At 40.6% G+C, this 1,143,201-nt stretch overlaps 51 protein-coding genes, 3 long non-coding RNA genes and 1 pseudogene across 120 annotated transcripts; 19 read left to right on the forward strand and 36 right to left on the reverse strand.

The window, feature by feature from the left end:
• Positions 1-10,591: 10,591 nt before the first annotated feature.
• On the reverse strand, positions 10,592-181,114 carry nrg3b (neuregulin 3b). Of its 2 annotated transcripts, XM_046377092.1 has the most exons (9): positions 178,589-181,114; positions 93,242-93,377; positions 36,249-36,322; positions 30,596-30,622; positions 26,740-26,842; positions 24,207-24,333; positions 19,441-19,550; positions 14,869-15,051; positions 10,592-11,692 (listed from the first exon to the last, which is right to left on the reverse strand). In XM_046377092.1, exons 1-9 carry the CDS (start codon positions 179,430-179,432, stop codon positions 10,936-10,938), a joined length of 2,361 nt encoding a protein of 786 aa, XP_046233048.1. In that variant the 5' UTR covers positions 179,433-181,114; the 3' UTR covers positions 10,592-10,935. The 2 variants fall into 2 exon arrangements, with proteins under 2 accessions (XP_046233048.1, XP_046233049.1); XM_046377093.1 differs by lacking the exon at positions 30,596-30,622 and having other exon boundaries at positions 178,589-181,113.
• A 65,427-nt stretch (positions 181,115-246,541) lies between these two features.
• Positions 246,542-273,611, reverse strand: LOC124052622. The gene is made up of 3 exons (XR_006842023.1): positions 273,295-273,611; positions 247,650-247,868; positions 246,542-246,675 (listed from the first exon to the last, which is right to left on the reverse strand). It is a non-coding gene; the product is annotated as an uncharacterized LOC124052622 (long non-coding RNA).
• gfra1b (gdnf family receptor alpha 1b) lies at positions 246,671-268,618 on the forward strand. Its single transcript, XM_046377094.1, has 10 exons — positions 246,671-247,276; positions 247,637-247,945; positions 248,579-248,662; positions 260,674-260,852; positions 261,290-261,462; positions 262,012-262,121; positions 262,812-262,946; positions 263,841-264,040; positions 266,865-266,912; positions 267,370-268,618. The coding sequence occupies exons 1-10, from the start codon at positions 247,237-247,239 to the stop codon at positions 267,520-267,522; spliced, it is 1,431 nt and encodes a 476-aa protein (XP_046233050.1). The 5' UTR covers positions 246,671-247,236; the 3' UTR covers positions 267,523-268,618.
• Positions 273,612-277,330: 3,719 nt separating the features above from the next.
• Positions 277,331-337,534, reverse strand: atrnl1b (attractin-like 1b). Its single transcript, XM_046376555.1, has 29 exons — positions 336,387-337,534; positions 333,735-333,818; positions 333,092-333,205; positions 332,692-332,820; positions 332,046-332,254; positions 330,730-330,904; positions 329,684-329,771; positions 328,995-329,256; positions 328,142-328,325; positions 327,899-328,053; positions 327,363-327,447; positions 326,947-327,161; positions 326,548-326,666; positions 326,073-326,205; positions 324,058-324,245; positions 322,613-322,826; positions 322,306-322,497; positions 317,977-318,210; positions 316,789-316,926; positions 314,401-314,494; positions 308,159-308,211; positions 306,200-306,294; positions 305,793-305,871; positions 303,507-303,664; positions 300,661-300,722; positions 295,698-295,776; positions 287,338-287,445; positions 280,824-280,938; positions 277,331-279,472 (listed from the first exon to the last, which is right to left on the reverse strand). Exons 1-29 carry the CDS (start codon positions 336,635-336,637, stop codon positions 279,348-279,350), a joined length of 4,137 nt encoding a protein of 1,378 aa, XP_046232511.1. The 5' UTR covers positions 336,638-337,534; the 3' UTR covers positions 277,331-279,347.
• Positions 336,838-339,217, forward strand: LOC124052382. The gene is made up of 4 exons (XR_006841992.1): positions 336,838-336,980; positions 337,133-337,598; positions 338,596-338,779; positions 339,017-339,217. It is a non-coding gene; the product is annotated as an uncharacterized LOC124052382 (long non-coding RNA).
• A 3,919-nt stretch (positions 339,218-343,136) lies between these two features.
• afap1l2 (actin filament associated protein 1-like 2) lies at positions 343,137-377,192 on the forward strand. The gene is given in 20 exon segments (XM_046376669.1): positions 343,137-343,825; positions 355,282-355,410; positions 358,751-358,816; positions 361,272-361,363; positions 368,085-368,193; positions 369,726-369,937; positions 370,899-371,078; positions 371,226-371,306; positions 371,474-371,558; positions 371,687-371,791; positions 372,264-372,472; positions 373,746-373,891; positions 373,982-374,093; positions 374,616-374,870; positions 375,023-375,311; positions 375,699-375,872; positions 375,984-376,171; positions 376,296-376,502; positions 376,631-376,643; positions 376,646-377,192. Coding segments are annotated over 20 exon segments (2,703 nt in total). The 5' UTR covers positions 343,137-343,809; the 3' UTR covers positions 376,681-377,192.
• On the reverse strand, positions 362,241-363,810 carry LOC124052438 (kelch repeat and BTB domain-containing protein 13). Its single transcript, XM_046376674.1, has one exon. It carries the CDS (start codon positions 363,776-363,778, stop codon positions 362,261-362,263), a length of 1,518 nt encoding a protein of 505 aa, XP_046232630.1. The 5' UTR covers positions 363,779-363,810; the 3' UTR covers positions 362,241-362,260.
• Positions 377,193-377,319: 127 nt separating the features above from the next.
• On the reverse strand, positions 377,320-392,563 carry vwa2 (von Willebrand factor A domain containing 2). 3 transcript variants are annotated; one of them, XM_046376670.1, is made up of 14 exons: positions 392,373-392,558; positions 389,196-389,257; positions 385,918-385,992; positions 385,012-385,145; positions 384,821-384,930; positions 382,696-382,893; positions 382,414-382,547; positions 382,156-382,285; positions 381,082-381,137; positions 380,886-380,993; positions 380,221-380,799; positions 379,009-379,560; positions 378,677-378,799; positions 377,320-378,455 (listed from the first exon to the last, which is right to left on the reverse strand). In XM_046376670.1, exons 2-14 carry the CDS (start codon positions 389,245-389,247, stop codon positions 378,325-378,327), a joined length of 2,382 nt encoding a protein of 793 aa, XP_046232626.1. In that variant the 5' UTR covers positions 389,248-389,257; positions 392,373-392,558; the 3' UTR covers positions 377,320-378,324. The 3 variants fall into 3 exon arrangements, with proteins under 3 accessions (XP_046232626.1, XP_046232628.1, XP_046232627.1); XM_046376672.1 differs by lacking the exon at positions 380,886-380,993 and having other exon boundaries at positions 392,373-392,563; XM_046376671.1 differs by lacking the exons at positions 385,918-385,992; positions 389,196-389,257; positions 392,373-392,558 and adding exons at positions 385,455-385,573; positions 385,698-385,842.
• Positions 392,564-393,449: 886 nt separating this feature from the next.
• tdrd1 (tudor domain containing 1) lies at positions 393,450-403,831 on the reverse strand. Of its 6 annotated transcripts, none has more exons than XM_046376566.1 (26): positions 403,616-403,831; positions 403,124-403,288; positions 402,901-402,938; positions 402,740-402,800; positions 402,155-402,269; positions 401,932-401,998; positions 401,717-401,797; positions 401,434-401,613; positions 401,181-401,324; positions 400,794-400,959; positions 400,592-400,675; positions 400,064-400,240; positions 399,877-399,984; positions 399,408-399,578; positions 398,680-398,943; positions 398,243-398,398; positions 397,935-398,042; positions 397,639-397,806; positions 397,066-397,413; positions 396,859-396,975; positions 396,629-396,757; positions 395,235-395,402; positions 394,691-395,110; positions 394,318-394,383; positions 394,154-394,197; positions 393,450-393,997 (listed from the first exon to the last, which is right to left on the reverse strand). In XM_046376566.1, exons 1-26 carry the CDS (start codon positions 403,653-403,655, stop codon positions 393,926-393,928), a joined length of 3,657 nt encoding a protein of 1,218 aa, XP_046232522.1. In that variant the 5' UTR covers positions 403,656-403,831; the 3' UTR covers positions 393,450-393,925. The 6 variants fall into 6 exon arrangements, with proteins under 6 accessions (XP_046232522.1, XP_046232524.1, XP_046232521.1 ...); XM_046376568.1 differs by having other exon boundaries at positions 394,333-394,380; positions 397,054-397,413; XM_046376565.1 differs by having other exon boundaries at positions 394,318-394,380; positions 397,054-397,413.
• ccdc186 (coiled-coil domain-containing protein 186) lies at positions 403,113-428,219 on the forward strand. 6 transcript variants are annotated; one of them, XM_046376572.1, is made up of 16 exons: positions 403,113-403,241; positions 406,376-407,387; positions 407,835-407,961; positions 409,297-409,425; positions 411,786-411,998; positions 412,353-412,472; positions 413,416-413,520; positions 414,311-414,409; positions 416,038-416,124; positions 416,217-416,359; positions 417,728-417,983; positions 418,427-418,616; positions 419,981-420,082; positions 420,276-420,504; positions 424,647-424,866; positions 426,147-428,219. In XM_046376572.1, the coding sequence occupies exons 1-16, from the start codon at positions 403,196-403,198 to the stop codon at positions 426,228-426,230; spliced, it is 3,162 nt and encodes a 1,053-aa protein (XP_046232528.1). In that variant the 5' UTR covers positions 403,113-403,195; the 3' UTR covers positions 426,231-428,219. The 6 variants fall into 6 exon arrangements, with proteins under 6 accessions (XP_046232528.1, XP_046232526.1, XP_046232527.1 ...); XM_046376570.1 differs by lacking the exon at positions 403,113-403,241 and adding an exon at positions 403,274-403,408; XM_046376571.1 differs by lacking the exon at positions 403,113-403,241 and adding an exon at positions 403,274-403,408 and having other exon boundaries at positions 419,981-420,061.
• A 9,048-nt stretch (positions 428,220-437,267) lies between these two features.
• Positions 437,268-439,980, reverse strand: adrb1 (adrenoceptor beta 1). The gene has a single exon (XM_046376353.1). It carries the CDS (start codon positions 439,402-439,404, stop codon positions 438,211-438,213), a length of 1,194 nt encoding a protein of 397 aa, XP_046232309.1. The 5' UTR covers positions 439,405-439,980; the 3' UTR covers positions 437,268-438,210.
• Positions 439,981-443,999: 4,019 nt separating this feature from the next.
• Positions 444,000-463,531, reverse strand: nhlrc2 (NHL repeat containing 2). Its single transcript, XM_046376355.1, has 12 exons — positions 463,331-463,531; positions 461,206-461,358; positions 457,524-457,573; positions 456,245-456,650; positions 455,246-455,367; positions 455,002-455,131; positions 452,569-452,662; positions 451,975-452,206; positions 449,483-449,605; positions 449,067-449,276; positions 448,655-448,868; positions 444,000-446,569 (listed from the first exon to the last, which is right to left on the reverse strand). Exons 1-12 carry the CDS (start codon positions 463,491-463,493, stop codon positions 446,307-446,309), a joined length of 2,160 nt encoding a protein of 719 aa, XP_046232311.1. The 5' UTR covers positions 463,494-463,531; the 3' UTR covers positions 444,000-446,306.
• A 228-nt stretch (positions 463,532-463,759) lies between these two features.
• dclre1a (DNA cross-link repair 1A (PSO2 homolog, S. cerevisiae)) lies at positions 463,760-475,508 on the forward strand. Its single transcript, XM_046376354.1, has 9 exons — positions 463,760-464,459; positions 465,589-466,968; positions 467,062-467,195; positions 468,600-468,718; positions 469,183-469,326; positions 469,534-469,679; positions 471,586-471,740; positions 472,489-472,630; positions 474,674-475,508. Exons 1-9 carry the CDS (start codon positions 464,033-464,035, stop codon positions 474,838-474,840), a joined length of 2,814 nt encoding a protein of 937 aa, XP_046232310.1. The 5' UTR covers positions 463,760-464,032; the 3' UTR covers positions 474,841-475,508.
• Positions 473,905-474,022, reverse strand: LOC124053302 (annotated as a pseudogene).
• Positions 475,509-476,817: 1,309 nt separating the features above from the next.
• LOC124052291 (pleckstrin homology domain-containing family S member 1-like) lies at positions 476,818-487,643 on the reverse strand. Of its 3 annotated transcripts, none has more exons than XM_046376357.1 (17): positions 487,547-487,643; positions 487,122-487,154; positions 486,654-486,751; positions 486,425-486,543; positions 486,159-486,293; positions 485,315-485,390; positions 485,184-485,213; positions 484,722-484,775; positions 483,902-483,973; positions 483,715-483,792; positions 483,482-483,525; positions 483,318-483,356; positions 483,082-483,207; positions 481,203-481,319; positions 480,523-480,618; positions 478,957-479,092; positions 476,818-478,560 (listed from the first exon to the last, which is right to left on the reverse strand). In XM_046376357.1, exons 2-17 carry the CDS (start codon positions 487,144-487,146, stop codon positions 478,477-478,479), a joined length of 1,329 nt encoding a protein of 442 aa, XP_046232313.1. In that variant the 5' UTR covers positions 487,147-487,154; positions 487,547-487,643; the 3' UTR covers positions 476,818-478,476. The 3 variants fall into 3 exon arrangements, with proteins under 3 accessions (XP_046232313.1, XP_046232314.1, XP_046232315.1); XM_046376358.1 differs by having other exon boundaries at positions 487,579-487,632; XM_046376359.1 differs by lacking the exon at positions 484,722-484,775.
• Positions 487,644-488,654: 1,011 nt separating this feature from the next.
• On the forward strand, positions 488,655-492,782 carry si:ch211-28p3.4 (E3 ubiquitin-protein ligase TRIM39). The gene is made up of 6 exons (XM_046377265.1): positions 488,655-489,350; positions 489,480-489,575; positions 490,447-490,674; positions 490,793-490,812; positions 491,154-491,296; positions 491,389-492,782. Exons 1-6 carry the CDS (start codon positions 489,306-489,308, stop codon positions 491,964-491,966), a joined length of 1,110 nt encoding a protein of 369 aa, XP_046233221.1. The 5' UTR covers positions 488,655-489,305; the 3' UTR covers positions 491,967-492,782.
• A 1,575-nt stretch (positions 492,783-494,357) lies between these two features.
• casp7 (caspase 7, apoptosis-related cysteine peptidase) lies at positions 494,358-501,982 on the reverse strand. Of its 7 annotated transcripts, none has more exons than XM_046377258.1 (7): positions 501,822-501,982; positions 501,355-501,478; positions 497,547-497,698; positions 497,322-497,450; positions 496,034-496,209; positions 495,536-495,674; positions 494,358-495,375 (listed from the first exon to the last, which is right to left on the reverse strand). In XM_046377258.1, the coding sequence occupies exons 2-7, from the start codon at positions 501,471-501,473 to the stop codon at positions 495,149-495,151; spliced, it is 942 nt and encodes a 313-aa protein (XP_046233214.1). In that variant the 5' UTR covers positions 501,474-501,478; positions 501,822-501,982; the 3' UTR covers positions 494,358-495,148. The 7 variants fall into 7 exon arrangements, with proteins under 7 accessions (XP_046233214.1, XP_046233216.1, XP_046233215.1 ...); XM_046377260.1 differs by having other exon boundaries at positions 501,835-501,976; XM_046377259.1 differs by having other exon boundaries at positions 501,355-501,473; positions 501,822-501,976.
• Positions 501,983-502,964: 982 nt separating this feature from the next.
• LOC124052920 (nebulin-related anchoring protein) lies at positions 502,965-524,758 on the forward strand. Of its 4 annotated transcripts, XM_046377714.1 has the most exons (44): positions 502,965-503,066; positions 503,229-503,317; positions 504,121-504,215; positions 504,367-504,454; positions 505,779-505,883; positions 506,265-506,372; positions 506,541-506,648; positions 506,830-506,934; positions 507,079-507,186; positions 507,276-507,383; positions 507,662-507,769; positions 508,479-508,595; positions 509,368-509,472; positions 509,599-509,706; positions 510,003-510,107; positions 510,261-510,359; positions 510,440-510,544; positions 510,666-510,773; positions 510,865-510,972; positions 511,141-511,338; positions 511,427-511,531; positions 511,631-511,729; positions 511,814-511,918; positions 514,445-514,552; positions 514,677-514,834; positions 517,042-517,195; positions 517,291-517,395; positions 518,657-518,755; positions 519,000-519,104; positions 519,192-519,299; positions 519,488-519,601; positions 519,689-519,886; positions 519,975-520,079; positions 520,323-520,421; positions 520,543-520,647; positions 520,742-520,849; positions 521,094-521,405; positions 521,498-521,602; positions 522,010-522,108; positions 522,245-522,349; positions 522,466-522,573; positions 522,812-523,123; positions 523,356-523,511; positions 523,621-524,758. In XM_046377714.1, the coding sequence occupies exons 2-44, from the start codon at positions 503,252-503,254 to the stop codon at positions 523,906-523,908; spliced, it is 5,412 nt and encodes a 1,803-aa protein (XP_046233670.1). In that variant the 5' UTR covers positions 502,965-503,066; positions 503,229-503,251; the 3' UTR covers positions 523,909-524,758. The 4 variants fall into 4 exon arrangements, with proteins under 4 accessions (XP_046233670.1, XP_046233669.1, XP_046233671.1 ...); XM_046377713.1 differs by lacking the exon at positions 502,965-503,066 and having other exon boundaries at positions 503,076-503,317; XM_046377715.1 differs by lacking the exons at positions 502,965-503,066; positions 505,779-505,883 and having other exon boundaries at positions 503,076-503,317.
• A 24-nt stretch (positions 524,759-524,782) lies between these two features.
• On the reverse strand, positions 524,783-529,201 carry LOC124053112 (hyaluronan-binding protein 2-like). The gene is made up of 12 exons (XM_046378076.1): positions 529,139-529,201; positions 529,003-529,015; positions 528,358-528,447; positions 527,821-527,940; positions 527,391-527,507; positions 527,025-527,196; positions 526,697-526,788; positions 526,379-526,619; positions 526,156-526,298; positions 525,660-525,797; positions 525,090-525,232; positions 524,783-524,949 (listed from the first exon to the last, which is right to left on the reverse strand). Exons 1-12 carry the CDS (start codon positions 529,199-529,201, stop codon positions 524,794-524,796), a joined length of 1,488 nt encoding a protein of 495 aa, XP_046234032.1. The 3' UTR covers positions 524,783-524,793.
• A 1,226-nt stretch (positions 529,202-530,427) lies between these two features.
• On the reverse strand, positions 530,428-534,895 carry LOC124052324 (hyaluronan-binding protein 2-like). The gene is made up of 13 exons (XM_046376435.1): positions 534,270-534,895; positions 534,154-534,181; positions 533,974-534,069; positions 533,679-533,789; positions 533,124-533,240; positions 532,912-533,028; positions 532,632-532,803; positions 532,242-532,333; positions 531,889-532,150; positions 531,644-531,786; positions 531,352-531,489; positions 530,796-530,941; positions 530,428-530,704 (listed from the first exon to the last, which is right to left on the reverse strand). The coding sequence occupies exons 1-13, from the start codon at positions 534,342-534,344 to the stop codon at positions 530,546-530,548; spliced, it is 1,656 nt and encodes a 551-aa protein (XP_046232391.1). The 5' UTR covers positions 534,345-534,895; the 3' UTR covers positions 530,428-530,545.
• Positions 534,896-535,174: 279 nt separating this feature from the next.
• LOC124052323 (dynamin binding protein) lies at positions 535,175-579,011 on the reverse strand. 4 transcript variants are annotated; one of them, XM_046376431.1, is made up of 17 exons: positions 578,607-579,011; positions 565,293-565,447; positions 564,076-564,198; positions 560,248-562,497; positions 542,607-542,821; positions 541,992-542,091; positions 541,491-541,638; positions 540,260-540,277; positions 539,082-539,281; positions 538,858-538,988; positions 538,647-538,751; positions 538,294-538,422; positions 537,848-538,183; positions 537,549-537,737; positions 537,242-537,440; positions 536,472-537,133; positions 535,175-536,261 (listed from the first exon to the last, which is right to left on the reverse strand). In XM_046376431.1, the coding sequence occupies exons 2-17, from the start codon at positions 565,435-565,437 to the stop codon at positions 536,076-536,078; spliced, it is 5,136 nt and encodes a 1,711-aa protein (XP_046232387.1). In that variant the 5' UTR covers positions 565,438-565,447; positions 578,607-579,011; the 3' UTR covers positions 535,175-536,075. The 4 variants fall into 4 exon arrangements, with proteins under 4 accessions (XP_046232387.1, XP_046232388.1, XP_046232390.1 ...); XM_046376432.1 differs by lacking the exon at positions 540,260-540,277; XM_046376434.1 differs by lacking the exons at positions 560,248-562,497; positions 564,076-564,198; positions 565,293-565,447; positions 578,607-579,011 and adding exons at positions 552,636-553,014; positions 553,090-555,782.
• Positions 579,012-583,281: 4,270 nt separating this feature from the next.
• On the reverse strand, positions 583,282-596,844 carry cpn1 (carboxypeptidase N, polypeptide 1). Its single transcript, XM_046377324.1, has 9 exons — positions 596,352-596,844; positions 593,688-593,884; positions 592,182-592,337; positions 588,208-588,384; positions 587,981-588,092; positions 585,377-585,516; positions 584,658-584,757; positions 583,954-584,072; positions 583,282-583,746 (listed from the first exon to the last, which is right to left on the reverse strand). The coding sequence occupies exons 1-9, from the start codon at positions 596,584-596,586 to the stop codon at positions 583,636-583,638; spliced, it is 1,347 nt and encodes a 448-aa protein (XP_046233280.1). The 5' UTR covers positions 596,587-596,844; the 3' UTR covers positions 583,282-583,635.
• Positions 596,845-599,799: 2,955 nt separating this feature from the next.
• LOC124052488 (integrin beta-3-like) lies at positions 599,800-618,142 on the forward strand. The gene is made up of 15 exons (XM_046376786.1): positions 599,800-600,018; positions 600,856-600,941; positions 601,620-601,824; positions 602,025-602,277; positions 604,224-604,386; positions 604,547-604,708; positions 604,868-604,963; positions 605,909-605,998; positions 606,399-606,533; positions 608,086-608,512; positions 612,521-612,743; positions 612,853-612,953; positions 613,817-613,936; positions 616,225-616,391; positions 616,881-618,142. Exons 1-15 carry the CDS (start codon positions 599,952-599,954, stop codon positions 616,947-616,949), a joined length of 2,364 nt encoding a protein of 787 aa, XP_046232742.1. The 5' UTR covers positions 599,800-599,951; the 3' UTR covers positions 616,950-618,142.
• A 1,129-nt stretch (positions 618,143-619,271) lies between these two features.
• Positions 619,272-630,232, forward strand: LOC124052489 (serine/threonine-protein kinase tousled-like 2). Of its 4 annotated transcripts, XM_046376789.1 has the most exons (22): positions 619,272-619,930; positions 621,389-621,483; positions 622,814-622,885; positions 623,269-623,341; positions 623,579-623,616; positions 623,850-623,942; positions 624,875-624,982; positions 625,424-625,516; positions 625,863-625,973; positions 626,141-626,277; positions 626,368-626,520; positions 626,820-626,886; positions 627,016-627,113; positions 627,222-627,303; positions 627,500-627,591; positions 627,723-627,812; positions 627,991-628,160; positions 628,316-628,454; positions 628,628-628,739; positions 628,854-628,961; positions 629,209-629,414; positions 629,875-630,232. In XM_046376789.1, exons 2-21 carry the CDS (start codon positions 621,391-621,393, stop codon positions 629,380-629,382), a joined length of 2,103 nt encoding a protein of 700 aa, XP_046232745.1. In that variant the 5' UTR covers positions 619,272-619,930; positions 621,389-621,390; the 3' UTR covers positions 629,383-629,414; positions 629,875-630,232. The 4 variants fall into 4 exon arrangements, with proteins under 4 accessions (XP_046232745.1, XP_046232743.1, XP_046232746.1 ...); XM_046376787.1 differs by having other exon boundaries at positions 629,209-630,232; XM_046376788.1 differs by lacking the exon at positions 619,272-619,930 and adding an exon at positions 619,952-620,035 and having other exon boundaries at positions 629,209-630,232.
• A 494-nt stretch (positions 630,233-630,726) lies between these two features.
• On the reverse strand, positions 630,727-635,762 carry becn1 (beclin 1, autophagy related). Of its 4 annotated transcripts, none has more exons than XM_046377875.1 (12): positions 635,676-635,762; positions 635,054-635,182; positions 634,857-634,921; positions 634,366-634,424; positions 634,134-634,224; positions 633,797-633,933; positions 633,444-633,638; positions 633,207-633,353; positions 632,892-633,041; positions 632,741-632,801; positions 632,504-632,646; positions 630,727-631,717 (listed from the first exon to the last, which is right to left on the reverse strand). In XM_046377875.1, exons 2-12 carry the CDS (start codon positions 635,178-635,180, stop codon positions 631,549-631,551), a joined length of 1,344 nt encoding a protein of 447 aa, XP_046233831.1. In that variant the 5' UTR covers positions 635,181-635,182; positions 635,676-635,762; the 3' UTR covers positions 630,727-631,548. The 4 variants fall into 4 exon arrangements, with proteins under 4 accessions (XP_046233831.1, XP_046233829.1, XP_046233830.1 ...); XM_046377873.1 differs by having other exon boundaries at positions 635,582-635,739; XM_046377874.1 differs by having other exon boundaries at positions 635,054-635,198; positions 635,582-635,725.
• A 312-nt stretch (positions 635,763-636,074) lies between these two features.
• Positions 636,075-691,184, forward strand: LOC124052490 (breast cancer type 1 susceptibility protein homolog). 3 transcript variants are annotated; one of them, XR_006842007.1, is made up of 22 exons: positions 636,075-636,215; positions 636,773-636,863; positions 636,993-637,046; positions 637,126-637,206; positions 637,297-637,385; positions 637,473-637,509; positions 637,623-637,753; positions 637,943-640,615; positions 640,818-640,891; positions 641,893-642,028; positions 642,371-642,422; positions 644,651-644,754; positions 645,009-645,214; positions 645,294-645,381; positions 646,623-646,700; positions 646,867-646,907; positions 647,456-647,539; positions 649,529-649,586; positions 652,041-652,114; positions 653,296-653,356; positions 690,307-690,456; positions 691,045-691,184. XR_006842007.1 is itself a non-coding variant. In XM_046376791.1 (21 exons), the coding sequence occupies exons 2-21, from the start codon at positions 636,790-636,792 to the stop codon at positions 656,030-656,032; spliced, it is 4,290 nt and encodes a 1,429-aa protein (XP_046232747.1). In that variant the 5' UTR covers positions 636,075-636,215; positions 636,773-636,789; the 3' UTR covers positions 656,033-656,228. The 3 variants fall into 3 exon arrangements, 2 of the variants coding, with proteins under 2 accessions (XP_046232747.1, XP_046232748.1); XM_046376791.1 differs by lacking the exons at positions 690,307-690,456; positions 691,045-691,184 and adding an exon at positions 655,938-656,228; XM_046376792.1 differs by lacking the exons at positions 690,307-690,456; positions 691,045-691,184 and adding an exon at positions 655,938-656,228 and having other exon boundaries at positions 645,012-645,214.
• On the reverse strand, positions 667,255-693,655 carry LOC124052492 (rho-related GTP-binding protein RhoN-like). The gene is made up of 5 exons (XM_046376793.1): positions 693,329-693,655; positions 692,090-692,177; positions 675,414-675,523; positions 671,462-671,596; positions 667,255-668,307 (listed from the first exon to the last, which is right to left on the reverse strand). The coding sequence occupies exons 1-5, from the start codon at positions 693,431-693,433 to the stop codon at positions 668,053-668,055; spliced, it is 693 nt and encodes a 230-aa protein (XP_046232749.1). The 5' UTR covers positions 693,434-693,655; the 3' UTR covers positions 667,255-668,052.
• A 2,793-nt stretch (positions 693,656-696,448) lies between these two features.
• On the forward strand, positions 696,449-710,499 carry LOC124052724 (synaptic vesicle membrane protein VAT-1 homolog). Its single transcript, XM_046377303.1, has 6 exons — positions 696,449-697,056; positions 702,353-702,560; positions 705,911-706,081; positions 706,254-706,343; positions 706,715-706,953; positions 707,599-710,499. Exons 1-6 carry the CDS (start codon positions 696,676-696,678, stop codon positions 707,788-707,790), a joined length of 1,281 nt encoding a protein of 426 aa, XP_046233259.1. The 5' UTR covers positions 696,449-696,675; the 3' UTR covers positions 707,791-710,499.
• An 8,867-nt stretch (positions 710,500-719,366) lies between these two features.
• LOC124053111 (probable phosphatase phospho1) lies at positions 719,367-726,531 on the forward strand. Its single transcript, XM_046378075.1, has 2 exons — positions 719,367-720,208; positions 722,866-726,531. Exon 2 carries the CDS (start codon positions 722,902-722,904, stop codon positions 723,667-723,669), a length of 768 nt encoding a protein of 255 aa, XP_046234031.1. The 5' UTR covers positions 719,367-720,208; positions 722,866-722,901; the 3' UTR covers positions 723,670-726,531.
• Positions 726,532-731,486: 4,955 nt separating this feature from the next.
• LOC124053156 (gap junction gamma-1 protein-like) lies at positions 731,487-739,586 on the forward strand. Of its 6 annotated transcripts, XM_046378136.1 has the most exons (5): positions 731,487-731,817; positions 732,793-732,866; positions 733,321-733,408; positions 734,689-734,864; positions 737,008-739,586. In XM_046378136.1, exon 5 carries the CDS (start codon positions 737,061-737,063, stop codon positions 738,441-738,443), a length of 1,383 nt encoding a protein of 460 aa, XP_046234092.1. In that variant the 5' UTR covers positions 731,487-731,817; positions 732,793-732,866; positions 733,321-733,408; positions 734,689-734,864; positions 737,008-737,060; the 3' UTR covers positions 738,444-739,586. The 6 variants fall into 6 exon arrangements, with proteins under 6 accessions (XP_046234092.1, XP_046234091.1, XP_046234093.1 ...); XM_046378135.1 differs by lacking the exon at positions 734,689-734,864; XM_046378137.1 differs by lacking the exon at positions 733,321-733,408.
• Positions 739,587-740,051: 465 nt separating this feature from the next.
• On the forward strand, positions 740,052-746,318 carry dbf4b (DBF4 zinc finger B). The gene is made up of 12 exons (XM_046378122.1): positions 740,052-740,203; positions 740,559-740,762; positions 741,382-741,573; positions 741,864-741,914; positions 742,043-742,112; positions 742,397-742,461; positions 742,727-742,766; positions 742,885-742,930; positions 743,980-744,111; positions 744,216-744,354; positions 744,463-744,596; positions 744,712-746,318. The coding sequence occupies exons 2-12, from the start codon at positions 740,613-740,615 to the stop codon at positions 746,126-746,128; spliced, it is 2,436 nt and encodes an 811-aa protein (XP_046234078.1). The 5' UTR covers positions 740,052-740,203; positions 740,559-740,612; the 3' UTR covers positions 746,129-746,318.
• An 848-nt stretch (positions 746,319-747,166) lies between these two features.
• Positions 747,167-774,498, forward strand: adam11 (ADAM metallopeptidase domain 11). 4 transcript variants are annotated; one of them, XM_046378126.1, is made up of 27 exons: positions 747,167-748,850; positions 749,136-749,287; positions 752,133-752,209; positions 752,723-752,789; positions 758,311-758,393; positions 758,696-758,753; positions 760,155-760,218; positions 760,925-761,043; positions 762,278-762,352; positions 762,517-762,588; positions 762,714-762,880; positions 763,398-763,482; positions 763,648-763,738; positions 764,198-764,249; positions 764,570-764,669; positions 764,915-764,986; positions 765,781-765,873; positions 766,037-766,117; positions 766,206-766,256; positions 766,385-766,448; positions 766,604-766,709; positions 766,797-766,916; positions 767,846-768,014; positions 768,137-768,251; positions 768,857-768,947; positions 770,419-770,436; positions 771,272-771,420. In XM_046378126.1, the coding sequence occupies exons 1-27, from the start codon at positions 748,793-748,795 to the stop codon at positions 771,285-771,287; spliced, it is 2,316 nt and encodes a 771-aa protein (XP_046234082.1). In that variant the 5' UTR covers positions 747,167-748,792; the 3' UTR covers positions 771,288-771,420. The 4 variants fall into 4 exon arrangements, with proteins under 4 accessions (XP_046234082.1, XP_046234080.1, XP_046234079.1 ...); XM_046378124.1 differs by lacking the exons at positions 768,857-768,947; positions 770,419-770,436; positions 771,272-771,420 and adding exons at positions 773,766-773,884; positions 774,369-774,498; XM_046378123.1 differs by lacking the exon at positions 768,857-768,947 and having other exon boundaries at positions 771,272-773,270.
• On the reverse strand, positions 774,184-778,199 carry LOC124053157 (endoplasmic reticulum protein SC65-like). 2 transcript variants are annotated; one of them, XM_046378141.1, is made up of 7 exons: positions 777,313-778,199; positions 776,651-776,800; positions 776,160-776,304; positions 775,396-775,524; positions 775,162-775,307; positions 774,751-774,834; positions 774,184-774,524 (listed from the first exon to the last, which is right to left on the reverse strand). In XM_046378141.1, exons 1-7 carry the CDS (start codon positions 777,766-777,768, stop codon positions 774,378-774,380), a joined length of 1,257 nt encoding a protein of 418 aa, XP_046234097.1. In that variant the 5' UTR covers positions 777,769-778,199; the 3' UTR covers positions 774,184-774,377. The 2 variants fall into 2 exon arrangements, with proteins under 2 accessions (XP_046234097.1, XP_046234096.1); XM_046378140.1 differs by having other exon boundaries at positions 776,136-776,304.
• A 55-nt stretch (positions 778,200-778,254) lies between these two features.
• Positions 778,255-784,558, forward strand: fkbp10b (FKBP prolyl isomerase 10b). 5 transcript variants are annotated; one of them, XM_046378128.1, is made up of 11 exons: positions 778,255-778,733; positions 778,887-779,018; positions 779,306-779,451; positions 780,183-780,372; positions 780,657-780,802; positions 781,437-781,626; positions 781,766-781,911; positions 782,545-782,734; positions 782,823-782,965; positions 783,336-783,499; positions 784,093-784,558. In XM_046378128.1, exons 1-11 carry the CDS (start codon positions 778,462-778,464, stop codon positions 784,285-784,287), a joined length of 1,914 nt encoding a protein of 637 aa, XP_046234084.1. In that variant the 5' UTR covers positions 778,255-778,461; the 3' UTR covers positions 784,288-784,558. The 5 variants fall into 5 exon arrangements, with proteins under 5 accessions (XP_046234084.1, XP_046234086.1, XP_046234085.1 ...); XM_046378130.1 differs by having other exon boundaries at positions 778,601-778,733; positions 778,828-779,018; XM_046378131.1 differs by lacking the exon at positions 778,255-778,733 and adding an exon at positions 779,082-779,165 and having other exon boundaries at positions 778,881-779,018.
• LOC124053158 (7-methylguanosine phosphate-specific 5'-nucleotidase-like) lies at positions 784,365-791,771 on the reverse strand. Of its 4 annotated transcripts, XR_006842109.1 has the most exons (11): positions 791,144-791,740; positions 788,387-788,461; positions 788,143-788,241; positions 787,705-787,774; positions 787,486-787,532; positions 787,113-787,198; positions 786,621-786,710; positions 786,142-786,304; positions 785,501-785,701; positions 785,142-785,415; positions 784,365-784,724 (listed from the first exon to the last, which is right to left on the reverse strand). XR_006842109.1 is itself a non-coding variant. In XM_046378145.1 (10 exons), exons 3-10 carry the CDS (start codon positions 788,209-788,211, stop codon positions 785,269-785,271), a joined length of 873 nt encoding a protein of 290 aa, XP_046234101.1. In that variant the 5' UTR covers positions 788,212-788,241; positions 788,387-788,461; positions 791,747-791,771; the 3' UTR covers positions 784,365-785,268. The 4 variants fall into 4 exon arrangements, 3 of the variants coding, with proteins under 3 accessions (XP_046234101.1, XP_046234098.1, XP_046234100.1); XM_046378145.1 differs by lacking the exon at positions 791,144-791,740 and adding an exon at positions 791,747-791,771 and having other exon boundaries at positions 784,365-785,415; XM_046378142.1 differs by having other exon boundaries at positions 784,365-785,415.
• Positions 791,772-791,872: 101 nt separating this feature from the next.
• On the reverse strand, positions 791,873-796,667 carry klhl11 (kelch-like family member 11). The gene is made up of 2 exons (XM_046378127.1): positions 795,662-796,667; positions 791,873-795,098 (listed from the first exon to the last, which is right to left on the reverse strand). The coding sequence occupies exons 1-2, from the start codon at positions 796,210-796,212 to the stop codon at positions 793,514-793,516; spliced, it is 2,136 nt and encodes a 711-aa protein (XP_046234083.1). The 5' UTR covers positions 796,213-796,667; the 3' UTR covers positions 791,873-793,513.
• A 432-nt stretch (positions 796,668-797,099) lies between these two features.
• aclyb (ATP citrate lyase b) lies at positions 797,100-814,416 on the reverse strand. 3 transcript variants are annotated; one of them, XM_046376698.1, is made up of 29 exons: positions 814,256-814,416; positions 811,882-812,063; positions 811,240-811,362; positions 810,028-810,090; positions 809,493-809,683; positions 809,252-809,331; positions 808,835-808,965; positions 808,345-808,463; positions 808,116-808,252; positions 807,797-807,858; positions 807,563-807,680; positions 807,236-807,390; positions 806,230-806,323; positions 805,245-805,274; positions 803,630-803,771; positions 802,991-803,159; positions 802,774-802,878; positions 802,380-802,576; positions 802,119-802,200; positions 801,887-801,997; positions 801,657-801,784; positions 801,470-801,563; positions 800,924-801,078; positions 800,294-800,444; positions 800,026-800,169; positions 799,672-799,785; positions 799,315-799,397; positions 798,587-798,663; positions 797,100-798,503 (listed from the first exon to the last, which is right to left on the reverse strand). In XM_046376698.1, the coding sequence occupies exons 2-29, from the start codon at positions 812,038-812,040 to the stop codon at positions 798,409-798,411; spliced, it is 3,309 nt and encodes a 1,102-aa protein (XP_046232654.1). In that variant the 5' UTR covers positions 812,041-812,063; positions 814,256-814,416; the 3' UTR covers positions 797,100-798,408. The 3 variants fall into 3 exon arrangements, with proteins under 3 accessions (XP_046232654.1, XP_046232655.1, XP_046232656.1); XM_046376699.1 differs by lacking the exon at positions 814,256-814,416 and adding an exon at positions 813,345-813,602; XM_046376700.1 differs by lacking the exon at positions 805,245-805,274 and having other exon boundaries at positions 814,256-814,415.
• A 751-nt stretch (positions 814,417-815,167) lies between these two features.
• Positions 815,168-822,645, reverse strand: LOC124052447 (dnaJ homolog subfamily C member 7-like). The gene is made up of 14 exons (XM_046376702.1): positions 822,534-822,645; positions 820,370-820,458; positions 820,004-820,128; positions 819,770-819,883; positions 819,534-819,608; positions 819,099-819,217; positions 818,831-818,984; positions 817,956-818,120; positions 817,710-817,801; positions 817,545-817,618; positions 817,305-817,451; positions 817,053-817,208; positions 816,608-816,682; positions 815,168-816,506 (listed from the first exon to the last, which is right to left on the reverse strand). The coding sequence occupies exons 1-14, from the start codon at positions 822,602-822,604 to the stop codon at positions 816,469-816,471; spliced, it is 1,494 nt and encodes a 497-aa protein (XP_046232658.1). The 5' UTR covers positions 822,605-822,645; the 3' UTR covers positions 815,168-816,468.
• Positions 822,646-823,747: 1,102 nt separating this feature from the next.
• Positions 823,748-882,743, reverse strand: LOC124052922 (zinc finger protein 385B-like). Of its 3 annotated transcripts, none has more exons than XM_046377719.1 (9): positions 882,594-882,743; positions 858,170-858,475; positions 834,324-834,478; positions 832,776-832,883; positions 828,636-828,819; positions 827,383-827,631; positions 826,887-827,089; positions 826,597-826,695; positions 823,749-825,735 (listed from the first exon to the last, which is right to left on the reverse strand). In XM_046377719.1, exons 1-9 carry the CDS (start codon positions 882,634-882,636, stop codon positions 825,505-825,507), a joined length of 1,578 nt encoding a protein of 525 aa, XP_046233675.1. In that variant the 5' UTR covers positions 882,637-882,743; the 3' UTR covers positions 823,749-825,504. The 3 variants fall into 3 exon arrangements, with proteins under 3 accessions (XP_046233676.1, XP_046233675.1, XP_046233674.1); XM_046377718.1 differs by having other exon boundaries at positions 823,803-825,735; positions 827,257-827,631; positions 882,594-882,742; XM_046377720.1 differs by lacking the exons at positions 858,170-858,475; positions 882,594-882,743 and adding an exon at positions 849,758-850,182 and having other exon boundaries at positions 823,748-825,735; positions 827,257-827,631.
• Positions 882,744-889,702: 6,959 nt separating this feature from the next.
• LOC124052766 (ras-related protein Rab-5C-like) lies at positions 889,703-895,044 on the reverse strand. Of its 4 annotated transcripts, none has more exons than XM_046377400.1 (6): positions 894,883-895,044; positions 893,347-893,530; positions 892,639-892,790; positions 891,695-891,817; positions 891,450-891,543; positions 889,703-890,632 (listed from the first exon to the last, which is right to left on the reverse strand). In XM_046377400.1, exons 2-6 carry the CDS (start codon positions 893,513-893,515, stop codon positions 890,505-890,507), a joined length of 666 nt encoding a protein of 221 aa, XP_046233356.1. In that variant the 5' UTR covers positions 893,516-893,530; positions 894,883-895,044; the 3' UTR covers positions 889,703-890,504. The 4 variants fall into 4 exon arrangements, with proteins under 4 accessions (XP_046233356.1, XP_046233355.1, XP_046233354.1 ...); XM_046377399.1 differs by having other exon boundaries at positions 893,347-893,559; positions 894,883-895,043; XM_046377398.1 differs by having other exon boundaries at positions 893,347-893,693; positions 894,883-895,042.
• Positions 895,045-896,041: 997 nt separating this feature from the next.
• On the reverse strand, positions 896,042-896,793 carry LOC124052767 (phospholipase A2 inhibitor and Ly6/PLAUR domain-containing protein-like). Its single transcript, XM_046377403.1, has 3 exons — positions 896,635-896,793; positions 896,412-896,522; positions 896,042-896,242 (listed from the first exon to the last, which is right to left on the reverse strand). The coding sequence occupies exons 1-3, from the start codon at positions 896,681-896,683 to the stop codon at positions 896,139-896,141; spliced, it is 264 nt and encodes an 87-aa protein (XP_046233359.1). The 5' UTR covers positions 896,684-896,793; the 3' UTR covers positions 896,042-896,138.
• Positions 896,794-898,520: 1,727 nt separating this feature from the next.
• On the reverse strand, positions 898,521-934,044 carry LOC124053025 (potassium voltage-gated channel subfamily H member 4-like). 3 transcript variants are annotated; one of them, XM_046377936.1, is made up of 16 exons: positions 933,204-934,042; positions 922,680-922,913; positions 920,938-921,069; positions 920,382-920,515; positions 913,163-913,403; positions 912,151-912,308; positions 911,615-911,816; positions 910,350-910,544; positions 909,622-909,821; positions 909,071-909,320; positions 908,778-908,992; positions 904,292-904,330; positions 903,045-903,424; positions 902,288-902,379; positions 901,492-901,568; positions 898,521-900,582 (listed from the first exon to the last, which is right to left on the reverse strand). In XM_046377936.1, exons 1-16 carry the CDS (start codon positions 933,277-933,279, stop codon positions 899,509-899,511), a joined length of 3,699 nt encoding a protein of 1,232 aa, XP_046233892.1. In that variant the 5' UTR covers positions 933,280-934,042; the 3' UTR covers positions 898,521-899,508. The 3 variants fall into 3 exon arrangements, with proteins under 3 accessions (XP_046233892.1, XP_046233894.1, XP_046233893.1); XM_046377938.1 differs by lacking the exon at positions 933,204-934,042 and adding an exon at positions 930,026-930,253; XM_046377937.1 differs by lacking the exon at positions 904,292-904,330 and having other exon boundaries at positions 933,204-934,044.
• A 4,261-nt stretch (positions 934,045-938,305) lies between these two features.
• On the reverse strand, positions 938,306-942,955 carry ghdc (GH3 domain containing). Its single transcript, XM_046377902.1, has 11 exons — positions 942,714-942,955; positions 942,228-942,518; positions 941,344-941,540; positions 941,071-941,265; positions 940,870-940,989; positions 940,162-940,459; positions 939,780-939,969; positions 939,322-939,393; positions 939,052-939,185; positions 938,874-938,962; positions 938,306-938,764 (listed from the first exon to the last, which is right to left on the reverse strand). The coding sequence occupies exons 1-11, from the start codon at positions 942,796-942,798 to the stop codon at positions 938,543-938,545; spliced, it is 1,893 nt and encodes a 630-aa protein (XP_046233858.1). The 5' UTR covers positions 942,799-942,955; the 3' UTR covers positions 938,306-938,542.
• Positions 942,956-943,861: 906 nt separating this feature from the next.
• Positions 943,862-947,335, reverse strand: LOC124053113 (FERM domain-containing protein 6-like). Its single transcript, XM_046378077.1, has 13 exons — positions 947,224-947,335; positions 946,625-946,715; positions 946,386-946,465; positions 946,156-946,214; positions 945,897-946,028; positions 945,803-945,848; positions 945,528-945,725; positions 945,340-945,405; positions 945,121-945,189; positions 944,813-944,987; positions 944,314-944,535; positions 943,983-944,005; positions 943,862-943,903 (listed from the first exon to the last, which is right to left on the reverse strand). Exons 1-13 carry the CDS (start codon positions 947,293-947,295, stop codon positions 943,862-943,864), a joined length of 1,275 nt encoding a protein of 424 aa, XP_046234033.1. The 5' UTR covers positions 947,296-947,335.
• A 750-nt stretch (positions 947,336-948,085) lies between these two features.
• Positions 948,086-964,411, reverse strand: gpam (glycerol-3-phosphate acyltransferase, mitochondrial). Of its 2 annotated transcripts, XM_046376737.1 has the most exons (22): positions 964,181-964,411; positions 962,275-962,381; positions 961,192-961,330; positions 960,910-961,029; positions 960,286-960,359; positions 959,417-959,530; positions 959,059-959,208; positions 958,876-958,975; positions 958,419-958,555; positions 957,778-957,877; positions 956,164-956,376; positions 955,859-955,972; positions 955,460-955,545; positions 954,588-954,709; positions 953,444-953,514; positions 952,684-952,951; positions 952,428-952,585; positions 952,006-952,083; positions 951,774-951,911; positions 951,487-951,676; positions 951,280-951,338; positions 948,086-951,133 (listed from the first exon to the last, which is right to left on the reverse strand). In XM_046376737.1, the coding sequence occupies exons 2-22, from the start codon at positions 962,307-962,309 to the stop codon at positions 951,017-951,019; spliced, it is 2,583 nt and encodes an 860-aa protein (XP_046232693.1). In that variant the 5' UTR covers positions 962,310-962,381; positions 964,181-964,411; the 3' UTR covers positions 948,086-951,016. The 2 variants fall into 2 exon arrangements, with proteins under 2 accessions (XP_046232693.1, XP_046232694.1); XM_046376738.1 differs by lacking the exon at positions 962,275-962,381 and having other exon boundaries at positions 964,181-964,410.
• Positions 964,412-964,954: 543 nt separating this feature from the next.
• On the forward strand, positions 964,955-967,088 carry LOC124052463 (60S ribosomal protein L19-like). The gene is made up of 6 exons (XM_046376739.1): positions 964,955-965,082; positions 965,963-966,069; positions 966,170-966,292; positions 966,438-966,558; positions 966,661-966,771; positions 966,896-967,088. The coding sequence occupies exons 1-6, from the start codon at positions 965,078-965,080 to the stop codon at positions 967,020-967,022; spliced, it is 594 nt and encodes a 197-aa protein (XP_046232695.1). The 5' UTR covers positions 964,955-965,077; the 3' UTR covers positions 967,023-967,088.
• Positions 967,089-968,207: 1,119 nt separating this feature from the next.
• LOC124052464 lies at positions 968,208-976,046 on the reverse strand. Its single transcript, XR_006842006.1, has 3 exons — positions 975,827-976,046; positions 973,717-973,790; positions 968,208-969,083 (listed from the first exon to the last, which is right to left on the reverse strand). It is a non-coding gene; the product is annotated as an uncharacterized LOC124052464 (long non-coding RNA).
• Positions 976,047-980,744: 4,698 nt separating this feature from the next.
• On the reverse strand, positions 980,745-1,004,549 carry LOC124053145 (SH3 and cysteine-rich domain-containing protein 2-like). Of its 2 annotated transcripts, XM_046378115.1 has the most exons (12): positions 1,004,074-1,004,549; positions 994,251-994,626; positions 992,971-993,065; positions 987,844-987,928; positions 987,527-987,639; positions 987,337-987,400; positions 986,095-986,150; positions 985,837-985,925; positions 984,867-984,918; positions 983,468-983,605; positions 983,167-983,218; positions 980,745-980,979 (listed from the first exon to the last, which is right to left on the reverse strand). In XM_046378115.1, exons 1-12 carry the CDS (start codon positions 1,004,161-1,004,163, stop codon positions 980,969-980,971), a joined length of 1,221 nt encoding a protein of 406 aa, XP_046234071.1. In that variant the 5' UTR covers positions 1,004,164-1,004,549; the 3' UTR covers positions 980,745-980,968. The 2 variants fall into 2 exon arrangements, with proteins under 2 accessions (XP_046234071.1, XP_046234070.1); XM_046378114.1 differs by lacking the exon at positions 980,745-980,979 and having other exon boundaries at positions 981,189-983,218.
• A 13,296-nt stretch (positions 1,004,550-1,017,845) lies between these two features.
• Positions 1,017,846-1,028,113, reverse strand: med1 (mediator complex subunit 1). Its single transcript, XM_046377184.1, has 16 exons — positions 1,027,773-1,028,113; positions 1,026,275-1,026,381; positions 1,025,647-1,025,725; positions 1,025,445-1,025,499; positions 1,025,172-1,025,304; positions 1,024,980-1,025,008; positions 1,024,813-1,024,884; positions 1,024,570-1,024,644; positions 1,024,120-1,024,283; positions 1,023,849-1,023,960; positions 1,023,602-1,023,726; positions 1,023,370-1,023,497; positions 1,022,987-1,023,188; positions 1,022,766-1,022,861; positions 1,022,534-1,022,639; positions 1,017,846-1,022,453 (listed from the first exon to the last, which is right to left on the reverse strand). Exons 1-16 carry the CDS (start codon positions 1,027,891-1,027,893, stop codon positions 1,018,559-1,018,561), a joined length of 5,499 nt encoding a protein of 1,832 aa, XP_046233140.1. The 5' UTR covers positions 1,027,894-1,028,113; the 3' UTR covers positions 1,017,846-1,018,558.
• A 19,424-nt stretch (positions 1,028,114-1,047,537) lies between these two features.
• Positions 1,047,538-1,050,971, reverse strand: LOC124052653 (neurogenic differentiation factor 2-like). Its single transcript, XM_046377147.1, has 2 exons — positions 1,050,819-1,050,971; positions 1,047,538-1,048,909 (listed from the first exon to the last, which is right to left on the reverse strand). The coding sequence occupies exon 2, from the start codon at positions 1,048,894-1,048,896 to the stop codon at positions 1,047,823-1,047,825; it is 1,074 nt and encodes a 357-aa protein (XP_046233103.1). The 5' UTR covers positions 1,048,897-1,048,909; positions 1,050,819-1,050,971; the 3' UTR covers positions 1,047,538-1,047,822.
• A 4,240-nt stretch (positions 1,050,972-1,055,211) lies between these two features.
• LOC124053052 (protein phosphatase 1 regulatory subunit 1B-like) lies at positions 1,055,212-1,064,632 on the forward strand. 2 transcript variants are annotated; one of them, XR_006842100.1, is made up of 6 exons: positions 1,055,212-1,055,596; positions 1,061,212-1,061,295; positions 1,062,349-1,062,424; positions 1,063,324-1,063,455; positions 1,063,561-1,064,172; positions 1,064,293-1,064,632. XR_006842100.1 is itself a non-coding variant. In XM_046377993.1 (5 exons), the coding sequence occupies exons 1-5, from the start codon at positions 1,055,468-1,055,470 to the stop codon at positions 1,063,686-1,063,688; spliced, it is 549 nt and encodes a 182-aa protein (XP_046233949.1). In that variant the 5' UTR covers positions 1,055,212-1,055,467; the 3' UTR covers positions 1,063,689-1,064,632. The 2 variants fall into 2 exon arrangements, 1 of the variants encoding a protein (XP_046233949.1); XM_046377993.1 differs by having other exon boundaries at positions 1,063,561-1,064,632.
• A 1,159-nt stretch (positions 1,064,633-1,065,791) lies between these two features.
• Positions 1,065,792-1,068,624, reverse strand: LOC124053051 (phenylethanolamine N-methyltransferase). Its single transcript, XM_046377992.1, has 3 exons — positions 1,068,385-1,068,624; positions 1,067,465-1,067,675; positions 1,065,792-1,066,588 (listed from the first exon to the last, which is right to left on the reverse strand). The coding sequence occupies exons 1-3, from the start codon at positions 1,068,554-1,068,556 to the stop codon at positions 1,066,150-1,066,152; spliced, it is 822 nt and encodes a 273-aa protein (XP_046233948.1). The 5' UTR covers positions 1,068,557-1,068,624; the 3' UTR covers positions 1,065,792-1,066,149.
• Positions 1,068,625-1,073,997: 5,373 nt separating this feature from the next.
• Positions 1,073,998-1,085,773, forward strand: aldh18a1 (aldehyde dehydrogenase 18 family, member A1). Of its 4 annotated transcripts, none has more exons than XM_046377660.1 (18): positions 1,073,998-1,074,139; positions 1,074,599-1,074,707; positions 1,076,129-1,076,280; positions 1,076,777-1,076,926; positions 1,077,387-1,077,491; positions 1,077,594-1,077,746; positions 1,078,403-1,078,493; positions 1,078,864-1,078,988; positions 1,079,781-1,079,925; positions 1,080,023-1,080,096; positions 1,080,350-1,080,449; positions 1,080,806-1,081,026; positions 1,081,165-1,081,302; positions 1,081,441-1,081,636; positions 1,081,827-1,081,948; positions 1,082,084-1,082,270; positions 1,083,814-1,083,909; positions 1,084,101-1,085,773. In XM_046377660.1, the coding sequence occupies exons 2-18, from the start codon at positions 1,074,617-1,074,619 to the stop codon at positions 1,084,295-1,084,297; spliced, it is 2,343 nt and encodes a 780-aa protein (XP_046233616.1). In that variant the 5' UTR covers positions 1,073,998-1,074,139; positions 1,074,599-1,074,616; the 3' UTR covers positions 1,084,298-1,085,773. The 4 variants fall into 4 exon arrangements, with proteins under 4 accessions (XP_046233616.1, XP_046233613.1, XP_046233614.1 ...); XM_046377657.1 differs by having other exon boundaries at positions 1,077,594-1,077,752; positions 1,084,101-1,085,772; XM_046377658.1 differs by having other exon boundaries at positions 1,074,018-1,074,139; positions 1,074,604-1,074,707; positions 1,077,594-1,077,752; positions 1,084,101-1,085,772.
• Positions 1,085,774-1,088,071: 2,298 nt separating this feature from the next.
• On the reverse strand, positions 1,088,072-1,089,626 carry crygmx (crystallin, gamma MX). Its single transcript, XM_046378078.1, has 3 exons — positions 1,089,618-1,089,626; positions 1,088,745-1,088,987; positions 1,088,072-1,088,434 (listed from the first exon to the last, which is right to left on the reverse strand). The coding sequence occupies exons 1-3, from the start codon at positions 1,089,624-1,089,626 to the stop codon at positions 1,088,159-1,088,161; spliced, it is 528 nt and encodes a 175-aa protein (XP_046234034.1). The 3' UTR covers positions 1,088,072-1,088,158.
• A 70-nt stretch (positions 1,089,627-1,089,696) lies between these two features.
• crygmxl2 (crystallin, gamma MX, like 2) lies at positions 1,089,697-1,091,711 on the reverse strand. The gene is made up of 3 exons (XM_046378079.1): positions 1,091,703-1,091,711; positions 1,090,965-1,091,207; positions 1,089,697-1,090,461 (listed from the first exon to the last, which is right to left on the reverse strand). The coding sequence occupies exons 1-3, from the start codon at positions 1,091,709-1,091,711 to the stop codon at positions 1,090,186-1,090,188; spliced, it is 528 nt and encodes a 175-aa protein (XP_046234035.1). The 3' UTR covers positions 1,089,697-1,090,185.
• Between the last annotated feature and the right edge of the window lie 51,490 nt (positions 1,091,712-1,143,201).

Raw genomic sequence — 1,143,201 nt, forward strand, 5'->3', positions numbered from 1 at the left:
CTAAGCCAGGATATTGCTCAACCCACCAGGGTCCTCCTTGTTTTCGACAGCCAAAGAACATTGATGGGACTCGGAAACGTGCCAGGATCCTGATAGAGCAGCAGGAGGAGTCACTTAGTATCAAGATTCTTCGCCTTGGGTTCCCAAAGTCCTACGGGGCCTGTGGGTGCACCTAACCTGAACATGCTCTCCTCGAAGCTCGGTGAAATGGCTGCTGTCAGTCTTGGACCAAGTCTTCAACAGATCAGCTTCTCCCACTCCACTAGGGACAAATGTGACAGTATTCCTAATTCGATATGGGACATGTACAGTGTATTCCATTTGGGTATTCTGAATTAGGCCTTATTCTGGATGTAGCATTTTATGATTAACATGTGGGATATGCAGACATTTTTACGGTTTTGAGGGCATTCTGTCTAGTTTTTTGGTTTTGTTTCACACACTTTGCTTCACATCGCAGTGCCTGAATAAACTGGACCCTAAAGAGGTGGGACAAGATGATCGCTAACAGTGAGAAGATGGTAGATGGTTTGGAGACTATAACCATCCTTTATGAAAATTTGAAAGCGGATGAAAAGGACATAGAACCAACCGGAGAGCTGGAGTCTTGTTATGGCTTCTTCCACATGCTTCTGTTTGCTGTACCTCCTCTTGCCAACGCTACCATCCTTTATGACTTGAAGTATCGTCTTGGATTAAGCAGAGGAAGAGCCAGTGCTTGAGCAAGAAACAAACTCTGCTGTGGTTCCAGGTCTTCATATCCCACCTGATGAACCTCCTGTCAGGGAGACACAGACCAGCAGGAAGAGGTGGAAGAAAAATGTCATAACAAAGGTCAAAAACAAAAATGCTAATTTCACGGTTGCATTGCAGAAAGATTTGAATATAATTAGCTGAACACACAGCATGAAAGTTAACCCACCGTGACGTAAGATGCGGCTGAATACACAGATTATATCACACACAGGGCTTGACAACATGATATCAATAGAAATTCATGATATAGCTATATCAGATAAGATGTAAAGACTCCTCTGGAAATGAAGAATAAATAAGAAATATTTAACTCACATGCAATTTCTTGAACACACAAAATTGGGCAAATATCAAACCTTCTTCTGATAAGCAGAGCCCCTCATAAGTATTACATGGAAAGCTTTAGAGGACGATACAAAAATCCAGTATCAAAGATGACATATTTTAAATTATATTATGTTAAAATGCTCATAAAGGTAAACGTGTTATATCAGGACAATTCAAATAAATGCACTATGTTAGCAAATAAAACAAATGAGAAACAAAGTTATTTAGTTAAAAGGAGCAGTTATAGGTAGCTTTTAAAAGGACACGATTTCAAACACCCCCATAAAAGACAATAAAATGACTAATACTTTGCATTATACTGTAAAATATATAAACATCCGAGATTTTAGGAAAATTATGACCCGGTGCCACTTCTCTGAGCTCTAAATGTGAAACTACTGAGTCGGAAATTATGCGCAGATTTTTGGAGAGTGCCCATGAAATATACATCACATTAAAACCAAATTGGATGATGCTTCTTAAATCTTCGAGCTATTTGACCGGGGTCGTGAGAGGTTGTGCATGTCATTTTATCAACCATACAAAGTGGTGTGACCGGCGCGTTGCTGTGTCACTGCGTGTGAGCCTCAACCCGCAGCAAAGGATGGGACTCCGTGGGAGACAATGCTGCAGCATGTATTTCATTGTGCCCATCTGGGTCACACCTGATTGCCCTCAGTTCATGCACAGTGGCATTCCCTGTTCCCTCCCCTGTACTGATTGATTTGCTGTGGCAGCGGCTTTGTTAGTCTGAAAAAAAGAGAAGAGAACAGCCCAGGTAGTTCACACTACAAGGTCTGGGCTTGGCTCTTGGTTTATTTATGAGGGCAACATATCCAGCTGGTACATGACTCTTATGGAGTCACACCATTTTCACGTCACTTCTGCCCAAGTACTGAGGCTATTGGTGGGCATTTAAGGACACTGCGATACAGGATGTAATTTCCCTTGCTGCTCTGTGTCATATGCACTGTAACATCACTGTCAAGCACGTGAGGCTGCTCACATAAACCCTCCAGAACTCACTGTATATTTGCTTTATATAACTATAGTCAACCTTGGGGTCCGAGGAATCTAGCAGAGCTTTTTCATCCATTAATAGGTTCAGCACTTCCATTTCCATTGATTTTTCTCTAGTAACTCTATTCACTGTGCTTCTGTTTTCTTATGGAAGTGAACCCATGTTCACTAATATCACCTGCTGTAAAGAAGCAGCATCTGTCATCTTGATCTCTCATAGGGGGAATTGAATGAGAGGCTTATCATGTGGAATTCTTTTACAAATACTTGATGAGAGAAGCAGGGATGTTGTAATGTTGACACACACTCATAGAACTCAAGTGGCTATCAAGCTTTCCATCCTGCTGGCCTACAATAATAAGAATGGAGACCTTTTGCTATTTCTTGAGATTTTTTTTTTTTCTCTTTCCAAAGTGATCCTGCATGATTTTTTCTTCTCAGCTCTCTTGGGCTTGACCCACAGGAAAACAGGCCCCTCCACCAAGCTAAAAGGTGACAGAAACATGTTCTTGCACTTACTTTCTCTTTTCAAATTCCACATAGTGGGAATGACACGATTCCTCTTTAGACCTCTGTGGACCTTTGTCTGACCCACATTATAAACATCATGAGTGTCATCATAAATACCATTTTCAGCCCAGTCCATATTTTTCTAAAAGGAGCAAGTTGAAAATCTGTCCATCACACCTGAACTCAATGGCAAAGCCTCATTCAAGTACATTTAATGTGATAAGCAGCCTAATGCAATAATAATGTAAGAGTTTATTCATTCATAATGATTACTTTTACCCGTGATACTTTTTTGCTGTACTTTAATTGCATCTGTAGTATATATGTACACGCAACACATATCTAAGGATATGTACTGTATATATAGTGTTGCCTTGAAAATCAGTATTTTCTGGCTTTTATATGGTAGCAAGTTTATTCAATTATCAGATTGGTAAAATAAGTCTTTCCACACGACTGATTATAAATTAAACTCAGGTCAACAGAGGATGTCACCATATTTATGCATCTCTTAGGTTCAGTGACTCTTGACTCTCCGATACACTTTGAGTGAATGTGTAGAAAACTGTAATGGAACATGAACATCTGAACATCTGCCTTCATTCCTCAGAATAAACGTTTGTTGAGTAGACCCAAATGCAGACATGCTGATGAGATTAATGTAAAGCCCCAGTGTGTAGAATTGTTTACGTAATTACAGCATCTTTTACATTATTATGTGAGCCTGTGTTCTTTGTAGAAAAACATATATACAGTATGTACTGTGTGAAATTGCTACAGCATATCCACCAGCCCAGTAATTCTCAGGGTTCCCCGGGTCAGATAAGGAGGAGGAACATGCATTGCCACAGTGCATATTGATACTACCACTAAGAGTTGCCAAAGTCAGAAATGTTCCAAGTCCTACACATGCAGGCTTTAAGGCAGATAAGCGTTCTAGGAAATTGAAGATCGGCAGGCAGCGGTGGAGGATGGACTGAAGAGATTGGAGGTGCTAGTTAAGTGCAGATGAAAACTGTGACCCTTGACTGCAGACAGAAGAAAACTGGCTGAAGACAAGAACAAGAGCCGGCAGTTGGCGGAAATAAGGTTGCAGGATGATTATCAGAAGGAGAGCAGCAGAATCTTGCTTTGTATCTTCCCAGCTAGAATGACAAGAGCACTGGACACACTGACAAGAGGCCTCAGGAGATTCTGTCTAAAAATGACCGGAACAATTATCAGCATCGGTAAGTAATCAGGCCAATGCAGGTCAGGTGAGGTTAAGGTAATCCACGTTGCTTTGCTGGATGCAGGGAGTGATACAGTGTTGTAATGCTAACCGAAACAGGACACTTTTCCAGCTCTAGTTTGCAAAATTAAGTCAGTTCGCATCAGAGTCAGATGAGAAGGTCAGCACCACTTTCATGTTAGGTAGTTCTCTACATTTCCCAAGATGTTTAATTATTGCTGGAAAGGAACAAAGATTAAATAATATCATGACATTATGCAACCACATGAGATGTTGTGGGCTTGTGAGGTGAGATATTGGTTTTCTGATATGCCAGAATTGTTGAAATAATGATATCCAGAGGTGTAATGATCGAGATTCACTCGATCCACCAATTCAAGATTTTTCAGCAGTTTTATTCTCCCTGAAATCGAATGAAACCTAAGCAGCCTTGACCTTAAAATGTTTGCTAATAAACATCATACAGAGAAGAATTTGGAGAAATGCTTCCCACTCAACACATTCCACTTTGAACTCAGCGTGATACCAAAGTGTGCATCTTGACAGCTTGTGCATAGGGAACATCCTTATTATAGCGGAGTCCAACAGTGAGTCTGAGGTCAGGACTGCAATCTGTCTTGCAGGCTGACTCGGGAGTCTCGGAGGGTCGGAGAGGGTCTTGGACTGTTGATGCCCCGGCAATCATAACTACCCAAGAGGTTTATATCTACTGTAGGGAATCCTTCTGCAAACATGAAGCATGCCTGATATTCCTGATATTCCTGCTTGTCACCACAGTTTAGGGTCTAAAGTCTGCTAAAAATCTTTACAGGATTGGTCTGTGAAGATTTTGTTTTTCTTAACTGTACAGAAAATCTGGCATTTGTGTGTTTACGGAATGTGCTCTATGAGGCAAGGACATGTAGTCTAAACCCAACTGTTATTGAGTTTGAACATGAAAAAGTTTGTGCCTCATTTAAGTACAGCTATAAATACTCTCCCGAACTGATAACCACTTAAAAGTTGTAAAGATAAAATATTCTGCTGCCAGAGCATGATGTTCATTCTTTTCTTTAGAAAACATCCTAAGGTAGAACACTGGTTCCATCTCTGTAACTGTGCTCATTAGGAGAAGATTTATTGATCCAGTCGCTTCAAAGGCCAACCTGCACACGCTGTCATTTCATGTGTTCTTATTGCCTGTCTTTTATTCCACTTTCTATGTCTTAAGGTATTATGTGACTCTGTTGGAGGTAGAGCAACCTCTGACCTTTCACCCATTTGGTCTACCATCTGCACAGGACTGTACCACTATCATTAGTCTACTGTATACCAGACAGGGCCCTTTGGACTGCAATGCTTGTGAGGCATCTGGTCCTCGTTATACTGTATGTCTTTGGCCTGTTGGGTCAAAGATGACATGTAACTAAATGCCATCAGACCCAGATAACACACAGCACCTACACAGTAAGGGAAACATTGTTATGTGACAGTATAGGCCAGCACTTTTTGACCCTTTGTATCTAAACATTCACAGGTGACGACAGATCGAAAATTGCATTATATTGTGCCAGCCTGGCTTTCACCTGCAACCCTTGCAACGTTGTTAAGAAGAAGGAAAATATAAGTCCTAATAGTCTGTTTAATGGTGAGAGTTTTATATTTTAAGATGCATGGCGCTTTTGCACTGTTTCAGAAACTTCATGACAAACAGGCCTGCTGGTTCTTGACTGACACTCCAGAGCTCATGCCAAGTTTCACTCGCTACTGGAAGCCACTCGTGCAAGCGTGACGCCTGCAATCATAAATTTCTGAGGCATCAACTGAATTTCTGCCTAAATGCCTACATTTGTGTTGTGAGTAACACTTGATTAAAAACATAATGGTGTCTTGGAGTTGGTTCTGAACAGGATGACCAATGATCAGATACAATTAGGTGATAGTTTGCCAATGGTGTGTGAACATTGCTAGTAATTCCTATTCTTTGTTGTTAGTAAACATTTTTTTCTTTTACTGATTACAGCCCACAATGTCTGGGCAAGGTGGAGCAGATGGACTATTGTTGTTCAGTAGAGTCACATGGCTCAACTGATAAGCTAACAACATGTTAACAACTGTACATTGTTCTGCTAATACCTCTAAATCTAAATACAACACTATATGAGATGATATATGGCAAGTGTTCCCTAATGGAAAAATGAGCTTTGTGACTGTAAGTATGATGGGATGTCACAGTGAGATCTTTCCAGGGCAGCCACATTAGAGTTTAATAGGGAAAAAGTGAGCTGTCAAAATCATCACTGTTAAAGAGTCACACGGGGAGGAAGCTCTTATGTTAAAAGCAGTAGCCATAAAAGCACAGACATCACAGACACAAGGCTGGTTGAGTTTTGTGACCCTCTCTTGACCGGTGAGGGAGTCAGTTCTATTGTCTGCTCTCTTCACTTTCATGTGAAGAGGTAAAGCTTCGAATGATATTGTGATTTAGTGTATATACGGTATATTTTCCCATCTTTAACAGCCGCACAGCTTTAGCAGAGCTAGAAAAAAAAAAAAACAAGGCTAAGAGTCTGTGGCTATGTGGGTTGTACAGCAGAGCACTGAGCTAAATGCTAAATGCTCCCAATGACAATAATAACATGCTGTTGTTTAGCAGGTATAATGACCATATTCTACATCTTCGTCTTTATTTGCTAAAGACCCCTACACACAAAGTACAGCTGGGGCTGATGGGAAAATTTCATAGCAAACCATCCAATAATGGATGAAATATTTCACTCTAAACACTAAATGTACTGCTGGAGGACAAACCAGACAGTCACACACACAAACAAAACGACATTACCATAACACAGCCATGCCACGCTAGCATAGATAAAGACATAAAACCATTGCCATAATGCAGTTATTTTAAAATATTTAACATTAAAAGACTCAGTAGCTTTATGAGAAGAATCCCACCTCTACTCCCACACTGAGCGGCACAGCTGGTCGAGCATGTCCATCCTTCTATTTCGGGTCAAGATGAGACAAATAATGGAGATGGTAGTCTGCAAGAACACAAAAAACAATAAACTATAATTTCTACCACATTAATATTTTATAAGCATTCGAAAGTCGTGTCAATGCATCGTGCACAGACGACAAAGAATATTCTACTGTTTTATTGTTCTTGAAGGGTTCGTTGAAGGGTTGATTGTACAACACGAGATTTTTATCTGATTTAAAAAAAAAAGTGCTCTACTCACATGTCACCTCAGCACAGCAGTTGTCACCTAAAAACAAACAAATCATGTTTTATTTCAGGAAGGGAAATTGCCACTTGTATTAACACTGCCCCCGGATATGTTAAATATCACCTGATATCCCACGTCGAGGGAAGCTGGTGAGAGATGTTAGCAGACATCCATACTGGTTGTGCTGCATTACACATGCTGGCCTGCTGTCCTCATAATCTCCATGCCATCTGGTGGGGAACCTCACTGTCCCCCTGCACCTCTGGCACATTAGTATTCCTCTCACACGGAGCGAGGGAGACCAGCGTTTGTGCAACATTCCTCAGAAACATAAAAGAGTCAACACCAGGGAGGATTAATCAAACAGCTACAGGTCACACCCCCACCACAAACCTGGCTCATTTCAGGTAATGAGAACACTTACTTTTTAATCTGCCTCTTCTTCGCTGTCCTTGCATGTATGCGTTGCAGCCCTCTTACAACGTCAGCATCTTTGGACCTACAGCTGTGACTTGACATAAAAGTGTGAATCCTTTCATGTACTAAAAAAGTCATCTTTGGGAAAAATGTCTAAATGCCTCAACAACGTGAAACAATGTGACATCAAAGCCATATTTTGGGCCTTAGCCGAACCTTGGCTGTAGCTCCTTCACAGTTTTCTCCTTTTCGGTGTCTTGATTACAGTAACAGCCACAGTTCACGAAGTCACTGTCGCTTCAGGCACGTCTTTTCTTGGTTTCCTTGGCACACATTTTCAGCAGGAGGAGCCAGTCAGCAAACAGAGATCTTGGGAATTTTCTGAACGGTGCTTCAAACAGTGTTTTCAGCATTTATAGCGAGCTGTGATCAAAGACTGATCCCTTCCCTTTCAAATCCACATGGCCTCTCTTTAGTGCCACACTAGCAGGAGACTCCTCAGATGGGAATCTATCACAGTGGCACCGTTTCCAAGTTTAAATGTGACTGCACTACAGATCTGCTTAGGATGATTGTCTCATACTTCACAATACACGCTTGCATAATGTTGAGTTGTATAAAATGTTTTTGACAATTTTCTATGGTATAAAGTGGGACAAAGAAGTGCTCAAATATTAACTACTGGTCCTAGGCATGAGGCCATTCGATTTATACAATACTGGATTTTCCTGTGTGCTATCAGTGTTTGCATTTTATCTCCAGTTAATGATGATGTTGCATACAAAGTAGTCATTACCATAATAGCAGTGCATCTGAATCATAAATATGACACTGCTGAATGATGCATAGAGGGGTGTCTTAGTCAGGTGGTGGGCTACCATGAACCTCCAGGGCAGCTTTAGTGCTCCTTGAAATAGAGTCTATATTTGGAGCTCAGCTGGAGGGATGAACACCATTCTATCTAAAGATACTCTCTGATTCGATGTTCTGAGGGTACTATCGGGGAGCGTAGTCCATCATCTTCCCAACTGCGTTTAACTGGGTTGAGATCCGGTCATCAAACCTTTTGATCAGCACTTGTATGAAAATAATAGAGTTTGTACACCTTCCTTTGGTGGTCTTGCACTGCAGAGTAAATACAGTATGTAAATATATGAAAATTCAGTGAAATGTGTGGTGAATTCTGTCTAGCCAACAGTCACCGTATGTAGTCAAAACTCTAAACATTTTCTATTTACGGTAATTTTATCTTTCCCTTGCAGCTGCCTTGGTTCAATATTCCCTCCGGGATCAAAGAAGTTCATTTCAGTCTTCATAAAAACATCCTCATAGAGTCAAGATAGTTTTATGCTGTAGAGCAATGATGATCTCAGTAATACCCATTTGTAAGTCTTGTACAACTTACCTTGCCAGGAGCCACTGCAAAAGGGAGGGAACTGAGATATACTGAATTTGACGTAAATGAGGCATAAATAAAGAATTGTACTCAGCTCGTATGCTGCCGTATTTCATTTTCATCCACAAACCTCTTGGCTATTGTTATAATTCAAAACAGTGAAGCCAATCTTCTTTTGTGTTTATAGCCTATGGATAAAGTGCATCAGGGGAAATAATGAATATACACTGGAATACCTTTTTCTTCACATACACAGTGTTAATGCTCCATCACCAAACCTTTAACCATTATCCTCCACACATTTTGTACCTTTAGTGTGAAGTGGTTGCAGACACTTTTGTTTTTTCTCTTAAATTCGGGAACAAAAAGAAAGATGATAATTTCAGGTAAATTATTTCTCCTTCCTTTTGAACCAGCTTTTCCCTCTAATTCCTGCACACCTGAAAAACATCTATGTGTATCTGAAGAAAAAAAATACTCTTAATTAGTGTGGCTGTTTCAATGGTAGGAGTAATAGGTAGGGATGGGTGTGATTAGTCGTCTAGTCGATTAAACCTTGCTGCCCTCGCTAGCCATCACCAGAGATTCAAAGTCATAGTTTTTAAACTAACTGAACTAAATATTAATCTATTACTGTACATGTAGAGATCATTTATAGCGCTAAGTGTATTGAAGGACACCAAATTGGTCTAGTAGGTGATGGCAACCTCCTGTCTCCACAACTCAGGACTAAGCAAAAGAGCTGGGGAGACATAGCCTTCCCCATAGCAGCCTTTTCAGATCAGATCTGTATGATAAATGTCACGTTTTGTTTTTTTTTAAAAATGTATTTAAGTGTTTTTGAATACCATGAAAAAGCGCTATTAGATAGGTAGAAGTTTATGGGCAATGGTTAACAGATTCTCACATGTAACATTTAAGGTGAGTAAAAAATATTCCATCAAAGAGGAGAGGCGGAAGTCGACCTCTGTTATTTGACACTGCTAAGTGGTGCGACGGTGAGCTCGTCAATTAGGTCATTAATCAGTCTATAAAGCCCCCTCAGTGGCTTTAAGTTCAGGCTTAGCCACTACAGTACATTTCAGTTACATACTGACATAATTTGAAAAGGAAATGTCATGTCTTGATAGTCAAATGTTGCTTTATAAACAATGAGCATTCATTAAGAATGTTACCAGCGGTGGTTAACTGTTGCATGTGTTACTGAAGAATGTGATTAATTGAGAATTGAGAAGACTAATAAAGGCTTGCCTTAATCTTAATCCTAATATTGGCAAATGGCTCTTGAAATACACACAGTATTATTTTTGCACAATGTTAAACTTAACCTGATAATGTTGAGAGCTCAACAGATGCATGATTAAATCCATTTGCATGCTACATGTGGCTGTTGCCAAGGAGATAGGGAAGGGAAAGACTCAGATTAAATTAACCTCCGCACATTTTATATCAGATGTGATTTGAACATTTTTGGTATTTATATTGATGATTTTGTGTATTAAAGGCATCCATTTACAAACACAAGCATTCTTCAGATCGTGTAGTAAAAATGGACTGAGATGAACAAATCCCTTAATTAACACTGTTATCTTAGTTTTATTTTGTCACAATTGTTGTCAAATATATATACGTCTATATGACATATATTAGATGACATATATAATTTCATTTCTTAACAATAGAGAAACAACATAGAGATGACACACTATTTTGGTTTCTAAGTAGAAGCTCAAAAAGCTTAAATAGTGGCATTTTTTTCAATACACTGTTTAAGTCAAGCTCCCACTCAAGTCACGGTTTTGTTTTCCTCATTGAGTCACATTTATTCACATTGTGTGTTTGTTTGTCTCCTTTTCTTTATAATTTGATGTCTTTTGTTGTGTCAATATTTATTTTTTTTCCTTCGCAGTTCAATCTGTTCGTGTTCCTTCAAAATCGCCAGCTGTCTGTTATTGGTCCGTGTGGCCCCACAGATGGTTCCACCTGCTAACCATCCTGTGCCACCAGCAAAGGTATACAGTTATTGGAAACATTGTCTTTGAAGCTTTACAGAGTTAATCCAATCAGCTTGCAGAGGGCTTGGCATGAGCGTTTCCAGTTCCTCTGCAGCTGGGTCCTTTGGTGGCCAAGGAGCAGTTTGCGCCTCCGTACACGAGAGATGTCTGACCTTGGCACCTTCCCTGGGCTTCTCTTTGGCCTGCTGCCTTCAAACCTCTGGTCCCATTTCCTGTGTGCAGAACTCTGGCTGAGTATTGGACACTCTTCCCTTCTGACTCCTTGTGCGCAGTTCCACCCTCAGGAATGTTTGTGCCTCCGCGGTGGATCTCGCTCTGAGACCCGAACATTTTCATGGAGCTGGAAAGGCTTTTCTGTTTTAACTCCTGTGCCAGTTCCACTATTATTTCAACAGAACAGGGTGTTTGTGCAGAGTTGAGATTCTTCTCTGATCCCTGTGTATCGGTGGCGGCGGCAGGAGGGCGAACACTGCCGGGCATAACACCAGGCGCCAGCACAACAGTCTCACAGGGGGGAGAGGGAGAATTGCTAATGGGCACTGCTGACTTTCCAGCCAGCACGGGGTGCCACTTGAGGAGCCCTCCTTGGTTGCGGTCACATGCTTCTACATTCCCTGCCTCGAGGTCACACGCTTGCAGCGAAGGGATGATGGGCACAGAACGGGTGCGCAGGGACGGTGGAAGGAAGGTTGTTCCCTTATCCAGGCGGGTGCAGGGGACCTCAGTCCATCCCTTTTTGGCTGTGAAGTGAGAGAGTGAGGTCCTGCTGAGGAGAGCTCCGACTCGTCCACCGGCAGAATCACACCTTTAGGCAGAGGAAAGAATAGAAATGGCAGGTTGAGAATGAGAGGCCTGAAAGTAATTTTTATAGTGACCTTTTGCATACTGAACAGTCATGTCCTAAGAGGAACAGGAGAGTGAGTAATACAGAATAGAGAGATGAGGCTGCTTTCATCATTCCCCTCACCTTTCCACAATCATCGTGTACCAATAAAATTATTGTTATTTACGTAGAGTTTTGCTTCATAATCTTGCGTAATTATTTAGAATCCTGCATGAGCAGTCTGCATTATTGCTGCATGAATCTTTAACTGCCTTTCCTGAAGATTTAAGGCTAACACAGCCGCTGGATTCTTGACCCTGGCCTGCGTGGACAAAGTGCGTCCTTGTATATGTGCACATGTGCTCTAACTTTGATTCAGAGACTCAATACGCAACGTTACATTTATACTTTAGGCATATCATTTGACCTTTGGCTGAATCCAGGTGTGTTTGTGGGTGAGAGAGTCCCAGCCTGTACGTTTGCACGATGACGCATCCCACAGTCGAGCATCTCCAATGAGTGAGGCGTCATCCAATGGTGCCTGTATGGCATCATGTTCAGTGTGTGAAAATAATACAGCAGAGAAGAGACAGCTCATCCAGAGTCAATTGGGTAAGTTCGCATTTGCTCTGAATTTTCACAAGAGTTAATATTGTTACTAAAGACTCAACTCACATTTAAAATCACCCGGGCACAGCCTTAGAAGACAGCCAGTGTTATTGTCAGCCTTCAGAGGCTGTTTGTAGCATAACCAAGTTTAAATAATTGAATTACTTTCCCACTCCTCCCTCCGTATTAGAAGGGCGAATGCAAGCTGGAGGTAAATCCGGCAGATCAAAACATGTCTAAAAATAACTCCCACAGCAAATTTGCCTTCAATTCTGTCCTTATCTGCGATGGGTAAATATATGTTTTGACATTGGATAATGGAACTGACAATACTCTGCAGGGATTTGTTGTCACAAAATGGAAAACATGGAGGAGTACTTGTGTGTTTGTTTGCTGCTTCTTGCCCCTTTTCTAACACTTCCTGCCACGCCGCACTCTGTGCCTCCATCTTTCCCTTGCTGCACTCTCATCATCTCTGCACAATCTTCCTTCTTTCCTCACTTTCCCCTCTCTCGTTCTCTCACTCTCCTTTCCACCTCCCATTTCCAGAGATGAGAGGGTGTATCCATGGCAACAACAGAGAGGTGGGGGCTGGAGGAGGTGGATGGGGCTGTGAGCTTGGTAGCTTGTTGTTGTATGACTGGTAAGTAGAGAAAATACATCATTTGAACCTTCTGAAGGCCGGGGAAATATGCTCCGCTGATGGATTTGCAAGGGAATTATCAATGGCTAATGAGATCTAAATTGTTTAACTGTACAAAAGCAATCTCATCCCGATGAAGAGAGGCCTTCTTATTTCAGCTGTTCTCCTAAACACTTGTAAAAAGCTGTGTTAGATTCAATAGCTTATGGCTTACAGATTTTGCCTTTTAAAAAGGATTCTCATTAATTTCTTTATTAGTTTGTTTGTTATTCTGTCTGTGTGTGCTTGTGCACATGAATGAGTAAGTGTGTGTTTTAAGAGCAAAAGTGTTCTGCTCCTGGAGCATCTCTCTGCACAACCACTTTGAGAGCGATGCCGAGCTCCACGGAGCTTTGTTTAAAAATGTAAATTATGGAAATAGGTCACATAAAGAGTTTGGCAGCTTGCAGTGTATCTTACAAGTCACTGTAATGCTCAATCAGGTTGGGATGCTAATAGGAACATTGCTAGGCACTTTTTAAGTGTGAAGAATGCACGAGGGACACTAGTACTTTAATGACAGACGTTTGTGATAACACTGCCATCGCTCAAGTTGCACACACTGACAGCAAATTAGGCTGTTTCTGAGTCATATGCTAAATAGGCCTACTCAGGCTTAAAGATGTTCTGTTCTGCATCTGTAAATAAAACCTAAAATAATTCAATGTATTCAGTGTTAGTTGTTTAAGAGGACATGCCAGTGGAGCTGCTTGACATTATGCATTATTCTACTTAGAAAACAAGCACCTCAGTGAGCAACACAAGATAAATATTTTTCAGCTTTGGTAGATGTTATGTAACAATAAAATCTTATTTACAATCTAAAGAAAAAGTTTGAACTGATGTGAAATAATGTGCAACTTTGTTTCTACACGGATCATCCCCTCCCTCCTCGAGGACACCAGATGAACATTCCTCTTTGATAACAACTGCGCCACAGAGGATTTCACATCAGACTACCTTTTTTGAACCCGCGCCAGTGACGATCGTCAGACTGTACTTTTCAAATGCGTAAGTTATTTTAAGCCCCCAGATAGCCAACTGGCATGAGGTGGCTCTGCCAAAAGTCCTCACTGCTTTTAATGCCTCCTGAAACAGCGCCAGTGGCTGTGCTGCACTTTTGATAGCCATGAAAATAGGGCAACTCTATGTCCTTACTTGACATTACGATGAGCACGAGGAGAATTTCAGATGCGTAAATGCCTGAAATTAATCCTTTGCAATTAGTGGTCTTGTTCTAGAAGGCTGCAGTCGCTCAACATGTCACATTTAGCTCTTAAATGACAGAAAATGTAATTATTTATTCGATATGCGTACCGTGAAGCTTCCACATAATGCTCGAGCATTTGCCATAATCAAATCATTCTGGACATCGCGAAATTCATGGGAACTTGTGTATAGTAAGGTAATTAGCTTTGGAACTGCTGCTGTATTTTGCACCCTGCTGAAACACACATAATATAACTAATGGCAGAAGCCCAGTGGTAAGTGTATGAAAGACTACACACAGACTCGTACCTTGGTCTTCCCTGACACCAAGGCACTGTTGAGTGTTGAGCGGTTGGGATCAAGTGTGTTCTCAAAATTAATTGCGACAGTCCCAGTCGAAGGAGGGCACGGCAGATCTCATTTATTTCCCAGGATCAGATTTCATAAGCTGGTTCACAGATTTGAACTGTGAGCATTTCAGTCATAAACTCATTTCTCACCAAATTATCTTCCTGCCACTCCAACTTAACCTCAGTTAGTCCGGAGGTCAGTATCACTGAACCGCCTATTTGACCTCAGCGTCGAGGGGACAAAGAGAATTTCCTCCTCGAGCATCAAACAAAAACATGACAAAACTAACAAAAAGAACAAGTTTCACCTCCTTATGGACTCCATATCTGTTGACTCATCCTCCTGCAAGTGTTTATAGACATGGCCGGCCACTCTGGATCCATCGATGAGATTAGTCGTTATTTTGTGTTTCTCTCTGGAAATGGGCGGGGTCCTGAAAAAATGATTCTCCCTCCGTTGTTGGGCAGGACTGAGTGAAAGGGAACTACTCCTGTAACCAGAAGGGAAAACCAATAAGGGGAGTCAATATCACAGAGTTAACACACTTTTTATTATCATTATTATTGTTATTCTTTTACATTTCAATAGTACTCTCTAATTCATTTATTGTATCAAATGTATCTCATCTCCTCTGTTCATGGATGGAAAATGGACTGGAATGGATTGACCTTTCTGTTTGATGTTTGAGCGGAAAAAAAAGCATCATATTTCACATTCAATTGACTGTGCATAAATAACCTTGGTACTGAAGTGTAGGCAGCAGCTGGGGTATCAGACTCATGTGAAAAGAATGGTAATTTATTAGTAAGAATCAAAATTTACATAAAGATTAAATCATTTGTCATTGCTCAATTAAATGCAGGAGAGAACAAACTGTGGTAAAGATCAAGAGTCTGCAGTCATGCTCGCAGCACTGTGAGGTTGTTCTTGTACACAGCTATAGGCTAACATCAGCATTCTAACACATCCGCATGCTAACTTTCCGATTAGATTTGCCTGTTAGCACGCTAACATTTGCTAATTAGCATTAAACACAAGGCGCAGCAGAGGCCCATGGGAATGTTGTTACTTTGGCAGGTATTTTAGTCATAAAAACATGTCAACTTCATGGTGGCTCTAGAGAAAATTTTAGAGCAGGCATCTCAAACTGGTCCACAGGAGGGCCGGTGTGGCTGCAGGTTTTTGTGCCAACCAACCAAGAGCACACCGTTTGACCAATCAACTGTCTGAAGACGGAGATCAGTTGATTAAATGAGTCAAGTCTGGTGTGCTGCTACTTGGTTGGAAAGAAAACCTGCAGCCACACCGGCCCTCCTGTGGACCAGTTTGAGATGCCTGTTTTAGAGGATGACCAATAATCAGTATGGTTCATCTTCTGGACACCATGAATGACCATAAGCGACCGACATTGCCATCCATAGAACACAAAGCTTGTATGGCTAAAAATACTAATACTTCTTGAATGCATGGTATGTAAATAACTGCTTGTGACTATATGCTTTTACATATTTACATGTAAAAAAGGACATATTTCTCATACCCACATGAATAAAGACAGTAAATACTGAAATCCTGTTGTTAAGGGTGGAAGCGACAGTCTTAGAAAAGAAACTTTCTTTCTGCACAGGCGCACTGTTTTTTAAATTGTTCTGTGCACAGTGGATCGTCAACTTCAAGGCAAACCCCTGCAGGTCTGCAGCAATAAAGCAATGCCAACAGATGTGAATCAATGTTATACTGTACTATATTGCAAGCTGATGTATGAGTATATCATGTTAGAACAAACACACCCCACAGCCCACATGGGACTCTGAAATACAGTCTTAAATAATTTTTTGAATTTCATACTTTGGTCACCTGCTTCGGTTTCTCTTGCCAGCGTGGGTCATGTTAATGTGTCATATAAGGGAAAACTTGAAAACATGTTTGTATTGAAGGACGAAACACAAATCAGTGACAAACATACTCTCAGCTTGATTTTGGCTCTTGAATAATTTGGTATTGTGGCTGCCACAAATTACAAAAACAGTCTATGTAAGAAGTGTGGATTGTGTTTAAATATTAATTGAGATGTCCAAACTTTAAGATTTTTCTAGCTTGTCCTTAAATTGAACTCTTTAATTCTTTTTAATTCCTGCAGTAAACTAAATAGTCCAGTAGACTTTTGGTTATTAATTGATAGCTGACTGGAAAATTCAAGACGTTCATCTATAATAATTTCCAAATGTCTGTGGCTGTGGAACAATAAGCCTGGCTCACGGAGACTCCAGTCTTTGCCAGCGTTAGTGTTTTGATCGACTGATGTTGTGGGAAGTTGATATGAATAAAGCTAAATTATGTTAGTTTTGTTGGCTATTAGCATGCTGATTTTTTAATTAGGATTAACTGAAAGCCAAAAAATGAAAATGTGTTTTTGTGTAGAAAATCACCAGGCCATTGTAATTATTGAATGTTAAATGTTAAAGGTCTAAAACTGAAAGGGAGCTGCTTATCTCTACAATTCACCAAAAATGTGCAGCCTCCTGATGTTAAATGGGTGAGCCTGGCTGTGAGAATAATCCAGCCTGTGTTTAAATCAGTTTTTCTCTCTTTATGCCTTCATTGGAGATAGTAAAGAGAATCAGAGAAAGACATGGATACAGAGGCCATCCGTCACGTGACAAAGAACCTGAGTTAAGTCTAAAACAGTCTGTCTTATCAACAGTAAGTCAACAACCTTCTTCTCAGAACCAGCAGGTTCTCCGCCACATAATTTCTAATTCGTCAATATAAAAAACTCATGTTCACTGACTCCATATCGATTAGCCCATGATACAACATTTTCCTCATAATCCAATCATGACAATGGAATTTCTCTGATTGATCAAATTCCACAACAGCTAAAATGAAAACAATGATTGAGTACTGGCAGTGTGATGATTATACATTGACTTACACAGCGTTATTTCCATCAGATTTTGCTGGCAATGCAACACAGTGAACTGTGCTGTTGATGGGTTTATTCAGAATGTATCAGAATTGCAAATGATCGGATCACAATGATTGATTTGTTAATTTTTCCTCACTGCCATGCATACAACAAGCATTATGCTACACAGAGAGGAGGTGTTAGTCTCTCTGTTTAGAATGTAGGACTGTAAACTGAAGCTACTGTCTTTGGTCTTTGAAATATCTCAAAAATCAACTTAAGCCTACTAAGTACAGCCCCAGAGACCACTGATACATTTTTTTTCATCTTCATCTTATGTCTATATTTACAGCAATTGATGTGATGTCTATGTTGTTGTAACACAATCCAAGTTCACATGCTCTCTGCATTCAAGCGGCCGAATCAATATGCACATGCGTACAGACTAGCCAGGGACAAAACCAATGATGCACAGGTAACCTTTTGCGGCAAAATTGATGGACCATATTGACATGCTTTTATGGGGCATTTCTCCTGATAGCACACAATGTGGTCCAGTTTCTCAGGTCAATAGCTGAAAGCATCTCAACATCATCCATCACAGTCTAATTCTCCCCCTGCCTCCTCCTACTCTGAGAACAAGCTCAACAGATGATTGACTGTCAGCTGCTCTCCATGAAGCACCTGCATGCCACTGTGGAGAATAAAAAGCCAGGACGGGTTGGCACTGTCCCCGCAGCCACACATGACAAGCTTTTCGAAAAACTTTCCTCTGTGACACAGCACCAGTCCATTAAAACAGAGCGACTGCTGCCTCAGCGGGGTTTTTACTAAAGTTGTCATCACAGCCAACCAGACATCTGAAAACTTCCTCTGGCTATACACACACAATGCCCCCCCCCTCCCCCTTTATCTTTGCAAACATAGCTGCCTCTAATCACTATACATCCTGTACAATGAAAGCTTGTCTAATGCACATCGCAACACAATGAGACTTGAAATAAATGTGCCTCATGCGCATCCTGCTCTCTCTAGTATTCCATTACACAGTATGGCTACAACACAATCCTACTCAATACTATCAGATCAAGTGAGAGGTAGACTTTTACCATCAATCAGAATTTCTTTATCCAATTCAATTAATCCAATTCTAAATGATTTCCAAGCAATTAGTGTAATAGATGTTAAGGGATATTAAGGTCTTCTTGCACAGTGTACAGCTGAATGTTATTGTCAAAGTCTGCCTGCACCCATATCATTAAAGCAAATGGCACTTTCCTGTAAACATCCCAGATAAGGACATTTTAGCATGTTCTATTCTTCCATCCCTGCGTTCTTCTGAGGATTTGAAATGGCAGCATTTGATAGTAACTGCAGAGATCAGGAAGCACAACCACTTCCAAGATCCCCTGGAGCAAAATTGTTGTTAATTTTGTTGAATCTTCTGTCATTTGAATGATGGCATGAAAGTTTGAATCAATGTTTAACTCTGCACATTAAAATTCACTTCTACACAGAGAACGGCTCCCCCTCCCTATATATGCTCTTCCCTATCAGTGTGCAAGTAGTCATTTCAGAATCTGCCTGAGTACACATTTAATCACTTTGCATAATTTACCGGACATGCCATGTAAATAAAGATATCTACTTTTCCAAGTATTCTGAGAGACTCCAATTTTCATTTTATTAAACTTCCTAAACCAATAATCCTCCTATAAAGCTGTCTGATTCTGACTAAAGATATGCACACAGGCAATGCTTATGGTGTTGGCAATGTATCCAGGACACATATTAACATAGTTTCTCCCACTTAGGTTCACCATAAACATTTCAAAAAAATGTACCAATGATCTGTTTATTATTTTGAGCTCATATTTCAGGATGATTACATTTCTCACTTGGCTGCCTCTAGCATCTGGACAAAGTGAAAGATATGAAACAACAAGAAATAAGTGGATATCACATTTTCACCTGAAGCGTTTCCCTTTAGACAGCGCTCTGCTGAGAATAGGTGGGGCTGCTGTTGACGTGCCGGGCGGCACGCTGCCGTCCTTGGCGGACAATCCATGAGGACTGCAGTTCTGCAAGAATTAAGAAGAGCAGTGCATACAGTAAGAGACTTCAATATGTATCCTCATGCAATGCAAAAGTTGGTTTTCCTTGGGTCTATTTGTTATAATGATGAAGATCAAAAACAAGATGTTCAGGTGTAAGTCATTATGTAAGTAAACACAAGAAACAAGTGCGGAGTACAATACAAAGTGCTGGGGATCCTGGCTTAGCAGCAAGTCCCCAAACAGGTTGAGGATGTTCTCTCACTGACGAATCCCCCTCTTAGCCAGGCAGAGCATCTTTAATTACACTTTACATTCTAAACTACAGATTAGGAGGGGACGCTTTGTGAATAAACTCCACCATGGCCCTCACAGCACTCCCACTGTACTACAGAATTAATCCCACATAAGATTACATTAATGGTTTCCTAAAGAATTTTCCCCTTCAGTTCTTTCTTTTTATTCTTATCAAAATGAACACCATTATCTTACAACAGGCCCGAGACAGAGCTCTGGCACAGCGACCATGAATGCCCCAAGAACCCCCCCTCGTGAAACACAAAGTCATGAGATAATTCTGTTATTCCAGTTACAGTACTTCCTGCGCAGCCCTTTCTGTCTGTCTCGTTGTACATCATTAAAGCAACTGCATGTGACTTAGAGCTGGTTCAGGGTTCTCATGCTTGATAAGCTTCTTTTTCTCCATTACACCCCTGACTCCCAGAGGGAGCTGTTACTGCTGTTCACTAGTTGTGCAAGAAAATAGGATCATTTTAGCCACCCTCTCATATACCCTGCAGGCACAGGACGCCTCACTCCCTGGAACAATTTCCGTGGCAAACTTTACTGAAGGATGATATCTATGTCAGGGGATAAAATAAATAGCTTGTGGCAGACAATGGCAGACCTGCATGGCGTAACCTATTTCACTTGTTCCCTCCTATCTCACTTTTGCCTTGTTTTATGCCACTTGTGAAAGCCTTGGATAAACAAAATGCAATGTGGATTTATTTCAAGGGGAGGCAAAGAGAAAATACAGGAGCCTGATGGAACAACAGAAAAAAAAAATCTACATAAGAAGAAGAAAGGAAAACCTATGCATTCAGAGCAGCATTAATCCTCCCTGGATTACCATCAAATCACAGGTCCTGAACTGCGCATAATGGGATATTTGACCATTCTTCATGAAGGACAGTCATTGAGCAGCAGCGCAAACAACCTGCGAATGCAGTTTATTGCTCAAACGGTGTCAGCTCTCTGAACCAAAACATGACCGCTACTGATAGCAAACACAATTTTGCCTCTACCTGATATCAAAATGTTCATCAGTTGTTTTGGAATCAGCCACTGACACGGACATTAGCATAGAATTTGTAACTGTTGACAGCATTATTAATTTTAGGCCTCTGGAAGATTTCATATCATCCTCGCTGCTGCATTTGTCGAAAAACTGAAAAATATTCTTCCTCCATTTTCTGTTCATACAGCTGCCCTGGTTAATTCTCTGATGTCTGACTGTGCCTTGTGTTTTTCTTTTTTTTTTAAAAAAAAAGCTATGCTGAACACCACAGCTTCCAGTGTCTTTGAGAGATTTGAAACCGACTTCGTTATAACAAAACACGGCCTTGTGGCACACCAGAACTTTTATTAACACATTCTGAGATCATATTTACGTGGATTTCAGTACACAAGGATCTGCTTTATGGTCCTTACTATTCTCTCTGCTCAGCTGCAGCTTTGGCTCATTCCTATGGGTAACTCAGTCCGTTCTTAGACTAAAGCTATAGGCTAGTTAGTTACCACCACACCAGCATCCAGCTGATGGGAATTGAATCTCTGTGTCTTGTCTTCCCAGTCTGCGTGCCCCTATTCCTTCATGTTGCTGCATCTCTGTTTCTGTGCAGTGCATCTCAAGGGTGTGTACCCTATCTCTTTTTATTTGAGGCACAGTTCTCTTGTCAGAGACGTGCTGATTCAACTCTCAGGAGGTGGGAGGTGTTTAACTATGCAATTGCTTCTTTACTCTTTAAACTGTCTGGAAACAAGTAACACTATTATATATGAGTATAATATTTACAGATAAGGACGTGCAATGGTTAAACTCAAAAATACAGATGGAGTCAACATATGCACAGGAATGTTTCCAGATGCGCAGATAGGTATACATAGATTTGCAGTCACAGATGGAAAAATAAAAACAAAGAATTATATACAAGTGCTGTATTTGCCAGGGCAGGTGCACAAAGAAGTCAGATTTAATAGTTCAGGGCTGTAAAGTATATGCGGGATAGAGTGAGTGCAGGTGCTCAGGTATCCATTTTAAAAAAGGGTTTAGTAGCTTCTCCGTTGGCTCAGTCTTGGAGTACTGCTGCAGAAATCTCTGTGTTACAACAATGTCAGCATATACTGTGTAAGTCTTAGCATTGCTGCTCAGCACACCTTGAGGGAAAATGGCTTAGTATGAGTTTGCCTGAGTTCAGCGAGGGGACATATTTTGGGGGAGGTTAAAGACACTGGAGATAGTATGGAAGACACTGACCGAGATGCACCAGGGCTACCCTTTTGTTTCCAGCTCGTGCTCATCCTCCACCATCCTGCCTCAAACACATGCATTGTAAACCACTGGGCTCTGATGCTGAGCACTTACGCACATTACACCAAATGTTTTGGGCGTCTGTAGGAACACACTGCTCTGTTCTTCCTTGTGGAGTATTTTTCATTTTGTCAGTCTAACTTATCCTTAAAAGAAAAACCCAGGGAACTTGCAGGACTGCACCACCCACAGCACATGTTCTCTCCCTAGATAGTTACAAGCTGAGGGAGTGGGTGGAGAAAAGCAGGGGTCGCTGTGTCGAATCTGTGGAAAAATAGGTTTCACTTGTTAATCTTTCCTCGTCTGTTCAGCTCATGCCCCCTCCTGGGTGCTCATAGCCAGAGATCTTTCACATCCCACCTTAAGCTTTCTTCACACTGTTCTATTATAGCTCGTGTTTCTGTGTTGTTGTGTTATTACCGTCTTTTATTTTGGTCTTTGCCTTCTTCCTGGCTTCCTCCCTGCGTCCAGCTCTCAGAGCATTTTGGCTTGATACGGGGCTTCACTGCATGCTGAGCACTCATACATTCCTATCACTGCATTCTCACAGTTATGGAGTTAATATAATAGGATCCCACCGAAATGTGTTAAACTGGGCTCTGATGTGCTGGGAACTTGAACTTTGTGGTATAGTGAAATCATGTGATGCGTCCTTCATTTTTTTTTTCCATTTAATTAAACACTGCAACTTAACAGCCACAACATTCACATCAAATGTTGTACTACTTCTCAGCTGTCAATTGCTCAAAGCCATAATTTCCAATGACACCCTCAAAAAGCTCTCAGATTGTGCCAACTGCAGTTCCGTGGGTGGTGGTAGCTTGAGGGGTGTTTGTTTCACTGTGTGACACTAGACACTGTTGCATTATTAAAGAGCCTCAGTGCAGGCTACATTTGGCAAAACACTTACACAGAAATGACAGAACAAGACTGAACCCGAATGAGGAATTTCAGCCAATGAGAAATACAACTGCGCCTAATACAAGAATAACCAAACAGGCGCATCGCACTCCTGTTTGTCATCAGCAAAGTGTGCTCACTACCTGCCTTCACACGTGCACACTTAGCTGGGAGCAAAATTGGAGAAGATGTGAAGAATTTAACACCTAGATGCATAAAGAGCAGCTGCACATTAGTACACATATATGATAGGAAAGTAGTGATGGGTAGAACTTCCTCAAACAATAGAAGAAAGCTTAACCAAAGCAAAAAAAAAAACAAAAAACACTAAAATATAATATCTTATTAAGGGTGCAGGAGAAAATAACAAATGAAGACAATATGACACCAAACAAAGAGGGTGCATTCAGCAACGTGCTAATGCGTTACGGTGATTGCACTCTTTTGATGGCATCTTTACAAGTGTGCATTAGGCTGCAATTACCCTGGGAGTCTGCGGAGGGATCAGCCATATCAGAGTCATGTATATCTGAATGTCTGGGCCCATTCTTTCTCCTGCAGTGTCGTGTTGCTTACAGTTCATTTTAAGCTTAACCGGTCTTCTTCTTTGTGATTTTATTATATTATTATCATTATTATTATTATTATTACGAGAAAAAGCTGTTCAAATTTGATTTTTGGCTCTTATGTTTCATCTTGCACAAACTTGTCCTTGGAGTCTTTTTCGCAGAATTGAAATTTTACAGCAATTGAATGCGCCTACTAGAATACAGTTGCGACATTCTCAGAAGCAAAATACCACTAGCGAAGTGCCATTTAACATCGTTTTCCTACTGTACAGTATTGTTGCTGTGCTTGCATGGTGAGTTCAGGGTCAGTGACACGCCACAGATTAGAATTTCCAATCTGCAGTTTGTCACAGGAATCTGTCACTGTGAACATGACAAGCAGATTTTTCCTCTACAACACATGATGCATTTATTTAAAACTATAATTCCCTACTGTGTCTCAGCCCATGCCAGATATGAGCGAGAACACAAGGCTTCAACCAGTAGGGGAGATTATCAAGATATACATCATATATCATCCTGTCACCATGTTTTTAAGGGAATCACTATAAATACTGAAATGAAGCTGATCATGATGAAGATAAAAGTATGACTGGAAATCAAGAATAGGTTTAGACCTACCTTTTGGAGCTGAAGGCTGTACTGAAGCCTGGGAGTGGATTTGGACATGAGGCCAGAGGCATTGACGCTGCAGTCCCTCAGGCTGCGGCTATCAGAGAAATGAGCCTGGAGTTTTTCCCTGTGTCTTCTGTGGAGGAACGCAGGTGCAGAGACAAAGAGACAGATTGCAATATTACAGCGAGAATAAAGAGGGTAATCCAGAGCCAGAATTGGTTTACTGACAATACAGAATGTAATTAAAATAAAAATAAAAACATTTCCATGAGCCGGAAACAGGCTACGAATTACAAAGGAAGGAAAAACGAACACAGTGGAATACTTGGCTATAAAGCGTCTGGCTCTGTTTGGTGTGGTCAGGGCATTTCCTGCCTTTTCTCTTGTGATAGCACAATCTCACAGCAGTTTTTAGTCCACTCATTGATTTCTACATCCCACTTGGCCAGCTCTTTATACACAAATGTAACAACAAGATCAACGAGAGGTGATCATATTTATTGACTTGTTAGCCTTTACTCCTGACACAACTTACAGGTCCATACATACTGGACATAAGCCTTGAAATAAATCCTGCCAGTAAACCTTCACAAGTCGCCTATTCAGGGAAGGATTTCGCCTTACAACTGTTCACTGTAGACAGGCATGTACACTGGGAGAGGTGACGATAAAAATAAAGACAGTTGAGGACTTCTGATTTGTAATACGGCTAAACCACCACATCTGACAACATTTGTCAAATCCTGTAAATGTACGAGCGCCTTGAAAGGTCAAAGTGACAAAATGAGCTCTAGTCAATTTGCAACTCAAATGTGGGAATTTTTCTTTTCCCCCGAGCTGTAAATGAAGGTTTGACAGAGGTGAAAAAAACGCTCAAATCGGCAACAAAAATAGCATTAGGAGAGAAGATGTCTTGCACAAGTGAAAATTTAATCAAGGCAATGTACCATGAAACGTCCATTACAAGCCTTTGTGATAATATTGCGGGGGAGAGAGCGAAAGAAAGACAGAGAATTTCCAGAAATGCCTCCAGACACTCCAGAGTTTGGATCCTGACACAGTCAGACGATAAGGATTTCAGATTTCTGGTTGTTAAAAATGGTTTCACGTTTAGATGATGTGCATGTTAAAAGTAATTGTGAAGTAAACATGTCACATCGACAGTGCTGCGTAGATGTTGATTTATCCATGCGCAAGCAGACTTCTCAGCTTTCCTGCTTCATGAATAGCTTCAGTTTTGTTTGCCACCTATGCAGTATAATTGCCTTCCAATCAGTTCCAATCTTTAGCACATAGGAGCTCTAACAACCAAATGCGAAATGTGAGAAAGAAAAGTGAAATGGCATCTTTTAGCCATGCTAAATATAAAACATGAGACTGATCCTTCATTTTGGATTAAACTTTGATTGGATTAAAAATGAACTGATGCTTAAACGTTTAATTCACCATTAAAATGTTCATTTTTAAATACTAGGTTGCTTAAATCTCTCTCCAGCTTAGGCCTGTTAAATGTTTCCTGAATAATGGACAAAGTTTAAAACTGAGGAAGGATTAAGAGGGGCTACAGACTAAATCATGACAAAGATACGGTTCAACATTAACACCTGCTGCTAGGACTCACCCTCAGATAAATAAAGAAATAAATAACAAGAAGGCTTAATAAAAGAATATAATAAAGCTCACGTCCTAGTCCAATCTGCATTAATTAACAACTGCTGGCAGGATTCCATATTCTGCCTTATTGCTAATTTTATAACCACATTTCATTAAGTATGCTTGTGTAGAAACATATAAGCGACTGTCTTATCCCTAAGTCCTCTGTATAGTCTTCAAAGACTATCAAGAATGCGGTCCTGCTACTGGTTAATCTTCTCTGTGAAGTACTGATGCAAATGAAATTTAAGGGCTTTACTGAAGAGCAGAAAAAATCTTAAGTGTTATCAGGTAAAGCAATCTATCTAAGCTAAACTGTCAGACAACATTTTGAGGAAGAGAGATTCAATTTGAGCGTGGCTCTGGGTTGGAAAAATTTCCGGTACATTAATTCGCTGAGCCGAGACTCTCTGGTCGCACTGACCGTTGCACTACTCAGGGTGCTGCACTGAGATAAAAGCTATTTTTACGTATCAAGACCAATTCAATCAGCACAACCTACATCAATTCCCCCCTTTAGACCAGACTTTTCTTTGTCTGTTCTTTTCACCTGCGGGGAGTAATTGACTTTGGCGGGCTGCTTTCGTCAGGTCACACACGCGCGCACGCTGAGGGTCTTTTTGATCCATCGCCTCATCTGTGTATTTTGTTTTGTGTGAAGCATTTTGTGACACACCTGCTCACTAAAACCATTTTATAAATAAATCTTGCATGAGTATCAGTCCCAAATGCATCCTGCACAATTCAGATTTGATACCCTGCTAACACATTCTCTTGCTGACTCACACTTAGAATTTCATTGGGCTCCATGCCATGATAGTAAAGTGCTCTTTCTGCACAGCCGGGGGCATACTCTACTAATGTGGTGCTGGCTGGCATCACTCACTTGTTGCGGCGGTAGAGAGCCATACATGCCACTCCAAGAAGACAGATCCCTGAGGCAATGCTGAAGATGGACAGCACCTGCCTCTGGTAGGTGTCACCACTCTCTGCGGAGGAGAGAACACAGTTCAGGCCACTGAATTTCAACGATGACACAAAGGATATGGGCTGTGGCCATGATTTAGCAGATAGAAAGAGATGTATCATGAATTAGCATGGCAAACTCACACAAACAGCAGATGGATGGACACACACACACAAATAAAGCCACACACAGATATCCGCCCACAATCTGCATTAGCATAAAGCGACCAATGCTGCTGTCAGTAAATGTCAGTGTTTGAGCATGGCATAGGGACATGGCAGACTCAGGCACGGCTCAGTGACATGTGCTAACTGAAGTGTGATAATCATTTCGTTCAGACAAACCCAGCAGGCAACGCTGATGGACTCTCGGCACAGCAGGGGCCACAAGAGTGTGTGCGTGCACGTACTGTATGTGGGGCAGCATTCAGAGACTGATGGCGACAGGGAATTAGCAGCAAATGAATGCTTCTGGAGCTTCTTGTCAGACCCCTGCACATCAGCAGTAGAGGCTTAAGGTCACAAGCAGCTGGGACAAGTAGCAGTTGATCCCAGCAGATATCTGTCTGACTGAGCAGCTGGATTGTGGAGCTGCACTACTTACCACAGCGCATGGTCTGCAGGGATGAGGCTGGTGCATGTGCACACTTTTCAAAATCATGACAAATTGTCTAGTGGTTAGAATGAAAAAATCTCCAACCTGCAACTTGGCATATGGCTAATCCACTGAAATCAGCTGTGGCGAGACTGAGAGACTCCTCTGTCCCACTATCATTCATGACCTTGAGGACGGCCTCCTATGACATTACTCAGTCACTCAAAAACAATAAATCCCCTCGTGCTTGTTCTTGTCACCTTGACAACTGCAGGGTACAGTGCAAAAAGAAAAAAAAAAACAAAAAACATAGCCACAACCTGTTCATGACCTTTGAGGGCTTGTCTGTGGCTTTTGATGCTGTCAGCAGAGAACTGTCCTGAGAGGTCTTCTTCATCTGTGCTTGTCTACCCAGGTTTATCAACTTCTTCAAACTCTCATTTTAAGGGCACAGTGAGTGTTGGAGATGTTGCTGTGTTCAAAGCTTTCACCAAGTTTTTTTTTGTTGTTGTTTTATTTTTCCCAGTTTCATTTTATTTCCAGTCCGTCAACACATTTAAGGGATAGGATGGTGTAGTGCCTGTATAAATATGTGTGTGTATATATATAGATGTCCAAACTGCCCACTCAGCAGCTTCTGTGAAAAGGCGAAAAGGAGGCAGGATGGGTTTGAATAAAATAGACTCAGTCCAAAGAAATGCTGTGGGGGTGGCCAGCTGTGACACACTATTGCAATACTTAAAACTGGCAAACAGACAAATTGCTATGTGGATGATTTTAGTCTTATTTTTAGCTTTGCTTTAATATGATAAATAAAGGGTTGAAATTCTCCTTTTTTAAATTTTAGTCGTTTTGCTGGCATGTTATCATTTTGACATGTCTGTTTAAGCTGCATTATGGTCTGACTGGTGTTGAATCTCTGATACTGATATCTGAGGACAATAACAATTGACTAATATATTCGTATACACTGTATAGACAAAAGTTTTGGGGCACACCTTTCTATTATTTAATTCAGGTGTGGTATGGGGCTGTTTTTTCAGGGGTTGGGCTCAGTCCCTTACTTCCACTGAGGAGAAATCTTAATGCTTCAGCATACCAAGACATTTTGGACAATGCTATGCTTCCAACTTTGTGGCAGCGGTTTGGGGAAGGCCCTTTTCTGTTCCAGCACGGCTGTGCCCCAGTGCACAGTCCATAAAGACATGGTTGGATGAGTTTGGTGTGGCAGAACTTGGCTGGCCCACACAGAGCCCTGAACTCAACCCAATCCATCACCTCTGGGATGAACTGGAATGGCGACTGTGAGTCAGGCCTTTTGGTCCAACATCAGTGTCTGATCTCATAAATGCTCTACTGCATGAATGGGCAAAAATTCCCACAGAAACACCCCAAAATCATGTGGAAAGCCTTCCCAGAAGAGTGGAAGCTGTTATAGCTGCAAAGCTGTCTGTGTATTCAGAATGAGATGTCATTAAAGTGCCTGTTGGTGTAAAGGTCAGGTGTCCATATAGTGTATCTATGTCCCTGTAAATTCTCTGGCTTTTACCACCAGACAGGACCTCTCTGACGGCTGCATCTTTGAAATGTATGTGAAATATCTCAGTTGCAACCACATCATCAGTGCTTGAATGCCACCTGAGACAAACCACTGCCTTTTTTTGTAAAACTGAAAACAGGCTTTTCCATCTCATGTGAACATAAAAACAGCTGTCTAAAGAGCCCTGCTGAATGGCTGCAAGGAAGAGCCAACATGCAGCCTGTACATAAAACCATTACGGCCCTTTCATGCCTGATGCCTACAAGGCATTGTTGAAATTAGATGCAAGAGCATTGTGGAAATGGGACAAACTGAACCGCCTCACTTACACTGGTTAAGCCATGTCATATTGACACAGGGACAACACAACGGCCATCTATCTCACAAAAACCACTGACTAGAAACAAATGCTACAACGAACACCATGTTAAAGTATCCACGCCTTCTCTTTAAGGCAGAAATACATCAGAGCGAACTAGTGAGACACACAGAGCTCCAGGAGGTGGGCTGAAAAATGCAAGAATATTAAAGGACGAGATCATATTTAGAGCACTCAATCCCACTTCAAACACAGCTTTGTTGTATCCTGACTGACTGTCTCATATTCAGACTGTCATATACTGGACTTATATAACGACTATCAAAAGATTCACTGCTAAAGCGGGAGAGGAAGTCATAATGGAACACAATGAATAAGCAAGTGAGAATGTACATTGCCTACCTCAGAGCTCCCAAAACACTATCCGTGCTTCTGTCTCTCATCTGTCTGGCTATCAATCGATCAATCCTGCTCTCATTTTCTCGGATGCATCCGCCCACCTGCAGTAGCATTGTGAACTAATTTAGTCCCCCAGATTAAAATCACTCAGCTGAGGAATGCTTGTGTGCAGGGTGGGCTTCTCTTTCAGAGTGTCTTTCTCCCTTCCCTTCTGTTTCCTGGAGCAAGCGTGTGATGCGATGGCAGTGTACGAAGCCATGTTAATGGAAAACTTCTCAGCATGCAGCGTTGATTTTTATGTATGCACAAAACGGAGCCAGCAAGTGATGAAAAGACGACATAGAGAAAATGAAAAACATTACGAGTGTGGTGGAGTGTGTGTGTCAAGAGTGTATGTTCCCTCCGGTCAAAGAATGGTGTGTCATCGTTAAAGAAAAGGTACCTAAAATAGTAATTCCAGAGGTGTTTATGCTGTATCTTCTCTCTGACTCTTTGTATTTGTATAGCCTTTGAATGAATTCTTTAGCACATTAGCACATATATTTCCAAACACAGACAAACATTTTTTTTTTTTTTTACAACTTATACAACGTGACAGATTCAGAAATAGCTGCTAATCTGACAGTATGCACGTGTCATTCGAGGTGGGTACACCTTCGCACATGAACTGTCTCTCTTCATTGCTTTATCCTCATCACATCACTCTTCTAATAGCACTGTTCTACATGCAGACAGAATACACCCAATTCACCACCACGGTGTTTCCATGGCGACTGGCCCGCATTAATTTTTTTCTTTTTTTTTTGTCCAAGGTGAGTGGCCTTGTTGTGCTGGATTGTAGCATTTTGTATGTGGTGCTTCACAGACGTAAGGGACATGAATGATTGAGCACTGCACACACACTCAGTGAGAAGTAGTCTTACCCATGAACTCGATCCCGAGTTCATCCGCTGCTCCATTCAAAAGCAGGTAGCGTGAGAAAAGGGAGGGAATAGGTAAACAGAAACAGAGAAGAGGGCGGTTGAGACAGAAAGAGAGAGAGAGAGAGAGAGAGAAAGGTAAAACAGTTACAACATGATGTGCCTCCATCTTACTCAGAATTCACCTTAGCGAGATATACACATCCTTCAACTAGATCATAAAGCTGGGTTTGACGGCTTCCACTGACATGGCTCTCTCTTCCTTGTGCACCAGGTAATGAGCCAGCCAGCCTTAGCCAGCCTTAGCCAGCCTGCCTTCCATGCTTGGTATGCCTTTCTGCACACTGAATTCACACAGCCTGCAGTGGCTTTGAATGGAGAAAGAAAACAACAAAGATATGGGGGCTGAGAGGATTAGAGGAAGGATCATGAAAATAAAAGTTGAAAATGACACATCATATAGCTCTATGTCACTGACGCTGCTTTGCACGGGCCTTTTATATTGATTTGAGCCGGGGGCATCACAGTAATTGTTCTTCTCGGTCTCCGAGCAGAGCTTTTCAATATTCACAAGCTGGTAGCTTTAAGATGTGCCACATGCATGCGCAGCCATAGACATACAGTGTGTTACACCCTTCTTGTCAATGTCTTTGTCTTTCTCTCTCTCTCTCACACACACACACACGCACACACCCCACCAACACACACAGTCTTTCTTCATGTAGTTAAGCCCCCCCCCCCACCCCCAATCCCAGTACTGGGGAAACAGATAAAAAGGAGCACTCGTGTTCTTTCCATCCTGACAGCGCCCCTTTTTCATGTCACTGTAATGTAATCTCATTTAAATTAAAATGAAACCCTCACTAGTAATTGCTTTTCTGACAGAGGTGGTCTGAGTTTTAAATAGAAAGTGGCTTGCCAAGCTCCTGACAGATTATGTGGTGGGCACTCTCAAAAAGTGGCTAACACAGAGAATGAAAAAAAACAAAAAAAAAAAAACCTCTGTTCCCAGATGCATTTTGATTGCACCATGGGAAAATCTGTCAGTGCCGCAGCTTTATAAGCTTGAGGAGAAACAAAAACACCCTGGAGTGAGATTCAGACATGTGAAAGACAAATGAACATTTGGATGAATGGATTATAATAATTGCACAGGTTTATCTCACCCTGTGAAGGGATGTGATTTGGGGGAAAATGGGTCTTTTCTATGTGAATTTTAATGTGTATGATCAAATTTGAAATTCATTTGGCAAACTTCTGACATTTGGGGGAAGTTTCAGAGAGCATTTTGACCTCCAAATGTTAAAATAACTTCTTGCTTATTGCTTACGTAGAATTACAGTGATAACAAGAGAGAAAGAAAAAAGAGGATCAGAAGTCCCTAAATTAACAAATTAAGTAATTAATTTATGTTTCTATTCAAATAAAAAGCAGGTGTCATCGTGTTTTTTTTATCAAAAACAATACAAGTTCATCATTTCCGGATTCATCCCCTGCAGTCTTGAGGATTATTTAACAAATATTAGCACTGATTCATCATAAGCCTCACAGCAACTCACAAACTAATGATTATAACAGTTAGGAGCCAATCAGTTCTGGCCGCAGGACACTATCCTTTCTGCCATGAGGAATCCTGATGTATAACTGCATGATTAACATACAGTCAACACTTGTGTTGCTTGGCGCTTACTGCCAGCCTGGTGCAAACACTTGGCAAGGCCACAAGAAGTGAATGCAGTATCTTACTGATGTTGCCTGATCTGTATTATCCATTCAAGCCTTTCCCCGTGATTGCCCATGGCAACAGCCAACACTTTTCTACTCTAAATCGCCCTGGCTGTCACAGCCTGTGCAGATGATGTCATTACAACACTGATACACATCCCATCCTCTGGAATTGCCGTGTCTGGAGACATTCACCAATCATAATATGTGCAGGCGTCCCAATCCTTCGCACTGGCAACTCAGAGCACCCCGGAGAATCGCTTACGGTGCCTTGCGGGAGCCTTGAGCAAGCTTGGAGAATACCTGTGCATCGTGTCAGATGCTCTTGGCCCGATTAAGAGGCAGAAATCTGGCGAGTGGGAGAGACAATGGCAGGAGTGAATCAAATCCTTAATCCCCTCCTTCACTTGGGCGAGCAGAGACCTGGAGAGCCAACGTGCCTCTGTGTGTGTTATTGAACCAAATATCCTGTGTAGCAATTTACTCCAGGCCTAATATCCACCAGAGATAGATTGTTCAAATTAGAGACTTGCCTTCTTCCTCGTTGTAATCAGCTGGCTAAAACCAAACGGTGGCTCACCTCCCTCTTCAATCTTCCACCAAACACCTTCTCTGTAGTCTCAAAGGTGTAACTGGGTCTACTGAACACCATTAGTGGTGTGCCCTAAACTCTCTCACAGCTAAGGGAAGAAACTCATCCTGGTTCTTTAACAGGTATAATCTAAATTGCAGCCTTCCTACACTCCCTTGCCTCCAATTAAAGACCCCACCACTTCCCCACTGCGCATCACTTCATTTCCAGAACTGGGTTCACAGTAGTGTAGCTGGAGTACCTGGCAGGGAGCCTCTTTTTCCTTTTGTCCCTGGGCTTTTAAGATGTGCGCGACAATCTCCGCTTCTCTTTCTGTCTCTGTAAGGACGCGTGTATGACAGACTGCTCTTTTGAGTGGCTGCTTTGCGGCCAGTCAATACCAAGACAAAAGATGAAGGCTCACTGGTGACTGTAAGATGCACAGATTGATTTCAGGGGGAAAAGAAAGCGGAAAAAGTTAAGTATCCGTGGCAGATAAAACTTCTCTCAGCCCTGAGATGTAATTTGTGTCTAGGCCAGTGAAGGAAGATGCAGAGTCAAAGTCTGCATGCAAAAAAACAAAAAAACAACAAAAAAAAACAAGCTTGCTTATACAAACACAGACACGCAATGAATTGATTTTCACTGGAGGTCATCCCACTGGTAGTCCTTGTGTGCATGTACGTGTATATGTTATTACATGATTTGGCTTTTGAAAGGATAATCCTCAAAACCCTTGGTAATCTGGGTAAATTTTAGATTACTTTGTATCAACAGAGATCAAAATAGGCTTCATTCTGCTCTCAAATCTTCTGGGGCACACTTCTTTCTTATGATGGCGAAATCATTGTGGCCAAAACACAGTTTTCTGTGTTAAACAGGCATGGAGGATAGAGTTTTGTATTACAGTAGCCTTTTTTTCTGATGAGAGAAGTTAGAGATTTAATGGCCTAAATAGTGAAGATTTCTCAAACATATTTTCACAGAGCTCTAAAGAGCATTTTGTGTTCTCTTTACAATAGACATTTGATAGATATTTTAGATTTTTATTCCATTACCGCATCCAATCATCTGCGACAATACAGCAGAACAGACTACAGAACAAAATGGGAAAAGAACAAAGCAACAGTGACTGATGACTGGCCTTCAAGTCTTCAAGTCTGTTCTTGCATTCCATGACATTTTTATACCTGTGACAGCTGCACAAGGCTGCACTTCAGGTCATATCATATTGTTCATATGCAGAGTGGATATATACTGTATATATGCGTATATACTGTCTATGTGGTGTACACAGTGGGGGCGGATGGAGATGATTCTGGGCCACAAAAGTATAGTTTAATGAAACATCTGTGATGGGAGGTGTGTTGCATACAGTATATGTGACATACCAGCAGACGTCCACCCAAACAAGTTTCCCACCTACAGTTTCTCTCTCTCAAAATAGTGCTGGAATATTGTGTTCATTCAGTAATAAGTGTGACATGTGGAAATGTTATTCCATATATGTATTTGTGTGCATTTTTATTCTTTACCAATTATTTAGGACTCTAAATACATTCATGTTTAGTACAGCTGAAAACAAGCAATGTTTTTGTATTTTTTTTTTGGTCATACAAATTACAGACTAATTCTTTAACAAATCATTATGTTTACTTCAGATGTAGCTTTGTTTGCTTTTGGTGCAAATGAATTAGTTAATGTGTTTGTTGTTACTGGGAAGTATTGTTGTTTTGACAAATATATCATGCTTTATAGTCTTTAGTGACTATAGAAGACATATGTCCCTTGTCATCTAGGTATATGGTATGTTGAATCCTGCTACATTTTGAAATAAGGCATTCAAAGGAATTCTTTTCACATGAATACTTTTCTTGAAGTGTGGTTGAAAATGTATATTCAATATATTTCACTGCCAGGTCTTGTGCCATAAAATGGCACATAAAGAAAATGCATGACACATGAAACAAACCCTCTTTTCTATTTTACCTTCTGAGACTTATTTTCATATACATTTTTAATAAACGAGCCGTACTACTAAAGCATTTTAATCAACTGTATTTATTTCTTCTCGGTTGTATGTTTTTTTGTGCAAAACATATGTCCCAATCGCCTGATCTGGACACACAGGAAAACTGAGGTCTGCCTATAGAAGATAAAATAAATCCTACTGTGAAAACTGGGTGCCACAAGGGAGCATGAAACATGCTTCGTGACACTGGCATGTGACCCCATTAATGGACTCTCAGTGGGCCTTGTGGCATCAAACAGAAGGCAATAGGAGTTAAGTTTTCACTCTGACTCTTGGTGCAGAGGAGTCAAGTCACTCCATAAAACAGTGTGAATTTGTAAAGCCGCAGTCTCATGGGAAAGGCTCGGGGCCTCCAATTTCTCTTCCTTGTACCTCTGACTTTTACTTTATTTTTTAACTACACCACACAGCTGTCACGGGGATTCAAAGACTCCAGGGGAATTGTTTTTCATGAACAATAGGAAACTGAAGACTTTTCTTCCTTTTGGCTAGACTAAAGCAAAGCAAGATTAAAGACTGTAATAAAAGATACAGGGGGATTTTATATTAATTCTAATACCTGCATGGTAGCACTGTGCCTATGTGGGCCAATAAAAAAACTTTGTCTCATGATACACATTTTGTGTCTTATGACTAAATAACGTTTTTCATCACTCTAATAATGACCACTTTCAGATCCACATTATGATGCGATGGATCAATGTGTGTCTACCTGTTATGAAAGCAGTGGACAAAAAATGGAAATATTAAGCCCAAAGCAGATAATGCCACATCATCTTATGAATTCAGTCCTGTATCACAGATATTATAAAATTATCTCTTAGACAATATACTTTGGCTATGTAGGTTTATGTTACATTGCTCAATTCAGGTTAAAGAAACTCTTATCTGATATGAGAAAATCTGTTATAGAAAAACAGTTTTGGACTATAAAAATATCATCAAATGACGAGAAATCTTTCTCCTTACTGGACATCAGTTTTCTCAGCATTTTGATGGTGTTTTATGCCTTCACTAATGAAATGACGGGTGAAAGGGATGGCACCAGATGGATGGAACCAGGGTAACTGTGATCATCATTGGTGTCTTAACCCACAAACTCTAAGAGTGAGATTTTTATACAGTCTTAGGACCCTGAGGTCTGAACAGTCCTGTGTTGCAAGGGTTAACGCAAGGCTGATATTACTAAGATATATATTCATATTTTTGACTTATACAGTCAGAGATTCACTCATGGGCATACAACATGTACTTGTCACGAATTTGTTTTCACATCACAGATCAATACACCAATACTGCAGTATCTAAAAACAGAAAAGAGAACGTACTTGGGTCTGACAAGATAGCATCTGTCTTGGGTACAAACTGGTCGCAGCGGAGTCCATGGTAGCCCTCCTTACACCTGCAAGAGAGAGACAGGGAGACGAAAAGAGATAAATGAGATTTGAAGTAAAACAAACCAAGCAAGAAGTACCAAAGTACAGCACGAACTATTGGCTCGAGAGACACTCAGATAAGGGAAGTTGAAAACAGGAAACCAAGAGAGAAGAGTGAATGGACGGTGAAAAGCAGAGTGCTCACAGTGGACTGAGGTGGTGGAGGGAGATACACAGAAACTGGCGAGAGGGGTGGGGTTAGAGGAAAGAAAGGAAAGAGAAGATAGTTGGGCAGGCCCAAGCAGTGCCTGCAGCCTCACTGATAGCACATGACTGACAGGAATGCCAGGTCCCAGTGGAAAAAAATGGGGAACTGGGACAGAAGAGGACTTGGCGAGATGGAGGCGACACAAGATCTACAGCGAAAGGGAAGCTGCCACAGTTGGAACACTCATATAAACAAAGTCCTGGCACAGTCCAGATATTTGCCTAAATCATCAAATAAATATCCCTGCACAGTTGATGCCTGCAGATCCCTCAGCAACTGTCACAAATATAGCCAATGAAATTATAACATCTGAAGTCTGGCTGCATATGTTGAAATATTTTAGATTAGAGTTATGATACGTGGTCGTATTGGGTCATTTTTACCAATCTTCAACTTCTTGCGCTGTCTGAGTATTTTACAAAAACATTCGAACTTACAAAAAAAAAAAAAATCAGGCCACAAGCCTAAAGTTCTGGAGCTATTCCTCAGCACTCGGTCCTAGTTTGGCACTATCCTCAATAGTTTTTGTCTCAAAGAGGACTTTGAGCATTTTCTATTTCCATCTGCAGTGGTGGCCATACTGTGAGCACATTCAGTGGGCTGATCAATCCCTCTGCTCTTTCATGGCTTAGGGAAGACAATTGGGGGATTTGCTTTGATATGTCTGTTTCAACATAAACTTGTACATGAGTGAATTATGTCAGAGTTGTCTACAGTTTCTCTATTTTATCAATCCATGACATATTGCTGATAAACCGGGAGGATTTACGTTCGCACATCATCCATCAACACCTGTGGAGGTGCGTGGACAGAGTACAGTGCAATGTATTGGAGGAGTGACAGGCAGAAGTGGACCAGTCTTACTCAGGTTGGCTTGGCAAGGTAGCTTGAAGGGGAAAAACACACATAGCCAACAACAACTGAGCTATGTAAAACAAACTGAGCAGCAGTGGAGATCACACGTTGTTGGCTAAGGCTGGCAAAAGAGAGGAAACTGTGATTGATTGTCATATTTCTGCAGTTTCAGCTCCATTTGTTTAGTGTGTCTCAGTTCTTATCTCTCATGTTTTCTCTATAATGCAGCACGGAAATGCACTACTGACAAAAATGAAATACAGTACACGATCCTTTGATTTCATGTTGGCACATAGCTGATAGTAATGCTAGTGCAGCTGTATCTACAATTTCATGGAAAGTCCATTATTTCAGTGTGGGCAAGTTTGGTTATTTAGTGGCTACGAAGGAAAATGGCCCCTGCCACAATGGCACAGATGATGAAGCTGCATCATGAAGAAATTTGCTCTTCACTCGCTGTCTTTTGATCCAAACAAGAACAAAAACAGTAAAACAGCAGGCCACTAAACCAAAACAAGACACTGAAAAAGGCTATAAATCTCAGTTTAAGGTGAAAATTCTCTGTGCGTTCTGCATTTTCATATCAGATATTACAAATAGCACTTGTTAAGACAAAATTATTGTGTTATGGCTATTAAAAAACAAACTAAAAGATGCAGAAAACATTTTAAATGATAGTTGCGCCAGGAAGTCTGTCTGGAAATCTTTTAAGATCTTTGTGCTGCTCATAGTGATCAGCACTCCTGTAAAGCTGTGGGGCGTGAAAGTTGAATTGGCCATTTTTGTGTTATGTGGCAGTAAAAATCTCTCTAACTGCACCTTTAAATAGAGGGACTCATTACTGCTCAACTGACGTGTGAAAAATGCCCTTGAATTAAAAACCTCTAAATCTTAAACCTCAAACTCTTTGTGTCACTTCATTTCCAAAGTAATAAGCAAAATACACAAAATCTTTATCATTCCGGGCTCAGGAAACCAAAGGATGAGATAAAGAACTTGATCCTCTCCTGTCATTGTCTCTCCCACAACTGGATTTCAACTTCTCAATCAGCCTGGAAAAAAAGGCAGATACAATACCCTGGTATTCTCCAAACTCTCTCCCAACTCTTTCTTTGAGGCACACATACACCAGCTTATGTCATGTTGTCCAATAAAGCAGCACACAGAGCTGCTAAGAGAACACACAAAGGCCGAGCAGTGATAAAAGGAAACATTTTGGATGAAAAAATAATAAGGCAATACTTTGTGTCTGATAATTAATGCTTTCTGGGAGATATGGAGATATCCTCAGATGTTGATTCAAGGTTTGCAAGTTCACAAGATCTTCAGATGTTTCTTTATTGCAGATGGTGGTTTCTTATGAAGCCAGTGTACTCTCAGCTCTTGATCTCTGTGTATTTGTGGGCTAGTACTGGTTTAATTAATTATTTGCAAAACGCATTATCTTGCATAACACCAATCTCTGTGCTGAATAGGATCAGTTGAATACTTATGGTTATTGCCCATAATGAAATCAGTATACATCTTTGGGAAAAAGAAACATATAATCACATAATGAAATGATCTGAAATAGAAGCTTTGAGAGCAATACGAAATAGCATATCCATTTAAAAAGTTATCATTAATCACCATAGACCATTAAAATGGGGTGAACATTTTACAGCGAAATAGAATATGCAAAAGACGAAGCCATATGATGCGTAAAGCTCCATTCCAAATGACTAATGCAAAGACATCAGATTAATCACCAAATTAAAACAGCTTTTGTATGGGACAAATTTAATCAGGGCCAGAGAGGGAGGGCTTCAAAATAAGACAGAATCCCAGAAGAAGCTGAAGTTTGGACACACACAGTCACACATTGAAAATATCATGACATTTTGACTGACGTTCATGTCGGGTGACCACATGTACTGTATACTTTTGGCATCCCTGTGTCTTTAAATAAAAAACTGATTCCTTGATTTGTGATAAAACACAAACACTGTCCCTTTTTTGTCAGCATGCCAATCTGAGGCAAGCAGCCAATCATGTACCACAAAGTTCAGGGAGGAACCCCGTGGCGACCACTCAAATTTCAAGGGTAAATCGTCCCTCCCTCCCTTTGCTTGGCTCTGCCCTACATCACACCTTCTGTCCCTGGGTGTGAGCTGAGAAGCCTAGTTAGTATTCTGAATCACAAACCCAAAGGCAGAATGCCTGTCTGGCTATCTGTTTACGTCTGGGCTTGCTTTCTGTTTGTCTACCCTCCTACCATCTTTGTGGCACTGTGAAACAAGCTCAGCTATCCCTCAATGAGATGCAAACAATGCTTTGTAAATGTGTTTGTGTGAACATGGCGTCGAATGCCTGAATGGATGACAAACAATGTGAGATAATGAAGCTCTGAAGATGTGTTTGGGTGTGGATCTCCAATGAGTCAAACGGGAGAGCTTGTTTTTATGTATGTGTGTGTTGTTTCAAAAAGGGGGAAAGTGTCTCAAAGAGAGCCCAAATGTGTTTGTGGGTTGGTTCACATACAACAGCTTTTTCGAGTGTGTGTGCGTGTGTTTGTCTGTGTGTGTGTGTGTGTGTGAGTGTGGGGGGGCAGTTGCGCTTGTATCCTGCAGCCATTGTGTGCATGAGCAGCAGCAGCTATAGACTCACTGCGTGCACCCCACCCCCCTCCTCCAGGGCTGTCTGCGACTATCCAGCTGCTTTTAACACATGTTCCAGTCACAGAGAAAACAAACCTCTGAGTTGAGAAGATGACGGAGGGGTGGGGAGAGCTGCCTCATGCCTAATCACCATCGTGCCTATTAATTAGCGTGAAGAAAAATGGAGGATAGTTGAGTGCAAGGGGAGGGAAAAGAGGTTCAGCGAGGAGAGAAGGGAAGGGGATGTGATCATGTCAAGCAAACTTTTAATTTACCATCTGACGCCCATGCACATTAGCTTCCACATGTTCTATAAAATAAGCGCATATGAGCTATTACTGATGCAGCAGAGGGGAGGTACCACATGCTCCCAGAGTGATGAGCAGTTACTGACTAGATTAACTCGGGCTTGTAGCTTACTTTATGATGTGGTCATTGACAGTTTTAACAAGGTAAATGGTGAATTTAAAAGGGGATTAATGCCTCAATTTTACCATCATCTGCTGATAACCATTTACAATGACATGGACAGTACTGTTGCACAGCTTACAGTCAGTACTTTTAGCTAAAGTTCAAAGCTGATTCTTCACCTTGGAAACAGCAGTTCCGGCTTTCTTTTTTTTTTTGAGTGCTTAAAGAAAGTTTGTCCTTCTTCACTTTCTTGCAGGGATTTGCACAAGAAGGGCGATCCCACTCAGGTGTCTACTTGGTAAATTTTGTATGAAGCAAAATGTTAATTTAGCCGAGCATAAAATTTGGAAAGAGGGGAAAACTGAGCATAGTCAGAAATTAGCCACACACATCCAACCTCCCATAAACCAACATGTTTTTTGAAATTTGTTTTTGTACAGACAAAAGAAACAAGATATAATGTGGTAATTATTGAGCTTTAGGTATTAGTAGGCAAATTTTGCTACCTTAGGACAGAGCTAGGCTAGCCGTTTCAAGTGTTAATGCTAAGCTAAGCTAACCAGTTCCTGGCAGTGGCTTCAAATTTACCGTAGGAGTGTTATCAACTTAATCACCTCATTCTTTTCATGAAGGCAAATCAGTGTAACTACAAAAATGTTGACCTTAATCAAGGATATCTCATCCATGTTGGCTGGTTTATTCTGGACCATAGACACTCTGGAAAAGCAAACATCTATAATCCACAACAACTGTCCTAAAAACTCCAAATTGCAATACTGCTTTGTTTTTGACTTTTTGTTGTATATTTATATCTATAAAATGTAAAGGGAAAAGAATTCATGTTGTATGTGCTTTGGTCAGTTTGTTGAAACACTTTTTCTGTCATTGCTTTTCAGTAGGACTAAGAAATGGTGTAATATTTCATTAAAACTACAAATACACTGTGTGTAGCTTCATAAACCTTAAGTACAGCAATTGCTTTTTAATGGCATCTAAATTCTAAACTGTACTTAGCTGAAATAAATTCTTCTGATTGATGAGAACATTTGGCATTCTGGGTTAGCCACTTAACAGAAAGGCTGAAGCAAGGTCACAGTGTCACTCTGAAGATCTCAATAGTTAACTAGCTATCTAGACATATATATATATATAGATAGTTAGATAGATAAATAGATAGATAAACACTTTATTCATTCCTATGGGAAATTCACAAGCTTTCCAGCAGCACAATTTGATTTATCTGGGCAACATACTGTATGTGTAAACTAACTAACTGAGCTCTGAGCGCTGCTCTGAGTAGCTTTTACATACTAGTTCTGGTTGCCAAAATGAAATGAATAACATTTTATGTTGGCATAAACACATGACGTAAAGGAAGAGAGACAGCATACTGCAAAGACTTGGCACTTGATCTAACCTATGCATGATGATTAGGAAGTTAACACAAAGTGTCTATGAATAATCTGAAACACAGATAATGTTGGATTGGGTACATTTTCCCTTAATTACCTGAGTTCTTGGAAATGATTTTCTTCAGTCTCACTATCAAAGGCAATCATTATTTGGCAGCAGGGGTTCTCACCACACTCAATAGACACATTTATTGCACTGCACCAAGTCTTTTGACTCGCTGCCACATTTAATTTTGCACACCAACTGGTGCAGTGGATGTTGTTAAGTATTACTGAAATGGGCGTTACCCCTAATTTCCATAACTTGACCTACAAGTCATGCATCATAAAATCAAGATTTGCATATGCATTGGAAGCCCAGATGCAATATAGTATTATTTTTAATTGCTAAATATTGACATAAATTATTTAAATTCCATTCACTGTGTGGGGCTGGTGAATACTGTGCTATTTTAATTTGCTCATTTCTGAGATATAGCCCCCACTGCAGTCCATGATACACACCTATTTTATCAAGTGCATAAATACAGATTTGGTGGAGGCTGAGGGCATGCAGTTGATCTGAACTGCATTTTCTTTCTACCGCAGCCTAATTTTCACCACCGGGAAGGTCGAGATGACTGACTAAAATCCATTTTTTATGAGAAGAAAAAAGTAGACCTCCAGTGATCTAATTTCTTTTATAATAAGAAATGCACACATAAACATATCACACGCACACACACACACATATGCAGTCGCATGCGCACAGCCATCCCTGCTTCACTCTCAATATCAAAGCCTAATCAGTGGCCAACACTTCCCTCATTGTTCTTGATGGGGTACGAGGCAAGAATAGGCTATGAGTTGGCTGCAATCTGCCTGAATTGTTCTGTGGTTTAAAAAAAAACACAAGAGTAAAATGCCTCCAATAAAGAAAGTCTTCTGCTTTTATAGCACGAGCCATACATATTTCTATCTGGCTTTTGCAGCAGTGCAGTAGGGTAGGTGGGACTGACATGATTTATACCTTGAGCAAGCTTGATGGATGTCTATTACTACATGTGAGCTGTTTACATACAAGAGTGATATGCAGCTGCCAGGGAGTGTCTCCTTTCAAAACTTTAAAGTTATACAGAGAAGAAGCCAAAAATAGGTAAAGTCACAGACAGACGGCTGTCACTGTGGAACTTTTCTTTCAATTAAAATAACTGAGAATATGTGGATATAAACATAATGCTGGCACAGTATTTAAATAATTGGCATCATAAATTCAGGTTGACTTAATTACGCTGATGACAAAACAGAGCATTAATAAAGCAGTTTCATTTGCTGAGGACATGAAAAGTATGATGTATGATATAAAGCACTATAATACTGTGATTAAAATCTAGATTGTCAGTCAAACAACTGTAGTCTCAGTTACTGTGCATGCAAACACAGTTAATTAGAGCTTCATTAGGGTTCTGACTAATGAGGCTCTTTATTCTTGTAGTAAATACATGCTGAATAAACTTAAGTAAGGTTACACTGTCCTCATTCTTTTTGTATGGTTTCAATACTTTGTGGATCTTATCCTAAATACATTTTGGCCCCCTGGTTAATAATGTCTACAGTTGCTGTATCCCAGTATAATTGCTGCTGCAATGTCCCCATTTTGCTGCAGGGATCATTACATTTTCATCAGCTAAGACAGTAAACAAGTCTGCTGCAGCCATCTCATTCATCAAGATAAACACATACTTACACATTTTCACTATCAAATGTCATCTGAAGTAACTAGCAAAATAAAATATTTCAGCAGGTGCAAGGCACAACGAGCAACACAGCACGCAGTGTTCTGGTCTGCTGTGCCCTATCTACAATTCTCCAAAAAGTCATTAAGCTCTTGGAGGATGAAGACGTCCCGGCCTGTTTGCCTTGCACATCAGCAGGGCTGAATGTGAAGCTGGGAGCTGGCGCTGCATCACGCAGGAGTGCACACTACATCATGACGGAGCTCCCAAGCCGCAAGTCTGTAACAGGTGCTGTTTCAAAGGATGAGAGATAAGGGGGGGGGGGGGGGGGAGAAGGGTGAGGGGAGATGGACACAGTGAGAGAGAAAGGCGGGGGTTGCTGCTGAAGGGGATGCATTCCTCTTCATCTTCAGAGATTTCTTTTTCCTTCTCTCTCTGTGTGTGTGTGCACACAATTGCAAAAAAATACTGGCAGACGGGGAAATTGTGTTCTGTTTTGAAGAGAATAATACTTCAAGCTACACTCTTGAAGAATAAGGATGAGTTTTACCAGTCCATGTAGGTTAAATATTCATAGGATTCTCACTTCCAACCTGATATAATACTATACATCTGCATTGTCTACTATTAACCACTACATTTCACCCTCCATTAGTACATTTTATCAGTTTGCCTTCTAGCGGTTCATAAGTTAATAAGTTTACTGGAAAATGCTTCCACACTGGATTGACAGAAGAAACACAAAGAGCAGATTGTGTTTGCTGTTTGGAACAAAATGCATTTTCTGTTCTGCAAATAACGCAGCACATATACGGGGAGATAACATTATCATCCATCAACTCTGCTTTCGATGATCATCTGGTTTATTTGTAGAAGGCTTGCAAAACATCTTCCATTAAAGTAGTCGGTTTAGAGGTAGCATGATAAAAGAATCAACAGTTTATAATCCAGGGAGTGAAAACTGTGCAGATAAGCGGCTATCACCTTGTTTCACTCCAGCTGTGTTGTAATGTGGCCATGAGTAATATCTCCATGTGCTGATGTCTTTATTTAAAGATACACACATTGTTACTGGAGAGTTTGAAATTTGCATTAGTTTTGGCTGATGTTCAGGGGGAAAAAAACGAGGAATTAATGTAATAAATCTTACATGCTAAACGGACAAGTTAAAGAGACAGGAAGACAGGCTGGAATGCCTATAATAAGAGTAACAAATTTCTTAATGAAGTGGTTTCATCAGGGAACATCAACTCAAACTGAAATGTGACTGAGCAGTTGTAACTTGTTCCCAATTGTGTGCTGCTTACTTAAAATTGGCCAGTATTGGGGGCAGCCATGGCCTAGAGGTTGGAGAAGTGGCTCGTGATCGGAAGGTCGCTGGTTCGATTCCCCCACCGGACAGGCAGGAAAAATTTGAGAGTGGTGGAGTGATAATGTCCCCACCCTCCATTAGCCGGCTGATGTGCCCTTGAGCAAGGCACTTAACCCCCAATATGCTCCCCAGGCGCTTGATGCAGCCCACTGCTCCTGTGTGTTTCACTGCATGTTGTTTCAATCAGTGATGGGTTAAATACACAGAAGTAATTTCCCAGCTTGGGACTAATAAAGTAAGTAACTTATTTAAGTACAGGTTTATGACCTCATGTTAACAGAGTCTCAAGTTTCAACCTTACAGTGCAGTGTTTATATTATAGTTATATTCTGCATAATATGATAAGGTGCAGGAACTTAATAAAACAAAGAAAAAACAAACAAAAAAACGTATAATGTATAGACTCATACAAAAAAATAGTACCTCTCAATCAACACTTATGACCCACTAGAGCTGAGTCCCAGTGTCTGTATCTGCCCTGTGCTATGTTAAGGGATGTTTCTGGGTGTCAGTGATTCTTAACAATCCACTGTCTTTCTCCAGAATCACTTTATGGCGTGTTTACCAATGGCAGCCAACAACTGCTGCATGTTATACCTTTAAACTGGCAACAGACAATTTCTTCTTTTTTTTTTTTACTTTAAGGTATCATTATGGAATAAATGTCGCACAGTGTAATGGCTAGAATAATGACACTATCTGCATTTAGACTGGTTCCCTATAAAGCTTGCTTTTACTATGCAATTTTGTCTGCCACTGGGCACAAAATCTCCCAGGAAAATTAAGGCTAACTGGCGACAATAACACCACCTGGAAATGTGGTGGTCAACACAGATGATATTCACTGCACTGTAATGTTTGTATGGTACGATGGCATTTCCAAATTGATCAGGGCTAAAACTGACTGAACATTTTGACAGAGATCATCCCAACTATTTCAGACATCGAAGACCTCACTAGTGCCATCAAAACAATATCTTCCTGAATCACCAGAGACGTCTCTGTGGCTTTTATTATTCATTAGACTTCATCCTTTTGTGAGCTACTGCCTGTAACAACACAGACTGTTGGCTGCATTCACTATGATGCAGTACATTACAGATTTAGCAGGGGTGTTTGAACTGTACCTTGAGAGAACATAATGTGATTATTAAACAGTAATAAAGAAAGATGGCAAGAGAGAGGAGGAAAGAGCCACTGGAGCCCCTTGCTTGTCAACAAGTTGTATGAAAGCTTTTTCTCTTTGATATCATCTACATGCCCCTTTAGGACTGGCGCCAATGAAAAAGTAATTGAGTTCAAGTGTGCCGCTTGGAGCACTGACAAAAGACAGAAAACACAGCCCTGACACATCACTGATTACTCGGAAGTGACTGACTTTTTTTCTTTTATTTGCTAACAGCATGTTTGATTCAACTTTACTGAAGGTGCCAAGACTTGTAGGAGGTGTGGCAGATCACATCACTACAGCAGAAGTCAGAGTGACCTAAATAATTCACCTCCTTCTGGTGAGTAAGTGAAAATGCGTGTAACATCACAGTCTTGTCTGGACACATTGTATAAAAGGGGAGCGTTTGTCTATGAGACGGTGATCCTCTCGGATTAGCGCAGATCACTTGCATGTTATATGGAGGAAACATGACTCAAGTGTATTTAAATCTCAAATGCATTCAAAACGGGTAATGTCTTACAGAGCTGAATGAGAACTCGCACACATTTTACATGCATTTGCATTACATGATTTAAAATATACTGGATATAAGGGACAAATCACCTACTGAAGAAGCAATTCTGTGCGACAGGTGCTGCTAAGTATGAGTGCGTAATGATGCTCAGTGTTTGCTCCTGAAATCTCTGCCACCATATGAAGCCTTTATTAAAGTCTCTGCAGTCGCTGCATTTTCCTTTCATGCGAACAGTAGTGGTGTCATGGACAGATAATTGAGAAGTACCTATCTAAACAAGTGCTTCACTTTGTAAATAAGCGCAGCACTAAATGCAGATGTCTCTTGAATATCATAGGGTGAGACGGATGTTTTGCTGTAGACTAGCAATTTAGTCTTAATGGAGAAGCCATTGCCATTAAAACATGATTATACTGTGATTATAGGATGAGAGACTGCAGTGAAGGAGAGCAAGATCTTTTTTTTTTGCAGTGCACATGACTGACACTTGACACAACGTACCAACGCGTCTTGAAACACTACCATTATGTGTCTCCTCAGGAGCAAACACATCAACCTCAGGCATCCCACCTTATTTGAGAATCTGCCTTTGCTTCATTTGAGACCAACAGTAACCCAGTTATCCTTCTTCCAACACAAATAAAGAGTGCTGTCTGTCTCTGTTTGCGCAAATTGTCTTTGGGTTTTGTGCAATTGGTCGGACAAAACAAACAATTTGAGGACATCTGCTTCTGCTCTGAGAAATTGTGGTGGGTGCATCTCATTATCCTCTGACAATTTATAGAGCAAACAACTAAACGATTAATCAAGGAAGTAATCAGCATGATTTGTCATTAAAATAGTTAGCTGCAGCCCCAGCTGAAATCATCAAGATCGTCAAGATATTGACAAGGGTATTTTGACTTGTGTCACAAGTACTGAAGAAAAACTTCACTAAAGTGGTTAATTTTAATGAGATAAACAATGACATTGAATAGCCCAGCCTTAGGCTATATAACCTTTGCCCATAATTCTTTGCCTTATTTAATCTTAACATGAGAAGAAAACATAGAGGAGAAGGAGAGACATGCATGAAAACAAGGAATGTTGTGATTTTAGGATGCTGCAGAAATAAATCACTATAGAAACCTGACCTCTCCGAGATTCATATAATGATAATATTGTTAATTTATAATACAGAAAATACCATAAATATGACAACTAGCCACAATAGCACTTTGCTCAATGATTTTTATGTCAGAGAACACTGACACTGTAAATGCCCTCAACAGCGACAAAATATTACTATCATGTGCGCAGGATTAAGCTGTGGTTTCCTCCACAAACATCAATGATATTAGTTATGCCCATTTCTCCACTTCTCATCTTGCCCTACATAGTACAAATCTGGCTCTGAAATCTGGCTCTGGCTTTTTTTTAAGGTATCTGGGGGATCATTTTGCTCTGTGATGCATAACAGAGTGCAAAAGCCACAGCGCCACTTGGCTCCAGGTGTTTCCACTGTTCTGCCTTCCTATCAGGAGCTCGTCAAAGAGGTCGAGTTGAGTTAACTTTCTGTCTGCCAAAAGCTGAGCTGTTGTTTTTTATTTCCCACAAGCAAGCCCACCCACCGTTCAACAGGGACACTGCAGGATGATTTTTTTTTCTAAGCTTTTTAAAAATGATTTTCTGTAAAGAAAACACTGCTGCCTTTTGTGCCCAATGTTTTGGATGTAGCTGACATCTGCCTCTACAACCTTAATCCTGTGCGCTACATTCAGCATGATTGAGCTCAAATCACTGCAAATGCTAATGGGCTCAAAAGGACCTATATACACTCACACACTCAATTACACGTACCCAAACACACTCACACACACGCACGGAAGTGCCCTGTCTGTAGATGAACTGTCTTGAAGCCAAACTGTGTGGCTCAGCTACAGTATCAGCTGTAAAAGATGGATTAGGGTCCTCTAACTACTCTCACATTGAGGCACAATGTAATAAGGCGTGTGTGTGTGTGCACGCACGTGTGTGTTAGAGGACAGAAAGCGCATCTTAAAGTGACTGGCTGCACACAGCTACTGTGCCTCCTGTGCGTCGAATGTGGTATGTTTACTTCTGCAAGCTGTCTACAAGTGCAAGAGGTTTAGAGGAGTGCGCTCTGATAGAGACGACTGGAACAGCTTACACTGAGCCCAAACAAGTGTCTGGGGGAAAAAAGAGATTGCTCCCATTGTGATCAATCTGACTGCCTTGGCCAGCCAGCCTTGAATAGATGGTCACATTTCTTCACCCTGCAGGCAGATGCCGCTTTGCAATGCACTGTCGTAGTGACATATTAAACTCATGCAGGGCCTGGTGTATTTATAATTATTTCCATGCAATATCTCACAGCATAATAGTGGCTGAATGTATCCTTAATGCTTCCAGAAGTAAGAAGCTGCAAGTAAAGAATACTCTGTTTATAATATCTGCACCTGCTTATTTCATCTGTGGTTACCTTACTAAAGTTCAAAGCAATGGGTGCAAGTAGAAAACGCTGTGAAACTCAAACGACTGATGGCTGCAGCTGTACAGTGACAGCCGTGGTTATCACAAACAGACATTACAGGGGCGTCACAAATGCTTTAAGAGCCTTAGCAACACAGACATTATAGGCAGTTTGAAACATCCACAAGAAGGCATTAGAAACATAAAGAAAAACTGGTTGTTTATTTTTTGCCTGTCTTAGCCCATTTATCATCCACTGTTTACTTTACATGATATCACGGCTACTGACTGGTTGACGGGCGTTCATTAATTTCTTGTAATGGACAGTATAGTTGCACATTTCAGGCACAGATTTTTGCAGTTTTAAATTAATGTACAAAACACTTTACATTTTTGTAACCAATAAAAATGATCATTGGATAATACCCCCTGCTTATTGATGATTTTCCAAATCACACCACAGATCTGTAGATAGATTTGTTTGCTTTGAGGAACCAGAGCCTGCAATTCAGTCACATCACTATAATGGTTGTACTAGTACCACTGTGCAACAAAACAAAACAAAACAAAGGAACACTGCATAGTCCCAAATGGGTTAGCAATTTGAATATGCTAACCATGTTGGAGCTGCAATCTGAATCTATTTGTAACAATCTGAATCAGTCAAGTCTGTAACTGAGCGTCTGTGGGCTGTTATCAAAATGACTGGCTTTGATACAGACTGCATGACAACATTTAAAAACTCACAAACACACAAAAATATCTGCTATCAGACCCGCTTCACCTGCACTTTTTATACTTCTTAGTTGGCTTTTCAGAAAATCAAGTTTGCCATGAGTCCTTTCAGCATGTCGTATCCTATATGCAATACCATTTCGCCTTTAAAACGTTGACAGCTAAAACATTAACAGTAATGCAGTTAAACAGTTCACGCTGACCACATCATAAGCAAGTCCACTCTTTGACACAGCACAAATCTGATCCCTGAGATGCGGCTGGAACACAAAACAAATACAGTCTTTAGGCAGTGAGAAAACAAAATCCTCCCCAAAAGATTTAAGGAATGGATTTCACATTTAGAAATGAAAAATGAGGCTGCGGAGCAAAGTTATAGCCGTGATGCTAATTGGAAGAGAATTGAGCCGGAGAAATAACCCCACAGTCTCACTGCAGACGTCGACCATATGGATTTTCTGTGTGGACAGTGATCTATATATTTACTATACACTCTGTAAATACACCAATATTTTATGATTTACCTATTGGTGAGTTTTTCATGTGAGTAAAGGCTATTTTTTAACTTGCGGACAGCTATGAATTGGTATTGATTAAATTCTAATTCAATTCCTCTCGTTTCGCTGTTATTGCCAGCAGAAGATGAGATGTACCGCCTGTCGAGGAAAATGTAGCTCGAGCACAGAAATAGATGACCTCTGTTGCTTTAATTACCCTTGATCCCATGCAGCTTGGGCCATGTGGTCTTTTTCACTTGCTGGACTGTATTATTTGCATTTATTATTTTACAGGATGAATTAATGGTACTCCATAGTACTTGATTGGTAAAAAAAAAAATATCGTCTTTAGTAGAAATACCTCAAATGCACCTGGTGGTTGTTTCAAAGCCAGTGAAATGATTTTAAAGGAGCACATCATATTCCAAAATAAATAAATAAATAAATCAACAAAATGAACCCAAATCATGAGGTAAGTAGAGCTCCAACTATGCAGTTGTCAGCGGATATGCTTCTGCGTTGAGCCGTTGGTTAAATTCAGAATATCCATCCCTGTCACAGTTTAGAATCACAGCTAAAAGGATGAACATGAAAGCGATGGGCAAAAGAAATGAAAATGAAAGGTGGGTTAGTCTAAGAATCATAACATGGAAACCGTCAACGTGGAGTGCATCAATGTCAGTCAAGCTCCATCCCCAATGATGGTGGCTAATTAGATTTTCCCATGCTCAACAAATCATGCTGATAGGGAGAAACATTTTGCAACTCAATAGCCAGCTGACATGTACTGATAGCATTGTCAGCAGAGTCAGCTGTGCTGCCTGCTAACATGGGTCGAGTGGAGAATAATGGTTGATATTACAGACGCATGTTCTGTTTACGTGCACTGACAGGTACTGTGGAGGAGAAGATTGTTCAGAATTAGAAATGAATGAATGAATGACCTCAAAATAAATGTACAGAAATCCAGAAATTAAGAATGGGAAGCATAAATTAAACAAACCAGCCAAAAGTTATGATCTACTGTATAGAAATAATTACCTCCCATGTGCATGTTTTCCTATTCTAATTAAACGTATGATCAGCAAGATTTTCATAATATGAAACCTTATTTTGATACCATTTATGGCCTGCAACAAACACATTAAATGTATCTCCATTCAGTAATACATAAATATAGTAGTAAACAGGAATAGTTTTCAGTGTTGGTGGAAGAGTCTGCCATTCCTGCATTGGATTCAGACTGCCGAACAGCATACAAGGAATTCACAGGAGGGGCTTGTAATCAAGCACAATTTTACCTCATTTAAAACAGCCTTTTTTCATTAGTAATTTATGCAATCGTGTAAGTAATGGAACAAGAGGGAGCAGCCACACTGAGCCGTTGTATGAAGAGCTGCCGGCAAAAGGCAGCCTGTTGCACAGCTGCTCAATAAGGGTCTCCTATAGTATTAAACGTATTTGCTCCTACCGCAATAACCACAGGTGTCTATCTCACTAATCACATTTGTGTTTGATGCTTCAGTGTTTAAAATGTTTTAAAAGAGTTTCATTAAAGATGAGAGCTAAAGCCATTAATAATCTGTCATGTTGGATGCACTACTTGCTGTTGCTCCCAGCCTCTCTTACATTTCTCCTACTAGTCACTATAGTGCTGCACTGTGGAGTGGTAAAATCTTCAGTTGTAGTTCTCTTGGCACAGACTAAATTGTCATTTGGAATCCAACATGCGGCAACGCATGGCAGATACTTGGCTGTCTCTTTATAGCTACATTAATGAGGACAAGTAAAAATAACAAAGACACTGAAAGGATGAAACTCAAACAAGTGAAATGAACAGAACATTGTTGAAGGAGGACATATTCTTCATATATTCACACACAGACACACACACTTGTTTATACGATTTCAAAGCTGATGGTACTTTACAGTGGTGGCAGTGGATTTTTAATTTTTTCACCTGCAACTGTCAATATTATGCACATTTTCTCCCCCAGCTGCTACTTCTTGCATTGGAACTGGCACTGTGTCTATTAATTACTTTCTTATGCACTGCTGATTGGCTTTGCCTGAAATGCAAAGCTCCTAGTGTGACTGTTGTGACAAATTCAAGTATTCTAATCACTTCTGTGCTGAAATAACAACACGTCTGCAAGATCAGTTTGATTGCATCCAGAAAATAACTATTTCTCATGAATGCTATGAGGCGAACAATCCCTGATGCATTATCATGTGGGATTTCAGCACTGATCATGCATCTACTGATATAGCAAGTGGAGGCTCAATACCCCTTACTCTGTCCTTTGACTTTGAAGTGGCGGCGATGCTGAGATTACATCCTGGAGCGATCAAAGATAACCTTCAGTGTTTTATCTCTACAGATCAGTTTGTCCACGTCTCTGGTGTGTGTAATATTCTTATTGGCGCCAAAATCATTGCAAGAGAGGCGTCTTTTCTGTTCTTTGGTTTGCGGTAGACATTTATTCGTCTTATATTACTCTAAGCAAAGCTTTATAAGTGACAGTGCACTTGCTATAGTGAGCTTCAAATTTAAGAGTAGACTCGAGCACATGACAATGTCCTTGCAGGCTAACCTACTTGCTTGGAGGACTGCAAAATACAGTAATACTTCTGGTGGTATAAAATCGCTGATATATTGGCTGGGAAATCAGAACTTTACAAAACCCCTGAAAAGATAACTTCATTCCAGATCTGTGGTGCCTCTCACACCAGATGCTGTTGCAGATCTGTCTGTTAAATGGCCGCAACATGAACGGACGGTTGTCTTTCCTTTTCAATTTGTGCGTTCATATTTTCTCTTGCATGTTTTGCGCTCACAGGGGGTCCAAACTATGCAATCACTTTTATCATCATTTAGGTCTAACCCAGAGCGTTTTGTTGAAATTGGCTTTACTTCCTCATTGTTTGTGGATTCACAGACAATCTGTTATGAAATTCCAATAACAGATTTGACTTATTGGAAATTTGGAAGGTTTAGTGATGCGTAAAACTGTCAACACATATGGAGCATATGGAAATTCATTGTATTTAACAATGTTTTCCATCTCTAAAAGGTAATGCACTGTTTTCTGTAGAGGATCTCTGAAAAACGGCATCACCTAAGAAAAAAAAGTCAAAAAGCTCATCACGAAGTATCAATGTGAAACAGTTACATGATGTTTTTCGAGTTGTTAGAGAGGACATACAAACTGAGGATCAAATTTAAGTCAGGAAAGTATTAAAACAATCAAACAAAAAATATCTGCTGAAACACTTGATTATCTCTGAGAGCAGTCGACTATGTCACTCCCTGCATGACAGCCTCAGTTAAACAGGTAAGCAAAATAACAAAGAATGAGTTTTATCTCGGCAATTATCTGAGCAGAACTGTGCCGGTGAATGTATTCCACTCTTGACTTCTCTTTGATGAAAGCAGCAGGAGCCTTCTCACTCCCTCCTTCTTATCGCACTGTCAAGCCAGCTTGCCTGCTCCCACACTGTGCTTGCCAGCAGAAAGGGCACTGCTCGTTAATGCCAGTGAGCTGGAAATGAGTCACAGCACCTTGTCACGTGGCTGATCTGTACCCTGACGGTGCCCTCTGCTCAGGAACCAAAGAACATGGCTTTCCCCGCTCGTTGACATTCAGTGCTGCTATCATGACTGCTGTTCTCATCAAATTGAGGGAAAAGAGCAAATGCGCACATTGAGCCAAGACAGGCCTTCCTCTGTGGATACTAGATCCTCTACTAGTTATAGGGTTTGATGTTTATTTTATATATTATAGCCCACATGATGGATATATTGACCTTTAAGTTCATATAACAGCTGTAATTAAAAACACTGCCACGAAAGAATATCCTGTAGTTTTTAAGTATGACAGAAATGAGCCTCAGCATCTGTGAATTTTAGCGATACAGTAGATCCCTTAAGAAGCAGTTGATTTCTCCTCCTCTTGTAAAAAAATATATCTACTATATTGTACATTGCCATTTCTTAGGCCACTGTGGCTTAGAATGTGTGACAATAATGGGTCAAAAGTGGAAGAAAAAAATAAAGTAAATCTAGTACATCCAAGCAAACACTAAGGTGTCATGCAGCACAAGTTTAGTTATGCGTTGGTGTGCTGAGATTATATAAACATGCATTCTCTCATGGCTGATTTGCTTCAACACGGCTCTGTTCTCAGTTGGGGGTTTGGGAAATATTTGATATAATGAGGTTATATTTCACAGTTTCCCAGGTGCTTTGTTTGGAAGATTGAAATCGTTTTCTGAGTGACTGCAAACTGTCACACTAGCATCAAACAAAAGGTCAGGAACTGAGAAAAAAAATATGCTCAGATATTCTAACAAGCTAATTAGCTTGATAATAGATGCTAATTAATAAATGGCCACTTACACAGTTATACACTGCGTTCCATAAGATCATTTGTAGTGAAATGTAGTAATTTAGTCTTCTGGTGAACCCGCTTCCCCTCAGTCTAACTGATTTCTTTCTACTTCATTTGGTTTGCATTCAGAATTGAGATAAGCACTTAACTTCAGCTGAGTCAATGCACCAAAGCTGTTGTTAAGCACCACTCGAGCAGATATGTATACGGGTGGAGATTACCCAAAAGGAGCTGACATCACTGTAGCATTGTGCAGTGTCTGCTCTAAGGAATAGGTGGCCTAAATACAAAGTGACAGTGTCATATGCAGCTCAGTATAAAGTATGTTAAGATAAGCTTAATTATTGCTAAGAAAAGATCTGCACAGAAGGGCGACTCACTTTACTTGTTGACAGGATTAGAGATTTCATATTAAATATCTTTCTTACAATGTATTACCATTTCTGTAAATAAAACACAATTTGCCACATTTTGAAAAGGGTCACAGGCCAGGAGAGAAAATGCATGCTAACATTTGTGGGATCACCACAAACAGATCACCAACATCCTACCAATTCATCCTGGGAGACACCTTTCACTCAAAAGGTCAAATGTCAACCTCATGGTGGCACTGTAGGGAAGCTTAGGCAATCATTAGGGTAATTAAGATTCATCCTCTGGGAGTCCTGAATGCCTGCACAAAAACTTCTACCAATCCATTGCATATTTCACAGGATAAGTGGAAAGTCTGAACTGCATGTGGAGCTAAAGGAAAAAAGTTAGTGTTCAATCACTAAGACTGACCCTTTGGGGGCCAAAAAGATCTACACAAAGACAACTCACCAACAAACGAACATTATCATCCCAGAAGCCATGCTTAGAGTTTCACTAATTTCAAAGAATGTGGTCAAGTCAAAGCCATAATTTTCAAAGCTCCTTGGTGGTCCATCTAGCCTGGGTACTGTGGTCATAAACACCTTAAGAGTCTCATGTAAACATAATTTTATGCCTGTCAAAATGTAAATGTTCATACAAGGCACTACATGATCTTCTAAGACATTACATAGTGGAGTTGAGCCAAAATGTTTCTTCAAGCACAGAGAAACCGATCAGAAATCTTTTATCTGTTTTCTTTATGTCTAGTTCAGACAACAGTAAGTGCTGCTTGAAGGATATGCCAAAAAGATTCATTTGGCATGCCTTGTCTTCCAAATTGATTTTACATAGTGACATTATTCAAAGCAGCAGCTCTAATGAAGTGGCATGTCCTCAGTCAGGTCGAATGGAACGATTGAAGGATGAAGACTTTCAAATGTGAAAGGGTTGCTTGCTGGAAACAAATTCAGTGTTCATGGTCGAAGTGAGCTATTTGGCTCAATTTATTATGGTTTCTCTTTAAAATACGTAGCATTTGAAAAATACTGACGAAAGAATACCTGTGGACACTAAAAGCTCAAAAAGTGTACGATGATTGGTCGCATTAAAACTCAAAGGCTCTGACAATGCCATATTCAGCGCCACTACTTTGAGAACTGTCAGGAATAATTAAATTTCCTCTTGTCAGTGATGCATTCATTTTGCGTCAGGATCTCTAGATGTTTCAACTTTTTCATGTTTTGAGTTTTGCCTTAGCTGTCTGGTCCTCATAAAGTCACTTCAACATCCCAGATCCATTCATATTTCAACCTGGATAAAAGCAGTAGTCTCTTGAGCAAGTGAATGGCACAATCACGATCGCAGTCTTCCACTGATACCACTCAACAGACTGCAGTACTTACAGCAGATTGGGATGAATGTTTTGCTCGCACTGGTTTTTTAAGGCACAAAAGAAACTTCACACACTAACTTCCCACCTACAGTACGTTTCCCAACCATAGCAACTGGTACTCTGAAGTGTGAACAAGTTTCTTTAATTATGTGCTTCATGCCAAGAGGTCAGGGAACTGATAAAGGAAAGAAATAGCATTAAAAAAAAGAAATACAGAAAGATGTAACCACTTTGTTATTGCACAAACAAATGCAACACAACAGACTATATGCACTCTTTTTTTCTCTGTGCCATTACGTGTCAAAACCGTAGTTCAGAAAGTATTTTTTTGATGTTAAAAAAAATAAAATGTACAATAAAATACAATAACGTCACCAACAATAAACACACACACACACACACACACACACACTGCATACATCATTAACTCTAATACGTAACTCCCTCAGGCACCGAAGCACCTGCCTTCACTATCCAAGAGAAACGGTTTCAAAGCCTAATTGGTCAGTGGACAAAAAAAAAAGAGGTCTGTGCTGAGTAATAAAAGCAGGTATTCTTCTTTTACTGTGCCACTGTAGTAAATCTAGTCTAATTCGTTAATGTAGTTTTATCCTTTACTTTGTAGAGAATAAAAACACTGATAAACTGCAATGACAATCTAAAAATGCAATAGCAAAACTAATAATGAATGGCAATGAAGTGGGTCAATGGTAATTACCAGATGATTACTGCTGATTAAATAATCAATAATTCAATTTCATTCTGTTTTCAATGACTTAATTATGCAATGTATTCAACAATTTGCTAAACTAATTGTTAAAAGGAATTCAGTAAGTCTGTTTACTATTTAATTGTGTGTTTTCAGTAGACAGTAGAATGGGATTTCAAATGTGCGCTTACAAAGCCATGGGACCATGTTTGATGTGTAAACAATGTCTTACAAAGACCACATGACACAAAATGTGGTATATTTTTTGTGGCACTTATCAGGGATTATTTTGGGATTGTAACATGTCAACAATGCATATATGCATAGATGCTCAACTTGAAAAGTACAGTAATTACATCAGAGAGACATCAGAGATTATGAGCAGGTTAGCAATGGGAAAAAGTTAAGTGTTTGATCAACATGTCAGGAAATGGAAATGAGCTTTGTGCATATTAGCATTGCTAAGATTGCAGCCGCTAATGATCAAATTTATAGATGCAAACTGGGATCTGTGGCATGGTGTAAAACCTAGACAGTGGTGGTGCAAGTATATTAAACCCCATTTAAGCAGTGGGGTGATTATCCATGGGTTAACTTAGCTAAATGTAATGCAAGCAAATAATACACAAAGACATTTTTCAGATGACCTGAAATATTCTTATACACACAGGGGAATGACATAGTTAGATTAAAGTAGGCTAACACCACACTGCAAGAACGAAAATCAGAAACAAGATGTCAACAAAACAATCTTTCATTGTGTGTGTCAGGACCACACAAAAACCCCCTCACAAATTGCTGCCCTGTGGCTGGAGCGTGTGTTTAGGTGTACATATGAGTGAGTGTGTCTGTCTGAGTCTCACCCAAAGAGAAACCTGAATAAAATACAGGTTCATTTTTGTTTTAGTTATTAAAGAAAGGTTCTAAACTGTAAAAAGTTTGACAACTTAACTGGTTTGTCCCTTTCGATAGCTAATTTACTTAATTCTTGTTATATTGGATCGACAGCTGTCCTGTTCTGGACTCCCAGCTCAGTCCACTTTCACAGTCTCTGTGAATCCAGGCTAGATTGCTCACGAAAGCAGTGGGTCACGCATCCAATTACAGTGTTCATTCATTTTGTTAAAGCTGCACTAATCAGTATTTTAATGTGAACAATGGGTCAAAGGACTATGTACTGTAAAAGAAGAAGAAGAATCAACTTTTATTGGCAGTACATATATATATATTTTTACATACACACATACCGCCCGGGGAGCATATTGGGGGGTTAAGTGCCTTGCTCAAGGGCACATCAGCCGGCTAATGAAATAACCGGCCCGTCCGGTGGGGGAATCGAACCGGTGACCCTCCGATCACAAGCCGCTTCTACAACCTCTAGGCCACAGCCTAAAAGGGGTCGCATCTCACAGTGAATTATACTTTCAGTGTCTTTCAGTTCATTGGTTTGGTTTCACGGCCCACAGCTTTACTGTTTCAGCCCAGTCCATATACTGGAGTGGGGTGATACATTGAAGAGTGGCTATAGTCTCTGTGAAGACAGTCATGGGTTTATGAGCAGCCATAGCCATCTTGGCAGTGGCAGACTCTGCCTAACTCCCTGCAAAACATAGGCAAACAATAAAAACACAGACATCTTGGACAGCAAGCCATATTACTTGTCTGACATTTTCATGAATTTTTTTCAAAAAGGCACCAGCCCCACAAACATGGCTGAGAGGTCAAGTTGATTCAAACCGATGAATCACAGAAGAGATTTTCTTGTGGTTAAGACACGGCAATTATGTGAACAACAATGGACACAACTATAAGAATATCCTGTCCTGAGTAATCTGAGACCCGTTAATCAAAAAGGATGGATGGCAAATCTATGAGGCACATCAGGTATCTATTCAGAGGCACAGCACAGGTGATAGGCTATGAAATAATTATGCAAATTCAGTGTTGCATATTTAACACCCACTAAACTGATTGCCTATGCACCTGAAGTCTAGTGAACTGCATACTGGCCATGACAGTCCAGTGGAGAAAAACAATCATAATAAAAATAATCCTGCCTTGGAAGTAATCTGGGAGAACAGATGTCTGGGAAATTGTATGAAAACAACACAGAAACCTGAAATTAAGCATAGACGTTATGCTGCTCTGATGCAAATATATATATATATATATATAAATACAGTGTGAGACCAGTCTTTTTTTGCCTGTCAAGATGAAGAAAGCAGTGAAAATGGAAGGAAATTAATGAGATACGAAGAAATCTGATTAAAACATCAGCTGAGAGTGTCAAGGGATTGTGTGGTGTCTCTGCAAAATATTTGTTCACATTTTCAGGTCAAAGCTTGTTAACGTTTAGCTTTATCCTGATAGTGATAGCATTGATGCGATGGCCATATTTTGGAGCACAGATTCATTTGACTAATTTTGTGCTTCTGCTGTGAGGACACAAGCAAGCCCCAAGATAACTCATCTTATCCTGCAGGCAACACAAATGCCCCTTCCATCGACTGAATGCACAGAGGGTGTCCCAGGTAGCTCTTATCAGCACTCCAACACATCCGCTTGCCAGCCTCCACTACAGATACAAACCCCTCAGTCACCTCAACACACATGGCACACTGCCCACAATGTCAGCGAAGACCTGAAGAGCATGCAAGCCAGGAAGTAAACCAACAACGAGAGGCCAAGAAACAGTCATTTATCCAGCTGACTGATAAAAAGAAAGGATCGCAGATAATGTGGTAGGTTTAATCATCTAATTAATTCATTCATTGTTTGTGTTTGTGTGCGTGTGTGTGTTGGATTCAAGTAGTTATTATAGATAGCACTGCTTTACTTGCAAGATCAGCCCAACTCTGCCTCTGATTGGCTTATCCTGATATTCTCAACTTCATGCCAAAAGAAACCAATCACATGCAGAGTACTGAAGATATTGTCAAGAAAAGTGGTGGGACCCATAATAACATCTTGATCCTGTCTTACAGCTGTAAATACTCACTAGAGCACAAAATGTGCATTAATCCACCACTTATAGTAGTCCCCAACAAATGCACTTTAATTTACTCCTCTCTGAGTAATGTTTGCTAAAAACTACAGTGTCCAGCTATTTTAGGAAATTAATCTATATTTATCAATGATTTATTTCTTTAATAAGAGGACTTGGGATTAAGTGGCAAAGGGGGAAGTTTGGAAAGATTGGGCTATACAGCACTAATTCTGGTCTGGGCCTGGTCTCTACAGAGTAACACCAGGCCTATACTTTAAGTGCCAACATTATGTAATTCAACTGAATAAATGATATTCACATGAGAAGAATAATGACAATAATCTGCATAAAACAAATGATTTATTAATGGAACAAGCTGCAAAAAAGGAATACTTATTAAAAACATGATTGACTGACTGATTTAGAATTCATTTATTTCTACAAGTCAAACGAACCACATGAAATGCACATATAGTTCGCTCATCCGAACATTTCTGGCCATGCAATAACATCATGTGATTTATATGTTGCCGCCCTGAATTCTAGCATTAACGTGGCTGTGGTTGCTTTGTGCATGTTTATCACTATGTGCTAATATGCCCGCGCCCATCATGACTGATCTCTTCCTTTTTCACAACCTTCCTTTCACTGGCAGAGGACCTGCTAATGAATAATTTACGCTGCTGCTAACGTTCTCAGATTAGACAGAGAAAATTGTTTCGGGGACACATGAATGTTTAAAGACGAGTCACTGAACCTCTGTGGCATCTGGAGGGGCCTCACTGCTGTCATTAATTTGTGCCCAAACTGCTATCAGAGGGTTGAAGCGACAGCATGACGTTCCATGCAAATTCAGCAGAAAAAAAAAAAGACACCTTTGACTTGATGTGAGGAATCATTTGTTTCTGTGCTGGTGTCGTTCTGGACTGATACCAATGAGTGAGAAGATTTACATTTCGGTGCAAAAATGCCAGACAGCTGTCATATTTAGGGGGAGTGGTGGGTAGGCGGGTGAATTTTAAGCTACCTCTTAACATTGTTGGCAATATATCTGCATGTTTTGGCAGCATTCCCTATAAGCTCCGCATACAAGGACTCACTGTGCATATCCACACTGTGTATGCGCACACAAACACAAACTCTTATCTCTGCCCCAGTCGCACCCACGGTATTTACATCCACATTAAATAAAATGAGAAATGGAATGAGAAACTGAGTGTCTCTCAGAATGTTTTCATTTCTTGTGTGTTGACATACCGCATTCCTTCATGATGACGATCAGGGCATTTTTAACACATGATGCATTTGGTCTGCTAAGGTAAGGGTTCTTTTATTGCAAAAAATGAAGTTTCAAGTGAGATGTTTCATTTGAGATGAAAAATGCAATTCTGTTTCACTTTTACCTAAATGGCTGGACAAGTAGCAGTGATCTGTGTGTTTAGCTTTCACTTGTCCATTTCTCGGAAAAGAAGCTCTGCTCTTTAACTGCTTTACTATATTGCCCTCAGAGCACCGTCAAACACCACTGCTAAATCATTTTCCACCGGGTCTGTACGTGTAAACATGCTATTTAAATTCCACACATAGCATAATCTCATTTAAGAGCAGTATTTTGGTGTAGCCAGCCTTTCCTGCTAACAACAGCGGGGGTTTCAAATAACGTTTCTTACTAATTGGAAAAGCTTTGGTCTTGTCCGTTTTTGATTCTTTTCCCCTCAGTTTTTTTTTTCCTTTTTACCACAAATTCTCCCACACCAGGGTGGTATTTTCTGAAAGCATTCTGCAGCTAAAGATCATAAATCCCAGCACACCTTCTGAGGTTTTCAAGGTGTTTCAGGAGTGCCTCCTACTCACTCACAGAGGGTTGAGAGCAAAAGCTCAGAAGGTTGAAAAGATCATGCTGGAGGAAGTGACACATTTTATTTTGAAATATTATGGTTTCTGTTTCATGGTACTGTTTGGTTTGTATTTGATGCCTTTTGTGATTTTTTAATGGCAACATTAGTGATGATGCTTAAATAAATGGTGAATGGATTTGCATTTATACAGTGCTACTCTGCCAACCACTCAACGCACTTTACAACACATGCAACACATTCAGACACACACACATTCATGTGCTGATGACAGAAGCTGCCATGCAAGGTGCCACCTGCCCATCAGGTGGGATACAGGCTTTCCTAACCAAAACAAGCCCAATGGTATTTCTACGCTCAGCCATTCAGACATACATTCACACACCAACGGAAGAGCTCTTAGGTTCTTAGGAGCAATTTGGGGTTCAATATCTTGCCTAGAGACACTTTGACATGTGGCCGATGGCAGAGATCGAACCACCGACAGTCCGGTTAGTGGACCATAAAACACAAACAGTCCTGCAGAGGCAAAAACAGGGAGAAGAGAAACGACAAAGAAAAAAGATTTTGATTCCTTTTTTAGAAAAATCTTGAAACCACTGACACACTCCAGCCGATTTACATCCTACACCATCCTGCCATCCTGCTCTTTCTCCTCTCCATCATGTATGAGTGGCAACTATATGCAGCAGAGCCACCACAGTAATGACTGCACAGCATTTGATGGAAAGAGGAATAAGATATTGGATTTTGGGCAAAGCTATCTTTATACGTGCCGCAAATATTAATCTTCTGTGTGAAATGCTGCTTTAGCCGACCTTTGGTTTGCAGTTCCATATCTTCTTCATTTTATTCAGGCTTAGTTTTCTAATATCTGTTAGTAGCTCTTTTACCTCACTAACTGTAACCCTTAAGAGCGTTTCTTCGAAATCCTTCTAGGAAATGGAACTTGTCATCTAAACTTAACCCCACAGACCAAACATAATTGGTTTAATATAAAGGGCTACAGGGCACTGGTGTTCTGGTGTGACTGTTTCTCTCCCTCACAAACTTATTTTCCTTTGAGTGAGAATTGAAACTCTGAGGAAATCCTTTCCAAATACATGATTTGACATTTTGACAGCATAATATCTAATCTAATTTTTCTCTGCTTCTGTATGTTCACATCAGGTCCAGAAACCTCAGCTGAGAGAAAATTACATGTCGTGTGTGTGACGTACCGGTGACGAGATAAGACAAGAGAGTTTGTTTCATACAGTTTCAAATTGTAGTAAATCTAATTTATAGCAGTTATTTGAGATTATTTAATATGATATTACAAAGTGGAAAGATGAAATGTAAAAATGAATGAACAGAAAAAGCAAAAGTCCTTGTATTAAGTCCAAATGATTACAAAAATCTGTTTTCTTCTGCCTTTGGAAAAATACCGGTAACTTTTGAAACAGTCAAATCGCTACACCTCTATTTTAATAATATTTACTGTCATAATTCAAAAATAAACACGCAGACAATTATTTGGTTGTGCTGTCATTATTCACAGCATGGGGAATTGTATTAAAGCCTTTTGCCTCTTTGTACAAAAGATTAATAAATTCTCTGCTGTAACAGTGTGTGCTGTTGGTGTCTCTGTTGTTGTCTCGTCCAGACAATGGTGGAAAGTAATTCCATCTGACCATAGTTGCATTCTAAAAATCTCATTTCTTCTCTATATTGCATTTGGTTTCTGTTAAAATATTCATTATTAGTGAACACCCCAATGATGTTTTTTGGCTTTGATTTCGCAACAACAGACAACCATAATAAATCATTGAAATAGCAACTGTCTCTGTAAAATACATCATAACTTGGAAGGCTGTGCATATGAAAGAGCTGTTGTTTGTTGGATATGTTTCACAGCTTAAACCTCGTGTTTAAAATATTTATCATTCAGTATAATGTAATTAACTTTAAAAGTGACGTATTTCATTCTTTTTGCCCGTACATGTTAAGGGGAAAAAGCCCTTGTGCCTGTGGACATCGCTGTAAACACAAGGTCATATTTAGTCTTTCATGTATGAGATACACGACATGACACATAGTCAAATAAAACTGAGCCATATGAGTGGGTCATAATACTCGATCTTATATTTCAGGATTCATTTTCAAGACAGTCAGTATTTTTCTTGCATGAAAGATATTAGAGCAATAGATGTAAGAGCATTCATTCCATTATTTAAAAATGACTAAATTGATGAGAACCTAATGCTTTAAATGGCGGTTAAACTACAACGATCATGTCAGAGCAATGCCTTACTCATCTGTCTCACCAGAGTAATGCCAGTCATGAGTTATTCAAATTTCTTTTGTTCCTAATATCGAGTCTATTCATTCTGTTCTTGATTGCATTTAACTACAGCACTGCAGATGGCTTTGAAGAAAGGCAAAGTAGAGAAACAATATCAGTCTCATTGCCTCTCAAGCATCACTCATCTCTCAAGCACAAAGATGCAATGATTGCTTCAACAACCGCTGCATTTTGCAAGTCAAAATGTTGAAAGACTTTCGATGATCAGTTCAAGGTTTGCTTACCAAGTGCAGATTTGATAATAGAAAATTGGTTCAGAAACAAGTAAGAGATATTGTTGTTTCCTTGTGTGTGCTACACACACAGTGCTTCTCTTTATCAGATATTCATTGCTTGATTTGATTGTGCCGCATATCAACAAGAATTTATGAATTTTAACACATGGAAACAGTGGACAGTTGTAGAAGATGGTAGTTGGTGTTAAGGACTGATATGACTAATATTTTACTCAACATGGTTTTCCCCACATAAAAAGTTTTAAAAAACTGTCTCACTGGCCGTACTACTACTACTTGTAAATTAGACAGTGATTGGCTTTCCAATTTGTGCAACAGCTACAGATCTATCTTGTACTGGTGGTGTATACGTGAATATCAGATTTATGGGATGTGCATGGACAGCAGAAGACTGTGAAAACACTTCTCTAGTGGACAGATACAAGTCAGTATAGTCCGGGACAATTTTATGGGACATAAAACAGAAGAAAAACACATCTTTGAGAGGAAGGGATCTTTAAAACAGAGTAATCACAGCCTCACATGAGGCTGCTTGACTCCTGGATGAAGTTCAAACTGAAATCTATACCAAACAGTCGTGTCATGCGGGCAGATGTTCACTACATTACCATGAAGGTGTTAGCTGATACTAATTTGTCTAAACTAGACTGTCTAAATCAAGCTAGACTTGACAAGGAGCTAACATCACAGCCAACATCAGCATCAATTTACAACTTGTCTCTGGATATCAGTTACAGTTTTTGGGGGGGTCAATGTGGGGGATGTTTTTAAGACCAAAGTAAGCATGATACAGATAAAGAGGGTTTTCTTGTAAAATGTCACGTGTCATCAGTGATGCTGGCTTTGTCACAGGTTTGTTAATTGGCAGGAAAATTTAATCCCCGTAGCATTCCTAGGCAGTAGTTTACAGGACATGACATAAAGTACTACAGATGTAGAACAATGGCTAGGGGGAGATTTGAAGTGTATCCCCACATTATTGATATCTTGTCCTCAACCAACTTAGGGTTATACTCATTTCGGTTGCCCCTGCTGTATAACCAGGCCATCGTGGTATGTGTACAGCAAAGAAAGAATAAAGTTAATTTTTTGTTAGTTTTTGTAATTTAATTTTTGTCATGAATTTACCAATACCTGATATTTGAAAAGAAAACTAAGCATAGAGTTGTACATAGTGTAGAGTTTATCTTTACACGCTGGGCCGTAGATATTCATTAAATGTTAAAATGTTACTTAAGCTCCTATTGTTGATGTTTTTTAAGAAATGCTCACGTTTGCTTGAAGCTCCTGAATGCTAACAAGGCTTGCATGCCAAATTAACTGATGTGTTAGTTCATAAAATTGGCATTTAACTCAAAATACGGCTATGTCTATAAAAGTGGCTTTATGGAGCACCATAATTTCAAACAACTCCGCATATCAACTACTAGTGATGTTGACATGCTGTTAAAAGGCAATAAAGTACTAATAAAAGAAGATTAAAAACAAAAAGACCACTCGCTGATTTAAGCACTGCAAAATCATTTTTGCATATCTGTTCTCTGAGGAAAGAAGCAAATCTTGAGATATGAGTTAGACTGCATTGGTAAGCAACAAATCTTACTAGACCTTTAAATAAAATTAGTATATCTAACCTCTCATCACCAACAGTGTGCAGTTTGCAGTTTGGAAAGTGCAGAGTTGACCATCTGCTTTCCACTAGATGAGCCAAAAACATGTTTTGGTTGTTGGACTGAAGATAGTAAATATAATTGGAAGAACTATTTCCTTTGTCTAAGTTTGAAAGTCTAGCAACTACAGCAAGTGGGTCACAGAAAAGTCATGGAGGGACATTTTGGAAGATGAGATGTTTTATACAGCAAAAGGCAAAACACACGGTAGTACTACCAATTAAACAAACAGAACAAACACCACTGAATAATTGTGGATAAATCATGACAACTCTAACACGACTGCAATGCCACAATAGGATTTCTGAGTGATAATATTTCAGTCACTCAGAAGGGACAACAAAGCAAAGGGACCTTACCTTACTGAAACTCGACAAATCTGTCTGGTGACACATACAGTGCTTTTCCACCTGAAAATAGCACTTCCAGCTGCATCTGCACTCCATAAATAAAAAGCAGTGCCCTGTCAGTCCCGGGCAGAGGCTCAGAGAGGCAGACTATAGGACAAGAATAAGTGGGTTCAAGGAGGTAGTCTTCTGCCAGATTACATAACAGTGGAGGATGAATAGTTTCCTCCTGCACATGTGAAGGATTTGGCTTTTAAGTTCATCCTTGAGTCCAACTTTGGTATCTAAGTCCACGTTATCCATCTCACAACATTAACCATCGTGCAAAATAAGCAGAGCGTCATTGCTGCAGTGATTTGTCACCGAGTAATTCTGCTTAGTTGTACTACAAAGGGATCCTGTCACAAATGTGACTTTGGAGCTATAGATTTTTGGGTCAATTTTCAATGCAGCCAGAAACTCTGCTCTACTTTAATACTTCCTCAGAGCAGATTACGATAAGCATCTCCTTTCCTGTCCTAAATTCAATGAAATGACAACCCCTACTGTGGCCCCTGATTCTGACAAGAGAGAAAAGCTGGCCAGTGATACGTCTTGCTTAAGCGAACTGGCACTGAATTTTCAATAAGTTTGACCCAGGTCAGACTTTGCTGAGCCTAACCTCAATCACAGACTTTCAAGCACAGAGGAGAAAACCCTGCTGAATAACCTCACAAAGGATGAGAATAATTAGGATGACTGCAAGTGTTTTCACAAAGCTGCGGTTACCCTGCGGTTCTTTTCAGCGCGACTTTTCTCTCACAGTCACGCCAGGATACGCTCATTGATATATCTAGACACATAAAAATCTGATTGTGCTTGCAGTTTTACTGCACTGTCAATATCAGAAATGAATGGTGCCAAGCTAGCATTGTGATTAGAATTCTGTACGGGCTGCTTCAGTCCAGGAACAATGCACATGCGGGTATGATGTATGGCGAGATATTGTGAAAGACTAAAGGAAAAAGTAATAAAGGCACAGCTCTAAAGGCACAAAATCATAGGTTTAACACTGGTGCCATTCATAGGCCAGTTGTGAATATAATCTGCAATCACAATATCTAATCTTCAGCATCAGTTATCCAAACTCATATATGGATGACAAATGTAGCCCGAATGCTATTCAGTGGAGGAAAAATATAATGTGATCCAAACAATATTTTGTGTTTACAGCGTCTATTGTGAGCACACAAAGCATCAGCCGGTGGGCCATTATCGATGTTACAGTTTGGTTGCTCATTTTGTGGTCTGAAATATTATTCAGTGGTTTTAGAGGCCACAGTGAACAGTGTCAACTTCTCCATGTCACAAGGATTTTATAGGAAGAATCAAGGAGCTCTCTGTGGCCAATTCAAACTCCCCTGCATCGTATTGATCTGACACTGACATGGCTGTAACGCAGGACACTGGCACTAATGGAGGGTGATAAAGTAACTATAAACTCGCCGCAACTCGCCAGTGCATCACTGTAAAGACTGATAGCAGCAAACAAGAGCAGCAGAGGCCAGAAGACTAACAAATATGATTTCTACATTTTTATGTTCCCCTCCTTAAACACAAAGAGACCTTTTGTGGATTTTTTGTGAGGATGACAATAAGAAAGCATTTCACCACAGAGGGCAACAAACGTAAAGTGAACGATTTGAGGGTTCACATTATGGTCTTCGGAGACTGTGAGCTCAGTATAGTGTTTGCTTTCCACTTGAGCCTTAAATATGCATGTGCTGAGAGCTTGGTGGGGAAAAATAGTTGGCCTTTTTGTTTGTTTACCATGTCTCAGGGGAGGTTTTATAAAATGGCTGAAGAAAGCTAATTGGCTCTTTTGTTACTTCTAACCTTTCACATTTGGATGCATGTAACTTCCTGCAATTACACTGTGTGCCAAAGGATATGTGATTTTCCCATTAGATTATAGTAATCTTTTCCCTTTGGAGTAAACCCAGTGTGGTTTACAGGCTCAGCAGTAATACATAAAAAACACAGTAATCTGAAAAGTTTCTTAGTCTTTACCAGATCTCATTGCTGTGAGGGTTCAGTTTCCACCTCCCATCCCATATATCACTCAAAAAATAAAGTAATAGTGATTGACTGCTCCAGAGTAAGTCAAATTTCAAATTCACTTTACTGTAGGGGTCAAGTCTTGCTTGAGGACACCTCAGTTCTGGTTTGTCCAAGTAAACGATGTTCACTCTGACCCTCTGGCTGTTGTATATAAATGTCACCACATAATTACTGCTTATATGATTACAGCAGTGGGAGTCATTTCCAGTCTTGATTTGTTTGGTTTGTCTGATAGTAAATGAGGCCAAGGATTTATTTGGCTCTATAATGAGGAGATTTTTGTCTTACCAGGATGTGACTGCCATGACTGTTGTTGCTGTCTAGTGTCTTGTAAGCTTCTATGGGCTGGACACCATATTAGGTTTACGATGTCAATCAATCAGTCAATCAATTGTGATGGAAATGAAATTGCCATAACACAATCAATCAATCAATCAATCAATGTCATGTATACAGAGTTAAAAGAACAGTAGTTAAACAACACCAAATAAAGACCAAAATATCCTGACTTTTATCTTGGTTTCTTGTATGTCTCAAGCTCCAGAAATGTGAAATGTCAGTAGTATTTTCCACCAGAACCCTCCCTGCCTCCCAAATGCCCACTTCTTTCAAAGCCAACACCTCCAGGTTGCAGCACAGGCTTTTTCTTTAAATGCTGAAGTCTCAAGCCCAAGCCATAACCCTAATGAAATCAGGGTTATGGCTTCAGCAGCTTTGGAAAGTTCCCTTTAGTAGTGTGAAACTTCCCTTTTCACAGTCTTCCTCATGACGAATAAAGAAAACTCAGTGTATAAAATTGTGGAGTGCCATTTTAAAGGTCCAGTGTGAAGGATCTGGGGGGGGGGGGGTGTCTAGTGGCAGAAATGGAATAAGTAAACTGCTTCTTGTGATGTGCAGAATTTCATTTTGAGCTTTGATTCGTTTAAGGTTATAGCCAATATTTCAAAGGTCATAACGATTCATACAGCATTTATGCAACAAATACCAATAGTGTCCTTGAAGCTTGCAGTAGTTCTTAATAAAAGGGTCCTATGTAGAAAGAGTTAGAGTTAGTGCTGTCATACATTTACAGTTGGTCACAGTGAAAAGACAACGTCTGACTGAAACATGCTTGGTATGCATAAAAAACACATTTTATGAAGACATATGAAGATAAGTGTGGGGCTGTACAATAATTGGTGTGGATGGAGCACTGGAATGACAGAGAAATTTGGATCACAGACATTTATATGCAAACTATTGAGAAAATCAAACTGTCTCATTAACTCACCGCCAAACTGATTGGCCATTGAGCGTTTATTACAGAACAGTCAGCTGTTAATTGCAGTCTTAATTCTGAGACATCACTGCACACGTTTCAGCACATGGTAATACTGCAAATGATGCTGGCTGAAAATGATTTTGAAACTCAAACACTGATTGAGCTGTGCTTGAGCATAGAAATAACATATGAATCCTTAAGTTGACTGCAATCCTCCCCTTTTCTGCAGCGTTATTGATAGCTCCCATTTCTCATGGACCTTCTGTAGTGTTAAATGAATAGCTGTTATAGATTTCTATTAAGATGGTGTAGGAAGTTTTATTTTCCCTCTAAACTGTTCTGTCGGACTTTTTCACAGCATTCTAGCATTTTTTTTTCTCCATTTAACTCCCAAGATGCTTGGCTTCAATAAACATCATGCTTCACACTATCAACACCTGGCAAAATAGCCGGTAGAATCTTTCCATCCTTTTTACTGCTTGCCCATTATACTCTCACTTCCTTCACTTGACACCCTTCTCTGTGAACTGACTAGACTAAATCCATATATCTATCTGCCCCTCCACCTCCTTTGACCTTCTTCTTTGACTTTCCTCTAGACTGCCCTGTCAATCCGCCTGCTTCTTCGCTATCTGAAGCCTTGCAAATTGAGTGAACAGGACTTCAGGTTGCTGGAAGAAAGTGGCTCAGATCTGGCTTGCCTGATGACCTCTCTCTCTTTCAGTAGCTCCTCACCTTCTTATCGACATTTATTTCAGCTCTACCTCAACCCTTCTTGTCTAATTCCAACCCTTTGCTTCTAACCTCAGCAAATAATTCTCTGTGTATCTCTCCTCACCACAATCCTCTCATGTCTCCCTACTCTCCTCCCTCTGAGGGCTCTGTCACCTGCCTTGATGAGAAGTTAGACAATATTCGAAGCTCTTTCTCTTAACTACCCACTGGCCCGGTCCTCAATTCCTCCACTACTTCCTCTGTTGACCTTACTGACTTCGGTTTAAATTATCTATCTCCTTTCTCCACAGATGAGGTCCTGAAACTGATCCACAGTCTGGCCACTTTTTGTGATTGCTATCATCAGCAGCTCTCTGGCGGCAGGCCGATTGCAATCTGCCTTCACGTCGGCTGAAGTGCTACTGTGGGAACACTTTTCAGTGATGAAACTTTACAAGCTTTAAGAAACTTAATCAATATAATTCATATGCTTATAATACAATAACATTAGGAGCAATACACCATTGGTATCACTGTTTATATGAATCATAAAAGAGGAGAAGCATTGATGGGACATCAGTTATACTCTGTCATCCTTTAATCTCACTTATGTATAAGGTTAGATGTACATATTCATTTTTAAAAATGGAAACTTGGAGCTGCTTTCCTAGTTACATGGCTGCAAATATTAATAACACACAACAACCCTTTGGGTCAGCTTGTAGCATAAATCAACAGCAGCTGCCCTGATGTATGGCCATATGGCACTCAATCCCATTTTGTGAGCATTGCGGTTCCAAATTATGGTGGGTGATACAAGCAGCAAACCAAATGAATGCATGATGTCAAATCTGTTGATCCTTTTGAAGATTCTAGTCTATGTGAATTAACAGACACAGTGTAAGACACCATGCAAGACTGTATAGTGTATGTAACAATACAAAACTGTCCTTAATCATTAAGTTTTTCAAATATGTAGCTGCACTAATCAGTATTTTTACATAAGCAATGACTCAAATGACTATCCACGGACCATTCTAGCATCTTTCAACTCTTTTACTTTTCTGTTCCACAATATTACACAGCCGGCAACTGTTTTCAGTTTTAAAAAAAAGCTATGATTGGGCTAGCTATTGATCATAGTGAAGAAATTGCAGCTTTCCCTTGGAAACTGATGGGGACCAAAACAGGGCTGAAACTTATGTAAATATTGAACTGATAATTTTAAGTCTGCCAGATGTGCAAAAAGACCACTGTCCATGTGGAGCATAATATACAAGTCACTATTGGCATATTTTATGTTGTATTATATTGTAAAGCGATCTAATTATCTTATTTTTTTTGATGGTGCCCTACAACAATATCATAATTGCAGCCCCACAAAAAATCAATATGTAGTTGAATCAACTCTGAAAAAGTCACAGTCTTTGAACACTGTGAGCTTTTGCAAAGGTGGTATTTATTGCAGGCTATTGCATAAGATTGCATTATATGTTTCAGGTGCTCATGTTTTTCCGTCCACTCCCCCACGTCATTCAATGTTAATGGTCCCTCTGTGGGAGATTGATGGGAAAAAAAAACAGCATAAATCAAGTATACCTACAGGTATGATTTCAGTGTTTGAAAAGGCCAGGATAACAGTAACATTCTGTGCAACCATCTCTATCATCACAACAAGCGATAGCATCTTTAGAAGACAAAACAACTACTTTTCAAAATGAGAAAGTGATCAAGAAGCTGGTTTGACTTTAAGGACCAGCTTAAAAATATCAGCAAACATGGACGTGTGGCAGATTGAGGTGGAATGTTCCCATCAGACCACCTCAAGCATAAACAACTGATTTCAATATTTAAACCCCCTTAGAGAGAGAAAGAGAGACGCTGCTTATGTAAGACACGGTAAGCAAATCATACACCCGTCCAAGCAGAAGTCCAAGCAGTGAATGTCAGAGGCCTACAGTAACCATGGGCCAAACCGTAAGCAACCAACCCCAACAGTGAACTCCAGGAGTAACTGGTGTCGGCTTGTCTGGCTTGGGGGGTACTGATTGCACGCCTGTACGCATACACACAAAAACACCCTGAAATCATTCTCCATCAGACAAGACAAGAATGAATACCTACACTTATTATTAATACCTGGCACTTATTACATTTCAGTGGAAACAGAGACCACTTATGTTTGTTCAACTTCAGTTTGTTTTTGATTGATTGATCCACTGGCTGGAACACTTTTTCATGTGAAGGACAGCTAATCTGACACATATTAGATTATGAAACATCTCATCACACACAGTGTTTACTTATGCATAAATCAAGCTTAAAAGTTAAAATGGTTATGACATGTATTCATTTCATCACTTGAGTATGCAGTCAGGATAATCACTGGCAAATATGCAAGGCAAGCGGAATAATTGAAACAATAACTGAAACTGTAACAACAGCCTGCATTGTTGATTTAAGTCTTTTCTCACTCATACGTGTCTATTAAAACAAACACAAAACATAAAACAAATGACAGCACTGAATGACACATGGTGTAATCTTACTAATGTTACTATATTACAGCAGGTGGTGCAAAACTATCATGTAAGGGATGATGAAGAAACATTTAGCAAATCTCAGCCTGGTGGCTTAAGAGAGAGCAAGATGTCATACACTTAAACCAATAAGCTTATGGATTTTTTGAGGTGGGTCATCTTTTCAGTGGCGTCTTCCTGCTTCCGCTCCGACATGGGCTCAGTGCCCTGGTCCACAGCAGTACATTTATTGCTTTGCTTCCTACACCTCTACTCCTGCTGCTTCTCCAAGGTAAACCGGAAGCATGCAGACAACTGTAAGCATTGTTTTCACTGTCTACTTTTCTCTTTTCACGGCATGTTACTTTTTTCTGACTCTCTCATGTCTCTGACTGTGTCTGTGTCTGTCCTGCGTCTGTAAAGAGAGCTTTTCAGCTGGTTAACTTCATCAATAATAAGCCTATTGCGAGTCCGCATTGTGCGTAATTCAACACTGCACGTCCTTGGTCTCCCTAGCAATAAATGTTTGAACCAGATCTGATGAATGGTTCCCGACATATTTGGAGGACATGCAGATAAACAAACAGAGACAGACAGACCGACAGACTGACAGACAGATCCCTCGGTTTATAACGAGATAAACTACATCCAAAACTAAACAAAAACAACATTTTCAGTGGCCTTCTGGCTTATGAAAAGCACTGCACAACCTAAAATTGACTGGAAAGTCATCTTACCTTGTGATAAACAACATTTGCTGATTTTCCACTTTCACACACACACACACATTTTTCTTTCCCTCCTCTCTTTCCTTCCTGTCGCATCTCCTCTGAGAGGCAGACTATGCTTTCATAGCTGCTGTTAGTTTAATGTCTTGAATGCCTTCTTTGCTAGTGATATTCCTTACCTGATCTGACTGTCACTTCTTACCGGCGTGTGATCAATCTAGTGATGTATTTTTATTTTTATGCATGTTTAAGTGACCAGGGAAGCATTACTGTAGCCACCATACTGTTTCTAACAGAGGTGGTAACAAGTTCTAACCATTTGCAGATATGAAACGTTACACTGAAGCGTTACACACACAGTCTTAACACATTCACACATGCATGCATATTCTTGCTTATCATCATGCTGTTCAACTATACTGGCTTCATTTTTCTTCTTTTCTTCTTCTACACATGTTGTCCTAAACATTCCCATCATCATCTCATTTCAGTGCCATTCATTTTACCAGTCCCATGCTGTTATCCAATTTAACAGTCTTCTCTTGTAATTTAGATTTCATTTGGGGAGTGGATTTTAGAAGTGATTTGGGTTTTTGTTATCTCACCTGCAAAAGTGTGAATTCAACTTTTTCTTAAAACAAACACGGCAGTCAAACGTGCATAAAAAAGGATATGTATAACAAGCTCCAACAAATTGGGCCAGAGCAGTGTCTGCATATAACCATGGAAACTGCAGTACTGGGACCATCTGTAGAGGGAAGTGGAAGACACACTGCATGGCAGTAGATAAAAGAGACTGGCTGACAAGGTGGGAGTTAAGGTGGGCAGTATGCTGTGCTGAATAAATGGAGTCTGGACTTAAATACTGAGACAGTGTCTGGTTCCTTACCATTGGTGGGAAGCCTGTCCACACAGAGGGGTTCCTGTTGTTGGACTGTTTTTGCTCCAAAGCAGTTTTTTTTGTCTTTTGAATGCAGGCACGAGTAGTCTTGCAAGTCAATAATCGATATGTGCATTTGCAGAAACTCAGAGAGACAAAGAGACACTGGATTAGGTTTGTGTGTTGGGTAGATATTAGGGCTGCATATTTGTGGACGACTGATGGCTGTGTATGTGTGTGCGTGCGTGTGTTTGTGTACGTGTGTGCAGTTGGTTCTCTGGAATTTTGTGTCCTCGGTTGATACTGAAAAGCAAATAATAAATAATCTAGATATAATTTAAGATATAAACATACTTTTCTGGATAATCCCTGCAGCTGGCATGCGATTATCCTCTGGGGCAAACAAAATATTTGTAACTGAGGGGGAAATATCTCACATAACAGAATGAAACTAAAATTTTGGATTGGCTGAGAATCAGAAATTTTAACTGAGGGCCGTGTATCAAAATGATTTATAAGTGAGGTGTTAGCAGAACCAGCTGAATGCAGGAGGAAAGATGCCAACAAGCCGAAGAGACCATCAGCTTCACTTCAGTCAAAGAAAACAAGGACTAATGCAGAGCTCTGGTCAAAATAGCAGGTCATTTTTTACTTTCATTAGAGCTGTCTCAGTGCCACTGTACAGTCTGAAGCAGATTCATGGTGGTGATACAGAGAAAGTAAGTGGGCTCAAGATTGCAAATCATTTTTCAGACTTCAGCACTGCCCATGAGTGTTTTTAAAAACGGCTTTTTCTTTTAAAAGAAAATTGCTACTTTGTCAGTTGAGAAACAGAAAATACAGAGAAAGGAGAACTATTTTGGAATATTAAGTTTTTAAGTTTTACCCAGTGTGGACAATTGCTCCTCTCTGGGAATAGTGTTTATAAAGTAGCGGTATCATTTTCACAATTTGCAAAATGTCAGACTGAAATGGAACAAAATACCTCACCACAAATAATCTGCTAACAAGTCAAAGTTGTGGTACGATGCGCTGGCAGTGTCGAAATGACACAAATGCAGCTTTCTATTATCGAAACAATTTTTGTCAGAATAAACTTCAATTGAAAAATTAGACAACTTTGGCCCTGTTCCATTTAAATTGTAATTATAGTATAGTAGCAATGAAAGCATTCAACATTCGTAACATACAAAGAGTATTGCAGCAAATGACAAGCTGCATTTAGTGTCTGATCGGAGCAGCACAACACAAGCCAAAGGCATGAAACATAATAACTGTATTATTTTCATCATACTGCTGCCTCTTATTTGTTGTTTACTTGAACTTGTATTTTCATGGCAGTTAGAGCCTCAGAGCATGTCCAGTACTGCGCATGAAGCAGCCAATCACGTGTCTTTAAACTATGTACAACCTCGTCAAAGGACAGACATGTATTACCTGTTTAAAGATATCAACAAGCACCAAACATTTCCCCAGACAGACTCCCATGTTTCTAGGAGCCCGCTTTGATTCAGACGCAGACCTTTGTGATGGACAGACAGGATTATCGAACAGCTCTCATATGGCCTTCGTTCTCACAGGAGGCAAAGTTCCAAAATGTTGTTTGTTGGTGTCTTTAACCAGCATGTCAAGCTGAGAGCTCTTTTCACAAACCTTTGCTGTCCAATGGTGTTCAAGAGGCATCTTGAATGGACCAGTATTAAATTATCATTTGAAAGAGATGCCACAGTGTTCATATTTGATGTGGGGTTTTCATTTCAGCTGAAAGTAAAGCACCAGCATGTGGTGACATTTTCGAATTTTTGCTAGAATTAATGATAGAGAAAGGTAATATTTCTGTAGGTAGATACAAATCATCTGTAATAAATATCATTCTAGGATTCTCTTGATAGATTTCTAACTCATTAAACGTTTAAGCAAGAATATTTTTCCTATTAACACTGACATGAGCAAAAGATTTACCTTGTATTTATCTATTATAGCTCACAAAACAACACATATTACTAATATTAAGTTGAATGTAAAAGTTGGTGGTGCTGCATATCCCACTGAGAAACAGGGTCTGCGTCTTACTGCAGGGCTGTAGTTTCAACTCAATGTTTTCACAACACCCCTACACATTCTGTGTGTGGCAGGGCATATAACACTATGGCCAAATGCTCCTTGTACAACCTCATGCTATTCTACTTGGACAGCTTAAAATGGCAGAGAGCCAAAGTAAACAAGTGGTTAGTGAGGAAAGCTAAGAATCTTTACAAAAAAAAATCAAACATAGTGAGTAATGTTTCCGAGGAGAGTCACTATTTTTTTCCAATGCGTACTGTATAACTGATCTGAAGAGATGCATTTCTGAATTTATTTCACTTCAGAGCTTCTTAGGTTGCTTCCAGGCAGCTCACTATACTCACGGTCTATTCCTTACTGCTGCCCAGGGCTCTCCACCCCTGCCAGGGTTGCTTTTGTCTCCACGTTCAATTACCCTACTATTACTTCAAAGTTGTAGAAGTAATGTTACACTCCCATGTAATTGTTAACCACAGCTGTGCACTCACCAAAGGTCGTGGATCCTGCATCAGAGGTGCTTATCAGATTCAGCTCCAGAATGGTCCCCCCTCAGCACCTAACTGTGCCCGCCATTTCTGTAACTTTCCATAAATGACATTCCATGATTAACACATCTGTTTCTGTCACTTTACCTAAATGCAGCACTCTTTCAGGACAGTCTGTGTTGAATTATTCACTGTTATCCCTGTAGTTTAACAATATCTCGCTCCTCTATATGCCTCTACGCGTCCTGCTCCACATTTGAATGTAACCGAGCGGAGCCGCTATGCACATTTTTGATTTCCAGTGAGGTCAGAAAACTCATGGTATATACTAACTCTGATCGAGTATATCCTGCCCTTATTTTGCCACCCCCGTTGCAATTATCCATTCCAACAATCAAATGTGAAATCCACATTAGAGGCTTGGTTTGGAGCGACGGTTAGGACAGATAATCTGGTAGTGTGAAGGCTTTACAGATTTATCCATCCATCTTAATCACCCTAATTGACTTGTGGACTGTTCTGAGCCATCCTGATAATATGAGAACGACTATCAGCAAATGCACCGACTCATTTAAAGGGGATCAGTGTTTCTCACCTACCACGACAAATTCTGTTTTGTAGGTCGTACTTCAATTGCCGGATATTAAAGCACGCTGCATCAATATGCATATTAATTCATATGTGATCATACAGGATGCTGTGAGATTAGAGTTCTTGGCATCAGTGTCATATCAGGAGTCAGGAGGATCATCTCTGTTACATCATAGTGTGTGAGAGTGTTTTTCCTAAGCGTCTATCATGTAAAGTATAAAAATATCTGTGAACTTTGTGATGCGAGTCATTTTGAAAATATCTAGGGATTTTCAAAGCTTCCTCATGTGGTCTCAGAGTTTAAAAAGCAACTGCTATTCTCGATCTGGCATGACGTTATGCTCTCTGTGTGAGCGCTTCCATTCTCCCTCTTTCGGTTTGGAACCATCATTTATCGCATCTCTCATTTTGCCACACAGTTGCTAATCGTTTTGTTTTACAAGAAAACTTTTATTAAAGTTATTAGCTGCAGTGAAATAGATTGGTATGCCATCTTTCTCCATACTGTCTATGGATTTGTGTGTCAGCTAAGGTAATTGGATCATTGATCTGTTCCTTCATCGCTTTATTTGTCTTCTCACATGTAGTAAAACTGTTCTCTCTTGAAAGTTGAGCTGCATTACACAGTCGGTGTTTTGTGTAATTAAGTTCAGCCTCATCGAGTTCACCTCGACACTCATCTATCGACAGCTTAGAACTTTCAGTATGGCTAAGTACGACTTTATATCAGCTTTACCCCTCTTGACAAGTTACTATTAACTTCATGAACGTAGTAATGCATCGGTGACATGCTGATGACACCACCATGGTGAAAAATATTTTTACTGTTAATCTGGAAAGTGACACACAAAAGATGGATGGTGCAAACATGTTAGTGTACAGTCTTGCTTGGTTGCCGCTGATCTGAACAACTGCTAACATAGTTGAAAACACTCAAAGTTCCCCAAACTTTCACAATTTATATACAAACACCAGCCCAGAATATCAGCTTCATGTATTCAGTGAGTTTTGGGGGGGGTGGGTGTACACTCATTTGCAGTCATTTGCATGTCATTAGCACTTCAAACCTACAAACTTGAAAGGCTTTCCTTGTCAAGACATCCTAATCTTCCTTCCTCTCTCTGTCTCTCTGTCGTACTCTTTCCTAGGTCTCTGCTTTCTCACACAGGCAGCGATTAAGGAAGCTCGTGACATCGATTACAAAGTTTAACCTTTCGTTCAGATTTAAGACAGGTTCCGAGGTCTTGAAAGTTATGATGTTTTTGTGTATGAGTTTACAGATTGTGCCACACACACACGACAGAGAATGCCTCAACGCACACTGAAATATGCAAAACAGGGGCCAGATTTTCTAAGAAGCAAGGCGATTAAATTAAATAATAATCTGAGAGTGATAGAATGGGTTTTTCTGTTTTTATGTATTTTAAATTTCTTGCTAACCCATTGGTATTATGATCGCCCATCCCAGACATCAGACCACTGTTGTTGCAGCAGTCTGTGTTGGAGGTCTTGTGTCTTGCTTTCCCGTCGAACTTAATTCTCTCTTTATTAGTCTCTGAAACCTACCCTGTAAAATTAACTCAGTAGATTGGATTCAGTGATTTTTTAAGATGGCTTTCAAATAATCTGTAGTATTATTTTACAATCAAGCATTCAAGGCTGCATAATTATTCTTAATTTGTTGTATCCAGCAGACTCATGCTCTGATTAAGTCATTTAACAATGTTAATAAAAATTCAATTAAGCCATTCAATAATTCAGAAAATTTTAAACAAATATCGGCAACTCTGGACCCCATTAAGCGTTAAATCGGGGCAGACGTATTGTAGTTTTGATTAATTATACAACTTAGGACGCTATGACTGATGAGTGCAGTGTGAATTTTATTCAGTCTGATGCTGACTGTGGGGAAAAAAAAGCACGAGTAAGTTTGGACATGTAAAGGCCCGACTGCTGTGCCCTTTTTCCAAAAATCATAGTATTATACAAGCTTAGCTTTTAGACACAATGACAACACCTAATTAGACATGGCAGGACCTTTCATAAAGTGAGCTCTATTGAGATTAATAGAAACAGCAGTGACAAGCGGTAGACTGGCACACTTGTGAAAAATATCAACAAAGCTTCAATGCCATCAACATCCCAAAAACCCCACAGGCATTTCAAAACATGCAATCACTGTCAGCCTTTCCTGTAAAATGTTCATATCCACTGAACTGTTTGGGAATGCAGCCTTTGACAACATCACTCCATTTTCTAGCACAAGTTTAGACAGCTTCCTCAACTGAGAAGAACTTCCTGGTGCAGAGAAAAAGAGAATATAGCAGCGCCTGGTGACATCTATAAAGGACTTTGTGTGGCATCAGCTAAAAAAAAAAACACACAAGCATGGTTCCCTATATTGCGGTTTATTAATTACAGATAGAACTTGCACTTTGAACATCAAGCACTTTGAAGTATTAGCAAGTAAGTACTTTGAAGTAAGTTTATTGTTTAAATAATAATTTTATTAACTTTTTTTTTACTTGGATGCTTTGATTGCGTTTCTGAGTGGGCAGTAACAAAGACGACGCTATGTAAATGCCAGTAAGCTTCTCAATGCAGGCAAAAGAAAAAAAAATGAACCAACCGGCTTTCATTTATGTTACTGAAAGTGTAAACATAACTCAAATGAAACTCGCAAATCCTCTAAATAAGACTGGATGTACTTTGTAAAGTTAAGAGTCGGAAGCGTCTTTATTCGTGTTGAGATGACGTGACATGAGAGCCAGTGACAAGGACTTCAGTGTCTCTCTGCATTTAGCTCAAGGAAATCCAGGAGACATTCAGTTAGACAGCGATAGATACATACGTATTCCCATAGCAATGAAAGCAAGCTTGTGGCTCAACGCACACAGTAAATTAAGCAGAAATACGACAATCATCAATAAAAAAACAAAAGCATACTGACAGATAACCAGTCCAGGGGAGGTCCCAGAGATGCCAAGGCAATCCCTCACTTCATTATTTACCATGCCAAAGGTTGTGCCGAGGTCAAGCAGGGCATGGAGCATTAGTCATGGTATACATCTCATCAGAGATCATTTGAAACAAGAAATAGAGGGATTATTTGAGATTAATTTGGAGTTTCTTGGTATTAAAAAGGTCAGGCCCAGAATCGCAAAGGTGAGTCTTTGAAACCCCAATGACGCAAAAGTAAGAATAGATATTTGCTCGAACAGTCGGTGCTCAACAGGCTGAGTTTTATAAATAGTGTTACATTTGGCAAACACAAATATCAACAACTAGCTATACTGTAAAACAAGAACAATGTTGGTTCTTTATTTAGCGCTCCATGTCTTCCACGTGAACTGGTGAGGACTTTCTGACATGGGACATGTAGCTTTGGCTTCAGTCTTTAAGCACATATCATGTACATAGGTATTAAGTGCATATTTAAGACTCCTCTGTCATTTTAAAACGTCACAGTCCAAGACCGCATTCTACATTCAATCAATGTACAAATCTGATCGCAATGAATGTCATTTCAGCCAGTAAAATTTAAGATCGGCAAATGGAAATGAGAAGCCTATTTTTGTCTTCCTCTGTCTCAAAATCAATGTTAATGTCACATTTTGAGCCATAAATCTGTCACCAATGAGAGAGTGGCATGAGAGAATGAAAAACTTGGCAGGGGCGGGGCTTAGAAAACATCGATTGCTGCTGTTCTTGTCTCTTCAGCCCTGGCAGCTACAGTGCATGAACTTGCAGTATGACCTCTTTTCTGCTTTTTTGACTTTGCATATAAATGCACCAATTCAGAATAAAGCATCCCTCTTTAGAAGACACGCCTTCCCATAAACTCACAACACACCATTACATCTGTCCAGCGCTCTGTCATGACAAAGACATACATACATTGTACAGCTTTCTAAAAAGGGGTCCCTGAACTGGGATTTGCATATAGATAAGATGGCTTAGCCTCAAACTGGGTGCACGCATGACAGACTGCTTAATTCAGATTCACTGTGGTTCCATGTGAATCAGTGGTCCTGGCTGCTGGTTGTAAGGTCCCCATAATCACTGCCATGTAATCACTGGGTTTTCAAAGAAGAGAAAAGATTAAATTTTAAGATTAAATCAAAGATTAAATTAAGTTTCAAAAATTAATCAAAGATAATCAATCTAAAATATATATATATATTGCCAGCACTTCAAGAGGATGGTCTGTTTTTGTTCATGCCAGTCTACCTAATGGTACATGCAGCCCAGTAAATAAAGGTTGTTTCAGTATTGCTGTGTGATATTCACAAAAAAAGTTGTGCTTCTTTTTATTACTTTAACACAATTACTTGTATTTTATTTACAAATGCATTAAATGAAAATAGGTTGGCCTGTGTATCAATAAGATAAGATAAAAATTCAGACTGATATGTTGGACAGTTCAGCCTGATATCAAGCAATTCAATTGTTTCTGAGAATTGTGATTATTACAGATTAACGTCAAAGTTTTTTGTCAATACTGGGTTTTTTTTTTCCGACATTAGTAAAGAAACAAATATGGTCCATAGAGTGACGGCATCATTTCTTACTTAAAGAAGAATATAAATTAGCTTGAATGTTTATCACCACTCTTTTAGCAGTCAGACTCACACTCCTGCATCCTCTTAGTCAACATCTATTTGTATTGACAAATGAATATTTATCCCCAGTTTGCTTGTTGTTTTCTTGAGAACATGGATTAAACTAGTCTGTCACTTAGTAATTGATCTCAGCCTGAGACAGTTTGAGGTGGAACAATGGGATTTCTTTCTGCCTCTCTCACTCCTGCATTTGCTACTTTACTTAATTAAATTCTAATTCAATTCAGGAGCCATTTTGTCAATAAACATGGACAGTTCTCCTGGTGCAATACCAAAGCAAACCCTCTTGTGAAAACATGTCAGGTGGAACAAAGATATCAGGAAATAAATAAAAAAGAGTCACGTCAGATCATTTGATGATGGAATATCACCTTGGTTGATCACCATCAACTGCACCAATTCCTTCAGGTTTTTTTTGGTACATTTTCTATCTTTCGCTCATGTGGTCTCTGTTCCCCTGATTTCACTCAGTCGGCTGGCTTGTGTTTCCCAAGTAAGTGTTCAGTTTATCCCATCCAACGCCTTTCTGAGGATAAAACATACAGCTCACATAAAGCCAGTAAAGATGCTGCAAAGAGGACTTACTGTACTTCACTTCTGAAGAAAGAGAAAATCAAAAAAGAAAAGGGAGACAGAGGTAGACTTGGGCATATTATAGAAGGAGAAGAAGAGGCTTATTATTTTCTACTTGCCTGATAATTAGTTATTTTGGGGCAAGTCTGTGAAAAAGCATCTTCATGCTTTTTCACAGACATGTAAATTGCTTTGCATAATACACACAAAAAGAAGAATTAACATTTCAGCTTTATCACCATCTTGCTCCAATAGAGCAGCAACCAAAAACCTCCTAAGCAGAATACAAGGGGGGTAAAAAAAAAAAATTCTCATTTCTCATAACGGTTCTACCTGAGATGATGACATCAGTGGAGCTCCCTCTGGTGGAGCAAGAATCCTTAGTACAGACTAGATTTCAAGGTCTATGCTGCATTTGAACTCCTGACCTGAGGGATTCTACCCTCTGATACCCCTGAGATGGGAGAATGGTCTTCCTATTAACGAAACATTGCATATGATTATCACAAGCCACCGAGAACCTGTTCCTCTTCTGTCTGGTCATTTTCTCTTAATGACAGAGTAGGAGAAAACCTCCTCTGCATAAGGTGGCCGTTGAGATGCCGAAGTCTGCTGCCTCAGTGTTTTCTGGGCTCGAACATAATGATGTAACTTTACGTTCTCCATTCTGTGTCCACTGCTGAAAATAATCTAAACATCAGTAATGAGGAACAGCTGTTCTCCTTCGCCAGCTGAGTTCACAAAGAAATGACAAGTAAAGTGCTGCAGGCAACTAACTGAGACCGGACTGCTGACGCCTTCAAATCCAATGCTGTCGCGCTGCAGTGGTTACACTCAAATTCACTGTCATTACTTTATTGAATGTCTTAGCAGGCATTTGATGTGGGGAAGAGAAATACACTGTGCGTTTATGTCTTTGTGGGTGGGTCTGTTGTCTTGTTTGTGATCTGCTTTGGCTCTGCAAATCTGATTGTGTTCTCTCCAGAAATGTGACTTTGTAAATGTGCAAACATGCATTGAAATAAAATGTTTGACAAGCTATGGCGGCTCAGTCAAATGTGACAAGGGCATGTGCATTTTTGTTAAGTCCTTGGGTAAAATAGAAAGCTGAAATGAAATTTGAATGCTCCTCTCTTATTCTGTCTGGAAGTATTTCTAGACTGACACTGCGGCTATTAATATCTTTCAGAAAAGACTGAAACTCATTTATGGACATATTTATGGAAACAGCTTCTAGCTTCAGGTGTGTGGGTGAGGATTTCCCATGGCACTAATTGAGTGACATTTGAGGGCCAGTTTTGCTCAGAGATCAAGGCTGTATTAAGAGGGCTGGGTATGACACCACCACTTACTCTTATTACCAATTTGCTCCAGCAGCCACTCACAAAGCCCAAATACATTTTCTCCATTTCCAGGATTGATTCAAGTTCAATGATAATTTAATGGTTGTTTTCTGCAGTTGAATTTAACAATGAATTGGTTCTTGTTCTATGTGTTGCAAAATCCACTGTGATGTCTTACGCCACATAGCGTGACGACGTATTGGCTAATAAGAACACATAAGAACAATAACAAACACTGTATATCCAAGCAGTACTGATACTGACACATCTACTGCTGTTCATTTAAGCCATTTACCCATTTACAGCATTCAGTATTTGAAGGGAACCTTCTTGCTTTGAAGGCTTTAATTAACTCAAAATGTGAATGTTTTCTGCACAGGTAAGTAGCCTAGTTAGCAAGCTAGGCTGGCTAGTTTCTCCTAGTGCAAGGTCCACTCAGAAAGTAGATATTAGTTACTCTAAGTTGGTAATTTTAGCAATAAATCCTACAAGGTTACATTCATGTTGTTTCAGCACCTGCTGGTAGTTTCAACACTAAAAGGGGCTCCAGTTAGGAAGCTGCCTCTATTCAAAACTTATGTTATGTTACCCTATGATTTAAATCACTACCAGGAATAATTTTTAGAAGTCACAGAGCAGTGTAGTGAGTGCTCATATCAAAGTTCGAAAAACAGCAAACAGTGATTACAGGGATATTGTGACCTATATTTATAGTGCCCACCAACACAGGTACTGCACCACTCTAATAAACATATTCAGTTATACTGTGTAGACAAAAGTTTGCGACCCCTGACTATTACACCCAATGAGATGACACTGCATTCTAAATATATACACAGCTTTGAAGCTACAACATATTCCACTCTTCAGGGAAGGCTTTGCACAAGATTTTGGAGTGTTTCTGGGGGAATTTTTGGCCACTCATGCAGCAGAGCATTTGTGAGGTCAGGAAAAACAGCCTCATAAAGAGGTGTGTCTGGATACTTTTGTTTATATAGTGCAGTTTTCATTTCCTCTTTTTTGATAATTACAAGATCAATAACATTTGTACTTATTATTACTTATCATTATGGGCAAACATCCTCTGCACCACTTTAGCGCAATCAAAAAAAGGAATTTAATGTATTCTTTTTTAACTAAGCACAACAGTGTAAAACAGCAGACTGACATTGTGTGAACATTTTAATTGTCTGCATGCATGGGGAATTTTCTTGACAACATGTCTTTCCCATGCTCATTAAGACTGGAAAAAACACGGCAGCCTTTGTTAGCTGAAAATGGACATGTGATCCTTTCATCTGCAGTGTTTGTGATGGGCCTGTAGAATATAAAATACAATGCTGAAAGAACCAAAACAGAAGCCTGGGTGGAGAAATTACTCATGTTTACAGTTTATGCATTTGTAGTAAGTGCAGGAACACTGATAAGTAGTAAGTAAAGGAACACTGATAATGTAATGATGTTTGTTGTTATTAAAAGCAAAGTGTTTTACAAGGAGTCACGCGTACATTAAAAAACGAGGCGATGCACAATAATTTGGGGCACCCAGGCTGTCTTGCAATTAATTAACTTGAACTGGAAATTTAATGTGCCAAATACTCAGTTCCAAGGCAAGCTGATGGATCTGTCATGGGATGCTGCCAACAGGTAAGTCTTTTCCTATGTTTATAATTGTGTTGCTTTCATACAGCAGCCGGGTGGGGTAGCGGGGGACATGGCCCATTGGCTTTAAGCCTGGAGAACGTCTTCCCTAGCAGGATGGATCAGCAGAGGAGCGACAGCATCATGGATTAGTGCAGCCTGTCAAGGTCTGACGGTGCAGTGACAATTTAATCGCCGAACTGGCTCCCCGTAGAAAAAAGGAAGATGAGAGGAAGAAAAACACGAAGGGAAAGTTAAGAGGTTGTGGTCTTCATTTATATGATTCATTTTGTCATATCAGATTCTGTTAATACTGCTGTCAACGTCTCCTGGGTCCTGGGAAAGAAAAAAAAACCATAAACAGGCTCACAGAGACACAGACAAACGCACTCAGGAGCTCTCAGCCTATCCTTAAGCTTAACTCTACACCAAACTACCAATGGAAATACCTCTTTTCTCTTTTTTCATAGAGAAAATAGGGAGAGGTTTTTTTTTTCGTTCTTTTTGTGACATTTCATGTGCTTCCTCATCAGGCTAGATGAACATGTCCCCTGCAGCATGCACAGACACACACACAGCACAAGCATTTTGCTTATGATATACTGCATGTATTAGCTATCAATCTGCACAGATGGGTTTTGAAGGAACATAAAACAAATCAATGTTCATTCAAATATGATCTAATATCAGTCAGCATAGCTTCACATGAAGCAATCAAATTTTGTTTTTGCAAATTCTCTCATGAATTATTCACAACAGTGGTGATCGATACCGTCAGGTTGCAATTATTTTCATTTCTGATCGTTCAGGGTCAGTGTATACAACACAATGCAAAGATAAGTGATGACAGAGCATTTGAATGTAACTACCAAAGCAGGCACACTCTAAGTGAGTCAACAACTATTTTTTTTTCCTGCTTCTGGCCTCACACTAATGAGGAAAGAAGTTACCATGGTAATAGTAGACACGAGCTACCTTGAGCTTTGCCAGGCTTTTAATGCGCACACAAAGACACACACACACAAACACACACACAAACACACACACAGAGGACAGCGATTTCATTCTCCATGTTGAGAAGAATGAAAGCAAAACCATTAGAAGTGTAAGGATACTTAAAGGTGTGGTCAGACATAAAGAAGCCATTGTGCAAGTCTGGCATGTTATTCTATAATGATCTTTATTAAAGACAACAATAACATATCTTTGTTTTGCTGTGACTTAATAATGATTGCAAAAGTCAAAATAAGAATTAGATTCCTATTTAAATCTTTGTCTAATTGTTGTATTTTTAGTGCTATTTTTCTTTTATTAAGATGTTAACAGTTTCACCAAATTAAAACAAAGGCATTCAGACATCCTACCAGCAGAAATTAATATGGTAAACTGTCCTTGTTATAAAATCACTTCTTAAAATGCATCCTGCCTAATTCTAATGCAACCCTTTTCTCAACTTATGTTTGAAAGAGTCATTTAGTATTTTCTTCTTATTATCATGGATTTACATATCAATCAGAGCGAAAAATATTCGAACCCCATAATACTATATTACTTGGGGAGAAAAATTAACGCACATAATGCAAGGCCCAATTCATGTTTTTCTTCTTTATGTTTCTCTTTGGCAGACTGGCACCAAGCTGTTTTAACTATAAAAACAAAAAAACAAAAAAACTTGCAGTGGCTTTGCATCATCTGTGCAAGACAAGCAAGCCTCTGTAGTGTTGCTGATACAATGCCCATACAAGTTAGGAAACATTCTGTTGAAAGCAAGGATTTCCATTCAAGTGAAACTGTTTTTCTTACTGATTTTTTGCAAGAAAAATCATTTCTAATTAAGTCAAGAAAAAAAAAAAAGAATTTTAGGGATGGGATGATATTACAGCAGAAAAAAAATACTGTTTTGACAAGACTGACTGCACTGTAGTGAGCAGATGTTATTTGTGTACATTCTGTGTAAAGGATGGCACCCACATCATGCAGCTCCACATCTCACAATTCAAGAATTCACAAATTTCTGTACTGAATGCCTTGACTAAAGTAACATTTGCTGTGTGTCACCAAAACACAACACAGTGCTGCAGGTGGTAGCAAGAGCTGCAGTGCACACCTCATGCCAACTAATATTCTGCAACAGCCTCCAACCGTGACTAACTGCATACTTTTTGGTTTGCTGAGCACATGTTGGACTGATACTGCTGAGCCCTGACATCAAAGTCAAAATCTGCATCGCTGAACGTGGACCAATATTTTCAAACTACAACCGGCTCAAAATAATTGTATTAAAAAATGTAGAAAGAGTGTTACTCAGGCCAGCAACTATCATCAATAAGGGCTGAGGTGAATGAAGGGCATCCATGCAGAATGATCAATTACAATTCAGTCATTTCCATAAGATATTATCAGAGGCCATAAGGTCCTATTTTATCTTCAGCTAAGTGGCAGGTTCTGCTTCATTGAATTGCACAAATATGCCCTGGTAATTCAAAGACCTTGCATAAAGAGTTATGCTGTGCATTACTCTGCATCACCAATTAACCTCTCAGCAACGCCAGTATTTCACTATACATGGAGTGACAGTTGTGGACGTAGCTGTATCTGCTAGGGTAACGTCAGTTATTGCTGTGTTGTCACATCCAAAGTGTCCCAACAATCTGCTGCAGTCCACTATTACTGAATTTCAACCCTGGGCACCAGTTTGAGTAGGATCACAGGAACACGTGTTATATCCTTCCGTGTTAATTTAATTTGAGGCCCTGCACATCCGCCCGTAGCGATTCTCTCCCTCTGGCCCAAAGACATACTGTGCTTTCCCTCTGGATAGAAGCTTTAGTGGCTTTTTTTTTTTTCTTGTTTCCCAGACTTACCATCACAAGTGTCTGAGTGCTGTGGCATTGAACATAAGAATGAGAGCGCAGATGATATGATTAGGCATGACGGCCAGTTCAGCTACACCTGCTGATAACGTATTCCTCCAACTTTGGCTTTTTTTTAAATATTTTTATGGAATATATGGAATGTACTTTTGTGCTCTGAGTGCGTCTGACATCTCAGAGCCAAAGGAAAGTGTGTCATCATCTTAGTCTCTCCTTTGCTATCAGAAGTGCATATCAAAATCGCGTTTCTCCTCCTCCTCGAGGCAGATTAGACACAAACCTTCATCTACACGGGGAAATACTGAGATTTACAGTCTTCATGATTTTGCTCTGAGTGACAACAGATCCTTAATATTTCAAATGAGGATTAGACTTCTATTCATTAAACATACACGACAGGCACTTCCTGATGCTTTTCAAAAGGAATGATATCATATCTCTACCTATGATGGAGATTCCGAATGAAAAGTACATAATATGTAGATAACAGAGGCAATAGCTGTTGTATAGCTAAATATTTGTCTTGCTGAAGTACTTTTACTGAGGATCTACAGTATGTGTTTCTATTTTGTACAGTCAACTAACCTTAATTTTCAAAATTAAAGATCATCACCAGCTTCACAATACACACACACATTGTCCAAAACAATCTGAACTCCTGAAATGTAATTCTAGTACATTTTGCATTTGCCTGTGTCACTGAATCAAGTAAGCTGTCTTCAACAGAAAAATATATTTTTGCTTTGACCTTTCAGTGATTTATCCTGCCATTTTCTATTAATGAAAAAAAGAAATGTTGCGGAATTTGCCATTGAAGTAGCAACTTGCCTTAAGTCCTTGATCAAGAAAGGCTTAATTTATAATGCAGTTGAAATCTATAGAGTGATAATTCTATATGTGAATGGGCTTTCATGTACTGAGCCCCATTCATCATGAGACCTTTGAATTCTTGGACATTTATTGTACTTAAGTGTATAAGAAGCTACAGCACTGATGTGGAAGTAGGTCTTAAACTCACATTTGCATGTTTATTTTGGGAGCCTTATTAGCATTGGCAAACATGAGCATCCGGCAAAGGGGAGGGAGAAAGGAGGCAGAGCGAAGGAAATGTTTCATAACAAAATAAATTGATTCCCAAGTTCAAAACTGTGTTCTCATGCAATGATTCAAGTGTTTAAAGATTGTTCTGACATCTTTAGTTGTCTAATGTTGGAACACATCCACCCATCTATTATGCTCTTTTGACTGTGGCCTGAAGAAGATGATGACGTCAAAGGAGGCAGCAATCGTTAAACCTTTACTTTTCTGTACTTTAGGACAGACTGAAGAGATCAGCAGCTACTGTCAGGGGGAAGCTGATCCAGCATCGCTTGGAGGGATGATTGATCAACAACAGTATCTCCAGGATTCTAAACCTGGGTGTAATCATCTGCCTTATGTGTCTTCAAGTAACAACTTTTCCTCTTTTAGTTGTATCCAGAAATATCTGGCTTGTAAAAACAAGTGCAGTATCTCAGCAAGAAGAAAAACACGGGATAAGAATTGTGTAAAGGCAGTATGAATATAGTAATAGCACCTCTACTGCTACAGCTTTCAGCTCATTGTTTTGGTTTGTCAGGCCATATGGTTGAATCCCCAAAAATTAAAACCGTGGGCAACCATTTTTAGCAAACAAGCTCACTGTACGCTACCTGCTCAGCATGAAATGGTGAAGATCTGAAATAAACAAATAGCTGGTGAGGGGAGTCTAATGTTAGCAAGCCAAAAAGAGACGGGAAGTGTTTTCAGTTGGTGTACCAAACAAGACTAAAATGATGAGTGAATCATGGACTTGACTTGCGTAAATAACAGTTTATCATAACTTAGTGGAATGAGGATGACAGTATCTCATGGGAAGAAAGAATCAGTTTTAAACATTTGATGTTTTGCACAATTTCAACTGCTGCAAGTTTGTTTTGAGGGGTTTTATTTTTCTGCCCCCTACTGGTTAAAAATCCTTCAATGCGGACTGTAGCTTCAATTTTGTTGCTGCAAGTTATTGTCAAACTATTTTGATGTTGTGATTACTCTCCGGTAAAAGAACTTGTCACAAATTCACAAGCACGCCTGAAATTCCAACAGTAGCAATGACATTAAACAACATCAACACGGCAGTGACTTCTGAGTAAGATGATAATACTTTTTTGACATGCTTTCGGTACTTCTCTGAAGCAGAAGAAACAACCTTTCAGTAAAAGTATTCACAAACCTGCAATCATTCTTTCACACAACAAGCACTCAGCTCAAAAGAAATCAGCAGAGGGTGTCTCTCGGTGTGGCGCTTCAGTCCTTTCCTGAGTTCTACTGTGTACGCAGTTGTTCAGCTGTTACTAATGATAGCACAGAGAGTAGCTGCTACGAGTCTTTAGCGTTTCTTGAAGCGAGATGCCCCAAATTATTATGTCGGCCACCATAACATGATATGAAACACATAGTGAGTGTCCCTCCTGTCATTCCCTAAGTGTAAGGTGTCTCCATTCAGTGAAGTTATGCATCATGTTATCAAAGTGATGAGTGTATTATATTTATTGATTTCTGCCATGCAAACTAATACAACCTTCAATTTCAAATTTTTGCAGTTAGTTTCTACGAAAATTGCACTTGTTTTGTTAAACAAAAAGTTAAGGCTTTGTTAAAGTTAAGTTAAGAAGAAAAGTTAAGCATATTTTTCAAGATATTTAAGTTACCTGGTTGACAGGATCATGCGGCAATGGTCGGTGAGTTTTAATTAGTGACTGTTTTTCAAACTCTTTTGCTCAACATTTACTTTTCTAAGAAGTTTGACTCATTCTTGCATCATTTATAATGCATCTTATTTTTTTTTTTTTTTTTTTGAGATGAAAATTTAGGCCCTTTAATTCCAGGTAGCTGTGCTAATGAGCTGTTTTCTATTCAGCACCATTCAGCACAACTCTTCCCTCGGAGAACATTTCTTATCATGTATTTTTAAAGTGCTGTATTTTTAAAGTGATGCAGCAGAGCGACTGCAGAGTTGAAGCCACGAGGGGGAGCAGACATGCAGCAACATACAAAGAAGAGTTAAGTTTAACGTGCAAGCAAGAACTTGCACCCACAGATGGATGGCACATGTATGCACATAAATATTCAATGCACACATGATCAAATGCATATTACTAATGGGCTTTAGGAAGTGCTTTCCTAGAGTACTGCTCCGTGAATGCGGTTTCTGCAGTAGAATAAAAAAAAACAAACAACTTATGTGTCTTATGAAGACACATAAGAAGTGGGATGACCGATAAATGGTATGGACTTGCTAATGACAAATAGGATGTCAAAGGCCTTTGTTTCAATAAATTTAATCCAGCTGATCGACAGCATTTTAGACATGTTTGCCACATTATGATTTGTGTCAAAATACACAAAGGGTATATTTACAGGATTCACCTTTTTTTGTTATTCTGTTTGGCAGTCAGTTTGTGAGTGACTGCCAACGCGGAACAAAAGGAAAAATAAAAAGGAAAGAAAATTGCAAGAAAAAATTCAGTTGCTTTTAAGTGAGATCAAAGACAGATCTCATACCAAAGACATTATATGAGACAACATTAATGCCAAGGTTAATACATAAGGAAACAGGCTTTAATAAGACAGCTATCACTATTAAATGTGTCAGACCACATCAAGTGAGGGATAATGCCAGACATGGAGGCCACTAATTTCTGATTACGGACAGCTCGAAGGCCATTGTAATGCTTATACCATGGTCACTTACCAAATAAAAAAGACCATTAATTTATATTTTCATGCATTTTGCAATCAAAATACAAAGTCTTCCACAAGCCACAACTCCATTTCTCTGGTAAAAACCTGACCAAAGTACAAAAAGGTACAGTTAGATCACACATGTTCCCTGTGAACTTTATAGCTGAATCTGGATTTCCTTTCATTTGTTTGTTTGAGAATCAGCGGCACCCAACACATATCTGGTCCCTCAGTGCATTTTAGCTGTTTTTGCACAGAAACTTTCCTCTGTTTCATCACTTGAAGAAAACAGTCTGTCGGGCTGGAGGGGGAAAAGAAAAGGAGCTTGAATGAAAATGACCCCAAGGTTAGTGAGTGGAAGGGAAGGGCAAAGAGAGGAAGCGTCAGTGCTGGGAAAGAAACCAAACGCCTCACACACACACACACACACACACACCATTGCACTCACCTGCAGTGTCTGTGAACCCCAGCCACGGTTTCAATGATGGAGCACTCTCCCTCATTTAGACAAAAGGCCAGGTCCTTGTCTTCCACACATGGCTTGAAGACCTCTGAACGTAGACTAGGAAGTGTAGGAGCCACTGCTATGGACAGAAAAAGACAGAGAGACAGATTTAATTACTATTGAACAAACCTTGCATTTTAAGGCACAGCACTTCTAATTTCTTTAATTTTTTTTTTTTGATGTGCTACTGCACATGACAACTCTGGATGGCCCTGGGAACATACTTCTTAAATACTGACTGAGTGCAATTTGCATTTTCCATTTAAATGTTTCTGACTTCGACGTGATGCAATAACACTTTATCATTATTTTATCAGTGTTGTACCTCTTTTGGTGTGTGTGTGTGTTGTATTTGTTGCTTTTATTAAACATATGTTCTACACTTCTGGTGTCTGTTTTGCTGTTTGTTTCAAATGAAGTAGTTTAACCACAATTCCTCAGTGAGTTTTCTTCTCTGCTGTTTTAGTAAACACAGTTGAAAATAAATTGCAGAGGTACGGCAGTGAGATGATAATAAGTTATACTACGCAGAGACAAAACAGAGAGAAACGGACCCAGTGATGTAGCTTTAATTCTCCTCTTCTGGTGTGACCCTGAGTCGCTCACGTAAAGAGAATGGCTGCAATGTACAAGCACTGCAATGCAGGGCTCTCCACCCTGAGAAATATGCACAGCTGTCAGGTATGTGGTCACAGAACCTATAAATATGGTGTGCTGTGAGCAACCACATGCTAATGTATGCAGATATTCTATCAAAGTCATTCATGCACAAGTGAACCCATGTTGACACACACACACACACACACATGCAGGTATACAATAACACTCAGAAGCTCTTTCACTCCAACATGTAGTCAAGCATTGAAAATTGGATTGACTGGTATTACGCTCGATACCTTGCCAGTACAATTGGATTACACATCTGATTCTGCTTTCATCCATTTATATTATGCACACAGACACAACATTTAAATGCACACATGCACACTGACACACACCATATTCTTCTAATTGTCGTCCCTTGCCTATGTCTATCATCGTTTTTTGGCAAGAGTCTGCCACGTCTTTGTTGCCCAATCTGCTTTGTGTGCCGCACTTCTGCTGGTCCAATGGCCTTTTCTTTCCAGCAGAGGCTCTTGTGACCAATAGTGAGCAGAGGAATAAAAACTCCGTAATCCATGTGTTGTGCCCCAGTGTCCGGTTCAATCTGTGTTTTGTTTATGGCCATTGATCGATAAATCCTGGGCTTTTGACGCAAGGCCCAAGAGATGATGAGAGATCAGAGGGAACACAAAAAGAGATACATGGCGCTCCTGGGTCCAACAGAGACTCAAGTGTCACAGGAAAAATTTTGGAAGATATCAGTTAGACCACTTTGTGCAGTGGCTTCAGACATACTCTGAGATTTCTTTTTTAAAATATGAACATCGGATGTATTTCTGTTCTGCATTCATTTCACATCTTTCTTTTTGATTGCTAGTTAGGATAATTTTTCAATCAGATAGCTGTGGCACATTATAAAGTACGTCTCGAAGCCAAGCTCTTTCACTCGTCGGGTTTTAAACGACCCGGGACTACATCTTGTATTATTAATTCCACAAATTCCCAGAAAGGATTGTTTAAAAGGTTATCTATTTCAAGATGCAACTTTAATAATAGAAAATAGAACACAACGTCCCTCTGTGGCACACACGTCCCTTGCAATAATGGCGTTTATAGTCCCTTGTATCTTTTATTCAGACAGCAGCAGTGGCCACATGTGAAGAACGACTCGTTTTATATACAAAGACAACTCCTGGTATGTTAGGTCAGGGGTTTCAGTTTAAACACATCAGGCAGAGCTTTTCTGACAAAAGAGGAAATTGATTTTGTGCTGCAAGCCTAACCATTTATATATATTTACATTAGAAAAGCCAAGGTCATGCAGATACTAAACACCCTTTTAGTACCCGCATCACAGGTAATCTTATCTGTGCTAAAACGTTTCAAAAACTTTTGTTCACTTGTCACCTTATCTTATTTCAAAGAAAGAGTAAAGAAGGCCTTTTTCTCCTCCATCATAACTATAATGTTCTTAAAAAGTGGTTCAAGAGCAGGATCATTTCATTTGTCACATGTTGTTGACAGAGCAGAGGGGTGCGATACGCAAGGTCGCTGTGGCACCAATGACACAGCGCTTTGGGAGTCGGTGATGATGTATCACGTCTTCACATATTTTTTTCATGAGGGACAAAGTTCCCACAAAACTCCAAAGCACATTATGGCAGCACCTTTTGTACATATACTCCCCCCGCACATTAAATATGCCACTTTCATATCCAGAGAGAGGAAGGGTGACATGAGTGTCTTAAATTAAAAATATTATGGCATACTTTACACATGGACAGGATTTCTAGAATAGCTAATGTTTAAAATTTCCTGTGGTTTTTAATATTGCACAAATACCAGCGCCCACTGAGTCGTTTGAACCTATAAAACCTTTCAAAGGAAATGCACACAATCGCATGCTTCTTATTTCCTTACAATGGAATAAAAAAAAAAAAAAAAAGTCTGCCATTCTACAAAAAGAAGCTCCTGCTATTCCTCACCAGGTTCAAGGTTCTACAATCAAACAAAGTTCTACTGATTATTTCTCCAAAAATCAGCAAAAAAAAAAAACTCTTAAGCCTTAAAGGATTAGCTCCACTCTTTTTGCCCCGTTGGCCACATCAAGGAACAAGCCATCTTTAGATATGTTTGGCCTTGAGCAATACAGACTGTCAATTTCTTGTGGGTTCCCTTTTCATCACTGTGACAGGCAAGAAATGGTAAAAAAAAAATAAAAAATCCGCAGCATAGCAAGCACAAGTCGGGCACTTTTGAACAAGCACCTGTCAAGCTGGATCCTGTGGAAATGCTACATTCTTTACATATTCCCCCTGTCAGAAATAGAGCAAGTTAATAAAGCAATTACTCAGTGCCAGAGCAGAATGGTGATAATGTGGTTTGCGTGCTTTGATGTGATATTTTCTGTACTGTCATTTCTTGACTATCAAGGGACTGACCCTGAAAAAAATCAGCATAAACTGATCCAAGCAGTTGGACCAATTAAAAGGCAAAGACGTGTTTGCACTTTTTTGATATCAAACCAGTACTGAAAGTTTATCAGACTTAAAAATATTCATCTTCATCTTAATTACAGAGGCAACAACTGATAAACGGTGTGTCCCTTGCTTATAGTCATTATTAATATGTAGTGTCATCAATAATTATGACATACAAGTTGCCACTGGGTTAATTTATCAACACTTTTAACAAAGTCTTAAAAAATATATATATATTAAACCCTTACAATGAATGCCTCTAGCACACCCCATGAATCTCTGGCTGTTTGGTAGCGGTAAAGAAAAAAAAAAAAAAACAAGGCAGAAAATGTGCTAATAAATGGCAGCTGCAGAGGGAGCGTGATTCATCCTGGACTCTTTGAAATCATTTTCACGTCTCTCACTCTCCCCGTTGCACAAAGGCAATCCAGATTGCCAATTCCCTTGGTAACTTTCAAGGAATCTACCGGCTGGGGATCACAGATTCAGACGATGCTTGAGAGATCAGAGTTATCTGAGAGGAATACTGAGACTAGTACTACTTCGCAGATACTACTATCGAATTGCGTTCAATCAATGCCTTCAGAAAGACAGTCTAAACTAAACATAGGATTTATTTTATTTTGAAATGTAGTTTCATATCCGATGGGGGAAGTATCATTCCATGAACATCTTTCATTTTAACATGAGGGTTACAGAATAAAGCTGAATGTATGCTAAAACTGCCATTGAACAAGACACTGGGGACTCAGACATATGTTTTTATACAGTAAAAAGGAAGTCACACTACTACTCTCTCTACTCTGCCAATGTATACAGATAAGATCAATCAAAGTGTACTAAAAGTGGGCCAGTGTTTGCGGCCAGGTATCACACTGCACAGGGCAGCACGGATCTGAAGTATTTTGTGGTAACCACTGACACGTGTTCAGTGTTTTCCTGCTGCTGCGAACTTTGATCATTTGTAGTGTGGTGGTGTACAGCAAACTCCTTACAGTATTTATACCATTTTTAACAAGACAGAGATCCATAAAACATGCACACACACACACACACGTCCTCCCACAGGTGAAACTCTGAAGCGTTTTTTTCAGCCAGGTATGATTGTAACATCATGAGCTCTTTATCACCTGTGATTATCTTAAATGGAATAAATGGTGAACGGTCCATTTGTAATGGTTTGTTACCATTGTCAGTGGCATATGAAACCTCGGTTTCACAGTACCACTTTCACTTTCTAGCTGCAATGCTTGATTACTTTCAACTGGTAATTTTAGTGCCCATGACAGCAGTGGTTATATTGCAGTTTTTTTTTTTGCTCCCTTGATTCAAAGCCTGTTTTAAAATCTTATACTTTCATGGATTTGGAAAACAATTAGGACTAAAAAGCTTTTTTGCCCCATGAAAGCTTCATGCTCTGAATATATTCAGCACATATGCACATCATAATGTATATGCATGCAGTTGGATGTATGATGTATGTCTGTAGACAGAGCATCTTTGGCACAGACAGCACAGGAGACAATTCCTTTTACAACTGTAGCATTTTTCCTTCTATGGCTTCCTTCTAATGTGCTCATTAGCGTTCTTGTGCTGAGCCTCATCCCCCAGGAGAGTGTGGTCGGGCAAGAACTGCCTGTGTTTACTGCAGCACACATCAAAGAGAGCTTCACTACGTAAAGGGAAAGTCCTAAGAGAGCCTCCTGATTGCTTACCCATCATGCACCACTACCTTTTAGACAGAACCACATTCAGGGAAATTTATACAACAGTGGCAACGGACAACACATTGACCCCCAAAATGCTACCTGTCACAGAGGTTTAGAAATGACTTGAACTTTTTGGATTCTTTCTTCTCTGAAGCAGCACCTTGACTATCGTAAAGAATGTTTTAATGACTGGAATCCTTATTGAAAGAGAAATAATCAGACTATGTGCACCATGGCTCAAGTCATCTGTGTTTTCATATGCACTCATAACCATCGATACAATTTTTAGAACACACCAAAAAGTGTCAAACATACGGCTTTCATGTGCCTACTTCAGAAAAGGAAAAATAATTTGATCAAACAATGTTGAATTTGAGATTCAAGCATTCAACCTTTCTGGAACATCATTTTTTACCTCCTTAAATGTGAGTATAATAGTAGTTAACACTTGCCGAAGTCAGAGTTACATCACATACATTGTAGGTCAGCTGCTGTCAAAGTCAGCCTTTGGTTTTAATTTAAAGCGCAGTGTCTCTCCACTAACACATCGTTAACTCTCGTTAAGTAATTTATTCAGATTATGGTACTTAACATGTGTCCACATGCTGTACGCTGTCTGTTAGATAAGCTTTACAAAAACCAACAGTAGTGGGAACAGCATACATGAATATATGAACTGAGAAAACGCAATTGAGCTACTGAGAATAACTAAAGGACCTTCAAAGATAAACCTGTTGTACACATAACAGAAACGAAGAGTAAGAATTGTAAAGATTTATTCTAGCCTTAAATACACACATACAGTAGGTTTGGAGACCTTTGGAGACCTTCTGTCCTTGACGTGACACAAACAAATAGTAGTTGACCTGTGGGACAGCTGGTTAAAGGTGGCAGTCGCTGCCTGTAAGCAGGGTTAAAGAGCGCATGGCCTTGGTCACAATGACAGCCCAGTGATGGGCATTCGTTGGGACATTTGTCACAGGTACTAAAGTTGTCCTTCACTCTTGTCCAACTAGTGGTGGTGGCCTTAAAGAGCCAAGCAGTGACAAATAAAGAAGACATTAATGGTCAGATTACATGGTCGAACCAAGGCTGCAACTAACGATTTTTTTCGTCTTTGATTAATCTGGCAATTATTTTCACAAGGAATTGTTTAGTCTATAAAATATCAAAAATTGTGAAAAATTCTCATCACAATTTCCCAGAGCCCAAAGTAATATCTTCAAATTGCTTCTTTTTTCCAACCAACATTCTGAAGCCCAAAGACTTTTCATTTGCTATAATAAATGACAAAGTGGCAAATGGCAAGTGGTTTTCTTTTTTGGCATTTTTGTTCAAAAAATTACTGAAATGATTAACTGATTATCAAATTAGTTGGCAGCTGTAGTTAAAATAACAAACTGATAGGGGACATTTTTCCCACCTATTGGTGTTTGAAGAGATTTTAAATTGAAGCTGTACATTGCAGTGTGCATTCAGGAGTTCAAACTACTATTTTTCTTCTTGGTTGACAGGACACCACTTGTACTGATTATCTAATAGCACCATTATTAGGTAAACTAAAGGCTTTTGAATGTGCTCACAATGACAGGCCCAAAGCAGTAGGTTAATAAAGCAGACCCCAGAAGACATCAAATATGCACTGAACCTTAAGGGAACAATTCACCTCCTAATGAAAAGTTTTAATTATCTACATTATCTCCTGACCCCGTGTCAGCTGAACCTTGATTAAAGTTTGGATGACCAGTGTACACAAAACAAGCAAGTCCCTGAAGTTCCCAACTCCCTCCCTTCTTCTAAACCAGCTCCAAACAGATCATAATGTGACCTTGAAATTCCTCTCAACAACCCACGCAACATAGTGCAAGTATTCTGCAGCCAAGAAACTGCACTGCCAGTCCAAAAATCGCCTGTGCTGCACTCTACCAGAAAGCTCAGTACAGAGGGACAGCCTGCACCATGCCTCTGCTGGAGTTGCAATGTGTCTGCACTGTCAACAGACAACCTGCATATATGATAGAATATGCAGCACAAACATCGGGGGTGCTGCGACTCACATAGGAGAGAGAGCATGTAATTTTTGAAGGAAACACAGAAATTCAGTGAATCAGTCTTCTGCAGAGTGGAAAATTGAAAAGCTTTTATTTTTTCTCCTCGCCAGAGCTTTAAGAAAATGCCGTTGGAATGGAACATTTTTTATTCATATTCACCATGATTTACTTTATTACTCTTATTATTGTATAGATGTGAGTAATGCCAGGTTGTTTGACAGACCTTGGACCTAAAGTCATTAAAGCGACAGATGAAGTACAACAAAAGTACCCTTAAGACAATGCAGGTAATGCAAAGGGACTGGTAAAAATGATTGAGTTCTTCAGAATTAACATGACTCATATTGTCAGGTTATTATCAGTACCGAGAACTGTGTTTTTCTGAAGGTGCCTTGAGGGCCTTTGAAGGTAATTTGCCTCCTCAGTTGCACAGTTCTGTGACTCAGTGGTGGTAGGAAAGCCATAATGCCAACCAAGGCAAGAGGCAGCAGTGACTCTGCTTCTTGTAACTCCTGCTGCAGTTACTTGACTATCAAGGTCAAAATGAAATCTGTTAGAGGTGACTGACTACCTGCTTAAGACTGGAATCAGGGAGGATATTTATAAGAATGCTCAAGCGCAGAACAACATTATTAAAAGTAATTTTGTCCCCACTAATTTGTCTTCACAACACATATGGAGTAATATGGAACCAGACAGATAATTTATCCTGATTCATTGATTGTAATTTGTGCTGTAATTATCATAATGTACCACCAGGAGGGACAAAATGATTTTACTGCTTATGATCTCAGAGATGAAAACATGCGCCTTTCTGTACGTGGTGACTGTTACTCCAGTGTTGTTGTAAGGCTTTTTATGGTTTTGGATAACATTGTCATTGGCGATGTCACAGCATTTTGTGATACATTACATTAGCTAAACAACTGTGGCATTGATGCCAGTGTAGCTATGAACATACATTCATTAACTCCAGTGAGAAACTCATAAAAGCTGTTAAGAATGGGATGAGTGCTTCTACCTCACACTGAACCTCAGGTGATGTACTTTAACGCCATTGTCTCCATTACTTACGGACCAAATAACAAAATAGAATAACCAGAAACTGGAGAAATAAATCTGAATCACATGTATATTTAATGAGCGACGTCACTTTAGTGCATTTGCTGCAGTAATGACATTAAATTTAGATTTGGATTCCAGGACAGGACGCAAGAAATGAGACACAAATTAAGGCTTGCTGGAGTTTTGTTGAAATATACATACCTGTGGTGTTGCCTGCGGAAAGACTAAGTAATTAATAATTCATGAGTGTTTACAAATGGGATACCAAGAACATGGCTGTGAATCTACTAAAAAACACACAAAGCACACATGTAAGTGTGCATGAAGGCATAAAAGTAGTGAAGAACAGTTGTGGAGAGGGAGATTTCTGCAGTGTTAAGTGCAGGGTGTATGAGGTATGGTGGTTTTAGACATATTGACAGAACATGATATCCATTCACAGCCAAAAATATGCATGGGTATTACCTGGTTGTGATTATTCATGAGAAAAAATTAGGAAGACGCAGCGCTGAAAATTGTAATTTATTCCAAATTAGAAAAGACTGATATAAATTTATAATAAACTGTTACCCATTAAATAACACCAACATAATTAGTTTTAGTTATTTCCACAAAATACTAATTTAGAGATATGAAATTACAAATTATGATTGGTGTGTGTGTGTGTTTGTACATGCACAGAATGTGTCCATCAAAGCATTTAATTATTTCCATAAAAAGTCTTTTGTTCCTTCATTGAAATTTATTGACATCGCTAACAAACCATTTATCAAACGTGGCATATTTGGCTTGTCTGTTAATGTGCATCTAACTGTGAACACACTGCTGATAGAACAGTAGGTCCTGTCTTGGCAGTGCCTGTCTCCATATGCCTTTTTTAAGGACTATATTTAAAAAGATGGCATAAAAAATTAATCCTGAGGGTTCAAGAGAATCATGCTTTGCCAGCAGAAACTGGCAGACAGACTGAGGTGCAGCCGGACGAATACCTAATTGTGTCTTCATTTCCTTACTGTAACATCTTTACTGACATGAAGGTTGGGGCTCATCAAAAAAATGTTGATTTCTTCATGTTGATGAGTTGAGATGTAGTGTTATCAATGCTACGATCACCACACAGTTGTGTTGAATTATTTTGCTGGGAAAAAATTTTTTATTTTCCTTCCTCGGGTATTCACCCTGCTCCATCTTTATGCCTGACAAACATATTTGAATTGGAAATGAATCAAAATACTGTTTTATGCAGCACTCATCTGTGGATGCACATGCAAAAGGATAAAATGGTAATCAGAAAAGGGGAGGAAAAGCAGAAAAAGGAAATTTTGTCTGTTATTCAATCACACTGTTCAAATCAATGAAGATTGAGAAGTCATTTTGATCTCATTACTGATGCTGTTTTTCCTCCTTTTTTTCCCTACTGCCTCCGTCTCTGTCTTGTTGGATTATCCAACAAGATGCAGGCGATTATTCACACCTGAGAAGACAGCAGGAGAAGAGGGAAGATGTGCAAAGCATGAGAACTTGATAAGGAGGACGACCGATCATTTGAGATCTTTGTATTTTAACGGCACAGCAGTCGTCCCCCCTCCACCTCATTGTCACGTTCTGTGTTTTCCATGCCACTCTGCGTTTTCCTCACGGGAGCGTTGCAGAAATGCAACATCAACATGCATCCCCATCTTTGCAGGAAGGCGAGTAAGGAAGAGAGGAGCTTAATGATTCACCTACATGGACCAGAGAGTGGCTTCCTGTCAGCGCAGTTGATTAAAATTCCTGGGACCACGAATGCAGGGTGTGATGTACGACAAGCAGGTGGTGTGGGTTTAATATGCATGAGCGGACAGCTCCTGCATCTGCAGATTGGCATTCACTGAGCTTGCCTGTCTGCTCTCTTGGCAGCTCTCTTGGCATATGGAGCTACTGAGGGCATGCATGGGCATAGCAAGGGGGCTGGTCTTTGCGCCCACTGACACAATTCAGTCTTTTTGTAACTACTGAGATCAGTAGGATGGCAGCTAGTTCCTTTTGGTGGCTCTGGTCTGTTCAAAGTAACCAAGATGAAGGTAGAGGAGGGCATTTTTCTGCTGTATATTTTATTGATTTTATACAAACAGCAGGAAACATCAAAAGGGAGAAGGATTAGAGGAGCCGGTGTAAAAATTGACTGAGATGGGGTTTAGGACTTAGGCTTACTGAAGGGAAGATGTGATTAGCCCCTACACCTTCTCAACAGATGACTCTATTGATATGAAAAAGCAAGAAAAGTCCTACTCCAGATTTTGAAGGAGGAAAATATGATCTTAGCCAGCACTGCCTTGCACTGCGTTTGACACATAAACTGTGACTTGGAAAGGTTTAGCTGCGCAAATATTTCAGACAGTTGTGTAGATTTGGGCACATTTGGTATTTTTCAGTTTTCTTTGCCCAAGCCTGTTTGATATTTTTGTGATTTGATGTGTTCTGCAGTGGGAGGAGAGGCACGGTAGGTGGTGTGTCACTGGCAATACGCTCTAATGTTGATGTAGAGTTGGTCCATGTTTTGTGCCATCTGCTGCCCAGCTGCAGGTGAACAGGGCACTAGACAAGCCACACCCATGTTCTGTTATATTATCATTACATCTGTTTGTGGAGGAGCACTTTTTCAGACTTCACCAACATCACATAGACCCCTTTTATTCATATGTGCTTATCTGTTACAGTTTCGTTGTACATTCTTTACCAGCAGATGCCATCTAAGATAAGCTCAATAAGTTACAATTATAGTCAATAAAGCCAGGATGGTTTGGAGGATCCAGTAGCACTTTTCCAGTGGGTCACTGCTCCAAAGGGGTCAATACATACAAGTGTGAATGCTGCACACTCAATAAGAGGTACAAAACAACATTAACATGATTTTAAAGAAGTATTTAGGACACGTGACTTTCTTTTGTTTTAGTCTTGAATTTGGTCATATGGATGAAAAATGGAGTCTGTCACTTACAGATATGTTAATCTAGAAAACTGGGCCAATTTACCATCACTCTGATTTACACTATCAGCTGGTTATGTCCAAAGATCTTCATTTAAAATGACTGATGTGTACTTCTGAATTTAGATTATTTACTACCTTTAGTAAATTTAGCTTTATCTGTCGGTCATTTTCTATCTTGCTATAGCATACCAGTCTGGATTATGATGGGGACTATGGGGACAGTTACATCGGTGCAAAGGTGTGGGCTGACCCAGATGCTCATCCCTTCCATTACAGCTAGAGAGCTATGTGAAGTCCTTGCCTTTGAGCTGATCGACTCTTTCAGCCATCTGTGGCTACCAAGTGTTTATCATCTGTACTCTCCGATTTGAGTACTTTGCCAAAGCATGATTATGCATAAAAGATGCCCTGTAGTCATGTGCAGCCAGCTCCAGGCTTTTGCAAAATAGCCAAGTAAATCTCTGCTGTCCAGTGCAGACAGTTAAGGGGTCATTAATAAGTGAATGGTTGACATGTTAATTTAGGAGTTCAGCTTCATGTGTGTTGCATTGGAGCATATGTCTAATCATAGAAACATGCAAAGCAATTTTTCAAGAAACAAACCATATCAGATGAATCTGCTGAGATTGATAATTGAGTCTACATTAAGTACACCTGCTATGAGTCATTCAGAGACAAATCCGTGAACACAATGATTGTACTAATTGGATTACATTAATGAAAACTAGCTTGGAAAAAGTCACCAGGGGAAAACAGTTAATCCCAATCACAAATCCCACTGACTGTGTGTCTTGTGGACAAAACAAAGCCCCAATGAGTTTTGCTTTCTCTTAAAAAAAGGTAGATTTCCCCTGTCACTCCTTTCTGCTCAATATATATGTCATCCATAACTTGGAGGTGGCTTCTTCTCTCACACAAACACACAAAACAACAGTCAGAGCAAATTCAACCCAGCATTATCACCCCAAAGCTCTACAAAAATAAACATAGGTAAAAAACACACAGCAAATGCCCGTTGCTCTCAGTGGAGCAGTGGTAACAGGATTACATGCCTTTCAGACTGCTGACTTCCAACAGAAAGCCACAACTGTGATCCAGCCATGGTCACACATGCAGGAACAAGGAAGAGGTTGTGGCTCAGCATCCCTCGGGAACGAGCATGTCATCGGTAATACTTGACAGGAAGGAGAGAACACTGACTTAATGTTATTAATGTGATACTTTTAAACGGATTTAGCAAATAACAATTAAGTGTGATGGTAGTAGTATTGAGGTAAAGTTACAAGTTGTATTAGCACATATGGACCTACAGGCTCTAGCCTGAAACAGTGCTGTCGAACACACACTGTGGGGTATCTCCAAGTGCACAGAAATGCCCGTCTGGCACTGATAATGCACTCGGACTGGCAGCGTTGGCCCTGTTGCTGGATCAGTGAAATCCTGTTTAGCCACCCTCTGGCCTTCAGGGAGTGTCTGCCATCTCATTCTGGCCAAATCATGGCCTGTTTAACACCTCACCACCTGCTATATTCATCTGCATGTGTGTGTGTGTGTGTGTGTGTGTGAAAGAAGAACAGAACTGTGTATGTGCATTCAGTACTAAGCAGAGAAGATTGTGATGAGTCAGGGTATATTTTCACCAAAGGAGTGACCCCCCAACACCCCAGCACCCCAATCTAGTATGCTTTTCCTACATTTATTACTTTTACTGTAATTTCATCACACAGTTTCTACATACTGAGCAGTGATAACAATGTAGCCTGTTAATTGGATGGCTTCAGAATGGCCGACATAGGGATATGATTTTAATGCTAGTCATCAGCATGTGTGCATGAGGTGATTAATGGTGATGATTTCGCCTGTCACACAGGAGTTGTTAAAGACTCTGTAAAACATATTGCTCCCACCCAAACATCCTTCTCCATTCTCCTCTATGGCCTCCATCAGAGGACGTATGAAAACATTAAACCTGATGGACAAAAATGTTGTGCATGAATGATGGTTGATTTTTCAGAAAGTGGCTGTTTCCGGTGCATATCATTCCCTAACAGATGTATTAATCAAAGAAGTTTCCCTTCGAGCCATTTGGGGATGAATACAATACAGTCATTCCTATACATATCAACAGGGCCTCTGCTTGAGCTGTCACACTCTGAATGCCACAGGAAAATATATTTTGCAGACTGGATGTTTGTCTCCAAATTATTGCAAAATACCCTCTCCCGAGCAAACAAAAGTAGAGAATTTTGGCTTCATGCACAGTGTGAGATGCTGTGTTTTTTGTTTTGTTTTGTTTTTTTTGTGCGGCTGTTGAATTTGGCACATTACGAGCAGAAGATACTGCAAGTTGCTCAAAGCTGAAAACAGAAAACCCCCAAGCTGAAGCACGAGATAAAGTTCTTTGAATAGCAAACAACCAGGGCTTTAGCGGAGAGTGGCAGGGGATGAATCAGTGCAGGGAATGACGTGCAAATTGCAGCGACAACTGCTCCAAACATTCACTGTCGCTCTAAACCACATCCACGGGAAAGAAAAATGATTCATCAAAGCAAAAACTAATAGTACACTAATATGCTGATATAATTTGTATTTTTTTACATTGTGATTGAAGCACTTACTTTTACCCCAGAGAGAATTATGATATAATTATCATAATTCGGACATCACACGAGACTCTATCCTTAAAAAATGTAATGCTAACAAACTGAGTTAACTGTATTGCTGTATATTATTTTCACTGTGCTGTAACAGCTATACCAAGAAATAAATCATTATTTTATGCACTCACTGTGAACGTCGCAAATTCTTAATATCTAACAAAGCAGACTGTAGCTTACACTGTACTGTTAGAAGACAAAACTGAAATAATCCTTGTGATGAATCCAGATGCTGCAGCCAAAAACATTTAGGATACAAAAAAGAAAACACAACTTTTGTTTGATCATTACAAAAGATTGGGTTGATTACACCTAAGCATATTGTGTTGATATCGCCCCATTATTGGGGTTAATTCTCAGGCTGAAAATGGCAATCTCACATTGTCACTATTGATAAATAGGTAGGCAGCAGAGCTTAAGAAATGACAAATTGCGCAGCACACCTTAATCCAGTTAACCCACAACAACAGCTGACATTACCGCCCACACTGGCAGCTCGCTGATCTTTCCTTTGTGCCCCTACACCAAAAACAACCATTGTCATGGAAAAAGACCATTCTAAACTAAAGCTCCCCATAAATAAGCTGTCAGAACTGATGTTGATTTGGGGTAATGGTTAATGTGGCCTTTTTCATGTGACGACTGCTCTGCTGTGACACCCCAAACCAGCCTGCGGTCTTTACTCTTGTCAGACGGGTGGGTGTTTTAACCAAATTTCTGTCAGAAGCTCAGCCTGTCATGTTTACTTCTTTCAGTCCAGCTGGAGAAAAAGGTCAGGTGCAACTGTGCCATGTTTAGATTATGGGTTTGGGTGTACACCGGCTGGGACCTACAACCTGCAAAGACTTTCAAAGATGCTGTTGATGTTTGTTTTACTGGATCATTTCTGATGATGTGTGTGGAGGATATGTGGAGATAGCTCGTATGAGTAAACACCGGAATATGTTGCTACTTCTTGAGAGTATAGATATTTGTTTCTGGAGGGGTCCATATTACAAAAAAGGATTACAATGACACTAACGCATTTTAGCACAATGCTCTCTTCAGGCTGCTACAGGATCAGTTACAAGTGCTGCAACGGTCCACACCTTGACTGGGTGGTGTTTTCAATAGCAACACAGAACCAGACGTTGGTAGAGTACAGAACATTTGTAGAGTAAAGTGCAGAGTGGACAGGGTTTACATTTAGTGCGCAGGCAGGGGATTAGTGTCTTGCTTTGATAGGACAAATGTCTGCTGATGGGACACACTGGCTGTTACAGTGCTTGAACTGGACAACCACTTTAACTGAAAGCAAACGATAAGAAGGATGGGCTTGGACCATTTAAATGTTATAGTTAGTTGCTTTTGCTTATTGTGTTACTTAAGATTTATTTAAAAAAAAAAAAGTTTTTTCTTTGAAAAATTGTGTAATTATACAGTATGTGTGATTCTTTAATGAACATTTGCAGGACTAATATAATTGGTCAGAATAGAAAGACAGAAGGAAGGAAGAATACATGAGCATATAAAAGCTTTTCTGCTCAAAGCCACTGGTCAACTTGTATTTAAACAGAACGAAAAAAAAAACATTGTTTTGATGCCATCCGTGTCACTCTATAAGACATTCTCTTAGTGCCAGCCAATGCTGCCAACCATGACAGCCATCCACAGCTGAGCATGAGTAAGACAGAGGCGCAAGCAGAGGATTTCTAACAAAGCCTCTGACACCTGTCACCACAAAGCATGAGAAAAGGGTGATGGTACAAATAAATAAACTGGTCAAACTGACTACACTGATAACATGGAAGAATTATATGACAGAGCGCAGAGAAGAATGTTCTGCACACGGTTCTATGTGGTAGTGTACTTGGGATGTTGCAAGACAGAAACGCTCACCAAACTGTGAAAAACGCTCATCATACTATACGTGGGATTACTGAACAGTACCAAAATAAAACTGCTGGGCATAAGTGAGATTACCATTCTGGAAATACAGTATAGCTACGTCAGAACACAGCGATGTGTTCACCTCACCGTTCAAGATACAACGCAGAGCAAATTAGATGCTCATTTGCGTTGACAGCAATCAGACTGTGCAATGGCTCCAACCCCAACAGCGGCAGACTTGGCCAATTAACGGGGTGCTGAGACAGGATGCCTTCACTGCCCTTATCAACTATTCAGGGTATTTCTTTCTTATTTCTTTCTTCCAATTTATCAGTATGGCATCTGCTGACACATAACTCAAAGGTCTCATCTGGTTTATTTTTCTTTTTTGGAGGGACAGATTTTGATTTCTTACTGATTTTTTTCCTCTGTTTTTTGCCTCAGGAAAATATGTAAAAAAAAATGTAATTCTTCATTCACATGGACACTTCCTCTCTGTGCCGTCATACAGTTCACAGCTTCAAAGCAACTGGGTGATGACATTTTTATTTGATTATTCTTGATTTGGTTGAAATTACAATGATCTTTGTGTCATGTCCTCCACTCTGTACATCATTATTCTCACTATAATTATTATCATCTTCTGTGCTATCATTAACAACGTAGAAAAATTAAGCTTTTTTTTTTTTTTTTTTTCAAATGAAGCCATTATTTCAGAAAATTAGCTTAGACTGATTCAAATGCAGGATGTATAAAGTCAGATACAAGAGCAGTGAACGCCAGCAAAAATTACCTCACACTCAGCCTGTATTTAGTTCATGTAAGAGAGCTAATAAAAGGCTGCATGTGCTACATGATGAGCCCTGCAGCAGATACTGTAAATGACATATCATATTAAACTTGCATGTGGCTGACCAATCAGTGCAAGCAACATGTCACTATGCATCAGTGCAAACACATCATGCTTACTAGATAATGAAATAATTAAGGAAGTTAAATGTGCACATAAAATATACGCCTACCAGGATTTCTGCACATGGTGTAGTAGAAATGTCAGCATGACCAGAGCATAAAGAAACCAAAGCTGAAAACAGTTGCCAGTCTTCTGTCCACTGGTAGACCTGTATTCCCTGGCAGCTAGCATCTTTGCTCTGTGTAAAGGAGGTTGGGAGAGTGATGAACACGAAGAGAATTAGTTTCATCTTATCTAAACCCCGTATCTTATTTTCGGGCCTTAAGTTTGTCTAAATTTAGCCTCTCCTTGTCACGACTTGTTTAAAATTGTCCTCTATCTATTTATCTAGTTAGCTGCTACAGAAACTAAATGCCACTTTAACAACCTTACAGGCTGTATTTCATGCCTAAAAGTATCGCTCTGAAGCAACATTCATAGCAGGTCCCCTGATGATGTGCATTACTTTGACCACCAACTGGTCTGGAAATAAACAGGGCTAATGTATGTACACTGCTCAGCTAGGAAAAATCAGCCTATGCACACAGGAAGGTGCAGGAGTGGCAGTGAATCAACAAAACGCTGTTTACATCTTGCTTATGGCTCTTGTTGTAATTCAACACATATCTGTCAGATGCACACACAGTTTCTAAATCATAAGGAATACACCCTACAGTAAAGCTGTGTGCCGCTTTAAGTGAACCAGAACCTTGTGCATACACACAGAGCAGCCTGGCCCTCTGCAGCCATCAATTCACAGCAGTGAAGCCGACTGCAGCAGATACTGTAAATGACATATCATATTAAACTTGCATGTGGCTGACCAATCAGTGCAAGCAACATGTCACTATGCATCAGTGCAAACACATCATGCTTACTAGATAATGAAATAATTAAGGAAGTTAAATGTGCACATAAAATATACGCCTACCAGGATTTCTGCACATGGTGTAGTAGAAATGTCAGCATGACCAGAGCATAAAGAAACCAAAGCTGAAAACAGTTGCCAGTCTTCTGTCCACTGGTAGACCTGTATTCCCTGGCAGCTAGCATCTTTGCTCTGTGTAAAGGAGGTTGGGAGAGTGATGAACACGAAGAGAATTAGTTTCATCTTATCTAAACCCCGTATCTTATTTTCGGGCCTTAAGTTTGTCTAAATTTAGCCTCTCCTTGTCACGACTTGTTTAAAATTGTCCTCTATCTATTTATCTAGTTAGCTGCTACAGAAACTAAATGCCACTTTAACAACCTTACAGGCTGTATTTCATGCCTAAAAGTATCGCTCTGAAGCAACATTCATAGCAGGTCCCCTGATGATGTGCATTACTTTGACCACCAACTGGTCTGGAAATAAACAGGGCTAATGTATGTACACTGCTCAGCTAGGAAAAATCAGCCTATGCACACAGGAAGGTGCAGGAGTGGCAGTGAATCAACAAAACGCTGTTTACATCTTGCTTATGGCTCTTGTTGTAATTCAACACATATCTGTCAGATGCACACACAGTTTCTAAATCATAAGGAATACACCCTACAGTAAAGCTGTGTGCCGCTTTAAGTGAACCAGAACCTTGTGCATACACACAGAGCAGCCTGGCCCTCTGCAGCCATCAATTCACAGCAGTGAAGCCGACTGCAGCCTGCCCCCCCCTCCCCTGTACCAGAATTAATTTCTCCCCAGAGCTGATAGGCTACGCTCTACTGCAGCCAATCCATATAATTAGGCCGTCAGCAATGTAAACCCCTGGCTCAGACTTCAAGTCCATTTCAATAGTAGGTGCAGACATGACAATGGCTTCATCAAATGTGAGTTTTTCCTGCATTCGTTTGATAAATTGTTCGTTCTGACCCTCTGTGTGGCTTATCACTGCACACAACTGGCTAATGTTTCCATTCTGTTCCAATAGTTCTTCTTTCTGGGCTAAGGGGAACCATTCTCTTCTTCTACTGCACACAATACTTGATGTGTCCTGCCTCCCTTTGAGTTTCATGATGCATTTAGCTTCTCATTACTAATGAATCACTTGAAAGTGTTTTAATGGCCATTTAATATTGACGGATGTGAAAACCAAAGTGTACGCCCCTCACAACTTTCTCACTCCCCCTTTCTTATCCCTGTGACGTAACTATTTTTCCTCCATGAGCTAATTATGTAGGGTTTTGACGGCTGATCTCACCCCATATGGCGACAGCTCTGTTAATCGCTACCTCCCAGAGAACTGCGGCGTGACAGCCTGTGTGTCAAAATCACCATCAAAATGGTGGAGAGGGGAAGGCTGGATGTTGAATGGAATGTGTGTCAGTGTGTGTGTGTGTGTGCATGTGTATGTGTGCGTGTATTTTTGGGGGGCGGGAGGCGGGCAGCGAGGAGAAAGGAAAAATTAGCTAGAGAAAACAAAGTCAATGAGGCATGAAGGAGGCTTCCCTCTCCTGTGTTTGGTAGAGGTAGTTATGCCTCCTCATTCACTGTTACTGCCATCCCAGAGGGAAGAACAGAAAACGACAGCCTTGAGGGGGGTGGTGCGACTGGTGGAAGAACAGTCAGGCTGTAACAGGATTCTACGTGTTTACTTGGTCTGCTTGTGGTTGTTGACTGAGGCAACACCAGATAGCACAGGCCTCCAATCCTCTGCCTACGTGTTGGAGCAGACATTAACTTGCAGACTGCATTTGCATTTCCCTCAGTCGAACTGGACTGAAAAAGACCTTTGGGATAAGGTGTCAAGAGGACATGTTGTACACAAGACAACAATATCAAGGTTTCAAGCTATTACAGTCACAATGAGTTGCTTTGTGTTGTGACTGATTACCACTGGGGGAGAGGGAAATAGCCTGCATCAGCCCGAATCCCTTTGTTACACGTATTTACTTGTAGAAATTTATGAATAGATATGTGGTCCTTAGCGGACAAAAGACACACAAACACAGCTATTTCCTCTAAAAGAGATACCACATTTTCAATACAAAGAAACAAATAACAGAGCACAAAAATTAACACGACAGTTATAAATGTATATAAACTAGCCCCCAGTAGCCATTTCAAACAAATGCAAAATATATCTGGGTGTGTAGTTTAATATCATATAGTAAAATCTGCTTTCTTGGTTACTCATGTTTCCAACAGAAGAGGTAAATGTCTAACTAAGGCTGTGTTTAAAGAGATTACAAAATCAATACTTTCCTGCAGTTGCATTCCTCCCCAGTCACCAATAAACATTAAAAATAACAACATTACTATCCTTATCATGGAGATATCGCCTTATTATCATTTAACACGAACACACAAACATATGCATAACTAGCTCAACAGGAAGTTGATTGGTTATTGCCTCCTTTAAGAGCTAAACGTTGATGCTGATTTGAACAAGGTTCCCCATGTATACAAAAGCATGTTGGTAATTTATCCTGCCCCCCCCAAGTCATCATCACTGTTTTGATAAGTCTCACCTTTAGAGGCAGGTGGTATAAAACAATCTTAATTATATCACTGGCACAGCAGGTTGACATTGCTGTTCGGCTTTTTGAAAACCGCAGGTGATTTGGGGAAGAATTGAGTTTAAAATAATGTGTTTTTTCATCCTCCTCCTTGATAGCATTGCTACCAAGTGAGCTGCCAATTTTAGCGTCCACACTGTGATTTCACAGGGAAGCAGTTCACTGTATCGTCCAATGTTCCACAACACTCTGTAAAAACCACAACTGATGGTTTTGAAGCTCTTTTAAAGTTTATCTTACTTTTGGTACAAAGTCAGGGTAAGCACCGTTTCCAGTCTTTATGCTGAGTTAGGGTACCTGTCTCCTGGCTCCAGCCTCACAAACAGACATGTGAGTGGTCCTGGTCTAGGAGATATAGAAACCATCTATCCTCAAACAGCGAAGTCAATATATCTCGTATATTCTTTGAGTGTTTGCAATCCTATTGCAAATGACAGAATTAGTAAATTATGTTATGTAATTTCTATTTTGATGTGTCTTGTTTCACTACTGTTACCACTACTATATACTGTAAATACAGTATCAGCTGAACCGTAAACTACAGGCACACTGAGAACATCCTTACAGTCGCTTCATACACTGCCAACTGCTTGTGGCGCTGTCCGTCTTTAGGCTGTTTCAACATGAATAATCATGAAATTCTCTGAACCATGTCCAGCCTAACCTTTCTGAGTCCAGGACTGAAGCTTACTGAAGAAAAAAAAAAAAAAAAAAAGAAAGAAAAAGAGTGTCTTCATCTTGAATGCTACGTAAGCAAAAAGCACATGACACAGTTTAGTCAGCGTGCACTGAGGATTAAAGCCTGACTGAGTCACTATGGCTCATGTCACAAGGCCTTAGACTTCGCCACCTCACACGCCACACACGCCTAAGGTCAGTGTCACTGCCCTGCCAAGTGTTGACCTTTGATCAGTTAGAGCGGCGCTAAGAACTGCCCAAAGGTCTCTCTGGGTATGTCTTGGAGCGTGGGGGAAGGAAACGACAACAGCCTTTAACTATCCCAGCGAGACATCAGCACGCTTTGTCAACAAACAGTGGTGCTCGAGAGCAAAGCACACATGAGCGTAAATCTTTGAAAGTAATGTAGATTTCTAAATATATAAACAGTGTAACAGTGAACTCAGCGTAGACAAAAAGTGAAATTCAAAAAAGATATAATTTTGGCCACAGTAAGCCCTATCACATGCTATACAAATTGCAGAAACATTTCCACTGATGCCTGGAAGCTACTATGAATTTTACAAAGGGAAAATGATACATTGTGACAAGATTATGGTGGCTTTAGTAAAGATAACATTTTTTTCTAGAATTGGATTTCCTTTAAAACAGATGTGTTGGTCCCTAGGCCTTCTGCGCTGTTGTGCTTCAACCACTTTGTTAAAAGAAAAAAAAAAAACTCTGGCCCCTACAAAGGTACTGTTGGCAGGAAACAGAGAGGTATCTATTTCACCTCAGATGCTGTTTGAATTCCCAGGGCGCATAATCAGACCAGCTGATATCCTGTCTTTAGCAACATGCTGGGAGGTACAACATTGCTCCCTCACATGCAGCTTAAAAGGACCTTAACTCGCATTTTAAAGTAGCTTTTGTACTGGGAGTTTGTGTTAAATTTAACTTTGTTTCATGTTATCTTTTTAAAAGATTTTCCTTTATGGTCTCAGAACAAAAAGCAGCAAATGCATGCACCTCTGACTTTAATGTACTGTGTTTGGCAAAAGGCGTGGAATCTCATGAACTGATTAATAGAAGGGGTCAAAAACACTTCTCAGAAATAAAGCATCATCTAAATGATATTTGAAAGAGCCTGGCTTATATTAAGTCTGACAGTTCAGCATCCCAGGTAATAAATACAATAACCAAATCTCTCCCATATCTCATGCTAATTATTGTTTGCAGCTTCAAAGTGTTCTGCATTGTGCTTTTGCTGTTTACTGCTGCTGACTAGACACCAATCAAGCTCAGCTCTCCTGTGATGCTATCAAGGGCCTGTCTTGACCAATCAAAATGTCTCGTTGTTTACACTAAAGTGGTGTGGTGAAGCAAAAGTCAGCATTTCCTGCTGTGAGAGTTATTTTTAGACTCCACTGGAGAGAGAGAGAGAAAAAAAAAAGGTCCAGAAAAAATGCATGTGATATTACATTTCCTATTCGCACAGAGAGTGGGGAAGGGGGGGGGTATGGAAAAAAGAGGGAGGGAGAGGGGAGATATTGATGTGCAAGGGAGGCATGGAGAGCAGGGCAGAGAAAATGGAGAGAAAAAAGAAGAGATGAGAGAGAAAGAAAGCGAGAGGGAGAGACAGTCACACTCGGTTTGCCTCATCTCTGGGCGTATCATCTGGCTTGCAGGGGGAAAATTACTGTACCAGTCCCCCAAGGGCCAGAGTGACTTCCTTAACCACTTTAATAAACTGGAAGAGTGTGATTGCCCAGACAGTGCTGCTGTCAGCGTGTTAATTAGACACAGTGCTTTATCAGAGCTGGCCACTCATGAACCAACCAAGCATATTACCATAAATGGTTTACTATCGCTCTGCACGGCAAAGCAAACTTTAAGCATATAATCTAAAGCCATTGTCATTTGGCTAAATCATATGTTACTTGCTGTAAGAAAAAGTGTTAAAATTGTGCAACCTGGTACAGCTTAGTTGTCAATTTATTAAACAATCAATATGCATTATTAAAACTGTGTTTGTTTTGAAGGCTTTTCAAATTAAATATAGCCTTTGAAATATTCTACATTTTGTAATCCTCATTTCCAAACTAGCCCTCTACCTCATTATCCAGAGGATCCCAATTACATGTTCACAAACTCTGTTTACTGTTTGCTTTTTCACCTACAATGGTTTTTTTTTCTTTTTCTCCCTCCGTATATGCTAATTTATCCTCAAATTATCACCTTTCTAATTTAGAACTGTAATTCACATTTGTATAATCTGTAAACCATGTGCAGGGAGTTTTTTTCCCACTGATCAGCTGTTCATTATATCAAGGTTTATTTAGACGCAGAACATGGAAAACAGACTTTCACCATAAGTGACTTCAACTCCAACAACAAAATAGTTGAAACATCTCTGTTACGCTTCCTTTAAGGTCTGATCTATGAGATGCTAATTTAAGCCTCTAATTAATGGAGACCTTTTTTGCTGTTTTGCCAAAGGGGAAAAGAGGATAATGCTTGGGATAATATCATATTAGATAAGATCAGGCAAATTAGTCAATATAGTCAACAAGCTCTATATGTTCACGTTTGATAAACAAGCCTAAATTTGGAAGACATATAAAGAGGCTAAGCAGTTGGACCCAAAAAGATCACAAAGCTCCACGGTCATTTCTGTAGTTTTACACGTTTAAAATAACACCACACAGTGAGTAAATACTGCTTTGAGCTACATCAAACTGTAGCTGATGTATTCATCGTCCCCAAGCCCAAGAATATACAACGAGGGGAGAGTAAAAGCAACAGTGTTTATTCACCCTGAAGACAGTAGAAATAATAATCACCTCCAGCCCAAGTTTTTCGCAAAAATGAAACTAGGCTACTGAATAATTCATGAGCTATGGGTGTGTGTCACCAACTCAGCATTTAGCTTGAGGAAACCGTGGGCAAACTCTAAGAGGGATACTATTGTCCTCCTTTCATCTCTTGTGTGTAACTCTGTGCTTGGTATTTTTAAAATTCAGATTTTCATAATGAGAGGGTAAAAAAAAAGTTCCAAAAGGTATGTGTTTCACTTGGAATCCTCATGGCACTGACATAACTGACATAAATAAAAGGTACAGAAAGACTAAAGTTTATATTTCTTTCAAATATATCTGAGAGAAATAAGAGCTTTGAGAAAATGTGCTAGGATTAAATTATGATACTTTTATATAAAACCAAACTGATTTTGCGGTACTGTCTCGAGGTGACATGTTTTTCTGCCATAGCCATTCAAATTATGTACAGTACTAACAACAACAACAACATACACTATATAGACAAAAGTATTGGGACACCTCACCATTACACCTACAGGGATTAAATGATATTGCATTCTTAATGCATAGACAGCCTTGCAGCTATAACAGCTTCCACTCTTCTGGGAAGGCTGTCCACAAGATTTTGGAGTGTTTCTGTGGGAATTTTTACCCATTCATGCGGTAGAGCATTTGTGAGGTCAGACACTGATGGACACGCAATCTCTGTTCCAGTTCATCCCAAAGGTGTTGGATGGGGTTGAGGTCAGGGTTCTGTGCAGGCCAGTCAAGTTCTTCCACACCAAACTCATCCAACCATGTCTTTATGGACTTTGCTTTGTGCACTGGGGCACAGTCATGCTTGAAAAGAAAAGGTCCTTCCCCAAATTGCTGCCACAAAGTTGGAAGCATAGCATTGTCCAAAATGTCTGAATTAAGATCATTAAGTTTTCCTCTCACTGGTATTAAGAGGCCTGGGCAAATCCCTGAAAACAGCCCCATAAAGAGACGTGTGTGAATACTTTTGTCTATATAGTGTATCACATACAACTTCTCATTGTTAGTGATGGAGTCCACCATTCCCAAACTGGATTCAAACTGCCTTGAGACGAGGCTTGAAACAAGCGATTCACAGGTAACTATGCATGCATATAATTCAGCATAAGTCTTAACTGATCAAAAACAGCCGCAGTTTAGTTTCAGCTTCTTCACACCATGTTAGAGCTGCATTAAGTTGATGCTAATGCAAACAGAACATCCTACTGCCTCTGCTTCACTCTAAAAGTGTTCAACTGGCAAAATAAGGGGTGGCTAACTGCAACTGTTCATTCAGCATGAAATCACACCGCAGCAGCAATCACGACTGACATCTTTATTAATACAATGCGAGTTTGTTTGGCTATACTGTAAACAGATAAACTAGTTGCTCTGCCCTGCAAATTCTGAAACCCGTTGCATTAAACCACAACTGACACAGTGCTAACCATTCTACCACTACTGTTATTTGAAAAAGATTACAACTTTACAATAACACATATTAATGTCATAAATTGTTATTAGCAACTGACACGTGTCGCATTAGCAAATTTTAGATACTGTTTGATACTGATTTTACCTTTACCCCCTTAGGGGAAACAGAAAGTGGATGAGACAAAATGAAAGATAAAAAAAACCCCTAGAGATTTGAAGTAGTGAAGAAGTGGCCTGGGAAACGAAAGGGAAAAATGAATCCCACTGAAGTGGCCAGTGTGGGTAGAGGGGGGGTTGGTGTGCAGGGTATGTCTTAATCTATTTCCAGAAGATTTCGCCTGACTGTTTGCCCTTGAGCACGTTATTTTCCATGCTGTGGGTGAAAATGAAAGATAACAGGTCATGAGCAAGAGGCCCGTCTGCGCAGGAGGGGAAAAGAGCCTCTACCCCATTCTCTTCCTCTGAAATCTGCTACAATAAACACGCTCTATCCAAAATAAGAACATCGTAAAAGAATGACTTGGAAGTGAGTTTCATTTCAAACGGAGTTGCCAAAGGATGTGGCCGTGATAGACGCAGCAACTGAAAGGCTGCCATCCATCTCTCTTGCATTTCCCTTCATGTTTCTGTCATGACTTTTCCGCTTCTGCTTACCTATTCTCTCAGCTGCAAAGTTCAAAATCGCATAGTCTAGTCAAGAGTCAACATCAATAATTTAAAGCAGAAATGCAAAACAGCGCAGTGTTAAACAGAAACAATAAGACAAATGAGCCTAACATTGACTGAGGGCATGTATAAATATAATAATAATATATAAATGTAAACGGTAAGAATTTTTTTTTCCATGTACATGATGCGCGTGTCGTGATGTTCAAGCGTACAAACACAGGACGGTGCATGTATTCATCAGGAGGGCTTGCAGATCTTACTTTGTTACTTTGTCCTGACACTGTATATCTGCTGTAATTACTGTTTGAGATTCTTCACAAACAACACAAGAACGCACAGAAATGCCAAGCGTGTATTTTCAACAAGCATTGGTCAAGAGGTATAGCGTCAGGGGTGGACTAGCGGGTCACAGCAGGTACATGCACTCAATTAACCCTTCTTTAAATAAGGTCCTGCCTCAGTAGGTGCTGGCAAATCAGCTTTGAAGATACTAAGTGATTTGATTAAGTGTGAAAAAGCAAGAAAGGACTACAAAGGAAAAGTTATTCTGTAACTCCACAGCAGTGTGAGCATTTGAGGTTTCATTTGTAGCTGTTTCATTTTATTGGTGCTGAATAAAACAGGGACAGAACCAGAAGTAAATCTTCAGTGCCCTTGGTTCTTCCCAATGACCCCGTTAACAATAGGTTCTGAACTCACAATTTTATCATTGATCATATAAAGGTGAGCCTATGTTGGTACTTAGTAAGCTGTATGAGAAAACAAGTATTTCCTGTACAGAATTCAGATAGAAGGAGCCATGGGGTTTAATAATGTGAGTACAGCTACCTGAATCTCCAAATTAACCTAATGACGTGCATTATACAAGAAAACAGATTGCACACGGGGTAAAAGTATAGTATAATTTAATCTGCCTGGTAAAATTAACTACATACCGTGTATTACATACAATAAATTTGTCTGCAAGACACTAATTCAAGCAAGACATTCCTTTCAGTAAATCTCACTCTCCATTACAGTCTCTGAAAAGACAAAAGGCATTATCATCAGTGTGCAGGCCTACGATGTATTGAAGGGGCTCAGGCTGTGATGAATTTTGTTAATTAATGAAGTGTGATGCCACCAATGCTCATAAATATGCTGTCTTTACAGTGAATATGACAGTATGCTTTCATGGCTGGCCTTATACAATTTCAAGACACTCGCGATAGCGGTCAGATGGCAGCCTCTTTCGTATTTCAGCAAATTGAGTCACATGACTTTTGCTTAATGTGTGCAAAAATGTCCTTCTTGACATAATCAAACAATCAAGTGGTAATTAAAATGCACGACAATGGCAAGACAATGCTTCGTCTCTACAGCCCTTAAACAAACATCGAGCTCAATGCCCCATGAAACAATAACCCACACTTCAATGGTTAATCAGTCATAAACATTAATTGTGGCATCTTTCATTTGACATAAACTGTAATTGAGCATAGAAATTAGTTTATGCTGAAGGGAAAGAAGGTTATGAATCTGTTTTCTGTTGAATGAATGTTTTCTGATGGGTTGTTTTCAGTCTGTGCTCTCACGACCATGAAGATGTCAGGATCAAGAAAACATGGAGCCCCTTCTGGTGTTACATCAGCAGCACCGTTACCTTTGATTCACAGACTGACAGAATCTGCAGCAGTTCGTCACTTGCCCTGCACGGATGCTGCCACCCTTGGCCTTTCAAATCCAAAAGTGTCTCTCCCCTGCACTCCCACACTCCCTCTCAAGTGCGATTGCTGCTTGCAGGGTGGGTGGATGAGACATGATCTCACTCTGGTAGGTGATGACATTGACAGGAGCAGCCAGTCACTCTGATTTGTTTAAACAGAGTTGAAGCGCAGGATATCTGTAGCTGGAGGTGGAGGGCTTGGGGTGGGGCGGCAAGGGGGGGCTGATGATCCTCTGGACTAGTCAGAACAAACATGTCCACTTATGGCTATGATGCGATGTGATGTCTCCCTTGGCCATGTGGGCAGAACATGCAGAGTCATGACCTGGATTCATATCCCTAGGTGACAGCGAGCGCTGCCATGTTTATCATGAACTTCTGCTGTTTGCATAGTCATGTTCAATGAAACTGTGCTTGCTTATACTTGCTGCTGCCAACACTTAACTTGATTTAAACTTACTTGTAGCTTGAATAGATTCCAATTTTAGATTTTTACCGGAGGGCATTAAAAGAAAATGAACAGCCGTTGATAACTTACTTCAATAAAGGAGAGGTACCTTTTCTCATCCAATTTCAATTAATTTTTCTATATGGGTAGAAGTAACAGATCTGAAATTTAATCTTTCTAATAGAGCGTAGGGGGAACAAAGTCTAGGTCAATGGCTGCAGGCATACTAGAAATATCCTTAAGATAAAACAAAAGACAGCCGCAGCATTTGGGATATAATACCTAAGAAAATCTTCAAATAAGTGCTTCGTTAAACCTTCTACTTGTTAATATTCATTCAAAGCAGGGCTTTGCAGAGAAGTGCAATGCAACAGATAACAGTTGTCTTAGATGCTGCAGTAGGTAGAGGAAATTCACAGGTCCTCACCTTTTAGAGATTCGTACATCTGTTTTTATCTTTTTTTTTCTTTTTTTTTTACTGTGGCTAAAAACCCACAGTTAAAGTAAAAAGTTGTTCCTGGGAGAGCATTACTGAGTGACTGCACATGGAAATATGATTTCTGTGGGTGTTAGCAACTAACTGTGGAGATGCTTGTTTCTGCCTTGAGGATCAGATGGAAAACCATCGGGGCTGGGTTAGCATGATTTCGAAATTGGAGAGTAATCATAATCTTGACAGCTAATAAAAGGGGGGGCGAATTTGAGGAGCACAGACTGAATATGAAATGCATTTGGACCGATGAGAGAGTGTGTTCTTTCACAGAGGAGCTATTTTTATACCATGACGTCTGATGGTGAGCAGGGGGTAGCTTTCTTTAATGACGGTGCTCAGGTTTTTCGACTGGAGTCAGCACCCCTGTTTCAGATCACATGGATTAGAGGCCAAGACTGAACAATGTGTGCCGGGCTCTGGCACAGACAAGCGTCAGCACTGCCAACACACTTCATCCATCCATGCTGGCAGCCCGTCTATCATTCACACTCTGCAGTAGGCACATGCCTTCCAAACACATCACCAAAGCAGAGATTACTTTTGGAAATACGATAGTACAGCCATTGCTAGACAACACCGGACCGCACCAGGCGTATACATACACAAACACTCTGGCTCCTCACTTCAGCACCACAGTCAGCTCTGTGCTATTCTGGTCACTGCCATCATTGTGTCAATGGATCTATTATTGGCACCATCATCCCCAAACATAGCGAAATTTTGACAGCAAACCAGCCAGCTAGCCAATATGCCCTTACCAATAGCCACTTCAGACCTTGCTGTTTGAGGGTGAAGTGTCACTTGACTGCTTTGAGCTTTTATTGTCGATTTTTTTCTTTTTCTTATGTGCTTTTGTTGCACATTTTAATGGATTCAACACAAAGGTTGGCATGCACGCAAGACAAATTAGTGCACTATCTCTGCAACCTTATTTGACCATTATCATCTCCTTCACAGTAACTATCAGTACTAGATAATTTGGTGTCTACATTTCCTCTGTGTTCCCCTGTGTTCTCATTATCTGCCTTTTATGGGATGCAATTCTGCTGCTCAGCACCAAACAAATTCACTGAGCATGTAATAAATACAGGAGACTTTGCTTTTCATACAGAGGAGGGATGTTTTCAATGATTTTGGCATGCATGGGGTTTCTACAGTTCATGATTTTCAAGGCTGTTGCGACCAAAATCTTTGAATTTGTGTTGTTTACCAGTAGTGGTAAAATACTATTATATACTGTAAAAATATTAGCAGGTAAGATCAAATAGACAGAAGGCAGAGTATAGTTTGATTTCTCATATTTTCCATGGAGGCACAAGGATATTAATGTGTTCAGATTTGTACAGTGGACAATGGACAGTGTTTTTCTGTTTCTCATACATTTTATGGCCTCATGCACCTTGAGTGCTTGTGCTGTCTCCTGCAAGAAGTGATGCTGAGTGATCACGGTATTTTACAGCAAATGAGATCCTCTTGATAACAGGACAGCTCGGAAAATCTTCAGGTATGGAAAGTGAACAGAGTACAATTGGGAAAAAATGGAAAACAACTACTGATTTAAGCGCCACAGCGAGTACAGGACTGTGCGCATCATGTTTGCTATATTAGTAAAAGTCCAGTGTAGCTGAGAGAATGAAGAGAGTAAATTTGGAGGGTTTCCTATCATGTCACGTTCTACTTGACACTTCTAAAAACAGCACTCAAGAAACCTCCATATCCTTTCCTCTTCATCACCACCGCCTGCCCACTGCTTGCGACACCTCGTTTCTTGCACCAGCTCATCTGCCCTCTTAGAGCAGCAACTCCTACATATCGTATGAAATGAAAAGATCACTGCAGGAGCAGAACACTTGTGCGAGTTGCACAGAAAACACATAAATCACTGGAATCTTAACCAAGGTATTTATTTTCCAATAGGTCCTTCACTGTTGGGGAACTGATCCCTGTTGACGGATGATTCACTCTACAAAACCATTACAACCAACATTTATCTTGTGTGAATCTCATGTGTTCACTCGCATTGTTCCACTGGTGCACATTCATTTACATTGTGACAGTGTGAATTGAGTGTGTTATTGTTATGGGTAACATACGACAGTGACCATATATGTGAATGTGGCTTTGAGGTTTAGCAGCAGCCATTAGGAGTAGCCAAGCTGACAGCCATTAAAAAAGAAGCCACTGAGTTTCTTGATGTAAGAAGACAGAGGTTCTATAATATAAACAGCCTACAATAACTGTAAGGGGATATACGTTATATGAAATATTTGCAAGAAAAGGCCCTTAAATTCACTCTAAATTACATGACCACAAAAATACTGGGTTACTGGAAGCCTCAAATACTGATTTTTGCATGACAAAGTTGTTTTTGAACATAATGATTTTGTTTAGATACCCTTTTTGTGAAATGCTGCATGTGCCTCCATCCGCATTAGAGTATTTCCTGTTGGTGGAGCAAAAATGATTTTTTTTTAATAGCAAGTACAGTCCTTTCATCTGTGAGAGCATGCAGGGTTATGTCTAAGCACTCTCTGAAACCCTCACTGACAGCTGTGATTAATTGACAAGTTGACTGACAACTCAAATGCGAGCGACTGTCATTACATTCAGCTCCTACAAGCTGGGAGACATTTCTCTTTGCCTTTCAGAGTACAGAAATACAGGCACACGAGTGGTTCTGAATGACTATTTTAGACATTATATTTTCACTCATCCCTCTTCACAAGGGTTCAAATCCAAGAGACTTTACAATAAAAAAAAATTACCACTTCTGTCGGAAATACATCACAAACATATTGTGTCTATAGGGAATTCATGAAGAATGTATAGGACAACCCTTTGGAGCTAAAGGCAGTTCTCTCAAACACATTTAAAGCTGAAATCTAAAATGATGTTTCAAAGGAATAAATACGTTCTCTGGCCTTTTATTTATTTATTGGTTTATTTATTTGCTTTTTTTAACAGAGAGTTAGATGAAAAGATGCCAGCCAGTTCGCTTAGTTTAACAATGAGCACCGGCTATGGACACCTCACCCAAGTAGTGCAGTTCTATTTCATTGAAACTACTTAATAAGCTGATGCCCTGCAGCCAATCAAAATAGAGTGTTCAGCTAACAGTATGTGTTGTACCTTTGGTACAGAGTCAGGCTAGGTGTTTCCAATATTATGCTGTTATGCTAGTTAAACTAACCTCCTGCTTGCTGTAGCTTTATATTTAGCATTGTAATGGTCATTTTGCCATTTAACTAAAATGAAAGCAAGTTTTTACCAAAAAGGTGTATTTGTTGTGGTTCAAAACAGCCTGTATAGCTAGCTACCAGTCTGCTTAGCTATCTATTCAACTGTTCTGGTTAACAATCCTGTCTTCATCACTTCAGTAAAAAAATATGTTTACAGTTAAGTCAACTGGTCAATTAATTATACTTCAACCATATAGTAGGAAGCTGAAACAACTTTACAAATGCAAAATAAGTCCTCTTTACTCTAGCTTGAGCACAAATCTTTGATTTACCATTTAACACAGACTGATACAGCAGAGATGCAAGGCAGCCCAATGGCTGGCACCTGAAGTGCAGAACATTCAGGTGAGAAAACATCATCAGTGACAGACAAACGGACATAAAATCTATGTCATTTACAATTGGAAATGGGACAAAATCAGCTGCAGAAGCACACCAATGCCTGTCAGAAATTTTATGAGAATCCACATCCCTACTGAGAAGCAGATACAAACACACAAAATTTAGATTTCCTGAAATAGACATGACAGCCTTTTAAGATCACTTCCTGCTTGCTTGCTTTCTAGAAGAGCATCAGTAGGGAGGCGAGGCTCAGTACTTTTACCCTACAGGCCATATTTCAGATGTTGTTTTCAAAAGCTATGATGGTCCAATTGATGTTTGTTTTGTTTCAACACTGACATAAAAAAAGTCCTAATAAATATACCAATCTTTATGTGTCACGATCCTGAAATGAGAGCAGACATATTACTAGATGCTACATTTCTGAATATCACTTCAAAGTCCGTGAATATACATTCTTACACCGGGTTACTGACATAAAATACAAAAGGCTTGATTCTCAAAATACAGAGAAATACAAAGGCTCGTTTAAAAGTGTACTAAGGGACCCTCAGTCGGTGACTGCCATCTAGACCTTGAAGTGCCTGTTCTGCACATGATTCTGATTGCAGAAACTTTTAAGATCCTCATCCAACCCTACTGTGACCCCAGTGTTGACCATGGGAGAAAGCTGGCATGATTGGAAGACTAAGTGAGAGCAATGGATGACGAAGAGCAGGATACAAAACAGACAGCAGAGGAAGATTAAAAAGGGAGAGAAAGGCATCCAGGGGCTTACTCTTTTTTTAATAAGTGGATTCAGGTTTAATTTTTGAGTTTTACATTGCTTGGTTCAAGGGGCTGCCCTTGAAACCCCTGCCATCCTAGTATCCCTACATAATGTTTAATTGTTTTTTTAATGTGTCAAATTTGGTGATGAATGGATTGCTTACATGGAGCTATGCTGAATACGAGTCTCCAAAGGGACAGTTTTGCTGGTTAAGAGCATTTGACTGATAACAACTTGTGCTACGACAGTGCACTGCAGTCCCATTAGTCGAGGGCAGGTTGGCACAACATCCAACAACGGAGATGGCGTACAAATCCACCCGTGTTCTCCAGACAGTGATAATCCCCACTGATCTGCTGATCTCTCCCCCATCCTCCCAAACCATCAGACAATGGAGAGGGAGGGGGTGAGAGACATAAAGAGACTGACACGGGGAAGCACATAGCAGGGGAACAGTGTTGAAGAGTAAGATAGTAAGGCAGAGGTTAGCAGAGACAGCATTAGAGTCGCAGAGACAGAGAGAAATATGGACTAAGCAGCCCCACATCAGCCCTGATGTCACAAAGGCTCACTGTGCTGCCATGATGCACATGATATGCTGGAGAGGATTATGCAGTAATCACAGGGGTTTGGCTGTCCTCACAAGGGAGTATCTAAATCCCTCCTCACCCACCAGCAGTTGAGCCCTCTGCTGGCTTCTCTGAGGGATGTACCTGGGCAAACAGTCAATGGACTTGGGGAGGATTTAAAAAACACTTCTAGGAAGAATTTGGAGGCCCCTTAATCGCAGAAAACATAAGTGGTTTGTTCACAACAGAGAAAACACCTACAGTTCATGCACCAAGCAAAAGGGAAAGGGGAAGACAGTTCTTTTCTTACAATGAGGGTCATATGTAGTCCATCAGGCCAGGTTTTAAACACATTTTAAGTTCAAGCCTGTTATCTCTACCCGTTTAGAGGCATTAATACACCTTAGATAAAAAAAAAAACAAAACCTGTAACTTATTTTGAATTTGTTTTGGAAATATTAAGTTTTCCAAGCATAGGAGGTGAGAGTTAATTCAAGGAAGTTGCTCTGCAAAAAAATATTGGACATTTTTATACAGTTTAAACCTTTTCACATAACTGAGCCCATTATACACCATATTGTAGCCAAATGAGCTAAACCACTTTTTTGAAGAGGGAATGAATGTGAAGGTTAAAAAAGGCACTTGTTTAAAACCTGTCTGATCACTCTTATGGCTTGAGATGATGAAGTCCATTGAACAACAGAGTCAAGTAGTGGTACTAAGTTGTCACACCTCTACATTTACTGAATTAAAAGAGTCAGTTACAGTTACAGTCAACAGGAGCAATGACCAATAGGAAAATAACACAAATAACAAAGCAAAAAAATATGTGAAAAAGTGCAATCGTGCAATCTGATCTAGAAAATTGCCTACCGTTTTATGTTTACACAAAATGTTTCAACTGACAAAGGTTTACCAGACTTGTCTTGAGCTGTTTGTTGCTGCTGTTGCCTATCGGTTATTTCAGTTATTAGTCTGATTATCTGTAAAATGGTTCAAACTCAGTTCTTGAAATATAAAGACAAAATATTGCTAAAATATGGACAGTATGGACAAAATAATCTTACATATTATATTAGATGAGTAGCTTGTCATCTGTTAACGCTCAGTCATGTCCCCATAGGAATAATATTCATAATTCAATTGCTAGATTTATGTCAATGCCAGTACAGAAGAAGTAGTATTTTTCGTGTAGGATAACTGAAGGTTGAGGATATCGAGGCCAGCGTAGTGGAAGAGTTTAGAGTGTGTTTGATTTTACTATACTGGACTGTTTGTGCAGACTGTAGCCCCAAATTGCTGTTCTTTTTTGGCAAGTCGTTTGCAGCTGCTGTGGCTGGTTGGTCATTATTACTACTGCCAACTGCATTTCTTTGTTTTTGTGTTTGAACAGCATGAAATATCACCAATCAGAGCTTGAAATTAACACCATCTATTCCACCAACTGTGGGCCCAATTTGACCAACTATGTCTGTTCTATCTGTCACTTGAGTGAGTGGAATTTCTTTTCTTTTCCACTCTGGTTCACCAGAACAGGGAGTTTTATTACTGTGACCTCTCCTCTCTCCTTCGTTGAGAGATTCCAACCAGACCCATTGTTCTTTTGTTTTGTTTTGTTTTTAAATTCACTTTGGGAATTGTTAAAGTCTTCATTGTTCCTAGTTGTGCAGTATGATGCTATGCGGGATAGTGAAGACTCAGACAGCCCAATCTGTTCATTTTTGTATGACATCCTGCCAAAGCACACAGCAGCACAGCAGAGCACTGCAAAAGACTGAAAGAAAAGATTGTATATATGTATAGCTACATTCTGATTACATTTAACTACATTTTTCTTATTTCCTGCTATGCTGCATTAAAGAAAACAGTGTATAGTTTTGAAATGTGTGTGCTCAACATTTTTGATTTTTTTTTTTAAACATGGTATAAACTATACAACTAATGGACACAATAAACAGGAAATACTCAATTCTGTACTTATTTTCTTTGTGAAGAGCTGATAGGCTCTTTTCTTTGCTTGACATTTGGCTGGACTTTTATGGGAGTAAGATGCCACCCATCTGAAGCCACTGAGTAAGCTGTCTGGGGTAGAACAGCTGGCAAACCCCCACCCCAGCCACATTGGTTTAATCTCTGATCCCTAGTAACTGACTGACTAACTTTCTCCTTTGACCCTAAGAAAGTGCTGTTGCATCTCTTTTTATAAGAAGGCGATGAGGGGTTAAGGTGAGAGCCTGTCATTATGGGAAGAATAAGAAGACTGTCAAATTAAAAGATGACTTTGCTGTCCTTTTTCATCAAGAAGAATAGTGAGGGCTTGATGTGCACTCACTCAAGACATGGCTACAGAGAAACACATCAGACTCTGCAACAGCTCTGGAAACCCTCCAGAAGTGCTGCAGAGTGCAAGCTGACAGAAAGAATGAGACTGGCAAAGGGAAAGTGATGCGGTCTTGCCTTTTTTTTTTTCTTTTTCTTTTTTTCTTTTTGACAACAACAGATGTTGTAATCCCAGCTGTATAACAAGTGATGGCACATATCTGCAGTTGGAATGTTGAACTGCTGGCCGGGGGTTTAAAACAACACTACTTTCACAAGCCATTGCTCTCATTGTTACCATTCGGCAGTCAGCTCATGCAGATGCTCCGTGTAATGTTGCGCACTTGGTAATCGCAGGATTACAACTACTATAACCAGACGCCATCATGGTTTCAATCATGCCTCCCACTCCTCCACTCTCACAGCTTTCACAGGCACATTATTATATTATTCTGTATCATTTTAACCTATAAATTTCCTGACAGCAGGAAGTCAGAGACATTTCCACTTCTACTCTGCAAATCTAATAATTTACATAATGAGCAATGCAAATTTGTATATTCTACTTCATCATTGCTCTATTCTAACCCCATCCCTAAAATCAGTAAATTTTTATATTGACAACATCTGCCCTATTTTTCCTGTCCTATTTTTCTGCTGCAATCACTACATTTCCCTGCTGGAAACACTCATCCTAATTTTAATCTTGCTAAATACCCTGCATTTTGTCTGACTGTGGAGTTAAATAAGGAGCAGCAGACATGAAAAAGAAAAAGAGAGGTACACCAAAAGACAGCTCGACATAGCTGCAAGACGAATACAAAACATTATTTTTGGCAGCCTCTCTGAGCATCCCCGTCAGTCACTCTCATTACCATCCAATTGTGAGAGAAGGGCTACTCCATCCGGCATAGTGGAACACAACCTGGCAGCTGCAGCACTGCAGGACATGCCAGCACTCCTCCACTGAGCCAGGTCGGAGCTTTCTGGCCCTCTCTGTTCCTCTACCTATGCAACTGTATTGCCTAAAAATGTCATTTCACGGTGATGTGTGATCACAGTTTTCATCATCTGCGACTTAAACTGTGTCAAATGGCAGCTGCCCTTTTCCAGCTCCAGTTCACCCCTATTATGTTATCAATGTGTCATCAAATTGCCAAATATGCCATCGAATTCAGTTCATTGTTGTTCAACTGCAGGAAAAAACATTTACATTAAAGCAATGCCTTGGTTTTAGACACACTTTATGGCAGTTTTAAATTCACCAGCTCATAATTAAAAGGCTGCTTTTCTCAGTAAAGCAGAGATGATTACAACTTCATTTATTTCCGTTGTGTCTGTTCAGTCATCATTCTATCATTTTGTAAATTTGAAAGTGGCCACCAGTGTTTACCTGGCGGCTAGGAGGAACTCTCTGTAATTCCTCTTATTTGAATGGTCTGGCCGCCTGATAACAAAGACAAACACAAGAACGTGATGACTCTCAGATGGATTCAGTATACATAAATCATAGCTTCAAACAAATCTGTGGATCAGAATTTCAGAATTTTGAGTGAAAAAGGTGGATATTATACTCCCCCATGTCTTGACAACATTATGATGCATTTGAGTGAGCCATTTAACCTCCAGCTGCTTAACTGGAGCTGCTCAGTGGCCAACTGTGGAAGATTTATCTTGTGTTTAACTGTATGAATAAAAAACAGGACAGTCCTTTTAAACCACCACTGAGAGATAAGAAAGACTTCAATTCAAAGAAGATTTTATTTAGGGTATTTAATGAGGGGGTTCACTTAATTTTTCCACCAGAGGAAGCTGAAAAGCTTTCAAATGGAAAATAGAAACCCAGACATGAGCAGAAGGTCCCCCTGTTTAGCATAGCACTGGATATTAGTTTTTATCTTTGTCCAAAAGAAAATAAACTCATTTATCAGGCTGCATGTGTTCACTTAAAAGATGTTAAGGATTACCAGTGTGGTTCTAGCTGAACGTTGAGTAAATAAAAAGCAGGAGCCAGAGATGAGTCACAAAAGATAACGTGACCACAGCTCTGTGTGAGTCAAAAGCTTACTTTCATTCTGTCATTTGGAGCATCATTACACATCTTTTAGCCTTAAGTTTGGAACCTAAAAGATATTACGCTGCTCTGCCTTTTCATCGTCCCAGCATCACTGATACCCAACACGACGTTGGCTGTCTGCACTTGTTATATCTTCACTCGTAACAGCGGTGAGAGGCAGAGGCAAACATGAATGTGGAGCTGACGTGCAGAGAGAGACCCATGAGTGCTTGCTTTACATGGGAGTGCCGGGTGCCACAAATAACCCGAAACCAACATGAGCTCAATTGCCGGTGATTACACCTGCTGTCGAGAGAATCGTCCAGCGCATTATGATGATGGCGGAACCCCCCGCACACAAATCTCCAATGTCTACACACTGTTCTATCTGCATTGACTTACCTATAATAAGCTCCAACCTCACATGCCATCTGATTTAAAAATGTAGACGTGATGAGACATTTAGTGACAGGCATTTTTCTCTTTATCTTCCTCCCTTAACGGAAAAATGACGCCATCAAATCTGAAATTCTAATGACACTTGAACTGTTTTAGAAACTCGCACAGTGCAGTACCTTATGAGTTCCTCCTTTTCACAACTATCACTTTATCCAGTCTCATGTAGAACTTAGACCCTTCTCCATTGTGATGGTGCTGTTCTGCAGGGCTTATTTTAATTTCCACTACCTTTTGAAGTTTTTCCAAGATGCATTATAGAATAAAAAATTCTATCAACCCCTTTTTATCAAAGGGTTCTAACTGGTTTTTGTTTCCTGAAAGAGCACATTTCTATCTCCAGATGAAAGGCCTCTGCTAAAGCAAGTTAGTGCAAAAAAAGCTCTCAAGCTAGGGCTAATTTGAGGATTACAGTAATATTAATAGTTTTAACGACATACATTTTCACTTAAATTTAATCTCTATTCTCTGTCAGGGTTATTTGGTCCAGTTCACAAAGAAAACATTTACATTTTTTTTTTAAATTCTCCACAAGTCAAAGCACTCCCAGTCTTTGAGTGGTTCATTTATTCCTTACAGTAACAGGATTAGTGCCTTGCAACAGAACTACAGATATCAAGGAAAGGAAACAGCAACTGAGGATCTTCAGCTAGGTCTGAACTGATTAAATGCAGAAGAAGTAGCTTGTTAATGACCCAGTACGTAGTCTTCTCTGGAGTCTCTTAACCTGCTAAATAAAGAAATTGGTTTGTTTGCCAGTTTCAATTCAGGGGAAGGTCATTGTGTGGGTGTGCACTTTTTTTTATTTGCTTTGTCTGTGCACATGCTTCTTATCTTTTCCCTGAGTCCATTCTACGCATATGTGCTGTGTATCTGTGCATTTGTATTATGGATATTTACAGATACATAAGAAGTTAAACGTTAACAATCTGAAACCCTGCATTTGAAAGCAAATAACAAAGGGGTTTAAAAATACAAATTATGTTGATGCCAAAAATAAAGCAGACTCTGACCAGAACATTTGCTGATGGTTGCCAGGAAATCACACAACATTAAATCAACCCTAACTACCACATTGCCCCTTAGAAGCAAAATGCTGAGTTAAATGCAAAACTTAGACATAATGTGGCTGATTTTAGATGCAAATTTGCACCACGAAGAAACTATTTGCAACAGAGTTTGTTTTTTTTTTCAAAAACAATCTTGTTCCACACAATATACAATTGAGATATGTTAAATGCATGAAGGTGAATGTTCAAGTGCTAGAACAAAAGGAAACAAAATGCAAGCAATGTCGGTAAAGCCACAGTTAACCCAGTTTTTTGAGATGGTTTTGCTGAAACATCAGTGTATCGTTGTGTTCTCTTCAAGGCATGATTGGAAACCAAAGATCAAGAAAGGCAGCTCAACACCTTTGGATGCAGCATCAGAATACAAAGATGCAGAATGCTTTAATTTACAATCCATTTCACAAACTATATGAGAATCCTCTAGATTACATAGTTTCTGCAACTGCTGGGTGTTATGAGGTGCCAAATCATCTATCACTCACCCTGGAACTGATGACCTTGGTTAGGTAAAAATCCATTCGCACTTGCTACGGGGTAATGTCTAAAGCTGCTAATCTTCATTCTGCAAAAAAATGTGAAACTGTCAGCCCATTCCCTCTGTGATCAGCTTAATATCATTTCTTGATTCTCCCTAAGGATACACCACACCTGATCAACGATGCCTCTCCTGCCTGACAACTAAAAGGATGAAGATTTCATCCTCAACAATCAAAGCAGAACAACAGGACAGCTATTGACCTCCTGCTGTGCACTTTAAAACGGTCTCTACCATGTATTTTATGTCTAATAGCCAGAGATGTTCGCCAATACTATCTGTAACAAAGCGTAACCAATCCTGAATTAGTTATGCTGACCAGGTCCTTAACCTAGCATAACTAAAGACAGGTTATTACCTTATTCATCAGGAACTAGATGAATAAGGTAATAACCTGTCTTTAAATCAATGGCTGCTGTAATTAAAGTGGACTGGTTTAATCAGATGAATGAGGGAGTGTACATGCAGCCAAGCATAAGCACTCATTATTCAGCTAGTTAAGCTATACAGCTACACCTATTTTACATCGACATTGTCTGTCCAAGACTCCCCGAGTTTGTCTTTATCCTTTAAATAAGACAATGTGAAAATGTTATATTATTATAAAAAATAGTAGTGATATAGTAAAAATACATCAAATAAACCCATTGTTATAGACCCTCTTTAGTCCACTCAGTTCACATGATTCTCCAACTGGATTCAACTGGATTTGTTTTTTGGTTCTGCATGCCAAGTGTGTCAGCGGTTTGGTAGAGCCTATAAGACAGGTAAAGAGGTCCTGTAATGGTAATACTGTACGTGCTCTGAATTTAAACAAGCACTGTCAAGACCCTCTTCAGCCCTGTATTATCTTGTGTGGTGTATAATAACATTGCATTTACATCGACCTTTTTGATGGCCTTCAAAATTGCATAAAGACCCAGAAACACAGCCCACATTATTCACAGGTGATAAGGATTAGACCATAAATGTTTAAAGGTCTCTATTATATGCATTCATGTTCTCCGCTTTGTATATATACATAGATAATTACCGCAAATAGTGGTTAAAATTGGATTTTGTTGATAAATTCAATTTCTGTCCTTTTTTTTTTTTTTTTTTTTTTTTAGCAGATTGTGGATCAACTCCAGCCATCACATCACACTTTAAGTGTTTCTGTGGAAGTTTGTTATTAAATTAATTTTCATTTATTTATTTCACAGTGTGGGTAAGGGGTACAGGGACACTGTAATGACTAAAGGCTACACACAGAGAAAAACAAACTTTACATTGGTCTATTACTGGAGTTCTTCTAGCTGAACAAATGCTCTCTTGAGGTTTCTGATTACTGTAAAGTATTCACTGAGTGGGCATATTAATGTACATGTATGTTGTTATCAGGCTCCATTAGTACCTCTTCTTGATGACAGGTTTTGTTTCCATACCAAACAATTTTACTTAAAAATATTAATGCTTTATATGTGTTTGCAAAAACATCAATTAAGGAATAAATCAACAGGAAATACACTCATTTCCTTTTTTGCTGGGAGCTGAAATGGGAAGATTGACAGCACTCTCATATTTGCACATTCAATAGGTCAGCTTAGGCTAGCACAAAGAGGGGGAACAAGGGGGAAAGGGCATGCATGTAACCCCCTGCAAAACTCCTGGAAAAAAAAGAAACAAATAAGTGCATTTTTAATAAAATGTCTGGTTATTCCTCTAAGATTATTATCCTTTTCCTAATACACACATGTATTTATAAAGAAAAAACTGACAACAGAGTACTTTAAACTGCTTGAGAAGGTCGAGGCTATAAAAGAAACTTAGGAGAGAATTATGTCTTCCAAAGATTTTGTCAATGACACTGAGAAAACCAAACCAAAAAACAAAAAGAGCTGGGACAGAGTGTAGCAGCACATTGCAGTGTAGCAGCTCATTGTAGTGATATGGTAATGGTGTGTTTACAGCTCTTCCTCCAGGCTCTGTCTGGGCTACTCTGAAAAGCAGGTAATGAGTCTACTCCCTAATTTACTCACCTCTAGTCATCTCAACAATTTATGAGATGGCTACAGAGTGTGGACAAAAATTCACCTTGTATTTACAGGAGATGCTACATTTGTGCTCCGTAGTCTGTTTTTCCACCTTAAAAGGCAAAGTGGGTTTTATGTTTGTAGTTATTGTGAGCATGAGGATGTGCAGAGTGCTGGCACACAAGAAAACACTGAGGTAAGAGTGTATCTATCTGTGTGTTCTTTAAATTTTAAAAAGCACCTGCTGGATAGGCAACATGCAGGCAAGGAAAGATTCTAGCATACATAAATATGAGAAGGCATTTGGGTTTATATACAAAGGAAGATGCCTTTACCAGGAAAAACAAAAAGCATACACTGTGACACCTTACCACAATATGTGACACGCTGGTCGATGTGAAATCGTTGTGGGTTGAAGAGAAGCTCATATATATGGGCTACCTTAAATTTACATTTGTTTGGGACAGCTCTTAAACTTCAGCGTGATCTCGCACCAAATGACAAATGTTGTTCGACATGCTTGATCATAAATGTTCTTTTTCTACTCTATGATTCATTAATTCCTCATATTGTGCAGATCATTAGCCTGTAGCCTTGTCTTCTCTGTTTCTATGGTTACAGGTAGCCTTATGTTGGTACCTGTGCAGCATTTCTGAGACAAAAAAACAAAAAAGTGCAAACATGGAGGAGATAGTTTTTGTAAACTGCTTTTGGATATTCTCTTAATGAGCTATATATGACATTTATCTGGGGGTGGAGTGGGACTCTCTTCTAGCCTGAGGGCAAAATGATAAAGAGTGGCCCGCTGATGTGCTGCGGGGAGGTGTAGAAGGCCAGACTGTGGCATAGGCAAAGATTATTGAACGTAAAGGCAAAGCCAAAGAAGCCTTAAGTAATTAATAGCTCATTTATGCAAATGTGTGACTTCTCATTTATAGTGTGACTTCACATTATTCATAAAAAAAAGTATTCCTCGCACTTTGTATTGTGTTTCTTTTGCAGGTTATGAAACCTTCCTGCTCTCCAGCATGTGGAATTAACCGACTGTATTACCCAGTGTGCCTTTATAGCCTCCAGTCTCTGCTACTGGCAGCATATAAAGCTCCCACCTCACCAAACAAAGACTTGTTTTGGAGTTAAGATTCACTGTTAAAAACAGAAACAAAGCTGTTCAGGCAGGCTTAGGTGAAGACTCTCTTGAAAACACCAATATATTGACTGCGCTCCAATAGCCTTTAATGCCGAAAGGTTCCTAAGTGAGTGAAATGACTCAGAAGTATCTAAGTGGTAGCCACGAAAAGAACTAGTTGAATTCCCTAAATGCGAAGAAGGGTGCTTCACTGCTTCCTGTCTAGTCTCCTTTAGGATAGACCAAACCATCGTTTACAAAAATAAAGGCAATAATGCTGTCTCACAGTTCCTTGCAGCCATAGTGTAAGTGCAATGGGATTATCTTTTCTTAAATGTTTATGAATTCTCATTCTCATCCTTTTACAATACCATGAAGGTTTTCGCCACAGTTAAGGAAGGAAAGAAAAGTGAAAACAGAAAGGGGACACGGGACACAAATGTTTTGACTTTTTAACTGCAGACATTTCATGAGTCCACACCAACTGGTGTGATTGCTTGATTTCTTTGTGAAAACTTAAAACTTAAAACAGAAAATGAAAACAAGAATCCAGAAAACAGCAGAACTACTACCCTGAAGCCACTAGATCTCATACAGGGGTTTGAGCTCTCTCAAATGAAATGGGTGCCCAACCCCCCGCCCCCCTTGGCCTTATTACTCTGCCAACTGCACATGCACATTACCTGCTAAGCCAGCAGTGTTCACCCAAGCATGTCAGAACTGGCTGTGATGTAATTAAAACCTGCTGGATGGGGCTTTCATCTGCCTTTTCAATGACACAACTGTGTATGTTTATTATCATGCCACAGACCCTCTGGACTCATCCAACGTGTATGTACAGTGTACTCACTGTGCATGTAATGTATGTGCACGACAACATGAATAAAGCCTCAAAACCTACAACCACCGACCCGGGGGATGCACCCACAAAAAATAATATTGAGCGATACACTCATATTACATATACATGTCACGAATGTGCAAATACTAACACAACGGCATCAACCTACACACACAGCGCTGCAGCCGCAGGCTTCATACACCCAGGGACTCCAGCTGCGCTCAGAAGATTTCTCCCTCCCTCTCAATCACGCCACACTGATTTTAAGGACCTGCCACTTGGCAGCTTTTCATTTCATGCAATTACATCTGAAAGCACTGCTTATTTCTGCTTTGCTCGACTCACAACTAGGTAAACATTTTGTTCATGCTGTGTGATGATCACCATATACTGTATGAAGTCATATAACAGCTGTAGTGCATGGCTCATGCATGATGTATTGAGAACAGGGCAGGTACATCTTACTGTGAGAACTTAGGTTCCCTCCTGGTTTAACCAGGGTTCCCAGATCTATGCTGCTGCCAATATGCCATTTAACATGAAGTATAATCATAACAGTTACCCCGGTAATGGCACAATTTGTTCTGAAATTGAAGAATGTCCACTAGAAGGAAAAATTGATTTAATTTATCCAGTCAACTAACTATAACCCCGACAGAGCAGAAGGTGCAAGCTTTTAAAGCACATTGGCTAGCACAACATTAAAAGTTGGATGAAACACAACCTTCTACTTTTTAATGAGAATATTTTTTGGCCCCAGAGCTTCTGTCACTGCCCAGAGCTTGGATGTGTTATCCAATGATGTCAGGCCAAATGGCAAATATCTGGGGGTGATATTTGCACTCTGAAGTTTGACAAACAGATAAGCTCAGTTGTGAAATCTTACATTTTCCAATTTAAGATTATGTCCAAAATCAGCCTCTGTCTGCCTTTAATTGCATTAAAATCTTCCGAGCTACAGTTATTTTCAGGTATTGATTATTGTTCACCACATTATACCAATACTATCGTCTTTAAACTTGTTCCAAACTCTAAAATTCTGTTTTCTTCACACCTCTGCATGGTCTCTGAAAACTTCCCCCTGCAGCAAACTACAATCCCCCGCAGCATTACTGGGCCCCTCAGATCCTCCCACCATGGCCTGCCGGTATCCGCTCTCAGCTGAAAAAGCCCTCAGCAGAACTGCACCAGTCTCCCCGAATACATGATCTTGGTTCTTTCGGGTATTTAATTAACCATCTTTACATCTATTTTGAAGCCCCTGTAGTTGGACCTTTTTCGCCTCTTTGCCTCAGTCCTTTTTTGAGTAGAACCAGAAACGTGCCAACACCCAACAGCTGCATATTTTGTTCAAAATAAAGCAAAAGTTGTAGTTAGGAAATGAAAATTGGATTCTGGTCTCCTGTTTATCGCTAACCTCTCTTAAACTCCAGCAATCTGAATCCCCTCTGCTACTCTTCCATGTGTAACAACATTTTGTTTAGATTTCCACGGTTCCTTCTTAACTGTTCTGACGTGTGTGTCCAAAAGTAAGAACACCACACTGCCGGCCTGTCAACAAACACGCAGTCTTCTCCCTCGGCTTGCAATCAGTCTTGAAAAAAACACAAGTTCTTCTTACCGTGTTGTACTTTCTGGACAGCTAGAGGTGATGATGAAGGTAAGCCGGTACCCTCTATGAGTAAATCCTGACTGACTGCGGGCAGCAGAGGCAGCCAGTCAGAATGCAGTCGACTGCGTGAAAGTTACTGTTCTATGGAACCTCATTTGACATTTGGTTGAGTTTTACTATTTCTGGATTCCTCTGCTCCCAAACTTAACCCTGGGCAAGTCTGATTTCCTGCCTTTTAAGTTAACTTATGAAGCATCACAGGATTGAGACCTGGAGGGAGCGGAAGACACATTTTCTTCGCACTCCCACTGTCCTTAAATGTTCCTTTCTAGCGGTCAATGCAAAAATATGAAATATTACCACAAACGCTATCACAGCTTCTCTGAGTTTATTCACACCAGGGGAGATTATAAGTTGTGGCTTTAAAGAGCGTTCAAATGAAATGCTGAAACATGTGACCCAAATGGGTTGCACTGCAAAACTTAAATGCACTTTGTAATGTAACTTTTTTTCCTAGACACAAACAGACACTCAAATTTGAAAATTAACTAAGAATTAAAACAATATAGAATATATTTTTTAGAAAATTACCTCAGCACACAACAACATCAGCATAATACACTGAGGCTTGGTGCATCTTAATCAGTGCTGTCTGAGTCAACAGCTCAGCAGGGCACTGCACAATCTGTTTTTAATTCACAGTACCCCCCAAAAAAACAGAAAATTAAGCTGCACGTCTTCTGTCTCTCTTCTCCTCACTGAATAAAGATCCTGATGTTTTTTTCATTACGATCCCCAAATAATTAAAATACCGATGATGTTAGAATAAGATTGTAAACGAAAACATTAACCCTCTCAGTCCCAAACCAAAAACTGTCTCATATTTCCATTTCCTTTTTATCAGCTAATCGATAACAACACAAACTAATCAAAAATGACCCATCTTTTGATTCATTTAAATGTCTTTTCATGATTCTGAAGTTGTGATCTCATTTCAGAATAGCGACACAGCTCACTAGTGAAATCTGTGATGATTCTTGTGCTGACAGTCACTCTGAACTTACATCAGCCTTGCAACCAATAAATAACACAAATAACAACAAAGTCAAGATTTGAAAAACCAAGAGTAAACATCTTTCTGCTTTTAAGAAGAATGGGAAACAAACTGATTTTATATACAGATGTTGCTTGGCCACGACAACACAAAAGCAAACAAACAAATTCATTTTGCTTGTTGGGACAAGCACTATCAATATGCTGATTGACAGTAAAACAGACCGATTGGTTTTGTGTGGGCTTCTACTAGCCTTGTTGTATTAATAAAATATGCTCTCTTATACCTTGGCCCTTACAGGCACAGTGCTGCTCTATGCATTCAGCAACACAGAGAGTTCACAGTAACACGATTTCAGTCAACATCATCTGATCAGGGGGCAGACCTGATGACTGATTTGTGCACTAAGATTAGCTGAGAGTGGCTCTCTTGAAATACAATTGCAAAAGCTGGGGGTGGGGGTGAAAAGGTCCAATTTCACGGGGAAGTGAAGTATGATTCTCCAAAGATGTTTTTCACGTAAAGTGACACAAACGTTAAGAATGTCATGTACTTAAACTTTGAGAAAAGTCTTTCAGCAACACCTTTTTGTGATTGCATTGGTGCCATGATGATTCACATGGCCAGGTCCATAGCCATACTGGTACATTAGCAGAATAAGCTCTTTGATCACAAACCAGTCAATGACCCTTGAGAAAGACCTCACATGTGCGGCCCCCTCGGTGCTTTAGTGACAAACGATGTAGCCACCAACCAAGGCTGACCAGACTCAACATTCATCTAGGCTTGTCCACAGGCAAATGGAGGACATGGCACTTTCTGATTACTTTATATTGACTCTTCTCCCTTAGTCTAAAGAGATGGAGTCCAAAGGGGCCACTCTAACGAAAAGCCACACTCCAGGGCTTACTGCTAGACACGACATTTATAGGAGAAATGGTTAGTTAGCCAAACTGAAAGGTAACCCTCCCTTTATAGCAATCCTTACCTTTAAAGCAAAGCTCACAAAGGAAGTCACACACTAAAATGTACCTGACGTTCTCGGCTAAGCTGGTCTTGTCTAATCTGTTTTTCAGATGAGCATTGTTGCATATTATTTCATTTTTAAACTAACCAAATGCCCTTCAATCTATCCTAAAACACTGTAGCATAATTTCTCTGAGCTGCAAAAAATGAGATAATTTCTCAGCTTTATGTGCTGTATTTAACATAACACATGCGTATTTACAGCAGCTAAGTACAACATTAGTTTGAAGGGTTTACTGCACAAAAGTACACACACACACACACACACACTGCTCTTCAGTTTTACAGACATTTACAAGTACTTGTAAGTTACTCTGGGAAAGCTTCACACCCAAAGTCATGGGGATTTATTTTTAAGTGGCAGCAGTTTGTTCTTGGTGCTTGTTGACATACTGTGTGAAATATTTTATTCCACATAGCTGACAGTCTGCGCATGAACCTGAAAAAAATATGAAAATACATATCTTCTCGACCAGTCTTTGTACACCTCAGAAGGCATGAACAGGTCTGTGACTGTGAGCACTGAATACATAAGAGCCCACAGGGGCCTCTAGATGCCCTCTCCTCACACCACCTTTGATTACTGCGTGTCTAACCTTCTGACCTGCCGACACTTTGATCAGGCCAGGGTGTAAGATGCTGAATTTGTGCGCCTGCTCCTGCTGCCTATATGCATTCCCCCCATCACCCTCTCTGACGCTAAATTATAGATTATGTTGTGTGTGTGTGTGTGTGTGTGTGAGCGCGTGTGCGCCTGTCAGAGAGTTCTTTCAGCAGTGGTTAAAGCTGTGAGGGGACATGCTCAAAGAGCATTTTTCTCTTCTCTGAATAGTAAGTACCCTACTGGAGTTCATGTGCAGGCAGACAGGAGAGTCTTTACTAAATGTGATGATCAGCATATGTTTGCACATACTGTGAGCTTTACATTGTGCATGGATTTTATATATCCTGCCGTTAAAAAGCAGTGGTGCTATTTTGTTGATCTCTGCACACATTTCACTGCAGCTCTGCCAGCTTGTAAACTGTGAAGGACAAATCATAGATGGGTGCGCCAGCTGTAAGACGGGCCTCTCATCAGTTCTGCAAACTCTGCAAATGGCTGACGAATTCCCATCAAGATTTCAAACAGAATTTACTAGATTTCACTGAGAGCTTTATGGCTGCATGTTGAAATAAACACAAATGAATAATCAAGAAGGCATGAAAAATACATCCATATGAGATACACACTCCGTATTCACATATGGATACAGAAGCTCTTGGCAGAAATACACCGGTGTACACAAACTCACATACTCAACATGCTCTCATGCACACTGCCACAACGTTAATGTCAAAGAAGCAGACGAAGACCAAATGGGAAAAAAAAACAAAAAAAAAAAACACTAAAAATATAACAAGCTTATGAAGATATTTCAGTGCAGTTAACAGAAAAGGGACAACACAGAAAGCAGCAAGAACATCTTCTAACATCTGGATTACATAACCCTGCAAGTTAATCTTACCTCAGGCAGCCTTTTGCCATACACTGTACAAATGGTATCAGTAATCCTTGAGTGACTGCAGCATTGCTGCATTTAAAACTTCATTTAAAGGGTTTTTTCTCATTTTGGGGGGGAAATTCTAATTAATCATGAGCTGGGATTCCCTTTGGTTCACATTAAAAGCTCTTGTATTAGGCTTTCAGCATGATAGGGAGGGGAAGATATTAGGATTTTGTAGCAAAAGCAGAGGAAATCAGTGAGCCTGGTAAGATTTATTTGAAAATCATCCAAAAATTATTTTCAACAGCTACAGGATTGCAAACAATCCTGCGGTCATCATCTCAATAAACAAAACAGTGCAGCAACTGTCTACATAGCTGGAAATAATAAACCAATAGACTTATTTGACAAAGGTCCAGGATTGAACGACCTCTGGGCCTCCAGTGGATCCAGACTAAAAGTCAGTTCCAGTGCTAGAGAGATTCATTATCTTATGAGGGGCATTTATCCCGTCACAATGCGTATCTGAGTCATGTAGCCGCCATGTGGGCAGTTAAACTGAAAAATAAAGAGACAACACTATATTAAGCAGCAGAAATGTAAACAGCGGTCCACCCGAGACCTGAGTTTCACTGAGGTATAGCAATAAAACAGTGAAAAATGTGTTTATTGTATTGTTCACAGGGGAACGCATCTGGAGCACAAGATACTATAGAAACACCAAGTAAAACATATGCATTCACCTCAGCAACTCATATATCTGTTTAAACACAGCAGGATTCATCTTTGTTTTTGGTGGACACGCACCTTTTCAATCTGTCTATAGCTGTTTACTATTTTAGGAAACAAAATGCTTTAAAAAAAAAAATCAGCTGAATTGTGATGACTTGCCTTTTCTTCGTTGTCTTTAATACAAATAATATGAATATCTTTTGGTTTTGGAGTCTTGGTCAGAGCAGATGACGCTCGTGATGGCGTGATGACATTAGGGTGGTTGTGGCTTAAGAAGTGGAGCAGGTTGTCTACTAATTGGAAGGCCGGCGGTTCGATCTACCACTGCATGTCAGAGTGTCCTTGGGCAAGATGCTGAAACCCAAATTGCTCCCACATCATTAGCATGTGAGTGTATGTTTGAATGGCAGAGTAGGTCAGCAGCTTGCTTGGAAGCGTCTGCCATCAGTGTATGGATGAATGAATGGGTGAATGTGAAAGTCTTCGAGGAGTAGACTGGAGAAGTTCGAAACAATTTGACACCATCTTCACTCATTTAAAGGCTTTATTGAGGAAATAATCAGCAGATTAACCGATAATGAAAATAATTGTTAGTTGCAGCCCTACAATGCATCACATATTGTCATAAGATTCATAAGTTTCAACAATTTTCTTCTCTTGTTCCTGACAGAAATCCATTTTGATTTTAGTGGAAATCTTTAAACGGAAAATCCTGCTCTCCTTCTCCCAGTATGTGCTGTAATTTGAGAATTTCTTTTCCAAATTATTACTTCAGCACATCATTGGCTCCGACTGTCTTTCAAGTGCTGCACATGCATTATGCAACATCCATGTCTGGCAATGCTAACAGCTCACTGTTTCGTTCCAATATTGCTCTGCATGTGGCTTACACTACAGTGCATCCACATCATGCTATAATACACTTGTTTTTCAGCGCAACAGTTCTCCTGTTCTCCAAACAAATGCAGTTTTTATTAGATTTTATCATATGAATAAGCAGTAAGCTGGGAGTAAATCTGACAAATAAAATGGAAATGCAAACTGAATTAATCATAAAGGAGTCCCCATAAGACGGAGTTCATATTGTTAGTGAACGTAGCTCTATATTCTACGTCATTGTGGCCTAATTATTAAGAACAGTGTGAAAACAGGCCACAGAGTATGGAACAGTTGTACAGTTTACACACAGACACACAACATGCCCTAAACTTGTTTTTTATCTGTATACTAGTCTATATAATGTATCTCTTTCCCATGAAGCATTGTCAAAAGATAAACTAAACTACATTTAATTGCAATAATTGCAAGAATGTTCTGCTGGTAAGACACTCTTGTTTATCCTATATACAAACACTGTTGCATAATCACACCATGATACGTGTTCAGAAAATGGAAGCACATCCAGCTTTTAAGTGTGACAAAAGCAGAGGGAAACATACTATCCTTTTAGTGTAAAAAAACCACCTTATGAATAATTAATTCTGGATCATGCAGATGAGGGGCTGACTGCTTGATGACTGCTAGCAAAGTGAACAGATTATTCTCTGAGTCACCCACCGTGAATTCAACAGTCTGAGTTTCCTCTCTCACTCAAGGTCACTGTGAGCTCTACAAAGCCGGCATCTAAAATCCCTCAGATGTCTTCAAAGAACTGACCCTGACCTCTATTTACAGCATCCAGGATGCTTTCCTAAACAAGTCAGAGGAAGGAATTCTTCTATAAAGCCTGATGAAAAAGCATAAATCTAAAAAAAAAATCCTATGACCTTGCAAATTTGAGGAAAATTTGAACAACATCAAATCCCTGGAAATAGGAAAGCCAAGACTAACCTTTATGAGAATCTACCTGCTGCTGTCACAGTCATAATTAATAAAAATGTTCATATGTTTGCAATCTCTATTCAGAGAATATCTCCATGTGATAAAGTAATAAAGAATAAAGCTGTTTCATTGAGAAAAAATCCTCCCAGTTTGAGTCCTCCTGTGTCAAAAGCTCTAACTTTGTGATCAGAGGTTTTCTGAATGCCATGTTTTAGAGAAAATATCCCCAGATCAGAGAAATATGAACATGTTAAAACTTCTGCATAGAGAGATCCATACATGTCTTGTCATTACTTGGACTTTAGCTGTACATGTATTCTATTCAAGACATGTGCATGTTTGTTCAAAAAAAAACTCCAAAACAAGTAATTCATTACTCATTTGAACACTGTGTCTTTTCTAATCCCTTCTTTATTAGTGTTCTGCTTAGCCCTGTAATCTAGTATCATTGTCAATCATTACTGTAACAGCGTTGTGGGTGCAAGGCAGCCATTTTGAGCGAAGGACAGGCATCTGTTGCAGAGAGATTAAGGAGGATCAGAAGATCACAAATGCTTTCAATCTAGGTTCCATGAGGGAATGAAATGACCTCCCACAATGGAACGTAGCTCAATAACACATGAAATCCTCATACTAGTGGCCCCATACATTGATTCCCTTCACATTCTCGCTTCATTCTCTCTCTCTGTCCTCTCCAGAGCTCGTTTCAGTTAGCGAGGATAGAGCACTGCACAGGCTCCATGAAAACCTCTCCACACAGGAAGCCATGAGTGCTTCCCTGTGAATGAACATTTCTTACTTCTGCTAAGCTACTAATGTGCCAAGGGAGTTTGGTCCATGGAAACTCTAACAATCCACATTCCATGTGCATCTTTTTCAAAGGCAAGACCGAACCTTTGATCAAAAGCTGAGTATTTTCACAAATACAAACAAGGACTTTAGCGACTTCAGTTCAGTACAGACAGTGATCTATGCTCATGTCATGATCCACCTGCTGACCACTGGCACTGTTCACCTCACCCACTTGCACTACCTCACTTTTGTACGACCTCTAGAACCATATTTATTTTACTTATTTTATTTTGTTTTACTTTATTCTATTATTATAGGTTACTCCTTCTTGCATTTTATGTATGCACCAATCACTAAGACAAATTCCTAGTAATGTGAAACCTCTTCACTTACATGGCAATAAAGACTGATTCTGATTCTGATGACTTACTGTAACCTGGCATTTGCTCTATGTGGTTTTCAACTGAAGTGGAAATAAAAGTCACTGGCATCCTCTAAAAGGGTGGGCAGCCGTGGCCTAGAGGTTGGAGAAGCAGCTTGTGGTTGGAGGGTTGCCGTTTCGATTCCTCCACCGGACAGGCAGGAAATATTTGGGTGTGGTGGAGTGATTAATGTGAAAAATGCCCCCTTCCCCATTAGCCAGCTGATGTGCCCTTGAGCAAGGCACTTAACTCCCAGTTTGCTCCCTGGGTGCTCCCTATTTGCAGCCCACTGCTCCTGTGTGTTTCACTGCATGTTGCATGTGTGTGTGTGTTTCAAACAGTGATGGGTTAAATGCAGAGCAGTAATTTCCCAGTTTGGGATTAATACATTTTTAAATAAGTTAAATTAAACTGAAAAATTAAATAAAAAAAAAACTTTACTGACCTGATGAAAATGAAATATAATACATAACATTAACAGTTTTAATAATTTAACCGTAACAATGTAATTAATTTACAAAAGCAAATTGTCTTTGCTGTTTTCTACCCTCAACAAGAAGGTCAGCTACAGAGCAACAACCATAAAGCTGTCAGGGATCAGTGTCTTGCTCAAGGATGCTTAGCAGGGTGAATGCTTACCAACACAGAAGCTTAAAGCCAGATCCTCCAGTTGAGGGAGGGTGTCGCTTTCACAATGGCACCCTGCCATCTGTAAAGACCATGCATCAGGGCTGCCGGCTACAGTGGCTTTAGTCTCATGGATAATTCTGCTGGTGCATTTGAATGGGAAAGTCGAGCTACTTGCAGAGAGGCTGCAGCAAAGTTACCATGTGCAAAGAGGAAAGGTCTTTACCTTAAAATGCTTTAACATAGAAAGAGAGCTCTGCAGAAAATAAGCTACTGTATTTCTGTATATTCCAAACAAGTGAACAAGTGCTTTTTATAATCTCAAAACAAAGTGAAAATGCTCAGCTTTCAGAACAACTTTTGCATTTAAATGAACTGAAGAAATGATTACTCTAATCCATACTTTGACTTGGGCTACTGCATAATCAAAACTGCTATAGGTTGCAGTGATTTCACATATGGTAGTGAAGTAGTGTAAGGTGAGTCAGGTAGTGAAACGACCTACCTGCACTCTCTGAAATTAAAACCATGAACATGATGCCACTTATAGATTTTACCAAACATAGGACTAACTCAGGGTTAAAGCCTCTATGTACGAGGTAAGAAATAAGTCTTCTCATTCTCCTTTGACAAGATTTCCACTGTACGCAGAAAATCCATTCAGGTTTCCTAATTGATCCAAGATTGGCTGATTTAATCCCAATGTGCTGCACCAAACCTGCTGGAGGATGGTAAACACCAGAAGAAAACTCAAATTTCTTGAAAATACTAACATAAATGAACAGCAGAAGATCAAGAAAAAGCATGTGGACAGTTTACTGCAGTTATTGTGGTGCTGGTCTTTGGGTTTGTTTCTGTGGTGCTGAATGGACAGCTCCTGTAGAGTGCACTTTAAATACATCTTCAATATGCTGCAGTGTCATTACTGTTGGAGTGGCTTTACAATCGTATCATTGTAGCTATTACTTGACTGTTGAGCGTAAGAAGGGCCACAGTTGTCTCCCTTTGTCTCGTTTAATTGATAATGGTTCATTGGTTGCTCACGCTTTACAGTGGATAAATGGTGTTTATTATGATACTGCTGCATCTCAATACGATGTTGGTGCTTTTGCGGGACAACCATCATACTGTTTAGTGACAGCCTACATGACATAGATTGTCACCAAAGCTATCTATGTATTTAGAATGACTTGCTTTTCTTCAATTTGTCACATCTCGTGTTTCATTACAAACAGAAGAAACCAAACCAAGCTGTGAACAAAACTCTGCTTGAGGTGATGCAGTTTAGGTAGTGTTTATTCTAAGTTCCACTTGACATCTTTGTCTAAACCTCTTACTGATGCACTGGCACAGGCAGTGACTCTCTCAGCCCTTCTTCTTGTTACCCTACAGCAATTTTATCTTGTTTAATCAGATTTCATTAGTTTACTCTCTAGTAGCACTTTGCATCTGATTGCATGGAGGTTTGATACAATTAGGAGGACAACAACGTTGAACTCCATGTTAGGATAATAAAAATGTACTTCTGAGAATAAATTTATGTCCTTTCTTTAACCCATATACTATTCTAGTTTGGCTTTTGCTGTTCATATGAATGAGATGTAGGATGCCCTTGAAGATAGTTAGGTCATCACCCAACAAGAGGGTGAGCCCAAAAACAGAAGAAATCATTTTGATTTAGAAAGGAGGCCACACAGACGGGGGTCTTTCCAATTAGCTACTTCAGTCAGAATCACATTATAGCAAATACAGCTGAAATGGGCATAATGGCTCAATTAAAATAACATTCCTGCTCAATCAGGAAGCAATTTCACATTATTGGACAGGGCAAAATCAAGAGCCCCCAATGGAAACAACGACCAGCACCATCCATCCTGCTGCCATTTATGTTTGTATGTAAAGATGAATGGCAGCAGAAGTTAGCAGCAGCAATAGAAGATAGAAGCGGTTTTGTTGCAAGCAGCAGAGGTAGCCGATGTGGAAGGCAATTTAAGGCCCTGCACACCAGCAGAGGTGTTGCCCGTCGTTGTGGCTGATTAGGACTCTGCTCAGGCTGAGGTTCAGTGAAGCTAGGTTTGCAATTGATCTTTTTCCCAGCAGAAATTTTCAGCTTGGAAGGAAACAAAGGTGTGTCATAAAACAGCTCAAAGTCCAGGCAAAACAATAGAGACCACACAAATAATCAAAGTTTGGTGACCGTTGAACTAAGTAAGTGAAGGCAATGTGAAAAGCAAACAGAACCCGACACATGACCAAACAAAGCCCTGCTAGCTGGGAGAACAGCGAGACAGAGAGAGAGAGATGACAGTCAGGAGGAACTGATCCATCTGTGGCTCGCCCTCCCGACACACCTCTGCCTCTCTGACCGCCTCCTCCACAGGGACAGGACGAACACACACAAGAAGCCACAAACGGAGAAGGGAGGAGTCGTCACGGATGTAACTTCCAACATTAATGATTCCATTTAAGTGTTGCTGTAAATCAAATCAGCGAGACAGCATGTTGAGTAACGGAGGCCCTAGTACTGCTAAAACTAAATGGAATGCATCCATCATTTGCGTCATCAGATACAACTGTTGTGACTGTTGTGAATAGGTCTGTAATACAAGGTCACATAAATGAGTGACATAGGTATAAGATTCACAAGTTAACACACAAAAAGACACAACAAATATTCACAGACTTGAAGTGGAGCATTTAAGGGTCTGTGCTGCCTGTATTTGCTTCTTGTAAACTTTTCTACATGTGGAAAAAAAAAAAAGCACATGAGTCAGAGTGAATATTCTTGGGTTTGATGCAAAGTCACAAGTGAGTCATGTGAGATCATAGCCTCAACAGTGGCACATTAAGGGACTAAAAGTGAAAAAAACAACAGAAGAGCAAGTGATTTTTGATCAAGCAGACACACACACACACACACACACACAGTCATATGAAGAGGACTAATGATCCAAGATGAGTGGGAAAATGCACCACTGGTGTGTGGGGCCTTTAAATAGATTACATAGGTAAATGTGTGTGTAGGCGTGAAGATGGCATTTGAGATCAGTCGATGCTCATCTGATATGGATGGCATCAATGACTGTGTTCCTGCCTGAACCTACGCTGTGAGCCTCATTTCCTTCCTCATCTGCTCAGTCCTCCTTCGCTCGCCACTCAGTGACCTGTGAATCGATCACGTTGGTCTGCCATTACCTGACGGCTTTGCAGCTCAGTAGAGATGAGGTTTACAGAGGAAAGATGACTAGCTGAAGCCTGTGCATAAGATTTTTTTTTTTTTTTGTCAAGACTAACACCACTTCACTGGGAATGTGTCTATTGATTGGTCACTACAGCTTGGACTGCAAAAGGAGTGTGAAAGGCTAGCGAAAGACTGTGACTGTATCAGGCTATCCGTGGGGACAGGACAAACAACAGCACCAACCGTGGGTGTAGCATTATTCCCACTTATCCATTATAAAAGTAATAGATGTGTATTAATCTGAATCACAAATGAATCATAAAAAACACTATGCCACCCTCTCTCTTTCCTTAACGAACCGTCATTAGTCTTAAAGCTTCAAAAGAACACTTAGTGCACCTGTAGTCTTTTTCAAACCACACAAGGCTATAGCATTGACTTCATTTACCTCTTTTATGTCGTTCTGAATGCCGCCTTGTGTCACTTCTTTCCTTTCTGTAATGAAAAGATTTTCATTTTCCATTCGTGTTATTTTCAGTTAGTCAAAGTCTATGACGCCTGCAATCGATCTATCATCAGTATTGGAGCAGAAAATGTAATCAATCACTGTCAGGCTGAAAAACTTTAAGTTCTGATATCATTTCCCTATCTAATATTTGCTTTTCTGTAAAGTTTATGGAACATCCTCAGAATGCTAAAGGTATAATCAGAATTAAAATGTAGGAAGTACACTACAGTTGAGATGTAAATGATTTTCTGACCTGCAGTATTACTTTAAATCATGTCAGCTAATGTGATTTATTTATGTACAAATGTATATATTATTAAACTGCAGTTCTGATGATGATCAGTCACATAGTCTTAAAAAATGCAACATGTCTGTTAGAAAAAGTATTGATGGATGACCAGAAGATGGAATCCTTTATCACACAAGGTGCTTGATATGACTGAGTTCATCCGCTTCCTCGTTTATTGTGCATGTTCGGAGCTGTGGCACAATTCTGACGTAAAATAGAACAATATTTCACATCCTAGTTTCATATCTGCCACGGAAATGACTAACGGAATAAGAGCGTTGCAATAATGTGACAGAGAAACACATCAGTCAGGGCAACATCAGCCCTGTGTCACATTAGTTTAGCAAAAGCGAGCTCTGAGACAACAAAACAGGTGAAAGGTGATACAGCTGCGCGCCATGAGTGATTGACGTCTCTCAAAATGATGCTGGAGGGAGCCAGGATGTCCCATTTGGGCAGCGATCGGTGTCTTCACTTTGCATTTCTCCCTCAGAGTCCAAACAGCCATCTAGAGCTGCTTTAAAGGTGAATTTCAATAACTCAAATGCAAAGATGTGGCAGTCTGTTGGGTGACACAGTCAAGTGGAAAAAATACAAGGTGTTGACAGCCTCTCAGGAGTAAAAGGCCATGGGGTGATTAAGACCTTGCCTGTAGAAATGTTGTGCCCGAATCCGATCACCTTCAGTCTCTCCCGCTCTGAGCAGACCATTACGGATCGCCTTCTAAAAGGTCAAGCCATCACCAGTAGAAGGACAAATATTCAGCACGAAATCGCAGATTTACACTGAGTTATTGTGTTTTAACTCTCAGATCCCTGCCACTGAAAAATTAAAGAAAACTGCGTGACAGCAAACACGGGCGAACACATTATGAGTGCCCTGTTCTCAATAGAGTACTCAGACACGGCTGATGCTGATTTGGCTAATTAATGAAGGTGACATGAGAGCTCTATGGCTTCAAGCAATGTTATGGCTGAACTGGCAGGGGCAGAGGGAGTGCTGCCCGGTTATTTATCCCAGATTAGTCAGGAATGAAACAATATATCTGGAAACAGTGTAGCAGTGTATCTGTTCTCCACAGATGTGTTTGACATGGCTATTCATTTTCAACCTGTGGCGTCCTGCTGGTATGTATTCTAGGGATGTAATCAGCTGGGATTAGATCTCCCTCCGGATGCCAGGTAAATGCAATTAACTAGCTGGTAGGACAGAAACTGTTAGAAATTCTATTCTCATTTCAGTAATCAGTGCTTCATTCATTGGACACAGTCTTATTTTTTTGGTCACTAAGATTGGATGAACAACGTTTCACGCTAATCAGGTATTCATGACATGCCGAGGAGAAATATCTCGTTTCCAGCGATGACAGCGTTGGTTGAATCACAACTTTAGAACAAAATGAAAAACTTTGACTACTGGATGAAATCGCCATGAAATTTGGCAGAGATGTTTGTCCATTGGATGAATCCTAATCACTTTGCTGATTTCTTAACTTTTTCTCTATCGTGAGGTTGACACGTTTTACTTTGGAATGAAATACTAGAGTGTTTTCTCAGGAATTTCATACAGATAAAATTTAAAAAGTTAAAATTTAACTTCAGCAAGCTGGGTTTGCTGTACTCTATGTTGTTTGAAATGAGGATGTTATGCTAGTTATTAAAAACTTCTTAGTCTGGAGAACAGGTTAAAATCAAACTGTTCAAGAGAAGTCAAGGCCTGGTCCAAAAGAATTCAGCACATCCCAGCCGCACTGTCAAATAGCAAATGGTTAAAATGACGACCAAGTCAAATCTGAACATGTAATAAAAGACAGGCCTTTGTATTATAATATAATTTGGTGAACAACTGAGTGCAGCGCCCAACATTTTCAGGATATGATCTCACTTTAGTATCTGACGTATTCTGTTAAACCCATGCAGAGAAAAGACAATTTACGTAAGCCACAGTTCATTCCTCCTCATCATAATACAACCTTGAGATGCAGTTAAACAATATTTCTAGCATAAAATAGCTCCTTTACAGTATCGTTAGCTGCAGGTGCGGTATAAAACAATAGTCTGGAGCACTTCCATCAACACCATCATTCCAGACACTCATGCATTAAAAACAAAACCACTCCTTCAACATGATGATAGATTAATCCCTCACATTTCTACCAAAAACTCTGAAGTCAATAAGACAATCCAGCTCCTTAAGTCACCAAATATTATGCCAAAAAGAAAAGAAAGCAAGCACATATTCACACATTTTTCAATAGCTGTGAGTTGAAAAGACCCCCTCCCCTCTCACAGATCAGATGTGCTAGCTTTATTTTCCCAGGAGCACACAATATCTTCTTGACAAATGTCTTGCAGGATGACTGTTCAGCACATGATACCCCTGCAATAAAGCTACACAATATCAAGATTGCAAACTACTGCACTGTATTGTATTATACTGTCTGAGACTATGATATATGTATGATCTAATATTCATTAAACATGAGTTGTACTCTTCCTTTTGTTTTCATTAAAGAAAATTGATATGAAAGTGCTTTGGAGTATGTCATTTAAAACATGGTCTTCACTTAGGGCTCTGCCTATATTCTAATACTGAGAAATGGAGACAAATGAACAGTGGCAGAGGGACAATTACTATTGCTGTGCCAAATGGCCATATTAAAATGATAACTAGTTATAATTGAGACATCAGGAAAACTATGACTGCATGACAGTTTCCCCACATCTCTGTGTTAATAAGATCAAAGACACTGACACTGGCTCAAGAGCCTCAGAGATCCTCGCCGCCCAGAATCAGTCCTGACGACAGCAGCAATTTGTCTTAGGGTTCACACCACAGCAATGGCAAGAAATACAGGGTGGCAATGCTCAGAGATGATATGTGCACTGTCCCTGGAGGTGTGAGAGGATAGATCACCATGTGTGCTCTCAAATTATGATGTGTGAGGCTACTTCACAATGCAATATAGTTCTAATTGATACAGGGCCACTCCCCTTAAGAAAACAATTAAAAAAACAGCATATCATGGAGACAAAGAAATCAAAGAGAAGCAGAAATCTTAATTAAACACCCTCATGAGCCTCACAATCATGCTGCTAAGGTGTTTGCAGTGGAGGCGAGAGCAAATTTAGTCAGGGGAGCAGATGATAAGTGATGCTGTTGATGACAGCTGACGTAAAATGGCAGGACCGAGTGGCGACAAATTACGTAAAATGTCAGCTGGCGTTAAAGTGTTGTCTTTTAGGGAAATTCCTAAAAATAAAAGAGTGAAAGGAGAATTTCTCAGTATTTTCTTCTTGTTTTCATGTGATATGATTTTTTTTTTTATGGGCCCATGCACAAGTTCTAGTTTTTATATGGTGCTGATTGTAAGTTTTTAATATATTTGTGAGATAATACTTATGATATTACAGACAATATAAATATAGACAAACAGAAGATGTGTATGTAACTTTTTCAGTTATATTTTTTTATTTTTAGTTTTTTGAGACCAGGGAACATTAGGTAAAATCCACTGGGCCTGAATGAGGTTACAGATGCACCATGGGTGCCCATTTGTACTACTCTGAAATACAATTAAAGGGAATAAAACTAAGGCTAAAACACAGTAAAAAGCCCTTCAACCATAGGCCCCTTGTATCACAGTGGTATCATATTTTGGCCCATTGTGGCATTTTATTCACTCATCAGAAGCAAATATTCACATCTTGCAGTTTTTATTTAAAAAAATGCTTTATTACCCTCTATTGTGCCAGAAAGGTGTCCCTATGTGCAGTATTTACAGTGTAGTGCCTCTTATGTTTTTGTCCTCATGCCATGTATTTTCAGTCTTTAATTTGTGTTATTATTTCTTGTTTGCAATAAAAGGCGGCTTTTGTACACTACACATCTGCGTTCCTGATTTCCAGAAATAAGACAGACACAGATGGTCGAAATGCGCAACCGTGACAGTTTGAAAGCAAACCGACTGCCACCACTTCAAATGGAACCCAGGGTCATCTCAGCGCCTGTGTCCTCAGATGTGGAGTCATGGATTTCTGTCTTCTGGTTCTGTTTGTGTTTTGTTTTGTTTTTTTCTTCATCAAATCATCACATTTACTGTTGGTGGATCATCTGTGATTTCTGCTACATGTTTTATATAATCAGGAGTATTTAAATTGCATAGCCATGTATCCTGTTAGGTTTCATGTTTTAAAGTGTATGATTGCATTTCCATGCATGAAGAGCTTTGTTTTCTGTTATTTCATCAGCTCCGCTCGCCATTTGAGCTTAATGAGGTCATTTGAAAACGTTTTGGCTAATGATGAATACAAACACTTGTGCACCAATGTCCAGTCATTCTAGAAAAAAGACAGTAAAGCCATTAGAAGACTCTGTTCAAATGGGTGGATGTAATGTCTTGGCTGTAAGCCACCTTATAGCGAATGTTATTTGTTCACAGTCTGGATGTGTATTGCAACGTGTTGCCTATTTCAAACCACCTTCTGCAATATGTCACTGGCTAAAATGCTGTCCAGGATGATGAGTCTGGTTGCCAAAGAGCATGGCTAATATTTTATCACCCATGTCCCTCTGGAATATTAATCCATCCGAATGGGGCAGCTCATAGCATAAGAACAAAATAGGATCGCAGTGACTGAAGACCCTGAGAAATGGGCAAGCATGAGTGTTCAAAAGAACAAAGCAGAGTGAAATTAAACCAACAGCGCAAAACATCAACCATGGAATTAGGAAAAGGAAACACTGCAGCCAACAACACATGAAGCATGCGTGTGTTAAATTGCCTCACATTCAGATTTAAGTGAATCCTTTTTCAATTCTTAACTGCTCTGTAATGACCAGGCTTGAATGGGCTCATAACCTCTGTAAGCACCTGCTGCAATAGCTGGCCTATTACCATTACCACACCACAACCCTAATGGCCGCCACTCTACATCATTATGAAACTGCCCCCAAATGCACCAATGAATGCAGCTAATGTGGTCAAAACTTCCTCATACAAACTATGCAGTCCAGAGTCATTGTGGCGAGCCACTGAGGGGTTTAGTGGACAGAGATAATCACAGTCCTGCCCATCATGTCTGCTGCATTACTGAATCAACTGTGAATGTTGCAGAACAGCCTATAGCACTGCAAAGCCTTTTGTTTCTTAGGTATCCCATCTGTCTCTGTCTTTCTGTCTTGTTAGAGAGTCATCACTGTGTTCCCCAGATGGTCGGCCCAGGCGTATCGGGTGGCATCCTGTAACTGAAGAGCAATTTAACAGTTAACTCACTCCAAGCAGGCCCAATTACAGGTGAATCTAATTCTGGATTAGACAATATGCAACTAGTCTTTGTTTACATGATTCAGGGAAAAGGTGATGCCTGATCTGGAAAGATTCAATTTAAAGGCCCCAGACAGGGCTGCCCCGAGTCACCGCTCCGATCGACATCATTCGTTTTGCATTTACTTTGAGAAAATGGAATATTATTGACTTGCTGGAAAGTGGCAGAAAACAGAGAAATTGGTGCAATGCATTTTTGTCTGCTTCACTGCCTCCAGACTTGGCAATAAGGACATGTAACTGATGCATTAAAGCAGCTTGATTTGACTTGTGAAATCGAGTTGGTCCACTGCACTGATCTGTTTTGACAATCTTGAATTTGTTGCACCAAGTGTCACATTATGACAGTGTCAAAAGATGCTTGTAGGTGTCAACTGTTTTCCTCACATCTGGACACATTAAATGACTGTCTGCCTTTCTGCTACATCATGTTTACCCTGTGCAATGACCAAATGCTCCCAAATAATAGCAAATAATGGTGTCTAGTGACAAAAACACTGTTGTGCAATAAGCTTTACTTTGAATGAGAAGAAAAACCTTTGCATTTTCAAACACTGCTGTTGCTCACTTGTTACTGTCAACACTATTAATATCACAGGAATGTAATATTTGTATATGTGCAATACAAGTGAAAAAGAATGGGTAAAATAAAAAGTTTGCAAATAAAATGAAAAAGCAATTAAAGCACTGAGAGTAATACAATTTCTTAGACAAGACACATGCAATTTGTTGGTTAATTTTTTTTTTCGCTGTTTACACGCAGGCAAAACTTTTTTGTTGTTGTTTACTTGTTTTTTAAACCTTTTCAACCCTTATTTGGTTGATTAAGAATTGACAATTGACAAGATGTAATAACCAGGGGATAATTTACAATTACTGGCAGATTTATCAGTCTGGAACTGAGACAAAATAAACCTCACTTCGTAAATCAGCAGGATTTAATCTACAGTAATTAACCATAATGATAACTGAAATTTCATAGTCTATGGATTATAAATTGGTCTATACTTTCCAGATTGCTAAAAATCTGACAAATTCCCATTTCCCAGTTTCAAACACTGAGGAAATCGTCAGCTGTACTTTGTTAGGACGTGTGACTGTTGCTTCTTGTGTTTCTGCTACAGTGTTGTTTCTCTGTCTGTCTTCTCCCCAGTGCCTCTCTTTTTATTCCTTTGCGCTATAAAGTCTTGTCAGCTTGTCAAGAGTGCAAAGAAGGCAACATCAATACATCTCAAACCACTCTTCACATACATAAACCTCCTTATATGTGTACGCGTACTTTACTCGGCCTACAAGGTCACGCCAAGCATACATGCACATACCTGATCAATACACCTGATGTAAAACCAGACATGCAGGAACAAAATGTAACGATATATTTTTCTAATATTTGCAGAAGCTTGTATGTTTTGGGAGCCCCTAACCTCTACCAGTCCCAGCCCACCCTCCCTCCCTTCCTCTCTCCAACATTGCAAGGTATTTGTATCATCTTAAATCACAATCTTGGCAGATTGTTGGGAGTGAAAACAGCTTCTCCTCCACCTCCATCATACCACTCTGTACACTCAACACACAAACACACACACACACACACACACACAGTGCACTAATGTAGCAGCAGTGTCATCTGGTCCTTTCAGCATGACTTCACTCAAGGATCTTTAGTCAAGGCCAGCAAAGGCCACAAGGGAAAGAATTGCTGCTGTCACGCACATCTAAAAATCTTTGATCCCATCCATATGTGTTTAAACATTCATACGCCACCATTAACTTGTGGTAAATTGGCTTTTAAAAAAGAACCACAGAGTAAGGAACCAGTCTGAGAGGTGAGGGAATTCTCCATCTTGTGCTTTGAGTGTGCCCCAGTTTATTTCCCAGAAACCATCAAATTAGATTAGATGCTGACAGTTTTGATGGCTGCTGGCCTCTTCGAGACACTCAAAAATTAAGAAGCACATGTTTATTTATGTATGCGTGCCTGTCTGTTTTCCTTTATCATGGGAGATGGTGGTCTATTGTGATAGACATCAGTGTATAAGATTAAGACTGTAATGCTTTGTATATTTTATAAATGACCAGCAGCTACTTAAGCTCTTGCCGTCTTTCCTAATGAGCTTTTTTTTTGATATCAAATTGCAAAGACTCGAGTGACAGATTGCTAGATTTCTCACTTGACTCCAGAGGGTAAGTATCAGTTAAGTGCATTGTACCTCCCCTGCTTTCATCTATTTAATTCACCATTGTGTCACATTGACATGAGTGGTGGTTCATCGCAAACTGAGGTTTCTTCTGTTGTTGCAACGACAGGAAGCCAGTCAGAGAGTTTATGAATAAGTAACATAACATATTGTACAAATGTATGTAAGCTACAGCCACAGTGTTGTGTATACATCTTCAAGCTACAAGGTAACATCAGAAATGTAGAAAAAAAACAATTCAAACAACATTCACAATCACAAGAGTTCATAAAGTCTGCTATGTGCTGATTTTTTGCGGTTTTTCTTCATCTAAGAAACAAAAGTAAAAGCAAATCAGACGGGTGACCATTGTATTGTTGGCAATGTCACTAAGCTGCTGCCCTTTCCTGATTAATTTCTAATAATCCTGAAACGCCCTGAGATGTGTGACAGCTAATTAGATTATTCTTTAAATTGGTAATGAAACTCACAGTTCAGTCGGTGGACAGAACATTAGCTTAAATATTATGTGACTATAATCTTTTCATTGTCAGGATGAGTTACTGCTGAGTCGTATAGCAACTAAAATCCTCTCAGACTTGTCCATTTATACTTTAGGCACACCTGATGTTTTTTTTTTTTGTTTTTTTTTAATCAAAGTGACGTTGTTTCAATAAAGAAACAAGCTTAAATCCCTACATCTTTAAAATTAAAAGCAGCTAATTATACTGTCTGCATTAAGCCCACAATGTCATCATGTTGAATAGGAACGGCAGAAGGAAAAGAAATAAAAGGGCCAGAAAAAAATAAATAAGTAACACAAAGAGAAATAAAAGAAATCTTTGAGCATGCAGAGGTAAGACTCATTTTTCGCAGCTCTCAGTTAATGGTTGGTGCAATTAATGGTTGCTAAGGTTTTTTATTTTTTTTTTATTGAATTCACTTTCAATTTAAAGCCAAAAATAAAATTGAAAAAAAATTCAAATTCAGTTTGTTTTGAAATTCTGTGTCGTCGCTGGTGTCATCTGGCAGTCGTGTTGTGTTGAACTACAACAGAGACATACATGTCATTTATCCTTGTTGAGGGTTGTTACATACGCAGGCACACATAAGCGTACACACATACACACACACACACACACACACACACACACACACACACATGTTGGCTCTATTGAAGGATGCTTGCAGTGCTTGAAGGTCACATTCAATAATGAATTCAGTGGAATAGAGAAAATTATACACACAAACTGTTCATGCACACCTACACAAAGCACACACACACACACACGCACACACACACAAATGTGAGTGTCCCCTGACTCCCTTCACTCCAGTGCAATGATGATTGGGTCTCTCCACTGGACTGACTCCACTCCTGCACTGCCATTCCACTCAGCACAGTGAGAAATCGCCTAGTCAGTCAAGACTATTACAGAGTAATTGGCCTTTTAAAGAGGGGCTCCACCATGTGAAACAGTGTAACTGAGAATGATACTCTAGTTGCTCCATTCTCCATTTTGTCCTCCATCCCTCTACCTTTGCCTTTCTCTTCGTGTCTGGCTTCACCCCCCGTCCCCCCTTTTCCTGGCCAGCTGCTCTCGGTGTGTCTCTCAGCCTCTCAACATTGTGTTCCTGTTGCACCCTGTCTTCTGCTGACTCTTGCTGACCCCTTAAAGCTCAGTGCTGTAGCCACCCGTGTTACCACTTTCAGCACTGGACAGCTCCTTGACTGGTCAGCCCAACTTCTTTTTCAAGAAGCAAGCAAGATAAGGCTGTGGTGCAGCTCTGGCTGGTAGTATTAAAGATGTAAGTGTCCACACCAAAAGAATATACAAAGCAACATGATATCAAGAATATAAATAGCAGGGATAAGCAAAAATCAACACAGTAGCATAAGAGGAATGGTTGCAAAAGCTCAAAGCTATTATGCTAACAAACATCTGGCAAAATGTGACATTGAAAAACATCCTCCTCTGGCAAGAACTCAGGCAATTTGTTTTTAATTATAGCGGTTCAGACACCATCGCTTTCTTAAAATGTATCCCCTTCCGTCTGTGCTGTCCGAGATTCATTGTTATCATTTCTCAATACTTGATTTCTTTCTTTCCATATTTGCTTTTCATTTGTGATATTGGAGACTGTCCTCTCAACAAAAAACAACAACATCAGTCATTTCAGCAAGTGCCCCAGAACACCATATGTTTCATAAAACTGATTTATTGTTCAACAGTGACTTCTAACAACTTTGGAAGGCGCTGATATATGACGTGAAAAACGCTTTGTCTCCGTCAAAAGGGCAGTTACAAATGACAGATTTTTGTCGTTTCATTCGGAAGACTTGTTGTGATGCTACATTTAGTTTTTGACATTTGTCTGGAAATTTCTTATGTCATACTATTGCATCCGTCTTTTGACCATTTTCCACATCTAGAACATTTAACTAATTGCAATATGCTGTCAATAACGGTCCTTGAGGCAACTGTGTGGTATTGGGCCATAACAATTAAAATTTAATTAACTATTGATTGGTGCTGAAACTAATGATTTTTTTTTATCATTCATAATAACACCCACCACTAAGGTTACATTTAGAAATGAAACAGACCAAAGCAGCATATCATCACATTTGAGATGCTAGAGCCAAATTATTGTGAACACTAATTAACAAAACAGCGGGTGATAATAGTGTGACAGTCCACTAATTGTTTAGAATTATCTTGAATCAGTGTTCAATCAAGTTAGCATTTGACAAAGTAGACAAATCAGAATTTTGTCTTGATGGATTCACACCTTAACACTACAAAGTATGTGTGTCTGTTTTGTAGAAAACACTAACAATTAAAAGTTTTACTACATTCACATTTACAGTACTAGTAGACGACGAAATGCCAGATAGCCGAGAATCTCTAAAGCACAGAGTATCTGCTTATGTTGAATCTTGAATCCAGTGAAACCACTAGCAATTCAGACTGCACCTTGTGTTCAGGTTCCAGTCGCTGGTAAAACTATCCTCATTACTTTTTCATTATGTTCATTACCTGAATTGTTGTGTCCAACATTTAATTATACAAAATATCAAAGTTCTTTTTTGGCATCAAAGCAGGACTATGATTAGCAAGTGTGTGTGTTTGCTTGTGTGTGTGTGTGTGTGTGTGTGTGTGTGTGTGTGTGTGTGTGTGTGTGTGTGTGTGTGGGAGGGAGGGAGCTGGGGAAAAAAAAGTAACATGGGGAGAATGAGAAGAAATAGGGGAAACAAGGGGGGAGGACGGATGTCAAACAAATCAGCACATTAGCACGCTGTTTGGCTGGGAGAGAGGCAGGAGGCCTCTGGGGAGATGAATTGCAGAGGTGTGTGAGAGAAAAGGGGGGGTTGACATATAAATGGAAAGGGAGAGCAAACATTTTTCTATGCATGTGTGAGAGTGTGTGTAATGAGGGTGTGAGCATGTGTCTTCCCGTGTGCCTTGGTGTGCACGTGTGTGCTTTTGTGCGCGTGATATGTGCAGCTCTAGAAGTGAGGAAGAAGACGTGGGGGAAGACAACTTCATTCTCTGACGAACAGCCTCAGGCCCCGAGAGCAGAGATGAAGAATGACGTCTAAAATAGTATGCATCAACTGAACACCATGAGAAGCATGGCATGTACCTGCCAGTACAAGTTCCTGATGGAAAAAAGCTAGAGGAGCAGCAAGGGTGGCTTGGACCCCTTTAAGAGCTCCCTTTGGAGGTTTATTGGGCCAAGAGGAGGCCGACACTTTGACCCAAGTTACACTGCAGGGAATACATTTCCCTGCAGCACCAGGGGCTACACAACCCACCCCAGGTACTCTCTGGAGAATAGCATGTGCAGGGTTGCTCTGCTTGCCATGATGTCACGGTGACCCTGAGCTGCACATGTACTAAGATAATGGATGGGTGTTAAATGGAATACACTGGAGTATGCTTCAAACTGAATGATCTCAGCTGTGTGTCAGCGAGAATCCATTTTGCAACTTTTGCATTATCTCAACACGGATTAATCAGGTATAACATCAAACCAAGCCCTCAGGAACAGTGCTGGGATCCACACATCTACGCTCATAATTGCAATCATGTGACATACTTATCTTTCCTCCTAAGAAATCATTACAAAAGAGACAGCTAAAACATACTGAGCATGACACACTGTCAGAAATGATTTGAATTATCGCAATACATGGCAGTAGGTCCACTATAAATTAAACAGAGCCATATCAGTACATTATTTTTGTATCATTCATGTGCGGCGCACTATCAGTATCGCATGCAATTAAATCCATATCGGCAAATTTGCAATGCATGATTTACATCCAGTGCCAACGTTCAGTGTCATTGAAGGGAGTTGTGTGTCATGTATGTCAGGAGGCGGCAGTCATGAGTCTTTTATGCCAAAGCTTTCATGAGTTTGCTTCCGGGCAAACCTATTTGCAATAACCACTATCTAATGTAGTTGCCATGCCAACACATTACAGATACAAAGAATTGAATTTGGACTTCATTAGATGTAACCCAGGGCTGGTGTCCGCACTGACTCCTCTAATGCATTTGCTTTGAGTCTCAAAAATGTTAAATTCTGAAGACCCTTTACTTATGAAGCATCAGTCTTTACTTTCGGTGACTGTTTTGACAAAACTGTCAGGGAGAAGAACCTGGGCATTACCCAAAGACTGGAGTAACTATGAAAATTACTGTCATTAAATAAGGCAATAAGATCCTGTAGATATTTCCCATCACTCTCTAAAAGCTTGGTACTTAGTCCATGAGTGCCTGAGGGGGAGCCTTATGACATACCCTGTTCATCAAGCTCCTTTATGTGGCCTGATCGCACACATGTGGAGGGGGTTTGTCTGTTCTAATCTTCTTAGGCTGGATTTTCTTGCCAGCAGAAATGCTGGAAACCTATGCATGCTATAATATATGATATGTTGAATCTCTATTCTAAAGCCAAGATAGAAGCCAGATGAAAAATGACCGTTTGACCCATGAAGAGCCACCTGGTGTGGTGTCTCTCAAATAGATTTTCATGGCAGAGCAATAATTGGTCAGGACCACAGCATATCTGATCAAAGATGAAATATAGATTTAACATGTTACCAAAAATAACAAAGATAGACAGCAAGGGCTGCCTGCAAGGTCAAGAATTTTTTTGTAACAGACAGACAGACAGACAGATAAGCCCCACCCACACATACACACACACACACACAGAAAACCACACACTCCACCATTCATTTAGATTTGTCTCTTGCTGATGTACCACTTCCCGTCAAAACGAGTAGACAGAGAAGCTTTGGACAGGGAAATCTACCCCTCAGCAAAACACATTCATGCTTCTAGCCAGAGAGGAAGACATAAGAAGAGAGCAGGAGATAGCAAGACAAAAAAAAAAAATACAGGCCCACTTCTCTGAGCCAGGGAGGGAGAGAGAGAGGGAGGAAAGAGCAAGAGAGCAGTAATACGTTTTCATCTGAAATATTAAAGCCTCTGCATTAATCTGTCTTCCCTCTCCCTGGGGTGCTCGTGAAGGCTCTGACTGTCCTAGAGTTCCCCGGAAAAAGGACAGAGGCTGCCTACCTTACCTGCTCCTTCTCTACAGGCCAGCATCGGCTCTCCCCCTCTCCTCTCATAATGGCCATTTAAGTGTTTGTGTGGGAGTGGGCTGTGTGCTGAGGCTCTCTGAAATGGCTGCTTACAGGCTGCAACTACTGTCAGGTCGAATTTTTAATTTCTTAATTTTCCCACACTTTTCCCACTGACTTAAAAGCACGAGCCAAGAAACGATTGGTTGATGAATCAGTTAGATGACCAATAGAACGTGATCAGTAATTTTGAATTTATAGTCATTCATCAAGCAAATGTTTGCTGGTTCCAGCTTTGAAGATGTGACAATTTGCACAATTGGTATGCTTTACATTATTCAGAGGCAAAATGACAGGTTGATTAATCGGTTAGTTTCATTAAAAAATAATAATAAGCACTTTTCTTTATTGACTTTTCATCTTGGGCTTTGGGAGGTTGTGATAGACATTTTCTGATTGAAAAAAATCATCATTTTAATTCATATTGGTAAAAGAAAAACACGCTCACACAGTCAGCAACTTCTTATAGATGGAGTACCTGCATTTCTGATGTCGTCTTGGAAAAAGTAACGGCAGATTATAATACATAAAATTTGAATTGATGATGAAATAATAACAGTTTCAGTACAGCTTCTTGACTGATACATCAGAGCTGTAATGGTAATTTCAACCTTTAATGGACACAGATCTCCAGAGAGGTGACTACTTTTTAATTTTTACTATAGATAAAAAAAAATAAGTTCCTAATGAGCGCGCTCTCTCCGCTGGATGCTTGGGTCCATCAAAGCCTTCAAGCTTTTAGCACCTACTCTAATTGTTCTGCTGGCACCTCATGAAGGCGGTGGCACCCTTCGAGCCTTTATCTAGGCCACCAGATCCACAACTGGACCCATCTGGCCTTGCTATCTCCCTCTGTGTCTCCTCCACACACACACACATGCACATGTGGACACACATGACATCCACCATGTACACACACACACACACACACACACATACCAGCTGTTGTGGATTACCAGAGAACAAGTGCAGGTCTATTTTCTGACTTATGCCCAGTGTTTGATGGCCTTGCCCTGGATGTGACCCAACACAAAAGCACCAACTTGCTTGTTATAACATACTATATTACTACTTTAGATGTAAAGTGCAAACGCAAACGAAAGAAAATGACCATGGAGTGAATTGTGCTGAAGAGGATGACGACTTTTAACCGCGAGCTTTGGCTACATGCAAAATAAGTACAAAAAGCAAATCACAATTAGGTGGAAGGGTTTGCCTGTTTGTGATCCAGAATCTGACAATTCTCCCAAACCCTCTGCCAAAAAGGAGGCTGGTGAATTATACCTCGCACTTTATCTTCAAGCCTTGACATGGCCACTCAGAGAGATGTGGGCTCTTTTAATCAAGACGGTTTCCACTTCTGAGAAACAGAAAATCTGTCTGCCCTCACCTTCATCTATCTTAACTTCCCTCCATACATTGATCTTACACACTGACCCTCCAATCTTCCCACCACCCGAAATCAGCTTAATCTTCATTATTCGCTGTAATGCCACAGACTCTTTCTGGCAGGAGCATCAGCCCCATCTTTACTGACCAACCCTCAACCCCCACCAGTCCAATACGACCCTTAAGAGACACACACACACACACACACAGGCTGCAAATTCAGAGGGAATGCAGGCCTTTTGTAGAACAGACGATTTAGAAGTAACAACATGCAAAATAGTCACTTGGGTACCCAGCCGAGGCTTTAAAGCTTAACTTAATATGAGGGGGAGAGGGTGAAAGCGACGGACTGGGGCAACCCCACCAATTGCTTTCCCACAACAGCAATAAAATATTCCATCATATCCCTGAAGCATACCCGGCTCCAGCTGGGATCAAAGACGATACTTCATGAGTTAGAGAGGAGTGCATATTAGTGCCTATACAACCACAGTGTCTCACTTTCTCCGAACCTTTCATTCTTCTCCATTAATAGCCGTCATGGAAAATACATAATAGAGCCTGGGGTTTCCATTTCCTCAGTAGGTAAAGGCGCATTACAGGAAAAGACACTGAAGGGGGATGTCACTCACGTTCCAGTGTTCTTTCCAGAAATCATGATATTGACAAGTTATGTTGCCAGTTTTCATTGGTCACTGGACAAAGCCTCAACAACTGGCAGCAGCTGAAAATATCGTTTTGCTTCAGGTATTGCAGTGAATGGCTTAACCTTATAGTTACACAAGGTCCATATGTATCATTTTGCCGCATACTCACTATTCAGATCAAAACAGCTTCCACGTCTCGCTTTGGTTGTATTCCTTTCAGGTTGTCTGTGACAGGTATTTTATAGGGAGGAGTGCTGTTGTTGTGGATGTCCTATCAATGATTCAATGCAGCACGTCAAATGGAAGGCAGAGACAGAGAGAAAGATGTCTCTGCCTGAATGTTCAGAGGGAACTTTCAATATATAATTCACTGAGTTGTCTGATGGGTTTGGGTGTTAATGTGATGGATGCCCTTTCAGTCTGGTGAAGATTCAGTGTTCTTAAACCTTGGATCTCTTAGGCCACTTTGAGGATGAACTGCACTGCCAAACGTCCTTTTATGATCTTTTGATCCTTACACTGTGCTTCTGAGGAACTGCAATACACAAAGAAACACACACAGAGTGGTATGCTGCACTCTTTTACACTATATTACATTATAAATGTGATTTCTGGCAAAAACTGACAACAGGCTCAGTAGGGTGTGTACAGTAACTCTCCACTCTCCTTACGCCTGTTCAATCAACTTGCCATGAGTAATCAAGCATCCATGAGTGCCAAGAGTAATAAAAACACCTGGAACACTTACATTTAATGGTAAAATAATGCTTGATACAGGAAAGCATGAAGGGTGATAAATGTGTTTACTCCCCACTTTGTTATTGTGTTAGTCATGTATTGTACACTAACAGCTGCAGCTCCACTGACTACACACTGTTCTCCAATGCAGCCTTTGTGCTGGAACCATATATTTGCAATAGTGTTTACACAAACAGAAAAGGGCGCCTGACGCAGGTGAAATGAAATAAATGTCATTTCTGTCCACCATCTTCTTTGATAGAAGGCAACTGTGCGAAGCCCCACTATGTGTGTGTGTGTGTGTGTGTGTACGTGTTAATCGGCAAAAGCTCAGGCAACAAATCCATAGAACAGAGCCATGTAAGATGGCAGATTAGGGGAATATGAAACACACTCTGGAGTGAGCGCTAGGCAAGGGTTTTTGTCTTGTTATCTTTGGGAGTGAGTTGACATTATCCCCATGGATAAGGTTTTACCATGCATGGATTACAGCATGAGACAAGCTGTGTGCGCCCCCAGGAAAATAACATGAGAGGACCTCAGTCGATCCCTGTCTCCATCTCCCTCTCCACTTGGGCTCTCCCCCTCTCTTGCTATTCATCAATGCTGTGATCAGCACACCTGGGGCTCCCGACACAGTGTTTGAAAATAATGGCAGCTGCTGTAACTTTGCAAGGGGCATTGGGCCATCTTTCATTTCCAATAGAATTACCAGGAACACACACAAAAAAAAAGCAAAAAAACAAAAGAGATGTTGCTTAATTTTTGATGCCACATTAAATCTATATTCCAGTTTAGATGTTTTAGTGATTATTGTATTTATACATGTCAAGTCTGACAAAAATGTGTAACTTATTATTAAAAAAAATCAAAGACAAATGGCTGAGCTAAAAGGCTGCACAAGCTAACATCACTGTAAAGAAATACAAGACTAGAAACAGGTGCAGGGACATTTCAAGTTAAAAGAATAGTTGAAAGGCAGGAAATCTCACTGAAGTTGTCTTTCTAATATCCCGGGAATGGTATTCTGCAGTCTGGGAGCATAGTTTAGTTTTTTGTTTGTTTGTTTTTCAAAAACAAAGCTGCGTCTTCAATATTCCTTTCCTGCTTATCAACATTTAACAGATCCACAGTGTTCAGACTGACTGACTGACTGACTGATCGTGGACAAACATAAGACCACACAGGATCCACAACGTAGGCTCGTTGTCAGCCACTTAAGGCTTTTATGTACAATCAAAAATACTTGAAAGTTGATCAGAAGTCTAGCAGCAGGACGCTCATGTTGATTCTGCATCCTCCTGCGTCCATCCAGAGGCGCACGTTAGGAGAGCAGCTTCCTTGACATAAAATGCCCTCCATGAGATATTTGTACAAATGCAGTTCTTTAAGAATCCCTTCTCGCATGTATTAAGGTACACAAAAAGTTCTCCAATAAGTGTCTGGCATGGATTTTGCAGGAAAAAGAAGTATAATTACTACATTAAAATCCCTAAAATAGCACCTGTTCCTCTCCCTCATTAAAAACTCTTGAATATATAACAGTTTTCATTTCATGACTTTACCTGTCTCTGACTTCAAGTCAGTGTATGCGCACTGGAGGCTTCAAGTTTCCACATCTCACTTGTATGTGCTGAATACCCACACACCAGGATTATTTTCCAAACTATTTGTGATGTTACAAATCATGCTCATAGGCCTGTCTCTTAAAATCAGATTTTCAATAAGCACAGAGAAACTTAACGCTTCCAGTAGATGATGAAAACAGCCTTATGGTGTCAGACTCTGCACATTCATCATTCTACACAGTCAAGCTCAGACATCCAACAGTAGAACAAGAAGAAAAACACATTTTTGACTGGAGGGAGGTTTTAAAAAATGATTCAGAAAGACTTCCAACAGAATCACAACTGAAATGTTATTGGAGACAGTATTACAGTAAATCTCTGATAAGATTTTCTTTCTTATAAAAGAAATGTTTGAAATGGGAGAGAGTTACATTGGATCTTGCTGTCTAGTTCGGATTTACTTAGGAGTCTTAACGACAGAAGTCTGGGGGAAAAAAAACTTTCAAGAGGCATACTTTTAATTGTCAGGACATTATTAGAGTCATGGTTAAAACATCCAGTGGGAAGACAACACAAGGAGGATTTACATTACGTTACAGCTGAGAAGAAAAGAGTTTTAAAGAAGGCAAAATAATTCATAAACATCTGCCTTTTGAAGGAGCACAAAGAGGGTTTTTTTTTTTGTACAAAAACCAGATCTTAGAAATATATTGTCAGAAGAATTAGCTAATTGCTCCACTTGTGCATTTGAGGCAGAACATATTACCGTTATGTAATTCTTCACAAAATAACAGACGAATTGGATAATCTTTTTTGCAATCCTGTTTGACATGTACAGTAAGGTGCAAAAAGATGTGAATGGAAATGATTATGTAAGTCTCTGATCTGTCAAAGGAAGAAATGACAAAGCATCTCACACCTATGCAGCTTTAAGGTTCAGTATATAACAGATAACTGAAGAATTTTGAAGGGCTCTATAAAAAAGCATCACAATTTATAATAATAATGATATAGTCTGGATTCCTTTTCCCAATTTCCTTGAGAATTCTTTACAAGAAGCAGCGACAGCAGCTTATATGGAATGATGAATGATACTCTTATCTCTTCCGGTACATTCCTAAGATAAGAGTTCTCATTGGTCGGTGTTGTCGGCTATGTGAGGTGAATGAAGTGAGCCCACAAAGAACTGAGAGCAAAGAGAGAGGTAAGAGGATGCCTTAAAATAGAGCACAGGAGGATGAGAGTAAAAAAAGGAGAAACTAAGTATAGAGGCATGAATGATGGTGGGATGGAGGTGAGAGAGAGCGAGGTGACCTCCATCTCCACCTCCACATCCACACGCCACAACAAGCCTCTCCATCTCAACCAGGGCACCATGGCACATTTCCCGTCACTGGGGGTGGCAGCGGGCCACACATTGCAGTGAATCAATCCGACTGCTGCAACCTCCGCAATCCACACTTTCCTGCAGGCTCGTCATGTTCCCAGATGATATGTGCGAAGCAGGGCTAGTGAGAAATCATGTTCCACATGCTGCGCATACCTCAGTTTGAAGTCGTGACTGCACAGACTGTGCAGTTTAGATGCAGACAAGTGTGGAGCAACTTACACAAGTTTACTCTCACAGCAACGGGATAAGCGCAAGTTTGAAACTAACAATGCAGTAATCAGCAAGTGAGATGATTTCTGTATCAGCTGTTTTACCTGGGGATCTGTTTAAAAGAGGAAATACCGTTTCACATTAATGAGACTCAGAAACATCAGAAATCACGTGTATTAAAATCTCAGACGCAGCACCCTCCTTTTATAACCCCTTATGCAGCTTTTAAAATGTTGCTTTAATGGATATTTGGGTCATAAATATGTTTTTATAATGGCTAATGAAGGCTTTATGCAGCCTCTACAGCAGTAATCCGTCCAAAGTGGGACCATATATCCAGCTGAATAGGGAAGAACTCAAGCTCCATAATACCTAAATCACACATGACACTGTAGTTGTGTTGCCCGTTACAATAAGAGAGAGAGAGAGAGAAATGGCTGTTATTAGATTCAGCGCATCCCACCAAAACTGGCTCAAAGCCACAAACACACACACACACACATACATACACACCACCCCCCAGCTCCCATCCACTTCCTTTCCACGTTTTTCGTTTGCAAATTGATAAAGGAACCAGAGACCCCGCAGGGTCCGTAATTCAATATTGGGATCTAACAGTCTCAGATCAGATATGATGGACTGTAATCCTCTCTGCGCTGCCACAGCCACATGCACTACTATATCTCAGTGCCCCTTGAGCTAACAGCAAGTCACTGTGTTCTCTGCCCATGAATGAGTGAGTGAGTGAATGAATGAGTGAATGAATGAGTGAATGAATGGATGACTGGGATTTTGTGGATTAGAAGCAGGCCAATGTTAAGTGTCCTTTCCTAAAATGCAAAAAAAAGCAATGTGGCAGACTTGTGGGTAAGCAGGCATGACAGCATGTGATTAAAATGAGTGAATTAGTGAGTACTCCCCCTGCGCACACCTATCACCACCACTAAACCCAGTGTTTAAAATTGTTCTCTACTCTCCATTTCTTCCAATTTTAAAAGATGTAGAGTGAGGGAGTCGTGTTCAGAGACAATAATGATCCCACTGTTTACTTTCAATTAGGATTATTTCTTCCCTTAGGCTAAGAACACCTTTATTTCTCAGTGGGAACATTAGTAACCATTAACTCTGGGCCACATTTATGAAATGAGATGAGCAAAAAAAAAGTCGAATGTAAATCTAAAGTCCTACTGATTTTGTTTCCGTGGAGCTCTAATGTTGTGAAAAGTCACTTATGGCTATCGTTGAAAGACGGCCCATGGAGGCCAACTGTCCTACAGTAAAACCTCATACCAGGTTTCTGCCATTAGACCACTGAGTATGGGACATCTCAAGCACTTTATAAAAGGGAAGCCTCATCAATTATTCACACTTCCGGCAACACACATTCCACATGTTTCTCTTCCCATACATTAATATTTCAGCCCCCACCAGCCCGCCGCACCTCTTCTTCTCTCTGCCACCTCCCGGTGGACATTTTGTCTACATAAATCACACAGTGACATTAAGAATCCCTAAGATGGCCTCAGTCAGTACTTACAGTAGGCAAGCTTCTCTTCGGCCAATCTATGAGTCCCTTGATTGTTTCCTGAGAGTCTAATGACCCTCAAAACCATAAGATAAACAACAAATCTATCACTCTAAGTTTTACTGGTATCCCTGCACATGGGATGTTATGAACACCTTATTAGGCAGGAATTAATTAGGTAATAAATCATTTACGACAAAAGGAGAATTTATATTAAGGGTTCAGATATGCAGTTTGATCTTATACTTTCTGTGTGTGTATGTGAGAAAGAGAGAGAGAAAGAGAGTTTTTTTTTTTTTCTTTTGTTTAGCCAACGTTCCTCAGGAAGCACTTGATCCCCAACCTTTTAACACCCCCAACAAGCTCTGTATGCTTTAGGTTATGGAAGGTTAAGGTTAGGGTTATGGCCATGGTTGTGGTTTCGAGTGAAAGAGGCTGGATGTGTACAAAGCCTGAGAGGAAGTGCTGCCTAAGAGGCTCAACTCGAGGATCAAATGTCCGTTTGTGTGAGCAGGGAAGATGGCGTGCGACAAAAACCCAAGCATCCAATCTTGAGATGTTAAACAGCAGGCTCTGTGCTGAAACATTAAGCTAACATGACCAATTTCGGAAGCAGTTTCACTTTTGTGTGTCAAAACCATGAGAATTCTGCTCACCTGTCAATGCTAGCTCGAGCATGTCTCAAGTACGTCCTCAACAGCATCATGCACCATGGTAATGTATGATAAATACTGAACAGAGAGAGAGAGAGGCTGTTTCAGCGCTGGATTTTTGGTAAGGAATGATTTAAAGCGACAACTAATGATTATATTTTTATTCTAAATTTGACCAACATTTTCTCAATGAATTGATGTATACTATAGTTTTCCTGACACAGCCCACTTACATGCTCAGGTTGGCTGTTTTCCAACCAAAACCTGAAGTTATTCAATTTACTATCATATAAATCCTCACATTTGAGAAGGTGGAACCTGAGGCTGACTTGCAATTTTGCTAGAAAAATATCAGAGAAGACTGATCGATGATGAGAACAATACTGAGTACTAGAACTGTTGAAAGACTAAATGGAGTCAGCTCTACAATGGTTACTACCTAGCCCTCCCAAAAGTTAGTGTGATGTGTGATAGAACAATGTTTTCCTGACATGCACACCACTATGGTGCCATGAAATATACTGTATGTGTAATGTATAATGTCACATAACACACAGATAAGCTCTGCTGATTTTCAGACATTTTGATTCAGCCCCTGTATAGGATACATCATGCAGACATTGCAGTGACAAGACTGAAGTGAAATACATGAAAATTCAAATATGGGTAATACCTTGAGGGCAATCTGCATAAAAATGGGACTGATAGCAATGGAATGAGTAGAATGGTGGTTTGAGATATGTAAAATGTCTGGCCAAGGCTCAATCACTCAACTGTGATGAGAATCTGCCTTCACCTTGCAGCTGGATCCTTGCTTCTGGAGCATGCTCTTATGGTTTTTGACATTCCTCGACCCAAATAAATTCTTTTTTGTTTCTTTTGTATCCAACACATCCTATTTCTGTCCTTCTGCTCTCTCCCTCTCCTCTCCTTCTCAGTGCTCCGTGCCTCCCACTCTCCTTACTAGGGGCTCTTTTCCTCCCTCTTCCTTATTGATTCTATGAGGTTCAGTGGATAGAGCGAGGCACCAGCAATGGAAAGGGCATGGGATCAATTCCCAGAAAATTCCAGACATTTGTTGGGCTGTCACTCCAGGATAATTTGTCTGCAGGCTTACCCCGCTGAATACACTGATGTATTCTGCTTTGTAATTGGTGTCCATCAGTGTTAAGTGTCTCCGCTAGCTTGAGGTTCAGGGCAAACACTGCAGAATGCTGCACAGCCTAATGAATCTGCCAAAATTAGGATGTTTTTTTGTTTTTGTTTTTTAAGGAAAAGTGTCTGATCAATTTGCCGAAGCTCTTTGTTTTGAGATTTTATATGTTTGGCACCATAGATATGCTAATGGGACCATTTACAGTGTAAGAAGACCTTCATGTACTGAAGCATGACTGAGGGCACAGTTTTGCTAATGCCTCCTGCAGGAACGCTAATATGAATAATTTCTGTTTTGTGACGTTAATGCATGCATTTCTGAAATAACTCCTCACTCATTTTGAATAATGAAGATTCTTCAAAACCACTTAAATGGGACTTTGATGTACAGAGGCCACCTTAAACAGACAAATTCACATCTGTATTGCAGTCATGTCAAACAGGTAAGAGCAAAATCAGATTCACTGTGACCGACAGCCCCGGGCACCAGCTCAGCTGAAAAAGGACAAAAGGGGTCTTTGAAAGTTTTACTCAGTATGTTAACATCAAATTGCAACATCTTGCTACTCTTCTGAGGCTTACAACAAGGCTGCGTAACCACAGACATGCAAGTCACATGCTGAGACCAAGAAAGAGTTTGGTTAAAATGTTCTTCAATAACTTGTTTTCCAACTAGGAAGATATTTTATATCGGTGCAGCTGCACACGCACTCTGTGCAGAGGCAGCCTGGCTTGGGCCAGCCTCAACGAACAAGTGGAGAGTCTCTCAGGAGAGACAGAGAGGCCTCAGAGACAGCCTGGCAAATCTGAGCCTGACCTCCATGGAGAGAGAGGGAGTGAGAGAGACAGAGAGAGGCATACTGGATTTATATCTTTGTTTTTAATCCCCCTTACACGCTCCACTGGTCCTACAGTAGTGGTTTGTGCAGGCTTCATGTATAGTCAGGGAAAAACAAACAAAACAAAAAAATGCGGCTTGCGTGTCAGGAAAACATTCTATTTCTGTGCTTTTCTTTTTTTTTTGCGACAGAGAAAACGGCCACTCTCCTGTGTTTTCCTGTCTGAATAAAATCAAATCAGCTGTGGGACAACGTCCCAGTGGCTTTTGACTTCATAACTGTTTAATGCTAACGTCTTATTCAGGCTGAAATGCCGTTTTGTCGCTGCCCCATCATTCAGTTCGACGCTGGCTTCTTGTTAAGCTGTTTTCTGTTTGGCAGGGAGTTTATTTTGCCCTAACCAATCACTGCAACTGAAGTATCTCTCTGCTTGACGTCACTTCAAAGCAACACACAATCTGCATTAGCAGTGGCAAACAGAAGCTTAAACATGCTGTTCAAAGTCATTTATCCCTAATGACTTCGTACGATAATGATGTGATAACAAAGAATTCAGGAAAACCTTTATTCGAGTGATCCAAGATGTAGGACTAACCATAAGCACTGAATGATTCACATCCATTTATTAAATGCAGAAGGAGCCAGCTGATAAATTAAACCCACTGGGAGAGCAGCAACAACACTTTTTTTTTTTTATCTTTTTCCCCCCCTTTTTTGAAATGCCTTCACTGCACAGCTGTTCTGATTTCATGGCTGTTGTTTCACTCAGCTGATTTACACAAGCCTTAATAACTGTGTCTGCCTTTCACACAGATGACGTTCCCAGAATGGATCCCACCTACGGAAGGCGCTGACTGACTCGGTTGTTTCCCCACCTGGGGAAGCAGCTATTGATTCAGCTAAAGAGCAACACCAAAACCATTGAATGGCTTGACAAAAATCCCAATGTGGCTGGCAATTCACAAGTCTGGAATCAGGCTAGTGAGATGCGCATGGAATTACAACAACTCTTCACTAAGGAAGATTTCTCACAACCAAGAAGAGAGTGGAACGGGCCTTGAGCCAGCATAGCGCCCCATGGTTTCCCAACCAACAGGCATTCACTGTGCACTGTTCCATTCTCGTGTTATTTCTCCGCTTCTGAGCCAATGGGGCTTGTATGTAGAGAGTGGAGTCAGACACATAACAGCCTCAGACACACACACACAAAACAGAAGATAGGATCCATAAGTCCGAACCCACGTGATACATGTCATGTTTGTCTTTGTGTTCAGAACTGCACCAATTATCTCCTGCTTCGCCCCATACTCGTGAGCGTATGAGCTGAGGAGGTAACGCATGAAAGAAGACAGAAAACAGAAAGGGATGCAAAAATAGGTTGGGGAATACAATGGCATGGAGTGAGGATACAATAACGATGGGGAAAGCAGGAGAAAGAGGAGGCAAGAAAAGACCAAAGGAGTAGGCAAAATATGTCATTGTTCCCTTACGGACTGAGCTCATCTTTCTTTCACGACACAGAGATTCATTTAGATCATCATCACACGGCAAGAGCAATGACAACGAGCAGAACAGAGAGGGAAAAAATGAAACCATATTACTGCCTTCTATGTGCACTCTATATTAAACCTGAGGCTGTACAGTATAACTGCATTAGCACACAACTTAAAATAAATAAGAGCTCACTTGGCTGTGGGTAAAGACGAATGCACCTGAAGCCATGTTTGGCATAGCGTTTCATCATCAGCTGAGACATTTTGTGTATGATTACATTTAAAATATGCCGCATTGCACGGTTCTACATACTGCCATCACAAACGTGATGGAGCCAAGCTTTGGAAGAGGTTGCATTCCACAAACGCCAGAATGAGCTTCGCAAAAGGCTGTTTTGCCCTGAAGAATGTGTTCGTGTTGTATACATCAATGCTGTATATGAGAGGGTAAATAAAAGTAACATCCACAGAGAATGCTTCAGTATTTGAATCCAAAGCAATAGTGCAAATACTAGATATAGGGTTGAGTAATAGCAACTAGAAATCTTTAATATTTAACAGAATAAGCACTGACAGTGGACCAACTCCAAGCAACAAACATTCGATTCCACGTACATATCAGAATGTTTATTGTTGTTTGAACTGACTGACTTGTCGCAACAGGAACTGTCCGGCACAAATGTGAAAATAAGACTTCCTAAAACTGACAAATGCAGCTAATTCAGAGCAATCAGTAATTGACTAAGTGACTTTTGTTAACATATCAAAACCCCTGCTTCCTCTGTGGTATCAGCTGTCTTTCTTCAAATGCCACAAGTTCAAGTTAAAGTCTGCAAGAAACCTGCTGACTATAGAAGGATTTCTAACATTTCTTGACAAAGAAGAAGTAACTAAATAAATTCCATTTCCGCCACAGACGCCAGCCTACGGTCATCAGTGACAGCAAATCATTCATGCAAAGATCCTGGGCCGTGAGCAACACCATAAGCAACTTTGCTACAAGGAACGACTTAAATCATATGAGTGAAATGTCAGCTGAAAAAGGCACATCCTGTCAGGTCACATCATGTGAACTACTTCACACCTGGTATTCAATACACAATTCTCCCACAAAACCCTTCTTAAATTTTTAATTCCTATAAACAAAAACATATTTACATAATCAATTATTACAATTTTTACCAGTGAGCTGAAACAATACTCAGACTGTATTCATTTTTCTTTATTCTAGGTTTAAATATTCTGCAGAAAGGTTTTATCCTGTATAAGCGGTATAGAAAATGGATGGATGGATTTTGTCCCGTGTTTTCTAAGATTTGGTTTAGGTTTATAGTTGATTTCACAGATTTAACCAAAATACTGGCAAAAATCTGTCTCCACTGATTTGAAATTTTTTGAGAACAACGGAGGTGTGCTTTGGTGCTTATATAGCGCCACTTGTTGCCTGTCAAATACTTACTAAATATTGGAAAAACAACTGCTGTATGATGTCAATGTGTAAGCTGGAGGCTCAACAACTGAAAAATTAATTGTGTATGTAAGCTTACTTGTTTAAGCTTGTATTAATTGAGGGCAGCTTTACTAAGTGTGCTTTAGCTTTTGAAGGCAGCACCCTTTACAGTATGCAGTACAAACAGATGTGTCCTGATGTTTACGCAAGGGGCCTGCCCGGTTTGGCAGCTTTCAGCTTTTTAGCAGCTCTTTGTCGAGTGACATATTTGACTCTGGAGCAGTGGATGATGCTGCACAAGGAGTCTATGGACATTTCTACAGCTCTGTTGCCATTGGAATCCATGGTGGCTGGGTGAATTCAAATTGGCCGCGGTCAATGTTTTCCCTCAAATGGGAAAATTATTTTCTGCACAGTTGCAGAAAACAGAGTGAAAATGGTTTGATATCCAATGTCCAACCTGCAATGCTGAAAATATTTTTGCCCTGAGGTAAAGAAGAAGAAAATTGTGTCACTTGATCACTGTTTGCCTGTAGAATCAATGCTATTGACGCTTCCAACTGAAAGACCAGAGGATACTATGTACTCAGCCGGAACTGCTGTCCAAACATGTGACCAGTACAAGAAACGTAGAGAAATGAGGGTTTCAGCTTTCATATTAATGTTTTGTCACTGCCCTCTAGAGCACTTTGCAGACAAAAAGAACAGGAAAATGACGATCGACTCAGGATTCATCATTCACCCATGGTAAAACCGTGATCATATTCTTACCATAAAATGTTCATCACTGTACTTGTTGGACTGTATTGCATTGGTGCAGCAATGAAAACCTAAGGTGGATAGGCAACCAAATATAGTTAATCGTGAGCCAAAGAGGAGTTTTAAATCGAATTCGCCAATCAAATCTAAAGTCCTGACAGAATTTGTCGGAAAATAGAGCATCTTGAGTCTGAGAAAAAAAAAAACAGGATTGCTCTCATCCTGCCCCTCCCACATTCAAAAATTACCTTGTGCTGTTAAAAACATGCACGAATAATCAGGAAGTCTTGCTTCTTTACACAATGCTAAATATGCAAAATTCACAGCTTCCCTGCTTTATACCCCATATCTCCCTTAAGCCTTTCCCTCACTTAGCCCACTCCATCTGCCATCTCTCTACTCACAGCTCCCACTCTTCATTCTCCTGCTTTGTTGTGCTTCCTGCATTCTCTTCCTTCTTTCAGCAACCTCTTCAGTTTCATATGTATTTTTCCTCTTTTTCTCAATTCCCTATACCTATTTATATCCACTTGTCCTTTTGCAAGCGTATTCTCATCCCAATATCCATCTATTTTCCCCTCTGAGCCTCTTTCCCTCCCTCCCTTGGCCCCCCGTATCCCCCTGCAATGTGAAAGCAGTACTTGCAACACTCGGCTCCCAGTATCCTCTCATCTAAATGACATGTGTGGCCTTGCTATATCTGATTCCTCTAGACAGGAGGTGAGAGCTAACCTTTCTCCCGCTTCGACACTTCACCAGCTCCTGCTATTTGTTTTCATAACACAAATATGCTGTCCTTAGTCACAGCACATATCACAAAGCTTTAACATCCCAACTCTAGCAGAGAAAACAAAATAAATTCTACTAGATGGAGCCCTGCCTTTAATGGTACTTAAATCAGTGTGGAAGGGGAAAAAAAACTCCTCCGGAGGTAAGATTCATATCAGATTAATGCACAAGTAAAAGATAAAGATGAGAAGGGTGAAAATATTGAGAATATCCCCTGATATCTGTCTGCGCTAATGAATACGATTAATGTTAAGCTGCTGGAGTATCCACTTTCCATGTGGATATAAAAGAAAATAATTTATATTCTCAAGCCATGAGTCATATCAAACCATATCAGAGAAAATAGGTTTTTTGGTGTTTCTTTTTTTTCTTAACCCAGGGATACAGTTATATGAGATAACTGGAAGCTATAGTGACATACTATTATTACTGACCTGTAAAGGCCTCAAAAAGAGCTCTTATGAGACACTCATCTTAAGTTTTACAGATAACCTCACACAGCCGCACTTACTCACTCAACTCCTTAAACCCAAAAATGGAACTTACGTGTTCGGAAGCGGTGGTGTGGGCGTGTGGCTGGGCCCTTTCCTGGGCGACCGTGATTCCAGCGTGATGTGGGCTTGACAGGGGCTGCCGGCTGGGAGGTGGTCGGCTGCACCTTGGCAGTGGTCTTAACAGTAGGTGTAGTAGTGGTGGATGCTGTTGTGGTAATAGTAGCAGATGTCTGTCCTGGCTTTGAGTTGGCTGCTCCATTACGTCCATTACTGGCACTGCTTCCTTTTCTGACAGTGCTGCGAGGAGTGACCTCTTTACCACTGGGCGGTGGGGTGAGTCGAGTGGCCCGAGTGGTGGAAGTGGTAACCACGGTGCCACTAATCCGGGTGCCAACACGGTTATGAAGGTGTGGGGCGCGATTGCCCTCTCCATTAGCAGTGCTGCCATTGGCTGAGTGGTTTGCTGGTGGTCCAGATCGAGTTCTTGGCGCTGGGGCGGTACCATCCGCAGCTAGCGGTGTGGTAGTCGACACCATTGCCGTGGTAGAGGCAGCTGAAGTAGTGGTGGCGGTGGAAATGTCAGGCCCCTTGGGCATGGCACTAGGTTTGGAGAGAAATATAGGGTCCTGTCCAATGCTACCTTTCGGATCCACCAAATCAGTAGGGACATAGTCTTGGACAGATCCTACCACAATCCATTTAAGCAGCATGAGACTGAGTCCCAGTCCCACAAAGCCCATTACCAAGGGCACGGCACAAAGCCATGTCTGCTGGCGAGGCCAGACAGCACAGGGGCCACACCTGAGAGGGCCCTGGGCTCTTGGAGATGCCTGTTCTGCCCCTGGCTCCTCAAGCGTCATGGCCGCCAGAGTGCTTGCACCTGAACGCTCACTCATCCTGCTGGAGCTTGTCGTCTCTTGGGGTGTTCAGGAGGTCAAACAGGTGGCCAGATAATAGAAATGCATATACGAGGAAGGGGATGTGGTGCAGAGTAAATGCCGGGCATCTTAAGTAGCCTATATATCTACATGCACAAACCTACATGCACAAACCTAAAACACTAATACACACGCACTCCAGCAGTAAGTAGACACAATCACTCACAGTCACGTAGCCTACTACTAATTAAAAGCTGGCACAGCACTCAAATGCATACATAAGCAATATAACCTACACTCACTTTGGCGGACAGCAAACCAAGTGCGCACACACACACACACGGGCGCGCGCGCGCAAACACACAAATATGCACAGGAAAACACACACTTCCAAACGAGCACACACAGGTTATGGACAGGTGAGAGAGCGAAGCGAGGGGGCGCCTCACGGTAGTTCAGAGCTAACGAAGCGATGATAAATCCCAGGATGCTTCACTCCCTTGTTAAAAAAAAGCCGAAGTAAAAAAAAAATAATTAAAAAAAGACGGAGAAGGATATCGATCCGCTTCAGACCGGAGCTGTAAATCCATGTGCGTGTGTGCGTGCGTAGATCAACAACCCAGGCTACGGCAGCACCCTTCTCCACTCTCAATTGGTTTGATTATCGGCCGCATATGGTCCTTAAAATACAAATCACCGACTGTTCCTTTATTTGAGTTCACTTGACCTTCCATACATACATTAGAGAGCTTCCTCTTTCTCTTGCAGGTGTCTTTGTCGGTTACTTTAAGTTTTCCCTCAAATAGCCCCTCAGTTCTCCATGCCCGGCCACCCTTTTTTTAGTCGCGCCAGCTGCCGGTAATCCAGGAGGGGAGAGAGACTGTGAAAGCCACCGAAACTCAAACGAGGGAGGGTAGATGGGATCTGATGTGATCTGCCAGTGAGATGGGGCGGTGTTGGTAATCGTGGTGTCCGGGGTAAGCGGGCTAAATCCAACTGATCCGGGTCCAATCCCGACGCCGACCACCCAACTCTTGATTTTCCCGGAGTGACAGCCGTGCGTCTCCAGAGCTGTCTGTCTGCAGTCGTCCACTGTGATGATAGATCCCGATGTTGGTGGCGCGGAAAAAAAAAAGAAGCCTCTATGATTCGTTTACCTTCGCTGCATTCCCACAGTGGTGCAAGCAGCAGAAAGGGAGATGGAGAGAAGAGGGAGGGAGGGAGGGGGCTGCTGCTCTGAAAAAAATGATGCGGCGGCTGTTCTTGGAGGCTGCAGACTAGGGAGAGACGGAAAGGGAGAGAGAGGATGGAGAGAGAGAGAGAGAGACAGAGAGAGAGGGGTGGGGGTGTGGAGGGGGGCTTGCTCAATCCGCGGTGAGTGATGTGGGTTTCACAGCTCCTAACCCATCCGGCGCTCTCCTCCAGTCCACCGCCGTCCTCAATACTCCAAAGTGACGACTAGTGACTGCTCCATCTCCCCCCCTCCCCGGACTCCACGGTTGTAGGTGTGCGTTGACTCCTTCATGAGCAAAAAAAAAAAAAAGAAAAGAAAAGAAAGAAAGAATCTGGTGGATAGAAATAGTTAAGTAGTGTGAAAGCTAGAGAGAGAGAGAGAGCATAGATGCGTGTTGGCTAAGCTCTGCAGCAGATGCAGATAGGAGGCAGAGGGAGGAGGCGGCAGCAACAGCAGCGCACGCCACACACACACACACACACACACGGCGTGGGGAAAAGAGGCGATGCCATAGACACACCCCAGGGAGCGGTGAGGGAGGGAGGAGAGGAGGAGGAGGAGGAGGAGGAGGAGGGAGGCGCCACCCCGATGTCTTCCACCAGCGGCACACAAGAGCAAACAAACCAAACACCTGGCTCGTAATTTATGGTCGGGTTAGAGCACTACTTCAACTTGATACCTCCATGGGCAGTAGATGAATCCTTTGTTTTACAGATCACAAGGGACTGTTGTGCTTTAGGCTCACAGCCAACGTGGAAAACACACACTCAAGGGACATTATAGTCAAGCCAGATTTGGCATTTTGGGTTGCACTGATAAAAACAAACAAAAAAAACGAATGCACTCGTGCTGTGACAAAAGACATACAACACAGCACAAGCTGAATTCAAGTTAAAACCATCGCAGTTAAGTTTAGCTGTTCAATTGTTCACAAATAAGATCTGAAGTGTGCAAAAGGTGATACAATTCATTATCTTCACCCACTCTGTCATCACTCAAAACACCTAAATACTGTTGCAATATCCAAGTGTGGCTCACAGTTTTTCCTTCATTAAGTTCTGTTGTTGTAAATCACATTAGTTAAAATAAATAGCTGTTTTTGCGGCTGTTAAAGGGCTAATAAGATATTTAGATATCTGTGATAGATAGATCTGATAAGCATCTCCAATTTTCTCAGAGGGGCTCTGAATGCAGCTTCTTTTGCTGTGTGCAGAAGAAGGATGAAAAATACAGAGCTAGTCTTTGGTTTCTTATTCACTGTTGCTTCAGGTTAAGTAGGGTTATGGCATTACAGTACTTAAGGCTGCCATGATTGATTTTTTTTCAAATAATGTAGCTCGAGTAATTGACAAGTAAAAGAAAATCATTGATCAATGAATATGTGGGTGTAATGGCAATACTTGAAAATTGGTGTATTTGTATCTCTGTGTGTGGATGAGAAGAAAGCGGTGGAGAGTGAGAAAGAAAGAGGGAAGTGAGAGAGGAGCGAGTAAAATTAAGAAAATGTCTGCTACTTTTTTTTCCATGTGACTTACATAAGCCTCTGAAAAATACAGTTCAAGATCAAAACCTTCCAATCATTCCTGCAAAATCTCCAAATATCATTTATTCCTGTCTAAACGGCTTGTGGCTCATGGCAAGAAATTAGATCCATTTTAAACTCTTCACATTCCCCGAATGACTCCAAAATGATGCCATTTAGAATGCATTGTTTTCACAATAACAATTTGCATTACCCTGAGGTTGGTTTCTCTATTGATTTTCATAAATAAAAGAAAAATGACTGACACAACCATGGCATTGTGACATCTGCATGCTTATTCATATTTCTGTATAGATCACATCTTTCATTAGCAGCTTGCTAATGTGAATGATGAGTTTGACTGCATTGTTTACTGTTTCAGGACTAGAGGTAATGTCCCACTCTGAAGACGCCTTTGAACTTGACAGGCTGTCGACAGTCATTCCTCACAGGAATTCACTGTGCTCTTTTTACCCCTCAGAAACATTTGATGATTTGCAAGAAAAAGAAATCTGAGGACTTCCAGCAGATAATTTATTCAAGTCATTGAAATACTATTTCAATTGTGTAACACTTTGTTTTCTGAATAATTATTAGTTTTTATGTTATTTGCTCTGGAATATAATATGCACCAAATAACATACTTACAGCCAGTAAGGGAAAACATTACATTTTTGTTATATGTTTCCGTGTAAGTATAACTGAAATGAACCCCTAAAGTAGATATTAAAAATAAAAAAAAAAATTCTTTGGGTTTCACAAGTGGTTGATGAGATGGGTCAGGATTATGGTGTCCAGAATACCCTGTATTCCTGAGTGGGGAGTAGTGGCGTCGCTTGAGGTCTGTAGGGAGCCATTAAGGTCAGTGCCCTTGAAGAATGTCCATTGGTGTCAGTTAAAGTTCATCTTGTTGTTATCTTACTTCTCCTGGTCCAGGGGGGTTGTCACCAGGAGGAGATATCATTTCATCTCATCAGCTCCACTGGGTGTCTCTGGGTCCAGTGATATTTATGGCTTTGATATTGTTGAGCAGCTGTGGGAGTGTCCATTGTGTCTATATGTCCAGGAGGCCTCACACAGCCTGCTTTCCACCCAAAGACTGTCAGCTAGACAAGAGTGCCTCCAAATCATGAAGAAGTGCACTGAGTCCTCAGTGTGTGATGGGTGACTTCTTGCCCTATGCACCCTTGCTCTGATGCCATATCATCCTATATCAAGTTAAGAAAATTTTCTTTGAATGGCACCAAATCGCAAAAGAAGGTTTCTCAGGATGCTTTTTATATAGTGCAGGTCTAAACCACACTTGTTTATTTACAAAGACCCAACATTTCCCCATGAGCAAGCACTCAGCAATAGTGGCAAGAAAACTGCCTTCTAACAGGCAGAAACCTCAGAGAAGGACTGAATGCGTGGCCATCTGCCTTTGACCAACTGACAGAGAGAGAGCAGGGCAGCGTTTGTGGACATAAACTATGGCCACATACATTACTGTGCTGATTATTCCCCCTGCATAATATTAAAGATGAATGTCTTCTCCCAGCACACGTGCATGCATTTGAGCATCTCCAAGGAGCCACTATTTACAAAAGCTGATCAGCACAACTCCCCTGGATCTGTAACCTTGTGCTCATTCAAGGAGGGACTCGTCACCCCTGCTGACACTCTGCATACTTGGTTCTTTTCTCTGGCATGGCAAAGGCCAAGGTTTGTCCTTGTGTTCTTGGACATCATCCGAGCATACATCAACAACAAACACGAGTGTTTTCAGTGTCAGCCCAGTGCTCAAAAACCTGTGGGACATCAGCTATTTCTCAAGCAAGAGCGATTGAATGAATTTCATACTGCCGTATCCTCTTCACATGATACATCCATGGCTTGCTGAATTTGTGTGGAACCAGTAAAGGTAAATGCATTCTTGGAATGGCCCCAATCCAACTCTGTAAAATAGGATTAGTTCTTAATGGGGTTTGCCAGTTTCTACCAGTGGTTCAATGGAAAGCTTAGTACCATTAATACACTTACTGAACTCTAGAAGCATACCAGGGACCCACAGAGCACAAATACTTTTCCTCTGGTTAGGGGAACGATCAGACGGTTCCCTTTTTGTTGCAGACTTCCATTTCTTCCACCAGTCATGTAAAGTTCCAGAGTTTTCAATTTTCCCTGTCAAGCTCTTGTCCTCTTGTCTACTGATGATTCAGCAGTCCTAATGACCCACTGTTGGATGGAGCTTTGCAGGATGTCATCTCTTTATTGACCCTCAGTTCATCACTAATTTCTGGGCCGTCTTTACTTTGCAAGTCACTGCATTTTCCCCTTGGTCTTCTACTCGCAGTTAAATGATCACGCCGAGAAGCGTAATCAGGAGAAACCATGTTGCACTGCCTGGGTGCATCCAATCTATCCACTTCAAAATCCCAGCTCTTGTGGGATCAATGCACTTGCAAATACCCTGCAGGTCTTGTTCACAAGGAAGTCTCCATTTGAATGTCAGATGGGTTACCTGTCAGAGCAGAACTGAAATGAGCGGGTGCCAGCTGCAGAGTAGAGCAGAGGATCTTGTTAGGAAATATGTCTGCTTCTGAAGTTGCAATTGTGAATGTCGGTTCCACACATTCTTGACAGACTAACCTCTGGCCCTGAGACTGGGACCTCATTATAATGCACTTAATTTGTGTTTAAATAAACTGAATCGGTCATATCATAAACAAAAAGTATAACCCCTTATCCTATAATTCAAAATAAATTGAAGTATACAGCAGAAGATGTACTGAATGAAAAAAAAAAAATCTGATATCAGCTTCATCATCTGATATCACCTCATCACGCATCTACATAAACAGGAACCATTTTTTTTTTCACAGGTTAGAGTAAATTGCAAACACACTGCTCAAAAATTAAAACAAAAATCTTTTCTTCTGGTCCTTTTTTTGCGACTTGGATACTGAGTGAGTTTGCACTTGTAGGTATTACCTCCAGGAAATAGCCAAATGCTCATATTCTAAAGTTCAACACAACAAAAAACTTGCGCTTCCTCCTACTTAGCATATATGTTACCAAACTACCTGGCAGCGACGTGGAAGCAAAGTTCAGCATGCTTTAAATAGCACAGCTGGTGACTGACTGACTGACATGTTTTCCCCTTGGGGCTTAATGTAACAGTAAGTGCTCACTGCTGAGACTGTTCAGTATTAAAAACCCAGTACTTCAACTGGCTGCTGCTGATACCAGTTCTTGTACACATGCTGACCTGCAGCACTCTGTTGACAGAGTCCCGCAGAAGTAGCACCAACTACCATGTCAGAATAAGAGATCCAGATGTATTTATACCAAGGTGATGCTCAAATCACTTAATACTAACTTGCAGATGTGTAATATGCTGTTAATTTATGAATAGCAGCTCTGTCCAACCTTTCCATCATGCTATCAGTTCTTCAGTGTTGACAATAAATGTGGTCATGGTTGAAACATTGGCTGGCTGTATGAATTGCATTTCCATCCGCCTGGTTTTTATTTATAATTTGAACATAAAAGTGGAAACCCATGAAATTATGGGGGAAAAAAGAGGTGTACGACATATCACAGAAAAAGTTTTTATGCTTGGCTGGGGATAGAAACAAAAGTTATCAGTGAAAGCAAAATGAAATGAGGCACTGAAGTATGAATGAAACATGGAGCACATAACATAATTGTCCGCTGAAACTTTTGCTCCACTGAAGAAAAAAATGGCAGCAGATATATAAAATGCAATGTCTGGTTACATTTTCAAAACAAAGCTTGCTGAGAAACATTTAGCTCACCAAGACTGGGTTGCCTTTTTGTTTTTTTTTTTGTTTGTTTGTTTTGTTTTTTGCACAGCAGATATTAGACAGAATAGAATATAATTTAATTCTTAAACCTGAATCTGAATCTAAATCTGACTATTGTCATTTCCATCTGCTCATTTCACGGTGCAAGACTAACAGGAAATCTGTATCTGCTGAGCCACTCAACAGGTGTTCTACCTATTGTAACTGGTAGGAGATGAGCCATTTAGCCATTTAGTTTTCTATGGCCTTATTTTGAAGATATTCGGTGAACTATCAGATAAACAAATAGAATTAAAACATAACCTCTTAGACAAACAATGACTGTCAAAATGACTCGCACTCTGTTCGACAACAGGAGGAGAGAAAGGGGAGGCAGGTGTTGCAGCGAAGTTCTTTCAAGGCTCATGAGAGGTTAGAAAAGATAAGGAAAGTAACATCTATCACTGAATTCATGCCATTTCCAAATTTTCAGCAAGTATCAAATGACTAAACAAGTCATTCCTAATGAACATCTCCATAAGATGATACATACCCTCAAGTACTATTTTTCTTCATCACCCTAATTATATTACATCTTAATGATGCATGAATGTTTTCATACAGTGATTAAAAACATCATCATGTAACAATATTATTGTTTATTGCATCAAAGTTCTTTGTAAGTGCACTTCTGAAAAGTTAGTCTGGAGCCATCTCACCACTGGGATGCAGCAGGCCGAAAATATTACAGATGTAGCAGCAATTAAATCATCAGTCTCCAACTAGAAACATCACAGAAATTAGCCATGTCTATTCCATATTGTTGAGGCAGCCAAGTCATAAGCTTACAAATGGGATCAGCTGTTCTCCTCTGTTATTGCCAAAAGCAGTGGAACTCCAACATGGCCGCCAGGGGGCGCAGTGCATCATTCTTTTACGAGGCTTCTTCTTCGCTCCTGAGGCAGGAGGGTGGTGGTGATTGAGGGGGGGTGTCATTTGGTTACCCCAGCTGGGCACAGTGTTGTGCATGCACTACAACCTGTGCTTTCAATTTTCCTGTGTCAACTGTGATATATTTTGCCCATACTGAAATTCAACTCTGTCTACAGAGCAGCTATCTCACTCTCGACAGACAGGATGGATCTTTATTCAAGCTGTGCATGTCCGTATTTCCAACTAGAGTGTGTTCTACAGAAATATAAGCACAAATAACACACTGGCAAGGGGTTCCTACGCTTTTTCTACTGAGCGTCTAGATCGCTGGTTCTAGTTCTGTTGCAAAGTCGTCAGAGTGTGTCAGTTACAGTAAAAAAAAAAAATGCTTATATACCACTGACAAATTACTTTTACATATCACAGTATGATCTTACAGTCCTACTGCTATACTCTCAATATGGTGACAAAAACAATTGCATCCTACAAGAACGCAGCACTGAGGACAGAGGAGTTATTGGCTGGGGCAAGACAGACTAAAGGCTAATGCAGAGGGTAGGCCTGGTGAAAATAAAAGATCAATCACTGAGAACACCAACAGGAAACCTAGGTGTAGCACTATCTCTGGATTGGTACCAGTCTCCTCCTAAAATTTCTCGCTGATGAGACACTTGTTGCCGGAACTGGCAGCAGCTTCCTGGTGACTCCTGGCACAAGTCCATCTGACATCTCCTGCCAGATGTTGAGAAAGGGCTGAGAGCTGGTCATTGCCATTGGCTCGTTAAAACATTTTAGCACCAGTTAGAAGACTCATGACCCCTTCATAGTGTTCCCACAGTCCTCCTCCGCCTCTCCCACCAGCTTCTGCTTAAAGACTGCAAAGAAGTTGTGTACCTCTGTGGCCACTCGGCGTGATCTTTTGAGGAAAAACAGAAAGACTGTTGTAGAAAAATGGACTTTGCATCATCATTATTTGTCCGGTGTAAAAGCCCTATTTGTTCAAATATTGATGTAGGTGATGCATAATTAATAGGAAAACAGTTGGTGTAAACTGTACAGCTTTCTGTAAGTGAGGGAGAACATTTTGTAATTATATTAGAATTTTTCTGAGAGTGCTCTGTCTGTACTTGGCACTAGTGCTAGGAATTATCCTTTTCAACACAGACTCTCTCTCCCCTGTACCTGCTCTTTCTGTGATTGCTCACCGAGTGTTGATAACCTCCTCTTACTCCTCAGCACTGAGAGTTTTCTTTGAGAAACACCTCAGGCTAGAGAGAGAACCGTGGCCATCTTGTGGCAAAGGTGGATTTTTGAATTTCAACCCCACTGCCTGCCTCCCAGAGTTAACTTCTCCTTCAGCTAGGATGAATAAATGACCTACTTGAACAACAGGTTGATGATGATGCCAGTGTTAAACATTACAAAATGTAGATGTAGCGTATCCTGACCTACATGCTGGAGCTCTTCCATGACATATTTCTGGTCTTTCTCATACTCATCAGCGAGAGCAAACAGGAGAGAATAAAAAGAATTTCTAAAAAGTGACAACAAAACGACTAGCATGATGTTCAGAAATAAAGTTGAGTTGTTTTAGCATTGGTAATGTTGATTCTCATTGTGCAGTTTACTCCACATATCCACAAACATAGCAAGGAAAGCATGTCATTAATATTTCATTAGAAAAGACAGACCACTAATGCGTTTTTCATATCGAATCTTGAGGGCAAAATGGTTCCTTTTACATCCCATTCAACAATTCACAGGTTTTTGCTGTTTCTCTAGTTCATGGCTGGGTATACTGAATAAACTGTCTTCGGCCAGACCTTAAATTAAAAAAAAAAAAAAAATAGATTAAACAATAGCGACCAGCCTCCCATGAATCTTTAAAGCCAGTTTAAGTACAGATACACGTGTTTGTCTCACATCTGTGATGTTCATCATGGTGTCCTTCACACATCATTTGTTTTCCTTCACGCCTTAAACAGCCAATACATTGACTCCCTTTTCTTGATTAGCTACCAGTTTCCCACCAACAAACACTAAGCTGAACTCCAATGACTTATTGATGGGTGCTATATTTACCACCATTTTGTGTCTTACTCAAAGGGTGGGCCTCTCTCCGGGGAGCGTAATCATTGGATGGTAAATCACTGTTAAACTGGGAAACAACTATATTTCCTAGAGGTGGTATTAGCCTTTGTGCTGTGCTGTTTACACACTCCCTTTATCTTACCCAATGGTTAGTGGAAAGACCAATCCAACACAATGTTTCACTTTGATACCAAGGAGGCTTTAAATCAAATGTTTCCAAATCTCCTGTCACAGTTACACAGAAATACCAGTGCTAAAGAGTGAGTGTTTGTGTGGTCTCTCTTTCTTGGAATAGGAATCAAATATTTAATCTGCTATCTATTTATATATATTGCAGATGACCATTGAGAAGTCTGGTTCACTGTTGAGAGGACAGCATTAAAAGACTAAGTACCATTAACTCAAGATGCTGGACAGCACCATACAAATATGCTCACAGTGTCTTCCTTTTTCCTATGAGAACAATTTGGGAAACACTACCCTTTATGTTTTATTCAAACTCTTGCTTAATAATGTATGATATATTGCATGATTAGTGTGTGTGTGTGCGTGCGTGTGTCTATATGCATGCCATGGATTTTTTTTTAATTGGCAAGAGGAAGTATCCCCCTGACCAGTGTTGCATCATGGGGACCTAATGAGAAAAACACATGGGATGGAGAGTAAAAACAGAGGGGTGCTGCATATAACTGGATGGAATGTCATCAGAGAATTTAAAAAAAGCTGAATATTAACATGAAGGGGAAAAAAAACATGATCTAATTGAGTACCTACTGAAATCTCTGCCGTGTTTGAGCCTCAGAAATGCTTTGGGAAAAATGTAGTGTGGATGCTAAGCTACTGAAAAGCAATATTGATTCAGAAAGGTAGCTAAACTAGAAGCTTCTGCTCAACACAGAGTATCGAACACTGAGCCTCTTGAGGCATATTTATGATACTGAGCTACGTAAATAAACCTGACCTGACTGTACTGATTCAAATTGATGCTTCACACATACGGTCTCCAACCCGGGTCACAGCGTGTCTCGATGACGTACACTGGGGTGAAGTAGCAGCGAGGCACACTGTGATAATAACCAGGACAGATACGGAACCCACACGCAGACAAGTGAAATTTAAGTCATTCTTTTTTTTCATTTACAATTTTTCTCAACATGTTTGTCTGATCAATTTTGCTTTCTTCCAAGTGTATTGGCACTTAATAAAATCTATGAACATAACCTGGTCTGTCAGATATTGAGATTTGTGTGTGTGTGTGTGTGTGTGTGTGTGTTGCCTGGCCTTGAAAAATAAAGTTTAGAAGTAATTTCAGCTGCTAGCTTTTTTTTTCTAATGCTCTCAACAGTATTTCAGAGTCTTTCATAGGAAAAACAAGCTCCACAGACTAATTCACCTAAAACAGTAAGCTATTTAACAACTTGGCATCACTGCAGAGCCAAATGAATGTCCAGCTCCACCTCACTTGACCTAATGGTTAGGTTATGGCTATGGTTATGACTGTGGTTATGGTTATGCTTATGGTTATGGTTAGGGGGTTGGGCAGGACCTAGGGCGGCCTCCCTCATCAAGACACAATGTAATTTCCTACAGAAAAGACACAGCCTTCCTTTAGCCTCATTGCACAAAAGCAGAAACATAATCAGTGCGAAGTACAAAATGACTGGGCTTAGAAAAAATGTTATCCAAAGAAACTACATGATAACAGCACAGATGGAAGGGAAATTGGCACAGTGGTAATGGCATTTTCGCCTGTCAAACTGTCACATAAAACATCACCTACCTACCGCCTATCTTTTTCTGATCGGTGGGATGACATGCAGCAAGCTAATTGTATCTGTATCTGAAAAGTCTGGAACAGCAGGGAAACAGCAGGGCGAACAAAAATTCAAAAAGGTACTTGTCATCAAGTGTGATTTGAACATTTCAGTAACTCCATTCAAAGACCAGAAACCCTCAGATCAGTCAGCCATCGTGATGTGTGTGGTGAAACAAAAGCTGCACCAACAAGAAAAAAAAAATCATGCCGTATTACTCATCTTGTGACGATAGATCCTCCAGACTCTCTGTCGTGTATAGCATCAAGGTAACTCCCACTGCAGACTTTCTTTGCCCACACATTTTCAATGAGGATCTTTTTTTTTTTCCCAAATAATGATCAAACAACTTCAGGCAGCATCTTCTCACACAGACAGGAATTCAAAGTTGTCATGTCAGGTAGACCTTCTTTTGGTAAGTCGTGATAGCAATTCCACACACTCTGAGGTTTGCCTTGATGTTTACTTTCGGTCAGTGTAAGAGGCTTTCCTCCTCACTGTAATCTTGTCAGTTTCGCCTCCGGTGGTAACAACAAGCAGAAACTCAGCAGAGGGCTTATCGGTGCATGATCTATGACATGGGAGTTATTTCATCTCAAATTATCATGCAGGTGAACTGTGGATTATAGTGTTCAGTTTGAGAGTTAAGAAATCAGTTTTGTGGGAACACATGCTGTACAGAGGTCCTTCAAGGTAACCCCTCTGTGTTGGCCTGTGTTTGTATTCGCAACAGTTTGTGGTGGAATAACATTCCTTTTTCCACTTCAGGGAACACAGGGGCCTTTTGATAGATGGCGCGTGTGTGTCGGCCAAAAGAAAGGGCAAGCACGTGCACACACACTCATTTCCACACACACACAAACACATATATAAAGAGCAGCAGACAGAGACAGGAGCTTTTAGCGACTGAGGCACTCTGCTTTTCCAGGAATACGTGGATGAAAACAGCACTTCAGTGTTAACCTTGAAGCATTGAGCAGTGCTGCCTTTGGAGTACGAGAGAACCCAGAAGGGCCACAAAACAAATTATTGGACATGCAGGCTGCAAGTAAAATTACCTCCCCTTCTGCCTCTTTATTTCCACGAGTAATCGTTCATAGTTTATGTTGACTGAATATTAAAGAGGATGGTGAAAGAGGATAGAAAAAGGCGCACATTCATCACTCCATCCTTTAGTCAGAATGCATTTTCCTTTCTCTGTGGGCAGCTGCCTTTATGAATGACATCCAAGTGAGCAGATTCTCACTTATCTTTCTGCAGGAACGTCAGCTTAACGCAGTATACATGCAGCGCACAGGGTGTCTTGCCATCAAAACCATAATCTTTCAGGGAGTATGTTTTCCGCCATCACGATTGTCAGTGGAAAAGCACACTGACGTTTTCCATTCCGATGGTGAAGTTTTTCTCTGTTACTTTCAATCTAATTTTCTGGATTACAACGTTAGGGGGAATATAAAGACACTCGCAGTTTACTGATAGATTTGAAAAAGTATATTTTTACGAGAATGCACTGTGATGTCCCAAACTATAAAATTCCATCTAACATCAGTTTGGTTTTTATTAAAGAGATAAGAACAAGAGGTGGTCTTGGGTTAAAATATGACCAGCAGAGCAAGTAAGAAACATTGAAAAGTCAGCTGGTGCCCAAAACACAGGCAGGAAATGAGATATTTGGCTAATTATGCATAATGTGATTAAAATTAAGCAGGCGCTGATATTTATGTCAGGCTAAGTCATGAATCTGTTAGACTGAATTTAATAGCAATACCTCAGGTTAAGTAATTCAAACATATAATGTATGATGTGTGGGAAAAAAAGACAAGAAAATATCCTACCGCTGAAAGTAATCATAGCTCTAAAATGACTTACAGATGCCTCTACTTTTTGGCTTACCAAATTTCCTCTTAGGGACAATAAAGTTTACTTTAGTGTAGGACATGTCCACTGAAATTCCTGTCATGTTTTCTAATCTCTTCATTCTTACCTCAGATTTGTTATGTTACAGTTTAGGATTGGTTTCATTTTCTTTTCAACCTGTAGCATCAGATAGAAGCACAAAACCTTAAAATCCAGGTTTATCATATTTTCTCAAAACTTAACCTATCAAAAAAAAAAAGAGAGAGAGAGAAAAATCAGACTTATCTTGTAAGTCTCAAACATCTCCTTGGCAGGAGTTGTCATTCTTGGGCAGGTAGTTGACCTGGGGTTGCCCCTCTCTCCTCCGCTCCTCAAGCATCCCTGAGGTATCTCTTGTCTGTAATTCACATTCTTATCTCTTCAGCACATACAGTGAGGTAGACCGCACAGACACAGGTCGCAGGACCAATCGCATCCACACATCTGAGTGAATTATTCAAATTGCCAAGAGCAAGAGGTGCACACAACCTTTTCCTGTTACGTGAGCAGAATGACTGGTAAGGCAGCACTCATTGCAGATCAGACACTCATTTAGATTTGACAAAAATGTAATTTGTTCTCATATCTGATTTTATTGTAATGGCTGTAATGGTGACTTGGTAATGACCTGGTGTCCATCTTGCACCCGTGCTCAGCTTCAGTTAATAAAATCACAAAGACCAGCGGATCACGTGGCCTAAATGGATTACATAGATCATTTTCATTCCCATGATTGTAATGAAGCGCATGTACCTGTGGAGGTGTTGACACGAGAGAGGAGAAAAAGACGGTAAGGCTGTCTGAACATCATAAATACCAGAGCTAAAGGTAACAGGGTGGAAATCAATTACATGGTTGACTCATCTAATTGATATCCACTTTAGCATAAAGATATAGATAGCACACTGAGTAATATTAAAAAGGAACTTTCCCTTTGAAAAAGAATTCTTTTTGCACAGCACCCAACTTATTTAAAACAAGTACAGAAAATGCTACTTTTAAGCATATGTTAAGTAGATTTGTAAGCATCAAGCCTTCGTTCCCCCTCAAATGATATCAGTTGTCAGACCTGACAGAAAGACAGCCATAAGCACTTTTCCTTAACAGCTGTGAAGCTAAAAAAGTTGTCTTCAGGACTCTACTTACTGTAGCTAAGTGGGTAATAACCCAGCATGTGTAACTGCAAAGAGTATGAACCATGAGATTTATTAACAGATGCTAATGTGACTTTTTCAACAAAGTATTGATGAGTTTCAGACTCAGTGCTAAAAAAAAACCCCCACCATGCTTAACTTTTTGTTTGGTAGTTTTTGAGACAATGGATTTGAAATTTCCCACGTAAGTACAAAGGAATGTGTCAGTGTGAGCTAATAATAATGATAACTCCTTATTTGTTTAGTTTGGGTTTTTTTTTCACTTACAGTTGACTGGTTAAAAATAAGAACCCTGTGAAAGGGTCTTAAAATGAGAGAGTGAAGTGGCCACAGTATTACAGAACATCATCAAACATAGAAATGAAAAGCTGTTTGTTCTAGCACAACTTTTGAATAGCTTGGATGTTTACAATAGAAAAACAAATCCGTACAAGCAAAACAGTGGTTCAAACCAAATAAAGAGAGGGATAGAACTAATGTAGAAGCATTGTGGCTTCCACACAGTGGATGTGCCAGTCAACACCAGGTAGAACTTATGGAACAAGTATCCCAAGTACTGCTGAGTTAGTTATCTGAACAGTCAGTTGGAGGATGCAACTCTTACAAGAGCTGAGAGTTTCACAAAAACACAAAAGGAATTTGATCCACTAATATTAAAACTTGCATAACACAGGCTAATTACAGAATTTATCATTGACACACATGATGCATGTCAAAGGATCTGTAACCCGTAGAAGGCAGGAAGAATATTTTCCATTGAGCCTTTGTTATCAGATGCATCAAGTTTATCAATTAAATGTCTGTGTGCTGTGTTCAGTTGAATAAAGCTTGAAACTTATTTGCAAATCACTGAAATCCAACTTTGATGTATTTGATAAATGGTAAATTAATTTTATTCCAACAAGTGTGTCTGTGTGCACACACATGCTTCATGCTATCAGTGCATCAGTCAGTGCATCACTTGGGCCACCCCAGTCAAAAAAAGGTCTGGACACGCCCCTGCTTAATCTGCACATACATATTCCACCTCCACCTCGTTACCTGGTAAACTTCAATAACTTCCTAATTACTGTTTAATGGAACTACATAAGGAAAAACTACAACCTTAATATGCTTTGCTCAGGGTGGGCCCTGGTACCACAAGAATATGTAACATAGAATATCTTTTAAACTGAGGTCTTGCTCATATTTAATTTACTAGTAGTTTGAGTTGGGTTACTGAGCGTCAAACTGCTAGTGAATTAGTTATGAGAAAGACCTCACTTTGGAATAGGTAGCATATTCTGAGTAAGAAAGACATAAGTTCTTTGGACTCAGTTATGACCTGTAGTTTTGTGTTTTGTCACATAAGATTAGACCATATTCATGGAGCGTTATTAAGGGACTGTGACTATTTCTAGGCTCAGACTTTCTAATGAGCTCGAACCACAGAAACACTATGAAGTGAATTATTGAAACTATTATTTGTTTTTTTTTTTCTTAAACTTTAACAGATGCACTGTCAGTAATTATATGGAAAGCTAGAACACATATGCAATTGTTTCACCTGCTTTGTTTTACCTCAGCCTTGTACTGAAGACTATTATCTTCTCTGAGAAAATTACAGAAAATTGCGTATTTATGCACAACAGTATGACATTATCCGAGATTGTAAAATAATGAGACTTTCACAATCATTAAAATCAGCCCAAAGGAAGAAACCCAGAAGGTATCTTAAATCAGATGTCTGAAACACCTCTACTGGCTGATTTTAATGCAAAGGAGCAGTGGATCTACTCTGAGCTCCCTCCACATGTCTGAGCTCCATGCCCTATCTCTAAGGGCAAGCCTAATTTAGTATTCATAATTAATTTATATTAATTATTTTGTGGGTTAAAAAATCTGTTTGTTTTCTCAAGATTACCAGGAAACACAAATAATATCTTTAATGATGTCCTCTCAATTATTATATGCCAATACAAGAAAAGCAAATAATATCCACAGTTTAAGTTGCAGTTTAGACTTGTAATTCATTGAATACAGATAGATGATCTCCATACACAAAACAGACCACATACAGACGGGTCTCAGAAGCAAAACTGTCATACTCATTCTGAAGCAGCCACACTTCTATTTGACATTTAACATTCCCTGCCACTACACTTCCCCACTAACCAGAAACAGCCATTAAATTGCTCTCTGCAAAGCCACCAGACTCCACTGACACAAACAGTAATTTTAAATCACAGATTAAAATATAATTCAACAGACACAAAATGACCAAAACTAAACAGTTTAACTAAAACTGTCGTGTTAGGTTTTCCCACTGTTCTAACAATCATCAGTTCTGGTTCGGTTGAAATAAATCCTTAATTCATCAAGTTATGTGTGAAAATACTCTGGTTTAGTAACATATTCAGCTTGTTAGGGAGCCATTTCTTTGATCTGCTGAGTGACATACATGTAACACAATTCTTAGTTCACACCCTATTCTGCTAACTCTAGCTACCTAAAATGTAAAGTAAAATATCCTCGAGGTAATGAAAGTTAGATGTTTTCAACTGAATGTGAAAACCTTCAGCTGAATAATTTGAACTACCCTCTGCCAGCTTTAAGTCTTTTTATAAATGTAGGGAGGGCCAGCAGTTTCAGATGGAGTGACTCATGTGCACTATATCTTCACATAGCAAATAATTGTTTGCTGCTAAAACAATATGCAAAATGTTATATGGAGAACCTTTAAATTCTAATTGAAAGCTTTACATTTTCTGAAAAATCCCAGACCTCATGGACTGCAGGCTGATCATTATAGCCTAGCAGTAGCTTGTGTCTACAGGGATTTGTGGCTTGGCATTACAGAGGAACACAGACATTTTTTTCTGAAGCAGCCAAGAAGAGTAGTCAGTGACTGGAAAGAAAAGACACCAGCTGGAGTGTAAAATATGTAAATCTATCTCATGACTATTCTAGGAACCATATGATGGCATAGCTGAAGCAGTGCGTTTATAGTTATAACTAAATACCGTTTGTAAATATTCCAGTTTTATTCTTGATTTCCTGAGGGAATACTCAGGTCATTTTTCAGAGACACTCACAAGTTGTTTGGTTGTATTTGTGTGTGTGTGTGTGGGGGGGGGGCGGCGTCAAGTCAAGTCTCAAGCCCCTGAGAGAAAAGCCCGGGTCAAGTGTTAAGTCTTTGGTCACTAGTCCATGTGAAGTCTCAAGTCTCATGGATGTAATGAGTGTTCTATAATCTGCTGCATGCAATCCAATCTTCTTAGAACAATGCATGGAGTTCAAAGCATGTGTATTATCATGACGCCTTTATCTTTAGCATATATCATCAGCAGTGATTAGCTTTTTGGTACAGGATATTTTTAAGAAGGCTATTGAAATGCAATCAAAAATTATACCCAGCATCATGCATAATATCATGGAACCCCATATGAGGCCCAGTTGTGCAGCACAGTATTTAACATTATCCAAGAAGGTATAAAGGCCAAGAATCAGGAACAAATAAAACCTACAGCTATGAGGAAGTGGAGAAAAAGGTTACTCACTGTACAAGTAATCTATCCGGGGAGTTTTCAGCTGACTGATGATTGACCTATGTGGTCAATCCAGCATCCTTTATTGTAATGCCACAGACATTGTATTTATCAAGTCTTTTGCAAAGTTATTATAGCCAAAGGTTATGACAATTATCTCAGCAGCTGCACGTGTGGTCTCCACAGTTTTGTTACTGGAGTGTCATCTGGGGGCAAATGCGTAATGATAATAAGGAATGGATGGAAGTCCAAAATCCCCATTGAGGACCGGTCTAAAGTTGAGTCTCAGGTCACTGTGTGTGGGACTTAAGTGAGCCTGAAGTTCAAGACACAAACTTGAGTCCCCATTTCAAATCTGGATCTCATTTATTTTATGTTTTTCAAGTTGATGATTTAAGAGTATAGTATGAATAAGCCAGACAACTGGTTGTAAATTAAGTTATGAAATAACAGTTATGTAAATATATAATATCTGTAATAATAATATCTGTCGATATTATTAGCGACTAAATCTAACTGGACTAAATCTACTCCTCACCTTTTGCACTCTGAAAAAAATTGTATATTCTGATATTGTTTTACTATTATTTATTTTCAGTGCCCTTTAATGTATTTTATTCTATTTTTATACCCAGTATTTCATGTCATTGTGTGTTTTACTGTATTCAAGTATACCAGACTGCTATGACAACCTAATTTCCCCTCGGGGATGAATAAAGTCATCTATCTATCTATCTAACTCATCTATGGGTGTTTCTGATTTCTATGGAAAATTTTATTCCCCCTCCAACAGGCAGTGTTTTGATCAAAAGCCAGCAGCATGCTGCTAAATGCCTGGAAAGTACTACATAGAATCCCCATGACTTCTGTTCTTCTTGGACCATTCTGCAGGTGACGATTTACGTCCAGTGTCAATGTAGGAAATAGTATACCCTTTATGTTCATATTGGACCATTCTGCAGGTCATGATGTACGCCCAGTGCCAATGCAGAAAATAGTGTGCCCTTTATGTTCATATTGGATCATTCTGCAGGCCATGATGTAAGTTCAGTGCCAATGCAGGAAACAGTGTGCATTTTATGGAGCAGGTGGAAAGGACCTCTTGTTGAGGTTGGGGTGGTGAATAGTCTTGTCTGTCTTTCACATTAAATATCACAGCTTGTGTCCCATCACAAACCTGTGATTCATTGGCACTTCTTTTTACAGCATAACTACAATCTTTCATTGACCTCTACTCAGTGGGTGGCTGGGTGGAGGGAGCTTGGGTTCTTGAAGAAACTTTGGGGCCAGAAAAACAATACAACAGTGTGTAAGGAGAGGGTACCAGTGTATGAAGGCCAGTTGTTCAAAGGTTCAACAGTCTCTTAAGAACTACCGATCTGGGTCCTTGGCTAACGCCTCCCTACACGTGTTGGCAGCAGAGCCTTACCTATTATCAAAGATTGGACAAAAACATATTTGAGAATTAGAGTTAATAAGCCAATTTGAAAATCTGGCTTACATTCCATTGTTTATGGACCTCATTTACAGGTGGATGGCTTTCCAGGAGCCAACTCACATCACAGGTCTATTAAAAAAAACTAAACGCTAACACAACAACCTGAGAAAGGCTTAGGACAGCAGACTATTGTTTATTATTGTTTAAGAACCATAAAAATCAGTTCTCCAAAAGCTCTGGTCTACGTCCCAGTAATCACTTTTCCAAACGGTCCAGAGATTAATCACAAAACTAAGCAATAGTATAGAATAGAAATTAGAAATCGGATTATTTTCCATACAGAAAGAAGCACCATGGACTGCAAAAATGGCCCTTAAACATGAAAGTGGGGAGGAGGACTCAGTGGCAACTCCCCTATCTTTGAAGGTACCCAAATTGTGTTTTTCTTTTAGACTCAGCGAGTAACAAAGTGATGTCCTCAAAAGGGTTTTTAACATTCATCTCCACACCCAAACCACCATCTGGAGCAGAACTCCACGGGGACTTTCATAATTTCCACAGAAGATTTCATATACAATTCACAGACCCCTCTCAGTAGAACCTAGCCTAGATAGTGTATCCACTGACTTACAACACCTCATCAGGCATATTTAATCCAGTCTCACCCAGTGGCAGCCCAGACCTTAAAAGAATTTCCCCTCGGGGATAAATAAAGGAATTCTGAAAAACAATACAGCATAACTCAAAGACGGGGAAAAAGCTTTAGTCATTGATAGTGACTCATTGCGTGTACGGACTATTTACACATTTTAATTTCACATCATTAAAAGTTAAACCTACAAATGCAAAAAGGCTGAGATTTTCACACTGACCGGCCTTTCTTTCTAACATCCAGGATAACTAACAAAAACTGGCCACTCTGGTTGCTTTTAAGGCACTCTTGCACAAGTCGAGTTAGCATCCAAAATATACCTTTAGAGGACTGACAAAATCATAACAAGTAAAATATAGGTGTATTTAGAGCACCATTAAGGTTTGAAAAGCATCAGAAAAAAAAAAAAAAAAAAAAAAAAAAAAAATATATATATATATATATATATATATATATATATATAAGTATATAAAATATCAAAAGATATGAAAAATGTGATTGCAGTAAAGACAGAGCTAATTTGCATGAGAGGGAGACAGAGGGAGAGTCTGTACAATTGTGATTGCGCATGTGTACAGTATATCACTGCCTGTGTGCGTGTGGGCACACACACAACAGCATATCCACTAATCACATCCAGTCAGCCAACAATACCAGCACAGTCTGCAGGAGAAGAAAGCAAAGCACAGGCTGCAGGTTGCAAGCTGTGCTGATTTCAGCTTTTGAGTGTGGATTTGAAAACTGTCAAGTCTGAATCATTGACAAGGACAAGAAGCTTGTTTCCAATGGTAGGAGGCCCTACAGGAAAAGACTCTGCTCCCCCACCAGTTCTCTTTATGTATAGATTTCTTTGCAGTTCTGCAGCCTGAGAGTGCAGTTGGGCTTACAGGGAGTAAGTCAATAAGTCATACAGTATATTGAGGAACACGGACGGGTAATATCTTATAGGTCATAAGCAGGAGAGCCAGGGAAAACAGACAGAAGGCAGAGGTTTTATTTTCTGGTTTGCATACATACTGTAACTGAGATTTGATTAGGTTGGATATTTGTGCGTGTAGATTTGGGGTGGGTGGATGGGAGCCAGCTCTGAGGCAGACAGATCAATTTTTCTAGATTGATAAATTACATGGCATATTGTGGCTTCTCGTTTAGCTGACACTGTTGCATATTGCCTGCTTTGACATTTTGAGCCTCATCCATGCAAGCATTGTGTTTTCTGTGTCTGTTTTTACTATAAAATATCAGGATATCACAGCTGATTTGCATGGTTCTAAAGAAGTGGTGAAATGCTATTTGGACAGATTTGCAGTGGTAGTGATAAGGAAAATAGGGTTGTTTTTGTTTCCTACAATCACATTACTATGGTTTATATTAGTTTCTGATATTGCAATATTTAGATGTTGAATTGTCATTTGTTTATTTCACGCTTAATTGTTCAATCTTTAAGTATTTATAGCTTGACCAATTAAATCAGAGGCCTTGCAGCAGGCACTGAGAAACTGTATCCGATATTGCCAAGCAATACTGACCAATTTCAGTCGACAGCTAAGAAAAAAAAACTAAATTTACTTCTAAATGTAATACATAATTTATTAGCACTTATAATTTTGGATTCCAGCACATCCCTCCATGCTCCAGATAATGAGATCTGTTCTGCTTACCTCCCTTTCTAACTTTTTCTAATTCTTGTAGAAAGACAACCAAAAACGTCTTCTCTTCAAGAAAGCTCTCAGTGGATAAAACTGCTATGTGTCTAAGGCAACTTCCACTGTCATTGTGTTTTCTTTTGAAGGTATACCCATGGTACAATTCTACCTCATAATGAGCACTTTTTGCCCTGAATGGTATCGCTTAATCTCACACGAAGCAGGTCTAGACAGAAAATTGAAAATGAATTCCTGGATTGTAGCTGATTGTAGCCGCAGCTGTTTCCAAGTGAGGATTTAGATACATTTAAGTTATTTAATTAAACTATTTATATATTTGTTTATTTGTTTGTTTTGCATTTGGATAAGACTGTCAAGCCATGTAAACTGGGGATGACAAAGGTAGTATTACCAGCTTTTATAGCACTGGCTAATGTGCCTTTATTTCACTTGAATTATCTACATTACCATTTTTCCACACATTTAAGCTGGAAAACAAAATTGCAGGTAGCTCAGAAATCGATGCTTATCTTTAATACAATTTCTTTAATCAGGACATCAAGTAGTCATGCAGCAAACAAAGTCAAGTAGCACAAGAACATATGAGCACTACTGGAGCTGAATGAATCAAAGCGACAAGAGATGTGACAGTGAGATAAAAATGGATAAAAAGAGAAAGTCATGTACACATTAAGCTGTTAACATCAACACCTTTCGAGTGGACTAATTCTAGGGTGCGATGTAAACAATGAGCCGGAACAGCACTGTGAAACTTACTTCAGTCTGCTTGTGACATAAATGCCTCCTGAAATGAGCTGTCAGATTCACTGACATGTAATAACTCCCAAAGTAACAGTCTGCTATCAAAGCCGGTCACCAAATCAGCTCAAAAGTAGTGCATTCCTGACAAAAATAGATATATGAGTGTAGTTAATAATCAATGAATCTCAATACACCCCCATTTAATGAGATTCGGGCACAGTGTTTATGTCACAGGGCAAACAATTCATTTTGTTCTTTATTCCAATATTCTTGATTCATTTTGTCTTCTGGGTTGCATTAGGAAAATGTCCGCAGAATAGCAGTAAAACAATCAGTGTATCATTACAAAAGCTGAATCACAGGCTATGATAATTCCCGCAGTGTTTGGGATTGAAAATAATAATTAATGTGCGAATGAATGTAGACTCATGCTCTACATGCTACAGCTGAGCTGAGCGAAATTAGAAATTAGAACTTCCTATATGAAGAAGTTGATGGAGCACATGTCCTCGGGCAGTTCCAAATATTGTGAACACTGCCTGTGACCATAGAAGTGTTACAGTGCAGAGGGAAGAGGGGCTTCAGAAGCTTCAGAGAGTATTGAGAAGAATTTAGAAGAATGCTGAATCTATCCATCAGGCTGTGATAAACAGACACACACAATGGGACAAATGCTTATCCATCACAAGCATGAGAATATTCAATGTAGCGCTCAAAGCTGAATGTAGCATTTTACAGATATATATGTTCACCGAAATATCACCAAAAGAGTCACCTTTTTAAATCCTTCATGTGTTCCAAATTCAGAATTTATACTAATGGTGTTTTGTCTAATATTTAAAGGCTGACCACTGTCTAAACAATGCAAACAGTCACCCATATTTATAGTAGACAAAAAAAGGAAGACCTATGAGTTGATTACATGCTTTTATTTCCTCCTTGGAGCAACAAATTGGAATGAAATGATCTCTCATGGTGATAGATGAGAAAATCATTGCCCAATGCCTGCCGGGTGATTTCCTTGTTTTATCTCTCATTTTGAACACCACACCTAGTAACTGAGCTGGGTACAAAAGACAACATTCAATTTCACTCTAAATCCCACAGTAGTCTTCTGTTTTCACGTTGCAGGAAACTCCAGGACCATGCCGCACGGCTGCTGGAAAACAAGGCTTAACGGTGCGCAGTCACAAAGTTCACACCTGAATAGAACTGTAGCCACAGTTAAAACTGAAAGGAACGTTTCCTAATCTTTGTTTCTTTGAGGGGAAAGGTGCCAAGCTTTTTGTGTCCTTATCTCAGTTTCCATCCATCCATCTATCAAGAAATGTCTGCTTTACATAATTCACAATACGCGGTTTCCAATCCCAAAGCTCACTGTAATTCTTCTTCTTTATACACTGTATCCTATATTTCTAGACACTGTATAATAACTTATCTTAGTTATATTCTGTTCAGAAGCATGCTTAATCATTTGTCAAGTAAAATGCCTCTGCAGACTCACCATTTTCTCTTATTGTTCTTCTGCAGGCTCTAATTTTTGCCACGGAGGCTTTTATGCCAGGGGGAAGGTGCATATCCTCTCTGGTCTGTTCATTCCTTTTAATTTTTTAACATATCTACTTAATTTGTGTTGTCTACTGCAGTGAATTTCTGTTCAAAAGTCCTGGTTTTGAAGGTTAGAAAGAAGTGCCCAGAATGGATGTGGGGCATTCAAAATGTTAATGTGTTCAGTGTTTATTTTGTAAGAATGAAAGGAGATGTAACGTCATGCCTTTGTTTTGTAAAATGTTTAATAGATAGAAACCACAGATTCAGAGAGCGGTCTCTTTTGACAAGCCCTTAATTTAAAATTAAGCTCATCGCCTTTAAAGAAGATCAGAACCTTTAACTCATCACTCAATTCAGCATGCACAGATTATAAGCATACCACAAACCAAAATCATTCAGAAACATCACTATAACTATCTTAAACAGATACACCTGATGAGGTTTATAAACACAAAAATTGGATGGAATAAATAAATTTATTAGCAAGCAGTCTGTTCTCAAGTAACTTCCTCAGTCAGTTATCACCGATTCTGAATCATCCAACAATCATCATTCCTTATTACATATAAATTACTTCTATAGGAATAGCAGTAAAGCTTATAAATACATAGTGCATGTTAGATATTTTCCACATATGCACATAAAAGTCATATGTACACACCATAAAACTGAATCACGCTCAGATGTGGACCTAAATGTTCAGATATGAAGACGGTCTTTTTCAGAACACAGTAATATTTACTGAAAAACCCAGCAATTGTAATGCATTTTTCATCATCCAATCATCATCCACACCAGTTCAAAAGCAACACTCCCAAAGCGAAGCTGTCTGCTCTACAGTGAAAATGGTTCAACTTCAGTTGGTTTCAGAACAAAGCAGAAAAATGAGAGCTTGTTCCAGCCAAAAAAAAAAAAGATTAATACTGCACTGGCACACAACGAAAAACCTTCAGGTTGGACAGGACTGTATGGCTTTTAATTAATTGATTTAAATTGTTAATATTTTAGGCTATACCCAGCTAAATATAGACACTGTCTCTAAAATAATTTACTGTAAATTCTCAAATTGTGGGCAAGCAAGGCTTTTTGTTGAAGCAGGCTTTTGTTCGAGACGGGTCTTTATTTCCAATTCCCTTATTTTAGTGTTATCTTTCAGTCTGAAGCCTTGTTGCCCGCTGATTCAACTGTCTGGTGCAGCAGTGTTAACAGACACCCTGTTGCCCGCATAATAATCATATCAGCATCATTAGGCTAGAGTCTAATGTCTGCAGTTCTAGACTTAGAGGAGCCAATCATTGCAAGGACAATGAGATGATCTCAGCTTAATATTAAAGAAGTTACACATCACACATTATCATGTTTTCTGAGGGACAACTGTGATACAACATACAGTAAGTAATAGTAAAATACTGAAAGGGACTATTGCATTTCAAAATGAGTGCTTTAACTTACTTTAAGTCGGCTAAATTTTACTATATGATTTTGATTTCTGATTCTGATTCTGATATTTTACCACTGCGTGTGTGACTGAGTCTAGCGGGTTTGATGTGAAAGTGAGTCTGTCCCAGTGTGGCTGGTGAGTGTGCAGATTATTATCAGAGCAAGCAGGTAGAGGAGGGCAACATTAAAGAACAAAGACATATCATGAAGCTTGGCCTTGGCACATACTTTTAAACATAGTGAAGGCAACTAAACAATCTGGCAAAGATTGAGTGGAAACCTGGGATTGATATCCTGCAGCAGAGTGATGATTACAGGATCAGAGGGAGACAGGTACCCATACCCATGAGACACACATGAGACAAGAGGGGAGAAAACACAAGGACGCTGTGAAAAACATATGGCTAACTGAAGGACCCTGACAATACATACATCAACGTACATACATTTATAATTACATGCAAATCACCCAGATCAAATAACTGGATTGTGAAAAAGGAATATGCGAGGAGCGTTTTCAGATAGGATCCTGATGCTTTCAGGTTTTTTCCAGAATCAGTTGTTCCACCTGTCCTGAAAACTGTCAAGTCACAAATTTGGAGTTTTGGAAACAGGAATGTACCAGTGGTGCAGGATTGTTTTTCACTACATTTGTTTGATTCTGCTTTTTATTTTAATTGTTAAGCACTTTGGAAACCTGTTTTTTGAAAGGTGCTATATAAATAAAGTTTTTCTTCTTATTATTATCATTATTATTGTCACAAACCTTAGACGGTAAAGTGTTTTTAAAGGATTAAAATTGCTCCACATTAAAATCACACTAATACTCCCAACCATGTGTCATCTTATTCAAATCCATTCCTCCAGTACACAATTCCTGGAATCACAGACAAAATCAGATCTGAGAAATAAAAATGGCTCTAAGAAAACTAACAGGGAATAGGAAGTCCTACAACATAACAGACAGCTTTGTCAAAGGACTGAACTGATTCTATAGTGAAAATTATCTTGGAAGGCAGTGTGAGTGGTGAAATCAGCAGAGCAGATAAATAATGTCAACGTTTGCCATGTAAACATGCCCACATGCTTTCATCCACAAAGACATACTGTCCTGCTTGGTACATTTCAAAATTTCAGAAATATTTTATTACATGGTCAGAGAAAGTCAAGAGCTTCTTGAGCAACGGAGAAAGTATGAACCTGTTTATCTGTCTGTTCGTCCATTTATCAATCTGTCTATCTATCATGAATATCTAGCTAGCTCCATAACTATCTGGTTATTGATCTCTCTCTTCACACCATATGTGTATTGGCTAATGACTATTCAGTGCGAAAAGGGAGCGGAAATAGCACACTCTGATTCAGAGCATCTAAATTGCTCTTGGCAGTTCTCTCTTTTTTCACACACACATATTGAAGTATGATGCATCCACGTGCCACACTGAAGCGCAGACCTTTCGCTAGCCAAATCTTGATTTGTTTTTTTGTTTTTTTTCTTTTCTTTTCTTGCGAGGCCCCTGGGGGGACCTTTTGGGCTCCATTGGAGCTGGAACAGTCAGTACCCATTACAAGGTTCTGATGTGAGTTTTTAAAATGCGTGGCCTTGAATGAACTCGCATGAATCCACATGAATGAGATACTGCAATGCAGAGCTGGGTTTACAGCACTGAGCGCATTTGTCATTCTGGTGGATGCTTAAAAGACGTGATATAATCAAGCATATTCACCGCTAAACGGAACAATCGTTGCCTGCTATGTACAATGATTGGTTAAGTGAATATATACAAATTGTAAATTCCGCTATTTTGCAAAACTGAACATAGAATAGATAAGATTAAGGTTTATAGCATATTTTACCATCTTGCAAGAATTAACACATCATCTTCAGTGCTTTCTCTATTTCTCTCAACAATGGGAAAACTGAGGACACAGAAAAAGTAAGCCCGAAAGTTTGCAGGCTGCAGTGGAGTGACACAATAGGCTCTTAACTCTCAAATAAAAATAGAGCAACGAGGGGAGATGAAGTGTGATTTGAATTTCATCTCAGTGCTGAGGCTGAGAGTTCTCTCTTCCTGAGTTCCTGACCTTAGACTTGTCCTCAGGCTTTGTGCTTGAAGTATTCTGGTGGAGGGGGGCCAGAGGGGGAGCTGAGCAATGCTTCAAACCCCTAGCATGAAAAGGAACCATGCTGAAGATGGCTAAGGGTGAGATGGGCAGCTGCAGGGGACACCTAAAGCTCCTGGGAGGAAGACACTGGCTAGAAATGTGGCAAAGCACGATGATAGCGTCAGAACAAGAAGCATCTGCCCAAGGCAGCAGAGAAACGGCTAGAGGCTCAACTACTTTATTTCCAAAATGGCATAACATCATGTAGGAGGATGTTGAGGTACTGAGTAATTTAGAAAATAAACAGAAACATTGCAACACAGTAGTTTGGTTGGTTCAGCAGTATAATTAGATCCCATCTGAGCACTTGTTAATTTTATGTAATATGGAAATACTTGCCCTATAGACAATTTTTACCATGTCTTTTTTTTACCATGTTTTTCAAGGACCCATATTAAAATTATCATGAAAAATTACCATTCACAAACTGTCAATATATGAGAAGAAGTGTATTATACAGGTGTGTTTGGGTATACAGTGTACTTTAACTTTATCGTCACAACTTCTCTAATTTGATTCAATATTCACTTTAATTTGGCAGTCACTACATTCCCCTTTATCAAAAAAGGTGGTACAGGCACTTTTAGTAGTCTGGCACAAACAAACCACAGAATGATTCCCAGTCTGGAAAAGCAAGATTTTGAAATTCCATGACTTTTCCAGGTTTTTCACAACCCTATACAGAGCTGGAAAATGTGTTTCTGACTGATTGTCAGGTATTTAATGAAGTTAGTTTGTTGTGTGCTGGAATATGATGGCAACTACTTTTTAAGAGGTTGTCTTTATACAAGAATCTTGCTGTAACTATGGTAGGGAGATGACTTTAAAACAAGTATTAGTCATGTTCTCCTGCACTAACAAATAAAAGGCAAGAAGTTCATGTTAGTAGATAGTTTTAACCTTGAATAAGAAAATATGAAGCAGCCTCTCTCAAGAGGGAAAATGAACCATGCCATAGAATTCATGTGCCCCCAATTTGTTCAAGTGACACTTATTAATAAATAAACATTATTAGTTACATATGCATATACACACATGCACACACACACACACACACACACACATTATATATATTATATATACATATAGACATCTTCAGGTCAGGAGTGGTGGTTTTAAGGATTTCAAAGAGGACTGCTTGACAGATTTTTAGAATGGTTTTGAAGCAAATGGTTTTTGATAATAACTTGGTCTCATCTTGGTTTCTTGTTAAAATTAAGTTTCAGAAGCTCTTTCCCTAATTTGACAAGTTCTACATACCAATCAACAAAATCCAGACTCCAGATTTAATCTATTAAATTGGCGACGGAGACGTCTAAGTCAGCAGCCTGAGCCATAGCAGCTGTCCGGGGCACATATACTTTCATTTAGTTCATTTCTCAACTTGTGTGGAGGAAATCTATTGCAGCAGAAGGCCGTGTTAAAACAAGTGCTTATTTAGGAATGTTTTTAAAGGATTTCTTAATATGTGCGAAAGAATTATGTGAAAGAAGGCAGTACATTTCCACCACTAATTCCATGTTTATGCCCATACAGTCTTTAGTAAGACTACCTTTGAAAAGTTTGTAATCTCCAGGACTAACTGATGGGTGCACTAAGCAGTACAGGCTGATATATACTCGACAGCGAGCTGCATTTTATTGTAGTTTGCGTTGAGAGACTGTTGAGAGATGGAGAAATCTTAACCTACTGAAGTGCAAGTTGCATATACATGTGTGCATACCAACTGGACAAACAAGCCCTGAACTTGGTGTATTTTTGGGATTTGTCAGGTACTTCCCCTCTCTCTGTATTTCTTTCTGCCCCCACACCTTTTTCTGGGCTTTTTTGTTTTTCTGTCATGTGCCTTTAATGAATTTATTTGATGTGCACAGCAAAATTCTCAGAGTTAATTTTCCAGTGTTAAACAAACGTGTTAAAATTAAGATAAAATAAAGTTGAAATTACACTGTTAAAAGTTGATTTAACATCCTTGTGGATCTCTAGGGTTACGCAGAGTTAATTTTTAACTCTAGTTATTTTAACACTGGATCTGAGTTGTATTATTAACACTTTAGGAAGTGTTAAATTAACTCCGCAAAGATTGGGACATAATAAACACCAGCATAGTGTTAGAACTGACTCCCTCAGAGTTGATTTAACACTATAAAATTTGCTGTGTATATTTTCGCTCTGCCACTGAACCTGGGGCAGCTGTCTTGACCGAGTCTGAAGAATTCTTAATTTTCTTAATTGGATTAACCTGGATAAGAACACACAACGTACAACAAGACAAAAAAAATATGCTATCTACCACTAAGACTCTCACTTGTCAACACTGTGAAGCGAGTGAAGCTTTCTCCCTCATTATCTCATGGCAAGAGGTTCATCTGAGGTCCATAAAGTGGCAGTAATACTTTTTAAAAGTTAAAAGGATTTTAATATAAACCATGTAATTTCAAAGCCACTCCACTATGCTTATCAGGAGTCTCCACCTTTCCTTTGCTCTTGAAGGAAACAGAAAGCTTCGCTGGCTGACCGATGCACTGTTAACTTTAATACACTTACTTATACATAAATTAACAGGGGTGGTGATGTCAAAGGGCTTCATTTTGTTCATCATTTAATCCAAGGTTACTGTGTCTTTATTTAACATTTTGCTCAGTAGACATGTTGTGGGAAAATCTATAGATATATGGATGAAAATGTCGGTACTAATATCCAGATCTGCTTTGTGTTTTCTCACACTGTGCTCATCTGCTGCAGAGGGATACCACAAAATCCATAGTGACTGCATAAGAAAGAGAGCCTCAACTGTTTAGGTCTTGTCTACATATACATGTTTTCACCTCCAAAGTCAGCAACGCCAGACTTTGTAGTACAGCCTTGTTTTACAATGCAAAACTCTGCATTTTTGCTGTTTTGGCATGTAAACCAGCATAATAACTTTGACATGAAATCATTACTTTTAGACCAAACTGTCAACTTTCATCTTTAATTTGAGGATGTTTGCACACTGTATTTAGATGGGAAGATTTTTTTTTAGCACAACATTTTAGGCGACAGAAATTGTAAACAAACTTGTTGCCTTATTAAAAATTCTCTCCTCCATGTTCTGCCAGTCTTGTACAGCCGCTATCTTCCCTTCTGTCTTGCTCCATGGGCTTTCAGGCAAGCAAATGAAATGCATGATCACTTGGGCTGAGGTTCGAATGACTGACTTGGCCATTCAAAGTATTTGGCTGCTTTAGATATATTTAGACATACCGCTGTCTAATCGCTACTTATTGCATGTGGATTCAGGCGGTGTATGGTGTTTCACTGGGATTATCACATTGGTGTTGTATCTTAGTGACTGACTCATCATGCAGGTTATTATGTAAAAGTGAGAATTCCAGCCTGTGACATTTTCAAAATGCCTGATTGATGATTCTGTTAATAAACTGCCTTAATATACATGCCTAAATGATGATCAAAGGCAATGGAATTTTGCCTGTCAGTTATCGCACAGCTCTGTCAAACTGCATGCAATTTTAAAAATGTAGCTTCAGGCCATCTTGTCTGTATTTGCAACTTCAAAATAATGTTACAAAGTGGCTTTTTCTCCCCCTCACCACACACACAAACAAACTTTAAACTGTAAACTCTCCAGGTGTAGTGGCTGAGTAGAAAGATAATGACTTTAGGATCATTATCACATGGCTGAGAACTACTTGTGAGAAGCTGTACATCTCACCCACTGAGACCGATACAGTTCATTTCCCAGTGCACAAACAACAGCCCAATGCATCTAGACTCATAGCCATCAGATCACTGCTATTCAGTTCAGGCAATACAGTTTGATGCAGTAATATGTGGCATGATTCAACACGCGACACACATATCCACTGTATTTCCCACTAACATACATTTGTGACTTCTCCAATTAAAAAATAGCTACATATCTATTTATTGCAGCAATAAGCTGAGATGAGAAAAATGTGGTCAGGATCCCATTTAGAATTAGGATTTATGCATGTATCAAGAGGCAGGGTTTTATTTTTTGTTTTTTTGGAGAGACTGAATGCTTATAGTCAGAGTTGAACCAGTTACAATTATGAGAGAGGCTGGAATCTAAACTCTCTGTCACCTCTCTGAGAAGTCTAGTGACAATAATATCTCAGAGGCAGGAGGACAGAGGAAAGGTTCTCCTATTAAACTGTTATCGAGCGGCTTAATAAGCTTAGTCTTTTGGCCCAGGAGATTAGCGAAAGAATAGAAAGTGTAATGACAGACTTGATACCATTAGGCTGAAAACTTACAATAAATGAAACAGAACAAGCAGCAAAGGTTTCTGAGCTGATCAGTGATGCTAAGTAAAAACCTAGAATTAGCAGTTGCAAGTCCAGATTTTTTTTTTTTTTTTACATTGTGCATATTTAAATCTTTTTAAATGGGAGGTTTATCTGAGGTTTTCCTTTCATATGCAGATAGCAGACAAAAAGTCTGCTGGCTGCCGCCCACATTTGTCACTTCATACAGATGTGTTGTGACTCCTTCAGGGGAGATAATCTTGCTCTGGGTTTGAACATTGCTCTGCTCCGAGATGGGAAATTGCATGCAATGTCAATGAGCAAACTGGCAAGAATATTCTGTACAGGTTTAAACACATATTGCATAGACGAGTTGTCCTTGAAGAGGTAGTGTTTTTCAATTGTGCTTTAAATGTTTTTTCCGAGTATTATTATTTGTTGAAGCAAGTGGCATTTTATGTTGATGCTTCAACCCATGACTGGTGTATGGTGTCCCATTAGCCAGCTGTCACATCATGAGTCCAGACAGCTCTCATTACAGTGAGGACAATAGTGTTCAGCCTACACTGAGATTCAAATAGCCTTGTCTGCATATTTGTGACTATAACAACTGACTACATTGTCAACATTGGAATTAATGTCAAGATGATTTTAAAGGCCTTTCACCTTTCAGCAGACAGTTGCAGGTACAGAGAGGCCACTTAGTTTAGCTTTGGAGGCACCTGGAAGCCCCTTTGACAATAATAAATACTGCTTAATGAATACAAGGCAGCAGGAAAAGAAACCATTACAGATGCCGGGAAACACAGAATCCCCAAGGTCAAAGAAATCGAGGCAGGGCCATGGAGATGAGGCGGAGAGCAGCCATGCAAACAAACACAGCAGATGTGGTTTCTCCGAGTCTGATCAATGGCTGAGGCTGTTTGCTCCACCGACCAGCCAATAACGCTGCTGCAGCAAGCATTTATTACGACTCACTGCGACGTGCGATTAATGAAGTCTGAAAAATGGTCACCACTTGTTAGCATCCGCTGACCCCCCTGCAAAGTACAATGATTTGTTTTGCTTCCAATTTGTTAGCCTTGGTCGCAACAAGCTTCTCAAGAAATTGAGTGACATATCTGTCATCCGAAGAAAAACAAAACTGACTACCAGTTCCCACCCAGTAAAACTTCTGTGAGGTAATGTATAGAGGGGGATTCACACTATATCTATAGGAGCATTTCCAATGATACAGATGAACTTCAAATACCAGGTTAATTAGCTCCTAATTAATTTATAATTTATACATCTTTAATGATGATGCACTCATACTGAATTACAATTTAAATGTGGTCTGCAATCCTTCTTTCTGTCTCTTTAATTTTAATTTAACTTTAACCAGAGTAATTAGCTAAATATCACAAATGGCTACAAGCTTGCTATTATCCCTGTCTTCTATATCTTTAAACCGCATGTAGAGATATAAAAAAGGACAGTCGTTATTTTTTCTGACTCTGGGCCCTAAAGTTATAATCAGCTCAGTTCAAGTTGATTGGTTGGAAACCATTGTTGCTGATGGTAACAGCAAGTGTAGTTTAATATTTCAGGTGGCAGACTTCCTGGGGATAGAAACACTCCTGTAGAGGCTACTCTGTAACTCACGCAGTTTTAATAAGGTAGCCAGTCTATAACTGGTTAATTGTCTTTTAATCGCACAACACCCAATGAAAGGAGCAGGATATGTTGCTGAGAAGGCGCAGGTGTGCAGCCTGTTGTCTGCAATGATTCATCGTCTTTTCTTTTTAATATCGCTGACAAATACTTTTCCTGTGACCGCTGCACAATAAAAGTCACCACGTATTGCCCTAGTTGGATGCTTTTAATATGAAACTGCAGCTGGAAATGTTCAGTTTGCAATTCAATGTGGACTGTAAACAGTCAAGGCTGATTTAATTGAGTTAAAATTACAATTAACAGCGTGGTTGGTTACATGCATGCATTACTGTGAATCCCTATTGAATACCATGTGGGAATGGTGGACTCTGCCAGTAGCAAGAACAACTTTTATAAAGACGGTGAAGTACAGGATGTGAGTAAACTGAATAGTTAATGCTGCAAAAATCTAAAATACACACACAATTCTTAAGAATTATAGCTAGAAAGGTTTTTATTGCCTTACTAGCCCATGCAAGAGTTTACAACATTTTCTTCATGTATTAACTGAATGGATTTCCATCATTAATTCATTGTTTTCTAATTTTTTGTGCGGTCCTCTCAGTTTGACAACGCCGACCTTCACTGTCTGTCAGACAGGGAGAAAAATATACTTTTTAATTATTTTGAACCAGTTCAAACATGCAGGTTGTCTTTATAGTGTCACCAGCTTTCTGTTCAAAGCTTATGTTCTAATAGTCAATTCCATATTGATCTAGAAGCAAAAAGCCACAGCATGGGTCAGGGGTGCACACTACTTAAACGGTTAACCAGTTGTATTAATTAGTAATGCTTACAATTGGCTTACTGCCAAAATGGAACAGCTCTTTTGCAATCAGGTATGAGAAGTTAAATTGTTCAGAGCAGTTTAAAAAAAAATAATTTGGCAAAATTCCAGGTAATTACAACATAAAAGTCCCTTACAGTTGAGTGATTTTTTTTTTTAAATCATAAATGAGACACAAACCAAAGCTTTTCCACTTCATCAGTTCAACTGTGCTACAATAATTTTCCATAATGTCTCTTTTCTCATATAACATAGTTTTTTGCTGTCACAGCACAACGTGCTAACCTCCACTTCTATTTTCTGTTTCCATTAATCATCTATTTGTCATACCATCTGTTTATACAGACTTCATAGCTTAACCCTCCTCTCTCTCCTCTCAAATACACACACAAACACATAGCTAATGGCTCGACCAGCCCTTTTTGCTGCTCATAAAATACATGACAAAAATGGATAATACTTCTGATATCATTAGCATCAAAGTGAAACGTGGTGTGAAATGAGCTTGGTATTTATTAATGCCACTGTGAAAGGCATTGTAGCACCCTGGAGACTGAGTATGATGGACTAATCCACCAATGTGATTCCCACCCCTTTAAGCATTTGCAGATCAACAGCTGGTGAAGAGGTGAGGTGAGGGTTGTGTAGGTGAGTCGATGGATAGCTGGATGGAAAAATGCATGGACTGACTTGCAGAAGGAGCAAAAAAAAATTTTTTTAAACCGACTTTGACATAGAGATGGAAAACACATCTCCCACTCAATTCTTGTTGTTAAATTATGTAAAATCGCAACTTCAACAGATGTTTGAAGTGACTTAAAAGAACTGAAAATTGCATCTGAACATTGCTAATGCGGTTCCTTCATAATTCAAACTACAAAAGCATTTATCTTAGTTGACGTTCAATGACATTTTTTTTTAAAACTGATAAGTGAATGTCAGATGCACCATAAAAGTGTCGCAGTGAAGCAAAGCGTTAATATTTCAATCTAACAGTGATCTGATTTCCCTGCACATACACTTTTTTTCTTTCATATAAATGCATGAAGCAGGTCTTTATGCAGGATATGCTGTTAATACATCATATTTATATTCAAAACTATAACACACATATCACACAGCTCAATATCACATTTTTATTAGCTGTGGTTTTTTTAAAAAAAAAAACAGGCATATGTTCAAAATGTCAAATTTTAATTATCTAAAAAGAAACCTTGTGTCCATGTCTATCCAGACTCATGTATGCACTGACATAACTACAATTGTCTGAAGCTCAGTATCAGCAAAATCACCACTTCTCATTTTACTTGTAGGCTTCAAAGTGTGGTGTGGTGAACCTCGGGTTTTGCATCCTGCAGAGTGCCCTCTGTCTAATTGGTCTAATGGTGTTGAATAATAACATCTTAATCTTTGGGATATAAAATGTTATCCTACAGGGTTGCCAAATGGATATCAGATTTACAACAATGAGATGACAGACAAACATATTGCCAGACTGGAGGCATAAAATAACTAAAAAAAAAAAAAAAAACCTCAGAAAAATAAACAAAAAAACCCACAAAGTGTATTTACAACACTTCAAACACCACATCCAATTTAAATACAATTCTGTCCATTTTCTTTCAAGAATATTATATCCTCTGATTTACACCTTTCATTGACTTCCTGCTTTAAGTCGTGGGGGTCTGTAAAGCCTATCCCAGCATGCACTGAGTGAACAGTAGGAATATTTTTTTTTTCTTTTTAAAATCAAAGACACACACATTTGCACTTATGGACAATTTAGAGATTCATGCTGACCTGAGCTGCATGTTCTGGGATGGACGTGGGAGGAATCAGCAGCAGACCAAAGAAAACCCACACAAACAAAAGGTGAACCTGCCTTGAAACAAGAAGGAGCAGGGCCACGATGCAAACCCACAAACTTGCTGTGAGGCTACCGTGCTAGCTGCTGAGCCAGCATACCACCCTCGTGACAGCACTTACAGCCTAAGCGTGCCTCCAGTGTTCACGCCAGTAGGAGGTAGCACCGTTCAGAACAGAGATGCCAATTCTTAAAATGGATGTGAAATTGGCCATTTAAACGAATACATGTAAATAAAATGAGATAAAAAATGAATACATAAGCTGATGTGCTTTTCTCTCTTTAAGAACTCTGTGTGAGCGAGTACGGAGCAAGACAAAAAAGGGCAAGTTTAGCTGACTGTTAAACATCAAGCTGTGTGCTCAATGGTTTAATTCTGTAATAACTACCAAAAGCTCCACCACAAGTGTCAAGCCACAACCAAGAGGTCTGTGACATCTCCCCGTATTGCAAAGGATCCACTCAGGCAGCTACACAAGAGTTTTGATTAGCTGTCACATATCAGCGGCGATGCTTTTCGTCTGTGGGTTGTCACATGCACTGCTCACTGGCTAATGCTAGCTATAAGGGAATAGTTTCCTCTTTCTTTGTCAGAGTAGGACAAGGATATTGAACATTAAGTAAGGCTAGCCTGTCCAAAATTACACCAATCAACACCCAAAGCTCAGTAATAACAAACTTACATCTTGTTTCAGAATTATCATTATCAGAATCCAAATACTTTATTGATCCTTGGGGGAAATTGGGTTTGTTACAGTTGCTCCAAGATTAGAAATCTACAGGCCAAAGAATTATAATAAAAACAGAAATTAAAATATATCTACCATACAAAAACAATCATAAAATAAACATAAAAGTATGTAAAATAGTGCAGCGAATACAGTGAGATTGCAGAAGCAGCCTCTCAGTCTATTGACTCAGCGTGTCTGACACTCCGAGGGAGGAGTTGTAAAGTCTAATGGCCACAGGCAGGAATGACCTCCTGCGGTGCTCTGTGCAGCTTATGTTTGTTTGACGTGTGCACAAATAGTTATGTAAAAACAACAATTCGTGACCAATTTAGGGTGATTTATATGTTGTGACTATTTCTTGGCAACAACAACTGGGTAGAGTGTCTTCCTGAAGTTTCCAGCACAATAGCCAAAAACACAGAGGCGCTGAGAGCTCGGGAAGAAATGTTGTAAATGGCGTGTTGGTAGAGGTGTTGAAACCAGTAGCTGTTTTCCCACGCATCCCGTCTTTACTAAGGTGCACTAATCATCTGGCTCCAGCTCCAAATATTCATCTCACAAAGAAATAGATTTTTTAATTTCCTATAATATTCTTGAATGAAGTAGAAACAAAAAGCACATGCATGTATAAAAGAGGATAGATGAACCACACCTAATTGCTTACTATAGATATGATTCAAAATGAGGATATCCAATTAGCATACATTAAGATCTAAGGGCACAGCCTCTCATTATCTGTGCTATATACAAAACAGAATGAAACAAGATTAATGAGGAATCCCCTTCACTCCACTACCACTACTATATATTTATTCCTCTACAAAACATCCTGTCTGACCTCTTTCCTCTCGCGCTGTCTTGATGGTTGCACCTGCTCATAAATTTCCCTTTAGCTTTTTGACTCTTAGTTCATTCAGACGGGGTTAGAAAGGAAAGAAACAAACACAACAATGGTCACAGACGTGAAAAAGTAACCATGGTGTACCATGTGTACACAGGATTTAACGTAGACGGGAGCAAAACCAATCAAATCAAAGTGTGGGAACAGGTACCAGTTGCTATGGTAGCAACTTTGCCTCACACAAAAGATCATTATGCTTTGGCTTCTTTTATTCTCTCAGAAGAGCTACTGTACATTACATCCAAATTGGTTATTAATGTGCCTGTTTTATCTTGGCAAGATGAATGCAATACCAGTCTTACAATTATGGTTATGTATAAATGGTTCTGTGTCCTTTCTGATTGGGAAACCATTAGTAATTAGACACACTACAAAGTGAAGCTCACCACAGGTATTTGACTTGTCTTATTTCAAGGCTTTTTGTCAATTTATGCCAGGCAAAAAAGTAACTCTCCCTGAATTACTGACCTCTTTTCCTTTTTCTGTCTGCAAGCCTCAGTAGTGGTTTACTGATTCAACTAATTCCAGTCTCTCTTCAGTTACCATTTAATCTCTGTTTTCTCCTTGTTGAAATCACAGAGAACTGTTGTATATTTTCAGTGAGGAAAAAAAATTGTTTATGCACTGATTGTATGTATGTGGCAGTCAAGTGGGAAGTCAGCCAACATTTGAAACTTAAAAAAAACAACAACAAAAAAAAAGGAGTGTTTACATTTGGCTGGACTAGGAGCAACACTATTGGAAGTGGTTTTTATTTTGAACTACTGAGATGACATTTCCTGCAGTGGTACTAAAATACTGGTGATTTTATGTATGTTGTTGTTATGGGCATAGGAAGGATTAAGTACCAAGGTGTAGATGTGGACACATCGGTGTTTAAGCCATTCAAACGTGCGTAGGCGCTACCCCAAAAAGGTAAATGTTTACGCACCAGTTTTGACATTTTTTTAATTTCAGTCATAGACAGCTGCTTCTCTCCAGTGTCCTTCCATCTGTCCTTCTATCATCTCTACCTCCGTCTTTCCTTTGGGACTAAGTGACTGATGTTTACCTATCATCAGGTTGACTGTCCCAATATTTTGACATCCGTCATAGGAGTTTTGTCAGAGAAAACATGGAAGTAACTTTTCAGTAAGTATCTCCACCAGCAGTGCCCCTTGCCAGATACAAGCTGCTCGACCTACATACAGTATGTGCTTTCAAGTGACATTATTGCAGCAACATGATCCATTGCTGCAAGGAAACATTTGCTTCAAACAATCTTTTTGGCTCGTACATTTTAAAGATGTCCTTGAACCCGTCTATATACATGAGCGTACGGTCTTAATCCTAAACTCCTGCATACAGCTGTGTTGCCTCTAATACTTTGTACAAAATGCCAATTAAGACTGGATTTAATGGCACACTAACTAAAAATCTGTTGCACTGATGCACTTTAAATAAACTGGGCATGATTAAACATGATCAAGTCAAGCAGCTGGCTTATAAATTCATATGTAATCGATATTTGTGTTGATTGCAATTTCTTAAAAAGCCTCATCTCAGTTTTGCACACATCTCCTCCTTTTGTAATAAATTTCCCTTCCCTCATTACAGCGATACTTCCTGGTAGGAGAAGAGAGGCTGTGTGGGAGGAGAGAAAAAGAGGTGTAGGAAAGACAATCTGACTGCAGCCTGAATGCATGCATGTACTGCGGTAGGTGGTGGCACAGACAATATAGACGGCCACCTTGCACAGAATGAAGCTATCTCAAATAAGCTCCTGTGACCTGTGCTCAGGGTTCACATACACCTACAGTTAATAACTGGCTTCCAAAACCCTTAAGCCTACAGTCTCAGTTAGTTTACAGACCTTTGAATGGCACTGCCTCGCCTCTCTTTCTTCCTACTCCATAGGTGTGGGCGATTCAAAGATGTCCAAGAGGTGGAAATAATCTCCTTTGTTGAAGTAAATCACAAGTCATGATGCTAAAGAACAATTGTTCTGGCTGATTTCTATTGGATGGGCATCATAAGGCTTTAATGCTATCTCTCTGCAAAAAGGCAATGACATCCAAATGATTATTTTGCCGCCACATTGCACACACACACAAGATGCAAGCACTGAAAGGATCCTCATGAAATCATTTGAACTGTACTACAACAATAGTGCAGACAACTGATCAAAAAGGGATTCTGTAAGGAAATGATTCTATATGTCATGGCCCAGTCACTTAAGTATATTCTGCTCCTACAACCATGAACAGGAGTAAATTCACCACTGAAGTCTTCATACCTGCTTAGCTAACAGATGGGCCTATTTCTGCCAATGACAAGGTCACTCATTGGTATTCCTTGTATTGCTCTCATGTTATCAAGCTTTATTATTTTTTCCTCCAGACCCTGTATCACCTTCCAGTAGGCCCACAGCAATGTCTGTTCTTTCTTTTAAACTGCACATTTTCCAGCACCTCTGCCTTGAATTAAGTTTGTCCAACACACACAGACACACACAAAAGAAAAAAATGGTGTCGACTGTGTAACTTCAAGCATTTCGCTTTTAAATCCGTAGCAGCTAGTTGCCAGCAACATCTGACAGATACTTGCTGCTTAGTGGGTAGTGAATTTGCAAAAACATTCATTTGAAGTTCTTCTTCTTCTTCTTGGTTTCCAAAAGAACTGGGCAGCTGAATGAACTAGATGTCACCACATTAAATCTTTGTTGTCAATAGCCCTATTTACACTTGTCACTGAAGGTGTTTGGGATCCATATAAATTCTGATGAGACTGAACACACTTTCAATTACACTTTTAGCCAGATCTGTGTGATCAGCCCTTAGTTTTCCCAAGCAAAATACAAGTAAGCATAGGAACCACTCTGGTCCAGTGTAGTGGCAGTACAGCTGTTTGGTAACTGGGAAAACCACCTGAAGAAGAATATCTTGTGCACTTTAATTACAATAATATCAATTTAGCCAGCCAGCTAACTAAAATGTTTCCATACACTAGCATAAACACATGCGTGGCTAATGAGACAAAGGTTCATCTTCATCACTATTCAAACACACAGTGTGATTGCATGCATGTGTTATAAGAGCTGGAGCAATGTTTTCTTCTCACTTGACTAAACCAGGGAGGAGGACAGCTAATTTCAGTGTAACTTCAGGGTAACTTCAGCTGCCATCATCACAGGGAACAGACCTCTTAGAGGCATACTTGCAAAGACCACTTAGTCACATAGTCACACTGTGAACGAGTAAACCTTGCATATGCATGAGTTAATTTTGAATGTAGTAGCAAAGGTCAATAACTGGCTAATTAGTGAGGGGAAGAAATCAAGAAAACAAACAAACATACATCAGGACAACATTAGAAATTGCGAACTGTAGCTGACCGTTCCTGTGACAAAAATGAAGACTTGAAATTTGCAATAAAACTACTACAGGATGTTAAAGATGATTTACTGAGCCAACACAAGGCTGTGCTAATGTCTGAATTAATCATGTTTAGCACACTAGAAAAATAAATTGGCCAACATATTGTAAATAAATACGTTTCTAAACTGACTACGTTCTGACCCCAAATTATCAATTGAGTTTCTCTAAAAAGTCATGAGTAATTTCATTTAACTTTTAGATTAAATCTCGTTACTGGAAGGATGAAATTGTGGTATTTAGTAGTGAGGCCATTAGTTTGCTTCAGTGCAAGTCACACCTCTGGTCCACAGACAGCACTTAAACTTGGTCTCTTGAGCGTTATACCTTGAATATTTTTCTTAAAAATGGGAGCATTCAATCAGAATAGTTATGAATGTAGCCATTATTGCTATCTACTTTCCATCTGCTTTTACATGATATTTTATCAAGATTTCTGCTTTAGTGTGTATCTCACTGAGGAACCCAAATACAGAAGCAGTCCAGACAAAGAAATAACGGTGTGATATTCAAGATTAGGTTCCAATGCCATCTGAAAAATAGACCAACCATTTGCTGGGCTGGCCATCGTCTCTCTGAAATTCATAACTGGATGCTTAGTTGTTTTTTTTTCTGCACGAGCCTTGGAATAAAACCCATGATCACGTCTCAGTCTTTAAGTGAGAAGAGAATTTCCAGTGTCCATGTGGCTAGTGCACATAATTAGAGAAGTAATCCTTCCTCTCTCAACAGACATGTCATCACAACAAGGCTGCGAGCCACCACACCTGACATTGTACATGCCATCAAGGGGTTAACACATTTCTGAGACACCATTACTGAGAGGAGACGGGGGCACACAGCTCACAGAGCAATGCGCTGCAGGGTCCACATATCCGTCAGTGATCACATCTGCCCCTCACAAGGAGAACCCTGATGGTTGCACACTTGATGACTTGTTTTGGTGCCTGTGCACTGCTGCACTGAGCACACTAACCAGGACAGCCTTTCACAACTCAACAGATAATAAGCATGAAGGTTAGTCTGTTGGAGCTGGAAGAAAACCTTGGAGGAATTCGGGATGTATGTTTAATGTGGATGTGTTTTGCCTTACAGTCACTGACTAGATGTTCAGCAGCAGTTTTCAGCACTGTAGACTTTATAATTAGGGGAAACATACTCAGTACAATGTGAAATATGAGCGCTAAAAAAACACACTGACCAATTAAAGGTGACTAGAGGTTAAGAAGACTCGTCAGGAAATTATGCTAATATCGTGACATGGATTAAATGTCATACAATAACAGTAGCCCTCAGCAAATGACTTGTTCGAGTTTGACAAGAGGGGATGACACTGTGGAGGAAGGACATAGACTCTGGCCTTTTAATTTGATAGAGAGTGATGGTGGGCTATGGGAGCAGGCCAGAACGCAGAGGATCTTTTTTTCCTCCACCTGTCCTGGATTCTGAGGTGCCCCTGCAATTTTCACCCAAATTAATGTCAAATTCATTTTGCAACAATTATAACACAGTGGCTCTGCTTCCCCTTTCGCTACACACATCGAATGACCAGTGTAAAATTAGATTCTCCTGTCTTTTTCCCAAAGAAAAATGTTGCTTTAAATTATTTTGTTTCACAGGGACAAAATGATATTCATTGTCTTGAGATTTCCTTACAGAAAGACATTTGCTTTCCCACCATCTATTTTTATTTTTTTCGGTGCAGAATTTATGAGCACCAGACCGTTTTCCAATCAAACAATAGTTTCACTTTACTTGAACCTCTACATTATTTCTCTTGCAATCTCTGCTCTCTGTCTCTCACAACAATATAAGATAAATCTGTCAACTGCTTTCCAGCCTATTCCATATTTATGCATCCACATGTCTGGCAACGGCATCACCTTGCGCTCGATGTCAGTGGTCACTTCAGCAGATGCTCACAACAGTTTAATAATACAATAACATGGAACCGAGCCAGTATTCCTCCGCATCAAAGCATAACCTAGTTTAGTTTCTTCTCTCCTGTCATGTAGGTCAGGCCTCATGCAAAAATGATTCTCTCCTCCGTCTTGTCCATCTGAAATTGGGGCTAATTCAAGAAGAATAAAGAAGCCATACTGAAAATTAATGGGAGCTCATGAATAGGTAGCTCGCCTTGAACTGTTAATGAGAGGAAAGTCAGTTTTACTAAGCAGAACGCAGTTAGCAAAAATCCATGAGGAGTTTCTCTTGACAACTAACCAGCCTATTTTACATTATTCATCCCCTCAGAGGGTATGTTTACGCCCAATAACCTATTTTAACTCCCACTGTTTGAGTCCTGGATGTCTTGTTTCTTGTTTTTCTACTCAGTATTCATATCAAAACCCTTTTTTCCCTCCCTGGGGACACTGCAGTTCAAGCAAAAAGCCACTCGTGCCTTGTGTCTGACTTTCCTCAGACTGGGGACACAAATTCAGATGCCCAGATGTAGAGGAATCTTTGCTGTCATATATATTGTACTGTTGGTTATGTCTCCTCTCACAGCACACGTGCCAGTTCATCACACCACCATATCTTTCTGTATTTGTATGCTTACAAAGGTATTTTCTTAATTGCTCACTTTGTCTCTGGAAATAAGGATTCAGAAAGAATAATTTGCCGTGGAAGGCTTATGTCTTACCCACACTTGTTACCTCAGCAAGGGGCTCATATATTTGGTCCAGTGTGTTTGTCTGTTCGTCGGCAGGATTACAGAAAAAAACTACTGGCCCAATTTTCATGAAGCTTGGAGGAAGTGTATAGCATAATCCAAGGAAGGGCCCATTAAATTTTGAAGTGGATCCGAATCAGTGGGTACAAACAATTTTTTTATTTATTTATTTATTTATTTTTGTTTGTTTTCATATTCGCAGACTGAATTCAGTTCACACCCTGCACACTGTTGGCCAGAGGCTATAAGCCCACTACCCAAAGACTAATGCACATGAACGTTCTCAACACAGCAAAGTAAGAGGAAGATAAAGAAGAAGACACAGAAGAAAAAGCACACATATGGTCTCTACAGATGCTGATGTTGACACAACCATATTTTGACATAATTTTTTGTGGTTGCACTTGCAGATCTGTATATCATAGAAGAGTGGATTACTGGCCTTGGAGGTATGAGTGCTCCAGGTGCCCTTCTAGTTTTCATTGAGATCCACCTGCTGTCACTATCAAGCTTCTCGCCTCAGTTAATCACTTGGTCCTTGTGGTCAGCCTCAGTGTAAAGACGGAAGCTATCTGTCACTGATAAAGGATGGCATACACTGCATCAGCCTTCTTTATTTGCCTCCTCAGCCTAAGTTCGGTTACCAAGTCTGTGACCTCAAAACCAGCCTAAGCTCATAAATGGTTTTACGTGACTTTGGGTACGTAGTCTTCTAAGAACAGCAGTCAAAACAAAGCTTTATAGCAAAACATGTAATGCATTAGTTATTAGGAAAATGAAGCCCTGGATGTCATTTTGACCGTGTTTGCAAACCCACTGTATCATTACAGGTAAAACACAACTTCTCATTGCAGCTTTTTTCCCTCTGGCAACTTCTTTTCACTCCTGGGTCTGTGATATACATTAGTATTCCTGCACATTGATGGCCTATTTTGCTCAATTGCTGAGCAAATTGCTCAATCAGTTGGCTGCAGATTGAATTTGCTCATGTCAGTGTGTGGTGTAAATATCCTGCTGATACATTTACCACAAAGTGATAAATGGCAAATATATAGTAATACACATCTACTAAGACTAAACAGTATGGTGACAATATATGCATGCCAAGGATATGATCTCATTATAGCAGAAATGATAGCAGATCAAACTGGTGCTGATGTCTAAAGGTCAGACACTTGATTATAGTCTTTAGCAATACTATGATTGTGTAGTATGGAATTTGCCATTCGAGAGTGTCTTGAATGTATCAGTGTTAGAGGTCCACAAATAGTGATTTCAGTATTACAGCTGGCAGCCATTCTCCTGTAAATCTGTCAATGCGGTTGTCCTAACCGTGAATACTCTTCTCTCCACTGACTCCCTTTGCTACTGTGAACTGAATGCATCGGAAACACACAACCAGAGGCATCTCATCCGCTGACAGCAATCAAAGATATAAAGGCTGCATCTCTGGCATAAAGCACCGAGACAATCATAGATGTGACATTTGTGAGCAGAGCGTCTTACTCCCCCACACCACTGAAACCTCCATCGACACCCAAGGAGGCCCCCTATGGCTCTTTGTTGTCTAACACTCAGCGGGTACAGATGCCTCTGCGCAGACAAAGATGGCCTCCTTTCTAGTTGTTCGATGGTTATTTCATTTAAAGTGTCAATCCAAGTCGAGAAGCACTGGCAGTTGGTCAGAGTGAATGTGTGTGTGTGTGTGGGGGGGGGGGGGGGGGGGGATTGTCACGGTGCTCTTTCAAGCATCAGAGGATGTAATTTGCAAGACAGAGGTTGTCAGAGGCCATGAGCAGAAGGGAATACTGATGATAAACTGACCTCACAAGCTGAGATCTTGTAGTGCGATCTGAAGTGAATACAGTTGGTCAAACAGGAGTGTCACAGATGTAGCTGAGTAGTAAGCCATAAGCAAAATGTTAGAAAAAACAAAATTGGATCTGGCATGACCCAACATGCATAAAATCATTTAGAAAAAAATCTCTTTGAACTGTCTTCTGATTACAAGTTAGGAATTTTAACACTGCTTTGAGCTTATATCATTTTAAATTGATAACATTTTAGAGTTCTATATGTTTGCTTCTATCTTTGACAAGCAGGCGGGGATTGATTGCTCGTTGGAAAGCAGTGACACCAGGTTTACCTGCTCTCTTTGTATCGGTATATGTTTCTTGGTATATGTTTCATTCGCTGCTGCCGGATGAGAAACCGAATGAATCCTAAGCGGGAATCAGAATGACAGCCAAACAGCTGAGTGCCAGCGTGATAAAGGAGTTTATCAGTTTATAGACTGCAAGACTTATCTCTTTCGTAGTGAAAATTTCTTTGGTCTACGTTACATTATAAGCTCTGTAGCATTAAAAGTGCCAAAGCCAGAAGCCCATCTCCTACAGGATGTCCTTCCTGCTGTGCAGAGATAAGTCAGATACCACACAATGAGAAATCAGTTTTATCTTCTTTCCCTAATATATTGCCACTAATCTGAATTACCTGCTCTATACTGAGGAGCACGTATTGCACCACACAATGAACTCCCACTGAGAAATGTTATTAACTGTTTTGTTCAGAAGATTGATAGTGTAAGATGTAAAATCTCTTCTCCTGTTTCTCTTGGCAGAACACTTTGCTGCACTCTAGACATTTAAACACAATTATAATATAGCATAATATGTACCGTTTTAGATCGCAGCGTTCTAAACCAGGGGTCATCAACTACATTAGTCAAAGGGTCAGAATTTTAGAAAGCAGACATTATGGCTGGACCTTCAAACAAAAAAGAAGTTATTTAGGCCCAATATGTCTGTTAGTGTTTATTATTTTCGTGTTCTTACATAAAAGGTTATTTTTATCAGCCTATATCACTATGAACAGACATCAGCAATCGTAACAAGATATTTAACTAGAAAATACTCTCAGATCTCCACTGAGGAGGCGGTCAGTGCTCAATACAAAACTGACAGGTCAACTAATGAATGAAAACTCCACTAATTGGGAGGCAAACTAGTTTGATGCTCAGTATAACAGTTGGCCAGTGAAAATAAATGCAAGTGATGCCTCTTGGGTCTAATAGAAAGGGTTAGTGATTCTCCAACACCTCGTTGAGTCCGGAGGGGACGTTGCCATCAGCTCCAGGGAACGGCCAGCCTGGGAGCCGGGTAGTTTGACGGTGGCGTACAGAGGATGGAGCTGGAGAAATCTGATTCTGTAGAACAGGTGAACTACAAATTATGGTTTTTTTTTTTACTCGTTGCCATGGATTGGCAACCTAACTGATGGACTGTACCCCTTCCACTGGTTAAATGTGGATATTTTCGGAGTTCATTAATATTATGAGGGCCAGATGGGAAGCTTTGGTGGGCTGGATGTAACCCACAGGCCACCAGCTGGAAATCAACCTGAACCATACCCTGTTGTCCTTGCACACAGACGCTGTAAACCGTGGCTCGGATCAGGCTTAATTCTGCACTTGCAGACATCTGGTCACACCTTAATCACTGATTAATTAAAACGTGTTTTCAAAGTTGCTTTTCAAGATATGAAAAAAAAGCAAATGTAACATTTTTATTTAAAATGTAACAGACAATTTTGCATGTAATATTTTGCATGTTTGAAAATCTGACATGTTCAGCTCAGTCAGCAAACTCAGGTGCAGTGGTTCACTATATTTATGTAGAATTATACAGCACTGGCTAGTGTCACCTAAGTTCGGAAATTTGTCACTCCCCACTGGGAAGCACCAAGCTGAGTGCAGCAGGAGGTGGTGTAGACTCAGAACCTACGGGCGGATGCTGGACTGAAAGGTGTGGCACTTAAGGTACACTTTTCTGGCATTAAAACCATCAGAAAACCATCATCTATACTCGCTCATTGATCCGCTGCTCAACAGATTGCCCTGCCTTTGTCTCCGCTGGCTGTCCTGCAGTATCTGTGTGGGTCACTCTCAGTCTGTGTCTGTCTGCGTGGGCTGTTCTCAGTCTGTTTGCCTGCACACGTCGGTCACAGTTTGTCTATTGGCATGAGCGTTTTTCTGTCTGTCGCTGTTCATTGTCTGTCTCTGTCTGCATGAGTGTCAGCACTAGCTTGAAGGTGTCGGGAGCGGGAGGGGGTTGTCTTTTTTGCCCCAAAAATCAAAGTAACACATGTGGCTCGTTAAAGGTCACAAGGCCAAAGCTGTGCTGTGGATGAGCACAAGAAAATAAATCTTAAATTGTTCTTTTTGCGACCTGAATTTCGTTTTATTTACTATATGTACTAAACATAAAGGCAACACTGTGCTTCTGTTCCCATTTTTCATGAGTTCAAATGAAAGATCTTTTATGCAGCTTATATTTCTCTAAATTTATATTATTATATCTAAATTAAAGCATCAAATGAATTCCACAATGCCTATACATCTTTTGGTAAATTCCTCATGATATATTCAGTTATTTCAAGTGATGTGCTCATAAAATCTTGTTTATTGCACTTCTGAACAAGCAGAAGACAAGTGCAAGATTTTAAACTGATCATTTGGAGGGCTCATCTTTTCCAATAAGATATGATTAGAATACATGCATCATATGGCAGGATAAACATTAGCTGAATCCTAAGCAGTCTGCTCATTGTTGAGAGCAGCGTTTGATGTGCAGCAGGCATCGCTGCAGGATTGTAGCAGTTGTCAAAAACTCTGAACATCTCGACAAACAGACTGGAATTACAGAGGATGAGGATCAATGGAGTGTCTCATCTTTGGGCTTTGAAGAATACCAACTTTTAACTTAAAATGCGGGCTTTTTCTTTTTAATTTGCTACATTTTGGGTCTCTATTAAATTGGAATTCTGCTTCATGTTGTACAGGGGAGGTTTGCTGCTGCCTAATGATAATATTGAGACACCGCTTAAAACACCACATTTGAAGGCAGGGATGACGTTGTCTTTGAGATCAAAAGATGTGTGGCCCTCTGGTGTCAGTGGTTACAGTCGTTCACAGATGAGTGAAAGAATGTTGATAACGCAAAATTAATTTATAATAATGGGAACTTTCCTTGTGCACATGTAAAGCAGGCTATTCACTGACAAGCATGTGCCTTTTTTAACAGCAACCCCACTCATCAGTTAAACAATAAATAACAAATAACATTGTAAGAGGAATGCTATTTTCTCCCCGAATTACTTTTCAGACCATTTTGCAGCAAGTCAGTGACCTGAGGCTGCATTGATGGCTGAAGCAACAAAAAGAACACCCAGATTATTAAAGAAAAAGAAGAAAAGCAAGATCAAAAATAAAACCAACATTCAGTTGCACACAGGTTGTTGTCAGGCAGTTGTCATCTTTCAGTTTCTGGATTTGTTTTTGCAACACCATGATTACACCACAAATCTAAATTGGAGGGGCAGTGTGGTGGTGTGTGTGTGTTGGCTCTTTGATGGTCTGGTTTTGCGTTTCAACTCCTTAACCCAGTAAATATTGGAAAGACTTCAGTCCCACTGAATGGGAATGAATGAAGTGTTTGAAGACTCCACCCTTGTATGAATGGTGTTTATTAGTTGTGGCAACTGCATGAAATCTCATATATATATATATATATATATATACATATATATATATATATATATATATATATATATATATATATATATATATATATGTATATATATATACATATATACATATATGTATATATATATATACATATATACATATATGTATATATATATATACATATATATATATATATATATATATATATATATATATATATATATATATATATATGTATATATATAGCCAGCACTTCTTAAAGCTAAGCCACTGTAACTGCTGCACCACTATTGCTGCTGCAGATAGGAATCCAGCTGTTAAAGACAAAATGGATGATGACATATTCAACTACATTTTATCTGCGCCTTCACTTAAGGCATTTCTGTGTGAATATACTGCTGAGAATCTGCAAAGAAGGCAAGAAGGATCTGTTGCTGTGAGCCGAGCAGCTTCCCAGGGGAAAAATATTGCTGGGGCGGATGGTGAGACAATGATTGGTGAAGCATGTGCAGATACTGTGTGCTCACAGAGACTGAAATTAGAGTACATGCTGCAGCAAATCAGTCTATACTTGCTTGAATCTATGGTTGACATTGGAGAAATGTTCAACAAGCCACTCAAACAATGGCTATAGGAGGAATGAAGAGGACTCTTACCCTGGCTGAACTCTGGCTGTCTGTTAAAATTCAAAGCACACTATGACTTTGATCTGACGTGGGTCTCATGTTCAGCGTGCTGGAAACAGAATATCTTACATTTTCATTTCACTGATTTCTCCACGTCTTTCCAAGAGATGCTGGCACAGTATGCAGTTTAGATGTGTTTATGTCTTTTAACTATCTTTTAATGCGTGCAAGCTCTGTTTGAGCTATGATGAATGATAATTAGAAAATACAAGCATTAAAGTTTTTCCTCTGTCTTTTCTTTCCTCATTAGCAGTGTTGCAGTGATGCATGTTTGTACTTTCCTCACCCCTTCTCGCCCTGGTTCAGCAACAATGGTTCCTACTATCATTAAACTGGAACAAACGCAATGCACAATAAAGCATTAGCTTCATCACAACTTATAATATCAGTTGTCCTCACCTTTAAGGGTCTCCCTTGATTTTTTTATTCAAAAATGCAGAAAACTGACATACAGTGTGAACAGCAGTTAAAAGAAAAATCCTTCTAAAGCCAATTTGCCTCAAAATCAACCAAACGTTCCATCCAAATCGAACAGGTGTGTGGGAACCATTGAGCTTAGCTTGGCAATAGTCTTTGTTCAATTCAATTAGCATCATTTAAATATAAAGCCTATGCTTTGAAGCAGCTTCATATCCTCCAGGAACGACAGCCAACGTTTTAGTCCCACAGTTTTGGTCAGGGCCCAGCGAGTGTACGATTTAGGAGTGCATGCAAATATGCCACCTTTTAACAATATCGTATCTGGTGTAGTGCATTCTAAACAAGTAGCAAGTGTCATCTGCTGAACTGGCGGTATCTCATATCGTTTATCTGTCTTTTGATTTATGTACCCGCTACACTGCTGCACTTTGGCTCTTATCTTTTATCAAAGGCACATCACAGACTTCCTACTGGCTGAACATCTGCAGCAGTTCAAGCTATCGCAAGCTGCTCATCTACATACTCTTACTGACATGTATGTGGCCATTGTGTTGGACATTTTACAGAAAGCCTCACCTGACTTTCACACCAGAGTGTCACTTTGCTTTATTCCAGTAGTCAGTGTGGAAGTGTTGAAATGTTGTTCCTGTTGCTTTCGATGATGTCAAAACAAAAGAGATTGTTCTAATAGAATTAATCAGGGGTTGCTAATGCCTCAGGGATCACATAATGTCAGGGTGTGACATTTGTGCTGCCAGGCATATTAATTTGAATTTTGTGTCGATAGAAATTGAAAGATGGATTAATAACAAAGCAACAAATAAAACAGAATAAGAACTGTACTGTTATATCTACTAACATTAATTTCTACCAAGGCTTCATAATGTTTTCCCCCTTAAAAAAATAAAAAAGATTATATTGCAATCACCATTTGCACTGCAGATGGATCAGATCACAGCTGTAGTGTTATACATTAACCATTAAAATACCAACTTTTTTTTACTTAGCTGAGCAGTTTTGCTATTGAAAATAGACATCATATGCACAAAAAAAAGCAGCTGCCCTGGGGAGCGCCTTAGGAGCTTACAACTGGAAATAGCACTAGTTCTCAGTAATGGTAATTTGGAGAGAAAAATTAAGTGCCTAAAAGAGAAACCTAAGTAAACAAAGATAATTGGAAGAAGCCCATTCAGGATTTCATTTTTTATACTGGAACTTCTGCAACTCTTTCTTGTTTCAGCTGGTAGACTTTTTGCTTTCATGCAGGGATAAAATTATTATTATTATTCCTGCCAATGATAACTGGACGAAGAACAAGGGAATGTGCTTCATATGCTGTCATTCCACCTTGTAAGTATCCTTGGCCAGAAAAGAGGAAATGTGTAGAGGCAGGGAATCCCTCTTACAATATTGCGGAGTGAACAACTGCAAACAAATGTGTGTAATGCTATCACTGACTCTCAGCCAAACCACTCCAATCTACCCAGTGGTATCTCAGAGAAGACAGAAGTTTGAAGTAGTATTGAAGTTGCTACCTGTGCTACACCTGTCTGGTCTCAGCCTCTTTCTCTTCAGCAGGAGTTCTTTTTCTCCAACACTTGTCAATCATCTTGATGAGCCATCTATCTTGAGATGCTGCGTGTTGCCTGAGGCTGAACTAACTGCCATATGTTAGGCCGACGTAGGCATATTGTATGCATAGGCATAATGCAAGACAAGCAAAAAGCACCACTGAGGTTCATCTTCAGACTTGACTGCATGTTGAGCTTCACTGTTCTTTTGCTTCTTACTCCTGTTTGCCACGGTTGATTGGTTAAAGTGTCCCTGTGATTCACAGCGACAGCCAGGTTTTATGCTAATGAGGTGCAAAATGTTCTACTAATGCAGGTGAATAGAATCATGCGTAGTGTTTGTGAATGCAGGCTCAGGCCTGACTTCTCTCCAACCAATTCCTTAATCAAGGCCAGGTTATGCAAGGCATATAAATACAGTATATGAGCTTATGTTCATTCCTTTTAGTTTCTGTCTTGTCTGCAGTGAGAGAAAACAGAGAGTTAGGAGTAAGAGCACTGCGACATGGGGTACAGATGGCACAGTTCTGCTGCTGTGTTGCACCTGAGGTATCTCACCTGGACTCGTTGGTGTGATCTGCCTCAACTCACTTTCCTCAGTTTTGCTTAGTTTATGTTGGACTGGTTTTAGATTTGGTATTTAATCAAAGATTTAATTATAATAAAGTCTAATTTTCATCTCCCTTATTGGTTATAGTAATTCTCATTTGAGTATAAATATTCTTTTCACCCAAGCAGCAACAGTCCCTGAATGCCTATGAGATTATTTTGGTTATTTCAACAAAACATTTGGTTTATTGTGAGAACACATGACTGTCAGTAACAAATTTGTGAGCCTTAACATCAGTTTTCAAAAAGTTATACTCTTTTTTTTTTTTTTTTTTTTTTTTTAGGCGCAGTCCTTGGGTCTTTTGCCCATTTTTGTTTTGTCCATTGTCCTTGCCACACTAACCTAGAACAAATAGACAAAAACACTGCAAATGCCAATGACAACCTAACTGCAGAAAAAATGAATACATTTAAGTGTAAATATAAGGCCACAGATGCATGAATACACCATACCTTGATTGCTGCATGGTTCTTTAACCTCAGCACACTATTTTTGCATGATTACAACGGTTAATTATTAGTCCAGTATTTTATTTTTTTTTTTTTTTTTCACTTGTTAAATTTCTGCTTTGACCTTAAATTTACAAGCGTGGGATTGAGATTTGCTTAAAGGCCCTCTATATACTCGACAATTACTGAAAGATTAAGATGTTGTTAATTAAGAGTGTTGGATTTTTTTAAATTTTATTTTCTTAATCAGCTGTGTTTAAGCTGTAATAGCATCTGAAGTGTTTTTATTAACACCTGCCCATGTAGAACCATAAAATGCACCAAATAGCGAGATCTGCACAAGCAATCCAGTAAATGAAATATGAATAATTTTTACAACATTCTGTGCAGCTAGACCTGTTTTGACACCTTGATGTGCAAATGATGGACATGACGATGCATGGCAAACATATTACTGGAGATGGCTTAATTGATTTGTAATTATAGAGGTGTAAGGAGACAGTGTATACAGCTGACATACAGGACACAAAACATAAAATGCTGAGGTGTTTATGCAACACAGAGATAGACATGGACATAAAGCGTCAGCTGTTATGTTATATGTCTATATGGAGAAACTGTGGGGTACTCTCAGCAGCCGAGGATTCATGCAGAGGGGAGCTTTCAAGAGATGAGATTGTCGTGGGAGAGATAGTATTTGAATGCTGAATGATGAATCTGTTAACTCGCCCTGAGCATTTTCCCTGTTTAAACAGAGATCAAAAATATGCATTGTATCACTTCAACTGAATGGGCTCAGCTATTGTATTGTAGCAGCTTGATTGATGACTATAGTATTATTTGTGTAAAGATATCAGTTTAGCCAGACAGCATCTTATCTAATTGTGACTGACACCTAGTAACAGTCCAGTTATCTCAATCAAAATCATCATATACCGAATGAATTCAGTGAATTTTTTTTTGTTATTGACTTTGTACAACACGCAGGACATACAAAGTAGATCAAAGCTGAGACAAGACATTTTTATTTTTTTTATTTTATTTCATTTATTACATCTACGGTATTTAACTATATAAATCTATGAGTTAATATGTATATGTGTATGCTAATATGCGTCATTTTGGGTTGAAAAAAACCTGTATTCTGGCTGGTCAAATCTAACTGGTCAGATAGCCTCAGCTAAAGCTAATTTATTGTTTACAGTTTCCTGTGGGCCTTGATTTTTATCTTATTGAGTTTGTTCTACCACATAACAATGTGGTTGCTAAATCTAGCAAACCCAGATATGACATTGCGCTAAAAAGGCAACAAAACTAGCTGAGCAGATTAGCAGTAAGGCTATAGATAATCTCTGGAGCCTCCGATCCCAGAGGAATTCACGCAATTTGATTCAGTTAAGTTACTGTATGTATGTATTTGTAATATATTTAATTAGATTATTTTGTGAGAGTAATCTGATTTGTTGAATGGGACGTAAAACTGGAGGAGAAACAAGAATGTATTTCCCATATGCAGCTCCATCAGCTAAAGCTATGCTTAAATGTATGCCAAGTAAAAACAGGGAAAAGAATGGTGAATAGTATTTGTTGTATGCATTTTGATACATGTTCGTTAATACAGTTATCTTAAATTATGCACATGCATATAGCATTTATCCTAATACAAACAAGTTGAACATTCAGTGACATAATTGTTTAATAAAAGATTTTGTGTAAACTCGTGACAGCTCACACAGGATGTAAGTCAACTGTAATATATAATGTAGACGCTACACCAAGCCTGAAGGAAAGACAGCAAGCACAAAAACAAACAAACAAAAAAAAAAGAGCGTTTATGTGATGTTCTCTATGCAACTTACTTTATCAACTAAGAATGAGGCAGCGAGTAACGTTAATTTTAGGCAAGTACTCAAACGAGCCATAAACGCAGAGAAAATCACCTGCATTATAACGAAGAACAGGGCTTATGTTCCTTTACACATAAAGAAAAAAGTAAAACGACAGCAACAATGTCACTATAATTATAATAATTAGTATTTCTTAATCTGAGCCAGAGTGGTACCTTACCTCACAAGGGCAGCAGCTTGACTGGCCACTACACTCTGCATGTCCCTGGCTAAAGGCATTGAAGATAGAGAGGTACTGAACAGGCCTTCCAGGTGAGTCAGAGTTGTGGTACCTGCGATTTGGCCTTGACTAATTCAGCACTTGATAGTATGAGCTACCAGCTGCATAGCAAAATGGTTAACTCCTGGGAAATGGCTTGGAGTCCCACATTTATTCGCTTTTAGTATGTCTTTGTATGGGAGAGACTGTGGCCCACAAGCTGTGTCCCAATTTTATACATTATGCTAATTCCGACGACATTCTGTGTGTCAGCTTCCATATTTAATTTGTTGTAATTTTGACTGTGCAGTTGATCAACATTCTCATCAGGCAGAAAATGGAGAAGCTACTCAGAACTGGAAAAAAAATTTAAACTAATTCATGAAAAGTAGTGTCAGCAGTTTGACAATAAGGTTCAAAACTTGCAGTTACTTGTGGTTAGTCTAAAACAAAGTACATTCATTTACTTTCTTTAGATGCCAACTGCATAGACTTATATCCAGTATAGGAATCTGGAAGTCTATCTAGCCAGCATGTGGTGTTCAAGTGTACAAATGTATGTCACAGTCCCATGCATGTGTTTCTGTGTTGACCCTGTTTCATGTGGTTCCCCTGTCTCTGTGCGTGTCTCCATGGTTTTAGCCAGTGCTGAGCTCCTGCAGCTGGCACACCTGCATGCCACAATCTCATCAGCCCCCGCGCTACCCAGATTTCCTTTGCCAGATTGTTTTGTCAACCACAGTGGAAGCTAACACTCTCAGGCTAACTTGAGCTCCTGGCTTTGTTCCCCATGGTTTTCTCTGTGTTTCTCAGCCATGTGCCTACCTCGTCATTCTCAACCACAATTATTCTCAGCTCATCTTCCTTACCAGTCCAGACACTGGATCATTTTCAACCTCCTCTCCCTAAAGACCATTCTCTCTCTGCCCTTCAACCTCCTGAGCTCACGATCTCCTGTTCCACCATCTGCCATCAGCTTAGAGACATTTTTAAACACCAGACAGCACCTGTCTGTTGTGCTAAAGAGAAGCAACTCAAAAGGGACGGCATGGGGCTGACAACAGGGCAACTTCATTGGTTTGGTAATTTTCTGCTTACAACACGTTTGTGGAAATAACAAATAATATACATCAGTTGTTTGTGAACACAGCAAGCCCTGATAAAGAAGTTGGAGAGAACCTGAGGACTGAGACTTGATGAAAGAGGCATTTTCAGAGGTTTTACTCCATGAATAAGTGGCAGAAAAGCTGAAGCAGCAACGCAAGCGGCACAATAAAGTCCACGCACATTCAGCAAGTCAGACTGCTCGTTGAAAAGAAGGAGAGTGGGCGGGGGGGGGGGGGCTTGTTCATGGCTTCACACCCAGATTCAGGTCGATATTATAAGGTCAGTTCCAGTGGCAGATGAGTTTTTGCTGATTTTTCACTTTCTGTTGCAAAAGTCAAATGTGACATAATTACATGCGCACACCATGACCGAGAGCATTGTAAAAAAATTTGTTTTTTGTCATACTTCTTTGACTTATTCATTTCCTGAAGCTGAAGGAAACAACTCTGGACACATTTAATTCAGATGGTCAAAGCAATTCATCAGAGTGAACCAGAGGCCACAAATCGTATTTTTCTAAGTTGCATCTGAACAGCAATAGGGCACTTGTGGTCCACTCAAAGTTTCCTATGAACACACAGAAACTCCACCGTAATGGAGGTGAGATGGGAAAGGAGCCTCAGTTTGAGTTTTTGTTTCTGTTTTCTTCCTTATTAATTATTGTGGGTGCACTTCCTCGTGTCGATTATAACCAAGCCTGAAAATGAGATGGAAATAAAAACAAAACATAAGGGCAAACGAAAACAAATTTTGTATCTCACCCTGTGAAAGAAGCTTTACATGCATGCAGGAAATAATATGGAACTTCTTCTGAGTCAAAGGATAATGTCAGACTATGTTCTGTTTGTTTTATTAAATTTCTCCTTTCCGTTGCTGGTACTGCTTCAATCTGCTGCATAGCGGTGAACAAAATTTGCGTCTGATTGGTGACATTTCCTGGCAGACGTGATGACATTTTATTTGGTGCTGAAAGAGATGTGATGATGAAAATTCTGCATTTTACACACTGTAATTCATCAGACGGGCAGGTAGTGAAATGAATAAAGCACTTTTTAAATTCTATGAGTCACAGCTCCCAGTCACATACAAGCTGTTGTGATCCACCTGCCAAAACCTGTTTTTATTTAATAGGTGTCTAATGAGTAATACAACTTGAAAACTTTGCCACATTGTACTAATGTGCTGTAGTCTACAACTAGGATTGATTCTCCCTCTCTGTTGGATATTAATATTAAGACCAGTAAAATGTAAGGATCCTATTTAAGAAACCGCTTATGGCTTACAGTATACGCTGCTCTTTATACTTGCTGAAGGTGCACAGCTGAAAATACTACATAGGCATATAGTAGGGACTAGGTTCAGTTGAGCAGTCATAAGCACAGCATTACACCAGCTAAGGTTCAGAGGTCACAGCCTACAGTGTGTTAGTAAATTAAATACTCCATTAAAGTCCATTAAGTAGTGCAAAACTTGAGAAACTGGATACAGTTATACAATTGTTCCTGGCTATTGTTTATTGTTCTAATGTTACTGAACAATGCCTTATGGCAACACTCTGAACAAACAATAGCATAAAAAAAAAAACTTCTTGCTTTCCAAAATGATGGAAAAGATTGCACAGCATCTTGATCCGCATATGTGAAGCTGTTTCATGTCATCATCTCCGCATAACAACAATAATAAGATCTGACTGGTTTCAGCTTTAAAGATGTACTATGTATCATTTGAAGGCGGCTCTTTCGCCCCAGTTCAATGGTCGAGAGAGCGAGAGAGTGAATGAAGAGAGGCAGTAGCCGGCGGTAGTCAGAACAAAGCAGTGAATCGGAGAAATAAAACACCATTTTCTGATTGTTTCACTTCAGTTACATTTTCAAGTAAGCATAAAAACACCCACACCTCTGCTCAACCCTGCTGGAAGGTTCAACTTTGCCAGATTTTGTGTGAATGCAGCTGAAGCGCACACTGCATCCTGTCAGCCATTTGCTTCACCTCTGTGTGGGTGTCTGTGTGTAGTTGAGCCCTACCCTCAGACAGACAGACAGACAGACCTGCAGCTCTTTATACATCCACGACACACTGAGATCAGAGGAGAGAGCCAGTCTCTTTAGACTGATTACGTCGGCTTGGATACGCTCCAACCCCCCTGCGACCCTGACGGATAAGCGGTACAGAAAATGAATGGATGGATGAAAGTTGCTACAGCTGCCTAATCAAGGTCCAGTATTGTTACTGACTACGAAGAATAAATGAATCAAATTTTGAGCAAAATTTAACCAAATTATTCGATGAAAGTGGCTTCCCTGCAATCACTGTAGAACTAAAAGTGTTCCTCAAATGAAAATCTCTTTTGTAGACCTACAAAGGATGGAGTTTGCAGTGGAAATTGGACACTGAAGTGGGTAGCAAAGCCAACTTTAACTCCACCTGGTAAATCAATGTGTTTGTTCATTTGTGGACAGAGCTTAAAGCAAGCAGTTAAGGTTTGTCTGAGGTAGCAGAGCAGTGAGTGCTGACTATTGCTTGCAGCCAGTTGGCTAAAAGAGGTACAGTATGTCACCGACATGATTGATGTTGTAATTGAAACATGAACTGGCATGTTTGCTGGAATATCTGTTACAGTTTCAAGTATATAGGTTGACACCAATATTTTGGCAGTATAACTGCTAGAGCAGACTTTTGCCTTAGCGTTTAAGTGGTTTGCTGGTTTCTTGGGTTTAGTTTATATGCAGATGGAGTGGTTCACTTTTCTGCCTTTGACATCAGTCCATGATGGATAATTATCAAAACTGCAGAACAGGCAAGTCTTACATAATACTGTTGTGTAGTACTGGTGTGTTGTCTGTTGTCTGGATCTATCAGGTAATGACAACTTGGTGAGACTTTCAAGACCCTTTCTTTACCCATGTGCAGAGGGAAGAGTTCGGCAGAGGGAGATCTGTATCTAGACCGAGTAGCTGTTTGCCCTTGTGTGTCACATTATAGTGTGTTATCACGTCAAGGATAATTGGAAGTGTGGGGGGGAATACCAAGCGGGGATATCAAGGACAAAATGACGGTGAAGGAAAACGGTGAATGCCAGGAAAAGTATTCAAGCTATGTTACAAGATCACAATTTTAAGTGCATAAAAGTGCATCACTGTATGATCAGATGTGTGGCCTTGATGGATGCTGGGGAGTGTATTAGGATTAAACTCAGGAGAAAAGGTAGATTAGGAAAAAACTGTAACATTTCCAGAGTTGGATAATTTAATAACAACTCTTGGATAATTTAATAACGATTAATAACGGTTTCCAAGAGTCGTTATTAGAGATAATTGTTTAATTGTGTCAAAATCTGTCATGCTTTTAGTCATTTCTCATATACTGAAACCAAACTGGAAGATGCATAACAGATTAGTTATTTAGAGTCACATTGTTATTGGTATTTTCATGTTTACTGCAATAAGTTCGCATTGTCGCCAAGATCAAAAAACTGGTTGAAAGCTTTGAATAAAGTGGATAATTATGAATGTCGACAGAGAGAGGACAATGTGTCTCTGGTCTCATAACTGTCAGGATGAGCTCACAAAGAGTTGACAGGAAGCTTAATATTTAACATTTGCCGCTGCTCTTTATTTTCCCCCCCTTCGCTTTGTTGTGTCCTTACTTAATAACCATGAATATAATTAATGTACTCCTGCCGGTGATTACCACACCATACCTATGATGTAGGTAGCCATACATTGTAGTTATACATAGATTAGCATGATGTAAACAGAATTTTTAAATATGGCACTATCCCTGTGAAATTGTATGCTCTCCCCAGGAAATACCATCTTACATAACTACTCTGGAAGCATCCCAAATGGGAGCAACCACTAGCAGCTTGTTATAATTGCTCTACAAGAACAGGGCTACTTTATAACAAGCCTAAATATGTCTTGCTCACTTAAAACCTACTGGAGGCCAAAACATCCCAGGCATCATATAGGGAGGTTCCCTTTCTCAAGCCTTGCATTGCAAATAGAGACTCTAAACTCACCACATGGCAAGATATTTGTGGAGTGTTGCAACAATGGCAGCACTGTTAAGGCTGCAAGAGCTACCTGGAACTGGACCATCTAAAATTAACATATACAGTATGACAAAACCAGTGAAGCTCTGTTTTTGTGATCATGAAGCCCGTTAGTTGTGTTCCTCCAAGACTGTGACTGCCCACACACTGTCTATGTGCATATGTGTAGTGTTAAAAGCAACCATAAATACCAGGCTTATGGTAAAATTAAAAGAAAAAAGAAAAAAGAAAGGACTGCCCACATGACTGGCTCTGACACCTCGACTGTCAATTTCGTTCAATGTAAGGAACAGGATACGCAGCTAAACAAAATGAACTGAAATGAAAAGAAAAAAAAAGCAGGTTTGAAAGCTTGTTGCATGATGGCTAAATTCTCCCAAAGCGTTTGAGGTGATGAGACAATGGCAGTGCAACACTCAGCACTATTTTCGAGATTATCTCCACTTTGGTGTTATGAAATGAGTGCAGTCTTCACTTTAAGTCTTTGCATCGCTCCGAATGGTGGAACAACACTGTCCCCTTCTGGTGTTACCATGCACAGCAGATCCCATGACATGTACACATTGTGCATACGCGTACTGTATATGCATACTGTGCTCGGTAAGGAAGCAGTTTCTTTGCCATATGAAAGCATTAAATGATAAAATGCTCTTAACTAACAGCTGACATAAGAGTAATTGCCAAATGAGCACAGCTCTGCCAACAAGCAATTTACTCATCATGTTTGCTTGTTTGCTTTCCTAAATGCCAGCTGGCAGCGTGCACAATTTTGGGCGTGTCTGTGTGTGTGTGTGCGCGCAACCATATGTCGACTGGTCGTATGGCAATTTGCAGTCAATTACAGAAATTACAGAAACACTTTTCAAATACAATTCAAGACATCCAAACAACTTAACCAGATGCAGAGTGTATGAAACTTCACCTGCTTTGACAATTTTTTTTTGTTTGTTATAGAAAATACTGCTCACATTGTGTGCTGTATGTAAGTCAGGAAGACATCTATGAAATGAACATTTACCTGAAAAAATCTGGTTGCTCTACATGGGGCGAAAGAACCAGTATGATTTTTGATTTGAAACTATGCCACACCACTAACTTTGCCACAGTGACACCAGTCACTCTGTAAGCTGCCTCAAGTCATACAGCACCTCATAATGCACACCTGATGCAAGGAGTATGAATCTAAGCGCACAAAAGCATAAGTTCCCGTTTAATTCCTCCCATCTTTCACCACAAACACAACAGTGAGCTTGCAGCTCAGTTTAGAAGAGCAAACCAGACTTTGGTTGCATCCCAAAGGTTTTTCACTACCCCTCTTTTGCTACCTCCCATAACAGCCACTCCTCTTCTACAAGAAAATAACCTGCAGAGAAAGAGTGCAGGTAAAGAGGAAGGTAGCCAGGGGAAAGTAGAGGCTGTTTTGGACAGTTTATTTACAACATCATCAAAAATAAATGTCTGCGACTGCGGAGATGGAAGTGTACTAACCTAATATGTCATGTAGGAGATATAAGTTTGGAATAACACACGTTTACCTTAAAATGTTGACTCTAATCATACGTTTTCACTCACAGTTAAGAGCTGGCAGTCCCACTGCTATGTTTTCTCATGTTTTATCACGGCGGTCACATTATCTCTTCAGTCACAGATAAGCGAGACAAGTGCAGCTTGTACCATCCTCCATTATCGGCACAGTGAGAAACGTGGCAACACAAACTGCTTTTTTTCTGGGTCAGACAGGAAACGAGAGATGAGTTTTTTAGCTCCAGGACACGCGTCTCGCCCTGTTCTGTCCAGACAGATGCGTTTACTGCTGCCAAAAGCCACAGCCTGCCTGTTGTTCCCATTACTTTAGTTTAATCAAAGTAACCTTTCCTTGATACTAATCACAACCAAACTGACCTTGTTCTTGCCTTAGGGAAGCGGTGAGTTAACTATGAGGCATTTGAGCAGCTTATTGTCCTGCCTTCCTTTTTCATGAGCTTGTCTGGTATGCAAATTAATTGAGCAAGGTGCTCCCAAAATCTAATCAGAACATCAGTTCTTCGAGGGATACCTGCAGTAAAAAGCGTGGAGTTTCTGCTCTGAGTTATTGTGTTCAGAAGAATGTGTCTTCAGACAGACTGAGAAAACACAGACAGAGAACAACGTATAAAATAAAACAAAACTGTTTCATTCTCAGTATTTTTTTCCCCTCCAATTTTTCAGCTTGTAGTAACATTGAAAATTGGTGGGTTCACTGAGCAGCAAGTGAGCCAGCACAGATAGATACAGAGGTAGTGGGTAAAATAATAATAATAATAATAAAAATCAGTGACACAAAAAAGTGACAAGAGTAAGGATGGCTGTGACAGTAAATAAACTGTGAGTATGTGAAAAGATGCTGGTTTCAAATTATATGCTGGATATGGTGATTTAGCCATAGCAGGTATATCAAAATGTATACATAAATTCAGAAAACAAATCCACAGTAGCGTCATTTTTTGATTCCACCTGTGTTCTTATGGTCAGGTCCTGTGGTGATCTAAATAAAGGATATCTGCAACGGCACAATGAAGAAAAAAACAAAAAACAAAACAAGTTTCCCTGAGAGCATGCCTGAAAAATTCACGAGATCAAAATGAAACTGTATTCGTCGAGTGAAGCAGGCCATGATTCAGCAGGTAATTGAAGCGGACACAGGGCTGCTTTTTCCACTAGATGGTACTGTAGTCTCTCGTTATTTCACTGGGGGCTGTGAGGCGACTCCTCCAGTGTTTTGCTCCAACACAGCTTACTTATCTAATAGAAACATGTTCTGTAAGTAGCAACTGAAATGATGGTCTACTTAAAAGAGGAAAACATCGCAAACAATTTTGGAACTGTGGCCAACGATTCAGAGTGCTCTCGAGATGATTATAAAGACATATTATGAGACTGTAACTTTTGAGTCTCCTTCACCAGGTGTCTAAAAACTATTCAAACGACACTACCAGTGAAGGGTACATCACTCTTTGGTAAACTCATAGTGATACACAAACTGACAAGGGACACATTCCAAAAACATCTGAAAAACCATTGGTCTGTAGGCTAGACTCCTGCAAGTACACAGCTGGTGAACAAAGAATAATACTGCTGGTAAGGCTGGCAGACTTTGTAAAGATCACAGTATTTACTGTATGGACATATGAGACAATATAGCGAATGTATGCAAAATTCAAGCATGTTTTAATAAGATTGGATTTTTACAATGACATTGTATCATTATGAAGGAAATGCTTATTGCACTATGTAATGGGTACAGAATAAAGACACTATCACTTTTCAGAATGGTTTCCTATAAACATTTCCACGAGTGGGTGAGGGGTGTGTGTCTGTGCCCACCTCACGTCTAAAGTTCATTGACGCTCAACTCCAAACAGCTGTGCTATCTAATTTATATTGTTTTCATATGTTGTGTCTTCATTGAGGGCTGCAGTTGTTTCACAGTGGGAGGAAGAATGTGTCAAAACATCTCTGTGGATACCAACATCCATATGAATACTAAGGTCCCACTTTAAATGGACACAAACATTCCTGCACTGTAACCAGCTCCTACGTTGTCCATATTTTGGCTTCATTTCTGATTTGCAAGATTTGGCGAAAATGAATGGACATGCATATTGTCCCTCCGTATGCTCATTATGTTCCCATCACACTGTTCTGAGGCTTTGGCGAAAATATTGTTTGGACTATAGTGAGCCAAAACATGGCTAAACACACAGCTTCCACTCTCAGATTTTCATGTTCCGCATGCACATCCACGCCATTCACATTTCTGGCACAGATGCAAGCTGTCATATTTTGGCATAACCGGGGCTGCTGGGAACATGGTGAGCATACAGATGGACAACGGAGTAGATGTATGCTGTGGGAGAGATTTGAGAGGCTTCTATAGATGTTTTGGTTCTTCTCACTGTCAAGAAATCCAAGATGACCAAAGTAAACATACTGACCATGGATCAGGTTTTAGGGAGAACTTCATAACAAACTTTTCACAACTTCGTTTCAGAATTTATTTTGCATTTGGTATTAATTTAACAGTGTCTGATGCTGTAAAAGACGTGTTTAAATACAATCAAAAAATACCGACTGAGTCTTTAAGAAGAAATTAATCCTTTTAACATGAAGTGAGTTATGGCATCCTGTCATGGGAGCGGAGACTGGCCTAGGGACCCGGTAATTTGTTATTGTTGATCTTGCGATATACAATCACATCGATTTCCTCATCATAAATCTCATCTGCAAGTGTTCTTGTGCAGCGAAGGCTTCAGTGTTCTTGGGGGACACATCAAATGAATGATCTCCATAAAGGATCAGAGATGGATTATGCTGAGAGTGAGCTTTCGCAAGGCGATAATAGGAGTCCTGGCATGAACGAGCTCGAGCCTCTTCCTGTTGCTGATTGTGTATAGATTTTTCATTTGTTTAAGTGGGACCTATCATATGCAGGAAACACAACACTAGCTACTGTCAGTGGAAACTTGACAAGTGATGGCTTCCTCACCTCCGCCGGGGCTTTAACGAGCAGTAATCAATCACATACTAAAGCAATAACACTTTATCATTGTATGGTTATTTAGATATGTATTAAATATGCTTTAACTGAGTGATATGAGGCAGTAATATAGAAAGTTAATATTTAATGTATAGATAAAATAGCCCAATGCCAATATTCTCTAGTCTAAACAATTCATTATCGTGTAGTAGAATATAAACTGCACTGCAAGAAAAAAAACACTGTTGGGACAGCATGAGAGCCGGTCGATGTTAAATTGCTAACGCTTTTATGACATTAAGTCTGTAGGAGGCTGCAAAAGTCTTCTCGTCTTTGCATCATGAGTCTGTACAGAATAAATAGACAAATCAATGTCTTTAAGCCTGCCTCTTACTTAGGGTGGGAAACGGGACATAAATTACTTCTGTTAAACTAATGTAATCCGCAGGGCACTCGCAATTAATTAATCAGTCATGCACCAATCGATTCAGTTTGCTGGCAAACTCAGTCAGTTAAACTCTGTGGTGTTAGGCGTCAACAAAAGGAAAACACAAAAAAAAAAACACAATAATAAATTAACAATAATGCTCTTTACGTTACAAAGGAAACTGTTTCATGCAATACCTGAACAGTAAGATTGCTATCGCAGCATATATCATTTCATAGGTTATTATAAACCATGAATATCAATTTGGTAAAGTTACATCAGGCCAAATCTAAATAATCACCCTTACAGTTTTGTCTCAGTAGGACCGAGAGGAGCCCTGTCTGAACCGACTCCTCTCTCATCAGGTTCAGGATCAGGTCATCCTGAGATTTCTTCTTTTATATTCAGAAACAGCTACAGCTCTTTCCAAGACGCCGCTGCTCGTCTTTTTTTCTACAATATAAATAAATGAAACCGTGTTTCAACATGAGCCAACTGCTCCTCTTGGTTTTTATACAGGAGGAAGTCAATGTTGGTGCTGCTCGGGGGCAGCACAGCGGCCTGAGGCAAACTAAAGAGAATGATAAATAAATGAAGAGAGGATTCACACTGAAAGGGCTTTGTTCTATAAATTTGACAGCATGACACAACAAAGTTGGATCAACAGTTTTCTAATGGATCCCAGATGCTGATGCGTGATGTATTTTTTATCAACGTAATGTGTAGACGATGGTCTGAACAGCCTCATGCATTAGATGCAATGTATGGCATTTGCTGTGTGAAGTGACCCTCAGCCTTTTTCCCTTAAGGGTGATGCATTAGCCATTTTCATGATAGCAGCATTAGCATTTTTTTTCCACGTGAGGTTGCACTTCCACAGTGAAATAAGCATGCAGAGGTGCCCAGAAGCAATAAGTGAAATGTCTGCATTAATGCGGTTAATATAGCGGTAATGAGTTTTCATTGGTCAGAAATGAAAGTTGAACTTTAAGTTGCAAAAAAAAAAAAACAATCCTGACATTATACAGCAACATATATATATATATATATATATATATATACACACACACACAGCTGGAGAACATCGTGTTTTTTTCTTTTTTTATGTACCTAAATACTTTCTGTTTTGCAGAAACAGTTCTGAAAGCACAGTGCTGCAGCCCAGTAAATTATTGAGAGCTACTGTCTCTTGTGTCTTTCACTCATTCCCCAAATCTGATTTATTTTTTCAGTGCAGGAAAACAAACTTTGATGGGAAAAGTTCTGTCAACACTTATCACAATTTGTAAGGTAACAGCAATTTCAGATAAAGAAGCAATATGATTTTTTTTTATTTATTTATTTTTTTTTGCCATTTGTACTATTCAGTTGGTCTGAAACGCCTTCAAACATTGTTTTTAAACAGACTCTCTAACATGTAAGTGCGACATGCTATTAATAGTTTCTGAGCTGTGAGAGGACAAAGACTTCCGTCCGGTTCCATGAGATACTGAGACACGTAAAACTCGCTGCAATTTGCTGTTCGATTGCAGATTTATTTTAAATTTGTTAGGTTTTTGCGCCACGCAGGCCTGCAGGTTACATAAACATGCATTGCGATACCATAAGTGTAGATTTCAGACTGAAATGTCCTTACAGACGGAACCTGCTCGCCGCTGTCTGAAGTCTGACTTGTCTGCTGTAAATTGCGGCCGTTAATGGGTCTATTAGGGGTTGTTGTGCGCGTAGTCGCATGACGTCACGTCCTCGCGCGTTGCGTCTCCCTCTCAGTTTGTCATCATCACAGCGGAGGAGTCCGGATCAAACGCCGTTTCTTTCTTTTTTTTTTGTCTTTCCACCTGCTGAACGGATTGTATTAGTTTTGCAGCTTTTGGGGGAATTTAAGTGCGCCTTCAAGTGCGTTCAGGAATGTGATGTTAATTAAAGTGAAGTGAATTCCTTAAATAAAGTTGATTGGTTTAGTTTGGTCACAGCTGTAAAGTTTTGCCCTCAAACCCCACCGGCAGCTCCCGTGTCGGACCAGACACACCCGCGCTGTGTGTGTGTGTGTGTGTGTGTGTGTGTGTGTGTGTGTGTGTGTGTGTGACGAAGCGGCGGACAAACGGAGGAGTTGTTGTGGGGGAGCAGGAGGAGGCGAGGTGGACATGGTCCACCGTCGGCGCGTCTCTCTGCGTCTCACTTGTTCGTGCAAAACTCCGGCAGGTTCGCCCTCTGTGGTACTAGGTGCCGGACTCGGGTCGGGAGTTGGGATTCTCGCTGTTGGATCTACAGGATGCATCATCACTTGAACTCGCACAATGTCCAAGCTGAAGAAGAGCGGATCTGCCTGACAAGTTCGCCTCACATTTTCTTCTAAGAAACCCGTCTTTTTTAAGCCGACATACGAAATCCCCTGCAGCGCAATGATTTTAACAACTTTTGTCTTTATATTGACCTTCCCGGGTAAGTGACGCTTAAAATTAATCTCTTGAATTTCTATATTTGGACTGTAATACCTGCTCGTGTACAGTTGAAAACTGCGCCCGTTTGTTTACAATTCAACTCAATAAATGGCGCAGACAGCGGCAGTAAGGCGCACGCATCACCGAACAGATATCATGTGTTTGTGCTGATTGTTGAGGCACATTCAGTCTTCATAAAGTTTGTCTAATGCTTGATGCATCTTTGTGTAATATTTAGCAACGGTACAATTAAGTATTCTTCAATTAAATAATGTTGATTGACTGATTGTGTTGGCCTAATGTGTGCAAAACAATGTCGACAAACTAGAACAGAAATCTGTCTGACCCCCCCAACTCCCAGACTCCACGCTCACCTTGCGGGGTGACAGCAGCCCGACCTCCCGGGCCGTCCGCCTGGACTGCGTAAAAGCCAGTGAACAATGTCTGAAGGAGTACAGCTGCAGCACCAAGTACCGGACGATGAGGCAGTGCGTGGCGGGAAGGGAGAGCAACTTCAGCGCGGTCACCGGTCTGGAGGCGCAGGGCGAGTGTCGCAGTGCCATAGAAGCCATGAAGCAGAGCCCCCTGTACAACTGCAGGTGTAGAAGAGGCATGAAGAAGGAGAAGAACTGCCTCCGGATCTTTTGGAGCATATTTCAGAGTTTACAGGGTAGGCACTGACCCAGAGTAATGATTAATATACTAAATGTAAGTGCACTTATGAGGTGGATGAAGTATTTGGGAGCTTTTTGTGAAATGAAGTGAAATTCCTGGATTTAAAATTTGCTAACGCATTAACCCATCAAAATGTGAAATCGACAAAGAAATCATGGAGTGATGGAGTAAAACATACAATATTTACATTTTAAATGGGCATTAGTGGAGTAAAAGACTTGCGTTTTTGAAGGACAGTACAAGTACTTCAAATCTGTCTTTTAATTCAGAGGCCTCTGTTATGAATCTGTATGCGGTACCACACATACATTACAGTGACATGTAATATAGCGGCCTGTTAATAACGGAACCTAATGTGAGCTGGAGAACACTGCACTTGTAACAAAAGGAACCCGAGGTCAACCTCCTTTACGTGCTCTCGTCTCATTACATGACAACATATTAAAATGTACAAAGCAAGCACTCCTTTCAATTTAAGTAATTAAAGTGGATAAGCCAGTTAACCCTTGAGTATAATTGAAATTATAATCTTATAGACCATCAGATAACATCCAGCCACAATATGTTTATATGTTTACACCCAGAATTCCAAGCACACACTGTTGACAACCACTTGTTTCCCTCACAGGTAATGACTTGCTGGAATACTCTCCGTATGAACCAGTCAATAGCCAGCTCTCCGATATCTTCCGCCTCGCCCCCATCATAGCTGGTAAGACGCTGCTTTTACGTTGCTGACGTTCCTCAGGTTTAAAGTTTGGACATTGTGCAAAGTTACGGCGCTGTAAAGGGATTATTTCTCAGACTTAAAGTCCCCACATCACTGCTACGAATCGTTCACTGTTTTACAGCCACTCTCTTCGGTTGCCGTGTGGTTTCAGGCTGTAGCTTTCAACGGCAAATATCCTTCACAAAAACTTTTTGTCTGCCACTGTGACCTACTGTACACAAAGCAGAGTAATTTTGAATATTTTGCTTTTAACTCTTGCAGCAATCATGAGAGGTCTGCATGCTTTCCCCCCCCCACTATCACTGTACTAGCACAAGAAGTAGCATTTATGTGCTACTTTTGAATCAGTCATCCTTTTTAGAGAAGAGCCCATGTTGTTTGAGCTTCAGAAGCTTTGCATTGCTGATTCCCAGTATTTAAAAAAAATGAAAAATCCTGAACAGAAACGTTGCTTTCCGTTTGTGTCGTTGTGAATCTAAATGCCATGCATGTCCTTAAATACCAGTGCAGGTGGACTTGGGAGCAAACACCTAGACAGGTCCATATTTAGACATGCTGAGAGCTCTCTCTCACACACACATACACACATATACGTATACACACACACACACACACACACACACACACAGTGGAGCAATTAACCATCTGTCTGAATTCAATGCCACTGATGGAACAAGAGCTGTATGTGTGACAAGTGCACCGTTCTCTGGCACTCTTAAATGCTTTCTGGCTGCAGGAGGGCATCTGCTGCACTGGCCAACTACCATTCCAGAGGAAAAAAAATGGTCATTTAATTCTCTCTCTCTCTCCCTCTCTCTCTCTGCTGTGATTGAATCCACTTAGCGTATCACAGTGGCTCTGCTTCACATGCGATGACATAATGGCTAACTGTATTTCAAAACGAGAGTAAAGAAAGTATTTATTGGAATTCGGATTTCTCCCCCGTGCTGGTGTAGTGCAAATGTAATGCCACGACGGGTCAAGCTAAGCGAGACTAAGAAGAATTGGAAGAAAACTGTAATTGGAAAAGCGGCTAAGGATTCATGAGGCTTTCAGATAATGGGTGCAGTAGTAAAACAAAACAGGATTAAAGACCCAAGAAGATGAATCAGCTGGAAATGCGCAGGCCATTATTTTACTGCAAAATCATTTGTCTGGCGTAGCTGAGATGAGACAGCAGATCCAACTGAACTACGGTGAAATGTTTTAGTTTTGATTAAGATACTCAAAAATTGGATTTGCTGCTCATGTGCTCTTCTTTCAAAGCCTTGACTTACAATACGAAAGACAGTTCAACTTAGTATTAGGCGCTTTTATACAAGAGAGATGGAACTGGACCTGAAAAGCCAGTGTGTAAACCAGACCAAAAAAAATACACACATATATATATATATATATATATATATATATATATCTGTATACACATCACTTAATGGTTTAGATATCAGGAATCCATTTGCCATAAGTGACCTCATTCCCATTTGCAGCTAAGCCAGGCCTCAGGCAATCGGAGTGTAAAATAATACACGTGAGCCAGGACAGAATAATCCATACCATATCCCATGGGTGCACACTACGCCGAATGGCTGAAAATAAATCCTTCTTATTATTTTCAGTGTCAATTTAATCCATTTTATCTTTATAATAATTCAGCAAATTACATTTTATAAAACATGAGTGCTATGAAATGAAGCAGTTACTAACTGACTTCTATTAACCCTTCGTGTCATTCTCCTTTTGATTTAATTGGACTGTATGTAATTTGCCAAGTCCTGTGATATTATATAATGACATGACATAAACATAAATAGCACAAAGAAATCAACAACACTAAGAGTCTATAGCCATGCTGGCAGCTCTGTGAAGCTGCTCTGCATTGTTACGCTAACAGGGTCAGTGCTAACACGCTGGTGCTAAGCAAGTATGTTCACCATCTTAATTTAGCCTGCTAACATTTGCTAATAAGCCCTAAACACAATGTTCTCAAGCTGACGAGAACGCCAACCTTGCCGATACCAAAGTGCATCTGCTCATTTCATAGCTTTTAGAAAATGCAACTTTGATCAACCTATTTGGAATAAAACATGGTTTTCATTTATATAATAAGAAGCATTTATTTTCAGCCATTCAGAGCAGAGAGCATCATGTCTTAGCAGTTCACTCATGGGACATGGTATGGATTATTCTATCTTGGCTAACATGCGCTTTATTTTACACTGCGATTGCCTGAGGCCTGGCTTAGTTGCAGACAGGAATGAGGTCACTTGTGGCAAACGGATTTCTGATGTATAAACTATTAAGTGATTTGTTTTTTTTTGTCTTAAAGCCGCCTTTGGCTATTTAAACAGTGCGATACATTACATTGCAGGAATGGGTGTGGGACACACCAACACTTTGTTAAATTATCATTATTATTATTGAATACTACTGTGGTGCTCCACTGCAAATATTTTAATTGCCATTTACGTTGTGACAAATAAATAATGAAACAATATATACAGTTCCATTGCTTCACTTTGGGTTAAATAACCGTAAAACATAACTGAATGCTTCATTGCTACACTTTATGGAATAAATGGAAAAACTGCATGTGCTCCACAGCATATTTGTTGCAAAGTTTGCATGTTTTGTTTCAGGCTTTCTGAAAAAATATTCCAGTGCTCCATTTGTAAATCAGTGGTTCTCCGTGAAGCTGGTTTTGAAGGTCTGTTTTCACCTGAGAATAAAGCAAAAGAGATAGCACAAGCTGCAGTACTATAAGTGATGCTTTTCACAGTTCAAACTGGAAACGGGGATAACTTTAATCCTCAAAGGGGCTCAGACAGGGATAGAGGTTGGCCCACTCGTCAAACTCACTTAACAGTGGACTCATGATCTCCTCCTTGTTCTCGTTCTTGAAAATACATTTGCTTTAGTGTGCCATTAGTTAGTATTGGGAACCGTTTATTACCTCAAATGCCCTAGTAAGGACATAATTCTGACAGACCTTATACTCATGTTGAGGGCAAAATTTAGTGGCAAGAGGCTACAGATGAGCGATGTTGACTGGATCATCTTGAAAAGCAGCTGATTGCGATCCCAAGACACTTTAGGTCTAATGTCCAGCTCATGGAACCTCCTGCTCTGGTGTGTTTCCAGGACAGTTATGTAAGAGTGGATGACCTACAATGAATAGATCAACTTCTTTTTAGGATGCCAGAAGTCCCAGAGTCTGTAAAAAAAACACCTGAAGCCACACCCTGCTTTATCAACTGTTTTACTCTAAATGTGACCAAAATTTACAGAAAGAACATCATGCCATATGGAAGAAGACTTGAAATTAGCAACCGAGATCATAAACTCATTTGGAAACTGTTTACTGATGTAATAAATCAAGTTAGAAGTCATTTTCTCTTAAACTAACATACAAGAAGACAACCAGTGGAGTTGCGTTCTATTCAATCATGAGATTCCTACACTGAACCAAGCAGTTTTAGTGCCAGAACCTAAACAACCTTTGACCATTTTACAATGTTAACCATCTGTCAACGAAGGTCCAGTATGCCTGTCACTGATACCCTCCAACTGTTGTATATGTCATGTTGGGAATCGCTGGAAATTAACCTATTTATTCATTAGGTATGAGGACGTTTTGTTGAAGGCACAGACTAGTATTCAAAGTTTATTAACAGGACTCAGGATTTTTGTGAATTCGAGCCTCTATACATTTAAATTATATACTGACATAATCTGCACTGAATTGTCAAGTCTTCATAATGAAATGTTGCTTCATAAAAAAATTAAAAACAACTGACTTCTGTTACAAATGATATTCAAGCAGGATAACTGTTGTGTATAATTTGTTACTGAAGGACGTAATTAAAAATTTCAAATGAGTCTTATAAAAGGGACAATATTTTTAATATTTTTGGACAGTGTTTAACATTACAGATTGATTTCTGCTCAATTCTGACTGTTTTTTGCGTGTTTTCTTAATCTTAGATCTTGATAAATCTAAGTTTAAACCTCAGGGAAATTAGTCATTATGAAAATACCTACTAAATACCCACACGTACGCCTGATTATTTAGTATTTTGAGGAAGAAGAAGAGAGTGAAAAAAAGCATTCTTTCTGATAATTTAACAGCAAAAACTGCATATTTAAATTTACCCTGCTATGTGTGGGACAACAAAGCCTGTCTACAAGGCGCAGAAGAATAGAAATGAGGCCAATGTTCCTGGCAAATGTGCTTTTCTCACCTGTCCTGTTTCTACATCTCTCTGTTCGCTGTCGGTCTCACCTGTTGCTTCTGTTCTAGCTGGCTCTCTGACAGCAGCATGTTGGATAAAGAGAGAAATTAAGCGGAGCAAAGAGGGGCTGAGCAATAACATTCAAGAATAAGATTTTAACTATAAAAATGAAGAAAATCAATACGAGCCCCACTGCTAGCGTGGCCAGAAACAAAGACACCATCAGTATTTATCCATTCCTCATGTTAGACTACTAGTATGACTCCTCTCTATTTTGAGCCCCCCCCACCCCCATTAATTCAATTATTTTTTTTCATTTATGGCTTCCTCAGAAAGCTTCACTAAAGATATCTTATAACATTATTAATTAAAACCGAAAGCCGTGACATCCAAGCCAATAACTGCTAGAATATAGTCTCCAGGAACAGCTAAAATTAAGTGCTGTGTCATTTATAAAATCGATGAACAAGAGCCTCTCAGAGATTTAACACAAAGCTGTTGTGCCCACTGAGGGAATGATAGAACTACAGACGTGAACCTTAACAGACGGAAAATAGCTACTCTACAACACATCGCGTTAATGTTTTTAAAAATAAATGTACTGTTGTACTTCGCTGGGCCATTAACAAGAGAAACTCAGGAAATTCATAATGTACCTGCAGCTTTTTGGTTATTCTTCTTTGCGAGGATTCTTTCAGGGCACATCTTGTACCATAACATTCCCAACTCAATATACAGTAAGTAAGATGCTTTATAGAGACAAAATGAACTGATTCTGCATTTCCTCAGCAAGCCAACACCAGTGATATACGATTACAAAATAAGAGTAACACATACAGAATGAGCAAGGGAATAAATTCAGCAGTCTAATTCTGCCCTTTAGTCTGTTCTAAATGAAAAAATAGTTTAAATCAATTCTACATATTTGCATCCAAAGATTTTTTAAAGTTAGAAATATGTCAATGTATATAAGCGTTGATAAATAAAACCATGTTTCTATGCAGACATGCGTCCTGCCACTCATGTTCCCATTATAACTGTTATAAACTGGAGCACAGCTTAACTGCATTAATGTTTTCAGTGTCAGAGTAACAAACTTAAGAGCTTTTGAAAAAGCCCTCTAGCCAGTTTCTCGATTTACATGTAAGCAGCAACTCTTGCAGAGGAAATCTCACTAATAAGAGCCCTATCACTGATGCCAGTGTCTTCCCCCTCTCCTCCCAGTCTATCTTTGTAACTCATCAGTAGTCTTACAGAGAATCAAGTTGGTGAACAAAAGAAGAAGCTTGGCATGATGATTTTCCATTGCAAAGACCTCAAGAATAATTCAGCAGTTGCCTGAAGCAAGAGATTAATCCTCTGTTGACACTGGCCCGGCTTCCATTTGAACTCTGCCTGTATGAGCAAAGTGCTCCAGCTGAGCATCAGAGCGGTCATCAGTGTGAAGAAACACTCTTTATCTGCTGATGTTTTTATACACAGGACTGCTTTCATCCAGAACAGCGAATCACCTGAACACATTTCCTTTCACGTAGTTCTGCTTTGCTTTCGCTCTGTCCCACTGTAACTGCAGAATAACACAATTTAATCCAACTGAGTTAACCAGAGGGAGCTCTAAACCCAATAATAGGCACAAGTTGCGGATTAGAAGTATAAAATTTGCTTTGGCACCGTGTAATCTGATACGAAAACTTAATTTAGTGGCTTGAAGTGAAACGAATGAAACTTTATCCCATATATTAGCAAGCACGCTGTACTTCAAGCTTTTACCTTCTTCATAACAAAAACTGCATAATTCACTTCTAGATGTGTGCACCAACATCTGTAAAATAATGTTATCTAAAATGATTCACTGGAATGTATTATGTCCACCCCTTCCAATGCATTAGGTAATTTATTTAAATGAATTTAGCAGGCAATATGAAAAACAAAAATAAACTTTTTTGGATTTGGATTTGGAAAACTGCATGTCAATAGTTCATGTCCATCAAACCATGGAAGTCAAAGCCATACTTTTCAGCAGCCATTCTCAAGTATCTCAAAATCTCTGTGGGAGACACTGGATTTTGTAATCGCTTTGCTGCACAAACAAGGTGTCAAGGTGTGGCCGTGGCTCTGCAGGTGAAGGGGGTCAGCTATTCCTGTCAAAGTGTCCTTGGACAAGCAGTGTCAGACCAGCACATGGCACAGTAGTGTGTGCCCAGGCGTGAATGTGTGTTTGAATGATCATCAAAGCTCAACATAACCAAACCTTTAAAACAACAGACACTTAGTGAAGCCCGAAGTTCAGCCCACGCTGAGTGTAGTTTACTGTGAAAAGACATGCTATGTTGAGGGGACATGGCTTGAAATGCTAAGGTGTAAAATACACTATACAGACAAAAGTATTGGGGCATATGACCACCAACAGGGACTTCAATGACATTTGGAGCATTTATGTGGGAATTTTTGCCCTTTCACGCAGTAAAGCTTTTGTGAGGTACAACAGTGATGTTGGACCAAAAGACCTGGCTCGCAATCTCTGTTCTAGTTCTAGTGCTCGATGGGGTTGAGATCAGGGCTCTGTGAGGGCCAGTCAAGTTCTTCCACAATAAAGTCATCCAACACCATCTTTATGGACCTTGCTTTCAGGGCACAGTCATGCTGGAATAGAAAAGGGCCTTCCCCAAACTGTTGCCACAAAGTTAGAAGCATAGCATTGTCCAAAATGTCTCGGTATGCTGAAGCATTAAGATTTCCCTTCACTGGAAGTGAGGGGCTGAGCCCAACCGCTGAAAAACATCCCCATAAATAGACGTGTCTGGATACTTGTGTCTATGTAGTGTACCTGAGTATCATTTATTTTTCTGCTGTGATATTGAAAATTTGATTTGGCCGTGACACATTATCAGTCATGAACACACACACAGAGTCATTCACATGCTCACTAAACCACTCCCAACATTCACTGCCACTCTGCCACATATGAATCTTAGTGGAAGGTGAAGGCTCAGTAAAGCTGCTTGGAGAGCAGACATTCTTCACTAAGATGACTGTACCCGATGGCTTAGCCATGACAAGCAGTGCGCAGGGAGCCCATAGTGGATATACAACCATGAGTGATACAGGCAATGGCTAATCATGGCTTTGAGATAAGAAAATTAAACGCTGTAGGCTTCAGGTGACGCAGGATGATGTTTTTAGTCAGGCATGGAATTATTTGATGTGAGCCAAATGTACCGTGCACCCATATGCACAAACATGTACACAAACCCACAATTTGTCATACCTTGTGTATTACTGCTACACAGAGACCCTCATCTACGTGCAAATCACCCTGCACTCATTCCAGCGGAATGACATTCACATTTTTCGAGTTTCAAAACATCTCAGGGCTTCAGGCTTTCTTTACATCTCTCAGACTGATAAACAGAGGCATAAATCTACACAGCGATGGCTTTAAAGTACAGTGTGTAGCATTTAGGCGGAACTTTTGGAAGAAATGGGATATAATATTCATAATTGTAACTTCAAATGAGCCTTTCGCATCTTCCTCTTCCATGGCCATGTTGCAGCACAGTGGCCCAGACTTTTTACCAGTCACAGCTGGCAAGGGTGAAGTGAGGGGTATTCAGTTGGTTGGAATCTGCATCCACACCATTAGATACCACTATGTCCCACGCACTGGGCCTTTAACCACTAATGCTTAAAAGCAGGACACTAGAAAAAAAAATACAGTCATTAGCAATATTATTTGGAAACTGCTGATGGTGAGGCAGTTCATGATTACATTTTTTATTGGCCAAGCAGAATATCACCCCTTTGATTGGAGTGGATAACTGACTTTCTAGCGCTTTATGCCCAGTCATCTTAACCTCAAAACATACTTAACTTTCGTACCTAGTCAGTGTGTCAGGATTTTCAATCTCAGCATATCATTTGGCCACATGGATCAAAGGATTATGGTTCACAAGAGTCCCACTGTCCAACATCAGCATCCTTGTGATCAAAATCATCCTGAATATGGCAGACACCAGCAATGCTGAGGTCATTGCACTTTTCTCTGAATGAGCACAGGATGAATGACTGACTGGAGGATTAAATGAAGGAAAGGAAAAGCTGGAGCTATAGAGACTAAGTGAGATTTTGCTAATTACATGGGTGCACTTAATAAATGGGTCTTGGGTCTGGTCATAAATACTGAGACTCTGAGACATGGATTTAGTGATGCTGGCAGGAAGCCTGCTAGAAGGCAGGGAGCCATGAAGCGGTTGGGCTCTGACCACTGCTGGGGTTTTTTTTCTTCCCATTATGGGAAATGACAAAGAGTGCATTAAGGGGAGGGTTTGATTTAGAAGAATTAAATAAAGCATTGATACATTGTGAAGGACAATTTTGGACCATTATCTAGACAGCACACAGAAAATCTGCAATAGTCTCATTTTGTGGTTTTTAGTATTTGGGATAGTGAATTTTGAAGGGAATAAAAATACACTGTAGAATTAAACCAGGTGATATGACTAGGAAAACATTTTATATATATCTATATATATCTATATCTATATATAGATATATATATGTATGTATGTATGTATGTATAAGTGCACTATTTTGGCTGCATAAATTAAACTAATCTCTCTCTCTCTCTCTCTCTGTCATATACAAATTAGGCAACATCTACATTTAAAAAGGTGACTAGAAGACAATGGACAGAATGAGTCTTTTTCACGTTAAACTAAATTCAGATTATAAAATCTGAAACCCTGACATCCATTTAATATTTACTAAACACAACCCTGTTTATGGGCTTGTCCCATTAGTGATGCTGATCATTTTCACTGATCAAGCTAATGGTTTTAACTGAGCTTGTGCAGTGGGTTTCACAGTAAGTAAGACGTTTTAAAAAGCAAACCTCATGTTGCCTCTAGATTTCACAGCTGGATCTTGAGGTCACAACACTAATACTCTAATAACTCTAATACATGTTCTTTGGAGGGTTTTCATGCTACATTTTTACATTATTCTCATCTACATTCCTGAATTGAAAAAAAAAAAAATTGTATGTATGTTGTTAAACCTTCAATGGGATTTCCTAAGTTCAGGTATCACAAACAATGGACATCTTGGCAGCTTTACAACAAAGAAATCTGGTTCTCATAGTTTCACGTTTACTTTATTAGTGTACGTAACCCCTCAGGACAACATAATTAACCTCTTCTTTGAGATTCATATTTAACCCTGCCTGGCTGGTGGTCTTTCAGAAGGCCTTTTGTATCAACCTGTTAGAGGTCAAAGGGTCAGATTCCACTGTTTGCTACAGGGGCTTGTTATTCGGTCCACATCAATGGCAACATGGTGGCCTTGCTCAGGGGTAGCAACTTAAGAAGGAAAAGCGAGGTTTGGGTTTTCTTGAGCCTGTAGGTCTTTTAACAAGATACGTTATGTTTTAGGCATACGTAAAGGATTTAAGTTCTCGTTATGCACTGCGAGGCCAATAGACTAATGATGCAAGAGAGCTGAATAATGGCTATAGCTCAAGGTTTAAATGGTATGTTGGAGCAGTATTGTAAAAATGCTTGTTCACAAATCAGCTTTTGGCAGGTGTCTGTGAGATCTATTAAAACATGTCTGGTATTTTTCTGCATTTAATGGAGAAACAAGACAATAGAGATATTTAGGCACTAAGAGGATTACACAGACAAGTGAAGATTGTTTTGTAATTCTAATTACAACCTTAGTGTAACACACTAAATTAAATAGTGTAAGCAGCACAGAACAAAGCAGAGACAACTAATAACAATCTTCAGTGTCACCCTGTGCGTATAACTCATTGTACTCTTGTGGGAAATTTGAATAAAGTAATTGTCGAAAGCAATCGTTGAGCTTCGCTTCATCAACAGCGTGTGCGATTCTCCACTGAATTTGAATGCGGACTTACATGGTTTATGGACGTCAGAATTACCTCATTAAATACAAAAATGTTCCTGAAAGAAAAGGTTTGTTCCTGCTGCGGGGTGTTGCATCTATTTGGAGTCACACTGACCTACAGCTTCAACAGCTTCTTACTCACACTTACTGTAGCGTACACACAAGTATACAACTGTGTCTTAATGCAGTGCTTACCTCAAAGTAAGAACTTGAGAACATAGGAAAGCATTTTCCTCTGGGTTACAGTAAATGAGGCAGGACTGTCACACCTATGGCCCAAGAGCTACAAACAGCCACTGAAGGATCACAGCCCACATCTCTAGGCACTTGTCAGATGTAAGTAATGAGTTTTGTAATATGTGATTAACCCAAGGTTCAAGAATGTATTCAGATTTAATCATGGCTCATTCTGTGGTGCATGAAAGAGTGCAGTGAGCTTCAATTCCACCTCAAAAGGCAGAATTACAGAGTTCATTCTTCCATGCTCAGGCTGAAGATACAGTTTGTGTTACTGTGCAGAAGTCAGTCCAGCAGAACGGACTTTAAGCACAACAAATGAGAAAAATGAGATGTGAGAGCCATTGTGATGGCCGTGCAATGCTTCTGCTGTGGTGGAAGGAAACGGCATACTGGAAGGGAAGCAAAGATGGGTGATTGGGATTACGCAACTCAAACGGGGTCCAAGATTGGCAAACGCCACTTCCCAAATGCTTGTAAAAATCCATGTTTGCAAATAAAACACATGAGGTCAGCCAGCAAGTGCAGGCTGCTGAAATAGGGCTACTTCACTACAAACTCTCAACACATTTACTACAACAGGTTACAGCTGACTAAAGAAAGTTAACTAGCCTGTATGGCATTCACTTCTCTGTGACTAATACATGACTAATTCATCTATTATTATAGCTATGCTTGTTTATTTTTACAGTCAGTGGTCAAGAAGTACTCACATACATATGAAGTAAAAGTACCAATGCCACACTGCAAGATTACAAGTCAAATACGAAGATATGTTCTTTTTATAAATAAGTAAAGGGAAGACCAGCAAATCATTTTGGCAGAGAAATCAAAATGTTAATTTTGGACTCTAAACTGAAACCATGGAAAACGCATCGTGTCTGTGCAGGTGTTTGTATTTTCAAAGTGTTCATTTTCAGTGAACCAGAGGACAACAAAAAACACCCTCAAATTACACATACAAGATGTGACGAACCACAGTGGGATATGCTAATGTGAGTTGTGTACTCCGAGAGATGAGAGGTCAGTGTGGTCTAATTGTAGCATTCTGTTGCGTATTCAGGGGTCTGATCAGAAATGCAAAACCTAATGAGGTCTGATAACAACCTCAAGTATTTACCATTTAGCCAGAAAATTCCAAACATGCAACAAAGCAGTCGCAACAAATGAATTAACTAGAGCAAAAAATCGATGCAATAATTTATGATGGGAAAAAATTTGTTTAATGCAGCTTTCTGCGATGTAAGCATGAGTTCAACAAGGCACATAGCTCTCATACACGCTGGAACTGCTTATAAGAGATAGCTGGTGGATGATTTTTTTTTTTACATTGTTTGCAGCTTTCTTCTTGCTATTTTATCCCTTCATTTTAGAAATTTAGAAAACTTAGTACTTTCCGATGTATCTACGGATTCTGACTGTGGATGGAAGCGGATAAGTAAGGAGAGATGTAATTAAACTGTTTTTGAAACATATGCTTAATAAAGAAAAATGATTCACTAATTCACTCAGGACTGTTTTGAAGCACTGATACATTTATGAAAGATAAACAACACTATGACCTAAAAGCAAAACATTCTAACAGAAAATATAAAATCATGCGTCTCTCCTCTGGCTTAGGTGAGCCTGCGTCCACAAAGGAGAACAACTGTCTGAATGCTGCCAAGGCATGTAACCTGAATGACACATGTAAGAAATACCGCTCAGCTTACATCAACCCCTGTACTAGCAGGGTGTCTGCCTCTGAGGTCTGCAACAAGCGCAAATGCCACAAGGCCTTACGTCAGTTCTTTGACAAGGTAATTCAGCATGCTAATTTTGAGAGATACCTGCAGCTTTTTGCGTGTGTGTATGTGTTTGATTTGGCTGCTCAAACCAACGTCCAACCCAGGTGTCAAATGTCAAAGGAAAAATGTTGTTCTGTTCCAACATTTACCTCCACTAAATGCTATTTTTCACATTTGGAGGCAGCCATAGTGAATCTGTAGTCTCTAGTTTCACATTTTGTCACCATTTTACAACCAGGTATTTCTAACATAGATTTTTAGTGTGTGCTGCTCAAGTGCTCTGTTACAGGTGAAAGTTAAGGGTATTTTTTTAGATGGCAAGGAAGAGGAGAGTGTTGCAGATATCAACGGACACCTGGGATGGCGAAGTTTGCTCCTCCCTCAGGCTAAAACGCCACCTGCATCAACATGTGTTCGTTTTTTGTCCCCCTCCCCTCCCCAAAATAAAGGTTCCAACTAAATACAGCTATGGGATGCTGTTTTGCTCCTGTCCAGCGGGGGATCAGACAGCGTGTGCAGAACGCAGACGACAAACAATTGTACCCGCCTGCTCCTACGAGGATAAAGACACACCTAACTGTCTGTCTCTTCAGAACGCATGCAAGACCAACTACATCTGCAGGTATGAAGACACAGAGGGATCCCCAACACAATTAATCTTCTGTCCAAAGAAGTCAAATGTTCTTTAGACTGAACCCTAGTTTCACAACTACAATTTTTCACATCTGTCTTTAGATGCATTTGTAAAAACAATTTTGCCTCCTTTATATAAAAAATAAAAAAATCTGACTTGTAGGAGGCACATGTCACCTGCAGAGAACTTCCATAGTAATTCAGATGGTCTATTTTAAGAGAAAATAACTACTCTTCTTGTGCAGTAAAGTGCAAACTGAAAACTGAACATTCATAATGTTAACTTACAGAAAGCTGCCAGTCTGAGATTGTACACATGCAAGGACAGTATACCGTATGGGTGTAAAGTGGTAGCAAAGAAGGGGAAATGCAGATTTATTTATTTATTTTTTTAAATGATGATGTTAATCTGCAACTTTAAATTATTGGATAATTGCTCATGTAATTACTCATAAATGACAAAAGACTCATCTTACTATGAGCTTGACATCTATCAAATTAGCACCTATAATTTGAATCTCTATTTTTTTTTTTTTAGGTCAAGGTTGGCAGACTTCATCAGCAACTGTCAGCCTGAAGCCCGCTCCATATCTGGCTGTCTGAGGGAGAACTATGCTGACTGTCTGCTGTCTTACTCGGGTCTCATTGGTAGGTTTTAAAACTGACTTTGAAATTTGCAGAAATTAATGTGCAAAGGAAAACAAATAAATAGCATGATAGGCACCAGATCAACCAGACAGCCACAGAGACCAGAGCCACACTGACATCACGGTTCATGGATCACAGAGCTGTACAGGAATAGTTCTCATATCCTCAGTCTTCGCTCTGTCACCAGGCTTCATTATGTAGAAAGGAAAAATTAGGTCCCACTGTGTTTTAGTAATGAGATCTGAATGCAGGGCAACAGTGACCAATTGCAAGCTCAACAGGCAGACATTTTAATCTACAGCACTCACTCAGGTTACACCCCTCTAATGGGCCCCCCCCCGACTTAACCACTCATCTCTGTCTACGGGCACAGAAATTTGCATGTACTTGCACAGATAATAAGTATGAGCCTACTCAACCCTGCGGTTCCTTTCTATTCACTCACATCAATCTGACAAAAACTAAAACTGGTTTCCTTTGAGATTCTGCCTATGAAGTTCAATTTGTCCAAGTTTGATCACCACTGTTGAAACCCAGTGGGTGTTAAGAAACATCACAAATCGCTTTTAATTCAATTCAGTGTAAGTCCTGTAGAATTAATAATTAAAGGCTTCATATAATGTTGAACAACTATAAAAAAACCAATAGTATGATAATGGGATCATTTTTTTTTTCTCTCTAATGTTGCAGGTACGGTCATGACACCCAATTATGTGCGATCACTTGGTATTAGCCTGTCACCATGGTGTGACTGCAGCAGCAGCGGGAACAGCAAACCAGACTGTGAAAGATTTGCTGAGTTTTTCACCAACAATCGATGCCTACGTGAGTTCACAAATCCTTAAAAACCAATTTCCCTTTCAGCCTTGCAATATTCTTTACTGCATAATGTCTGCCTGACCAGTTGGATTGCCAAGATTTAAGCCATAATGACTTGAAACAAGAAAATCATGTGATGGTTTGCCATGCGTTTTTCTTGTTCTTCGTTAAAAATAGGATTTCTCTCACTGTGACTGTTGTTGAGCGTTTCTTTTTAGGGGTTTTTTTCCCCCCCCACTCAAATGTGAGTATGAGTGGCATTCAAACTCTACAACAGAGCAACTTTGAGTTGCAATGTTCTTAAATGCTGTGACAACAATTCATTCTCAGTAAGTATTTACTGTGATTAAGACTTGCTGAACACAAAGATTTTTTGCCTACATCCTATTTGACTCACAGAATGGTAAATATGTCGGGTTAATGGTGAGAAAATTGCATTACGTAAGTTATTTTTCAAGTTTTCTCATTTCAGGCAGCTCTGAAGTTCATTTTTGTGAATCATAGCTATTAGAGGCAGACACTGCTTTTAAAACGGCTCTTTATAAAGGTCATTTCTTTCTCCTACCCAATTATATAAGGTATCAATTAGAAGCAGCTTTTAGTTGGACATTAGCAGAATATTTTTGGCCATGCCACTTCAGTTCATGGCCAGAAGACGTCTGCTAACTTACTAGATGTGTAGAATGTATTTTGAAAACAGGACAATCCGGGAGATAGTGCTGATTACATGCAATTATAACATTTTACAGCTGAACTGAAGCATTGACATTGGATGCACATTTTCTCACCTGTGCTGTATTTTCTCGTTTTTTTCCCTGATTCATCCTGTCCAGTAAAACATTGATTCTGCATATGTACGGGACCAAGAAAGCCACCAATTCACTCATTGTATTCCTGCAGGTAATGCCATCCAGGCATTTGGAAATGGCACAGATGTTGGAGTCTGGCAACCCCAACCCCCTATTCAGCCTACTGTACTCGAGCCTAGCATCACTCGAAGGGGTAAAGACCGAACCAGCAATGCGCTTGACGCACTGACAGACATGACCAAACTGGATCTTGATGGCGACTCTTTATATCACATCTGCGGGACTTTACAGGTGACGTTTTAAAAGACGAGGGATTCTTTGTTCGGATATAAGCTGCCTCTTCTCTTCTGATGTACATTTCAAAAAGAAAAGAAAAAAATGTATGGAGTAGAGAGAGAAGTCGTCACTGCATAATTTCAGATAAGATTAAAAGGTCATCAACTAAATGTGCATCTGTGAGGTCTGAGAGCAGGGTTGAAAAAAATCATTGAACATATTTTTAATTTTACTCAATGTTAGGCAGTGTTATCTGACTGTATAGCATATAGGTGCTTACAGACAATATGAACTTCTAAGTGTTTTTATATATATATATATATCCAAAAAATAGAGCTACCTAAATCTGATTCTGACTCAAACGGATGACAGTCAGCCAGCTAACACCTCCACTGATCTTATTAATGGAGAAACTTTATTGGCTCTCTATTGTAATTCCTCGCTGACACAAAATGGCACCACAGCATTGCAAGGTAATTAGTTTCAATTTTCATAATAACTACTTATCTCAGTGGAGTAGTTCGTTTGCAGTTAGTAGCTGTGTCTCTTGTCTGCACTAAAAAAAAAAGCTGTTCTCAATGGATAATAAAAGGACAAAGCTGAAATCCTTTCACATCATTACAAATAAATCTCCAGTCTTTTGTCCCTTATTAATTTTGAAGGAAGCAGAAACCCTCTGAAAGCCTCCGAAACAAAAAGTTTCAGAATTCAAACTGAGACCTAAACATCAGGTTAGAGATCTATTCGGAGCGCCTGTCTGAGTGTCAGACGTCTGGCTCTGTCACCTTGATGGATCAGGGATGGTTTTATGATGGCATTCACAGAATCCCCCCTCCTGGGCAGAAAGATGAGACGTCAGTGTGGAGTCAGAGTTTCCAAAGCTGTCATGTCAAAGCTAATTGGTTGCCACAGTAACATCAGAAATGGCCCACAGGGGTTGTGTGCCTGTGACTTTGTGAGTATGTGTGAGTATGTGTGTGTGTGTGTGTGCAGGGACACCATGTCATTGTAAGGTTTTTGCCACATTTTTTTGTCCCTTGTATTGAGGTTTGTGTTTACTCAGATCCCTGTTAGCTTAGTGACACCTAGTTGCTCATGGTCAGACCCACAGCGTGGGACTTTCACATGTAAACGTATTTCACATTTCAGAGTGTTTAAGTCTGCTGGCACACAGGCTGCTATGGGAGAGACGGAAGTCCCACGCTGCAGATTTTGAATAGAACAACCGCCTTGCTGGTGTATGCCTCCTCGCATCAGACAAGCTGCAAGTTTACATCCATGTCTGTCCAGACTCATATAATATATGTGGTGGCTGATGAGAGAGCTTCACCGCATGGTGCAACGACAATCACCTGAAGCCCAATAATATCAACACCAGTGAGTTTGTGGTGGACTACACTGCTTCAAAAATGGATGATGAGGCAAAGAAACTAAAAGTTCTAAAATGTGGATGCTTTACAAACATCTTCAACCCTCCAATATGGAATATTCATACAATCAGCATAGTTTTACGGTGGACACCCAAGATTGGTGTCACCACTTCAGTGTCTGACCAAATGTGAAATATGGTGACAGTCTGCCCTTCTGTTCCTGAGCTACCTTTGACCACCAAAAGCAAATCTGAAGACGTCCCCTCAAGGTAGCAATGGAGTAGGCTATCCTGGGATCCTGAAATCCTAGTATCCTGAGATGTTGTGTTCCTTAGAATGTGTCCAACCACCCGCATGAGCGCACAAATCTCAGAGACCTCGTTCCTCGAGTTTAAGTAAGTGACGCCAGAAAAATTCATAGCAGACACACATAATGACATGCAAATGGATATTAGTTTTGAAATATCAGACGCAATTGCAGAAAATCAATTCAGTGTGCTGATTTTGACATTTAACATCATAACTTGCATGTTTTGCTTAAATGTGCTTATCGGCACTCCTGCCTCTCTGGAGCTTTTTGGCTTCACCAACGCACTTCAGACCTCTGCTTTTCTTCTCAGATAAATACTATGGGGCTGTATTTTTAAATAAGATGATATCACATACTTTAAGCGAGACAATCTATCATATTGGCTTTTAATGGCGATAATATGATTTATCACCAGTAAAAACATCCTCCAAGAGGAAAGACCTCCTATAGAGCAATTAATCATTCTTCTCCAGAATCCAGGTTCATGGAATTTTTCTGCTTAAGAACCAATGCGTGGATTGTTTATTGTGTTCCCAAACCACTATAGAGTCACTTTATCATTTTCTGTGCTCCATCTCTGTATCTGTGAGTGTGTATTTGTTTGTTTGTGTGCATCTGTGTGTGTGTGTGTATGTGAGCACAAATGCTTGTGGGCATTTTTATGTGTGGTCGAAAAGGTCTGGAGCTGTCTGAGAAAGTTTTAATCTATTAACTTGTCATAACCTTGAGCTGACACACACACACTTTAATCATACACATCTTGCTTGAGGAGGAGGATTATACAAGGAGGTCTTTATATTTCTAAACTATGGGACTTGGTGGGCACTAAAAGTATTATCATAAGCCTTATTGTTGTACATATTCTACTCTACAAGTGTAACAGCGGGAGGTTGGCTTGATGTGGTGATGATTTTGCTCAACCCCTTTTTTTTTTTTTTTTTTAATAACAGTTCAACTTCCAGGCCTAGACAATTTCTTCATTTGGCTGCACTGCGGCTGGCTAAATGAATGGCAATGTCAAAGAAGCAGTCTGCTGTAAATTTCATAGCATTTTTGCAGCAGAACCAGCCGGTCTGTGATCTTGACAAACAGGAAAACACAATCAAAAGGGAATGAAAGTTAATGCTTCTCTGCCTTTTTTCTCGTTTCTTCTTTCCAGGCCCAAAAACTGGTGTCAAATCAAACAATAGACACTGCTCTGTGTGTGGTAAGAAATGTTTTCTTCTTTCTGTGCATGCAATTCAAGGTTCCTATTCGAGCAGAAGCAGAAGCGGATTTGTGAGGCCAATAAAGATACTGATTTAAGACACAACATCAGATATTTTTATATGGATCCTTTAATTTTGGTTCTGTGAAAAACTGCGCTGAGCAACATTTTACAGTTGAAAAATAAACCTGAAAATGCCCTAAAAGTCTGTAATGGCAACACTGCAATCTTTATAACGTGAGCAAATACAAGCAACACCAACAAGTAGAGTATCCAAACAACAAACTATCAGTGTGGCTCTTCTTTTAACCAAATAGGCAGAAAAAGGCATCCCATCCACAGCAGCTGGATGGGAATGTGCTTATTGTGATCCTTTAAATTTCAGATCCATCCATTTCAAAATACATGTCAACTTGCCACTCAATTTTACACTAACACTATGGTCTTTTTCCTTCAGAACCATCAACTGGATGAGTCCAATGGCTCAAATGCAATTGCTAGAAGCTGGGCAGCTGCACTCGCCCGGCGACACCCCTCCAGCATGCTCCTCACCCTAGCCTTTGCTTTAACACCAGTGGTATCGCCGCTTGATGATTTCCAGCTTTTGTAGGATCAACACTCAAACGTGATTCAGCTCATTTTACTTTAGACACCTGAATTTGTCTTGGAATGGCACAGTGACAACACTGAAATGGGGACAACGGCGGATTTTATCTGCTTGCACGTGGACTGGTGCTTTGTTGAAAACACACCTGTTGAGACTATCGCTCTGATACCAGCTCGTCTGGCTTCCATGCCTCACTGGGGGGGGGGATTTGGTGACTTCGGTGACTCAGATTCACATTTGGGAACACTCGTGTCTTGGAGTTAAACCCCGCGTTCTGATAAATTCACTCTGTTGGAATGTGTGCAACCAGTGCACATATGACTGAACGGGCTACCGATGTGCTGAGCAGCGAAGTGAGGGTAAAGATCTTTGTCTCTTTAACTGTGTTTTGATTTTTTTTTGTCCTCCCAATAAACTTGCTTTAGCTCAACAAAGAGGAAAACCTAAGTGTCGATCTTAAAGTGTCGTCTACGTTATGTCAGACACACTGTACGAAATATGTTTCATAACTCATTTAAACACGTTTTGTCAGAGTGTCCTCAAAGGACAAAGAGAGATCAGCCATAAGAAAGTAAGAATCTTCTCTTCTACATATTCAGTACTTAGGTATAGATCAGTTTTGTAGATTTGATTGTTATGGTGGTTTGTGGTTTTATCACATCGCCTCTAAAAGAACATTTTGTACATAAGATACATAATGTGTACACTCTATTACAGTATGCTGCTGTTAGCTCGTAACATATTGTCTGTAATGTTTTTGGAAGTCTTTGTCAGTAACTGAGGACTGAGGCCTCTCAGCTTTATCCGGTGTAGCTATGATTTCTAAAATGTGATGGGGTACGGTTCTTTACTCATGTGGTTACAGATATGACTTTGTGTGATTATATTTTCATGGCGAAGTGAATAATGTCATCTCAAACAGTATTTTTCTTGAGGATTATCAAACTATCTGTAACAACAACAAGAACATGAAGTATTAAAAGTGTCTTATGGCTAAAACAAAGTAAAGTTATTAATCTGTTCTACTGAAAGTGAGTATGTTTTGATGGCTGGCCCTGTTTGGTTTTATTTTTTTTTTTTTAATTGCTGTTTCTTGGTAGACAGCAAGGAAAGACTTTTCATAAATAAAGAATGTGTACGTAGCCACGAGCAAACGCGAAAGACAAAAGTCAGTAGACTCTAATGGCTAGCAAGAAAACACTTACATTGTTATATACTTAATTGCACCCTTATTGTTAGAGATATTAAAAGAATGTACAACATAATGACAACAGACACGGCGCTTGCTTTTCAAGATCCTTGCCATTTTAAAACTAAGTGCAAAATGTATTTGTTAAAATGACTGACATCTCAACTAAAGCCTGCAATGATGCACTTCTTTTTAGTCTTTGTATCAAACTTTTTCTTTTTTTTTTTTTTTTTTTTGAAAGGGTCAAAAAAGGTTTCGGGTTATCTAATTTAACGTTAAGATATTACCAATATAAACCTGAAGACATCTGATTCAGGAGACTACTTTATGTACAAGTAGACATGAAAAACCTTTTAAATTTTTGATTATATGTTCAGTGATTACCAGACAGCAGAAATAAAAATGGTGAACTGTGACTCGTGCTGGTTTCTACAATCAACAGCGAGTGAAACATCCTGATGTTTTGGCTCATATCGCTCCTGTTTTTCCCCCCCAAATGTTAGATCATCAGTTCTTTTAGCAGCTAGGAGGGACTCGTGTAAAGCAGGATTATAAAATGGCAGACAGACCACCATTGTCAGTCAGATCACATCAGTCCCGGGTGTGGAGTGACACAGGCGGACAAGGACGCAGCCCGCAGAGGACAGACTGCTCAGTGGACAGGAGGGGAGGGGGGGGGGGACGCGTCTCGCCAAGAATATGGCCCACCTGTTTTGGCACAGTGATGGAGTACATGACCTGGAGATGGGGCATAAGATATATTAGACTTGTCACAGAATCGAAAAGGGCTAAAATATCCTCATCACGTTATGCATGAGATGGAAATGACAACTGTCCATTCTAACTGATGTAGGAGGGAATAAGGTGATCAGGCACATTTGAACACATTTCACTTCTAACAGATCTTAGTCATCATTTGGGACAATAGTTAAATTCGTTAAACACGCGAGAAGTTACAACCAACAGCTGATTAGCTTAGTGCAAACGTCTGAAACTGAAGGGGTGTGGGGTGAGCTTTTTCAGCTGTGATAAATGCTCACTAAAGCACTACATTTTTAGTAATCCAAGGCTGAAAAAAGTTAACAAACAAAAACACTTTTTTACTTTAGCTAAAACCTACGGTGCCCAATGGTTTGAAGAAATTCATCTCTTTTATTTATTTTTTTTTGAAAATGAAACTGTGACTAGTGCTGGGTGGTATATTGACTTTATACGTTATATTTTCAAATGTGATATATGACGAGACAAAAAAACAGAAACCAGAAGGGCAAACTCATCTGCTGGCAGGAGAAAAGTAGTCAATCACTTTTTTTTCCCATCAGTACACCCACAGGCTGGCTGCTCTACTCGCATGTGGCCTCAATAAGACATTACACTGACTGTTTGCTACGGAGCTGGCAGGGTAAAGTCCAGCTGAGGTTTAGATTAGGTTCAGGATTGCAGTGCATGTGTGAAACGGATTCTTGTCTAAATATACACTTCAAAAAAAAGAAAATCATAAAAGCATCAGAGCCAGCACAGTTGTGTGAACCCTGTGATTGCACTCTGTTTTAAATCAGTCAGATATTGTTGAAAACAACTAAAGGAGCATTCTCAGATAGGCCCATTTTTATTAAACATATTTATTTTATGTAATTTTGTGATTTACATGTTGATGCATGCTGCTTTATATTTTCAGGGAACACAGAATATCAGTCTGCTTTTATCACAGTCCGTTTCAATCAAAGCGATGGTGACATTGCACACATGGCTTTAACTTCATATTAGAAACGAGATATATACTGTGTATTGCCATTCACCCTAAATATACAGAGATGTGTTTTGGTCCAGAACCACAGACAGGAAGTCACAAAGTACTGAACGCACATGAACACATTGTTAAGCTAATGAATATACTGTACATCACCAACCTTATTTAGGGGATATTATACCCTGTGTGTCATGCTACTCAAGCACATGGTTGTTTTGTGCCAACCACAGCATAGTATAGTCAAATTTAAACTAAAAATGTAAACTTTTTTTTCCCCCTTGATTGCAGCAGCTATGACAGTATAATTCAGTTGTTGAAAATTTAAGAAGGCGACATGCATATTAGTTCCCTCGGGACAATCATCGTCATTAAACCTATGATAAATATTACTGCTCTCCAGGTTCACCGTTCCTTTGCCATAAAGCCCCGAGAACCGGGAGATAGCGTTTTGAGACTCCCCCCTTTCACGACTATAAACCCCACTGCAGCTCTGCTCGATCCAAATGTTCACCCTTGGCATAGATTAAACAAGATACTGATAAAACAGTTCAATCATAGCAGCACTGCCTGGTAAGAATCAAATCTAATTACTGCAACTTTGACCTCACCGCCAACATTGTTTCAGCGCCGCAAAACTACTCAGTGGTTTTCACCTTTTCCATTAACCGACAGAGGAGCAGCAATTTCACTTTATTGCTTTCTTTTTTTTGTGTGTGTGTGTTGTGTCCAAATGTCAAGGTGTGTTGGACTTTTCACAGTAAACACTCAGTTATTTGAGGAGCTTCCCCCTCACGCAGCGCACTGGAAAAGATGCTAATAATGCTAATCGTTGACTGCACAGTGAAGCCAAGATAACAAGCTGTGTATGACTGACAAGATGGAAGTGACTGCAAGCTTTTTAAATTCCTGGATGGACAAAGAGTATAGAACAAAGTAAATATGACAGAGCTGAAGATGACCTTTTTACTGTACAGGCTGCAAACAGACACAGTTACTTGCCTTGACCTTGAAAGTATTTGTTCAGTCATCATCTTATCTTACATGAATTGATATGACTTTTTTTTTTCTTCACTATTGATTTGATTTGAATTCTGTCTTTTTGTTTTTCATTGTCTGTTGTGTTAGTCTATAAAAATTGTCCAAAAAAAGGGAAAAAGTCCAAGTTGATATCGTTAAATGTCTAGTTTTGTCCAATCAACACCCCAAAACGCAAACCATAGTCCCTTTACAAAGATATAAAATAAGAGAACGGGATAAGATAATCCTTTGCTAGTCCTGCAGTGAGTGAAATTCACAAAACAGAGAAAAGGCAACATCTTTGTAAAAGCTGGAATCAGAAAATTATTGGTATTTCTACTAAATTTATGATTCAGATTAGGCTAAATTAATATAAAGTGTTTGGAATTTACCAATATGATAATTTTATTTAAAGATGAATCGAGGTTCAGATCAAGATGCTTGGACATGTCAATAAATCAGGACCCTGTAACCTCCCATCGAGGTCAAACGGACGGACTAGATGCCGAGACATATCTATCGCTCCATGATCCACTGTGCTTCATCTGTGATGAAAGGGACTGTCAATTTTTTCAAAAATAAATAAATAAAATAAGGGCCTTACTGAAGAAACTGGGTCATTCACTGGAGTGATACTGAGCGCCAAAGTGTGGACCGTCATGCATCTTAGCCGGTACTTCAGCACCACGGAGAGCAACCATTTCCAGGCTCGACCTGGGGTGAAACTGGAGAATATGACACCAGCTGTTCTCAATCAAACTAATGACTCCCCCACATGAGAGCTTGCTCCATCTTCCCTTTGAATATCTCATGGTCATTCATTTTCCACAAGAGGGTGGGAGTCTGCGCTCTCCTCCACCTCATATCTGTGTGTTTGCTAAAGCAGTCACTTCCGTTTTAGTTTGAAGGAAGTATTGCATATTGCAGTTACATCTGAGACCTTTGTCCAGCAGCTAAGTCCTTCATGAAGGGGCAGTACACCCGGCTGGTTATTAATCATTGCAACAGACATGACACTTTAAATGACTCAAGCTGAGTAAACTTTGTGTTTTCAGGCTATTAGATATTAGCAAGCTCACAACTCACTCAAGAGTTGTTATTTGGCCAAGCAGGTTCTGAGCCACTCACTTCTTCTCAGCTCAGAACAACAGAAATTGGAGAATGGTCACAGTACAAGTCCTTCTCAAAGGCAAAGTGAATCCAGAGCCGGACAAATCAAACCAACAAGCAGGAAACAGGCTACAGTTCAGTGAACTGAGATGCAGAAATCTAAGTTGTTCATCTAAAATGCAGCTGCAAAAAGATATGCAGAAGAAATAATTACTAACTATTCCAAAAACTTTCATTTGGAGCAGTCTCCAAGTTGTTGTGTAGCTTTTACAGGAAGCGGGTGACCATCAGGGCACTTATGAAGCTTAAGGTTGGCAGTGAGTGCAGCTGAGGGTAGCATCGATCCCCAGAAAAGGAGCTCAGCACTTTAGATGTAATTATGCCATGAAAAACACTAAAGCAGACTGTTGTATACACCCATTGACTTTTTCTGTGCTTTGCAGATAATACACTGTGTAGAGAAATCCTGCAGATACCTCACATTACCTCAGATGAAAATAATCAGTTAAAGTAGTACTCATAGTTCACCATTAAGACAATCAAAATAATGCACCTGCCAAACAACCAAAGACAAATGAGCTGTGCCTCAAAAACAGATTTGCACTGTATGCAGAAAGCAGAAGAAAGAAGAAAAACAATCTGCAGAAGCCACCTTTGAAAAGCATGAAGAGCAGCCACATGGCATAACTTGATACTCCCAGGAACTTACCGTGCCGAAGAGAAGAAGCAGCTTATCCTCAAGTTATTGCCAGAGTTGCGCCAAGGATTTCCACAGTCCCAAGAAAAGTTTCCAGTTGTAAAAGCAAGTATGTGCCCACTCAAACGTAGTTCACTTATTCCCCCTTCCAAAGCTGTCCGACAGCGCGCCGGCCTCTTCATGTTGTTTGGGTGATTTAAACAAACCGCCGCGTTGCAAGTGCGTTGTTTGCGTACGTAAATAATAGACCATAGCAATGCTTGTAAAGTGGGGGTTTAAAAAACAAAACAAAACAAACGCTTTTAGCCCAGAAAAATGTGTTGAATTTCTCACTGTCTCCCTGTTAAAGACACGTAATGAAACGCCACAGGTGTTCACTGATTGGCATCAAAATGGCTGCTGCCATTTTATAGAATTTTCAACAGGAAATGGGAATGAGACATAATTTGGCCATTTTTGAAGGATACCAGCCGTCACTCAGGGCAACCTTATGGCAATAATTTTTATTATCTTTGCCTTTATTTGCAGAAACAAAAGGCGCTTTCCCAGCCTTTCATTGCGATATCAATGTCCCTTTTAAAAACGGTTTGGTGTCAAAGGCAAGAATCAGAAACATCACAGATATTTGTTAGAGCATTTATTTTACCATCCCCATTAAACGTAAAGCACACTGATATTTATTTCTCCTGAAGTTAAGGCCTGGACAGTTTGATTTACAATGTGCACCAGCATCCAAATTCTTCCAGAGGGGAAAGAAATCCAGCAGGCATATATTGGATAGTTTGGCACATTTGTCTTCTGACACACACTCCCATGAGTTATATTGCTGAAAGTGACAGATTAATCACATCTCTTGGTGATCCTGGAGACGAACCAAGACAAACAGTGATGAAAATCTATATTCTACCATCATCAGTAAGCCAAGGAACTTGAAAGACTTGATTTCATTGACTCATTTGAGACAGCCTGCCCAATGTGAACTTTAGTCAGACTTATCAAACCTAATGTAGTGCCACCTGGTGGTTGAAATAAGCACATTCTGACAATTTACGCAACAGACAAAGTCAAGATCTCCCCTAGTTTATCTAGTTAATCTCAGGAACATTTAGTTGTGTTATCATGGCAATAAGAAAGGAAACTGAATTATAGGTCATGTGTATAAGAGAGTGAGGACACACGCTGAGGCTGAAACACAGTGACTTTGCCTTTGCTTTAGCTGAGCAGTTACTTATTGTAACATCATTGTGTAGAGGGATCAAGCCCAAAAAATCAGAAAGTCAAATTTAGATTTTTAATAATGAGTTCGAATAAATACTCTAACTCTTTCATGAGTTGTTCAAGGCCAAAAAATAATCAAAGGCTAAAGCAGTCAAGCAAACAAAGTCTAAATCTTTTCCATAATTTATACCTGAGTGTGAATATCCATTCTTCAAAGAACATGGGACTCTTGTACTCATTTTTGGCTCAGTCCTGCACTTTGTGCTCACTTTTGCTGTGAACGCCACGGCATCCTACTCCAACACACGGGCAGCTGACGCCAGGGATGACACACTCGTAAATCCAATCATTATGATCAGCGTATCCAAACGTGTGGCAGTGAACGGTAGCGGAGGGACTTTGGACGTCATCAAATCTCAGGCTTGATAAAATAAAAGCAGAGTTTCATGATTGTAAAAAAAGACCAGACAACATGATGGTCAGGGTTTGACCAGCCACATCAGTTTGCCACAAATATTTTCAGCTCATCCTGCTCCTGTACTTAGTGATGACCTCTGTCCACTTAATTGTCATTTTGAAAAATAACAGCCAATCCCACCTTGGAACGTTTGGTCTAAAGCTCTCAGGTTTTAGTGCCTTACTGGATCGTTTTCAGACACAGGGCAGATTAGCTGCCCCTCGTGTTTACATGCAACCATTAGCAGCACGACCCTTCTCGATGAGTGTGTATACATGTACCTAAAAGCAGCTTAAACTTTGTCTACAGTATAGAAATGTAGGTAACAAACTCTGCGAACATGGCGTGCTGCACTGGATATCTGTAAGGAGAGCTGTCCTCAGCTCTTACAATTATGAGTCTTCTTTTTTTGTATTCTTCCTTTTCCAAAAATCAAATGAATTATCTTTTGCTGGAAATGGCTGCAAATGGATAGAAGACAACATGGGAAAAAACAATCCACAAATAAAAAATAAATTCCATATATTTGCATATTAAGAATATGCAACCCTCTGGAAAAAGTAAATTGGGAAATATGTTTTGTGGTCTGTCCCCAGGCCTCATTTCTAAAATTTAATGAGAAGCAGTCCATATAACATAGAGATAATACTGCTTAAAACCAAGGTTGGTTTAATATTTACTGGGTGTACAATAGCCAAGTACCACTTGAGAGGAAAATCAGCCTGGCATGAAACCTATGTATGAAATTAAAGCTTGGGATTCATGTCTGTATCCTGTTTCTAAAATGTTTCATCTCTTCATCACTCATTAGTCATAGTGCGACTCTGGCTGTACCCACATTTTATTGTGTTCGCTGTCAACATTACTGAAACAGCACAGGAGGCACAGCCCCGCACAAATGTACAACTGGCAGCCGGGAGCCTTACAAAATTGCAAAGCACAATAACGCCTGAAGACCACCTGTCACCTCCAGAGCTGTCGCCTCCCTTTAACATGAAGTGCACACAGGGCGTGTAGATTCTCTTTTAACAGACAAACTGAGAGTTTGGGTCAAAAAGCCCTCTGATCAAACTGCATGCTTGCTACTTGGGAGAATTTAAAGCAACACATTTTCTTTCTCACCCGTTTCAAAGTCATATTGCGTAAAATCTGAACTATGATTAGAAAACCTTTATGAAGGGCATGTACATTATTATGTGCCCTTGATATATACAGTCAAAATAATTAAGTTCATCCTGTAAGTTTTTTTTTTTTTTTTCCATCCACAGTATTATAATATGCCCACATGGCGAACACTCTTTTAGGAAACTAGAGTGGCTTTTCTCCAAGAGTGCCTGCAGCTAATAAGTATAGTGTTGAGTATAAATGAGGATTATCCAGAGTAGCACTTTGGCAGGCTGCATCCCTTCTCTGTACAACCTTGTTCAAATACACATAACTGATGTTGAAGAGGGAGCACAAGCACTCTTAAAGGTGGCGGCACATTCAAGGACAAACCTCTTAATATGAGGCTGATCTTCAAAAGAGGATAATGCGGCCTGGACTTTTTTTTCTTTTTTTGGTCATGTTTAGCCTGAGGTGCACCTTGCGGGTGAAATTAAACTAAATGCCAAAAATATTAGTCCTCAGCATTTATTTTACATGATGTCTGCAATTTTATCTATTTTAGTTTGGCATTTGTCTATATTATGAAAGTTTTACAGCATGATTTGGTTTTGTAATGTATTTGTGTAATTAACCTACCTTTTCCTCATTGACTTTCCTCTTTGTTTCATCTGACCACATGCCTGCAGAATTTTAAAAGGCAAAGCCAGTTTAACCTGCTGTGTCCAAGTGTCTGCATTCAGGTTTTGTATGAGCAAATATAAAAATACATAAAATCTAAAAATATTCACTCCAAAAGTTAATGTTACCCAAATAGAGGTTTAAGTTTTCAGATAATTAGTGGTTGCATTTTAATTCAGTCTTCAACTTAAAGTCAGTTATGTTAAAGTAAGCTTTGTGGTGCTTCCCTTTAAACAAAAATGTTAAGTAAGAGCCAAGAAATGATTTCACCACATGACATGCACACTTATTCATACACATTTAAAAAGATTAGAACTTGTAGGAAGCACCTACGTAGAAAATACATTATTCACTTTCGCTGTCAACTGGTTGTGCTCACTGCATCTGTGTAAGATAGATTCACGCCTGGGTTTGACACTTTCAGAGGGAATAATTATCTATGGCTGAGGCAATCAACCAGTGTTAAACAGCGGGGACCAGAATGCAATCATAAATTGTAGGCAAAGGCGAATGAAGGCGCAGGCATTCAGAAATATAGTGTAGAAATCAATGACTCTACGTGAAAACATTTCAGTGCGCAAAAGTTTGTTGGGTCTGTTTTGTTTTTGTCTTTTTTATTTTCTGGCATGTTTCCATTTTTAAAATACACTGAAGATTACTGATAGTTTCTCATCTTTTTTTTTTCCAAGGTACTGTGAGACCCTGATTCCTGTGTAATGACACCGTTATGAGATTACTCTACAAACATAAAATAAAAACACATTAAGTTGGCATACTATGTTTATGAAATGCATCATCATGACCACTTTGCAACAAAAAGACAATGCCCATACAGTCCTTAAAAGATGCACAATTCCAAAAGGTGTGACATTAAATCAACCAATTTAAGTCAACAATGAAATCAAGTTAAATGTGCTATTACACAGGAATCTGTTAAATATCAAAACAAAATATCAACAGAAATGCTCTTTTCACAAGTGTAGCAAAAGACAATTTATCATAGGTATAATAGTAACAGGTGACAAGGCCTAAAATAAATGATAATCTCTCGCCATTCTGTCATAAAAACCTGACAAACACATAAAATCTCAAGAGATAAGAGAAACAAAGACTCACATTTGTTCAAACAAGACACTGTACAGCTCAGAGTGGAGTCGCCGGCTAAAAATGGACAACATCTTTCAGAATTCTGCAGATCAATAAGCCCCCTCCTCAGGAGTTCACGGAAAGCCAAGGCAATATAAAAAGGTAACGTTACTCCTTGTACTCAAAGATGGGGATAAAGTCATAGATTAAGAGGACTCTTAAAAAAACTTAGAAAACAAACTAGTAAACAGCCAGAGGAGCAAGACGTCCCTGGTCTAATTTTATTATACTGACATTTTTCGCCTACATGGCATCCACCCACCAACCCATCCAAGGACAAGTTCAAAAGCCTAATGTCCAAGTTGTACAGCAAAATGGTAACAAACTATGGAAAAAAAAATGACCAGAACATCAGTGGTTCTCTGTGTATTTTGAACTTCTTTAACAGTGAACACACCAAATTTTGTTATGAAGGAAATGTCCAGTTTGGTCGTAAAATGCATCTAACTTTTTCTCAAGTTTGGGACTTTTCCATGCTTTCGCTTGATAAGTGATGACTTGTTCGTGCCTCCTCCTCTTCACCCATATGCTGCTGGTAGTGACTGCCGTCTCACGTCTCCACAGAAAATACAGACTTTAGCTTCAGCTGGGTGGATGAAACATATTTACATTAAATGCTAGAACAGATCGTGCTCAGTGGCAAAAGTAGTGTGATGTAATACTCTAGTTGTCGAAACACTATCAGGTGATCACAAAGGGGGCTAAAAAGAGTCCTGGCTTAGCACGTAGCTTCACCCACAAAAAGGCAGAATGAATTCAGTCTGTACAGCGAAGGCTGAGTGAAGAGTCAGGCTTGTCATGCCAACTTAATGTTTTAGCACCATAGAACACCACTTGATGTCAAGCAAAAAAAAAGAAAAAAAAGCAAAACTCCCATAGGCAGCAAGAACTGGTCATCTACCAGCCATTTTTAAAAACTCTCTGTTGTACTTCCAGCACTTAAATTATGATATAACCCACAATGTACAGACAACTTTCCTTTTCCTTCATGTTGAGCGAACAGATGATGGTGTCAAAATATTTACGACTGGAGCTTCAGTAGGTGCAGATCCTCTAAATGAATCTTTCTCTGATGTCACTGATAGCCAACGATCAGGCAGGTTGCCTCTTGGCACGGTGACTGTCAGAGCTGAATGGAAGGGATCTCAGCCCAGTAGATGGAGAAAAAGTAATTCCAAAGATCGGAGAAGAATTTCTGATCATCTGACCAGAGGCTGATTTATGCAGAGTAGAGCAAAGGGACAGGAGATGTCAGAGAAGGGTTGTGCTCTTGGGACTTGGCAACTTGGTTTGAGTGGAAAGTTGGGTGGTAGCAGCCGAATGAAATCTTTGTGTAGCCATGCCTCGTCTCTGGAAAGGCCTCCAACTGGGCCCTATGGCATGCTGGAACAACGTGACCTCAGATGGTTACAAAAAAAAGAAAAAAAAGAAAGAAACCCAGTGGGATTGATGGGTTGACTCAGACACAGGTGCCTTGGTGTGCTGGAGGAAGGGCTTTTCGGCTCTTTAAAACCTGGGACTTGTCCTTAAAATCTGTTGGCTTCTGCTGTGAAATGTCTATCAGCGCACTGGCAACGATGAGCCCTAAAAAAAAAAAAAAGGCAAGAAAAAGGTGAGATGGGCAATTAGTACAAGTTGCTTTGTTAAGTGTATTACCCATATGTCTAATATTTGTAGCTTCCAACAGAAAATTCTCTTTTGTGTGTTTAACTGGAGCTTTTCAGTGGTAGCATCAGAAATTAAGGGGACAAAATGAGTGTTTTATTTTACCATGAGTCTAATGTTTGGTTTCAGTGTGAGTGGGCTGGATGTGATATGTATTCAGCATATTTCTGACGTTGTATGTCTTGCTTGCCTGAGCTTTTTAACCACGAATCTGCTTTCTGAACAGTAGTGGGCTACATGTTAACGTGATCACATATGCATACATACTCAAATGACTGAGGCGGAACATTTTCCTAATTGTTGGCATGCAGTCAAATGTCATCAACTGACCATCATAATTAAATCTACTTGACTAATTAATTTAGATGCCGTTGGCATCGTCCACAGAACAGGTGTGACTCAAGCCAGAAAACAGAAATCACTCAGATTTCTAATTATTCCAATCAAAGTTCTGATATGGCCCGTTATGTTTTTGATAAAGGTAACCTTTTTTTGTTAAGTGGGATTTATTATGTTGTGATCACTGTGTCCAACATTAACTTTTCCACTCACCAGCCAAGGGAAAAATCCACCAGGAATATTTTTTAACTGGCCAAAATTCATATTGGATATGTCTTTAGTATTTAAAAAATGGTGTTGTACATGAACATTGTTGAATTTGCTGATAGCAATTAATTATTCCTCTTATTTAAAATGCTGTAATCAAAGAACCATGAAGTATGACAGATGTAGGCCCGTATATTTAAACAAAGGAAAATGAGAAAAAACAGAAATTTTCCCATTTTAAACAACATTCCTGGCCACTCAAGTATAGATTTCTGAGTTTACGAGGTGCACTTGAACACGACATGAAGTCACTGTGCACATGTCAAACTCCAACATAAACAAAGTAGAGACCCTCGGCATAGTTTTTTTTATTACATGGCTATTCTGGTACAGACATGAAACACTGTGTGATGGACAGCTTTCCAAGATTTACTTTTTAATTTGGGACCCTGCTGGTGCCTAATCACAGTGGGCCACCAAAGCATCTTGCTCAGGGTTCTGTCTGGGCAGGCCTACATACCAGGGCTGAGACCTGTACAGCTTTGGCCCAGTTTAACCCCTGACTGTGCTTACTTGGATTTAAGGAAATAAATTACCCAACAGATGCGTAGCAAAATCTGATGTGCAGTCTGCTGTAAATGCATACAAAAAAAGCTGATACATTTTAATCAGCAAATATAAAAAAAATCTTGATGAATGTTGTTATGGATCATGTGTGTTTTACCTGATTGTCCCGGTGGAGGTAAGCCTGAGGGCCCAGAGGGCAGACGCATGAGGACAGTCAGCACAGCAGCTTTCCCTCCTGAACACGGCTCCATGGCAACAGGTTTAGGAGCACCCTGGGAATGAGATACGGCCAAAACAAAACACTTATTTTTAAGTTGAGGATGACTATGAAAGAAAGTTAACTTTCCAAAAAACAGAAATGTAACAGAAATGAACGATAAGGTGTGACAGACAGAACGCAACGAAAGCACTTCACTGACGTCCTGGATCTCTTGGTTTGCATACCTCCGCCTCACCAGCCAAGCTTAAATCTAAGCGATGTCACAGTTACACTCGGAAAGTCTTGATGGTTGTTTACTGCAATGGCAGATGACGCTGTTGAATTTTCTTTTGTGCCACCAGTGGCCACTGATTTTAGCTGCTGGTGATGCTGCATTTAAGTCGAGACACCCTCCTCCTGAGACAAATGGTTTGATTGGTCACACAACAAAAACACTTGTGTGTGTCCCTGTCAGACGGTCCACGTGTCGAGGCAATGACCTATCCTCGGAGTTAATGGCCAAAACTGCTTGTCTCAAGCGTGAAAAACATGTCATCCTGATAATGAATGTCAAGGGTTTCACAGTATGTTTTAGATGAGGGGATGGAAATTGGGGAATAATAACATGTCTGAGCAGAATTGACTTTTTTCTCTATGTCTGGCTGAATTTAAAATGGAGATGAGAGAGTCAGGGGAGGCAAAATTGTTGAAAAACAGAGATGCACATGCATTAAAACATGAGAGAATCGGGAGAAGTGGGCACTAATTTGTATTAATATGTTCCACTGGAATATGCTGCAAATTTTTCCCTGTGAAAACAACAAAAACAAAACACTGATGCTAATTTTTGTATGATGACTGAACACTGATTCTGAGAGTCTACACGGCATGTTAAATATAAATGATACAGCAAGTGTAGAAGGTTACGTGTAATTTTGTTTAAGCTATTCAGAGACAAAAAATTCCCCCAACTTAAATCCCTGATGTAAAATAATGCAAAAGTACTATTTTAACCACTCTTTGCAATCTGCGGTGCAGTTTTGTTTCCTATAAAATACTCAGTGTAATTCCCCATGCAATTTCCAACACTGAAGGTGTCATTATCTAATAATAAATCTCATAATAAAGACAGCGTGGGAGAATATTTCAGATATATTTTTGTAGGTTTTGTTAGTTAAGAGAATCTTAATGTCTGGTTTGTATTTAGTTTTCTTGTTAGTGTGAGTTTTTTCGCTGCAGAAGAAGACTATTTTGTGCAAATGCAGACTGGGAATCGTGTTAAGGAAAGAAAGAAAGAGGGCAAATCAGAAATGTCACCTTACTTAAAAAATTAACAGATAGAAAGTTCAGAAATGTAATGATGTGTAATTTGGTGTGGTTAACATTGCTCTACATTAATAGCATAGCTGCAAATAGAGGCTACTTAGCACAACTGTTGCCAATGTTTTGTATTCTAGTATTGTATTTTGTAATACAAGTATCGGCTATTGCATTAGCATTATTGTCACACAAGCACACTAAATTTAATTATTGAATTTATTTGAATTACTTGGGAACTTAAGCTTCCTGACACTGACAAATGAAGGAAACATAAGAATGGAAAACCTTTTTGTATTACTGGACACTCTAATACAAATGATTTATTCATAAGTTTGTTAAGATACAGGAGCTAACTGAAGGTGAAGCTAATAATTACCTTGTTTAACTAAATACTTTAACAAACATGCTACTAAAGGTTGACTGTGAGATCTACTGGATTTGTCCTTCATCAAAATGCAGTCTTTTACAGGATTCAAATAATTTGCTGAGGTTATGAGTGCTGTCAACACTGACCCAGGTTGCTTTCCGTTAGCCTGTACTATTAATCAGCTGGAACTAACAAAGAGGGACAGAAAGATGAGGAGAAAGGAAAACAGGACAAAGAAATAAAAAAAATGAAGGGTAAGCCAAAGTACACACGCAAAGTACATTAAATGTGACAGACACAAACTCTAATTGTTAGCCAGTTGTTAAATTGTTCAAGGAGGCCCTAAATTTAATTTTTTTGGGGGGTAATATACATTACAAAGCCAGATTTCGAACACCTACCCTTCCATTATATTTCATTGAAACATAGTGTAAACACAGCTTTAAAACCAATTTACATGCAACTGCAGATCAACTGTAAGACAATCCAGGCACATACATTAGCTAAAGGGGGCTTGAGTATCTTAAAGACACCCCACCAGGTCTAGTTGTCTCCAACCTTCAATTATTCTACATTCACAGCTCAGAATGACTCAAATTCGAACACGAGGAGGTAAACATTCAGAGAGTCATACTGTAAAGACATGTTTCTGTACTGCAGGCAGGCTCCATTGTTACTCAGCCCACATGATCAGAACACAATATTCTCATGCATCTTTCCGGTGCATTCATGACACACACACACACACACACACACACACACACACATTAAATCTCCCACTGACATACAAGGGAAATTAAAGTGCCGGCCATTTCCTGTCCATACAAATGATTCAGCTCATGAATAGCTATGAGAGTTGCATTCAAGAGAGCGAATTTAACCTATGCTGAATTTTGATTAACGCAGATTCCACTGCAAGCTATACTTTGATGGACCACTGGCTGAAACGTCACTGCAGCTGTCGGAAACAAATTAGCAGCACTGAGGCAACATTCTGGTCTGTAAATCACTGCTGTGCGGCATCTGCAGAAACACTATCTCAGTCATTAACTGTTGCAAGCTCACCGTGAAATATTTAAAATACAGTGGAGCAATTGTGAAGTTATAAAATGTTGTTGTTTAAAATGTTTAATTTAAATACATAGTAGGTGCTATTTTTTGTCATGCTAGCAGCATGACTCTTGGAATGGCAGTATCGGTTTGTAGATCTATCACTTTGGCCCAGACTGAAGTATCTCAACAACTACCAAACAGTTTTTACAGACATTCACGGTCTACACAGGATAAATCCTACCAGATTTGGTGACCCCCTGAGTTTTCTGCTAGACCTTGACATGTATGGATATAAGTGAAACTATCATATGGACTGTCACAACATTCATAATCCCCCAGCTAATAATATCACTGGTAAAAATATCAATAGTAGTATTATCAGTAGTGGTATTTTCACCAGTAACTTAGAGGCAAATAACGCCTTTGTTTAAAGCTGTTTTTCAGGTAAATAACCAAACGGTGACTATTTTTAGAGCATGCAGTTCCATATTAATGTTTCTTGTACACTGAAGGACTGTCAATGCTGTTATTTTTACCGTTAAAGCAAAAAAGTGAAGAAAAAAAAAGGCAAGGTTAAAGTTATTCCCGCTCTCCTTCTCATTTTCTGTGTGAAATGCTTTTATTAATCTGGGATAGTGGACATATTCCTATACCGCAGAGGAAAATATAAACAGGAATATATTATTTCATTCCATTTCAATCACAGGGCTGCATTTTCTATCAATGCATTTAAAATTGCTGTCTCCATTTTCATATCTTCCACAGAAGGTTTACACAGTCTGCATTTCTACTATGCATCAATCAGGCACGAGGGACTGTATTATGGTCATTCATAACCATCCAAGCACAAAAACATGAATACACATATACACACACACACACACAGTGTATCTGCTTTCCTTTCCCCTCCTGACAGGTGTCATCCATCATACTAGCTGTCCGTTAGTGGTTCCATATGTTGAATGCTGCCCATAGTGAATAGAGACATCTGTGACATCGGAGCCCAAGCCTAAGTGTTTTGGGCCCGACTGGCTCTCTGTCCAACAGCTGCTGACATCTTGGTCACTAAAAGCAATGTCCATCCCTTGGGGGTTTAAACCGGACCAGAAATGGAGGAAACAGGCACAAAGGCTATTTTCATTTTTTTCTCAGACCAGCTGGAGGGTCTGCAAAGATTTACTGACAGAGTGCTGGTTCTAACTAATGCAGTGAGATCAGTGCTGACAGCACAATCACAGAGTAAGGTCTTAAATGTTTTCATGTGTTGGAATGGGTGTGAGGGTCATTTTGGCACTGCAGCCCTTCTGTGTCTTGTTTCCTGCACGAGCTATATTCAAAAGTTTACACCAAACTTTGTTCCTGAAACAAAACATGCTCACATTATTTATACGGTTTGCTTTATCTGCATTAAGTCAGTGAATGAGTGGATCCGAGTTAAAAGTACAAACAGAGCTGGTTAAACAAACGGGAAAGCAGTGATGCAAGCACGGCATCGGTGTCCTCTTTGACATCAACAAACATTTCCAATCGCTAAGTGATGCCAGATGCTGACCAATTAACCTTTATAAAAGAGAATTAGGCTCATTTCATATGGCTCACCTTCAGCTGACGCCAAGGCATGTGACGCTGAGCTGTATGTGGTCCAACACATGCATTTGCATAGCTGAAACCATGTAGATTAGATTCTTCTCAAGGGCCAAAATATACTGACATATTCAAAAAGATGGCAAAGGCTAGTTCAGTGATAATGTACCATATACTGTTTACATATTCACTGTTTACTGTATTATATTTTTATTACTTGTTTTTATAACATATATTACTTGAAAATTGCCCCCTGGCGACAAATTAAGCGTTTTTGATTTGAATTGTATTTGAACTGAATACACAAGTACACTATATGCACAAAGGTATTGGGACTCCTGACCATTACACCAACAGGGATTTTAATGGAATTGCATTCTAAAAACATAAACAGCTTTGCAGTTTTAACAGCTTCCACTCTTCTGGGAAGGCTTTCCATAAGATTTCCGAGTGTTTCTGTGGGAATTTCTGCACATTTTTGTTTTAGGCAACAGAGTTGCATGTTTATGTACTGCATACAATATGCTTTATTAGGACCCTAGTTTGCAATCCTAGTTTGTAATCCAAATTTCTATTAAATAAAATTAGGACTCAGGCATTTCAGTTACTTCCTAAAAACAAAGTTCTCAGGTATTTTCTGCAACTATACTTAAATAGCACCGTCCTCAAAGCTGGACGGACGTTGAAGTGAAACTGAAAGTCAAGCATCAAAGGGTTCATTCTGCATCTTGAAAGGGTCGAGAAACAGAAGAGTGAGGATGTATTCCCCCCCCCCCAGTTATCATTTCCAACAGCTTGGGACGTTGTTTACAGCAATACTCTCCAATGAATTAAAAGTCTCTACCTTAAAAAGAACACCATCTTTGCTTTTCACACAAGCAAGGAAGGGCTGGAATAGATAGATAGATGACAAGCACACACTGACAAGTATGTAATTAACACTTAACTTAAATCAAAGTAAAGCAGTGGTTTCAAACGCCATTCAGATTCAGATTGCATCTCGCTGCTTTAAAGTGCAACAATAATGTGCACTCAGTGAGCTAAGAAGCATTGTTTTTCTCCTCTTTTGTTCTTTACATTGCCCTTCACAATTCCATGATGCACAGTGAGCACCACTCAGTGCAACACTAATAGCTAATGTAGTGCCTCTTTGCTGGTTGCCACAGTGATTTTATTTCTCTCAGCAGCAGGTGACACAGAGCTGGCCCTGGCTGAGAAAACGCCGTTGGTCCTCTGATGTCAACTTGAAGACGCGACTCCCCACATTGCTTTAAGATACGCTTTTATCCCAGGTGGCATTGAGTCCTAGGCCGCACCAAGCGCCACACTTCTTCTGTGCTTTGTATTTGTATGGCAGGTATTCACATCATTGGAATAAAGAGGTACAGCAGCGTCTTGTGAGTCCAGAAGCATGCAAGCGTGTAGCGTAAAAGGACAAGTTAATCCAAATTTAAGTGACAAATTAAGCTAAGTGACCACGTGTAGTCAAATACACACAGCAAGACAAAGAACAACAACATGATGCGAGATGTCCGAACAACACGTGTCCTGACAAGGCCATTTTATGATCAGAGCGCGGCCTCAGTGATGCTTTTCAAAGTAGATTAAAACAACCATTAAAAACTTTTTAAAAATCGATAGAAATCTTTAAAAAAAAATCTTGCCATTGTCACATCACTGCTCATAAAAGATTTTTTCTTTAAATCGATTGAAAAATGTCAAGTCTGTGGTCATGATTGCAGGGGACAATTCACATAAAAAAAGAGGGACGTGGGAATAAAGGACCATCACCCGCAGATTTCTTATTGATGTGCACAGTGGATGAAAGACTGACATAATGCGAGTAGAGGCCATGAGCAGGTTGAGTACAGCACAATGAGGTCTAATTATGTAGCACTAAAAAAACACTAAGAGATCATCTATATGTCAGTAGAAGCACCTACAAATGTGTATCAGATGCCTGTGTGAAGATGATAAAATGAAGCCGAACTTTTTTGCTGCTCATCGGGAATCCGGACTCTCGCACGATGGCAAAGGAACGCATTCGGAGTTACGCTGCAACTCCTTTTAACTGCATACATTGTTTGAACATAAATTTGAAAATCATCTGCGTGTATGTTTGTGTGTAAGCGAGCGAGCAGGACTCACATCAACCACAGGCTGCAACAGTTCTGTTTGTTCTCCCTTGGCGTCCAGTGCAACAGCAACTGAGGCAAACGGACGGCTGGCCATCTGCTGACGCTCTCTCATCAGTTGCTGTAAAAATCAAACACAGATGACTGATAGGCAAAACACCAAACAAAGTCGAATTAAACATAAGATTAATATAGAAAGGTCAGATAAAGGTCAAATATGCTCTACTGAAATAACATGTTGTATATGAAAACATACATACTGTACATCGTACACATTGAGAGCTTCTATAATAAATGTCAAAGGGTATAAGAGTGACAAAGAAAGGAAAATTGAAAATGAACATAATAAACAACAAGGTAACGTAAACCCTCATGGCTTCTCGTCTATGAAGTTTAAAATCGATAGTCGATATCAACACTGAAAGACAAATGTGGCCTGAGCATGTGTGGAATTACCTACGGAGTTCAGGTGTGACCCTTCAGTTTGTATTAGATATAATTTCTTACATTTTTATTAATTTAAGATATTTTGTCCATGTCATTCACATACATGAGATAACAAGATATTGGAAATAATTTTAACATGATGCAAACTATAATACACAGCATTATAAATAGACTTGAACTTGGACAATAACTGAATAACTGAAAAAAACTGAAAATCAAGCCTGCAATAAGATATTTACTTTCTTTTCCACATACATTGTACCCCAAGGACAAAAACCTCCTGCACAGAAATTCTGTGTTGAGGATACTAGCTAAGAGTCACACTATTTCTACTGCTCAGACTCAACAGAAAATAGCTTCTCTTGTTCCCCCCTAATCAATATTGTAAAACAACTAGCGCCACACTTTAATCAGCAACGCAGTGTCTGATCAATATCGAAACAAGCCAGCATTTTAGTACCAAGGACATTGCTGATTGGTATTGGATTTGTGATGAGCTTAAGTGTGCTGCATTAAGATGTAATTGTACTTCAGATTGCTAAGCACATCAAGAAGGCTGTGATGATTGGCCTCATAACCTGCCTTTCCTTTGCACTCCTCTGAACCTCAGCAAAAATGACTTTTCTTTATTTCCCCGTATTACACATGGGATATCAGAAGGATGTTGACCTTGTGCCGAGGGACTCTTAGCTTTAGCGTGAGTCTTTTAGAACAACATATACTGTATGTAGCCATCAAGTACATATTTAAAACTCTTTTTAATGAAATGTGTCAGAAGGAATCCCTAAAAATAAAAATCAGACAGAGATGGTGGTTTCAATACATGGAGCTAACTTATGGAGCACACTAAACTGTTTAAGCACCAATTATCAACAACAATAATTCTTTACTAAAACTGTGTGATGATCAGCTGTATAAGGGTATGATGTTCTCTGGTGGTCTCATAGAATAGAATAGAAAAGAAATTTGTACTTGCTGTAGTAATGAATCCCGAGAATTTTGTGTCCAGACCCCCACCTTCACCAGCTCTGAATATAATTATTCAAGTATTCATTAGTCTGGCTATTAATTGCAAAATTCACATGAGGTCTGGAGAGGCTGATATCACTTTACAAGCGTACAAGGAGGGAAAAAAAAAGACTGTGGAAAAAGCTTTGAATTAGCGTCTTAAAATATCAAGATCTCCATCTATGTGACAGGTTCACAAAAAGAGAATGTCAGAGCACTAAATGCCTTTTCACATTTCTGTAGTTCTGCTGAGGCTGTACACAGAAAAACATTCAAACTGAGTTAATATGTTAAAAACCTAGACTAGATATTAGGGAGCTAACAGTGACTCATTAATAAGACTTGCAGAGGCAGTTTTTCAAGCAGAGCCTCAATAATCTGTGGATTAATTAATTGAATTATTGTTAGATGAATTAAATGTTTTTTAAAAATTCACACACCATGACCAACCGATGAGTCAAAACATCACGTTCCCACATCTGATATTTAATAAACCTTTTAAAAAAATGCACTCTATCTGAAACCCCTGAAATGGTGATTAATTTTCATTTTCTCCTTGATATATCATCTTTATCTAAATAGCTAGAGATGACATCCACTTGTACGCTGAATTCGATTTGAAGATTCAACACTGATAATTAAATGTATGACACAGAGTTACAACTGCTGTCCTCCTATTTTTATGTGACATTATTATTTTTGTTTTTAAATGTAGTGTTAATTGTAGGTCACAAGACACATGTAGAGACAAAATGAAAGCACAAGTCAGCATGTGGTGCATCAGAAGGGTTCTTGAATCTACACGCCATATTCCTACCTTCAGGTTGTACAACAAATTTGCCGGTCTTTGCCCTCTCAAATGCACCTATCATACAAAAGCAACACCTAAAACACCGAAACACCCATGTAGCATAAATAAGGCATCGTTCATGCCGCGTTGAAGCATTTTGAACACTTAATCAGACACTTGCAGACGAGCCTTGACTGCTGTGCAGACTCACTAATGGAGACTGAATGAGAGAAAAGTTTCTTTCAGCTCTATGTAAGAACTGCCTTGCTGAATCACTCTAAAAACATTCCCTCAGGGAGGTAAAGCTGAGGGGAAAAAAAATAACAACAGTCACATGAAATTGAGATTGATCACTTGATTGATTTTTCTTCCTATGTTAGAGTGTTGTACATCTCTACTATTAAACATCAAACCAGCAACACAGAACCTGCAGATCTGAGCCGCTGGGCCACCACAGGTCAGAATGAGAAATTTTGCCCTTTTCGAAAAGATAAAAGCAGGATAGAGGGGCCAGCGGGCTTGTTATAAAACAAGAAAACAGCTCACGGCCTATTATGGTTTCCAACACAAATGCTTCAAATCCAACAACATTCATCCTAAATGTCAGATAGCAGTAATGTTATTTATCATGTAGCAGAATTCGTTTAAAGCAGCAAAGCGTAAGAGGTGAGCAGAAGCAGAAGCAAAGTCGGGAACGTTAGGGCTTTGCTGTGTCCAAGACAGGCATCAAAAAATGTACTGGGAGTGCAATAATCAAAGGGCCAGTTAAATAACAGAGATATTTTAGAAATTAATACTAGTTAGGTTAATGACAAAAGGCAAGAGTGAACTCCGAGCAACGTTTGTGCAATGACGGAAGGATTTTGTCAAGAACACAAGCTGGAGCCATTCACGGTTGCGATAAGGCTGGACGTGCAGTGTCTTGCTATGCAACTTAATTAATTTGGCAAGTGAGTGCATGGATTATCTGTCTTGTGAATACAGCATTTTGTTCCCCTCATTGGACTCTATAAAAAGGGTAAGTGTCATCCCGCCTTTGAGCATATTCGACACCTAGGCAGGTCACTTTGTCCTTTTCAAAGATCATCGGCTGTGCCCACGGGTAGTGTCCTACAAAAATCCAAAAATTAGAATAAGAGCGTAACAAAACGAAAAATAAAATAAAACAAAAGCAAATACTGAAGTGTGTGCTCATCTAGTGTTTTCTGAAAACCTAACTGAATGTATGTTTTCACAATCCACACACACACACACACACTGACTAATGGACTGAAGATCACTAAATGAAGATATCCAGTCTAGTAGACAGCTACTGAATGCCACAGTGATATAGTGCTGGTGTGGCTGAGTGGTTCTGTGTGGGCTGAAATAGCAAGAACTCATTTGAAAACATGAATAATATGTATGATTGTGGCTGTGTAAAGCGAAAAGGTTAAACGGCAACATAAAAATCTAAAATGAATATAACATATTATCTTGCCTTGTTTCTATAATTCTGTCCTAAGTGGGACAGCTTCTAAGCTTCCAGGGATGACCAAGTTAAACTCCTAATTGCAGTTACACTCCGTTAAGTGTAACTTTAGAGGAAATTACTAGAGTACAAACTTTAAACTGAACAAGAGACAATCAAGGTGACCAGCAGCTTAAAAGTAGATAATCTTATTATAACAATCGATGACTGCTGATTGAGCTCTTTAAGGGAAGACCACAGCCTGAGACTGCACCAAATCTGCAGAAGAACACGTGACGATTACGTGGTAATCTGTGCACCTTTTAGCTATTAATGCACCTGTAACAGCAAAATCGACAGTCATCTATCAAAATCGGTTTTGTTTATGATCTTATGATTTTTCACTGCCACCGTGTAAAAATGGTGTGTAAGATTAAGGCTGCATTCAGGGTTTAGCTCTGCATGAAAACATGATGATGTGATATTGGCCTGACAAAAGATAAAATGATTGTCACTGTGATAACTTTCCGGAGCTGTAAAATCCTCTCATTGAGATTTATAAAGAGCTGTGTCGTGCTTTGGCGGTTGATGAGCCATCAAACTCATTGACCTATTAATGAAGCTGGGGTTCCTGAATCATATTTCATGTCTCACCGGTAGCTAGAGCAACACACTCTCACCAACACACCTCATTATATTTTTTTTAACTGAGAACTGTTTCCAATGCACAGTCTGCAGTCATGTTAGCAGCTCTTTTAGTGCTCAGGCACACCAGTGTTTTGATGTTAACATCAACATCCTGTTTACCATATTAACCACCACAGTTCACAGTTTAAGAGAAATGTTGAATGTCACAGGGACATTTTTGACCTGCTAATGGCACAAGAGAAAAGGTCAGGGGATGACCAAAGTCAGTAACATCCATCCTCTGAGAACCATAAAGATTTGTACAAAATTCCAAGCGAATCTGTCTAATGAAGCTAGATTAACGACAAAACCCATATGCACATCTAGAAGAAAACCGCAACTAAATTAAAACAGTGAAAATTATGAACAGCACAGCACAGCTTTTGCTTTTAGCTGTTACATATATCACAACCACGTCCCCAGCTGAAACAACACCCAAGTTTAAGTCATCTGTTACAAACCACAGCCATTACCATTGCCATGGCCAGAAGAAATTCTACGGGGTGATGATAGCGTTTGATAAACAGATGCTAATTAGCTGCTGGTGGATTTACTAAACACTATGCATAAAAATAAGTAATTGTCTTTTTCTGATAACCAGCCAGTAACACATCACAGCCGTACACAATGGTCAGTGCATAAGTTTCGAGTGTGTGCAGAGGATCTGCATTAGATACATCCGCATGTTTGTGTGTAAAACATCTCGTGAAATGTCAGCGCCCCCTCCCATCTGTTCCCCCCACAGGTAGCTTCAAAGAGGTCAGCCCTCGTTCTCCTCCGTGGCATTTACAGCTGTTGTCTTTTCATCCCCTTGTCGCCCCACTCAGGATCCAAGTCTCGTCACCTTTCCTCAAATAAAATTATTCAAATACAACAGCTGCACCTCTGGTACCAAGTCCTTTCAACTTCTGACAAAAAAGAAAGCCCTAAACCAATTAGTGCATTAGTGTGGTGAAAGGTCGGCTTTGTAGGTTTTAAACAATACAAGGAAATTACACATTTACCCTCTCATGGCTTTAAGCTTCTGAGGGGCTTTCAGTAGTTGTTATTCTGTCCTACATCCAAAGCTAATTCTCAAAATTATACACACTTCGGTTCTGTATAAATACTCATGTCAAAGGTGCATCTCGCCAAAAATAAATTGTGTAGACAAGCTGGTTCATATAAGCACACTGCTTTTTACAACCAGTACAGTTCAGTAGTACCACAGATTTTTAAACCAGAAAGCCAATAACAACATTCAAAAGATCAATCAGTAAAAGACATCCACATATGCCACGTGGTTGGATCAGTGTCACATTATTGTCCCTGTTATCTCAAGGGGCCTCATTAAGAATTGTTTGTTCTGTGTCGTTATGTCAGATGGGGTTCTTGAGAACATTAGATGGCTTTCAGCTCAAATCCATCCCATATTTGGACAAGCTTCATAAGTGCGCAGGCTGTTCACTGGCCTTTTCAAACCAAACCGACACACTGCTTTGTGACCAGCCAATCACTCAGTCACAAATTTCCGGACTGGTGGAGTTGAATCAGTTTGTCTAACATCATATAATATCATATATATCTTGAATATCACTCGGGATCAATAAAGTATCTATCTATAAGAACTGGTGCTGCCTCGACACAAGGGAGCAATCACAAATTTCACTGGAACTCTTGTGATTACACGTTAGTAGTGACAGAACATTTTCAACGTCTGGGATCACTTGAGAAAAACCAACAAAACATAACTACCAGAGCAAAGACAACCCATTCAAACGATAACTGTTCTTTGAGCAGCCAATACTTCAGACAGAAAGCCTTCTTTTCTGGGTAGTTTTTTTTTTTTGTTTGACTATGTCTGCACGTGTCAGACACCGATAATAGAGCCTATCCAAACAAAAGTCAGAAAAGGATCCAAGTTGGAGGTTGTTCACACGATTGTTGGATTCCTTTCACCAGCTGAACCGTTTGTATTTAAGCTGTGGTTACACTAAAATACTGAATGCAATATGACAAGCTTAAAAGTCGGTCTTAGCTGTTTGATATTATAACTATAATAAGCAGTTTCAGACACAAATATTTACATAATTTATGCCCCGTTTCATACATAAAACCTATTTATTGTGACAGGATGTAAAACAGACCTTATCTAGTTCAACAATAGTCACTACAAAATATTCTACTGATATGTGTATCATGGTGGTGAAGAGAAGCGCAATATCAGAAGCAGTTAAAGGCTACTTTCAAAGCTGAGATATCTGTAACAGCCCTAGAGGGGGGTCTTTGGTGCTTTCAGGCAAAGGTGACCAACACACAGCTTCTCAAACCCAGTGAGTGTTTTGTTCTCTTAGTGACAAAACTTTTCAATCACCTGAAATTAAGAGATGGAGATTTTTATTCAACTATTTATCCATCTGTTATCCATTTTTATCTGGCAGCTGAAGGGCAGTGATAAATAGATGATAGGAATGCCAAGAGCAGACAGGAAAAGTGAGCAGAATTTCAATGATGTGAGCCCATCTGCCTGCATTAATTTTTATTGACTTTAATTCTTTGGATAGGCATGATTCGCTGTCACGGTAGCTATCAGTCTTGTTTATTTTCATATATCAATTAGAGGATATAAAATTCAAATCCTATGATTATCAATGTCATCCTCAAAGGGGAAATAAATTGTGGGAGCTTTATTAGTCGACTGCAGGGTCACGAGGCTGGATGTGAACCAAATTAAACTTCCCACTATAAGTATCAAACAGATTCTAGGAAGGTATATGACTCGCTCTGAAGAGATGGAAGTGATGGCTGCTCTCACAGCAACCCTCCCGTACTGTTTGGGTTAAGGGCAGTGAAGTCTATTTACATACATTTGCTCTCTTCCTCAGTTTGCTCTACAGTATCTTTCTGACCCTCTTTTTTTAAGTTCTACTGTCAATCATCTCATCTTTCACCCCCTTTTCATTCCCAACTTTTCTCAATCCCATCTTTCATATCAACACTGAATATTAATGTTCCATTCTATCCCCTTCTCTATATGTCACTCACACTATCTCGACTCACTTCCTTCCAACTTCTTCCTCTGGTTTACTGAACTTAAAGCTGCAAATTATATCTGAATTATCACATTTACTTAAACATAATTATTTCTGACAACTATCAAAATAATGAAAATAGTACCTCTTTAGGAAGCATTTGCCACCTTCTCTAAACAGTGACTAAAAAGCTTCGAAGAAACTGAATTTGTTAATATATTGCTGACAGCACGGGGTGTTGATGTGTATTGATGTTCCTTATTACATTTTGGGCCAGTAAAATCATCAGCCCTGTACAAATAATTGAACAATCAGCTGGCATGCCTGGGATTCAACAGCTGTTGTTTTCTGACGACTCTTCTCTCTTCCTGAGGACTGTTTGAAATCCATCCATCCATCCATTTTCTATACCGCTTATCCGTCAGGGTCGCGGGGGAGCTGGAGCCTATCCCAGCTGACTACAGGCGAGAGGCGGGGTTCACCCTGGACTGGTCGCCAGTCAATCGCAGGGCCAACACACAAAGACAGACAACCACACACTCTCACCTAGGGGCAATTTAGAGTAGCCAATTAACCTAATGTGCATGTTTTTGGTATTGTGGGAGGAAGCTGGAGTACCCTGAGAAAACCCACGCAGGCACAGGGAGAACGTGCAAACTCCACACAGAAGGGCCCAGACTGGGATTCGAACCTGGAACCCTCTTGCCACGAGGCGACAGTGCTAAATGGTTTGAAATTTAACCCAAAAGTCTGAAACAGCAAATATTTCTGTCTTTTGGTATGTAAGTTGACTTTTCTAAATACATGTATTTTAGATTCATTTTCCAAGATCTCCTTTTCTTCATGTTATTATTTTCAGACCCATACAACACTGCTAATTGTGTTCTTTTTCCTTCTGATCTGATACAGATTTATCTGCTAAGAAAAGACAAACTGGGGGAATGATCACGCTGAGCAAAGAAACTATTTCATGGACTTACTTCTCTCCTTCGTGAAGCCCAGCAGGTCTGTTTGATCTTCCACACCACTGCTGCCACCAGGAGTAGTGATAGAAAGCAACTGGAATGGAAGAGAGGGAACAATATCAAGCAAGATGTCTTCCTAACAACTAATCACAGCTGTCGTTAAAAAAGTACCCACATATGTTCTTTGCATGCGAGTTCCATTTTAATATCTTGTGGGAACTGCTGTGTCACATTGGGTCCTTCAAAAGCTATTCACTAGTTCTACATTCTCTCTTAAGACAGTTCTTCAGAAAGTATTCACTGTGTCCAAATGAACACAAGAAAAACTACTCCATGATATAATTTCTCTTGCAGGAAGAGAAGAGAAGCAGCAAATTTAAAAACAAGTTAGGTACATTCAAACCCATGCAGTTGTGTTGTTTAAACATGCAAATGATCATATTTTCTTTACTTCACAGTTTGGCTTTACTCAACTTATATTTCAGTGTGTTCTTTGCATATTCGTACAACTACAATATTACCAGATGAAACAAGGTGTACTTGAATATCCAAAGTTTCCGTCAAACTTCCAAAAAGACCAATCAGGGGAGATGATATGAAGAGGCAGCACATTCATTTCTTAGCAGATTGAGTATTTTGGCCGATTACTTCAATTAATAACCCAAAGTAAAATCATTAGTCAAGGGAAATTCAGCAGGGTCTGAGTGTTACTGGGATAGAAAAATATGACTGATTGAGAGCTTCCACTTCATTATCCTGGTGACAGATGAGAATGTAAAGATTATTATGCGCTAAAGACAAGACAAGTGTTTTAAAAAATGGCTGATGTTTCATCTGTCTGCGCAGGGTATTTAGTATCAAAGAGGGAATACATTCATGTTTTAGACACCTACAGTATGCTAACTTGCTTTGCATGCGCTGTAGTTAAAACATATAGCAGCAAAAAACAAACCACCAATCATCGAAGTCAGTGTAATTTAAATTCAACCAACTGCTCATATCCCTCTAATTGTTCTCCACCCACAAAATTAGAAACAAATGTAACACTGTTCCTGATGTCCAGGAACAAAGAAACTCAGATTTGGATTTGAAACAGGTGCTGTAATATGATCAATGAGCCCTCGTCTTTAGGGACCCGCCACACTTCTAAAATGGGCAATCTGGCATATTTCACCAGAGACACATTACCAGCTCAGATATTATGGGCCCATTTGTTAGATATTTAAACTTGAAAAGGCTTTCAGTTTCCCTGCCACATCTGCTAGATCCATTGGCCAGGATCTCTGAAGAAGTCAATAACGGCTGTGGGGAAGGTGATAACACTTGGAAAATACAGCTTCTCAAACACAGATAAAGCAAAAGAGGAGGCCACTGGGCAAAGAAAATGAAGGAAAGTGGGATTAAAAGGGTTGAGTGATAGGAAACTCTGTGCTTCAAACATCCCGTCAACACAAGCAGATTTATTTTAGAGGTGCACAAGCTCGGAAACTCTTTTTATTCTTTGTTGCAACATCTTAGACACCTTTGAAGATAACAAAGAATGAGGGAGAGTGTTGTGTGGGCTTCAATGACATTTTCATGTGGCAGAAGTAACAAAAATCCCTGGACAGATGTTTGGCTTCCGTAGTCACTATTTTTGACAGAAAAGAAGCTTAAATCCACTTTGTCGTACCTTTTGCCGTTATGAAAAGGAGTTTTGCAATCATTCATGTTCTAACTGCTTAAAGTGGTGAAGGACAAATGTAAAAATTGTTTACACAAAGATGGTCTTAAGTCTGCTTACAAGTACTTGTGAATATGAAAGATTAGTAGATCTAATAAGAGCAGGGGTGAACTTTCACTCACCAAAACATAATCACGAGGAAAGCTGTCACACGTTCTAATTTAATTTTCCTAACTACTGATCTCCCATTGCTCCTCATACAACCATGACAATGATAATGTAACATAATGTGTAACATGAGAAAATTGGCCTCAGAGAGGACAATGAACTGACAGAAAGGAAACTGAACTCAGCACTGCTGTCTTTCAATTACGTACAGCAAAATGCTAGAGTTACCACAAGGGAAAACAATCAATAATATCTATACCTGCTTTCTACAGGCTTTATAGGCAGCTAAAAGGATGAAAATGTAATACAAGAAGCTCTGTAAAAAAAAAGCACTTCCAACATACTAAATAAGAAGACATCCTAACTATTACTTACAGGATTAAAAATAAACAGAATAACAAAATATAACCTTGAACCTCTTTCAGATATTTAGACTTGTGCATTTACATGGTTGAAGTTCATAAGGAATCAGTAAGGCTTGCACGCACATTTCTTAAGACATACTGGCACATATCTGGTGTAATATAGTGTAAAGACACATTAATGTGCAAGTGTACACACGTCAGTATGGTATGGTAAAGTAAATCGTACCACGTTGGAACAGAATAGCCCAGACCTACTCGCTATGTTGGCAAGGTTGTCAGCTCTGAAAAAAAGTTACAAGAAATAAAAGCCTGGCTCTGATATAAGTCTAAGCCAGCTTCATATAAAAGCCTAGTACCTTTTTCAGTTGAGGTAAATAAAGACACTGGTCACTATTTGAGGAAATATGGCAGAATGTGCGTATACATACACATGCACACGCACGTGACTGGAATTAATTTGATTTTGTTAATTAATAGAACTCCGACCCTGGGGTTCCAACGCAACTACAGCGCAGCAACCTATTAAAGAGTTTCTACAGCATCTAATCAGAATGCGTAAAACAATCAGACTCTAATTAGATTACAACTCAGGCAGTGCTGTGCAAGTAAATATTGTTTATGAAGTCACTAAGATGAAAAACAACATTGAAATTGGAAAAAAAAATATTTGCTGTCTGAAAGGTCTGAAAGGATTCTAGTGATAAAGGTGAGGAGATATCTGCATAAATAAATAAAGACAGCAGCACTGAGTTCAAAAGGCAGTTATCATGTGCTTGCTAATGAGAGAATGCTGGATCTCTGTAAAATATAGAGCATGGTCTAGTCCTTCTCTATATGAAAAATGTCATGAGATAACTTTGGTTGTGATTTGGTGTTATATGAATAAAACTGACGTGACTAAGTGAGAGGAGAAAAAAAGCAGGAGAAAATGGAGCTTGTTTCCAGTCCTGCCGCTATTTCTTCACCCTCTATCTGTCATACAAGGAGGTCTGGAAACCCTGTGGGGTGATTTGACATTTTGTCATCAGGCTGATTATGTTTCCCGCAGGTTCACCCCCTTCAGACCTCCCACACATGCTCACAAGGCCTTGCAACTGCACCAGGGTCTTTTATTATTTGCTGAGTTTATGGGTCAATGAGAGCTGGACACAAAGTACCGTTATGTAGAAAAGACTAGAGAGAAATCGTATAACCTACACAGCAATTAAAAAAGGCAAAAAAAAAAAAAAAGAAAAGTGCAATGCACAAATTTGACAGCAAAAAGGCTATCTGCTGTGTGAATGCTGGGGTTGATTTCCAACCCCAGAATTTAATAAATTTTCAAATTTGAGTAAAACAAATTACAAAAGGAAGTCATGTTTTGTAAATACTATTCAATTTTCTAAGAGAAAAGATTACAGTGCTTTGGGCACATGTAAAGTGTTAATTCGTCATTTCGAAAAGACTCTTTCAGTTCAAAAACTGCTCAAAACTTATCTTCTGTGTCCAAGCTGTGACCCTATTTACATGGTTTCCTGTGTGAATGATGCAAGTAGCTGTGGGACACATTTTAGATAAAATAAGCTCTGTCCTTCTCCGCTTTCCTTGCAAGAATTCCTGAATTTGGCTATTCAGCTGTAATTTGATAGGATGGAGGCAGAAGATAACTGATTGTGTGACAGCTTTTTGGGGGAAAGTTATTGTGGACTGGGCAATGATGGGCAGGTGCCTTGGGCAAAGACTGTCTTCTATTCCCACCTTGACAGCTACACAGATAATATGTTACTCCATCAGCTACTCTGGGTACAACACCTGGACACAGAAACTGCACCATTGTAGCTCGTATCAGAGACCATCAGAGCTGGGTATGAACATAATACATGATTAAAACCAACTTGTCCACTACAGACTTGTTCATGCGTCTCAAAATCTAAATCTAACAATTTAGATCAGTCTTTCCTGACTGCAGGTCTTTTAGCATTGTACTATATATGCTTGCATACCAATGCAGCATCGTTTATGTCGAGGCATTTTGCAGGGACAGCACTTTATGGACATAGTGCTTAAAAAATTATTAGGGTGCTAAATTTTTAATAGCTAACTTATAGGTCATTTATGAGTTCGTTCTTTTATTATAGTAAAGGGTGGGTGTTCTTTTCCGACAACAAATTTCACTTACTGAAAGCTGAAGATTTAGCCTATAACCTGTGAGACTGTGTTTGGATTAGAGATGCTTATAGGCACGACAACAGCAAGCGAATCTTGCTCTTCCTTTGAGAGCGTGAATACTGATTTTTTGAAGCCTTAGATAAATGCCAGTATCTAACTTAAAGCATAAATTTTCCAATTATACTCACATCCTTGTAATATATTCAGACTTTGCTGTGCTTTTGAGACAACTCAATTGACTCATTTTAAACGTTTCAATGAGAAAAGATTTCCATGGCAGCTCTCAGGATGAAAAATCATTAAGAGCGCTCCTATCTTGATCGCCTGTGCCTTCTCTTTAGATGCCTTTGCAGAGCAATATGCAACTATTTAAATGGTTACAGGAGGTTCATTTGCCTTTTGAAAAAAGGAAAGTCACTGCCTTGAAGACATGAGAAGCATTTATATGTGGCCAGCTAAAAAGAACTGGTTCAACAGGCTCAAGTAACCCAATAAGCCCCAAGAGGGAAGAGTGGAAAGTGAAGAGGGTGTTGAGTCAAAATCTGGATAACGGTTCTTAACTGCTGAACACTAGCAGCTAAAACAAATGGCCAAATGTGTACATTTAAGTCGCTTAAATATTTGACTCACTTACCTGAAAAAGGTGACAAAGAACTGGACAAGGTCCATGATACTGTTGTGCTGGGAGAAGGCGATCTATTGGAGAAAAAGAAGAGAATGAGAAATGACTAAAAATACACACCATGGTATAAACACAGGTTTAACTCACCATACTAAAGATAAATTAGGCTTCTGAAGCATTCTCAGTCACTTCTAATATACAATATATATATATATATGTATATTTCCATAAAATTGTCTCTTAATAATTTAATTCCAAGAGGAATTCACTCATTCTGATGGAGCTGTTGATCTGTGACATTGTGACAGGGGTAATGCGACGTGGTGTCAACAGTTCATTTTTGCGTTTAGAGCTTCTGAAAGACCACAGAAAAAAACTGTCTGGAGGACCTTCTGCTTTTGCTTGTGTGAAAAAAAAAATCTATTTAGTGGAACAAGATAAAAGCAGGCCTTTTTCCTTGCAGACAATCCACTCTTAATGAAAAAAAAAATCATTTTTCATTAATGTTTCACATCATATGAAACATTCATCTATTGATATTTTTATGAGTTGACTCAAATATGCCTAATTCTGGGCCAACACCAAGCTCTTGTGTAATGACTTGAGGCCAGAGATGAAAAAATACTAACTTATTTAGATGTTTTAAATAACTTTGTTCTGGTATCACCACTAGCAAGAGCTACTTGCTTTTGATTAAACATCAAATTCGAAATAAAACATTAAATATTAATATTTTACAATTCTAAACTTTACTTTCAACAATGTCCCATCTGCTTGAGGCGACTAACATATAATGTATCTCTTCTGATTAGATTATGTACATGTATAATGGGTCAGAAACATCTTTCACCTTCATTAAAAAAGGGGTTGCACACATTGCTGGGAGCTAAATCACATCTGATAGGCCACATCATGGAGACAGGTCATTATCTACTGTAGACGCTTCGAAGGCATTTTGCCCTGAAAGCATTTAGACACACAAACACAACGCATCTGCAGCAGTATCGAGCCTCTTCTTGTTAATAGCGCACAGGGTCTGGGACAGGGTACAAATTGTGCTTTTAGAGGTAGATTATTTGCATCATGTTTGATGCTTTGAATGCTGATGAGGCAGATATTCAAAAAGGTACTTATTTTGGTGATTCAATCTATCACTGACAGATGATGCATTCGTCCTATCGTCAAACCTAATGGCCAGGCCCAGGCAGTGCAGAATTCAAACACACTATTTGTTAAATAAAAGGGCAGAGGCACTAGTTTACCACTGGAGGTGGTAAGAAGAAAAGTACCCCTCTTTCCCCTTGCTCAATTATCCGTAGTTGACAACCTACAGAGAGCAGTGATCTGATAAGAACTACGTGCATTTTTAAGGTTATTGAGCAGGACGGAGTCTTCACAAAACGGTTATTCTTTCGACATCTTTGCAAACTTCTCCTACCTGTGACTTTTTCAGTAGAAAATGAGAACCGCTGATCTGAAATGAGATGCTCACTGACATGGCTAACGTGACACAAAATCACACATTACACAGATGTTCTGAAGGCTTTTTTGGTGAGTGGGACATTTCTATTTAGTGCTGGAAACCCTGCTTTTCACATAATATGAGGTCAAAGCAATATGTTTAAGGTCAATTTGATTTCAATTCATCAATCTTAGCCATCATTTGTACATTCATTACAAATGGTCTTCCATTACATTGAACAGACATGGAGTGAAGGCACAGAAAAATCTTCACTCAAGACCTCCCTTCACTATCTTTCGTCATATTTAATGCTTATACCAAGGGCTCAAACCCTGAACACAAAAGCTATTGAGTGCATCCACAAATTATTCACTATTGGAAATCGAATAGAGAACTATTACCGGGCCAGCTCTGTAGATGGACTGACCCCAAAGATGTTATACGCAATCCCACCTTGTGGAAAGTGGGCCAGAACAAATGTAAAAATATTCACACTCTTTTAGCTCCATTTTGGTCCCCATCAGCTCCTGTGGAAAAATATCCTGCTCTTTAGCAGCTACATTCTCCTCTATGTTCAACAGCTAGTCCTTAACCTTGCCTGCCTACTGCTTTTTAGAGCTTTTTGCGCTGAACACAGCTGTCTGCTGCAGCTAAAAAGGACGCCGCGAGAGCAGCGAGAGCAGCGAGAGCTACGTTTTGGGCATGAAAACCAAAACAATACACTGATTGATGCCATCAGCCTCCACAGGGCTGAGGGAATGGGTGAGTGGGTGATAATACTCTGTGGGTTTGTCACTATTAGGGACACATTTTACATTATTTTATTTTTATTATTTAGAAATTTAATCTTGCTGATTCTTGCTGAAATAGGGGAACTGGTGGTATTTTTTGAGCGAGTTAAAGTGTTGAAATTTGGAACACAATTTGATCATATTTGTTTGTCATAATCGCAGCTCAAACAGCACTGCCTATATCTGAAAGGGTAACGGCCTTGTGTCTCTCAGTTTCAGTCACATTAGCACTGTGTGGCCTTAACCCCATTTTAGTTTTGCTGCCTGTAAGACTAAACTATGAATACTTTTGTCAAAAGCTTAATTGTGGTTTTCCTGCAAATCCCAAAATAACAAGCAAATAATATTTAATTTTTCAATGTTTTGTACTTTCACTACACAGAATCAGTCGTCTCCATTCAAACAGAGGGCAATAAATGGTTAGACAGTGCTTTGCTTTTGCCACCTAAAGAACAGCTGTGCACCTATGCACACTAATCATGAGTAATTAGAACAAAGGGCACTTGAAATCACCCTGGACTCTGGAAAACAAGGATAACATTTCATATAACAGAGATTAGGTTTAGACCACCTGAGTCAATCCCGGGTCATAAAACACTCCTTACCTGGATCTTGATGGGCCATGAGAAGTTACTGACATAGACATAAAAGGTGATATTGGGGTTGCTTCTAAAAGTGAACTTCTCACAGGAGAAGCTGTCTCTGTATTCCTTGATGTTAGTTTTGGACACGATGGGCACCTCCTCTCCAGAAATGGTTCCAGCTGTCGGGGAAAAGACTTCATATTCAGCACAATGCTAGAGAGCTCACCTACATGCAGAGATGGCGCTTTAGTGGTTGCAACATATTATTATGAATCCATTAATGGTTTTATCAAGCCATTTGGGACAACAGGAAAGCTCTCATAAGCAGTTATCATTATGTCTTAAGTGCATTAAACTTCTTTTTGGTTGACCTAACACAGCGTAGAGCTTTATTGTGTAATTATACATGCTGTGCATATTTTATTGTTAAATGGATGTGGGAGAAAAGCACAGTTTGAAAGAGGGACTGATGTGCTGCTGCCCATAGGTCATGACTGAGTCATATTCATCATCTAAATCCATATCGGCACCATCAGCTAATGCATTTAGCATATCTGAGACCTAAAATTTAGCGCATTATGCCCTTATGGCCAATGCAGTCTCTTTGAGAGCAAGAAAAATAAATCCGTATAGATAAGCCATTGTCTATTATAAACACTTGTTTGTGTCAATTTATGTTCAGTATCAACAAGAAACATTTAATATCTGAGAGTTTAAACTGAGTTAGTTAACTTTAGAGAGCGTCTTGTTTATATATGTTCTTCATAAAATAAAAAATGATGTATTCCCCATCAAAGCCCTTGAAAAAATAAGTCTATTTTCAGTCTATCTAAATGTTTCAAGTCATTTCTTATTCTTCCTCATGTCAGTGGGTCCTCAAAATTGACATTCCAAACCACAGCTCTGAAACAAAAGAAGTGAAAATGACAGCTTGAGTGTGGCTACGTGAGCATGTTTATCTTAATTGAAATCACCCTCCTCCTCCCACCCAAAGGCGCTTCACGCTCTTGTCGATTGTCGAGAGGCTCCCGTTCCTTCTGAGACACAATATCTTTGCTGGGGAAAGGGGACCCAACTTCAAATATTAATGACGGTGCTCCGAAAAGGTTAAGGTGGCACAGGGGAGCACAGGAGGTTAACGTGCTTTAGTGGTTGGTAAATGTCATTGTTGTGGGGATGGAGAAAGTGGCAGATGACTTGAGAGGAGGGGAGGGCAGGAGATAAATGGCAGGACTGGACGACTGCAGTGTCCTTGGGTGTCTTTCCTCAGGGGGCCTATAATATCCACTCAACAGTGACACAGTACACACTAACAACAGAGAGTACATTATTGCTCCTGTTGTACCAACTGACAAAATGATTATTAACCTAAAGCAGATCCTCTGCATTAGAAACTCAGTCTCCAAAGCCTCAGACACCCTAAAATGGCAGTTAAGTAAATGTGCTGGCAACTAAAAAGCTTTTACAATGTTGTTTAATCATCACGGGTAATTATAAAATAAGTAGAAATTATTACAGTCGGGTTTCTGACCGATAATGTAATATTTAAGTCAATTTGAACATTGCATACATGCATTTTATTATTTCAGTGAATATTTTACATGATTAAATGCCCATGTTCTGGCACTGAAATGACAATAAATAAAGAGAGAATATATTATTATGACGAGAGTGGATTTTACCTGTTGGTATACAGCCCTGTGTGGATGATAATGGCTTCTAATTGATGTTGGAAACAAACTGAGCATGTGTCATTTTCCTGCAGTAGCAAATGATGCAATGGGAGGTAATTCTGAATATCTGCTGTATAGTATTTGCTGACCTTCCATAGCTAAAAATTATCAGTTATATTTTTGTATGAATGTTTGTAACATCCAAATATGACGTGACTTGTGACAATATCCTCAATTTTACAATTCTGATACCCTGCGACCCGAATCTCTAATAGCGATTGTGACCTCTGCCATTTGTACATAAAAAAGTGTTCTTACTGCATAACTATTTTATTACACACGTGTTTTTTTTTCTTTTCAACAAATTGGTGCAGAAGACAGTGTTTGAAATGGAAATATGCATTTCCACAAACCAATGGGTGGATTTAGAATGCAACGAAACAAGGTTAAAAAAAAAACTAAACTTTCTTAGAAATTGGATGATTATTCAATCCCCTATGTCAAGACTAGAGTTGATGCATAAATAATATGAGACAATGGGCTGCATACACAGTTCGGCCCTCATCCAGTCAAACACAAGGACAAAAACAGAAGTACTTTTTACTACACATTAAGAGATTGCAAGTAAAAGTACCTGTTGATCCCACCGACCAGGTAATGTTGAGGTTGAAGTTGTTGGATGCATTAATGGACATGTCCAAGTTCTTGTTAGCCTTCAGATAGGGAAGATAAAAACACCACAACATTGTAGTCAAATGTACGATAAAAAAGACCATCACACAAAGGAAAGCTCATACTAAAAGCAGAGATGTTTTGAATTTGAACAAGGATTGAGAAAAGGATTCAGAAAGCTCTAAACAATTAGTGAGTTGTTCCAGGGTTCTAGTGGAACTTTCCAGCAGCTTGAGAAACAGCCACCGATCAATGATCATCGATGTTAAATGTGGCAGCGTGTGATCTGAGATCTCACAGAAAAAAAAATCAATTTATGGTACCACTTGTTCCTGTTGACTCTGTTGAACTTTTTCCTGAAATGATTACCTGCTCAGGTGAGGCCATAAAATTGATGGCAGTGTAGTGATTATCATCTTCTTGGATGAGACTGAAGGTGAACTGGTAGTCGATGAGGAGATTGTCTATTCAGAAAATCAAAAGGGGAAAAAAGGGCTTACATCCTTTCCTGTGGTTCAACAATACACCACATAAAAAATAATTATGAAAATATGCAGCCTAAGTTGCCTGCTGTGGCTTACACTACTATGAGACTACTATGACAGCATAAATATACAGAGATATGCTATGTGATATGATGAAAAGAAACTTCCAAAGCAACAGACTGACTGATGGAGACAAGTGAAATCAAAATGTCTGTAATCAAGTCCAATGACTGCAATCAGGCTGCACAATTTTCTCATCAAGTAGAGAACACGTAGGGATACCTGACCCTGACAGCAAGCTCCAAAAATTCCCCTGCAGCGATTAATGAAATATCAAATTATTAACTAATAGTGGTCATGCATGAATTCACAACACACAATTATCAGGACATGCATTAAATGTCGATGGAGTGTAAAGTATGGATAAACACATAATTCAGACTGGCAATTACATTTTGGATTTGGATCACGGACGTTTCATTTGTTGTTTGCGAGTACAAGGGCAGCAGCAGATGATTTAATTTCCAGCAGGGACATTTTTTGGCATAGGAATGAAATAAATAAAGACGTTATAATTTATCAGAGTCTGAGCTGTTTGTATGAATCCAATCGTGTAGACTAAAATGGTTTTTCACTTAAGCTCGGGTCAAATTGGGTGGATATCATTTTGTGTGGGCGTGGCAAATTGTGAAGTGGAATGGCGTGTTGATTCCTTGATTCAAACTTTAAATAGTAGAGCTCTAGCAGTTCTGCATTGCTGACCTTTAAAATGTTGAATATCATGGCGGATATTTGTGTGTACGTGGCTGTGACAAACCACAAACACAAGCAAAACTGTAATGGGACGACTGTGTGTGATTTTTCAATGTCACACTGAGGCTTTTCTGTTTGACTTCATGAGCAGTTACGTATGACAGTAGAAGGGTTTTAATCACACAAACAATTTAGGGGGGTTAACAGAAGTGAGCTCAAAATTACCAGTTACAGTGAGAAGACAGTTACTAAACACAACAAAGTAGCTGGATAATGAGTGCAGCATGTTAAGCCATGCTAAGTGACTTTTTAGTCAAGAGTGTCATGTTTACAACACTGAGCAACAAAGCTCAAGAAAAACGCCCAGTGGTGTGCAGAGGTTAAAACAAGCTCCAGGCTTTTAGTCGCTGTCTTCCACTCGTCGAGCCTGCTGTCAGGCTACGGCATTTCAAAAAGGGACAAAACCTTGGCAAAGGCTCTGTTGTCAGTAGCACAGTGTTGAAAGAGAGACGTACTGCAGCACCGTGAAGGACACCGCATCATGCAAATAAACACACAAAGCACAAACAACACGCGCTGTGCACACAGGAACACAGAGTTGGTGGCACTTGACTGCACTGGGCGTGAACTTTGTGAGGTTTTTTTTTTCCATAATGCATCACTCACCTTGATGTATTTTCCGTGTACTCTGCACTCAAGTCAAACTAACATTTAGTCAACTTTCTAAATGAATGAATGAGTGGGTGGGTGATTGAGCGAGTGAGTCGACAAGTGGAGAATTTTTACTCCTCCGTCTCCTTGATTAGCTCAATCACTCACTCATTCTGATGCGCTTGACATTTTCACGACAAGTCATTCTGTCACCGAACAAGCGCCCCTGGTGCCAAAGTGCTAAAATGCTCCATCTGCCCTGAGCAGAAGAGTGGAAGTGTAGAAGTGGGGGGAGAAAGAGAGAGCGATAGAGAGAGAGAGGGGGAAAGTGAGAGAGAGAGAGAGAGAGCATAGCCAAGAATAATCAAGGAGGTGTGTGTGTGTGTGTGCATATGAGCTGCCTCTCCAGCAAGTAGCTGTCCAGTGCAGAATTACTCACAGTAACAGGTTCCTCTGAGTGGATTGCCAAGGTAACGGTTTTCTGAGTCACATCTGCAGTGAAGAAAACAGAGAGGAGAGAACAAGATGAAGAGGAGCGCTAACAGATTGAGAGCAAGAATGCCTCTTATCGGGAGCAGTGTGCGCCAAGTGCCAGCGCATTAGCTCCTGCTGTTGGCGCCTCATCAAGTCTCTTACTTCTGACAAGGAGGAAATAATCTGATAGTTTGCAAAAGTTAATTAGATCTCTCTCAAAGTCTTGTTTATCAAAGCAACACAGTGACACGACACAAACTTTATGTGCCACCTGATGACGGAGCACAGAGTGTGTGGCATCTAAAAGCAATGACTAAGTTGGACTAATCCCTGAAAATCCTCGCAGCAAACAACTCAATTTATGTAAACGAATTCTTATTTGATTATTTGAGATACATAATCCTAAAAAACTGAGATGTGAAAGCCAAATCGAGAATAACCACCAATGGAGGTGAATGCATTTTTTAGTGAATGGATTAGATAAGAGCGTGCTCATTCAGGTTTCAGAGGTGAGGAGCGGGGAATGCCAAGTTCAAAACAGCCCAGGGAGAGTTTATCTTTGTGTCACACTCATGTTTGTTAACTCAAAGTTCGATAATCAAGAGCTCAGGGTGAACATCTTCTCAAAGCTCGCAGCACGTGATTTGTTTACTTTTGATTGCAAAATGATTGCACCATTACTTTTGATTTTCCCCTCAGTTCATAGCAAGGTTTTGGGAGATACTCACAAAGATGGGGGAAACCCTGATCTTGAGTATCCACTGGATGGATGAAATGTTGACCCAAGCCAAACATGACACCAAAACCTCATCTTATTGAAGTTCAAGTTCAATGAAAATGAAAAATTTTTCATCATGTTCAGCCTGTCAGAGCAGTGTTGAGTGTGATGTAGCCCCACGGCATGGCCCAGTGATCTCAAGTACGCCTTCATCAACACCACCTTTTCTGTTGCAGACATGTTCATCTGGATGTTACTGATGTCTGATGTATTCATCGCCAAATCTGGATATAGTAGTGTTACATTATTATTGTTATCTGATTGAACTGTAAGCATTTAGATCGGATTGATCGGCGTTGCATTCATTCAATCACATGGAGTGGCAAAGGTGGTAGGTTCCAACTATTAATACATTATTTTTAGTGGTCCACTTAAACAGTTCTAATTACTTTTCCTGCCTATTTCATCCCCTTTACTGCTTAAGACTAATTATGCACTCTTAATTGCACCAAGACCTACACTGACTGTTACAGATGAGTCAAGATGTGAATGTAATTTTTTTTTTAATCAAATAATTAATTCAGTGTTTACCTACTCTACAATCTCTGCAACCTGGTTGGGAATCACTGTGTCAAAAAAGTTACACACTTTCATGAGAAAATTTTTCCATGCATATTAAAACCTTTTCTTAAAAATGTAGTATTCATTTATACATGAGGCACACAGTGACAAATACAGGTTGATTTTCCCTTTAAAGACCCAGCAAAGCAAAAATTACTTTTTCCAATTCTGACAATAAAACTTTAACAAATATGAAGTCAACAAAGAGTAGTAATTTCCAGAAAAACTAAAAAAGTGAACTATAATTTGAATGCAACAGCGCCAAAAATACATATATAGAAACCATAATTACCCTGTGGTTAACCCATGTTTTGTGTTTTCTCCAAGTGTGAAATGACTGTTAGCCCGGGGCCAATGAATCTTTAACTCCAGCTAATGAGGGTCCTGACCCAGGGCTAAACATGGTGTGAAAATTGGACAATTACTGGGTTCTATTTCCCTCCAATCCATTGTCGTTAGTAGAAAAACACTCTAATTCTAAAGCCTCGGGCACTGCCACTGTCCTCGAAAATAGCAAATACAAGCACTAACTGATTCTAGACAGTGAAAAGATGCACAGCTGTAAACCTTGCAGTGTTTCACTACTGCATGATTGCGATTCTACTGGATGTGCAACCATTTGCAGACTTTTTCTGAAGGGTGTGAATGTGTTTCTTAGGTCCTGCAAAGGTCACGCAGTTTGATCAAAGGACTGCAGCTGAGCACAATGCGCAAATTTCATTTAACAACAGAGATAGTGTGGCATCAGCCAAAGTAGTCTGACTTCAAAATGAAGTGCTGCTGCGCAAAATAATTTGTTCCTGAGTGTCATTGGCTGCTCTGAGGATACATGTGGGCATTAGTGTGTTTTATCAGGTTTGTGGATTTCCAAAGGCCCATACGAAGGGGAGGAGGAGGAAGAGGTGGAACATATGGCGGTGTTCATCGGATTACGATGCTCGACAACTCACCGTGAACAGTGATGTCGTCCCTCTCCTGAAAGAACACACGAATGCTATAACCGCTAATAAAGTGAAGATGATGTGACAGTTTGAAACATACAAGACAAAACTTTTTGCACCATGGCTGCTTTAAGTTACGGACAAAAAATTAAACCTGCTGAGATGTGGACATCAGGGACGGTCAGATAGGACACAGAGTGAGGAACGAGGGGGCAGACCCACCGAGAGACACGAAAGCCGCTGAGGAGGAGGAGGTGGCGGCTGGTGATGTTACAGCGAATGAGGATGACTGGGCCTCTAAAAATAATGCAACGTCGGTTGCTCTGTAGCATTTTGCATTCACGAGACAGACGGTGTCACCAACGAAGGTGCTACACAAAAAAATGTCAGTCTGATGTGGGTGGAGGTAACACATCTGACGTGTTTTAACACCTTAAATGTCATCGAGGAGAAATACTGACAGAAAAAAAAAAAGTTGTGAAAGTCGAACTTATATTTTAGCTCTAATTTTCTTTTAAAAAAATGAAGTATAAATTCTTCGTGTTGCTTATGCTTATTCATCTTTTTTAACGCTGTCATGTCCCAGACACACAGGGGTACATACATAATAAACCCCTGCTTTGAGGCTATTTCTGAACCCATATCAAACCAGCAAGTCCTGAAGAACAAGCAAGAGGGCTCTGAATGATCTGATGGGGACAGGACACCGAGCTCGGGAGGAGCCAACTCTGACAAGGACAGGGTGAAGTGCTCTTTAACTACGGTACAAAGGACGGAGGACAAATGCTGCCACAGGCTTTTGAACCTTACAGAACATCACTCCTGGGGCGTTTCAGCTGCCTGGCATTTGCAGATGGCAAAACACACACACGAACCGCTCATCGTGAAGTGTATAATGCAACTCCTCCACGCTGTATCTTAATTTAATCTACACCTGCATGCATGCGTGCACACATCTGAACTTGAGGCGATCCCCCTGCACTGTATCTTAATTTGATCTACACATGAACCTTTGTGTGTGCTTGCGCACACTCTGTGATTTAAAATACACACACACACACCAAGAGAAAAAATGTGCCATGAACCTATGCAATGCCCTTCACACATACTGTATGCAGGCTGGAGCAAGCACACACGTGCACTAACTCTCACAGCGGTTACCTCCAGCACAGGAAGAATCTCCAATGATGTGTGCATCCAAATGAGGACTGTAATAAACAAATATTTCTCCTAACCGCTCTTGTTTGACTCATCACTGTAACGCAGTGCAGACCTCATCAATTGTTTTTCAAAAACAATTACATTCCGCACTGATGCACCCTTCACTTCATTACTGCAGCTATTATTCAGAGGTCCTAATGGCATCGGTGGCTGCGCTTACACGCATGTGTGAAAGCGTGCACGTGTGTGCTTTTGTGAGCGCTGCTGAAACGACACAGTAGCCTTGTGTGGAGGTCTTTGTTCAAAGTTAACTGCTGGGTATAGTGCGAGTGCATGCCAGACTGCGGTTGGGGTGACAGTGATTACATGTAACGAGATACCAGAAATTGAATTACGAAAAGGGAACCTCAAACACCCCACCCCAGCTGCTAGTCAATTCATAGGCACACTTATTAGATTACACCGGAAAAAAGTGATTACTTGATTACTCTAACATGTTTGAATGTGAAAGAGCATCTTGATTTTGAGATCGAAGTCGGCATTGAAAGAGAAGCTGTTGATAATGACAATGCTAATCGAATTACAGTCTGCAAACGAGACTGAATTAACAACATATTCTAGTGGTTTATGTTGCTTGCTAAATGCTAAGCCAATAATCGGTAACGGGCTGCAGAAACCTTCTCCATAGCTGGCTCCAGATCTGTACGAGCACATCCTCCCTCTAAATGGCTGATGATGATTGGCCTGCTGGTGCTCGGCCTGTTCTAATACTTCATTTCGATTTTGTGAAGTAGAGACAAAGTCGTTACTCTCAGCTGTTAGCCACCTGCTATTCAAGTGTTGCACTCCATTGTACTGCATTCCATCTGGTGGCGCAAATTAATGTGACATTTTGAAAATTGTGCAAAGTGTCATTTATTTACTGTCAAAGTCAACAGAAAGCTTTTGGAGAGGTCTCGCTCTCCTCCAGCCATGTTTCCCTCTGAGCACTTCCCTTTGTGTTTTTCTTTTTCTTGTACTCTCATCATATTCACGTACTCTCACCCACTGATCAAGCTTGTTGTGAATTTGTAACCATGGACTGATGTCATTTCCCTTGTAATTTCCAAGAGATGAACTTTGCTGAGAAACTGTCTTTTTATGCCCCAACATGGTGGTTGTTTCTGCTCAGGATGACCCCGGCCTCGCTGCTCTCTAAATACTGGCATCAGCATCAGCCATTGAAAAGCCCATATGGGTCAGTCACCAGTTACTTGTTTTTTATTTTGCATGAATATGAGGAAGAAGAGGATTAGCTATATATGTTAATAATCCAGAATTCAAAATGTTTAACATGTTTGCTATACCTCAGGAAACCTTTGTTTGTTTGTAAGAAAGCTCCACAGGGCACCTTTAAGGTTGCCATGACGACTGCATATGACTTTTGCTGACTAAAGTCTTGTCATTGTATTCAGTGAGATGTCTCAATTGTATCAGTGTGATAAACAGGGTGTGAAATGTGTGACTGTGATACGTGTAACTGAACAAGTGGAGATGACAAAACCTGTACATTGTGAAAAGTGGATGCATGTTTTGATGCAAACACACAGCGTCAGGAATATTTTAAGGACATGTGATCTCAGAGAAGGAGAGAAAACACGTGTGTGGGTGAGTGTACATGCACTCATCTTTGCCAGTGACCTCTACGTAACTCTTGCATTAGGGGTATTAAAAACATCACTGGGAAAGCAGAGCGCTAAGTGGGGATGTTCCTCCCACAGCACAACGTGGGAATCCACAGCATCAGCAGAAATCGTGTCTGAGGTGGAGCTTCTGGCCAATGTAATGTCGACTGCTGGTTCTCTGTTTTTACGCCGCCGAATCAATACAACATCCAAGCCTTCACACGAGAGGGGCTGCTCACTGTGATCAAAAATCATTACCGCATCGTGAAAATCATGAATCACTTTCGTCTGTTACATAATTAAAACAAAAGAGTTACTGAAAATCATGGCTCAAAGTCAAATAAACTTCATTTCAAATTAAACTGCATTAATTTACTTATTTTCAAGTATCGTTCTGACTTGGCAATGGCAGCACTCCCATAGCAAAAAAAATCAATTACTCCAATAAGCTACACAGAACTATCTAATCCAAATATTAAGTGTCTTTTATGAAAAAAACCCAAAAAACAAATAACTCCTCTGGGTCTCCTTACATCCATTGTGATGTCATTGGCTTCACTGGCATTTTTATCTTTTTGTCTAATTATATTGATTCACAATCAAGGGGCTGACAGACTGACTCCATGAATCTGGATTAATCCTCTTTAATATCTCCAGGTTGATTTTTGAACCTCTGACACAGATCATAAATATGCCATAATCGCAGAACCTTTTTCAGGTTATTCTGGGCAAAATATCATAAACGGCAAATAACACCAACCCTTATGCATCTGTCTCCCTTGTCAAAATGGGTTTCCCTTAAAATAGCCCTGAGCGTTTCATCAGGGCTCCAACCCAAGTGATTACTGGCCCGGTGACAGGCAGCCCAGAGACGCATTTTTGATTGACATTTCCTTAAGAAAGAGAATTTTGGTTGGAACATAGATGGCATCTCTCTCATCTGACCTCTGTGTTGCACGACGTAGTTTGGTGCTAATAAGAAGCTCCACCAGAAAATGCTTCAAAACGCAACCAGTTGAAACATTAAAAGCCTGAAATGTAATTGTTTTTCATGGTTGTGAGTGTGTGTGTGTGTGTGTAAGCATGTGGTTGGGGTACTCACAGTTGGCACTGGTCTCCTTTGATCCCCTTGGTGGTACAAAAGCACTTGCCAGTTAACACCTGGCAGACACTCGCATGGCCGTTACATTTACAGGCTGGAAGGGGCGACAAAACACAGACGAGGAAGAAGACAGAGGAATGGGAGAGAACAGGTGTAACAAGGGGAGAAAAGGGGGGGCAGAGACAATATTAAATAAGCAAAACCGAAAATGTGGAGAAAGTGAAGGTTTGGATTGTATCTGCTTGTGTTGTGACATCAGTTTAAATCTTTGAGTTGACAATCCCAGGTGGGGACATTAAAGCCTGCTACTCCCACAATCTCTGTTGTTTTTTTCTTTTTTACCCAATTTTATGCTCTGGGCTAGCAGTTCCCCATCGCCTGCAGTGTTTGTGCTAAGCTAAGCTACCAACATCTCTTCTGCTGCACTGAACACGCTGAGATGAAATTGATATCGACCTGGGTAAGATGGTAAACAAGCGTATTTCCAAAAGACTGGCTGAACTTCAAAAATCTGATACACAATGCAGAAAAATAACCCCCCACCCTCACCCCCATTCCCTAGATGGGACATCACGATACCCGCGAGGCACCTGGGCGTGGAACACAAACAGTGGAGCCATAGATGTGTGAAAGATGAGTGAATTTGCTCCTGAAGTGCTTCTGTTGCAGCAGCCTTTTTTAGGTTTGCATTGCAGGAGACACACACACACACACAAACGCGACCTATTCCTTTCACTTGACTGAGCTTTAAAACACTGAGAAGGGTTATTACAGAAGGGTCAGTGGACACAGATTCCCCTCCCAATGTTAAACCTTCTGAGCACATTTCCCAAGATGGCACATATGAATATTTCAGATGACAGGATTGCTTTTAGCACTTTCACCTGTGCTTCTTGTAATTGTCAGCTGGTGATACGGTGATTTAATTGTACTGTGTGCCCAACTGTACGTAACACAAACATTAAATATGCAACGGATCCCCCTGCATGCAGTAATAGTACATATTGATTTGGAGTCATTTGGTCCTCGGGCTCAGAAAGAACAAGAAGACTATTCCTTTCACAGACGCTCACATGAGTAGTTTCACTTAACAGGTTCCAGCTATAGCTTATGCATTAACAGATCGTATCGGAGACCGTAAAGCTCCCGGGTGTGTGCATGTGTGTGTGAGTGTGTGTGTGTCTTCCAACTCAAACAATAGCCTCCATGTAATTTCTCAGGAACGCGATTGACGTCTCATAAAAGACGAGTGTGGGTAAATCCCTTGGTTGCCAGTCTTCAGTCAGTCTCCAGTGTCGCTAATAAAAGGATTCTGACACTTATCAAATGCAAAAACGGTCAATTAATCTTTGTTTGCATGTTTGTTCCTGCGCTCACAACATAATGTCTGCACCCATTCTCCACATTAAAATCAGCAAGCATTATGTGCTTTGAAAATAAAAGTGCTGTTTAAATTATGGGTTGCAGTCACTCAAGAAAATTTATTCTACATTGAGCAGGAAACAATAAATCTGCATCATATTTTGTGCAAGAAACTCAATCACAACAGTTTTATATGCAGAGAGGAAAACCTGGAAACCACAACCTGGATGTTAGTTAAAAAAAAGATATTTTTGTTGGAATTCATATCATTCGTTTGTAATGTTAATGTTTGGCAAGGCTGCACAGTCCCGTATGCATGTGTCTGCGTGTACATCAGAGATCAAGATACACAATGTAAACGTATTTCTATTTTCAACAAAGCAGGGTTGAGGAAAACCACAGTAATACAAGAACTCAGTATCTGACCTTCAGCTTCACCTGCAGCTCTCACAGTGCGCCACATCTGCTCTACACTCACTCCAGTGCCAGAAATACACACTTCATCTCCATGTTTCACTATCACCTTTTGTGTGAGTGGTAGCTTAGTTGAGTTGTCACAGCAAAAATAAAGCAAACCAAAACACATCTTCTTCCCCCAACACTTTAAGAAACAAGCACATGAAGTACTATTTGCATTGACCAAACAGGACAGGAAAACTGTCACCAATTCTAATCAATGCACAACAGTGCCCTCTATTGGTTATGATGCTGTATTACTATATCACACAACACACTGATAAGAATTCAGTAATAAGATTATATTCCTCTAAAATATTAATTACCTTTTGCATAGAGCAGTTCTAGTCCCAAAACACTGTATTCTCTTTATTTAGACATTTTGTATGTGAATACAATTTCTGCTGTATTTGTTTAAAATTTATGTTGATGTGTTGACTGAAACGAAATACTAAGGGATGGCTAAGAAGACAATTAAAGGGGAGGTCGGGGTACATCAGTCGACTGCAGCACTAAAACGATCAGTCCGAATCAATTCATGTATTCATTCATGTGTGCACCATAACTCACCCTGGCATTTGCCACCGTTGGTTGGGTCTCCGTGGTAACCAGGCATGCAGGTCTGGCAGTGGGGGCCGGTGGTGAGGTTACGGCACTGTTCGCACACGCTGCCATTCACACACGTGCTGTGGCCATTACACTGGCATGCTGTGAGAGAAACAGAGAGAGGTTATGGATTAATGCCACTGCATGGTGGGAGTGACTTTCACTCCCTCCTCCTTCTGCAACTGCCTTTCTGACAGTTTAGGAAAAAAGTCAGTATGAAATTTCAAATGTGGGCACACTGAGCAACTTGACTTGAGCAAGAAGGTCTTTTTACGCAGCAGAAAGATGCTGTCTACATAATACAATCGTTTTGAACATTCCCTGTAGCTTTTAAGAAACAATAAGGCAAACTATTTAATCTGACATAAGCCCAGCAAAACTTAAGGTTATGCTTGTTATTATTATTTTTGCGTCCTCGTCAGGCAACAGACACATTAGATCTGTCAGTAGTGCATTAAGTTGTGTCTGCCATGTAAAATTAATTATTATTTGACCATTCTGGCCTTTTAAAAGTATTTTTTAATGGCTGCTTTGTTAACTTTTAACAAACCAAAGTATCTTATTGTAAATACAGATTACAAAAACAAAACAAAAATAAAAATACGTAGTGTTTGTGTTGTTTTTGATTTTTGGATCTTTATAATTAGTTCCAACTTTGCGCTTGGTTGTACCAGACTACCTCTATCACCGACATTTGCATGATGGTAGGCCACTCACCACAATCCAGTGAGTCAAAAATGCACTTTAAAAACACACTCCTACCCACTGCCTTTTCCATCAATGTATGTGAAGCTGTGGAACAGGTTTATATCCATAATAAGGCAAAATATCACCAAGGCCCTTTACAAGTTACTTTTTAAATGTTACTCATACCACAAAGCCTCTCACTTTGCAACTACTGAGTCACCAAGTGTGTTATCATCTTACATGGCATGGCTGTATGGACTGTGGCTTGATGATGGAATTAAATGGCACGTGAGCATAAGGTTGCAGAGTCCACAGGGACGGATTAGTTGCATAGGGAAGCTGTAACGGGAATCTTTTTAAACTTAAGGCAACGTGACAGTCAATAGGTAACAACCCCTCAAGAAGATACACTCATGACAGATGACCTGTAAATTCAGTAATCCGAACAGGAAGTGGATCCCTTACCAGGGCAGTTGATGAAGGCCCACTCGTAACCCTTTTCTCTGGGGCAGCTGCCCGGCTCCAGGATCATGTCCTGGGACTGGACCTGTTGGCCCTGCTTCATCAGTCTCTTCATTGGACCCCGGTAGGAGCCCTCTATGCACAGGCCCTTCCCCGTGCTGCTGGGGTCTCCACACCAGCCACACTCGGGCTGCTCCAAGCACTGGGAACATGTTCGCAGGCCTGAACAGTTCTGGGCTAAAAAGGGAGAGATGAGGGGTGAGAAGCCTGTGTTGTATTTCTTACCGGCGTCCATAGTTGTCACACTCCTTTGCTAGATTTCAAAATGATTTAAACTCAAATTTAACTTTGTTTGTAGTCCTTCGTTTGCCACATTTTGCCTTCACTTTCATTTCAACATTTTTGCTGCACTGCGCCGCAACAAAGAAAAGACTTTTGTTTTGTAGGATTTCAGACATTTGCGGTCATTTATTAGCTTTCAGTGGGACGTGTAGATTAAGGAGCATTAATGTGCTTTGTACTGAAAGACAAACTGGTCATCTAGAAAGCTGTCAGGGCAACAGATATAAGAGCTGATAAGGAGCGAGTGCTGAGCATTGAACAGTTGACTGAGAGGGGAAAAGGCCTCAGAATGAGACCGAAAAATGCGTCTGCAAACAGGGGCCAGCAAAAAGTTTGTGATTTGTGCAAAGTTCAATAAAAGGCCTAAATGTGATGTATGAAGTGGCACCTCGCTCTACACTCAGAAACCCGAGGGAGTCGTTTTGTCGCTTTGTCAGCTGGAGTCGAACTTTCAGGCCACTAAATTGCTTGACGAGTTTCAGCGTCGGCACTTGCCTGCCAGGCAAACACTTTGGGTTGGGGGAGGGGGCTGGATGAGGGTGCCACTACTATTTTAAGGAGACAAACACTGAGTGCTTTTACCTCAGTTTATGTCAAACAAATCTCCAGCTACTCCGCTAATGGATGTGAAACCATGACAACGCAAGGGCAATCAGCACAAAGTAAGGCCATTTAAGTTTGTTTTGACGACAGGACGTAAGTGGCAGATTTCTCTGGAACATCAGATTCTCAGAAAAGAAGCAGCTGGATAGGGAACACTTGTCTTGCCACAACACAAAAGCATGTTGACATACAAAATCTGCCACAACAACAAAATATTTCACATTGGGTTTTTACAGAAAAATCAAAGCCTGTGATCATGGAACAACTAAATCTGATGCTTGGATTCTGTTGGGTGGTGATTATGAGTGGGTTTATACAGGTAAACAAGTCCCACCCCATTCAGCCGAGCAAATATTATCTTCACTCCTGTAATAGATTTTATATATAGTGGCTTTAGTGTATATCCATTTCCCAGACTTAAACCTATGTTTGTGGGCTGTTTCACTGCTCACAAAGTGTTTTACTGGATTTCTGAGAGACCACAAGGACGACGATGACGATCAAAATGACAACCTCGCTCACAGCAACATAAGCAGAATCAGATATTTCTGTGTCTAAACGTTTCCTTTAGCGCATCCTGCAATCGACAGATGAAAAATGTTGCTTTAAAATCAACAAGTATCCCTTACAGTACGTGGACTCACAAACCCAGATACACAGAATTTGACATCTTCAATTGCAGCTTTACTGTTTTTACTTAAACCTCATTTCTCTCCTCAACTCCAGTTGTTTCTTGAGCATTGAGCAGTGCTTTCCATTAATTACTCTAACTGTGGATGAAGCAGAATGATTTCTCTGGTCACAGCAGTGACAGTAAGATTAAGCTGATGTGGTACCTTCTGTGCATCTCACCCTCTTCTGTCTGTCTAGCTAACCTTACATCCTGGCAGCACATCTGTTGGTCTGTCTGTCTCGCAGGACTGTGGTCTGTGACTTTGTGCCTGACAAAAGTTAAGTGTAAAATACAGCTATTCACAGTACTACACTGATAGGCCAAGGGATAAGGTGTTAATCAATGTCTCCCACTCAAGGTTTAGTTACAGCTCTGGAATGATGCAAGATGGAAAGCAATGGACTGAATACTGATTATGACTTACTGTGGTCTCTGTGGGAAACGCTGGTATGACTGGGTCTGCACAGAGGATGCTCCTCTTGCTTTAACACTGTTATCAGTTATTTTGTGGATTACTTTCTCAGTTAATCAATTCATATTTCTTTTCAGAAAATTATAAATCCACAGAGCCAAAGATAACAGATTAAACTGCTTATTTTGTATGTGATGCTCACATTTGATCCTTTTGATTGAATCAAATCATTTTTTTCACCTCACAACTGCAGGAATTGAACTAGTGAAGCACGCAGCATGCAGGCCAATCCTGATGTAAAAGATCAAATCAAGGAGAAAAATGCTAGGAGAAAAAGGGAACGACAGCTTGACCTTGTGCGTTTAAAATTCTGACTGAACTAAATGTACCTTCAGGGGATTTGCTTATTTCTGACCCACTGCGATGAAACAGACAGAAAAGCAAAATCATAATTTTTTTGTGTCTAGACACGCCATTCAATGCACTCTGCAATCAACAGATGACAAATGTTGCTTTAAATCATGACAAAACATCACAGGTGGAGCTCACTGGATATGCTGTTGAAGGCCATAAAGCAACAAACAACCAACTATAAACAACACAAATAATAACTACTTGTCTAAAGTCAGATGTGCAAAATTAGACAGTTCTATACTGAAAGCAACAAATAAATCACAGTCTGCCCTTTCAAGGTCCTCCTGCAGGCAATGATACTCTTGAATACTTTATCTTAGGTTTGAGGTTTTATGTGCATTTATACAATGTACTCAGCATAAAACACACTCCTCAGTGCACTGAAAATGAGGAGCAAAGAAGTAAAGTAGGTGCGGAAAATTCAATCCTTAAGTAGCGAAGGAGCAGAACAGCTAAAAAGAAGAAAGCACTTCTAAAGATACCCTTCTCTGTCCTTCACGCCAAAAAGGACAAATTTCTCAAGACAAACATCCACAGTGTACAGAAATGTCTCTGGGTTACCAGCTGACACAAACGAATTTCAGACTGTACCCTTCAGCTCCCTAAAGTTGTTACACACCAAACTGATTTGAGATATTTTTACCACCTGACACAACTACGGTTATAATTCATACATCAGGCAGGAGAACAGCCTGAACAACCACAGTGACCTTCAGGTGAAAGGCGCTTGTTACCTCTGTGTGTCTGTGCACTCCTTTAAATCACATTTGAATGAATGTGATGATAAATCAGAATAGCGTAGGAAGCAGATCTGTTTTAGTGTTCCATAAGTTTCATGTTTGAATTTTAGCCTATTATCATACCTATATAGACAAAAGTATTGGGAAAAGGCCTGGCTCACAATCTCCATTCCAGCTCATCCCCAAGGTGCTGAATGGGGTTGAGGTCAGGGTTCTGTGTGGGCCATTCAAGTTCTTCCACACCAAACTCATCCAAGCATGTCTTTATAGAGCTTTGCTTTGTGCACTGGGACACAGTCATACTGGAATAGACACAACTGCCACAAAGTCAAATGTCTTGGTATACTGAAGCATTAGATTTTCCTGAGTCCAACCCCTGAAAAACAGCCCCATAAAAAGGTATGTCTGGATACTATTGCCCATATAGTTTATCTGCCCAACCTTGATGAGAAATCCCTCTTTCTGCTGCTGTTTACTTGTGTTTGCATGCACTGGTATGAGCAGAAAACATAAATAGGCTACAAATTGTAAAATGATGTCGGGGCTTGCATATTAATAGTAGTTTTATTCCCTAAAGCACAAAGAGAGCGGAAATGGGCTTTTACATATGTTGTAGTTTCTAAGTATTTTGTAGGTTTTGAAGTCATTTCCCACTTTCTTTTACTTTTAAAAACATCTCACCTGATTCTGTTCTTAAATCCTACAGTAGCATACATATTACAATACAGCATGGGTTTTATGTATACCATTATGTTCCCTCTCACTCACAAAGTGAAGATATTTGAAGACATCTCTGAGAGTCTTGCTTCAAACGTGACAGTCTTTAAACTACTTAAAGCCAGCAAATGGTAAAGAGTCCATCTGCAGAACGGCCAATGGGGAAATCTAACATTTAAGGTGAGAGCAAATTGCCATTACAACCCCAAAACAGCCTCAAAAGCCAATCACAGGAAACAAATACCATTTTCCCACTGACACAAACACCTTCCACGTTAAGCCATTTTCCTCCCTTTACCACATTTCTCTCATTGATTAATATTGACTGCTTACGGAAGCCAATCTGGGAAAGCTTATTGCGGCCAAGTTAATGCCAGACTGCACACTACAAAGATGCCTCTGCGAGATTAAGCTCAGTAAAAGACACTCACCCACACAATCTCCAGTCTGCCACTCCAGACACTGGCCATAGGGAAAAGAGATGACATAGGCAGTGGAGTCGACACAGCGCTGTGCGCTGCCACACCACATGCACTCCATGGCCTGGCTGGTGCAGTTGGCGCAGTTGGTGTGCAGCGAGCAAGGCTTCTTACAGGATGGACGAGAGCTTTGATTGGGGTTTCCTGGACAGGGAGCAATGGGCAATGAGTCTTCTTCAAATCAAACAGTGATTTCTGTGTAATGTTAAAATTATTGGCCAAACAGATCCAGCGTACAGCATGCATGTGTGTCTCTCACCAGCAGCTTTTTCACAGATGAGGCCATGGGCAGTGGCAGTGCATGGATTGGCCCTAAGTCCTGACACCTGAGGCTCCTCCAGGTAGGCACAGAAACCGGAGTCACTGGGCTCGCCAGGCAGCCAGCGAAGGCTGCTGTTGGTGAAGGGTGACATGTCCTCCCAACCCCAGTATGACACGTTTATCTTCCTCAGGCCCACCCAGGGAGACAGGCGCTGTGGAGACACGGTATTCAAACGTGAGAAAAAACTGTGCCACCCTTTCTCCTCCATTATGCTATGCAAGAAATGAATGGCCACTACGTTTACACCTAGGAACCATGAATGCTATTTAAAGTCTGCTGAAAATAATTTCACAGATATGCTTACTTGCTCGCCTGGAGGATTCCACTTTTAATGTAATGAGAATAATGATGGGAAATGGCATGTTATAGTAACGTTTGGAAGTTTCAGCCCAGCAGACTGACAAATGATACCCTCATGAACACAGCAGACGTGATGATCAAACTAAAATCATTAGGAGGCACCACAAGTTTTGGATATGTAGCTGAGACGAGACAAGGAGGTGAGTGTTTGCCCGAAAGCGCAGTTCATCTTTTCTATTAAAGATGAAGATGCTTGAATTACGATGCTGTTAGGACTATGAACAAATCATTTTATGAGCTGTTCTCAACTGTACTGCTGGGCAGACTGAACTCATAAATTTGGAGCAGAGCAGCTCTGAAAATTTGAACTTGAGGCTGGTTAAATGCCACAAACTGTGACACACACAAACACACATTTTGAATTTTAATCACAGATTAAATGTCTAGTCTTGCTGTATTTGTGCTTTTATGGATTAGAAAACTGAAAATATGCACTATAGACAAGCAAAGAAAGTTGGAAGTTACAGTCTAACCAAAGCAAAAATGAAAAGCAAACCAGACTCAATCATCACTGTCTTTGATACTTTTAAGTGCTTACTAATGTTCCTACAGACAGCGAGTCATGTGGACCCGGTTTGATATATAAAATAGAGAAAAACTGTGACTGTGGTACAGAGGATGAAACAATTCAGGGCAAACAAAATAAGTGAAGTGCGATTATCATAGTTGATTCATCAGGTGCAGGATATGCAGAAACTAAAACCTGGTGTTGCTGTTTATTTGAAATTGTGAAAAATAAACGGTACGGTTTGTGGCACTACCATGTGGAAAACAAGTTGATGAAAAATGGTTGAAAGATACAAATTTCACAAGCCAAACAGACAGATGCAATCAGACAACACAGCAGCACAACAAGTTCAAAACTTATCAGGAGAAAAAAATCATCTCCGAATGCACATCTCACCACTTACTGACAGCCTCAACTAACAAATAAATACTTCCTGTTCCGCTCTGTGAGATGAACACCAGCTTCTGAGGATACCTGTGAATATTCGGTATGTAGCATTTAATGCAGGTATTACCTTGTCTTGTTGTTGTAGCTTCTTCAGCTCCTCCAGCACAAAGTCCACTTGTTTGGAGGTGGTGAGTGAGGCGATGTTTCCGTTTAGGTTCTTGCAGTAGTGCTGGGCGTTGTCATAACTCTCACGGCTGGAGTTGATCCTCAGGCAGGCCTCCCCCACCTGACTCCATCCCACACTGCACTGCTGGGCTGAAGGATGATGAGAAAATTTATGGCTCAAGACATGTTGAGTGGATCTATCTACTCTGGCGTTAATACATCATATAGAAAAAAGCACTGGGACACCTGACTATTACACCAACAGGGACTTTTATTCTAAATACAGAGACAGCTTTGCAGCTAAAACAGCTGTCACTCTTCTGGGAAGACTCTCCACAAGATTTTGCAGTGTTTCTGTGGGAATTTTTGTCCATTCATGCAGTAGAACTTTTGTGAGATTGACACCGATGTTGGATGAAAAGGCCTGGTTGACAATCTTTGTTCTAGTTCCAGTGTTGGATGGGGTTGAGGTCAGGTTTCTGTGTGGACCAGCCAAGTTCTTCCACAGCAAACTCATCCAACCATGTCTTTATGGAGCTTTGCTTTGTGCACTGGGGCACAGTCATGCTGGAACAGAAAAGGGCCTTCCCCAAACTGTTAAGATTTCCCTTCAGTGGAGGTAAGGGGCTGAGCACAAACGCTGAAAAGCAGCCCCATAAATGGGTGAGCGGATACTTTTGTCTATAATGTGTATATGAAACTACTTTGACAAAACGTTTATTCCCTCAAATTTCTAAGAAAAATTAAAACAAAACACTGAATCGTTGAACCTGCAGTGGCTGATTCGCTACTTCATGGGCAGCAGACAAAAGTCGAGAACATAACACTGTATGGGTTGTTTTTTACATATTCAACAGTTAGGGAGGAATATTAACATTCATTAGACATTCATTCCGGACAGCTAAACAAAGAGCTGAAACTTGCTTCAAAGCTCTGTAAAGCTGAGGGGAGCTGCAGATTCAGCTGACAATTCTCTGCAGGTTCATCACTACAAGCAACACCTTTCACATTGTCACACTGTTTCAACTTTGTCATTTGATGTGTTTTTGTAAAAATATTAAATGCTGCTCAATAAGGGATGTCATCCTCCAAGATAAAAGACCTCAAGTGGCGAACAAAGACATGAAAGTGGACTGCAGGAAGTTTGCTTTATGCTTTATTCCAAATCACAGGGGACTTAGGGGATGTCACAGTTTTAATAGTGTTGTCAGCACTTATTTGCCTTAGAGAGATGAAGTGATTTTTGGAGTCCATCTGCATCTCATAAAAATATGGTTGGTGCTCATTTATGTTCATGTGAACGCATGAGCACTTTGTGCGTGCAAATCGTGCCGAGACTCCCTTTCAGCCATCAGAAACAAACAAACACACACACACATACACACACACAAACACGATTTGCAGCTCCCACTGCTGCGCGCCAACCCTTTGGGCGACAAGACTTCACAAACTTAAATTTAAGTGACAGCACCAATTCTTCAGATTCAGCCATAGTCAACATGTGGGAATGGGGCCAGAATGTGAGAGGCAAACTAAATATACCGCCAGATGTGATAAACAACGCCAGGAAGACATTTTGAAAATACATCTCTGCAAATACCACATGTTGTTTTCAAATCAGATGTGCAGTACAATAATCAACGTACAACTCCAGATTAAAAAATATTCCTTTCAGGTGTGAATGTCAATGGAGTCATTCCTTACAGTGATGACAACATCTTCTCACAACAATTTTCTGTTTGGTGTTAAAAAGTGTTCATTCTCATGATTGTACCCTTATTTCATGCCCAAATTTTTAACTGCTATACTTATAGCAACACAGACAAAAAACATTCTAATCATTTTTTGCTATCCAATAATGTCCACATCCTTGACTGCAACATTCTGAAAGTGACCCTCTCTGTCATAAACATGGGTGGATGGAAGCCTTCAGTAAGCCGCCGTGTGTGTTTGTGTGTACGGAAACGTCTTTCTCACCGGGCAAAGCGTGGCACTCTGACTGATTCTGATCCCACTGACAGTTGAGATTCAGAGAGCAGCTCTTGCAGTTGGCAAGCTTGCTGCACACCTGCTCGTTCCGCACTGGACACTCAGGGAAGTTCTTCACGTTCTACAGCGAGACAGGAAAAATAAAAAACACAGGAGTTTAAATTTCAGAAAGACCTCTTCCGAACTGTTGGGAAAACTCATGTGAGTAAATATCTTACAGTAAATATCTGTTTGTACTATGTTGATTGAACTATAAGAACAGTTTGCACACTTCATAAACAGAGGCCCTATAGTCACCAACTGAAAATAGAATTATCATTTGATTTCACCAGTGATTATTCCTCAATATACCCAGCTCACAAAATCTCAAGAAAAACTGTGCATGTCAGTACATCCATGATGTCTTTGGCTGAGCTGTACTAGAGAACAGAAGTGCTCTGGCGCCCCCTGTTGGATCACTCACAGAGGTACAGTTGCTGGAGGCAGAGATGCACTTCTTGTCATCACACCACTGGCATCCGTTGGTGTTGGCCGTACAGCTGGCACAGTCTGAGAAACGGAAGCACCGCTCGTCCACTGTGACTAAAACCAAACAGTGAGACGGGCAACAGAACAATGAGCGTGTGCGTTTGGTCACAAGAAATATTTATTTATAAGCAGATGGAAGTAGGTGCTGAGGAACAGAAAGTAACAGAGTTGCTTTTAAAACATTTGTGGAAAAGCATAAATGAGGAAATAAACTGGGAAATATTTACTGTGCATGCAAAAATAAACTACCAGTCATGTTTTGACAGATTTGGAAAAACCAACCAAAAATGAAAGCTCTGACAAGTGTGCAAAAGGTTTTGGATGTTTTTCTCACCAGCTTTAGGGGGACAGAATGGGGCAGGAATGAGGCTTCCATTAGCCATCCTGGGTTCCCAGGGGAGACAGCGGCCTCTGCTCCAGATGCAGCGGACTCCTGGGCCAGCTCTCACACAACCCTCCTCTGCCAGAAAAGCCTGGCAGCTGGGGGGTCGGTAAACAAGGACATCGTTGAGCAGCACACCAGAGAAGCCACCGAACACATACATGGACCTGGCAAAGAAAACGTGAGAGAACAGAGGGTAAACAATAACAAGTAAGAAAATAAAGATAAAAGTTCAGAACTTAAGAACTTCACAGGGGGAACCAAAACTCACTCAGTAAAAAAATGCAATAAAGTAAAAGGCAGTAAAATACAAAACCATGTTTGGGCCTTGTTTGATAAGCATTTGATTGTCCATTTGAGAGACTCACCCATTGCTGACCACAGCAGAGTGTCCAAAGCGGTTGACATCCCTGTGCAGGTCCGGTTTAGGCAGGAGTTTCCACTCATCGCAAGCTGGGGAAAAGAGCCTTTGGTTAATCTGTGTAGTCGTTAGTAAACTAAGCAGACAAATCAACCTTTGCTTTGGGTCATGTCACAACTGCCTTACCCATGGGCAGTAACATACCCTGCTTTTTCACACCATGATATAGTATATCCCTACAATTTTAGGTTTTTGTGGGAATAAAATGAAGGCTAAATAAAAAGTGAGGGAAAACCAAAGCACTACAGGCCACCTTTAATATATACATGTATTTAATACTGGTTTATCACTCAACAAATCTGTTTATTTACGATAGCCCTCAACATCTCATTAGGTGCAAAACACACAAAAATTTAAAAGCATTTCTACCAGGCAACATCTTGACAGCATAAAACTCTGACTAATTATAAAGCTGCTAATAAATGCCGAACAGACATCACTGTTCAGACTGCAGCATGATGTCTGGAATAACAAGAGTCCTACCAATGTCATAGGCAAGGAAGTCAGCAGAGAAGCACTTGGCGCCGTTACTGAGCGATGTGTCATTGTGCGTGTTGCCACCAAAGATGAGCAGGGTGCCACTGAGGAGCACGGCTGAGTGCAGGTACCGCGGAAAGCTGCTCTCTCTCAGAATGTACCTGGAACATATGCGTGATAATAAGGGGCAAGTGTTACCAAAAAAAAAATAGGCAAAAAAGCAGCACGTGTGCGTTAGAGTTGACTAACCATGTCCGCGTGTTAACATCGTAGCGGTAGAGGTCATCGACAAGGCCGTACTTGTTGGCAGGCAGTGCCTTATAGCCTCCGTGAACATACACGCTGCCACTGCCAGCATCATACGTACTGCTGTGGCCGTAACCTCCCTGAGGGACGGCACCCTTGGTCTCAGGCACCAACCACGTGTTGGACCCTAGCAAGGACACATAAACGGGAAGCATTTAACACAGAAGACGAAACGTCCTTAGAACTGAAAAAGCTAATTCTTCATCAGCACATGAATAAACAATAGAAACATTTTCATGCTGAATCATTTGGAGACAGCTGGACTGTTAACCCTGAAAATCTTCTTTGGCAAAAACTAAAAGCAGACTGGCATGAATGTTTGGGATTCTTTTGTTGTGTGCACTCCTACGCTTTTTTTAGGGTCTGAATTTATAGTTTTTCAAACTGATGTCTCACTGACAACAGAAAGATATGCCTTCATCTTCTTAGCTCGTAGTATCTAAAAAAAAATCTGTTTCTGAAATTTGGTGTTTTTAGGACCAACAAGAGATTTTGAGCAAAAGGAAAAAAAATTGACTCCAAAGCACTCAAGAAATTACAGTTAATCACGGCTCATTGCCATCAGTTTGATTGCTGTGGCTTTAAAATTGGGCTCAGTATGATTAAAACCTTATCAAAAAAACATGCTGCGTCAACTTTCTTTTCTCTCATCTGAAGGGATGCGTATATTACTGCCAGTTCAAGTGGTTTGAAATGTCTGTTTGGTACATTCAAGCACTGAAAATCAGTGCAGCTTTAAAGCCAACAGTCTATAATTTTAAATGTCCTTATGTTGATCCTCAAAGCTGCAACTCACTCAAGTTGTACTCCTGAACGTTGCTGATGTAGCTGTAGATGGGGGAGTAACCAAAGATGACCAGCATAATGGCCTCGCCTCCGTCTAGCAGGACGCAGTGGGCTGAGTGCCCTTCCACGGCGTAGATCTGAGTCTGGGCCGGCTGGCTGACCACGGGGTTTCTCCGCTGCCATGTCCGACCGGGCACGTTGAACACCCACAGCTCGTCTGTCACGTTTCCCCAGCCGGCTTCCAGTTTGCCACCAAACATGTAGATGTCATCCTGAAGAGAAGAGCAGCGACTTGATTTAATACGTTTAAATGAGCGTGGGGGGAAGCTGATGCGTGCTGTAATAAAAGCTCATCAAATTACTGCTCAGTTAATAGAGCCACAAGCCATGGATCTTACTTAAAACAGGGTATATTGTAGACTTTAAAATTAAAACTGTCCTTTTACTACTAATTATGGATATATGGCAATGAGAAAGAGAACTTGAGACTGAAAATATCTTCCAAACACATAAGTCAAAGATAACACTGGTTAGTACTGAAATTACGTAATTTCCCCTTTCAAGTGCCACTTGCAGTTTCTTTTTTGTATGAGCAAAACTTATTGCTTTCTCACCCAAACTAACTCTTCCTCCCACGTAAATATTTTTCTAAACTCCCCCTTAACTGAGAGAAGGTGAGGCGTATCTGTGTGTGTTTACCTGATAGGTGGCAAGTGAGTGGCCGTATCTTGGCACAGGGCCACTGTTGATGGGAACTGTGTTCCAGATGCCACTCTCCAGGTTGTAGCTGCAGAGTGAAGCGACAGAACCATTACAACTGTGTGTATGGAAAAGTGTGCAGAACACAAAAATACTGCCTGTGTACAAAAATCTGCATGCATGCAAAGAACTTGGTTTGCTCCCGTGTGACTTCACATGATCCATTTTTAACTCATGGTCAGTTTATTTAAAATGCAGCCACAAAAAAGTTGCATTTCTCTTCATACTTATGGTAACACTTTAGTCTTCACAAAAGTACTTTGTTTAGCTACAGTTTTTGCACACTGATGAACACAGGAAGAAACGGGAGAAACACTTCTAGGAAATCACAATAAAACAGGACACCTGGTCAGGTCATTACACAGTGGTTATTTACTCAAAATACTTTTGGAGCCAAGCATCAAATCTCCGAATGATTTCCACCTGATGATGAACAAACACTGAGCAGATGGAGGGAGCACGTCCAGGCAAAAACGAAAGACAAAATCTGTGAGTTGACTCTGATCAGAGCACAGAAGTCAGTTCTGCATTTTATCTGCACAGTACACTGAATGCTGAGGGAAAAGACCACGTACACATATACAGAGCACACCAGTGAACAGGTAGCTCTAACAAAGGGTTGGGTTTTCTCAGGGGATTCGCTTGACACATTGTATTCCGAGCAGTTGCCAGCTTCTTTTTTTTTTTTTTTTTTTTTTGCACTTCCTCCTTTTGTAATTTATGCTTAGATGTGTGTGTGAGCATTCAAAACAGTGGTCAGGATTTATTGTAACGGAGTGAAGAAAAATCAACTCTGTATGACAATAAAGATGATAGATTTGGCGTGCAGGGCACAGTTAAGTCTTTGTTTGATGATAAAGAAAAGACTAGTAAAAAAAGTTCCGACTGTGAGGATAACTGAAGAAAGTTTTCTCATTAAGCTATGAGCTGACATTCTCCTTGTGGAAAAGAATCAAAAGCTTGGGACACCCTGTGCTATTGCTTACTTGAGGATCATCTGGAATGAGCTGTAGTTGAAGGTGTAGCCGCCCACCACCCACATAACCTTTTCCTGCACCACAGCCTTATGGGAAGCCCTGGCGAGTGATGTGCCGAAAGGCTTGACACTCGGTAGGACCCAGAAGGACTCCGTTGAAGGTACAGTCAGAGAGCAGTCTGGACCTACAAGACAAGATGAGAAAGAAAAGTCAGGGGAGGGCTCATGTTGAAAATAAAAACAAAAAATCTGCTTAATAAAATTCTCAACATCTGCACTACTTTAAGACAAGAACTACATTTATCTGATGCTAAACCTCTTTTATAATAGATATTTCCAGCAGACATAAGCCCAAACAAAAGCATGACCACTCATTAAATGAACGCAGCAGACTGGTAGGTGTGAACATGTCAACTAACTGTGTGAGTGTGCTGGAAAAGCAAAGGCCTCTGCTAATGATTCTGTCAAGTTTCATCACCTGAGAGGATCAGGCTCCCTTCAGCCGGAACCTGCCGTCATGGAGCTTTGTCGGCGTATTACTGGTCAGCATTATGACAACACAACACAGCTGTTCACACTTGTCTGCTAATAGATTCTTTATATTTTCCACAACACCACAGCAGACAAGGGAGTGGCAGCAGCGTTTTACAACCCTGCACTGCAAGAGTGTGTAATACACAATTCATTGCTCTGCGTTTTAAATGTGGTGAAAGGAAAGAAATACCTCGCTATGGATTTAGATAAAGATGTGTGTCTAAAGGTCAAAAAGGATGGCTGAAGGACAGCTGAAGGACATCAGATTGTTACTTTAAATAAAAAGGTGACTCAAGCGAGGTGATATTCTACATATGCATGCAAATACATCTTCAGAAATGAGCTCTGGCTCAGGTTTCCACACATATCACTGTGGTTTGTTTAAGAAACCTTTCTTATACAATATTAGAATGGACCATTAGCATATACTTCTTCATAAAGCCATATCAAAGTAACTTCCTCCATATTAATACTTGCTAGTGACCAGAAACTCAATCAAATCAGCAGCTGCAGCCTTTGTCATGTGGATGAAGTCTTTCCTCAAACCCAAAAGACCATAAAAACAGGATTAAAACGTGTCTGATGACTAAATGCACGTGTTGTGTTGAAGTCCTGTTCAAGTCTGTTGTTTGTTCTTTGATGAGGAAGCTTTCATGTTGCCATCTTGGCCAAGACAACCTTGTAGAAGAGATTTTGAATTGGATTTTTCAAAAATAAATATCATTATTCTTGATACTTTAAACCATTCTTTTGGATCTGAACCTACTGGGTTTTGACAGAGTTTACTCGTACCTTGCCAGCTGTCATTGCAGACGCACAGCTTCTCCCCAGTGAGGTCGCAGTAGCCGTGGTCGGGGCTGCCGCAGTTGTTCCTGCAGTAAGGGATGTCACAGGCCTCGCCTTTCCAATACTTGTCACATTCACAGTACACTCTGTTAGCGGCCGAGTTACCAGGCGTACACTTCCCATGGCCAGAGCAGTTATTGGGACAAGAGTTGATCCTGGACAGAAAGGTGTTTCATTTAGCCAAAACTCTATGCACTATTTAGGACCTTTAGTTGGAGACTGAGGAAGATTAATGGGTATCATCTGGCATTTGGCAAAGGTGATGGGGACAAAAAGAAATAATATCGAGTGGGTCATTAACTGTGATTGTTGCTGCAGGTTTTAGTCCAGCAGGAAAAACACTGCGGGATGCAGAAATTTGCTACCATCCATCAACAGCTAGAGGAAGCAAATGGATCTGGAAACCGGTCCACTGTAGTTTATAATGTTAACACATCAATGAAAACCTGAATCTGTCTTTAAGTGATAGTCTAAAATACAGCCTCAGTGGACATGGTTTTCTCATAGAAGTTAAACAATAAAACCAAAAAACAATATAAGTGTGCATGTATATGTTATGTTTTGATACTAATTTCAGATGTAGAGCACTTACGAGTAAAATATTTCGAATCCCGTTAAGTTATAGGCAGCATCACTGAAAAAGTGTAGTAGTGCGTAGCCTGAAGTTGTTTCAACCTCAGGAACCGTCTCATTTCCTCGAATCTCTGGCACAATGAGACCACTGCAAAGAAAAGCAGGAAGTTCACTGACATCACTGGTTGGCCACAAGTTTCAGTGACAAATCTGTGATTATCTGCTAAATCAGAATGGCTAGACACAAGCTACATACAGTGAAGAGTAAATAAAGATAAGATGTTTTCTTATCAGTGTAAATAAAAAAACTCTGACACTGACAAAACTGCTCATTGGATTTAATTGATATTTGTAGTTGTATTGATAGACTGTGGACCTCGCTCTGATAAAACCCACTCTCTCCCTACTGAGCTTCTCACCTGAAAACAGCAACCAGAGGAGCATATATCGAGTCTCCATCGTAGACATACATGTGGTCCCAACTACATTCTGTGGCAAAGTGGTTAAATCTTAACCGAAGAACTGCATTTGGACTGCAGAGGAAACAATTAACATATGGTTTAGGCTTCACAGATGGGCAATTTTTGCAGAATTCAGGCATGCAGGCCTCATTTCTAATTATAGTAGTATTTGCATAATAACTCTGACAGATTATTTTGATTTTAGTGTAAATGTACCCCAGATGCTCCATCCACACATCATGATGTAACTGGTGTATAAGTGAACAGCAAACAACTAATAAACATACTTCAGTTTATAATAACATTTTACGCTAGCATAGCAGCAGACACCCTGGATATAGATCAACAGATACAAGGATACTGATAAAGATACTGATACTGATAAAGATGTAGCAGCTAATCTCTGGTTCAGAACAGTGTGAACATTCAAAATGCTAGACACCACTTCACATTATACTGTGTAAGCAACAAAAATGCACATCCTTCAGCAGAGATGCTGATCAGCTTGATCTGAGTGGATTAATAAGTTTACACTGCATAATTCAATTTGACCGTGCATGGTCAGCTTCAGTAGAACATATTGATGTATAAAAGGACTTACTAGCCCTCAATGAGCCAGGTGCACTTTGTTTTGTACTTGTAGTTGATTGGACCATCTGTGAGGTATCCTGAGGGCTCCGTCAACCTGAAAGACACAAACAAATCGTTAAACGCTGCACTAGAAAAGCATTATTCCAAGTTAAAGCTGGAACCATCTTGGGCCACAAGTAACCATCTAATTTGTTGCCTAAAAAGACAGAAGACTTTATCTGAGACATCCAAGTGTCGCTTGCTGCATACATTTCCTAAGATTCAAGACAAGAAGCCAAAAAAAGGCCCAAAACTGACAAACCAAAAGATTTATTCATCTGTCTCTTCTGCTGCTTTCTGCCCAAGTCTCAAGTCTGATAACGGAAAACAATTTTCAAAAAAGTATTCTTCGCCCAAAAAGACTACAGTAGTGTGTCACAATCATAGATGACTTTGAAATGGACATTCATCACTGTCCCCAGTTGTGAGCATCCCACCCACAAAACAGTACGATCACACGCACGTGAACTGAAAATGACGAGGAGATAGATTACCTAAAATTATTGTCTCGACACGGTCATATATTTTCTGGTTTGCAACAGATTGTGCTTCGATTAGACTCATTTGGGTGTCAGGGTTGAGACAAATACATCATGAATCCACAAAATGAGTGTCTGTCGAGTGATAACACTCCTACTATTTCACAACATCATAGAAAGACTTTGACTTTGGGGGATTCACAATAACATAGTGGGGCTCTCGTGGGTGGTCTGAGAAACACAGTAACTTGTCTGTATTCCTTTTTATGTGTTTGACAGTCAGATGCATAACATAGTGCAGGATTACTCTTATTTCGGATAAGATTCTATCTTGACATGTGCCTTGTTTTGTCGTTTGTTTACTACTCACATCATTCAAGTCTGGTTACAGCTACTACAATTAGATTCGTGTCTTGCTGACTGATCACGGTGAACATTTAGGATTTAACACCCAGCAGCATGCAACCAGCAATGAGTCAGGGCTGTGTAAACATTCAGGAATTATGATTTTTTTTTCCATGCTGCACTTTGTGAAATACAATCCTGTGCAAGCATCTGTCCTAATCACATCAAGACTGTGTATTCTTGCTGTCCGAGCCACTGTGCTGTTCGGTCCTTCTAGATTTAAAATCCAACCCTACAGAGCATCAGAAATGAGAAATGAATCTGCAATGCTGGTTTACACTTTCCAGATGTGATTTTACACTTGTTAGGTGAAAAGCTGCAACTTGTTTATGGGTAATTGGTCGTGTACTAACAAGGGCGCACTGCGTGTCCACCGACCAGAGACGCCAAGAGCTACGTTCTCGCCTTTCAGTTGTTTGTCGCCAGGTGATGGGAGGTTATTCCCTGACAACATGCCTGATGACAACCCATACAAATCCTCAGACAGATCAGGAGCAATTGTAATTACTGTGATCAAAGCTCTCCTGTACCACAGAGTGCACCTCAGGTGTACTAAAAGACCATTAGATGCTCCTGTCAACAGCAGCAGCCCAGATGAACATTGTTATTATAGAGCAAGTAGTTGACATTAATTCTTAGGTCACCAGCAATTGTTTTTCCCCAACTACAACCTATCTGAACACTAACCTTAACTCATATGACCTATTAGGTGGTGTCATGTCATCTACCTGTTCTCAACAACAATGAATATTCTTCCATATTAGGCATAACAAATATTTACTGTATCACCACATAGGATGCAAATCATATTCAGCACCAATTAGTTGCAGATGTTTCCTTAAAGCCAGTGTAAGCTCATTTCTTGGAGAAAGCTAAAGGAATTTATTTGTTTATGGATTTTATTTGGAATCAATTTGCTTAAGGCCTTAAGTAAATATTTCATTGCACGTCAGAGTCTTGGTTGTCTTGTTCTTGCTTAATTGTGCATTGGATTGGATTGTGTATTGTTATTAATTTACTCTTCTCACTTACACCCACGCTGAATAAAATGATATGATTTCAGCACCCCAGTGAATGCAGATAAATTACAAACAACTAACTGGGGGACTGAAGCATAATCAAATAATCAAACGACCAAAACTGAATCTGCTTTTAATTTACAAGTTAATTTTGAAAACAAAAAACCCAAACATTACTTTGTTCCACTGGCTTCATTACTGTTCTTTTCCTTCTGTAATAATTCACTAAATCTCTTTCAGTTTTGGACTGTTTGTCAAACACAACAAGGATCAAGGAAATAAACATTAGATTAATCAGTGATAGAAGCAATTATTACAACCAAAAATAGCCAATTTGGGTTCCCTTCTACCAGCTCTGTTCCTGAAACTTTCATACATAAAGTTGGTCACATATTTCTAATCAGCTGACTCCAAAATACAACTAAGTTTTAAGAAACTGTCAGCTTGTTAAGTGAGCTTAAATTAAAGTGTTAAAAAAATATGTTCTGTCTTTGCGATGGGAGGCAGTCTTCCATAACATCAACTCGCGTCCCAAAAAAGCTGTGTGCACCACACAGGTGTGTTTGCTGAGTGTCAATGATCTCTACTGACCCTGTTGCTTTATAGAAAACAGCCAACTACCGAATCTACTGTGGGAGACTCGGACCATTTTATTTTAATCTGATGTCGGGTGACCAGTGAATTTTTAAAGGCAAACACATGTCGTGCTTGGTTACTCACTTGAACCTCCCTTGGCAGTGCTGGCACTGGTCTCCGACCCATCCTCGATCACAGATGCAGGAACCGTTGATACATTTTCCAGAGAGACAATTCTTGTCACACGGTTTCGCCGGGGAGGCGTGAGTGAACAGTACAAAGTAAAACAAAACATACACCACCAAGTATCTGTTGACACCGCGCAGATCGCTGTGGGTGGCTAGTTTGGGTCCAAGAAGAAAGAGTTTGGTCTTGTATTTCCCCCCAGGATCCATTTTTTTTTCCAGGTCGACCAAGCCGAGTAAAAGACCGGGGCCTTTAGGTCTGCTTTGGGAGAAAGCCTCGGCTACTCAGGCAGTTTCTGTTATAAAAAAGAAGTCCTGCATATTCGTTGAGTATTAGACATAATTAAAACCAGGGCTTAGCTAAGCCTCCGTTACAAAGCTTTGAACAAAATGGCTAAGAAGGTTAGCTAGCTAAATGTTTTTTTTTTAAAGCTGGTTGTTTAACCGCATGCATAGACTTGGAGTGGGAGGAATTCCCTTCACCCTACCTCTTGTTGGAAGAACCTACCAAAAAAGCGGACCATCGATAAAAGCTATTTGAGCAACCAGCCCAGTCTAACAAGCTAATGCACAATTTGTTAGCCCGTGTAGCTTATTTACAGTTTGGCCTCTGCTAGGGTAATGTAACGTTACTGCACTGATTCAAGACCACTATCTTCCAAATGCCAGTTCAGCAGCCATTTTAACGCGTAAACAATCCTTCAGATGGAAACAGGGATGTACACTGTCACAAACAATGGTCCTTCATCAAGCCGCGACAATTTAACCGGATCGTATCCACAGAAGAACAAAGGGGATGTGGTGTTTGCAAGTTAGCCCTGGACCCAGTGAGAAGGCTGCCGCAGTCAACATGGATGTGGGGTGATGTGGGAACTGGGAGGCTATTCTTGCCGACTGGGGGCTCTGAGCGAATACTTTGTACTGTAGTTCATCCTACTGGACTATTCCTACGGCAATTTAAGCACCTTCAAGCGCAGACTTCACTGACAGCACTGTGTGGTGGTGTCTCCTTCTATTCCAGTGGGGGAAAAAAGCACCGCTCCTGCTCTCAAAACATGACAAGAACTGCCAGCGACGGATTTGCTAGCGCAACGACACAAGACAGTTTCTCAGGTTGGAGAAAACTAAACACAGGCTACGCATGCGTACTGCAAACGGAATATATTTAAAGGTACAGTGTCAAAAGCCCATGAAACTATTCTATGCGGAATTTAAATTATTGTTTCAGGTTCAGGATTTTCAAATATATACTTATGATGGACCGTTCCATTAAAATCATTTTGTCCCGTAACAACAGAGAAAACTGAAATTCTGTAGCCTCTATTGTTAAAACATAGAGTGTATTTAATCTGGAAGCACATCTATAGTTTCCAAAATATGACATTTTTTTATCCTATTATCTTTAACTTTTTAAATAATACAATGACTGTGGATTTCATATTTTTGTTATGCCACCATACTTTCAATAATATATGAAAAGTAGAGGCACATTTTCTTGCAGTGTCCTGCAAGTACATGCAAATATCAGATTTCCCTATCTTGCAGACCTGCAGTATTCATGTTGCATATGGGCCTCTCAAACCACGTATATTAAATCCAAGCAAACACTACATCAGATCAGTTCAAAATTTATCACGCTTTTTATGCTATTTAAGGAAATACACTGATGTGGTGTGGTTAAGAAAATCTGTATCTATCTTCTATTCATGCATTTTGTGCTCTTGTCTCTTAATGGCACATAATTAAACACTGTAATCTGAGGAATGACAGCGAGGACTGAAAAAGCTGTCTGCAGCACTGTCACATCATAGACCGTAATGCTCCTTGCAGGGCAGCTCATGATTGCAATTTGAATCGATCATTTGCACAGCTACAATTGCCCTGCTGAATTTAACCAAAGCAGAGAGGCTTTTCAAGTACATGCTCTGCTGGGTAATTTTGTCTATGAGAGTTATGTTCTCTATCCACTTGAGCTCCCGACACATCTCCGGAAATTTCAGATCACTGACACTAATGGCTGGGGAAAAAAATTCAGTGACGAGGTCAAGGAGCGAGGTGGTTTTTAATAAAATCTCTTATCATTCGTGTGCTAGAGGAGACTCTGTTCTGTCTCCACGCTAACCTCATTGCAATATGTCTCTCTGAGAGGGCACTTATCTTTGTTTTAGGTGAAGCTCGTCAGGATGGTGAGAGCTGCCAGGCTGGGGAATCTGACGGATCAGGGCTTTGGTGGAATATACATTTAAGTGATGCAGCGGGGCTGAGTGAAATCTGAGATGTGCTTCTGTTTCTGTCTATAATACAGTACAGATGGTGATTCAGTGGCAGATGGAGCACAGTTTCTTCAGCTGGGTTAGTTTGATGTAAAGTTCTGAATCAATTCCTAGCACATTGTGTAAAACACTATATTCTTTTCAGGCAAACGGAAGATGGCCATTCACAAAATCACACAGTGCTGGACATGAAAAATCGCTTAGATAATTTTTCACTCACTATAGCAGAAAGTCTTGATAAACTTTTAAGTGTGCCAGGATACCAAATGTTTTTTTATTAATCTTTTGTTTGTTTGTTTGTTTGTTTCATTTGCAGTTGGTGTAAGTTTAAAGCATGAATTTAGCTGGAGCCATCCACACTTCCACATCTACGCCTACAGGTGGCAGCGTTGCACAGGGACTTCAAGAGATGGATCTGCAGAAATGAGAAAGTGGGGTGCAGACTTCACCACACAGATATACAGAAGCTACAGTCAACTACAGCAGTAGAACTACAGGAATGTCAGATTACTGAGACTGAGAATTTAAACTTTTTTATTGTTATTTATTTATTTATTTCATCTTTGTGTTGTGGAGGGTCTTTTGAGATTCAAGTCTGTTGAGAGAGAGCAGGGCAAAATGGCAGCACAGTTGTGTTTTGTCATCTGAAGACTTAAAGTTTCGATGCATGAGAGACAAAGAGGTGAAGTAATTGTCATATTTTGCTAAATATTTTATGGCACTTATCTCAGTATGTTTTGTGAGTCATCTAAATACCCGTGAGCAGCTTAGACTCCTGAATGCGCTTCCAGTGTTCCCCAGACAAAACCTACACGGTGGGCAAAGATTTAGGCTGTCACAAAAAGTATTGCCTCAACATTTTCTCAGCCTTCACATGAGTCATGTGCACACTCTCTGAAATCTGAACACACACTGTTTATTTTCCACAAAGGTTACAGTGAACCTGATCACACAAGAACTAAAAACAATATTATCTCGCTGTGACTTAACACTCTTCCACTTAAGCCGCGGGAGAGCCTCTTGGCGTTTAGTCAGGTGCACACACCTCTGTGGTGCAGGGAAACAAGCACCGTCTCTCTGAGGTGAAGTGTGTCTGAAGTCGGTGCCCTTTTCATTCTTGGTCTAAATGTTCATAAAAACATCAGGGAGGTACGGAGGATTCAACTTTCCTTGGAAATTCCCAGACGTAAGAGTAAGACGAGCCACACGGTTTAGACTAGATTAGATGAAAAATGCCTCAATAAATGGGGGGTCTCTGTTCAGATTGGCGGTGCATTATGTGTCTTTACATTGTGTGTGAAAACATGGGAGGGTGCCCCCAATCAAAGGGGGTCCAGCTCCAATTCAGAGTTGAGTCAGTGACCTTTATCCTCTGATTCACAGCTGAGGAATGCTCTTTGTGCTCTAATCAGCAGCAGAAAAGAAGAGAGAAGCCCGGTCCACAGTTGTACCTTTGACACAAAAATGTAACATTGGCAAGTTCAAGTGTCTGCCTGACCCACTTAGAAACTGTTAGCACCTTTGTTCCACACCTACATACAAACACGCGCATGGACAAGCACAGTGATCCAAAATCATCCGAACCTGACCTGAGATCGGCCATAGAGCCAAGGGGTTCCAAAGGTCTGCTGCACAATAGGAATTCCCCTGCTGGATTAAGAAGACATTTCTCTTGCTGTGGGCAGACAGACAAAGGATTGAGTGAAGAAGAGAAAGGCCAGACCACCCTTGTTTTTAGTCGTGCTGAGCCATCATGCCTGACTCACATTCGCACTTACATCACCTGTTGACACAGGTTTAAGGCCAACGGTTCAAAAGCAGCACATAATGGATACTTTTAAAAATGGTGTAAAGAGTGCAAATTTTCTTTTGTTTCTGTGCATAGCAACCAAAACAACATTTTTTCCATGGAAATTATAGTTTCATATACACAGACAAAATAAATAATTAAAACTAAATAAATTCAAGGGCCACATAGTCCCTTACCTCCATAAAATGCAGCTGTAAACTCAGGAAAAAAAAAAAAACACTAAGTGGACTTAAAATTAAGATTTGCTATTGTTGTGAAGCTAAATGTCTTTCATGTTAACTGTCCTTAACAAGATCGACTCAACATCATTTTGACTCAAGAGCCCCATATGAAAGATCCTACTACAAGTCCTGCATACAGTGAGGTGTTTTATTTACTTAATGAGAAATTAGAAATAAGATTATAATTGCAATAACCTTTCTTTCCCACAGCTACAGCGAAAACACACAAAATGCTTATGACATGAACACCAGACTTAAAGGAATCATACAGATGTCCCACCTTCTTATTAGATAAATATTTTAGCAGCCTCTGAAAACTTGCTCTGCCAACATTTTGAGCCTGTTTACCACCCTGAAAACAGGCCCTGGAGAGTTTTGCATTTAGCTGGAAACACTTAAACTTTGTCTTTGGCTAACATGTTCGACCACATGACCAATTCAAATTGCTGAAGCTACTTAATACGCTGTTTGTGTAGCAATGCAGAGTAACTCTGTTTTCATATGACACCCTTCACTGTGTAAGCCTCACACTCATGCACAAAGCCTAAACTCTGACTGTGAATTAATCCTAACTGGCCAGTGCATTGATTTTAGTTATGTAAGCTAAAACTTGCTGTCTACCATGTCAGTCTACCAAAACACGGCAAAGATATAAGGACTTTACAGAGAAACTAAAATCCACTTTCGCTGTCTTGTGTTATATGTATTGTGATTACTTGTAAAGTTGTTTATAAACTGGCAAATTGTTGATCCCCATAAAGGTTGCATAAAACATCAGATGAAGGATTTGTGTTTGTCTACCAGCCTTTCATTTCTTTTGTCTCTGTTGTTGAATTACAGTAACTGTCCGTCTTTGTTGGGTAATTTAAAGCACAAAGGTAACACGAGCTACGCGGTATGGCTCATTATATATATCAAATGTAAGCAGAGTTATGTTACATTACAATGTTTTGGCAGGTTTTTAAAGTCGGCAGTTAATCCTGTTATTATTGGAAAATACAGTCCTCACAGAGGGGTACAAACCTGGTGGTCTTATACTTTACACTAACAAAATTTCTTATTATAAACAGTGGTCTAATGGACTATAGCCATCATACCAACACACAAATCACAGTGAGTTCATTTTGAAGTGAGAAAATGACCTGTGGATATTGTTGTTGTATTTGTAGCTCTTATTATTCATGTGCACGAACTAGTAAAGAAACAAGTAAAGAAAATAAAGTACACTGTCATCAGTGCTCATAAATAAGTTTACATCAGAGCGTGTGAAAGAAACGGCAAAAGAGAGATTTGAATTTGAGTTTGAATGTTTGGTGAAACTGGGTTGTGACAAAAGGGGGTCATTAGTTGAAATCAAAGCTGGGAGAGAAGAACTACAGCCACATGTATGTACAGGGTGGCGGGCATGTATATGCATTAATGAACATTAACTTGGGAGGACAGAAAGGAAGACAATCTTTTAGCATTTCCCTTACAGGTTCAATGGTGTGCACAGTGCAGTATTTTACAGCACACAAGTCCTTGGTTCTTGTCTCAGCTTCTGCTGTGTCTTCCTTGGGTTTGGTTATGTTATTCCCATGTTTATGCTCTGTCCTCCAGACCTTCCATTCCCGTCCACAAACACATAAGACTCTGATTGTGAGTGCCTGACTTGTCCTCGTCTGACCAGTGTGACTGGTGCCTTCCTCAGAGTGCCTCCTGACCTCTGAGTTATTGGAACTGCAGCACCCTCTGACCCAGGCGATGGCTGAAAGTGGTGGATGAATATATAACAAAAAGAAATGAAAGAAGAATAAAATCTGAAATCTTTCTGGAAGTCAAATGCAACATAACCTGTTACTTGAAGGAGGCTCCAGTATGAGTTCAAATAAGAAATACTTAAAGGATTAATGATTTTTTTTAAATCATTGGAATCCTCACAGATTTAAGTATTTTTTCCTCCTATGTGCGGGCCTCTGATCCAACAGATGCTATCAGGAATTACGCATTGCCTAATCAGCTGTCTCTGTGAACTGAGTGTACCCGTCTGATTACAAGGTGCTTCAGTCTATATCCGTGCCACCCCCACACACTCACCCTTCCTGTCCGCTGCAGCAAGCCCATACAAAGTGTGTTATTAACCAACATCAGATGACATCACAGGCCCACCACCTGTCAAATTAAATAGCTGCTTTGTCTTGGGCGTGACTAGTGCAGTAGGGGGAGAAAAAAAAGGGAAACTCTGGTGTCTTTTTTATAAACTCTCTGATTGTCTGAGCTGCAGCATCGCATTGTTGTTGCGGTGGAGTTATTCAAAACACCGGGATGCGCGTCGTGCGTTTTAATCATCTCCCAGGGCACGCTGTGTTATTCTGCGTGACATTCCTCTCATACCTCGACCCCGGCCACGGCTCTCCCACGGAGGTGCACAGTTATTGGGCCAAAAACACTAAATTAGCAAACTTAATTCTTTTTAGTCTCACCCTTCAAAGATTTGACGTATACCCTGTATTTCCAAACTCAGATTTATAGATTAATCACAGAGAACAATCCCCAAGTGTATGTTAATCAAGATTTGCCCCTGAGCCTGCATGTTTTCCTGTAGTTTGGTGTTTATACACACAATTTAGTGCGGATTAGATAAGAAGCGCACGGGTGGGGGTAAAAGCCATGACGCCTCCATCCTCTCAGCGTGGCGGCTTCTATCCGTGAAACTTTTCCCTCAGTTTGTTATCGTAGGACCCGTGGGTGAGTCTGAGTGACACCGGGAGGTCCACACGAGCTGCGGACTGGATGTTGCACAGGCTGGGCTCGCAGGAGGGAGGAGGAAGAAGAGGAGAGGAGAAGAGGAGAGGAGCGCTGTTGTTCCGTCAAAAAACAAAGTGAGCCTGTCGAGCGCAGTCAGCCAGTCAGTGAGCGTATTGTTGAAAACGGGAGCGCCGCGGCTGCATTCCGCAGAAGAAGTTGCTGGCTGTCCTATCACCCAGAAAAGTTATCAGCAAACTTTTGGGATTTTTTTTTTTATTATTGGTATTGGTTTCATTTTTTGATTTTATGAGAGGAGGAAAGCGAGGGACAAGAAGGTGAAACTGCGAGGGAATGGAGAAGCACAAAGGTAAAAGGGAGCTTTTGAGTTTTGTGTCAGTAACGTGAAACACAGCAGCTGGCTTCTCGAGTGTCTCCGTGTTATTTGTTCCTCTATGCATGCTTTACTTACATCAGTTTTAGCTGATAAATGCTGGTAAAATATACGGCTAAAGCGTCTGTTTATCTGCACATTCAGATAACATAAATAACCATTTGGGATTTATTGATTGCGGATGCGTTAGTCGTTTGTCGCAGCGGTTGAAAGACAAGGAAGCTGATGTTTTTGCTTTTGTTATCATATTTTGGCTTGGCTACTGGTCACCTGCCACTTACTCTGATGATAAAAATTCCTGTGCGGGTGGGTTAGTTTTAGGCTCTCATGTTAAACTGGTAAGCTGCCTTTGGGAAAAGAGTCCCCACATTTAAACTGTTGAATTGTCGCCAAGAATATGAAGATGTGAGGCTTATCCCCAAATGCCTCCACTCCAAGTGGGCTCTATAAAGTCGTTTGCACTGTGGCCACTGATTGATTCCAATAGCAGCAACATTGTTCTCACAGCATTCCCCAAATTCCTGTGGTTATTTGTCCATGGGGGATGAGCAAGGCCACTCATAGTTTGAGCCAAAATCTGGAAATTAGTTGGAGTGGTTGGCTGTGAAGTGCACCTCACTTTGCTGTAGGAACATCTGAAGTAAACGAGCATGTTAGGGGGTTAGTTGTCTCATGGACCTCAGCAAGGATGGGAGAAACACAACTATGGACTGTGAGCTCATCGTGAATATCCCCCCCTTCGCTGGCCAGAGTGAGGCAGCTGGGTGAAGCGACTTGTTGGACTGGAAACAATGGCGACTAGTATAACTAGAATGATATCACCACAGTTTGAAAGGAAGCAATCTTGCCACAACATTGTCATTCTCCAGCTGAGCAGATGGCTTAGTCTGTTCACTCCCACACTCTCTGAGAGTAGATATCCAGTGCTGCAAGCAGCCAAACACAGTGGTGTTCTCTGTGTAGTTTTTCCCTGTGAGGGAATTTCATTGGCAGTGGAGGCTTTGGATTTGGTCTGGCACTCAGTTCATTTAATGTGTTCATTCATATCCATCGCACATAGACAGTGACTGATGACATGCATTAAGCTGCATGTTTGACATGCTGTCAAGGTCAAGGTTCCATCTTCTTAAATGCAGAGATTTGACTGTAAGTTGATTTTTTTTTTTCATGTTTTTCTGTTTGTTAAATGGAAAACAAAAGGATTTGAAGATGTCGGTTCGGACTTGGGGAATTGTGATGGTTGTTTTGGTGGATGTTGTGATGGAAAAATAAGTGGCAGCTCTGAACATGTGCAGTATCTCTTTATACGTGGGTAAGAGTTTGACAAAATGAAGGGGAGTGAAGAATCTCACTGTCATTGTTTATGAGGTTACGCTGAGTGTCCACCAGGGGAACCACATCGCTCCCTTGACTGTATTCCAAACACATTACTAAATTGGAATGACTGCAGTACGTGTCAGTATCTTAAAACCTGAAAAACTTTTCAAAGACGAGCGTCACTAGTTTCTGACCACATGATTATGCTTTAAAAGTTCAGAGAATGACTGCACTTTCTACATCACCACTTTTAGTTGGAGACAGGCGCTTCAATAATAAAGGACATCTTGGAGAACAGGTGGGGGGAGGGGGATGACCGAAGTCTGAGGGCATGTCAAGTGAGGCAGGGCAATGATCCTACCCCTGGATGGCAGAGAAAGAGCTGGTGTGTGGGGCTGAAATAAGAAATGGAGTTTACTCATTTGGCAGCTGCTGCAGCAGCAGCACCAGGACACTGAATTAGATACTAACAGCCACAGGAAGCCATTGGAGGAGGTACAGTAAAGGGAAACATGGGAAAATCCAGGGAGGCCAATGACAAAGCAAGGCATTGTTTAGTATTCTGGATTCGCTCTGTGCTTCTCAAACCTGACCCACGCAGGTTTCATTCCAGAGCAGCTTGTGTCACCAGTTCTCACACCTTCTGCCAGAGATGAGGATCAAATTGGCAAACCACCTGGAGCTCTGTTTGTTTTGAGACTGCCGGGCTGTGATGGGACATGTTTGAGACCTCAGCAGCTCAGAAAAAATGTTTTGAGCACATCTTATGCAATTAGTGGCCCATTAGTCGCATTGCCCAACTTCTAATCACAGCCCACATGCTAATGTCTCATCCTACTAAAAAAAACAATCATATTGTCATGTCATGTCAAGTCATGTCAAGTTTGTCATGGCTTTGCAAGCCATAAACTGTGTCTTGTGCTGTTGACAAATAAATGAAACACATTTTCATAACAGCAGCTTATAAAAGAAGCAGCACTTAAATAAAATACAAATACATTTATAGAAATAATTAATAGTGTCTCAAAATGATTAAAAATTTTTCTAAATGTTTCCATAAAGGGGATGGACATATTTATTTTTGGCAACATCCTATCTGGTATTAATTATCTTCCATTCCTTGTGAGACAGTGAGACATCATGCCCTTTTGGCTTTCCATGTTATTATGCTTCCCACTGATTTCTTGGGTAAAACACGCCTATTGTTGAATTCACTGTGCTGGTTTCACTTTGTTGCAACATGGTTTCACCCAGACAAGCGATGGGATCTACAGTGATGGCTCTTTTTCTTGCCTCCAGCTTCAAGCCATCTTCTCCCAACAATAATCTGATTCTGTAAAATCCAAGACAAAATGAAGACTGACGGCCTTACTGAAGGACATTTTTGAATGAGTGCATTATTCACTTGGCACACAAGCAACTGTAGACTTTGTTTGACTTTAAGAAATCACAGATGATTTCATTTTTTTATTTATAATAGAACATTTATGTGCACATTGTATTAAAACAAGGCTAGAGGCTGCACTCATGCTAGTGGCTTTGTGAGGTTGTATAAAGTTTGTATAATGTAGTAATGCTGATTTCAACCATCAGCAGAAGTGCCATTCTATGTTTATGGTGATGCTTTTAAAACTACAACATGTTTGGGTGCAGTATATTATTTGATGTAGTGCACAATATTGAAAAACACCAGCTGCTGTTATAAACCTTTGTATCCCAGTACTGGTGTTTTTCCGAGCTGTTTTCTTTAAATAGCCTTCAGTCAACTGAAGTGATCATGCCAATCAAAACTACTATAAGTGAAAATTGTTTTACTGGTATGAATTGAAAATTAGAGTTTCAATGTGTTTTTAGTAAAGTCAAAGTAATGACAATGTGACAGAGTCAGTAGGTTTATTGGGGTTGACTTCCCATAAGCTCAGCAGAGGGAAGACTGAAAGATGTAGGCCATCAGGGCTGGTATGGGGTCTACCGGTTCACTTGTATATATATGTGTGTGTGTGTGCATGCGTGTGTGGGGCTGTACTTCTCAACAGGGGGGTGAGCGGAGTGCATGCAGTTCAGGAAGCCGGTCTGGGCTATAAAAATGATGAAAAGAAAGACGGTCTTCCTGATCTGTGGAAGTGCAGGGCTCTTTGTGAGCTTGGTCCTTTTTCGCCCTCTGGGTCCTGCTCTTGTTCATTTACAGCACATCAAACGTGGCTTTGTTTATTGGATACAGGAGCTCTGGATCAGACCTGCATTGTTTTTTTTGTTTTGTTTTTTTCTCACCAGGTACTCTTTTGAAGGAAATGGTACTTAGGACAGGAGAACAGGAGCTCCCTGAGTTGTAATCACACACATATGCACACACAGACTAGTTCTCACTCTCCCTTCAGCCATCCTGGCTACTTATTTGTGGGATAATAACTAAGCAGAGGAGCTTTTATGTGGGTGACTCTAAGGCGGCATTGCTAGTTAGTTTTTATTTGTCAGCAGCTGCTTTAAGTCGGTCGCTTTCTTTCTGATCAAGCCAAGACTGTGGTGCCTTATAAAGCTCCAAAACACAGCCTCTAAAATGTGAATATGTTTATCACTACGCAGTGTATGTTAATTGAAAGATTACCAATGGAATGCCTTGATAAAATGGTAGACACATGCACCCCACACATCTCAGAATATGTAGAGGGTGATGCCTTTGAGTGTTGTTGGGATCCTGTGGAGCAAGCAAATGCAAGAAGACAGCAGGACTGAAGGAGGGATGTAGGCAGGGTGCCGAATTAAGAAGAGTGTTTGAAGCTCACTATGCTTCTAATGCCTCGTGGCTCGGGGCTGACACCTTTTTATATTTTTATATGTGTGTTTGTGGGAAAAATCATGGGAAAGAGAGAGTTGTAGTATCCCATGCCACATATCATATCAGTGTGTTGGCAAAAAATTGCTTGTTAACATACGGACAAACGGACGCAGTGCAACATTAGCTTTCAGTTGTCACCATGTTTCTGTCCACTTGATAAAGGTAATTTCAGTTCTGACTCTCCATTTTGCTCTGTTTTGGTCTCCACCATCCCCAGATTGAATCTGAGTTTTTTGCCACTGAACGCACCTCCGTGCTCACTGACTAGAATTTAACTTTATCTGTCTGCAACTTGATGCTGAGCAGGTTTGTCTAAGCTTTTTTCTTTGCTCAGAACAGCTGCCTTCAACTGAGAATGAGGAGAGTCAGCCATGACAATGACTTTGCTGGCTGCAAAACCCAATAAGAAAGAAAAGATAAGAAAGAAGCTAAGTGCAGCCTCTGGTGATAGTTGTCTATGTGCCACAGCTAGGGACACACATTTGTAAGAGATGATATTTTAAAGTTTCAATCATCACTGAAGAAAGGTTATTGGCCCTCAGCTCTAAGAAAAACATTTTTCAGCAATATTAACATTCCGATACATCAAAACTTGTCTCCTTTGTCTTAATAACTGCTAACACTGTTATTAAACTGAGCGAGCAACAGGCTAGAGAAAGTCCTCCTAACTTGTTAAAGAATGTTAAAGAAATATAAATTGTTAGAACTGAAAATATTTTAATCTGTATAAATCATTTTCGTTTGCAAAGATTCCAGTGCTGTCCTCCAAACTTTTTAATTTTGCTCTTCCTCTCACCCGTCTTTGACTTCTCTGTCACACACACACAAGTTTCATGTCATCAGCAGCCGGTATGTTGAAGCTTTGGCTCAAGCCTTCATTTGCAGGGACTACAGTAACATCCACTGCATCCTAATCGATATAACGTTGCTCAAGTATAGCAGAGCCGCTTCGTATAGGAAAAAGATTTGCTTGGATTTTTAGAGCGCATTAACATGTTTCAGGCTGATGTCTCCAGGGGCCGAGGTGTAAGCTTTGATAATACACAGACAGCACGGATCTAAAGGCTGGAGAAAAAAGAAAAGGGTGTTGGGAAAGATAAAGCGTGTGATGAATAAAGACGAGATTAAATTGTTGGGGCAGAGAGAAGATGAAAGGGTAAAATCTTGAAAAAAGAGAGTGGCACGAAACTTTATAAGACACTGCTTTGCAGTTTCTGTCAAGTATTTGTAACAATGTGCAGCTCGGCATCTTAACACGAACTGCTGTGGTGAGCCTGGTGCTAGTTTAACACTTGCTCCCCGCACTCTTTCTAGACTTTCTTGCAGTGTCTTAAGACTATGGCTTCACTACGCCTTTGTATTTTTCTCTTCACATGACACTGGAGTTTCTGTCTCTTTTTGGGTCTGTTTTTCACCTACCAAAAAGAAAGACAAGCGCCAAATGTATAATTTAAAAATCATATATGTGAACAAAGCCAAAGCTGCTTCCATAGCTTGTTTAATGCAGGAAAATGAGATAATATTGATTTAATAGGTGCAGTTTATGCAGCAGCTCGGACATACTTAGACTCACTTCACCTGCAGTAGATACATTATCTATGATACATGGATGTGAACCGTTATTAAAGCAAAGAATAAAAAGGAAAATTGGCAAAGACCGAGGAAAACAGAGGCTCGCCTTTGAGCAGATGAATATGCAGGATTGAAGGGCTGACCGGGAACATTCATCAGCATTCTGAGATAAGGAACCGAGAGTGAATCTTTGCTGTGAAAGTATCTTTCAAATCCAAACTAAACTCACAATGTTGCTATTTGGCCGCTATGTATTCAGGTACAGACATGCTGCGTATGTACGACATCCACTCATCCTTCATCCTCCATCAGTCTTTATTCTATACTTTATAACTTTGAATTAAGTATGAATAAAGTTGTCATTGTAAGAGAGTTTACTGAAGAAATGAAACATCATTTGCTAACTACAGTCCAGGTGTGTGATGTTAATAGCTTACATGCTGTTTGCTGCAGATACACCTGTGAAAACAATTTGCCAACTCTCTCTCTCTCTTTGTTTCTTTTATTTGCTTCATTTTATCTCAGGCGCGGATGTTGACTTAATGCCATGAGAAAGAAACCCATGTGCTTTGCTGTTTAATGTACAGTCTTACTTCTCTTTTAGTGTTATTCTTTCACTTTTCACTTCGGTCTTGTGTCACTTGGTCCACTTCTTTCCAGTTTCCCTTCAGCGTCGCTATCAGAGTCAGGCACCCCCCTCTTCTGAAGTCATCAAGTTGACACCTGCTATTTTTTTTTTACTATTTTTTTATTTTTTGTATTCAGGTTTCTACGGCAATAGCACCAAAACACAGCTTGGATTAATCCAGCCCTGTCCACACAGTCCCTGCCCTGCAGCTGAACCCTGCATGCTGCGAGGAGAGAGACCAGAGCGCCGGTAGCAATCAAACGGCAATCATATCAGTGTTTGATTCTTTATTCAGGCCGTGGCTAACAGCCGCTTCTCTGCCACTCTCACTAGAGAAAGGTCGGGTTTTAACAAACCAATTATACATGGCACCACCGTCCAGTCGTGTACGTTGAAACAGGCCCACATGTCTTTCTCCTGTCTACCCAAGCAGAAGCACCTTGAATCTGTGACAGTTTACGAAGCAAACACATGGTCACTGGTTCCAATTCTGCTTCTTTCCGCCACTTCCCTTTTTAGGTGCAGTTAGAGCTCTGTCACAAGATGACACAAGAGATTTCAATGGTCTTTTAAAATGAAATTATGTATGTTTCCTTCCTCAATCGTAAGAATTACACTGTTTATTTTTCAGAGCACTGATTGTTTAATTGAACCTTAAATTTATCTATATATTCATACAAATACGCAACAGATGGTTTATCAGTTCAACATGATAAAACCAATGCATTACTGGGTTAACATTACCCTTTGCCCATAGGTAGAAAACCTGAAATAATATAGGGTATCATTGACAACTTTTATAATGTCACTTTATTTTTAAACTTGCATGTCACTATGATTGTATCCTTCAATTTTAATGTTCAATGCACATCACTGATAGAACGAACAGGACATTTGTGGCAGTTTTACGTTAAAATAGGACCTTTTTTGTGTCTAATACTTAAGATAAAATGATAAAAAGATTGGATGAAAAAAGATAAAATGACCATCAAAATACAGTAGATTAAACAGTTCTCTCCTCTACAGAGGACTCGGGGCCAACTGCTCAACTAAAGTGCCAAACAGATGAAATCGCATTCAGATAAACGGGGAGTTAAACTCGGTCACGAGTAATGGTGACAGCTGTGTAGTAAACAAGCTTTTTCAGTTTACAAAGTGCTCGCTCAAGAAAGCAAGAGATGGTTTTGCAGTTAGCTAAGCCAGTTCAGACTGATTTAATGTCCCCTCATTATGTTAATCAGGTAAACGCTGTGGTGGTTTGTTGGTTGCCAGTACAAAATCAGCATTCTTTGTTATTCTGTATTTTTTCTTTTTTTTCAGATTAATTAAGTTTGTATTATACGTTAGTCAGTCATTCAATGCTCCAGGCGCTAGGAAAGACATTCTGATACACCGCAAGATAAACTTTTACTTTTTCACCCTTGATCAAAGACATAAACATGTTTGAAAGCAGGATAAACATTGCATCAGTTAGGATACTTCCTGGAGCATAAATTGATATGCTGGTATTTGAGGAGTAGATGAAGGGAGGTGATGAAACATAAAAATGGGGCCAGTTTGGTATAAGAAATAAGAAAAGACACACAAGTACACACAAGCCATGCATTAAAAAAGAGAGCGATGGTAAAATAATAAAGATGTAAGTTCATTTTTGCTGTTTAGAGGACTTGGGTCGCACCGTAATGGTTTGATAAAGATGCCTGTGATGTAGAATTTCTCACTGTGATATCCCAAGTCACCAGTACAAAGCTCAGCCGAGCACAAGAAGGATGCCTGACTGTTCTGTGTCGCTCTAAACACTCTGTTTTCGACTATAGGTTGCTGTTGTAGGAGTGACTGGACTTGGAGGGAAAGCTAATTATGTTCTTGTTGGTTTATATTTGCCCAGCACATTTTCAAGGCTGACCCCACCAACCGCATTTAACCTGGAAGCAAGTCTAACTTAAATGAGAAGCCATGTGTGTTTCATTAATTTGGTCAAACGAAATGCTTGATGCAGTAAGATGTTGCCCATCAGTGTTGCTGCAGGACCTCTCAAGCCTCTCAGAATAAGTAATGCTGCCAGGATCCTGACAAGACCCCCTTGTTCAGGACAGGATTTGTTCAAATTCTACAAGGAGAATGGTGGTACAGAACCAAGTCCAGTGCCTTCTTTTCTCTGAATGAAAAGCCCTTATTCACAAATGATTTTGACACGGACATTTTGAATGCACTATTTTTGTCCATCACATTCCTTCGGTGACCTATAGAACTTGTCTCAATTAGTTTTGGTTGGGCATAGCCCCCTTATGCCCATATAAGTTTAAGTAATGATTCACCCTTCCATATGATCCAGTAAAGATTTGATATATCAATTTTGCACTGTTTTTAAATTGCGCAAACGCATTGTTTTTCATGCATAGTTAACATTAAAGCTTTTATCTTTTTATCATCTTCCTCAGGAGGTTAGCAGCTGTTCCTTGAAGGCTGATCATTTGTAGACCAGATACACAGATGGGCACATAGATAGACATGCATGCATGCAATAGTTATTTTTGGAATAATACAATAAGAAAGTATTTTGGTCAAATTGAAAGAATGAGCCAGTGTCAGACAAGGTTACCAGATACAGACAAGCACTGAAATTAGATTTCAGTAGCTTACAACTAATACTGCATGAAACATTTTTTATGTGTAATCTCTGATCAGGTCTTTCTGCATATATTTGTTGGAATTTTACAGTTGACTCTACCAAAATCTCAGGCACTGTGTTACTGTTTTACATCAAAGATAACAGCAACAGCCTAAATGGAGTGCTCAGACAACTGGACAGGTTTTGGACAAATCCTGATTTAAATTAAAGTTTCGTTCTTCTGCTTTAACCCAATGAGTCATTGGAAATGCACCTTATTTATCTGCCAACTTATAAGAGCACTATGTCAAACACAGTATGAGTGGATATCTCAAGATTGGCAGGAAATCAAACAGACATGTTCTTGTTAATGTAGTGAACCAGGAAGTACAACCTCAGGCATGAGGAACAGAAATTCCCCTCATGAGTGATGAAAACTTCAAATTCAGCTGATTATTGACACAAACTTTATTCTGTTTACTCTCTATCTTAATCTTACCTGCCCTTTTTCCTGTTTTTATCGTACCGCAAGAATATAGTATTTCCTTGGCTGAAAACACCATAGTGCTCTAGCTGGCTGATGGTCTCTCAGATTCTTTTTGGCCATTCTACAGAAGTGAATTGTTTATGCTGTGGAGGCTGCGGTCACTCACTGGATGTGCAGTGGGCGTCTGGCCAAGCCGTAGCCCACAGAGACGGCCTGCTACAGACCTCCCTGTCCTGTCAGCTGACTCGGTTTCCCATGGATCCCCAATCCAAAAGGCCATCAGAGTCAATCTACGCAAACACACAAGGAGGAGAAGCTGGAGAAATGTTTAGATTCGTACTGAGCAGCCAAACATTTGCAGCTAAACAACTATTAGAAATTTAATGAAAGTAAATGTGTGTGTGTGGGTTTTATAGTAACATTTCGACACATAAAGGAATCAGTAACAGTTTCTAAAGATAGTTATCATTGTTCAAGCTGATTCTAATTACTTTATATCCCCTCCCCATGTGTGTGTGTGTGTGTGTGTGTGTGTGTAAACTAGTGATGTTTTCCACGGTTCAGGTCCTACCACAGGGCCTTTCAGCAAAAGTTGACTCAGCTTGAGCAGGAGTCATTAAAAACAACTCAGCTTGCTGTAGCTCTGGGAAAGCCTCTCGTCATGTCTGAAAGGCAAAGCTTACCAGGGTCTGACACCTTATTCTGTAGAAATTTCCCCGTTTTGCAGAGGTCCTTTGATGTGTGGGAGCATAGGAAGTAGGGGAGAGGGCATGAATGTACTCCTGTCACGAGGCTCAGTTAGTGATCAGTTTGAGACGGAAGGAGCCACTAAAACAGACAGTTTTAAAAGATTTTGCTCAGCGAGGAGCAATTCACTCTCCTTAAAACAGTGTTGTGATTTGTGGCTTATTTTATTGGGATTAGAGTTCAATTTTTGAGTGGAGACAGATGATTTTCAAATATGAATGGCAGTTCGGTGTTTGTTTCTACTTTGCTTAATTTCAGTTTTAGATACAGCAAATTGAGGATAGCTCGCCAACACTTGACTTATTTATATTATTAAAATTTTACCTCAACTGTAGGTAGTCAACTGTCTTCTGGGATTAAATTTGTATCTATTTTTGAGATTAGCCCAGTGGACACAAGCTTTAAAGTTGATTTTAACTCCATCTAAAAACACATCAAAATGCAATAGCATATTTTCAGTTGGGGATTTCAAACATTCCAGAGGAGTATGAGACCCTTTCTGATATTAGCCCAACCTTGTCAAGGTCAATAATGTCTCTTCTTTATCCTCCCTTCTGTCTCGTCTTTTGGTGAAACGCTCACACACGGTGGCCCACTGTAGCAAGGGGCCTATTCATGAGGCCAAGAGACAGCGAAGGGAAACACAAAGAGCTCCCCACACACTGGAGAGGGCTTTGAGCTCAGCGCTGACCCCTGAAGGATGTGTGTGGGCTGCACCCAGACACAGTGGCCCCTGCGACTCGGGGACCCAGGCTCCTCCCTCCTCTGGACTTGACCTTTCACTAAACCCATGCAACTCCCAAAACAACCTTGAACTGTCGATACCAACTGGATGAGAGTAATGACTGAAGGACATGAAGTCTGAATGGTTGTCAACTGCTGCCAGCTAAAAACCTCTTAAGAATCTCTCCCATGTTAAATGTTGGCAGCTTGAAACACGTAAGCCATGCAGTGAGAATAGAATAGAACAAAAGTTAACAAACAAGGAGCTGAATTCACTGTCGTTCTCAGCCATAAATTAAATTAGAATTTTTGAAATGTTTCTGTCTGAAAGTTTATAGCTTTAAAATTCTCTTCTTTTTCTTGTTGAAGGGAATTGTGACACATTTGGTCTATAGCCATTGTTTTAAAACTAAATATTTCCCACAGAGAGCAATGTGTAATATCATCTTAACATTCAGGAATTTTTATTTCCCTGTGCTTCTCAAAACCTCTTGTCTGTCTGTGTTTTCAGTGCTGGACCAGCTCCTGATGGAGCTCCACCGCTTCCTACTCATCCTGGACAAGGAGACCCTGAGTGGGAATGCCACTATTCAAAAAGACTTCCTCTCCAATCTCCTCCAGTCCTACAGAGCCTCCAACGGTATGAAGAAAAAACCCAGAATGGACGTATATATTGAATATGTGTACAGTAGAGACTGCATCTAATAAATGTAGACTAACAGGCTCACATTTCAGTTAGAAAAACCACCAGTCAGGAAACTATGAGGAGTGCATACCTTTAGATGATAACATTACTCGGCATCTTTCAAAGCTTCTTAACTTTAATATTAAGTCTTGCAGTGTAGACAAATGAGGAAATAGAATTTAGTACTTTACTGAGTTCTCAGTTTTGGTTGTGTTCAAGAAGTGAATATGGTGGGTTTTTTGGGGGAAATCTTATGTATTTTTTTCTTTTTTACTCATACAGCTAAAAATAAACACAAAGAGCAAGTGCAAGATTGGAAAGAGGACCAAAAGGTTTAAATACCCCATAACATAATAGTGGTATGAGGAAAATGGGAAGAGAAAGTTGTTCTGCCTGGTTTTGAAATGAGTGGTTAGATGTTAAATCTGGAAGAGAGTAGAATGACATCAAGGCCAACCAAAGCCTTTTATTTTAATTTTTCTTACTTAATTCACAAATATCCCAAAATTAGAACTGAGAAAAAGTCTATGAGGTTTCCCATGATGATGTTTGTGTAAACCACAGTGCTCACTGCAAACACTCGTTTCTTTTCTTCTTTGGGTATTTCAGTGTAAGACAATCTTTCATTCCTCAGAGTGATAAAATCTTTCCTGGTCTGCGTTATGACATGATGTTTACCTCCCATTAAGATTGCTTAAGGGTTACTGTAGAGTGCCAGCTCTGAGAAATACAAGTAAATGTTTGTATTTGATCATATGTTTATTTGCAAGCTCTCATACCCTCATGGCACTTTTATCTGACTAAGGAATGCTCAGTTGTTAAATAGGTGCACTATTAGGGCTATCAAGATGAAAGCTGTCTTCAATTGGCAAGCTTGGTCATTTCTTAAAAAAGAAAAAGAAAAGAAAAAAGGTCTTCCTAATGTTATGATATTTGTGGTAACATGACTGATTGGTTTAACCACAAACAATGACAATTTAACTTTCAAAAGATTTTGACTGGCACCCTTGATGCAAGACAACTTATGTAATATGTGGTCATGACTCGCGTTACTCATAACTCTGTGAGCTTACTCGGTCAGCCATTTGGCCTCAGAGAAACTATCAAGCAATCCACTCTGCTATGATTTTGCTCTTTTAAACTCTGAGCTACCACCATGTAATAACTATACCCCTGCAGGCTTCTATTAACAAATGCATTTGGGGTCTTTTATCCCATTTCAGCGGTTGACGACCGCTTTGTGGTGGTTGAATTAAACATTTTTGCTTGCGTGTCTACTTCCCTTGCAACATCATCAGGTCAGCATCCTAAACTTTGCAAATGTTTGCGGTTATCAGTTTTACACCACAAGCAAGCTATAATCAAACAAAGTGCCTCTTGCTTCATCTGAAAGAGATGCATGGCCTGTTAATGTATCCTGCCAAACAGCGAAACACAAGTTTTTCTAGCTCACTGGCTCAACATGAAAATGTGGCAACTGGTGGTGAGCTGATGTGATTTATGGTGCATGGAAGTCAGTTAGTTACGATGTGAACCAACGCTGCACCAACCCTCTTTCAAGCTGCTGCTCCTTCAGAAATCTTAGCTTTTGTGATGTTGGGAAAAGTTGCACAGTTTGAGTTTTTATTCAGATCTTTATCACAGTCTGTGACCCAATTTTTTGGATTGAAAAAGCCAGTATGGGTAATGCTACTCCCTCGCTTTATTTGTCTGTCACACACATCCACTCACAAACACACACCAGCGGTCATGCTTTTCCATGTTCAGCTCCTGGACTCGTCTCTCCATACTTCCTCTCTTGGCTCTGAGCTGTATCATTTTTCCGAAGCTACATTTATCCTCTTGGGACGCTCACTTCCTTTGAGCAGCAGTTTATAAATAGCATTTCAAACTCTGTTCCCCGAAAAATCTGTTTTCACTGTACAGGCAAAACATTGTTTCATTCTGCTGTTGTTTGGTTTCACCTCACGATATCTATTTCAAAGGAGAAACCTTCTCCAGAGTATCAACCAGCGTTAGAGCTTTGTTTGATTTCCTCTCAGGGTATAATCTTAGTCAGCTAAAATATTTAATTCAATGAAACAGCCTTCTTTAAAACTGTGCTGCAGCTCCGGAAAACAAATTCCCATAACAGGTTATAGTAACCGTCTTGCTATGCCAAAACCGCTGGGTTTATTGTTTGAGAAAAGACATTCATTCAAACTGTTTATGTGGCAAAGTTATGGCGAAGTCCTTTCCAGCTTGTAATTACTCCACCATGTTAAGGCCAACATTAAAACCAAACACGGTTGTTTTCTCACTGAGCTGACTTAAGTGTTGCAGTATGACATGAGGTTTCATCATCTCCGCTTATTTCCTAAATTATACCATTGCTCACACTGACTTGTAAATAATTACACACTTTTATTCTTGTTGCAGGAAAACACCTCTATAATTTTTATACCTTTTTTAATTTTTACTTTGTGTGACTTTTTAATGCCTGTAAAACTAAGAACCGATTGGATAAAATGAAGCTTTCGCACCACTTAATTCTTGTTAATTAATTTAAATTCCACGCAGATGCTGATCCGAAGCATATTTTTTATCGATTATAATGCAAACTCTTTGGAAGTCTTGACTGGTCTTTGCATTGCTGCAATGTAGTTTCAGTTGTACGATTTTCAAAACTTCAAAGATAGAAGTGGCACAGAGCTCTATCTGTGCAGGCAAGGAGTTTTCTGACTAATGTCTGATGAATGCCAGCCACGGTGAAAGTGGGTGTCAGTAATAGGCCCATCTGTCTGCACAATAGGCTACTTGTTTGGGTCAAGTTCCATTTTAATCCTGTACTTTTGACAAACATCATGAAAGACTCCACCTTAGTCTTTCAAATTTCTTCTTTCTTTGTTTTGTCATTTCCTGTGTTCCTGACAGCCAAAAATCACGTACTGTATGTTCAGCTTAATTAAAGCAATAATAATTCCTAGACTGAAGAAATATGCGTGGGTCTACTTTGTCCTGTAGAAAAACTGTGCATGGGCCAAAGACACACAGCAACTTGCAAGACAGCAACTTCCTTTGTTACTGTTATTCAATGTAGCGACTGTAACAGAATATTTGTAAGAAAAGTCTGTTGGTGTTATACTACAGACAGTACGTATGGTACATACCGTATCTGTCCGGTGGTATTTAAAGGGTCTCTTCTAGTCTCTTCACTTTAACATGATACTGGTTTTGTGGTAGCCAGCCACACAGTAAAACTGTCTGTGCTGAAGTATTTTCATGTCAGTAACCACCTTTCACTGTCTTCATGCAGGTGCTGATGAAGAGTATATCTACATGAACAAAGTTATTGTTTGTGGGAAGGACAAAGATGACAAAGGTGTGAGTCTCAAAGGTTTTTCTCTGAAGTACGATACTGTTGCCAGGTGATGATTTTTTTTCTGTATCTGAAATATGATCTTTAAAGAAAAGAGTTTTTTCTTGAAATACAAGGGATAATGAAACAATATGATATAGTCGTGCTAGTCCCTTGGCCCTGGATGAAAACGTCCACCACTTTGGTCCATACTGAAATAATTCAACAACTGTTGGATGGAAATAACCAAATACCTGCAAAAATCATGTCAGTCCCATCAGCCTCTGCTGTAGTGTGTTTGGTGCACATTTGCATGTTAACGCACTAAATTACAATGATGAATATGGTAAACATTAAAGCTGCAAAATATCAGCCCTAGCACTATCATTATGAACATGCTAATGTTAGCATCTAGCTTGCTATGCTAGCATGACTTCAGACTTTTAGTCTTAGTTTTTTAGTTTACATGCAGGTTAAGGGCATATCTTCTCATTAGTCGTCTTAGTTAACAGACAGACAAGCTCTCTCAAATTCGTTCCAAGTAGGATAGGCCCCTTGAAATAAATTGTCTATGTTCACTTTCACAATCTTTATGGTACTACTGGGAATATTCTTTTACCTAAGCCATTAACACAGTTATGATAACTGTAATCTCGCTATTTCAAATGTTGCTGCCTTAAGCTTTGGAATGCATGGTCTCCACAAAGGATTTTTGTTATGAAATGATATTGAATCCGTACTTAACTTTTTTTTTTAAAAAAATTAAAGTCTACTGGTGTTTTGAGGTTGTCCAACTCCAACAGGCTTGAGGGTATACTTGTTGTGTTATTGCATCTCCTGCTCGGTTTGACATCATTCAAGCAAATAGCAGACAGAACAAATTGCCACAAGCAGCACACCCTCGCTGCAGCTCCCCACCTCTCACCCCATTTCCTGTCTGTTTCTTCGTAGTTCACCATCTGAGACTCAGAGACTGACCTGTTTTATTTGGACAGTGTTGAAGAATGTGGTTTCAGTGAGCACTCGACTTAACACACACATATTTTCAGCAGCGACGCTAGCAAAGCCACAGGTTTTCTTTCACACAGACTGATGGAAAGTGAGGGCAGAGATGTGAGAATTCAGTTTTCTTTATCATTGATCATGTGGTAAACCTGAATGTTCTCTTGTATTTAATGAGAAAGACTGCAATGTTACAGTAAAAGGTTGTTAATCAAAACCACTCTTATTTTATAGTTATCTCAATACTATTTCAAGCACAAACTTTGGGAATACCAGCAAATTGTTTTTGTCATATTTCAGTTCAGCTTCTACTCATGATGATGCAAAGACTTTGACCTCCAGCAAGTGGCAAATGAGCTTAATGTCGTGAGCAACATAGTCATGAGGTTTAAGAATGTCCTGTTCAACACATATGCCTCTCAGTATTCAAGTAGAAACTATAGGTGAATGGACTGAGGATAGAGGAAATAGTACAACGTCCCAGTCAATGCTGACATCCTCATCATTCCATCCCAGAAAAGTTCAGGTTAACGAGCTCAGAAAGCAGAAAAAAGCATTTTCTGCCATACAAAATCTGGTTTATTTTTTCACACTTTTTCTAATATATTGTTTGTTTATGACTGCATTTTGCCAACTACTGGACGATTTTACCTCAAACAAGGGGACATATTGCTTCAATGGAGTATGCTTATTTGTTTTTCTGCAGATAAGACTTAAGCCACTCTCTTATCTCTTTGCTAAACATTAAGCTATAGCCAGCAGAATGTTTAGCTTAGCAGAAAATCAAAATCTGGCGGCAGGGATAAACAACCCAACTTTGTCCAAAGTAACAAAATCTTCCTACCAGAATGTTGGAATAATCAACACCAACATGAAAATAGTTTCCTGTCTTTATGTTAAACCAAGATAACTGTCTCCTGGCTGTAGCTTCATATTTAATGGACTGATGTGAGAGTACAATCAGTCAATGTTCATCTTAACTCTCGCCATTATGAAAGCAAATTATTTTTAATCTCAATTTTCCCCAAATGTCAGTCAACCACTTCAAGCAGGTCACAAGCCACTGATGTAGAAGCACTGGCCATCCTGAGTGAAAGGGCAAATCAACTAACAAACTTCTCCGATCTTAAAGTCTTCTTCAATTTACTTGATCCTAAACTGTGGTGTGTTTTGTGTAAAAGGTTTGTTGCTACCATACAAATTCTTCCCCTTTATTTGGGTTATGTGGTCACCATAATCTAACAATGAAGGGTCTGTTCTCACAGTGAGGGTCAGGGATATATATATAGGAGACATCTGGACATCTGCAAATAGCGCTGAATGAAAACTGACAGAATTTGGGCTTGCATGAAGAAGCAGTTCTTTCATTTAGGCTCAGTTTCCCTCCATTCATTTCGCAACAGTCAATATAAATGTACAAGTTAAGACTTCTGTTCTTATTCACTGACATCCTTAACTCTATATTTTCCTGACCTAGATGACAGATCAGATGCCCTGGTCAATGGAAAAGCAGCAAAATCTGTCCCTGTCCCACAGAAGAGCCTCCCTGATCTGCCACCCCCCAGAGCAGTAAGTGATTACCAGCTCGATTCCATCAGGGTGTATTATCACATGAAATGATTTGGCTTCACACACACAGCTTTTTGAGCCTCTGCCACTGTGGTAGGAATGGTAATAGCATAATTGACCTCAGTAGGGATGCTGAACTCAACAAGTACATGGGAAAGTTTAGTGGAAATCACGATATTCAAAGGCATGCAAAAGGAGCCTGAAGACAAATACTGACTTTAAATGTAATTTACAGTGTTTTGGTCTTTTGTTACAGTAAGATTATTATTATCGCTATACACCATAAGTATTCAAAATAAAGTATAATGGATTGATATCCCATGTTGCCAGAGAATTGCTTTGGTTTTTAATACACTAGATCTGTGGGTCAAGCAAGCCAAAAACATTTCCCACAACCCTCAGAATCACAAGACTGAGGCTATTTAAAATATATTCTACCATAGAAACAGGTATTTAATCACTCATGGGGCATAAGACCTGGGGGAGTGAACATCCAAGAGTGTCTGAGGGAGATGTGAGGAGTTTTATGTCAACCTGGAGGCCAGTGGCTTCTGAATTGGCCCAATGTGACTTCAGGAAATACGTAGAGAATGAGAGGTTTAGAACATCCCGTCACTGCCTTTGAACTTTAAACACACACACACACACACACACACACACACTGGCCTCCCCTAATATAAACTACAGTAGCAGCTGTTGCTAATCAGAACAAATGCTTGGTGTCAGCACGTGTCCATGTTTGCGTGTACAAGTGTGAGTGCATGTGAAAGTGAATGCACTGAAATAAGGAACATTTGTGCCACCATGTAATCTCCAACAGTAATGTTTTTTTAATTCTCATTATATTCTTAGAAACCCTAAAAAAACATGGCATTGTTTTTCAGTTTAGCGGTAACTTCACAGTTGCGGTATAGCTCCCACAAATCCCTCAGATGTGTCTGGCAAAGACATTTCTTCTTCCTTCCCCTCTGCATCCAGCTGTGGTATAACTGGTCCCGTCTTGGGAAGCCTGAGTAAACACGTCCACAGTGAACCGCTCTTTGGAAATCCCTTCATCTGCCTGCGGGGCTTCCATCCATTTCCAGTGATGGTGTATTCCAGAGTTAGCATGTGTTTCACCGTGAACGCAGAGTCCCCCCTTATCATTGCAGAAAACAGTGCCCCCTTACTGTTGATGTAGTGTCCAGGCATGGCTGTCCACTGGCCTGTTGTAATGTTGTAGCAGTCCATTAGACAACGTAGGAAGTCGTCACAAGGCCCATTTCGCATTACATACAAATTGTCCCTGTGAGCCACCATACAGTGGCCATAGCTCTGATGTTTGATCATGGTGGTTTCAAGTTTCCACTCATTTGTCACTGGTATGTATTCGTAAATATCTGTGGTGTCTGGTGGTTTCCAGAAGCAAATAAACATCCGCCTCCTCGCAACAGCACATGCTGCAGATGCTACAGGTCTTGGTGCGTGTTGTATAAATGTCCACTCTCCCTTCTCAGCATCGTAACTCTCTGCCGTAGAAATGATTCGTTTTTGGAATTCGCCGCCTATAGCATAGAGTCGGCCATCGTACCCCAGCAAGGTGAAGTCATATCTTGGTTGCTGGGGACCTGGAAGAGCAGTCCAAACCCCTGACTCCGGGTTGTAGCAGAAGCTGCTGTCCACTGTGTCCTTGCCATAACCATAAACTCCCCCCACAATGTACAGTCGATTGTCAAGCACTGTCACTCCAGCCATGGAGGTGCTACAGAGAGTTGGGAGGTTTGTTAGATGCTTCCACTCTCCCTCTTTTTCATCAAGGAAGCAAACAACCCTAAAGGAGTCCTGTAGCAGTTCCATAGAAGGAGAGTGTGTGCCTATAGCGATGTAAGATGCGGGAGACAATGATTGAGAATAATCAATAAGGTCTTCAGGAATTGTGCTCTCTGCTGCTTCTCTCAAATCGTCAAAAGCATCACAAAGGAAAAGCGCTGCGTTGTGAAAGAGGGTATGCACCCCAAAGATGGAGGCTGCATGGTAAAGCAAGAGGCAGTTGTCTGAGTCAATAATGTCACAAAGATGCTGCACCAAACATGGAACCTGCAGGAAAGCAGCACATTCTACGGCTTCTACAAGTTCGTCCGGGTCACTGATGGTGGGAACCTCTCCCCTGCAGACAGCAAGCGCGATGAGAAAACCCCTTGCACTCACTCCTCCTTTCAGGTGAAGCTCTTCCTGATGACTTTCTATCATCCCAGAATTAAAGAGAGCACAGAAGTAGTTGCTATACTTCGTCAGCAAAGACCGCTCCTCAGTGAACCAGCTCCCCTCCACCCTTACCCTGACCCGGCCTGCCTGGCACTCTCTGGGCTCCAGATCATGGGTCGCATTCTCTGCACGAATGTCCCGGTTGACTCCCAGGCCTTCAGACAGTTCCATGATCTCTTAAACCTGCGTCTTTTTGCTTCCTAAAACAGGCCCTCAAGTGACAAAACAGCATGTGACTCAAGTGTAGATTGGCCATTTTTTCCCCAGAGCTGGACGGTAAATAAAGGTTTGTGAGAGCCCCATTGCGTCCTGTCTGCTTGGTCTGAAAATAGAGTTGTTCTATAGATAGCAGCTGCGCCACTTGCAAGCATGTGGTAGGGAAAGGAAAACTGTTGACATGCACAGTAAGCAGTGATGTGGCTGCCAGCAACTGGTCATTATCATAACCGCAATATAGCTGGCCAGCTTAAGTAATTGCCGAACTATTCATGATTACGTTATCGCCTGCATTTCTGCTTTAAATCCAGTTTTGTTTTATAGGACTATTAACATATTGCACATGTATATTGTCTTTATTTATATTTATGCATTTACTTTTCAAACATTTAGAGGAGAGGAGAATCAAAATCTGGAACAACAAATATTAAAGGTTTAGTGGAGGTTAAAGTGCTCCCAAGACAACAAAGTAATGGAAAAATAAGTGCAGTATGTGCATACTCACATAAATTTTTTCCTTCTCCCACCATGCACGTTTTTGTTTTATTTTCAGTAATACTTAGAACATTATTAGAATAGTTTATTTAATTTTTTTTTGTTTATTTTTTCTTTATTATTATTAGAACCACAAAGATACTACAAAGGCCCAGAGAGGTGTCCTGAATCTGGCTTTCCAGAACTGAGCCACACTGATTATTTTTATCACTACCTTCTCTGCTCTGAGCTCCCAGCAGGCTCTTAGATACAGTCCGTGTGTGTGTGTGTGTGTGTGTGTGTGCCAGATTCTTGGCATGGGAACCAGGGATTTTCCATGTTCCTCTGACTGTTCGTTTTTTGAGCTCTTTTTCCCACTCTTTAGTCAAAGCCCCTCACCACCACACCCCTATTCCTCCTCCACCACCCCTCCTCTCCTTGCTTTGTTATTTATGCTCTGACTCCTCGATCCATTCCTTCTAAGTGATGTTTCTGTGGTGAGGATCTCTGTGTGTGTGTGTGTGTGTGTGTGTGTGTGAAGTGAAAGGAAGGGTCTGAGAGCGATTGCAATGTATTCTGGGAGAAATAAAACCCCCAGACACACACACTTAGAGACACACACACACACCTGCATGCTTCCTTCACTTCTCCTGTTTTAATATAAGTCCAGCTGGTCTTTGGAATGGGTCACCGTACTCTACTGCAGCCTTGGTCCAAAACAACAGGCAGATTTAGGTTTTTCAGATGACTGAAATGGAGAGAGAAAAAGAAGATAGTGATAAGGGTGGGTGGGCGGTCTGGGAGGGGGTTGCTCCCCCTCTGCTGCTGCTGCTCTGGAATGCCTGGCTCTTTGTTTTAATTAATAACAGATGCCTGAACTGCTGTTCTTTTTTTTTTGTTCACTGTTCTGTTCGCTGTTGTGTGTGTGTGTCTGTGCACTATACAGTCTCTATCTCAGAAGAATCACTTTTTCTTCCTTCCGATGTTCCTGTCGGCCCTCAAGCTTTTGTAGCCATCTCTCTCGCACTTCTTGGGTCGTATACTCCCAAAAGAATCTTTTAAATGGTCAATCAAATAGATCATTGTTTTAAAACCACAACATGACATAATGTGTTGTGTTGCAGCTTGCACACTAGCATCATCATTATAAATATTAACATCATCAAAGAAAGAGCTAGATAGATGGATAGATGGATAGATAGATACTTTATTGATCCCAAGGGAAATTCAAGCTCTATAAATAAAAGAGATTCATCAACAAGTTTTATGTTAAAGTGACACAAATAATAAATAAGTACTCATGTAATCTCTGAGTTAGACTGACTGACATTAGTATTTGCTGATGCTTGCATTATGCAGCCCCTTAATGTAGAACTGATGATACCCTCCCCAGACCGCAGTATTAACATCTCTGCCCCACACATTTCTTTGTGGATCCTTTTCCTCCACTTTCTGACTCGCAGGCTAATCACACAAACAAGTCAGCGTCACTGTGAGTGTATGTTTGTCCACGGCATGACGCCAGTCGTTGTGACAGCTTACTGCATCTGCTGTGTATTACTGGAAATGTGTTAGTTCACTGAGGCGATATGGTTGGAAAAAGAGCTGAGAAGCAGGGGATTCCCTGTTAACTGACTGACTCTTTTTACAGCCCACATCAGAAATTATGATTTTTATACAGACAGACAAATGATTTCGTTTTAAGTTTTTTGTTGGCCCGTAACTCTAAACTGAAGCAGTAATTCTGTTAGCTCTGCACCATGGTGTCTGAAGACCCACCACAGGCCCGTAACCAGCAAACACCATACATCACTGCCTCTTTTCTCTTTAATTGTAATCATTTTTCTATTAAAGAGTGTAAGCACGCTACACATCAAACATTATCAAACTCCCAAAGTTGTTTTCACACTTATTGCAGGGAGGGAATAGCTTTTGCTGGATCAAACATTGCTACACTGAAGAGAAACTGAGCAGTTTTGACCAAGCGATCTCCATCCTTAATTAAGCAAACCCTGATCTCATGAGATACTTTCGCAAGATGTTCAGCTTTGTGAAAGTTCATACTTTTCCACAGAGCCGGCCTCCCTCAGGCATGGCCCTCTAGGATACATGCAGCTCCTCTGCTTAAGAGTTATGGTTCATACTTCTGTGATCTTGCCTTGGAGGAAGGAATACAGACAGCCTGTTTAGATCAGCAGTGGGAGTAAAAAATTAAGAAATCACTTTTTTCACTGAGTTCACTTGAGAAATGTCTTATCCAGCATCGATGTGAATATATGAGCTGTGTCCTCAGGGGATTCAGCTTATATGTTTTGCCTTTTTTTCACAGTATGATAATACTTGAAATCCTTGGGCATAATAATCTGTAAGAGGGATACGTATACATCAGCATCTTTCCTTGGCCTTAGAAGAACCCTCCTCTTCGTCTTGCATCTCTTTGCATCATGATGTTACTCTCTTGATAGTGGAAAGAATGCATAGATTTCATCTTGACTGGCAGTGGCTGAAGTTGTTAGAGCTGGTATGTCATCTTTGTCATCTAGACAAAACTTGCATATCTGCCATCTTCTGCCGTGAGAAAGCTTGTGTGTCACAGGTTGTGGCGATTCCTATCGATGTGAAGTCACACAGGAGGTGATGTTTCACGGCTGAAACTATAAATATCTGAAGCTCTACTTGTGACAGAGTTGTGCCTGTAAAGATGAGGGCGAATGTGGGTTTAAATAATAGACATACATCACTTTGTAACCGGCTACAGAATAGACACTGTGCACAATTTCTCATGTCTGAAGAGAAGACAACTGTTTGTGACTGTATCTCTGAAATATTTTGAATATTGGATCTGATAGTTATCTCCTCCTCCACATTTATCACGCGTATATGACTCCTTACAAGATAGTAAGCAGCAAAATGAAATTTGATATGATTTGACCCATTAGAGTGTGTATTATTTTTGGAAAGTCTTTGTACATTTTGTATATGTGTATTATATAAACTAAAAATGTATCCTGAATGCCAGAGGACCCTTTGCATGTCTACATTTTTTTTTTTTATCCGTGCAGTTTGAAGGGTGCATTCAAAAACGCAGAATTCAAAGAAATTGTTCAGGATTCACTACTTACCATCCCTTTAATAAAGCAAAGAAAGAAAGAAAAGAAAGAAAGACAGAAAGAACTCCAGTGACGACAGATTTCTTCAGCTCGTGTAGCTGATTAACTGACTTAAGGCGAGTATAAAAGTAATGGAGATATTCTAAATGAATTGAGGCTTATTCTAGCAGCCAAGCAGCTCCAGTGGTTTCCAGCAGTATGGGAAGAGGCAGACAGACAGTCGTTACCACACAGGAGATGAGAAGAAAGACAGAAGTGAAGCCAGACTGCTGATTGATTTCAGGAAAGCCACAGGGCCCACACACACACACCCCCCCACACACACACACTAAAACCCACGCTCTCCTTCTCTTGTCTCTCTTTTCTTCCCTGAAGGCAGGCTTGTAACTCTCTAGTGCACAGGGTGAGACAAGGATTGGTTACACGAGGAATTCCCTACCTACTCCTTACACGATGACTGGATTAGCCACATGTTCGGCCTCGGGGGGTGGAGGGGTACATGTTGATAATGTGCATGTGTATGTGCATGAGTGTGTGTCGCTGTTGACCTCCTTAAGGAATTCATTAAACATACCTGTTTGGAGGTATATGTTTGTAGGACATACCACTGAAATCATCCTGAATGATTAAAACCTTATATCCCCTCCTCTTTCTCCCGTCCTCCTCTCATCTTTCAGGGCGTGGTGAGTCGGGAGCCCTTTCCCTTACCTGTTCCTGCTCCAGCCTGTGTAGACACCTCAGAGAGTTACTATGAGGAAGCTCAGCCCTATGGGGAAACTTTTAATGGTAAGAACTCTGGTTCAGTCTCGTATCTCTTCTTCCCAGTACCTGTTTCACACGGACACAGCTTAAAGTATTCACAGCAGGTTTAAGCTGAAAGACTGTTGGATTTGTTACATGATACTCACCTTGCAAAGGATATCTGCAGAGGTATTGTGAAAGCTGTGAAGAGCAATTAGTCATATGAAGCTGTCTCATCATGGACATACTGGTGATCCACAGGGTGAACTTGTGGTAATATTTTGCTGTTCATATATGTAATATATGTATTTTAGCTTTTATTTATTCATGAATTGTGTGAGTTAAATACGTATCTGGGTCTTTTATATGTTTCCTCTTGAGAAAATCCAAATCTTTGAGCTGTTAACTATAGTGGAAACTGATAATGGTGACTGACCAGATTCTTTAAGAAGCTTTGTTCTTCCTGAATAGTGCAGTAGGTTGGTTTACATGTTTGGCTGTTGTGAATAGGCTTATTTTCTCTAAAATTACTTAGTGAGAGATGTGGCAACTGCGCCAAGTTACTGTTTATGCTCATCTGACCATCTCTGATGTTAGCAAGAAACACAAGTATTAGATTTTGGCAATTTAAGACATTTTAGGATACATTCACAAAGGTTAATAAAGGAAATTAGGCACATATGCATCTTTTTGCATCATTTTCCAATAGACATGTCATAAATGTGGATTTTTCCACGGATTATGTCATTTGGACCAGTGGACTAATCTGAAGTTTTACTTTGTTTTCCTGTTGCTGAGAATGTTATGTGTGTAGATTTATGATAAAATGCTAAAAAAAAAAAGGTTTCTAATCATGCAAGGAGCCTTTATTGTTGTCATATAATGCAATTATTTAAATTTTTTAAAAATGTATATTTTCTGTAAATATAACAATAGACGTTTTCCATCATGGTTCTTTCCAGTCTTCCAAACTTTCTTCTTCTTCTTCTCTTTCTTCTACTTCCTGTTTCCTGTGACGTTGTGTAGACCTGTACTGTTCTGGCCTCTTCTCAGGGCCCTGGATGCGAATGCACAGCTCTGACAGTGTGGTCTATGCTGTTATCAACAGGGGTAGCTACCTCTCTATCACTGGATGTGTGTGTGTGTGTGTGTGTGTGTGTGTGTGTGTGCACGTGGCATGTATTGGTCTTGCACTTGTTTGAAGATAAGGACACCCCATGTCATCAGTCCTCAATGTCCAGCATTACCAACTTCTTGCATGTTGAAAAACGTTTTCTAAGAGTCATCATTGAGACCCATCTTATAATTTTTTGTTTTTCCTTTCATGATAACTTGGAATGTTTCATCTGTCACCATCCGCACTGATTGGTTTAACATCTTATTTAAAGCCAGACTGCTGCAAGAAAATCCACTTCCATTGAAGAAGGTCGTCAAGATAAAGAAATCAAGCATTGATATCATTTGGTCCGTCAAACTCATTTAACAGCGCAACTCATACCTTTCACGCCCCCCCTCACCTGTCTTTGTTTTAAGTTTCTTCAGTTATAGCATCACTTTTTCTGATTTTTGTTTCTCAGATGATGGGGAGGCAGTTAGCAGTTCATACGAGTCCTACGATGAGGAGGAGGTCACCAGAGAAAAGTCACCATCGGCGCAGCACCGGTGGCCGTCAGCGGAGGCATCCATTGAGCTGATGAGGGACGCGAAGATCTGTGCCTTCCTGTGGAGGAAGAAGTGGCTCGGCCAGTGGGCCAAACAGCTGTGTGTCATCAAAGATCATCGCCTGCTGGTGGGTAAAAGACTATGTTTTTGTGCAACAATTATGGTCACAAGCACGGAGGGTTTTATGAAGGGTAGGATTTGTTTATATTCTCCCTGTAATTATAACAGCTGTATGGAACTCAAAAGAGGAAAAAAAGATAACGTTGTAGGAAGCAAAATATATTTAAAACTCCAAGTTTAGCCGCCACATGCTGTTCTTGTTTTGCAGCTTATTTTTGGAATGGAAAATCTGAATTCAGTAAATCAACTTGTAAACAAATGTAGTTGAAGGATAGTCTATTATGATCCTCACCAAGGAGACAAAAAGCACAATAGCAGAAGTGGAACTGGGACATACATGACTGTTAAAACAATTTCGGTGAACACACTAATTTGCTTTCTTTTTAAGAGTTAGATGAGAAAATCAGTACAATTCTCACAATTGTGCTTTAAGGCTAGCTTTAATCAATACTTTACATAAGTGGTTCAACAAGTTTAGTTGTTGAACTTGTTGGAACTTGTTGGCTATCAAACCAGGAAAAGCTTAATTTAACATTAATTCTGTTTGACAGGGATTTTCTAAGTTCACTTCTCCATTATCAAAAGCATTTGAATAGTCAACAACACAATAGCTGGTGACCCACTGGTTTAAGGTGTGGTTCTTGTAATTATGTTAACCATCACTCATGTAATGTTAGGATGGCTAAATATTTCTAGACTTGTATGAAAATTCCCCTGAATGCATCACACTTGAAAACCACATGTGGGTGATGCATTCAAGGAAGGGGTCAGGTTGGACTCTCAAGTCTAAAGTCTTCTCTATTGTACTAAACTGATGAGGGATTATAACAACACCGTATTGTGATATAATCGTTAGACCCTTTTTCAGCTCTCCACGCTTTGCTTAATTTACAGCTGATGTTTGTGACATGGCAGACACTGTACACTACCACAGATTACAAAGTTAATGTTGTCTCTGCATCCCTCAGTGCTATAAGAGCTCCAAGGAGCAGACGCCTCTGCTGGATGTGAGTCTGCTGGGCTGCAGTGTGGTTTACAAGGAGAAGCAGCTGAAGAGAAAAGAGCACAAACTGAAGATCATTCCAGTGGGAGGGGAGGCCATCGTGCTGGCTCTGCAGAGCAAGGAGCAGACAGAGCTGTGGCTGAGGGTAATCCATTCCCAAAGTTCCTCGTGGTGCAGTATTATCGCTGTTCCCATCTTCCTTTTACAGTCATTAGTAAACAGTCATTTTACAATCATTCCTCATTCTGCAATTTTGATGATGATGTTAATTAACCTCCTCTTTGTTCATTAGGTGATCCAGGAGATCAGTCCCAAGCCAGCTGAAAACTGTGACCCCCAGCTGTCTGACTCCCCAAGGCTCATTTGTACAAAGGTACTCTTTACCTGTCTGTGATAAGACAACCTCTGGAAGAGCGCCAAGCAGTTTTTGATCACGCTCCACTTAAACCATAGGGACTCAGCGCTCAGTAACAGTTTTGTAGTTTGTATTTCTAATTAGCATGCCCACTGAATGAATAAAATGTTGGTGTGAATTCCCAGGGAGAGTTGAGTGAGAGACACTCGGTGGCTTCAGAGAGCGGCAGCAGCACTGACAGCCATGCTGAGACTCCCGAAAACAAAGATGGTGAGTCAGTCCAACATATGGGTTCAGGCACACGCTGCTGCTGTGAGTGTCTGATAGCAAAAAATGATATTTAAAAAAAAATAAAAAATATGTTGAACGTTTTTTCCTTCTTCCCTTCTCATCCGTAGTGAAGAAAAAATATGGTGCCGGTTTGAAGTTCAGCAATCTTATGAACATTGGCAAGAAGAAATCCTCTACGTTAGAGAGCCCAGAGAAATGTGTGGACACCTCAGGTGAGAGGAAAATGAACATATATTTCACTCCAGATTATAAAATCCCAACGCTTTGGTGCTAACTGTCACCCAGGTGCCCTTCTTATCCTTCTTCTGTCCTGTCCTTCTTATACTTCTGACTCTCGCTGGATAATATTAATACCAACATGGGATTAGTAAACGTGCTTATAATCAGATATAACAAACTCTTGGGTCCTCACCACTTTGATCATTTTGCTCATTTAAGCCACAACAACTGTACCATAACATTTTATTAGTTTCGATTTAAGCAATAACCAGCTGAGTTAAACAACTATCAGTGAGGTCTATGGGCCGTGAAGCTTGTTTTGAGTAGCATAAAACAGCGTGAGATGCTGCGATGTAAAACCTCTGTTGCTCATCCTGCTTATGAATTCTTATGTAGGATGAGAGAGGCAACAAGAAAGAGAGATGGGTACCTCGTGATTAAATGACCTCCTCTTTCCTCTGTCAGGCTACCTCAACGTGTTGGTAAACAGGCAATGGCGAACCTGCTGGTGTCTAATCAAGAACGGGCAACTATGGTTTTACCAGGACAAGGGCAAGAAAGTGAGCCAGCCAGCTGTGACCCTGGGGGGCTGCAATATTTTACCCGACCCCAGCCCGGAGCATCTGTACTCCTTTAGGATTGACATGGACGGCACACAGCTGGCCACCCTTGAGGTAGACAACGGCTGCTCTTTTCTGCTGCTTTGCCACGTCCCTGCAAGTGTTTTGAATTAAGCTTTACAAGGAAATTGGATATTATACAATTTCACTGTGCTCTGACTATAAAATCTGGACACAATTATATTTGTTTAGTATAACATGTACCTCTCCAGCCATTGCTCAATAAATGGTCCGACTTCCTGAGATCTTCCACCAAAGTAAAGGCTGTCAGCTGGTTAAGGCTGTCACACTGATCAGGTGGTCTGGACAGAGTGTTCACCAAAGACGTTTGAAAGTAGAGCCTGATGTCGGATGTGACGCAGTGTGTTTCCTGTCCTCGGTACATGTTTATTTCAGATGAGAGTGTAACTCTGAGTTAGATGCAATAACCAGAAGTCTAACATGTCTGGAACAGGAAAAACAAATGTCAGCATTTCTCAAAAAGCGAAATGTTGAACAGCTACTTGAAGGAATCCCAAACACTAACATGATCTCATTTGGAGATCACTTTTCTGCTGACATCAGACTTAGCCTATGTAATATATGTGTGCGCACAAGGGTGGTCCTGCGTGTTTGTGTGCATGTGAGTGTGTGTGTGTGTGAAGGGTGTGGATACACTGGGATTTTGGGGACCAGTGCTACGCCCTTTTTCATTAGGCTTCCAGTACCACCCTGCCACAGTGCATATTTAGGCATAGAGAGTGGAATTTAATGTTTAAATCTCGAGGGCTCTGTCTGACACATTTGTGGTTTGTTTTTCTCTTGTCAGGAGATTTTTTTATTATTATTCTTAATTCCCAAATATACACATTCCTCGGTGTACTGTTGACCAAAACAGCATATTGTAATTCAGGGAAATATGTGTGAAACCACAACAACACCTGTACTGGTTCTGATAAAGCGCTGTTGTGTCTCTTCATGAAACTGTCTTACATTGGATGTAATTTAGGCTGATCATTGTCATGCGGGTTGGTTTATGAAACACACTGAATACTTGTCTGTTCTCACACTGTTGACACTTAGTAGTAATTTATATTAATGCTTAGCTTAACTGTCTTAATTCCCCAGAAGTAGGTTTACATTCTTTCTAGCCTCTATGTCTCACAGATTCTTGCAACATTTCTTTGATGAGTAGAACCTCTTAAAAGGTTTTGCATTTTGAAATCCTGCTGGGAATTTAAGATGTAGCAACCATTTTATTCATAAGTCGCAGAGCACACGTATCTCATGATGTTGCAAGTGTACAGTTTGTACAAAATGGACTTTGTTCCACTCTTTCCTCTCTCAGGCTAAGACGTCTGCAGACATGGGCCATTGGCTGGGCCTCTTGCTGTCACAGACAGGGTCCAAGACGGACCCCGAGGAGCTGACGTACGACTACGTCAACGCTGAGAGGATCTCCAGCATCGTCGCTGCTGCCAAGACTTCCTTATAGTGAGATCATCGCTTCTGTCCACTTTAAGGGACACTGATCCTGCTGCTGTGTGCATACTTAGACCTCTCTGTGCATTTGTGTCTCTCCAGCTTGATGCAGAGGAGGTATTCAGAGCCAAACACCTACATAGACACGCTGCCCTCCATCCCGCATGACTCTGAAGACCTGTACGATGACGTGGCGTCTATAGCTGATCCAGACGTATGTAGTGGAGTCACATCAGTCGGAATGAAAGAAAGAAGTCATGTGAATCAGAGTGATTATATTTGGAATCATTCTGAGAGAAATGTGTTTTTGCTATGTAGAGTTCATTTAAAAAAAATTCTAAATCAGAATTTGCCGTATTAATATAATATAATAATATATAATAATAAAGAAATATAAATAATATAGGATTAGTGTATTTGTTACTATGTCCTTTTACGAGAGCAAAACATCTATGATGGGATAAGAGATTTCTGATGAGACTAATGATCGTGTGCTCAGGGGTCAGAAAAGTTTGTTTTTTGTTTTGGTATTTTGTTTTTGTTCTTTTCGATCCAATTCTGCCTCTGGCATCCATATTGACTGGCATTCAAAGACAAAAGATCAGTAAAATCATCTGCTGTGGTATCTCTACCATCTCTGCTGTTTTGTTTTCCGTTTCAGTTTCATTCTTACATATACTCACTTCAGCTGGCCACTTTCCACCGTCAAAACTTGCTGTGTTTCTGTGCAATACAGGATGCTGAGGTGAGGGGCCTGCCAGACAGCGAGGACAACAATCTGCAGGAACATAATGAAACATGCACAGAGAACACCACAGACTTAGCGGGAACAGAAGAAGATGCTGAAAACAGGATTTACCTGGACCTGGTCCCTGTACGCTCTTTCCTCCATACATCCCCTGGGGGCAAAGCCTCCCCTGCTAAAGATACTTCTAGACACTCCCCTGTCCCAGTAGAGGACCAGAAGGACACCTCATGTCAAGTAAAAGAGGTAGGCAAAAGAGATTTGTTCACATTTTCTGTATTTTAAGTTTTCCAAAGCGTGTTATTCAATTCTCTGAACCAAAATTGCTGTTTACCTGCATTACATTCACACACACCATTATTTGTGCTTTAATTCTAAATTAAATCCACTAACTTCAGGTCATTTCAACCAACTTTACTGAGCCTGACTCAGCACCTGCGTTTGATGGAACGAGCTCAACCTCTGCGACCAGCAAACCAGATCACGAGCGCCCGCTGACTCCCACTCCAACGCAGCCACAAACTCAACCAATAAAGACCTCATCCCAAAGCCAGGAGACCCCAAAGAGGAGCAGCCTGGGGATCCCACAGGCCTTCAACTCCTCCGGGCCACAGATCAATAAAGGCCCAGTGGTTCAGACCGCTGCTCACAGTCCTCAACCCCTGCGGCCCAAATCGCATACCATAGGTGAGGACGAGAAAACCTGGATGCTGGGTTTGTAGGGCCCCGTGTTTAAAGTCGGTGTCGCTGTCACTGCCTCCGCACAGGTTTTAACTTTAAGCAGAAATAGTTTGAAAACAATTACATTTCAGTGAGTAAATGTAGCTATTGTTTCCCTCAACACTGAGTGTGAGATTCCCTTCCTCTGTCATCATGGCTCCCTCTAGTGAAAATCTGAATCCTCTACAGTCGAAGGCACAGCTTCACACTGGAGTGTACATGTGTACATAATTAAGGCACCTCTTTTTGTTGTTTGTTTCTCTTTGCACCCTTGAGAAAATGTCAGGATGAATTTCATAAGTTGTTACTTGTGTATGAGTTAAAATGAACTAAATTTCCACAATTCATTCCCAGGGACTCCTGGAGCAGTTGAAGGGAAACTGGGGAAGAACCGCACAGAAGCAGACATGCGCCGCTACATTGACGAGCGCGATCGCCTGGAGAAAGAGAGGGAGGAGGTGAGGAGCTGTCTGGCGAACCTGAAGAAGGAGAGGAGGGAAATCAAAGAGGAACTCAGCGCCGGCAAAGGTACATCTTCCTCACTTCCTGTGGCTTCCTCACTTCCTGACTATCCTGTGGTGTGTTAACTGCGCCAGCACCCACGGTTCTCTGCGACTGACAGCTGTCTGTCATCCTCAGCTTCCAATCAGCAGGCCTCATTAGAAGCACTTTTGAAGCAGAAGGAGGAGGCGTGTCGGGAGGCGGAACACCGCAGGGTGGAGGTGGAGCTACGATTGGTAGAAGTTAAGGAGAGTCTGAAGAAGGTGGAGTCTGGGCCTTTCACACTGGGAACCACACTGGACAGCAGCCTCCAGGACACGTCCACGGTCAGTGTGCTGCTTTTAACGGTGCACATGTGGAACATCAATGTGTCGAGTCAGCTTTATCCTGCTTCTACGTTCTATGTTCTTCTGTTTGCTTCTATTCCCTAAACCACCTCTCTACCCACAGCCTAAAACAACAACCCTGCCTGTTCCCCAGACATCATCATCATCACCTTCACCTTCATCAACATCGACATCGACATTATCATCATCATCATTCCAACCCTCCAACAGCAACGTCAGCGCTGACTCACCGGTCAACTCTGCATCTGCACTGAAGAGCAGACCTGCCTCCATTATAGGCATCAAAAGCAACGTCCTGCAGAAAGCTAAGGTGAGACTGTGGATGTTTGAGGTGTCCAGGACAAGAGAGTGTATTCTTACCATTATAACTGCGTATACTTCACACTCACAATCAGTCAGAATACCCCAGTTTCATCCTTGTTTTTTTTGCATAAACAGGAGTGGGAGAAGAAATCCACCACCTAGAAGACAACCTGAATGCCCTTTGACCAGACAGTTAAATCAACATCCTCCCTTCTCTCTCTCTGTCTCTCTCTGGATGTTTTCACCCTCATCGCCTCCTAGCCAAGACTATAAAGAGCCAATCAGGGAGACGTCGTCTTCTCGAATGCCACTGGATAATCTTAAGTTTCACGTTCTTCTTACTGCGGTAGTATTCTTCTTACTACTGACTTCTCAATGTGTTTTTTTTTCCCCTCCATTTGCCAAAGTGATGAAATTGATGTCGGTAGCATTACGACCTGTCTGACAGTATGGTCCTGATAATGATGAACAAACAGCATGTTTAAACATTGAAAGCAGGAAAACATTGGAAACCACAGAAGACAAAAGACACCCCTCGACAAAACCGGCCACTTTGTACACTCTAGATTGTAGCTTGGTTCATATATGCTGGTAGCCAAGATGTAAATATATTTACACCATTATTCAGCCTTTTGGCTTGTATTGCTAGCTAAACATGCACTTTTTATTCAAATAAAAAAAAATGTACTGACAACAATACTGGCTTGAAATTTTGTTTCTGAAAATGTTTCGCATCTTGCTTTTAACGTCACATTTGTCAGACCAGCTCATGTGTTGGAAATGGACTCAAGGTTCACCGTAGTAACAATGCAAAGGACACTGAAAACTTGCAACATTAAAGTTTAACAAGGTAATTAGAGTCAACTCAGTCACGTCTCATGAAGTAATAAAGCATTCACGAAAGGGAGTCATTTGATGGTAGGATGTTCATCTAAAAAATGTTTTAGAGGGTTCAGTTGATTGTAATTAAAAGACTAGCCATTTTAAATCCATCCATTTTCTATACCGCTTATCCGTCAGGGTTGCGGGGAAGCTGGAGCCTATCCCAGCTGACTACGGACCTGGAATCCTCTTGCTATGAGGCAACAGCGCTAACCACTGCACCATCGTGCCGCCCAGCCATTTAAAATAAAACACTTAATCTGCTGTACATGTGGAATAATTCTGCTATGTAAATATAGATACTGATCAGGTATTATAGAATTTGACCTTTTGTTTTTTCTACTTTCCCCAGAAGTGATTTAAGTACAAAACATCCTTATTTTAAGATAACTAATAAAATAACTAATAACAAAATACATATATCATTTATAAAGTAATTTTGTTCATTAGTTAGAACAAACATCTTTTTAGCATTTAAAAAACATTGATCAGTAAATTTAAGAAGATAACTACTTACTACTACAAAAATCATTTTTTGGAACAAATATGATATTCCATATTTGATATTTTTGTTTTGGTTTAGAAAGAGAAAAAAGTTTGAGATAATATCTTTAGACTTCTCATTATTCAAAATAATAAAAAATAATCACACAGTATACACTATAATATAATATAAAAGTTTACAAGTTTGAATAGATGGGATAATTGCACAACAGTGAACACAGTGATGGTTGATGAATTCAACAAAAATGGACAACACAGTAGCATTACATACAGTCTGAAGGCACTTGTTAAAGTTGAGTGCAAGTTTAAATATTGAAGTAGTATCGTTAGTTTTCCCTTTACACTCCACTGTGTACCCGCAAACATCCATGGTCCTTAAGTGTTGGTAAGCGATTTGTTTCTGTGTACGTGTCTGTGTGTGTGTTCAGGTGTGTGGGGTGTTATCAGGCGGCGTGTCTCCGGCGGTGCAGTTTATAGAGATGCAGGAGCTCCTGGTGGCTCTTCTTCTGCCTGCTCTTCTTCCTGAGACCAGCAGGCCTTGGACGATCTCCTCTGGATGAAGGCCTGCTGCTTCCTGTGGACAAACCACAGAAAAGTCATGAATTCTACAAACACAAAGAACACAGCTGGAGCTACATAGAATCTTTAGTAAATGTGATGGAAAAGCAGATACATCCCGTCTATAGGAGGGAATAAGGATTGGGAGATGATCACAAAGGAAAAGGATGGCACAAAGATGGATACAAAGGAATGAAGTAAAGAAATAAGCAAGGGAAGCTCAATGATGCCACTGACTTGTTTCACAGTGTGGTCCTTCATAGCCTTGGCACTGACATCGGAAGCTCCCTCCAGACAGGATGCAGACCCCATCGTTCATACACGGGTTCGGCTTGCACAGATTTACCGGCATTTTAGCCTCTGACAAAAAGAAATTCATCATGCCACAGCTGGTTACAATAACATAAAGTTTACAAATTAATGTTTTGTACAGGTCCCTGAGTATTTTTTGTCTTTACTTTTGAAAGCTTAAAAAGAACATTTTCTTAATCAACTTATTATTCCTATCCATGAAACAATAGAGAACAAGCTGTTCTGGGAAGGTTTGATAACAGAGGGTGGTTTCTCACCTGAACACAACATTTGCACCAGCACATCTTCAAAGTACTTGAGATCTTCGTAAGACGGCACCGAGATCATGTGCTCCTCTGAACCAGCGATCTGCAGTAGCCTCTCTTTCTGTACATCTCCGATGCCGATCACAAACACTGAAACTCCGTTGTCTCTTATCTTCTGAGCTGGAACAGCCGCGTCATCGCCACCTGAGCCATCAGTAACCACCACCACAGCCTTGTTGACTCCGGGTCGTGCGCCTTGAGTCACCGTCAGGACGTTGGAGTGCATGTGAAGTAAAGCTGCGCCCGTTGAGGCAACTCCTCCCATATAGTCGGCTTCACCTACAGCCTTGAGGATGGCAGAGCCAGTCTCATGAGAATCCAGTTTGAAAACGGTGGTGGGTCTCCGACCGTAGGCCACAAGCGCCACTTGCGCCACGTCGCGGTTGATGTCGAACTGGACGGTGAGGCTGCGCACAAAGTCGCGCAGGGTGGAAAAGTTATCACGGCCGACTCCACCTGAGGCGTCGAGGGCAAACACCAGGTCAACTGCCTGCCCCAGACAACCTAAAGAACAGAAGTTCAGAAAATGTATTTTCAGACATTATGAATTTCTTTTTCTGCAAAATCCAGCCAGAAAAGGGAGATTTATAACATTTATTATTTTATTATCTTTTTCATCTTATTAAGGGTTCTAAGTGAGAGCTAATCCAAGGATTTTTTGTTGTGTTTTTAAAAATGGTTTTTATGTGATATTTTGTGCTTTTCTTGCATGTGCATGCATTCCTCCCTCTCAAAATATTTCTTTTTATCAATTTTACTTAAGCATTTGTTTATCAATAGGGAGACTATACAGCCTGCCTTTGCAATGAATGTTAACGATACCCTGTATTTGTTATGAATGGGTATTGAGTTTATGAATGAGTGCTCACTTTGTTTGTCTCACACACAAAGATGCACATTATTGCCAAAAGGTGGTGCTAATGTGCCAAGATAAACTGCAATGCACCAGCAAAGCTGTGAGGAAGAAGACTGCTTGCTTCCTTTTAAACATGATGTAAACAATACTGGTTCAAAATGTTTTATGATAAAGGAATAATATAAAGCAGGCTTATTAGACCTCAAGGATACACACAATATGTTTTGGTGACTAACACTGAACACAAAAATAGCTTTTGTTTGTTTTCAAGTGAACAGCACAGGCCATCTCTTTTGGTCAGTCGGTACCTTGTGTGTCCACACTACAGATCTTAGCCTTGAGCTCAGGGATCTTGGCGCTGAACTCAGGTGATGCGTAGGTGATAGTCCTCTGGGGATTTCCTGTGATGTTATTCAGCTGTCCCTTTAAGTAGTCTGGTCCCATGCCTATGAGGAAGACCTCTCTGTCCCGTGCATATTTAGAGGGCTCCACCACCTCGTCCACGGCAGGAGTAGCAGTGATCAGCACCACTACGCGGGGAAGATCATCTGAAACATCAGCAAAGACTGGTGGGCTCACAAAGCCGTGACGTGTGACATAACGAAGTGCCTGGCCGGTCAAGGTCTCGCCACCGATCGGCTGAAGTGCCTCCAGGGCCTTAAGCAGACCCCTTATGTCCCCTTTGAACTTGCCCACCTGGGCCTCGACTCTGGTCTCTCCACCAAACACCGCCAAGCCAACCTTGCTGGGGCTGTCAGAACCGATCACAGTCTGCAGGAAGCGCTTCAAGAAGGACTTGAGGCGGAGGAAGCCCTCCAAGGTGAGCGTGGCAGAGCCCTCCACCAGGAACAGCAGGTCCACAGAGCAGTCTAGTGACATCGCAGGGGCTGAGGAGTGATGGAGGGTCAAGTTAGTTCCATCTCTGCATCAAAGTTTGCTAAGATCTCACAAAGTGTTTAGACAGTGTACAGACCACAGTGTGGGTCTCCCCCATAGCCAGGTGGGCAGACACAGTGGTAACCCTCTGGACCTTCTGATACACATGTGCCACCATTCAGACAGGGCTGAGAGTCACAGGGATCTACAGTACAGTGGAGAGAGACAGGAAGTAGTGTGCATGATATCAACAGACACAGACAGAGACAGGCAGAGAAGAACAGCGTTGTTACCTGGACAGATAGTCCGATGGCAGACTGTCTGGTGCCTCTTGTACACCTTGTTGTACCTGCAACACACATTTGGACTACCATGAAATTTACTTGTTTCGTCAGTTTGAAAATGAGTCAAAACTACTCATTTCTCATTTTTCCCTTTTTATTATTTTGGATTTTAAATGCTGTACCTAAAAATCCTTGGATCCCAAGATTAAATGAAAAGTTGCGGCAGTACTGTCAACTGTAAGCCCCTTCCGCCTTTGGCCATTTCACTGTGCAAAAGTTGCAATGTGCTGTGAAATTAATTTTGTCAAAGGCCATTTTAATTTGCCCTGAGACGGTTCGAAAGAATTTCACTTGCTTGTTTTTATTGCCACCCGCACACTGACACAGCACATTTACACGTGGGAGTTGACCTGTTGAACGCCCACAGTCTTACAGTCTGGTGGTTCACTGAGCATTTTCCCAACCAAGTCTGACAAAGCCTCCTTCTTTATCATGAACTTGTTTCTGTGGTCCCTTCAGTTGCTGCCAAACAAAGTGGTAGGTCTATCACTCCTGAGAAACCAAAACCAATATATCTATATTTTAATTTCTCATCAAGTTACCAAATATTTCATGCTGACTTAGAAGAAATCTTATACTTTATTGGACAATTATACGCAGCCGTGGCCTAGAGGTTGGATCGGAAGGTCGCTGGTTCGATTCCCCTACCGGACGGGCAGGAAAAATTTGAGTGTGGTGGAGTGATAGTGTCCCACCCACCATTAGCCAGCTGATGTGCCCTTGAGCAAGGCACTTAAGCCCCAATATGCTCCCCGGGCGCTTGATGCAGCCCACTGCTCCTGTGTGTTTCACTGCATGTTGCATGTTGTGTGTGTGTGTGTTTCAATCAGTGTTGGGTTGCAGAGAAGTAATTTCCCAGCTTGGGATTAATAAAGTAACTTAAATTAAATTAAATTAAATGTGATATATATATATACAGTATATATTATATCTAATAAATGGATTCTGCCATTTCAGTTTATAGAGAGATGAGTTTTCAGGGATTCACAAGAATATTTGAGTTTTTCATCCATGTACACTTGCCTGTAGTGTGGACAGAGAGACATGTATGGGGAATACCCCTTGGATCCTTTCCAACACATGAAATTCCCCTGCAGCTCTTTCACTGTCTCTAATGTCTTCCTCTCACAGGGAAACGACTCCACCTGACAGCCTGGAGGACAATTGAAGGAGTCGAGACAGCAGTACAAAAGAAGGAATATATATATGAATGGATGCAAGTGGGTGGCATGCGTAGCAGTTTTAATTTCCTCTCGTTAAAGTGTTGTTGAGGACTCCCACCTTGGGGTGTGGCATTGCACACAGAGAAGGTGCTCAGTGTGGTGTGCAGGCCATTTACGGCGTCGTAGAAATGCTCGGCGAAGAAAACGTGGTTCTCCGTCGGGTCGCTGGCCAAAGCATGAAGCTCCTCCCACCTTGAAATCAAAACAAACAAACAGACAAAAATAAACAAATAAATATAAAACAGAGACTTTTTTTTTTTAACAGACTGCACTGCAAACAAAAAGAAGAAGATGAATGTGCCGTTATTGACAATAATTATTTTCCGACCACCAAACATACCTGGGGTAGCGAAGGCCCACGGCAAACAGGACCACGCCCGTCTCTTTGAGCTGTGCAGCCGCCTGCATCGTGTTGCCCTGCGACCTCCCATCTGATAAGAGGATGGCGATCTGGGCCACAGAGGATGAGTTACGGCCGCCTGGGAAACCCTTCCTCAACACGTACTTCAGAGCCAGGCTAGTCTGAGTGCTGCCTCCCCTGTTCAGAGATCAGAGTTTGCAATTGAGACATTATGTGTTATTGTTGGAACAAAACTGAGACTGAACAATTAGAGAATATGTATTGTGCTACAGAAGCCAGCAGAGTCAATAATCTACTGTCTATCACTGCCAAAGCAAACCACCAATCAGTTTTGGTTGGATTCCTTTTCTAATTCTTGGATTGAAAGTGTATGTGGAATTGTCTGAGTGTTGGCGATGTTTCATCACTCCAGGGTTCGAGAAAGCCATTTAAACCCCATTATAATTTTTTCAAAAACACATAAATGTCAGTTACAGCCCCTTTCAGTCGAGACACAAAGAAGCAGATTCAAAGTGTCTCATGACTGTTAGGAGAAAGGACTGCTGAACGAAATCAGTGACACGAAGGTAGTGATGGGTGACACCATATTATCTTTCCCACTTGTTTTTCCACTGAGGAAATAGTGCTGTGTTTGCTTGAAGCACTGAAACTCCGAGACAATAAAGCCAAAACCACAAGTGCCTCCAGGAATCATTTTAAGATCTCAGCTTTTGCACCCACAATGTACTCATATTTTAGAGAGGCTGGATCTTTAATCACTTGTTTTAAGTGCAGATGGCAGACTTCAACAACAACGGTGGATAAAAGAGTAATCATCGTTATATGACTGATAAGCTCCTGCATCTGTTGTTTGCAGCGTTAATCCATATTAAGACTTGTTCTTGCTCTACCGAGTTTGTGTATCCATCTTTTTCTAAAAGCTTACACACTAAATCCTTGAAAAAGCAACTTTAGAATAGCAACTCTGACAACTGGATTTAACCTCTTGACTACAAATCAACTTTAGTTAAAATCTGGTCCTCGCACACTTTATATGTTAAACTTTTGCCTGCTACAAAGTAAAGGGATAAAAAAGGTTTTCAATAAAAACTACACAAAATGAATTAAGGACATGACTAAACATTCACCTCGTCTCAGACACTACCATACACTCTCTAAGTCTGATTTTAGTTGATGTGACAGCTAATAAGTTCAAAACATGGGTAGCCATTTAAAACCAGATGGCAAGCCAAAATGTTATAATCAAGCTGTGAACACGAACACACACACACACACTCACACACACACACAGACTTGGCTAAATGACCTTCCTCTCTCTAGGCTTATGTGCTTTTCCAATATCCAATGACCACCTGAAGTGTGGCCCTCTAATCTGAAATTAATTTGTTTTTCCTTCCAGGAAGCATTACTTAGCTTCTGAACATGTGTGAAAGTGTGTGTTTTTGGTTTCAGAATAAGTTTTAAAATGAACCCACTCAAGATCATGTAACTTGTCAAACACATAAACAAGTCTTTCTCGTTTTCAATCAGCCCAACATGACAAGTTTTAGCCAAAAAAGTTTTGGACATCAAGGTTCTCATTACTAATGTTGACCTGCTTGCATATGTAGTATACACATTCACACTGCTGTGATTTTCTGCACATTTTTAACCCAATTTCCTCTCTTCTCTGACAGAAGCTCAAATGAAATGTCCCAACGACTTTCTCCCAATAAAGTTCCTAGAACACATCTCCATGTTCCCTGTGTCCCAGCCATGATGAAGAGGATAACTGAACTGAGCAGATGTTCCTTGGAGCGTAGTGATAATCAACAGCTTAATGAGAACATATGCTTTTCAATCCACAAAATCAAACTAATACCCCAAAACACCATTACACAATGTTTATTTTCACGTTTAGGGCAACGCCCTCTGAGTCATGTCTCATCCCCTTCTTGAGTGAACTTGGACAGAACTTGCTCATGAGTCTCAAGAGTCTAAACCCAGCTTGTTTAATTTGTTAAATCTCTGCAAGAGCTTAATTGGACTTCATATTACAATTAAGTTTTTTATATCCCATCCCAAACATGATTTGACTGAGGGTAAGATGAGAGGAGAAACAAACCTGTAATAGACTTTCTTCATATGCTTCTTCAGCTCTTGTTTGGTGGTGTGCGAGTCCAAGGTGAACTCCAGCCGAGGAGTGGAACCAAACTGAATCAAGCCGACTCGCACCTGGACGAGGGAAGAATCACATGAAGAGTGACTGACATGAGACGGAGACACAGAGAGAGAGAGAGAGGACCAGAAACAAACCTTGTCTGGTCCAATGTCTAGTGCTTGACAGAGTTTGATTGCGTAGTGTTTGGCTCTTTCAAAGCTGCCCTTCCCCACGCTGTAAGAACCATCCATGAGGAAGAGGACATCCATGGCTGCTGAGCACTGCATCACTTCCCATGGAAAGACAGACACACACAGTTGAATACATCGAATATCCGAATAAAAACATCTAAACTCTCTCTTCATTCCATTCCTGGCAAAGAGCTCCACTTCTATTGTGTATGTGAGCATTACGGGATTACCCTGGTTGGCGATCAAATGGGCTGCTGCAGATGAAAATAATACCTCGACATAATAAGAGAAAAACAGCTTCGCATGCCACGGCTCAATTTTCTTTCTCCCAGGAGCACACTCGCAAAACCATTGCCAAGAAAAAAAAAAAAAAAACTCTTTCTCTCTTCCCTCAAGCACGTTTGTACCTGCCGGTGGTGTTGCTGTCATGTTAGAATGTGCAGCTGATCATGAGGAAGGCCATTAGAGGCGAGGAGAGTGTGTCCGCTGTCTGTCCGTCTGTCATGCACTCTGGGAAGGTTACTTCCTAACAGACAACAGGCTACTAAGACCAGTCTTGACAATAACAATTTATCAGTTCTGTACAAGAACATAACTGCATTAAAATGTTCGTATGGCTTGTTCTGTAGCTTTAGCCTCATCACACTTACATTAGCTGATCGGCCTCCTCTGTTACCTGCTTACATCCAACTGTATACAGTTGCTGTGCCATTGCCACATGATGTTTCTCCATGTTACACTGTGGATACACTCGTGCCACACTACCACAACCATGCTCATTAAGGGGGGGAGGGGGTTAGTAGCTGCTTAGATACTGCTGGGACACGAAGGGTAAATGATGAACGTGCTTTGTGGTGGAGGTAAACTCACTCTCTCCTACTGAGTTGATCTTTACGATGTTCTCATGGCTGGTTTGGATCTCCTGCACTGAGGAGCCCTGCTGGACTGGGAGGGATAAACAACACAGAAGTCAGTCAAATGTCCACATATACTGCATGTACACAATATTATGCACATGCATGGCAGCAACATATGACACACAGATATAAATGTTAGTGACCAGCCTGGTGTTCCAGACCCCTACAAGGTAAATCCGAAGTTAGAAGTTAGAAGTTAGAAAACAACAAAAACAAAAAAAAACAAAACAAATCTCTGGCATACAAAGTTATGCTTATTTTTTCAGCTTTTCTCTCATCTTTGCCTTTTTCTTGCAAATTATAATTCTGAAAAATCTGAAGCACGGTAACCACACCGATCCGCAAACCTCAGTTCTTATCCATGTCAACAGTATCTTCACTGCCATACAAGAACCATCATTAGAGCCTTTTGCAAAAGTAAAATAAAATAATACATGGGATTTTGTCCCTGAACCCAGTACAGTTCACTCACTCCCTCCTGACCCTTTCTGCGGGGGATAATTAAGTATTCAAAGCTAATGTGAGTGGACAAGTGAATAAAACCATTCTTTTGCTCCATTCACTGAAAGGACGTTGCTGTATTCAGACACACGTACAGCTCAGAGATGAGCAAGGGGACGTGATTTCCTGTTCAGAAATGAACAGTGAACATGCCTAGTTGTCCCTTGTAACCCCAGCGAGTCACCGAGGCATTTGAGACGAAGCGGTTGAGTGATTTTAAGAACATTAAACAGATTCCACTCTCTGAATAGTTCAGCCCCTCTCTTCACTCAGAGGACGGGAGAAAATTGTCAGCTTGTTCCTGTCAACTTAGCTGTAATGCTTCAAGCTGTCCGCCTCACGCTGATTTAGCTCCTGCTAATTAGCTGAAATAGGGGATGTGTCTTGTGGTGTCTTCTTCAAGTGTCAAAAAAAGCCAGACAACAAAAGAACAAAAACATCAAACATGTTGGAAAAAGCTTCCAAGTGCAAAAGTTCAACAGACAAAAGAGTGGGTTTTTTATTTTAGATAATTTAGTCTTTGTCCTACTCCTCTATAGTCATCCATTTGTCACTGACATGCAGTGATGGTTGGGGAGGGAAAAAACATGGCATAAGTTGACAGTAATTTTAAAGAAAGTGTGAATGTAATCCATTTAATCAGTAACAAAAATGACAGTAATCTCATTAAAAGATGAATTCTGAAAAACTCAACAGCAACACTCCAAAGCTATTCAATATACGTGGAACATCTTTCAATGTGACGCATCTCTTTTTACTTGATAAGCAACTTAAATGATTAATTAAGCTACCAAGTGATTAATCGACTAATCATTTCAGCCCTACTCTGTCTGACTATCAACACTGCCACTAGTAGTGCTCTTCAGGCACTGAATTTACTGATTTTGGTGGCAAATATATGAGATCTGCCAGTCTTTCCACTCAGTACAAGCACAGCTACCACCTCCTTTAATGCCTTTCGTCTGCTATGAACATGAGGATGTGACATGCAGGGGAGAAAGTGAGTGCTGGTCACAAGCATCCTGCTGAGACATGTTCTGCTGGCAGTAAGCGAAGCAGAAGGGAGTTCCTGACGAAAAATGAGGGATTTGCAACATGCATTCTGCAAATCTGCGTTACAGCTTTTACATTTTTGGACAGTAGTTAGCACAGCCTTCTATACTGGGGATTGTTCTTCTCATTATTATTATTAATAATCTAATAATCTGGGTGGTTTTTGGGCCACCAGCTCTTCAACTAGCTAATCTGAGGGTCAGCAGAGGGTCATCAGGCGTGAAGTTATTGTTAAAATTTGACTAAAATTAAAAAAATCTTAAGTTGATGTAATTTGTACCAAAAAAACATTTAATTTCAGAGAGAAAAAGAGCCACTGAATCCACTGAAGGAAAACAGCAGACTACATGAGGTCGAGAAACTTTAAAGAAAAGTACCACCTGCAACCGAGAACCCTCAGCTCCCGCCTTTTCACAATCCTGACCCTTTCATCTGCCTCTAATTTCAACGTCAGTCCAGCCCCAAAGTCCTCTTGACAGTGAAAGTTTTAGGTCCCGGCAAGCTGCTTTCTCATGGTCAGTGGGGCCCCACTGCTGCGAACAAAAAGTCTGCCTGTTCAGCCATGCGCCTCGAGCAAAGTAACTACGCATCTTTAATGTCTGTGAATGAAAATGTATGAGTCCATGTCTAATTAATCCCACCATGGCCTGGGAGATATGAGGAATATCCCCTTGAAATCGGAGATTAAAAGCAGGATCAGCCTCTAACTCATCTGGGAAATGTAATTTGACAGGCTGGATTACATGGATATCCAGCTTGTGAAGCACTTCAACATGTTATCTGTGTTGTCAGCACAGGAGGAAAAGGGGGCGTCTTGACAAGGTGAAACAGTCTGGTTTGCTCAAGTTCAAAGTCTTAAAATGGCCACTAATAAATACTTCAGATGGTGCTAAAGCTGTCATTTTTGAAAACAACTCAAAGATTATATTGCCTTACGACTCCCTCCTCTCCCCTGAGGCAAATACCGATACTCTCGCGTCCGACAGAACGACTGAGGATATGCTATAAAAGAGATGCAAAATTTGACTCGCCTGGAAACAAGCAATATTTTGAGCTCAGGAGGCAGGAAATCACTTTGATGAGAAGATAATGGGAATTCTTAAGCCATGGAGACTTGACAGGTTTAAGCAGTAAAATATCATGTAAGGAATCTCAGCCTGACCAGAGAAGCATCAGTCAAGCATCAAACATTATCCAGATACTCAGATATGTTCACAAATGCCACACTGACCATTTTCATTTATGTATTTCGAAAGACTTTATTTTTTCCTTTCTCTCTGCAAACACTTTGGCCATCAAAAGCCCAACGCTGATCTCACCTCAGCTGAAACCGCCTGTTTTACAACTACGGGGTTCATAAATACAAACTAGTGCCTTTGAGCAGAGCCAGTCTAGCTCTTTTCCAGACTTGCGTTCTGAAATCGGCTCACAGCGGGACCATGTGCACACAGCAATCTGTTGCAGTTACGGTTTGTAAAGGTTGCATCCTGTCACATTTTGTGTATTTGCTGCACGCTCCAAATCATTTTTAAGTGACCAACATTAGCAATGATACCGGTTCATTAAAAGCATTAATTAAAACAATCCTTCACACAAAGACTCTGAAAACCAGAGCGGTACAGAGAGCACTCTTCCACCAGTATGAAGTGAATATAATAAAAAAATCAATCATCTGACCTTGAAGAAGCAGCAGCGTTAAGAGGAGGGAGGAGTGGATATGAGGGTGCATGTCGGGACACCTGGAATGATAAACAAAGATGCACACTCAGCAAAAAGAAGGAATGAAATGCACTAAAAAAGCAATGGAAAGGCAGTGTGAAAGTTAGGTACAAACATCTGAGACAGAAGCACATACAGCTCTGGTTCTCAACATTATGATCCCTGAAAATGAAGCAATTTGCTGACCACAACCCCTCACCTTAGACTATTGTGAGGGTTTTCATGCAGGTTTTATCCCATTTAAAATTATTAACAACTGCAATAGAATATATAAATATATGTATATATTCTATACTATGTCTTTTCATCATTTTGGGACCCTTCACATTTATCTTGGGAGCCCCGATCCCCAAACTGGGAGCCACTGGAGTATTGTAAATGTCGGGTACGGACAATTTTGCAGCAGCCATGAAGGTGGAAGTCTTGTTTTTATTTCATTTTTTTCAGCATGTTTTTGCACTATTTCTGCAGAAAGATTTCGAATTAAACTGAAAGGAATAACGGTTAATGGCAGATTTACCAGACAGTTAATGAATGACGATGTTGTACTTTTTGATCATATAAGTGTACTGAAACCTGGGTACACCGTTACCAGGTTTTCACAGCCAAGTGTAGGTTGAGCCCTGAAAGAAAACTTAATGAGGAGACACTTGAGGACTGACATCTACCATGGAGGAGCAGCGGGATGTTGGCATAAGTAAAACTGCACCTCAACTCCCCACTGGTGTGTGTGCCAAAACACACTCCCCTATACAAAGGTGTCCACACCAGCATGTGGACCATTCTGTATTATGTCTGGGTCAGAGAGATAAGTAATATCAAGACCTTCGTTTGAGGTGTGCATGTGTGTGGTCAGGAAGTCTATAAGAAAGCATGTTTTTGGCATGACTGTGTCAGACCACTCGTATACAATGAGGGCTGTAAAACTGCGTCTTGTCAGGTGGCTTTCCAGACTGAAGGCTTATCATTACAAGGACATGTGGACAAACTACAAAGATACCACCCAGAGGACAACAACCGCCCCTTCACAGGAGTGCACTTCCAGATTATTAAAAAAATTGACATAAGATATGCCTTATTTTCCCCATTAATACACAGTCAGTTACAGAAACACTGAGGGGGTCCACACAGACTGTGGGATACAAAACAGAGCTCACATAGTTTCATTTCTAATAAAGTTCATGTTTATAATGAAGCATGTCAGGCTGGAATATAAAGATCTAACCACAAAATCCATACAACTGAAGTTTCCATAAAATCTACCATAATCTAAAATCTAAAACTGAGTAGACGTGCAACACATACACAAGGCGTGGCCTCAAAAATGGCACTGACGTATAAATGAGAGGTTAACAGTCCCACCTGCCGTATTCTCTTCATGCTGGGAACACATAAGAAGTTGAGGGGCTGCAGATAAGGTTTGATTAACTCTGGCTGCCGATAAGCTTGGCCATAATATCCTTTGTGTGTGTGTGTGTGTGTGTTGGGGTGGGCTAAAGGGCACAGACCTTCCAGAGAAAGCCTCCTTACAGGTAAGGCTGTGTGTATTCCTGAGACGACAGAGATAGAATTGTGTGCAGGAAAAAGCCTCTTTTAAAGAGGAGTGTGTGTGTGTGTGTGTGTGTGTGATACAGATCTACAGAGCTGACATGCGGTGGCTGTCTGGGAAGCCGCAGGGTTGATAAACATCACCAGGAGCTATTGATGCTCTATTTTGCACTCACCGGTACGTCATGAGGACAGGAGATTTCATTACTGCCAGGGAGACCACAGTGTTTGAATGTGCGCACTGTACACACACACACACACACACACACACATGCACTTCACACACGTCTCAAAATTGGCTCCCTCTTCATAGGCATTCTTCTGGCTCCTTCCATTCCTCGTCTTTTGAACAGCTTTGTGGTCTGTTTGACTGTACATTTGATCCTATCTGAACTATAAGGACTAACTAATCAAAGTCCTATATGTTCCTGTTCTGCTGTTGGGACTCAAAATGCACGGCTGAAAATTTAAATTCAGCAATGATAAATAACACCAAAGCCAAGGGTCATTTTGTGAGATAAACTTTCATCCACTGCTGACTTGAGACAATTAACCTGTGTGTCTACAGGGACGGCATTAAAGACAAACCCACAATCCGGGGAATCCCTACAAAATGAAACAAAGGAAGGCCCAAATCATGGACGTGCCGTCTGTTTTCAAACAGGCTGAGAAAAGTGCCTCCTCTCTATAGTCTGTAATTATAAAGGAGTGCTACTTTTTGAACCAACGTCATTCAAGATCCTAAGACTTCCTAACCTGTACTTGGAGGTGTGTCACTTTGACCAAACATCCACAGCAGTTTAAATCGTTTCAGTGTGAGTCACCTGAAATAGCCACTTTTAAAACAACTGAAGCACAAATGTGGAAACTTTTTGTTTTTCCTTTTCTTTCCACAATGTGACGACTGTCTGATTAAAAGCCACAGCTAACTACAATTCAAACTGCCTTGTACTGCACAAGCAAGCTGCCAACCACACACAGAGCATGTAAAGCCTTTTACATTTCTACAGGGAAACTGAATTCATTTGTTTTGGGTTTTTTATTAAATCACATTAAATATGGGTTAAGCGTGTGCGCAAATAATGAAAGGATGCAGAAGCTCTTACAAAAGGTAAACCTGAGGTACCATTTCAAGATGAAAACAGCACAAAAATGTTTTTAACCGCGTTTCTTGTTACTGTGGCTCAGCCTGGAGCCTGTTATCTTCCAACATCTGGTCACTCTTAAATGTGTCAAGGGCCAAGGCTGCTTTAAGATGGGGCCAGAGGTGGCGACCCTGACGTGCAACAGTAGACAAGGTTTACTCAAGAAGGCAAACAAATGGATGCGTGTCAAGCCTACTTAAATCCTTAAGTACGTAGGTGGCAGTTCAAATGCTTTCAGACGTAGACTTGTATTTAAGCACAAAACAGTGAGGTTGTCGACTGCTTTCACGGTTTCAAGTCACACATTTGGGAAAAATCATTCGATCCATACCCCAACAAAGTAAGAGCCAAGTCCATGCAGACGTGCGGCAGGTTCATTCCTACGCTAAGACAAGCTGCGTACGGCAGCCACCTTTACGAGCGGCAGAATGTCTCCACTCACCATGCGCTCTTTCGTGTTTCCAAGCCTTGGATTTATCCTTTCACAAAGCGGTCCTCTTCAGCTCCTCTGCACTCCTCTGAGTCCGCACTGCAGCCTGATTTGCCAGGGGCTTTCTGCTCAGGAGAGCAACGACCCCACCTACTCGACATGCCCACCTATGATGTACCTGCGCCGGTAGGCTCTAATTTGTCCTCCTCTAATCCCGCGCAAAGCCGGCACGGTGACTGGGAGTGACTAAAGACGAGCTGTAAACGCTTCCCCTTTTCTCCTCTTTATTTGCAAAGGAAATTAACTCATCCTGCTAAATGCGTATTGTAGCTTTTAGAATACTGCGACACCGGCGTACCTTTATTTGTCCATTGCTTACTTACTTACCTTTAAGTGTGTAAATGTCCAGGCTAACCTTATATTTCCCTATTATTTTACTGCATATACTTGGAACTCTAATGTACCTTGGCGTTTAAGGTCTGTCTCATCTGAACTATGGGAATGTATCATGAAATAATAAATCACAATAATTCGTACATTCAGTCCTTAAAAGTCACAAAACTTGAATTTCCGCCTCCCGCACCGGTCTAGTTACACTTGCACTTGTTGCAAAAGTCAAGACTTTTTTTTTTTTTTTTTTTAAGTATTAAGAGTGTAGTTTTTGCTGAAGTGAAAATTATCACTACCAACATGTTTGATTCTAGTTCTTTTCCACACTTTTGTTGCAGACGACTTAAAGAGTTGCGTGCAGCATAGTGCAACAGTTAACACTTAAAGCTCAATAAAGCAAGTAAACCAGGGAACTTGTGGTGGACTGCAATGTTTCAAATATGGAAGGAAAAAAACATACAAATTCTACTTCACACAAATCTTCAGCCCAGCAGCGTTTCAATAATGGTGTCACCACTTTAGTGCCTGACCAAATGTGAAATATGGTCACAGTCTGACCTTTGACCATCAAATCCTTATCAATTCATCCTTCAATCCAAGTGGATGTTTGTGGCAAATTTGAAGAAATTCTTGAGACGTCACATTCATGAGAATGAGACGAATGGACAACCTGAAAATGTAATGATAAAACCACTTTGCTTTCTGTTGTTTTTGTCACACAACGTTTATGTAAAAACTGAAACACGTGTAAAACAAATTATTCCGGCTGGACATCCCACCTGAACAGGTGATTAGGATTCAACAGAGAACAGATGGCAGCACAGCATGTGCTACAGCACACCAAAAGCTGACAACCACACACTTGGATAATTTGAAGTTTAACATCTTGTGAAGCAATTTTTTTTTCTGCCAACTTTAACAAACATAAGTGCATTCAGCATTTTTTTTTTTCTGAAAAAACAATATTTAAAGTAAAAATGGAATTTCAAACAATTTAAAACATAAAAGCTCTTATCAGAGTGGACAATCACTAATGAGGAAAAGATAAAGAAAAGAAACCAAAAGCTGGAAGATAACTTTGGGAATAAAGTGAGTAAATAAGCTGGAAGGCTGCTTCTGGAGGTCTTCTGATTTCAACAAGTTGGCAAACAAGGCTGTAAGGTTATGTTAAAATCTTATTTCTTCTGTCCCATTAATTGCTTAATGAGAGAAAGCTGCAGCTGCATCAACTGTTCCAGGTGGTCAATCTGTGAAAGGTAACAAAAGACACATCATCTACTGGCAAGTTTTAGCCAACATGACATAACAACGTAAGTACAAGATGGTCTTTACATTCTGGTTTTACAAACCAAAACAATATTCTATCTGAAAAAAATCAAAAACCAAGCAAAAACAGCTCCGACCTTCGTCTGCAGGCTCAGACAGCTGCAGCTAGAGGACTCGGGATCTGAGATTCAAACAGAAAGTGGAACGAATGAGGTATCATATTTAACAGTCACAAACTAATTGTAGTGTTATCATATGTTGGGCAGTCACAGGTCATGTTGTTGTTTTAAAGTGTACACACCACTGGTTTCTGTACCATTTGTACACGGAGGCTCCAACTGCTCAACAATCTTCTGAATTGGATCTTCTGAAAAACAAAGTATAATTACAACTGTTGTTTAATATTCAGCACTTACTATACTTCACCATCCTGGATCATCTATTTTATTGATTAATCTGTAAAAATGAATAGATTAGGTCAAAGGTGTTAAGAATCATTACTTGCTGCTCATCTTTCTTGTTATGTAAACCTACTGAAATACTTAAAGTAAAACACCATCAACTCTGAAAACGTGAGCAAATGCTGAGTTTGCTGGGGTATTCTGTTCGGTGTACAATGTAATAAAACTAGGAGGAAAAAAAAAATCACAATGTGAAACCATGACTTGACCAACCACTGAGTGATACTGCAGGAGAGTTTTTCTTCTGCGGGGGAGTCCACGTTGCCGGCTCTGGGGTTATGGTGGGTCCAGTGGTAGATGTTGCATTTTCCTCTCCCTTCTGGGTTTCAGGTATGGATGTAGGCTGCAGGCATTCAGGTACAGCTGTAGTGCTGGCAGCAGCAGATGTACTGCTGTCAGTTTGCTCAGCCACGTGGGTCGTGGATGTACAAGGATTACTCTCGGCTCGGGCCCGTAGTGCATCCAAGATTACGGCTGTGACGTTCCCTCCGCCGCTCTCAGTGTGCAGATTGAGCGAGAGCACGTTGGCGGAGCCGTCAAATGACTGGACAGTGGCGAGGACGCCATTCAAGAGCAGGCCTCGAAAAATCTGCTGCACTTCCTCCGGCCACTCTGCAGGGAAGTGTTCCTTACCTAAAGACAGAGAAGAAGGGGGCAAAGGGTTTTATGCGGGGAGGACTGTGATAAGGAGTAAAGCCGAGAGCAATTACAAAGACCACATGTGGTCAAGTTTGAAATAATATCAGAGCACCCTCACCAGCGAGGGTGCAGCGAGTGATCCGATAGGGGAGCTGGAGCAGGTGCATGGGAATGGGCAAGATACTGGAGCATGGCACCTTCTCAGTGTTGCCGTAATCTGCATAGATGACACTCATCTCATTGTCACCGACCTCCAGAGCCACCGCACGATACCAGATATTGTCAGCTGGGGGAAAAAGGCCAACTAGTGTTAAATTCCACGTACTGGCAGTTCTGTGAGCACCAACATACACAGATTTAATATGTCTAGAGAGCGTATTCATGCATTTACAAAGTAAGAAATATTTTCAACTAACTAAATCCTCGAATCCAGACTGTAAGACATGACATAAACGACTCTGCCTACACAGCTGCCCTTAAAAAACGATGAGTTTTTACCAGCTAAGACCCTACAGACAGCACTGAAAAATCCATTAAAACAGACCCTGTTGTTAGCTGCGGAATGTATGCCAGGCTGTACTCTCCTACTTGCATACTGTGTTTAAAGAAGAGCCGCTCCTGCGTTCGGCTGCACGCGCACTGTGTAATTATATCTACTAGCAGACACCAAATTACCAGCTTAGGTCTGCAGGGGCAACAACTGCAGGTGGGGTCTCAAAACACGGTGAACGAGAAAACATGAAAACTGGATGGGAGAATGAGTGAAGGGAATTCGTGTTGGCTGATCGTGTGCGTCTCGGAGCGGAGTGGCTCAGTGACGGATCAGCTGGTCCTCACAGGGTCTCTCGCCTTGGATCATTCAACGATGATCGGCAAAGTGTGAACGATGTGGCCTGTGTGGTGGGGTTTTCCCCTGCTGACAAAAACCTATCAAACACTTGATGGAATTTCCTCATAGCCTATGATGTCATGTGAAAGTGAATAAACCTTTGTGGAACTCAAAGAAGAGCAGACTGTTTTGGCATCAAAGCAAAAAATAACATTTTTTAATAGACATGTATAGATATGAAATAATGTTTCAACATTAATTTTTTTTAGCTATTATGCACATCTGTGAATCTGCACTTTTTTTCTCATTTTGTTATCTTTTGTTATCTATTTGAGACTTTGTTTCACATCATGTTTGGACGTCAAAGCTTGCTCACACAGCCATTCACTCTGTCTGACACCTAGTGGTTTTAAGGGGTCATAGCAATGCTTAGAAAATAAACCATGCTCGCTCACTTGCTCCATTCATGTCTACAGTGTGTAAAGAGCCAGAGACTTTTAGATACGGAAGCAAAGGGGAGGGATTTTGGGGAAGGGATTGACCAACAAGCAGCAGTACTTGTTACAGTTTTGGCAGGCACCTAGTCACTATTTGGCAATCTCATAGAAAGACCGCTGATCAAATTATCTCTGAGCTTATGAAATACAGAATGTATTTATGGAACTAATAGAAGCATTCCTTACCAGAGAACCGGGCACAGCAGGCAGCCCCAGGAGCTGGTCTGCTCAGGCCGGTGAAAGAGAAAGAGGCCTGTTTGTTGCTGCAGTAGGCAGCTAGCTCCATCATCACCCCTCCGAGCTTCTGCTGGTCACCTGCACAACAACACACAGCAAGCACAACAGGAAAGAGATTCAAGTTTTCACCATCTGTTCATGTTCTTAAAATAAACGTGGACAAGAGCGAGGGTTCTGACCCTGGTTGGGACCGAGCACATAGAAGAGAGAAGGACTAATCACAGCTGCGATGTAAGGCTGGAAGGTCTCATTGAGAGGCAGCTCCACTGTCTTCCAGTCCACTGGGAAAGACGGGGCTGAAACGAGATTACAGCACATAATTTCAGTCAGGCTCCTCAGATGATCTAACCATTTAATTTCCTCTTCACACTTACACAGCAGCTGACCTTCTGACAACACTGCAGTCTGTTCCGCTGGTATCTCTTTGGAACTGGCTCTGATCTGGTTGGAGGCTTGGACATGCATTTGGCTGTGCTCATTTTCCTTTATTTTCTCTAGCTGTTTGGCATCAGAGCTTGTGGTCGCATGCGTCTCTTTGGGAATGGTTCCAGGAGCTTTGGCAAGTTGCTCTGAAAGTAGAGCAGCTGCCACATCCTGCCCTCTGCTCTCCAGCTTCACATTGTAGCCTTGTTCAGAGATGGAAAGGACACGTGCAGAGAGCTGCTCGCCAGATATCAGAGTCTGGAACCACATCAGGGCTTCACTGCTCCACTCTGATCCCAGGGGCTCCACACCTGAATCCAAACACAAACACACTTTAAGAAACTTAATCTTAAAAACATTGTTCTATGATCTTTTTACTTCAGCTTTTGTGGCCATTTCAAACAACAAAGCTTTTTGTTAATTTGAGTAAAATTTCATTCATGCTCTCAGAGTGATCACAGTAATCACTTGAATAAACAGACCAAAAAACTGTCTTATTTTGATCCCAAATGGAGTTAATATCACACACACACTACCTGCGAGGCTGCAGCGAATTGCCTGGAAGGGTAGAGTCAGGAGTCGCGGTGTAATGGATCGAAGGAGGCTTTTTTCAATTTTCATGCTATAACCATAATCCACAAAGTTTACAGACACCTCCTCTTCAGAGAGCCCTTTTACCATAGCTCGATACCACTGTCCATCAACTAGGGAGCATAGAGCACATTATGTAAACGAAACCCCTCCCCCCACAAAAAGGAGGAAATTCTGAACATCAGTGTCTGTCTGATGAGATAACAGTGTGTATTGAAACCAGTGGTATAACCAGTCTCACCAGGAAACATGGCGCAACAGGGCTCTCCCTCTTTGGGCACAAAAGGGGGGGTGTTTGCCTCACAGTGCTGTTTCAACTCAGCCCCCAGCTCAGTCAGCTGCTGATGGTCTGGCAGACACACACAAGTACATTGAAACAGACTGTGGCATGTGAAAAGGTCACATCAAAGTATCAAGATCTAAAAAAATCAAGTCTTGTGTGCACATATGAATTATTTTTGCAATGTTCATAATGGCACATACTATCAGCCAGTACTTAGCTATATTAATCAATAACCGTAGCCCTCTGAACTGAACAAGCAACAATACCTGTAGGGCTATTGATGCGGCAGTAAAACTCCTGCGGGTTCTCCACCACACTGGCTAGCAGGGCCACTGTCTGGCCATCACAGGGAAGCTCAGTGCCAGACCAGACCAGAGGCTCACATGCTGGGGCAGGCACTGAATCATTAATCTTAACTTTTTCTGTTGAAAGCAGTAATTTAAACAGCTGCATTAATATGCTTCAGACAATGAGAGAAGAGAATTGTAACTGTGACTCTGGTATGCACACTTGATAAAGATTTATGACATTTCAGTTGAGCTAAATCTACCCTAACACTGGATGTTCCGTTCACCCCTTAAAAGGAGTGATTGTTAATGACTCTCAAAAAGGAATAATCACTACTTTTATTTGATGATTATTTTTTATGTTTTAAATAGAACTTGATATGACCTCATCAAAGTAACTGACATTAATTTCCCACCATGTGGTTCGGCAGAAGCATCAGTTGCCGTCTGGTCAGCCTGCTGTTCACTACTGGTGGTAACAGGCGCAGGTGCACTGAAGCCAGCAGCGCTCAACAGCTCGGCTACATTGGCCTGAGGGTCACTGGCCTCATCAATCATGGCCACCAAAGCCTTGCCCTCATGCGCTCCCTGGATCTCAATGCGCAGTATTCTGTTTGATACCCTCAGCTGCAGGGCCAACAGACAGTTCTCTGACCAGCACTCCCCAGCAGGCTGCACCCCTGAAAAGGAGCCCGGAAATGGACGTGTGTGAAGGTGTGAGAGACAACTTTGAGAAAAACATAAATGTGTGCTTTTAAAATTCACTGAACAAAACTCAAAACTTCAAAGCCAATAATATGCTCAAATATGTCAATAATGCTTATTGACAAGTCTCAATAAGCATTATTGATATACTGGTGGATTTGTTCCAAGAAATGTGGAAGCACAGGTCAAGACATCTTTAAGTGTCTGACATTACATTGACATAATTCAGGTACTTAAACTGAAGTTAATGCATACAGTATAACGGCAAGGCAACCTCATGTTGATATTGCTGACACTGAAGTTTTGGGGATGAGTAACACTACAGAATAAATAAAAGGAAAACAAAGAATCTATAGGTGCATGACTCAATACAGGGGCATTAAACACACTTTCGTCATGTCACAACCATTTAAAATGTGTCTCATAACAGATATCCTACCTGCGAGACCACAGGGAATAGCCTGCATGGGCAGGTCCAGCAGTGAAGGGCTGATAGGCCGCAGGCAGCTTAAATCCACCTCCTCGGAGTTGCCAAAATCAAGGTAGCCGACACAGACTCGTTCCTCCGATGAATAAGCCAGAACTTTAGCTCTGTACCACTGCTTGTCCTCTGGAAGAAACATGCTGACCTTTGAGCTTAGATTCACAAAACAGATCAACCAAGATAAACTACTAATTACACCGCATGACAACATATTTTGAGAAATGAATGCAGAAACGCTTCAACGAAAAACACTCACTATGTTTAATCTGTGACACATTTTCTGACCATATATACAAATTAATAAATTGCAAATATAAATCCTGGTTCAGCTGAAACTTGGCTGAAGTGCAAATTGTTTTGTTTGCCATGTATTAATTTGTTTAGCTACAATATTGAGCTACAAATGGGCCTATTCCCAACATACCTGAGAACTGGGCACAGCAAACTGTGTCGGGGGCTGGTCTGAAGTTCTGGGGGGCTGAGACCTGACTGCAGTGTTCCCTCAGCTTCAATTGCAACTCCTGAATCACTCCTATGAACCAGAAGCTTTCTTATATTAAACATAAATGTCAAAATCCAGCGCTTAAAGTTCTAGAACAAACGCATCCTACCGGCGTTTGCCACTTTCTGCACAATAATTTCACTGGGCGACTGCAAGTGGGTGACCACAACAGAGAAAGAGTCACCCACTGCCTGTGACAGCGGCTCGGGTGGCTGGGCCCAGGTGTTGTCATCCTTCCCGTTGGAGAGACGCCTGAAGTTTTCCAAGGATGCACTCATCATGCCGTCTGAGGAAATTCAAAATTTTCATTATATTTACAACCACAGAGCGTAAACATGCAGCACTGACCAGCCCACTCTAAATATTCCAAACTGGTAACAAACACAGTACAAATTCAAACGCTGAAGGACCCTACTACATGTTTCCAAAAGCTAAATACATAGTATGATATCAGCCTGAATACCTGTAATATCTTTGGGGATAATTAAATGGCATTCATGAATTTTAATAACACCAAAAAGAGCGGCTATTGCATATTTCAGTAAACTGTATAGTGTAACAGGAATTTCTAGAGATTTTCTGTGTCGCAGCCCTGGTCTGCAGATTGATTTGAGTTGGAATCCTGATGCTGACTCACGTATTTCTTGCTCAGTTGGCGTTGCGCTGATAGTTTCCTTTGCTGCATAGCCGTTCTCAATGAGGAATGCGCTCAGTTGCTTCCCTAGAAGGCACAGTGAGTTGTCTTAATTGAGTCCACAAATATTTTGCCCACATATCCCCATCACAAATCGCACTTCATAGCTTGTTTTTTCCAGCCTTTTTAACTTATTACAACCTACCCATTGAAAGCAGGACATCCACAGCATGGATGCGACTGTACTCTAGTGTTTCCACCAGCTTAACTGAGATGATCTTGCCAGCCAATAGCTGTCTCACTGCAATACAGCACTCGCCTGACCACTTGTCAGCGACTGGCACCACCCCTGCAATACAGCACTCCATTGCCTAGAAGTAACAGATGCAAGTGCTTGTGTCTTCATGGCAACTGTAAGACTCTACAAACTGTCATCGTGACTGTGTTATACAGCCAACTGTCCAAAATACGACTTTGATAGTTGGCTGTGCATTATTAATATTCATGGAACAAAAATATTTTTTCTGCCCATCAGTGCCACACTGGCATATAACAAAAAAAAAAAAAGAACAACAACTAAAAATGTACTTACGCATGGACAAAGTGGCTGGATGTTAGCAGCCAGAGGCTTGATCCTGTCCACTGGGACATCCTCCTCATTGCCAAAGTCAATGTAAAGAACATTAGCCATTTTCTGGTCACTAGCCAAAGTCTGGATCAGGCCTCGGTACCAGTTCTACACATTGAAAGAAAAAATATACAGAGGACAACAGAAAAGGACCAAGCCAATGTGGATACTAACACTTGTGTCTCTTGTCAAACTGCTTAAGAAGGCCTCTGCTCACCAGGTCACAGGAGAACTGAACTGCGCAAACCTCTCCAACACAGGGTATATATGTCGCCACCGATGGGCAGCTGTATGTTTTCTGAAGCTCTGAGCTGATGTCTCGCAGAGCTTTGAGCACCTCAGGGCTTTGGGCAAGAAGGAAGAACCTGCCAGGGTTGTGAAACTCTACAACAGATGCCTAAAAATCAAACACAATGACAACAAAGAGACGTTGTGCTTTGGTGTTCAGTAACATTGGCCAGATCAGCCTTTACACTTGAGGCAAACTGGGTATGTTATACCTGCATGACTGTTCCCTTAATGACTTCACTCATATGCAAGTCCTTCAAATAGACCCTCTGGAGGCTGCATGCATCACCAGGCTTCCATTAACAAAAGATAACATAACACAGATTACAAATGTTTTACATATAGTTATTTTAATTCACAAAATATAAAACCTTTTGGGGTTTTTTGTTACATTTGCAGTAAAAGCTCCCAAAATCATTGCCATTACCTTAGACTCAAGTGGACCAGCTCTGTGTCCTGCCACATGCAAACCTGTGGTTTCCTTTGGCTTCTCTCTTTATATCAAGAGAAACAAGCGAGTGCATCTTATTTATTGGACAGTGGACACATCATGATCCTTACTGCTGAGTCACAAACTGACTTGTTTTCCTTAGCATTAATAAAACTTCACAGCTGACGATCGGTGGTACTCAAGAGTTGACCAAGCTTACTTTGCAGGTTCTGGATCAACAGATTTGCACATGTGTCTGTGTGCCTTCCAGTCTTCTGTCTGACACGCCACAGAGCAGTAAGGCGTCTTTTTGCAGCGCTTGCACCGAAAATTTCCTGGGAAGATAACACAAGTTGATCAGAAACCGCTAAAGGTTTTGTATTTGAATGCAAAGCAACAAGTCACTGTAACCACAGTGACTTTTCTTAGTGTTAAGAATAAGTAACTGAAACGGTTAATCGATATTGTACTTAATTGTTGTCCTCCATGAGTTCTAAATGTATTCAATGTGTCAAGTTTTTTTTTATTAAAATATAGTGTTTGACATGTCTGACAATTTTTGAAGCAACACCTGCTCAGATGAGGCAGGAGAATAAAATAGGCCAGAATTAAGAAAAACACATTCGATTGCAACCACGGCTGAGAAATGTTACCGTTTACTAATAAACATGAGTAAATCCAAGCGTCACATTAAGCCAATCAGGTTTAATTTAAACCTTGTATGCTGACACTCAGTGGTGCAAAGCTGCAGAAACCTTATGTAACACTTAACATATAATTATTACTTAAATAGCCACAATATTACCTTGCTGGCCACAGTAATTGCAGAAGTATACTGTCAGTGGTTGTGTCATGGAACCTGACACCTATAAAGACGGAAAAAGCTTTTTGGAAAAATGGCACCAATAAAGGACATTGATTGAACAGAACACAGGGGTAAGTCAAGAAGAACTGCAAGTTTGTTACTGCAGATGTCCCCCTGATGACTGGTGAATTTGCAGGACCTGCAAATAACAACAGGAATAAAAAAAAATTAAAAGGTACGAGATAACCTAACATAGTAGCTCATAATATTGCCATGTTCACATATTGACATTTTATTGCTCTTTAGGTATTATTGGCTGTTATCCAAATTGGAAAAGCAACGAGGATGGCAGCTAGTTGTCTGATAATTATGGCACTGATTTACCGTTTCCAGCGGCGCATGCTGCGGGGCACACTGATGCAACGTCGGGCGTGGTGAGATGTCTCGCAGGAGGCGATGCGCCAAGAGCCAACGGGTTCGATGATGGTTTCCTCAAGGGCAGGTTAGGTCGAATAAGGTTTGGGGAAAATGAGCTGTACATGGCGCCAGCTGTCACAGTCATAGATTATATCAAATCAGACATTTCATTAAAATATGGTGTGTGTGTGACAAGTGCACACAACGCTGTATTGTCACCGGGCCAGTCAGAGGTCAAACAGCTAACGTTAAGTAACGTTAAACTTTATGCTGAATGACAAGCTAACTCGCTGCCTAGGCTAGCTATTAACGGTAGCAAGCTAATGCAAACGGTGGTAACTGAGTTATTTTTTTAACGGCAGACTCAAAGAATGTACTGCTACGATACATATAAATATGTAAACTCAAAGGAACATATATGTACTTTAAGGTTTTCAATTCCACGGTCAGTATTTTTACCTGAGCACACGTTTTTCTCAAGAGAGGAAGTGTTGCACATGCGCAGTAGCCTCAATTGCGGCTAAATCAACAGGTCGGAATGAAATTAATTGTTGTGTAATTTCTGTCTCAATGGTCAGTTGAGTTACGTGTCTGAACGTGTTTTTTGTCCTTTACAATTGTTATGGGCGTAGAGAACAATGAACTGGAGTGACGGCCAAGATGGAAGACATATGTGTCTTCAAGAACTGTGGGGACATTATATTAAAATACTGTCCGGGTTCGTGCCTGAAACCGCTCCATCATTTGAGTCAGTATCTCTTTACAAACTTTCAGAAAGTTACATTTACTGGTGGATTACACTTCTCTGTGAAAAGCTGAGCTGCAGCTTTGTGAAATTAAGTGGGCCAAATACACAAAGTGGTTAAATTAATTTGTTGAGATGATTTCCACTTCCTGCGTTCTTATTATGTAACATACATTAAACAATGATATAGTCAAAGTAGTAAAAGCCATGGAAACATTAAATCTCTGTTTTGTAACCTTAATTATCTGAATAGATATTGCCTGATATAATTAATATTTTTGCTGATTTTTTTACTACACATTATTATGGCAAAGTTTATAATACCACAGTCATGTAGTTAAAAGAAAATACGAATTCCGAAGGTGTCTTTTCAACAATATAAAGTTTGAGGGAAGTTTTAGTTTTGGTTTTGGTATCAAATTGAAGCCGGGTCACACCCGGCGCACCATTGTTGTTTCAATCAGTACAACAACTATAGGCTGCAAGTAATATGTGTAACTCATCGCGGGTATATGACATGTGTGTGTTATATTAACGTACTTTACTGGAATGCACCTGTCAAGAGAATTGTTTTTTTTTTTTCGGGAAACCATAAAGTTCAGATGAAACGTAGTGTGTTGACGTCAGAAAACGTCATTTCGTACTGGGCTCTCATTGGTTCCTCTCACCTCATCATGTTCTCCCGCAGTGGCCATATTTGTTGATGTGTCATATCAAAGTGACTTGTTAGGGCTATCAGCTGGTAAGGCAGAACCGTCAAAGTTCGCTCATCCCGACTCCCTGCATTGAAGTTCACCATGGGTCTTTCGCCATCGGTGGGTGAAAATAAAGCCGTATTTGTCATTTATGCCAGGTGCTAGCGTTAGGTACGCTAGGTGAGTGGTGCGAGCGCACTGTAGTTGCTGCAAGCTAATGTCTCGCTTATCAGCGTTAGCTTAGCTGGCTAACGCAAGCAGCGCCTCCGTACAAGATGTCAGTCCGCTGTTAAGCATTAATTCCATTTGAACCACAGCGTTAGCGTGTGTCGTGTCTTACGCTGGGTAATGTGTTTTCTTCACGCCTTGTCGTAGCGAATTAAACAGCTAGATAGTTAAAGTCGGCATTGATAGGGCTAGCGATAAATGCATCTAAGGGTCAATAAAACAGCAGTAAATAACCTTACAAAGGGCATATCGGCCTGCTGCTTGCTGCATAAGCTACACAGTAACCAAGCCGATACATGGACACCTAAAGGGTGTGTTTCAGCAAGGCAGGCTTGGTGACATTAACTATTCCTGACAGGGCCTGGCGTGACACCTGTCTCCAAGGCATCAGCATTATTGCATCTGTTTTAGCTGGTCTTAACATGAGAAGAGTGATTGTGTTGCTGTGTGTGGTTATATTGTGTTTATCACAATAGGATAATGTAAGCACAAGGCTTTCAGGTATTACGATTCAAAAGTTCAGTTTTTGATTGTAAATTAGGGCAGGAGGGAGTCAACTGCAATGTATATGGAGAAGATGATAGTGAAAGAGGTGTGACAAATGGTGCTTTGATTCAAGAAACGTGGTGTACCTTAACTATAACATATCTTTCAAAGACAATAACTCACGGAGCTGTACTAAAGTTTACATGACGTTCTGCTATTCTCATATCTCAGCAATTATTAACACAGAAGGGCTGACGAAGCCATTTTCCATCCAAGGGAATAGTGCATAGTTGCTAAATGTTTGATTTAAGAGGTTCAAGCGATGACTGAATATTTCAGACTGAGGCAGGACTGCTTTGTTTATGGGCCTTTTCCATGGTTTTAGAGAGCACAGGCCTAGTGGCTGCTTACTTTTATTTATAAGATAAAGTAAATGAGAAAAAAAAGTGTTATCAAGCTAATCTTCAAAGGTCTTATTCTAAAAAGTAAACATGAGAATATGTACCAGGAGATGTTTTATGGTTCTTCATTTTGCTTTCATATTAGACACAGTTATAAAAGCTGTATACAAACACGGTACAGTCCTTTGCCTGACATAATTGTCAGATCCTCTCTAGTGCGTCTCACCATGAAGTCTGAATGGATTGATGACACACTTTGAAATGGATTGCAGTGACGCTGTCTAATAATCTTGAATACCTATCTTAGTTGTATAAAGTGCTGCACCACAAGTGTAACAACGTCACAGGTCTTGACAGGACCACACCTCTTAGTGTGTGTCAAAGCAAGTGAGTGTGCGTGCCTGTTGGGCATGTCTTGGAGTTCCTTTTGGTAACAGTTGAACTTGGAAATCACCAGAGAACCTACATGAGGAAATGTGAAGCTTATTGTTGGAATTCTGAGGGATTTCCTAGAAAGACACAAAAAGCAAAAAGCACAGGGACGCTGTATTGGTGATATATAGACTATTAGAACTAGAACTATTCACAACTCAAGTCAACAAGTCTTTGCTCCCACTCAGTCTTCTTTTTTCTCCTGTGTGTCTTCTTCCTATGTCCGTGGCAGATTTGAATCAGAGACAGGCCATGGAACAGCCTGGTCCTGCTTCAGATACACACATGATGGACGCATCAGAAGTTGAATCTGTGTCAGAGGGCTCACACCCAGTCAATCAGCGTCACGACAGCGCATCTACTGCAGAAGAGGAGGAACAGATCTCTCACAACAGAGTCGATGAGGTGAAAAAGTGCAGTCAGGCAAATGATGGAGCACAGCTTGACAGTGAATTAATCAAGACTGCGACGGATATTCAGACGGACGCAAAGTCGGGAGATCAAACGTGCAGTCAGGAACATGTAGAGGGAAACAGGCTGTATGCTGATACCAGCTGTGACAGCAGTATAGTTCCTATGGAAAATGGGATGCTATCACTTTCAAATGAGTCTAGTGGACCTTTGGTATTCCCAGTCACACCTTTGGATAATGTGCTAGAAAGCTCTCCTTCCGTTCTTGAAGGGACAATAGAAACCGTATTGACTTTTGAGGACGTGAAAGATTCCCATGCCCTCACTCCAAACAGCAATGAGCAACCATCAGTCCTGGTTACAAACTATTCCACAGAGCCATCGCCTGCTGATGATAGTGGTTCAGCTGAGAGTCCATCATCCTCTTCCGTCCAGAGCTCCTCTAAAAACTCCCCTACCGAATCAACAACCACCTCTGGGATCTCGAATGGCCGTTCTACCCCCAGTTCCGACACTGTCAGCTCCTCGCTGGCTTCCAGCCCGCAAACTAGTGCCAACTTCTCAGCCCCCTCACATTCCTTGTCAAGTCCGTATGACACTGATTGCAGCCGAAAGCTTATTTCCCAGATCCAGCGCTCGCTGTCACAGGAGTCACTGTTGGATGAGCTAGAGTCAGAGCTGCTGGCCTGCCAACTGAATGAGGGTGAAAGTGGAGGTGAGAGGAAAGGGAGCCCAACTGTCAATGGACTGCCTGCAGACCAAGAGGGCTGCATGGTGGTCTTTGAGAAGTGTGTGCAATACAAGTATGCACAGCAGGAAAAAGCTATTCAGAGGTAAACTGCTATTTCATCCATTTCAATTGATGTACTGAGCTGTCAGTTATTATATTAATATTTATTCATGTGTCTGTTTTTCCTGCTGCCTAGAGTAGCTGATGATGTACTAAGTCACCTTCATCACTCAAGTTTAAACTTCTATTTGTACATTATTTAGCTTCCATTATAATAGGTCAGTTTGGGAAGAGATTAACCTAGTTGCTATGGTTTTACTCTTTTTTTCTTGTATAAATCTGTCTTAATTATGCTAACACAAGAGAGTGGTTGTTTCAGAGACCAAGCAGTGTTTTCTGAAGTGAAGCTGAACTCTTTGGCTAAATGACACAGAACAACTCACATAGTTGACTGTCCTGCTCTGTCTTTTGGCCTTAATTACAGCAATCTGAATTCTTCAGTACTTCATATAGTATTATATTCTTGTGTGCATGTGTGTGGTGTGTATAGGTTGCTTGAGGAGAACAAGAGGCATCAGGAGCTGATCCTGGGCATTTGTTTCGAGAAGGACAACATGAGGGATGAACTGAAAAAGAGGACAGAGATAGAAAAGCAGCACATGGCCACCATTAAAAAGGTTAGTTTCATTTTGTATGGTCTATTCATGTTGTTCAGGGTCATATGGCACTGACTGTTTAGAGCACAAACACAAGTCTGTGTTTGTTCCTTAGTCCAAAATTGTATTCTGAAATCTGGGGCTATGTTTGTCATGCATGGAAACAATGGAAGCTGATTTACCACATGTTTTGTCATCCACAAGGAAGGGCTCCACTGCTATGTTTTGTTTGACTTCCTGCCTGTGCCGGACATTGACTTCTGCTAATTGTGATCACGTAGCACCTGCATTTTGACAAATGTTTTCAATTTTTTTGCATAATGTTTACTGTTACGAACAGTCACAGCTCAGAGAAAAGAAAAACTTGTTTCCACAGCAATCTTAAAATATTGCTAAATAAGACTGATGGCTTATCCGAGCATGGCCCTCGAACAGGGCAGGATCAGCTAGTAATACCATATGTCCGTATTGAAAATATAGGAACTGAATACTCATTTCATTTGGTTTTGATTTGGTAAAAAAAAAACACATCAATATAATACTAGAATCATCCTTTAATATATTGAGAATTCGAGGACCAATTACATCTTTTTAAAAGCAGAGAGTCTTTGCTGATTGCTGCACAATTAGAGGACAAACCAGAATGGTGTCTAGTGGCGTTCGTCACAGTGACACTCCACTTCAATTAAATCAAGAGTCGAGCCATGTATAGCTGGTAATCAAGTAAGTCAAACAAAGCAGCCGGGTGGGGAGAAGAAAAGGACACAGCGTTCTGATCACTAGCATTCAGTGTGCCACACAGGCATGAAAGGCTGTATTCATTTGTGTGCATTCTGTGGTTTTGTGTTTTTGGTGCACATCCTTCCCTTTGATTTACAACGTTTACTATGTACACAACACTCCAGAGCACAAGCACTTTTCTTTTCAGTGGATCTTTTCTGTTAATTAGACTAGCATCGCTGTTGCCATAGAAGGAATAATAATGGATTTTTGCGTTCTTGGCAACAGCGTTTGTTTAAGCATTGTGTAAGCACAAAGGCGTATGTGGGATTTTCATGACATATACCTAATGTATCCTTGGATCTCTTTTTTTTCCCAATCACAGATTAAGGCTTAACAGATGAAATGTTGACTACTTATTATTGTCATGTGTAATTGTTTTCACAGTAAAAGTATCCCATCTAGGGCTATAAAACAATGCCAAACAGCCTTCCTCTTCCTGTGCTGTCTAGTTTTATTTTGCTTCCAACATCTTTTGTTAAGGTGTCATCCTGTGTAGCAGGTTAACCCAGGCGTGGCCCAGACTTGCGTGTTGCCCAACATGTTGCTAACTCTGTATACTCCTGGTTTCTGCAGTTGGAGGGCAGGGTGGAGGAGCTGCTTAAAGAAGTGAAGGAGTCCCGCGATAAACTAATTCACCAGGACCAGACAGCTAAAGCTGCCCTCCAGCATGTGCAGAAGGAAATGGCCTGCCGACTGGAACAGGTATAACAGGAACCCAAATACTGTGAGAGTGTATCTTTGAAAAGCTGCTTTTGTTACTTAGTTTTGCTGCAGTCTGATCCATTTTTACATGCCTGGCCTTTCACACAGTTTGTCACTTAACTTAGAATGTTTTTACTTAAAATAATTATCAAAATCCATTGATAATTGATGGAATTATCAATGGATCAACCAACCATTCCAAGGGCAGTTTTTCCAATTTTAGCTCTAGGGAAAATTACACTTCTATGTTGGTTTAGTGTCCAGCGAATTTTGCCCTTTCTCGTCTTTACAGTCATCTTATTCAAAAGATTATATCCAACGATTATACCCATATCTGAGTATAAAAAATGATAACTATGCACTCTTGAATTAATCCTGACTGGTTTAGAAATAAGATAGATATACTGAAGTGAAGATGATCAAGATTAACAAGATACAACAAAAGAAATTACTACCAAACAGTTAAGGGATACTTGTGGCATGTACTTTTCATATAAGATAATAAAGGATACTCATTAATTGAGTTGAGCTCAGACTACAGGTCTTGCTCAACTAAGACAACTAAGACAGATAATAAAGAGATTTCATTCCACAATGCAGCACTTGGCACTGTGTTGCCATCCACAACACATACAACAAATTCTATTTGTATAGTGTACACACACAAGAAAATGGATTTTCTGTGTTTAATTGGTTCAGAGACAAGAATCAGTTGTCTGAAATATACTCAAGATGTTGCATTCAGTTGCACATTTTTGTGGCCTGTGTTGTGTTGCCAGACAAAATGCAAGCCAGGTTATCTCCTTCTGCAGTGTCTGTATTGTTTTTGTCTAGAAACTTAGTTCATCGTGTGCATCAAAACTGCCAGAAAGTAATTAATATACCACCTTATATCAAATTCATTGCTAAAGCTGAAATGGCTAAAATAAAGGTTACTCAACGATGGCCAAAAGTACATTGTTTTTTTGCTAAACCCTGTATCCCATGTAGCTTGAAGACATTTGCACAAAACAAGCACCTAAACGGTCAAGGTCTTTGCACACCAGACCCTTACTATTTTGGATTTAATCACTTGTTGAGGGAATAGTGCAGGAAAGCACATTTTTCATCCAATAGTTTGCACTCCTAACATGTAGGGTACTTTTCTCTTGACAGTTTTGTCACACTTTACAATTTTTAATTTCACTGTTCAGTGAACAATACAAGGTAGATTTTGCACTCAGTTGTCACTTTTGAGCTGTTTCCTCATATCAGTCCCCCATCGTATAAGTTGGTGACTGAGTCATTATCAGGTGTTGCCCCTGAGGTTTTAAACATTTGGCCATGTTATTTGAGAGACTCTGCCATCTACATCTACTACTTTTTTTTTTAATGGTGTAATGCCAAATACACAAAATGTGCTGTATCTGTTTTCATTACTCACACGAATGGGCACACAACAGCTCTTTGAGTTTCTTCATGATTCTATTGCTCGCCTTAAAGTCCAGCTTGTTCCAGCATGCAAGGAAGATGGAACATAAAATTTGTTAAGAAATGGCACATGAGCGTGTTGTTGGCATGAGGAAGGAACATATCTTGTGAGACTTGTAGAAAAAACTTTGAGTGAACCAACACATTGAGAGCTAAGTGTGAGAAAAGTACCAGGATGTGCCGTGGTCTTAAAGGTTCTAGGTTGATGAAGGGCTTCAGCTATAGACAGACTGAAACTCAGCTGATCCGGCTTTACAAGAACTGAATGTGAAAATTCACTGCTTGAATATCATTTATTTGGGGACCTAACAGGATAACACAAGTAATTTGAATAATATGTCACCCTGGGAGTTTGTGGCGTATTTCATTTTTTGACTTTTTATTGATGAAACAATTAATCTGTTCAACAAGAAAATGATCTGCAGATTAAATGACAATGAAAAGAATTGTTAGTTTGAGCCCTGCTGAGTATAAAAGCTGTAAGCAAATTTGAACCTATTACTTTCTTTGTACTAAATGATAAAGTAATACTCAAAGTTTAGAGAGGTTTATTGTCACATACACAGTGTCAACACAGGATCAAGAGGCTTCAAATAAATAAAAACCTAAATAAATAAGTAAAATAGAAAAAAATGAAACATATACATTATGGAAACAGTATAAATGCTCTGTTATTGTGTGTCATTGTGTTAATATTGAAATAAGACAAGAGACAAAAAACACAGCAGACTAACTGGAGTAGTGTGTGAACCTTCACAGCCATCTCCTTTTAAGCTCCTCAAGGAAACATCAGTTTCTTCTGGTCCTCTGAAGTAGTCAACGGCATAAGCAGCTCAGTGACTGAAATGTTGGAAAATTACAAAACCTCATGGTGTGATCTACCGTCTCAGGTGAACAAGAAGTGTGACGAGGCACGCCAAGAGAAGGAGACCATGGTGATGAAATATGTTCGGGGAGAGAAAGAGGCCCTCGACCTGAGACGGGATAAGGAGGGTTTGGAAAAGAAGTTGAGAGAAGCTACCAAGGAGGTGGACCGCCAGGCCCTCAGAGGAAACCAGCTGGCCCAGGAGAAAGGCCGCCTGCAGCAGCTCTATGATGCAAAGGCAAATACCATCCATTTTAAGCACCATGTTATTTTGAAAACCGTTTATATCAGGACACAAAGTTTTTCTATACAGCTCAAAGTTATCACACAATCGTTTCGATGTATCCATTTGAACTTGAACTGGATTTAGCAGAATTCGCCTTTTTGACATTGAAAAACACACATAGCTGTCCCAGTTTGTACTTGACAGACTTCAAATGTAAGTTTATGCTTCACAGCAGATTCTCAAAGATGTTGCGAATATTATTAAGTGCAGGCAAAAAGAGAAAAGCATCAAAGCTAATTATTCAATAACTAACTTAGCTTAACTAAGGATGTGTCTGTCTCTTGCTTCACCCATTTGTGGTCCCAGGAAAGTGAGGTTAGCAGGTTGACTCGAGAAGTGGAAAAGTTGAAGGAGGAGATCAACTCCCATCTTATCAAGGTCAAATGGGCCCAGAACAAACTAAAGACTGAGGCGGAGACACACAAGGTAACATAACTGCATTTTTTTTAAAAATTGTATTTATTTTGGATTTAACGTGTTACTGATGAAGCAGAATTGTGGTCAAACAACATGTAATAATTCACAGCCCAAACCCACTATAGTAGAAGAAATTTTATAGGCAAACTTAAGGAATGAAGTCAAAAAGATCTTTTGAATTTCTTTTGTCTTACACAACTGTAAACTTACCAAAGAGGCAGAGAAGAGAGCTCTACTTTTTAATTACTTGTTCATAATGTGTCTGCACTTTGGATGCAGCTGTAGATGTGGATATGAACGTGAATGTGCTGCAGTCAAATTTTAATCAAATCATACACTGAAAACAAATAGCTACATGACTAATATAGTTGATGCAGCTCCAGTATACAGTGTATGCGTCATCTGTCTAAGAAAACAGCATTAAATTTCTGGTTAATGTTGGTTTTCTTCATTTAGTCTAGAGACCATGCCTGTTGTTTGTCAAAGACGTGCGCCTGCTAAGTATTTCCAGGATACAAATGACACCCCCTTCAGTCATTTCATCTGCAGTCGCCCCATAAAAGACATGATTTGATTCAGGGAGGAAAATGAAATGGGGTGAAAATGGTACAGTAATGATCCTGCGAGGAAGTCATCGTTAACATTGTTTCTATCTCAGGAAAGATAATGCTTTTATTTTTAACTGCCTCCAAGCAAACACACAGCTATAAAGAAACAGCAAAAACTCTTCAAGGCCACAGGAGCTATTGATGTTTGTCTTTGTTGTGGTTTGTGCAGCTGATTTGTGTGTAAATTGCTTTGTCTTGCACATGGATAAATGTGTTTCGGCGGAAAAAGAAGTCACGAAACTGTAACGTTTTACATATCTTTGCTAGGGCTTCATACAGTATAGACTTTGCTTTGAAGTGAAATTCCCTTAATAGAAAACTCATTTATGTTAATCTGCGTGCAGGAAACTAAAGATAAACTGAGAGAGACCACGTCGAAGTTGATCCAGGCCAAAGAGGAGACTGAACAGATCCGTAAGAACTGCCAGGACATGATCCGAACATACCAGGTCTGTCATATTTACCACATACAAGTATTAGTTTGCTCACGACCAAGAATGTTAGCAAAAGTAAAATTTCTGTGTCGAAGAAACATGGGGTATGTCTGGATCTGTGCGCATGTAATGGATGTAAATAAATATGTGTTTTCTGGTGGTGTCGTGCTTATCGAAATCTAATCTGGGACTGCAGGCAGTTTGCCTATTCCCTGACTCAATTAACCAGTTGCTCAAAGCATTGAGGTTATCAGATCTCTCTGATCAGTGACACTTTTTTTAAGTAGATTATGAAAAGTTTTTTTAATGTGCAAAAATTAATTTTGAAACGTGATTGATTCTGATTCAGGTGAATGGCAGTTTTCTTTTATACCTTATGATGGTAGTAAAGAGCTGCATATGTTTTCTCCGTCTTGTAGAAAGCTTCATTTGAGCTACTGTTTGTTGTTTCTTTTCATTTTTCGGATTTCAAAATAAAATGAATTTACACGAAGCTTCCAAAAATCAAAATGACTTAACTTGATACCATGTTTGAAAAAGAAAGTGTGCTATAACTTACACCATATAGCGAATAATCCCAGTAAAGGAGCTCACTTGAACTAAAGCCAAAATTTTCTTTATGAAAATTATTTTTTGTGAGTTGCCTCCTTTTTTCCCTGTCTTGAATTTCATAAATCTGTCTTTCTTCCAGGATCGCTTTTGTTGCATATCAGAGCCTCTTTTAATGCTGTTTCACCCATTGCATTCTCTCTGTCGCCATGCTTCTTGTCTTGTTTTTTTAATCTCTTACCCGTCTCTCCTCCAGGAATCAGAGGAACTCAAGTCCAACGAGCTGGATGCTAAACTGCGGGAAACCAAAGGGGAGCTGGAGAAGCACAAGCAGGAACAAACAGACCAGTTAGAGGTGACGACCGCTGTGCACACATACAAACACTTTCTCACACACATGAGCTCACTGATGTGTACGCTTGAGCTTAAGGCGGCCAGCGAGCAGTCACTTACAAATCCTCGACAAAATGTGAGGCTAGGCTGCATTACCCTAAATATCTGATTGTTTTTTATATTTACATAGTGTTGTTTTATATTTATAGCATTAGGTATTTTGTTAGGTTTTTGGGCTTATACCGGGACCAGGGAAACTAATTTCGTTCCACCTCATGTTTCTACATGTGTGAAATGACAATAAAGCTCCTTGAATCCTTGAATATTAGCCGATTATGTGCTTTCAGCATACACGCAGACATGCTTATCTATGAAATTAGTTTCCGTTTCTCTATGTGACAATCAGAAACACAAAATGATCCATAATACAGGTTTTTTTTATTAATTCAGAATGACATATACATTCTGTTCTGCCAGACCATTATTCAGCCTTTTATTGATGGTCTTGATGCCAACCCTTCTAGTAAAAATGTTTATTTTCAGCTGTTTTCATCAGTTTGAGAGGTGTAATTGCCTTAAGTAGGAATGAGTAACAAACTGGCACATAAACTCTGCAGGCTGACACGCACGCAGGCAGGCACAGTCATGGACTCAATCCAAACACAATGGCCTGTTTTTCTCTTTGCCCCATTCTGAGGGGACTTGCACTTAAAAATAAACGGCCTAGAAATAATCAATATGATACTGTGCATTTCAACAGCCACCCAGATATCATGCTCGATTTCCTGTTTATCTGGGTTGTTAAGTGCTTGAATGAATTTCCTTAAATTTTATCTGAATATTTTTACATCATAAATGGACTAATATCATCAAGTTTAACACTGTGGTCTCAAATGTCCTGTAAGCCATCAGCTTTTCCAATGATGAGATAGAGTATGTTATAGGCCTATCACTGACGCTTTGTGAATATTGTTTTAATGGGTTTTAACATGTGGGTATCTGACATATATTTCTACCCTTCTGATGAATAAATTGGGCCAAGTCTGGGTTTATTTTAGCATATGTGTTAGGCTCAAGTTGTGATGCGCTTCAGTCATAAATGAAGCAGACAAAACAGCTGAGTTTCCAATACTGTGTGAGTGTTAACATAAAATGGAATGGGAAAGGATGAACATAGTTCTATTACTGGCATGTTGTCTTCGATACCACAGGCTTGCAGTATATTCTTGGAAAAGTTGAGTAGCAGTAGTTCCATTTAAAAAGAAAAAAAAAAAGAAAAGATGAGATAAAACTTTGCTTTTACATGCCTAATGAGTGCATAAGCGAAATAACATTAATGAATGCCACACTTGGATTGACAGGAAATGCATCTGCAATAAAAGGGTTTTTCTATTTTTTTCTTTCGAAAAGAAGTAGTTCCATTTAGTGTGACTAAAGAGTTCAGTTGATGAGTATAATCATTGAAATGAACTGCTAATGCGCATTATATCAAAGTAATCACAATCAGAATTGGCACAAACCTTTTTAGAATTAAGTATCCTCTCACAATTTGGATTCAGTGGTTAAGAAATGGAAATTGCTTGTACTGTATGAGCACCCTCAAAATAAAAACCATAGGATATCTAATGTAGAACTTAATGCGTTTGGCAGGTGCACAGAGTGAAGGCCAAAGAGCTGGAAGACCTGAAAAGGAGTTACAAAGAGGGGATGGATGAGCTCAATACTCTGCGCACCAAGGTTTGTCATGCTCAAACATCTGTGTGTTTACATGATGTCAGATGTCAGTAGGTCCTCTTCAGCTTTTTAAGTGTGTACATGTTGTTTTGTAGTTAAAATGTCTAGAGGACGAGCGTCCACGCTGGGAGGACGAGCTGACCAAGTACAGAGAGATCATCAACCGGCAGAAAGCTGAGATCGGCCGCCAGAGAGAAAAGCTGGAAGAGGTCACTGCGCTTCAGGAGCAGCATCAACGGTATGAACACACACTCTCACGCCGTTTGTGCAGGAGCAGCACTGAAAGTAAAAGCTCTAGCACGGACTCACGGATGAGTTTCAGCATTGTGCAGTTTCCTTGCCACTGAAATCAGAGTTCAGAAATGTAAAGTGAGCTGTGGATCTCCGCATACGCTCAGCCTTTAAGCTACATAATTTCTGCTCTGGCGCTTTAATGTTGTTGTGTGTGTGGGATCATGTTGGTAATGCAGACATCAGTGCCAAAGCAAATATTAATATGTTCTATAAGTTGGTTATGGTGGGCTCTTCCAATAATCTCAGTCCATTTTTGGAATTGGAAGTAGTGAATCAATTGTCCTAATACAAGCGAAGAAAATACATGTGTATTTTAAAATGATGGATTGCAATTCCGCAGTGCAGGACTACAACATCATGCCTACATCAGAGAGTTGCTTGACCTGATTTTTATAAAATGTCTGACCCTGGGGCCAAACTGATGCGTTAGGGGCTTTAGACTTTGCTGGGAAAAAGATAAAATCATTTAGGTACTACATGTTGAAACAAATTCAGTGGTATATGAGGTATGATAGCTTGCAGGCCAGTTTCATCGGGTGTCTTGTGCACCTCTGTCATCATTCAAATATAATTAGTTTTGATGGAACTGTGCAGGTTCTAATATAGCTCTTGTCCCTTTTTCTTATCTCAGGATTTAAAGATAGGCCAGGGACAGATATAGCACACAGGGCAGGAAGGGACTCAGGTCCCTCTGTGGGTGTGTGGCTCTGCTGGCCATGTGCAGAAGACTTGATAGCAAAACTTTTCCACTTATTGAAATGCTGCTTTCTGTGTGTGCCAGAGTGTCATAAGTAGGTGGCGATAACCCAAATATTTTTTTTTGCCTTTTTTCTGGCTGTGATTTTAAGCAGCAGGAAGTTTTTCACCACTAGTACCAACATGTTTAGTTCTTGGCAAGAAAGAAATGATTTGATGCCACGAGTTCTTTTTGTCCATGGAAACTTCACTACCAGTGAAGATTGTGACCTTCATCCTGACACATGATTAATGGCTCATTTTTGCCTGTTATTGTGTAAATTGGAACCAAACATTTCAGTTAGCCTATGGCTTCAGAGATCCATATGAATGAGAGTGAACATGTTGCACTCATGTTTCAATTATTTCTGTCCTTCAAGTCAATTATTTGTATCTTAATTTGTGTTAACAATATGTCATAGGCCATTTTTTTTATCTTATTAAGTGTTAATTCCTGGTTGTCTTACAATTCTCGTATATAATTGCATTTCACATGCAGAAGAAGTTAACTTCACAGTGAACAGCCATTTAATGTGAGACTTTATTAAGACATTGGCAATATTTTTTTGTCACGCAGCGATAAACAGGAGATTACGTCTCTTCAAGAGGAAGTGGACAGCCTGACCAGCCAGATGGCCGACTTCCAGCGTGATGTACAGGGCAGCAGGGAGCGAGAGGCTGAGCTACTGGGCTTCACTGAGAAGCTGAGTAGCAAGAACGCCCAGCTCCAGTCAGAGAGCAACGCACTACAGTCTCAGTTGGATCAGCTCACCAGCAGCTTCACGGAGCTCCAAGGGAGGCTAGAGGAGACCAGCAGGCTACTAGACGACAAGGTCAGGGCAGCTTTGATCGCACTGAGTGGGAGAGTGAGATGTAGATGTGATACATGAGTGAAACTGGTGGCTGAACACAGTGCGCTATTGACCTTTAGGCATGTGTTGCTGAAATCCTTCACAAAAGGATCTTGTGGTCAAAATGGACTGATGATCACTCATAGGTTAGAACAAAATGTACAATAGAGTGAATGATTTGTGCCTCTGACATGCTGAGTTAGCTGAATTCTCTGACCTAGAACATACAGTGTCCTTAAAATGATATTTTCTGGTGACATTCAGGAAAACAACTTAGTGCTATTCTTTTTTTTTTTTTTAGTTCAATTGCTAGTCTGTAAATTTTGTTTTTGTAACAAACAGCCAGTCACAATATCTAACTACTCTGTCATGGCTGTTGTTGCAGTATCACTCAGATTTTTTCCACGTCTCCATTAATCCCGCAGTCACGACAGCTGAAACAGGAAGAGATGCTGAGGCAGCAGGAGGTGCAGGGTCTGCAGGAGGAGCGGACAGCACTGCAGACAGAGGTGGCCCAGCTAAAAACCAAAGTTGAAGAGCTGAGGGATGAGCTGGTGACTCAGAAAAGGAAACAAGCTGCCAACATCAAGGACTTGACGAAACAATTGACACAAGGTTAGGAAAGATCTGAGCTTACGCTGCTCACTAAACTTTACAAAATCGTACATGTAATAAAAATGAGTGCTGTTAAGACTGTGAAGCAGTAATTAGCATCCAGGATTTTAATTTATCTCTGTTTTTAACTACCCAGCCTGTAAAATATTTAAATATAAAACTGCATACCCTGTGTCAGAATGACTGTAAATCAGATTTCATTTAAAGTGGAAGGTTATACGTGTTCTGTCATTTCCAGCCTTGCCAAAGTGGCTACTGTGTCTGATCGTTACCTTAATTTCACTTTATTGTCCTATCTTATCTTCAATATAAAATGACTCGGCTCAGACTGACACTCTGTGTGCTCAGGATTAAATGTCAGGTCACACGCCCAGATTAAGAGCAGAAAGCGCTGTGATTAGAAATGATTAGAAACGAGGAAGATGTCAGTGCACAGATAGGTCCGGTGTATGGAGAGCTTCTGTTCTTCTCATGCTAGGATTAGGCTTAACAGTGTGAGCCACGTTCCCCTACTTGGCTCTCTGGCCACACTTTAAGGCATGAAGTTCAGCGCTATTATCTGCTATGCACAAGCTTTTCACTTTTAGTTTGCATGTGGGGCAGAGAGGATATTTTCATTAGGAGAGCCTGTGATTATTCATCAGTGTTGCAGCACACTTTCTGGCTACACTTCAAGCCTTTGGATATGCATGGAAGGTTTGTTGAGCATGTGCTCTTCTTCTTCAAAAAGCAACCTTCAACACATTTATTCAGGTGGACACCTTCACAGAGGGAAAACTCAGAGTACAGTCAAGCAGTGATGCCTAACTTTGACTTTCGTCATGTCTTTTTTGTAGGCTTCTGCCTCTAATCATCTGTTTGTAATTTCACAGCTATAGAACTTCTTTTAAGTCATAATCCCAATCAATATTGTCTGTTGCTTTGCCCACTCAAGGCAAGAGTTGGAATGATTAATTGAAGAATCAAATCACAAATGTATCTGTTTCTCACACTTTTCAATCAGCTTTATGATTTATAAAGTGCAAATACCAAATATTCCCCCTTTATATCCTATTAAATGCAAATATTTGCTTGTTTGTCTTTATTGATATGGTTGAACTGAGCATTTATGGTGTTTTGACACCACTTAGGGTCTTTAATTGCAGCACGAAACAGGTATATGAAGATGCTGTTACAATAACAAAGTGCAAAATTCTGTTAAGAATTTACTCGGTTCAGTTAATAACTAAATGTAATATTAAAAATTCAACAAAGCTATCAATAATTACAAGCATGTATCATAACCTTCAAGCTGTGTCTGTCACACAGATAAATTAGTGTTGATGTCTCTGTTTGACAGTTCTTTACATTCTCTTCATCTGCAGCCCGTAAGAAACTAGAGCAGGCTGAGAATGGAGGCTGCGACCGGGATGCCAGCAGCATGGGCAGTCGCTCAAGTTCCTCAGGTACTACTACTACTGGATTTGGTTAGTATTTAAGGCACTCACTAGTAAAGTCATGAAAGACTTTTGTTTATCCTTTTATTCTTTTTAGTGGCATAAATATCCCTTTTTAAAAAATAGTGTTTGTACTTTTGTCTATGGAAAATAATAGCTCACAGCTAGTCGAAAGTCACACCAATAAACTGAGTTCTAAGTCTGTCTCCGCTCCACTCTCCAGGCTCCTTGAATGCACGCCATGGTGGCGGCAGTGGCGTGGAAGAGCGGTTACCAGATAGCCAGTCGGGTCCTTCAGTGGTGGTTGTGGACAACTTCCCAGAGGTTGACAAGGCTGTGCTCGTGGATCGGATTGTCCGTCTGCAAAAGGCGCTGGCTCGCAAGCAGGAAAAAATTGAGTTTATGGAAGATCACATCAAGCAACTGGTGGAGGAGATCCGCAAAAAGACCAAGTGAGTGGCATGGACCGACGTTTGGGGAGCAGAGAAAAAGAGATGGCGAGCAAACAGACCCCTGAGCAGTTTTAATGAAACAGACGGACTGTGTTATTGCAGATTTGGTAAAGGCTGTCAACCTCTCAGCACTGTGACTTGTTTAATACATGCAAGAAGAGTAAGAAAAAAATAAAAAGTTGCTTACTGAGGAGAAGAAGATGCTCTCAGGGAAATTTTGGATGCTTAACAACAAAGCTTATGTGACAGTACCTATCACTAAACCCAAATGATAGCTCCAGTGTTGCAAGTATACTGAATCAATACTAATCACCAAGACAACTGCCTTTATTTTGTTAGGTTTTAATGTAATTAACAATTACATTTTAATCAAATATTTACCGCACACCATTCCTCACTCTGTGGTGTATCAGTGCTTCAGCTGACCTTGACAAACAGGATATGCTTAAACACAGTTTATGGTCCCCTACCTCCTTCCTCATGTATCTCTCTCTCTCTCTCTCTCTCTCTCTCTCTCTCTCTCTCTCTCTCTCTCTCCCTCTCACTCGCGCGCTCTCTCTGTCTCTCACTCACTCTCTCTATCTATATCTCTCTCTCTCTCTCTCTGGTCTTAAGATTCTAACTCATGCTCCACACTTCTTATTCATGACAAACTTCACTCAGAAGCTATTTGTAGTCGAGCTGATCTAGCGAGGGGGTGCATCAGTATGGATCTTTTAATGATCTTCCATCCATATTCATGGTCAACACCTAAACTATAGAGACAGCGCAAAGGACGTTGGAGCCATCTTAATCACATCACCACTTTATGCATAGGTTAGGCCTTGATGTGTATTGTGGGCGAATGAGAGAGTAAAATGTGGCGTGAATGTGAGATGTAAGACATGGAAGAATTTTTCTCAGATCACCTCAAACAGTTCCACATCACCTTGGCTCTGGTTGCCAGATGATATGTTGATTCTACCTGGATCATCCCACTTCTCATTTGTTTCGTTGCCATACGCTTGAATTGAATGCATTAGCCTCAACCTACATTCAAGAGTTAAAATTGAGGACGAATCCCACGGTTGCCGAGCTAAATTTAGCTCTGTAAAATCTCAGTAAAGCGGGGGGTGTTGCACTACCTAGAATGAGGATGTGAATTTGTCCTTTTTGCCTTTCTATTCGTATCCCTTCAGGACAGCCTGGTGAACACTGATGAGCTAACTGTGAGCCTGAAGCAGGTGATGAATTTAAGAGGCAAAGATGCGGAAGCACAAGCTCAGTCTGGCAAAAGGACAGTTAGTGGAAGAAAGTCAGTAGGCTAATATTTGTTTTATGTTACCACATCCATACCACTCGGTTGTATGATCATTTCAATGTTTTTGCATCTTGAAGCTCATTTACTGTCATATAAAATTTGTATACCCACTGTTTCCCAAAGATCATAGAGTTAAGAAGTGGAAGAAGATGTTTGGGTATCCCTGATTCAGGAAGTAAAAGTTGCATTTCGATAAGAAACAGCCAATTGCAGAGCTTCAAACTGTGACGCTTGCAGTGCTCACCGCAGGCGGAAGCTGAAGATTGAAGGAACAAAACTTAGGCAACAGTTAAATCTGCAGCTTGGATTCTGTGTCATTTTTGGATAAATTCAACAACAATGCTGTTTTGTTCCAGCGCCGTGTTCACATCCTGCTGGGAAGTGAAAGACAGGCTATTGGCCGCAGTGTTCATACAGTATACGTGATTTGTAGTAAATGAGCTAAAACATGCAAAAATTGCAGCATGATTCTTCAAGGGCAATGATGTCCGTCCTTCAGTAGCCACACCTGGTTATCATGACGATTAAGTCTAAACGGTCCGTCCGTGTGACTTGAATTAAAATGATGCTGATACAGAGCAGGAGGAGACCTTCTGTGTAGGTGCTGTACATGTCTATTTATCTTGACAGCATCCCTTTTGCTCTGTTAGTTTTGTAATCAATGGCAACTGCAAATCAGAGCAATATAAGCTCTGTTGTAGGCTAATATGGATCCACATCTGCTCAGTGTGTTATATATATTTTAATGAATCCTTTCAAGGTTATCTGGAATTTCTGTTCTGCTGCCAGTCAGACTTTGAGGTTCTTTATGCTTTTGATTTTTCTTGATAAGTAGCCTGAGCTTGTGACTGTGATCTTTGATGAGGATATATTTAGATTCCTTAAGATTTGATCATAAGTATCCACATTTATTGAACACAGAGCAACAAAAAGCCTTCAACATGAAACTGTTAATTGCTCTCTTACAGTCATGGTTTCAGTCTGTGTAGTTCTGAATGTGATTAGGATAAAACATGGCTTTGATAATTGAAAGGTTTTCAGATCAGAGGCGTATCTTTCTTTCTTTGCATCTTCTCTTTATGTCTTGCCACTTTTTGGGCACAAGGTTTAGCTGCTTTAAGAACTATAATTATGGTCCAACACAGCAGTTGTCACCCTCCCTTCATGCATGCTTGACTTGACTTGCCGCCCTCATTGCTTATGCTGTCACAAGCTAGCAAAAAAGTATATATTACTCAGATTTACACACACACACACACACACACACTGACCTCTGCATGCCGTTCAGCACCACCATGTCGCCACATCCTTAATTTGTCGCTTTTTTGTTTTTACTAAACACTGTCGTGATGGAACTGGGGTCCAAATATGGACCCATGCAAGTCTAGTCAGAGGTAAGTCTTGTTTTATGTCTGTGCAAACCCAGGTGGTGTGTGTGTGTGTGTGTGTGTGTGTGGATGATTTATGATGGTGGCTTCTTTGTAGTGCTTGCGTAGCCGCTGTTTCATTTCAGTTATTTTTTGCACCATATTTGCTTATTTGTTATTTGCTTATTTGTTAGTTTCTAATGCAAACACTGCAATGTTTTAGATTTATGTAGCACATGCTGTAGATATTATAGCTTATAGATAAGACTAACAATACCAAGACTTCCTCTTTCACAGTACACTTGTAGTTTGCAAATTTAATATCTTAAGTAAAATCCAAGTGGCCAAAGTAAGATCTTTTAGTGGATGTGGTTTGACAGGCACATTTACCCCCAATGATTGCGTTGCAGCCTTTGCAGCCTGTTTATTAGCTGCTGCCTGAGGCCGTCTGCTGGACCAGTTCCAACATTATTTTTACCTATTAGTCATTTGGTCCCTGGAATTACCCTTAAAAGAAATAGTTGTATTCATCTGTGGTATACCAGGTATTTTTCTGTTTTTTTTTATTCTTTATTTTTATTTTTGATATCTCAGTAGTAGTCGTAGTAGTAGTAATGGTTACAGTTGTTGTAGTAAGTAGAAATAGCAACACTGAGGTATCTACACTTGTGTTGTCTTTTTGAGAATCTTTCCGCTCTACAAGTCAGACTTTTGTAGAGAAATACTTATCTTTATTAAGTGGAAATCTTAAGTCAGGAACATCTAGTTGCTCCGAACTCATCTTGCAGCTGTTCCAAAAAACAAATCACTCTCCGGCACACCTTCGATTTTAGCCAGACAATGGCGGTATGTGTCTGAATGTTTCAGGTCAGTGCTTAGGGTATGCAGCTGGGATGAGAGCAGGTTTAAATTATTGATTAATACTGATCAGTCTCAGCAGATGTACAGGAGGTTGTTGACCTTTTCTGTCGGAACCTGTGCAACTCCTCTTCATCTGCTCAAACTCAGTCTTTGTCTCAACCATCCACAGGTTTATTTTATCTCTGTCGACACAAACATAGTTTGTCCTCAACTCTGTATTGTTGCTGACATGAAAGAGACTTATTTCACTTTCACACATAGACACAAACACAGGTGTGTAGTTGATTAATTGAATCCTTGCATCCCGTTCTGATGCTGCCGTTTTCATTACCTTCCCCTAACCTTCCTAACTATGACTGAATGCATCCAGTGCACATGAGTTCAATAAGCCATCACGTTGGAATTACTATTCCAGAAACGTCTGCTGCTTTTGCTGCTGGAAACGGTTTTATTGCTCTGTAGGAGCTCTCCATGCCTCCACCTATAAATCCCACTTTCTCAATTTTCTTTGCTCAACAGTCTCCAGCCGAGGCCACGCATTCACTTCGTCTTCCCCTCCTTTTGAGACGCACCATTTCACTCACTCACACCCCTCCCCCTCTTCCTCCCCACAGAATTATCCAGAGCTATGTGCTGAGAGAGGAGTCAGGGGCCCTCTCATCAGAGGCATCGGACATTAACAAGGCCCACCTGAGCCGGCGGGGAGGCATCATGGCTTCTCTTTACACTTCCCATCCGGCGGACAGCGGACTGACCCTGGACCTGTCGCTGGAGATCAACAGGAAGCTGCAGGCTGTGCTGGAGGACACGCTGCTGAAGAACATTACCCTAAAGGTACATAAAGGGTTTTAGCATTTAGATTTTTTTTTTTTTTTTTCGTTTTCTCCATACTGAAAATGTTGCACCCACACCAGCCGCCTTGCTTGCAGGATCCCTGGGTGCCTCTACTGTATCACTTACGCACAGTGTATGCTGTGTTCTTGCAGAATACTAATAGGGAGCCTCATTAAGTGATCATACTCGGGTGTCACCAGCCCAGTCTCGTGCATTTAGATTAGAATGCTTCAAAACAACTCATTTCACGGCTTCATACATCAACTATAACAAATCCTGATGCAAGCCACCATCACCCTTCATTGTTTCTGCTTCATATGTTGACACCATTGCTTGAATGCTTATCTGAGAAACGAGCTTAAATTCAGGTGAGAGACTTGATAGATGATTTAAGCCTATATTCACACTTTTCAACCTCATTAAGCCCTTGTGTACGTGAGCTTAGTCCAGCCTCTGCACTTCAGGGGCTTTTGATCATTCAGTTGAATTGGGATTTCAACTGAACCAATTTTCTCATGCATTAAATGAATAAATCTGTTTCAGCTCTTGGTTTACAACAGCAGTATTTTGCTTGCTGATTACTTGATGGCTTGTTAGATATGATGTGATTTGATGTAGATTAGTCATATACACATAATATGTATAAGTTGGTGTACTTAATGCAGAAAGAATCAATAATGTCAGCGAGTTATGACCCATTTACCACTTTGTCTGTTTCCACAGTCAGAGTGCAATTCATGCTTTAAGACCTGCAATACAACTGACTTATTTTTCATCTTTTCTACATACCAGCAAGTGTCAAACACATTGTAAATCCACTTTAAATACAGTGGTTGAAAAACTGCTTCCAGACAGGCTCAGGGTGATGCAACATAAAGACAGCTAAAAAATTTTAAGTATTTATTAAACCTTCTAATGCGCCCATCTAAATGATGCAGAGTCTCAAATTGTGTCTTCATCCTGTCTGAATGTATAGTTCCAGCCTGTGCACCTTTTTCTGTTTCTGCAACTGGGATGCTTTAATGAATATATTCATTTTGTCAACAGCTTGCTATTATCTTAATATTGTGTCAAACTTATCTTAAAGACAACCTTTATAAAAACTTAAAGGAGACAATAAGTAACGTGGGAGTATTTTCTGGCAGGGGCTTTTCTTTTTGTGGATGAAAGATGATTGGAAGTAGGCAGGAAGTAACTATATAAAAACACTAAACGTGCACAGTGAAACGGGAAATTAAACGTTACATTTGAGTCTAACAGTCTCGACTCTCTTTTAACAGGAGAATCTGCAGACGCTGGGGGCCGAGATCGAGAGGCTCATAAAACAGCAGAGAGATCCTGAGGACAGAGCAAGGAGGAAGTGACACAGCCTTGTCACAACAAAGAGGAAATGAAGGACCAAGAAGTACCCGAGGAATCTGCAACCGTCATTTTTGAAAGAACAGTAACACACATGCAGTCATTCCCCATACATATAAATAAACGAGCAAACTGAATGTTTTAAGTGCCAGTAGCACCTCAGGCTTTATGGAGGCCCTTTTGAACTTTCTGTCCACTTAGAAAACGTGACTGAACTTACTTGAACTGCCGTAATTCCATCCACGTTGCAACACCTCAGTTTCCTCCTGAGGCACGACAAATCCCTGTCCGGTTTGCCTCCCCGTAGCCGTTGCTGCAAGCTTGAAACTCTCGCAGCCTTGTAAATTAATTGACAGGAGATACCATAATTGTGAATGTAGAGCAAATTCAACCTGGGAATTAGCCAAAAAAAGAAAGAGAGTCACTTATTTGCCGATGAATTTATCCTATTAAGAAAAATGGCATTTGTCTCCTCAAAGCAACTTTTTCCGTTGCCCAGCATGCCCCTCCCTACTCTTGCCAATAAGCCAAATGTATTTTTGAAAGACTTCTTCAGCTGGACTACACAGCACTTCATGTACGAAGCAAAAAGTGAAAATCAGCCCTGACTTTTGGGGACATTGTGGCCACCTGTGCATTTTTCATCATCTTTTGCTGTGCACCGCCAGCACTTAGGACCGAGCTGGTGGAGCAAGGTGCCTCGCCTCAGCAGACCCACCCATCTGTGCAACAGTGGTGCTACTCTTAAGGAAGCAGACTGTGTCTTTGCAACGTTTCATGCAGCCAACAGCACCGTGCCATCACAGTGGAAGTATGTGTGGAACTGCAGAGAATCTAAAACAAATACAATATCATGATGAAGTTGAAGTGCAGTGATTGTCTTTAGTGAATGTGATTTTTAATTTATTTTCATTTCGTTGGCTTAAAATTGAATTTTTATTTTAGGATGTCTGGTTATTCATTTTTGGTTTTTTTATTATGAGTCTATTAGAAATCTTTCTTTTAGAACTTTTCATCTTTACTATTAATTTAAATTAATGAGTACATTGAATATATTTGCCTTGTCTTCTCCGTTCCATCTGCTCCCGTTTCAGGAACTTCATTAGTGCCAACTTACTTATTCAGATACGAGCATCTACAGTTAATATGTTTGTGTCAGCTTCCCTCGAAGCGGTTCATCATCATCATCCTCCATTCCTCAGGCAAACTTCACACCGTGTGCACAATACATGCTGGTGGTTGGAGACAAAAAATGTTAAGGTATTCCTATCACACTCCTCTTTGTATTTTTCTTTTGTAGTGTCACTGAGTCAGTTGAAGTAAATCAGATGTAGAAGATTCAGATGCAGGACAGGAGATCTGTAGCCGTAGCTCAGGAAAGCCAGTGAAAACTACAGAAATATATCCAGGGACAAAGTGCAATGCTGTTCCTTGCTTTGATTTTTTTGTTTTGTTTTGTTTTGTTTGTCTTTTTGTGAGCTCTGAATGTTGTCGTGTAGCATCATAGTTTTACAGTTCTGTTTTTATGCTTGCGTACGTGAGATGTGAGACATGCGACTGCGCTGCCGTTGGAATATTCAAGTGTCCAAATTTTGTGTGTGTGTGCGTGCATGCATGGCTGCACGTGTGCCTTTTTTTTTTTAACCTCTTGAGCTTTTGTGTTTACTCCTTTTGTGTACATGCTTCAGCTGTCAAGGCTAATAGGCTTTAACCAGACTGACCGTGAAGTGTGTTCCATAGGGGTACCCCAGAAGGCTAAACAGAATTTGCACGTAGACCAGAGTCTGTCACACACGCATACACACGCACACACACACACACATACACACACACACCTACGGCTTAGTACCTTTCAGCCATACACAATAATGCTTCTGTCTTACATTCACAGCTGTTCAGTCTGTCGTACAAACACTCACAGGGTTTCAGAGAAAGGAACTAGTCTGATTCAACAATACTGAAGTTTTTCTTGGTCTTTATGCGATCTGATTGCAGAAGCCGTCACAAAAAAATAAGCCTCCATCCCTTATTTTCCCTTCCAATCAGAAATGGGATTTTATGGGTCATGAATGGTTACAGGCCAATCCCCTTTCCGTACAGCCTGAGGCTGTGTTGAAATGGCCCGCTAGGTGAATAGAGATGAAAGTTCCCAGGATTGAGGCCATGTAGTTGTTAAAGCCTCCCTGTTGCTCCAGTGGGTGCTCGTTTTTTGATGTACCACTGCTTTTATTTCATCCAAACTGATTTCTTTGCAACGGGGGATCAGCATGTAAACGCACAGGCAGCAAACCTGGAGATTACATCTTGATTCTTGCTGATATTGAAACTTAATAACCTTTTAAACTCTAGAAAGTTTAAAGTAAGGTTGAAGTTTAGATTTTTTTTTTCTATCAAATCACCTGATCATTTCAGAACAAATTCATCTGGATGTTTTCACCCATTTTAAAACAATGTGAAAATAAGCTGTTTGCTGCTGAGTAGGTGAAAATCATTTGAAGTCTGTTTCTGTCACAGAAGTAAAATACAGCCAATGCAAAACACTCGCATGGGATTTCCTAATTAATTCTCCATAATTCTCAGAGGCATGCTAATGCGCTCCCTCTAATTTGGTCACAGTGTGTCACCTGTAGGAATAATGCTGATCCGAGATTTGATTTCTACAGCCTTGAAACGAAGCCATGTTGCAGCATTGTGCGGATGAATGAATAGAACCTCACTTTGTGGATATGAAGAAATGGTGTTCAGTATGTGAATGTCAAAATGTGACATTAAATGCAAAGTTTGTCCTTTTTTTTCTGTTTTCTCCCTGCTGTGCAGTGATTCCCCCTGTTGTCTCGTGGAATATACAAACTGTGATTATAATATACATTTGTAAATATATGTTATTCTGTAAAATTACGACAAGATGTTTTATAAAAAAAAAATAATTCTGGATGATGTCTGTATGTATGGTGTTTCAAGGGAATAAAAGGAGATGAGTCTTAACTTTCTCTTGAATGTTCCACTGTGATCTTTGTCTCTTTTTTTTGCCATAAATATAAGGTTGACATGCAACATCTGTTGCCCCAGTTTCTGTTTTCACGTTCCAGTGGAATGAAGTATAATTAAGGTAATTGGGAAATGTTGCACACAGATAACCTCTCACAGTAAATCTGCACGATGCAACTTTACATCCCAGTTCAAAAGCAGCAGTGTCAGCAGTGTTGGAGGTCACGCACATCACTGCACCACTGTCAGTCAAACCAGGCTGCCTTTCAGATGATTTAAAATGGGAATACTCCAACAAACCGAAAACAAGTCAAGGGTGAAATTTCAATTCACCATCATTTTAGTGCAAGTCAAAGTATCACTCTTATGTAAGCAACCTAGTTCACTGAGGACACTGGAGTTGTGTAATTTAAAATAAATACATTCAAAGGTATATAGGAAAGGTTCACATTAGGGCTACAGTTAATGATGATTTTTATTGTCAGTTAACTGGTAAGTTTTTATAATCTGTGCCCAATCCCATCAGTGGCCCTCATTGTTTCCTAAAACCAAAGGTGAGGTCTTAAAGTTGCTTGTTTTGTTCGACCAACAGTCCAAAAACTAAATATGTTTCATTTTAATATCAAATAAGACAAAGAAAAACTGTAATTCCTCACATTTTGAAAAACTGGAACTAGTTAAAGAGCAACTCCACATATTTTATATATCAAAGTCAGTTTACAGGTCTTAGTATGTGGAAAAAGTTGTATGAAACCATTTGTGGCTCCAGAGGGAGCTGGGCGAATTTGGTAAATTGCCTGAAGTGATGACACTTGACTCAGATTCAGACCATGAGCTTCGAAAATGAAAAACATCTGGGGGTGTAGAGGTGAGAAGTAAGAGAAGTACCAGAAATCTGTAGCCCACTTCTCGTCTCAGCTACATGAGTAAATCTGAACTGTTGGTGATCAAGTTGCATTGTGGGTAATGCAGGCTCCAGATTTTGACAAGGAATAAGAATATGTGGAATAATAAAAATATATATATATAAATATAAAAAGTCCTCATTTAGTGTTTTTCCTTTTTGTTTGCAAAATGACACACAATGAGTCAGCGATCAGAAATTTGCTGATAAATTAGTCGACATTCATTCGTCATTCCAGCTCTGGTTCAAGTCCTTTAAATGACAGTTATAAAAGCAGATTTTTAAACAATATCCTTAATCACCCTGTACTGTCAGTCTGCACCCATCAAAATGTCTTTATTCTTTCCCCCACGCGTGCACATGTGCAGACATTGAAAAACACCTACAGACCAACTGATAGCACCTGCCATCAAAATAATGCATCATTTAGCAGGCAAGAAACATTTCACTTCCTTGGCCATTCTGGTCATGAATTGGTGAAACTTTCCATTTTATCCGCAGGCGCGGCGGCTCACGGCAGGTTCAAATATCCAATTCAGGCCAATGATTACTTACAGGCTATTTTTAGTTCTCTGATAATGGATTCTCCTATCAGCTTAGATGACCACCCTTGAATTCATAAAGCATTGCCTGTGTCCTTTAGGCACAGCAGCGACCATGACAGTAGCTCTCAAGGTGCAGAGATAACAAGCCTGTCCTCTCCTTGTCAGTCTATTTTTGTTTACTGTATTCCATCCTGCAACAGTCACAATTAAAGCTGCAACATTAAGATAAACACATTTGAATATGAATGAGTCTTTGTAATGAGGATTATTACAATCCACTTACTTAAATGAAGTGTGAGTCTGTGTGCAGAATTAGACCTTTTTAAACGTGATCATATGCCACTCTGATGCTCTCCCTCTGTAGATGCTTTGCTGGAAATTAAGAGGATGTATTTTCTCCAACAGTGCTGCAAGACATACTGAAATTTTGTCCTGCTCATTCAGATTTGTAATTCATAAAAAAAAAGCTGCAGGTTTCAGCAGAGTTCTCTTTGTTTTCATGCCCAAACTAGACCTTTTCTCAGATAACCCACAACATGTGTCTGGAAATTGTCCTCTGTGTCTTTATGCTGGCGGCAGATAAGAGTGGAGTCAAAGCCTTGAGCCTGTGCTGAATGTAAGCGATGAGGGCCTTTTGAACAGAATGGTGTTCAGTTTACTGTTCGGTCGTGGTGGAAAATAAAACATTTATTCAAGTACTATACATAAGTGCAATTTTACGTGTATTTTATAATTTTATCTGACTATGATTTCCATTTGATGATACATTATACCTCCATTCCTAGAGGTAAGTGTTGTTCTCCACTACATTCAGCAGATTCAGACAGATATTTTTGGCTTGCAACTCCTTAAAAACAAGTTGTGGCTACTTGGAACCTTTTGTCATGTTTGAAGTGTTTATGAGCAACATTGAGTAATTCCCCATCTAAACTTCTTAGATTGTTCCATTTAAATAAATAAGGGCTTAACAAAAATGCATTACGAATGGTGTAACTTATTGTTTTATTCTTTGTTTTCTCATAAATTGTGTAATGACCCCTCAGGTTTATCTTGTGGCCCTTTGGAGGGGGACCGATCCCTTGGTTGGAAACCAGGGGACTCTACTTAACTGTATATGGAGTTGTTAAAAATAGCTCCACCAACTGCTACGACAATAAGTGCTGCTCATGCATTGATGCACTGGTAAACATCTAATAATGTAATCAGAATGAATACTTTTATTTCTACACTTTAAGTAAGAACAAATGATATTATCTTGTCAATAAGTATTTGTATACATTTGTACAGTATTTGGTACTTTTACTCCAGTAAACCATTTCTTCTGCCACTTTTGCTTTGTCTTCTCGAGAGGCCAGTGGAAAGTAGCAGGAAGTTGAGGTCATCGGCAGAGGTTTAGATGAACACCTGAAGGGCTGAGGAGTGTATCTGACGCACCACCTGAGTTTTACCATTGTGACACAGTGGCCTTTACTGTCAGTTGGCGGTTTCACTAAAGGGCGCTTTGCCCCTTTTGGGCTCAGGTTGGCCCCTCAGAGGGCTTTGAACACTCTGTGAAGCCACTCATCATGGGTTTGCAAGTGCACCTCTTGGACCTCAATGTTATTGTGAAAGTTAATATACCCAGGGCTGATGAAATGAATCCTTAAAACTGTGACTTAGTTTGACATGTTGCAAAATACAAAACCACACTCAGATCTGTCCGTATAATATGAGGCTGAAAAGCTCAGCTTGGCATGAAGACTGGAAACAAGCGGAACCAGCTAGCATGGCTCTTTCTTGAGGAAGTCACTACACACAGCCAAGAAATAATAAGGCACATAACTCTCTGTTTTTTTCTTTGGATTAACCAAACAGGTTAATTGGTGAGCTTTAGAGTTGCTGGAAGGTGGATTTTGTGACCTTTGGACAGAGTCAGGCTAGCTTTCACCCCCTGCTTCCAACCTCCATGCAAGCTAAATTAACCAAATCCCAGCTGTGGCTTCATATTTAACAGAAAGACATGAGTCATTTGCCCCTTGCAAAGAAATGCCAAATCTTGAATCACCATCTCTGTTGGCACACAGGTTGTTCAGCAAACTTTTTAATGTTTTAATGTTTATGACATTAAATGAAGACTCTTTGGGTTTTGGACTGTTGGTTGGACAAAAGAGGAGATTTAAAGATATTACTTGGGGCTCTGGGAAATCATAATGAGCAATATTACAATTTTTTTTTTTATATTTTATAGACTAAAAACTGATTAATTGTGACAATTATCTGCAGAGTAATCAATACTGGAAAAAAAAATCATGAGTCTTCAATCACTGTCAAATTCTACAATGTATTTAATTTAATTTTAATTTTTTTATTTAAGTTACTTTATTAATCCCAAGCTGGGAAATTACTTCTGTGCATTTAACCCATCACTGATTGAAACACACACAGGAGCAGTGGGCTGCATCAAGCACCCGGGGAGCATATTGGGGATTAAGTGCCTTGCTCAAGGGCACATCAGCCGGCTGGGGACATTATCACTCCACCACTCTCAAATTTTTCCTGCCCGTCCAGGGAATCAAACCAGCGACCTTCCGATCACAAGCCGCTTCTCCAACCTCTAGGCCACAGCTGCCCACTGAAAAGCACTGATACGTTTCAAGATGCCATGCCACGATCTGTCATTAATTCTGATACTCAAGCTGATCCCTGTTCAGTACTCCAGCAAATATTTTTACTGTATTGTTAGGTTTGATAAATAAAAAAAGTGGACCTTAGTTAAGTCTGCTGTGAAGTTAGTTGCGCTTTGCTCAATTTGTTCGCTCATATTTCTGTAAGTATAACATCAGCTCACACTATATGCAAAAGCTGAATACAAATGCTGAACATGACCGACCACATTAGTCCAATCATTACGTAAGCCTGCGATCAAAGCAAGCCAAAGTGCAGCAGATGGAGGAAGCTGGGCGCCAAGTTCACATGGGAATCCAAACAGATGGACACATGAAGCATAGCACCTGCAGTTGGCACCGCACCTCGACACTCGCGGCGTGATTTAGAGTGGAAAAATTCACAGGGGAATTTTATCTGACAGGGTAACTAGGCATTTGTTAGCCAATGGAAGTTGAGTTTTATCAGCACTTTGCATCAGAGGTGTGTGCCAGCTTCAGGGTCTTCACAAGTTCAGGCATGTCATTCAGCTATATTCTGCATTCATAAATTGGCTTTAAAATCTATTTTGAATTGGTGGGTTTAGTAGACTAATGAAATACATTTTTTACATATATATATTTTATTGATGTTAACTACAGCTGATGTCAACAAACAAAAGATTTGAAATGATTTAAAAGAGGATGTAAAAGGAATACTTATGTGCTCCCATTGCATTGATTTAGCACATCTATTGGGACCTGATAAGGTTGTAATCATTAGCAATCAGAAATAACTATCTCCAGGTGTTGACATTTCTGTTTTTCAAAAATGAATGTTTTGTTTTTCTCACTCCCTGCCTTGGATTCAACTCCCCTCCAATCTACCTCCTGAAGAAAATGAATTTGCATTGCATTTTACAGTATCATGTTTCATAATCATGTATCTGTTGGATCTCTGCAGTAATTACTTTAATTACTCCTATCTGGTGTAAAAAGCTCTATTTTTGTCCTTTGTTTGGTCTCCGTTAAGTCCTTGGCCGCCAACTTCGTTTTCTTCGTGCACAGCAAATCCTTATTCAAAGGCTCGTCCAACCAAAAACTGTAGCAGCTGTGTCTTAGCATCAATATCTCAGCGGCATTTGGGAAATCAGAAGATTATTGAGATTCACAAAGACATCTCATAATCTGAATATTTTTAATTCTCTTTGATGATTGTGATGTTTGTGTTTGTCAAGTACAGATGGCAGTAGGAGGCGGTTGGCGGAGACGATATTCATGATCTGGATGAGAAGAGGATCAGTCCGTGTAATAACTGAATGAAATCTCATCACTTGTTGCCTGAGAGGATCTGAAAGAACTCCACACTCTTTTAAAGTTTCAGTGCAGTGTGGCAATTTAGGATGTTGTTAAAAACGTCTCAGTTAATTCTGCTGCGAAACCTCGTTTGAATTAGCTGACCGGTGAAATAACATCTGGGAATACGGAAGTTTAATGAGAAATGATAGCAGCTTGAGTTGCACCTTGTCTTATAAAAATATATATCCATATTTCACACACAGTAAATGTGATTAACTGAGTTTGAACAGGGGCGAATGCAATGCAATTCAAGAAACAGTCTCGCAAATTATCATTTTTACATGTCTATTAGATAGACCTACATATGAAACAAGTAGCTAATTAGCTTAGCTTAGCATAAGGGTTGTATCCCAAGGTGACAGAATATGTCCCCTTTTTCTGGGCCAGGAGCAGTAACCTTATGAGGGCTCCACTGGAGGCAACTGGTTCTGGCCAAGTCAGGATTATAGTTTAGTGGAGCTTTAGCATGCACATTATGTTGCCATTGGATAGAGCCAGGCTAGCTGTCTTCTGCTAATTTCAGTCTTATTCTGACTTAAGATATATATGTGAATACACATTTACTGCATAGATGCCAGACTCTATTTGTCAAGGTCCTCATCCAATTCTCAGAAAGACAGCAAATAAGCACACCTTGCAACATGTCATACTATTCCTTTAGGACTTTTATGAGGGAAATGATTGTACTTTAGGTTACACCTGGTCCACCTGAACATCTTGATATTCTTTCAGCAGCATATAAATATGAGCAAGCTTGATGCAGTGTATAAATGACATTCAGTATCACAGAGTCATTTAACATGTTTCTTGGTCTGTAACAGTTAAACGAATGTTTTGTTAACTTAACTGCCACATAGTCCAGTGAAACACTTAGCGGTAACACCAGCGAGTAATCATCTCTGAAAGAGGAACCTCTGTTACCTCAGAGGTCATGCTGATATCAGTTCATCTGCTTTGACTTGGAGCAGCCAAAATGTAGACTAATACACAGCCAATTTGAAACAATTACTCTTAAAGCCGCTGATTAGCTCCTCCATCTGTGAGCTCACTGCTAATCTGTCCGAACACAAACTTCCTGCCAAACAAACAATGCTTAATAATGAAAGGGGTCTTTGCCAGGAGGCCATCAATGATACTGGCTGTACTGCTGTTGTTGTTGTTGTTGTTGTTATCATCATTATTATTAGTATTATAAAAGCTGATTCTCATTCACACACATTAGTTCAGTCATTCATATCTAAACAGTCAAAACAGTTGAGGTCTGTTCCATTCAGTTTTTTTGGGTCTAATTGAAATGTGCGGCTCAGCCCTTCTGGGGGAGCATCATTAGCAAAACGCATCATGCTAATGCATTTTAAAGACGTTCAGCTTAAGGGCTAATTAATATTCCCCAGGAAGAACTGGAAACCTCTCCTGTAAGAGCCACTTCATAACACCAGCTGTCATGATATTTACTAAAACATTATCTGTAGACTTTCAGACTGGGGCAAGTGGCAAATTCAGTGATCAAACAGCAAGGTTTAAAAAAAGCTTAAAAATAACATCTGGGCCCATCTGGATTTTGCACCTTTTCAATAGGTTTGACAAGATAAAGGAAACTTTGATTAATGTTCCAGTGAAATCTACTGCGACGTTTAACTTAAATTTGAACCAGAAAAAAAAAAAGACCCCAATGAGGTCATAGTGATGTCATGAGGGTTATCTGGTCTTGAAACTTTCTGTTAAATATGTTAACAGGTGCACTACAAACTGGAGATGTGGGGTTTGGGAGACAGAGAAGGTCTAATGAAAGATGCTTTCAACTACTATGTAGGATGCAGTGTTTTTGGAGGATGACCTTTTCTGAAGAATAAAAGTCAGGCTATTTCAGCCTCTGCTGCACAGGATTTGAACAATCATTTTTTTAACCTGTCTCTCATGAGTCCCCCAAATTCATGAAAATACAACGCTAGATTTCTGGCGTTGCCCTTTTCAGATCTTTACGGTTTTTAGTGCACTGACCTGCAATGTTTGAAAATCACATGAAACTTAAACTTTCTCCACATTCAAAACACATTAATTACAGCATTTTCAATGTAAAACAGCGACGTTTTAATTAAATAATTAAAATTCGTTATATTTTTCCTGAAACTGATTCAGCAGTGTCAACATTCACTCATAATACAGCTGTTTCAGTGCCGTGTGCTCAGACAATGCAAATACGCTGCATGAACAGCATCAGGGCACAGCTGAGAAGAAAGTAGTTTAAACACATAAGCACTTAATACAAAACCTTATGAATCCACTGTACATGAGTGTGCGTAAAATCCATCGTTCAAAAAATCCGATTTTCACGTGTCGTCTCTCCTCAGAGGCCAATCAGACTCCAGCCGCTCCCAGCAGCCTCAGCCAGCACATCAGCTGGCACGAGCATTGTTTACCTCGAGATGTCCTGTTGTTTAAGCTCTAATGTTCCTAAAATGATCTGTGAAACAAATGAGGTACCCGGTAGGAAAGATCACTCCCCTCCTTAAGCGTTTTCACTTAATAATGTGATATAAAATTAAAAATAAGAAGAAGGAGAAAGAAAGGAAACAGAAAAGCTTTGTCAGTAAAATCAGTGACAGGGCAAAGATTCCAACGAGCTTAACAATGAAACTTCCTTTTATTTCACAGGAGTCAACACACCACCTGACAACAGCATGTAAAGCTGAAATGAGAGAGAGAGAGAGAGAGAGAGAGGCTCAAATGCCTGACTTCAGTACTAAACACCACAGACCATATGTACAAAGGGCGTGGGAATCAGCCGCCCGTTTACGTTCTTAGTAGTAAAAGACAGCGTGGAATAAATACGTCTATTTTACATAAATGTTTAATATAAACAAGTACCCGTCGTACAAACTGCGCTCGTCGACGGCCGTGAGGTAAAACACACTGTGAGCACAACGCATGACTACAGTACGACAAACAGCTCGCTCACGTCCCGCGCTTGGAAATAACAGCCAGCTTATTACACTGCGTCTGAGCGGTCACCTTAGGAGCCATCTGTGACCCATCAGGAGACCGGGGTTAACGCACAGGATACCCACTTCCCCTCAATGCGTGTTCCTTCTTATATAATACTGTCCTGTTGGCAATAAAATAAAAGGATTTTAAATAAATGATGTAGCCACGGGAACGTGCGTGCGCTCTTTTGGTAAGAGTCTCACTGAATCCCGTTTAAACGCATGCATCCATTACGATTTATCACACACGAAATTTTTTTTTTAGGGTCGATATTATTTGGCAAATTAGATCATCTCCTCCACATTAAACTGTCCAGAGCAGATTGGCGCGTTTTGAAATGAATATTAGTCCCGATGCGTCTTCCAAAAGCATTGCTTTCAAGTACATTTCTGCTCATTTCTCCCGGTGTTTTCACTTCTCTGGTGCTGATATAAAATGGACCCACTTCGGCTAAAAGGTAGCGCTTTTTGCGCATACCTCCTCCAAAGGGAACCCCATGTTCAAGAACTCAAAGCCCGCTTGGGTCACCATCTTTATGCAGGCTGTTGTAATCCACCTCTGCAGAAGTTTTTTTTTTCTCCGGTCACAGCTGTGATTCAGAGTGAGACAGCTTTACTGTCCCCACCAGGCTGCTGTCACTGTTGTCCAAAGCGGTGCAATCCGACCATAACCCCAGTGTGCCGGGCTCCAGAGCGGAGACAAATCCTCCGGAGCACCGGGACAGGTCGCAGGAGCTGATGTGCAGCCTGCGGTCGGCTTTCCTCGGGCAGCACAGCAGCCTCTTGAAAGCCTTTCTAAAGTCCGGGCTCCGGCAGTAAATTATGGGGTTGAAGGCCGAGTTTACGTACCCCAGCCAGTTTAGGAACACGAAAAGGTCCTTGTCCACCACCTCTGCGCAAAACACTCGCACTACGTTGACTATAAAGAAAGGCAGCCAGCACAGAGTGAATGTCCCCATGATGATGCCCAGCGTTTTGAGCGCCTTCTGCTCCCTGAGCGCCAGGATTTTAGACGGTCTCTTCTTGCACTTGGAGGTCAGTCCGGTTAAGGTGTTGTGAAACCTGCCCTCGCACTTGTCGATCTTCCTCAGCTGTTTTTTCGCCTCTCTATACACGCGGGTGTAAACAAATATCATCACCAGCAGAGGAATGTAAAAAGATATGATGGATGAGGAGATGGCATATGCTCTGTTGGTGACAAAGTCGCAACATTCAGGGTCGTCGTAGCAGGCTGTGTCCACACTGTCCCGGGACCAGTGCATCAGGATGGGCAGGAAGGAGACCAGTGCAGAGATAGCCCAGACTACGCACACCACCGCTTTGGCCCGAGCTTTGGTCAACAAGCTCTGGTAGCGGAAAGGCGAGGTGATGGCCACATACCTGTCTATGGCGATAACGCACAGGGTCTCGATGCTGGCGGTGACGCACAGGACGTCCACGGAGATCCAGAACTCGCAGAAAAAGGAGCCGTACTGCCAGGAGCCACGCACCTCGAGCGCGGCGCCAAACGGCACCACCAGCAACCCCATGATGAGGTCCGCGCTCGCCAGCGATACGATGAACACATTGGTGAGCGTCTGCAGCCTCTGCGTCTTGGCTATGGCCACGATGACCAGGATATTCCCGAACACAATGCACAGGACGATCAAACCCATCACCAGGCTCATCCCGGCCATCCACTGCTCGGACGCGGCTGTGGCGGAGCCCGGTGCGTCCGACGCGCCGCTCCCCGAGCCATTCTGGATGTTCACCGGCGAGGACGCGCCACCGTCCCCCATGACGGGCTGCTGCGCTGTGTGCGGGAGCAGGTCGAGTTCATCAAGACAGCGCGAGGCAGCCTCCCCAGCGTGTCGCACGAGCCACAGCTCTACTCCCGTCGCGCGCCAACTCCATCTGGAGCTCCTCTCTCGCCTTCAGCCTGCACGAGCTGCTGCACCGACCAGGACATCAAAACAGGCGGTGACATCATTGCTCGCCACGGCCAATCAAAGCTGTTGAGCGAGCACACAGTCCCAACAGTAAGAAAGCAAGCAACACCTGAACCTAAAAATGATATACTCAGTATCAGTGTTGCACTGTGTCTTTGGGAAACTGATATTGAATTTACCTGCATTATCTGATCTTAGCAACACTTTGGTTAAAGAGGAGGAGGAGGAGGAGGAGGAGGAAGATATTTTTTGGCAAGCAGCTCTCTAACCACCTCCTACCTGAAATTGTCTGTGATTGTTATCCGTCAAAAAATCTGCTGGTCTTTTGGAATATGAGAACCCAATTATGGAAATCCAACCCGCCATGGCATTTTGAACTACAGGGATTTCCTTGTTTTTAATGTTTTGCCATCACAAACAAGGGTTGTTTTTCCACTTGTCCATTTTGTATTTTTATCACAAAAAATACATTCCACGACCATGAGGTCAGGCCCAACCACAGAGCTGCTCTTTGCCTCACAGCAGCTACATTACACAAAACTTCTTATCTTAAATCGTGGCTTGGACAGGCAGCCAAACTATTCATTATATATGTTATCACAGAAACGTCGTGTTAAGGTCAGTTCCAGCTCACTAAAATCCATGTAAAATGCACAGATGGTTTAATATGTGCTGGACAAGATAGGATCAAGAGTTTACCGTGCGTCAAACCACCCAAAATCAGGATGTCAACAAGCTTTATATACTTTTTAATTATATGCTACGTTCTTTATTTTGTTCATTATTTAGCTCTACTTTTTGAATCACTGTACAGGACATCAACAAAGGATTATCTCATCTCATCTTATCTTAAACTGCACAGAGCGGCCACTGATGAGGCTGAGGAACATCTCCTGTGCTAATGCACAGCCTAATTCAAACAAAAACAAGGGTTCACAACGAAAAGCAAATGACCCAAATGACAAAGGCACAACACATAGTGGAGACACAACAATGATTCTGCCAAAATGAGCTCTTCAGGGAATAAACATGAAATTTCAATTGTTGCTCATGCAGTAAGGAAAATTATGTTGAAATCACAGCTGACTGTGCACCTTCCCTGCCACATTCAGAAAGTCTAAGTCCCCCAACAACTGCAAGGCAAGACTTTCAAAAAGAAAAATGCACACAGTTAAGTGAAAGCATTTCTTTCCCGGCCTTGTGACACACAGACTACGAACAGCGATGGATGACTACACCCACACTCCTTGTTTTTCTGCATGCTGTTTAGCATGCCTGTTCATGAACCTGACGACCCAGCACCAGAGGCTTTGACACGACCTGACCCAGCATAACAAAGCTCGTCTCCGAGAGTCAACATCTCTACATGGCTCTATAGCCTACGTCAGGCGCATGACGGAGGGCCAGCAGGCTTTTCTCACTGAGATATGAGGAGGATGATTCCTCTGCACTACACTTCTGGGGTTTCTGAAGAATGCAGATCTTCAAAAAGCTGGTCGACCCTCATTTTCTTAGCTGTTTGTGTGTTCAAACAGTTCACAGTTCTGTTTCAAATAAGACAACCTTTATAAACGGTTTGTTATTAATGCTGACCTGACACTACCAGGTGTGTTTTAAGCCAACAAAAAGAGAATTAAAAAAAAGATGCTAACAATAAACAAAACACAAGACAATTTATTTTGAGTGATTAGTGTGGAAAATACAATTTACAGACTTTATTTCTGGTATATGTTAAAATAAACTAATAAAAAAAACAACTGATACCTTCATATGGCCCATGTCCACTGCTCTCTAGCATGCTATCACAGGGGTTTACTGGGTGGAAAGTAGTCCAGATGAAAACTGGGTTGCTATTAAATTTTTAAAATGTCATTTTCAGTGCTGTGATTAAACTCCATTCACCTTCGTTCTGCTGCAGCAGTTGCAGAAATGAAACCAAAAGCAACCGCATGAACAGATACCAATGAAGGCAAGTTCATATATATATAAAAAAGTAAAGGTTGTCTCTTGTAATTTGTGTGAAGTTACACTTTAAAGCGGATTTATTTTAGCATTGTTTGAAACAGTTTCTCATCTCTCCTGTTGTGTTTCCCACTGTCATCATTCAAATTTTCGTGTGATTGCTCCATCACTTTCACAAAAATAAGCTGAGCAAAGTGCTCTCGACAACTTAACAGCCGCTACCTCCCACATATCTTCACACCAGTTTTGCATGCTGGGATCAAGGGAAGCGAAGCAGGTTCAACTTGACTTGTCAGTTTGACCTCTTATGTCAACGCCGACATCGAGTCAAAGCGCAAAACTGATTTCATCTTTTGAAGTGACGCCTTCCCGTTAACGTATTGCACTTGAGCTTCTGAGCCGAGGTGAGAATGGAGGTGAGCTGAAGCAAACAGGGAGAGAGAGAGAGAATTTTTAGCAGCTCTGGCCAGCATAAAGCCTCCTTTCCCTGCTTTTTGAATTAGCGCTCATCCTGCACTGCCACACACACTGGAAATATTGCAGCAATATTTTATCTCTCACACAGATATGATCTTAATGGAGCTCACTCAGCCAGAATGAAGTGAATAAATGTTTCTGCAATTAAAACTGTGTGAAAACTGTGATTTTCCCCTTCACTAAACCTCCGCCCGGTTTTCATTTTCAGCCAAACACCCTGCCAACATCATTTCAAAATTCACTTTTTATATGAGCAATCCACTAACAATTAACTAGTGTCAGGCCCATGCATCATATGAGTGTCATAAGAGGCCATACAAGCCCCTGAGAAAGCTTCTAAAAGCCTTTTCTTAGCTTTTGAAAGGAGCTGTGTGCCCATGGAAGCCCTTAGCTGATCTCTCAGATACAGAATCCTCATGGCTTACTTGAGGGATTTTCTTACTTTTAAATAAACATTAATCTGTTATATCAGCACAGGAGGAGGAAGAGGTGACACTGCCAAGGTTAGCCCTGACCCGAGAGAGTCTTTAGTATTTTCTCCCTGTAAATGTGTATGTCCCTGATGATATTTCTGGTGTGGCACATGAGTGTTGAGTGTGTGTATGTGTGTGTGTGTGTGTGTGGCCTCTTGTAGAGACGACAACCACCAGAACCACACAGGGTTAATGACGCTGTCAGAGCGACATCGAGGGAAGCGACTGAGGGGGGTCGGAGGGATGAGACAGCGGGCAAAGGTGCAGCAGGAGGGAGGAGGTGATGGAGGATTCATACAGTGGACTATTTGCAATCTAAATGATGCGTTTGATATACTTTGTGTTATAATTTATGCTTGTTCTGAAACTGTAAGTCTTTGTTGTGTCGCATGGTATCTGCTGTAAATATTTTGGACTCTGACAAAATGTTATTTTTGTCCTATAATATCCTGTGGTAAGGCTCCAGCTCCCCCGTGACCCTGACGGATAAGCGGTATAGAAAATGGATGGATGGATGGAATATCCTGTGGTATATACATGTGAAAAAAGCTAAAAAAACCCAAAAACAAACAAAAAAAATGCCATACATAAAAACACATATATTATTTATATATCATAAAGAAAAAGTACCAAAAAGTAGCATCTTTTTTGATTCATATATCCTCCCCTCCATGTCCAAATATATGCAAAATGTCTTGTCAAAGCTATAAAAAACATACATAAAAAAACACGCAGCACTGTCTGAAATAATCATAAGAAAATACAATCATTATCACAATTAAACTTAACAAACTGCCTTTATTATTACAACCTAACAATGAATTTGTAAATTCATCCATGTGAATTTTAAACATGTTATGGCAGGAAATTAATTTTATTTTATTTTTATTTTTTAAATGGGATGGGTGGTTGTTAGTCCTCCAGCAGATTCCCCCTCACACCCCCAACTCTGACTCCATGGCTATGACTGTGTACCAAACACTACAATAACAAGTACTCTGAACTGTTTTCAAGGTACTTTGCTTGAGTATTTTCATTTTATGTGACTTTATACGTCTACTCCACTATATGTTGGAGGCAAATATTGTAAGCTTAACCTTAAACATCTACAGCAATAAAATGCAAAATACTTTTACTTTAGTTTGTTTTGTTTTTTTTACTGGTCGTAGAGTATTTTCACAGTGTGGTATTTCTAGGGCTCTGAATACTACTTCCTCCTTTACAAAGGTGTAACACAATCACTTTCCTCAGCAGACCGACAAACCCAAGTATGTCTGATTTTCGCCCCACGATTGTAACAGGAGATTATTGCATCTGTGCTGTTGTGTTTTTACATTGTTTACGAACCACAAACCAGCTCATGTTGTTCAGTTCAATAGTGATCTGCATAAACGAGGGCCATGTATGGTAAAAAGAATGACACAAATGAGAGGCATTCACTGTCCTCAGAGGTCAAACCAGTATTGTTTCTTTGACAGAGATCAAACCTCCTCTCTCTATCTCTCTCTCACACACACACTCACACACACCAGACTAGATAAAAATGTTTTATTAGTTTCCTCCGTTGCATCTTAAAGTGCAGCATTGAGAAGCAGATGTATTAACAAGGTCCCTGAAGGGATGCCAAAATGTGCCTGAAAAGGCAGATCGGTGAGAAGAACTCAAATGAGAAAAAACAACAACATGAGGAACCAGCAGCCACTCAAGCTCATTACTGATCATTAAAAAAATGCCAGAGGGATAGCAGAGCTGAGAAAACACTGGCAAAAACTTTCACCGTTCATTTGAAATAAATAACTTGTGGGAATAAAATGTTTGTCCCACTGCAGGAATACACTGTTATTGCTTTTGAATCAGTTAAAGTGTCATCGGTTTTGTGCCATCCATTCGGTAACACGTCCTTGCAAGGCACTTGGGCCGAGTGATCCAAACCAAATAAAAACAGTCTGACAAGCACAATTAAGATGTGAGACGTGATGACAGCGATGATTATCAAAGCACTCTCAGGCCCGTTTCTCACAAAAGCTCATAAGTCTGAAAACCAATAAGGGAAAATGACAACAACAATGCCCACATTATCATATTATATTACACAACATATTACAGTAAAGCATTATTAGAACATCTATTAGAGTGTAGAGTGCTTGATAGAGAGGCTTTAATAAGACTTTCTTATTACGGTATCCCTCCTAGTGCACAGACAGCAGTCAGTCAGTGTCATCAGTTCAGGATGTCGCTTCCCCTTATTAAAAACAGGCACTTTATTCATTACTTAGATAACAGCAATATTTAATTTGGTCTAAATCAAAAGAGCTCCTTGTGTCAGGAATAATCATAGTCAAAAGTGTGAAGCAGGAGACACAGTAGCCTTCGGCTGTGAGCTTAATCTTTTACAGACTGAACTTCTGTGGTGACACATACATGAATGTAGACAAATATTTGAAGCTTTAATAGAGCATCTCAAGGCTCCCTCCAAGCTCAATGACTAAAGCAGTCAGCATGTGAATTAATATTCTGAAGCTGTACATCTGTAATATATATATGATAATAAAAAAAGTGAGTTTTTGCATAGTAGGGGTTGTTGAAGAAATGGATTCTTAGATGCATCATGATTATCTCAAAAAGATTATTTCAACGCAGAAAAGTCAATAATCATAAATTTAAAACCCAATTCTCAACACAAGCATGAGCAAAGATAATGGAGGTAAATTCATCTGTTTATTTTAATTATGGATCATTACAAATACGCTATGTTTTGAAAGTAGCAAGTAGTCACATAGTGACCAAAGTATATCATACTTTGTGGCTCTGTGAATGTGATCCAATTGTGAAGCGCCAGGAGATTTCCTGCGTTACTGCATCGAAAACCTCTCATCAGCCTCTCAAGATTAAAGTAAAGGTTTCAGATTTTTAGTTTCCTGCCATGAAAAACTATTTTCAAAATCACATTTTTGAGAAACTGGCCATTGCTGGTTATTACTATACAAAAGCCAACCCTGTGTGAGCAAAGGCAGAATTAAACATTTTCTCATCAGAATCACAGATCAGCTCCATTAAATTTTCTACCTTTAAAAAAAAAATTCCAACAATGTAATTACCCATGGGACTGAAAGAAATGCCATTAATTTTCATGAGAAATGGTTCTAAACACAAACACAAAAGAAAGCTTCCACTAATTTTTCAAAAGCATACATTTTTCAAGAATTGCTTCGTGGAAAGTTGTGGGAAAAGAAACACGGTTCACAACATCCGAATGCAAACGGTTGTGTTCCATCCATCTGGTGGGTCAGTGAAAATATGAAGCTGGTTTCCATTCATCAGTGACACCATCATCAACAACTGCCAGTCAGGTTGTTTCTAATTAAATCAATATATCTTTCATTTCTGCTTCCATTTAGTCATGTGACAGTGTTTTATAAATATGAAAGTAACTTTTAATTTATAAATAATAAGAGTTTTGTTTTTTGTTTTTTGTTTTGTTTTTTTTACAGCTAGTCATTACAGCCAGTCCTAGGAATCTGTGGCATAAATTTACCATCTCCATCTGTACCACCAGGCTGCAGTTGTGCTCAACTGCCTTTATACAACTATTTGCATTCCTATCAATAACTGTCATACAAAGTCAAGAACATTACAGCACTGATGCATTAGGGGGGCTTCTGAGTAGTTTGAAATGAAATTCCTCCCAAAATCCGGTTTGTTTGAATTGCATTTTTGTTAAAAGTGACAGTAAGAAACAATCCATGTTTTCTTGTTCCACAAAAACAAACAACACAGGAGCTGGAGTTATCGGCGCCGTGTTGATCCTGTGGCCGTCGGGACTAAGACAGGTAAGAGGTTTTAGAAGGCATGAGACAACGCCACAGTGATCTCTTCTTCTTTGGGACTGGCACTTATTTGAAGAGGCTGGGTGAAGGAGGCAGCTTTCATCATACAGGCTTTACCGGTTTCCATACAGTAGTAGACCCACACCGCCAAAGTGAGGCTTGGATTGCCGTTTGAGTCCTTTATAACAGCTGGAAGTTTGGTTGAGATGGAGAGGGGCTTCGACAGATCCACGATGTCGCCTATAATCACAGGACTTTCTAGCAGCCACTCGCAACCTGCGCGGAAACAAAATTTTGTAGTCCAGCAGTCAGATGGATAAAATCAACAGTCTGATAAAACAAATAAAGCATTCACAAGCAGGAGTCAGCCATGTTTTAGATTTGTGTGTTAGTGTGCTAACATCTGCCAGTTAACTAAACACAGAGTACAGCTAAGCTAAACTAATATAGTGAACAAAGTAAAAAAACCTAGTGATGGCGCTAAAGGTAAATGTCACCAAATGTCATGATAACCCATCCAACAGCTGACACACCACAAACGTAAACCTGCTGGCACTAGATGAATGAATGTTAGGGGATAACCAAAGTAATTTGGATACACCTGCTTGTGACCATGAAATTCCTCGACAATCCGTCCAATAGCTGCAAAGCTAGCATGGCAAAAGAGCAAAAGAGCTAACCCTAAACCTAACCCCTTCTCCTTAGTTGTTGTGATAAAAATATCTAGCATCTGAATTTATGGTTGAGCAAGGAGCTCCTTGTCAAGCCTGAGTATTACACAGCAGTGCTAAATGGAGTCCTCTACAATACTGGCCAAAACTCAAATAACCTCAATGAACCAGATGGAATTACGGTGAGGACGTGAATCTACTGAACCATGAGGGGATATTTTTAGAAACCAACACACATCTAAAGAGACACTAAAAAGAGCACTGAAAGATTAATGAAAGTCAAAAACAAAGGACCAGAATTTGAACTGTGAGAAAATATTACGCTGGAGAGGCCGTCAAATCCATGCCAGCGGTGATTAATGAAGCTGATGCCTAACAAGGGGTCCTTGGGAAGCCATTTCTAAAAAGCCACTGAAAAACAATTTAAATCTGCTGTGCACTTCTAACTTGATCCATTAAAATTCCTGCCTCTACTCTGATCTGATCGGCATAAGTCTAGACTGGGTATAATCGGATAGCGGAGGATCACGTAACATAGCCTGGTAGCTAATTATGTGAACCAAGGCATGTTGTCTTATCGAAATGTTCTAAAAATAGCTTGCTGATATCGCTGACCGCATGCTACATCGCGCAGAATGATGGAAACACTTTGTTCCAAACCCAATGAATGGACCATCAACCACATATCTCACATCTCTTCACACTCGATCCTGGGGTCAGGCCACAGTTGATTACAATTCCAGACCATTGATCAAAGCCTGTTAAATAGTATCAAGCGGTAAAAGTGATATATCAAATTGTCCATGTATCTTCACTGACTAATTCAAGTATTCCTCCACCCCTCAGCTGAGGACTGTAAGTCCCAGACGTAGGCTGGCAGAGCGAGAGCCTGCTTGTTGTACAGTGAAAAAAGCAGAGAAGCATCATTCACTTCCATTATTTTTTGACAGACTTGTGCATCACAGACCAAAATAAAATCTAGTAGGAGATGTTAAGTGGCTCAGAACAGGGCTGTGTGAGAGATCAAGTTCACCCAATTATACACACAAAAGTGAAAAATGACCACATGCAAATGGAGAATCTTTCACTTTGGAAACACCAGCACCTCTCCTTAATATGAATTAATCCTGTCCTGCACAGCATGAGTTTGGGGAGCTTGAGAGACAAATGCCCTTTCACAAAAGCAGCCAAACCATGAAGTGTAGAAATAGGATTCATCTGTTTTCACAGTAACTTCCTAATCCCTCCACTTCTACTCTACTACCCTATCACTCTGTCAAGTCTTCGTCAAATTGTCTCTTCAGAACAGACGACCGTCCAATCACAGCTCAGCATGTGTAAGTTCTGTGGAGTTCTGGGTTTCTCCACATGTTGAAGTTGTGTGCAATGGGCTGCGGCAAAAGCATTATTCCCAAAGACAAAGAGTTGGCGTTCATGTTTTTTTAAGCCCTTACAAAGCTCGAGAGCAAAAGTGGAAGGAATTAATTATTTACATGTTCTAACATAAGCTGCAAACTTTTACTAGTTTACCACCTGTGATAGTAATGCTAACATACTGTTCTGTTGAGTAATGGGGCGAGATTTGGCAAAAGCTTCTTTCATGGGTATAAAGTCAAAGTCAAATGTAAATGTGAATAATACATTTACAAACACGACATCTCTATGAAACTGAAAGTGAACTGTGTCTCACCCTCAGCTGAGAGAGCCCAGCAGCTGGGTGCCTCTTCAGTCAATTTGGATCCTTCAGGAAGCAAAAGCGTGAGCGACATGATGAGAGTCTGGCCTGCAGACACTGCCACTGCTGGCATTTCTTTCCGGGGAGCTGATTTCGGCAAGATGGGTGCTTTGGCAGGAGGTGAAAGCTTTGAAGGTAGAGCGTCTGTGCAGTCTAAGGAGATGGGGAACTGGACAGGAGAGAGATTTGGATGTTAGTATTAGAGGAGGAGCAAGGAGAAAGCTATTGACACTTACTACGTCCTTTCTTTCTAACATTTTATCCAAACTGTTGGATTACAAAAGCTTTTAGGATTGATTAATGACTCACACAGACCAAATGTTAAGTGCTTTTTCAAGGTTAGAAGACACACAAACAGAGGTCTCACCAGTGAAACGGTCTTGGAGGCCAGATCCAGCACTTTGACTTGGTGGTTGTTGGTATCGGCCACATAGAGAAGCTTGCCGCTGTCTCCAACACAGATCCCTCCAGGTTCATTGAAGCAGGATTTATTAAATTCAGGGCCCACAGTATCTCCAGCCTCTCCGGTCCCTGCTAATGTGCTACAGTGCTTTGTCTTTGGATCGACCACCTTGATCTGAACATAATCACATAGGCGCACAGACCGAATCAAACCAAAAGAAAACCTTTATGCAAAAATAGGTTGCGTTTCCTACATGGTTTTAGATCAAAAGAAGGAGCTTTGTGTATGTACTCAACAACCTAATCTTTATAATGAACAGAACGATCAGATGTGAGCATACTGCGAATTTGAACTACAGACATGTGACATGCAAAAGTTACCTTATGGTTATAGGAGTCGGCCACATAGAGCAGGCTTTGTTCAGGAGCCCAGGCAACACCGAGAGGATGCTGCAGCTTGGCATCAACCGCTTTCCCATCTACATCCCCGAAAGCAAAAAGGTTCTGGTTCAGAGGAGACAAGAGTTTGAGAAGAGATCAAATCAAGATATAAAAACGTACAAGCGCCCAAGCCGTAACTTGTGACAATGTCACAAGTTACGTCATCAATGTCAGATGTCAATGTAGGTCGAAGGGCAGAATATCCAACATAAATCTGTGAACTGCCTCTAACTGACTTGAGAAAAAGAAGAGCGGGAGTCTTTTTAACTATCAAAATAAAGGGCTTTCTGCTGAAAATCCAAGCTGGAGCCTTTCTCATAAACTGCAAATGATCACCATGGGCTTCTTCATCTTAAAAGGTTTCTGAATAATTCATACAAGAACAGCAGCACAAGACTTAATATGCCATATCTGCAAGAAACACCAGAAAGATGACTATAACTTTAAATCGCTTTAGTTACCGTGCTAAAAATAGTTAGACGAGTTCATATTCATTTTTGAAAAGTTTTGAAGAGAAGTGCAGTAACATTAATGATAAATGCCATTAAGATAATACAAAGGGGAACATTCTCTAATTATGTGGAAGAAATTGTTTTAAAAAAACAATTCTTCACATTTTTTTTTTCTGAAAGTGACAAAGAGCTAATTAACTATGAGCACAGGTCTTAGTGCTACAGATTGTTTCATGCCGACATGAAGGCACAACAATCTTAAAAAAAAAAAAAAAAGTCTAGTCTACAGTTCACTGACTATCGACAGGGATCACTCCACAATCCCAGCTGAAAAAGAAAACCAAAACTATGGGAAAAATCTGTTATTGCACTAGGAGAATCACAGCGTGGGATGCTGCTGTGCTCCATGAATTCATGAATTACTAATTTTAAGTATTTCATTCCATTGGCCCCTGACTTCCAGAGAAGAGAAATCTTAATGCTTCAGCATACCAAGATATTTTGGACAATGCTATGCTTCCAACTGTAACAACAGTTTGGTGAAGGCCCTTTTCTATTCCAGCATGACTGTGTCCCAGTGCACAAAGCAAAGTCCATAAAGACATGGTTGGATGACTTTGTTGTGGAAGAACTTGACTGGCCCACACGGAGTCCTGACCTCAACCCCATCCAACACCTTTGGGATGAACTGGAACAGAGATTGCGAGCCAGGCCTTTTGGTCCAACATCAGTGTCTGACCTCACAAACACTCTACTGCATGAATGGGCAAAAATTCCCACAGAAACACTTGAAAATCTCGTGGAAAGCCTTCACAGACAGCTGTTACAGCTACAAATGGCGGGACCAACTCTACTCTCAACTCTTTCCCAATAGTTTTGTCTATATAGTGTACATTTATTGACTTGGGTTAGACGAGAAGATCGATATGATACCAACCTCATATTTAGCACTTTTGAGAGTGGGATCAATCTTGCAATCTAACTCTTGGTGAGAAAAGTAAATGACTTTAGTCTTTAGTCTCAAGAACCAGCAAGTGATATGAGTGTAAAGAGGCTGTTAGGAACTGAAACTGTAACCTCAGTAAGAGCTTGGAATGATTAAACAACAGTCAAATGCAACATGTGAATGCACTGTACTGTGTTGTGTGCCAGCTGACATGCTAACATGTCACCTCAGATGTACACTCCCTTGTAACAGCTTTAATGCTGTTTAAGGTCTCATTATCTCAGTTAAATAGCTCCAATGTCTATGGACAGCAGACGGTTTCTGCTGACTCACTGCTATGTTGAATAAACTGTATGTGACTCTCCAGTTAATAATTACTCCCAATTCTCATCTGTGACTACAAGCTATAGAGCCCCTGGGATTTTCCAAAAATACACCGCTGTGGAAGGATGAAAAAAAAAAAAAAAGAAACTACAGCAGAATGACTGAGAGGACATGAAAGTACAACCAAAGATTGTTTTCAGGCTTCGACAACAAACAAGAGACGCTGTGTTTATTTATGGTCTTTCTTTTAAATCAATACTTTCTATCTATAGAGAAAAGGCTCTGAAAACCGATTGCCTCGGAGTTATCCAAAGCTTTGTGCAACATTTTTCTTCAGAATTACTGAAGTGTTTTCTATGGCTGGAAGTGCTGTAGATTAATGTCCAGGTTTTACAGTCTGTTGATGAATGGTGGCAGAGCTAGATGTTATCATTCAAAGTACCGCATGAGAACTTATTCAGTTCTTGCAATCTAGGCTCTGTTCAAGCTGCTGTTCACAGCATTGTCTTTAATATTATGAGATAAGACGATTTCCTCATGAAGAAACACTAAAATGAAAAACATAACCCGGACTATGTAAGAGAGAGTTCATTGACCTTATTGACCTTACTCATTGACCTCAATTAGTGCTTGTTCTCTGTAGCTGGAGAAAGAAAAATAAGGAAATAATGTTAGAAAATCCATCTACCCACCAACTACTGCACACTCACCATTGGGTCTCTCTCTCCACCAACCAGCAACTTCACAGCTCCGTCCTTCAGGCCCAGCGTGCGAATGGTGCTGCTTTCACTGTCAGCCACGTACAAGCAGCTCCAGGGCTCCTCCGGGGCTAAAGCCAGACCCGAAGGCTGAGCGAAGCCAGCCTTGTGGGGGTAGGAGTTGTTTCGGTTCTCCTCGCTGCCGCTGCCTGCCCATCGCACGCACGTCCCGGCTTTGGACTCGCTGTTAACGTTGTTAAACAGAGAGACAAAATACTTGAGTACACTGCTGATTATGAATAGTTCAAATAAAGCAGGGAATGTGATCACAGGAATGCCTTCTTTGATGATGCTAAACTTAGATTATTTCTCCAGATGGAGAACCCTTTTGTTGGAGATGTTTCTTTGTGGTTAATGCTGGCATATTATTATATTATTGGGTATCACTGACTCCCTGTGAACCAGCCAGCCACACATGTATAAAACAAGTCTTGTGGGGGTGTTTTTATTTGCTTTTAATTCTTTTTATTCTTAGAAAGAGTTATTTGTGGATTTGAAGGGTTGTTGCTGCCAAGTGGCCAAGGTGGTCATGTACCAGTCTCTCACCTTCCTTTGGGCAATTTCCCATCTGCTAGGAACAGAGCCCAGATCTGGTGGGTTCCTGCCATGGCTATCCACAGCACGTTATCTTCAACACCACCTACACACATACATGAATGAAACGCACGTACAGAATGCACACACACACAAAAAAAAACAGGAAACTTTTAGCTGTTCACCAATTTCCCTCATTATCACACAGAAGTGGTGCTAATACTTGCCCTAAATGTAAAAAGGTCATTTCAGGTGTGTGTGACAATTTTAGTATGAGCTATGTATATATAAAAAATCTGATTTTATAAATGAAAGAAACAAAATAAATGAATGAATCCATTATTTTTATGCTCTCCCAAGGAAATACACTATATGGACAAAATTACATTGCACTGACCATTACACCAACATGGACTTTTTAATGGCATGTAATTGGTTCCCTTTTTGCAGCTGCAACACCTTTCACTCTTCTGTTATAGCGAGCTATAATTTTCAAAGTTTCCATGATCATTTTTGCCCATTCATACAGCAGAGCATTTGTGAGGTCAGGCACTGATGTTGGACCAAAAGGCCTGTCTTTGGTCCAACATCAATCTCCGTAATCTCTGTTCCAGTTCACCCCAAAGGTGTTCAATAATAAAGAGATGTCCCAATACTTTTGTCCCTATAATGTATCTCTAGTGATCTAACGATTTTAAAAGCTGTGATTTTTGTTGGTGAATGTCAGAAATGAGTCAGAATTGCAGCCGTGCTGTTTTAAGTGGCAGCAGCCCGTCTGACAAAGGCCATATGCCACCTCAGATGCACTCTGCAGAGACAATGCTGTCACCATGATGGATACACATACAGTATCTCTGCTGAATTTTTAATGCAGCACAAAGCTCAGCCCTTCTTGATCACATCCAGTGGACTGTCAGGAATGTCTGACAACTCTGGCACCTGACTGCCAGCATCAGCGTCACTGCAGTGCTTTACAGTACAAAAGGTGTGAGGTCCTTTTATTTGATTATTCATGCTCGCGGTGAATATATCATGAATATGCAATGACTGTTTGGATGTACTCTCAGAGGACAATTTGAGCACAGCTAAAGGTCTGATGCCACATCTTCAGACCATGTGGTGATGTGCAAACCAGCAGGTTGTGTCATCCATCAACATGTGCAGAAAATGTGACCAAGACAGATTATCTCTTGCAGACGGGCTGTTTGCAATGGCAAAATAACTGTGTTAATGCCCTTAGAATTCCTATAATTAATACCTGACAATCACAAGACTAACATCAACTGTTTGATCACCTTTCCTTTTAAATGTAAACTCACTGGCAGTGAGCACAGTACTGGCTGCAGGCAGAATTAACAACTTATTTCAGGCACACACTTTCATTTTTTGCTTTCTGTAAGAAACAGATGACATAATCAGTTGAAATAAGAGACTGACAGAGTTCTACAATGGGAAAATTAAGCAAATATGTAACTCACCAATAAGGGATTTATTTATTTTTTTTAATAAACAAATTCTTTTCTGACTGATTTTAAATCTGCAATCTGACTGCCTGCAGGTAACGACGCCTAATGGCAACACAAGACACACACCAACATTTATAAACAAAAGTTGTGAGAGATTCAAAAACGGAGCTGAAAAACCCTTTTGCTGTGATTAAAAAAAGGCACTATGGGGCAAATATTAAAAAAGATTAACAATAAAGAAACACTGAGTGCCCAAGCGAAAACTGATAAAGGCAGATGGTTTAGAGGGACTGGACCTTGATTTTTTTTTTTTCCTTGATTACTTTGCAAGAATATAAAAGACCTTGTCAGGAAAAATATAGCAGTTTGCAACTTCATGATTTTAGTCCTCAAAGCATTTGAGCAGAAACAAAATCAGGATTTTGCTTCCTGAATATTCCCAATGAATCAGACCTTATAGATTAAAACATCTCTTCCAACACCTTAATTAGTCCATTCAATTGTCTATCCACTTCTGAGATACCTATTCTATTCCCATTCAGTTTCAGGATTATGGTCTGAACAATGAAGGACTTAGATGTTCGTGAGTATTTGCTCACAGCTTGTTCTCAAAATCCACTATGAAGGGTTAGATTTTAAAAGCTGTGGCACCCGATGTGATTTTGTTGTATTCAAAAAAACAGGAGACAGAAGTGCAATCTAATTGCACTTTGCATGCATGCTGCAATGAATTCCTCTCACAACCTTTCAACAGGGGTGAGATGCATTCACTTCCTGTTGTTAATAGACTTAACCCCAATCTAATTGAGCTGTGACCTGCATGATGCAGAGACCCAGCAAGCCAAAGCCCTCTGTGACCTCTAGCTGAGGGTTTATTGATCATATGGGAGCGTGCGGAATAAAATAAACAGCAGAACAGAGGGGATTGTGTTTGGCAAGGAGGTGAGAGGAAGGGCAGGCACAGCATCACAAGACTCACCGGCAGTGCCAAGAGTCACATCCCAAGGAGAGCTGATCGGCTGCTGAGGTCCTGTGGCCCCACCGGCTTTGTCTGTGCCTTGAGAGCCCACTCCAGCTAGTGTGCTGACTCTTCCCTCTAACAGGTCAATCTGACAGAAAAGCACACAAACACACACACAGGCATCAATAGCACATAAACATTAAGGGAGATGAAATTTACTACAAAGAGTGCAGTTATTCCAATAGAAAGTGTGGCGTGCTACCTTTCGGATCAGGTGGTTTTCTGTGTCGGCCACGTACACGGTGTCACCTTTAATGGCTACACCCTGAGGGGAGTTAAAGGAAGCTTCGAACAAGTTGCCATCTTGCTTCCCAATTTCAGGCCCTGGAAAAGAAGTGATGATCCAGTTGAATGCAATCTTTTCTCCATGCTAAATGCACAAATGCACCAAAGTCCTTTAACTAAATTTGTGGAACTTCAGACTCGTCATGTGCAGGCATTTAATGCTCGTTCTGTGTGAAACCTCGTAAAGTTTTTGACACTGAAAGGTTACTGAGGAACAGGAGTTAGCCATCTTCCCTGCCTAAAATATTAGAAAGGGATATACTCTTTATTTGTGATGGTGGTCTTTTTAATCTGATATGCTTATACTCCACATAATAAAACTGCAAGGGAAGACGTCCTTAACTTCAATTAAATGGACGACAAAATGCACTGAACCACAGCTCATAGTCAGTCATCACAGACAGAACATAAACAAAAGATCTTTCCCAACGCATAATGTTTTAAGATTTGCTTGACGTTTTGAACTCTTTAAACACATATAAATATTACAACTTCTGAGTGAAAAAGAGTTGTGGGGTCCACCTACAATAATAATGCATTTTTTCCCTTCTCATTTTGTCCACACTTAGCTCAGTGCCAGTTCCCAGCATGTACTAGTCCTTGATGTTGCCAGCGTCTCTGTTGGTCTATGGACAACACAGAAAACCATGTGGCTCCTCTGAGGGTTGCTGAGGCATGTGAGCACTCTAAAAATATCAGTAATGTTCATATCTGTAATTCATACAGATTCTAATTATTTTAAAGCAAAAACAAGATTTGATTTTTTTGGGGTTTTTTTATCCACAACTAATTAAAATGACCACATAATAGAAAGAATCATGTTCTTTCTTCTAACTGGTCAAATCAAGAAGCACAAATATTACACTGGGGACACCATTAAATCCCTCCAACTTTCAGCCCATTTCCTGCTTCTTACCTCCAATGACGTGTAACAGCTGTCCGGTCGTGGACACCACCAGAATTCGGTGATGCCCAGTGTCTGCTACAGCCAGTCTTTTCTTGCTGTTGTCTATGGCCACTTTCCCAGGAAAGGACAGGGCGCTGGGTGGCAGGGAGTCTCGGTACAGCTTGATTCCCACTGAGTGAGTCTTCAGCTGACCCTGCTCCCTGTAGTAACGGAGTGTGCTGTCGGTAAACAGCGTCAGCCTGTCGCGGTGGCCTTCGCCCACCAGGGAGAAAAGCAGGTTGCCACGAGGGCCCAGTAAGACCAGCGTGGGCCAGCAGGACACCTCCAGTGCATGCCAGAGGCACGCCTCGCTGTCGTTCACCACCGGGTGGCAGATGTCATAGCGGAGCACCGCGCTGCGGACGTTGGCCACAACCTTTGGAGGTTTGGTGACAAATAAGCAAAAAGCTGTGATTCTAATAAATCATATTCCTAATGAACTGAAATGTAATTGTCCGTTAGTTATTTATTCAATTAATTATTTTGATGAAATGTCAAAAAAGAAATTGTAATTTCCAAGAGCCTGACATCTGAAATGTGCTTGTAAAATCCAAAACTGAAGAATGTTAAGTATCATATAAGACAGAAAAGCATCAAAGCTACACACTGACAAAACTGGAACCGGAAAATGATTTACACGCCTAATAAATAACTGGAAACCGACTTTTCAATTATTCAAATAATTCTTTACTGCAAATAAAGCCCTTACAGCTTCAGCAGAATCATCGTGTTTTAAATGGATGCCAGAAGTTCAAAAGGAGGCAAATGAACTTTTTGACTGTTCAAAAGTATCACGACAAACAAGTGTGGAAAGTACAGTGTGTATCAAGCACATCATTTGCCCAAGGCAGCATAAGGAGCATAGAGATTATTCTGCTGTTGTATATTACTGAGTGTCACAAACTGCTCCATAAAGAATCGACAGCATCAGAGCATTTTCGCAGGATCTGAGCATGATTTCTGGTCTTTAACTCTGACAACAAATATAATTTCAGCTAGGATGATTCTGATAAAAACTGTCAAAATTATATCATTATATATTCATACTTTGATGCTTTGGTTTCTTGCTTGGTGAGAGAGCGGTTCATGTTGGCAAATGACTTCCCTGAGTCATGCTCAAATTTGAGTGTTTTTTTTTTTTCTCAAATTTGTAGATACTTTGCAATGATGAAAAGGCAGAAGGAAAGCATGATCAGACAAGCCTACTGACCCAAAGGTAAAAATGACACCAAACGAAGAAAACACTTACCTTTTCATTGGGGAATTTAGCCGAGTGCACACCAATGATAACCAGTCCATCTGAGAGATAGTAAGCAGATGGAGACACAAAAACAAAAATAAAACACACATAACAGTAAGTGGTTTTGACTCAACTCTGCTCACAATTCAAACTCGCAGTTTTCAAATTTTCAGGACAGATTTTTACCTTATTTTCCCTCCATCACATAGAAACACAATGTCCATCACTCTGTTAATTAACTGAGTGTGTGTGACATTAATTAAAAGTCACACAAATGGTTCAAACACCAGTCCATCTAGTAACCCCATGAAACTCATGTATACCCCCCCCATAAACTGCTATATCAACAAGTTGTATAAGCTTGATCACAAAGACACCCTAAGATATGTGTGTCTCAGAGATAAGGTAGAAGAAGGAGAACAAATGTGATTTTCTACTGAAAAGCTCAAGCATCTTTCTTGTCATCGAGTCATTGACCCTCCAGCAGCATACAACAAAGGAGCTTCCTGGAAATGTTTTAGTGCCTTGAGACTCTGAAGGCTTATGTCAGTTATTTCTCAGTATTCATCCAAGACTACTAACACTGTGCTTATTGTACAGACAATGAGAGCAGTTGGTTTCAATTTATGACTTCTGACAGGGATGTCGGGGGCTCAGTGGTGCAGTGGTTCGCGCTGTCAACATACAGGACTCCAGGTTCCAGTCCGGGTCTGGGCCCTTCTGTGTAGAGTTTGGGTTTTCTCCAGGCACTCCAGCTTCCTCCCACAATCCCCGAGGCGTGAGAGTGTGAGCATGTGTGATTGGCTGTCTTTGTATGTCAGCCCTGCAACTGACTGGCGACCAGTCAGGGTGAACCCTGCCTTTTGCCAGTAACCAGCTGGGATAGGCTCAAAACCCACATGTATTTTGCACATGTACAGAAATGGTCTCGCAGAGCAGATATGTCGATAAGTTTCCTTCCTGTTTCCCCAATCAGTGTAACATCATGTGATTCTGTGATTTAAAAAAAATCCACAAAACTCTGTAAACAGGGCCAGAGTGGAGGGATGGAAACTTCAAGGCTACCTTGTCATTCTGCATCTACTTTATTCACATAGACTGACCACTGATAAGGGAATATTATGATTGATTATATGTTTCGGTTGACTTTTTAACACCAACACATCTAAATGAAAACAAATGCACTCTTTTTCATTGTCGTGATGCCCGTGTCCAACGATTTATTACACTGTTTGACTGAAACAGTGCTTCAGTACAGATTAAGTAAGGAGATGCCTTCCTGTTTTAATTTCAGTTTTAACCTCAAAAATGGCCCCAATGACCAAATAGACAAAAGATGATGATGTAACTCAACAATTCTACAATGTTTATATGACATAATACATATGTAAAACTAAAGATAACTATATAGTAATGTACAAACACAGGGCACTGAGGCACAGTCTGAAACAGTAGCACATGAGTTGCAATCATAAATCAAAAGAGTTTAAATTGGATTTATCTCTACCATGTTGCTCAAATGAAAGGTATAACTGAAGTAAGTTTATTATTATAATTAAAATTATTAAGGTGCATAAATTCACCCTAAATTAGTTTGATCTTTGCACTTAGATTTCAAAGCTCTTTAACAGAGGTAAAAACACAACTCCAAACCTTCAAACTCACACTATCTGCAGTGGATTTCATCACCCATGGCCTCTGCCAAGCAGTATAGTACCAGCACAGATTGCAGTGACGATGGGTGGGTGGGGGAGTTGGACTGTGGGAGTGACTGGACTGGGTGGCTCCCACACCTCACTGACCAGAGCAGCAAACAGAATGTACCCATAGCAGTGCCAAAGATAAGACAAGTGTGATAATGTGCGATGGCACTGCAGTGTGTGTTCTGTATCCCGCGCGCTTAACAAGTAAATTTCAAGCTGCACAACTTCCTCAGACGATCCCTTGATGGTTCAGCGAGATGCCAGATTCCGTCGGAGGTGATTATGCTTACCATGGTGTGGCTATATAAAGAATCATAGAGCTGAACTACAGCAGGGTACAATTATGGGCCCCGTACTCACTGAGACTGCTGCTTGGAAATATTTTTAGTTACTGTCTTTTCACAGCTGAGATAAGAGCCCTCATGCTCTTGGAAATGAAAAGAAGAGAAGTAGAGTTGACGCACTACAGCTGCTTTGCCCCAGTGAACTTACACATGTTCCCATGACGCAGCACGATGACCACAAAATAAGGTACCAATGGAAATGCGTTCACTCAGTAAGACCTGCCAGGCTGCTGCCTCCTGCAGGTATACTGATGGTCTAAGGAAAACATTTAAAAAAAAGCTTTCTGGCAGGCCAATGCTAGTATTCAATTTTTATAATTTGGCAGGGAGAAATGTCACTTAACTGAAACTGGGGTTGCCGTCAGTTAGTTTAGAAAGGTTTCCAACAGAGTGAAATATCCCAGAAGTGGCAGTCAGGAAAGGAAATGAGACAGTGCTGTCCTACAATTCCCTGCAGCAGCAAAAACTAAAGAGATGTTCCATTCGGCCTTTTATGAAAACACATGATCAGCATGTCACATTACACATCCACAGACTGGGAACCAACAAATTGCAAGGAGACGAAGAGGGCGAGACAGCTCAGTGAGGACACTTTCATAGACGTTTCATAGAGGAGGAGAGCGAAGCCTAAATGGGGTATCTATTTATCTGTTAACAGTCACCATGACTAGGACGTTTAGGATTGTGCAGTGTGATAAAACTGAACACGTCAGAGTGGCCTTTCATTGTGACCAGTCCAAGACACACCTGTGAGATAATCATGCTGTTTAATCAGCATCTTGATATGCCACACCTGTCAGGTGAACGAATTACCTTGGCAAAGGAGATGTGCACAGATCTTTTAATTCAACTTAACAAAAGTGGGAGCAGAAATCAGTTGAATTTATAACTTTGTTCAGCGTGTCTATAGTTATGATTTAATAAATGATGACCAGATGTTAAATGAAATTACTGAAGAAAAAAACTTAAACCACTGTATGTCTGTTGAATTGTAGTGTTATTGGTTTTGGTGTTCTTATTGGATTTGTCGGGAATTAAAAAAAAAACATGAACAACATCACATCAGCCTGCCTGTCACAGATACAAGCCAATCCACTGACATGCAGGGTGCGCTTGATTACAAGGATTGTAGGCATACATGGCAATTCAGTTTTACCCTGTTGGATTTTTATGGCTATCTGGTAAAATGGCACAAATGTGCACACAACAACATGCAAAAAACAAAACCCAAATAAACAGACGACAAACACAATGTTTCCCCACTGTAAACAGGCATCAGCCTGACCAACTGCCGTCTCAAGGTGCCTCATTACAGCAGACTTCACATGAATATCAAATCATCTCTTCTAATTATCAGAACTTAACTCATTAATTGTCATTTATTCTTTCATTATTGGCTTTCATTATGTTTAATCTTAAATATCAGGATGGTGATGAGAAATCTACTAAGGGAGGACGCTATTGACGATATACGATTGTACTATTTTCTCACATCTTATAGGTTTAATACAGTGGGATGGTATATTTTTCCATTTTGAATTAGCTATAGGACATTGTAAGACACCCTACACCTCCATTTAATCTCTCACCCTCTGTGGGATACTACACAGTGACTGCAGCTCCAAAGCCCATGCAGGTCCATACCTTTGACAGAGTGCTTCTTCTCCAGTTGATGCAGGTCAGGCAGGATGTGCATGCAGTTGATGCAGCAGTAAGTAAAGAAATCCAACAGCACCACTTTACCAGTCAGCTCCGTGTTCAAAGACAGAGGCCCCTCCGTGTTCAGCCATTCCAAGCCTGGAGCAAATCACAGTGTGGAAAATGATGCTGTCATCTTATTAATTATGTTTAGTCACAGTGTAGGCAAATGCTTTACAGTGTTCATCACTGTGCGGGAATATCTGTCAGGCCTGATACTTCCTTTACATTATTATGGAAAGGTTTATGCATCAAATCAATGACTTGGAAGTGCTCACAGCTTTAAAAGGGTTATGAAGCTATTAAATACCACAAATTAAATTCTGCAGAACCAGATCGTGTCTGGTGTTTCTTACACCTCACATGCACAGCAGATTGTGTCAGATAACATTTGTCACACTAAACTCACACGCTCCTGATTAATATATATATATTTTTTTTTTTTTCATATTTTACAGCACCAAAATTCAGCATGATTTATTCATTCAAATACTGGAAATAATACTGTCCACACAGACTTCTCTGACACAGCATCCCCGTTACATGTTCTGAATGCTCTACTGCTGCTGTTTGAAAGTCTTTGTCTTACTTGTGTTGCTGCTAAGCTTTCCTTGGGGAAAAAAGAGTCATAATCTCAGTATCACTTGCCCTAGTTAGATACAGATTAAAGACTGTTAAAAAAGAGTTCACTCCTTTTTTGTTATAGCTTTAAGAATGATGCAAGCAAAGAGCAAACTGAAGAAAGAAGAAACAGATATCAAAGTCTCTGACTAGAGGTCTTTTCTGGTATCCAAAATTATGACTGTACCATGTGCAACTGCTTGACTTTAAATTACTGATCAGTATACACAGTGCTGTATGGAGTCTTATTACTGTTCTAGAGGATTTACACAACCATTCATTCATTGATTTTCTGTAATGAGAATAAACACCTTTTTAGTGCCCTGCCCGAGTGTCTCACCTCATGTTGCGCCAGGGATAACACCAAAAACTATATGTCCCAAACTGGCTAAGTCTACAGTGAGACAATCATTTTAAACTTGTGCCTGTGCAGTTTAAGACACTTGTTCGATGATCCTTTGTCTATTTTCTTGTATGATGTTCTTCAGCAGATCCCCATCTACTGGTTTGTTGAGATATTACCATCATGCTGCATAACAGAGAACTTAACTGTAATGTTAATACCAAAGGCATCCACTTCTTTATTTTTACTGATGCTTTATTTGGCAACTGCACTGACAACACCCTTTACCAACACAATACCATTTTGTACAATTAAAGCAGATACACAAGGCTGCTGTCCTGTTTTTATTCTCACTCTTATGTTGTTGTTAAAAGAACAACAAACAAGAACACAAAGTCAAAGACAAACCACCGAGGAAGCACGGGTCTGCCCAGTGATCCCATGTAAGAAAAGGCTATTACCAACATTTCATATGTATTATATGTTACTTTTAAAACTAATTATGCATTTAACGCCTTGTGTAGGAAGCAGCATGAAAGTTCTACAGTGGAGCATGCTGACAAAGGCCAGAGGAAGACAAAAACAGTTAGAGAATATTGTGTTTCGTGGTTATTTCTTTGTTGGGAAAACAAACTTGATCACTGAAGAAACCATTTGGGCAGAAGAGACTGACTGACGCCTGCTAAAAACAGCTGATTCACTGTTAAAACAAATCACACCACAGGGAGCACTGCACGTATCTTTTTTTAAAGTTGAACCTACACAAAGCAGTTGAACTTAATATGTTCTTTGTTCCTATTTATTGACTGACTGAACGCCTAACTTCTTTGGGAGTAGATAATATGGCTAACTAATTTACAGAAACATTTTTTGCTGAAATGGCTTTTGAGAAACACACAATACAGACATGGCGAAAAATCGTCAAAGATGACTTTTAAAAGGTATTTAAAAGGAAGAAAGAAAACCTGGCCGTCAGTACTCATTTTCTGTGAACATGTCCAGTCCTGTGAAGACATGTAGTGTGACCAAACTCAAGTCAAACTGTACCACAACTGCTATGGAGAAAGAGACAGTGCTGAGCGAGCTAGAGCTGTAACATGGTCTCACCTGTCTGGAAATCGGGTATCTTCAGATCCTCTCTCTCGTCTAGTTTTTTCAGATACTGGTAGACAAGATTTTCTTTCTCGTGTTGTGTCGTAGCTTCATCTAATGCGCAATCCAGCTGACTTTGGATAGGAAATATGGAAGAGAGGCTGCACTGAGACGCCATGTTTCCTCTGTCAAGCAAGCAGCTGGCTAAGTAAATTCACAACGACGAATAATACCGATGATTCGATAACACAATTAAAAAAAATTCTCCAAAAATGTTATTCTCTCTCAATTTTCGGTTAATTCTCAATAGATAGATTACTATTGTGAGTATTTGCAATTTTTTTAAAATTTGTATTTCCAACTGAAAAGTAAGACATTTTGCGAAATATGTTGAATGTGCTCTTCTGTTTCTTTACTTGTCTTTACTTCATTCATTGTCGTACTGTGGCGGTAAGCGCTAACGCGTCTTTGCTAAACACGGTGTGTTGTTATGTAGCTGTAGAAGAAATGATGCTACCTTAATTTAGTGACTCGCAATTATGAGAAACTGTTTTCGCAGTAGTCGGATGTACAGTAGTCTTTAATTTACTGTAACGTTTTTTTTTACTTTTGACAACAGCGGTATGTTGTCATACTTCAGTCCCTGTGTTGTAATAACGAGGGTTTTGAGGAGGTCGTTGGGTAACGTTAGGGACGTTTGCATTTCTTGTTGTCCAAATGTCACAAAAGGACGACTCTGAAAACGACATTTGGGAGTATAAACCCCTCGAGAAGAAAAAGAAACGGCACGAATCACCGTCGGGGGTGCAGGCGGTGACTAAAAGAAGATGCACTTCGAGAAAATACTCCAAGAGAGACACTTCTTTTCCAGTGAAGTCACCTGACAGCACAGTGAAGACAGCTGAAAGTGGGGATTGTACTGTTGTTAATATACCGGTACACGGACAAACCGGTTTAGAGGCACATACGTTAACATCCTCAAAGTCAGCTCCTAATGACACAGTGCAAACAGACAATGGTGCTGAGGGACCATCCTCTGGAGACTTTTGTCCTATGTGTCAGATGCCCTTTTCCATTTTGGTGGTACAGAGTCAAAGATGGCATGTTGCTGAATGTCTTGACACCCCCAGGGACACATGCAAAGGTACAGACATCGGTGCTTCTTCATGTGCTTCATCTGTAAAATCACTGCAACACTAAAAAACAAAAGCTTCTCTTCATCAAATATGTGCTTATTGATCTATGGTCCTCTTTAACACACCTGGCGTCCTGTATTCAGGTGCACACATGCTGTCTTTTTCAGCTTTTCTAAAGGTTTTATTCACCGTAGTTTAGTCATTCTATAATCCTTAAAGAAAAACTCTAGTAACTTGGAACTGTTCCTCCATAACGATGGGAAACTGAGAAGAGAGAAATTAAAAAAAATAAATAAATGGACAAAAGCAATGAGCTGAAACATGCAGAGTTTCAGTCTGAACTCCAAAAACATCAGATTTTACATAATGCAACCTGATAGCATCATGCTGTGTTTCTGTCCTACGGGATGAGAAAGATTCCCATATTATCTTCTTGTGAGCATCCGTGTCGTCTGACAGCTCAAAAAGGTTATATGATTTCAGCGTTGGTTGTGTGATGATTAAAAATAATGTAGATTGACACATACATAGCATACGTACATAGCACTAAATTCATTAAAATTGTGTTTAATCACTGTCAATTGTAGACTTTGTCAGTTCTGAGGTATCCATGTGTCTTTGCCTTTCTGATATGTGTGTGTTATCAGCCTCCAAGCTGAATACATTGGCACTTTCAGGAAAATCTGAGTTTACCAGTCATGATTACAACTTAATTGTTATTTACAAGTTGGAAACTGGTAATTATGGTAATTCCCTCATGACAAGAACATCAGATTCTCCCTGACTGGCCACAAATGCCCATGTCTTTCAAAGTCCACGCCCCCGGTTTGGAAGACAGGCTTTTTGTTCAAAATTTGAAGTCTCAAGCCCAGATCGAGAAACCGTGACAACTTAATCAGTGTTATTTTCTTTAGAAAGCTCCCTCGAGAGCAGACCACCAACTTTATGCAATTAGATCAATATTACTTTTTGTTAATTGTAAACTGATGTGCAAAATCAGTGTAGTGCTCATTTGAAAAAGGCACCTCTACATGTATTGAACAACTGTACTGACATAACAGATTTTGTATCAGGAGCTTTTGAATTCAAAAGGTTGTATACCATGCTCTGATAAGCCTAATTGTTGTGTTCACACAGAATGTCCACATGGCCTCCACTGCTCTTCCACTATTCCAAACCATTACAAGAAGTTTAACCACACACTACTGGCCCACAGCAGAGCAGTCAATGACACAGCCCTACTCAATCTGTCCCAACAAGTAGGAACCAGTGGAAACCCCAGCCTCAGTGTTTTCCCAGGACTGAGCAACAGTGAGGTGGATGCCACCATTTTGGACCCTTCCCAGGACAGTCTTTCTGCCTCATCCAATTGTTGTGCCTCCCCCCACAGCAATCACAGTGGAACACCTCCATCTAAACCTACAACTGGCCTTCTGTTTCTACGCTCACCTGGCCCAGAGGACTTTAAGAAAAAAAAAGGCTGGTCATCTACTAAAACCCAAAAGTCTATCAGTGCTTCCCAGGAAAGTAGAACAGAGCTTTCATCCACTCCTGTCCAGACAGAGAGTGGAAGACAAGCTTGTGAAGGTTTACTTAAAAGCGAACCTTCCCCTGACAACGATGATTCAATATCCTATTCTCCTCTTTCTGAGTTCCCTGCAGAGACTGAAGTCAAAAATAGTGAGTGTAGAGAAGCCCTTTTTAATAATGATGCATCTGAAAATGACTCCATGTTGCTTTTCAGTGACAGTTTCTCAAGTGAAGATGAGCTCCTCACTGAATTTATAGATAATTTGGAAACTAATAATGTGCAGGTAAATGAGCCTGCTTCAGTAAACACCCAGCTGCAGTCAGTTACCTCAGGACCGCCCACCAATCAGCTAGCTGCCTCCGCAGTTGCTGAAAACGGAACTGATTCCACAGGTGAAAAACAAGGTCACGTTGCCATTGCTCCGTCTAAGATTAACATTCAGTCTCCACAAAGTATTGTTTTAGAACGTCTGAGAGAAACTCTTCTAAGCTCAGATAGATATTCTTTAGAAAACTTGAACAATAGTATTCAATCAGAGCAACCTCACACAACTTCTCCAGTGCCTTCATCACAAACCTCCTTTATCCAAAGATCTCAAACCATGCCGTGTCAGAAAGCCCAGACAGGACAGGCCTCTTGTCTGAAGCAGATGGACATTGGGGTGTTTTTTGGCTTCAAACCGTTAAAAAACAAGGAGAAAGAGACTGAGAAGGCTGAGAGCGGACCAAATTTCAACACCACCTCTATTACAACAGTTGGTGATGATACAAGAAGGCAGAGACGGCCCAGGAAGGAGAGGCAAAGACAAAGTAAAGGTGGTGCAACTGCAGATACCTCACAAGCCACTGCAGATAATAGTAATGTAGGAGATGCTCAGGGAGGAGCAGGGAAAGGCAGGAACAGAGGATGGAGAAGAAGGTGGAACAGAGTAAACGATGATGGAGAAGTAGAATTACCACGCTGTCCTTTCTACAAAAAGATTCCAGGTCAGTGACTGTTTATCACATTACTGCACAAACTTGGAGGTTAATTATTGGTTGTTTCGTTATAAAAGATACTTTTATCTAATTTTTGCTCAGGTACAAAGTTTGTCATAGATGCCTTTCGGTACGGAGAGATTGAGGGCATCAGTGCCTACTTCCTCACACATTTCCATTCAGACCACTACGGAGGGTTGACCAAGAATTCCACATTTCCAATCTACTGTAACAGAGTAAGTCTAGTGTGAAATATGTTTGACTTGTGGTATTATTTGATTCCTTTAGTTGGTGCTCATGCTACACATCATACCTTTTGCCTGTTATGGTGGTTATACTGGTTGGGTTGTGCATCTGTTAGCCATATGGTAAGCTACAACACTGTATTTTGAAGTAGGAGGCAATTCCTATATTATATTAATATTGTATGACTTGATCTGTGGTTTTTACCCAACATTTCATTTTTGTCCAGTGCTGAAACTGTCTCCCATGAAACGTAAAAGTCTTACAGGTGAGGAAAGGAATATGGTGCCAGTTCAGATAATACTGCAGTTTTGTGTGGTAAATGACTGGCACTTTCCCCTCTAAAGGCCCATTGAACACTATGCAAGAGATAAATTCTTTTTAATATGCTAGAGACATTCTTTTTTTCCCCAAAAATGTTATTTCTTTGCACTTCATTAAAAAGCTTCCCGACTGCTCTCTTCCACAGAATGCATAGATCCGTTTGCTCTCTTGCTGCATTGCATTGACTGCATTGTAATGAAAAATTAAGCATGAATTTGGAAGCTATGAATACTAATTTGCCAGTGGCTCTTGGAGTTGATTGAAATTTGAAGACCTTTGTGGGGGTTTTTGTTTGTTTGTTTGTTTTTATTTTTCAACAGTTATGAAAAACATTTCGTATTCAGGAAATTTAGATTGTGTCTCAGTCTTCTATAACATTATCATTATGTAAATGATCCAGCCAATTACTGAGTGAGTGAGTGAATTATGCATTAAATTGAATAAGTTAAGGTACATAATCAAACAAGTATACATTTTTAAATGAGATTTTGTATTACCTCTTTCAATGTCACACTATAAGACATATGTATAGTACATTTTCTGTTTATCTTAGTGTGTACATACCTTTATGTATAATCATAGCAGCCCAGTAGAAAGTATATTTAGATTAAAATATAAGGCTGAGGAGGAGAGGTTCGCCTGTCAAATGGGTCATAATTTATCACAGTGGAGTGTGTGTGTTCTCTCAGGATTACAACTAAAAAGAGAGTCACAAGGACTGATCGGAACTCCTTCGGGGTTTTGTTTATTTGGTAGGTCACAGAAATTCTACTTGGACATTAGGTGGGTCATAGCCCAGAAAAGTTTGATCGTAACCACTGAGGAAATTTGATAAGATTTCAAGAGTGTTGTGGGTGAATTACTCAATGAACAGCAACAGAAGCTGAGATCATTTTCAACATGATCTTTTAGTAGATGTTATCCTGCAGACTTTAAGTTCTAGACATGTTTCACTGTATATGTATGATGACTTAACATTTTTTTTATTTATTATTCGCTGCTGCTGCTTCACTGCATGTAGGTAAGCCCTAAAGAACTATGTTGACTGACTGACAGCTGTGTCTCCTTTTCAGATTACAGGAAACCTGGTCAAGAGCAAACTGAAGGTGGCAGAGCAGTACATCCACATCCTCCCCATGAACACCCAGGTCACAGTGGAGGGAGTCAAGGTCATCCTCCTGGATGCCAATCAGTGAGTCATCACCAGACGTCTATCAATGACGGCCACCGAGTAGAGATCAGTTACTGAAGATGTGGCTGTTTGGTGGCTTTTCAACAGACTCTTTTAAAGGCAGGCGTTTTAAAGGAGGAAACTGACTGAAGACTGAATTTCAGCTGAATGTCTGAATTTTACTTTTATATGGCTCCAAACTCACACACTAGATTATTTTTTCACTGAGAAATACTAATAGCCATTTCTTCAGTCAGCTGCTTTGTGAAGTTTAAAGTATCACTAACTTAAACTTCGCTGAATTCAAGACTAATTATACCAACAGTTGTGGTCGCTACTCTATAATCTAAATTAATATGTATACCTACACTGTGGACCACATTTCCCTTGACAGTCAATGCCTCTAAGAAAATGCTAGTTCATCACACAGCGAGTGCTTCCTTCATATGCCCAACTTCCTCTCTTGTCCGTGTCTGTTCTTTCAGTTGTCCAGGAGCTGCCATGCTGCTGTTCTTCCTGCCTGATGGACAGACGGTCCTCCACACTGGAGACTTCAGAGCTGATCCCTCAATGGAGACCTACCCTGAGTTACTCAGCTGCAGGGTGCAGACTCTCTACCTGGACACCACGTTAGTACCCGTCTGTTTCCTCTCGTATACACAGAGTGAGGTTACTGAACGACCAAAACAGAGGTCCGCAGCCATATTGCGCTGCCGCCAGCTGTCTGTGTGACCTTTTTGTGTGGTTGCCATAAATATGACTCTTCTCAGCCAGTGTGGATCAATATTGGCTGAATCATGTACAGATTTCTAATGTAAGCTCTCATATCTTTCTAGCTACTGCAGCCCTGAGTACACCTTCCCCAGACAGCAAGAGGTCATCAGTTTTGCAGCCAGCACAGCCTTTGAAATAGTGACGCTCCACCCACGTACTCTCGTGGTGTGTGGATCCTATTCTGTAGGGAAAGAGAAGGTCTTCCTGGGTGAGTGTTTCATCAAAATTATACTTTACACATCTGTGTGGCTATGTGGCATCACTTTTGTCGTGACAGTCGTGGGCAGTCGTGGATCAGCGGTTAGGGTGTCGGACCCGTAACCGGTGGATCGCTGGTTCGATTCCCCGTCCCGGTGTCCATGCCTGAGGTACCCTTGAGCAAGGTACCTAACCCCCACTGCTCCCCGGGCGCTGCACGCGGTCGCCCACTGCCCCGGGTTTGCTGTGTGTGTGCACGTCACTTGGGTGGGTTAAATGCAGAGAACAAATTTCGTTGGAGTGAGTTCCCTCCAATGACAAGATATGTCACTTTCCTTTCCTTTCCTTAGACATGGCAAACCTGGCATGATTTACAACAAATTATTCCATAGTGATCTGGTTTTATAAAGGAAGTACCCTTTTACCTGCTAGTTTTTCACATGAAAGGGATAAGAAATAGTGAAATTATATTTTGTCCTTGGGTTTTCAGCATATCTTCAGTTTTTTGTCCAACTTTTTTCATGTTACCATCCATGTGTTCACAGAATTAGTCCCATATCGATGCAACTTGTATTATAGACCAATATCTTAAAGATAGGATATGTAATATTTCAGCATTACTATGTCTAGACCTTTGTGATGTGTTTTGTTGAGTTAGATCTCGAATAATCTCAAAATGTTCCTGACAATGTTCAAATGTAGCGAAATACATCATTTTATTAAAGGTTTGGTTTTCTGCAGTTAAAACTTCCAGAAGAGAGTCAGATAGTCTGGAAGGGAATCTGCTACGTAATGTAATGTGAATTAAACTTTGAAACATTATCTTGTCCGTGAACATCTCTGCCTGAGCAGCATCAGATAGATTTTCATCGGCAAACGTGGTTATTAAGCAACAACTCCCCCGGTGCCACTATCATCGAACAATAGCTTTCATTGTTTTGTTTGAGTGACCCCTAGCTGCAGAAACGACAAACTGTGCGTTGAATACCAGAAGGATGCATCACCTGCAAAGATCAGAGTGGCTTAAACCAAAGTAATGGGAGTATTAACAAACTTCTCTGTTGTTGCTTAGGGGCTCCCATTTGGCCAGTGTGACAAAAAAACTGCCTGTGGGGTTGATAGTAGTCTGATTACCAGACATGTCAATAAATGAAATGTATATTTTTTCTTTTTGATGGATAATTATATATTACTGCAAATGGCAGGAGAATTTATTCATTACCAGCAACACTATCTGTCGGACACAAAGTAAATGTGTTTCTGAACCTACAAGAAAGATAAGTGGATTTTTTTTTCTGTAGCCCTCTATCAGTACCTGACCCTTTGTCCTATTGAAAGGTCATGGGAGATTCTGTATTTTGTATTGAAGTGGGCGCGGTGTGGAGAATGGGTGGATTAGTCTGTTTTGAGAAGCCACTCAGTGTGTGTTTGTCCTCATATGCAGGCAAACAGTCCTCTGGTGACTCATGATTGATGCTCTGTTCCACTTTGTTGTAGTGAAGCAATCAAGCCACATGCATTCATTCTGTAATCACCTTTGATTCAATAAGCTTTGCATGAAATTGGAATGGGAGGGTGAGGATGGATTCAGTTGACTGCACTCAGACACTTTGTTCCTTTTTTTTTTTTTTTATTCCACAAGAGTATATGTTTAAAAGGTAGTGAATGCGATTCAGATATATCCAGATTGTTTTTGCTCATTAATTAAAGGTCAATCAGCAGTTCAAAGTTTGTACAGTGTGTCGGTGTTTGTTAAAATACTTACTAAAGTGATTTGGAGCAACTTAATTATGAAATAAAATGTAGAAATTGTTGGGTGGGAGGGGACTGTACTTGCAGTATTAAACCATATATATGCTGTCTGAATTGCTCAGGTTCCTTTTTCTTACACAGACCTTATTTTGCTTCATTCACAGCACTGGCTGAGGTCCTTGGGTCTAAAGTGGGCCTCTCTAGGGACAAATACAACACCATGCTCTGTCTGGAGTCAGAGCAAGTCAGACAACGTATAACCACTGACTGGAAAGCAGCCCGGGTCCATGTGCTGCCCATGATGCAGCTCACCTTCAAAGTGGGTGCCGTAGTCTCCTGTTTCATTGAAATGTCCATTTCACCTGATCTGAAAAGAGCAGATGAAGGAGAAACATAATTATTTCTCAAATGTTCTGCAGACGTTTTTGAGACAGACAAGGCCTGTTCCAGATTATTTCATTCTAGTTTATTTTGTGCAAACACATCTTTTATTCTGCTTATTGTTTGTTTGCATGCAAGTACTTAGGACAGGAGTTTAATTGATTAGGAAATGCTAATTATAATGCCCAAGCACACCATCTCTCAAGAGGACTAAAACGTTTAAATTTGCCATCTGTACAACCACAGATAAGCCTCAGACTTGGTGTAATTTAGGCATCACCAGGCACTGAAAGGCTTATGGATGCAGTTTGGGTTTGCAGTGAGACTTTGAGCAATTTGAGTCACTTTGAAATGGATGGATAAAACCATGTTTTAAGTTAAATGTTTGCATGATCCTGATAGTAAATTGGATATAACTTCCTAAGGGGTTTGTTTCTGTCAGTTCATACGATGTTGATGAAAGCTCAAAACCACAAAGTAACAGTGAAACTTGGGTTTAGTTAGAAGTAAGAAGGTCTGCATCTTCCCAGCGTTGCTAGTAAATTGTCAAATCTTATCAGCTGATGTAAAGTAAATTTATCAATAGGTTTTTGAAGAGAGTTTTATGTACATCTTTGGTACCTTAACTTTTCCTAAACTCGTGTTCTCACTTCCACTTCTCCTTGTCACCCTCATCTTGTCTCCAGAAACTGCAGGATTACTTGGCACATTTCTCGAGCCAGTATGATCAGCTGGTAGCCTTCAAGCCCACAGGCTGGACTTTTAGCCAGCAGGTGGAATCAGTTGAAGATATTCAGCCTCAGATCAGTGGCAACATCTCCATCTATGGTACGCATTCTTTTTTAAAAAAAATATTTTAGTACAGTTATTTGCCAGGAGGAATAACTAACATACTGTACATTCACATGAGAGCAGAGAAAACCACGAGTCCTCTGCTATAAGGCAGACTCGTATCAGCTTGCCACACTCTGATAAGATGTGATCGCAAGAGCAGCATTTTTTGTCCTGACGAAAATGTGATTCTTATCGTGTTGTTCTATTTGGCCTGCAGCTCCCTCTTTTGACAACAACAGATCATGGCTCAGTTACTTCAGCTCAGTGTCCAAAGGCGACATTAACAAGAGATTTCAGGTTCTTGTGTCACCACTGCTGCCCAGCATTAAATTCCAGTGCTGAAATGGGTCATGGCTTGATTTTGCAAATGCAGATTTAACTACTACACAAATCTGTAATAGAATGAAATAATGAAGTGATGACCTTTTTATATAAAAGGTCAAAGGTCGACTTTGCTTTGACATTTTAATGTTCTGCAAACACATTTTTCTGTCTGTTATTATGTAGTTCAGGAACAGAAGGGCGGATTGTGACCGTATTTCACATTTAATCAGATACTGAACTGGTGACTCCAATCTTCTGTGCTCACCTTCAAACTGTGATAATTGTAAAGGTCTTCTGTCCATGTGTTTCTATGCAAAGCGACACTTCTAGTTTCCTTCTGTCCTTTGTTCCATGTTCTTGATAGGTCCATCAACACCATTGGCCATCTGGCCTGTAATTGACCATCACAAGCTAGAGGCTGCTGCGATTCCCATTCGGTTACAATTTCTTCGTCCTCAGCAGTTTGTGTGTCAGTCAGGCGGAAGCAATTCTCTCTCTCTCTCTCTCTCTCTCTCTCTCTCTCTCTCTCTCTCTCTCTCTCTCTCTCTCTCTCTCTCTCTCTCTCTCTCTCTCTCTCTCTCCAGCTATATGCTAGTACTGCCCCTAATAGAAGAATAAGAATCAGCTTTATTGACAGTATATATATTTTTACATACACACACTGAATTCATCTTCTGCATTTGACCCATCCTTAGTTGAACACACACATGCAACACCCAGCAAATTACATGCAGTGAAACACACACAGGAGCAGTGGGCAGCATCAAGCACCCGGGGAGCATATTGGGGGGGTTAAGTGCCTTGCTCAAGGGCACATCAGTCGGCTAATGGAGGGGGGAGGGCATTTTTCGAAATTAATCACTCCACCACACCCAAATTTTTCCTGCCCATCCAGTGGGGGAATCAAACCAGCTTCTCCAACCTCTAGGCCACGGCTGCCTCCAAGCTTATGGCACCTGGTATTCCCAGGCGGTCACCCATCCAAGTACTAACCAGGCCTGACCCTACTTAGCTTCCGAGATCAGACGAGATCAGGCGTGTTCAGGGTGGTATGTTCTCTGCATGTGGGAGTATTGACTGTAAACTTCAGTAGTCTTAGTTTCAGCTAGAAACTAGCTCTTCTAGGTCTGTTTTATTTATTTATTTCTATTTTGTTACTTTTTGAACATAGATAAACAAAAAAAGAAGCAGCGGCACACACTAAACCTGCAGAGGGGTGAACGGAGAACAAACTAGAGGCAGCAGCTTTCTGCAGTGATCCCAAGATGCCTTCCTATTCTCATCTTGAAAACAAAGAAAAGGATTGATTTGGTAGTTGTAATGTTTCAGCATCTGAAATCTGACTGGCCCTGTGGCTCACTCTGGTCCCCCTTGTAAGAATGCCTTGCTTCTTGTCAGATTGACTCCCCATACTTCAAGACATCTGGTTCCCTGACAAGTTTTTACCTCGAACCAAGTCTCCCGAGCGGGTAGGGGTAGGTGGGTGGGGTGGGTGGGGGGGGAGTGAAAGTGAAGCTCTTGTCTGGAAAGTGCCTCTGGTTCAGTTCTAAACCACTACTGGCCTCTTTCTCTTGTCTCTTTAATAGATTGAAAACCGAGATAATTACACAGCCGACACTCAAGAACCCTTTGAGGAAAAGCTAAAAGCAAAGCATGAGTTTTCTTCAGGCTTATGAGTCACGATGATGACAAACCCTTCTGTTTTCCTGACAGGAATTCCGTACAGCGAACACAGCAGCTTTCTGGAGATGAAGCGTTTTGTCCAGTGGCTTCAGCCCCTCAAGATCATTGCTACAGTCAACAACGGCAGCTGGGCTAGCAGGAAGGCTATGGAGAAGTGCTTCAGTGAGTGGCTCACAGAAGCTAAAGCTAAACGGTAACTTATTTATCAGTAAGTATCAGTCAGTATCAGTCTCTGCATTTGGCCTCTCTGTCGTTTGTTGGCATTAAGAACGAAACCAGTTAATTCTTAGTGCTTCAAATGCAGTATGAACGTGGGGAACAAATACTTGAACACTACTCATTTTAGTACTTCTGTTTAAGATGCTTGCCTCGGACTACAGAGCGCATAACTTTAGAGTTTCAGTGCTGTTCAGTGTTGTAATGGTAGCAGGTGAACATCCATGATTTTTAAAAAAGGTTGAATATACACTGTTGAATTTCTGTGAAAGGTTCTGCTTTTATCCACAGTGGGCTGAAGTAAAATAAGTGACATTTCTGCCAGCTGTTTGTGTGTTGTGAGGTCTGACTTGATTGATGTTTTAAACCTGTGTCATCTAGAAGTATGATACCCTGGAGCTGAATTAACTGCATGTGTCTACTGTCTGATGTCTACTTTGTTTGTGAACATTATATTGCAAATGCTGCTCTGAAATTGTGCAATTATCTGTTTTTTTGTGTAATCTAAATTTTTATCCTGAAAAAAAACATTTAAACATTCTTTTGCCACCTTTTTATGCAACAATAACCTTTATTTACTTGTCAATACAAATCATTCTCAATGGAGTTCAAGATGAGTATTATTTTCTATTAAAATTTGCAAACTTGACACGATATCTTGGTTTTACTCGCTGCTCTAAATTTCTCTGCTACTCTACATCAAATAGCATTTCTGCCAATCAAATCAGTACAGATGGAGTTGCACAACCACATTGCTGTCTCTTCAGGTGAATATGCTGTTAAGGATAAGTGCCACTATTGCCTAGTGGCTTTGAAAATGTTAACCCATCAGGAAGGATGCACTGCCAGATCTTTCAGCAGTTTATCTCAGAGGCAGCAGAGACATGCGGTGCAGGGATGGAGTTTTCTGAAGCTTTGTCTTTGTAAAACCGGCTTTTCACTCGTGTCAAGATTCAACATTGAAGAGATTTGCTATTTTACTGTAGATTCCCACAGGATGCCCCATGGTGTGTATTCAGTGATGTCAGTGCAGTATTTTTTTAATTTTCTAATCATTAGATTTTCACATTTAACACCTGAGGAAAAGGACCATAGGAACTGCTTCTATAACTGAATGTACTTGTAAGTTTCCATTGCTTGTGACCACATAAGTCTTAGCATAGCTGTGTTGATGCTAGAAAAGCTTCCTATTGTATATCATGCACATGTCATCACAAGGAGACTGATGTAATAACCACTGTATTACTGTTTACACCCAGAGCAAGCCATTTCCAGTGAGCTGTTTCTAATAACAATAATGATACATCATATTCTACCCTCAGACATATAATTATATAATATAATTCATATGTGTATGAAGTCTTCCAAAACTGAAATTGGATTGACTGGGGCACTTGATGAAACATCATTTCATTTCCATCAGTAGGTATGTCTAATAGGGTTCGGATTTGCATTATGTCAACATAATGCATAATCCTGTATATTCTTCAGAGATGTTAGCCTCTCCAAATGTTCTCGACTGCAGTTACAAACTGGAAGTTCAGGTTCTTTGACTTACAAGCGTTTGCCGTGCCAAATGTTTTATACTTAGATACCCTTTGGCTGTCTCTTCACATGTCAGTAAACACAGCAATGAATTGATAATCTTTGGAAACACAAACACAATTGCAAAAGCTTCTTGAAACGGGTTGAAAATGCTATGTTGCAACAGTGTCTTCCATTGTCTTGTTGAGCAGCTCTGATGCGGTTTAGATAAGAAACTTAGTTAAGTTAATTTTATGGCAGCAATAGTTTTAGTAATAATTCCAATGAATTGTGTGATTTTTGCTACTTAATCTTTTCAGCCGTGTTCTCTTTTTTGTGCTGTGTGTATCACATTTACATTACATCATACATTCACCTTTTACATTTTCCTCAGTCCAAGGAAAAGGCAATTGAAGAAATACAAATGCTCAGTGTTTTAACAATCTGGTCAAATTTATTTATAATCATTTTACAAACGTAACACAGATTCAGTGTCCCAATACAACCTGATTCTGGTGCAGGATGTACTTATTAATAACAAAGCGTATTTATAATACAGCACAGCTTAAGCATCACAGTTGAAGAGAGGCCTTAAAAATCATGTCCTGAATAATTTCTTTGTCAGAACTCATCTGTTTAACAGCTCCATTAAAACTTTAACCTTGGAAAGGCTTGTACAAGATGATGAGAAAACTTAAACTTGATGTTTAGAAGTTTACAGACAAGATTTGTCGTTGCCCTCTGTGGACATGATTAAAACATACAACACACACCTTGTCAAATCACTACTTTACTTGATGTTGTTTTTGTCCAGCATGGCCTTGGTCACCAGACATAATTTTAAAAGGAATAAAACCATCTTCCCAATTTATATTAAATCACAATTTGTGCATCGGAGAGAAATGGGTGAAATGTAGCCTGAGGTGCAACACCATTCTGTCGGCATATTAATTCACCAGACTCTCCCTGAGGTGTGGACCACATGAAATACTTGTCTCAACCTAAAATGTTTTTGTTATTCATCCTCTCATAATTACTGTCAAAGCATTCTCGAGACAGATAAGAGAAAGAAAGTTTAAATTTGGATGCATGTGAGCGTTTTGTCTTTTGTAACCAGCAGCAAACAGCATGTTTGCAACAAAGATGCGTTGGCATCCGGTACAGCCTTCTTCTTTGTCTTTTGAAAAAGGCGTCATTAGACAGACGGGGCTTCCAAAGAAATGTCATCATAGGCGCTGCATACTGAGCGAACTGGAAATAAATCAGCATTGCTGGGTGGTGACAGTTCACATTAGTCATGCAGTCGAGAGTGGATATCTTTTCAAAATATAATTACTTCTTTGGGATCATAAATGCAGATAAATATGAGTGTCTTGCCTTATGCCCAACATCATCTTCATGCTCTTTAAACTACTTACAAACACTATTGCTTTGTGTTATCTCGGATCAAAGTTGATTATTACTTCTGTTACACTTCTGTTCCTACAGAAGTCACATTAATGATTCAGTCGCCAGAAAAACATGCAACTCCAACAGAATGCTTTGCTGTAAGTTCTTCTGTACTTTATCTGCATTTAAAGTGTACAACAATATTGATTAGTTTAGTCTAAAAATACATTTATTCAGTAGTAATTCTATATACAGTAACCTTGTGCATATGTCATCATTTTTTTCATGGCATGCCTTGCACACTTTAATTGTATCGTCGTACAGGTGGCATGAGGAAATATGATGCAGCAAAATGTCTTTTGTTTCCCTCTTGAGACAACTTTCGAGAACAAACATCTACAGTAAATCTCATACACAATGCACTGATGAACTGTTGAACCTGCAAGCCGTTGTTTGCCCAAAGAGCACTTGGGAATTAAAATACATTTGATCTTTTTACATTTAATCTAAGTCATTGTATGCATGATTAGTTTTAATCATTTTTAAGCAGTAGAATGACAGATCAAAAAGGAACTACCCACAGCTTTGGAAAAATACTGTCAGTTGTCTAAAAGTGGTCACTACATGATTACAAACCCACCATCCACTGAGAGGAGGTGCCATTTGAGCGCACCCAGACATGCAGTGGAAGTGTCATCTGATGGTCAGTTTGGAGAAAAGTCACTGCAGAGGCAGTTCGACGAATGCAGAGGCTGGCATCCGGACTGACGCAGGATGGTGACTTTCACCTGAAAACAGAGGGTCAATTTACCTCTCGGATGAACTCGGGTCCGTGTCACGCTTACCAGTTCAGTTTTCCATACACAAAGTGATTCTTCCAATTTTCAGTTTGTTTTTTTTTTTTTATTTTCTACATGGAAAATCGAATTTATAGGAGTAAAATGGACTTTGGACATTTTTCCACTTTCACATTCCTCAAAGAATATTGTACTATTATTAATAACTTGATTATACACTGATTGACAGATGATAAATACAATTTTAGAAATCAAAGTTCTGTTATTATTTTTTTCTTTTTTAATTAAAATTGACCTGGTAAGTGTTACACGTACCAAATCAGGCAGAAATTTATTGATGCATGCGTGCAAGCAGCAGTTTCATTGATACTGACAAAGTGAACTTACCTCATTCTTTAGACTCTTGCTGAGATACATGTTATACTCCTCCACACTGCTGACATGCAAGTCATTAATTGCCAGAATCTGGTCTCCTTTGTGAAACAGGCACACGGACTGTGGCTGGCCAGTCCACCCTGACACACTGACATGCACACACATATTATGTTTAATTAATTTGTAGCTCTTGTTTACACAGTATGTAACATTTTGGGTTGTTTTGGCTTATGTTTGGCTCAAGCACCAAATTGGTGCAATGTCTCTGAAGACACACACAGTCTCGGGTATCCGTGACATGTGATGTATTAAGTCAGGGGCAACTGGACTTGGTTTCAAATGTTTTTCAGTTTTTCAGACTTCAGTTCAGTTTCTGGACTTTAGTTCTGCCAATGAAAGATGAGTTGTGAGATGTCTTAGAAACCAAATAGCAGGTCTTTTAATTTTGTACTCGTATAGGTCCTAGCAGGAGCCTTCACCAGCTGCAGGCTGACTTAAACTGCTGAGTGTCTCCCAAGTATGTTATTGCACCAATGTAGTTGCCACAATCGCTAGACGCTTTCTGTTCTAGTGCAGGGTTAACTCATGTCCAACAGCTTGTCTGCACAGGAGGCATTTCAGCAACGTTTCTCACTCATCCGTCTCACGTGGCCAACGTCTGATGATTTTATTTAATCAATTCAGCTGCTCACGCAACAACTCGCACTTAGCATGCACTTTACCCATGTAATTGTTACCCATGTCTAATTACAGTATGTACTGAGTGACATACACTTAATACTGGGCCTGAATCCTGTGTAGAAAATGGTGCAGGGATGAAGCTGCTGCAGCCGCTCTGCTTTCACGCTGCCTTCACCACACAGCCTGGGCAGACATTGTGTTCGGCTCAAATGTTAAACATCTATTGAAAGGAACCCACATGTATGGTTACTGATGCTTCAACAATGTCTCACTTAGTTAAGACTAAACAAAAAGTCCTGTAAGCCCAATAGAGCCAGGCCTCACTTGAAAATTCGAGATAATTCATAACAACTAATTTTCAATGAAAGCTGTGTTCTATAGCACAGAATTAAGCTAGTGGGGCTTTTTTCTCCTACATCTTATATGTGATTGAGAATTTGGATTTTGTGCAATTAAATAATTAATGCCCAAAGCGTTTACCAAATCTCAATATGAATATGTGCCCAAACTTCCACGTAACGCAGCTGAATGCTCTGAAGCGCTTGCAGCACAGCATGCAGTCTGACTTCTCTCAACTGCTTAACGAGTAAACGAGTACATGCAGCATCACAGCCAACATTTCCTGATGTGAGCTGCAGTTTAAAAAGGGACTCCATTATTTACAGTATGAAGACAAACCAGCAGTGAGACTGACAATAGGGAATGTGGCAAACATATTAGTAGTTCTAGTGTTTTCCTTAAATCAGTGAATAGAGAAAAAACACAAACTTGTACAGTAATCTTTGTTGTGCATAGGAATCTCAATCAAAACAATCCAATATCCCGATTAAAAGTTTTTTGTTGTTGAGTGACGATACTGCGGTGAGGTATGTGGACTTATTTTATAGACCGACTTACCTCGGTTTCCCATCCACTTCTGTTAATCTCAGGTGCTTTTTTAAATCTGCCTGCTTGACCTCAATGTCTCTCTCTTCTGGGGTGATGGTGTCAAGGCTAGAAAGGAAAACAAAGTTTTTTTTTACTGAATGCGTGTATTTTGACATGGTATGGAGAAATGCATCTAAATCTTGACATCCAACGCAATCAAAATAGTAAACTTGTACTAGCTGTAAGGGAATATGTTGTCATGTTAGGGTTATTACTGCCCCTTCCTTGACTATAGTGCCATTAGTGTCTGCTCGCATGGGTCAGCAATAACAAAGTCACCCGAGTGCTGCTCTTACAGCTGTCGTACCGCCTACTGCCTGCAGAAACCAGTCTAACCAGTTCGGCGGCATGTCAGTATTGGTGCCAGCATTCCCTTCTGGTCACCGCAAACAAGCGGACATCTTTTTTTTTATTTGTTCCCTGTAACCATTACAAATCTGTTTCTGACTTCTTGTCATTTGTAATAGCACAGATGATGCCACTGTGGACAGTTTCAAATTTGTCTTTGTATTATATACAAATAGAGCAACTGTTGAATGATGCTTATCACATTCCACATAAAATGTAATCCTTTCTAGTGTATTTAGTTTGATTTATTACAAAAGAAGCCCCAAATCTCAAACAATACCCACTCAGTTGCTTTCCCTTACCTTTCAGTAGAGCTTTGTTTATCCAGCACATGTGGTCTGTCCAGCATGTCTACAGGAGAGATGGCACCGTTGTCACTGGAACTGCTGCTGAAGTCTGAAGTCAGATGTGTTTCTTCTCTGCAAAAGCAAGTAACAGCATCAGGGATTATGACATGAGGTCTGAGTACACGTGTCAACTGCATTCAGCTAACAGTTACTGATTCTTGATCTTTAAAAAAACAAAAGACAGCTTGGAAAGAAGGCGGGAATAAAGCACAACAGGACTGTCATGCAGTAGCAGCCAAGGCCGACCCTTCATGTTGACACAGAGGAACCACCATCTGACTCTGCATGCACTGTGGCGGAGGGTAACACACAGGCAGATAGCATAACAACAGATTTTGGCACTCTGTTACAAGCCTTGGATGGACAGATGTCCACATTTGTCCTTGTAGCAGAGAATAATGGCAACAAAAGCAAGAAGAAATGGTTGTCAGAAGGTAAAAGAGCTTTGTACACTCCAAAAACCAAAAGCAGATTCTGCCAGTTATCCAGAAAGGGACCAGATGTCTTAAAAAAATTTTAAAAATAGTTCATAAAAGCATCATGGGAGAAGCAAATAATTCCCAAATCACTGCAGAGGCGAAGAGAAATTCTAATTAAGAGGCACTTCAGAGTCTTTTGACCCATATGCCAAATGAGGTAGAGGAGATGCTTTTCAGTGTGTCAGCATGGCAGCTGAAAATCACACATCAGTGCAAAAGGCAAAATTACCACACAGCCTCCTATTATAGCAAATTTAGGAAAAGAAACAGCAGAAAAGAGAGTATTCATACAGGAGATGATGGCATGAAACAGCTGCAAGAGGCACTAACAGTATAGACGATTTTAATTGACTTCCAGCTTTATTGGTGATCAACAGAAGGGTCTTGGTAAACAGGAAGTCAAACTTGCCCTCCTTCAGCTGTAGGAAACAGAAGGTGGGACCTGTTACACAGGCCAAAATTGGTATTCATACATTTAATACTGTGAGCACTGTAAGGGCATCGCAACCTCGTTACTAAAAACCAGTTAATCGATTTTATGCACCACAGGATTAAAGCGAGACAAAAGACATTTTGAAACAGGAAACAGATGAGTAGTAGATTCAGCATTGTTGGCCAATGTGTGCTAACATGAGCCAATAAATAAATAATGTTTGCTGAAGTGAACAAATCACTTTAAATGAATGGACTTCAGTGAGTTTATTTGTAAACTTTATAACTTGGCCTTACTTATGTTACTCTTAAGCTACATTTTAGCATTTGCCACCATCCCATAAATGTCATCCATTACATACTATATTATAGATTTGATGCTTAACCAACACAGGAGTTACAGTGCAGTCAAACATGACTGCAACAAGCAATGTGTCTTCTAACCGCAAACTAATTACAGCTAAACATGCAGAAAATGTGAATCTGTCACACCCAAACTTTAAGACAACGTTTAGCTTATACAAGGTCTGAAGAATCTGCATCAGCATCTGCATGTTTACAGCTAAGCTGTATGGAAATCTGCAGAGATGATATCCTGCTCAGGTATAACCTCCTTCACAAGATGAAACACATGTCTCATCTAGTCAAGCACATAAGCTGCTGAACAGGCTTTAAGGTGCTGCCTTTCTTAGATTCCTGACTGGAATCTGGAGTGTCAACAGTTCTGGGCTGCAAAAATAAACACCCTCATTGTTGTCAGTCTATGTGCCAGAGCCAATGAGTTATTTTGGTATCTAGGGCACTGACACAACAAGTTACACAAAGAGCATGGGGCAGTGACGCCAAAGACAAAGTGAAAAGTCGAAAAATAAGCTCATGGCTTACAAATAAAGAGAAGGGCCCTTCAATTATCCAGACTCTACCTGTCTTCAGAGGTTGATTCCTCATCGAACGGAGGGAGTGGCGAGATCTGTGTCTTCATCTTGTCAAAGGCCTGAGTGACAGACTTCATCAGGGAGCCAGTGGTGGCCTCTTCAACTTCACGGTCCCTAGAAGCATGTGGCACAATGAACTGTTTTCACATTCAGCGGTATTCAGTGATTATTTATCATTATTAGGAAACTCTTTTCAATGATCCGTTGCTGGAAATACAACTTACGCTGCCTGAGTCAGTTTAATTTCCATCATTGTTTCATATCTGTAAGAGATAGAATCAAAATAGCACAGACAAATAACATTAAATATGATTCAAGCTTGCGTTTCTTTAAAAAAAAGTTAAAAGTGTTAAAAGTTTCATTGCCACACACAATAGGAAACACTCACATTGCATCGAAGCTTTTGCGGCGGGCTGAAACATTTCCCTCAACCTCGTTCACATTATTTATGGAGGAAAAAAAGCGCAAAAAATTAGATTTATTACATTATATGACAATTTAGAAGGAAAGATCATTTTAATGAATTATAAGATACATTTGACATTTATAAAACAGTTAATTGGTCAATCAAGAAAAAAAACAGGCAGATTGTTTAATATTGAAAATAACTGTAAGCCTCACTTGCAATTGTCTGTTGAAAGGTCTCGGATAGTCATAGATTGGAGGCTCTGATGCACGTCTTTTGGAAAAATCTTCACCCTGCCGGCATATCAGAAAGCAGTATGAGACAGTGTATGTGCTACAAGCAAAGGAAAGTCAATCAATATGTCTTAAAGAATCCTAATTTGAATTAGCCGAGATGTTGCACCTTTTGGGTTTTGATGTTAGTATCCAAACTATTTGAAGACGGATCAGACATGGACCGCATTTTCGGCTCTTGCTGAAAAAGACGACAAACACAGATTAAAGCAGTCACGCGTACAATTTTAGATTATTCTTCACAATATTAGGACAAAAGAATGAGTTCATTGCAGGGAAATGAGAAAATCCCAGTTAAGATGTCCAGCCCATTCAGCTCAGTGTCCCTGGTTTGGTTGCACGCTGTATTTATATATGAAGTATCTAATTAGAAATATCTAATCCTAAAGCGCAATGTAACAGCAAGACAATAAAGAACTGCATTTGATATGTTATGGGGGCCTTTCATTGAAACGCTAATTTCACTTTGCTATCATAAATTTACCTGAGTTGATATTTAATCTTAGTTGATCATTTTTACATTCTGGGACTGATGCCATTCTTAATTCCAATAGTTAAATCATGAAAACAGAAAAGACACAACCTGATGCTTCAGACAATTCTACTCTTGCTAATATGTTTTATGATATTAAATATATCAACAATAAGAACCAGACATTCATCCAGCAGACAGCTCTGCTTCTGAATAGTTTCATTGTTCTTTCAAGTTAAGCCCCATTAGGAGTTGACATTTTATATGCAGATACATTGAGAATATACATGCATTAACATTTGTCTTTCCTGGTAAAAAAAAACAAACAAAAAAAACAAATCCACATGCAAATCAAAGAACCTCACACAAAGGCAATGATCTGAGTTAGTATCAGATTAACAGGATGCATGCATTTAAAGGTTAGCCCGATCCAAGCAGAGCCTCCTCCTGGACCAACCTTTTTGGCCACAGTGGCAGTTTGCTTTTTCCGCACAAGGGGTTTTGAAATAACCTGGTAAAACAGGAAGAGTATTCTATTTTCAAATGTCAGACAGTGAGCTGATGGATCAGCACGTTAATATAACCATGATTCACCAGGGACACCGTGGGAATGTTGTGCAAGTTTCGTGAGAATGGAGGCAGAGTTTGATGGCAGGAAATGAAGTAATACTAAAGTAAATATTCTGGAGTGAAAGAAGGAAAAAGTGAGTTACTGGATAATAAAATGTATTAGCATAACATGGACATGACAAATTCAACAAAAAATTAAAATTTTCTCAAGGTTATGTACTTTATTTCCAAGAGTTACATGCTGAGGTAACTCTTGGCAAGAAAGTGAATCAATGTATTATCTAAATTATTGAATTATTGCCTTTTGGCGGTTTGTGGTCAAAAGAAGAGGAACAGATGGAACATTTACCTCAATAGATGGCTGCCCATTAGACATTTCCTTTAGAATATAAAAAACAAAAACAAAAACAAACATTATAGGTACAAAAAAAAGTGCAGCAAAAGAGAAGCCATAAGTTGTTACAAAACACGATGAAGTACCTCTGAAGTCATGACTTTATGGGGTCGTTTTTCCAGGGCAACATACAGGTCATTGAACCAGCCATCCACTTCTTCACTAAATGAAAGAGGTGCACACATTAAAATCCAATCTTCCATAAATTACAGCCATCTTTTTTATTTCAAAATTCAAATCAAAAATCCAAATATATAATGGAAATAGTGACGTGCAGCAACATATTGGTGCAAGCAGAGTGGAAGGAAAGGTCATTATCAACTGATGGACCGGTACTAAACAGGAAAACAACATCATAATTTCTTTTTGATTGTTAGAACTCCCAAAATAGAAGATGATGTGAAAGGCAAGGGGAAGTGTTTTATGAGGCGCTGTGAAAGTGTCAGTGGGAGCCTTGAGAGGAGAATTGGCCAACCCAGCTGGAGCCTGAATCATGGTTACGCCAGCAGTGATTTTCAAGCTAATGAAATCCACTTATCTGGGACAGTTTCTCTGCACATTGCCGTTACGAAATCCTAAACCGAACGCTTTTGAAACAAATTTAAAAGGTTGCATTTATACATAACCCAGATAAATCAGATTTGGTTTGAGCAAAATGCTTAGTGGCTGAACTTTATTTTGAAAAATACAGATAATAACTGTGATAAGATCAAACAAGATTTCAGATTATGGTTTTTGACGTCCCACATGTCTCCTCACATCATAACTTGTTTTTGTAAGTTGTGTATCTATATAAATTGTGTGTCTAGCTTCAGGGAGACATGTCAGGAGTTTTTACAGTACTGTGCAGTTAAAGGCACGGGAGTCGGTAGAGAAACTGTAAATTCCGGCTCGGTGCTCTTTATTGCCTGTGAACATCAGCTAACTGACCTGTTCTCCCCAATGAGAAAGTAGTCCCTGTCAGAAGACCTGATGTAGAGCACACAAGATGGGGAGCACTTAAATATCTTCTGGATCCACCCCCATTTCTGGTGTTGTTGAGGGCTCACAATCAACAGTGAGATGCTGACAGAAGAACACAAGTGACACAGAAAAGTAGTTAACTAATCATATTTTTTTTTAAAAAAAAAATCTCAGTGAAGAGATGTTGGCAAAATTCCAAAACGTTTGGGTTATGTGCTTTGCGGCGGGCATACTTTGATAAGTCTATCCCTCCGAGCGGCTTGTCCATTTCATCTGGACCAGTGAAGTACTTCAGTTGATGATCCTGTTCGCTGACTTTGAACAGCACAAAGTACCGCTTCTTCCATGATTTCTGCAGGACAAACATGATGAAATAAATAAGGAATTGTAATACAATTTAAAACAAACAAACAAACAAAAAACACAAGCACACACAAAAAAAGCTGAGAATATATCTGTCACCTCTGTCTTCATCCGTTTTGGGGGAGGAGACTTGAACAGGTATCCAGATCTTATCCCTGTCGTAATTCCTACTGGTTTGTAGAATACTGTATTCCCACCTGAGGGCAAAAGAAAAGCCTTGTGTTGTGATCATTTGCATAAATCTTTTCTTTGTTTACTGAACTCGACAGTATTATTTTCCCACAGTTGCTTTTTTTGAAACGTAAACCAAACCAAAAAATTTCTGAAAGGAGAATGAACAAATGATGAGGAGCTGAAAATACTGTGGTTAAAACAAAAGGAAGTGACTAAAGCTCCCCAAATGAGTGTGTTGACATGCATTACGTGGTACATTAGCACATTTCTTTTCCTTGTCAAATGACTCTTTTATCTTTAATCTTTAGGAAAAACAGGTTTTCTGTAAGCAGCACCAAAATAGCAGTAAATAACTGTGAACACACATCAGATTTTCCATATAAAATACACTACCTGTGCTCTTCTGGCTCTTAAGCATTGTGACACCTAAAACAAAAATAACACAGCAATCAATCAGCTTAAAAATATCTAAAAGGAAATAGTTAACCTTTCAAACAAACACTGTAGGGTTTAAAAATAGGGCTCATGCCCCTCAGAGCATGAAACAAAGCTGTATTCACAAACTGAAGCCATGTGAAAGCATATGCTGAGAAAAAAAAATGTCTCATTGTAAAAGCATCTCTGAAACAAATAACAAGTATAAACATACAGCATCTGAGCGATAAAACTAAAGAATACACATCTTTGTATTTATACCACTCCAGTGTTAACAAAATGTTACACGCACTTTTCTAAAACCAAACTAAACAGAAAAAACAAGTACTTAACTAAAAAAAAAAACAACAAAAAAACAACTCATTTAAACATGACAGTCTTACCTGTGGAGCAACTGTTAAGAAATTGTGCTCACCTCGCTCTCTTTGAAAACAAGTGCTGCTGCATGAGGAAGCTTTTTGCTTTCCTGTACCTGGCAAACAGTAACAAGATATTCATAACGGGAACTGGAGTTTCTGGTTCCTCATTTCATTTGCTTTTAAGGTCCACCTATTGTGTTGTTCAGCTGCAAAATTCCACATGGGGTTCCTTTAAGGAACTTATTCACCTTGTGGAAAACTCTCATGCACACAACATTGTTTTTCTGTTTTACAAGAGTGAAAGCTGTTAAAGTCACATTTGCAGGGGTTCAACTTGAGGCACTACATTCAAGAGCTCTGGAGACAAACAGAAATACTAATGCCTTTTTTTTTCCAGTAAACTGGCATCAGTAAGGAGATTAAGAAGGTTTTAAGGGGCAGGTCAGCATGCATTCAATATACTGGCAAAAGCCTTAACAGGGACTTAAATGTAACCCCAAAACACACTGATAGACTTATGGTAGACAGTTAAGTGGGTTGCACCCGTCCACAGTGTATGTGAGGTTTACAGGAACTGTTTTTAAGGCATATAGACAAGCTAATAATACTTTTATTTCTTCATTTATTTTACAGACTATTACACTTTAAACATAAACTTATGGATAAGACCCCCATCTAGCATGTATTATAGTCAACATAAATATTTAATAAATTAATTTTGGTGTATGTAAAAAGTAAATGTTTCTACTAGGAAAATTTCAAGATTATTATTCAGAGTTTAGAGCATGACAACCTATCACATGCTCATCAGAAATAGAGGGACTGGCCACGTGCAACATAGATGATAAAATCACGTTGTTCAAGGCTGAATTATCTGCAGAGCCACAGTCGTATACTTCATCTACAGATGTAAGATGACAAGCAAATTTCTCTCTGAAGTGGCTCTTAAGGTCATCTCTCATTCTGATATTATCTCGCAAATGACCAGGTCAGTCTGAGTGCTCTGCGAGCACTCAGATGGAGGCGTGCGGGCCTGCTGTGCTGTGCCACTTATTATCACATGCTCAGAGGAGAAATCTGTCAGGATAACGGGGAGGAGGAGACGGGTCGCTCAGGTTCAGAAGCAGCAGATCTGAGCAACGTTACGCTTATGCACAGTGAAGTGATTCGTTAGAGGGGATTCAGCCCCTTTTGGTGTGTTTGACGTCTCCCAGCTTGTACATGTGCATGGGCGGTTTGTTCTATGTATGTTTAAGGTCATGTGGGTGATGCTAAGCATTTTAACAGTCACTGATGGAGACTAATTTAACTCTCTCGGTGGAGATACAACAAACAAACAATGTGATGTGTGTGGATTGTCCAAGAGCTTTCAAAGCACAATCAGTGTCTCATAAACTTACTTAAATGTGCATATAGCGCACACACACACACACACACACACACACACACACTCCCAGCCATACATCAAGGTCAGTGTCAGGTTGATATAAATAGAGCTTCTTGTTTAGTAGGACATGAAATAAGTCTCCCTCAAGTCTGAAAATTTGCCCACTCGTTTGCCCTTCTCTGACAGAAACCTTGTTCTTGCCTTCAAACTTTAGATTCATTTCCTCTCCCTAATAAAAAAAAAAAAAGGCACGTGCCTTCAAGAGCACCAGGACAGATATCACAAGGCCGCCCTCTTCTCCCCCTCCCTCACTATGAAGCCTTCACATCTGCGCTAGGCTTATAAAAGCCCTTGTGGTCATGTCGTCACAGTTAGTGGAGTTTAATCTGCACCACTATGGAGAAGATGAATAGTAATGTTGGAGGGAAGGCCACAAATGAAGTAAGCACTTCCATTTTAGTTTTGATAAGAAAGTCCAATGACAGTACTGACCCACCAGCTTTAAGACTTTGCTCCTAACATACTTTTTTTTGATTTTCTGCATGTTTTCTGCCGGTGTGTGTTCCAAAGGAAATGCTCCTGAAACATCAGCAGCTCCTGCAGAAACAAAGAGAAGTCATCGCCTACAGGATGAAGAAACTGGCTGCTAAGCAGGTGGAGATAACAGTAAGTCCATCACCCAGTGTTCACTTGTGAGTCCATACATAATATACTGTCATAAGCTCCCTGACAGCTGTCATTTTTTATTTCATACCTTCTATTTGCCACTAATGTGCAGGCTATAAGCGACACCTGCAAAATCATACATGGTGGGACGGTGGAAATTTTGTACAGTAGCCTCTATGCCTCTCAGAATCAAGATCAAATTTAATTAACTTTGGCAGGAACAGTCCGTTTTTTGGTATATTAAATCTAACTGTTGTTCAGGGTCGTTGTTAACATTATGTTCCAAAACATCACAAGGACTCCTTAAATCACGGTGTGTGCTCTGTGAGTGGAATCTGTACATTCATGCATTTTCTTTTTTTTTTTTTTTACTCGTTTCATTTGTTAAGTGCCTCATCCTCTTGATTTTAGCTAACAGAGAGGGAACATGGACTCTGTCCTTGTGCTCTGCAGCACATTTCACTCAAGGTTAAATGAGTTATGATTTCCTGAAATGCTCTTTCGAACAGCTGTTATCCTGCCCGTCTCTGGCTTTGTTCAGGTCCTCTTCAATTTCCAATGCTCTTCGATCAACAAAGTGTTTTTTTTTCTTCCGGCTTGTTCTTGTTTATTAGACACCACAGACTCTAGTTGCATAAAAAAGCTTGTTTTGAAGATACTTTACTTATTGCATATTGGCCACAGTAACATAATGTGTTCTATTCTAAATTATAAAAATTGACTGATTAGTATTTTGGTGGGAAATAAATTTGTAGCTATTCCTATTGAACTTCTCAAGGATTTTGCTGTATTTGTTGTCCATGACATTGTAACTACATCTGCCCTTCAGCTTGTCATCTGCTCATATGTACCCACGGCCTTTTCACCTTAGAAAAAGTCCAACACAGTAAAGGAGAAAATCAAGAAAAAGTATGAGGACATGAAACGCGTTCTGGATGAGGATCTTCGAATCACGCTGACCCAGCTGGACACGGAGCTCGACGCCACAGAGAAGTTAGTGGAGGAGAGGATAGAGGACTGTTATCGCCTCACTCAGGAACTGGATCTGGAATTGTCCAACATCGAGGCGCAAGTAAAAACACAAGAACTGGATGTTCAGGTGAACACAAGGGCATTTAAAAGCTCTGTTTGTCTCAAGCTGCTTTCTCAGTGGTATTAAGTTAGTCAGTCAGTTATGTATGTACTGTATGTATGTGTGATTGTTATGTCCTCTACAGAATGCCGACACAGAAAAAAGGTACGCTCACCACAGCACAGAGGACATCAATAGCTACCAAACATACAAAACATTTTTCTTTTGACGAACGGGAAATACATCAGGCAACATTCTAATGAAATTCGAGAACAGGTGACTATGACACTTTACCATTCAAGGTCTGTTTCCTGTGTACCGAAAAGTACTGATGTTATCTTTACTGGAATTACTTCCTTGTCGAGGAACAAAATGATTAAGTTTCAATGCTTATTTCAATGATGAAATTTCAATAATTTCAATGCTTATTAAATTCAGTGAAATCTGTTTTTACATTTTTTTGAGCTTTGCAGGACATACCAGCTCTTTGTCTCATCTGAAACTAGAATAGCTGAGACTCTGAAGCGGACCGACCCGGATCTCATTCAGTTGGATGAGTTCAAGAATGAACAGCTACTGAGTCTTACCACCAACCTGCTGCTGTTCATCAGATCCCAGATCCCTGTCACCAAAAAACTGCTTCAGAGCTGTAAGTTCACCCAAAGACACGGGTCAAGTGCTCAGAGTTATGTCAAGGCAAGGCACACAAGACACTGAAAGGTTCTCATGTCTCCCACACAGATGCTGCAGATGTTGTCCTTGATGCTGACACTGCCCACCCCAAGCTAATCATCTCTCCCGAGGGCGACTCAGCCACCTACACAGACACCTGGCAGGATGTTCCAGAGACTCCCTCCCGTTTTGACACCACCCTAAATGTAGTCAGCCGGCAAGGTTTCAGCAAAGGCCGCCAGTATTGGGAGGTAGAGGTCAGCGGGAAGACCTACTGGGAGCTGGGCCTCACCTACCCGAGCATCCCTCGCAAGGGCTGCGAGGAGGACTCCTGGCTGGGCCGAGGCAAAGAATCTTGGTGTGTGGAATACTTTAATGGAGACTACACAGCCTGGCATGGTGGTGTCCAGCATGAGCTCCCTCTACTGGCAGGGAAGCAGTTCACTCGCATTGGGGTGTACTGCAGCTTCCCTGGGGGTATGGTGTGCTTTCTCGGAGCTGATACCATGACCCCCCTCCACTGCTTCTGTGCTGGGACCTTCACTGACACCCTACATCAAGCATTATGTCCTGGTCACGACAACGACAGCACAAACTGGAAGTCCCTTAAGATCTGCGATGTCTCCCGATCAGCTCCTGTTCTCTGAGGCAGGGCGGGAAGGCCTCAGGGACAGGAAGCATGGAGCAGAAATGTAGCCAGGAATGCGTTGCGCTGTGGGGCATGCGCATCAGCCTGGCTGATCTGACATTCTTTACTGGTGACACAACGTCAGCTCTGGACGTTGTACGTGTCAGGCTAAATTTGCCTAAGGGAATTTTTAAAGTGAATCTATTTTAGATGCCCATGTCACGCCGTTCATCTGGTCTATTCACGCTTTTGCTTATGGTGGACACACCAAAGACAACATGAGGTTTGTCAGTGTAGTGTAGCGAAGCCTTTGTATTTAAAAGTTTATTTCTAATGCTACGATGAATCAGATTACTCAGATAAGGAATTGCAAAAGACAGAGATTGACTTGGAAAAGAAAGTCAGGAGTCTTTAATCAAGAAATATTAAGAAATAACCAGTGATATGTTTTTGAATACTGAAAATTGATTTGCAGACCATTAATTCTGAAATTGTACTGAGGCTTTGACTGCATATTCATATTAGGATCAATTCATTGTTGTTTTAGGTTTTCATGATATTTCTTAACAATATGTTTAGAACACAGCCAACCTACTCTCCTATTACTAATAAGATCAACATCAAATACTATTACTACTATCGCAAATTGCTGTATATTAAACCTAACAATGAGTATAACTAACAAAAAAATTTTTTTGTGTTTCATCCTCAGTCTTAAAAAAACAGCAGCCTTTTAATGTTCAATGATGTTGACATATGAGCAAGAAAAATGACACCCAACTCTATTGCACAATAAATTCTTTATGTTTAATACAATAAAATGTTTACATAAGCATTCCTCTGTTTTGAAGTTCTTTAAACAAGGTATTGCCCCAAATAAAAATAAAAATAAAAAATTGGGCCAGATTATACTTTTAATGTAATTCATCCATTCATTCATTCATTAATTTTTTTCCCCCAAATCTTTTCAAATATATTCCTGAGGACAACAGCATTAAACACGGGAAAGCATTTCAAATTTTACCCTTAAAATTTTTTTTCCCCCTCCTTCAATTCCATTCCAAAACAAGTGGAGCAAACACTCCTTTCAGCACAGGTTGGGCACCACATCACTGATCAGAGATCCATGTGTCAAGAGAACTCAAAAGTTTTGTTTGTATTGGACAAGTGCACTGGGTGTAGAATGGGACATGTCTCTAGCTTAAACCAGCATTGATCACGCTTCTGGCAACTATGAATATTATCTAAAAGTGTTATCAAAGTAAAATAATAATAATAAAAAAAGATACACGGAGTAAAAAGGGGAAAATATAATGACAAATTAAAGTTATTGATGAACTTTTCCCCTAAGTTACTGACACATGCAATCATGTGAATAATGCAAAAACATTGCAGCAACAATGAGAGTGTGTATTGCGGACATGTGGATTGTGTATGTTCAGACTTGTCACCACCAGTTATAGCTGCCTCTGTGATTGACAGACTTTGGGACAGTAACAGCGAATGTGCACAACAAACTTTGTGTAAGTTGTAATGACCACCAGCAAATGTCTATTATAATCAAAATATATATTTTAAATTTCACCATTTCAGTTTACTAAATTACTGCAATATTATTTGTAAAAAAAAAAATGTCACAATGCGCTACGTGCTTAAATATAATGTATACAATGTTTTATTTTGATATTTTTTTCTTCGTTTAAGACCTATTTTTTGTAAGTCTTTCTAAATTAAAGGTCAATTTTAAAATGAAATTTGGATGACTTTGCTGGGTACCTTTTACAGTGTAATGTATGCAATGACAATGTACAACACTAATATACAGTGAAATGATGTGGCATTTGTGCTCTGGGCCCCAGTCCAGCTTTATGCTATGATATTTCCCAAATTAATTACACAGTTTTACTCTTTTTGTTCTACAGCATGTCTCCTATTAAAGATAGTAAAGAGGAATGTCTAACTCTACAAATTAAAAAAAGGGAAATTCATAAAGTGACTCGTTGGACCCTAACTAGTAAGACAAGTGCGTAATTTTGATCATGTGCAAATACACGAACTTCACTTCCTCTGGGTTGAACAACAAGCAAGTGAAGTCTTCAACATCACGCTGAGTAAACTGGCGAATTGAAAATAATCCTTACTTTTATGGGAGTGGACTACGCACTTGACCCACAACTTCATAGAACTAATCACTACACAGCAAAAGATCCCGCCTTCCTAGCTATACATATATGACATTTTTTTAACGTTACAGTTACCCACTACATGGGACATTAAAGAACCTGAGGATGTCAGCATGCTGCTACCAACTTAAACTTGCTAGGAAGGCTGAGACTGTGAGCCTTTGGCAAAAAGCATTATCACATGTTTCTGCTCAAAGGAGTGTTGTCTTTTTTTTTTTTTGAAACTCTGACAGCTGAAAACATTAAAACACAAATAGCTGAAAATGATCTTATCCATTTTCCAGGTGCCTTTTTCCCTCTCTAGCCACACATCTCTCCTATGGCAATGGTTTGTAAACACTCTATTTAAGTTTCCTAGTGGGGATTTCTAATGACTGACTGGTGCCATCTCAGATAGCCCTCATTCTGAACTGTTCTTTATATTAGATAAATAAAAAAGACTGATTCATTAAAATATTCAACTGTCACTCAGTTCTGTGACTTCTCTCAGAACAATATTTTTTATCAATTATTTCATCAGTCAGACACCATTTCATGTAGCAAACCCAACAGCCAAATTTAGCCTGAAGACTTCTCTCCATTCTATATAGTTACTTTCAAAATCTATTGTAAATACTGGAAAATGGAGAAACACATATTCAGACATGATTCCCCAAACCCACAGAAACTGGCAGCAAATTTTCTGGGCTGGTAGAATAACATTGATATTCACGATGCCTGTCAAAAAAAGATCAGATCAAATGTGACGCCATTTTTCTGAAGAATAACCTGAAAAAAGAAGTTTCACCATCAACACATGAACGAGGAGTGCCACTGTAAATATTTGTTCTTCTCACAGAGTGCTTGTTTTCGGGCCCAACTACACATGCAAAATGTCACATGTGCTCCAAATGTGCAGTGTCCTGCTGGGCCTGAATCATCCCTGAATGCTATAACCGCATAGTCGCCACCTGAAACAGTTGAGTCAGTCAGTCGGTCAGTCTGTGGTGTCATACAGTACAGTCAGTCTGGCTGGCGGTCAGTTGAAATACAGTTCTTTCGTAAGCATAGAGACCACACAGGGAATCTGCTTCTTCTCGCTGAAGCGTGGGTCTTCAGACCAGGACTCGAAGCTGGTGGCCACCATGTAGTTGACTCGAGTCAGGATCTGCATAATCTCCAGCTGCTTGCCAAACTCGTTAAGGACGTTGCATAGCGCCTGGACAAACCAGGAGCCACGCCCAGGGTTCCTCCATGAGTAATACCCTGAAAAATGAGAATGAGTCAGCACGTAGATTCACTGTCTGCTCACTGATATGTCCAGCACAGGTATGCTACAGATACCCGAAGCAATTTCTCTTTCGTTCATTTCATTCGTGTACATATATACTTTAAAATGAAATTTCAGTTCGATGGTGTGGTTTACCTGGTACAGTGGAGTAGGCAAATAGGAAATCTGCCTCTACAGGGATCTTATGTCTTGGATTAGCATCTGTCTCCAAAGTCTCGTTCGGAGGACCCGAATCTGTCTGTATACCATCGTCAAATTCAGAACCCCGACAAGCCTGGTGAAGTAAATGAAATGACATTTCATTGTGATCCTGAGTAGCTTTCTCAACGATGACCTGGTGAAGCAATTAAGAATTAACTGTTTTTAAAAGCTGAGATGGGCAAAATTTTACACAATAACTATCACCTATCTGTGGGGAGCTACTGAAAGCCATTTTAATCTGTCTTCTAGGACAAAAACAACTATTAATGTTACATTATTTTCACCATCAAAACCCAGGTTGATCATTTGAGCCAAAAAGGGTGTGTGTATATATATATATATATAAATTAATTAACAACTACAACACTCATGTAACGTAATCACCAATCATCACACCATCATTTATAGATGAAAGTCTTCAGAACTTCGTACCTGGATGAAGAACAGTTTTGGCTTTCCAACTAAGCTTTTGCACATGTCCCCTCTGAACAATGAGGTCATGGTCTTGATGGGCATGGCTCCGTCTGTTCCGTAGATCATACCCTCCTCACCGTGGCTTAGCAGGATACAGGCGAAACACGAGCTGTCACTATGGTCTTCCTCCGAGGCTGACCCATACACACACAAACAAACACTCAACTCTTAGCTCGGCTCAGGCCTCATTAACCTTCCAAATTAGTGAATAATAACAGAAACGTAATGGTCCAGTCTGGAGTTGGTTTAGCCCGTTATTCGCCCATAAAGATTCTTGACAAACTTAATTTTGAGTAACTGAGAAAGCTGCTCCCTGCTAAGTATCTTAAAATGCTACAGTATGAGCTATATAGGAGAATATATAGCTTCTAGTTTCCTTGGAGGAATACAACAACACTATGCCACTCAGCATACTGCTTGACCCAAACACACAGCAGTATTCATCCGTTCAGGGCTGTGAATGAGACAATTCCACAGCACATTGCCTATAATCACATGATTCTGTGAGTTAAGGAGGGTTGGAGGAAAAACATAATCTGCAACACAAACCTGCGGATTCAACTTCATGTCTATTAGATTTTAAAATTTCTTGTAAAACAATGGAAAATTGTGGCCTTTATTGTAGAATAAGGTCGAGGGGTCACCAAAATAACTAAGCTTCATCCAAAGGGGACCATGGATAGCCATACCAAATTTCATGGATCTACTCTGCAGCTGTAAATGTATCTTGCCTTGCACACAGTGTTGAATTTAGATTTGACTTGTACATTTTGTAATGAGATGTGGCCGGTAGACATCCAAATTCCACCATCAGTGACATCAAAAGCTTTGGACAAACTGGTGTCCACTTCAGCAGGTTTTATATAAACGCTATTACAGCAACGCCACCTACTGGCACGTTTACAATCACAACAGAATTTTACAACCTTCATGAAAAAAGGATTAATTGCAAGACTGTTGAATCAGACTGCATTAGTTTTGGAGTAATGGGCACCAGTTTCTGATTTTTATTTTTTCCTCACTGTGTGACTATTTACTACTTTTAAAACATTACGCGTTTGCAGTGATCCATAAATAAAGTAGACTGATTGATTTACTTTTTTTCCCATGCTTAACCAGCTTCACCAAATCTCTGCGGTAACCTTAGCAAGTATGGCGTTTCCAAAGGGCTTCTCTATATATTTTTAGTCCAACACTAACATTTTTTGAGCACAAACCCAGAAAGAAAATGGACTCAGCGACTCACCCTCTCTCAGGAGACGCTCCATCTTCTCACATGTCTGATCATTGTAGATGAAGACATCAAAGCCCAGGCTTTTGAAGCATTTGAACAGCTCACCAGCATCTCGGTCTGTGCCATTGCGTACATTCATCCCTGTTAAGACAGTCTGCTTAGAACACGCTCATATGCCACAATATGGAGCAAAAATTAAGTAGGTATATAATGTGTTTGAAACGAGTGTACGTGTACCTGTCTTCTCATCAAAGTTTTTGTTGTTGATGATAATACACTTTCCCACTCGCTGGTGGCTCATCTTATACTGGAATGTTGGTGAAACAATTCTGTAATGGCTTTCAGAAGAGTAGTCCTGCTCCCGCGTCTGGCCATCCTTATTCTTCTTACTAAAAGAGTCAGAACCAGAATTAGAAATTAGGAAAGTTAGCATGTCATGGCAGCATCGCTAAAAATTAAAACTTATCAATATAATATTTTTTTTATTACCAATCAAAAGCTAGGAATCACCTGCCAAGAGAGCTTGATTCAGTACAGTCAGATGGTTGAACTCTATGTTTCTGAATGGTCGTCATGCTTTTAGGTTGCATGAAGTCCTCTTTAAAAACACATATTATGTATGACGGGTTTGCAAAAAAAATAATGTTTTGTACACGGAGAACAAAACTCTGTATAATGGATCGACCAGTGTGACAAATGAAAGGACAGAAAGACACATAAGATAAAACTAAGACACCTCAGAGCAATAGTTAACTTTTGAATGGTTAAGCATACAGCACAGACATGTCACATCCATATCATTATTCCTACATTACTCTTTTTTTAGACCTTACACATCAAACTAAAAAACCAAAAAACACAGCAAACATATTAGTAAGAACAGTACTAGGAATGAAAATGACAATGACTGTAAGAATTAGACTAGATTAAAAAAACCAATCTTAAGCTTTTTGATGCTGTTAGAAAAAAATCTGCTTCTCATCAATGAAACCCATAAGCGCAGTTAAAACCTCCATAATATTAACTCTTACTTTACAAGGCAGCATCTTGCAAGTGAGTTTTCAATAAAATATTCTTGAATCTCACAGAATGTGACGGTATCTTTAAAGCCAAAATGTTTCAGTACATAAGTAAACATCAGGACTTCCAATGCAAGGAAAACTCACACTGAACTGAAAACACTTACTCAGAAATCAAAGAGTACATACATTGTCAAATAAGGCATTAAGGTCACAGCCAAATTTGGTCGCAGTAATCCACCGCTGGGTTAAAGAAATAACTAGAACATTTTTGCTTAGCGCAGATATCAAAAAATCATAACCACATCAATGTAGATTGAGCGACAGGAAATCTTCCACGAGTGGCGAATCTCACAGACCTGTCATATTTCCATTCTTCAAAAGATCCATCCAGATAGCTAAGCCAACAGTGGCCCATTGGGCGCTCAGAAAATCCAGGCTTGTTCCAGAAGAGCCTCGTCATCAAGTTACTCAAGCATAGAAACAATACACAGCAATGCGCACCAACAATCTCATGCGCATACAGCCCAGCAGGCAGCCCAACCATATTCTGATAAACATGTGATCCAGAACTTTTTGGAGCCCCCCTCCCACCTCCAAATTGCGCTAACATATTGTACCAAACAACTGTGCGAGGGTGGGCAAAGAGCTGCAACTCTGTTTTGCTGTTGGCTGGGCATGGCAGAAAGAGGAGCAGGTCGGAGGACGGTGAAGAGGAGTACGAGGCGGTTTTGTCAGTCTTACCTGGGTTCGTCATTAAGCGCTACGCCACTCTGCATCTGAAATGCGTTGGTTTTGTCTTGTTTCTTTTTTCCCCCCAAAAAAAGTGTGTTTCTCCAAAACTGACAGCTTAATTTTTGGCTGTGTGCTAGGATACTGACATGCTCTCTGTACTGGATGGACACCTGACTGGGCCAGCAGGTGCTGAGGACAGGGGCGGCGCACTGTGAGCCCCCTGAGTCAGCAGCCTCGCCACCACACCAGCGCTTTCTAAAGGCCTATTCACACATGGCCCCTGCGCCTCGTTCCCTGCTGAGGTCAGACAGGGCAACAAGTTGTTCCTCTGCTGACAGGCACAGAATCCATCTTTACCAGCATACATGCTGTGAGTGCTTGATCGCCTCAACTTCAGAGCTGGATGCACAAGAAGGGGTGCAATTACAGAGAAAATCTTTATTTTCAGAAAATCGCTTTATTAAACCAGTTCAAGAACCACAAAGAACTATCATTACCCTCTTTACGATATGACTGTCCAGACAACAATGCATGACTTAGACAGCATCATTTAATCAGTTGTTTGGTCATGCCTTCTTCAAATGAAAAGACATCCAAGTACTGTAAATAAGTTGGTATCAGTTTTTTGTCATGCTCCTAAAGTGGCAGAAAACATAATTTACAGCAGATTACGCTATGTCAACTTTTGTTTTTGCTCAACAAGCACTTTTGTCTGTTTAAGTTGTAACATATAAGATGCTTCTTTTGTTGTTTTATTGTTTTGAAGATAAAAAATAAGGGAAAAATGTTCCACATTGGAGCGGCACGGTGGTGCAGTGGTTAGCACTGTCGCCTCATAGCAAGAGGGTTCCAGGTTCGAATCCCAGTCTGGGCCCTTCTATGTGGAGTTTGCGTGTTCTCCCTGTGCCTGCTTGGTTTTTCTCCGGGTACTCCAGCTTCCTCCCACAATACCAAAAACATGCACATTAGGTTAATTGGCTACTCTAAATTGCCCCTAGGTGTGAGTGTGTGGTTGTTTGTCTTTGTGTGTTGGCCCTGTGATTGACTTGTGACCAGTCCAGGGTGTACCCCGCCTCTCGCCCGTAGTCAGCTGGGATAGGCTCCAGCTCCCCCGCAACCCTGACGGATAAGTGGTGTAGAAAATGGATGGATGGATGGATGTTCCACATTGCACATGACAGTTTGGGGTAAAAATTTCAAGCACACAGGCTTTGTGTTTGATTAGCAGTGTCTGGGAGAAAAATAACTGAACGATGTTCTCCCACTACAAAGGTTAAGAGCGCCACCTTGTGCGTCAGACTGTAATAAGCGGAGGCTACTTCCTCATGTCAGTGTCATACTTTTAAAATACAAAGTGAGACAAAGGACACTGTCACTGTCACTCTATGATATCAAACCAAATTCACACATCCAGAATTTCACCCTCTGCTGAGCAGTCTAATTTGAGCAGCCGCTTGAGGGCTGACATCAGTCCCAAAATTGAGATAAGATTGCCTTCCTGCGCCTTGCCCCATTACACTAATTATACAATTCAAAACTGGGTTGCTGTGTCAAATCAAGTGTATACCTTTTATCTTTTTAAAAGTGTGGACTAGTTGAGGCTTAAGAGGAACCAAAGCCACCTTTATGGAGAAAGAACTGTCAGTCTTACTGATAGTGCCCAGATTTGTGAACCTTTTTCATCTTTTCTCATTGTATGATGTAACTGCCACAATAGTTTCTAAGTTGTTGCTACAATAGAGAAAATGGGGACAGGGATGAAAATGGGGACAAAAGGCCTGTCACTGAGAGAAACGGTTAATACCGAAGGACAAGCCGAAGCCATGCATAAACATAACAGCACAGGGAAAGATTCAGTAGAGAACCACATTTTGAAGGCAGAGGAGGAGAAATGGAAGTGCAGCTGCAAAACAGCCACATCATGTGAATCTAGCAAGGCCACGGTCTACTCAATACTACACAAATGAGTCAGACAACAAGCAGTCACCAGCAACATATCAGCAGCTAAAATCAACACAAATCAGGGCACAGAAAATTGTTTCATAATATTGATATTATTTTGCTGGAACTCTTTTAACTCTTATTTAAACAAATCAAATTCCCATGCACAGATTGGTGATGGAATAATAATGAAAGTAAAACAGTAGCCAGAGTACACACAGTCTACCAAAGTGAATCTGAAGTGAATTAAACCCCCTATGACCCAAACTATGCGAGTTTTCCCTCATGGCTGTTGCCTGTGGCTTCAGTCGTCAGATAAAGTGAATACAGTGGGGGAGAAAAAGAGTCACCTCCCAAACAGCAGAAATCTCCCTTTGCGGTCAGGTTTGGCGTCTGTTTCATCTCCGGCATGCCTCCATTCTTCACCTTCACCTCCAGGTTCATTCGGCTGAGCAGGTTTTCCAGCCATCTGCACTTAGAAAACACAATACTGAATTTTAACTAAGTTTGTTGCTCACTATGAAAACAACTCTTGCTGCTATGGCGAACATTGTTACTGTAACAGCAACTGCGCTTCATTTCCTTATTTTCCATCGCTGCCATAACGTCAACACTGTTCAGTTATTCAAACGGGTTTAAAAAAAACCCACTCTAAACAAACAAATACCTTACTTAGCTTCAAATTACCACATAGTTTAAACTTTTGTTAAGTTATTAACATTACACCCTACTTACTAGCAAGCTGAATGACTCACTAGCACATAGGCAAAAACCCCTGAGCGAAAACTTAAGGGCGGATAAGCTAGCTTGAACTTACACTGTATAATATCGTCTAATGTACTATGTTAGCTTGGCGTTTACACAAAAGTTTACTGCGGCTTGTTTCTCCGAAGTTTTCACAGAGTTCCTATTCCGTGGAGAATTTGAGAAAGCGAAAGCACGTTCAGATTGTCTCTGAGGTGCGTAATTACGTATGAGGCGTGCGTAACTCAGGTCTGCTCCGTTTCATATTCATGTTAACATGCTAAGACCAGTAACTGTCAGCTTAGACATTACATCACGGTAGTAATTAGAATAGACAAATGAAACCAATACAAATGTAAAATTAAAATGATAATTATGTGAATATTAAAGGGGAGAGTATGGTCATTATTCAGTGTTGGCTCATTAACACAAAGTCTCTAAAGAGTTAGACAAGTTTATTTGCTTTAGGTGTGACAGGGTTATTACCCACCTATGTAACCAAATCATTATAATATTCTTAGAAATTAAATTTATCATAATTAGATAAACGTGAACAATGACATGTACACATTATCACAACATTAGTGTGAGCAGACTGTATAATGCACATAAAATATATTATATAATATTAATTAATAATAATTAATAAATATTATTCCAGCTTTATTTGCATCAGTCACTCTTATGGATCTGAAAGTGCTGTGCCACACAAAACAAACAGAAAAAAACAAAAACAAAAAGATGAATTCACAGTGCATTTCAAGGTACAAAATGTTGAAGGTTTTTATGATGATGAGACTGTACGATTAAAAACAAGACAGGCTCTTCTTTCGGGTTAATATGGTTTTGATCTCGAGGAACTTTTGAGGGATTTCATTCCAATTTTTTTTGAATGCCAAACCGGACCTGTTTGCTTGTATTTTTGTATTTTCTTCTCATATGTCCATATTTCTTCCTGGTAACTTTTTCTTTCCATTTTTGAAAATATAGTGAGAGCTGAAAATCAAATAATATATCACATACAATTAAATTCTCAGTATATGTGCACATTCTTAGCTCATGAAGCTAGCAAGACTAGTATAAAAGTATTATATAGCGTGTTATGCTTTTATGTCTTCGTGTCATAGCAAGATGCCTGAAGTTGACCCAGTTGTCCAACTGGGGATCATTACACATATGCAGTGACATCTGAACTCTCAGTCTCTCTCTCTTCCTGCAGACAGACAGCTGGTCTCAGCCAGTCCTCTAGTATGATACATGGAAAGGGGTTGGTCGATCATGGGACGTGGTGTCAAGTAAGAGACAGCTTCAAAGTTTGGTCAGTCAGAGCTAAGTTTGCCACCAGCAGAGACACACTATCACAACTGTCCTGGAGTCACTGCCAGTTCTTCCGCTAAACAGTAAACTGCCTGCCTGCCCTGACTTGTATTTTTGGCCAGTATTTCACATTAGTCCACTTCTTCTGCTATTTTTCCTGAAGGTTTTTTGGGAGAAGTGTTCATCATGCAGTCCTGTGCCAGGTGTGGGTTTGTGGTCTACCCAGCTGAGAAGATAAACTGCATTGACCAGGTAACACAGAAATACGGTGATCCTGTCTACTAATGTTTTTAATCTAATGCTTCTGCTAATGTTTTTAATCTTGAAAACCCATTTCAAAATATTTTAAGTGGCAGTAAAGGTAACAACAAAGTCAGCGTAAGGCACAAACTTTCAAAGGAACTGAGGCAGTGGATTTTATATTTTACATTTTTACTTCATTTGTGGAAGGGTAGAATTGCAGGTAAAATGAGGCATTTGTGGACGTTTTATCATAACACTTTAACCTCAGTTCCATGAGATTTACCACAAATAAACATGGCAACATTTAAACTATTCAAATTATTATTCTACTGACTGCAACACATGACTCAGTTTGCAATGAGGTGAATTTAATGAAATGAAGTATAAGCAGTTTAAAAATACAAAAAGCATATATAAAATGACATCCTTCTTCAGGTAAAGTTTTTAATACGCTTTAGATCTGTGCACATGTTTGATATAAAACAAGTAACAATGCATTCCTGCAGAACAAAATTAACCTAACACGTTTTAGTGATCAGTGCAACATCCTTGTGGCTCTCTGATTCCTTGTGAGACAGAAAATAAGACATGTACAGTTTAAGACTCACATTAAAGCTATATTTGAGAACAAGTCAGTGAGTTCAGTTTTGAAGCTCATGCTCGGATTGCTGTTGTTATTTTGGGCCTTAATCTGTCGTTAGAAATGACTTCCAAGATTTAAACAATTTCTGTCTCCACATGATTGACTAGACTGAACCTATGCATTGAGAGCTCAGTTTGAATTAATGTGGTTTGTCTTTTTCCTCCATCAGAACTGGCATAAAGCATGCTTTCACTGTGATGTCTGTAAGATGGTGCTCACTGCCAACAACTTTGTCAGCCACAAGAAGAGGCCATACTGCTCTGTGTAAGTACCAGGCACCAGATGATAAAACTATAATAGAGCACAACCCCAAGACCTGAATTGAAAATACATTTTTTTATGGGCTTCTTTGGTGTTGCAATTCGCTTCCGTAAAAAAATAAAATTTAGAACATTTTGATATCTCATCCCTCCAGTCATAACCCACGGAACAACACGTTCACGAGCGTCTACGAGACCCCCATCAATATCAATGCAAAGAAGCAAAGCAAGGCGAGCAGTGAGGTAAGATCACGCAAAAACACACAAGCACAAGCACGCAAGACAAAATACTTTGGCCTCGATCTGAGTCAGAGTGAATTGGTGACAGGCTGCCGAAAGTCACCGTCTATGTGATGAGTGAAGTGATCATCTGTCATGAGTTTTGTCATGACTGGATTTGTTATTCATAGTTATCAGTGTGTTGATTTAGATCATCTTTAAAAGGATCAACGTCTGTATTACAACTTAATTTAAACAAACCAAAATCTGTTAAGTGTATACAACTATAAAACTCATCTGGCACAGCTATATTTGCGCACTGGCACACACAAAACCACTGACGTTTCCATTACTGAGAAGGCTCCCTCTTTAATGAGCAGAAGAGGGAGAAAAGGTGGAAGGCTGCTCTGAGTCCATGATGATGGCAGTGGTGAGGAATGGAGAGTGCTGCTCAGGTTATTTCTGTTCATGTGACAGAGGCGAAAGCCGCCCCCCCCCACTGCTTAGCCCACTTTATGCTTCAGGGGGTTAAAATTATACATGGGGAAAAACAGCCACACATCCCTTCCTCTCCTCTGCCCCCATCACCTGTTCCTGCCTGTCTGCGTCTGTCTATGTCTATGAGTTCATGCACTGCTCTTATGCTTATATTAGCAGTGAGCTAGCAAGCTCATCAGCTACTGCTATATGCCCCTGGAGAGCTATGGGACTTAACTTGTTGATATTTGAGATGACGGTTGGCCTCGGACCACAATCAGTGACCCTCAACTTTGACTTTTTAATTGGATCCTGTTTTTAGTGATTTTTTTTTAATAGATATTTGTGTATTTGTATTTATACGAATCATTTAGTTTTGATAAAGTTTTGATAGTGAAATGTGATACATGTTGTTGCATACATGATGTTTCTTGTTAGCCCTTTAGCGATGGTGCTCCAGAGACATAACATCTTAAGCCCTGCAACATAGTCATTCTAATATTAGTTTTGAACATGTTTATTAGCAAAGTGCTCAATGTTTCATCACTCAGTGACTCCATTCTGGATATTTCCTGGCAGTTCCAGCTTTGTCTTGATTGGAACATCTCAGTTATTAATAACAGCCCTCTAATAGTATCCCTCCATCTTTAATTATGTGTGCTCAGGTTGTCCAGCTTAAAGTTGACAGTATAAGAATAGAATCATATTCGGTTCTGTGGCTCTGAAGTCAGGATATTATCAGACTTTTTTTTCCTGGTTGATTTAATGCATCCATCTACCAAAGTGGATGCTTTAATCTCATATGTAGTGTGTGCATGTGCAAATGTGCGCTGGCCTTGGCTTAATGCTTGTTGCTTATGTGCACTTGTAGCTGAAGTATCGCAACGATGGCGAGCACTTTTTGTCCACCTTCCACCATGACATGAGATCCATGGAGCTGGAGAAGGCTCGTCTAGCCAATCAGACGGTCGGCCAGGTGAGCTCCTGGAAGAACTGGCCATTGCACCCAGTTAAAGGGAGTTCCAGCCCAAATTCTGATCTGTCCTGATTTTTTTTTTGTTGTTTTGTTTTGCATGTCTTTAACATATAAAGCAAACAATTCTAGTTTTCTACTTTTTTGTTCCAAGAACAAAACAAATTATTAATGTTAAGGTTTATTTATATTGGATGTGGAACGTGTTGAAAACCATTATTTCACTGATGTGACAGATTTATAACACTAATTTCCACTTATTACACGTTACATATCTTCATAGAGACTGAGTAAAGCAGAGAAGACGTATTTAACAAGGGCTTAAGGCATGAATATTAAAGCATTGTGTGGAAATGATGAGATTTGTCTTCCATGTCCAAACAGGCCTTTCAGTCTCAGTCTGAGTTCTCTCAGCAGCAGACATGGTACTCAGGCATGGTGACCAACCAGAAGACAGTGACTATGTCTCAGGCCCAGAAGACCATCAGTGATGTGAGTACGCTTTCCGTTGTCCTCAAAAGGACTTCTTTTCTTTCATGAAATTGAAAGTATTGTGTCTTTAAATAAATTAAGTGGTACTGAGCAATTATAGACAAAGAGTCTTTTCTATCTTGAATCAAATGCCCTGATTGGTTGATTGATTTTGCGCTTCTTTAACAGGTGAAGTACACAGAGGAGTACGAGCAGTCAAAAGGAAAAGGTAGCTTCCCTGCCATGATAACACCAGGTTACCAGGCTGCCAAACAAGCCAACACTTTGGCCAGTAGTGTAAGTTGGTACAATTTATTTTTTTCTTGTACCTCTCTGGACCAAATAGACCAAAACTGAAGCTTTTGTAATTCAAATCAGCCAATTCCTTTGGGTGAATGTGTGCCTCTGCCAGTGGATGATGTGACTGTGTTACAAAGTCACGGAGCCAAAGCAAATTAATTGTTTCCTTTCTCTTTAGCTGGAATATAAAAAAGGACACGAGGAGAGAGTTTCAAAGTACACAACGTTTGTTGACCCCCCAGAGGTGCTTCTGGCCAAGAAGCAAGGACAAATTGTTAGCGATGTAAGCATTTCAATGAGCCATAATTTCTGAGCACATTTTACTTTCTATGACTAAATGTTACTGATAAGATTGGTCATATGAAGCAGTAATTTTTAACTTTACTGACCTTACTGTGCAGCTGAATCACTGTTTTTCCTTCTCCAGTATGTCTACACAGAAGAGTATGAGCAGCAGAGAGGTAAAGGTAGTTTTCCTGCGCATCTAACACCTGGATACCAGATATCAAAGAAGGCCAGTGAGCAGGCCAGTGATGTAAGCAGACAATAAAAACACACACATGCATACAACCACAGCTGCAGACCCACGGTCATCAGCTCATAATGTTTTTCATGCCCTACCAGATAAAGTATCGTCAGATGTATGAACAGGAGATGAAGGGTAAAGCCAGCACTGAGGCAGCAGTGGCTGAAGCAGTTCATGCCAGAGAAAATGCAGAGAACTTCAGCCAGGTAAGGAATCTACCTTCACTGTTTAATTAATGAGTTTTAAACAGTAGGACACAACAAAGGTAGAATCCCTTTAATTTAATGTATAATTTAAATGATACATGGCCACTTGGGCACATTTTTTTATTTTCAATCAGGATGTTGTGGCTGACAGATTAAGCTTTAAGCCCACTGAAAGCATTTAGCAAAAAAATGATAATTAAATTATTTAGAATTATTTGCATTACTTTCTGTATTTTTTACATGTGAATTCAGTTGAATAAGTCACCCTCTGTTCACAGATTGCCTATACTGAGGAGTATGAGCAGCAACGAGGCAAAGGAAGTTTCCCTGCCATGATCACTCCAGGTTATTATCTTGCGAAGAAGGCTCAGGAAAATGCTAGTGATGTGAGTATCAACCTGACAGCAACCATGAGACCAGAGTCTAGAAGGAGAATCGCTTTATTGGCAATATATTTATTTTTACATACACATACTGAATTTGTCTTCTGCATTCAGCCCATCCTTAGTTGAACACACATGCAACACCCAGCAAATTACATACAGTGAAACACACAGGAGCAGTAGGCTGCAACTATCAAGCACCCAAATTGGGGATTAAGTGCCTTGCTCAAGGGCACTTAATCAGATGGCAAATGGAGTGGGGGAGATTAATCCCTCCACCACACCCAAATTTTTCTTGAGTGTCCGGTGGGGGAATCAAACCGGTGACCTTCCGATCACAAGCTGCTTCTCCAACCTCTAGGCCACGGTCTATCACTAAAGTAGTTGGAAGGATGGGATGTCTGTTGTGCAGTTAAATGGGGGACCCAGTATCAGTTGTGTAACCGTGTGGACTGGTTGTGAATGCTGTCAGTGTAAAAGCTTTGGCTTTATCCATCACATGGCCTTGTCATCACCGCGCAGAATAGATGAGGGACTCCAATGAGAAAGGCTCGCCATGTTGTCATTGTTTAAACTGTCAGCCCTGACTAAATTAGACTCTGTGTGTGTGTGTGCGTGTGTGTGTGTGCATGTACTGCTAATCTCCTGATCCTGCAAAAATACAACATGTTGTCCTCCTACATGCACTCAGTCATCTTTCATCCCTTTTCAGCTGAAATACAGGAAGGACTTAAACAAGATGAAGGGCACCTCACACTTCCATAGTCTGACATCCGAGGACAATCTGACTCTAAAGAACGCCCGCAAGATCAACAAGATTGTCAGTGAGGTGAGCTTGTCGGGCCATTAAGACCGAGAAGGATCTTCATTCGGTGGATTTGTCTCCTATCTTATTTCTAACTTTATTCAGGAAGTTGTAAATATTGTTATATCTATGCTCAAGTCTGTGACATTACCAGACACAAATTGCTACTCAGTGTGTGTGTGTGTGTGTGTGTGTTTAAGAGCTGGAAACATTGGGCATACTGTGTCAGTTTCCAGCAGACATGAAACCACCCAGCTTGCATTTTCAGCATCTCTGGCATGCCTGCCTGGTTGCGTTACAGCTCACCTCCAAGGCCACAGGACATCCCGTCACACTAATGTTACCTCACACAGTGCAACTATTCTGAGCCCTGATAATATGACATATAAATGTGAGCTATTAGCATCTATTCTGAGTCTTGCCTTCCACTAAAAACCACGCTGAGACATTATCCAGTCATTTTTCTGGGAACAATGTTCTGAATTAGCTTTAATGTTTTAAGGTGACAAAATTGTCACTATGTGGCATTTCACTGGCAAAGGGACTGACAAGTTAAATGGTGCCGTGCTGTCATTGTTAAGCTCAGCGAAGCATATTTAAGATTAAAAGTTTGCCTCAGTGACTCTATGACGGAGTGTCGGTGACAAGAGACTGATCAGTGGCGGCACTTTATATTTAGCACATAGCATAGTGCCACGAAGGATCAACTCTGACTGTTCAACAACAACCAAAAAAGGTGTTTAAAAATGAAAAATGTCCCCAAGTAGATGCTGAGATTTTTCATACTTTCTAACAGGTGGAGTATAAGAAGGACTTGGAGAACACCAAAGGTCACAGCATCAATTTCTGTGAAACGCCACAGTTTCAAACCGCTGCTAAAGTCGGCAAGTTCGCAAGTGATGTAAGCATGACGCTCTGCTTCATACATCAGCATATTTTATTCATATATTGTATTTATTTATATCTGTGTATCTCCTAATGGTTATATTAGAGTCCTGCATTCTTTATCTTTCTGTTTTTATAAAAGAACAAGTACAAGGAGAAGTACACCAGCAATATGAAGGGCCACTATGAAGACTCAGGCATCGATAAGAGGACCATGCACGCCATGAAAGCCAGGAAACTGGCTAGTGATGTAAGCCTTGTTTTTTGTGGACTTACCACAATATAAAAATGAAATGTATCGTTATATATGAATTATTAACATCCCAGACTGGCTCTGTTATTATTCAAGGGCTTTTCTGCTATTCTCTTTTGTTGATTTGTTGTTTTGTTGTTGATACATTGAAATTATCAGTTTTATATGTGAGATATAATCTACAGACAAATGTTAATTTACGGTGGATGAGGATTTGATTATGAAACTTGACTCCAAACAAAATATCTGTTGTGTCAGTAATATCACTGACATAGTCTTCTTTTAAATCCCAGATTGCTTACAAACAAGGCTGTGAGCAGGAGCAGGGTGAATACAACTACCCAGCCACCCTGACACCAGGCTACCAAAGCCAAAGGAAACTGGACCCACTAAAAGATGTGCGTTCTCTCAAATCCAAGCCATAAGTGTCACTTTTTTTTACAGAGCTTAATCTATGTGTGTTCTGTATGGAAAATATATTAACATCACAGCAAAGAATAAGTAGGTGATAAATCTGTTGATTGTAAAAATGTTTTTCTATACGACTGCAGAAGAACTACAGGCAACACATTGACCAAGTCAAGTACAGTCCAGTGACAGACACACCTGAGATTGTTCTGGCGAGGAAAAACGCTCAGCTTGTCAGCAATGTAAGGAAACTGCAAAGGGTGATAATGACTGTGCTGACTTTACCAATGCTGTGGTTGACTGTGTTTTGTATGACTCTTAGTTGAATTACAAAGCAGACTATGAAAAGACCAAACATCATTACACACTATCCAAGGACCTGCCCCAAATCAAAAATGCCAAAGCCAACGCTGCTTTGTGCAGTGATGTAAGTTAACACGCAGACACTTTCTCTCACGTGAATTCACACGGGTTCACACTTTGATTATGCACGTACACATCCGAGCGCCTTCCAGTGTCTCACTATCCATTTGAATTTATTGCTCCAGATTAAATATAAAGAGGAGTGGGAGAAAACCAAGACTAAAGCCTGCGACATCGGCGTGGACGACTTGAGTGTCAAAGCAGCCAAGGCTTCCCGGGACCTTGCCAGTGATGTAAGCAAACACAAACACTCTTACAGTCTGAGCAAAAACTTGAGTGGGTTTAATCAAATATGATAATTAAGTAATTGGGCATGTGTTTCAGATTAAATACAAAGAGACCTACATGAAGGACAAGGAAAAGGCAGTGGGGATCAACATGAGCGACTCCAAGACTCTGCATTCTCTTCAAGTGGCCAAAATGAGCAGTGATGTAAGCAGAAGTCATTTTCATGAGTAACTGCAGGTTTTAAAGTGCATTTTCTTCCATCATATGCTATTTAATTCAGCCACAGCATATTTCAAAAAGCGCACTTGCACAGATTTTGTACAAACCCAAATACTCAAAATAAAATGTCTTTATTTATCATTCTCACTTCAGATTGAGTACAAAAAGGGCTCCAAGGAGGGCCAGGCCAAGTACAACCTTCCTCATGACATGATCAACCTGAGCCATGCCAAAAAGGCTCAGGCCCTGGCAAGCGACCTGGAGTATCGCACGAAGCTGCACGACTACACCATCATGGCTGATGATATCAAGGTCCAGCAGGCCAAAAAGGCTTATTCGCTGCAGAGTGAGGTGAGAGTTAAGAGGAAGGCATGAGCCTGAAATAAAAAACTATTTAAACAAAAGTTTTTACCTGATTTTGAATTTTGTTGCTGTACAGAATCAGTATCGCTCAGACCTGAACTGGATGAAAGGAGTGGGCTGGGAGACTGAAGGATGTATGAACATTGCCCAGGCCAAGAAAGCTGGACAGCTGCTTAGTGATGTCAGTGCAAAGATGTGTTTGTGTGCACATATTTCAGTTTGTTCATGAACTTTACATTGTAGTAGACAAACTGGTTACTAAATTCCCTTTTTCTCGTAGACTAAATACCGTCAGAAGGTAGACAGCATCGGGTTCACCCAGGTGGCGGAAGATCTCTTCATCAAACATGCCAAAAAGAGCCAGGAATTGCAGAGCGACGTAAGGCCTTCACTGTAAAGCTGCGATCATAAACATTTAATTTAGGGTGAACTCTAACATCGGGTGTCTTATTCTGACTTTCAGCTGGCGTACAAAGCAAACACCGAGCAGATAATACACCAGTACACCATGACAAAAGATGAGCCCCTTTTCAGACAAGCCAAGGCTAACGCTGACCTTCTGAGTGGGGTAAGTTCAGTGAATTTCATCACAATGAGAATAAAATAACGCAAGAGCTTCATGATGTGGAACTGATCATTTGAAATAAAAGCATTAAATAGCCACTAATATAAATTAAGATAATCTTTTGCTCAGCAGTATGTTGGCACCACATTCTGAACTGGCCTTTATGGTCCAAATTTCAGCCTATATTTGTACAATTTTCAGCACTTTCTTGTATGTGTGCCAGCAGCAGATGCAATCAGATTACATGCTTAAATCTTTGTTTTGCAACATTTCACATCAAATTTATCACACAATGCATCTTTTTTCCATCCCATGCAGCACTAGTATGTCCCTTAATCTGTTGAAGACATAGAAGACATAGAATCATAGTTATCATATACACTGCCTGGCCAAAAAAAAAGTCGCTACCTGGATTTAACTAAGCAAATAGGTACGAGCCTCCTATTCGATAAATACTGCATGGCTGATTATCTTTCAGCTGGCAACAAGTTATTTAACCCCAACTGGTGCAATGAGTTGCTTCTCATTTCTTAAACAACCATGTCGAAAGACACATCCCGTGGTCGTGGAAAAGATGTTAGTCTGTTTGAGAAGGGTCAAATCATTGGATAGCAGAAACTACTAAAATTGGGTTAAGAACTGTCCAACGCATTATCAAAAATTGGAAGGATAGTGGGGACCCATCGTCTTCGAGGGAGAAATGTGGTCGGAAAAAAACTCAAGGGAACTCAGGGCTATGTTTAATAGTGAAAGTAAGAGCATTTCCACACGCACAATGCGAAGGGAACTCAAGGGATTCGGACTGTACAGCTGTGTAGCCTTAAGAAAGCCACTAATCAGTGAGGCTAACTGGAAAAAAGGCTTCAATTTGCTAGGGAGCATAAAGATTGGACTCTGGAGCAATGGAACATGTGGTGTGATGAGTCCAGATTTACCCTGTTCCAGAGTGATGGGCACATCAGGGTAAGAAGAGAGGCAGATGAAGTGATGCACCCACCATGCCTAGTGCCTACTGTACAAGCCTGTGGGGGCAGCGCTATGATTGGGGTTGCTGCAGTTGGTCAGGTGTAGGTTCAGCAACAGTATGAGGTCAGCTGACTGCCTGAATATACTGAATCACCAGGTTATTCCATCAATAGATTTTTTTCTTCCCTGATGGCACGGACATATTTCAAGATGACAATGCCAGGATTCATGGGGCTCAAATTGTGAAAGAGTGGTTCAGGGAGCATGAGACATCATTTTCACCCATGGATTGGCCACCACAGAGTCCAGACCTTAACCCCATTGAGAATCTTTGGGATGTGCTGGAGAAGGCTTTGCGCATCATCAATGCCAGATCTTGGTGAAAAATTAATGCAACAATGGACGGAAATTAATCTTGTGACATTGCAGAAGCTTATCGAAACAATGCCACAGCGAATATGGCAGGTTAGGGTTAGGGTTAGGGTTAGGGGTGTATGACCTTTTTTTTTTTTTGGTGGCAACTTCAGGCAGTGTATATTTAAGCCAGAGTGCTTATAAACACATGTGGGTGCTTTTTAAGCATAGCTTCTTATGCAGGAAATGCAGTTATTAAAGTACTGCTATGTGTAGTTGCAATCTGTTTCTTTACCGATGATGGTGATGTGTGGTGCTCCTCGGTACTTAGTCATGTCTTTGCAAAAATTAGATTGAGTTTTTTTCTATGAAGAGAATACAGTTAGAATTCTGTGTATTTTAACTTAGTTCATATCCTGTGTTAATTATGTAAAGAAGTACGCAGCACAGTAGCAGCTTTGTTTCTTTAATTGAGGCTGTTCTACAATTAATCAAGTAATTAAAGAGGTTTTCACGGGGTGTACTCAAAGCACATTATACAGTTCTGATTATGTGATCTGAGTGGTTCAACATGATGGTCTGTTCTCAAAAAGATTAATTGCTATAAAAATCATTTGTTTCAGGATTCCTGTGTTGTAATGTTCCCATTAGGTTCAAAATAAAGTTGATTATCCAGGGACTTTTTTCATTAATTAGAAATGAAAAAAATTAGATTAGCATTGACCTAATCCTAACTGTGCTCCAACAGAGGGTTAATTGGTATTAAACTCATGCAATATTTGACACAAAAAGGTAATTCATGGCCAGTTTGCTTTGTGTGTTTCCTGAGATGTACTAAAGAAGTAGTGTGAACTTTGTATTCAGTTTTCAGATGAGCGCTGTGTGTTTCTGCACAACTGAGAAAATGTTTTACCTCAAACCTACATTTTCTTACAAAGACATTTCTGTGGCTTTTAAACTGGAATAAAAAACACTTGTATTTATCTGCTGATATTTCTTGCATTTCAGATAAATCCTTCTGAAAACCTGTTTCATCATCATTCACACCTTTTTATTTATCAGTAATTTGGCTATCAAAGTAGCCAAACTGAGCTAATTCCTCATAGAGGGGAATAACTATGTCTGATGTTTTTGTCTGTCTGAATGCAAGGTAAAGATTTCTACTTGCTTTTTTAAAAAAAAAAAATATTTATTTTATTTTTTTTTTAGAAAGTGTACAAGAGCAGCTGGGAGAAGCAGAGGGAAAAGGGCTTCGAGCTGCGTTTGGACTCTCTCTCTATACTCACTGCCAAAGCCAAAAGAGACCTGGCCAGTGATGTGAGTTATTCTAAAATCAGTCTTCCAAAAACAAAATATGTATTGAACATTTCCAGATAAATTCAAGCAAACTCATTGACTGGCTATTTTTTGTAAAACCACAAACATCTTTTCTCCTTTGCAGGTCAAATACAAGGAGCAGTATGAGAAAAACAAAGGCAAGGTGATTGGGATAAAGTCAGTCAGTGAAGACTCTCAGATGGCCCACTCTGCTCTGGCCACCAAACTACAGAGTGACCGCCGCTACAAGAAGGACTATGAGGATACTAAAACCAAATACAGGTGAGACTCGTGACCTTGACAGGACCTTTTTAACAGGACCTTCCTGGTCCTTAAGATGCAAATTTATCTGATCCAGAATTACAGTGCATCCAGAAAGTATTCACACTGCTTCACTTTTTCCACATTTTGTTATGTTACAGTGTTCCAAAATGGATTTAATTAAATTTCTCCCTCAAAATTCTACACGAAATACCTCATAATGACAAAACAAGTTTGCTTGAATTTTTTTTTTTTTTTTTTAAATCAAATTTTAAATTTTTCAAATGTATTAAAAATGAAAAACAAAAAATGTAACATCTACATAAGTATTCACAAAATTTACCATGACATTCAAAATTGAGCGCAGGTGCCTCCTGTTTCCACTGATCATCCTTCAGAGGTTTCTACAACTTGAGCTGAGTCCACCTGTGGTAAATTCAGTTGATTGGGCATGATTTGGAAAGGCACACCCCAGTCTATATAAGCCCTCACAGCTGACGGCGCGCCTCAGAGCACAAACCAAGCCATGAACTCAAAGGAATTGTCTGTAAACCTCAGAGACAGGATTGTGTTGATGCACAAATTTGGGGAAGGGTACAGAAACATTTCTGACCCATTAAAGATCCCAAAGAGCACAGTGGCCTCCATTATCCATAAATGGAAGAAGTTTAGAACCACCAGGACTCTTCCTAGAGCTGGCTATCCAACTAAACTGAGTGATCAGGGTAGAAGGGCCTTAGTCAGGGAGGTGGTCACTCTGACAGAGCTCCAGTGTTACTCTGTGGAGAGGGGAGAACATTCAAGAAGCACAGCCATTTGTGCAGCACTCCACATATCAGGCCTATATGGTAGAGTGGCCAGATGGAAGCCACTCCTCAGTAAAATGCCTTTGGAAGCCAACCTGTAGTTTGCCAAAAGGCACCTGAAGTACTCTCAGACCACAAAAAAACAACATTATCTGGTCTCATGAAACAAAGATTGAACTCTATGGCAGGAATGACAAGCGTCATGTCTGGAGGAAATCAGGCACTGCTCATCACCTGGCCAATACCATTCCTACTGTGAAGCATGGTGGTGGTAGCATCATGCTGTGGGGATGTTTTGTGGCAGCAGGAACTGTGAGATTAGTAAGAGTTGAGGGAAAGATGACTGCAGCAATGTACAGAGACTTGCTGACAACCTGCTCCAGAGTGCACAAGGCCTCATACTGGGGCGAAGGTTTATCTTCCAACAGGACAACGATCCTAAGCATACAGCCAACATCACAGAGGAGTGGCTTCAGGACCACTCTGTGTATGTTGAGTGGCCCAGCCAGAGCCCAGACTTGAACCGTATTGAGCATCTCTGGAGAGATCTGAAAATGGCTATGCTATTAAAGAGTGGGACAAACTGCCCAAAAATAAGTGTGCCAAGCTTATAGGATCATACTCAAAAAGACTTGAGGCTGTAATTGCTGCCAAAGGGGCTTCAACAAAGTATTGATCACAGGGTGTGAATACTTTATACTATTTTTGTTTTTTTATTTTTAATAAAGTTGCAAAAAAAAATTCAAGCAAACTTGGTTCACTTTGTCATTATGAGGTATTTTGTGTAGCACTTTGAGGGAAAACTGATTTTAATCCATTTTGGAATGAGACTGTAACATAACAAAATGTGGAAAAAGCAAAGTGGTGTGAATACTTTCCGGATGCACTGTACAGCACACCTGAGACACAAGATGAACACAGTTAAACAGTTAATTGGTGAACGTCCGATTTAAAGCTGGTGTGAAGGCACTGTCTGAAACTTATTATTCATGCCCCTGTCACAACACTGAAGGCCATTGTTGTGGGTAAACACTGGCTTAAGATCACTTCTTAAAACATAAATGGTCACATTCAAATGTTTACACCTGCATTCTTTGCAAATTCATTGCCAAACTGTGGCCAATAACCCGATTTACTTTCATGCCAGGGGTCATTTTTACCCATCTCAAAAGGTTACAAGCACTTGAACACTTTGACTCACAGACAAAAGCATTTGCTGAGGCAACAGACCTCCACAGCCCTTCACCTTCATAAAGTCCATTGCTAGCGAAAGTGCTTCAGTAATCCTCTGTTTTCCGTGGAAAGCAGCCCAGTAACCGAAGAGTACAGATGCAGCTTAATTACACGAAAACTGGCCTTAAATCTTGTGTCATATTGTTACAAAACTCTTGATTTACTGCATTAAATTAATCTCATCCTCAGTGTTAACCTGGACATGCTGAACATTAGTCATGCCAAGAAGGCTCAGGACCTGGCAACCGAGACCAAATACAGGACTTTCCTCCATGAGTATACAACTTTGCCAACTGACATGAATGTCACCTGGGCTAAGAAGGCCTATGGACTGCAAAGTGATGTCAGTCTCTTTGTTAAACATCCAAGTAAGAATCTGATTTACGGGAAAGAAAAATTATTTGGCAACTGAAAGAGAATTGTGTGTGCTCTATTCAGAAACAGTACAGGTCAGACCTGAACTGGATGAAGGGCGTCGGCTGGGAGGCCTCGAAGTCTCTGGACGTCCAGCAGGCGAAAAAAGCCGGGGAGCTTGTCAGTGAGGTAACCTGTGACCCAGAATGCTTTGCTAGAATGAGCTGCAGGCCGAAGGCGGATGAAGTAGTTCATATTTTTAAATTAAAAAGAGTCTGCTCTTACATGATTAAATGCTCACGGTACTTGACCTTCATTAACATTTCTCTCATTTATTGTAATTGCATTGGAAATCAGATGTAATTTAAACCAATTAACATGCAGTGTATGATTAACCACACTTAAGTGCTATTAATGACTCCAGAACTATGTAGGTGAATTAGCACAGAGAGCATGAGAAAGTGATAAGCGTGATTGTGTAACTGGACTGGAAGGCACGTATCTAGGTTTACGGCTTTACGGTCAGAATGTATTTAAAGAGCAGCAGACCATTCCTGTTCTCCAGAAACTGGGTTAAGCACATTGACTATAACAAGAGCCCAGACTGACTATAGTGAATCTGAAGCTGTCATGTGTTATTAAGACTCAGCTTCACTATTTATAGCTCCCTTCACTTCATCAAATAAAAATAGGTTTGTGGGTCCACGTTGCTTACACTGAAATATCACATCACATCACTTTTCTTTTTTTTAGAAAAGGTAGAACAGTATGCATTGATGAATTTCATTTGTGGCATCCAGAGCTTCTGACAGGAAAGCTGTGAAGCGTTTGTCCCCAGTGTCCAGTTTCCTATAAACTTCTTGGTGCCAAGATCTCCTCAGTTCAGTGCATAATTTGGAAACAGGCCCCAGGGGTTTTATTATGGAAACTTCCAAACTCTGATTTTCTATCTGTTTATGAACTGAGCTATTATGATACAGACTTAATGTATTTAAAAGAAAATAAAAAAGATATTTGGCAAAAGTCTGTTTCTGACAATAACTTATTTAAGAGTGTTGTCAAATTAACAAATTCTTCTTCCAGTGGAGGCTGGCAACACCAGACTCTATACATAACCTTTTCATCAGCAGCCACTTATTTTAAGGGTCATTCCAGTCAGGGTTACCAACATTAGACTGAGTGCACATAAATAGACTTGAGACTTGAGCTCCTCCTGAGCAGACTTCTATATATGTGTCTATATAGCCACATATATATTGTTTTTCTTTTAAAAAATGTAAAGAAATGACCAGTTTTCTTTTGTTTTCTGTTGTAGTTTAAGTGAAATTGTTTGTGGTGATATTGTGCCCTCTACTGTTCACCAAATACATGTGCACCATTTTGTTTATGGCTACATCTCTGTATAACAGCCTTTATGGTGTTTTAATGTATTTTTTTTTGTATAATCTAGAAAAAGTACCGTCAGAATGTGAGTAACATGAAGTTTACCAGTGTCGAAGACACTCCAGAAATGGTGCAGGCCAAAGTCAGCAACAAACTTGCCACTGATGTAAGTTCAGCTGCCATTTGTGCTCGTAATGATTTGGTTAATGCATAATTAGGTAAAACTAATGTCTTTGTGTCACCAACCAATATTTGTCACATCTTGCTATCTTACTTTTGATCTCTTTGGCTGAATGTTTTACCAAAGTTAGCATGTCTCACTACTGATTGCATCTCATACATACTGACAATATGAGGTATATACTGTAAATAGACAATCAAAGCTCATCACGCCTCGCTCATTTTTGCAGAGGTTGTACAGGGAGAAGGGTGAAAACATGAAGCACAACTACACACTCAGTGGGGAGCTTCCTGAGATGGTTCAGGCCAAGCTCAATGCCATGAACCTCAGTGAGGTAAGAGCACACTCAGACAAAACAGAAACATGAAATCCATCAAACAGCCAGTCAGCCCGTCCAGTCAGCCGCCTTTATACATTTCAGAGCTGTTACAAGGAATCTTGGAAGAAGATACGTGACGGCGGTTACAAACTGCGTCTGGATGCCATTCCTTTCCAGTCCGCTAAAGCATCCGCAGAGATCCTCAGCGATGTGAGCTTGCAACTTTCACTTTTTGTGTTTCATGTTTGTTCCATGTCACTAATACATGCATGATGTTATACAGTTAGGTTTTGTTGAAGACACTGTTCAAGACACTGTTGCCTTGAAACATTTGACACAACACCTCACTTTCCTCATCTTGCTGCAACATCTTGAAAGTGACTGATGTGTCATTTCAGCAAAAGTACAAAGCAGAATTTGAGAAAACCAAAGGGAAGATGATCGGACTGAAGGGACTGCAGGATGACATTAACATTGTTCACTCGGTCCATGCGGGCAAGCTGCAGAGCGATGTGAGTGCTCCTTGATTGTAATATAGCGGACAAAAAAAGCAATTAAAACTGCATTAAACACTTTCTCTCTCTCTTGTCTCGCTCCAGATTAAGTACAAGCAGGACTCGGCGAAGCAGCTCTCAAAGTACCACCTCTCCATGGACATGATGGAGGTGGCTCATGCTAAGAAGGCCCAGTCACTGGTCAGTGATCAGGACTACAGGCTCACCCTGCATCAGTACACCTCACTGCCTGATGACATGAAGGTGCAGGCAGCCAAGAGAGCGTACGCTCTGCAGAGTGAGGTGAGACAGACAGCCCAATCGCTGCAGACAGCTCCTGTCATAATCACCCTACAGTGTATAAAGATTTTCACGTGTGTGCTTGTCACAGAACGTCTATCGCTCTGACCTGAACTACCTGCGTGGTGCAGCCTGGATCGCCACCGGGGCTCTACAGATTGAAGGCTCCAAGAGGGCCACAGACCTCATCAGTGATGTAGGGCATCTTCTCTTTTCTAATCCTTTGCTGTATTTGTTTCATCAACACACAACACTTTAAAGCTGTTATTGCTGACATATAGGTCTAAATCTTAAGTAGTCCAATCTACGGGATATGTGTATCAATATTAAGTGTTAATTTTTTTAAAATGTTCATTTCCTAGTTTAGAATACAAAACACCAACTTGATTTACCTTGAAAAACTTAACACAGACTAACATTTTTGTGTCTTCTGTAACAGAAAAAGTACCGCCAGCAGCCGTACAACTTCAAGCACACCTCTGTCACTGACTCTCCAGATATTGTCCACGCCAAACTCAGTGGACAGATCACAAATGAAGTGAGACAGCAAGCCCGTTGTTTTAGCTCTGTTCCAGTAACCTTTGCCCAGATTTTATATTTGGCTGTTTTTCACAAGCTATTATTTAGAACGACTTCAAATGGTGTGTTTTATCCCTCAGCGTTTGTACAAAGAGAAAGGGGTGAATGACCAGCACAACTATACTATAACAACTGAGAGACCAGAGATTACACAAGCTAAGATCAATGCAGCCAACTTCAGTGAGGTAACCTTTGCACCATACAATATACTGTAAACATCCATTTTCCATAGGGTGTTTTATTTTGTGGTCAATAATTGTATTTGCTTCTCTGCTCCAGATCAAGTACAGAGAGTCCTGGAACACTCTGAGGGCTCAGGGTTACAAACTCACCATGCAGGACATCCCCTTCCAGGCTGCCAAGAGCTCCACAGGCATCGCCAGTGATGTAAATTTATACCAGAATTAAAAAAATATTACTATATATACTCCCAAAGAGCAAGGAATGCATGTATTAAATGCACAGAATATAATACATCCAAGTGCAGCAGCTCTCTGAGATACACTGAATGGCATCAAAATGTATAGATGCTGCTCACTGAGTTTTCTTCTTGGTGGGCTGGCCTTACATCAAGCTACAATTTAATGTCTAAATACAGTAAACTTCAGCTATTGCTTCTGTGTTTCTGCAGTACAACTACAAACACAACCACCTGCTGGAAAAAGGGAAGCACATTGGGGTGAAAAGCATCACGGACGACCCTCACCTCCTTCACTGCCTGCAGGCGGGCCGGCTGGCCAGCGACCAAGAATACCGCAAGGACGCGCTGACGGCCAGCGGGCAGTACCACCTCACTCCAGACATGATTCACCTGGTGACGGCTAAGAATGCCCAGGCTCTCGCCAGCGAGCAGGACTACAGGAAGAGACTGCATGAGTACACAGTGCTGCCTGATGACATGAAGGTCAAGTGGGCCAAAACAGCTTACAACCTTCAGAGCGAGGTGAGATGTGTGGAGGAGGCGGGTGGGAAGAAAAAAAGGACATCACTAATATAATGCAAATTCGCTCACACATTTCATTGACTTGTGTCTAGAAACTCTACAAGTCGGACCTGAATTTCATGAAAGGAGTGGCCTGGGATGGTGTGGGTGCACCTCAGCTGGAGTCGGCTAAGAAAGCTGGAGAACTTATAAGTGATGTAAGTACATGACTATTACTACTTAAAGAGGGTAGCCAGGATTTTTAAAATATGGAGGTCACCCAATACATGTCTTACCAGCCTCATAGTATCATGACCAAGAGGCAAAAAAATGTGTGAGTTTATTCAGCATATTGTTCAATCTGTTATTTTATTGCCTTCTGTATTAATCTCCTTGCAGGTCGCTAAATGGTAACTATAGCAAATATGAAGTGACATTCGGCATTTACATTGTTTTACTTTATGAAAAACATGATCTGATCTTTGACAGATTTCATTTATTGGTCTGTATTTGCCTCGAAGTCAATTAAGTATTCGTGCTCATTTCACTTTAATCATGACTAAGCAGAAGCCTCAGCCATCTGTATTTCCTGCTGTGAAAGTGTGTGTGGTCTTCCTTCATGCAGAAGAAGTACCGTCAGGTGCCCGACAGCCTGAGGTTCACCTCAGTGGCTGACTCTCCTGATATCATCCACGCTAAGACAAGCTATCAGCAGTGCAGTGAGGTGAGAAGAAAAGATTAATGTGCTTTAGAGACGATTCAAAGTCTCTTTCTACTGAAAGGATTTTTTTGTTGTTCTGAATGTAAAACATTATAAAATTATGGATGTTGCTGACGTTGTTCATGGCTTCCCACTACAGAGGCTGTACAAATCTGGGAAGAATGATGACATGCATAAGTACACTTTACACCCAGATGATCCAGACTTTGTCAGAGCCAAGATCAATGCCCAGCAGATCAGTGATGTAAGGCAACACCTCACAGTCCTAAATACAAGAAAATGAGTTTAAAACCCACATGAAAAGATATGAAAGCCAATATTGCTTTCTGACATTTTAATTCCTTCACTTTTCCCATGAAGAAAGTTTACAAGTCGTCTGGGGAGCAAGTGAAGAGCTCGGGCTACGACCTGAGACTGGATGCTATTCCCTTCCAAACTGCCAAGGTCTCCAGAGAAATTGCCAGTGATGTGAGTTCACATGACTCAGTTCATTTTCTCCTTTGGTTGTTCATGAAGCATTCTTGAAGCACATATTAGGGTTTATTAGCATTTATATGCCATTTATCATGAACATACACCTGCCACTAAAAGTTTTATTTATTTGCAAAAAGTAACTCCTAAGATCCTACCTTTGCAGTCCCCCATTTTCATTGCCCCACCTGAATTCTGGCTGGATCAGAATTAAGTCTCGTTCTCCCTCCTACAGTTCCGCTACAAGGAGTCCCATCTGAAGGAGAAGGGCCAGCAGGTGGGGCTGCGCTGTGTGGAGGACGATCCTAAGATGGTGCACTCTCTGGCAGCCAGCAAACTCCAGAGCAACCTGGAGTATAAACGGCAGTCCAAGGAAGAGCGAGCCCACTACAAAATCCATGCAGACCAGCCAGAGTTCCTGCATGCCAAAAAGAGTCAGGCTCAGGCCAGTGACATCACCTACCGCCACAAGCTCCACGACTACACCTGTGACCCCGAGCAGCTCAATGTCAAGCATGCCAAGCAGGCCTACAAACTGCAGAGTGATGTAAGTCACATATTGGAATAAAATGAATAAATTGACATTCATGAATTTATTTATTTACATATGTTTTGTATGTTATTATATTCATGTATGTGACATGTTAGAATTTTGTAAATCCTGCAGTTTTATAGAAAAAAATGTCCTCAGGGGTGCCAAAGGTTCCAGGTTCTCTCTGTGTCAATGACTTTACGGTAATTTGAATAATTACCATTTTCCGTTCCATTTCTTTTTTCAGGTAAACTACAAGTCAGACCTGAACTGGATTAAAGGAGTGGGCTGGACCCCTCCTGGCTCCCACAAGGCCGAGCTTGCCCGCCGGGCTGCAGAGCTGGGGTTGGCTGAGGGAGTCAGCACTGATGAGGCTATAGCAAAGTATCAGCATATGATGATGGTGAGGGAACGTTGAAGATAAATTCTATGGGTTAAACAGTTCATATTTAATATATTTTTCACATTTTCTTGAAATGATCTCACAAACTTTCTCTACATTTTTGTTCCAGGTGCACCACCAGCAGCAGATGGAGCAGCAGCAACAGCATCAACAGCAGACTTCAGAGCAAGTGGAGACCAGTGAGGAGATTCAACAAGGCGTGAACATGGACGCCATGGAGGTCCTTCATGTCAAGAGGAAGAAGACCATCCAGACGGTGCAGAAAAAGTCCACCACCACCACAACCTCATTCAAATCAATGGAGAAGAAGTCCAGCACCACCTCCTCATCAGCTGCGCTCCAGAACACAATCAGGACGTCCATGTCTAGTAAAGCTGCTGCGATAGAAGAGGCGTAGATCAGAGGAACTTTGTTAGATGATAGTGTTTAGGGAATGTTAAAGACTTTCAGAAAGTGGTTAACCTTCACTGAGTAGATTGCTTTACAGGTGGCACTGTTGGTATTTGCGGTATCTACTTTCATGGACTGACTGCTACTGTAACTTCATGAGATACCGCACGGATTCCAAACAGAGCTGCTATAGATACAACAATGAACTGAAAGAAAGTAGTTAACATGATTACAAAGGGGACTAGGCATGTTGAAGTTGGACAGGATTTGTCAAGTGAGTTATAAAGGTTGTCAATGTATGTGGTGAGCAAAAAGGAAATTCAGGAAGAAACTTTATGTTCAGATTGAATGCAAGGTATTTTTGGAAATTTTATTCAAACTTCTGAATGGGTCAAACCGCCCTTTAAGGACCATAATCAACAGAGCTTCAAGCAAAAACATCAAGGATACCAAAACTGCATTCAGGCTGTTTCAGTACAAAAAGACAGAAGTTTGCATTTTGCTTTTGTATATTTAGTGTGCTCAGAAGATATGAGGCTGGACCAGACACTGCAAAGGATGTTTTTCATAATTTGTTGGGTTTTTTTTTAATCTTTGAAGGCAACCACACGCAAGAAGTCAGCAACAACGAAACCTTGATGTAACCATGCAAAACATCCAGGTTGTTCTAATTACGTGCACTTTGAGCTGAGTGAGAAACAAATACAGGCCCACTGAAATGATGTGACCTACATTTTGTCTGGCAGGTTCAGCTTTGTGAGTTTGTATCAGTGTCCCTTTTAACTCAAAGCTGGGCTGGGAGTAAATGCTTGGTTTTATTGCTCATAAAATAAAGAGGTTTTTTTTTTTCAAAGCAATATACGAGTAAGTTGTTGTTTGGACTAAATTCACTTCAGTTGATCTTGCTTTTAATCCAGCTGGTAAATGGCCGGACGTTGGCGTAGACGCCAGGCTTGTTCCTCTGACCACAGCCGCTGCCCCAGCTCACCACACCGGTGATATAGTGCTTTCCATTTTGCTCACACACCAAGGGTCCACCCGAGTCGCCCTGTAGGGTTAGAAAAAGCAAATTCAGACTGATGCCCAAAAATTGGTAATAATTGGTAATTTGGCTCATCTACCCCTTCCTCTAATACAAAATGATGGTGGCCTTGCATGTGGATTCATCACATTCGCAAACAAACGCACCTGACAGGAGTCGACACCACCCTGCAAAGTCCCTGCACAGAACATGCTGCTGTCCAGCACACTTCCATAGACGTGAGGAGCCTTGCATCGCTCGTCGGAGATCAGTAAAACTTGAGCATTCAGCAGCTGGTTGCTGTACCTCTCTGAAAAGTAGACATCAGATGGGAGCGAGGAACAAAGTGAGAGGAAGAAACTTTACATTGGAGATATTTTGACATATCAGGAATCATCATTAACATCGGTGAATGTATGAATGAATTTAGGGGAGCATTAATGCAAACTCTTTCTACACATTTTTCAAGAAAGTGCTGTAGCCCATTTCAAAAAAAATGTTTGTGAAAACACCACAAAGAAGCTTGCAGGCCCACTCCTCATGAAAAGCGTTCATCAGTCTATAAAAGCAGGTGCTGAAAGCCAGACTGGAAGCATTTAATGAAAGCTTGTATTGTGGGAAATGTAGGATTTGGTGTTTTTAGAGCTCAACCCAACCTAGAGACTGGAAGACAACCTTCATGGAAATACAATCTGTTTATATAATATGCAAGGAATATTGATAAAAACTGTAATTACGGGTTTCAGTGGCTCCCCATCCAGAGATCACACACTGTTTTCCAGCTGGGAAGGTCTGATCTGGTAGACACACTGTCTTCACAAAGCGGGTTTCCTTGGCACAGTATGGGCTGTCCGTAACTTTGAGCTTAAGCAGAGCTACACAGGAAATGAGCGCATACAAGAAAGAGACAGTCGCTCAATTTATAAAATAATCAACTCATTCTTTCACAAAAATGTCTCAGAGAACAAAAAATATCAGAAAATATAATGGAAATATAGAGAAATAAACAAAATAAATACTGCAAAACTACTGAATGAATGAAGGTGGAAGGCTTGAATTTAAGTCATTTGAGCTTACACACACTGTGCAATGTGTGTTGTTTTAAGTCAGATAATATGTGACAGGCCTGACAGATGCTTCAGATTAGCTCTCACAAATAATCAGACATTTGTATTTACAGTCTGCAGCCCATTTAGGTTAAAAATTACACCATATTTAACAAATGTTACAAACCAATGTCGTTGTAAAGAGCGTAGGGAGTGCTCCTGTAGTTCTCATGAACTATCGTTTGTATCACTGGGATGGTCTGGTCCATCTCCTCCTGTTTGTCTATGTTCACACCCCCCAACACCACTTGCAATTCCTCATTGGCTCCACTGAGGAAATGAAAAACAAAAATGTCAGCTTATTACTGAAAAATAAATAAACTGTCACACAAATGAAACGTGACACCTACATGCAGTGGGCAGCAGTGAGGACCCAGCAGGATGCGATGAGAATCCCACCACATTTGTGCTGAAATTGAAAAAATGAGCTTCTAGGTCTGGCCTGCAGAGACACCTGCCAGGGGTGGGCGCCGGGGACAGACTTGCTACCCCCAAAAATCCTGCCAGAGCGGGTGGGCTGGGGTAAGCCGCACTGGGAGAACTGGGCAGAGCCTGGTACCGGAGTGACGACTGGTGGTCGAGTGGTGGGGCCTGAGGAGCATCAGAAAAGCATCAGCACCGCGCTGGCATACAGTACATGTAAACTGTGTGTGTGTGTGTGTGATCACCTTCAGAGCACTTCTTGACATTGCAGTAGTCCCATCGCAGTTTGCCATCATTTTTTACAAAACACCAAGGCTTGTCATCCCCATCTGGGTTCCTGGAATAAATAATAAAACTACCAGATAACTACTAGATAATGGAAGGAAAAAGAAAAACAATAGCCTTGGCTGAAAAAATAAAAACTTCGCAATTATCACTGGGATTGTCTGGGATTTTTTTCTGCAAACCTTCATTGACAAAACAATTTCCAAGATGTTTTCAAGATGTAATATTATGTTACACATGATTGTTTAGCATTTAAACATAGATAATGAAAATATATTTGAATTATACCTGCAGTGGTTGTTTTTTTCCAGTCCTGTAAAGTCTGAGTATGTGGTGAAAGGATCCTCCCCATTTGCCAAAATGAAATAGGAGTGCCAGTCCAGACACTCCTGGCCATCCTCTGTCATACTGACAACACCCCTGTATGTCTCTCCATTTCCCACATAGCAGTCGTTGGGAGCTATGCAAGGAGATTTTGTAAGAAGGAAAAACAATACACTGCAGCATATTTTAACATCCAACAGTCAGACAAACAGAAAAAGCCTTAAAACTTGTTGTTAATAATAAACATGCAACACCAATTCATTCATCAGGTATGACATTCACTCTGTTAGAGTGATGGCCGACCCTTTTTTTTAAAAAAAAAGTTTTTACCAGCTTCACAGAACTTCCCAGTATATCCGTCAGGACAAACACAACGGAAGCGGCGGTTTCCTTTTATGCAGGAGCCTCCATTCTGACAAGGACTGGGTTCACAGGGTGACGATGGCACTGATGCAGACGAAACATAAACAATTTAATAGTGTGAAGTAGCAGGAGTGTAGCAGAAGATTATATGTTATACATTTTTCTGCAGGTTATGGAAATACCATCATATCATCCCATTATTAAAATCTCTTTGCAGTTTGTGTGTGCACAGGAACTTTAATGAATCAGGGAGGTGGGATTCAGTCGGGTCTGATGGGCACATTTTAGGGTAAAATTACTGTGCAGATATGATCGGTTGTGAAAACTTTCCTGCTTAACCAAAGCGTGGCGCTAAATGAAATTTCCTGCTCAATTTGTCAAAAAATGATCTACTCACATGACTTGCAGTCGGGGCCTTGGTAGGGAGGTCTGCACTTGCACTCATAATATGGGTGTTTGTTTAGGTTGACGACGCAGTCACCACGGCCACACGCGACATTCTCGCAAACATTTCTCACTGAATATTCAATAAAGTTACAAAAAGTAGAAGTTAGGCACATGTGAACTTGTGCATAAACATTAAGCTATTGTAATAAGCTTTAATGACCATTTATAATAAACTAAAATAGACTGATACACCCAAAATAGCCAGAATAGTAACCGAGAATCAAAAAGAAACAATTCTATTGCATTGCAAAAATGAACTCAAAGTTGAAGCTGAATTGGGAATCCCTACCTTTCTGACATCTCTTGCCTATATAAGGTTCATTGCATAAGCATGTGAATTCGGTAGCGGATTTGGTTTGGCACGAGCCTCCATTGAAGCAAGGGTTTGGATCACAAACATCTGGGAATGAAAAGATAAAGTATGAGTCTACATGTTGAGAGGAAAGGCGAAGGCACAATGTACAGTAACACAACCTGGGCTACTTACTGGTCTCGTCCAGGAGGTCAAACAACCAGTCGGTTAAATCAAAATAAGGGCTACGGCTGTTGGTGCTTTCATAATCTCCATAATCTATGTCTGCCAAGAGCAAAGAGTTGTTTAAACACAGGAGATGTTCAACAGAAAGCAAATGTGCACAGACATTCCTCAAAATGAATCATCTATCATGTTGATTAAATTACTGAATGAGATATCCATTGGCAAAGGATATATCATAGAAAACAACAGCATAAATTCGATGCACAAATGTGACTGGATCACTTTCCAGTAAAGTGGTACTACTAACTCAGAGATTAGGTGATATCCATTGTGGTAATATTAGTTTATACAAACATGCTGTATGCTATATTAGGATAAAGCACAGGATGAACGGATGAAGGAGCTGAAAATAGTACAGATATTAGAATAAGAGAAAGCAACAAAATATTCATGCAGTTAACAGGATTGAAAACAGGACTACTAAACTAGCATGTGAAGTGCATTAAAAAACACACACACACACATATATATACTGTATATGAAGTACAATAAAATCAAAGGTGATAGCTTTGATTTGAAGGTCGCAAGATTTGAGGAACCAGTTGAGGCAAGACTGTGACACCATGCAGATCAAACTGTAGAAGAGATTCTTACACATGAAGTCCAGCTGAAATGACAAAATCACAGGAGAGAACAAATGAATAAGCTTTCTTTTGAAAACAAGAAGTCATTTTGTCCCCTCGAAAAATCATCCGGGCTGATTTATCCATAAAGATGTTAAGAGTCTTACAGCTCGGTCGTGTCCATGAATACCCAGGACACTCAGGAAGAACAAGAACCCTACTGCCAACATGGTGCTGCGACAAAGTGTCAGCACGAAGTAGAAGACTGAGGACCGAGTGACTGACTTTAACCCACCAAACCTCCTTGATATCCCACTCGCTCCTCATTCTTGTCAATCTTTAGCTATCCACATTGATTCCGTGGGAGTTTGTGTGTTCTGGGGCATTGCTTTCTTGGTTTCAACTATGGTTTCATTGATTTAACCTTCTCATATCTGCTTTAAACTCTTTGTCAGCAAACTTTTATCTGCAGCCATTCAGTTCAATAGGCAGTGGCTGCAATTTTTTTTTATCAAACCAAGAAAAACTAAGCCAGGATTGCATTATCACTGTCCACCACAATTGACATAATTGCAAATATGTTTCACTAAATATTCAAACACATTGAAATTCCTACTTTTTTGTCATCTTTTTCCAACGTAAAGCTCAAGACATAAGCCTGGATACACACTGCACAGTCACCACTGATTCTGTGCGATTAGCTTGTTATGCCTCTCTGTTATGTGTAGAACACCAAAGATAAACCCAAGTTAATTTATCACAAGGTGGTCCCCAAAGACATTTAAGTAAACATACTGTAAACACATATGGTGGCAGTGTATGCAGTGGTTCTTGCATACAAGAAAGGAATGAAAGAAGGACTGAAAAGGACTGAAAAGATTTAATCTAACTGATATAGAGGATTACTAGAAATATTGACAGCCCAGGAGCAGCATGGAGCCTGTCTGTGGGCTTATAGAAGAGGGAATATGGGCTGACACTTAAATTTCCCAAATAGTGAATTCTGCATGTAAAAATTCTTCAATACTCAAACTAGAACATTTGAACGTTTAACATTAATATGGCAAGTGTTGGCTGGGATGCAAGGACTGAGTTTATTCTTTTACAGATAGATATTATTCTACACCCCTCAAGCTCTTGGGGTTAAAAATAATATATTTATTCTAAGAAAAGTTGTAAGAAGGGATTTTGTCTGTTGGGAATGTCCCTTAGTGTTGCCATTTTGAAAACCACATGCAGAGGAGTGACTTAAACAACCTCAACAATAATCCCCACTAATCCCCATCCCCATTTTTTTTTCTTTTAAACATGACTATTGATGTTTGTTTTGTCTGCTTTTCTCCGATTTCCTCTGCATTACTACGCTCGAGGACTGTGTGCAAGTTTGTATTGGCAGATGTGACGACGAAAGAAAAGAATGCACAAATAAACTTATCAAAACCAATCATTGCAGTTTATTGACAAATGCGTTGGATTCAGAAATCCACTGTGTGAATGAAACAACAGGACACTGCAGAGTCACTAGCTGCTTGTCTGGCAGTCACTTAAACAGAAGGTTCTGGCCACATCCAACCTCATGAGAGTAAATGATAAGCGATCCAGTCAATGAACCTGCTAACGTTGGTGTAGACACCAGGCTTGTACTTCTTGCCGCAGCCATCGCCCCAGCTCACCACTCCGACAACATAGTGGGTCCCATTACGCTCACACACCAGAGGGCCGCCGGAGTCGCCCTGCAGGGACGGACAGGAGTGTTAATTTTTGTTTTTTAATAACAACTTTCTCTTTTTATTTTCATTTTAAAAAAACACGTGCCACACAGACCTGGCAGGAGTCAACGCCTCCTTTCATGCTGCCTGCACAGAACATGCTGTCATCCAGCGAGTCTCCGTAAACGTGGGGAGCTTTACATTTCTCCTGGGGGATCAGGAGGACACGAGCGTCCAGCAGCTGGTTTGTGCCGTACTTCTCTGAGAAAGGAAGACAGTTATTCAAACTGTGATGCTCGTATTCATTCGGTAACACATTTTTTCTTAAGTCTTAAAGGCAACAGTTTGGGGAAGGACCGTTTCTATTCCAGCATGACTGTGTCCCAGTGCACAAAGCAAGGCCTGATCTAATAATACAGCACTGGAAATGACACACTTTAAAATTACCAAGTAGCAATACTTTACCCTGATTTCCAATGTAAATGCGCGCTATAGGTGAACTGGATGAATATCCATGAGCTGCCGAAGTTCAAAACATTTTCCGTTTTATTGATTTAATTGATAGAAACTATTTATTCTGCAGAATTCAGTTGCTTCATTTCATCTCAGATATACTTACATTCATATTGACTGATTACCAATACACCAGCACAGACACAAATGATGCTTACGTGTTTCAGTGACGCCCCACCCTGAGATCACACACTCGGTGCCGCTGTCGAAAGGCTGGTTTGGCAGGCAGGCTGTCTTCACAAAGCGGGTTTCTTTGGCGCAGAACGGTTTGTCCATGACTTTCAGCTGAAGCATGGCTGCACCGGTGAGACACAAAGCAAAGAAAGGTACATTGGTGACAGTATAACATTATATGGTGTAGTAACTGTGTACAGATTCCAACTTCTCATTTCCACTCGAACTACATTTAACTAAAAAGTAAAGTGAATAACTGCTGTTTTTGCACCTCACCAATATCATTATGAAGAGCAAAGGGGCTCTCCTTGTAATCCTCATGCACAATGGCCTTCTCCACTGGAATGACCTGATCGTATACTTCAACCTTCTCTATGTCCACTCCTCCCAGGACCACCTGCATTTCCACCCCGCTTTTTCTAGACAACAAGGAAGCACCCGCACAACAGAGTGAAACAAGTCAGGTGACTGCGTCCATGTCTGAATCCACATCAAATCAGAGCTGAGAATAAACTACTCACATGCAGTGTGCAGCAGTGAGCACCCAGCAGGACTCGAGAAGGATGCCTCCACAGATGTGGCTGAAGGGCCCGGAGGAACCTTTGGCTCTGGTCTGCAAGGACACCTGCCAAGGGTGAGCCCCAGGAAGAGACTTCTTCCCTCCGAAGATCCTGGCTGAGCGGCTGGGCTGCAGCCTCCCGCACTGGGAGAATTGTGCCTCAGTGATGTCTGCCTTGGATGGAGTTGGATCTGTTTCATGGATGGTTGGTGGGGTGTGTGTAGCTGAGAGTGATGGAAAATCAAAATGAAAGCAAATGAAAGTTGTGGAGTCCATGTTTTTCTCTGTTAATGGACAAGTGTGTGTGTGTTTTACCTCCAGAGCATTTCCTGACTTTGCAATAGTTCCACTTCAATTTATCATTCTTGTTAATGAAGCACCAGGGCTGATCGTCTCCATCAGGGTTCCTTGAAAACACAGAGATTTTAAAACGTGTTGGTTTGTATATATATGTCACATATATAACCCAAATATTATTTTTATTTATGCATTTTATCAGCCAATTATTTTTTCCATAAAGATTTATAAAGATTTATCAACATTACCAACAACTTTGTTACACTGCAGTTTTACAAAAACACATTTTGTAGCAAACAAATTTTGTTTGAGTACATATAGCTATACTGGATCCACATATGAACACAAACGCGGTTATGTCAACATGTCAAACATAAGCAATATTTACACAAGACGACCCTTCCTCACCTGCAGTAATTATGTGGCCCAAGTCCATCATAGCCTGCATACTCTTTGAAGGGATTCCCCCCTTTCTGCAGGATGAAATAGGAATTCCAATCCAGACACTGTTCCCCTTCAACTGTCACACTCACCATGCCACGGTAAGACTCTCCGTCCTCTTGGTAACAATCATTTGGTCCTTAAAAAATAAAAAAATAAATAAAAATTAGCCAGGTAAAACGTGTTCTATTGGAGCACGACAGTGCCAATTTCCATTTTCCATTTCCAGTGAGAGAATTGCATTTACCAACTTCACAGAACTTTCCGCTGTACCCATCAGGGCAAGAACAGAGGAAGGAAGAGCGTTTGGGACCCTTCAAGCAAGAGCCTCCATTCTGACAGGGATTGGGCCTGCAGGGGGAGGCTGTGAACACAGGCATGAAAATAACTGTCTGCAAAAGATCCTCTGTGAGAGAAAACCAAGTAAGACTTGACCAGAGAAAAGTAATAAAAACAGACCTTTCTTGCAGTTGGGGGGTTTGTATGGAGGCTTGCACTTGCACTCATAGAAGGGAGCAGCTGATGTGACAACGCAGCTGCCATGGCCACATTTCGCAGTCTTACAAACATTCTTCACTGAAAGAAAAAAAACCCTTAATACATTCACTTCATTCATTTTTAAGTTCATGTTCATGAAGTAAGTACATTCAAATCCAATTTTGTTTGTCAGAATTATGTGTGTAACTTTTATTGCTTATTCATTACTTTTTGTTACAAGCACCAGGGGGCACCAAAGTCATAATTTTTCTGATCATACACATAGTGGCTTTTAAACTAAAAGCCAAAGGAAACTGCAGATAGAAGAAAAGTAGCTTAAGTCTGTCTGTGATGTTACGAAACCTCAGACATCATATTGATTTTACTTAGAAAATTCATTAGGTTAGCCTTAAATTAAAAAGAACACTGAGAACCCCTAAGTATTATAATAGAATCTCTTGATGAGATTACCGTCTCAAATGTTTGAAAGAAATTTTCTCTTTTCACCTGCTAGTGAAAACAGGAGGACAGCCATACCTGTCTGACACTTCTTTCCTGAATAAGGCTCAGGGCATGTGCAGATGAAGCCTCCATCAGCAGTGGTGTCGCACAGTCCTCCATTCAAACATGGGTTTGGATCACACTGATCTGAACGAAGACAGATGCACTTCAAACGCTTGCAAATGTAAAGATATCACATGCAGTCTTGCGGCACAGAAAAATCAGTGGGGAGCAGAATGCAATAAATTGTATAGATGTCTTGATCAATACATGTTAACACAGGGGAGATGTGTAGAAAAAACTCTATACGGGCTATCACACTCTAATTTACCTGTGATATCCAGGAGTTCATACAACCAGTCATCAAGAGGCAAGTCAAAATCTTCTGCAGGGATTTCAGTGGGAAAATCGTAATAATACTCATAATCTGAGGCAAAGAGAGACGTTTAAGCATGAAGGACTGACAAAGTCAAAATTAAGCTAACTAGAAACAAAGTCAAAGTGCTTTTACCACCAGTGTCGTCTGTTTCTGTGATTATCTGAAAATCAAAATTTAAGTTGATTCCATTTCATATTCCTCCCAAAACAGTAAGAAATGAATTCATCATTTTCTAAATGCATACTTACATAAAAGTCCTGTCCGAATGCAGTGAGTACACACAGTAGTAAGAGTAAAGCTATGCTGATGTAGACCCTGGCCATGATTGGACCAGTATGTATAATAATCAGTGTGTGTTTTGCTTTTCTGCTCCTAAATATGGGAGACCCCCAAACACCACACCCATCTGTTAATCATTAGAGCCATTGATTGGGCATTGATTTGACAGGAGGTGCATGTGACTCAATATTTGTGACCTTTATTCATGTTGAGGTCATCAAAAGTAAAAGTAGCAAGGAAGCAGCTCTCATAAAAATTCAAAAAATACACAGAAGAAGAACACAAAAAGATACCAAGAGGTTGATTTTTGTCATAATTGATTTTTTAAAAATGGACTTTGAAAAGTTCTCCCTAATAAATTTTCTGCGGTCATCAGTTTTGGTGTTTTTTCGTTTTTTGTCAATATTACTGAGTGACCTGAGGTTTCTCAACATGCAGAAGGGGATTAGTTTCACTTTGCGCAACTTAAGTTTTCTCACGAAATTTGATTTCCAATTCTGAATGTTCTGCAATATACAACACTCAGTACTGCACTGCTTATGTTCTTGGAATTGTAATTGTGTAATTATAATAGGTCAATTTGCTAACAGTTTAAATTACTTAAATGTGGTTTTCTTCATTGTCCAGACCTCCACTCTTTTTAAAAAAATAATGTTAACAAAACAGTGCATAAAAATGTGCTTCACCGATAATTCACCGACATCGTTACATTTGAACACCTTAAACAAAACTTGTCAAAATGTGCATCATTGCTGAATTGTTGTATAAACAGTTTAAAGTACACACTGATTTGCAAAGTCGGACCATGACACGGTAGAAAACTCACACCCCATAACAGAGGAGAAAAAAATTCAGACACAAAATTTCAGACACATTTATGATTTGTCAGCTGAGCTGTTTTTTTTTTTATTCAAACAGTGATTGCTTTACAGTGGGAGCAATAGCATATTCTCAATATACACCAGTATATATAATGTACATGGGGAGTATGTGGAGAAATCAGATGAAACCACTACCTCTCTCTCTTTCTCCCTCTTCTTTACCTCCTCTGACTGATAATCTGGATCATCTCCTGTTTAAACAGTGTCAACCCAGTTAAAAAGAAAAAAAACTGATTGAGGTTACTGACAAGGGGAGTGCTTGTAAACCAACAGTCCATATTCATTTCATACAACACTCCAAATTCTTCTTGATGGCTCCACAGACACTTCAAAACTAGCAACCAGTGGAAAACCATCATAAGTGCCTTAGTCCTCGATTGATGAAGAGTACTGCGCAAGCTGATCTAATATTCATGCATTGTTCTAGTGGTATAATAAACCACATGCAGAAAAAAAAGTCATCAACAGTGTTTTAAGTTAATCTGTCTGCATACCACTTGATGTTTTCTCAAAATATTCACATTTCCATTGCAATCTCCCAATGTGCTAACCTTTAAGACTCTTCCACATACAATTCATTGTCTTCAGCCCCAGAGAACATGGCAAAAATCTGGTGCAATTCACAGGTTTGTCACTGGAAACCAGAGGGTGCAGTTTCCAGTAAAGTAAAAATTATATAAAAAGTCTATAAATATAGGCATATAATGCTGACTTTTAAGAGCAGAGTCAGCAGCAATAGTCAGTCCTTCTCACTATGAAACTCCAAGACAACAGATCAAAAATAAGTCACAGCGTGTGCAGATGCTTGTTTGTCATTTTGCTCTGTCTGCTCGCAGAGTGAGCCCTCCTCAGGTCAAAGTACAATCTCAGGTGTCATCCACACGAACTTCATGTTCATGTATATTCTGATTTGCGGATGTAGTTGGAAGGCACATAGCCTCGTCGGCCTTCTGCCTCCCCCAGCCACCAGTCACTGTTGCCGTTCATGTCTTGGAACTCCAGTATTCGCAGCTGCTGATTGGCTGAGATGCTCAGTTCATTGGCGCAACGGGCATCGAAGGAATACAGAGCGTAGTAAATCTAAAAAACAAAACAAACAAAAGCAGTGTCACTGTTTTAGTTTTTTCCACTCTAAAGCCAATATTAATTTAAGACTTTGGCCCCATAGTAGTAGTGGAATACATGCCCCAATTTTCAACAGGATTATTTCATATTTAATACACTTAATGAACTCTTGTTTTGGCATGTCTAATATCTAAATGTCTACATAGCAGTCAAACAAAATCTCACCTGATGACCATCTAATTCATCCTCCTGTTCCGCTTCTGGTTCTGGCTCAATGTACTCATCTCTGGAGTATGCAGACCTCTTCTGGCCACCGTTGTCTCCATTTCTCCACTGGTAGGAACTGTAGGTTTTGTCTGTGTGTTCATACCGCTGTGAGCGATTGTTTTTGTGCGAAGAATAAGACTCAGAGAGGTCTGGCGTATCCTTCTGGCTGCGCGTACTTGCGTGACTTGTACCATACGTGTCTCTGTAACTGCCTGAATGCCGGTAAGAAGGCTCTGCGTCTCTGTGACTGGTGGGATTTCGGTGTGTTTGTTCCAAGAATTCCCTGCGGTTTGAAGGATTTCGTGGTGAGGAGTTTATGGAGTTGCTCTGACTGACAGAGTCAGGGTTGCATACATCTCTGTTGTAACTCCTACGGGATGAGGCGGAGTCCAGCGAAGGGTGTGGGGATGAAAGACTTGGGGGCTGCGATGTGGAAAAACTGACAGCGGCCGTTTCCTGGTTAAAGGTCAGCGTACTGTTGCTGTTCTGCCGGGAGAAAACAGGCGAGGAGCCTCCGTAGCCTGACTCATTGGACGACTGGCTCTCGATGGACACGTCCGACTGACTTCTGCGTGGGTTGTAGGGTTTGAGGAAGGAGCTGTACACAAAACCCTTGGCGACTGCAAATTAAAAGCAAGAGGAGATATGAAAAGATTTTATTGCTGCGCCAGGCTTCAGTCAGATGTTCGGACATAAAATTATGCGGCTGATTGGTACAAATTACCTACCTCCATTATCAATTAGCCAGCGGTTGTTACTACCCATCGGGTCCTGCTGCTTGATTACCCCCACAAGGTCTCCCTCTTGTATTGAGACGTCCAGATCCTGGGCTGCATTGAAGTTTCTCTCCGCCTGGAAAAGTTTCTCAGGACCATAACGTACCAGAAGTCCTGCACGGTGCTCATCTGTCTGTGTGATGCAATTGGGCTGAAGGGAACCAGGAGAAGATTCGTGTTTATGTTGTTGAGATAAAATTCGTCACGCATTACTTATTAAAATATGATTTGGCACAAATAAGATGAGAGTTTAACTCACAGCTGTCTGCAGTTGCTTTTTAGAGGTCTGCTTCTCCAGGGTCTTCTTCTCGAAGGGCTTTTTCGCAGGGGGGGCTGGAGGCTGGTTGTCCGGGCAGAAGCTAAAACCGTGCAGAAGTTGGAGAACTCGCCCGTACTCTTCCTGAAACTTTGCAATCAGGTTGCCCTCTGTACCAACTTTGTTAGAAAACTGGAGGCAAAGATAAAAGTTCTGTGTTAATAACAGAAAGTGGTGATGAGTATAATTGCACAGGGAAATTTTTTATGGGCGCCCCCCCCCTTCCTTCATTCAACACTCACAACCTGTAGGAGAGGCTTCAGCTCTCCCAGTGTCGTCTTCATGAAGTCCTTCTGAGCTTGAGCAAAAGCCCTCACACAGCCAGTAAACAGCTCCTCTGCTGCACTGTGGAACTTGGGGAGCTCGTCCAGAAGTTGGGCATTGAGCGCCTCATAGTTGTTGCGTGCCACCTGCAGTTCGTCCTGGACACGGCGATCCTTGAGGCGGTCGGCACGCTCCTTGCAGTTGTCGTAGTCCAGCAGCTTGTCAAAGCGCTTTTGGATGAGTTTGTGTGGCCCAGCAAACATGATTAGGAGCTGGGTGAGCGGGTTGATGACTAAGGCCTCTGTGCGTTCCTTCTGCTCGGCGAATGAGGGAAGAGGGAATCATAGATGGGGTGATGTGATTAGAGGTACCAAACAGACATTAACAGAGACCAAGTGAGGCTAAAGAGAGGAAGCGGACTTACAAACTGCGTGAACTGTTTGTCACTGATGCAGCGGTGAGCTCTCTGGAAGCGCTCGGGGTCGAGGACACTGTGCTCGGTGTAGACGTCACAGAAACTGATGGCTGCCAAGACCTTCACAGATGCTGATTCCTGAAGAGATTATAATGCATTTTAATATTATACAACAAAATACTTATAGATACACTTAGTGGAATATATGTTAAATGCACTGATTATGTAAAATGCAATATTTTACTGCTGCAAATTTGTTATTATTATTTACTTTTCTCATGAGGTCTTGGTGATGTAAAATGATGCTTTTGGAAACTTGAAATGAGGTATTTAGATTAGATTTAGAGGTAAGATGCTCCTACCCTTATATGTTGCAGGTACAAGGAAATATCCCTGATAAAAGACTTGATGAGTCTCTCCTGCAGCCTGAACTTTTTCTCAGCCTCATCAAACGCTTCATCTTTAATCTGTGGGGGGGGGGGGGACAAAAAGAGATCAGAACAAACATGTTTTCACCCACTACTTTCAGACAGTTGGGACTGGGACAGACTGATCTGGGAGCAGATGACGTACCTGTGGTGAAATTCCCGTGAGGTGCTTGAGGTGGCTGCTGACTCGGTTGGATTTTTTGATGATTGAGTGCATGCTCAGCTTGGAGATCTTGTCAATGAACGTGTCCTCGTCGCCTTTCCTGTACTTCACCACTGTGGACACCAGAGGGAGAACAGCTCAGACAGTGAACCAGATAAAAGCAACAAAAGCACGCTAAAATCAGTCTGGTTTTAGGGGATTCTTACCTAAGTCTTTCCTGCGCTTGTACTCGTTGATGTTTACGTTGATCTCTTTGACGGACTGCAGAGCCTGAGTCAGCTGAGGCCGGTCGTGGTGGCTCTCTGGCGTGGCGCCCAGCAGCTCCATCAGCAGCAGAGGGTAACGCATCACCCTTTGCACCGGCTTGATTAAGAAAGAACCGAGGTTGATGTAATTTGTTTTCCCCCTGAAAAGTGACAGAAGGTACGGTCTGGTTGAGGGAAGAAATACATCTGAGAGTATTCCACCTAATATTGAAGTCACAAATCTTTAATGAATACTGACAAGAAATGTTTCTTCTCATGTCTCTGTATCATGTGGACTGTATGATCCAATGATATGTAACCATCATCACATAAATTCTGATGATGACCAATACAGGTTACAGCAGACATAAAAGAACAAGGAAGGCACAAAAAAAGCATATATACACTGATTTGCTTAATTTAATGCCATCTAGAGGAGAAATTTATTCAGTAAATGCAACCAGCATAACATACAGCATAAATTTGATTTGTCCTCTGCATGGAAACCAATCATATTTTGTGACAAAATAAGGACAACAAATTAGCATTTGATCTTATTTGTCATTAATTTAAACCCATTTCCACTTCTAAACATGTAAATACTGTACATCAGTACTTCAACATGTTGATGTGTCAAAAAGGACAAAGACAAAAAAAAATCTGTTATAAATATTGAGAAAAGATCTTATAACTGATGTTGTAAGATGATGGTAATTTTTTTTAAGAATACTGATTCAATCTGTTAGTCTAAATTGCATTTGCTGTCATTGTCCAGAAGATGGCGTTAGGTCTGTTTCCCAGGATCAACAATATCCACAGCTGAGGAGTCATGGATGTGTTACATGTGTCTCCTCACAGCAAAACAACAACATACAGTATTCACATGCACATGAACACACCACCAACAAAATACAAATCCATATGAGTCCATCTCACTTCAGGGAATGAAACTGAAATGGCAGCACAGATGTTTTTAGAGCCTTCCACACAAAGCACACACTTGGAGTTTTTGCTATCACACAGGGTAAACACACACACATATATAGAGGCAATTTCCAGGAGGGTTAGTGAGCAGAAGGCATGCGGTCAAGAAGATTCTCATGCTGGAAATAATGACGACACTCTTTATGGAGACTTACCACTCGCGGTATATGGCCCTGTTGAAAGAAAGGTCGGAAAGAGATAGAAAGATGACAAAAACAGGATTTATAAAGCTATGACCTGACAGTAGCTTCCATGAATGTTAATTTTTTTTCTCAAGTCAAGTCTTAAACTCAGCAGAATCCAAAAAGACATATTTGCCAAGTGTAGATCTAAACCCACAGACTTTCACTGCAACTTTTCCAATAAATCAATCCAACCCTGTGCACTTGCTGTAGTTATGGGCTTTATTTCTGAATCCTCCATTAAAGCTGGACAGAGGCCCAGTGTGGCAGTAAAACTTGCCAGTTTCTAGAAGGTGGAGGAGCACGTGACCTTTTTAAAACTAAACAGGTTGTGGCATACACACACACACACACACACACACACACACACTTTTAGAAAAAGGTACTGTTTTCGTGATAAAGATAGTGACTTTATGTTAAACGTGTAAAACATATTTCAAAAGAAAAATGACTTAATGTCAACAAGGGACGGGCAGTGTGCACACTTTCTTCCACTCAGACAAAGCCTGCGTTTATCTTTAAACACTGACTGATGACTATATTTTACAGCTATGTCGACTCAAGCGTTTGAGTCATCGCTGGTGAAACCAGACAGGTGAAACCAGGTAGGGCGCATTCTTTCACACTGTGAGGAAGAATGCACATAGCAAGAGTGAGCTAAAAGACATCGTCACAGAAAAATGGCAGATTTCATGTGCAAGTATGTGTTTCAGACTGAAAAAGCGTTTCTTGTGTTCAGAGGTTTACTGCGCTTCTCTATCACGACTCATTGTTCAGGAAACGTCATAAATTAATTCAGTTACAGGAAACTTTACTGCCCTGAACTCCATGACAACACGACCTTTCAGAACGTATTCTGTGACGACAGGAAGCCTTACAAGTCAGACTCCACTTTCAAATTCTTCTTCTCTAAAATCTATTTCAGTTCAAAGTGTGCTTATGACACAATACATTTCCCACTACTTTTTTACTGACTAAACTTCACACACAGCCTTTTCCACTGAAAGTTTTACTTAAACTGTAGCTTTGTATTAGTGGCCACTCTCACTGTCGTGACTTCATGCTTTTACACACACACAAACATGCATATTTATGGCCACTCGAGTGCAGAAGAACTTTTAAACATCAAACAAACAAACAAACAAAAAAGTTTAAATAAAATGTAACCATTTCAGAGAGTTCTTTCCTCCTCTCTGCGACTCACCTCAGTCTCTCCAGACACTCCATCACATGACGCTGGATGTTTTCGTCTTTCTCGTAGTTCTCCAGCAGAGAGATGGCATCATCGTGATTCTGGCAGTAGATTTTGTACACCTCCTCCAGCTCGGCTTTGAAGTCCAGAAATACCTTTCCTGAGAGCAGAGGATACCAAAACATAATGTCATCATGTGTTCAAAATGGGAAACAGGAAAGGGCAAAGGAGGATGCGTTTAGCTGACATGAAAAATTACACCAAAAAAAACAAAAAAACAAAAACACAAAGTAGGTACAAATAAAGTAACTAATGACATAAACAGCATTTCAGTCAAGTAGTACATCATATTATCATCCTTCAGTTTATGTCCTCTAACAGTGGAGGATTTCAAAATGTGTTCAGAAGTCCTACTCAATCAATAAAATCTGATAAGGCAAAGGTTTATGGATTGGACTGTGGGCTAAACCATTACGCTGTGCGACATGCATCTTTTAAAGACTGGCTTATTACCAATAGAATCTGTGTCCTGTAGGCTATCAAACAGACGCTGTGACAGGTCAATCACAGTGTTGATGTTGCCAAAGAGCCCATCAAAGTCCACATTCTTCACCTGGAGGAAATGCAGACAGAAAACGTTAAAACAGAGATATAAGTTCCTCTGTGTTGTTACCTGACAAACATGGAGCCAAAAACGCTACAATCCTTGATAGAACCACGACAGTCTCTATACTGTGTAAACAACTTATCCAAGTGACATAACATGTCGAAATCAAAGTGCGACGGTGCTAGTTTTATCCCTCATTAATGAAAATTAGAAGAAGAAGTCACTGTCAATCCAGCAAAGGGGTTGGAAACCACGCTGGATGACATATAGAGGTGGGAGGTGAATAACCAGATTCCTCTACAGGATGTTCCATCTAAACATCACATCCCAGATATGATCACAATGCATCTTAAAACACCCAAAACTGTGAAACTAACATGCATATAAAAGTTTTTTTCTTTGCTCCTAATGTCTCTGTAAAAGTCAAACTATTACTGTTAAATAATGTTTCACAGGAACCCCATGTCCACTCTACTCCACCATATCTCCACAAAGATACTCTCACGTGGTTCAGTTTTGACCTGCTTCTTCTGCAGCGGCTCAACAATCTCCTCGACACACATCTGCAGGTCCTTGATGTAGTCTTTCTCTGTCTGCAGCAGCTCCTCGATGACCTTTGACCTCTTCTCCAGCATCCTCAGCTCGGGATCCTCTGTGCCTGTGCCGGCCGTGGGGGGCAAGTCCGAGGTCGGGGTGGAGTCCAGGGCTTTGGGTTGGGACGATAAGAGTGTCATCTCTGGAAAGACAAGGAAGGAGGAATCAGATTTAGTGCCAACACTTGATCTCTCTTATCAAGAACTATTAACATTTAGTGCTGTTTTTAAAAACAAATATATGCATCAATTTTGGCTCATTAATTGCAATGAAACTGCCATAAAAACAAAGCTTGCTATGGCAAAAGTAAGTGACAGAAAGGGGTTGTTCTAGAAATGACTAAGTCCAAAAAGGTAAAGAGCAAAAAAGAAAAATGTTCCAAGCCCATGTCTCTATTCAGTGTACCCAAACAAATCCCTGACGCCCACCCACTCGGTCCACCCTTTACTCCTCGTCTTGTCTGACTAGCTTTTGATCAATGTCTCTGCTATCACTCCCAGAGGGATGATCTCCGGGGGTGCCTGGCACTGGAGGGAGAGCCTGGTTCATGCACCACTGCTTTTTGTGAATGGACCTAAAACTGGAGCGGACTCAGACTCTTTGTGTGTGGTACAATGGCCTGTGACAGCAACCACAGACATGTAGGCTCTCAGGGACCCGGCAGAGATTAAAGAAGAGGCAGTTAGTGGGGGACTGAGGGAGGAGAGATAACTGTACCGGAGATTGAGGATACATGTCCTGCATAATTTACTACATTTAACATGCACGGTTGGAGTTTTTCTACTCATACCTTCTGTTGTCACATCTCCTATCTGGTTCATTAATGAATGACCCTAAGACTCTATAAGGTTAAAGGATTAGTCTGGTGACATTCTTACAACAAATCTTCTTGCTTATAGCTTATTCCCTTTGTGCTGTAGACCTTCATTGTTGTCCAAAAACGAAAGCTACACCCATTAGATGTGCTGACATGTTGCTTTTTGCTACAACAAAGATGGGCACATTGGGTTTGAAATTATTTATGCTTTTCTAAATATGACAGTGTGTATTTGTGAGCTGTTGGTAGGATTTACAACTTCAGCAGGGGAAAAATAAAATCAGAAAGTATCACTTGATGGAGTAACACTGTGTTGGTTTGGGCCTTTTTAAGGCAGAACAAAAACACACATTATTATCACATTATTATCGATCTTATCGTTTAAGTGTAAATGTGAGAGCTCAGGGAGGAAAAGCAGCACAAATGCAAAGAGGAAGATGTTCTGAGTTGTGTTGACAGATGACGGTGACGTCACCGTCGCTCCTTGAACAGATGCTGTCAGAGGCTAATGAAGTTAACTCTGCTTACCCTCGTCTAACCCCAATTGCTTGCATACTTTGTGCTACACACACACACACAGCTACAGCATCACTGTTTTGTTTCAAATCACACAAAGGCAATTAAATCTTTTTGAAAACTTTGCGACAGAGTGTGACAATGCGCATGAAAAATATCTACTTATCATGAGCGTATACATAAGGCCTTGCGAAACTTAATTTCCAAACTTTTTACATTCTGAGGCAAACATTTACAGAACATCACTTGGTGAATCTGAACCTTGGGACACCTGCCTTTTGTCTTCCTCCCACCCTGCCCTCACCCCCACCTCCCTCTTTCTTCACGTGACTTGGCTAAAGCTCAACTCAAAAGGAGCTTTGAGCTCTCATCACCCCTGCATCGTCCGCCGCCGCCACTCTGCCGAGTGCCGACACCCGAGCATTTCCCCACTGATGAGAGCGCACTTCACTAACGGGTTTTAAAAGTCACGCAGCAACACAATACAAAAGAGAGACTGAAGACAAAAGACTGGGAATTTAATTGGAATCAATCGGCTTATTCCCACGTTTGATCCTCCACACACACACACACACACACACACACACACACACACACATCATATGCTCCACTTCCCATGTTTCAACTCACAGGCATTTCCATCGTAACCAACCTGTGAAACGGCATGAGCAGATTTTGACCCACTTCTACAGAATTCCACTTCGCTTTGTTCTGTGAAGTATTACAAAGCGGGTACGGGCATCGTACGCTTACTTGCGTGACTGAACACAGATAGACAGCACCAATACTCTGTATCAGACAACTTTATTTTGTAGGAATAACACTACACACTACAACAATGCAGGAGTATATGACGTTTGCTGTAGTATCACAATATCAGCATGTGGAACAGGATCTGTATGTGTCAGTCAGTCAGCAGCTACAGGAAACACCCTCATAGCAATCACTTAGTATCTACTGAAGCACACACCTGTGACTGGATGCCAACAAATCAGAGGGACTAATGACTCAACTGTCAACCACACTGACCTGCTGTATGTGGGGAGACAACTAAATAATTATACAAAAAACACAAAAAAGATCAAAGCTAGGTACTGAGAAACAGGTGTAGGGACCTTAATAAAGTAAAGTCATGGGTGTGCAAAGTATATCTAAAGACACATACTGGGGAACTGGTGTGACACAGATGCAACTAGTTATCGTGTGATGAAATCTTTATGGGAAGTAAACATCGAGACAAGGGAAAACAGGGACTATGACTCTGCAGGGGGTCCAGGGGGCGTTGAGTATAGCATGAGGGTTACTAAATGAGTCGCATTTTAAACGCTGACCTGGTTACAGTTTGGAAAATAAAAGTGCCTATGTAATCTTTTGAAATAAACAGGGTCATGGGATATTTGGGCTAATGAAAGCAGAGGAACTGGACCCCTTTCATTCTATCTCTTCACTAAATGTCTTCCTATCTACCAGCAATATGGATTTTTTTTTCTTTTGAGTCTTTTCTGATAAAATGGGAAAATGATAAGACCTACAGAATTATTTTGGTTTTTATGATCTTCAGGGAACAAAAACTGAGTTTCCCTACTGAAAAGAAGGCCACGGCTTCTAAATGAAATTCTGTCAGTCTGGTTTTAAAAATTGTACTTGTAGTAAATGCACAAAAGCTGCAGGCATCAACAGGTGGTATCAATGGCGTATGACAGAGCGGAGTCTCTTTCCAAAAAGCAGATTCACTGGTTCATATCACTGCAGAGTAAATCCTCTTTTTACATCAGGCCATGCTCCAGGTTTGGAAATCTTTTTTTGGAGATTTACTCAGCAAAGAACTCAATAACCCTGCTTCTTCTAACAGCTGCCTGAATCAGGAAATTTGGAAAGAGTTTCAAGTTGCAACTAACTCTTGATTGCCATTACAGCACCTTATGAATCATGTTCAACACTAAGCTGGAATCATGGCGTAATCACAACAGGGAGTGTACTTGATAGCGCTATAAAAATGACAACCTTGGTCTCTGACTGCACTGCTCCTATCGCCACACACTGACTACAGTCAGAGCTGATACATCAGCACAGGTCATCAAGGATTTAACAAATGGGACATCAAGTGTCACAAACAAATGATACGGTTAACATGAATTATCTCTTTTATATGAAATCCAGTGTTTTTCAGCCTTTTCAATTGATTTGTTTTGCAAGAAGTTTGAGGTATTACAAAAGAGTAAGAGGTATTTGGACATTTACCACTTGGCCCACTCTGATGCATGCACAGATGCTCAACACATTCATTTAAAACTTAATTTTACAGAAAAACAGATTCAGTGGTTATCTGGGAATAGTTTAAGTTTTGAGATAGATGAAAACCAGGTCAAAGAATGACATCTTAATGATTACTGAGCTAAGTTTACCCTCCTTTGCTCCAATGCTTTTCTAATGACAATTCAAGAACCTGAAAATCAGCCATAAAAACACTAAACAAACAATAGAGGAAACGTATTCACTTAAATTCACAGATGTTTTCATACCGAGACAAAAAAACAAAGACAAAAAAAAAGCAACCCACCTGTTGCTTGAAACTTTCTTCAAACCACTTCAGAAACAAGCACACACACCCCCTCTCGCACACACACAGTGGTTCAAACAACGAAAACCATTCTACGATAGTCCATTGTCAATCTGAAGTCCAGCTCCTGAGCCTTGTGGAGATCTGAGCGTCCTGCTGCAAAAACTCCATTCCAGACCTCCAATTACCATGAGAATGGATGAGAACCAACCATCATTATACACAAACACACACACACAGACACACCAGGGAGGACGACCACTCTGGTAGACAATAAAACCTGGAGCTGGACTCTAGATGTTAGCTGCTTAGTGTCCCAAGTCCACACCTCATATTAATATCATAATATACTGGGATAAGAACTAGTATATGTATGTCTAACAGTATGTCTGTCAAATGTGAGTAAAGTTGCAACTCTGGAAAGCTACTGCCAATTAAACTTCACAGAGAGACAACAAAATATTTTTGTAAGATTTAATACTCACTTTTAAGTGTTTTTAAAGACTATTTGAGCTGTGTCACCAACACTCACAATCTGTTTAGCTGCTCATAAATAAGCTGCATTTAGTAAGAGTACTGTCCGGTTTGAGTATGCTTTATTTTGTCACTTTTCTAGTGCAGAAACTCTGCATTCCCCAAACTTGCTTAGAATCAGTTTATTGTTTGGAACTGGGACGGATGTGAGCTGCTGTACACATGCTACACCTTATCTGGTCAGGCTTCCTTCAGCTCTTGATGCTGCTTTTAAAGTTTTTATGCCAAATCAGCTCTGATTGCTGCTACTGAAACATTGACTAAGGGTTAAGCTGAATAGGATGGGTCAAGAACAGTGAAGTGCAGTCCAGTCCTGTTATGGATCTGCTTCATGTTTCACAGTCCACTGACATCTGACCAATCAGGCTCCTCCTTTGACAGGCTGACTGCTATCAGAGTTATCAAGTCTAGATTCATCATCATCATCATCCCCTCAAGTTAGATACACCTAATATAGCATATTTTTAACTCTATTACACAAACTGCAAAAGCATCCAAGTAACCTCAAGAAATGTATCTTTAGATAATTACTCTTGTTTGAAGATTTGTGCAACAACTATAGTGCATCCAGTTTTAAAGCGATACTTGAAACTATTATTTGTGGTTTGTACTCAGCGTGCTACACTTACGGACGTGCAAAGTCAAAAGTTTTTCCTGCAAAGAACTCGCTAAGGTCAAACACAATCGGTGCTGTGTGTGAGTGTTCACAGCAGACTGCACAGTCACCTTGGCAACACAAATAGCGGGGGCCCTCCTCATATCAAGCCAAGTTTTGGAGAGCAGGGAGTGGCTTTGCTAAAATGATCACATGGGAAAATCTGTGTGTGAGTGTTCAGTTGGGACATGAAGCATAGTTGAGAATAAGTTCATGCAAGCTCCCAAACACTCTGAAATGCCAGCACTAGCAATAATATTTACCTATTAGCCTGCAAGCCATGACTTGCAATTAAGTCTGGATGTTTACAAAAAAAAAAAAAAAATCCATGACATTCATAACTGGCTTAAGATAACCATGTCAGCAGAGGCAGTGTAAATATTAGCAGACCTTTAAAGAGTCCCTTTCACACATTAACTTTGTGTTTTAGAGAAGGACACAAAGTAAATTTCCCCGCAAAAACAAACAAGATTTAAAGTCTTTTTCTCTAAATTTTGAGCATCTTTTCCATGCTTCCAATTGAGCGAGCACACACAGGCTTTTATTTGGCTGTATCCTGGGCCTTTTGTCTAGATTTGTACCGCCAACTGTTGCACAAGGTAGAAGGTCACCTCAAAATGAAGAAAGGGGAGTTTATTCAGCGACATACCATCCTGTTTTATCTCTTTTTAGGGTCAAATGTCAAAAGGGCACATTCCTGCTCCTGGCACAAACGCACAGCAACCTTTATGCACCATTGAATTCCTGGTAATTACAATCCTCCATTCAAACTGCACGAGTCATGATAAAAGCAGATCACGTACAGCTCATACATGTATCATTCAGAATGTGATTTTCTCTGGATTTAATCCTGTGTTTAGAGTCTGCTATCAGAAACAGTGAGATACAACCCTTCTGGTTTCCAAGTGGACAAGGCTACAGCCTAATTAACAAAATTAACAAATAAGTTGCTACAACGCTGCACGGCAAAAGGGACCGAGACTGCGAAGTCTGGTTTCCCTGGAATTTCTCATTTCATCTCATTTCTACGATGAACAATGAACAATTAATTCAAGAGACCATCAGTTTTGCATATGTGCAGAGAGAGCTTTGAGGGGGAACCAAAACCATTCAGCCAAAAAGGTTGGACTATCTTCAAGTTAATGGAGAGTTAAGGAGAGCACAATGGGTCTTCTGGGTCCCTCAGGTGCTTCGATGATGCACACTGATGCAACAACAGAGTTACACAAAAAAAGCATTTACATATTAAACCCTAATGCTAAGGAAAAACCTCTGTTTTTATACAGCGAATTCATATACATTCTGAGTCCTATTGCCTTTACCGCCTCTGTGGGAAAATATTTGCTCTTTCAGTACAATCTGCATGTGAGAACCGCCTTGAGACTTTGAGGTGAATTAACTTGCATCATTATACATGTTGCCAGTAGGACAAGTGAAGACAAAGACCTGCCTGGGGGCTTTATATTTTTCTCGCACAACAAAATAACAGAACTGAGTTTTGTGCACTGAACTCTCGTCTCCAGGCTCGCCATTGCTTTTAAAATGAAACTAGACTTAGTAACTTTCCTGATAACATCCAATTTAAAACCAAACTGGAATTATTATTGGATCGCAGCACATGAATCTAGGAAAAATACTTCACTGACATTACTATAAATGGCTTTATTCATACAGCCAGGGTTTGATAATGACACACTTATTTATTAACATGAGTGAATCATTACCATTTTACTGCAGACAGACAATAAATTAATCACTGCATGTATGAACAAGTGAACAAGATCAGCACCCGTAGCCACAATTAGTACACAACCAATAACAACCGTGCAAATCTTTACCAGAAATTAACATTAAAACAAGTTCATTTGAAGCCCTGAGTGTTGAGTGGAGTATTTGGAGCTCAAAACTTAGCAAAATAACAACTCTTAGGGAATGTGACAGTGTCTCTATAACCGAGGTCAACGACTACACGCTCATCTGACAGACAGCATGTGTACAGAAGAGAGTTTCTGGTGATTAGCAACTAGTTGTCCAATGAAACTGAAAATCTCCAGTGATTACTCTTGTCTTCCAATACGACTCATTTACAGTGACACTGCACTGCAACATTACTGTATTATGTTCTTTCATAGCGATGACATCTATAAAAAAAATCTGGCAAAGTGACCATTCCCTCTGTCTTATTAGCCCTGATGAGGAAAGCCCACAGGGCCAAAGATCAGGTGGCTGCCTTTTCCCACACTTCTGTCTAAAAGGTACAAATAATATTAGTCTTGCTCCCCATGAAGGTACCAGTAACATTATCCAGCACAGAAATTAAGCATGTGAACACTGACACAGTTACTCTGTGTGTGTGTGTGTGTGTGTCTGTACTAATAATTTTCCTGTTTTGGATGTAAAACTTAGATCAGGTTGATTAACACAGATAATGTGAAACTCCTTCTGAATCAACTCTGGGCTTCTTCCACTGTGACAAGATGGAGATTGTTGTGAAACTCAACATTAACCAAAGAACTGTTTGTGAAAAACTTTAACAATCTTAAAGTAATATATCTCGATGACATTTGTAAGATTATTAAAAATTACCTATGAGGCTTCAAGAACAGAAAGTGCCTACAAAGAAAAGCAATAAACCAAAAACATGTTGATGTAACCACCACTCACTCATGCAGACCTTTTCTTACAAATAAGCAATATCATTTTTTTGCCAAGTGAGACAAACTGTCTTTACTGCAATGTTGACAGTTTGAGATCTCCTCCAAAGATTTCCTGTCTTAACCCCTAACTCCCCTCACTCCACCTCCATCCCGCTGTCCACCAATAGCAGCGCCTGCTCAAGGATTACAGAGTGCAACATGGCATAGCAGGATGACAGCACATTACTCACACAGAGACACTCAAACACTTATTTAAACTTATTTAAATGTTGGACCATAACAGAAATCCGGTCGCATGCTTACACAAACACCATTTGTTTCAAGTACTAAAACAAAGTTTCAATTCTACCTACATGTAGAACTGTAATACTTTCGTGTACTGTATGTCAATTAAATCATTTATCATAAGTGGCTGTTTATTAGCATTTATGGATCTTTCATACCAAGGTAAAGGTCTAATGATTAGGACTAACTGGATTAGGGAGGAAAAAAAGGCCCCCGAAACATGCTTACAGCCCATCTGAAAAAGCCTCAGCCGTCACCTCAGTGTCACTGAATCACAACGTAAACCCATTAAGCTCTGAAACAATATGGTCTAATGTTTTTTAGCTGTGCAATCAAATGCTTTACTCAGGGCAAAACCCTGATGGAGCTGAAACAGTTTAACAAGATTAAAGGATGACAAGACACTGCAGAGGCAAGCGTGCATGTGTTTTGAAAAAATGGCGTCATCTCTCTAATAAGCCTCCAAGGGCATCGCTTGCACACACACACACACACACACACACACATACACACACTATCAGTCTGGTCATGCAGTGAAGGAGTCAGGCCAGTACTGGCCACCGCCTGGCACCAGACAGACCCCCGCCATCCACTCACCATGCTGACGCTAGGGATTAATACTTGGACTCCCAAAATGGATGTGTGGTGGGGGCCGATGTGTTCTCTGAGTGTGTGTGTGTGTTTCTAGGTGACTGGGGGAGGGGTCGTGGGGCGCCACCTGCTTCTTCTCAGACACAATGAAGTAAGTCAGAAGAGTGCTCTCGCTCTCTCACTCGCACACACACACTAGAACAGCTACTGATGTTGTTTTTTATGCTTGTTTGTTTACAGACTGACTGTTTATCAGTAAACCCAAGTGAAGCCAATTCACACCTGTTTTCACAACTACTGTTAAGTACTACGTCCATACTGTACTTTTTAACTATTCCCAGTGTTAACAGGTGATAACGTCATCGTTGGGTTTGATATTTAACCACAGTACTTTGAGTGCTGACCAACTGAAATGTGTTCATAGCATTGAAATCTAGCATTAAATGCCCGGTTGAATTGTTTTCTTTAGCTATCCTGACCTAAAACCAGCTGTAATACTGCCCCCAAATTTTGAAAGATTTCAAAATACAACCAATCCTCAATTTTACAGTTTGATGAAGTTTTTCCATTCTAGCTTTTGGTCAAAATAAGCTATGCTGTCAGCAGAATTTGGTAATTTGGTGGGTTTTGTAGGAATTAGCCTCAAACGTATACAGTAAATAAAGATGTGCTTTGTATACCAAACACACTTGAAATTAACTCTACAATAGAGACACTTCACTCACCATGAATTCTAAAGATTTATAGAGTTCTTAAGGGTATCACTGTCTAAAGAAAACAAGACAATGAGAGACAGACCATTCAGTCATGCAAGTACTGAACAGACTAGTTGCATGCACATACCATGAGTGATGCAGAGTCTGACAGAACAGCAACAAAAACCAAGAACCCACAAAACCTGTTCGGCAGGTCCTTACGTCTACAAATATCTGACAGTTCACTTTCCTGTGAGATAGATGATACTGATACACACACCCAGGTTCCAGCACACACTCTCTAAGGAGGGGAGTCTCACTAGTCAGCACTTTGAAGCCCCCAGCATTGATTAGAACAGCATCTCTTAAGGTCACCAATGATAAGAAGTGTGACATCAAAGACTGCTGACCTTTCCACTTTGTTTTACCTGCAGGGGTTGGGAATGACAAGAACACTTGCCATGTGTCCTCTTTTATTTTCCAATATGTTTTCATCTTACTATCAAAGAACTCTAGAATGCTCTGAACCCTCTAAAAAATTTAATTTAGAAATCATCACACAAACATAATGCAAGTACCTCATAAGCTGCAAATACAAGCATCTGAAGTGCTTTCTCTCTTCACTTGACCATATCCTTATGTTTACCTTGGTTTTGCTTCCTGGTAGTGGCATACTGGGACTTTCGCAGAGAGCTTGGAGCCGTCTTCCTGTAGAAGCTGTTACGATCTAGCGAGCCCACATAAACAGGCTTGCGACCGCGTTTTGAACCAACGCTCCCAGCACTCGACTCATATCCTTTTTCCTGTTCGTCACTGTGTCGATATATGATGGGATCCTCATAAGAGTGCATTCCCCTGAGGGCCAACTTGTGGTTCTGCTGCTCAACCCATTCCTCGCAGTGCGTCTTGCGATCTTTTTTAGGGTATCCCTCATATGATGAATCCATGGATATGGAGCGTAAATCTCGATATCTGTCTCGGGAATTGTCGTGCGAACGTTCCCCTTCTCTAGATTGGCGGTGGTCTTGATTCCCATTGTCATAGTGGTCCACAGTCCTCTGCTCATAATGCTCCATTGCTTTGTATGCTTTGTAGTGGTCCCTTCTTCTGAGGTCGTAGTCCTCATCTGTCTTGTAGCCACCTTTGTCCTTGTACCTGTTGAAATGGTCCCTATCCCTATAATCACGGTGTTTCTCCAGTTCAGAGTCATAGAGGTCCCTTCCTTTACTGGCAGAACAATCCTCACCCCTTCGATTATATGCATCCCTGTCTTTGTAGTTATTTTCTCCGCGGTCATATCGATCCTCTGCATGCCGATCATAGTAACGGCCCTTGCGTTTTCGTTCATCATAGTAGCGGTCCTCCTCTCTATCATGGTAGTATTCCTTTTCTTTTCGATAACGATGGTCTTTAGAGTCATAATAGTCCCTATCCTGGTCATAGTAGTGATCACTGTCCCTGTAATTGTCTCTGCGAGCATAAGTGTCTTCAGAATCATAGTAGTCTTCATACTCACTGTTATAACTACCATGTTCTCTGAGATCAGGTTTACGGTGTCTCCTGCTGTCATAATATTGCTGCTCTCTGCTCTCATAGCGTTCATTGTATTTCCTGTCATAATGATCCCGTTGCCTGTATTTGTCCTTATGATCATACTCCTCCGAGTTTCTGTGACTTCTGTGGTCATAGCGTTCAGAGGTACGGTCATTTTCTCTAATCAGATCATCCCTTCTCCTTCTGTCCTCCTCAAATTTACCACATTCTTCTCGAGTTCTGAAGTCATTATAGTCTTTTTCTTGTGGCACTCTGCTGTAGTCCTGGTGGCTGTAATCCTCAGGACCCTGGTAAAAACAATGCTTGCCTTTCCATTCAGACATCCTCACATTTAGGTGACCATCCTCTGAACCTGGGTGGAAGTAAACATCCTGGCCTTGATGCCTCTTCTCATTGAAAGCTGCCTTGTGCTGGTCGTCATACTCCCAGTTGGGTTGCTGGCAGACATTGCCCTGTCTAATTTGGGCTTGATTCTCCCATTGTACTGGCCATGGAGCTGGCACATGCGGAGGAGGAGGCATCATTCCTGCTACCGGCACCATCATGCCTCCAGGTACTGGCACAGGGCAGCCTGGAGCCGGAATTGGGTCACCAGGACTCGCAGCCATGACTGGTCCCTGTGGCTGTCCAGGAGGAAGTACTCCATACCGATGATATGCAACCTGTTGCTGCTGAAGCTGCAGTTGGTGTAGCTGTTGTAGATGGGCCATCCTCTCCCTCTCTCTGGCCCAGCCAGCATCACCAAGCTCCTCCACACTCTTCCCTCTCCTTACTGGGGGACCAGCTACATGGTTCCAATCCACTGGACCAAACATGACCGGGTTGCCATAAATCACCGGGCTCTTCATGGCTCTTGCTGTTTTTAAATCAGCCTTCCCGGTGCTGACACAGTTTCTTGTTCAATGTAGCTTATTTCCTCTTCCCAAAGTCCTGCATTCCATAACAAAGCACAGTGGGAGACTCCACCTGACAGGCATATTGTCTGTAACTCTCCCACTTGTTTTCTCTGTCTACTCTCCACTGCCTCAGCAGGTCTGCCTGGCCCAAGCACCTCCCAGCGCTCAGTGTAACCAAATCGTATCCTCCCCACAGCGATCTCAGCAAATCGAGGGAAGGAGGAGGGGGGGTTAGGCTCTCTGAAGGAGGGGCCTCCTTGGGTTAATGATTCAGTGGAGTCACATGAGTGGAGGATTAGCCTGACAGCCCCTCCCATTCTTTCAATTGGCTAGTACCTCTGTTTGCAGGAAAACAGTCTGCCAGCAGATTTTATTTCATGGAAGATGAAGACTAACTTCACTGTCTGCCTTCAGACTTTGGCACCAGTTGGGTTTTTTTCACTGCCATGAACAATCCTCCATCCTTCCTTATATCCTGTTTTCTTTTGTTTCAGCCATTTCCTGTGGGTTTCACTGTTCCCCAAGTCATTAATGCAGTCTGTAGTGAGAAAACTGATAATGCAACTCACCCGTTTGTGTATACAACCACCTCAGACTTTTATATTCTAACTTTCAACACCAGTCCAAAGGCCACTGTATTTGCAGTGTAATGAAACTGAATGGGAAACTGACCTCAGTCTGTCACTTTGACTTTGGCCTACATTTCAGGGAGGAGCAATCATTTACACACGGACACAGCCATGTGATTTTGTTTGAAGCAAACTTTCTTTAGGATGATTGAAAGAGGCACGTAAACTAGAAAACAAGTGAAGAGGAAAGATCCAAGTTATTACATTTAGATATTTAGAGTGCTTCAGTGAGTGTGGAGAGGGACAGATTTTCAGAGTGCACAACCTGATTAGGCAAGAGCAGCTACTGAAAAAGTAGTTGCTGGTGTGTACAATGAGCTATTGTTGAAGACTGTTCCCACTCGCAGCAGAGACACGATCTTTTAGTGTGAGAAAAAACTCAGGCCTATTCATAAAGCCGGAGTATAATATATCCCTCCCCCCTCTTAACTCTGCATGAGAGAGGCAGGCACTAAAGGGACGGGTTTAAAGGACTCGCATACGCTCAAGTGCAACACACAGATGAACACACATGGGACAGTGTCAATTTACCATCAATTCAAATAGTCTAAAATGTAATTAAAAGCTAGACCTTGTATGTTCTCTCAAAGTTTTTCCGGGATTTATATTTTCAGTAATATCCAGTTCCTTATCTGATTAAAGTGGCATGACATTTGGATAAACTTTCTCACAAACCAGGAAATAAATGTACTTGACCTCGAACAAAATGCTTTACAAACAACACATTAAATGAGGCAAAATAACAAATTTGACACAAACTATTTATGCACTACAAAATACCTTCTAACTGGGTTAATTTATCTTGCACTCTTTTCATATCTAGTTTACTACAAAACAAGTGAAAAAACTGCAAATTACCTTCTTTGATTCTCATGAATTTACTACAAAAAAATTTAAAATTACAAAACTGCTTTGCAACAAGAAATGATTTCCTCCTCCCCTTGTCTTGGAAAGAAAAAAAATTAAACTTTGTAAAACATTGTGAAGATTAACACCCGCAAAACCCATGTTCCTTACAGACACACAGTTTCACAGGGTAAGGCTGAACACAGAAATCACGTTTAGACATTGTTCTCTTCTTACATAAAGTTGTTAAATTATCCGTGTTCAACATCTCAGCTTTCAGTAGCAGAACACAATCGAAACTGAGTGTTTGCATACGTGTGTCGGCTGCAGGAATGTTCAACACGACATTCCTCTCTGTGGCTGTGTGAGCTTATGTAGATGAAACTGTCACTGACTTAATCAGCATCGAGCGCATCTCAGTTTGATGTCCAGGAATAAGGTCACATATCAAACTGTCTGCAGCCGAGAAGGCTCCCAGCTCGTGAGCTGACTGAGGGAAACCTGAAGCTGAAACAAATCCTCCAAACATGTTAAACAGATCAGGCTGTGGTGTCATGGAAGCTGAAGGAGGCGTTTAAATAGTGGGTTTAAGGAATTAAAGGAGGATGAAGGTCAAAGAGCTCTAATGAGAAAAGAGGAAACACAAAGAGATGGTGGGGACAAAAAAAACAAAAAAACAAAACCATACCAGCATGTGAGGAGAAGAGCAGCTAGCAACAAACATATTGTAAGCTGATTTCCAGAGGCTTCATTGAATTATATGACCTAATTAATATCAGTCATATGATAGGGATAGCTGACTAATGCAATGCTCATACAGAACAATATGCTTTCTAGTTCCATTAAGATGCACAGATAAAACAATTTCTTGTCACTTTCTCCCTTCAACATGCTATAATTTTATTCTGAAAGCATCATCACACACTTTAACAAAACCATGCAGTCATAAGTCAATATTATAACTTCCTGTATCAACTTTATGTATAATTACCTCAGTCTTATCGTGTGATCATTTTTTAAAATGTGGTTGTCCAAATGAATGATTTTGGCCAATTGTGATACAAATACAACAAAATGAACTGACAAAGTTTTATTATAAACTTGTTTAATTAGAGTTTGGTCAGATGTAATGAGAAACAGTACAACGGTACAACACAACTGTCACTTTAACGCTCTTTAAACTGAACACTAAAATTAAAAAGTGTCCAGCGATATCAACCACATACTGTAGGAAAATGATTTATGCTTTCTGTTTTGAGCTTCAGAGTCGGATGTACTTCAGCTTCTAGGAGAACTTTGAACCAGTCTTCGCAAAGTGAAGTGCACCAGAGCCCAATGCTGAAATTACTCCCTGCCTTGCAACAATAAGCAGCCATTGTCTTTCAAGCGTCACACACAGGAACACACCCTTCAAAAGCATGAAAAAACACTCACTCCTTGGTGTGTTAGTGTATGTGTGTGTGTGTGTGTGTGTGTGTGTGTGGAGGGGGGGGCAATGGGATGACAAACACAACAAATATCCCGAGACTTTGCTTGATATGTGCACACCACTCTGTGAGACACGCATTAGCATTAAAAAGGAAACGAAAGCAAAACATGATGAAAAACATGATCCTATTAACAAATCTTAAAAGCCTTCGTGTCTGAATAATGTGCTGATAATCACCACATCAAACTGTGCTTGGCTGTTTTTCATCTCCATGTTCTGAATCTCAGTTCTTACAAATCATGTCGCCATCTTAGAGTATTTCCACATCTAACAGTGTGGAAATGCAAATACCAAACAAAGAGTGAATATTTGATTTTACTGCTGTGAAAGGAGGGCGGGAAAACTCCTGCGATGTGATAAGTAAAGAGAAACTATGTGGTTACAGGACTCTTGATGCACCTGTAGCCAGCGCAGCACGTTCTCACCCTCAGGCTGATTACAGTACAGGGGCTTGACAGATCAAATCCAACAGGATATGAACCATTTGAACCATGCAACAAAAAGAAAAAAAATAAACAGACATGTGCTGATTGTTATTATAGCTTCAGCTGTGACGGTGACTGTTCATTTTCTCTTTTTAAGTCATCGAGAAAACATTCAATCAGCATTAACAGGAATCAAACTGAACTGAAACTTTGACTACAGTGGAAGATGGGTCACATTAACATTACAAAGAAACCAGGTTGTTGGCAGTGATTAGACTGAAATCTTCTATCTGGATAGGGGAGCGTGTATATTTGCATGTATAACAATGAGAAACAGTGAGCTCTGCTTTCAGAAAGTTGTCATGATCTAATCGCAGTCTGGATCAATCAGTCAATCAGAGAAGAGCAAGATAACACTGTCTGACGTTCCCTCACAAAGGTCAAAATGTACTTTTCAGGAAAGGGAAATTATATTCATATATATCAGACTACATGTAATCAGTAATATTAAAGTGACAGATACCATGTAAAAGTCTAATTAAAAAAGCTGTCATTGATGCTTAACAAATTTTTGATCATTTTGCTCAAGAACGTCACGATTATGGTCATTTTTCTTTTTTATCACCAAGTTTTAATAAGCTTAGCTTAGCCATAAATGAAAATTACAAGTTAATTTCCAAATCATTTATATTTCCACTCTGCTTCCCTTATAAAAAGTCAGGTAAAGTCAATTTACTTTCTCAGCAACTACTGTGAGTGCCCTCGAGTAAGACACTAAAACCTCCAACTGATGTTCTGACTCAGTGAGTAGAAAACTATGGCCGTGACAAGCAGCTCCAAGCCTGTGCCTACGAGTAAGAACCCAAACAATGCTCAATCTACACAACACTGACAGTCAAACAGCACAATGTCTGACGCATAACCTGATGAATACCATCTTCAGTTCAAGCCTACCTGCCACTCTGCTGGACCTGGCTTCTCGAGCAAGTCCAAACAGTGTGGAAAGGTGTGCCATGGGCCATGTGACAGCTCGCCACAGCCAGACTTTGGGTCCCCTTCTAGAGTGGGCCATGCTGTCTCCACTACTGCAAAAAAAATTCCCAAAACCTCACCCAGTGTGTATTCTCTCTCCTATTCTCTCTACTCCTTGAAGAAGAAGAATGATGGAGAAGGGAACTGAAAGACTTAGAACATTTGGATAGAGGGACGGGTCTCAAAGAAAGACAGAGGGTGGAAAAAGAGACAGAGGCCCACGTGCATTGCTTACTCTCTCACTATGTGCAGGAATGCACCTCGTACCTAAGTGAAAAAGTGTTGGGCTGCCACAGACAGCACTGTGGACCCTCAGAGTCTGAGATGGAAAACACTAATCTAGTACATAATTCTTGTTTTTGATATGTGTAAATATATTGGGGAACAAAAAAATACTATGTGTGCTCACCATTACTGAATCTCTCTACACATTAGAGAATCTGCGATATCTTAGAAACACACTTTCAGGTTCAGCTTGTGTCGTTGTAACCGTAGGGTGAGTTTGTCGTGTCAAATGAGGTGCGAAAGCCGTCAGCTATTAAGACACATTATCTTAATTAGACTAAAACCTGCCAAAACTTACCTCAAAACAAATTCGTCAAATTCACCTAAATCCTGCAGCGACACGGAGATTCTGCCACATTAGCTGTAATTTTCTTAAGTAGCAATGCGGTGAGACAAAACAAATTCCTCAATATGTACTGTACATATATATGCACCCCTCCAGACACACCCAAAGACACTCACACACCAATCCTCATTCCGCTGATCATTGTGAACAGTAAATAGTGATGTCTTGTTTGAATAGTTTACAGTGGAATTTAAATACCTGCATGTATGTGTGCCGGGATAACAAGTCAAAGAGGAAATCTGGTAAGCACCCGTGGCTCATTTTAGGATTCTTGCTATATTACATTTTGTCTTCAGTGAATTGGTATTACTTTTGAACCAACCTGCGGGCATCAGGGCCTCACAAGTGAAGTATGACATCAAGTAAGGAAAAGAGAAATTCTACTTTATTTGTCTTCTCTTCTGCATAGTTTCCGTCTAACCCATTCTGCGACAGTAACTCATTTGTAAATGTAAAAGGAACAGCAAAGAAAAACATCTACATTAATGCATGTGGACAATGTCTAACAATTTTGCCTGCTAGTTTTCTGTTCTCAGTTTCTTAATGCCCATTGATTTGAGTGGCAGATATGTATTTGTTTATAGGGTAGACATCAATACTTAAAGAACAGAGATTCTGAATGAGATTAATCTCTCAATTAACCCAAGTTATTTACTCCTTCGTTGTGTGTTTTTCCATCTCTCTACTGTTGATTATCTAATAAAGGCATGAAAGGTACATAAAAAACACTCGCAGTCTTCTGCCCAATAGCCTTACCTTGTAGCTGCTGCTGCTCCAGGGCCAGTGTCTCCAGCGTGTAGTTGCAGAACTCCAGATTCTCCATGGCTTGCATGCGGGCCGTCTCATCCTCCTCCTCCTCCAACATGGTCCGGAGTTCCTCCGCTGTGTGCGCATATGCCTCCATGTCGTGCTCCACCTCTTGTAGCCGCAGGAGCAGCTGGTACTTTTCTTCCTCTTCTTGCTGTCTCTGACTTTCCAACTCCATCTCTCTCTCCAGCTCCTTCTCGGCTTCCAGCTGGCGCTCAATTTCATCCTCCTGAGCAGCTGCAAGGTCACCAAACTCAGTCTGCCCTTGGTTTATTTGATCGTGTACATTTATAACTGGTTCGTCAGGAGTGTAGAAGATGGGGCTATTGGTGAGAGAGTTGCTGGATGGAGGTACAGTATTTTGTCTCGGGCAACGTGGAGGGGGACGTGGAGCAGGACGCGCTGGTTTGTATGCTGGTGGGGCTGGGGGACGAAGGACTCTAGGACGAGGGGGAGGCGGGCGAAGGGTCCTGCGCCTCTCTAGTGAAGAAGTAGCAGAGTTTGATTTCAAGAAGTTGGACCCAGGTGGATGCAAGGAGCCTCGGATGATATCCCTTTCATCACTGTAGTCCAGAATCGAAAAATGGCGTGAGATTTGGTATTGCTGGCTCAGATCTCCTACAGAGGACATGTCCCTGGGAGCACCGGAACTCATGTTCTCATCACTATATGAAGTAGTCAAGCTTTTCTCAAATTCGAAAAGCTGCTGGGAAAGCTTGGCCTCCAGGTCACTGGCTGAGGTTGCCAGAGCATCTAAGGTGAAGGATGTTGCCATTAAACCATTAGAGCCACGCGCTGTCTGCTGGGAACGCTGTGTCTCAGGACTGCCCATTATCATATCAGCATCACTGACACTACCATGGCGCGTCAGCTTCTTCTGCATCTGGCTCTGAGCAAGGTTAAACAACACCTGGCCAAGACTAGCCCTGCTATTGGTGGTGGCACCATCCGTTGGTGGACTCTGGTTGTATCTGCTGTTTTTAGACCAACCAGACTGAGTGCTAGGGAGGGTTACGCTATGGCTTAATTTGGACTGTGAGGGTCGAGAATTACCATTAGTATACTTCAACCAATTTGTGCCAGAAGATGGGCCACTGTGCCTATGGCTACGGGTAGGCGGGCTCGGCCGAGCTGGGAGTCTGGGCCTTGCTGGAGGAGTGGATTTGGGTCTCTGAGGCCCTCGCTTTGTTTGGGCAACAGGTCTATGTGGCTGAGAGTCAGGCCTGCTACCCCCATCTCTCTGTCCTCTGTTGTTAGTTTGAGCTCCATTGCTTTTGTTTTCATTTTGCAACCTTTGCTCCTCAGTTCTCTCAAAGTAGTCCAAGTCCCACACTGTGTGATCCTCATATATCCTCCATTCAGAATCATTCTCTGACTCATTGGGACATAAATGACCTGAGCTGTATTCAGCATCACAGCTGTTCTCTTTTTCTGGTTCAACAACATTTGTTTCATCTGTGGTTTTCTGTCCATCGCCCTCTATTTTGACAAAACGATGAGGAAAAATGCCACGCTGTCCTCGCAGCTCCCCCTCCAGCCAGCCATCTTCCAAAGTGCTTATTACACGTATGCGATCCCCCATATCAAAGTCCAACTCACCTGGTTCCATGGCCCGAAACTCATACAGTGCCACTACATAGAGACCGCCCTCCTCCTCTTCCACGACTTCTACTCCAGCCTCCTTCTGCTCCTCTTCCTCCCTCACAAAAACCTCTCCTCCTTCTACACCTTCCTCCTCGGTCCCCTCTCCTCCATCATAAGGGTCCTCGTAGTTAAATTGCTCAGAATCACTGTTCAAATACTGGCAGTCTGCAGGTTCCTGAGGGGATCGAAGGGGACCCAGGAGCTCCACAAAACCCTCTGGGAAGATGCCCCTACGGCCCTCCAGCTCACCCTGGAACCAGCCTGGCTCGGGCAGGTCGGTTATGATGATCAAGTCCCCCTCACGGAAGTCCAGCTCCTCATTGAGCTGGGCATGGAGGCTCATTAGGGCCCGGGCCTGGCCCAGGGCATAAGGTGGGAGCTCTGAAGCCTGGGCCTGAGCTGAGCGTTCAGACAGCTGCCTGGAGCGGCCTGAAAGGTTCAGCTCCTTCACACATGATGTGGGGAAAAGACCACGGATGCCCCATGCGTTACAACCACGCTGCCAGGATTCTCCGAGGTCCATGGACCCTCCTGCCTCTCCAACTACCACATCACCTAGAGACACATGGAACAAAGAGGATCACATTTAATATTCACCTCACTGATGTGAGTCTAACTAAAGGATTTTTTTTTTTTGTGGAGCTGCAAACTGGTGAGGCTGGCAGAGTTTGATAGATGATTTTTTCCCCATATTTTGCACTGTTGGGGAAAAATACTACATTAAACTGAATTAAAATGAATTAAAATGAACTGGCTTCACTTAATATGAATGGAATAATCTGTTGGCCACATTAAATCTCAGTATTATCTTTTTTTAGATAACCTTTATTACTGCATTCCTAATAACTGTACAGGGTTCAGGCCTGCTGCTAATAAATCTGGAGAGTCAGGGATTACAGGAATGTTGACTGGTCAGCCAGAAGTCAAGGGGGTCACATTCCAAAGACCTGCGGCTCCACCTCCTATTGTGTCTGGGGCCAAAACTGGCCCACAGCCAGAATGGACCATGGAAATTCATACTGGAAATGAACATTTCAACTCTCACAAGGCCTGAATGTTTCCTGTGTTCTAGAAAGTGTTATTTATCTGTACAAGAATAAAAAAAAATTGAAATACTGTTGTTGAGTGAATCTAATCACAGGGTAAATCAAAAGAAAATAAGAAATATGTATGGATGATAAAAGGACGCTGGATAGAATGCTGACTACTTACAGTATTTGACATAGTTAGGGCTGATGAAGAGGAAGGCAGTGGGTTACCACCTTATACTTAAGGTGCATAAAATTAATTATTAATTAATAAAAAGTGTGTCTTTTGTTGAAATGAAATTTTTAAGTTCTAAATATTTCAAGTACAACTACATAACAAAAACAACAAAAAGACAGCTGCACACAGGCTACAGGTTTGGCTCTGGGGCCATCTAGGGGAGAGTTTTGGAAAAAGACTTTGTGTGTCTTGGAGTTTGTTGAGATGATCTTTATCTTATTTTCCTATCAATGCCCTAAAAAAGGTTCCAGTAGACTTTAGACACTCTTCGGTGGCTAATGTGATTCCAGCTTTGTTGTTTATGTTGATAATGACGATGACATGACTGGTCATGCTCTTAAACTGAGATTCTACTTCAAAGAGGTTGCCATCAAGGAAAACCAGTGCCTTGTCTCCATTCCCTGTGATCACTTCCTATATTACAATATGATTTGTAGAAACTTTTTCATTAGTTTTGTTGTTCAGCTATTAGTAGAATACTCAGTACTATTATAATCAAATGGTGCAATAAAGTGTTTGATTTTCATTTCTGGAGACAGTCAACTCAGGTCCCAGTTTGTGGCAGTGGAGTCAAGGCGTCCGGTGACAGTATCCAACACAACACAACTACACTACAGCACAAAATAAACAGTTTACCTGAGCACAGCGACATCAACAAGCAGCGTTAAGCTAAGTGAGAAAACACGAGCCATTAGCGTTGACAGTAGTATTCTTGTGTCGGTGTTTGGCTTATGCAACTACAGCCAGTAACCTGTACAAAACATCTTCTTACAAGTAACAGATAACAGAGCCTGTGTGTGCTCTGACTGATTCATAATACAATCATTACTCTAAAGTCATCATTGTCTGTATGCAGTGTGTCTGTACCTCTCTTCAAGGGCAAGTTGCCCGGCTGTACTGAGCTGAAGTCATTAATGCACACATACAGTCTGTCTCCAGGCTTGGTACTGGGAATGGTAACCTCCTCCACGAAGGTGCTGGGAAACTGACCTGAAGACAGGAGACAGACGATGAACACATCTGGGTGACTACAGTACACACAATGAAAAACTTGTGTTTACTCAAGACAATGACATCAGTAACTGTTTTAACTCACGGTATCTTCATCTTAATTTCAGAATTTGCAGATAATATGAGTATAGTGAGAAGAGGGGAAAGTGTAATTTAGTGCAGATTTACATTGTGGAATGAAATTTTTTTTCTATAGGCTAGATTAAGACTAAGACTAAGACAGAACCAACAGCAGATCCAGCACAGGTGCTACTTGGTACTGCAACTCTACTCATATTAGAAAAAACCAAGATGAAAATCAGAAGGTTATAACTTGTATAACTTTTTGAGACTGTCATACAATAGAACAAAATGTTATTTGAACAAAGCTGATTGGCCATTAGTGTAAAAGGCCAGACAGTCCCGACTGTAAACAGTACTTGTATACATGCATGTCACACTGGCAGTTTGGATATCATCTGGCTTTGTCAGGAGTGTTTTAGGAAGTCCACACTGACTTCCCATCAGCACTTCCTTCTGAGGGAATCCCCTTTCTCATATTAAGTGACGTGCGACTTTTGGAAAACTTAAGTAGATTTCCATGAGTAACGTGCACTTTAGGGAGCACATCCTGTCCAGAATGCATTGTGACCTTTCATCATACTGCAAAACAAACAATTTAACATCAAATGAAGAGTGGATTGTTTCATTTCTAATGCCCTGCACCCCTCCAACCCCTCCCTCTTACTCTACACATAGCCTGTCATGTATGAATGGTTTGATGCATTACAAAACTCAGAAAGGAAGTGAACCAAAGCATGTCAAGACTTAGTAGAAATCACTGCTGGATTGCATCATTTCCCATTTCAAACACTAAATGCCTCCCACATGCACTCATCAGCACCAAAATGAAAGACCAATATGTCAATCACAGTTTCTCATGTGACTTTTTATAATCAATAAGTTACAGGAAGCCTCTCCATGTAGGTTTTCAACATAACTAAAGTTCTTTGTGGTAAATAACGTGGAACTTCTTCAGAGAAACTTCGAGCGTATTGGTTTATTTTCAGCAATAATGACCCCTGACACCTTACCTGTGACGCCATCTTTGTTACCAACCAACCAGAAGTCATCCAGGACACTGAGCACCTCAATGACATCACCGGCAAAGAGTGGCAGCTCCTCAGAGACGCTGGGGAGAAACTCGAACACGGCACGCACCACCGATCCTGCTTCCATTACTCATAACCTGTAGAGGTAAAAAAGAAGAAGATTAAAAGATAATTCTCACAGTTTTATATTAATAACACATGAAGAAACACAGAAAAATAAAATTAACAAGATGCAGAAAGTGCAAAAAATTTACTAAGAATATAAGATGCAGATGTCTTTCCAATGAGGGAATGTGTCTCAGTTTTCCAAACCAGGCACAGTGGTGCTATTCAAAATCCTCGCCATACAAATCAACAAATGCCTCACAGAGAGTTTGTGAAACGACACCAAATGAAAAGGGGAAGTGAGAGCGTGAGAAACCTACAATTAAAAGGAGAGAGAAAAGAGGCAGAAAAGCACAAAGAAAGAGGGCTCGACTTAAGAAGGTTGAAGGACATTCCTCAAGACTCTTCTGTCCGTCTCCCATTTCTCTGCTTTTTCACGAGGGGATGACGTTTAGGGACGTACAGTAGCTGCAGAGCTCTGCGTTAGGGTGGCTGGCAGCTGCAACACTCATGTGCAGGTCAAGGATTTCTACCTACTGTATGTTATCTCTGACTTCTGACCTCTGTGTCTCTCACTTCTTTATCATTTCACTGTTTGTTTTTCTTCCTTGTTTGCTTCCTATAATGCAATAAAATATGAATTCTTCTTAATCATATCTCATTACAGAGGCGATCCGTAATGAGATATGGGTTTATCGTTTTATAGCTTTTCTTACAGTGAAGCACAGAAATGGTCCCGTTTCTCCTCCTTTTTGTTTCGGTTGCTCACCTACTAGTTGGTTTCATGCAAAGAACGCACCTGAATGAAGACGACTGTGTCTTCATTTTTAACTTGTCTACAGCCAAACAGTGAGTGGTTACAATCCAAATCACTGCAGTATAATCACTTCCAACAACCCCTGTTCCTCTTAAATGACCAGCATCTGCAGTCATGGTTAAATCTTCTTGTTTTGGGAAACAGAGTAGATATTTCAATAAATGGGTGTAATTTCTAAATGTCTTTTTCTGAGAGTGTTCACGCCTCACACTGTTTGCGTCTGCAGCTCCTGATAACTGGCATGCGTGTGAGAGGAAGTCTTATTCATCACTTTTAGGCAAAAAAAAAATAACCCTTCAAATTTGTGTAAATTTGTGCATAATCTCAATTTCAATTATCGCATACAAACGCTCACAAAACAACAGAAAAACTGCATTTAATAAGTCTTTTACCAGCCTTTGTGTATCATCATCAGCGGACAGACTAACTACAGGTGGGCAGGTGGGGATGGACACAGTGAGAGAGACGAGAAATGGGAGAAGAGGGTGGTAGTTTGCCACGCTCAATGGGGTCTCTGTTATGTGGACCGATGGAGCCGAGGGGGGCACAGAAACAGGACTCTGACCCAGTTCAGTTCAGTCTCTGGGGAGAGACTCAGGTTATCCTGGACATATAGAGGGGGACGGATGACAAGCATTAACAGAGGAAAGAAAGCGCATGGATGTGTGAGGGTGGCCGCTTGCAGTGAAGGATGAAGCAGTACTGTTTTGCTTAACAAAAGCAGTTGGGGGTCACTGTTCAGCAATGTAGCTTTGAGCTAGTGAGCTCCAAACCACATAGTGTTAAAGCCACAGTGAAACCCAAGCCAAGGCATTAACTAATGCAAGCCAACAGGAGGTGTCCAAGTAGAGGCTGAACAACACAGCAGACAACGAGCACCAACAGGCTGAGTGTTCAATTTATTCAATGGAACAGAAGCCACGTCGTTTCTTGTTAATTTTTAGATTTGAATGTTATCATTAACCGATCTCATCCAGCCTCAATAAAAGAATAAAATGTCATGTCCTTTGTAGTAAAGCAGAGTGAACAACACGAAGTGTAACTCATTTTTCTGCTTATTCCCAGTTCAAATGAAACAATGGCTGCCTGTCTGACACGGTGGCAAATTAAACATGCCCAGACATGCACACAGGTGAACACGTATCACCATCTTTCAGGAATGGTTTCCATAAAAAAGTGACTGATAACCCAACAGCGAAACAGGAATCTGTAAACTCATACGCGTTGTTGAAGCAGGAAGGTCTACAGAGAAAAGCTCAAATTTTGAGTGTGTGGCAGGTTAGAAGCACACAAAATAACTCATCTCACTCCTAATGAGTAAAAGGTAAAATGTCACAGAATAAGACCTTTTGACAACACATCACAAGTAAAAGAATGGTGCTCACGAACAGGACAGAAATGTGCATGATTTTGGAAAGTGTTTCTTCTCAGTGACAGACGAAATCTTACTCCCCAAAAGGGGAAGGCTTCTGCCAGTCAATGCTCTGCCATGAATTAAAAAGAGCATGTCATAAAGTCACACTGTAGCAGAGACAAAACACAAAACAAATCATTTATCTAAAGCCTTGAACTTTTGCATTATAAAAACATCACCCGTTATACCGTCTGCTTCACTGCATGTGAAATCAGTGAGTAGACTGCAATCTTTCTGCTCAGGCATCAATAGTGTAGAGAGATTACATTAATGTTAATTTAGGTCTCAAACTTAAAAATGAACTGTGCATGTATTAAATATAACCACTTTCCACCACTTCACTCATCATGCATCTTGTCCACTCTGGCCTGCCAAACACAGCTGATCTCACAGCCAGCACTGGGAAAACGAAAACCTTTTTCCACACCTGACTGCAGTGCCAAGACCTGCGAAGAGTCACTGGGCTGCTGCAGCTTTCTTGAAGCTAATCCTCAGATCTGCATCCAGCCAGACAAGCTCCTTAGTGTTATTTATGGGTCTGTCAGTGTGTCAGTGGCTCGTGCGCTCGGTGACTTTTACACCCTGCTCTGGCAGATGACAACACAAGCTGCCTGATGGAAACACTGTATAGTTTCCCTGTGACACTGCGGTCACTTACAGTAGCTGAATGGTTAACATTATACACAGGACAGCTGACACATAAAATAAGCTTAGATTTTCACACATTAAAGGCAAATCAATATAATTATAGAAAATTGTTGGGATTCCACAAAAAAAATAAATAGCAGAAACTGAAATGATTCAGTGACCACATGAGTATTCACGTCACTAATTGGTTCTGGTGTGTGGTCACGATTGTGGGTCTGCTGGATTTACTGCAGCGCTGCAGTCTCCAAGATGAGGAGCTGGATGATACTAACCAAAGCTAAGTGACAACAGTTTTAGTCACGCCAGCAGCTTTCCGCACAAAATAAATTATCTTAGCAACTACTATTAGATATTCAAGACCCCCAGAGGATAAATTTGAGTGATTTCAGTGATCCTTTAACATTTCCTCTCGCACCACTGTGAGGTCAAAACAGTTTGCCCTTTAGTTTGGTTTCTGATCAAATACCTAAAAATCTAATGACATGAAAAACAGCCTCGGCTTTATTTTGTGTTCATAACATATATAAAACATATCCATTACATGACATCTACACGTTAGCAGTGTTATATTTTGTTAAAACAATGCTTTATTTTGTCTAGACTTGCTACATGTTTAGAACACATGTCACTTTAGCACACAATGACTCAATGTGTTAATCTCCCAATGCCACTAGAACGTCAAAATAAAGGTCAGCACTACTTCAAACGTGCCTCGGCTTATTTAACTAAGAACAACAGTGATTAGCTTCAGTTTCTATCCAGCTAATTCCCTTCATTCTATTCCTTGTAAGCCAATATCAGGTTACCACTGCATAAATTAAATTAAGTAACAGCAAGCATTAGTTAAAGATCTTGGTGATTTCTGATGCAAGAAAACATATAATCTCTAAAAAATGCTGGGTTATTTCTACACCCAATTACTGGGTTGTGACAGTTTGACCATTTATTGCGTTATATTAGCCCATGCTGGGTTATTTTCTATAACCCAGCTGCATGGTTGGTGGTTTGGAACTCAACCTCCAACAGATACATGGTATTCTACCCACTGTCTGGGTCACTTTACTACCGGTAGCCTAAATACTGGGTTAACTCACTGAGTATTTTAAGGTCATCATCTCAAGAAGCATTTCAAAAATAAAATAAAAATGTCTTTTGTATACTGAAAATTGTGAACTGAACAAATTCTTTGAGAGTGAAATACCAGTCTAAAAATTTAGCACATGTGCAACTCCTGTGTCTGTGTACTGGTTGTACACAGTATTTAAAGAAATCGTTTTGGCTTTGTCTAGCTTTCATTTGGTAAATGTTGCTGATAAAAAGACACTTTCAACAACCTAGCAAATACTGAGTTAAAGAGTTATGTAAGTGGTAATATTTAATAATTTATATTCCGTTAGTGAACTTTTCATAAATGCCCACAAAGCACTGGCTGCTGACAAAACATTGTTGAAATGGGCTCTAGGCACAGTGCAACCGGAAAATTCAGGTAGAGGAATCAGAATCAGAATTCTTTAAGGAGGAGGAGAGTAAGGAGTAGTGGCTGATGAGGGCTCCTCTCCTTCCTCATGTCCACTATCATCTCCCTGGTCTTGCCCGTGTTGGGGATGAGGTTGTTGTTCTCACACCATGTCACACTACATCACCCATATACAGAGCTGTGGCATATTTCAACCTGGAGTATTGTGATCATAAAGTCAAGTCCAACCCAGGTGCTGGGTCAAAGGCTACACACAGCCCAGGCACTGGGTCATACTAAAGACTGAGGTTTGTGTTTTGAAAATTATATATTATATGATTATGTTATGATTTTAGAAGTTATGTCAAACATACACGAAAGCCTTACAATAGATCACAGAACGGTTCATGATGTGTTTAGTCAGGCAGCAATCCAGGCAGATAAGCAGATAGTTCGTTTGTTAGCTAGCTAGCGCACACGAAGCTTAATGCAAACACAACTAACACTAGCAAATTAGCTATGCACAGCAGCAGAGACATCCCTGGAGCAAAGATGGGAAATAACCTCTCAGTATGTCACATCGGGAACTTTTATTGACTTCCATATTCCATAAATAATGTCATATTTTGTTGCTTTGTTTTAACATTGAATACATTGTTTTTTGTCATTTTGATTGCTCTTGTATTACAGGTTGGCATCAACATGGTTGAATATTTGAGGGATGAGAGCAGGCGGAAACTGAACTGGGTCCCCAGGTTTATGGTGTAGTTGAATTGTTCATTCTGTTACGTATTTTTAACTATTTGTTCTTGTACATAATTATTGTTCTTGTATATAATTACATAATAACTACATTTTTTCTTGTACATAATTACTTTTTATTGTTTTTTCAACTTTTTGTGCATTTTTCCCATTTTAAATACATTTATTTAAATTCTATTTCTTCATTACATGTCATTAGTAGAGAGTACATTTCTAATGTTTTGGCTCCTGAAAAAAACGTAAAAATAAATAGTAGTGATAGATGTACTACATGAGTGATGATGATGATGAAGTACTAAGTGAGTAATTTGTTCAAAATTGTCAGTATTATATTCTTTAAACTTGTTTGCTTCTCTAAATAACTTACATGTGTATAACCCGCAATATAAAAAAAAATGAGCATAACATAATTCAACATAATTAATGGGTCAAATAAACCCAACTAAAAAGGTTAATGTAAACCATTATTGGGTCAAAAGGTCACAACCATTTTCTGGGTTACTGTAACCCAACGTCCCTGTCAGAATAACCCAATATCTGGGTGGATTAAGCTACCCATATGTTGTTTTAAATTACCAACCCATCTTGCTGGGTCATTGTAACCCAGCGCGTTTGCTGTCCAATAGTGACTCAGCACCTGGGTAAGAAACCACCCAATTTGGGTCGTTTTCAACCCAGTAGTTTTTAGAGAGATACTCCCACAGAGTTTTGGCATTCTTGGATCTCGCCTCATTTTTCTCAGAACTTATTTAAAAAGTATTTAAATAGAATATAAATGAGTCTCTTCTTGCTCCTCTCATTGTAAAAGCACACTGTGTAAGTTTCAGTGTGTGAGCGGCTTATTCTGACTCAGCACCAGCTGAGGCACATTTTGTCTGGATTTGAAATAAAAGGGAGGGAGGACAGGATCACGCCAGGAGTAGCAGGCTTGACTGGAGGAAACCAGGCTGGCAGCGAACCAGCGCCAGATTTTACCAGATCCCTTTCCTTCCATCAATGGAAGGTATCATTTTAAAAATGCACACACAAAAAAAAACCCACATTCTTTTCCACTGACTTCTTAAATTAAATGGAAATGTGCAAGGAAGGGTGTATTTCACACACTGAAAGGTCTTCAGAAGGTGTGTCTCTTCAGTTTGGATTTATTGATTCATGAGGTCTTGATAAGCAATTGGACTCTGATTGTAACTGAGCACCACCCTGGAACAAATTCCTGACGACAGAGTAAAGTATTTTAACCATAAAGAAAACCAGCAAAGAGTGTGTGTCACTCAGCACTGTCCTGGAGAAAGTAACAGGATTACGACAGACAGCTAAGTCAACAGCTGACACGCATGCACACACACACACACACACACTGTATACATGCTCACACAGCTGACAGTGGGACAAAGCACCAACTGTCTGAACTGTCCTGGACCTGAAACCATCATCACTCTTTACTATCTGTGCATATGCTTTTGTGTGTGTGTGTTTTCCAACATAACTGACAAGCATAAGATGCAATTTAAAGAAAGAAAGTCTGCGCTAAATTGCAAGCACCATACAAGAGCAGAGGAAGATTTCCATGTTGCCTCAGTGTCAAAAAGAGAACAACTGTTACTTCACTAAACTGAATTTAGTCCACTTAATTTAAATTAAATACTTGAAAAACCTTCAGAAAAAATAGCACGTTTCAGTAGGTGGAGCAAATTCAAAACACTCATCACTTTCAGAAATGATGAGTTATTAGAAAAAGACGTCACATTAAAACAGTTTGCCTTTAATACGGTATGAAGCATGTGGGATTTTAGCTACTTGGACAAAAAATTGTGTGAAGTCACCTTGGGACATTTTTCATTCTGTCAACATTATTAGACAAAAAGATTAATAGGCAACTTGAAAATATGACTCAACTGATTCTTCAATAACCGAAATAACTGCTGGCTGTAGCCCCTCCAGCCGAAAAAAAAAAAGCAGATTTACTGTTGGGGTCTGACGAATTAAATCAAAAAGAGTACAATTTTCAAACTGCAAGAACCAAAACTTCAGTTAAACGTTATCTTGCAAAGCTGTAGTACGACATGACAGTTAAAAATGACAACTCTTGATTTTGCGTGATATGATAACTCCAGGCAAACAAACAAACAAAACGTTGGCTGCTGTCTGGTTAAAATGCTTTTTGTTCACCAGTGTGTCTTTGATGTTATTTATAATAGATTCGATGGAACTTTTCAGCCTTATATATTCTGCATGATTGTAACTCTCCAAACGGTCCTCCTTTGCCGTGGCTGAAAGGCATCTTAAGTTGAAGTTGGTCAGGGTGAGTGCTGAAACACTGTGTTAGTGTACAGTGCAGAGTGGAAGAGGCGAGACCTGCTGACTGCTTCTACCTTTTATTATACAGGGTCATCTGATGCCAACAATGAAGCTGCTGCCTCATTATCTGTCTGCCTGCCAGGACGAGGCTCACGCTGATGTGCCATTCATCCTATTCAGATATACTGCAGTGGCAGAGTGGCACGTGCCTGTGCATGAATGTCAATCCACACACACACACACACACACACACACACACACACACACACAAACGGACTGGTAGAATCCTCTGGAGGGGGCTTGATAACAACTGTTTACCGGGGGACTCGTTCTGCAGTCCTCCTATCCAGCGTGCTGACGCCGCTAAAACGCATTCACTTCAAAACAACATCACCAAAACAGGTGACTGGCCAGCGGACCGTTCTGGATATTAAAACCTGTGGGACATCTGTTGCTTTTCTTTGGGCAGTCTAGTCTTTCAGCACATGGTTTGGGGGACAAGGAGGAGGGGACGGGGTGGTGAGAAGGCTTCGTATGGCTGACAGTTGTCAACACAAGTCATGTGGTTTTCTAACCATCTGCTTAGAGAGTCACTGCCTCACAGACCCCCTGCATGATGACATAACTAATTTAGATTTTTTTCTTGACAAACAAATCGTAACTGGCTACAGCAGTGATAGATAAATAAATGTCATAACTAGATGAAGTGGTTGAGCTAACATAAAACTTGATGATCTGTGGCTGGTAAATAATTTGTCAAACCGTATACACACATAAAAACCATATGAGATGATTTAGTTTAGGACGTTCTGCTGGCTTGGTGGTCTAATCTCCACTAGGGCTGACTTTTTGACATCAAATATTCTCATGATCCATTGTATGTTTGGGCTCTCCAATCTTAAAAATGTCTGAAAAAAATCAAATGTCCACAACGTCCAACAGTCCACTAGTGAAAGATATTCAACTTACTACCACATAAGAAAAAGAAAAGTAATGAATCCTCACAACTGAAGCTGCAACAAGGAAATTTCTCATTGTGTATTAATTGCAAATGAATTTTCTGTCATGTGACAACTGATTAAATGACACATAAACCATCTAATGTTCTGGACTCCAGTGCAGCTCAGGGCTGTTGTTGCATGCCAGCCATCCCACTCTCCCAGTCCTTGCAGTTCTTGCATCTGACCTGTTACTGATCTTGTAAAGGCCTTTGCCTAACAACTCCAAGAATCAATGTTTGTAAGGTCCCACATTGGGTTCTAATGGTTTTACTCCAAACAACAAGTAAAAAGCAGGACTGTGAAGGGTGCAGTCTGGCTTGCAGTGCGCATTTCAAACAGATGAGACAGCACGGCATGGCTTCAGCCAACAGGATAAAAAAAAAAGACACATCTGGCACACTGAGTCAAATGCCTAAAGATGCCAAACTCTGTTGAAATATTTGGCAAAGCCATCCTGTCCCAAACATGTGAACAGCAAACACATACACAGAGATGTCTGAATAAGCATGCAGACGCGCTGTACTGTACGCTAACATGCCAGCTCTGCATTTCAATACAAACTAGTAACGGTAACAAAGCCTATTCTGTCACAAGTACACCATCAATTCAAATTGCTTACATCAAGAGACAGTAGAGGCTGTTCGTTTTATTTAAAAATAGTCCAAACAGAATGCTGACATTCGTGCTTAGGGTGACTTATCAGTTTGTGAACGTATCTTTCCTTTTATGCTCACATTTCAGAGTAAGAGTTGTCAATCAACTCAGATTGAAGTTACATATAAAAGTGTGGAAGGTTAGGTTGTGTTAGGTATTGTTAAAGATATAAGCAATGTATAGACTCATAAAAAATAATCTCTGCAAGTATCACTTATGACCCACTAGAAGTGTGGGATGTTGTCTGTACTTGTAAAGATCCTGTCCTTTGCCTGTATTTTCTTTGCTATGTTTGGGATGTTTCTGGGCATCAACTGTTCTCAAATACCCATGTTTTAGGTTGGTGGGGATTTGATAACCTGCAAATAAGACTTAACAATAATAAAACTGTCTTTCTCTCTTACTGTACCTTAAAATGTGTGTTTACAAACAGTACACCAAAATCTTTTCATGGTGTACCTTTAACTTTAACTAACGATTTGGTGGCAAAGCATCTGTGATCAACCTTTTAGCCACATCAACAGCATTTGAATCAGCTCAACCAGTCTGTTCATGATTAAATTGTTTACTAGAGTATAAAATTGTTTACAAGAGCGCTTAGTTAGCACATAGATCCAGCCTCTTTATTTTACCAGACTGATGTATTTAACTTTAAAATGTACAAAATTTTCTTCCAGGTCTCACAAAATCCTATGGGAAACACTGCTTCCACGCGTCTTTACTTCTGGTTGGTTTAGAAACAGCAAAATGTGTTTCTATTGAAATTCAAGCCTTATTTATACTAGCTGAAATACCTCTTAGGAGATGTAAATAAAGGCTGATTGTGACTTTTCTAACAGTGGAGAGAACATTGCTAGATGTGTTCCTGCTGCTGCTGTAGGAGTGTGGGGGAAAACCTTGGGTGGGTCCTTGGAAAAAGACTGGAAATACTCTTTTTGGCTCAACCAAGACACTGAATCCACCGTTGTCTTCACAATTTCTTTCCATTTGCTTTCCAGCATCTCTGCAGTTTGTCCACCACACAGACGTTCCCTCAGGGGGACTCCACTTCATCCCTTGTCTTAACTCATTTCACTCACATCTTTGTTTTTCCAATTCTTTCTCAAGCATGCACATGTTGAATATTAATGGCACACACACACACACACACACATTTAAACACACTGGGTGGAACTGGTCTTTTGCATAAACATTTCCACAGCAAGGAGCTCAGACGTCTGAGCTCAGAGGGCAGAAGCTGCGTTGTCACGAATACAGAGATCTGTTTGGACAGAGGACCGAGGGCTTTCCTTGGGAGGACCCCAGAGGTGCCCAAGGATATGCCGCACCCTTAAAACATGACTGAGCCCTTAATAGTCTGCATATGAGCTGTTACATAACTGATCTCCCTCTTGGAATCACATCATCACATGCCTGCAGGAACAAGATCGATTTATGGAGGGTGAAATAAGCGTGCTCTTTTTGGAAAAATCCATCCAAACGCAAAGTTCTTACATGTTATTTCCAAACTTTTAGACAACTCAAGGTGAATTGAGGACATTAACAAGAGACTGCCAAGATGGCAAAAACCAGGATTGCTTTGATGAGTTTTGTGAATCAGCTCTTGGAACATTGGAATAGTCCAGGCAGAAGCCGATAATACCAGATCTTGAAATTGTCACAAGCAAGCAAATACGTGAGACAACAAACATGGATTACCCTCAGTTTCAACCAAAGCTGAACAAAACTCTATGGTCTATAAAACCAGTTTCTTCACTGTCATCCTCACATATGATGAATGTTACATTTTTATGAATTTATGAATTGAACTTCTATTTATCTCATTTGTGGAAGGTACCAAGACACTCACTTTTGTTTGATGAAGGATGGTAGCAAGAGCAAAGTCCAGCTTTCTGTCTCAGGTCATCGACAAGCAAACTGCAAAGTATTTGCATGCTTGCTGCAGAATATCTAATACAGTGTGATGGCCAAAGGGTCATTTATGTGCCTAAAACTGTGTTACTTATGTAACTAATTTGTCACCTCCCAGACCATGTTGACTCTGGACAGATATCCAAGTCTTGATCTCCAAACTCTTCCTCCTGCTTTCCATATCCAGTTCAGATCAAATTAAATCTCCTGGCTTCCCCTGCATATTCAGCCAAGCTAACTAACACTGTGTTGTCAGCATATGGAATGTATTTAATGCCTGAGAAATACATTTTCTCTGAATTGATGGCATATTGCATAATGGGATGATTTTATTATTGCTATTTTGCTGGACATTCTGTTCTTACGCTGCAGCCTGCAGCACCTTTGAATGGTTGCAATCATAACTGCATTACACTAAAAACCTATGTGGCTGTTATAATATGTACAATTAGATGTTTCACTGGATTTATGGGGGACAGTCACTGTACAGCGTTTGTGACATGTAACAGGCTACGTGCAAACTGACACAAACATCTCAAGTTTCTCTGTGCTGATACAGGACCCTGTTGCAAGTACTGAATAATTCAGTGTGTAGGATGTTTATGTGCATACAAAATCCTGACTAGGCACTAAACACAGAAGCAGCACAACGGGAGAGAAAAAGATATCCTTGACCAAGGATAGTAGTTAAAGAAGCAGAAGCAGACGTCTGCCAGGTATGACTCAGAAGAAAGAAAAGGTAAAATACACCGTCATGCTCAGTCCTGTGCGAGAACGGACAAGTTATTTAATCCTTTTCAGGTTAAGAGTGGTGACTGGATGTTTTCTTTCTACCTTATCGGACTGTATTCCTTACAGATATACAGTATGCCGATATATATTATCCCTTTTGCTGCTTTATAAGGGGTTAAACTGGGATAAAAAGTGCCAGTGTGAAACATCCCATTGGCTTCGTTTGTTTACAGTATGAACATGCACATGTGGAACAGAACATGAGCAAACAAACATGGATGGCGATGATAAACTGCTGTGCAGCGAAGAAGCAACAGGTTCAGAGGTTGAATCTAAGTTCTGTCACTGTTTCACTGTTTTATAGGGCAAACCAAAAACTCAATGACGAAAGCTGTGAGTAAATGCTGTCATGGCACAGACACATACTGCATTGTGCTGACAGAACAAGCATGTGGGCCTGGCTTCTGCTCTCTTGGCAGTGAGCTTTGTGCTTGGCAGATTCCTCCTGAAATAACTGCAGCTATGATCTATCTTTTGTTTTTAACAACACAATTATGTTTAAATAGACAGCTGTACAGACGTGTATGTGTCTGTCAGCTCTGGCAGATTAAGTTTGGTCCATACCACAGTCAATTGTGTGCACAGAATTTAAATAAACTGGATATAATTCAGCTTCAGATCCTTTATGCCAAGTGGCTGAGCCAAGTACATCACTGAAGCAATCCTACTGCTAATACAGACTCCTGCCAGAGCTTGAAAGTGTACAGACTCTTTAGACACTTTATGATGCGTATTACGGTTTCACTGTGCATTCACATTTGCATCAACACTGATTTAGTCTCTACACTCTGGCCTGATTTGCTGCAGTGGACTGAGACTGACTGATCGATGTCAAACCGGTGCAGAGTGCTGATAACACTCACAGTATGGTAAGATTTTCCAGAAAATGTATGTCAACAACACAACCTGTTTGTGTTTATGTATGTGTGTGTATGTGTGTGTGTGTGTGTGTGTGTGTGTGTGCTGTAACAGTGTGTTGCCACCCCCTCCTCCTCTCTATGTCACGGTGGAACAACTGACAGCAGCAGCCACAGGTGACACACACACAGACAGCGGTGAGGATTATTTGGTCTGTGGCGTTCACTGCCGTCAGTCATTCAGCTCACGCCATTAGTCAGCTAGCCTGATCGCTCTGTGTGTCCACACCGTGACTGGCAGCACTGATGTCTGTGTGAAGGGCAAATCCTTTCCAAAGTACGCCCCAAAAAGACTGTCAGCACCCGCCTATTACAGTACAAACGTTTTCGAATAAGTATCACAGAGGAAATGAAAGCGCATTTCATCTCAGGTCCACCGCAGAAAAGCTAATGTCATGACTGCAGATGAAGGAGTGTGTCTGTATGTTATTACACACTTATATGTGCTTCAATTCATCCATCAGCCCATGAGAGTTCCTCCAGCGTTTTATAAGGCGCAAAAATCGAAAATGTCTGCCTACCTGTGAAGTGTCTGAACTTCCAGTGGAAATAAAATGTGGGATCGCGCCGTTGGATCCAGTCAGACAAGATATCCAACTTCTTCAGCCTGGTGATGTGGTGGCGGAGTTGCTTTTTCCCAGCGACACAACTTTTTTTTTTTCTTTTTTTTTTTGTGAGCAGTTACACGTCCCGGAGCTCCGGAGCTGTGCGCGGGCTCATTACTTCCGAGAGGAACCGCTTCAGGCCGGCGTGAGAGTCAAGGAGACATGATGACAGCAGAAAAGTGACCCGGGTGGTCCTGACGGCTGTGGCTCGGTACAATCAGCTGTCATCACATTAGGGACAGGGGCAGCCGAGTCGCTTTGAGCCTCTCCATGCCTACACACAACAACGCCACCCACTTTTTTCCAAACAGACCCTTAGCTGTCCAGGCTGGTGCCTGACTGAAAAGAAAAGAAAAGCGTACACGAAAGTAGAGAAGGACCTGACTAATTTCACCATAAATTCATTTTAAGTTTTTTAAAAAAAAGTGTATACTTTCAAAGTGTTGTTTTTAAATAAAGCATACAATTTTGCAGATGCTATAGGCCAATGTGCTACTGGCGCTATAACGAGGTAAAAGAGTGACTACATGTATTTACATCTGATTTCTTCTGATTTTACATCTTAATTACTTTTACCACTCAAATTCACAGGAAAAAAAAAATCACTACTCTTAAAGCTATAGTTATTCTACAGCTATGATGAAGTGGTATTAAACTTTATTAAACCACTCACAGGAATATTAATCAGTTGAATTTAGCTCCAGCTTGACTAGCTATGCCATTAAAATGCTGCTTAAACCATTAATCCAATTACATAATATGTTTATTGTGGCACTTACAAAGAGGTCTTTGTGTCTAACAACTTTTTCTCCTAATTGGAGTTACAAACAATTGACTTTATTAACTTTATTTATTTCTTGGTTAACTGATTGATAGGTTGGTTCTATAAAATATACAACAATGGTAATGGTATATTACTCACAACGCAAAAAAAAATGCTCATTTTGCTGTCAAAGTAGCACATCCTCACAATTTGTAGTTTACCAGCTCAGCACAACAATCTATTGCTTGTGAAAGCTATTGATGGGAAAATAGCTAGAGAGTGAAACAAAGAATGTTTCCTTAATTCATTACTTCATTCCTGCACAGGCCAGCACATGTTTAGACTGACCACTCCACCCAGACCAAACACTGTTCACAGCAGTTTTAGGAAGTAAAATCTAAGTTTGGCAGTGAATGATTTCTCTGTAATGTTTCAGTTAGAGTCACGATGATGATGTGACTGAATGAAATCACATGTTCAGAACTGATTACATAAGGAAAATAAAAGATATGACAATAGCTAAAGGGGCGTAAAAAAGTTTCCCTGCAAACAAAGCTTTCTGACACTCAGCGGGAAGGTGTAACCAGTATTCTGTTTTTTGTGGTCTCGCTCTCCCACCGCAGCTCCTTCATTTGAAGTCATTAAGACAATCAGAACCTTTTTTTAGAGAGAGAAAATCACAGTCATTGCACGAGGGATTATACATTTGCAAACCCTTCCCTCAGCCATGGCCGCTGTGTGCTGTGGCGTGAAACACTGAATCTAGTTTTTTGCTGCGTCTGCTGTAATAACAGCTTCCTCATATGAGATTTTGTATGTGCACAACAATAGCAGGAAACAGTCCGTTGGATGCTTCAGCTGATGGCATGGAAAAGGAAAAGATATGGCAGAGGTCACACAAAAACACATGTGGAAACAGACTCACCCATACACACATACCTGCACCCTCCAACAGATTGATTGTAACATATACCACACGGTGTCATTTCTTGCATGTGTGAACTTTGTGTTCATGCACAACAAAAAAGATTACATTTGCTTGTAGAAAGCCATTTCATCTACCATTAAATTTTCTTTCAAGTCCAGTAAAGCTCCAAAAATACATCGATCAAACAACCAATCAACCAATATGCCTCAGTCAGTCTTTCAATATAAATGTTAATTATTGTATTTGTATTCAAATTTTATAACATGCACTAGAGCGCATACCAACTAATATATTTGCAAAGTATTGCTTATACTGCTACTTGCATATATCAGTATTTATTTTTAATTCATTTTTGTGTCCACTGAAGAGATAAAATGCAGAAAATCATTTTCTTACAATGGGATAAGCAATGCAAAAGATTGGTTTGGCTTGGTGTACCATTACATTCTTTTCAATCAACCATGTTTTTCTAAAATTTTATCTTTTCCTGAACTGAAAAGAAAAAAAATCCCCATCAAGTCCAAACTGATTGACGGCGAGAGTTTCACCGTAAACTCTGAGTCAATTAGTGTGGGTTAGTCGGTGTAGGAGATGTTTGGCACCGTAGCACCACTACTGGGCTTCATTGACGCCACATTTGGCCAAATGCAAGTGTGAGTCTTCACAGACACATGCACGCACACATGCACATCCACACACCCATGCAACCACTGAGAACACTCCAGATCAGCAACTCTGTATGAAATGTTGGCTTTGTCTCCTCTCACAGTGGCCACTTTCATTCAGGGGCAATATGTGGGTCTGTTGTTGTCTTTCAATATTTGCTGCCAATTGATCTGCACTATAATGCTCTGTAGGCAGAGAATAGATTGGCTGGCGTACAATCAGCCTATTGTGTCTGCACTGAGAGCTCAGTTGCAATGACAAAGTGTTGGAGTGGGCAGAAAATGCAAATGATTATACTCATTTATTGGAGTTACTGGACTGAGAGTCGAACTGATGTCAGTAAGTGAGCGAATGAATAAGTGAATGACTGTCATGACAGCCGGTTTGAGGTCACATCACATATCAAATTGCTCACGGTTCATATTTGATTTTTGGCTTATTGCTATTCTGATGCAGTCAAGTTTATTTGATTCTCTATCCACCACTGTAACTCTTTTCTCTGCCATGATCATGTAATTGTTATGAAAATATTGACAGGACTGACAAGTGCTCCTCTGACCAATTCATTTCCAGCTGCTGGTTATATCAGAAGCCGCCAATTTGTTTCATTATGCTGCTGAATCTATAATATGTCACTCTGGTTTAGGCTGGGACTGAGGACTGAGATTTAACATAACCACTAACGTACTTTGGGAGGGAGGAATATTTTTAAACCTGGTTTTAGCAGGTAGCATGGTGTGTATGTGTAGTTTGGCCTCAGAATTGGTTTAAAATAAATCTTTAGTAGCCCTATGAGCATTTTATTATTTGTGTGACCCCGTGTTTGTTTTTCAGGGAGTCTCTATGTCACTGTCATGAATTCCCAGAGTGCCAGATGGAGTGCGCTTTTCCTCTTTCCTGTTCGTCAGAGAGAGGCTATTGTTGTGTGTTCTGTGGCGTCTCTGAATGGCACAGGAAAAACAAGCACCAGAATCCAGTTGGTGAAGGGCCTCTTGCCTTTAGTTTGGAGTATCGTTCTCTTGATGAGGAATCATACGGTGAAAACCAAGGGTCACATCCAATAATTAAACATCAGTCTTGGATCTGACATACTAAGTAACAAAGTCAGTTACTTAGATGAGGACAAATATATTCTTTTTTGTTAGTGTACATTGTCCTAACAGACATCATCTTAGTCTTTGCTGCCACTTCCAGGGGGGCTGAGGTCCAGTCTTGTGACAATGCAGAATGTCAGCCTTTACCTCAGATTGTATCATACGAATCATCTGCCTTCCCACCACATAAATAAGACAGCAGTGCAGTGATCAGCAGTGCACAATATTGCTTCTTGTTTGCACATGGAGTGGGGCTGTTGTAGGAGTGCGCCACCAGGAAGCCGTGGGCTCTGATCGGTGTTGCCAGACTTTTGGATGATGGAATTGGCTCAGCATATAAAGCAAAATAAAAACATGGTGCAGGTCATGTTATAGCAATCAACCACAATGGATAAGAAGTCAGTCCTATAAACATTTTTCCTGGAACTGGCACAAGAACTAATGAAGTAAAAATGTGTTTCATGTCACAGTTTAAAGGTCTGGTCTGTAGGATTTAGAGGCAAAAATGGAATATGATATTCATAATTAGTTTTTAGTGCCCCCTGCAGGCGAGGGTGAGAAGAGGGGTGCTCAGTTAGTTACAATGTGCAAATACACCACTAGAAGCCTAGAAGTGACACATGAGACAATGACAGTTATTTACATTGTTGATTAGTCTGACGGCTATTCTTTATGAATAGTTTGGTCAATACAACATCTGAAAACAGCAATAAATGGCCGTCACAACATCCTAAAATCCAAGGTGTCATCTTCAAATGTCATCATCACTTTGTATGACCAATCGTCCAAGCAATTTTGGTCAATAATGGACAGCTTTCTGGAGCAAATGTCTGCCTGGTTGGACAGCCGTTTTTGTCAGGAAAATTGAAATTATAGAGGTGCATTTTGCTTCCCTCTTTGTGCAGCAGTGACATCTACTGTTTCACAATATCTACTGCTGCTCTAATGATTTTTAATGATAATCCCTGCGTTCATGTTTGATTTGCTTTTGTCTCTCCTGCTTTGTATTTCTTGCTATCTTCAGGCTTTTATCTTATAGGTATTGATGTATTAGGGTGATTTATTTAACATTATTATTATCCATTATTATTGTTATTACATCAAGCAAGGCAAAGCAGAAACATAAAATACAGAGATGTATAAAGAGAGAAAAACACACTTTATTTTCACTTCTGATTCTCATCAATTTACAGCGATCAAAATCAAAAAAGGCCCCTTACAAATCCAGGATTGCTGTGTTCATACAAATCAACACTGTTACATAAATACACCGGCTTTGCAACATTTCCTTAATACAGACACACAGTTTATATTTACCAACAAAAAACACAGAAAAACAAACATTTGAAATACATAATCATAGGACTACAAATTACATACATATATTATGGTCAATTATCATTTCCATAATTTGCATGTGTACGAGTGTATGTGTACGTTTTACATGAGATTTTCAGTGTGTGTGTACATATTGTCTAAATTATTGTCCATGTCTCATCTAGGGCCGAGTTTTAAGGGGGCCTTGGGAGACGAGAGGTTCTTTTTGCCGTTGTGTGGCTTCCCTTTCAGGTTTTGTTTTGGCGCCGTTTTCAAGTAAAAATTAAGCTGTCAGGGAAGAGAATAGGAACAGGATCAAGATGGAGACAAGAAAACACATTGTCTAGGGTTTTCTGAAAACATATTTGGGCTACTTACTGCCTGCTTTTTACACTAGAAAAGGTAGTTTGGTGGGTGAAACTTTCAAATTGGTTATTTGATTCCTGTCTTATGCACCCTATATCCCCTATTCAAACACATATGGCAAAAACCCACCTGTATGGCCTCAGCTGGTCCCACCGTGACAGTGCTGGTGAAGGGGTTGTAACCTGGGGCAGAAGCCGTCACAGTGTAGGTACCTGGTAACAGAAGTCTGAAATAGTCGCCATCCACTCCTAGGGGAACAAATATGAGGAATTAAATAAAACTTTAAACTACTTTAGAAAATAGAAATAACACAATTTTATTCTTTATTTTCATTTAATTTAGGATATAATGATGCATCCGATGTGTATTGTAAGACAATGCTGTAAGTTAAGACGGACAATAAAAAACCTAAATTTCCATCTTAAATGCAATAGAGCATAAGGTAGCATAAATATATATATATTAGAGTACCACAGAATGTAAAAACAGTGCATAAGGAGTTTGCATTATTTTCAAAGTGCGTTACAATCGCTGACCACTAGAGGGCGAAACGTTCCATTCCAGTGTGAGGGACTGAGGGCCCTGACTCATTTTTGACTTTCAAAATTCAGCTGTGAAAAAAATTCTTCACATTGCAGAGAGCTGGACTTTCAGAGACGCGTTCACTCTAATATATAACTAGGACATTTGTGAATCATTTACAAAAAAACCTCACTTACTCACATATTTCTTTAATACTGCACTGTTTAAAAAAAAAAGAAAAAAAGACATCCCAGGAAATAAAAAGCACATGTGTGTTGCAATGAGCGACAATGACTCTAGCCCCTTCTCACCGCTGGTCACATCGTGGTTGATGCCAGCCACTGAGATCTCAGCGTTGCCGATAGGGTTGTTGTTCTCATCATACACCATGCCTTTTATCCCATGATGTACCTGAAAGCAGAGAAACACATGCGCATTGCTTTTTAAGTTATTTTTTAACTTTCCTTTTTTTTATATACTAATCTCTCACTGCAGTTCTTTGTTTTTCCTTCTGTGTATTATGCTGTGTTTGTGCCACACAATATACATGAAATATGTGTTAATATGGCCAAGTCAGGTAGATTTGCATTTAAAATCTGCATTCACTACAAGTCATATAAGGTCAAAAACTATAATTCTGAAGCAACTTTCCTAAACCCTATTAACCTTCCTCAACCCTGTGGTCTGCAACAGGCCCTTTCAGTTTGGTCTGTTTGATCAGCGCAGCAGAAAAAGGTAAGCCTTTCTGAGCTCTCCCTTAGGGCTTAAGAAACACCATTAGTGGCAATGCACCACTGTGTTTTACCTTGGCACTGTGATTATCTGGGAGAAAAGACATTTTGTCCTCAAACTAAGGCCTCTTTTCATGCTTGGTAGAAGGCAAAAGTCAGTTTACTTGAATTACAGTGAATTTTCATGCAGCTCAGTTTAAGTCACTTTATCCAGGGAATCTCAGCCATCATTTACAACAAAGGCTAAGGGAAGTGGACTCTTGGTGGTTGGGTTTGTGTGTATTTCTGTGTGTTCTGACCTGTTCAAGGTATGAAACCAGTGCTTCTCGGTTGCCCAGCCATTCTCTGGGCAGTGCTGATGCTGGAGGAAACTTATCACAACTCAGCTCCAAGGTAATCTCAAAACAGTTGGTGTATAAGTAGTTGAAGTCCTGCATGCCTGAAACACACAGGAACAGACTCTAGATTTCTTTAATACGGGACATATTTGTTATGTCAGTGATTTCTAGGGTGGTTTATGAAGTGGTTTACATGGAGATTTAATTTGCATCTTAAAAGGGCTGTTCAGATTTGAAAGGAGTTGATGTGATTTATCCTTTCGGTCCACCTAAAAACACTGAGACACTGTAGTCCAAAGCTTTCACTTCATTTTTCATAGGGTCAAGCAGATTTTTCCAAACCTTTAAGAGCTTCTTTTAGATGAACTGATATTGCACCCAGCAGCAGCCAGATTTGTTTTTAAAAAAGGTCTTTGGCTTTGCAGCTTTACAATAGAGCACAACTTTTCATGGACACCTAGTTTATATGAGAGAGGGAAGTTAAAAACTAACCTCATAGACCATGACATAACAGTTGGAGCAAAAGCATTTGTTAAAATAAACATAACATGCTCCTACTAAATGCGACTACGGGTGTTTTCCCATTCAAATGCTTGCATGACTCAGTCAAAAAAAAAAAAGAAGCTCAACAGAGTCACATTCCAAAGAATAATCCAGGCCAGCCCAGACCAGGATTTATGGATCAAATAAGTTGGTATTGTTATTGTTGTAGTTACAGATTAACTGAGCTGAAATCGAATACATGCCCAGACAGTCTAAGGAACTCGGTGTACTGCAGCTTCCAGGCATTCTATGGCAAAACATTACCATGACTATTCATCCAATCTGAAAATCAACACAAGCCTCCAAACTCATAAAGCAAACAAGGGAAGATGTGGAGTTGTCTGTCAGTGCCTAAACTCGTATAACAGCCTGTAAGTCGCCAGTGCCAGTAAATAATGTTATGTTAAATCAAACCCTAATAACAGACCTAATAAGCACTTTGGCTATTTTCAAGGTACACCAAGAGAATATGAAAATAAACCTCAAATATTCACTTACAATTTTGTTGGAGGACAGTAAATCTGATATGTTTAACTACTTTGAAGCATTTAATAACCGGGGCAAGAGGCAGAGTAGAACATTTTAATAGCACTGAGACAAGACATAAATGACACTGATGTAAACATACAGTCAAAACACTGAAAGTGTATAATTAAATCTGGAGAAGTGCTAGAGTAAAGCATTATTGGTTTAGTTGGCTTATATATATATATATGTGCATGTAAAAATGGGTGTTTTTATGTGCATCAGTGTGAAAGAATATTTAATTTATGTACACATTAGAATGCCTGATGGGTGTTTTAGTGTATTAGTGATTTCTCCTGTACTGTACTGGTGTTTGACTAGCATATAGTCAAACACCATGAAGGAGGCAGCAGCACGTCCAAAAAAGGGTGGAGGTGTTGCAATATTTTCAGTGATAGATTAGAAACTTGATCAAGACTGGCTGTAGCAGTCACTAAACAAAAAAGGGTCTCCCCAGCTTTGACTAAAATTGACTCACAAAAAAACTAAAACAATATGTCAGAATAATATGATAGTGTTAAATATGGTACGCTACAACTGGTGTGATGTGTCATATAAAGGTGAAGACGTAAATTGGTGACTTTTTATATGTCCCACAGTATATACCAAAACTATTATGACCTATAGCAAATACAGAATAGTGCATTTCAAACATTTCAGCATCTGTTTGAACTATGATCTACAAACTATTCTGTTATTACAATTGTCAGTTCTATGCAACTCAAGGGGGGGCCTTAAACCCAAGGCAAGAGCAGAACATAGACACCACAGAATTTATGATAACACTGGAAAAGTTTGTCTTACAAGCCACTCAAGGCATGCTATTCAGACTGAAGTCTATGCCACTGCCTGCCATCATTCATGTTGGCGGCCTTGTCTTTCTTTAGAATGGGAGGGATGAATGGACGTCATCCAACCCATTGGAATTTTGTACATAAACAGGGAACAATCTGTTTTGTTCGTGGAGGTGATGATGCTGGTAGAGAAATTCTGTGAGTTCTCTCCACGGTGGCACACGCTCAGCTCTTTCACTAAGCCAGTGTGTGTGTGTGTGTGTGTGTGTACTGCTACACACTTTTATTAATCCATACTTTAATGGACACAAGTGGATGTGAAGTGAAGTGGATGAAAGCAGGCGGTTAGCTTAGCCTAACTGGCAAAAAAGACAGGAAATAGCTTAGCAGTCTCTGTGCAAAGGTGAAAAACTCCACCAGCACTTCCTCTTATCTCTGCTAAATCATGTAGTAATATGTAGTAATTGTAGTAATTTAATGATAGCCCAGGTTGTTATACCACCTAACAGCCCCTGCAAATCCTCAAATGCCCTCCCAGTTTACTGTTTAAAACCCACCCCAGTTCACAGATGTGAGTGCAAAACATTGCTGGCGAGCTGAGAGGAAATTTGGGAATTTGAGGTCAATGATCTATCAATCTATCAATCTATCAATCTGTCTTAAAGATGATCATACTCCTCAGAGGACCAGAGGTTTTGCTTACCTTTGGACAGAGAGTACCAGCTGGCCCCATTGGTGATCCCCTCATCAAAGAAGTCCCCACAGTTCCAACCCTTGTGCATCCAGCTGTGAGCATACGAGTAGGTCCTCGCCAACTGTCATCACACACAAATGCGTATGTGCCCAATCAATCACATGTTCACACATACACACAACAGACAATGATGAGATCAGTTGTGTGTGTGCCACTGTGCAGTCAGATGTGTGTACCTTTCTGAAAAGTTTGTCATCTGGAGTGGCTGCATATGTGGTCCTCCCTCGAATGCGGGGGTCTCTCGACTTGTCAAAAGGGTAATTGGCTACTACAGCACCTCCGTGGAGGTTGGCTGACAGGACAAAATTGTAGTTTTGCATCCATTTGATGACTGCCAAAGTCTCTGGTTCAACCTATGGGGGACATTCAACAAGAAATAAGGAATTTATAAAGGAGGTTTCTTACACAGTGATACACACAGACACACACCAAGTCATACTGAAAGTAATTACTGATTGCAGTAGGGCCCCATTTATTTTACTTCATCAAATATCTTGCTCTTATTTTCGTGAAAAAAATATTGGCCTAAATTTATAGTAAATTACACTTCCCAATGCACTCATTTTTTAAAGTCTGTCAAACCTTCTGTATATAATCTGGTTACTGATATCATTACACACAACCTGTACTTCATCCCACACTTCCCCAAACAACATCAGCGGCCTGAAAACATCTGGTTTTCTTTTCACCCAGAACCATTGGCTTCTCTGCCTGGCTGTTTATCTGGACAAATCCTGGCTTCCTCCGTTTAAGCACATTTTTTCTATGATTGTGTTTTCTTCTTTTCACTTTTAAGGAACCAAGTTAATCTGAGATAATTCCTCAGTGTATCCACTGCCTTTCCAAAGACCATATGATGATTCTTCAGCTTTACTTTCAGAGCACTTTATCCCTCATCCTCATGTGCTTCAGTATATGTCATTTTATACACACTACAAAAGACTACAATGTGCACTTTATTGTAAAACAGTGAGCTGTCAGTTAGTTTTAAAGGTTACATAAGGTTGTGAATGAATGCATCTCGGTCTGCGTGAACAGGATCTGCCTTTGCCAAACACACCTCACCTGATGGCATCTCCCATGCAGCGCTGCAGGCCTCCTTTAAATTCCAGGTTTAGGCTTCCGTTTATTTTCTCTGTCAGTGCTAACTATCCTCACACACTCCTGGTCATATATCATGCATGGAGACTAGGAGTAATACCTCTCCTTGAATAAGGTATGTAGGACAATAAACACAGTCTGGTTCAGCTGAAGGATAATCAGGCCTATCAGAGACTACTGGCCTTGAACGCAGTGGCTGTAACCGAGAAGTGGGACTTCTGCTTTGAGGACTGGCAGGTGTTTATTGCTTGTGTATCTTTATATACACTTGTGCGTGCTTTGAACTCAGTCACCATGGTGTAGGGTTACACATGAAGGACACAGTCATGCACTGATAATAATATCTCAGACAGAGAGAAGAATACCGTGTCACCTCAAACACAAATCCAGTCAATTCAGAAATTCAAGCTTAGATTTCAACCTGTATGTTCTCTGCGGGCCAATCAGTTATCAGTGGTTCATGGCGCGAAGGTTCATCTTCATATGCTGTGTACTGTTATAAGAGCAGACCCTGCTGATAGAGTGTGGGTGGTGGAAAATATTTAAAAAATGGATTCCTGACTGGCACTAACATGGAAAACTACAACCACACTGGGATACCACAACAATGCAAATCCAGTTTGCCACGAGATTTCAGAATCAAAGTCATGTCTGCATTATTTTGTGAAGCAGCCTCTCTTGCTGAGGAAAAGAGAATTTTTCTTTCATTTAAACAGCGGGTTAATTAAAATGTAGCATGGCCGAGCGTGCAGACGAAGCACACGGGCTTCATGTAGCCGGTGAGAATGTAATCCTGATCAGCATGAATGAAGTATCTGTAACAGTGGCACAGTTACTCTTTTGTGTTTGCCTTTCAGGAGGCAGTCATGTGGGTAGACAGCCAGCAGCGACTCGGAGGACCAGTGTTTCAGTTTTCTCAATACATGTGCAGCCCACAAGTGAAATCCACTTAATTGATATGTAATATAAGGAATACAATAGTGTCATAACACCTCTATAATGTCACACCTTAACAAAATCTACTTAAAACTGTTTAAGTGATTATTTTTGAGAGAATAAAATCAAACTCCCCTCTTTTTTGGCTCATTGTTATATTTTTAATCAGAGACAAAGGTACTGATCATCTCACTTAAATTGCAAATTTGTCAAGATTTGGGGTCACTTTACTGACTGCAGCTGCAACTATCTAGTGTGCACTGATATATGCACATAAATACATCCTGTACATTACTGACCTGTGTTTTGTTGGCGGTGTTCAAAAAGTTTATAGTGTAAATGTACGTAGCTGTAGATATGTGCGAGCACATTTGCTCTACAAACAGCATAATATTTCTTGTTAAAGTGTATTACACTCTCAATCATTTTTAATAACATGGTCTGTTAACGTTGTTATTGCTCCATCGTCTAGAATAACGTCACATATCTTAACCTGATCAGTCGTGTTAATAATGTGATGGAAAGAAACACTGCTGTATATATTTAGTTGTACTTTACTGGGGATACTTGGTGAGATGTTTTATTATATTATCCAGCTGTAATAACACTCAGTGGCTTCAAGCATGAGCGAATGTAGAGAGAAAGCATGAAAACAGAAGCCCTTTTAGTGTCTGTTGGAGATAACAGGCAACTGCAGACGAAACATCCCAGAGGACCTGACCTTAATACTTAAAGTGTACTTTTCAGCCGACTATTAGCAATAGTTTGACAGCACACACACAGACTCATCCTGCTCTTCTTTCTACATTTTACACAGCGGTGATCTCAGATAATAAGTGCACAGTGAAAACACAGCACAGCCACCCAAAGCAGGCGTTTGTCTCTACAACAGCCGGTCTGAGCTGCAATACTGAGCTACAACCACAATGCATTAGGGTAATTTTTAAAGTTTAAAAGGATCAGTTTATAAAATACAACATATTGTTAAAGATTAAACCTGTTTTTCTTGCACAATAAAACAGTATCTAGTTAAGTCTCTTTGTCATTTCCCTTCATTTTCTCTCCCATTACTCACGTCACAACCACTCAGATTTATCTGATGATTCTTTGGAGGTTTGACTCCTAGTTGTGTAATGAAGTGTTGTTATGTTGTGGTATTGCTACTTTCATATAACTAAAAGATCTAAGTATTTTTTTCCACCACTGTGAAATGCAGATTTGGCAATGAACAGATGATCTTGAATGAAATCGCAGGTTTGTAAGCCCTGTGGAGAGTCACGCAGCATCTCAAGGTAGCAAGTAACAGTTACACTCTGAGACCACAGAGTCGGTCAGCTCAGATTCTCATGGTGGTGGGGAAAAGACAAAAATGTTTAGCTGAAGCTGAAAGTCCAAAGTCCATACAGTACGTATATCTTTTCTGTTCGCTATGATTCCAAGAGTTTAAACGCTTTAGACGACTTCTGTACGTCAAAGTTCTTCAGCTGCTTTCCACAGACATCCTTTGAAATTGTCAAAGCTTATTCTGAGCTTGTAATTAACCTCAATATAACCTCAATCAAAACATACAGACTGATATTATCTGTCATGTTTGTAAGGGATATTTTCAGTTATGCTTTTGTTACTGGGTAGGAATGAGAAAGGCGAAAACAAGCCACTTTGTGTTAATGTGAGTAGATCTATATTTTACAGTAAGATAAGCAAACAAAAGCGTCAGACTATACAGGCACACACAAACGTACGCAACATGAAACACACAGCCTACCAAGCAATTTACTCGGTTGACGTACTGTTTAAATTTATGGCCACTTTCTTTCTTATTTAGCAAAAGCTCAGCTGGCAGTGGAATCCGATACAGAGCAAGTCTCATGCATTCATTTACGTCAACACAAGTTGAAGCCAAGATAACTCAGCTATGCTACAGTTGGTCATTATTCAAATCCATATTCAAACACTGAACACACACTTGCGCGAGCATGAGAAATGTGCTCATCCATCTTCCTCTCTCCCTCTTTCTCTCTCTCACCCACAGAGGCACATACATGTGCTTTCACACATATGCACAGCCTCAGATAAATGGAGTCTTCTGTGCCATTTATGCAGTAGCACTGACCTGTTGCTCCCAGTTGTCAGGCAGGGGCAGGTGGTGGTTTCGTCCGTTGGTCTTCTCGTAGTAGTACATGAGTGCATTCAAATCTGGAAAGTTCCGGTTCAGATCGATTTCTCTGGAGTTCCCTCGACCCACCAGGTAGCCGTTGAACTCTGGACCCTGTTGACCCGCAGATAAAAATATCGGGTATTTCAAACAGCACCTACTTTTACCTTACCTTGGTTTTTCCCATCAGAGTGAGCGAATAATTTTGGCCTCTTGGGTTTTAAGTTGCAGCTTTTAAAGCTGAGAGTTCCTTGGAAGCAACAAAGGAAAACTGGTTTGGATATTCCACAAACTGCACAGGCAAGCAGCAGCCTTGCAGTAAGTCATTTTCCAAGAGGCTTTTTTCCTGGACATAACGTTTAATTCACAACGATTTCATTGTTTTCTCGGGAATACACACTCAAATCCATCCCAAAAGCATTTAAAGAATGACTACACAAACAATAGAATAGTAATACAGTACAGTAATAGAGTCCTTTGTATAGCGAAAAGCCTTTAATAATGCATGGCAGAGAGAGTATTATTGCTTTCATCATTTTTGACATTTTTAGTTTGGAGTGAGATGCCCCACCAACTATTGGAGGGATTACTATGAAATTTGGCATAGCCCTTCAGGTTATCCATGGGATGAATTCTACTGATTTTTGTGTTCCCTTAAAGTTTCAATTCTTGTTCCAAAATAGGAAGACTCTTCTTGGATTTGCATACTATTTTTCTGCAGTCTTATGGAGGACATATTGACAACTCAAAGAACTGACTGAACTCTGTGTGGAACCACATAAATCTTACATTGCCTGATGCTATGGGCATGGATAACGATGTTTTTGTTGTTTTTGCTCAAAAGCTCAAGCGGTACGTCAACAACATAATGCCAAATGGGATGCTGGGAAATGAAGCTGCCTTCCTATTGTTACCCAGATGCTTCTGCATCCAAACATCTGTTGATGCAGCAGTAAATTACAGTGTGGTGCGCATGTGTTGTCTGAGTGGCAAAGACAGGGACAGTCGTGTGCAATTGCCCTCCTCAGGACATGTAATTAGTCTCGAAGCGATTGTGCATGTGTGTGTATGTTAAAGGGGATTGCATGTGTGTCTGTTGTTTCACTGCCTGTATAATTAACCCCCCGGTAGAGAGCTGGGGGCTCTCTGAGGGAGCTGATAGATGGGATTATTACAGATATTAGCAAACAGTGAAAGATTTAATAAAAATGGCTGTTGGTTGCTTATATTTAGTGGATAGAAACAGATACGAACATACCTTCAGACATGTGTAACCTGATGCAGTCAGATGTGCTTGTTCTGATTTAACTTGCAGGTGTTAAGTTTTCCTGAGGGACCTTAAAATTTTGATCATTTCCACTGGCAGGAACACAGTCGAGGAAAAATGTGGAAACTTTTCTTCACAAGTGGCAAATGATTGCTGAAGAAAAACAGCCAAAGGCTACAGTAGGCGATTTTCCTTACCTGTCTGGCAGCCACCTCGTAGCCATCAGGGTTCATAGAGGGCAGGATGTGGATGCGAGTGTCGTGGATCAGCCTCATGATCCTCTGGTTTCCTGCTCGATACTCCTCACAGAGAAACTGGGAGAACTTAATGAGCAGCTCACGGCCAAGCACTTCGTTGCCGTGCATGTTGCCCACGTACTTGAACTCTGGCTCCACTGGGGGAGGAAATGGAGAGGTGAAGGGGGAGTATGAGGTCAAAAAGCCACAGAGAGCTGCCAAGCGTGACATTTAAAACGACTGCCTGAGCACGCTCTCACATGCGTACACACATATGAGCACACTTACCACATGAAAACACCAGCTGACATTTTCATGTTTTTAATTCAGGCTTTGAATTTTTATGAGTCTTTGTTCCAGCACGCTGAGTGTCTACATGTTAAGGGTTTTGAATTTGAATTCATCACTAGATAACCCGATTAAAACAAGAACACCCTTATGTAACATTTGGTCGACAACTGAAGCCGTAAATTTCACTTCATTTAACAAGATTCTCTTGCGTTAGCTGCTTTAAAGACATCATCATTAGGCTGCCTGACACGGAGAGAATATTTTTTATTCAATGCACTCATCTTCCTTGTCAAAATCCGGTGCCTACATTAACTCCAATGCAACTTGACCTTCGGCAGTGCTGTCTGAGATTTGGGTGTGTTATGTAGTAGCAGCTACAGTAGCCTTGTGCCTCTAACCTCTAACGGAGATGAGGAGCAGACTGCAATTTCTGGAACGCACTTCTATCTAAAAGTACAACTTCGAGGTAATTTGTCCCACATTTTTTCACGTACGCAGCAGTCCTCCCCAAGACCTGTAAACAGATTTTAATGTGATGAGATGTGGCATACAAAACATACATCCCACTTTAACTAATTACTAGCTTTAATGTTTTTCAGTATGGCTTGATAAGGAGGGGCGTGACAAAAGGTCAGTGGAGTGAGTCTGATTACGACTGATTGAATTATTTGGTTAAGGTCACCTGGCATTACTTTGGGTATCTGTCACTGATTGGGTGACCCACCTATCCAAACAGTATCCCTCTTTGTACAGGGTTCCCTCCTCCCAGGGGTCCCATCATTGCTGCAGCGTTGATAGAACTGAGAACCCCCAGATACTGCAGCTAAACAAAGCTACTGCTGAAAACTAGTGAGAATTTTTTGCCTAATTCTAAAATAACACTGTTTTGTTGCCTAACTATGTGATTTCACGCTAAAAGCATGGTACGTACTGTAACATCGTTGTATTTGTTTGCACTTGTGTTGTACATGAAAAGAAGTAAATGTTGTTTGTGCTTGTGCTTGTGTCTGCGTGTGCAGTGTTGTGGGGGTGAGCAGATACTTCCAAATTTATGAACACCCTTCACTAATTGCATCAAGCACCGAAATTGCAGCTTGGGCACCGCAATTCACCTCCTCTTCTGTAAAGCAGGGCCAACTGGCCTCAAGTTCAGAAAACAGTGTTGGCTCCAACATGTAGCTTTAAAACACACACACAAACAAACACCACTCAGAAACATGTGAAAGACATGAACTTCCTAAAGGGTGCAAGAGGGTTGACCCAGACAAGACGACAGGTCACTCCCCACTGTGAAGTGTACAGTTCCTGTTTTTCACCCTCGGTCATCTTGCAACAGAACAGGCACACATCCTTCTATTCTACTGAAGGAAGCCCCTACGTGTGCAAATGCAGATAAAAATGCAAGCTCAGCCGCAGCCAAAAAAGCATTCCCTGCAGTTGTCAAGTTTTTGTTTCTTGTTTTTCCATTAAAAATGCAAGAGTGGAAAAACTGCGTCGATGAATGTGACTCTTTGGCCTGTTCTCAATATGAGCATTAGCTATGACAAGGTTATGATGTTGAATTTGCTACCGATATGCAAAATAAACACCTGGAAAGCTGAGTCAGTAGTTCTTAGATTGGGGGGTGCAAGCAAAGCTTGTGCAAGAGCGTTTTCAGGGTTAAAGCCTTGTTGACTCAAAGTGAGCGTCTGTGTCATCTGCTAAGCTTTGAATAACACCACACACTTCGTCAGTGGCTCGATGGCAAAAATTGAAATGAATCACAGATGTTCTTTCACTTTTGCCTTTTGTCTTTCACTTTTGAGTTTTCCCACAGAGTATGGATGTTTATCAAAGGAGCTGGGGATAACCCATCTTTTGCTTTTTCATCATTAAGCCGCACATTAAATCAGTGTCAGAAAGCTAAATTTAAATCTCTTGTTTCATGGGGTGGGGGTGGTACAGAGCCCCCACAAACTGCTCTGTCTCCCGCCAGCTATGTTCTCACTCCCCACAGCAAGAAGTGCAAAACAAATGGGCAGCCAGTGACGGGGCCTGTGCATTTGAAATCCATTATGATTTGAAATTCATTCACTGCATCACCAAACATACAGTGTCAAGTTGTTTAGTTGTCTGTAGGAAGAGTGTGAACTTTCTGTCTTATACAAATCTTAACTCATGAAAGATCATTTTCACATTTTGATTCAGACAGAATACTCCAACAACTTGGAATTTGCCGGACGTCCGTGAGTAATGATGAATAATCTCCTATTGTGCTCAACCACTTGAAAAGGAAACACTTTTGATCTTAATCTTGATCTCGGACTGTCAGATACTGAATCAGGTGTTACTCACATGCTTCATGGATGCCCGGGTTATCACTGAACTCCAGCACGTAGAGGTGGCGCCCCTCTACGCTGCGCCCGATGCTGTAAATGCGCGTAATGTAAGGGCATTCGCTCTGCACTGCAAACAGGGCTCGCACCATGTCCTCGTAGCGGTGATGCTGGAAGTCTGAGCCGCACACCAGGAGCCCCATCAGCCCCAGCAGGAGAGCAGCGAGCCAGGGAAGTGTCCACCCCTGCTGCATGGTCCCTCAGCCTCAGGTTGTGCAGCACAGGAGTAGAGAAGAGAGGAAGCTAGAGACTGCAATATGCAAAACACTCACACACGTTCAGATGTGTGTTTATCTCCTTACACACCAAACATACTGCTTTACTCCCTGCTTGCTCTTTTTCCTTTCTTGTCCCCTTCTTTCTCCTGTTCTCCCTCTGCCTCCTCCCACATCCAGTCCTCACACTGAAGAGCAAGTAAGGACAGCCCCCTGCTCCTTCTTTGTCTCACTCTCCTCCTCCAACAGCTGCTTCTCTCCCTCTCTCTTCCCCTTTGGGTCCTTGTCAAGTACATGCTACTTGCTTTATTGGCGCCTAGAATACTTCTGCTTCAACTAGTTCGCCCCGCAGCCCCCTCGGCTCTCTGCACACACAATCTGAATTTCATTCTCTCTCTCTGAGACACTCGTTTTCTATCCCTTTCTTTGTCTCTTACTCTTGTTCTATACTCCCTTCCTGGGAAAGAGGGGTTGTTTCCACGGCACTGCTCTCCCCAACCCCTGCAGCCCTCAATCATCCATTCATTAACTCTTAAGTCAACACACAACCCCTGTGTGTGTGTGTGTGTGTGTGTGTGTGTGTGTGTGTGCACGTGTGCCTCCTCTGATGAATCAGTGTGAGAGCTCTTTCACAACCTTTGGACTGGATTTGGTGCTGTCTTTCCACACATATAGGAAAACGCGTGTGTATGAATGCACATATACGTGATCTTATGGCCCAGAAAAGAAAGAACAAATGTTGCAATTAAACATCTGAAAGAGTCGACTCGATGCCAAGACACATACACTCCCCGACAGACACACACACACTTAGTGCAGAATGTGCAAGGGGTGCTGTCAATCAAACCTGCTGGAGAAAAGAAGAGCTTTTCCCTCACTAAATGTTGTGCAACTGCCCGTGGAAGAGTGTAAAAAGAGAGAAGGAAAGGCGAACGTGAAGCAAGAGAAAGTGTTGCAGATGGAAAATTGAGCAACAGAAGGCGCAGGAGGAAGGAGAAATGTCAAAACAACTGACGAAGATGGAGAAGAAAGCAGGAGAGCTGAAGGAAAGAGAGACAGACGGACACAAGTCGAGACAAGGACGGAGACCAACTTGGCTGCACGTCTCATTCTGTGAAAATTTGTCTCTCCGTTATTGATTTTTCCTCAACATGTACTGTAATTTGTAATTGTTTATGTCTGGTATACCTCAAGGCTTCACATCTCAGTGCCACGACAACAGAGCTTAACTACAACTTTCAGCTCAATGAAACAATGACAGCAAGATGCACATAAAACATGACTGTCAAGCGAAAACTAAATGTCCCAAAGAAAAACCTTTCATCTAACCAGAAGATCTTTCCTGTTGCTGACCCTGAAAAGTTGGAAACATCTGAGGGAAGGTTGGTTTTGGAGCCAAAACACCGTACATACAGTCTGGGTCGAAGAATGTTGAATTTTAACCTTGAGTGACCGTGTGACAAAATGGGAGCGCTGAGGATTTGTTTTGTTTACTCAACCTGACAAGTTGTCTTGGAATCCATCATATCAACCTGTTCTCGTCTTTAAACATGTTCCCTCGCTTTGTGCTACCAATCTCAGTTACTTTGTGTATATGTGTTTCCCCCGCAGCAACCTCATTTACCTGTCAGCCAATAAGCTTCAGTGTTAACAAAAGCCAAAGAAAGGTGGAAACATGTTAAATGAGTCAACTGTAAGGATTTAAGGATCCGCAGACATCATGCAGATGCATCATTCGAAGTTTCCCAAGGCTCAGAAGGCCCCATGTTGAAGGAAAATGACATCTGGTGGATGTAAATGGTACAACATCACGGACACAGCAGGAAGACTGGACTGGTTTAGGATATCATCCTTCCAAACACTATTTATCATTAGTTATTGTGACAAATAAACCAATAGAATCTGATATCTTTGAGGCCCATCTTTGTGATTCAGACCGGCAAACTAACGTGTGCAGAAATTAAATGTACCATTCATCTTATTTAAAATAAAGAGGGGTAGAAAAAAGTGTGATTACTGTAATAGTCAAAGGGTGAATAAAAGAATTTAGCCGAGGAAAATGTAAAATGAGTAGTCCACATTTGCTTGAGGCGATGTTTTTGCCAGTTAAAAATCTTTACTTTAAGTCAAAAGGGTTCCTGTAGGTGGAAAGTAACAAAATGCAAGTGCAATTTCATGGTAATTGTACTTTGCTGACATGAAATCACCAGCTGCTAGTCAGACCTATTTCGTAGATGAATATTTTACATACAAATATATGTTATCATCAATATGATCAATTTTTAGACATTAAAAGCCATAGTTAAACCATCACCACTTTGACCATGTGCAACCTTTAAATACTGTTTGCACATTAATTCATATATAATAGTCACACAATACTATAATATATACAATAATATTACGATCTGGAAGCACTTCGATAATTTTTGTACTTTTTTTATTACTACATTTCTGTACTTTTTCTTAAGTAAGTAACTTAAGAAAAATATCTGAATACTTTTTTCCACCCCTGGTGGAAGAAACAAGAGAAATTCTGTCATACTTACTGGTTAATATTGAGTGTGTGCTTCCAAAAACTTTTAATTTTAACTTTTAATTTATTTCACCATTCAACACTTCCATGCGTCATTTTGGATTATTTGTAATATTACTAAAGGGGAAAAAGGGCATTTTGACCTGTACACCCTGCAGCTGAAGTGAAGGAAGGAGTGTTGGGGTTTTAAAGCCACTCGTAGTTGCGGTTTATGTCCACTAGTGGGCAGTGTATACCAATTCAAGTCTCATTCAAACCGGATCACAGTTATTGTTTACTTCAAGCTAAACCTCCTGCTTATTTACAAAATACAACAAAGCAAATATAAACAGTATATAAACAGTTTTTTTAATTACATAGATTTCTTTTCCAACATCTAATCTGTGTGTTTTTTCTAACTTTTAATTAAAATGCACTTATATGCACGTTTTATTAATGATATTTGCTTACAATATGTGCTATTCGATGCTAAGAAAAATAAACTTTTAAACATAATAAACAGAATAAAACTGGTACAACATGCCTCATGTCTGATGCTCGGAACTGCCCTCCACGCAGAATAAAACCCGTATGGATGCTGCGCTGTTCCCGCCCACCTCATTTAACAGTATGAAAATGAGGTGTGTGCGGAGTGAAGGGGTGGTGGCTTTAAGGCATTGACTCTATTTGGAGTTGTGTCGATTGCAGAAGAAGACAGTTTTGTATTTATTTATTTATTTATTTATTCCCCTTCCCTTGGTTCTTTTCAACTTGTACTCACACCAGGACTCGTTGGCAGGCTCCGTCCTCACAGAGAGTCCGCACCAGGATGGGTGCTCTCCCGGCGCAAAGGATATTATTGGTGTTGATCTTTACTGGAATAACAGGAGTTTGCGGTAAGCTCATGTTCTCTTCTGCTGTTTCCAGGGTTTGTCCGTGTAAGCCAAGAATATGTTGCCGAGGAATGCAATTACGGGAGGAAAGTTTGAGGAAAGTTGATGTTCTCAATATTCCTGACCAGTTTGGGGTGACAAGTCTTTTCTTGCATTTTGAGAATAATTATGCACTATGGCATATGCACATAGAATAACTAAACTATAACTATATATAACCATATATGCAACACCAATAAAACTTGATGGGATGACTTCATTTTTCAGCCAAAATGTGTGTTTTAGCTTTTATCTTCTTCTTCTTTACTGAAAGTTAATGCAAATTCTGATGATGGCACGCACAAAAGTTATTTTAAACAGACAACAAGCAATTACGAATAAGGTAGAACATATAACCGCTCTAGCACGGTGGTGCAGTGGTTAGCACTGTCGCCTCATAGCAAGAGGGTTCCAGGTTCGAATCCCGGTCTGGGCCCTTCTATGTGGAGTTTGCATGTTCTCCCTGTGCCTGCGTGGGTTTTCTCCGGGTTCTCCGGCTTCCTCCCACAATACCAAAAACATGCACATTAGGTTAATTGGCTACTCTAAATTGCCCCTAGGTGTGAGTGTGAGAGTGTGTGGTTGTTTGTCTTTGTGTGTTGGCCCTGCGATTGACTGGCGACCAGTCCAGGGTGTACCCCGCCTCTCGCCCGTAGTCAGCTGGGATAGGCTCCAGCTCCCCCGCGACCCTCACGGATAAGCGGTATAGAAAATGGATGGATGGATGGATATAACCGCTCTATAAGGTGAACATCTTTAGAGTAACTACTTTTGGAGAAATGACTCCCCTTCTCGTTCCAGGTTCAAACGTCTGCACGTCCAGGGGGGCCAGCACATGCAAAGAGTGTCTGGCTGTGCACCCCAGCTGTGCGTGGTGTTTCCAAGAGGTGGGTTCCTTTTCCACTTCACTCCCTTCAGGCAGTGGGTGCTGGTGCAGGGTGGTACAAGTCGCCTCATTAGCCAAGTAGTCTAGTTGAGAAGAATGCAAGCAGACGTGTGTTTTGAACACAAGGCGAAAAATAATTTCTTAGTGCCCTTTTAAAGCAGAATGTTCTCTATGCTTCTTGTACTAAGCTATTTGTTTGGGTTTGGTTCCGTTTTGGCAGAAAATGTGTAACTGCGTGAGGATGTAGTCACATTTTCTGCTTCAGACTAATGAATGCAATGATTTAATACTATAAAACTCTGGGAGTTAACATACTCAACCTTTCACTCAAGTGCAGAATTTTCCCAGAAGACAGATTACATCAGTCTGAGCACTCTTGCTTGTTGTTGAGACTTTTTAATGTCCAGAAGCACTGGTTGAACAAACAGATGGTCTTCAGATAGGATGGACATTTCCATTTAAGATGGTATTTGCCCTTTTGTCATTCCAGGAGATTGTTGTTTTGTTTTGTGCATAATGTTCCGGGCCATCCGGTACTTTGTCATCCCCACTACAATTTGAACTTTAACTGTTTCACTACATCTTGAACAAATTTGAGTGCTTTCAAAGCTCTGAAGAGGGAAGAGCTGGAAGGTAAACTGACTGCTTTCTGTATAAAATGTCCTTCTTTTTTGGTCAGAACTTTGGTCAGGGGGTTGCCAGTTCTTCCCGCTGTGATCTGAAGACAAACCTGGTGACAGCAGGCTGTGCTGCATCAGTTCTGGAGTCGCCAACAAGCAAACTGCAGGTGATTGAGGATCGGCCCCTCAGCAACAAGGCAGCTGGGGCCACGCAAGACGTCACTCAGATCAAGCCCCAGAAGCTACACATCACCCTCAGGCCAAGTAGGGTTTACCATCTGAGTTTGTTTGTTTTTTGACTTCCTGAAGTAGAGAGAGAGAGATTTGATTTGACGTTACACAGGGAAAGTGTCGAGCTGTTTTCTCAAGGCTGGGTTAACAAAGAAGTGTGATATGCACACTGTCTGTCTTTAACATGAAGAAAAACTTTTTTATAAAGGTGTTTCTGTGTTCCTGTTTCCCAGATGATGCTAAGCGCTTCACAGTGAAGGTGCGCCAGGTAGAGGACTACCCTGTGGATCTCTACTACCTCATGGATCTCTCCTACTCCATGAATGATGACCTCTTCCGCCTGAGGACACTGGGCAAAGGACTGGCCGAGGCCATGAACCGCACCACCAGTAACCTCCGCATGGGCTTTGGGGCTTTTGTGGACAAGCCGCTCTCGCCCTACATGTACATTTCCCCCGAGGAGGCTGTGAAGAACCCCTGCTACAGGTAGGAAAAGTACTTGTCATACAGTACATTTGCACCCTCATGGATCAATGATTACGCTGTCCTCTCACAGTAATTTTATCAACAGTGTATTATTAGACTAATCAAATGACAATTAGTGTAATTAATGTAAAGTGTAATTTCTGCAGTCAGTTAAGATTTATTTTTTTCTCAGATATTAGAAAGGAAAGTGGTTGCTAATTCAAGCCGTGTAGGTTTATATTTTTTGCATATTGTTCAATATACCTGTATTTTTAGAGACATAAATTTAAATATTCTCAAACAACTGCAGAAAATTAGACCATTCTTAAAGGAATAGTTCGACATTTTGGGAAATCCACTCAATCACTCTCTGTTACGTTACCGCCAGGAGACATTAGCTTAGCTTAGATTTAAGACTAGACGTAAAACCACAAAATGTTGTTTTTATGATTCAGAGTCGTGTGGGTTAAATAAACGAGACAAAACATGTTAATGACTGAGCTTTAGTGGCGCTGGTACCTTTACCTTAAACAAAACGAGGCTACCTGTTTCTGTCTATTGCCAGACTTTACTCTGAGATGAGCTAACCATCTCCTGGCTCTAGCTTCATATTTAAAGAGAGGTAATGATCTTTTCATCAAAATATAGAACTGTTCCTTTAAAAGTGTTAGTCACACTTAACCAGAGTAAGAACTTTACCTCTTAGCCATCTTAACCTGTTGTTTTTGACTGTAAATAAGTACCTAAACTCAACCAGACCTCTTTGTAATGGAAAATTTATTTTAGTGACTGCATTCTAACAATGTTTTACATTCCTAATACCAACGTTCTGGTGTTGATTTCAGCGGCTGTTTGTGTCTGCATGTGGGAAGTATAGCTTCATTATGCACATGATGTCATTTTTGTGAGAACTCCGTTAAACACAGTGTTGCACAGTAAAAATGCAAGCAAGCTCAAAGTCACAGCACTTGTTAAAGGCTTACAGTGGCTCCCTAGCGCTTGGTCAGCCGCTCTGAATCATCTGCAGGATAGTGTCTCAATGCAAACTGCCATAATCCCACCCAAAGGTTTTGGTAGTTTAAGGTCTCTTGGGGTCATTTAGTCTCCTGCTTACACGCAGTCTGCACAGATCCAGCCTCCAGGAATGTTTGGATAAAAGATAAGACAAGTAGAGAATTTCTGTCTAGTAGGGCACAACACAAAAAGAAACAGTGGTCCATTCACTAGCATTATATGATCTTTTTTTAAGCAAACCTTTCATCTATCGCCATCATCCAGTACTTTGTTTATGACCACATGACCTGCAAAGCTAACAGATTGGACAGGATTGTGTGCTAGGACTCTAAATTAAGATGGTTAAATATAAGAGGCATTACACCTCATATTCCTTAAGTAGGAAGAATGACCCACGGGAGAACTGTAGTCAGGATATCACCTGGCATGTGACCTAAAAATTAATGCATTTACATCTGATAATTGCAGTTAATATGGCACACAAAATATCAACTGAAATTGAAGTTATTATTTATGTAGTTTTGCAAGGCATTTGTAATAGCTATGGCTCAGAAGGCAGAGCAGGTCGTCCACACATCAGAAGGTCGGTGGTTTGATCCCCAGTTCCTCTGGTCTGCATGTCAAAGTGACCTTGAGCAACACACCTAACCCCAAATTGCTCCTAATTGCAAAAGGTTAGATCATGGCTTTCTGTTGGCAGCCTCTGCCATCAACGTATGAGTGCATCAGTAGAGTAAAAGCCCTTTAAGTGGTCAGTACAACTAGAAAAGCGCTATATAAATACAGTCCATTTACCTTTTAAATACAAACATGTGAACCCAATTAACCTGACTGACATCTGGTTACCCCACCACGCTTACTGAGATTTTCTCACGATGGTAAATAAACATCTGTTCAGATGAAAGAACAAGCCGTGCTGCTGAGTCCTGATCTTCTCTTTGTTTCACTGACAGCATCAACACCACTTGCCTGCCCCAGTTTGGCTACAAACACGTTCTGTCTCTGACGGAGGAGGTGGGTCGCTTCACAGAGGAAGTGAAGAAGCAGATAGTGTCCAGGAACAGAGATGCCCCGGAGGGAGGCTTTGATGCCATCATCCAGGCTGCTGTGTGCAAGGTGGAGAGACAGACTGCATACGTACACACACGCATACACACATGCACACACACACAATCGCTGTCTCACACAAATGAGTCTGATTTTAAGTTAATCAGCAAGACCTCAAAAGCTGAAGTGAACTGAATTGTTTGACCTCCCTTTCTTTGAGGGGATCTAGGAGCAGATTGGTTGGCGTCCCGGTGCATCCCACCTTCTGATCTTCACCTCGGATGCGAAGACTCACGTGGCTCTGGATGGTCGTCTGGCTGGAATCGTACAGCCCAACGATGGGCAGTGTCACCTCAACTCTGACAACATGTACAGCATGTCTACCATCATGGTTAGTGTGTGCTGTAAGGTGTGATTGTTGCACAGTAGACAGTAGACAGTACAGTATAAGAGAGAAACAGAAAGTGAAAAGTTTGAATGTGCAGGTGTGCGGAAGTGTGGAATGAAGCGTCTGTGTTAGCTAACCACACCATCTGGTTCGTCCCCACAGGATTACCCATCTTTGGCTCTGATCACAGAGAAGATGTCAGAGAACAACATCAATCTCATCTTTGCCGTCACCAACCCTGTGGTTCCTCTGTACCAGGTCAGGAGCTCTGCAGTGCACACCCAGTGCATTCAGCGTTTAAGTCAGCTCAGGTTCTGCTCAGAAAATTTAGCATTTAAACTGAAACTGAGAAGATGAGAAATCTGGGTTGGTAATCATCTATCTTATCTTGAACATACTGTAGTGTTTTAGCTAAAGTCCTCCAAACCTTGTTGGTTTTACAGAGGTTCTTGGATCCTGCACTGGAAGAGTGAAAGCTCATATGAATCACTATTATACACTGTTCAGATACAGCAAGCTGCGAACTCAGCTTTTCTCAAACTAGAAACCGTGTTTGGAATTACAGAGAATTAAATAAATATAGATCAAACTGTCACTGTACACAAAGAAAAACAAGTCAAGAATATAGAAACATTAGGCAGGTGTGAGTTAATGTCTGACTCACTTCTTCTTCTAAACAGTGTTTCCACGCAATTATTTGCATATTTAGTCCAACTGTCACAACTATCTTTTATTTTTAAATCAGTGAAACCATTCTGACTTAAATTGGTTAGAATAAGCTTCCCTTTTTATATTTTTCTTGTTATCACCTGTCTGTTCAATCTGGGTAACAAAGAAAAAATGGGGGAAAAAAGTGGATAAAAAGTGAATATTTTCCCACAAAAACACAATATCTATCACTGTTATAAATTTCTGTATAGTGTAAACACACAATATTATATCATCTGGAACTAAGATCTTTGTATCAGTTCACTTATTAAAAATTTAGGAATTCTATCTATTTATAATCATCAAAAGATGTATTTGAATATTTAGTGTTTACATGACATGACATATTTCATTTGTCATGACATTTAAAAACTGTTTTAAAATATTTTGCAGGTATGGAGGGCTGTATTTTATGTGTATTTCTACCTGATGAGACATTGGTGATCATTAATGATTTAGAAATCACTCCCTCAGCCTTGTCTCTGTGTCTTGCAGAACTACAGTGAGCTGATTCCTGGCACCACCGTAGGAACACTGTCCAATGACTCGGGCAATGTTATCCAGCTTATACGAAATGCCTACGATGTAAGCGCACACACACACACACACACACACCTCAGACAAGACAGTGTTTAAGGGGGATGACATGTGTTTGCTGACACACACCCACAGTGTGTGAGTCATACACACAGTCGAGCCAAAGTCTGAGCAAAAATACTCCAGTGGCCGAAGTGTGAAGCTGACCATATGTGGGAAACTCCTGGCTGTGTTTCATTGTTTATTATGCAGAGAACAGGTGAATGAGCCGAAAATTATTTTCAGTTCAAATCAGTCAACCAATTTGAAATCAGGTTTGATATTACATACCCGAGCATGGGATTGACTCAGCAAAACAACTGAATATGACATGAGATGTTGCTTTAATCTATATACTCATCCTTCTGTGTGCATATCCCCTGCTGTTTTCCCTCATTGTTGTTGCCAGAAAATCCGTTCCAAGGTGGAACTGGAGCTTCAAGGTGTCCCGGAGGAGCTGTCCTTGTCCTTCAACGCCACCTGCCTGAATGGAGAGATAATCCCTGGTCTCAAATCCTGCTCTGGGCTCAAGATAGGTGACACGGTCAGTCCATGCCCCCTTGACTGCGTAAAATTAATTCTTGTCTGCTATTGAGTCTCTAAGTCCAGCATTTGAGTAAATAGGTTGTAATTATGTAAGGCAAACATTTGTATTTATTGTTTGTTTATTTCAAAGGATGTCAGTGGCCTAAATTTAGTATCTTACAAGAAAAAGGCAAGTTCAGAGACAATAATTAATTTATGCTGCTATTATATTTGTTCAAGGGTTCTTAAGACATGCAGTGAGACAGTTACATCCATATTTATTGGTACCAACGCTCACCCTCATGCCTGTTTCATTGTATGGACTCTTACTCACTATTTCATCAGACTCATATGGCAATAAAACATGTTTCTCAACAAGACACATCTTACATTCAGCCTTCAAGAATTAATTTCCTCTAGTAAGGAAAAAATCCTGTGTGAGTTAAATCATCTTGTTTGTGGACTACTTTCCTTGTTAGAGAAGTTTCCCATAAAGTATTATGTAACAAGATTGAACAAGGTAGATTCAAGTACCAAGAATATGAAAATAGGTTCATTTATGGTATCTCATTGAATGGATGCAGCATATTTTATGAAAATGAAGAACACCATGGGCTAGTGGTAACTGGTAACAGTGTGTATTGCAATATCAACTCTCATACCAGCTTTTTTACCCTCAGAGAGTGAGTCCTATCTCTTGGGATTAGAAATATCAAGGGATTACAATGGCCTTAAATTTGTGCCGATTGCAAAAATAACAAGTTAGTTCCATCTGCTATTTTTCAACAAATTGGCCTCTTTCCATTTCCCTTCTTGCTGCTATCTAAATGTCTTTAAAGTTGGATTTCCCCCCATCCCTCGTGGTGTCAGAGAGCAATGGAAAAAAGCAGCATCAACACTGTCTCTGCTTTTGTCTTTTTTAACTGATGTTTTCTTGTCTTTCCATCTTTTTTTTTTTTTGTTGCCAACTCAGTTTGGAGGAAAATGGCCTGCTTAAAGAGTACCCTCCATTCCTTTTCTTCTTGCATTTTTTCTTTATCACAGCTTCTTTGGCTCTTTTCCCTGCTCTCTCCTCACTCCAGGTGACATTTTTTGGCCTCCACACATTTCTTTCTCTCTGCCTCAGCCCCTCTTATTTTTGCCTTATATGGCTGTCTCTCCAGATGTAGTAACTGCCCACTTTTGGACTTTTACCAGATTTCAATGCTGAATGAACAATTACTTTGACTAACTGCATATGGAGGCCTTCCCTGTGTCATATCTTTGTGCTGTTTCCGCCAACAGTGATCAGACCAAGCTCACTATTTGAGCGGCTGTTAAATGAGCATTAACTTAACCCTTAAAGTGCTTCAGTTATGCAATCTACGCCAGGATGATACATTAGCTTGACTAGTTTTACAAAGTGTGTCTATCTACATGAGAACATGCAGATGGTGTTACAAACATCTTTGGTGGCATCTGACGGCAGAATCTCTTTGCCTTGAACAACAACAACAACAAAAAAAAACACTGAAAAAGACAGGGCTTGGTTGAACTGAATGTTACAATTTCAACTCCCTCCTCTCATCCAGGTCTCTTTCAGCGTGGAGGCCAGAGCTCGCGGGTGCCCCAAACAAAAGAGAAAAAACTTCATCATTAAACCCGTGGGCTTCAAGGACGCCCTCAACATCACTGTCACCTTCGAGTGTGACTGCAAGTGCCAGAGCAAAGCCCAGCCAAACAGCCCCAAATGTAACAATGGCGACGGCACCTATGAGTGTGGCATCTGCTTGTGCCACCCAGGTCGCTTAGGGCCAAACTGCGAGTGTGCAGAGGGTGACTATGACCCCACGGAGCAGGACCGTTGCAGTGGACCTCAGTCTACCATCTGCAGCGGCCGTGGAGACTGTGTGTGTGGCCAGTGTGTGTGCCACAGCAGTGACTTTGGAAAGGTCTGGGGAAAGCTGTGTGAGTGTGATGACTTCAACTGCCTGCGGTACAAGGGGGAACTGTGCTCAGGTAAGTGTTATGAGCTGTGATCGAAAAGAGGTCCATCTTCTTGTGTAATTAATCTGCTGGAGGGTCTAAAGATGAATGAGTAGGCTGAAACAATAAGATGATTATTAGATTAATTAAGAGGCAGAAATGCAATTGACCAGTACATCTGCGACTAGCAGTTAGTTGCATTATTGTAGGATCTGCTGTATTCTTGATAAACCAATTGAGTCCAAAATGTCCCGTTTCTCCAATTAACAGTGAAAAAAGCCACAAAATTATCCAAAACAGAAATGTTTCCCCGGTCTGTAGACTTTTGTATGCTAAGCTAAGCTAATGTGCTGCTTGCTGCACAGTCATATTTCACAGACAACCATGAGGGTTACATTGATCATCTAACTCAACTCAAGAGTAAACAAAAGCTGTTTACCAAAATGTTAAACTATTCCTTTAACACTATTTTTACATCACAGACCACGAAATATGGATACAATTAAATGGCAAAGGAGGTTAAAATGACTATGATGAATATTGTGTGTGTCTGCCAGCAGCCATGGGTTGCTGGCAGTCCCCTTCACCACACTTACTTGCCACCCACCTCATCTGGGATGGCTTACATACAATAACATCTCTGCCCTCTGCTCAGGACATGTACTCCATTCACAATAAACATATGGTGTGCTGTGTGCACTGTGTGTGAGTGTAAGCTCTGGTTGTATGTTTTTGCCAGCCAGGCCAAGCTTTTGTACCATGGAGTTCAACAAGATTCATGCACAAAGAAAGCTTTTTCAAGTTCAACGGTAGCTTTCGCTGGTCACATGGGAATTTTGCTTTACTGATAGTTTCTCTTTTGTGGTTCTGATATTTAAATTGTGGGAATGAGTTTGTGTTTTGCAATTGTTAAGTGATTTAAGTCAGAGCCTCGTGATCGTCTTCTTTTAATGTTTTAAAAGAAACAGTACGTCCTTAAGGCATAACACATGACGTTACCCTTAGGATGTTTTTTTTAAGTGTGACTTTTCAGTCTGGGATTAGCTGTGGAGGTGTTGGACCATACTTAATCATGCTTTCACTCTTCTTCTGATAGCAATTAATTTGCTCTCGGGAGGCCTACTGACAGAAGTTAAATATGTATGAAGTCTAATAAAGCAGAAAATCAGAAGGATTACTTGTCCATCCTGGATTCAGCATCCAATAAAACAGGCTTACACAAGATGAAGATCTGACTTTAATGCCTGATGATGCAATCAAAATTATTTACAAAAATCTACATTCTTTCTTCTTATTATTTCTTTCTTTTGTAACATTCAGTCGTGACATATCATTTAGTGGTTATGAGCTGCTAAGCAGGAAAAATTGTTCACGTCAGCCTCCGAGTTGCGGTTGGAAATACTGGGGCTTTAAAACAGCTACATCTTGGACTAGAACTGTCCAAATTCTGCCAAGATAGGCCTAATCTATCTTTAAAATTCCGTATTAGCAATTTTAAAGCACACTGTTTGTTTGCATCTCCTTTCCGTTGGCAATAACCCTTTCCAAATATGTGGCTGCAGCAAATATGAAGCTATCTTAGCTTTGCTTAGTAATCAGAAACAAAAAGAAAAAAGCTAGCTCTGTCCAAAGATCACAAACACACCTGCCAACATCTCTGAAGCTCAGTTATTTAATTAACAATTAATGCATTTCCTTTGTTTAATGGCTACGCAAATGTAAATGTAAAAAATGATAACTTCTGAGAGAGCAGGACTAGCTGCTTCCCTCTTCTTCCAGTCATGCTGTCGAAGCTAATGTAGCTAAGCTAATCACCCCCAGTGAGAGGATGACAGGAACACAAAGACAGAACTGGAAGAAAGTGTAAAGAATAATGATATTTGAGTTACAGTTTATAGGTATTGGTATAATTGGTTTTGAGATTGTTTGATGTTAGTTTCAATTGAGAATTATTAATTACATAATGCACAGATTTGGCACACACTGCTTTCATGACAGTCCATCAGATCTCATTTATCACTCAACCCCCTTCTTCTCTGCTGCTCTCTCAGAGAAATGTTTTGCTGTATTCCCCAAAGCCCATAGATTAACATGAAAATACCTTTCTGCTTACTCATTGGCTAGTGTGGTGTAATGAGGCTAAAAATAAACCCATGTTTGGTCAGAAAGGGGCCAAGTGAGAGAGAACTGAAAATGTTCTGTGTGCTTGTGTGAGTAAAATTCAGTTTGCTTGTGGTCTTAAGATACCTTATTCAGTGCAAGGACCACAGTCTTATGTTCTTCCCCCACAGGATATTCTAATTAAAAGCCAACAGTGCTGCGGTCAAGTGGTAGGCCTAATGTTCATGGTTCATCTATCGTTATCCAGTCAGACTGTTCCCAGCAGCTTCCTGTTGCATTGTTTATCTGGCCATTGTTTTGCAGCGATAGGCCACAATGTTTTCTGCATTGTCACTCTCTTATTGGAATTCACTCACACACACACACACACATCACACATCATAGATACTTGGATAACAACAAACCAACGTGCACAAATTCACTCACACACACTGAATCATGCAGTCAAAAATAAAAGCCCTCCAGATGCCATATGGAACACAGTTCAATGGGCTCTGTTAGCAGAAACCTGACTTACCATTTCTGCTTTTCAGTTTATGGAATCAAAATAAAGTTTTCTAGACTTCCAGAGCTACAAAATGTCTTGGGAAGACATAACACTCATTTCCATATTGCAAAATTGCATATTTGGATGGATATGAACACGTTATTATTATGCTAGCTTGATTCTAGTGAACATGGTTGCTGAACATCTTTTTTTCCCTCTTTGTTTCTCCTGGCAACGGGAGAATACAGAAAAGTATGACAATGACTTATGGTAAAACCACTCATAACCACTTAACAAGCCGTGGCCAGCCAATACGAGATCATGCTGACCATCCAAACATGACTGAAAACCACAGAACTTTATTTTAAATTTTAAAGTCTAGTTGGGTGGCACGGTGGTGCAGTGGTTAGCACTGTCACTTCACAGGAAGAGGGTTCCAGGTTCCCGGTTTGGGCCCTTTGTGAAGTTGTTCTGGGTTTTCTCCGGGTTCCTCCTGCAATCCCAGAAACATGCACATTTGGTTAATTGGCTACTCTACATTGCCAACTAGGTGTGAGTGTGTGCGTGTGCGGTTGTCTGTCTTTGTGTGTCAGCCCTGCGATTGACTGGCGACCAGTCCAGGGTGTACCCCGCCTTTTCGACCGTAGTCTGGGATAGGCTCAAGCCCCCTGCAACTGACGGCTAAGCGGTATAGAAAATGGATGGATGGATAAATTCTAGTTCCCAACATTTCCAAAGATCCAAAAATTTGGGAAAAGGCGATCAAAATGGTGCATAATATTTATTTCCGTTTCACGAAGCCATAAAAACATATACTGAATATGATGATGTAAGATAGTGTGGAATAAGAAAATCTGCAATCAAACTATCTAAGGGGAAACAGATTTTCAATTGTCATGTCATTCAAACCAAATATGCACTCATATTCGCCTGTCAATCTTTTATGGTTTTAAACAAATGTTGCACAACAACTGAATTTGCAGTCACCCACTGAGCACTCCTTCCTCCCTCTTTCAAAACTCCAGCCACACCCTCGTTTTCACACAGAATCCCACTTGGTCACGTTATTCTCCTCTCTGTTGTTGTTTATTCATGTCCTCTTGTGCTGTTTTACTCCATATAGCACCCTTCCATCTGTGGCAACTGAAGTTATACCAGTAAACAAAGTTATAGTAGCTTTGTCAAACCTCTTCAACCCAACAAACAGTTTGTTGGGTTTGATGCCATTCAGTGTAGAGGATAATAGCAGTACAGGCTGCACAGCGGTTGCGTGAATCAAAACAAACTAAACTCTGGCACTGCCGTTCAGTACTTCAGGTACTTCAAGTCGTGAATTTAGTCAGATAATTTTGAGCTTACGTAAGAGAACATTTAAAATCTTTACATCATAAATGGTTATTTCTCTGCCTTCTTTATCCTTCCGTCCTTCCCAGGCCATGGCGTCTGTAACTGTGGCTTCTGCCAGTGTGCACCAGACTGGCAGGGTGACAACTGTAACTGCTCCAGGCGTACTGACACCTGTATGTCCAACCTGGGCTTGTTGTGCAGCGGCAGGGGCCAGTGTGTGTGTGGGGCCTGTGAGTGCACCCAGCCAGGTGCCTATGGGGCCACATGTGACAAATGCCCCACCTGCCCTGATGCCTGCACTATGAAGAAGTGAGTGTGCATACAGAGATGTCATATTCTGTGCCCAGAATGCAACTTAAAATGATCTGATGGCCTGTTGGATGTTTTTTTTTTCTTCTTCTTCTTCTTTTTATTAAAGGGAGTGTGTGGAGTGTAAGCACTTCAAGAGAGGCAGACTGTTTGAGGACAACACCTGCTCTCGAATCTGCAAGGATGAGATTGTGCTTAAAGATGAATTAGGTGAGACTCTTAGCTGAGGGAAACTCCAAACAGAAAAAAGCCACTCACTGAATGTTGATACCACTTTCTAATAAGGATCCATTTGTAAAGGGTTTCTAAATAGTAATTAATGGCATTATTAATAAATCATTTATTAATGCTTAATGGATCTGTGGGAAGGCATAAATGAAAATGACTTCTGGGTTGCCAGGTTGTGGGAAATACCCTTGTTTAATCTACTGTGGTTGTAAATGTTAGTAAACAATTTCAGTTTATCTGTGCGGTTATGAATTATATTATTAAGTTTAATAAGTCTCATGAGCTTCTTCCTGATGAATTTAAACCAGTCCATTGTAACTTTTCCTGAACAGCAACATCTCTGTCTCATTGTGACACTTTCAGGATGTTTTTATGGTATCTCCTAAACCCCAGTGTAACAACAGCACATGGAGAGAAGGCAGCTAATTGACTGAGTAATTACACAGCAATATCTACGTAATGTTTGCTAACATTAGGTAACTTTTTCCACCATAAGCTGTTGGTCCCACCAAGCCAAGTAAGACTGTGGCTGCAAGAATAGAACTGAGCAGTGGTGTGTTTTATTGCTCCTAATGTAACAAAGTAAATGCTTTATTAATTATTGAAAAGCTACAACCTCTAAATCCTTTATGTAGGGTGCCTTATCACCCAGAAATGTCTTTTAAATAGTGACGTGGATGAAAAATGTATAAATTACAAGGTGAGTTTAATTTATGAAAGATCTTCCATGGATATCAAGGTAAACTTTTAGATAATTACAAAACTAAATACAAAATACAAAACAAGAAAAGATATTCACGTCTCGACTGACTGATGAACCATTTCCTCTTAATTTTTTCCCACAGTCCTCCATGACACGAATGCTGTGAACTGCACATACAAAGATGAGAATGATTGTGTAGTGCGTTTCCAGTACTATGAGGACGCCAGTGGCAAGTCCATCTTGTATGTCATTAAAGAGCCAGGTAAGTACGATCCGTCCTACGTGGATACTTAATGTAACAAATATATGTAACAAAAACACCAAAAACTGCAGATTTCCTCAGCTCTGCAAAGCACTTGAGGGTTTTGGTTTACAGCCTCTTTCCTCTCTCATGGATTTTCAGGCAGCTTTTACTCACTGATATGTCAGTGTTGTGTTTACAGGTTGATGCGCTTAAGGACAATAACTTATAAATATGCTTACGATTGTAAAAAGTAGAGATAAACAATAAGTGCAAGTATTGAACAAATAACAAAGATGACATCTACAACCACAAATGGTTCTGGCAAACTTCTTCGCAAAATCTGAAACCCTTTTTACACAGAGACTCGCACTCGCTAGGATGCTGGCTTTGCTTTTCTTTCTCAGAATCAAAATCAGAAGTACTTTTTTGATCCTTCTGAGAAATCTTTTACACTCAACCAAACAATGCACTGATTCTGTGTTTCTACCTTTTATACAGAACGATGAGGCAGCTAGTGTGTTTTTTCCTCACCCAAGTACAAGTTGTCACTTCCCTGCTGCATGCCCTTCATCTGCTCGTTAAATGTCCAAGTAGAAAGAGTGTGAGGCGTAAAACAGATTTTAATGGCCACGAGTGCCCGCAGAGAAAGTCTGTCCCTGGGTCTGCCTTTAATGAATGTGTGTGTTTAATTTAGGCACAACTGGGTAGCAGAGATGTACACCAAAATTTACCTTGAACACAGTGCACCCCACTGTGTCAAAGAGGGTCGTAAACAGCTGCCCAAGTCCTCTTGGAACCTGCTGACTCTACATATACTTGAGAGGAAAGCAGGCAAGAGGGAGGGAAGAGGAAAACAAGAAGGCAAAAGAAACAGAGAATGTTTTATAAAGCTGTGTTACAAAGATGAAAGTGAAGAGTCGAGGGAAGGTGGAAAATGGTCAAAGTTGACTTCAGTTTTCTCATTTAAAAGTTAATAAATGACATTGATGTTGATGAAATAAGCTTGGAACACCAAACTGGTGAACCTGATATGATTTGATTACAGGCCATATGCACAGCAGCTATAGGGATCAAAAGGGCCATTTGAAGAGCAGGAATTAGAGGAAAAGCAGGAATGACCAAGAGGAATAAAGCTTTGATGTCAGCTGTAAACCTTGTACCTTGGTTGCACCACTACTTTACCCTATACTACTCTGCACACATGTATGTGCATGCAAGCATGTACTCACACAGAGACAGATGGCCACACAAACATACATCCAGCCCAGTAAACAGAAATGTCCACACACATATGGACCTGAGGACTCTTACCATTGATTGTGTAAAGGTAAAAGTTGCAACCAGTTTCAATACAGAAAATATCCGTTGAGTGTTGTTTCTTCTTGAACCTTGCAAACAACTTTTTGAACTAGATGTTGTAGACATAAAATGAAGAGGGATTTAGAAAGAGCCTGCTGTCCTCAAGTTTACTCAGAACCATATTTTGTGGTTAATTTGGTACAAAGTGTTCCAAAATAGCTAATGATGGGGAAAATGGCCAAGCAGAACACAAAACTGGATGTGTTATTGCAGTCTAGTGTAGGAAGGCTTCATCTTTAATGAGTCTTTGAAAGAGAGTACTGTCAGTTATGTATTGTACAGTCCTCCTGAAACTGCGCAAGTCAAATTCCTATTGAGTTTTGCCAGACCACAAATGAGGGATGGGAGATCTGCGGTCTGGCTATGCAAGGTTACTATTTTCCACTTCATCCCATCCTCCTCTTTGCTCTTTGGTATCTAAAAGTCCCTTTGCCTTCTGTTCTCCACTGTTACTCTGCCTGCGTTCTCTTGCATCACTTCGCAGATCTAATAACCTTAAGAAAGTACCAGTCATCACAGGTGAAAGGAGTAACTGTACAGTAAAGTAGCAATACCACAGTGTAGAGATGCTCTGTTACAAGTGAAAGTCATGCAAGTAAAGCTACAAAAGTAAAAGTATTATTCATCATGCAGAATGACATGTATCAGAATAATATACTTTACATTAACGTGTTCATCATGTTAATGTTGGAGCTTTTAAAGGTGGTTTAACTATTTCACATAGTTTATCTGCTGGCAAGGTTGTGTCATATTACACCGTATTAGCAGCATGACTGTCTTCTGAGTCTGACAGGCAGCAGTAAGCAACATAACATTTATGTGAGTGCAGGAGGACACAGGGAGGAAACAACTGTATGAAGACAGACTTCCTCTGGCCTAGCATCTGTCTTATCATCTACTCTGTGTGCACTTTACTCATTCCTTTATCTGTTCCTCCTTCCATCCAGACTGCCCCAAGGGTCCAGACATTTTGGTGGTGCTTCTGTCAGTGGCAGGAGCGATCTTGTTCCTCGGCTTGGCGGCTCTGCTCATCTGGAAACTGTTGATCACCATCCATGACAGACGGGAGTTTGCCAAGTTTGAAGAAGAACGCGCACGTGCCAAGTGGGACACGGTCAGTCAGTTTAGCACGAGGCTGCGTTGAAATCTTCTTATGTGCTGTTTGTTCAGGGCTCAGATCGAAATCAAAGCATCACACACAAGACTCACACACAAAAGGCCACACACACAGCCTCTCACTCTTGTTTTCTGAAGATGTTTTTTATTATTTTTGTGTCATGCTGTTACTCCAGCAGAACCAAAGGAAGTCAGCGGAAGGGCTGGGTTTAAATTAGCTAACGCTAATTGGCCTTTACTGGTAATAGGCCTCTGTGGGGCCTCAAAAACACACCCAAATCCCACAGGCCTAAAACCGCAAGGAATCACAGTAGCTTTAAGATGCTCACTGAGTAACGGAAGCAAAAACATAAGCCACACATTTAAGTTAATACAAGATAAGATCACAGAAAAGGATGGCTGTCATATACAGGTAATGAAATGGGACAAATATTTTATTTTTTCGTATTTTCTCACCTCATGTTTTTTTTGCGTATTTTCCAAACAGGGACACAATCCTCTCTACAAAGGAGCCACGTCTACCTTCACAAACATCACATACAGAGGAAAAGACTGATGCTGCTGAAAGAGGATGAAGAGTATAGGATGAAATAATGGACTTTTACTGTTCTTTGCGGGAAGGCATCGAATTATGTGCAGGCCTCTACTGTCACAAGACGATAATTAATAATTATATGTGATTGTAAATATGTAGAAATGATTCTGAACACACTTTTATCAGGGACTTGTCATAAACACCCATGTATGCTACACTGATAAATACAATACTGTTTTGATTTTGTGTGATTGACAAAGAACTCTTGTGTTGTGCAGGTTTATCCAAATCACAAAAAACATATTTACAGTACATACTTAACCCCAACCCACAGTGTCCAGTCATGTTATTTATATTTTATTTGCCCATATATTGAGACATCGGCGGAGCTCTGACGCTTTTCATTTCTGTTTTCTTTACCTCTGATGGAAAATAGTATCGAAAGAAAATTACTGGCAGCAAAATCTGTAGATTACTCTGAATACCTGCTTCAGAGGCAGAAAAAACCAAAAGTATCCACGTGACTGGATATCAAGTTGAAGAATATAAAACCATGTAATGTGGGTGATCTAATTCTTGAAGTCAGAAGAAGGAGAAACAGGCAGATAATGTTACAAAAGAAATTCATTTCCTATTCACAATATTGGGATTTCCTGTTTGTGGTACTCACTGGGACTATGGCAAGATAAACTGTCTGTAACTCAGTCAAGTAAACTGCTAGAGATAGCATGTGGTTTGGACTAAACTGTTCTTGTTTCTTGTGCAGTGTTTTCCGCCATGTGGACAGTTTTTCTGATGTTTTATTTTCCCTGGAATATGACAAATAAAATGTCACATTTTAAATTTAGATTATGACAAATAAAATGTCATATTTTAGTTACTGTTTCCACTGAGGTGGATTTAGGAACAACGAAAGAGTGTGTAGTTTTGAGGCATTTTGGGTTTTTAATTTTTTAATTTGAGATTTATTTCACAGTGTTTGATTAAAGATACGAGATCTCGAGACATTTGATTACAAATTATGTTGATTGACACTTTAGAAAGTATTACTAGTTCTTGATATAATAAGCAAATGTGAAACTAATGAATATGATGTTCTCGAAGGTACAAGGTGACTCATTTCTGCTGTATTTTTGTGTTTAATGTTGAAAACTTTTTTTTGAGAACTTCAACTGAAACTCCATTTTACTAAGAAATACACCTTGATAGACAACCAGAGTTGTGGTTTCTTATAATATGCATTATGTTAACACTCCCTAGTGACACTGTTGCCTTGGTCAAGCTTTTATCACACTCAGGAATTAACCGAAGACATAAACGATGATGACTTGATTTAGATTGATTACCGTTAGACATGTGACTGATAAATTATGCTGCTGTTTCCTCGAGATTCTCACTCACATGTGCAGGGCTTCCCGTCTTCAGTGCTCTACCTAAATCTCCCGGACTTAAACTTCAGTTATAGCTTACTGGTCCTTGTGGGAAGTGTTGGTCCTCTGCAAATTATGCAGTTTATAAGACAAAGTGTTTCAGATGAATTAGACTACTTATTGTAGACTTGCATAATAAGCGATATTTTGTTTCTACAACAAACTTTAAGAAACAAATAGAATTATTTGAGTTGTATAAATCCATTTTTTTAAAGGGACCTTCTTAGGCCTGCAGGTCAGCAGTAGGTTCAAGTTAAACCTAAGAAAGTGTGACCTCTAGTGGCATTTATGTGATTCGACAGGACACAGTAACTTGGTTAACTACACTTTTTGCGGACTGAGATTTAAGAGAATATATGATTTTATTCCAGAGCAAACAAGTAAAATCTGAATTAAACTTTAAACCTCATGGCAAATCAACAGGTTTCACTGGTGCAACCAGTCGGTGAGTGACACTTAATTAACCTATTTCTTAACGTGTGGGTTTAAGTGTCACCTTGAGTATCGGATGACGTACAAATAATTAAATGTATATGCATATATAAATTAATGTAGAAAGAAACTGTGAGTTAGCTCTCATTAATTGACTCAGTCACTCATCATGATAAAAACTTCCTAATAGTGAGCAAAAGGAATTCATTACAGAAAAAATAAATAAATAAAAATAATTATTATAATAATAATTCGTTAAATCATTAGATTTGTATTATATATAGATATATATATATATTTTTTCATTGTATTTATTTGTGGGAGTCACTGCAACTTCATTTAGGAACGGGCATCATCTGTGCACAATAAAAAATAAACATAGAATATATTGAAACTGACTAAACAAAAATAATAATTATCTAGTCGTGTGGCCCTGCAAGACAGTGAGGGATAGATTTTAAAAAAAACAAACAAACTGGGGCACAATGAGTCCGGGACTCTCTGGTGCCCTTTAAGTCAAGGGCCTCGGCAATTCACTCTGCCAAGGCTGGTAATCCTTTGCCAACAGTATGCTGTCTGTTTTTTGGGTGGTTCTGACCTGAGGAGCTTACAGTATCTGTTTAACGAGCGCATGGGAAGCATCACATAAAGCTCTCCCTGGAGCTCTGTGCGGCCTTGCTGCAGGGGGTAATGATCTTTTATTAACAGTCAAAGAATGGACTCTAACAAAGTGGTTGAACTTCTGCTCCCGGTGTAAGCGTTACATCGCTCGATAATGACATTAGAAAGACCGAGCGAAGCAGAAATGTGACAACACTTGTTAAAGAGGCTCCAGAGCGTTGACAGCTCCAGGTTTACCCGTGCAGGGGCATCAAGACGGACGAGAAAACCCCGAGGATCAGGGCCTCCTGTCCGGATGACACCAGCAGGAGCCAGCTACACCGCTATCCTTAGCTAGCATTAGCTAAGCTAACAAATGTCTTCCCTGAATTCGAAATAATTGTAAATGGATAACTTCATGCGAACAATTTGATTTGAGGTGTGTGGGACTGGGACTTGTTAGGGGGTTTGCTGTCACCGGATGGACGGACGACATCCTTTCTAGGACTAACTGGCAGTGTACACTGAAAGGTTCTCCAGGTGAGACTTCTCTTGCAGCCCATGTTAACGTTAGCTAGCTAGATAATTGAACGTTGGCTAGTTTAGGTAACCTACCATGTAGCCTTTGCTGTTATATAAGCACAGGTAACATCCTAGTTGCTGTTAACACTGATTAAACCTGTTTTTACTTGACGCTTGATAACCTGAGAATCCATGACAACGTTCTTTCTTAAGATGTTGGCAAGTTTTTGATAAGCATAATAACATTTGCTAATCTTAACTAGCTAGCTAGTTAGCATTGTCCGAGTTTGGCTTCGGTTAACATCTTCTTGTCAGGCATAAAGGTTGTTCCATCAACTGAGATGAAGTGAATTAAAGCTGAAATATGAGTTAACCTAAACGAAGTCGAGTCTGTGGTTCGTCATTAAAGTTTAGATGAAGCTATATGGTTTTTCTAGCTAGGGCAGCATTGTTTTGATAGGCTTATTGGTTTAAATTAGTCACGGGCAAAACTGCAATGATTTATGTTATTATTTGGTTGTTGTTGTTTTTTTGTTTGTTTTTTTGTTTTTGAATGATCATCACGGTGATGCGTGCCCTCAGATGAATCCATGTGTCAATTTGGAGTTCCTTATGGCATAAAGAAATCGTGCGCTGCCATTTCATATGGTTATGATAATTATATATGGGGGGTGATAGAGATTATTTTGGTGCCTCTGCCTTAATGTCTCTCAGATTTAAATTAGTAATGTAATGACAGTGAGGCATTACCTCCCTCAAAGATTATGTCCTTATTCAATGACTTTAATCTACTTCCCTCTTTGTCTTTCTGAATGTGAAACAGCATCTGCAGTTTAACTGGTGAAATTCTGAACTTCCAAGAAAGCATAGACATTGATGGCCTACATAAGCACCAGAGTCCAACAGCATCTTGTTTCTATTTCTTTGACCTTAACCCTTTTCCTTTCTTTACCGGACTTCAGCAGTTTGGTCAAAGTGGTTGAATAAAATTTCAGAAGTTTCAGAATTTTGTTGGGTGTCCCTCTTGCACGTCAACTCTTGTTATTTCAAGAGGCAGTGCAGGGTGATTCATTTGCAATTAGAAATAAAAAAAAAACCCTTTCCTGTTGGCTTTTTTAAACACTGTCTTTAATTGAAATTGTTGTCTCAGTGAAGGGCAGTAACCTAGCGAACAAAGTTTACTTTGTGTCAGTTTTTGAACAGTGGTTCACTTTGGACAGTGGGCTTTACTGATCCAGCGTAGGCCTATAATCCCATGCAGCCGTGCAGAAAAGTGTTAGAGTTTGCTGGTCAGACTTTAGGATTGTCTATATTGTGAGTCCTCCTACCTGACTTGGAGACAATATTTTTGATGTATTGGTAGCCAGGGTGTGCTACTCTCTGTTCTGCGTGTGCATCAGTCTTCTCTTGTGTGACAACAGCCTAACCAAGCTAGTCCACTTGAGTTAGTTTCATTCACTGTTTTTCTCTTTCCAGGCATGATGGAAGGACTTCATAGTCAGGCTTTAAGCCTGGATCCACGCAGGCAGGAACTGCTCGAGGCTCGCTTCACTGGTGTTGGTGTGACCAAGGTTGGCATCCCTTTTTACCATAATAGTTGTTTTGTCAATCAGAGTGATCGACTGTTGTATGGACATATTGTTTAATTTTGCAAATGTTGCATTTTAGGTGCAGTGTAAGTGTTGAATTGTATTTTGTTGCTGGAAAACTAAATGAAGGTTCCTTTCTATTCCTGCTGAAATAAATTTGGAAATACTAAAGAGTAGCTCCCGGTTTTCCTGCAGCCAAACACCCTGTTTCCAGTATCGACTGATGCTCTGTGTTCAGGATCTTTCTCTGCGGAATCATCCTGTCTCCCTGAGCTAATGCTAAAACAAGACAAGCTCTGTCTTGGCTGACATGGGAGCTGGCCAGCAGTCCTTTGTTTCAGTGGAGACTAGTATGGTGACACTGAAATGGCACCGCAGCTGAAGCTCACAGCATAAGCTGTGTGCTGTGCTGCAACCCTGCCTTTGAACCGTGTATTACTGTGTGTGGGTGCACATTTCAGAAAATGGCATCCCCTGAGAAAGCAATCACTATCATTCGTGCTCCGGCCTGTAGTGGCCTATAGTGCTCTGAAATGAATTGTCAGGCCTGCTCACTGTGGTCTTGGAGTGCGAGTGATTTTTAAGACAGGACTTAAGGTAGCATTTGAGTCCTTACACTGAACATAATGTAATGTACATGTTAAGAGAAAAATGTGTTTATGCTGTATTTGTGACATTGAGCAGCAGAAAGCCAGCAGGCCTTAAAAGCATTAGCTCTCTGTTCCAATTAGCCTGCTGTTTCTTTTTAGTCTCATCAGGCTGTACAGCTGCCCATCTGTACCGTTTATGCATGGCACCAACTGAATCTACCAAGTAGATGTGAACTGAAGACTTGCAGATTAACAGGATTTGCATTATGTATGTGTATATTATGTTTCACTGTAGTGTCATGGCTTAGAGATGGTAATTATAGAACTATACCTGTGGGATGCATGTGCAGAATTTCTTACAAACATAAAATACAAAGAATGGAAAATACAATGTATACAAAACAGTGTAAAAGGGCTTAAACTGTAATGTGTATTACAATTGTAAACACTGCAACAAAAGTGAGTTATATTAAAACTGAGTGGCAAATAGCCCCTAAATTTGTGAGTTTACTTGGGCCACCATCCTTCTTTGGTGTATTACAGTACACAGTCCAAATGATAGTTTGGAACATTGCATAGCATGTTTTTTTTCTAAAAATCTAGTCATTTCTAGAAGTCTTGTGAATATCTTAAATGTCTAATTTCCAGTTCTGTGGAAAGGATCTACATACAAATAGCAAATGAATAATCAGTCAGATCTAATGTGTTGCTCTGTTTTCCAGAGTTCAGCCAACAGTGAATCATCCGACCAGTCACTGTGCAGCGCGGGATCACTCAGTGACAAGGAACTGGAGGTAGGTTTGGGAAAGCATGAATGCACAACTGAATTTCAGTAGTATTTCCACTGATTGTGATTTGGACTATTGGTCAAGTATTTTGTTTACAGTGGTGGATGCTAACATAAAATTTCTGGAAAACATCCTGGATAGGCCACGATGCTTTCAACAAATAAGCAGATTAAAATAGTTAATGAAATCCTCAACACAGAAAAGAAGCTGCTGCTAACCTTACATTACATTATATTCAAATGGTTGTTTTTAGCAAGGAGTGCAATTGTACCCATTTGACTTTTCTTTGTGAATTAAATTGATTTGTCTTTATGCTAATGTGTTTAACGGATTAAACTTAATGGAATGAAATTTCAGTCTAAACCGTGTTGATCTTTTGGTCATGTCAGACACCAGAGAAGAAGGCCAATGACCAGAGAAACAGGAAGAGGAAAGGAGACGTCTATGACAGCAATAGCCAGGGTAAGTCCAGCCTCTTTCGTGACCGAGCTCCAGCAGTCCTGGGTTTCACTGTCATCACTTTTTGGCTCTAAATATTTGCATTTACAAATTTGTAACAATATATTTTGGTATGTTATTCGTGTTATTCTTCTGCTTCAATACATGTATATGCTTAGTGAAATAATTTTGGGGGAAAAAATGACTAAATTTTCTTACTTCTTAAACTTGTATTGTTTTTTTTTTTTTTTTTTTTGGTAGGAAAAGGAAGAGGGCACAAAGTAAGCGACTATTTTGAGGTAAGTGCAAACCAAACAGACATCATACATGTTGGTCCTGTTGAATGAATTTCGCATTTTTAGCCACTTGGCTGTGCATTGCTTCAAATCACTCTCAAACGTTAGCATGATGTCTTCTCCTTCATGTTCCAACTTTGTCTTTATGGTCCTTCATCAAATTCTTTCTAAATAACAACCCTGTCTTCTTTCTTTCTGTCTTGTTTATACACTCTTGTCATCTGCCCTGTGGCCAGTTTGCTGGTAGCAGTGGCTCTGGCACCAGTCCTGCCCGGGGCATCCCCATGCTGGTGCGCCCCTCTCCACAGCACTCACTGTCTAATCCTCTGGTGAGCACTAGCATCCATCTCCATAGCGTCCTCCTGCCTTGGCTGTCTTTCCTCATTTGTTTTAGTGTTGGTTTATCAGCTGTTTAATCTTTAGACAGAGTCTAATTCATCTGTTGGTTATGTGGGTCTTTGTCTATTTTCTGTAAGCGTCAGTATCCTCTTAATTTGACACGGTCGATGAGGCATGTATCTGTAAGATTTAGATTATTTTCCGTTTAAGGGCTAATAGAGTCATAGGTTTGTCTGGATCTGTTCAGCCAGTGGAAATAACAAATCATTCCTTCATCAAATGAGTTGTTAAGGTTTAGTTCCTCTGCCATAGAGGTTGTGTTTTTCAGAGTGTTGGTTTGCTTGTGTGTGTTTCATCAGTATCATGGAAACACCACTGGCCCGATTTTCTTGAAACTTGGTGTATGGGTGTAACAAGGGCCAAGGAAGAAGCCACTCAAAAGTTACTTTCTGATTGTTTCCCGGAGTTACGTTCTAATACACAAATAAACACATCCACCCTTCCACACAATCCTGGAGGAAGGGATTTTGTGTGAATTCAAACAAAGCATACGTCTAACAGACACAAATCTGCATCTCTTTATACATCAATGATACCGACAGTGCAGAGGAGAGATCCAGCCAGTAGCCCCCGTTTATAACAATTTGTGTTGATGTGTGTCTGAACAAAGCTTATAATGGTTAAAGTGCGACAAATAAGCAAATTACTTTCCATTCTGAATCACTCTGAACTCGTAAAGCAGTATTACACCGTTTTATTGATGTCTTGAAATCTTACCGGAAATATTAACCATTCTATGTGGTTTGTTTTTACTACTAACAGACATTTTCTTTCTATCCCTTTCAGCTAACCCCCCTATACTGTCTGTATTATGTAATTGTTAGATTTTACCTCCTGTCTCTTTCTACCTCTCTTCTTGCAGTTTCAGCATGGCAGTCCTTCGTCCACTGGCTCAGCCCACACAGACTCTTCATCTTGCAGCTCTGTTAAGACAACCCCGACACACTCCTGCTCACACAAAGCCATCCAGGTAACTGAGTGACTGACCTGCATCTTCAGTTAACACCAACATTTCTGCACTGAGTAAAAAGTGGAAAGTTGTTTCACAAACTGAACCTCTGAAACTCTCACCGTTAGTTGAGTTTGATAAAACTTGTACAGATGACGCAGCTTTGCACCTTGTTCTGCCACAAAAATGCCACTAGTTGGCTAAGATGTGGATGTTAGAATTAAAGGTCAAACTTGCAACAGACAGCCATCCTTGCAAATTACACTAAAGGGCCTTGTTAAAGGTCGACATTTTGTATTCACTTGTAATATGCACGACACCACCGTCTGATTTTGAGACATTTCATGTGATGGCGTTTTTTTGTTTTTTTTTTAACTCATTGGCCTAGGGGGTTTTTGAATCATTTGAGTGGGTTGAGGTGTTAATTGTCAGCTTGTTGTTATCTTTGCTCTCCTTCCTCAGTCAGAGCTGACGCTGCTGAAACTGACAGCACTGGAGAAGGACAAGAACTCTGACCTGGAGAAGAAAGAGGGGAGAATAGATGACCTCCTGAGGGTATGATAAGAAAAATATTTAAAATCTGTCTTAAAGAGCTGACAAGATGAACTTCAGTGGATATGGACAGTGGAAACAACATATTGTTTTATTTTATACAAATTGTAAATGTATATATGTTAGATATTTGGCACGATAACATCAGTAATTAACCTGTACCAGTGTTCATCATGAATGATGCACTTTTAAATGTCATTGTTGTTTAAATTAGATTTGGCGTAAATGTCAGCCAGCCGAGCCTGAAACTTGTTGATAGCTGTTGCATCGTGTTGGTTTAAGAACAAAACGGCCTCGAATCCTTGTTATAACAAGAATTAGCTGTCAGTAATGATGTATGTTTTGGCAGGCTAACTGCGACTTGAGGCGGCAGGTAGATGAGCAACAGAAGATGCTGGAGCGCTACAAGGAACGACTTAACAAGTGTGTGACCATGAGCAAGAAGCTCCTAATCGAGAAGGTGGGTTTCAACAATGTCAAAACCGAAACAAATGTTTTTTAACTTTTGACAGGTGTTTTATGGGTTTCGTGGTGTTTATAATGGACTCTTTGGGTTCTTCACATCCTCTAAGCTAAGCAGTTTTGTGAGTGTGCATGCATGTAATATTGAGTTTACTCTTTTTGTAGTCAAAGCAGGAGAAGATGGCTTGCAGGGATAAGAGCATGCAGGACCGCCTGCGCCTGGGCCACTTCACCACCGTACGACACGGAGCCTCCTTCACTGAACAGTGGACAGATGGATATGCCTTCCAGAACCTCATCAAGTCAGTGCACAAACAGACACAAACACATGCTTGCATTTGTACATTCTGCATATGAAAATGTTCACGCTGCATCGTTCTTACGTGTTCCAGGCAGCAAGAGCGAGTCAACTCGCAGCGGGAGGAGATTGAGAGGCAGAGGAAGCTGCTGGGGAAGAGGAAACCTCCTTCCATGGCCCAGACGCCTCCACCCAGCCTCGAACAGAACAAACGAAAGAGCAGGAGCAACGGCCAGGAGAATGAAGCGTAAGATTACAAACAATGGCTGAATTACTTCACATTGTAGATGGTTTGCGTGGACCAGTCCAGAGGATACACTAAGGCAGAAATTAATTTTTGTGGTGAAGACTAAATGTTTTATGGGACAACCCATTAAGTGTGGGTTGTACGAGTGTGGGAAAAGACATTCCTGAATTGATGATAGATATTTTTTAATATTGGCTGGTTTGTTTGTATTGTAGATTCTTTTTTAATTATATGACTCTAAAGCAGTTATTCTAGTCTGTAGCTTATAAAGTCAACTGTTGGTACCTTACCCCACACAGGTTGTCACTGGCAGAATATCATGAGCAAGAGGAGATTTTCAAACTTCGAATTGGTCATCTAAAAAAGGTACGAGTTCACTGCTAAAGCAGCTTTTTCTTTGTTTCTGGATTTGTTTCTTGCAGACCTAGTTCTTATTGTTCCTTTCTGTTTTATAAAAAGTTGAGGTGGTTAATAGATTTGTGTGTTTGTATGTAGGAAGAAGCCGAGATCCAGGCAGAACTGGAGCATTTGGAGCGAGTGAGGAACTTGCACATTCGGGAACTGAAGAGAATCCATAACGAGGACAACTCGCAGTACGTATCATCTCTGTGTAATGTACTTTATGCAAGCTCGGCAGTGTTTTTTGAACTTAAACAAAACATCGGAAAAACCAAATGACTGAAGATAGTCCTCTTCTATAGATTTAAAGACCACCCCACGCTGAACGAGCGATATCTGCTTTTACATTTACTTGGAAGAGGAGGCTTTAGTGAAGTGTTCAAGGTAAGCATATGCCATTTAGATAGCTTCCATTCTTTTACAAGATTCTTTTTTTTTTATTTTTAAACGATGTGTTTCAAATAACACAAGGCAGAAGATCTTCACTTGTCAGAACTATACTGTAGTGAGATGTGCTACACTTTATAGTCATAACAGGCCTTCTCAGACTTTGTGTTCATGTGTAATGTTTCTTTTGCAGGCTTTCGATTTGACAGAGCAAAGGTATGTGGCCATTAAAATCCATCAACTCAACAAGAACTGGAGGGAGGAGAAAAAGCAAAACTACCATAAGTGAGTCTCAGCCTGCTCTCTTTTTTTTTTGCATCATTGGCAATGATTTGAAAATGTCCATGGCAGACCTCCAAGCTTGAAACAGAAAATCTTATTTGTGATGTTCCACTAAATGGTATATGTCTTCTCAGACACGCCTGTAGAGAGTACAGAATCCACAAGGAACTTGACCACCCTAGAATAGTCAAACTCTACGACTATTTCTCACTCGACACAGACTCGTAAGTGAACCTTCTGCATAAAGCTAAGCTAAACAAAAAAACAGACAAACTCTCAAAAACAAATGATAATGTGAAAGAGGTTGCTCGTGGTGATGAGCGTCCAAAGAAATTAGTACCTGAGTCTGCAGTTGTTAGTGTTGAAAACCTCCTAGATGATCAGATGCATTACCTCTGGCAGGTTCTGCACAGTGCTGGAGTACTGTGAAGGCAATGATCTGGACTTCTACTTGAAGCAGAATAAGCTGATGACCGAGAAGGAGGGCCGCTCTATTGTAATGCAGATTGTCAACGCTCTCAAGTATCTCAACCAGATTCGCCCACCCATCATCCACTATGACCTCAAGCCAGGTATTCTCCCAGTTTTAACATTTTATGTTCAGCACTAGCAAATTGAACTTGGTACTTTTGACTTCTGAACAATTGATATATATATATTTATATTATATTTAATTTTTCTTATGTTTTTAATTATACTATTGTTCTGTTTACTGTCCTGATCTTAGGAAACATCCTGTTGGTTAATGGCACAGCTTGTGGAGAGATAAGGATCACTGATTTCGGCCTGTCCAAGATCATGGATGATGACAGCTACAACTCTGCAGATGGCATGGAGCTGACCTCACAGGGAGCAGGGACCTACTGGTACACAGAGACACATTTCACTGCATTTAGTAACCAAGCGTGAAATACGGCTTGACAAGTTTGTCGCAGAGGCGCTGTCTTCTGAGGGAAATTTAATTCAGATACTCATGTAAAAGGGGCACAGTGCAAAGAGAACCTGTTTAAAGCTCATGTTGTGATCACGTGGCTTACAGGTACCTGCCTCCTGAGTGCTTTGTGGTGGGCAAAGAGCCACCCAAAATATCCAACAAGGTCGATGTTTGGTCAGTAGGGGTCATCTTCTACCAGTGCTTGTATGGACGCAAGGTAACCAGTAACCTGCATCCTTCAACATGGATTTTGTTGCGAGATTTGATTTAATCAAAGTGAGGAATGAAAGTAAGGCATCTGTTAATTGTTTCCCTTTTTGTCTTTGTCCAGCCATTCGGTCATAACCAGTCACAGCAGGACATCCTTCAAGAGAACACCATATTAAAAGCCACTGAGGTGCAGTTTCCTCCCAAACCTGTGGTCACCACAGATGCGAAGGTGTGATACTCATTTCCCTTAAACAAATATAAACTCACTGCACTGTTTCCATCAAACTTTATACACTTATACAATATCACTTTTTTAAGTTTTAAATTAAATGACATTTTTACTGTGAATGTGATGTAATTCCTGCTCAAATACAATGTTGAGTTTGAGTTTTAATGTTGGGGGGGGGTTAAATTTTTAGATAATTGTGTCAGCAGAACAGCAAGTAGTCTAAGTAGTCCCCTCTTTCCTTTCATAGGCCTTCATTCGACGTTGCCTGGCTTATCACAAGGAGGACCGTGTGGATGTGTTTCAGCTGGCCAGCGACCCCTTCCTAATGCCCCATATTCGAAAAGCTCTGGGCAGCAGCACACCCCTGGCACCTCCCGTCCCCTCCACCTCCAGCTGCTACAGCAGCAGTGCCTCTGAGTGAAGCAAGCGCAAAGAAACTGGAAGAAAACCCCAGTGAGGACAAATCCACGCAGAGACATTACACACTTGATGAAAATCCTCCTTTGCCCTCCTGAATTTGAAAGAGAGCATTATGGGATGTAGGGATTGCAAAAGTGTGAATGGAACCAAGATATTGGATGACGTGGCGATATCGTTGTTTACGTAATAATGAAGGGCCGGTCTCTGGCTGTGGGCTCAGTAGAACCCAAAGATTTGCCCATATGCATGCACTAACACGAAAACTTTGGCTCATTTCAAGGGGCTTTTCTTTTCATGATAAATAGTAAAAGCACCCGAAAAATTGCACAAACTGACAGGCTGAGGCATGTGCCATGTGTGGAAGATGACATGCCTGTGCTCTGGAAGATTTAGAAGAAGCATTAATGGAATTTCATCACAATTTGCTTGAAATGCATCATCTATTAAAATATTTTTAAAAATTAGTGTCACTTTCACATATGTATCCCTATAGGTTTGATCCTGGGACTTTCAGGAAGGGCTCTTACAAGTAGTAAGGAATGACTGATGACCAAAGTTCAAGGCCTGCCTTGTTGAAATGGCACCATTTTGAGCGATCAGAAAAGGACTCGACACAGAAGAGGTCTGATTCCAGGAAGAGCAGCTGGTTTTGACCTACTTTAAATATTTTACTGGATAACTGGAAGTCAATTTATTTTAATTGTTAAGTCCATATTTTTCCATGAAATTTACCCCTTTTTGTTAACCTTGGAGTGTGGGGGGGGGGGGGGTGACTGTGAGTGAGTGATTGTGATGACAGTTAAGATTCAACAGAGATAATCATGAAATCATTAATAAACACATTTGGTTAATTGTGGTGTCATGCGGTGTCATGTGATTTGGGAAAATCAGAGGGCAAATAATATGCTACTTTTTTTTTTGTCCTTTGGTCAAGTGGCAGTCGTGGATCAGCGGTTAGGGTGTCAGACCCGTAACCGGTGGATCACTGGTTCGATTCCCCGTACCGGTGTCCATGGCTGAGGTACCCTTGAGCAAGGTAGCTAACCCCCACTGCTCCCCGGGCGCTGCACGCGGTCGCCCACTGACCCGGGTTTGCTGTGTGTGTGTGCACGTCACTTGGGTGGGTTAAATGCAGAGCACGAATTTCGTTGGAGTGAGTTCCCTCCAATGACAAAATATGTCACTTTCATCTCTTTTCACCCAAAAACACTTCATTGGTGCACAGAGTATTTGATCATCTGTTGTCAGTTGTGTACCATGATGCAGTTCTATCACTGTTTCAGTGTTTGCTTTTACATTGGTGCACAACTACATTTTATGTATAAGAAAATCTCCACACCAGACATTTTTTTTTTCACAGCATAGCATAAAGTATTTATTAACTTAAATGGCACCATTAAAATTATCCGTCATGTATAAAACAGATGAATTTGCGTGATGATGTAGAATATGAACACAAAGAAGCAGTAACTACTTCTAAAGACAACAGTTTACTTATAAAGTATGCATGTAAATGGTTGCATTCAAGGCTAAAGAAATGACATAGTCCTGTTGAATACTAAACCGTGTAAATCAAAATCTTATTTTGACCATTATTATCATCACAACATACTCTTACAGCTTCTACAGCTGGGACATTAACAAACTTTCTCTTGCAGTGATTTCATAGGTGTGCAGGACAACAGGAGAGCAAGCATAACTTGAACTTAAAGTAGATAGAAGTGACTCCTGTTAGGATTTAATTTAAGTTACATTCCTGTCTGTTAAGTGTGAAATTGTCTTACTGCAACGTCAGCTCTTCACAAAAACCCAGATACTAATTAACGAAGCAGAGGATACAAAGGAACTAAAAGTCACGTAGTTATCTTATCCTGCTTGCTTTGGCGACAACGCGTCAATTGCTTCCACAGTGGGTCCACGATTTATCATCTTCACTTTGCAGCAAAATATATATATAAATTATCCCCCCTTTTTAACATGTAAAAAACACAATCTGTATTGTAACTCCATGCTTTTTCTTGTAATGAAAATCCTTAAAAAAAAGGACTTCCAAACTGGTGCACACGTAACCATTTCTTTTCCACTGGCCAAATAACATTCACATGAAATCTATTTATCAGAGGGGCATGTGACTTTGTAGAACTCAATACAACTATGTCCAGCAGGTTTATCTGTTGTAGAACTGTGAGGTGACCCAAGCCAGTCCCCACTTCAGGTTGGTGAGCATAAACTTGAGAGCCTTGGTCCACTGCTCCTCAGAGTTGAACTGTGTTTTGATGGAGTAGGAGCCACCGCTGCCACCCGTGTCCTCGATCTTGCCTTTTTCCACGTCCATCCTGAGGAATTAAACATCAGCTGCAGTTATTACAACAGGCCTGGTGGATGTACTGGTGTCATTAGTTACATATCAGGAACATGAGAGATGAGGCTTTAGCAAAAGCCCAACTGTACAGCAAAAGACTGAAGGCTAATGGTGCAGTAAGCTATACAAATGTCTTTTCACATCATATTATCCCAAATCATCTCACTAATTATGAACCAGCTGTTTTGTGGTACTCCAGGGAGCCACCAAAACTGGCACCACAGCCGCGAGTTAGAGTAGGTCTCGTGTTCTGCTCCTACGCTGTCATCTTGTGTAGAAATAATGCAGCTGCTTTGAATTATGTGTTTTGGCTGCATTGGCATATGATTATATTCTGCCATGTTGCAAATTAAAGCCAATCAAACTAGTAATTAACAATAACACAAAGGTATGTCACACTGGTATCACCACATAAAATAATTGTGTAAAAATAAAGCTATAGCTTTGTTGGGCTGTCAGAGGTGACTGCTTTATAAGGCTGCTTGTACAAGTAAGTGTATTAGTGAAAGTTCTACTGGAGTGCATGCTTTAATAATTCAAAGGGTTATATAGCCAAAGCTTTCCCAAATGCCCCTTATTTCTCTCAATAGCATTATCAAAGAAGATAGGTCTTAAGTCCAGAATGAGTTCAGGTAAAGATGTAAATTTGCATTCAAACTTCATGAATATTTACAGCTGTTCCTAAATGGCTTCCATAATCCCCTGGTTAATGAGCAAGAGGACAAATCATTCACATCGTGCTTGTCTGCAGGTATCTGACCTGTATGGAAGACAGAAGCCAGTGTCTCCTTTTTCCACCTCCTCTTTGAACTGCTGGACACAGTCCAAAAAGGCCACCATAGCGTGGTCGAATTTATTGTCCCAAAAGAACCTCAGGCCACCTGAACAGTACAGAGGAAGTTCCTGGACAAACACAAGACAGAGAGAAAGAGCAGGATTGGAGCCTGAGTGGGGTGTCTAAACAATGAGCTGAGTTTGAGAATACTGCATGTATTACCTTAGACTTGTCTGTCAGTGATTCCAAGTATGAGTGGTTTCCATATGGGACAAGACGATATCTGAGGAGAGAAGTGTTGTTTGTGTAAGATACAACAGCATTCAATAATAAGTATAACAAAAAATGATGAAGTGTGTGTGTGTGTGTATACCTCTGGAAGCGCAGCCCCATCTTGTTGGCCAAAGCGTGCAGCAGCAGCACCGTCTGCCCCCACGCCGCATTGATCTCGTTCCACTCCACTGGAACGCTGGGGAGTCGACCCAGACGGAAATTGTTGATGGTACCAAACTGGCCGCTGTGCCTAAACAAAAATCAATCAATTTAGATTCTCAGTCCATGGGCATTGATTCATTTTTGTTCCGGAGGCCCGCATTAAATAGTTGCAAAGTCCCACTTGATTTCTCAACAGAAAACAAATTATTTATTCTCAGCACACGCAACAACGTAAGGTTGCATGTTTATGTACCAGATGTGAAATGTGGCATTGAAGACGTTGGTCTTTTTCAGGCGATCTAGCTGAATCTGGCAGTAACGCATCTGGTTGTCAACACTCTTCAGCTCATCATCCAGCTCAAGCTGCTGCCGTTTAAACTCGCTGTACTCCTTCTGGTATCTTTTTGCAAAAAGGAGGAGAAAGAGACTGAGATGTTAGCTGATGTATCATTTAGCACAGAGCCTGTTTACACCTCTCTCGGTCACTCACTGTAGCTCCTCCTTGTCCAGCTGTTGAGAGTGGATCCTGCTCTGGGCCAAGTCCTGGGCCACAGCAGCCCTCTGCTCCTCCACTGTCTCCAGTTCTTGGACCAGAGCCTCCTCCTCCTCCTTCAGCTGCTGTAGCTCTGCCAGCAGGGTCTCCTCTTCCTCCACCTGCAGGTTTGACAGCAGCTCCAGACAATGCCTGAAAATAAGTTCACATACAATCTATGTTACACATACTGCTCAAAGAGACATTTAGAATCAGCACTTCAACCTAGCTGGGTTTGTATCAAGCCATACAGCAGTACTTTCAGTCTCTTGTTAATCACTTTCATTGAAAACTATCACAACTTGACTCACTTGTAGTTCTGGCATTCATTCTCTGTAATGTTGAGCTGTGTGTCCAGCTGATCCAGCAGGGTGTCAGTACATTCCTCACACAGCGGGTGGTCCACATCTGTCTGGCCCGACATGATGTCAAACAGGTCGCTGGTCACCTGTGTGGGATTGGGTCAGAGATAACATTGTCACTGGGTATAGTCATGTCATTAACACATTGTCAGATGAGAACATAGTGTTTCTAAGTTTAGTCGGTCCAGGTTTACCCTAACACACTGTCCTGCCAAAATTAAAAAAGATCAGAGGAAACTGACATTATAGAAAATGAAATATTCAGCTGTGTGACAGTAAGCTTCACCTTCAGCCTACGACTGAGATTTTCCATGGTGCCCCCGTCAGATGCATCTCCAATCAGTGTGAAGCTGTTGGCACTCTCTGTGGACATCATCCTGTAGGAAGATTCAGCGGTTGGGTTAACTTTGTCCACCATCCATAGCTCATTTGGTAGAGAAACAAAACAACTAGAAAATAATCAACAGACATCAATTGTAAACAGTATTCTGTATTATTTGCTTAACGAACAGACTCACCGTGCTGGAGGGATGTATTTTCTTGACACTCCATCTTGCTTGTTTTCAACAAAGGTCTCCTGGAAGTAAAATGTCATTGTGATGTTCCCTTAAAAGTACTAGCTTTAAATATAAATTCTTCTCATGTGTCATGTGTATGAACCGTAGTTACTAATGTAGTCGACATAACATCCCACATGTAAAAATGCCAGAGTCAAAATTTCAGTTTCTCTGATGCTACTGCTTTATCTCATCAGTAGGTGATTCTGGGCTGAGGGAAAAGAGTTTAATCTTTGATAAACTTCCATAATTATGCCCAAAGAGAGTGGGCATAGTGGATAAACTAAAGAATGATGGATTTATGGTCGCAGCAGATGCAGAACACAATAGTACGCGTGACTACCAGAAATTTGTGGTCACATTCAACTTCATCTTGTACTGCATGGATCCCGACATTCTGAAAGGTCTGGTTTGAAGACAATCTTCATAAATGTGTCTTCAGTTGTACCTACCTCTGGTGCTGTCTCCCCCTCAGAGCTGTCAGCCTGTTTGCTGGGGGTCACAGTGACCAACGGAGCTGAGGAGGAGGGAAGAATATTCGAGGGTCAACACATGACGGACGGAGCAGTTTGAAAGCCATTTCATTAAATCTCCGAAACGTCACGTACACTTTGCAGCATCAATGATCGATTCTGACAGGAACACATACCAATAAGCTCTTGGATTGTGACCCGATCGAGCACATTGAAGGATGTGTCCAGTTTGAGCGGCTGACAGCACCGCTGACACACGAAGCTGACCTGCATGGTTGTGCTCGACGACTTGGAGCCCTCCATCGCTAGCCACAAGAAAACATGTAAAGACATAGAAATACATAGTAAATATGTCGGAGTGATTAATGTTGATAACATCTTGGTAGCTATCTCCCGACAGAAAGTCTAGAAGTCAACGTTACATATTCTAGCTTGCTAACTAGGTAGCTGTTTGGCTAAACTGCCAGACAACTGGTTAGTTAATAGTAGCTTTGCAGCTAGCTTGTATGTAACATCCATCAACGGTTTATACCGGTTAATAGTCACAACAAAGACTCACCGTAAAAGTGAACGCTACATATTCTAGCTTGCTAACTAGGGAGCTGTTTGGCTAAACTGCCAGACAGCTGGCTAGCTAATATTAGCTTTGCAGCTAGTTTGCATGTAAAATCTATCAACAGTATATAACCATAGTAAAGACTCACTGTCGCTTGTGTAGAATGAAAACTATTGCATAATAATCTTGACTTGCACACCACGTTACGAAACCTCTATTTAGCGTGACTGTTGCATTTTCACCTCAGGATTTCTCTCACTTCCGTATTGTTGTTTACGACGGATGTGACGTCGGATTAAAAACGTGAAAGTCACGTGAGACAAAGCAGGGTACAACACGTACGTCCCCACTGATTGACAGCATTAAATGTTGGTGCTGTTAAAATGGAAAAAAATAAGTACTGTATATTGAAGAGAAATTCCGCCATGTTCATTCAATTGATCATTAACAAAATAACATTCACAAACGTACATCCTATGAAAGAATCTTTGTTTTAAGTGTCTATGATGAATTTTAGAGTTACATCAAAGCACCATGGGCTAATTAATATGACAAGAATAACTTGTTGAACTGTTGTACTGCTATATTTCACAGCCCTGCCATCAAAAAAGATTGAACATCTGTGTTATACACTATCTTGCATTATGTTGGTAACACTCCGGACCAGTAGGCCGCGCTGTGAGATTAGCTGCAAACGGACTTCAAACAAAAGCAGAAGAAGACGATAGTTGCGGGAAAACTAAAGCAAATGATACCTAAGCTTGTAACTATAAAAAGATAAGGTAAAGTTTGACATATGTTTTTATTTATGCAATTAGCCTCACGGTTACAATCATTAAATGTAATTTAGTCTTTGAGTTACATTGTGTTCTGTCAACGTATCTGTGTCGATTGTCTCAACCTCAGAAAGTCAGGGGCGTTAGATAAATTTAGTGACCTCCGACAAGCAAATCTTGGGAGCTAGCAGGTCTGATGTTTAGCCGTTAGTTTATAATACTGACACTGTATCAACATCCATTTGCTTTTCATAAAGTTGCAGTATACTTAACGAATATCGTTAGTGAGCGTTGATTCTGACTGATTTCACAGGAATATTATGCTTCTTCACATGCTGTCTGTAACGTTATGTTTCTTTACTACTGGGGTGAAATAAAGCGATTCTCAGTAGACGACAGCTAACATTGCAATAATACCCCCGTCAAATAAATTGTATTTCCCTCAAAGATGGCTAAATAGCATTAAATACTAACGTATCTAACCTTTTTAATCATGTTTGAAAGCAGTGTGTTGACTACAGTCTCTGCTTGTGCTTTGATTTCTTCATTCACATCATGTTTAGCTCTTTTGAAAATCACCATGAAAACCCCAAAAGCCACAGATGTCAAAAAGGGGATTTCAGTCCTTTGGGAGACCCTTCAGTGTCCAATATGGTGAGCATTATTCTAACATTAAATAAGCAATATGTACTGCATCTACGCCATTTTTGTTGAATTAAAATACTATGTTTTTCATTTTGAAAAACTTCAATGGTCTTTACTAGTCTTTTGTTTCACTTGTAGCTTGGATTTAATGACTGCACCTGTATCTACAAAGTGTGACCATCAGTTTTGCAAGTAAGTAGTTCATTTTGTGACGGAAACACATTTTAATGTTTTTATACACACAGAAACCATATATGTGTTTTTTTAATAGGTTTTGTATGATGAAACTTTTGGACAACGGAAAACAAAACGTAGCTAACTGTCCAGTGTGTAAAGCCAAGGTCACCAAAAGGTTGGACAAAATCAAAATGGCAGTGTAACATTCATTATTTTTTTCATGCTTATATTAATATAACAGTGTGTATTATTTTTACTGACACAGGAGCTTACAGGAGAGCCCAGGGTTTCAAAGACTTGTTGCAGGATTGCAGGACATGATACAGGCATATGAAACTGACACTGGAACAAACTGTAAGGCTTCATCACAGACTTCTTAAAATTGTTTTTAAAAATGAACTCACATTATATTATCTAAAAACATTCAATTTATTTTTCCAGACATAACTGGAATGTCTCGTCAAAAAGCACAATCGAGGTAAGAAATCTGAACATTAGCACTGAAGCTGATATCATCTGAAATAATGCAAATGCTAATTTTTCAGAATTTTAGCTCACCTTGTATTTTCACCTGTATTTTGTTCTACCCAGAGTCACAGACGTTGAAGCTACTACACACTGTTATGATATGTCAGCTTTAGATACACCTGGCACTGACCAAGACATTGTGGAAAATGTTGACAGTGCTGATCTTCCAAAGTCTCATTCCTCAACTATAGCGGGTAAAATCCTGATGCCTTGTGTGATGGTTTATATATTCACCACTTAATTGACAGATTTGCTTATATTCATAAGTTAGTAGTATTCCGTGGTAGATAGCATTAGAGGCGATAGGTTACACATTGTCCATTTTCAAGGTGTGATGTCTTCCAGATGTTTAATTATTTGGAACTTACACATTTCTTTTTTAGCCCAAAATGGATTTGCAAAACTTATGGGGCTTGAAGACACAAGTCCTTCGATGACAGAAAATGAAGGCCTTGACAGTGGCCTTGGGGAGGCCCCACCAATGTCTGACAATAAAGCACACAGCCCTACACGTAATGTGCAACCAGTGGGAACTGAAATGTTGCAAGTTGTGGAAAAGGCAACAACACACCAAACTAGAGGCAAAATGAGATTTTCCAAATTGGAGAACACATCCGTTCATCCACAGTTAACTCCAGACAAGACCAAACACCAACCTCTAAGTAAGTCCTCAAGGAAGAAGCAGAAAAGGGATTTGGAGCCTGAGAAGATTGTTGACCGGAAACAGAAGAAAAGTCTAGAGAAAGTTGCTGAGTGGCTCATGAAAGTTCCGACTGAAGGAAGTCTTGAGTTGGAGAAACCGAACGAAGACGCCCATGACGACTCTGACAGCTGCTCTTCCACTTCAACAATAGATGTCAGGCAAGACAACAGTGATGTGAATCCTAGAAGGGAGGATCGTGCTAAAGCCCTTGAAGAGCAGGTGTTTGGTGCAGTCTACAAACGAGAGCGAAGAGGAAAAAGGACCTTCTCTCCTCCACTTAATGTTTTTGGCAAACCACCAAAAACTCAAGAGAGAGCTGGTGATTTTGTTAGCTCTGAAGGTAAAAGTGAAAGCGATATGGAGGAAGAGCAACAGATGATAGAAAAAGTAAGGGACACCAGCAGTGACATTTTAAAAGAAGCAGAACAGATGGAGCTCGTGGAAGGAAATGGAAGAGACAAAAATGGCGTAGAGATGACTAACTTACCAAAAAGTGACAAAAATCACAAAGATGAGGTTCCCTGTTCTGTGTCTGATATTGGACAACAGCAGCCAGAAGGAAAGTCGAAGAAGAGAACACGTGCTACTCTGCAACAGCTTGACAGTGATTTACTAGAACAAGCTAAGGCACCATCAGAAAGTACTGAGCAAAAGAAAACTGATAGGAGGAAAAGAAAAAACAGGTCAGATAAAGGCAAGTCTGCTCGAGTGACAAAACCCCTTGTTCTAGTTGGAGTTCAAAATGGAGAAATCAGTCCTAAGACTAAATTAAGGTCAGAAGAAGTTCAAATTCATATTGAGAATTACCCTAGCAGCGAGGACCAAGAAATCCCTGTTACAAGGAGCACCAGGAGGAGCAGAAGGCTTCAAGTCTTCACAGAGGAAGTCCAGGAACGTCACAAGAAGGCAAACTTGAAAGCCACTAAACCTGAAAAAGACAACAATGCTGCAAAGGAATCTGGGGACACTAAAGGTGGAACATTGGGTAATGCAGCATCTCCTAAGAATAGAAACATGACAAAAGTGCCTGAAAGAAATGGATGTATTTATGATCAAGATTTAGGAGAAATAGAAAACATGGAGTCTGGTGACAGGACATGTTTGAGACCAAAAGAAGATGCTGAAGTGCCACATTTGTCTGAGGCTACTGCTGCTTGTCATGTTCCTGTAGTCCCAAGCTCTGTTAGTCCAGCTGAAGCAGCTGTGTCTGACACAACACTTGAAAGTGACAATCCAACCAGTCCTTTCACACATGATATTCACTTAGAGGCTTCAGCTTGCAAGACTAAAGAAAATGAGGAGGATAAGAATGACAGTGAGCTGGACACAGAGCAACTGCTCAAGAGCTTCAAAGCCACTAAAAGGAAATCTTTCTGTCTTGGTGGTCCAAATGTGAAGAGGAGCCGTAGTTCAGACCAAGAAAATGTTCAGCGAGTTGAAGCAGATGAGAACCATCATGCTCCTTCTGCTGTTGAATCTGCAAAAGATCTGAATCACACAAAGACACCAGAAATCACCCAAGCATTGAAAGATAATCGAAACTCATCTTGTTGTGATTTGACCTCCCCTCCTAACTCACCTGGCTTGACAAGAAAAGCAGATGTTGAGAAACCAGATCTAGTAGTGATGGAACCCTCGACCCCTGACAGCACTTGTTCTGGTCAGGACAGTGCCTGGGATAACTGTGTCTCAAGGGGTAGTGTCAGTAGTGCCCTTTCTCCCAATAAAGTATCAAAGCGTGAAATGGAAAGTCCTCCTCTTTCTGTTGTGCCTAAAATAGTAGATTCAGGGCTCTGCTTCACGGCCGTTCAGCATGACGAACTAAACGAACCCACCAAGTATTCTCAAATCACAGAGGATCAGCTTGATTGCACCAGCAGGGAAGAGATACAAGACAGCATTTCGGTGCACAATTCCAGTGGAAAGCATTCAGCCATCAACACTGGGCATATTTTAAATGCAGAGTCCTCTTTAACCCCAGATGGTCTTGGGATTCCAGCTGTACAAATTGCACACGAAGTGGAGTCATGCAGTCATGATAGTGGAGAGCTCAGTGCCCAGTCCTCCGTCAAAATCATGCAAAGGAAGAGGACCAGGGCCCGAAGGCTTGAGTCTTCATCTGATTTGTCAGATTGCACTGGAGAGGAATTGCCGCCTTTGGCTGAAATTTTTGGCATATCAGGTCCTCCCCCTGCTCTGATCCGGGATCAGGGCGATTCCAGCGATGCTAACAAATGTGAGGGTGTTACAGCTGGAGGAGGGGAACAGTTGTGCCGTCCACCTGGATGCCCCAGCCCAGACTGTGTTAACGCCAGCCAAGCGTCTGTGGACTTGTTTGGCACGCCAGAAGAATGTAAGTTGATTCTCAGGAATCATAATAAGTTATTCCTGTAGTTTTTGTTTTTATTTTTGCAACCTGCTGAGATTATGCACTACAATAAGCCTTCTCTTTTGTTCCTAATCTGCCGAAGATGTGCTAACTCTGTTTCCCTCTGTTAAATTTGTGAGTCTGTGGGAGAAATAAGTATTTTTCTTTTATTATTTCCTTGCTGCAGGTGATGTTGTGGTAAACGAACCCAATGTTTCCATGGAATCATCACAATTGTCAAGTGAAGTCCTTGTTACACAGGTAAATATGATCATGTTCTCAATTGCTATACACACCTATATAAATACTCTCTATGCTCTAATAAAATAGCATCCAGTTCAGTTTATGAACAGCCTTTGATTCTTGACAAAGTGACTAGATTTTTCATTAATTCGATAAATGTTTAAGTGTGTCTGTTTGCTTGTTGTGCATTACCTGGTTGCATTGTACTGGCGGCGATGCACTGTCACATTACGCCCCAGAGAGGGCAGCCATCGCATTTTCCCAAACCAAACTGTCAGTTCCAGGATGACAGACTACCTTGCTTGGTAAAAAATGTCCCCCTCAGCAGCTCTCCAAATTGCATTTCATTTACGTTAGAAGAAATGCTGCCTAGGAGATGATTCTTGTTTTCTACCTCATTCATCTTCCAGTGCTCTCACTTTTATCTGTTGACCATATTTGACAGGGGAGTTCAAGTTTCATGCCCTGGGGTTTAGAAAGGGACCCAGAATTACACACATCTGAGAAAACAGAGGTTTGGTGTTATTGTGCTTCCAGTTTGTGTATCTGTATGCATAATCAATGCACTCAGTCTGTAAACTCAAAGGATGAAATTCAAAGTGTGAGTCCAGCGAAGCTTTTCAACACACACACACACACACACACACACTTAAATCAGTAGACTCTCAGTAGACTCATTCTTTCAAATCAGCACTAGTTTACAAAAGCTGTTGTCACTTTTTAAATATTATATATTCACTGTCTCACTTTCTTATTCTGCCATATATTCCCCTCACTACGGCACGCATTTCCTTCCAATAAAGACAAACTGGCTCTGATTGAGTGTGGGCCCTTCCTCACTGATTGACAGTTGGTATTGTTTTCATACGTCAGTGCAAGATGCCAAATGTTCAGCCAATATACGTCTCTTTATTTATTATTTTTAATTTTTTTTCCCTCTCATTCCTGCTTGTGTTTTATTAAAGTGCATGACTCATTTGCAATTATAAGATGTTCTGCTTTGTTTTCTTCTCTTTCAGCAAAAGATAGAGATGCAGAAGGAACTGGTGAGGTTGGAGAAGTTGATGGCTCTGGTGTCAGAGGTGCTTCAGGAGAAAGAAGACAGTCCTGCAAACATGGACCGCTCAAAGACCAACCAGAGAGGCAAAATCACAGGTGAGCAGCTTATGAAACAGAGCTCGCACAGTTAGTCGATTAGTAGATGATTATTTGTTTATCATATTTCAAAAGCAACAATGCCAAAAATCCTCTGCTTCTACCATCCCTGAGGGGAAATTTACTGATTTTATCAGCGATGATATTACACTGAATGTCTTTGGGCTTTGAAGTGTTGGTTGGAAAAAACAAGCCATTTGGAGATGTGCACATCAAAGGAAAAATACTCAATTTCTTCTTTTTCTTCTTTTCTGAGGAGTTTATATCACATTTCAGTGACCCTAAACATGAGTCTTTCCTTTTGTTAAACTGTTTAGGCCTGATGATTGTTTGTGTCCACAGAACCCGACGCCCACAGATCCCTACCACATGACCAGGACCCAGGATCTGACCAGTAAGTAAAACATGCAAGACTCGACTAAGTTATTAAAATGAACCACAACATTTCTGAAGGAAATAGTTGTTTAACAATGGATGGATGTTAAATGAGTGATAGATAACACGGAACAGTTATACATTATAAATATTAATACAAAATATTTTTAAAAAGATAAAAGTGCAAATATAGCACATACAGCAGTACGTGGTGCGTGCTCTAGTTTGGCCTTACAGCTTTATCTCAGTTGTGGAAAAACAAAGATGTCTGACTGACACAGCAGGTATCATTTACTGCAAATAAGTGCTCTCTGTCTGAAATGAAAACACAAGCTTGCCTCCCAACATTAAGTCATTCTTGACAGGAAATGATTAGAGGAGCAGATGATATCACAGCTAAATGATTCGCAGGAAGCAGTTCTGCATTCATACAGAGAGGACATTCTTGAATTACACTATTCTCCGGAATGATCCCTCTGATAATATGGTCACTGATAATGATGAGGAGAAAGTGCGGCTTTTGATCTTTCTGGTCTTATCATGGACATCAGGTTGGTAATTGTCAGTGCCTTCAAAGTACATGCAACTAACGCAATGTTCAGACATTTTGGGAAATATGCTTCTTCACTTTAGACGGTCAGATGGGAATGTCCATAACACTCATATCTGGACTTCAAATATGAAGCTACAGCCCGCAGCCGGTTAGTTTGGCTTAGCATAAAAATTTAAAGCAGGAGAAAATGGCTAGTCTGGCTAGCAGAACATTATTGTTTTGGTTACTGGGTCAGTTAACCAATCTGTTGTGAGAATCCTTGAGGTCAAACCTTAATTCAGCAACAAATCTAATGAAATATTATCTGCCTCGCTACGTTGTCTTTCTCTCCTCAGAGGGTTGTATACATTGTTAATACATTTTAAATGGAGCTCTTTTTCAATTCCGCCATATTAGGCAGAACAATAACTGGAGCAAGTGGCATGTAATTGTTCTCTTTCAGTCTGTAACTGAAGGAGAAAGTTGGTGCGTGTATGTGCGCGTGTGGTTCTCAGAGGGTGATGATGCATCTCGAGAGGACAGGCAGATAATCTCGCTAATGAAGCCAGAATCTGCTGTGTAGAATAAAAAAGTCATTACTGACAGCATCTTATATGTCATTTAGAGCACTTAGAGGGAAACTTGTGATGCCACAGTAATTTATCTCTCCTGCTTGACTGCTTCCCCCCCAACCTCTCGCCTTGCGGGGTTCTAAGTGCTGTCCTCCAGGCAAGAGAGAGGGAAAGATGGAAAAAAAGACAGCAGATGAAAACACAAAAGGCCTTAGCTCTACAGCTTCCAAATTGAAAAAGGCACACACTCCATGAGCTCATTGGAGAAATTGGAAGGAATGTTTGGCATTGGAATATTTAAGTTTTCAATGAGCCATGAACACATTGCAGGTAGTTTAAGGCCCGCAGCAAGCTGTCAGTATTTCAGGAGTCTTTAAGTGAATAAATGAACCCAAAAGAAAACAAAGGAAGAGAGAGAGAAGGACTTTTGAAACCTTATTCATATGATTTCTGAAATAGTATGTAATCTATTGATAATTAAAGACATGGCTGTATTGTCAGTCTGTCACTTTGCTTAAACTTTGAATGCCCAAAGGTAAGGAGGAAACACATACATGGATCTCGACAAAGTGTACTAACCTCAATTTCAGAGTTATTCAGTTATTCAACCTGCACATACGAACATCAGCCTCGTGGCCTTCATCAGAGCATGAATGTGTGTTTCACCCACTAAAAATGCTCTGAAGTGTATCCATGCTCTTATAAGCAACGAACATGGCCACAGCACAGACCAATCAGAGAGCATCACCAGGGTGCATACCAAGTATCTGTTAATGTTTTTGGATTGAAGACATGGCATTGAATACAAACTGACTACTCTGTATCCTGGGGCATCTGTGAAAGGTAACTGTACTTGTACCCAAGTACCGTATATAAGTACAATTTTCATTCATTGATGCATTGATAGTTTAGTAGTTTAACACTCATGTTGCTAACTCAGCTTGGTATGCTTATGAGTGCCGGACTTTTATTTGTGGAATTTTTACCTTAAAGGATCTAAATACTTCATCCACCACTGAAATCAGTCAGGCTTGATATTTATAAATATAAAAACACATTGATATTCCCCAATACTGACCTTGCAAGTTGTCCTTCTGTCTCATTTCCTTCAAAGTACTACAAAAATTGGTGTCTGTTTTGCAGGAAAACTGTTCCAGAAGCAGAACAACAGCCCAACTCCAGACCGTGTGAGGGCCAAGGGGTCATGCAGCCCGGCGTGTCAAAGCATAGCAACTTTGCAGAGATGGGTAAGGCTGCTCCTGTAGAGATTCGCCTAGTACAGATACTGAAGTCTGTACAGTCACTTAGTTGTACTAGCTTATATTGCTGAGTTCAGGTGTTTTGTCTGTTGCTTGGTAGTCTGACAGGTTAATGAAGGTTAAGCTCCATGTCACAGAAAATCAGAAAATGTGTTTGTACTTGTTTTAAAGAGAATTGTCTCGGATCGGATTTAAGATCTGTCCAACTCTCTCTTTTTTATTTGTTTGTCTTCTCTATACAGCAGCACAGCACTCCACACACACAGGTCAGAGCGTAAAAGGCACCGCAGCACTCAAAACACTTAGTTCAAGTTCAGCCGGCAAATCATTAAAGAGCAACGGCTCGCCATCAGATGGGCAAGAAGACAAAGAAAATAACACTCCTACGAGAGACAGAAGTAAAGCGAAGATGGTGCTGGTATCGTCTGGATTAGGCCCCAATGAACAGGTGCCCATTCAGTCTATTAGTGTGCTTATCTGGTGCTTTCCGTAGCAGGATACATTAACCAATCAGATGTCCTTCATAGATAATGGTGAAAAAGTTTGCCAAGCGAGTTGGTGCCCGTGTGGTCTCCCAGGTAACACCAGAGGTGACCCATGTCATAATGCACACAGGTGAGCATGCAGGCACTGTGAGTGTATGATAATGTTGTGCATTTAGTGAAGACCGTAAGTGTGAAAAGAGTTGAGTTGATTCACTGGACTGTAATTAATGGCTGATGTACACAGAAGAGCAATTAAAATGGTTATTGAAAATCCCACTTTAAATCTAAGTTCTGTTTTTAAATATTTTCTTAAGCAGGAACATTTGCATTTTCAGAAATATATTTTTTTCCCCCCACATGTAGTTACCGCCTGTTTTGTACGTCTTCTTAAAGCGCTCCTCAGAGATAAGCTCTCTGTGTGTCTCTCACCCACTCACTTGCTCCTCCATTTATCTGCTTGTTGCTAATTACCCTCTCTGATAGATTATTTTTAATTTCAGAGCTCGCTGTCTCCAAAGCACCATATTAACCGCCGCTGTTTTAGAAGCCTTTTTCTTTTTTTTTTCCTTTTATTTTTAATGGCAGCTGTTTCCTGGGTAACCAAAAATGAGACCACGAGACCTCTTGATCTTTGTGGTGAAAGGTTGGAAAGGAGAAAGAGGTGTCCTATTCTAACCATCAGCAGAAAATAATAATCACTGAAATTATGTTTTGTTTGAGGCACTTCTGTAATGTTCACTTAATTCTTTTCTGGAAGTACAAATCAAACGATAATTAATGTTATTTTTTGAAGGAAGAATAGCCCCTGACCCTGCTGATCAACCATGATTTGTGCCTGTGGAGCTATTCACTGCTTCAGTGTCCACTCCTAAACTGTTTGGTGCCCTTTTAAAAGAATTGTTTAATCATTTTAGCAGATGTAACGGCTGTTACAAAAAAATCCATTCCAATGGAGACATTTTTCACTTTGGCATTTCTCTGCACCTGATATTATGGGGGGTTTTTTTATATGTCTTTCTGGTGTGGTTGTGGACATTAATTTTATAATTAGTCGATTAATCAGTTAGAAAGTCAAAAGAAAATTAATAGCCAACTAGGCTATTTTATTTCATAATTTTTCAAGCAAAAATGTCAAACCTTTTGCTGCCAAGGATTTGTTGTTTTCTTTGTCAATAATAATTTTTGTTGTTGGTAGTTGGTAGCAATCATAGCCATACATTGTGCTTTATTTTGCATCACATTAAAGCTTTCAGGTATTCTTTTCTCACATGTGTTGTCTATTTGTATCCACAAATCAAATTATGGTATGTTGATGTGCACAGACATGCACATCTTTTCACACGTCTTTATTTCTTCCCTCTTCTCCGCCAGATGAACAACTGGTGTGTGAGCGCACGCTGAAGTACTTCCTTGGCATTGCAGGCAGGAAGTGGGTGGTGAGCTTCCAGTGTAAGTCATAACTTTACTGTCAGACTCCATCACTGAAAAGTTTACAGAAATTGCTCTAAATGCAAAACAGCGGGATGTGAAGGCATAGGCGGGAATAAAAGGAGCGTTACATACATGCTTCTGACAATAAGCTCGTAAGTTCACTATTCTTATTTCCTCTCCGCAGGGATTTCAGAGTGCTTCAAAGAAAAGAAACTCTTAAATGAGGTATGCTTGCCTGTGTGCTCCTTGAATTTGCGCGCCGGTGACTTCCTGTTACTTCTGTGTATGTTGCGATGTTGAATTAAGGCTGCATGATGAATCTCTCCATGTGGTTCACTGTGATACCTCATCAATTATTTGTCATCCATGTGCTTTAGCAATTCCCGCATCTGGTTCAGCGCTATGCGAGTGTAATCCCATGCCAAGCTTTGTTTAATATTCCCATTAATTCTAAACTATTTCTCTGTCATTCAGGCCAGTTTATTAGCATTTTCTATGCATCATATAGTGTATGTAGAGATGGACTCCATGCAGTTATAAGATGAATTCTGTCAAACTGAAAAATGTTTGGTGCACTCTTTGGCACAAATTTGACCTTTAAAATAAATCAAATAGCAGTAGCTGTCTGTCAGCAGTCCTTTTATCTGATGAGTGAATAATTGCTTTGCTTATTTAAAAGCTAATAGCAACAGGAAAGGTTTTATAGGATTTTGACTGAGCCTCACGTACTTAATGCACATTTACTGAAGTCACTTTGTGTTGTTTTCCAACAGAGTCTCTTTGAAGTCAGAGGTGATGTGGTGAATGGATCCAACCACCAGGGCCCCATGAGAGCTCGTACCTCCGAAGACAACAATGTGAGTCCCTTCCACACTGAGCAGGGTGGCTATTACGCAGTTTTACTTTGGTTTAAATAGCCTCCAAAATTTAAGTTGGGGATCTCCCAATTGCATATCAAAACATTTCTAAAAATAGTTTTTTCTTCCTAAAATCTAAGTTTAGAAGGTTTAAAAAACAAATAAACAAGCAAAAACAAAATGTAAAAGTATTTTTTCCTGTCATGAGCTCAGTACACCTTGCAAATTAGCTTCAAGATTTTGCCTTAGAGGTCCCTGAAAAATGTGTTCGATACATTTAAATTTGTTGTAGATATATTAGAATTAGATAACATATTATTATATTATGAATTTCCCTGTAATTTTAAATATTAACAAGTAAAACAGGAGTCGAGCTAAAAAAAAAAACCTGCTTTGGTAGCTTAGATCTTTTAGCAGACAACCTCACAATGGTCATGACATTTTATTCAAATGTTGCTAAAATCTGACTGTTGCAAAGAAGTATGTGACATCACCTTTTTCAAACTGAGCCCACGAACACAAAAACAGAAATGTGTTTGTGGTTCCAAAAACAGAAAACTAAGAGTGCTCTGACCTTCATGTGGGATAATAGTGCTCCAAGTAAAACGCTGGTTGAGAGAATAGCTTTTCAAGGCCTTTAATTCAGTAACCATGAACTCAAGAGTGGAGTGAGTCAAGTTCAGTACATTTAGTACTCAACTAATCAGCATTTAAATGAGAAGGATGGAAAGAAATTAACTTTGACTGTTACTCACAGTTATTGCCATGTGTGTTGTTGTTAAAAGCAAAATGTCTGGTCACCAAGAATAGTTTGATTCTGTGAAGAAAATCAAATAAAGTTTCCCATACACAAACAGCACTTGAACCTGTTTCTTCCTATTGCACCAGCCTCTTAGCTCAGGCCCTGTTGTAACATGCTAATTGTAATTTTCCTCTTGGTGTTAGGCCAGCAGGACGGGCTCTGTTGCCACTGAGGGGGAAAATTAGAAACGGCTTGATGTCACGTTGGCCGTATCGCTGCCTTTGAAGAACCTCCGCTAATTGAATTAGCTAGTAATTTCAGGCTTATTTAAGTGGCTTCAGCGCCGCGCTGACTCTTTGTTGGAGCCAGACAGATTGTCCTCTTCATACTCCCTTCCTGTCACCTGCACTACTGTGGCAAACAGACTAACAGGTGAAATGAAGTGCCAGAACTCGGACTCTGTCACCAGAAAGTCGGTCGAAGAGTGTGTCTGTGTGTGTGGCATTTGGCCATTATCACATCACACACTTTAATACCTCCTGAAGGACATTAGGTGTTGTCTAAATTAAAAATCTGTAACAGAAACGATTTTTCATCTCACCAAGCACCTCCAGCTAACGCTCATTATGGACAGACAGAGAGGTGTGAGAAATTAGTATTTCTGTCTCCAGCAGCTCCGACATTTATCTTCCAAACATTTCCATCCAGTCACACAGTGTGTATGAACCTGTGATGTGAGTTGCACATTTTCCTTTTCTGATAGTTCAAGGAAACAATTTTGCATTCCCATTTCAGGCAAGCTTATTGAACCGGAGTGCAATAAAACAATGTGTCCCTGGTGTTGTTCAAGTCGTTTTTCTTTGCTTGCTTAAAGCGTGATATTACCTCGGTGAAGGTGGCTCTGTTTGTTTTTTTCTTTTGACTCATCCCTGAATTTACAGTGTTACAGTGAGAGCAAGGTTCAGAGGTGTTTTTGTTGACACAATGAGTGAGGAATACCTTTTAAATAAAATTACGAGATGTGCTTAGCAAAATGTTTCCACCCTGACAGTGTAACCCTTCAGACAAAAGAGTTCAGAAACGTACTCAGATGTGTTGTTACAGCTGCCTACACACAGTATTGGTGAACATTGTCCAGAGGTTAAATGCACTGAATAAATGTCCTCTTCCACTTGAACTTCTGCAGGCATCTCACAGTATATCATTGGTGTATTAGCCTCACTTTTTCCTCTTCTTTTTCTCTTTAGTTGCTCATGAAGGACTACAAGATCTGCTTCCAAGGACCTTTTACAGACATGACTACAGGTAAATCACATCAGCCACATGACATGTTCTAATAGAAACTCCTGAAATATACTTTTCTATATACTGTGCAGCATCAAGGGCTGAAATGTAACATGCAAAGTGGATCAGGGAACTACTGAGAAATGTAACTGATATTGAAAGTTTTGAGGTCAATATTATAGATATTTCAGAGATTCATTCTTTAAATTTGGTTATCAAAGAAATTGTTCTGCAGAAGGTAGTCAGAGTAAGATGAGAAGAATCATCTTATAAACCGGTCATGTCACAATGACTCCAGTAAATCACTACATCCAGCCAAGCAATAGTTCCAGAACATAATGTATAAACCCACAACTTTTGACACTTCAGGTTCAAACTAGGTATAAAAGAGGGAGCTCGAGACATGCAGGAAGGTGAGATGGCAGAACAGAGCCAGGATAGACATTTATCCCAGTTTCCAGACTTCATCCTAAGCTAAGCCACCTGTTTCTTTACTCTAGCTTCATATTTAGTGTTCTTCTCATCTCATCAAAAAGTGAAAAATTTTGAACAATTTCTTTAAAAAGTTGCGAGCGATATCTATACGTACTGTGGGGGGACGACATTTTACAGTTTGAAAACGAGCTTATCAGTGCCCTCTGGTGAACAAAGTATACTGGTGACACCGTTGCTGTCGCGGCCTTTGGCATTTTTGCATTGTAACCTCATTCATGCTACAAATATTGTACGCATATCGAGCTCATAAATCTTTACATGCTGAGCAAAGAGGCTTCATCCAATGAGTTTAGTGAAATGACATGAGATTTTGTTGTTGTTTTCATTTTTTCCCCTTTGTTTCAATTATCTGCCAGCACGTGGCACTTGCCTTTTGTTGAGCGCTGCAAACGATGACGCTGAGAGTTCTAGAAAGGTGTATTAAACATAAACTTTCAGCAGGATGATGAATAACTTGCAAACACATTTCTTTTTCTTTTTGGAAAAAAACAAATGATGTGCCAGAAAATTTCATCCATGTGTCTTCGCTATATGAGATAAAACTGCCTTTTCCTTATACCATATAATCAGGTATATCATAAAATATCTGTCAACCACTGTTTTAGCTGTCTCTTATTACTTTAATGTTCCATCCACCCGAAGCTCAATCTTGTCTGTTTTTTTACACTTTCATTTGCATACTTTCAAAGTACAGACTGCGAAAATAAATCTAAGGTTTTATTTCACTGAAACTGTTGCCTTTTCCCAGCTGCCGTCATGCTGTTTGCACTGTTCTGTTCTCTTAATCAAAAAATGACTTTGCTCAACCCCACTTACTCAGTTCTACTGATGTCACTGTCCTGCAGGACTCCGATAGACACCCGCCTTGCTTTAAAGAGAAGGGGAGCAATAATGAAAAGGGCATTTAAAGTAGCTCACACGGGTTTTGACTGACACAGTTTGAAACCTGTCTTCTGTCATTTCAGCTCTGGATAACAATGATAAGTAGTTCCAAAGTGTGGGTGGACTGAATACAGACTTAAGAGTTGTGTGATATTTTTGGTGTGGTGTTGTCATACTGCACGGCAGTACAGTTTGGTATCAATTAGCTGCCTGGAAGAAGAAAGTTGAAATGAGCCTTCAGGTTGGGGATAAGGTGTTGTTGCTGTTCTCCTCTTGTAAAATTGGTACAAATGTTCTGGTTTTACAGTTTTTGCAACAGAAGAACTTTAGTCTGAATGATTCTAGCTGTTAACGACCTTCAAACTGAAGGCAGAGTGCAGTTTGGTTGCCCTTTATACAACATACTTTCTTTGCTGTACCCTTCCAACATGAATGAATTGACAGATAGATCATGGGTGAAGGTCTCAAAGGGCACATTGCTTGAAGAGGCAACGCTCTCTGGTTTCCTTCTTCCTGGGACTCTTAAAAGTGCTCCTGCAGCATCCTCCTGCTGCCTGCTGGATCGATGAAGCTTTGCTAATGGGTAGACATCTGCTAGCTTGCGTGATGACTTTAAAGACTTTCATGTACATGGCACAAATATGAGGATGGAGTCTGTTTTCTTCAGCCCAGTCATCCATTATTTAATTGCTCACATTTGTGTTTGTTAAACAATGAGGTTAGCTGCAGCACACACTACAAGTTGATTGTTTTCCCAACACAGTTGCAACAAGCGAGGGAAGCTGTTGATTTTGACTTTTTAGGTGTTTGTTGTCTGATTTATTATGTTAAAATATGAACTGTGAAATGTGTGTTGACTTACTGAGTGAGATGCACATATTGATTGAGCGGAGCCATAAGTATTGACCTATTTCCCTTCCCTCTGATCAAAGGAAGTCTTAGTTTGAAACGAGCCTGCTCAGTATCCCCTTGGGGTTAAAGGGGTGAAAGTAGAGAGAATTACATTAAGGTGTGACCAAGGATACTTTATCAAAGAGTGTTTCAACAAAACAGTCAACATTTACAGGCAACGTATGTGTGCGTGTTTGTTCGTTGTAGATGAGATGGAGTGGATGGTGGAGCTCTGTGGAGCTGCTGTAGTCAAAGACCCACTTCTCCTCGACAGTAAACAGGTAAGTGTCCAACCTCTCCCCCTAATAAATACATTATTTCGCCACATTGCATTCACATTGGTCAGTACCATTTTAAAATAACGCTGAAACGTATCAGCAGTATGCTGGTGATTGATGAGCACAGAGATTTGCTTGTTGTGCTCAAAGCGCCAAAAATTACATTTTAATAACTCAACAGAAATGTCTCTTAAGAGATCATGACCGAGTTGCTCGAGATAATCCACAGGTCCTGTTGTGAGCACTTTCACATTGGAACTATTTTCTTTCTTTATCACTCCACACATGGAAGCGTGCATCTGCTTATGGATGAGAGGCTACCTAACTAAGCTAAATAAGCAAACTAAAGTGACACAGCTCAGCCGTGTAGGATGCTGATAATGTTGACATCTCGCCCTGAGCCCCTCGTCCATGAGTAGATGTACCTTTTCCTTCTGTGCAGTGATACAGTGCAGTTTGCCAGAAAGAAAATTGTTCCAACAGGAAACCGCTCACAGTAAGGTCTGTGGATTATCTTGACTTACTTGGTCATGACTTTTGGAAAGAAACACTGCTAATATTCAAGTATTGTTTTGGCACTTTGAGCACCACATTAGAAGTGCCATCTAGTTACATTATGTTTAAGAGAAGCCAAACATCTCTGCAGCTGATATCTGCAAGACTCGGCAACTCACACCAGAACAATGTAGATGGATTAATAGTACTGCTGGTAAGAAGAAATATGCTTTTTTGATTTTGGCTTGAGCTGTCCCTTTAAGATTCTTATAACTCATAAACTGCAAGCAAAAGAGTCAGACTGTTACCTGCAGGGACAATGCAGCGGTCAGTAAAGTGTGTGCCTCCCACAGTGAACACTTCTTTGACTCAGAAAGCTGCAGCCTCCCTACCAGTTAATGCATAATCTTTGTCTCCTGGGTTTGATTGTATTTTTGAAAATGGCACATGAATGCAAATGTCAAGTTATAATCGAAAATGAAAATCCCCTGATCCAACTAGCACTACAGCCTAATCAACAATCAAGCATGTTTCAGCTCAGAGATTTATAGATAATAGTCGATAATCTGACAGGTAATAGTGAAAATTGCCTTCCAGTTTGGCTGGTTGAAGCTGTTTTGTATACGTTCTACTTCCATCTGATTTTGTAATTCCAATAAGGCATAATTTATATCTTTTTTGTCGCACAGAAGTCTCATCAGGTGGTCATTGTTCAGCCTGGACCAGCAACGTCATCGTCCACATACAGCAGTAAGTCTTATCTTAAAATAACATTTCATTTTCATCTTCTTCTTTTACAACACTTTCAAACTTGTAGTTATTCTAACTCAGCCTCTCTCTCATTCACACACACATAAAGAATAATGATCGAGGTTAGGCTGGTAGCAGTAGGGCTGACTAAAGTCATACATGACTTCACTGGGGGCTCAACTCTGGCACGAGTACAGACATTATTGGTAATTCTTGATATAAGGTAATTGTTTTCAGAGTCTTGATATTTTCATTACTGAGGCCCTTTAGCCTTCATGGTAATAGCATAAGTTAAGCAATTTTACAGAAAAGCAGTGAATACTGAGAGTTATCACAAAAAAATAAGCGATGAGGCATCCTTCTGTCAGAGAATAACAGACCAAAAAAACTCTGCAGTACAAGATTAATGAGCTCCTGCTGCCAAGTTTTCCTGTGTTGTAACACTTAAAAATCAACATCATCATTTACCAAAGGAACCAAGAGGAGGCTGTTTTAATTAAGTCAAGGCAAATAATTGAGGCAAGATTTCCTGGCGACTGTGTGCTTGACCTAACTAGAGTTTGAGGTTATGCAGACGGTTAATGTTCAAATTAACATTCAAATTAACCAACTATGTTAACTAGTTTGCCCTTAAAACCCGTAAAAGTTGTGTGTTTTTTGACAGGGCGAGGTTTTATTAAAAATTTGTCATCACATGGTGTGGAATGGTTCAGGAAAGGAGCAGGACTGTCATTGTTTGTTTGTTTTGTTTTGTTTTGAGGGGAGGCAGTCCCATAAATGTACAAAAAAAAAAAAGAATAGATTTGATAATATTTGGCGACATCAGGCTAAGATCAGGATAGGCGATCAAAGACAGATAAGAAAGTGAAACGATGTTTGCGCTCAGGTGAGACCAGCTGGTATTTCTTCTGTGTAACGAAGCAGTGCCAAACGAACACTGTTCACGGCTGTACTCTGACACCAAAAACGGAGACAAGTATGCTAACCCTAACAACCAAGAAAAGCAACAGAAAGTCAAAGAACGAAAAAGCAGCTTTTGTTTGGAGCGGAATCAGTTTCTTAAACATCACAGCCGCAGCCAGAAGACCAACTTTATTGTGGCTGAAGAAAATGGCCTGATCATCAGTGTTTATCAGAAGGTGTATTTTTGACCCAGAGTATTCTGAAGGTATGTGAACACTTGAATGTGTGCTTGCCATTATTTTTTTTCCTAGAATTCTGCTTTTAGAGCTAGTGTTTCAGTATTAATGTATTGATAATCTAACCCAACAATCACAGAATGCAGAGGCAATCCTGTAATATGATAACAAGATACATTTGAGGGCGATCAAAACGCTGATGTGGCCCAGGATGAAAGTGAGTTTGACACTCATGTTTTAGACTACTGCAGCTCACTAACTAAATCACTAAAGAATCCATTATCTTTTTACCTCTTTTTCATTATATCCACATTATTAATTGTAATTTCACAGAATTTTCTGGCATGTGTTTCAAAAAAAAGAAAGAAAACTCTGTGGTCCTCAAAGTATCTTCACACTATCAACAAGATTATCACAATTCAGTTTTTTTAAAGGGACGCCAAAGGCAAGTTTTCTGGGTTAAAGTCAGTTACATAATAAGTAAACATTTATTTACTGTATAGGTTGCTGGTAGAAATACTGCTGAAGGTCAGATGTCTGCTCAAGCATTGACATTCTGGCTGGTGTGCATGACGGTGCACCTGTCTCTGCATTATTAGTACATGCATTTAAATATGTTTGTGCCTGTGCGAGGACCAGTCGGGAGACAGAATGACAGACCGGTGAAACGGCAGACCCTGCCAGCCAAAATGAGACAGGTTCCCAACAAGAGTGAGCAGAGTGACTTGCTAGGAAAAACGAGTGTGAAGGAAGTCAGGCAGCTGAGAAATGGCCAAGAGAACATGTCAGTTTGGAGCTAGTGGGGGAGGGGGGATGTCAAAACAAGTTGGCGACAGTAAAAAGAGGCTGCCATAGCATGAGGAGAGCTGACAGTTTGAAACTGAGAGGGAGCAAGTGGCTGCAAACCCCCACCACCTCCACCACCAGCACCTTCTCCTAATTTGCACTGCTGCATATTTAATGTCGCGGCTCCTCTTCTGCATCCTCTGGTGCTCATAGCCCAGGTAATCGAGTAGCCCCAACCCAACCCCTTTTTCTATCTCTCCCTTTTTATCCTCTTCCTCTGCACCATTGATTGAAATCACACACTTGTCTCGCTTTCTCTCGACCATCCCTCTGATGTAATTGAAGTGTGGAGAGTGTATGCATGCACACACTCTCCAGACACATCTTGTTGGAAGGGTAGTGTAATTTATATGCAATTTCTAAAACAAAAAGATAATTTAGTTTGATATTATCGCTTTGATTTGAAACATATAGTGTATAGTATTTATAGTATAGATACTATGTAGCTTACCATTTCATATCTGTGTGGCGCGACATCTCAGGGGACACAGACCATGTCTGGTTTTACCAAAAGATGGTCGTCTAGACACTGTACATGCATATGATTTTGTCATTTGCAGACTTAACTAAATACCTCTCTCTTGTCTGCTCAACAGGTCTCTCCAGACAGGCTACAGTTGTCACACGTGGTTGGCTGCTGGACACAGTGGCAACCTACACCCTCCAAAATTTCAGCAAATACACAACATGAGCTGAGAGGTCAAGTGCGTTAAACCCACAGCACTGGCACAGCCATCGTCTCCTCGTGACACATTTTACAACTTCTTCTTTTTTTTTTAATGTCCGATATTATAACTAAACTTTCATCCATCTGTTTTGTCGATAAGCTTAAAGCTCTATGTATTTTATGTGTAGAACATGATGTATATAAAGTTTAATCAACAGAAGATACTTGAATTGAGTCTTTTCTTCTTTTTTGTTTATTTTATTGCACAGAATCAGGGCTACCCACTGTTATATAAAAGTCTGCTTAAGCATCTAATCATCTAAATGCAATGGCCATGGTGCAAACTGGTGAGATAGATTTCAAACTCATCAGGAACCTAATTATGAACAGAGCAGATTCTGCGAGACTCTAAGAGGATGTTTAAAACAGTTTTTGTGGATTAGGATAGGGATAGATTATCTCTAATAAAACAAATTCATTTAAAAAATGTGCTGCTCTCTCCATTTGTAGTCACATTAGTGTCGCACCCACAACGCTATCTGATTTCAGCCTATCAACACTGAATGATAAGTGTTAAATTATTAAAACTTATTAAATAATAAGTACAAAATCTGCCTCCAAAAAGTAGTGGAGTGGAAGTATAAAGAAGCTGGAAATTGAAATCCTCAAAATTACACTTAAGAACACTACTTGGGCAAATTTAAATTCATTCAACTTTAAGATGAAGCTGAGAACATGCTACTTAAACTAAACTTGAAGTATAGCAGGCCCTCTCTCGATGCTCATTATCATCTGTGCGGTTTTAGAAAGAACCATTTACAGCATTTAGTTCTTAATGTCTCTTGTCAGATCTAATGGTATTTAAATAATTTCTTGTCATCCCCGAGCTTCAGTGTTCCCACCGGTTTTTCATGGTTGTGCAGCTGTTGTTTGCAAATCCCTGGTGTACGCTGGCTTTCTGGTCATGGCGGAAAAACCTGTAGCTGTCCCGAACGTGGCCTGTATACTGCAGCGTGTTCTTGAATTATTGAACAGGCCTTGTGTGAATGAACTGAGAGAAAGAAAAGATTTACATGCTTTATGTAAGCACAAAAATGACCATCTCTCTGCGTGCTTTCATGTCCCCTAGAGAAGATAAAATGTGCAGAAAATTAGACCATATTGAAATATTGTTGTATAAGATCAGGCATCTCTAACATGTTTGTGGGGAAAAAAAGGTACGAAGGTATAATCTAAAACATTTTCTTTTGGTAAAACTAGATGGAAATCCTTTTTCCTGAATGAAATGTCATGATGTTTCTATTAAGTAGTATTTGCAGCATTTGTGTGACAAGTGATTTGAAAATAGTGATTTTTCTGTGGATTAACATCGAGTATTCAACTAATTACTTCAGATCTAATTGACATTTTAGGCAGCAGCCAGCATTCATTTTAGTATGTCTTAAATGTTAATTAAATTGAGCCACCACTGGATAGAAAATTACTACCACAAGACACACATTTCATTTCAGAAGCCAGTGCTATGAAAAATAACTTCTGCATCACCTGCACTATCTGCCCAAAATGTATAGTGAGAAAAGCTTTGCACCTCTTAGCCAAGTTTTACATCTTTAGTGAAAGAACATTTACCATCCTTTGTCAAACTTGACTTACTGACTTACTGACTTTGAATCCCAAAAGTACTCAAATGGACAAACAAATTTTCAGTGCTGCAGTAAATGTAACTTCTTCCCCCAACCTCGTTTTACAGGCTACGTTCTTACCTGTTGATTTGCCCTTGTTGTTTTCAGTAAGCTATACAGCATCTCCTGATCAATTGTTGCTCTAGAACTGCTGGTCTTGTTTTTGTTGCCAATTTAATGAAGCAATTTTGTTGCCCCACTAATTCACCAATGACTGTGATGTACTATGTAGGTTAATGGGTACAGATTACATTTTATGGGCAGTAATCTTCTCTTTTTTTTTTTGTCTTGTTTTTGGGTTGTTTGTTTTTTTCTGTCTTTTTCTGCCCATTTCCTATTGAAATATTCATGCAGAGACTGTAGGCTCCAGAATTCAGCGAAGTTGAACCTACAGGTTATATGTCTGTTTGTGTTAGAAAACATAATATTCTAATACTTTACTAATGCTATAATACAGTTGTAATGCTCATAAAAAGCCTGAATTTTAGTTTGTGTAAAGGGCATTTCAGCTTTATGACATGCCTGCTTGTATTAACATGTGACTACTGTTACTTTGAAAATACTAAGAAATTGACAGCTGACTATAAACATAAATCATAAAGTGATAAGGACTCTGATTTTTTTTTCCTCAAACAAAAACATGTATTTCACACAGTACTTACTCACTCAAATACTGACTGCAGCACAGATATTCTTCTGAGGTGACAATCTACATGCATATTTGCGTTGTAAGTTTCACTGCTTCCTCTGCCAAAGCTCACTGCTGTCACTCTTGCCTCACCAGCTCCCATCCTCATCTGTGTTCTATATTTTATCGGAGAATAATTTTCCAGAGGCAAGGTTCAGTGTAACTTAAAATAGGGGATTCAAGCTCTCTGACATTGTGTAGTAATGTCACCAAATTCCAGCCCCCTGCTGTATGAGTAGAGTTCATTGTACGCCACAACCAGGCATTATTACTACAGAAGGTTAGTGTAGCTTAGCATTAAAAAAATCTGCCTTTCAGCACCTCTAAAGCTCATTAATTAACTCTATATGTTGTTTGTTTTATCCCCCACGTGTGTGACATGTTAAGTGGTGAGCTTCAGAGGCTAACTGGCTGAAAGCTTTATCTTAAACACCCAGACAGAGTGAGAGTGTCTCCTTATCAAACATTTGGCAAGAGTATGTCCCAAAAATCTCAACCTCGTATTTCCAAATTCTCCAAATATCACTGTGTTTCATTCATGATTTCAGGTCCTCTCTCACACATTTGTGAAAAAGAGAATTTTTCTTCACATTTGGAAAACATACCATCTTAATAATGTATGTTTCTACTTCTAGCACAAACTCAGTATTCCCCCAGGATGTGCTGGTGGTCTGCACAGCAGTGATTATAATCTATGCAATAACCAGAACTAATGCTGTGGAGAAATCATATCTGCAAAACCATAACCAACTGAAACAATGTTGAAATGAGTGAGCAAATGTTTTAAGGGCAGAGATATTGTGGAAAATCATACTGCTCCTGCAGCAAGGCTGAACTTTTCTTAGTAGAATGAGCTTGGAAGAAATATGCCCCAAGGACATGGGTCAACTTGAATGACTGCACCTTATATCAACCATATATAGATGTTGGCTTGAAGGCCTCTTTTGTTGTATTGTTTTTAGTGTTCAAAGCGTTAGCAATTTTAAATATCTGAAAAAGGGTACTTTACATGATAAAAATGTGCCTTCAGATGCATGAAAACACATTTTCAAAACTCTATGCTTAACTACAACTCCCCAAGAACACCACCATAACATTTTTAATTTTCACTACAAATTAATATCAATTGTACTGTTTTACAGTTTGTGTCAGTGGCATTTGCTTGCAGGAAAAATACAAATGCTGCATCCAGTGTCGTTCATTGCCATGACAACAACAGACATCAAAAACGGGTGGCTGAAAATAGAGAAAGAGCCCACACGAAACAGTAATGTCAGCACGTTTGCTCCGAGGGCTTTTGAATGCCAGATGTGCAGTGCCAGACGCCTGAGTGCCAGGACGCTGCTTTCCTCCAGTCAGCTGAATTTTCAGTGCTAAGCTGCAGTGGAGCATCCATTCAGCTCAGTTACTCTGTACGGGAGCTGGGCTCACAGTGCAACACTGTTTGCTTTCTGTTACCGTACAATTAAGTGAGTGGTTTTGCCTGATGCTTTGTTAGCTTAATAAGGACACAGCAGATAGTGATCCTTGGAGGGTTCGGTTGTGATGACACAAAGAAGATTTTTTTTAATGGTGTCTGCAGTAACGGGGACCCACGTCTAACAGTAGATGTCACTGAAAATTGTATTACTGTTCACAAGACAAGACTAAGATTCTTGCCAGCAGTACTTGGAGCTATGCTTTGAGCTGAGCTCTAAAGTCAGCATGCTCACATGGTGATGTTACTGAGGTGTAATCTTCACCACCATTTAGTTACCATGCTAACATTTGTAAATTAGCCCTGAACGCTCACAGTACAACTGAGACTGATGGCACTGTTATTTGTTATGCATGTGTTTTCTCATAAACCAAAGTACTTTAACGATGGCAAAAGGTGAAAAGTTAAGGGATCATCAAAGAAATGATCCAGTTGTTGGCGAGATGTTAACTGCTGGTTATAAAAATTGAAAAATTATTTGGATCTTCTGGACACCATGATTGTTAGTGCAAAAAAAATCATTCCAGTCCATAGTTACCAAAATAAAAATGTGGCGGAGCCAGAGAAAAGTCAGTCATCAAAGTCAGTCAGCTTCTGGAGAAAATGTAGGTCTGTACAAGATGGCACTCCATCCAAACATTGTTTCAGCCTGGACCAAAGTTGACTGACGGCCCTACACTGTCGTCCCTAGAGCCATGACACCAGCAACCCAGAAAATAAAAACCAAACCTTCCATGACAAGATTAGGAGATCACAAGATTAGTATCAGAACTCATCCAGAAATAGTGACAGTTTGTCAGTAATCAGTGAGGTTATTTGCAGAACAGGGAATAAATATAATTTATTGGTCACAAGGTGTACTTCCTCTGTGCAAAGGCAGCTGTGTGTTAAAGCCTCTTCACGAGTAAGTGAATTTTGGTCGCGTGTGTGTGGTTCTTTGTGTGAAAAGTAAGCTATGTCTGTATTGTTGAGTCTGGACGCTGCCTCAGCATGAACTGGGGTATCCCATACTGGATGATATTTCTGTTCAAATGTTTCACTGGGGAAATTAGCACACAACAATCTGCTTGGCCATCTGGAATGTTTCAGTGCACTTGTTTGTTTGTGAAGCTGCACATCTGTGTGCGTGTATGCAAACATGCACAGGCAGATTGCCATTTGCTTCTAACACCTGAGGGCAGTAATTTACCCCCCAGGCAAATTTGGCATAAGCAGAGTGATCTTTTTTTTTTTTTTTTTTTTTTTTAAACAGTGTTGGGAGATTGTGTGTTTTCTTGTGATCGTTCTGCACCTCCTGCAAGAGCTCAAACATTAACTGAATGTTGTGTTGGTGTTAGGGCAACCCCACAGAGCTGCTGGTGTGGCTGTAGATTGTTCTAGCTAAAATGCCAAACATTCCCTGCTTCCAACATCTCTAATTTGAACCCTGGCCATGTTTGCGTATCCTTATCTTTATGAAAGGAAATGGAATATCTGTTTTTCAGTCAGTAAAGCAAACAAGCAAAGTTGTTTTAGATTTTTTTTGCTGTTTTCTGACTTTTCATGGACTGAAAGACAACTGTATTGTAGCCCCAACAATTCATTAATATGTTAGGGTCATCCCAGATCAGTATTGCACACCACGTCAGCTCTCTGTAGTCAAGCTGCTGTGAGTAATGAGCACACTTGTTCATAATGACCCCAACTGCTCTCACACTTTGCTGCTGTGATCCTCATTAGTTGCTGGCCTGAAGCCTCCAAAAGTATTTTAACAGCATTTTGTTCACAGCCTTTAGCTGCCACCCAAACACTGTCTGCAAGAGTCTCTTTCATCAAAGTCCTTAAAGCCAGGTCACGAACTTTCAAACTATCTAGAAAAGCACGTTTCTTTGCAAACAAGTCCATCCTACCTCCAAACCTTTCTCCTTTGTGAAAAGAAAGGCACTGAATTTATACAGTTGGATCAAACAATTTTTTCACAAGTCAAACCCTCCAGTACAAGCTTTGTTTACTTCTGGTTAAATTTGCAAGAGTTCTATTAAAGTAAAAATCCAATTTCAGAAACTTCTCGCTTTCTTATTTTGCGTGTGCGTGCCATATGCGTGCTTGTATGTGCAGCTGCATTTTGTTGGGTGTGTGTGTGTGTGTGCTTGCCCACAAATTTGCCGCCTTCATTGTTGCGCAGAGAGAACAGAAGGAGCAGCTTTAGCCCTCATGGACACAGGGCACATATATTTTTAATCTGCTCAATTTTACATACTGTTTAAATGGGTCTTGCATTTTTAACGACTCTTCGACTGACACGGCAACCATTATCCTGGCATCGCTATTGTGTTGCTTGTATTGGGTGGTTGATGCTTGTTGCCAGCCTTATTTCACCTAATTCTCTTCCCTTGTGATGTTGAAAGCGAGGATTTGAGCAAAACTAAACTGATAATAGAGCAGAGCTGTCAGCCGTCTTCCACCCTCAGAGCATTAGGGTGTAGTTTTATGGCTACTGACACTGTGCAAGCAGGAAAGGCATTAAAGATGCAGAAGGGTTGAGCCTCAGTGGTCACTGATCAGTGCTACTTTATGGTGGAATTAAAATGAAAAATGGACCCCCTGCAAAGAGTGTTTGTATCAAGATAATGGAGCATATAATAATGCAGGAAATGCAATACATTTAGATGGATTCCTCTGTCTTGCTCAAAGGTGCGCAAACAAATATCCTTCCTTTGCAGAAAAATCGTAATACATTTTACATGTCAAAATTACTGTAATTACACGTGAACTTTTCACATGACATGTGGCTGTCTCAGCTCACAAGGGATTTATAATGCAGGTCGCAGACTGCATTTGAAGCCTGAAAGTTGTTGTTAGAGTTGATTGTTGCCTCTCTGGAACACATTCATTTCACATTCCAAGTAAATGCTCTGTGATTAGATGGTTAGATTGAAAAGCAGCAGGGCTCTGAATCCTGAGAACCACGGGTGTTGTCCTCCTACCTGAGAGCGCTGATTCAAACCCAGCTGCTGAGGTATCCCCAAGGAAGCTACTTATATCCTAGCCTAAGTCCAAACCACGGGCATAAAAAAGAGAATTTGCCCCTGGGGGGAGTAAGAAATAAATCAATAAGGAACATTCAAGTGCCTACATTTCAAAGATAATTCTGCAAAATTCACGCATGATTTGTGAGTTTACAGTCAAGTCATTTGCAGCATGTACAGATACAGTTATAAAACATTTGTATCAACTTGGGACACCATTTAATTGGGTCTGCTGTTACAAGATCAACCATGAAACGATCTTCTAAAAAGCCTTTAAGTCATATTTCCATTCAAATGTCAGCATGCTGCCTTAAATTAAATCTCACATGAGACAGGTAGAATTTTTACCTGTACTCTTGACATAGCACTAGAATGGCAATTCATATAGACATTCATGTTTTATAGAGGATAAATTATACTAACTTAACTTTAGTGATCCAATGATTTTCCAGTTTTAGTGAAATATTTCAAGACAGGACAGCTGAGACTTGATTTTGACCTGATGATGCTGGAAGAAGTTATTACAGTGCATCCCGGGGGGAGCACGAAAGTCAGGGGATCACCGACATCAACAGGATTTATCATCTCACATCCGTGAATATATTTACAAAATTTCATAGTAATCTGTCCAATAGTTGTTGAGATATTTCAGTTTGGACCAGAGTGGTGGAACAACACTGTCATTGTCTGCACTATGCTGATTGTCTGGCTAAAGACTATAACTCAGTAATGTCTCGGGGTCATGGTCTAGCAAATGCTAATTTCTCTGCCTTTGCCGGCTGCTTTTTTTTTTATTCCTACAACAACAAGCTCATTTTTCCATCAAAGATCATTTCATATACCTACAAGCCCCTCAGTGTTTAGGATCGCTGTTGCAATTTAGACAGTAAAGTCCTCTCACCAGCCCATCCCCCTTTGTCAACAAAAAACTTGTCAAGTACCACGTCATATCAGCTTCCTCTGAGTTGCAAGTTGTCCTCTCTTCCTCTTCCATTTGCTCATGTGCTGAATCCACTCAGCTTCTCCTCTCCACTTAGGACTCATCCATGGCTGCTTTTATACCAGGCACTGCATTATATTCTACTTACTGTATGTGCCTCTGGATAAGAGCGATAGATAGCGATCTTATTTTTACTCATCGCTGCGATTTTAAACACGCTGTGCTCAGGTTACAATACCTGTAAACCAATACATTACCTGTGCATATAAAGATAAAATATAAAGCTAGAGGTGCTTTGTGGTCTTTGACAAAAATATATAAGCACATTGACCATGTGGGAGCCTAATGGTCTTTTTCTCTCTGTGGTTTTACATCTTCTACCTTCTGGCTCATTTAGAGTTCATTTTTCCACATACCTACTTATTTCAGCTAGTTTTCTTATACAAATGGGCAGCATCTGACAAATTGTTGCCATTAATACTCTGGAAAGCTTTAGCTACAGTATGCTCTGCAGTGGCTCTACGGTATTGCTCAGCTGTTGAGTGGAAAGTTATTGAGCCAGGTGAAGCTTCAAGGACAAGCGCAAGGGTTTTCTGCCAAATATGTTTGCTCACTGCAGCCCGAGGCCACAGAGACCGCAAAGCGACATCTTTCACATTCTCTGTAGCATCAACAAACTTTTTTTTTTTTCTGCCAGAGCAGAGGCTGACCCAGTGCCTGAGGCTAAGGTCACACTAGCCTGCAAGTTTCTCCCCTAACTTGATTTTTTACAGGTCCCTCATAGGACTGCTGCTGGTATGCAGCACTAGGGTGGAGTATTAGAGCTGTGAGTTGGAAATTCAAGTCTAATTAGGTCCTATTATGTCAGCACAGCTAGCCAGCAGGCTCACTCTTTCTATGATAATGATAGCAGAGAACATGACTTTGTGTGTGGATAATAAAACAAACAAACAAAAAAACAGTATTTCATGCCCTAAATTCAAAACACTACCATACTACTAAAGATCTTCATCCACCAGTCTGTTCAGCTATTCTTTACCGCCACTATCACTTGCGACTGAATTGCTTATGCAGACATTGTCATACACTGTACATATGTAGGGTTGTTGCTGCTCCCCCTCTGTGGATGTACTGCACGCCCTGAGTAGAGGCCTGCCCTGCTCTCACCTCAGGCATGTGTTGCGACCTCACGCTCCCTGCATTGCAACATGGCAGCGATGCTGTGAAATGTCACTTTGTCGTTGCTCACAGAGGCAGCGAGTTGCTGCAGGGCCTTATCCATGGTGGTGGGAAACAAATGGAAATGGAAGTTAAAGGTCAGACTGCGAGGCTCAGGAATACAGTCCACGAAGGCTGTATTCGTTTTAAATATGAGGGGAATGTATATTAATATTATATATGATGTTGCTGAATAGTTTTAAAAGGTGTTTCTGTAAGGGTGAAAATAATGGCTGTATGAAAATGATCATTTTGATTCGGGTGCTGACAACTGTTGGCTCGTTTTGTCTACATCAGAGACAAAAAAGAGCAAACTAATCCCTTTCTTTAAAAAAAAAAGCTTGGTGACAATCCATAATTATTAACAAAAAATTGTGAAGCTCTAACACGACGTATAAAACACTGTATATAACAGCTGACTCCTTCTTTCAAAAGCAATTACTCAGGCAATCCTCTGAACTGTGAAAGAGAGCAGGTCAGAGAACAAAGGACATATCACTCATACAGATGGAATACACTGCCAGCTATAGTGTTAGATTGTGTAATACAGTGGGCCAATACGGACAGAAGACTTCAGAGAACTGATGTAAAGTACAGCTTGAAAATTATACTGCAACTCTGGTGACTGATTAAGTTTAAGTAAAGCTGTTTAATATACTATAAGTGCAGCTGACCTGTTAAGCAGCCGCAGGAAGGAGAGATATTTATCGATAAACAGTGGAACACGGCAAAAGTCGGTTGAACATCACCCCTGGGAGCCTGGTAATAATATTATGTCATGTTTTGATATATCATTAGGTCCTGCTTTGGGTGTGAGAGTGTACCACCAAATAACCAGCTATTTAACCTTACTGTATCTACATTATATGAGCTTACTACAGTGGCTGCCTCCACTGGCTTCAGAAGCAGTTCACCATACTGAATATCATATCATACAGGTGTAAACACGCTGATGTGGTGTGAGGAGTTGCAAAAAAGACATTACATGACCTGTAAGCCTCAGGAATGGGAGACATGATAAGCATACAAAACAAGGGACTCAAGGGTATAAATTCGAAACCGCTACCCATCGAAGCATTGCTTTGCATTCACAAAGAGCAGTAAAGAGCGAATGGACTTTCTTCATTTCATACTTGAAATTCGTAACTTGCAATACAAACACAACATAGTGCGTTTATAAGTAAATTATTTTTTTCTTTATTTAACCTTAACAGGCCAGTTGTCTCGTTTATATAGAGGCCAGTCAGTTCCAAATTGCTTTGACATTTAACATTTAAGAATTAGCAATTTAGCTATTCCAGATGTGGATTATTGTGTTTTATCTGTCAGGGTTGCTGGGGGGGCTGGAGCCTATCCCAGCTGACTACGGGCGAAAGGCGGGGTACACCCTGGACTGGTCCCCAGTCAATCACAGGGCCGACACTCAAAGACAGACAGCCACACACTCACACCTGAGGGCAATGTAGAGTAGCCAATTAACCTAATGGGCATCCATCCATCCATCCATATTCTATACCGCTTATCCGTCAGGGTCGCGGGGGAGCTGGAGCCTATCCCAGCTGACTACAGGCAAGAGGCGGTGTTCACCCTGGACTGGTCGCCAGTCAATCGCAGGGCCAACACACAAAGACAGACAACCACACACTCTCACACAATTTAGAGTAGCCAATTAACCTAATGTGCATGTTTTTGGTATTGTGGGAGAAAACCCTCGCAGGCACAGGGAGAGCACAGAAGGGCCCAGATCGGGATTTGAACCTGGAACCCTCTTGCTATGAGGCGACAGTGCTAACCACTAAACCAGATTTGACATAAAGTTTACAATTGTAAAACAATTAAGGTGGCGAACATGCTTACTTGCTAAACAGCATGTTAGCAGGTTTTTAATGATGCATGTTGCTGCTTAACATTACATGCTCTTTTTGCCTTTTAATTCATTTGTTATATCATTTTGTCTGAAGAAGATTTATGGCTTTATGCCTTTTTATTTCAGCAAAGTTATTTACTGTCACTACTTCTATGCTAAACTTTTTAATGTGAAAGATATATCATGCCCAACAGAAGAAGTGTTTTCAAAGAGAAATGCTTTTGTCTTCTAGAAACAAAATATCCAGAGCTGGAAACTAAGCTATGTTTTCTGCTGGAATGAAAGATTTGTGTTTGTGTAACAATTCAGCCGAATCAAAGTCAAATTAATAAGTTATGTTTTAAAGATGCTCCAACACTCAGCAGATCTGTTTTTTTTTCTTTTTTTATTTCACTATCACATATGTACAACATATCATAACAGTCACCCTCTTTGTTCCCTCTGACTCTCCCCCAAGTGTGAATTATAAGAACAATATTAGTTTCACAACACTTCAGTATTATGTGATGCGTGATTATTTAGTTTTCAACATTAAAAGCACTTGTGGTTTAAGAAAATTAGTGTCTCAACCAATGATGTTTTTTTTTTTTCGTCTGTCCAATTTTCGTTTCAGCTTGTCATATCAAGTGAAACAGAGTTCATTGCCTGGCATTTATAAATGACAGAACAGTTTGCGTGCATCATATTGTGCTTCATCTACTTAAACACAGAGAGAATAGCATTTTGGCACAGGAAACAACACAATAGAGGTCAAGACCTGCACTGTTACTGCTGGTTCTTGCAAAAAGATCTTTCCAATTAGTATTTTTCCCTTTCATCCCCTTCATCTTTCTCTGTCCTTGCGTTTCACTTGTTAACCAGCTTGTCTGAGTCCATGACCAGTTTTGTCCACATGTTCAAGTTAAAGCATCAAAGAAAAATTGCCACAACAATGACCCACTCTGATGAGAGCACGTCCACAGAGGAAAATAAGAAGCAGAGTTTTGCTAAAGATGGACAAACAATTCTTCAAAGAAACTCCACAGGATATCATTCGTTCTTGTTTTCATCACATTGTCCCTTATGCAGTGCAAAGATCTGACAAGAATTCACCAATAAATTAAGTTCATGTGCAGTTAGGTTTCAAGTCCATCAGCACATGCAGGTCAGGTTGCTGGTAGACTCCTACATGAGCACACAGCTTTTGGCCCGGTCCTTTCTAATGGCGGGTGGGTGTTCGTGAATCTCAGTCCGAGGCGGCTGCTGGGAGACCCGCTTGAGGCCCCGACGTGATCCAGCACGTTTGAGCTGAGGCCGATGCGTGCGGGACACAGACGACACCGTGGCGACGTGGAAAACGTCACGGACGCTGTTCTCCGAATACTTTGAGGTGCACTCTGCGTAGGCCACGGCGCCGATCTGCCTCGCCAAATTAGTGCCCTGGAAACATAGAAAATTATAGAAAGATAGTCAAACTTCCTTAGCTGGAATTGTGGGCTAATAGTCCTGATGGTGAAGCTACAGCAACTGAACAAAGTTTAAAAGAATTTATAACAGATCAGCCATAGATGCTACGACTTTCAAACGTATTCTGCATTTGTCTTCCTCCTCGTCACTTTTTCATCTTCCTCCTCCTTCTTCTTCCTCCTCAAAATGGCCGGTCCCGAGTTTTTTAAGTCCTTAGGAAAGTATTTATCTATCTACTAAATGTTCCACTGTGTTTACCAGCTAGTTGTTAACTCTGTTTGTTTACCATTTGTAGTGAATGCCGAGACTGAACCAAAAATTTGCGGTTTGTAAAATTATTACCTTTTTGACCCTAAAATACTCTACAGGGAGGGAATCTGTTTTGTAATTCAGTGTCTGACCACCTTTTTGAAAAGAAAAAAAAAAAGATTAGTGCAGCTTTAAAATTCAAACAATTATCTAGCCTTTTTACTTCAGCTTTTGTTTTTAGTTCAAAAGCAGGTGACTCACCAGAGCTGCAGGGAGCTGGTGCTTAGAACTGTGGCAAATAAATTGCCTGTGACTATGACTGTGAGAGAGACAGAGGGGTCATGTGGTGGAAATGATGCTTTTCGTATTCGTGAATGGCACGCTGAACCTCTGAAATACCGTTGGGTGCCTCATACAATTCAACAGAGTCAAAGTTAAGCATTTACACAACATTACACTTGGTTTTTGAAAGCCACACAGCTCCGAGTTGATAAATGCACAAACAGTGTGCTTTTCAACTCTCTTAAAATATTCTCTGCGAGTTTTCTATTATCACCATTTGTTACACGCTGTTATATCATCCCCACCTTATCCTTTTGTGGATATCAGGTCATTGGTCTTGGCCATGTAGAGGAAAGACTCCCCATTTAATAAAGGCCTGTGTCATCAAAGGCATAATAGCTAGCTGGGGCACACAGAAAGCTAAGATGCTCCGCAGAGCTATGAAATATTCAAGGCCTATCTGTGCAACTGTAAAACTTGAGCGTAAAAGCTCAGCTTATTCCCAGCAGTGGTTGGCACCATCTTAAATACAGACTGGTTGAACTTATGTGTATATGGTGCTTTCCTATTCTCCTATAACATCTCCTATAACTGACTCTGTGCTTGTGTGCATCTTGTGATAGCCCAGATTTTGTATTGCTTTAATCAGTCCTTCTTTAGGTCTTATAAATAGCACTTCTGCTCTGAAGTCTCTTGAATTTGTTATTTCATTCTTTCCTTTTTGGAGTGTGTCATCAACTTGGCAACGAAACTTATCTGGCAATGAAACGTCAACACTGTGTGACAGCGTAGGTGTTCAGCCATCAGTGTTAAAGTTATTCCATATTGAAGGAGCATCTAGCAGCAGGATGTGGTGATATTATCCCTTATCTATGAAACATATTAAAGGCTTGAGCTGTGCTAGGAGGGAGAGCTGCATTATTTTTTGCATTAATGGAAACTTTCCAAACACTTCAAGTCTCTTTTTTGACGCACATAAGCCGATTACAGCAGTAGGCACACAGCAATGTTCAAGTTGTGCTCTCTTTTCCGTCAGTATCTATTACATTGATCAGATCTGATCAAAATTCTGCCAGTTGCTTGACCACAGATGTACTGTGCTTATGGCTTTTTGTCCTCTCTTTTACCATAGTGTAAAGCTTTACAAACAATTTGGCCTCGAATAACCCCAAAGTGTTTTTCAGCGCTGATTCTTGCAGCTAAATCGGACAAATATGAGAGTAAAATAAAGACATGCTTCAGGTGCTTTTGTATGTTTCTCTTGTAAATGTTCTTCAAATAGGAATGCTCTGGACACACAGTATACATCCAGCCAAAGAGTGGTCTTACAGTGAGAATTTCAGTCAGAGTGGATGGGAGGCAAATAAAGAGGTTCACGGTTGAAAATTGTTGCTGGTGCAGTTTCAGGAAAACATTTGGCACACTCATAGTTTTTTATTAATTCAGAGATAAATTATTTTATGCAGGAAAACTAATCTGAGATCTTCATGGACCGCTTTTGATGGCTTTACTGACAGGAAAATGAGAGCGGTTACCTTTGCTTTGTCGGAGGTATGAGAAAATATTAATGTGTTGACAAAAGGCTGCCAAGAAGTGGTAATTCAAATTTACATGAAAATAGGCTATTAAAATTCATGCATGCCACTGTTCATTGCTCCAAGACACACAGAAAAACAATTGTATTATCGCACATCCTGCTGTTTGTCTCCTTCTTTGTTCAGCCCCAGCTCTTTTACACTCCTCGTGTTTCTATATTTGTGGAAGTTATGATCTGAAGCAAATGTCACCCTCCAAATTCATTTGCAGAAGTTTTGTTTATGTGCACAAGGGAGCAAAGTAATGGCTGTCATTTGTCTGGGATGATACTATTAAATTTGTACATAAATCAGTGTTACTATAGGCAATTGAAAATTGCCGCAGTGGAAAATTACAAGGGACCATAGGTGATTTTAGACTCTTTTTATGGGTGCTCAAGCACACCTAAATTTCATCTAAGCAACCTTAAAATACTAGCCAAATAAAAATTATTATAAACTGTTATAATTTAATTATTTTTTCTGTCCCCTTGAAAAAATAAAGATAGAAGTAGGAATCTAGAATTACAGTGCAACATGGCGGACCCTGTGGTAAAGGACAAGCTCCTTCTGTAGATATATGAGGCTCATGTTAAGATAACAAAAAAACACATCAATTCTTAGTCTCAGGCGATGATACACTGGAATGATAACATAATTATGAATATTATATAGCATTTCTTCCCACTAAATCCTACAAAATGAACTAAATATGAATATAGAGATATAGAGATATTCAGTATATATACAGATGTCTCATCAGCTTTCACTTGTCCACCACACTGAGCTCACTGATTGATTGAGATCATTTTTAATTGCAGCTATGGTGTCCACAAGGCCTCCTCTGACGTTGCTTCGTAACAGGTCGCACCACATTTAGCAGTCATTGCAATAACATGTAGGCTGTTGTATCATCAACAGCAGTCAGTTTTCCAGCTAGGTTTGATATTGTTGATGCTCACAGATATAAAACAATATAAACACATTTAGATGATGTGTGGTGTTTTCTCTGTACTCCTCACCTGCTCGTGGGTGACAGGAATGAGTCTGTGTTTGGCGAGCTCTCTCATAACGTTGAGGTCCGTCCTCATGTCCAACTTGCAGCCAACCAGCACTACTTTGGCATTGGGACAGAACTCCTGCGTCTCACCCTGCCACTGAGTATCAACAGACAAGTACAGGACATATGAGTGCACATGCTGTTATCAATATATTGAGCTGAGGATAATATATAGGTGGGGCCGAAAGTATGTAGACACCAGAACCCTGAGCTAACCAGTATACAGTATCTAAGACACTGAGACATGGCTGTTTGGTGAAGTAACAGGTGTAACAGAGTGAAAGGGCAGCAAAACACTGTTTCTCAGCCTGGTGTTAAGTTACTGTTAGCGCTTATATCTTGTGTTAGAAATTTATCAGGGAGTTTTGACCGAAATGTGTCATTTAGTATCGAAAACTGCCATTAACTGCTTGGATAGATTGTTGTTCAGTGTGATGTATCACAAAAAGGTGTCATTAATGACTGTATCAAAGTTATGGTATGATATCTGGCACCACTAGAACAATACTCAGCACTGATCATAATATTATATGTAATTTAAGAACGTTCTTACATCTACAATTATTAAGAGCAATTCTCTATGACATAGAAACACAACCCTCATACACCCTCCATTTTAGATTTGGAAGAAAATGCGATGCACTATGTTAGTGAGACATTGTTGTTGTCAGTAACTACTGCTCCTGTTAATGTTTGTGCATATTTTTGCTGCCACGGTAATGTTTAGATATTGTAAAATCCTTTGCATTTGAACCTACCTGTTTGAACACAGATTAAAACACGGAGATTCCCTGGTATGATTCAGTAGGCCCTCACCTCTAAATGTGCAGCACATTGCATCCTAAAACGGTAATTTGACACAACATTCTTCAGACAGACAGGAAAACTGGCCTTAACAGACCCCAGTAGAACAGATGAGAATCAAACACTGAAACAATACAGCTTTTTTTTTTCTTTAGCTTCACCAGCACAACAGCATGATGCTCATGATCATGAATGCCGGAAGAAGACAGCGAGTACTCATTTCAGACCACTGACGTGACTCACACCATTAAATTCTTTCTCTCTAACGCCGTTTCTCTCTGCGACTCCAGCCATTATCTCCTCACACCATGACACAGACAACCACTTCGCACAGTTGCTCCATTTGTTCTTCCTCACAAAGAGATCTTTTTTCCTGGATGTCTGCGTTGCTGCTGTTACGGGCTCCAATGTGTTGTGCTGTTGTGCAGAGTGAGCTGTTGCCTATCAATAGGCCCCTCCGCCGAGCGGCGCACAACTAGTGAATAGCAGCAATTTAAATGAGTCACAAAGGGCCTATATGAAGAGTGGCTTATTGTTTGTGTTAATGTTCAGAATTGGTGAGAGTTTTGTCTCGGCTAAAGAGCTGTCGGGGGCGCAGAGTCTGGTTTATCAAAGGAATAAAATGGAGGCTGGCAACTTTTGCTCAGCTCACAGTTCAGTTTGAAAGTAGGTAACTCAGGTAACTGCTCTTTTAAAATACACATATCAAACCCACCGAGAAATGGTGTGGCTGTAATTTGCTGATCAGAAGAGGAACATTATATGATTACACACATTCAGGTCAATAGTGATACCTTTAGACATGCTAACAGTGTGGTACCAGGGATGACAATTTCAGACAATCAGTCTCTCATTTTGATTCACAATCACTGGATGGATTAACGTGAAATTACCAAAACGATGAATCCTAATGACTTCGGTGATCCCCTCACTTTTCTTTTATTGCCACCATAGGGTTTACATTTTTGGTTTTAAGTGAAATTATTATCAGATTGCCATGAAATTTGGTACAGACATTCATGTTCCACTCAGGATGAAACAACTTGGATAAGTCTAGCTCTATAATCAAATTAACCTTGATCCAATACACTGGTTAATGACTAACCACAACCCGGATTCCAAAACAGTATGTAGAATAAATAAACCAGAATTTGATAATTTGTTCTGATCTATACTCAACTGGACAGTACAAAGACAGTGTATTTAATGTATTACTACATGGGCTTGGGAACCCTTTGCAGAACCGTTGTCAGGATTGTGCTAAAAGATTGCATTTTATTGTCATTTGAGTTAAAGTAAAATCTTGTTAGTTGTTCTCCTAGCTAGTCGTAAATTTCTTCGGTGGGTTGAGTTGTACTGGAGGAAAATTTCATCTCATCTGTATCTAGAATACTGATTACAGCTCTGTCAAAAAGTTTCCTAAACTTATGTAAAAGCAGCAACTTGTGTGAGAAGTCCTATGTTGTGCACAAATGTTATTAATGTACAGTGTTTATACTGACTGACTCCAGGGTGTTTATTGAGCTACAAGGAAACAGTAGTTAGCAAAGCCTGTGATAAGAATTATAGATCTTTACGTCAACATTACTGTTATTCTGAGTTTGTGTATGCCTGTCAGGTTCTGCCATTGTGCTTGTAGCTTTTGTACAGCTTCTGGCCTTCATAATGAAAGTCCTGACATGTTCAGGGTGCTTCAGGTTGTAGCCTTTAAGTTTGGATGTAGGGATGGCCTCCCCACAGCTTTGGTAATTTCCAAATTTTCCTCCACAAATAACCTGATGCCTCAATTCAAACAGGCAGGAAGATAGAAAGACAGAAAACTGGGATAACATCTTAGGTTGGGTAATGCTTCTAACATGGGAGATGTGAATGAGCATTTGAGGAGATGATGGACTGAAGAGAACAAAGGATACAAAAAGGGAAAGGAAAATGATAAGGAATCAAGGGGTATTTTTGTAGCTTAGCAATAAAAGTAAAAAAAATGGTCTTCCTCTTCAAGGAAAATTGGAGGGTGCAAGAACTGGTTAGGCAGAAGACTGTCAGAAATGACAAGAAAAAGTGGAAAAAGTGCCATGTACTGCATGGGCATTATTTGAGAATAGAAGCCTGCAGATGGAAAATAAGCTAAAAAACAAACAAACAAAACAAAAACATGCCAAAGTAAATGTACTTAAGCATTTAAGTTAGATAGGATAAGGATAAGTCTGTGCAAGTTATTTGTCTCTAAACTTTGAGTAGCGTGACCGCTCAACGTGTCACTTTGGCATTCATTGTGAGATCAATCTATTCACCGTTATTACTAAAGAAAAGGTCACCTAATAAGGTCAGAGTTCAAGTTGGCTCTCAAGTGGACCCTCTGCAGATGTGAGAATTTCATCCACCATAAAAGATAAGTGTTTGGTTTTGCACTGATGATGTCACGGATGAGTGATGGTGCTGACTAAAAGGTCAAACGTTCTTACGCATTTACTGTTCACATCTCACATATGCTCTTTAGCAGTGAAAATAAAGATTTATCAATCTGAATTAGTCTGCTAAAAAAATCCTGAAAAAAACTGCCTTCAGCCTCAAAAGATAGATTTTGATATTCTTACAATAACAAATCAAATGACAGTGGAAAAAGGGTCCAGTTATCACCCAAAAGCTGTAGCTCCTGGCAGCTTAATGGAGCTCATTGTTTGGCTGCTCCAGCCTAAAATTTCCCTGCTCTTGTGAAATTTTCTCCTTATTTATTTATTTAGCACAAGAATTATATACAAAACATAAAAGAGAATAAATATACACAAATAGCATGATTTTTAGTCACATAAGGCAGCAAACAGCTGAATCAGCACCAACTTGTTATTGTTAAGAAGGACTCGCTTCACAGCCGGTATAGAGAGGAGAAATGATTACAGCAAGCCATAAATCTCTCTTTGTGCACACACGACATGAGAGTATTGTGGCAAGATTGACTTGAAAATGTCAGAATCGATCCTTTAATCTTGCCCTGTGGCCTGCTGTCCTGATGTGGGGCAAAATGTACCATGAAAACTGTCCGTCTGTCTTTATATTTTGCAAAAAAACAGTTCATCAGGACAGATTCACGCTTCTGTTAATGTGATACTGACCTTTTTCAGCACGCTGTCCAGGGTTTCTGGACGGCTGATGTCAAAGCAGATGAGCACTGCGTCAGAGTCAGGATAAGCCAACGGCCGCACGTTGTCATAGTAGGCCGAACCTGTGGACGACAAAAATACAAACAGACATGACCAATGTTTCCAGGTGGATTATATGTAATTTAGTTTAGGAAGAGTTAACTTTTTTTTTATCACAAAGTAAGTCATTACAGAGCACATTCGGCAGTAATAACTATGATTAAATGTAATTGCCATGAACTAAGCCACTCTGCAGATGACAAAGAGTGGGTGTGATTCATTGCTTTCGAACAGAGAGGCCTCGTCCACAACCCCTGGTCTGTGCGCCTGACAGGCTTGAATAAGCCATCGGACAGACGTGTGACGGTGATATAATGAAGGGCTGACACAAAGCGTCACCTGGTAGATCAGAATGGTATGTGTTTTTTCGTCAGGGGCCCGGGGATGAATTGAGCATTGTGACCTCAGCAAGGGGACACATTCCTGTCCAGAGGGGACCACATTCCCTCCGCATTTTCCTCTTTGTCTCCGACACTATGTGGTTTTTTATCACCATACACAGCACTTTGGCAACGTCACAAAAAATGTGTTCGGCAGAAAATTCCCATAGAATCTGGTTGAATCTGAGTCGCTGGCACACATAGCGCAAACACAGAAACACATTTCGTAATGTCCGTGTCACACACATGGACTTTCAAACTTTTACTTGAAAAAAAATCTGAAGGAGACCTTTATTTCTCTTAAAAAATAGATGTTCCATGGTCTTACCCTGTGTCTCTGGGCTAACTGTTCACTTAACTCTTGGTATAAGTAAAAGAAAAAAAGGATAATTTATATCAAAATATTTCTCTTTTCCTGTAAGACATTCAGATATTTTATTGTACAGCATAAAATTATAAATTCACAATTTCCGTTCATCATTATAGTTTCTATCAGAAATGTGTTCGATTATCAGTCAGCAAAAACTTTGCTCATGTTTCCACTTGCGTTTAGACAACCTTAATAATTTCATATATGAGGGAGGCGGGTGGAGGTGAGCAGATCTAATGGCTACACACACACACACACACATTGTTTCACTTTCCTTTTGTGTTTTAGCATTTTGCAGATCAATGCAGATCAAGTGCACAGAAAATAAGGATGATTAATTCAGTAAAAGGTCATGGGAGCAGAGGAGTGTGTCCCCGTAAACCACCCACCCACAGATCTCCATCAGTGAACCGACAGCTGCAGCTCAGCCTCACAGTGTCTGCATCAGCTGTAATGTTAAAAACTTTTTAACTTTGGGACTGTGTCACCTTAAACCTCTGGAGTTGCTTTTTGACAAACCTGGAAAGCTCAGATTTCTTTTTTGAATTGTACCAACTTTTTTTTCCCTTTAGTTTGTGCTGATGCTAAACATACGGGAAAATATACCTGCAGTAAAATCATATTTAATGTCAAAATTAGTAAGGGCTCCTACAGTAACAGCTCATCCTGTACACGCCTGTTGGGTAAAATAACAACAGATCTTTGTCTCAGCCCACCTGAAGCTGTGCAAACTGCATTTATGAAATACTGCCAGCTTAATATGAGCAGCAGGATGGGATGCTGTAAAAGAAGTCATTTGCAGAGCTGCTTAGCGAGCACTTTTCCAAGTTCACCAGGGCCTATATGGGCTGCAGCTATGCAGAGTAATGTCTTTTTTGGTCAGCTGCTATCATTAGAACTCATGCCGATACTGCAAAATAGTTTAACAAATGATGTATTTTCTCACACACCTGAAATTATCACGTATATGGAAACAACCAACATAAACACCTAAGTTTTAGTTCGCAATTAAACATTTTATCTTCCTGTGAATGCATCATATGACTGACTGATTTAAAGCTGGGTGCCAGAATGTGATGGAGATTTTTGTCCACCATCAAGGATAGAAGAAATGAACACCCCCCCATAGCAGTCAGAATGATAACATTTTCACTCTTGATTTAAAGATTTAAGTCACAAGAAATTGTCACCCTGAAATCCTAAAAACATGCTTGATTTAATGATCAGATTTAAGCTGGTTAAATAACAGCGTACTGTCTTACAGTTAACAAGCAAATGGGAATATTTTCACACATGGTCACAAAGTTACAACTTCGTTTATTTTTATATTTTCTGTTGAGAGAAAAGGCTGAAAAATAGCTTCAATGAGGATAAAATATGTCAATAAGGATGTGTTACCCAATTTGCCATAATTTCTTCAGTGTTTTCTGTATAAAACCTGAGATCAGACAATTAAGTTTCTCCTAAACTTTTCCCAAGGCAAGAAGGAGCAAAAAAACAAAGAGCATGGCAGAACGCTGAATAATAACATAATGAAACTCCATTATGCTTTAATGTAATTTTAAAACAGCATTTTACACAACCTCATTCTATCCTCCTACATTTTTTAAAGCAGAAATAATGGATGTGGAAATCTACTTCCCATTATAAAAGTTAGAACGCATAACAGAGTCAGACAACAACATGGCTGGTAAATTAGACCATAAATGTTTTCAAATAAAGTGACTCACAAAAACGGTCATGGGGGCCGATTGGTTGCTGCGTTCTGCGAACTGTAACTGCATCAAGGGCAGGTAATCTCCTGCAGGCAGGTAACCTGGGGTCAGTGTTATCTAATGTAGCTGTCTGTTACCCGCTCCTCAGTTTACTTCAACTGACCGCCCATTAAGCCAACGTGAGCTGTTTATTTAGCAGCCTGTCTGTTGGGTTCAGCTGGTTGCTTTTCTCTGGCATATTCAGTTTAGCTGCTACTCCTTCTGCAGTAATATAGTTGTTTGTTGTTCTGCCAAGTCCTCCTCTGTTCAATCTACCTACCCCTGCCAGAATAAACAAGTACCAAGACCCTCCAGAGATTCCAGTCACTCTGCACTTGAATCATTCCCCTCCTCTCATCAGTGGATCCAAAAACATATATTTTCCAAAGCCAACTTTGAATAGTCATTGAATTAAGCTGTCAAAGGCTTTTGGTTTGTGCCATCAAGCATCTCGACAACATACAGGAGGTTGCACAGATGTTGCAAATGCTTCTTGAAGCAGTAGTTACAAACACGCGCACACATTAACACCACTCTCATGTCTGCAATCAAAGCAGCTTTAATGAGTATTTTCATATTAATTGTGCATCACACTGTCTACTTGTATGTGAAAGAGGTGATAATGATGAACCCTCAGAGGATTATCACCTGACTCTGCAATTCTCCTCAGCTCTGCAGAGTGTTTTAGTGCTTTTCTGACCCACAACTTCAGTGTTTTGGTTCACTCTCACCGCCCTCAGCAGGATGTTTACAGTCTAATAAACCAGCTGTACTCTACCTGCTCAGCTCCTGCGGGCAGACAGACCGAGTTAGCAGCTAGCTGGTGAATGTTTAGCAGCTAAAGAGCCTGATGTCTCCCTCAGGAGTCGTTAGAGACCAAAATAAAGACAGCAAAACAAGAGTGAATATTGGACTCTGGTGGCCATACATACTACTTGAAACGAATATGAATATTATTCTGTAACTCTTCGATGTGGAAACAGACAAATGTTTGTTTTTGTGCCAAGCAACTTAATAAGGTCACAGTATGTCAGTATTGCATTTACAGCTCGTTTCTGCTCTGACCAACAAGTTGGTTATTGAAGGTTTGAGAAGAGCTGGGACCAGCTTAGCTTTGAGTAAATACAAGACTGCTAGCAGCCTGGCTCTGTCCAAAGATAAAAACCTTGCCGGAGAGTACTTCTGAAGCTCAGCACTAACTCTTGTTTGTTTAGTCTTTGCACAAGAGTAACTTAAAAATTTGTAGTAATTATGTCTTTGCATGACTGCTTTTGCTTCATAATACAATCATTAGGAAAAAAGTGATGTTTTTCTAATGATTATATTTACAAGTGAAACCCCTCCTTTAAAGCTGTAAAGTCTGTCATGTGCCGAATATGTCTGGTGATCCTTCACTTCAGAAGTGAAGAAAAGTCTGAGTATTCTTCCACATTCATTATTATAAAATGTTGGAAATCCTAACACTGTAAATTCTAAATGAATTCAGCAGCACTTCTATTATCAGCTTAATTTTGGATGATGGTAGTGCTTACTCGACTCTTCATAATACAAACAATAGCACTGACACACACACACACACTGCAAGCCTCAAGGTTCCACGATGTCAACCGATCTGTGTTCAGCACTCGAGCAGCAGCTAATGTGTATTGATCTGTGAGCTTTTCTGACCCTCTGCAGGACCTGCAGTTTGATGCCCCTCATGGGAAGATTCCTGCTGCTGTAGCAGCAGCACAAAGACACTTCAGCCCATTTGTCTCTGTCTAAAACCCCTCTGACCATGAACAACCTCAAAAAGACACTCAGTCACCGGAGGGCTGCGTGTATTCAGCTAGCTGAAGTCATTTAAAATGCTTTACAACTTATTTCAGTTTCTAAAATATTTACAGGGAAAAAAAACCATTTGGAACAGAATGCTTGAAATTGAAACATCCTGTCTGAACTTTCTACAAATGAAAATTAAAGAATGTAATAGCTCACATGCAGGTATTTGTTTGAGTTTCACCTAAAAGAAACCAATAAACTGTCAAATGTGCATGAGATTTGTGGAAAAAGCAACGCCGCGCTGTGTCGCCACATGTAGTTGTCATGCTTTTGATGTTCTGATGCTTATAAAAAGACACATTTCCTTTTTCAATTCTGTGGAGACCCACTGGTCCATACCCAATTTATGTACTTGTGGGCCTCTTTTGATGAATATACAGGAACTATTAGATTAAACGGCTGCTTAGAGAGTTTGTCCTGAAAGATATTTAGAAGCCACAGCAAATCCAGAAGCTGGATTGTAATCCACCTTTAATGACACAACACTGGCCAAGCTCATATATCCTATTTTATTGTTACTACCATGTGATTCCTTGTAATTTTGCACCCACCAGTAGCATCTTTTGACATCAACTGGCGCCCACGGCACACAATAAACATCTCATACAGACAGAGGAAGCAGTCAGTGTGCCGTAGGGAGTTGGCTTGAAACTAATGATTATTTCCCTTATCGCAATTTTCTAGAGCTGTAAGTGACATATTCAAATTGCTTATCTTTTCCGACCAATTGTCAAAAAAAAAAACCAAAGATTCAGTTTCCTGTCATATGAAATAGATAAATATAAGCAGTTTTATAAGTTATAACCAGTGAATGGGAAATCACTGATCAGTTATTAAAATAGTTGCAGATTACTTTAAAGAAGATCAACAAATTTTTTAGTTGATTATTGATTTCAGCTCTACAGGAGAGTTGTCGTGTTTCAACATTGGGAAATAAGGCAGTGACATATCCTGACGAAGTGTTGCACGTGATCATGGGCTGATGGTGTGGTTCATTACAAGTAGACTATTTTCAATCTTCGGATTATGTGCAATACAAATGGAATAATTACTGAGCCTTAAATGGGTGCAGCTAAGTACTCAGTCTAAAACCAAGACACACAAAAAACAAGTTTTTCATCCGACATAAGCTTCCGCAGGTGTTTGGTATGACTGTTTCACATTATTTTGATCAAACCTTTCTTCACAGCTTCTGTGGAAGCATCTGCATTTGATTCTCCACTCATTAATTCAGGCTTTTCTTTAATTTCTCACTCGTCTGTATATTCCACACAAACTTTTTACGAAGTTTCTTGATGAGCAACCTTTAATGAGCCCCGCTGGGCAGGTTTCTTAATTATGAATTGGATGGAGGCATATTATCCATTCTATGTTAAATATAGTAAATCATATTTGGGATTTTTTTTTAATGTTCAAGAGATATCTCCCTTTTCTCATTTTTTTCTGAACTTGTAAAAACTCATTATTAAACATCCACTGTTGTATTTACGGAAATGTATTTGGTTAGTCAAGCTCAAAGCTGTAAAGTGACTGATAAGAGAAAAGGGTGTTGGATCTCTCGGTATTCATGGCGCTGCGTGATTCAGAAGAAATACAAACACACCTTGAGGATGTTTGCACAGAAAATCATTAATAATCCTCTCTTATGACATTTTCGTCTCCCATCTTCCATTACGAAAGAACAGTAAAGTTCATTAATTTTAAAATCCTGTTTGCTGCAGTCGTGCCCTTCTGATGAAATACTGCCTTTTTCGGGGTTCGGGGAAATGGCAGTAAAATTCGATGCTATTGATTAGCGTATTTTTCCTCCACCACCTGAACACACCGCCCACAGAGATTAAGCATTACGGTGTGTGAAATGTGGGGACAATGTGACTGACTGGTAAATAACAGAAGAGAAATCAGCCTGTATGTTCAGATGATTATCATACAGTAAGAGTCCACTCAGTACATACACACACACACACACTCAGGCTCAGTGTGGATAATCACTCAGCGTATGTGCATAAACACTTTGAGAAACCCTGTAGTGCAGACACTCTCTCGCTGTACAGAACTGCATACAAATTTTGCATAATTTGAACATGAGGGTGAACTGCGTCTGTGTTTTCTCCTTTCTCTCATTTTCTGATTACAATGAGGAACCCATTGAGCATGAGATGATATAATAGATTTCTTACACGTCTTCCATTGTTGATTTAATGATTTTTTTTGGCGGGGGGGGGGGGTCTGTTAAGCTTATTTATGGTAGTGTCTAAGTGTCTTGATGTCCCTTCTCATGACTGATCTCTCAGTGTAACTAAAAACTTTAAAGTTATGCTATGAATGCCGTATTTCAATGTAAAAGTCTCGTCAGAAAAATGACAGGAGATTGTTGTGTTTTATGATAAAACTTGCAAGTGTTTGTAGTTCATTTTAGCGGTATATAAATCATGGATTCGTGTAAATGGAGTACACTATGATTGTTGCCATGCACACTCCTCCGCTTGAATATCAGACAATGGTATGAAAAGCAGTGCGGAGGAATGAGTGATGCTGGTGCTGCCGGTTATATCAAGAGGCAAACAATCTTTGCACAATGTGCTTGTCAGCAAGGTGACAATAGAGTTTGATTTTCCATACCACACACATGTGCTTGCACATGTATTTTCCATATGGTTTGTTGAGATTTTTGCTAGGAGGCTTCAGGGAAACATATTGTTATTTAACCATTCAGAAACAAGTAATGAAGTGTTTTTACACTGTGGAGTGTCCCCAGACTGAGCTGTCAGGCTTAACTTCAATCTGGCTCTGTTTAATCAAATTACTCAAGTCTGACTTGAGTTTTGTTTTCACTTAAAGCGGAACCAGTAACAGAAAAACAAAACTGGATTTCAGTGATAAATCCTGTGTGATGTTTCTAATTCAGTGAGCACAGAGGGAGAGCGCTGCCAGAGTTTTGCCTGAAATGAGCAGTAATCCTGCAGGATTCCTTAAAATTAATGACAGAGGGAAGAGACTGACATCTGGGCATCCCTGCTTCACATTAAACCTCCCAGCTCCTGTTGTGATTTGATATGCTGTCTGAGCAGCCTTATGTCCCTCAGTGTAGCCCTGATTCTGAGCTTTAAACTCAGTGAATACACAAAACTCTGATCCAAACCTCTTGTTCAGTTGAGGCAAACATTTTGTACGGCTGCTCCCTCACTTCACTGACTAGACAGGAGTTACCAGGGTGATAAAAAATAAAGAAAATCTGAAAAAAAAACCCAAAAAAACTTGACATTGAGAGTTGAAGCAACAATATATCACTGAAATTGTGTGTGCACTGCATACAAATTTGTATTTATGATTCAGTAGATAATAATGGTTCATAGCAGTTTGATTCAGTATCAGAAAATACTGCAATCACTTAATGACAAATTATAATTAAATTAATAACTAAATGTTGAACTGAATGTGGAATGTCAATACCCATTTTATACTTGTTGAACTATGAAAATGCAATGATTCCCAACCAGGAGTTAATCTGAAGAGGCTGTGCAGACAAAAAACGATGGGCCTTTCCAGTTAACCATCCTTAAGGTAACAATAAATAACCTACCATTTTCTTCAGCGCTGAACTGAATTGAACCAGCTGGATCAATTTACAATTGAATGAATTCTTTGGATCAGTTTTTTGCAGGATCTGATCTAATGTGAGAAACCATTAACAGTCCGGTGCCCAGCTGTGGTGTGGGTTAGTTTATGATCACAGAATCCATTCTCACTACTGAACTGATGAATTGACGAATTAAAGCCATTGACTAAAACAAAAGTACACCAACACAAAACCAGGAAACAGTAGTACTGCACAGTTTAAATTACAGCGTATTGCAATGCAGCAGAAACAGGGTCACCAGCATCCGGCTGCCTCAGTAATGGCTGAGGTATTGGTGGTTGGACATTGTGGCCGTAGTTACGTCTTGCATTATAGATAAGGGATAGAGAGGGTCTTAAGTGGATAGATAGACCCCTTGAGTGCCCTCTGCGTGTGTGTTTTTGTGTCTAAACAAAGTGTGCAAAGTGCACTACAAAATCTAATTACTTTTTCCAGTCACCTAACAACAGAGCCATTATGGTTTTACTGTCTAAAACGTGATGAATGACACTCACCTCCATGGCCTGGTAACATTTCAAAATGCTTGTTTTGTGCTCTTATAGAAAACATTTTGTTCCACTGAGTCTCCATAAGGCATCCATTTCAAACGTTTTGGCAAAGTCTTGGTGTTAGCCATAAACGCTAATACTAGTTGGGGAAGCATTTTTGCAAATATGAAGAGTTTCATTTGGGTTTTCATTGTGGATTTGTTATGCCTCGTTTTTGTAAATGACTCTCTGCATTCCCTTCAGAACATTTTTCTGTCTAGCTTTATATAAAGTAGACCTATTTGTTGAAGCAACGATTATCAGCAACATTATCAGGACGAGATTATGATGAATAATATGTTGATGTCCCCTAAAAAACACTTTCGTATATAAATGAGAACACATTTTAGAGCAAGAAAGATGAGAATACTTAGGCTGCCCAATAAAGTTTGAGTAAAGTTTAGCGCTGAAGCAAAATTTAAAAAAATAAAGTATGTATTTTGTTGAGTTTAAAAGTACAAAGGTCACATCTAAAAGTTAGCGTTACCGCGTTTGTCCAGACTTGCTGTCTCTCTTAGACAGACTGCTCAGTTACAGAAGCACCAGCAGAGAGACAGACCCATTGTCCCCCAGGGAATGAGAGTAGAGACACATCTAGGCCATTGATTTTCAATGTACCCTTGGACGTCTAATGGGCTGCATGAGCAGAAGAGAGTCAGACCAGGATGACTGGGGTGCAGACTCGCAACACAAAAACCTACTGACACTCATTTAGTCCACACTCAGCCTGCTTTCTGCACTCCGACACTCGCGATCCTTCTGTGTCCACACTGTCTCTATTTATATATTTTCCCCAGTCGTCTCTCTCAGAGCACTTACTCATACTCACATTCATACACGCACAAACATGCTCATCCCCGCACATGTTTGGTAGAAGAACAAAAAACACAACAGCACTTGAACTAAAAACCCAGTTCCCCTCCTGTCCAGAAAGCCCCTGAAATGCTTCAACACATCAAGCTATTTTCTCTGCTCGTTTCTGTCATGGAGCCAGGTGCCACTTGCACACAGATGCTCGCTCGGAGCACATCTGGGTAGTGCTTTCAAGGAGCCAACATGTAATTGGGGTCATAAAAGCTGCTCATGAATGAATGATGGATTGTTAAAGCAATCTCAGCCATAGACTCCGTCAGCCTGGGATTGATGGATGGATGGATGGATGCAAGAGGCTCTTTAAAGGGCTTCCAGAGTGATGTTTTCATAGTATGTCGCTGAAACAGAAGCACGTGAAGAGTGAGCGTGTGCACAAGCAAGAATGCGTGTGTGTTTTAAAAGGGAGTTGCTTTTATTGACTAAAAACTGAGTTGTTTTTATTGACTTGTCAAGGCCTCAAGGAAGTATCACACGATTCAGGTTACATGCCCCTGAACAGGAAGCTGCCTGGAGGACAGAGTTCAAGGCGACAAACCTCAGTGCGTTCCTTCTTTGATGACTGTTGTTAAGGTGCGACACTGCAGGTTGAGCCAGTTGTTTTATTGACTCTCACCTCACACTTTCACATGCTCAGCTGTGAAACCTGCATGTTTTAGATGCTTGTGTCTTTGTGGCAAGAGTATCCCGCAGGCAACAACAACAACAACTTCTTTTTGTCGTCAGCCAGCCCACAGAGGAAAATAAACTCAGCCAAAATTGTGTTTCCTTTGCAGCAACAGTAAAATGCTCTGGTTCTTTATGAATCCAGCCAAGACGGCTGAACTTCAATCCCGAATTTTAAACCGTGTTATGTGTGTTCCCGCATCATGAACGAAACAGTTATGTTGTGGACAAGTTGCTAATTATTCTGCATAATTAACCACTATGTGACTGCAATTGAAATGTGAATTATGTTGCTAAAACCCGCTTAATTAAGAAAACTCTTTTAAACTTGCAATAATAGTTTCTTCTGGCTACTCGGCCACTCTGACACGTTATCAACTATTTACAAATCAGACGGAGTCACATTAGATTCTGTTTGTGTTTCAGATGAATTCAAGTCCAATCTTCACTTTGCTTTAGCTCTGTTTTGCGCTCTCCGGAGGAAAATATTTTGTTTATTAGCTGCTAAATGCTCAACTATATTCAAATCTACAGTTCCTCATAACTCAGCTACACTTGCTTGTTGAGCAATGTGAAAAAGCTTGTTCTACCACCTCTGTACTTTCGTGCTTGACAGGTCATCCACATGTGCATTCATAAAGTTAGAGGGTGAGTCAGGACAAGGTGTGTTTTAATGACACGTTAAATCTTATTCCATGATATGTAATTACTTTGGTTTTTAGAAAAAAAAGAAGGTTATTTTAGAGCATATTTATAATTAGCACCCAATGATTCATTAAGAATGTGAAGGTCACCCCTGGAGTCTACATATTAATCTAATTTATGACCTTCTGAAGCCTTACATCGGTAAATTGGTTGATAATTGAGCAGATGCTTGTGAATAGTTTCTTCAGGCTCAAGTCTCAAGTCTTCAGGCTCTGATTCTAACAGCTGCAGAGGACAATCAGTGCAGCAGGAAAGCAAATAAATAATCAAATGAATAACACTGAGAGACCAAACAGAGCCACTGGGACAAGATCACCCACATGTCACCTCCATGCCAGAAAAAGACTGTTGCTATGTCAGCTAGAAACAAATCAATCAGCAGTTAAATTAGACTTAGCACCAAGTGTTTTACTTTTTCTGCCACAGAGGAACTGATGAAAATAATGAGAAGCTGAGGAGAGACTTCAGATCAGATTTGAAGTTTTCTGTTACGCTACTGTATTCATTTAGAGACCAAAAGAGCCCTCAATGCACAACTGTTGTGTCATCATAATTACCAGTGCTTGCAATTTAAGATTGATTTGTTTTTTGTTTCCTGGTAATCTGAGCTAACAATTATCTTTTGATGACTCCACAAGGTCCATTCCACATTAAAATATTACGTAAACTCCTTACAAAGGAGAATTTGACTTATTAGTTAGGTAATTTATTATGAGCAGAAAATTACTTTGTCCATTTTTAAGTGCTTCCCAGCTTGTTTTTGTGGCACACAGCACATAAAGAGGAAAACTTAAATGCAAATACAAAATTAAGGTGTGGAGTGTCTGACTCATGGACTAGCCTGACCTTAAGGCACCGCCTGGGAAAATTTTTTTGCAGTGATTCAAAAGAAACCAAGCAAATGCAGTGTTTTGTAGACAGGCTTAAATTAGAGGACTCTGACTTCTTGTACCAGAGCCACAAAAATGACAACAAGCCTGAATGACACTGACATAGCTGTCATCTTGTTTAAGCGTCTGAGCATCTTGAAGAAGTTTATTTGCTGCTTGCTACTACAGCTTCCCTGTCGATCAAAAATGACATAGGCAGGATGGATACACCATGCGCTGGATGCAAAAGCAATCGTCATGTGAAGAGACGTCCATTTCTGATGACAGCAGTGGCTACTGGATCAGCTGTCAGAGGCTTTTACTGGAGCTCACAGCTCATTCATGCCCCTCGACCAATTATTCTGGCTCTGTAGCATTTTAACCTCTTGACTCTCTCTTGACTCCCTCCAATTTCAAGCCCAGCATAGATGAAAGGTCCTTAAAGTGCCCAGGGAAATGGACATTTGAACGTGTACGATTCCATGTCCACTGTGCCAACTCTGTCGGCTTCCGAGGCCAAGGATGCACTCTGAATCTTGATTTGACTCACGTCGTTCCAACCCTAATCTTAACTCGGTGTCACATAAAACGCAAGCGCGAGAGACAGAAAAGGAAACAGATTAAGACGGCAGAAAGATAGAGGCAACAATGAAGGTCAACAGAGACATACACAGAATAGACCATGGGGGAAATTTAGTTTTGCAAGAAGTCTGGAAACAAATATGCAGTAATGTAGAGCAAAGAGGCAGTGGGTGATGCGGCAAGATGAACAATGAAGGAGGCACTGGACAAGTGTTTGGTCACACTCGTGTCTGATTATTTGTTCACAATGAGAGGGCAGCTCGGAGGGTCTCCATGGCACCTCATCCTAACGCTCGCTCCTCTCCGTTAGCCTCAACAACACTCATCCTGCTCCTCCTCTTCTTATCTGTTATGCACACGGGCGCTCTGGCCTTCTATCTTGAATCTTATATCTTGAAATCTGTGATGCGGCTGCGCCCATTCATCAACTGCATTTGGATGCTCTGAAGTCACAACAAACCTGTTTTGTTAAAAGGCACTTTCTGAATGAATCTGACACTCATTTGGTGCATTTTGCCTCCGACATATTTATTTAATTATACATGTCTGAAACTTTACTGTGAATGTAGCCTGTTATTGTGTCTTCTCCCTTCCTACTGTTGTTTCAAACACTCAGACTCGAACCGTTACGATGGTCTGTGATGAGAACACAACAGATTTTTCTATAAAGCTTGCCTGCGTTTCAGCCACGGCCTCACACTCCCACTGCTAACTGCTGTCATTCAAACTGCACACTCGCAAGCCATACGCAGACAAACCGAATGCTAACAAACACTTGCCAGTCTGTCTCTCAAGCCTGCCTGCACATGCCTGTGAACACACACACACACACACACACAAACACTCCAGGAGTACACACTCAAACAAAACTGTGATTGCATAAGAAATAGCAAATGTAAGTAAGAACAGAAGTCCAAAACTCAAGGGTATTACATCCACACATCCACACACACACACACACACACCCTTGTATGCACACCCAGAGATGGAATTCCCTCCTATTCAGTCATTAGTAAGTAGAGACAGGTAACGTGGGAATTGTGTGGTAACACTGATGTAGGAGCCAATGCACCTGTCTCCTGAGACAGACCCAGAATAGCTCGCAGGGACGCTGCGAGGCAGCCCCTCGTCTCCCCTCGGCTTGTGGTGAGCTGAAGGAAGCCAGTTCAGGTCAGACATCGCCTGCTGTAATCAGGATCATTCATTCAAAGTCTGTTTTTTGACGGAAATCCAATCCAATGTCAAACAAGTAACGTGGTACCTTGGGAAATACGCTTATTTGTGTTTCTTGTCAAGGTCGACTCTCCCTTCATCCCCATGGGGTATTTTTAACACTAACCCATTACTGAGGGCCACTGCTGGTCCATGTCAAGACAATACAACATTTGGCACAATACAAATGCAATGTTTTAATCTTCTAGCTTCCTATGCTCAATCCCCAGATTTATTGGACCCTTTCTCATGAAAAATAGGTCCAATATTTCCTTTCCTGTGTGGGCGAAAAGAATCATGTGAGTCATAATCTTTGCTCGCATTGCCTTCTCCCATGGGAGCGAACTCAGGACTCAGGACCTGCTGCTGGTCTCATAAAGGAGTGGGGCAGTGGCAAAATTCACATTACACAAATACAGGAAACAGCAAGTGGTGTGGTGTGCTGTCTCATGTCTGAACCGTCTCTCATCTAAAGATTTTTTCTCAGAATCCAGGATATCATTCAGTCTGTTCAGACAGAAGTCAAAACAAATTCTCATCTCGTGGTATGTGCAAGAACTTGCCAAACACCCAGATAGTCACCACCAAGGGAAGCTTCAGACTAGTTTGTACATGTAGGCTGTTACTGTACAAGTCAATGGAGACATAAGTGCCTAGAAATGGACATCAGCTGCTAGCTAACAACAGATGTACTGACCATATCTGTGGGAGTGTGTCTGTGTGTTTACACTCAGACTCGGACCAAACAGAACCACAAACCCCACTGTCTTCTGTTATTTCCCTCCAGTCTCTCTTCTTTTTCCTCTTCGTCTCTCTACATCTATGAAGCATATTCATAAAGCCCTGGGATATGCTTGAATTTGTCTCACAAGCTGACACATTTTCAACTGCCTTCAGGTCAATTTGCGCCTTTGTGAATTCAAGTCTAATTGCTTCTTTCCATCATCTTCGTGCGCAGTCACACCAACTCGAGTCAAAATTCGCTTCAAGTTCTCTGTACACACAGTGAGGCTCACTGATTAACATGTTAAATGTCTTATTTGTTGAGTCCTTAAAAAACTCAAAGTGTTAAAACAAGAAGTAGTGGATTTATGGGAGTTAAGGTTATGAAAGAGTCCTGAAAAGTTTGAGACAGTCCTGAATTACAAGCAGCTGTCCTGAAATGCAGATCCCTGTCCTGTTTGTTCTGAAAATTAGACCAAACCAAGTTTAATTATACCACAATACTATATTTATTTTCTATATTTCTTTTTTTTTCAATCCAGAGTAATAGACCGCTGAGGAAGATTTTGAAAGACTCAGAAAGGCTCGTCCTAACGAGGCACAAAGAAAGTCTGGACAAGAGCAAAACAGAGTTAAGTCTGGCTGGTGTGATTAGCTATCCAGCTAATTTGTTTTGAATATTTCCAGGCTTCAACCAGTGCTACTCTGTCAGCTGAGGCAGCAAGAGAGGCCCAGGAGCTAATAGCAATGAAGAGAAAGATGTAGGAGAGGAGGAAGAGGAGGAGAATAGCAGCCAGCATGCTGCTGAAGAAAAGCCAACTCAGGCAGAAGCAACAGGTGAAACTGACAGCAATATATATTGTCCTGTTACTTATTTATCACAGAGTATGTGCAGCAGAGCACCTTATGTCTTGTATTAATTTAACAAAGTGTAAGAGTGTTTTATGTGGGACTGTTGCTGGGCTGAGTGCAGCAACCTTCACAAATCGTTGAGTTTTTGAACAGATAAACATGTTAATTAGTGAGCTTTAGAGGCGCTGATTGGCAGCTCTTGTTACCTTTGGACAGAGCCAGGCTAGCTGTTTCTCCTTGTTTCCAGGCGTCATGCTACGCTAAGCTAACTGGCTGCTGTCTGTGGCTTCATATTTACTGTAAAGGAACAAGCGTATTTTCCAAAATGATGATCTTTTAAAGTCCCTCCTTTAGTTTTATCCCTGCAACTTTCATTCCAGTTTAGGATACTTTTTAAATTGCAGCAAAAAGTTATATAAACTCTAATAAATCAGTTATTATTTCTTTACAAATCAATAAAAGGTCATTAATAAATACAGTATTGGGGCTGCTAGGTTTGGCTGGCATGTATCCTCCCATAAAGCCTTTTGACAGTATTCCTTTTTAATAGTAATACCTATTTTTCTTTCACAGTGGCACACGCTCAGATAGGAACAGATCTTTGTGACATTTATTTATGGAGAGGCTTTGGTGAGTAAACATTGTGCATCTTACTCACAAAGGTAAGAATGTTCACACCTGAAAGCACTATGTCCACTATGTTTTCCATCTGTAGTGTTGGGACATGCCATTAATGTGACATAATAAAAAGTCCTGAATGGCAGGCTTTACATAAAGAGATGAATTCATTTGTTTGTTTGTTTGGGGGTTTTTTTCTTTTGGTTAAATGACTGTTTAAGCCTTCATCCAGTGTAATTGTTATCCACCATGCAGCTCAGTGAGCAAAAAGTGTGTGTGTGTGTGTGAAACAACCATTAATTTCAGGTGGTATTGTTGAAACACAGTGGAGTGGCCTCACCCACTGCAAGCCAACAGGCAACACCAGCCTCAGGAGCTGCGGCTCTTAATCTCCAGCTTGTCTAGCTGGTCTTTCTGTATGTCTGCATGGGTGGAGGTCAATGGAACGCAGCGCATTAAAGCCGCTCTCTGTGGCTGTGCGAGAACGAGTTTTCGGGTGTTGTTATGTAAAAGGGCTTAGTGAGTTCAGCCTGGAAGAATCTCAACGTTCCACAAACTCTCATTTGTTTGAAACATCCAAAACGACTCCGAGCAGAATTATGACATCAGTCCTCATATGTCAGAGTTAACTTCACAGCTCAAAACAACAAAAAAAACAACTTGTTTTAACACTGGGAAACTGGATTTAGCCACGATGCCCGGTCGAGTCTGTGATAAAGTCATGCACGCCGACAGTTTCACAAAGCTCCTGAGTGGTTGTTATGCTGCAGCAGCTACTTGGATCAGACAAGTGTTGAATGACAAGGTGTTTATCCTCTCACAGTGGTGATATAACGCCGAAGCGGCTGTTCAATGAACTACAACTGTTAAATTAACTCCAAAGGTGATGACAGGACTGAAGTTACGTAACACTGTTTGAACACAGACAAGTTCTGTGTCTGCTGATGCTGAGCCTTACATCTACACAAAGGACAAAACCAAAACCCCGAGCATGTCTTACCTGACGTGTCCCACATGTTGAGCTCGATCCTCTGTTTGTTGATCTCGAAGCTGGCTGTGTAGTTTTCAAAGACCGTGGGGACGTAATTCTAAAACGAGTCATGAGGTTAAGATTAGATATGAGAGCAGAGGGGATGGTGTGTACAGATTCCGTTTAAATCAAGATAATGTAAAGCAGAAAAGGAAATCTTAATTATTTCAGTCAGCCGTAATGCAGACGATGGTGCACTCTTGAACATCAGAGGCACTAGATAATGTGTGTGTGTGTGTGTGTGTAAAATAGATGAGGCCAATTCTGAGCTTTGACCCATTTCCAATTTCAGAAATTTAGGTCAAAAAGCTTTGATTTCATTATCCTCATCAGCTCAAGAGTCGCAAGTGAAAAATAAACTCAGACAGAGGATGTTTCAGCCCATCACATCTGCGCTTCTTCCTTCGTGTAACATTTGGTTATTTTTGTGACCTGCAGTACAACATCTGCCGATTCACTGTATTTCCTGTTGGAAATCAATATACAGCAGTTACAGGCAAAACTGCAACACAGATTCGATGTGAGTGAGATGTGTCTATCCATTCAAAATCCCACTTGTTATGTCCAATATTTGCAAAAACGTCTGATCACTTCAGGCTGACTGTTGTGACACCCAGCAGATTAGTTTGTGAATCGTTTTGTCTTAATATCACTCAGACGTTCTGAGAGAGTTTTCAGTCCCACATGAAAACATAACTTGCCATTTAATTCCTCGTGTTTCACAGCCCAAAATCCACAGAGACATGAGGTGATTCAGTGTGTTGCTCAGAGGCAGTTCAGTTCACAGGCTGCTGCTGAGGTCAAACCAGTGATGACAGACCGCACGGATCCCAAGCAAACCGACGCGGACGCGCGCGATGCGCAAAAGCGCACGGAGCTCGGGTTTCTGTGCGGTCTGGAGCCTGATGTGGTTTTCATTTGATCTTGTTCTTACATTATAACAGGCGTGCAAAGACCGAGAAAATTCAGAGATAAAGAAACACGTAGCGAAAGTCGCCACTTTTACGACACGCCAATAAGAAAGAAGACAAATCGCGTTATAAATAAATACACATCAATAATCTGAGCGTGCCACTCGTCTCCAGTTCTACTCAGGATTTGAAGTTTTATTGGAAGTGTCAGGCTGGATGGGGACTTTTGCGTCTCGTATGGTTCCAGGTACCTGGTCTGCAGTCACCACTCATGCCTTTTTGACATACTGTCTCTTACCTCTGGGTACGAGTCTTTGGCAAAAACGTGAAGGAGAGCCGTCTTGCCACACTGCGCATCGCCCACCACCACGATCTTACAGCGAAGTAATCCCTTGCTCTCCATCGCGCCCCGGGGTATCACTGAGTGGTTCCGAGTCGCTGCCTACTTGTCATTTAGCTCCAAACAAGGTGGGTTTCGAAGAGCAGCTCTAAATGTTGGAAATGTTCCCCTCAGAGGAAGACTTCAGGTCCAAACCAGGCAGAAACTTCAGCACTACAGTCTGCTGTAGTTTCGACTACATGCTCTGCGCGATGCTCAGCTCCTCGGCTCCACCGGTGAAGTGACATGTCACAGCACCTGTGAAGGAGCGTCTCTAAAATCTGCTTTCCTGTTAGACCTATCAAAATAAAAGACAAAAATATGAAAAGCCCTACAAACCTGTCTCTTTAGCCGGATGCAACGTAGTTGTGGGTCCATTGGCTGCTATTTTGTTTTTAAATGACGCATATTGTGGATGGCTATCTGCACCAACGCTAATCATTAGTCGCAGGAGTGGTCTTGTGGTCACAAACTAACAGCACTTGGAGGCTTTAGGAGCCAGACTAACATGCTTCCAAGTCTTAATAACATTCTGGCTTGGTAGATTAGGTGGATGCATGAGGATAAATGAATAATGTAACACATATAGTATATTATTAATGATATTGTTATTATTATTGTTATTATCAGCTTGATATTTATTGTGCTTTTACTTTGAAGCCCAAATCTCGCACATCCGGTCTGCCTCTGGTTGTGTCTGGCTATCTTAGCGAAATGTAAGTGTTTTCTAGTTTATTGACTTGAAAACTCTGCGTAAATTCATTACCCGCTTTTTGTAAGTCATCTGAAGCTATACCCCGTTGATTCAAGTGATCGTATTGGTGAAAATCAAACGTGACGTGTTTTATAGCATATTTAAACCTCCATTACAGTCTCGTAAACGCTATATTATTGCAGGAGCCGAGTGTCGCACCAGTAGACGCAATAGACGATTCATTTACACTTCGTATATGCGAATAGTTTCCCACACTTTCATCTGTCATTTAACTACTCACTTCATTACAGGTGTATACCGTGTAATAGAAAGAGAGCTGGCTCGACGCAGCGGAGCTAACCTGTGACGGGTCTTTTAGCGCCATCTGCTGGTCAAACTGAAGCTGGCAATTTATTTCACGCAGGCTACATTGCAAGTGTCAATGAAAGCCCACACAGTTTGCTGATTGTCTTTCATTTAAGATCATCACAGGATTTGTGTATAAAAACTGCATAGTAAACTGCATAGTAACAAGTGATTAATAAATGTAGCAGAAAATGGAAATACTTAAAGTACTACTACCTCAACACTGCCTCCGCTGCCTCTTTTATTGTACATTTCTTTTACATGTAGGTTATATTTGAGCTTTTACAACACATAAATGTGTTCAAAAGTGTAACTCCATGGATAGCAGACATACAGATTTTTAAATTAATTCACAGGAAGTTTAGAGACTCATCTGCTACACTTTTTTTCTGAGGAAAATGTGGCTAAAATAGCAAAATATGTCACATCATTATTATGAGTGCCGTGGCTCAGAGGTTTGAGACAATAATGTGACTGACAAGCACGCACAACATCTACTCACCAACTGTAAGCGGTGGTCACATTGTGCACTGAAAAGCAGCCTGAGTATGACATCTGACAGCATTCATTTCCCTCACACCCACCATGCTTGTAGCAGCTGGTGTGATGAGTGTGTAGTCTGTGTGCGTGTATAAGCTGATGTGTTTCAGTTCAGTAAAACTGCAACTTATGACCTTGTGCAGCTTTACATATTAAAATATATGTATATATGTCTACACCTTTTAAAAACACGTCTATGTATTCCTCAGCACCCGATCACTTCCTGTCTGACAGACTCTGCAACCGAGATGAGAAAGCATTTCCAGTTGCAGACTGCAGTAATCTGTAAGTGTGCGTATGTGTGTGGGTGACTGAAACAAGTAAGTGCCATCATGAAGGAAGCTTTAAATATTGTTACTCCTTATGTCAAGGCCCTGATTATTTTTCTGTTAGAATTACACATTTCAGCATCGCTTTATAGAAATTTGTAGTCTTGCATTTGTCATAAACAACTAATAAATGTTCAACTTTCATGGGGACGTAGAGGATAAACTCAACTGATTGGCTCCCATATTTGGGAAATTGACTAAATGCCTATATTTGGTGATGTTTGTGTTGTTTACAAAAAGTGGTGATTTCATTAGATTGTTTTAGGCTACTATAACAGTCAACAGTTGGAGAAGGTGATTTATCCACACCTGTATGCACCAGAGGAACATAACTTGTCTAGCTGCTCGTTATTCCCTCCAGCTGTGATCCTTCCAGGGAATCCAGTTTCCGGGTTTTGAGGCTCTCCACAGCTCTCTGACTCACGTTTGGCCAACAAAACGGATCGGTCACTTTTTCAGCTGCGTCAAGTCAGTCACAAGCAGGTGCAGCAAAATACCGGAAGTTAGAAGATTCAAGCATTCAAATAAAAGCCTTTTCAAGCTCTAAAATAAAATCAGTATATTTGACTGTTATCCTACCCAGAATGAATATTGAGCAGGCTGGCTTCTGTAAATAGACGGAAACATGATTACAGTTTATCATGGCTCATCCTAATGAGCATGTGCAGGTGACATCTAAATGTGACACTGAGGCTGGCATTTGAGGTCTGCTTTATGTCAATTCAGATAAAAACGTTCAATTTAAAACATCCATGAGTACCCCAAAAAAATGTCATATAAATTTGATTTGTTCTTATAAATGTTCAAAAGCAAATAGGCCGACTTCACATCCTCAAGGCACTCCTACTGATTTTGATAATAAATAATTAATCATGTATGTTTTATTAATAAAATCTAATTTTAGCTGTCATTTCTTCTTGTTTGTTTGCTTGTTTCACATTGGTGTCTGTATAAAACCATTACATGATTTTTGTTTTATTTTTTATTTATGTTATTATTTTTTTCTATTTAATCATATATATTTTTAAAACTATTAAAAACTACTTAAAAAAATAAAATAGTGATGTGCTTTATTGTGGGAAAAACCCAACCGGAAATGATGTTCTAACTGCGTCTGTCTTGACATTGGTCACTTGTTGAGCAGAGCGCACACACAGGAAACCACGCAGCAGTAATCTAATTTTTTCTCCAAAATATACGACTGTCTCAAGTGACGGACACTTGTTTTATTTTTTAAAGAGAAACATTAGTTCATTTTTCAAAAGAAACACCCAGGCAGGCTGAACTGTTGCTGTGGACCGAACACCTAGAAGGGGCGCGCATCACGAGTGTTTATCATGTCTGGAGAAGAAGCTCCAACTCAGCAGCAACAACCTGAGCAGGAGAAGAAGCCCGACGAGCCTCCGCCGGCTGCTGCTAATGCACCGCAGGGGTCGGGAGGCAGCCCCGAAGCCGAGAGGAAGTCGCTCTCCTTCAGGGCTCTGGTCCTGACTGGGCACGGGGGCTACGACAAAATCAAGCTGCAGGTGAAGACGCAGGGCGAGCCGCAGCTGAAGGCGGGGGAGGTCCTGGTGCGCGTTAAGGCGTGCGGGCTGAACTTCGCCGAACTGCTGGGCAGGCAGGGGCTGTACGACCTGCTGCCCGCCCCGCCTGTCACCATGGGGATGGAGGGCTCCGGGGTCATTGAAGCAGTCGGGGAGGATGTGGAGGATCGGAAAGTGAGTACAGGCCTGCTGTGTGCACCCACACCCACTGAACACCTCTGCGCTCGTGAACAATGTCCAGTCATGTGCTGTGGATTAAAACCTCCACCAGCTGAGCCCTCATACAAGTGTTTGTGTAAAGTGAAAATCTGCATCCTGTTGGTCCTCGGTGGTGCATTTGTTCTCCTTCCTGGTCGCTACTAATCTTCTCCAAACACTGAAGCAGATTAGATGCGTTATTTCTTTTGGGAAAGTTGTAGAGGCATCACGAAAATCTGTAAACTTTTAGGCTTAAATGGCAGAAAGTGGTAAAGGGCAGCCAATACCTCAAGGTTTATTTGAAGTATAGTACTTTAATAAGCACTTGTCATATCTAAGTGAGGGGGGCATAGTGATTAAAGTTGAGTTATGAGCTTTTGTGGCACAAAACGTGGCCAAAATATTAAGGTGACATACAATTGCAATGGACAATGCCAGGCAATGTCAAAAGATTATTCTTATTATCCATTAATCTAAAGGTCAGTTTGTAGGTTAGTCAGTCAGTGTTTGGTCTATAAAGAGTCTTGTGGGGGAGGTAATGACATGACACATTAAATTGTTATTTAAACTATTCAAAATGTCAATGATGTACTACACAGAAAAGCAGAAATTCCTCACAGTTGAGAGGCTGGAGCTGATGTCTGTGCACAAAGGAATTTTCCTGTGTTAAAACACTCGTGCTCAGCATGAAAAAAGCAGAAACCCTTCATAAATAACCTCCCTCAGCTTAATGTCATGCAATGTGATGTGGTGCCTTCATTTAAACAAAAGAGGAAAGAGGCTTTCATGCTGCAAAACATTCTGGCACCGCGAATAGTCGCGGTGTTTGATTTACAGCGTGCCCTTGAGGTGTTTTTACATTCGTCTCCGCAGCACAGGAGTACGTCTACGCTCTCCTTGATAAGAGCTTTCCAAAGCTCAAGTTGTATGGAGTGTAGAGGCAGCAATATTTATAAGCTGCCTCTTTAAAATTCACAAAATCAGCCATCTTGCCGATATCTGCCCATATCTGTGAGAGAGATCCTTAATTAATTGATTTATGCTATTTTCTGCTTTCTAAGGGTCCTTACAGAGTGGGAAATGGTAGCTAACACCTGATGCTGCTGTTTGTGAGCGCTTGTGATTTAAATCCCGTCAGGTGCAGATGTGTTTGAAGCCTGCAGATACCTGTCCCCTGCAGGTAAAGCACATTTTCCTGAGATATTGCAAAGCTGATCCCAGAGCATCCACAGGCCTGAGGCTGCACTGGTTATGCTGTATTTTTAACAGCAGCATATCATGGATAAATCCATAGTGACTCATCCTGCCAGCCAGCAACCTTCTGACTTCTTGTCACCGCTTATGCAAAAAACTCTCCAGTTTTCACTTGGAGGCTCGCATTTGTTTACTTGTGCTGGTATGAAGAATAAAAGAAAGGAGAATGTTTTAAGTTTGTTGTTGTGGTTCTGAACTGGAGGTCGCTTATCTTCTGTGCGCGTACAATCATGAATATGTAAGATGGAAAATATTCACATCCGAATGAGTTACAGCACTTTTTAGCTGTATGAGGGGAGTCCTGAGAGTTATGTTAACTGCTTTGCATGCAAATCTCAGCCAGAGATTATTTCTCCCAGGCAGAATTCAGAGAAGAACGCTGATGTTTTTTTCCCCTCATTTTCTTCCAAAATTTGGCTTAAGATCACAATTTGCTATTTTCATCAGTGCTTTTGAAAGAAATGAAACATTCAAGGACTTTGCCCAGTTAATCAGTGTGCATCCTAGTTTGTGCCTATCATTTATTAACTTGCACTACAGAAATATGCATGTGATTTTCCCAAAAATACCCAGACGATTGCTTAAAAACACTTTCCAGGATCCTCAGGCTCTCCTAACACCCCAGTTGCCAAGTTGTATCCTTCTTTGCGTTATTATCAGTTCTGTTGGCATATTGATGTCAGTTCCACTATGTTTAAAAGAAAATGTTTCCGTGCAGGAAAAGATACAAGTAGTTTTCTTTTCTGGCTACCTGGAGAGGAAATGCAGTTGCAAATTGAGAAAACCAGATAAAAATCTTCTTCAGCCAGATTGTTGGAAGAGTCATATGCCATGTTAAACTGGGGCCATGTGCATCCATAGGCACACCGACAAGCTCATTTGCATAGGACTCCATTCAGTTGTCGGGACTTGTTTCAAAAGGTTGCTGCTAGTTCCCATGTTTAACCACTCTGAGTGTGAACTTGATCATATTAAGCACAAACATGAGATACAACAGTCATATTCAGCTGTAGAGTGAAAGCCTTGAAGTGCTCAGGTGCTTTGTTAGCTCACCCGTTCAGCTAAATGGGATACTTTGGGGTCAGAGGTCAGTTTTCCTTCAGTCAGACACAACTTTTTTTTCTATTAAGTTTTCCATGTGTGTTTTGTAAGTATGACTGAAGCTCCTCCCCGACCCTTTGCATCAGCATGCAGTTTCCTCTCCTCCTCCTCCTCTACCTCCCCTCCTCTCATTCCTCCCTCGATCCTTCGGAGAGCAGGAAGCCTATAGAGGGAGTAGTTCGTTCCAGCACCTCCTGTGTGTAAGGAAACACCACAAAACCCCAGCTGCAGGAAGAAGTCTGTCAAATTAAAGCTCTCAACAAGGATAAGTCAGAGAGTTTAAAATGTTTAGGCACTGAAACGGTGAAGCAGGAATTCATTGTGATTGGCGAGGTTAGGGTAAGAACCTGCAGTAATGACATGAAGGGACGTGGTCTCGGCTGGGGCCGCGAGGACACGAGGGCGTGGCTGTTTTTTCAGTAAGAGCAGATGTGTAGGATCCCGTTTACAGTTCGCCCTTTCCAGATTTCACATCCAGCGTTACTTCATTACAGATGTTTCTAGATAAAATACACAGACAGTCAGTGATTACGCCGGCGCAACTTGACTGACGTTTTGGAAAAGATCGGAGCAGTTGTTCCTGTGTAAAGCTGTTCCAACCGGCCGCTGTGAAGGAAAAATACGCCATCTGTTCTGCAAATAAACTCAAATTAATGTCTGTGAGAGGATGTGTGGCCGCGTGTTCTGTGTTCAGCTCTGTACGTTACATGCCGTCTGGTTAATTAAAGGCTGCACCTTTTATTGATTTAGAATGAATGGATTATGAATAATCCATCTGCAGAGGCGGAAATTAACTGAATGCATTTACTCTGGTACTGTACTTTAAGTACATTATTGAGCTACTTGTACTTAATGTGGATATTTCCATGTTCTGCTACTTTCTCCACCACTACATTGAAATGACAGCTGTAGTTAGTAGTAGTTTTGCATAAAGAGATTTTAACTGAAATGAAATTAGAAAAGCTTATAAAATTAAAGATCCAACCAGTCGGTCCCAACTTTTTTTGGCTTGAACCCTCCTACAAAAACCAAAATCAGCTGTCTGTGAGAATAAATTTGTGTTTGAGGCCCTGAATTATTCAATATTTTACAGATAGCACGAAACAGATTAAAGAAAAGTCGTTTTAAAAAATGATTAAAAACGTCTTTCCGGCCTCATTAATCATTTCCTGACCGCTCGGCTTTATTGTGTGACTGTGCAGCAGTCAACAGCAACAACAGAGAAATGCTGTTTGTACGTTTGCATCAGTATAAGTAACAATATAGCACTTTAATGCATAATAATATTTCACTCGCAGGGAAAAAATGTACTTTTGCTTCAGATATTCTCAGTGCGTTTTGCTGATGATTCGCCTTTTGGATGCAGAACTTTTACTTGCAGTAATGTTTTTACATTATGGTAGTTGTACTTAAATAAGAGATCGGACTGTTGAGTACTTCTACCACTACGGCCCATCTGCATGTTTACGTACTGTAAAACAACAAACAAATGCTCTTGCTGTCTGCTATTGAGAAGTGTCTACTTTTGCCTGTGATTCAAATAAACAGAAGGTTTCCAAACAAACTTCAAACACCTTCCTGTCAGCTGTCCAGGAACTGAGCTCAGCCTTTTCTCTGTCATGCATCTTTGGGGTCATGCAGTCGGAGTTTGAAAGTATTTCATAACCACAAGGGTTGAGAAACACAATCGAGCCCAAAAGGCGCATTTCATCTGAGGTGGAAAGCTGAAGCATGAAAACTGAAGATACAGGAGTTATCTCGCTGCAACAGACTGCTTTTACCGTCCGTGGACGCATAAATATTTGTGTGTGCGTCTGTCATCTGTCTATTGTCATCAGTTTGTGTGAAGCAGGAAGTGGGTGTGGCTCAGAGCTCTGGAGGCTGCTTCAACAGGAAGCAGTGCAGCATTCTCAATCAGATCACACTTCTTTCCTGTGCCCTTCACTTTTTATGGCAAGTTTCGCAACATTGGTGATACTTTAATAACAGCAGCGCACTAAGCGAGAGTGGCATTTCCCTCCGTAAGCCCTTTTGTCTGAGTTCATATGAAAAGAAACAGTGCAGGCGCATTCAGCAGCTTTTGTGAAATCTTTTCTTAAGTGCACATAGCAAGATTTGAGTTGGTTGCAAGGACAAAAATTTCTGGGCTTTTCCGAAGCCAAACAACAAATGAATCAAGATGTGTGAATCTGCCATAGTGTGTGATGTGTGAATCTGCCATAGTTTCAGCATAAGATGTAGTCCCTATGAGTCTGTAATCTCTGAGTTACTTGCCAAATCTCACATGGTTTCCACAGTGAAGTCATTCCTTTATAAGGATGAATGTGAATGTTGACACAGCAGATCAGGAGCATAATAACTGGTCCTTGTGTCATTCAACAACACAGATATATCAGATGACTTCCTGTCTGACCTCAGTTTCACATCTGACATCACTGGATGCACTGTGTGAGTGGAAAAAAACATCTCCGGTGTCCAAAACTCAGGACAAGAGCAAAGTGGTGGGGACAGACGAAATCCCTCAGTTATTTATTCGATGTTCACACAATGACTGTCTTCCCTTGCACCTTGTAAAAGAAAAGGGCTTTCATCAGACTGTTGCCCCCCGTAACCCATCCATCCATCCATCCATCCATCCATCCGTTTTCTATACAGCTAATCTGTCAGGGTCGCGGGGGACCTGGAGCCTATCCCAGCTGGCTGTGGGCGAGAGGCAGGGTACACCCTGAACTGACCCAGTCCCTGATAAACAGCCCCATCCCAATACTTTTGTCTACATAGTGTATGTTTATCAAGTTGTTTGTCAGTGTTCCTGCTGCTGTTTATGAAGTACTTCACTTTGACAGTAGGACATTAAAGGATTCCCTTACTAATTTGCTTGTGTCCATCCTCCCTCTCTTCTTCTGTCCTTCGCCAGGTGGGGGATCGTGTCATCATGTTGAGCCGCCATGGCTTGTGGCAGGAAGTAGTCGTTATGCCGGCCAGCCGCACCTTCCCCATGCCCGAGCAGATGAGCTTTGAGGAAGGTGCTGCTCTTCCCGTTAACTACATCACTGCCTACATGATGCTGTTTGAGATGGCCAACGTGAGGCCGGGGAAGAGCGTCCTCATCCACATGGCAGCAGGTAGGACACACACACACACACACACACATTGCATACTGAAAACCTATTGAAGTTAGTGTTATTTTGAATACTGCATCATTTTGCCCATGATGAGCAAACAGAATCGATGCCATTTAGTGCTGCAGCCATTAACCGATTAACCAGACCGACGATCCACAGATAATAAATCGACAGCTGTGATACTTTGACCGCTTTAAGCCATTTAACAAGTAGAAAGGAAAGAGAAAAACTTTATTGATTACAGATCCTGAAATGTAAGAATGTGACACTTCTTTGTTTTGTAACCTTCGAACTGTGAAGGTGTCCCCATGGACGAATGAAAAAGGTGATGCATTTCTAACATTTCATGCAGGAGGCAATTACAAGAAATGAACCAGAATTGTGTTTTTAAAACATGATTCATCTCTGTGTTGCACGGATTGGACAGGCAGTCCAGCAGACAGTCACTCCAGGTCACTAATCGCTTCTCTGAATGCAGCCACATTTCCGCTTCGACAAATTACCAGCCTAGAGACCGCAGGTCGTAGGTGAAGATATATTTTGTGTGTATATGTGTGTGTGTGTGTGTTGGCCTTGCAACAACTTATTCATAAAATGGTGTCATTATCAAACACAGTTGCCTTGGCAACACCTGACATTTTAAAAAGGGGTTTCAACACCATAACAAGTAATTACGGCTCATTTACTGGAGAGGGTCGTGTATACAGGTGTTTAAATAAGCAGGGTCCCAGTAGTGTTACATTAACTGCAGCAGGATGGAACCAGTTGATGAGCATCTTTTAAAAGGTCGTGAAAACACATTTGCTTTGCACTATGAGCAATAGAATCCAGTTTTAGTTATTCCGTATTTTTGTTATTTTACATTATTTTTGTTTTCCTCTGGGCTTTTCTCGCTGGTTTGAACTGGATGTGACTAGAAATAAGTGACGGCAGTGACACAGTGCTGTACACCTATCAGTAATCAGATGGGTCAAGTACTGTTTCTGAGGTTATCAGTGAAATTTGAGCCTCAGCTTTGGTTCAGGTAAAAATATGAAGTGGACGTCTACAATGACATTGTACATGACGGAGCTGTAACACTTAGTCAGTAAATTGGTTAGTTGAAAGAAAATTAGCCACTATATTTTATTTTTATTTTTTTTTCAAGCAAAAATATCTGACAGTAAATGAAAAGTCTTAAGGTTTTGGTCTGTTGGCCAGACAAAAGAAGCAATTTGAAGGCGTCACTTTGGTCTCTTGGAAATTGTGATAAATTGTGAATTCACTGCAATTTTGTGACATTTTATAGACTATACAATCAATCCATTAGTTGTTCCAATAAAAAGCACATTAATCCATGATGAAAATAGTCGTTAGTTGCAGCCCTCGTACTGATGGAGACCTTGAGATATGACTGAAAGCTCCAGAACAGCTACTGAGTGGAGCTTGTAGTGGGATTGTTTTATCGACTGCTGTTGCAAGGTCAAGAATGAACTCAAGAATGAACATTTGGCCACATTGTTGTTTTAGCTAAAAATCAGATTAAATTCCCGATTGATCTTTCATTGCCTTCACCTTTTCGTGCTGTGTTCTAGCAATATTTGAACCTAAGCAGCAGGGACGACCACGAAACCTTTCAGACGGGCGATGAGTAATTATGAGCATATAATGATGACCAGTAGGACTGAGATTTGTTAGTTTTGTTAGTTACTTATAAGTAAATGCTGAATTCAGCATTAAATGTTTAAAAGGTGTTAAAGCTCCGTTAACTCAGACAACTCAATATTTATATCCACCATTCTGTAAGTCAAGTATGCAGGCAGCTCCTGTCAGCATCCACCAGCATGCTTTAGTGCCCTTCATCCCCCCTCTCAAAGGCCACGCTTCGGTGTTGAGTGGGCGGGTGGCTGTCAGCTGACCTGTATGAATCAGCCACATGAGGCCAGGGTGATGAAGAGGGCAGGGAGGATTACTGGTGAGCCGTGATTGTGAGAAACCTTTCACTGTTAAATGGGACCAGACCAAAGAGAGCAGAAATCGCTGTCTGCGATTTCAGCTCTTTCTTTCTCGGCCTTCCAAGGTGTCTTGTTAGAAATGAGATTAATCCCAGCACCGTTCATGTTTAATTTCCCTTACATGTGTGACCATTTAACCGCATAAAATCCAGTTTCCCCTCTTAATTTCCCTTAAGTATCTCAGAGGTGGAAGAATATTTTCATTCTGACTGTCTGACGGTAACACATATTCTGTATATCTCCTGTCATGTCCCTACACTAAATTATGTTTAGGTGGCTGCATGTTCCATCGAGTGGAAATATTATTTTTTTCTGCATCATTTTATTCATGTTTTCCCCCCAATTCAGCTGCGCATAATTTCTATCTTTGTAGAGTTTGGTGTCTCCACTAGAATTTTAAATTAAGTTTCAAAAGTTTTTGGCTGCACAATTTCAAATGAGTGAGACACTGCTGAATGAGTGGAGTTAAGGCTGTTTAACTGACATTTCCAAGACTTTTTTTGGACAGATTTTTGTATGTACACCTGCACACCAACTACAATCCACAAATATCAATACAGCAAGATATTTCAGTTTCAAATGATCAGGAAAAATGGTTCAAAACACCCTCTGTCTCCTAATAAAATAAAATCTGTGGGTTTGTGTGTCAGTTCATAACATTAATACAAATTCATAGATTTCATAAGATCACAAGAATTTTGTATTAAAATCTGCTTGCGTGTTTTGGTATTTTAGTTATGGTGGATGGTAAGACGTTTACACCAACAGGGCCTTAATGACATTGTCTTCTAAAAACATAGACAGCTTTGCAGCTATAACAGCTTTCACTCTTGTAGGAAGGCTCTCCACAGCATCTTGGAATTTCTTCATTATTAAGATTATTAAGATTTCCCTTCACTGGAAGTAAGGGGCTGAGCCCAATCCCTGTTATACACTCCTATGAAGAGGTTTGTCTGGATACTTTTGTCTATATAGTGTAGCTTACATGTGACATATTGAACTGCATCGTTATAAAAATTGTTATCATTAAGATTATTTCAGGTGAAATCAGTATTCTTACATTTTCTACATTCTTCTCCAATAAAACACATCACTGATGAAGGTTTTATGAGTTAAAAGGTTTTGCTCAGTAAAGATATGAGTCAGCCAGGAAGCAGCTTTATTCACTGATTCTTTCTATTAGATCAGCACTGTGCTCACACAGACTTTAAAGCCATTTGTTCTTTAATGACTGAATCACAGCGTGTTTCAGAGAAGAATCACACCGAGCTTGCAAGGCTTTACGGTGAAAAGCGGAACACCTGCAGCCGCTGCCGTTGTCATTTGTCTTTGTGCTGCTGGTTTGCACATCTGCAGGTGGTGTTGGTATCGCCGCTACTCAGCTGTGTCAGACCGTGCAAGACGTGACCGTTTTTGGCACAGCGTCAGCCTCCAAACACGAGACCATTGCCCAGGGTGGGGTAACTCACCCCATCGACTACCGCACCAAAGACTACGTGGAAGAAATCCGTAAAATCAACCCAAAGGGTGAGACAACACACAACTTCTTGTAGTGTTTAAGTACGTAAAGCACGGGTCTTTCTCGTCTAGCCAGGAAAATTCATGTTTTCATTCTTTCAGTGTCTTTCATTTCTTGAATATCAAGTTGACATGCAGACACAAACAGTTTCTTATCTTCAGTCTGTTTGTCTCTCTGCAGGAGTGGACATTGTCCTCGACCCACTCGGTGGTTCAGACACCCAAAAAGGTTTTAGTTTGCTGAAACCTTTGGGCACACTTATAGTCTTTGGTAAGACATTTGGACAAAAAAAAAATATGTTTTGATGGATTTGTTGAGCCTGCCTTAATGTTTTTGTATTTTAGCTTTATTTTAACTTGCATGCTAACCAACTGTGATGATGTGTTATGATGCTGTTTTGCATGAGTTTATTAAAAATGAATTAAGTACAACTTTGAGGTACATGACTTTACTTATAGAACAGTATCAGTTGTTTAAATTAGCTCCATGTCTACAAGTTGCAAAACTCAGATGCTTTGCTTTTTTTAATAATACTTCAATGAAGGATGGAAAAAATTGGAAAATTGAACTATATTTCCATATTAATGAATTTTGTACAAGATGGTTATTGTGTAACGCTGTGTGTTCTGTCGTGGTTCCAGGTGCAGCTAATTGTGTGACAGGCCAGAAGAAGAACCTTCTGGCGATGGCGAAGATGTGGTACAATCAGCTGTCTCTCAGCACGCTGAAACTGATGCAGGCCAACAAGGCCGTCTGCGGCTTCCACCTGGGCTACATCACCGATGAGGAGCTCATAAGCAGGACTATGTTCAAACTGCTGGAGCTCTACGGGCAGGGAAAGATCAAGCCCCGCATTGACTCGTGCCATCACTTCGAGGAGGTCAGTTTGATCGTGAGACCATCACTGAGGCAGAAAACGATAGAAGAGTATTTAACTTCTGGTAGCATTTATAGTCTTTGTTTTCATTAATCTTCGTTGTCATTTTGACTGATCAGTCATTAGCAAAAACTGCTAAACAGGCCCAGTTGCTGTTATCCCCAGGAGATTATCTATTGTGTACCAAAGGTTGTTGTTTTATTTATGTATTTGATTTATTTATGGTTCTTCAAGATATATTAAATTCAAGGGATGACACATATTTCCCAATATTTTCCGAAGATGTTAAAAAAGCAAGATAGTGAAAAATGTACAAGCTGAAATGATAGAAATGAAACCCAAAAGTAGACACGTAAAAAATGCTAACAGTCTAATCTATGATTCAAGAAACTTTTTTTCACGCTTTTCTTAAAGCTGCTCTAATCAGCTCTATGCAGCATTTTGGCTTCTTTCATTGTGTCGCTGTTTTTGCTCTCATCAGCATCATTTCAGGCTTAAAAGCTCAGATGTATTGCTCTATTCTACCTGCCCAACACCAAACAGCTGACAGTTTGAGACTAGTTGGTGATTATAGACACTGCACTGTGTTTTAGGAGGGAAAAAAATACCAATTATGTGCATCCGTTCTGCTCCCTTGTCTTTTCTCAGGTGGCGGATGCCATGAGGCGCATGCACGAGCGCCAAAACATCGGGAAAGTCATCCTTCTTCCTGAAACTAAGACGGAGGAAGAGAAGCCAAAGTCCGATCCTGAGCCAGTAGAAAATGTGGAAAAAACTGAAGATGCCGTCAACAAGAAGGGAGAAGAGACCACAGAGGAAGTCAAAGCAGAGAAAGATTGAGTGAGAGTGTTTATTTGAATGATATTTTCAAGCACATCCTCAATGAGTTCCCTGTCGTTCAAAAAAAAAGAAAAAAAGAAAAGAAAGGTGCCATGAGTTCTTTGAGTTTGTCTGTATTTTTGAATGTTTATGAAGATTTTGTGGTGCAGTACGTCCTAAGTGTCGTGTCGCTGCTGGGGCTAATTGTGTTTGGAAATAAAAATTAAATATATTCCATTACATTACATAGGGAATAATGTATTCTGATTACAGACAGCTGTTAACTCTGGAAGCGAGCGCATTTTTAGGTTACCCATGACGACGACTCAACAACAGCTCAAACATGATATTTATAATAGCCTCAAACCAGAGCTTGTAATCATGACACATATAAGAAATTATCCTAAACCTTGACTTATGAGTGAAAGAAAAATAGGGCTGCGTCACATCAGTCATCACACCTTGTCCTGATTAAGATTACCCATCATGCATTGTAGCCAGCATTATATGTGCTTCATTATACTGCAGCATGCCAGAGAGAAGTTTCCAAAAGAAATGTCTCCTGCAGCTAATTGGGATATTATTCATAAAACTCTTTAACGGGTTAAAGAAGGATGGATAATTATATAGACAAAATTTAAGACGTACTCTTTAAGAGTGGTGTCAAACAAACAAGCCTTGGTTTTGTTTTCATTAAATGTGTCAGAAAAAGATTTGTTTGCAAACTAACTTGAAACACTTTCCCCTCAACTCCCCTCAAAGCTGACCTCAAATTTGGTCGTTTGTAATCAGAATACATTACTGAGATTTGGTAATTCCTTGGATCTTGTTCCAAATTATTCATTCCATGGAGTACTGAGTAAGTGTAATCAGTCAGTTAGGTTTTATCAGTAAATATTAGTGTAGTGAGTGAGTGTCGTCTGGCTCCATGTCTTGTGTTGCACTACTCAAATTGAAGCTTAACTATAAGATGAAAGTCTGTTCTCATCTCTCTGATGAATGTTGAGAGCTATGCCCCTCTCAGAATTGTATTCCACTTTAGTTGTCGTATTTTTCCCATGCATTTGGGCCAAATTTAAAGCTTTCACCACTGCCATCAAGCCAACTGTGAATAACAGATAGCGGGACTTCCCTGCCTTGGCACGTCACCCGTGGGTTTTCTTCTAAACAAAGCCCTGCTGAACTCCAGCTAAAGCTGCCACGTGAGGGCAGGTTTTCTCCCCTCGATTTTCGTTTACAGAGCTTCAGTGTGTGTTACTTAGCAATTCCAGGGAGTGGGTTAAACAGTAATGAAGAAAAACTGGGATGATTCTCTGCTTTCATGCACTTTGTATGTGTGTGTTTTATGTTTTCTTTTGTTTGTTTGTTTGTTTTTTTTTAAATTGCTTGCTGATCTGTTTCTTTGAATGGTTGGCCTTAAATAGTGAAGTAATTCAGATGTTTTGTCCAGCTGTGGTTGTAATCCAATGACGTGACGCAGAAGAGAAAGAGTTTTCCTCTCATCCACTGCAGAGCAGCTCCTCACATTCCTCTCCCCGCCCTCTCAGCCCTGCTTTCTGTCCGTCTCTCTCTCTCCCCGGAGCCGAACTCCATTAAAGCCCTCTATCTTACATTGTTTTGATTTCTAAAAAGTGCTTGGAACAAAGTGTAATAGATAATGTCTTATGTTATTTACATTTTTTGGCCACTGAGTGTTGTTAAGTTTGGCCAGGTTTCCATCTCCTGGTATGAAGTAAGATCCGGCTTGGATTTTTGAGTGGGAACTGGAGTCGTGTCATTGTGATTATGTGAAGTTCCTCTTTTTCACAAACTTTACTTTGAGCTGTTGTTGTTCTTCTTCACAAGTATGATGTTTGCCTGCATGGTAGACATCCAGTACCAACCTAGACATCCAGTTTAACTACTGAACCAAACAACAGAGGAGTTTAACTGATGAGCATGTATGAAAACACATTGGAGCCTGCTAGTTCGTCTCTGTACATGTTTCTGCAATGCTTAACGGGTCTGTTTGCAGTGACAGAGAATAGCAACAAAACTACATTGAATTTTTGTGCCAAAATGTAACCTTTAAAAATGGTCATCTGCTATGTGAGAAACATGTCAGGTTGCCATAATAATTTGACGACAGTGCACTGATATCAGTGACTCATGCAGCGAGGGACATCTAGTGGTCAGTGAACGATTGTGCCTTTTTGGTAATTAATTGAAATACCCACCAGTATTGCCTGTGAACAAAATGTGCCGCAGCCTGCCTTGTCAAATGTAAAACATCACGAAATGACCTGATGCATAAAAATCTTTCCTGATTTCAACTGATCCCCCTCAGTTCAGCCAAACGTTTACAAATCAAGAGAAGACATCGCAGTCGTTTAATGGAAAAGGCCTTCGTCTGTATAAGCTAGAAGCTGTGAAATTCTAAAACGTCCTCATCGCCGTTGACATGCATTTTTAATCACCCGCCATAATAATGACCTGAGCCGATTCAAGCACACTTTACCGCTCGTTCCTGCTAATCAGATGTACATTAACCAGTGCATTTCTTTTGCAGCATAATAAATATAACGTTGACATTTCTGTGTGTTGTTACTGAAAGATTTTATGTTACTGTATTCGTGATGGTGACAGGACAACATTGTCTTTTCTTCATTTTTATACAAACCTTATGCACACTTGCCTTCTGTGTTTATATGGCACTAATCTGTCTGTATTATTAAAAAGTGTTATCACGTATGTTGCTCTAAGCTTGTGAATTATTCAATCTATTCCTTAATTATAGAAGGGACATTAAGTTGACCTCGGTAATTGGCAGGACATGTGCTCATGAAAAAAACTCAATTTAGTTATTTTCATCACTGATGGTTGGCTATAATCAATCTAAATGAAGCCAAAAGACAAACCACATTTGTTAAAACAAAACAAAACAAAAAAAACACAGTTTTTTTCATTTGGTTGACCTATATTTTTAAGCAGACATGGCAACTAGCAGGGGTCCTCATCTGTTTGTGCAGGGCAGCCCCTGACTGCAGGCCATTGTTCTTGAAGTTACAGTTACTACAAATCACAAGGCAGTTTTTTTCCCTTCATTTTAAAGAAAACTGCTAGCAGATTATCATGATCATGATTAAATTAACATTTTGCTGCTGCTTTTCTTTCCTTTCTTCTCAAGCGTCTCTGATTCAGCCCCCAGTGATCATCTCACGGTTGTGGACGACTGTTGCGCAGACCCCGTTTTTCAGATGTGTCTCAGCTGATCTGATATCCTGTTATCATACAAAAACGTGATCAGCATACAGTCGGTGTGTTTGCAGTTACATGAAGTAGGTTCGTTGGGTCTCTTTCTGCGGGTAATCCTGCACTGTTTGATCACCGTTAAACACTTAGATTACTGGTGACTGTGAATGTAGTTAGTGATGCTGTGTGGTGTGTGATTGGTTGTGCTTCCCACTGGGACAGCACGAGACATTTCAGTGTTAAACATAAGCCTGCTATGAAAATCAGAGCTTATTACTCTTAAAAAGCAGCTTTAATTGCATCACAGCAGTTTAGCAAAGCGCATTCTGTTGTTAATCATTTAATTTAAAGCTTTAATGGTTCAAATAGCACATTCCCGTTTTTGATGTCAAATTAGCTGCCATGTTCTGGCTGCACTTTTTTTGGGGGGGCGGGGTTAGCAGTCAGCACCTTATTGTTGAGTCTCTTTGCTCACAGTTTCTCGAACTTGCCTTTCTTTTTTAGTGTACAAACCTTTATTTTCTTGAATATTTGATCAGTAAAGGTAACCTTTCGTTGTGAAAATGAAATCAGTGATATCACATTAACAGATCTAATAGCATTATTTTCCGCCGATGACTGTGACTCATGTATGCAAGTAAGTTCACAAAGTTCACACTAAGCCTGTTTTGCATGTTTGTCCAGCCCTTCCGTGTTCATAGTGGGTTTTCAAAAGAGAAAATCGCTTTTTTGTTTTCACACATCAAGTCACAGTTTGAATGCACGTAGCACATGAAACATTTAGTGCACGTGTAACTCAGTTTACTTTCATTTGAAAAGGTTACCACAATAGATAATGGATCTGTATGTTTGAGATCTGCAGCATTATAGACTTAAAGACTCAACTTCTTTTATACTGACAAAAACTCATATTGGCTGGGATATTTCTCCTGTATTGGCGTCTCTAGATGGCTCTACAAATACAGAATAGACTTTAAAATACTCCTCTTCGCATACAAAGCCTTAAATGGTCAAGTGGCATCTTATCCCAAAGAGCTCATAGTACCTTATTATCCAACCAGAACTCCATGCTCCCAAGATGCAGGGTTACTTGTGGCTCCTAAAGTCAGCAAAAGTAGAACGGGAATAGTTATCAAGCTCCCTTCCTATAGAATCATCTTCTGGCTTCAGTCCGGGAGGCGGACACCCTCTCTACATTGGAGAGTAGACTTAAAACCTTCCTTTCTGATAAAGGTCATAGTTATGGCCTGTCTAGGCCGGCCCCTAGTTATGCTGCTATAGGCTTAGACTGCTGCAGGACCTCACATGATGCAGCTTCTCTCTGCTTCTCTAACGCTCCTTTGACACATATTCACGTCCCATCAATGCATGTCACTGACTTGACTTCTTCCCTGGACTCTTTGTGCTTTCTTGTCTCTCAAGTTCCCATGGATCGGGTCTGGACCTTCTGTTGTGGCCCTGTTTGACACTGATGGCTGTCATTACCGTATATTTCTGCATTATTATTATTATTATTACTATTAATACTACTACTATCTAAATCATTATTGTAAATACTGCCATTGTCATTCCAATACTCTGTTGTTACTGTTGTTGTTATGCATCGCTCTCTCTCGCTCTCTCATAACCCATCCAGTCAAGGCAGATGGCCGCTCACTTTGAGTCGCAAGGCTTCTGCCTTCTAAAAGGAAGTTTTTCCTCTGCACTTCCTGTTACACTGCCAAGTGTTTGCTCATGGGGGTTTTGTTTGGTTTCCCTAAAAATCAAATTAAAGAGTTTGGACTAGAACTGCTCTAATTGGAAAGTGTCATGAGACAAATGTCGTTGTTGTGGTTTGGCGCTATATAAATGAATTAAATTGAATTGAATTAAAAACTATATAGGTAAGGCAAAACATATTAAAAGGTACAAATCTGCATCTACGTCTATGGAGACAGATCATTGTTTTACCGCAGTGAAACATTTCATGCAAAGATCAAAATGTCATGAACTGCTGTCGATCAGTCACTGGTTTTTCTGTTTTCCCCTGAATGCTTCATCCATTTTCACCTCAATCAGCCTCACTGCTTTCACCTGTTCTCCTCACAGGTTATAAAGGCAACCCCTGTCCTTCCCTCTTTGCCAGATTGTCCCTCAGCACTGAATGACACTCCAGCTCTGTATGCCAGCTTGCCTTGCCAGTAGAAACCCTGTCCGCTTCCGTTTTGTCTCCTGCCCAGTGGTTTGGTAATGTACTCTGATTTTTTTCCCTTCGTTTTTGAAGAAGGTGTTTTTTGTTGTGACTTTACTTTTTTGCTGAAGAGATTTTTGTTCTTGGACTGTTTGTTGTAGTTTTTTGAAGAAAAGGATATTTTTGTTGTGGTTTAGTTTTGCTGAAACGGTTTTTGTTTTTTGACCTTTCAGTGGACTCCACTAACCAGCCCCGCTCCCTGGTGGACATTGGTGCCTCAGTTTTTTCGCCTGAATTAATTAATAAAGTTTTTGCTCCTCACCGACCTAGTCCTGAGTGTTGCATTTGGGTCCTTATACTCCCTGGTTTCAGTACAATCTGGCCAAGACATGGACCCAGCACGCACTAGTCCCCAGAATCGCTTTGAGTGCATTGAAAGAGCCCTTCAGCATCATGAGTCATTAATGGCATCTGTCGCAGCTGAGGCTAAACGGGCAGCTGCCACTCAAGAACAGACTCTCTCCACTTTAGTTAGCCAGGTGCAGCAATTATCTGCCACAGTGGCCCAATTAGCTCCTGTTTCCCCAGCTCCTGAACCTGTTCCACCTACGAGCTCCTTCCCTTCCCCGAGCTCAGTTTCTGAACCACGCATTGGAGCCCCTGAACGTTATGCTGGCGAGCCTGAGGGTTGTAACCCATTTTTGACCAACTGTTCAATTTTTTTTGCTTTACAACCCCTCACTTTTGCTTCTGAGGAAGCTAAGGTAGCCTTCACCATAAATCAGCTAACTGGAAGAGCAAGACTGTGGGGAACAGCTGAATGGGATAGAAGAACACCAGCCTGTGCTTCATTTGAAACTTTTTCTGCAGAGCTGCGCAAGGTCTTTGGGCATGGGGCTCATTCAACTGTTGCTAGTGGCCTTTTAAGTTTACGCCAGGGCAATAACTCTGTTTTTGATTTCTCCATTGATTTCCGTACTAAGGCCCGTCTAAGTGGATGGAACGAGGGAGCCCTTCGTGATGCCTTTCTTCATGGGCTGGCGGATTACATCAAGGATGAACTGGTGTCTCATGCCCTTCCATCCTCCCTCGATGATGTCATTGCCCTAGCAACCAACATTGATCTTCGCATCCAGACTCGCAGGAGGGAGAGACGGCAAGGGTCTTCTACCCGGTTACCTGCCCCCCTACCACGAGGATCTGCTTTAGATTTGCCCCAAACCATGCCCTGTACTGAGTCCTCGTCCAGCAATTCGGAGCCCATGCAGGTTGGCCGCACCAGTCTGACGCCCGAGGAACGGGAGCGGCGTCGCAGGGCCAATCTCTGTTTATATTGTGGTCGGCCAGGCCACTTCATCTCCCAGTGCCCAGTAAAAGGGAGGGCTCATCAGTAAGAGAGGAGATACTGGTGAGTCCATCCTCTTTCAAAGCCTCCTCAATTTTTGATCGTCCTCTTTTCCTAGTTAAGCTCCTTCTGCCTGAAATCACTCAAGCCTTGTCCTCATTAATTGATTCTGGTGCCGATGCTAACATTATTGATGAGGAGCTAACCTACCAGTTGGGTATTGAGCTGTTACCCCTGTCCGAACCTGTGCCCGCCAGAGCTCTTGATGGTCATCTGTTAGGGACGGTCACTCACCAGACTGAACCTATCAATTTACTGATGTCAGGAAACCATCATGAGACCATTCAGTTCCATGTCCTGCCTTCACCTCGCATTCCTCTGATTCTTGGCTTCCCATGGCTTCGCCGCCACAACCCACATATTGACTGGACAGCAGGGGTAATCCGAGGTTGGAGTTCTTTCTGTCATCAAGTCTGTCTCTCACAGGGAGCTGCTCCATCTCCCCCTCTGCCGTCCCATGGTCAGCCTGATCTCTCTAAGGTTCCCCCAGAATATCATGATCTCGGCGACGTTTTTAGCAAGTCTAAGGCCACATCTCTTCCTCCCCATCGGCCCTATGACTGTGCCATTGACCTTCTTCCAGGCACCTCTCCTCCCAAGGGGCGACTCTATTCACTCTCTGGCCCTGAGAGGGAGGCCATGGAGACTTATATTAATGATTCCTTGGCAGCAGGAATCATACGACCATCTTCGTCCCCTGCTGGCGCGGGGTTTTTTTTTGTTGAAAAGAAGGACAAGACCCTCAGACCTTGCATTGACTACAGAGGCCTTAATGAAATAACCACAAAGAACCGTTATCCATTGCCCCTTATGACAACTGCCTTTGAACTGCTCCAGGGGGCCAGTGTTTTCACCAAACTGGACCTACGTAATGCCTATCATCTGGTCCGCATCAGAGAGGGAGATGAGTGGAAAACAGCGTTCAATACCCCAACAGGCCATTATGAGTACCTAGTTATGCCATTTGGTTTAACCAATGCCCCAGCTGTTTTCCAGTCCTTGGTAAACGACGTTCTCCGTGACATGTTAGACCACTCTGTTTTCGTTTACCTGGACGATATTCTGATCTTCTCCAAGACTATGAAGGAACACATTTGCCATGTCAAAGCAGTCTTGCAGCGACTCCTGGAAAACTCTCTTTTTGTTAAGGCGGAGAAATGTGAGTTCCATCAACCCTCAGTGTCGTTCCTGGGCTACATTGTTGCTCAGGGGAATCTTCAAATGGATCCTGCCAAGGTATCAGCCGTTTCTGCTTGGCCCGTCCCAGAGAACAGGAAACAGCTGCAACGCTTTCTGGGATTTGCCAATTTTTATCGGAGGTTCATTCGGGGCTATAGTACCCTTGCAGCTCCCCTCACAGCCCTCACTTCCCCCAAAGTCGCATTCTCCTGGACTCCTCCTGCCAGTCAGGCTTTTGAAACCCTCAAGACCTGTTTCACCACTGCCCCTATTCTCCAGTTGCCCGACCCTGAACGACAGTTTGTAGTGGAGGTGGATGCCTCTGACATAGGCGTGGGAGCCGTTTTGTCTCAACGTTCTGCATCTGACCTAAAGCTCCACCCTTGTGCATTCTTCTCTCGTCGTCTGACTCCCCCCGAACAGAATTATGACATTGGAAACCGAGAATTGCTAGCCGTCAAACTTGCCTTGGAGGAATGGCGGCACTGGCTAGAGGGCACTAAGGTTCCATTCCTTGTTTGGACTGATCACAAGAATTTAGAGTACATTCGCACTGCTAAGCGTTTGAACTCACGGCAAGCTCGTTGGTCCCTTTTTTTTACAAGGTTTAACTTTTCCCTTTCCTACCGCCCTGGCTCCCGAAATGTTAAGCCTGATGCTCTTTCGCGCCAGTTTGTTAAGGACAGTTCCCCTGTGGAGTCCGCGCCTCTTTTGCCTCCTTCCTGTCTGGTCGCCCCTCTCATCTGGGACATTGAGGAGAGGGTGAAAGCTGCCTCTGTGGATCGGCCAGGACCTAGTTCATGCCCACCTGATCGATTGTTTGTACCTGATGGGCTAAGGTCGGAAGTTCTACAGTGGTCACACTCTTCCAGACTCACCTGTCATCCTGGTGTACTCCGAACCAAGGAGTTTTTGCAGCGACGGTTTTGGTGGCCCAATATGGCTGAGGATGTACGTGACTTTGTTAAGGCCTGCCCCACCTGCAACCAACACAAACCTTCACATGTTGCTCCTGCTGGGCACCTTCATCCTCTTCCCATACCCAACCGTCCATGGTCTCACATCTCTTTAGATTTTGTCACTGGCCTTCCTCCCTCGGCAGGGAATACTACCATCCTCACCATAGTGGACAGGTTTAGCAAGATGGCACATTTTATTCCACTACGGAAACTCCCATCCGCTAAGGAAACGGCTGAACTCATTCTGTTGCATGTTGTCCGTCTTCATGGTATCCCTGTAGATATAGTGTCCGATCGTGGCCCCCAGTTCACCTCTATATTCTGGCGGGAGTTCTGCAGATTGATGGGGGCCTCTGTTAGCCTGTCCTCCGGTTTTCACCCCCAGTCTAATGGCCAGAGCGAGAGGAAGAATCAGGAAATGGAAGTCAGCCTGCGCTGCCTTGTGTCGTCCAACCCCTCAGCCTGGTCCCAGCAATTACTTTGGGTAGAATATGCCCATAACACCCTTGTCAGTTCGGCCACAGGTCTCTCCCCCTTCCAATGCGCCTACGGATACCAGCCCCCTCTGTTCCCTGCTCTCGAGAAGGAGGTTTCCTGCCCCTCTGTGCAAGCCCTCCTTCAGCAATGCCAACGCACCTGGGCACAGGCCCGCAACTCCCTCCAACACTCCACCGAGCGTTATGCCAAGTCTGCCAACCAGCATCGCTCTAAATCCCCTGAGTACCAGGTGGGACAGAAGGTTTGGCTGTCCACAAAGGATCTGCCTCTCCGTGTGGAGTCTAACAAGTTGGCGCCCAGGTTCATAGGTCCATTTCCCATTGTGAGGATTATCAATCCCGTCGCAGTGAGACTCAGGCTCCCTCAGTCCATGCGCATTCATCCCACATTCCATGTCTCCAGAATCAAACCGGCTCCTGAGAGTCCCTTGGTACCCGAGACCCCCCCACCCCCCGCTCCCCGCATGGTTGATGGTGGCCCCGTTTATGCTGTCAGCCGCCTGCTTCGTTCTCGCCGCCGAGGGCGGGGCATGCAATATTTGGTTGACTGGGAAGGCTATGGCCCTGAGGAAAGATCTTGGGTTCCTGCCAGTTTTATTGTTGACCCGCACCTTATTGCTGATTTTCATCATGATAACCCTGACCAGCCCAGTCTCTCTTCCTCTGCAGCCCCTCCTGCCCTGCAGCCGCACCCCCTTCCTTCAGATCTGATTGATGCGGGACCTCAGGACCGTCAAGAGATTCAGGACGGTTTTGTTTGGCCTGCTGCTCGGGATTCCTCGGATGGCTTTCCTCCCTTTGCCCGTGACATGGAGGGATCTGCTTCGCCTGAATATTAGCCCTTTGCCTGCCTCCTCCCTTGTCTGTTTTGGGACGTCAGGAGCCGTCCCTTGAGGAGGGGGTTCTGTCATGAACTGCTGTCGATCAGTCACTGGTTTTTCTGTTTTCCCCTGAATGCTTCATCCATTTTCACCTCAATCAGCCTCACTGCTTTCACCTGTTCTCCTCACAGGTTATAAAGGCAACCCCTGTCCTTCCCTCTTTGCCAGATTGTCCCTCAGCACTGAATGACACTCCAGCTCTGTATGCCAGCTTGCCTTGCCAGTAGAAACCCTGTCCGCTTCCGTTTTGTCTCCTGCCCAGTGGTTTGGTAATGTACTCTGATTTTTTTCCCTTCGTTTTTGAAGAAGGTGTTTTTTGTTGTGACTTTACTTTTTTGCTGAAGAGATTTTTGTTCTTGGACTGTTTGTTGTAGTTTTTTGAAGAAAAGGATATTTTTGTTGTGGTTTAGTTTTGCTGAAACGGTTTTTGTTTTTTGACCTTTCAGTGGACTCCACTAACCAGCCCCGCTCCCTGGTGGACATTGGTGCCTCAGTTTTTTCGCCTGAATTAATTAATAAAGTTTTTGCTCCTCACCGACCTAGTCCTGAGTGTTGCATTTGGGTCCTTATACTCCCTGGTTTCACAAAAGTTCATGGACCATAAAATGTAAACACTGTGCTAAAAGATGAGGGGCTGATATGTTTTAAAAGGGTGGAGAGGCTGAGATGTTCTGACACAGTGATAACATTATGCGTATTGTCCCATTCTCTATCAGTGGAGAATGTAACCCTTGAGTGTTTATCTTGTTCTTACCCCACTTGTGAGTTTGTCCAGCTCTTCATACAGCAGATACTTTGCATAGTCTTGGGAAATTAGAGTTTGCCCTCTGCTTAACCCTTGGCTGTCTGTGGCTGACGGCAGTCTTATACTACTACTCTACTGCAGCAGACTCAGGCCAACTGAAATGTCTCCATTTATTTTTAGATGGATGTTTTTGATGCACAATGGAATCGTTTTTCAGAGCTACAACACGTGTCTCTACCACAGTCTCTAAGCAGTCTGGTTAGACAGCTGTTTGAAAGTCGTTTATTAAGTTGGCTGTTCTTGTTGCTGTACTTTGAATACAAGCACAAGCAGTCCACAGCACTGTACATTAGGACATAGTTACATGTCAGCTGCTATGAATTATGTTGTCCATTTTTAGGGACTGGGAAGACCCAGCTCCAAAAATGTCCAGAGAAGCAACATAAAGTTAGCTGGAAGCAGCTTGTTTGCAAAAAAAAAAAAAAAAAAAAAGCATAGTGTGGATTGAGTCATTAAAGTGAGCAAGTCAACAAAAGTATATGCAGGTTAGAGCAAAATACATATTGAACTGTTATTATCCAAGTCCAGTTCAGCTGTGTGCTGAGCCAGAACAATGGTGGGTAAGCACTTTAATTTAGTAAAACTAAGGTGATCAGCCAGTATGTAAATAGGCTGGTGATCAGTTAGTGATCAAAGAGTAAAGAGAGGTGTAGATATTGTAATGTGGTCAGAATAGATGCAATTGCAAATGGAAACAAAGGCGCCGTAAACGACACATTTGCAATCAGACTTCAAGGAGCCCATACGGAAACATAGCTGACATATGACAAGATGGACCCCTACTGGGTTGGCTCAAGTCCCCGGAAGTGGCTCCCAGATGTCTCTGAATTTGAAAGTCTGCTCTGCCCAAATATGTATTTCCTTTTCACTATTTGGAGGCATGTAGAGGCCAACTAATTTTCTAGCGTGTAGTGCCTCCTGTATGACACTTCGTCAAGTTTTATCTGCTGGAATGGCAACCTATTACTTTTACTTTAACTTTTACCGCATTGCCTACATTTTTTACAACAGTCACAGTAAATCAAGTCAAGTATGGTTATAGATGTGCGGCGATGTGTTTTTGTTTTCTCTTTGACGGCTGCTTAATTGGTCTATTTAGTTAAATCTAAAGAATGTTTCTCCCGGGTGCTTTTAATTTGAAATGCTTCGGCGGAAGCTTTGTGTTTACGCTGGCTGGCTTGACGTGGTGGCTTTAAATGGGAATACCCTCTGTGCTGGGGAGTCTCCTTTAAAAAATCTTGCCGCGTCACTGGGATGCGGTCGCCGGAGCCGGGCACCTCGCCTACCATCCCCGTCTGTATGAGCACCCCCGGTAGGCCTGATTTTCTGTCTTATCCGGCAAAGATTTTTTTTCTTCATTTGTCATTTTTCTCCATGTACATTTTTTACTGCTTGGATTCTATACCGTTCAGACATATACACCCATTCAGCCTAATGACTCCTGACAGAGCAGCGCTAATGACTTTCAGTGGTAACCTCTCACACAGGAATAGCACTGCAGGGTTAAAATTAGATAGCTTAGTGTGTAAATATGCCCTATTAATAATGTAGCTGCTGAGGGAGACCGGGCGTACGCTCACTTGGCACAACGCGTCGGTGGAGCCAACCTGCAGGTTACAGGACGTTTAGATCGCTCGGCACCCGAACCAGCTGGTCTCATGTTATTACACTTCCAGTGAGCTGACATTGTCGTCATAAAAGTGGTATGTGTGCACTTCATCATGTCCCGTCAGGCCAGCCTTCCCCGCGAACCCATACAATAACATACATGAAGAGAGAGACTCTTTATGTAAGGAAGGGACAACTGCTGCTCTTTCGTATATTATATTAAGGTCTAAGTTTAATCCTTTGGCAACAAATTTCATTCTGCTACAACTGCAGGCCTATGTGGATTTATGCTGTTTGCATAGCCTACACGGTGTGAGAGCTGAAAGCCTACCGAGCAATGGCTATTTTCGTACATGACCTTCCTAAATCACAAACGTAAACTTACCACGGTGTAGTGCATACTCTTATTGTATTGCTACTACATGAGACTGTGTAATTCTGAATGTATCTGAACATGTATATAGCCTTTTGTACTCTATAAGTGTTTTCACAGGCCTACGCAACTTGTTTTCAAAGGGGAGATAAGTACTCACTCTTAACATAAGCAAAGCAGAGTCAAGTTTATTTATGGAGCTGAGCAAACTGATGTACAAAGAGATTTAATAAAACACAGGGATGAGCAAATACTAGCAGACATGAATAAGATAATATAGCCTTTAAGTTAATTAACAAAAACAAAAGAATGTCTTGATAAAATCATAACTCAAACAGCTTTACACAAATGACAAAATGAAATACAAACAATAAAAACAAGATCTAAGATTTAAAAGATCTTAGAGACACAGTGTAAAAATAACAGTCCTTTATTTACTTATTTATGGTAAATAGCTTTTAATGTTGTAGTTGGTCAGGAGGAGAGAATTTTAACTCTCTATATACTGCATACTGTTAGTGTAATATATAATAATGCGTCTTGTTTTATAGGCAATCATGTGTTAAATCTCATATTCTGTTATTTGTATTGCCTTACAGAGGCAGACAGAAAGTGAAGTCGAGAAAAAGGGTCTGAATATTTTAAACACGGTTCCCACCTGGAGTGAGAGGGAAGCTCATGGGCAAGTGTCTGGTGACCCATGGGGCTTGGCTGGGTCCAGCGTGCAAGAACTACATGGTTTGCAGTGGACCCACCATTCCGAAGCGATAGGCGTTGGGGTTGGGTGCATTGCAATCTGAGCAGCAGGCAAAGAAAAGGACACAGGCGTGCTGACTGCTGGTGTTGTAGACTGGTTCTAGCAATGTGGAACGTAACTCCTTAGGTGGGGGAGGTGGAGCAGTACCAAGTAGAGGTAGTTGGGCTCACCTCTATGCATAGCTCTGGGTGTGGAACCAAACTCCTGCAGAGGGCCTGGACTCTGGTCTTTTTCCAGAGTTTCCCAGGACCCAAATGTGTTGGAGTTTTCCCCAGGGAATGAGAGGGTCGCCTCTATGCAACTGCAAGTTGCTGAGAGCTAAACTCTGACTGTTGTTTGTGCGTATGCACCAAACAGAACTGCTTAACACCCAGCCTTCCGGGAGTGGCTGGGTGGTGTCCTGGAAGGGATACTACATAGAGACTTGCTAGTTCTGCTTGAGACAAAACCCAAAGGCTTAAGAGGCAAAACCCAAAACTTGTTGCCCTTGCAATTACATGTGATCAAAAGTAACAATTGTATTGTACAGTAGCTGAGCAGACTTATTCTTCTCCGTCTCACCACTGCTGGTTTGTTTGTACCGCTCATAATTGTTCCACTTATGGTAAAGGTATGCTGTAACTGCTCTCTCTTCACTCATGTTACCACATGTCAGCAACAGTGGAGCCTTGTGCTTTAGATATACTGGCTATGTAAAGGTGGACTTGGACCTGTGTCAAGATCTGGCATGTATAAATAAATGTCTGAGTGAAGTTTTTTTCTTTCTCCCAGTCCTAAAGGAATGAAGGAATGTGTGTGTGGAAAACTGCAATGACCTGAAAATGTTTCTAACATGTGTTCCTACAGTAATTTAAACAAAAACCATTTGATATTTCCCAAAAATGAACGTGGGTTATGTTGAGATTGTTTTCAACCATGTGATGAACATCCTGTTTACGTGTTGTTTAACTTCAACTGCTCCCCTCCTTTCATCTTGTAAACACATGTTTCCCCTACAGCTGATGGCCCAATTAAGAGTATTTATACATTTTGATGTTTCCTCAGCCCTGTGTGGTTTGGTGCAACAGTTTAATTAACCCTGGATACAGTGTGATGTCAACCTGGCATCCTGCCACTGGCATCTTATTTTTAGAGGAGGCTGCCACAGACCAGCAGAGAGTTCCTCAGAATCTGCTGTCCTTTAGAAAGGAAAAAAAGCTAACAAATTTTCATTCCCTTCTCCTTCTCTTAGAGAGGGACCACTCACCATTTCCTCCACACCTTAAAGATGACAGCCCCATCAAACCTAACCCGTACAGCACCACAGCAACAATGCTTTTTGGTGTTGTTCGACTTTGATGAAACCATCATCAACGAGAGCAGTGATGATGCTGTGGTGCGAGCTCTGCCAGGCCAGCAACTTCCTGACTGGCTGAAAAACAGCTACAGGGAGGGGCACTACAACGAGCACATGCAGAAGGTCTTGGTCTATATGGCGGAGCAGGGCGTGTCCAAGGACTCCATTCAGTCAGCAGTGGAGAAGATTCCACCCTCACCAGGCCTCCTGAACCTCTTCGAGTATCTGCAGAGCCACCAGCAGGACTTTGAGGTGGCAGTGGTCTCCGATGCCAACATGTACTTCATTGAGACGTGGCTGGAGCACGCTGGGGTGCGTCACCTTTTCCGGAGGATTTTCACAAACCCTGCCAGTTTTGATGCGACTGGTCGGCTTGTGCTGCTCCCTTTCCACTCCCACTCGTGTTCCTGCTGTCCTGACAACATGTGCAAGCAGGTGATCCTTCGGGAATATCTGGCTAGCCGACAAAAGGAGCGCGGTGGTGTTCCCTTCCACAGAGTATTCTATATAGGAGATGGGGCCAATGATGTATGTCCCTCTCTGGTTCTGGGGCCCCAGGACACAGCCTTCCCCAGGAGGGACTACCCCATGCACAGGCTGCTGCTATCCCAGGCAGCCAAGTTCAAGGCAAATGTAAATCCTTGGGTCAGTGGCGAGGACATAGTGGACTGCCTGAAGAAAATAATGGAGGAGAGATGAGATCTGTGTATATGTGTGTGTGTGTGAGTGTGTGTGTGTGTGTGTGTGTGTGTGTGTGTGTGTGTGAGAGAGAGAGAGAGAGAGAGAGATGAAAAGGGGGGCAATTATAGGAACAGTTCACCAGCCCCATCGTCCTGGTCAGCAGCAGTATAGGCATGATTTTACCCTGGGAACACTTGGTACAAGTTGTAAAGACATAGATGAATAGTGTGCATCTATTTTAATCACCCGTTTGAAAAGCAAATACTTTGGAAATACACTTATTCACTTTCTTGTTGAGTTTGAGGTGCCACTGTGATGTCTGAACAATGAATATGTAGCAGCCATTTAGCTTAGCATAGCATAAAGACTGGAAACAGAGGCAAACAGCTAACCTGGCTATGTACAGAGGTTACAAAATTTGGCTGCAAACTTCAAAGATGACAAAGATGTATCTTATTTGTGTAGTCCATACAAAAAGTATGAAAAGTTTGTTGATTTTATGGGGGTTTAGAGAGATTTTTCTTGGATGTGGGGAGGAAATCTTACTGCACCTGGCCAGGAAATGATCCAGTATATAACCCAACATAAAACATTGAATGATCATTTTTAAATTTTGCTTTATGTATGGATTAAACAAAGCAGATAATATGTTGGGCTGAAAGGCAATCTTTGGATGGAGCCAGACTAGATGTTCCCCATTGCTTCCAGTTTTTATGATAAGCTAATGGCAGCAAATAAACCATACAGACAGGAGAGTGGTATGAATGAATAAATGTATAAATGATAAACTTGGGTATTTCTTTAATTCTGAAATCTTAACTGATATGTTTTAAGTGTGTATGCAGTATTAGAACTTGACTTCCACTGGAATGCAAACAAACAAGCTAACTGGTCAAGATTATCATGATCAGTAATGGAGATATGCAGTATTGATAATGCACTCATTTCTGATCAAAATTCTGAAGCTCCTAACCAAAGCTGCATTGGTGTTTTCCTGAATGATGGACATCCAGTGCAGCCAGCTCATTTATCACACCACCCTGTTCAATGTGAATGCAATTTACTTTACATTTGAATTTCTCAATATGTTTGACATTTCTGAGCAATCTTATCCATGAACTTTGATATCATATGTACTATAAGAATAATAAGAACCATCTTAAAACTGTTCATGTTTTGGTGGGTCTCTGTGTTGACACGCTTCTTTTTTAAAACTCTGCATTTAAGGCCTTGACGAAGGACACAAGTGGGATCAGGTGTTTTACCACTACCTGGGACAAAAGACCACACATGTCGTGTCAGGCAGGTACAAGGACGGCATAGAACAGGGATAAGGTGACAGTATCTGTGTTCTCTCCACCGCTCACTGTTGATACCTAATCTAGGCTTGGTTATACAATGGTAATCTACACCAGCATGAGATCCAAAGGGAATGCTGTAGCCATATGCCTGCACTTTGGCCCTAGATTATACCCTGTGACTCTGAAACAACAAAACAAAGTGTAATGCCAAGTATCAAATGGATTTTAAATTCTGTTTCTCATTAGTTAGCACTCACTGTACTTATTATTATGTATTAAGTGAATATTAGTGTTGATAAAAGGCTTAGGTCTCTGCTCAGGTTGGGGACAGTTCATATTCTCTGAAAAGTCCAATAACATTTTTTAATGTATTCCCAGTAAGCTAGAGTGTTGTGAGTGAAAGAGGTTTTAGCCTCTTTAGCATAGTTGAATAATTAACTCAACATGTAACCTCATTTTGCCTCACTACATTTTTGACAGCAATGAGGATATCTATTTAGAAATATGAATATGGTGCAGTTGCACTCATGCTGATGGTTTACAGTGACATTAATATTGTGTTTAAATTCAGGAAATTGTGCAATAGAGCTTTTTCAAACAAAAAGTGGCAACTTTTTGTTTTTTCATCCAATAAGCTGGCTAAATTCTCATAGTACTGGGGCATGTATGCTGTACATTTGTTGACTTTTGCAGCCTAATTGTTAGCATGCACACAACACCCAACGATATTGGTCCTGTCTACTAAGCAGTGGTAGTGTAAATAATTAAGTGTATTTTCTATTTTAAATATTTCATCCATGTTCCTATACTGTACTCCTTGTCCAAACCATTGCAGTGAACAATAAGAAAGTTAGGGTGCTGTTGAAAGGCAGCAAAACAAGTAAAGAAAATGTCTGCTAATTGATGAAACACTTCTAGCCTTAAGAAAACAGCATTACACTGTAAAAGTGCTGTGAAGTTCCTTTAACCAGAGTTTTAGTCTCTCAGGGAGTACAGAAGAAAGTGGTAACTAGCAAATATAATGTTTTTGAAAAATTGCTGTTCTAAGAACAAATTGTTCATTGTGATTCAAAATCTGTCGACGTGTATCAAGTGTAATCAGTGTAACTGGAGTTTGATCCTGAAATTCTGTGAGATTGAATCCTAATATATGAATTCTTTGTGATTAGGAGGCTAAAATTGTGTGACCTTTGTTTCTTCTGGTGTTAGGCGAAGGTTATTTTAATTCACATTACCTGTGTACCTGTAAAACTTCCAACTCCAAGTTCGTGCAATAAATAAATACTGTATTCTTGATAGGATGCACAAGATATTTAAGATGAAACAGACTTGACATGTAACATTTTCAGGGATGCAAATTGACCCAAGATCACCAAACTAAAGTGTTTTTAATGAAACTTTAAAATGATATTATGGCTTCACAAAAAGCAATTAAAATTATGTGTTGTTAGGACTCTGCTTGACTACCATGCTACCTTTTTTGTGGTTTGCTGTAACCTGTATGTGTGTGTCTTTAATTAAAAATCCAGTTGTATGTACTGTAAAGTGTATCAGGAATATAAAGCCATTATGTTATTAAGCTGTTTCTCTTGTGTGTTTCATAGCTAACACTGTCTAGTTTCCTTATAAGAACTAATTAGGCTCATCAAAACAAAATCAATTGGTTTTGTAGGATCATATTGATAAAACAATCTCACGTTAACATCACCTTATTCGGATTTTGGACTGTTGGACAAAAAAGACCTTTGAATGTCAGTAGATTCTGGGAAGCAGTAAGGGACATTTTCCCATTTTTTTTGTTATTTAATAGTTAGTTGTTAATTGTTTGGAACTGAGTAAATGTAATGAGTAATGTCATGTCATTAAAACATCCAGTGTTATTAAGACTGAGCCTGAGACTGTTTTGTCCACAGCTGTTTCCAAGGTCAAGAAACTATTTTAAGACTCAATATTAAAAATGTGTTGTGGGAAATGAACAATGTAATCTGAAAATGGTGTCAGATGAAGGAGGATGACACCATAAAAAGTTCCTAAAAGACAGTCAAATTAAGTCTCAACAATAAAAACAATTCCAAATCAGTTTGGGCCAAAAAGTTGAAAGGAGTTTTACTGATATGCACTTGTTGATACCACTGATTTTAATTTAATGTTTTGGGAGAGGCAACTTCAAGCTGCTTTTGAAGAAATTAGAAGAGAGTGGGAGAGTGATTTAGGGGAAGAGACAAGGAGAAGAAGCCTAACATGATGCAATGTGTCCTCTCAAAGTAGGTGACATGTTGATTTAGCAACAGAGGCAGAAGCAGGAAGTGGAGGACAGAAGAGACCTGGAGTGAGAGGAGTCATTCAATCCACTTTCTCAACTTGCTGCTTCAGACGGGCAGAGGACAAACTAAATGGATGAGAGTGCTGACGGAAGCTGGAGGCCAGTGGAAAGAGAGTCAGCAATATGGAAGGGGAAGAGGAAAGATTGACAGCAGCACTGAACTGTGAGGATATAGGAAGACATTAGAGAGGAGCTTAATAAGCATGTGCTACAACCATGGCCAGAGCAGTGACCTTCTGTGGATGCAAAGGGTTGGCTATGGAAAGGTGGCATGCGGTTACATTTTTTTTTAAATCAAACAAAGTCATCCAACCATGTCTTTATGGACTTTGCTTTGTGCTCTGTGGCACAGTCATGCTGGAATAGAAAAGGGCTTTTCCCAAACCTTTGCCACAAAGTTGGAAGCGTAGCATTGTCCAAAATGTCAAAAAGTCAACTTTACTGTCAATTCTGCCATATGTGCACCACATAGGGAGGTTTGAAATTGCGTCACTCTAAGACCCACGGTGCAGTAAGCTGAACACTAAATAACAAAATGTAAATATATAGAATATAAAAAAAAGCTAAAAGCATAAACTCAGTAAGATAAAAAGCCCAGTGCCTGAAAAATAGCCCCACACCACACCTGAATTTAATAATAAAGAGGTGTGTCTCAATACTTTTGTCTATATTGTGTAAGTCTATACACAATAGTCAGTAGGGAACAATTTACAGTATGTGCACAGCTTGACCAGAGGATGGCGCTAAGTCAACGTATCTCTACTTCAGAGTGTCCTGTGCAGTAACACACTGTTGTCAGTGTGTGTGTGCACGTCACTTGGGTGGGTTAAATGCAGAGAACAAATTTCGTTGGAGTGAGTTCCCTCCAATGACAAGATATGTCACTTTCCTTCCTTTCCTTTCGAGTTACAATCTACTTAGAATATTGCAAGCTAACAGCAGTTGTGTTGCACTGGGCATTAATCTAGAAATCCATGTGACAACAACAGAATGAGGCATCCTCGGGCGTAAACATCAGTGCTGATGTGAATCATGAAACAACTCTCAAAAAGTATGATGGCAAAAGCTCAAGGCTGTGGCGACAGAGATGATGTGGTGCTCGTGTACGCTCCATGTCACCATGTGAGTCACCATGTGAGTTACTTAGCAGAAGTCAGACAAGTCATTTGTTGATATAGTTTTCTTACTTGTGTGGCATTTGGTCCATTTTGCCTGTCTTAATTTTGTTTCTGCATTTATGCCGAGTAGGCCTAATGACCTTCCTCTTTTCTAGTTTGACTTCTGTCAGATCAGATTAAGACACTGCAAATGTCCATCTCTGCATACAATCTCTCCCCACATCTGACTCCCTCTCTCTGATCTATTCTGCCAATCTGTCCCTCTGGGTAATTTCATGTTATTGTGGTTGTCTGCCATTATATTTTCTGTTGTCAGTGCAGGACCCTTAATGATCATCATGTCACCAGCACAGAAACTGACACAGCCCACACTTAGTTTGAATTTATTTATGTATTTTTTTCCACATATACAACCTTGTTGTACCCCCATTATGATTGAGCTATTACTCTCTGGAAAACCTCTCTGTTAGCTCTGGACTTTTGCAACTCTCAGCTCAATTGATCCTACCAGAATTGATCCTTCAATTTAAGTCCTATTGAGGCTGACATTGTTAGGCAAAGAGAACATGCTGTGTCTATTATGATTAAATTGACAAAAGAAAACTTGCCTTCCAACCCAATTTTCAATGACCTCGGGAGGTAAGTGAATGGAAAGAAAACCCAATTAACATTAGACCTATGGAGAATGATGACAAATCGTATTTCAGGATCTCGAACTTGTCAATAATGGCCTTGCCGCCTCCTGTTGTACCCCCAACAATATCCCCACACCGGCTGATGTAGCCCTGCCACCAATAACAGAAGACTCTCAACTGTTAAAATGCTTTAAATTGGCAGGGCTATCCGATGATTGCTTTTATTGATACGCTCATTGATTGTTTTTTTCCATTACTCTATTATTTCTTCTGAGGTGAAAGATAACTCAGTTAAGGGACTTGAATCTTGTAAGAGGTCACTCTGAATTAGGATGTGGACTTCCTATGCCAAAAGCTATCAGGCTGATTAGTGTTCTAAGTATCCCCAATCGTCTGTGTTTGATTCTTCTGCTGATAGTTTACGAATACAATGCCAGCCAAAAGTCAAGCTAATAGCTTTGTGTGGCAGAAACAGTGAGTTAGCAGTGAATGGAGACAGAATGAAGTGTGGGCTGCCTGAGCTGACGTTTGTCTATGTCCTTGAAATGAATGGTAGAGATAAAACTTAGATTCCTTCACCTGTAGGTCAGCAGCCACAGAATAAAACAATATTTGAATTGTACTGGTATGTCCTTGAGAATTGTAAATATCACAAAAGAAGCCCCGCTGCATTGTGAGAACTGTCGCACATATTCATGAGTCATCTGCTGAAGCTGTAGCAGTTGAGGAAAACTAAACAAAGGCCATGCTGAGTGTTGAAAATAGCTGATTTAGAGCAGTGTTTTTGACAAAAGAAGTCCATGATGTTAGTAAAGGAGTACTCTAGGAATTTAGTATCACACTTGTATAAAATCAGGACTGGTTTAAAAATAGGATGTTCAATCTTGAAGCAACAGAGGCAAAGATATACTTGCTTTTAATCTTTTACCCTTATTCTATTTCCTGGGATGTCTCCTGGCTGCTATTGCTATAGAAAAAAGTCAAGTCCTGAATGTGGTTCACAAATAATACCATACCATATAACCCCTGTTAGGAAATCATATAATTTATCATAAACGCATAATAAAAGGCCACATATTCTGACCAGTCATCATGATTATTATATCAAAAACATGACCAGCTGATCCCAACCCAGAGCCATGCGGGACAACTGATTAGTGTGGCTGTAAGTGGTAAGCAGTGGTTGATATTTATCAGACTGCAGTAGAGGAAAGTGTCTCATACTCATGCTCCTCCTCCTCCGGCTAGTCCTTCATGTTGCTAAAATGTAGGTGGAAAGTGGTCAGATTCAACAGCTACACTACTACATCCCCACTGGTGTAGACAGGAAGTTCAAAAAACACTTAAAATGGTATGGTATGGTACGCTATGGTAAAAATAAAAACACTGTAAATGCGAAAACACACTTCCCACATTACAAGAAGTGCCTTTTAATTGAACTCATCTTTAAAGCTTCTCACAGTTTGTTCAGAGGTTGTTCACATCATTTTCTGGCACTTCAGAAAGCTCCCATCAGAACTACAGATGATATTATACAGTTGTTTTTACAGACTGAGTCTCCATGACGAGCTCACTGTGTAATGTGTAAAACCCGTGGAGCACCCCTTTAAGGAAACCTGTTGAGGGCTTGATAGCAGAACGTATAAAGCTCCTGATCAAAGCAAATTTTATGGATTTTGTGATTTGTATCCACAGCCTGATGGAAGAAGATGAAACAAACTGTTGGTGCCTGTTCAGTCTCAGATTTAGTCTGAAGACAACTGTGTGGTAAAATGTGTTGTCTGACAGCTCTGGTCTTTGCCCTTCTTATGAAGACCTGGCTAGAGACCAGCTCTTTCTTCCATTTGTGCAGCGTGGAACCGGAAAAAGCCAGAAACTCTGAAATGAACCATGGCATTCTATTCAAAAAGATGTAGGAGTATCGATAAAAACACGTTTCCGACACGCTCTGCTGCACTGACCTCATCTCCAGGCTTTGTTGACGAAGCAGCAACTGTTCAAAGTGGACAAATCTGTCATTTAAAGCCAAAGTCCTCATTTGTCCCTATATGATCTTCCACATGTCCTTGATGACAGATGGACAAGGATGAGGAAAATAGGTTAGAAAATATGTGGCTACAGAATAATAGTCTGCCTGTGCAAGGTCTACTGGTAGAACTGGTCTTCCCCACATAAGGCTTAAGACTTCTGATTGACTGGCGATAACAAATGTAGGTGTGACATTGATTAAATAGTACCTCATAAAATATTTTTTCTTTAAAGGACCACATATCCTTATATTTTATATGAACTGGATACAATTAGCTCTGCACAGAAGGTTAGGAATTTTCTCAGTGGAGACTGGAGAGTTTTTGGGTTTTTTTTGCCAATTAGGAATGTCAATAAGAAAAACTATGATGCCTGACTCGCTTTCTCTTTCACACACACACACACAGACACACACACACACACACAAGCTCCTCCTTGCTTGCACCAACCAGTTTCTCTGTGTCTCGTATATGCAAGATCTCTCCTTCTCCACTCCAGTCACCGGAGTAAAAAGTCAATTGAACTCCCAATTTAGTAAGAGCTTCACTCGCTTAATATTTTGGCACTATTTTTACGCGCGAACGTCTAAATCGTACTTTTTGCTGTAATTCGGCGATGAGGATCATATTTGCGCTTCACAAACTTACCGTTTCTTGCCGGTTGATTTGTGAAGTGTTAACGTTGGTCCAGCTTTCTTACCGCGAGCGGCGCCAGATGTACGTCTGAAAAGGTGATTATGCTGTGGTAAATTCACACATGAGGTAAGTAAATCTGTGTTGTCCTGTAGCTTTTGAAAGTATTTTTGAGAGAAAAAGTAATTATTACGGGGAGGATTTTTTTTGTTGTTGTTTTTGGACTTTTTTGACTCAGTAAATTCATGCTGGGTTGCTGATTTAGCTAGCTGTTTTGTTAACTTTAATTGTTCATCTTTGCTAGAAGGTTCGATTAGTTAGTTCGGTTCAACTTTGTTAAATAATTATAACATGTGATGTTGTAATATTTGGTAGGCATTAAAAGCATTATACAGCATATTTTAATCAGAGTTTAAATGAAATAAACAGCCCTCTCTGTAAATATTTTGACTGTTTTTTCAACACCATTAGCTAAACTCATTGCTAGCTTAATGTTGCTAGCATCAGTTTATGATCCAAAACCAGAACTTCTCCTTCCAGAACATCTCCAGTCCTGGTTTTGGAGATCCAGGGAGTTTAATTTATGAAATGTCTGAAAAACCTACATCAATTTTCCTGACATGCAAATTGACCTCCAGTTAAACCCCCCAAAAATCAAATTATCCTACTAAGTTAAGAATGATATAAAAGCAAGAAAATCATCAAAGCTTCACATTTCCAAAACTGGAACCAAAGAATTTTGACAATTTTTTAGAATTAAGTAAATAATTAACCAACTGTTTTGAATGTATTTTCAAAATTGCTGTCAATTAATTTTCTGTAACATTGAATCTGAAGAATCTGCGATTCTTGCAGACCCTATTAAAGAAACTTGGCAACTTCAATTGCAATGTTCAGTTTTTCTCTTTCTCACTTCAGATTGAGTTATACAGACAGTGTTATAAAATTATCATATTATATGTTATAAAAATATTTGAATACATGTTCTATTAAAAATGTCCACGCAAAATCAAACAGAATTAACAATTCTCCTGTCCAGTAATAAAATGGTGTGTAATTTGATTAACCAGATGTTTTACTGTATTATCTCTGTCCACTTTGCAGGGACACAGGGTTTCAAATATCACTGAAATCTGGCGAGGAAAACGACCAGGACAGGAAGGGTAAAGCAAACAGAGGTAATAAGAATGACTTTAAATATGCAAGAATACATCTAATTTAAATTCATTCAACCCTACAGTGCTATTATTTTTTTACTTTTGGCATTGGTTGTAAAAGAATAAGTAGGGGTATCAGCATTTGTTGAAAAATAAGTGTGAGTAGTGTTGTGTCCAAGAATAGGTATTTGTAGTCCGTTCAGAACCTGTAATCTGTCATAGCTCCTCACTGAAAAGACTTCTAAATTCATGACCTGACACTGGGGAAAAGAGCAAAATAATTACTATGATAAGATGGCCAAGATGGTCTTGTACAAGTCACTAATTCTCAAGTTCATATAGTAATACTGGCTAATCCCCAGTTCTTTTCTGATGGATGATTGATTACTTAAGCAAGAATAGAATATTTGTATTAGCTCGCCATGCCAGAGGCTTGTGTCTCGATCATGTTATGTTGTGTGTCTTCCATGTGTAGTCTGACATCTTTGAGTAGAGGGCCTCCGTACCCTGTGGGCTCTGTGTCTGGTTAAACAGTGATAGGAGAGACTGAGTCGAAAGTTTAGGTAATTACATTACATTCCTTCACTGTAGCATTTCCAGAGTACAGAAAGTTATTTAATTTAAGTAAGTTTGCAACGACTTATATAACGTGGTGATGAAGGGGCACCATAATGGAATAAATGCTGTCTGTTAAAGGCAAAACACTTCCCTCCTCTTTATATGCACTAACTACATAAGTTTAAAGTTAAAGCAAACTTATATTTGGCCTATATATATAAAGTTCTGTCTCAGGGTATGTTGGTGACCTACACATAGGCTGAACATTTGTAGCAATTTTTCATGTACAAGCCCCCTTACAGGCGCCATCTCACTGCTTGTCATTGTGGATTGGTGTTTGTCCATGGATCAGCATATAAAATATATTTTCTTATGTCTATATGACATGGCAGGTGTTTGTTGCATTTAAGACCTTTGTTGCTTATAATTCTGCCCTCTCATTTTCCATTTTATTCCCATCAGTTCTGTTGTGTACACTATATTTGTGATGTAGAAGAAGCCTCATATTTTTAAAAAGGGAAGTGCAGTGTTAGCAAACTACAAACTTTTTTCAGTTGCCTTTCAAGTTAAAAGTGTGTGTTTCATAACCAAAAGATGTTGGGTGGAGCATCACTATAAACGCTTTGAAGGAAACCACAAACCTTCACATTCACAGCTTGAAGCCTTCTTAGATAGGTATGTGCAAAGCTGTCTGCTCTTTAAACTTACCCTCCTCAAATAGTTCCTTTACTGGCACTTTGGGAAACTGGAGGCTGTTGGTCTGCGACACATCTGGAGAAATGCTCTTTATCAACTTCAGGCATTCGATGTGGCACTACTAGCAACGTGAGCTCCAGAGCTGTTGTCACTTTTTGAGACTCTGCAGGTCTTTTGTAAAAATGAATTAACTTAATCTACAGTTTTACAGAAAGACAATCTGTAGTTTCATTTAGATACTTGCCAAAAAAGGAGTTGACATTGTTGACTGACTAGTTATAATATAATACTAACAACAATATTCTTTATTTATATCGAACCTTTCATAGCAAAGTTTCAAAGCGCTTAATAAATAATAATAGTAGAAGTAGAATACCAACAGCATGAGCTAAAATATAGTGCAAATAGACTATAATAAAATCAAGTAAGTAAGTAAATAAAGTTCAATACAGTTAAAATAAAGTTTAACATTTTAAAACAATATAATGCAATTGCAACAAAACCAGACCAGTAAAAATAAAAAATGAACAATTCAAAAATGCCTTTTTATGAAAATTTTATTTTATTTTATTTTATGTTTTTTATTAAGTGGTTACTCAGCTGGATCACCTGAAGTTTTCGGGCTGCCTGTTCCAAAGTCTGGGGACATTAATAGCTAATGTCAAGTCACCCCTTGTCGCCAGCCTGGTCTGCCACAACCGCTATATACCTGTCTGAGGACCTCAGGCAACGTCCTGTCATACGTGGGATTAAAAGCTCATTGAGGTAACTAGGACCAAGGCTGTGAAGAGCTTCAAAAGTTAACAATAAAATCTTAAAAATTTTAAATTTTTGAGTCAAAAAATGAGCAATGTGAAGGATTTTTCTTTCCTTTTCTCTCCTAGTTTCTTGCCAACTGCCAGACTTGTGTTTGGGTGGTGATAGCTACTGGGCCTCCAGATAGTACATTACACAATAAGGCCAGATGTGCAGTCTTTTTTTAATGAAACAGACGAGATTGTATGGGGTGAGGAAGCGTGTTAAAAGCAGCTGGACCTGGTTTCATTGGGGTAAAATGTTACATTGACTCAAAGTGACAATGTGTCAATATGTCCATTTTGTCAGTGGGAAAAATTCACTTCCATGCCATCAATAAAAGTATGGGGAGCCTTGTAAATGCGCAGATTAACATAAATTTCAATCTGAGTTTACAAGAGTTTTGCATAGGAAGAGTACAGGTGAAAAACGAAAGAACTGATTCTCAATTGGGATGGTTATAGCCAGAGGATCAGTTGAGGTCCCAACTGAAAGCTCATTGAAAGAATCACTAAAACAAACTTTATTTTTCCAAGCAGTATAACATAATTGACTTCATACAGTGGCTGTCGCAGAACAACCTCAAGGCTGTTCCTTTATCACCTGATCTTGTTTGCCTTGTGTTTGTCCTTTGTCAGCAGACTGATGTCATGTGCATTTTGCAGGAGCCTCAATCAGTGACAAACTCATAGACAAATGAGCATTGCACATGCAGACATCATCTGTCCCACAAAACTTGACAAAAATCTGAACCTCTTAGATTTCCTGTTACACAAGTGACTTGTAGTGATGCCTGCAGCATAGGGTTAAGCCAGATGGGTACCTGCAGTTTAGAGTCCTTTCAGGGTTAGATCGAGCATGAAGTTGTCATGTTCATTAGGGTACAAAAAAGATTTTATCATCTAAGTTTGACTGATTTTTCTACACTAATTTCAATCACATGGAGTGATTTTATTCTTTGCTTTCCATCTTTCAAGGCATTTGTATATTTGCTGTTTGCTGTCTCCGAGGATCTTTTCACCCATTCTTGTAGCTAATTACATTGCAAAGAAATGTCTTAGCTGCAGTTAAAGATCTAACAATGTCATATATCGGTAAATACTAAAAATGTCCTTAATTAGTAGAGTATAGCCAATATGGATCGTCAGTGAATGACTTAACTCACTGTGTGACTTCATGTCACATTCACTGAGGGTGAAAGGTGGTTACATTTGAAGATAACATCATACATCTGAAAGCCTGAAGGTAAAGGTTTATAAGGTTTAGGTTATTGTATTCACAGCATTAATTCAGCAAACCAAGAGAGAGAGAGAAGGGTATTTGAAATAATAGCACACTGGCTGTAATGTGTTAATCTGCTCATACCCCTGATATCACCGCTACTCCTTATGTGGAGTACTTGCTCCATTCTGGATAATTACTGGACATATTATCTTTGTAATTTACTCATTTCAAAAGATGTTATGATTATAATTGTTGCAGTTAGAGCTTGATATTAATAGCACTTAAAATGGCAGTGGAAAATGCTGACTCCTCTTCATGGTTTCATTCTTTCAGTAGTTGTTTTCCAGCACAGAAAAAATGATCTCTTTAGCCAGATGAGAATTGTTTTAGTTTATGAAACATCTGCAAGGTCAGAGGATGTAAAATGCCTGTCAGGGACATTTATTTAACAATAGCAATTATGGTTAGACATTCCATCGTTGTCGTTAGTTTTCCCTTTGTGTACAAATGCCAAGGGTCTGTTTAGACACGTGTTTTAGAGCGCAGCTATTAAAAGAATCAAGGATGAACGTGTTGTTATTGTGGAGAAGTGCAGTATTTGATAACCGTGTATACTGTAGGAAAGACAAAGTACTTGAAGCTAAAATACTTTGCGAATGCGGCAGAAGAGTGTGGGTGTCTTTGTAGCATGATAACCTGTGGATTTTTTTGTGTGCATGGAAAAGAGAGACTACTTAAAACACACACAAAAGACTGTTAGTAATTTTTTTTCTCTCTCCACATATCAGATACTGTTAGGAAGGAATTTTAAAATGGATACTTTTTTAAAGAGTTTCTTGCATGTTACAGAGGATAATCATTTCTGCTTTCTGCTTTTTACTCTCCACAGGAGAATAAAAGGAGGTGTACGTTGCCTCTCACTGTAGTTAACCTGCCACTACCATGAGCTGGAGTTTCCTGACTCGTCTGCTGGAAGAAATCCACGAGCATTCTACATTTGTGGGCAAGATCTGGGTCACTGTCCTCATTGTTTTCCGCATTGTACTGACAGCTGTAGGAGGTGAGTCCATCTACTACGATGAGCAGAGCAAGTTTATCTGCAACTCAGGCCAGCCGGGCTGCGAGAATGTCTGCTACAACGCTTTCGCTCCGCTGTCACATGTCCGCTTCTGGGTTTTCCAAATCATTTTGGTTGCTGTGCCTTCGCTCATGTACCTGGGCTATGCTGTCAACAAAATTGCTCATGCAGAGGAACAGGCAAACAGCGGCGGAGCAAGGGGATTGTCTCTGAGGAAGCACAAGAAGAAGCACTATCTTGCGGGCAGAAAGCAGCACAGGGGCATCGAAGAGGCTGAGGATGACCAAGAAGAAGACCCAATGATCTATGAAATGGCAGAGGACGAGAGTGATGGCAGTGGAGCAGCAAAAGCAAGCAGTTGTGATCGAAAAAATAAAGTCAAAGTGCGCCACAGTGGGCGCCAGCGTATCAAAGAGGATGGACTGATGCGCATTTATGTCCTTCAGCTCTTGGTCCGCACCGTGCTGGAGGTGGCTTTCTTGTGTGGTCAGTATGCCCTGTATGGATTTGCTGTGCCTGCCACCTATGTGTGCTCAGAAGTGCCATGCCCTCACAATGTGGACTGCTTTGTGTCAAGGCCTACTGAGAAAACTATCTTCCTCCTCATCATGTATACAGTTTCCCTGCTTTGTCTGGCTCTCAATATATGGGAGATGCTTCACCTGGGCATAGGTACCATCTGTGAGATCGTACGCTCCCGTCGGGTGCAGCTCCCTGATGACGAAGTGTACGGGCTGACACAGGGACAAGGAGCTCTTAATGAGGCAGCACTGAGCACAGAGGATTACAGCAGCTACCCTTTTTCTTGGAGCGCACCATCAGCTCCACCTGGGTACAACATTGCCATCAAGCCTTCTTTGGTAACTACAGGGCACCATGAGCAATCGCTACCCATCACTGATCTTACTACCACCAAGATGGCATGCCAGCAGAACCACGTGAACATTGCCCAAGAGGAGCGCCAGCAGTACACCGATAATGGCGAAAACCTGTCCAGAGCAGCGATGGGAGATGCCTCCAGAAGTGCTCAGAAGGATATCCATCAGCCTCAGAAAAGGCTGGAGGCTGACAATCAGGACCACAGCCAGCCACAGAACCATACTAACAACCACAGCAAGCTTCACCGCGAACGTAAACACCGACAGGCCTCCAAACACACCTCCGTCAAGGCAGAAATAGACAGAGGCAGCAGCAGCACAAGCAGTAGCAGAAAATATGGAGTCATAAAGGGTTCTGAGTGGATCTGAAACGCATTCTATATCATAACATTTTTTGCTTTGTTTAAACAAAGCAAATCCTTGTCAGTCAGGCTCAGTATTTTTTTTTTTGTTTGGTTGTTTTTTTTGTCCATACTGTGTATAAAAAACATACATAATTTCTTAATATCAGGATCTACCTTGTACCAGTCCACTGACATCTCGGCCTTATGAAGATCAAACGATTAAATTATGTGAAACATGGTTAACATTTGCTCTTCATTGTTCTCAAATTGTGATGATAAGTTGGGTTTTTTTTACATTTTATTTCTAATTTAAGCTGAATATCTTTGGGTATGGGACAAAAAGTTATTTTGAAAACAAACTTGGCCAAAGGGAAAGTGTGACAGTCATATTAGTTGCATCCCTAGTTTGATTGCAGTTGTGTCACTTATGACAAAAAGGTTTTAATTAATATAAATATTATGTTCATCTTTTATGTCAATAATAATTTGGTCTGAAAATAACAACATCCATCCAAATACTGAAAAGTTCTCATTTCCTACTTTGCTTTAGATGGAGGTTTCTACTTTACAATGTCAGTATAGTGAATACAACATTGGTATTTATATTTATGTAGCCTTAAAACTCAACAGTACAAGATAAATCCTGCTACTAACATGTAAGTGACAGCTTGTAGGAAAATCATTGAAGATAATGTAAAGCAGATGAAAAATGTTGTGACCCTTTAAGTGTGAGAAGTGCCTTACTTAAACAGATGAGGTGCTGCTTCCTGTTCACTGTACAAATGTTAAAAAGGTAACTGTTTACTACCAAATGTCCTGACAGTATTGCGTGAAAACATGAGCAAATTCATACTGAATACCTGGTTAGTTCTGCTAACATCCAAGCTTTGAACAATATTGGTGTTTCTGATGTTTTCACCAATGCAGGTTTCGTAATTTAACAGTGTTTTTCTCTCAGTCCATTATTGTCATTATTTTTTGTAAAACAATGGCCTGTTTTTCTTCCCCCAAGGCCATGTCTTTTTTTTGGTCATTATTAATACACACAATTTGTGGATTTTCAAATTGAAATGTCATTAAGGCTAGTCCTTTGCACTGTGCCAGTGTTTTTGTTAAAACTATTTTTCTAAACAAAAAAGTGCATGTTTTGAATAAAGAGTTGGTGTTATTTGTCTCGTGGTCTTTGTCTTATATTTAACTGTTTAGATAACAGTGTGAGTAAATCTAAATCATCCTATGGGTGGAATATAGAATTTTCAAGTAACAATGAATATATTTAATCCATATAAACAATTGGGCTATCTTACTCTATTAAGTGAGGCAAATATAAAGATTCAATTTGCCAATGCAAGTTATTTACAGCAAATAGGAAAAATGAGATGCATAAATAGGCCCATGCTTCCCGTTGTGCTGCATTTAGATACTCTCAGAACGTTACGTAAACTTTAGTTACTAGTAGATCCCGTGTCATAGAGAAAGCACATTGACACAAAGCAAAAATGGCTTGTGCGAAGCTGTCTGCTGTCACTCAATCAGGCTGATTTCACATGATTGTTAAATCAAAAAACATGAATATTTGGACGGTAGACAAAATATGAATAATGGAATACCATTTAGCTGTATGAAGCAAGCATTTGAATGCAGCGTTTTACCGGATATGACGTTACCTTTGCGTTCATGTCTCCGCCAGTGTTTTTTAAAAAGCGGCGGTTGCTCTTCGACCACCTTTTCCTGAATCAGTAGCAACAATTTCTTTATTGCATTTCTTCAGTACAGCGATAAAACGTAAGTATGCATTCTATGTTACTTGTAGTTATGACGTGGGATAAGATTCAATAGACAATTAGCTTATCATTATTACCAACTACCAAAGCGTTTTGTCCCAGGCGTACATTTCCAGGAAAGCTAAGCTAGTTAGGGTCAGCTAACGCTAACTAATCGCAGCGAAGATTGCTAATTGGAAATGTAGCTTGGTTAATGCGTGAACTGCACTGTTGTGGTAGTAAACTAACCCTGACGTTGCATTTGTTTTCCTTACGGTGTTGTAAAACCATTGCAACACTGTTTAGATCGACTGGTCATTGTAAATTCATTTACTGACATTTGTAGATACGAGAGTAACATCTCTGCCTTTTCTCAGGTGGATCCTGGTGGGTTTCTGTAAAGTTTCAAACTCCTTTACTGCCCCGGGATCATGCAGCAGCAGCAGTATGCAGAGGAGAAACGCCTTCTGGGCTCACTGTGTCCTGGGCAGAAGAAGCTGGAGGGGAAGACCTTTTATCTGGATAGTGTAAAGAAACGCTCGACAGCCCTGCTCTTGGAGACCATATCGCTTCTAGGAGGGGTAAGCTTGTGTGTAGATGAAGGTAGTGTGTCTGTTTATCTTGTGCTGTGAATACTAATTGTTGTTCTTATAACATTACACGAATTGCTCTGAAGTTTTGATCTGCGACAGTGACATTTTAGATACAAAATAGAAGGCAAGAAACTGTTGTTCAGTTTCTTTAAAGACTGAGAAAAACAATTTGCTTGGCCACTGTCAGGTCAAATGCTGTAGTCTGGCTCAGTTATTAAGAGGATGTAGTAAGTAAAACCACAACTTACAGTACAGTACTATATTCTTAACAAGTAAACTATTTTTTAAACAATATAACAGTACTGTATGTCTAAATATTTTTTCATGGTATGCTAGCATATGGCACTACAGTAATAATGCTTTGTTGTTGTCTTAAGAACGGCAGTTAAATAATAGTTTTAAAGGAGAGAATACTGTTACCTTGATCAGTTGTATACCCACTAAAATTAAAGATATACTGTGCAGAATGTGATGGTTGCAGTTTGTGAACACATCAGCAAGCGATTCTGGAGAAAGTTTGGATGGTTTAGTCTCATTCCCAGGTCGTCAAAGTTAGAGTTGCATAGGTCAAAGTTAAGGTAAAATCTTTTATTTTCTTATTCTGAAGGGAATCGAGAGTTTCCTGCACAAGGATGTGAACTTTGTTGTGACTGGAAGCCAAGAGTACCTGAAGGATCAGAAGTTTACAGATTCGAAAGCAGGGGCAAAGGGGACAACTGAAGAAGCCAAGCGTCCTATGATGACACGAGAGAGTGTCCTCAGCAATGACAAGCGACGACCAGGAACTCCGAGACCAATGGTAATGAGCATCATTCACACGTGTTCTGAAGATAAAGGTTAATTGTACAGTGTTTGTTACCTTGTATCTGCAGAGGTAGTGTCGGCTGTGTTGTGTAGCTATGTTTCTACTGAGGATGGACAAACCAAACACTAAGCACTTTTACATGAAAAATGGTAAAAGAGACAAATGCCTTTTAAAAATTCAGGTCTTTTGGTGATTTGTTTTCATCACCAGCTCATTTGTACAGTATCCCAGTAGAAGGATAAAGAATAGTAGAATAAAATTTCGATCTGCACTTTTCTCCACAGGCTTGTGGCAGTCGTGGGAAGGCCCTGCTTGAAAAGGCCATTCGCAACAATGTAAGTCAGTGCAACAATCCAATTGTGGTTAAGCTTCAAGTTCTGTGGACTATTTTTTAGGTTGTGGGTATTGGTTATATAATGAAGACTGACATTGTTTGTTATCTTGACTTGATGCTGTCTTGTAGGAACAACTGAAGAAGAACAGTGTTTTGGCCAACGCTCGATCATGGGGAGTAAAGATTTTGTATGTGGATGGTATCCTTTTGCCAGTTTTGAGTGCTAATGATAGAAGAATTCCACATCAAAATAATAACAAGGTTTCGCGCCAACTCTTAGCTGGCTTGTTCGCATCTGTAGTACAGTGAAGCTGACAGCAGATGGCGCCATGTGAGTGCTTATACTGCATTTTGTTCTGTGCTGTTGTATCCTACTGATACAAGCTGAAGAAATCTACTGTTAACCATCATAGAAAAAAAATCACTTTCTTAATCAAAGAACGTTCAGTCAAATTCTTGTATTTATCCTTAACGTAGCATCAGATGTACTTTCATATTTGAAACAACTGACTCGGGAGACCTTCAGTGCCATTCACAAAAGGCCAGAGGTGAGATGTTTGGGCTGAACGTCTTTTCACTTCACAGGATATACCAATGTGACTTTTTTTTTTTTTTTACATTAAGAAATATCAAACAAGTAAATCATTTATGAATAAACTGGTAATAAGAAAAAGAGCTCTCAAACACAATCGACTCTGCTAGGGTCTATGAAGGGAAATACTTGAACTTGAATTTCCTCTCGTATAATATACGTTGATAATCATTGATCTTCAATATTAAGGAGCCTTATTTTGACCTTTTTCTTTAATGTAGAGGACTTCCACCAAACAACAAGGTTCTCCTGTTGTCAAAGGTTAGTTTTATGTATATCTACTGCTAATTTGCCAACAACAAAAGTATTTCTGTAGCTATAACTGGTTAGCTCGCTAATATAACTGTTTCTCTTCCCCTTTGCTTCTCCTGGTCCACAGCTGCAGCTCTGAAGTCTCCTTATCTTAAAATTGAAGACTTGAGCAGGTGAGTTTCATCCCTCATTCGATTGTGGGGAGGATGATTTGACTACCTTTACCTCCAACTCTGGAGGGAAATATCAGGCTCTTTTGCTGCTAAATGCTCTGCTTTGTTACCAGTTTTGTAACTGTTTCTGTTGTTTAGTGCTAAGCAGGTAGTTAAGTTAAATTTACAGGCTTGGCAGCTAAACAATGAGCTGAAACTCACCATAAAGCTCTGTAAAGCTGAGGGGAGCTGTACATTCAGGTGATAATTCTCTGTGAGTGTACCTTCTCACATTGTGCCTTTGTTTTCATGCTGTCATTTGATACTTTGTTGGTTATAATCACGTTAATCCTCCGTGTTTGATACCAGTTAATCAGGAAAGATAACTTTAAGTGTTTAGGCCTTCCACGGTTCATCTAATGGTTGTTTAGTATCAGATTAGATGCTTTTTTGCACTTCATGCATAATGACAGTGAAGTAACAATGGGCTGCAGTGAACTGTCCCCATGTTCCTGCCCTTCCTACCCCACTGGGTGCAAGTTCTGGAGGTTTGCATTTCAGCCCACATGATTTTCTTAATTGAACCCGTTAGGGAGTCCCATCGTGTAATGTGACAATCCACCACCCCTCCCAGTGATGCTTCTCTCCAGGAGCCCAGAGCTCAAGCGGATACGATTTCTATTCGATGAGGCTTTGCAAGCTCCGCTGCCTGTTCCTGCAGGGGATCTCTGTGTGCTAACAGGTCCTTTCATTTGCCCTCCCATTTCAGTTAATTGAAGTGCTCTGGCTAATGTACAGGCCATTGCTTTGAGAAACTGAATCCATGACTCTGAAATGTGTCTCTGGTGTTGATCTGTGCAATCTCACATTCAGTTCCAAAGAGTAATTTGAAATATTTTGTATTTGAAAATATGACAATAATAATAATTTCTGCATAATAATATTCTGTTTGTATTCAGATGTTCAATGTTGTTGCATTGTATTTTGTTTTCTTGTGTAACTGATGCTAAAACATTTTCATTGAATTTACATTTTGGGGAATAAATTCTGTTGTTTTGTTGTCTAACCAGGAAATATAAGCCCTTGCATATGCAGTCAATCACCTTCCCCACTCTGTGGTACTCGGGCCGATTTAGTCCCTTTGAATCTCCTCCTCCTGCTCAGTTTGAAAAGCGGACCGAGCAAAGAGAAAATAAATCAAGGTGTGTTGAAATGCCCCTAATTGAAAAACATATAGACTGTTGTTCTACAAAGAAACAATGAATGAAGGATTTATCATAATTGTGGTTCACTGTTTGTTAATTAGGGAGAAGAAAAAAGTTGAAAGCAGCGTTCAGGACAAATCTCAAACGGCACTTAGCTGTAACCCCTCACCTTGGAGGCCACGCAAAAAGGACCTGTCTTACTGTGAATGCTGTCAGCAATCCTTCACTAATCTGGAAGAGGTGAAATCTTTAAAAAGTACCTTTGTTGGCACATAACCCAACCCCCCATCCCCCATTGTTTGGCTCAAATTTATATGTGAGACTTATTTTCTCTGTTGGCCCACGCAGCACTTGCAGTCAGATCAGCACCGTGCCTTCGTGATGGATCTCTCAAACTACAGCATGGTGGACCAACTTGTGGATGAAATGATTCCGGGATTCAACCCCAATCCACCTCAACAATCAGACGAAACACTGAACCGGTGGGCTTTGATTATTACCTGCAAAGTCCTAATGTTGTGAAATTCCTGTAATTAGCTTTTTCCCTGAACCAAAAAGGGAGGTGGATTTCTAGTCTTATCTATGTTCTTCTCCTAGACCACGAACTCCAGTGCCTCTCCAAGATGTCTGTGAACTTGAACCTCTCACTGATCTGGAGACGGAGCATGCAGTTCAGGCCCTGCAGAGACGAGGCTCATCAGTTAATGCTCATATCTCCAGCCCTACCAGGCGTCCTCTTGTCTCTGGCCCAGGCAGCCCATCACCAGGAGTTCAGTTTCCTGTCCCAGACTCAGCCACTCCACCTGCTGACATCCAGGCCTTCACTAATGACACAGACAGACATCCTCACTCTCCAAGTCCAGTTATGCCTGCACTGGATGCTGAGCCACAAGCCCACGATTTAGCCAGCCAGCAGCCTGATACGCCGTGTCTCTCCCCCTGCCCCGACCCTCACTCCCTGCCCCCGGTCCTCAGCCCACAAGTCCCTTATACCTCCTACGTTATGGAGCCGCACTCCCCATATTCAGAGCCTCCTGTCCTCAGTCCACATCGGTACACTGGAGAGGATGCTGTGGAAGGACACCCCTGTGAAATGGACACTGCAGAAAGTGTGTTTCTGTTTGTTCCAGCCACCGCTCCCCTTCTTCACAATGTGGCTTTAACAACCGCTGATGGAGTAAAAGGAACAAACCAAGAAAGTCCTTTTGGATTTAGTGAGCTCTTATATTATCGTAATGATTTGGAGTGTGCCACGCTGTTTTCACGTAGATCTCGTTCGCTTCCCCGACAGTCAGCGATGGCACTGAACCCCAGAAAGCGCTGTAGATCAGCCAGCCCTGAACGCAGCCAGAGCAAAAGGAGGAGGATTACTGACAAATTTAGCTACAGTGGTAGATGGACTGAACAAAGAGGGAATGAATGTCAGATAATACATTCTCGCCCTCATCCAAAAATCTCTTCAACACTCACTTTAGAAACACTTGGTTTAAAACAAACTTTTACCATGTTTTGTGTTCCTACTGTACAGAATTTCACTCGGGCACCAAGTCAAATGGACAGTTTTAGTCATGGTACCATTTCAGCTGCCAGTCACCCAACAGCAGCAAATTTTGATCCTTCACTTCAGTTTCCCAAAGATAAACCTTGCAGTGCATTTTCCAGTCAGGACTCTCAACGTTCACTGTCACAGTCCACCTCGGTGTGCATCGAGTCAGCCCTCATCCCGGACTTAGCCATGCTCTCTCCATCATCGTCAGACTCCGACTGGGACTGTGACCTGCTGTCACGGCTGGGACAACCCCCGGCGGCTCCTCTGTCGCCCACTGAGCAGAACTGTGAGCTCGATACGGAGCTCCTCCACAGGCCGTGCACATGGATGCACGACTCTAGCTACGAGTCACGTCTACACACTGTCCTTCAGCCGTCAGCCCCGGGGACGTCACTGTGTGGGGAAGAAATGGACCCTTCAGCGTTTTCTAGGACCGTGGTACAGGTAGTCGAGGTTCAGCACTGATTGTTAAATTCTTGATCATTTCAAAAAACTGGAAAAACACCTACAAAGAAGTCGTGTTAGGCACCTGGAGTGGTGAGCCTTTGACTTTTTAGCTACATATCGCATTGTACGATACAATTGGCAGCACTTAAGCTGGTCAAAATAAGTCAATGAAGTGTACACTGAATAAATATTTAAAACTTAGTGCAAACTAAAATGTAATACCTCACTGTTTTTAGAGATGCAGATTTTTATCTTTTATTATTTTTTGCGGTAGATGTTGCTTAGTGGACCTTCCCATGAATTTTAAGCGCGTCCATTATAATTTTTCCTGTCAGCCCCTAATCCTCCTTGTGTGTAGCAGTATTCTGTATGTCTTGCTGACTGCAAGGCTTTCAGCATCTGTGTCCAGGAACACATGGTCGTATTGGGAATTTAATGAGGCTTTTCTGAAGGGGGCATTACTCAATTACTGTAAGTGCTGTGTCTGGATCAGATCCCACTCCCGCCGACATTGATGAGGCGTTAGCAGAGTGGAGGACTTGCACAACCCGTGAGATAGAAAACCGTCTGACTTATGTCGAATGGTTTTTCCCGCCTTTTCAAGGTGGGCCAAAGGATGGGTTTTTGTCAAGGAGAGACTGTTGTGTCACAGTTGTTTGCTACATCCACAGGGAAGTTTATTACATGCACTTGTCCTCAGTTGTTGAAGTGTCAGGAGCACACAAGACTGAATATGTCATGTTGTCCAAAAATCGGACATTATCCTTAATATCTTACGCGGACATTTAAAATACAGAAGCAACGCCACATGGTCTCAGCATGTGAAAGACTAGCAATCCTCATGTGCACATGTGAAATCAATTCTTGTCAAGTGTTTTTGAATAAATGTTTTTAACCATAAACATTTCCTGCTGCATAGTGGTCAGAAAATGTTGTCACTCAGGTAGAGTTAAGACCTGTTGGGTTACACTGAAGGTTTTCCTGTGGCGTCACGAAATGCTGACCCTGCTTGTAGTGCTAAAGGAGAACCAAATGGAAAGGTAATGGATGAGGCAAGGGCAGCAGAGGGTTGATGTGTGCCGTCTCGCTTATCAGCCCAGCGTTCAGCTGACACCAACAATATTTGATATCTTATCTCCAAGCCTTGCTATGCAACCCTGTACTATCCAGATTTGATGGATTGAAGAGATCCTTTGCATGATTGGCACATCAGCTTGTCATCCACAGAAGGGAGAACAATCTTACCTTTAAACTTTGGAGGCCTTTTTGCTGTTTTGCACTTTGTGAATTTTGTTAGAAATAAGTAAGGAATGTGGGAATTGGATTTTATGAGGGTGTAATTTCCAAAAGGAGGTTTAAGTTCAAGTGAGATATAAAGCTCAAAATGTTCTGGTGAAAGTATTTGGCACATCTGCCCACACACACTCCCTTTTCACAAGTTTTCTGTCTGTGGGGTTGATGATGTTTATCAAGCTAGCCTAAAATCTGTTTCCCAATGTTACAACAATAAAAGCATCGGGGCATTTTCTATGATTGCCCTCAACAGATGGACCTGACTGGCTGTCAGGTGTTTTATTTTCCATTCCTGTAAGATCCAAGTGATTATTAGGAGCTACTTTTTATGTTGGCTTAAAAATTGGGATAGAAAGTTGTTTTGATTTCTGCTGTTTCTAAAGCCAAGACAGAAACTTCCCTATTGAAGTACACTTACTACAGGAAAAGCATTCGAAAAAAATCAGGCATTCAGTGAAGAGTGGAGGTGCAGAATTGCACAAAACTTTTGCATCTGATTTTTCTTTTCAATTTTTAACTTTACATGCTTGAATACACACTGGCTTTTTTCATTTTTTATTTTTCTAAAGGCATTAAAAGTCACTTGAATATTAAAGTCACAGGACTTTATGGGTGTGTTTCAGCTTTGCCTGACCTCCAGCTGTGATCAGATCCTGATTCAAATGTTAAATCCTGAATTATGTGATATTGTGGTTTTTAAACTGTGACGCTCCCACCTCAAACCAGACAGACCACAGAGGAAAACACAAATTCAGAATTTACCAAAAGCCATCAGGTTCTCTGGCTGGTTAGGCTTCAGGCTGCACATATGAGAAAAGAAAAACGTTAAGTCAGGATTTGGGTTAAGATATTTTAACTAGGTCTGCTTATATGATTCCTATCAGCTGGAAGCAACTTATGCCTAAAGGCTCGCTGTTTTCCTTTTAAAGAATAAACGTGTGTTCTAATGCTAAAAGAACTAAAATGTTTTAGGATTTAGGCGTGTAGTTTATGGTGTTTACTTCATATTAAGTCTTCGAGCATATCGTCAAAGAGCGTGGGTGGACCCGTCGAGCCCCACGTGCTCCTTGTTTCCAGGTCCACGGCTCCTCGCGCAGCCTCATTGCCTCGCGTGAGCCCAGGCCGTTTGTGTGATCGCGCGGCGGAGCTCGGAGACACCGTCACGCACCATGCCGCTGGAGCCGAGCAGAGGGCTCGCTCCGTCCGGGCGCGTTTAACTCACCAGATGCCGGGAGCGAGCTGAGAAATGCGGGCGCCGCGTTCAAAGGACCCCCGCTGTTCTGTTTGTGTTCAGTGTCAACAACAGTCCCGCTGCAGCTCCGCTCACGCCTCTTTTCAGTCCTTTTAACGGCGCTGCACCGAGGAAATCACCAGGACTATGTGAGCATCATGCTCGCTGTGAGATGCCTGCTGTTCGCTGCAGTGTGTGCACGGTGCGCCGTGACAGGTAAGAGGCTTTGCTTTTACTTTAAGATTTAGTTTATTACAGGCGACTTGTGTTCAGTGATTAGAACTGTAAGAGTGAATAGTTTTTGTCCATTATTGCATCCACTTAACCTGCCCTCTCTGATTACAAGGACCGTGTAATTGTTGCATCGGTGTCAACAAGAGGACTGCAGAAAATAAGACATTTAACACGACAACCTTATATTTAGATCTCCATTGCGCCTTAGTTTGCTCTCTGGCTTTTCATCCTGAACACGCACCGAACCATCTCCTGTGTCCTCCGCAGGGCTGAGGGGATGGGTGAGTCCGGGGGGAAGGCTACCGCCTGCAGAGGAGGTCGTTCAGCCCAAGAGACTCTTGCAACAGATCCACTCCCAGGAAGAGCTGCTCCACAGCCGCCTGGACACCCGGGTCAGCAACTACACAACTGGGGTGCAGGTGAGTTTCTTCTGCATGTGTGACTTGTCTCATATCCATCCATGCAAAACACCAGAGCTCAGCGCACACCCCCCCTTCATTTAATCACTGTTTCTACATAATCTAAAGAGTAGCTGTTGTGATCGAATTATGAGCCAGGTTTCTCCAGTAAATGGACATCATTTATGCTTTGCAAACGTGAAAGACTGACTGCAAAAGCAGACCTTGATTAAGCTCCACTGGGAGAAGGTTCCTTTGTCCCAGTGAAGAATGGATCAGTTCAAAGATGACATGAAGACTGTCCGATCTCTAATTCACCACCGTCTATAAGAATCCTCCCATCAGTGAAACTTCAGATTTATTAAAGGAGTTGAAATAGATGCATTGCAGTTATTGTTATTGAGGAACGTTCTTTTGAATATAATGAATTATTTTCATTTTTTTTTATGCTTCAGTTTCCATTTTTGCCTTTATTACAGTGTCAGTGCAGCAGGACAACATATCCACTCATCAGCACCGTTAGCTGTATTATTGTATGTCCCCACTATGTGCAACGTGCCGCAGTTTTTCCAACTCAGCTGCCCCACCCTGTAACCTCAAAATAAAACAAAGAATATTTGTCAGATTACTACAGAATTAAAGAAATTACTCAATAAATAGATAAATACACGAGATGAAAAGAGAAAACAAATATGTACAAGACAGCTGGTTTGTCCCTACTTTTGAGGTCGTGCATCTGCCACTCCTACCTCACCCTGTGATGCCCAGCTTGCTTCGGCCACAACAGAGCAGAAAGTTCATCCCACCTGCCTCACCCCCTGACCTCCCTCACCCTTATGGTTGCCTCCTCCATGTAGTCCATTAGATAATATTTCACACCTCTGTCCTCTCTCGTTACCTTCGCTATGAACACTGTCTGTCAGTGGATATGACACAGGTCTGACCTTGAGCTGCCCTCTGTGGTCAGCGTCTCGTGATCTCATTCTTTCTTTCTTTCTGAGACTGTGGAAGCCCTCTGAAAGATGTGTGCCGTTGTTTTCTGTGTCTGAGTGCTGCCAAGATGCAGAATGTGAATTTGGATGTTAGGCAGAATCAACTGGAAATGAGTCCTAACATGCAAAGCTTTTTTTTTTTTTGGTAAGCTGTTCATAAGGCTTTTTAAAATGTTCATCAAATAGTCAGTGGTTTTGCTGGAGAGGGGACACGCTCCCTGTACAGAAAGAAAAGGCTTTTTCTGACGATACAAATATGCAAACGTATACTTTATAAGGTCCAATTAGCAAATGTTTTGTATTTATTCTGTGAAATATAGTTTAACAGCTACTTTTTTTCTATTATTTTAAATTGTAGTCCTTTTTGTGTCTATCAACTATAAAATTCATTGTCTTGAGCTGACATATTGTGCAGTTTTTAAAATGTAATATTTGGGGCTTGACATGGAAATAAAAAATATAACAATTAAAAAAAACCCTTCACAGTCAGTGCTCTGATGCAGCTTTCTTATCTCTGCTTGCAGGCTCCACTGCGGGTTTAAACTCTACAGTATGTGGACCCAGTGGAGGTTTAGATTGATACTAAGTGGTTTGCAGAGAGTGCATGTTAATACTAATGAGACCTGCCTTTAAAATGGCCTGTAAGTACCGATGGGATCCACCACAGAGCTCTCTCTTATCTTGTGGATGGGCTTCACCTTGGAGCAAGGTTACACAGAGCTGATGAGCCACAATCACCCAGTTTTATCCGAAAAGCCTCAGGGATGGATGGATGAGGCTATCTCACCCTCGGGGAGAAGTCACTGTGGGAGCACGCCCCTTTATTATCACAGTCTTTTGTTGCATTGGTTAAACTATCTCAAACTGAAAGTCCATCAGTCTTCTGTCCTCCTCCACTCTCTCTTTATACTGTCACATTTTTTCCACAGGATCTTACTCATAGTTTCTTGAAAGAACGAAATACTTGACAAATTAGTTAGTTATTTGTTTTGAGATAGCGTCTGAGACTAGCACATGCATGCATGATGTATATGAATTAAAGATGCGTGATTTATTAATCTAAAAGTAACTTTAGTCGCCTAAGTGTTCAGTTTTCTACCAGTATTTTGATGTCTCGCCCTCCTTGCAGAGCTGTGAGAGACAAACGAGGAACTGTAGCACGAAATGACTGCGTGACCTTGAGTTGGAGGGCCGTTTACATTTTCCATATTGTAATTTGACTACTGATACTTCTGTCTACTCTGCACATGTGGCACCTGCATGTGTTCGTCCTGGAACAGGCAGGGATCCCTCTTCTGTTGCTCTTCCTCTGTAACTCCTCAGCATTTTTCCCCCCAGTTAAAGGTCAAATTGAAACTCTGCGTATGAAGGATGTGTACTAATTTGCACAGGCCTGTGAGGCACATTTGTGATTTTGAAATTTAGAAATAAATTACCTTAAAATTGGCTTGATTAGGCGTTGGACTGCCATGTTGCTGTACAAAACCGCAACATGAAAACCCTGAAGAAGAATAAATGCAAATACACTTTATACTACAGAAAGCACTAAAGCAGGTTTTATAAATATAAATAAATAAATAAAGTAAAACACCCTTGATTTTTTAGTGTGCCATTACCAGATAATCTCTCAAACATCTAATCTAATTGCAGATGGTGGTGCAACAGCTCAAAGTAAGACATCAGCAAAACGAAGTGATTGATCAATCAATCAATCAATCAGATTCATTTTTGGGGGTGGCTACTTAAGTCAGTATTTCAGTAAATAAACAAAATGTTATTATTAATCCTCGCCCCACCTTTTTTTTTTCCTTCTCTGTCTCCTGTGCCTTGTTCTCCAAACTTCCTTTCCTTCAATCCCTCCTTCACGTCCTCAGCCCATCCATCTGGCCCAAAGCAGCTTTTTGGTGGAGGCCTTCGGGACATCCTTCATCCTTGACCTGGAACTCAACCAGTAAGTCAACACAAATGCCTGCAAAGCATCAACACATCCACAACTCGGAGGCACCGAACATTGTTTAATGATTTTCTCACAGCAGTCACTGACATGTCAGTACTTGCTTGTATGTGGTTACTATCTCTGTTCTTCCGCCCACCTACGGTATTGTACTGCATGTCCTGTGCGTTGGTGTTATACGGACTGGCTGCGGGCTAAACGACATTATAAATGTATACCTCCCGTCCTCCACCTTCTCACTTGATAACACACTTTGCTCTAATGGATTGCATTTGTGTAATACCTTTCACTGGCTTTCTAAGCAGATAAATGAGTTTTCACACGTTTGGGTTTTACCTGTGAATCAGCCATTTGCTGATCCAGTCACAATAATGAATAATGACACATAATAGCTTCCTGTAGTCATACAGTGCCACAATCTCGCTTTGTCAAACAATTACGGAAATGTTAAATTCAAGTTGAAATTAAATGGTAGAATTATATTAATTTTTTCCTTTGGTTTCTCTCCAGCAACCTTCTGTCTACAGACTATGTGGAACGTCACTATGAAGAAGACGGGCAGCTGTCACAGAATATGGTAAGACTATCTGAGAAATGGTTTGACATTTTATGAAACAAACTTGTTGACTTTCTTTCTGAGACTCCGATGAGAAGACTGTTGCCGCTGGTATTGATTTTCTCACCTGACGTTTCACAAGAAAACGATGACGCATAGTTTCTAAAATGTCAGACTATTCCTTTAATGGACTCTTGACAAACATTCCAGAGATTGAGGGGGAGGGATATGACATCCAACAAAGGTCACTGGTTGGAGCCAAATCTGCAGTGGCTGCAACCATGCAGCCATGTGGTGCAAGCTGCAACCATTCAGCATCGAGTTTTGATCCAGACATCCTCATTTCTATCAAGAATTTAGTAGATGTCGGTGAGCTAGTTTTCCATCACCGCCAGTTTGATAGAAATGAATTGTCTGCCAGTGACTACAGCCGGTGTGTATTCGAGTGGATGGATGGTTTCCGATGGATGCAGCTTTCTAGCTGCAGTTTCACACAGACCGAAGAATGAATTGTTTTTATTGTCTACTCTGTCATGCATTATGAATTTGAGCAAACTGCACCATAATATGTATGCGCCCAGTTTGTTGACACAGTCTCAGAGATGGGCCGCTAATGCAGACTCTTAGCACTTTCAGAGGAGATGATGTCTTTCTCTCTGTATTCTTTGCTTTATTTTAGCCTCTGTGCCTTTCTCGCTATCTAGCTCTGTCTGTACTTCACTCTCTTTTTCTCTGCCAAAGACCACCTGACCAATCAGTAGATGGTTGCCATGGGTACTAGCAGTCATCAGCAGCAGCAGCAGCAGCTAGGGTTTATTTTGTCGTGTCGTGAGGGGAATTCAAATAATGTCCATCTTCAGAACCAACTTAACCAGATCCTATAACCCCCCCCCCCGCCCTGATCTTTTGCAACCAGATGCGCATTAGCACAGTCATTGATTTAGATGTTTGTTTGCACAGGCTGAAAACAAACAAATGACCAAAAAAAAAAAAAGCCCAAAACAAACCATTGAATATTGTCTGCAGATAGAGGAAAAAACCCCACCTGGGATAGTTCATTATCTCCCCCTCAATATAATATAAAACAATAATAACAATAATATCATAGATAACATGATAATAATAATATCATAGATGTGTGCAGATTATATAAGAAAAAAACAGAAAATCTTCATGCCTCTTCTGCAATTTTGATAAAAGTGCTTCATAAGTTTGTATAATGTTAATGTGTCTGGGAAGCTAAGACTTAAGGCATTTTTGTTACTGTGAAGAGAGATCGTTAATCATTTTGTGGAGCTCAGTTGATAAGGTCAGCTAGAGGGCGTCTTTGTTGGTCTCTACATGTTTATAATATGTCATTTTTTCCACAGAAAATAGCAAAGATAGTAGTAGGTAGTCTGGAATATTTAGTGACCTGGCAGAATATATAAGAGACTATGTTTGGCAAAAAAAAATGATATAAGTTGAGAATAATAGTAGCCCAAGATTGGATCCTTGAGGCACACCTTGAGGTAATGGTAAGCCTGTTAATTTAACAGAAATTTTAACCATAAATACACATATTCAATAAAGTGCCCTTATTTTCTGTGCCAAAAGCTTTTGAAAGAGTTAGGTACAAATATATGAATTAATGTTAAATGCTGTAGACATTATGTCCATCGTGTATGTCCGTCATGTCCACCTTTATGTCACGTCATGTCACATCTTTAAGTAGTTGTTACTATATAAATGGATATTTGTGAGAATCCCTTTGAGATGAATAGTTGTTCACATGTAAAACCATTTATCCATAAAAATGGTTGGCAAATTTCAATTAACAGTATTTATTATATTTGCATGTTTGAAATGCCATATGAACTTAATTTTCCAATACAAATGTTCATATTTTCTTCTCTGCATGCAGGAATTAGACCCTGGTGTGTGCAGCCCCCTACCCTGTCACCACCATTTTCACCTTGATTTATTTAGTTTTATTGACATGCCTATAAAATGCTCTTGCCTTTGTGTCTGTCACGTTTTTTTATTGGTCCCTATGGATCTATGCTATTGTGCTGAGTGGGTGACTGGCTACCTCAGATTAAATCTCAGTGACACACTACTAAAAGAGGAATTGAATTAGGGATGGAGATGGGCTGAATTGATGGCAGCCATTTCATGTATTTGCCAGTGTGCTGCTGAATACTTGCTTATTTGATTTCTGACAATCATCAGCCTTGTTTTTTTTTTTTCATATTTCAGAATTACTTGGTACGCAGTCACACAGACTAATTAATTAATAGTCAATGTCCACCACCCTCTAGCAGCTTGTGGCAGTGCATATAATCGCAGAACCTGAATTAGCTGCAGTCAAGCACAATATGAGGGAGATGGGGTGGGGGTAAAGATAGTATTATCCATCTCTTAGTGTTTATTCCTAAATAGTTTCACAGTTAAATTATTCAATCGGTCTTTGCCTTCCAGCATCTCTTTATTTGATCTGAATAAATATGTTTTTCTTACCAATCCGGGAATGCTAACATCCCCAACTGATGCTTTCGTTCTTTTTTGTCTTCCTTTGACTTTACATCAGCTCCTGTTCTTTCATTACTTTTGCTTCACTCCTGTCAGCTCAACACTGCTGAGTCAAAGTCCAGACATCAAGTAAACTCCAGCTTTTCTAATTCATTTAGATTATGATGTCAAATTTAATCTTTACTGACTCCACAGGATGTCATTCTTTATTTGCTTTCATTTTTGTGTGCAAGCAGTTTTTGTCCCATGGAGTCACTCACCCCTTATGTCCTGCCTCTAATGTCATGCTTACATGTCCGTGTCCTCGGAAGCCTTCATTTCTTGTACAACATGATTTATTTACCTGTGCGAGTGGCCATTATATGTCTTCTCTAAAATGTGCACTCAGTCGCTCAAAGTCAGCGTGGGTCTGCTGTGTTAGGCAATTTGATTTCCTCCATTTAGCCTTGTAATCCTACCTTTTTATTTATTTATTATCTTGCCCCAGACTAAGTGCTGCATGTGGGCTGTCTCACTATTCGGTATGAATGATTAAAGTCCTTTTCTTCCTCAACAGATCAGTTGGGCCTGAATTCAAATAAGCTCAATGAAAAATAATGGGGCTAACTTACTCCTATATAAAATAAGATGAGATATAAATAAACAATATTGGTTGAGACTGGAGAAAATATAAAATTTAGAAATTAATCAAATGTAACACTGAGCTTTGGCTAAATGGAAGCCTCATACCTTCATCACATGAAACTAGCGCTAACCCAATTACAGGTTTGCAGTTTTTAGCAGCTTCCTTAGTGTAATCAGATCAGCGTAAAACACCAAAACAGACTAAATGGATTAACATCAAAAGCAAACCAGCACTGTTTGTCCTCTGAGAGCCGAGACATCCTGTGTGACAGATGGACAGACTCAGCTTCATCTAACTCTCCTCCATGCTGGACTCGCACCTTATCAGGAGTTAAAGGACTGATTTTAGCTTTTCCTCTGGCCTGTGCGTGAATGACGTGATGCCGTAGTTGACAGACAACAGACAGACAACCAGGTCAGCCATTGATTTCTCATAAACAGGAACCTGGCTCACTGCGTGATTTAGAGAGGATTTTTGGTGTATGGTTGCCTTTTTTTTTTTTTAGATTCAGCGATTAAGCCACATAATGCACAGGAACAGCTCATTGTTGTTGAATGAAAGAAAGCTGTGCTGTGGTCTTCTTTGTATTGGTTAATTGCGAGTTCATACTTGACTCGAAAGAGCGTCTGAGTGATTTTCAAGGTTTGATTCGCAGCTCAGAGTAAAGATTCACCAAGCATAAAGAACAGCAGGATCTTCATGGCTCTTCTATTTTTGCTTTGTCAGCCATGCCAGACAACAGCAGGCTCAGGTGGCAGACATGACTTATTGGGGTTCGTTACAAACACCTGAAACTGACCTTCTGTTTCACACACTCACACTCATGAATGTAATATGATTGTAATCTCCATCGATTTAGATGAGGCCTGCTTAAAAAGAAAAAAAAAATCCTCCCCCGATTGTAATTCTGTTTATTTTCTTCTCAGTTGCTTTTGTTAGCTCACACATTTAAACACATGCGCATGCTGCCTGACTGACAGTGCAGGTCTCCTCTCTGATTGTCGTAATCTGATCATTCCTGCGCTGGGAGAGGCAATGTGGAAACACTATAGTGAAAACATGATCATCCAGTTGGAGCCTTTAAGAGGCTGATTATGACCAATCAGGTGAAGTTATCTGGAAGCAGGGTGTGCAGGTCATACCTTAACAGCAGTTCTGCAAAAGTATAAGCTCAAACTGGCACACAAGTTTTTCCTATTTATGTTATATACATTTTCCCTTATATTAAAGGGGCACTCCACTCCACCGCTTTTCGGTGAGCTTTCTAAAATCTGGGAGAATTGATCAAGCAGTGTCACTGGGAGGGAATGAACTACAAACCAAAATAAATAATCCAAAGCCTGACATACAAATGGAGGTCTTTAGACTTTAGACTTTAGAGGTCTTTGCTCTTCTGACCTCAATAAATGCACACTTCAATCGATGGTTGAAGACAATCTGTTGGTTTATAAAGTCTTTACTGGGATCAAATGAAAAAACAATATTGGGAAACAAATTTAGCATGAGGGATTATAAATCAGAAAAAGATAAAATATCAAGAGTCAGACCAAACATTTTGTAGCCAAGCTTCAACCTCCACGGCTGACAAATGGACGCGGACCTGCCAAAAACTGCAGTTCCTTGAATGAACACTTGAGGCTGGCACCAACAGCGAGTCAATCTCCACGGACACTCCTGCCATGTTAAAATGACCAACTTTACAGCAGAAATAAACACTTTTACAGCCTTGTGTAAAACATCTGTGTTTGCTGGTTTAAAAACGCGTTTACATCTGCAAGAAAACATTACGATCAGGTTTCTGTGTAGAAGTCGTTTTTTTTTTTTGGAATCCTGCCCAGTTTGTATTCTCAGTACAGACCTCTGCTTCAGTGTAAGGAAACGTTTGACTGTTGACTGCTGTCATGTGATTTGATGCTTAATTCAGTCAATGTCAAGGTCAAACAAAGCCCACTTTCTCTTTAAAAATTTGAAAGTAACATCTGACTTTAATTCGCGCTCTGCATGTTTACTTACACTTACTTTACTATACAATGAAACCCGAGGCCTGCTGCTAAGTCTCTCCCATTTGACCCCTGTCCTCCTCGCGCTTTAATTGCTCTCTCAATCACTCAAACATTCAAACGCACCACACGCACTCAGCTTTTCCTCTGTGAAACCGAACTCAGCTGCATCCTTTGTAGGTGTAGGTTTTCCTGGACACTGAGTCGTACAGTATTCACTGATATCCTTCAGTCAACCCACCAGGTCAGCTGGAGGCCCCGGGCTGACAGTAAATACCTGTCCTGTATGTATACAAGGGCCAGGAGATCAACCGGTGCTGGTTTCATTTTCTGAAATTTTGACGTTAACATGTTACTGGATGGTGGAGGGTCCAGTGTCTAACTGTGCTTGATGATTTGTTTCCAGGGAGGAGAGCACTGTTACTACCATGGTCATCTGCGGGGGCTGCCGGACTCCTGGGCTGCTCTTTCTACCTGCCACGGCCTGCAGTGAGTTGAATATGTTGAACAAACCTCACCTCACCTGAAATCTTTGCTCCAGTTTGTAATGGACCAATCACAATCATTTACTAATATGGGATGGGTTTGCTATGATGACTGAAAGAGGAGCCTCACAAGTCCAGTCCAATTATTATATATTTGAATAATTTTAAGGATTCGTCACGCTGTTGTGCATACAGGTTGTAATTATTATGCCTGTGTGAATGTGTAAGACCCAGCCTGGAGTGAACACAGCAGGATGTTACAGCCTACCTGGGGACATCTGTGTGAGTCCGCGTTGTTTGTTTCAGGGGGATGTTTTCGGACGGGAACTTCTCGTACGCCATCGAACCTGTTGAGGGTGGTGAGGTGAGTCTGGACACACACACACATATATATTATCCAGGTTCTCAGCATCAAATCAACGCTGCAACAAGGTCATGGAGTCAATCCTTCAAATTCATCAACATGTGCTTGAGTCTCTCCGTCTCTATATCCCGCCACGACTTCCCGCCAGTTCACACAGAGTTATTCTGCCTCCGTTTCTGGGTATCTGTATGGAAAGTATTGAGTTGATACACAATCCACCACAACTGAAACAAATCTCCTGTCTCATATCTGAGGGAGACATCACCTCACAGAAACGGGAGGACGGTTAAAGTGATCCACAAAACCAGAAAGTTTAGGAGGCTTTTTCGATTTCAAAAACACTATATTAAGAATAGTTTTAGTATTAAAAAGAAATAAATGTATAACAGAGTGGCTGGAAGGAGTGGGAGAGAAATGCTCACAGAACAGAAGAGGCTGAGCTTTTTTTTCCATTAAGGCCCTCAGTAATCGAAGTACAGCTCAATTACATAGACTGGAGAGATGGATCAATGGCCTCCCAGCTCATCTTCAAACTCCCTCACTCTCTCTCTCGCTCTCCTCGACTCTCTATCTCAGATGGGTCATTTTCATAAAGTATTTATCCCCAGCTCAAGTGTACCACAGCGTCCACTAGTGTTATTGCCATTATGACAGCCCAGTAATTGATTAATAATGCATCGGAGCACTTTCCTTCCCGTTGAGCCGTCTACCTCAGAGGACACGTTTCAGCACTTTCTCACATGGAAAAACTGCGGACTTAAAGTTCAGGATGAGAAGAAGTCGTTTGAGTTATTTTAAAAGCATGTTTTTCTTTTGTTTGAGGGGGCATAACTCGGTTATAACTAAGATTTTTTCATGTCTGCATATTCATGTTCTGTCAATACTGTTAATCAAAGCAGGATAGTTTAAAAGTCTGTTTGTTTCATAAGAAGATTACCAAATGAAAAGATGCTAATAGGATTTTTCAGTTTCAGATTCTAAGAGGTAATTTTGTTGCTTTTAATGCTTAAAACTTAAATTGTTTTTTCAAGTTTTGAATATCAAATTTTATTTTTTTTCTCTTTTCTCTTTAAAACACGCTACTTTACTTGAGTAACGGTAACTTGTCACACTGTTGAAGTAGAGGACAACCTAATCTGGCTCGTGTTTGGACCCAGCATACGTAATTATATTCTGTCAGAATTTACTGCAGACACAAATGCAAAGATAAGTTAGACTCTGCGGCGTGATTTCCTGCCCGCTGTGGTCTGACTGGGGTTTTCCTCCAGCTTTTACTTTGTAGAGCCTTAATAGTTCTAATTTGGTCGCAAAACCTTTTTTGTTTTTACTCCAAGCTCAGTGATTTCACTAATTTCCGCCTCCTCTCATGCTTTATCTGTCACTTGTTATGACACCTTTCAGGAGCAGAATGACCACATTGTGTATCGTGTGACTGACATGGACCTCGTTCCAAACACCTGCCCAGGTAGGACCACCGTCAGACTTACACCAAAACTCCTCTCAGTTACTTTCCTCCAGATACAAAATCCTGTTTGTTTCTTTGTCTGACCTCCTAAGCCTTAGTGACTCAGTACCTGCAATCCAGTTAAAGACTTTAACAACATCTCAAACTTGACTTTGAGTGCATAATTTTCTTTTCTTTTACAAAAATTAAGATTTTGAACAAACCGGGACAGGATGCACCTTTTTTACTGATAAACAAAAGGCTGCTTGCTCTTACTTGTTTGGAGACCTCATGTCCAGCCTTGACATTGAACAATCTAAAAATAATCAAATATTCTGTAACACAAGTCTGTCTCTTTCTTTACTCTACAGCGTGCAATGTCCTCCTCAGGTTGTCCAGCTGCCCTCCTCGCCCTTGCTGAACGTCTCATTTGGCAGCCTTTCCTCTTTGTCCCTGACATTCGTCCGCCTCTCTGGATTCATCTCCCCCCACTTCTTCCTGTCACCCAACCTCCCCCACCTCCTCACCCCTCTCCCCCCTTCCCATTTGGCCAGTTACACTCTCTCCTTTCCTCCTCCCTCCTCAGCTGGCTGTGTGATATTGATTTCTCCTGCAGATCAGTGGACTAAAATACATGGTTACATCAAGCCCCGGACTGATGACTAGCCACTTTTCTCTCTCACTCTCACTTACTCTGTGCGTGTGTGTGTTTGTGTGTGTTTCCCAGGATGCTCCCTGAACAGCACAAAGCCTGAAGGGCAGACAAACCGCCACAGCGAAAGAGACAGCTGGTCTGAAGAGGAGAAGCCCGTCTTTACACAACGCCTGAGACGCTCAAAAAGACAAGTCAGTTTTCAGTCTATCTCTCTGTTTCCCAACACGCATCTCCATGTGCACATGCAGGAACATATCACGTGCATTGCAGCAAGTGTCACCAGGATGGAAAAATCAGATTTCACATATGCAAACACAATTAATATTTTACAGAGAGACAAGTGTCACATGTCTGTAGGAGATTTTTTAAAATCTGAGAAAAGGAGTCATGTGATGCCGCTCGATGACTTCTGGAGTCATTCAGTCTAATTAAAGACACCGAAGATGCTTGTCCTCTGCTGCATCGTTTGTGAGGTTATTGGCCGTGCTTGCGTGGCTGTAGTGATGTTAATGTTGGTCAGGCCATCACTTTGATCCAAACTTAACTATCAGAAAATTGGTACAGACATCAGAGTTCCCCTCAGGTTTAACTGTAATAACTTTGGTGATGTCCTGGCTTGTCATCTGGTGCTATCATCAGCTCAAAATTTTTTCCACTGCTTCAGTTTATGACATTCCCATGAGCTGTACTTCATGTTTAGTGCCAGTTAGCAAATGTTAGCATGTTAACACACTGATTATTTTAAACTTTATGGATATGGCCACACATGCACGAAATCAGCATGTAAGGAAAAAAAAAGTTAGAAATAAAATATTCATCATATTGTTTAAATAATCCAGTGCAGAGTTTAGGTCCTGTGGATCTTTGGCTTATCAGTTTATTGAGTTGCCTTTTCAATATTCCTGAAGTTTAATTGATCTTTTTGTAGCTCTGGTTACATATTCTCTCTCTACTTTCTTACAGTGTGTTTAATTTGCCAAAAAGCCTTTTTATCATGACAACCCTAATGCTAACATTAGCATTTAGCCTCATGATGTAATTTAAAGCTATTTTAAGTTCATTATCTGTTTTTTTTATGTCATCTTGTTCCCTAATGCCATCCATTAACTCAGAATGTATTATTATTATTGATGGGAATTAAGATTATAGTTACAAAAATAATTAATTTTCCTCCTTGTTCAACTGCTGAACTAATCTGAAACAAAAGCTGCTCTTTATCTTTTTTCCCAAGTTGTTGTTGCCCTCTCAAGGACAAAGACAAGAGTTTCACCAGCATCAGCAGGCGTGGGTGTGTGTCCCTAATGTGATTAATGGTTTCACCTGCTGGGTTTGCCTGTGTGTGCTCGTTGTGTTTATGTGTGTCTGTTTGTCCTGTGTGAAGGTGATTATGACAGCCTGTTTGGATTTCTTTTGCTCCCCCTGCAGGTGCGGCGAGGTCAGCGCACCGTCCAGACTGAGACCAAGTACATCGAGCTGATGGTGGTCAATGATCATGAACTGGTAGGTGTGAAGCTGTTTTCATTTATCTTATCTCTGCTGCTACTGCATGAAAGCAATAATTAAAAAGTGTGACCTTTAAGTATTTAATCTGTTGGTGCTCTGTTGTGTTGGTTCATAGTCGGGAAACAAATGAAAGCGACACAGCATTTTTCTCCTCTTTTTAGTTTGTGCAGCTCCGTCGGTCGGCCACTCAGACCAAGAACTTTGCCAAAGCGGTGGTGAACATGGCCGATGCGGTGAGTTGAAATATCTTTTATGATATAATTTTCATCTCGTTTCCATGTCCGATTTGGTCTCAGATCGTGTTGACGGCTGTCGTGTAACCTCAGCTTGTTCTTGATTTTGTTCTTGATGAATCCAGATCTACAAGGAGCAGCTCAACACTCGCATCGTCCTGGTGGCCATGGAAACCTGGTCTACTGAAAACAGGGTCTCTGTGGGCGATGACGCCCTGCTCACCCTGCGCGACTTCATGAAGTACAGGAAGGAGAGCATCAAGGAGCGCTGCGACGCTGTTCACCTCTTCTCGTGGGTTCAGTGCCCTTCCTCCTCCTCCTCCTCCTCCTCCTCCTACCAAAGCCTTTGCCTTCTCCTCCTCTTAACTTTTCCTTTTCCCACTCCCTCCCTTTTCTTCTTTGTCATTTCCTCCTCCTCTGTTTTCATCTTCTCCTCCTATTTTTTATTCTCCCTGTTCTTCTTCTTCTTCATCATCTCTTCTTCTTCCGTTCATCCTCATCCTCGTACTCCTTCATCGTTTTCTCCTCCTTCTCCTCTTATATCTTGACCCCCTTGTTCTCATTCTCCACTTTCTGTCTGTTCGTCTTCCCGACTCCTCTTCCTCCTCCTCATCCATCTACTTCTTCTTCTTCATCTCTTCCTTCACACCCCTTTCATCTTCTCCTTCTCCTTTTTCTTCTCCTCTTTCTTCTTCGTTTTCTCCTCTTCTTTTTCTTCTTGGGGGACACAAAGGAGGACTCCTTCTCTTACCCCTTCACCTTACCCTCCTCCTGTTATTATTACTGCAGTATCCCTTTCTTTTCTACAGGGGGAGGACGTTCATGAGTAGCCGCAGTGAGGCGGCCTACATCGGGGGCATCTGCTCACTCACCAGGGGTGGAGGCATCAATGAGGTGAGACTTGCGTCCTTTGCACGCCACAGATCACAGTGACTGGTTACAAATCATATCATAAAGTTTTTCAGAAGTAATGAATTGACCTCATGAATCTGTACTTCAGGCCAGTTTACTCTTTTGTCTGGTGGTTGTCATTAACTTTATCCATACGTGTGTCTTCAGTTTGGCAGTGTGGGCCCCATGGCCATCACACTGTGTCAGAGTCTTGGCCAGAACATTGGCATGCTGAGAAACAAAGAGAGACCGGCTGCTGGTAAGACCAACACACACTGAAGGCATCAGTTTAGACCTTTCACGAGGTTTTGTGAGAATACAATATCTCGTATGTGTAGTTTTTCCTTCCTTGCTTTTCCTTCCTGCAATTTGGTTATTTCAGCAAAGGCAAAGTTAGGTCAAGGCAGGTAAAATTCAAAATGTTATTGTCTTTTACAAACGCCTTTGCCAAACTCACATAGAGTAAACCTATTTTACAGCAGCACTCAGTGGAAAACTAATTCCACTGAAAGCATGCTGATTGTACAGAATTTACGCTGAGAAAAGCAAACACTCCATCTCCGCTGCGCTACCAGCTCCCTCTAGTGGTGAGATCTCAGCAGTGCAGGGCAGTATTAAAGTAAATTAAATATTAAAGCTTTTAAAAAGGCTGAGTGAAGTCACATCAAGGCCTGCCCTCACCACACCACTGCCTTTCTTTTTGTGTGTGTGTTTTCAGGAGACTGCAGGTGTCCAGACCCTTGGCTGGGCTGTATCATGGAGGATACAGGGTAAGCAGTAAATTAATCAGTAGCCAGTAGTACATTAAAAATTCTCAATTAAAACAGGAGTCTGTGGAGACCAACATGGACTTATTCCACACCCAGTCATGCATTTTTTAATTTTTTTTTATTTTTTCTTTCTTTCCTATGCGTGTGTCAGTCTGTACCTGTAACTTGTGAATGTAGCTTGTAAATGTACCCATCCTCGCCTTTATTTGGGGAAAAATATTAACTGAATTTCGGTTAACAGGTTATTATATTTTTTTTCTGACATTTGAAGTTTTTAAGCATTGTTGCAAACTCTGACAGCAGTTTTCTGTATCGACTAGTTACTACCTGCCCAGGAAGTTCTCTCGCTGCAGTATAGACGAGTACCTGCGGTTCCTCCAGCTGGGAGGAGGCAGCTGTCTCTTCAACAAGCCCACCAAGGTGAGACGTGGTCGGTTATCATCAGAGAGGCTCAGCTAGGGGGCTCAATCACAAATTTGCCTTCTTCTCTTAGTTAAAAGCATGTACAACCAAAGGACATCTATTTACTTTAAATATGTGTTTCACACTGGTAGAACGTTTTCAGTTTTGAACGCATGCCAGCAAGTAAAACTTTATCCATCCCCTGTCTATGTAGAAATTTGTCTGTGTCTGTATTCCTCACTTATTTTTTGAATTTCCTGTAGCTGTTAGACCCACCGGAGTGTGGGAATGGATATGTGGAGCTGGGGGAGGAATGTGACTGTGGATCGTTAGTAGTGAGTACATTTGAATGAACTAATTTCTTATGAAATTTCTTTCTAGTCTTGTGCGTAGTGAGTATGGGCTGATTTTACAAAACCTGGAAGAAGAAGATGAGACTTGGATTAGGGCTGAATGATGCAAAAAACAAAACAAACCATATAGAGATTACATTGATTTTGACGTTTGTGATTTTAATGTAAATACTAATATTTGTCTTTCATTTTCACAGAAAAATAAATCCAAAATATATCATGGTGTGATATTTGTTTGGGTCTGTACCAAAAAAGAACATTTTCTTTACATCTGGAGGATATAATTTGTAGTCTGGCATCTTTAGCTGCTGCAACTTGAATATTGCACTTGGCCATATTTTGATTCATTTTTTAGCCCTAACTTACTGTAATGATTGGTTTGGCATGAACGTTTGTCATCCCGTTAGCAGTCTGTGCACAGTTTGCTAAGTGTTAAATTGTGGTCACATACATGAAAATGTGCTGTCACATTATCTCCCATCTGTCCTGAGCATTTCAGTTCAAATGGAAACTGCACATACAGTAGGGTCTTCATCTTCCCCTCTGCCACGTAGGAGCATCCACAGTCTCTGTTGATAGCACATTTTGTAGTCATTTAATTTTCACTGAATAAGTAGCTCAGCTGGGAACTCTTCTGGGGATTTAGCTCAGATCCCCCTCTGTCTTTGTGTTGGATTGGAAGTGGTAGTCGCTTGTGCGACTTCAGGACATCATGATAGCCTTGCGGCATCCTGTCATGATCCACATGGGTTCTGTAAACCCTCTCTGACCCACAGGAGTGTGCACGGAGTGGAGCCAACTGCTGTAAGAAGTGTACCCTTACCCACAATGCCATGTGCAGCAACGGGCTGTGCTGCAGGGACTGCAAGGTGAGCTGCTTTAACACATCACACTGTTTTACTTCACACCACTCGCTGTTTATTAAGGCTCTGATTGACTCTTTTACTCTCATCTCCCACATTTCTGCCTCTTTTGCCCTCTGCTTTCTTCGTCGCTCTCTCTCTTTTCTCACATCTCCTCGTTTTTTGACAGTATGAGCTGAGAGGGGTGACGTGCCGCGATGCTGTTAACGACTGCGATATTCCTGAAACCTGCATGGGAGACTCCAGTCAGGTAAAAGAAGCCCCCCCAAAACATTTGCATATTTATCAATTCATCTGGAACCTATTGTGATGCATAGATAATGTTCCCTCTCATGCAGTGTCCTCATAATGTCCACAAACTGGATGGTTACATGTGTGATGCTGGACAGGTAAATTTGTGCTGTTTGTTAAACAGACGGAGCAATAAACATTAGAAACAAACATAAGAAACATTAATGGCATATTCCTGTTTTTGTCTTGACCTCGCAATCATTTCTACCCTCCTCCTCCTTCTCAGGGTCGTTGTTATGGAGGTCGCTGTAAGACCAGAGACGGCCAGTGCAGGACTCTGTGGGGCTACAGTAGGTTTGATTGGATATTCAGCTTTATTTCTCCAAGTGGCAGGGCCCTCTGATCGTTAAAATAGGAATTTCATAGCAGGGTGGAGGTGAGGGTGGGGCGGGGGGTGGGGTAGGCCTTGGGTTGTGGTGCTGAACAGACTGTTCTGTTTTTTCAGACTCGGCTGACAGGTTCTGCTATGAAAAGCTCAACTCTGAGGGCACAGAGAAAGGCAACTGTGGGCCGGACCCCAGTGGTCAGGGATGGGTGCAGTGCCACAAGCAGTGAGTGGGCGTGTATAAGATTTCAAACAAACAAAAACCAACTTGGATTGAACCGATTTCTCACACTTTGCTTTCTTCCTCCCTCAGAGATGTTCTGTGTGGTTTGCTGCTGTGCACCAACCTGACAGCTAAGCCGAGGTTTGGCGAACTGCAGGGGAAGCTCACCAGTCTGACCGTCCACCATCAGAACAGATACATGGACTGCAGGTGAGGACCAAAGGACTAACAAAAGCTGAAAAGACGGCAAATTTTGAATTTATGAGTCTTTGTGTTGTTTGTTAGTGAGACCACATGGGTATAGGTAAAAGGAATCCTCCAAGCTAAAGCAGTAGATAGATAGATAGATACTTTATTGATCCCGAGGGAAATTCAAGTATGGAAGGATAGAAGATGTGAGACAGAGTTTAGAGAAAGATAGTTGAGCCTTGTACCAGACCTGTTCTATTGAGATCGGTACAGTCTGGCTGTGGGGAAACACAAGGGGATGACTTCCACAAAGAGTTACACTGCTTCTTTCAGGTTCCCTGTGGAGTTTTTGACCTCCGGTAGAGTTGGTGAGGGTCCTCTTTGTGTTTGTCCGGTGGATCCGCACAAGGATGCACGCGCAACAAAATCAGCTTAGTAAATGTTTCGCAAGAAAGGAAATGCACTCGACATGTTTGTTACACCTCACGACACTGAATGTTAACATAACTTGTGTTTAGAGAAAACTCCACGGGGCACAGGGTTTGGGTGTGAGAGAGAAATAAAAATGGAAAAATAAAGACATAAATGTAACAATTGTCGGTAGCTATAAACACACCATGAAGCGATTGTGGAGGAAGTTGCGTCTCATTCCCAGATTGTCCAGTTGCCATCGACCCAAAATGTTGATATATGACGTCCTGGGAATGAGATTCGGCAATCAACTCTCTTTCCTCAGAATCACTGATGCCAGGGTCTTTGCAGATACAGACACAGCCAAACACAAGTGATTTTTGTGTGAGTCCACAGGAAGCTCCTGCATTGTGCCTTTAACATAGGAATTGATTTATATGTTGTATCTAACAGAATAAGTGGAATTAAACAGTTAATGTGATGTTCTGGGTACTAAGAGAAGTAGAATGAAGTAACCAGGATTTTAATGTGACCTGCAGGGGTGGCCATGCAGTGCTGGATGACGGCTTGGATCTAGGCTATGTGGAGGACGGGACGCCATGTGGGCCAAACATGATGTGTCTGGAGCGTCGCTGCCTCCCCGTCACCACGTTCAACCTCAGCACCTGCCCGGGCTCCTCGTCCTCACGCATCTGCTCCCACCACGGGGTGAGTGCTTCACTGCTGTCCGGCTCAGTTTGTTTTGGCAACACAACATTAGGGTTTTGCAAGTGAAAACAAATATTTGTGGGTAGTAAATGAAATGAAAGGTTCTCCTATCTGTCCCACAGACTTGCAGTAATGAGGTGAAGTGTATCTGTGATCCAGACTACACTGGGAAGGACTGTAGCGTGTTTGACCCGATCCCCATCCCCACCCCGCCAGAGGGGCCAGAGAAATACAGAGGTAACCACACCTGAGCACTTTACCTGCACATAATCAAAATCAGTGCAGTCACAATGGATTCTCATCTCTGTAAAATAACCCGCTACGGAGGAAAAATAAGAACAAAACACACAAAACCACTCACGACTACATGAACAGACAGACTCACCACAAAATTAAAAAACGTAATTTTATCTTCTGCAAGTTAGAAGTGAATTTATAAGAAGAACTGAAAGCAATTAAATAAAACCTGGATGATGACCTAAAGCTTCTGGGTGTGGAAACAGTAGCAAAAGTAGACAGTAATCCAAAAAAGAAAATAATGAACATGTGGATGAAAATCATTCAAATACATGAATTATATAATGTTAAAGATTCTGAAATTCAGGCAGCTTTGGAATATAGTGAGAAATAAAAATAAATAGAAATAAAAAATATAATAAAAACAAATGGGACATATTAACGGCAAATTATGACCGCATGACAAAACATGAATTATGAAACTACTTTTTGATGCTTTACAGTCCACTGAGATAAAAAAAAACAAAAAACATAAAAACAATTCAAATTTTTGGTACTCCTCTTATCTTTTGTTCCCTCACTGGCTGACTCCTTCACTCCCACAGGTCCCAGTGGTACCAATATCATAATAGGTTCGGTTGCTGGTGCAATTCTGCTGGCAGCGATAGTCCTGGGGGGAACTGGCTGGGGATTTAAGTAAGAGCTCTGGCATGCCTCCATCTGTGTGTGCCTGCTGTGTTCCTCTGTCGGCTAACACACATGCCTGCGGCTCGCTGCTGAATGCTCCTCTGCTTGCTGTCTGATCCATACTCACAACCGGAGTCCGTGGTGGTTTATTATTAACGCTGGTGGACGTGCAGTAGATGGTTTTCCATCTGCGGGTTCAGTTAGAAGAAGGCAGTGTGACTGGTGGTACTTACAAAACCTCACTAGTCCTTTTGGCAAGCTCTTTGATGAAATTTCCAACATGGCATGAGATGACTGGCAATTTATTTCATTTGCTCAAAGCTAAATTCTGAATTGATGCTGAAACATGCAGTTGACAGAAGTAGATTCATCTTTTTAGATTAATTTTTCACCATTTGATGACACTTTATGGACCGTTAACTGATTAATCAAGAAAATAATCAGTGGGTCAGCCATTATTAGCTGTAACCATATTCTAGCAATTTTCAACCAAAAATGCTTTTTTCCCCCCACTATTTTTATATCCCTGTAAATTTAATATCCTTGGTTTTGGGTGAATCTGCAACTAGTATTTCTCAATATTTCTCGACATTTTATAGACTCATGATGACTAATTGATTAAATGTAATCAGAACATTAATTGTCTACATCAAGTAAATAATCATCAGTAAGAGTTAGAAATTATTGAGCTTATCAGACCTCTTCAGCCCACTCCTGACTTCTTATGCAGGCTAACACCTTGTGGCTACATTAGCCACTGCTAGCATAACACACCTGAAGCTCACACTGAACTGTTGGTGGTCAGGCAGGTTGCATTGTGGGTAATGCAGGTGACAGGTTATGGTCAGTAAGTAGAAGACACAGAAGAAAACAGTGATCTTTGGTATGCAGTATATATATATTTTTTCTTTTTCTAAATTCATCCCTCTGAGGTCTGACGGTGCTGTAGGACTGCAATGCTAAATCGCTAAATTAATCTTTTAAATTTGGCACAGGTGTATTGCTCGTGCTGCACATTTCTATGGTCATGCCCGTCTGAATTAAACAGATTAACAAGCCTTTAACATATTCCTCTCTGCACGACTGGATTTGACTGCAGGTCTTCTGTGTGTCTTTCCTTGTGCTTTGCTGTGACATGCCTGCAGGTTGCAAAGAAACAAAACAAAACAAAACAATGCTTGTCTCAAACTGTAATCTTTTACCTCAATCCTTAAGACTGTGGCTTGTATGATAGCAATCAAATCTGCAGTTGCAAGTTCCTCGGTAGAAGAATACACGCTCTGGATAACAAAAGATCACGCTGGGAGTTTCAAAAGCCTCTTCAATGCTTTGCTGCTAAGGCCTGGGTTTCGTTGCATGTTTCTGTTTTTTCCTCGCTGCTTCTTGCTCACATGAAAGAGCAGTTGATAATCTTTACCTGTCGTTCTATTTCACTTGTTGTCTGTCTTCTTCTTTTCTACCCGCCTCGCTGTGGATCCAGAAACATCCGAAGAGGAAGGTATGATCCTACCTATCAGTCCTGATCCCGACACCAAAACGTTAATCAGAGTCTTTAATCGCTGTTTATTCTTTACAACATAATGCCATCTGTTTTATAAGAATCATCTACTTCTTTATCCTCTGACTTTATGATCCTTATTTTTCATTTTAACACATTTTTTAAAAAATCTGATATTCATATGTAATACCAATACTTCCATAGATGGTCCTTAAAAATACACAAAAAAATTGATTTTGAAATTGATTTTCTATAATCTTAGTTTGTCTCATTATTGTTTGTAATGCATGTCCGCCTCGATAACTTGGCTGCCATCTCTACAATACAGCTGCAGTGTCCCCTTTGTAATCTTAATTTCATAAACTTTCAGTAATAAAGACATCTTTGCAGTTTTTTTCTTATTATTTTGAGTTTTTATGTGCGTTACATCCGCAAGAAATCGATTCACTGATTGGTCAGGCTACAGCGACTACTTTGATACTTTATAAGTCACTGAGGTCGACTTATAAAGTGTCAAAATAGTCGCTATGTAATTTTTCATGCCAAAAAAATGATATTTGGTGGTTCCCGGTTAAATGTGCGAATCTCCTAGTCTTACATTACTGTAAATTTAACCTTGTTGGGTTTTGGACCGTACATGATATCAAACAAGACACTTGAAGATGTCTCCTTTGGCTTTTGGGAATGATGATAAAAAAATAGTCAGAAATATATAACAAAAATAACTATTCACTACAGCCCTAATCAGCGTTTCCCGTGTTCTTCTCTTCCCTCCACCTCTTTATTCTCCCCTCCTTACCTTCTTTCTCCTCTGTACTCCTCTTCCCTTTCCCAGATCTTCGGGAGTTTGAGTCGTATCTCTGTGCTGTCCTGTCTACCTTACACTGTGTCCAGTCCGCTCTGAGGAGACAAAACAAAGATGTCTTCCACTTATGGGGCCTCAACCCTTTTCTGTTTCCTGCTCTGATTTCACTGGTTTTCTCCTCCTGGAAAGTCAAATTATGTTTTTAACTGTGGTATGGAAGCCTCTGAGGACACATTCCCACCAGATCTGAACAAATCTCCAAGTACACGTCCACAGTATCACCTCTTTTTTTTTTTTTCTTTTGGAAAGGACAGACGCAAAAAGATCCCTTAAATGAAGTGTGATTACCCAACTATTTTTTTACTGTCTCCTCCACTGGTTACAGCTGCCATATCGACTGTTATTATACTTTACCCCTTTAAGTGAATTCATGGAAGAAGGCTGTGTGCTTCTCCTAGTTTGCACTTTTTTGGGTAGCTTTCTGTTAATATATTGAACCTCATGGACAACACAACCACCTCCTTTAAGTGGTGTGGCTTTAACTGCGATGGAAGTGTAGAAATATCACCAAATAATGCTGACATTTTATCTGTCTAGATGAGGGTTATTTGTGGTGCACAGTAGCCATACATATGCTGCCTTTCATTATCAAACTGTAGTCCATCCCGAATCAACGCTTCTACATAATATGCATTAATGTATGAATGTATAGTTCAGGCCTGCAGGAAAGCAAGCAAGACTCTGATTTCCTGCAGCCAAGCCGGATAGACAGTTGCACATGTACCCACCGAATGTTTTATCCCATCTGTATGATATATAGTCCACATACAAACAATATGCATACAAGTATGCTCGACATGGGTGCTGATGTACATAGTGTATCATAAGATGGACTCATTTAGATGGCAGTGACTCACTGCCGCTCTGAACTGAAGCACAAGTCTGGAGAGCGAAGACACTTCCTGCCTCTCAGCCTAAAACTGCTCATCTCAAAGATTTAATTAGCAAGAGAGGATTCAAATCTTTGCAGTTTGTACTTTTCAGGGAAGTCTGAGCTCCTTTTCTGGGCTACGTGCCTGATCATTTAACTCAGTGTTGTATGTTTTGTTCACGCCTCAGAGATTTTCAAGTTTTAAACTGCAAAGTTCTGACTGAGAACACAAGATTTCCACATACATACATGAATTAGAATTTAGCTTCTGTTCAAGCTGAGGAATCAAAAGGAAAAAAGGAAGAAAAGATTTCAAATATGCTTTATCTCTAAATGGCTTTGGATGATTTAATTCTGACTGAACAGATCCATATAGTAAGCAATAAATGCTGTATGTTTGTTTCAAGATAAAAAAAAAAAGTGTTGAATATATTCACCATTTAAAATTCTCCCGCTTGTATCTGCATCACTATCCCATTTATCCTCCCTGGACTGCCGAGATTCTTAAATCAGGTTTAGAAGATGTAATCCTGTGATTATTATATACAAAGACTGATTTCGAATCTTCATTTTTACCAGTAACAACGAGGAACTGTGCAGCAGCACAAACACCTGAAGCAATGATCCGAGTTACACTGCCAGTCAGCCTACGGTCGCATTAAAGGAATATGTTGACATTTTGAGCAGAAGTTAATCAATAAAGCGCCTCAATGACACAGACAAGAAGAAGAAGCGTAGTCATAGAGATCTTTTTTTGGAAAGAAGACAACTTTATTCAGGTGAGGATGAAACTGTCCCAGAATCTGTCAACACAGACTGAATATAAAATGTCACCGTATCCCTTTATTACTACTTGAACTCTTTGGTCCGTATACACATGGTATAAAAACCAATACTCAAGGACAGACTGTGTTTACCGCCGCCGTTTGTGATCACACATCGTAGTTGGACTCGTCAAAGGATTCGGGCACCGTTCTCACATGGGAGTCGATGTTGTTAAGTCTTACAGGAAGGTAACCAGTACTGGCTTTCGATGTAAATACTCATATAAGTGTATATTAAAATAAAACATATCCGAATAACATTGACTGCATGTTTGTTGTGTAAATCTGTTTTTTAAAAAGGCAGTGCTTCTTGCTGTAAGTTGTCTCTTCTATTTCTGACTGAATTGTTGTGATGGTCATTGGAGACCAGGATTGGTTGGCACACAGCTACAAAAAGCCAAACTGTAACATGAAAATATTTGCTTTCTTGATCTGCACCAAAGCTACTATGTTTAATCAGCTGTTTTAATGTAGTAGATGAGTCACCATCCTTTTTGTTGAGAGTAAAAGTTCAGTTTTATAGTATCAAAAGTAAAAATAGTAAGTTGTATGTGGACTAAATGTTGTATAAAACTGTTGGCAATGTGTTACTTGTAGTTAATAGACATAAGAATCCACATCCACAGTGATGGTCGCTGGCTAACCTTATTTAATTATAAAGTTAAGTCACATGTGAGTGGTAGTGAAGCTTCAAAACGGGTTTGCAGTTCTTCCTACTTTAATTTGTAAATATTTTTATATTTTTATTTCACTGTAAATACTCTCACAGGGTTGTTGAAGACTGGACTGAGATCTGCATGTCTGTGCCTCCTGCAGATGTGGACACAGACAGCATCAGGACCGCCAATCAGGACATTCCAACATTTAATGCGCTCAGAAGATGTAAAGGTATTTTGTAAAAGCAAGTACAAACTGAACTGATACTTCATTTTCCATATGAGGGTATCAATAATAGCGTTTTACTGTACTTAATAACTGAAGATAAATAGTTGTGAACACTTCTGAATCTCTTAAGCCAAGTAATTAATCAATACAAGACCTAAAAGTGAACATCCCGAGGTACTTGTACACATTTTTCACTCACCCACTGTAATATACAGTATTTTATTCAAGCTGGTAAAATGTTTTCATGTGTGAGCTTGTTAATCTGCTGTTGTATAGACGGCTCTAGAAAAAAGTGACAGCAGTTAGAATTGACTTTTATTTCCTTAAAAACACCGAGTGGATGGATACAAATGAGAAACTGAGGACAGAAGAGTGAAAGTGAAATGTGAAAAGGCCTGCACTTCTTCATCCGAGTACTGACTCATCAAAAGTATAAAAAGACAAACATTTTACAATCTGCTGTGGTGTAAATCCTTGCTTTTCAGCTCTCTCTCTCTCAGTTATCTGACTCCCCAGCGTCTCCTTTGCCTTTCGGCTGCCTCCAGTCAGCATACATGGACTCCTCGTAGTCTCCCATCCCTTCAAACTCGACATCAGGAGACTCAGCGGCAAAAAGTACAGCTTCCTCTGGTCCAAGGAAATCCTGAAATAACCCCAAAAATCCTGATAAACAACCTAAGATAAGTTCCAACCACTCTTACGCATGTTTCGAAATCATTTCCATAAATGTTTCAAGTGTATTACAAACAAGTATCACACTTCTATTAGCTGAAAAAGTTGACATTTTTAATCAGTAATTTTCTCTTGATACAGTCATTTTAATTCAATTCAATTTAGCAAACAAGTTTGTCAAAAGTCTTCAATCTCACCTCAACATCCAACTCTGAGTATTTCTCTGCAAACGTTAGCATCTGCTTTTGAGTGACAGTCTGGTTGTAGTGTTTGAGAGCTTCCTGTTTAAACAGAGATAAGACAGTGGGAGTATCAGAACAACAAACTACTTATCTGTTAGCCCAGACACTTAACTGATTATTGGTGCTTTTCCTTTAACTCGACAGCTTGTGACTCAGGTTATTTTCTTGCTGTAGCTCAAACTTGACAAAAGGACAAACTGACTGCGGTTTTCTTTTTTGGGGTGGTGGTAAAACTTTGTACACCGAACCAACCGAACCTCTTGCCATAAATAAGACTGTGTTTCTGTGTCCTTATATCTAAAGTGTGTTTTCAGGTAGCGGAGACAGGTGGCAGGTGTGGCAGTGATGTCAGCGTTCTCCTCTCACCGTCCTGGGTGTGAAGTGCTCAGGCTGAAGGCCCCACTGTTCACTGTAGGCTTTATAATACTTTATGTTCTGCTCCATGACCTGATCCTCAGGTTCAAATAGGAAGTAGCTGTACGCACAGGGCACCGCCCTGCGGCCCTCGTTCACTGGTCGGACAGAACAGCAGATACACAAGTGAGTGTTGTATAGTTACTGTTCGGTGACGGAAAGCTCAGCTGCTGACTGTAAACTCACACTTATAGTAGGCGTATTGAAGGTAGTGGTACACGGTGGCCACAAATTTCTCCACGAAATATCCCCCAACATTAGGCATCAGATTTTCTTCGCACTTCAGCTTACACTGTAATATGTCAACGTAGACATCTGTGGAAAAGCAGAGTAGAGATTATTCAGTATGACTGTCACGACGTGAAACCAGGGGAGGAGAGTAGTCGGACTGCTGAAAAATAGACCCAGATGTTTTAACATAAACTACATTATTCGGTTGTGTACCCTGATTAATCAGCGCGAAAGCAGCAGCATTAGGTCTTGTAGTCTGGTGATTCCCAACCACCACTTAAATCTGAAGGGTCGTGAGATGACAATGTGTTGTTTATGATGAGTCTATCATATGTCTTTTTATGTAAAATCTAAAAGGTCACCTGTGACTAAGGCTGTCAGACAAATGTGGGACGGTGAAAAGTACATTTTCCTCAGAAATGTTGGCAAGTAGAAGTATAATATAGCAAAAAGCGCAAATACCCAAATACCCTTGAGTGCAGTACTTGAGGTGTGTAACTGACTGTGAATGTACAGAACAAATCTGGATCATGAGGACAAAGATGTCACTAAAATGTTGACACTTTCAAAAGGGTGAAATTAAGATTCATACAGTGTAAAAATCCTTAAAGTTGTCTTTTTAAAACCAGCATTGCTGTGTTTGTGGTGTCTTTTGGATGCTCAGTCCTGGTTGTTTTTAAACGCTGCACGCTAACCTGCTAAGATTGCAAAGAAGTCACCGTCTGAGAGTTGACTGATCCCTTCGCAGTCCGCCTGACAGAGGTCATACTCGTGGAGGTAGAGCCTCAGAGCTTTCTCCATGTGCTCCACACCGCTGCTGTGGTCACCCGAACCGATGAGTTTCACTCCTCTCAGGAAGGGGTCCTAGAAAGGAAACGATTGATAATACAGAAGATCCAGTGGAAATGAGAGAAACAGCTGTAGGAAGCAGTCTGCTGGGAGTAGTTTTCAAATTGTAGTTTTACTGCAGCAGTGGAGCTGAAAAAAGGACCCAACATGCTTAGCTGTGCAGCTTTTGATGATGACTAACATCAAATAAATTTATCCTGCAATTTTCTGTGCATGCGCAGCCGGGAAAAAGCTGTGATCTAGTAAGAAACGCATGGCATATTTGATTCCATTTTTCTGTTTGTGGTAGCATTAAGCTCTGTTATGCCGTCTTTTCAGCACAGAAAGCGATTTGTGAAGGACCCGACCAGCTTGTCCTCACCTCGTACGGTTGCTCTTCATGGTCGGTGAGGTAGCCGCTCAGGTCGTACTGGCTCTTGTACTCCTCCATCAGTCTGTGCATCTCCTGGTCGTCGGGGTTCTTCTGGAGGAAGGTGTAGGCACAAGGGACGGCCCTCTGCAGGTCATTCAGCTGGGAGAAAAACACTGAATTACCTCGACTACTGACTAGTATTCAGCCTGGGATTAAAACACGCTCTTTTTGTTAATGCTTATTTGGGTCATTGGTTTTAAGTATAGAGGGGCTGGCTCTGAAGTTCTGAACTAACAGCACACTTTTAATGCAACAGTAATTTTGCAGCTCTCATTTTCATGTTGGGTACCTCCTCCAAAACACTTAACTGATTTCCTTTAAAGCTTGCTTGTCGTTTTATATAACTGTAATTCATATTGATTCTGAACTTTCCAGTCAGCCTGTTCAGGGACCACGCTTCCAGATCCGCTGGTTTACTAAAATACAAGTACTGCATTAATATTGTCAGTGAATGTCATACACCATGGGTTGATTTACACATGCTAAGAAAGAGTATATAACTTCAAGAATTTTAGTTTTTAAAGACTCAAATCCTTTAAAGTTGAACATCTTTCAAAATGGTGGCGACATGACTGTGGTGTATTGATATAAAGCGTCCTTGAACGTCTCACCCTGTAGTACGCAAAGTGCAGATATCTGTAGGGAGATCTTCTGCTGAAGTCCTCCAGGATCTGTCTGCCGGGGGGAGGGAGCTGCAGCGCGGGGAAGTGAGCCCTGCACTTCTTCTGACAGGACGCTCTCATCATAACGTGCCAGTAGACGCGCAGCTCCGGGTTTCCTGCACAGGACGGTTCTTCGTGTTTGCTGCTATTACAGTGCAGCACGCAGAATCTCACGCTGTCTTTAAGGAGCCTGTGCAGGCGCAAGCTCAGTTCCAAATACTCTACCGATTCCGTCCACTTCTCTGCTGCGTAATGGTCCAAAGCGAGTCCGTACGCATTGGTGAGGGGCATGAGCTCCTCTTTGGTGAATTTTCTGAAACTGTAGTTTTCATATTGTGCGGCTGTCAGAGGAGCGAGGATCAAATAAAGCAACGGCAACACTTCTTGTGCGCAAAATGCAACCATGATACGTTATGATATCCGACATATTAGTCACTTCTACTTCTGTCTGTCTGCTGCTGCTGGTATCTTTCCTAGTGTCGGTGTGGTGGTCTGCTGAAGCGCTTAGGGGTCTGTGGGAATTCCGGGATTGGGCCTTTCAGAGGCTGCCGTCTCGGGTTTCTTAGTGCAGGCCGACAGCTGTCACATTCTGCTGTGTTTCTTTATTTGGCACAAAAACAGACGTGCGTAAAAGTGATGACTTGAGCGCAGCGTCGTGCTGTTTGTGCTGGTTTTGTTCATCGTTCATAAAAGTGGGATGGATGAAACTTGTAATCTTAAATAGTTATAGTTATAGATGAAAGGTCTTCTTTACGGTTTATTGTTATATGTTGCAGATTTGAGGCTTTGGAATAAAATAGGCATTTTTATCCACCTGTTTGAGTGCGCTGCTGATTTTCACGGCATTAATGAAAAAGCTGAAACTTTGGGGGCTCTCGGGCCGCTTTACGGCTCCGAGAGGCTGATCCCGATTCAGAGAGGCGGATCTCTCTGCGGTATGCAGCTGCATGCAGCGGTGCTGAAGAGTCGACCCATGCTGAACAATGGGATGATCTTGCCTTCAAAATAAAAGCGGAAATTGACTATTTTGTAAAAGAAAAGAATAATTAAAAAAGCGATCAAATCTCTGCTACGAGCCGTAGTCACTCATGACGTAATATGTCCGACGAACTAACACTGTGTAGTTTAATTTCCCCACTTTGTGTCCATTTGCTTTCATGTGATTTTATTTTTTTAAAGGAAGTAGCGCTATTTTCATATCGCGGTGGGCTTGACACAACTTCCCACTCCCACCCCCGTCATTGCTTCCCTGTGGTAAAAAAAAAGTCTGAAAACCAACCTGGAGATTGTCCACGTTTACAGCATTCAGACGCCGCTGCCCAGCTCCACATCTACAGCTTCGGCCCGCCTCTCACAGCGCGCAGTCCTCTGTAGGCCTCAGCTTTATCTACTCTGTGGCACTCATTATTATTGTGCATTTTGAATCCTTCCAAATTTGAATAATTTTGACGTGATTCTCTGAAGATGTTTTGCATTGCCTTTTACATCCTCACTGCGTGGTCTTCTGTGCGGTGTAATCCCAGTCCCGTCCTTGGAGATGTAGTCGTGGACAGATACTTCATCCCCAAAGTCTGTGCCAGAGAGTCGAAAACTGGAGATTATGTTCGCTACCACTATAACGCCACATTTGTCGACGGGAAGACGTTTGATTCGAGGTGAGTTCATCCGCTTTTTATTTTAATTGTGAATGCATGCGCTTTAGTTGTCTGTCCTTGCAGGAAACGTCGGTAATCACGCTGCAGAAGTCCTACAGTCGGATGCAAAGTTTGGTTAAGCTACAGAGCAGCAGTGATTTAAGAAAGGTAGCATCAAAGGCGCAGATCTACAAAATAAAGTCTTAATAAATACTCGCGGTCCTTCTTTTTCCAGAGTTTGCATCCTCTTATTGTTGACTTTTATTTCTGACACATCCTTTGTCTCTTGACACCCTTTTTCTTTACAGCCATCAGAGAGGAGACGCTAAGGTGGGCCTGCTCGGGGAGGGTCGGCTCATCGCGGGCATTGAAAAAGGTCTGCAGGACATGTGTGTGAATGAGCGCAGGAAAATCACCGTCCCGCCTCACCTGGCCTATGGAAGCACCGGTGCAGGTAAACCAAAATGTTGTTGTGCCCAGTGGCACCAAGAGTAGGATGTTTAGATCAACCTGAAGCAAATCAGACTTACCAAAGTTATCTGGAATTGATGTTTGAGATTTCAGTTATAATTTAAGATGATTTAATCACAGATTTGTTTGGTGGTATGTGCCATTTAAGTTGTGCATTGATTAAAAATGATCTACTATCAAACCTCAGTCATGGTAGGATTTCAGCAGTGAAATGTTGCTTTCCGGGGGTCCCCTCCTTCCCATGTTGTTGTTTGCCAGACCAACAGGAAGACTCTTTGTGAGGCTGTAAATGCAAACATTAACATGCTGTCGCTAAGCAGACTGTTTTCCATATTCACTTTAGCAGGCTAATATTTGCTATTTTTTCCTGCTACTTAAGGTATTTAGTCAGAGTACTGGAACTGAACTGAATCAAACCAAACTGAAGGTTTGACCTGATGAGAAGGGATCTACAAAACTACAGTTTATCCCGAGGGAGGCATGAAGATGTGTCCTAAATTTCATGACATTGAGAGGTTCTTGTGACATCTCACTCCTTGTTGACACTGGAGGAAAATTCAGAGAATCAACCAAAGTCTGTAGGATTCAGCCTCTGGGCACCATGACTGTTTGCCCCAAAGTTCATGCCAGTCCATCCAGTTGTGTTGTGAATATTTTAATCTGTGGTGGACAAACAGACCAATGTTGCCATTCCTTTTCTAACCGTGTTTACAGGTGATGTGATTCCTCCGGACACCACCCTGGTGTTTGACATCCACCTGTTGGATGTGTGGAACAAAGCTGACCTGGTTGTCACCAAAATCATCACCACTCCCAAAGACTGCAAACGCTCTGTAATGCGTACAGACTTTGTGCGCTACCATTTCAACGGCACGCTGCTCGATGGCACCGCCTTCGACTCCAGGTGAGTTCTGGCATGGGTGATTTTTGGCTTGTAGTGGGAAGGTTTCCTGTTAAAAAAAAGCCATAAGAAAGTGCTGATTTTTGCATGAAACAATATAGAAACTGATGAGCAACTGTAGCCCTAAAAATAGCAAGTAAGCCACAGTGTAGAAGTCCTTTTTTGAAGCTGAATCTTGTTCTTGTCTGAGGCTCTGAAACTGTCTGAATGACACCATTTGTGTATTTGTACTGCGTCATCCAGGTATGTTGTGTGTTTGACTTTGCGCTTGTATGAGCCCTGCATAGCTACGCCAGGAAACAGACCCACGACTCCTTAGTGGGTGAGGGGTGGCTGATTAAGGGCATGGATGAGGGCCTGCTGGGAATGTGTGTGGGTGAGATCAGAAATATCGTCATCCCACCCTTCAAAGCCTACGGAGAAAAAGGATCTGGTAAGTCCAAATGGCAGCAGAGGAGTTTTTTTTGTTTTTTTTTTTTTTTAAACCACCATCAGCTGTAAGGATTAAAGTTTATAGGACTGGGTTCTAGTTTGTTTACACAGGGATGCCCATGCAATTAAACGTAAACAATGCACACTTCAAAAATAATTTAAAAAGCCGTGCAAACGATGAATGGGTGAGGAAATATATTCATCAGTTTGTCAGGTCTCAATGATATACACAATTTTTATTTTGGCGAGAAACCGAGAATATAAACATTAATTTGGTTTGTTTACAAGAAAATGCCACACTGCACCTTTAAAGGCATAATTTGCAGGATTTGTTGTTGCCGTTGGTAAACCCGCCATCAACCTCCTCATAAACCTTCCTGGTTTAATGTTTGAGACACATTTCCTAAAAAAACCCACAAGATTTCAAGATTTTATAACAATACAGCCGAAGCGAACGACAATCCTGTCCTGTCCTCATCATTTTATCTTAAGCAAAAAGAGTATTTAAGTTATTTTGAAAATGAAACAAGATTCAAGTCATTGGTATTGTTGTATAAATTGAGACAAAACAACACACAAAAATATCGCCATAGCTTCTCTTGCTAGATGTAGTCATTTGTGTCTCTGATCACCAGGTACAGAGATTCCCTCCCAGGCCACCCTGGTGTTTGATGTCCTTTTGGTTGACATTCATAACCCAAAGGACAACATCACCATCGAGGACCAGGTGGTGCCAGAGTCGTGCACACGTAGGTCTGTAGTCGGGGATTACATCCGGTACCACTACAACGGTAGCTTCCTGAACGGCATCACCTTTGACACCAGGTGAGCTCAGGTCATTTGGAGGATGTTTTAGTCTCGTTCATTGGTAAAGTCTTCTGTTTTCTCTTGCCTTTAGTATAATTTCAAAGTGTAATTCCAATAAAAGCAAAAGTTATCTATTCTGATCTGTTTCTGCCAACAGCTACCAGAGAAATAGCACATACAACACCTACATTGGGATGGGGTATGTGATTCCAGGCATGGATCAGGCCCTGCTGGGAGTCTGCATCGGGGAGAGGAGGAAGGTCACCATCCCTCCTCATCTGGCTTATGGAGCACAAGGAGCAGGTCTGTTACTGTAGCTTTTCCTGCCGCTTGCAGTTAACGGTCTGTCTGGATTGATTTTAATTGATTTAATAATGACTTTGGTTTCTTGTTCCACATTTGCTTTGACAGAGAGCTAAAGATCTGTTAAAATAACCCATTGAAATCCTTGTAAAATAGCTCTCATAGAGCATTTTGGGCAGAATGTGGATTGCTCATGCTGAAAGATGAGTCTGTCAATATTCAATTGAAGTAATAGTAAAAAAAATAAATTAAAGGTAAATTTAAATTTAAATATACAAGAAAAGGGGCATTTTTGAAGTGGTCACTGTTGAGTCAACATTAGTACTGAAACGAGTAGTTTATTGACAGAAAATGAACTGTGCAGTCATTACTTTATCAAAAATCAAACATTGTTGTTGTTCTGTATTCTCAAATGTGACAATTTTTTGAGCATTTTTTTTTGTATTTTATAACATCATAAATATCTTTGGATTGTGGACTGTTGGTTGGACTGAACAAGTTGATGTGACTTTGGGCTTTGAGAAAAATGTTAAACCTTTATACAGACCAATTAAAAAAAGAGATTCATTGAAAAGATCAAGTCTCACTGAAAAACAGACTTCAGAATTAAATAATTACATGTGGTCTGTCCAGGTAATGTCATCCCCCCTTCTGCTGTGCTCGTGTTTGACATTCACGTCATCGACTTCCACAACCCCAGCGACGCAGTGGGCATCCAGATCACCCACAGGCCCGAGGTGTGTAACGAGACCACCGAGGTGAACGACCACGTCCGCTACCACTACAACTGCACCCTGGTGGACGGCACGCTGCTCTTCTCCTCGTGAGTCACCCCGACATCCCCTGTTTATTTTAGACCGATTATAAACCAACAGGAACTTCCACTTTAATTCAATGAACTCTGTCCTCAGACATGACAATGAGAACCTTCAGGATGCAGTTCTGGGGTCGGACAAGGTGATCGACGGGCTGGACGAGGGCTTGCGGGGCATGTGCGCTGGAGAGAAGAGGGTGGTGACGGTCCCGCCTCACTTCGGCCACGGAGAAAGGGGAGGTGAGACTGCTGAACTTTCCTTCATCAGGAGGAAGATGGTTTTGTTTCTCAGCAAAAATAGTTGATCTGATTTATGACTAGTTTATTTTTTTTTTTTTAATTCCTGTCCTTAAATCCTGACCTACACTTTTGATGTTTATCTTTACTTTGTCCCTCCATTTTCCCTTTGTCCAAAATAAGAGATAGTTTCAAACTAAAAACAATAATGCTAAACAGCTTATAGCTGTGACTAAAAAGGATGTAGACTCAAACGGTGCGGACCTAGTCTGGACAATAAATAGAAAAAATAGCTCTGCACATACAAAAATATACTTTTCACAGATACTGTACGATCAGTGTACGATGTATTTTCTTGCTCTCTATTTGTCAGCCACGGGTGTGCCAAGCAGTGCTGTCTTGATCTTTGACGTTGAACTGGTGAGCTTTGAGAAAGGAGTGCCGCCCGGCTACTTGTTTGTGTGGCTCCAGGACAGTCCTGCAAACCTGTTCGAAACCATGGACATCAACAAGAACCAAGAGGTGCCACAGGAGGAGGTTTGTTACCGCTGACCGTGTGACCAGCACCTACATTATTAAACACAGCAGGGGTCAGCTTTAGAGCACTGACTGAATTTTGTAAAAATCTCACAGCGTGGTATCTTTTAGTTAATTAACTTCTATGTCCTGACTCCCTCAAGCTAACTTCTTAATTCACGATTCCTGGAAAGAATCTTTGCTTTCATGTGCAAGAAGTACTTCAATAACCTTGTTGGTTAAGGTTTTGCTAATTTTGGTAGTTTACAACAAGTATCTTACATTTTTTTTTGGGATGTAAAAGCTGGGAGGAGTGCAATATTAGTATGAAGAAGTGTAACATTAAAACACACAAGTACAGTACAAATACCTCAAAACTGTACTTTAACTGCTTGAGTGGCTGGAGTCAATGATTAATCCCACTCAGAACTGAAAATCCCTACTTGGTCACCATCTGGTGGTCATATGGAAAATGACACTCCTAGTTGTGTTACTATTCCACAGAAAGTTTTGCTATCAGTATATATATATAGTGATTAAAAGTGCATCATCAGATCATCACTGGAAGAGTACAACTCTACAACTTCACTCTTTCATCTCTTGACACGTTTTAGTTCGGGGAGTTCATCAAGCTGCAGGTGGCAGAGGGCAAAGGTCGTACAAAGCCTGGACTGACCATGGAGCAGGTTATCACCGATATGTTCAACAACCAGGACCGAAACAAAGACGGAGTGATCACGCCCGATGAACTCAAACTGAAGGTGGATGAGGACAAGGAAAGAGAAGAGGCGAGTCACGATGAGTTGTGATGAGAACAAATGCTTTCACTCTTTCTCAGGGATGAACCCCCAACACCAACACAAGAAACAAGCAACAAGAGACTTTATCCATACACCATCATGGTTTAATACTTTCAGTACTACAATGGACAGGATTTTTGAATTAGAAAATAGTGCAAATGGACTTTTTTGTGGAGATTTGTGTTGTATGTTTGTTTTTGATTTTTGTATTTCAGAAAACCAAACAAGCACCTTGATTTGTCCCTGAAGTCACATCGATTAAAATGTTCGTAAGGAAAAATACAGTTGTTTCGTCTTTTCTTCTACAGGATAGCAACACCTACCGCTAGCTCACAGTTAAATCTTACAGCACCACAGTGTTTCGGCCAGGAGACAAAACACTCATCCCACATCACATTGTGTATTCCCTTCCCAAGAAACTGCTGGCTTTAACGTGTTTGTCTTCGCTGTCACAGATAGAAAAAAAAAAAGGTTAATAACTACTAGAACAGCTTTAATACTACAGCTTCACTGTTGAGTTACTTGCAACCTGCCAGCATGTAAACTGATGATTCATGTGTAGAATGTACACACAGACGTGTGCATCTGCTGGTTGAAACGAGACAATATAAGTACATTGCTTTTCTCAGACTAACGTTTCTATCAAGGCATTTTTGGGGATTTCCTTAAGAACAAGATAAAAGAATTTTACTCAAAGCCGAGCAGTCAAACTGTGAAGTTAAGTTGCACAAATTCTTCTCAACTAAACTGGAAATGCATGACCTAAACTAGACCTTTCAAACCTTTGCACTTTTGTAGGGTGGCTTTGATGTACAGCAAATGCAGGTCAAAACACAGTAAGAATAAAAAACTTGCAACATTACCCGCTCCAGTGGATGCAGTGGAAAAAAAGTCCAGTTTCAAGGTCTGGTTTGAGGTAATTGGTGATGTGCGATTGTCCAGCATGCAGCACAGTGAATGGAGTGAACACGTTCATATCTGTGCATGTTGTCACAAAGTGTCCGGTTCCTCCTTGTGCGTCTTGTTGTCTTTAGGTGATGTAATGTACCTGAGGATAGCGTTGGGAACATCCATTGTCTCGTCCTTCACCAGTACAATGTCAAAAGAGTTGATGTACGACTCTTTCCTCTCTTCCACCTGAGAGACACGACACAGACTGTTAGGACTCGGTTTATAAAACTCAGTGGAGGAATCCCAGGATGATACTTCACATTAGTCTGACCTGGTCGTTAAGGAAGCCGATGGTGAGGATGTTCTGGTGCTCAGTCACCCCGTCCGCCATGGTCAGGTCTCCTAAAGAGTCCCCCAGCAGCAGGACGTTGGGTCGACCCTGCAGCTCTCTGAGGCCAGCCGCATGTGACAAAGCGCCTTCCCTCTTGTTGAAGGTGTGGATCAGTTGGCCTTTGAAGGCTTGCAGGACCCCCTTATTAACAAGAAAATGTTCTGTTAAATTTACAAGCATTCAGATCATTTGCTCGTGTAAGACAAGTACAACACCACACTGTAAAAATCAGAAAAGTGTTCCCTGTCAGTGTTTTATGTTTTTGGATTAATATTACTGCTGCATTAATGTGTATATTGCATTTTACTGCTGTAGATGTTTAACCCCGAGCTCTTTTGAGCTACTCTGACTCTGAAAAACAGCTTTGTTCTCAGGTTTGTGACAATCAATTTTCCAGCTAATCCAAGAGAATTTTTAAATAGTTTGTTTAAATAGTTTATTTAGATTAACAAATCAGAGAATTTTCTCAGTCCAGGTCTTGAAATCAATGAACTGGTGGGGAAAATGGTTTTGGAGTCATTGGTGTTTATTTAAAAATCTACGAAATGTAATGTTGTAAATGCAGGTGTAGTCAAACTCACAGTCTGGTCAAAGTCCATGTAGTTGGAGATGATGTGGACGTTTGGATGGAAGACATGGTTCTGCTGGATCACCTCCTCCAGGACGTCTCCAACACCAGCTGAGAAGATCAACAGAGGGACCTGTTGCTCCTCCAGATGGTCAAAAAAGATTTTGTAGCCATCCCTAAAGAAATGACATACACTGCTAGACACAAGAACCAACAACTGCCTGAAGAAAATACTACTTATTTAAATTACTGCATGTCCGAATTTTTAATCATCCTGAGAAAGGATTGTAGATTCTTCCATAATCTGTTGTCAAATAATAAATCAAGATGTTGGACTGATGTTATGTATGTCCAACAACATCTGATGGAATAGTAATGTAATGTTTTAATTGTAGAGCATCTCTATTTTTGAACTGTCTTTGCACATGAGAGTGGAATAAACTTAACTTCTGCAGGCTGTTGGTAAATATGAAATTTGAGTGTAGTGTGTACCTGAGCATAGCTCTTGATTCCTTGACAGCCTGGGCCAGCATGTCCTTCCTGATCCTCTGCTCAATTAGCAGCTCGTGGACTTTAGTCCACCTGTAAGAGTAGCACAAGACAAATATAGTATCTCGGTCAAGGTTTCATTCATTTTTCTTGAATCCTTTCAGGAAATGGAGCTTCAAATACTGACAATGTAAAATAGTGAAAATGAAATGAAGTTTTTGGAATGTTATAAATATTCCTACATAAAGTACTGCAGCCACCTTTACCAAGCCAGGAACACATTAACGCATTGATAATTATATACATTATTCTCAAATATATTATTCTGCAGAATGAGTACTTCAAATCTTTTACTTAATATACTTATAATATACTTTACTGTAAATACAAGAGCTGAGTACAGTCTGTTTGGAGTTTGTTTTACAGTATGTGCTGAAAGACAAAATCAGATTAAAATCAGGGGCTACGATTCAGATCAGTCTGTTTGCTTCTTACCACTCCACCATGAGAGGCAGCTTTTCTTCAGCAGTCCTGCTGGGGTCAATCTCTATGGGATAGTAAGTGTTCAGCAGCTCCCTCATCTACAGTGGACCAACAAAACATACTGAACATATACATAAAGATCGGCTGCAAGGGCTGTGACACGACGTAGTTGAGGGATGTGGATCAACAACATAAGTGCATCTAGCAGTTCATGGTCTTACACAAATAAGAATTTGTAAACCTCACTGTGCATGTCACTGCACGATAAACATGGTGATGGTAGCAGATAGTTACTGCAGTGGGAACAATTATACAAGTGTAAAATGTACCCTTTATCTTTTAAACTGTACACTAATTAATGACCTTATGCCTGTAGCATACTTACCTTTTTAGTGCAATCTTCATTAATCAACAATCGGTTATCCAGGATATCTGCAGAAAGCAAGGAAAACACTAAAACATCAACACAAGTGCAGGATAAAATAACTAATAATAATAATAATAATAATAATAATAATAAAAGGATGAAGAAGAAAAAGAAGAAATGCAAAAATACTATTAGGCCAAGATGCAATAGTCAGTTCTCTGTGGCATGCGTGCTTACTGTGTGTGGTGGGCACCCTCTTGCCATTGTGCGCAAACCTGGTCAGAGTCATATCGAAGTCTGAGATAACCTGAGGAGACATGACAAGTTAGAGCCGAGTTAAAATAGTACACAGCAAACAAAAAAAAACACAATACAATACAGTACGAGGGCAAATCTGAGGGCAAAATTTCCTTTTGCTTTTTTGTACTTATTCATAAAGGCTCACAACTGTTTGCTATGACTAAATCCAAGTTTATAAACAGAAACTGCATGGACAAACAACTGGGCAACTGACAGGACAGATTATTAGTAATATGTCTTCCTGTCTAAAATTTTTGGTGATGGAGCAGAAGCCAAATCTATGTTCAGTTCCTATGACTGTGTTTTTGTCTAACTTTGTGTATCTGATTCAGAATATATTTGGATTCTTGATGCAATGTACCACAGCTTCCTCACCTGCAAGCTGCCTGCACCCGCCCGCTGCATGGCGTGAATCGTCTCCTCCACCCTGCCACGCTCTCTCATCAACACTGAGGACTTAGCCAACTCTGGGATCTGAGCAAAAAAAGAATTTAGTCTTATCATTTAACATGTATATCCAGACAGAGTAAAAAGCAGAGAGGCTTTATACTGACATACATCTAATGCACAGAGTTTCAAATCAGAATTATGTTTGCTTAGCTATGTAAAGCTGCCTCACCTCAGTCTTAGTCAGCTGGTGCCAGATTGCCAGGACAGTCCGTACCGGTGTGTAGATCCAGGGAATATGATAAATCTGAATGTAAAGTCAAGGGGAAAATTCATTTGGGTAACGTTTTATTTTACAGCTCTGTAATTTCATAAGAGATTTCCTGGACATAACTTGTAATCTGGCACTTTTAATAAATTAGAGACAGTGTGCAACTGGTCAACTAAATTATTTCCTAGTGAAATCCAGAGGAGTTTTTTTTTTTTCAGTAATTGTTAGTCGGACATGTAAAATACACAGGCAAGCATGCAATTCCACATAGATGGAAAATAAACTTCCCAAAGAAAACATTTAAAAAATCTTCACTTTGGTAAAAACTAAGGTGTTGTTAAAAGACATTCCTATTTTGCTCCAGTATACATACACTGTTGACTTTTTTCGACATAAATAAGGCCTAATATTAACTCACTGGCTTTAAACAACAGCGCGCAGAAGCAATACGTTGCAGCCATAATTGGTCTTAGCTAATCCAACCTACAGCTATCTTACTACTATCACAGTGCAGTACTGTATGCACATATTCAGTGGGATTTACATCATTATATAAAAGTGTATTACATTTGAATGAAAACATATTGTACTTCATTGTTGCACCGCACAAAATCTGAAAATAATTCAACTTTAACAGTCCGTTTAAAAGCTAACTAGCTAAAACTGTACACGACTGCAATGCTTACGTAAGAGCTGGCCGTTACAGCTTACCATTTTCAAACGGAGTGCTGACGAGGTGTAAACTTCTACTTGGAACAACCGTTAAAGCTACACAATAGTAAAACACAAACTTCACATATCCATAAAGATAGGATAATTAAATAATGTTAAAATTTACAGTCGAGCGGTGGTTTCAATGTTTTGTTTACATTCTCTGTGTTAGTCGCACCCGCAACATAGCCGTACCCCCACTAATTCTCATAAGGGTTCCGACGCACTTTAGTTCCTACTTCACTGAGAGCATTTTCGTCCTGGTAGGTCAACGTATTTGGTCAACGTAGGTGGAATAGATTAAAACCGAGTTGAATTAAAAAAAACAAAACAAAAAAAACAAAAAAAAAAAAAATCACATTTACACTAATTAGCATTTCGGCGAGTTGAGCATAAATCCGGCACATTTGCATCCCACTGATATGAATGACTGGTGTTACCGGTGCATAAGGTAGCCATAGTTAATTAGAGAAGACATATATCTGCAATAAAAAATAAATAAATAATTTTTAGTATGCATTCATGGTCAGCTTCCCTAACATTCAACTATATCCCTACAATTTCCTAAAAAGCACTGCCGCAAATATATAGCTGACTTACAGATAAAGCGCATTTGTTATTATTGTTACTCACTCATTTGTATAATTCTTTGGTTTTTTTTTTATTATCTTTTTATTGATTTTAAGTTACAACCAACACTTACATCCTGTGTTATGTCCTCTCGACATGCAAAGATAGCAAACCATAATCTTAATAATAATAATCTTCAAGTGTTTATATGAATACTGGAAAAGACTGGGTTGGTTGAGATAGATATATCAATACATCATCCGCAAATAATGCTATCTTTTGTTAGCCTCCCTCCATATGTATACCCTTTATATTTTCATTTTACTTTATCCATTGTCTTAGAGGCTCCAAATACACAGCAAATAGGAGAGGGCTAAGTGAGCAGGCCTAATGGAATCCACGTTCTAATATGAAATAATCTGAAAGATTACCATTAATTTTGATCCAAGGTGAGGGTTTATTATACAGTGATTGTATGGTTTCGATAAATGTTTCATGAAAGCCAAACCGCTCTAATACCACATATAGGAAGTCCCTCCTGACAGAATCAAAAGCCTTCTCTGCGTCCAATCCCAGTATCACTGCTTCTGTTCTCTTTTTAATAATATTTTGCATTACATGCAATGTGTGCCTAATATTATCCTTTGTGTGTGTCTGTTTTATAAATCCAGTTTGATCTAAATGAATTATGTCCGGCAAAATTTTTTCTAAGCTTCTGGATATCAGTGAATAGTCTATAATCTTGGTTAAGGACACTAACTGGTCTGTAGTTAGGGCAATCCAACCTATCCTTTCCTTCCTTTGGGATAACAGAAATTAAGGCTTCCCTCCAGGAACCTGGAATTTCACCTTCCTTTAGCACACAGTTGAATGTATTTCTTAGCAAAGGTATCAACGGTCTCCTGAGTAGTTTGTAAAACTCAGAACTTGTTGGTGTACTGTGATTTCCGTTGTCAGAATCAAATTTTGATCCGCTGTTACTCTTGGTAAATTTAAAGACTCTAACAATGTATCTGATCTTTATTATTTCTCTTTTATTGAGTTTTATATTTTTCAAAACATTTAAGGATCTATTATGTCTTATACTTTATTGAATTAGTAGCAGAATCCCTAATTTTGTAAATATAATATTTAACAAAACACAACGCAAAAACAGTTACTAATGAACTAGAGATGAACATAGGAACTTTCTTGCGTGGGGTCTGCATTTCGACCCTTTCTAAGCCTTGATGACAAGTCTGTCCCGAGGGATGACCTCTTCCTCCCCGGGGAAGTGAGTCCTCTTTGCTAGTTAGCTTTGTCCATATTCCACCAAAGAAAAAAAAAGGGAGGTACTCCAACCTTTATAAAATATGTTGAGGAAATCATCCTGTCAAATTGACCCCTGAGTGAAGTATAACAAAGCAGAACATAAAACAGAGGAACCCTATTTCTCACCTTAATCCGGTGATGAGCAGTCCATATAACCAAAAGATTTCCAGTCCTCTTCCTCGTAAATCCCATGACCACCAATTCCTGCTCTTGGTTTCTCCTAAACGTTTGCAGTCTTTGTTTATATCCTGTCCCTCTTGGCCCACCAGCCTTTCTTCAAACACTTTCTTTAGCTCCAGAAGTTCAAATGTAGCATCCTCAATGTGCTGTAGTCGTTCCTCCGCTTCCGCATCTCGGAGTTATCGATCCTGTTGTTAGCCACTTGTATCTTTCATGATATCTTTATTTAATTTCTTTAAGGTTGTCTGGCTGTCTGTCTCTTGAAGTATCGTTTCCATATTTGCGACGTTTTGAGCTGACTGGGCCTCGTTTTGGCTCCTCTGACTCACCTCAGTTCCACCTGTTGCCTGCGTTAGCTCCGTTAGCTATGAAGCCAACGTTTCTCGTTCGTCGTCCCTTCCGACGTCTAACTCAGTTTTTTGAGATTTTCTTCCGTATTTTCTTCTTGTCATAATCAAATGCCCTTTCTGGATAACAATTCAACCGGTCGTTTGAATTGCTTATTGACGAATAAATCGGGCTTACAAAACGGGGAGTCGGGGAGCTCACCTGTTACGCTGCCGCCATGCTGGAGGTGTACCGGAAGCCCCTGTGTAATCATTTCTATGTACATAAACTACTGTCACAACAAAAAGGCATATTTGAAAACAGATATCTTTCAGAGATGACAACAAACTGATTCCATTATTTATTATTTATAGCAAATGTCTGTACACTTGCAGCTCTTGCACACACAATTGGAATGACACAATAAGTAACGCATGAAATCTGCATAATATGGCACTGCATAAGTCCAATGACGAAACTGGGGCAAAAATCTAAATTTGAAACCCAGCCTCAAATATGATATTGATATACTAAAGCATTAATAAAATCTGTGTATGTCTACATCTGCTCTGTTGTATTCTGCTGCAATCCTTGTGTGTGTTCACTTAATGTACAGTATGGTCCACAAAGCCTACTTAGATAGTATTTATTAATGGCTTGGCTGGTACCACATGCATTAGCAATTTCAGCAGTAATGGAGAAATACACCGAGCTCAGTAACTGGTCCGCACAACCTTGTGTTTTGAGTCAGAAGACTGTAGTCAAAAAAGCAACACAGTACAATCCTTACTTTAACATTCAAAGTCTTTTACATTCAATCAATTCAGCTGTATTACTAAGGGGCATTTGGGATTTTATGGCACAATTGGAAACATTTGGAGAACCATGCATAAAAACATATCAGCCTCCTGGTTTAGCGTGTTACACACATTTCATAGTCTTTCTACAGTACAGTACCTGTATGTGAACAAGGGCCCTAATTCACACAGGAAAAAGAGCTGCTTTAGCCCCAACTGACTTCTCAATATTATTATGCTGGTGACCTTTTAAGCAATGCAACAACCAGGGAAGTCAAAACAATTTTTGACAATCTAAAATATTTTTTTTTAAAAAAATAAATCATACACATTTAAACACATCCACTGGAATGGCAAAATATAGAATTTAGTGCAACACTGGGAGAAATTAGGGAGAAACAAATAATCAAACCCTCTTCCCCAAAATGTGCTTTGCTCAATACTTAATTCTTTCTACAAAAATTCTGACAAATGATTGTCTTTATCAAGTGGGGCCACACACCACTTGCACACAAAACATTCTACATTTGGATATTTCAATCCCTACAGACCAAAAAGGCAAAACCATAGTGGTAACTGGAGGTAGAATAGAATTTAGAAGCAAGTAGAGAGAGAAGTAAAAAGTTAAAACTTGGCAGCGGGCTGTTACAGTAAGTTCATTATCCCTACGCTGACAGTTTGTCATCTTCTAACTTTCACCACAGTGAATGTAGACATAATTTGCTTAGCTAAGTTTACATCACAACACTGAACCAGATTTCATAGAAAAGCATTACTGAGAACTACTGTAGCTTTACTCTAACTTGCACCACAAATATTGACATCATTTCTGTGTTGACACAGATCACATGTAAAAGCTAAGCTAAGCGGTTTAGCAACGAAATCAACATTTTTTACAAGAAATGCCATAGCAATCACCTTTTGATTTACTAGCAGAATAAAGATAAGGCATAAGCTAATAGTTTAAGGCCAAAACGATTATTGATGAAAATGAGATCATTTAGTAGCCTATTTTGTTTTTCAACATCAGTTGTACAAATCTTGTAATTTTCAATCTTTCTTTCTTGTAAAGCAGCTGCAGGTAAACCAATGCATCTCAACAAAGGCAAAGAAATAAGATAAAACTGTGATAACAACAAGGCATTTACCAGCACATTAAGGCCAGAATGTCACGCTGGTGGAGTTTTTGATCTCAACATTCAATCTGAGACTGCAGCTGTCTGCGCAGAGTGAGGGTTCGGCGATGAAGCTGCTGCATCTGTTGCATGCGGTCTCTCCGGTGGGCCAGGTTCTGGGGCATAGGGTATTGCTGGCAGCCAAAAAGATACTGGTATGGGATGCGAACATGACAGGCTGCAGCCCGGCAGCGAGGCTGGGGTAAGGGCGGCAGCAACATCCAGCGCTTCCTCTCAGCACAGTAACGGTAGGCCTCCTTGCAGTACTGCTTGTCCATGTTGTTGCTGTTCCTCCACCCACCAATAATAAATATGTCATCATCTAGGTAGCATATAGCAGCACCTTCCATGCTGAGGACCTCTGGGGGGAGGCTGTCAAGGATGTCATCAGAGATGTTTCTGCTTATTTTCTTCTGGGCAGCCTCGACCGTTACTTTGTAGCTCTTGGAGCAACAGGAAGCTGTGTGGTAGAAGTTGGTGGATGCAACAGCCATTTGAAAACTACAGTAATTGTCAATGAGTGGTAAAGAGTCCACTTCCTGCCACTTGTGACTCTCTGTATCATAGCAAGTGGTCAAGCTGCTCAGTCCTTCCTCATTGTCCAAGTCGACAGGGGTCTGGGCCATCACATACATGTAGCGGTCCTCCACAGTCACTATTTTTACATCTCGTAGTATCTTTGGTGCTGGATCGAGATTTTGCCACTCATCCTGCTTTGGATCATATATAGTGACATCTTTGAAACCTGGACTGAAGTTGCCATGACCACCGAAGCTGTAGAGGATGTCTTTGACACACGTGAGGCCAAAGGAGTGCTTGCGGGTGGTCAGGCTGCTGACCTGCTCCCAGGTGTTGAGGCTGGGGTTGTACCGCTCCACCGTCTTGGCAAAGCTTGGCTCCATGGAGCCTGCCACATAAACATGGCTGTCAGTGACTGCGATGGCATGTCCGTCTAGGTGGTTGTGAATATGTGGCAGGTTGACCCAACGATCCTCGGCAACAAAGTAGCCCACACACTCACTCAAATAGTCTCCACCTTCTGAAACACCACCCGCTACCATGATTACATCCATGTTCTGGCCAAAACGTGGCTGGATTGCAGCTGTGCATGAGGCACGGAGCTCTAAATCAGCTGACCTGAGGCTCTCAAGCCGAACAGCATGGACCTCTAGGGCGTCAGACACCATCTGCTGACAAGCTGAGCTGTTTGCCACTAAGGGTTCCTTCCTTACCACCCGTGTCAAGTATGTAGGAGCAATCTGAGGAAGCCTTAAAAGCCCGAACAGCTCCTCAAAATGCATCTCTCTCTCCTTTGAGTTTTGTTGCACCCATTTTACGATAGCCTCAAACAACTCATGTTCAGAATCCACAATGATATCCGAGTCCGACAGCCAGTCCCGCACCAGGTGAAATGGCAGTGTGTGGAATTCCTCGTTGTGGATAACTTTGTGGAAGTTTCTCCTAATCGTCTTGGCAGCACCCTTGGCCAGCTGGTCCAGGGTGTACATGTGGGCGAGGCTGTGCACAGCTACACAGTTGGACAAGTTCAACTTCTTCATTAGAAACTCTCCACAGAAGTTCTTCAGCTGTGTCAACAGGAACCTGCATGAACATGAGGTAATTAGCAGACCATTCATGCATAAAAGTAGAGTTTGGACTGAAAGTGATAACTATCAGTTTGTGTAACAATAAACACAATGTGTCATGGACTACAACAGCATGCAAAGACTCCAAGGTCCAGGGTGGAGATGGATGTAGCTTCCAAACCTTCACTTGTTCCATCTTTCTCATTATCAGTGTTGAAATCAAACAAATTTAAATTTGTCAGGTGGAGATTTTTGGAACCTTGTGGCGCTTTTTTTGCCTCTTTGTATTTTAATTCATAACGAAAAGAATCTGTAGTTTCAAGCCAAGATCGTAGACAGTGTTAAAACCTGGTCTTATAATAAGGCCCATGTTACTGCAAAATACACCTTGCTGACTAATTTTCAAGACTAATGCCAAATTCCACAGATGTGTGAACTCCAAACAAGTCACACCTATAATGAAGATACAGAGAGACAGTATGGCTCATTTATTCCTAGAAACACAAGCCTCTGGCTGGCCAACACTTCCGTGTGTGAATTTGATGTTATTAGTCTGATTGGGATAAAATTTAAGTGTACCTGTCGGCAAGTTCCAACACTTCGTGCACATTGGCAGTGGTTACCCTGATCTCTCCGGTGTACATGAACTGTATGACAGTCTCCACCGTTTCTGGGTCCGGTCCCGCTGTGGAGCTCCATTCTTTCAGCTCCACCCGGCCGGACACAGACTCTGTAAAGTGTCCGCCGAGCAGCAGCGTGAAATACTGCGACGCCGCAGACAACACGGTGCGGTGGGCGGAAAAGGTCTGGACCCTCTCCCCAGACGCCCCGCCGGAGCTGAAGACGAGAGTCACGTCGCAGAACAACCCTGCCCTCCTCTGCTCGTTCTGCCGCCGGGAGAGCTCCGTGCAGTAGGCCCAGCAGGTGAACTCCTCGGCCTCCTCAGGTTCGCCGTCACCTGTTAGCGCTCCTGGTGAGCTGCTGCTCCGGCTGCAGTCCTCCGGCCCTTCTGCTGCCGCTGCCATACCGCAGCGAGATAGAGTCGGAGGCAATGGAAAGCGCTTAACTACCTTTGGGAAGAACTCATAGGCATATATAACGCACGCAAATAAACAGTCAAAAACTGACATGCATGCGCAGCGTTCACAGCCCTGATCAGAAAACAGGAGTGCGCACTTCCGTCTTTAAGAACATTCCAAATGTTCAAAATTTTTTGCTGGACTGTCGATGGGAGGTTTTCAGATTCAAGCTGGTATCGATGTTCACGCAAGGAACGCATATCCCTGACGTAAAAACAGAAAAGTCAGAATTGTTATGGGGGGAAAAAAATTATATATATATCTCTGTATGGTACATTAATGGGTCTTTATTTTAGCGAAATTCAACTTTGTTTAAGGGATTGACCGTTAATGCGCATGCGTCTTGGCGATGTGCACTGGGGCTGATGTATCCTGTGATTAGGCTAATATCTGATTAATAACTGATATTTTAAGCATAAATCATACACTCGGGATGCTATCAATAATACACGATAATACAAATTTCGGGCTGCCGTCTCTTGTTTAGACGTTAGTGATTCGCAGCTACTACACCCATTTTTATACTTAACAGGCTAAAATACAACATTGGTGGGAGGAATTAAGGCATTTGTTGTCCTTGTAAAAGTTACAGACCTTTGTTGTATTTTGGGAACAACAAAAATTTCGTTTCTTTCTCAGAACATACTGGCGTTAGCTGAAGATTTCAAATGATCATATCCTCCACCCCTTTTTACAAAATGTTAACTATATCCTTAAGAAAAATTACTTTATTTTTTTTCCTTACATGAAAGGGTGTGATAGTAACTATTTATAATACACACTTGTAATTAAATCAATGTTGAAGTATGGCAAAGTCGGCCATTGTACGGTGTCATGACCATAGAAAGAGTAGAGTTTCCATTTTTACTCTTGAATACAAAAATGTCTATTTGCCCTGGGTGCTGACACTGGAAAATCAAGACACACTTTAGCCAAAATGAAAAGTAAATCAAGAAGATTTTTTTTTATTATCATACTATTATATGACAGCATATTACAAAAAACAAAGCTTTTTTTCACAGTTAAATAAAAACAGCAAAACAAAGATCAAACACAGCAGGCCGTTTACAGTGGGCAGTTACAAAGAGCTGTGAGTTGGTGCCAAGTTATAGTGAAAGGTGGATGACTGATTTACAGAACAGACATCTGTATTCCCAGTATGTCCAAGAGTTTCCCCCAAGTAAAGAAAACTGCTTTCATGGTCCCTTGCCAAAAGATGCTTTTAACGACTCACAGGGCTCATTCATGAAGCATGTTGTTCATCCCCTTTTCATGTTTCTTCATTTTCCTGTTTTCTAACACAGTTATTCAGAATAGAGACACACATGGTTCAATTCATACGTTATGTAAAACAATCTTGAACACTTCAAAACGCCATCTATTTTAGCTGATGAACTTCGACCACTAGTTTACAAACCAGGGTTGTAAACTGGGTTGCTCTCAGAAAGGCAATGGCGGAGTGACACTTAAATCATCACGTGTTTAATTCCCATTACAATGCCTCTTTTTCCAAATACATTATCTGGACAAGCTCTGTACGATCAACAAAGGAACTTCAACAAAACAACAAATTAACTTTGGTTTCTCTTGTGATCACAAAGATTTTTCCCAGTGGAGTGAAGACTTGGACAAGTTAAAACAGACATGAAATCTAGATGTTGATGTTAATACTAATGTTTAAACTAAGGTGCAATACTTATTAAGCCAGAAAAAGCATACTTTCCTCCAACAGAGAGTGTTGATTAAAATAAATCAATGAGTTTATGTTAAGTAGTATAAAATAAAGACACGTTACTGTATTGCTAAGCTCGAACAGTTTTACCATTGGCAGCTGATGCTGCATATTATCTAATCAGACTTACAGGAGTCAGTATTGAAATGTGCTTTGAATCTTGCCCTCATATCAACTCCACAAAATTTCCTTGCAGTTTTCTTTTAAGTGCCAACTATTTTTGTGCTCCTTCAAATACTTATGTGTGCACTGGTTTGGCTCTTCATTCAAAACCGAATAAGTTAGATTTTAGACTAAATAATTTTCCCTAAACAAAATCTGAAAATACACTTCCCCTTTTTCTCCATAAAAACTAGATGAAAAGCTTCTACCCAGATCCCTCAGTCAGACAGTACTTCCACATTCCAGAATCATCCTGCCCAGTTTTCCAAAGACAGCTGTTGTTTTGTAATGCCTCGTGACCCGTTAGGGCAGTCACACCTGGAAGCGTGTCCCATTCTGTGAAGTGGGGGGGATTACATGGACATATGTTCAGGGAGTACATAGGAGATGTCATCCCAGGGGTGGCGGTACAAACCCTGTTTCAACCTCTTCTGGTCCAGGTAATGTCCTAACAGAAGACAGTCAAGAGTTAGATGTCTTGTTTGAATACTTTGAGAGTCAGTGTCATGGCTCTATCTGAATGAGACTCACCAATAAAGCCCATGCTACGGCCAAGAACAAAGATCCCATTTAGTGCACCGATCTCCACAAACTCATCAGCCTCATCTCTGGAACCAGTTCAACATTCATGTGAGAAACAATACTGGATGTTGTGGCATCGACACAGAAAGCAATAACACAAGGGAGATGACACTTTATTTATGTGGTTGTCAACAACTATATCTTCCCTTGTGGGCACCCATAAGATAAGGCTGCTGTATTAACAATACAGTAAAACAAAGTCATAATGGTACAAAATATGTCTTGATAAGAGAAGTTATGATTGTTGACGAACAGTACAACAAAGATGTTTTTATACTTGCTTACAACTACTTTACAGTGTTATATTATATTAAGGTTTATATAGCACTTATAAATGCATATATGGGGATTAAGGTTTAAAATATTTTTTTTTAAATGCATTATCTCAACTGAACAAAGGACACTGAGCTTCAATGCATAATAATCACTAGAAGGTTCTCTATTACTATATAGTATTAATCCACATTAACAACAGTTGTCTGTCTTTTGAGAAGCTTTATTTCACATCGGAAAATTTATTATAGAAAAATATCTGAAGAGCCAGTCTGAATACTAACCAAAGCTAAGATTCATTAAAAGTACTCAGGAATTTGTATTTGACATAAAATGCCTCCCTAACTGTATCAACGTTTGCACCTCACCAGTCTCTCCATGACACAGCAATGTGATAGTCTTACCGTGTGAAGCCCCCACATGTCCTAAGCAGGTCCACAAAGGCAACACCAATAAAACCGTCTACGTTGAGAATTAGGTTGGGTTTCTGAGAATGAGAAACAGAAATTGTTTTATCTAAACATCAGAAAAATATTAGTGATCCAGCCTGTCTCAATTTAACATAAAAAGGAGACACTGAAATGCGTGTTTGTCAGTAAAATATTCCCATTGTAAGATTGGGATGATATGCACTTTACTTCACTCAAGTCTCCTGTCCCTGCCATATGTATTTAAGGATTTTGCTTTTTTTTTTTGTTCAGAAGGAGAAAGTCTCCACACGGTTTTGCTTTTTTACACTTGCTTATTCAGTTGACCGTTACCTTGGAGGTGGTAATTTTCTCTACATCTAGGGCATAGTCGAGTAGCTGGGTGGAGGTGAAATGCTGCTTAACAAAGTCCTTCAGAATCTGCACCCGCATATCTGGGTTGTTGATCTGAAAACAGAGACACAGTATGCTTTACATTATGGCTTGGAGTCTTGTTTCACTGAATTAATGTAGCATAATAATAAAAATCAGAAAACTGACACTGTAAGTTTTCACTTTATCTTAAATTTAAAAACTAAGGATTATTCAGAGGTATAATATTAACAACTTTCTACTCTAATCTAAAAATGTCACACTGTCAGTGGATCTTGGTAATGTAACTGTAGGTGGTGTTAAAACGTTGCATACTGATTTGACCCTGTGGCCGATGCCCATTATCAGCTTGCCATCCTTCTTCATCTTGTTAACAAACTCCATGGGCAGCATGCCACTGTCGAATGCCTTGCTGAACTGTTTTGCAGCTGCATCCAGAGCACCTCCAAAACGGTCCCCCTGGAATGTACAAATAAATCATGTTTCAGTACAAAAACGACTTGCCCAAGAGGGCAGGAAAAGACCAGTTAGAGATGATGGCACAGTGCATGTGTGCAGGCGCTGGTGTGTGAGCAGCACTGACGATGGTGAGCAGGCCAGAGGTGAGGCTGGAGATGAGGTCTTTGCCAGCGCGAGCACAGACGATGGTGTTGTGTGCGCCAGAGACGGCAGGCCCGTGATCAGCAGTCACCATTAGGCACATCTCAATGAACTGGCAAGCATAGCGCGGTAACCTACACAGAAACACAGCTTATTCCACTGAAAATAAATTCATAAATCAGTCAACAATACTTCTTTCAGTGACTGAGTTAGGGTCCATGTCCACATAACATCTTTTATTCTGAGCACCGGCTTCCTTTTTCAACTCTACCAAAAAGGAGAGAGCATATGAATCAGCATATGACTGATCACTTCACCTGGCAACTTTTTTCACTCCTCTGCTTTCATGTGGCCATTTCAAGTTGAAAATACCAAAACTCTTCAGAAATGCACTGAGGTTGTCCTTCTTTTTCAGACAACCACTCACATATTAACCAAGTAATCAACTCTGTTAACACAGTGTTAAGTTAGCTACTTGGCAAATGTCCATCAAAACATCATTTCCCTGCACAAGCATTTCACCCCAGCGTCCTGCCAGCGCTTGACTGCCAGAAAAAAAACCCAGTGTGGACACGGGCCCGGACATCAGTTGTCACCCAGTCATCATACCAACCTGCGCTGGAACCAAAGCAAGCCTAGCACTCCTCCTAAACCCATCTCCTCTTTGAAGACCTCGGTGATGGGCATGCCAGCGTAGATGAGCTCCTGGCCTCGCTCGTCACAGATGCTCGTCATGAATGAGGCTGGCTTACGGATCAGGCCCAGCTCCTGCAGGAAATCAAGTGGAATGGAAAAACAAATATAAGAGGGGTTTCTAACACACAAATAATAACCACAGGATGAAAATTGCAGTGTGTCAAGCAGATATCAATGTATGTGACAGCTGATAATTAATAATAAATTACAGTACAGAAATGCCACTTGGAGGTAGTACAACAGATAACAATAAATGAATTAATGAATTAATATTAGTCAATATACACAGCTTTCAGCCCGAAAAATCCAATATCCATTTGCTGCTAATTTTTAACATTTGCCAATCAATATATTTCCATATTCAAAATAAAAACAAGATTCGACAACTATTGTATTCTTCAGTGGCTTAGACAGATGCTGTTGAGAAGAACATTTTTGGCTTTATCAAGGAGTAGGTTCTCACCCTGGCCCAAGAGTAATCCATAGGTACTGTTGGGGGAGGCACCTCCTGGGCTGGAATGATGGTACCACTGGCCACCAGTTCATCATAAACAGTCCTGTTTCACCAAGTATGCACACAATGTTTGAGGAAAACCAAAATAACAATTTCAGTGACAAACTCTGGTATGACAGTGTGATGAATTCCTCACTTGATCACATTCCCCAGCTCGTCAAAGCTCTTTGGTACATAAGCTCCAGCATCCCTCAGAGCCTGGTTCTTGGCTACTGCCGTTTCTGAAGCCTGGTTGGCACAGGCCCCCGCATGGCCAAACTGAACCTGAAGATGGCAGTATTACAGGTTGAGTTCATGGACTCAGAATTCCCATGTTACAACAATGACAACAAAATGCAGTCAAGTTATTTCAACACAGCTGACAACCTCTGAAGCGAACATGGTGGCGCAGGTTCCAATACACCAGCACACCACAGGCTTGGTTATCCTGCCCTCTCTGATGCCTTGACAGATCTTGTACTCCTCTGTGCCTCCAATCTGGGTTGTTAGAGTGAAAGAGTTGTTAAAAATAAATACGAATTCACATGGAGAATAGCCAAAATGCTCCATTATATTACATTAAATGTATAAATATAAGCATTTGTGGAGCTACTCTCACCTCTCCCAGCACTACTATCATCTTGATCCCTGGAGTGTCCTGGTAACGAAGGACGTGATCCATGAAGGTGGAGCCTGGATATCTGGTTGAAGGGGACAAAATCTCAAGGACTTTATATGTTTTAGACAACAGTATGTTTCTGTGAAGCTGGAATAAATCCTCTTTTAAAAAAAAAAAAAAAAAATCCCAAAAAGTTTCACACCAGTCATCAGGAAACAGGAAAATAGTTTTACCTCCTGAGGAAATCATTTGCAAATGTACCTGTCTCCTCCGATGGCCACGCCTTCATAGACGCCATCCGTGGTGCGGGAGATGATGTTGTTCAGCTCGTTGGACATGCCCCCAGAGCGAGACACATATGCAACACTGCCAGGACGATACAGTTTGGAAGCCAGGATGTTGTCCAGCATACCACCTGTGTTGCCGATCTTAAAGCAGCCCGGCTTGATGCCTCCAACCTGGCAAACAGAAAAAAATTGTTATCAAATTTGTTTATGTGTGACAGTTTGTAGGTGTCTTTTTCTGCGAGCATACAGTACATTGATGATTAAACACATCTTAACACTCACAATGACCACTAAATTCACATTCTACTGCAATGTTTGAAAAAGTCTCTTTGTTAACAAGTCCCTCTTGGAGTGATATGGCTGCGTACCGTAGCAGGGCCGATGACAGTGACGCCTTTCTCGTCAGCCATCTTGATCATCCTCCTTGTCTGAGCTTCAGGGATGCCCTCAGCTATGATGGCAATAGTGTGGATCTGAAAACGCATTTGGATAAGAAAGCTGACCTCCATGTCTGACTGAATCTCAAGTTTATGCACTGATGTGTGGGTTTCTAAGTAAACATAATATACACTATATCTTTTCTACCTGTGTGTACTGCATGGCCTCCACTGTGCTGTCAAAGGCTGAACGCAGTGAAGCAAAGCTGATCAGGACATCCACCTCAGGGTGCTTCTTCATGGCGTCGGCCATGTTCTTATAGACTGGCAACAGGATCTCCTTGTGCCCCCAGTAGAACTTCTGCTTGTGATCCCCACTGGGAAACAGAAAAATGTAAAGTAAAATTTTACTTTAAATTCACAAAAGCAACCTGATCAGTAAATTTTGAGATTTACTGTGACCACTGATATTACATTTTTCTAGGCAAAATTATCACTTTCTTATTTTAGGCTTGGCTTCCTACTAAAACTAAGAGAGTTGAGCTGAACACATGCCGCTAAATTATCAAATAAGTAAAAAAAAGAATCACAATGACAGATTAACACTTCCTAAGCACAATAGCCATAATAGATGAGTGTTTTTACATTATCCTCCATTGTTTGGCTAAGAATAGGTGTTTCCTTAATGGTGTGTAGTTTTCATAGTAGTATTGTAGTAGTAATATGAGCATCCTGGATCTGAAATGCTGCAGCCACAGACAATATGAAACATACTTAGGATGATCTGTTGAGACACTATAGAGACATCCTTCATCAGTGGAATATCAAGTTTGTAATTTAATCTTACGTGAAGGGGTAGACCATGGCTGCCACAGAGGGTTCATCTCGAGAGCATACGTAGTCAAAGTCCAGCATGCCCTGCACAGCACGTGTCTGCATGCCCCAGACCATGGCCTTGGTTTGTTTCCTGAAGAGTGTGGTGGCTTTAGCTGATGGAACGAGAGGTCAGAGAAAAGTCAGAGCTGGACACAGAAATAAAAATAATCACACGGTGGGGGGGAGTGAGGCTAAGGAAAACAGCAGGAATGTGGATGGTAAAAAGCAGAGCACAGAGAGACCTCACTCTGAGGACAGAGATACAGGAGGTAGAGAAAATAATTTGTGATTAAACCACTGCACCCTTCCCCCTTGACATACTAATTCATTTTGCCGGCTTTTTCATGGATGAATTGTAATTTGGGCGCCACACATCTGCTTTTTGCTGACAAATTCTGCCGTTTCATTTACAGTCACATTTGTAAGTCTAACAAGTTTAATATAACAGTCCATTACTTTATCCACCTCCAGGTCAGAAGGTTTAATTAGGGGGGGTCACACCATGTTAATAATAACATAGCACCAGTGGCTGTGGTAGAAGATTAATTTGGAATATTTTTTAAAGTTAGATACAACCCCCCCCAAAAAAAACAAACAAAAAACTTATAACAACTCTTTTGCACATGGCCTGTGCAGTTACATTGTCTCTTATAAACGATCGGTAACTTAGTTTGACCATCAAGGAACTTCATGAAGGAACTTATCTGTCATTGTATTCTGTCCATGTTCTTTCCAACCAAATACATATCAGTTGATATGGTCCTATTTTTAATGTCTTTAATACAATTCCAATTGTGGTTTTAATTTCATTCTTTCATGAAACTTACTTACATTACTTATATTACCCCACTTACCAAGCAGGAATATCACATAAGCTTGTCTGAATGACACCGAGTGTTGCTGGCACAGCTGTTTACTTGTAATCAAATTGTCATATTTAAAAGCAAAGTCCAGAAAGCACAGAAATCCAGCAGTAATGCGGGAAAAAAGAGCATGTCCAGAATGAGCTTGAGGCATAATACAAAGGGAAAAAAGTACATTATTCCACAACATGCAAGCATTCAGTTTTGATTGCAGAATATCATGTTAGTGTACAATGTGCTTTGAAGCATTTGCTGTTAATTTAAGCACCATCTTGCCGCACATTTATTCCACTTCTTGTGACTGCCCAATCCCTGTCCCAACAATCCCACTTCTAGACAAAGGGTGTAAATTGTAATGTCTCAGCCCACAATCATACATAACATTACTGCCTTTGTAAATTAAAGACTATTTTAATACCTTTTATTTTTCAAGACCTGGAGATATGTTGGATTTAGGATGCAGCACGGAAAGCACAAATATTGAAATAATCAATTTCTGGGGCTGGCCATGGTTTTGTCTTGGAAGTAACCCTGCTATTGAAGAACTATCTGCCATGAATCAAGTCTATGTTCAGAGATGTACAGCAGCATCCCCTTAAGGTGAGCAAGCCACCATGAGAAAGCGAAAAAGGACAGACTGGGAAGGCAACAATGAGTAAGCAGGGGGAAGTGGGCAAAGAGCAGAGAGGGCAGGAGGACAGGTTTTTTCACACCCTTCCATACCTCCGCTGCAGCCTGAAGAGGCTTGCGCTTCTGTGATCCCACAGGACGGGAAGACACACAAAAAATAAATAAATAAAAATAATAATAAAAAAAAAAAGACAAAATGAGCAAAAAGAAAAAAAAAAGGAGAAAAGAATGAGTGCATTTTTATCTCATACAATGAACAGACTTCAGTGCATTCAGTCAACCCTGTGTCACCTTTGAAAACACTCACATAAATAGCATGCCAGAGGAAAGACCATGCAAAGCTCAGCTGCTACAGAACACACCTCGACTACGCTGCTGTGAAAAGCAATCTAAAAAGCATAGTCTAGCCACAATCACCATCACATTTCAAAATAGTTTGTACTGAGCATTTGAGCTTTGACACTAGAATTAAAGCTATTCCTCCACAACAACACACATCTCAGTCAAAAGAGGACAAACCCCTTCAAAAGATCCTTGCATTTATGAGTCTTGTCTACATTTCTTTCGTAAGCTTTTAGTTATTCCAAGCATAACTCATTCCAAAAAAAAAAAATAATAAAATAAAAACATGAAAAAAAATTGGTGAAACATTTCTACACACCCCTTTTCGTCAAGATGAGGAGAGTGGAGGTTAGAAAGAAAAATGGGCAAACCAGTGTAGAGTGTGTGTTCAGCCGAGCGCAGTGTTGGCATGGCACACCTATCACTTACCTTTCCAATCGCCTGTGACCACATTCTTCAGAGGCCACAGTATAGAATGAAGAGAGTCTTAGAGAAACAAGTGTGAAAAAGATGGAGGTGAGTGGACGGTTTGTGCCGCAAAACAAAAAGAGGAGGAGGAGGAGGGAGAGATAGAAAATAAATTAAAATGCAGAATAGCAGTTGATGGCATTTGCGGGAGTGAGGGGACAAGTACAGGATGCATCAGTAAGAGAAATGAAAAAGCGGAAGTGCATGAGTTCATATGGTGTCTTGCTGATAAAAAGCATTTAAGAGGGAGTGCAATTGTGCTGGTTACCTGCTGGAAGACCTGCTTTAGACTTTTTGGCTGGGGTGACGTCATTAGGAGACCTGGGCTCCGAGAATGAAGCTGTCCTTGTTGTAGCTGGAGTCTGGTACAGAAAAATAAGAGTGAAACAACTTAGCTTATCAACAGCTGACACACAACATTAACCAGTATGCAATTTTGACAAGAAAATTATTTTAAATGTTTGCTCAAAAGTTTTCTTTTTGACATCCAGCAGACGTGAAGTAGGACTGTACAATTATGACAAAAACCATAATTATATATAATAAATATAAAAGCTCATTTAATATAATGTGACAGCTTCATGCGCAGGCACTGTAACAGAAAGTCTAAGATGACAACTGGCTCAACCAGGTTTTTGCAAATGACTGCTCATTTGACCACAATGAGCTGAGCTAAACATGTCACAGTCTGGCATACAATCTAGGAGGGGTATAAGTGCACTGCTGTAATGGAAAGGGGTGTGATGGATTTATAACAAACAAAACTAGAGCACTGCATATCATTGCAAAACATAATGGAGCACAATAATCTTTTATCTCTATTATCTTGTTTTTATAAATGCTCAGAGCCAAAAGAAAAAAAAAAGGATAATTTGATTAATCACACAGCACTAACATGCAGGCCCACGGCTAACACATTAAGAGGCAAAAAAAGCACAAATATTACATGAAAAAAACAAACATGTAATGCTATACAAGAGTTAGTCGGGTAAGCTTCTAAGTCCATCTTTCAAAGCTTAAATAGTGTTTGGACATGCATGACTCAATTGTATCACAAGTGAATGTCCTTAAACATGCAACACCTTCTACTACATATAATCAAATACGCAAACTGTAATGTTACTCAGCAGTAATCCCTTTTTTATGTCACTGGAGAATTTGCACATAAAAATGTGGCACCTGTCTTAAGCAATACGGCATCTGCATTGTTTAAAAGAGAGGAAGACCTGCACATGATCATAGCTTTCCCTCAGTGTGTTAGTGAATGAAAATACCATTGGACTGTTGCTGGCATTGAGGAGGAAGTTGGCGGTATGTGCATCCATTGGGGGCTGGTTAGGTATTGGCCGATGGCCCAGAGCCATTCCAACGATGGCTGTCATATGGGTCTCGGTACCAAACACATGGATAGGAATACCTGTGGTCTTCCCTGCACATTAAAAAAAACATAGTTACACTACTCAGACTGAAAGGCTTAAAATTAAACGAAATTTGGCATTCATGCTCATATCACCTGTACTTGAAAACAAAAACATCATCTCTCTTTCCAGTTATGTGTGGTCTAGTAAAGTAATCTGAAAAAAGGGCTTCATCTCACTCACCCACTTCCCCCATCACCCTAAGCCCCTCCTGGTAGTTGGGCCCACCACGTCGAACAAAGATGGTGACCTCATGCTCTTTCAGCGGACCTTGGAAGTCCTTGATGGCCCTGACAATGCCCTGAGGAGATAGATAGGCAGGTCACCCTTGTAAAACATCTGTATCGGTGTGTCAGCACTGGCAGAGCTGTCATTGCTAACTTTTCATGATCAGATAAATGCATTATTGTGTTTCACCTTGAATGTGGCTGCCACATTGGTGAAGTTGGCAATACTCCCCCCGATAATCAGGACCTTCCCTGTAGGAGAAAGAAAGGGAGGTGATAAGTTAAGAACATGTTCAGGACTGAAATCTGACACCCCAGGAACATAGTTTGGTGACAGCCGTGAAATCTATTGCTGGCAACACGGACGCAGTGAGCAGAGGTTTTGTGACGGAAGGATACTTCCATGCGCGAGAGTGTCTGGTAACTCCCTCTACCGTCTTTTACCTTTGACCTACTTTTTTGACTCTGCTTGGGGAAACATGTACTACTAGAGTGTTAGCCATACCTACCTTGAGGATGTTTCTCCCGTGTCATGAGGGAGAGGATGGTTTTAGCGTAGTCGTAGGTCTGCTGTTCACTGGGAGCGCCTGAGTACTCGCCATAGTTGGCCAGCTCATCCACCCCGCCCAGGTCACAGATGGTGTCGCTGAAATAGAGGGAAGGTAGAGGGTCAAGTACTCTCTCCCGATTTTAGTTACTAAAAAGGCTTGAAAACTGTCAGAAACAAACACGGAGTACCTGTAGACTACTGAAGCACCTCCTCCAGCCACCATGGTCCAGATTCTGCCACGAGGGTTCAGCAAGGTCAGCTTCAGACTGGCCCCACTCTTTGCATCAAGATCAGCGATGTATGCCTCCTACATTGAACATATCATATAGCAGTAATACATTCTGGCTAATGAAATTCAAATTACTTGTGCACTTCAGTTGCAGACTAAAGTCACCGTAAGTAGGTATAAGTTAAGGTACCTTTTGAAAGCTTGGGCAGGGACTGCATTTAGCATATTATTTGTTCTCAGAAGTAAAGGCAACATGTTTTCTACATACCTCAACACAAAATTGTGGTGAATATTAAACATTGTTAGGTATACAGACAAAAGATAAGAGTTACTTCCTCAAAACACTGAACTTGTAAAAGACCAACCTACTGAAACATGCTGCAGTATTATAACTTAATAGCTCTTACACACATACATAAAAACCTGCTTTATTATCCTTCAGATCTCACCTCTGGATACGCTTCCCTGCCGAAGGGTGGTGGAAAGTCCACATCACCCCATTTAGCCTTGCAGATGTAATCTGCCGTGGCATCGATCTTAGCTGCCATGTCGAGGACATACACTCCATCTTCGGTGACAACTGGTTAACAAAACAGTTGTGTTTTCCATTAGACAATTTCATTTTTCCACAAATACGCTACTTAAGGGTATAAATTTGGTCATTAATGTGCAAAAATTAGTAATCTGTTCCCCATAAATTAATAATGAATCTGGAAGTATTTTATTCATTCTCATAAACTGGTAATGCACAAATGGAGCTGTTACGGTAATAAAACACATCCCATCTACCAAAAGTGAAGAATAATGTTGGACTTGAGAGTCCAAAAGTAGGCATTTCTATAAATATGCACAGAAAAAAAACATACCTAGAGGGTTGATCTCAAGATAGGTGAAGTACAAGTCCTCATATAAGTTGAAAAGACCCACTATAAAACTGGCCAGAACTCTTCAGAAAACACACAAACAGTAGATTAAAACCACCATACAACAGAAGGACAACAAAAGACACAGACAGAGAGCCTCTTGTCTTTGTCATGATTAAGAACACATTGGTTATCATTGTATTATATCTAGCAATGACTGGACAAAACAAGGATATGCCCATACTCTTTCTTATCACCAGGAACGTGTGTGAGGAGCTGCGCTGTGACTTGGTCCTCACTCAGCTTCTCATCCACTGCAACCATCAGCCTCTGGGCCTTGGAGTCCACATCACCCACCTCCACTCCTCCCTCGTGATGGAAAAGCACATGGTCGCCCTCACGTGTGGCATAAATACACACATAAAACTCCTCCTCCTGGTTGTACCCATAGAGGGCAAATACAAGGATACACAAAGACATTTTCACAGATTTAGTTTGCAGTAGAGTGTGCATTCTCACTTAATATTGACAAAAGGCTGACAAGCTGTTTCAATAAAAGTCTCTGGCAACTGACCTTTGTGAAACTAAAAAAATAAACCAACTTATCACATGCACGCAGACCTCATTGTCCTGCTGAGGGCATTAATTAATTGTTTCCTTGCTTACCGTGGATCTATGGTTAAAGGGTGCACACAAAAACAAAACAAAACCTTGACCTGATTTCAAACCTAAGAAATAGGATGTGGAAAGATGAAACACAAGAAAGTGGCATACATCACCTGTGAGTGTGGAACAAAAGGCTCAATGAGGAAGTTCTTCAGCACACCCTTTGCTTTTCCCACCTACAGAAGACCAACACTTGATATCACAAACCACAAGTTTGTAATTCTAACCTGGTTATAGACTTGTAAGTGAATGGCACTACAGAAAATATTTTTCTTGCCCCAAACTAGACAACAAAATTGAGAAGTGTAAAGGTCAGTGTAAGTGAGTGAGTGAGTGAGTGTAAATGAATCCTAGGCTCCTCCTAATTTTAATTTGCTATGTCATCTTCACACACCCTGTTTTGTTTATGGGTTGGTTTTCATAAGAGCACATACTATTTTTAGTGACAGGAACGTACACAGAATGGCAAATGATAGTACAAAAGCAACAACTAATGGCATGGCTGGCCTGTTTGGTGTGCGGCATGTGCTTATGTATGTATGGTGGACCAGAATAGACAACCCTCCTCCACTGCATTACATAACCTCTGACATGGAAGAACCAAACAAACCTTCTATGCATGACAGGCACATATAGTGGGACTACTGGACTAGGAATTGTAGCTTAAATTCTCTTCAGATGACATATAAAACACAATGTGGCAGTTGTATGACTTACTACCTGGGTCAGACTATTTGGCTGCATTGCTCTCGTGGTTTATGACATAATTAGTCAGAAGGGACCATGTGATTTCTCCATTTGCCAAGAATAAATTAACATCTGTTACGGCAATTTCTTGTCTGTCCACTACATGTCCAAAAAAATATATAGTTGCTGGTGAAGTGGTACATTGGCAGAGCTAAGCATTGGATATTCATCTGAGCAGATTCTGAGCAAATTAAGTTATGTTATTCTGAATGGGGATACAGATGCAGAAGTGTTAGTTCTTCATTAAAAGATTGTTTGTTCTTTGTCAGGATGACAAGACAGTCAAGTGACCAATAAAGCCTGCATTCAGGCTGACATTAGACAAAACAAAATGTAGCATTTTTATTTAAACTGGATCATCCCACTGACACAGCAGGGGACAAGCACAAAGTGGGGAAAAATACAAGGTCATTAGTGAAAAAAGTTAAACCAACTTTTGCCAAACTCCAAGTATATATTTGGATCTGTTACTCCAGCTGTACTTCCTGGATCACATTCGATCACCTCAAAAGGTCACACTAGGCTGCTTATTGTCTAAACACTCATTAAGACAAACAGAGAGATTACAGTCAACTCACTGTGGTCTCTTTCATGAGGTGGGCTGTGAGCCACTCCTGGACTCCCTGCAGGTCGAGGTTGATGCCAACCAGCCCGTGTTTCCCGCGCCGCTTGATTAGTTGATCTGGCTTTACCACCAGACGCTACAGTGAAAGCAAGTGAAAGAGGGATGAGATCTCAGGTCAAACATGGATAGTTTTTCATGTAAAAGTATTACTCTCTAGCAAATTTTAGCCACAGTAAACACACATTTAATTATACAGTAGATTAAAAAAAAATGGAGGAAAAAAAATCATCTTATTTCCGCAGTATGTTAGTGGTAAGAGCACTCCTTACTCAATCATTCATCCTAGTGTAGTTCAAAATATCAAGATGTGAGGAAATGCTTATCAGGTTGCAAGGAAATACTTATCAGCATTACAAGTTCAGTACACATTTTCACAAGCACACAAAATCCTAACTAGTCCCTCAGTGCATCTGAAACAGTCACATGCAAAACATCACTGCAAAACATGTCCACTGAGTTTCAGTGACCTGCAGCATGTAATAAGCCTCGTGAGTACAATATTTCTTTACCAGCTGAGGAGGAAAAAAAAACTTGAACCAAGACAGATTTGTATAAGGCGGTTGAGGTTGTGTAGAGTCTCTCGCAGCAGCATTACCTCAGTTAGCAGCCATGGATGGTCCTGTGTGAGACGGTCCCAGTCAGTCTCTGCAGTGACACTGGCATAGCGGAAGCGGTTCTGCACAGCTGCTGACGTGCAGATATACTTATACAAAAACTCTTTTCCTGTCTGCTCTGAGATGGCTTTCGCCGACATGGCACCGCTGGATAGCACAGGACCTTTGGAGGGATGCAGACCAGCAGTTAATTTCACAGACACTTCCAACATCATGTATGTGCTGATGGATAAAACAACAAATGAAAACTAAGCCCAGAAGCGTTTTGAGGAATTATTAAACAGGTCAAGCCAATTTTCAACAAAGATGGGGGCTGCTATCAAACTCTGATGGAAATGTATGCACACTGTATGTTGTAATTTAATGTGCCTGGCTGTATTATTCATGGCATTGCATACCTGTCAAACTATTATAAATGCTGGAAAATTAATGCAGATTTTGTACACATGCCATGTGAGACACTAGGTATAAGTGACTGATTAAATGTGCTATAATTTAATAATTTAACAGTCATATAGAAATATTTTACAAAATCAGACTCCCTAGCCTAATTTAATGGGCCACATTACGGCTAGCTTGATAAAACAAATTCATGTAAAGTGGTCTTCTAAAGCTTACTGATTGCACTTATCTATGTTTGAAATTTCCAGAGAGACAAAAGTCCTTTTCTACAAACTGTACCATAACTGAGATAAACTGTTAAAATATTCCCTATCTGGTGAATGGCCACATATTTATTTGATATGCTTGACTGTCAATGAAGGCAAACTACCAAGATGAAAAACAGGCCTAGAGAAAGTTTCAGACTAAATGACAGAAAGACTATTCCATGCATTGGAGCTCAGCACTGCGCAAGCCAATATCCTTTGGGCATAATAATAAATCCTATGTTCACCAACTCACCACAGTAAATCTCTACTTAGTTTGTTAAAAATATCCATAAAGTACAGCACAGTGGTTTTGATATACTACTATCAAACCCTTTAATTCTATGATACAATAAGCCAAAAGGATTCATGTTTAAAGTTCCTCCGCTACATCTCCACAAAAAACATTGTCTGGAAAAGAAAGAAAGCCTTGCGATTTCAAAGGTAGTGTATCTGAGGAAAGGGATCAGACTATGTGAAGGCAACAGGTTGCACTGATGGTCTTCACATTCCTGTTTCAAACATCACTGCATGTTGCCAAACCTGCTCGGCCAACCCTCTAACGCAAAGCATGCCCCCAACTGACACCAACATACTCATGCACTTGTAGGTCACACTTCCTTTGGCCTTGTGCCTACAGTTTACCCAACTGGTGAGTGGAAAAGACTACACTAGTCAGCGAAGTACCTAATACCACCACTACCTACACTACAAACCAAACAGTGATAAGAAGTGAGTTTTGATAACACTTATCCTATCTCATCTGTTTAACTGATTAGATTTTATGGCGGTATTACCTCAGCTTCTGAAATGCAAGCAATAGCTCTGCGGTGGCTTATTCAGCGTCAGCTGCAGCACTTCAACCCAGAAAGTCTGTAAGATGTCTGGTGCGTAACGAGGAGGATTTAGCTTAGCAGGCTATCCTGTCATGCTTTCAGGGGCAGATGTCCCAGTATTTAGCTTGCTATAATCCACAGGTCCAGTCCATTGTTTGAAGTCATAAAGCCGTGAAATTTGTGTCACTATACAGACTCCTGAGATGCAGCAGCATCAGAGGCCAGCGGGAGGGGTGGTACATTGACTCAGACACAGCTGCAGTTTGATGAGCCAGGCAATACTACAGCATCACTTTTCCCGTGCAAACCAGCGTGCTACATCATGCGCGTCGGGCCAATACAAGTGAATGAAGCTCCTGTACCAATCACCACACCCACTCCCACAGAAGTGTAGCCCAATCTAGCTAGCCAAGCAAGTTCAATAAGTTTAGCTGGGTTCGCAATGTGTAAATAATGATCTTTTAGGGTAGACTGATGTAGTAGGTACAGCAAAACCTACAGAGTGAGACACACGAAGGAGAATAAACTTGCCAAGGCACGGAGACCTGTCTGTCATGTTATGTAAGTTGGCCTGCTTTTGTCATTAAAAAGGCGAGTGTTAGTATTTAAATGTCAATTTTGCGAACGAACTCTATTTTACAGCTTAGAAAAACAACATAGCACAGCTGTATCTTCTCTGTCTCTAGCACAATGACAGCGACTGCACTTTTGTCAAGACAGCCCTCCCAGCATCTCACATCCGCTAACCTGAAGTCCAGAGTGACTACTGCTAACTGCCGTTGCCTTACACTGCTGCAGGCAGCCGCTAGCTAACCGGTAATAAAACCAACTTACGTTAGGTGTTTAAAAAAGAATTAAGCACAAACGGTCACCTTGTCAATGAAAGTAGAACCTCCCTGAAGTACAGGAATCGTATCCTGGTCAAAAAAGACAATGCTAAAGAGTCACTTGTTCTCCAGGAGGAGTCTTCCCCTGCCAGTTGCCACCTCACTCTCGTCCTGTCGCACCATAATCTGACGACCGATTGCACGTCGATAACGGCGCCTGATTGGTTTAAACGCCGTCACGTGGTGATGTCAGTTACACCCACAGCTTTATAATAAGAACCATTAATAACTCACCATTAGCTGTAAAATCTGAGATCAACGTTTGACAAAAATTGCTTATGAATAACAGCAGAATTTCCTTTTTTGAGCTTCACTTCGGTTCATTAAAAGAAATGCTTAATTGCATGAAGGAACGTCAAAAACCACGTGCTCTAAACCCATTGCTGGATTTAATTCGATCACACAGCAATCTACAAACTGAGGTACAGGCTGTACTCAAATCCTCGAATTAAGTAAAAGACTAATACCATAGTCTAACAGCATTGATACAAAACTTAACTGGATTTTAAGTATCATTAAAAAAAACCCATCAGAATTAAAACTACCCATGCCTTTTCAAACCCTCATAAATGTTGACTATAATAATAATGATTTAGCAGAATGTCCAAACAGGAAGTGGAGCCAAGTTTAGCAGAGTTTATAGTTTATTGCAATGGACAGTTTACTCTATAACAATGCATCGTGTTTCTGCATGAAAACTGTGTATTAAATCTTTAGCTGAAAAATAGTATCTGGCCATCAATTTAATGCAGTGAAGTAAAAAGTAGTATCTTCCTCTAAAAAGTAAACCCCCCAAAGTCTACTTTTGTACTCATACTACATGGGTACATGTACTTAATAATGGAATCTGAAAAAAGGATTATAGCAAATCGCTCCATAAATGAATAAGTCCAACAATACAGTAAAAGATGAGCCTTTATTTTCGCAATACGAAATGCATGTCTTGTTAATACTTTGACAGTTCTTAAAAATGATACATGGATCAGTGACACAAATATTAACAACAGAAGCTTCCAACCTACTATCGGTGCCCCTTAGAACAGGTTGAACAAGGAGGGCAAGGGCTGTACTGATGAAACATGCATGACAGGAAAATGTGGATGACACCTGGGTGAGATTGATGAGTTCATGAAAAAGACACTTAAGTCTTTCATGCTTGAAAGGAATGAAGTGCTCACTTTCGGTTTCGTTCTAGGGCCATTAATGAAGGTTTTCCTATGAAAGAGTAAAAAAAAAACAAACAAAAAAACAAGCTACACATAACTGTTGTCTTTTGCAAACAGGGTGTGACTTGCTCTGCAGGTTTTTATTTAGGTTTTACGCAAACAAGGTTAACTGATCTGCTCGTTTTTGTAAGGCACCACTTGAATTTGAATGGAAAAACAGGGAAGATGTCTGGCTGATGCTTTTAACTTAAGTCAATCTGAATGTTTTCGTCAACTGATCACAATGAGGAAGATATGGAAAACATTTACAAATGAGTCTGGCATTCTGCTGTATACAGGTTAGAATATACAGTACAATAAATATAAATAGACCAAGGGAAGACTTAAGAAATATTTAGGGAAAAAAAAACGATTTACATTCGAGTTAAATATACAATGCAGCACAAAGAAAAGGACAAAAAAAGACCCTGCAAGTTGATTTTATTTGGCAAGTGAGCCAATAAAACCTGGACACACACCTGCAAGAGAAGTGCTGTCCTTCACCAGCTGTCCTGAGGTCAGTTTTGACATTGAACTTCCACAGTATTATTATACATTGACTCTTGCTCTACAGAGACATGCTATCCCAGGAGAATCTTAAAACCTATACCACATTTTGTGATCTAAAACTAATCAGCCATGATGCCCAAATGTCCATTGCGTTTCTTACTACTGTTCACCATTATGGAGGTTGATTTTGGCAATAGGGATATGCTCCAATCAGCTAATCCAAACCTCTTAAAAAGATTTCTTAAACACTTTATTTACAACATCAATCTATAACTAAAGCCTCTGATTTATTTGTCCCAGTGCTTGTTAGCATCAATGCATGGGAGTAAATTTAGGAGTGAATGCAATTATCAAAATCCTTTTGGAAAGAACAGTGGGAGATTTTTGCAAGACACTCAACAGAATGAGTATCAGGAGGTAACTGTTGAGTCCAACTTCTTTTTGTCCACTGTAGGGCTGCATTTTCCCACATGCTCCTCTGTTTTAGCCAAATTGGAAAAAGAAATTTCCAGGTCCAGAATCTAGGGGGGAAAAAAAGAGTTAGTTAACAGGAAGTCCTTTCTCTGATTGAGTCTTTCATGCTTCAGTGAAGTTAAGGTTGTCTAAACAAGGAAAAACAAACCTGGGCTCGAATCAAAACTGAATCCTCCACCATGGCCACCAAAGAAAGCCCTGAAGATGTTGTTTGCATCAAAATCTAAGAAAAAAAAAAAAGAAAAGCAAAATACGGCAAGATCAGCTGGTAGAACAAGACATAAAAACGTGACATAAATGACTCAACTAAACACAGTATGGAGGAAAATTTAACTACTTTATATACTATTGGGCAATTTTAGCTACAAAAGCACAGATGCTCTCAGTGACATTAACGATGACTCTGTTGGAATACGTTGTTTTATAATGTATTCCTTTAAGATAGAAAGTGCAAAAAGCAGATGGGAACACAGATAACATTTTTATCATACCTCCAATGACCAGTAGGTTAAATGTAAATCTTCTCAAAGAAAAGAAAAAAGAAACAACAAGCAAACAGACAAACAAAAACAAACTAAACTAAAAACACATACCTCCACCATCAAAGCAGCCGTCATCATCCAGATCATGTCCATTGTCATAACGAATCTTCTTTTTTGGGTCGGAGAGGACAGTGAAGGCCTCACCCACCTCCTTGAACTTTTTTTCCTCCTCCTTTTGTACCTCAGGAGTGGCAGCACTGTGGCGGTCTGCAAAATAGTGATACGATACAAAACAGAGAAGATATATAACCATAATTCATAATCAAGGTCTGCATCTTCCTGTGTAAACACCAAGAGTGCTACCTGGGTGGTGCATGAGGGCCCGTTTGCGATAGGCCTTTTTTATCTCGTCCTCAGTGGCATTCTTCCCAACCCCCAGCACCTTGTAGTAATCTTTCCTCTTGCTCTTTTTCAGTTCTAGTTGTGCTGTCTTTAGTAGGTGCTTGTGGTCTAGAGAGACAAAATGAAAATCAAGCCATGTGAGTGAGTGAAAACCTCACCATTTAAAATGTACCTTCAGCAAAACACAAGACAGTAGCTTACCTGTTGTTTTCTCTGTCTGGTAAACTTTTTCATAGTCCCGAACTGCCTCCTCATACTGCTCTGTGTCCATGTAACTACAGGCCAAACAAAGTCATTCAGAAACTGCACAGTGCTGAACAACAAAACACATAACTGAGGGGAAAAAAAAGAGTGCTCATAGCATACCACTGAGCTCTTCTTAAGTAGGCCTTGATGTACGTGTCGTCTAGTTTGATTGCACTGGTGCAGTCATCAATGGCTTGATTAAGTTTATTCAGCTGTTGAGGAGGAATAAGACAATATTGGTGAACTAATCGGAGATGAAGAGATGGAGCATCAAGAAAGGTTGCTATTTTAGGCAAATACTGGGACAGCAATTTAAACTAAATGCCAAATGAACACCAAAACATAAGTCAACTTGTTGCATCTCACCTTTACTCCTGCCGTGGCTCTGTTGCAGTAGAGTTTAGCATTGGTCTTGATGTTGTTGGGGTCTATCGTCAGGGCCTCGGTGTATAGCTGGTAGGCAGCTTCATAATTGTAGTTCTTGAATGCCTGGTTGCCCTCCTCTTTTTTGGCTTTTAAGGCTTTGGCATTCTGGTTTGGAAAGAACAAATCCCCTTGTTTCTTTCAAAATTCATCATGTGAATTCTAGGACCAGACATTCTTTAGTCCGTTTCTTTACTGTGGGAGTCAAAAAAAACTTACACGACTTACACTGTAAGTAACACGAAGTACACAAGTGACACCTACTGGACCAATTAATGTCCACCATACACTTAGCTCTAGAAATGGTGCCTACACATACATAGAATATTAATAATTATTCTAATAAACAACTAGTATTTCTGGTGCTGAGGGCAGCATAATTAAAACAACTTGTCAACTAATTGCACACATCCCTATGAAAGTCATGAACAAAGCTGATTTTTTGGGGGGATAAATTATGAAACTGGTGTTCTTTACATCAACATTTACTTATTAGTGGTCTTCTTTGTTGCCTCTGAGAACACACAGCTAAGATTTATTGCGCTTTACCACCACCACTTGTGAATTGAGGACAGAAGCATATACACCTAGATGCATGCATGCCATCCATTCAAATAAAACCTGAACCCACTTTTATAAATATCACTCCATAAGCATTTGTGTTACATAAGAGAATTTTAGATACTTTTAGAAATTAAAAAATAAAATGAAATAAAAAATTCTGTTAAGACATTTGCTGATCAACTGGTCAACCATGCATCTGTTTTATTTCTTTTTTTCCAATTAAATCAGGATGAAGGACAAAATGACAATCTTACCCTACAGGCAAGCCGGGCCTTTTCGTGGTCAGGTGCCATGCGCAGAGCCTGGACAAAGAACTGTACAGCTTTATCAATGCAGTCCTCATAGTAGAGACACAGGCCTCGAACGTAGAGCGCGTCTGCATTTGTGGAATCCAGTCGCAGGATATCACTGTGAAACAAAATTTTGTTAAAAAAGATATGCAATAAACAATTTGTGAAAATCAATTCCACACTCATAAGTGCAAAGCTACTTAAGTACATCCTGTACTCTTATTGTTCCTACCTTGCTACAGACTGGGCTTCAGCGTAGCGTCCCAGCAGAGCCAGACACTCAGCCTTAAGGATTTTGAAGCGGTGACAGGCAGAAGCCACAGCTAAGGCCCGATCCATACAGAACACCACCTGAATTGAGACAAAAGACAAATACTAATGTAAATTTCCAGACAAACAAGGTGTTTGCATGTAGTAAACATTAAACAGAGGGTTTCTGTAAATAGGCTGTCAGTAACTGAAGACACTCCTCAACTGGCAGACTTTTTCAGCTACTCAAGTAGATGAAGTTTTTTTTTGCATTTGGTCTTTAATCTGACAAAGCAAAGTCTATTCATAAATTATGTCATTATCCCACATATGTTGTTTATGCCAGACTCACAACGGATCACACAAATCAACAATGTTGGGACTACTACTGGTTGTGAGTTTGCTGAACAGTGAGTACCTTTCTGAAATCCCGCTTTTCGAATCCAAAATCCGCCATTCGTTCAAACTCTAGTAGAGTCTCTGCAGTCTTATTCTAAAGTTCAACAACAATCATCTGTCAGTATTTTCAATGAGTGAGTCACAACATTCCATCTTTGGCTCCAAGATTGTGCTTAGTACGTAATTCAATTCAGTACATTTTTATACATTGATTACAGTAAATAAAATATTAAAAAGGCCTTTGAAGATCCCTACCTCCTTATGGGCTTCTCGGTTACTGGGCTCCAGCTCCAGAACCTTCTGAAAGCAGCGACTGGCCGCCATGGCGTTGCCCAATGACAAGTGGCACTTGCCCTCACGCAGATGACCCTGTGAGACATGAAGGGCGCATTTCCTGCTTAGCTCCGTGTAAAAACTTGACATATTAACATACCTGACAAAGCTGAGAATGGTGATGATGTTCTAGATCAAGTGTCTTTTCAAAATGACCTTCATGAAACAGTCGTCCAGCCGCACAGCCCGCTGGGAATCTTCTAGGGCCTCTCGGAAGCGAGAAAGCATCATGAGGGTGGCGGCCCTGTTCCCATAATAACTGGCATTTGTGGGGCATGCATCTTGAAGTGAAAGAAAAAAATCCATGTCACACAGTGAATCAGAGAAAAGCATCTGAACCTAATCATTACAGTAGAGCTATCTTATTCTATATTAGTTTACTACAAATACATTGCAAACACAAATAAATTGCAGAAGTAAAGATGATCTAATACAGTTTTAAAGTGCATGGAAGAAGTATGTGTTAGAAAATACGCCCAGAAGTTAACTACAGCACACAGGGTAAGTTTGTATTAGTCTCACCAATGGCCTTCGTATACCAGTTGAAAGCCTCAGAGTAAGCTTTCTGGCTGTAGAATATATTTCCTTGCTCTTTGAAGCCTTCAGCCTGACTGTAAAAAGAAGAAACACACACAACTTGTTATATTGTGAAGGTCTGCTTAAGTTATTGTCATCAAATCAGACCAGCTGGTTCACTAATAATCATTTGCATCCATCAGAGAATTTCTTGCAAATGTGACAAAATCTGAAAGGGCTCCCCTGTGGTGTGTGGCACCTGGAACTGGAACAGCAGAGCAGGGTACACAAAGTCCTGATAGCTTTGGTACTAAACATAGCAGCAAAACTCACCTGCTGCTGTCCTGTCAAAAGTATAAAGTGTTAAAGGGTAAATGAACTCTGACACATGAAAGGAACAAGGGGCTGTGCAGCTCTTTGAGACCTGAAGCTTTTAAAACATGTTGAAATTCAGGTTACACTGCATTTGGGGGCTGCAATTCCAACAGGCCAAACCTTGTTCAGGCAGAAGTCAGTAGTTGGAAAAGGCCATGTGCTTGATTGAATCCAACAGGGTGACCAAACAAAACAACCACGTAAACAATGGTAAATGTTAAGTTGAGCCACACTACTGCTTAATGAGGATTAGCTTTGTGAAATTCTTTAGCACATTTAAACACTCTTAAACATTATTTTCGAATGCACTTGTTATAATAATAATAATAACAATCAAATTTGAACATTTTCCCTCAATTTCAGGATTACCATGATATCATTTCAGATTTATGGAGGCAAAAGCCCATTAGTGTCATCTTTGCATAATTTTACTAGCTTAGGGAGCTCAAACGTCTAAAGCAAACACCAACAATGCATTAACCTTATTCAATTTCCTGTTCAACTCTCCCCAGCACCCACAGACTGACGGCATTCAAATCTCATAACAGTGATCCCTTCTGATATATTAAGAACTCACAGAATCAGAATCAGTGACAACACCTCACAAAAAAGCTTTATATTAAGCACACGGTTTTACTTCACACATGTCTTATCGTTGGGCATTTTACTACATTTGTATTAACTGAACTGTCTGTTTTTTTCTGCCTAACTTGCAGTCCTGACATGTCTTACTCTTGGTTTCACCCTGCTGAGCGCCATGCATGAAATGTATCGCCATCATCAACATCATTATTGTGGTATCTTGTGTTATTTAAATCTCAACTCTCTGGACAAAGAACTTAATACGAGTGCGTACCAATTCATATAATTAATCTTTCCCATGTGGCATGCTCTGAGCCAGGTCTGGTAAAACACTTATTAGCCACCTATTACACACGTATAAATATAAAACCCATCTTTGCGTTAACAATTGTGTTACTTATCACTTGGAGTGTATTCTTGTTAACACGGATCACGTTTATGACAGGACACAAGTATAACACTGCCGATGACGACTGCTTACCGAGATGGTTCTCTTTAGGAATGCAACTTAACATTAGCTAAAGCTGCCGAAAGTCAGTGTTGGTTTCCTTTAACTACCGAAAACTTCAGTGTCTGTTTAAATAACTGAGAAACTGATGTACATGGAGATTTTTCGTGAGCCTCTCAAGCACTGTAACTCTGTCTGCGTAGCGAGCCTAGCTAAAGCTATCTAGCTACCTCGTATGGAACTTTCTCGAAAACTGAAAGCAGGTCGGTAACTAACACAGTGTCCAGCATGAGACCGCACGATAACCGAAGCTTCATTTTAAATTCTATTATCAAACCATTTTCTCAATTTTTAGTGTCGTGTACCAGTTGGCTCCTTAATTAATAAATCTCCAATGACAACAGTTCTTGGATATCTGTGAACGGACCATGTGTAAGTAATGGCTTGGTCTTCTTAAGGTATAAATGACACTAAGGAGAAGCGAATTCAGTTTGAAAAATCCACAGTTTGCTGATTGGGGTGTACTATCAAAAGTGTGACAACACAACAGCCTGACATTGATGAACATTAACAAAATCTCAGATTGAGGAAAAAGTGCTACACGCTCGGTTTCCCCCCCATAGCGAGCTAGCCTGTTAGCTTGACTTCGGGCTGGTCCCGCCAGCCATGTCAGCAGACGGCGGTTGAATTCAATCGGGAAATTTCGGATTATTTTCGTATTATACACACAACAAAATGAAACTGAATGGACATATATATGTTTACCGTTCCAGGTCTCCGGCATTGCCAATTTGGTTCTCTGTGTCCACCGGCACGTCGATGTCAACAGCTGCCATTTTTTCTGGAAAGGACAATCACGGAACGACGTCATTTCCGGGTGCTGTCTGTTTTATTTATTTATTTATTTATATATTAATGTAGGTCGTGGGAAACTAGGTCACTACATAATAGGATTTGGAGCATCAAAAATATCAACATAGTCAAAATTCATACATAATTATAATACATATGTAATTAGTATTTAATTACTGTAAGCAAAAGGAGACTAGTCGTGTGAGTACTAGTTTTGTTTGTTTAGATTCTTGCAGCGAGTACCTGACGCACTCTTAAGGTTTAGCTTTTCACTATGATCTAAATCATAACATATATATATATATATTTTAGAATATTCCTAAAACAGGACTTGTATCACATGGAATCTAACTGACATATTTTACATTTTTTAAATGTAGGACCAACTTTGATATGTAAACTGTATGTTTGAATTAGTGACATCTAGCGGTGATTGCTGGCTTAAATCAAGTGTACCGTGCAATGCATGTAATTGTACTCCATATAACGTACAGACTACACGTTGGCTTTTTAAAATAAAAGATACACAAAAAACAAAAACAAAACAAAACAGCTACATTGTTGTGTTTCAACCAGTTTGCATGCATTCGCAGGATTTTCCAAAAGAAATTATTCACAAATAAATAGTTGGACTTGCTGTGGTTAATTTTGCCGATAAATAATGTCCATGTTGAGAGCTGAAAAAGTAGATTAGGGTTTTCTATAAATGTAACATGCAGGAAATAACGCTTATATTTTTCCGACCTCTCGAAACTATTCCCTTGCATGATCCTATTTTGCAAAATGCCACTAGAGGGCACCAGAGCACCATAAAGTATAGGGTATACTCCTGTGTTTTTGTATTTTACCATTTAGTTTTTTTGTTAGTTTTTTAAAGTTATTTTTCCCAAGTCAAACATTATTTAATGAATGTGGCCAAAGAATTGTCGTGTTTATGTTGGAAGTTAACAGTACTTCATTGTTTTCAAATCTTCAGGCCTTCAGTGATTCAACACAGGAGTATTTTGTACCAAAAATTGCACTGTCTCTGCTAATGATATTCACTGACTTTTGGTTGACCTGAAACAAGAACAACAGTATACTGAAGATGCAAATTATTAGTGTGACAGGTGTTCTTGTCCTCAACTATATTTATACATGAAGTAAATCCTGTATTCACTACAAATCTGTAATTAATAGTAAAAGAGGTATTTCCACATGAAGAAATAAAAAGCCACAACTGTGTAAAAACAGTACTATTTATAAGTTCATGTAGAATACAGTATCAGCATTTTTAGCACATAATAATTTACATTATTGCAATTGATATACAGTTACAATATTCATTAGTTTCACCGAGTGACACTTAAGAAATACATATTGCTTCAGATGGTTCATCACAATCAAGTAGGGGGGGGGGGTTCTAAAGTGAAAGAACTTTTAATAACTTTTAATAAAGACATGAAAGACACATTTAAAAACTTTTAGATGAATCATTTGAATTTTTGGGAAACAGCACACATCAGACTGTCCTGACTGCAGCGTCCTGCATAGACTGGTACGTTTAGATGAACGTTCACCCCTCGAACGCCTCTTCCCACCATGCAGGACACCTAAGTTGAGCCCAAAATATCACGAGACACTTCACACCCAAACAATGGACTGTTTGGAGGAAGCAAACACCTCCGGAGTCACATGACCAAAACTGAAAGACTGAAGAGGAGATTCTTTCCTCAGGTTATCCGGATCCTCAACACATACACTTCATTTTAAGAAAAACTTCCACACGCACGGACACTCTTTAAATACTGCACATACTGTTTGTTTCTGTCACTCATTTTGACTTGCACACCAGCCCACTTAAATTCTACTTATACTTTATTCTACTTTTCCTATTTACTGATTTTATTTTTGATCCCTTTGATATTGCACAGTAACTGAGCACCCCGTTCATTGCACTGTTGCACATGTTTTACTTTGTGTCTACGTGCACGTGACAAATAAAGACTCATTTAACAGCATCAAGCTGTTGCAAAATTGTAACTTATTTATCTTACCATCACCTGAAGAGTTTGTTGTCATGGCTCATTTAAAAAAAATAATAAATAAAATACAATTGTCAAATTTTATATCTTCAACTGTCTCTTTGAGTGCATTACTTGTAGTCTGTCTCTATATATCAAGTATTCTTGGCATCATACCAGGGTGGTGGTTGATTGTCAAGACACATATTAAAAAAATGAATTCATGTACTTATCTAAAATAAATTAAAGAGAAAAAGCATCTATATCTGTCAGTGGCTGCAAAGATGTAAAATGTCTGAGAAACAATATCCTCAGCAATCCAAAGCTCAGGATCTCCTTTGTTTTTTCATTGTTGGAGGTTGGTTACATGGAGGCAGCCACTTTCATAAATTTTCTTCATTTTGATTTGGTTATGAAAACGAAAGCAGAAATGAAGTATTGTACTCATTCTCACAGAGTACAACTAGAAAGCTCTCACACTGAAATAACTAACACTTATTAACATTTACACACGCTAATCTATTACTCTATCATTGTCTTATCAATAAAACTAAAAGATGCTTGACTTTATGGCTTCCAGAGGGGTCCAGACCCCGGGGAACATGCACTCAACAGTTTGTGGAGGGGAAACAGCTGAGCAATGGTCCGTTCATTTTTAAGGGGGTGGGGGGCACTGGTCAGTCAGCACTGAATACTGTTCTTATGACCTGAACCTACCAAACTCAACATGATGATATGCTATCGCTGCATAGTGTCCTGGTATCCCTCAGGGGGTCCCATGCTATGTCCTCATATGGCCAAGAAAAACCTTTCTGCTGGTCCAGCTTCAGCTATGTTGTGATAGACTCATTGTGGGTCCTTCAGCTTAGATTGGCTCATTACTAGTAAGGAGAGAAGATAATAGGTGCATGTGTGGCCCTCAGAGGTCCTGGAGCAGGCCTGAAGAGCGCGGGACTGATCAGGGGACCCTGGATGATGGCTGTGGGACCCGGGGGCAGTCGTAGTGCCATGGGTCCAGATGCAATGGTGCACAATGCAGCTGGATTGAGGGGGCTGGTCAGGAACCCTGCTGGAAGGGCCTTAGATAGCTGCTTCTGCAGGGCCATTTTAGTCTGAAGCCAAAGACAAGAGACATATTCAGTTTAAACAAGACTAGGAGTCCTAAGTCATGCTTAGCAGTTATGTGAGACTGTACTTAAACACAGCAGTGCCCGGAGGCAAATGCTAGCATGATCAAGCTCACAGTGACAATGCTAACATACCGATGTTTAGCAGGCATAATGCTTACCATGTTCATCCCCTTAGATTAGCATGTTAGCAAAGTACATCTAAGCCATAAGAGTGTCATTAGTCTTGCAAATTGAAATTCTGAACTGATGATGATGACACTGCATAAAAAGTCAAAAGGTCATCAACAACATTAGGATTCATCCCCTGTGAATCATGAATGTTTGTACAAAACTTTGTGCACACATCCAGTAATTGAAGTTGAAATATTCCAGTTTGGACCAAAGTAGCAGACCAATAGACTGACACTGTGATCCCTTGAGCCATGCTGCTAAATAAATGCATTTAAGCAGGACCATTTAGAGATCTGAAACAATGTTATTCATCATATTCATATAGTGTGTACACCAACTGTAGTGTCACATTAGATCAACTCCATTGCTCCTCTTCAGAAAAAAACAGTTCAGATTTAAATTGCAAATTTGTTCTGGGGAATCTAAAATCTTGAGTTAAAACAAGGTACTTGAGTTTTCACATAAGAGGCACTTAGCAATTATTTCTGTCAACCACTTGGCAGCCACTGGACTTGCAAATATGTTGAAAGATGCCAGACAGAGCTTAGCATTTGCATCTATTGAATATGCGTCTATGCATTGTTTTTTGAGACAAAGTCCAATGTAGACAAGACTGAACATAGTCAAATGTGTGTGTGTGTGTGTGTGGGTCTCTGTGTGACAAATTCTTACCGCTAAGACAGTGCTGGGCTGTAGTTTATTATAGGGGGTGAACTTCACCTTGACAGGCTTCCCAGCCAAACGCTCTTTGTGTCTCCTGCTGTTCATGTGCTAAAAGGGGGCAGGCATACACAGAGCAGTGATTCATTCAGGACAGCTCTGAGTAACACACCAAAGAGCCAACAAATCAGGTTGTCCTGCGTTGCACAATACAAAGGTTAGGCATTGTGTATTTTTAGTTTTTGTGCAGTGTTTAGTCGTAAAATTCGTCATGTTTGTGACATTGGGATAAACCCACATACCTGCTTCAGCTGTGTCTCTGAGTTGACCGACACCTGGCACATTTCACAGTGAAAGGGCTGGCTGGAAACACCCACAACTGCTCTGGTCTTGCTGCCTATTCGCTGCTTAACTCGGCAGGTGGGCCTTGGCGATGATGGCATCTTGACCCTGCGATGCGTCTGGCTGCTGTTCTGACCATCAAGCATCTGTTTGTGTTTAGAGCCTGATTCAGCCAAAAGGAGAGGAGGGCAAATGTCAGAATCATAGGAGATGTAATCTATAACAAATAAAAACTGGCTGTAACATTTTCACATAATTTACCTGGCTAGGATCAAACAACCAGCTTACAAAGGTTAACAAAAGCAATATTTGTATTATTGCATTACACACCACTACAGTGAGCCTCCAACTGGGAGCTGGAGTTGACGGTCACTTTGCACGTGGGACAGTGGAGATGTTGTTTTTTGTTGCTCTTTGCCTCCTTAGCCTCCTCCACCTTCACCACCTCCTCCTCACCTCCTGTGGAGCTCCCCTGAGGGTCAGCGTGTGGGGCTGAACTGGTGGCCGGGCTGCCCCCCTTCACAGGGAGACTGTCTGAGGTTAAATCAGAAAGCTGAGCGCCAGGGGAGATTTGTGGGGACAGCTGAGGAGAGCAGAGCGAGGAAGAGTCTGTGGATGAAGGATGTGAGGAAGGTGTGGGTGCCAGCGAGCTCCGCTGGCCGTCCTCTGGTTGCTGCTGTGCAGGTTGTGATGAAGTACTTGGGCCTGCGGACACATGAAGAAAAGTTTCACTCTGAGACCATTTACACTTTTGTATCATTATGTTATTTATCTTTGTATTTTATCTAGGTGAGGATAGACATTTGTGAATGCACCTCTAATGTTACATTATTTGGGGGATGACAGTAGGATCCCTCAAAAGACATTTGCAGACAAAAACTTAAAAACAACAACAAGGATACGTTCCATATCCCTCTTCATTTTCTCTCATGTAACCTTGTTATTTCACCTTTTCTTGTCCTCATCTACTTCTATTTTCTTTTTTGCTGTATCATCTCTCTTTAATTTTATATCGTTTCCCTCTTTTTTCTGCCATCCCAATCATTCTTCCTCCGCTCCTCTGTCTCTCTCTGTCACCATCAATCAACAGCCATGGTAACAGCTGAATGTAACAAGCACATTATTGTGTGGTTAGAAGGAAATTGATAGGCTCTGGAAGAAAATGAGAGGGGGGAGATCAATAATGAAAAGCTAGACAGAGAATAGAAACGAGGATGGTGATATTTTTTTAAATTACTGCAAGATAGCAAAGCTGTTAGTCAAACATCAGTCTTTGGGTTTGGTGGCTCTACTACACTTGTCGAACAGCCACCAAATAGTGTGATTTTGAGGAGATAACATACACCGTTTGACACGTCCATTAGCAAAGTGTCATCACTTTTCAAAATAAAAACAAGAGAATGCAAGTAAGAGCTGTGTTAAGCCACTAATTTACAACCAAAATCAAAATGAAAGAAAGCAACACCACTACATCCCTCTTCAGATACTGTCTCTTTTTAAGAGCCTTAAAGCTTCTCATCATGCAGAATGTCTTTGCTTGATGGGAGTAATTACCTATCTGACAGGGCCAATGATAGCAGGACAGGTAATAGCTGGTAATTAGCCAGCTGAGTGGCAGCTACCAAGCCTTGGTGCTTACGTCTCCCCAATTACCACTAATTACTCAGAGGATGAAGAGGGGCTGCCTTTAAAAAAAGAAAAATTTATACCTGTTATGTCTTTCAGATGTGAGTCTATGGGCGCCGTTCCTCCTCCCAACATCGGCCTTTCTCGGTCTCTGTCTTTTCCTGGAGTGGGTGGACTGTGTCCAACTTTCTGCCGGCTCCTCTGGGTCTCCAACGCCTTTAGCTTGCGAGCATGTTTGTGACCTTTGTAGTGGGCCTCTGCCTGGGTCTGACCATGACACACATGCACAAAAATGCACACACGAGCAGAACAAACAGGAGAAAGTCATTGTACAATATATGAACAAAATCACTGACATGATTAAATTAGTGAAGGACAGCATGTAATCAGTTAACTGTAATCCTCCCATCTGTTCCATCTCTTTAGCTTCACATGCTTCCATGGAGCTGGGGAGGAGTTGGGCATTTGACTCGGAGGAAGAGTCACCATCACCATTTCCATCATCATCACAGTCATGGATGTGCACAAATGAGCATCAGTTGGACTCGTGGCATCTCATGATCTTCCTCTGAGCTCACTGGCTCATCTTTCCACTGATTCGTTCTGACACAAAATGGCCCGTGTCCGTTATTCTGCAACACAAAATGACCCCTGTGCCTGTCTCTGTGAGAGAAAGCACATTTGTGGCAGCAGGACAGCAGATGCATGCAGATTTTGGATCTCAGAGTGGCTTTGTGTGGCTGTAGACAAAGCAAGATATACTCTATAGAAGAAGATCAGCTTCAGAAGTGCATCAACAGAACAACTGAAGCAAAAAACAAATGAACTATTTGTTCATTTATTTACAATTACATTTCCTAAACTTAAACTATAACTTCTATTTTGTTTTTTCATTTAATATTGAATAAAGCGTTAATTAAAGTGTTAACAGTGTGACCATGAGGTAGAATCTTCATTATTAGAGTGTTTTCTGTGAAAAAAGCCTTCAACATACTTGCTGAAGATGAAAAGTTCAAATATTTTCAGCAACGTGAGAAAACTATCCATCAATTATACAGAACAAGCAGAAAAAAAGACAGGTGTTTGATTTGGTGACAATATTTTAATTTTTGTCAACAAATCAAACACTATTTTAATTATTGTCAACAAATCTCACAAAACACCAAAACCAACAATTAGTTGATCTCACTAACAAATAATGTGGAGCTAACACTGAATATATCTTATTCCTCCATTGTTGTCCAAATACTATTGAAAATACATAAATGAATCTCACTGTCACACTTATACTTTCACTACAATTAACAAGGACTGTGTAATTTATTTCGAATCAATCCCAAATAAACTGTGCTCTTATAAACACTTACTAGAGTAACAAATGTGTATTAATCCTCCACTGAAAATAGTCCCTAACAAATAGAATATTCGCTGCTGTTTGAGCAACGTGTTCTAAAGATAACACTGGCCAGCTATCTTAGGAGGCTACTTTTACAAAATGAACCTATATACACTATACTGTATGTTAGACGCTTTCAAATATTTTCATAGGAATTAATGGGCTTCAGGCTGAGTGCCAGAGACAAGGTTGGAGAACTTGGATGGATTGAAGCATTGTTGGTTTTGTTCTTTTCGTGGGATTTGGCAACAAGAAGGAAATAAATAAAACATAATCCGCCTTATGCTTTTAAGTGCACACATTTTTGCAACACTAGTGCCTTTCTGCACACAAAAGACACAAATGCACTCCCTAAATCAACAGTGTCTGAGTTCAAATATCTTGCTTCACGCGAGGCTGTTAGATAATTTGTCATTGCTCAAATTATCTGTGCCAATCTCCAGGCACATACTGTACACAGCACATCCTCTGAGCTCAGTGTGCAGAGGTGATCTTTCAGCAACTGTGTGCATCGACTGCCCCTGCTCCAATCACCATCACCACCCCCACAACCCCCAAACACCATCGACACTTTGCATAAAGCTTGGGCTGCTACATAAACAGAAGGGGTCCCACCATGGGTCAAAAATACAGGACTGAGCAAAGGGTGTACAACCCCTTTGGCTACGTTGAATGTCAGTGCACAACTAACCATTCAGCGTGATTTCCAACTGAGTCAGAGGTTATGAATCTGCTCCCATCTGCATACTATCAGTGTAGTATGAGTTCACTATGATCCACCATAGTAACTTAAAGAGAGAGTGACGTGTAGAAGAAGTGTCCCAGGACAGCAAAACAAAGATCCTCAGTTAAAGACACCTGAAGGAGACTGTCAGGACTGCTTGGCCTCCGCTGACTTGATTCAAGCAGCTTTATGCATTCTAACACCACTGATGGGCCAAACGTGTCATACACAGTGAGCGACCACTGCCCTCCACAAAAGGACAGCAAGAATTAGAATATCACGTGTTATCCTTCAGGCTTGAATCTTTCATGCTTTTTCAGTGAGCTTAGCAGCCTTAAAAGAATAATTTAAAAATTTTCAAGTCTGTTCCTGTTTTATGCTCATCCTAATATATCGTGTAATATATACTGTGGATCCCATTTTCACAGTCATCCATCTTTGCCTTCATACTGAACACACAGCTCCAGCTTTCAATTTTTTAGGTCCACATTCAGGGCGATAAAACGCTCTACTGTAGTAGCAAAGAGTAGCCATGGCAATTTTAATTTAATGAGCACCTAAATACCAAATTGTAAAAATTTAGCGACTGCTGAATAATTAATATTAAAGTTCAATTAACACTTAATTTATAGGAGTGAAATATTAGAATTTCTATTTCTATTATCGTGGTTTGAATTCCCATCTTTAAAATATCAGGTTTTGCAATGTCACAAATTTTTTACCATCCTCAATGGCCGTGTATCTCTAGGGATGGCAACATCTGTTTGTTCATCCAACACTTTGGTCCAAAGAGAAAAATCCTGACAACTATTGTGTACAGACATTCAAGGTTTCCATAGGATGATCCCCAATGTCTTTGGTGATAATGACTTCATAAATCCACTACTGGAAAAGTTACTTTTGAAATAGCTTACATGATTGCAAAAATGGAACCTACTGTATGTACCACACAAGCAGTGAGTATAAAATATGAAAAGAATTGAAATATTCAGAACTATTCCTTCAGTAAATTTTCTTTGTCAAGTGCAAATTCAAATCCAGCCGCTCAGTGCAACCCCCTGACCTGGTACCTGTCTGTAACCCGGCATCCAACTCCTGGGTCAAGCAGCACTCTCATCTCAGCTGCATGTAACACAGAGGGGGGGAGGAGGAGGAGGAGAGAGCCTGTTAGCCTGAAAACAGACTCCTTACAACATCAGTGCATGTCCAAAAGTACAGAGCAGTGAGAGAAAAAGACAGACAGAGCATGAATGAGACAGGTGTGGAAGTAATTGTAGTGTACTGGGGCTCACGTCAGCGTCCTCCTACCGTCAACTTTCACAGTTCACACAAAGAAGAGTCATTGTCATTCCAACAGGTTCCGTCGAACAATATAAATGCAAATATGTATAAATGAACTCCTGGAATGGGAGCCAAATAAATAAAAACAGGGAAGTGTGATAAGGAGAAAAAAGGCAACAGAACTATTTTTCTTTTAAGAAGTCATTGGTTGACTAAAAACAAACAAACAAACAAAAAAATGTGTATAAATATACTGATTGGACTGATTGGGAAATTGTGAAATGTGATGCAAACATGGAAGCTCGACTGCAAACATAATCAAAAGATGAGCTTTCGGTGACAGTTTGTGCAGTCTCGCACAGCCAGACCGAGCTGTGCCAGCCATGGACAAAGGTCTGGCTTCACCCTTTATCACTTTTTCAGGAAAAAAAAAACCCACTCTGGCTTGTTTGCATTTTTCTAGGCATAAGCCATTCACAATAGTCTTGGCCGGTGCTAAGCCAAACCCTGCAAAACGGTGTCAGAGGGAACATGTTTGTCACATGGGAAGGTGAGCCCTGGAATTAAAATGGCTAAACCTCCACAAAAGGAAAACACAACACCTGCTACCTTGTTTGAGTTTGTACTGTTCGTGACCAAGTTAGGGTTAGAATAACTTTTCTTATCAGGAAAGGTATTTTTCCACCTTCCTGCGGTCAATTAAAACAATCCACATCTGTATTTAGGCTTTGGTTCCATTCAATTTGCCAGATGAGCTCAAAGAAAGTACAAAGAAAGAAACCAAAATTTTTTCAACTGTGGTTAAGCGAGTGTCTGACTTACAGTGGAGTTGAAGCGCAGGTGACAGATGTTACAGGAGATGATGGGCTTCCTCTTGGGTGGAGCCACGCCAAAGGTGTGGTTGATCACTGCCTTCTGTACTGGGTCCATCTACAAGGTGAAACACACACATGCACATACATGATCATGTTAGAGCTGCTTCAGTGTTAGCTCTGGTTGACCTTGCAGTGTATTATAGTATGTAAGGCATTTTGAATCAAATAAAAGCAACAATACTAGAAAAAAGGCTTAAATAATCCAGAAATGTAGGTATATTTGACCTCTTCACATGAAAATGTAAAGGTCACTTTTGAATTAATATAACATTTTCAGTGGTTAGAAAATTCTTGTCATTTCAAGAGATGGATGACTCAAACTGTTTTCGTAAAAGCAAAAATAGCAATACCACAGTGTAGAAACAATTTGTTCCAAATATTGAAGAAATACATACTAAAAAACTACCATGTAATCTGTTTCTCATCAGTAAAAGAACTTGTGCTATTCCCTGTCATTCAACATTAATATTTTATTATGTTATTTGCTTCCTGTAACTGGTCAGTCACAGCACCAGTCAGGACATGTTTTACTCGAGTGAACATACTGTAATGCTATTTTTCAGTGAGTAAAGTTCATTTCAGTCTTCTTTTTGTCTTTCCTTTGAGGTGCAGGCCCTGAACGAGCACAGATCCACAAAATAAATATCCACAACACTGCCACCACCTCTCAGGTCAGTGTTAAACAAGTTGTCAATGCTTCTGCGTGTGTTCAAGAATGGATGTAAGCTGTGAGTACTTTTTGAGGAAAAAAAAAATAAATCACAGTTTGGAATTCACACAGAATTTTAAATAACTTCTGCTTATATTTTTAATCCCTACAGTGCAGCTGTGTTTGTTGGGTGATATTTTTAGTATTAGGTGTCAGACAGGAAACCTTTGCCAGCCTCCCACATGCCTGATGTATTTAGCACATCTCTCTGACTCATTAAGGGTTAAAGCTCCATGTAGACAATGGAAGTCTGCCACTTCATTATTTAGACCCAGACCAAACATGCATGTGTGTGTGTGCGTGTGTGTGTGTGTGTGTGTGTGTGTGTGTGTGTGTGTGTGTGTGTGTGTGTGTGTGTGTGTGTGCGTGTGTGCGTGTGTGTGTGAGAGAGAGAGAGATACAGTAAGTGTTATATCTGGAATGTCTCACTTTTATTTTTACCACCAAGTACCTAACAATGCAGACCCGAAACTGCATTGGTAGATAATATTTACATCACTATTTATGCTGCTATTTCATTTGGCCAATTAACATAAATGAATAGGCTTCAAAAGCCATTTGAACTTTGATTAGTATTTTGAATTTCAGAACAGGTGATGACTTCTTCACAAACTCACAAAGACTAGATTCTGGAGCTAATGGAGAGCATCTTGAACTCCTTAAGGTTTAGGTTTAATGTGATTCCTACTTGTCAGTCTTTCCTTGCGTTTTGGAGAAATAATTTCAAGGTCCTGTTTGGAGGCTGGAGTCACTTTTTGAGTATCCACTGTTAGTATGGCATCTTACCGTGCTGAAATTGGGGAAGAGGCTCAGCGGTGATGTGCTGTTGACCCTGAGGGGCAGGAAGTGTTCCAGCTGGGCATGGGTCTGCGGCTGGAGGGGTCGACCCGGCAGAGGCAGGGAGCCCAGGAGTGGGTGGACCTGGCTCTGGGAGAGGGCACCTACAGCAGGGAAAATCATATTTGACTGAGCACATAATCGCCACAACTTTTTTGCAGAGACACAGATTTCACCCCTTTTCATTTGAGCTCACAAAAGCTGCACATCCTTATACTCACACAAGGATAACGACAGAGTTTAGCACACAGCATATGGCATCATGATCCTTTCCCGCAGTGAATGATTCACTCAGTAAAGCTTTAATGACTTCAGTAATAGCAGGGGATAAATGACGAGAGGCTTTGTGTGGCCTTTTCCTGCTTTACAAGTCCATCTTGACAAATGCCTCTGGCCTTTAAACACAGCACCGGTGGGTGTAATCGTTCCTCAGATCCTGCAAATGGGTGAGTGAACACAACGAGAAAAGACCTGCAAGGATGTTTTAACGCCTGAGGTGACAGGGGGTCTGTTTTTATTTTTTTTTTTAAAGAAATTTTCTGACAAAATGTTCATCTGTTTGTTTTGTTGAATCCCCCAACAATTTCATCATCACATTTTCCTCTGAAATTTCCTTTCACGTGACCGCTCATTTCACCCGTTTAATTTTGTTTCACCCGAAAGCTTTCATGTATTAAAGAGCACCATTGCACTGACCTTTGTCAAGACCCAAAGTAAACCTCAGTGTGCTCACATTAAAATGCACAGCGTCTTACATAAGCATGTTTGCAAGGCACGTATGATGAAAGGTCCCGAGGTTTGTATAATTAAAAGGTCATGTGTAAACAACAGAATACAAGTTAGAATAAATGTAAGTATCTAAGTATCAATTAAGTATCTGATCAAATGTGAAATATGGTCGCAATCTCTCCCTCTGCTCCTGAGTTATTTTGTGGAATAATGGACAGAAAAGATCACGGTCAAAGTAAAGCTGACCTTTGACCTTTTGGATAAAATGTCATCAATTCATCATCTTGTCCCATTACAAATTTGTGTACATTTTTTTTCATAATCAGTGTATGAATTCTTGATTCACAGTGACCTTTGAGCTTTGACCGCCTCAATCTAATCAGTTTCATCTTTGAGTTCAAATTGATGCTCGTGCCAATTTGAAGACATTCTGTCGAGGCTCTTGAGATATCACGAGAATGATGGACAACCTGATAACATAATGCCTTGGACCACAGTTATCGCTACCAAATTAACTTTGAGCTGAAACTCCTCATTAATTTTATCCCAAACACATTTCTGATCTAAATAACTTGAGATCAAAAAGAATGTCACAAACAGCCTCATCATTTCTCTTATGAAATACATTAACAACAGATTTCCATCCATTTGAAAGACTTGACTTGACTTGGTATGAATTCAGTATTTACACTTAATGAGGGTGGAGGGGACATTTGAGCTTAGCTGGATGGAAAATGTCAAGAGGAGTTTGATGAGATGGTTGAGTGGAACACTGGCTGGTAGGACAAATCTTCTGCACTGAAAAACTGAGTGAAATTGACTGCTGAGTCCAGAAGTATTAACATACCAAATGACAACTGAGGGATGAAGAGAGATGACTCACCAACTTTGGATTTAGGGATGATATGTGAGAAACTGTACATGTTTACCCATACTGAAGAATTAGTCTCCTTTGGGATAAGATAATAACTGAAATGAACATGTTTTTACTACACCACCAAAACACAGATTATCATAAAATGCATTGTTCAGGTGCACCTGTATATTTTCTCTGAATACTACAGAGTGAATGCAGTCAGTCTAAAAGCTGGAGTCTAATGATGTTATTTCAATGAACTGAAAAATACAGCAATTTCGCCAATTTTCTGCTTCTTCAACATTTGTATTTCAGGTTTTATCTCTGGGGATGAGCCACATTTGAAAGTCCTTGAGCATTAGCATGTTTTAGACCAATCTTATCATATTCAAAAATGGCTCTTAAAACTTGAGAAGAGCAGAGAGATACAGCAGAGGAAGGGGAAGGAAAGAGACTTTTACACATTTAAAACAAGCTCAAAGAAATTATGTGAACAGCACTGAGGAGGGAATACGTCATAGCCTAAAGGCCCATGATTTTAGAAGTCACATCAAAAGAAGTTAGAGAGATCAAAGATGTTGAGTTGAGTTGCAGATGACCCCATGTTTGCTTTAGGCAACAACTGACTGAGTGGCAGCAGTGGATGTAACACACGACAGCATATTTCCTTTAAATCACCACCTGCAGCCACAAATACCTCAGGGCACGTTTTTTCTGGCAATGAATATGGCAAAAGATAAATGCCTGCCACAATTTTTGATAAAGCAGATTCAAAGTAGTCCAAATTAATGCTTTACGCGGTAGTTAAACATGATTATGTACTTTGGAATATCAAACAACACTACAGCCATGCTAGCAGCACTGGGAAGCTGCATTGAGGCACCACAGTGCATTGAGCTAAATGCTAAAATCGGCATGCTAATATAATACAATGCTAACAAGCTGTTTTTGTCCTATTACATTTAGCAGGTGAAATGTTTACCATGTCACTATCTTAGTTTAGCACAGATGTGGCTGATGGGAATGTAATTTTGCAGATATTTGGTCATAAATCAAAGTATTGGACGAATCAAAATGTTCACCTAAGGATGGTGGTAGATAGAAAGTTAAGGAGCCAAAGTTAGTGAAGTTCATCCTGTGGGGGACATGAATGTTAAATGTACAAATTTCTATGCCAATCCCTCTAACATTTGTTAAGATATTTCAGCCTGGACCAAAGTGGTAAACCATGTTGCCCTCCCCAGAGCCACATTGCCAGCCCAGGGTTGCGGATCCATCATACTGGGTTTCCACTAAAGACTTCATCCCCTCACCTGGTCAACAGATTAACCCACCACATAACCCCAGCACGCCAGTGAGGGATTAACTCCACTGCATCACAATGTAACTTATGCTTCATCAAATATATATTACATTACCTCTTGTTTTCGTACTGTTTATTCTGTTTATTCAGTGATTTACAGACATGCCAGCGTATAGTGAGGAGAGGCTCAGCTGTTTATTACTGTTTATTTGATCCTGCATGTGTAATATGCAATACAGATCTCCCTGGAAAAGCACACATACACAATAACACATAGACACGTGTGTTTACTGATTTGATTTTGTTTTTTGATGAATTCCACTTTCATTTAAACGCTCCACCAGGACTGTTCATGTACCACTGATGCCAATAAAGTGCACTGGATTGAGTTACACTGAATCGAGAGCGAGTGACATAATAGCTAGAAATGAGAGAGAGACACAACCACAAGCTGACAGATTTTTTTTTTCTCTCCACGAGGCTGATGTGCCTAATCTGCCTGTCAGTATGACTTCTGGGGACATTTGATTCCTTCTCTTACACAAATCTGAAATTGATCTCATTAATCTCCTATGCATATTATTCACATAACACAGCAGAGCGAGACGTTTAATTAACTGCATTTTGCTCTGAACAAACTAGGAACTGCCACCATCGGTGAGACTTTGTACAACATCAGGCGACAAAGAGGAACAGGCTTCTCATGGGACTTTCAAGTTACCCGTCTCATTTGTGTCCAGAAAGTGTCACAAAAGCTTTGAGATGGACTAAAGCTGTGGTTTCATTGAATCATGCTGGCAATGTGTTAACCAGCAGGCCTTGATTAGTATTTTATAAATAGTCAGTCGGCCTTCATGAACTCATGGACTCAATTACTGTACCCATAACCTAAAATAAAGAGGATAAGTAGAGGGATTTACTTATAAATTTAACATAAAAATAACCTCACACATCAAATGCCACACATCTGACTGTTAGCCACACCCTTATTTTACACATTTTTGCTAATTTAACATGCATGCACCTGCTGTTTTCATGTATGTCTAACTATAATTATGGTGGCACTGCTTTTTAAAGCACAGCTCTTCTAAACAGCTTTCTAAAACTGCCTCATTTTGTAATTTATTCAGTTTTACTTAAGCAAGTTACACAGTGGAAATTCTGGAATATATCAATGTTGATTTGTGTCCTTTTTTAAATTAGCGCCAGCTGGACTTTATTTTATCTTATTTATTTTTTTTTTTTTTTGGTGGGGGGAGGGCGGTGGATCCTACAAATGGACATTAATTTGAATTTAGTTTGTTGGTTGGAGCTACCTGAATAATTCCTCGGCTTGAAGTTGTACCTGGCGTCTGTGAGAAACACAGCGCTGGATAAGTAAACATATTTTGTGTGTTTGCAAGAATGACAATACACAGAGCATAGAAACTAGCATTGTTTAGTGTCGATTTGACAGTTACGGGGGTTCATTTAACATAACCTGTAACCCCAGAATGTAATGATGCTATGATATGCCCCCTGGAGCATATCATTACCTTGGTGATGCACAGTTGCTACAGTAGGTAAGCTAGTAAGCTGGACATGCTAATGATTGCAGGTTATGGCAGACAAACACAGTTTAATCCATTAAACCTTTGCCCTTAACCGGGGGTTGATCAAACAGACAACTGAGTGGAGATTTGCGCTCGTGTCACTTATGATTTTCCTCATGCTGCTACAAAAGCGATTGCACCTTTAGCAAACGAGCCAATTCCTGCTCACTAATCTGCATTCACTTTCTTCTTCTATGCAGATAAGACAGCTTCTTCATGGAGGCTGGGAGTTTAGGTCACAGCAGCCAACCTTCCTGTATTGAGAAGGGATGAAAGATTATGAGCTGGAAAAATTATAGCACCTGGAAAAAAAAAACTGGAGGAAAAGCTTAATTCTCTATTATTTCCAGGATTAGTCTCTGGGTGATTCAACATCACGGCAATCTCAGAGGAAAGGAAATGGCATCTTTTCATGAAGGGTGGGGGGAGGGAAATGGGGGGAAAAGAGGCTTTCGTAGCGACGAATCACAGCAAAAGCATCAGAGGAAAGGGAGCTATGGCTCCTTTCATGGTGAATGCATTTCATGGGATCATCTGTCTGAGCCAGATCCTCTGTCTTCAGTCTGAACCAACATGGCGGCAGTGTGGAGGGAAGCTCTCATTTCTGACACCTACTGACATCCCCGATGAGCTTCCTCTGTTTATTCTTGATGCTTTGCGACATTAACAACTGAGTTATTTACACATTTCACTGAATGTAATAGGAAAAGCACTACAAATCTTTTGCTATACTATTATCATCAGCATGTATTTGAATATATAGAATACTGATAAATATTTTTCCCTCCAAATTAAACAACAGCCTATTGTAGCCAATCATAGATCTCCAAATTGTCAACTTTTATGCACCAAGAATAGAATAGTTCTGGTTTGTGACAATCATGTTTTAAGAGAATTAATGTGTTTTTAAGAGGTTTATTTAACTTAACAGGAAATAAAATTTGCTAAACCCATAAAGGAACACTTCTTCAGTTTACTTGATATTTACAAAATATGCAGAGGGCCAGACAGCTAGTAGTTCTAGTAGTAAAATAAACAGCTGAGAAAGCATCACATATCTAAAGATTTAAAAAATTATTTTAAAAATAAAAACAAATTAACTAATAATTAACATAATCAAACATTGAATGTAATGCATTCTTCACCTGATCTGCTATGTTTTTAAAATTATCTTGTGAGCAAAAATAGAGAACCTACACTCAACAGATCGCTGTGATATGGCTGAATAGGTTATTTAACAAAACTCAAAAATTTTCATTTCAGAAAAAGCCACAGTTACAATGGATTTTTTTTATTTATTTATTTATTTTTTTTTTGGGGGGGGGGGTCCTATCTCATGATATACTTCAGTGTTCTTGCTTACCTCTGCTGATTTTAAACTGATTCAAAACTGTTGTATTATCCTCCATTTTGGAAACCACACATCTGGTGTTGTCAGGGCATCTACACATCATAAATCTAAATCTGGCCCACAGTGTTATATTAACACCTTATCACCTTACATATAACCATCCAAAAACACATTTTCAGCACTTGCAATATTGGGTTACTACTGCTGATAATATATGTAGTGTGAGTACTTTACAATCAGAGCATCAAACAATAGTAAATCAACAGAACTCCCACCATGTCAGAATATGAATATTTAATAAATTACAGACTGAGCTGTTTTTCCATGGCATTCACTATTCTCAAGGTGCAGATCAGAAAATCCCACACACTCTATGTTTGACTAACAGTAATCTCTCTATTTGTAGAATAGCAATAAGTCATAACAAAAGGTTTCATTGAATAGGCAGGATTTAGCACTGGGGAATGTGCAGCTGAAATGCTAAAAAAGTGCTGCCTCTTCTGTCAGTGTTTTGCTGTTTCTAAGCCTGCAAAATACATCGTCAAATAATGAAAACCGAATGGTATGTTTTCACCCCCATAATAGTATGAAGCGCACAGCTTTCTGAGTCATAAAACAGAAGTGGTTAGTGCACTGCGCTTTTGCAGTAATAATGATGCCATTCATTGCTTACACAACAGGCAGAGACCTAGGCATTTATGATGAGCTCTGGAGGATGAATTAGCATCCATTAAAACTACCATTGACAGCTCTGCTTAGTTCCCTCACTGGAAACAAAACGGTGGACAGTGAAGGCCTAATTTCCATGATGGCTTAAAATGCTGCCCCCGTCTTGCACTGTGTGGTCCTTAAATAAATCATCTTTATTGTGACAAAGTACATTTAGGCCACGACTGGCGGCCAACAGACAAATTCTCCCCCTGGCTGTCACTGTCTATTTAAACTCACACAGCCGCAGCTGGCAGAGCCAGCGGCTTCATGAGAATTTCTACCTGCAGGGAACCATCCAGCCCAGATCAGGCTCCCTGCAGTAATCTGTCCTACTTCCAACTGGAGCACCGTGGGCCTATTTTCACCCCAGGGTTCAAAAACTTGTATTGAATTTGTTCAAGGTGAAACCCGGGACTCGCGTCCTCTGGTCAAAGAAAAATAAAAATTACAGAATACCCTGCAAAGGACTCAAGCTACACCAGCCTTTAATTAAACTAAAAACCATCGAGAGTCATAATTCATAACGTTAACATAGCCGTTTCATCCAAAATACTGGCATAAAAAGAGCAGATCAGCTCCCAAATATAAAAAGAACATCAAAACAAAGCACCATATTTAGTCTAATGTTAATACTGCCATCAAACTCAATGTATTAACTGCAGTGTCTGGCACATAAAGAAAGTAATATTCTTGCTTTGTTCGGGTCAAGCATCGTTTGAGTCACTCTCAGTAAGCTCTTCCATTTCTGTATCTTGTTTATGTCTCGAAGACTTTGTCTTGTGAAAACAGGTAAACACAAAAATCTAATTCAGTGCATACGATGTGCTCGGCTGGTAACATATTTGAATCCCGAGACGGTTTTGCACCGCAGTCATACAGGACAAACAAACACTAAGAGATAACGTTGATCTGCTGGGAAATGAGCACGAATGCACTATCAGCGCAGCACAGATAGAGCAGTATTTGCTGTGTTGTGTTTTGTTTCCTTTACCAGCCCTCTGCCCTTCCATAGCGTTCTGCACGTCTGTATCAAGCACACTTAAAATAAACTGCCACCATCTGCTTGAATTGAGATAAGGTTGAGTCCAATCAGACCTGTTAAAAGGCAGTCAGCAGATGTGCAGCACATACTTATTGATATTTAAAGTCTGTTGCGGCTTTATCCGCCCCATGAACTTAGTAATTAGCAGCTTTCGGTCTCGATGCTGCTTTCTGGCTGCGTGCCTGGTAGAATGAGTTTGAAGGATCTTCCATTAGCAGCTTTAGAGATGAGAATCACAGGATCTCTGCCTACTGATGCATCATGTTTATCAAGGGTGCATTTAAGAAGACAAGTTAACATCAGCAAATGTATTACCAAGGTCAGAAAAAGCATGTTCTAGGGACCTCTTTAGTTTCTTCTGCTTGTTGGAGGACAGGAAAGTTTGCCAAACCTGGTATTTGAAATTGAGAATAACAAGGTACTGTAACCAGGCATGGCAGTCCTGTCAAGCTTCAAGCACATGGTGGAGCTATAGTAAGAGAGATATTCAGCATTTAACTAGAGTTACCGCTTCTTCAACAGCGAAGTTGCAGTTTACATCCCTGTCTGTCCAGACTGATAGAGAGCTTCATCACATGAAAGAACATGCAACATCAATCACCTGAAGCTCTGTATCAGCGAAACCAATGAGCTTGTGATGGACAACAATGCTTCAAATATGGATGCTGCTGCAAAGAAACTACAAACTCTAAAAGGTGGAGGATTGAAAAGGAAAGAGAAAAGCGTTTTTGCAGAAAATTATGCCGATACAGTGAACCTGACCTTTGACCTTTTAGATATAAAATGTTATGACTGGGAGCCAAACAGGGTCATGTTAAGACAAATTATCTAGTTAGCTTTAGCATCAGCCTTTCAGGATGATATCATATACCCTTGAAGTGCATTTTTTTTTAAATAACCAACTTCCTGTATTTCAGAGGCTGACATCCAGTGACCTATGAAACCCCTTTTCCTATTGACACTTGAGGTATGTCACTCCATAAAATGCTAGCAGGTAAAATTTTGATCCTTTAAATATGTCCAGTTGGTTAAAATGCTCCTTTTTTTTAAGGAAAAGGCAAAAGGGTTGCACGAGCTAAACTAATCATGAACACATCCCGACAGTGTTATGCTTAAATCTTAATAGAGAGCACTTGAATTAGCAGTCAACATTTTTAGGCAATGTCATGTCTCTTGGCAGCTGCATATATCAGCAGGTTTGCATTTTCTGGTTGATTTTCGAGGCACGTCGCCAGATTTGCATGCACAATATTTTCATTCAAGTCAGCATTTCAGAAAATACCAAAATGTGAATACATTTTGCTGACAGAATGTATAGTGTGTAGGTGTGTGTGCCTGTTTGTGCGTGTCTCAGTGTGCGTGTGTGCGATCATGTGTGTATCTTAAATTCAAGCCCGTGGTCCATTTGAACCATCTAAGAGTTTGTCATTTATCATCACTCCAAAAAGAGAGTAACAACAGAAAATGTCCTCAGTCAGTCGGTCATGAACAGCAGCCAGTGGGAGGTATAGAAATCCTGCAAAGCCAGCTTCATGCATGTCAAAACTTAGAAATACTCCACATCCAAGGAGCAGGGAGTTGCACTTTTCCTCAAAGTTAATGCAGACAGTGGGGTTCAGACAGAGGCTGAGCTACAGGCTAACAACTCCTGTTTGAAGGACATGCAAGGTGTATCAGTGCCAGCTTCCTCCAGAGTCCATCCCCCAAAGGTGGTGGCACAGAAATAAACTGCTTCAACAGAACAAATTGTCGCTTTGCCAGAGTGCTAGATCCCATTTAGGGTGACTGTTTAGTTTTGTTGTTAAACTGGATATCCTTTCCTCACATCACAGAACTCCCAGGAGGGCTCAGACAGATAAGTGCAAATGAAAACCAAACACAGATGTGATACAGTCAGACTCTTTAGCAGGATGAAAATCATACAGATTCACTTCTCACAATGTTCTTTCAGGAACTTGAATGTGCTCAGTAAATCTCATGGTAACCGAATGATGATGATGTGCAAAAGCATCATCAAAACATTAGTCCTCTGCACATAACAACAGCAAATTTGAAAAATGAAAATATGGCCTTTTTTTGCAGCAAAATCGAAAATGTTGATCAAACTGTGGTGCTAAACAAAAGGTCAGGATATCACTCAGTTGGGAACAGTGAATATCCATAACAAATTTCATGACACACACACTCTCTCTCTCTCGTGTATTTCTATTAAAGCATTTTCAAAAGCCTGAAATGATACAGTTCAGCAGCTTCATTTTCCCTCACATAAACCAGAGAGGACAGGACAGAGAACATATAAAAATCACAGATATGACTCAGGATCGTGGAGTGATAAGCCTCCATGTTCAGTAATAAAATACCACATACACAGTTGGTGCATCTAGCATCAGTCTAGCTAACTTAGCGTTAAATCTTTAGGTTAGGTTGAGGACAGTACACAATCATCTCTCTTCTACTGCTACTGCATTTGCATCCACAGCTATGTATAAGATGCCAGTATTTTGAACGTTTTTACACTTAATGGAACTCAATTAAGGAGCATCAAGAGCCGTATGACTGACCCCTGGAAGGATGGACTTGTTGTCAGGAGTAACAGAGGTTACAATCCTGCTAACTAAGAAGGGTTTGAGTCAAATTTGATTAAAAAAATGTTTTAATCAATTTGCCCTGCCCCTAATTCTCACCCAGAATCATAAAACAGAAATCTACATCTCTATTATACTGTTCTTGTGTATTGTGTGTTGTCAAATTTCACCCAGCCCTTAGATGAACCCCTTATAGACTAAATGTGCTTTAAAACGATGGGTTTCTTAATTGCCAAAATAACAGTCAGAAAGAACCCTTCGGTGCCTTCACCATGTGGCCAACAGACAGTCCTACATGGCCTCCACAAACCCCCTCAGAAGACCCTCTCACAGTCCTGGTGATGACGATCTGATGCCAAGCTGTAGCAGATCCCCGGTTGCCAGATATCCTGAGGCTGCATGAGCTCTTGGCAAATTCAGAATGTAATAGAAATCCATGGCATGTGTCTAAATCATTAAGATGACTTAATGTAGTTGGCATGCAGCTCCATTCCCAGGGTACATTTGGAAAAGTTTTTGCTCTCATTTTAATGCGGGATGTGAGTCACTCTAAGCCTCTATGTGTACAAAAAAGCACAGCAAAAAATATTTTAAAATAATTATTTTGCAAATTCAACTGTGCTGCTTTCAAAATGCTTATTGCTCACACACAGGATCATTCAAACATATTCATACACCACATCGCACTGACTGAACAGATGCAAATCAGAAAATGAAACACATTTATCAAGATAAACTCAGTTTAAAGTCTTTTTTGTATAGATAAATCATAAATGTTAACATTACCAACTCAACCCCACAGAAATCGCACACAGTGTGCACAGTGCAAAACAAAGGTTACTTCATACTCTTCATTGACTTTATGTGCATTGCCTGTACTGCTTATTACCATCAACCAGGAGAGGTAAAAAGTGTTTGTGTGTGTGGGTGTGTGTGTGTGAGAACTCCTGCAGTCATTACTTGTCAGGCTAATCAAACTCACACTGTCAACGCCCTGAAATGACTGATTGGGGCTGTCAGTCTCTGTTAGCTGGGCTGAGATAAAGGAGGGCATGTTTAAATGTGAGCCTCTACAGCAATAGCCTAACATTTGGAATAACGCACACAAATCTTGGATCATATGCATACTGTATCAAAATAGTTAGCTGACGATTAAAAAAAAAAAAAAAGTGAAATGAGCATGATGTGTTCAAATGCAAATTCAGTGTCTGTGCTTCAGGTACTAGTACAAGACATGTTCCCCTACTGCTACAGGATGCTGCGAATGAGATGTTAGATTTATGTCAAGTCAAAGCAAATGTGTTGAGGTTGGGTGGCGGATGAGAGTACACATTTGCCTCCAACTCTAAGGGTTGTTTGACAATTCATGCAAAGATTTTGTTAGCAATTATTTCTCTCGTTAACCTTAGACTCCAAATTTAACCCTTACTTATAAAAATGCCATTTGTAGATTTAAAATAGAGGACTGTGTTTGACATGGACATGCAAAAAAATTGTTTTTGTTGCATAGGGAATCTGTGTTCATACAATTCTTGTTTGAAAACAGAAATATGAGATTCTGGCCTCTGTTTTAATTGTGCAGACACCATGACAAACACAAAGCAGTCTTGGTGTTGAGTGCACAGACTGTGTGGGCATCTCCAAACGCACCTGCTATTTTGGTTCATGCGTATGCAACAACGCACAAGTACAAAAGGGCTGGCTGAAGGTGACCACAGACCTGAGGGTGTGGTGATTCATAAACAAGCTCTCAGCCAGTCTCACAGCTCTGAGATACCCATGCTAATCATAGTAAAACATTATGACAATAGCTCAACGAATGACTAATCGGCATCTCCAGGAAACCATGTTGTTTTCTGGATGACGAGGTAAGAAATAGCAGAGAAGCAATTTCGTATATCTAACGCTTTTTTGGTCATAATTCTACTGTATTTCACTTTGTGATGGGTTGAATCATATCATAAATTGCTTCGTTATGCATTTCGAGAATAAACATGGACCTCTGTGGTATTCTCTACAAGGGAGAATAACAAGTTATAACAGACCCCTTTGATGTGTGTAGAGGTTTGCATGGTGTTATTTTACAGCAGCCTGGGGTCATCTGAATGTAATTTAATCGAGGCAAACACAGTGGACGACCATGCATAACTGGCTGTCCAATCAGAGGCTGCAGATTTATTAACATATCTGCCCTGCTGCCTTCATATTGATGCAAGGATTCAATGCACTCAAGAGGAAGCTTGTAATGTAGTATCAGCTGATTTAATGGTGGTCCTGCTTTTCCGGCATTAAACATCGATTCAGTGTAAAAATTATTGTTATTTCTGTGCCTTTGCTGCATGTAATTTGTTTGTTGTTAGTTTTTATTAATTTTATTAATTATTTTTATATAATCACATAAGTGAAAAAGTGTAAGACACATTCTCTGTCTCATTTGAAAGAAACTCCCACCTGTTTGCGCCGTTCTTCTCACCTGTGCACTGTGAGCTCAGCTGAGCATCAGAAATACCTAAGCAAATCTGGCAAATGGTCAGTGCTGAGCCCCCAAGAAAACAGGGTCCTATGCTTTCATAGCCACTTTGAAAGCTTGGCACCACTCTGACAATGAGCGCTCCAGATACTGCTGTGGCACAAATAAAAAGATCTCACCGACACCAAGGAACTGAGTCAAAGCACAGTAGTCTAATTAAATTTGTTCTCAAAGATGATCTGCAGTATCAGTATTGCAATAAAAACCATACTGTGCCATATGTATTACCCTACAATTAGAATAATGAGTCATTAACACTGCTGGATAGCGAATTCGATCCCCAACAGGAAAATTAATGGTCCCATCTAAACCGACTTATGAACTTCTGTCTCTTGGAACATTTTGAAAAAACTTCTGCATCTCTCTCCACCCCCACAGAACACAGATATGATCGTAGCTAATATGAGGGGTCATACTACCACACTCGATTTTCTTTACTCTAATGTTAATGGGTGCCTAATAAATGACTCAGAGTAAAAGTAAAGAGCAAAATATCTGTAGTCGTGGAGAAACGTATAATTCTTTCCACTGTATTGCATCATCTCCAATTTTGCTCTAATTGCTGATTTACTTTGTCACAAGTTATTACGTATACTTCATGTAAAATTGCCCACTAGTTTCTTTATTTTAACGGTTTTGCTTTTTAGTTAAAATTTTGTAACTAACATGGCTCTGGATTTGTAGAAAAATTGGGGACATAACTCAACTACTGATTTTATGGTGTCTATTTTTTTTTTTTATTGAAACTGTTTTACCAACTTCTACCAAAAGCTCACAAGAAAATTATTTTTTTTTTTTAACCAGGTTAGCATTATCATATCAGTTCTCCGTTCCATGTTTCCTGTTGCATTGCAGAGCAATTTGTAATTTTAATCTAATGTTTTTGAAAAGAGCTTGACTGGGGGACCTTTGTAAATATTTTTACCAAGTTCTTGCAGTCAGACTTGAACCAACCATGTGTCGATCACATTTTAGGCATCACCACTGGATGCACTTAATTTCCATTTCAGATGCAATTATGGTGTGGCCGTCTGAACAATGACTAAACCCAGTGAGCATGTCGTACTGTAAGTGACTGTCATTTGCATCATTGACGTCAGGAGGTGTAACACAGAGCTCTCATTGTGCGTTATTACACCACAGTGCTCCTGATGGGTTGTGTTATAAAGGTTTTAGCCAATGTATTGAGCAAGAATACCAACACTGCCACTGTAACTCCCCCAGTTTCTGCTGTGCGACAAGCAATTTCTCGTCTGCTGCTCTGAAACAAAAGATGTAGCGAAAGACATGACAAAAGTGTTCTTCATCCAGGATTTTTACACATCATTGCATCCGCTGCGTGTCATCCTGAGAACAGAGAATGAGATTTATATACATAGGCTGTCAGCGCAGCTTCAAAACGGAGCTCTTGACGAGGGGTGGAGGGGTGGGGACAGCTGCAGCATGGCCACCAGGCAATACTCTACAGTTATCTCCTCTCCAACTGTTTCCCTTTGATCTCTCTAATCTGCCATTTAAAGAAGAAAGCATCCAGAGCTGCCACATAGAAACATGTGAGTATTTCAGTCCACACACACACACACACACACACACACAGACAGCACAGTGTGTATGTGTGCACAAGCTATTGAAGTATCACAAAATGCACATGCATACACATAATTCAAAGCTAACACGACTGAGATGAGAAATTGCATTTTTTTCATCATCCTCAATAATCCGCCTCAGTTTTCATCCAAAATTAAAAATATAAACATACATCTAGAGCTGCAGCTGACAATTATTGACATTACCAGTTAATCTGCTGATTATTTTCTCAATTAATCAAAATAGTGAAAACTGCCCATTACAACTTCCCAGAAGCTGGAGTAACATATTTAAGTTCCTTTTTTGTCTAATTAGTGATCCGAAACCCAAAGATGATCGATTTAGAGTGATTTAAAACTGAAAACATTTAAAAAATGTCACATTTAAGCAACACTTATCGTATCAGGTCTACACATATGCATATTAAACCATTTATATAGAGGTCAAACTCAGAACTTCAGACAGGAAACTGTATAGCACAACAAAACTATATAACTATATAATGACCATGAGCCAGTAAAATGAAAAACTAAAGTGTTTCTAAAAGTAAAATCAAAACTTAAATGCAAGCAAAATCTTGTTCTATTAGCTGAAAAAACAAACACAAATGACTAAAAAAAAATCCCCACACTGCCTTTATCTTTAACAGGCTCCAATTATATGAGCTAATCTGGGCATATTTCCCTCGGGAGGCAAAGACATAATTGCCAGCAATCTGCACAGTGATATCAGCGCTGTTCTTGTGTGGCTTTAAAATGACTTGACACATTTGGGAGCGACAGTTTTGTATTGGTCTGGACTCCACACTTGGCTTCATCAAAAGGGGTCAATTAGAAAAACAAACAGGCTGGGGACTCATTTTGGATGCAGAGGAACTGAAAGGGGGCAGATGGCAGGCAGGAGACTGAGCCTGCCCTTGAGCAACGATGTAAAGTCATTGTTGTAAAAGCACAAATTGGAAAGGAGAGGACTCACATGCTTTTAGGAAAGATGGAACCACAAAAAACACCACATCTCATGACATATAATTTCCCCATATTCCCATAAATAGCTGATTCTGACACACACACACGTACTGTAAGAGATAACAGTCTTACCAAACAGCATCTCCACGTGTTTTGTGATTCCTCTGCTTGCCGCTCTCTTCTACGTTTGACTTAAGCTTCTCTCGCCAGTTTATCTCCCATCAGAGAAGTTGAACGAAAACCGACAAAGTGCCTCCTCGCATATAACCTTCTCCCTACTGTGTCTCTCTTTCCGCCACTTTGATTCTCTAAACTGAGGTGAAATGGCAGCCCTTTCCCGGTCAATGACACATCTTGGATGCGATCCAAACTGCCGCAGCTTAAGAACGGCACATACTGTATGTGCTTCAATTAAAAAAGCTTCATGCTCTGCTGATCGCGCTTGCCCTTTTTGAGGCGTAGGAGAGAAAAGGGGTGAAGCGGACTGAAAAGGAAAAGAGGCTGAGAGTGTGCGATGGCGAGAGTCTGAAGAGCAAGAGTGTGTATTCTTCTCTGTGTGAGTATGTAAGGGGGGGGCTGGCAGAAGACTGGCTATTAACAACATGAACATCCCACCTCCCTTCTTCTTCTACTTCTTCTTCCCAGCACCATTTTCTATTCAGGGTTCACACCTGCATGCTCCCTTAAGGGCACTCAAATGTAATTTCCTTCCTGGCATTACTTGACAACAATAGACAACATTTATCAATCAGTTTCTGTTCTGCTTACAGTTGTGTTTAAGGTACATACGGCTGTGCCACGCAGAAACATTTAAAAGCTTTCGATCCACATGACACGCTTAATATATCATCAGCATAACAGATACAGCTGGGGTTCACATTGCGGTCCAGTGCTTGCGATGATCGACTGCAAAGTCCTGTTTTAATTTGAATCAATTGTTTCTATACTCCTGTTTACATTTCCAATAGGTTGACTGTGCAGAGGTTTCAATCAAAATACCCGAGTCACTCATGCAGCACAAAGTCATTATTTTTCTCACCACCACCTCAGTATTACTAATATAATCGCTATCATAATTTAACAGCAGTAATTTAGCGTGCAGCCCAAGTAAGCCTGAGCAATTTTTAAATGGCGTCTTACAGGCACCATTCAAGGTTTAAAAGGTGCATTTTATTTTTAGTTTTCTTCCTGTGATGTTCCATTTGTTGACTCATGTTCAGTCCATAGTCCTTGAAGACATTTCTGTTAACAACACTGGTCTACACGCGACATTTATGACGGCATTAATAGCAGTTTGTGAAGTGCAGAAGTTAAGTATGAGGAAGGAAACATGTCGAGCCATGTGAACATACTGTATTTCTGATGCAAAGGCATAATTAATTTGGATCTGTTTTTAAGTTTATTTTTTAAAATTAATTTTCAGAAGAGGCACAGCCGAGGGTTAACACTCTGTAGCATGTTACAGAAGTCTAAATCATGGAGGCTTAGCAGATTAATAGTGCAGATCTTTCCCTACTCAATGCTAATTTAAGCCATTTGAGCAAACAGCAGCGTGAGGCTCTGACAGAATGTTTATTTTAATGAGCAGGTGGTACTTAATAGCTTGCTCGCTCTAATCTTTCAATGATTACTCTATTGACACACTTTATGGCAGGATTTTGGCATGATGTTAAAATCTATCTTTGAGCTGCAATGTATTAACCAGAGCATTACCAATGGGATCTGATGCATGGTGACACGGTTTATACTTGGACAGTAGCAATGTTGTGAAAAGAAGAAAGAAAATAAGACATATGGCTGAAGAGTCTGAGGAGACAACAACTCCACTTCAGGGGACATCAAAATGTGTTTTTGGAGAGTCCTTTCATTATCCAGTATTCAGCGTTGGAACATGACTAAGCATATTTCTTTATCCTACATTGTACTTACTCCAATACCGTTCAAAGAGAAACATTGTACTTTAACACAACAAAATTCAGTTTGACTCTAACTAGTTAGTAGTTACTTTGCAATTTAAGATTAAATGTGCACAAGTTCCTCATGATCCATGAGGGTTAAGATGCTGATCAAGAATCACAACATCCCTTATTCAAGTGTGCCTGGGATGTCTGTCTGCTGCATGTTGTTGTAGAGATTAAACTTTTTGGTTTAGTATGTAAAAAATGCCTTTCTCCTTATATGTTAATGCACCAATAACAATAATATATGTTCTATATTTTAAGTAGTAGTATTTCTGAAGTATTCCTGAAGTTTGGTATTACAAATTTTACTTAACTAGTTTTTAATTACAGGTAATTTTCATCTTGGACATGTTTCCCTCCTTACATGTTAACTTTAAGATTCAGTTGTTGAACAGCAGGAGAGGAGGACTTTCAGAGCATCTGAAAACTGGACTCATTCCAGAAGAATTTAGCTGAATATTTGAAGAGGGAAAGTATCACTGAGGAGGGCAGGGCAGCACATTGTTATTCATTCCACAGTCACTATAATCACCTCAAATAAACACAATCATTCTCACATTCTGCCCTGGCCTCAAATGTCATACAGAACACACACACACAAACACACACACACATGCACGCTTGTTTGTGTCTGCCCTTTGTGCTCCTCGCTGGCTCCTTGTCCACTCGAATAAGTGCGGTGTGGAAGCGCAACACTGACAAATCTTGACAGTTTTACACTTGATTTCAGGCTGCTGCATTCAAATGAAAGGAGCAAGGAGACGGCCTCGAGCAGAGCGGCTACACACAGCATGCTCTCATCTAGCCGTAGACCTGCTAAACATTTGCTCTGCGTACCTCTGTTTAACAATACAGCATGTGTATCCACGTGTATATATGTATTTATGTATGGCTGACATGTCATGTTCCTGATGGAAATCACCGACGGAAAGGACAGGGAGACATAAACAGAGAGGGAAACGATTCTTTGTTCTTAACCTTATTCATGCCCCAAAACATTTAGCTGTGCTGCAGCCATCTGCATATTTAGGTATGGTTTTAATAACAACTACACCTATTAAACAGATATAGAAAATGTAACAACATACTGATGCACACTTATATTATCTTACCAAATAACCAAGCAATCTCAGAAAACGACAACCCAGATTAATCCAGTGTTCTTAACATTGGCTTTCAAGTATTCAAATATATTCACTGAGTCCTCAGCCCATGTGACTCTGCTTCACATGCGGGATAATGACTCATGTTCTCACAAACACAACCCCAATGCACTGCCATTTTGAATACCAACAGAGTCATTTACTTCTAATCTAATCTGAGTCTAAACTATGGGGTACAGCTCACTTCATTCTGTCTCTGCGTCTCCAACTCAAACTTAAACTCATTCCAGCAGACCTTCAGACGCTACAGACTGACCATTGACAACAGATCAAGAGACAGCTTAAAAATGGCTGCTTTTTTGCTAAGCAGCCTCTGCGGTATGAAATGAGGACAAGCAGCACAAAACTCCAGCTGATAAATGTCCCATTTCACAGCTCGCACAGTATATTTCAGCATGTCTGTTGTGCCTATGTGCCTGCAGATATCAGGCTACCTATTTCATGGCTGCTTCTGTGATAACATGTATTTGCTGTATGTTGGTGTACAGGAGAAGGAATGATCCATCCTTCAGCAAAACACTGAGATTTTCCATTAGTGAAGGGAAGCTTTGTTCCAGGAAGAAAAAAGGCTTCAATTTCTCTTTCAGTAGGATAATTATTATAAATGGTGCAGGAAATGTTGTAGGTCACCTCTCTGACCGACATTATTTTTCTGGTTTGATTTAGGATTTTGAGAGGTTTTACTTTGAAACATCAAATCAAATAAGATTGAAATTTCATGTACAGTCTCACATTAGGTTACTACGAAACCACTACACTTATCCAGAGGTTATATGGCCCTATACCTACTGTATACCTACTGTATACCTACTGTACAGCTAGCTAAAAAAAGCATTAGCTTAACAGATCAGGCTGCAGGCAATGATGTTACAGTCTTTCATGTAATCCTCGACTTTATGCTTTACAGAAATACCCCCCATAAAACAGCCCCGAGCTGGGGAGAAGCACCATCTTAAGGAGAAACAAATGATCAGTGGTAAAAGAAGCATTCAGATCCTGAGAGTAGCATAACTGCGATATAGAAATACCTCAAGCCAAGCATAGGCTGTGCGTTGAAAATGTTAGCAAAATGTATAAAGTTTGGATTAAAGGTTGAAAAACAGTTAAAAGTTGCGGGGTACAGCCTTTTGTTCCTACTTCATACACCCTAACCTTTTCCACAAAGGTACAGTGATATTACCTAACTGACTTTATCTTTAATGGTAAAAACATTGGACAACATTAGTATCTTCCAGAAGGAAGCTTTCCAGAAGCACACAATTCTTAACTCAATCCAAACTGGATCCACGGAAAGAGACAGAAAAAATGTTATGACAGCAAAGAAGTTTAATTCCTAGTTTAATTAACAGATTCTGAGCACAAGAGATTATGATTGAGATGATACATTTACTCAGTGATACACACCGACCTTTGTGCTCCCCTTCAGGTCTTTAAGTAAAGCAAAAGACTTCTCCTGTATATCTATTTTTGATTGAGCCTCCACACATACAACAAAATGGTACTCAGTCTATACGCCTGATACAAACAGACATCATGCCGAAAATCTGAAAGCCATTAATGCCTGAAATGACACAACTCCACAGTGGTTCAGAAGCTTAGCGTAGAGTGCAGGAAGAAGAAAGTGCTTTGGTCTGTTCCCTTTTCAAAGGTTCCCAGTGAGAATCATCCTATTAAGAACTCTTTTCATTTGAGCAATCACTTCATGAAGCTAAATAAAGGGAATGCTAGTTCAGCTATGGGAAGGGAACGGGTATTATTAGGTTGGTTTCATTGCAGACTGAATTACACTAACAGTCACCTTAATTGACTTGGCCCATCTTCCCTTTCTCCTCTCAACTGCACAGTGGGCAATTGGGAGAATAAGCTTGTGAGACATTGTATAAAACCTGGGATTTGTGTGAATGTCCTTCTTATTTATCTATAAGATTTAGCTGAAGCTCTACTTGGCTGCCTCTTTCTGCCTGAAAAAATGGAAGGAGGAAGGTCAACCATTAAAAATTACACGTAAAAGTAAACACTCATTTTTACAATTTATTCTCTGGATCTGCAGGAATATTAAATTTTTTCTCATTTTTCTCAGGTATGTAATAAACTGTGAGTGATTAGGTCTGCATGTTTTTTTTTTTAACTAAAAACAACAACAACAACAACAATAAAATATATTTTCAAGAAGCAAAGCCTAAACAAAGTTGTGTAACTAGAGCTAAAGCTTTTCTTATCTTTGTCTTGTGATGGTGAACTGAATTATCTTAACTTTCACATTCTGCCTTGGATTAAGAACACAAAGCAACATCCTACTTTATGAGAAAATCAAGAAGAAATAAGAAATTAATTTTAAATTAATCAATAATGAAAAGCAACATTAGCTGCAGGTCAGTGTGAGGAGTACAGGACACTGGAAAAAAGTTTGTTTCTTTAAAAGGATAATTTACAAGCTATTTTTCTGCCTGAGGTCCATTTCTATATTTTTTGCTCCAAATAAATAATTTCACGGCTATTTTTAGTTCAGTTTTTTGGTGCACTGCGCAATTTGACTGTAATATTGTAATGTATTCACGGCAAACCAAACAAAAGGGATCAAATGCTGCAGGGTGCATTTAACCAGTTCAGACATAGCAGGTGAGAAACCACTCGGCGCCCCGTGTGGGTAAACGAGAGGCTCTTCACCCTGAGGAACTGACACAAGCTGCCCACGAGTGAGTCTCGTCTTAACAATCAATTAATGGAGGGGATGCCCTGACATCGTGGCCCGCAGCAGGTCGGCTGTCAGTGCTGACGCTGAAGATGAACACGTCTAATCTCAGCACGTGGCACGATGTGAAAAGCCTGCAATGAATTTACACTAAAAAAACGCAAATAAATAGCTTTCAAAGCGCTTGCAATGGTGGTAATTATTTTTTTAAGTGTAAATATGTCAAATGTGTCACTTTGAGAAATGTGTCAGTAAGGGAAGCATGTCATCTGACAAATCAGCAAACTGGAGGCAGATTGGAGGTCACATTCAAAAGACTATACATGCTTTGTTCAGTTCGTTGTAGCGCTGTATGACATTCGTTTCATTCCCTAGATAATAAATGTATTCAGTCAGATATATGGTGGGGTACAGCTATCCACAAACAGACGTAATCTGTGACCCACATTACAGACTAAAGGGAAAAGTTTCAGAATATTAAAACTATAAAAGTATACTTAAAACTATAACTAAAAATTCTTGATTTTTGAGTGTGCTGCTGATTAGCACAACTGTCACACAAAGCACTACACAAAGAAAAAAGAAAAGGGAAAAAGCTAGTATAATAAAACAAATTATAGCCATTGGTAAACAAATAAAAATAACGACACATCAATCCTGTTTGTTCTTACAAGTTCCCACAAGACATACAAAACATTCAGAGCATGTGTAGCGTTCAGAAAAGTGTCTGTTTCTGCACCAAAAAGTTGGCAATTGACCTAATTTTCCATAAAGGTAACTGCGGCTGACGTCAGAGCGCCTGATCAGCGAGTCAGGAGCTAAAAGTTTCTTATTTGACATTGGAAAGTCAAAAGTATAATAGATAGATACATAGAGCTCCCCCAAAATGTGACCATGCACACACACACACACACACACACACACACACACACACACACACACATACACACCAATTCTGTTCTTCTGCTCTGGATCAGTCTCACACTTTTAAGTATGAATGATGATCTCCAAAGGCTATTATCCGACACAGAAAAAGTCAATAACATTCTGATGATAACAAAATGAGGTTGAAGTGAGGAAGAAATTAAACAATGGATATTGTATTAATTTAATTTCATGTGCTGTGTTAGATTGGAGCAGCTAAATACGTGTTGTAAGGCTACGGAGAGAGCGACAGCCCCATAAATCAACATTTAAAAAATGCCATCTTATTGGCCAGTTGTTCATTAGAGGCTTTTTTTTGGAGTGTTGATTGATCAAGCTGGTCAGCGTGGCAGAGTGACACAGGTGGCTGTGAGTGAAGGTGATTAATGGCCCCTCATCAAAACAGGTGTGCAGAAAATGCTTGGAAATGGCGAGGGACTCTTAGTCAATATGTCCTGAATGTATAACACCTCCTCATAGTTTGCAGATGTGAACATTTGCAACATCGTGACAGAGAGAATTTGCAGCTTTTATTGCTGTATTTCTCCATGTTTCCCCCAGTACACCAAATAGCACAAGTTTAATTTGGAAAGCCTCTATTTGCAGAGTCAGTGCTGAGGAGAAACGCAGCTTTTCTGACAGGTTGAGGTGGCTCTAAACCATATGTTTTTACTTTTTCATTGGATTTCACCCGTCTGTGCAGCTCAAAAACCTGCGCCAGATGCAGTACCTCCACTGTGACATGTAACAACACATTTACTGTAAGACAAAGCAGCATAGGTCCCCACCACTTGTAAGCACACCCTCTATGGATGAAAAAATTGATTAAAAATACTGTAGATGACAACAACAGAGCCACTGACATGACAACATCCCTGCAGTAAATATCAATTTGAAGAAGCTCATAATCTCCTGTTTTTGTTCAGAGTCGCTGATTAAGCTCTGGTCATTTTGAGGCAGTTTGTAGTACTGTCAAGTAAATATAAAGTTATGAGCCTTTCAGTCAGTGTTGGCGAGGATGTACATGTACATCCTTTTAGACAGCAGACTATTTCTCACAGCATACATGTGAACTTGACAATGTAAATGACGGCTCAATTTAGGTTTCAGGGCAGTGCATGATGTCTCACAGGCATGGCTTAAATGTAATGGAGCCATCATTAATGTTATTAATTACACCTGTGCTGTGTCCATTCATATAGGGACTAATGAGCCTCTTTCTGTCTCTTTAAGTGGTCTTAATTTGGCCTGAAAAGGCAATTAAAAATGGTGATTGTCTGCCAAAGCTCAAAAACATTCTTATTCGATACTCAACTTAATACGACTCACTGTTGATGTCCAGAATCAACATTATGCAAACTACAGCCTCAAAAATTAGCTTTCAACTGCGTCGCACAGTCTTCATCAGCAGCAAAGCGCGATGGATGAAATCACAACAGCGACCGAGCTCGAGTGCCGGTGACGAACGGCATCATAAGCTCCGTAAGTGTAGGATCTATGGCAGAGTACAGAGGGAAGTCCAGCCAGTCACACGAACAGCATCAGGAGCATCTATAAAAAGGGCTCGAGTCAAACATTTAAGTTTCAAGTTATGTGGTATCAGTACTGGAAAGCAGTCTCCCCAGGTCTAATTTAGTCTAGTCCTGAGGTGTCTCGAGTCAGTCAGCTCTGGGATCAAGTCTCACAAACAAGTCAGATAAACTGAGGCAGCCTTGATAGGATACATTTAGTAACAAACAAATCAGCAGGTAACTTGCACATGTAACAGGAGTACATGAGATGATAAAAACCGGTGCCTTCCCACCTGTGCTGACGGCCTTGGCCAGGCGGCGCAGCCTCCTCTGGTGCGTCTTCCCTCTGTAGTGGATCTGGGCCTGGGCGCTGGAGTTCAGCTGTATGTTGCACACCTGGCACATCGTGGCACTGCTGTTGTTTTGACGTCGCTCTCGTTTGGCCCTGTGCCCTGCCGCTGTCACCCTCCTCTCCCCTTCATCTTCCTCTTCATCTTCTTCCTCCTCCTCCTCCTCCTCCTCCTGTCCCTCCTGACCCTCCTGGCTCTTGGGAGGAGGGCTGCCGTCCGGCCAGTTGGGGCTCTTTGGACGCTTCATATCTGGAGACAGAAATGAAAAAATCTAACCGTTACCAGAACTGTGGAAAATTCATGTGAAAAAGTGAAAGAAGTAACACAGAGGATCAGAAGTAATACAGAGGTAATACAGTTCCCGTGTGAGATGGGGTATGTGATGTTGTTAAAACCTCCACAGGGGGGCAACAGAGCCGCACGACTCCATTCAGAGCAGAGCAGTGTTGGTCTTTTTCCTTCAGTGTGCTTCGAACTGCACCCTCATAATAGTTCTCTGATATTTTATTGTACCAAACAGAGAAATTTCATGAAAAGGTTGCTTACTCCTTGGCTTTATCTACATCACTACCAGCGTGTACAAATTTCAAACATCACCAATGAAGGACTCAAATTAAGGGGACAGTGTAGTCCGTCACAACACTTTGTCTTATAAAGCAGCCTTTAGACATCCATTAGCTGAAAAGAAAGGCCTATCTCTGACACGCATCACAGCATTACAGCAGAGACGTGTACAGTCTACAGATAAGTGTCTTGTTCCAGCATCCTTCTATTTATCAGATAATAAAAGCCGATTCCCGGTGTACACAAAGCGACATCTTTCTTTGTGGAAGCACACAGCCTTACTACCTGTAATGGCTGAGCGATTGTGGCAGACTGACAGCATAAATCGTACTGCAGCTAAACGCGAGCTCTTTGCTGAAAATGTGGAAATGTCACCCAAAATCTAACTGGATTCTTTGTTTTGGCGCTGTTCATATGATAATGGAATCAATTAAGTCCTCGTGGTGGTGGACATTTTATCAACCGCCTCGCTGAATGCATCCCCCTCCGCCCCCACCGCCATCACACGGAAACCATCTTTTGCGAAATCTTTGCTGTTCTAAAAATTCAATTTGACTGGTGGAGAGATGAAAGTGGTATGGAAATGTGTTCGCTGGAACTCATCAGCCTCCAACTGGCGACTTCAAAGCAGCAGGCCATCGTCATGATTATTTGAATGATGTTTTTCCACAGTGCGGCAGCGGATGGGCACATGAGTGACTGCTGGTAAAGATGGCGACGTGTTTACAAACACAACAGGCGTTCACCCTGACCTCGACCACAACAAACACGTGTCCGAAACATACAAAGATAATAGTGAAAAATGACCATGACCATCACCATTTTCCAAAAGCCAGAGAGAGAGAGGGACTAGGACATGAAAGCAGCCCTGGAGTTTGACCAGCACATTCAGCTCACAAAGAGCTAGAACATCCTCGTTTTTGTCCTTCTCACACTAAAATATGTGTGTGCGATTATTAATTGGTAAATTCAGTTATTTTTATTTTTTATTTTGTTTTATGAGCAATCATTTCAAAGCAAAACTAATGATAGTCTTTGATTACTCCAACGTGGCTGTTCTGTATTTTGACAGACCGCTCAAATTCAATTTTTTGATTCAACTGAGTAACTAAACTTTTAACTCATCAACACAAACTAGCCTTAACTTTCACCACTACCAATGGAGGCAGGTACACATGTCATTTTTTTAATAACACTGACCCACTGATTGTTTCCCTGCCAGGGCCGAGGCAGAAATGTGCTGCTGCTCTCCGGCTGTCTGAGGCACAAAATGTGTCTTCCTTCTACCCGACAGCTGCTGGATAAGAGCTCAGACTTTTGCTCTTGCCTCTGAAGTAAATAGTCTGCCATTTCAGAGCAGTATTGATGAGCAGACTGCAGACAGGGTCAGTCAAGCCCACTGAGGTATTGTCATTTGTGACTTTTGTCTATTTAAATAAAAACAAATAAAGCTGAACTGATCATTTGTGAATATATACCATATACTAATTCTGAAAAGTACTGTGATTTTGTGCTAATGTCCTGGCCGACTTTAGTTTTATGTATTTTCTTTATTTGTGACTTCTTAATGTGAAGAATACATTTTTTTTGTCTTCTTTGTTTGCAAATGATCATCTTATTATTAAAAGCCCCAGGTTTGTTATTAATCTAAACGATGAATCACTGTTCAGATGTCTTGGCTGATGTCCAAGTGTCACTGTCCTAGATGGAAACCCTCATTCACACTGGAACCACCCAAGCTGCTCCACTTACTCATCTTTATGTGTTCAGTTGGAGTTGGCACCTGACAGGCCCATTACAAAACAACCTTTAACAGGTTGCCGGCTGGCCAGCAGCTGCTGTTTTCTGCTGGCACTCTGTGCCACAGCCAGGGCTTCTCTGTCTGTCTGGCACCTGAGTGGGCAGCTGGGAACAGTCCAGTCTTCTGCTACAGACCAAATGGATAAAGTTACTGGTGCTCCACAGAACATGCTGGGAGCCTGCAGCAAGAAGTGCATTTAGATGTCAGGTAGAGTAAAAACGCTTCATAAAAAAGTTAGAGTTATTGTGTTGTATCTTTTAAATTTCAACAATGTCGCAGTTGACAAATACAAGGTTTAAAGCAAAGTATCTTTCAAAACTGCCCGTTTAGATCTGGATTTTATACTGGAGGAGCTGATGCATTTTTAGATCAAACGGTCAGTGGGATTGACACACTATCGGTATATAAATACTACCAGCAAGAAATGCACAAATTTACAAGATACAAGATACAAGATAGGTTTATTTGTCACATACACAATCATACACGGTACAATGTGCAGTGAAATTCTTTGTGTCCCTGCTACCAAAAAATAGGTAAATAAAAAATTTTAATTTCAAGAAAAAAATAATAAAATTAAAATTAAATTTAAAAAAAGTGAAAATGTGCATTATTTACATATATATATTTATATATATATATATATATACACATTGGTGTAAATGTGACTAAAAAGGGAATTTATTTTGCACTTTGATATTACAAAAAGTCTCTAGAACATCTAGTTTAGATGATGTGATGTCGAGTAAAACAACATGAGTTACTTTCTGGTAGTATGTCCATGCGGGAGACATTAGCAGCAGACCATGTGGTTGGAGACAAATCCCAGTGAGCCGGCAGTAGGATCTCTATCCATCATGGAAACATTTCGTTTTTCGCACTGGTTCATAATACAGAAACCTCTGAGAGGAGCTCAAGCCTCAGAAACTCACTAGCTTTATCTGCAAACACAATATCTGTCGTGCTGTCCTCTTAGCACTGAAGCTATCTGGCCCCAGCAGCTCTTTAAATACCAGCACTCATCAGGCTGTCTGGCTGTTGGTCCAGGACGAGCAAAGACTCCACCAAAGCCAAGGATATAAACCACAGGCGATAAAAGCTGTTTTATCTACTCTCTCTTTGTCTCTCTCTTTGACCTGATGGCCCTTATAAAGTTGAAATCATAAACAAATCAGCATGACACGAGGTAGTAGGAGGCCTGTGTTTGCCTGACCACATACAGTAAGCATGAGACGACAACTTGTTCAAAATAATGTGTTAAAATCACTAAGCAAGTCCCTGCTGCCTTTAGGTTAAGCAATTACAAATGATACAGCAGTTTTCACAACCGTTGTTGTAAAGGCAACGGTTGTAAAATGCGAAATAAAAACACCACAGACTTGGTCTCAGTTTTTTGATATAACAAAAGCCATTTTCTCTTAGTATCACCTTGAAGATGTGCGGTGAAGATGTATGTTCTTCAAGAAACAGAGAGAGAGAGAGAGAGAGAGAGAGAGAGAGAGAGAGAGGTAACCATCTATGTATTGTAAAAATCACTAAATACGATTGATTTCTTAAATATTTCTCAAAGAATTCAGTACGATGACATCCTGCCTCTGAATCTTGTTAAAGGATTCCAATTAATGAATCATGTCACCAGCCAATCAAGACAGCGGACATATATTATAGATTAAAATAAAAAACTACCTAAATAAAAAAGGCTCTTTGTTTAACACTTGACTAACTTTTCCCACCAACAGCGTGCTCGACATCTTTGCTTTATGGCCCGAGACAGCTGCATGGAAATGACCTGTCAGCCTCATAAACCACTATATCAAGGGACTCACTTACAGCTACAAAGTAATGTTGTCCACATGGGCGCCTATATCAATGAGGAATCATTCATTGTGCTCTTTGACACCTATATGAGATTTACCAGTCCTTGACTGGACCCATTTTTTAGTCAAGGGACCAGCAAATCTGCCAAATCGCTAATTTAACTCCAGTTTTAGTGTTTTTTTGCAAGGAGGAAAAGAGTCATATATAGAATTATTTTAATCTTGTCTTTTAAAGCACACAGCTGAGTTTCACTTAGCCTGATTAGACTACTGCTCGGGTTAAAGGTGAGCAGAGCTCATACAGGACCCTCAGTGATTTTTAACTGTTTTGGCAGCTTGCCGTTCAGACTGTCCACCACTTTGGTCCCAGTTGAAATACCTAAAGAGAAATTTGGTACATGCATTCAAGGCCACCTCAAGGTCATAATGTATGACAAGACTGTTGCCTTAACTTATCTTTGACCACCAATATCAGGTCAAAATTTTAATTTACAAAATCAGCCTCAGCTGAGCTTTGTGATTTTACGCTTCATGCTATGCTTTAGAATAGCAGAGATGCTGTACAGATTGTCATGACATCAAAGACACTACCTAAACGTGTTTCTGAGTCTTTTCACATCAGCTTTACCACAACATTTCCATCAATGATTCCATGAAGATCTTCTAAATGCTAATCTGTTGTTGTGGGATTATGGATAGAGGCTAACTGCCCAGCCAGGTGGGCACTGGGCTGACAGGCAGCTCTAAAATTGGCAACCTGTTCAGCCCGTTTCCAGCAAGCTGCTTTCCCCATCTGTGTGATGTGCTGCCTGCCTCGACGTACTCTAGTTTCACACCGGGGGCAACTTGTGTATCACAAGTTTTGACGAGTGAGGGGCTGTTGAAAGAAAAGCTTTGGCGCCGTGCAGTGTATAGGTCTTATTTGGAATAAGACATATTCAAAGGCTTTTGGAAAAATCTGTTTTGTGTTCAATTTATGTTCAAAAATGTTGCAAAATTTGCCAGGCGCTCTACAGAGATTTTAAGGGATTTTAAAATTGACTTTGGTTCAGTTTTCTAAAAAACATCTGATTCCATTTTTAAACCCCATAATTGTATGATTAAGTTACTTGTCAACAGGTGGATCATGTCCTATATTTTCTCAAGGTGACATTGTAGAGCATGGCACTTCTCTCTATATATAGCTGCGCTTAATTCCATTCAACTGTATATCTAAACACTATAAAGGCTATTAGGCTGTGTAATCTTTTTTGCAGTTCAACTGTACACTTAGCCTTTTGGTCTTTATAAAGCCAAACCCTGAATGCATAAAACCAGGTTGCTTAAGTATATATTTCCTCTGTTAAGACTGGCCTTTAAGAATTTAGACAGAACAAATTCAATATCCCTCCAAGCTTTTAATCCATATGAACCTCTGAACTTCTGCAGCTCTTTCTGGTCTGTGATCTAGGAAACTTCCTGGAACGAGCAGGTCTATTCCAGATGTGTTAAGAGGTTGACCAAGGCTTTCAGCATTTATACGCAAGGCAGCTGTTATTGGGGCATGCTGGCATCATTCCAGACACTAAGGTCAAGGTGAGTTCTCTCGCAGCAACACCTGTCATCACTGTTCCATTACGTCGAAAACAGACGACAGCACATACGACAGCACATACGACGCTCTGCCTGACATGGAAAAACTGGTCGGTGGAGGAGTAAGAGTAATGATCTCATTGAGCAGAGGATATAATTACTGGCTGATGAGTGTGTCTAAGTGCAATAAATTCACAAGAAGATTATTTACAAATACAAGACACCCAACACCAACAGTTGCTTTTGGCCTTGACAGTCAAGATGAATACTGAACAACAGAACGACAGGTGGACTACAATTACAGCTGTGTTGCTAGGCAACCAAAGAGCATCGGGCGAAAAAATATGGATTTGAAGCTTTTCCACACAAATTGCAGTCCCATTACACTGTAATTTGTGCAGAGAAGGCAAAGAAATGGACAAAAAGCCACATTTTACTGAGAGAACGCTGGACAAGCGAGGCTGATTTCAGCCCGATGATATGAATGAATGAATGAATGCACTGCATCATATTATAATGAATGTACTATTTTCAAATAGTCTTCTTGTCGCACCTTATAAATGTAGGCATGACAGTCCCAAATCCAGTTGTAAAAATTAGTCATAATGTGAATAATGTGCATGTCTCTGTTCCCTGAGGGTGTGAGGAAAAAAGGCTGACCTGTTTAACAGTAATATGTGTGCCACTGTCGCTCTGGGAGCTCAATGTAGGTGTTGGGAACAATGGGGGATTCGAGGTGATGGTGACACTGGTGGAGCACCTGTCAACAGTTTCTGATGAGTGTAATGTGGACTCAAAAGCATCAACAATCAATCACATCTTGTGGAAATTACATCTATAGGCTACTAATTAGTTTTCTCATTTACATTTTGTATGGAGACGTACTTCCTGCATTAAAAAGCCTGTGTTTATGTACTCATCAAGTCGGCTTAAAAAGGCAGATGGAAAAAATAAACAGCAGCAATCATAAGGAATAGCAAGATGGAAAACAAAAGCAAAAGCTGGGCTTTAAAGCTGTGGTGGCACAATACTTGACCTTTGTATTTGTGATGTATTGATCAGAACTCAAATTAATATGCATCGTTTCAGTGATTTTGTGAGCAAAAATGCCAAGATGTTCAAACAAACATGAAAAAACATAATGGCCATTTTTCACCATTTTTTGACATTTTAAGGACAAAAATGTAAACAGCCAAAATAAGAAGCAGAACATCTGATAATGAGTCACTGCCCTAATATACATATACAGAGGAAATAGTTCTCATACTTATTGTGGAAATGAAGAGCAGGTGTGCATCTAAAATATAAACTGATTAATACCTTTGTGAAATGGCCAGCTCATAAGTAAAAGCTTTTCTTAGTTCTGTTTCTCTCTGTGGTGCATTTAAAATAAGGAAGACAAAGAGCTCTTTATTAGGGAAGGAGCTCAAGGAGACATGTGACTCACCTGGAGAGCTCAATGAAGTACGAATGCACAAGACTGAGAGACGCACAGAGACACGCAGGTGTGATCAAGACATGGAAAGACACACACACACGTTGATCCCAAGAACAACACACATGGACATACACCATACACACACTGTATGTACATATACCATAAAGACACATATCTAAACTGTGCTGGCTTACACGATCCAACAACATAAGGGGCATTTTGTGTGTCAGATCTCTGTGACAAGGTCATTTGCAAATGTTCCACTCCACATATAATGCAGTGATTCACTGTGTTAGGTAAGTGAGTGGGAGCTGTTAAGAGGGTGCATATTTTTAGTCTCTGCATTTTCCTTGGACTCGATTGGTACTGGGAACATGGGATGACACTGTGTATGTGTGCATGGTTAGACGCAACATGAAGACAGCAACACACAATTATAGATCATGCAGGCTCTTCAGTAAGACCAATAAGCCCTGAAATAATGAAACTAGGACATACAAACCAAATTTTGACCCAGTGAACCAAAACAAGGCGAGAGATTTGTTTATATGGTGCAAAAAGATTACTTACATGGTACAAATGATTTTGAGTTTTGTTTCCTAAAAAAACATTATAATGATGAATAGAGATTAGTATATTTATGAGTTTACCAAAACATATAGATAGCTATAAAAATGATAGAAATACAAGATACTGTGGTGCCCAAGTAGTACACAAACACGTACATGCATGCACGAACACACACACACATACACAACCACATACACTCCTTTGGGGAATCTTGGCTGGATTCCCAACAAATGCCTGTATCCATCATGTATACACCTCACTGCAAGCACCAGATAGCACACATACATGTACACACACACACACACACATACACACACACACACCACTCTGTAGCAGGAGATTAGATCCAATGTTAAACAAAGAAGGAGAGCAGGTTTCTGACATGCCAGCTCTTTAATTAGACAAGTAGTGTCTGAGGACGGACACACACACATACTTTAGCTAAGTGTGTGTAATCTATGTTGCTGTCTGTCTAGCATCAGAGTAGCCAGATATGAGTTGAAGCAGCCAATCAGCTGTTACATTCTCTGATGTGATGGGAGGCTCCACAGGATCAGAGAGCCCTGCATGCCGCCTCTTTGCATAAGTATTGTACTGTATTTGCCAATAAAACTTTTCAACCAATCCAAAAGGCTTGCTGAATATTAACCATTAGATGATTATTAGACCACTGGCTCAAGTGGGTCCCCAGCAAAAAGGGAAACAATTTATTTCCACTATAATTCCATCCATAATTGACGCGGTGACAGAATTTGAGTCTATTTCGGTCGTGAGCAGGAAACACTTTTGGTAATGAAACATTTAATAGAAAAATTCTTATCAGATGTGGGACCCTGAGACAAAATCTTATCAATGGAGGTCTGTGGTCTAATATGTGTCAGTTCTAAACTAATGCACAAGACACGACATATGAATAATGCAATGTTTAAAGCACCATCAGAGTTTAAATCACACCAAATGCCACATTATACATAAATGTTCTCAAACAATAATGTGCTCTAATTGTCTTATATAACAGATGGTAAATCGATGGATTCAGTAGTCTGTGCAAAGACATTTAGAGACCAGTCAACCCTTGTCAGTGGAATAATTTATTTTGGGTGTTTTCAACCATTTTCGCAGAGCAGAGCAAAAGTTTTTATATATACGCACCTTTGTGGCAGAGTAAGAAATTTTATTGACTGAAATCTGAATTGGGATGGAGGAGTTCAAACAACCTGAGCAATGTAAAGGCAATGCAAAATGAAACACAAGTGGAGTAGAAGATGACGAAAATAAATTATGAGCAAAAAAAAAAAAATCAGGCTAGGACAAGTGGGAGAACTGGGACGTTGGTGTGTGTGGGGGGGACTTCGGAAGGACAGCTTTATTTTTTATCTGGAGGGAGGGATGACACTCCAACCAAGGGCAACAGCAATTGTGGGCATCTGTCACTGGCCATCTGGGAGAGCCCCCAGGCTGCAGTGGGGACCAAAGCAAATGTGACCTGTGCATGAATGACAGTAGAGTACTGGAACACCAACAGTGCTTACGCATGCAAACAGCAGGAGGAAAGAAATAAGAACAGGAAAAGTGGAATTTGTTAATAATCTAATAGGTGAATACAAGGGAGGCAAAAATATGGCGCAGCATTGAGACTTCCTGGTGAATCAAGCAATTTAGAAGTCATATTGCTGAAGGAACATTTTTGGAACTAGTTGCTTTCTTCATGAAAGTTAGGCCAGAGGTTCAGTACTGCTCTCTTTGTCTGTCTGATAAATGTGAAGCTCCAGTAAAGCTGGGTCGGTTTCAGGTTTAGCCAGTCCAGTTCAGTTTACATGTTTAACCAGTTTAATTTCATGCAACCTGACAGAACCAGGTCTATATGGAGAAAGCTAGCAGGAGCTCCTGCTAACTGACTGCTAAGCTCAGTTAACAGGAGCTCCGGGATAGCTGGTTAGCTCAGCGCAGCATGCCTGGTGCCTCCCCTGTTTAGTTGCAGATGTACTGAAGTTGACAGCTGGGCACAGATGAGCACCGCTGCTGTCTAATGTTATGTTACACGCTACAATACTTTAGTACGAAGCCTCATTTTGATCTGCTGAGTTCACTCTGTTAAAGTTACTGTGTAAGACAAATCAACACAAATTAAAGCTCTGCACTGTTTTGGTGGACAGAAACCCAACAGATTTCTTAAGGCTTTAATTGTGAAACAGGGAGAACAGCAAGTCTGTTGCCCCCAGAATTTTTTCTGAACTTAATACTAATACAGTTAACATTTTACACAACAACCCTGTTTTAATGTATGCATCTGTGTGCATGTGTGCTAAAGGATTCATTCATCTCATAGGGGGGCGATTGTATGAAGGTGGCTGTGGTCCCCTCAGCCACCTCTTGGCAGCATCATTGGGTATATCTCATTTTGCCCCATCGTTGTAATTTAATGTAATGTAATATATGTTACACTGCTAAGAAACAACTCCAAATGGGTAAAGCAAAGCCCCATTTTTCCATTTAAAATTCTCTGATAAGCTGTTAAAAATTAAAAAAAAAACTTTATATTTGAACAAGTGAATTACAGTCACAGTCAGAGACAGGACCGGGCTTAGAGAGAGGAAGTGATATGAGACAGAGTTTTCAGCCAACACTGCATACTAAAAATGTAAAGGCTATGTGGCACACCTTCTAAACACTCAAACAACTTTGTGAATCTTCACATCCTTATAAAATACTCCACAAAAGACACGATTGGATAAGAAGAACATAAAGGCCATTTGGTGCATGTCAGGTTTTTGTTGAACAGACTTAACAAATTGCATCTGTGGCCAATTTTTAAAGATCTTCCAGACAGGTTAAAATCCTTTTAGCATCATAATAATAGATATATTTATTAAAACACCTGGTCTTTTTTGCTTATTTTTGTCAATAATTGTGTCATATAATTTGAAACACACATGCACCACGGTGTCACCGGTGATCCCTGTGGTTTTAAAAGGGTTAAAGCACAAAATAATATGGACAGGAAGTGTTGATTATAATAAGAGGGATGAGTTGAGACGACTGTGCTGTTCTTCTTTTCTGACAGAGAGATGTGGGCTGTTGAAGGGATCGGCCTGCAGTCAGCTGTAATCCTCCTCTTCCTTTCCTCCACGCTCAGAACAAGACTTGACCCAAATTCTCTTAAATAGTTTTAGATACATTTAACAAAAAGGGATTTATTGCAAGAATTAGCATAGCTAAGTGCCGCCAAAAGTGTGCATCAGCATGTGGTGTACGTAGGTGAAAATCAAGAGAGAGTGTCAGCCCTGGAAGATTTAAGCTCGGAGGTGGAAGATTATTTTATTATTCTTAAACTTTCATTTTAGGATTTGTCGGCTGCTGTTTGTGAAAACGCTACTCAAAGTTGCTCAAAGAGGGAGACAGACAGAGAGAGACAGACAGCCATGAGCTACAGAGTGAAGGGAGAGAGAGAGCGAGCAGCGTTAGGACGGAAAATGCAGTGAGTCAGGAAAATAAAACGTTATTTTCTGATCGTTTCGCAGCAGTTACCTTTTGAAGGCCTGTGGGAAGGTGCCACACTGCTGGATTTCGTGTGAGTTCAGCCGCCGCTTTATCCCGTCCGCTGTGTGTGGCTGACCCCGTGTTTGTGCGAGTAGCCCCTGGCCACGTTCCAACAGACACAGAAACAGACAGAACATCACAAGCCCTCCCCGTCCTGCCGCCTCACCACCTCACTCCTTTTACTCAGATGTCGATTCAGTGCTGTTGCCACCGCGAGCTCAGAGGCGGAAATTCTCATAATTTCCCAGAGCCCAAAGTGACATCTTGAAATAGATTTTTTCACTATGATAAATGTCAAAGAACTTTAAAGAAGCTGGCGCCAGTAAATGTTTGACATTTGAAACTAGTGCTCGTCGTGCCCGGGCGTGATGGCGGATTCCCTGGCTTAGGTTCCTCACAACGCAAGCCCAAAAGCAGAAATCACAGAGGAAATAATAAGTCGCAACTAACGACGATAATGGCGGGGTCCTTGCTCATGAATTTGACTGTAAAAATGGCTGAAACAGCCAATGTGTCTTCAAAATAGTTGCCAACTAATTTTGTTTTGATCGACAAACTGATTTATTAACTAACCGTGGCAGCTCTACACGTTAAATAAGCGACAAGTACCATTGGTGGAGAAAAAGTCATTCAGCAAAGGTTTCAGTTTCTAAGAGTTGTCTTCACAGCCTCTATCTTCCTTCTGGCTGAGGAGCCACCATCTAATACAAGTAAATCTTGTTTTATAAATAGGTGTTCCACATTTAACTAAGTCTTTCAACAGCTTTTCCAAATTTCTTTGGAAAGGACTTGGATACTCCTGGCTCCAACACACAAACACATGTTTACATTTGGATCAAATCCCTGGACAGTGGAGAGTTAAGCCACTTTCTACCTGTTTTCCCATTGGGTTTCGTTCTCCTGACACTGATAATACAGACTGAATCGAGGACCTATGAAATCTCATTTATAGAGACGTGCACCTTATCTCAACTTGTCTCCCTCTCTAAGTGCATTTTTAGCGTCACTGTTTCTAAAACTAGAACTGTTTCTAGAACAGCAAAATGCTAAATATGTTTATGTTAACTGATGGCATGCCAAGTAGAAAATCCTTCACTTGGAGGGGAAACGTATGCTTTCCATGTGGAGTGATAGCAGGAGGTGGGAGGAGGGAAACATGGAGGCCGGGATGACTAATGAGGATGACTAAGAGTTGTATGCATGGTGGGTTTCCGTGTCATTTGTCTAGCCCGTGTCTAACTCATCTGTTGATATACAGTGTGAGGGGTTGCTAGTGACACTCCTGCGCAAGTAGCTCTTTATATAGATGGCACTGAGCGAGTCAGGAATAAGCAATAAGAGAACCTTGAAATCAATCTGTCAATCATATTCTCCTGTTAAAGTTTCATTCATATCATATCAATAACTTAAGCTTATAAACTTCGATGTCTTCTGCATTTGGATCAAGTAGCTTGTATGTAATATGTCAGATTAAAAGTACTCCACAGCTGTTACTTCAGTGTGAGCAATACATATTACATCAACATGCATATGTCACATCTGACTCGGTATTGACAGCTGACCAATATTAAAGGTATCAGGGACCAAAAACAACTAGACTGGGACATCCCAGTCGAACAAATATCAATACTACGTTGTACCACCAACTACATAAAATCAAAACCAGAGAAATAATTTTGAGAAAAAAATATATATATCAGTGAGTTTTGCCAAGCATACTGACAGCAAGATTAATTTGTGCTGAACTACAGTATCACATCATCACTGTCTGGAAACTTATATTTCTTCACTAACTATACTACAAAAAAGGCAAAGTAAAGCCCAAGCCAAAGGACAACTTTGGCCCTCAGGCCCCACTCTGAGCAGCCCTTGACTCAGCATTTTCATCGGTTGCATCCATCCAATAAATGCCGACTGAATGTGCTGACAGGTGCCTTTGAACAAATATTACCCTGTAAACATGATTTCTGTAAGATTATTTGTCGGTATAGCAAGACTTTATGTACAACCTGTACTTTTACTGAGCATGTCTGTGTGTGTGTGTGTACGTGTGACCACATCATGCACTGCTTCCACATTCCTTGCACGTGACCAAGAGAAACTGTGAGATAGTTCTCTTCATTTGAAATAAGACTTCTGATTATTCTTTCGTAGAGAAAACTGAAATGTCTGTTCTTCTTGAAAGGTTCGACCCTGACCTGACATCAGGGGCAGAGCTAAAAGGTCTCCCCTGACTTTCCCCAGTCCTCTGTTTAACGTTTTACCATGGCCGGCTAGAGGAGGAGAGGAAGAGGGAGTGAGACAGCACCTGGACAACGGTGGGAGAAGCAACCCATGACTAGATAATCATAGTTAACAAAAAAGGCGGCATGGTGAAGGTTTATACATGAGACCTAATACAGACACTAGTCTTAGTTGCCATATGTTACCAAAGAGATAACCCAAATGAATGCTGGTGAACCGGAATACAAAAGTGCACCAGTGTTTCCAGTGTAAAAAAGTTAGTCTGGAGCCCTGCCGCCTGCATTAGTATTTATCTAGCCAGACTTCAGATTAAATCACCGCTCACTTCAGTGAGACCTGCTGAGGTATCTCATCACATGATAAAGAATCTCAATGCTGGTTTATTTTGGGAGCAAATCATTCCAACATTGACAGATGACTGCAGATAAGATCACTGCTCTTTCTCGCTCCCATTCCCCTAATCATCCATCCTCCAAGTTCTTATCTGTTCTGACTTGAATTGGAAACCTGAGGCTAAATTGGATTGACTTTTAATTAGCTGTACTCCCTAGGTAAAATGGGTTTAATTGCCTGAATTTTTTTCTCTGGGTCCATAAGGTGGTAGGGCAAGGAGAAGCACCTGCATAGCTTTTTCAACAAATAAACCAGTCCGACTGTCAGTTAAGTCAGTTTGAATCAGATTCCTATAATTAAACTGATAAATAAAGGCACTTAATGTCAAACTTTACGTAATTATTTACATGTCTGGATTTATTCTTGATCCAAGAAGTTAAAGACAGTTTTGCCATGGATACCTAGAGCATGAGATGATTTCATTAACAGCACCCCAACACTAAATGCGTGAACTCAGGCCTTATCCTGCAGCAACTGCATTTACACTATTTCACTGAGTTTGCACTATGGCATCACAATGCCTTCAAGCAGAAAAGAGGATAACACCATGCTATCCATGTGTTTACGTTCATTATTCACTATGACAGAGAGCTGCGGCTGCAGTGAACAGGCGTGTGATACAAATGTTTGATATATGTTACTGAGAGGATTCCTGAGTCTTTCTTCACCTTGTTCAGTACTCGTATGACACACGTGATTCAGGGTTACCAATAAAACTGACTTAGTTGAATACATCATGTGGAAACAGAATTATGACCCAACTTTACAGAAATGTATACCAGGTTTCGGCTTATTGTGTAGCTGTCCGGACCGGACTCTTACCACTTTCACAGCATCGTTTTTTTTGGCCAATGCAGTCAGCTGTTATCATTGTGGAAACTCTTAAAACCACTACCACCTACCTACACTACCTGCTCAGCAACAGTCAGCAAAACAGACCCAAAAACAGGGTTAAAAGAGCGTGAATACCCAATTTGGATTCATCCTGTGGCTTGAAACACAACCCCAAATGAGGGATCATTTTGAATTGCTAGATGTGGAAATAAGTAACTGTTTGTTAAAAAACACAACACTGAGATGTTAAGCAGAAAACTGATATGTGAATGTTGCGTTCATAACTTGTTTCTGCTGCCCAAAAACGGCGAAAATAAAAAAATAAAAAAATAAATCTGTTTTGAAAGTTTAACGCTGTCTTCAATTTCAACTCTTTCCCCACTGGCTTAAGAAATTTGTGAGATAAAAGCAGCCCAAGCTGATCGATCACAGTCCTTAGAGTGTCCACATGTAATCTCTGCAGCCTTGACATGTATGTCTTTGAGGGGACACACGTCAGCTGTGGTGGAGCTGCAGAGCCTGTGCATGTGGTGTAACCTCTCAGTATGTCAACAATATGTCGCACTTAGACTTAGCATTCACCTCACTGAGGTAATCGGTGTTTTATATTCAGTGTTTTATACAATCTTTACCCCTGAATTGTGAATTGTCTACATTACTGCTCTCGCTCTACCACCGTATGAGATTTATCTGATAAACAACACAACAGACACTCCCCACACCAACAGCCAACCAACTTTTACTGTACTTCTTGACAGTATGGTTAAGATAATTCTTGAAATCTGCCTTTGATGGCAAAATACGTGTGAGTCAATATTAAATCAAATATCAAAACCAACAGATACCGTTCCTGCACAGTGCTGAACAAAAAGATATTGAACTGATATATTCCAGTGGTATTTTTTAAAAACATTTTAAAATAGACAAAACATTTCCTCTTTTAGAAATAAAATGGTAAATGTAACAATTTATTATCAGGCCTTGTTACCTAATATGGCCTGTAGAGCACATTAGAATAATGAAGAAGAGAACGATATTCTTAATATAAAAAAGGAGATCATTTTATTAAATGACCACAACTTGTTAATGGACATAACAATCCAGAGGCTTCACCCTCAGCTCCCTGTGATTCAGTCATGACTGAACCAGAAGCAGCAGAGTGAAGTCATAATGGCCCCTTCAATTAAAGACCATTTAATTTGGCCTGCTTGACTGGCCTTTTGTGTTCAGCAGCAATAACCATTAGAGACTCTATAACACAGCATTTAATGAAAGGGGGGGAAAAAAAGCTAAATTATTGCAGAATAAAAGACAGCAGGTCAAATCATGTGTGAAGCAAAGCTATTTTATTTTATCCGAGGGGAAACCGAGGAGGACAGAAATGCTTTCAAAATGGTCCTGGTGCTCCTTTTTTTTTTAGGAGTCTCATCTCAGATAAATGAGGTTGTGCAAATCTATCTTAAAACAAATTGCACCAGCACTCACACATTACACACACAGACACCTTTATAAATATTATTTGTTATTTTTAAAAATTACGGCATTTGTTGTGGGCTGAGAAATATTCAGAAGGAGGAAAACTAATCAGCCGCAAAATACCGTCATGGTGCCCCCCCCCCTTGATTCTGAGAGATGCTAGAGACACACAGGAGGTGGAAACACTACAATAGGTCAATGCGACTGCGTGCGGTAGCCTGGTTGTTCACGTTAAAATAGCATTTTTCAACACTGATCACTGATCTCTTGTTCCTCTTATGTAATCACACATACAGCTGATTTATAATTTATAACATACAGCCTTATATGTGGTCCTGGATTTTAAAAAACAAAAAAAGGGACCATGTTGGTGTGTGATAATCTGTGAGGTGGGGTTTCTCTACTGTCTGCAGCCTCTGTGTGTGTGTGCGTGTGTGTGTGTGTGTGTGTCTGCTCGTCTCTCTCCCCTCTCTGTTTAGACACACCTGACAAATCTGTGGAATAAGCATGTAAAAACACAATCACAAACAGCTGTGATACCAGTTCTAATTGATTATCGGTGTATTTTCTTGCCAGATTCGCCCGAGGTTGAACAGATGCCACAATTTACCAAATTTTACCGAAGCGAGGACGAGTTCTCTCCTGGGCGCGGCCTTGGCGGCTGAGGTTTGACGGTATATGATGTCTGATACAGACTGGAGCAGCACATGTAGCTGAAACTGGAATAAACAATCATGATCTACTGAATGCTGATTGAGAAAAGCTTCACAAAAAAGCTTCACAACAGTACAGACCTCATGGTAAGCCACTCATATCCTGCATCTTGTCTCACTGTCAACTTTTAAGTCAAAATCATTCTTGCCCAACTATACCGTTCATTCGATTGACTTTACAGTGGACCCAAGCAAATGCGGTGTTGAGTGGAAAGTTGAGTGGAAATCCAGCAGACGTCCACAGCGACGCAGAGCAGCCACACGCAAGAGTGAGACAAGTGTTTTTTCTTAGCGACTGCTCATCTAAATGACTTCATACACACACAAGTGTATTGCTAAGGAAGTGTCCCCCCCCCAAACTGTCTGAGTGCGGCGGGGGGCAGCTTCAACGCCATGACTCACTGATACATGTGTCACTTCATACTTTTAAACACACACACACACACACACACACTAGTTTTGAGCAGGAGGCACCGAACTAGTAGATAAAAGGGAACAAATTCACATAAATACACAGAAAACTGTTTTTGAGGAATTCTGTTCATGTCCATTATAGATGACATTTTCTCTGTGTATCCTCACACCTTCACGCACACACAGGTATATGTGGACATACCCGTATACATACATAGACACACACACATAGATTTTCACAGCTAGCTGCAGTGTTGTACCTGCAATATGGCCACAGGGGAATGGAGAACTAATGGACCATATGAAGATTCAACTTCCCACACAGCCCTCAAGGTGTCCGTCCATCTCTCAGTCCATGTGACACGGTCTCAAAAAGCAGCTATCCATCAGAGCCACTATATTACATACTGCAGACATCACCACGGACGTAGAAAATGATTTTTCAGAATGTTGGTTTGAAATGTGATGTGCACAAAATCATTTTTGGAGGTGTTGCAAAACACTCTGGCAGCAGCACGTGAAAGGCATTTTGTCAGGAGATGGAGAAATCAAATGACTCTCTGTGCTATGTGTTTACAGTGTAAGCTTTAGCACCTTCTTTGGTGATATTAGAGCACAGAGGAAAGCTTCTTGTGTGTGAATAAGAAGAGAGTGGCTATGTGTGTTAACTCACTTGCTGAGCTGATGATCCGGCGTCAGTGTAATGATATAGATGAACTGTGCAAACTACTTACAGAAGGCGTAACCAAACATTTAACTTCAAGACAGAAAGCCGACCTTCAGTTTCTTACAGCCCAGTATTGACCTGCTCGTGTTGTCATTACATGTCTTATACCGATTTTTGCGGGCATCTTGATATATCTGCAGGTGGACAGATGTTACTCCAGGTGTTGCTCTGTGTCTAAACCACAAGTGTATCGGACACATCGAACACAACAGGTACGCCCTCAATTTAAATTGTCTACACTGGCTCTGCTCAAGCTTGCGCCTCGGCTGCATCTCAGAAAGAGCACAAGCTGAAGCGTTTATCTAGGTTTGAGGTCTATTTTTTCACCAATACATGTGCAAACACGAGGTTGATGGTTAATAAAAAAGGCACTGAATAACTGTATTTACCTAATGTATCCATTATTTTCAAATTTAATATGTTAACTACAAGTTTCTGTATATTTTAGGGTTTTCTCATTATTTTAACATTTTAATTGGCATTGCTTTTCTATCGTATCATCAGTATTTTCTTCCTTTCTATTTTTATGACCTCTTACAGTTGACCTTGTAGGTTAAAATATTTGCTGTCAAGTTCAGTATAACATAATGAATGACTTAAATGGCAATGAAAGGCATCGGTATTGATGGGAAAATACATCAGAAGTACACCCACGTAGATGACAACCAGTGTAAACAGCGTGACATGAATGGCAGAGCGGTGGCTTCGCCCTGCGTTTGTTCAGGTAAAGATCTCAGTTATCAGTCTGGAGGCAGGTCTAAGCTGCCACAGTGTGAAGGACGCTGTCATCTGACTTGTAATGACACAGTCCGAGAGCCATTACATCTTTGATTGGGAACTTAAACAGAAATACATTTCAGTGTTTGCAAAGTGAGACAGGCTCAGAGGGGAAGGTTTGGAAAGAGCAATCTGTTTTCAGTCTGTTATGTTAAGGTGCATATGCTGCAGGTTCTCTGGTGGAAGCTTCCTCTAAGGGGGAACGAGTCTGTAATTTCACCAACTTTTTTTTTTTGTTTGTTTTTACCAGATTGACAGAAGGAAGATAGAAGTGTTTTGTCTAAACATTTGTCATCTTCATTGTTACTATCAGACATCTGCAGAGGAAATGTGTGTGTTTACAACACAGAAAATGGCTGCTAGGGATCAATCTGGTGAATGCGAGACCACAGGACTGTTATTTTGTGTTGATCATATACACATGTTGTCTCGCACTTATATTTTCACTCTCCATTCTATCTATTGAACAGAAGGATGGCTGCTTCACTCCAAACTATTTCACTGTATGAAACAGGACTGTGTGTGTGTCTGTGTGACCTTTGGGATGTGTAAGAACATTAATTAATATTAGATCCTGACGGATCAGGTTGGGAGATTTAAGCAGTCATTGAAGTTAAGCTGCTGGACCTCGTGCATCTCTCTTGATGGGGAAAAGCTTCATCCTGTTTGAATATTTGGCAGTAATTTTCACTGAAGGACAGGACAGCCCTCAGAAAGAAATTAGCTAGAAAAAAAAAAAGAAAATTTCTACTAAAAAATTAGGATTATCTTTAACTGGATTTAACAAGGTTTCACAAATTTAAGAGAAAAAAAAGGAAAAAATCATATGGGTATTAATGTAGATATAGGCCAAAGTGAAATTAGAGAAATGGAAGTCCTGACACGTAAAGTGGAAAGAAGTGACGATGCTGAGATGAGCACCAGAACCTGTGATCTGCCTCCTACTGATGGAGGACCACCCTGTAATGGTTCAATGTTTAATTTGTCATTGAGTAAACTGTAATAGATTGTGATAAAATTAAGGGAAAATTACATAATTCCAAAGACTGAGATTTCAGTGTGACATCTTATTATTTTATTATTTATGTGACAGAAAGTGGTTTTACAGAGTTTTCAGTAGAGAGCTGTCTACACCCGGAAGTCTTTAGTTTAGATAATACTGTGAGTTTCTCTCCCAGCTACATAAGCTGCTATACTGTAAATCTTAACATGATGTTATTTGACTTCAATGAAATTGTCAGTTATAGACCTTCTGAGGTAAGTAGACTTTTCACACATTAAATCATTTTTATTTCTCTCACAAAAACATCTCTGACAGCTTCAAACTGGCTAGTTTAAACTAATTTAAGTCTGAAGTGTCCCATTTGATTAGGCTATTGTCTGTATTTGGAAAGCACTGGCAGGTGTGTGCTGCTGGGAGTCTATTAGTGCTGCAGCCTAATTTTATTCAGCACTACTGAACTGTGACCTTCATGTAGTCTGCTCTCCGTAATTTGGTTTGCATTATTCAGAACTATGAAAACAAGAGGTTACGTTTGCTAAAAAAAAAAATAAGAAAAAGAATCTTGACAGCTCACTGATTCATTTTCTGGGCACAGCATTCAGTTAGATGATTAACTCAAACTGCGTATAATATTCCTAACATGTTAAAAACATTAAACTTGACTTTTATCTAACAAAATGATATTGTGATGACAATATTTCAGTTTAGCATAAACTCATGTGCATCTGTGTAGTATATCACAGATTATGAGATTATCACACATATTGTTTCCTTCTGTGAATCACACACATTTTTGTTATTTTCTCATGTGGTTTCAGTACAATGTTAGTGTTGGCACTGTTATTTTTCATGATAGAGTATTGTGCTTGTTCAATTGCATTTTATCTTACCAAATATCCAGAGGCTCTTCAGATAAAGACAAAGATTTGTGTGCCAGTTGGCTGCCGCGTGTAGTAAAGCATTAGTCTAACTTGAATACTTTGTCTGGAATAGTAACACACATTAGGAATGCCACAACCCAAGGTAGCTAAAGTATTAGGACGTATCAATGGGATATCTCTTAAAACGCAGAGAAAACACAGCTCTGGATAATTAGTGGTCATTTTGTCACTGTGACACTAAAGGCCTAAGAGCTAGTCTTATACAAAAACATGCACAAAAAGCACAATTCCTCTCACGTGAACAAAAAAATATTTTGCGGGTGATTGCTCAATCCTTGGTGGACTTTATCAGCAGGAGCCATGAGCCCATTGACAGTGAAGGACTAGAGCTCAAGCTGCTCCCATCCCGATCTCGTTCCACATGATTATTCTCAATTTCACAGCTGATGGTTTTTACTGAGACAGACGGCGGAAGCCAAATGCCAAAGTACGGAGGGGAACGCTCGGAGGTGGGGGAGAAAGTTAGAAAGGGAGAAAAAAAAAATAAGCTGATCACTCAACTTCATCACTAGTGTTTGGAATAGAGTAATTGTGAATGTGACCTATTGCCAGGTGCAGGATGGTGAGGGATGCGGGGCGCTTCTCGCTGTTTGTCTGAAGGTACAAGCCGGGCTTTAGGTGAACTTGACAGCGGTGGAAGAGGTATTCAGATCCTTTGCTTAAGTGAAAACACTAATACAACCATGTAAAAATACTTTGCATTAAAAGTATTGGACTCAAATTCCTATGTAAAGTCAAAGTACAAAATCTTATCAAATGTTCTTAATCTAAAATCTACAGCTGTCAAATAAATGTAGCAGTAAACTTCTGAGATGTGTTGATGTAAAATGGAAACACCCAAGTACCTCAAATCTCTACACTTGCATTAAGTACTGCAGTACATGTACTTAATTACTTTCCACCACAACACATTCATTACCACAATGAACTCTAACAACATGTTAACTCAAGTCATTTCAGAAACACCTGAGAGTGGTTTATACTCCGGTCATCAGAGATTTCAATGAAGTTGGCACCGTGGGTTATACTGGGTCAGTCTCTCACACTCTTACACACACACACACACACACACACACACACACACACACACACACACACACTGCCCTGCAGCTGAAAACAGTGCCCCAACCAATACATGATTTACTCCTTGCTAAAAACTGAAGAAGATAAAAGTTTTGAGACGAACATAACATACATAAAAAGTTAAAGGGCAGAAGAGAAAATATTTGATGACTTTGAACAAGTTCAAAATCCCACAATATTTAGTTTAACATCATACAAAACAAAGACAACAAGTAGGAAATCCTTCCAGCAATACCATTACGAAATGTTTGGTATTTTTGATTTAAAAATGACAAATGATTATTTGAGTTTATTATTTACAGTCACTTTTGTGAAATTAAGCCACTGAAACCCGACAATAAATATAAATCTGGGTGGTGGACGGGTAAATGACTGCCTTTAAGAATCCCTTTTTGTCCACAAAGCACAGGGTGGTCCTGCATCAGTTTGTTTTACCTGCTTGAAAGCTATAAGCCAAACAGATCTCTCAGTTCATTCTGTATTAGTCTGGTGACTGAAAGTTTTAGGACTTGAGATGTGCTCAGACTGTCTCCTCTTTGCGTTATCCATATGTTTGTCTGTCTGTTGAGTTTATCTCGTGCTGGAAATGCGTTACATGAATCGTCAGCTTTGCCTTTGGTAAGCGTGTGTTGTGAATTTGCGTCTTCATGCTGCTTGGATGGTGTGAGTCTGGCTTAGCTGTGAACACACCTCAGACACCAACAGAATCACCCAAGGTATGAAAAAAAAAACCCCTCCAGACTCACACAGGGGAGTGCTAGTGAAAATTACAGCACCACTCTGGAGAGTGGGCAGTAGGAGGTGCAGGACTTGATGAATCAGGGACCTTTTGTTCACAGCGAAAATGACTGCTTGCATGCAATTGGAAAGAACATCTCTTCTGTGATGCGGCGGTGCTTGGCAGGCAGGCGGGCGTCATTTGGAGCCATTTAGGTTTGGAGCTGACGCAGAGGGGGATGGAGGAGAGCAAGGTCATTTAAAGAGGATGCGGAAGATGATGATGTGGCTGGCGCTGGTTGTTTAAGTGGGTCTGCTCTGCTTGAATTTAGGTGCAGCTGAGCATGCCATGGCAACGCTCGCAGTAAAGACCGAGTGAGACGCACGCGACTTTAAGCCAATCAATCAGTCAGTTGTTTGAAAATGAATCAGTAACGACTTCCATTGCATATTGAAGTAATTTTCTTAAAACTGATGGATCAAACAATCAATACGTTGATCAAAAAAATGGCAATCAGTCGCTGAGTTCAGTCTTTTCCCTTCTTAGAGGAACACACTCACTGGACAGATGCTTTCATGTAAAACAATCCCCTCACATATAGGCCTACTGAAATGGTCAAAACTCAAGCAAAGCATGAACAACTTTATTGTCGGACCAAGGCGATTCAGCTGTCATTGTGGTCTGCATACCACAATTGTTGCTGGAGTTTTGACCTCCTCAGACTTTTTCTCTCTTCTCCATATGTGTGTCTTGGAAACAGCAGAAATCACTTTTCTGTCACCCCTTAAGAAACAATCACAGAGAGCGATTTGGTGCTCGGTCTCGCTCAGACAGCACTGAACCACCAACCCAAGCAAACTGTGCCTTTAAGAGAGAACTTTGCAAAGGACCAGGGACATTTGACGACCTCAAAGAAACACTGAAAACAGACTGAAGAGAGCCCACAGTCTACCTCTAATTTCCAAATTCGTCCAAAGAATACTTCAGGTGGCAGGTCACATGTACATCTGCACACACATGGCACTATAGTGAAAATATGTGTGAGAACACAAACAGGCAGTCACACCTTGACTACGTCAGAGCCAACAGATCCTTCAGCTGCACAAGGTTGAATAATTTCTCCATTCATTAACCTGGTTACATCTGAGAAACGGGCAAAAAAATTGTCCTCTCGCATCATCGAGGGTCAGAAAAACTGAATAACATCACGTTTGTGCCTCGGCAACACTTTGCAATAGTAATTTCTGTACCCTTGAAAATGTTTTACTATTTGAAATGGAAGACAACAATTCGACCCTTACTTAAGAACTTAAAAGAGCTATTCAAACATTTACAACATAGCTACTTTTCAAAAAAAGTATTGCCATTATTAAAACATACACACACACACACACACAAGTAGGCTACACATGCAGCTACTGAGGTGTGTGTGTTTAGAAAAGTAAGAAACCAAAAGACCTACACACACAGTCATCCTGACTGGATTGATTAAGCATTAATGCGATTTCTCACTAGCAAACATTATAACACATCTGATACTTTTTGACAGCTTTAGCCAAATCACCTGCATTGTTTTTATTTTTTTTTTTATTTGAAACCTCGAAACAAACACTGACATATTGTAGAAGCATTTACTCGTCAGGCGGGAGCAGAGCTACATGTGTCCAAAATGGCATAAACAGAGAGAGACAGCCTCGGCATGAAGAAACTGAAGACGTTTGTTTGTGTGTTTGTGTCCTTACCTGTGTGAGACGGTTTCACGGCTCCTCCGTTGTCGCTGTCCATTTTCCAGCTGTCACAGATTACAGCGCGAGCTCAGCTGCAGGCGTTCCAGTCCCGCGAGCGACTCAAGAAAAGATAAACCACGCGGGCGGCGTGTGTGTGTGTGTGTGTGTGTGTGCGTATGCGCGCGCTGAGCCAATGCCCGCCTGCTCTGCTGAGATACCAAATCACCGCGCGCGAGGATGAGACAGCGCGAGAGAGAGACAGAGAGAGAGAGAGAGAGAGAGGGGACAAATTGTCGTTAGAAAACAGAGCCACGGTAAAACGGTATGAACTTGTACGAAAAGGTAATTTTTTGAAACATAAGTAACTTTTCAAAGCCTTTGTGCAGAACTGCATAAATATGGCTGCATTTAAGCCACAGCAGTCACGTGAATAGAAATGTCCAGCACATGCCGCACTTCTAACACTGTTAAACTTTTACCCCAGTAAATTTCAGTTTGTTATCATAAATAAATACGGACTTATCGTCTCCTTAACGTGGCTGCTCTGCAGGCTATGCGATGTCACAATGAGACACAGAAGTACAGACTGACATACTGACTTTTTAAGCCCAACACCAATATTGATTGTTCCGAATAATCTGATAATTATACGCTTGACGAAAGTGAAAGAACATTTTTGACAAATGTTATGTGTCGTGACTTTGTGTCTGAATTACCGAAACCACATGACTTTCACATGGCAACACCAGATAAGCTGATATAAGCCAGTCTGTCTGGCAGACCTGAGCTCTGCTTAATAACAGAATAACAGTGAAGATTTAATGGTCTCTCCAGCTGGTTAATATTGCACTTTGACAAAAATGGGGTGACTTGAAAGAGATGGATTTCTAAAAAAGCAGTCAAGATTGACGATTTTTAGTCTCCATTATGGGCCAAACTCCTTAACCACCAATTTAAGATTTAGCTGCTCTATTATTTGCAGTACATTTATGCCTGAGCTCACTTAAAATCTTTGTTAAACACCTACTAGTATTTTGACAGCCCTGAAACAATGCTAATGTATCTCCATAAACAGTTCTATTAAAACCGTCTACGACATAACAGCCACTTGAGGGAAGATAAATTGGTCCAGGGGTCAAAGGAAAATGTTGTATCGCTCTCCCATGTCAAATCCTCCCCACCTTTAGGCCCTGTTTGTGTGCTGCATGGCCTTTCACCAGGCATCATCCCCTAATCGCACCCCCCCTGTAGACCCCCCTCATTAACATTGTTGGGCTGCGCTCAAAAGCAGATGCCTGCAGATGAATTTGGAAGTACAGTGGGCGCATGAATGTATGTGCTGCGGTCAACCTGCTGGTGCGCGTTCGGGGCAGCTGTCAGCCGGACGGTGATGGATGCATGGTGGAAACATACTTGGAGTTTGAGCTATGTCCTTCTCATTGAAGTCCTTTGGCACCCTGCTTGACCCTGCCGCAAGGCAGCCACCCTAAAAATAAAGGTGCACATGTGCTTGCGTGCACATGCAAACAGAGACAAGGGTGTAAGATATCACAGCTAGTCAAGCGCTTGTGTGTGGATACAAAAGGAAACAACACTTACAAGCAGATACACGTGTACACAAAGCCAACTCAAACTCGATACCCCCACAGTAGTAGAATCAGCCTCCTGTTGTTAAGGCTGCATGAGGATTTATTGGGTATTTCTGGTTGCTCCTTTTCCATGACGCTCGAGTCCAATCAACCTGCTCCCAGCATCAAAGCTAAAACCAGCGCTCGGCTCCATCATCATCTTGAGTGCTTTCATTAAAGGGACATTTTAAGTCTTATGGTTCCACAATTATGAAGAACTCAGCTGCTGCTCAGCACTGCACATTTCAATTTAACTTGTTTGCGTTGTCAAGGTTTCTTTTATTTTTTTCTTCTTTTGACTTCAAAGTTTGATAGAGATGGCGCCTGAAGGATAAGAGTGGTTCATTTAAAAAGATGGAGCAAGAATGTGGAAGAGAAGAATAGCACCAATGTGAATGCTGTGGAGCCGGATAATAACTGCAGTTCACAAGCTTGGAACAGTGTATCCCTCTGCAGTATAAGAGTATTTGAGTGTGACTATAATAATCATCTTCTGACTCAGGCATATAGTATGACTAGGTATTAATCCACTGCGGTGGCTGCAGCAGATACACTCTCTGATTTTTGTATTTGTCAGAAGACCTGAGTGATTATTGAATTTATATCTATTATTGGCTGTTTAGTGGTCTACAAATTAGTCCTTTGTGATCCATATGTCACAAATATCCATGACGGGAAAAGCTTTTCAGAACAGCAACTGATGAACAAAGATGAAGTCCATTGTTCTATCGGTGTCTCGGTTCTGGGGTCAGCACGGAAACACAGTTTAAGGGCCAGCGTCCCTAAAGTCCACTTGAGTTTTCTCAGTAATGGAAGCTAGAGATGGCAATGACTTCCTATGTGCCAACGGGAGGACAATGAGAGCTAGAAACTACTGAATTTCTCCACTGGAGTACTTTATTTTTCTTGCCCTGTGAGTCACTAGACGTAAGCTGATGCTATTTAAAATCCAGGACAGTCACAGAAACATCTTAGGTCTAACTTTTTCTTGATCTTTAAAGTGTTGAAGGCCTTGCTGATGTTAAAAATCATTAATAGACTTCAGTGACAATATAAAAACAATGACAATCCTGCATCGTGAGACGCGTATAAGGATTCAAGGAGCTTTATTAGTCATGTCACTAGCCACTATGTATGTGCAGCACACAGAGCAATGAAGCAGTATTCCCCCAGCAGGCTACATAGTGCTACACAGAAAACCACATAGAAGTGAAATAAAATAAAAAACACAAAAGTATATAAAAAAGAAAGAGTAAAAAATAGAAATATAGAATGAAAAAAAATATGCACAGATACTCACAGTATATACACTGTTAAGCACAAGACAGTGCAATACAGTTAGACATTCAAGTATGGTTGCGAAAGTGCATGTAATGCAGAGGTGTGTAAAATTTTGGGTGTGTGTTTGTGTGGAGTGTATGTGTGTATGTGTGTATTTGTGTATGTGTATGACTGAGTCAGTCCTGTCCCTGGGAGTTTAGGAGTCTGCTGGCTTGGGGAAAGAAACTATTTCGGAGTCTGGTGGTGGTGGTGGTGGTCCGAATGCTTCGGTACCTCCTACCAGACAGCAAGAGGGTGAAGAGAGTGTGTGTGTGCGTGTGTGTCAGGGATGAGTGGTGTCATCTACAATGCTGATTGCTCCACAGATGCACTGTGTGGTGTAAATGGACTCCAGCGATCCTCTGTCTTCACTATCCACTGCAGGGAGCTGCGTTCCAAGATGGTCCGATTCCCAAACCAGGGAGTGATGCCGATGCTCAGGACACTCTCAGTGGTCCCTCTGCAGAATGCAGTCAGAACGAGGGGTGGAAGATGAAGATTTCTCAGCCTTTTCAGGAAGTAGAGACGCTGCTGGGCCTTTCTGGCAATGGAGCCGGTGTTCAGGGACCAGGTGAGATTCTCCGCCAGGTGGACGCCAAGGAATTTGGAGCTCTCGACGATCTCCAAGGAGGATCTGTCAATGGTCACTCCCAATTCCCTTCATTTGGAGACATATTGTTGGATCTGGACCAGGCAGATTTTTAAATCTTACAAGTGTAGCTCCTTCCTTTGCCCTCTTGATCCCAGGAAGTGGGAGACTACAAAGAACACCCCCCCCCATCAGCTGTGCTGTTGCACTCTGTGTATGTTAAACATTGTAAACTTGGCAAGAGTGAAAAATGTACACTTCAGTGTTTGTGCAAGTTTAACAAACAAGACATAAAATGTAAAACTGACATAAACTGTTTCCATCTGTTTGCGGTGTTTATGCTAACCTAAGCTAACCTGCTACTGGCTTCACATTTATGAATGACATGAAACATGTTCTCATCTAATTCTCAACAAGAAACCAAATTAGCAAATTTCCCAAAATGACAATCTGTTCCTTTAATATTTAACTGCACTGTATTTGGAATAGGCCTGGTTTTTAACTGCTTGACTCATAAGGAATCAGTGAATGTGTAAGCAACAAAATGGAAGATAAAAAATCACTTCTCTTTCAACAGCTATTTATTGTGCTTTAGCCTGGGTTGTTCCTCAGAAGCGCCCTATTCAGTGGCGACACAGTTCGATGTTTCATTTTAGATAAGAGACAATTATAGCACCACATCAAACATACTATCTCAATCTCGATCTCAAACCACAGAATGCAATCCAGATAACGTGTCCCTGTGCCCTTGGTATTTAATGACATTTCTCTCTGTCCAGGAAGATAGAGGGAATCCATCAGAGCGAGCATTTGGAAACATTTGACTGTTTTCTGCCTATTTCAATCGGGCCAGTGGCTTTTCAGGCAAAAACAAACTTACAGTAATAAAGCAAATCCAAACATCCTTGCAGTTATGGCGACCACAACGTGCTAAAGCTATGCTATTTTACCCGTTTCATTTGTTGTTATGAACAACAAAAGAAACAACAAATCATGTGAAATGTAAAAGGTTTTTGGCTGCATTTATTTGCACGTATCCTTTATTCTGCGAATCTGCTCCTCCAAGTCCAGTTCTTACACCATTATGATTCACAGAGGCCAAATATGAAATTAGTTTCTTTTCTGACAGAATACATCTTGAGTGACAGCTCGACAAATGAGAAATCATTTACTGTGAGCAGAGTGGCTGCCAGCTTTTGGCAGAGACGCTGCTTGTTTCTGAGGCGAGTGAGTGTTGAAACGGCTTTAAAAGCGGATTTAATGTTAGGTCTGAGGCATCAAAACCACAAAAGCAGGGCTGTCAGCCTTGCACCATTTCTGGTGTAAAAATTTTTACTTGGTTGTAGTTTCATTTTTACATGTTTACGTAGATGGTCAGACGGACAAAACAGACTGTAACCTGCTGCGCCTGTGAGGGAAACATAAAGAAAGCTTTAAAAGCAAACATATTAGTATTTTCTATTTCTATTCACACTGGTTTAATGGGACATGACTGGAGAATTAATCTAACTGTTAATTTCCTTTTCTTTTGCATTTTCTTTTGTCAATTTCCTGGAAATTTCTGCTGAATTTGGATGCACTTTGGATGGAGTGTGGATGAAGCTTGGTTACTGTATTGCCTTAAAATACATTATTTGAGATCACGTCTTCACACTATTGCTATACTTCATATTCTGTGCTATTACCACGAATGTATTCTAAAATAACACTAACGCTGAGATCTTGAAAGCAGATATTATTAGCCACTTTACTGCCACAGGTTACGGATCCCACTAATTACACCCATACAAATCATTTAGCATAATTCAACGGCAGCACAAAAATGACCATAAAGTTTAATCAACACATTTCTAAATAATTACAACAACTCAACATAATAACCTTCATACAGGGAGGATTTATTGCACTTTGGAACTACACTGCACCAGGTTTAGGTGCACCAAATAAAGTGAGAGTGACTGTATGCTCACAGCATTTTCACTGTATTGATACTGTCATCTGTATTCTCAAGTACTGCTAAAAATACATTTATAAAACCATAACACACTCAGATCACCTCCTCCGCATGGATGCCATTTAATTTATGATACACGTTCTTTAACTAATAGACTTTAAACCTCAAAGAGCTTCGGGCGTCTCTATTAAAGGTCACCGTTCATCACAACAAAGTGAACTGCTGCATTAACCCAGAGAAGTCCTGCTTTAAAATGAGGTGTAGAATAATCAGGTAAACACAAAATGGAGCACACGACTAATGTGCCAGCATATTTATTTATTTATTTTTTTTTACCTGCTTTGCCAGTAATGGCTTTTTGGCAGCCAATCTACACAGCGCAGACTTTCACACACACTGATGGGTATGCATGTAAATGCAAATCCCAGCTGTGCTAAAATTTTCAGTCCATTACAGCGCGGGTAAGAGTTTTTACTTTCCTTCATTTTAACATGATAATATTTCCACTAACAGCTCTATCACAAGTGTACACACAGTGTCTGACATTTTCTCTTGAAGAATGATTTTGAAGTTTGAATCAATTATCACAACAGTTGCAGATTAATTTGATATCAGTGGACTAATAATTTAATCTTCTGATGGTTCCAGCTGAATTAATGTGAATTTTATTTCCTGATTTCTTACTTATTATTTATTTTTCTTATGATGAATGTGCAAATTAATGGCCACACATGCATTCAATGAATTGACTCAAGTGTCTTTGAATCTGAATTCAAGTGTTATGCTGCCATCTGGTGGTTTAAAATGTTTACTGCTACAATTTCTGTTAGTGAATGTACATTCTCGAGCTTCCTTTGCAGGACACGTGGCAAAATATCTGTCTAAAACAAAAAAATCATTTGTGACTAGATTAAATAACAAAGCCTTCAGAATAACACAAGTTTAAAACAATGAAGAAACACATTTTTGTTCCATATTACTATTTTCTGCCTAACTTGGCTGAAATTTGTACTGAACTTTGGTCTGTGTTAAAGCTCCTTGGTGCTCCTTGGAGTGAGAGGCAGGATGATGAAATACAGGTATACTGAAGAATAGCCTTGAGAAGAAGGCTGGGACACAACTTGACAAATTTCAGCCAACAAACAAGAATATTATGTAGAATCAAATGTGTATTTAGTAGAACAATATCTTATTAAATTAGCGTGTTATCACTGTATGGAATCGGCTCCAGGAATGATTTATTGCATCTTGTGGCAGCCACACGTTGAGTCAACAAAAATGTTATACATTTTTTTTTTTATCTTTAACAAAATGTCTTCGGATTGGGGAACAAAAAGGTAAACTAAAAATAGGACTTTTTGCTGTGCTATACTAGCATCAAACATACTGACAGCTGTACACTATCAGTGTGTTATATGAAGAATCTGGACAGACTGTATTGATTGTCCTGATCGTCCCTGCTTGTGGTCATAGAGGGTGTACTGCTTCTTACAGCAAAGCAGGCCACAATGGTTTAAACCCACCAAGCAGCCAATGCACACTGACAAAAGTCTAAAAAACACACTTGCAAATAATCATCAGAAACATCCTTTGCAGAAATACCAGACCAGTGCAAAACAACTCAAAAACAAACTGAATCTTGTATGTTATTTATTACTAGATTTACAAGTTATTTTCACATTTCTTTTTTTTTTTTTTTAAAAAAAGGCTAACAACTCTGGTGTTACAGGTATCAATACACAGTGAATGCAAACAAATGCATTTGTTGGACAGTTCAGAAACATCATCAGATGTGTAGCCTGTTAATTCACGACCAGCTCCAGTTAGCCAAGTCTCAAGTTTTTTTTTCTTATAACTGCACCATGACCAGGTTGCTGCAATCTAAATCGCAATAAGACAAAAATCCTCACGATTAAGTGCTCTGTCATTGCAACTTCAGCAAAAACAGATGGGTATTGTCTTGTGTCTTTCATAATGATGATCAATGAAGAGGGAAATGACAAGAGCAGAAAAGTAAACTGCCAATAAACCTGCATGTGTATGGAGCATATGCATACACATGCGTAACACAGACACACACTCCAACAAATAGTGAAAATGGCAAACAACCTCAGCATCACCCTTTGAAGAACTACTGAAGACAGAATTCAATCAACTGAGACAGAAGCTAAAGATGAACAGGGAGGTAGATAGATGGGGGGGGAAAGACAGAAGAGAAGGAGTGAGGGATCTCGGTAATTCCCTCTAGCTTATGATTCTTTTTTAAAAAATGTTCCTTAAATCAAAGAGGATCCAGATAATCTCATCTGTAATCTCAGTTTAAGCGCAGGAATGGCGAGCGGCTCTGCCCTCTCCTGCCTCTCTGGGATTTAGCTACGTGCCATCCTTAAAACGATGTTCAGGGCTCGCTCACTAAGTTCTCTGTTTCATACTTGCTAGTTGCCCCCGCCGCAGCAGTGGCCGCTGCGCCCCTGAGGAGCAGGTTCTTGTAGATCCACTCCCGTCCTGGTCCGCCCCGCTTGTCCAGCTCCACCCTGAGGATCACTCTTCGGCAGCTTCTTTGCTACAGGAACAGGATCACAGATGTTTAAACACAGCAAAAGTAAGAATTCAGAATTGCAACACACAAAACGAAGGTTAGAATAGTTCATTCAATTAAACTTCTGCCACTAGCAGGAAGAAAAAAGGAAAATAGAGTTTTTTTTTCCTTCGAGGTGCGATCGACATCATGGAAAAAAAACATTTGTGTGAACTGATAAATTAGAATTAGTGAATTAGCTGAAAGCTTAATGGTTAATACTTACACTGTATAACCACAAGGTTCTTGGTCTGACTGAGCCTTGTTGCAGGTTATAACCATCCTCTCTGCCCGTGTTCCCTGTCTATCTCTACAGGGTTACCTCTCAAATAAGCATAAATGCAAAAATGCAAAAACACAAACTCTCTCTCTCTAATTACTGCCACGTTATTCAGCTCAGTTAATAAGGAGCACCAAGAGTGTCAGCAGCAGGCTAGCAGGTATTTTTTGGGGGAATTTTCGCACCCACAAACACTGGATTTCTGCCATCATGTAAAGTAGTTTATTCACTATGTTTACAATTTCAAAAATAAAGACAAATAAAAATTCTAAATAAATAAAGTTATCCGTTTCCCACCCAAAATCTCTTTGACCCGAGTGCAGCCCTGTCACAATAACTACTTCTGATAGGCAAAATATTGGCCCAAAATGTCCCAACATTTCTTAAAGTGCAATTAAGATCCAGCCATCTGAAAGTTTGTGTGTAAGGCAACTTTTCTGCAGAAGTAAAGCCGTGATAAACTGTGCTGCTGCCTGAAATATCCATCGAGGTACATCTGACTCAACAAAATGATGCTCTTACCAATAGCCATGAAAATTTCATTGACATTCATGGCAGTCTTGGCCGAGGTCTCCATGAAGAGTAGACTGTTGTCATCAGCGTATGCTTGTGCCTCCTAAGAACAAAATTTAGATATAGAGGATAATATTAACCACTTACTGCCATGCAAAGTTTCCTATGATTTTATGATATGCTACCTTAGGAATGAGACTTGGAATAACTGATATTGTTTTCCTGTACATGTAAAACTGATTCATATTTCATACTTGAAGCTCTACAGCTCTCTTGTTTGCGATGTCCGCCTTGTTTCCAGCCAGAGCGATCACTATGTTCGGACTGGCTTGTCTCTGCAGCTCCTTCACCCAGTTTTTCGCTCGTGCAAAAGTGTCCTAATTGAGAAACAAAATTTATCAACATTTCTTTCACCTGTCACGTTCTCATGACAACCATAATTAACCTCGGTGGAACATTTTCACTGTACAGCATGTACACATCTGTATAAATTTACAAGAGGTTGACCAGCACCTTACCCAAAGACGTGACCTCGTAAAAACACCTGCAAGTCTTAACATCTAAAGGTCTAATTCTACACTAGCTGTAATGACATTTTAAACATAGAACCAAAAATGGGAGAGTGACTTGTATCCTAGTCCTGACCTTATTGCTCTACTTTGTAACAATAGCTCCAAATTAACAAAATACACTTCCACAAGACACTTTAAAATTCCCAGTAACAGTTAATTAAGAAGAAGAAGAATCAGCTTTATTGACACACTGAATTCGTCTTCTGCATTTGACCCATCCTTAGTTGAACACACACATGCAACACCCGGCAAATTACATGCAGTGAAACACACACAGGAGCAGTGGGCAGCATCAAGCGCCCGGGGAGCATATTGGGGGGTTAAGTGCCTTGCTCAAGGGCACATCAGCCGGCTAATGGAAGGGGGGGGGGCATTTTTCGCATTAATCACTCCACCACACCCAAATTTTTCCTGCCCATCCGGTGGGGGAATCGAACCGGTGACCCTCCTTTTAGATCACAAGCCGCTTCTCCAACCTCTAGGCCACGGCTGCCCCCCGCTCATAATTCTTGTATTTAGACTTTTTATACGTCACAAACAGAAACATGGAAAAAACATTAAAGTACAGCAAAAACCAATAAGAAAGCAACAACCTACTATTCTGTTGCCCTGCAGGTGAAACTTACTGTGTTGGTAATGTCGTAGACCACGATGGCTGCCTGAGCGCCTCTGTAGTACATTGGAGCCAGGCTGTGGTAGCGCTCCTGACCTGCTGTGTCCCAGATCTCGAACTTCACAGTGGTGTCGTCCAGACAGACAGTCTGAGTGAGGAAAGCAGCTAAGGAGAACAGGACAATGAAGATCAGTGGAATGATAAGGCACTATGCTCCATCCTCCTGGAAGATCCTGTTCATGTAGTCAGAAAGGCTGTAAACACATCACTTCAAAACTGGCATGACAACAAACATATCTGTGCCAGTCTGTGCCTGCTAGACCTGCAGACGTGCAGCAATATAATATGGACCTGCGGGTCCAAGCCATTTTTACGACTAAAATTTTAAATTTCAATTTTTTAGGTTTTAATTACCATGAGAGACTCTGACAGATGTATCTAGTACTACTGCAATATAGTACTTGGAATGTGGGAATATTTGTCCAAGGCTTTATTTAGTAAAGTACACCTACAATGAGACTATGAAAATGAGAATATGGGTGTAACATCAAGTATCAAAATCTTGCAGCGGATGTCTTGTCAGATCTATAATCTCCTAGAGTTATTCTTTGATGGAGATGTTCCTGATTTTAAACGACAATGTGTTCATATTTATATTTCTTAGGTATAGCACTAGCACTGCTATTGACACATTTCAAACAATATAATGCTCTTCTCTTACCTCCAATGGTGCTCTCCTGGAATTCATGAAACTGGCCTTTGACAAAGCGCAGCACTAAGCTGGACTTGCCCACAGCCGACTCCCCCAGCAGCACCAGTTTGAACTGGCAGATTTTGTTTGCTACTGTGGCACCATTAGGCCTGGTTGCTCCTCCACCGCGGCCAGCCATTGACAGAGACAGGAACTGTTATGGATGAGATGGTCTGAAACGGGCTGAAAGGACAAGTGAACGAGGTACAGTGGCAGGAGCCGAGTCTGGACACACAGGCACTGTTGGTGAGCGAGGTCAGAAACCAAACTCCCACTAGTAAGAACTGGATCAGGACAGCAGTGGTGGAGTGACCGGCCTACCTTGAAAAATAAAGCCATGTCAAATCAGTTTACTTCTGAGAAACTCTGCACAAACAAAACTATGGAGTAACAGAGCTGGTGTTGCTTTCAAATCAAATCTAATTTGATTCGATCAAAGGATTGGTTACCTCAACCATTCCTATGTTATATAGGGGGCGGCAGCTAAAGGCTATTTTCATTATATTTTCATATTATTGATCTGCTGAATATTGTCAAATAAGAAAATTAACTGAACAATTTTTCTACCAACTGACTAATCATTTTTCAAGAAAAAAAAATATTGCCCTGTTCCAGTTTGTTACTTGTGAGGATTTGCTGCTTTAATGATAATATTAATGATAATGATAATATTTACAGTTAACTGTGAATCTGGGGGACTTTGGACAAATTGCCATACGAAACAAGATGTTTGAAGATGTCAATTTAGGGTCTGGGAAATCTGATGTTTTTATTTTTTTGCTACTTTCTGTTTGAAGGACGGATTATGGACCGGGCCAGCAGGGCCGGCGCCCAGGCACCCTCGGGTCCAGGGGCCCCATCTATTTCAGGGGGGCCTCCATTCTCTAGGATCCTCTCACTACCAGGGCCCCTTACGCTGTTATAGGGCCTCTGACGAAAACAGGGAGGGAGGGAAACGCTTTCCGTCCCTGTTTCCAATTCGTGATAATGTGTGCTCATCATTGTTTATTTCATGTCATGCCAATTTGTTTTCTCCAGCGACCTAACACCAAACCGTATCTGTAATAACGGTCTAAAACGTTGTAGCTGCGAGTTAGATAATCAGGTGTCCGCACAACACTGACTGTGCACTGAGTGCAAACCCAACAGTTTAAAAAGTTGATTATGTCACGCTAACTAAACTGACTTACAGCTTTTAATATATTGTTTCGCGAGCTTTAAATTGTGATCTTTGTGAACATCACTTTTCTAACACAAATAATATGGGGAACAGATAAAACACAACAATAGCAAGCCTCTCAACAAACTGATTACATCAGCAAACCGGCTAAACCTGTTGTTCTAACTTTGAACGCATAACCAGACTGAACAGAACCAGCTGGAAGTTAGCTACGAGGCTAAAGCTCATCTGTAATAACGACGAGGCGAGACGGTGTTAGCAATGTTAACCTCGGCTAACAAGAAAAAAATACTAACAGGTAACAAATAACACGTTAGCGTTCTTACCAGCAACGAAAGCCAATATCCGCTCCGCCTGGAGAACAGTGAGTTGTAACCGTGTTGCTCCTCGTTAACAACGTTTTCTGCTAAAACACTTTCAGGTTCTGTAAATTATACGCTTCCGCCTTGTAGAACCAAAATACTTCCTGGATTCGTCCGTCATGTGACGCAATGTCACAACCAATCAAAAAGCCGGATAGTGGGCCAACTCTACATCATGCGTAAGGTCGTTGCCTTTTGAAGTTGTTAATAATATATGCTTATAATAAAGCAATCAGAATCAGATGTTTTGTTTAAGATGTTCTACTTAACAAATGACCTTGACTTTCTATTTGGAAATAATGAACAGGATATGAGAGCCTTATGATTGATTTGAGGTTTAATACATATTTTGTAACAATTAACAACTGACATTTTTTTGGCCACCATAAATGTAATCCCAGATGTTTAACTTGATAACACCACACACCCACTCATAAAATGTGTTTCCTAATACTATCTTCAGCATCTCATCTTCCACAAGGTGGTGCAATGTGATTGAGAGATAGAGATTCTTCATCAGTCATAAACTAAGAGAAAGTGTAACATGTACCTCACAATCCTTGAGAAGAGTCTGTATGACATGAGACTCCTGATGAATCTAAAACACAAAGGTTTTAAAAGCATAACCTAAAGTTCAAAGAGAGATGTCAACCAGCTAATTAACACGAGCTGTGTGGGTATGACATGGATGTTCAGGGTCTTATGGGCAGTTTAAAAGACTTGCAAAACGACTTTTTAAATTCATGAATATGTATTTTATGTGTCGACTGGCCGAACAAGCCATCAGACAACTTCTTCTAGACAAGATAAGTTTTCATGAAAAGTAATGAATTGGTCGAAGTAATGTTTTTGTAAATGTAAAGTTTTTAAGTTTAAGAGTACATTGAAGGAATAACTTACACTTACAGGATCCAGCAAAAAATTATGCTGGCACAGACAGGATTTAAAGCGTGGCAGGTCTCCACATGTCTGAAACAGTGCTGATGGCCTTGACTGTTACGCCTCAAGGCTTATGGAATAATAATAATAAAAAAAACAAAATGCTGTTCAACTGCCATAGACTTAAACTTTAAGGAAAAATAATGAATATACAAGGAAGCACAAAGACAGAAAAACAGCAAAATCTGAAACACGTTGCTCTTTAATATGACAATACCAGATGACAACATAAAGTATTTATCAAAGAATGTGTTAATAGTCAGGGTGACGATGTTCATTCTTCAGTTGCACAGATCAGTCCTACAGCATGTGGCAGATGATATCCCTGGGTGATTCAGCCTCATGCAGTCCTCAAATTTCATGCAACTCTTGAAGTAGCTGGGTCCTGTGGAAAACAAAAGGATGTATCATTAAGACACTTGTTTCTTTTTCTACTTCATCGTACCAGTAGTAGTAGTAACAGTACTGCCTGTATGCATTTTTGTGACCACTGACCACTGGGGATCAGGTTCAGAAATATCAGGTCCAGAAGGATCAGCTTTAGAAGCACTTACTGGATCCAGCGTAAATAATGACACCCGCACAGACATTGTTTTGACCGTAGCAGGTCTCCACAGGACTTGAACAGTGCTTCTGTCCTCCGCAGTTACACCTCAATGCTTCACCTGGAAAAAAAAGAATTGTTGTTCATTGTACTCATCAAACTAAATGAGCAATTTCAGTTTGATTTCAGTAAACAATACAAAAAAAAAACCAAACAAAAAAACATCAACTCACTCTGACTGACAACCAACAGCACAAAAAGAGCCAGAATCACAGTCTTCATGTTTTCACGATGTCACGTCCTGACACACAAGAAAGGATGACCCAGACGAATTGTCCTACTGGAGAACAGATACCCTGGTCTCCTTTATATCCACTTTTGCTGTGTAATTTTGACATCACTATTGCAAATTCAGTGTATTTTAAACTTATGAAACAGTCACCTGGATTTTCCCTCACAGAGTGACTCATGGAAGGCACAAAACATGGACTTACACCACTGACTTACAGGAAAGGTACTGAAGAGTATGATAGATCATTAACCCTACAGATAGTAACAGGACATATCAAGACCACCATGACTGGTAATAAGGTTCTCAGTATTGTCAACTTTTTTTTTTTTTATTGTCAACCAAAATCTAAAACTAGGTGAAACACTATGATTTGACAGTGTGATGCAGTATTTGTTTTTTTCTCTTTACTGGCAAGTAAAGTAAAGAACACCTGTTCCCTTTTTCTTACAAAATCAGTAAACAGGTTGTACTTTATGAGCCTGTTTTCTGACAGGAAGCTGGGCTGTCAACACGAGAGGCCTGTTGAAACTGAGCCAGTGGACATGAAACAAACTCAAAATAAATAAATGTGTACTGACTGTCTGCTCAACCATTTGGTAGAGCACATTCTCATAGAGTCACTATATCTCATAGAAAAATTGTTGATTTTAAATCAGCTTTATTGAGCCATCTCCACCGCTCAGTCAAGGTATGCTATGCTAAAAAAAAAGTAAAAATAAATAATAAAAATAATATTTTTTTTTTCTTGGAGTGAACATCAAAGGGTTGTAAAATAAACTGTTGGAATAAAAATTATGCAAAGTTAATACAGCTGCATCTATCTATATAATAATATAATAATGATAAGGAGAGTCCAGAAGCTCCCTCTCATCAAATACATGAAAGAAACTGTATGTACACTTATATAATCGGATTGAAGGCAAGAAGGCAAGAAAGATCAGCCCAAATAAAAAAAAGGGATAAAGCAAAAAGCGGCCACCAAAAACTCATTGAATCCGCAGCCACTGATGAAAGAAACAACATCCGCAAATCCTTCTTTTTCAAAGAAAGCTGGACATCCCAGTGGCTGCACAATGAGTGTACTAGGAATAAAAAAATTTGGATCACTAATTTCTGAAAGCTTGGGAAAATTAAGGGTTTGATTTAAGTTAGTTTCATATGGTTGCAGCGGATGAATCCTAAAAAAAAAAAAAAAAAGTGTAAGCAGAGCACCAGAAAACGCGCATGTTGATTTAACATCCCTGAAACACATCTGAGCAAGTTACATCAGATTGTCAGTTATAAGTGAATTTGCCTCACTGTATATAAATTTCAAAATACATACATATAATAACCATGTTGCCTTTGGTCGAAAAATAAATAAATAAATTGACTAATAAATAAATAGTCAACTGTCACAATATGCATTACATTCAGAAATAAGCATTTAATAGATTCACTGTAAAGTCATCAAATAAACCAAAGAACTAAAGATGGAGAACTGATCTTGTCCAAGTGTCAGAACTGCACACTGTCTGTCCAGTGAGGGAGCAGGACAAAATGAACAAACACATTCAGATATTCATGTTTGTACTTGTAATAGTGAAACCGAAACTCCAACAACCCAGCATACGAAACATCAGAGTCCTATAACATATAATACATGTATGCAACAGCACTTTGGGGTGTGCGAATCACACCTTGATGAGTGCACAGAAAGGTCAGCAACCTTTTTTCAGTTTGGAAGCAAATATTTTCCAAAAAGTATTTAAGCTTCTCACTAACAAGGGATGCTCTATTGCAACCATAAGCAGTTGTTCACTGAATTAATTATTCTGACTTGTTTTTGAAATATTATGTAGGCTAACATTAAGTGTGGGCCTGACAGCACAGTAAAGGACACAGTCATACATTTCTGCATACTTTATTTTGTCAGCCAAGAAGAAATCATTCCAAAAGAACAAAGTTCTTGAGTGCTCTGAATATGTTACGAGTATCATGAGTTACTGTTTTTTCTCCCCCCCAAGAAGGCATTCGTAATTTTTAATTAGTGACAATCTTCAACATTTCAACAACATTTACGTTTATCAGTAGCTATGTTATCTTTAAAGAGCTGTAGATCCTTGAGAAAGAATTTTTCATGCTATTTCACAGCACTATCCTTAATGCCTTGATGAAGGAAAATTAGGAAGTTTATTCACATCTCTTGAAGAATCTTTGGATATTAAATGTTTGTTGTCAGAGAGCTCACAAATAAAAATGTTGAATTAAGAAAAACATTCAGTTTAAAACAATAAACAATCTATGCTGTGTGATACACATATTCTATTCCCCATATCTAAGGTGATCCATGTGTCATTTCTGTTCCTCACTATGTTAAATCATCCAACCAACCTGTGTGCCATACAAATACAGTATCTGTGTACACAATCATGTCATGTAAAATGCGTACACATTGATTTGGAAACCTTTTCCTTAGGAAAAAGAATAAACAACTTTACCATGCAAGGAGGTAACAGGTATTATCAACTGCAAATTGGTGTGAAGGTGCTGGAAAAATATACAGTATATACTGGAACCCACTGTTGTGCAACTGTTGTTTAAAAGACACACTTCAGTAAAGCCAAGATAATGCACAAATGACATGCTTTTGCATAGAAATGGTGTCATAGTTTGACAAATATGAGAGGCTAGACATTAACAGGGTGTAAATAGAGCACATATTGACAATCTCCAGCAGGTTCTCTTTAAACACTGTCAGAAGTTGCATGTTAACAACTTTATAACTCGTTAATAACTCTGTCACTCCAGTCGGCGAATCTGTCCCTGAAACAGTTCAGTCTGTGAGGTCCAGACACCACGACTGCTCTGTGCTCTGGGTCTGGACCCCAATGCTGGACCTTCGCGATGATGCACTTTCACTGTCCCTGCTCTCCATAGAGCCCCTGTTCCCCAGTAGGCACTCCAGACTGGTGTGTTCTATGGCGGATGGGTCGCCCAGTGGAAGGTGGGGCTCGAGAGCATCTGTTCTAGGTGATCCTGAATCCAGTGAAGAGCCACAAATTTGGACTGGTAGTGTGGGTAGGGAGGCAGACACAGGGTGGATTGTGGGGTGTGAGTCCTCAATTTGGAAGATGGAGGTATCCTGCATGAGATTATGTGAAGCCGGGGTGGACATCAAAACACAAATGTCCTCATGTGTGGCTTGTGATAAGTTCAGATGGGACTCAGAAGGCAGGCAGAGATGAGGGTAAGAACCGGGGGATGAGTCCAGCAGGCTGTGTGTGGACGTACCTGTAAGGGCACTGGACAAAAGGCAAGAATATTCATCACTCTCACTGGGAGGCTGCAGGCACAAAGTGGGCTGGGACTGGCTGATGGTAGTTGGACTAGCACTGAGAGGTTTGTTGTCAAAGTCCTTATGCCCGGTATGGGGTGCATGGCCTGGACTTCCACTCTGAAAGCCTGGGCTGACAGTAAGAAGAGATGAACTGGTCCACTGATGTGTGGTCACGCTCTCAGAGCCATGACAGGGAGCTAATTGTGGTGGGGAGTTTACAGAGGGCGATGGACAAGAGTTAGCAGGTGGACTAGAGGATTGAGGTCGGTGGTGGTTCTCTGTTTGTGCTTCAGCAGCTGCACTGTAGCCCCAGTGTCCAGCGGGTGGGGTGTTTTGGCGGCTGTAGCCTTCATGATTTGCAGAATCGTTGTGGACATGGTACGTTGAGGCTAGATTGAAAGATGGGTCAGTGTTGTGGCCTATGGGAGGGCTGGACACCATTTGGATGCCATACGGGTATGCAGGGATTGAAGATTTGTAGTGATGCACTGATAAGTGGGCCTGAAGGAGGTGCATCATGTGGTGCAGGCCCTTGGTGAGCTCAGATACTTCCTGGTTTAATGTGCCCATCTGGGTAGAGAGTGTACAGAGTTTAGTTGTAGCATTGAAAGATTTGAATCATATTCTCACCTTTATTTCATATGCTGTAGTTACACCAAGCAAATGTGGTAAATTAAGTACAGCTTCAGAGTACAAAAAAGAAACAGCTCCATCCAATTAAGTCTGGGTGCACAGTGACAAATTAATCAGATTCTGTCTTTAAGGTTTAATCTCAGACTCATGTCCAGATGTAATTTTCTGGCGACCTCCCAAAAGAGAAACAATTTATATTGCCCTCTGTGACTCTAAGAAATGGCTTCTATGCAGTATTGAAATCCAGGGGGACACAGGCTGAGATAACTGACGCAAATAGGCAAGAAAATAATCAGAAAACTGGGTACAAGGCAGTGAAACTTGGGCCGCAGAAGGGCCAAAAGTAGGGCTAGGTTGTCATAATTTTTTTACCCTTCTTCTTCAGATTGTTGAGTCAGCACTCCCGAATATCCTCTGCATTGCAGAGAGCGCCCTACTGATTAATTGATATCGACTTCAGTCAGCACCTACCTGGGCCCATCTGGATCCTCCTGCTGCACCTGCTTCACTATGTTTAAATTAAGAGTGCAGGGACAGACTGAGACACAGACAAAAAACTGTCTGCTTAATCTCACCATATATTTACCCTTGCGGATGAGATGCCAGAAATGCATTTTAAGAGGAAAGCTTATGAGTGTTTATTTTGTTGGTCTGCACTGAAAGACTGAAGCAGGAACTAAAACTTTAACAATGAAATAGCACACAGGTTATATTTTCTTATCACGAATTCATTCTTGAAATGTATTTTATATTCAGTCCCTTCAAAAACCTTTACAGAAAGGAGACAGACGGGATGACAAGAGGGATGCATTCAGTTTTAACTTGGGTGAAGAGGCTGTACCGTACCTTGTGGTTGAGTTGACTGATACTCTGTCTGACCTCCTCTGTCTCCAGCAGGAGAGCGGCATTAGCCTGTGTGGAGTCTAGAGAAATGAGGAATAGAAAGTAGCTGACAGATAATATTAACAACATTTTAATGTGTGACCCCAGAAGACCCAGAGATTAGGGGTGATCAAATGTCATGTTTTGCTGACACTGTGTCAAAAAGGAGTTACATGAATTGGCAGTTTTCTAAGGTGCACAGTTCTGCAGTTCAAGCTGGTGTTCTTCCATGTTGTTCCATGTTATTATGTCAACCTTTTTGTCTGTGTATCTTGGGAAATGGTTTACACAAGTGTCTTCACTCTTGACTGTGTGATGTTGCTCCAGTATGTTAGGTCGACAAGGCAGAAGACAATCCTCTGGGATGCACTGTAGGTTGGCTAGAACAGCCCAAAAAACATGTTTGTGTTTAGATTGCTGCTGTGTACTCTGTACTGTACTGTGGATCTCATTATACTAAAGTAATTAACTTTGGTTGGACTTCAACTGAACTGAACTGGATATTCATTCTGGAATAATGATCTGTGGAAGCTGAGGTCAGATGATCGGTACCCTCATTTGACCCCTGTTGTGCTTTTAACATGTTCTACATGTTCTCTGACTCTTTGGGCACCTGGCTTTCATTTCATTCCCCAGCACTCTCATATTTCCCCAGAAGGAGGCAGGGCAGCATCATTGTAACCACTGTTTGAACTCTTGAGTGTACCTCCTGCCATCTGGTACCCGGGTGACCTTCACAGCTGGAGGCGGTTTGGCTTACCTTGGGTGCCGCCTCCTGTGCTGGCTTTAGGCCCGCTGTGCTCCACATTGAAATGGAACGTGTGTCCATTGTCTTCGATGCCGTCTACAACCCTGGTGGGAGGGGCGAAGAGGAGGAAAGCAGGAGTTAATGTAACAGTAGAGCTTTTTCAATTATCACTGGAGCCAGCAGATAACCCAGAAATGTGCCATGGGAGCTGCTGCTGGCAGACGCCCATGTGGGTTTGAACACGAGGAGAAGAGCCCAGTCTGGAGGGGTGGACACCTGAGCTCTCTGAACCAGCACTTACCCATATCTAGGACTTACTGGATGACTTGGAGATACATTATGAATACAGATGGTTGGGGCAGGAGGATAAGGTGCCCTGGTAATGAAATGCAGCGACATCTGTTGAAATATGCAATTCAAATACACTCCTTTTAAACTGAGTAGAGTAGCAAGGCTCTGGGGTATGACTTTAGGGGTCCATCAGTGTAATACTTTATTTAAATCTCAGACATCTAAAGCTATTATTACTAGGAAGAGACACAAGGAATATTATTTTTAGTACACTAACTAAAACATAATTGTGAACATATATTCCATTTCTGCCCCTAACACCCCTAAATCATACCTATTGGACCTTTAAACAGGTGTTTCCATTTTCCATTTTTATTTTATTTTTTTTTTTGGTTACTAGCCATCAGACTTTGATACATTTTTCCTTGTTTTCTGCTTGTATTTTAAATATTTATTTTGATGATATCTTTCACTGTACCTGGGACTAAGATCTGGGGGTCCAAAGCAGGTGACAGTTGGGATAAGCAGCTTTGCAGGCTTTTGCTCAGCCCCTGACTCTCTCTGGGCTGAAGGTGAGGCTGGAGCGGCTGCAGGGCCGCTGTGCTCTCTTTTTGATGGTGGCTGAGGGGACGAGCTCGGCCCGTGGATCCCACGGCTGAGGTTTGGTGAACGGCAACGTCGCAGGGCGTTGAACTGCCGCAGCTCATCCCCCAGGAGGTTACCCAAAGAGGTACGGCGAACTGGGCTGCTGAAGCTGGGCAGCAGGAGGTTGCGACGGGAGCGAGTTGCTGGAGAGAGATGGAAGGAGTCGTCAGGGTTATCCCCCTTTGTTTCCACGATGGAGGGGAGCCTGGGTTCCTAAAAAACAGCAAATATAATGTGCAGCATTAATACCTCTATGCATCTTAATGTGAAATCACAGTTTTCACTACTGAGGGTTGAACTAATCCTAAATCTACTTAATTTGTGTTTTTTAATACAAACCCAGAGGGTATGAAAACAGATTGGAGCAGAAATACAATTTGGAAATACTGGGATACTTACATTTATACTGAAATATTTTAAAATACTGTAAAATTCACTTTAAACCAAAGTTAAAGTGCCACTCACGATACAATTCCCCATTTAAACATTTTAGGAGTAATCTGGCACATAATATCCTTATTCATTTTAAAATCTGCAGATGAAGAGCAAATATTGATGGTATATAAATATTAGATTTTAATGAGTTACAGCTGGTGACATTTTATTTTTAATTCTAAATATTGAACTCTTAATTCCAGACAAAGCAAGCACTGTAAACAGCATTTTAATAAAAAATAAGGAGGGGCACGCAGCATACAGTACACAGTGAGAAAAGTAGCTCATAAGGTTTATCATTAGAAGAGCTACTGACCCAGTTAGTGAGTTAACTCAGGGGACTGAACTGCTCTCCCTGTTCCAAATGAGTTTCAATCTGTAGGGGAAGTCCTTGCACAAACCCTCCCACAGTAATCACTAGCAATACAGTATGTGCCAGAAAAACAGAGGGGTTTTACCTCGAAAAAAACAGACAGACATGCCTGACACAAATAAACTTTTCACAACATTTGTGTTGTGGTGCTGCCAAGAACTCTTAAACGGGCTTTGTGAAGTCATAAGTATGTTAAAGAAACTCTGCATTGTGGGAAAAGGAATGATGTCATGTCTGAACGAAGAAGAAGACTAAATTTGAACCGAACTCACAAGGGAAAGCCTGGGTGACCTTGACAACCTGCTGTGGCCCTGTGGGAACAGACAGAAAGCAGCAGGGATTACAAAAGACACACCCTCAGGCAACTTTATGTATTTATTCAATTTTGTATCTTCTGTACTAAACCTTAAAAATTAAAATAAGCCCTTACAATGACATCTTTAGGAACTTAAAGGTGCCCTGTGGACTTTTTATGCAAACAATTATATTTATGTTCAGTGTTAGAATTAGTATTTCATTTGCTAATTTTTTTTATAACTCCTTGTGTCACCGGCCACTGTAATACAAAAATTAATTCATTTATAATTTAGTCTATCAATTTATATATCAGCAAATTAATATATAAATTTATTAAAACCTAATTTTCCACACGTGCATGTGTGTCCTCACAGGTGTGCATGGGGTAAACAAAACCAAGAGCCACTCACACAAAAACAGCCCCATTGTGCTTCTACATGTCACAGCGAACTTTTGAGTAATTTCAGTGATGTCTTGGCATTTGCAAAAATGTATAACATAAATTTTTAATCTGTTATTTACTGTTTTATCTGCAGGAATCCCTCTTTCCTTTTGCTTTGAACGACCTTGGCCTGTTTTACACACAAGCTGTACCACAGAACAGATCCTTTTTACACTCGTTTGCAGGGGGGATTTCAGCAAAAGTTTGTCTTTCTTCTGGCGTGTGAAGAAATTGCTAACAATTTGCCATAATCACCAGCTGGATGGCAAATGAAACTGTGTGACAAATGTGCTCCTGGCGACGTGGCTTAATGTGACAACACAAGCCGCAGTCTGTTGCTCTTCTAGTATTGTGCCAGTAATGTTCTATGAAGCAGGAAACCATTTCACTGAGGCTATGTGTTAATTTTAATCCTTCATTGAAGCAATCAATAGTTAAAAAAAGAAAAAATCAGCACTACTAAAAGGGCAATTAAAGCAAAAATATAACCCGAGCTGTGAAAATTTGCATTTCTTAAGATGGTGGTGCTATGTGAGAGGCAGAGGGGACAAATTTGTGAGTCTATTCAAAGCAGGGACGAATTCCCCTCATAAGGGAAAAACTAACCCTGGAGCAACATGGAATGATTAACTAGCCAGCATGAAATATTGGTGCCAAATGACGTTAACTGAACATCAATATCAATTAATGGGGCACCAATGCCACAAGTGTCCCACATAGCAAAGTGGGTTTGCAGGGACTTAGTTGAAAAGTTTTTCCTGTCACTCACTAGTGTGATATCTCGTGCTGGCACATGCATGCCTTTTTATAAGAACACATGCTTCTTACAAAGCCATTGTAGTCACTTGAGTCTCAAGAGTTTTGTATCATGTGCACTTGTCATGTATTTAAAATCCGGAGCTCATTTCATGGGATCAGTCTGGGCATCAGTAAAACACAACCTGAAATACAAGAAAGCAAATCAGCCTACGCCATATGAACAACCTTCTAAAACCACATGTTGTGGGTAGAAAGTGAAACGCTCCTGGTTGGTATTGTTATCTCATACAACATGTGCACTGCCACCACTGGTTACCACTTTGTCAACTTTGTTAAACTGTTGTTGTCATATGAGGCTTCTCGGCTTGTTCCTTACACTCCATGACTACTGACTTCCTTGCTCTCCCTGTGGCGACATAGTCATTACAGTGCAACAAATTTTGACTCAGTGCTGGCTCCCTGGTGATGGAATGACCTTCCCAGTCTCCCCAGAACACCACAGTTATTCTTTACCTCCCCAAACTTCCCTTAAGAAATAAGCCATGCCCTCACATCTTTGACTGAGCGCATACAGAATCATTCAACCTGATCATAAACCTACAATAACAATTTTTTTGGCCACTTGGGAGCTGTAGAAAGAAGCTGTAAACAAGACTTTGACATATCATTACACATCCAACAGTTATAGAGTAGCATTAGTCTCTATCAAGTCCTAAGGGAATTATCAGGCACTTAAGTTGCTAAAGGTGAGCCACTAGCCACTAGCCATGTCTGTCTGCCACCCATTGGTGTCACAGGTAGGGAAGAAGGGGTTTTTAGAGCTGCTGGTGCTGAAAACAATGTTATGAGAGCAGTAAGAGTGAACTAAAACAGTAAAGCTGCAGCGCTGGACAGCAAAACAATGAACAGAAAGTGACAGGAAAGCTCTGGGAAGCTGAAGATTTGGGTGCTGGTTCATTCATTAGTTTATATGACTATCAACGAGCCCTGTCACACCGTCAAATGATTTTTAAAATGCCATTGCATACATTGTTATTTCAATATATTGATTAAAGCTGCTTTAAAAACAATACCAATTTATATTGTTTTTTTTATTTTCTTAGAAAGTTGGTGATCAATCAGTGTTAAGTTATTGGAATTTTAAGATGCTCCAGGAAGGACACTTTGCTACGGTTGTAAAATGCGAGCTTGAAATGTCAATATCAAAGCAGGTTGAAGAGTTTAATGTTCTGTACCAAAACTTACAGAAAAAAATTTAATTGACACCGCTGCAATAAAAGTTGAAAACAAACGACAGAGTTGACAAAAAAAAAATATTCTCATTTTCCGTCTGGCAGTCTGGGTTTTTCCCTTTTAGACAAGATAAAGTAGTCCCATTTGGATACTTTATACTGTAATAGGCATTCCTACAATCTGTTTCTTTGGCAGTATTTCACCACAGTTGACTGGTTGCTGTACAGTCAGCATACAATCTCAAGTATCTCTTGAGTATAAGACAATCTCCCATCCTACAGCAACTCCCACCTCAAACCACCCACTGTGAGGAGGTGCATGAAATCTGTCTGTATCTGTATTTGTGTGTGTGTGTGTGTGTATGTCAGGAGTCTGTGGGACCTGGCAGCTTGACCAGGTACCTGAACACTCCTTCATCCTGTCAGTGAGCGCCGGTGGCCTGGCTTTGCACTTGAGCATAAACTCGGAGCAGATGGTGTGAGAGAAACTGAGAGCTGGTTTTTCGTGATCAGCCACACCCCAGAGAAGTGTACCTGTATGTTCATGAGTGTGCTTATGAAATCTACACACACACCAGATTTTTCACTGACAGTTTATGAAAGTTAACTTGGCTATAATAATCAGCCATATATTCATGGACTCCATAAGGTGCCAAATTTGAGCTATGAAGTCTTTTTTTGGAGTTAAACATAATAATTTATTTTCATTATGTTTTTGAAGCCCTTGTCAGCACGACTGAAGCTGTTTTCTCTCAGCCTGACTGACAAAAAGACATCCGATAATTAAAACAATCACCACAGATGTCCTGTTCTTCATTTTCCAAACCAAAAAAAAACCAACCAAACAAACAAACATACAAAATGAGCATCTAATGAGCAACAAAACCTTCAAACACATGGGACGGCCTGTGGGAACCAAGAGAAATGCTTAAAGCCAGTACCAAATATAAGACTGAACATACGAATAAGATTGGAAATGTCTTTGGGGAGCTTTGTCAGTTTTGTCAGTCACACATCGAAGACATCTTGGCAGCAATTTGTTTTGATCGTATGGTTCAGCAAAATGCCACACTGCACAGCTGTTGAACTTTGTAGCACTCTTTCTGTAATTAATAAAATAATTCAATTTTTACAAGATGTACCTGAAGTACCTTTAATCAGATTATATAACAATATCTGAAAAGATGGCTACATGTGTAACATCATCAGGTGCCTTGTCTTCACAGACGGAGGATTATTTTGCCTTACGTAATGCTTTCTTAAATAACTGTGAGAGGTAACATGCAGTACTGAGAGGAGGCCGGTTTCTGGGTGTAATGTCATCCTGCTGTGCTTTGGGGTGGCACCGGGGAAGTGATACGGCTGCCTGACAGTGGCACCCACGCATGGTAATTGGTGTGACAATCAAGCCCCCAACAGCCCTTTGGTTGCTGTGGTAGAACAAGTGTCAAGGAGAGTGACAAAGGCACCTTAGGGGGTGCAAATGTGTTGTTTAGTGTGTCGTATGCTCTGTTCCCCAGTCAGACAAATGGAGGCAGGAATGGTAAGGTTGTAGATTCTGTTGAGATACAACAATACTACAACAATGGTCACTTCTTGTATTTTAAAACAGATATTTGGGTCCATTTTAGTGAGCAAACGGGATCAACACAATGACATGTAACAGGAGAAGATTTCAAGCTGTAAGAGGTTTGTTAGCCCTTGAGAATCAAAGAGCGACAGCTTACTTACTCTTTTGCACCAACATTTAACTGTACAGATTGAAATCCACTGCTGAAGTTGAAATCATGTTGAAGGAAGGTTGTGTGTTTAAACATACAATAGGGCTGCCACTAATGATTATTTTCATTATTGATTAATCTGCCAATTATGTTCAGGATCAACTGAGCCTAAAGTGATAGCTTTAGATTTCCACTTTTGCCCAACCACCAAAAAAAAAGTTTAAATATGTGACTGCAACAGGTTTCATTGTGGGAAAAGGAACCCTAAGCAAAGATGGTTTTCTTTGTGTAGGAGTGTATTTTGTACCTCATCCTGGCTGCCCTCACGCAGGTTGTAGGTGAGGTTATTGTGGATGTCGGAGGCGAACACACTGGCATACTCGGGGTAGAGTTCCAGCACCTCCCTCAGGCCACGCACACTGATGTACTGGAGGTCACAATAGGTCAGGGCCTTCACGTCAGCATTGGTCTTTATCACCTGGTCTGTTCCAGGCAGGTCAGACCCAATGAGGTCCCCTTTTCCTGAAATCAAAATAATAAATATTAACTTTCTTGACCCACATTAACACCTTAAATGTGGTGATAGACCAAAATACAAACCTAATATTGCCAGCACCATATTGTCTTTCAGGACCTCCAGAGACCCGGAGCAGACAAAGTAGCTGGCATGCAGCGCATCGCCCTGACGGATGAGGTACTCTCCAGGGACGCAGAAGGAGGTTTTTATATGGAGGGAGAGCGAGCGCAGGCAGCCACGACTGGCCCCCTTAAAGACCGGCAGCTGGAGGATGTCCTTATTCAGATGCATGGCGATGTCGGCCCGCAGCTCATCTGGGAAGTCGTGCAGGAGCTGAGGATGTGTGACAGATGTAATGAGGTGTGACACTGATTGGTAATTAGGGAATGGACTGTGTTGCCACCAGTTATCCTCTTTTGAATTTCAATAGGATGTCAATGGTTGGTGTTCAGGCGGAGTTGTGTGTTGGGATGTGTTGTGAAAGATCATAAATGACTACAGCTGCAAAGGACTGAATGTAGAGCAGATGTCAGTCTTCAAGCATTATCTAAATATTAACCTGAACTTTCTTGAGGGCAGGCGGCACCATGTGCAAAAAGGATTACATGACAACAACAGTGAGAGGGACTCCTACCTCGTTGGCATCTATACCATTGTTGACAGACCATGTGGTCTGGAAGTACTCCAGCATGCGTTGTTTGAGCTGCTGGGGCAGACGGTGGACACGGATGAAGTCCTTCAGGTCCTTCATGCGTGTGTGGTAGAGAGAGCGTCGTGAGTACATACGCTGGATGATGGCGGTCACGTTACCGAACACCAGGGCATGCATCAGCGCTGTGTGAGAAACAGAAGCAGATAATAATATAATAATAATATAAAGGCTGAATTTTTAGTAAAAATAACACAAGCTGAAATTTCCCTCCGAAGGCTGTTTCTTCAGTTGCAACAAAAGAAAAAATAACTTTTTAATGGGACTTTTACTTTTCACTCCTTTAAAACACTTCCTGCTTTAAAATGAAAATTCTGTATGGAACACCCCCCCCCAGTCATGTTGCCATGTATTTAGTTATTGATCCACACGGGTGCCACAGTAATTTACAGTTCTGTTTGTATCACTTCTTTGAAAAGAAATCAGAAGAAAATAAACAAACAACAATTATCTTCTGGGTTGTTGCACAATATTTGCCACCTCAGCTAAAATAATCTGTTTATTGGTATATAATGACAGCAACAAGCTGCGTCTTAAAGGCCAGCCAAACCATCCAACCCACTTCCTGCTGAATTTGTTGCTCTGGCATGCCAAACAGAGGCTCTGTCATGCCAGGATGCCAGAGGGAGAGTGTACCCCAGTGTCAGACGTACCGCCGACGAGCATAGTGCAGATGGAGAAGATCTTCTCAGCATCGGTGTTGGCACACACATTGCCAAAGCCCACACTGGTCAGGCTGCTGAGGGTGAAGTAAAGGGCAGCGATGTAGGAGCTGCGCACTGTCGGGCCGCCCACCGTGCTGTTAATGTAGGGTGTCTCCAGACGTTTGCCCAACTCATGGAGCCACCCTTGAAGAAGCAGCCAGAGCATGAGACAATGTCCAAACATTATGATTCATGCTATCGTTATGTCTTCTGTTAGCTCAGAGATAGATGGCAGTAGCAGGATGGTAATACTGTAATACCTTGTCACAGGGAGAAAAAAAGTGTATGTTTGGGTCTGCATGTGTGTGTGTGAGAGAGAGGAAGAGAGTTTATGTGTCTTGGAAGAAGATTTCCAGCAGTGTGAGGAGGCTGGCGTGTCAGTGCAGGACAGGGCAGAATTAGATTGGCTCCTCCAGGGATAAATAAGGCTGTGTGTTAATTAGCAGGTATGACCTAGCCTCCATAAGTATGCACAATCACACAGAGACACACACGTTGCACAGCAGACCGGGCCAGATGTTTAATTTTTCTACATCCTACAGTACATCACAGAATGTATGTCGCTGTTTGTGGTTGTTTAAAAATCGTCTATAACAGCTACACTGCAAGATTAAGATCATCACTTGTTTGCATTCCTTTTTTGTGTTAATTAAAGCCTAAACATTGTTATATTCCTTGATCTGAATTCTTGGATTTATATATGGAATAGAAAACCCTGTCAGTTTTTGGTTATGGATTTTTGCTGTTCTCCATGTTGAACCATTTTCAAACTGTGACACAAACAAGACATTAGTGAGCTGCTTTCCACCAGTCATTTTTGTATCAGCTTTTGATCTGGTTTCAGTCAGTCCTCATTAGAGCGCCAGCACCATCTCACTGCTGAGCAGGGCTAGACATCCCGATAGGTGAGCCGCTACTATTTATAGATGTGTGGTGACACAACAAATGTATGCTCAATGTTTTAGCAAAATCAAGGAATGTAGGAATTTCTGCCTATTTCAACAAGGAAACAACTGTCTTATACAGCACATATGGTTTCTGAATGAAGTTATGCAAGTTATGAGCAGTTTGGCAAAAATTAGATTAGTACAAGTACATTGAATTAATGTTGGCACTTAGTTAAAACTATTACTTCATTTACCCTGCGCAGAGAAGGAATTTTTCCCACACCAAACCTGACCTTCATACCACAGCAAAGCCTCAGTGACACTCACCAATCTCCCAGTTCTCATTGGTCTCTATCTCCTTACGTCCAATCATGTACCAGATACAGGCCATCCAGTGTGCCAGAAGGGCAAACACAGACATCAGTAAGGTCAGCACCATGGCGCTGTACTGGGAGTAGCGATCCAGCTTCTGAAGTAGTCGAAGGAGACGCAGCAGGCGTACAGTCTTGAGCAGGTGGACCAAGGAGGTCTGAAGAGGAGAGGCAAGTATGGAGGGGGCATAGTGACAGAAAAGGAGAGAAAGTGAATCCTTCTGCATTGGTGTATCTGGAAACACTCTTTGACTACACATAGACACAGCTGAATGTCACAACTTGGACAAACAATGACTTGTTTTTCTCAAACAAATGAGCTTATCCTGTTTAAAAATCACCATGTACGGAGTAGCTGTCACACAGGCAGTCACAATAGGTGCAAGGTAGTGTATTTCCAAAGACTGTATGTATCGTCAATTTGCAGCTTGTGTCAGCGGTCACAGAGTGACAAAAATCCTGCACAACATATTAATGTTGAGTCGCACTCACCACTGTGATGTTGAAGGCATACAGCAGGTCAAAGGGCAGGGCAGCCACCAGGTCCACAAAGAACCACGTGGTGGCATAATGAATGCAAATGGAGCGTGACTCGTACACCACCTGCCCTGACTGGCTCACATAGGTGGTGCGGAAGTTCAGGATAATATCTGCAAAGGCAAAAGGTGAAAGTCTTTTTCTTTTTGAATAAAAGGCAATTTACAGGTAGTCATATTTATATTCATTCAACTAGCTGATAAAATAAAACAGATGCAGTGAGGAAAGATGAATGATGAAGTGTCACAAGCTCAGTCCCAGTGGTTCACTTGTAAGTGATGTATGGACCTGGAATATGTCATCGCTTTAAGGCATCCATATGGATCAGTGAGTTTGATGGAAAGATCATCTACCCTTAGTGCCAGAATGTGGCAAGCATATAACAGGGTGTGTGTGTGTGTCTGATGAAGCAAAACCTCATCTGTCATCCAAGCTGTCGATATTTGCAGAGTCGATAGCTTGTCACTCAGTAGAATTTCAGTTAGGAGAATAAAAAGGTAAGGTGATGATCATGATGCTGGTAATATAGAGATTTTTAAATTTTAAAGGGCACGTGTGGCAATGTGCAGACCAGTGTTAGCTCTAAAGATAATCAAAACTGAAAACCGTCCTCTCCAATGAAGCTGCTTCAGTTTTATAATACGCAATCCATCAATTTTTCACATGACTTCAAAAAAGAAATTTTAATTAACTGATTGCCTCTTAGCATGGCTGGTCTCCTCTCCGTTCATTCCCTGTTTGAGGGACCACAAACTCAGCAATCTGACATGAACTCACTACACTAGCAAGAAAATGGACGAATGTTGGATGAATTTTCAAAGCATTATTACCAATATGACACACAAGATTAGTGGATGGACCTGAATCTTCTTGACGGTGCTTCTATTTAGCAATTAGATGAACACAGCTCAAGAACATTGGGAAGAACCAGCAACCAGAAGAGCCAGCATCTTCTACCAATACTCACCTAAAATAAAGAGCATTTCCACAACAATGTCGCTGACAATTGTGGAGCGTGCGGCTGTGACGGTGTCGTCGTATGGCGTGAAGCTGACATTGTAGGGCACAGTGACAGCCACGTAGAAGGTGGCCAACAGAATGAGCCAGTCCCACAGGGCTTTGGACACACTGTAGTGGAGCAGAATGAAGCGTGACTTCTGCACTGCTGCCACCTTGTACTCCGGTATTGAAGGCTTGTCAATAATGTTCTGTAAGAGAACAGGTAGACACAAAACAGCCTCTTGAAATTTTATGGTGATAAACATGCAACACACACAAAGTACATTAGGGAAGCTGCACAAATGAATAGCTAAATAACCAGATGGTCACGAGGTAGACTGCTGTGAAAATAAATGATAATCAGACAGGCATTGCAGTGCCAAAATTTTGCAGAAACAGACAATATAAATGTCAACACTCTCTCTTGTGCTCTGACCGCTGATGATTCAGTACGGTAGGTAACTCAAGTGAAACAGATCCGGTAATGCTGCTGGTTATCTATTCTTGACAGCCTTCTATAAACAGGGATAAAGCATTTAAATGGCCAAGCATTATCAGTGCAATGTGACAGCGATAAAACTGTGGTCAGTGAGGGGGAAACTTATTACCACCAATGAGGGCCGATAATTTCATACATGACTTGGCCTTGGCTTGACTTCATCCCTCCAAATGTCCTTAGTGCTTTAAGTTTCAGGTGCTATCACACAATGTCAGTTGAGCCATTATAAGAAAACGAGGGAAAAAAGACACATCAGCTGATTTTATTTCTGAAAGTCACTTATTCATGCAACTCATTTAATTTTTTTTATGGAGAAAATCCAATTGCTGAAAGAATGAGCTGCTATTGCTGATGAGGTGGGGGAGTCCATTCGGCATGTAATGAGACTGCAGCTCTTCAAATGGGGCCATGCACTTGGCATATAATAGCCTTAACCATGTTTTGGAGGCAGAAGAAGCTATTACCTTTGACAGTGGAGAGAGAGGAAAAGAAAGGGGAGATAAATGAGCAGTAATCCATCCAGGAACAATGTGGCCACTTCACAAACAGGTGTGGGTAAGCAACAAGAGAGCCTGGTTAATACAATTTTTACTTGAGATTTCCTTGTAAGGGCCCTTAAGCTGCTTGGCTGACTTGGAGGGAACAGGCAGAATATTTGAAAGTAATTGGGAGACAGTGGACAAGAGAACAACGATACACTTTCTGGTCAAAGGGTACATGAATTTATCACAGTATTCCAGACATTTGTAACTGCAGCGGGTGTAGTCCACCGCAGAGAAGGAAAGACTTTGCTCACTGTCATCAACAGCTGTGGCTGATAGTTCAAGCTATGTCAGCAAAAGCTGGGCTGTTTTTTTTTTTTTTTTAATTTGCCTTACATCACAAAGGTCAGGAAGGCCATCTGACCTTTGGCACTTGAGAAGGTCAGCCGAGCACGTCCAGTGATTAGAAAAGAAAAGCCCAGCACTGTGGGGACACATGGGACTGCATGTCACACAGCTACAGCTGGTCTTCTCACTTCATTAAGTCACACTATAGCCAAGAGCTCACTGCTCCAAACTACATCTCCCATCATCCTTTGGGCTGTTGCACTGATAAAAGCCTGTCCTTGATGCGGAAAGAGGATGCACGTGGCTTGCCATGTGAAGACAGTATCTAGACTACTGCACAGGATCATTGGCCTTTAATTTATACCCCAAAATACTACTTAAAGGAGGAGTGAGCCATTCTAATCAAAAAAATATCAGCAAATATCTTCTCGTGGTCCGCTAGATCTTTGTGCGGGCTTGAAAAAAACAAAAAAAATCCATGTTTGTACAACACAGCCGTGGCTCTGTAAATGGGAAGCAAACAAAATGGCACAGACCGAACAACGCATCGTAATTGCAGCCAAACTGGCAACAGGTGGCGTTCATGTTCATGCGCATGACAAGGGGAAGGGGGATAAGGGGAGCGGGATGGATGGTAAATATTGCACAGGGGACGGAGCTTCTGGAGCACTGAATGGAGGGGTGTATCTGATCAAGTGTTGAGTGCAAATATCAATAATCGTTCTCCAGAATGGCTTACCCACCTTAAACTTTTTTTTTTTTTTTTTTTTTTTACAAGTGATTCCTTTTGAGCAACAGGAAAGATAACACAACCACTCTCAGTTGACTCTGATTCATCTCGTTCTCATGCGATTGTCAGATCACTAACAACAACTAGATTTTATAGCGTGATCTTCAATTTCAATAATCCCTTTTCCCTCCTCCACTGAATTGTGTTGCTGTAAGAGAGTAAAGATAAACAATCACTGAATATGTGTTTGTGAGTCGAGAGGAAAAAAAAAAGAAGAAAACACAAACTGAGGGAAAGTGATATGCCAAACAGATGCCATGGACACAAAGTATGAGCTCTGTAGTCCACAGTCAGTCAAAGACGTATTTGCATCGAATCTTAAAAAATGCCTCCAGGTTGCACTGTTTTTTTTTTCTTTCATAGCCCTTTGACAAGTGCATTAAAGTGAAAAGAGGCAAGAGTGGCTCTCCCCTGGGAAATGCTTGAAATCAAGTCTGAGCTGCTTGTCAGTGTGCCTTGGATTGGTTACAGTAGCTGCTAAGCTCATGGGGTGACAGCATCTAAATTGCCAGAACAGACAAAACAACTTGTTCTCAGAGAGCGTTTGTGTTTTGGTGAGGAGACCTCAGAAAAAAAACATAAAATCCAAGCTTGACATGTTTTTAAGGAGGTGATGTAGTGTGTGGAAGACAGTCACCCCCTCTGATGGGCTACAAATAGAGATCTAGTCAGAATAGATCTGGTTGGCTGTGATCTGGAGGCAGAGGATCACATTGTTAGCTAACTGCTACTGTGAGACAGACAGAAAGACAAAGTGAAAGGAGATGGAAAACAGAATGGGAAAAATATAGACATAGTCCGAGTGGGTGGATGGCAGTGGTGAAAGAAGTGTTTCGAGTCTTTACTTCAGTTAAAGTAGAAATACCACATACCATACTCTACTGCATGTACTGCAAGTCCTGCACTCAAAACCTCAGAGGTATTATCAGTAAAACACACACTCTATTGACTACATGAATTGGAATTAATCTTTAATCTTTATAAACTGGTCAGGTTATGTAAAGGTTTTATGTAAAATCCTCATCTGTCATATATAAAACTGTAGTGTAAATAAGCCTATATATATATATATATATATATCAGTAAAGTAATAATTTATTAACCTAATCATGATGTTAGTATGCATCAGTAAAGCATTAACTTTACTGATGCATAAATCCTCTAGTGAAGTACAAGTACTTTAACATTGTACTGTGAAAAATAAAGCATTGGTGTGGATGGAGGGCTTCAATAGCTGAGCTGCAGTGGCAAAGAAACAGGAAGAGGGAGAGATCATTGAAAAGTGGAAGAAACTGGGGGCTACAGACTGACAGACAGCACGCGGGGCAGCGTGGATCCAGAGGGATGAAGCCAAAAGAAGATGAGGTTAGAGTGACAGATGGAGACAGAGAGGAAATGTGTTAAAGCAGCAGAGAAAGAGAAGGGTAGCTTATAGCTTCACAGAACAGGGAGGAACTGAGGGCACTGAAAATGATGAGGATGAGAGATGCGGAGACACACGGAGCCCCCCGTGTCAGATTAGCAAACTGCGTGGGCACAGTTTGGTCTGCTAAACTGATTTGTAAACTGTACATGTTTACATACAGTGCAGTACATATTTCAGGATAACTCAAAAAATACAGAATTTCATGTCTCTTGCTAACCTGAAAGATAACGTTCCAATAGTCAGCCATTTGGTGTATTTTTTTTTTCCTTTGTAGCAAGTTTAATTTAACCTTATTGTTAAACTACATCAATCAGAATTAGCTCATTTAAGTTTGACTTCCTAAACGGCTGCTGTTGCTATGGTTACCTCAGTTTTAATGTAACGCCCATGCGGATTTGGAAAGTGGTAAAAGCAAAACTGATTCTGAACATACATTGTATTGGTGCTTAAAAACATCCTGTAAAATTTAATTTGCTATTCTGCTTTACTGCTGTGTTTTTCCTCTTCTATGCAACTCCTTCCTTTGCAGATATGTATCGGTGAGTATATTGCATTAACACTGCTGTCACAATGAATTCCTGGTGATAATGTAGCTTTGTTTTCACATCTGTCTGTCTGTGTCCATCTAACTTTTAATTTTTTTTTTTTTTTGATTTATGTATTTGTTTTACTATCCTTTTAATATCAGCAGAAGCAACTTCACTCAGAACTGGTATTGTGTTTTCTGAAGAGGCAATTTTAGGAAATGAAATGTGCCATCTGCACTCCAGTGTTATTGTGTCCCATAAAAACTCGGATGCACTTGCAGAAAATGTCTGTTTTATATTAGCTTACTACTGTATGGACACCCATATTATCATGAAACATGTACAAAATATAACATGAAGACACAATGCGGAGGGTAAGACCATGCATGTAAACAAACAAGCACTCACATGCTTAATCTGGAACATGTTGAATGTTATTATCACTTTGAATCTCATATTCCCATGCAAACTCCACTGTATCTATTCCACTCTGGTGACAGGCCTACATGATAAAGATTTTCCAAAAACTTTTATAGAATCACAGCAACAACACCTACAGAAATATATCTGATTTATATTCTAATTAGTAAATGTTTTTTGTTTTGGCATCCAAAAACATATTGGCTGTCTGCACATTTTAATAAACTACATGATCACAGGCTTGTTCTGAATACATGCTCCTGCTGGAAATTACTGTGTGCTCGATGCTACTACCAGTCCCTAAGGTTATAAATAAATTAGGCAAAAGTGCTTTTCTCCTGCAAGTGAATTCACTGAAAAGTGGCTCAAAAGCTGAAAAAGTTTGTTTGGACTAAAGTGCAGGATATTGATTAAGCTGTGGATTGTGATCATGCTTATTATGATTTATATGTCAAATTGTGAATTAGAGGTTGTTCGTTTGCAACCTGTTCAACTCCTTGTGAAGAGGAAGGTCTACCTTGGAAAAAGAAATTCAAATCTCAATGGGAATTAATAAACACTTTAAGGTGGAACGGCTGACCAGTGGAGGCTATGGGAAAGTGTCATTTCAACGTATGTGTGGGTGTGTGAAAAAGAGAGGGAATGAGAGTGGGCTGTGAACACATTAACTCTGATTATAGAATATTTTTACATCTCTCTATATGAAAGAGGAACTGTTTGTGCATAATTACAGTCTCAGGCTTACAGACCTGGAATAAAATTTAAATAATAAATATTGTGCATCTGATTTTGAGTGTGTTGACGTTTTGCCATATGTTTGTCTCCGCTCAGCTCAGAGGGCAAGCCATCATTTGCATGTCTGCTGTATATGTGTAAATGTGTTTGTGGAAGTGCATGTGTGTGTATTATTAGAACAATGTACGGTGCCATCTGTAAGTAGGTGGGATTGGAAGCACGGCAGCAGGAGGTTTGGCAAACGTGGGGTGAGGTGTAGTGCATTGATCTCCATGAAGGCACCTGCAGGTCTGGGCTGAAAGTGACAGCAGAGGTTCATGTGAGGGTATTAATCACTTTCTTTTCACATCTCACTGCAGTTTTATTTGAAAGTTCTTAATGTTGATATATATATATAAAAACAGCAAAATCTCATCTAATTTCCAGCAATTTACTTTCTGTCAGTTGACTAATCATATCAGCAAAGGGCAGTTTTAATGTCATTTTAATCATGTTTTAGTTAGCATGTTAACAATACATGCATCAGCACTGAGGAATGGAACCTCATGATTTGGTGCCCGGTAAGGAACAGTGTCTTTAAAATGGCAGAAGCACATTAAAAAAATAGTGCTACTCTGGTAAATTTTTATGAGCCTCTCAATATTAATGGCAAAATGAAATCGTTGTGTTGAAATGTTTTCACTTCTACCAGCACCTAAAAAGGTAAACGAATCTCCAAAAAATACACAAAATCCTTTTTTGTCCTCCATGTTTTTCTTGTTCTAATGCTATGTTATTAGCCTCCTGAATTACACATGTCTCACAGGCTTTCACATTTTTTTTCCCCCCATTTTAATTTAACCCCTGAAAAGTTCTGAATTGCTTTCAGCCTCCTGGGATGAAACACCACATTGTGAAGGACAGGTTTGAGTACAGACCCAGTTGGTAACTGAGCCGCTGCAGGGAGGGCAGGAGGGAGGGAGGGAGGGAGAGAGGGAGAGAGGGAGTGGGATTATCTTAAAATGGTGTTTCGCAAGAAAAAACTGCTCCGGTTAGAGAGCAAAACTGGAGCCTGTTCTCATGAATAACATTGCTTGGAGAGTGCATTTATTATTCAAAATCTAAAAAGGCATTTGTCCTGTAGAAATAAGACAAGTGGCAATTAAATGGACCATAGCTGGGATGTATTACACCACAACAAATAACCTCTCAAGGTACTTGAAATGCAAACACACTTGAAGTGCAGATGAAGGCGAACAAGTCACGAGAAAAACGACACGGTTAACTTAAGAGGATTGGAAAGCGTCTGAAATCCATATGGAATGAGCCTGTTTTAGCTGACTTCTGAACATTATCCAGTGGGTTACACATAAATGTGATACTGTACAGAAGTATGAGACACAGCAGTCTCATTTGGACCTATGGGTCATTTAGGGGAACGTGCTGATGGCACATTGACCTATATCCCAGAGTTCCAACTGGCAAGGCGTTAACACATCCAGACAGTCCCCAAAAAAGTGATGATGATGATGATGATGATGATGCATCCAGCTTCCCCTTTGACCTGTAACACCTCGCTGTCCGTGACAACCATCTTGTACCTCCCAGCAACCATCGTCACAGTGACCTTGCTACTGTTTGTCAATTTACAGCTTTCAAGTCAAGGGCAAAAAGATTTAAAAAAAAAAAAAAAAAAGAAAAAAGAAAAGAAGCAAGATTAAAATAGAAAACCCATTTGAAATTGAAATTTCCACCGAGATAAGCCTCACTCTGGGAAATCTGGGTCAAGACTTCCCTCATATTGTCTTCCTAAAAACTCATCTTTTAGATATCAGCATTAATAATTCAAGATGGGGACTGAGGGTGCTGCATGTCTAAGTAACTCTTGTCTGTTTGTTTTCTTAGGGGATACGACAGGGCACCCATAAAAACACCATCACAGCCGCACCAGGAGCTATTTCATGGTGGGAAAAGTACTCACGCCACCCAGGTTGACCTCTCTTTTGCCTCCTCTTGAAAACTGGCTGGTGAGCTGGTACAACATGGTGCGTCCACGCTTCCTGGCCTCGCTGAAGTGAGAGCCGCTCTTCCTCCTGTGCCTCTTGTCTTCTGAACCTGTCACACAGTCACTCAGGTCAGTGCATTGTCAGCTAGATCCAGAAATTTCGCAGAAAACAAAAAGAGGAGAATCTCGTGTATTTTAATGCCATGTTTAATGCTATGTCTGAACTCTGTCTGCTTTATGAGCCTGAATATGTACGTTTCCCCTGGCATAGTGCCTGGTATTTGCAGCAGACCGTGTCCATGTTCCACTTGACAAAACACTCTTGCCGAAATGAAACTCCTCATTGCAAAAACATTGTTTGAGTTCAGTGAACGAAAGTCAGCCCAGGCAAAACTGCCGAGTACAATGTGACAGTGATGAACAAGAGCGCACGGAGGAAATGAAAGCCGGGGCCAGAGGATGGTCCACTCATAAATCACACTCAAAGTAAGCAAATAAGGGGGAAGTTTTGTAAACAGGGCCTGCAACCTACCCTCCTTCTTGCTGCTGTGGTGGCCCTTTCCATGGGTGTCAGTGATGTCCTTGAATGAGAAGAGGAAGAGGACCATTTCGCCCTTCTCGTTCTTAATGGGCACAATGTCTAAGAGACACCAGAAAGCCACACCTGAAACAAAATCAGAAATGGTTGTTTACAGCAGGCTTAATTTGATCTCTTTTGGTGAATGAATGCAAATCCCCAACAGACACATCCAGGCCTGCGATTTTCCCTGTCATATCAGCTCTCAGCATGTCTGAGCCGTGGATAATTGTCAATTACAGCATACCCTTTGTAAAAAATATTCCACAAACTGGATATGGATCATGTTCAGGAGACCTGGAGACAAAGAGCAAGTGAGAGGGATGGTGATAACAAGTTGGGAAGGGAAGGAGCACCACAGATCCAAGACCTTGCCATAGTGTGCTCATTAGCAACTCTGCAGAAACTGTGCTCTGCAACCAAACAGATGTTTCACATCTCCTTTAGTGTCATTTCTGTGTGTGTTAGGCACAGACAGGGATAGAGGGGAGGAAAACAGTGTAGATGGTGGTGTTTTAGCACAAGGCTGTGGGTGTAAATACAAATAGAGAGAAGCCATTTGTGTGCAGTTTGTGCTTTTGCAAGCAGCAAGCAGACACTTGGGAGGACTGTGTGTGTGTGTGTGTGTGTGTGTGTGTGTCTCCTGCATTTATATTAACATCTGACCTTATCATGAAAATCCTGCAGAAGCTGCACCCGTCATGAATATCTGCCATCTATCTGTCTTTGTTCTCTTTTCCTTATCTGTCTGAAACTGCATGATCTTAATTTTTGGAAGTATTACAAATGACTTTGCCTTTCCCCTCATTAGTTGGAGTGGCATTGCTGTACTGCTTATTCTCTCAAAAAAAACCCTGCGTTTTTCAGCTACAGTACAGATTCGGTAATCCACCAGTGTAATTAGCAGTTCACACACTTGGAGGCTGCAGGTTTGGGTCTGTTGAGGGAACTTAATCCTTGTGTGCCAATCAGGGAGGCTTAAACAGTGTTGTATGTTCTCTTTGAGATATTGTTTGAGACCAAGACTTTGCCAGAAGGATTAACTAGAAATCAGAAGGAAATAGCTAAATTCAGGATTTGAATATCTGTAATTAACACACAAGGAGACAGTCTGTCCTGCATTTCCATACATGAATAAAATACGGAATGATGTGTTTGAGGGTGACGTGAAGCTTGTTATCTCAAGTGTTTAATGTTTATAAGTTCACCCCTTCTTGCACCTTTTGAAGAAATCAATAAAATGATCTGACAGCAACTCAATCTGATGGTTTTGTATTAACAAAAATGAGCATGAACTCTAACATAAGAGCCTGTACTGAGCTGCTGGCCTGCTGTGTTAGAAATTGTGCAGCACTGTGGAGTTTTATAATTGGACCGTAATGTTCAGTTCTCATCTAAAAATAAATGTGCTCTTCAGGATGTCGAGACCAAAAAATAATAATAAAAACAAATCTTACAATTTAATTTTCACTCCTGAAACTGAACAGATGATCACAGCCTGATCAAACTAGAACAGGATCTAGGAAACAGCCCAGTTAACTGAAGGCTTTGATCAGCTGAACAAAAGATGACAAGAATGTTAATTGCCAGATGACCTTTTTTACTTCTGAATGAAGCAAAGTATGTCCTGAGATCAACACGTTATGCAGAAAAAGGCTTTCCCAGTCTCCTCCCCATCCTGCTTGTGGTGCACCCACCATTCTTCTTGTAGAAGTGGACCTCGGCCTGGTACTCCTCTCGGCCCTCCAGAGCCTTCACCATCTGCTGGGCCACGTGCTCGCTGGTGTCAGTCCCGTACAGGAAGCGGCAGCTGCAGTTCTTCTGCATCACCTCAGTTCTTGTGAAGCCTGTTAGTTCACAGAAGCCATCTGAGCAGTAGACAATGGGGTAGCCACGGTGGCCCTGGGCGTTACCCAACAGGAAGTTACTATCTGTGAGAAGGGGGACATAAAAATGCGTTAGAAGAACTGGTTGATCTTCTCATTTGTGAGTGACATTTTTTGCTCAAATCATCCAGTCAGGATGATCATATTTAATCTGTGGTTTGGTGCCAATGTTTCTTTTGCACTAGAGTCAAAGTCTGTTTAGTTCTTTGAACGAATGTCAAAGCTTTAGAGGCTGAATTCAGGACTAGTTTAGAAGTTCAAAGTAAACATGAATCAGACTTTGGTGTAGACTCAATTTCGGGGCTAAATTAAATTCCCCTGGGTGTGATTGTCTGGTGCCGGTCAGGACTATTGATGTGGTTGGCTGAATGAGTCAGTATCCTGGGCTGCAGACAGCAAGATATAAAAACAGCTGACTGGAGATTAAAAAGAGCACAGAGGCTAGTGTTTAATTCCCATGTAACCAATAGCTTTAACTGGATGGTTGATGTGATAACATATATACATGTATGCTATCACTGTGTAAACGGTATATATATATATATATATATATATATATATATATATATATATACATTAACATTAACATATAACATTAAAGTGACTGCACTCTGTTCAAAATATTTAATGTAAAACAGAGGTAAAAGCAATTTTAAAATATTAAGAAAGGTTATATACAGTAGATTACAACATTATGCAACTGATTTTGAGTAAAATGCAGATGAACCCAACCTAATGTTCTATACTTAATGTGCTCTCTCTATTAATATTTACTTTCTCTATTAGTGTATAAGATATTTCAAGTTAGAGGACATCATATGATATATGCATATGAAAATTGCATTTATATTAAATCTTTATTCAGGTCCGATGTTGGTTTGAACCTCGTGTCAAATCCAATAAAACACTGGACGATTGTCAGCGCCCGTTCATACGTCCCTTCACCTGCTCATTGCATGTTCGTCTTAGTGCAATGCCCTGCTTGTGAAGCTGCAGATGGAGAAATGCCTCCAGAACCTGATGAAGATCCATGATTGCATGCTGGTGGATTATTATTAACATAATGCAGACCATATGACGCCAGCAGCGAAACATGTTTTGTTTCCTGCCTTGCTTTCAGCACCATGGACAGCTCTCCAGCAGAAGGCCTGTACCACGTGCTGTTTTCTTGCTTTATTATGTCCCCCAGCGCCCGCTCTCTGTTCTGCATACCTACACATATATTAATCTTGATGATAGTTCGATGTCACACTCTCCCTCGGTTGCTAGACGCGTGTGACCTTGATAAGCTGAAGCAGGTTCTTGCAGCAGTGTGGCTTCTTGGTTAGACAGTTTGGCTACTTGTCTTGCCAGTGGAAGAAACTTTTAAACACAGTACAGTCTCTTCACTTCTTCTCTTTTAAAACAGGGTACACAGCGGCTTATTCAGTCTGGTGGTAAAATAAGATAAAAATTAACTGAGGGACTTTCACCGAGTTCCACTATTTTTTCAGGATCTGATGAATAGAACATAACGTATTTTTAAAAAGAAAAAAACAAAACAAAAAACAGATACTGTAGCTGACTCGGCTCCTCTCAAGAACAACATGGGAGCTTCACAGTGCATTATTGTGCTGCTATATAGCCTATTCTCTGTAGATACTGGATATTCCCAACACACTCCTGCAGTCCTGTCTAATGGGCTCAACCATCTCTTCATCATGTCCATTTGTCATTATGGTTGTGGAACAGTACAAGTGTATAGGTAAAGAAAAGGCCGATGGTGAATGATGTGAACGCATGCAATACATCCTAAAATTGTCTACATTTTGACTTTGCTAATTTTTTCCCCCTTATTAGTCAGTTTGATCGAGTTTGCATTCATATCATTGGAAATGACTCAGAAACCCTTTAATTACTGCAGAGGAATCTCATGGATACCTGGTGGCCAACACTGTGTAAACGGAGGATTAAAGCCCCACATTAAATATATACTGATTAGTAGTAACTACATGTTTATGGAAATATTTATGCATATTCATTTGCTAATTCTACGCAAAAGTCAGTTAATCAGCATCAAATTTCACTGCGTGGTAACTGACTTAATTCTTACTGCTTAATTGAAACCATCAAACTCCAGATTTTATGATTGCCAATCAGAGTGGCAGCTGACATGCGCATGCACGCATGCACACACACACACACACACACACACACACACACACAGATATCAGTCTGAATTCTCCTGATTCCACCGAGAGCGAGCCCTAAGAGGGAGGAGTATTAAGCAGCTGCTACGGCGCTTTCCACAATCTAGAGCTTTAATTGGCCAGGCTAAGCAGAAAGCAGTCCACAGGGGATGTCTTTTCTGAGCGGTGACAACCTTTCCATGGTGTGCAGTGAGCAGCAACTAAACTGTCACTGTGGAATTATAGAAAGAGACAGGCATTAGTCGGATCTATCAACTTGCAGAGGAGGTTTTATGTGTGAACTGTGCATCACTGCTGATGCTGCTCCCCAGATTCAACACGGAGAAACTGCGATATTTCCGCTGTGCAGTCTGCTGCATGTGTTCATGGGCTTCATTATGAAGCACTGATAACTGTTGCTTTTTACAAAACAAATTGTCCTAGAAACAATGGCTGTTCACGATTTGATACCCTGTCCAGTTTTTTTTATATATAAAAAATGTCCTCTTTTTCATGTTCTATAAATTACTGACACCTAAACTCAGTGAGCCAGCAAGTGTTGGAGAGCAACCACATTCATCTCTGGTTTATGTAATGTTACCTAAGAATAGGTACATATCTACTCAGCATCCCTAAATCGGTCCTTCAAATAGGTCAAGGGCAGCTGTAGTCATAAATCACTTTGTAAAGATCTATTCAAACTTTTTATGCTGCTTGTGGAGGTATACAAACTGTGCTACTACACACCGTGGATCGGTCATTGGGGTTATACAATATATGATGATTCAGAGTAACGTTATTCAAACTGGGATGATTGATACTTTTACACTGTTTGGCTTGAGTAAAGTGCATTTCAAGCCATTCTTCAACATTTTGGGAAATGCGATTATTCACCACCTTGAGTGATAATATAAAGCCACAGCTCGCAGGAGGTTTATTGAGAAGGAACCCAGTCTTGTAGACCATGCAGCACACCTCCTGAGATCTTTTCCTAACCCTAACCAAACTCTCACTCTTTCGAGGATGTTTCTTGTAAGTGTACTGCTACATGGCCACAGATGCTTACTTGGAGGATGGCGAAACATGAAGACTGGAAACAGGTGGGAACAGCTGACTCTCTGTGAATGTAACCACAACCAGCATGTGTCAAAAGCTCACAATCTAACATTTCTATCTTCATCTGTAAACTACAGAGGTGCTGATAGACAGATCTGGACAGACTACTGTTTCTACCTATCGTCTTCATGCTAAGCTAACTGGCTGTTGGCTACAGCCACATATTTACCATACAGACATGAGAGCGGTGTCAGTCTTTCTATGTGGTGTAAAAAAACTGTGTACTTTCTAAAGAGTAGAACAATTCCTTTAAGATACTAATGCAAGACCAGTTTCTGAGGGCATGATTTTATTTCCTGGAGACAAGTCTTTACTCCAGGATTTTGCTTCATTCACTTCAGCTTCTGCAATTACATACTTATTTCTTCTCTGGCAACTTTGTAAACAAGCAATCCAGCACACATGAGCCCCAATAGATAAACACTTTGTATGTGTGTGTGTGTGTGTGTGTGTGTGTGTGTGTGTGTGTGTGTGTGTGTGTGTGTGTGTGAGTGAGTGAGAGAGAGAGAGAGAGAGAGAGAGAGAGACACTGTGACAATGCCTCAATTCTTAGGCCATAATCCTCTTGGGGATATTGCTTTGAGTGGCCGCTCTGCTGCGCCAGCTTCCTTAATTACACATCTGTGCTGACTTGCTACAACTGTAAGATGACATGACGACGCTACATGGTACAGCTAACGACAAGCGGCACGTCACAGAAGTTCCTCAGTGCATAAAAGATAGGTGAAGCCCACGAGGCTCGGCCAACGCCCCACCAACTAATTACCACCCAGCAGCATGTAATTACTTATTGGGGCAGATGGATGAGAGTGCAAGGAGAAGTGGACTTGGAGGGGAAAAGGTCCCTGCACTGCTAAAGAGGCAGGAGGAGACTTAGTGGCAGTCAGTCACTGATATTTCTTGGAAATTCTTCATTAGGAATAAAGCCTTGAGGTCTTGGTTTCAAAGGAGTCCTCTAATTTAAACACAATTAACAAAAACAAAATTGACAGCAGGGTAATTAAACAATAGAGAAAGTGAGAAACAATAACAAAATAATAATAATAATAATAAGATGTACAAAATCAGGAGAACATACTCCAAGCAGAGCATGAAAATGGATTACAGAATCGTATTAATTTTAGTAAGAAAGTTATAAAGCATAATTATAAAGGTGTTCTTATGGACTTATAAATAAACCAAGACAAGATATGGACTAAATATTTACAGGGAGATGATAGAATAGAAAATTAAGAGCTGTAGGCATATAGATTGTCTTAACTGATAATTGGAGGAGAAAGGTACCATAAAGTCTTTTAAATTTAGATGGTAATTGAAATGTTTACATTTAAAAATAAACTTCAGACAATGTTGCTGTCTTGTTGTGATGAGGGGGGGCAAATTAATAGTTGCATACATTGTACACTGTAATGTATTATGAAGAGGACAGACAAGAACAAATCTGCATGCTATATTACTATATTACAACTGTAGTGATTAGCGTTGGCAGCAGCCTGACATACAACATCAGCATAATCCAATATTGGTAAGATGACGCAAGTTCCTGGAGCTGTAAGAAACACCGAGGTTCATTTTCTTCACAATATGGCATTTAAATGAGAGTTCAGTCAAGCCACAGGCCCAAGTGTTTGCAAAACGTGCCATCAAAACCAGCAATTACACATAAATTAAATTTAGAATTAGATTTCCTGCTATCAAAAATCATCCTGTCAGATTTAGTTTTATTGAGTATAGCAATGTACTGGCTGGAGGCCAGTGTTGTATTTAAGTCAGACTTGTCAGTGATCAATAAAACCATTTTCTAGACTTTAGACTGGACAACGTCAGGACTAAATTGTGATTAATTTTAATAGATTAATAGATTGTTCAACAGGCTGTGTTATTATGCTGTGCCTTTATCCGAGAACATTGCAAAGTGCTTTACAAAGCCTCACACCCACGAACACCTACATTCACACACCGATGGAGGCGGAGCTGCCATAAAAGGTGCAGACCTGCACATGAGGAGCAGATTTAGACTTGACAGTCAAAATCGTACATCTAAAAGGAGCCAAAGATCAAACCAGCAGTGCTGCACCTGCTGAATGATTTCAGTGTCGGCTGTAAACTCTGGCGACACCAAACCAGTGCTTTGATCAAACCTGTAAAACTGAACAGTATGAGTTTTAAAAGAGGCAGAAAAGCACCACGACACACAATAGTTTCACACACTGGCTTCTGTCTTCAGTGCTCTGGCCTTTGCTGCTGCCTATTAAGAGCTGCTCGTCAGCTGGGTAACAATGAGGTCCACACGGTTCAGTCTGACAGTTCTCCCTGTCTTCTCTTTGGTTCTTCAGTCGCCTTCTAACAAAAAAAATGCTTAGGGGAAAAAATAAACCTGGTTCTTATCTCTGTCTGCAGCTGCCCTGTGGTTACACTGCCCCACAGGGCAAACGCTGCTGTCAATGTGAAACTCCATCGGGGAGGTTGTGTAAAGCAGCTGTGGGAGGTGGGGATGGGTGTAAGGCGCACACACACACACACATGCATACGACAGGCATGACATGGTGGCAGTGCAAGTACTGAAAGGTCCTGGTTGTAGCCCATGTGACAACAATCATCTGCCATGCTGTACCTTGGAGCAGACTCCAGAGGTGCTGGTTTGCAAGGACCCTCGCATTTGACTTCGGAGAATTTTCCCTTAGCAATCAATAAGACAAACATAAGGACTCAGATCATGTAAATTAAAATATAACAAACACAAAGCCTTGAGCCCAGGCACTCATATGTACACACACATGAACACAAATCCCTGAGGAACAGGAATGCTGACATTGCCATGAGCCAAATGCTGTGCTGTGCACTGCCAAAGGTTACTGATTTAACCAGTTGTGACATTTGGATTATAGTGTGTGGGGGGGGGGGGGTCTCAATGCTACTGACATGCAGTTTCTTTCAGTGCAGGAACTGTTAAATTAAAATCTGCTAAAATTGCACTCAGTTTTACAAAGGTTATTCCTAAAGTCACTACAGTCCAATCAATATCTGTGTGCATGAACAACTCGCTCAGAGCCTCTGAGTTATACTGAAAAAACTGTGATGGCATGAAAATGTGGAATATAAAGCTGCACAATAGATAATGACTGGGGGAGCTTTTAAAACCAAACAGCATTTTTTTTTGTCCCAGGAGAGAAAAATTTACAAGAATTTAAGCTTTGTAAAAAGACATAATGGAGTTGTTTTTGCTTACAGGAAGCAGTTTGAGTAATTATATGCTGCAAAATAAATGATGTCTAATTGTCTAATATAAATTGTACTTATTGTTAATAGCAGTCTGGGAAAAGGGTTGTGCTGGAATGACACATTAGATAAAAGTTTGACTGTGTGGCTGCTCAGCAGTGCTGCTTTCTTTTGATTTGCTCATTTAAAAACTATTTGTTAATTGCAAAAGTACAAATGCAACAGGCAACACAAACTAATGTGTGTATGTATTATCGCTTATTTTAAGTTAAATGTCAGCATACAAAGATTTGATGTACATTTTTTATCATTATTATTATTGTTAAATGTGTTTTTCACATACCTGCAAAATGTTAATATATACAGAATGTAGTGAATTTCCACTTATACTTAGTTGCATGCAGTACAAAGAAGCTTGACTTGATTTTTTTTGCAAATATACCCTCATTCTGTAATTTCCCAGCCTGGGATCAATAAAGTCTATCTATCTATCTATCTATCTATCTATCTAATCTCTCTCTCTCTAGCACCTTAAAGACCCAGAAAGAATCGGGACATTGCCATGTTTAACACCATGTTACATCATCTTCTGAAATGTGGATGCATCAGATCATAGAGGGTCATTCAGTGCTGGTTTCTGGCCTTGCCCCTTACCTGCAGAGATTTCTCCACATCCTCTAAATCTTTTGATGATGTCATGAACTGCAGACGGTTATGTCCCTAAATGCCTTACAATGTTGCACTGGGAAACATTGTTCTTAAACTGTTCGACTAGATGCCCACACAGTTTTTTGGGGGGGTGGTGGTGAACCTCTCCCAGTCTTTGCTTGAGAACGACTGAGTGTTTTGCATGTGCCATCTTCACACCCAGTCATGATCAGTACACCTGTTACCAATTAACCTGTTAACCTGTGGCAAGTTCCAGACAGGTTTTTCTTGGGCCAATCCACAACTTTCCCATTCTTCTGTTGTCCCTGTCCCAACTTGTTTGAAACGTGTTTCTAGGCCACAATTCAGGAATAAGTTTATATGCACAAAAATGTATAAAGTCACTGAGCTGAAATATAATATATTATATGATTTTTCACTAACAAAAATGTCTAAAAAACAAACCAAAATCAAATCATAATCTCTATTTGTTATGTCTCACTCTTCGGTTACTGTCTATTTTGCTGCACCTGTCAGTCTCATTTGTCACATTTTTGTCCTATGTCCTCTTGCACAAGCAATTAAAAAAATAAATAGATAAACATCCATTTTCTATACCGCTTATCCGTCAGGGTCATGGGGGGCTGGAGCCTATCCCAGCTGACCACGGGCGAGAGGCGGGGTTCACCCAGGACTGGTCGCCAGTCAATCGCAGGGCCAACACATAAAGACAGACAACCACACACTCTCACACTCACACCTAGGGGCAATTTAGAGTAGCCAATTAACCTAATGTGCATGTTTTTGGTATTGTGGGAGGAAGCCGGAGAACCCGGAGAAAACCCACGCAGGCACAGGGAGAACATGCAAACTCCACATAGAAGGGCCCAGACCGGGATTCGAACCTGGAACCCTCTTGCTATGAGGCAACAGTGCTAACCACTGCACCACCGTGCCGCCCTAGCTAAACATTTGATTATTATTAATTAACTATTAATTATTATAACTATCACCATCTCATAAAAGAATTTTTTTTATTGATTAGAATTTTAATTTAATTGAAGCTGAAAGGCACATCACACACACACACAAGAGCTGGAAGTGACAAGTGCTTTAAATTCATGAAGAAATGTAAAAGAATAAGTTAAAAATTATTGAAAGATCTCCCTCGGACACATTTTAAGACATGTAAAAATACTGTCGTTTGAAAGCAAATTGTCTGATACTGTTTTTTTTCACAAATTTTCCACCGTGATGCTGCCTGAAATTTTCCATCTCCAGCAGATGAATGTGAAAACTTCAACTGTCTAACTTGCACAGTGAACATCAAACATCCAAGTTATCATTAAGTACAACACTTTCTTGTTTTTTTTTGTTTTTTTTTTTAGTGAAGGAGGACTTTAATAAGTACTGTAACTTTAACAGCTTGAGGTGACAGTGAAAATGCATCGCAGCTGCACGACCCACAATGCCACTTGTTTTAAGATGTGTCTTCCCGAAAACAAGAGACCAGCTGCATTCTGAAAATCCTTGCTTGAAAAGCAAGTTCAAGTGTCTTCTCTTTAGCGGACCATCTTTTTCTCAAAGACCAAACTGCTCAAGCATCATCCATGTCAAGTGGCGGGACCCAGTCGCCCCGGCAACAGGAAGGAAGCTATTTTGGGCCGTGGGCACTTTGCCACCCCTCCTGGAGCCACAGCCTTGAGCTGGCTTTGAGAATGGCTTAGAAGTGGCAAAAACTGGCACGTAGTCACAAAGTCGTGTATCCTGCTGCTGCTGACACGCTTTTATTTCAGCCTCCTGTTGCTCTAAATAGCCACTATTTGGTTATTTATTCACAAGCATGCAGGAGAGAGAATAAACACAGAGATAAAGAGAATGTTGAAAATGCAAAATAATCTGTAGCAGTGTAGCAAATGGTGGCTTGCGCGCTGAGCTGTCCTATCCAGAGCTACAATAGCGGTGCAAAAGCGTTGATGTTGACGACTGAAGCACCACAACATGTTAACGAGGAAGGTTCCTGTGGCATCACATGTATCTGGATGTTTCTATCAATAAAGAATAAATATGTAACAACAGGAGCAAAATTACCAGACCAGGATGGTTAAATGAATATTTTTAATCATTCCAAGACTGACTTTGTTCAGAAAGGGCTTCAGTCATTAGAAAAGACATTAAGCCTGGAAGGCAAGTTTTCCTCTTGCTCGCTTCCACTGTGAGGTCAGCGAGGAGGTTCAACCAGAACGCAGCCCTCTGGAGTTGGCGCAGAGTCCATGTTTAGCTCAAGGACTCTTCAGCAGCATGCAACATGACCCCTGCTACTCCAGCTGAACCGTGCACATCATCTCTAGAGTCAGTGTGTGTGTCTTAATTTGTATTTTTCAGTCAGCAGTAAGATAAGAGAAGATGTATTGCTGATGAGCAATGTGTCGGTGTGCTTTAAGCTCTTAAGAGATCCCCTAACACCTCATTAGAATGCCTGACTCACAAGTCAAATCTATAATTGCACACTATACACATCAATTACACGGTAATATCACCCATTTCACTGCGCTTATTTCCCCAAGTCAAACCGAGGCCATAACTCCCAAGCCAGCCGTTCATTCAGGCTGCTATAGCGGAGAGATTACATGCTGAATCGGCAAGCAAGAACAAAACAGATGTCCCCACGGCATTTGTTTACAACGAGCCACAACCTCCCCTGAGGTGGCCCAAGGTACAAAACAAGAGACACAAGCCAAGCAGAAATGGCAGTGCTGCCCGATGGCTGCAGCGGTTAGTTTGGAGCTAACTGTGTGAAACGAATGCGAAAAGACAACATGATTTCTGAATGTCAGTTTTCAGCTCCTTTCGTACTGTAAAACAAACTTCCCCCCACATTCTGATGTGGGGATTGGCTCACATACTGAGCACCAGACATTGATTGACCTGGTGACAGATATTTATTAATGGTAATCAACTTCAAGCATGTGATGAAAAGAAATTCCTTTTTTTTCTGGAAGTGGCAGAAAAACACCAAGCAAAAAGCAACCAGGAAGTCTGGCTTACTTCCTGCCATGGCATCCATTTTTTCAAACTTCCTAAAGATCCTTATTTTTAAGTTGAGAGCTGACCAAAAATGGGCAATCAGAACAACTACAAGTGCCAAATGAACTCATCCTCAGTGTGTTTCCATTGCACTTACGGGTGCCATCGAAGCGTGTCGCGATGGTGTCCAGAAAGGTGTTCTGTGGGGCCAGCAGGCCCTTCATCACCGGCATCTTGACCGAGACGTGGGACGGCCAACAGCTGGCTGGAGGTCACACCATCCCAGAGGCACAGCAGGTGGCTTCCAGGGGCTCTCAGTGGGTGCAGGAGGACACTTTGAGGGTGACAGTCCAGTGCAGGTCGCGGGCACCCACATCTACAGCCACCCTTCTCCAAGCGACACCTCTCTCAAAGACAATAGTGCAGACTGTGAAGACTAAAATAGCTCGCCCCAACAAATACAGGGGTTCAGGTGTGGGTAGTGTAGCTCAGTGGAAATTAAGAGGAGTAATCGCTAGCAGCAGCTCAGTCAACGAGGAGGGACGAGTGCAGGTGATGCTGAGATCCAAAAAGCTCCACATCAGTCAACCCAGCTGTTGCTTGCCTGCACCTTTCACCTGGAGAGCTCGTTCCAGCAGCAATGTGGAGAAAGTTATCCTTTAAGTCCAGTGTGTTTTCCATCATTAGGAAGACCGAAAATCTGTAAGACAACAATGACAGTGCATGTGTCTGCACCTCGTGCATCCCTCGGCTCAGTGCTGTGTCGGGATGCTGTGGCGGTTTAGTTGTATCTTCTTGAGCTTTCTCTCTTCCTTGCTTCTCTCTCTCTCTCTCCTGTTCCCATCCACTCCTGTGATATCTCAACCAATGAGATGCTGGCATCCTCTGTGGGGACCTGTTCTCATCTGTGGTGGGGGTAGAGAGAAAGAGCGAGCGAGAGAGAGAGAAAGAGAGAGCGACTGGAGGAGGGAGGGAGGATGCTTTTGGAGCAGCTGACAGCACCATTACACCCCATAGTGCTACTATCAGCACATGGCTTTTGTGTGCATGTCCACAAATCTAGGAAAGATGGATTACCTGCATGCCAGTCAATGCAGCCTATTGTATTCAGTTGGACTGTGAGCTATTGTTCTGTTTTGCCATGGAAGTCAGATTCAAGGGACATGAGTGCGTGTGTGTGCGTGTGTGTGTGTGTGGAGAGAAATATTCAGATGTATTTTTATACATCATCCTGTGAAGGAGCAGCATGATCTATAAGGGCTGTAGCCCTAACACACCACTGCTAGATTAATGTTGTTTCAAACTCGTCTCTTCTGGATGGAGCTGGTCACTGCTGGCCCTCCAACCCCTACAGCATCCTCATCAGAGAATTAAGGCTCTGGGACAAAAGCGGCTAAGAGCGGATTAAAAGGATAAGCCCTGAGATGTTTTTCATGAGGACTTGATGCTTAACACACCAAAGTAAAGTCGTGTCTTAACTCACTTTGACCCGAGCAAATAACAGAGCTTAGCTGACGAGAGAAATACCTCTAGATAGTAAAGGTGCTTAAAAAGGAACGCTTGTTTATCGTAAATCGTAACACTTCGAATGAAATTTGCCATCAGTAATCTCATTAGATTTAACAGTGATCAGGGAAAGATGACCCTGCTATCATTCTAATTAATGCAACTGCCATTAAATATTAATTATTTGAAAGGACACTGAGACGCCTGATGATTAAGGGATGACTTTTGAAGAGAGGACTTGTCCTCTTTGAATCAGTAAGTGTGGTGCATGTGTTAATTGACAGGAGGACATCACGGGTTTAGATCTTTAGGTCTTTAGTCTGACAGGACGAAAAAGTTTTACCGAATTGTGATATAAAATCGTTTCTTTTTTTGTTGTTGTCGCTGTGATTTATGTGGCGCTTGAGGATGTGGTGCCAAGAGAAAACCTGGAGATCCTACAACAGCAATATATTATTTTGAAGCTTATACACAGACAACTGAGACCGATGGTCTTTAGTGTGGTTTTAGCAACATGTAAAATACAATCTGTGACAACATTTTGTTATTTGTATGCCTGTCTAAAAAAACAAAGGAAAAAGAAAAATCATATCCTCACAATATCTTCCCCAGAACGTGCATTAAGTGTAATTTGGGAGTCCAGTAAACAAAAATGGATGAGAAAAGAAATAGAAATACGCTTGCGGGGGTGTTGGTAACCTTGAAAAAGTTGAGTTGAGCTGATTCAGCAGCTGTGTGGGTGTTTCCCTGAAGCCAGAAATTAAGTTTATAATCTTAAGGGTAAAGAAAAAAAAACAACCAAAAAATAACCAGATCAGGGAAGAATTGAATGTTAATGACGAACGTTGTTGTATTTTTTACTGTGTGTGTGAAGTTATATTTGTCTTAAAAAGCGGCGAGAATAGCTTGTGGTACTACTTTCGTGATATTTTCCGAGTGCATCATTGTTATGCTGGCAGCCAGAAAATGATGGTGGTTTAGGTGATTAAAAATGCACAATTAACCCATCCAGCAGGCAGCACAGGTGCACCACGCAGAAGAAAAAAAAAAAACAAAAACAAAAGAAAAAACGAGAAGCAGTGAAAGTAAGAGACGGGCTCTCAGACTGTAAGAAGGTATTGTTCCCCCTCTCGGATCCCATTCAAGCACTGGCAGCCCTTCACTCCTTTCTATTTTTAATGGATTCTCATTGTGCTTTCTTCTTGTAGTTCATCCATCTCTGCTTGTCACTAATAAAGAAGCTTATCCATTAAACATGCTCACTATCTACTCTACAGTCTGATACGACAGAGTGACGCAGAGGCGGCCAGGTGAAATACTATCCCTACTTCATTTCCCACAGTTCTCAGCTCTTTGGGTGCTCCTTTTCTTTTTATATTTATTCATTTACGTAGGAGGTGGAACTTATTGAAACAAGTAAATTCAAAAATCATGTAACATCCAAAAAAATGAAGGACTGTGCTGTTTTAAACTTCAATAAAAAAAATCCACAGCCCCTCATCATGACTTAAACTGTAAGAGAGATAAGCCAGCATCATTGACTCAACATGCGACATCCCCTCTCTCGATTAAACACATCCTCCTTCCCTCAGCAAACCCATTGAGAAATCAGGCCTGTCATTCTCAAATCTCGGCTGTTTACATTGAATTAATTCGAGGCTGAGCAGATGCGCTCAGAAGCTCTGTGAGTTTATGTGTGCGTAAATCCTCAAGGCACGTGAGGCTGACAGACACAGCAAGACACACAGTGACAACCGCCTCACCAGACACCGAGCGGAGAAAGATGACAATCTGTCATGAGTAAACAAAAGCGAAGAAAGCGTTGTTTACAAAAAAAAAAAGGAATTCGCTTTAATTACTTAACTGAAACCACACAAATTATGCACAATAAAAAGGAAGCTTTCAAGCACCAATAAGATTTTCAGAAAAATCATCCATCCCTATTCATCCCTAATTTGTCCCACTTCTTGTCGAGGCAGATTGCACAGCGAACACTTCATCTCATCAAAATATCATTTAGAAGAGCCTTTTAAAAAAGCCTAACTTCTAATTTGATCCCTGTGGACCTTCAGAGTTTTCAGCAGAGTAAGTGTTTGCCAGCTTCTGACAAACAAAACATTTCACAATTAAGTCACTTTTGTAGTTTCAGTTTGTTTACTGACACGTCTTTGGTCTTGACACGGCGGTTTGACGTTTTGGGAAATATGCTGATTTGCTTCCTGATGGAGAGTTAAAAGATAAGATTGATAAATGGAGGACTGCACGAGTTACAGAAATGATAATAAAGCTTTTCATTAATAACTAAGTGCACAATAAAAACAGGCATTTTGGTAAAACTGTTGTTGCTTTACACTTAAGTTTTTGCACTGATTAAACAAACAAAAATGTGCTATGCTGGGCAACTAACCAGGTGCTGTCTCCAGCTATATACATTATATAGACAAAAGTATTGGGCCACCTGACCATGAGACCAACAGAGACTTTAATGACATCACATTCTAAATATGCAGACAGCTTTGCAGCTTTAACAACTTCCACTCTCAGCTTTTCCCAATATTTTGGATTGTTTCTGTGGGAATTTCTGTCCATTCATGCAGTATAGCATTTGTGATGTTGGACCAAAAGGCCTGAATCACAGTCTCCGTTCCAGTTCATCCCAAAGGTGCTGGATGGGGTTGAGGTCAGGGCTTTGTGCGGTCCAGTCAAGTTCTTCCACACAAAACTGATCCAACCATGTCTTTATGGACTTTGCTTTGTGCACTGGGGCTCAGTCATGTTGGAATAGGAAAGGTTCTTCCCCAAACTGCTGCCACAAAGTTGGAAGCATAGCATTGTCTGACATGTCTTGGTATGCTGAAGCATTAAGATTTCCCTTCACAGGAAGTAAGGGGCCGAGCCCAACCCCTAAAGTACATGTATTTTCCAAAATGTTAAACTACTCCTTTAGGTTTCTGCACCAGCCCAGGCAACCAAGGACAACACAGGTTGGTGTCACACTCAATGGAACAGGTAGGACACACAAATTCTGGCTTAGTCACTAATAAGCTAATAATGTGCTGAAGAACATGAAGACAGACCCTCACAGCTTTAGATTGAACAGCATCAGAAAGGGGCCGTTTGCTGAGGTAAATGTATGTTATAGGTGTAGCCAAAACAGAGTCAGAGCAGTGTGAAATCTCACGGTGAAATGGGACGTTGCTAAAAATATTAACCCACTTTGTGAACAGAGGGAGCTGCGCGTAAGAGAGGAGAGTAACAGGCTTTCACATAGGGGCTTGTTTAGTATTCATGTGCTTGTTTTCCTCAGCTTCCACAACATTATGTGTGCGCGACTAGAGGTTCAACTTTGGTTATATTGAAGATCACTTGAAAATAAACAACGATGCTGGGGTTAGTCTGATCAGCGAAAATGACCCCACAGCATGCAGAAAACTCTTCTTTTATTTGATTTTAAGAATTCTAACTTACCGTGAGAGCTATTACAAAAAATCCACAGTTTTAGTTAAGACAATGGGAGACCATAAGACCAATGTGTAGTAAATTGCTGATCAGCTACTGTACACACCTTACATAGAGGACTATCCCCCCCTAGTGGTGACGAAGACGTGTATCGACGCAAACATTTTACAAGCCTCAGTGCTGTTTGTGAGGACGATTTCTAGCTTTTATTTTGTTAACTGCCATTACAAAAAAAAAACCCAAACACTTTCTCCTTAAGCACATCATCTCATTTAATTAAATAAAACTATGATAACAGTTTAACAGTTCACTTTAATAAAGTTATAAATATGGTCAAGAAAATAAATCAGTCCAATTAACATTTTTGAAAATATTAAAAAATTAAGGATGTTGTGTTTTTGTGTTCCCAAATGCACAATTCATCAACTCATCCATAAGTAGTTAATTGAAAACACTGGAGATATTTCATTCAGTCAGCGCTCACCACAGTCAAGAGTCCATAAGCTGTCTTGTTCTCCACAATGGGAGGTTTCAGGAAATGGTTTTCCCCAAGAGGAAGTCGGCGTATTCTTTCCTTCGCAGCACTCTGTGCATTTTGAAGGTGTTGGGTGATGTGTTTGAAAAGGCCATCATGCGCTTGCGAAGTTCCCTGAACGCTCCCTCTCCCACCAGCTGCACCCTCATTGGTCCGATGCTGCCCTTGATGCGAAAAGATTTGTAGACGGCCGAGTCCTGCTGGAGGCAGATGTCCAACTGGAGAGGAAGGAGAGGAGACGGCACACACAGAAAGAAAATGAGGACTTTTACAGTAAAGGAAAAAAAATGTTTTGTGTGTAGTTGTTGGATGTTATGTTCATCTTACCTTGTATCGCTGTTCCTCTGTGAGGTTTCTCACACCTTTCAGTTCTATGAAGACCTGGTAATGAGGATCTGAGCCACCTATCGAATCTCCTGCAACACCACAGGGACTCATTATAGCACAAACTCGGCCACTCTGAGGGGGGACTGAGGACTGAGGAAGGTAGAGTGAGACCTCTTACCCATGATGCCACTCTCACTGCAGCAGTAGTCGACCAGCTGAGCTCCTGGCCACTGGGAAACGGCTTTCCTCAGAGCGCTGAGGAACAACATCTCAGAAACTTTCTCCCCTCGAACGTTCAACATCTGACCCCGTCTGACAGAAGGCGGAGGGAAATATTTTGCTATGTTGAATATTGTAAAAAAAATCTACGTACAGTACATTCCATTCAGCATGAGATGATGTGCAGTATGTGAACATATATGCACAGGAACTCTGTGTCACAATGTACCTGTACTGGAACTCAACAATGGGACACTGGTTGTGGAACCCGACTACTTTCACAATGTCACCGATGCGATATCTGCGAAACAGCAAAAACCAGTGTCATTATGGAGTCAGAGCATGAACCATGGTATTATGCAGCTTTATCGAACATAAAACGCTGCTCATTTTATCTTGATAGAGTGCAGCCAAGTGAAACCACATCATAACGCTAACGGCACAAAGCAATTATTGAAAATAATTTCTCCCGTTTCTTAGCATAAGATTTGACAAAAGAGCAGTTAACTGAACACTCTGATTGAGGCGACAGCTAATGACAAACCTATAATAAGCCTATATTTCCTGAATTTACTCCCTAGAAACATAACAGACAAAAAAAAGAAAAGAATCATAGACATTCAACTGACGAATCCTTCAAGGGTACAGTTCTTAGCGTCATCATCAGATCCTTCTGTGGAATCAGACCTGAAGAGTCCTGAAGCGTTCGTGATAACAAGCTCGTAGTTGTGTCCCTCCTTCACCTCCTCCATCAGCAGAGTGTGAGGCGTCTCCTCCTCCAGGCTGCTCTCTGGCAGGAACTCGCAGAACATTGAACGAGGACACAGCACGTAGCGTCTGTTTGGCTCCTGAGGCCACAGGTTCACCCCTATTAGACCTGCAGGGGTCAGTACGCACTATTAGAACTAACACGAGTAAACACAGACGAGCTTCTTCTTGGATATTCAGCAACATGTTCAAAGCACGTTAGAAACTCTCAACCAGTAAAAAAATACTCTTATTGGTATTTTTTACTGGTTGGTCTCACAGTGGTGTCAGGGATCAGATGTGTTCATGTGCAGGTTCCCACCTTCAGTTGCAGCGTAGAATGGCGAATAGAAAGGCACTCCCTGGCAGTAGTTCTCCCTCAGCATTTCCCCATAGATCTGATTGGAGCCCGAGTCCACTGCCAGTACCAAGTGGAGGTGAGGCCACAGCCGCTTGGCGATCCCACGGAAGCCTTCCTGGAAGTGGGCCCGGAGCTCAGCTGCCCTCTCTGGGTCCGGCTTCATTTGCACCTCGAGTCTGGACCTTACTTTGGGCTCCAGAGCCAGAGCACTGCTGACCCTCCCTCGCTCAATGTCCTCCACAAGCTCCTGCCAGCGATCCTGTGGGACGGAGCGGAGATGGGACGGAAATTACTTTTCTAATCCTCCTTTCATCAATGAACTACGAGAGATTTTCTTCCACTTAGTCGGAGCCTCGTACCTGACTCAAATTTTCATTCCATTTTACTGCAAAATGTCCCAGTGGGACCCAAACCAGGCACACATGAAGGATACAGCACAGAATAACTTTCCAGAAATGTAAAAATGATTTGTAAAAATGTATTTTTAAAATAATTATTGATATATTTTTTTTATTTTTAGTAAGATTTTGCATATTTTAACCTGTTTTATGCCTCTTACCACAAGTAGAAAACAGCATGAGGGACAGAAACCAAAGTAGCAAAAGTAAGATAGAAACTGTTTAACATGCGATGCAACAGTTATATGTATAATAAAACAGGAGATAATACCTGTAAAGCACTGAAAGCATAGAAGACTGTGGAAGCAAAGTTGGACTCCAGAGTTCCCACACTGGAGTCTTTGAGAGCAAACAAGAGATGCAGGTAGAGGGTGTCCTTCTCACTGGGAACCTGGAGAGACAACAGACAAAAGTATAAACACTGTCTTTCAAATACTGTCAACCATACGTAACAAAGCTGATGATCTTGTACCTCAAAGGCAGGTGCTGGGGTGGTGTAGAGGTTGAGCATGTGACGGGAGGAGGCTGGAGTGGAGGAGTTCGGACCGATGGGAATACCGGCCTCAGACTGGCGAAAAGTAGGTGAGTAGAAGAATTTTGTGGTTCGCTGGAGGCTGTCAGTTGCAGGAAACGATCTTCGCATGGCATCCAAACACAAAGTCACTCCCTAGTGAACGCACACAAACAAATATTGTATATATAACAATATCTATATGCACAGCAACTCATCATCATCAAGCTTTACCTGCAGGAAGAACTCCATGTTGGTGTCCTTGGTGCTGAGCAGCATGGCACTGGGCCCTGACGTCCCAGAGGTCATCGCCAGGATGAGCGGCCTCTCGCCGATGATCACCTTCTCCTCCCCTGCCGCAACGCGACTGATGAGCTCGCGGTAGTGCTCGTATGTGGTGATGGGATGGCGTGCTCGGAAGCCGCTGCTGTCTGAAAAATAACCATAAAAAGTCTTCATTTCACTAATGAAGATGATGAGATGTGGTTACATATTATACCCAACTGCACAGCAACATTAAAATGGTGTACAAATCAATGCATCAATAACTTTAATATATGTTAATCTGGAAGTTCTTAAACTTTTGGTACTTAAGTTGCATTCTGTAAAACTGTGAATGCACGACTTGTACTTGTAACTGATTTCTACACTGTGGTATCTTTGAATCAATTTCATCTTTTACTCAAGTAAAAGTAGCGCTTGCACTACTTTGCATTGGCTTTGAAAGTTTTGAAACAGCTCTTTTCTCTCTCGATCAACAGGAAATGTATTCAATTTGATAAGAATAATTTGAGTTACTTTCAAGGGAAAACATCAAACATTCAAACACAGTTTAAGTTTAACGTTTTGAGGATTCGCTGCATTTCTGTGTCTTATATGACAGTAACAAGTGAGTGGGCAATTTATTTCATTTGTATAGTGTGGAAATAACTACATGGTTGTGTTAAGCGCCTTGCAAAGTAAAAATCTTTTATAATACACAGCACACAGTGTTACATCACAGCCAGACAGAGGACAAATCGGTGTGTGACCACCGGTTTGACAACACACGCATGTGTTTGGACAACAAGGCGACAAGAAGTTACAAATGTTTACTCGTCCTAAATAACTTTTCTTACCTTTAATTGAGCTGAAGTCATACTGCCTCCCATAACAAGTGTTAGCGTTTTTGCCCAGGCGCTTCAGCAGAGTCTCCTCCTGGACTTGCTTCACGTTGAGAGTATCGGCTTCAAGTTTGCTTCTCTGCCGCCTGCCCAACCAGCCCACTACCTTCACCGCCAGATACTGACTGAGCAGACTGCTTAACGTCCGGTTGTCACCTTTCATCTTCGAGCTTATGTCCTTCCAAATGAGCGCCATCCCGGTCAGCGAGCAGACACCGAGTGCAGCGGGAAGGAGAGGCGGCATGGCTGTGGCGACGAGCCGGTGTTACACAAGCAAAACACAAGAGGAAGATTAGCCGGGTGGGGGCGCTGTTAGACAACATTACAGCAATGTTTCATCTACTGTCAAGACGGATAACTCCTCACTGTTGTTCCATAAGGCTAAGGCAGCGACCCTCCCATCTCTCACACATTCATCTTCATCATATCGAACCGACTTACCCCGAGTTTGTCCAATGATGGCGACAACCACCGATAAAACCGCAAAACAAAGCGGCACAGCGACACGAAACCAAGAGAAAGCCATCTAAAACAAACAATGTGACCTAACGTTTCTACGTCTTCCACTGTTCACAGGAACAGTAATGTTTTAAGTAGCTAATATGCGACAACACAAGACGCTTAACTTTTGCCTCAGCAGCAGTGTGAGCTACTTCCGTGTTTAGGTTGCAGCCTGGACGCTGATTGGTTGACGGCATGATGGCGTATCTGTCCGCTCTGTCACGCAGCCAAACAAAAAACAAAAAAACGAAAACCCAAACACAACACAAGTTAAGAATATTATTTACTTTATTATTCACTTTTATTCGCAATTATAAATCTTAACTGTATTATTTGGCAAATTTCTTATTTACAGATTAAATTTGGCGATCAGAACCTCATACTTTCTTTGAATAGTAAGGTTTCAAACAGTACAAATGTAAAGCCAGCAGAAAAGTATAAAATCTGTGATAATATGTGCAGTCATAAAAACCTGTCTTTTTCCTCCATGAGGATTGTCAGACTGTTCACATGGGACCCCACACAAGTGTTTTCACTTATTCTGGCCAATTAGTCCACTGCTTAGGTTGAAGCTCAGATTTACATGAGGTTACCAATCTCAATGAAACAATAGTTTAAGTTTGTCCCACATTAACAGGTGCAACAGGAGAGTGTGAGCATTGTCAATCCAGCCCAGTCTGTACACTCCTGTGAAGTCCTGAGAGGAGATCTAATTAGGTACAATAGGTGAGAACACCTGTGGGAGTGGACTGTGGGTGTCCAAGACTGACTGAATTATGTAATTTATCAATAAATGAAATACACCCAAAATGCAACACACCCCATGAACCTACAAATACAAAAATTCATTTTACAGACAGTCTAGTTGACATTACTATTATGTTATTATTGATTACATCAATTACAGTATGTTAAAGGCATCTATTTGAGCTCATGCTGCAGTTGATTATTAGAATAATTTCTTTTATAAGGTACATCATTTATTATGTCGGTGATTACTGATTTGAAAAGCAATGTGAGGCTCAGTGCAGTGACACTGAGGGTCTTGTCCCGCTGAGCTGCAGAGCATTTTTGAACCTGGCTGTACATTAGTCCACAGAAACCCCTTCATCAGCTCTCCTCTTCAGAACCTGCACGCAGACCAGAGAAAACACTGAAACCTTTGATGTGCTGCAAATCTTTAATCAGAGGGATCTGCAGTTTGCTCACCTGTTTCACTTCCACGGTGACAGCTGTTAATGAAAAGAGGACATTAAATTATAAAATGATAAACACACGATCTAGCTCATGTTAGACGCGTGTCTTTGGACCAACCATCCCAGTAAGACCACGGTAACACCAAAGGTCCATCGACAGACATGTCCTGGAGCAGCTCAGCAAGCCACAGCACCTCAGCTGGATCGTCAGCAAGAAACTCCTCTGGTTCGTCCACACACAGCTCAAACTCTGCCACAGTCAACAGAAACACTGAGATCCTGAATGTACTTTTACAGCCACAAATCCCACAAGCAGAAATATAGCAGTCTTGATTTGGCAGTACAAAATGTATGGGAATGAATGGGAAGTACAGAATGGCATTTTTTGTGCTTCAGCTGACCTGCGAATGAGATTTCTTCATCCTCATCCCCCTTCTCTTCTTTGGACCAGGCTGTGGTTGTTTCAATTGCAACGCTGCAGTCAGACATGGGGGATGTGGGCCTCTGCAGTCTGCATGTTAGCCCTGCTATGTCACAGATGTAGGCCTCTTTGTAGAACTGGCTGGCTGCAAAGAGACGGAGAAGGAGAAAAAGAAAAAGGCACGACTGATGCTTTTGCTGAGGATGACTTCATGAGTAGTTGTGGCAGGCAATTGAGTAGTCACAGCTTCATTGACTTGTATAAAAAAATAATCTTGGCATAGTCCAGTTGTGATGTGAGTTCTTGCAGACATTTAGGATATAAAAGACTTGAGGGCTGATCAGAAGTTGGAGTTATATTAACTCACACACACACACACACACTCTCTAACAATTGAAGAGCATGAAGGTGAGCTTGCTGACCCTCCATGTCTTCCAGCTGTTGGAGGTAGCTGACTGCACCTCTGGTGTTAATGTGGAGCTGATGACTGTCACTGAGGTGTCTCAGGACGTGTTTGGAGTGGAAGGCTGAAGGAGCGTAATACACCAGCTTCGGGAGGCACAGAGATCCCACTGCAGAGATTTCAAACCGGCTGCCCTGGAGCCAAAAAGAGGGGAAAAAAGGTGGTGAAGGAAATATTAAAATCTAATACCACAAAGAAGTCAGTGCTGTATAAGTGACATTATGGAAGTTTATGCGAATATATGTGCGTGTTGTGTTTAGGGCCAACCTGGAAAGTGAGGCGGTCAATATCCCTCCAGGAAAAGTCATACAATAGACACCGTTTCCCTTCCACCTCCTTGGGAAAAATAAAAGACAGTTTACATTCATTTTACATGCAAACAAAAGAAGGAATGAATTTTTTTTAAGAAAGTTCCAGAAAGTTTATTTTCATCCAGAATATTAAAACATTTCAAGAATTAATGGTGAATGTGGACTGTGGTTGCACCTGATAAATATGGACTCCTTTCAACGCCACACCGAAAAGGATAGAACTTCTCACCTCTTTCTTCTCCTGCACGTAATATAACAAAATAACAGATGAGGAAGAAGAGCTGAGAACTTAAAACGTGAGCTCATGCAGCGGAGGTTGCAGGAGAGATTGCGTTTCTATGCCGCAACAGCAAACAGCCTCACGACTTCCTGGAGGTTTTCATTGGTTAATTGTGTGTGACTGACCCGCCTCATCCTGTACAAGGTGACTGATCCATCCCGCAGGCTGCTGGCTTCCTTTATAAACTGCAGGACAGCTTGGCTGCGTGACAAACCTCTCAGCTCGTCATGTAACACAGGGCAGTGCTGGAGCAGGAAGTCCCGCCCACGGCGCTTTATCAGCTGAGGACACAAGCACGTCAAAAACACACATAGATACTGCTATGCTTTCCATGGTTAGGTCGACTTATTTTTTTTACCCAAGAGGGGAAGTAATCTTCTGGAAGAAAGTAATGTCTGTGTTTCCTCCCCTGTCTTCCTCCTCCCTCCTCTTCATCAATTCCCTCCCTCTGCTCCAGATTTCCGACTTCAGCTTGAAGCGCAGAAGCTGCCAGCTGGAAGAACAAAGCTTCCTGATGGCGACTCTGTGACTGCAGCACCTTCTGCCTCAGCTCAGTGTAATAGAGCTGCTGCACTTTGCTGCTCCTTGAACAACCAAATAACATTAAGTTACAGAGGTTGTCTCCGAATGGGAGTTTTCTTGGGCAGAACATTCATGGTTTCTAACTGTGCAGACACACGAATATTCTTAGGAAGGAATGGGGAAACTTACAACAACAGCCGCCCACTCTCTACATAATACTGCACTCTCAGAAATAAGATGAATGGGATCTGGAAATGTGGAAAAAATATCTCAAAAGAGTCAGTGAGAAATATTATTCACATTGTTTAGACATTCTAAAGAAATGATGGACTTTCAGTTGTAAGAAAATGCATTTTCCTTATACAATAATAGTGCAGTTTTTATTGGACATCTCCCTAAATACAAGGCAATATACTCACCGTTACGGATCTTCTATTCCATCTTTTGCCAAAGTACTTGCTCAGCTTTTGCTCCAAATTAAGAAAGAGGTATTCATTATCTGAGGAACAAAACGCACACGCTAAATAAAGATAGTGAATACATGGCCATCACATCCAGGCAGTTCGGTCATTAGCAGCAGCCTCCCTGCATTTTGGCATCCCACAATAAATGAATTCAAAATATTGTCTCTTGAACTCCCACGCAGACGCTAACTGACCTCTGAGAACAGCCAGACCGAAGACCTGGAGGTCACTGACGCCGACCTGCTTCAGCACACTGTTCAGCACCTCATGGCCTCTGGCTCTCACCTAAAAACACACACAAACACAACACAAATATGAGAAATATGACTCGTTCAGGGTCCATCTTGTGGTACACTGATACACTGTTTTGGCCTTGTGATATTAGAGTTTGGCTTTTCCTCCCTGAATACAGACACATGCTGTAAAATCAGCAATAAATGTATTTTCATTAAATATAATTTATAATTTCATTGTTTAATTGTGTTTTGTTTAGTTTTTTTTTTGCTACAAGTAAGAATTTGGATGATTTACTGTATGTGTTCCAGTAATTAAAAGGTCCAACCATCTTACCTTAAAAATCTGTCAAACCTCATTTAGAGTTTAATTATTTTGGAATTAAATGAGTTCTGCTAAAACTGCAGTTAGAGACAATTTGACATAAAATATATTCCAAAATATATTAAAATGATCACGTTTAAGTACAGCCTCTGTGTAATACTCTGTGTGACATTAAACTTTTCAGCATCAGTCATGTGACGCTGATATGTTGCCATGAAAGAAAGCCCTCACTCACCCCGACAGTACAGTCCAGGTGCTGCTTGTCCGGTAGAAGGATGCACACTTGTCGTCTCTGCGTTGTCCTCATGGTCACAAAAGCTTCACTTCATCTCAGGCCTCCATATATCATCCTCCTCCTCCTCCTCCTCCTACTGTCCTCCCATGGGCTGACCAAAACAAGTCAGCCGCCAATAGCCTAACACGTTCTGACTCTTCCTGATGTAAAACACAAAAAGGCTGCAACCAGAGAGCATAGGGATTAATTGTTTCAGCTCCAGTATGGTTTATACTTTGCCCAAAATGATTCTTGGTGCAGAGATGTCTTTGTAGTATCTGTTTGGGATCTATTCACGTCTACATTTTTGCATGATATTTTCATGTCCAAAAAAAGCCAGAATACTTAAAAGGGGTTGCAAGACAAAAACAGAAGTTCAGAAGTGTGTGCAGTAAACGCTGAGGAAACGCTTGACAGGCTGGATGCTGTTTTAAAACTGTAGAGGATTACAACCTTATGGCAAGATAAATAGGAGCTAAAAGACACATCTGTTAGGAATATTAAGAGCAGCTGCTTTGAAACTAATTAAGAAAAGGCTGTAAAAAAGCAAGACCACAAATGTCAGAATTGAGGGATATGATGGGGCGAATTCAACATATGGTGAAAATACATGGTTAAACTAAGACGCGATATGGATTTGTGGGGAAAAAACTAAAGCAAATCAACATGCTTTGATGAATATATATATATATATTCCTTTTCACATTTTTCACCTTTTGCAAACTGAAAAAAAATATTCTGATTACATGTTTGCTTATACTGATGATCAAACATTTACTCTGCCTTTGTAAACAAGCCGATAAATAAAAAGACAGACAGCATGTCATTGTTAATCTATCATTAATTTATTTAAAGACAAAATCCAGTAATGCCAATTGTGCTTTGCACTGAGAAAGCAAGAACAAAATGGTGACACTATTATTTTTAGTAGCTGGTGATTCTTCCTATACTAACCACAAGTTTTCTGCTCTTGTGTTTTTCTTTTAAGTTACAATCTAGATTATTCTTCTGGATTCCCACGCAAATAAACCTTCGTTAACATGCACAAAAACAGAACAAAAAAAAGACACAACCAAAAAAACAAACACTACAGTGCATTAAAAAGGCACCTGCTCCCAAGATACAGGCTGTTTTTTTTTGTTTTAATCCTACAAAGTTACATAGTTGTAGAGGGATGTTGTTAATGCAGCTTCAGGAGAAATGAGTCTCAACGATCCCCATCGTATCTGTACCGACTCCATCGAGTATTCTACAACATCACATTGACCTTTTCATGGGGACAGATGAGATACATTCAAGAGGTAACAAATTTTATCTCATACACAAATGGCTACCTTTCTCACACACTGTAAAATACAATTGTCAGGCTAAGAAAAGTTCACATTGCAGTATTGATGACTAAAGGCGATCAGAGGAAACATGCAGTACAGTACGTAAAGTGAACTTGGGGTCCCCCTCGGTGGTGGGGTGTGGGGGGGGACTTACACAGATTGTGGGCTCAGAAATGCTTTGAATGTCAAGATGCTCCCTCTACACTCGAGCACGGCCTGTTTTTTTTCCCTTTTGGAGCGTTCCGATCACACTCCTCACACCATTTCAATAACATACTTTTTCTGTTCTTCAACATGCTATGGGAGTCACTGATCCTCAACGAGTGGCCTTTTCCAATTCAGGGACATTTCACACACAGGCCTGAAAAACTTCATGAAAATATGCAGGTTTATAATGTTAATTATAGGAGTACATTACCTTTTTTTTTTCTTTTTAGAAAAATTAATGGACACAAGCACTAGTCATTCAGTATAAATATTAAATGTATACCATCAGACACACAATTCCCATTTATTTTATTGCCCTGACATGTTGATCTCATTATCAGTCTGAGGTTCGGGTTAGCATCCCCTCTAACACTGCCCACGCTTCCTCACACTTACTCTGCCCTTTCCGGACATGCATCTTCATCTTCCTCTTTTTCACTTGGTGTGCACTCACACACCAACATTAACTTGCTTGCACATTTAGGTTCATGTTCAGAGCAACATGTATTCAGATTTAGATTTACACACAGACAAGATCTAAATACTGAGTCTTGCTGATATTTTGCAATAAAAAAAAGAGAAGAAAAGAAAACTGGGAAATATTTTGCGGCTAAATGCACAGGGACTGTGCAGTGAGGTTTTACTATCAGGTTTTAATTTCACAGATGTAGTTACGGTAAGTTTTCGACTTTCAGAGCAACACATTCTGTTATCACAGAGTTTTTATTCTCAGCCTGTCTGACTCCTTTTCAGTGCATTTTGTAACAAAAACTGAAATGACTTTCTGGTAGTCGATTTTGCCAAAGTAAGACAGTGGTGTTGGCATTATGAGGTGAAGAAAAATAAACAACAGGTAAACCTGACAGTCGAGGACCTTCAGAAACATCACTGCTGCTCACAGCAGTCTGCATTTCAAAGTAAACCAAGGAGAAAGACGTCCTCTCCTTTCTTTTGTCGACAGTACAACAGAGATACCTCCTCGTTCTCACAAATGACCTTGACCTTTAGTTCAGATGGATTACACAGTGGGCATGTAACATTTCTTCCTACCCCACTGTGCAATTCCCCTGTCTTGCGAATGCCCAGACATTGCAGCAAAGTAACTCTGCTTTTATACAGTGTGTTTCTAATAGAGGAAAAATGGTGGTTATCCCAAATCTCTGCTCTCCCTGAAAGGCGTGATCAAAGAGTTTCTGAGTTAGATGCATTTGAACTTAAGTGGATGTGATGGCTGGTATTGAGTATTTTAAGTGCTGTGCTGTCACATTCATTGAAAAGTGAAAAAAAAAAAAAAAGTGTTACATGAACACAGAGATCAAAGTCACTTCTCATCAAAACCCATGACGAAAAGTGTAACTGAATGCACTTAGATATTAGTGGCTTGAATGCACTTGATTGCAGATGTGTGTGAATATAAGTTTCAACTGTGCTGGACTTTTCACAGGTACTTTTTGTGTTTGCCATGTAGATACTGTTTCATGGCTGAACTCATTTCCTGCTTATTTCTTGATATCTTACACCAGGAACTGTACAGTAGAACAAATCAAAGATGTCTGCGAGGAGGATTAGATTTTGTCATCTGTTTTTGTAAATGAACATGTATTCCGGTGCATTTGAAAGACATTGTTCTTGTGGCCTATGTACAGGAATTTGTTTTCAAAATTAGCTTTTCATCGAAATACGTTTTGACACTTTTTCCTATGCTATGGTAGCAGTGTGCACTGGAGAGAATACAGCAGTTTTGCCAGCGTGCAGAAAGTGTCAACATAAAAAGTCCTTTGTGTTCGGTACTGTTAACCATGATTTTCTAAGTATATTTTGCTTATTCACTTGTAAAGATGAAAGGCAGCTTGCTTTGTTTGGATTCTCATTCACTAACCGGCTTGAACATATTTCTGATAGTTTAAAATCTTCATCATATTAAAACTCACTGGCAAAGTTCCCAAAGAGAGGATGATTCCTTGAAGTACCTCTTCCACGAATGACACACGTTTTATCAGCTGCACAGTTCTAAGACAGGGAGTCGTAGACTGGGGGCAAAAAGGGGAAGACTGGCTTTAAGTCTCGTCTGGCTAACAGCTAACCGTTAGCGGGTGTTGCATGAAGGCACTTCCTGGTAAAGCTTTCCACAGAGTAGCACCTGGGATTGTTAAGAAGTAACCAGTAGAAGCCCTTTTCATCGGAAGGAGCCTGGGGTCTGAGCTGGGTTGTCTCGATCACAGCAGGGTGAAACCCAAGATGTACTGCAGGAGTTTGTTTCGATTGGCCTGAGGTAGAAAGGTGCTGCTCAGCTCCAGAGTTGTCACCCTGTTCTCTCTTCTCTCCTTCAGGACCTACAGAACATCACATCACAACACAGGACGCTCACCTTAGTTCCAGCAGGAGGAACCTGAGCACCACTCAAACCACTCAAACCTTACTTTCTTAACACTATACTGTATTTTAATACCTATAATAAACCCACAAGTTAAACTCTTACCCCCAGTTCCTTGAATGTCCTCACTGTGTTCTTAACCAAATAATGAGTTGCACTTTCACCTGGGGGGCAAAGAAAAAAGAAAAAATGTTGACAAGGGACTAAAAAATACCACAACCTGCTCAGATATTTTCTGTTTGTTACCAGTTACTAGTTAATTCATAGTTTAACTCTGCAATTTTTTCTGGGGAACAAACATTGCCGTATTACCATAAGCAGCTACTCCTCTCTCTGTGCGGGTGAGCAGGTATTTGAAGAGCCTGTGGGTGTAGTCAGACTCAGACATGGGCTGACACAGACTGTGGATGAAGATTGCGGCCCCGCCGTAGGCCTCCAGCACAGGGCTGACAAGACGCTGTAGGAAGGTGAAGAACTCCTGGTGCTCTGCGGACACGCTCACCTGAGAAAAGAGAAATAATTAGTGAGAAACAAAAATTTGTGAGTTCTGCTTCGACGGTCTAAAATAATCTTTTTCTTTAAGTATGATTAACACGCACCTTTAGATAGCGATCTCTCTGCTCCTCTCCAAAGTCGCTGTCCTCATCTTCCTCATCGCTTCTCCAGGAAAGAGGCTCAGGGAACTTTTTGGGCCACGGTTCCTCAGTGGGACTAGGACTTAGTTCCTCCTGGTCCTCCTGACGCACACAAACAGATAAATTAGACCATCTGAGCCATGGAAAAGTTCCATCACATATTACCCATACAGTAAGCGATCGTTAGTGAACTGACCTCTGCTACGTAGAGAACTCCATACTGGATCAGCCGGGACACTGCATCATGTAAAACCTGGTAAACAGTCTGACAGGGCTGAGGGAAAGAAAGGAGGAGAAGGAGAGACACTGTGAAACATGAAACACACCACATGCAGTTGTGTTTAAAATCTGTTTAAATTCTTCACACTGATGAGCAAACCCCACACAACCGTTCAGCCCATCTGAGATTCTGAAGGCTAATATCAGTGCTAGTGTATGGGCTTTCCAAGTGTAGTCTTACTCTAAACCCTTGTTATAGTTCCTTCAGTCACTGCAAACAGGCCAACTGAGACATGAAGATGTTTGATTATGCTAAAGAAGTAATTTCAAAATGTCCTCTTGCTGGACTCACTTTGCACAGCGAAAAATTTAGAAAGATCACGAGAATGCGGAACTCACTGGCGCCGCGGCCACCTCATTGATGAGGAAGTGGGAGAGGCCGGCGGCCTTGCGGATGAGTCTCTCCTGACTGAGAGGGAGGCTACTGAGACCACCGGGCTGGTGATCAGATTCCATTTCAGCAACCAGCTCTCGCTGCAGTGACAGGATGCTGCAGGCTGGAGAAAAAATTAGAATGAAATTTAGTGAGGAGGAAAATATAGCATTAAGAATCAGTGAGTGCAAAACACAAGAACGGCCTCTCGGCTGAACGTACCAATGATTGCATCAGAAATGAAGACATGAAAAAGGCCGTTGCTGTAGAAGTTGAGCTCGAACAGCGCTGGCACAGTTTGGCTGGGCGCGATAGTGAACTCTCCATTGCGATTTGCACTGCTGGTCACGTTAACGCAGTTTCCCAGCAGGTGGAGGGCACGCATGACCACATCCTCTGAATTCCCCGAAAAGCCCAGGTCAAAGTCCCGTGAAAGGATCTCTTCTTTCATGTTGAAGAAGTCTTCCACAAGCTTGGAGAGCACCACCCCCTGCAACAAAGTGGAGAAGATCAAGTTCAAACTAACTGAAATAAACATGGACCATGTCCAGAAATTGGTGACTCAGTACATGATTCTGTTTAATAAAATGCCAGACCGGGTACGAGTTTTTGATATGCAGCACTGGACAGCTCCTCAGGACAGAAAAAAACTATTTCAAGTTACTGTTTTGCACTGTCACTTACAGCAGTGTGCCTGCAGAGAGCAGAAACACGCCACCAGTAACAGAGGATGCAGGAAGAATGAGATCCCTGACAGAGAGAAATATTCCTGCAGAGCTTTGTCTCCTGACATTTAGATCACCTTGGTATGAGGAAGTGAGCAGAAGGGGCAAAAAAGAAAGATAAGACTAAATAAATAAGGAAGAAACCTGAGGAACAGAAGGTTGAAGAAGAAAGGAAAAAGGGAAGTGGATGCAGAATACAGTGGCTAAGTGCCAGCAGAGGATGTTACAGAGAGGATGTGAAAGACAGTCAGGCTTACCTGTCTGTGTCTGTACAGCAGCAGACAGGCTACAATGTGGGTAGACATGATCGCTGAGGATTTATTAGCCGCTGGGAGGGAAAAAACAAAGAGGGAGTAATGAACAACACACAACAGACTGGCGACCAAAGCAGAGACTGAAGGAACTGACGAATACATCTTAACTAAGGCTGACTGTAATGACTGCATTACATTCCCACATATTTATTTTTTAACTTAAAGAACAACAAGAGATGTAAATGCTATTCTGTTAGGCATCTCTTAGGATTACGACAACACCTAAAATGATGTATAGATACTGACAATCTATCAATCTAATTTTAAATACACATTATGCAATTTTTTTTTTCATTTGATATCTTAGAAAATGCATTGTATCAGTTTCATCTTGGGTAATCAGTAAAAAGATTTAAAAGATTTTAATATGTTGATAGCATACTAAACAGAGAAAAGAATGTAGTGTGTATGTGTTTGTGTGCATTTGTGCGTGTGTGACGAGGGTTACTAGCGGTCATCTTGAGCACAGCTCAAGTTCAGGCGTGTTAAACATTTGTGAGCACTGGTACTGCATTCCTCCCCTCTTCTGCTTCTCTATCCTCCCCTTCAACCTATTGGCTGAAAACAACATGCCATCCAGCTGGAGGCTCTGTGATTGGCTGAGAGTAAAGAGCAAATGGGCCTAGTGAAAGAGAATGCAGCTGAATGAGCTGGGGAGAACCGGTTTGTGTAGTGCTACCCTGGGGCAAAAAGCCCCGAGTGATGTGAAGCGGATGGACTGATGCTGCGCTGTGTAGGATTTCAATAAATGGAAAGTATGATGGGTCGTACGTGCTGCCTCAGCTTCAGCAGTCAGGTGCGCTGTTAACATAAGACAAAAAAGGGGATGCCTGTGCAGAAGAAGAAGAAAAGGGTAAAAGAGGAATGCACCTCAATACTGCCATGTGACATTTAGCTGAATATGGCATCCTGGATGGATGACTATGAATAGGACGGTGGTGTGGCGATTCATGAGTGACCTCTGCGACTTGTCTTTCTGTTATACAAACTAAAAATATAACAGGGCTGATAACGACCCCTGATTATTATGTGCAAAAGGGCTATAGTTAGAGTGTAATAAATCCACTGGCTGTGGTGAGTTACTTACTGAAGAGGACGTGCTTGGCCAGGTTGTTAATAAGCTGTCGTCTCAAGATGTCATCGGGCAGCTCTCTGTTCAGCTGCTGCTCCTCCTCCTCCTCCGGTCCCTCAAACAGCTGAGCATCAGGCCTGGGAAAATAATAACTCAACATGAAAAGATACAGTTTGGCAATTGTCTCACAATGCCAGCTTGATATGGTAAGCATAATTTAAAAAGGGTAATTTCCATGTCAAGATGAACACTAAACCAGTTTATTTCACAAAATGTGCTACTGATGGGGCAAATGGCTGAAGCGGCCGATATAAATTCTGATACAATATTTAAATGACATCTTAGACCCCTGTCATGTGTAGTATTTTTCTGCTCTATGATGCTATGCTGCAAGCAAAGTGCTGTTTGTGTTTTAAATAAATACTAATCTGAAGCTGAAGTTGAGTTCATATCTTCAAGACAGTACAGGTTATTAATTAGCATGTGAGGGTGGTGTAGAAGACTTTTTTTTATGAAACAGTATTTGCAACTTGTGTCCAGAGGTTGTTCAGTCAGCTCAGCTGATGGGATGAAATGCTGCTGTCCTTGTGGACGTCCTTTATGCCTGCATCAGCTGTTGAAGGACAGGGCTGAACTGAAGTGACCACTGCCTATGCTAACTCACCTGCTGTGCTCAGATGTCAGAGAACAGACCCTGTTGTGAAGCAGCAGGAGGGAGAAGTCGAGCCTGTGACATGAGGGCTCATGATATTACAGGTGGGATTGTGGGACTGCTGGCGTGTGCATGTGCACTTGTCAGAGGAGGATATAACTGATGCTCAGAGTGGGGTGGGTTGTGTGTCTGTGTGTGTGTGTGTGTGTGTGTGTGTGTGTGTGTGTGCCCTTACTGTGCGGAAATAATTGTAGGCATCAAGGTGTGTTCCAGGGACACTGGTGGTGGAATATGGCGACTTCTCTGGGTGTCCAGGTACTCCTACATTTGACATACAAAAGGCTTGTTTAAAAAAAAAAACAAACTCAGAGAGACAAAGAGATAACTGTGTGCTGGCTACAAAAAACATTTCAAACTATAAACCTCACATAAGCCACATTCAATATTTTCTCACTTCTGTATTTGAATAGGTTGAAAAAGGTTCCAACACTTTGAAACTTTGCAGCACTTTTAAGTGCTTTAAAATCACGAGTGAGACTCAACATCTGTTAAAGCTTCTCTAAACCAAGGTCCACATACAGCAGAAACAGTTGTAGTCGCAGTCAAATAAAAGCTAACGTAGATCTGCAGTCACCTTTAGGGAGAAGGGCTGGTTGAAGTCAACTCGGACACAACCATAGTTCTTCCTCAGCATCCTGAAGACTCCACATGCTATTCCCCACAAACTCTCATTCTTCTTAGGTTTGCCCTGTTGGGTTTGAGGAGTTCAGATGGTTACACAGTAGACTTGCAGATCGTTCTAGAGTTAATTTTTCCCCCCACTCATTTGCTACAAATCTCCAAAATATTACATCCATGCTGTTTTTTTTTTGAATGACCAAGACAGATTTGTAGACAAAGCAAAAGCACAGAAACAACAGACATCATCCAAGCACTTACCAGTTGTTCGCTATTGTAGTTGCCCTCAATGATACGATCATAAGAGATGCCAACTGGCACCACCAGTACATCTGTAATGGATCCAGTGCATAGTGTGTCAACCACAATGGACAGCATGCCGGCACGTGCCACAGATGGTTTCCCACTGCGGGAGCGGGTACCCTCCAGGTAGACCTCCAAGAACTGCTGCTGGCACAACAACTCCTCCGTATACTGAAAGGAAGAGAAAAATCTTTAAGCGAGAATGGTGGGATAAAGATGAACAAAGATGGGACTGGATGTCAAAGGTGAGACAAATGTACACATACTGTATGTAAAGGTCGCGATACTTTGGAACAAAATGCAATCAGTCTTTGACGTTCTTGTAACCACGAGGTGGACACCAACAGTTTGACACCCAAATGCACCGCAGAGGCCAGGACGTGTGCTTAAGAGCTGCCATATTGTGTAACGGTATCCACCTGAGTACAGTATGTGCACAGCTGTCTCTTGCTGCGCTGACACTTTTGAGAAGTTTTATCCTGAAATGGACTGTGGAATTTGGAGTAAGCTGTGAAGAGGTCAGACATCCAGGCTCAGTTTTCACAAGACCAAATGAAATTAGAGCAGCACTTTTTTTTTTTTTAATTTCTGCCTGTGAAGGAATCTGGCTAATTACATTTGTGTGAGTAATGCAGGCATGCCAGAGTAAAATCTCATTATCTTTAAGTATTATGAAGTCCACTACACACAATTGAAGGCTCTGTTTGGTGGAAGGTACAAAGGGATTAAATGTAGGTCATCATCTCCAACATCTGCTCATGTGTTCAGCTGATAGCTCTTATTTTAAGAGAATGATACACACGCTTTCAACGCTATATTATTCTGATCATTACTGTCCACTCTCTTCCACAAACTCCAGACACACAAACAAACAAACGACACTCAACCCAGACAAAACAGTTCAATTAAGTGGATCGACTAAGAAGCTACAGAGTAGAAATCAGATTTAGAGACTTCCTGTTACAAGCAGCTTTACGGTGACAGAGCTTTCATATTAACATTAGCAGTAATTCACATCAGTTCTGCTTCAGGTTTTCTCATTAGCAGGAGCTTGTTAAGCCACATTATCCAAATACTAGAGCTTAACAAAAGGTTCAGATTCCAGGTAAATCAGCTTTTGCACCTGTGACTTGAGACGCAAAATGCACACTGCAGTGTCACTCAAAAGACCGGACTTTTTACTTGACATTGACTTCTCCTGGTTAAAAATGCTCTCTAACAATATGTTAATAGTTTAATAGATTTTTTTCTTATCTAAGTTTACAGATGTTATTTAGACATTACTACAGGAGAGTAGCAGCAAGGTAAAATTCCCAAATAATAAACTGCATTATAAATCTGTGCAAAGACTGACTGGACTGTATGCCTAAAAACGAAGACTTAAAAATGGAAAAAGAGAAGCCTGTAACAATGGCTTTTCAATATACAACTCCAGAATGAAAAAAAACAGTAGAGGAAAGCAGTTATGTCACAAATCATGCAAAGAAAAAAACTCTCAAACATGAACTATGTGTAGGATTGGTATGTTAAACAGCCTTTCCTGCAGAAGACAGACAGACTCTCGGGACTTACTGCTTGCAAGAGTGATCTGTACAGAACGTCTTTCTTCCCATCCCCCGTCTCCTCCATTTTCCGTCGTATGAAGAAGCCACCAAGTTTACGGATAAGGGTGCTGAAAGCAAACAAACAACAACAACAAAGAAAAAAGTCTGATCAAGAGGCTTCCACACTAAACGTTCTACGTTGGCAGCAGTAGCATCCTTATCGTTTTTAGTTGGCTGCAGTTGGTCACTGTGAGTAAGGAGGAATCAACGTGCTCTGCTGTACTGCTTTGTGAGCGTGGGTGTTCAGCGTGATTTAAACAACAATGTAGTGATCAACATAAGTGGTCTCTACGGTTTGGAATAAGCGAGTTTCCATCCAGTTCCTTATTTATAGATTTCTACACTTTCTTCTTCTCATTGATATCATTGAAGCATGTTAGGATAAAACAGGTTCACAACCTGTAGTCAGGTTGGCTGCTCGGTCATTTATATTCCCTCAATGTAAATCAGTGTCGGTCTTTAATTCAGCTTCAGTTCCTCTCTGAACAATGTTTAAAGAAAGTCCCTTCCTTGTGATATCAACTTAATCTTTGTGTTTTCGCACACAGAGAGCAAAAATACACTTTGTCGCCAGATCAAACCTGACACGAGGCTTTGTAGGTCTTTTACCTGAGGATGGGGATGCTTAGGTTGTTCCCAGCAGCAATGTGTGGGGCTTTGATGTTGTGACAGAACAGGATCAAGGTGATGAGCAGGTAGTCGATGTGGGATTTGTGAACAGGGAGGAAAACCATGGGCACATTTTGCTGTAAAAATGAGACACAGAAGATTATTTAGCTGGAAGTTAACCAAAGTCCACCAAAATTTCTCTTCCAATTTGATCTGACCTGTCCATTTACCATGAATACTTCTGAAACTGACCAACATCTGAATACTGTACTGATAATAAAGTAATAAACACAAAGTCAAGAGTAAAACTGTGCATGAAACATGGACAGTCCTGATAAAAAATGTTACTGTGTCAGTTTGCAAATTGCCGCTGTGTTTGGCTGTCATATATGTATGTGTATCAGATCATATTGTGACAGCTAAATCCATTGTCTTTGAGGGTGTAGCTGCTGCTGACCTCTGTAGCAGCTTTCTTGACCATTTCTAGCTGACCCTTGTGAATCTGGATGCTCCAGAAGAAACCATTAAAGAGCCTCAGGAGGACCCATCCTGTCATCCTGAACAAAAAGACACATGAAGACGTGGTCCAGAAACAAAGAATTTAAAATGTAAGTGTGACAATGTGGAATACACTATGTACCTGATAAAGGCTGGTGAAATGTTGGCCACCATCTCCTGGAGGCATGCCCTGGCTTTCTGCTTCACCTTACTGACAGCCTTCTGCTCCTGGCCAGGCTGGCTGGTTGAAGCACTCAAATCTGCGGCTACCTTCAGAATAGCACCCTCCACCCTGTGACGGGTAAACAACACAAACATAAGGCTGCGTCTTCTCATCCTACAAACACCATCGTACAAAACATCTGTATACTTTGTACTTTTATCTGGTCTCCTTTTGTACACTTTAATTGTCATTAGTTAGGTGATTCCCTTCCATGTGTGCTTTGAGCCATAGTGGCTACTGCTCATGACACTCGGTTTCATGTTGCGTTGACTCTTACCTGCTGTTGTTGAGCACGTTGTCCACCACATTTCTGGTGAACATGTCCTTACTGACGTCTCTCTCCATGACAAACAACACATAACTCAGCCTGCGTGCAAGCCAGCCCCGCTGTCTGCATGAACACACACAGACACAAGTACATGAACACATTCATTCCCAAACGTGCATCATGCATGACTACACTACGAAATGCGCTGACGCATTTTGTGCAGGAAATGTAAAGATGCGTTGACTTAAATATATAATATATCACAGTTTAACAGACTGTAAGGTTGCTGAGACAAAACATGGTCTTTGTTGGTTCCATTGATTTCCTGGTAATTTGAGACATTTTAAGGAACCAGAGATCAGTCGTGGCTCTCATATCCATTCCACACAGCTTCCTCAACAGGAACAGTGGCCGTGATAATGTCAGTTTTGTGCGACCAATACTGATTGCGTTAGACAAAACTAACAATACAAACTTGCCCATATTAACCCCCTCCCTACAGGATGTTTCTGTTTGCTTTGCTTGTCTATTTAAAAAATCATGTTTATTTAATCTGGGGTGGAGCTATTAATGTGTCTTACTAGTAAGGTCAGTCACCAGATGCATGTGTCTGGCGTCCACTTACAAACACTGTAAATTATTAATTTGCCTACCTTTCCACTGCTTCACAGTGGGTCCTCTTCACTAAAGCAATTTATTATACACACTTTGTTGGGGAAGACACCACGTGTCTGCACTGTGCTGATTCGGCTATACAGCAGGAGTTAGATTTAAGGATCATCAGATGCCAAAGAAACACATGAAAACCAACCAGCTCGCTGATGGCACAGTCACAGAAGAAACTGATACCATAATGGAGTATATTTTGCTTTGTTTACCTGGTGTGGGTCTCATTGATGTAGATGACATTGCGCAGTCCCAGAGATGGAATACTGGGGTTGAACAGTCTCTCCTGCGACCCAAACAAAAATAATTATTCTAACGAAGAGCATCGACAAGGACTCGAATAATTGACATAAGTTCAGCTAAGACCTTTAGGTGGTAAATCAGAGGAATTAAGATAATAATACATTGAATTTTATTTCCTTGTCTGATTTTGCTTATACAGTAGCTCTGAAGAAATTGTCTTTCTGCTGCCATTTCATTATCTTCTCACATGTTCATGTAACACTTGCCTTGTTACCACTGCTGCAGGAAAACTTAATACCTCTGCTATAACTATAAAGTAGTACTTTAAAGAAAGAAATATATCTTAAAAAATGCAGGTGGCCTATAATGTTGCACATTCCATGCCCTATGCAACTTACATGGTCAGTATTTGTGGCAAAGTAAGACTGGACTTGTTGTGTCTTCCAGCAGTTGTTGCAAATTGTTCTCAAGACATATTGTATTATTATTGTATATTATTATTAACATTTACACGAGAACAAATCATACCCTGGAACTGACAAGACTTAGGCAAATGGACTCATGTTTGAGTTAATTAGACAGTGTAACCTTACCCAGCTCTGTGGCGTACAGGAGTGACAGCAACGGCCCACAAAAGGCCTCTTTCTGTTCAGCAGGCCCTCCTTCCACGTGCTGGCAACGCAGCGCAGGACCGAGGGGCTGGTGCTGCGGTCCTTGAAACACACATCCACACACAAAAGTCAATAAAAGGCTTAACACTACACATGTAAAAGTACCTGTTTTAGCTTCTTCAAGGTTGAACATCCTTGATGAAGGTAATCGTACTGCATGATGGCATCGTAAAGACAAACTGTACATTTGGGTCTGTGGCTTACCGAGTCATCGTTGGGATGTTTCCAGCGGTTACACCACTGCTCTCCATTGTTGACCTGCAGCAACAAGCCATCAGACACCTCCATATTCTCCGCTGTCCGTTCCTCTCCCTCCAGATCACACACAGCACTAGCTGGCAAGCTGTAAAGGCACAGGGACATCACGTCATTTAGCAAGCTTTCATTTTCTAAACAAGAGTATTGTTTGTTAATTTACCTTAAATTAGACAACATTTTCGTTTGCTTTCTGTGTGGCACAACACATCAGTCAGATCGTACTTCAAATGGACTCCATGCAGCATCTTAACCAAAAACTACTCACACACTAAAAGCAGATTACCGGATATTTAAGATCGAAATCAAATCTCCAACTCCTGATGATGATGGAGAGACAACAAGGTGTTGCAACATTACAAGAATACAGAGCAGGTGATACATATTTAGCTCTGAATGTAAAGAAAATACACAAGAAATATGTTTTAGAGTAAGTGGTGAAAGAAACCTTCATTGCAAAAATGTACAACAGCTGGATAGCTTCATATTTCTATATTACAAAGCCATCATTATTGCTGGTTTAATATATTCATGTAGCTCTCCGCATGTTGCCACATCTGCTTCCGTTTTTTGGAGTGCATGAACCAGAAGTCATCTATATCTATATATCTATATCTATGTATATATACATATGTCTATATCTCTCTCTCTAGATATAGATATATATGAATGGGTGCCTCCCACATGATGCATCACCCTTCTTGTATGAGTTGGGCTTACTCAACACCTGTTCACTCCAGTTAGGCCAGCGTTTCTGAGCTGCTTTACATTGTTACAGGTTACTTTGTTTCACTTGTTCACTTAACAATTTATGGGCTGGTCTGCTACAGTTTGAATAGCTGCGACAACTCACAGCAGAAAGTATTGTACACTGCACAGTACACACCCAAACATTAGACAGTGTGAGAATGTTGAGAGAACACACAGTACCACATAGAGGAAGTCTGGTTTTACTTTACTTGCCCCTTCCTTCATGCACACTTCAATATCATCTACTCATTTCAGTTGAAATTTTATTTATTTAAGTCACACCTCATTTTAAAAGCCACAGAAGCATCTTCTGGCATCCAACAACTGACTTCTCCACCTGTTCATCCCGTTTCTTCATCCACCTTTGACTTCAACCCTCAGAAAGCTTGCTTCAAATGTACAAAAGATGAACTCAAATGAACTTATAAAAAGACAATTAAAAAACAACAACACTGTTTTCAGTCTGTTTATTAACAGGTGGCGCCGGTAGGACATATGTGAATTGGTTTGTTTGTCCCCATGTTGTAGACATCTCAGTGCTGGTCAAAAGACACTTCTATGTATCCTATTTCAGCAATATCAGATGGGAGCAACAGGCCACAGCTAACATATCACCTAACATGCAAACTGTGATATTTACAGATAAACTGCCTTTCTGACACAAAGTACAAAGAGAGTACAAAGGTAATGAACAGAAAACTCCAAGGCATGACCGCTCCCACTCATTAGTTTGTAATTAGGTTAGTGAGTCACTTTATGAATGAAAGTTTTCATTCCAAACGTTGTACAGATTATTATGTCAGCTGAGGGACAGTGCAGACCCATCATCCTGTGAATAATAAATCTGAGGTATTTGGCAGCCATGTAGGCCTCTTGACCAAAATGTTCTGGCCTGACTAGGAGGGGATGAATGCACTTTGAGCCATTGTCCTGTTGTAGTGTTGTTGTGGCAGTAGGTTGAGACGCACACTGATGAGGGAAAACAGGGTCAATGACCGAGAGTACTCCACTTGATGGGGTGACTTTGTTGGAAGCAGAACAAAGAAGTTTTACAATGAGGAGCAGCGGGGATTAGGTAACAGGTGAAGGCAGCCCTAATGAAAGATTATTTTCCATGCAAACAAATGTATTTACTAATGTAGAGTACTCAGGCTACATTGTAGAGTAGAGTACATTGTCACCTTTTTAGTCTTCAACCAGACAGAAAATACTTAATGTACTAAGCATCTTATCTAAGACATTTTGATCATGTGTGCCAGCATGATAACAATTCAGATTACACATATTGCTAATTTCAATCAGTCAGAGCAGGCCTGCATCCTTACATTAAGGAAGCAGTGGCTTTGATCAGTGGTTTTTGATTACTGCACTGCGTTAATAACTGAATATCTAAAGGTGGTATCAGGGGAGACAACTCATTTCATCCCACTAAATCATAATTTAGTTACATTTCAGACCACAAAAACAGTCATGTATACTGTACACGACAAGGTTAATCCGTCTGACAAGCTGTCTCCAATAAGCAGGTCAAACAGGAGGAGTCTGTGTGACAGATGGGGCATGCAGACAACTAGCAGGGCAGACAACAATGGCACAGTCAAGGCAGCCTGGTGTCTGCCTTGGCTACAAAGTAAGAGAGTAGGGTCGATTTCTTTGGATTTCGCTGCAATCTCCCCCATCACTCCAAGTTAAATGTCTCTAGCAGCTCTATTTTGAGATTCATATTAAGTTACTAAACGTTGAGTTGTGGAGTTTCTGTCACCGTCTCCATGGCATGCTGCCAAGCATCATGAGGCATACCTAACGGTGGGGCTTAAGGGACTCACGATACCGAGAATAGAGTCCACAGCCTGTTGTTTGTCACGCTGATAAGCAAATGGTTAACTTTAAATTGATTAGCTGATGTCACTGGAGTAGACATGGCAAGCCAAGGTTAGCTGCGTGTAAAACCCCATACTAAGTCAAGGGTCTTCTTGAACTCAATGTCAATGTAAAAATAACCGGCTAACGTACGACGTGACCGAGCTTTTAGCGTTCGTAAACGTGTCACCGCCGTTGTGTACGCTACTGCCACGATGTCGCTATTGTTTCCAGGACAATACACGCGCGGCGTGACAGTTATCTGAACGTCGGCGATGTGGCTAACGCTAGCTCGCTAGCAGGCTCGCGGCAACCAAATCTGACTTACCGTGAGTGCTGTGTTACGATGACTCATGTCTCAAAAATAAACTCGTCGACGAAACTGCAGAAAGCCGCTGGGTTCTTTCGTGCCCTCGCGTGTCCGTGTTAAGACCTCCACGCTTCTCGCAGGACTGGACCGCAGAGCTCCGGCAGGGGAAATGTGTGACAGGAGGTATGAGCGCTGTTTTGATACAGCGGCGAAATGCCAACAGTGCAGTTCTGCTCGCAGCCAGGTGAGGGCAGCACCGTGGCAATCTGGCTACTCTGCATTTTTTCGTGCGACACACTCAATGATGCTAAAATATTGTTTCAGTCTGCATCTGCTCGATTCAACCCCCCTCCACTTTTGTGACATGATATCTATGTTAGTGTGTTTTCCAGTCAGCTTCTTCTTCAGAATGTTTAAGCTTTTAGTTGAAGGTTATATTTTTGGTTTTGTGATAAAAACTGAACACTGAGCTTTCAGATTTCTGTTTCAGATCCATCCTGACACACAAAAAAATAAAAAAAAGGAAAAACACTTAGAGCTACATTTCATAGTCCTACGTAAATGATATGAACACAAAGAACAAAGGTTTTAAGAAGTGCAGTTCTTGAAACACGGATGTAATGCGTCCTCTAGTGGTATAATAGTTACAATACATTTTTATTGGAACGTACCACTTAGCAATGACGGGGGAATCGATCAATACATTTACTATGGCTTTTAAGGCACTGTAGACCACATATATAGATATTATATAGTATAGCATTTTAAACGAAATATGAATACTCACTGTCAATGATTTGAAGTTCTATTTACGTTGTTTTGACACTGCCATAGTTGAGTCACCAATGACGACAGCTATAATGGTATACACTCGAGCTTTCTATTTCCTCCGTTGCTGTCTAGCTAGCGGCAGCCATGAGGTAAGTTAGATGTTTGGCATTTAAATATGTGCTTTTATTGTACACAAGGGGCGTTTAGGATTGTTGACTTTGTTATTTAAGACAACAAGGAAGACCCAGACTCTGTTAAACTCGAGTAAAATCTCTTATTTCTACCTGAATGGGTGTAGCATTAGGGCCTGTGTTGGAGAGCTAACCTTAGCTAAGTTAACCTGGACATGTCAGAACATGTTAATGACACACTGCAGGTCCTAAGTGGCGAATCAGCTGGCATCATTGTAGTCTTTTAACGTGTTTGTCCATGATAGTGAGCTACACACACTCCTTTTGGCTACAGGACTATTATTCCTTTCTGTCAGGTTGTTTTTGTTTTTGTGTTTTTACGCCTTGTATTAAAGGCGAACCTGATGACAGTCCCAGGGGAATGTCTCCCATTCCCTCATATAGAAAATACTGCGCACCTGTGAATCACTTATCAGTCAAAGACCGTTTTAAACAACCCACCAACAATTATGGTAGTAGCATACCTTGAATTTGCAATTACGACAATATTCATGAGAAGGCTGAGGGTTTTTTGGGGTTGTGTATTGTCCATACTTTTGTTTGTAATCCAGCTTTTGACAGTTAAGGAAGCTCAGATGGCAATAACTTTGATCAGCAGTAACAAAGCGTACTAATTAGCTAGAACATGACCATACTTTACATTCAAATAAAAATCTTGTTCGTATTTGTGTTTTATGCCAGAAACTGAAGATTTCATAACACACATGACAGCCTACTGCTTGCTATAATGCACCCCATCTCTCTTTTTAGTTTAATTCATAGCTCTTAAAGGCTAGCAGCAGCTAGCACCGTGTGTGTATTGCTTCTAGCAAAACTAATGTTCTCTTTGTTTATCCAGTATGCTCAGGCTCCAGAAGCGCCTGGCATCCAGCGTCTTGCGCTGTGGCAAGAAGAAGGTGTGGCTGGATCCAAATGAGACCAATGAGATTGCCAATGCAAACTCTCGTGAGTTATTTACTCTTCATTGGAGAGTTTTCTCTCTATAGATTTGTGTGTTCTGGGTCCCACAGGCCTGTGTCTTTATTCCTCTCTGTTTGTACCACAGGCCAGCAAATACGGAAACTGGTGAAGGATGGACTGATCATCAGAAAACCTGTGACGGTTCATTCCCGTGCCCGTTGCCGCAAGAACACACTGGCACGCCGCAAGGGACGTCACATGGGTTATGGTGGGTAATTGATTTACAAGCGCACTTGTAAATGATGTCTCTTTTTTATTTTAGACATTTCCTTTAAGAGTTTTGATATAATTTGATATATACCAGTTAACACACTGAAATTTTACTACTGATATATAACTTTCCTCCTATTCAGGTAAGAGAAAGGGTACAGCCAATGCCCGTATGCCAGAGAAGTTGTCATGGATGCGGCGCATGAGGATCCTGCGTCGTCTTCTTCGTCGATACAGGGAGTCCAAGAAAATTGACAGGCACATGTAAGTGTGAAATTTCAGAGGTTTTTGCTGGTGAATGAGCCGGTGAAGTTTTAAAGAGGCATCTTTCTTTGAGACACTCAAAGGTATTTTCTGTCTCTCCAGGTATCACAGTCTCTACCTGAAGGCCAAGGGTAATGTCTTCAAAAACAAACGCATCCTGATGGAGCATATCCACAAACTGAAGGCAGATAAGGCTCGCAAGAAGCTTCTTGCGTAAGTAGTTTTTTCTTTGTGGTTTTAAATTTGAGCTAGCTTACATAGCTTACATTTTTCCCATTGGTTCTGTGTTACTGTCAAATTAATTTTCTTGTGTCTCCACCTTCGTTTACTCACCCAGTGACCAGGCTGAAGCTCGCCGCTCAAAGACGAAGGAGGCCCGCAAACGCAGAGAGGAGCGTCTCCTCGCCAAGAAAGAAGAGATCATTAAGAACTTGTCAAAGGAGGAGGAAACTGCAAAAAAGTGAATCTAAACCGAAAGGTTATCTTTGTAGTTCCCCCGTTTTCTTGTTAATAAATTTGGACAAAAGAGACTGACTGTTTGGTGTTTATTGTCTGCCTGGTATAAAACGTAGTTTTGTTGTTAAACAAAGATACAAGGAGTACACAAGCAGTGTACTATGATGCACAAGTACTGTTGTGTGTGTTGGTCCTGCAGTAGTGTAGTTCAGCATTATCACCCTAAAACAGTATTTTATTCTGTTTCAGTGAAAGTTGGTACAGTACTTTTGTTGTATGGCTGAGGGAAGGGTCTCTATGCTGTGGTTTTGGGTTGGTGTTCCAAACTGTCCAATAGGTGGCAGCACAGCACCAGTATCAAATTGTACCATAACATCAGACATGCACATTCAGTGGTGGAATGTAACTAAAATACATTTACTCAACTACAGTACTTAAATAGAAATTGTAGTGCCATTTCATGCAACTTTGCACTTCTCCTTCACTATTTCTCAGAGGACGCATTGTAGTCCGTTACATTTATCTGACAACTTTAGTTACTCAACAGTTTTTTTATACACTACCCATCCAGTAAAAAAATCATGTATCTAAATGTGGTGAATTTGAATGTTTATGATAAAACTGAAGGATGTGGAAGTGCTCCCTTTTTTTTCTCAAAAAAATTCTCCTACTGCTTGTGATAAATCACTTTAAAACCCTCTCGGATTGGTTGGAAAACATATTGTGACAAAGCAGCAAATGTCTATTTTTTTCCAAGCGCCTGAAAAGTTGACCTTTTAGAGATTTGCAGTTTTCACAGGACAGCCACATTCTAAGCATAAAAGGACCTACTGATTTAATAATTGATCTAATAAGCTGCTTTGCTTCTTTTCTCAAGGCTTCATCAGTTTCATCAACACCAGCAGTGTAGATTGTTAGTCTCAAAGTCAGGCAACAACACAGTAACAAAGGATGTTACAATAGAGTTAGTATTTCTTATCATGTATTGAGTTCTGTTACATTCCAAAATGATTTAATTCTGATGACTGGACCATTGTCTCAGCCTCAGGAAAATCTGTACTTGGCGTCTTTCCTGTTCTATATTGAGCTCTTGTGGTTATCACTCTGAACTAAGAGCAATAGTTTTGCCATTTGCCATTGAAATGCATCTTTTATAAGGCACTTTCAAAAACATCCAATTACATAATGGTTTCTTGCTTGCTGAGGCAAAGAAGTTTATAGAACACACAACTTATTTATACTCTACCTGCCCTTGGTAGTTTATTAATACAGATGATTGAACATAGAGTGCTGCAGCATCTGCCTTTTGCTGTCTGGGCTTGATGTCTTACACTGTTGTGGACGCAGTAGTTCTGGGGACAAAATCTGTTTATACAGTCACATTGTAAGGACTCGCCTTACTCATGAGGACAAAGTGCAAAGTCAGAATTATACAAATGTTTCCTTCAAATGTCTCAGCACTATCTCTAGGTCTTCATCTGCATGTGACTGGCGGTTTGCTTCTTAGTCTTTATGTGTGCATCCGTGATGCATTTCATCCATGACTTACCAATTTAGTCCCTTAACTGTGTCAGCAATCATTTGGTATCCGCCTCTTTCAATTCAGCTTGAGCCGATCGCAGCTGACATTGAGGTAGAACCTCAGTGAGGTGAAGGACACGACAAACTTTGCAGTGCGGGTGATCAACTTTTTTTGTTTATTGCTGATTGTCCCATGCTGACACACAAATAAACCCCAATTAATTACAATAAACTGCCTGTGTAATTAATAAAGGATTTAGCTGTTAATAAATGATCTTCTTGTAAATTATTTTCTCTGCTTCGCTTTTCCTGAAGGCAAGTAACAAAGCTACAACAACAACAGCTGTATAGTGATCACCTTCCAACAAGCACTGGCCTTGCTCCAACTTACCACCACTGTCAGCCACATAAAACCTGCAGTGCTGAGGCTCCAGTCGTTTACACCTCTTGCTCAGGCCTTGAAGGATTCCTTCTGTCATGCTCCCCGGAGAAGGTGCGACCGAAGCGTTTGCAGATGCAGCCTCCGCTAACCTCGACAGACAAGGCTGCTGTGTGATAAGAAGAGAGAGAAGCGAAATTCTCCTCAGGTCAGTTCACAGCAATTTATATTCAGCAAATCAGTGTTTTAATAACTTGTTTTTAGGATGAAATATACTACTGCCATACTAAAGTTAGGAATCCAGAAATACATAATTAACATGACTTTTTAGGCTTTTGCACTATGAGAGAAAGTGTTGAACCCCCTTATTTTTCTCCTACATCTTGCCCTGGAGAGTTCACTTCCTTTGCTGGCAGATGTTTCCCCATTTTGAAACTGGGATGTAGCTGCTTCTGTTTGTGGATCTTCTACCGTTATGCATAAACAACAACAGCACACCCAAGCTTTAGAGGCTGGCAGTGAAGAACCCTCATATTTAAAAATATGGGTTTCAAAGGCCTTGAGGAGCTGGAATGAAGGCTTGCGCTGCATAATGCATCTGCTTACCTTGACGTTCTGATTTAATTTTGATACACCGTGGTTAACATACTTTAATCGAAAATGCGATTTAAATATATGATATCATTACTAAATAGATTTGGAATAAATTCATATAAAGACAAAATTATGCATATAATAAATGTAGGATCTACTACAGAGAGATGTCGTAGGGTTTGCTGAAGGAGAAAACAGGCTTTGTGCAGTGAGGCCATTTTGTAGCTCGGTTAATGTATTTCTTCATTACCAGGAGGCACTCCTATTTCCTGAAGCGTGAGCCTTAATGGGATTAGATAAGGAGAGGAATATGAGATGAAACGGAGCAGCGCTCTTTATTACAGTTGGCCTTCAACCCGGGCAAAATAAATGGAGCACACTCAAGAGTTCGGGGGGGATCTTTAATAACAATTGATGAAAGTAATTAATCTGAGATTATTTTAAAATATAAAAACAGTTATTTTAACATCTAAAAGAATTACCCTGTACTTCTTGTTCTGATGACCTCACTGTACACTGTGTACATTTTGTGTCTCTCTCTCTTCTTTGGTTATTGCCTTTGGCCCTCGGCTACAAAATGCTCATCACAAGATCTTTTTGGATTCACAGGATGAATTTGTAAACGTCAAGAGGAACGTGCACTGGATCCAGCCGAAACCCAAACCTGACAACAGGCCACCTGCCTATAAAGTGACATTATTAACCTCGTCAGTCTTCCTTACCTACCACACAATCACTTATTTTCCTTTTCACCTCGATCAGCTAATTGCTTTGGCTCATATATGGACCGATATAATACCATCAGAAAGCATGTGATGGATTCAGGAAATTTAATTCTCTCTCTCATGTCTGTCTCTATTGAGGGATTGGTAGAAGGATTAATGAGGCTCAGTGATACAGATCACAGATCTATTGGGCAGACAGTGCTGTCAGATCTTTTGTCCAGATGGACGCCTCAGCCCTGCAAAGGTAAAAGTTTTTTGTTTGTCTGCTAGAAAGATGAGGATGCCTTTAAGCACGTATCTTTGGATTCTGGATCCTGGGTTCTCAGGTGTCCAGTTCGAGATCAGAATGAATCACGTGGTGCAGCCTGGACTGTAATCTGATGTAATAATTAATCTGAAGTTTTGACAAAATGAAGGACTAGTTTTAATTTTCATTATTACCCTGTTGATTATTCAATGCAAACAGTGACACTGTAGTCATCAAAGATGCTTCTACCTCACAAGATCCTTACGTGTACATCAGATCAACTGGAAAAACTGTGTTACTGCGTTAATTTAGACTTGCACTAGTTTTCTGTTTTGGCTTTAGTTTACCGGTGATCTGGGAGCTGTCTGATGTTTCGGCAAATTTTGTTGGCTGCGGGTGTTTTCATTTGATTTTAATTATGGAATCTGTCTAATTTGGGTTAATACACAGCGTCATTCTTCAAAGCTGGTTTTCAAGGTATATTTGTTTGAGTGCAACCTGGCTGTCCCCCAGCATGCCATGGCTTTGCAGTGCAGCCTCCTACCCCTCTGCTAAGAGGTCTTAAAGTGGTTCAAATAGAGTTGTCAGTTATCATTTGGAAAATACTGCCACAGCTTACAGCAAGGGCTTAACAACAAGCCATGTGAAATGGATCAATAGAGCTACAGACAGTAGCAGATACAGCAAAGAAAAACTAAACGTTTCATTTAATGCTAAATGAGTCAGCCATGCTCATTCATACATGGCTGATTAAAATGCTTAATAAACCTTTTCAGTTGCATCATCATATGGTGATTCATATTGTCACTTTTTTTTTTTTTGCAAGAAGTGTGTGAAATTTAATTAACATATTCAGTGTTTGGCGTTTGAGATGCAGTTTAAAATTTGAACACAAATATGATGAAAAGGGAAGCAAACCTCTGGAGGAGCGATCTGGAGGAGAGGGAGAGCCGAAGAAAAACCCGGCTGAAGTTCAGGGAGAAGACGACACACTGTGTGCGTCATCAACCACGACTGGCACTTTAAACATGAAATCCATCACAAATTAAAGATTATCGTCACTGATCTGCTGGGATAGTTACATTTGACAAAAACAAACTCTCATTCATGCAAATTTTCAAGTGTGAAAAAGACGTGTGAATAGTTTTCCTTACATCTAGATGCAAATGTTTGTTTTAACTGTGCCATTTCTTGAGCTTGAAGGCCAGATGGATTCCCTCAGTAAAAGATACAGAAATTAAGCAAACAAAACAACCTGATTCAGAGAGGGCCATCTGGATGCCATTAGCGACTTCATGTGTCTAATCGATGGAAGAAACCAATAACGATCATCTGAGAAAATGCCGAGCCGTGAAAGTGAGCTACCATATTTTAATAACACCGAAGACTTAAAGGTCGGGTGACAGAAGGGTCAAGTGTAAAAAAATGTCTACTTGGCGATCACAGAGATTATGTTCAATAGAGATAAAATATCAAGAGCTTGCAAAATTTAAAAAGAAGTCATACATGTCCCTTGAGCTGCTAATTTAGTTATGTACTATGCTTGTTTGGGCTTTGTCATTCCAAACAAGCATAGTACACAACACCATCATCTTCATCTTCCTGCTCAGTCTTGTTTTTCTATTTTCCTCCACTTTCCTGTCCTCCTTTACCCTCATTCTGAAAAGAACGTACTTTCCTCTGTAAAAACATACCAGGCAAGGCAAAACATATAACCAGCTCCTCCCCCGTCTTGCCGATTCTTCAGCATGCTTGATATTCTGCCTTTTTCATCTTTTTATTTGTCATATCAGAGCTGTTGACTCAAAAAAAAGTTGCCTCTGATAAGTGATGCATCTTTAGCAAAGCAGAGCAGCCCCAATTATCCTCTAATCCCTGCGCCTCGAAGGCACAAACTCCAAAGTTTGTGACACACTTCAAATTGAATATATTAGTATTACGTGTCTTCTTCACACCAGGACGGGGCAGGACATTTTAGAGGATCTCTCTGTGGGAATATGACTGAATTGAGCATATTGTAGGGAAAACAGTAGACTGGCGGAACGTTAAATGTGTCTGCATATACGTGGTGAAAAGAGCTGAGGTGGAGTAACTGAAAAATTTATATCTTCAGATCCACAAATGGACCGTAGTATGAGTTGAGGGGGTCTTAACGGATTTTGAAGTTTGCTTTCAAGATTTTAGAACACGTTGGATTTGGAAACCATTTAGGGGCAGGGAGGCTGCAAGTTGGGGAGATGAGGAATTCAGAGGACCTGTGGCAACATGCTGTCTGATCACATGTGCCTGAGAGTGCCACAGACTGAGTTAAGACCAGAATTGTACTGATCATGTAAAATATTATTACGCCTAACAAAAGTGTAATTTCTGAGAAAGCAGAAAGAGTGAAAGACGGGTTACCTGAAGTTAAACTAGCTGTTGATATTAACTAGCTGTAGCTACAGATACGTACTTCTTCATTCTCTGAAAGTAATCTGTGATTTGTTCTTTTTTAACAGGAGGGAGGGCCCAGTGGGAGCACCTCTTTGCCCCCACACCACCAATCAACACACAGTAATGTGACCTCCCAAAGGCCGCCGCTGCAGGAAGCCTCACGCCAAACATCTAAAATAAAAGATTATAGCTTGTAGTGTGATCCCCCAAAGTACAGTATTTTGTTACATAAGTGGCTTGACCTGGGTTTGTATTTCAGCAGCACAGATTCTAATGAATGTTCATAGGAATATTGTATGAATACAGGAATGTGTCTCTGTGAATCCCTCTGTTCTACTGCTTGCTACTTGTCACTTTTATCATGAAGGTGACCCTGCTCTTGAGGATATATGGAGTATATGGTCTACAATATACTATCTTGTCATTATTATAAGTGCAAAATGACAAATTCATTTGCTACTTCAGTGCCACAGACAGCACCATGGATTTATCAGTACACACCACAGTAAAACTAATGATATTTTGGATGCTAACTTTCACAAACCTCAGTTAGATAAATGATCGATGAGCTAGGAAGACTAGACTTACATTTTCACCTCAGTGTGTGTGTGTGTTTTTGTTTTTACATTCAACCAAAAAAAAGAAACCCTCTGCTACTACACTTTCTCTGCTACAAGGGAATAGAAAAAGGAAGGGATGGCAGCTTAACAAGGTGGATGCAATTTGGTCATTTTGCTAAAGAGGGTGCAGTAATCAGTAGGGCCTGGTCCCCAGAAAAACTTTATCATCTATTTTCTTCCAACCTTGGAGACGCCTCTTGTGTATTCTTGAATGGAGATCTGCCATGTTGTCTGCACCAGGTACTCTTGGCTGCATGCTACAACATAACAGAGTAAAAGGAGTAAATGGAGTAAACAACAATGCTAGAAGACCAGAACATTCATGTGACAAAAGAACTGTCTGTCTTTTAGCTTAGTGTAAAGATAAATCACCAGTGGTCAGCAGTCATTGACAAGCAGGAACACTAAATCAAATCTGACCTTTTCAAACCCTGCTAATCAAAGCAATGGCTAAAAGCAATACAAATTAAAAACACTTTACTTTCTGGCTGAGAGCTACATCCTTGAGACCTTTTTTCTTAATTGTGCTTCTTGACCTCCCTTGATTTTCCTTTTGCAGCAGAGTCAAGAGGCCAACAACGACATCAAAGCTACATAATGGAAAAAGGTTAAAACAATGTCCCTGGTCATTGCTGATGAAAGGGTGCGTCCGGTTGAAGCTCTGTGGAGTTAACTGTGATCCTGTCGATGTGAGGAGCTGTGGAGTGAAAGCTCTGAGAGCAGGTGTGGAGGTGGGGTGGATCTGCAAGACTGGAACCTAAAGCTGTGGTTTCAGAAGGTGTCAAAGGGTTTAATTCAGGGAAACATCTGTGATTGCCAGTGGAGCAGCCATCTGGCATACAGTCACCTCAGTTTTTTAATGATATGATTTGGTGAATGTCATACATTACAACCAATGTAGTGAAAACTGACAAGTTCACTAGGGTCATTTTAAAAGCAGAGTAGTTTCTGGTGCCCAGGGTATCTAAAAAAAAACAAAACAAAAGATGCAAGTAGTGTGTGATAATTTGAGTTGTTCTCTTTATTGTTAAACAGCCACCATTGCTGACTAAAATCCACTTGCATGACTCAGGCAGAAATGTTTATACGCGAGGCGATGTTTTAACGTTTTGTTCTTGTTCGCAGACTTCCTCCCTGACTTTCTGATTTTCTCCTGGAATAAAATTACTGCATTTTCTGGCTTTGAACATTGTTGGAAACATTGAGGACAATGTGATAATTGCACAACTCAACAAAAGATATAACAAAGGTCTAGTTGTTTTAGACATTTTAATGCAGAAATTTTACATGTTATAACTTTAAGCAACTTCTAATGAAGCACTTTTATTCCCAGTATTTTGTAATTGTTGCATTATGCACCGAAGGTTTAACTTTTAAACTTCATGATTCTGAAACTGGCCTATGTTGAGGAGCTGATGAAGATCAGTTCAAGGTTATGGGCCCACTGATTGGATGCTCTGATTTGTGGGATACATTTTATTAGCTTATGTCTTTGTACTTACAGTCAAGCCTGAAATTATTCATACTCCTGGCAAATTTTGACTTAAAGTTATTCTTATTCAACCAGCAAGTATTTTCTTGTTTGGAAATGACACAGGCATCTCCCAGAAGATAAGACAATGTACAAGAGGCATCATTGCGGAAAAAAAAATATTTCTCAGCTTTTATTTACATTTGAACAAAAAGTGGCATGTTAAAATTATTCATACCCTTCTCAGTAATCAATAGAAAGGCTTTTATTGGCTATTACAGTAATCAAATGCTTCCTATAATTGCTGACTAGCTTTTTGCATGTCTCCACTGGTATTTTTGTCCATTCATCTTTAGCGATGAGCTCCAACTCTTTCAGGTTGGAGGGTCTCCTTGCCATCACCCTGATCTTTAGCTCCCTCAACAGATTCTCAATTGGGTTCAAGTCAGGACTCTGGCTGGAACACTGCAAAACCCTGTTAATTGTGCTGCCACTGCCACTGTTTTTGTCCGCTGTTTTGTTGCTGTTTGTTTTGGGTCGTTGTGTGCTGAAATGTCTGCTGGTGCCCAAGGCCAAGTTTCTCTGCAGACTGCTTGATGTTGTTGTTGAGAATGTTGATGAATTGCTCTTTTTTCATGGTGCTTTTTAATGTGATTAGGTTCCCTGGTCCATTGGCTGAAAAACACCCCCAAAGCATTTGGTTCCCAACACCATGTTTGACAGTGGGGGACGGTGTTCTTAAGGTTGAAGGCTTCTGCTTTTTCACACAAAATGAAGGATACGTCATTGTGGCCATGCAATTCAATTTTTGTTTCATCTTACCATAAAACAGAAGAGCAGAAGTCTTCTTCTTTGTCCAGATGAGCATTTGCAAAGACCAAGCAGGCTTTTGTGTGCCGTGCTGCTTTTGTGTGGCATCCTCCTTGGTCTGCGTCCGTGGAACCCAGCAGTGTGCAGTGTCCGTTGGACTGTCTGCCTTGAGACGTTGCCACCAGCAGAGCCCAGATTCACCAGGATGGCCTTGGGGGTGTTACTTGGACTCTTTTTCCCTTTCCTGACTTGCCCTCAGTAAGCTCCTCTTGTCTTAGCTGTGCTGCAGAGCTGCTGTTTTTCACCTGTTGAGTTGATTAAAACAGCTGTTCCCAATGAATCAGGCTAATTAGGATGCTTTAGAACAGCTTAGACTATTTGGAATGGTATGGAACTTTGGATTTTCCCAAAGACCATGACAGTTTGCAAAGAGTATGAATAATTTTGGACGTGCCACTTTTTGTTCAAATGTAAATAAAAGCTGAGAAATATTTTTTTCCACAATGATGCCTCTTGTACATTGTCTTATTATCCTCTGGGAGACACACGTGTCAAGGAAAAACTTGCTGGTTGAATAAGAGTAACGTAAAGTCTAAATTTGCCAGGGCTATGAATAATTTCAGGCTTGAGTGTATGTGAGTAAAAGAGGTGCTTGTTGACATGATTGCTCTGAAGCAATCAAACTAAAATAACATTTATCAGCAATGGTGGAAAACAAGATGACAAAGCAGCCATACCATCAATTGCTTGATTGATTTAAAGGGCCATTTAGTAATGTAGTTAATTATCTCTTGCAACAAAAATGGTATTTTGGGTCCACATACGGGCTGTAAAAATGTCCCAAATATCCTCTAATTTCATTAATAATTTCAGAGGTCTTTTACTGTTTCTATTCAATGTATACAATGTTACAGTTTTCCATAGATGTTTTATCCATAAGACTATGATAGAAGGATGAGTTTTGAAACTGTTCAGATGACAGTGGTTTGAAGCTAATCCGTCCATCCTCATAAATAAAACTGTCTTGATCAATTTTTATTGTATGAGAATAAACTGCAAATCACCCTGGGCCTCCCTTAAAATACTGATTCTACTAAAGCAAATGAGCAATATGCGATTCCTGAAATTGACCATTCCCGCTGAAGCACGCTTCAAAGACAGCTTTCAAGTGTCAACCCCAGGGGGCTTATTTTCTACATCCTGTTCAACCTCTAAGATCATCTCAGAGGATATGCATTGACTTTTCACTATTCAGGCTTAAAGCCCTCAGTGAGCCATCTTTTACCTCTGGATTTTGCCATGTGGTGCTCATTCCTGTCACTGAGAGTGTTTGTGCAAACAGCATCCTGAGAAAGCGGAGGTAGCCTCAGCTGCAGGAGATGAGTCCATGCATTAAACATGCCGACTCCGTGTACCTTCTTCATTTTTAATGGTCCAGTTGGCCAGAGGTCTGGAGGAATGTAAACACGGCTGGAACCTGAGGATGGTGACAACATAAGATGGGGAGGAGGAAAAGACACCTCAATGTGTGTGTGTGTGTGTGTGTATTTTTGCTTTTTGTTTTTTAATCCAGAATATGGGCGTTGTTTTCAAAGGCAATAGCTGCAGCCTGAGGTGTTGAGAGTCACACAAGTTGCAGCAGTAAGTTGGTGGAATCCATTTAAAAAAGCCATTAAATTCATTCAATAGAAGTAATAATCATGCAGGCAGACTCAGACTAAAGCTCATTTGACACACCTATAATCAGTATTTTATAATTTATTAGTGATGAATCAAATAAAGGTGTTGCTTGCAGTGAATTACTCTTCATCTGTGTAATATGTATACTGTTTTGCCATATGAAGTTAAAAGATCATAATATGTCAAATTTGCATTCACATCTTGTTTTTGCTGCCCCCAAGTGGCCAAAAAGATGTTTAAAGATGCCTCCAATGCCTCTGAATTCTATTGCTACCAAAAAAGCACATTTTTTCATTTTAATATTTAATAATTTATTATTTTTGTGAGTAAAGACCATATTTATCTGATGCTTGTGTAAGCTAATGGAGCATCTGACATTACATTAGTTACATAACATATCCAATGCACACTTTGAAGTACAGTGTTCTGCCCACTCTTGCTTTGATATGCTGTTGCTACTCTAATAACTTGTAAATACTGTTGCTCATATAGCATTTCATAAAGCCAGTCTCCAGCATGAGACTCCATCCATTTTCGTATTCATATTCAAACATTGTATAGATTTAGATGTAATGTCCTTTCACTAAGGCTGAATAAAACAGATGGTAAGAGGAAGTGAGGGATGAGAGATTATTTTTATTTGCTGGTGTCTGATGTAGGGGTCTGAAGTGGTTTTCTTTTTGTCTGCCAAGCACCAGAAAGCTTTATTTTCCACTGACAGTGCGGCCCTCTCCTCCTGCCTGCCTATATAATCAAGTGTGCTATTTTGAGCATGGATTTTCTTCCAGAATTTGCATTTTTTGCTATATTCCTGCTGCCTGTTAACGCCCTTGTGCTGCGATCATCACCCCTGCTGTGAGCCTGTCCAGCAGCTGCTGCTTGGCTCAAAAAGAAGTGAGTGTGAACATTGTAGGACAGAGTGTATAACAATCCACTCATTTAATTAGCCATCTTACTTCATTTCCTGGAGCAGACATGATATGCTCAGGACCAGATCCTTTGATGCAACTTGGTTTAGGATTTGTTGCCCCCAACTAAACTCTTTAGCTTCTTGCCGTGACATTGATGGATGTAGCGAGAAAGAAGAGTGAAAGTGATTTGCTTGGGGAGGGGCAGTCACTCAGCCTTACATTCGCTGCTTATCAGTGCTGCTGGAGCCACAGAAAGAGAATTTCAGAGAAGGATTTCAACTTCATGTGCTTGTTGTCATGAAAGAGAGAGAGAGAGAGCAGAGCCCTGTGCCGTCTTGTCCAAAGTCAGCAATTTTATGAAAATGTACGAGTAGCTTGATGTAATGATGCACACGTTTCTGCCTCTCTCTCTCTCTCTCTCTCTACAGAGACGAAAATCCCATTTGATCCAATTTGATAACAGAACTGGGTCATGATTTGAGAAATGTTCCCCACGCCATAGCAGACACACACACACACACACAAAAAAACAGCGCTGTAACAAATTGCTATCGTATCTGTTGCTGTTGGCATTATTTTTTTGTAATGAACAAAATAGCTGCTTTATGTTGTATCATATATCAGAGGCCCTGAAATAAACACAAAAACAGATAAATGTACAGAGGAATAATGAGATTGTTGTAGGTGCTTCTTCTGTCTTGCTTTTCTCTCTTATGAGCTTTTCTTTCCTTGATATTTTTGTTTCTCCTTACGCGTGTCTCTCCTCACATGCCAACACGCTGTACACTGTGTGTGCTTGCATGTGAGCGTGTGTTCTTGTCTTCTGACTACCCCGAGTTCAACAGGACTGACCTCATCACTGTTTATATTAACTCTAATAGATTTTTACCGTGTTATCAACATTCTACCCTGGAGTGTGTTTAGGCTGAAAACATTTTGCTCCAATCACATTTTTTTTTTTTTCTGATTTTAGCAAAGTGTCCTTCCTCCTGCCTGTGAGATCAGACTCCACTACTTGTGTGAGTTGGGTTATGTCATGTTTGTTGTTGCTTGCTCCACACAGGAAGTACTCAAACCCAGAACCACAGGAAGCCAGCATGCTGCAAAATTCAGTACATCAAATCAGAGGTCAACAGAAGGTGGCACATCAACAATTTCATCAGAATGGGACAGCGTCTGTTACTTTTTAAAAACATGGTGGCTTAATTGATGTTATCTGTTCTGTTTCCACTGTGAGTTCATTCAAGACTGAAGGAACTTTTTCATATGAGATGTTGCTCCACTAACATATTAATTTATTTCTTGCATTAATGTGCTAAATGGAAGGAGATTAACACAATAATAAATGTATGCATGATAATATGTTAACATTAGCGTCCTATCATGGCAGCGTTCCATATTTATGTATTTTAGTATAATGTTTAAAATGGCTATCTCCTCAGGAACACACACACACTCACACACACGCTCTCTGCCAGCTCAGTCTATGGCCTGCCAACAGCTCCTCTGTTGCCAATTGTTTTTATTGGGAGTTAATCATATTATTTATGGTCATTAAGAACAAGAAGTCCTCCCAGACTCTACTCTGTCGACTCAAATGAAAGATCTCACAGTGATTCTGTGGCCATGAAGCGAGACATTTTCTTTTTGGATTTGAATTTATGTGTGAAATTACAAATTCAATGAGGCTAAAGTGCAGACATTTAGCTTTAAATTAGTGCTTTTTAGCACATGGCAGGCGAAAGTGGGTGGATGAAAGAAAGAAAGGACAGATTAAGTTCTCACTTTACAGTGTCTTTTAAGTCACACCAAAACACAGTCTTTGTGTCAGTCCATCCACCGATTTGGTCCAGACTGAAACTCAGAAACTACACCTGCATGGCTGTAGACTCACACAGTGCCTTAATGGTTCTGTCGTCAGTTTGTGGCGTTGCTCTGTCACTTATCACATCAGCTCATGAAGAAGTGTAATTGACAGCATTACTAATTAATGTCAGGGTTGCTGTCTGATTGACTGGGCAGAAAATAGCAAGCTTCCAGTCTCCCGGTAGACTCTACTGTACTTGAGTAAAATTTGTACTTTGCTTGAATAGTTCAATTCTATGACACTTCATATTTCTTCCAACTACATTTCAGAGGGACATACTGTACTGTTCATGTCATACCACAGGTAGCCTCTTGTTACTGTTCAGATTTTTACTAAATGTGATGGATTGTTATGGATTAAAGTACCCAATAGTGTCTGAAGTAGTCATAAGCTCCACTGAAGTTGTGCTTACATGTTATTGTATTAATGATATTACAGTCATAAGGTCAATTTTACATTAAATGTGCTTTTATTTTCCATACTTTAAATCATTTTTTTTGGTATCTTTATTCAAAATTTGAAATCAGGATTTTTAAAGTGTGGTGTTAACACATTTACCTTGGTACAGTTAATTTACAACGAGGTAAAAAAAACAAAAAACAAAAAAACAGTTTATCAATTCAATTGTCATTCAAACATTGCAGCAAGTCAAATGCTCTTTTCATGATCTGCAGGGCTGAACACTTGAGTAACTTTTCAGAATGACACTGGAAAAAAAACAGGAGAAATATTCATCAGTCCAGATTTATAGCAGTAAGTTAAAGCTGCTATATACTCCCTTTTTTTTTGCCATGAACTCTTTCAAAACCAAACCTTCATTTCACCCTACTCTGCCTTTTTGACAGTGGGACCAGAGCCCACAAGTGGAGAACAAAGTGCAAATTATTTCTCAAATAAATGAGCACACAATTTGACAGTTCATCTGACTTTATTGAGAGATGTGAGCATAAAAGGGCAGCTAGCCATGCAAAGAACTAGCCTGGTAGTGTGCACTGAGGTGAGGAACGGATTTCACCTGGGTAATACTGATCCTGAGCCAATCTTGGTTCTAGTCAGTGAAGGTAATGTTTGGGATTCGCGTGGTGCAGAGCTGTGATACCTCCCCCCCTCCCACACAAATTCAAAGCACAGGTAGGCTATACACATGACACACATTTGATTACGCTGGAAATAAGCTGAGTACAAAGTAAAGTGAGTGACTAGAACTGTTGTGCATAGTATTTGAAACGATTTGTGCTGACAGGGCTAGGTGTTAATTGAGCAAAAGGATGAGTACATTGGTAAGCAGGACAATAAACAATAACCTCATGTGATTTATAACTGTGAAGTTAATGCCCTTAGTTGGCTCCTGGATATCTGCCAACCTCTTGGTCAGAGTGTTGATCAGAGCCAATATATACAGTATCTTTATAAGGCTATTTACAACTACTGTCATATTTTTATTTACAGTTATTGCCAAAACAAAGGCAGTTTTGTCACTGCCTTATGTTAAACAATGACAGAGCAATAAATCAAATTGAGATTTTGCCTCGTCGCCCCTTAAATAACGGCAGCAATGACAGTCCCTCAGAGTCACTTAAAAGTAATCAAGTGTGCTGGGAGAAACATTAGCAGTTCATCAAAAATTCATCACATTTTTGACAGCAGATGTTTGGAACATGACCCTTTGACAGACACATTTGACACCCATCATAACCTTTTCTTTCTTTTTTTTGTTTTTTTTGACAAATAACAGTTTGGCTTTTTAATTCATCACCCTGAATTACAACAGCCTATGTCTTTGCTTTGTTCCTCCATGCGAGAAAAAGCATCAGAAAGTCAAGACAGCACACCACCCTCATGTTGTAGTACAGACAACCAGATATGACAGCAAATATTACAGGATATAACATACAGATAAACAACGCTGAGGATACGACAGGAAGCAGATTCTAATGGTTGATCTTGCGAGTGAAGCATCAAAGTCTGTGTGTGTGTTAGTGTGTGTGTAAAGAGTGTGATTGAAGGGCATACAGAGTAAGAAGCTCCCCGAGGTGCACGCAAAGCATTTGCCACATCGGAGCTGTGAAGAGCACAAATGTGCCATAATCTAATCACCGGAGAGCTGAAATGCAGAAATCCCAGAGTGTGTGTGTGTGTGTGTGTGTGTTTTATGACTTTCATTTGACCAAGATTCTTTTTTTGTTTTTACATACATACAATGTAATACCTGAATCATTTTGTGACACGTATGCACATCATGAATTCATATTACGACAGCAGACATGTGCACACTTTGAGCTGCAGTCTGCACAAACAAAAGTGCATCGTCTACAAAACCGAATCGGGTTGAGAGTTTCAAACAACCAACCAAAATGTGTTTGCACAAGCCACTACAACAAACAGCTACAATCTTTCACAATCTCACTTTTCTCTAACACAAACAATGAAATGAAGACAGCTTGCTCACAAAGTCCCTTAGCCTTGGACACGCCTTGACATCATAGTAAGGTAGTCCCTCCCATTTTTTGTAGACGGGTGGCCGAGGGAAATGGCTAGTGAGGTAGCCAGGCTTCCTGCCCTCTTCAACGTGATGCTACATTTCTGTTTTGAGTGTGTATAAAACCACACCAAGCAGAGTTGTGCTACAAGAAAAGTAGCTCTACAGAACTCTCAAGAAGCCCCCCCAGTAAAAAGCGAAAATGTGGGTCGTTGTCCACTTGACCTGCTAATGCACTGCCACTTCACGGAAGGGGGAGTGGGTGGGTGTTTGGTGGTCAGTGAGGTGTTGGCTAAACACTCCTGAGTATTTCTCCGTCATAGTGAAATTCTTTGTCAAACTGAAGGTGAAGGAGAAGCATGCCGTCATCATATTTCTAGGAGATACTTCACAGGGACCAAGCCTCTCTTCTTACCGCTGCTCAGCCGGAGGAAACCGTCAATCTCCTCGTTCTTCCCCACGCAAATCTGCAGAGGAAGAGCAGGTGAGGGAGGGAGGAGAGGGGTACGGAGCAGGAGGAGGAGCGAGTGACATTCAGTAATGTGAGAGAGTTTGTGGACTGAGGGAAAAAAGTGAGCTGCTCTGGAATCCATTAACATGCTGTCCTCTGTAATCTCAGCAGTTTTCTGCATGAATTTACATACATTTATTCAGTGTGTGTGTGTGTGTGTGTGTGTGAGCATGCATCATCGAGAAATATTGTGCATTGTGTTCACCTGGGCCTCTTTCACACTCATCTGGCCTTTGTCTCGGTTGCCGTGGAAACCAGCGGTGACCTTCCACACACGCTCACCAGGACGGACCCGCTGCACAAAGTTGGCCGGGAACAGTCCCACCTTGTCTCTGCTTTTCCCCTGGTAAACACACCCAAACATGAACACACACACACACACACACACATACACAAACAGCCTGTTAGTCATTGGGGGATATAAATAGATTCTCTCTATCCTGTTCTGATGGCTAGAATGGGAAAAAAGGGTTCTTAATTGTTTGTAGTAGAAAACCTATGATTGACTTCTCTTGACTCGACTTAAATTCCTCCTCTGTAGAATTAGCCACAATTTGCCGTTTTGATGACAACTAAAATTGCATTTTAATTAACTACCAGCTTACATTTCAACACAAAAAACGAAAACCCCGAAATACAGCAGTCCTTGGCTGTGCATACGCTATTAAATCCTTTGTGCTTTCATTTTTGTTTACTTGACCACTTGCCTAAATATGCATCACATTTATATCACAGTAACACACTGGAATTTGAATAAACCATCACAATTAACAGAAAAATGGAAAGGGTGTTTTTGTTCCCTAATTAGCAGTGCTAGACCAAGAAGCATCTGTATTTGTGGAGCCCTAATCCCCCCACTGTTCTCTTCAGAGACACTAAAATGGCAGGCTGGGGGTTAATTGTCATTTTTATGAAATGGAATGTGGTGTGAGCGGACTGAAATTACTTTAAATACTAAAAAACATGTGTCGCATTTAATTACCATTTCACCATCACTATTTAAAGCTGTTTACATGTGGTTTGATGTAAATATTGCATGACATTCAAATCACACAACACAACATAATACAATTTGTGTTGCCTCACTGTAAGCAATATAAGCCAGTATGAGAAGAGCAGAGCAAATCAGATTGAAACATGCAAGGAAAACCTACAGGTAACTCTTATTTACTCTAAGTGAATATCCTGGTACTTTTCTCTGGTGTTTTGTTTATGTAAAGGTCTGTCTGTCCTTCAGCAGGTGAAGGTTAAGATCTTCAGCTGCCTCATTAAAACACTGACTGCAATCTGTCTTCTTCCTCTTTTTTCTCTTGTTGCTAACTATCTCTGTGATCACCACGCCTACTGTCCTTCAAGCACATCCACCAGCTGTTTCATCTTATTGTGTCTGAACAGGTCTGCTTTAAATGGAAGAACTTCAACTAATTCTACGACTGTGTAACTGAATGTGCATGTGTTACTGTAGTATCCATTCACCTGAACACAGTCTTAGGAGAAAGATAGAGAAAAGTGTTAGAGGGAAATACGATTTTAAAACATTCAGCGCTCAGGCAGCATCGTGGAGCATTTGAATAGATTTTGAGAAGATGTTTTTCATAACCCACCTTCCACCAGTCCTCATTGGAGTCATCTGTGACTTGAACTCTGTCGCCAGGCCTGGAGGAAAAATGCAACATTATTCCCAAATGATGACATCTAAAATGTGCTGCACAATACTTGGGCATTTCGGAATACATGCTCATTAGATATCTGTATGCTAAGTAGGAAGCTACAGCCAGCATCCAGTTATCTTAAAAATTTTGCTTGTTTAAGCTAAGTGTTTAAGCTAACTGCCCCCCCCCCCCCCCACCCCGCATCAAGTATTTAAGCTAAGCTAAAGCTAACTGGCTGCTGATTCTAGCTTTCTGTCAGGTATACAGACATAAGAGTGGTGTCAATCATCTAAACTGACCACTCTGCACAAAAACACATTTCCCAAAAATGTTTCCTCAACAGAAATTATTTTACTTACTTACATTTGGTCACATAACAAGAGGTGAGTAATTTTTTAATGTCATTTTGACTGTTTTTATATCAACTTATGTTTTAAATTTAAGTTTCACCTTAAAGTTAGGCTATTAGGCTACACTGGACAGGCATCAGGCATGGTTTTCACTGAATACCTTTTGCCTAACTTCTTTTTCTTAATGTCACCATGAAAGGAGATATTTTTCGGAGAGACTGTCCTTTCAAAGACTGTCCATGTGCCTCGTGTGTTCTTGCACAGACGCATCCAGCAGATTAGTAGTGGGTGTCATACCACACTCAGCAGTTTCCTGCACCTACAGTGCTAACACACAAAGACTCTTTTTTTTTTTTAACGTTGCACACTCAGTATAACTGTTTGTCCTTCCCTGCACCCCCCCCACACACTCGCCCCCTTCCCAGTCCGAACCCTACAACCCCCTACGATCGTCCCGCTGGGGAGGCAGATGGTGCGTGAATGTTGGTACATTTTGGCCAGGTACATCCTTCCTTCTCCTTTTATACCCTCACACAAACATAGTACAAAGTACACAAAGAAACTGGACTGACTGTAGCTCCAAGTCGTTGTTCTCCTGAGGCAGAAACTTGTAGAGAGCCACATAGGTGTGGATGGAGTGAACCTCAACTCTCTTCGGTGTCTGACAGATAAGGGGTATCAAAAGACAGAGAGAGAGGGAGAGAAAAGAAAAAGAGACACATTATCAAAAACCCAGTTAAAAGAACAAAGAGTTTGAAGGAGGCTGAGAGAGTGAGATTTTTGCCAAGAAAAATGAGGAGGAAAGACGAGAGGAACTGCTGACTACACACCTTCAGGCTGACCCTGTCTTCCGAATCAGCCTTCTCGCTTTCAGGGGGGGTGAGCACTGGAGAGACGGACACAAAGAGACAGAGGTAGAGGGAGAAGAGACGGAAAGACAATATGTACAGAGAGGGAGAGCGAAAGAGGTTGGGTGAAAGTCAGAAAAGAGGGGGTGGGGGATACACAGAAAGGTCTTGTCACTTTGAAGCAAACAGAAGGAAAGCTGAAGCCAAGGTCATTTACTGTAATGTGGCAGCAGTACAAACAGATGATCCCTTCTCCAGGGACTAAAGGCAGAGAGGTTAAAGTACTGTGGAGAGAACACACACTTAGGCTGCAAGCATGTCACACTGTACTGTGTATACCTTAGAAACAAAATGAATTGTATAAAATGACACTCAGGTATTAACATGTTTTAAAAAAAAAATTCACAGAAACAAACAGCATAATTTCAAAAACAGTCTGTTGATGAGGGCTGAACTAAATTTAGTTTTTTCAGTGAAAAAGTGGACACCTCTACATCACAGGATTTTAAAGACCTGATATGCAGTAACAGTTTAAAGGAATAATTTGACATTATTGCATTATTATTTTTTTTTAGCTGACATTTTAAGAGAGAGCGAATCCTATACTTTAATCTTGCACCTTATGTCTAACTGATCAGACAAACTTATTCATTGTAGACTTTCTGCTAATTCATATTATTGTCAGCTGCGTTCATTGTATCTTAACGTATCTGGCTATCATGGTGACTTAAAAAAGTTACTAAATATGAAGGAAGCTTAGCACAAAGAGCAGAAACAGCCAGAAACAGCGAACCTGGCACTGTACAATGTTGACAAAATCCACTTATCAGTACCTCTAAAATTTGCCAATTGAGATGCTATTATGCTGCTTGCAGACATGCCCAAATATGTCCTGTTTATGCTTGACATCTTTTTATATTTCCTTAATGAATCTGTATGAATTTTACAAATGAGTTATAATGTGTCTAGCATAGAGAGCTTTAGAGGTGTTGGTAGGTGGATTTTGTAGTTGTTGTACAGAAGCTTGCTAATTCCACCATAATGTTTTCAGTCTTTATGCTAAACTAACCAGCTCCTGCTGGTAGTTTTACATTAAGAGCAGCAACTTTACATTGTGAGAGCAGTATCAATCCTCTCATTCACCTCTCAGAAGGAGAAAAAATGTGGCAAAAGCTGCCAAACGGTGAATTAGTTAGAAACTCAAAGGAAAATGATTTGCCTTACTTCCTGGGATGTGCTCCTCTTCAGCTATTGGCTGGTTTTCTAGCTTCTCTTGTAATTTTTCTGCCTTTAAGAAAGAAAGCATTGCAGCCAGAAAAGTCAGTGATATTCTCAGTATGATTAATGTCAACAATTAATGTCAACATGAATGAAAGACTGGACTTGTCTGTGTATTTTATCTGTGTTTCTATACCTCATGACACGGAGACTCTGATATACTGCTGAAGCTGGAGCGACTCATCTGAGCCAGCGATGTCCCATAGCGCAGTGCCTCATACACAGGGTCAACAATGCCATTATCTGCCTCTACACACAAAGCAATACATGCAGTTTTATTGCTGATGCTCCACTGACACATAAATGCCCCTACACACACACACACAAACACACACACACACACAGTGGCCTGCCAGGCATTCAGGGCCGAAGGCCACAGACACAGCGATTAGTCATCCTGAGATTACAGCTGCATGGTGCTGTGACAAATCAGTAAACGTTTCCATCACTCACCCTGGGCAGCAGGAGCCTCTCTGACCACACCCAACGCATCATTGGTTAGCAGAGGAGAGCTGAAGTTCCTCTTGAAAGCTCCTCTCTTGACAGGCCAGCAGAGACCGGGAGGCAGGAGAAGGAGGAGAAGGAGAAGGAGAAACGTTACTTAAGGCAGAAATATGACAAAGAGAAGATGTAATACCTGTGTGGTTTCATCTGGGAAAGGTAGGCACAGTGTGTGTGTCTCCTTTAAACATTTCAGCTGTGGAAACAACTGGATTATGTTACTTGTGTTTATTCTATTTGTCTGAATATAAACAATAAATCACCAGTATAAGAAAAAAACACATAACATCTACGTATACACACGTTAAACAAACACTACAAACCAGAGGTGAGCACATATTGTGCACATACTATATCAGTATTTGCAGATTCAACATTTTCAGGTTAATTTGGCTCAATATCTGTTCGTATAGTAACACATGGTTTCAGTACAGCACAGGTTAAACTTAAAATGTCAATGTGTCCGCCTCTTTCCCATCATCTCTCTTCTATCAATAGACAAAAAGCCCCTTAAATAAATCTAAACACACACATACACACACACACACACACATAGAAAAAGCCTGACTATTAGGATGAGACGTACGTGTGAAACCAGGATATCAAAGGCAAACACTAAAGCCCATTTCATCATTTCCATCTCAACCTCCATGAACTTCAAAAGTTGCATAGTTTCTCTTGTGGATGACATTTAAAAGCATTTTGCACATGTCATGCTGGGTTTTAGTTTTCCATCTGAGCCTCCCAATTTACAGACTGCAGGAGGAGGAAGAAGTTTTGATGAGTAGGCAGGTGTGGTTCTGTATTTTTCTCCTTGATATCAGTGCCAGAGAGGCTAAATGAATGCTTTTGACACATTTTTTCATTTTGACACATTCAGGTTAGATCAGCTAATATGATCTATGACTGCACTAACTTTATTATTACTCACTGATGGTGGCAATAATACACTCACCACCAGTTTTAACAGGGTATACGCACTCCTATACGCCTAGTGGAGTGTAAAGACTTATTCCTTATCCGCCTTCAAGAAAATTCACCCACATGGTCTGCATATTGAGGCATCACAAAGGTCTGTCAAATGGTACATCAACTAGTGCAGATCTGCTACTGTACAACTTTGATATCTGATTCTTTATTTAGAGAGGAAAATATGTTTGGTGCATGACTCATAGGTCTAAGAGATAAAATTACAAATGCCTGTTCCTGACAGAGGCTGCGATTAATCTTTTCTGCTGCTCTGTAAATAGAAACAGTCTATAAAGATAGTATATCAGCTTCATTTAATCTCTGCATCTAACATAATATGCCATCAGGAAAATGTCTTTAATCTATAACGTGTTTTTCTGCCATCCTGCGGTAAGTTCAGTGTACACTGTTCAGTAATTTTATTAGTTTAAATACAGTATATTCCACATGCATGCACCATGTCGTCATGTGTCATATGGGAGCTTATTGATAAATAATTTATCCACTACCTGTCAACGATTGCAGGAAATATTTCTATCTGGTGGAAGCATTTGAACATTTTTGTAGGCTCGTGTCTGAAAATGTGTGAAAGTCAAAGTAAAAGAACACATTTATGTAGAGGAAATACATCAAAATGACAGCCATGAGGATTTGACAGATTCTGTGAGTGCAGACCTTCCGAGAAGCACAAAAGTCACGCAAAAGTGAGACATTGCTTTAAGGCTTTGAGGGAGTGTGATGGCTCCTCTCAGGACTGACAGACAAGAATTTGCCCAGAATCGTTGCTTTATCTTGTCGCCCACAGAACACAAATCTAGACCTCTGGACTGAAACAACTGCAGCAAACTTTGCGCTAACACAGGAGTGAACTGTTTCTTGTATCTATTTTCAACTGATGATGCAATTACAATAACACACCTCTTACAAATTCAAAATAACCACCACATATAATGTAAAATTATTATGATATCTAGCACACTGGGGTTCAATCATGTGTGTGCTGCAGGGCTGCAAATGATCTAACATATTTTCTCAAGATGATGTCAAGATGATGTCATTAAACTGCTTGTTTTGTCCAACCAACAGTCCAAAACCCAAAGATATTCACTTAGGTATAATATATTAAAATATTACTATACTAATCCAATAATGGCCCGATTGTTGCAGCTCTATGGAGTACAGACACAGAGAAATGCAGCTGGCCAAGTGTGTTTCCTCTGAGTATTGTTTTCAACACTCAACGCTCTTGTTTGAAACGGTTTGCCACAAAGTGCTTCACGTGAAACAAAGGACACAAACAAAACAAAAGATCTCTCTGTAAATAAACTTGAAAAATCCGTCACTTACTGTCAGATTATGCAAATTAATGAGGGCAGTTGGCCTCATCTCCTCTGCCGGTGCTCCAAATCGAAACAAACTGAATCTTCCTTTTCACATTTATTAGCTAAACACAACCCATACAATCACATATCAGCATATCAGCAGCAGCGACTGTGGAGCAGGACTGGACAGTCTTGGACTTGTTGAGGTTTAAAAAAGAAAGCAAGCTTTCCTGTGCTTTCCTGCTGAGGGATTTATGTTGTGCAGTGCTCAACAGGCCTGTTTCTTTAAACTGTAATACATCTTTAATTCCAATTAACACTGATTAGCAAAATGTTGTCATGATTCCAAAGTAATTTAAAGCTGCTTTATCCCGGAGGTATTTTAAAGCACTTGGTCTCATATGGGTGCACTCAGCAAATGAACTGAGAGTAAGAGGAACTGGAGTCATCAGTATTCCTTTTTCATTTTTAATTACAGTACTTAACATGAACAAGAACCTTTGCAAGATGTGCCTGCCCAGTTTGGTGTATTTAGTGTTTACTATGGTGACCTGTGGTGGAAGATGTAATCAGATCCTTGACTTTTAAGTACTCATTATGCAGAATGGCCCCATCTTGCAAAGTGATTATAAATTAGTTATACAGCTGAAGGAATATTGCAAAAATAACTAACTTGTCAAAAATAATAATCTGTCAGTCAGCCTATTTTTACTTATTCATTATTTTATTTCAACTTGTGTCAAGACTTTTCTAGTGACCGGTGTTGAAAAAAAAAAAAAAAAAAAGACAACTCATTCTGGACAATTCCTGAAACCTGAATCCAGGTGACTATTAAAACTGGTCGAAGCCATGTCTACACTACACACCATGTCTCCCACTTGTTTTATAATAATATGACTTCTGTGGCTCTAACAGACAAACACGAGTTTATAAGATGGTCATGTATGCAGTATGTGAAATGTTAATTACGAGGTAAAGAGTAATTGTAGCTCACACACAAATGAAACGAAAAGTTCAGTATTTGCCTCTGAGACACAAAGTAATAAATAAAGCAACATAAAATAGAGATACTTAAGTATAAATACCAAAGTTTACTTGAGTAAGTGTACTTAGTTCCCTTCCACAATGTGTGAACTCCATACAGAACTGATATATTCACGATTTGTCACACTAAGATGTCCTGCTGCTCTTCACTGGACTCGACTGCTAACAGACAATTCGCTCTCTTCTCCCTGCATCAACTACATCGCCGCTCTATCTTGGCTCAAGTCGTCTCTGCTCAGAAAATCAAGTTTCCCCCACCAGTCACATGACTCACTTTACTCTATCATAATGTGGTTCAACTAGCTTTAGCATTTCTTTAGCAACGGGACAACTGTTGCCCAAAATCTGCTCCACATTGCAGCACTTCATAAGCAATCTATTTGCACAGAAAAGCTCTTGATGACGCACTTGGGTTGAGAGTCGGTGAACCCCCCCGACCTTAAGTTACATAGATGTATAAGAAGTAGCCTCGAACCGCATCCAGTTTCAGAAAAATGCCTAATCCGTGCTTTGATGAGTGTGCGGTGATCGAAAAGGACACTGCCGAAGGCTTGGCGAGAGCCCGCCGTGTCATATCCTCGAGGGATTGTGTGCGCCTCAAAAACACTGAATTTCACACTGAATTAGCCAGACCAGCTGGTACAGGGAGATATTGATTTTCCAACAGAGTTGAGAGGGGAGGAAGGAAATGTAGCATCCAGACTAGAGAGAGGAAGAGAGGAGGGCGTCATGTGAGAAGAGCAGCACATGCGGGGAGGAAGGACAAAAAGGCTGAGTGAAGAAATGTTGGGACCTGGCCACTGGAACTTTACCAGTGTCATCCTCCTCCGCTTTCGTTCCCCTTATGGCGTTTACAGTTGGGAGATAATTTTATCCCACTGTGACCCTTTCACATGTTTCCCAGTGTCTTAGTCTACTTTGCAAAAACCCTGGTCAATCCACATACCATTTATAACCTCTGCTTCTTTGTCTCTGCTGGTTTGAAAAGGGCATTATCCTCTTTTAACAAGACGGGGGCTTTGAGGCTAAGCATATTACAAGGACTGAAGGCTATGCCAACTGACTGAGAGGGACAATTACAGCATCCAGATGCTGTAAATCTGCTGACAATGCATTCTGGGTTAGTCTCTGGCCTATGGAGATCTTCCACTCAGTTTTATAAAGAAATACACATTATGAAAATGTAATTAACTATGTGAGAACCCTTTCTTTCCCGTGGTAAGACAGGCTAGTGGGATATAAGTGTAGCCCAAGCAACACAGGAAGATTTAATTTAATATTTTTAATTAATACAAAGTCATGCTGAACAGAAGAGTTGTCCCTTCTGGGATGGCGTTGTTCCCTTTCACAAAAAAGGCACACAAATACTATGAACCAAAATGAATCATCAGTGAAGTCAACGTGATGCATTTGGGATAAATCATTATGGTGAAAATACCATTGGGGCCAATAATAATAAAACAACTATTATACTGATTGCACATATTTCGCTGCTTTCTCACTGACCAGGTGGCAAATCCAGCTACTCTTGGATGATTTTGGAGGAGCACTGCAGAGTTTCACAGCCCTATTAACACCAGATGACCACTAATCTCTGGGTGTCAAATCTCTGCCAGACACTTGTAGAGAAACTTTGTATTACTCTATATTTTAAGTGGCCATTAAAGGGTAACTCATGGCTTCAGAAAGGTGAATCACGCATGGAATTGAGGTTTTATGATAAGACAGTGTGAAGCGTTCTTACCTTGCCATTGCAGGGCTGCTGTGAGAGCTCTGATGAGCACCAGAGGTGGGCTGCAAGCTTACAGGCTTTACAGCGCAGCCCCTGCTTGGAGTTCCCTGCAGACACATCAAATAATTCACTTGAACACATTGGTGGACTAAAGAAAGCTGTCAGCATTTCTGTTGTCAGTAACAAGTTAAGTCAAAATGTTAGGTGCTGGAGATGTGTGTCTTAGAAAAAAAACCTCTCTAAATATAAGTTATATATCTGGAATTAGGACCACTAGAGACACGAAAAACCTGTGATTTGGAAATCCATGAGAGGTGCAGCCGAGGAATGTCAGCACACCAACTGCAGAAAAGGCACTACATGTCCCAGAAGACTTGTGTGAACAACACTGAACCACAGAGCTCGCTGCCAAGAGTTTTCATTTGGACAATCCTCTGTTCAATAAATAGACGCAAAGCAAACGGTCCACAGAGAGATTTATGGATTATCCTGAGTTTAATCCTGGGAGGAACACAAACACTTTGATTTCGATGTTTCATTATTTTTGGCAAAGTAAAAATCCCAGTCAAAAACTTTAGCAAATTAATCCAAAAATATCAACATGGCTAAAACCTACGAGAATTAAGAGAGAAAATATGTTTTTGGTGATTTGGGTGAAGACATTTTGAAGCTGATGTTGCCCCAAAATAATACTTAATATTTACTTTGCACACTAGTGAGAAGCATCTTGATTCAGCTCCTCCATGGGCATAACAGCGGAGAGCCATTTTCACTCTGGTACAGCAGAAAATTGCTCTGGCTTGTTTGTATTTCTTTAAAGTAATCACAATCGTTTTGCAAAACCCAGGAGGCAGTGACCGTGCCCTTGTAAAATTGCATTTGGGTTAACGTCTTTTTATTTGAACATTAGGACACGGGGAGGCAAAAAACAGGAATTTAAGTTCCTTAGTTCCTGCAAAAGAAAAAGTAACAGGTGCTAGCTTATTTAGAAAGACTGTTGTTCCAGTAGTGACGAGGACTGTGAAAATGGCAACCCATAGATAGTGGATAGGAAGGAAAATGGGAGCCAATGGGAGTCTTGTACCCACAGTCTACATGTGGTAAATCGGGCAATGGGAAATGGAATTGAAATAAAAGTAACAAAAACCCCATCAACAATATGCATTGAGAGAAAGCATGGAATGGTGTACTTCACTACACTACTATGTAACTTCATGAACACCTGTCCCAACATAGCTGCATACTTTCCACAAATGCACATGTATTTGAATTAACCGTCACAACTGATCTACCTTGGATCATGTGTTTGCATCGCTGGCAGCTGGTAGGCCTACGGAAGACGTGCTCCTGAAAACAGTGGGTCTTCAGCGGTTGCACCGGCTGGGCCTGAGACTTTGGCTGGGATTTTGAGCTCACAGACAGGGAGGGACTGACAGAAGGTGAGTGTGATGACGACGAAGGGTTGGGACTGACGGATGGGGAATGAGAGGGAGAGCGCTCATAAGCCAGGGGGGATTCAGAGAGGGGGGGAGGAGATGGCGGGGGTGGAGGTGTGGTGATGAGGGCTGAGGGAGGGCGTGATTCGCCATTGCTGCGCTGGAAAAAGTTGTCCATGCTCTTGCTGCGCATGACGGATTTGAAAGACAGGGAGCGCTTCAGCCGCTGCAACTGAAAGACAAAAAACAAAACAGAAGATGAGTAGGTGACTTTGAGGAGCATGTTTAATTACAACCAGTTACAATTGTGTCTCTGATTGAGAGGAATGAGGAGAGACACATGATGTAGACAAAAGTATTGGGACATACCTCTCTATTATTGAATTGAGGCATGGTATGAGGGTGCTTTTTATTGGTTGGGTTAGGCCCCTTACTACCAGTGAAGGGAAGTAACTTTGGACAATGCTATGCTTTCAACAGTTTGGGGAAGGCTCTTTTCTGTTCCAGCATGACTGGGACCCAGTGAACAAAGCAAGGTCCATAAAGACATGGTTGGATGAGTTTGGTGTGGAAGAGCTTGACTCGCCCTCACAAAACCCTGACCTTAACCCCATCCAACACCTTTGGGATGAACTGGAGCAGAGACTGTGAGCCAGGCCTTTTGGTCCAACATCAGCGCCTTAGCACACAAATGCTCTACTGCGCGAATGGGCAAAAATTTACACAGAAGCACTACAAAATCTTTTGGAAAGCCTTCCCTGAAGAGTTGAAACTGTTATATCTGCAAAGCTGTCTGTGTGTTTAGTCCCCATTGGTGTAATGGTCAGGTTTCCTAATACTTTAGTCCATATAGATTTTTCTCTGTCTGAGTTTTGTGAAGTAGGCTGGGCTCAGGTGGAGAAAGGTGATGACTTGTACTTGCACCAAACTACAAGCACCAATTAGGAATTAGCTACATGTGAAGCAAAACAGTAAGATCGTTACCTAACTAATCACAAGCATTTAATAGCATAGATCCCCTCTGAAACCAAGCCGTCAGTGGCTTTAAAGCTCAAAAGTGATGGACTGGTTACAATTTGACAAACTAAAGGACCTGTCCTTTCTTTTAATTTTGACATTATATACAGCAAAAAGGTGACACTTTAAAGCAGAGGCATCCAGCTCGAGGGGGTATGTGGTGTTTGAAAAGTCAATCTGTTAAACAGCTCTACCTTCTGACTGTCCTTGCCCTGTCAGACTGGCTTCTGATCTTCCATTTTCAGCTTTCGCCCTCCTTTTTTCCTCAGATCACAAATTTGCCATCCCTTGCGAATCCACAGGTCAATACCCCTTAAAATTCATGCTTGATTAGTTTTATTGAGCGGCCTGCGCCTTCGCATTTCATGCAGTCAGTGATGCACGGCAAACACCGTGTTTATCTTTGACTCTGCCTGCCTCCATTTCCTGCACACTTGCCATCCAGTGCTTTTGGCTACAATAGGGAGGAACCGATAATGACAAACAATTACGTGGAAGTATTGGGTGATGGGCTCCAATATATGGATAATAATAACTGCTGTGGATTCATACATCAAGAGAATGGCCTGTAGAATGAGGGCATGAGGGATGCAATAGGTCCCTGGGACTGAGAAGTGCCTCTTCAAATTACACAGAGCTCATTAGCCGTCTATGATAGCAGCTGGACTGTGGACATTGTTTTGCTGACCGATGACATCTTTCCTGCTCCATAAAACCCCAGAAAATGTGTATACTTTAAATCCCTGTTTCTCTATTTATGTGTGATATGGTAGCAATGGTAGCATCCTCATCATATCTACTGTACCTCTGAGCTTTGAAAGCACCACCCGTCTCACTCCTTCGCAGTAAAAGTCGATCAATAGCATTGAGCAGGTTCCTCTTTTTCTTCTTTCAGCTACAGATTCACAGATGCCAATTAGTTTGAGTGATGAAAAGAGTCCTCTCTGTTGACTCATTAGTGAGTGCCTCTCGTAAATGTTTTCTTCAGGGAGCTGAGTCCAAGCTTTCCTTAATGGCCTTTTCTTGGCTCAACCGGTGGTCCATTCAGTAATGGATGTTCGTCTCTATTAGATTTTTTAACTCTTCTGACTTTGTTAATCTTCTCTGTGGTGAAGACCGGTCTGTGCTCCAGTTCCAGGGGGAAAGGAACAATTTCTTTCAAGATACAAACAAGGCCACATATGATTGATAATCAATAGCTTAATATACCTTGCTGAGCTTTTACAAAGATTAAAGAAACAGGACTCATCTGAATATAAAGGAATAAAATGTATTTGTAAGTGGTTTTACAGAGTTAACTCATCAGCATTTAACTTCAATTTAATTCTGTACTGTCCACAGACGAGCACTGATTAAAGCAATAAAAACTGTTGGATGAATAAAACTTTAGTGGAAGGTTTTGCAGTTGGATCAGTGGATCTGTTTGGCAGTTTCTGTATCCATCCTGTGCCATTTTTCCTATCCTGTAAAGTTTAGGCTTAAGGATAGTTAAAGAAGTAGTCCACATGTTTTATGGCTGTTCTCAAAATGTACAAAGATGCACTGTAGTTTCTGCAGCTTCTCGACTATTCTGGGCACTTTAACAAGTTAATCATTGACCACGGCCTTGGTTTGGGGAATTAATTGTTCAACAATAACAAAAAAGAAGCTCCGGGGTTTGGGTGTTTTTATATTTGCACATATTTTGGGCCATGTACAACTGACTTTGACGGTTTTGTATTCAGGACCAAGGTCAGTTCTTTTTAACAAATGTTTCGCCCTCTGACTGGCTCTATGATCATGAACTAGTTTGCAAGCACTGTCTAACAGTCACACAAGCAGTTTCATGGCTCTGATGGGCTCATTCTGATTGATTAGTAAACCCTGAAACTTGTGGTGAAGCCCCTAAAGCCTATTGGAGGACTCTTATCCTTAACATGTTTAGACAGACTAGTTGAGAGAAGCACTAAACTCATTCAGTTACTCACATCTGTACAATCAGTACAAGTAGGAATACAACAAATTCAGGTGCTGCAGGGCATCACATTGCACATGCACTATCTTGATTATGTTCTATCCGTTATGGTTACTCTGATTATAATTGTGTGGATTTGTGTTATAATTTATGTTAGTATAGCTGCAGGTTTGAAACAGGGAGTGTGTTCAAATGTGAAAAAAAATAAATAAATAAACCAGCTTCGCATCCCCTGAAAACAGAACAAGAAATCAAAAGCACAGTTCTAATGAATGCAAATCTCTCTGTTTCTCCATGGCACTCTTGTGTCTGTCTGCAAGGTTCTGAAAAGTCTATTTATGGATCACAGAACTGGGGACCCATCACACTCTGAAGTACTGACAGCAATTAGCTCATCACAGTGCGCGTAGTGTAGTGCACTAAAACAGACTGTGGTGTGAGGAAGAAGACGAGGGAAAGAATAAAAAGGAAAGTGTGAACAGGAAGGTGAAGCAAACAAGGTAAAACAGAAGGAAGAAATGGGAGAAGGAGCACAGCGAGGGAATAGATAGCCTGAAAATACCACAACACCAACACCCGTCGTCTTTGAAAGCCTGACAATGCACAAGGGCCTTTCTCTATCACACCTCTGACAGGCAAACGGTACAGTGGAGAGACAGAGCAGACGTCTCAGCCTTGTTCTTCGGCCGTTTAAAAAAATGAGCACAGAACACAGAGATGTTTTGTGAAGGCTTCTATAAATAGGCTGTTATAAAGACAGCCTGGATAAATAAATGATTAAGAAGAGTATGTGTGTGTGTGTGTGTGCGCGCGCGTGTCTGTGTGTGTGTGGGGGGGGGGATGGGGCGCAAAAAAGTCATTTTGCTGCCATTTCGAGGCAGTTGCAGATGCAGTCACGAAAAATTTTCAGAAAAGAGAATTAAACTTTCTAAAATCGGACACAATGCTCTCCAATTTCGGACTGATGGCTAGGCCACTGTTGGATTATTGAGTCTTGATTTGTTGTACCCAACAAATGATACATGCATTCAGAATAAGCAAACAAGACAGTATTAGCTATTTAAAAACCATTCAGAGTCTGCGAGCGTAAAAGTGAAAAGAGCAAAGCCTAGCAGTAATAAAAACACACACCTCAGGCAGGTAGCACAATGGCTCGCTTGGTTGGAATAAGCTGATAGCAGAGAAACTACAATCACAAACAGCTGCAATAAAAAGAATATCTACGGTCAAAATGCTGGTGGCAGAACACATGATAGCAAATGCTCAATGCATTAAGCCATGAAAATATACACAAGCACTTATTACATCAGGTTTATAGGCCCAGTTTAATCCTCAGTGTGGCTCAAGTAGCATCCTTAAACTGTACCAAAGCTGCCTTTGTGTCCTTATGCTATGCTATAATGTGAATCTGTAAAGTGTTTTGAGGTGTTTAGTCTTATAACTCCACTGTTTCCATGCTGCTATGTGAATGTACGCACAACACAGTTAAGCACCTTTTAAATAAGCACCAGTTTCCTCTTGTTTAATCCTTATTCACAGTCTGGACACGGTCGAACAACTTTACTCCACAGTGTCTGCCGACTCTTAACCCACTGCAGTTTTTGTTTCTGAGGACATCTCTAGCCAATCATGATATTCGAAGTATTACAGAACTCACGGGAACCTGATTAACTTTGGCAGTTTTCTTGCAGTGACCAGCGCTTTGAATTAAAGATGACCTCATTAGGCATCGTTCCAGCTGGGCCCTGTTAGGTAAAAGTGCATCTAGTGAAACGACCTTTTGTGCAAATGGAAAGTTGTAACGCCTCGCTGCACAGGCTGCATAGGGTCTGGAACAAATCGAAAACTTCTAAAACAGTTCAGAAAATATTACATTTATTCTATCTATCTATCTTTTCCAAACATATTGGTTCTTTATTTTTCTCTGCATCACCAAATTAATGTCATGTCACAACTTTATATCTTAACAGATCATGGATTCAAGCAACTACAAACCCAATGATTGGAAGAGAAGCTACAATAAGGCTTTAACTTTAAGGATTTTCTAAATGGGGAACGTAAAATGAACCAGAGTTGTCTCTGTGACCAATCATACTGTATGTTAATATCTGAGGTGAAAGAAAAGGTGTGAATCATGATAAATTATTCTCCTATCCCCCTCTCATTGTCGCATTCACAGCTCTGTGTGATCTGGCTGTTAGTTGTTTGAAGGGCTGTTTCTTAGTGATCCTGAGCCTCCTTCTCGCCATGACGTTTGCCAGTTCACAAGCTGCCTGTCTGAGAGTGCAGCAAAATAAGCTTGCATTTCCAAATCGAGCCATTTAAAAGGCTTAACTGCACAAGGAGCTTATGCAGGTAGCATTGCATGACTGCTACAGCTGCGCTTTGGTTTTCACACTGTGATGAAAGAACAACGGTCGCTGAGGTGGTCTAGACAACTTGGTTCCCTTTTCATTAGGCTGTATTATCCTACATTCAACACACATAAAATAAATTGTGAAGTGTCAGCTACTGAAAAATGCCAGTTTTTAATTTGAGCTGCATAATCAGCCCTATAAGAACGGTCATACAGTAAGCGACTGACATAACTGTCTTAATTGACTTTGAGGTATGTTAAGAGAATCCTTATTTCAGATAAACGTGGGACTCGTAAACAGAGGGGACACAGGGATTCAATTATTCAGTTGATGAACCACAGTGTGAAAGTCTCAAGTTTTTAAAGCTTTAATAATTAAAGGTCATTTCAACGTAACTTACTACCACTGAGCTTTTGAAGAGCTGGCAGTAAAGTTACGCTAAGCACCCAGTTGATCAGTGATCAGTTGTTGTGTATCTTATCAGCTGTATTCTTTTCAGTTGGGTTTTTTTTCCAAGGTGAGTCTGACATTCAGAGCAGAAGGTCAGAGGTATCCACAAAAAACTTTTTCTACGCCTCATCAGCTTTGTCTTTTAGAGACAAATTACCTCAGCAGTTAGTTGTCTCTAGCAGCAGCCTGAGGACAGTCCTAAACAAAGGTCTAAAAGGGTTCATATTTATTCCCAACTGACTCCGCACTAACCCTGACACTGCATATGGGACTCTGCTGGATCAGCAGCATTTTAGATCTCAATCAAGGACAGTAATCCAGTGGCTTCATCATTAATCAAAACAGTGCGGGGTCAACACTGACCACAACGCTGACATTGTGAAGTGCGAAAATGTTGGATAAGACATGTTGATGTCCTTTTCCCTGAGTGTCTTCTGTCCATCTGAATATCCATCTCTTCTTGTCTCTCGCTCTCTTATTGTGTCTCTGTGTGTCTGTTTTCTGTCCAGACTGCAGTTTGTATCAATGGTCAGTGGGACAAGTCAATCATTCTGGCAGAACAAACACAAACATATCATGGTCTGTCAGCAGTTAGGAGGGTGAGTGATGTATCCTCCTGCTAACAGCGATACGGAGAGACAAACACAAGGAGGCAGAATATATTTTGTTCAGAAATGTCATCCGCGCTGTATAATCACATGAATGATACAGACGTGTGCTGGTATGCATCAGAAAAGCTCGTCAAAGAGGTTTAGTTGCCTACTGACACAGTTACAAAGGACATTAAATGCCACCACCGTCGAAACTCGTCCAAATGAATAAAGCAGCAAAATGCTCCACTTCACAAAAATGCATTTGTGTTTAACGATTTGTTTCATGAACTGTCAAAATTCAGGAATTGAATTCGATTGGTTGCAGCTTCAGGAAGAGTAATTTTAAGAATGAAACCTGAAGGTAAGAAAGGTGTGAAATGGAGAAGTCTTAATCTACATCTTCTTCTTCATTTGACACTCCTCTCTCCTGCCTCTCTCCTCATACTGTTCTCCTCTTTTCCTGTGTTTCTCTCATTCCTGGCAGGACCTGTGTCTGGCTATCCTATTCTTAAATCACCCTTATGCTTTCAAGCACTCAGGCAACCTTCACCAGCCAACCACTCAGGGCTATGGAAGGGAAAAAAGACAGCTTATTAAAGGAAGAAGGGATCAAGGAAAGATGAGGAAAGGTGAAGTGCAGGTGGAAAAAAGGTTTCAGGTTTCAATTCAACGGGCCACGGTCAATAGAAAAGAGAGAGGAAATACAGAAGAGGAGAACAAGAAATTAATAAGATAAGAAGAGGAAGGGGGGAAGGGGCTGATAAGGAAGTCGGTGGGAAGAAGAGCAGAAGGACGAGATCTCTGAGAAAGTGAGAGCGAAGGGCAAAGTCAAGGAAAAACCATCACTTTACCTCATAAAAACGTCTTTGTGTTGGCTGAGAAAGCAATGGGCTGTGCGAAGGCTCCACCTTGCATTATCAGCATTTATGCCCACTGTCGTTTGTGAATATTAAACTTTATGTAGCTGCTGAATACGAGCACATCTCTCATTTCCTCCACTTAAAACAGTGCAGAGATTAACGGAATAGTTTGGGAGATAGGCTTATTCCCTTTCTTCATGAGAAATATATGAGAAGATCAATACTACTGTCATGTTAGTAAGGAAAATAAACAGTTTCCCCTTACTCTCCATTTTAATGCTAGGCTAAGCTAACTGGCTGCTGGCTTTAATTTCATATTGCCCACACAGACATGAGAGTGACGCTGATCTTCTCATCTAACTCTCAGCAAGAAAGCAAATATGCATTTCTTTAATCTTTAACCAACTTTCTTTGTCATCCACTTGACCGAATCTTGCAAGACACTTGAATGTCATGTGCTCTAAGTGATTAGAGAGGAATAATAATATTTTTGGACCTATCACGGTGCCCGTAAGTAGAGGAGGTGGAATAACTATTCATTGTCTGTCACAGCCTCTATTAGAAGCACTCTAGAAAGCTGGTAGGCCCACTTAGCACTGCAATAAATACTCCGAGAGCCGAGGGATGGTGGAGACAGAGAGGGAATGGAGAGTGAGAGATGAAGGAGAGGGAGATGGATGAAAGGGAAGAGAAAAAAGAAATGCAGAGAATAAGGCGGTAAGAGGAACCGAAAATAAAAGAAAAGAGGGAAAGGCACGGAGGCAGAGGAGGGGACAGCAAACGGTGGAAACGGTTGTAGAGCAATGAGATGAGTGAAAAGATTGAGAGTGGCAGAAAGAGACGAGTGAAGCTCTAGAGATGCCCTCGAGCAGACTACTCTAAAAGGGACCCTGGTTGTAACACACATTTAATCTTTCCCCCCTCTTTCCTCTTCTTCCTTCTCCTTGCGAGACGTGGAGCTGCCGCGGCTGCCAGCGGGAGCTTGGCAAACACAGAGCTCCACGCTTGACGCAGCTCGGAGGATTGCTTCCTCCCAGTTCTGTTTTGTCTGGACAGCCATTTGTGTGAATTATGACCAAGCCCCTAGCAAGACACAGCAAACATCTGCTACCTGATTGGCTCATAAATTCACGCAGCACCTCAACGCCCACCATGCATTGTGTTGTCTGTATTCAAATAGAAACAACGAGAGGCCCGTCCTGCCAGGCTTGTTGCAGGTCCCTGTGGCGATGACCAACAAAGCTCAGCCTCTGTGTAATTTATTGTTGCGATTGCCGCTGCAATTAAGGCCGTTCTTGAAGCTCATTTGAAAATGCTAAAATAAATAAATAAATAAACGCGTCGCAGTAGATTTAGGTCAAGGCAGTGAGTGAGAATTTGGATTTCAACTCCACTTTTTGGCAGGAAAAAGCAATCAAAAGACCATCTTTTTCAGAAAAAAAGAGTGGAGGTTATTACACGCCTTTGGATTACCAGCAAAGAGCACTCAAGGGGGTACTTGTGCTAATTTTAATTTTATTCATATTATATTTTTAGTTCCATTCAGGTTGGGACCCTTTTTTTGCAAGGACCAACATAGCAGTTGCAGCATAAAAACTGATAAACAAGAAACACATAAACAAATCAAAATAAAACCACGGAAGAAAAAGTCATTTACCAAAGAATTATATTAGTCATGAATCCTGTAAGACATATCAGATTATCAATTTGAATTCCTTTTTCAGTCTATAGTATCAAGTGCAGAGTACACAAACATCACGTGATCTCAGATGATTGCAACATGAAACCAAAATGCAAAATGGAAAAATTTGTATATTGCTCAGAGAAAGGGAGGAGTGTGAAATTAACTGGCAACCAGGAGCTTGTTTCTGACCATATAACTTTAATCTGTCCCCTTGTTTGGCTTCCTGTTTCTCCAAGAAAAAGGTTGCAAGGCCTTCAGGGGTACGGCTCATACTTGTAGACCCCCAGATTTACTGCAGGCACAAAACATTACAGACGTCTTCTTTGAAAGTGAGCTCGAACCCAACAAAAACCGCCTCAGAGCATCTCTCTGAACTTGTGTGAATGTCAATAGGGGATAACAGTCCTAACCTGTGCTTCCTTTCATCATTCCAGTTGGTGCATGGACTACACACGCCAAAGAAAACAAAAGCAGACACGCACCTTCACGTAATCTCTGCCCTCTGACTTTGAGGTCAGGGTAGTTACATGAGTTAAAGCGGCTTAAAGCTCTTATGCAACAGCCTCCACAAAATTAGCCACGTAAGACGGACAACTTGGTCATTGTTTACACTAAAAACAATCAGACTTTAAAGAGAGACCCAACAGTTAATTTGGTAATCAGAGCACTTCGATTTCAATCCCCCCATTTGCTTCAACAATTTTCTGTTGGTTTTTAGGTTGAAATGATAAATCTAAATTCAAACAAGTGCGCTGGCAACTTACCTTCGTTTCCGGCTGGCTGGGCATGGTAGTCTGGGGTCGATGAAGGTCTCGGTTTTGTGGTTCATTTTCCTTTTCGCTGATTTCGGTCATCTTAGCTCAGGACAAAAAAAAAGGCTCCCTTAACGGCAAAACTGTTAAGCCCACAGTGGCAGAGGAACTGAGATAGCTATGCACACTGAGGTTTAAACATCGCTACGGTGTCTCGTCCGAACAGGTAGAGCTACTTTCAAGTGTCAAGTCATCTTCCACCGGCAGCGTCCATCTGACGATTAGCTTGTTAAGTGCGGTATTCCGTCGAAAGGGTGCTTGTTTGTTGTCTGTTTTGACGCTCGGATTCGGTAGGAGAAAACATCCAGCAGTCCACTTATCCCCGCTGGCTCGCTCCTCTCTCATCCACCGGCCAGTTTTCCTCCTCTCTCGCGCGCACACACACGCATGCACACACGCGCTCTTACAACAACTTTGATTTCGCCGTGACAGAGTGCGGCGAGCGCTGGGCTTCTTGTGATTGGCTGAGGCGTCTCAAAACGCACCAGAGGGAGCGGTGGAGCGCGTCGTGATTGGCTGTGAGGTGATGACGCTCGAAGAAATGGGTGTCGCCAAGAGACAAGATGGAATTCTAAAGCGTTTAACTTTTACGACTGAGCTTTGTAAAACCCACCGCTTAGATTATTAATTTCCATCGTATAATAATGTGATTTGTCTTTGGATAAATATTATCATTTTCTTTCTTATAAATAGTTGATCAAATCAAATAAAAAATATCATAAAGTGTATTAAGTGAAAGGAAAAAATGAGGCAGTTTGTACTTAATCAAACCTTAAATCAAAAGGCCACTGATGCACATGATGAACTGTATGCAGGTAAAAATTCTCCTCATATACGTTTTGTTGTTTTATTTTGGTTTATTCATCTCTGGCAAGCAAGCAGATAATTGAAGTCAGGATACATGGTGCCTCAAATCAAAATCATAGACCATACCCACTACATAAACTTCCTGCCATATTCTTATAAAACCAGCCACACTAGCAAATAAAAATGTGATTGAAATATAGAATAAAGCAAATATCTTGAGTGAACCCAACTCTCAACAAAATGGCTCCTACTGCTCTTTTCAGTTGCCATACATGTAGTATAGATACAGCTGAGAGCCACAGGCCAGCATACTCAGAGAGCACCAGCAGCCAAACACGGGTGGCTGATTCAGCACCAAGGACAGCTCCCCTACGCCTGCCTCTGTAGTTGTGTGTGTGTGTGTGTGCGTGTGTGTGTGTGTGTGTGTGTGTGTGTGTGTGAGTGAATGTGTGTTAGTAATTATCAACCTTCCCTGAATGTAAAAACTGCATAGTTTCATACTCACCAAATTATGTCTGTTTCTAATTCTGACTACTGATATATCAAGAGCATTAAGAGCCTGTGTACAGTATGCAGTGTATTCCGCCACACTGAGCTAAGTATAGAAACAACTTAGAACAAAGGAATTGTACTTCTGACTAATTGCACTGACTACTAATAATATCTACTTCTCGCCCAAGCATCTATCTGGTCAGATGTCAGAAGCAGAGTAGGTCTGTACACCATGTCCCAGTTTTTTAGTGGCCGTCTGACTGTATCAGCCTCCAATGGATGGATTCCGCAGCTTGGCAGTTCACTGAAAAGCCCCTGACAATCTCCATCACTGAAACAATGTTGTGTTGTGGTGCAGCAGGTGATTATGCAAATGAAAGACCATACTATTTTATCATAAATGCATGAAAAAGCTAATGAGGCTGGCTGCTTCTTAAGGGCTTCTTGGTGTTAGTGTGTGTGCGTCAGAGATGTAGCTAGTATCGGCTTTAAAACTCAACTGTGAATTAAGAGTGTGACCTTACTGCATATATTGCAGTGCTGATTATGCACAATATCTATGGAGTATAGTATTTCATGTCGCCACAGCTCTCACATTACACACAGTCATTTCCTAATGCTTTGAAGTGCTCTGTCTCCATGTCACAAGTCTGATCTGTGCTCATTTTGCACTCCTCTAATGTAAATCCTATCAGTCGGGCAGATGAATCAAATAAACTTTGGGTGATTGTTACTGGATCTCAGTGCCCACATAGCCATTTGCGCATTATGTATTCAGGTTTCATAACAGCTGGCCATGGAAAAACATTAAGAAAAAACCAACATCAATCTTTCACAAAAAAACCCACTAAAGACGAATAGAATAAGAAGAATAAAAGCAGTCATATCCTTTGCTCTCCTGTCATGTTGGAGCTCTAGCTGGTATCCATTTTGCACCATCATCTTTTATTAACTGCTCTGGGGAACTTTTTTCGCTCTACTTGCGATACACTACCCTCCATCCACTCCCTCTCGCTCCGTCTCTTTTACACACATGCATAAAAATACCCTCCACATGCACACACTCACACACACACTAAAACCTGTATAGCGAGGACATTATGTGCATTTGATATCACATGTAACTCTCACATTTTGATTTAAACACTGTCACTTTCACACAAGATGTGTAAAGGATACATTAACAATAACAAAAAAAGGAAATCAAAGAGAAAAGACAACATATACTGGTCCAACTGTACACCCAGTGTTTTTGTTTCCCCCTGCAGCTCCAGGTGTCTTACAGCATTTCCACATCTGTCACTTAAAATATATGTTGCACATTCATTGCAGGGGCATGCAATAGTGTGAGAGTGCGTCTGTTTGTACTGCATGTGTGTAAAGTGGAGCTGCAAGGAGCAAGCGAAGAGGATTAGAGCTCCATCTCTGTAAGGCACACGTCCTGATGTGACTCTATTTAATCTCCCCATCCACTGAAATTAGCATAACCCTATTCTTTCTGTGCTTCCTGTCTATCGCCTCTTCCCCTCTCTCATATTTTGCTTGTTATCACTCGTCATCTATGCCAACTTTGTTTCTCATCTATTTCCAGTGGAAAAGGAGCCATCTCTCGGCAGGCAGTCTAGTGAGACAGCTGACGTCAGCTGTTTCGCAGTGCAGGGCGGCCAGAGATTTTAGCTTCCGTTAGGCTCTGGTGGGTTTGTGGTTTATCTGGAATCTCACAGGTTCCCATGTGCTGCTGTTTGGCCACCGTTCAGCACAGATCCTTCTCAACAATGTGCTGTAACTGCATATAAAGTGATGACTCTCCACCATTGTCTTAATATACGATGAGAGTACAGATGCTGTGTTTTTCAGCATTATCACAATCATTAAATTAAATAAAACAAAGCGTAACATTCTTTGAGTGACTTTGGTCGGTTGCTGTCATGCTGCAGCACAATCCCAGTGCTTTACTCATCTTCATTATACGCATTAACACTCTAGCAAAAGGGGCATCTTGGTCATAATTAGAACATTAAACTGTGAAATGACCTTGCTAATACAAATTTTTATCTCTCTATCATCTTAGCCCCTACTTCAAAAGGAAGGGCAAGAAAGTAAATGAAGTGTGTACACATCTAAGCCAAGGCTCAGGGATCTTCCCTGCATGGTGCTAACACATTTTATTAAACAAAATTATACCAGAGAATTCATCTGGGTAAAATGAAGTTAGAATAAATGCATTAGTCAGCTGCTGACCATGTCAAACTAAATGCGTTATTGGTCTCAGAGGCTCCAACATCTTAAAAGTACAAATGAAAGTTATATATAAATTCAACGTAGTGATAAATGTAAAGGTAATAACTGTAGAAATAAGGTTGCAATAGTATAGAATAAGTACCAGTCATTCATAATGTCTGTCCATATAGTGAGACTGAGTAAACTGCAGTAATGATAGTCCAGGGATGAAACCATTATATTTTTCTATACGTGAGAAGGATATATTCCAAAGAAAACAATACAAATCAGAGCAGCAGCAGTAAACAAAGGACTGAATTAACTAAATCAATCAGTCCATCATTATCCTCACTTACAACACTTAACCCACAATCCCTGCTTTTAGATACTTCCTCTAAACATAATAATCTGACCTATAAACAATCCCTTAAGAGAAGTACCAAGCAGTTGCAGCGTTTGCAACGGGGAAAGACATTGATTTTACACAGCAGTGTCTTTAATGGTCTGAAAGAAAGAGTTGTATGAAGGTTTGCAGCTTGAGGCTATGTTAGCTGCTATTAGCCTAACACATCCGAATCTCCAATTGTACTATTGGTGGTCAAGATGCACTGAGGGTAAGTTTTTGACAAAGAAGAAGAATGTTTGTAAAAAAAGACAATATCTCCAGTTCTGCTTGAATTTTTTTAGTTAAAACAATCCATCACGATTTCGACAGTGTTACAGGAGCGCAATGCAATGAACTCTTAAAGCTCAAAATAAGCATGTGATTCAGCCATTACCTTCCACTAGATTCCTTTCACTCTTCGCCAGACAAGTGTGCCAGACATTTTCAGCGCCATCATTTTCCTTCTGAAAAAACAAAGCATGATTCAGCTTGTTATTATAACCATGAGTTGGCCATAACAACAGATTTTCAAGAGCTTGGAGAGAGTGCTTTGTCTGTGCAAAATCGTGCAGGACACTGACAACAGTCGCCACTTGTTATCTTGTTATATCCAGCAAAGTTTAGGATGCAAATCTCTTGCCTCCCAGCTGAGCTGTGGAGTAGTCAGAGCTAACATGACTGGAGTATATTGGTGATATGCTGATAATATTTCTCTTTTTGCCTTTGCACAATATTAATGGATGGATAATAATCATGCTGTTCATTGCAGCTCAGTAGGTTCCAAGAGCAACCTGAATTCAGATATTAGTCAGAATTTGTCTCTTGATGACAAAGCAGCCTCAAGCCACTCGCGAGCAAGTCAGACTTGCTTGAAGCTGCAAGCTCACTCGTTGAAAAAATTGTATTATTTTAAAGATCCTTTTCTATTTAAATGAGAAAGCTTAATTTAAACTCTTTGATGTAGCGAACATCCACAGATCCCTGCTGTATCTGGGCCAAACGTTAACCTACTAATTCATGATAGGAGACAAATCTCTTTCATGATGTAACAAGCAAACGTTTGCTCATGTGCGAAACTGCCTTGTTTTTTTTTTATTTATCACTTTGAAGGTTTTATTTCACCGTAAGCTTGCTCCTTGTGGAATACATGGCCCACTTTTGTCTGTGTAGATCTGTCTTGCATGTGTGTGGTGGCTCTGTGTTGTTTTTTTATATTTAGATGCTTGTGTGTGCCTTCTTTATTTTCATGACAAGATGGAAAAAGATTTAAACTGTGTCAGAATCTGATGACAATGTGAAAACTGAGTCCCCGATGTACAGCTGATGTTAAAACCTCTCCACCAGGTTAGCTGTGAGTAATGAAATATTTAAAGGTGTGAGATATCACAAAAAGAACTGCGCAAGTGAGGCTTTCTGGGGTGTCAGGTAAATAAGATGTGAGGAGAGAGAGTTTGGTGCAAGAGGAAGACGAGTGAAAAAGGCAAACAATACACCAACTACAGAGAAGTATTGAGGAAGGCGAAGGTTTCTTTAAAATCCATCACATTTTAGAGTCAAACCTTTAAAGTTTGTGAATTAAATTGTTTTTGTAATCAGTCAAAAGCCCCATTATGAAAGACTGTTTGTGCAAAACAAACAAATACTGAAATCTGAGACGTCAAATTACCACAAACACTGTGTTATGTAATATTTGTAAACCACAATAGGAATGACAAGACCTCAAGGAATGTCCTGCAGTAAAGCCCTGCTGTGAACACACAGGAATGGAAGGTGTAAGTGTTACATTTGAATAACAGATGCTATCCAGAATAAATCACAGTTTCAGTCTTATGTGTGTTTGTGTTATGAGGTGGAAGCAAACAATGTGACGCAGTGACAGGTGAAGCAAACACAAACCAGTCTTTAACCTCATTATAACAAAATAAAAAGATTATAGCTTAATAACAGCAGGAAATTAAATTGCCTGGCATTAACCTGATTACATCTATGATTCAGACCTGATTATAGTGAGAAAACATATTACGTGCTGCCTCACACACTAAACAACATGGATCATTACATGCTCAGTGAGAAGTCCCATGAAGATGAAATGTAGTTAAACAAGGGAACACGTGGCCTCTGTTTCAGAGAATAAAACACATTCACTGGTGTGGTTTAGCATTTAGAAAAACTGCTTCTATCTGGAAAGGCTTTGTATTGCTGCTTTATATCAGTTTTGTAATGCAAATAGCACAAAATGCTCCCACTATGTATATTTCTCTGCTGTATTTAGGTTACTGTGACACAGGAAGCTGTGCCTTGGGTCTAGTCTTATTTACAGCAAAACGCTCGAGAGATGTAACTTAACTACACTGAGAGTCTGCCTTCTGGTAGCTCTGTGAACCACTACCATGCACAGAAGAGCTAAACATGCTAATGATAATGACAATGCTAACATAATGATGTGAAGCAGGTTTAATGTTCAGCAGCTCAGTTTGGTGTGTTGGTATGCTAACGTTTGCTAATAAACACCTGAGATAAAGCAGGGGAGAACTGGTGTGAAATTGTAAATTGTTTCCCTGCTACATTTCAGAGGGAAATTTAGATTTTGTTTAGGTTTTGACACAAATGAGACAGAAAGTCAGATTCTCTAGTCGAGCCAAAGTCAAAATAATTTGCTCAACAAACATGACAGCTATATTTAGCACCAGAGGCAGAGCTACTGTGCCAAGTGTCTGCTCACAGACCGCCTGTGTCTACTGTACCATGTGTGTGCCAGATCGTATGGCTGTTTTTTGTTTTTGGATGCTTCAACATCAAGCTCCATTTACAATCTGAAGAGACTTTATTAGTGACTCAGTCAGCCAGCTATGAAGGCATTCTCACAATTTACTCGTAGATGCGTTTACAGCGTGGATTACTGCGCACATTTGATAAGATTTACGATTTGCGAAAAAAACGTACGCATGAGTGGATGGAGATAAGCGTGGATTTACTTTTACTGGCAAGTGAGAAGCAGCTTGAGAAAGAAGACACCAGACGTCACAAGACAAGCGATGATAATATACAGTGGCATGAGATGATATGAGGTGACACCAGAACAATCACAAAGTTATTAATGTAGTGCACTGAAAGTGTTCCTTTCACATAGACAGGTAGTAGATTTTCTCCGCTGTCATTATTTAGACAGTTCATACGGTTTAATCTAAGTTTATCATTGGCAGATTACCACCTTATTCTTGTAGCCAATAAATTAACCCTTCAGTCTTAAAGATAAAAGAATAGTTGTCTCACATTGAGGATAAAGTCATATTAATAGCAGTGATCCTAATGCTGCAGCTTGCTGATGATTTTATATGTTTTAACGCAGCAGGACAAATGCAAACCATACAAGCTGGCACAGAATGAGTGGAAAAGGGGCTGGAATATGTAAAGCAAGACTAATGAGGGAAATGGTCAACAGGTGAGCAGGAAGACGGGGAAGGTGGGTCAATGGTGGGAAAGAAGGGAACCGAGTGGCTGGATCTGAAACGACTAAGAGCAAGCCAATGGCAAGGAAAACAAGGCAGACAGCTTAATAAATTCTAGGAGCTGGATGAAGTTTTGACATGGAGCCCAATTTAGAACCTTTTTCTGTAAGGCACATCTATTTGTATAGCACATTTCAACAACAAGACATATCAAAACGCTTTATATAAGACATAAAGGTCATTACAGGATCATGAGACAAAATAAAATCACCGCTTATGTAGGATTTAAAAGATTAAAAAGTATGTTAAATGAGTTGTAAGTGAAACAGTGACATTCACACCTAGCAGAGGATGTATTAGACTCACACAAATTATTATAGTGCAGAGAAGTGTGGGGGACAAATACATTTTTTAGCAGTTTTAGTATAACAATACTGCATTTCAAGATATTACACAAGTGTTGCAGCAGATCTATAATCCCCTTAGGCGTAATAACTTTCAGGAGATATCAAGCCATAAAGAACAACAAAATCTATAAACCCAAGATGGATCAGCACACTCACATTACGGCCCTGTAAGTGTCTACAGGAGTAATGCGGTGATATTTTTGGAGAAAAGATGGATTATCATCAGCAGTGATTCTGTGAGAGAGAGAAGTGGAGATGGAAAGAGGGAGGAGGGACATGCAGAGAGGATGGGCAGGTGGCCAGAATGACATTGGGGGTTCGTGTTGGACATGCCAAAAGGGGTTGGCACTGCCATTTGCTGACTCACACCAGAGCCCCACAGGGATTATAAGGACAATAGACTTCCATTTCTTTTTAATGAGCGCTACAGATAGCCTTACAGACATATCATCGTGTTGAAATACAGCCGCTGACAGCAGAAACGAGTGGAGGACACAGGCCAAATGACCCACTCTAGCACACATACTAAAGCACTTCAGTTTAAAATATTGCCCACTATAATATTTGGTTTTGGTGGCTCACGCAGTGCAGGGACACCTCATAGCCACAGCTTCTGAAATATATCTCTTGTGACTTGACATGGCGTGCTACTTACGCTGCACATGAAGCAAATGTGATTTAGATTCTACTCGTTTGCCCTGAGGAGGTGAAAAAAAAAAAGATGATTTCCTGCTTAGAAATCAGCGGATTTCCTTGTGACTTATTCTATTAGCAGAGTCCACAGTATTCTGGGGGTAGTCAAGTAGCTCATTCAGTGGGGCACTTGGGAGACATGACAAGGATCGCATACAATAACCTGTCATGAATAAAAACCTATTTTATATTATTGATTTTTTTTTCTTAAAGGGAGGTCACAAGGTCCACACACACACACACACATACACTTTAAGCTATATTTATTTGCATTACCTGTCTACATCTTGTTCTTCCATGTCCACAAAATGTCATTGAGCACATACAATACAGTACAGTACATTACCTACATTACTGCATCTGTGCACATCACAGTCACATAATTTTATTACTACTGTATTTCCACATCAGTGTAATACTTTATATATGCTTGAATTTATTTTACTCTGTTTAGCGTACATTATATTTTATTCCTGTATATTAACTTCTGTGTTATTTTATGTCTTTATGTCTTAGATTCTCTTTCTCTCATTTCTCATTTCACTCGTGTGACTTTCTTGTTATACATTTTGTATGAGTGTTGTTGAACGGAGCCTGAGGACAAGAGTTTCACTGCAGTTTCTGTGCATACCAGTTAGTGAGCGGAGTGGAGCTCTCCGTGGTGCTGAAAACTTGTCGTAACAATTAGAGCCATGCCTCCCTTCATACTGCATGTTTGAGCAACATTTTTAATTTAAACAACTCTTGCAGAAGTTTCAATTCCAGAATCTAAAGCTAAGAGGGAAACTACAGCAAAATGTTGACACGCCGTAGCCATAAACTTGGCTGTATCTCCACTTCCTTCAGTTTTGCTGATGTTTTAAAAGCCACTTACTTTAGTTTGCCTCAGCATATCTCCAAAGCTGGATACAGTTGGGGAAACGTGCCACAACACAGTATTTTAAAAAAAGATATGCAAAGCCCAAAGGGTTCTTGTTTTTCTGTATTATCAGAATGAAAACAAAAAAAATGCAACTTACAAGTAGAATTCAATTCAACATCCACAAGTTAATCCACAATTTTCATGGTCAGATTAAATTTCAATCTTCATCCACTCAGCTGTGGTTTCTATTTCTAGTTAGAACAACTACGATTCAGCGCCTGATACTAATCTACACGACCACACACACACACACAGAAAACACAAGTCAGTGGCACGGCAGCACCGCTGCCACATCACTTTGAGTCACTGCTGAATAAAACTAGGATTTCTTTATTAAATTCTAGACTCAATTTGTGCAACCTTCGAGTAAAGACAAAATGTTCCTCTGCCTTCATGTTGTAAGCTGCTGTCTTACCCCAGAGAGCATAGCATTCTGTGGTTATCTTGCTATAATAATATCTTTAGCTCAGGATGTGGAACTCTCAGGCTGAAAATACATCTACACTCTCCCCTCCGCCCTCCTTCTTTTGCCTTTATTCTTACTTCCTCTTCTCTCACCCCCTTCTTCCCCCTCCACTCTTCTTCCTTTTGCCTCCCAAATCTAACTTTATAGCTGCACACAGCTATAAAGCTTAACTAACTGGCAAATGTCTGCCTCCTCTTGCTTGCTTATCTACAGGATAAGCTGGGAGGTTATTTCCATGCTATATGCTACAGCTCATCAACAGCTCATGAACCGCAGCCCTTCCTTATGTGCTGGAGGGGAGATGGCAATTTGCTGAACTCAGTGTCTGCATCTTCTGGTGTCACATGCCTGAAATGTGATAAACATGTACATCGCAATGACTCAGTGATTGGAAATTGATGAGATTATACCGTGCACTACCTCGAGAAACAGATGAGCATGGCTGCATCTTATTATTTCCAACTTCAGACTTCATTATTTCCAACCTCTTCAGACCTCAAATACAGAAATAAAGAGTTCATAAGTCACCTGCAGGGCAAATATGATGCTGCTGACGGACAGAGGGACAGGCAGGGATATGGAATGAGATACATGACAAAAAAAACTGTGCTGACTATACTGCAACAGCAGCCCTTGGCAGTGAGTCTACTTTTATGTAGCAGCACTGTGAGGCTGCACAAGCTAAATGCTAACATGTGAACAGTGACAATGTTACGATGTTTAGTAGGTAAAATTTTCACCATGTACACCATTTCAGTTTAGCCTGTTAGCAAGCTAACTTTTAATTAGCCCTAAACAAAAAACTGCAGCTGAGACAGATTGGAATTTTCGTCATTTTGTAGGTGTTTAGTCATAAAAAAAATTTGACCTGATAGTAGTGTTAGATAAAAAGAAAAAAGAGTGGATCACCAAAATCAATTGAATTAATCTTCTAAGGACTTTGAATATTTAGCACATTTCATAGCAGTGCACCCAATAGATACCCAGAAGTTAATTGCTGAAGAAACAATGTCAACATGATGATGGCACTTAAGGAAACGTCTTTAGAATCATGACTTTTTGTCAATATGCCTACACTTTGTAGACAAAAGTATCCAGACACACCTCTTTATAGGGCTGTTTTTCATGCATTGGGCTGTGACCCTTACTTCCAGTGACGGAAATCTTAATGCTTCAGCACACAAAGACATTTCGAACAATGCTATGCTTCCAGCTTTGTGGCAGCAGTTTGGGGAAGGCCCTTTTCTGTTCATGATTGTGTCCCAGTGCACAAAGCAAAGTCCATAAAGACATGGTTGGATGAGTTTGTTGTGGAGGAACTTGACTGGCCCTCACAGAGCCCTGACCTCAACCCCGTCCAACACCTTTGGGATGACCTGGAACGGAGATTCCGTGTTTAAATATTTGTTGAGATATTTCAGACTGGACCAACAGACCATCATAGTGATCGACAGAAACAAGCTGCTATGCTGGCTAAAAATACTGTATGTCAAAGCCAAATTAAACAGCAAAATAAACACTGACAGTCCAAACATTTTGGTTCCTGTGTACTCTGTTTTGAAATTTGGAAATGTCAGGACTTTAAAGTGACTATCCATGACAATAAAAGACTTAAAATAAGGCAAATTGTCAAAAGTTTTTTTAATTCTTACTTAAACAAACTGTATGTCTAACAGATCTGAAACAGCTCAGTAACATCACAGAGATCTGCAGTCGGCCACAGGCTTGTGTTTGAGAAGCGATGAAAGATACGCACAGGATGAAAGGATGAGGGGGGAAATGAATAATGTGGTTATATTCCAAGCATTAAGATTGAGTTTAAAGCCAGGCAGAAAGTTTGAGTGGCAGGGTCGACAATAGAGAAATTAGCTGTGCTGAAGAAAAGCGCGGATCAGCAGTTTGAAAAGGTTGACAGGTAATAGAGAGCGAAGGAGTTGCAGAAAGGAGAAACGAGGAGAGGAGCTTGCAGTCTCAGGCTTTCTTTTATTTTCCTGCACACTGACAAATTGGTTGGAAAACCCTGACAGAAGTGAGTACAGTGACTGCAACCAAGTGCTTGGTGCTGTCTGAGGATGTGCAGCTAAATGGAATTCAGCCATCACTAACTGTATTATTTATACCTGTTCTTTTCCCATTGTGACTTGTCAAAATGGCCTACTATGGTAAAACAACCAAATATTTTAATAACTAAATGAACTTCCATGCTGTCATTTAAATGTAATCAAACAATGTCTATCTAGTATATTACATCATTCTATTCATGTGCCCCACAAATACATTATTATTATTATTATTATTATTATTATTATTATTATTATGTGGTTGAATGAAGCTGACAAATTCAAACCCTTATATGAATTTATTCATGTTCAGTTGGAAGTCTACAAGGACAAATACGTCAAACCACGTCAGTGATGACATTCAAGCAACTTCCTGTACTGATGTTGTATAGTATTTAGCTGAATATGACACTTTACAGCATCCATCCTGAAAGGGAGAGTTAGTACATATACAGTACAAAGGGTTGGATGACCTCCCCCAGGGGCCCTTCAGCTGAGCTTGAATGGGAAAACAACCAACTGCTAAGCAGCTGCCCTTAGCAAACCGCTATACATTAAAGTGCACACAGTGACTTATACACTTGTGCTATTTGAGCTGAATGTCATGTTTCCTTAAAGCAGTTTAATCAGAAATTGTTTTAAATATAAAGAGACTCCATTCATTTTTGTCAGCTAAGCAGTTTAGCTGGGGCTTCTGGGAAAAAAAACAAAACAAAAAAAAACGTGCCCAGTCAGCAGAGCTGGAGAAAAGTGAAGTGATGGGTCAGAAGATCAGCTGACTGGAAGCCCTGGAATCTCCTTTAGTTTTGTATGTTGTCACTTGAGACAACAAGAGTGACAAAGGTTAGTATGTATTTCTTCTTTCTGTCTATCCAGAAATATAGTGTGTTGTTTTACGTTGCACTTATGTTGAAGTGCTAAAAATGACGCATATAATGTCACAGCTTGTGACAAGGGGCCCAAAAGGACCAATGTTACACATATATACACATTATTACAAGTGCATTACGTATGTTCTACTCAATTAAAAACTGCAGACAAAAAAACTTACTCAAAGCGACTGATAAAAAAATGAGTTTAAATTTCACTGTACTGTCTGTACTACAAAGCTGTCTCATTAGGTCGCATACTGCGTAATACAAGCACCATATCCTCATTGCATATCTTAAGTCTGCTCTGCTTGATGCATTTTGTTTGGCATGATTGAATGATTTATTTAGACTGTTCAACTTGATATGGACATTTTACTTTTTAATCCAAGTGCAATTCATTTTATCATCTGAGGATTGTTGCTTTGAAACCAGACCTCAATCACAGCTGAGCTTCAGTTGTATTAATATTTGTGCCTGTTATTTTCTTCACTGGTACGGCATTTTGTCTATCCGGTTGTCTCACAGAGAAACCCTCTGAACAATACTATATAGACAAAGTATTGGGATGGAGCTGTTTTTCAGCCCCCCCATTCCTACTGGTTAAACATTGGTTTCACAAATCTTCTTCTGTAATATCTGTGAATAAAGCCATGAAATTTAATTTAACCTCTACACATTACCTCTTGGGGGTGGGGGGAGTGACTGAGCGGCCTGATCCACTGCTGCCATCTAGTGGAGGTTTTTTTCCAACTCACATTGAACCAGAAATATACATAGCTGATATCTCAAACTATTCATTCAACATTTTGGTGAAAGTGAAATGATCAAAAATATTAATGAATCAGTAGAGTAGTTATACTACATTTACTTTAAATTCATATAGAAAATAACAAATACTACAAGAGATGTACTGTTGCTCTCAAAATACAGAAAAAAATATAAGTGAAACTCTTCCGGAAGTGAAATGTTTATTCCGAGCTTCCAAAACTTCTACAGTCAAAAATGAACCAGTACGTCACATTCCCTCCATTATAATCACCCTCATCAGATCATCAGTTGCTTCTTTACCAACACTAATTTACACATCAACAGTTTAAAATGTATCAAAATCTAAAAACTCCCAGTTACATTTGGAAAACAAGTAAACTGAACACTGTACTCTTCCTGCTTTACAATACTTTGTTTGTTGAGTTTTTTTTTTTAAACAACTGTCATACTTATTTTGATAACATACAGTATAGTGGCAATCTGGTATGTTTTGTTACACATGTACATCAGCAGATGTGTGAAAATAACATTAAATCGCATTTACTGACAGTAAAGACAATCACAGGGAAAAACAAAATAACGTTCATTTTTCTGAAAATATACTGTATAAAGCCAGTTCCTTAATGCATCTTAAGGAAGTTGGTATTCAGTGGACATGGATGACAGCGAAGCAACCACTTTCATATAAAACTGGCATCTCTATCCCCAAATATTAAATGCTGATAGAAAGTAAAATATGACATTAAAAAACAGCTTTAACAGGACAGAGAACCACAATAGTTTTGCATCCAGTTCCAATTCTTGGCTTGAGTTAAATAAATAGAAGTTTAATCTGTATGTTAAAAGGCATGTGTTAAAAAGCATGGAGGGGGAGTAAAGAGGCTTTCTAAATAAACTTAAAGGTTGCCAGTCAGGGCTGAGTCCATAAGGTCATCATCTTCATTTCTCATATACATTGGACTGGGCCGAGATGGACGTTCTGAACTCAGCATGGACAAAGAAGAATCTGAAGCTGAGATGGGTGACCGGGACCAACTGTCTGCTTTTATTGGATGCGAGGATGGTCCCATGGACATTGATGACTTCTTTTTTTCTTTGTCCCTGTCCCGTTCTCGGTCTCTGTCCCTCTCCCGTTCCCTCTCTTTCTGTTTCTTCTTCTCCTTCTTGTGTTTTTTGTGCTTCTCCCCTGAACTGAGGGGAATGGAGCTCATGTAGTCCTGAGGGGGGAGCGGTCGAATGGACTGGTCGTCGTCTGAGCTGGGGCTGTTCTGGTGGGACTTTTCGGCCACCGAGCTGCTCCCTGACTCACTCTCACTGTCATGGTTGAGTGGGGTGTATCCTGGTGAGCGGCTGTGGCTGGGGGAGGAGCGGTCATGTTTGGGAGTGGAGCCACTGAAGAGGGGGGAGGCTTTGAGACTAGAAATTTGGGGACGCATAGGGTCACCGGATCCTTCCCCAGCTTTCTGAAGAGTCACTTTGGCCTTGATGCTTGGTGAACCACCATCAGGTTTGCTAATGATAATTTTGGCCAGACCTGTTGTTCCCACCCCTCCTGTTTTTGGGTCCATTAACTTTTTATCCCCACTGTTCCCCCCTGAAACAGACACTTTTGCTTTTGCCTCTTTATCAGATTTTTCCCGCTTATACTCCCCACTTTGGGAGGATGAGGTATGCTTGGAAGCAACCATGTTTGATGATGTACTACTGGGAAGGTTTCCAGGGCCACCACCACCAGGAGCAGATCCTGGACCAGTTCCACCTACCGGTGGCCCTACCTCACAGCCATCCTCCCCCACCCCTCCTCCACCTACACTCTTAAGTTTGTCTATGACTGCTGTAAGAGAGGGTTTCTTGTTTCGACTGGGAGACTTTCCTTTGGCGTTGGGGTTATTTGCATTGTTCTGACCAGCCCCTCCACCACTCCCACTTCCTCCACCTCCTCCCCCTCCACTACTGCCTCCACTTCCACTTCCACTTCCTCCTCCTGCCCCTCCACCCCCTCCACCTCCACCACTTCCATACTGAGACTGGGAGCCTCCGGAGAAGGTCATGGAGCCAGAGGATGAGGAGGAGCTGGATGATGATGATGAGGAAGATGTGGAACCAGAAGAGGAGCTCCCACCCATTGGTTTCTGGGAGCTCATGCCTCCACCAGAAGAAGACTTGGACCCTCCAGAGCTGCCACCTCCTGAGCCAATTGGCGACTTAGCCTTAGAAGAGGGAGGTGTTCCTGGAACCTGGGACTGCTGCATTTTCATAGGGGAGGACAATTTGTCACCAGAGCTACTGGAGCGGGAGTGAGAAGGGGAAATATTGGGTTTGATGTTGGGATTCATAAGAGACCCAGAAGGCTTACCTCCCTGAGGCTTTGTTTTATTACCACTTCCAATTGAACCCCCACTACCTCCAGGCCCTGAAAGACCATGTTTAGTAATTGGGGAGGATCCTGGTTTACCAACTCCCATACCTTGGGAGGAGCCTTTGGACTGGGATGGCCCACCTCCAACCCCTATTCCCGCACTCCCTGGCTTGGAGCTGTTGCCTTGTGTAGTGGAACCTTCCTTGGACTTGATCTTCCCAGAGGAAGATGAGTGAGAGTGATGGCTTTTGCTGCTGCTGGTTCCTCCTGCTCCTCCTGTGCTGCTTGTGGCTGAGCTGCTCGAGGTATATCCACTGTGGGATGACGTTTTCCCCCCAGTTATGGTCCCTTTTGCAATCTGAATAGTGATTTTGGGAATTGGAGGTGTGGCACCACCAGGAGGAGTTTGTGAGCGTCCCGAACTACCAGGAGACTTGGAGCCTCCTCCACTCATGCTTCCTCCAGAGCCTGAACCACCACTAGGAGGCGTATATGGTCGTCCTCCTGAGCTGTGTGAGGGAGATTTCCCATCAGGGTCGAGCTTTTTGCGTTTGGGAGGCTTTTCTTTAGACTTTCCCTCACTGGATGGGGTCCTACTACGTTTGACTTGTTTGCCCTCTGTTGAACTGCTTCCCATCCCTATCCCAGAATTGCTCCCTCCACTACCCCCATTCTCATCCTTTGGCCGCATGAGTCCCTGTTGCTGTTTCATTTTAGGTTCTGCACTTTTGAAGTCACCACATGTTGCTCCGAGGCCCATTATAAGGGGGCTCTGAGACCCTCCACCATGTGTCTCTCCCATATCAGGAGCTTGTCCCAGAAGCGGTTTACCACCACCACTGTTGCCTCCAAAAATCCCCATATCAAAAGGGTCCTTCAGTGAGGGCTCAGGGGTGCTCTGTCCGTGTGGAGTGGGATTCTGAGGTGTTCCTGATGGGGTATTCTGCTGGCTACTTCCCCCAAAACCCTTGACCAGGTCCATGTCTCCATCAGCACTTGGAGAGCTGTCATCAAAGTAGTTCTGAGAGAAGCCATGGCCTGAGGGCAGTAGGTCAGGGTTGAAGTCAGCAGCATCAGGGAAAAAATTGGTGGAAGAAGAATCACTGGTGGGAGTGGCAGCAGTTGCAGTTGCCTCAGCAATCAGGTCAGCAGCATCAGTAAAAGGATTCTCGTTGCTGTTGGTATTGAAAATATCTAAATATACTGCACTACCTTGACCTGAGCTAGAGGAGTCACGGATGGGGGTGCCTAGGGGGCCTCCATCCTCCCCACCACTGCCCATGGGGTGCTGTCCATGGCTTCCACAGCTGCCTTTGCCAGTCTGCTCAGGCAAATCTTGCAAGATTTCTGTGATATCAGGACCAATACTATCAGAGCTGGACAGGCGGACCATTCGAGGTGGTACAGTACCTGATGGCTGCTGTTGCTGAGACTGGACATGAGACTGTGAATAAGGCATGCTGGGACCAGAAGGTGGTGTTCCGCATTGGCTAGGTGCTGGAGTGATACTATGGGGTGTGTCTAAGCCATCACCAGTCAGGTTAACATCAAAGATAGAATTTTGAGATGCATCCACATCCATAGAGAGGAGCTCACGGTGGAAGTCATCCTCGTGTGAGACTGGATGGTGCTGGTGATGCTGCGACATCGAAGAAGCCTGCTGTGATTTCATGCCTCCACCGGCTGCAGCAGCACTGGGTAACATGCCACCCTTTTCGGACCCCCGAGGGCGCTTCTTCTTCCCTTTCGTGTTACTTCCAGGGCAGGTTCCACCTATGGCCTCTGTCCGTGGAGAGCCAGATGAAGAATTTTGCCTCTCTAATGGACTAGAACCGTACAATGTGGCAAAATCTTGTGTGGGGTTGTCTTTCAACAAGTTCATCAACATAGGATGATTCTTGGTGTTGCTGGCAGGGGAGGATGTTGGGGGTGGGGTTTGGTGAGGTGGAGGTGCATTCTGGGAGCTGGGACTAGAACCAACACTTCCAGTTATCTGTAACAGACTTGTCAGTATTGGATTCTGGGTGACTTTGTTGTAATCATCTGAATGGCCTTGACTTGACTGTTGTTGCTGGTGTTGTTGCTGCAACTGCTGCTGACCAGCCACCCCTCCTTGGTTTGGGCAGTCTCCTCCTTGGGCTTGCCTCTCTGTTCGGGAAATCCCAAAAAGAGAAGTAATTGGACCTGGAAAATTAGATCCCCCAGGAGGTCCTCCTCCAGTAGGTGTGTTGCCCCCCGTGAGCCCAGGCAGTCCCATTGGATTAGTTCCATCGCCTGCTGCCATGTTGTACGTGGGACTACCAGAGGGTGGTAGGTTATTCTTCACCATGATCTCCACTGTCTGTGCGATTAGTAAGAGGGCTGGAGTGTCTGCCTGAATGGTCTCTGCTTTCCTTCGAATAGCCCGCATGGTTACAGGGATGGACATGCATCTATGGGAGGAATAAAACAGTCCATAAAAAAAAAAACATACTGTTAACATTTATGCATTCAGGAGGAATAACAGTCTCACCTCTGGACCACTTTTGTGATGAATTCATCAGTGCAGATCAGAGCATCAGACAGTCCTTTATACAGCCTGCAGGATACCTGTCTGGAGTCAATCACTTCCATGACAACTGGAGGAAGGAGGTCATATACGACACATGAAGAAGGTAAGCAAATGACTGATATTACAACTGATACCGATTGAGTAACATCAACACATGCTGCATTACTGATATTCTGTAAAATCGAGTGCTCACCACAGACTAATGACTCATTGACTGGATGCTGAAAAGAGACGCTGAAGCTCGAGTCAGTGAGAGGACATACTTCAAACTGCAGCAGGCCTGCACTGTCTGAGGGAACAACAGCAAAGATGCTACATTCGCCAAATGTAATTCAATAAATCAGACACACAATAAAAAAACAATTACATGTTGTTGACTGACCAAATACAGTAAGTCAGAAGTCTGACACTTACCTTCCTTGATAGAAGTTCGTTTCACACAGCTGCCAATCAAGGTGTTATAGGCTGCCTGGTGCCGGATGATATCCAACAATAGGGGCACTTGTGCTGGGTGGCGAAAAGGGATCTTGGACACCAGTGCTCCTTGTAGAGAACAACCATCTTGCACTGGGGCATCACCATTCAGGAAGTAGCAGTGCACCTGATCTGGCAACACCTGTGAAATCATAATGACATTGTTTTTCTTACACAAACAGTGATTTTAGTGGATTGACAGTCAAAGATCTTGTGTTTATATTGGCCTGTATCTCTATTTTTATTTATGCAATGTTTCCCTTTCAAGACCATGCATGTAGCTCTCTTTCACATGTGTGAAGGTACTGCATGTGTCTGCTCACAGAATAGAAGTGCATGTTGTGCGAGGGTGGTGGTGTGGAGCTGCCCTCCTCCTGGAGTTGGAGCTGGCTCTGGACAATCAACTGATAGAGAGGTGAGAGGCTGGGGAGGCTCTCAAACACTGGGATAGCTGTGGGAAATGACAGAGGTTAAATTCCAAATTATCAAAAGGAGCACTGCCTTTTGACTACATATTTATGACATAAGGCTACAGTGTTCATGAGATAAACTCACAAGTAGCATTGCCCATCCTCTGAATAAAGGACAGTGAGAAAGGCATGGGGCGGTTCATCTTGAGGAAAAAACAAGCTGGCAGGTCTACACAGTTGGAGTTGGTCACAGTGGAAAAGGAAGGAGTCCTGAAATATACCAAAAATAAATTAATCAGCCATCTCTCTCCCTCTCTCTATTCTCTGATGGTTCCTCGCAGGGACACTAAAGTAATCAGATGATTGTCACTGTCACAATGCCACTTTCTTACCCCTTGTTGTCCACTGGGTGGGATCCAGTGATGAGAGGGGCAATTGGGAGCTTGTAGACGGCAGAAGTTCCTTCGATTGTCACAGAAACACTGACACCAAGTGAGCGTGGAACTGTAACGATTATGCGAGTGTCCATCCAGAGAGAAGAGTGACAGAGGTCATACAAGCATAGTTACAGTCCATTAGCAAATCATGTGACTAGTGGCTTGGTTAAATCCACAACCATATCTTATGTGCATCTGCAGTTCTGCTGTTCTTCTGTGTATTTACCATTGCTGTCTGTTAAGTTGAGCTGTGTCCCTGACCCCTCCTCAAATATGTCATATGGGGACACATAACACTGAAGAGAAACAAGATGGCCACCACTCCTAGCTGTCAACAAGCCCACACTGCCGTGAAGAATAGTCTCCACTGTATTAGCATTGGTTGCCAACCTAGAAAACACACATCAATCAAAAATTACTGCATTACAAAAGGGGAATTCTCAAATTCTCAAAATGTACACTACTTAATTGTGTACTTTACCAGGTGTATTGACATATAAGTTATATTCTGTTAATATTAAACCCTTCAAAATCAGCAATTGCATCCTTGTTAACTTTAACATTCTGAATAGGTGTTCCTCCACTGTATTACTTTCAGTGCTAGAAGATCCCAGCGTATTTAAAAAAAAAAAAAAAAAAAAAAGATATTAAAAGCAGTTTTTGTTTGCCAGCTTACCTAAACATATGCATCATCTTGGTGAGATCAAGCTCCAAAGACTGTAGTGCTATATACATCTTGGTTTTCAGCTTACTGTAACATAAAAATAATATAAGATAATTAGACATAATTGAACGCAATAGAAATCACAAAGACAGGTGGCATTTGTGTCTCTGTAAAATAACTGTTTAAATTTGTCACTTCAAGACATAAAATTACTGGGAAGAAATTATTATTTTTTTCATTTTCAGGTCTACTCACTTGTCCCCAGGGAGCTTGTATAGTTCGACCAGTCCCTTCAGATGTTTAGAAAACTCTTCAAAGTTCTTCTCCCTGATTTGAAACAGAAGGGGTGGTTTAGACAGCTCTCAGACAAATACCCCATCATCATTCTACAAATCAGTAAAATGTATGTGGTTTCTACTCACCTTAGATGCTGAATCAGCTCAGGACAACTCTGTGAGCAACAAATCAAGAAAGGAATAAAATAATGCACTTCTGAGGACAGTGTCTTCAACAAGATGCAGAAATGGGCATTAAATAAAGAAATTACTGGTAGTTAATTTCTCTTGGAAAACCATTTGGACTATGAACTTCTAAGGAAGTGAAAGTAAACTGACCGTGGGGTTTTCTCCCTGATGAGCCACTTTGACATCCACAAGCTGGCCACTGGTGTCCAGCTGCACCTCCACATAAAACATGTCTGATGTGATGTAACACTCTGTCCCCGATGGGCTGAGATGAGAGCCCAGCCTGTTGAAACAAGATAAAAAGACAAAGTTGAACAGGCTATTTTTATCTACTTTGAAGGCTGCTTTCTGAATCAATCAGTTGGAAGAGAACAGGTCAAAGTAAACCGGAGAAAACTCAACAGCAGAAGGGCAAGAACTCACATGTTTTGCCGAGCAATGGATTCTAAACGATCTGTCATAGAGGGCAAAGATGAGACTGAAAAAGAAAGCAGAGATGAACATGAAATTTTAAAATCACATAACAAGACCATGTACTGAAATTGCTGCCCAATGTTACTACTGTTTACGGACACAAACTGCCTTGCATGACATACAAAGCCAAAGTCAAACAAAACAGTCTCACCTTTCATCGCTCTCTGTAAAGTTTCCAAGCAGGTGAGCAGGAGCTGGTGACCCGCGGCATTCATAACACCACGTTTCTCCTGGAACACAAAGTGAAGAAAAAAAAGATGTATAGCTGGGAAAATTGTGTTATCAACAGGACTTCGTGTTCAGGAGTGTGTTTCACTGACTTAGAACAATAGACCAGACATTAAAATGTCGCTACTGTAGTTTCACTGGGCCAGCAGGTAAGTTATTAAAGTGAAAACTTGTTTGAGCAATTAAGTGTTTAGTTTCAATTCCATCTGATCTGATGAGGGATTGTCAAACACACGTTTACATTTTATAAAAGGAAGGCTGGCCCTATTGGATCATTATGGATATAATACCTACCTACCTTCAGCAGCTTGTTTGTTTATCTTTCCCTGCCCTTTCTGGTGTTTGTTAAATTAGGCCTTGTCAGTTCAGGTCTGACCATAGCATCTGAGAGGCATCTAGCCTGTCTGGTTTGTCATCCAGGAGGAAAGACACCTAATCACCAGGCCCACATCTAGTAGATCCAGAAGTTCGGACAACCTCCAAAGCTTACAGAGGCGCTCTGTGGATGCATAGGTTTTATTTTTTCTCAGAAAAAGATGTCTCTGTCTCACCATTGCCTGGCGCACAACTTTACAGGTCTCCTGCCACGGCCTTGCAGCATTGTGTTTGCCATGAAGCCTCTCCAGCAATGCAGCCATGCGATTCTGCTTCTCTGCCTCTGAAAAAAGATGCAACGTACTGTAGATTAGATAAGGTGGTGGAAACACAGCCTCACCACACAAATTCTATCTCGTCTCAGTTCTTTTAAAGAAGCTCATTTAACGAAATATGAGGGATGATGTCTGTGCAGAGCTAAATGCATGTTCAGTTCAACCTGCCTTTCAACAGGAGCAAAACACAACCCAGCAACCATGTCATTAAAACTAAAATTCGTTGTATTTGACAGGCGCATTAAGTTTCAATTATTTCTCTGAATCTTCCTCTGAACATCCCCACAAGCGATCTCATTAAGTTATAACAACATAGCTAAAACTGAGTGACAGCCATTGTTCATCCATAGCATTTTTAAGCAAGTATACATAAAATAAAAATATATTATTTTGTTCTTCTTGGTATATTTAGCTGTAGACAAAACACTCTTCTTTGCCAGTTTGTGCAAACATTGTGCAACATGAAACATTATCACACAGTGGAATCAACACCTCTCTAAAACTGGTTTCAACAAAAACTGAACATTACAAACTTCACGACAGCAGGATTTATTACAGGATTGTTGTATTAGTTGCTTTAGTTCTGGCTAGGTGTACCTAATAAACTGGCAACTATGTGACACAGATAATCACATCAGATTTATGATAATCGAAGCTGGTTGAGAAGAAATTTCAAGAAATTAATTATAAAGCAAATCCAATCTACAAGTTTCCCAAAGTAATGCAAATTAAGGGTAGACATTATCAGCAATCAATCATTACCGTTTGCTCCGTTTGTTAATAGTCTTAAAAGGAATGTAAAATTACAAAAACAAATGCCCAAGCGTTTCTCGCAGGTCCCTACAGATCCAGGTCCCCACAGGAGTTAACATACGGTGTCACCAAAACTGGGGCTAATGTACTGTTATCACGATCTGTCAAGAGATGCTACAATGCTACAACTTCTTTGTTAATATTGGGGAGGTGGGCCGACTCGCAATTTTCTTTGTTTTAAAGTATTAGTCCAAATAAAGAAAACTCCTACAGTGGCAACGAATTACTTGCAAAGATCTTTGTTTGGCCCTCAACATTAACGCTGATCTTCCAACAAAGTTGATGTTAGCAAGTTGCTAACGTGAGCTTTTTGCTCACTGAGACTTGGAGCTTTCGCAACCTTACCTAACACTACCCTACCCAAAACCATAAACTTGCGTTTCACAAGTGAGTCTTGATATGTTTTTACGCAAGGAGATGTAAATCCATTCAATTAGCATGTCAAAACATACATAAAAAGAAATCGCTAACGTAATACATAGGGCGAAGTTAGCTGTTAGCCGTCGTTAGCCTGGGTCGCAAACCAGATCATCAATGCAAAAATCATTCGAGTCAAGCCAAAATAAAGCATGGATGACATTCTCACCTGTTGTCTCTTCTGGTTTGATCCGATCTCCATGAGTCTGATTTCCTGCTTGCTGGACAGACAGAGAAACTTCTCTTGCAGGGCTACCGCTCTGCATAGAAACACCAGGCCCCGCCGCCATTGTCCCCCGGCTGCTGTTTCAGTTTGCCCGCTTCGGCCTGCCTGCTTCTCCATCCGGGCTTCCGTACCGCACCATACTCTGGCGAGTAAAAGGTGATAACGCTTTTCTAGGTAGTAATTTGTTTCAATTTCACACTGTCCTTGTGTTCATAGGTAGTAGATTAAGTTTTTTTTTGTCAATATTTTAGTAGATCTTTTAGCTATGTAACTAATTTAACCGGATACTCTTCAAGAAAATATAGGAATACGACAGATTATGATTTGCGGGTTTGCAGCGTCTCTGCAGTTATTTCTCATTTTTTTCTCAACACTTTCTAGGGATAACCATACATTTTCCTTTATTCCTTCTCACACAGAAGTCAAATCCCTTGATTTCACTGCTAAAAATAGAAAACAATGTCTGATGAAGACTCCAGATGGCGTACGATCGCCGCAAGTCAATGATTCATGATTTGCCAAGAGCAGCTAACAGCCAAAAATCCAAAGGAAAGCTGAAATATTCATGTTAATCGACTTCAGAGACAGAATAATGCAGAGTTTAAACATGATGTTTGTTTTTTTCCCCTGCAATTTGTAGACCTACTTTTTATACCCTCATTTAAAAGCAAGCAGTAGATAATTAAACAGTAGATAAAGACATTTCAAACAGCAAAAGCAGCCCTGCCCTGCACTGGCAACCACACATGCGCATGCATACACACACGCACACCTGAGCCTATTGTACAGCTGAGCCTGTGGCAATGAGTGCTCTCTGGGGAGGATTTTCCCACCAACCATCATGACCTGCCTAAGAGAGGGAGCAGGAGTGTGTGTATGAATACGTGCATTTGTGCATATGCATGGATATATTTGCAAACATGAGTATAAAACCACACACACACACACACACACACATACACATAGGAGATAGCTATAGACAGCAGCAGAGATGGAGAGGGAGCAGATTGGCACCGTCTGAGACAGTAGACAGACCCACAGATAGACATGAGAAAAGAGGGGAGGTGCCGCTATGTAATTGATGTGCCCACCAGGAGCTTTAGCTGGCTGCCTGGCATGGAAGAGGAGGTGGGCACCGCTGCCAAGACAGCAGTAGGAGAAAGGAAAGGGAGGCACGGGCCTTGGGGAGCACAGGAGCGGTCTGAAACCATGCCCATCAATCAGAGGCTAGTTCACCTTGCCATGCCAAGCGGGACCCCCCTCTGTGCCGAGGGAAGGGGTGGCACAGGGAGCGAGGTTGGCACGGTTGCTAAACCTTCCCTAATCCTCCTGGTGGGTGTATCAGTGCCACGTCCGAATGGCAGGAGAGTGGACGGAGCCAGACATGGGGGAAAAGAAAAGAAAGTTCAGCCCCTGTTCTGAAAGAGGTTGACTGCATGTTGTTAACATTGTGATGTATGAATGTTAACATTATCTCAACTGAGGAGTGAACAATACAGAAAAAAAGCAGTTTAGGAATTCTGACAGTGACCAGTAAGGGTGCCTTACCTGCTCTGTTACTTTCTTTGTGTTCTCGCTTGTACTACACAGCTTTGTAAACGTTTCAGCAAAATTCAGCCAATCTCTCCATTAAATTTTGTGCCATATGCTTTATGAATTCTAGTACTCTATACTCTAGTATACGATAAACTGATCATACTTATATTTTTTCCTATCTCCTTCATGTTGTCAGAATCTTAAGGTACTGAAGGAGATGCCTGCGTAACATCTCCATAAACACGTATTTGATTTCCCATGCATGTTTCCAGTTTTAACACAGGGGATGGAGATGTGTGAACAGCTTGGCAACCTTATTGAGTGCTTTGAAGTTGACTACCCTCCTTTTTCACCATCTCTCTAGGTGAACTCACGTTTTACCTGCTGTGAATAACGATAGCCTATTTGATGCATACATGCCTGCTTGATGATTCGTGGCTACCAGACAAATTAAGAACCCAATGCAAATAATAGATTCACTATATGCTTTTTGTGCCTGGTTTACAGGCAGTTTCATTAAGCTGAGTCTTTTACAAACGTGCCAAATAAAAGGGAAAGACTGGGCCGATTGCTTTTCACCTATCATAAAAGTTTTGAGATCAGTGAGCCTGAAGGCTGGAAACGGTCCAGAAAACAGTGAAGCATTATCAGGACACAGTTTCTGCTTCTTTGGCACCGAGTGCCTTGAAGTGCAAGGGCAGCTGGGAAGACTAGCTGGGAGGGGGGGGAGAGGGAGGGGAGAGCAAGAGACAGAGGGAGAGGGAGAGAGAAAGGAGGGGTCGGCCCTATAGGACCATTTGTGATGAGGCTCATTTGCACAACGGCACTTAATTGGCTACAACAATTAATTAATGTGTTGGAAAGTTGGCACAAAAAGTTCATTTAAGAGGGTTTTAATAAGCAATTAGGGAGAAGTAACCAGTGAGGTAGAAGCAACCACAAAAAAAGATGCTGAAAACTCTGAAAGTATAAATTCCAGCTAGGACTCTTAGGGAATAATGTGCCATATCTGGAAACCAGGATGTGGTTTGCTATTATGGGTATTTACTGCACATCCCACAGTGAGCACTGATGACATTAAGATACATTATTTTTACCCCATACTTTTACAAACCCAACTGTTCATGGCACTCACTTTCCAAAAACAGCATTGTCTCCTCTCCCCTTCATTCTCCCTCCCACTGTCTGCCTCCCTCTCTCTTTCTCACTCTGTGTATGAAATATTGCATGACTAATGAGTGGAGCAGGTTGAAATCCTGGGGAAGATGTCCTTGGAAGACGAATGCATTTTCAGCAGAATAATTAACTTAATTAACAAATTCACATGCATATTCATCAGCCTATTAATGTCTCCTCTGCGCGGCTTGATGAGCAGTGGGGTAATAACCATCTCATTTGCATAGCCTGTTCACACGACTCCCCGTTTAAAGACAAAATAAGGGAAGGAAGAGCACAGAAGGAAGAGGAGAGAAATTAGAAAAGGAGACAACAAATAGAAAACAGGAGAGAGGCGCAGCGGGGAAACACACAGAGGTGAGGAAGTGACGTGGTCTGGTTGGAAATAGGCTAACAGTTTATCTGACGGATGGGTGACATGAGGAGAGACGGAAAACATGAGCCCCAACAGATTGACTCCATCTCTCCCTTTCTCTTTCCCATCCCTCCAGTCAACCTTGCAAACCATCATCCCCCCTCCTGCTGTTCCATCACCATTTCCTTGCATCCATGCCATAATATCTCCTCATATTTTCCTTTTTTTCTTCGCTTTTTATTGAACATTTTGGAGTTATATCCAAGTATGGGCACAGTGATATCACCCCTCAGATGTTTGTCTTGGTAAATTGTTCCTGTACCAATCGTTGGAAAACACACGATCGTATCAGCGTGCCCTCTTCATGTTTCTCTGTCCCCCTCTCTGTCTGTCTGTCTCATTCTCCTCTTCCTTCAGTCTCTCAGGGGGAATCTTCTTGGCATTGCTCCACTCCTTTCTTCTCCAGGCTGCTGCTGCCGCCTCTACTCTGTTACCACTGTCTGCACACAACCTGGTGCTCCTAGCAACGCCACCTCTCACACATACACTCCACATGGCGGTCCGAATGCCACACGTGTGTGTGTCTGTGTGTGTTAAACACACACAGACACACACACCTCATGTTTACCATAGGTTTATTGCCACTCTTATATTTGTGTCTGTACTAACATAAATCCTTGGTCTACACCATATAAGCTGGATGTTTATTCTGCCACACTGAAAGAAAAAGTCAACAGCCCTCCATGCTGTCAGTGCTTTTGTCTGTCCCTACTCAGAGTAGTGTCAATACAATACATCTACTTCGATTTTAAAATGTGTGGATGGCGCCGCTCGTGTAGCTGCCTGTTACAGCAGCTCCAACTCAGCTTTGAGTTTCCCGTTCTTTCCTTTTCTGTTGTTCTTTTCTAAGTTCTTCTTCTTCTTCTTCTGTTTTTTTCTATATTTTTCTTACTTCTGCACATTTTTTATTTATCTGTACCTTTATTTTCTATCTCTGTATTGCTTTGACAATTGCAAATTTCCACACTGTGGGACCAGTAAAGGATTATTTTTACTCTTTAATTTACTCTTTATTTTTTAAATATATTATTTACTTTGTTGTTATGTTGTTTGTTACTTTTTTATTACATAATCATAACTGCTTTGATCACAAAATGAATCCTGCATGTTCAGATCATAACTTGATGAATTAAACAGATACATTTCAGCTGAGATTTCTATAATTCATTTAGGTTTTGCTAAAAGTCGGACTATTTCTCACATTTTTTAATTTCTCTGATTTCGCTGTCACTTGTTGGGATGTTGCTTTGCATGCTCTCTCAAAATTACAGGACGCTTCATACAAAGTAAGACTTTCAGCTTGATTTGTTTGCGTGGCTGACGTGTGATGTCGTTCAGTTTTCTCTCTTTGTATTTGCACTGTCTGAAGAAAAGTAAGCAAAGTGTTCCTTAAAGAGACAGACATTTGCATACATTACTATGTAGGAGTGAGAGTCTACTGGCTTTTATACCATCTAATCTAAAGCATTAACTCATACAGGAACTTAATCTATGTTATCACCTAATGTAGTATCTTCATTTTTATGTAGACAACAAGAAACATACATGACAAAATATACAACAGAAATGCATCCCTCTAACAAGCCCTGCTGTAGACTTGGACATGATGTGTCGTGGGATTTCACTTTTTTTCTTTGTCAGCCAAGTCATGATCCAATGCTTAGCATTCATTTTAGGATGCTACAATGCGTGAGGACATAAATTGAGAAAGTGCTCTGCTATCTTAGCGCTTGGGTGATGGACTACAATAGGTGCACGAGAGCTTTGCGTGCTCCTATTGGTTAGTGTTGTGGAACATGTTGTGAAAGCCAAAAACAATTTGAACACGCTTGGCTTTGTGTCGGGACTTCGTGAGCTCACCCAGATGTCGTTGTCTACCATAAATGATCAATAGTCATTCCTGACATCTATTTTCATCCCCGCCACCCTACGTCTGTTGGGTGGGCTATTATCGGGGTGATATTGGCATGAGAAGTTGATCTCATGCTGTTATCTGGCATGTCAACATACTGCTGTACGGCTTTGACGCCTTTTGTTGTAAAGATTAAAGTTTGAGTGGCAGAACAATATTTTGCCCTTCATTTTGTGTATTGTTTCCCCATGTTATTTCTTCCGCTGTTACACGACAGGATGAGTCTTCTTTGAGGCATGAGACACCTACATTTCCCCGAGCTTTAAGTCAAGTGTTAAAGCTTCTTTTCCGTGTTTGCACAATGTTGGTATCATGTGTAAGATCATTTTAGTTCTTATTTTGTCACGTGTCCCTTACACTTCTTGGTTCAGCTTAGACCATGCTGACTGGCCAAATTCAGGCTGTTGTCGTTAGACAAAGAGCTGGGGTAGGCGATTGAGATACAGAGCATTAGCCGGTGTCAGGAGGAAATTAAAGGCCAGATCGCTTTCTTAATCAGAGCACAAGCACTGCGTTAAGAAGGAATTAGGTCGACAGCTGCTGTGTCGTCGCTTACCTTGCTCTCGCTCTCTCCCTTCCTCATATACACACATGTTCTTCACACACTCTCATTGTCATTCTCCTTTTTGTTTCACTCCTTCACCCTTCACTTTTTTCTTTGGTCACACCGCCTCTGTCTTCATCCCCAGCAGTATCTGTTGGACTTGTTTTTTTTTTTTTTTTTCACAGCCAATCTTTTTCCCCAAATCTGAGCTTGGGCCACTGGTTACCTCTGAACACACTCGGACAAACAAGCGAAACCAAACCTACCCAGAAAAATTTGACGTTCTGCAAAAATGCATAGGCAAAACTATGAGACTGAGGAGAGGAGCGAAGAAGTGATGCCTGATGGATAGAATTGGATTTTGGTTTTGTTCCAGGAGGCTCAGTAGTGCCCCTGTGGCTGATGGATGAGCTGTCATTGTTGAGCTCTTCTGCGTACACCTGAGATGAATGGACAAACAGCAGTGGTCCTTTCGCTGTCTATCCATCTTTCTCTGTTTAGATACAGTCTGCTGTCCACACTATTCACCCACCCACACACAGAAGGGACTCATCACATAGGAGTTTTTGAAGCCTAATACAGTTATTTTTAGACTTAAGTTGCTAGTGGCCAATATTGTGTGGCATTAACCGCATTTTTAAATTCGCCATCTACAGCGACAAACCGGCAAGGACACAGTGTTTCCCCAAGATTTGGGGGAAGCGAGGTGGTTCTGGAAGGACTGAATAAAACAAACCAACATTATTTACACTGCGGGAAACCAATGAGACATGGGTTGGCAGTGGGGCAACCAACTTCACTTATTTAGTTGTAAAAGTACAAAACACACATAACTTCAGAGGTCGAATTAACTTGTACAAATTGTCGTTATGAAGCTGTAAAAACAGAAGAATCATCATGATGCATGTGGTTAGCACTGAGTGTACATATATGTGATATAAAGGCAATTTCGGCATAGTGCCAAATCAGTGTTCAATCAAATTTTACATTCAGTCATGCATATTTTAATGAAAGTTCATATTTCCAGCTCCCATGTGTTTTTTCAAACCACAAACAGGAAATATTTGGTCACTAAGGTCAGGTGTCACTCCATTTTTTAATTTGGCAAATGCAGCGTATAAATTTTAATTTGTTGGCTTAATCAGCTGAATCAACTGGAATGACCCCGAGCCTGATTGCCAGCATCTTTCAGCAGACTTCAGATTTTTTTGGCGTATCATTCAGGCCATGACTCTATGAAAATTAAAAGCAAGTTGCAGGACTCAATATTCAGGCATGAATTTCCAGTTTCTTAAATTCAGCTGTGGTGAATTAGTTACTGAGATCCTGGACGTTTTCCTCAATTTGATATTTTATGTTAATTCACTTAAACTAAAGCTCTGTGGTGGTGGAGTGTCAAGGTCGAGAAAGTAAGTGATCATGTGAAAATGCGGTTTTATGAGATTTTGATATGACATATTTGAAAAGTTTGACTTAGTTTCATGCATTTAACGTGTTTTGCAGAACTTATAAACAACTGCTTAGCATGTTATGTATTATTCAGGCTTGCTTTTATGAAAACACACGTTTTCAGTGTCTTCTGACTTCTTATTGGTTGAGTAAAATGTAAATAAATATGATTTGGGATATTCTGCATCTTGCAAAGCATTTTAAAAGTCGTAAATTGCAAATAAAGAGCACATTTGTTTATGTTGCTAAGGAACTTTTCAGCTAGCATTGATACACTTAGCATCCACGGGTACACAAGAATACCACAAACTGCCCTTACCAAGTTGGTTAGATATGCACTGTCCATATTAACCAGCCTTTCAGTGGAACAGACACACTTTGGGGTGAAACTACTCTGTGTCGTCTCCAAGGGGGAAGGTTTAAAAAACATTTAATTAGGCTTTTGGCATGGCTTCATTTTTAGCCTGGAGGTTTTGGAGGAGGTTTTTACAGACTTCATCCCTTTTAGAGCCGAGCAGATTAAACATTCATGGGAGCAATCAGCCGACCCGGTGCGCTCTCTCCTGCTGTACAACTTCATTTGTAGTTTGTGTGTAGCGTCAGGTTCCTGTAGGTTTATGTTGTTGAATGGTGCACTTAAGTAGTATGCACTTTGTATTTTACTGGCGCTTTCCTGCACTGACGCAATGAACTGTTTGCCTGTGGAACTTAGACGTGTACTGTAGTGTTATTTAAGTATGCAGAATTTTATTAAAAAGAGTGTGCGTGTGAATCTTAAAATCCTTCTTTTTGGTGGTGCCCAAAGCCGGTCTGGAGAGGTGTTGTATGGGTAGGGTGGTGCAAGAAGGCGGAGGAGGTTTGGGGGATAAGGGAGGAATGGGGAGGAGGGGGTGGGGGGGCAACAGATGGTACGCCACGCTGCGAGGGACGTCGGCTGACACGGGTGGGGGGTGGGGAGTGGGGGCAGATAAATGTGGGTGGGAGGGGGTACTTTTCCCCAAAGTGCCAGCAGGGATGACGAGGAGGGGGACTGGCTGTTCGCGTGTTTGTATGAATGTGCCTCCATGCGTGTGCTTGCACGTGTGAGCGAAGAGCCATATTCAGACTTGAGTTTCTCATCAAGTGAGGTGAGAAGCCTTTGCCCCAGTGCTTCGTGCCCACTCAGTGTCTGTCTGTCTGTGGACTTCCAGCATTCGAGAACAGAGTGATGACTCCCCACGCGCCAGTACACAGTTAGTCCACAGGCATCGGGACTTTACGAGGATGATGTCGAAATTACTCGTAACCCAGTTGTTGTGATGAACTACCCCCAAGCCCACCATCCTCTTCTCCTCTCCTCAACAACACCTATGTGTGCACAGACGGCACACATGCTCACACACATGCATATGAATGCACACACCAACCCCCAATTACAGTAGCTGCCTGCACACCAGCATCAGTGGTATATATGGTGCTGCCTATTGAACAGATGTTGTGGAATTTAAGATGCAAAAGCACCCCTCTACCAACACCACCACCTTATCTAATATACACACATCCACACACACACAAACACACACACAAACCCTCACTGTCTCCCTCCCCCCCAGCTGGCCCTGCCATGAACATGCCATGTGGCGCTCCATTCCCCCTGGCACTTCGACTCTGGCTGTGCCAACTCTGCCGCGTCTGGCCGCCGCCAACTGGAAAGACCAAGAAAGCAGCAGACTCAAAGTGGACTGCTTCTTTGTGTGTGTGTGTGTGTGTGTGTGTGTGTGTGTGTGTGTGTGTGTCTCTGTGTGTGTGTGTGTGTGTGTGTGTGTGTGTGTGTGTGTGTGTGTACCTGAAGAAGCAAAGCAAAACTTGAGCTGTCACTCCCTGAAATTGTTACTTATGTAGAACTGAAAGAAAGGGAATCTGACATTTTATTTTTCATTGCAAAAAATGACTAAAATGTCCAGTATGGTTAGGCAGAAGATGGGAATGTGTGTGTGCGTGTGCGTGTGAGAGAGAGTTTGTATACCCTTTGTACACTGCACAGGTGTACAGTGTATGCAGTGTGCACAGCATGTCACGCTGTCAGTCCGTACATGCCGGTCGTGAATCCGCTCGGGAATGGTGGTGGAATTCCTGTTACCATGGAGATGTCCAAGCTCATCTGTAATAAAATTTCAACTTGAGAGAGATTAATTCAGGGGAAAGTGTTGATTTATTCATCCTGGTGGATACTGATGCACTTCCTCATTCGCTCTGATGTCTGACTGTGACGGCTGCCCACTTGCTGACTGGTTTTCATTTTTCAAACCGTGTCACTGTTGAAGTGTGGCTGCTGTTGTGCTTTTCTGTCGTCGCCACAGGATAAGTTAAATTATAAATCCAGTGATACTTTGTATTTTTCTTCTACTTAACAAATCTCACGAAAAGAACAACAGTGAACTGATCTTGCTAACGAGTACTGTCTGTGTATTCAGAGTTGGATTGAGCATGACGCCATTGTTGTCCTAAAACTATTAAAAACACAGCAGTGACCCGCACTGTTGCATTGAACGTCTTTTTCATTGCAAAGAACATGGCCATTGCAGTTCATTTTGAGTCAGTCCAACATACAACATCAAATCCTCCACCATAAATGACAAAGGACATCGTTTGTCCGCAGCCTCTAGAACGACAGAAGTGTTTTCTGACCATCGTCTTCTGCGTGGGCCTTCCTGCATTGTATAAACAGCTTAACGATACCATTTACCACTACCTAGCAAACATTACCGTTCGATAGAGTTACACGATATCAAATTAAAAGGATAAATTAATTCTGAAATATCAACCCACAACACATTTATTTCAGCCTGAAAGTAAATCACACTGGATACATTAAAGCTTAAAATGTAGTGTATGTTACGAAGCAGGCTTGTCTTACACTGACTGTTAGACTGCTTGAAACACACTTTGGTGTTGGACACAGCTTGTATCGTCGCGCTGAAACATGCGTTCCAATGGGCAAAATGTCATATAGTCATAGCTGAAAATAGTCCAGCAGAAATACACAATTCAATCCAGTTTCTGTAATTTTTGGTAAAAACGTCAGTGCCCAGATGTTTTATTTATTTATTTTTTTAAAAAGAATTGAAATACATATTTGAGCCCTGTTTTGAACATGCATGTCTTTAGTGTCTGTTCTCACTCCCAGTGGGCCAAATACCATTGGCAGCTGGGTGGTGGGTCACACACAACTTTCATCCAGGGGACTGGAGTTCTCGTCCCATTAGAAACCAGACGTCACAGATCTTTTCCTAAACGTAAGCAAGGGAAGAATTAGCGTGTCTCACACAGACACTAAAGGGCACCTTTAGTTTTCTCCATGGATTTGTTGACAGTGATGAGAATATCAGCTGCTGTATCCTTTAAAGCACATATGTCAAACTGGTCCACAGGAGGGCCGGTGTGGCTGCAGGTTTTTGTGCCAACCAACCAAGAGCACACCGTTTGACCAATCAACTGTCTGAAGACGCAGATCAGTTGATTAAATGAGTCAAGTCTGGTGTGCTGCTACTTGGTTGGAAAGAAAACCTGCAGCCACACCGGCTCTCCTGTGGACCAGTTTGACATGCCTGCTTTAAAGATATCAACGGATATAGATCAATATTCACCATTTCCCAAAAATGATGATCATTATTTTGCAAAAGAAGGCTTTTCCATGTGTGTTTACTTGCACAGCGCGGGCGCAATCTATCCCACATCGTCACTTAATACACTAAATACTGTGGATAAACATATCAAGAAAAGTTAATACACAAACTGAAGTGGTACCAGTCCTATGCTAGTATTTATGTTCACATACACATCAATGCATCCATGTGTGCATATGCATGAGCATGTGTTCAATACCACATGTGTCTGTGCTACCTTTTGAGTCTCTCTTTAATTCAGTGGATGACCCCCCCGACCCCGCCCTTGTCTTCCCCCCCATGCAGCGAGAGGAAGTGAGAGCTCCTCTCTTCATTCCTCTTCTGATAATCTCTTTTAATCTGAGAAAGCAGGCGTTGGGTTGCTGTGTCAATACCTCATCTCAAGACAGCCACCAGGAGACACACTCCATTTTGTTTACTTCTTCTCAGCCTCGGAGGAGGGGGTCGAGGCAGACAGATTGGCAGACAAAAAGAGGAAGAGGGGGAGAGAGCGCTGTGAGAGAAGGGGAGAGTGGAGAAAACCACTCTAACCTCTGGGAAATGGGGGAAATGGTTGTGGGGATGACAGAGGCAGTGACATATAGGTTTGACTTCTGATAAAGAGCAAAATTTGGCAAATTCCTCATAATCAAGATAAAAGTGACTATTAACAGCCGGTATCTCAGAATGCATGATATCAGTAAGCAGGATTACGTAATCAAAACCATGACTGAGAACATTATAATGTCATGTTTCAACACTTCTCTGTGCGTTTTGTGTACAGTAAGACACTTTCAAACAGTTAAAATTACTCAGATGTCTTGATGAAGTCAAGAAGATATGATAAATTATTTAATGTTTAAGTTACAAAATAAGTCCTAGCTTTTCAGTTTTTTTGGTTTGGATACAAGTAGACTACAGGTGAGCTTACAAACGTCAAGTTAGTGCTAGGATAACAAAAATATTTTGCAGAAGTCTGTTGTTTTCTTGGTTTCAACAGCTTGCTGTGGTGGACAATTCTGCAATGACCATTTCATGAGTTTATGACGTGACATCTTCTTTGCAGACTGTATTTCATTTGAAGCACAAATTTGTCAATAGAATTTTTGCATTGTGTTTTGCACGAATGAAATGAAATGAAAATCTAGTATAATTATACCTGTAATAAAAATACATATTACTGTAAATCTGCTGCAAAAACACACGAATGTATACAAGAACTAAACAGATTTTTTCATTTCATTTTATTATTATTATTACCATTCTCTGACCCCTTTTTGGTCTAAGACTATTAATTGGACAAACAAGTGTTACATACGCACAAAATACACACATGGTCAAATGCACACTTAGAGGTCAGCGCCACACAAAGTCAAAACCTGTGGGTGTGCTGCAAAGTCAAGGCCAGCGACTAAAGAGATTCATTTGTGTGTGTGTGTGTGTGTGTGTGTGTGTGTGTGTGTGTGTGTGTGTGTGTGTGTGTTGAGAGCATCTGCATGTGTGAGGGACACTGTGGTAGTCTGTGTGTGTGTGTGCGTGAGAGAGAGGGAGTGTTTAAATTCAGTGACAGCTGTTCATTAGTCCATTACAACCCCACACTGCTGATTCCTCGAAGCAGCAGACACCAGCAGAAAGAGACGCTGGCGATGACAGCACAGACTCTCCAGGAAAAGACAAGACACAGTTCATAGCTGCAGAAAAACAGTCAGTCATTGTTTTGTTTTAACTACTGTGCCAATTTTCATTTTTATTGAAGAAAAAAATAGGTTTTAGTCAGCTCAACAGGCTCAAATATGGGGGCAAAAATGTTGACACGCAGCCTCAGTTTCCCTTTTTTACTGTTTTATCTCGCTGACGTGGCACAGCCTCTACCTGTGAGGTCAGGACAGTGGCAACACTTGAACTTGTTGTTCGAATTCCTGCAGGTGCTGCTGTTTATTCCTCTGCAGAGCCTTAAGTGGAAGCCATTATTGACCTTCCTCTTCTTCTTATGTTCTTCTTCTCCTCTGCTCACTGTTGCAATATGTTGCATTTGCCGTGCAGATTGTACATGGAGGGGGGGGGGGGGGGGGGGGGGGGTCTGTTGTATGTGAGTGGGACATTATGGAAACATATGGACGGTGTCCAGCACGGAGCTATTTCACTGAACTTTAAATTAAATCCAACACACCTGGCAGAAAGCCGTCTTGCTGCTCTACAGACCTGAAGTTTTTTGGTGGTTTAATATTTTCATACATGGGACTATAGTACCCTCCACTGGGAAAAAAAAAACAAAGTGTGAATAAATGTTCAACACAGAAAATTGGTGATAACATTAAAACACATGTATGAGAGCTGGTGTGAAGTGAGCAAACGGATCCAGATAATATTGATGTGAGGGACATGAATAAAGAAATACAATTTAGAGACAGAGCCACACTCTTATAATCTTCATTTTTTTTCTCCTTTCTTCCATGTATGTAACACTTCTCCCACTGATTGTCCCTACATTTTTGTGTTTTGTGTGCTTCCACTGTATTGTGAAAATGAATTAAAGTCCGTTTAGTGGTTTGCAGTGTGCATCCAGTAGTGATTTTATGTGATATTTCTTTTCAAATACTATAATATTTTTGGCTTCGTGTTGACCCAAATCCTACATGTGGCTCCAGACTAATTTTGGCATATACATTCATACAGTTCACATGCAGGAGCTGCTATACATCAGTGAAGTTAAGGCATTGTGATGATATTCAAAGGAATCTGAGAAAAGGTTTTTCATCCAGCTTCCCTCATTTTGAGCTATTCCCTCTGTGCTTCATCTAAAGCCCTTTTGCGAATGAGCTTGTCCATCCTATCATCACACTTGCAGCTTAGCAGTGAGCCTTGTAATCTACTGTATGATAAACCCAACAGTTGCAGTGTATGGAAACGATTTTGTAGTGTTTTGCTGGGGGGGAAACAGCATGATGGCAGCGTTGCAAATCAAAAATCTCACATATCCAAGTTTCATTCAGCAACGCAGCCCCACTTTTTCCTCATCTAATTTCACCTCAGTTAACATCCGTTCCTGTGATTATACGTTAAATACCTAAATGAAATAAAGTCAGACGAGCTATCCAGCTGTTTTGCCTGACCTCTAACTTGACCTGCATCAGCATCTGGCAAGAAGTCTCTCCTACGTCGTATTTGAAAATAGAAGGCAACTGTTCATGGACTGCGTCTTGGGAAAAGAACCGGTCAAAACTCACTTGAAGATGACAGCACACACACGCAGAAAGAGAGATTTCAGGAGTGGGGAGCTGTTCTGCATATCCTGGGAGAGCCAATTGCATGAAGTGTGTTAATATGAAGAAAGAGAGAGAGAGAGAGAGTGTGTGTGTTTTTGTGTGTACATGTGGGTGACCAGTGATGGAGGAGCTAGGCGAGGGTGTGATGTACTTTAAGAAGTTGAACGTGTTAGATAGAAGTGACCATGTGCCATTGGTGAGAAAAACTGGAGAGAAGAAAGTAAAGAGAAGAGAAAGGTGAGGAAAAAAAGTGATATGCCGTGATGGGAAAGCGCCGCGTGGAAAAAGAAGTAAGTGATGGGTGTGCAACTGAAGCAAAGAGGGAGTTATAATGTAAGTTTGTGCGTGGGATGAGGCGGAGATGGTAAAGATGGGAAAAGGGCAGAGACGGGGGGTTGAGAGGGGGGGAGAGAAAACGAAGCAAACATGCCAGAGAAGGAGAGGAGTCCGAGGGAAAGAGAGGAGAAAGGAGCAGAGGAGCGAGGGCAATGAGCTGGATTGAATACCATCTGACAGGTCCAGCTGGGAGTTTGCCCACCCCGCAGCACCGCAAAACCCCTCAATATGGAGGCCAATTACTGCTGCCCGCGTGACCGTGGCATGGCAGCATCAGAGGCACAAACCTCCTCCTCTCCTCTCCTTTCCCTTTTCCTCTACCCCCACCTCACCCCAAAAATAAATAAATAAATAAAAAAAACACTCCCACCATCTGTGCAGAGTGACAACAACCTCTATACCCTGGAAAACACAGACCATACACTCCACATACACACGCACGCACGGGGCAAACACACACACATCAGACATGACAATTTCTAACTTTGTGTGCTTTTATACTCGACAGCAAGTCTGTGAGCGGTTTGGTTTCACTGTGTGTTTTATGACCAAAACCACACAGTGAGGTCTCATACTTTAACACATTCTGCATGTTTTTTTCCTCCTGCTTATGGCACACAAAGACAGTGAGCCACAAGCAGGGCTGGGCATTGGTGCAGTGTGCAATCACACACACACACACACACACACACACACCACTATGGCCATTGTTCCGCAGATGCAGTGGAATTTCACCCTTTGCCAGCTTCACCTCTCTTCACAGAGCTGGGCGTGGCGCTCAGGCTGTCAGGGTGGTGGTGGTGGTGGTGGTGGTGGTGTGGAGAGTGCAGGGTGGGTGAGCATGATGTAGTGGCACCCAGTGCCCGTCGCTGTGGAGGTGACGCCCAAAATTAGCTCCGTGTGCAACCAGACAAGCTCATCTAAGTGGTGTCTTTTTGTTCTTGTGCCCTCTCTGCAACTGGTGTGTGGAAAAAAATGGGAGTACGTGACAAATAAAACATGTTGCATATACACAGAGCTTTCCTCACACACACACACACACACACACACACACACACACACACACACACACACACTGAATCTGTTACTCTTCTAATATTTAAATTGTGTTTGAGGTTGGTTTAGTTCTGGTTCCCACCTCCGTCACTGTCCTCTCCCCACACAACCACGTTGTCTATGTTATGATTAGGACACTGATTAGTCCCGTGAAAAATTTCTCTGAGATTAATCCCAAAATAATTAATCCGATAAATGCGTACCTAATCTGACAAATGGGAGTAAAACTCTCCAGATGGAGAATTACGCACAGTAGGCCTGGACCTACTCTGTGCTGTATTTCTGCATGTGCTGCGGTTTTAGTAGATCAGTTTGATCATTTTTTTAAGCAGTTAATGGAGCTCAGTTCTGGATTATTTAATTACAGTAATTGTGTGGTATTTTCTAAATCATTCATTCGGACAATCACGCTTGAAAAGGATCCCAATTAATTGATTTTATGGGCTTTATTTGTGTCAGTTAAGCCTATTTGTCAGACATACTTAGAGTGACCATTACATTATGACGGTATCAGGCCGCTTGGAGGGTGACATGCAAATCTATGCTCAGAAAATTAGGAGTAAAATGCATTATGATAACAAGTTAATAAGATAATTCGATTTGTCCGAGATCCATAAAGGGGTTAACGAGGATTTACTGACTTCAGTATACGTCTTCCCGTCGTTATATTCTTATGATATATAATAACAATAAGGATATCACTGATAACAGGCTAATAATTATAATATTTTTTAATTTATCATTAATTTCTCTTAAGTTGTTGGATAAAATGTAGCCTAATCTTCTAAGTGAGGTTGGACCCACAGGTGAGTTTAACCGGCTAAAAGTAACACACCTAAAGAACAACACTTAACTCGGTATAAACGTCCCGATTCGTTTCATGCGTCGCTCTCTCTGCGGTCTAACGCAAAAAGTGCGTGAGCGGAGGGCTAAAAAGGGGGTCTCTTTCAGTCCGGGGCCGCGTGTGGACACTCAGCCTCCTTTAACTTCGGAGAATAATGAACAGATGCTGAGTGAATTAGGAAAGAAATACTGGGTCCCTCCCACAAGGGCCACTTTGGCAGGGGCCGCCTGGCTGCCACGTGGCGCAGCTGGCACCGGGTTGGTGGTGGTGGGCTTTACTGGTCTCTGGCTTTACTGGTGCTCAGACATTTAGCGACTTGGCACCGCGCTCCGCTATCAAATCCTCTGCCAGTCGCCGCCCCTCCCTAAAAAGAAAAAAACCCCGACTACACAGTCAAACTGAGAGGTTAGGAAATAAAATCAGAAACGTTCCTCTCACCTTGCCCTCCGAGGCCTGCCCCTTCACATGAGACTGGAGAGCTGCAGCGGACTAATCGTGACACCGGAGGATGTTAGAAATCTCACAACGGAGACTATTGTCAGTTTCATATACAGGATGATGCGGTGACCCAATTCTATCCAATACAAAACAGTAAAATGATTCAGTATTTGAATAGCTGTACTCATTTTTAGGCATTCAGCCACTCATACAAGTGTCTGCGTTTGCGTTTGTTGAATCAAAATGTGTCGGTCAGTGGGTCAAAAGAGGAGAAAACCTCAGAGTCTGAGAAAATCAATTTCAATTTTTACAATTTAAATTAAGAGTGTAAAATTAACTGGGTGGCGGGATAATCAAAGTGTTACACGATAGTTACCTAAACCTAAAATCCTCTCAGTATATTAAATATCAAGCATATATGCATATATGATGCTTAAGAATATATTCTTAATTTTCTCTAAATTATTTGTGCTCAGTAAATTGGATTGATGTATATATTCCACACACACACATTTCTTGTAGAAGAAAATCCGTTGTGTCCTTTTCTATTTGTATTTACCCTCATGTACTGAGTGAACCAATTTCGTTTCAACAAAATAATTGTAGAAATCTTAAAACATCAAACTGTTGAAGGGTATCCTGTCACTATTATAGAAAATCAAATCTGATGTTTGAGAAAAAAATATAAGAAAATATGATACAGAAATGGAGGAAAAATATGAAAATAAAATTTGTCATCTCTTAAAAATATAAAAAGCAGCTTTCTGCTTGTTTGCCCTTGATGATCACCAAAATTGCAGCCTGTCCAATTAATACATGAGCCAAATTTGTTTATTTATTTATCTATTTACTTATTATTGGTGTCTGTAGTAACCATTTGGACTGTGGTGTGAAGTGTGTGTGTGAGCGTGTGTGTGCGTGAGTGTGTCCATTATGCCATCCCTGGGCTTCTTCATTTCAAACCAACGGGCCATTGATTCACCTGATTTTGCACCTGCCCAAATCTTTCATTAACGTGGTGAGTCAGATGGGTCATTGTGACAACAATGAAATCAAATTAGATATAGAAAATAAAAAGTTGGCGTTGTGATAAATGCAGATTTTTGCAGTGTAACTCCTTGCTTACATTTCTCCTGTTCCTGTTTTTTGCTTTTCCCCCGGTCAGTGCTGGATGGGGCAGTTTCCACCCTGCGGTGCCCAGTGCTGATTTCCCCTGGATGTCCGCGGCAACATATGGGACCCAGGGCAGTGGTCCAAAGACGAAGCCTGGTCCCACTATTGATTTGTGAAATCACCAGTGATGTGGTGTGATCAAGCCCACATTAACTGAAACGGTCCAATATTTTTGTTTAAATATGGCTTTTGATTAAAATACCTCAAATGTTCAGTTCAGCCCATTTTAATATTTGAACTGAACTGTCAAACAAAGCTGATTGAGCGAAAATATTCATTTTTGCAACCAGGCTTTTTTAAAAATAACAATTTAAGGATGATGAAGTAGTTACTAATTTAGCCATTTTTGGTTAATGATGACATTTTATTGATGAATTAGTGGCTGTATTATTTTCACACTCACCTGGGAAGTCTGAAAGGTGTGTGGTTTGGATCAAAGGCCTGGATCCACTTTCACTGTGCTGGGGAGCGAATGGAGCACTTTGAGCTAAAAATGCACTTTGTGTGTCAGGTGTTGGTACTTTATTTATTGATTAATTTATTTTACTTCTAGCTCTGAGCAACTGAGGCCTTTTGCTCACTTTCTAACTTCCCACTTACATTCTTGAATGTACTCGTCAGGTTTAGAGTCAAAGAACTTAACAAACGGTAAAGTGTCGAATTGGTTTTGATCCCGTGTCTCTGGTGGTTTCATTCTAGCATGAACGATTTGGTGTTCGGCTCAGCTGCTTCGAAATGCTCAGGCACTGAAATGTTTTCTGCTCAAACCAGAAAAATCATAAATCTCAATTACTCAGTGGCAGCTCATTCATGAAAGGCTCTGGATTTTCAAATTGCATTACGTGAACACACTGTAATTTGCAGGCTGTGTTTAATGCATGTGTTTTTATTGTCATACTTTCCTCATGTTGTGCATAAGCAACAGTCCTGCTGAGTAATATTCACAACATCTCAGTCTCACTAATTTTATAGTTTCACCCAAAGTGACATGTAAGGAAATACTTTGGTTTATGAGTTGGTTTAATGAGCTGATTAAAATAAAGTGCAGATTTTTGTCTAAAAAAAAATTGCCATCTAATTCTTTCATGACAAACATTTCAAAGTTGATACCAGTTTTAATGTGTGTTCTACTAATTGTGTCAGTCCTGTCTCCCAGTGTTTATTGGGTTATTTGTGTATTTAACATTGATTAGAAGCGTTGGTTAATGTAATAAGACTATAAAACTGGTCTACACCAGTTCAGATTTCACTGTTCTTTTGTCCTGCTCGTCAAATATTTTAGATGTGACAGGCCAGAGCACTCACACGTACTCAAAATCAAATTGAAAATGATATAGTGTTGTGTAATCCATTTTTCTGCCCTCTAAGTCCATACAATCTTAATTTGCAAAACTTAAGATAAAAATGTTAGAATTTCACATTTATGCACCATAGACAAGATGTTTTAGATTATTATAGATAGAATTAAAATATATTCACCAGAAAAGCAATCAAAGCAAAATTATTTTTATCACATTAATATTTTATCTATTAACTTCACACTCTCCAGAGTTATACTCTTTGAAAATTTGATTTTAATGTTTTATTTAACTAGACAAAAAAGTTGAAGTATTTTTTGGCAATGCCTGTTGAAACCTCAGTTCATATTTGTTTTCTATTTTATTAGAGAAAGAAAGAAAGAAAGAAATCTGACACACAGCTAGACTCCCTCTGATATTAATTCAGACGAGGTTTTTATTTGGGCTTTTTTTCCTTTTTAAATGTTATATTTTTGAGCTGTTTAAGGAAAATGACTGAAGCCACTGCTGGAGGCCTGCATGCCCACGCAGCCAAAAAAAAAAAAAAAAAAAAAAAAAAAAAGAGAGAAAGAAAAAGAGAAAATGTCCCCGTGATGTTCAGAAGATTTGCTCAATCATATCAGAAAAATTATAAAAGACTTTTTATTTCTGTTGTTTGTGTCATAACATGTGTAGGCCTATACATATTTTATGTCAGTTGCACTCATTCTGCATACAGGATATTACTGGACACACTTTGATAGGAAGTACAACAGTATAGGGATGACATCAGTAGAATACAGAAGGGAATCAGGGGACTCTTTCTGCCACCTCCATCTCTTCTCCTTTCAGAACCTCTTGTTTCCCAAACAATATTACACGATATTGGATTGTCACTATTAGATCAATACGTCTGATTGAAAGGGCTCAATTGTGGAAAAAAGCATTGAGATCCTCGTACGGGGGCGCCCTGTCGTGGTGCAAGTGCACATCGTGGAAAGGTGGAATGTTTTCCGAGTGTGCACCTCCGCTGCGCGCTCCTGAGGGCCCAAAGGAGAGGCTGTGGCTGGGTCGAGACGTGGCCAGTCCGGAATAATGCATAGAGTAATGATAGTTCCTGTCTGTCTCAGAAGACTCCTGCTGTCTCCCGGACAGTCCGCCGTTCAGGCAGACGGGCGGGCTGTGCTGGCCCTCGTAGTCCGGGCTGCTATAGTCAGGGGACGTTCCTCCTGGCGGGTACGCGGCCTCGTACCCAGAACCGTAGGAATGGCTCCGTAAGTTAATCGCGCCGGTTCCGGGCTGGTAATGAGGGCTGGAGAGGCGGGAACACCGGTAAGAGTAGGGATGGACGGAGAAAGGAGAGCTGGGCATGTGGAAGCGAGCTCCATCTGAACACTGTTCGGTCAGGAAGTTCCTGGTGTTGAGCTGCAGACAGCCTGCCACCAGGTTAGTGGTGGGCTGGGACAGGCCTTTACACAACATCTGTACGTAGGTCACCACATCTGGACGTTTCCCATTGCGTAAAATCTCCCCAAGGGCTAATATATAATTCTTGGCCAGCCTCAGAGTCTCTATCTTGGAGAGCTTTTGGGTTTTTGAGTAGCATGGCACCACTTTGCGCAGATTGTCCAGCGCAGAATTCAAATCGTGCATGCGCGTCCGCTCCCGCGCGTTCGCCTTCAGCCGACGCACCTTGGAGCGCTCCACGCGCGCCGCCGTCATCTTGCGTTTTTTTGGGCCGCGCTTCTTGGGTTTGTCTCCACCGTTTTCGTCCTCGCAGTCCTCTTCCTCGACATCGTCATCCTCATCGTCGTCGCCGGCCATCTCAGACTCAGCTCGACTGCTGCCTTCCAGTGGCTCGTCCAGGTCGTCCTCCCCGAGATGACAGGGCTCGTGCTCGTCGTCCTTGGCCTTGCAGTCCTCGTTCTCGTTGTCCTCCACCCAGTCAGCCGCGAGCCTCTGGACGTCCGGCAGCACCTCGCTGAACAGACGGCTCAACATCGTGGCAAGCAACCTGCAAGAGAGACACAATCTGAGCTTTAGGCGGGCTCTTTGGCACCCGGATGCGCTTTACGCACCCACAGGTGCGCTGTCAAAGCACGAGAAGCTGCATCAGTGAGCTCCTCTGAGGCCGTAGGCTGTTAATGTCCCGTGCTGAGGGGAAACAGACTACAATTATTATTCCGTAAATGCCTCATACACAGTTGATTAATACCACGATCTGTGATATTAATCAGTGGGGTTTTTAAATTGAGGGCCAGGATTTCTTAAGAGTTTGTTTCATTACCTGTAAGCTTATGTCAGCACACAGCCTGTAGGTCGCAGGTACAGTTTGCATTAAGACACGTTTATCTTATCTTATAGGCTGATAAGATAAGATATGTTTACAGGAAATATTGTAAACCATGCTTTTCATGTTTAGTCTCAAATATGAGGCTAAACTGAACTGGTATCTTTTTATTTTGTTACACGACATATTCCAGAAAGAGTGAATGGACTTAGATTTGAAATAAATAACTAAATACAAATCAGATTATTTTAAAGACATTAAATAACGTTGTGGGCCTCCACATCGCTCTGTGCCCTCTCGCAGACCAGTCCAGGGAGCGGTGCTGGCCTTCCTTTGATGCCCTCCTCCAACCCCCTCCCCCCCAGGGACGCATTAAGGGCGCGGGTCCCTCCTCGGTCCAATAAATTACCAACCTGGACGAATTCCTGCACAATCAGGCGGCACCACAGGATCCCACATAGCATTTATGTCTCTGAATTAACAGAATTTTACGCAAAATGAGGATTTACCTGAAAACATTCCCACTTGAGAGATTCCTGTTTTTAAAAACTGCACGTAATTCAGCCTAAATTGTCGTAGATATTTCAGAAAATGAAATGTTGATAACGACATTGAAATTGTCCTCAGGAAAAAGAGTCTCTGAGGGTTCTTGAAGCCCATTTTGGACACGAGTCGAGACCACACAGGCCACAGAAAAAGGAAAAAAAAACCTTATCTGACTTTTCCTTTTTCTGGATTTTAGTCCGTCTAGACTCTCTCCTGAAAGAGAGCGATGGGTTTTGGATTAGATGTGTCATGATTTAAAAAAAAATTAAACTAAAACGCGTAAAAACCGTCACCAGACCGCGTTTCAATTTAATGTTTGGCCACCATGATTTTCGTTTTGAAAGCTTACTTATTGGAAGTGTTCAGGCTTGACTCAGACTGAAGTTATTTATTAACACCTAAATAAAAATCACTGTAAAAGCTGTATCATCTCCAAATCTCAGCAGATTTTTTTTCTTCCCCAGTAAACTGAGCTCAGATGTGCGCTCGGAGTCCAAGGGCGTATTTTTTTTCTAATCTTGTAAGCACAATGTAATTAATGCCAACCAATACCTTGTCAATTAGCCCGTGTATCTCTATGGAGAATTCTACCCCCACAGTGCGCTGACGCGCGTCGTGCAGGAGCAACACACACTCGCACACACACACACACACACACACACACACACTACAAATTTCCAGTAAAATATAATAAAATAAACTCTCCAGTTCTCGTTTTCTGAGGCAAAGCAAACTGTGCGTACAAAAGTGCCAGAGTGCAGCCCATCTCTAAGGGTTCAGCGCGTATTTGTAGAATTATTTGAATAAAATCTCTCTATATATAAAAAATAACAGAAATAAACGTAGTTGGATCAATATCATCGACGTTACCAGCGATAAAGAGGTCAAAATCAAAGAAAAAAAAATCAGTCTAGTGAGAGAAAAACATCCACGAGATTTGAGAAAGCAGTCCCTAATTTTTGATGGATGCAATTATCTCTGCATTTAATTCCTCCATCACAAGACAACAGGCGCTAACACAAAGACGAAAACAAATCCTGATCCATGTCTGATCGGCCTGATTTCGACTGGAAATTGAGGGACTTACCTCCGCGGTGGAGCTCAGTAACGGGGCAAAGCGGGTTTGTTTACACCATCTCTCTCCGGGTGGGCATCACATCCACACGCCCTGCACGGATGCTTGTGCAGGCGAGGCGCTGTGTTTGTGCTCTCACACCTCTCTCCCTCTCTCTCTCTCTCCCTCCCTCCCTCTCTCTCTCTCTCTCTCTCTCCTCTCCTGCCACCCTGCTCTGTCTTCTCTCTGCTGATGCTGCTGCTGATGCTGCTGCTGCTGCTGCTATCCGCTGCCCAAACGCGTGGAGGGAGCCGTGTGGCACCTCAGAGGCAGGACTGGGTGGGTTACATACCAGCTCTGATGCCAGGCCCATATGGCTGGCACGTCATTGGCAAGAGCCATCACATGAGAGCCGGTGATTGACATGCGGCCGCATTCACAGAGACTGGCTTCCCCCTGGGGGAGAGGGACTCGCCATCTGTCACTGAGCTGAAAGAGAAAATGGAATAAGGAGTGAATGACAAAAAAAAAGAAAGGAAAAAAAAACGGCACTGGATTCAAGCAGCTTCTGTTAGCCTCCATCTTTGCGGAAAGAAACGGGGTTAATCTCATATAGAAGGTTTAGGAAAACAATCCCCTTATGAGAAATAATTAAAGCAATCCTATAATCAGTTTTACAACGGTATCATTTACATTGTTATAAACAGGGCTAATGATATTGTCGCATAAGGAAAAACTGACAAAACCACACATAATCCATGTGATTTATTGAATATTTTATTGATACTGTTAGGAGAAACAGACCAACGTGGAGAATCCATATGCAAGAAGGCAGGTTATCAACCGCAGCAAATTCACAAGACAGAAAACACAAAAGGCCTGGGATAAATAAGGGACCCGCCATAAAGATCAGAGTCAGGGTGCAATTGCCTAAACGAGTCAGTTGAACTGAGCCAAGCAGAGCTTCTTGGTTTGGGTTGCCAGGCTTGGCACAGGTGCCGGTGGGCGGGCTGGTGCCAAAGGTGGCAGAGGCACAGATTGCAGAGAAGGGGCCAGAGGATGGGGCAGGACGAGAGAGAGAGAGAGAGGAATAAGAGAGGAAATGGAAAGGGGAAGGCTTATCATCATCATAATGTTGGTGGGACTTTTTTGGGTTTTTTTTTTTGCATTTTCAGTGAAACAACCACAATGTTTGAATGACTGGATCAAAGTGTTCCTGGTCAGGGTTATCCTGTCCCATCCTCTGCTGATACTGTAAATGCAGGGTCACACACCAGCTGTTTTATCGTTCTGAAGGACACAAATGCAAAGAAATGCTCATCAGTTTGAACGATCTAGTGTTTCAGTCAAAAAAGTCCTCTCAGGTGTCATACAGTTACATCTTCATTAGTGAAATTTATTTCTATGGAGTCTATTCATCTAATTGGCCTTTTGCTAATGAGGAGATTAAGATTCATATCTAAACTAATGATTTTCCTGTATAAATTTGAGGTTTTCTGTTATTATGAGGTATGGTAGAAACCATCATGCAACAAAATGAATGCATCAGTGACAAAAGCTGAATTTTAAAATATGAAATGTCAAAAGTCGCTCTTACAATTAAAACAACAACAACAAAAATAAGATGAGAATCTGGTTAATTGTATCATTATATTCATACTGGCTTTGAGCGACTCAATTTAAAGAGGAAAATGTGAAGGTCAAAATGATTTTTTTTCATGTAAAAAAGGGTGAAACTTAAATCTTAACTCATATTTTCGTGGTCTTATCAGTTTTATGAGTAACCTTAAAATTCTCTGTCACGTCAGTGAGGCTGAGTTCACGCAGGAGCACAGACTCTTGCTTCATGTGCTTTCTCAGGCTGCATGTGGGTGCCATCTACTGGTCATTTAACGCTAGTGCATGTCTGGGGACAAAAAAGACTGAAAGTGATTCAAAAGTCATTTATTTTGCTCAGTATTAAAAAAGATATGCAGTGAAGCTTGGTGTGATGTGTTGTATAGATGTTTTGCTCAGGACAAATTAGAAAGAGTATGTGAGTATGTTTTGAATTTAATGCCTGTTTCTGTACCGCAGTTTTATATTCTGAGACCTTTAAAGATATTGTGGTGTTGTTATATGAAATGTTATTCGAACTGCAAATCTGCTTTTTCCTCTGTATGTTTTCATTTTGTTTTGACATTTTGAATACTGTTTAATACAACAGTTGGTCACGAATGCCAGCTGTAAGTAGTTTGGCACATCCTAGTGGTGGTATGAAAAAATACACAAAGGCCCACAGCAGCGCTCACCATATTATTGATGGTGTCACTGATGGATTACACTGTGTCTATTGTGGCCATCTACCATAATCCTATAGATTATTTCTCTGCAGCTCTGGACATTTTAATGTTATCTGAGTGACTGATTGTAATATGGGGTGTTGGGTGTTTACATACATGCACACCTCTTCTCTTTTTCATTGGAAATATATTGCACCTGGTTTCAGGTGTGTCACATGGTGTTGCAAATGCTCATCAACAGTCCACCTGTTTATTTTTCAAGGACATTGGTTTGAACTGGGAATGAACCGAGCCACAGATGGGCTGTTTTTAAATTTCCAAGATGGAAGTTTTATTTTTCATCTGAGGACTCTCGGCGGAGCTGGCAGAGATTCAGAGCCTTTCTCAAGTTCACTTCAGTGCAGAGTGAACCTGTGGGCAGCTCATGGGAACGGATCAAACGCTGGATCCTCTGGTCACAGGAGAGCCTGAGAGGGAAACGCTTACAATTAGTCTGAGGACAAAAACGTGTGAAACCCTCAGTGAGCAAACACTCTTTTCCTCTGCTCCCTTCATCCTTGTGTCACCCCTTCTTGCCTCCTCCCTCCTTCTCTTGTCCGCTAGTTCACATCGTTAAATGCACCGCAGACTGTAAAGCACTGCTGGTGTGAAGGAACCTCGGCAGCAGGAGTCATTTGAAAGTCTGTGTCAGAGCAATACATTTCTGCCATCCTTCTCCCTCCCCCCACCTCTTTTTGTTTTATATTTGCATAGAAATTTCCACTGTCCTCAAACTTACTCTAAAGCACTCACACATACACACACACACACACCGACACATGCATGCACACTACGCTTTTACCGACTGCCAACACTCAACACGGCGAAGAGAAACTGTTGCCATGGCAATGGATTCCCCAGCTGACTACCTCTTACATTATATTTACAGGACATATGATATAGCTGAGGTAGAGACAGAGCAGTTTTCAATGTAGCTTTGCTAACATTGAAAAATCTGGAGTGTCATCCTCTTCTTCAGGTCTTCATCACAAAACCAGGCTGCAAATGAACACACTGTGTAGATGCAGTACATTTAAGTTTCAAAGTGCTGGCAGAAGGGAAATGTGGGCTGCTGTGTTCTTCAGTTTTTTAGATGGCATACATGAAGTGTTGTCTTGGTTTTAACCTCCAACTCGGATTCAGATGACTTGTAGCAAGAATATTTTTAAAAAAAAACAAAAACAAAACAGCCAGGAGGGAAGTTTCCTAACATTTCTTCTGTGGAAGATAAGATTGAAATTTATTCATTTATTGTTGTACAGAAGTTGCAGTCAAAGGTAGAGAAGAATTTAAATAAAAAAGAACGAATAAAAAAAATATCAAGTGATATTCAGTAACATTAAAAATTGAAAATATAGCCTGTCCAATTCCAAAAAGTATAAAGAAGCTTAATTGTAAGGATCATAAGTTGCTCATATGTCAAGTGGCCTCTTGGTGAGTTGTATAATAGTAGATATTCATTAGAAGTGACATATAAATATGTATTTTGCCCACAACATCAAATCTCAAGTGCATTGGCTTAATTCAATTAATTAATTTAGTTACTATGTTCATGAAATTGCACACGTCCCAAGAGTTACAAAGTTGTGTATAATCTCTTTGAATTCACTTCTATAAATTAAAGAAGTAACCAAGAAGATGCTTTTGTTAGTAAGACACGTTTATATTTGTTTCCATGAGATTCAAAGGTGCTTTCACTTGTTCTGTTATTCTTCTGCATTTGGTGTTTCAAGTATTTTGAGTCTATCATTTAATTTTTTGTTTGTTTGTGGAGACAAACCCTTGTGAAAGTGGGACATTTTAAAATAGACCCTCCTTACAATGCACTGTCATGATTAATAGCCTATCCTCGTAATTCAAAGGACGGGTTTTGAACTTGAGACACTGAAGGCATCTCGTCAGTCTTATTTTCGGCCCATCTCGTGGGAGATGTGCTTTCTGGGCCACTTTTGATCTGCAGTGGATCTGCAGCGAATTTCCAACGGCAAGTGAAAGCATCGTAAAGCTTCAGTACGCTCTCCCAACACAGTCCGGAAAGATTCAGTGGGAGTGGGACGGACAGTGTGTGTGTGTGTGTGTGAGAGAGAGAGAGAGAGAGAGAGGGAGAGAGAGAGAGAGAGAGAGAGGGAGGCAGAGGGACGCGTGAGAGAGCAAGAAACACGCAAAGCTGTCAAACGCAACTAAAGCGGACTGTGGGGCAGCTGGCTGCCGCTGGGCACTCACACCTAAATCATTTTGAACATACAAACCTACTTACCTCGCAGGGTCGAAGCCACTTCACACAGGTGCTGAAGTCGGAAGTGACTGGACTTTTAGTTGGACATCTGGGCGCTTGGCTGTGGAGCTGACGGGCTGGGCGACATGGACCCGCTGCTGCCCGCCGAGACGGACCTGATGGAGCGAGAGGCAGACAAGGATGCGAGGAGGAAGATCCAGTTCTCCGTGCCTTCCCCCGTGCCCACCCAGCTGGACCCGCGACAGGTGGAGATGGTGAGCCCGCATGTGTGACGGTAGCGGTGGTGGCGTGGGTGTATGAGTGTGTGGAAGAATGAGATGAAACTTAAACCAAACTTACTGATTTGTGCAGCCCAAAAGCAAAAATATGATCTCATGAACGCCTGTTTTAGACTGTGACGTTAAAGTGCACGTTTTCAGTCTTATTATATACACGTTTTCATAAAGCAAATGGACTGGGACTACCATTCACCTTGGAAAAAAAGGTAAAAGTCATAAAAAAACATATGAAACATTCTTGCTCCTGACTTCCAAGCGCCTAAGTGAGAGTTGCCCTCTGCTGTGGCATCTGAAGAAAAAGGCCTTCCCAGTTGCCACTGAGGTTGACAGACGCTTACGTAACCAGTCTAGCACGACTTTGCAAAACTCTGTATTTTTGAGTTGGGTGTTTCTCTGAGGGCAGCAGTGTATGGGCAGCGCTGGGATTAAGCTGAGCTGTGCAGCCTCAGTATTATTTATTTATTTATTTTTTTTTTTGGAGGCTTTAAAAGTGATGAGGCATCTCTGCCCTTCAAAGAGAGTGCAAGAGGAGGAGGAAGAGGAGGAGGGAGTGAGGGATAAGACTGAGCTGGTAATGTTAAAAAAATGAGATGATGTTCCTGAGTAATAAAACCTTTCACACATAATGTGAAACAAATTATGGAAGCTTATGATGAACCAAAGCAAAAGCAGGTGAAACATGCTGACCTGCTGGTACACTGTGTTCGTGAAATAGTGCAATGTGAACAGGAATAATGCTGGATATAGTCTGGGAATAAGAGCCCATTAAGGTCGTCAGAGTAAAACTGAGAAAACGTTTGGATACACGTCCCCCCTGAAAACAATGATTTGGGTTGATCGTTTTCTACCACTTTCCAGACACAACACCTTCATGTCTTAATGTCTTAACCCTCTTTGCTGCAGAAGATTTTCAGATTTCATGGGGCATCTGCCTGGACATCTTGTTTCAGCCTGGAATGTAAAAATAATAAATAAATAAATAAAATAAAGCGATAAATCAATAATACAGAGGCAGTCAAATATTTCTCACACATCTGTTGTTTACAGGCCGACTTGCAGTCTCAAAGGCTTCGTCCTGTTTTATTTTCCCCTTCATCCCTTCATTTGCTCATTTAAGCAACCCCGTGTGTCTCAAGCCAAGTCAAATCTTCTTTCTGAAACACTATTTAGATAAAACCAACTAACTTTTAAATACTTACTTATGATAATTTACTGTTCTGAAACAAACTCAGGGATAGGTTTGTGTTACCAATGCTGCTCAGTACTTCAGTAATTCAAGACTACACAGTCTTGAATTATTACATACCTTCCCGTTTTATATCACTGACAGCATCATGTGAATCAGTTTTCCAAGACGTTCTGGCAAAATACCAGATCAAGACCCCATAAGATTACTGCAGATCTTCCACAATGGACATAATTTAAAATCAAAGCAGCAACGCTCCCTGGTAAAGCACATTAAAGGTCGCAGGATTCTCTCTTCGTAATACCTTTCAACATACATCTTGTTTCAGCCATCAAATTGACCCTGTTATTGCAATGAATGGGAGATCCTTCTAGGACCTTATAGGATCACCTGTTGCTAAAAACTGGGGAAAAACCAGCTGGACCATTTGAGGAAATATGGCAACGCTTAACATCCCAATCCAGCCGAGTCATTGAGTTTACAAAACAAGCTTTAAAATCCAGAATTTGGGCAGCTTGCATGAGAATCCCAACTTTTTCTTCCTCTTCCTTACATCCGCACTGCCACTCTGGTGATCAGTAAAACTGCCTGATGGTCATGTCATGTGAGACTTCAGACATGTCTGAATGCTGCAAACCATAACCCTTCTTGACCCCAGCATGTCCAGGTTGCTGCTTCTGGGAAATTTGTTTTAAAGGACTCTGTCTTTAGCTGATTTTTCCACACCACACTGGAGGTAAAACTCTCACAAATGCCCTTGTCATTTGCCACCTGTCCAATAATCTGCCAAAACCCTTTTTATATTCTGAATATATGGTTAATGAATTATTTATTCAAGTATGCTTGCTCACGAGTCTGCACAGTTGTTGTTCATCAAGGCCAATGACGCATCACTAACCTTCTCATACAGCGCCTGAGGTTTGGTCAAGGGTATCTCGTCCCTTTTCTGCTCATTCCTGTCCATTCCCCACTGAAAGTGAGTGAGACCTGTGTGAGTTTCAGCTGGACCGGCCCACATGAAGACTATATGGGGTATGTGTGAGGGTTTAGGTTAAGTTTTCCAAAACACAGCCATAACATTAGCATGTAAATGGAAAACGGAGGCGTGGAAAAAGAAACGGGTAGAGAGATAAGACGAAAGAGTAGGAGGTAATGAATAAAACAAAGCGCTGAGTTGACAAGGACAAGAGGGAGGGAAAAAGAGAAAGATAACTGACAGAAGGCAAGTAAGAAAAGGGAACAGAAAGAAATCATCAGCCAAGGAGCTGACTGATTAAAACCAAAGAGATTAGCCGCTGATGTCTGAGGAGTGAATCAAGGGCAAGGACAGCTAATGCGAAGAACGAATTTTCACCGCAGTATAGCAAAGAGCTCTTATTCAGCAAAGCCAGCATACTCTGCTTTTGTTAATACATTATTCTTATATAACAAAGTGGGCTGGTGGTAGAATATACATAATAACAATACAGTGACTGGCTGAGATTGTCTGGCTAGCAGGAAAAAAGCAGGACTTTGCTTTGGGAAGTTTCCAGTTTCAAGTGCATATGTGCACAGCATGTGTTTGTCTGTACGTGTATGTGTGTGTGTGTGTGTGTATGTGTACAGTAGCTGTTGTGCTGCAACATGACTGTATTTCCAGTCAAGTTCCCAGGTTGATAAGGGATAACATCAGACGCGACGCTTTTTAATCAACCCTCATCCACTTTTAGAAATTCTTCACTGGAAAACAAAAGGTCAAATAGCAGTAGTGGGTTTCATTTATCTTTTCTTGAACATCAAATCAAGCTCAGCACGGGATTATTCACAGAATAAATTGAAAGCATTGACTGAACACAGTCAGGGATTTATGCTTGCATGGTCTTAATTTTTAAGTGGATAGGTTCTTTCTGCATAAAGGGGTCTTTGGGACAGTGTGCACACCCAGTGTTGTGCATTGCAACCATCTAGATTAATGCATTGAAAATGATTGTTAGGTAACAACGAAGGTCGTCCAGGGTACCAAAAACGAGGCAGAGGATTAGTGATTTATATGTGAACGCCATACGTAAGCAGCACAGTGCAGTTCCAGTTGCCATGTTTCTGTAATAAAACTGCAGAAAATTAAAATAGAATATTTTATTAACACATCAGGCGCAGAGTGTCTGGCCCAGCTGTTCTCACTGGCCATGTTATGGTGCCATGTGACTGGTCGCACCAAAATGAATTACTTGATATGTTGTTTTTTGATGTGCCTAACTTCATTAAGTTTTATACAGCCTGCGAAAACACAAATGATGATGTACCAAACCTTGAGAGATCTTTCACTGGGTGCACAGATACTCCTTGTGCAGCAAAGTTGGGTGCGTTCAAGATGTAATTTTTATGAACTGAAAATGACGTTTTTGAACGGTGTTTGAGTGAAGCTCAGTTGTCACTAAAAACTATTTCTACGATCACGATAACTTGTAAAAACAGTCCATAAAACACAGCCAACATTGTATCCTGAATGTTGTGTACTGTCATTTCAATCAAAGCTGAATTATTGAAATTTGGTTAGGTTAGTAAAAACATCTCGCATGTCAGGACAACAGCTTCAATAAATGTTTAAAAATGAATGAAAACAGCTCAGTGTGGTACTCAGAGAGCTACTGGCCTTCCTAACCTTAAGCCAGCATGGATAAAACCAAAAGTCAGAACATCCAAAATAGTATCTAATAGCATCCAGTTACATACTGCTCACATACACTTAGAAATATGATACGGTTATGTCCTGTGTGCTAAAGTGAAACATTTTACAAAACCAGGGACATGAATCCACTCCCAGCCAGATGCTGAGAAACAGATTAGTAACAGATAAAATCGGTCTTTCAGTGGAGCTCCGCTGAGGTACTGCAGGTATGCACTGGATTTTCAGACATGCTTAAGGACCTGATGAACATACTACGTTCCCTCCAGGTGCATGGTGCTCTGGCAGCCATGTTAACAAAACACTCAGAAAAGGTCACTGAAAAAGGCTCTCAGACAGGCGCTTAACCCGCGGCTTGGTCCTTAGACTGCACACGTTTGTTGTTCCCGAGAGTGTGTGAGTGTGCCGATTACTGCATTCAAGTTTTCGACCTCTAATTGGACGCCTTGCAATTCCTATTAACCCCACCCCAAATTGCAGGATATTTAATTCTAGTGTCTGTTCGATGAATATTTATGCATCCAACCTGCAGAGTGAAGCAGAAGCAAGAGAGTTACTCCAGAGTGAGAGCTACCCACACATTTCATGCCTACACTCTTAGCTGTGATTGGCTTGGCAACCCCTCGTACCTCACAACAACCTTATTACCATAACACGTAACAAAACAGAGAGAGTGATGAGTCTATTGTGTATTTCGTAACACTTTTTGTTATTGTTATCCAGGAGAAGAAGAGGGTGTTTTATTGTTTATTATTTTCCTTTTAAATCACAGGTTAGTTTTGACTTGGATTTCAATCAAGAAGATGCATGAAAATAAGAATTTCAGTGGAAAAAAAATTAAGTATTTGAAATGAAATGTACTTAGTTCGCAGAATGGAGCTTTTCAGTGTTGAGATGGAACTAAATTCCACCAATGTATATGCTATAATCAGTGACAATGCATTTTATATAAACTAATCATTTGTTTTGTATGTCAAATCCCAATCGTTCAGAGTAAAGCAGCATAAAGTACTACTAAAGATTTGAGACTTTAAAGTTATATTTTGGTGCATATACTATAAGTTGCATAGCTGTTAGCTTCTGTGAGTCACTCTGCTTCTTACATGGAACACATGAGGATGAGGACTCATCAGCAATGCAATGAGAGGAGGTTGTACCTAACAAGAGCTCGAGTGTAACAGATCAGCAATAACAATGACTGCAATGACAGCCAGAGATCAATTTAATAAAATATTCATAACCCTTACATCATTTGCTAAAGGAGTAACTGAAATATTCCAACATTAGTTGGGACAGAAGAAAAAAACTATCATGACGTGAAAAAGCCACCACCAGTCGGTGAAGGTTAAAGGGCTGTTATTTGGCAGTATGTCCAAGAGGGTTTAAGTGGAAATTGACAGGCATGTGAAGGTAAAATAACACATCAGACAGAAGAATTGAAAATTGAATGATTACATCCAAGTGATGGGAACATGCAGTAAAACAGTGAGCAAATTTAACTAATCCACCCTCCGCCTATGACAAGATATAATCCTCATTCTGGTATGTTCTGGACAACAATCTTTTCAGTGTTGTTATGTAATGATGTGCATTTTTCATTGCATTGTTGTCACATTAAAAAAAATAAATCCCACTGCAGACATCAAGAAGCACAAGGCTGAATAAAAGACTGTCGATATCAAACGGACATGAATTCACGTGATTTGATAAAAGAGTTTGTCTTTCTTTCTCTCTGCGAAGATACGACGTCGAAGGCCGACACCAGCCACGCTCTTCAGGCTGACAGACCCGCCGTCACCAGAGGAAGACGTCGTCCCCCACCAGGTAGATCAGCTGGTTTTCACTATTGGTGCCTTAAAAATCCCCCAGATTTTCAGAATCAAAGAGGCTGGAGTCACTCATCAGTTTGAATCAAGTTTAAATGATTTCATCAATGGTAGAGATACGCTTTCTTTCAGTGTGTTTTTAGTGAGGTGCATTTAGGTGAATTTATTGTTTTCTTGACTCAGTTCTGTTCATAAATTGAATGCTGCACTCTGTTCTCTGGGCTTGTAGGAAAGTGTTCTTAGAAATGCTGCAGATGTTTTATGGAGGCAGTAGTGTGTTTGTAGGATGCTAATGAGTGGGTGCATTCACAGGAATAGGACTGAGGAGCCCGAATGCAGACAAATTCACAAACAAGGTAAGCAGGTAGGAAAAAGAGAAATCTACTAAAGACAATATCCTGGAACAGGTTTATAAGCTGGAAACAGAATGGCAGTTTCAACAGTCAAACAAATCCGAGAGGACGAGACAGGTGAACAGGTCAGGAAGACGAGGACAGGTAACAAGACAGCAGGAACGAGTTCAGATGACAACATGACAAGCTGGCAACAAAAAAGCAGAGCGGAGAGATGGTTATATACACCACGGATGATTTAAAAATGTGAGCAGATGCGTGTGGAAGTCAGGTGACCAGGATGGATGGTGAAGTCAGAGGACGGACAGGTGGAGAATGACAGGTCTGGAAGCTTTGTTAGAAAGGCAAGGGCCTCGCAAAGGTGAGACAGAGACAGGAAGCAGACAGCATCTGTAACTGACTGAATGAATACCTTTTAGAATTTATGCTTCTCCTCTTTACTTTGTTAGATGCAGATGTTTTGTTTCTCTTGTGTCTCTCTTCTATTAGACCTTTTCCTCCTGAAGCAACGTCTCATCTCTGCAGCCATTCCGCTATGTTGCCAACAATTTAAATATAGCAAAATAAATAGCCATATTTCATTATTTATCTGAGGATACAACACTGTGGGGCCGAGTATGTCATTTTGAACATCTCCGCTGATGTGACGCTAACTTTTATTATTTAGAAATCATGATTTGGATGTTTTGCTTCTGCAGTGGGTTCTGGGGGAAAATGGAGCCTTGAAAGCCAAACTTGTTCACACGTCAACCTACCAGCCACCCTCACTCAAAGGTAAATTCACTGTCTTGAACATGTTTGCGTGCGTTTCGCATATATGTTCTGATTTACGTAACAAATGACATGAAATGAAAGAATTTGCAAGCCCTAATTCTGCTGTGGCAACTGACATGTGACATGTGGTCTGTATCTGTTTGGAATATGTGCATGGCCAAAAATCGCAGTGAGAGGTGTGTGTCTCTCTCTCTTTGTGTGTGTGTGTGTGTGTTATGTGAGATTAGGAGCAGAGACAGCTGTGAGTCTGCTCTGGATCATCCTGGATTATAGGATGGGCACACAGCTGCAACATGCTCCCACACACACACACACACAAATACACACAAATTATAAATGCACAAAAACATTACTATTTGATATAGATATGTGTATAATGTGTTATTTGTCATATTTTGTTTTGTGGGAGTTGTGAATTTAACCCTGGTAATCTGTGCTGTTGCTGCTTAAAATGTTTGTTTTTCTGAAAATGTGTTGGTGCGATTAATTGCATTCCTATGCTCATAATGTTTTGTTTTGTTTGGGTTTTTTTGACATAAACACCACCTATACCTGGTGTCAACACAAACATATTATCAGTGCCTAAATGAAAAGTCAAAACATCTGACTGGTTGAAAAAGCATTAAAGATCAAGCAGACAAAGTTAACAACTTGGTGGTGAACATACATGAGCATTTAGCAACTGAAGAAACTAAGACAGAACTAAAACTGTGAATAAATGAGTGAATATTTGACTGGACCAAAACACGACTTCAGACGAATGACATTGTTGCTGTATTGCAGGTTTGAAAAGCCAGAAAGAAAATGAAAACATAAATCACTTTCTCCATCTACCTGCCCAGTGTTTGTCCATCATCATCATATAAAGGAGTAATTTGTTCTATTTCCTGTATTTTCAGCTGTCCAGAGAATGGCCCAGGCCCACCTGTCCTCCCTGGACATGTCTTCTGTGGACAAAGAGGAACCCTTTTCAGGGGAGGAAGAGGAGCAACAAGAGAAAAAGAAGAGCCAACAGACAGACTCAGCTACAGGTGGGTCGGATATGTTTTTCGCATTATGACATTTTTCTATCTAATGCGGACATTTGACACACACGTAGACATTGCTTACATTTCAGAAACCTCCTTTCTTGTCAGATCTAAGGGAAGAAAGCAAACCACTCAGGGTTCAGTTTGCTCCGCCGGACAATTTGACAGAAGGTGTTGACCTCAGCTGTCACCACGCCGACAAAGAGGAGGAAAAAGAGGAAGGAAGAGGAGAATGACAAAAGAAGAGGACTCAGATGGAGGCAAAGCGTTAGTGTGGAACAGGCTTGCATTGCACACATACGGGTTGTACGTGTGCATGCATGGGTGTGTGTATATGAGTGTGTGTTATCTGGGTTTGTAAGTGTGTGCACGCATGTGACAAAAGAGCTGAATGTAGACAAATGAGGGTGAGAGAGAGAGAGAGAGAGAAACAGGGAAGGCTTTGGAGAATATTAATGAGCAGCTTTACGGAAATGTTTAACCTGAGACTTTTAACTGACTTTCAGTCAGTCGAGGAAGCCAGGCCTAAAAACCAACAAGCCAAGGACGTGGCACAAGAAATATGAGAACTGAAGCATAAGTAAATGTTCAACAGGATTCAACAGAATTTGGAGACTTCTGAGTTTTCCAGGAAAACTATATCCCTGTGTGAAGAATCCGATTTTAGTGATACTGGTGCTGAAACACGCATCCCAAGAACAATTACAATGACCAGAGATGGTGGGTTATTGTACATGATGCACCATGTTACTTGATATACTAAAGTATGATGAATACAGGGTATACAGTAATCAGAAACTGTCATAACTGTGCTCTCTGTTTGTTTCTTCATCCTTACAGACATTTGTGTGCAAGGTCAAGGAAATCAGAGAGTGGATTACAGACAGTTTGAGCGCAGCCACAGCAGACCAGATTAAATCATATCAGACTAATCCAACTAATCACAATGATGCAGCACAATTTTTCTGGTTTGACGTTATGACCAGGATTTTTGTAACATGGCGATTAACAGGCTTGATCTGTTTGGGATGATAGAGATGATAGGTGGGAAACGAAGGAAGATGTATTTTTTCAGAAACAGTATATTAATATATATGATGAGCGTGAAGATTCAGTTTTGATCTTGCATATAAATGATGTTTTGTGTTGGTTGCTAATAAAATAATTACAATGGGCTTTTGGTGATTGTGTGGTTGTACTGTATGTCTGTAGAATCGATCTGTAATAATCATATTTGTTCAATCACAACATGGAGTCAACATATAAGATGTTCATGTTACTATGAATGCTTGACTACAGCAAATGACAGTTTGTTTACATGAGGACCCTGCACAGGGTTGGTGGACAGGTGGGTCTGCCTCGTGACCTCCATTCTGGTTTATCCCTGGGGTGTTCAATGGGGTTGAGGTCGGGGCTCTGTGTGGGCCGGTTGGGTTCTTCCACACCTGACTCATCCGGTCATGTCTTTGTGGACCTTGATTTGTGTGCTTGGGTGGAGTCGTGTTGGGGGCTGTTGCACCAGGGTTGGAGGCATAGCGTTGTCCAAAATGTCTTGGTGTGCTGGAGCATTAAGATTTCTGTTCACTGGAACTAAGGAGCCAAGCCCAACCCCTGGAAAACAGCCGTATACCACACCTGAATTCAGTAATAAAGCGGTGTGTCTGAATACTTTTGGCTATGTAGTGTATTTAAAATCCCTTAAAATTAGCCAAGAAAACACACAAATTCCCATTTTGCTTACACCGCATGTTTCCCTTCATCCTCATCAAAGTCTGGGCAATGATTTAGGTGTGTTATGAGGCAGGTACTGACTCTCAGCTTTTAAAACCTCTAACTGCGCATTATCAATCATATTCATTAAGGTTCACATCTTATATGACATTTAAAAAATGATACAAAGTATTAAGATTAACCCATAGGATTATAATGATGTGAGTTGGCTGATTTTTTGAAAAGCATTTTTAGCAAATTTACTCTGCCTCAGTTTATTTCAGTATCAGCAGCACAATTACATCAACATAATGTAGCCAGTCTCAGATAAGAGGACATCATGAAGTCTTCATTGTTGCTGCCCTGACTTTATTCACTTCATCACAAATGACTGGCAACTCATCAGTATTTTAACTGAATAGCAGTTAATTGCACAAAAGTATATAACATATTAAAATATACTGTTTACAAACAGTTTGAAAGGCATTATTTTATGATATTATATGATATGCTGAAAATAAAAATTCAAGCATGACATTCTTGATGCTGCAGTTGCTATATTTGAACTGCAGGAGGCGATGTGTAATTACATTTCCAACCATGAGCGCTCCTCTGGCAGCAAAAGTTGGTGTCACAAATGTACTCAACCGCAGACATTTATTGGACTAATAAGATAAAATGGAATAGAGTTAAATTTATAATTTACCTGTTTGTGTCTCAGCATTTTCCCCTACAGAGTCAGATTCAAAGTAACATCTCACCCAGAATAAGGAAAATAAAAAAAATACTAATATGGGTGGTTATTATTTAAACATCACCAGAAATAACAGAATTATTGGTTAAATAAAAGCACAACCAAGAATCGCTTGCTATGCTAAAACATACATTTACCTCAGCTTAATATATAATACTTTCATCTGTACGAATGCTTTTCAGACTTTCTACCTTAATACCCTTAAACCTTTGTCTTTTCTCCCACTTTACCTTTTAATCCTTTCTTGCCTTTACGAAAAACACACCAGTCACATCATCCACCCCCACCCTCATGTCCTGGGACAGCGTGTAAACCTCCAGCCTGATCAGCGTGTAGCCCGTCTCCTTCAGACTATCACAGACCTGGGCCTCATTCAGTGGGACCACTGGAATCTTCACCCCAGGCCCACCGAAATAGTAACTCTCCCCCAGGGCTCCGATGAGCAGGAGGTGGCCACCGGGCCGCAGGAGCCTCCCAATGTGGCCCAGGGCCCTGGTGAAGGCGGCCAGGTTAGGGCTGACGCTCTCCAGGCAGAAGCAGGACACGAGACAGTCGGCCCCTGCTGAGGGAAGGGCATCGTGGGCCAGAGGCTGAGGGCGGTGCACGTCAATTGGGACGATGTCCTTGACCACCTGACGTAGTTTGGCAGCTTTCTCTGTCCATTCAGAGGGCCTGGTAAAGACAGTAAATCGCCAAATTGGATAAAATATCTGTCATAAATGTACCACACAGCATAACTCTGCCTTGCATGATAGTGATGTGGGTGTTAATTAGCTATTCTGGTGGCATAGCTCTACAGATGGCAATGATGGTCAGCCAGTCCACCTGTTTGCTTTGAAATGCTGTTCGTTGTTTGAAATGAAATGTTTTACATGCATTCACAGTCTCCCCTGACTTTCCTGCAGTGTTACCAGCTGATTGAAGCCTTCGCTTATCCACTGAAATAGCTCTACATCTACCAGATGAACTGGAATGGAATTTGGTAACAACATTGACATCTAAATAATTTATCTTACTGACTTCGGTGACTTTTTCTGTAGCGTAAGGTTGGCGTGTTTTGAGTGAAATGTCAACAAGTGATTGTTATCAAATCTGGCACATTTATGGACTGTAATCAGTCAGTACCATCAATAAGTCAGTTCTTAATTTGTTGTATGCCTTCTTATCAAACTGACTTTCCAAATCAGGGCACTTTTATTATTGTCACAGTCGGCACAGTACAGGCAGAGGGTGAGAATAAACGTGAGCTCTGCTGGCACTTAAAAGAAGGTCACTGATTAAATCTTATGATTGTGAAAGCAGTTATGGGGGGAACATGTTAGGAGAGAGAAGCGTATAAAGCTTCTCTTCAGTGCTCCTGATCTATTTGAAGCAAAAAGGTTTCACTTGGTGCTCTTTATTGTTTCACAATAGAGGGAATCTCTTTTATTCTTTTATCCTGATGATGACACTAGTCCATCCATCATTTCTGAGAAGCTGAGAACCAAGTGACTGATATTTCAAGATATCTCAAGCCTTCTGACAGAGCGTTAAGGGACCTGATCGTACCGTCGTCCCTCCAGCTTGCAGACGTGCTGCAGGTAGGGAGTCCAGTCCAGGTTACAGCCTTCCTCATCCTGGAGCCAGTGCCTCAGCTCCTGCCTGTTTACCTCCAGGAAGTCTGTGAGGAGCACCTTGTTGAAAACCTCACAGCCACTCAGCACCTGGTACAGGGTGGGACCCGACCCAATGTCCACCAGCAGCTCACCACTCACATCGCCTGAACAGGTAGACAAGAGAAAGCCAAAGAGAGAAAAGCAGAGAGTTTGCCCAAAAGCCTTGATTAATATTAATTAATCATCCAGAGCTGAAGGATTAAATCCTAACATCAGAAAAAGATGTTTGGGTTTAAGGAGGTGTACCTACTTACTTACTTACTTACTATGATAAGATAAACTGCAAAGAGGAATAAGGGCAAGTAAATTTTTAGATCTAAAAATTGCAAAAATTTCAGTGAGCGTGTGGTTTTAGCATCAGTCAAAGCTGATCACAAAATGTCTCCTTAGTTATATATAACTAACTCAAAATTAACTTGAACATTTATGTCATGTTGTTAGACCACACCCTGTGAAGCCTGTGCCACATACTCCGGAATAGTTTGTTGTACCATTTTGTGGAGATTAAATGGACCGACTTCAGGAGTGAGAGATAGAAGAACAGAGGAAATAAACTGTTTGCTTCCAGAAATGATTACTGTCCAATATTCAGAACATTTCCCTCTCATAGAAGTTAAAGCATTGGTTTGAAACTAAACCAAAGAATTATTATTATTGAAGCAACTGCACAATTTAAAATACAGCAGCAATATAAGAGATTATCCTAGTAGTTTTTAATCAGCTCATACATTTAACTTCCTTTTATTTGCTTTATATTGAGCACAAATGAAGTGTTTTGGGATGATTACACAATCGGTCATCTCGTCTTCTTACCTTCGGTGAATGCTCTATGCAGGCACGCCAGTTTCCAGGGCACAATGCTGTCCTTCCTCTCAAAATCAGCTCTTGGCGGAGTGTAGTTATACTGTAGATATGCTGCGGGATCAAACCTCTCGTAGCAGGCTGCCATGGCCCCTACTCCATTCTCTGTTCCCTTTTCTTCCATCCTCCCCGTTTTCGTTGTGCCTCTGCCTAACACCTGTGTTTAATGGTCAGCCCTCAGGAGCACCACTGCCCCAACGACTGTCTTATATACCAGCACATGTGGGTGCATCTTTGTCCATATGTGTGTGTCAGTGCTTTGGGCCACTCTCAGTTTCATGGGCAAAGATAAGCAATCCCGTTTTTGGGCTCGTGTTGCTGCCTGATAGCATTTGTTCTGTTCATTCTCCCTGCCCTGCAGCACTGATACCATCAGATCAGGGGGCTTCCTCCAACACTAGACCCACTAATGGACTCCTCACATGGCTTTCAGGCCCTCCACCCACCTCTCAGAGGCCCTCCATATCTCCACAATCATTCTACAGGGCTTTTTAAACACAACAATAGAGCAGGTTTGACTTAGTCAGCCCTGTTTGAAAGGCACAGACAGGTCTATCTCTGAGACAGATTTGTCTCCATCTTTGTCGGCCATTTTACTTTGGTGGTGTTTGTATCGAGTGGTGGAGAGATGGCAACGGTGAAGGGAAAGTCCCCAGTGTTTACAGATGATTCTAGACAACTGCAAAAACAGGGGCTGTCAGAGCATTCACAGAGAGGCTGTTTATTGCTATTATTTTCTAACAAGACTTTTCAAAATGTAAATGGAAGAGTGACCAATGATATATTTTGACGCTCATTCGAAAGCTTAGAAAACAGCTTTTAAGGAAAACCTCAGACACACTCAGTTACTTACAACATGTTTTCTTTTGGATGTCAAAACTAACAGTGTTATATCTATCATACTACATGAATTTAGTGGCTCAATTGATAGTTTTTTTCATTGTAGATGTTTATATATTTATTTATTTTTTGGTTGGGCATGGCACAAATCGTATTTATAGCACCATTAAAATGGCTTTCTAAATTTTGAAGCCACTAGCTGCAGTGGCCAGCTGACAAAACAATGAGCTTCATCGTCTGATTGAATTAATTTTCCTGTCTATTCCCAGCGTATCCCAAAGCAGCAGCTGAACCAAAGTGGAACGCAGCCATGTAGTAATCAAACGAATTCTCCCCAGGAGTCGCTTAACACCTTGCTCATCACTGGCAGCTGAACCAGAATCCCAAACAGACACACACACACACACACACACCTCTTCAGGCATCCAAAATATTACAGCGTCCAAGGGAAACAAGTTATTTGGGATGTGAAATTCTGCCAGCTCATGTAGTTAAAATTAGGATATTTGGAGATTACAATGAGAGTCAGACTGAATAAACGAGGTCAAGAGTTTTCTTTTCCATTAGAATGTGAATGCAAAGAACACTTAATTCCCTTCGGCATTACTTCTGAGTCTATAAACAGTCAGTGTTTATGGTTTTTGGACAGAGATGTGACTATAAAAGCCGGGATAAAAAATAAGTCCCATTTGCAAGGAAAGAATAAAACTACTTACATCTAGAAATACAAGCATGCACTATATTTTATCTTTTCATGTATTCAAAGTTTAAAGAAATCCTCAAATTCATTATTTTTAACAAAAAGTAGAATTCACGTGGAATACACTGAAGACTGACCCAAAGTGTCCAAATTTCTGTTTCAATGAAAACAACGTTTTCAAAAAAACATATTATGCCAAGACAAAATTTAACACTGTAACCAGAATCTAGTTTTATTACAAACACATGCAATCGCCATTAATTAGCTTGCTAGCAAAAATACAGTTGTGCTTGGGCTGATATGATAATTTTCATAAATTTCAGTTTTTAATTAGCTGACAAAGAACTAAAGTTTCAGCCTTTGATATGTTCAGCACAGTCTTCTTTCACTGTCTCAAACACAGCAGCTCTCCACAGTCTCAGGCTCACACCTCATACTCCATTCTGGGCTCGAACTGGACCCCGATGCAACATCGGCCCCATGGCAGAGGGGTCGGAGACTGGCTGATGGGATCGCCCCGCCGGGCACGTTTTAGGATGTGGGTAATTTTTGCTGATGGCCCCTGAGAGGAATCGTTGGAGGAGCCTCCTGGCTTCCCGGTGTTTTGTTGAGCGTTCTGCAGCCATCACTGTTGGTCTGAAGGAAGGTTCGAAGAGTTTATTTAGTTTAAGAGCCAGGACAAGTGCTTTCAACACACAAAGGGTAAACTCTTTCAGGTTATCAGAAAGATTCAAGATCACAAAATCTGAAGACACTTGCTTTTCACGGCAGAAGGAAGGGGTATTAAAAACTGCAAACTGGGAAATGACTGGTAAAGTATGAGGTAAGTTGCATAAAGTGGAAATACTCAAGTACAAGTACTTCAAACCTGGACTTTAGTACAAGTACAGTACTTGAGTTACCTTCCAAGGCTCATGTAGACTTAAACTTCTACGTCTTGTGTTCTTCCTCAGCGTGTTGATTATCACAGCTATGCTTACCTCTACATTTACACCTCTGATTGTTTTAAATGTTAATGTTCTAACTTTGCTGCAGAGGAGGACTTTGTCTCTGACCTGTGGTGATGCTGTGGCAGCAGGGGGAGACTGTGCCAGTGAGCCACGTAGCTCTGTCCTCTCTGCCAGTCCTCCTCCAGGACGCTGCACTCCAGCTCAGCTCTGCTTGTACCCACCACACTGCACATCGCTGCTGTCTGCACCAACCAGCCACCAATCCTGTCTGGGTCGAAGACAAGGAGCCGGCACACCGTGTACAGTCTCACAAGCTTTTACTTAACATCTTTGCCACACGTTATGTTTCTGAATGTTTTGGTGTTGAAAAGTAAGTGAGAACAGATTAACATGGGTTGTACCTTTTCACTCATCGGTGGATTAGTCCAGCACTGTTAGTTTTAAGATTTCAATTACTGACAGTTTTTCTCTTATGTTCTTGTACTTTGTGAACTAGAAGAATGTACTTCTCTGTCAGATTTTCTGTGAAATTTGGTCTATTTTCAAGTGATAATATATATATATCACGTATATATAAATATACTGTGGAGGTCATCTTGCAAAGAGTCTATACGGTAATGAAACAGCACCACGAAGACACATGATTTGAAAAATTACAAACTGCTTGATGGTAAAAAGGTGATGTGACTTACTTTTTTTCCTGTTGATCTTCTCTTCTAACAAACCTTCTCTCCACTCACTCCCTTTATGTTACTACTTTTCTGTTTACCTCTGGCAGTTTGTCCCTTTGAAGTTTGTCTTTGTCAGAACTTTTCCACCCATAAAATCTGATCTTCAGAAGAGACAATGCAGCACCTCTGATCTTTTCTGCTTCTTCTCAGTAGCTAACCGGTCAGCTCGACTGTGGGGGTAGAGCAGCGAGGCGGGGGGGTTTGCAGTTGTGCATCTGCGGCTATTTTGGCCAGGCTCTGCTGCCACCTGGACATGCTGATATTAGAAACAATTCACACGCTGCCACTTTGACCATGAAGATAATGAGTTGAGACACAATGAATGAGACACATGAACACACAACCCAACCCATTAAGGCCTGCTGTGTTAGCATATTAGAACCTCCATCTGAATTTTTTTCTGAATATATAAAAATATTTAGCCTGTCTTGTCAGACAGGCTAAATATATTTTTATTTTTAACAAGACAAAGAGAGATTCTGAGAGGTTGCATATAAGCACATTACAGGAGTTTGGAGCCAAATGCTAACGTCAGCAGGCTAACACCCTTACAGTTGGAATGCCAAGAACGTATAATGTGTACCATGTTCACATATTAGCATGTTTGCATATAACATTTGTTAATTAGCAATAAACACAGTAGTACAGCTGAGGATGAGGGGAATATCATTAGCTTTGTGGGTATTTAGTCATAAGCCAAAGTACTGAACAAAGTGTGGTGATGGAAAGTCAATATCAAGGGATCATCAAAGTTATTACAGTTCATGAATGTCTGTATTTAATTTCATATCAGTCCATCCAGTAGTTTCACTGAAAACCACAAATGTGAACCTCATGAGATATTTTAGTGTAGACCAAAGTGGTGGACCAACCACACAACAGACTGTCACTAATATAGAAATATTAAAATGTGTGCAACAGGACCAGCTATTGGCATCATCTGTTTATGGTCTGTTTTATGGCTGGGTGCTGTCTTCAAAGTGACATGAGTTATACTATTATGTTGATATCAAGTGTGGTTAATGTTTGTTAGAATTTTACTGTGAAATGTTCCTTCCTGACAAAATGTCAGTCCTTTGTGAATGTTGTGTTCATTTTGTTCCTCACCAAAAAGCCGGATAAGTTTTTCTTTTACAGTAAACAAAATCAATATATCTCTACCAATATCAATGGACTGAATTGAAGAGACCTGAAATAAAGTTAAAAGGTTGTGCAGATACACACACTCTACCTTTCTCTCTCTCTCTCACACACACACACACAAACACAGAGTTAGTGGATTAATGGATGGAGGAGTAAGGTAAGGGTCAGTTCCTTCCCCTGAGTAAGATGGACAGATAAAAGAGCAAAGAGGAGGAGGAACATAGAAGAACAGATAAAGGGCAGGGGCAGAAAACAGAGAAAAGAACAGGACAGATGTAATAGAATAATACACATTTAGCCAGAGATACAGGAGCCAATTAAGTTATTTATGGTCCTGGGGGTTGTGTCAGTCAACTCTGCTCTGGGTTACTCTTCATTGTGTCACAGCAGGACGGTGCAGGTACAGAAAACTTTCATCACCGCTGTGCTCCTGTGATTTTTTTCTTTTTTTTTTCCACCACCACGTGGTGCAAATGAAAGGCTGACAGATTATTAAAAGAACTAAGAAAGGAGGGCAGGTGGGTCCTATACGCTCTTGTCTTCCTATTAGTTTCAGATTAACAAACTGAGAAAATAAATGTAAATGAAAATGAATGAAGAAAAAATACTGAAGCAGTGAAATGAAAAACAAATGAAAAATATATATTTTTTTAAATTGTGGCGACCCTGACAGTAAAATATTAGTAGAATTTATTAAAGCTATATAGAATTTATTTATATATCCCTCTGGATGCCAAGAGTATGAATGTCTGTTGTACTCTATTCTGCCAGCAGAGGGCGGCTGATCGCCTTCACCACTGTCTTATAAGTAAACAAGGGAAGCCACGCAAAACCAGAAAACACTCGTGAACACATAAACACTTAATGTACTGTAATCTATTTGACAAAAAAAAGAATACATGTCAGAGTTGTTAGCTTTATAGCTTGATTTTGTAGTTTTAAATTTCATTCTAAATATTAAACTGATGTTTGATTCCACCATTCTTGGCCCCTTCTGGACAACTTTTCACCCTGGTGAGAGGGGAAAAAGATAAAAGAATTAGAGACAATTGGGTAAAATAAACAAGAAAAAAATGTTGCCATAGTGAGACTCCTAAATGAGGATTATATCACATAAACTGTTGTTTACACTATCTGAAGTGATTCTGCTTATCTATGAAACGATGCGAAAATAAAACGTTTTATTTTGAAATGTGACTTCAATGGGTACTTCCGTTTTGCTTCCGCATTGCACCGGCCGGCCACAAACGCCACATCCTGCCAATTCACCGCCAATTTAAGAGGGTTTATCCGTGGGAAAGTCGCATTTCAATGTCAGCGCCACCAAGAAGAAGAAGTTAATCGTAAGTCCTTTCACTTTAGGCGAAATTAATTTACAGACGCCGTGGCACCGTTAGCGAACCGGCCGGTGTAGCCTTGCGGTGACAGTTTCATCAGCAGCCCTCTCGGTTAGGGGAGGAGTCGTGCACATGCGGGGCCCACCTCTGCTCAAGAGTTTGTGTGATAAATGAAAGAATAAGAGCTTAACGAAGATGAACAAGACTCAATAGAAGACAGGCAGGTACATAGACGGGACAAGCTAAACTGAAGCTTCAACAAGTCAAGTAAGAACGAAGGCTCTTAATTACTGTACCATCTAGAGAACCAGTGCAGTAATGATGTTTTGATTGTAGGCTACATGGGGATCACTTTTCATGTTGCTGTTTAAATATAAACCTCATCTCTAATTGCTCCGGTGAATATCACAGTTTAATATGCATGATGCTGATTTTGTGTGCTTCTTACTCTTCTTGTGTGGTAAGTTTAGCAAAGTTACTGCCATGCTGCTGCGAAGGCTGACCCTGTGTTCAAGGACCCCCCTGGATTTCCAGAGACACGTATACCGGCTGCTCGCCAGACCGCTGACTCAAGGCAAGCAATGCCACACCGTGACGCGGTATATCCCATGTAAACACTTTGCAGATTATGTTTACAGTCATCCAGCAGAGTGGATTACACCCACAATATGTTCTGATGCGTGTCGTTTTGCAGGCTGAAATGGCCTTCATTTGGCTGTTGTAGCTTCTCAGTTTTGACCTTTTTTTTAGGGGGTCATTTCTTTATGTTACATGACAGGAAACAGATTTTTTTTGGGTGGAGTGTTGTTTGACAAAACAAGCAATTTTAAAACACCAAATTGGGCTTTAACGGTCTGTGATTTAAAATTTTCCACATTTTTTTTCCACTCAACAATTCATGTAGTCCTAATTTTTTAAAACTGGCACGTCAGTCTATAATCCTGAAAATCCTAACATTTACAAACAGTTTTGATAGTTTATAAAGCCATTAATCAAGCACACATGTCAGACAGTTGCTCTTCTTTGTTTTATATCACTGTATATTAAAAACATCTTTTTGACTGTAGCTCTGCCAAAGCAAGCAAACTGAAGAGATCACTCTCCAGTTGTTAAAATGTTTTCTGAGCTTATGCATCCTACATGATTTATTGATTAATTGGTGATTTAAAAAAAAAACATTTTACTTATAATATTAACATTTTGTTTCAGTCTTAAAAGTCTGAATCTTTACCATCTTGGTTTTCTACTAACAGCAGATGAATAAGTACAGGATTGTGTCTGTGGTTTTATCCTCAAAGTGGTTAGAGTATCTGCAGGCAGATGTGGTGAATTTCAGAAGGACATCTGATCTGATGTGTATACTTTTTCCTCTGGTCTGTCGCTCTGTGTCTCTGTCTGTCTCTCTCGTGCGCCTCATTGCCCCAGAGAGATGTGTAATGTCAGCACAGGCTTTTCTTCTGGGCCTGCTGATGTGGCAGTTTGAAGGCTGTGATTATCTGGTTTCCCAGGTTACAGATGGATGTCGGGGCAGGATTTGCTCATTCATGTAATCAGTGAAACAAAAACCCAGCAAAACATGCTTGTTTGCACAGTTAGGCAATGTTTGCATCGTTTTGTGTGGAAATTTAACAATGTATTGATGCATCAGCAAATGCATTTGGAGGTTTATTTTTCTTTTCAAAGTTTAAAGTGTCCTCTGCACCGCTACATTCCGTATTTCTTTTTATTTTGCTTTTTGATTTCATTTTCAGTAGATGTTAAAAATGATTTTCTAAGTAAGGGCCTCATGTAAATTAGATGAAAGCTAAAATGCATTCCATGGTTAGGTTTGAACATCTGCACTCCAGATTTCTCTTCAGTGACTGGTCCAGTTTTACCATTTAATTATAATGCCATTGCTCAAATTAACTTCTCCTCGTGTCCTGCTGATGAGTGACATTGAAATAAGGAAAAACTAAAAAAAAGAATAAAATAGCCTGTTCTGCCTCTTTGCAGCTCCCCAGGGGAGAGCTCATGGCAGCTCCTTTGCACATCGCAGCGAACTGCGTCAAGCCAAGAGGATCGTAGTCAAGCTCGGCAGTGCTGTGGTCACCCGGGGCGATGAATGTGGACTGGCTCTGGGGAGGCTGGCCTCTATTGTGGAGCAGGTGAGAGACTAAATGCCAACACTCACTGTACTTTAATGAAGGATAAAAGAACTTTTGGGCCCTGCAGATAGGGAAGAAAAGCAGCAGGAAACAGAAGCTTTGACACCATCTGTTTCTGTGATATATGAACCCATCAGTGTTTTTTCAGTATGTTTACTATTATTATTTATTATTACTTTTTTGTTTTCTGTGAATTCCTTTTTTGTTGGTACATGTTCAGTTTTCCTTTTCCTCCTCTTCTTCTCCTTTACTACCCATCTGTGAGGTGTATTGGAGTGCTATAACCTTTTACTGTTAAAAAGCAGATCAGAAACACTTGAAAAAGGCGCTACATGATTAAATAAAGTTTTCATGACAAGAAAATTCTTTGAATTTTTTTTTTTTTTTAATTTGTGCGAACCGACCTTTTCATCTGAACAAAATGAATAACTAAACAAAAACAATCTCTGGGCCCAACGTGTGTGTATGAGTCCTAAGTGGATATGTTGCTGTCCAGGTGGCCATGCTGCAGAATCAAGGCAGGGAGATGATGATCGTCACCAGTGGAGCAGTGGCCTTTGGCAAGCAAAGATTAAGACATGAGATCCTGCTGTCCCAGAGTGTACGACAGGCGCTGCACTCAGGACACAATCAGCTCAAAGACATGGTAAGAAAAGGTGCAGGAGTGTGTTGAAGCTTCAGGTAATGTTAAGGTATTTATCAGCTGTGGGTCAAATAAAGAAGAGTTTTAACACCTAAGATGTTTTTTTCATGAAGATAAAATAGATGGACACAGCACCCGCTGACACTTTTCCAGTGTAACAGTACAACTCAATATCCTGCAGTAAATGCTAATTGTGTGTTCAAGTTCAGTGTTCATTGTTTCTTGAGATGTCAAATTGGTGTTGATCAAACTCTGGTAAGTAGTTCAAACTGTGCTGCCATCGTACCGAATGCCCTGAAACGTAAGGGGTTTTTGGTTTTTTGTGTTTGATAGCTACTTTGATCGAACATAGCACGCTTCACTACAAATATACATGCTAGATATCTGTACTGTACACCTGTGCTGGCATGGCATGGTTTGACTGAAGATTGTCTACCATACTTCTACTGTGTTTGTGCTGCAGTCTTTGCCGGTGCTGGAGGCTCGGGCCTGTGCTGCAGCTGGACAGAGTGGCCTGATGGCCCTGTACGAAGCCATGTTCACCCAGTACAGCACTTGCACTGCACAGGTACTTATATAGTTCACAGCAAAATAGTCCCATTGAGATGCCCAGGAGGCATTTGAATTATGCAGAGTAATATGTTTAAATATTAGATCTCTGTGCTGTCAGGTGCTCGTGACAAATCTGGATTTCCATGATGATGACAAGAGGCAGAACCTGAACAGCACACTGCAGGAGCTGCTACGCATGAACATCGTGCCCATCATCAACACCAATGATGCTGTGGTGCCCCCACCGGAGCCCAACAGCGACCTGCAGGGGGTAAATGTGGGTACAGATAGCATGGGGGGGGCGACGCTGGTAGCGGTGACGGTAGCGATGGCAGCAGGGGTGCTGAAGGAGTTGGTAGAAGCAGTGTTCATATATATATATATATAGTATAGTATAGACAGTCACTGTAGTATTGTCTATCATCCATACACACACACGTTGAAAGATGTCTGCCATCCTGCCTCACCTCATCAGCTCTGCCTTCGCTCATTAAGGCATGTGCATGCAGGGAGAGGATGGATGGCATGCTGGTCACTGGCGAGGAGGTGCTATTGGAAGGGGTCGGGACTAACTTCTGTAGGTAGACGCCTCCTCTATCTGTTTTCCTGCAGAAATAACTAACACATCTTTTTTTTTTTCTTAAAGATAATTCCACCTCACTCTCCTTTTCAGTCATTTTCTTGTCAACTCAGTTTTCGTGCTGTATATAATTATTCTGTAATCTTAATGAGCGACTCCAACAGTTTAACATTCAGAAATATTTGCACCAGCATGAAAAGATGGACGTCAGGGTCCAAAATTTTGCGCAGTACATAAGTGTTTAGGTTAAAAAAAAAAGCTCAGACAGGTAAATGGCAGATGGCTGACTTTCTGCCACTGCTTCTCCATCTTTGGGAGCTTACATCTGCAATTTTCTGGTTCTGTAGGTGATCAGCATTAAGGACAATGACAGTCTGGCGGCGCGGCTAGCTGTGGAGATGAAGGCTGATTTGCTCATCGCGTTGTCTGACGTGGAAGGTATGTGTGTTACTGCAGTCCACAGTCTGGGTCAGCTGTTAGATAACAACACCATCTGTCTGTGCTCTTCATTGGAAGGGGAAAAAAAAACCAGACAGGGTCAACGGGTAGTCATAAGAGAGAGACAAACACAGACCTTCTGCCTTCATGTTTGAAATTGATGCTGATGGGGTTGCCACAAGGCGCGCGCGTGTGTGTGTGCAGGTTGGGTCGATTTAGAAGGCTGGAAACAATAGTTTATCAAATGTACTCCATATATTTATTCATTTGCCAGTTAAAGACAGGTTTGAGGTCTGTGCGTCATGCTGCATAGTTTATTTTAGACCCATGTATGAGCAAGTAAGTTGTGTAAGAACTGTCGATTTCTTAGGACTGTACAACAGCCCTCCTGGAACAGATGACGCTAAGCTCATTGACATCTTCTACCCTGGAGACCAGCAGTCCATCACCTACGGTACAAAGTCCAGAGTTGGACTTGGAGGCATGGAAGCCAAAGTATGTTAAAAGTCCTAAATCGTCCTGTTAAAAAAAAATTGTTTACGTTCAAGTTAAAAGCCTTATCTCAGTAGACCTTCAGCAGATAATCAAAGTGCAAAGCTTCTTGTACTATGGATTTTTTTTTTCTACTTCCATTTGCAAACAACACTTAAAGAAGACGATTCCATCCTCGAGCCTGTTAGTAAGAGACATTAACGTTGCATTTTGGATTTTATAAAATGTATAATCTGATACTCTTCTACCAAAGTGATAGCAGCAGTGATTAACCTACAGTCAGTAATGGAAAGTAACTGAGTATATACAGACTATATTTACTTGAGTAATTTCATCATATCCACTTTTTTCAGTGAGAAATATTGTGCTTGTACTCCACTACATTTTACTGACAGCTAGTTACTCCTATGAGTCAGATTTAAATACAAAACACAGAATCATCTTAAGAACATTTTGTCACATTTCAGGTATGTAGTTGTTAGCGGATTCAACAAAGAGAGATTTTGCCTCTGAGCTTCCCCACATAAGTGTTCAAGTTATCCAATATTTTGCCAAAAAAAAAAAAAAAAAAAAGTTTTCAAGTTTGTATGTTAGAATTTAGTTTTTTCTTCTTTTCTGTTCCTTTTCCCAGCCCCTTGTTTGGGAGACATCAGGAAGCACTACTTCATTGTGTGTAAAATAGTTCAAATGAAAACTTCTGACAGTCATTATTATCCTGTTTAAACATATGAAGCCAAATGTTCATGTTCATGTAGTCAAATTGTGTGTTTCTTTCTGCCTTTTTTTTTTTGGTAGGTCAAAGCTGCACTCTGGGCCCTGCAGGGCGGCACCTCTGTGGTCATTGCAAATGGCACCCACCCGAAAGTGACAGGCCATGTCATCACTGACATTGTGGAGGGCAAGAAGGTGGGAACATTCTTCTCTGAGATCAAACCTGCTGGTGAGTTCGCCTTCGTTAAGGAAGTGTTTTTTGTACTGCTGTTGTGTTAGATGACGTCGGTGTGTGTTTAGTGAAATGTGTGCTGTTCCTCCATCAGGCCCAACTGTGGAGCAACAGACAGAGATGGCACGTAACTGTGGAAGAACCCTGGCATCTCTACACCCAGACCAGGTGACACATTGTTTTGAATAAATAAAAACAAAAATGTCTCTTTTTGTTTTCAGTTAACATTATGAGATCGGTTAATATCTTTTGCTGTTTTAAAGGATTCCAGTTTATCTGTCAAAATATGTTAAGGTAGATTATAAAATACTTATAGGTTCGTCCTTAGCTTGCCATTGTCACATACAGAGAAACACTGACCCCTTGTGGGTAGATGTGTATTATGCTGATGCCGACTGTATTTGCTTGTCTGTGTTGTCAGAGGAGTGAGATCATCTGCCATCTAGCAGAGCTGTTGGTCGAAAGGAAGGAAGAGATTCTGGCTGCCAACAAGGTGGACATGGACCTGGCTGGAAATGCAGGTAATTTCTCCAAGGGGATTACTTAAGTGATTCTTCTTTTTCTTCTTCTTTCTTTTCGTCAGTTTGTCAGGTTTAGGATGCAGAGAGAAGTTTGCAGCAGTGTTTTAAGTTTTAAGAGCCCATAATATTTACTTAAATTATAGCAATGAAGAAGTAAATAAATGTATCCGTAAACAGATTTTTATCAATAGATTCTTCTCTGGTATAGAAAGAATCAAATGTAGCTGTCTTGCAACATAAATTTCACTACCTTTATAAAAATCTTAAAACAGGCGGCTCAGTTCATATTTCTCCACCTTTCCCTCCGTTAATAAGACTTTGATTTCATGCCACCTTGCTCTTCCTCCTTTCTGCAGGCCATTTACCACCAGCCATGCTAAAGCGTCTGAGTTTGACACCAGCCAAACTTAACAGCTTGGCCATAGGTCTGCGGCAGATAGCTGTGGCCGCCCAGGACAGTGTGGGTCGCGTGCTACGCAGGACCAGGGTGGCTCACAACCTGGAGCTGGAGCAGATCACTGTGCCCATCGGAGTTCTTCTGGTCATCTTTGAGGCCCGACCTGACTGCCTGCCACAGGTATCCAGGCAGGGCCTGGCAGACCACAAACAGGGTTTTAAATATGTTTTTTAGTTACTGAGAGTATTGGCAAATGCAGACAATAAATAATAAATCATATAGATGGAAAACATCCCATGTGTTGTTTATTTTTCCCAGGTGTCAGCACTGTCCATAGCCAGTGGCAACGCCCTCCTGCTGAAGGGAGGCAAAGAGGCAGCCAACACCAATCGTGTCCTCCACGAACTCACCCAGGAAGCCCTTTCCATGCACGGGGTCAGGGAGGCTGTGCAGCTGGTAAAATTAGTTACCCACACAAGCCCATACAAACCATTCATAGACAAGGGGAAGAATTCTGGACGAGAATGCCTCACCTCAATCAGTTTATTAGAAATCGGCCCGAGTTGTGTTTGACAAACCTGTATTTGTTGCCAGGTGAGCACTCGTGAGGAGGTGGAGGACCTGTGCCGACTGGACAAGGTGATCGACTTGATTATCCCTCGAGGTTCATCCCAGCTGGTGCGGGACATCCAGCGGGCGGCCAAGGGCATCCCGGTGCTCGGTCACAGTGAGGGAATCTGCCACGTCTACGTCGATGCAGATGCCAGCATTGACAAAGTCATCAAAATTGGTGGGCATAATTTCATCTCCCTGCTCAGTTGTACTGTAGAAGTTCATGTGTGCTTTTAGTAAATTAAAACAACTCTTTCATTTTCCCAGATGTCAGTAAACTGTGGCTGTGGTACTGTAGTTCTGCCAGACACGCATGTTAAACACAACTATGAATAAATCAGTAACTGACTGATGTTTTTCTGTTTTAGTCAGAGACTCCAAGTGCGACTATCCAGCTGCCTGTAATGCCATGGAAACTCTGCTGATCCACAGGGACATCCTCAGGACCCCACTGTTTGACCAGATCATTGACATGTTACGAACTGAGCGGGTAAATCACCAAATACTTACACATTAGTCCATGTTCACATTAGTGCAAATTATCATGCATTTTTAAAGAAATATTTTTTACAAAGGAGTGTTGTCTTATTTTTCTTACTTTTTTATTTTGTTGCGGTGCCATCAGGTGAAGATTCATGCAGGTCCTCGGTTCGCCTCCTATCTGACGTTTAGCCCATCAGAGGCAAAGTCCCTGCGGACAGAGTACGGTGACCTGGAGTGCTGCATGGAGGTGGTGGACAGCATGCAGGAGGCTGTGGACCATATTCACAAGTATGGCAGCTCCCACACAGATGTAATCATCACAGAAAATGGTAAGTAGCCTTGTGTGTTGGTGCTATGATTTTCTATCAATTTGCATTTTAAAATAGCAAAAAAAAAAAAAAAAAGAAAATGCAGGTCTCAGAAGGTGCCGTCTCCCATTGTTTTGTTCATATCTTACCTCAGCATGGTCAGTCTTGGTCAGTCTTTTCTTCCTACATGCCACTTCATGTAGGTGTCTCACATGCATCAAGTTCTCCATGTCACTCTCTTTATTCCCTCTCCACATCCAACTCGCTTTGTGCCATGGCGTTTAATGAGCAGTGACACTGTGCTGTCAGGATGAGTGCACAGCCTCCCTGTGTGACTCTAATGTAGAGGATGGAGCCCGTTTAAACTGTACAGCAGATGCTTAAACGCAGTTGAAAAGACTTTGGGTCATGCTTAAACACATTTTTGTCTTTCAAATGAACCATCACACTGCATCTTTCTAACTCATGTTGTTCGGAACCATTCTGTGCAGTGTCCAGAGGGTTTGATGACTTATTGCTGTTTTCACCACAGCATTGCTGTTTCCATAAAAATAATAAATAATAAAATCCATAAAAATCTTTTGTGAATATCATTAAAGTTGTCCCATAAATAGCGTTTGTAACACGGATAGACTGCAAGAAAGCAAAGCAAGGACGCAAGTGAAATGTAAAAATACAATACGCTGACTATTTCACACATTTTGTCATGGGATCAGAATAAAACCGTGAGCAGCATTTGAAAAATGCAGGCGAAAGTGTGCAGTTCACTTCTCTACACTGGGGATTAATCTCACATGCAGTGGAGGAAGTGGTGCTGCCATCTGGTGACCACAAAAGGTACCTCAATGAATTAAAACGTACTCATTAGAGAGTTAATATGAATGATAGATATGTAGATACAGCTAGAAATATACAGTAGCGAAATAAGATACACTAGATAAAATCTGGAGATGAAAAGAGATAATCAAACATGGATGGAGAGATGTAGGTACATTGAATATATATAGTCATGTAAGTACAGTTTAGAATTTATGCACAGGCGGACAGATTAGTGTATTGACTGTCAAATCTATGAAGCCATCAAGAGAAAAACCTGCTTTGCCTCCCCATACAAACATTTCAGGCTGATTTTATTTTCCGACACAGTATTTGTTAAGTATTTCCATTGAAATAGGCTGGTCTTAATTATCAAATGCTGTAGCACCTCAAGGATTTCTCTAGATGACTTTTGGACTAATAGAATTATCCACACCATCCTGTCTAAAATGACAGAAATGATATGTAGTGTTATTTAAGAGCTTATAGCACCGGCTGTGTAGCAAAGTGACATCAGTACAAGTGTTGCAGTGGTAGCAAAGAATACTAGTAGTGATGTTATGAAATCATCAGAATTGCGAGTTTTTGTGCTTATTTAGTGCACCAGTTCATTATTCAACAAAGTTTTTATGACATGACTACTATACATAGTTGTCGTATTACTTAATGTTAATGTATGAAAGGCTGTTAGATAAGAGACATAAGGTTGTGAGCTCGTAGCGTCAACAAGCGTGTCTTCCTCTGACAGAGGACACGGCGGAGCAGTTCCTGCAGCAGCTGGACAGCGCCTGTGTTTTCTGGAACGCAAGCTCACGTTTTGCTGATGGCTACCGCTTTGGACTGGGTATGTGGTGGTCTTATCAACATATCATCCATCTTTTTTTGCCTCTTACTCTGTGCACTCCTTTTCAACAGCCTAGGTATTCTTATTTATACTCATTTACTATTCTCACTGAGACAACTGTACGCTCTCTTTCAACGCATCCTTTTCTCACTGGCTTATCTTTCTTCCCACGTCTTTGGCTTTGTCTCCAGGAGCAGAGGTTGGCATTAGCACAGCTCGCATCCACGCCCGCGGCCCAGTTGGGCTGGAGGGGCTGCTCACCACGAAGTGGGTCCTAAGAGGTGACGGGCACACAGCAGCCGACTTCTCAGAACACGGTACCATGAAGTACCTCCATGAAAACCTGCCTGTTGAGCAGCCGCTAGCCGGACAGAGGGACAGCAACTAGACCAAAGTCTTCCGCAACTCTCACTTGGCCTTAACATTGGTCAGAATGGTTCGCACTGGCCACCAGCAGCTCCCCTCAGGGTCTTGTTGCAGATAATGACTGATGTCACTTTTGAAACTTCAAGGAAAGAGACGTTTAGCATTAGCAGGTCCATTTTATCAGCATAGGCTTGAGACTTGTTTCTATTCAGACTGTACTGTTGTTCATGGATGAAGAGTTTACATATGCCTTAAATTCTACCTCAGCTTATTATACTTTTATATATGAGCAGGTAAGTGGCCCTCATTGGCATTTACAAAACAAAGCTGCGATAATACAATAATACATTAAGCTTGGAAGCTGTGTGCATGAAGGAACTCAACTCTTTAAGAAAAATACACAGTTGCAGTTGATTTCAGACTTAGAGCAGTTTTAAGTTCACATAATATTTAATTCAATACATTGTACACATGTCCTCCTTTTCCAGCTGTAATCCTTGAAATTGTTGTATCAAAGGACATGAAGTATCAACGACGTACTCTGAATCATAATTTTATTTATTTATTTTTGCATTTTTTTATAAGGCAATCACAGGACAGGGCTTTGAAACAGACACTAATTAACTAAAATTTAGTTTATTCATAAAATGTGAAAAAGACAGACATTGTAACCAAAAGGTACTTTGCCCATTTCATTGTGTAAAGCTAACTAAAAAGTTAGTGAAGCAGACAATAACAGTATTTTTGTATATTTATCTAAAATAAATTTTGTTTATTTGATATACATTGTATATTATAATCTGTTCTTTCAGAAAATGAAGTTCCAGCTCTAATTATACATATTATGTAACCAAAGGCCCAATTTTATTTTAGCTGATTGCACAGGTTCCTTACCCACAAGGTTTCATACTCCCTGTACTCTATTTGCTGTCTTTGTCCATGTAACACCAGTTTATGTTTTCTTACTGTAATTCCAGGTTGCATGTTTCGTTGTCTGCCTGTTTCTTAATGCACAGCTATTTTGATGAGATGAGGTGCTGGTGCACATAAATTCAGACATGTTGTAATACAACTTGGCAAATGTGTTTTACAGATTTTAAGATTTTTCTGAATTCAACTTCATTACATTTCAGAAATTTACCAGTTTTATTTTATACTGTAAAGTTAAAGTATACACTCCAGCTTGTATGCATCCATTTTATTTACTGTTTTGTATTTATTTGATCATCATCAGTTGTGCTCATTTTTCCATGCTTTGCGTTTTTTCCTGCTTGTTCCTTGTGGCGCCCAGAGCCCCTGTCAGTGCAGGAACAGTAATTGACAAGCTGCCTCCTTCAAGCTGGAGGGGAGAACATGACTGCTTTTAAATTAAGCTCTGTAACATTCCAGCCTCTGAGCTCCTATGTGATGTCTTGCAGTGCACACTTAAGGATTGGTTTGGTTGTTTAATAGTAGCATTGTCGAATAAAAAATATTGAAAAAGAATATTTTTGGGATATTTTTCTCACTTTCTTTGATTTTTGCAGTTGAATTGCTGAGGATTTTTACACGTTTGTTCATCTCTGTCCTGGCGCTAGTGTTTCTACTTTCACAAAGAACACAAATTAATGGGAAAAAAATTCGCACTGATCTGAAAAACAGATGTCTAAAAAGGGCCTTTTTAAAGTTGCCCATAGGGGAATTCGCATTGCTGGAAGTGGGGCAAAGAAGATGGAAGACAATACTATAGAGGTTTAATTATCCAGCCATCAGAAATGAAAAGAGGGAGAGGGAGAACTGAGACTAATAATGGAATCACAGGGTTGTGTTCTTGGTTTCTCTGTTTCTTTCGTTTTCTTTTTCTTTTCTAGCATCTAAAGAATTCATTCTCCAAAACGCACTACTTACCCTTCAATCAGCCTCCCATCACCAAGTCCAAAGGGTTCAGAGATGAAGCGAGAGACAAAACTCGGATCTCACTCTTTTGTCCTTTTCATGTGTGAAGCGATTGAAAATATCATCTAAATGACTTGAAGTAGAGAAGGAACAATCTAGGGACACTGAGTATTGCCTGTTTGATGCATAGAATTGTATTTTACAATATCACGTGCATCAAAGTTGTTTTCTGCGGTAACAGTAGCTATTCAGGTGCAAGTATGTAATACCCAGTTTCTGTATTTACACTATTTTTCTACCTAATGATAGGACACTGAGGAGTCTTTTATTATAATTTAATGTCATTGACAGATGAGCTCAGTCCCCTGTATTCCTATGGTTTCCTATGCTGTCTCTGATCACTCCAGTTCCTTCCTCAACCGATGGGCCAACTTTAAGCTTCTTAAAAACTGAATGTTTCAGTTTTTCGATGGCGTTTCGATGACATTTTCAGTACAAGATGTGTTAGGCCTCGGTAGATTTGCAACATGCCTGTATGCCTGAACATTTAAGGAAGACTGTTTGCAGAGTTTTCAGGTCACGTTTCTTCATTCTTATTTTTATGTGAACTTTGTAAGAGCTTTAACCATAAACTTTAAACCCAAATGACCATAGACTTGTCTTCTGTAGTTCTGTGGAAGTCTAAAGTGCTTACTTCCTGAATATGGTTAATATTTGAGGCTACTGCCTGTTCATGACTTTAAATTAACTTCCAGTTATGGCTGAGGCCTGGCAGCCTGTAAATTTCCTCTTATCTCTCATCTGACATTGCCCACAGATCCCAGCTGATCGGATCCCATGCTGCACCCTGTTGATGCTGTGTTGTCTGCTGGGTATTGTTGTCCACAGATATAAAAAAGGGTGAAGGGGGCAAATCACTGGACTTGTACAGCAAAGCTGACAGTCCTTTAATTGGACATTACTCAAGGCCAAAACTCATATTTCTTGTTGTGCTTGATCTTAAGAGACTCTCAAATGTACTCCCCGCTGGGCTTCAAATTTTTTTGAATCAATAATTAATGGTCAAACTTATTTATTCATGTGTATCTTTGCCAATTACGCAGTGTCTAATTAACAATTTCAATAATTGATATTTATTTCTGAAAGGGTTCTGTATCTTGGGCTGATGAAAAATGCATGAGCGGGGATGTGGACTGGGTTTTGTTTTTTGTTCTGAGAGAGCTTGATGCTCGGGGCTAATACCAGGCCACTTTGACTCCAACTCTTTGAGCTGGCACTGGCCCTGTGATGTGGATCTAATATGGGCATCTTTCATGGACCCAACGTACTTACTCTGAACCATGTGATCTCATAAAGACTACTACATGCTCATCCTCAGATACCCTTTTTGGTCTTTAATATCTAACTTCAAAGAATAAGCTTCTGTTTCCTTGATAATTTTTCTTTGTGTATGCAGAATGACAATATCATGGAAAAATGTAGAAACTCTTGGTCTTACTAGGACCTCAGTGGTTACACTTCTACATCTAACTCTGTGGCCTGATGAAACTAAAGTTCAATCACCATGCTAAAGAGAAAAATATTCCTCAGATTTATGAAAAGCCATATCCCCTGATCTTTTTATAGTGACAGCTGTAGTAGTCAATAGAAAATTTACAAAGGCTCTCTTTAGTTGACTTTCATGAAGTTTTCGTTTATTGTGATTCCAGTAGGACAGGAGGTTGGGGACCGGTGAGGCAAACCATTTTGCTATGGGACGACCGAAGCAAAAAAGATCATCACTATTTATCGTGAGCATTGCTTGAGCACTGAGTTGGGGAAAACTTTACCCAACAATGCAAAGCAACCCAACAAAACCAGAACCCAACATCAGACGCACCAAAACCCCCATCATTATTGATTTTAGGTTTGGACACCACAATGTTGAGACCACACTGAAACAGCATTAGTGAAACAAGAGGGTGAAAATCTTAACAGTGAGGCTCAGTTAGGGTAAAAAAGCTGGGAATCAGTTGAGCTCAGTGACCCGTCTCAGAGAGCCAAAGGTGGGGCTGGTGCTTCCCCATTCACTGTGCCTTCTGTACTCTCCAGGACTTAAGAAGTACTGGCGTCCCCTGTAGTTGGGGTGTTCATGCAGCATCCAGTAGCCCTCCATGACATTGACAGAGGAGATGTCACGGGTGTGGAAACGCTCATGCAGATCTGGGCAGTCTTCCATTAGCTCCAAATTCTGGCCCGCAAAGTCAGACCGCTCAAAGATCTTCATCCTGTAGTTCCCATTATACTAGGGAAGAAATGATGAAAGACTAAGATGATACTGACAATTACAGAAAGCATTTGTTTCAACCTGTTCTAAACTTGTCCTGGTTTCATGACACAGTCACATGTATACATTCTTAAATTTCTCTGGAAACACATTTTTTTAGTGCAGTTATAGGTCAAGCCAAAAATAAAATAGCCACAGCTACTGGCACTGAGTGATGAAAAGAGCAAGACTAGGCTTGAGAACTAAATGATCCTAAACTGGCACTGCTGCAGAAATCCTTTAGTGAGAACATTGCTGTAAAGAGTGTCAGGCATCAATTAAAACTCACAGGTGGCACCATACGACATGAGCGGATGCAGTCATTGAAGCCCGCCCAGCGTTGGTAGTCGGGGTACTCGCCCTTGTGCAGCATGTACTGGTAGCCGCCATAGTTGGGCTTCTCATAGGCCACCCAACAGCCACTCTCCACTCTTATGGAGTTACAGCGGCTGAAGTGGTTTTGCATCTCGGGACAGTCACTGCTGCACTCATAGTGACGACCCTGGAAGTCTCTGTCTTCGTAGAAGATAATCTGCAAGTGATTGTTGGATGGACGTTATCATCACATTGCTATTTCAAAGACAAATTAACATACACTTTATATCAGTTGGATATGATATTTTATACCCACATTAACTTTAAGTCTGGTTGGCTTTTATAACCCCACTATTTGGTATTCTAAGCCAGGTTTATAAGTTAGCTTTATCCAACAAACTTCTTGTATAGAATAAAAGTGAGAGAAAAATGTTGGAATAGATAAGCTTGAGGCAGTGTGAACAAAATGTCCCAAAAGATGTACCAGAAGTTGAATAAAATACACTATAGCATGTGGTATATTTTAATGAAGAGGAAAAAAAAACAGTATTGGCCTTTTTTTTTTAAGACTCAAAGCTCAGTTGAACAACTGCAGTTTTTTTGCTTTCCTCAACAGAAGACAAAGCATAATATTTTGACCATCACACTTCTGCCCACAAAAGGTTCAGTTAGATCTTTAGCATTTTATTTGACAGAATTAAACCTTTTTTAAGTGTGACTTTGCAGAAATTGTCAGTTCAACTGCCATTTTGGAGCTATTTACCCCTAAGATGCAGATGCCCAATATACCACACGTGGAAAACAAAATAGTTGCTTTTACTATATAAATTTTAAATTATACACTTACCTTGCCCATTGTAACTGTGTTAAGTTCAGACCAGGCCAGATGCCTGGCAGTTCCAGGCCTCTTTATAGACCCTGCTGGGATCAGGGCTTTGCAAATGTGAAACAAAGCTTTGTCGTGTCAGCACAGTACGCTCTATAGACTGCAGAACACTATAGGACTGGTGGGCTGCAGCAGCCCTTTTGTCTGTGTTAAAGCTCTCTCTCTCTGCAGAAAATACTGTACAACTGCACTTTCTCAAAGGGCTACAATAAGAGTTGCAACAGCTGCCTTTATTGGCATGAATGCCAGAAACCCACGTGCAGACTGTGCGCATAGGCAGGTTGAAGAGTGAGCAAAGAGAAAAGGTTTAGTTTGTATCGATAGGTATTTGACAGCAATGCAGATCATTAAGCAGCAGCAGGTTTTTATCAGTGCAAGATGTACACTAAGCAGGAAGCAAATGTGCTGCTTGACGAGAGTATTGTTGTACCTCAGGTTTATGGGTTGCATGGATTTGTTCAAATAATCTCACAAAGAACATTATTATTTGAAAATCACGTGTTTAATGTTCATTGAAGTTACACATAATTTACATCAGAGTCCTCATCCTCCTGAATGAGCCCACCATGGGGTTGTGGCAGCCCCATTCACCACAAGCCCTGTACTCTCCAGGGCGCAGGAAATACTGGCGTCCCCTGTAGTTCGGGTGCTCGTAGAAGATCCAGAAACCCTCCATGACGTTGCAGGAATAAATGTCATGGTAGCGGAAGCGCTCGTACACATTGGGGCAGTCATCCATGAACTCCATCGTGTGTCCCATCATGTCGGGCCTGTTGTAGATCCTCATCCTGTAGGATCCTCTGTACTGTATGTGAAATAAATCAGAACATGGTTATTATGCTGTTTTGCTAGGAGTGAACCCTGGGGAGGACTTTGGTTGAGCTTTCTGCCCTGAGCTGATTTCTTTACCTTTGAATTCGAGTGAATGCTTGTACTACTTAGTTTCTTTAAGTGAGTAACTACAGATGAGGGCGAGCAACAACTCTTTCGGAGCGTGACGGAATTCGATTTTTTTTCCCTCCCTAAAGTGCCAGAAACACTCAATGTGCCTAACAGAATTAGAATGAAGGCACCAAGTATTATTGGGGGGGTGTATTATATTCTTTTTAAAGGCTGACTGGGTCTCCTCGTGGGCCTTGCAGCAGAGACTTTTATGCTATGACCTGCCTGAGTATGTGTAAATGACATCAAAAGGCTAGTGATTGACACCCATTTCTAAAGCACCATTTGATGTACAAGGTGAACGGTGGGGTTCGGTCGGGGTGGGGGGGGGACTACCAATCCTATCTGTCTGTTTGATTGACTTACAGGGGCGAACATCTGGCAGGAGCGGATGCAGTTGTTGAAGCCCATCCAGGTGTGGTAGTCAGGGTACTCTCCAGGACCAAGGATGTACTGGTAACCCATGTAGTAAGGCTTCTCATAGGCCACCCAGTGACCACCACTGACACGGATGGAGTTACAACAGTTGAAGTGCCTGAAGGTGTCCATGCAGTCACTACTGCACTCCCAGTGACGGCCCTGGAAGTTGCGGCCTTCGTAGAAGATAATCTTGAAAGGGAGAGAGAAGCATGACCCAAGTCAGTGTTTCAGGAATATGCATTTACTAGTTGCAATACTTATGTGTGGACTGTAGGGGACACTGCTCTCCCTTGAACAAACTCAGTTACTTTCTCATGAGTCCTTCGAGTGTACAAGCCTTTCCAGTCTCCTGTGCACTTGTATATTATTCTCAGTGCTAAAAACACTGTCAGCACCTCAAATTTAAGGAGATAGAAACTGTTGCTGTCATACAATGAATCTGTCATCTTTGAATACCACGTAATTGTTGATCTCCACAGACACATCTATATGTGCGTTTCTCCCCTCAAAAATGAGTCATCTGGCAGTCCATTTCAGCGAGTATTTTTTACTCAGTACTCCTCTTTTCGATTCTGCTGCATTTTCTTTCCACGTTGCAATATTTGACACATGTTCCCAAGCCAAGCCGTTTTCCCTCTTCCCCTCTTTGTCAAACCTGTTCCCATATTGCATGTGTGCTCATACCTTTCCCATGGTTGCAGGACTGTGGATCTTTGCGCACCGTAGCCCTACACACACTTGCAGGTCCTTTTATACTCTCCCAGTGACGATGAGGCCTCTGACACGTCAGGGACTACTACTCTTTACCTTTTCAGATGCCAGCTACTGTTCCCTTTGTCTGACGGCCCATGGGTAACTTATCTCCTGTCTGCTAGAGTTTACCTATAGAATTGACCCCCACCCTTTCCAAAAAAATGAATACCACACAAGTGCTATTCTGTGTTTTTTTGACCCTTGTTCCGCCATGACCTTGTGATGCAGCCTTTTGAAATGTCACACAAAGGCCCTTTAGGTATGTGGCCCCTCAACAACAAAGCTGTTAAAGTGTACAGTAGGTTAGGTCTTTTTTTTTTTTTTTGAAGGGGGGCACCAACGTACTTATCCATGTCATGATTTTCATTTCATTTGTCTTGCTTGCTTGGAAAACTGTAACATATTTATTTTTCATTCAGTCCCAGCTTAAGTGAGCCTGGCCTGGTGTGTTTCCTACGTGATAGGGGCCACAATGTAATTGCCATTCAATTCTTGTTAAAGGAAAGTGGTGTTGATACTGTGGACTGAGTCAAGCCTTTGTGTTGATGTAATCTACAGTGATCTGTTGTCTCTTTTTGCTTCCATAGCCTGCAGTTGTACTGTGATGCCAGACGGGACTGGTCTGTTTGCAGATGTACAGACAGAACTGCTTAGTGTTTGTCTGATACAAAAGGAGGGGTTTGGGGCATATGTATGTTTGAGTCTTTGTATGAAATCATAGATGTTTGGACTTGAGTCTTTGGCTTGTAAGCATAGCCCAGAGCAGAAGGGGAAAAGGCCAGAAAGAATTGCTGCCATGCATTGTGTTTCCAAAGCCCAGCTGATGCCAGAAAGGTCAGTCTCATCCTTTAGCTTTTCATCATGATAAAGGGCTTGTGCCCCCTCTCCATTTTGTGTGCTTTTTTGCAGCTTCAACTGTGTAAAAAGACAAATGTTTTCAGAAGACACAATAGCCATTATGTTCCAGGGTAAAAACACTGCTACTGAGGTAGCATATCCACAGCCATATGACACTGTTTCAGTGTTAAGGAACAGCGTTGATAAGCTTTTGCACCTTTGATCATTCATTGACTTGAAACTCTCATAGGCTTCAATAGCTTTCATGTTTGAGCTGCACTCTTTTTCTATGACATAAGTAGATCATTGATATCCTTTCATCACAGTGTGCAGCGTAATTGTGGCAGATTATCAGATGGGGATGTTGTTTTGTTTTGTGAGTTTCTTGAACAAATATTTACTCCGGGAGGAAAGGTTTTATCTGAACATATAAGAAACAAATGTTAAGATTTTCCTCATATGTTCATTCATAGATTAATGATTTCTTTCATCGTGCCTATTAAATGTAAAATCTTTGTACTCAGTCCTGATGCAAGAGGGCAGTAGCATGACGGGGAAATAATATTCTGGCTGGAAAGCACTTGTTCAAGATCTGCGTGATGCAGCAGCAAACATTCACTTTTCTGAAGTGTCTTTTAACGGGACTTTACCACCTCTGAAGCTGCTACGAAGCCTGCCCCCTGACCTTCAGCGTGTAACTGAAGTGCAATAAAATGTCTAAACCAAGAAAGACACATCATTGTAATTGTTCTCGTTTTCATCACTGAGGAGCATCGGCTAACCCTAACTCATTAGTTGGGACCTTGGCTCTCTCCATATCTCTGCGGCTTCCAGAGGGGAACCTTGTTTCACAGGCTCTCAAATGATCATCTTTAGCTGTGCTACAAGACATCTCCTCCCCACCCTGAAGGGAAAGTAACATCACAGAGGCCCTTGCCTGCTTTCTCAGTTCCCCCTGGAGGAGAAGAAAGCTACCCGCTGTGGAGCATTCCACTCTTCATCTCAGAATGATGGAAGAAAAGGAAAGGAGAGGGGAACAGAGTGGGGGGCTAGATTTGCGGCTCCATTGTGTCCGAGGATCTCATTGTGCAATCTGTGTAATCGCGTGGGAGATGACGACACTATTAGCCCGCAGAATGACTGTCTGTTGGGGACCTCTGTGATTGATGTGCACCCCACAGAGATAGGAGAAACTCTGACAGATAGCAACCCCAGCACTAGTTAACTTGCAACCTTTTTCATCTAGCTGGCTTCCAAAAGAAAAACCCATTCGTGTAGCTGATACCTCATTATAATGTGAATGTGCAATACACTCAGTAAAATGCATTTGAGGTCAGAGGAGGCTCCTTTCAATGCAAAACAAATCATCTTCCCTTAATCCAAACCATGGTGTCTCTGACCCTGCTATATACAATAATCTCAACCCCTACAATGTTGTAGGGAGAGATAGGAGAACAGCTGCGCTTGCAATGCCTCCAATGTGCTGTTTTACTGAACAGTCATAACAAAAACACTGTTGTACTGAGGTGTAAACAAGGGGTCTATGTGAGTTTCGCTCCTGAGAACTGGCTAATCTGGTGCTGAAAATATGGTATGATCGGAAAGCGCTCGCCAAAAAAGCCTCCCACGCCGGGAGTAGAATGAGGACCTCTCTTTTGCTGAGAGATCATCCTCTCCATTCTTTCTGTCAGAAAATCTCCAGGCATCCTCCCTCTCTTGTCACTGCCAGCGCACAGGCTCTATCGGGATTGCCAGACGCAGGAGCCACTATGAGCCTGTGCCAGGGCCAGGATTTACCGCAATGTGTCTGATGTGCTCCATCTTTTTTGCTGGGGGATAATTAAAAGAGGAAATGGTGTTGGAAGAACAGAGTGGAGAAGCAGGAGGAGGGGGCTTGGACTGAGCAAATGGATGCAGCTGTCAATTATGTCGAGTTGTTGATATGTTGCTTGTTTTCCCGTCTTTCAGATTTTGTGTCGAACTGTTTCCCCATCAGGATTTAGTTGTAAAGTTTGTGGTAAATCCCCACTCTGTACATGTAATTAAAACAACATTTAGGCTAATTAAGAACTGCTCTTAGCAATGAAATCACCACAAAGATTTTCTCTCGGTGCGACTCGGATGACCTGCAGGTGATCATTTAGGTGCTGTGACAGAAACATTTTTCTTTCAGAAGAATTCGCAAACATCTACACTACATATTAAGATAACACCCATTTTATAACATTCCTTTATTTACAGTTTTTGCACTTTCGTGAGCTTTAACTCTGCTGAAGATCCTCCTCAGTCTCAAACTTTTGTTTTGTTTTGTTTTTAAAACCCGACTGCATGTCTTTAAAATATCACAAATTTAAATAACAGTTTTTTCCCCTTTCGTCTTGTGTTCATGAATTTAAGTTGAGCTCGGGAGTATTTCACTACAGCCAATATCTTGTTTATGACAGATTTTCTTCACCTCTGTACAAGCTGTCTTTCAGGAAACGTGGACTGTGCGAGTCATTCAAGCAACTTTCCTTTATTTGACTAAATCGATTTGAGATGCTCCACCATACAGCGTGACCCAAACTCTGTGAAAAGCAGGACAGCTCCTTAGTCTCTGAGCAGACACACCAGGGGGAGTTGTGGCTTTTAGTTGCTCTCACTCCTCATCTCCACACTTTGTTTTGACGTGGCGTGTCTCCCATGCCCCAAAGCTTTAAAGGTTTAAAGAGCAACTTTTCACCCTGTAATCCAGGTGCCTTTCAAACAAGTCACGCTGTTTACTGACACATGACAAAAAAGTTCAACCCCTTCTCATCTCTCGGCTTACAAGACTGTAACTCACCTCAGAGCCTGGTAGTCATTCCTCCAGAGCGCCCTGAACAAACAGAGCCTCGGCGAGAAGGCGCCCCTGCCTTTCACCACTCACTAAATTTGTAATCAGATGTGATGCTGTTGTTCACTTCTTCAAATTTGTCATCAAAGCAAATGTGTTCTGACAACAGCTAGTGACAAGTGCACCAGAGGAGAGGCAGCAAATCAGCTTTTTCACGCCGCGTATCAATTATTGATCATGTTGCCCCCGCCTCCTCCCTCCTCCATAGACACCCCCTACTCCTACCCCGGCGAGCAGACACCTTGTGATAATGAAATACATCAATTTAAAAAATAAATAATAAACTGGGCTTGGCTCCATTGTTGCAAAGCCTTAAGAGCTTGATTGACTGCCTGCACATTTTCCTCATTGGCAGTCAGGCAGATCAAAGGAGGGCTCCTCTTATTGCCCAGGGCCACTTGCAATTTATTTAGAGGAGCAGTGCTGCTGTCCCAGCAGGTAACATTATTGGGCTGAGACACTCAGGATAATCATAGCTTTGAGGTGCCTCTCAAATCCCACCTCTGCTGGCTCTGTCATGCATGCGCAAAAAATACACGCATATGATTTACAAAAATCCTTCATTATTATACTAAATGAAGCAGTAGATAAGGCCACATTAATCTCCTCACATGGGATATCCAGCTGCTCAAAGGCAGTGACCTCCCTAAATATGTTAGATTATAATGGTTTTGGCTAAATATGTCAAGATGTAGATTGGATTGCTATTGATTTTTAAATTCTATTATATAATATGTTTCTGTCATAAATAAAATGTCCCCAGATATTAAACAATCCGAAGTATTGTTTCATCTTACAATTTATAGTTTATTCTCAGAGGGGAAATGCTCCATGATGTGGTGTGAAGTAAATATGAATGATTGAAGGAATTAGTCATTTGAGGGGATTCACACATGGAAGACAAAAAGTGTGAAGAAAGAACAAGTCACATTTTATGCGAAAGTTGTTTGTAGTGCGTCGCACTTTAATAATGTTACTTGGTTTTCTACTTTCAAAGGCCTTTCCTGTGCACCACATAAATAATACAAAACAGAGAGCACAATAATGAGATGCATTTTTTTTTTTGTCCAGACGCACTCGCGTTTCTTATAAGCACACAGTTTAAAATAATACAAGATCACCTTTTACAACTTGTCTAGCAGAAACATTTAACGTATTAAAAATCACAAGAGTTTCAGTTTCATGACTTGCTCAGACGTGCTATTGTAACAAACCAACCATAAAAAGAAAGTGAAGATGTATTTTTACTGTTTTTTGTGTGTGTGTGTGTTGCAGCTGTTAAGTTCTTAAGAATAAAGAAACGTGATTTAGAAAATGTTGTGATAATCTGCACTTAGTCCTGCAACAGCAGCCCGTTTTGAAGCGCTGAACATAAAATTAAAGCTATGGATTTATGTTAATTAGTTTGACTGATCTCATTATGAAGCAATTTGATGGTACTCTGCAGATAAGACAGACTTGTAATATTATTTGAAACATAATTTTCCTAATGCAGTCATCTTGTCTAAAATAGTAACTTTTTTACATTTCAAATATACCAAGTGAGATACTTTTTTACACATGATGCTGATATTTGATGTTGTTTGATGTCGAAAAATAATAAATCTTATTCTAACTTAAAATATGTAATATAAATCTTTAAATATAGAGTTAAAGCCATGAAAAATAGCCAAATTATGGTATGTATTAAAAATAAAATAAGTGCAATTAGACTTATGGCTGCAGAATTTGTAATTGTAGAGTTGAGGAATGCCTCAATTCTTTTGTGAGATTTATTTATTGTTCACAAAAACGAGTGCCTGCCTTTTTACTCTCTGGTTTATCGGTATCTCGTGTCACTCCAGGACACGATAATAATGAAATAATCGCTTTCATGTTCAGTTAAAACAAATTTTTAAGTTTGTTTCAAAGTTTTCATCAAAGTTCATCAAAATGTATTGTTGTTCTTTTTAATAGTTCTTTAACACTCCAATAGCACTCAGCTTATCTCCACCGTCGACCACTTTCAGTCGACATCCCAGTTCATTTGTCAGGTAGTTCCAAGCACTAGAGGGCACTAGAAGCCAAAGCATCGCCCGTCTGCAGGGTGGCTGTTTTAACTTCTTTATACTACAGCCATATCTCTGAGCAGCCTGCATGTGCGTTGGTTTGCTTGCATGTATACATTTGTGAGTAAGCTTGGAAACGCATGCATATGGACGCACGAGCTACACAATGGCACGGATTCATGTGGTTCGGCTCTGTGTGTGTCTGTGTCAGTGCCATGGCTCCTGTGTGTTCTGAAGCCTATCAGTGCTCAGACATAGTTTTACAGAGGGAGGGAAAAAAATCACTAACAGGCTGATGTGACCTCTGTCCCAGCACACATGCTGCTTGTCCACTTGTTTGTAGAAGCGACACACACGTTTGCTGCACACACGCACACACACACACACACACACACACACATAGACACACTACAGCCTTTGCGTTGATTTTATACTGTTAGTTTCAAACAAAGTTAGACCAGACACGCAATCATCTACACACGCGCACACAGCATGGTCAAACAAAGTCTCAGACAAACAATGAACAGTTAGCTTTGTAGCAGTTTCAAGCCAGTGTGTGTTTTTGAACTGCAGATGTGGATGCTGACTGAAGGATCAGTGCACAAACTGCAGGACTGCAGAGATGGCAGTTCTCCCATAGGGTCTGGCACAGCCCGGGTCTTTTTGTTGTGCCCCATTTACACTGTTCGTTTAGCTGTGTTGAAAAGGTGGTGGTGGTCTGTGTCTGTGTGTTGTGCCGGGTGACTATTTGAAAGTACATCCTCAAGCCTGTGTGTGCACGTTGTTTCGCCATATGCCATTTGTTTTCCTGTAGGCAAAGGTTTGCGGATACACAGCGTTTTAAAAACATTTCATCCTGGATCCAGAGCAGCAGTCTAAATTGAGTTGTCCATTTTCTTGTCGGTATTGGAAGCCGCAGATCTCAGATTTATGAATTCTACAGAATAGCCTTATCTCGGTGGCAAGCACTGGTTTCCATTTCTACTGGGAATTAATTGCACAACCATGAAGCGAAAGGTATGTGAGGTAGAATCAAGAATGTTATTAACAGTCGTGCACACTTGTTTTGTGTCGAAGGATAGGGTTGTGAGATGTAAAAGAGGCTTGACTTGATCTGAGTGAGGCCTCAGAGGAGCAGGAGAGAGGCGCTGCCGTCCCTGGACTGCTGCGAGAACGGGCCCTCAGCAGAGTCCCTGGAAGACCGAAAGCTCCACTCGAGGGAGTTTCAACCAAATTAAAAAACAATGACACACCAAGGGAGAATCTAATGCCAATTCCCATCATCAAGACCCACATTCTTCTCTGTTTTGCTTTTAACTTTTGTTTTTTTTTCTTTCCCTCTCTGTCTCAGACTCTCTCTCTCTCTCTCTCTCTCTCTTTTCCCTCCGCACTGTTGTTTTCTAGTTTGTTTTCCACCCGTACTCCTCTGGCTGTCGCCGAGCGCTACAGCCACTTTCAAAGGCTCTGCTGTCACGCGCCGCCTTTGAGTCCCGTTTGAAATTTTAACGTACATGTTGTCAGGGTGCCGTCAGGAGTGATTGACAGGTCCGTCCCAGAGCAACACCGGGCTTGGCAGGCTGGCTGTCTTTTGTCAGAGGCAGCCGAGGAGAAGCAACAAAGGAAAGGAGCAGGGGAGGAAAAAACATACATAAATAAAACAAAACTGCTCTTACCCATTTCTCAATAAAGACCAAATTAGATTAATCTTATGGCGGAGCAAGGCAGGCAGGCAGTTGTGAAAAAAGACTTGATATTTTCCCTGGCTTTGTTCCCTGCCATTGATGGTGCACTGCTTAGACACCCTCTCAACAGGACACCAAAGGCAGCACAGCAAGAGTTGTATAAAGAGCCAGCTGTACATATTAATGTTCATTATCACCTGCCTTCAATGCAGAGAAATTCCAAAGTACAGAGTTTGTCCTGGCCTCACCTTCGTTTGAAAATTGAGATGTGATGTTTGTAGCCTCGTCAGCCGCTGTGTTTTAAATAAAAAACTGGTGACCGCTTTGAATCTGGCTGGTAGGACGCACAAATGGATATACCTCAAAATGATGACATAAGTTTCCTGCATTAAAGGTGGATTTGGAGAGAATTTTGTGCCGGAAAAGTAAAATATTGTATATGTGAGAAATTGGTAATGTGTTTTCGATCGATACAGAAGACTCAACAATGCCAGGTTCAGAGATATCTGGCTGTCAACGCTTTCTCTCCAGCCCCCTCGCTGTGATTCAATCATTGATAGATAGGAGGGGTGTGTGACAACATAAAATCCATCCACTGCCTCTCCTCAATCTTCATTGCCAGTGACACATTTTATTCTGAAGCCCCCCGCCCAAAAAAAAACAACAATAACAACGACAAAAAAAAAAAAAAAAAAAGACACAAGAAGCAAAGAAAACAGCATTTTTGTTTATAGTGAAATATTTCTTCGATATTTCAAAACATGCTTCTGTTGGACCTCTTAAATAATTACCTTCCTGTGAACACTTTATGGCTATTACGTCAGTCTCAGTTACAGGTCACCACAGCTTGGCCAGAGATGTTGTAATTTCCTATTTGGAGGTAAAAGCCACTGATTACTTGCTGCCTCTTCAGAAAATCCAAGAACAAAAGTGCAGGATGAAAATATTCAGTGTAACACACACTCTTTAAAATTCATATCATCTGTCAGTGTTGGGGTTGCAGGGCAGTATAGCTGGGCTCGAGGCCCACAGCAGCAAGCACCCGGTTTGCTAAAGTGTCTTTGAGCAAGACACTGAATCCTTGCCAGCTCCAGCCTGATCTCTGACCTGCCTGCACAGCAAGCACAAAGACACATTCTCTGAATAAAATCAAAAATAATGAGAAAAGAAATGTAGGTTCACGAGGAAGTTGTGCAGAAGTTTGTTTGAACAGTGCAATAGAGCAGAGATGATTGATTCAGTAGTATACATGAAAATGAGGGCATTAACAAGCCTCGCCGCTTTGAAATATCAAGGACATTGTCGTCCCATCTCCCCGTTCGTACAAGTACAGCTCCGTGGAAAAGGGAGTTGAACAACATCAGCCACAGGAACTGGAACAGCAAAGTACAACTGTAGACCCAGTGTTGAGCAAGCTGTTCCTGTCAGTCCGGGCCGATGATTATGACATGAAGTGTGCACGGGCCGCACATTGAGATATAAACAGATGCAGAAGAGTGAGGCGCGCTGCGAGAAGACCTTGAAGCAGTTTCAGCTCTAAAAGTGAACGTGAATTGAGGGAAAGGCCTGCTTATGTTGAGCTCCGCCAGGGTTTCTTACAATGAAATGACTTAATTTTCAGTTCCTGCATCTTCCTGTACATAAACAGAAAAAAAAGATCTTTATTTTATGTTGTGTTTTTATGTTAGGAGTTTGTCCTTTTGGCCCCCGTGTTGCAACCCGCCAAGTAAATAATTCCCTGGAATTAGGTGTTTTTACAGATCCATCTATGTCAGCCGCAGACAACTTGTGTCAACAACTATAGATTTGAATCAGTGGGGAAAGTGTAAGCCTTGTAAAGAGCAGCGGTTTTGGTTGTGAGGAGTACCGCACATGATGGGATGAGTGACTTTCACTCACTCGCTGAAAGGTTAGGCTGTTCCTTCTGACGGTATCTTTTTAAAGGAAAACATGTCTGCTGTTTGATAACTGCTTGACATTTGACAGTCTTTTCAGACCAATCAGACAAGTTTTCTTTTATTTTTTTATGTTGGCCATCTGGAGAAGCAACAACAAGGAAAAAACATACAGCATTGTCACTTTCCTCAAGCCTTTCAAAGACAGACTTTCACCCCAGCTATCAACATCAGATACCACGAGTGCCGTGCTCATTTTTTTTTCCTTTCATTTGTGTTTATTTTTCTCTTTTTCGGACTAGCCCGGTCTGCTGAGACCTCAATGCTACCATCAGAGCTGAACTCAAGAAAAATCGCTTTCCAGTGTCAAAAGTGTCGACCACCTGACCTTACTGCAGTATTGCCACGATGTGAACCTTTTCTGCACTTCTCTGCAGCTCAACTGGCTGCACTGAACGCTCTGTTTTTTCCCTTTGGGGCATTGTCGCTATATCTTTCTTTATAGTTTCAGAATGTGTTCTACTGTAAATTATCAACTGTATGTTATCTTGGAGGAAAAGCGAAGAGCTGGAGGGAAGCAACAAAGCCACCAGTCTCTCTGGTTACATAATTCATGTCAGCCATATTCAAATAAAATTTATCACATTGTCAATCATCGAGAAGCAAACGTGTGTGTGTGTGTGTGTGCAAGAGCGCTGATAACTCTGAAGTGATAAATTAATAACATCCTACCATGGGAGCATGTGAATGAGTGTGTTTAGTCATTCTGTTTGACAACAGAAGGAAACGGCCTATTCCGTGGGGTAGAAATCAAATTTCACACTTTTCATAGATATTGTTCCCTCCTCCAAATGTTTAAAATATGGAGTCTTGCTCTGGTAGGGAAGTGGCACAAACAGTACTTTGTACTGAAGTAACTTTTGTTTGGCCATAAACCAACAGAACATTTTCTCAAGGAGAAAGACAGTAAGTGGTCTGAATGTCCTTGGTTAAAGACAGAATTGTTTATTGATGAAAACATTGGTTCATGACTTTTGAATAAATTGGAGAACCTTGAAAATAAAAGAAGCGCCATATGCTTGTTTATATTTCTCTTTACAATTATCCTTACAGGACATTTCTCTTTGTTGTCATCTCAAGGATACTGTGGACGTTTTTAAACAAATAATATGCATGATTTCACCTGGCGGACTTGTAGAAGCAAACTTCAGAGCTCTAATGGTCAGCAATTTTGTCAGATAAATTGAAAGAAACACGGTGATGTATTTAATGACACGCACTTGCATGTGCTCACACACGCCCTCAGAACCAGCACCGTGCTGTACCAGCCGCCCCACACCTGCTCTCCAGTAAAGCTCTGCCTCTTTATGATCCGTCTATAGAGGACCATCTCCCAGAATGCATAGGCTTTAATATGTGAGGAGTGACTGAATGGATGATTAAAAAAGCAAACAAACAAACGAAAAAAAAAAAAAGACTGAGAGACAAACAGACTTCACCGCTGATTTCAGCTCTGAAGTCAGCCAGCCAGCCAGGTGTCGAGTGTTTGGGAGATATCGTTTGAAAAACTTGTAAGAGCCGAAGAGAGGGAGTGACTGATTGGGACTCTTGAGCGATTAGGAATAAGAACAATGTGCCACGGATAAACAAGCCCTCACATCTCAAAACTGGAAGTCTAAAATGTTGTGCTTTTGAAAATCTTTTTTTGTTTTTTGAGAAATAAGATGAGCCTCCCTCTCATCGGCATGGAAAGCATGTGTTCTCAGTATGCGTATCGGCGCAGACAGCCTACCACCATATGCACCCTCTACCTACTCCATTCTGTCCTGCTTTGCACAAGCGCGCTGATAGATGCGCCGCTGCTGTCTAAACGGAGGCATGCCAAACAACTCATTCTCTTTTTCCCTTTTCGTTTCCTTTTGTGTAGGGCCAATCTGACCCCTGTCTTGCACCAGGTGTGTATTTCCTTGATCCCGCTCTCCTTCAACCCTCCCCTTCATATTTACACCCCTGCCGCCCGCAATGAATGATTCACTTGGAGAGGCTCCCTTCCTCCATCAGAAAGCTTTGCAACTATACGCTGCAGCCCAGCCTCCATTTCTCTGATCTCACTATGTTGTGTAACGCTTGAAAAACCCTTGCGTTCTCGTACTTGTGTTTCTTTTTTTTTTTCCACGCTCCCTCTCTTGCTCTTTCTCTGAGTTACATTCAGTATTGACTGTTTATGCTTTTTAATGTTGTGGAGAGGGCCCGGGGCTTGCGGATGGGGGAAAAGCGCTCTTCTTGACACACTTACGCCCCCGTAGTGAACTCTAGCTCCCAGCACTCTAGCAAGTACACAGACCTTCTTCTTTTTCCTCTCCCTCCCCTCCTCTGTCTCTTTCGCTCCCTCTTTCTTTCTACAACTGGGAGCTTCTCTGAACATCAGCACCCCGTGTTGCTCCACTCCAAAGATCACCTTATGGAAGATTAAGATGCTCAAATGCTCAAGCAAAATATTTACACAATAACCCCCCTTTTGCATCAAAGCAGAGGCAGTGGAGTTGAGTGGAGTGATCTCAGGGGGGTGTTAGAGGGCGCCAGAGAGAGCAACAGTCACCTCTGAGCAGAGAAGGCCTCGGTCAAACCTGACAGGGAACAAAAGTGATCTCTCCATCTTTGGGTCCTCCATGTGTCTTCCATCTGCCAGCCCACCTTCAGATCCCCTTTTGACTCATACTCCTTTTCAAACACTTACTTTACCGATCGATGGGCTGCAATCTCTCCAGCCCAGCTGTGATGAGGAATGGCTATCGCAGATGACGCTTAATACGTCTTAAATAGTTATTTGTCTGCTGGTATATTTAACTTTCTTTTTATCTGGCTGTCGGAATACGTTTCTTCCTTTGTCAAGACACTTCATTTTGTGTGGGTATTCTCGGTGGGACAGTGTAGAGAGAATTTGCAGCATAAGTATACAATGAAGGCAGACCGGGGAGATATATGTTGACTGCTGTAGGCAGTGCGGGTCAGCCAAGAGTCTTGAAGAAGTCTCTGGACTCCCTCTGCACAGCTAGACAGCAAACGGGATTCTCAATTCAACGCAAAGTGTCGTCGTATGCCTGCAGCTAATACAGAGCGACAGCTAGCCGCTCACTGAAAGGCCGGTGTGTGCTCTTTGTGTCGGCGCTGATACTCGTGATGGCCATCTTAACAGTCTCCAGTAAGCGTGGGCAGCACATGTATTATGACTGGATTTTCTTGTGTGTCCCTACTGCTTTGATATCCAGTGATTGACTCCTCACTGGCATTTTCAAGAAAAAAAAAAGGAAACTTCAAGTCCCGTTCATCTTTCAAGTCTCGTTCATCTGCTTAAAGAGCATTTCATGGTCAAAAATTGCATTCAGGCGCCTCTTGTTCTAGAGGCAGCCACTAATAGAGTCAGTTTGAAGGCTGTTTGGAGTGTGTTTAATGAACACTGGTACACAGTCAGATCCATCAGCGCTGGCTCTTTGGCGGTGACAACCAGATCCTGTAATGTCGATGTTTGGAGATAATGCTACAAATTAAACAAGTACATCTGTCCCATTGTGCCCACAAGGGAATATACGTTACAGTTCACGAAACAATGAAATACAACTCCATCCCAACATGTGACCAGATAGATAGCTGTGATAAGAAACACTAAATGGAACTCTAATGTGAAAAAAGCCAGGGTCTGTTTCTACTCCTTAATCACAGAGCCCGGTGACAGACCAAAGAGGATGCTTTCACCGTCAGACAAAGGAAGAGAGAGACGTGCGCGCGCACACACACACACACACACACACACACACACACACACACACACACACACATCTCCATCCCTTGCACCCCTCCTTTTTCTGCTAAAGGAAGACATCATTATGAGTAAATGACATGAGGCGGTTGGTTCTGTTCCACTCCTGGCCCCCCAAGGACTCTTTTGCCCCACTGTGTAGCCTGTTCCCATCCTGCTTTGCTGCTGGCCACAGGCCTTCAGAAGCTCAGGCTCGGGCTGCAACTCAAAGAGATGGACGCTCGCACATTATTGATTGGACACTCGATAAAAGGTCATGGGGGCCCTCCTCTGCTGTGGGGTCCAGCGCTGTGAGTAAGCCCCTCTCCATCCAGCCACACACACACACACACACACACACATGCACAGAGCACTGTCCCCTGCATCAGCCACCTGGGGGATAAGCAGAGCTTGCAAACAAGCTAATCATCCTCTCCCTTTTCTCTCTCTTTTTCTCACACACACAGACGCACACAACAGCTCCTGAGTGGCTGACAAATGTCAGAATGGCTTGTATGGGATTTTTAAGAAAATTATTTATTAATTGAACTGGTTAATTAGGTCCCTGAGGCTTGCACGCTAATTGAGAGCCACAGAGTTGGCGAGGCAAGAAAGCCAAAACAAAAGCGATGGCTCAAACAAATAGACAAGCGCTTGAGAACTGCTAACTCTCACACTCGACACACACACGCAAACGTACACATACACACAGTCACCCATAAATTAACGAAAAAATAAACAAACAACTGTTTACATTTTTTTTTTCTTCTTGGGCTTCCCCTTTTCCCCGCATAATTTTGTGACCTGCCAAATGTTCTCCTCTTCTTGATGTTGCAGCGATGGAGAGAGACGCACAGCCACTGAAATCTGCCACATTGCACAAAGCATCTGTCTCCACACAGCACCCCGCATTCATTAAGTTTGCACCAATTAGCAACCACAGCTCATAGCACAAACATCCATTTGTGCCTCCCACTTTGAAAAATCTTCCTAAAGTGAGTGTGTCCCTCAATATGCCCTTGTGTCACCCAACTTTATCTTCACAAAGTCTCTTTTTCTTGCATAATTAGAGAAGAAATCCATTTCTTCTCCTCTCTTCTCTCAGGCTCTGTCTTTGTCCCTTTTTATATCGCGCTCGAGTGCACCTTGAGAGCGAATGTGCTTTTGTCAAGAAATCACACCAAGGTTGTCTGAAAGACTTATGAGATGGAGTCATAGGCGGAGGTTGGTTCAGGGACCAGAACACAGAGAGAGGCGCGCTGACACTTCGACAGTTACACCTGTTTCAACAATTATCCTGCTCTCTGATAAGAGCTGAACTCCTTGGATGTGTGCTTCGTCGAGTTAACCGAAAGTTTTCATTGGTGACAAAGTCTTGTGTATTCTAACTTCCAAGCCTCAGTTTCGTAGCATTTGAGGGTAGGGTTATTGTGAAGGGAAAAGAAAACTAGCTGATGCTGAACATTATAAATAGATCTATAAACCTTTTTGTATTTTAATTTAAAGTGTAACGTGGGAGCATAATATTTTGATCTGCGGAGCAGACTTAAAAGACACATGGAGTTTAATTGGTAACCTCACTACAGCATTGATGCTCCATGTCAAATAGCAGATCATTTAGTGACTTCTGGTTAACGACCATGTTGACAGTGAATATATGGGTCTAATTGTGTTTAATAAGGTGTATATTTCAAATTAAAGTGGGTGACTTAATTTGGTGCATCCTGTTGTTTCAAATTCCGTGTGTACAGTGCATATATACTATGCTACATACATTTTCATTTATTGGAACACATATAAAGGACACTTTGAGGGTATTAGCATGTTCCTGATTTGGAATCCGGCATTAGCCGCACACATTGTAATTCTAAACATCGTAGCATGTTGCAGTCTCTACAAAAGGTCAGTGTTTGATTTCAGGGGTAATTTTGAAGCCCTTTAAAGCAGTCCTCCTTAACATTCAGAAGCATACATGACCCCAGCAGCTAGAGCACTATCACATTATGATTACCCGCTTAACACCATTGCATTGTGAAATATGCCACCCCCCCACACATACTCTCCTCCCCAAGTACACTCTGCCTCTGACCCACATTTTCTCGCTCTTGGGGGACCGCTTGCACTCTGTCTCGGAAGGGAGAGTCAGATGATGGGTCACCAGGGTCAGATGCTATTGAGCGATGCTTCAAATAAATGTATGAATAAATTACTTGATAAATGAACGGCTGGACTGAAATCACTGGAGGAAACCAAAGATTTGAACTTTATCGAGTAGTTGTAGAGAGAAAGAAGAAGAAGAAAAAAATCAGTATGAAACTGTTCTCTTTTCTCGGTTTGGAAGCTTATGATTTAAATTTCTCAGCAGAAAAGCACAGTTTTGATTCCTTAATGAAAAGCTCAACTGAAAGTCTGATATTGAAGCTGAATGTGTAGTTGTCGAGAATATGCAAAAAAAAAAAAAAATTAAATTTGTTCTTTAGTTTCAGTTTGATCAGCTGAATTCAATGGCCTTGGTAAAGAAGTCAAACCGTTGTGGAAAATAAAGTCAAGGCAAACATTTATGACCCTTAAATCATAACATCTCCTTACCGCAACGCTGGAGCTCAGACGTCTGGAGGGAGCAGAGCTGTTGCTCCTTCGCGTCAGGAGGAGACAGTTGAGGTGGTTCCGACATCTGATCAGGATGCCTTCTGGCTAGAGGTTGCCTTTCTTTGAAGGTTTTCTGGGCATGTCCAACTGGTAAGCAGACCCCAAGGTAGACCCAGAACATGCTGAGATTATATATCTCATCTGGCTCAAGAAAGTCTCGAGATCTCTTAGGACGAGCTGGAAAAGTCTGCTATTAACAGGACCTAACCTCAAATAAGTGGCAAATGAATGGATGGATGGAAGGCACAACATACATACAATTGAGTCCAAATCAAGACAGGTCCAATTACAATGTCTTGTTACAATGGCATTGCTTTTTGGTATTTTTGACCCTGCAAACAAAATAAAAGCTTAATCAGTACAAAGTCGCCAAAAATATGCAGGCAACTGAAAGACAGAAAACATTATAGGCCAGGAAGTGTACACAGCACAGTTTCCTTTACCCTTCAGGGCTTTGGAGTCCCTGAATCCAAATGTATGATACAGATCTAGTCGTTCGGCCAGTGCAGCTTGTCAGTCATAGAGTTGTTGATTCATTCCTGTCCCACATCTGTGGCTGGCAGAAGCACAAGGAGATGCAACAAAAACACCTGAAAAACTTTGCTCCTGTGGAAATGTTGACGGTACCATAGCACACGGCAGTGAAAGGTGCTTATAAACAACTAAACTGAACCTGGAATCCATAAAAGATGAGTTGTAAACCCAGCTCAAGTTGCAATATATTTATGTGTAAAATGAGTGCAGCTTGTGCGCACGTTGCCAACTCAAGTTCCATCTCTGACCTCGAGCCCAGCCTACACTATAGTGTTGCATACAGTTGGTATAATATGCAGGAAGAGGCCAAGATTAATGGGGCAAACAGTAATGGCAAACTGCCAACAGCAGGAAGGTTCTCTCCGCGGGCCCAACAATTACCATATGGAAAGTAATTATATAAGTGCAGTATTCTATTTTGCATCATTTACAGCTGTCTTTTCTCTATTTGTTGGGGCATGTCCAGTGTAAACATGTAGATCACAATCTGCCCGCTTCTCTTCCTCTGTGGTAAATTTAGAAAATTAATAAAAACTAAAATAAAAAACAAAAACGAAAATCCACAGAAGACCAACAGAAATATTAAATTAATAGAACAAACAGGGTTTTTATATAGATACCCATAACTATGAATAAATTGAATTTAGAGTCAAATTGTTTACTTTTTTTATTATTTCTCTCTTTTCGTGCACAGAACTCTACCAGTCCAAACTGTCTTTAAAAATTTCAAGCTAGATTGTCTTAATGTACTAATGGAATACGGGGAGATTTTCACATTGTCATGATCACAGAGTCACTGACGTGTGATCTTTAAAAATATATCTCATGTTTTTATCTCAGTGGTCACACACACTGAAATAAGAGGAAAAAAGGATAAACAAAAATCTGTCCTGTTTCAGCATGACATTAGCCACAGTGTCATATATTGCCTTGTGCAAGCACAAACGATTTAAGGCTGTGCTGTGACTGTGGCTTTAGTTGATGCAAAAAAAAACAAACCCTCTGCACAGCAAGGCCCAGCAGTCCCAATTCCCCTCAGACTGGCACAGATCGATTGCTGGTTGTTATTGACATGACACCTGCCGAGCCTGGCTTTAAGCTATCGAAAACCGATGTGGCAGATCAAAAATAGGACGCCAGCTTTCATGTTTGTAAACAGTATCGATTTGCATAATAACCTTAAAAATTAGTTCCCTGGATTAGGCAAGGACAAACCTGTTTCAGCGTTTGTTATGATGCTTGCAGCATATGCCTAATTAGAGAAAAAAAAAAGGCAGAGGCTGTGATCGGCTTGAAAAACAGGCTGTGATCGGCTTGACAAGTCGGTGCATCGCTGTCAACACCTTTTGGTTTGCCACTGTTAATGAAAGCCATTTTCCATTAAATAATAAAATAAAAACACACCTCTAGACTTCTCGGCAGACAAAAGCGCTGATGCGTCACTTTTACACGGATGCAAATTATTGCTGCGTGTCACAATCATTTATTCATGAGGAGTCCTTCTATCTCTTGGCGGCTTTACCTGCGCCATGGATGTGCTCCATCGTGCCACAGTGCTGAGAGAGATGTCAGCCTCCAGGAGTGACGAGGAGACAGATGTACCAAAGAAACAACACAAGCACTACTCGCTTTCACCAGACGGGTCCAGTTTAAAAGCACTGAATTATGTATCTTAGCGGCTGACACAATCACAGAATGACTTGTCAGCCTTGAATATCTCCATTTCCCGTCTCAGACTAAGCGTGACCTTGTAGGCGGCCAAGGAGCATTGATTAGCTGCAGATGCCCACAGATGTACACCCAGTGGCAATTATAATGACATTTACAGAGAGGTCGTTAACTGCTGGCACCATCAACTTCCTGCTTGTGCCTATAATAAGGAGATTACTCACATAACAGTACCTGAAAATAAACCTGCAATTCTATAATTGTTGGGTATTTGAATACTTTTGCTCTCCAGTGCTGCAACATACAGGCATCACAACAAAAGATGCTGCAAGGCAAAGATGAAGGCGCCTTCCATTTCAACTCCCAGTTGTGGACATTTTTTTGTATAATCCATTGCAACAACATTCCTGCAGCAGGAATTCCCCAGTGAAAAATGCACAAGATTAAAAAAAAACAACAACACAAGTTTATGGAAAAATAAAGGGCTAGTGGTGTCTGACAAGCCTTTAAATCTAGGACAGTCATCCCAAAGAGGAATGCACATACTCATTGCAGGGACATAAAAGCAGAGTTTTAGCTGTGCTATGGGGGCGATGGAGATGGTAGGCCATTAGCTGGATGCCGTGAAGCCTGTGAAGACTTCAACAACGGCCCCCATGTTTGAAAAATGTTGCACCGGTTTTCATACTTTTTCTACAAGAGCCAAACATATTTATTCTGGACACGCAAATTCAGAGTGTCAGAAAAGACTCGCGGCACTAGATCACGGCTGCCGGATACCTCATTCAGGCGATGTTTTCAAATTCTTCTTCTGTGTGCCTGAAAATCAAAGGTCAACGCGTATACATGTCCTAGCGAGATAACCACATGAAGAACAGACATGCTGCACACGTAGATGTTGAAATAGAAAAGGAAAGCGAGAAAAGAAAGAAGCACAGCGACATTCGGCTAAACCTCATGAGTGGATGTGGCAGATAACCACAGTCAGAATGGTTCTCCCAGACCCAGCTTCAGAAAACAATACCATATGTGCGAGCTTATTTACGAAGTGCTGACACTACGGCCTGAAAGAATTAGTATTCTGTTAGGTAAATGTTTTCCTCTGGGCTCCGTCTTTGCAACAGCTTACAGATGTTTCAGCCATGCAGAGAAGGCAAGGCTTTTCCCACCACGGCATGAATGAAAAAGCATGTTGAAGGTTTTTGCCCCAGCCAAGCTCGGAGAGTGATCTACAACTTATACTCTGGTGCGCTTCTCTAAGTACTACCTCCTGCACCGGCCAAGGTTTCATCTGACACAGACGCTGTTTAGTGCTGCTTCCATGGACTCCAGTGCATATTGTTAGACACAGATTTGTCAGGCTGGCGACTCTCCAGCGACAGATGTACTCACAGCAGTGCAGTAAAAACAGGACTTAAACCACACCGCACAGGAGCGCAAAAAATAATGTTAAATGCATCAGAAGTGAGTTCATAAACTTGCGTATAGTAACTAATTTCTGTAGCGATAGAAGAAGTGTTAATGGTGAAAAAGCTCAGCTGTTTTCCGTGTCTGTCTGTCTCTTCCTCTCACCGCTGAGGAGTTGTAAAAGCAAACGGAGCCAATCTTGTTTACAAGGAGTAGCGTAGGACCAGCTGACTGCAGTGGCTGCTCAGCCCCAGCCTTGACTCCCATTTACTAGTGTAACGAACCGTCAGGGAGGGGAGGGAGGCAGAGGAAAACATTGTTATCAGCAGGCCAGATAAACCCCCTCCAGAGGTAGCACTGATAGAGAGGCAGCCCCGCCGCTGGGCAAATAGAAAGATCCTATCTGGTCCTTGCACTGAGCCGGCCAATCAGCCCAGCAGAAGCACTGAGGCTTACTCGAACGGGGGCGATGTGTGGAGAGAGGAGACCAGACCATCGCCAGGTCTGCTCCTCTTTTCAAATGAACTTTTAGAGAAGAAACTGGATCTCAACCATCTTGTAGAGATGCCTGAGAGGAGAGAGGTCTTGGCTGGAGTTGCAGGGCTCTGGGTTGGCTGACGCTGGTGTGGGTCAGGTTGGAGTTGAAACAGAAAGGCTTGAGTTTGGATCTTTCAATCTAAATCCTGTGTTCTGGTCACCATCTCCAACAGCAGAACTAGTTTGCAGACACAAAATGGTCCTCATTATAGTACCTGGTGTGCTGACTGACTGACATCAGCTCTGTGATCAATAATAATTGCAGATCAGCAAGATTTAATATCGATTCTTGGTATTTTTCCCTTCTCTGGATGCAAATGGACGTCGCTGGTGACATCTGCTCAACCTTCTTCTCGTATGTTGACATTGACTGTCAACACTCAAGCAACCAAAACTGATGTGAATTGCAGGTTTTGATGAGATTAGTAATGATATCAATTCACCAGCTTCAGTCGAGGGCCTCCAGTTTATTATCACTCCTGCAGAACTTCTGTTATACTACTTTTCAAGGCAGACTTTGTACCGCTTGTATTTCTGAATATGGAAAACACACATTTTGAGGCTTTAAATTTACTGCACTCAATTTTATGATGTTATTCCATCATCCTTTCTGTGATTGTCATTTTCCAAGTTGCTCGATGGTATCTGTGTTTCACTTTTCATTTCTGAGTAATGGCTTTTGTGTATGTCCTGATGTCTTTTGATTGAACTTAAATTTCTTCCTCTCTTGGTGATACTGGTACAGTACCAAAATTGGGGGTTGCGTGATTTTTTTATGATTAATTTGTTTTTAAACCTCAAATTATAGAAATCAATAAGAAATATTTCGTAACGTAAAATATCTTACAGCTTGTCTTTTTGCTTTCTTTCAGTCTGTCATTTACATTTTTTCATGTTCTCTCTCCAGGTTACAGTCATTTTCTTTCTTTTTCTTTGCTCAAATTTTTCTTGAAAGTTTGCCATAAAAAAGCAGGTGATGTGTCTTCTCCAATAGTGGCTTCAGCTTTCCTTTGGGGCACTTAAGTTGGAGCGAGTGCCACCCTAGCATACCTCACTTCCCCTCTTACCCAGTGTCTATGAGATACACTCAAGACCCGAGGTATAAATTAACTAGTTGTTTTATCTCACGTTATTGGGCTTGAGAGGATATTTTGAGAGTAACACAACCTTTTTTATTTCTACCTCCCTATGATTCATTTTAAAAGCACTTTTCCATGATTCATTCAGCTCTCACTGAAGTCAGCTTTGAGATGCTATTAGAAAGGGGCACTTACTGAAGTTGCAGTGATTGTACTTGAGTAAAATATTTCTGCACTCCGTAGACCTCTATTCAGCAGTTTGATATATGATAGTGGTGAGAGGCCAAGCTTCACTATGACAAGCAGGAGGCACATTTCTTGAGGCAGAAAAGAGGGCTGCAGGGTGAAGAGGCTACAGCTGTCATTGCTCATCTTAATGGCACGCTGGAGTGCATACACACACACATGCACGCCGGCATGTGTAAACCCTACACGCACCTACAAATATGGGGTAGATGAGGATGTATGCATAAAAACACTTGGGTCTGCCTCACACACACATACACACTTGCATACACATAAGACTGTTCACTTCCACGCGCATACACAAAATGTGCAGGAAATGAGGAGATGAGGCTTTGAATGTACATTTAAAAACATAAGTACTCGTGTGTGTGAATGCATATTCCTGCAGACATTCAAATGGAATCACATAAACAGTGTGTGGATCTGCGCACGGAAGTGCACACTCTCACACAGCATGAATATGTATTCCTTCACACTCAGAAGTGAGTACACAACCATACACGCTGATAGCACATACTGTATAGCACGCAGACACCTTCACACACCAAGCATTGCTTGTGACAGATGTTGGCGGGAATATTGCCAGGAAGAAAGCTCTTTCATTTCTTTTTATTCTCTCTGTATTTTGGCATGCCTAGCTCTGTACACAGTGTGGCCATGTCACCGAAGCTGTTTCTTTTCTCTTCCAGTTCCTCTGTGCACGTTTCTTTTTTTCTTTCTCCTGTGTTATCATCACGAAATTGAAGTCATTTGTGCCAAGAGAGATTAGAAGAGAATCGGGGAAAGCGAGGGGGACATTAGCAAAGATATTTTTGTCAGTAATGAGCTAAGTCTTTGTTATGCGCTGGGCTAAGGAGGTCTAATGATGACGTTTGTACCAAGAGGAAGAAACTGAGTCTCCAGAGTCCGCGCACAGCCAGAAAGCCCAGGCTTTGGTGCAACTCTTAACTCTATTCAATTATGCAGATGAGCCCATTGGGCTAGTGTTGGCCGTCACTTTAATGATGACGTGAGTAAACAGACATAGCTTCCTTTTCTGTCTTTTAGAGTCCTGCCCCACCCCCGCTGCACACCCCTTATTTCCTATTTTGCACCCACAAGAAAGTTAATTGTCTTAGTCATTAAAGAGGTATCAGCTGTCATGGCACTGACAAAGACAGAAAGAGAAGGGAAGGCAGAGGGATATGAAGAGAGTTGAGAGAGATTTATTTTTTGCCTTTCAGGCTCATGGCAAAGAAACTCCTAAGATGCAATCATGATATTTTGATACAGAACGAGGACTGATCAACCTCTCCAGGCAGAGTCTCTTTGGAGATTTGTCTCTGTTCTCCCCAGCGTCCACCGGGTGGCAGAAGAGCACAAGGAACAGGCAACTCTTTTAAACAGCTAGTCTTCACTTGTCAGAGTCGACAAGGGGAGGCTTTTTGCCTGTGTGCAAATCAACTACAAAAACTGCCCCAACAACCCTGGAAATCACTGTTAAACATGCAGATATACTTCACGATTACATGGCTGCAACTGTACATATGCAAGTGCATTAATATGCAAGCCACTGATTCATCTGAAAGTGACAAATAAGTGCCATAATGAACTAAAATGCAAGCAGATTCAAGCAAAACTGAGGTAATAAAAGGCAGTAAAGGTATTTATATCATTATATTGTATACCTGTTTGATTCAGAGCATTAATGCGAGTGGCTAAATACGTGCAACTGCAGGCACAAAAACTGTGACTTGCAGTGGTAGGTAAGAATGACAGTGTGAATATAAGTTGATAAAAAGAAATTACAAAACAGGAGAACATGCTGTGTCCATCTGGAAATTTTAAGCAGAACCTCTATTCAACATTCATCTCGTGATTTTTGTAATTTTTTTGGACGTGTATCTCACAGCTAATTTGGTTTTACATTTTGGTGAATATGAGACATTACATAAAGAGATCTACTGCACGGCTTGTCACAAATTTTTTAAATGATATGTTTTTCTGTTTTAATATTACATTTTCTTTAGTGCAGCATAAATTATGGCACATTCTCATTCAAATATTTTACTTTGAAATTTTTAAAATTTTATTTTACTTTAAAAAGAAGCTGTTTACATACCCAATAAAAGCAATAATTAATGATCAATGGCCTCCCAGATATTACTTTCTCTTTGACGACTGCAAAATGCAGTCTGTTCCTTTTCAGATAGCGATTATAGCGTAACTTTCTTCGGCAGTCATTTATCTGAACAGCATTTTGTCTGTGAGACTATTTGTATATCCAGGAGACGAGCAAAATAAAGAAAGTGATTGGCGAGTGTGCGGATATTGCATAATAACAGACTCTGACTGATGCCTTGTCTTCACGGATCTTAACGTACAGTCTAGCCTTTAGGTGTGGGCACCGATCAGCCGGCGTATCAAAGCGAGCACATTATTCAGAAAACATTTTTTCCTCTAGTGCGTCTTTGTCTTTCTACTGATTGCACACTGGATGCCCTGAGCACTTGTGACTGAAGACAAATTAACTTGGGAATGATTGTCACATCAAAGTCTATCTCCCCATGCTTTTCGTTTAAGACTCTGGGCATCAAGACCAAAGTTGTGTCCTCAAAGTGAAAAAAAAAAATTAGGGCTTTGTCATTTACTCCATATTTTGTTTGGTCCAATTGTCTGGACGATTACTGTTTTTCCGGTGTGCCCAGAGGACCTGGCTGCTGAATATCAGTGGTCACCACAATTTACACTTTTGAGGCGTCCTTTGGAAGTAGCCAAGGATCAAAGCTGCTTATTCTTTTTTTTTTTGTGTGTAGAAAGGTATCATTACTCAGTGTGACGCTTGCAAAATGTCCTCATGTTGTTCTTTAGTCTGGTGTCAGTTCACGTACATTTCTCATACAAAAACAATGCAATGGCTGCAAACTACTTCTCTCCTTTTTCTTTGATCTGTTTTGTGGACAGACATTAAATCTCAGCCTGTTCTTAGTTTGGAGATGTAACACCGTACTTGCACCCAGATTTGCATCACGCCACTAGCCACACAAGAAAACAAAACCGCATTAAGGTGACATCTTCCAAATCAGAACAACCTCCCCCTCCCAACTCCCCTTCATAAAACAAGCCTCTAGGGAACAAATACTAAGCGAAAGCATGTAGGTAAGCGAGACAAACTGTGCGGGAGAGATGTGGCCATTGCGAGTGTTTATTGGACGCCATCTTCTTGTGATGTGACAGGGGGTCCGAGCCTCATCTCTACACCATGCATCTCGGCGCTCTCAGCGGGAGGCTCGCTCTCCCCTTCTCCCCAGCGCCACTGCCAGCAGTCTCTGCCGAGGTGGTGTGCTAATAATTTAAACAGCCCAATCAAAGGCAATGTGATGTTTCACACAAGGGAGAAAAAAGGAAGGGAGGAAAGTGATTATTAGTGTTTGGGAGAGGCAGCCAGAGTGATTGAGCTGAAGGGGGACTTTGATTCTGGGGCCTCTCCTTGTTTTTCAGAGTGGCATTGGGTTTTAGCCATCAGGCTTCAGGAAATCTGGTGAGCTGTCAGCGTGTGACGGTTAACTTGTATTTTTTTAAACACACTCAAAGTGACACACAAAGAGATCCACTCTTAACAACTTAATGTAGTGAGCCAGCACCAAGTCCACCCCTTCTGAAGGGACGAAATCAGGTTTTGTCTTTTATGGTCCTGTGTTCAAATTTTATTTTTTATTGTTGTCATTGTTTTTAATTCTCCACTGCTGGAGAAGAAAAAAGTAGAATTTCAGGAACACTTTGAAAGAAAAAAATAGTCACTTCTGAGGAGTAGTTAAAATAGTTCACATTCATTTTGGTTTGTCGTTAGACTACATTCAAATCACTGTCTACTATTTGGAATGAATACATCCACACACACTCACAACAGACAAACACACACACACACACGTGCAGCAGGTAGAGATGAATCACCTTGGCTTGTCAAGAGGTTGGTTAATAGACACATTTGATGTCACGCAAAGCCCAATGGTGTTGAAAGGGTTTTGTTAGTGTGTTGATATCACCTCCTGTGCATAAAGCTGCACTTAAAACAATAAATAGAAATAAGCGCATCCAAAGCCCCCGCAGTTTAAACTATATCCCTTTGATATGGGATACCTATTACTGTTGGCTTTATCTAATGGATTGGATTCCCACACCTCATCCCCTCTGCGTTTCAAAGCACCAAAACCTTCAATGCAATGTGTTATCAGCACATTAGCTGCTCTGGAGCCTCTATCGGTGGCTAATTTTCCTGCAGGGGACAATGTAACGCAGTTTGCAAAAAAAGGGGGAGCAACCTCTGGACTCTGCACACGACCCTTCAATGAATTCACACCATTCGCTTTACTGTTTGCCTGACTTCTGTCATACTCTGAAGGATTACAGAATATCTCTTATTATTGATTAAGTACTTGTTAGGGCGGAAATGAACTCCTACGACAGCAGTTTAACACATATCTTACATGTTACATATTTGGTCAGTCTGTTGGAAAAGACAGGGGTACAAAATCATACAAAGTGCCTGCTTTGCCAGTTCCTGCCTATCAGCCAAATATCCAAACACTGATAATATGTCAAAAACAAAAACTTTTTTGCAGCACATTTTGGATGAGAACAGCATTAAGAATTCACATCTGTGGTGTCTGCATTTCCCTCAAGACAGTTTCCAGTAACTTCTACCAAACGGCATCTGAATGAACTGAGCAGCTTTCCATACAGCCACTGTGTCTCCTCTCCTCCTGTAGCTGTGATTGGTTGGAGTGTGGCATGTTAGCTTTTCTGCTAGCTGTGGTTAGCCTAACTGCATGGTTTTGACAACAGCTCAGGTAATTCCATTTCCAGGGATTTTATTTCCTTAATTGCTTGTTCTGCTTTTGAAATACATTGAATGAACTCACTCACAACAGATTGTTGATTAACCGGGTGTAAGCTAATTGATGGTGGTGGCAGGGATTGGTTGTTATTTAAAAAAAAAACAAACCATAAAATAATATTGTCTATTTCACTGCTAACTCAAATTGAACAACATGAATGCAAGGAAACTAGTCACTAAGTACTGCATCATTTCCTTATAAAATGTAGTTTTAATTTAAGCAGCTACAATGAGTTTTAACTGGTTATGAAACAAATCTCAGTTTAAGGCCGATGCTCCTTTATGAAGTTACATAAGCAACTGAGACCATTACAGAGAAGACTTTATTTCTACATAGTCATTGTTGAAGCCAATCCCCAACTCTGATTCCCTACTATTTTGATTTCTGATTTCATATTTTGTTGGTCTGGCTGATACTGGGGCAGGATCAAGATCCAGCTAGATCAAGATCTTTAAGAAACAAGGTGGTGGTGCCTGATTTTCGTTCTGGAAAACAGTGCCGTTTTTGTCCACAGGGGTCGCCAAAATCAACACAATATGAAAGTTCCTCGTAGTTTGATTTTTCTTGTTCATAAACTGATAACTGTGTGTTACAATGCGAACTGAGTGCCTGTTCTCCCAGTAAATTTAAAGGCTACACTGTATGAAAATATTTGTCAATCCACTGTGTCAAAAATGACTCAATCTATCTGATTTGTTTATGTTACTGAGAAAACCATTACCAAAATCTTACTGAAACCGAAAATATTTAAATTACAAAAATATCTGAACATTAATGTCAGAACAGTTTCCTATAGTTTTCTGACAAATACGTACACAAATTGCAGCAAAAATCAGCTCTGCCAGTGTTTTGTTTTTGTTTTTGTTTTGCAGAATATTATACAGAAATGTGTCCTCATCATCGGATATCTCAGACCAGATGATTTTTAAAGATGACATTATCCAGTAGCATGTTGACTCAACTTATCACCCGAGATTCCAGCTGTTTAAGTGCTGGGTCAATTTAAACAGCAGCAGCTAACCATCTAACGACATGTCATCTTCTGGCCACAGAAGCATTCAAGCACACAGCACCTAGATTAAATTGTCCACCACCTGTAATTTTCCCTAGAGGGAGGCGGATGTTTCGAATGCTGTCTGGTTTTGTAGCGGCATGCCACAGATATGTTTTGTTGAGGTGGCAGAGGAAGAGTTCTCCTTTGGATTCTGTCTGTATCATAGAGTGCTGTTCTCTTTCTACCTCTCCTGACTTCTATATTTCTCTCTGTCCCGCTTTTCTAAAATAGCGCTGGTGAAAAATGGCCCCACACGCTCCAATTTTAGCACCACTCAGTACTTTTGGTTAGCCTCAGTTGCCCACTGATTCACTTTGAAATGTTCCAATTAAAATAAAGAGCTAATTGTTAGTTTGCTCAACAGTTTCTCCATATTTGTGCCTTCTTCTTTTTGATCAGACAGACAAATCCACTCTTTCACGTCTATAGGCCTGTCACGGCTAAAATTATACATTCTGAATGTATGTGTTATGTATGTTTATCCTCTTACTAGAGTTGTCATTAGAAAGTATGCAGTGCATGTGAGGTCTTGCATGATAACAGGGTTAGCTGTTGTGCTGTGTGTGTGTGTGTGTGTGTGTGTGTGTGTGTGTAGTGCACTCTATATAGAACATGCCTGTGATTGTGCTTGAACGCTGCAGCAAAGCGAGCAGACATCTCCAGCATCAGCCACCAAACAGCCGTGAAGGGGCGGTCAGGCAGCAGCTGTTTGTTTATTTAGATCTAACTTGTAATTACGTCTGCGACAGACTGCACCACGTAGAAAAGACATTTTTGGCTCCACTCGCCAACCAATCGTCAAAGGGCGCTTGCTGTCCCTCCTGATTACAGTTGTGCGCTGTAGCCTTGCCATCCCTACGGCGGTGCAAGAAGTGAGCCACCAGCATCTCATTTAAGAAGCAATTGTAAGCGACTCAACTGTTCTGGATGTGTTGGTATTAGTAAATATTTCGAATGACAGAAGAACACTTTTATTCCACAACATTAAATGGGAATCAGCTTTGTTTGTGCATCAGAAAGTGGAAGGTTACAACTAAGCACACAGCGTTAAGCAAACAGGACTAAGTTTGACTTTGAGCTAAGCTGGCTCGTAACGCTGTTGTTGGGCTCTTGTTCTCAAAATGGCAGAGCAGTCCGAGAACGTGACAATACTTTTTGCCAGGTCGAGGAGGATTTTTGCTTGAGATACAAACTGTATGTAAATGTCCCCCTGCTAGCGCGGATGCTTGCTGTGTTCCCTCATTTGGCATTCATAAGCAGTTGTGACGACCTCATCAGTTAGATGGAGCTGACTCCAAGATGGAGAAGACAAAACCACAGACCTCAAAATGAGGTGAGCAGGAAGACAGAGACTCCACTTCACAGGAGGCGTGCAAACTGAACCAAATTCTCCCTCTCCTTCTCTCTCTGTACCCCGTCTCTCTTTTCTTCCCTCCCCTTTCTTCACTCGCTAGTTTAAAGTAGTCCTGGCCTTTATTTTGAGAAATATTAATTTGGTAGAAGAGTGGTGTCGTATCTGAAACACAACACAAAGAAAGAAAAAAGAGAGAGAGGGAGAGTGAGAAAGGGGGGTGTGGGGGGGTAAAAAGAGGCGCAATGCGTGCACATTTCTCTCGCTTGACGTTTTGCTGAAGTTTGTACGCCACTTGAGCCCGCCGTTTCCCTCGCTAATGATACCAGCGGAGCCTCTCTGGGGAATGGCGTCCGTCGTGCGCCTGGCTTTCACATTTCCAGCACCAGGTATTTTGGGATACGCAAGCGGGGACTGTGAGGCACATCATTCCAAGAGCTCATGTGGCTCTCTCTCTCCCTCTCTCTCTCTCTCTGTGTCTCTGTCTCTTTCTTTCTTGCTTCCTCTCTCCTCTCCAATCGGCTTCACTCCTCTCCTCTTTCTTGTTGTTGTTGTACTTCTGCATACGCAGACATTCTCTGTCTCACTCTAGTTCTCCCCCTTTCTTTCTTCCTACCGCCCTTCCTTCTTTCTCTCTTACTTTTTGATTTGGTAAGGATGATTTCAAGTGTGGAAGAAGAAAAAATGCGTGCGCAGGAGAGGGAAGAAATCTTTTTATTAACTTATTCATTGTATGTGAAATCAAGAGGTTTTTTCCCCTCCCTCTCCCCTCCGCTCCGTCTCCCCCTTCCTCTTGGTTAAGGCAAATGAATGTTTAAAGAGGTAATTTACTGGGCCCTGGCAGGATCCACATTGTGTATTACACAAACAGGCAGCAACAAAAGGAAATTCTAATCTAGACAGTAACACGACTGCACAGAGGATCCTCGGCGGGGGGTCCAGATGAATTATACAACAATCTGTGTTCTCTCTCGTTTAATTTAAAGGTCTGTTTTCAAGGCTATCGCCAGCTCTCACTTCAGAGGAGAGACTTGGCCCGTTGAGGTCAAGCCCATATTGACAAATATCAAGAGGCAAGAAAGAAGCGCCCAAAATGCAGATATGAATAAGTAAAGGCAAACAGATAAGCAAACATAAAGCAAAAAGGGAGACGGGAGGCAGGAAGACAGGCACACACACACAACATCTTCTCGGCCATAAAACATGGGGGCCCAGACAAGGTTTTCCAAGGAACTGAAAGAAACATGAAAACTAAGCATGTGAAGGCACTTCTTTTTAAAAGAGGAAATAATCGTTTGTTTGATGGTGCTGCATGGCTGTCAGAGTCTCTTAGTTTCCACACAGATATGCAGTAAAGAAGGTGTCATCGCTGACAGTCTGCTGTGCTCAGAGGCCTGTTGGACTTTGCCCTTGAGGTTTTGTTAGTGGAGGCGATAAATAGCTTGCATGCATAAATTTATTGAGCTGATGCTTCCAGAAATGGTCCAAGGCATTTCATGAATTATATTTTGTTACATAACAGCTCTGTGATTGTGCCAGGTACATCGAGCTGCTTTTATTTTTAACTTCCACTGATGCATTTTCAAATAACCCCGAATGATGTCTGACTACGTCTTTGAACTGAAATATTCTTAGAAGAACAGCCCCCTGCTGGTCATATTTTTACTCTCTCCTGCTCTTCTCTTTTCCTTCCCAATTTCAGAAAAGAGCGTCAGGTGGTGACAGAATTGCCCAGCCACCCCGAGTCACCTCTTGTCGCCACTGATTTTCTTCATCGTTCATGGCAGCCACACACTGCAGCCTCCCACCACCCCTTCCCAGTCCATCATACCTTGGACAATCAACAGGTCACAGCCCCCTAACCCCTCCCTGTGGTTCACCACCAGCCTCCTTCTGACAGGATGAGTTTGACCTCTGACCCCTTGAGCAGACAGCTCAATCAGCTTTTTTTATATGGCAGCAGTCATAGCAGAGAGACGGAGAGCATAGCCGCTCATGGCTCTAGGAGGAAAAAGACATGGGCAGGCCTCTTTAGAGTTTCCTTTCTTATTGTATCCCTTCCTAGCTGCTGTGTTCTAATTTATAGGGTGACATGTCAAATCACTTTGGGTATTTATACCGTCCTCATGTGTTACTCACTTCCTTTATTTTCTTGAATCATAATCAGTGTTCTTTAAGAATCTGAACCTTCTGTACCTTTTGTTTTGTTTGCCCATACCTCGAAAGTCATAACCTCGTGCTGAGGAATAAAATTTGATTGAGGAGGTATTTAAAGAAAAAAAAGAGAGAGAACTCTGATGCAAATTCGGCCCCTCGTTCACAGCAGAACCGCGAGTGATGTTTGTTCCCCTAAGTCCTCTGTGCTCCACTACTGATTTAACCTCCAGGGATGAGCAGCCAGTGATCACAACGCTCAGAGGAAGTTAGCGGCCTCCGCTCTCCAGAGGCCAGCACTTCCTCTTGATTTCGCCTGTTCTGTCGAGAAAGAAAAGGGAGGTAAAGATAAAAAAACACCCCTGCTATGCTGTGTGTGTGGGCTTCACACAACTGTAAAACTGCGTCATCAGCACAAAGATGAAACTCTGAGTGTGTGTGTGCATGCATGAGTGTGCGTGTGAGTGCATGTGTGTGCATGTGTGTATTTTAGACAAGGTGCCTGCCCTGGAGCTAGATAATGTGAACAGAAGCAGATGGGGAAACTTAAATGCACACCCACTAGGGTATAGCAGAGCTGGCACAAAGTAATAAGAGGTCTTAGAACATCTCCCAGCCCTGGTGGATGCCAGCTCTCTTGCTAGCACTGAAACTGGATGACAAAGAGAGTGAAAAAGAGAGCGAAAGAGTGAGTGAGTGAGAAAGAGAGAATGTTTTGTGTGTGTGTGTCTGTGTGTGTTTTGTACAGTGCCTCTACTTTTTGTTCTTTTTGCATATTTATTCTTTTATCAAACAGTTGGCCCTCTGTCCTTTTACTTTGTATCTCATCTATTGTGCTCCAACACTGAGCATGTCTGTGTTTTAAAAACATAAAAACAATGTGTCTTGTGTTATTTGTTTAAAAAAATATATTCAAAATGCAACGCTCACAAAGAAGTGACTTTAAAAGCAGTGAACTTAGATGCTGATCATGTCCAAAGGTAGTAAGACTTTAAATGAAGCACATTATCATCCAGTATACCAAAGCAAAAGACATTAATGTAACTTCACAGTGCAGTATTGCCCTTACCGTTCTGAATAAGCACATAGTAAGTTTATCAGTGAGTAGGAGTGTGTTTCAAGTCTGTTTACAATAACATGAAACAGGACTGAATGAACGTACACATTATAATAGTTTACATACACTCACTCGATCTGTTAGATCAAGATCAAGATATAAAAACCTTCCATACAGGCCTCATAAGGAATAAATGTGTCAATAAAGAGACATGTTTGAAAGGAAACCTGCAGACTTGACCGCTTCTTGGCCTTTTAGCTAAGATCAAGTGTAGTACCTGGCCTCCGCTGCTCCTGTGTGTTTCACTGCATGTTGCATGTGTGTGTTCAATCAGTGATGGGTTAAATGCACAGAAGAATTTCGGTGTACGTAAAAACATACTGACAAATAAAGTTTGAAATTGAAATATCTGGGTTTATGCACTTTACAGATGATCAACAGTCTGTATGCTGCACCTATTGTAAAACCTCTTGAGGCAAATTTGTGATTTGTCACATTATTCCGACTATATGGCTCTGAGGCTTGTACGACCCTAAGGGAACTTAAGAACTTCTGGTCTTCTTATGCAGCTTCTTAGTTGCTTATAACTTAAATGGTTATCCAGGAAATCAGCCAACCTCAAAGGTCTCTGCCTTGAACGTATCTCTGCTGATATCCAGAGCAACCAGATCAAGCCAAAAAATCTTGCTAAATCTACATTTATTGATTCTAACAGACAAACCTCACAACACTGGAAAAATGAAAATCCAATCAAAACTTATTAAAAGTAGAATTTTCACAACACAACACACAAATTCGTAAGTTTTCCTCAATGATTTCTATCACTTTACACTTGAATAAGATGTGCCATTCACAACCCAGACTCAGCACTCCATTATTTTTTTATTATTATTTTTATCCTCACTGCTGATAGTCATATTCCTTAAAAACATTTAGAATAAAAAATAGATCAAAGCCCTGGTTTTCTTCTCAACTTTCTCTAGCCATACGTAGAACAGAAATAAACTTTGGTCCGTTGCAAGAACTTCTGGCACAAACACTGGCTGGCAGAAATTCAGACAAGAGAAGAACTGCACCATCACCTTTATAAGAAAAGGAAAATCTGATTATCTGCTTGCTCAAGGTGCAATGGCAATGGAACAACTTTTCTGGAAACTGGTAAGATCCTTAAAAAACAGTAGGGTTTAAGATCTGGTCAGCCACAATTACTGCTGCAACAGCTGACTTGGTTGACTCACTTAATAAAAATCAAAACTACTCCACCGTAGACTTTTTTTCTACTGTACTATGTATCTGTCCAAGACATCAGTCACATTTTGTTACATAAGCTGCTTTCTGAGATCTTCAGAGAGCTCAAACAGTTGTTGCAGAAGGTTTCATATCAAGTCCCTAAGAGGTTGATAAATGTGTCCCTCAAGAATGGCTATTTGGCCCACTGTTATTTACTATGAATAGTGAATGCCCATATATTATGGTTCCCATTTTTATGCTGATGATACCATCTTGTATGCCGTCAGCCCTTAGAGTTAGACCAAGATCCTTCCCAGATTAATGTCTGCTTTATATGACTGCAAGGCCTCCCTGTTTGATTTAAAGCTTGTTTAAACCTCTAAAAGACCATGAACCATAACTGTTTCCAATCCTATTCATGCTCTGAATGGAGATATAATTGAGACAGTACATCAGATTTTCTTACAAAACTTATTTTGAACATGGCACTTTGTATATCTGCTTTATTTGATAATGATAGTAAAGAGAGACAGGGAAGGCTGGGAAGAGGGACGGGATAACATAGAGCAAAGGACTCAGTGGGAAGGACTCAGATTTGATACGTGCTACATGCTGCTTCTTACACCAATTACCCTTTGAAAACCCCCAAAATCTATATTTAAGCCATAAACTCAACATTGGATGCTGGAGTTGTTCTACCACTAACTTTAAACCACTGGATGCTTTCTACTGCAATGTCATTCAACTCAAAGCACAAGATATCTCTCACACTCATCACTGTGAGTTACATGAAAATGTTGGATGGTCTTCACCAGCATCTATAGGGCATCAACTTGCCTGTATTTTCATTTTGCTCCAGCTGCAGAGAAACTTAACATTTTCAGTTGAAGTCAGTCAAAGTTAACGACCACCTTACTACTTGAGTGGCCTGCAACACAACTTGGAGTTAATGACATCCAACTTTAAGGCTTTACTGGCTTAGATTTCGAATAATGTTGTGTGATCTTGGAAAAGAGATCTTGATTTCAATGAAATTATGTGAACAAATAAAGCTGAGCTAACTAATTCTGCCTGCTCGTCAATCATGCAAGAAGCACTTGCGCCAACCCTTAGTCATGCATCACATTTTGCAAAGCATCCGAGTCACTTGGGACCCATCTGTTAGGCCCATAAATCAGCTCTGGATCCCCACACAAGCCAGTTGAGGAAGGCCTGGGGTGAATGGGGGCGGGGGTGTGGTGGGGGGGGGTGCAATGCGTCTTCTCACAATGAGATGCACATGTTACTGCCTTGTGGGTGGGTGCTGCAGAGGTCAGAGGGGGTGTGTAGGTTAATAATGAGGTGAACTTGATCTTCTCCAGTCCCAGTGAAGGCCAGTGACTCTTCCCCCTGTTATCAGTATATGTAAGAAGAGGAAAGTGATGAGGGAGGGATGAACGGTGATTTTTCAGAACGGCTGGCCCAGATAATGTTCATGAGATTGTGGATAAAATGGATCATTAGTAGGAGCAGAAATAACAACATTAGTAATAGTGATAGTTGTACAAATAACAGTCAGAAAAAAGAAGAAAAAGAGTAGGGGAAACTCAACAGATGACAAATTAAACCATGAACAGCACAACTCGGCGTGACTGTAGGAAGGTTAAATATTTACATTTAAGTTTGAAAACATCTAACTGAAGTAAATAAGTACAAAATAGGTACTGAGGTATTGATACCAACAGCTGAAGTATAATTGCACCTTGTCTGTACTGCATGGTGAATCTTAGTAGCCTGAAAGTCACATACGCCGATAGGGCCGGAGCACCTACGGAGATTGCCGAGCGCCTACGGAGATTGCCGAGTACCCACGTGTGCCAGCCTACACTTCATTGATTTACTAATGACCACTCCCCGCTACCTATCAACGTATTGCATTGTGATGAACTGCCAAAAACGCTGGACGGAGACGGTTGATTTAGCCAACAAAATGGACAAATTTGTCATGAAAAAAGCCAAATATATCCACCGAGCCCACACTGTCTTCCAGTAGGCCTACACTGTCAACGACTGAGGACAACTGCAGTAGCAGTACAGATGATATTGGGCAGAAAAAAGGTCGGGCTTTCTAAGCTAGCTGGAAAGGCAAATACCCATGGATCGCCTATGATGCTGCAAAATACAACGTATTTTGTGAGGATTGCACTGCAGCCAAAAACAGGGGCACCCCTTTCCCATCTACAACACATGGCCACTTCAGAGCGGTCAGTTTCTGGCCTCCGGCGCCTGAAAACATATCTGCGGTCCACAATGGGGCAAGCAAGGCCGAACCACGCTGCAGTACTGGACTATCACAAGACATTGTCCAGGAATAGGAACCTGGAAACAATCGCGGAGCAGTTTCTAAAACGTACCGCTACCAGGGACAACACATCAAGAATTAACAAGAGTGGTGAGTGACAAAACAAATAAACAAATATTTGTTATAATGTAGCCTACTGTGGTGCTGTGTTTTAAGCGATGTGTGCCAATGGTTTTGAATTGTGGATTTGGTCTCTGATTTGCTTTTATTTGGGCCTTTTTGCTGCAGATTTGGTGGTTATGATTATTCCTTTCCTGGTGTGTGTTGTTGGTAAAACTTTTGATTTAACTATATTTGTCTCATTGAAAGCCAGTTGTGATCATTGACAGTGTAATTAATATCAGGTTGTGATTAACGAATGAGTGAAGTAGGGTAGTTGCTGATGAGTTGGTAGGCCATGTTGTTGTTGACCTGCTGACTGTCAGCACAGCGGACATCCCAGTCACTCTAGGCCTGTACGGTTACGGTATTCTGCTCAATCTGGGCTGTGGTGTTGAATTGTGGATTTGGTTTTTCTTTTTTCTTCATCAGAGCTGTTAGGTTGCTCTGACATTAAACTCCTCGTATGCAACACTAGTGTGTAGACTGTGTGTGTTTGTGAAAGACAGTGTGTGTGTGTTTGTGTTTATTGGGGTCGAGCGTGTGCACTTGTGTCAAAATAGGTGCCCCTGCCTGAAAGTACAGTGGTATGTGACAATGACTTAGATCAAACAAACCTAGTGTTTGTGCAAATAAAATATAAGCTATTTTCATGCAGTTACTTAAATAAGCTCTACTGATGTGCTCCTCTTTAATTTCATGATCACTGCTGATCTTTCTGTCATCTGCTGGGATTCGCAGAGGCATCAGTCTGTCATGGCCGGTGTGGTTCAACTGGAAGCCAGCCAAAAGTGATCCTTGTGCCGAATTGCTCAGATAACTCACAGGTTAGCTTTAAACCACATATTTGGGTTTTAATGTTGAACGCTTGATTTATCATCGAGCACTTCGCATCTGCTGAATCTGCAAGCTGCCATTTGGGATAGACTCAGCTGTTAGGATAACTGCTTCATAAGATAAGACTGAAAATGAAATAAATAAACTGATCAGGATCCAACAGGTAATTTGTCATTTCCATCCAAGGGGCCCAGGGCAAACCATCCAACACCGTTAATCTAAGTTTCTGAAATGATTACTTAACACATAAATGTAGGGAGTATTTTTTTCTCTAAATGTTTCCTCTAAAATATTTACGATTGAAGCTTCCAGTAGTTGCTGAGACTAACAGGATTCCAAATGGGCTTTTCCAAGAGTGGTAAAACTGCTGCATGTTTAGAAGTGTATGGAAATGTGCCAGCGGCTAAGTGGCAGTTGATAAAATATAAAAAAGTTTGGACTAAATGCATTAAGAAGTTCTTTGGTGAGTTTAGCAGTGATAACATCTAGTGGTCAGCTGGGATCTTATATGAGATACAGTGCATTAAGAGCCAAAGGCGCACTGAGTTCAAAAGAGCTCAACAGCTGAATGCTCTGAAGTTACTGATAGCAGTGCAGCAGGAGAGAGGAGAGCGGGCGCCATATAGACTATTTTGAGGAAAAAAAGCAGATAAAGCCCAAAAGTCTTCTGTCTCCTCTTGCAGACTTTAAATTATATCAATACTGCAGGGAATTAAGCAAGATTTCTTTAAGTTTCACAATGGGATTAGAAATTTTTTTCATTAAAATGAAATTTTCAGAAAAAAGTCGCTGATTATTGTACCAACAGTGTTTCGTTCAAATGAAACAGATCTTAAATCTTACTCATGGATAACAGAGCAGTGGAGATTTGCTGTTGCTCTCTTGGTGCCACTTAACGGCCTTCAGGTCTGGAGATTGTCGCTGCCTCTCTGCATCTAGGAGAAACACACACACACACACACACACACACACACACACACACATATCTCACCCTCTTGTAAGAACGCTCAAGTTTGATTGATGAGGAAATAGATGGCAAATTGCAGTGTCCATCCTGATGGATGACATCATTTGGCCCAATGTGCTGATCACGTATGCCAAACCAGAACCTCGCCCGCCCCCACCCATCCCTCCCTTTTGCTTACAATTGATCAGTGGGAGTTTTGTACAACAGCCTCCTTTGAATTTAATGCATGAGGAGGGAGAGCAGTTGACGCGGCTCTTTACTGCCCGTCCCAGTCCCCTCGGCCCCCTCCCTTCTTTCCACTCCCCCATCCATCTTTATCTAGAGGGGTCCAAGCCATGACAGATCCAGTAGCACTCTGTTTGTTTACCCTCGTGTGCAGACAATCACTCTGTGTTAAATGGCCCTTCTGCTCTTAGATGGATTATTGTTTACACAAGTTCAATTATAGGGGCTATCGAAATGGAGACACGCTGAATGGGAGACTAAGAAAGATGAGTGGTGATTGTCAGTTGTTGATATTTTCTGTCAGTGTTTGTTCTTGTCGTCAAACTGTCAAGCCTTTCATTTATAGCCGCCTTGTTTGCTAGGGACTTTTGTAAAAGCCTGTTTCAAACAAAGAGCGTCAACATTAGAGGTGAATATTCGAATTCATTTATAAAAGCCTTGACTTTTTTTTTTTTTTTTTTCATGAGATGATGCAGTATACCTTATAAAGTGTAAACAAATGTGGAAAAGATTTCTGACCGGCGTTGGAGAGGTTGTCACATCCATTGGCACAGGAGAGCTGTGCATATTCCTCAATCAAAATTCCTACACGTGTAAACAGCTTTGCCAGGCCATCTTCTCCCAGAGGCTTATTTTGTCGAAGCCATCCATGCGCCACCTCATATTCAAATGGGCTGACAGGTGAAGAAGAGTCAGAGGATGTGCGAGGTGGAGGGGTTGGGGGTGCAGATGTCTTGATTGATGGACCAATGGCACGCGGTGGCGGCCGAGTTTATGAGCCACAGCAAATCTGAATATTGAGAACGCGGCCATCATGTCACACTCGCCATATTAAGAATTATTTGACGATGCATTATGTTGGAGATCTGTCACGCAAAAAATATGAGCGAGCCCTCCCCTGCGGCTGAAATTACAACCTGCGGTGAAGTGACGAGTAGCTACCCGCCCGACTTTGTGAATTCTCTGCGGACGGCTTTGACATGGGGCCCATTGACAGCGGTTAGTGACTGCCAAAATAAATGATAAAAAACATCAGTATGCATGGATTCCTTAGTATCTTAATTCTGCATCAGTTTACGGAGGGAAGAATCCCTTCATAAACAGGACTAAGCCTGAGTTAGCAATGTGTTTGCAGGCCTGCAGCCAAAAAAATTTGTTGTACGTGGTGAGATGCTACAAAATTACACGCCAAGTGATGGCAGAAAAACTTCTGTTTAAGTCTTGAAATTATGTTAGTTCCAGTCAATGTTTAAGAGTTCACAGTTCTTTCCCGGTCAGTGGTTTACTGTTCCATGGAAATTATTTGGCTAATAAAAATGCCACCCCAGGTCCATCCCCGGGCTGTTTCACCCTGTGAACGACATGGTGCTAACAAATGGCTTCCACCTGGGCCGACTGGATTGGGATCGTCTGTCTCGGCTCTCAGCTGCAGCTAGTCTTAACTTCATCTGGCTAGACTGCTGTACAAGCGATCTTTTAGCTTCCATAGCTGTGTGTGTAAAGTGTGCGTACGTGTGAGGATATCTCATTATAAGGTGTCAACCTGTTTTGTATTTGGACATTTTAATGAGAGAAATGAACCCTGAGGCTGTTTCTCTGTTCTTTGTCCACTACACAGACGCATGGAAAAAAAAAATCTCCCGAGCTTCGTCTCGTTTCAGCTTGTTTTTGTGTGTGTGTGTGTGGTTTTGTGTGTGTGTGTGTGTGTTGTGGGGCCTGAACTGAGCATGACAATAAAGAGTGCGCTGTAATGACTCCGAGGTGTTAATCTGATATTCATTTAGATGTGAGCCGTGTTCCTCCGAATGGTGGAGGAAACAAATCATTGGCCCTTTAATAATAATCAATGCCTGATCCCCCACCCACCACCACCACCTCCCCTACTTTCCCCGTGCATCATCTGGTGTGCTGTTTGTGTGTGTATGTGTATATGGTATGGTGTGTGGTGTTTCTAGGTGTACTCCGTGAGCCATGTATTTTCCTCTGGGGGTCTCTTTGGCTGACCCCCCGACCCCTCTTTCTCTGAGGACAGCCAGCTAAGAACCAAGCAACATATCAAAGAGTGGGGGGGGGGCACAGCCAGGCCACTGGGTTTCTGGCAAAATCATCTCAATAAATAAATATCACAAGACACCGCTGGAGGGAAAAGCTTTGATGTGGGGGGGTTGAGCCCCATTCTCTCTTTTCTCTCTCACTCTTTCTCAACTTTAATACAGGCGCTTCTCCTCTGGTGTCTTCACTCACCACCAAACCTTCACCACTTGCTCTGACAAAATGGCTCATGTGTGCTCCTCTATACACATCTCAGCAGCGCCAAACGTTCAGGGGCTTGTTGTTTTTCCTCTCAGAGGAGGTGAGAGTTGGAGAAACGCAGTTTTGCTATCGATAGATCCAAGGTGCTGGGTTATGAGTAGAGAAAAGCCTTTATTTTCTTCCACAATGCCGAGATGCTCAGGTTGAAAACAAGCGCTTGCTCTCTGAAAAGATATTTTACCAATGTCTGTTTCAGTTCAGTCTTAATTGCTTCCACAAGGTAAGATAAGAGAGGATTATTGCGTAGAAATACCTTGTTAATCATGCTTTAATTTCTTATTATTACTAGCTTAACAACACTGTGTGTCAGGGAACAGCTTTGAGTAAATGAGACGTAATGTTATCATATCCACAAAGCCTCTCCACAACTGAATAATCTTTATCTCCGTCTCGTTTTCTACCAAAGCTTTATCAACATTTATTCTTTATTCTTCTTATTCTAATTATGCCATCATCCATATAAAATAACTGTGATTTTTGCTCATATTTAACTAGACAGGCAGAACTTTTGTCAGTGGGGATTTTTTTTTTCAGCTCTGGAGATAATAGTTGGAGGTGAAAATGTCCTGATGTAAGTGTCCCAAATTTGTTCAAGGGAGTTGCAGCACTTTTGCTGGCTGTTGCCTCAGTCTGTCACTAGACAGAGATGCTTTTTTTGGTTTTTTTTTTACGGTGACCCTGAGCGATGAAACATATTGTCTGCTTCATGGAGGAATAAATACACACACTGGACGGTACAAGCTGTTGTGTTTTTGCTTTGCAGAATTGCCTCATGCCTGTGTCTGCAAACCCTGAACTTGAGCTCTGAGCACTGAAAATAGCTGACTGCTCAAAAGGATATTTGGTGCACTTTGCAGCAAAAGATGTGCAGTGTCAAACACTGTCTAACTAAATGGCCAAGCACAAAGCTGACAGCGGCATTGTCGGCATTTTGTGTGATCTAAAATGAATCTACAGCAATGTAACTGGTGGTCTAAAGGGCTTCTCAGGTTAGTGCATTTTTTTCTCTCCCTTTTTTCTCAGGTTGTACTTCTCAGAGGAAAAGGAAGTATATTTATTGCTGTACGTCACAGAGAGAACTTAGTTCGTTTTTGTCAGTTTTATCCAGTTTCAGTGTTTGACTTTAAATATGTTCAAAAAGACGTGCACAGGGCCTCTCAAACAAATCTATTCTGAACCTTTGACACTTTGACTCCATCAAAACATCACAAGGACAATAATTCACGGTAAAATCACGTCATAACGTTATGATCGAGTTGTGTCACCGTTTAAACTCTGTTGTTCAAATTAATGTTTGCAGGTTTGTTTGCAAATTGGAATTCAGCACAAACCGATTTTTTTTCATTCATTTGCCAATATCAATAATTTAAAAATTCTTATCGATGTCATAAGATTTTAAAGATATCAGCTTGTCTGAAATTCTCTTACCCATAGAGCACAGTAAGATACAACAGAAAACTAATGATATTTGTAAGAAGATTTTTACCAACTGATTTCTGTCAAACTAAAAGTCCGCTATGATTATATGAAACCTTTATTTATGTAGCTTTATCTCTTGAGCAAAGATCATTCATTTTAAAACCAGCAGGTCGCCTACTCTGTGAGAACTTACCTGACGCGTTTCTCATTGCTGTCGCTGAAAAATCCCAGTCTAATGGAGGAACATGAATTAAAAAAACAAACAAAACAAACAAAAAATAACAAAACAAGATGATAAGATGACAACATGATAGAAGCGGGTGGAGGAGGTAAGAGTGGATTGCCTGCAGGGTGACATGTAGCTACATTAAGCTCAGAAATTGGTCAATAACGCTTTCCTCTCGCTATTGAGGGGCAACTGAGTGGAATGTGGATTTGAGTGTGTGTTTGTGTGTGTGTGTGCGCTCTAATACACTCAGCTGTATTGGGGTTAAACTGTGGGTCTCTGGGGAGCATGTTATTGACTGTTGACCAGCCCAAATTAATTTTCAACAAGCCTCTTCAGGGGAACAATAGAGATGGATTATCGTTGTAAAGGGCCTCATGTGCTTTACTCCAAGGTCCAGTAAGTGGATGACTGGCCTCTTAATGTGTCTCCACCTCACATGAACCGCAGTAGACTGCTTTTGTTGTCTGTTACAGGTTTTTGTTGTGATTGTGAGGCATGCGCTTTAGATTTTGAGGTATGTTGACAGAAAATATGTTTTGTTCATCTTCTTTCCACCCAAATTCTTTTTCCAGTGACGCTGAGTGCAGTCATTATTTCCAAAGTCTCGTCCTCATATGGATTTAAATGTGCCTGTGTAGTTGATGCGCCTCAGCTGAGGAAGTCAAGCAGCTGAGTTAAACAAGAGGCCTCATTGTTAATTTGAGCATCCTGGCTTATTAGTTTGGTTTTGATCTATCGGAGGCGGCTGGGTGTCATCCCATCGCTTGTTTTCCCTCTCCCACTTTGAATGGTACAAGTGACAAAAGGCCTCCCACACACAGTAGCTGGCGCAGTGTGATCACTGCACGCTGAGACACAGGGAGGTGTCAGCACTAATCTCCTTTAAAATGGCTCTCTTGTCTTACATGCGATGCTCACAGCATATCCTCAACACCGTAATTGTGTCTACTCAATGAGACTTGCCGTCCCACTTTCACACCACTTTTGTTTTATACAGTGAGTGCGCGCCACTGAAGTTGTGATACATTGCACTTGACTGAGGAGTTGAAAATCAGTGAAATGTTTTTACCTGCTATTCTCAGCCACATCAATGTGTCTTGTGCTTTCTAATCTCCCATCACTGAAAGAGGTAATAAGAAGTAATATGCAGTACAAAAACACAATCTGCTCCCATTGTCAGCCTTGGGAGGCAACCAGTTTGTTCAGTGTATACTCAGGCAAAGCGACTGAGACTGTTGAGTTTCACAGAGGCTTAGGAATACTAATTGACGACTGCATCTTCTCCAGGGCCTACATTCAGCACCTTGTAAGAAAATTTGAGCAGCATTTGAGGTTTTATTTTAAGAAGTACTGAAGTTTTTCTTTGGCAACTAGAAAGAAGCAGACTGTCGCTACTTTTAATTGATTACAGTGATGTACATCCAGCACGTTGGTACTCCACTCCCCTTATATCACTATTAAGTTGTCACACATCTTTTCATCCACTGTTTCCCTCTCTCGTCCAATTCAAGGGCAAGTGGTTCTCTGTAAGGTCATTCTGGGCCTTGCAGGACACACTGCAGTACATTTTGATTTTGTGCTCCTAATGTAAACTGATTTTAATTCAGTTTCGCTAATTTACTGCACACTGTTAAATCATGATGCTGCTTTGAAGCTGCTCGATGTCTCTGTGCAGCTACCTGATCACATGGAGGTGAACTGCGTCCTTTTGTTTTTCTCTTTTTAATGTCCGCTGCATGTCGCCTCAGCTTTTATAAATAACAGCAGATTGTTCATGCAGCCAAGCAGACGAAATGGAACAGATCTTTTACATTGACAACGGCCTCTGTGTTATTACACGGGATAGATCAGGGTCAGCTCAATAGCATCACCTCTCGAGCAGGAAAAAAAGAAACATGCAGGTCATACAATCAATTCGGTATTAATGGAGGAAAGTGATGTTGCTGTTTGGAATTCGGAAAAGACGTTACTGTGGAATTTTTACTCCTAATCCCTAAGCATGGTTACTGCGTCTCTGTAAATATGAGAGAAGGCCCACAGCTGAGGTAGTTTTCCCAAGGTCACAGCCTGTGATGATGAGTAGCAGAGCTGACTTGATGCATCTGGACTTCATTATAGGAGGCTGGAACACGCTCTGCTATCATTCCTGCTATCTGCTGAGGGAGATGGAAGACAGCCGCAGAATCCAACTTAGCAGGGGTTGTCTTCCATCTTTCCTCATGTTTAGGGGGTTTGCCTTCCATCCTCCTCTCATTTTCCCTTTTGTTATTCGAATAACTTCATCTTTATCTCTGCGTCTGCCTCTGAAGTGCTGTGTGTTTATGCAAAATCCTTGTTTGGCATACTTGTCGAGACTGAAGCGAAGATTGAAGTACTCGTCAGTGCTTTAACTTCAAGTCTGCCTTACTTGCGTGATCCCCCTCCCCCTCTTCCGCCGTTTCACTTTGCTGAGAAAGTTTCTTCTTCCTCTCCCATGCCTCGCTGGTGCCCGGAAGAGTCAGAACTAAGTCAGAGCTCTCCCAGTCTCGCCCCCAGGACAGAGAGCACATAGCCACATGCCTTGTAGGCTCGCCAGGAGCTCAGTGCCTCTGAACTGACTGATTGCCACACAGAAAAAAAAAACCCACCCACACTGTTGCCATTCTGCCATTTGCTGTTGTGCGCAGAAACACGATGCACATCAAATGAGTACATTACCCCGCTCTACACAGCCTCATCAAGCCATACTCCCCAAATGTGTCCCATGCACTCCTTCTCCTCATCCTCCTCCTCCTCCCTACTTACTCAGCCTGCATCTCCCATTGCCCATTGCACATTTTAGTGATGAAATAAAACAGACTAATTTCCACTGGTGCGTCACCAGGGGTGCACTGGACTGTGTGGCTAAGAGGAAAAATCAATGCAGCCGTAAGTAGGGGATCAAACTCAATATGTAGTTTTGGATTGAGCCATTGTGTCTTCATTAATAGCTATCATCCATATCAAGAAACAACAGGAATCCATTATTGATATCTGGCAGCTAAAGTTGCATCACCTTGAGAGTTCCGAAGGTGAAAAACAACATAGCACAACTGGGTGTTTTTTATTTCTTTATTTATTTCTGTTTCCCTCTAGTGAGATGTCACTTCAAAAACAACCCGACCAAGGAATGTTATTGTGCTGAAAGAATGTCAGCCAGTTACAATAGGCTGCTTAATGAGGTAGTGTGGCAAACTTTCAGGCAGGCCATAATATGAATTATTTGTCATTGGCTCTGTGTGTGTGTGTGTGTGTGTGTCTTTGGAAAGGGCCCAGTGTAAAGCGGGATGAAGGCAGGCCTTGATGGAGAGATGTGGCACTAGCCTGGGGGCTCGCTCCACTGTGAGGGTAGTTAGCTCGCTGCACACCGCCATCATTAGGGACTAGGGCACATGTGCTGGGAAGGTGACACACAAGCCTACATTCAGACAGCAGCACATACACATAACACCTGTATATATGCTGCACCTCTTCTCTGTGGCGCTCTTTCTTTCTCCGTCTTGGCCTCTTACCTAGTCTCTCGAGTTATTTCTGTTCTGTAATCGCAGAGTTTCCACATGAAGGACTAGTGCAAAGAAATGCAGATCAGGCCAACCTTTAAGTAAACTTAAAAAGTGCGACGAATGAGATGGTTATGGCCCCACAGCACAGAGTAAACAGGATATTTCTGATACTGATCCTAATCAATACCAGTGACCTAACGGTGACTTCTGGCTTTCCAGGCCCCATCTTTCTCTACAGCATTAGCCGTGCTGAGCTTGCAATACTGGCTGCTGAAGGAGGTCAATTGAACCAGCATTAATTGATTTTCTGACCACTTTGGGGCAGTGGAAACAAGCTGCGACCACAGTATTGACTTATCATCACCTTATAAGGATAGCATGATGTCAACTGCTTATTTATTTAGCTGGGAGAGCATTAGGGGCTGTTGTAAGTCTAAAATATGTTAAGATTTTGGGTGTTGTACTTGCAACTTCATGATACTTATGTCCCCTATTGAATTATACTTGGGGGATTTGGGGATTCAAAGAATGTAAAATAGCAGGCCAGAAAAGAGTTGCAGGCTTTTTCTTGGGCATTCATAAATTTGCTCTGACTTTGACTGTTCAGGGGAATGTGGGTTGGATTCCTGGATCAATAAGACACAAATATGTGGAATGATTTGCTTAACGTGTCAGAAAGCAGGATTTATACATTGTTTTTTCTTCTTTGGAGTAAATCACACGTGGACTACAGAACTTTTTCTACAGAAGTTTTTGAGGAAGTCGAACAACAGCATGATTACAGGCAGCGAGATTTGAAAAAAAATATTATTAGATATGCTTTAAAATGTTCAAAATATGTGTTCAAAATTATTATTATTATTATTAAATGAAGCACCATTATGGTACTGAAACTTAATCAAGAAGTCAAAGCTAGTTGTACAGTTAAGAACAGGAGTCCTTCCTCTGGACCTTGAAGTTGGCAGATTAAAAAACATCCACGAGGACAAGAAGTTGTGTGAATTATGTGAATCAGAATTTGTGAATGAGTCACTTTCCTTTTTTATTGTCACTATTTTGAGAGGTTAAGAATATGAATGGAAGGGTTATTTAATTTTAGTGCTTATGATTTGGCTGTTTTCAAAGCTTGGAAAAAACATCAGAATGGATTCTATACTGGTTCCCACTTCCTCTTTTTTTTTCTTTTAAATAATGGTGTCTTGAATTCTGTTTGGGCAATCTGGGCATATTTTTCCATGTATGACACAATAATAAAAGATCACTCAAAAAAATCAAGTAGATATGGAGCAACATTAGCATTCATTTGAAGTCTGCCACCTGATGAGTGTATGTCCTATAGTCACTCTTTTCTTTTCTTTCTTTCTTTCTTTTTTTTTTTTTTTTAACAGAAACAGGTGCTAAGTGAACCAAAATAATAAAGTGGGCAGAAAACTACAGTAATGAACTGAAAGATAATAAAACGCTCTGTAAATCTGGAGGGAACTCCAGTCTGTAGAAGTCTTTTCATACATCATTTCCCACAGGCTAACTTGTTGTATTGCTTGTTTTCTCCAACCAAACCCAAATTTCCAATGATATAAGACAATGACAAGCAGTGAATTTTCACATATTTGGCTTTTGTAGTTTTAATAACGACATAAACATTTAAATTGGTCCATTCATTTTCATGTCAGTCATTTCACAACTTATCTCATGAAGCTCTCGTCTTTGACTTCATCCCTCATGATTGTATTTTGATATATGTGGTTTAAATAATATGTTTATTGTTTAGTTGGTCATAGCTGTTTACTTGTCACGCATGTAAGGATGATCTGAAGGGAATTGATTGTCCCGCTGGCTTGTGTACCATAATATGTGGAACACGATAGATATTCAGATCTGGTTTTTTTTCTTCACTTCTGTGTTGCGGGCCAACTGTTGCCTCTGCGTGACCTGTGCTTTCATACATCAGACGTTGTGGCATTTTATTTTCAAGAAGGACCGCAGGTTTATGAGAGAGACTCGAGCTGAAAAAGGAAAAAGGCTCTCCATGTTCTGCTCTGAATTGCTGAATTCTTTCTCTGATGGAACAGCCCTGCACTCCCTGTCGCTTATTCCTCTTTTCTGTGTACTTGATCGTCGCTTTCATTGTCCCTCTGTTCAGAATCTATTGTAGTGCAATACACACAATATGGCCTTAATGGATCCAAAATCTTTCTGATTAAAGATGGCCTTGTTACTGGCACGCTGCAGGATAGTCCTTTAGGAAAAGCATTGTGCACCAAATTGTACCAAATATTCTCTTGGGTGGTAGCCCCTAGTTATTTCTCAGATAAAAGACACTCTTTCATATTGTAGGAAAGAAAAAATCTCTCAAAATACCCACCTTTCATGTGCTTCATTTCGTTCTCCAAGGTTAGAGTACAATTGTTAGTGAATTGGGGGGGGTGATTCTTTTAAAAATTTGTTTTTTAAGAGAGGAGGATATTTAGAGTACAAGTTACTCAGTGGCATGCATTGAAATGTATGAAAATAGGTATTGACATTGGCACAGAGCATCAAAAGCTAATGACATGTGAAAAGCAGTAACCACTAAAATTCCTTAAAGCAAAATTATTTTAGTTTTAAAGGTCCTGACATCTGCAAGTTTTTGTCAACTTGTTTGCTGTGTGAGCATCATGTATTTTGCTGAAACTGAATTCAACTCTCACTCGTATTTCCAAAACACAAAGAATATAGCAACATATGGCGAACATGTAGCAGCAGAACAACATAAATGTAATTTCCATAACAAAGGAACAAGATGTGGAATAAACACAAAGCCAGTGTCAAAAATAGAAAACATTCTAGTTTTTGTGTACAGATTTTGCACAGATCATCATCATCTATGTATTGTATAATGTATATTTTACTAATACCTTATATTTGCATATTGTACATAGAGTTCTCTTTTTGATATCTTTCAACCTTATTAGTTCTTGCGTCCATGTATTTTTCTATATTGTTCATTATAATGGTCATATGAAGTGCATTCAGGGTGGAAGGAAAAGGAGGAATTTTATTGTAATAATAAAATACCTTGACTTTGACTTGAGTTTGACTAAACCCAGCCCTCAGATGTTTACCGTGATTCTTATCCGCTTTCTTTTTTTTTTTTTTTTTCCAACCACTGTTTGCGATTACGGGCGGCATGGTGGTGCAGTGGTTAGCACTGTGGCCTCATAGCAAGAGGGTTCCAGGTTCGACTCCCAGTCTGGGCCCTTCTGTGTGGAGTTTGCATGTTCTTCCTGTGCCTGCGGGGGTTTTCTCTGGGTACTCCGGCTTCCTCCCACAATCCCAAAAACATGCATGTTAGGTTGATTGGCTACTCTACATTGCCCTTAGATATGAGTGTGTGCGTGTGTGGTTGTCTGTCTTTGTGTGTGTGTCAGCCCTGTGATTGGCTGACCAGTCCAGGGTGTACCCTGCCTCTCGCCCACAGTTAGCTGGAATAGGCTTCAGCTCCCCGCGACCCTCAATAGAAAATGTATAGAATGCCTTGTATAGAAAATGAATGAATGTTTGCGAATACAACACAAAATCGTTTGAAACTCTCAGACCTCACAGTATTGTGTTTTTTCATCATCACCTCTTTTGTTGCCCCATTATTTGTCACCCTCTTCACCTGCACTGTAGAGTGCAAACTTGCAATAAGTATTGACATGGCTTCAGAATCCTTTACCTTTCATTTACCTCTCGTTTTTTTTCCCCCTACAGTCCTGCAGAAAATCAATTTATCCCAGTTCATCCTTAGACACAAGACTTAAATCTTGAGATCATGAGATACGCTCAAGAACAGCGCCAACAGAGCACTGGCTTAGTATTCCCCTTCCCAAACAATTACTCAAGAGCTTTTTGAACCTATGAATTTTATTGGTCACACAGTGGTCTTCTGTAGGGAGCAGCATATCAAAGTGCAGCAGTAATGAATGAAGGTTTGCTCCTCTCTGATGAAGGTTACAGCAAGGCTTCAATACCTTGGAGTTGGTTTCAATGCTTCCTTTTGAACTGTATGTGCAATTCAGGCTACTCAATTGTTTTGCTTCAAGAGCATTACAAGAACTTCTTTCACAAAAAGCAACGGCTCCAAACCTTCGAAAGAGAAGCACCTTCAAAAACTCGTCTACGCAGAGAAGCTGAACAGTGACCCTCTATTCTATTCTTTTAACTCTGTGTTAAACCTAATTGGGGTGAAAAGAGGAATGTCATTATGGAGGACAACAAAAATGAAGCTGTATGAAAATATATGGCATTGTTATCCTCAGAAAAGGAGGTAGGAAATGTTTATGCTACACTTTGGCCATATCTTAAATCTTTCAGTTTTGTTCCACCGCTATGATCAGGGTCAGTCGAATACATCTCTCTCTCTTTTTTTAATAACATCCAAACCAATATCTTTTTGTGGTCTGTTTGTTGTAACCACATTTAATGTTGGCAATGTTTTCAGATTTGTATGCTTGCCCGTAGCATTGGCCTTCAACATTGTTCCTCTATGCCACACTGACATCAAAAAATGTCATTTCTTTATTCAGGTATACAACATCTTTTTTCCTTCTTGAAATGTAATAGAACTGTCAGGGACGCCGTTACGACATTATACGTCGCTAGTAGGTTTATAGTTCAAGGATATAGCCTGCACAAATGCATTAAGTGTGCATACATTCAAAGGAAACAAAGAAGAGTCCCACACTGGCTTGATCATACCTGAACTCATCCCCCTCTTTTCAGTCCTTTGCTTGTTATTCACTTGAGGACTACATTACATTACGGCCCTGTTCGTGTGCAGTATGCATGCTTGCACTTCAGCTATACTCTAATGCTTTCTTGTTGCTTGCCTGGATATTTTGTAGATTTAAGCAAACTTCAAATAAATAAAAAAAATCAATGCTGTTCTCCACAGTGTACTGAGTGAATCCATAAAAATGTTGCACTCACTTACAAGCACGTACAAAGAAAGACTGTTTTCTTGCAAACCTGCTGCTGATCCACTGAGAACGTAACGTTAGTGGAGACCAACCCAAACAATGCAGGCTGCTTTAACTGCAGTGCAATGTCTGTGTCTAATACGGAAAATATGCATGCAAAATTCCTTGCATAAACTAGAAAAACATAGAAGCCCAGTGGTGGAAGTGAACCGCTGCAAAGGCAATATTTCAGGAAAATTAAAACAATGTGTTCTGACACCAGTCTAGAGACAGTTTAGAGACATCTACAGGCAGGCTGAAGTCATGTACCTTACGTTCTCCCAAAACTAATGTTTCCTTCAGAGTAGTCTCAGAGTACTCCCACAGTGTTTTTGGTTTGATCCATTGACATGTATAAAGATAGGCAACACATCTCTACTTCCACTGTACAAAAATGAAGCCAAAGTATCCTGGATACGAGCGCTGCCATCTTGTGCTGATGATGTAATTTGGAGCTGGAATCTGCACACTAACAATTGGTCAATGGAACAACAGAATTGATTCCACCCACACACACATCTGAGCAGTGCTCAGCTGTCAGTCATTATGTTTTATAATTTTTTTTTATCGTCAAATAACTAATTAAAACCAAACTTGTGAGAAAAATGCTAATATTGACCCTGCCACTAGGGGGGGTTCAAGATGTTTTGGCTTCACTTTTGGGGTGTTCTTATGTCATCCATCTTTATATACAGAAAATGGTTTGATCCTTGGAGTAGATCTGTCTGTAAGCATCTGCATGTGCTTCAAAAGTGCTGTTAAAAGGATTTTGTTGTCATCAGTTTTATGAGACAAGCTAGTAGATGCTGAGCTAAGCAACTAAGCTAATGACTAACATACGCTACTTTCTAAGATAACACATCATGAATGCAAATTTATGTTAGATGGCCTGTATAAGTTATGTTGGCTGATGGTTACTTACTTTCCAAGTTGTACTCTTGCAGTTTACAACTTATGGTTCAGTAAATCATGCTCAACATAAAGAACAGTCTACTGAGTCTTAGTCTGAGTCTTATCCATCTGTATAGCTCTGCAGTGTGAGGCATTTGCCAGGGCAGGATACATTGCCATTATAAAACATCTAACAACCAGTGTTTTAAAAGCTTCTCGAGACCTGAATGTGTTGTGGGCCACCACTTGTTGATGTCGGAATAGTTGAGCAAATGGACAACTACAATACTCACTCTGTCTGCAAGAACCAGCCTTATTTAAATGTTCTCCAGCAAGTCAGTGTATGTCTCCCTGCTCCAGAGGTGCTGCTCTGAGCTAATCCTGAACTCTGGCCTCCACATAAATGGAAGTGAGGGAATGGATAAGTTACCTGTGGGGATTAGCCAGGTATCACTTTATTATTAATTTAGTGCTACAAGTCAGTTTGCACAGACAGATTGTAGGCAAAAGGGGATATCACAAGTAAGCTTCAAGGTACTTTCTGTTTTTGAACTGTTAAAATACTTTTATTGTCATTGCATTATCATGTTAGATCTTAAAACAAACTCAACAGGGATCAGTAGTTTAACC

The sequence above is a fragment of the Scatophagus argus genome, chromosome 21, assembly GCF_020382885.2.
Source record: "Scatophagus argus isolate fScaArg1 chromosome 21, fScaArg1.pri, whole genome shotgun sequence".
In the NCBI taxonomy this organism is placed as follows: Eukaryota; Metazoa; Chordata; class Actinopteri; family Scatophagidae; genus Scatophagus; species Scatophagus argus.

What these genes read in the sequence shown, in the direction of transcription:
- gpam (XM_046376737.1), bottom strand. Translation starts at nt 962,309, where the DNA reads ATGCCAGAAGATGCTTCTGTGGCTTTTAAAATGAG. An exon ending in TGCTGTACAGACACAGACAG is followed by an intron (nt 952,952 to 953,443) that starts GTAAGCCTGACT and finishes ACTTTGTTGCAG; the next exon opens with GGGGTGGTGCTCTCCAAGCT. An exon ending in GAGAGGAGTAGCTGCTTATG is followed by an intron (nt 951,339 to 951,486) that starts GTAATACGGCAA and finishes TTTGCCCCCCAG; the next exon opens with GTGAAAGTGCAACTCATTAT.
- ccdc186 (XM_046376570.1), top strand. Translation starts at nt 403,279, where the DNA reads ATGGCGCCAGCTGTCACAGTCATAGATTATATCAAATCAGACATTTCA. An exon ending in ACATGGCCACCATTAAAAAG is followed by an intron (nt 407,962 to 409,296) that starts GTTAGTTTCATT and finishes TGGTTTCTGCAG; the next exon opens with TTGGAGGGCAGGGTGGAGGA. An exon ending in GACGAAACAATTGACACAAG is followed by an intron (nt 418,617 to 419,980) that starts GTTAGGAAAGAT and finishes CTTCATCTGCAG; the next exon opens with CCCGTAAGAAACTAGAGCAG.
- LOC124053145 (XM_046378114.1), bottom strand. Translation starts at nt 1,004,163, where the DNA reads ATGACCGAAATCAGCGAAAAGGAAAATGAACCACAAAACCGAGACCTT. An exon ending in AGAGGAGCACATCCCAGGAA is followed by an intron (nt 986,151 to 987,336) that starts GTAAGGCAAATC and finishes CCGTCTCTCCAG; the next exon opens with TGCTCACCCCCCCTGAAAGC. An exon ending in AACAACGACTTGGAGCTACA is followed by an intron (nt 984,919 to 985,836) that starts GTCAGTCCAGTT and finishes TTTTTCCTCCAG; the next exon opens with GCCTGGCGACAGAGTTCAAG.
- adrb1 (XM_046376353.1), bottom strand. Translation starts at nt 439,404, where the DNA reads ATGGGGGACGGTGGCGCGTCCTCGCCGGTGAACATCCAGAATGGCTCG.
- ghdc (XM_046377902.1), bottom strand. Translation starts at nt 942,798, where the DNA reads ATGGCTTTCTCTTGGTTTCGTGTCGCTGTGCCGCTTTGTTTTGCGGTT. An exon ending in CATCATTGGACAAACTCGGG is followed by an intron (nt 942,519 to 942,713) that starts GTAAGTCGGTTC and finishes TCGTCGCCACAG; the next exon opens with CCATGCCGCCTCTCCTTCCC. An exon ending in ATGCTTTCAGTGCTTTACAG is followed by an intron (nt 940,460 to 940,869) that starts GTATTATCTCCT and finishes TCCGTCCCACAG; the next exon opens with GATCGCTGGCAGGAGCTTGT.
- LOC124052463 (XM_046376739.1), top strand. An exon ending in GATTGCCAATGCAAACTCTC is followed by an intron (nt 966,070 to 966,169) that starts GTGAGTTATTTA and finishes TTTGTACCACAG; the next exon opens with GCCAGCAAATACGGAAACTG. An exon ending in GCTCGCAAGAAGCTTCTTGC is followed by an intron (nt 966,772 to 966,895) that starts GTAAGTAGTTTT and finishes TTACTCACCCAG; the next exon opens with TGACCAGGCTGAAGCTCGCC.
- atrnl1b (XM_046376555.1), bottom strand. Translation starts at nt 336,637, where the DNA reads ATGGATCCTGGGGGGAAATACAAGACCAAACTCTTTCTTCTTGGACCC. An exon ending in CCTCTGGTTGCTGTTTTCAG is followed by an intron (nt 332,821 to 333,091) that starts GTGAGAAGCTCA and finishes TTTTCTTTGCAG; the next exon opens with TGGTCTCATTGTGCCAGAGA. An exon ending in TTCTTTGTCACCTTTTTCAG is followed by an intron (nt 295,777 to 300,660) that starts GTAAGTGAGTCA and finishes CTTCCATTCCAG; the next exon opens with TTGCTTTCTATCACTACTCC.
- LOC124053113 (XM_046378077.1), bottom strand. Translation starts at nt 947,295, where the DNA reads ATGAGGACAACGCAGAGACGACAAGTGTGCATCCTTCTACCGGACAAG. An exon ending in GCTGAAGTCGGAAATCTGGA is followed by an intron (nt 945,849 to 945,896) that starts GCAGAGGGAGGG and finishes AAGACAGGGGAG; the next exon opens with GAAACACAGACATTACTTTC. An exon ending in ATGAAAACCTCCAGGAAGTC is followed by an intron (nt 945,406 to 945,527) that starts GTGAGGCTGTTT and finishes TATTACGTGCAG; the next exon opens with GAGAAGAAAGAGGTGAGAAG.
- nrg3b (XM_046377092.1), bottom strand. Translation starts at nt 179,432, where the DNA reads ATGAGTGAGCGTTCAGGTGCAAGCACTCTGGCGGCCATGACGCTTGAG. An exon ending in TGCTATCTTGTCAGACCCAA is followed by an intron (nt 30,623 to 36,248) that starts GTACGTTCTCTT and finishes TGAATGGAGCAG; the next exon opens with CGGATGAACTCGGGATCGAG. An exon ending in TCTAAAGGGAAACGCTTCAG is followed by an intron (nt 15,052 to 19,440) that starts GTGAAAATGTGA and finishes TTCTGGTTACAG; the next exon opens with GAGTAGTTCCCTTTCACTCA.
- LOC124053157 (XM_046378140.1), bottom strand. Translation starts at nt 777,768, where the DNA reads ATGGTTGCATTTTGCGCACAAGAAGTGTTGCCGTTGCTTTATTTGATC. An exon ending in TGCACTTTGCGTACTACAGG is followed by an intron (nt 776,801 to 777,312) that starts GTGAGACGTTCA and finishes TTTTTCTCCCAG; the next exon opens with CTGAATGACCTGCAGAGGGC. An exon ending in TCAATACGCCTACTATAAGT is followed by an intron (nt 775,308 to 775,395) that starts GTGAGTTTACAG and finishes CTGTCCGACCAG; the next exon opens with TGAACGAGGGCCGCAGGGCG.
- LOC124052323 (XM_046376431.1), bottom strand. Translation starts at nt 565,437, where the DNA reads ATGGAAGCAGGATCGGTGGTGCGTGCCGTGTTCGAGTTTCTCCCCAGC. An exon ending in TAACAAAGATGGCGTCACAG is followed by an intron (nt 564,199 to 565,292) that starts GTAAGGTGTCAG and finishes TCCTGTCTTCAG; the next exon opens with GTCAGTTTCCCAGCACCTTC. An exon ending in ACAGGACACAGATTCTATTG is followed by an intron (nt 541,639 to 541,991) that starts GTAATAAGCCAG and finishes CTCTGCTCTCAG; the next exon opens with GAAAGGTATTTCTGGACTTC.
- LOC124052490 (XM_046376791.1), top strand. Translation starts at nt 636,790, where the DNA reads ATGAAAACCCCAAAAGCCACAGATGTCAAAAAGGGGATTTCAGTCCTT. An exon ending in CCAGAGAGGCAAAATCACAG is followed by an intron (nt 642,029 to 642,370) that starts GTGAGCAGCTTA and finishes TTGTGTCCACAG; the next exon opens with AACCCGACGCCCACAGATCC. An exon ending in AAAAGAAACTCTTAAATGAG is followed by an intron (nt 646,908 to 647,455) that starts GTATGCTTGCCT and finishes GTTTTCCAACAG; the next exon opens with AGTCTCTTTGAAGTCAGAGG.
- LOC124052324 (XM_046376435.1), bottom strand. Translation starts at nt 534,344, where the DNA reads ATGGCCAGGGTCTACATCAGCATAGCTTTACTCTTACTACTGTGTGTA. An exon ending in TGAACTCCTGGATATCACAG is followed by an intron (nt 533,790 to 533,973) that starts GTAAATTAGAGT and finishes GTCTTCGTTCAG; the next exon opens with ATCAGTGTGATCCAAACCCA. An exon ending in ACCCCCCAACTGCAAGAAAG is followed by an intron (nt 533,029 to 533,123) that starts GTCTGTTTTTAT and finishes CTGTGTTCACAG; the next exon opens with CCTCCCCCTGCAGGCCCAAT.
- LOC124052488 (XM_046376786.1), top strand. Translation starts at nt 599,952, where the DNA reads ATGGGTGCTCTCCCGGCGCAAAGGATATTATTGGTGTTGATCTTTACT. An exon ending in CTGTGGTTCCTCTGTACCAG is followed by an intron (nt 604,964 to 605,908) that starts GTCAGGAGCTCT and finishes TGTGTCTTGCAG; the next exon opens with AACTACAGTGAGCTGATTCC. An exon ending in TGTGCTTAAAGATGAATTAG is followed by an intron (nt 612,954 to 613,816) that starts GTGAGACTCTTA and finishes TTTTTCCCACAG; the next exon opens with TCCTCCATGACACGAATGCT.
- cpn1 (XM_046377324.1), bottom strand. Translation starts at nt 596,586, where the DNA reads ATGCAGCAGGGGTGGACACTTCCCTGGCTCGCTGCTCTCCTGCTGGGG. An exon ending in ATGACAAACTTTTCAGAAAG is followed by an intron (nt 588,093 to 588,207) that starts GTACACACATCT and finishes GTGTGATGACAG; the next exon opens with TTGGCGAGGACCTACTCGTA. An exon ending in CAACCACGATGTGACCAGCG is followed by an intron (nt 584,073 to 584,657) that starts GTGAGAAGGGGC and finishes TTGTTCCCCTAG; the next exon opens with GAGTGGATGGCGACTATTTC.
- med1 (XM_046377184.1), bottom strand. Translation starts at nt 1,027,893, where the DNA reads ATGGCGGCGGGGCCTGGTGTTTCTATGCAGAGCGGTAGCCCTGCAAGA. An exon ending in CAACTTAACAGACAGCAATG is followed by an intron (nt 1,023,961 to 1,024,119) that starts GTAAATACACAG and finishes TAATCGTTACAG; the next exon opens with TTCCACGCTCACTTGGTGTC. An exon ending in CAATGAGTCATTAGTCTGTG is followed by an intron (nt 1,022,640 to 1,022,765) that starts GTGAGCACTCGA and finishes TCCTTCCTCCAG; the next exon opens with TTGTCATGGAAGTGATTGAC.
- crygmxl2 (XM_046378079.1), bottom strand. An exon ending in CCTGCCAGATGTTCGCCCCT is followed by an intron (nt 1,090,462 to 1,090,964) that starts GTAAGTCAATCA and finishes TTTCACATACAG; the next exon opens with TACAGAGGATCCTACAGGAT.
- dbf4b (XM_046378122.1), top strand. Translation starts at nt 740,613, where the DNA reads ATGCAGCAGCAGCAGTATGCAGAGGAGAAACGCCTTCTGGGCTCACTG. An exon ending in AGGTTCTCCTGTTGTCAAAG is followed by an intron (nt 742,767 to 742,884) that starts GTTAGTTTTATG and finishes CCTGGTCCACAG; the next exon opens with CTGCAGCTCTGAAGTCTCCT. An exon ending in CAAAGAGAAAATAAATCAAG is followed by an intron (nt 744,112 to 744,215) that starts GTGTGTTGAAAT and finishes TTTGTTAATTAG; the next exon opens with GGAGAAGAAAAAAGTTGAAA.
- casp7 (XM_046377257.1), bottom strand. An exon ending in AGATTTCTGCTGTTTGGGAG is followed by an intron (nt 497,699 to 501,354) that starts GTGACTCTTTTT and finishes TGACTCTTTTAG; the next exon opens with TAAGAAGAATAAGGATGGCC. An exon ending in CAAAACTGTTCTTCATCCAG is followed by an intron (nt 495,675 to 496,033) that starts GTACGAAGTTCT and finishes TTACTTCACCAG; the next exon opens with GCTTGTCGGGGTTCTGAATT.
- vwa2 (XM_046376670.1), bottom strand. Translation starts at nt 389,247, where the DNA reads ATGCACCCTCATATCCACTCCTCCCTCCTCTTAACGCTGCTGCTTCTT. An exon ending in TAGACATTGGACCAGACAAG is followed by an intron (nt 384,931 to 385,011) that starts GTTTGTTTCTGG and finishes TCCCTCGTCCAG; the next exon opens with GTGCGAGTCGGCTTGATTCA. An exon ending in ATGAAGAAAGTCTATTACAG is followed by an intron (nt 382,894 to 384,820) that starts GTTTGTTTCTCC and finishes ATCTCTGAACAG; the next exon opens with GGGAGGCAGCACTCAGACTA.
- adam11 (XM_046378123.1), top strand. Translation starts at nt 748,793, where the DNA reads ATGCTCGCTGTGAGATGCCTGCTGTTCGCTGCAGTGTGTGCACGGTGC. An exon ending in TGAGACGCTCAAAAAGACAA is followed by an intron (nt 761,044 to 762,277) that starts GTCAGTTTTCAG and finishes CTCCCCCTGCAG; the next exon opens with GTGCGGCGAGGTCAGCGCAC. An exon ending in TGGTCAATGATCATGAACTG is followed by an intron (nt 762,353 to 762,516) that starts GTAGGTGTGAAG and finishes TCCTCTTTTTAG; the next exon opens with TTTGTGCAGCTCCGTCGGTC.
- LOC124053051 (XM_046377992.1), bottom strand. Translation starts at nt 1,068,556, where the DNA reads ATGGAAGAAAAGGGAACAGAGAATGGAGTAGGGGCCATGGCAGCCTGC. An exon ending in GCATAGAGCATTCACCGAAG is followed by an intron (nt 1,067,676 to 1,068,384) that starts GTAAGAAGACGA and finishes CTACCTGTTCAG; the next exon opens with GCGATGTGAGTGGTGAGCTG. An exon ending in TGCAAGCTGGAGGGACGACG is followed by an intron (nt 1,066,589 to 1,067,464) that starts GTACGATCAGGT and finishes TGTCTTTACCAG; the next exon opens with GCCCTCTGAATGGACAGAGA.
- LOC124052920 (XM_046377714.1), top strand. Translation starts at nt 503,252, where the DNA reads ATGCAGTCCTGTGCCAGGTGTGGGTTTGTGGTCTACCCAGCTGAGAAG. An exon ending in GTGGACAGATCACAAATGAA is followed by an intron (nt 520,422 to 520,542) that starts GTGAGACAGCAA and finishes TTTATCCCTCAG; the next exon opens with CGTTTGTACAAAGAGAAAGG. An exon ending in ATGCAGCCAACTTCAGTGAG is followed by an intron (nt 520,648 to 520,741) that starts GTAACCTTTGCA and finishes TCTCTGCTCCAG; the next exon opens with ATCAAGTACAGAGAGTCCTG.
- crygmx (XM_046378078.1), bottom strand. An exon ending in CATGTCGTATGGTGCCACCT is followed by an intron (nt 1,088,435 to 1,088,744) that starts GTGAGTTTTAAT and finishes TTTCTTCCCTAG; the next exon opens with TATAATGGGAACTACAGGAT.
- LOC124052438 (XM_046376674.1), bottom strand. Translation starts at nt 363,778, where the DNA reads ATGGAACTGTCTGAAGGCCTGGGAGTCAACCGGGACATTCGTGCAGAG.
- becn1 (XM_046377875.1), bottom strand. Translation starts at nt 635,180, where the DNA reads ATGGAGGGCTCCAAGTCGTCGAGCACAACCATGCAGGTCAGCTTCGTG. An exon ending in CACAATCCAAGAGCTTATTG is followed by an intron (nt 634,922 to 635,053) that starts GTATGTGTTCCT and finishes CCTCCTCCTCAG; the next exon opens with CTCCGTTGGTCACTGTGACC. An exon ending in AAATACATCCCTCCAGCACG is followed by an intron (nt 634,225 to 634,365) that starts GTGAGTCTGTTC and finishes ATCTTCCTACAG; the next exon opens with GATGATGTCCACAGAGAGTG.
- LOC124052767 (XM_046377403.1), bottom strand. Translation starts at nt 896,683, where the DNA reads ATGAAGACTGTGATTCTGGCTCTTTTTGTGCTGTTGGTTGTCAGTCAG. An exon ending in GCTGTTGGTTGTCAGTCAGA is followed by an intron (nt 896,523 to 896,634) that starts GTGAGTTGATGT and finishes TTTTTTTTCCAG; the next exon opens with GTGAAGCATTGAGGTGTAAC. An exon ending in CATTATTTACGCTGGATCCA is followed by an intron (nt 896,243 to 896,411) that starts GTAAGTGCTTCT and finishes TGTTTTCCACAG; the next exon opens with GACCCAGCTACTTCAAGAGT.
- LOC124052291 (XM_046376357.1), bottom strand. Translation starts at nt 487,146, where the DNA reads ATGCTTAAGAGCCAGAAGAGCACAG. An exon ending in CTAACATCAAAACCCAAAAG is followed by an intron (nt 483,793 to 483,901) that starts GTGCAACATCTC and finishes ATATGCCGGCAG; the next exon opens with GGTGAAGATTTTTCCAAAAG. An exon ending in CTTTCAACAGACAATTGCAA is followed by an intron (nt 483,526 to 483,714) that starts GTGAGGCTTACA and finishes AATGTGAACGAG; the next exon opens with GTTGAGGGAAATGTTTCAGC.
- LOC124052724 (XM_046377303.1), top strand. Translation starts at nt 696,676, where the DNA reads ATGTCTGGAGAAGAAGCTCCAACTCAGCAGCAACAACCTGAGCAGGAG. An exon ending in CCTCATCCACATGGCAGCAG is followed by an intron (nt 702,561 to 705,910) that starts GTAGGACACACA and finishes GCACATCTGCAG; the next exon opens with GTGGTGTTGGTATCGCCGCT. An exon ending in GGGCACACTTATAGTCTTTG is followed by an intron (nt 706,344 to 706,714) that starts GTAAGACATTTG and finishes TCGTGGTTCCAG; the next exon opens with GTGCAGCTAATTGTGTGACA.
- LOC124053112 (XM_046378076.1), bottom strand. Translation starts at nt 529,201, where the DNA reads ATGTTGGCAGTAGGGTTCTTGTTCTTCCTGAGTGTCCTGGGTATTCAT. An exon ending in CTCACTGCTGCCCACTGCAT is followed by an intron (nt 526,299 to 526,378) that starts GTAGGTGTCACG and finishes TCATTTCCTCAG; the next exon opens with TGGAGCCAATGAGGAATTGC. An exon ending in CGCTCTTTACAACGACATTG is followed by an intron (nt 525,798 to 526,155) that starts GTTTGTAACATT and finishes TTTCCTGTGTAG; the next exon opens with CTCTGCTTAAGCTCAAAGTT.
- dclre1a (XM_046376354.1), top strand. Translation starts at nt 464,033, where the DNA reads ATGTCACAAAAGGACGACTCTGAAAACGACATTTGGGAGTATAAACCC. An exon ending in TTTCTACAAAAAGATTCCAG is followed by an intron (nt 466,969 to 467,061) that starts GTCAGTGACTGT and finishes ATTTTTGCTCAG; the next exon opens with GTACAAAGTTTGTCATAGAT. An exon ending in ATCCTCCTGGATGCCAATCA is followed by an intron (nt 468,719 to 469,182) that starts GTGAGTCATCAC and finishes CTGTTCTTTCAG; the next exon opens with TTGTCCAGGAGCTGCCATGC.
- LOC124053158 (XM_046378142.1), bottom strand. Translation starts at nt 791,209, where the DNA reads ATGGGATTTACGAGGAAGAGGACTGGAAATCTTTTGGTTATATGGACT. An exon ending in CGGGTGCAGGCAGCTTGCAG is followed by an intron (nt 787,775 to 788,142) that starts GTGAGGAAGCTG and finishes ATGTCTCCTCAG; the next exon opens with GTTATCTCAGACTTCGATAT. An exon ending in GAGGGTGCCCACCACACACA is followed by an intron (nt 787,533 to 787,704) that starts GTAAGCACGCAT and finishes TGCTTTCTGCAG; the next exon opens with ATATCCTGGATAACCGATTG.
- LOC124052492 (XM_046376793.1), bottom strand. Translation starts at nt 693,433, where the DNA reads ATGGAGAGCAAGGGATTACTTCGCTGTAAGATCGTGGTGGTGGGCGAT. An exon ending in CAACATGTGGGACACGTCAG is followed by an intron (nt 675,524 to 692,089) that starts GTAAGACATGCT and finishes TGTCGTCCACAG; the next exon opens with GTTCGGCCTACTATGACAAC. An exon ending in TTCCTGTCACCCACGAGCAG is followed by an intron (nt 668,308 to 671,461) that starts GTGAGGAGTACA and finishes CTATGTTTCCAG; the next exon opens with GGCACTAATTTGGCGAGGCA.
- LOC124053052 (XM_046377993.1), top strand. Translation starts at nt 1,055,468, where the DNA reads ATGGACCCGCTGCTGCCCGCCGAGACGGACCTGATGGAGCGAGAGGCA. An exon ending in CCAGCCACCCTCACTCAAAG is followed by an intron (nt 1,062,425 to 1,063,323) that starts GTAAATTCACTG and finishes CTGTATTTTCAG; the next exon opens with CTGTCCAGAGAATGGCCCAG. An exon ending in ACAGACAGACTCAGCTACAG is followed by an intron (nt 1,063,456 to 1,063,560) that starts GTGGGTCGGATA and finishes CTTTCTTGTCAG; the next exon opens with ATCTAAGGGAAGAAAGCAAA.
- LOC124052766 (XM_046377400.1), bottom strand. Translation starts at nt 893,515, where the DNA reads ATGGCTGGCCGCGGTGGAGGAGCAACCAGGCCTAATGGTGCCACAGTA. An exon ending in CCAGGAGAGCACCATTGGAG is followed by an intron (nt 892,791 to 893,346) that starts GTAAGAGAAGAG and finishes TGTTCTCCTTAG; the next exon opens with CTGCTTTCCTCACTCAGACT. An exon ending in TCTACGACATTACCAACACA is followed by an intron (nt 891,818 to 892,638) that starts GTAAGTTTCACC and finishes TTTCTCAATTAG; the next exon opens with GACACTTTTGCACGAGCGAA.
- nhlrc2 (XM_046376355.1), bottom strand. Translation starts at nt 463,493, where the DNA reads ATGGCGTCTCAGTGCAGCCTCTCTTCCATATTTCCTATCCAAAGTCAG. An exon ending in CTAAATTCCCCAATGAAAAG is followed by an intron (nt 456,651 to 457,523) that starts GTAAGTGTTTTC and finishes AAACCTCCAAAG; the next exon opens with GTTGTGGCCAACGTCCGCAG. An exon ending in CCTCCAAGACCGTTTCACTG is followed by an intron (nt 448,869 to 449,066) that starts GTGAGACCTCTG and finishes TCTCCTGTCCAG; the next exon opens with TTCCCCATCTCCTTAGACTG.
- klhl11 (XM_046378127.1), bottom strand. Translation starts at nt 796,212, where the DNA reads ATGTCAGTTTTTGACTGTTTATTTGCGTGCGTTATATATGCCTATGAG. An exon ending in GTGTTGGAACTTGCCGACAG is followed by an intron (nt 795,099 to 795,661) that starts GTACACTTAAAT and finishes ATGTTCATGCAG; the next exon opens with GTTCCTGTTGACACAGCTGA.
- LOC124052653 (XM_046377147.1), bottom strand. Translation starts at nt 1,048,896, where the DNA reads ATGTTGAGCCGTCTGTTCAGCGAGGTGCTGCCGGACGTCCAGAGGCTC.
- tdrd1 (XM_046376563.1), bottom strand. Translation starts at nt 403,655, where the DNA reads ATGTGCAACACTTCCTCTCTTGAGAAAAACGTGTGCTCAG. An exon ending in AGCATGCGCCGCTGGAAACG is followed by an intron (nt 402,939 to 403,123) that starts GTAAATCAGTGC and finishes TGTTATTTGCAG; the next exon opens with GTCCTGCAAATTCACCAGTC. An exon ending in TGTGCTCGGTCCCAACCAGG is followed by an intron (nt 396,758 to 396,858) that starts GTCAGAACCCTC and finishes GTTGTTGTGCAG; the next exon opens with GTGACCAGCAGAAGCTCGGA.
- LOC124053156 (XM_046378136.1), top strand. Translation starts at nt 737,061, where the DNA reads ATGAGCTGGAGTTTCCTGACTCGTCTGCTGGAAGAAATCCACGAGCAT.
- LOC124053111 (XM_046378075.1), top strand. Translation starts at nt 722,902, where the DNA reads ATGACAGCCCCATCAAACCTAACCCGTACAGCACCACAGCAACAATGC.
- gfra1b (XM_046377094.1), top strand. Translation starts at nt 247,237, where the DNA reads ATGATTTTAACAACTTTTGTCTTTATATTGACCTTCCCGG. An exon ending in CATATTTCAGAGTTTACAGG is followed by an intron (nt 247,946 to 248,578) that starts GTAGGCACTGAC and finishes TTTCCCTCACAG; the next exon opens with GTAATGACTTGCTGGAATAC. An exon ending in CCTCGCCCCCATCATAGCTG is followed by an intron (nt 248,663 to 260,673) that starts GTAAGACGCTGC and finishes CCTCTGGCTTAG; the next exon opens with GTGAGCCTGCGTCCACAAAG.
- LOC124052922 (XM_046377718.1), bottom strand. Translation starts at nt 882,636, where the DNA reads ATGGACAGCGACAACGGAGGAGCCGTGAAACCGTCTCACACAG. An exon ending in ACATCTGAAAGACATAACAG is followed by an intron (nt 827,632 to 828,635) that starts GTATAAATTTTT and finishes ATGTGTCCGCAG; the next exon opens with GCCCAAGTACTTCATCACAA. An exon ending in GTTGGAGGCTCACTGTAGTG is followed by an intron (nt 827,090 to 827,256) that starts GTGTGTAATGCA and finishes TGGCTGAATCAG; the next exon opens with GCTCTAAACACAAACAGATG.
- fkbp10b (XM_046378128.1), top strand. Translation starts at nt 778,462, where the DNA reads ATGTCCGACGAACTAACACTGTGTAGTTTAATTTCCCCACTTTGTGTC. An exon ending in TTATGGAGCACAAGGAGCAG is followed by an intron (nt 781,912 to 782,544) that starts GTCTGTTACTGT and finishes TGGTCTGTCCAG; the next exon opens with GTAATGTCATCCCCCCTTCT. An exon ending in CGGCCACGGAGAAAGGGGAG is followed by an intron (nt 782,966 to 783,335) that starts GTGAGACTGCTG and finishes TCTATTTGTCAG; the next exon opens with CCACGGGTGTGCCAAGCAGT.
- si:ch211-28p3.4 (XM_046377265.1), top strand. Translation starts at nt 489,306, where the DNA reads ATGGAGAAGATGAATAGTAATGTTGGAGGGAAGGCCACAAATGAA. An exon ending in CTAAGCAGGTGGAGATAACA is followed by an intron (nt 489,576 to 490,446) that starts GTAAGTCCATCA and finishes TTTTCACCTTAG; the next exon opens with AAAAAGTCCAACACAGTAAA. An exon ending in AATGCCGACACAGAAAAAAG is followed by an intron (nt 490,813 to 491,153) that starts GTACGCTCACCA and finishes ATCTGAAACTAG; the next exon opens with AATAGCTGAGACTCTGAAGC.
- aldh18a1 (XM_046377657.1), top strand. Translation starts at nt 1,074,617, where the DNA reads ATGCTGCTGCGAAGGCTGACCCTGTGTTCAAGGACCCCCCTGGATTTC. An exon ending in TGGCCTCTATTGTGGAGCAG is followed by an intron (nt 1,076,281 to 1,076,776) that starts GTGAGAGACTAA and finishes GTTGCTGTCCAG; the next exon opens with GTGGCCATGCTGCAGAATCA. An exon ending in ACAATCAGCTCAAAGACATG is followed by an intron (nt 1,076,927 to 1,077,386) that starts GTAAGAAAAGGT and finishes TTTGTGCTGCAG; the next exon opens with TCTTTGCCGGTGCTGGAGGC.
- LOC124052447 (XM_046376702.1), bottom strand. Translation starts at nt 822,604, where the DNA reads ATGGCAGCTGTTGACATCGACGTGCCGGTGGACACAGAGAACCAAATT. An exon ending in ACCGAGAAGCCCATAAGGAG is followed by an intron (nt 819,609 to 819,769) that starts GTAGGGATCTTC and finishes GTTGAACTTTAG; the next exon opens with AATAAGACTGCAGAGACTCT. An exon ending in GGCCCTCATGCACCACCCAG is followed by an intron (nt 817,209 to 817,304) that starts GTAGCACTCTTG and finishes ACTATTTTGCAG; the next exon opens with ACCGCCACAGTGCTGCCACT.
- LOC124053025 (XM_046377936.1), bottom strand. Translation starts at nt 933,279, where the DNA reads ATGCCGGTGATGAAGGGCCTGCTGGCCCCACAGAACACCTTTCTGGAC. An exon ending in CCACTTCTACAAGAAGAATG is followed by an intron (nt 921,070 to 922,679) that starts GTGGGTGCACCA and finishes ATTTTGTTTCAG; the next exon opens with GTGTGGCTTTCTGGTGTCTC. An exon ending in CAATGAGAACTGGGAGATTG is followed by an intron (nt 910,545 to 911,614) that starts GTGAGTGTCACT and finishes TGCTTCTTCAAG; the next exon opens with GGTGGCTCCATGAGTTGGGC.
- LOC124052489 (XM_046376787.1), top strand. Translation starts at nt 621,391, where the DNA reads ATGATGGAAGGACTTCATAGTCAGGCTTTAAGCCTGGATCCACGCAGG. An exon ending in AGTGCTTGTATGGACGCAAG is followed by an intron (nt 628,740 to 628,853) that starts GTAACCAGTAAC and finishes GTCTTTGTCCAG; the next exon opens with CCATTCGGTCATAACCAGTC. An exon ending in TGGTCACCACAGATGCGAAG is followed by an intron (nt 628,962 to 629,208) that starts GTGTGATACTCA and finishes TTCCTTTCATAG; the next exon opens with GCCTTCATTCGACGTTGCCT.
- aclyb (XM_046376698.1), bottom strand. Translation starts at nt 812,040, where the DNA reads ATGTCGGCGAAAGCCATCTCAGAGCAGACAGGAAAAGAGTTTTTGTAT. An exon ending in CTGTCATCGGCCCTGCTACG is followed by an intron (nt 802,577 to 802,773) that starts GTACGCAGCCAT and finishes TCTGTTTGCCAG; the next exon opens with GTTGGAGGCATCAAGCCGGG. An exon ending in CCACCATGTTCGCTTCAGAG is followed by an intron (nt 801,785 to 801,886) that starts GTTGTCAGCTGT and finishes TGCCATCTTCAG; the next exon opens with GTTCAGTTTGGCCATGCGGG.